This window comes from Microtus pennsylvanicus, chromosome 15 (assembly GCF_037038515.1).
Source record: "Microtus pennsylvanicus isolate mMicPen1 chromosome 15, mMicPen1.hap1, whole genome shotgun sequence".
NCBI classification, from domain to species: Eukaryota; Metazoa; Chordata; class Mammalia; order Rodentia; family Cricetidae; genus Microtus; species Microtus pennsylvanicus.
The window spans coordinates 47,906,188-49,059,620 of NC_134593.1; the positions used below are offsets into that span (position 1 = coordinate 47,906,188).

General features: G+C 35.3%; 1 protein-coding gene across 6 annotated transcripts; it reads right to left on the minus strand.

The window, feature by feature from the left end:
• Positions 1–101,282: 101,282 nt before the first annotated feature.
• Pcdh9 (protocadherin 9) lies at positions 101,283–916,229 on the minus strand. Of its 6 annotated transcripts, none has more exons than XM_075949803.1 (5): positions 915,535–916,229; positions 911,131–914,301; positions 618,086–618,187; positions 395,258–395,333; positions 101,283–103,454 (listed from the first exon to the last, which is right to left on the minus strand). In XM_075949803.1, the coding sequence occupies exons 2-5, from the start codon at positions 914,164–914,166 to the stop codon at positions 103,081–103,083; spliced, it is 3,588 nt and encodes a 1,195-aa protein (XP_075805918.1). In that variant the 5' UTR covers positions 914,167–914,301; positions 915,535–916,229; the 3' UTR covers positions 101,283–103,080. The 6 variants fall into 6 exon arrangements, with proteins under 6 accessions (XP_075805918.1, XP_075805914.1, XP_075805915.1 ...); XM_075949799.1 differs by having other exon boundaries at positions 395,258–395,459; XM_075949800.1 differs by having other exon boundaries at positions 395,258–395,459; positions 915,862–916,099.
• Positions 916,230–1,153,433: the final 237,204 nt, after the last annotated feature.

Consider the following 1,153,433-nt stretch of genomic DNA (forward strand, 5'->3'; position numbering starts at 1 on the left):
CCTTATGATGAACAATGTTTTCAAAGGTATCATTTAACGTAATACTACATTTAATGTTTTTTTTCTCTTGTTCTGTTTGTTATGCCAAATCAGAGTGTAGTAGTTATTTGGCCAGGCAGTGATGATTTACCTCCAGAACTCAGGAGACAGAGACAGGCAGATCTCTGTGTATTTGAGGCCAGCATGATCCACAGAGCTAGTTTCAAGATAGCTAAGGCTGTCATATAGAGAAACTTAGTCTAAAAAATCCAGAACCAAAAGAGCAAAGGAGTTATTTGATCAATTTTCAATTGCTAGTGCCTGTTAAGTATTTACTTTTGTCCTTCACAATTTTTCCCAGTTCCTTAAAGGAGTCCTAACATATTGGAGAACATATAACAGAGACAATTGATGCAAGGTATATAAGGTTGTTGAGGTGGATTCCAATCCAGTGTGATAAATTCTCTCAGTAGACTAGGGAAAGCATCAAGAATCAATATGGTGCACTCACATGAGAGGTTCACAAAATGATGAAGTGGTGAGATTATCTGCCTGCAAATCAAGTAGAAGGACATCAGAAGAGAACAAGCTTGTCTTTACCTTAATCTTAGACTTCCAAGCTCAAGAAATATGGGGAAATGTTTGTCTGTCAACTTCAGGTGGTCTCTGGACATTGTGATGGCCCTCCTGGGGAAATCATCATAAGCACTAACAGGAGCATGACAGATGAGGTGATAAATGGGATCTAGGTGCATGATATGAAAGACAAAAAACAATATATAAAAACAAAGTTAAAAATGATAAAATTAAGTTTCAAGGAAGCACAATTTCTACATATTGAAGAAATAAAAAGATAACGTCTTTTGTTGCAAGTATTTTGAGGAAGCAATTTCATGAATGCTGAACTTAGCTCTAATCTTACTAATATTAGTATTATTAATTCTTTATTATTTCTTTATATTTATTAATTATTAATCATTTTCTTTATCACAACACAAATACAATCTGAACTATATATAGAAGAAAGAAAACAAAAGCTATTTTCAGTGTTATGTTGCAAGCCGAGGGAAGTACATTAGTCACTAAAGATGTTAGCAATTAAATGTCAAACTGTAAAAATGAGATATCATTGAAAAACCTATGGAGAATATTAGAGAACAAACTTTATAGGTGTACATGCTTTAGTATTCCTATGTTAAACAGTTCTTCAAAGATATTTAGATATTTGGTCTTTATAATTAACATTAGAAACACCTGGTTAGGGAAATATAAAGAACCTACTGTTTTATAAATAAGTATGAAATTTAACAGATGAAAATTATCTTTATCTTGACAGCCTGCCCCACACCTAGGGTGATCTACTTAATGCTGAATGCAAAATATGTGATTTTAGGTATTGCTACTGACTAGGTATTTCTAGGTTTATGATTGAACTCATAAAATATATACCATTCAGAATGAATATATTGTTATCTATTAACACACCACGTTCTTCCAAAGCCCTTTGTTAGATTCTTTATTCTCTAAGAATGAAAAAAATCATGATTTTACTTATTGTGGTTATAATATAAAGGAACAGGATTCTGTGATCATTATTATATAAGAAGAAACCTGCTCTATACAGAATTTAATTCTACCAGTCACAGATGATTTTTGAGGTACTTAGGATACTGTGGTAACAGATATTATCTCTTGAAGTCATTGAACACACACCAGCTGACAAGCTAACAGGAAATTGAAAGACAATTTTCAATACTATGCTCCAACTAAATGCCAATTTAGAAACTAAATATAACTCCTGGATTCTGTTTGCACTTTGAAAATTGCATTCTAAAGTTTAATAGTAGAATGAAAATTTCTGTAAGTTCTACATGCTGAAGCCTTGAGGCTTAGGCAAAGTACGCTCCAAAAGTTATACACACAAAAAAAGCATATGAGATTATATACTGCTGAAAAAGTTCTTGGGTAAGAAAAAAACATGGGGAATATTGAACTTCCGATAACTGAGGTGACTGGGAACAGATTGGGTTACAAAATTAATGTTTCTATAATTAAGAAAGAATAATCAGTGTTTGCATAGAACCTGATTCATTCAATGAACACGTACTGCCTGAAAAGTCTAGTTTCCAGATGCAAACCTTATAAACCATTAGGATGCCAGGAACAAAGCTCATAACCAGTGTGGCAAGGAATAAGCAATTGAAAGTCACGGAAAACTAATTACCATAGACAACATATGTGGGTGGGAGTGGATAATTGTCGACGTTTTATTGGAAGTCGCACACGTAATAAAGTTCAGATGGTTAGTAACAAATTGGCTAAAGTTTCTGAGTCACAGATTCTCCAGTGTCCTGACATGTAACCTGGCAAACTAAAGCAAGGGAAAGAAAAGTAGTTAGTGGGATTCATTTTACCAGTAATCCTGGTAAATATCTTTTGGAATTCCACAGGAGGTATGGCATGGTATTCTGGTTCATTTTCTACTCAATCTAACACTAGTCCAAAAACTTCCTTCTGTCTATTAAAGTGTACTGTCTTTGTCTGGGTAACGGGAACATCTAATTCCCAATAGTATTATGGTGAATTAGTTAATATATGAGGGCAAAGAACAAAGAAAGAAGCTGTCACAGAGTTGGTGCTTAAGGCATCAACTCAGTACAAAGAAATAGACAATATAATTTGTTTTGTAAAAAGGAAACCTTAAGAGCCATCACAAAATGATTCAAAAGGAAACAAAATAAGATAGGTGGCAAAATGTTTAGGAATGAATGAGGAACGGAGATATCTTACCCTGGGATGCTATAAAAATACCAGGGTAAAGTTAAGTGCCAACTCTTTCCAAACATAGTCCTGGAGTCTGGAAGTCAGTATGGATATCAGCTTGCCTCCATGGCGATATACTGGCATCATGGAGTTCTGGCTATGCAGTCCAATGGACTTTCCTTGGAGATATAGCAAGAAAACAAAACCAAAAATCTTGTCCTATTTTCAATTTAAAATTTAAGATCTCTCTCTCTCTCTCTCTCTCTCTCTCTCTCTCTCTCTCTCTCTCTCTCTCTCTCTCTGTGTGTGTGTGTGTGTGTGTGTGTGTGTGTGTGTGTGTGTGTGTGTGTATTATGTGTGTAGTTCCTGAGGAGTCTCAGAAAGCACTCCTAACAGTTGAATTATCACTGCAGCCCCTGCTCATAATCTTTATACATATTCTTAAATATATCAATTTTAGTCCATGTGGGTTTTCAGGGTTGACCATTTGGCACTGAACAAGCAACTGGTGTGCTCTTCCTGGGCAAGAACACATCTCCCACTCCCAACGCTTCACAGTTACCTGTATTTCTGTGCATAGGGTTGAGGCTTCTTGGGCTTTTCCCCTCTAACTGGTGTTACCCTTTTTCAACTCAGAACTGGGCAGTCATTCTGGCCAAAACTTATGGATATAGATTTTTATGTTACTAAGAGACACAATCTAATAGCAAACTTTATGATCCTCTGACTTTTATAATATTTCTGCCCCTCCAGAGCAATGTTCCCTGAGCCTTAGGTGGGTGACCAGTTTGGAGATGTAATCATTGGTACTAGGGCTCCACAACTATACATTTGGGTTGGTTGTGTTTTTCTGTAGCATCTGTGTGTTACAATAGAAATTTCCTTAATAAGGGGTAATGACTACATTTATCTCTGTTTATAAGGACAAATGTGCATAGATTCATTTTAGGAATTGTGCTGGTTTAATAAATTAGTGGTTGTAGATTATCCTTCAGTAACTATTACATCACTAGCACTGAGTAGTTAGATAGCTTTCCAGTATTAGTCATGGTTTCCATCTTGTTGAGCAGGTGTCAAGACACGATAGATAGCTGTTTGTTGTTGCCAAATATATGTGCGCCCTTACTGCACCCATTCAGTTGTCTCCCCATGTTGATTGTTAACATTGTCCATAGGCATCATTATAGGCTAAGCTTGGTGCTTGACTCTCCCTTTGAAAGCTTGCATGGTGCCTTCTCATAGCATGATATGCGGTCCTTGTAAGGGCAATCAGACGAGTCCCAACTCAAGGACCCTGGACCATGTTTCTTTTTTCTTTTCTTTTTTTTTTTATTGAGAAAAGGAGAAAAAAAAACAAGTTTCCACCTCCTCCCAGCCTCCCATTTCCCTCCCCCTCCTCCCACCCTTCTCTCCCTCCCCCGACTCCTCTCCCCCTCCCTCTCCAGGCCAAAGAGCAGTCAGGGTTCCCTGCCCTGTGGTAAGTCCTAGGTCCTCCCCCCTCCGTCCATATCTAGGAAGGTGAACATCCAAACTGCCTAGGCTCCCACCAAGCCAGCACATTACGTAGGATCAAAACCCCGTGCCATTGTCCTTGGCTTCTCATCAGCCCTCATTGTTCTCCATGTTCAGAGAGTCCAGTTTTATCCCATGCTTTTTCAGTCACAGTCCAGCTGGCCTTGGTGAGCTCCCAATAGATCAGATCCACTGTCTCAGTGGGTGGGTGAACCCCTCGTGGTCCCGACTTCTTTGCTCATGTTCTCCCTCCTTCTGCTCCTCATTGGGACCTTGGGAGCTCAGCCTGGACCATGTTTCTGAAGTGTATTAAGTCTTCAGAAATAGGTAGTTACAGTTTACTGATGGGAAGTAATCAGCAACAGAAAGTAAAACAGAAACAGGCTGTGCTTTGGGGATCTTAGGATAGTCCTGGTCAACAACTCAAAAGATGGCTTCTGATGTCTGGGGGTCTTTGGCTCTTCCTATATACCATCAGCCCAGATGAGAAAAAAATATATATATATAGATAGATAGAGATAGAGATAGATAGAGATAGATATAGAGATATAGAGATAGAGATATATAGATACATATTAAATTATGTGTTCTTTTTTTTCTTCAATGGGTAAATACCCAATAGTATGATTCCTTGTGGATTTTCAGACATCCTTATTGTTCTTTATCCTACCTCCATCCTTCTCCTGCATTTATCTCCCTCCCTCTTACCTAGATAGCTTCCCTTTTTATCATTTCCTCTTTTCCACTATTAGATTATGTATACCATTGTAGTCCCTTTCCTATCCTCTCCACTCGTGATGGCATTTGTTTTTAACTCTTGAATTTCTGCAGGTCTCATGTGGGGAATCACAGATAATTTGAGTTCATATGTTTCTCAGGGTACATCAGAGAGGATGGAACAGAAAATATGTTGAAAGTTGCAGTTTGATGAAGAGATAGACAAAAGGCTGGTGTCTGAACATTACATGACTGTTACACATAGGAAAGTCCTACAATAGCAACCCAATTAAAAGTAGAATAAAAAGCCTAGATATCGTTTTTGAAATTATTTCATATACTCTCCTAAAATTAATGTCTCCTTCAAAAGTTTGTGATAAAATACAACCTTTATATGAACTTGTTCTGTTTATCTTGGTGGCTGTTTTTTTTTTTCCTATGACAATTGTTCTCTATTAGGCTTTATTTTTTTTTCCATTTTACAAAGCTAAATGAACAAGAGTTCACAGCAGATCAACTCCTATTGACGGTTTGATAAATAAACCAAAACAATTCTGTAAATTGAAGGAAAAATAAGTTAGCAATGTTTCAAAATCAATGTGCAACATTGTTTGAACCACGTATATCTCAGTGGATCTCTTTGCACCAGCATGCCCTGTCTGTGCAGTGCTGACGAAGCCTAGGGCTTCATGAAACTAGACAAGCACTCTAAGAACTGTGCTATATGCACAGCGCTTCAGACACGCTCTTCACAGCTGTTTTCCTTCTTAGATTTCACCTTGTTATTTAATAACTGAATTAATTTTCCATCTTTAAAAATATTTTATATCTTAAAATCTAATTTGCATATCATTAAAACTGAACCTCGATCGTTTTAAAGTATTTTACTCCTGAATCCCTAACACAATTCAGGAAGGGTTTTCCTTTTACGTCATTTCTTGGCACTCTTCTACTCTCTATGACAGCTGTGCCCTTATGACAACATCTAGATCATACTGACTTAGAATTTTCTATGTGGTTTAGGGGTATCATAAAAATTATGACTTCCCTGACTCTGTATTCTCAGTAACTGAGATTACAGGTGTTGGTTTATATGCCCAGAGACTAGCTTGCTATCTCATTATCTTTTATTTATTGGTTTGAGACATTCATAAATTCATAAATGCAACTTTATATGTTTTTGTTTTTATTAAAAATAAGTTTCTCATACCATAAATTCCAATTTGCCCTCTCTCTACTTCTACCAACACACACACACACACACACACACGCACGCATATACACACACACACCCCTCCCATTTCCACCAGATTCATTCCCTTTCTCTTTCACCTCCAGAAAAAAAAGCAGGACTCCAAAAAGCAAAAGCTAAACAAGATAATAAGTCAAGGAAAAAGTCCTCACATTGAGTTTGGACATGGAAGCCTAACAAGAAAAAAATCCCAAAAGCAAGCAAAAAAGTCAGAGAAAAACCTACTCCTATTTCTAGGATTTGGCTCTGCATAGTTGATTTAGTGGACAATTTTCTCCTGTCTTCCATTCCCACTGATTCCTGTAAGCTTTAGTCTCTCTTTCTGGTGGGGCTGCTAGATCTCGGAAACCTTTAATTTACCCCCCCCCCCATGAGGGCTGACTGTGGTTCTCTTCATCAGCTCCCATCTATTGCCATGGGAAGCCTCTCTGATGACAACTGGACAAGGCCCTGGTCTATGAGCACAGCAGAATATCATTAAGAATAATTTCATCGATTTTTTTTGGTTTTTCAGTTATCCAGTCTCCAGATCCTGGCCATCCAGGCAGTGTAGGCTATCATCTTCCTTTCGTGGCATGGGCCTCAAGTTAAAGCAAACATCGGTTGGCCACAATCACAAGTTCTGTGTCACAATTGCTCCAGCACATCTTGCAGGCAGGGGAGATTGCAGGTTACGGGTTTTGTGGCTGGGTTGGTGTCCTTTTCCATAGACTATAGGGTACCATTTCGTATAGCCAAATAGACTAACTAGAACATAGCGATGAAGTCTGTATTCGTGTACAGTTCGGCCTTTCTATTTTGAGTGAGCTGTGTGGATGTTTTTCTTGGCAATGGGGTCCTATTGTCTTTGTCAGACAGTGACCTTCTGTCCTAGCATCAGTTTTTGTTGTTTAAGGGTGTCTGTGGGGAACCCTCTGCCAACAACACTACGGAATATATCCCAGTCCCACCACCGGAAGACTTTTCTAGCTATGGAAGATGGCCTGTTATGACTTTGATTCATCCCTTACTAGGAGTCCTCCCAAGAGCCATCCTTATAGATTCCAGGAAGTTTCCGCTGTGCTAGGTTTCCACAGCATCCCCTTGATGTTTGTCAACTTCAACTGTTTGCCCCACATTCTCGTTATCCATCTCTCTCTCGGTCTTGTCTTTTCGTCTCCCATCTCTACCTGTCCTCAGTTGATCAGAAAACTTTATTCTATTTCTGCTTGCCAGGGAGGTCTGTGACTCCCCACCCCAGAGCCTTCCTATTCACCTAACATTTAGGTATATGCTGAAAAGTGGTATAGCTCCTTCTAAGAAACCACCATATCAATTTCCAATCTAGCTAGTACCCTACTCCCTCTGTTACTCCAGACCTAATTCTCAGGTCACACTTACTTAGTACATCAACTGAACACCAGCTACCAATTCTCGACCTCCCTGTTTGTTGTTGGGGTTTCTGTCCTGGCAGGTTCCTGCAGTCATTAAGTCCCAAAGAAATCACACAGAGGTCTACATTAACTATAAAGTGATTGGCCCATAAGCTCAGGCTTTGTATTAGCTCTTATAATGTATATTAGCCCATTATTCTTGTCTATGTTAACTACATGGACTCAGCACCTTTTTTTAGCAGGGCAGTTCACATCTTGCTTCTTCCGTGGTCAAGCTCATGACTGCCGAGAAGAGCTATCTCCTTCCAAGAATACTCCTGCTCTTATTGACTCTCCTCTACTTCCTGTCTGGTTGTCACACCTATACTTCCTGCCTAGCTACTGGCCAATCAGCATTTATTTAAAACATAATGGACAGAATATAGACAGTTGTCCCTCACTACCTGTTCACACCTCTTGTAGACCCCACACAGGCTTACAACATCAGTCTCCAACATTAGCAAGCATTCCCACCAATGTACCAGCCTCGCAGGTCAATAAACAAGCAACATTAAGTCAACATAATCTTTGAATTCCAGAGAGAAAACAGAAATGAAGGAAGAAAACAACCATCTAATGAAGACAAAACCAGAAAACAGCACCTAGACCTAAAATCACCCAAACTCAGATGCGTCGTACATGTCAGCTTAAAAACATAACTAGTAACTGCTAGGGCAGTATGTCTCCACCACACACCAGCTATTCTCCAACAGTAAGCCCTTAATATTCAAACATTGATGAAGCACAAGGGAAAGACCTTAAAATCAAATGTATGAAGATGATAGTGGTCCTTAAAGAGGAAATGAAAAAAATCTTTTAAAGAAATCCAGGAAAACACAAACATACAACTAGAGTAAATGAATAAATTCCATAAAGAAGGCCAGAAGAAAACAATGAAGAAAACAAATTAATCTGTCTTACACCTGTAAGTAGACGTAGAAGCAATAATAAAAACTCAAACAAATGGACTTAACAGACGTCTATAGATTATTCCACCCGAACAGGAAAGAATATACCTTCTTCTCTGCAGCTCATGGAACCTTCTCGAAAATTGACCACATACTCGGTAGCAAAGCTAACTTACACAGTTACAAAAAAATATTAGTAACCGCCTGCGTCTTATCAGATCACCATGGATTAAAGTTAGAATTCAACAACAATGCTACCCCCAGAAAGCCTACAAACTCATGGAAACTGAACAGTCAACTACTGACCATAACTGGATTAAGGAAGAAATAAAGAAAGAAATTAAAGTCTTCCTTGAATTCAATGAAAATAAAGAAACAACATACTCAAACTTATGGGACACTATGAAAGTAGTGCTAAGAGGAAAGTTCATCGCAGTAAGTGCCCACTTAAAGAAAACAGAGAAAGCACATATTGAAGACTTAACAGCCCACCTGAAAGCTCTAGAAAAAAAAGAAGCAGACTCACCTAGGAGGAGTAGAAGATTGGAAATAATCAAACTGAGGGCTGAAATCAACAAAATAGAAACACAGAAAACAATACAAAGAATCAATGAAACAAAAAGCTGGTTCCTGGAGAAAATCAACAAGATTGATAAACCCCCTATCCAAACTAATCAAACGGCAGAGAGAGAACACGCAAATTAATAAGATCAGGAATGAAAAGGGGGACATAACCACAAACACAGAGGAAATTCAGAGAGTCATTAGATCTTACTACAAAAGCCTGTATGCCACTAAACTGGAAAATGTAAAAGAAATGGACACTTTTTTAGATAAATACCATTTACCAAAATTAAACCAGGACCAGGTGAACAAACTAAACAGACCTGTAAGTTGCGAAGAATTAGAAGCTGTTATCAAAAACCTCCCTACCAAAAAAAGCCCAGGGCCAGATGGGTTCAATGCGGAATTCTACCAGAACTTCCAAGAAGACCTAATTCCTATACTCCTCAATGTATTCCACAATATAGAAACAGAGGGGTCACTACCAAATTCCTTTTATGAAGCTACAGTTACTCTGATACCAAAACCACACAAAGACTCAACCAGGAAAGAGAATTACAGGCCGATCTCACTCATGAATATCGACGCAAAAATCCTCAACAAAATACTGGCAAACCGAATCCAAGAACACATCCGAAAAATTATACATTATGATCAAGTAGGCTTCATTCCTGAGATGCAGGGCTGGTTCAACATACGAAAAACTATCAATGTAATCCAGCATATAAATAAACTGAAAGAAAAAAACCATATGATCATTTCATTAGATGCTGAAAAAGCATTTGACAAAATTCAACATCCATTTATGTTAAAAGTCTTGGAGAGATTAGGGATACAAGGGTCATACCTAAATATAATAAAAGCTATATACAGCAAACCGACAGCTAACATCAAATTAAACGGAGAGAAACTCAAAGCCATCCCGCTTAACTCAGGAACACGACAAGGCTGTCCACTTTCGCCATACCTCTTCAATATAGTGCTGGAAGTTCTAGCAATAGCAATAAGACAACATAATGGGATCAAGGGGATTCGAATTGGAAAGGAAGAAGTTAAACTTTCGTTATTCGCAGATGATATGATAGTGTACATAAGCGACCCCCAAAACTCCACCAAAGAACTTTTACAGCTGATAAACAGCTTTAGTAATGTGGCAGGATACAAGATCAACTCCAAAAAATCAGTCGCCCTCTTATACACAAAGGATATGGAAGCAGAGAGGGAAATCAGAGAAGCTTCTCCATTCACGATAGCCACAAACAGCATAAAATATCTTGGGGTAAATCTAACCAAGGAAGTGAAAGATCTATTTGACAAGAACTTTAAGGCATTGAAGAAAGAAATTGAGGAGGATACCAAAAAATGGATGGACATCCCTTGCTCTTGGATTGGGAGGATCAACATAGTAAAAATGGCAATTCTACCTAAGGCAATTTATAGATTCAATGCAATCCCCATCAAGATCCCATCAAAATTCTTCACAGATCTGGAGAGGACAATAATCAACTTTATATGGAAAAACAAAAAACCCAGGATAGCCAAAACAATCCTATACAATAAAGGATCTTCTGGAGGCATTACCATCCCTGACTTCAAACTCTATTACAGAGCTACAGTAATGAAAACAGGGTGGTACTGGCATAAAAACAGAGAAGTCGACCAATGGAATCGTATAGAAGACCCGGATTTAATCCCACAAACCTATGAACACCTCATTTTCGATAAAGGAGCTAAAAGTATACAATGGAAGAAAGAAAGCATCTTCAACAAATGGTGCTGGCACAACTGGATGTCAACCTGTAGAAGAATGAAAATAGACCCATATCTATCACGGTGCACAAAACTCAAGTCCAAATGGATTAAAGACCTCAATATCAGCCCGAAAACACTGAACCTGATAGAAGAGAAAGTGGGAAATACCCTACAACAGATGGGCACAGGCGATTGCTTCTTAGGTATAACCCCAGAAGCACAGACATTAAGGGCAACATTGAATAAATGGGACCTACTAAAACTGAGAAGCTTCTGTAAAGCAAAGGACACTGTCACTAAGACACAAAGGCAACCTACTGACTGGGAGAAGATCTTCACCAACCCCACAACAGACAAAGGTCTGATCTCCAAAATATATAGAGAACTCAAGAAACTAGACTTTAAAAGGCTAATTAACCCAATTAAAAAATGGGGCACTGAACTGAACAGAGAATTCTCAACAGAAGAAGTTCAAATGGCCAAAAGACACTTAAGGTCGTGCTCAATCTCCTTAGCAATCAGGGAAATGCAAATCAAAACAACTTTGAGATATCATCTTACACCTGTTAGAATGGCTAAAGTCAAAAACACCAAGGATAGCCTTTGCTGGAGAGGCTGTGGAGGAAGGGGTACATTCATCCATTGCTGGTGGGAATGCAATCTTGTGCAACCACTGTGGAAGTCAGTGTTTCGGTTTCTCAGGAAATTCGGGATCAACCTACCCCTCGACCCAGCAATACCACTCTTGGGAATTTACCCAAGAGATGCTCTATCATATGTCAAAAGCATTTGTTCAACTATGTTCATAGCAGTATTATTTGTAATAGCCAGAACCTGGAAACAACCTAGATGCCCTTCAATGGAAGAATGGATGAAGAAAGTATGGAATATATACACATTAGAGTACTACGCTGCGGTAAAAAACAATGACTTCTCGAATTTTGCATGCAAATGGATGGAAATAGAAAACACTATCCTGAGTGAGGTATCCCAGACCCAAAAAGATGAACATGGGATGTACTCACTCATAATTGGTTTCTAGCCATAAATAGGGGTCACGGAGTCTACAATAGGCGAATCTAAAGAAGCTAAGTAAGAAGGTGAACCCAAGGAAAAACATATAGTTATCCTCTTGGATGAGGGAAGTAGACAAAATTTCCGGGGAGAAAAGTGGGATGTTGGGTTTGGGGTGGGATGGGGGTAAGGGGAGATGGGGAGAGAAAAGGTAGAAGGAAAGGAGGGGGGACTTGGGGAAACAGGAGGATCGGGATAAAGGAAGGTTGGATAGGGGAGCACGGAACCCCATTTCTTAGTTAAAGGACCCACTTTAGGATGGGCAGGAGACTTGACCCTAGAGGGGATCCCAGGTGCCCAAGCTGAGGCCCCCAGTTAGTTCCTTGGGCAGCTGAGGATAGGGAACCTGAAATGACCCTATCCTAGAGCAATACTCACGAATATCATGCATATCATCCTAGAACTTTCATCTGGCGATGGATGGAGATAGAGACAGAGACCCACACTGGAACACTGGATAGAGCTCCCAAGGTCCCAAGGAGGAGCAGAAGGAGGGAGAACATGAGCAAAGAAGTCGGGACCACGAGGGGTGCACCCACCCACTGAGACAGTGGAGCTGATCTACTGGGAGCTCACCAAGGCCAGCTGGACTGCTACCAAAAAAAGCATGGGATAAAACTGGACTCTCTGAACATGACGAACAATGAGGGCTGATGAGACGCCAAGGACAATGGCACGCGGTTTTGATCCAACGCAATGTGCTGGCTTGGTGGGAGCCTAGCCAGTTTGGATGTTCACCTTCCTAGATATGGACGGAGGGGGGAGGACCTAGGACTTACCACAGGGCAGGGAACCCTGACTGCTCTTTGGACTGGAGCGGGAGGGGGAGAAAAGTGGGGGGAAGGGGAGAGGGGTGGGAGGAGGGGGAGAAGTTGGGAGGAGGGGGAGGGAAATGGGAGGCTGGGAGGAGGTGGAAATTTGTTTTTTTTTTCTTTCTTTTCTTTATTCTCCTTTTATCAATAAAGAACAACAACAACAAAAAAAAAAAAAACTCAAAGTGAGGGATACCTGAAATGAAAAATTTAGGCATGCCAACAGGAACGACAAAGGCAAGCAACAGAAAACAAGAGATGAAAAAGAGTATCTCAGTCATTGATTGGAGAAATGGATACATTAGTAAAAGAAAATGTTTAATCTAAAATATTCTTAACACAAAATATTAAGAAAGTTCAGGACACCATGAAAAGACCAAACCTATAATTAACAGAAATAGATGAAGGAAAACATCACAAGCTTGAAGGCATAGAACATATTTTCAAAAAAGAAAAAAAAAGTTTCCTAACCTAAAAAAGGAGATCTCTGTAAAGGTATAGGAAGCATAGGGAATACCAAAAAGATTGGACCATAAAAAAATAAATGAACATAATAAATGAAACACTAAATATACATAACAAAGAAAGAATATTAAAAAATGAAAAAAAAAGAGAACAAGTTAGAATTACACCTGAAATCTCCATAGAGACTCTCAAAGCCAGAGGGCTTGGGGAGATGTGCTTTCTATTCTAAGAGACCACACACGTCAGCCCAGATAACTATGCCCAGAAAAACGCTCCATCACCACAGATAGGTAAAATAAGATATCCCATGATAAAGCCAAATTTTAACGTTTACCTATAGATCTAGCCCTACAGAAGGTGCCATAAAGAAAAAATCTAAATAAAGAGGTTAAGTACACATATGAAAACACAGGAAATAAATAATCTCACAGCAGCAAGAATAAAAGAAGTGAAATACACACACGCACACATAGCAGCAGCAACAACAGCAATATCACAACAGCAATGAAGTAACAGGAATTAACAATCATTGGTCATTTATAACTCTCAATATCAATGGCCTCAGTGTCCCGGTAAAATGATACATATTAATAGAATGGACAATTGGGCCCACTTTTCTGCTGCATATAAGAAATACACCTCAATATCACATGTATACTAGGATAAAGGGTTAAAAAAAGATATTCCAAGCTAATGGACCTATGTAGCAAGCTGAAGTCACCATTTTAATAGCAAACAAAATAGACTGTAAAACAAAATTAATCAAAAAAGTTGCAGAAGGATAATATATTCTCCAAAGAAGAAACCTACCAAAATTATAGTTCAATTATTTAAATCTATGAGCCAAACCAATTTCATAAAAGGAACATTACTATAGCTTAAACCACATATTGCACCTCACACACTGATAGTGGGAGATTTGAATACTTCACTCTCATCAATGGACAACTTACCCAGGATAAACACTAAAAAGGGAAATGTTGGAGCTAACTGTCATTACAAACCAAATGAATTTAACAGATATTTACCGAACATTCTACCAGAACACAGAAGACTGTACCTTCCTCTCAAAATATCAAGGAACTTTCTCAAAATATACCACATACTCAGTCACAAAGCAAGTCTCAATAATTACAAAATATAAAAGAAAATAAAATCCCTCCTGGCATTTTGTCAGAAAACCACAGATTAAAGCTCAAGGTCAAACACACTAAAAATAACAGAAAACTTACAAATGCATCAAAACAGAAAAGTGTTATACTGAACTAAATTGGGTGAAAACATAAATAATGAAAAAAATTAGTCTATCTAAAATTCAATGAAAATGAATACAAAGAGTGCACAAACTTAGGAATACAATGAAAGAGGTCCTAAGAGAGAACTTTATAGCACCAAGTACCTACATAAAAACATGGAGTGATCTTATACTGCAACTTAACACCTCACATGAAGGTTTTAGAACAAAATGAAACAAGCACACACAAAAGGATAGAACAAGAAATACTCATACTGAGGGCTGAAATCAATAAAATAGAAACAAAGAAAACTGCAAAGTATCAATAAAATGAATAGTTGGTTATATGATAAATGAACAAGATAAACAAACTCTTATTCAACCTATCTAAAAAAGAGAAATAGAATAACCAATTTAATAATATCAGAAACAAAAAGGGAAACTTTACAACATAAACCCAGGAAATCCAGCATATCAGTAGGGCATACTGTAAAACTCCATTTCTGTATCATATTGGAAAATTTAAAATAAATGGATAATCTTCTAAATATGCAAAACTTACCAAAGTAAAATGGAGGGCAGATAAGCAATTTAAATAGAATTATAATCCTTAGTGTAATAGAAGTAGTCATTAAGAGTCTCTCAAATAAACAAACAAGCAAAAAAAGCCCAGTGCCAGAAAGGTTTAGTACAGAATTTTAGCAACTATTCAAATAAGTCTTAATGCTAAGACTCAAATTATACCACAAATCAGAAACAGAAATAACAGGCCTAAACCCATTTAATGAAGTTATATTTACCCTAATAATCAAATCACAGAAAAAGTCTCAGCAAAGAAAGGGAATTATAGACCCATTTCCCTTATGAATATTGATGCAGAAATATACAATATAATAATTACAAACCAAATGCAGGAAAACATCAACAACATTATTCACCATTATCAAGCAGGTTTCAACCCAGAGATGCAGAGATAATTCAACATACAAATATCAGCAAATGTAATTCACTATACAAACAAACTGAAATAAGAAACAAACAACAACAACAAAAAACATGATCATCCAAATAGATGTCAAAAAACATTTCACAAAATTCAATTTTCCTTCATGATAAAAATCTTAGAGAGAAAAATAAAAGAAACATATACAATAAAGGTGATTTTCAGCAAGCCTAAAGCCAACATAAATGTAAGTTGAGAAAAAAATCAAAGCAATTCCATTAAAATAAGGAACAAGACAAGGCTGTCATTTCTCCGCATAACTATTAAACATAATACTTGAAAATTTAGGTAGAGCAATAATGTAATAGAAATAGATTAAGGGGATAACAATTGGAAAAAAGATAAAGTATTATTTGCAGGTGATATAATAGTATACATGAGTGACCCTAAACCACCACTAGGGAACTCCTACAACTGATAAACAACTTCAGCAAAATGAATGGCTAAAAAAATGAAATTAAAAATTCAGTAGCCCTCTTACATACAAATGGCAAATGGACTGAGGGAGAAATCAGGGAAAGAACATTCTTCACAATAGCCTCTTATAACATAAAGTATGTTGTAGTAATTCTACACAAGCAAATGAAAGACAAATATGACAAAAACTTTAATACCTTGGAGAAAGAAACAGAAAAACATATCTGATGATGGAAAGACCTCCCATGCTCAGAGATGGGTGGGATTAGCATAGGAAAAGATGACCACTTTACTAAAGCCAACCCACAGATTCAATGCGATCCCCATCAAAATTCCCTAAAGGGAAATTTTCAATTTCATATGGAAAAATAGAAAATTAGGATAACTTAAACAACCCTTAATAATAAAAGAACGTGCTGAGGTATTATCATTTCTCATTTGCAGCTGTACTATAGAGTTATAGTCACTTTAATCACAGGATATGATCCTAAAAACATATGTGACGATCTATGGAATCAAATGAAGACACAGACATAAATTCAAACACTCATGAAAAACTGAGTTTTTATAAAAAATCCAGAAAAACCAAAGGAAACAAAAAATGTTCTTCAACAAATGATGCTCATCTAACTGGATGTTTGCATGTAAAAAATGCAAATAGATCCATATTTATCACCGTGAGCAAAACTCAAGAGCAAGTGGATCAAAGACTTCAACATAAAAATAGACCCACCAAAAAGGATAGAAAAAGTAAAGTGTAGAACAGCCTTGAATGCAATGGCACAGGAGACAACATTCTGAACAGAACACATTTAGTGCACCTACTAAGACCAATCATTAATAAATCTGACCTCATGAAAGTTTTTCTGTAACACAAATGATACCATCAATTGGACAAAGAGGGAGCCTACAAGATGGCAAAAATATTTATCAAGTACACATCCAATAGTGGTCTAATATCCAAAATATATAAGAACTCAAGAAATTAGACATTAATAAACCAAAGAATCCAATTAAAATGTGATCCATATCTAAACAAAGATTCTCAATAAAAGAATTGCAAATGGCTGAGAGACACATAAAGAAATGCTGAACATCCTTAACCACCAGAGAAACGCAAAGCAAAACTACTTTGAGATTCTGTCTACACCTGTCAGAATGGCTAAGATTGATAACACAAGTGACAGTTCATGCTGGTGAGTCTTTGGGGCAAGGAGAACACTCCTCTATTGTTGGATGGAGTGAAAACTTGTATAGCCACTTATAGAAATCAATATCAGAAAACTGTTTGTTTTAACCCTTCATATTCACCATTAATTGGAGCATGTGTAGCATGCTAGTTTGAATGAAAAATAGCCCCATATACTCAACGGGACTGGCAGCAATGGGGGCTGTTGGAGTAAGTACATATGACATCGTTGGTTGAAGACTATCGCTGGTGGAGTGCCTTGAGGTATCAGATGCTCAAGCCAGGCTTATGTGTCTCAGTCTCTTCCCTCTGCCTGTGTATCAGGATGTAGAACTCTTGCTACCTTTTTAGTACTATATCTGCCTACACAATATCATGCTTCCTGAAATAAAGATAATGGACTAAAGCTCTAAGCTGTTTGATCACTCCAAATAAATGTTTTCCTTTATAAGAGTTGCTGTGGTCATGGAGTCTCTTCATGGCAATAAATTCCTAAGTAAGATATGTAGCCTCTTACTGACTACATTCTTGAATAAAGCTGACTCTCCTCCTAGCCACAAATTGTTAATAGCACCTCTGCTGAGGATGGAATTTTGTGGCCACCTATCTCATCCATACCAGGCAATTGTCTATCTGGTTCTTGCTCAAGTCTTACACATGCATCTGTGATATAGTTAGCAAATCTCTGAATTTAATGGCAGCTTCTCATTCCATTATAGTAAAGTTTCTATTTCAAATGGGAGGACAAATAAGACTATGTAGAGAAAAAGCAGATTTAAAAATTCTCTCTGACATGTTTAGTGACAGAAGGAATGATTCATTGACCAAATCACTAATCAGCACAGAAATGTCAGCCGTTCATCAACACAGGAAGAATTGTTTCTGACGAAAAATACCCAACTCAAATAATAATGTTTTATTTATGCTATGAACAATGCTAGTCATTAGCATGTGTGGATGTGGCTCTGTATAGTGTAGATAACTGTGAGTTCAGAGGTGAAATAACTATAAATAGAAGTGAAAAAAATAAATTGATGTAGGAATCTTAATATAAACTGATTCTTTTCTCTATATAAATTTGTAACTTTTTGGAGGAATTCTAATGAAGTGTTAAATCACAAGAGGTACATTAAACTTTTCTTAACTTTTGATAAAATCCATGGGTACATGAATGTGTCATGAATGGCTGAGAAGACAATTAAGTTAGGCTTGAACATTGAATGTGCTACTAGCAATAGCTATTGATATGAATCACATAAGGTGGTAGATAAGAAAAAAAATGACAATGCAAGAATTCAGTAGTCTTTATAATTTGCTGTAATTGTGATATTGACGCTCTTTATTAAAGAATCAAGGAAGAATGGATCATATCAACCTGAGTGGCCTGTGGTGCCACTTACGACTATGGAGACATCTGAGCTGGACTACTGCCAAGGACCCCAACTAGTTGTGGTTTTACCACAGCTGGTGTCAGTGTTGATGTCTGTGGCCCATCAACAGAAGCCACATTGGTATTCAATGTCTAGACTGCAACCTGTGGCTATGTTGGTACATAAAGCTGAGCCACCAGTGACGCCATACTGATCTGAATGCCCTGTTCTGTAATCTGGGTCTAAGCTGTCATCTGAGTCAGGGCTGTTGGGGGTCATGTCTGGGTCCATGACTCTACTTCAGCCAGGACCCGTGTTGATGTCTGTGGCTCCTGGTACCATTGAAGGTCATGCTGAGACAATGCTGGTAACCAGGGACCATGCTGCTGCCGGGGCGACATTAATCTGGGTGGTCTATGCTGCCACCAGGGCCATGCTGGCCTCCAGGCACAAGCTCCTGCCAAGAGCAATTTCTGGGTCCATGATTCTGCTGCAATTAGGGCTCGTGGGGATCTTCACTGCCTGTTTACAGCAGGGGTTCACAAGAAAAAAATACTTACTGAAATGACAGGGATGTGCTGAGCCTACTTGCCCTTCACTGGCCTTGGGATTGCTGGTCCTGGCCCTCACTGGACACTGCAGGAGGACAGCTGGTCCTACCACTCTTTGGAGAGCTAGCTAGTCCCTATACTCAGGAGGGATGGCCTCAGCTGCCACTATGGGTGTGGGAGAGCTGGCCCTGAAGGCCTGAACCATACCTTCCCTGGGGCGGAGGTCGTCTCAGCATTTCCCTAATGATCAGATCAGCTACCATGCAAACCCATATTCTGGCCCTTGGATTGGGGCATCTACCTCCTGTTGGAGCATGTGAAGGGACTGTTCTTTTGGAATGAGAGCTACAGGGTCTCTGTGAATCCGGGCAATAGTGGAAAAAAAGGTGTTTTTTTTGACGCACGCAACGCCCCCGTGTCTGAGCTCTGTGCGCTGGCACCCACTTCTCGAGCTTCGGGCAAGGGGGCTGGAGGTTAAAGTACACAGACACACACAGACAGAGAGACAGCGACACGGGTCATTCTTGAATTCTCCAAGAATGCCCCCTTTATTGTCTTCTGGGGCAGAGTATATAGAGATAGCCATGCCCCAGCCAAATCCACCAAAAACCACTCTCCTGACATCAGGAACTCCTGAAGGTCTCCTGCTCAGAGCAGCTGTAGGCACTCAGATCAGGGGATTACAAGAACTTCAGGATCTGGGGTTTCACTGGTCCCAACAGTTTTTGTTGTTGTTGTTGACGATGATGATGATGTTTGTTGTTTGTTTGCTCTGTTTTGTTTTTAATTAATTTGTGTTTTTCTTTTGTGGGAAGGAAGTTATGGTGGTGAGGGGTGGATATAGAAGGGTGGGGACTATTGGACTGCATGATATGAAATTCCCAGAGAACTAATAAAGAATTATGTTATTAAACAATAATAAAAATGCTGTAACAGTTGATCTTTAAAAGAGCACACACTAATAGAGTAAGCCACAAGAAATGAAACTGGTTTTAGATATATAATAAGGTTACAGTAAAAAGGGCATGAATGATCTAGAAGTCCTCAAATTCTTCACTGCCTTCAGTTTCTGTTATGCTTTGCTTCTGATAGAGACAATTACCTTAACTGCCACGGGGAGGAGGCAAATGAAGCAGTAAGTGTTTAAAGATTCACTGATCATGGGAAGAAAGAAATTAGGACAAAGAATTGATTTGCTGGCATGTGCATTATCTCTAAGTGAAATCCTCTTCATCATTCTGAAAAAAGTGTGGATGTTAGTAAAACATTCTAGAACCTGTTAGGGATTCCTGTTGAACACTAGATTCATAAATCCCATACCAAGCAATGTTATAATGAATTTGGGGTATTTCGGTGTTTTCCCCCAAAATTTCTGGGTGATATTCTGGGTACATGAAAGCTGTCTGGGAGATTGCTTAATGGGTGCAGTGCTGGCTATACAATCCTAACAACTTAAGTTGTTAGGTTGCTGTCCAGTGACCAGAATAAATGCTTGGAATACTGTATCTTCCCCAGTCTCTCAGTTCACTAGGGTAGGCACCCCATGCCCAAGCACATCCATGGCTGCCAGAAGACAAAACAAGCTACAAGCTTGCAAACATTTCCCACACTCCCTAGAATCCCTAAGGTAGGCACTCCCTACCCAAACACAGGCCAAGCCATCTAGAAGACCAGTTAGGCCACCCACCCAAGCAACTTTTCCACTTTCTAGTTTGCAACAAACGTTATCCTCAGTGATCCTCCTTCCTTTGTTGCTGTGTCTCAGCCCGTAACTCCATCAGACACCCCTTACCTAAACATAGGCCAAACCTTCCAGAAAGCCTGGTGGGCTGCCTGCAATAAGATTTCCTACAATCTCTTGATGCCACACTCTGACATTATTTCCAATAACAATCTCCCTCCCTTCTATGTCACAATATCCTAGCTCACAAATAAGACGGAGACACTCTGATGAACAAGAAGCCACACTGGCCACCAAAACTCCATCCTACAGCTCAGACAGAGACTCCATACTTGACAAGAGACCACGTAAGGCACCACAAGTCCAGCTTCATCTTAGATAGAGACACCTTGCCCAATCACAGACAACACAGGCCATAAGGCCAGAGAAGAAACAGAAACCAAGGAACAAAGACAAACCCAAAAATCAGTACCTATACCTATAATCAACCTAAACCCAGAAGTTTAGTTGTCAATGTAGGAAAGAATCAGCAACAATAAGGGCATGGTTTTATCAACAGAGCACAGCTATCCTACAACAGCAAGCTTTGAATATTCCAACACAGCTGAAGCACAGAAAAAGACCAAAACAACAAATTTTTGAAGGACATAGACATTCTTAGAGAGAAGATTTGAATAAATCCCTTAAAGAATTTGAATAAAAAACAAACAAAAATTGGAGGATTTGAATAAATCTCTTAAGGGGAGCCAAAGAGACAAGAAAATACAAACAAACAAGCTGTTGAAGGAAATGATTCAAGGCCAGAAGACAGAAATACAAAGAAAAAAGAAAATGCAAACTGAGGGAATTCCAGAAATAAAAAAATCTATGTTGATGAACAGAAATTACAAATATAAACATTACCAACAAAATCCATCAGAAGGAAGAGAGAATCTCAGACTTTGAAGACACAATAGAAGAGATAAATATGTCAGTTACAGAAGAATATTACATTAAAAAAATCCAGAAACAAAAAATTCAGAATATCTGTAACCCTATAAAAAGATCAAACCTAAAGATAGTAGTAATAGAAGATGGAGAAGAATCCAGCTCCAAGGTTCAGAAAATATTTTCAACAAATTATAGAGAAAAATATTCCTAACCTAACAAAGAAAGACTCCATACATATAATAAAGTACTAAACAGACAGAACAAATAAGGAATATTAAAAGCTATTAAAGGAACAGAGAAATATTTACACACACACACAAACACACACACACACACACACACACATATTGCAGAGAGGCCTGAACAGATGCTAATGCAGATTCTAAGATACCACATATTTTGCCCAGACTGCTATACACAACAAAAATTTCAATAACCATACATGAAGACAACAAAATATTCATTGATAAGGTTAAATTAAACTATATCTATCTCCACAGATTACTGGAAAGAAAACTCCAAACCAGCAAAGTTAACTACATCCATGAAAACACAGGAAATAAATAATCTCACAGCAGCAAAAGCCAAATAAGGGAAACATATGCACATGTGCACACACACACACCCCACACCACCACCAACAACAAAATGATAAGCAATTGACAATTATTTGTCATTGATGATTCTCAATATCAATGGATTCATTCCCTAATAAAAAAAAGGGGGGGTTACAAACTCACAGAATGAATGTGAAAATAGAACTCATCTTTCTGATGCATACAAAAACATACCTCATAATCAACAACACATATTACCTCAGATTAATCAGTTGGAAAAAGGTTTTCTAACCAAATTGCCTCAAGAATCAAGCTAGTCTAGCTATCCTAATATCTAACAAAATAGACTTTAATTGAAAATTAAGCATTTTTTTTGGAGGTGGGATAGACACTTCATACTCATCAAAGGAGAAATCTACCAAGGGTTTTTTTTATTATTATTCTTAAAAACCTGGATGCAAGAACATCCATAATTGTAAAAGATACACTACTAATGGGACAGCAAGCCTCACAGGAGCAAAACTGAGCCAGCAATGGAGGGCAGAGCAGGCTTGAGACAGAGAACTCCACAGGAGACCTAGGCCAGAGCAGGTCTAAGAGAGTAAACTCTGGACCAGGTAGAGGGGATCAACAGCTGAGGTGTCAGAGCCAGAGATTCTGTTGGTCCATGCAACTCCCTCTGAGGGAGTAGGCCCTAGCCAAGACTTCTGGAGGTCTGGGAGCACCCAAGTCTAGGACCTAAAAGGGAGTAGATCAGAGCCAGAGACCATTGCAGGACCAACCCCAAGCCAGGGACCTCTGCAAGAGCAGAACCAGACCAGGGACATTTACAAAAAAGGTCTGAGCTGGCACTAGGCCAGAGCAGACCTGAGACATCAAACTCCATAAGAGCAGATTATACCACAAGGAGCAGCCATATGAGCCTTGGATCCACTGGCACCTAGAAGATTGGTCCCCAGAGTCACAGACAGCCCCAAATACACCAGTCTGAGGAAATGATGGATGGACAAGCTAAAAACAGACACAACACCACAAAGAGCAATACAACACCAATAAAATCTAGTGACCCTATAATAGCAAGACTTGATCAACCAAATATAGATGACGCAGAAGAAAATTAGCTAAAAAGTAACTTTAAGAGAATGTTTAAGGCCCTTAGAAAGGAAATGAGAAACTCCCTCAAAGAAATGTCAGACACCAACAAATCCCTTAAAGAAAACCAAGAAGAAGCATTAAACATATGAAATAAACTATTCACTTGAAAACTGAAACGTAAACAATAAAGAAAACACAAACCGAGGGAATTATAGAAAAAGAAGTCATGAGAAAATTATCAGGAACCACAAATGCAAGAACAGCAGAATATAAGAGATGGAAGAGAGAATCTCAAGTGCTGAAGATACAATAGAAGAAGTAGACTCATCATTCAAAGAAAACATTAAATCTAAGAAAAGCTTAACACAAAATATCCAGGAAATATGGGACACCATGAAAAGATCAAGTCTAAGAATAATAGGTAAAGAAGAAGGAGAAGAAGTTCAACTCAAAAGCACAGAAAATATTTAACAAAATAATAGAAGAAATCTTTCCCAACCTAAAGAAATATATCCTTATGAAGATAAAAGAAGATTATGAATCCAAATAGACTGGATCAAAAAAAAAAAAAAAAGAAGTCTCCTCACCACATAACAATCAAAACACTAAACATACAAAAAAAGGAAAGAAGGAATATTAAGAGTTGCAAAGGAAAATGACCAAGTACCATATAAAGGCAGACCTATCAGAATTACACTCAGTGGAGACAATGAAAGACTTCAACATAAACCAGACACATTAAAAGGATAAGAAAAAATATGGAGCCGTCTTGAATGCATTGGCATAGGAGACAACATTCTGAACAGAACACCTTTAGTACAGCCATTAAGACCAACGAATAATAAGTCTGACTCATGAAACCGAAAATCTTTTGTAATACAAAGGATACTGTCAATAGGACAAGGAGAAAGTCTACTGAAAGGAAAAAGATTTTTAAAAACTATACATCACTGTTCCAATATCCAAAATATATACAGGAACTCAATAAATCAGACATTAATAAATAAAACAATCCAATTAAAAATGGAATACAGCTCTAAACAGAATTTCCACAAATCACAAATGGCTGAGGAATACTTAGAGAAATGTTAAATATACTTAACTTCTAGAAAAATGCAAATCAAAACTATTTCTGAGTCCTTTTTACCACTACCAGAATGGTTAGGATGACTAATAAAAACAACGGTTGTGACAACTCATGTTGCCAAGGATATGGAATACACCTTCATTGCTGAAGCTAGTACATCCTTGAACAACCAATACAGAAATCGATATCTATTTTCATTACTCTAAAATTCGGAAATTGATCCACCTCAAAACCCAACTATATCACCTCTTGGTATATATACCCAAAGATAATCCATCCTACTTCAAGGACACTTGCTTAACTATGTTCAAAACATTCTTATTCATAATAGCCATAAACTGAAAACAACCTAGATCTTCACCAACTGAAGACTGAAAAAAAAAAAAACCATGGTACATTTACAGAATGGAATATTACTCACCTGTTAGAGAATAACGACAGTATAAAATATGCAGACAAATGAATGGAACTACAAAAAAAATCACCCTGAGTAAAGCAACCCAGACTCAGAATGACAAATAGGATATGCACTCACTTTTAAGTGAATATTAGCTGTTAAGAAAAATAATCAAACTATAATTCACAGAAGCAGAGAGGCTACGTAGCAATGAGGGCTGTAGGGGCTAATGGATTGTTGTAGGGAGGCCACTAGTTAGTTCTCTGCTGCTCAGTCCTGAAATAATCACACAGAAACTGTATTAATTAAATCACTGCTTGAACCATTAGCTCTAGGTTCTTATTAGCTAACTCTTACATCTTAATTTAGCCTATCTCCATTAATCTGTGTATCGCTATGCGGCTGTGACTTACCTGGTAAAGTTCCAGCATCTGTCTCCAGTGGGGCTAGATGGCTTCGCCCTGACTCTGCCTCCTTTCTTCCAGCATTCAGTTTAGTTTTCCCTGCCTGGCTAAGTTCTGCCCTGTTATAGATCCAAAACAGTTTCTTTATTCATTAATGTTAATCACAGTACACAGAGGGGAATCACCTCCCTTTTTCTGTTTAAATATAAAAAGAAGGTTTTAACTTTAACATAGTGAAATTACATATAACAAAACAGTTATCAAGCAAGAATTACAGTTATAACATTTATATCTACTTTATCTTTTATTATAACTAAGGAAAACTATGATTATAACTATTCTTCAACTCCATCAAAGACTCCAGAAAGATATACTATTACCTAATTTAAAAGGAAGTACATTGTAAGCAACTTCCAAAACATGCCTTATATTGTCTGAGTGGCCAGGAATCTGAAGCTGAATGGCTCAGACATAGGGTCAAACCAAACACAACTGACTAGATAGATAGATAGATAGATAGATAGATAGATAGATAGATAGATAGATAGATGAATTAGTAAATAAACAAATAATGAAATGTTTCCTAATGTTAGTCTGCTGTACTTATATATTGTTTTCTATCTCAGTCACTATTAGAAAGGCTTCCTCTTGGCAGCTGCTGATGGGAGCAGATGCATATACCCATACCCAAACATTAGGTTGAGCTACGAGGAGGAGGAAGGCTTGTAGTAGCCAGGGGATGTGGAAGACACCACAAGAACATGGCTCTCATAGAATCAACTAAGGAGTCCTGATGGGAACTCACAGAGACTGAATCAGCAATCATGGAGCATGCATGGGTCTGTGCTAGGTCTTCTCATAGGTTCTAGGGTGGTTCATCTTGGAATTTTTGATGGGACTCAAAACAGAGGAAGCAGAGATGTCTCTGACTCTTTTGTCTGCTTCTCGGACCCTTTTTCTGCTACAGGTTGATATGAGGTTTTGTGCCTAATCTTATTGGATCTTTTTATGTTGTGTTCAGTTGATATCTTTAGGGGACTTGTTCTTTTCTTTAAGGAAATGGAGGAGCAGTGGATATAGAAGATGGGAGATGTACTTGGAACTGAGATGAGTAGAAAAAAGGGAGGCTTTGGAGAAACTGGGAGGAATTGAGTGAAAGGAGGTTATGGTTGGAATGCATTGTCTAAGAGAAGAAACAGAAGGAACTTGGAATAATGGTGCTACTTCTAGTGCAAATTCTGTCAATTCGGAGGTAGAAATGGGAAAATATATAGGGCACATTGATCAGGTGGACTAGCTTAGGTGACAATCTCCTGAGACACCCTATCTCAAAACAATGTAGATGGCATCTGGGAATGATAGTGGAGATTGACCTCTGACCTCCATATGCCTGAAAACAGAAACATTTATTAATGAACACATGCATACACATGTACACACACACACACACACACACACACGCGCGCGCGCGCACGCGCTATAATTCAGTCATTTAGGACATGCTCGAATAATCCTCAAGTAATACCAAGGAAAATTTGCAAAGGAAACAGTTCAGGCTGCAATAGTGAGTTTGTAACTCAAAAGCTAAATAATATCTTTTGATCCTGATAATAATAATATAAGACCTTGGTTTTCTTTGTCCATTATAGCAGTTAGTCTTCATATAATTCCTAACAACTACACTTTATCATACTGATCCTATACCTGAGAAGACTAAAATACAGACATATTCACGATTATGTTTTAAGTTACATAGCAAGTAACTATTAAAGGTTGGACCAGAGAGATATGGTCCAGGTCTTCTTAAACAATACCAATGTACTCAAATTTAACTTATATTGGTTTTATGAAAGTTTTAGTTCTGTTACTTGTCATGGTCTAATCTCTGATTTTACCAATAAAATGGAAAGTTGCATAGCTGGTATGAAGGATAGGAAGGCTTAAGTTGCTTATTTTCTGTCATTTCTCTGTGTGGCCTATCTATACATGATCCAGGTACTGACTTCAGAATGGTGTATACAACACAATTGCATTACTTGTGTTCTACCTTAAGGTATCAAAGAACAAGAAAGCAAAGGCTATGTAAGAAACATTCTGACTCAGGTAAACTGGGATAGAAAAGCATTTCTTGTTTTTCTTTCCCTTTCTACACTTGACATAAGTCTCTAAAGCCAGTCAGCGATCACATTATTAGAGTGAACTCAATCTTTGGAGTACACGATAAACAATTCAATCCCTCCCTCGGATGTAAGAAATGTATGAAAGTTGCCTTACATGGCTTTTGAATAAATGCTGAAGGATTTTGAGATTGTAAGCTCATCTAGGATGATACTTATGGGCTCATGTAAACCGCAAAGACTTCCAAAGAGAGATCATGAGAGTTTACTTCAGAGAGAAAACAAAGGGAGAACAAAAGTAGACCCCAGAGCACTGAGACAAGATAGCCCTGAGAAACTACAAGAACAAGTCAACTATTTCTCAGTTGCAGGCATGAGTATATTGGACTTCTACATAGAATTTGATCCATTTTGCATTTCTGACGTCTAGACCTGCAAAGCAGTAAATTTGTGTTACTTTAAGCTAATAACTTCAGGATACTATGCTACAACAGCAATAAAACACTAATATGGGAAGGGTCAAAGATTCTGTGGGCAGATTTTAAAACAATCATGGTTTTCATTTCCTGAGAAATGAGACTTAAATAAGTTCATTAAAAACACTATTATGAGAAAAAACCTGTATTATGTTGCTGCCATGTGCTAGCATTGATTACATGCTAATGATATAAACATGAATTAAACATAATTCTTTCCCAAATATACTCACAGATAGTATTCAAGGAGGTACTTTGTGAAACTCTAAAGGGCAATATAAATGTAATATATTATGAATCACTTCTCAAGTTTAATATTCAACTCAAGCATTCCTTAGTTTACTAAATCATAAGTCAGAATCAATATTTCAACAGATTGGAATTATGCATACATCATGAGTAAATTGCAAACAAATACAGAAGATAATTTTAAAATTAAATGTCAATAGGATTTGCAATAGACATTTACCATGTCTCCGAGTAGGAAAGCCTGTTAGAACAAGTATGCTGCGGTCAGTCTCTATGCAAAACATGTGTTAATGAGTCTCTAGTACACAGAAGTACGGTCTCCCCGGGTATTAGTCTAGGATGGTTTATTCTCTCACTGAAATCTTAACTGAGACAGCTAACAAGATATCCAACTGTGATTTGGACACATATCCAGCAGAAACTAGATAGAGATTGCTAATTTATTTTGAATAGGTCGTTGAACTGATACTATCAGGTGACAATCTGTGGTCAATATTGATAGAAGCATGAATTCAAATGAGCCCCCAACTCTCCCAAAATAAAGATAAAGCAATTTGAAATAAGCTACCACAAGGAGCCACTCAAATGTGATATCTATTTTTGTTATGATATTTTGGTCTTGAAACACCTTTGTACTGTGGGAAATCATTAACAAAATTCTGAATTGTAATTAGAATATATAAATGAGAACATTAAAATAAAGTTGAGGTAAAATAAACATTTCTTTTGAGAACCAATCTATTTCAAATTTGACAAAGTTGATGTTCCAAATGATAACTGATTTAAGTTTAAATGTTAAGAAATGGATGTTCTCAAGAAAGCTTAAAGAAATGATATTCAGTAGCCCACTTTGGGTACTGGGGGAGCCCTGTTTCCACAGCACAGCTGTTGGCAGCTAGCCAGCATCTCAGGCAGGCAGCTGGTAAGGGAGGCATGGGCTCTGCCAGCTGGAGCTAAAAAATTAAAATTAAAATTGAGGGGGGAAAAACCCTGAGGCACACACGCATAACAATCAAACCTTCCTGGTTTCTGGTGCTCTCCTTTATTTTTCAACCCTTCTGTAGCTTAACAATAAGGCAGCTCCTTCTCCTCCATCCTGCCATCTGGGAATGCTCCTCTCTAGTTTTGATTTCCATTTTGGAGCTTTTCTGCCTTCATTCACCCAAGATAGAGTTCTTACATAATACTCTGAGCCAATCAACATGCAGAGGACTGAGAGGAGACGTGTGTGTGTATTTAATATATATGCAGTATATCTAATGCATAACATATTAGATATACTCAAAGTATGAAATGTGATGCCTATGCATCTCAAAAGAAGCTCGGCTGACTATTTTGTTTACAATACCTAGAAGAAGACCATGTGTAGATAGAGCAAGGCAAGTATATAGGAAGAGCCGATAATCAATTTCTCCTCTTCTGGACAAGTAGGAATTTCTTCACAGAGAAAGAACATGTAAAAATGAGTGCAGAAAAACATTGAAGTTGAATTCCAAGAGAATTCATTTAACTTTAGAATACTGAGCTTGTTTAACAAAAGAGACCAAGAACTTAATATGTGTATATTTATGATCTATTTAGGCATGGCACTGTTACTTAGGTAGTTCACTAATACTCAGAAGGTAAATTCTTACTTCTCAGTCTGAGGAATTCCTCTAGAACGTGTACTGTTGAGGAATGTCAAAAAGAAAAAGGCAACATTTCCTTTGAAAATTGCAACACCGTGGTTGTATACATTGTTTCCACATATAGTCTTTCACCAAGCCTAGGGAGCATGGTAATTTTGTAAGCAACCTTGTCCAAAATTCTAAGCGAAAAGTTTTATTAAGAACAAAAAGCATTATTAAGAGAAAATTAGTTCTACTTGTGAATAAACACCAAATGCACATAAGCATGTATCTAATGGATAAATTTAGTTCTCTAACTCTCCTTATAAAGTCCTTCATTCCAAGAACTGCATATCCTAAGATACACTGAGAATCATTTAATGAGCCATGTATATTTTAAATAAGTTACTAATCAAACATTTCAGGAAATGTTACAGTGGTATAACATATACTCTTTATATTATACTAAAAATAGAATTTTAAAATAAGATTGTGTTTTGTTAAAAAAGGAGATAATTCAAAAAAACATATAGAAACCAGTAACATAAGTTGCTCAGCAGATGTCTTGACTTCTTAATTATGAATATCTGGCTGGTAAGTTAGGCTTGTGTTTGGCTATCTCTTATAACTTAACATTAATTTATGTGCTGCCCCAAGACTCATTTGCCTCATCTATGTACTGTTCATCCTGCTTTCTCTGCTTCTCGTGGATTCTCCTTGTGACTTTGCCCTTCTTCTTCATAGCATCTGCTATTTCTGGAAATCCGGCATAGCTATTGACAGTTCAGCTTTTAATTAAACCAATCAGAGTGACTTCTTTAGAGTCTACAAAAAGATTATTCCATAAGAGGTCATAAAATATTTAATCTGTCAAATCAAAAAAACCTCAAATAAAAGTATTTTTTCACCCTCCATTTTATTATATCTCTCAATGTAGCTATCCGTTTTTTATCTATGAGAGCCTGACGCTAAGGCATTACTCTTTCCAAAGTCATGGTATATTCCATGTAGGCACATTTCATGCACAACGAGGATGGCAGAGAACTATAAAGATTTTTTTAAATCAACTCAAAAAAGAATATGAAAACAGTCTATGAGCAAACCAAAGAATGGATAAAGAAAATGTCGAACATTTACACATTAAAGTACTACTTAGCAGTATAAAAAAAAAGAAAGAAAGAAAGAAAGAAAAAAACAAAAGAAAACCAATGACATCTTGAAATTTGCATGCAAATGAATGGACCTAGGAAAAAAAAACATCCTCAGTGAGGTAACCAAGACCCAGAAAGATGAATATGGTATGTATTCACTCACCAACGGACACTAGTTGTAAAGCAAAGGATATTGATCCCAGAAAGCCTAAGTAACAAGGTGAACCCTAAGAAAAACATACATAGATCCACCTGGAAAGCGGAAATAGACAAGATTGCCTACAAAACTGGGAGCTTTGAGGTGGGAGAAGTAGGGGGAAGACAGTGGGAGAAGGGAACTTGAGGGAACAGTATAATTGAGAGGGAGGAAGGGCAAAGATGAGAAAAAGGAAAAAAAAATTATTTTGATTGAGGGAGTCATTATGGGGCTAGAAAGAAACCTGGCACTAGAGAAATTCCCAGGAATCCACAAGGACGACCCTAGCTAAGATCTTAAGCAATAGAGGAGAGGGTGCCTGAACTGGCCTTGCCCTGTAGTCAGACTGATCAATAAATATCACCACAGAACCTTCTTCATCTGGCAACGGATAGAAACAGAGGCAGAGACCTGCATTGGAGCACTAGACTGAGTTCCCATAGTCCAGTTGAAGAGTGTGAGGAGTGAGAATATGAACAAAGAGGTCAAGACCATTATGGGTACACTCACTGAAATATTTTACCTGAGCTAATAGGAGCTAACCAATTCCAGCAGGACAGGGAAGGATTCAGCATAGGACCTAACTAGTCCCTCTGAATGTGGGTAACAGTTGTATGTCTGGGGCAGACTGTGGGGTCACTGGCAGTGGCACCAGGATTTATCCCTGCTGCTTTTACTGGCTTTTTGGAATTCTATTCTCTTTGGATGGATACCTTGCTCAGCCTAGATATAGTAGGGAAGGCCTTTGATTTTCGCCAAAGCAATGTGCCTGGTTAGCAGTCATGTGGATTCTAACACTGCATAAACATATGGTCTTTGAAAGACAGGTTATCTTTCCAGTACCTGCTTCCTCATATGGAAAATAGACATGATTAGCATTGTGAACTTAAATGTATGGGAATGATTTATCATGATGCATAACCCATTTACCAGCCCAAGCACACTCTTGACCACTACTCAGTCTTTAGATTCATATTTCTGTTGATCTGTTATTCTGAAGACATAAGTAATAAACGGAGGACAAATATCTAAAATCAACAAATGTAGAAAATTTTGCCAGATATTTTAAATCATTTAAAAATACTCTTGCTCACCTATAATGCATACTATATTTATTAGTGTGCATATACTTCTAAATGAATCCAAGCATGCACGAAGTTCTGTCTTTACTAATATAGTATATAAAATCTTCCTAAGAAGACCCACATGAAAGGAATGACTCAAGCCTCTCACTACTGAGGATGCTTCCGAAAAGGTTATTAAGATTCCACCCTAGCTATGTTTGTGGTTTTACATTTGTCTCCCACCATTCTGTAAGACAATGTTTTTCTTGGTCCATAATTAGTTCTTCAATAGTTTCCTCCAGGAGGTCCAGGAAACCTATCCCCACAAGTCACACCAGTCTGTCTACATGTTCTCAACTACAGCAAGTATAGCTGAATAGAGATCATTTGGACCTATGTGTACTGGGATTCTACTATTTAACTTATTTTTAAGGTGTTTCTATTATAATATATGCTTGATATAATATAAATTATATAAGAGGTAGGACTCATTATTACATATTTATGTAAAGCAGATAATCAGGGTGCTTAAGCAGCTTTCCTGGTACTACATTCCTCTATTTACTTCAGAAACAGGTTATATTCCCTTGATTCCAACCTTAAATACATAAACTTCAAATCAGTGGATTTCCATTCAGTTGTGCCATGTGTAAACCAAATTTTGAACACTGAAATGAGAAGTTTGATTTTAGTGTAAACTGGGACATGTAACTGGCACTCATTGTGCCGAGGTATGAGACAAGGATCTACTATAATGTACAGGATGATCTGTCAAAATGTGTTCCAGACATAATAAGATAGATTTATAGGCAAAAAAAGGACAATACAAGAATTTAACAATATAATGAATATAATCAAGACTGAAACTCAAAAATCAGCTCCTAAAACAAATGGTAGGTGTGTTTTCCAAATTCTGAGATAAACGAGTGGTAAACACTGGAGGTCATGGGAATGTTGTTGTCTGCTATAAGTCAGTCATGAACATGTTAATTGTTTGTTTAATCTTACGGGAGCTTCACAGCATCTATGGAGAAGCCACACTGTCTCTATGTTTCAGAGACATGCATTAGTTACTGGGGCAAACATCCTTAGAGTTTAGAGTTGCCCAGAGTTTGAAAGATTTATATTTCAAATAGGAAAAGCAGGGTCAAATTTTCTTAAATAAGTGCATTAGAAAGGAAGACTTTACAGTCTCAATTTCAAAAACAAAAACTTTAATTTAAAATTGGGAGTATAAGAAGACCCTTAGGTCATCTTAGGTCACAGGCAAGCAAGCCTTACAGAGTTATGGATTTTATGTGAAACTTTCCTCTTTGTAGTGGGTACTTTCAACCATTCTGGTACATGGCCTCAGATATTCTTGTACGAGCTTAATAAAAACACAGTTTTCAGAAATACAGCATATGTTATGTTTTGAAACTTTGAAAAAATACTTAAATGTGTCCGATTGTCTTCATAAAAAGTTATTTTTCTTATATCTACACTGATTTCAAATATCCTCCACTAACAGAAACTCATATTTTTGCCTGCATCTGGTGGTTTTACCATTTGGGACATTCTATATTCAAATATATCCTCATTTGAAACATAGAAAATTTCACTCTATATTAAAAAGTATTGATATGTCAGCAGTTTTTAACTTACCTGTTGCTATATGCACTGCAATTAAAATCCTCTACAGCTTGTAGAATATTATAAAAGGCTATGATGTCCAAATATAAGTCTTATAAACTAATTGCAATAGATTTGATACATTTTTCAAACTTGACAGATTTCTTGAGCTCATTAATATGACTTCTTATCATGTTTAGATTGTTCTGCTAGCCAAAAAAATGTCCTATTCCTTTGTATTATTTTTCTCAAATCACTTAACAAACTCTCAGAGTTGTTTGGTCTCTAGATAGGTAAACCAGAACTCTCAATGGTAGCAGGATAGTACTTTTGGTCTAAACTAAATAGGTCAGGGCAAACCAAGCTATAACAAAGGAGGAAGGAAGTATGAATGTCAACGGTAGTGATTGTTAAACAGACTGTGGAAAATGGAGAAAAGATTAAGGCAAGTTTAGATGACCTCTGTGTGCACTTAAGACATAACGGCCCTTTGCTGCTCATAGCCATGTTCTTCTTCACAGAGCACTAAGCCAGGCAGCAATTTAACAACATGGCTGGTTTCTTTTATCAGGATAGCAGTTCTTGAAGATTGGTTTAGTAAAACAGCCATCATCTAATAGCTACCGTCTTTGAGGTTTTGTAGCTGTTACTGACTGGATATTAAAAGGTAAATTTTAAAAGCTTCTGAAATGTAAAATGATGATAAGAATTTATTTACCAATTCATAACAATTATAAATCTTAATAACAAAGATTTATAATAACAAAAATTACATGATCCTACATGTAATTTTCAAAGCACCCTAACACAATATTTGACAAGTGATCTATTATTTAGGCAACATTCAGGATGGAAATTGCTCATATGTGTCCATTTCTAAATATACTATGTGAAGCTGTTGTCCTAAACTCTTATACCAATTCCATGAATTGCTGCGATAAAACAATGACTGTCAGGAGGGGAAGTGAGAGTATCACACAGTAGAATGGCTGCAGCTCACAACAGGATCATAACTGTATTAAGTATCGGAAAATGAATAAACAAAAACCTCATTCGTTAATTAATAAAATGGTAAAGAATTTCAAGTTAAACAATGTCATTTTCCAAACTTAATTTAAAAACTAATGAACAAAAACCATAGATATTAATTGAGGGTACTATTTTCTGTGCAGAATACATGCTTTTTCATGATAAATGTTTACTTAAATTTGTTTTAATAATTTTGCTATTTCCAAATGTACCACTTGGAATAACTTTTTATTCCAATTTGCTTAGGATTAATTAGTATTAGATTAAATGAACTTCACTTAATCTTTAATTAATTATTTAATTTGTTTTAAGTCAATATCTAAATAATTCTTTTAATATAATTTGACTTCTATATATTATTTAATTTAAAGACAGGAACCAAAAGCTACAGAGAAACCCTGTCTCGAAAAAAAAAAAAAAATAAAATAAAATAAAATAAAAAAATAATTTAAAGTTGATGCATAATTTTTATTGTAGTTTTGAGGGAGGAAATTGAAATGAGGTGGAATTCTAGAAGCTCTCAGTCTCTCTTATACTAGGGGTCAGTAGGGTATGTATGAATACACTATAGTAAAATCCTAGTATTACTTTAACTAAACATTGAGTTGTCAAAACCTTCCTTATCCACAAATAAACAGCTACAACATCTTCCATTCTTGAGGGATCGTCATCATAAACTAGGAGTATAGGTTGGAGAATAATATATTAGCAGTCCAGCCGGGTGGTGGTGGTGCAAGCCTTTAATCCCAGCACTCTGGAGTCAGAGGCAGGAGGATCTCTTGAATTTGAGGCCAGCCTGGTCTACAAGAGCTAGTTCCAGGACAAGAACCAAAGCTACAGAGAAACCCTGTCTTGAAGAAAAAAAAATGTTAGAGGTCCAAAATCAATTCATAGAAGTATTTTGATATAGAATTAATTGTGTTTTGAAAATCAGATAATTTCATATGAAAATTTAAGTTACAACTTGCCCTGCAAATGAAAGGATGATTTTTAGTTTTAACCAGAACTATTTCTGATTAAAAGAGCACTGTAAATGAGGCACATTGGTAGATGTCTAAATCTCTGGCATTCAGGAGGTTGAGGGAAGAGTGTTCTAAGATAAAGACTACACTGGAAAAAAAAGAAGACTGTATCTAATACACTAAATTAACAAACAAACAAACTAGCAAACATTTACCTAACTCAAAACTTCAAAACATAGTAATGAGATAATTTTCATATTAAAAGGTTACTAATTCATCTAACAAATATAATATTATCTTAATAATATTGGCTTCTTGTCACATGAAACCACCGCAGTGTCTTAGAACTCTCCATACATTATTCTTTTTAGACAGCACTTATGTACTAAAAGAAATTAAAATCCTTAGTTCCAAAAATAGGTGAGACTTAAACAACATCAGTTAGAACCATAATCAGTGGTTTTGGCGATGCTTTTCAATAATTATATAAGCAATATTTTTGTCATGGTACATTAAAAGTTTTGAAGAGGTATTTCTGCCACTTTGGGTGTTATCTCAATTGAAGACCCTCTAGAAGAAGAGAAAAAAATGAGGAATAAATCTCCTTGTTTGGGGATGGTAGAATGATAACCCATTCTGATCCTCGGTAAGACCTGAAATTTTGAATGAAATGAATGAATGAAATGTATGCCCTGGCAATGCTGACACATGCGTGGACAGCTCATATATGGCGGCTCTGTTGAACTTGTCCATAATGGCTTTCATGGTCTAAGGTGATGAGGACAACTGACCAGGTCTCTTCCTCAAGAGGGCACATGATTTCATTACAGCCGGTTGTGAGCCATCATGTGGCTGCTGGGAATTGAACTCAGAATCTTTGGAAGAGGAGGCAGTGTTCTTTACCGCTGAGTCATCTCAGCCGATTGCTGGGTCAATCCATAAAAAAGCTGACCTACCCCTTACTATATTAGATTCTTTAACCAACAACTCTCTTTACTTAAAGAACTCTAAACTAAATCTGTCAAATGAAACCACACATCACAACACTTATACATGCTTTACCATCTAAGAATTCTCCTGTTACTAAATGCTTTATGGTATCTTAGGATATCCCAGCAAACTTCCTTGAATGTATCTTACTCTCTATCAAGTTCACTTAGTTGGCCATGTCTATGTTCTATGAGATATTGTTGCATATGGCAGCTGACATCCTGAATGTCCAGAGGCAAATGACATAGTCTGCAACACTGAACTCTTACTCTGTAAAAAAAGTGGCTTTGTTGCTTATGAAGCTGCTGAAATGTAAGAGAGAGTTTGCTAATTCATTTTGTAATCTAAATTTGCCTGGTGGCCACATTATGTATCCAGTACACACAGAACAAAAAATTTAGATTGAATACTAGTAATTTTAACGTTAAGTACCCACTTATTTAAATGGATATTATGTTTAAAGTATCACCATTAAATCCCAGAGGTAGAGGACTGGTTTGTTTATAATGTTCTAAACACATAAAAGCAGAAATATATAAAAGAAGATAAAAATCATAGTAAGTTAATTGATGTTTTAATATTAGCTAAATTCCTCACAAATGCCTTCTTTGAAAACAGTACTCAGAATTACTATGAGGTATTTGGTGAAATTGCTGCTTTTTGAATTGTAAAATTATATGTAACTGATTAAGCCAAAAATAATTTTAAGACAATGACTTCATATGTTAAACCAAAATCTTCCAATTTTTCCCCAATAACTTAAAGATTTACCCTTGTATTATTGAGTCAGCATTTATAAAAACCCACCCAAGAACTAAAATTATTAGTAAATGGTTTGAAATTGAGGTGAGCAGGCATTTAGCAATTGTTCAGTGGTCTGTAAAATGAATTTCTGATCTCAGTCCAGTCATAAAACCTATCATCACAATTGATGCAAGTCAATGCCTTTCCTATCAGTCTCATCAGGGAAGCTTTGAACTACTTGAACACAGGCAAAGAAATGTCTCCTACAGAGTCAAAATCTGTAAGTCAAAGTTAAGAACCACTCATGAAGGAGTTACTGTCTCTGCTTGGATCATTCTGTAGCTAAATGTAAAGCTTTAAAGACGATGATAGTTCCTCCAGGAAGATTTATATTCTCTCTAAAGATAGAATTGAATAGATGTCATGAAAATACTACATTTTACAGCACATAGTTGAAGATAAGGACTTATCTCCTCTCGTGGAACAAAAAGGTGGAATGTTGCCTATGATCCTACTTGGTATCACATACATTAAACCACAGAAGAGATACCAAGAATTCTTCTTACTTCCAAGCAGACAACTGCAATCCAAATATACTAGGAGCCCAGAAGTCCACATAGATTTACATTGAAGGCTGGGGTGACTTTCTGAAATCACTTGGCAAAGTGATATTTGCAAAATTCTAGGTTTCTCAACTTTACCTTAAGCACTAAAATATTTCCTTATTAACTAGTGTCCATGTGCTATTATTTTATACCCCCGTTTGTTTCACAGCATTATATAATAGAGATATAACCTCAGAAACAAGAACTCAAACACATGAGCTTATGAAACATTTCATTTTCAAAACTTCCTAGTCACCAAATACATATAAAATCCCTTTGTATAGAGATGCCTCCAAACATAAAAAATATAGAGTTTATCCTTTGTGTTTTAGTTAAGTAGAATTTGATGAAATACTTTAAAATATTCAAAATGATATCTACGAACACCCGGTCGAAAATTCCATATATCATCCAGAATTAATCTGTGCCCCCTCCCTGAATCTCTAAGAAATTGTGCTTCTTTGCCATCCTGGGTAGTTTTATCTTGTTATCCTCTTGTGGGTTCAGATTTTGATAAGGCTAAAATCTGCCGATGTTTCTAATCTCTGCAATGGTGTGATCATAGATATTGGAAAGTGGCATTTTGGAACCAAGTTTATCTGCCTATTTCCCTAGGCTAGAAATAGGTTCCATATGTAGCCAGTTCAGAAGGACTTGAAATACATTATATGTGTTTACCACTGTCACATGTCTGTGACCAAATGCCCAACAAACGTAACTTATGGTAAACGAGCGTCATTTTGGTTCACTGTAAAGAGTTTGATTGGGACTATCATAAAGAGTGCAATGTAGTGAAGAAGGCATTGCACTTCTCCCTATTCCTGACAGCAGGAACAGTAGAGAACTGGTCACATGACAGAAGTGGACAGAAAAATAAAAGACCACTGAAACCACAAAGAAAGTAAAAGTTGATATCTTCAAATCAGCCCTCTCCCAGTCATAATCTATGAATCTGCATGGGCTCTACATGCACCTAGTTCCACAGTCTTGCATAGCAGAGACATAACCTGTGAAATAAGAGCCCAAACATATAAGCTTATTTTACTTTCAAGTCTTCCTACTCACCAACTACATATAAATATAAAAATCATTTTGTATAGGGATGCCTCTAAATTAAAAAAATATTGTCAAGTTTGGATCTTTTTTTTTTCTTGATGAAACCTTTCTGAATTTCGTGAATTATCGTGAGGATGGGGTCACATGAAAGAAATCTTTCTAACCCATGACATCTAAGGTAGACTACATAAAATGTTACTGAGGATGAGAGCCTTTGATATGGGTAGGGTGTGGTATTTTGCCCAGTGAGAACAGTGACGAATTTCTAAGTTGGGTGACTGAGGCTGGTACCTTTTTCTCTGCTTTCTATCTCTGCCATGTAAACTGGGATCGAGAAAATATTGTGCAGGAGTTTTTCACTCTGAAAACAATCAGTTGATTTTAAAATTCCTAAACTATGCAGGAAACTGAATTGTGTCCTGTTAATTGGAATAAAACAAAGAATTTTTTTTCAGAAATCCACGCTCTAAAAGAGTAAGCTCAAAGAAGAATCACAAAAGAACTTGTAGGTAATGGAGGGAAGAGGCATTCTCTTGGGTGATCATTGCAATCTAAAAAAGAGACTAAAAGGGAGTGCCCACATGGTACCAGTGGCTGAGCTCTTCTTTAGTCTGAGAGTGGCCATCAGTAGCCATGCTTTTCGATAGTCTGAGAATTCCCAAGGAGTGTCATTGACAAGACTCTTCCCTAGTCTTTTCAGAATCTTCTTGGGTAAATCATTCTCAACTTGCACCATGCACCTTACATTAGCTAAACAAAGAAGGAAGATTCTCGAGAGCCATTTGCTGCTGGAAATGCTTGCAGGAAGCTCTCCCTTCACAATCTTGCCTTGTCAGATAGCAGATACATTCGCTTTATCAAACTCCCTCAGTAGCATCATCATTCCATGAACACAAGACTTATTTGTTACTTGTAGTTCTACCTTTCACTAACTTGTGTATTCTTTCTAGGAACTTTGTAGTATAGATAAGGAGGGCCAGTTTCTCTTTTTCAGTATCACCGGATGGCGGCTACTTAATTTTCATATAAGTTATCAACATTTTCTAAATTGGGGGAAACACCAGCAGAGTAGAATTTCTTTCTCATGGTTAAAGTAAAAAAACCCTCACTAAAGAAGGAATGACTGACTGAGAGACAAACTGTGTTGATGGCATTTTTTTAGTATATACTAACCTTGTTGACAGAACTCTTGTGTTCTCAAAGCAGAACCCTTAGAGAAATACCTTTTTACCGACTCTCTTTACTTTCAGTCAGTAACTTCTTTGATTTCCAATGGGTTCCTGCTTTTATTTCAGGATACTCTCGATGGGGCCAAAGCATGCTTTGAGAGACCTTAAGGATCCAACATTCCATTTCCAGAAGCAAACTGCTTGCCTCCTTGAATTGGAAGGTTTGACAACTCATGCCGTTTACAGTTGTTTAATTCTCCATGCAATTTCTATTGACAGAAAAACAAACTTGGAAATGAAAACCCATGAACAGAACCAGAATTTTCTAGGAATCTATAGCCCTGTAGAGGCTTTGTTAGAGAAATGCAATAATCATTTATAACTTGAGGGACGATTTTCATCAACATCTTAAATGGATGGTATTTCTATACCAAATAACCTCAAAAAGGTGTTAGTGAATTCAGCTGGTTACTAATTTCGCCTAAAGTATCCACATGGCTTTACTCATGTTCTTTGGCAGGAATAGTTGAAAGGCTATGCTCAGGGAGAAAGAACACTTTCTCAGCTCAAGTGTTCTCAGCTTCTCTCCATGTAGTCCACACAAAAGCACGTTGATTTTAATACTTCAGCTGAGATATGAGCACAAATGTCGTATTAGTATAAGCTATGATAATAAAGCTTTATGCATATTGTAGTCAATTCAAGTAATAATGGTCCCTGCTTAAGTATAAGAAGCAAGATACATACACAACATTTCACTAGTCTATCACCTTTATTAAAGTCGTTGAGAGTTCTGTACATATTCTGATAGTCAACCTCCCACTCCCCCAAATATACCAATATTCACCCACCCTGCCAACACAAGTTTTATACTTTTATTTAAAAAAAATTCTGAAGCCTAAACTTCCTTGAGTGTGTCTTCATCTAGAGACTCATCAATTTAATTAGGGCTGCAATCTAAGAGAAAGTTGTATCTGCAGTAAGCAGTTAATAATTGCCAACAATACCTCTTCTAGTGCTAAGCCTTCAGGCACAATCTTTGTCTCAATTCTGGGAGCTGTTTTGGCCTAGACTTGCTCAGCTTTTGTGTATGCTGTCACACCACTGTGATTTCACAGGTACAACTTCCCTGATGGCTTCAGAAGACACTGTTAGGTCGTAATTACCTACCACCTTGGTATATTACATTCCTTATGAACTACTGTCTGCAATAATCTCTGAGGCTTAGGATGGAGTGGTGCAGTTTATGTGCTTCATTCTTCAATGCCTTATTCTCCCTACCTTGTCAGAGTTATGTGTTTCTGTATTAATAACCATCTGATGCAAATAGAAGCTTTTCAAATGAGTGTTGAGATATGAATTGATCTATAGGTAAAGGATACATCACTAGGGGTCAGTTTAATTCTATATCCATTCAGCAAAATCATACTTCTTTCCTAGGATTTGGGACATATGTTGCCTCTGGTGCTTGTATAATAACTGTACCAAGTATGTGTTTCCTCGTGTGGAACAAGACTTAAATCCAGTCAGAAACTGGTTGCTTATTCTCATGAGGTTTCTACCACTATTGCACCAGTATACATGTTAGTCCAGACCTTTGGCTGTTGTAGCTTGCAGGGATCACAGCTAATATTATCGATGTTTCCTTTTCTCCTCCAAACACATGAAAGCCGATGAGTGTGAATGAAACGTCCATATTGTTACCAGCTTGATTTCTCCATGTTCTATGACTGAAGTATGTTGTATTTTCAGAAATAGGGTGTTACTGTCGGATACTAGATGGTGAGGAATGGAATGGTACATGTGGTTATTAGGAATTCTGCTATGTTATTGCTGAGAGGGGTTCTAGCGCTGAGAGTTCCTCATGGAAAAATTGTATTTCAGAAAAGCAGAATGGCTCAGCATAACAAATCCCCCTATAAACAAGTGGGTGAGGTGAGTTTTATCCTTAGGACTCACAGAGTGCAATGGGAGAACTGACTTATGCAATTTCTTCTCTATCCTCCACACCTGGGTGGTGGCACATGCATGTGTGGATGAGTACAAACGTGTGTGCATACACACATACACAAACACAGAGGCATGCACAAGCACATGCATGCATGCCTATATGCACACAAACAAACTGATAATTAAATAAGTATCAAAACAGTATATATTAAGTCCCAGTGTCAATAAGAAAATGAATCAAGATAGCCAAACTGTTTAAATTCAGAGCAGAAATTTTAAACTATTTTCTTATAAAATTAATTGCATTTTGAAAAAAAAATGTTAATATTATCATTTTATGATGACATTTTCTGGTGGATTCCAATTACTCACAATACTATATATGTATATATGTGTCCATTAATGAGTGGACTTTGTCAACAAACACACACACACACACAACATAACAACTATGTGTGCATTTGAGCTTAATGTTCACAGCAAAACAATTTGAAGATGAGCTATAAATACTATAACTAGAACACCTGGGTTCACTTTCTGATACCATATATTTAATCTCCATGCTACTCAGTTTCTTCAATGCACTAATAATCAAAACCTCATAAATAGAGAGGATATTTGAAGTAACAAGCATACAGTCCATGGCCAGTAATACAGAGACATCTTGTCTGTTTTGGTTAGGAAAGGAAATAATGTGTGTTTTGTTTTTTTTTCCTGAGGGCGTACATTCTCTCACTTGCTTTAAAAGTAAAATTGTTATCTGAGAGTGTGGTGGATTGAGGGATACGAACATTGGGGTAAACCGAGAAGCTTTTATTTTTTTTTAAGTAAAGAATTATAGAGCCATTCACTGACCCTAGGAGTCCATGATAGAGAATTGTTTAGCTATGATTTTTATGCTGTTAAGAGACACCATAACCACAGCAACTTTTATAAGTGTCATTGAGGCTGGCTTATGGTTTCAGATGTTTCCGTTCTTCACCATCAGTCTGAGAAGCATGGCAACAAGCAGACAGACATGGCGGTGCAGAAGGATCTGAAAGTTCAACTTCATGGTCTGTGCACAGTGGGTATACCATGAGCATTCAATGAGGCCTCAAAGCGTGCTTTCACAGTGACATAGTTTCTCAAACAAGACCACACTTACTCCAACAAAACCTCACCTCCTAATAGTACAACTCACATTCAACACATGAGTCTATGGGAGTCATTCCTATCCAAACTATCACATTCCACTCCCTGGATGTCAAAGGCTTGTAGCTGTAACATAACGGAGAACTACGCTCAGTCCAACTTCACAAATCCTCATAGTCTACAATAGTCTCCAAATTCAGAGTCTCTTCAAAATAAAAAAAGCAGATCACACCTCCAACATGCAGTGGTATAGAATATACATTACCTTTCTAAAAAGTAGGAAAGAAAGAATAGTGAGGAAATACTGAACGAAAACAAGACTGAAAACCAGCTGTGCAAACGCCAAACTCTGCATCTGCATGTCTGATGTCAAAGCATTCTTCATATCCCCAACTCATTTTATTTTTGTTGACTGTAACAAATTTGTTTCTCTTGGGATGGCTTCACTCTCTGCTACTCCCTTTCCTAGGCGGGTGTCCAATGACTGGCATCTCCAAAGTTTTGGGTTCTCTAAGGCAATCTTGGCTTCACCTTCAGAGCTTCACTCAATGACCTCTCTGAACCTCCATGTAGGAACACTCCTGTTACAAACCTGGCTTCAGCTGCTTTCCTTAGTTGCAGAGGGTGATTCCACAATGTCTTTTCTCTATCTCTGATTGCAAAGCCAGAACCATATGTCCAGTGCTGCCAAGTTCTGCTTACTGGGGCTGCAATATAGCCCCCTTGTTCACTTACATCTTCACAAACTTACTGTTCTTAATGGCACCCTTCACTACCTCAACTTGACTGTACTGAAACTCGATTTGAATACCAGCTTGGCTTCAAGCTTAGAGATCTGCCAGCCTCTTTCCTCTGAATACTGAGATTAAAGGCATCCATCACCATGTGTAGACCTAAACTGTTCTTTAATTTCTTTTTAGAAGTTGGAAGTTTAGCTTGGCAACCTCTTGCCCTGAGGTCACCACTTCCTTTACTCCATTTAACATCAGGCTTTCAATTCATTTGTTTCTCTCTTGCAACATAGGGCTTAGATTTTTTTCTACTTCCTAGTGCTCTTTTCTCCTCATTTTTTTTTCTGAAAAACATACTACTTTTTGTTATACATATTCATAAGAGTGACTATTATCAGCCACACAATAGGCTGTTCTGAGACTTCCTCTGCCAATAGAATTAATCTAATTTAGCCTCATGCAGACTCTTCAGACAAGGGCAGTCACATTCTTCACCAAAATATCACAATAATGATCTCTCAGCAATGTATTAAAATTCCTCTCCTCTGAAACCCACTTGAGGCATGCCTACACAGTTCTGATCAACCTCAGCACAGCTGTCTTCCATGATTCTAGTATGGCCTATTAAGCAGTCCTGGTGGGGGACAATTCTGTATTCTGTCAATTACATTTTAAATAAACGCTGATTGACCATTAGCCAGGCAGGATGTATAGGTGGACAACCAGACAAGAAGTAGAGGTGGGGCAAGGAGAATAGGAGAATTCTGGGAGTCAGGAAGCTCCCTCAGCAGTCCGGACCAGACATGGAAGAAGCAGGATGTGACCTGTCCCACCTAAAAAGGTACTGAGCCATGTGGCTAACATAGATAAGAATAATAGGTTAATATAAGTTATAAGAGCTAATATGAAGCCTGAGCTAATGGACCAATCAGTTTATATCTAATGTAGAACTCTGTGATTTTTCTTTGGGGCTATACGGCTGTGGGACCTGGTGGGAGGACAGAAACCTCAACAAGCAGGAGCTCATGTTACACAGTCCTTAAAGCATTTCATTGCTTCCCTAACCCATGTCATCAAAACATGGTCAAGCATGCCACAGCAATACCCTACTTCTAGTACCAACTTCTGTTTTAGTTAGGGTTTTCCTCCCCCCATTTCTATGGAGGGACACCATGCCAATTCGTATAAAGGAAAACATTTAATTGAGACTGGAGTTCAGTTTCAGAAGTTTAATTCATTATCATCACTGTAGAAAATATGACAGCAAACAGGCAGACAAGGTGGCTGAAGATGAGCTGCATCTTGGACCACAGGCATCAGAAAGAGAATGTACTCCACACTGAGAATAACTTGAGCATATGAGATGCCAATGTCTGCCTGCACAGTGACATACTTCCTCTTACAAGTATGTACCTACTCCAACAAGCAAACACCTCCTAATAGTGCCACTCCCTATGGGCTAAGAGTTAACATGTGATTCTATGGGAAATCATACCTATTAAAACCACCACAAAAATATAAATGAGATCAGAAAGTTGAAAGTTTTTCTGTAATGGTACTCAGTTGTTTGGAGATAGTTGCTGCAAAAGAAAATATGAATTGGGTAGACTTTGTATCTTTTTAGGGATATATGAATAAAAATTATTAGAATAGTTAAAAATCAGCTGCAATGAAATGATACTGATTAGGAATCTTGGGAACTGGGCAGAATGGGGGAGATAATTCATTTAATACATTTAAGTGATTTCTTTTTAAAAAGAAACACGCTTTGAAAATGTATAAGAATTGCATAAAACCATGTCCAAATTTTTTTGAGAAAGAGGTTTAAAAGTGTGATTATAAAATCGATGAATCTGAAATCAATCCGTTCTTCTGTGGAGTTATATGTTTGGTCATCAGTGATTGAATTTGAAAGCCTTACAAAATCATGGAATGGTGACAGAAACAGATGATGATGTGGTAACACTGAGGAGAAAGTCTGATTGAAAAGCTTAACCTCATAAGCCTGTGCAGAAGAGGGTCTATTTGATGAGACAGAAAATAGTTTTTCAAAACAAAATTACATCATAAAACAGAAGGTACTTGATCCAGGTTCCAAGATCCTAAAATAAAACATGTAGAGCAGGATTAGCTGTCAGAATAAAATCTTTATTTGAAAGTTTAGAAAGCGTCTCTTAGGTCACAGATGATATACAAAACATTATATTATCTCTATCATCTTCATCATTATGATTATGAAATAATACTAGTCTAATAAGAAAAGAAGAATCTGGGAGTGAGTGAACTGTGATGTGTGATTCTAAGGAGAAAGACCCAACTGTGAAGAGTGAGAACCTACAGAAAATGAGGAATTCCTACAAGCACTTTCTTATACTTGGGTAACAGAAAAATTGAACCCAGCAATGCAATGACCTCTCTGCTCTCTAGAAAAGCACAATTAGCACTGGTAGAGTGGACCAAAGTTATCTAAACCCCAGACATATTGTTTCAGCTATGTGGAGTGCTATAGCCCAGGGTCAAGAGATAAAATGATTATACTGGAAACTGTTAAGTCCATTAGCAAAGCTTTTTTCGTTGGGATAGAGTAAGAATATTCTAATTTAGTTTTTTATTGCAATACATTTATATTATCCTGCAGCTAGTTTCTTAAATTTACTTTTTTACCAACTTTTACCAGTCTGACATATATTTCCCTGGTTTAAAGCCAAAATGTCATTAGGCCTGGGATCTCTTTCGGTGGGCATTAGAAAATCATACCTCCCTTGGCTGTTCCACCTTCTAGAACAGAGGCATTTTCTTTCAAATGACTGTCCTGTGTCTCCATAGTCAGAGAGATTGATGTTATTCTGGTTCTCCTTCTCTGGTCACATCTCCCTCAGACTAAATACAGCTGAGAAAAATGTCTCCATTTTGTGAGGGACTATGTGATTAGATTGGGCCCACTGTGATAATAATAAACTAATTTGTTCATCCCCAATTTCTTAGTCTAATCACATCTACAAAACCTTCACAAATTCTCAGAATCAGGTCCAAATATTTTCGTAAGCTCTTATTATGCTGTCTACCCCACCCATGTCACATTTTCACCTCCGTTTTGAACTTAACAAGAAACACTTCGAGGTTTCCTTGAAATCTCTTCTTAATCAACCCAGAGGCCCTCATTCTTAATGAACGGCTGCCTGCCTCAGCGAAACTGCCAGTTCAATTGTTATGGCGCGGATTCATTACAGCCCTGTGATGAACATCTCACACAGTATTTATCTACCCATCTATAAAGAAGTGTATTAAGCCACGGGCTCCTGTTATCATTTGTCTTCAGCACACATCGCGTTTTATCACACCCCAAAGACGTTTTAGAGCAAAAGGACACAATCAATGTTACATAAAAAGACTTTGAGAGTTAAAAACTAGGGCAATTTAGGCTAACTCATGCAAATCAAGGCCTTTCCAAGTAAGCTGAGTAACATACAATCCCAGGATGAAACCCAAACTTTGGTTGCCATGTGATAGGATAGCTGTTATATATAGGAGAGTTCTGACTGCTCTGGAGAGAATGGACGGAGATGAGAAAAAGGAACACCTCTAAGGTTTTCATACCTTAGAGACTGGATATAGCTTTGAAAATGTTTAATGAAGGCTTAGATGAAAATAGCAGATAGTTATTAGAAGCCTTCAGTGTGGGTGAGGAAAAGAGTATAACACAGCATGATTCCTAGGATGTAGATATAAAGGATAATAAAGATCCATTATCTAATGATTGATATTATAAGTTTTAGTATCCTGCATGACAGAAAGATGCATGGTAGGATTAGTATTTCAGAGATATTATCCTAGGATTAAAAAGTGATGTCAAGTGATTGGTTGTCATGGCTTAAATATTGGGTAGAGAGTAGACAAGTTTGAGTTACAGTGGCATAAAGCAGAAAATGAGCAATTATAGGAGATAAGCAAGTGATTAGTATGGAAAAAAGTGAAGAACACAAATCCATTCAAGAAGGGGAAAGGAGTTAACAGACATATTACTTCTCTCAGTTTAGAAGGAAATTGAAAGAAGGTCACTGTGTTTGACTGCTTGAGAATTTTAGTTTAAAAATGTACTTCTTCAGTAATATGAAAACCAAATCACTGTTGGAGCATGGATGAGCAAGTCGTGATAATAATAATGTTTCACACGCACACAACAAAAGCTATTAAAATATTTTTCTGAAAACACAGTAAACAAAAAACAAAGAAGCAGACTGCTACATTTTTTGTTTCCATTTTTTGTTCAATTTTTTGTTTGTTTGTTTGTTTGTTTTTTCAAGAGAGGGTTTCTCTGTAGCTTTGGACTCTGTCCTGAAACTAGTTCTTGTAGACCAGGTTGACCTCAAATTCACAGAGATCTGCCTGCCTCTGCCTCCTACATGCTGGGAATAAAGGTGTGTGCCACCACTGCCTGGATTTTTTGTTCAAAATTTTTATATAATACATTTAATCATGGTGTTTCCACTTCCCTACCTCTTTCCAGATCCTGACAACCACCTTAACTGTTTATGAGCTCTCTGTTTCTTGCTCTCCTTCTCTCTCTCTCTCTCTCTCTCTCTCTCTCTCTCTCTCTCTCTCTCTCTGTCTTTCTCTGTGTGTATTTCTTTCTTTCCTCTCTTTCTCTCACACACATATATACAAAATTACTGAAAATATTGTATAATAGAGTTCAAAACAAACAATCCCAAAAGACAAAATTGGCAAAATCAGAACAAAACAAAACAGAAAGTTCAAAAAAAAAAAAACAAACAAGAAGTTCATTTTGTGTTGGCTTAATATTCCTGGACAGGGACCTGTTCTGAGATGTGGGTGATATACTCAGTAAAACTCCATTGGAGAAAACCAATTTTTCCCTTTGTCAGAAGGTATCAACATAGTACCTCATTAATTAAGGATGGCACCTCATATACATTTCCCTCTTTCAGTGCTGAGTAACTGTCTGACTGGATCTTCTCTTCTGCATAGATACTTGTGCCTTTGATGGGAGAGGTTTAATGAAGGCATCCTACTTCGAACTGAGTACTTCAAAGTGTCTTATGATCTATACGTTATCCGGTTGTAGGTTTCTATATAATTACCAATTAGTGTAAGAAGAAGCTCTTCTGATGAGAGTTGAGTGCTGTACTGATCTATGGGTATGATAACATGCCACTGGAGGAATTTTATTGCTATATTACTTAAGCAAAATATTACTAGTAGATTTTCCCATAGGTCCATGACTTATCTATCCTCAGGACCATGGATACTTTAGCTTGTCGGGTCTGTGTTCCATCTCTTGTAGTGGGCCTTAAATGCAAGAAAACACTGATTATTTTCATAATACTTTTGTCAGTATGCCTTGCAGGCAGGTACCTATTGTGGGTAGCAAGATTTGTAGATGAATGATATATGATCACCTTTCTCCAGTGTCATAAATCAGAGTGCCTTCCATCAAATAGAATGCTAACCAGTATGATTTGAGATTCTAGTTCTCTGAGACTTAAATTTTTGTTTTGAACCCTTTGAATATGGATTTCCATCAAACTCTGCCTTTCATGCTAAGGTGAGATGATTTCTTTATGATGAGGTAAGAATTATACTTAACCTCTCTGCCTTTAAAGTCTTCATCTTTAACTTTTGTGGGGAGGGGGAACCTGCTAGTATGAAATTGTGAGGAGGACTGATTGGATAAACCTTGTAAGATGCTAGAAGTATTTACTCTAATATCATTAAAATCACCATTACTCAGTCAGAGTATCCAAAACACTTGTTTGCCCTGTCTCTAGGTTAAGGGAGCTTTCATCTGTGAAACAAATGGCAAATGCCATCTTACTTGACCTAAGTTAAAAAAAAATACTCTTCTTAAACAGAAAAAGTTATGTAATGCTGCTTTATTTTTTTAGATTCCAATTACATTTCAGTTGCAAACATTCATGCACCCCTGTAACAAAAGTGGCTACTTAAATTTTAATTTTAACTTTACATTTTATTTATTTGCCTTAACATCTTTTAACTTTTAAAATTAAAATATAATTAACTTACTTTCTCCCTCCGTTTTCCTTCCTTTATCTCCCCTTATTTTCCCTCTCTTCTAATCCTCCCATGTACTCCCACTCTCAAGTCCATAGCCTCTTTTTATATGATTATTATTGCTAAACATGCAACACATATGGACAAATACATAAATACAATCACTGAGTCCATTTATATTAGTTTGTGTTTTAGGGCTGATATCTTTGTAATGAGTAATCAGTTAGGGGACTTATTCCTGGGAGAAGATAATTCTTTCTCTCTTGGCAGGTGTCCATTAGTTGCCAACAGGTCTTTACGGGTAAAATCAAGTGAACATTTTCACCTTCTACAAACAATGCATTGACAAAATTATTTAGGAGTTTCCACTAGTAACTTAATAAGTAGAACAAGTAGCACCTATTAACTGTCTACATTGTGTTAAGAATTGGTTTAGCAGTTTATACACCATTTTTTTATTCAATACATATGTTTCTTGCTCAATATTGATTGTTATATTTATTATTTGTTACTATTGTATATAGTTATATTTGGTTTAGTTCTGTCTTATTTAGACAAAAAGGGGAGATGTAGGGGAAACTCCGCCCAATGAAGGGTGTGTTTGCCTCGGGCTAATGTTTACATATAAATCTGGTGGCATGAGTCCTGCTGCTCTCTCTCTCTTTTTTTTTTTTTTTTTGTATCTCCTGCTCATCGCTGGATCCCTGGTGTTGTAAGCTATTCCTTCATTAAAATTTGCTGTTTCATATTAAGCTAGCCTGGATATTATGCCGCCTACAAATACCCATTGAGCATTTTCTCTGTAAATATGAATGAATACTATTCTAATAAATGAAGAGGGTTGGGTTGGGACAAGTTCTTAGTTTTCCTGAGGCCACTGAATTAATGGACTTCATGTGTGTTTGCTACACAGCAGGCCATTTTAAAGATGGGTCATAATTTCTACAAATTATGACAGAGAGACTGATGAGTACTGGTAATTTTTCTAAGGATTCATTATTAATGAATTTGAAAAAGACAGTTAAACTTGAGTTTTCAGACTCTTGGTTACGTCCCTTCCTGTCTTAACTATGTCTTCTATCATGGGGTTTGCTAAAGTAATGATGCAAAGTGAAGTCAAATAAAATCTTGGAAATTGTTTGAGTTGTTTTTCAATGTCATTGCTATTGTATAAAATATATTATAATCTTACATTTTAAAGAATAAATTTTTGTTGCAACATTCAAATTTGGAGATATTGTTAATTTGGAGGTAATTTTGAGTTAGTCTATAATAAATACTCTTTTTGAGTTTTATTTAAATATAATATTTGGATTGCCTTCCAGTTAAATTCACAATAGGATTATAAGATCAGTGTAAATAATAATATTATTAATAATTCTAATAATGTTACATCCTAAAATCTAGTGCCCTTGGATGTCGTACAAGACAGGTTATTTTATGTGTTATAAATCATACGCAATGCTCTGTGACTGTTAAAAACTTCAGGTGGGAGATAGAACGTAAGAATCAAGGCCAAAAATACATAGATTTACAGAAGAGGGAAGTAAGATAAGGGAATAAAATACAGAGTTTGCATAGAATTGTGAAAGGAAGAATTCAGATGAGGGAGTCATTGGTATGGTTTCACTAAGCTCTGTTTGCAGCAACAGTCTATTTACTTCCTAAGACACAGCAGAAGGGAAACAAAATTTGTTCAATGAAGTGAGACATGAGTATTGTGTCTCCCTTTCCCATTATCCCCTTCCAGATACCTGTGATGCCCATGGCTGCACTGGTCATCAAATATGTGTTTGTTTGTGTGTGTATCTCTGTGTGTGTGTGTACCTAAACACATACATATAACTGACTCAGTATCAAATATCAATGGCCATCCCTGAAAATACACCTAAAAGTAACTTCTAGAGGTTTTGCTAGGGATCTTGAAAATGTAATTATTTTGTTACTTCAGTAAATTTTATACAATTTGCTTATTTTCTTCTAAACACTTTTTATCATTATCTCAAAAGCAATTTAGCATGCCATCATATCCTCCAAAATAGATCTTTGCCTTCATAAAAATTACTCAGTACATACAATAAACCATATTGCCTATTCAGTATTCTTGTCACACATTGGCAATTGAAAACTATTTTTTTCAAAAAATGTGGTTACGATATTGGTTGGCAACTATGTACCAAATGCTCTTCTTTTGTATCTCAATTATGTCATTCGTTTCATAACAGTATTTGGGAGGTGTTACATTACTTTATCTTAATTTTATAGATGAAGAAACTAAGCCATCCAGAAGCTAGGAAATGCTGCAACAGTTCTTAGGCAGATGAGCCGCTGAATAAGAATATCAATCTAATTCAGTGATCAGGAAATTAATATGTGGTTTCTTCATGTGGAAAACGATCAGATCATAAAATACACTGAAATTTCGAAGTTTCTGAAATCTATGGGGAAGGAGGAACTAACTGAAGTTTTGTTATTACTCCTCTCACAAGAGTTTTGTAGTTCAAATAAAATTCACTTGACAGCACATTTTAGTGCTGAACGCATTTTGTTAATATCAGTAGAATTTAAAATAATAGACCCTTTCATCACAGTCATTCTTTATATTGTGAAATGTCATTATCAAGCTCGGTGTTTTTCTTCTTCCTGTTTTTAATCTAAACTGATTGTTCACATTTTGAATGAAAATGCTTGAAGGTATGTACTATAATTTGAAAACAGAATTAGTTATTTCCTTTTTATTTCCCTCTGAATATCTATATGTTTCTGAAAATGTTGAGTATTGAAATAAAGGATTATTAAACTAGATAAAGAAAAATCAAAGCAACATTAAAAGATAGAAAACAGGCCCATGAAAGGAATATAGTTACAATTGTTATACAATAACTTCTGCTGTAAATTCTAAGCATTTTTGACAATCTTACTTCTTTTTCACCTTATGGAGAAGGAGAATATTAGTATTTTTAGGAAACAGAAACTATTTAAAAGAAAAATAATTCTAAAGCAGATTTACCATTTGACACATATTTATTTTATGAATATTAACATGAAAAATAAATATCTTTCATTCAGCATAGAGATTTGATGAGTTATGTATGTATAATATACAGAATATACTAAGTGTATTAAGAGAAAACTAAAGTAAATTATTTTGTGATCTGATTTATCACATGACTAGATTCAAACTATATAATGACATTGGATATACCATGGATATATAATTTACCAAACTCTAATCTCTCTAACACAAAATTAAATTGACTTATGGCAATTCAGAACATATACAGCTATTAACTATCATGTATGTACTAAAGAATTAAGTCTAAACAGGATTATTTCTCAAATAATGATTATCTAAATATTTTCCCAGCAAAAGGGAATAATTGTTGACATTCGGGAGATGTACTTTCGAAATTTCTTTGATATAAGTAGAGTAAAATTGAAAACTAGAATCAGAAAATATTTACAAAACTTCAATACAGACTAGACCATTGATTATTCTGGGACCTACACATTATATTAATGAAATAAGACTTGATTTAGATTCTGGAGCATGAAAATTATTAATGTTCATCATCCTAATAAATCTGTAAATCATAGACATATTGACATGAATGATAAATAAGCACAAGACAGACATATGATAGATTATAATCTTTAGTCTTTAAATATTTTAAATGTTATTTATATTTTTGCTTCTTTTATGTATAAAATATTTTTATAGACTGAAAATTCCATCTTTGAGGGAAGCTCAATGAAAGCATAAAATTCCACCTAAGGGGGGTAAAAACATTCTATCCTTGGAAAATGATTAAACTCATAAAATAAACAACTCAATAGCCTCCAGAATTCCATGAAGGTGACATGACTCACTATGAGCTCCTCTCCCCAGGCACGTATAACCAGTTACGACTTTTAAGGGACACTCAGAAAGCCAAGCTACTGTCTGGAAGAAGCAGAGATAAGCTGAACTGCCTGGAAGAAGATCAGACCAACTGATGCAACAAGAAAATCCAAACAATTGAACTATCTTGAAAAGAAACCCAAACCTTTTGAGATGCTGACATATGGTGCAGTGGTGTGGGAAGCCCTTTCATATACGTGTTGCTTTTATTGATCAATGAATAAATTTCTTTCAGCCAGCAGATTTGCAGAATAGAGCAAGATGGGAATTCTAAGCAAACAGAGGAGGAAAGAAGGCAGAGTCAGGTAGAAGTCATGTAGTTGCCAAGAAGAGACAGACACCTCCGCTGGAGGCTGCCGAAACTTTTCCAGTAGGCCATGATGATGCACACATTAATGGAAACAGGTTAATTTAAGATGTAAGAGCTAGCTAGAAATATGCTTAAGCTATTGGCCAAACAGTATTGCAATTACAATAGTTTCTCTGTGGTTATTTTGAGTCTGAACTGCCAGGAACAAACAGCTTCTGACAACAGAGCGGTGTGTTCTTGATGCCATCCATGATGCTGTGAGCTTTCAGTGATGCACCTGTCTTAAAGAAATTTCTGCTTTTCAAAGTAACCTCTCAATTAAATTTCTACAATTAACTTCCTAAATACCAATGGTACAGGAAGTTAGACTTAGGTGATGGTTTAAGTTCAGTCTATCATTTCCCTATCTAGTCTGCAATAACATTTGTTAAAATTTCTGGTCAAAATACTATCACCTATTGTAATTGGTGCTGGAACAGAGACATGCACAACAAAAAATGAGTTAGAAATGAGTGGTCGTGTGATTATGCTTATGTTTAGCAAGGAAGGCAAGTGAGGTAGAACAGCATTAACTCAGGAAATATGTGGGATGAATCCACTTATTACTATATTTCCCTGTGTGGTAGTGTATAATTTTTATGGTAGTGCTTGCATGCATCTTGCTACAAATACTGAGAATGTAAATAACGATAAACTATGAGAAACTGTATTGTTTCTGAGAATGCTCCCAGAGTGTTAGTCTTCATCTATGTAGCATGGAGTGACAGGACTGTTTCATGAATGGGGTCCACTGCTTAAATATGGAAATGTTATAAAGATAATTGAGGTTCAAAGAAAGTATTACAATATAACACATAAATCTGACTTCGATGAAGTCAATCCCTGACTGTTGGCTTACATGACCCATTCAAGAACATGTTTTATCACTTTCTGAAGCTTTCATAAACACCAGGGACCAAAAACCAACCAAGAACTTACTGGGGGAATTTGGTATTAAAAAAGGATTAGTTGATACACTGTTCAATAAGCCCATGAACATCATATCTGATATTCACAGTAGTGGCAAGGAAGAAGTTAATTCCACAGTGACCACAGGAGTTTGTTGAGTCCAGGATATAATAATCTTCATGAGGCAGGAGAAACTTTGGCAGACTTGAATGACTTAGTGTGACATTGTTTTTACTCAGTAAGATACAAAGAAAAGAAAAATCAGACTATGGATTCCATTTGCCTTACCTGAAAGCAAATGGGGCAATATTTATGCCACGCCAGAATCCCTGGTGTCAGAACTGATAAAAAGCCAAATGCTGTTCTTATTAGGCTTTGTAAGGATTAAAACCTGAACAACAATTGACCAAAGGCATAAAAGAAGTATAATTCAGGGAGGTGAAATTAATTCCCTGTGCACAACTTTCTATAAAGAAAGGAGGTCAACTGGGGCGGTATCTGCACCAGCCAATTCTTCAATGGAATGGGCAAGGCTGTCTTAGAATGAGGGCCAAATGTGGTCCCTGGGAGACCCTCTGTCAAATTACAGATTTTCTTCTTCCTTACTAATGTGGAAAGCAGCTTGATCTTTGATATATTCTGGGACTGAGTGGACCTCAATTCATGGCACACCCCAAAAGCATCAGTGACTCCGAACAACAGTCAATGGGTATTCTGATAAAGTAGTACACTTAATAAGGACTAAACTTTCCTAGAGGTGCTTTGCTGGTACCTTCAAAAGTATAGGTTACAGATTTCTCTTCTACAAGAGAATTTTCTGAGCATAAATGTGTTATTAGAGTCTACACTTCATCCCACCATTAGAGAAGAGGAATTGTGAAGACAGTCCTATGTTGTTGGAAAAAGTGGGAACTTGTTGCCTGCCCATAATAGGGTGATAAGCTTCTAACATTGTGGAATTCCTGGGAATATGATTAAATTACCAAAACCATCAAGGACCTAGGAAAGTTAGTGATTACTCACCTACTCTAGAGATCCCTCAACAGACTAGTATGATCTGTGAAGCTGTCTATGGCTCCTGGAGAATGTCCTAATGCTATGGATTGCCAAGTATGGTAATTCCTCCATTCATTATACTATTCCAATGTTATTCTTTAGACTAACAATTGATCCTAGCAACAGAGCTTTCTGTGCTCTATTAGTAGCATTTTTAAGTATTCCCTGGCATGTTGGCTTGAATAAGAATGGCCAATGTAGGATTGTATTTGTGAAACCTATGTAAATCATCAGGGAGTGGTATTATTTGAGAAGTTTTAGGAGTTTTGGCCTTGTTGAATGAAGTGTGTCACTGGGGTGGGCTTAGATGTTTTAAAAGTCCACAGCCAACTCAGTTTCTCTTCTCTCTCTCTTCCTCTCCCTCTCCTTCTCTCCCTTCCTCTCTCCCTCCCTTCCTCTCTTTCTTTCCCTTTCTCTGCCTGCAGTTCAGGAGGTAGCTCTCAGATACTTCTCTATTACCATATGTGTCACAATGTCCCCCACCATGATGATGATGTATTATTCTACTGAATCTCAAAGCAATTTCCCTGTTACGGTCTCTCTTTTAAACATATTGTTTTGGTCATATCTCTTCATATCAGTAGAACAGTGACTAATACATCTTGACTGCTATATCCAAACACCAATTTTCACTGACAACATTTCACTGGTCAACATTAAACCTTCAGAGTATTCCCTAAGGTTACCTTCAGAGTCCTAATGTTTGTCACATGATGGTGGCCAAGGACCTTGATTTATTATCCCACACGCTTTCTATAAAAAAAAAAAGGTTTCATTACATGGATTACATAATGCTAACGGCTGAGTGTTTTGCAAACTTAGCAAAGCATCTAAATGACATATAGATGCACTTAAGGGAATGTGGATACAAGATAAATACACACACACACACACAAACACACACACACACACACACACACACACAGTACAAAACCCAGGTAAGGTATAAAATTCTTGAATGTACTAAGGCTCAGCAAGACTATTTGATGGCTCAGAATTTAAGAAAAATCTTACAGAAGTCTGTACCTGAAAAATGTAAAAGAGTTTTAGATATTTGGGGGAACCATGAGATTCTGGATGAGTTTCTTTCACTATTTCTCCCAACTTGCCCATCCTCTGTATTACTACAAAAGAAGAGTAATTAGTAGGATTGGGACAGAAAGGATCAGGGGATTTTGAGCCAGCTAAGATCAGTGTCATACAGGGTAAGCAGATTTATACCCTTACCCTAGTGTCTTTGGGTTTAGAAATCACAGAAAGGTCAAAAGATTATAGTATGAGGCTATGGCCAAAATAATTTGAACAAACAGTTCCAATAGAGTTTTAATCCATTGATAGAAAGGGGTAGAAGATCCATATCAGCCACTAGAACAGTAACTGCAGGACACACGTAAAGCTTAGCATCTGGTAGACTCCATGACAAATTTCACCCCAATACCTTTAGAAAAATCTTATCTAGTAAAAGGTGAGTTGCAGGGTCTCTGGGAAAACCTTTTTTTTGGTATGGTACAAAGTTAAACTCTACAAACAAGGAGTGTTATTTACAGTAATGTGCCCCATTTATAACACAATGTAGCGGTCTTAGAACCAGTGTTCTTTAAAACCATTAAATTTCTTCCAGTAATTGAATCAACAGGTAAACCGGACAAGGTGTTGAGAGGGACATTACCCACCCCTGGAGGAGCATGGTACCATGACAGTACGAGTAAAAGCATCAAATAACAATATGTAGCTCTAGCAATACAAATAAACATGGAAACAACGTATCTTTAAAAGGGATTAAAAGATAACCAATGGAATGAGTTAAGAGCAGTATGGTCATAAGATTCCTAATACTGAGACTGTGCTGACCTGTCTTAAATGTTGTGCTACTCAGATACATCACATTATGGGTGCCTCAGTGTAAGACCAGTAGATCTGACAGATCCTGGGTTGTTGACGGAGGTTTCTGTCCCTCCCAGGCCTTCAGCCACTCTGGCCCAAAGAAACACACAGAGGTCTATATTAATTATAAACTGGTTAGTCTATTAGCCCCGGCTTCTTATTAACTCTTTTAACTTACGTTAGCCCATAATTCTTGTCTATGTTAGCCATGTGTGTATCTTGATACCTTTTATCAGTGAGGTATTCTCATCTTGCTTCCTCAGTGTCTGGATGATGACTGCAGACTGACACTTTCCTCTTCCAGAATTCTCCTGCTCTGGTTGCCCCACCTTTCTCTATTCTGTCATGTGGAGGCCCAAGACAGCTTCTTTGTTCATTAACCAATAAAAGTAACATATATACAGAACATATAGACCACTAGATGGTCACGGTGGGGATAACACAAGTGGAAGAAAATATAGAACAGAATTTGACAAGAATGAGAACACCTGGTAGCTTACCATGTAGCAGTCCACAGCCTATGAAGACACACATAAAATCAAGAAGTAGATCTCCTTACAAAAGTAGAGAATAATTTCAACCTAGGCACCCTTGAAAACTCCTCATTGGCCAAAAATTAAGTGTGGGCAGAGGAGATACATCACAGGTTTAAAAAGAGTTAATTCCACTTTCATTTCTTTGTGAAATATCTTGATATTTTATATGTTGTCCAAAAATATGATGACTGTTCCTTATTACAGGCTTGACAACTTGATCCTCTGGACACTGACATAAATTGGCCTAATATGCAAAGCTGTCAGGTGAACTCTTTAAGGCCTGTTCCTATGAGTAATGGATGCAAATATGTCCTCAACCTTGAGGACACTGTCACAGGTCTCTCATAAGCATACTAGTAAGTCACCATCAATGATCTTGCCTAAGTTAGTGTTATATATACAAACAATTGATAGTGACAAAGGTAGCCATTGTACAAACACTGATATACATACAGTACAAGGTGACCAACCAGATATAATGATCTTTCAATCTACCTTACAATCATGTTTGAAATATCTTAATGAAAAATAGTAATTAAAACAACAGATAAAGGATTTACATCATCAAGTCATACTACATGGATGGAAACCTGACATTATCAGAGGCCATAAGCTTGTTGAATGAAAATTCCATTGCCACGGATCAGTTACAAACAGCTCAGAGCTGTTGACCAAGGAATGTCCTGAGGCTCCACAAATCACAAAGCTCTCTGTTGCTGTTGATTGTATGTAAAAATTAGAGGGCAATGCTCAATTGCTGAAGATCCCTTACCACTTCATTTCAATTTGTGAAGAAATCAAGCTGAAATTCCCTGCTGGGTGGTTTTTATACTTCCAGAAGTTGTGTGCAGATAGCTGGACATAAGTGATACTAACTTTCCTGCTAGGCTGCCTGCTAAAATACTACAGAAATGTTGGACAAGATGAGCTTGCTTATACAATAATGGGATGACTATCATTGGTATTAGCAGCAGATTACTGACTGGATTTAAGGCCTATTCTGTTTGAAAGGGTTAATATCTGATACCATAAGCCCATTATATTTTATCTTCATCTTGAGCCAATTGAATTGTGCTAATGATAGTCAAGTCATTCAGAGAATTTCTTGACCCTGAGTTAAGTCTCTCTGAGAATGCCCTCTAAAACACTGTTAAAGTAGTATCCTATGCATCTCATAGGGACTTCTCAATTCAATCATGTTGACAGTCAAGATTATCATCAAAATATCATTTATGCAATAATTCCTTCCTTTCTCTAAGGAGAATTTAATAACATGTACAATTGGATGATAAGTTTGTAGGTGTATACAAATGTTGCCAAAGATATTCAAGATTTTAATGAAAAATGTTACAAGACATAAAATTGTGAAATAAGATATGAATAATATTTATATGTGAAATAATTGTGAAGACACAGAAAAGAGCAATCAGGAAGTGGACAAATACAGAAATGTTGTTTGGTTAACTATGAGTGTGGAGAGAGATAGTGAAGAGGTGATAAGCAAATTGTGAGCATATCATTTAGTAAAGAACATTTTAACCATGAAGTGATGATATCCAGCAACACTGCCTCAAATTCAGTTCCAAGGAATCATCTATTGAGACTAAAATGTAAACATGCCTCTTCTCAAGATGGAAGGAAGGATTTAAAACAATGCACATTTTCAAAAATTGATGGAGGAGGGTCATCTTTCTATCTGTTGCTTTCATTGGTTAAGTAATAAAGAAACTGCTTGGCCTCTGATAGGACAAAAAATTAGGTAGGCGGAGCAGACAGAACAAAATGCTGGGAGAAAGAAGCTGAGTCAAGGAGTCGCCATGGTTCTCCCACTTCAGACAGACACAGGTTAAGATCTTCCCTGGTAATCCACTTCGTGGGCTACACAGATTATTAAAAAATGGGTTAGATCAATATGTAAGAGCTAGCCAATAAGAGGCTGGAACTAATGGGCCAAACAATGTTTAAAAGAATACAGTTTCCATGTAATTTTTTTGGGTAAAGCTTGCCGGATGGTGGGGAGCAACCCCGCCGCTCCCACTACAACAAAAAATGAAGATATTCTTTGTTTTATTGGTGAAGAAAATCTAACTTTCTACATAAGAATGTTGAAGCACAAGAGAAAAAATGTATATCATCTCCCCAAATATACACAGTTTTAAATTATTAGTGATGATATAATTTTATTTTATGAAGAATAAGCTTAAACATGGACTATGAATAGACATGGTCAACCAAAAATAGCAAATATTTCAGGGAGACTAATGGAAGTACCCAGGTATACATTAAACTTTTTATTTCTGTATATGTTATCAATTTTTCGTTTCCTCTGTTTCTTTAAGGAGATTTCATTTTCTCTTTAAAGACCTCTATCATCTTTATAAAGGCATTCTTCTGGTTCATCTGTGTTGGGATGTCCAGCCTTGCTGATCAAGAACCGCTAGTTTCTGATGGTACTGTATTGCTCCTTATGTTGCTGAATGTATTCTTACACAGGTCATCCACCCATCTTTTTCTCCAATGGGTGCAGGTGGTGTCTGTGGTTCAGGTGGTCGCTCTTTTACAGGTGCAGATGAGGCTGTGCCTCTGGTTGTCACTGATGCAGCTTTGAGGGCTCCTCTCCAGGTACATTCAGGATCAAAGCTCTAGGGTTTGTGGGGTTTTTGGTAGGTGGGGATCAGATATGGGAATGTGCCTCGGGGCTAAGACCTAGAGATCAGGGCCCACGAGACAGGAACTCAGACAGTAACTACTGCAGGGACAGTCAATTCTAAGGGCCTGGTGGAAGCCAATGTCCAATCTTTTTTATTGGATAAGCAAGCAAGCAAATGTGCAAAGAGGTGTTACAAGTATGTTTTTTTTTGTTTTTTTTGTTTTTTTTGTTTTTTTTTTTTAGCATTTTACCATGTAGATTTTATGATTTGTGAGTTTGTTTCCTTTCATAGGTCCTTCAATGCTGGAAGATGTTCTACTTACACATGAAATTTTATATGTTAATTTTGGTTCTTTCTGACTTAACTTCACTCACAATTAACATTATAGGTTCAGCGTAAATTTCATAAGACATCGAAACTCTGTTGCCACAGAAGTTGTAGTCTTTGACAAAGCGATCACCAAAAATGTAACAACAATAAATATCTTTAATGAACTGTTTCAGGATCCAAGGAATTACATTTATAAATGTGTTGTTACATACCTTTGAAGACTTTCATGTTTTTTGGAGGAATTTAATGATAGCCAGAATCTGTACTGAATTGAGATACAGATCATAAAGCACTCTTTTTATGATTATGAATATATCTTCTTTCCATTGCATATTTAAACAAAAATTTATTTTAAATAGCTATGAAGTTGGAAGATAGCACACAGTTCTATTTCTTAAGAGTTTGCAATATGGAGTGTTATGATCGGCTGCCAATGAACAGAGTTGACACTGAATTGTGCTAGATTCTAACTGAGGCTGTCATGAGACTGTCTAATATATGGTATAATAAGAAAAGTAAGAATTTGGATAGGGCCTCAGATGACATCATTTAAACTTATGAAAAGAACAGCCAAAATATTTGAATAAAGTGAAAGGCCAGGCATAGTAGCCTAGGAAAACATGTTAATTGAATATCAAATTTCTTTACATATTTTCTTACTGAATGAAAATTAATCAAGATACTTTAGAAAACAAATCAGGAATTCCTCAAATAATTCAAAACAGAATTTTCAAGCCATTGAAAAAATTCACTCTTTGGTATGGAGTCAAAGTAAATTAAATCAATGTGTTAAGGAACACTGCATTGCTATGACACAGCCAAGGTATCCATCAACTGATTAGTCAATACAAATATTGTATAATTTGTATACCTAGCAGAACAGCATTTAACTTGAAAACATGACAGGATCATGTCACTTGATCATGGCAACATGTTGGGTGGTAAGGATTGCTATGTGAAATTAGTTAAAAGAAAAAGATAAATATCACGCTGTCTCACTCATATTTAGAAACTAAAAGTTTAACCTGATAAAAGCTGAAACAAAATGGAGGTAAAAGCAGAGAAATGAGAGAGACAAAAGAAAGATCATTGAAGAAAGATGACTGACAAATTTACTAAAATTATAATTAGGGAAGAGTAAAAAAATATGTTATATTTTAGAGCAATCACAGGTCATGAGTAATATGTGTGTGTGTATGTATGTATGTATGTTATCCATTATATATTATGATGCTAGAAGAAATATTTTGAGTTCTTACAGCAAACTTTCTTGTCAACTATCTTTGGACAACAAACCCACAAATAATGAACCAGAAACTTTTATTATTTCTAAAAGATTGGCCTTAGCTTAACTACCTTTTTTCCAACTAGCACTTATAACAATTAATCCATAATTTTTAATCTAAGTTTTGCCATGTGCTCAGTTACCTCTTCTTAGTAAAACACATCTGACTTGTTTTGAGTCTGTTAGTGAAATCCTGCCTAGATTCCTTTTCTCAGTTTCCCTCTCTCAGCCTGGAAGTACTAGCTAATTTCTCTTGCCTATCTTTAGGTGATTTAGCTCTTTATTACACCAATCAGAAGGCATATTAGGCAGAGACAGAGCTTTACAAGGTGAACAAATGTTCTGCAATTTTTTAAAGAAATTATAAACACTTGAAGATATACTGGTAAGTTCCCTGTATTAAACACAAAACAATAATATGTATCAATGTATCACATGATACACATAAATCATAATTTTATGTTTAATAGACATAAAAGAAACATTTCTCTGTCACAAGTTTATGAATTGTATCATAGTGTACCTTTTTTGTCTCTAGTTCTTGAAACCAATTTTTCCTGTATAAATTTAAAGTCAAATTTTCCCTGAATACAGTGAAATTCTTTAGTTTCATAGCATTTCCTTTCACAGGTTCCTTTCAAAGTTTTGGAAACCCCAAAGCAATTTGTGTACACCTTCTTAAGATTTTAAACATTGTTTAATCATAAATTGTTCATAAATTCTCTTTAGAAACACATTCATATAACATTAGCTCAACTAATAGATGTTTGACTATATCACTAGCTAGTCTATGTTGATGTCTAGTTAAGTATTTGTGGAACTAATACGGGAATAAAATAAGGAGGACTTATAAGAAAACTTTTGAACTCTTCTATGATTTGGAGAATTAGTGAATAGAGAAGATAGTGAAGAGGTTGCTCCATCTTATGTTCTTGCTGAGACCATTTTAGGTTTAACTAAAATTTTCTGTCCTTGGTGGGAAGCCCCATGGAAAATTACCCAATTCTATTCTAAGAACCTAAGTTTGAAATGTCTCAGCAAAATTATCCTAGCATTTGTTCAACTGTCTGTTTGTGAAGAACATCCTCCTCCAACTTACTGCTTTTCTTAGCCTCTGTTAAACATCTTGCTTGCACAAAATCTTCTCCCTACAGCTGCCAGTAAGATACCAGAATGTGGGATTTCCTTTAAAAACCAACTACTATGCATTTGGATTCCTCATACATGACTATAATCCAAGCTGGCTAGAATGAAGGCTTTCCATTTCCTACACACTGTGTCTGAGTGGTCACCTCTGGTGAGCTGCTCAGTACATGCTTCATAAATATTATATTTATATAATTGTAAAAACACAAATAAAATTGTATGTGACTGAGAAAGTTTGATACAGAATAATAAAAAAAGAAACAGCAGTGAATATATATTTTAAATCCTTCCCCAACTGCGCCCAAAGGACTATCTTTTTAAGTAGATGGAAACCAAAAAGTACTGAGTTTTGTTAAAGAATGATAGGCAGTGGGCCATACATATTTTATTTTCTCTAATAGCTATCAAGAACAGCCTTGGGCAACTGGAGTTTAATTCCAAACAGATTTTAGAAGAAAGCGGGTAGCCACTGGAGAAATAAAATACTAAAACATCAGACTTTCAAAATATTTTTATAAAACAAAAGACGTAATGATAATTGAGTGAGCTGGTGAAGTAATTAGAATGCCTTTGTGGAGGTTTTGGAATAAATTTATAAGTTTTCCATAGATGTTTCTTAATAATCAAATAAAAAAATTGAGATACAGCATATTTAAAAGTCCCCACTCAACATTACCCTTTATTTTTAAATAAAAAGAAAGAATGACATAAAGTTTTCTTAGTCCTGTTTGTAAGGGTCATGTTATGAAAAGCTGGAATAAGCATATTAATGTGTTTCTGTCTGCTCTAATTTACAATTCTCTCCCTTCTTTAATGAGATCTGCTCTACAGCCCATAAAATAATTGTTATGGTAAACTGACTTTTCAAAATTAGCTACACACCAGTTGGTCCAGAAACCTATTCCTCCAGACCATTCATGCACAAAATACCTTTGTGTGAAACTCTTTCCAAACGTGTAATGACTGGAGCTCGTCCAGAAGTTTGCCTGCAGTCTCTGCATGGCTGTCAGTGGGAGCAGTCTTACAATTTCCTCTCCTCAGAATGCCTCCATGTTCATGCAGGCATTTTCTGGCCACTAGCAATTCAACACTGAAAACACGTTCAACCTAGATGATGCTTCCAAAAAAACTTGTTTTCTTTAACCTGCGCAAATACTACCTGACCTGATGTCTCCCTGTTTGCCACAATGTTGAAGAGAAGCTGTTCAAAGACCTTTAGGGTGGATGGAAAGAAATTTCCATGGCAGAATGCAGCATGCCCCTGAAGCCATTGGTACACTGTTTTATCCTCTTTTCACAAGTATGATTTAGCTCTTACCCTGTGATTGCTATTTCACCTTGTTTTTCCACCACAGTGATTCCTTTGGCAACAAGGCAGACTGGAACAGGGTTGGAAAGACCCATCCTCCCCTTAAAGGCTAGAAGCACATCAATGATCATCTCACAAAGAACCAATCATCTTTCTAAGAACCAGTTTCAAAATCACACGGGATGAAGGTTGAGAGGGAGATGGCAAACTCATTTTCCTTACTACAATGCCATCAGATAAAAAGGCTAACAGGGATGAACACACTCCAAAACAGTTTCTGATTAGCATAAAATTTTTGAAGTGTTCCAATTTGTGTTCCTGGAAGCAGTATGCCTATTTGAAAGAAAAACGAAGTTTAGCTTAGAACAATTAATATCTCCATTTCTGTAACACTTTAAAACTCTGTGGAAAAATAAACTGAAACAGTCAAGGGGATTTTTACCATCACTTAGCATGTTTCACTATTCTGTTGAATTGCATTCTATATTTCATTACTGTCTTATTTTTGTTCTTTTCTTGAATGCCTTATAGTTGTTGCACAGAAGAGGATTATGTGTTATTCTTCTAACAACATCAAATAAATCATGTCCAAATCTATTTTATGTTCAGCATTTAAATTGAGGAAATGAGTAACAGTTTCTTTAATTTTACAAATATTTTTAAAAACCTATATATAGGCTGTTAAGATTATGTTGCCTTTCTCTGTCACCTGGCAGGCTGAACCCAGACAAGTAGCCTGTCCCTTTGAGAGAAAAGCCCCGCCTACTCCCAAGTGTTCCCTTCCTAGCAAACTGGTCTTGTCCCCCCTCAATCCCACACCTGCCCTGTAGTTCTTCTAAAGAGGTAGCTCTCTGTCTTTCCTTATTTCTCTTCCCCTGCCCCTCTCTTTTCTTCCCTTCCTCCCCTTCCCACTCCCCTTAATAAACTATGCACCCTATCTCCTTCTGCATGGTGTATTGTTTCCTGCCCATGGTCTGCAGTGGGACCTGCCAGGCTGCTCACACCATAAATCTTTCATATGCTTTCTGTCAAGTGTTAGCATTTTACCACTGAGAAATCTTGGATTACACACAAGTTATTCACATGTATGCATCGATCATTTTAAATAAATTCTCTATATAGAAAGAACTACAGAGTTGGCAAGTTAGTCGCTACCTTGTTCCTTTTATATTAATCTGACACTAACATTTAGGAATTAGAAGACTTTTTCAGTGATCAATAAAAATTTGTATCAGAATGTACCAACTCAAGGCAAGATTTAATATTACATAAAACATTGAAAATGCCAATCAAGGAACACAAAATCTGAAGTGCCTCGTAGATCAGGAAATCTGTCTATAAACATGTAGGGAAAATATAAATTCCTCTCAGAAACTGGAAAAAAGTTACATTTTCTTTTAGGTGAGAATTTTCTTTGTCAGAATATACCAATTTACATTAAATATGTTTTAGAAAATTGTAACCTATGTTTTAAAAATCAAGTTTGTAGCCAACTGCTTGAACGTGTGATATCTGGTGGATTGTGTACCTTGGATTTACAATACAATAGAACTGCAGCATGGATAATACATGAAAGAGAATGTGAGATGAAATATCAGGTAATTTCTCAGAGATTTTTTTTAATTGAAAAGAATTCAAACGGGTAATGAATAAATATCAGGAGAAAATAATACCTTTCAATCAGGTATTTTTTGGTGGCTTCCAGCAATAGAGGAAAAAAAGAAATAAGTACTGTCAACCCGTAATGGAACCCCAATGCCTGTATGTTGAATAGACTCAGGTACAAATAGGAAAACTATTAAAGGAATGCAATACTGTTGAGACAGAAATAGACAGATGGAGATGGGTAGAGGCATAGATTATAACCTCAGGTACAAATGAGTTAATACACTATAACTTATATTAACATCCTGAAGTGGAGTGTGTGTGTGTGTGTGTAGTTCAGGTGGGTATCACATCAGTATCACCCTACCTTTGGTTGCAATAAGAAGCACACATATGGAATGAGTTCTGAAAAATATTTCGGCTATCTAAATTCTAGTTACCTTCAGATAATTTAAGATAACAAAATTCAGTTTTGTCTCTTCCACTTACCTAAGTTCTGCCCTATCAAGGCCAAGGCAGTTTCTTTATTCATTAATGAATGTAAGCAACACATAAACAGAAGGACCTTCTACACCACATTCTTATACAGAACTACCTCATATAAGTTTCAAACGATTCTAGGAAAACCACTTATGTTGCATATATGTGTTCTTTCAGTTCAGTTCCCCTAGAGAACCCTGCCTAGTACAATACATTTGGAGTATACTACTAACAGGAACCATTTGACTTTTTCACATCATCAATCTATATTTGAACTGATACTGAAGTTTATTCAGAGACTTGAAGAAAGATTAAAAAGATGTGAATAATATCACATATATTAAAATGAAACTGACTTATTATCTTGATTCTATTGAAGGAGATGCCATAAATACAAGGCAGCATCCCTCCATGATCATTAACCCAATAAAACAGCTCTTCTCTGCCTCCTGAACAGAGGAGATACAAATCTTAATGATGGAATCCTCATAATCCACTTCCTTGGGTTCATAGTTCCTGATGTTCATGGTTCCTTATGTTCATAGTTACCTCAATGGACATAAAATCTTATTCAAGACTGGCTTCAAAAGAGTATTCCCACATTTCAAATAATATAGGCTATAGTTTTTGTTCTTAATTGCCTGCAAGCACTACATAGTAGACCCTATCTCTGTAAAAAAGAACCCCACACTTACATACAGGACACAGAGAATTCTAGCTGTAACTGAGTTAGAACCTTCCTTTTTAGTGGCTTGCTCATAATGTCAAGAGGTTCTATGCAGGCTACTTAAGAAGAAAATTCATGAAGATTCTTACATAGCTATGGACTCATCATGCTATGCTATTACCCTAGCAGGTAAAAGACATCATCTACCAATGAAGTAAATATCTGGTTACTTTGGGGTTAGTCAACACTTTTCTTCTTGGATCTGAGATTTGCTTCACTGGATAGAAGACATGCTTGGTACATGATCAAAAGCTATTTGTATGAAAGTTAGAGAATTTTAAAAGGAATTTAATACTAAAGTTGGGCTAAAGAAACCATATACACAAATTACCATATAAATATGTATATTTTATGCATATATTAATGATCAGAGAAGCTTTTCTTATTATATTTAAAAATTATTCTATAAATTTTCATACAATATACTTTGATCATATTCTTTTGCTTGCCCCGTTTTCCAAGATTCTTTCTATGTCCTTACCTACTTACTTATATTCCTTCTTTTTCTCAAATAAAACCCAAGAAAATAAAAGAAAAGCAACAACAGCAAAAATAACAGAAACACATATACCCCAAGAGTGTTTTTTTTCCCCTTGGCCAACTAGTCAATGTCTCCTGAGCATGAGATCTGATTTGAAATGCGATTGATATTTCCAGTGCCACTTCTTGAGGAAAACTGATATTTCTTCCCTTTGACTTTTTCAGATATTTCCTCTTATATCTGGTATCAACTGTAAATAATTTTCTAGAGCTAGAACTTTGCATGCATATCGCTTCCCTCTACATAAAGATATCAACTGGCTTGAATTTATGGTCTTGCCCATGCTGTCATAGTCTCTGGGTATACATTAATCAGCCCTCTTAAATATGCAAAGAATGTTAGCTTGGAGACATTCAGCCTCTCTGATTTTATTGTCTTTTGCCTCCACTTCTATAGGTGGAGACTGCTCATTCATTTCTCAACTACTCAGACCTGAATAATCACACAGAAACTATATTAATTACAACATTGTTCTACCAGTAGCCTAGGCATCTTTCTAGCTGTTGACTGAGTTTTCTGTTCTGCGTGGTTCTCACAATCGTTAAGTCCCAAAGAAATCACACAGAGTTCTACATTAGTTATAAACTGGCCCATTAGCTTAGGCTTCTTTTTAACTCTTACAACTTATATTAGCCCATTCTTGTCTATGTTAGCCATGTGGCTTGGTACCATATTTGGCGAGGCAGTTACATCTTGCTTCTTCTGTGGCTGGGTCAGGAATGCAGACTAGGACTATCTTCTTCCCAAAATTTTCCTCTTCTCCTTGACCCACCTCTACTTCCTGTCTGGCTACTGGCCAATCAGAGTTCATTTAAAATATAATTGACAGAATATAGATCATTGTCCCACACCATCTAGCTAGCTCTTATATCTTACATTAACCCATTTCTATTAATCTATGTATTACCATGAGGCTGTGGCCTACCAGTAAGGTTCTGGAGGCAGAGTCTTTCTCTTTCTGCAGCTACATGGAATCTCTCTGACTTGTCTACTCTCTGTCTCTATCTCTGTTGTAATTTCCTGCCTGGCTTTACTCAGCTAAGTCATTGGCCCAAGCAGCTTCATTCATCAACCAATAAAACAAACACATATACAGAAGGACATCCCACATCACTCTCCTGCATAAATTCCTGAGCCTTTTGCTTAAAATTCACTGCCTACTGAGCTAGAGAGTTTTTTTTTTTTTCTGGATTTTTTGAGACAGGGTTTCTCTATAGCTTTTGGTTCCTGTCCTGGAACTAGCTCTTGTAGACCAGGCTGGACTCGAACTCACAGAGATCCACCTGCCTCTGCCTCCCGAGTACTGGGATTAAAGGCGTGCGCCACCACTGCCCGGCCTAGGGAGTGGATTAATAAAGGAATCCCATTTAGGAGTTAGTGCTACAAGTCTCTGATGTCTGTATATTTTCCAGTTGTGATTCTCTGTTTTATTTCACATGTACTAAAGAAAGGCTTTTTTGATGAGGGTTGGGAGACACATTGATCAATGTGTCTAGCAATATTCCATTATATGTCATGTTATTGCTATATCCATATGGCATAATAATTGTAGTACATTTTTCCCTGATGCACATTACCTATCTAATCTCAGGTTCTTGTCCTCAATAACTGTGTCAGATGTAGATTCCATCTAATAGAGTGAGCCTTTTATATAACAAAATGTGCTTGGTTACTCCTGTAATATTTGTGCAACTATTGGACTAGTATATCTTATGGATAGTTTCACGGTTGATACAGGGTAAAACTGTATGATTAATTTTCTCCTCCAGTAGTATGTGGAGTACCTTCCAACACTAAGAACCATAGTCAGTAGGAGTGAATTTCTAGTGGACACCAACTTGATTTCTCTATACTCATGACAAAAGAAAGTAGTGATGTCAACAGTAATGCCATGCCATCCATTCAGATTGTGAACAGTAGAACATAGCATTAACAATAGCCTATAATGTTTGAACTACCTTAGCTAATGACACAAAAGGTGTACCCATTCCTACTACTCAGGATTTTACTTGGTTTTATGTGATGTCTAGTTGGAGTACTCTCTCTCCCATTACATGGTAACTCCATTTCAATTCCTTTTATATATTTTAGTAAGCTTCTAGAGTAGTAAGTATCCATACGACTTTTCAGAAAGCTGATAGTGTTTGGTATCCCTTCTTATGTACCCTCTTATACCTCTATGTTTCATTTTTATCTTCCTTGGATGTTACCCTTTCCTTGCTTGACCTCTTAAGCACTCAATAACCTCTGCTGCTATTCTAATTGAAATACACATACTTAAATTTTGGAGTGTCTTAGTAGGTGTTTCTATTGCTTTTCTGAAAAACAATGGCCAAAATGCAAATTGGGGAGTAAAGGGTTTATTTTACTTACACTATGGCGTTGCTGTTCATCACTGAAGGAAGGCAGGACAGAAACTCAAACAGGGTAAAATCCTGGAGGCAGGAGCTGAGGCTGAAGCCATGGAGTGGTGCTGCTTACTGGCTTGCTTCCCTTGGCTTGCTCAGCCTACCTTACAACACCAAAAACCAGCAGCCCAGAGCACTACTCAGCATGGGATGGTTCCTCCTCCATTGATCACTAAATGAGAAGAAGCCTCTCAGTTGGATCTCAATGAGGTATTTCTGCAGGTGATCCTTTGTCTTCTAATAGGTCTACAGCTTGTATCAAATTAACACAAAAAAACCCACCCCCAGTACAAGTGGTTACATTTACATATAAGAAATAAAAAATGCACAATGTTTGTGTTTCTGGGTCTTGATTGCACTAACAAGATGCTTCAGTATAGGTCTATACATTTTCCTGCACAGATTTCATTTTTCCTAAGCTCAAAATAATATTCCATCATGTGAATGTAACACATTTTCATTATCTCCTTCATCAGTTGATAGACATCTAGGCTGTTTCCAATTTCTGAGTATTGTGAATAAATAGAAATGAACATGGAAGAACAAGCATGTGTTTGGTAAGATGGAGAGCCTGTTGAGTACATGCTCATGTGCTCTATAGCTGGATCTGAAGGTAAAGTTATTTCCATACTTTTGTGGAACCTTTATTTCAGTAGTGGCTGTACCAGTTTGCACTCCAGGCAATAACAATTAAAGGATCCCCTTGCCCTACATTCTCACATTCATCTGTTGTCATTTATTTTCTTAATCTTGGCCATTATGACTAAGATGAAACCTCAAATTAGTATCAATTTCTTTTGCTTGATGGCTAATGGTTTTGAATATTATTTTTAACTTTTCTTAGCTATTAATGCTTCATCTTTTGCTAACTGTCTGTTTAGTCTATAACCCATTGTAATATTAGGTTGTTTTTTTTTGGCAACCATGTTTTTATTTGTATATATTAAATAGTAAATATTTGTCAGATATATAATAGGTAAATATTTTGCCAGTCTTTATGTAGTCATTTGGTTAAATGGTGGTGTGTTTTGCTGTACAGAAAATGTACATGACACTATACAGAAAAAGACTCCATTATGAAATCCTCATAGGTTTCAACTTATTGTTTGTCTTAATGCTTCTCAGGTTCGTATTCAAGATGCCCTCAATTTTACTAATTACTTCAAGTGAACTTCCTACTTTCTCTTTGTTTAGATTCAGGGTATCATCTCTTGAAATACTAAGGAGCTGAGCATTTTCAGATGTCAAGTTCCAGTCTTGACGGAATTCATACATCCAGGGTAGAAGCATGAGAATTAGAATTATTAAATGAAAGCAACAGAGATTTGAGAGAAATAAGAGGCAGAAACAAGGAATAGCATTAGGAGGGAAATTCAGTGAATACTGACCCACTTCACTGCTTGGTCATCTACCCAGGGACCTGGGACGTGGAGGTACTGGTCCCTCTTTGTCTGTTGTGCCTGGCCACAGGCCATGCTCTCTCTAGCCATTCCCTACTGACCTGCTTGAGGCAACTAACATGAGAGGCCAAGTCCTCCAAACTTTTCTGTTTTTCTGTCTCCTGCCTTCCTGGCTTCACAGCACAGTGCCAGCCACCCTCAGTTGGCTACAGTGCAGTGCATGGGTAACCACACTCTTGTTGTTAGTGTTCTAGAGCAATTGCTGGGCCTTGTGCCCTATGCCCCTTTCACTTTTCCCAACCATTTCAATGCCTGTTCAAATATGACCCCTTTAATCTCTAATTTTATTACTTTAAATAGATCCTCTCTTTTTTGTCAACTTGGCTAAAGTTTTGTCAATATCTTTGAAGCTTTGGTATGCAAAAGCTAACAGTTGCTGCAGAGATCCATTGTTTTTCAAAGTACCAAGAATTCATGGTTCTGTCATTGAAAGAACATCTATAACTTCTCTACCAGATCCACGGAAAATTTTGAAACAGGTATTGGAAAGAGTGTGATAGGTGAGGATGGGACGAGACCTGTGAATTCCCATCTTCTTGATATAACTTAGCTGTTAAGATTATTTGATATAAATTAACTTTTATAATTATTAGTGGACATGTTTACCCAAAGGTACAACGAGACTCTGACTCAACTGTGATGACATAGAGTTGCATCACTTTAAGTTTCATGAGCACTCAGATCACACGGGAGGGAAAAAGAAGTGACTATCCTTCAACCTAGATATCTTCATTTGTGAAAAACTAGGGTCTATTCTTTAAAAAATTCCATTAAAGTAGAAAGAGAAAGTAAAAAATGAGAAAATGGTACTTTTAGCATGAATTGTAGAACATAAATTTTAGAACATGAACAAGGAAGAAGGATGCTTTCTAGTACCACAATGAATGGAAAAAGACATTCAGTAGTACACAGTAAATAAGCAACCCTGCTTCAGATTGCTTTCATAAGCATAAACATTTACAAATGGAGGTAATAGAAAAGTTTATAAAAAAGTGAAATTTCTCGTAGATATTAATAGTATCTGATACTGCAATAAATGCCTGAAGAACCCATTTATCTATTAAATTCAGTAAAAATGATGATGACTCCACTCTAAATAATATTTGATTCTGGAGAAAAATGCAATACTTAAGAGAAATGTAACAATGGATAGGGAAATCGTTTTTTAACGTATTTTCTTGAGATAAAAATATGTAAATAATATTATGAGAAAATCTGGTAGAGACTAGAGTAGAAAGAGATTTAACTAAACTAGAGGATTTTAAAAATGATCTGCTATTTTTTAAGATTCCTAAATTATTCAAATTAAAATTTTAATCCTTCCAGAAGAAATTGGTTGTCAAATCAAATATCCCAGTGCCAACTGTGAGTTACTCCCTTAAGGTATTGGTCAGTAATATTCCATAGACTTCTAAACAATACAGGCTATTATCATTGCTTATGTTGCCTATCAAATTTAAAGATAAGACACCATTGCTGAAGACTCCACACTTAGGTCACAGGTCATAGAAAAATCAAGTTGTTACGGTCAGGGACATTTTCCCATACTAGCTTTCACCTATCAGGTGCTAAGTGAACTGCGGTAGGCAGGGAGTAATCTTCAGTTTGTACCAGAATAAATACTCTGAACTACAGTCAGAACAGTAGTGCTGAGATGTACTATTGGGTACAATAGTGGAGTGAGTTTTATGAGTTTTACTTCTCATCAGATTTAAGGTCTCTTCTATAGGGAAAAAAAGTCATGTAGTATGGCACTGTAAATCTGGATAGGAGCCTATGGTTGGAGATGCTTTAGGTGCTGCATGACTAATATTATTAACTTATATACTATTAAGCAGCTCTGTACATCCATATCTCTATGCCTGATAGAATAGTGCTCTCTCAGTTATCAGATTTTTGTTTGTTTATTTGTTTTCAGTGGAAGGTGATTTTTTTGAAACCTACATCTGGTAAAAGTACAGAGAAAAAGTGCCTGTGCTATGTCCAGCCATTAGACCCCACAAATAACCAAAAAAAAAAAAACCCACAAAAAACAGGGGGGGAGAAGGGCTGTGGAACAACGATCTTGTACCCTGTAAAGATTCATCAGTTGGATTGCTTTAATAAAACACCGATTGGCCAGTAGCCAGGCAGGAAGTGTAGGCGGGGTTACCAGGAAGTAGAAGTGGTACAACCAGAACAGGAGAATTCTAGAAAGAGGAAAAGGTCAGTCTGCAGTCTTAACCCAACACAGAGGAAGCAAGAAGGGAATGCCTACTGATAAAAAGTACTAAGCCACATGTCTAACACAGACAAGAATTATGGGCCAATTTAAGATGTAAGAGTTAATAAGAATCCTGAACTAATAGAGCAACCAGCTTATAATTAATGTAGACTTCTGTGTATTTCTTTGGGACTGAACAGCTGTGGGATCAGGCAGGACAGAAACCGCCGCCAATAAGGCTCCTTCCTCGTCTATATTTAAGCATTTTCAGAAGTGGACAGATCAATTTCTGTCCTGACATCAGACCCCACTACAGTCTTCACAGCATATGATCATAAAGAATGAACTGTGAAGAAACTTCAGTTTTTCCTTACATTAATAGACATCAGGTAGGAGATAATAAAGTCTTTAGTGTATCTAACAGAAAAAAATATTTATTCACAAATTAAGGACATAAAGTATTTTTTGTTTTGTTTTAACATTTTCTTATTTCAATAACAACAAAGTTGTATGAATGAACAGGGATATGGAGATTAAACTATTTCTATATACCTAAGGTTAACATATAAAGATATAATTTCATACTTTGTACAACTATATTTTGTGCTTTTACTAAACCAATAGGGAGCTTTTAAATATATAAGTACGAGATTATGAAACTAGATTATGATATATTGTTTTCAATGAAATTTGGACAAATGCTGTGTACTTCATGTATAATTCATAAACCATTTCATTAGGTCCTGGTGTTGTTCCAGCCAAAATCATAGTAGGTGGAGTATAAAGTCAGAAGTCATATGCAGTGAGATCAATTTTGCCTTCCATTTTTTTCTTACTGCTTATGAGCCTCCAGAGGAAGGCTACACAGTGGTCATTCAAGGGAGGGTTTATTCTGGATTTTTATGATGGCTAGTGCTTTGGGGATCCAGAAGAGTATTTACAAAAAGGAAAAAGAAACTTTTCTTTCCTGTGTAAACTTGGATATATGTTTTGTATCCCAGTGCTGTCAGTGCTGTTTATAGCACCCAGAGGTCAGGCCAGTGATGATTCTATAAGTGCAAGCAGATAAACCATCCACTCATTCTCATCCAGGTGTCTTCTTTGGAAACTTGTATTTATTCAAATGAGTTATGAGCATTGCCTCTACCTTGCTTTTTTATGTAAAACATTAAGAGAGAAGTATCAAAAGATTTAAAAAAACACTCTAGGAGTAATTTTACATGAATAAACTATCACCCTTGTAAAATTAGTTTCTAAAACTTCAGTTTAAGAATAGTGTGGAAGCAGTTAAAAACCAATGAAAATGTTGCTATTTTAATAATATTCATGCTTTAGTTTTCAGTTAATCATATTACTACACCTTAAAGTTCCTGACATATGAATACTCCATGATTACAAATTTAAAATAGCTTTAAAAGTAGAACTTAAATGAGTCAGATATTTTTTTTTCTTTATCTGCTTCAGGCAATGAAGGAATTTTCTGTGTTTCAATGAGACATTTGAAATTTCCCTTTTTAAAATTGTTCCAACTTCAAAGCACTCAAAATACAAATCCATCTTCTTGGCAGTCTCAATGTCAAAAAGTTATCAAATGAACAAAGCCCGCCTTCAGCTTAATAAAATGATACTTTTTATAAAAGACATTTCCATTATCTTCAGCCTAATTCAACTATAAACAATCACCACAATACTGAATTCAAATTACTATATTTATAAAATTAGTCAAAAATACTATTAAAAACTCCAAAGAAATATGGGATCAGAAAACTCCACTCACAGCTAAACTGCAGCACATAGAACTGCAAGAGAAAAAAAAAAAAGCACGAAAGCTTTGGGATAATAGCAAAGAGATTAACAAATCTGACTTTTTTTTAAAAAAAGGAAGTACCATTCTATCTACTTATTTTGAATATTGAATTCTTGGCTTGAAAATAGCTGAAAATTCTTTGCAAAAGAATGTTTATTTGCAATCAGAATAAAAGGAATCATTTGATTTAAAGTGATGGCTTTTGTTTTATTTAGATTAAATGCATTTGGATAACATTTAGCAGGTGATTGCATTTCCTTAAGCCGAGTTATTCCTTGATTCCATAAACAGATGCTTGCTAGTAAGGCCAGCAAGGGGAATGGTTTAGCACACTAAGACTTTGTTGGTTTAGGTTATGCACATACTCATCCCTGAACAAACTAGAATCCTCATCAACACCAAGCCTGTGAAATACTGGAAATACTTTACTCCATCTTTGCAATCTCTCATGTTAATTAAAATATATCCCAGAACACATCCTGAAATAAAGAGATGGACTAATTTGGCTTTGAACACATGGAAATAAGGCAATGTGTTGTATAACTGAAATACTAGGAAGGATCCTTTACTTATTGTTATACCTATGCAAATTAGATGTGAATATAATTAAACTCAGATGAATTTTGGGAGGAAGCATGCACAAATAAAAAATTGTATAACTTAAAACTGTCAATAAAAATGTGAAATCAGTTAGACTATTTGTTAAAATTTTCCTATTTCTGATTTGAACAAATCAAGCCATAAATAATAATTGAGAGCTTGTGGATCCTCAGTCATGTGACCTTGTCATATTGACAACATTTTTATCCTTAGTTATCTTTTTTAAAATTTATTTTCCATACCAACTACACTCTTCCCTCCCTCCTCTTCTCCTCTTCTTTCCCCCACTTCCATTCTACTCCACCCATACACTCCTCTGTCTTCATTCAGATGGTGTAAGCCCTCCTATGAAAATCAGCAAAGCATGGCCGATCAAGATGAGGCAGGGCCAAGCTCTTCCACAATGCATGAAGGCTGAGCAAGGCATCCCACCCTAGGTAATAGGTTCCAAAGAGTCAGTGCATGCATCACAGACTGGTCCTTGTATCACTGCTAGGGGCCCTACAAAAGACCAAACTACACGTCACACAGATGCAGATGGTGTATGTAGTTCAGCCTCGGGCCAATTCACTAGATATTTGCCCAGAGTATGGGAGTTCTCACAAGCTCAGGTCAGCTGTCTCTGTAGGTTTCCCATGGACATGACCTGCCCTCCCCCATTGCTCATAAAATCCCTCCACCCTCTCTTCATTGGACTCTTGGAACTTTGCATCTACTTCCATTAGGTACTGGATGAAGATTTTTGATGGCAATTAGGGTAGTCACAGATAAGTTTGGTTCAGGCACCTTCTTGGCTATTGCTAGTAGTCTTAGCTGAGGTCATCCTTGTTAGTTCCTGTGAGTTTGTCTGGCACCAAGATTCTTGCCCCTTCTGTCAAGATATCTCTTTCATTGCTCTCCCCTCCATCCCGCCCCCAATTTGATGATTCTAATCCCTCATATTCCCATTCCCTTATCCCTTTCCCTCTACTCCCTCCCCCCACTTCCAGTTTACTCAGGACATCTCATCTATTTCCCTTACCAGGGAGATCCCTCTCAAGGTCCTCCTTGTTATTTAATTTCTATGGGGCTGAGGATCATAGCCTGGTCATTTTTTGTTTTATGTCTAATATCCACCTATGAGTGAGTACATACCATGTTTGCCTTTCTGAGTCTGGGTTATCTCACTCAAGAAAATATTTTCCAGTTCCATTTAACTGCAAATTTCATTATGTCATTGTGGGTTTTTTTTTCTGCTGAGTAATAATCCATTGTGTAGATATAACACATTTTCTTTATCTATTCTTGGGTTGAAGAGCATCTAGGCTATTTTCAGGTTCTGGCTATTACAAATAATGCTACTATGAACATTGTTGAGCCAGTATCCTTGTGGTATGGTTGAGCATCCTATGGGTATATATCCAAGAGTGGTATTACTGGGTCTAGAGTAGCCTTCTCATATATTCAGATGACAAATAGACTGAGAAAGAAATCAGAGAAACACTTTTTACAATAGCCACAAATAATATAAAATATCTTGAGGTAGCTCTAACCAAACAAGTAAAAGACATCTCTGACAAGAATTTTAAGTTTTAGAGGAAAAAAAAATGGGAAATGGAAATATGTCCTATACTCTTGGAGAATTAAGAGCAACACAGTAAAAATGGCAATCTTACGGAAAGTAATTTACAGACTGAATGCAATCCCCATCAAAATTCAACACAATTATTGACAAAACTCAAAAGAAAAACACTAAGTTCCATATAAAAGGAGAGCTAAAACAGTCCTGTACATTAAAGGAACTTATAGAGGTATGACGATTCCTCCCTTTAAGCTCTATTTAGCTTATAGAGCTATAGCAATTAAAACATCTTGGTATCAGGATAAAAACAGACATGTGGATCTATGGAGCCAAACTGAAGACTGGTGCAGAAGGTCCTTCTGTCTATGTGTTGCATTGGTGGTTAATAAATGAAGGACTGCTTTGAGCCTATAGCAGGGAAGAACAGAACTAGGCACAAAAGCTTGACTGTATGCTGGGAGAAAGTAGGGCAGAGTCAGAGAGAGGCCATGTTGGCCTTCCGGAGCCAGATGGAACTTTAGCTGGTAAGCCACAGCCACATAGCAATACACAGATTAAAAGAAATGGGTTAAATTAAGATGTAAAAGTTAGCCAATAAGAAGCTAGAGCTAATGGGCCAAGCAGCGTTTTAAATAATATCATTTCTGAGTGATTATTTTGTTTCTTGGAGTCTGGGATGAACAAGTGACCTCCTTACTACAGAAGACCCTGACATAAACCCACACACCTATGAACACCTGATTTTTGACAATGAAACTAAAAATATACAATGGAAAAAGAAAGCATCTTCAATAAATGGTGCTGTCATAACTGGATGCCAGCATGTAGGAGAATGCAAATAGATTCATATCTAACACCCTTGACAAAATTCAAGTCCAAGTGAATCAAAAATCTCAATATAAATCCAGTTACACTAAATGAGATAGAAAGGAATGTGGGACAGAGCCTTGAGGACACTAGCACAGGAGATCACTTCCTAAACAAAGCTTCCAGTAGAACAGACACCGAGATTGACAATAAATAAATGGGACCTCATGAAACTGAAAAGGTCTGTAAGGCAAAGGAGACTGTCTATAAGACACAGAGGACGCCTACAGAATATAAAAAAGATCTTCATCAGCTTCACACTTGTCAGAGGACTAATATCCAAAATATATAGAGAACTCAAGAAACTAGACATCAAAATTCCTACTAAACCCATTAAAATGGGGTACAGATTTAAACAGAATTCTCAACAGAAGAATCCCAAGTGTCTCAGATACACTTTAAAAAGTGTTCAACATATTTGCTATATTTTAGGGAAATGTACACATCAGATGAATCAATAAGCAAAGAAACAAATAGTATTCAAAATTATGTATGGTTAAGAGGTATGGAAAAATTTAGAAGAGGAAACACATGAAAATATAGCTAATTTCATAGATTAATAATTACATGATGTTGTGTTTAGTGTTTTCATCTCTAATGGAAATAGGTAATGTGGGATTGAATCCCCTCTGTATGCTATGAATATGTTTTATTACCATTGGTTATTAAAGAAACTGCTTTGGTCTATGGCAGGACAGAAAATAAGTAGGCTGGAAAACTAATCTGAATACAGGGAGAAAGAAGGCAGAGTCAGTCACACACCCACATGTAGCTGCCAAGGAGAAAGATGCCAGAACATTTTCAGTAACCCACAACCTAGTGGTGATGCATAGATTAATAGATATGGGTTCATTTAAGATGTAAGAGCTAGCTAGGAATATGCCTGAAACATTGACCAAACAGTGTTGTAATTAATATAGTTTTTGTCTGATTATTCTAATCTGGGAGGCAGAAAAATAAAAGTGCAGTCTTTGTTAACAAGAAGGCTGTTGGTAAATCAGGAAAGACTTCTTAGAAACTCTCAAGTACTGAACATATTAGAGCATTTAAAAGTTGCTTTTTGAACTTCCAATATCCATTGGCTCTAGAGGGGTTCCCAGGTGTCCAAGGAGATGTCCCCAGCTAGGTCCCTGGAAGCCGAGGAGAGGGAGCCTGAACTGGCTTTATCCCATAGCCACACTGACGAATATCTTGCATATCACCATAAAACCTTCATCTGACGATTGATGGAGATAGAGACAGAGACCCACATTCGAGCACTGGACTGAGCTCCCAAGGTCCAGATGAAGAGCAGGAGGGACAACATGAGCAAGGAAGTCAGGACCGTGAGGGGTGCGTCCACCCACGGAGACGGTGGGGCTGATCTATTGGGAGCTCACCAAGGTCAGCTGGACTGGGTCTGAACGAGCATGTGATCAAAACGGACTATCTGAATGTGGCTGACAATGAGGGCTGACTGAGAAGCCAATGATAATAGCACTGGGTTTTGATTCTACTGCATGTACTGGCTTTTTTTGGAGCCTAGTCTGTTTGCATGCACACCTTCCTAGACCTGGATGGAGTGGGGAGGGCCTTGGACTTCCCACAGGACAGGGAACCCTGACTGCTCTTAGAAATGGAGAGGGAGAGGGAGTGGGAGTGGGGGGAGAGGTAGGGAAATGAGAGGAGAGGAGGAGGTGGAAATCAATAAATAAATTTAAAAAATAATAGATAAAACTTTAAAAAGTTGCTTTTTGAGACAATGAGAGAAAAGAATAATGTTTATAATAAGCATCAGAAATGAGACCAAAAGGATTCTTTAGGGCTTAGTTTTATCTACTTTGTTTCAGATATATAATGTTGAGTGTTCATAAGTACAAAAAAAATGGCATTGTGGATCATTGTACTATTGTTTCTTTTAAAATAAATATTCTCGTGTAATTATATTAACTATTTTTCATTCTTATTCTAGGCTTTTAGTTCTACCTTTTCATTTCTCATAGACCAGCAATTAAATCTTTAATTAATGTTCTGAAATTGAAAGCACACAAAGGCTCTCACTCTGAGTTAAGTGATACTATTGTACTATATATGGAATATGTATAATTAATCTGAATCAGCTATTGCTAATGTGAATATAAGCTTGATTTTAATATACTTGTTTTTGCAAAAATAGATTATCTGCTTTGATTTTGTAATGGCACATGAAATCTATCACTCTTGGAAACAAAATAAGAATTAATGACACATTTCTGATTACTCAGTTTTCATTATATGTGTATTCATACTGTGTTGCTTTCCCAACCTCTCAGCTGACTGGCAATAAAGCTGCTGAAGATTTATTGTAATAAAGGGACCTAACAACCATCTTCACCCTTCCTTTCTGGTGCAATTTCTTCTTTGAGGAAGAGAATCACCTATTTTAAGCTAGCCCATCATCTGTGCTTGCCTGTCTTTAAGCCCTAAAAACTCATTGTTGAATTTACATGTATTTGGTCCATTTGCTTCCAATGATTAAAGATGTTTACAGCCTGATGTCCAGCCCATATAGTAGTGATCATTTACTTCTTAACAAAGTTAAGAAATGAACTGAGTTTGCTGACAGCTCAGTTGGTTGGTGCATAAGATGGATGTATTCAGGGCTCTTGTTAAGTAGCACTAAAATCTGTTTGTATCTCATCATGAAAACAAAGCAGGAACACACAATGGAGATAATGTGTCCAGTTTTATGTCAGAGACCAGATGCCATAGTTGTTTTTCTATTGCTGTGATAAAACACCATGAGCACAATAATGTATAGAATAAAGAGTGTATTTGGAATATGGTTCCAGAGGGTTAAGGTCAATAATAGCTGAGACAACATGGAAGCAGGTGGCAGGGCATGTGGCCGGGCATAGTCGCAAGGCATGGTAACAGGAGGAAGAAACTGAGAGCTCAAATCTTGAATGATAAGCCCGAAACAGAGACAGAAAAGTGGAAACACATGAGGTTTCTTAAATTTCAGAGCCAGCCTCTATTAGCGTACTTCTTTCAGCAAGGCTGCAGCACCTAAATCTCCTACCTAATGTGCCATTAACTGGAGCCAAATACTATAAATGCTCAACATTATGCTTTTTTTTCTTTTATTTATTTATTTATTTATTTATTTATTTATTTATTTATTTAAGATTTCCGTCTCTTCCCCGCCACCGCCTTCCATTTCCCTCCCCCTCCCCCAATCAAGTCCCCCTCCATCCTCAGCCCGAAGAGAAATCAGGGTTCCCTGCCCTGTGGGAAATCCAAGGAACCCCCACCTCCATCCAGGTCTAGTAAGGTGAGCATCCAAACTGCTTAGGCTCTTACAAAGCCAGTACGTGCAGTAGGATCAGAAACCCATTGCCATTGTTCTTGAGTTCTCAGTAGTCCTCATTGTCCGCTATGTTCAGAGAGTCCGGTTTTTATCCCAGGCTTTTTCAGACCCAGGCCAGCTGGCCTTGGTGAGTTCCCCATAGAACATCCCCATTGTCTCAGTGTGTGGGTGCATCCCTTGCGGTCCTGAGTTCCTTGCTCGTGCTCTCTCTCCTGCTCCTGATTTGGACCTTGAGAATTATGTCCGGTGCTCCAATGTGGGTCTCTGTCTCTGTCTCCTTTCATCGCCTGATGAAGGTTAATATTCAGGAGGATGCCTATATGTTTTTCTTTGGGTTCTCCTTATTTAGCTTCTCTAGGATCACTAATTATAGGCTCAATGTCCTTTGTTTATGGCTAGAAACCAAATATGAGTGAGTACATCCCATGCTCCTCTTTTTGGGTCTGGCTTACCTCTCTCAGGATAGTGTTTTCTATTTCCATCCATTTGCATGCAAAATTCAAGAAGCCCTGTTTTTTACTGCTGAGTAGTACTCTAATATATATATATATTCCATACTTTCTTCATCCATTCTTCCATTGAAGGGCATCTAGGTTGTTTCCAGGTTCTGGCTATTACAAACAATGCTGCTATGAACATCGTAGAGCATATACTTTTGTTGTATGATAAGGCCTCTCTTGGGTATATTCCCAAGAGTGGTATTGCTGGGTCCAGGGGTAAGTTGATCCCGAATTTCCTGAGAAACCGCCACACTGCTTTCCAAAGTGGTTGCACAAATTTGCATTCACACCAGCAATGGATGAGTGTACCCCTTTCTCCACAACCTCTCCAGCAAAGGCTATCATTGGTGTTTTTTTATTTTAGCCATTCTGACAAGTGTAAGATGATGTCTTAAAGTTGTCTTGATTTGCATTCCCCTGATCGCTAAGGAAGTTGAGCATGACCTTAAGTGTCTTTTGGCCATTTGAACTTCTGTTGAGAATTCTCTGTTCAGCTCAGTGCCCCATTTTATAATTGGGTTGATTAGCCTTTTACGGTCTAGTTTCTTGAGATCTTTATATATTTTGGAGATCAGACCTTTGTCAGTTGCGGGGTTGGTGAAGATCTTCTCCCAGTCAGTAGGTTGCCTTTGTGTCTTAGCGACAGTGTCCTTTGCTTTACAGAAGCTTCTCAGTCTCAGGAGGTCCCATTTATTCAATGAGGTACTTAATGTCTGTGCTGCTGGGGTTATACGTAGGAAGTGGTCTCCTGTGCCCATGTGTTGTAGAGTACTTCCCACTTTCTTTTCTATCAGGTTCAGTGTGTTCGGGCTGATATTGAGGTCTTTAATCCATTTGGACTTGAGTTTCGTGCCTGGTGATAGATATGGATCCAATAGAAGACCCTGACATTAACCCACAAGCCTATGAACACCTGATTTTCGATAAAGGAGCTAAAAGTATACAATGGAAAAAAGAGATCATCTTCAACAAATTGTGCTGGCAAAACTGGATGTCAACCTGTAGAAGAATGAAAATGCTCAACATTATGGAAGAGTTTTCTTTTTCAAATCACTACACCAGTCTTATCTTCACTGAAGCTAGGAAATTCTATCCAATTGTGATAAGAAATACATCTATTAAGGGAATTACTTTTAGATAAAAATTCATGAATCTGAGAAAACATTTTAAAAACACATTGAATGTTTTTAATCATAGTTTTTAATCATATTTATAAAAAATTGAAAATATTTTTTCAATTAAGTTAGGATCAAAGCAATATGAAATTTGAGTAAGATTATTATAAACACCCTATGTTAGGCAAAAAATTAAAACAAATCAATGTTACATGTTATTGAAATATTTTATAAGTATCCCAATTTACCTTAATTAATATTTTACAGAATCATTGCTCAATTCTACTGTGCAGCACAGAGTTCAAAATGTAATTACCCCATTCAAGTCTGCAATGAGAAGTTTTGTCTGTACAGTCAGTTGGGAAAAGTATTGTAAGAACATTGTTTCTGTAATAAAAAATACTGTTTTTATGCGTAGTGTTAACAAAACAATATTGATCTATTTTGAACTTGAGACAATAAGACATAAATATAAAAGTAGGTAGAGAGTTAACCTTTGAATAATTGAGTATATGAGATATATTATTCACAGTAAAAATAGAAAACCTTATGCAAATTAGAATAATTACAATTATGAACTCTTTTTGCATGCATTTTCTACAAAAAAGCAAAATAATTTTAAAAGAAAATGTAATTAAATTTATCTTACTGGTTTTTAGTATACACACTCAAAGGTAAATTAATAAAATTTTAAGTCAAAGAATCTTTTCTTTTTATGTGATATTATTCTAATAATTTAATACATATAGTCTGAAACCTAAGATAACTATTGTTGTAGAGAATTGCTAACAATTGTGTATATTCTCTTTATGATTAAAAACCACAGTAATAATAAAATTAATAATAATAATAATTTTGTATTATTGATCACTTTCTCTTAAATAAAGTAGTCTTTGCATGAATGCCTCTCATTTGCTCTACTTTGCTTTTGGAGATTTTAAAGCCATGAAATGTTTAGTAATTATAGATTTTTTCAATATTTCATATTCAGATACACATGGGATAAGATTATAACTAACTGAGTATATTCTTGTCTTATAGAAACTTTAACATCAATGATTATTTAAATAATCAATATCATAGATATAAGATTAAGCTCTGTGAATTGAAGTCAATGATCATTTTTGTTGCAGTTCTAAAGAAAGTTTTTAATAGAAAATAATTTAAAGTTAACCTTGACAATAATTACAATGAAGCAATTAAAACTGTTAGGAAATATTATTCACTTTAAAATAATGTAAATAAGGAATATTCTAATAATCATTCTTTGTTAAAAATTAAAACTCAAATTTATAGTATAAAATTATAGCTGTATCAAAGCATACTTCAAAGAACACATTTTTAAAATCTTCTAGGTAACATTAGGCAAGTACTTAGAGTTTGATATCCTCTTTCACTTTTAGCAATAATCCTTTGCTCATTCAGCTGTTTATGTGACTGTGACTTCAGAAGCTTCTCAATGACAACCTTTTCCTTATATTTTTATTAATGATAATGGTGTTGGCTGTGAATGCTAGCAAGATACTCTCATCTGCCTAACTTCTCTCTGTACTGTTAAGGAAAGCCAAGGTTTATTTTGAATGCTACTCCCAGTGTTCAAAGTTTCACCAGAGCCAGTTTTGCCATCATTTTATATTTACCTACATGTTGAGGTTATGAAACCTCAACAGGTAGGCACTATGGAGGTAAGGAAAAAAATGCTCTATGACAAGATGAAAGTGAGTCACAGGACAAAACATTTTCCTCTCTGTCAATAAACATTTTAAATACAAAAGAACTACTGATTTGCAATCAAGATCCTGTCTTAGCCCATGCTGAGTCAATAAGCTTTATATGGAAGCAGTAGATTATGGAAACATAAAAGGTAACAATTTGGTACAAATAGAAAGGCTAAAAATGAATCAGTACAGGAAAGCAGCTCTTGAATAATCTAGTGTGAATTATATCTATGCGTATTTCTCTATGAGAAAAATTTCCAATTTTGTAATTTAAATATCCAAGATAACACTTGAAGTATAATTTATTTTAAAATGCATGGACACTTGTAATATAAATTAATTGGACATATAATATGTGTTATATATCCAGGTTCATGCTTTCCACATTTATCAACCTGAGTAGTTTATCTTTTTGCACTTCAGAAGTAATATTGTTAAAGCCTCAAATCCTAATGTTTAAAAGAAAATTTTGTCTAGGTCTCCTTATTTAAAATTTCAACAAATGCATCCATGCCACTGTTTCTGAATCTGTGATTCAGAGGACATCTTGGATGAGGTGCAGAAAGACTGCAAAATCCCAGTAATGGCTGCATAATCAAACCCAGAACAATAGATATGGCCACATTAATGGGGAATGAAGAAAAATTTCATGGGGTTTCATCCCTAGGCAAAATAATAAAGGCAATTATTGATTGATGGCAGATGAATATTTATCCTTTCACTAAGATGAAACCTCAAATTGGTAGTCCAACAGAGTGGTCAGCATACATATAAACAACAAAAATAGACTCAGAAAGTTATATTTGCATAGTTTTCTGTGCCTATGGGCACTCTCATAATAGAAGCAATCAGAGAAAAAGAGGCTATCCACTTGGGAGTAGGAGACATGGGAGGGGTTGGAGTGAGGGTAGCTTTGATGAATTGGAGAAAAGAAAAGGAAAGGATGCAATTCTGTTTCCAAAAATGAAAACAAATCATTTCTGTTTAAAAAGTTTTATGAGGAACAGTGCTGTAGTCCAACAAGTCAATTCTGATTTTCTTTTGTCACAACTTACTGTGGAATTCTTCCAGAATATTCTTTAGTTCTTTACCTTTTTCTGTCTGGCAGACACATCTCCACTATTCCAGGAAAAGAACTATTCTAAAGAGTGATTCTTTATTGATTCCTTAAAGACACAGACAGTGGTGTATTCTAATATTAATAAAACCTTATTAACTTTTGAGTCTAATAGAAGTAAGTACAATGAGAGAAAGGAAATCTTAAACATTGCTACTGTGTGCTCTTAAAAATGTATCAGTCTCTATTTCTAGGACCTTTTTTTATTGAAAGAGGCAACTGTAACTAGGAGGCTTTGGGGGGCAATGTGGAAACCTAATGCAGTGGAAAATTCCTAGAACCTACGAGGCTGACCCTAGCGAGGACTCCTAGTAATAGAGAATACGGAACCGGAAACAGCCAGTACTGTAATCTGGCAAGACATGCAGTGATGGGAGCGGGACACCAACCGAACTGCAACATCTTTGACCCACAACCTGTCCTGCCTGAAAGATGCACTGGGGCAATTGTAACTCAGAGCATATGGGTAAACCAATGACTGGTCTAACTTGTGGCCAAAACCATGAGAGAGAGCCCATGCCCAACACTGCCTGCATGGTCAGGAATCAGAAGGTGGATAACCCAGAGACAGGGTAGATCCAAACACAACTGGAAAAGAAAGGAAAAAAAAAAACAAGATTGCTAATGATATTAATGATATTCTGCTGGACTTACAGGTCGGTATCTAGCCCAGTTGTCATCAGAGAGACTTTTCCTGGTAGCTGATGGGAGTAAACACAGAGACCACATCCAAACAGTAACTGAAACTCAGAGAAACCCAGAGAAGTAGAGAAGGCTTGTAGGAGCCAGGAACCAGGGGTCAAGGACTCCATGAAAACTCAGACCACAGAATCAACTAAGTAGGGCTCATAGCTGCTCAAAGAGACTGGACTGGCAATCTCAGAAGCTGCATGTGTCTCTGTTATGTCGTCTGTATATATGCCATGTTTGGTTAGCTTGGAGTTTTTGTGGGACTCCTCATAGTGGGAGTTGGTGTGACTCTCGCCTTATTACATGCACTTAGGAACGTTTCCTTCAACATAGCTGCCTAGTCCAGTCTTGATTTGAGGGTTTGTGCCTAGTCTTGTATCTCATTTTGCCATGTTTATTTGTTACCACTGTGAGTATCCCTGGGAGAAGGGAAATGGAGGACCAACTGATCTGGGCATGGGGGGCTTGGCTGGGAGGGTTGGAGGGAGGGAAAACTGGGTCAGGATATATTACATGAAGGAAGAATACATAAAAAGGAAAAAAAGATATAAACTACAACAAAAACAACAAACACACACAGAGAGAGCAAAGAATCACTTGGTTTGTGATCAAAGTCTGTATTCCTAAAAGCCCATTCCCACTGTCTACTGAGGAAGTAGAAGGAAACTAACAAACCATAGAAAGCTACTGACCCCTGAGCCTCCTGGCTTTTAATAAGGTTTGTTGTATCGTTTCACATCTACGTAAGTCGATTTCTTTATGATTCAAAAGAAGAAAGTCAGTACATCTCAGCCAGAAATCCACTGTTAACCACAGATATAGAATGTGTTCATAAATTCCACATTTGCCACTTTTCCAACTTCATAAACTCGAGATTCCACTTTAAGCATGAGAAACTCTTGGTAACAGTAAAATAGCAGTTTTTTACCCTTCACAATCATTATGGTTTCTATGTATTGAAGCATTAAGTTAGTTGAAATTACTGTCTCTTACGGAACATGTTTTAGTATTTCAAATAAAACGCACCTTTTAGGAATGACTGATAACTTATAATTCTGTGCTTAATGTGTAAAACTTTAAACAACTGCATTTGAGTACAGTTCTTTTTCAGATTCACATTTCTACCTTTTTATTTTATGGTGGCATTTAGCAATTGCTGCATAATTCTTCTATATTTCACATTCCAATTGTACGTTTGAAATGTTTTTAAATGATTTATGCTATAATATAAAGTTGAAGAAGAAAAATAAGAAACACACAGGACTTAGAGTAGAAAGTTTTAAAAATTAGTTTGAAATAAGCTATCTCAATGTCTGCTTTGGTTTGTTCCAAAAATGTTTTTAATGAAATAACACATAGAAGAAACAACTTTGTATATCATAATCATACTTGGATTGTACACCTTTGATTCCATGTCTAATTATATTCTGCATATCTAGTTCTATACATTCCTACTTGTGTTGCAAAATGTTTTTCAATATTAAGTCGGAAGACAGTACCTAAGGATTATCCAGTCAATCTAGTATCTGATGCCTATACTTTATTGAAAAATCCACTCAAATAATTGAACTACATAAATTGAACTAGTTGTGACTTCTATAAGCAGTTCTGTATGTGTTTCACATCATATATTTATTAAATGATTTCTGTATAATGTCTGTACTTCATCAATTGTATTTATATTTTCAGTTAGTTGTTACTTTTATCTTAAATTTTGGAAAGAAAAAAGAGAAAGAAATGAGAGAGAGAGAGAGAGAGAGAGAGAGAGAGAGAGAGAGAGAATTCATTTTCTTTGTGGGGAGCTCTAGGTATCACACACAGCTCCTTGATAACAAAAAACATATACACCCACAAGGATTTACACTCCCAGCCTAACAGAGGCCATTCCTACCTTAAAGTAACTTTTCAATATTGAAATAAATTGACAACTTCAACTTATTTTTAAAATATTTAATTATCAAATGTGCACAGCAGAGATCCAGGAACATAAGAAGGTCAGTCGAGTCCCTATAGAACCCACATTTGCTTTCAACTTTGTGGGTATTCCCAGATTGAGGAGGCAAGCAAAATCTAAATCAGATCCAAACAAAAGATGTATAAGACAAAAAAACAAAGGATAGAACAAAATATGAAACAGTCAAAAGAGCACATGGTATCTGTGAAGAGAATAGAAAATCTCCTGGTAATCAGTTTAGTAATGCCTTTGATATCTTATATTGTCTCTAAAAAGAAAAGTTGGGTTATTATTTTAATATTTTTCATAGTTCCAATTGTATATTTACTGGAATTTAAATATTTCTTCATGAATAGGACTCTACAATTAAATAGCAATCATGAAATAATTATGCCAACATTTTTTGGTTTCATAAACATTTATTGAGCCTCTACTATGTCAAAGGTTCAATGAATTGAATGGTAAAGTGATATACATAATACTTGTTCGCAAATAGTTTAGATTCTCCTAAGGAATATTGGCTAGCAAAAACACAATTGGGATAAAATGTAAGTGTTAAATAAAGGGTCTTAAAATCTCATTAAGCAGAAAAGTAAAAAAAGTTCTTGGTAATGGAAGCCATGACTTTTCTCTTCCTCCCTTTCTCTCTCTATCTCTCCCTCTCTACCTTATTCCTTCGTTCCCTCCCTCTCTACCTTACCCCTTCGCTCCCTCTCTTTCTCCCTCCCTCTTTCCCTCCTTTTCTCTCCCTCTTTCTTTCTCCTCCAATTTCCCCTTTCTTCTTTTTCTTCATTTATAAACTGTTTATTTCTATATATGTCCATTTAATGTCTTTTATAGAAAACCATTTTTAAATAAAATATATTCTAATCATGGCTTCTTCTCCTCCATCACCACCAAGATTCCCATGACCTCGCCACCTACCTACGTCCACACCGTTTTCTGTTCTTGAAAATCAAACAGGTAAACAAAAAAAGCAATTAAAATAGAACTTTTAAAAAAGTAAAAACAAAGAAAAGACTCAAGAAACACACACACACACACACACACATACCACAGGCAAAAATAAAACGGATAAAAACACAAAATTGGAAACCATAAATATGCAAGCAAGAGAGCAGTGGGACAAAAATGTGCTCAACCAAAACAATATAAGACAAAAAGTCTGCGATAATAACACTGAGTTCATTTTGACTTGGCTGTCTACTATTGGGGAAGGTACCCACATTTTAGTGTGGTTAATATTCCCAGTGAAACTTCATTAGTGAAAACTATTTTTTTTTTTTTTTTTTGCAATTGGATGTGAATTGGAGATAGCTGCTAATTTAAGGTTTGCGTTCATACCCACCACTTGCTCTCTGTGCAGGAACTCCACATAGCTTGGACTTTTTGAGGTACTGTGCCTCCTATTGCAGCATCTGTGAGTTGATTTGTGCACTTGTGAGTTTGTGCACCATTCCTCTGTTTCTGGAAGACATGTTTTCCATGGTGTTTTATACTCCCTCAAGCTCTTACTATCTTTCTGCTTCCTCTTCCTCTTCCCTGTGAAAACAAAAGCAAAACCTCTTCTCTAAAGTAACATATCTTTTGATTTAAGTTTTGAAGACAAGGCATTTTCAAAATATATATGTTTGATTAATTAAGCAGCATTTATAATCAAATGCCTTTTAGCAGCTGTTGTTCCTTCCTTAGCATTCAAACAGTTCAAAGACAACACAATAACATATAGTATCCAGACTCTGTGTTTATTTTTCATCTTTATATGGATTTATTTTAAACTCTATTTCCTTATTTTTATTTTTTTATTTTATGAAACTAAGGTTCTCTGTGAACCTTTGGCTGTCCTGGCACTCACAATGTAGACCAGGTTGTCCATGAACTCACTGCCTCTGCCTGCCTACCAAGTATTGGGATTAATGATGAGTGCCACCACACCCAACTTTTCTCTTTCTTTCTTTTTTATTTTAATGACTTTATCCTTTTACTTTTCTCTCCAAAGCCTACATATATTTTTAACACACTATAAAGCATTTAGAGGTTTTCTTTATCTAAATTTATCTTTACTTTATATTTCTTTTTTTCTGACATGAGTCTTTAATCTGCTGAGTGACATGACTAGGAGTAAAGCCATGGCTTTGTAGGCTAGATCTACCCTATTCCTTAGCTTTCTGAGAGTCTAGTCTCATGGCCGAGGTACTGGCTGGAACTATGTTTCTTTCCACGACTCTATGACATTTCAATGTCCCTGCCACCACCAAAAAGTCTGTTGTTAACTATTCATAAATGCCATTTAAGTATTTGCTAGTAGGTCCTCTTAAAAGAACTGCAAGGTTTTTGCACCTAAAACTGAGTTAGGAAGCCTATCTTAAATGAGACACATTTGCCTCTAGCAAACAGAGCCAACCTGAGAAAATGCTGCTACCAAAAAGGCATGTTTAACTCTGTTGTTTTGTGTGTCTAGAATTAGTTCCCAAGCTCTCTCAGGTTTTATGTGGATGCAGTTGTCCACTTTGGCGCCATTTGTTGACTAAGGTTTTTGTTCTGCCCAATTCCACAGCCATTCAGTCCCCCCAAAACACATAGATGTCTATATTAATTATAAACTGGTTTGCCTATTAGCTCAGGTATCATATTCATTCTTACAGCTTAAATTAGTCCATAATAAGTCCATAAAACTTATTCTAATCAATACGGAAAGGAAACATTTGACTAAGTCAAATAACAGTCTGGCTTCTTTGAGTGTTGATTGATTCATACATATAAGAGATAGCCTGATGTGTCTTTCAAAGAAAGTAAGTATTGTTATCTTTGTTTTTTCAAAGCTAAATTGTATAGACATTTGAATTCAGGCACGTTGAAACACATGCTAATGATAGAGTGCTTTGGTGTGGGGCAATGGCCTGTAGTCTGTCAATTATATTTGAAATAAACGCTTATTGGTCAGTATCCAGGCAGGAAGTATAGGCCAGACAACCAGGCAGGAAGTAGAGGTGGGTCAAGAAGAATAGGACAATTCTAGGAAGAGGAAAGTTTTTCCTGCAGTCTTGACCCAGCCAAAGAAGAAGCAAGGTGTGACTGCCTCCCTGAAAAAGGTACAGAGCCATGTGGCTAGCATAGACAAGAATAATGGGCTAATATAAGTTATAAGAGTTAATAAGAAGCATTATTATTAATAATAAGAGCTAATGAGTCAATCACTTTATAACTAATATAGACCTCTGCGTGATTTCTTTGGGACTTAACGATTATGGGAACTAGCAGGACAGAAAACCCAACAATGGCACTGATATAAAATCCTAGTAAAATTCAAGGATGTGAACTAGGATAGAAGATTTACAAAATAAATGAACAATAAGCAAAACAGGTCAACTAAAGTTTTATACCTGTATGATGAGAAGTTGGAGGACTCATCAGATGGTAGCTCTGGCCACTTCCTTTAGAGAAAGTCCTGATAAATATTCTTAATAAGTAATGTTATGTAAATCAGTATCTTTCAATTATTTTGAAATTGAAAGATTTTTGGGATAAGCTATGAGTGTGTGATAAACAAAATATGTTCATTAGTTTTAAGGTTCAGCTATTAATCACATCACTAGTGAACTTTGGGCGTTACAAGCCATACTAATGAACGTTCTCTAAATTTAATAAAATTATTTTTATTTTATGTCATAAAAAGATGATTGTTTGAATTAGGAACAGTGCCAGAATTATATAGTGAATATATAGACTCTCTCAACTTGGTGAAATTCAAGACCACAATTCCTTTACATTTTCCTAAATGAAATGTAGAAGCTAAATCTCATTTTCTTCATTTCACTATTTATTTTAATAAATCTTGAAGTTGGCTTTTAAGGATTATAATAAAAACTTATTTTTCTTATAAGGATTATAATAAAAATTATATGAAAATCTACTATCATTAAGTATCCACGAAAGCATTAAGTGCAAGCTAAATGGTTAAGCATTTCACTTTCTATTTTAAATTAATTCATGAGCTCCTAGAATAAATCACCAAAGCAATCTTTTTTTGAGATTTTTTTTTTTGTCTGCAATGGGTAGTTTCATTGGAAGCAAATATTAGTGTTACATGATCTTCTTTGCTTAGAATTCCTGAAGTATGTAACATACCTTTCTACAAAAACATAATTACATAAGTGTTTAAGAATGCAAAGCATAAGTCTGTGTGGTGTGGGAAGTTCTTCTGTATATGTGCTGTTTTTATTGGTTAATGAATAAAGAAGCTACTTTGGCCTGTAATAGGGCAGAATAGAGCTAGATGGGGAAAACTAAACTGAATGCTAAGAGGGAAAAGGTAGAGTCAGGAAGAAGCCATGTAGCTCCCACCATTAAAGTACTAAACTGGAAGCCATAACACACACAAAAATGACCCAGTGTAGACTGAAGCAGGACTTATATGCTGTCTCAATCTGTAAGTTCATTTGATCTTTGATCATGTTGATTTAATGGGCATTATTTACTTTGTATCCTACATCCTCTCTGGTGTTTATACTCTATCAGCTGCTAAGAGGAAGGCATATTCTTTTCTGTTTAGTGAAATGTTCTGTAAATATCTTTCAGGTCTATTTGTTTTATAATGTCAATGAACACCAGTATTTCTTTGTTTAGTATTTTTCTGGATGACCTATACATTGCTGAGAATGGGGTATTCATTTCTCCCACTATTAGTGTGTGAAGGTCATTATATGATTTAATCTGTGGTAGCATTTCTTTAATAAACTTGGAGTGCCTTTATGTTTGTTACATAGACGAAAAAATGCATTAGCCTCTAGGTAGATTTTTTCTTTGATAAGTATGTATTGTCCTTCCTTATCTCTTCTGATTAGTTTTGTTGCGAAGTCTATTGGTTGTTTGTTAGTTCCATTTGCATGGAATTTTTATTCTTTTGCAATAAGGGAATCTTTAATTTTGAAGTTATTGTAGTTTTTTGGATACAACAGAAGGGTAGATTTTTGTGTGTGTGTGTGTGTGTGTGTGTGTGTGTGTGCATCCATTCTATTATTTTGTGTCTTTTAAAACTAGAATCAAGACCACTGATGCTGAGAGAAACCAATGAGTACTGTTGGTTGTTCCTTACTGTTATTTTGTTATTCTTGGGGGTGTGAATGTGTGTGTGTGAGCATGTGTGTGTGTATTTGTGTGTATGTGTGCTTTAATCATTTGATTTGCTGGCCAGGGTTGATTTATTCCGTCTGCTTTCTGTTTTCTTTGATGTAGTTAACTCCCTTACGTTGGTGTTTTACTTCTAGAACCTTTTGTAGGGATAAATTAGACAATGCACAGAAACAAAAATCAAATATAGTACTTGAAAAGCAATGTCACTAAAACTAAACACTGTAAATAGTTACATAGATATTGTTTCTTCTATGTTGTGTCTTCCTATTTTGTTTGTATGCTTTAGCTATATTGAGATATAAAGGGCCTGTTGTGTAGCACAGCTGGGCTCTTATGCAGATATATTGTCCTATTGTCTTATCTGCTACTGATCATAGTTTTATACCGTCGTTTAGACATCTTGGCATGTTTAGCATGAGAAGATTAATTTTAGGTGTTGATATCTCATCTTTTCTTTGTCATGCATGTTTTTGTATTCTTTCTTGGATTCCGTTGCCTTATTTTTTTTCCTCAGGAGTGTGTGTTGACTATCTATTGCCTGGTAGGAAAAGTTGGGATCTGGATAAGTATGGCCCCTGGGTTTTCCAGGTACAATGTGCTTCTGGTTATTGGGAGAAGACACTTAAGAATGGAGATGAGCTGAGGGAAAAGCTGTGGATTCATAGGAGGGAGGAAAGCAGAGTCTTCCATCAGGATCTAATTACCTCCATGGGAATTGTGACTGATATTGCAGACAGCATAGCAGGTAGGCTGCTACTGAGCTGGGTTTGTGATAGTAGGATTGGACTAGAAAGAATGGAGGAAGAGATAAAGATCTTTAGTTAGCCTACCTTCTTTTCTAGCAAGAGTATCCTGTGGTTTTCCAGGAAGTAGCTGCTCGCGTTGGGGGCTGGGACAATGCAAAGAGTGGGGGCAGAGAAGTTAGGAAAGAAGATATGTGTGATATACTGGAGATGGAGCAGGTGCAGGAGAGGCCTCAACATGCAAACTGCTGCAGAGCTGAGTATGAAACAGGGGGATTGTACTCAGAGAATTGGAAGAGGGTGGTGAAGAGTTCTACTTAGCCCACCTGTTTCTCTGGGATTGAGTGGCCTGAAGCTTCTCAGCAGGGAACACCTGCTGGGTGTTGAGGCATACACAAAGCAAAGAGTAGTGGAAGAAAATTTGGAGGGAGAGATGTATGTGATCCCCTAACGTGAGGACAGAGAAAGACAGGCAGTCCCCAGCTGGTAGTTGGCTGCAGAGTTAGGGATACAGCTAGGGAGTGTAACTTGGAGGAGAGGAAGAAGTAATGATGGGCATTTAGCCTTTTTGCTTTCTTGTTCGGAGTGACCTTTGGATTGCCATAGAGTGAAGCTACCTTCTTAATGCCAGTAATTTATATTTTTAAGAGTTGCTTATATATTCCTTATGTTATAAATGAGCTGTAGTTTTAAAACTGCAGCTGCTTTCAGTTTAACCTTTTCTCCAAGGGTGATGGCAACAAATCACTACTCTATGGTACAGGCAGAGGAGTGAAATGGTGGTGTATATACTTACAGAGCGTACAGGAATCTAATGTGATATTTCGCTATGAAATTCTAAGGAATAGTCACTGTCTACAAAGTAACAAAGTCCTCACTATTCTACATGTGAAGAGTTCAAGGGTCAGGATGTAGAAAATAAAGAGGATCAATTGCTATGACCAAAATCACATAATAAAAGTGAAAAAAAAGGATACTTTTTATCAGTTCTTAAAGTATCAAGTTTCTAGAAACACAACAAATGAACATGTGAAAACTGGAAAATCTATAATTTTCTAGTAAGGAAAATCACACAATCAGATCATACAAAGTGTCTAACCTTTGGGGATTATGACAAGATACTTTTGAAGTTCATTCTTCAGCAACATTCATCCAGTTCAAAAGAAAAAATCACACACACACACACAGAGAGAGATATAATTTTCAAGCAAGTTTAACTTTTTTTTGTCTCGGGGCACATATTTTACAATAAAAAGGGGTGAAATGCACTTGCAAATGAATGAAAGAGTAAAAATATGAATAGAAGAGCCTTTCAGTTATTCATAAGTGATAAAGTCTGTCTGTCATAGCTTTCCTTTCACCCTAACTTCAAGGGTATTCTATTCATTACTATGATGAGTATGTTAAACCGAGGAAAATGAACTGTTGCCTCAGTAGGGTCATGTTGTTCTTGCTCCGTATACAGGATGCACACATAGAATGACCTGGAAAAGACTGATGTTTATTCCTTCACTTAATCGTTGAGCATAGAGTGTATACTGACTGATGCCTATTATGATAAAGGTCTGAACATTTGTCAGTAAAGGTAACTGATACTTGCTAATATGTGGATGAAAACCACCAGGAAAGCTATGGAAACACTGTTTAATATCTAAGACTAGAAGCTACTAGTATTGAGATAACAAAAAAGTTGCTGTCTTGCAAACATTCACCAATATATACTTCTAGTGAACTTAATGTGAATCATAAAGAATTATGGCAGGCACATTTTAGTAGCATAAAATTATAGTTTAATACTTCAGGACTACTTATGTTTGAAAAGTGACTATATATATATGTTTGTGTAAGTAGAAAGAATATAAAGCATTTCTTATGTGATCCCTGTGTCCTTGAGAATGCTGAGCAAACATTAAAGTAGGCTTTCTGAGTGCCAGTGAAGGAGATTCTTTTGGGGAGGGAAGATGAACTCTACTGAAAACAAAGCAGAACAATGAAGCATTCTTATACTCCCAACTCCATTCTTCCTTTTCATGTTTTACTTTGCCTTCATATAAAATAACACACTCCAACCGCATTAAAATTGAGATCACAAAGCATCCTTTTCATCCCTCACTGCCAAAACTCCTCGCTAATAATAATTAGTCACTCTTGGTCTCTTGCCAGCAACTTAATAAATACTGAAACAGCTTAGGGCCTCAGCTGCATCCACAGCCACAGCAAGGGGAAGATGGGATCCTGAATGAGATTTGCTGAACAGCATGAATGCAGTAAGGCTACCCTGTTGGCTATTAATGAATGGCCACTCGGTATGCATAATTTATGCTGTATCTGTGTAGAAATGATTATTCATTAGGTCACATTTAGTCTTATGAACTTTAATTCTATATCTGACTCAGAAAACTGCTAAGATAGCATAATAACATTTATTAATGAAACTCTCAAATGTTTATTTTTTCCATATTATATAGGTATGCTCCTCTGGTTAATGTAAATGATTTTTATTTCTGGGTGAATGATGATTCCTAATATTCAGTGTCTATATAGTACAGCAATGTAGATGGTCTTGAACGAATATAGTCATTATTAATATAATGTTTTACTGAGTGAGTAAATTCTTCTACTTAGTTTGAAATGTTGTTTACTCAGCTGGAACTGGGGAACATTTGGGAGATATGTGGAAACTTAGTACAGAGACAGCTTCCTGGAATGTATGAAAGTGACCCTTAGTGAGAACTTGTAATGGAGGGTCCAGAGTCTGAACCGGCCATCTTTTATAACCAAGCAATTCTTCCAGTGCTAAAACAGGGTGGCATTCAGTCGCGTTGAGCCTGAGGGGGACCTGTGGAGATCACCAAACAACCCAGACTGGCAGTAGGACAGAAGGTCACTCTCTGAAACCTGGCAGAGTGGTCCTGTTGCTACAGACAATACCCACACAACTCAATGAATATAGAGATGTCGAGCTGGTCCTTTCATGGAGCCTTTATTTCTATATTCTAATCTCTTTAGCACAGGACAGCACTTTGCAGGGTATAGAAAGAGAAACCTGGGTACCAACCCAGCCACAAAACCCTCCACTTATAATTTGTCCTTTTTTCACAAAGTGTTGGGCCAACGGTGGCATAGAGCTTGTGGGAAAGTAAAACCAATGACTTCATTTTTTTTTTTTAAATTGAGGCCCGAGTCAGAAAAGAGAACCTATGCTGAACCCTGCCTGGAAGGCCAAGAACTGTAAACTGCATATTCCAGGGACCTAGCATGGAACTAAACACAACTGGCAAAATACAAAAAAAAAAAAATTTGATTCCTTATGATATCTGCTATCCTCATAGATCAGTGCCTTGTCTAGTCATCATCAGAGACACCTACTCCAGCAGCAGATGCAAGCACATGCAGAGACCTACAGCTAGAGAGAAAGAAACTATGCAGAGAGAAACAGTCTAAATGAAAGTCTCCTTCAGGGAACCCTATGGAAGGTGCGGAGTAAATATTGTAGGTGTCAAAGAGGGACACCAGGAGGTCATAGTCCACTGGATCAACTAAGCAGGGTTCATGTGGACTCTCGTAAACTGAAGCAGCAAACACAGGGCCAATACGGTCTGTACCAGGTCCTTTGCATATATGTTAGGGCCATTATCTTGGTGTTTCTGTGGGACTCTTAACAGTGAGATTAAGTGTATCTCTGACCTTTACGCCTGCTCTTAGAATTCTTTACCTCCTATTACGCTGACTTTGTCCAGCCTCAATATGAGGGCTTTTGTGCTCTCGTATTGTACTTTGTCCTGTTTGGCTGTTGTTTCTTTCCTGGAGTGAAACAGGATTGGAGTGGATCAGGGGGAAAGCTGGGGTGGGCTTAGCTGAGTGGAGTGAATGGTGGGAAAACAGTGATAACGATGTACTGCATAACAGAAGAATCTGTTTTCAATAAAATTAAAAAAATTAAAAAAAGTTCACAGAGCATATAACTGAATGCCTATATAGGTGTTGGTCATATTACATGTTTTTGAAGAAATACTGCATGACCATACAACAGAATTATTTTTCAAAGCTTCCAATTGATTGAGGGAGAGGACATTTCCTTGCCTTGTATGAGAAGGAAAAACCTTCCTTGCTTTCTATTCATATTTCTAAAGGCAGAATAGAATGATTTAATTAATTATCAGAAATAAAGTAAGAAATAAAGAATTAGACTTTGCAGGCTATAGTATTTCTTCACAAAATTCCCATTTACTGGAAAACAAAAGGAGAAGCCGTCGTCATGTGCTTCAAATCAGTGGATTAATCTGATTTATCAGCAGTTGGCTTAGGATAGAGCATTCAGTTGATCATATAGGCCAATTAGAAACTCCTGTTTCTTATCCTCAGTTCCAAGATGAACTCTAAGGAAAGAAACATTTCCTTTCTTCAGCCTCCCACTCCAACTGGAGTCAAATATCATCCGCTGTTATATGGCAAACGTAAACACAGGAACCATGTTTGAATGTGTCTTATTGCATACACCGTGTAGGGTCCTGGGCTTCCTTTCCTAATGCGAAATCAAGCCAGATGAAGCTTTGTTTGCTTTTTTGAGTTTTAAGTGGTTTCTTCAGAATGGCTTCTCTTGGACAGAGGTTGACTTTGTTTCACGCAATTACTACACACACACACACACACACACACACACACACACACACACACCAATAAGTCATGAAGACCTGTCTTTTTAACTAGTGTATCTAGCTTAGTTTCTGAGTCATTTCACAACTATGAATCATGAGTTAGATGAACTAATTCTCTTTATGAATTTTCTTGGCAATCATTTCATAGACTATCTGAGAAACTAAAATTTTAATTCACAACCATATTTCACAACAGTGAACTGTGTACTGACTGGTTTTGCGTGTCAACTTGACTCAAGCTAGAGTCATCAGAGAGGAAGGAGCCTCATTTAAGAAAATGCCTCCATGAGATCCAGCTGTAAGTTATTTTGTCATTTAGGTATCAATGGGAGAGGGCCCCGCCCACGGGTGGTTGGTGCCATCCCGGCACTTATGGTACTGTTTCTTCAAGAAGGTGGACTGGGCAAGCCTTGGGAAGCAAGCTAGCAAGGAGCTCTACTCCATAGCCTCTATTACCTCCAGCCTTCAGATTCTAGCCCCACTTGAGTTCCCGTTCAGAAGTGCTCCAACGATGGACTATGTTCTGGAAATCAATCACTGGACTTTTTCCTCTCCAACTTACTTTTGCTCAGGGTGTTTTGTCATAGTGGCAGAAACCCTAAGACAATAGGTGTAGAAACTCTGTAAGTCTTCCTTGATTGATAGTGAAACTTGAATTTTATTAAAATATTAGCGGTTTGGATGTTGAGCAAAGAATCAACACAACGCAATCTGTAATTCAGAACGTTTATTGCAAGAGCTGAATAATTGTAAATAACGTAGAACTGGCAAAGCAGTAACAAGGATAATTGTTTAGATATTTATTTTGTCAAAGTCATCAAACACCCCTCACAAACCGACAAAAATGTACTTCAGTAAGCAATGCACCCCTACCCATTATTTTCCATTATACTGTGGAAAAACGTGAACTGCTATTTACAAAGTAACTTTATTTTTGGTAAGAACAAATTAACTATCAGATTAGCAATTTTTTTAACTTTTTTCTTTTTTTTAACTTTTAAGTTGATGGTGAACCGTGGCGTTAATATAACTTTCACTTCTTTCAATAAAGACATTTTGTTGCATGCTATTTATTTGTTTAAATCATCTGTCATGCCTTAACAAAAACCTCCTAAGAATGTTCAAATTTGGATTTGTTTTGCACGTGCAACTGAGATCTTATTAACATTAACTGTCACTCCCTTGGTTTGAGCTAAGTGACAAATGCTGGTACCTGCCAGGCATTGACCAACTATGATAACAAACAGTTAAACAGCAATAATTAGAGATTTATCCCTTTATTTTCCCCAACTACCCTACCTGGAGAATGTTCTGTTACATCATGAAGGCACAACACATTAAATATTTTGTGGCTATGGTCTAATAACACTTGTGTTACAACAACAGTATTGTATATGAGGATCAACACAAACTCTGTCATTTCAACAAAGTTGGAGACACACATTTGCCCAATTGAAACTATTTTCGAGTAGTGATTTTTTTCAGTATATGCTAATTTGAATACATTAGTTTTGCAAGAGTAGCAAGTACAGAATATTATATCACATTTGATGGATAACACTTTCTCATCAGTTTCTCACTTAATGGTACTAATTAAGTGATTTTGCTTTTTGCCTACTTTGAAAATAAGGATATCAAATGGAGATTCTGACTTTCAAAGCATTTACAGGAGTATTGAGTGCTGCGATTGTTTAGGGTTTCTATTTTTTCTCTCATCTTTATATTTTTATAGAGTTCTAATATCATAAGTTATTATATAAGAAGCAAAATTTCAGAACCTTTTTAAAACACAAATGTTTACGATCCTTAGAACAATGTGTGCCACGACAGACTACTAACGCAGAAACACCTCACTGAAAGAAACAACAGAAATAAGAGGAGGGAAATTGAAAAAGGAAAGAAGCAACCATCAACACAGAATTATGCTACAACATTTTTAGGTGAATGCTATAAGTACACAAAAAGTTGTTAATAATAGCTTGCTTCTATTTACAGATACTTTAACACTGATTGACTTACAAGTGTCCACTAACGGTGTTAACAGCACAATAGGTTTAATGCTTATTTTTAAGTTCTGTTTGAAATATAATGTCAAGTATAGAGGTCCCAGCATAAATCAATGGCAAAAAAAAAGAGCACAAATTTCTAACTGGATATGTTTTGTCAGTCACTCCAATCCATGGAACCATCTTACTCTCCAAATGCATATTCTATTGTTCATAGCAGCAGTCCAGGGTCAAATAAAATGCAATAATAAAAATAAATTGCACAATGGAGAGAGCTCTGGAGAGTTTAATCAATTCTAGTAAAGAACATCATCACATGGCTAGTAGAACTATTTTCTCTCTTATGTTGCAAAGCATTGTATCCTCCATGGTGCTAACACAAAGTTATGAGTTCCCTACTATAAGGGGCATAGTTGTAGAGATCTATTGAATACATAAAGCTCCAACACACAGTATTAGCATGTCTATTTTGATTAAAGGTACTAGGTCCCATACAACTTCAGCTTAAAGTTGGTGCTCCTTAGGACTCTCAATTGTGCCACCTGCTTGCTTATAGGACTTCAGATTTGCCAGAGGAATGTCTGCCATGTGGCTGCCATTGTTGAAATGGCCTTCATTGGAGCCATACTGCTTACGATCATTGAACTGGTTCCTGTTGGTGTCTTCTTTCCACGCTCGGGTCAGGGTGTGCCCATTCACAAGCTTGTCTTTCTTGACCCATTCTTTCTGGGGTGCAAAGGTCGACAGAGGAGATTTCGGGTGTTGATATGGACCCAAGCCAGGAGGCATCCAGCAATTATCAGAGTGACCCAAAACCAGACACTCTTGAGTGCACATCTCCGTAGCTTCAGCTAATCCTCGGGGACCCAGAGGGCCATCTGTAGAAGACAAGAGGGAGAGGAAGCAAGGAAGAAATCGGTTAAAATTCTCCTTCAAAGTATTTTCATAGTAGAAATAGAGTGATGATCTTATCTTTTCATGAAGCAAACCATTCAGCGATATTAGTCTCCAGGTTTTTTAAATGAACAGAAAGCAAATAAACTCTCTGTTATCAATGAACAAAAGTGTCCTTTTTTTTTCACCCTTTGCCTCTATATCCAAAAACAATGAATAACAAAAAGATACATATGGGTAAACAGATACAACTGATCTTGATTAATGCTAAGGCATAAGAATCATTACAGATTTATATATTAAAATTTATAAGGATATGCTTAAACTTATGAGAAATTTAAAAAGATATTATGAATTAGGGAATGTAAATTATACAATTCACAGAAAGAAAAAATTAAATATAGTACTTGAAAAACAATATCATTAAAACTAAATCCTTAAATAATTACATAAAACTGTTTTTCTATGTTGTGTCTTCCTATTTTGCTGTATGAAATCATATGGAAATAAGTTTTAAATATTTTGTAATGAAACTAAATATTTGTTTTCATGGCCTTCTTGACTAAATGTAAGAAATCTATTTGTAATCATTCTAAAACACAAGTAAACATAAACCCATTTTAACTGATGTCCATATTTGGATTTTATACCCTCATCTGCATTCTAGATTCATAATGCATTTAAGTTAAAAATAACCTGGCTATGGTAATCCTTGAGTATAATTTTAGCTACATTAGAGTCCAAATGTTTCAGTCCGTATTGGCAACATACTGAGACCACACTTGCAAATAAACAGGAGATACAAACAAACATAAAACAAAGGCCAGGTTTCAAACCATCACATTGATGCTACAATGCTAATTGAATTACATGAATCATAATATTCAAAGAAACTTTTCATCATTTGATATCTATTTTTACTTTTTATCTGAAAGCAAAAATAAAGCATATAATTTAACTTGTGTTTTAAAAGTAAATTATTTGTTGAAAATGGATATTTCACCCTTTAATGGTAAGTAGTAAGCCCACAGACCACATGCTGAACAGGTTGGAGGACGTATGTAGACAGCCATGGCTGATTCAAAAACACTCATATTTAGTCACATTTCTGGACTTAAAAATCTGCTTTTGAGAATGACCTTCAAATTTGTTCCCATATGACCTAAAGTCTCATCTCCTCAAAAGCAAACATTTTTTCTGATATTCAAACATACATTCATGTCTTAAAACTACTTCTCTGAAATCTCCAATGATTACTAACTTCTTTGGATATTTAATTTAAATTTTCCTATGAGCCTTTCCCCTCCTCTATAGCCCAGCCACACTTTCAAAGTTCAAACTAATTTCTCACTTTTAGGTTTGCTGTGGTGTACTTAGTGACTCTGCAGCCACAGAGTTAACACATTTTACTTAAACCAAAGCCTGCTTCTTTCAAAAGGATCATGAGCTTGCAGCTGCCTTTTGCCTGGCCTGTTTTCATTTAATTACTGGCTCCTTCAAGGGTCATTTCTGTTCCATATTCCCCAAGCAAATTTCCATGACCTCACTGATCCATCTGTAATAGGCACCTTGTAAGTTCTACGCATCATCTTTCTTTTTGAGAGTAGCAAAATTTCAGAGCACTCTCCTCCAATTTTTTTTTCATTTATGTCACTTTTTTTTCTTTAGGGGAGAGTTGCATTTATACATGAGCTTTATTTTTTTGTTTTGTCCCAAGTTGCTGAAAAATCCACTGACGTAGATGTAAAGGAACATGGCAAATCAGTTTTCAGCTTCCTTAGCAGCGCTAAGCAATTAGCAGCAGTTCACTGTGATGATCTATGAACAATGCTAATTGTTAATTAAAATTTTATGAGGTTGAAAATGTTCGGAGAATTATTAAAGATATCCTCTGCTTAAAGGCAGACCTTAAGTAATTAGGATAGAAGATGCTGATTTCACAAACCTCACAACGAAAGATCCTCAACAGCAAAGTCTTTTGCCCAGCAATGCTGGGTGACAGCTAATAAATGAATTATTTAACTTCTGTTAAATATATTCACTCCATTTAGAGATCAATGGAGATAAACCGGTGAAGCCTAATTTTGATGTGTTACATATCTTGGAGGCAGCACAGCAACCTTTAACCTTTACTTTTACAGTTTCAATTAATTGGATACATTTTTCTTTTCTTGAATGTTACAAGTTACCTCAGAAATGTCAATAGCATTAAGTTTTCATTGAACCCCTAAAAGGAAACCATACAAGTTTATTTTTAAATTTGCCTCACTCAATATCCTGTTTCTATAATAATGTGTGAAACTCAAGTTTGACACATTGATTCACTTTAACAGAGTACTTTTTTTTTCTCCCTCTCACTCTTTTAGGATCAATGTTTATTATTCTGTAAAAGTGGGCTGAGCACTAACCATACAAGGCACTGTGAGAGGCACCTGCAACAGGAGTTAACAAAACAAATACCCACACTACAAGGTAGAGCTCCCATCTTCCTTGGATATAAGGGTCTTTAGAGGGTAGAAAGGGGTGACATTGTGAAGAAAAGGGGGCAAGTTTAATAGATTTAGAGATGCTCGTCTCTCTACAGAGTACCAGGTCAACTTTTATTCTCACTATATAATTTTTCTAAGATCCTGAAAGTTCTTCTTAAAGGAAGTTGGAAGATTAAGACATTTATGAGAGTTAAAATTTTTATATATTACACAGTCCTTAGTTTTCAAAACAAGTGACTCTTTACATTAAGCAATATATTTTTTTTCTTCAAGAATTCTACCAGGCATGATATATTCTTATAAAGGAATGTGAAGAATCAGATAAAGATTATAAAAAAAATTGTAGAACTTTTATATATTAAGTAAGTTTTTAGTGGAACATTGATCATCGGGGCACGCACATAGTGACATGTGGATAGATGATAGGCAGATTTGTTGTTGTTGTTGTTAGATTTCCCATAAAGAGGAACCTAAATGGAAACACACAAAGAGTTGATCTGAAAACAAGCGTACCAAGGAGCTAATGCTCTTGAAGAGATGCCTGTGGATAGTCAGAGGACATTTGCTAAGCATTAGTGGTTCTTTCTGAATAGAATTATTTGAATAATTCTCAGGTATCAGCACATAAATGCCATAACATATAGTTACCCTTATAGTGAGAATTTTAAAGAGAAGTCAAAAAAAATCGATCAAGCTACTCAAGAAAAGGAAACACACAGTGGTTGTAAGTCTAAGTAATCATGAAATAGCAAGGAGAAAAGAAGAAATGGAGGGAGTTAGGAAGGAAGACAGAGATGGAAGGGTAGACATAGAAGGCCGTGGATAGAATAAACTGAAGAAGAGGAAGGCTGGGCAAAAGAGGGAGTAGAAAGAAACATATGAAATCAACTTGTTGTGTGATTGGCTTTGTTGGAAATTAGGAGGTGTTTTATCCTTCACAATGTTTTTTGGGGGAAGGATGACATAAGCAAAATGACTATTTATTTTGGGCATATAAATTCAGAGGAAAAGGGAAACTGGACACAAACTGTACTGAATTATATAGTAAAAATTAAAAATATTTCCATATTCTCTCATATGTAATTGTTGCAAATTGGTTGCAAGAAGAATGGTAATTTGAGGATGAGTGTTTATTGCAAGGAGTATACCATGCATTTATGATTATCGCTGTCTTTGCTTATGCTTGTTATCGAACTCAGGTATCCCAATGCCTCTTTAAATGACAATCCTATGTTACAGTGTTAGAAGGCTGAAAATCCCACTAACTAGGTGATAGGTGGTGTTCTTTTTTAAAAATGTAGATTTAATTATTTTCTTTTATTTTATATGTATGAGTGTTTTGTCTGCATGTCTATTTGTGCACCAAGTAAGTTCATGCCTGGTGCCAACAAAGTTCAGAAGAGGGATCTTAAATTGCCAGACCTGGAGGTACAGAGCTTGTGAATCACCATGTGGCTGCTGACAGTGGAGCCAAGGTTAATCCTTGAGCCATCTCTCCAACAGTAGATTGTAATTCTTTATCTTTGGAAGTATTTTATTCAAGTATTATTTTAAATTGTACAAATGTTTGGTACAGTTTCTTTTACTCATTATTTGGATTTTTCTCAGTGTGTTTATTTCTCAGAGGAAAACTGTAAGAGTCATCCATTAGCCGGGCGGTGGTGGCGCACGCCTTTAATCCCAGCACTAGGGAGGCAGCTGCAGGCAGATCTCTGTGAGTTCGAGACCAGCCTGGTCTACAAGAGCTAGTTCCAGGACCGGAACCAAAAGCTACGAAGAAACCCTTTCTCGAAAATCAAAAAAAAAAAAAAAAAAAAAGAGTCATCCATCGCTTTCCTTTCTACCTATGGGGCAATAGATTAAAAGTCAGCTCCTCATTCTTAGGGCTATGCACCTTTATACAATAAAAAAAATATTATCGCACTCTTAATTTTCTTTTAGACTTTAATTTAAAAATTAGTCCTAATCACAGTTCTAGGTTCCTTGTAAATGTCTTGGGATTTTATGTGCTTTTATGTGTGCATAGATATGAATATTTAGGTGTATGTAAGTGCTATACAACTGTGTAATTTTGTTTTTTAATTTTTTTTATTAAAAGCTGTGATGACTTGTGCAAGGTACCTGAAGGTTTTTATTCAGGTTGTTGGAGAGAAAAGTCAACAGTCCTACCTAACAGTAAACCCTTTAAATCACAGCGATGATGAGAAGGTCAACGTACCATCCATGGATACAGTGATGATATTCTTATAATTGGATTTAATACCCATTCTACAGAAAAAAAAAAAACATGCCTGGTACTGGAAATCTAATCAACAACACATGATTAGATTCTTTGCAAACTTTAAGTGTTGAACCTACTACTTTTATTTTGTAAAAGGAATGCAGTATGAAAGGGCCTTTAAAATATAAATCTTTCCACTGGGAGATCACTGCAGTTTTTCTCAGCAGAGAAGTTTAATTGTGCAATAAGTGGTGGTTAATGCAGCAAATCCCAAGTTAAAATGCAGAGAATAAGTTTTCCTGGAGGGTTCTGCTGTAAGTTCAACAGCTCTCTTATACGTCTTGTCTAAAAGGTTCAGAGAAGGCGACAGAAGAGGATGCGGATTGATTGTCCAAGACAGATGTAAAAGAGGACTCTGTTTAAAGGAGTCATTTCTGGACATGGTAGAATCACTGGACTCATGAACACAGAGCAGCGGTGATTCCTGCCGCAGGATCAAGGTAGTCACCCACCGTTCCATTTTATCCTGAATGATCGTGGTGTTCAGGGGCTCCAACTGATAGAAGAAGTGTTATTGTTAGTTTATGTCTATGGAGGAGGGAAAGCCAGATTTTTAGAAACTATGACCAGAGGTGGGTTGCTCAGGCTTCATTAAATGGTACCACATCCATTAGTATATGGGCAACAGATGATAAACTCTGTATGTTATGTATGGAAGCTGGGGAATAGGTAGCAGGTGGATCTGGGATGAGACAGGTTGGAAACAGGGAGGAATATGATCTAAACAAATTGCATGTAGGTACGAAATTATCAAAGTATTAATAATAATATTATGGAAAATAACATTATCTTTAACTCGTGGTTTCCTCAAGTTGCCTCTGTTCTTTCTACTAACACTGTAAACCAAAGCAACCCAAAATATCTTAAAATGATAGCTACACCCACTGATTTCGATTTGTCCTAGCCATTTACCTAAGATTTTGGCAAAATAATGTTTAATTTATTTATTTTACCTGAATTTTTCTTGTTTTTTCTTTAGGAGATGGAGTTTCATTATAAAGATGTGGCTGGTCTAGAACTCACTTTATAGACAAGCCTGGTCTCAACATCTGAGCGATTCTTGTCTCTCTATCTGGAAGTGCTATTATTAAAGGTGTATACTAACAAACCAATTAAGAACTCCAAGATTATTAAATTCCTAGTCTTATCCCTCAGCTTCTTCAACTTCAGCATTTGCCATAGACCTGTACTGAATAATTTTGCTTTGGGTTTATTCCTATTAACCAACTGTAGAAAACCTTAAATTTTTGTACTTGTTTCTTCTCTTAATCAATCTTCTTATAATAAAACTCCAGGAAGATAAATATTCTCAGCAACTTATTTTAAGTTCATTTTAGGCTCTGTAGAAGACCAATACAATAAAATTTTAGTACATTTACTAGCTTATTCCTACCCTGGGGTTATTTCTTTTTCTTTCCTTTAAATATTTTCTTTCACAATCAGCATAGAAGAGCAAAATGATTTATCTTCTTTTAGATTAGCATGAATAGAATTTTTATAGTTTGTATAAGTCTTGGGAAAGCCGAAAGAAATGTTCAAAGTATATTTCTTTGATAGATTTGCTATATGCAGCATTGTATATTCATTATTCTCTGTATTTTTTTGAGTTACTGTGAAAAATGGCATGGCTAATTTACTAACAGTCTAAACATGGACAAACTAAATAATTTTCAAGGGAGAGCTGCCATCAGAAACCGAAACAACTGTTGACCATTGTGCAAACTTCCATTATATTTCTTCTTACTTTACATTAATTTGTTTATACCAAAGCAGTACTATTAAAGAATGTCCTATCGAAGCTAAATATTATTGAGTTACTACTCTGTTGTGATGCAAAAATTACCACAGAAGCCTGTGCTTGGATGTCACTGCAATGCAGAATTTATGTGTAATGATTAAGCCAGCTGAATAGGTTTAACCTAGAGATGAATTGAGAAAACCTGAGTAATTGTTTCCCACCATACTCAAGAATCCAATGGACAGTAGCAAAGATATTTGATGAAAATCTTTACTTTTTGTTGCTAGAGACAGCTCAGCTCTTTACATTTCGCTTTATGAGTAAGTATGGGCACCGATGTTCAATTTTCAGCATCCATGTAAAATAGCTGACTGCAAGGGTTTACGCTTGTAACCCCAGTTGTGAGCAGATGGAAAGACATGAATATTTGGGGATCTGAACGACCAGCCAGCCTACCCTACAGTTCAAACCATAAGATGCATATGAAGTCTGTGTCAGAAATGGTGGAGAGTGCCTGTGCAACTTCACACACGATTGACCTCTGGTTTCACAGATGCTTGCATGTGCATGTGTGCACTTAACCAAACACAAATATACCTTAATGTACACATACATATATACAAAAATGTGTTTTTTCTAAATACCTTCAGTGTTTTTCTATGTTGTCATTTCAGCAATAATGCCCAACCTGCGATGCATGGGACATGCAGCTTAGAATAGCCACAAACTCAGTCCAACATATTCTTTTATATTTTTCTCTTTAGTTTTTTTCTTTCTTTTTATAGCTTTATTGTATGTTCTCAAGGATAAACTTTGTAGAAGACATTATATGGCATTGTTTAAAGATTATAAAATATAACACATTTAACAGTTGGGGCATGGAATACCTTCCAAAGGTTCACGTGTTTTCCCAGCATGTTAGGTAATGGAGATGGTTTAGTACCAGTTTCACGGAGACAGGCTCTGTGTGGAGCCTGATATTACACCGAGCCACCTCCAAAATGAGATTATCTCTCTTTCAGACCTATTTGCCCCTCCTTCTATGTTCCATGCCTTTCTTAATAATTCTGTACTATAATACTTTTGGAAGTTCTTTGATTTTTGTGAATGTTTTTATGTGTAAAAAATCAATCAAATTGGTATTTCTATAAAGGGTGAACAACAACAACAAAAAAAATAAGGTCTGGTTATCAGTCTACAGTTACCGGAATATGGCATAAGCATGCCCATATGCATAACCATGGGGCAATGTTTTTAGTGAAGAGACATTAGACCATTCTGCATGTAGCTGTGCGGAGGACATAACCTCAGCTGCTCCTCTGACTCAGAGTGATGTGAATGGCCTTCTTCACACAGGCTCTTGTCATTATATACTACATTGCCATGAGTTCAGAACAATGTGGCCAAACAAAAATATAAACTGACAGTTGTGTGAATGAACTGTATTCCTCTTACGTTCTTTTTCCCAGATATTTGTCAGACTGACAGAAAGATAACTCATCAATCTAAGGATGCTCTAAAATATGTGGGAGGATGCACATAGTATAACTGCAAAGCCACTCAATTGATACAGGGATGTGAGTTTGCCCAAATATAGTATAGGATGTAGATTCCAGATACTAACTGAAAATATTATTTCTGAGAAAAATGTTCCTGTTCATTTGGTCTTTCACTAATAACTTTTTTGATTTAACTCATTTTAGGTAAAAATGATTGTTGCAGAAAGCATCTGAAGACAGAGCAAATCCTTGAATTTCAAGCACCACAGTCATCAGAAACTCATCTGAGTTCTAGCAGAACAATGAACGAGAATAGATTTGGAAAAAGCAATTTTAGATTTCATAGATCACAGTCTCTCATTTATAAATTAAGATAAAAACGCTGGGTATTGATGCATGAGCTTTTCATATTTCTTACTCCTCGATGTCATTAAGTTTGTTAGCCATAGAACCTGATAATTAAGCATTTCAGTATTATTCTCATTTTACATATCAAGAGTGTAATATACCCAAAATTATCATGATTCTATTGTTCTGGTAGATGAATTTATCATCTGGGTTACATTTATGTTTTGGAATGTAAAATTATATTTCCAGTGAACACGCTCATTTCTATATGCAATAGAAAAGTTAATAGTTTATACACTCTTCATACAGAAATGGCTTTCTTAGTCACAGATAAGAAGTCAATATTTATAGATGGAAACAATCCAAATACAATAACCCCGTCTCACCCGAAGAATCAGATTCTCTTTCAGAGAAGATACTAATATGCAGTAAACTGTAGAGATTATTTGGAATGGGGTCACTCCCTACACATCTTCTTCCTTTTTCTGCATTGCAGGAATAGCAGTAGGCCCTTTCTTGTCCACTGTAGGTAAGTTTTGAAAGAAAATGGTCTCAGCTAATTTTATGTTTTCTCATTTATGTCCTATTACAATTTTATGTTGAAATCAATTCAAAGAAAACAGTTTAATGAAACGGACATTCGTTGATCGTGTAAGCTACGTTTCAAATTTTGATCAGATTTAATTTGGAACACCTTGCTCACATTACAGCATATCACATTTACTTTATTCTGGAGTTTACTATTTGTTTTAATGGTATTTGATGACTTCCATTAAAAAAATCATTCATATACTGATCCCTGAATTACTCTCCATTTCCTGCGAACTCAATTCGTTCACAGAAACTATAAGTACATCTTATTTAGACTGAAAGATCTTTGAAAGAGAAAATCATAAGTATGAGGCAATGAAGTCACTTAAAAGAGACTGCCCATCCAATAGCACAACTTTACTCTTACGGGAAATGAGTTAGTATAATATGAAGCCAAATAAAAGTAATTTAGCCAAGAAAAGTGGATTCGGATTTCTGCAACACAGTGGCGGTTTCACAAACTTTTATATTCATAAACAGAAGATCTGAATCTGGATATTTATCTCTCCACATTCACTGAATTTAAAAGGTTCACCAGCTCTAGAATATTTAAAGTGACAGTTATTATTGTTGTGTTGATTTGGGTTTTTTGGTTTGTTTTGTTTTCTCCTGGAAACCCTTCCACAAGATTGATTTCCTGGTAAGATGAAATTTAAAAATATAGAAACAATGTTTATGATTTTACTTCCTTAAAATGTTACAACTGCTTGTTTGAATCCTAGCAGTTAGTACACAATGTTGGATAGTTATTTTACTTTATACAGTGTCTCTTATGCCCTGCCTTCCAAAATAACCACTCAGAATAAGAGTCAGGTGAAGTTCATATTCATGTTTATGCTCAGAAATCTATGATGATTTTTTTTTAAACTAAGGTGTGTTTCTGCCATTTTCATTTGAAGCTAATGTCTGAATTTAGGCTTCTAATTCTCACAATAAGTAGTTACATAAGACTGTAACTCTCGGAAATTGTAGGGAACATACATCATTAAATAATCAAAGATCTCTGAAGCTGGGAAGATGACCCAGTGTGTAAAACACTGTTCAGATTGAGGGCATGAATTCAAAACCAAGAACCATGCAAAAGCTGATCACATAGCCATTCCAGCATCTCTATGGCGACATGGGAGAGAGACATGTTTGCCAGCCAGCCATGGCAGTGTGTACAGCAGGATAAATAATAGATCCTGTGTCAAGCAACAAAGGAAGCATAGGCCTATATCTTAATTTGTTCTCCCCCATCCACACGTGTGTTAAATTGTACACAGGCCTTAATTCACATAAGAATAAGGGCATACACACACATAACCAAAGACCTCATGATATGATGCAATTTACTACTGTTAAATGGTATCTGAAGATCATTATTTCAAAGGCCAAATGCAGGAGAAGCAAAAAGAAAATCAAACAAACAAAACAAAACTCTAGTGTGGTTCATTCGATTTATGAGTGTACAAGCACATATGTTTATACTTGAATTATTTTACCACCACTTTTAATTGAAATGTCATTATCTCCCTGCTTCTCAAATGTTAATACACTTATGAATCACTTGAGGAAACCTTTAAAATGCAGATTATGAGACAGGAAGTGTGGAGTGTGTCCTGAATCTTCACATTTATGCAAATTCCTCTGGAAGAAAAAAAGCTATCTGATGTTCAGGAACCTCATGTTGAGATGCAATGACATATTTTTATTTCTCTTCAGTCTATCATTTCTCAACTAAAGTTAAATTTCTCAGACTTCATCTTGTCTCTGAGCTCACCAGAGATCTTTTAAACACACGCATTGCTTGTTTCCACAGAGAAGCCGTGACTCAGTAGCTTGGAAGTGGAGTGTAGGATCTTTCAAATTCCAGAGCTGAGCCACTCTACGTCCTTCCGTTCGCTAACCTTACTGCTTCTACATCCTGTGATACAGCACAAGCTTCTCCAGAACACTGTTGTATAAAATTGGCTCTGGTAAACTCTCAGTATAATGTGACCTTGCGTACTGTTTACTGCACAGTTTATATCATGGTCCTTTGTGTTGTTAGACCATGACACAAGACCTGACTACTATTTGCCTATATTGTTAGATTTCAAAAGTGTCATTTCCGAATTAAAATAAATGTTTTCATTTCCCCCTGCCTAGTTATTATAAATGAAATTTATTTATTATTCATTCCTTCATTTGTTTGTTTCTTCTTTCAAACATTCTCTAGCCCTGGAAATTCTAGAACTCACTATGCAACCCAGTTTGGCAGTACTCAATCTGCCGAGCGAGAGCTGGAATTACAGACACAATCTACCACACTTAGCTTCAATTCATCATTCCGTAATAAGAAATATTAATCATACAATTGATGTTTCAGAAAAATACAGATTTAGAAATGAAAATGCAGTCATCTTCGGCACCTTTTAGGCAGAAATCTAAACTTTGTCTCTGCATAATATTTTCCATTCTGTTTCTGTGATACAATATGCAATCAGTGATTGTGTCAAACACATGGCAAAGAGGTTTCAGAATTGCAATAAATTTACCAATCCATTGCATTTTGACGAATAAAAGCGGTTAAGGGAGGCCCCAACATGGGCTTGATTACAAGATGCCAAATGGCAAGTTTCTGAGTTCAGTTTCTAAGACCTGCCAGAATTGCTCATTCTTAAGGCTGCACATTCATCAGCTCACCTTCATGCCTTTAAGGAACATAAATAACCAACAAACTGAGTAGGCTGGAAGCTCATAGTGGATCAGTGCTTCCAGAACGGAAGCAAACAAACAGAATCTTGACGACAATCCTATCAATTCCATCTGAATATCTGTGATAATGAGGAATTAAGAGTAAGATGCATTCTTATGCTTCTATAACTGCTGAACTGTGGAAAGTTGTTCCGGGCAGTAGAGAAAACATATATGGCACTTATCTTGGACTCAGCTCACACAGTCAGCTGCCTGATAACTCTTAGTTCTCCCCCAGTCCCTCACAAATTCTGCAGCTCCAAACAGCTATTTTTCTTAATTTATTATTTTCTTATTAAAGCTTATGCATGCCTTGTAATTTTTGTACATTTTGTTTCGCACATTCTAACCTGAGGCTATAGATATGTTTGGGTTCCCTTTGGGGGCTAACAAATTACCACAAATTTACTGTCTCAGGGCAACAAACATGTACTCTTCTACAATCATGAATCTGGGATCAATTTCTCCAGAGACAAACCACAAGATCCACAGGCAGGTTTTTTTTTTTCCCCAGGAAATCTCTTGAATGATTCTCTCAGCATCTTCATGCTTTCTATGATTGTGCACTGTGCTTGTTTCCCCCTGTTTTCAGAGAACACCATTCTGTCTCTGCCTCTTTCACCCTATTATATTTTTTTCTCCCGATACTTTCTGTATCCAGCTGTGCAAAGGCTGATTTTATTTTATTGAGTTATCTAGGATATCTTCTTTTAGAAGACATTTATTTAAATCTTCAAATTCCCCCCTTACCAATGAACACTCATTGGTACATTCAAGGAAATGATGACAGGCCTATTGAGAAGATGGACAATTTAGAATCATATTATTCAAATTAGCATGGTATTTGGGCACAATGTTTCCTTTCTTGTCTATGTCAACATGATGAAAGAAACAGGCCTTTTCATGGTTGAGGTAGTCCATATCATTTTGTCACTATCACATCTCTCATTTCATAATCTACTTCCCTACATGTCTACCATGCTCTACCATATTGGATTGGTTGCAGTGTCTTAAATACAGTAATGATAGCATACTCTCTGGGCTTTGGCTTTACCATTGTTTATGTCTAGCGTATTCTCAGTGATTTCAGAGCAACTCACTTTCTCCCTCTATTAAGATAGCTTTGAAAAGCTGATTCCTCATTGAGGCATTTCTAGTGCACAATTAAAAGCAATATTCTCCATGGAGACATTCTCTAGCTCCATGCACATCTTCATGGTATGTTTTATTTTGTTTGTTTTTGGGTAGCAAATGCACCTCTCAGAATGCATTTGCTAATGATCTATCTCTCAAGCTAGAAAATAGATAGCTTGCCTTAAATGAAATATCTTTGATATCTGTCATGATAATTTAGTGTATTATCAGAAAATAGTATATATATATATATATATATATATATATATATATATATGAAGCAATGGAAGTTTACAGTGGGTTTCCAAATCATCAAGTTAACTAAAGGCCTATTTAGAAGGCATTTCATGGCTATTTCAGTGAATAAATCAGTTCATAGTAATATTTCTAACCCTCATATAAGAAAAATTGGTGCCACATCCATAGTATAATGTTTCACAGAGATAACATGGCTTGCTTAAGTAGCATAATTAAGAGAAAATAGCCACATTCAAAAACTGTTGTATTATACCTAACTTTGAACTGAAGAACTTTGACTGCCCCCAAATAAAATGTAATTGCACTACCTCCACTATCCTAGGTTTCTACTTAATCGTGCAGACAGTTCATTATTTCTTTAACAACAGAGCTCTTTAAAGAGATTCAGAATCCAGAGTTACACAAAATGCAACAAAACCATCCTTGAAAGTCTGAAGATACCCAAGTAATTATTAGCAATTACTCTGAAGCCAGGCTGCACAGAAATGTAGGTCAAGGCAGGACTTGGGCTTTTGTATAGGTTTATTCAAGTTAAAGAACTACTTTAAAATATAAGTTGATTAGCAAAACAACTTTATACCCCATAAATACATTATCTTAACAAAAATGTTAGACACAATTACTTTTTTGCAAACATGAAGGAAAACTGGGGTTTTTTAAACAAGTTACTACTTTCTGTAAGAGCAACTATAGAATACCACTTTGACCTTTATTTCCCAAACTCCGCTGTACATAAAAAGGAAAAATAAAATATTGTATTTTAAAAGAGTGTCCTAAGGGAACTGCTGAAAATGCCATTACTATATTATTGAAAATTACCTACATAAATGGTATTATATAGAGAATATCCCTCAGGGAGGTGCAGAAGATTACTTTTATATTCTAAACAGAATGTTTATTTCTTAGAAGACCTTGCAAATACCAAGAATTTGGTTCCTTAACCTACATCTCTGCAAGACAAATTCTATAAAGTGATAAATACGTTAGTTTTGTAAATTCTATAAAACACGGCAGAGACTTCTGCAATGTTTATTGTTCATCTTATGACAAATTATTGATTGGCTATTTTTTGATAAAGGAACAGATCCACCTCTTAGTAGATTGATTATTAGTCTCAAACATTCAGTACAAATAATGTTGCAAGATTTCTCAGAGAAAAGTTCTTAGACTTCTACACTATAATGCATATGAAACAGCATTCTTTTTCTGAGATGAGAAAGTTGTTGCAAATTTAGCCTCTTTTAAATTTAATCAAAACTGCACAAGTAGCAAATATCAATGGGTTGTGGGGAGACCTACTCCGGTGTATAAAGCTACATCTCAGTCTCTGCATCTATAGACCAGGGAACACCGTTGAAGAGAGCATTGAAATATTCGAAGAGCCAGAGATCCAGGAAGTCTGTTGTAAAACTGTCTTGTCTAGAAATAGCTGTGTAAAGAAGACAGGAATAAAAGCAATATCATGTGCCATGTTAACAAGTTCAATGGCTATTCCTGTTTGTCAACTTGACTGCATCTGTAATTAATTAAGTCTTAAATAGATGGGTACGCCTGTGGGGAATTTTTCTTAATTCACCCACTTGAAATGGAAAAATCTACCTTTAATCTGGATCTTTAGAGGTGTGAAAAAATACCATTAACCTGGGTCAGCCCTTCAGGTGGCAGCCTATGGAAGAATATGGAAGATAGAAGCTCTCTCCTTGCTTGCTTGCTTGCCTTCAGTGGGGCTGGCAAGTTTATTCTTCCACTGTCATACTTCTGTGAGCTTATACAGCTAAGACATCTAACCTTATGGACTGATTCTTTTACTTTCTACTGGTAGACAGCGATTATTGGCCCAGCTGAACCACATCTCCTACACACACACACACACACACACACACACACACACTTACATATGTTCTCAGCCTTGGACCATTATACACAGACACAAGAAAAATGAGTTCAGCTGGATGGAGATTACATATATCCAAGTACAAAGAAAGCTCCATTTCCCAAAATTCCAAAAAGTAGTCTGAATTTCCAGAAATGGACTCAACCTGGACAACAGGAGTATTTCGGGCCGTTAAGTGAATGTCTGCTTTCCTCATAAACTTGTGATGCTGCTTCCCTTTTACCAAAAGAAATAATTTCCTTTATCACTGCCAGATGGCACAAATGGCTATGTGGTGTGCTCATTAGCATACCAAGTACATGTTGGCCTTCAGCATAGTTCAGTATCACAAGTACCTGTAAAACATTCGAAAGTCCATGCTCTTATTACCATCCTTCTCACCTCCTCTCATCCTCTAAACTCAATTTAGCACATGGAGTTCCTTTCCCCCAGCTGCTCATTCTCCTTAAACCCTGGTATTTTGGCATGATCTCACTCTCTTGGTCTCTTTTCCCCTTCCTCCACTTTCTCTCTGTTTTTTCTGTTCATTCTTGCTTTTCTGATAGCCATAATCTGTCTGCTTTCTCTTTCTGCCTCGGACTGTTCTCTCATATATCTATAGTAAATCCATCCCCTTAAAAATATAAAGATATGATCATGTCACCAGTCACCCATGCACACACACATGCATGTAACAAAAATAAAGAAAAAGAGACTATCAACTTGGGAATAAGGGGTCGTGGGAGGGGTTGAATGGAGGTTACATAAAAAAGACCGATAGAAGGAAATGGATTAGGAATGCTCCCTAATTCTGTTTCTTTAAAACCATATTAAAATTTTAATAATCTCTTCAAATGACAAAATATACATGGAAATATTTGAGGTTAAGATATCTTCAAAAGTATTAGCAAATTTGAAGGAAACATAATAATTTCTATATCTAGGAATAAATTACTTGGTAAGCATATATTTTTTTTTAATTCTGAGGCAATGCCTAGTTGCTACTTTTTGGTTATTTCAATAACTTCTGAGGAGCTATAAATAATCACATTTACTTCCTACCTAAGTCTGTTCACTCCTTACACTAAATATGTTCTGAGTTTCCAGTCTGTATTATTAAAATGACTCATCTCTTGGGCATAATTGCTGGTTGATTACTATGCTAATTTCACTAATGGCACAATTTTATTGACCAATATGTTATGCATTTCTCTTTGGGAGAGTATCTATACTTCAATGGGAGACTTGTAGAGATGCTTGAACATAAACACACAAATGCTTGAGGCAGATGGCAGATGAATGTGATTCTGAGCCACAGAAAATTTGAAGTAATTGTCAGTTCGCCATGTAAAAATATGGCTCCCCAGTAGTCAGACTTTGTGCATCTTCCAGCAACTCTAACCTCCCCTCCCCAGGAAAGATAGGAAGAGCGAAACACTAACTGATAAGAACTTACTAAAGAAACATGAGGAACTGATAAGGGAAAAAGGTCCATAAACCTCAGGCCTGACAGATTGAGGGAGGTTGAGAAGCTCTTCAAGCCTCCGAAGAACTAAACAACCAATCAGAAAACCAGATCATAAAGCAGCTAGATAAGAAGATAATGTACAGTGTAAAGGGAACCTATAAGCTGACCGGCCTCAAGTCCCTATTGCCTTTCTCGCCCCTCATCGTCACTGTATTGCACTCCAGGGCTCTATAGACAAATTAGCTGTGAAAGGATAGAAATATTAATTACTGTGATTTGATCAGCAAAATTGTCAACATGTATTATCTCACAATTGAGCCTAGTAATGGTGGCCACACAAAGGCAAATAATGAATTAACATCAAGAAAAATACAGGATATTTTTGTTTCTTTAGAAGTTAATTTACACGAAACTTGTCATTTCCATCCCTCTCTGGTTTTCCCTCAATGACCAGAACCAAGACTTTAGCCAGGGGAAGCAGGCTAACGTATGCTCTACAGTTAAGCAGGGCCAGCGAACCCCATTCATTTCCTTTAGCATAATGCTCCACCTGGAATGCAAACTTTGAAACCCTAATACACAAATACACACACACACACACACACACACACACACACACACACAAACACCTTAGACACAAGTGATCCAAAATGATGTGCATAACTTGGAAACTGACAGGTAATACATAGATGAAAGTGATAGGCAAATAAATCATTAGTTTAAGAAGTAAAACAAAATAGATTTATATTTTCAAAGTAGCCTTCTGTCTTTATGTAAAGTACGCTGTTAAAAGATGATCTAGACATGGTGGCACACACCTTTCATCCCAGCACTTCAGAGGCAGAGGCAGGCAGACCTATGAGTTTGAGGCCAGAATGGCCTATATAGTGAGTTCTAAGAGAACCAGGTTTACATAAAATGAGCCTGTCTTAAAATATCACTAAGAAAAAATGAATGAAATGTCCCATTTTCTTTCAGAAATATTTTTAAGTTATAGAATTATGCATTTATATAGTCAGCAATTATTACTCTGTTTTTATAGACTAAGATATTTTTTCCTATATATGTTCGATCACATAAAAATGGTATAAAATCCTGTGATTTTATGTTAAGTTCTTTATTTGTTCTCTATTATTCAGTCTATCATGTGAGTTTCTCCTGGCCAAATATTACCAATATTGTGTAAGATACCACTTTGTTTCTCTTTAATATAAACAAACTGTATCATAAACCTGTTTCTTTAAGCCATGTAGTTGTCAAAGATTCCAAGATCTCCAGGTCACTTGGGTGAACATTTTGTGCCTCTGGTAATGTGGCACTGAAGAGTCAACCATGATTAACAAAATACCAGAACCATTAGAGTGAAAACTTTGCAATTCTGGACTATTATTACTGGCTAGTGGGAGCTGAGAAATAAGCAGCGATTAACAAGACACCAGCATCACTGAGGTACAATCGTCTGGGAGATGTTTCCTGAGAGTCAGCATAGAGAAGCTGTGTTCCAGAGGCAGCCAAGGTTGTACCTCACACTGCCAACTTGATAATGGAAGAGTCACCCAAATGGTTCTGGTTTTGAAGAAATAAAGGGGTTATGGGGAAAAAAAACTGAGGCTTGGCATTGTGTGTCAGGACTGGAGTCCCTCAAGAAAGCCCAGGAGAGGCTACCCATGAAAGTGCAGTCCAGCAACAGCAGAAGACTTCAAGTTTTGGAGATGCCAGTACCATGGGATGACCACCAACAGCAGCAACAAGGAAGTGGAGTCAGTCAGATCTAGAAGAGAAGCTGTGTAGACTCCAGAAGGTGAAGCCCAAGCCCTTTGGAGGAGCCCAGATAAGTGTGCCCAGATGTCAAACATGCTGGTATTTACCCTGTGGGGAGTTTGGTTTTGCTTTGATCTGATTGTGACTGTGCCCTGGTTCTTCCCTCTTGAAATAAGGAAGTATTCATGTATTTTTGATTTTACAAGAGCCCACAGTTGAGCAATTGATTTTTAAAAGAGGTTTTAAAAGAGACTTTGAATTTTTGAAGAGATCCCATTTTACAGTGTTTGAATTTGTAAAGACTGTGGCATTTTCACAGTTTGTAGAATGTTTTAGACTGTGATGTTGATGTTAATGTGTGCTCTTAGGGATGACCAAGAAAAGAGATGTTATGACTGAACAGTGATATGTTTATTGGTCAAAATTTTACAAGGGGTCAATTGTCCTGGTTAGTTTTATTTCACCTTAATACAAACTAGAACCATTTGAAAGCAGGGAACCTCAACTGAGAAAATACCCCTGTAAATTCTAGCTGTAAAGAGTTTTCTTAATTAGTGATTAGGGGAGGGCCATCTCATTGTAGGTGGTAGTATATTGGCGGGGGGGGGGGTTCTGGCTTCTATAAAAGAGCAGACTGAGTAAGCCATGGTGAGCAAACCAGTAAGCTGCATCACTCCATGGCCACTGCACCAGCTCCTGCCTCCAGGTTCCTTTCTTCTTTGAATTCCTGTCCTAACTTTCTTCAAAGGTGGATTGCAGTGTGGAAATATAAAGTAAATAAACCCTTTCCTCCACAAAAAAAGAAAGAAATTTGACAGGATTTATGAAGTTAAACTTTATAGAACAATTGGTTTGATGCTAGTTAAAAATTAATGGCTCAACGTATTTTTAACCTGATTAAAATGTTCTCTCCTTCACCACAGAATATAAACAGACAGCAGCATGTATCACCATGTTGTAAATGACAAGTTAGTTTGTGATATAGCATTGCATCATTTGTGAAAATACATTTTTCTGTGTTTGCAGACCTGTGTGTCAGTGTTTGTGCGTGCATATACCCATCTGTAAAAAAAATTCCTTATCAGTTTACATGTAACATACATATGAATAAGCAGAAGCACACACATATATCATTGGCATACTGCTAACAATATATAAATAGTAACATTGTTTTGATTAAAGTATCGACATGTGTGTATGCCTCAGTTGTATTCTCCAAGTCTCCTTTAACTAAATATGACAGATTGGGTGGAGGATAAAGTGCTAGGGTCAGATCACTGCAGTAGCTTGAGTATATTCCCTTTAAGCACTGCCACTAGACCAAGTTCTTTCCCTTTAAGAATGCTGTTTGCTAAATCTGAAGACTGGCTTCTTAGTGATTACTGCCACTATCCAATAAAATGTATTCTCCTGTATTGAATATGCTATACACACTTCAGCAATGCATAAGACATATACCTGACATTGCTAGACAATCCTGCCTGATTGCAAACGTGAATAGAACTATAAATAAATACTTGGGATTACAACTTGTCAAAGACATGAGTCAGGTAACATACCAAAATTTCCCTCAGATACCCTGCCAGTATATTGCTTTATGTGTTATAAAATATTAATGATTTTTTTAAAAAATCACCATATTAGCAAGGGCAAGACAGTTTTCTTAAATTCTTGCTAAAAATAAAATGGAAACAGCAATAGCAAATGGTGCTTTCATGATACCAAGGGCAGATTTTTAAGGGTGGTATCCAGTGGATAAACTCAGATAAAGATCAGTGTAATATTAAACAATTTTGTGCTTATGTTAAACATATTTGTCAGGTAATCATCAGTGCTCTTTTAGGAATTGCTGTACGAAGCTTCTCTATCAATCTGAGTCTTGCTGAGGTCATGCTGCACTTGGTCGATTCAAGAAACTGAAAATTGTTCCCACGTGTTTGATTCAAGTAGTCACTGTAGCTGAAGAGGTAGTGATTTCCACAAATAGAGAGCACTTGTTTCAAAACAAAAAAGCAAAAATCAGAGTTCTCTATAGCAGCTAATCCCCCCCACCAAATGATTAAGCCCGATTTGTGTTTTCTGAACTCCACAATTTGAAGTTGCTTTTTACTGTTGCCCTTTGTGGGCAACTTAAAGTTTCCTCCCCATAGCTCATGTGGAATAGATGTGTCTTTCTTCCTGCTGATTCTTTGTTTTGTTCACTTGTACAGCGGCCAAGAGCCTGCTGAACTTAGCTTCAAAACCAATGGCCTAGAAATACTCTAGGCCAGCATTGTAAAGGTCTCACTAACTTTATCAAACTTAAATTATGAGTAAAAGTGAAAATATGTGAGCAAGGGAGGCATGACTGTTACTGTCTGAAAGTGAAGGCAACCTAATGACACGTTATTTTGCTATTTCACTAAAAGACCCACTAGATTTACACTCGTGTGTTTCTTTTATTCTTTTATTTCTAGCTATAAAAAAGCATTCTGAGTTTACAGTATCAAAGTCCCTATGGAGCTAAAAGACGTGAATGAAAATAAGCCAAGCCAATCCATTTTTCCTGGTTTATCTCAATGACAGATGTGAAATCACCTATGATCATTTTGGCTGAGCCGATTAGTACCAATTGTGGAAATGACCACAGTTCAGTTTGTCACATATTTACTGCCTAACTATGTAAACACGTTCATCAAAACCCGACATGGTGAAGTTCAACCTGAGTGGCAGCACTTAGGGAAGCAATTGGGACAGGGTGGCAGCCTGGATGTGAGAGAAGCCAGCACTCCATCCTTGTTAAAGACTGACCGCCTTGCCCTGACATTTCTTGTCTCAAGCCATCTGCTCTCTTTGTATCACCAGAGAGCAAGGCACAGATCGCATTTGTTTCCTGTGTTTACTTAGCTGCCTACTCTCGGTGACTGCCTGATAGAATCCTCGTCAATTCAAAAGCCTGTATGTTCAGATATGAAAATTGGCTATTTGGACATGGAAATTATAGTCTAGGGATAGAAACATGGCTTTTTTCTGAAGCAGATTCAATTATTTCACAGTGTAGACACTGTAATTTCATTGGTACATGCCTATCTGTTTACCGCCAAGCCTTCCTAACGAAATCAGAAATATGAGAAAGCCCTATGCCTTTTCTGCCTAGATCGATTACAAACATCTCTGTACTAATATTCTCTCGTTTACTTCTGATGATTCCAATCAAACTTAACTGGAAAAAATATTTTCTCTGAATTGTTTTACATTCTGACTTTCCACTTTTAAAAGAAAAATGCAGTTTTAGCGGGGCTATTAAGTAGGAGAAAAAGAACTCTGTCTCCTAGTGTTAAGATATTCAGTGTTTCCTTTTCTTGACAAGAATAACAGTATAGATGTTAATTATAATACACAGAACTCCTCAAGACATGAAAAGTTCACGGCCTCTGTATCTCTGGCCTCCTCTGGGTTTGATGACTCACTCGTGGGAGAACAAGAAAATGGATCTTACACCAGCATTTCAGATAAGAATATTCCCACCTTCTACACAGTCTCAGAACATTTGGTTTTAATTCAAAAGTGAACTCCAGGAAATGAACTGTTCTGGCATTTCTGTTAAAACCAAATTTGTAGATGCACATAAGTCAGATACTTTCACTTTCGCTGGATGAGCTGAATTGTTAGGAATTAATTCCGGAACAGTGACTCATTGAAAGGCAACCAGGACCTGAAGCATACGTGTGTACCCGAAGCTAACCACAATTTCACAGCAGTGAGATAAATAAGGAACAAAACATCATCACTTAAGATGCCAAGAGTTGCTTGGTTTTCAGCTAAGGAGGTCAAGAGATAAACACTTTTTTTGCTCCGCTTTTGTATTTGGAAATACAATTTCTAAAAATCAAGTTTTATGGGTAGCATGGAGGGTTTTCTTACAATAAACTTGTCTTTAAAAACTTTTTGTTTTTTTATTGGTTTTGTTTTGCTTCGAAGCTTACTATGTTAAACCCCATGGTAACATCACATCTTGAATAGGTTTTGAAGTGAGTGCTTCTGGTAAGTCTCAGTTATAGTCAAATCTCCCCTTCAAATTCACACAACATGTCAAGATGCTTGCAGTTTTAGAAGTGGGAGACAAGATGCAGCATTATGCTCTAGAAGGCACACCCCATTAACCCTATGGAAAGGATCAGCAAAATCGCATGACTCGTTGTGTGCATGTATGTGTGTGAGTGTGGTAAATGTATGTATTTCTGTGTGTCTGTGTGTGAGTGTATATGCATATTGTGCATCGTGTGTATGTATGTGTGTCTGTGTATGTATCTGTGTGTCAGTGTGTCTCTCTGTGTGTATCTGTGTGTCAGTGTGTCTATGTGTGTGTGTGAGTGTGTGCAGTTCAGAGGTCAATCGTTCATCATTTCTTAGGTGCTTTCTACCTTTGCTTTGGAAAACAGGCTGTCTTACTGACAAGCACACTAAACAATGAGGCAAGGCTGGCTGGCAGATAGACCTATGGCTCTTCCCGTCTCCGCCTCTTCTGGGAGAGTAAAGTAAGTGTGTGATTCCATGCCCAGGCTTACACATAGGTGAAGGGATTGAACTCAGCTCCTCCTGTTGAACAGTAAGCACTTTACCCTGTGAACTCTCCTCAGCTCTCCACAACAGCTGTTTTAAAAGTCCCTCTCCTTCTCCACAATCTTGGTACAGTAAACATAGTTGATATATAAGCACCTAAACACACATAGAAACATATGATATAACATGACTCTTTGAAACACCATGTGCTCTATGCATTCTTAATCAGCTTCATGCTGCTGTTATTTTACACCATCTAATGAAGGACTCTGGAGGAGGAAAAACAGAAGACTGAGCAAAGAGCCTTACAAGGGAAGGCCAGCTCTAGACTCTTGAAATCCTATCATGTTTGGTTGTGCTTTGTGATATGAAAGGACAAAATGCTGGCACTCAGAACGCATGGCCCACTCCAGAGGTCTGTCGCGTTTCTTCTCTCTGAATAGGAAAATGGGTCAGCATATTGGTGATTATTGTAGATTAGGGGAGGTGTGTGAGAAGTATATAAGACAACAGCACATCTCATATAACCCCATTCCTGTCACTAGAGATGGTGGGTTCAGATAGATAAAGAGATTTGGCAAAGGCCACACACCTATTTAGATCTAAGCCAGGATTTAGAGAAAACGGCTTCTAGCTGCTACATTTTTATATTTGACATGTGAAATGAATTTTACCTTAATAATAGAAGTCAAAGTAAGCATTCCCAGAGTAAAATATCACCCTAGGTAACAAGTCTAAAGGTCTTGTGGACAGAGGCAGACACTGGTCTTTCTATGTATCAAAAATGCTTGTGAAGATAGATTAACATGAATGTTAAGGAGACAAGAGAAAGATTAATGAAAAGCAAGGTATCACAGAAATTCAATTTTCCCAAGCAAACAGAATAATTAAGCAACTTTATAATAAAGAAATATACTGGAATATAAACTGGAATTACCCAGATAATTTGTTAGTATAAATCGACAGGTGGTTGAAAGGTTCAAATACATCTATGATACATACCTCTGGGGCTTACATTGACATGGTGGAGTCATGCCAAGAAGCCACAATTTTCTTGAGAGGAAAGTTAGTGTTTGTGTCAACTTAAATTCTGTCAGTCTCTCACACTGTTAAGAGCAGACAAGATTGGTTTTTTGATTTTTCTTTGTGTGTGTGTGTGTGTGTGTGTGTGTGTGTGTGTGTGTATGAGTAATATAGCTTTTAAAATCTTTATTTTTGTTATTCAATAACTTATGTAAAATGTAATTGAGAACAATCATCATGCATCTGCATTTATACATAGTATGAATTTTCTGTATAACTACTCCTGTCACTTATTAGGGTATCAAGGGCTCAGTCAACCCTATTTAATAACTAATTCAACCCTTTCACAGTTATTAAACCTAATGTTTCTGGTCAGTACTGACAAATACAGATAGTTAAAAAACATTTAGAGAGAAAATGTCACTGAATTAGCTTAGCTTCATGATTCTGTGTCCATGGATTTTTACTGAATTAGAATGTAACGGCATTAAGCTGATATTCATTACCGTTTCAATGAAGCAAAAACTGGCAGATCTTCTCCCGTCCCCTATTCAGAAAGCTGACAGCTACCAAGGCTTACTTTTTCCTTGTAGCGCATCTCAAGGTCATAGATCTTCTTTACACTCTTTCAAATCTATATCCAGTCTGGTACTTTTACATCCTGAAAACTCTAACAACCCTGTTTAACTGGCTAGCACATCCCATATTTTCAGCCACTATATCCTAAATGCCATGATAAACACAAATAAGCTTTCCTTCTCACTTTAAGTCTTCTTGTAATTGAAGAGGAATAAATGAAAATAAAACGTCTACAATTACTGATTCTTTACTAGCATATGTAACCTCACCCACGTACTCCTCATGTGCATTCCCTCATCGTTCAACTTTCTCAATTACTAACACTTCGAGATTAAGAGTATTACAATCTTCATTATAACAACAGACATACATTTGTATATGACAGATGCAAAGTAAAATTCATGGCAAAAATCTTTAAACTGTGTCCAATTCCAAAACTTTGCAGATTAGAAATCAATATATTAAATTTGTGTAAAAATAAGCTTAAAATAAAAAAGATCAGGTGTCTCTTCTCCACCCAGCCTAAGGACAGGTCCTCACATTCAGATCTGCCATTTCTCTCCCAAACATCCGCAGAAACATCAAATGGATTCCTTTTCTTCATAATCTTACCTTAATATAATTACCTTCCTACGTCTTAGGACTTTTGTTTTTATATAAGTTTTGTATATTGTCAACTCCTATGAGGCCTCCTTTAAATAAAACTTGCAGTAATCACAGCAACATAGAGTTCTGAGGTGAAAGGAAAATGTGCTTGATTTTGATGCTAAGGAGAACAGTTCCTCTGCGTGTGGCCAGACTGGTGTGTATAGATTTGGGGAGTTTAGGGTACTCTGGATATTTTTCCTAATGTAAATACCTTGCACTTCACCTTGAAGGTAAAGTACCACATTTTGCACTTGGGAAAAATGCAGGCAGCAGATTATGATTTCTTAAGCTGCTTCATTTTAGTTGGCTTTGAAGGAGATCTCTTCCCCGAATAGACACATCATGGAACTTTGAAAAGTGAGAGTCCAAAGCTGTATTACTAAGCATCTCTCCCTCTCTTTTCTGCATGTGCCAAACTGTGTCACACTTCTCAATGTAGGCCTGGGTGTAACATAAAATTTTATAATATAAAGATACAAAATATAGCTTTGTAAGAGCGTGGTTTTGACCACCCAGGTCAAATACCATGCAGTAATAAGAAGTAGACACTGGTGGTTTTAGATAATCTGTTCTTAAATTCTTCCACTACATAATTGTGAAATGTGATACCTAAATCATTAGAAGGCTATTGGAAGCATCAAAATAAACTAGATATGACTGTGTGATCACTCTAAATTTAAATTAAAGGCATTAGCCAGTGTATTCAGATTTTAATAGTCCATCTTCCTCAACCATGAATCCTAAACAACTTTAATTTTATTTATCCCTATGTCATTAATCTCACCAGAACTATTTGTATTTCTCTGAAGTTCAAGAAACTGGTTTGTATCATCTAATTAATAAGCCTTTAGTTACTTATTAAAGATCAATGCGAAGAACATAAATAAAATATCATTGACCCTTCAAAGATCCCATTAGGCATTAAAAATAGATGTAGGGTACTTTATAATTAGTTGATGAATAAAGTCTATCAGTCATTCTTTAATCTGCTTAGTTTTGTTCTCATCAAAGACAAATATTTCACCCCTCTAAAACAATTTTTCAGGCACTGAATTAAATGTTTTACCAAATTATTATCATTTATTACTTTATCCTCTGCTTTACAAAATTACAGGAATTGATTAAGACTATTTTTCATATGTACAATCTGTGGTCTATGGTTTAAAGGGGACATGTCACTTAAGCCCATGAATACCTTGTTAATCAGAAGACAAATATTATGAATATGGGAAATCACTTAGAGCTATGGTAATGACACATATGTCAAATGAGTCAATAGTTACAGCAGCAAGATAATATGTCATACATTTTATTTAACTTTTTAAACAGTTTTATTTATTATTTATTTAACTTTTTAATGATTTTATTTAACTTTTCATACAGAAGTTACAGGGATTTGACCTCATTGTCTTTCAGAGCTATTCTGACCAGCCTTTTTTTGTTGTTGTTGTTAAATTTTCAGATGTCCTGTATAAGAATTGATGTGTATACATGCATGGTCTTGAGAGGTAGGCAATAGTATACATTATTTTGAAATGATCCCTGTGTATGCAAAAAGTCCTCTAACTGGATAGAAGACAGCTGCTGAATGTGACAACCATGACTGATAGCAGTAGTTAAAATAAGCACTTTAGGGTTTTTTTTTTTTTAACATTTAAAAATTTTTCACTTTATTTTTTTTTCTTTTGATTAAAACTCTTTTTTTTCTGTTGCTTTTCTTTTTTTTCCTTTTTTTTATTGATAAAAGGAGAATAAAGAAAAGAAAAGAAAAAAAAACAGATTTCCACCTCCTCCCAGCCTCCCATTTCCCTCCGCCTCCTCCCACTCTTCTCCCCCTCCTCCCACCCCTCTCCCCTTCTCCCCACTCCTCTCCCCCTCGCGGAGTCTACAATAGGCGAATCTAAAGAAGCTAAGTAGGGTTTTAATATGATACAAGCAAAAGAAGAATTTCCCCCACCCTTTCAAAGGTGAGTTAAGCTTTAGAGAACACTTCCCTAGAGACTCGCCCTAACATGTGAATACAGATTTTAAAAATAAAGTTAGCCTCCAAAGTACCGTGTATTTTTTTCTGTGAATTACAAAATTAAAGAATAGATATTGTGATCTATGAGATTTCAGACAACCATCTCAATATATCATTTTTCTTCTTTTCAAAATGTTTCTCTGAGTTTATTCATTTTATGTGTTATTGTACACAATGTCGCTTCCTAATGTCTTTCCTTTCATTATTTAGTATCAAAAATAATATTTTTGGAAAGGAATTTATTTGGGGGAAATTTGGAGATATCTCGGTGGGTAAAGTGCTTGCTAGAAACTCTTGACAAAGGAGTTGGTATTCCTAGAATTTATGTAAATGCTAGAGGTTAATAGTGGATGCCCTTCTGTAATCTCAGAACTCAGAAAGTAGAGTCAGGTATATGCTCCCCCCAACACACATACACCCAGTGGGCACCAATCAAGAAAGACACCCAGAATCTTTTTTACTCTGCATGAATACCTGTGCCTCCACACATGGCTTCACCCATCTGCAAGTATACAGACACACACACACACACACATCCATACATAGGCAAAATAGGGAAGAAGTATATATTTCAACTTTATCTTATCGATTGGAATTTAGGAAATTGCTGTTATAAGAGAAAAAATTAGTGAGTCACACAAGACATTGTTAAAAATGATAAGTTCTTCTACAAATGAAAATTGTGTAGTTTCTGTTCATTTGTATTTATAATTTTCAGTCAAAGATTTTAGTTACAGTTGTCTGTGGGAATAAATGACTGACGGGCAACTCTGCTTAACATTATTGATTTCAGGGAAGATGTAGGAAAACTCGATTGAACCGGTTAGAAATAAATTTCTATCTAATAATATAGTGCTGCTCAGTCTTTGAAAACTCTGATTTAGTTTCAACCAGGGCTACCACCTTCCTTCACCATCCCATTTAATAGTGTGTTACCTAAGGGAGTCTATGTTGAGTGTCTCTCAGTTATCTTATTTTGCTAGACAGTGTATCACAACAATGACAATGTTCCCAGTTGATGAAGTAAGTGCTCTGTGACTCACTGACTCATTACACCCTCTAATATTTTCCACTGTGTAAAGAATGTATTCTGTATTTATTATTGTAAGTTATTCTCTCTCTCTCTCTCTCTCTCTCTCTATATATATATATATATATATTTGTTAAATATAGAATGTTATTCTATAATTATATATATATATATATGTTTTTGAGTGTACATGCTTGCGTGTGGTGGTGTATGTGTCTGATGTGTCTGTGTGTGTGTGTGCGTGTGTGTGTGTGTGTGTGTGTGAGAGAGAGAGAGAGAGAGATAGAGAGAGAGAGAGAGAGAGAGAGAGAGAGAGAGAGAGAGAGAGCTGAAAAGACTGTGCTCTCGTCTTCACCACCTAAGAACCTAGGTATCAACAAATCAGGACATAAGCATGGCAGAGATTACCTATACCCAATGAGTTATCTCACTAGCTGTGGGTTTTCAATATAATGTCTAGGAACCATTTTCTTACCCTTGTTATTCAAAATAACTCTTGCTTTTCTTCAGCTCAAAATAGTGACTATTTGTGTGTACAAGTTGTATAGAGATGCAAGTGAAAGGAGGCAGGATGAATCGAAAGTATCACAGGAGAGATCTTACTGAAATCATTAAAGAAAATTTTGAATTTTTTTTTGAGTGAAGTTAACCAAAATTTGTGGAGGCAAAGCAGGTATTTCTTATTATATGAAATTACATTTCTAAGAAGAAAAAAATGTATAACTTTACAAACATATGGTAGTTGTTCTGAACATAAACATCTTATAAAGCACTTAAACTGCATCTTTCAGTGCTAATTAAATGAATTTAACCCAATTAGAGGATTGAAACACGTTGTAAGTGCTCAACAGGGCTGATGAAGAAATAATGCACTCCGCCTCCCAGTTCCCTCACAAGATCCCTGCACAGGGAAGGAACCAGATATAAGTCTGCCGCCGCTGCTTATTTTGATCGCTTCTCTTCGCTATGCTTTGTTCTTGAAAATAGCCTCCAGTTCAATAGCTTGGATCTGGATGTTTATCCAGGATGCTTGCTAATCCACCGAGTAATTGCTCACAGGGCCCCATTTTCCAAAATGAAAACTAGCAAAACTTCAAGGGAGGAGATCTGTTTCCTGCTGATCCAGTGGCATATATAGAAGCACTTGTCCTTACAAATGTCTGTCTCAGCATGTCCCGCAGCAAGCAAGCTTCAGCGCCCACCAGAAACTCTTGCCTGTGCTGCATATTCACCCTGTCTCAGACACTTACTCTTCCTGCCAATGTCTACTCCCACTGTGCTTCAACTAGAGCCCACTGGACAGAATTGGTATAAATTCTTGGGTTAGTTTTCTGTCCCACTCCTCCACTAAGATAAAAGGGGAAAAGCATGATTTTGAAAAATATAATACAACAAATAATTGAGAAAAAAACAAACAACAACAAAAATACAAAAATACACTACTTAAAAGGAAAGAACCAGGGCAAAATAACATCCAGGACAATAAAATAAACTTTTATGATTCTTCTGGGATAGTAAAGAATAAACCCAAAAGACAGTCAGAGGTTATTGTTTCATTAAGGAAGAGAAGCTTGCATGTCACAAAAGAGTTCTATATGAAACAAGTGCCCGCACTGTTTTACGGGTTCAAGTACAGTGGCTAATATCATCACACGCAGGTTTAGGATAAGAGCATTCTGGAAAGGCTGCCATATTTTAAGCAAAGAAGTTACTATTTGGAAGACAAAATGAAGCAAAACATAGCTAACAGCTGGGAAGTTTGTGGAAAAGAACTCACACCAAAGGGATCTTTTAAGTCAGAAATTGTCTCATAAATTGACAACTCCTTAAGATAAAATTGTGGATGGAAGGATTCTGACTAGGTTCAATCACTCTTGGAAAATGAATGTGTTAAACTCTGTACAGAAAAGAAGGTGTGTTCTCTCTCTCTCTCTCTCTCTCTCTCTCTCTCTCTCTCTCTCTCTCTCTCTCTCTCTCTGTGTGTGTGTGTGTGTGTGTGTGTGTGTGTGTGTGTGTGCACGTATTCCCTGAAACATTTTTAGGTATTATCTGTAAAACTTGGTACAATATGAAAAATATAGACTAAGCATAAACTTGTGATTTTCAGACAACCTGAGAGAATTTTCAGATTTGAATCTTATCAGATTGCCAGTGGAAATATACAACATAGGCAAATCGATTAATGAAACAACAGGACACATACTGAAAGACTGCTTGCTGTGTGATCACTTTGGCCCGGACTCCGTAAATGCAAAATGAAAGTAATGCTTACAACAAATCTCTTTATATACTAGAACTTCTCACTAAAGATGGCTAAGAATCTATGCTACTTATGATGAAGGACTCAGTGAAATTTCACTGAAATAAAATTTAAAAGTAAGGTGAGTTGCTTTAAATATTCTGTGGCTTTAATGAAAACCTTGTTAAGAGAGTGTCTGTCCCAAATGATTTGGTGGAAACTTTACTGTTCAGCAAATCCTTATTGATCGCCTAAGTGTTTGAAGAAGTCTGAGAGGTAGAGAGGACACAGTGAGGAACATGGCCGTATCCCCACGTGCAACAGAGTAATCAAGAAGTCATATTCTTCCCATATTATTATTTAGGAATAGCAGATTACTTGATTAAAAAAAAACTGTGTCATTTCTTATAATGTTGCTCAGTTCTATTCCAGATGTTGATTTTTAGTGGTTTAGGGGGAAATGCAGGAGGTGGCAAGGTGGGGGGATTTCTACACTGCCTCCTTAGCACTGCACGAAAATAACCAAACACTTAAAAGTAATTGCAGATTGTGGTAAAAAGCTATAAAGCAAAGTGCGAGGGTGACTATGGGAGAATAGTAGAAAATCAAAGTTGCCAGCAGGTGTTTTCTCAAAAGCAAAGAGAAGACTGCACTCCGTGGTTCTACTAAGAAGATTCAAAGGCTCTCCATGCTCCTTGGATCACCCAGGAAAGAAGTATCTTCCAACTTTCAGATGCATTTAGAAGTGCGAAGGAACTTACCACCGAGAAGTGCTGCTGCTGTGTTCATTCAAGGAAGGCAAGGTCCAGAAATAAAAAGAAGCAAAGTGAATGAAAGGGCGAGAACACCATGGTAAAAGGAGACCTTTAGATAAAACTCCCCCTAAGCGGTCTGTGCAGGAAGGGCTTGATTTTGTTAGGAGAATTTTTCAAGGTTTTTCTATTAATTTTATCAATGGGGTGCTGTCATAATTCTTGAATCTGTACAGATCATACTTCTTTGGTGACTTATTATATTAATTCTCTCAATAAATACATAATGTATTTCTTATTTGTAAGCTTATTTGTAAGCTATATTCTTGTGAAAACATTTCAATAAACTCAAGTCTCAAAAGTGAGACGTATAAGTCGCTTGCCAGTGTGATGACTGTGGCAGAGTTTACTAGTAGGTCATGAAGCAGGATCGGTGTCTGAGGGGTGGTGTGATTGGATGTTTAGCAGAGGACATTGAAGAGAGATAGCTGCTGGAATCACAACCAAGAGAAGAAGACCTTGAACAGGAGGTGAGGGGGCTAGGATACACAGGATAAAAAAAATCACATGCTTTTTAGCACAACCCTAATTCATGCATACATACATACATACACACACACACACACACACACATATATACATATACACACACACACATATGTGTGTGTGTGTGTGTGTGTATTTATTAGCTTTCTCATTTAGATACTAAACAAGTGTCTGTCACCATTTTCGGAGATGACAAGCTCATTTCAATTCAGCTCAAGTTTTACTCTCAGCGTTCATGGCATTATTTTGCTCTCTTACATTTATGGTGGCAGATGCTTGGTTTATATTTAACCTAAAGGTGGCATTTACAACTGCAAAGACTCTTTAATTATGATGGAATTGAGAACATATAGGATTCCATAATAAGGAGGGCTGTCTGACTTACATGTGCTTCTGTATAGAATACAAAATACAAGGTAAAATAAAAAAGAGACATGAATAGGAAACAGTTATGTTTGGTTGGGAAAATGAATGTACATAGATTTTTCAGGAAAAAAAATGTAATTGCTTCAGCATAGTTTTCTGATATTATGGTGATGATTTTATTTTTAATCTATTTCTGAACCATAGGAGATATTAACCATAGGAGACAGGACAAAACTACAGTTACTGCTAATGTAAGAATAGCAACCACTGAGGTGGAAGTGATGAACTAGGAATCCTGTCAAGTTCTGGCAAGCAGGGCTCCTATGTTTTGATCAGCAAAACCAGAAGAATCTTGTCCCTGCACAATGCTCTTTCTCCTCTTTCTTGAAGTCAGCAGTGGTTCTCCTTGAGATCAGCTAGCTCTGATTCCCAGTGGACTTCCCTCCACTGAGACAAAGAACATACCAATTAGAATGAGGGAGTGAAACACTTAACAGCAAAATTGCAAGCCCATCCTAATTCTGACCATTTCCTTGACTCAATGTTATTCCAGCTCATCCCTGGCCCTACCGCCACTTGGACCCCATCCCGAATCTCAGTGGACTTTGGCCACTGAAGCACAGACCACAGCAGCCAGAAGGAGCCCAGAACACACATGTCAAAATGGAACACCAGCGGATCTTTAGCCTCAGACATAGTCCACATCAACTGAAAGAATTGATGCAATAGGCCCACATACTGTCAACACCATCTGAAAGAACAGCCCTAGCAGCTCCATTGGAAGCCAGTATCTCTTAGATTCACTAGAAGAAGACTCAGGCTTTACTAGATGCCACACAAGAACATGACCCAAGGCCCTCAAAACCCCAGCAGAAGCACCCTACAGGACCTCAAGACTCATCTCTTAACAGAACTGTTGGCCACTTAGGCAAGAAGACTGCAGAGAAGACAGAAACGAAAGAAAACACACATCTAACCAGGACAAACAAAGGAAACACCTAGACCTATAACTTTAAATCCAGATGCCTAAATGCCAGTGTTAGAACACAATAACAGAAAGGCATTACCACTCCACCGAACCCAGCTGTCCTACAACAGCAAGAACTGAACATCCCAAGACTCTGAAACACAAGAAAATGACCTTAACTTTATGAAGAGGATAGTGACCTTAACGAAGAATTGAAAAAGTACCTTTTAAAGAGGAAGAAAAAGATAGCCATAAAGTCAGACAAAATCAATGAATCTCTCAAAGAATGTCAAGAAAAAACAAATGGCTGTTGGAAACAAACAAACAAACAAACAAAAAAAAAACCCGACTGAACCTGAAAATGGAAATAGAAGCAAAACAAACAAACAAATGGTTAACCACCTTCATAAAGAGCCTCTCTGATGTCCATCTTTCTCTTGAAGTAATTGGTGCTGCCAGGAGCAGCTGTGTCTCATTGTCATGAAAAGTCCTCTGTCCTCAAAACATTTAAATGCCTTATTCTGAAGTCACTAAAAGATCTGAAGAATACCTAACTGAAATGAATTTCTTTATAACTAGAAAACCTAACTAACATGACTTCAAGCTTGACTATTATAGATAATCACCATGGATTAAAGCTGGAGTTTAACAACACAAACTATACAAAGCACACAATTTAATATTTCTCAACAGATTTGTATTCATAAAGTTTTCATTACTGACTTCCATACTCACGAAGAAGGATTTTATACATGTATCTAATCAGTGATTAAAGAAGATGATTGAATCTTGGCCAAAGTTTAGGGAAAAAAAATGTGTTGATTATGAGGACAAATTCATCTAGATGGACTTCAAACCCTTATTTTGCCTCATTGACTTTTCTGTTTTGTTTTATTTGATCCCACCACAGCAGGTTAAGTCTAATAAACACAGACTGACTGTGAAAATGCTTACTATTTTGTCAAGGCTGCTAGCACATATTATCTCTGCAAAGTATGGTAAAAGAAGCATTGTCTGCTGGGCAATGGTGGTGCACGCCTTTACTCCCAGCACTCAGGAGGCAGAGGCAGGCAGATCTCTATGAGTTCGAGGCCTGGTCTACACGAGCTAGTTCTAGGACAGCCTCCAAAGCTACAGAGAAACCCTGTTTTGAAAAAGCTAAAAATAAAAATTAAAAAACGTTTGTAAAAAAGAAAGCATTGTCACTGTTATGAGCAAACTCATTCTCATTTCTTTTCACATCTTGAATGTTAGGGTTTGGGAAATGACTCATCCCATAAAGTGCCTCTTGTATAAGCATACGGGTGAGCATGCACTCAGATTTCTGAGACCATGTAAAAGTTGTCTTCTTTGCCCCATATTTTACTTGTAAAGCTGCAAATTCTTGCCAGTGTTTATCATGATAGCTCTAAAGTTTTGTTCATGATTGATTCATAGAGTATTTGTATATTATCTAGGTTGTCTGTTTGCTTGGACAATAACATAAATCATAATCATAATAAGGATATAAAACAATGAATAAAATGTTATCATATTTGATTACTCTAGATTAGATACTATTATAATTTTAAAAATTTACTTCCTAATAAAGTTTGATGTGGACTTTGTACTCTTATTTTAGAAAGAAAGAAACAGAAAATCAAATATTTTCATTTTCACAAAAATATCCATGCATATAAGTAGCTAGGTTAGTATTCAAACCCAGAGATATCTGATGACAAAACTTACACTTTAGCTGCTGTTGTAGGTAGAAGAAATACTGTCTAACTGTGAAATGTGGTTTGACCCTATAACCTTTCTTTCTGCGAGCTTTAAAGAAAAAATAACTTTTAACAATAAATAAGAACTATACTCTTCACAAAGCAGTTAAAATAGAATAAATTGCCAAAATTCCTCTTGTATTTGAAAGCATGGTTTGTGAAGGCAAATACTGCAGTTTTTCAGAAAAAAAAAGGTAATGCATAAAAATCTAAATTTCAGCAGAGTACACACTGGAAAATCCTATAAAACTAGACTCCCTAAAACAACTTCTGAATTGTAACCTCTTCTACAGATCAGCACTCATGTCTGGTAATGGATGCATCATAAAACGAATTCTTTCTAACAAATCAAGATGTCTCACACCATGGTAATGACAACTCTTTTTTTTTTTTTGGTGGAGAGATTATTTATTTTCATTTAAGTTTGGTTCACATGAAAAGTCTCTAAGAAAACAAAATTCAAGTCCGGACCTAAGGCATTAGTGAAATGAGAGTTTATATAGGTCAGATGACAAAGAAAATATAACTAGAAATTGAGTTTTGAATAAACAGATGATGGAGGAATTACAAACCTCCAAGAAATGAACTCACTACCTGGGAAAAGCATTATGATTCAAATTATTTCTTTGTTTAGAACTATTTGTTCTGTTGATTCTAAACCTGCTCTCTGATAAATTATATTCATTGTGTTTGGTTTTTTTTTTATTTCCACTTAGTACAAGCCTTTTATTTAGACCCTCTAATATAAACCTGAAGTATATTTGGCTATCCTATCCAAGACACCTTCCATAGTTTCTTTTTTTTTTTTAAGTTTTTCTCTATCCTATTCTATTTATTTATTTATTTATTTATTTAGTATTTCTGCCTCCCCCCCTCATCCGCCTCCCATTTCCCTCCCCCTCCCCCGATCAAGTCACCCTCCCTCAAGTCTTATAAAGGAAAAACATTTAATTGACTGGCTTATATTTTTAGCAGTGTCCATTGTCATCATGGTGTGTCGTGGTGGCAAGCACACAAACATGGGGCTGGAGAAGTAGCTAAGAGTCCTTTCTCTTATCTTGTAGACAACAGATCCTGAGTCAGTGGGTATGGCTGGAGCATGTGTGAGATTTCAAAACCCACCTCTGAATTGACACACTTTCTCCAATAAGGCCATACCTACTCCAACAAAGCCACACCTCTTAACAGCGAAACTCTTTATGTCCTTATGGAAGCAAATTCCATCCAAACTACCACAGAAACTCTACATTTTAGTTGCTTTGTCAAACCAAGACCATTGTTACATATAAGGATTATTTGCTTTATAACTCAAAGTACACAGATCTCTTCACGTATAAATACACAGTTTAAGTTAAAAAATATAAACTATTTTAAAAAATTGAAATGAATAAATAAACTATCTTTTTGATTGGCTGTCGTTCACCATACTCCATTTAGAAAATGTTCCATTATTGAAAGAAGAGCTTGAAGATAGTTTGAATATGTAAAATAGAAAAGAGTAAGTATAGTTACTATAGTGATGAAATCATATTAAAAAGTAAGGGCAGTAAAGCATCATTTGAGTTATTTACAACATCAAATAGAAATATCACTTCACTATAAACACTATAAGTAATATGACTCTAAATTTTAAACATTGAAATATCTTAAATATTTTCTAGTGTTTTTTTTTTTTATTTGTCAGCTCTGTAAACACCCGTAGATGATAAAGGGGTTATTTGGCTTACAAGTCTAAATTACAGTCTGCTTGTATATATGTATATATACATTTCATAACAAATAAAAAGACCTTGTGGTCACGATTTGAGAACATTTATTTCAGAAGTAAATTTAATTAAATAAAACTTTGGCATAACCTTTTGAGAGAAATTCTGCCTTTCCAATCTTAATCTTCTGATAAGAACATGACAAAGGAGTTGAAAACCATAAATAACAAAAGTGTAGGAATGGCTGAAATTAGTGAGGAATTTTATCTCTCATTGGGTTCAAAGGCCTAACACTACAAATCATATGTTTTCCATGGGAACCTTCCATTATCTAGTGCATTAACTAGACAGCCAACACTTGATATTTCTCCCCCCACACCCACTGGCTTATCTCTCTTTCTTATTTTCCTTTGGCAAGGGACAAAATTATAACACTGCGTAAATCACATGCATCTTCAGACTTACACGCCATAATATCACTAGCCATCACTTATCTAAACATTTTTGAGTAATTAAGATGAGTGTTTTAACTAAATTTGTTGTGGTGAAGATTGGATGTAACAACACAAACATTGTAAATTGAAAAAATCTTAATATATTCTGATGGATTTTAATATTTTGTTTTATTACTAGTTAGGTTACTTTGGAAACTCAACGGCACTGTCAAGTAAAAGAGTACTTTTTTCATGCTTTTATAAGTGGCATTGAGTGCTTTGTCTTCTCAGAATAATTTATTGTGAAAGGTATGTGTAGGGGTTTGTCTGTGTTAGAGATTCTATCTGCCCTCCAGCTAAGTCGCTTCAGTGGAAATGAGATCCTGACCACTGGGTTGATGGATGCACACATAACTGACTTGTTCAATTCTAATTTAATTCTGGAAATCTATCTCCTTTATGACTTTAATTTTTCTGACATGAAAACATTCTATCTTTTTAGGCTCCCATTGTTTCTGCAGAACAGCCGTCTTCCTTGGCACAGGGGGGAAAAGACTACAAGATGCAGCAATAAACAATATCACAAAACCAATTTTCATATTGGCAGAAAAATAACTCCAAATAACCGTAACTTGAAACACTGTCAGATTCTTGGCCCTTATGATGTAGGATTATTAACAAGAACTTTCACCACTACAAACATGTGAATTGTCTACTTTCCAGAGACTTGAGCTCTTCACATACACAGTAGTGTTGACGTGTAAAAGAGAGGCACAAAGGAGAAAAAACAAGGTTCATTCCTGATAAAGACAGTCTAACCAATTTTAAGATCTTGGTAGTTGAAACAGACTCGGGGACGTATTCATTACAATTTCTCATAGTAATGGGAAGAAGACGGGCACAAAGGGATACTAAAATGAACATTCTATATCTGCATTCCTTTTTGAACCTTGTCTCCTAGATAACCACAGTCCTCTGATTCATGGATTATGTCTCTTTTTTCTTTTTATAAAAGTTGCATTTTATTTGCTTTTCGCATCACAGACATTCTGCGGTGGTTCATTAGGATAATTTATCTGAAGTGTAATGAGACACTCAGAAGAAATTCGGTAAGCAAACCCACCATATTGCAGTTATAGTATTTTTGCTAAGTTGTAAGCTTTGCTTTATTCTGCATTAAGAAACAAACAAAATAGAACCATTCATTTTGCTGTAATTTTAATCTTATTGAACATACAATTATAGCTGAGTCAAATAGCAGGATGGCAAATAGAGGACTCTATCCACATTTGGAGATTTTTCAAAAAGAATTTTACAGAAACATGGGCTTTTTCAAGTTAATTTCTTTGGTTTCCTTTATTCCCTCCATCATATAAAAGTGCCTTTCTTTATTCATTTTTTTTTGTCAGCCTTTGGGTATAAAATTTTAATTCTCTTTGAAGTGGATTCTCTCAATACCTATTAAAAACCTATTGTTCCCTAAGCTTAGCCATGCATTGACCCAAGGGTCCTCCTTTAGCACCCTATTCAGTGAACCTAAGGCAGGAGGGAAGAAAAGATATGCATTCTTGAAGCAAAGCTGCTACACTGTCTTATCCAAGTAGAGATTTAGGAACACAAGGACAAATAAGGGAATAAACTGTAGAATTACATCATGCTATTTTCAAATGTTTGAATTAATTTGCGCAGACATTAAATTAAATCCATGCTGTGAAGGGTAACTCAACATTTTTCAAGTCCAGAGGATCAACTTCTTTTTCTTATTTTTCACTAGTTTGATCACAGCAAATTTTCTTAGTTCTTAGAAACATAAAATTGACAGACAGGAAAGATTTAGCGGGTTTTTTCTCTGCTTTTTGTTTGTTTGTTTGTTGTTTTCTTGAAGTGTTTGTTTTAATGGTGACATTTTTTTCTGCCTTGAAACTTGCTTTTATTGCCCCAAAATGAATGAACTTAGAATAAGTCTAAAGCATGTGAAACACTGACAGCGCTGGATCTAGAGTTTGATCACAAACTAGACTTAGTTCTTTTTATATTTAGCTATTGCCTGCAATGTGATGAATCAATTATAACAGCTAAGAATGCTCTTAAAGATGGATTTCAATAGCTGCCAAATATATACTATTTCATTGCTGATGGGATTTCTTAGAATGAGTCTATTTCATTTAATGAACGTATTCTTCTAAATATGTAGCATACACTACTCTTCAACAGTGTTTTGGACAAGTTGGTCCCCTATGCATCATAAGATTATGTCACCTGTGTATCTTCTAGACATTATAGGTTTTTTTCCAGAATATTTTATGATTCCCAAGTTATACATATCACAAGTCTATTAATAAACACAGAACTCTCACAGGTATCTTTATATATGTTCATGACAATAGTCCCTTGGAAATTCTTGCATTAAAACTCTAGTCATAGTCGCTACTATATCCCTCATTATACAAAGCACTTAGATAACCTCTTAAGGACCACCTGAACAAGGAGCTAGTAACTATGGCTAAGCGTTGGCAAGCAGATAATGATTATTTTCACAAAAACAGAATTGCTGGATATTGTTTGATTACTACTAAGTTTTCTGCTTGGAGTAATCATAAAGTACATATACCATATCTTTGGTGTGGTGTTTCTTTCCTTTCCAAGAGAGTTTACTTAACACAGCTTTGTCTTGACTGTAGTTTTTTCTTGCATGAAAGCAGATATCAATTCTACATTCCTATTATAATAGTCAAGTGTTTTGAAAAGTCTAAAATCAGAGTTCACATTTCAGCATATTAACAGGTACTTGTAGGTGAGAGCGGCTATTTTAGAGGAAGGTAATGAAATTGAAAGTCATGGTTTTGCTGTTGTGAAGCACAGTGTGGTGCAAACTGCTGAGGCAATGGCTTGCTTCTCCCTGGTGGAATTTTAAAAACTCTAAGCCTAGGTCTTACCTCAGATCCTGTAAACTTGATATTGCATTTAACAAACTAATAAGTGATCCCATTCACACTAGAGTTTAAGGACTACCAACCTAGCCAGGTGGTGGTGGTGCACATTTTTAATCCTGGCACTCAGAAGGCAGAGGCTGGTGGTCTCTGAGATTCAGGCTAGCCTGGGCCACAGAATGAGATCCAGGATAGCCAGGGTTACAGAAAAATCCTGTATCAAAAAAATCAAACCAACCAACCAACCAATCAACCAACCAACCAAACAAACAAACAACAACTCCCAGCCTGGAGAAAGAGATAGGGACTGGAGAGATAGCTCGGGAGTTAAGAGTTTATATTGCTATTTCGAAGAACCTGATTTCAATTCCTATCATCTTTGCCAGGTGGCTCCTTGAAAATCCAGCTCCAAGGAATCCAGAAGCTCTTATGAAGGAGGAAGAGGAGGAGAAGAAGGAGGAGGAGGGGGTAAGGAAAGAAAAAGAGAGAAAGGAAGAAAGAAAAAAGAGAGGAAAAAAAAGAACTACCTGCCTAACTTAAGACCCCTGATTTTTTTTTTATTGTCACTGAATAAGCAACACAAAGAAAAACAAACATCTCACGTATCTGCAGCTGTGGAATACAACATGTATACTTAGCTGGCTTTCCCGAACTGCTCCTGTTCAAAGAGGCACAGGACTATTGTACCACGGTGACCATAAATCTCCGGAATGAGGCTATAGTCAGGGCAGAACAGAGGCACAATGCAGGAGAGCTTGTGACTCCAGTGTGCTCAGGGGAGACATAAATATGCACACTGGAAGTATATGTTTACATACACTTTGCTAGCTGCTGTATTGGCTGCAAGCTATAACAGGGCAAGTGCCTACCTCAGTTAGATCGAAGTTTCAGTAAAACTGCAAAATAGAAGAAAAAAAAAAGACTCTTTCCCCTTTTATCCTAGACTGGGAAAGACTGTGGTTTAATTAATAGTGATTCTACTCATTCAAAGAGAAGCTGGCCACTGTTTTTAAAAAGGAAACACATTTTATTTAAAAAAAAAAAACTGCTAAATTCATAACTAATTGGAATGAAGCTTAATCTAAAAGCAGAGATTCTTAGAAATCCACACTGTGATATGGCCTCTGTTTGTGGGAAACACTCAAGTCTCAGGTCTCTGTGGACCACTTGGATCTTATCATGTACAGCTTTCTGTAGATTCGAGAGCAAAGTGATGACGGAGAAGATTTACTCCTTAGAAAATGTTGGAGTCAAGGAAGAATATAAGGTCTGAGAGACAAGCAGAACCATCTTTTTATCATTTATTACACATCCACATATTTGCTTGCAATAACAATAAATTTAAGAAGAGGCCATGATTTGAAGGAAAGCAGGGAGGGAGTGGTGGCTTGAGAGAAAATGCCCCCCTTAGGGATGGCATTATCAGAGCTGTGGCCTTGTTGGTGTAGGTGTGGCCTTGTGGGAAATGTGTCACTGTTGGGGGCAGGTCTGGAGATCTTCTATACTCAAACTACCCCCAGTTTGACACACAGTTGATTCTGGGGCCTGCTGATCAAGCTGTAGAACTTATAGCTCATTCTCCAGCACCACATCTGCCTGCATACCTCTGTGTACTGCCATGAGGTAATGGACTTAACCTTGGAAACGCTAAACCAGCCCCAATGAAATGTTTTCCTTTATAAGCGTTGCCAAATCATGGTGTATTTTCACAGCAATAGAAACCCTACCTAAGACACAGAGGTGCACTGGAGGTGGTGGAATAAAGAAAGGAAACAACAAAATAATGTAATGAAATTATAATCTCAAATTAATATAGCTTTGCAGGGAGTATCCTGTTTCTCCTTCTACTGTATATGGATAAATACTGCTGATGCTTGGAGGCCTGAGATGACCTTTGCCTGCTGGCCAGTCTCGGCAGGGCATTCCTTCGAAATTAAAGACATCCAAACTCAGAATCTTGCAGGTCCTTTGGAATCTTGAAAGGGTACTCTGAGGCTTTGAAGCCTCAGTTATTTGAATAACACTACTTCAGAGGCAGCTCAACATCCTTTAAGCACATTCTTCAACACTAACAAAAAAGCCAAAACCCACTTTTGATTCTGAAATTGTTGTTTTTTGAGAATGTCATCCATAGACATAGCACACTTTGTTCAAATTCATCTCCCCTTTAATCCTATTCCCCCTCCCCCCGACTTTTTCCTACCAGCTGTATATGCTACAGGATGACTGGCTTCCAGAATGCTGTTCTCAGTTGGAGAGGGGGAGGGTGCGAGAGAGAGAGAGAGAGAGAGAGAGAGAGAGAGAGAGAGAGAGAGAGAGAATGGTAAAAAAAAAAAGAAGAAGAAGAAGTCGTCCCAGGCTAGAAGCTTAAAAATGAGATTGGAAATCATCTCTCAAATATCATCTTTGTTTTAAATAGGAGAAAGTCTAACATTGTCTACTAAAAAATAAATGATAACAATGTTTTGGTAAGCACATCGATTTTGCTCAAATATTATTACTGGATAGAAAAATTCTATGGAATCTATTAATGGCTGAAATGCATTCAAATATTAATACAATCAAGTGAGTGTCAGCCAAATCAATGATACAATAGTATACGCAAAGAAAGACCATGCTTTCTCATGAAACAAACATGCAATTCATGGGAGCTAATCAGAGAGCTTGAGATACAGTTTTCAAACGTGAAAAATACAATGGAAGAAGCAAAAATTCATTTGCGAATGCTGCCCTTTAACTCTGGGATGCCAAAGTATATATGATGTCTTTATTTTCTGACATACTAAATATTTAGCTCTGTATAAGCCGTAAGCCTGCTGCTGCTGTCATTAGAATTTCATGAGGGTCCCATCTGTAAATGCAGCGCAGCTTAAACCCAAACACACATGCACATCTCCAGAGAAGATAGACACAGGCCTGCTGACACATGAATGGGATGCTTTGTCTACCTAACACAGAAAATGTAAATGAATTGCTGAGGACGAAAACTAAGGGATTCAAAGGCTTTCTTGATTGCCTTCTTTAAAATGCCAAGAACTTAAGCTGGCCTTTCTTATCTTCCACTACAAGTGTGTGACACTTTAGGAGGTCTTTCTTATTGTACTATAATTCAGGGATTGTTCCAGCTCTGTGCTCCATGCCTTTTTCCAAAGGGCAGCCTGCGATGTATAATTCGGGTAATGAACAGCTGCATAATTTAAGGGTCGAGCTAGTAGGGCACTGTTCCTTATTTGTGTTGCTTTAGCAGTTGCCAAGATGTTCCAGGCCTCTTTAGGAATACGATTTTTTGACTGCTTTATTTCTTTCAGATGATATATGCTGGGGTTTGGTTGTGTTCCAGAAAAGCGAATTTTATCAGCAGAAGTACCAGAGCAAGCTTTTCTCTCATTTTACTCCAAAGGGCAATAGCACTGAGCTATAATGAGGTAATTTTTTTCCAGCCATGCACACACTGTGTTCTATCAGGCAAGGTTGTTTAAACCAAGTCCTGTGCCTAGCCAAAGCATGATGGACTCAATCACGGAGCTATCAAAGATATTTCCACAGTACATCCCTCTCGTACAAGGCCAATCCCCTGAACATTCAAAAGACCAGGCAAGGAGGCCCTTCAAGATGAAGACTGCATGCTGATTAATCAGTTGCTTTATTTATCCTGTCTTGGCCAAGTATTGCTTGTTTGTAAATAAAAGATTTATCCTGAATTTCCTGCAAACTAAAGAGCATAAGGCTGACTTGGACTGCATTCAGAGAGGAAGAAAGCTGCCTGCTGTCAAAGCAACAGAGATCTCAATGTCCACTGTCATAAATACCCCTTCATGTGTCTTGAAGCATAGACTGAGTCTGAGCTAATCTCAACACAATTGTCATTTCATCAGGATGAAGCAGAATAGGCAAACTTAAGAGGAAAAAAAATACTTCTTCTTTTTATTTTAACACTCTTCTGGGGGAAATTCCCCAAATGCAATAGAGTATACACCCTGCAAGACAAACATGGAGGAGAAAAAAAAAAACCTCCTGATTAGACAGGGCATCATTTTGCAAGAAACAAATGAGTGTGCTCCTCCACTTATCAGAGAGTAAGCAGCTAATGGGAAAGAGATGTGACAGACCACAAAAACTAGGAATTGTCTGCAAACTGGCAGGAACAGTGATTTGCTGATGACCCAAATTATTTTCAGGCAGTTTGGCACATCTCTATTTGTCACACTTACACAGCTAAGCCAAATGCATTTAATTAATACGACACATTTTCTTTCCTTTGAAATAGGAACAAAACAGCAAGCATTTCTTGATTGCTGGAAAATGCCCCAAATGGCAAGAATTATAAACCTCTTGCCATCATTTGTCTTCTGTTATCTTCTATGATTAGCACACTACCGCTGCAAACATTCCTTCTGGATGAGAAATTCTGTGGCTGTAGAAATATCTCTGGTGCAGGTTTTGTGTGTACACAAGGAGACATTAGAAACATGGCTACAGAAATAAGTGGACTCAAGGACAATGACAAGGGGCTTTGATCCTACGTAATGTGCTGGCTTTGTGGGAGCCTACCCAGTTTGGATGTTCACCTTCCTAGATATGGAAGGAGGGGGGAGGACCTAGGACTTACCACAGGGCAGGGAACCCTGACTGCTCTTTGGACTAGAGAGGGAGGGGGAAAGGAGTGGGGGGAGGGGGAGAAGGGTGGGAGGAGGGGGAGAAGGGTGGGAGGAGGGAGAGGGAAATGGGAGGCTGGGAGGAGGTGGAAACTTGTTTTTTTTTCTCATTTTCTCAATAAAAAAATGTAAAAAAAAAAGAAATAAGCGGAAATATACAAGTAATCCACATGTTCAGTTTTTGTCTCAATTCAGAAAGTAAAGTAAAGAAAGTTGTCTTCTTTGAAGGAAAACAGTCTGGCCTTGGGAGATGGCTCACTGGGTAAAGCTTTTTACTTGTGAGATTGAGAAGCTTATTTCAAATGCATGAAATGCATTTGAATAAAGACAGTAGCATATATCTGTAATCCTAGGGCTCCTATCTCAAAACATCAGTGGTGGAGATAGGAGGCTCCCTGATAGCTAACTTAATAGTTAGACTGGCATACTCAACAGTTAACAGACAATATAGGGAGCTTTTTTTTATTTTATGGTCTCCATTTTCACCATGCCATGAAGGCACTTGTACGTACATAATACAACCTACACAAACACATATATGAGTTACACACAGACACCCTTATTAATCAGTGATGGGGCCTCACATTAGTACATAAATCCACAAATCACAGTAGTTCAATGAAATCTTTACCACTTCAGTAACCTGTGGTACTGGCAAAGTGAGGACCCTCAGAAGAGAACCATGGAAATTCAGGCAAGAGAAATCTCATTCTAAAATCCTTCCCTTGAAAGGTAGACAACTGTTTCTGCATTCAGAAAGTGCTGGTTGGGATCCCTTGTCTTTGATTCTATGCTCAGGCCTTTCTCTAACTGGCTAGGTCAGGGAATCCAGTTGGCATTTCACACCTCTATGAAATGAATTCCTATGAATTCCTGTTGTTCCCCTTGGTGGAGAAAGTCACAAATCACAAAAGCTAATGTTTTTTATTAATTTTAAATAAAAGGTGTGCAGTCAAAAAGCATTTGTGGAAAAAGGCAACAACACTGAAAACAAACATGTTAGTCTCACCAAAATAAACTCATTTCAATGTATCAAATTTGGAATTGCAAGCATGTTTTAATTCTCTCAAGCCCTGAGGGACTGTGCAACAAAAGTATACATTTTTATAACTAAACATGCACCTTGTATTACAATTATAAGTTATAGCCTGCTGTATAATTTTTATATACTGGTATAAAATTTACCTCGCAAAGAAAATTTAAGAATGTCTCTGAAGAAAAATATATTAAATCTCACTTTCAATTGCATACCAATTGCATGTAAATGTGTTCGTGTTTCTGAACATATGTATTGCGCAAACAGAATGCAAGAGTGAGCTGCATTTACTTGAATTTTAATCACTTCGTTGAGTGGCTCTGTTGAGGTTGGAAAACATATCCTTAGCAGCACAATTCCCTTATCATTTAGTGTACTTGAGATGGAGAAACGGTTCAGGCCTTCAGCTATTGAACAGACGACAAATTAGAAAGCAAAAACAAGTGTCAGAATAAGAAGGAAAGGAATCAATCACTCAGAAGTGAACTACTCCCCCAAACTTGGTGCTGAAATCACCTGAAAATTAAACTCATTGTTTTCTTCTACCTGAGTTCCCCATACTTACTCTTCAACACAACTGAAACACATAGTATCTCATCACTTCCTGTTTCCTCTTTACTCATCCTTCTGTGGCTCCACTTCCTTCCTGTCCAACCTCTGCCCTCTGGTCAGAGGCTTTTCTGCCAGGACATAGAGTTGAAAGTAGCCTTTCAGCCATGTTCTCCCTGCTCCCCCTGCTAATTCTTTGCTACTCAAAACACTGTCCCAATCCCCTTTCTTTTTCCTCTTTTCTGAGCTGCCAGCTTTTTCTGAACAACTCGGAAACCAATGCTGACAGGTTCTTCTACTAATCTGTGCTGTTCAACCTCCACTTGACCCTGGCTGTTGTTTAACAATCCCTTTAATCATCACTTACTGACACATGGGACTCTTCAACGTGGTAGCTTACCTTGGGCTTCAGTCCAGGTCTAACCACTGTATTGTTGGCTAAGGCCACCTGATATTTAACTGAGAGTCCTGAAACCCTGTCCCCCACCCCCCCTTATAGCAACTTCTTTCTTATTCCTTCAGAAAAAGGCAGTATCTGCTCTTCTCCTTCTAATCGTTACCCTGTTTTCTTTTTCTTTGTTTTTCATGTCCCTGAGGTTTTTCCTCCTCACCGCAATACTGCTGTTTCTTTGTCAGCAGCCAAGCTCCACACAACCCTGAACTTTTCATCACGGTAAATTCTGTCTCCTTCCAGTGTGGAAATGTTCAATAGCTATCCCGTGTCAACACGAAAACCCAAGAAATAAACTTCAACAGAAAAATAGCATTTGCCTTAACCTCTTGTTTTATCTCTCTAATGCTAACACACTGACCAAGTCCCTTGCTTTTTGATAATAAACTCTACAGACTGAATGCCTAATAGATCATACTTGCATGTCACCCTTTAAATCTATGAATTAGGACCTCTTTGTTGGATTGGAATTATTTTCTCAAGGCCATGTTTTTACCCTACAACTAACCGCATTTCCTTCCCTCTCTGTTGTGTCCTGTCATCTGTGCCCCTCACATTTCCTATCATAAGGTCCCCTTCTTCCTCTTCAGCAGGAGTTTCAGGCTGGGAATTAAGCTGTCCACACACAAAGGTCTCAGATATAAATGAAATCCCAAAAGTAGACAACAGATACATCTATACATAAGAACTATATGCAGTATCAGCCCCTGGGCTTACAAGATGCATTGTTTTTCCTCAGAATACTCAAATGGCACAATTCTGGAGAACAAACCATCTAATGAGGTAGGGCGTGGATGCCTATACAATCGAGGTCAAATGAAAGGGAAAAGCTATCCCAAAGCAGCCAACAGGTTATTTGAGCTGGGGGAAGAAGGCTGGCTCTTATACAGATCTCAAAGTAAACTTTTGTTATACAGCCTGGAGGGCATGAGTCCTAGCTCACTTCTGCTTTGAAAACTTACAAAACTCCACCAATCCCTGAGACCCCAAACCCACCAATTTCTCTGTAGAGTAAAAAGTTCAAGGAAAGAACATCTTGACCCTTACTTGACCCCAAGCCTGAGACCAGGGCCAAGAAAAAAAAATCCCATCTATCCCTGATCTTGCTCCCAAGATCAAGTCACAATAATCCCACCAATCCCATACCAAACTGGACCGTTTCATGGACCCCGACCCAGAAAGAAATCCTATATAAGCCTGCCTTCTGGTCAGTTCCCTGCTGCTTCGAGCCCCAGCAAAAGCAGCCCCCCCTCTTGTGTCTCTGCCAATAAATTCCTTGTGTGAGGTTTGTTGTTTCCCCTCATAACTGCAACACTTCCATCAGGGAAACTTCTTCCCTCAGATCTTCAATGGCGTCCATCACGGAAGACTTTTCTCTCAGAGTTGCAACACCTGCGATGGGGAAGCTTTCCCTTCAAAACTGTGACACTTTTATACAAGAAGGCTTTCCCCTCAGAGCTGTAACAGGTACATCAACAAGTTCCGGAAATCATGTCTTTGGTTGCTTTAGGGAAAGAAGGACTTTAATATAATCCTATATTCTTTTGCTTTGCTCTCCTCTGTGCCCTATTTCATCATCTTGACGGCACACTAGCGATGCTGCACGTTTGCAATGCTAAGCCCCCGTGTCTATGTACAATGCATAGGCATGAGAGGAGTTTTCCTCCTACATAGCATCTGACTCTAATGCTGTGCTTTGGGAGAGTCAGAAAATATACCATAGCTTTGGCAAATCGTGTGGCATTTGGAGAGCTCTTTGCACAGCAGGCATTCCTACAGTCCTGGCAGGCCTTTTCATTTTCCATGTGCTGTTGGTACCATGTGCTAGCATCATCAAAATAGCTGATGAGAGTGCAAGGGTGTTTTGGAGCCATTGGGGATAGTGGTACTGATGTTAGTCTCCAATACCTGTGGTGTAACTCAGTGTGTGGTGTAAACTCTGTATGGTGTACGATCCATCTATTAGAGAGACCAAAGATGTTTCCATCTTGGAAAGAAGCAGACAGACTAAGGATAAGCTATGGGAGAGGAATTCTAGGAATTTAATTTGTTAAGTTTGTGGAGTGGATTTTACATAAGAGAGAGGATCTCTGCTTCTGATTTTACTAACTACACTCTATTTTATCTCCTGAAGAGTACATTCAGAAGAAATTCCTAATTAATAAATATTGTATGTCCTGATTCTTTCCATATTCCCATTACCCATCATTTCCTGTTTAAATTAAAGGAAGAACCTCCAAAGCAGTCTACTCCAGTCATGCTTTTTAATCCATGTTTCTAGCTGCATCAAAACGAATCTTTGGGTACTTTTCAGATTACGTCACTCTTCTCTGTATAGCTCTCCTCTCGCTGAGCGTTAATCATGGCGCCTTTAAGAATATTCACACTTTGCAGGAGAGTCAGCAAATTATCAAAGGAAAACAAAATGTTTTTCTTCTTGAAAAGCGGCATTGCTACCCTTGCCTCTTGTGCATTGTTACAAAGATAATGAGGCAGCTGGATATATCCAAGATGGTAGACTGTGTAACCCACAGGGCACCCATTCTGATATTAATAATGATGGAAATTAGCAACAGCGTTGTCAGCACAGATGCTTTGTCAGAGACTTGATCAGAGCTGACCCTCTGCTAATCTCTCCCATCTCTGCTTCCATCACATCTTCTCTACAACCTCATCACTTAGGTGTCAGAGTTATTGTCTTTGACAACTTAAGTCAAAGTTGATGTATATGCCCAGCAGGCTCTGGGTATCTTGAGTAAATTCATTTAAAGAGATTTAGAAGATAATGGGCTAGCAGTGAAAGCTAATGCTGCAAAAGAACTTGGATGGGCTTAGTGAGAGCTTTCATGGAAGGATTCTCGCACTGCAAACAATGCCAAAGTTCACCAGCCTTGAAGCTACTTTTGTATTTATCGTAAACTAGTGATTCATGATCCATTTAATGCAAGTAATCAGTGAAGGCAGATGCAGGAATAGTTCATTTATCTTTACGGAACAGGCTTGTGTTTTCTTTTAATTTGGTGAATTTTTATGAAATACTGAAAATGATAACATAATTTCAGGTTTTCAAACACTTTCGAGTGAAAATTATGTTCTAGCACTGAGTTCAGTTAGTTCGGATGGCCTCATTTAATTCTCACATAAAAAGCCATTATTATTTTCTAGATATTTCACTTGGGAAATTGAATTTTGAAGAAATTGATGTTCATGGATAATGTTAGAAATGTAAAACCAGCTAATGCGTAACACTCTAAGCTGCACCTTCTTAATATGAGTGCTCCACAGGTTACTACTTCTCAAAACCAAAATAGAAGCTGGAGTTGCATCATCCTTCCCACTCTTAAAATGCATTTATCTCTTTCCTCTTAAATCATACTTAGTTCTATACAGTACAACATCTACAGCTTCAATCCCAGATGCATAGCTTATCTTAATCATTGTGTAAGTCTTCCTGATGTTTGAAATGCTTTTGACTTTTTTTATAATAAACCCTATATAGCTGCATTTTCTGAATCTTATATTCCTTACACATGAGCTCAGCCTGTGGGGCTTAAAAAACACATGCTTGCATGTCACATGCCTGAAAGCCAGGGGGTTCCGTGTTGAAGGTGCAGACAGGTAAGTTTTCTGACACGGCTCTGATACCTTACAGACAGCAACTGTCTCACTGCGCTCACAGAAACTTCTTTCTCTTCACAGGCAGAGATGGAGAGCAAGTGATTTCCTACTATCCCTCCTAGTTGGGGCCCCTCCTTTAGAGTACAATTTAGTATTTAATACTAATTTTTTCTTTAAAGAGAGGGAATCTTTCCCATGATAACCACTCTGAGAGTTAGAGCTTCACATATTATTTCTAAGGAGATACAAATATTTAGTTTAGAAAACAAATAATTTAGGCACTGGTCCTTCTTAATATATGGTACAAACAGTTGTAGAAAGTCCTTTGTGGGGCTCACAACTCTAAAATAAGACATTCATTGTCACAAACATCTGGCAACCTACAGATGGATCATAGCTGTGAGGAAAAAAATAAGTGAGTAATTCTTCCATTCTGATCTATCTGCTACATGATAACTATGACCTAATATAGCTATGCTCAATACAAATGTGCATACAGGCTGTAAAACAGCCTCTATAACCAGGAGTGTAGTCCTCCAGATTGCAGATTTGAAGGATCAATCAATTAAATGCAAGATAAGGTCAAATATTATCGATCCAAGATTCAATAAAATCCCTTCCTTTACCTTTCTTACCTTTGATTGTGTGTGTGTGTGTGTGTGTGTGTGTGTGTGTGTGCGTGTGTGTGTGATCTAAGCACATTTTCCTTAAAATACAAATTTTTCCCCTAGAAGTGGCATATACATTCTGGTAAAAAGAGAAAGGTCCTTAAAAAACATAATGATTTGCTGACTCTGTAATCGATAGTGTTATAAAACCTTGGAGGCAGGAAAAGTTGAAAATAAAAATATTAATGCCTGTACTTCAAGAGCATACTTAAAAAGCAGAATTTAAGAGAGGCTCATTGCTGTGAGGATGTAGACAGTACATACATCAACTTTGACAACTCCCTACAGTGTATGGATGAGTGTTGAAGATACAACAACATACAGTGCTATTGATGCTGTGTTTCTCTACCACTTTTAACTCAAATCTAATTTTTAATAAAATCTCAGGTTATTTCATAAGATATGACAGTGTGTCCATAAAATTGATTGTGTATATACATAAATATTTATTCTTTTCCACATTTTATATTAATGGTCATCTTTTTGTTACTGGCACACCCGATGAAAGTTTCAATTTTCACTTGTTAATCCAAATTAATTTAAAATTTTCATGGTTATTTAGTGCAGAGACACATTTTAATTTTTGTACAAACACAATGCAGTGGTTTCTGTGTGTAAACCCAGTATCAGTTTGAGCCTGCCTGAAATTTTGTCTCTGATGTGTACGTGTGCTTTTCTTTATGTGGAAGATAGAAGCATTTGCTGCTGTGCTTTTATCTGACTGTGTCCAGGAACTAGCAAATAGAGAATTGTAAATATTGCATGTTTGGAAAAATTCCACCTGGCGCAATTCAATCTCTGGGTGGCTAAACATTCTGGTTAGACAAAAAATTCTCTTGTTAGCACTCCTTGTTAATCTAGAAATGAACAAGACATGCTTTCAGTATATTCAAGTGGTATTTTTAAGGACACCAAAGCTCACTCCTCTTTTCATTTATTCTAATTTATTTCCTTCATAAACATGTTCTTTACTGGTCTTAAATAATTTTGTTGTCTTTCTTTTTAAACTAATCCCCTTCCTCAAAACTCCTGTAAAGGTTAAGTTTAAATATCAGTTTCTCTTTGATTTTAGAAGATTTTTTTTTGTTTCTGTACTCCAAATGTCTTTTCTCATGTCAGGAAATTGAGCTAATTCTCAATTATTTTTAAAAGACAAAGTAAAATCTAAAGGGATTGACTTGAGGAGATGACTGAAAACGTAAATGGCTTATTGGCAAACTTTATGACCTAAGGTCAAATTTTACCAGCAACATTAGGTGGGTGCAATGGCAAGATCAAAGAAGACAGAGGCTTGCTGGCCATCCAGACTAGCTGCCTTGGCAACATCTAGGTGTACTGAGAGACCACGTCTCAAAAATTAAGGGGCTCTTAAAATGGCTCAGTGCCGTGAGAACTGAGTGTCTTTCCAACAAGTCCCACAGCTCCCTAGGATTTTCTCCACAGGTTATACTACAGAGGCCAGACTGGGGCACAAGGTGAAGGTATATTTCACCATTCAGTCTAGTTTTATTTGCATAAATATGGTCATTTTAAGCTTCTTACAGGAGTGACACTTTAAGTCAAGCAGACATTGTCTTCATGTCCAATCCCCAAGGTTGATTGAAAGACAAGTGCAGTTGATACCCTTGCATACAAACGATACATTTGCAAAGTCATCTGCATGGTAAAAATTTTCACTCAAATAATAATGATTATAATAATCATAGTAGCAACTACTCTTACATTGTATACACTTAGGGACATGATCATTCACAAAAGAGATTATGTGTTGTTTACAGCTGAAGCTACCTGTTTTCTGCATTTGTGAAAAGGCTTTTTTATTCTAAAATGTAAATTTATAAGATTTTAATTGTCTTTTTATTTACTTACTTTTTTAATCCTTATCCATGTATTTATTCGCATACATGTACCTTTTTGTAGGGACTGTTGTTTAAATGGTTCCTCTGGGTTGGGCTGGAATACTATGAAATAGTCACCCTCACAACTTTCCCAAGGATGCTGTGCTACAGAACAAAAGGCAGTGGTGTCAGGGCAGCTTTATTCAGACTTGAGTTATAATGCTGTTGACTTCTGAGGTCAGTGCTAATGAATCAACAATATATACTAAATAAAGAGCCTTTAACCACAAACACATAAAACAAGCTTATATATTGATTGTTTGATGAAAATATTGCAAGCAGATGCTCTAAGGATCCTAACCTTGCATTTCCTAAAAGAGCAATGACTTATCATTCACTAAGGTGATGTTCTTCGTGATTTTATAGAACATAACTACTGAAAGTAATGAGAATTGACTATGCACTATTCCCATGAGAAAATGTCAATAGATAAATAGACTCCAAATCTATGTTGCCTCCAAGTAAAAACAAGCCCTCTGGTGTGTGACCCAACCATACACAAGTTAGACATTTCCAAATATTTTGTGTGGTAAAAAAATATTTAGTAAATGAAAAAGGGGGTAATTCAACATATACTCTAGATAAAGTGAACTTAATAGAAGAAATGTTTTCTATGTATTAAAATAAATATATTGTAAAATCAGAATGAAAATTAAGGTTTTTTTAAAGCTTTCCAGATATTGATTACTTAAAATTTTGATGTTTGACTTCATTTAAAGTTAAAGCCTTAAAACCATAGGAAACATTTAAAACTCAAATACCAATTAAGCCTTACAGTACCCCTGAAGCACCTGTCTAGAATCCCTGTATTTTAAAGGTTAACATAAAAACCATACTTTTAATATTCCACATTTTAGGCTTTTGACATTATCATCAGTTTTTATAGTATACTTCCTTTTCTAAATCCTGCATTTGAGTTCCAGAACTTTCTGTCTTCATCTTTATTTTATATTATTACCTAGACTCAGACATCATTTTCTATATTATATTTTTATAATGCTTTGAGTCATTTATCCCACTAACTTATAATTCCCAGTCTCCTTTACTTTCAAGAAATACATGCACAAACACATACACACTCTATAGCAGAGAAACTAAGACAAAGTGAAAGAGAGAGGGACAGAACCAGACCCAGACAGAAACAGAGACAGAGGCAGACATACAGAAACTACAATTTAGAAATCATTTTAAAGATAAGAATTGGATAGAACACACTCAGACTCAATCGCACCATAATAACAGTGTATGAAGTTCAGTCTCAGGAAATTAAGGACCATTTCTGAAAGGACAATTTCCTAAAATCCACACTGTGGTTATTACTTTTCTGGTGAGTGCTGTTCTCCACTGAGCAAATGTATGCTAAATGTCTGCTATACAATATAAAGGCTTTTGGTCTGTTGTTTGACAAAAGCTATGTATCCTACACAATTGCCCTGCCCCTTCTCTGGTGAAAGTATTATTATGTATCACTTATACTCCTATAAAATGAAAGACACCTGTGGATAATCTCCTAAAATTCTGTGGCTAGAGCCTGTAAGTGCTGGAATCCAAGAATAGTGATGAACTTGAAGGTTCCCCACCCACTCCTCAGTGTACGGGAGGGGGGGAAATATTTAGAAATATGTTAAGAGACAATGTTTGGTATTACAGTTCTTTTTGGCCTTTCAGAAGAGAAAATAAAATAAAATAAATAAAAGATGTGCTCAGGAATCTATAGAATGCATGACCAGAATTTCAGAGGGAATGAAAAACTCACCATTTCATGAAAATAGTGGCTCACAATAGTCTCTGAGAACGACTAAGATTGTGAAAGGAAAACAGAATTGTGGACAGTGTTTCTGGCGGGCAAGTGAGCAGCCATGTGCAGATAGGAAAGTTAAAGGGCTAATTGAGGAAGTGGGTGAAGCAAGAATGTCTGCACCGGAAAATTTCAACAGGATGATATAGAGAAAAAGATTGGCAGACAAACAGAAAAAAATATTTCTCCCCGAGGGACAGACAGCAAGTTCATTTTCCACTGAAACAGATAACAGCAAAATAAATGAAAAGAATCAAACAATTCTTTTTTTATTCAATGATAATACCAATATCTCACATCTCTTGGAGCACCCTTATACCCTTCCCAGAAGAAGGAAGAATTACACATTGATATATATAGACATCTGACTATGTGTTAATTTCATCTCTGCCAAATTGCACATAGATTCAGCCTCCCAAGATTAATTCATCTTGCACAATTGCTTCAACTTATTCCTATGAAGACTAACAACATCCACATGACCATTGTTTATTACGTCACTGTGGGTATGCTTTGATAAAACTTTTTATATATTCTATTAACAATAACTGAAAACAGAAAACAAAAACTTAGATGTCTATAAACAACCTCAGTATGGGACACACACTCTATTTGGATATTAGTGCTTATATTTCAAATATATTCAATATCATATGTGTTGTATATTTTTCAATATTCTTCAATAAGTTTTCTAATACAGAAAGTTTACAAGTTTTGAAATTTTATTGCTCTAGTAAATGGAATAATCATGATGCCTCTGTATCTATCATAAAAATGTTAATCAGTAATACACTCAGAGCAATACAACAAGAATTATAATTCTAATTAAAATTAAAATTTCATACAATGAAAGCAACACAATTAAATTCCTTACTATGATTCAGTTTAGGTTTATGATCATAGAATAATGCATTGATGTAACTTTATCATTTCTCTAATCCAATAAGCAGTAAATTATTCATAATTTTAATTTAAACAAAACTAATTACGAGAAAATATCAGTTATAGTAAATGTTGAAAGCATGATCACTTTTGCTTCAATATAGCACCTGGGAGAGAATGCAATTATTTTCCACATTTTTATGATTCTTTCTCTAGAAATAAACTACTTCAAATGTTAGCCCTAGGTTACTCACTATTATGGGGCTATTGTTACAGAGTAGTAACAACAACAACTAAACACCTAATGATTGAGGAATAGAAGTCAGCTGTTAACAGCTTTTGCGTTGGAAAGGGCCTTTTTCAAATTTAAAAGCTATTTTAAAACAGACACCTTTTTTTCACTATTCAATTATGAAAACTAATTTTAAAAACAGCAATAAACACATAGGGGAAATGGCTTTTCAGAGTAAGGGGAGATGGGGAGAGAAAAGTGAGAAGGGTAGGATGGGGAGAGTTTGCAGAATGTTTGCTGCTTTAGGCTGGCTTGGCTAGTACATACAAGAGCAATGCAGCTCACCAGGAACCCTAACTTTAACATTGACATACTCTGTCCTTGACATGTGACCAGTGCTTCTCTCATCGATTTGGTCGCCGCCCTCATGTTCCACGATGTGTTCTTTGGGTTGTCTACACTACCTTTCATGTGAGGATGAATGACCTTTCACAAATGATTTATAAGTAGAAGTTCTTAAAATGTTAATGAAACCTGCATTCACCTACATATTTCTTTTCTGGGCCTCTCTTTTCTATATGTGCAGATGTAATCATGTCTAAGGGATTGCAAAGGAGTAAAATAAAGTATTGCAAAGAACAGGGCCTCATTAGAGCAGAGCTATATAATTTCATACTGTCCCTGTAAGATCGACTTCATTTTGTTTTCTTAAGATAATAATACAATATCTAAAAGTACAGAAAAATGGTTCCTTATTTTGCCCCCCCCTTTTTTCTTGAAAGACATGTGAGACACACAGAATGTCTTTTAGTTTGAAGGAATGTCAGTATTCCACCAGGGCTGTTGATATTCTTCATTAACTATAACATAGTTAAAATGTAGCACCTGCAATAAATCAAAGAGCTAGAAGATTGCATTAACACTTATGACAGTCACGGAGTTTGGTGGGTATTGGTTATTTTTTCCCTCCCTAGAATTCCAGGGTCATCACTCATAATAGTGAAAAGTATAGCATAAAGGGGAAAAAATTCAGAATGTTCCTAAAAATAAAATAGAAAGCCCTCAGGAGCCCTTTCAGAACAACAATAAAAAGTATTGCTAGCTGTAAAATTTGTAAGCAGGTTCCATCCTGTCGGCACAGAAACAATGAAGATGAATTACATTCCAGCAAAAACATTGAGCCCGTCTGGTAACAGTGGCAAATCTACTACAGGAGGACAAAGGCAAACTATGTCTTCTGTGTCCGGAGTTGAAGGTGTCCGAACAGGATATTATGAATTAGATTAAAAGCAGAGATTATTTTAGAAACTATCTCTAAGCTGATCAATTCAGTTTGTTTATTTGAACATTGTTCTTTTCTACTCAGCTTTATGATTTTTTGGATTAATTCTGAGCTGATAAACCCTAGCATGAAATTATATGTATTAAACATGTAAATGTGTATATATTTAAAATAGATGAAAGCGAGTTCAAACGATGGTAGCTATTTATATATCTTCCTATATGCTTATGTAGGGCGAACGAAACAAGCTTAAACTTCATTTGGCTCTACAGGAAGGTGCTTTTGTTTCAAGGGAAGACATTTGGTCTGTGTGGGAGACACTGGCAGCTGGGACAAAGTGTTGGAGAGGACCACTCACAATCCACCACCCAGCAATGCAAATTCGTTACCTAGAATCTCCTTTGCACAACAAATGAGAGACCTGTTTTGCATATAGCCTTGTTTGATGCCCTAGATATTAGTGTGATCCCCGAAAAGACGTGCTGCTCAGATGAGAAATCTATCCATAGGGATTGTTTTGCATGTGTTGATGTCCACCTGGATAGCAAGTTGCAAGTTTAATAACAAACTCGCATATCCTAAACCAAGGTCACCCTATGCAAAATGAAAATGACTCCAGGAGCAGGAAGAGAAGGGTGTTTATTAAAACTTCAGTGTGAATCTCAGAGGATGATTAGAAGTAAAACATGTCCATCCTTTGCTAAAACAGCTTGGCTTTTAAATTCAAGTTAAAACTCAAAGGTTTTCTTACTTATGTGATTATGAATGTTAATTAAAGAAGACATGAAAAAGTTTCAGCATTATACACAGTCTTGACACCATTTCAAAGTCGCTTTCCTTTTCTGCTGGTGTTCAAATTGTCTCCCTTTACATAATGACTATGGCTTGAATCAATTGTACATTAGAAAATTGAAGGTAATCCTGGGTTATCTGGAAAATCATTTAGAATCGACATAATTCATGCCTGAGTCCCAGTGATTGATTGCATCACAGCAGAGTAGAATTCAAGGTGAATGGAAGCAAATGTTGAATGAAGGTTCCCTTAACCTCATCAATAGCTTCCTCATACATCAAATTTTTGAGTTGGAGGAGCACATAACAGGAACTAAATCACCAGCAATTACCTCGCACTAGATACGCTGTTTGTGTGAGTACCCAGTGATCTCTAAACCCATGCTTTTCCCAGCTGAGCTGATCTTTGATAGAAAGCCATTGAGAACAATGGGTCACTGAGAGTAAATGAGGTGGGACGACCAATGGGTTTCCTCGAGTGCTCTCATACACCCCCGTGTAGGCTTTCTGATGAGATAATCTGCATAATAACGTGGCCCTTGTGTGTTGCGGTTAAGTCAATGGGGCATTGACTATATACAAAAGCCTCACTGGCATTTAATAAGAGGACTGTATCTACAGATTCACAATGACTATACTCATCCGAGGGGAAGAGTGGTGTGCTAATCTCATAATTATACCCCTTTCATCCCTCACTGGGAAATTTTTATCTGTTGGCAGTAAAATAAGCATCATTCGAAGAGGAATTCCAATTGAATGAGCTTAAATGTGATTCTCTAATTATTTGTGTATGTGTGTTATATGAATTAAACATGTATAAATAATTATTAATCTATATTAAGGGATTTAAGATAAATGTGTTCTGAACAATGTGTAGCCTGTTCTCATGGATATGATAATATGCAAAGGTGTTTTAATTAGGTAGCTAAAAAAAGCAGTGACCATTTATATCTTAGTTCCTTTTAAAAGATCTCTCCCCCTCTCTTTTTGTCTCTCTTCTTTAGCATTTCCATTATTAATACTCATAGGAACTTTCAAAACTGGATGGTTAGAACAATTTTAAGTGTACATTTTAGAATGCTTGTTATATTTTTAAAAAATAAAAGTTTCTAATGTACTGTTCAAGTCGTAAACCCATTGGTTGACAAGTTCTGCATTTTTAAAGTAAAAGTTTAATCTTTTAAATGGCTCCAAATATCAAATTAATTTTTAAAGATACATGCTTTTGGGCCAATGTATTGAAACAATATAGATTCATGTGCGATTATAACTACTTTATAGTTTAGAGTCTAAACAACTAAGATTCCTTACTTACTAGCTAAAGAGAGCATTTCTTAAACATTAACAGTTTTTAAATTTGGAAGAAACACGTGAAATTAAAGTCATTGGAAAAAAATGTGTTCTTGTTGAAATCTTTATTCCTTTCGAAAGGTCCGGTGTATTGCATGGATATATCTTTGGGACATTCTGTCTACATGATCAAAAGATCATTTTCTTAGAATCCTCTGAGAATTATATTCAGAGCTGAGAAATGGGCACATGCATAGCTCTCTCCTTTTGGTTTGATCATGTTTCTTTTCTCTTTATGACCCTCTTGTCTGGATTTGGTGCTAGCTTTGCCTTCTCAATTTTTATCTGTGTTTGGGCAGGAGGAAGATGTGTGTGTGTGTGTGTGTGTGTGTGTGTGTGTGTGTGTGTGTGAGAGAGAGAGAGAGAGAGAGAGAGACAGACAGACAGACAGATAGACAGACAGACAGAGATAGAGAGACAGAGATAGAGAGACAGAGAGACAGACAGAGAAAGAAACTTGAAAGATGGACCAATGCTGAAGTCAGGCACTATGAGTAACAAAAGACTCACACATCATGTTCTAATCATCACTTTTATGGACACCCATAAGTCACATTATGCAAGGCATGCATATTTATCTAATTTAGATCACTGCTCATAAAAAAAGGTACTAGTTAAAGAAATTTATTTTTCAAAGTTTCTTTTTGACTAAGAAAATTCTTTTACATTTTTATCATTTTAGCAGTTTTCAAAATAATTTTAGTTTTGGGTAAGTAAAAAATGTAAATTTTATCACTTTAAATCCTATTATTTTGGGAGGCAATCACAGGAAGATCTGAACCTCTCAGAGTTCAAGCCCAGCCTATTCAAGCCAGTCAACCAGGTATACAATGAGATACAGTCTCAAAAACAACAACAACAGAAAGAACAAAAAATCTTATATATTTGTATATCATTAAAAAGTTGTTCTATAGGAAGAGAGGGGAGATTTTGTTGATCAAGATTGTCCACTAGAAAATTTCACTTATCGTTTTCCTAGAACTCTTTTGAGAAATGTAGTTTTAAGTTTAAGGATAATGAAAAGAGTTAGAACTGTAAAATATAATAAGAAAATATATAAACTAAAAGTTAACTATTATAAATAAAAACTTTGGAGTTTTTTATCATAAAAGGTACACATTGAAAACATGAGGAGATTTTATAGAAAATTATTTAAAATCATCTTTTTTGCTCAGTATATAGATTCAGGACAATCTCTACGGAAAATTCTAGAGCCAAATTATGTAAAACCCAGATGGCAGAGATCAACTCGTATTGAATTTCATATGAGAAAATGTACTTAAATATGAATGACTATATTTGTACATGTGAACATATTCCTTTCATGCATAATGCATTTCTTCTCCCATGTCAGTGTACATATCTTCATGAACACACACTGAGATTTGGCATAATGATGTTGGGCCTACTACTTTTGCAGTTTCTAAAGAAACAAAGTTTGCTTTCTCACTTTTTATGTAACTTTTGTGCTTATTTTACTTAAACACATATTCATACAATGGACGGAATTTGATAAATGATCCTTGAATTGGATGTCTACAAATACAAATACATTTAGCTATGGTGTAAGGGAGGATAGGCAGCTTTAACTCTAGAACTATGAATGACCTCATGACCAATCTAAAGTAACAGTAATTTGTTAATCTTTGCAACTTTGAATGACAGCAACTGGTAAAGGTATTTTTTATTATATAAAAAACCAGATAGATCATATAAACAAGTATCTGAAGCAAGTCCTTTTTGGTCATAACATTGTCAGAAAGTTAATTTAAAATATTACAGAATTAACATATAAAATATGTGAAAAATTTTAGGAATATCTCCTTTCTGCATCTTGCAGTAAATTATTAATTTTCTGATACCTGGAAATACATTACCAATGTTTTAGAAAACTAAAGGAGCAAGAGAATCAAACATCATGTCTGATTAGTGAAGGGAAATCTTTCTGTTTAGGAGGAAAGCAACCTTGGAGAAAAATAAATGCTTCCTTCTCTTTCATTCAAAACAGTGAGGTACAAAATGATGTTCTTGCATTTTTCTTCAGAGTAGATCTAAAGATTATACTGAAAGCAAGAATGAACAAATCTGTACAACATCAGTCAGTGTGACTGGAGAATTTGACCAAATATAGACTCTATTATTAATTCTGTCAAAACCAGAGAGACTCAGAAAGTGTTTCATACAAGCCCTTCTATTATCTTATTTCTATGTCTCTGCATTCCGGAGATGGTGGTACATTTTATTGGCCAGTTTTCATTAGGATTACTTTCTGTAGGCATCTCCCCTTCCACTATCATTAAATGGAAGAAAAACAAGCAAACTGAATTCATTTCCTCTGGTATGCACAGAGTAGGGACTGAGATAAAGCTTATATTTTAGTATCTTCCCGCATGTTGTATTCTGGTTTATCATAAGGCAAAAGTGAAGTCCCAATAGCAGGTAGACTGCAGAATGACAAGGTTCTTCTTTGGAGAAATGTCACATAATGGCTCTTGTAGTCCAACTGATGTGCCTCCTCTGGAGAACATGGTTGTCTGACAGCTATGTCTGAGTCATCTTGGTGTATTTGAAACAGTTGGTACTCTCCCGTAGACACTTGTCAACATGTACAGATGATGTTTTAACTGGCACATTGTCACCAACTACCTCACACTGGGAAAAGCTGAATAGCTGTGAAAAATAAGACTTTCAGTTCCAGAGAATTGGAGAGTTAGTGGCAGAATCAAAGCCTTTCAGAGTCATCTCTTGTGTGAATATTGTGTGAATGGACAACAAGTTGTACATATTTATTTTATCCTTGCTCTACCCTGGTCATCTAAAATAAACATTATTTTATTAAAATTCATTAATAAAATAAACATTATTAGGCAGAAAATAAAGACATATTTTTCTCAGTACAAGGATGGCAAGTAGAATTAATTGCTAATAAATTTTATTTAAAATGCCACCCACAATTTTGTTATTTCTACATTTCCTTTTGTTTTTGAAACCTCTGTGCTAGTGTGTTATTGATAAGTGAACAGGTTATAATAAATGCTATTGAATAAATTGTTAATGTTATTAATTATGGGACAAGTCAATATGATTAAGACCTACATGTCACACACACAAAGCACATATGTTGCTATGCTTGTATATAAAACATCCCCCAGAGATTTATTTTCTAAGAATGTGATCTCAATGCAGTCCTATTCAGATGTAAGACTTGGGAAGTTATTGGCTCATGAGGACTCCAATTTCAACAACCCACTGATAGATTCTTTGGATTTTGCGTGGTGATAGAACTTTAAAAGTTGATGTTGACAGGGGTCAGTCTTCTAAAGAATGCTTGGAGGGGTAGAGTGTGCATGTGATCCTTTTCTCTCACTCTTTGTTTTCTTGCTGCCATAAGATTAGCCACTAGTGTTTCTTCACCCTGTGTTTCCAAACATGATGCTCTGCTTCACTTGGATGCAAAAATAATGAAGCAAAGTGATCATGGACTTAACCAGAGACAAAACAGTTCTTTGCTCATTTGCATGGAGTTTCCTGCATTTTATCACATCACCTCAAATAAATGCAGATATAAAGATGGTGGATAATCATAAAAACTACAGCAATCCAAATGTCTCATTTAAAGAAATGAACTATATATCAAAGAGCAATAGTGAAAAACAACAACTGTATTTCACAGGATTCTTATATATAGTGTATAATATATACATACATACATATACATAAATACACTAACTATGGGTGTTTCGTCTGTACATATGTCTGTCTTTTCAACATGTATGTGAAAGTCCACAGAGACAAGCAAAGATTTTGTGCACTGGAACTGAAATTATGTGAACCACTATGTAGGTACTATGAATGAAACCTGGGTCCTCTGTAAGACAACAATTGTATTTTAGCAGCTGAGCCATCTCTCTGTGGTGTGGGAAGTCCTTCTGTATATGGGTTGCTTTTATTGATGGATGAATGAAGAAACTTTTTGGATTTATGACAGGGCAGAATAGAGCAAGGCAGGAATTACAAGTAGAGATAGAGGAAAAAAGGGGACAGAGTCAGGGAGATACCATGTAGCTGCCAAAGGAGTAACATGCCAGCACCGGTAAGCCACAGCCTAATGGCAATACACAGATTAACAGAAACAGGTTACTTTGAAATATAAGAGCTAACTAGAAATGGTCCTGAATCATTGGTCAAACAGTATTGTGAGTAATATGGTTTCTATGTAATTATTTCTGGTCTGGGCAGCCGGGACAAACAAGCAATCTCCCACTACATCTCCGGTCCCAATTTTTTTTTTATTCTACTTAAAGAGCCCAGTTGATTACCTGGGTTTCTTTGAAATATATATATATAAACTTCTGTCTTAGTTAGGTTTCCATTGCTGTGAAGAGACATCTTGATCCCAGCAACTTTTATAGAGAAAATATTTAATTGGGGTCAGCTTTCAGTTTCAGAGGTTTAATCCATTATTATCAATGGCAGGAATCAATGCAGCAATTAGGCAGACATGGTGCTTGAGATCGAACTGAGAGTTTTATGTCTTGATCCACAGTAAAAGGAGACTGTGAATCACAATGGGTGTAACTTGAGCATATGTGACCTCAAAGTCCATGTCCACAGTTACATACTTCCTCCAACAAAGCCACACCCACTCCACCAAGCCACAACCACTCTAACAAGGCCAAATCTACTCCAGCAAGAACAAATCTCCTAATAGTGTCACTCCCTATGGACCAAAAATTTAAACACGTGAGTCTATGGATACCATATCTATTCAAATCACAATAAAGGTTAAACAATTATTAGAGACAATGTGATATTTGTGAGGTAAGGATTTTTAATCCCAGGTTAAAATGTATCTATAAATAAATAAGAGGTGTCCAAAAGCTTGAAATACAGAGTAATAATAACAACTTGTAAATGTGAATCACCTAGAACTCATCAATAAACTTACCTGCCCAGATTGTAATATCATACTTATTAGACAAATTTGTATACATAAAATATATAAGTAAAGTTACAAAATAGTTTTAAAGCAAATAAATTTAGCTGCCCTAATTTTAGACATTGCATAAGCCCAATTAGATATTTCCTTTTAAATTGCCTAAGTCATAGTGTCTTAACACAATAATATAAAAAACAAATGAAACTATTATTCATGTTTTCCTCAATAAGATAAACAATAAACATACTAATCTTTGATTTAAAATGTTTTATTTTATAGATATATGTCTATTCAGATGCTTTTCAAAATAGTTGAAAGACTGAATCATTACATTTGCATTATATGGATATTTAGAACAACATATTAATTTACATTAATAAATGAAAGAAATCTTGTGTCTACAGCAATCTAGAGTTCAGGGAATGCTATATAAAATAAGAAAATAAGGGACAAGCATTTAAAATATATAACAACTCCTTTTTAGCCAAAGAATATCTTCATTTTTAAGTATCTTTTTTTAAAATGGAAGCTAGCATTTTCTCCCCAGGAGAGCCTATACTAAAGCAATTCTTAAAAGATTAGTTTCCATCTTACATCAAGACTAATAATTCGGGATTAAATTTGGCAACTTAAAGATGAGTTTTAGTTTAGTGCTGTGTAATGGAATATAATGCCTGCCAGTAAAAACTGGGGTGTGTGGCAGAGCCCTCATGTATGAAGGAAGGTGGCAGAGAGAAGCTGCAAAACTGACTGGCCATACACCAGAATTTTCTTTGTCATCTTTGCAGTGTGTAATGGGAAAATATCACATAAACATGCTATGAAAAAAAAAATCACAAGATTTCTTGTAAAAGGGGACTTTGTTTGTTGAAAACTTTTCTATATATTCCCTAGAATCTGTTTTAAAATTCAACATTTCTTGAAGTGTAACCAAGAAACCAAGTAAATATATTTATGAAACACAACATTAACATTCAAAGTTGGACACACAGAGGAATTTAAATGGAAAACAAAGGCAATATTACTAGTGAAAACAGTCTTTTCTAAGTGTCTTCAATGTTATCAAATATGTTTTTAAAGAAAATTCATTTTCTTTTTTATATGTATCATATATTTGTATGTATTTATTATAATTCATAAATTACACACACATGTGTGTGCATTCTCTCATGGATATACTTGGAAATATTTTCCAGTGTATACCAGTGAAATTTTATAAAATGTTATGTATTCAAATTATTAAAGACTTGAATTGAAAGTTTTAGGATATTTTTACTCTTTCAAGAAGTGTTTATCATTTTAATTTAGTGTTTAAATACTGGTTCACGATGGTTTTCCAAAGTCAGTACAATTTCTAATGTTTTGTCTCATTACTGTGACACAAATATTCCTGATAGATTTTAATAATATTGCCTGAAAGCAATGGCATATGGTAAATTTAAAGTCAACACAACCTATGGAACAGATTTGACTGACTGACAAAGAATTTACAGGTCAAATAACCACAGATTTGCAAGATTGGAGTGTGTATGTGTGTTAAAGCAAAGCTAAGAAAGTTCAAAGATTTTTCTGTGGTTTGGGTGTGTTTACAAGAGCACTTGGTAGTCTATATAATCGGCTGCATCTGCCGAGCATAAATGTGTCTTAATTACAGGTTTTTTAAGGGTGAACATCTGTACCCTTTCCTGCAACTATGTACATGCTTGGATGATTATTTGAGAAGGCAATGTGGTTAAATTTGTACACTGTACTTGCTAATTCACTTTATTTAGTATAAATCAAAAATATTTAAAGGTTTATCTGGATCACTTTGATATAGCGTTTCATACTGATATAATTTTGTTTTCTGTAATTACTTTACAACATAAAATTAGAATCAGATTATTTTAACAAAAATTTTCCTTAAAAATGCCAGTTCTACTTTTCCTTATTTTTTTATGGGTCCCATATATTTGTGCACACCTGTGCTGTTAAAGTATAAAGCTAGTTATATTTTAAAAAGTTATTTTGGGTTTAGCAAAGGAGTAGTGTGTGGTAACACTGAGCTGCCAGGGTTCCAACAAACAATATCTGTGGTTGAAAGACTAGTGTTGAAATTATTCACCATCAGCCGGGCAGTGGTGGCGCATGCCTTTAATCCCAGCACTTAGGAGGCAAAGGCAGGCGGAACAGCATGACCAGAAAACAAAATGGGAAGAAAAGGGTTTATTCAGCTTACACTTCTGTATTGTTTTTCATTATTGAAAAAAAAAATCATCACAAGAACTCAAACAGGACAGGATCCTGGAAGCAGAAGTTAATGCAGATGCCATGGAGGGGTGCTGCTTACTGTCTTGTGCCCCATGGTTACCTCAGTCTGCTTTCTTATAGAACTCAGGGCAACTAGCCCTGGGATAGTACTATCCAAAATGGGGCTGGGCCAGCCCCAGATGATCATTAGCTGACAAAATGCCTTACTGGATCTTATGGAGGTTTCCTCAATTGAGTTTGCTTCCTCTCTGAAGGCTCTAGTTCATGTCAAGTTGACACACAGAACCATCCAGCCCATTGACAGAATGGTTTAACATTTTAGAATCTATTAGATATGTTTATGTGTCCAAATCTATGAAATGAACATTTTATAGAAAGCAATAGAGGCACATTATTTAATTAGTTCAGTCACATACTAATCAGAATTACTTCTGAAAAAGTTTAAGTACACAATACAACAGGCTCTTGAAAAGATCAAGTAGGGAAGTTTTGCTAAATATCCAGCATCATATACTTCAGTTACTTAGGAGGATGGGATGGCTTTCAGAAGTGAGGCACATGCCTAGCATCCGTGAGTCAGAGCTATCTCCATTACATGAGGAATGACTTCACCAACTTGACCAATCTTTAACAGGTTAATGCCTGACCTTTGGCCTCCCAAATCTCGGTTTAGTCAACTTTGAAAACCTGAACCTGGAAAATCTTTCTCTCACTCTTTTGAGGTTTCTGTCACCAGTTGTGCTTTCTGAAGGACTAAGAAGATATCTTAGTTTGAAATATAAATCTCATGAAAAACTTGGGCTCGTGGCTATGGGAGAGTCTCGGTCTAACCTCTGCTCACAGCAATTAGCCAACACAGGTGGCTAATTACACTGACCAACCTCCTAGTGCAGTTCTCTGGGTTTTTCCTTTAATTCAGTCCCTTAACTCAATGAGAAAGCTCTTGACAATCTCCCATATTACAGTCTTTTTGAATAAACTCTCTCTTTTTTTATTTTTGGCTGGTATATATTATAATCTTAAAAGATGTTACTATTTCTTGCCATTTAAGTATTCAATTCAAACATGCAAGCTTAAATTTAATCTTCTTTAGTAGAAAATCATAAAATAATATTTTGATATACACATTAAAAAGAGTGATGGCTATAGCTTAGTGGTGTAATATTGGCCTGTCCTAGGACAAAAGATTCTGTCTCAATCCCAGTATATTCACAGAATTCAAACTATTTTTATTATTAGACCCTTATTTCTGAGTATGATAATATATTTTATATAGGTATCATTTGGATTAAAATTTTTACAAATGTGAGAAAATTGTTCTTCATATTTGAGATAATCTATCTTTAGTAATATTTTTCAAAATTATTTTCAAATCATTGATTTTAGAGAACTTTATTCTACTAGGAAGTAAAACAATAGAGGAAAGTATAACCCTCCATTCAGTCTCATCCTTCATCTTTTTGTTTGCAACACATTATTAAGATTGTATCAGATGTTTAGCTATTGTTTCTTCCTACTCAAAGCATATAATTCAGCTAAATATTTGGGTAGCACTCCTTACTCTGTATGTATTCAAAATTATGTATTTTGGAGTGTTTTTGTTCAAATCATTAAAGTGTTATTTTCCAATGGGGAATTAATATTCAGACATATTTTGTAAAATTTTAAAGCAAACATTAACTGTAACACCCTCTCTTGAAACTATTGACAATAACAGAACTCAACAAATCTTCACTTTATTTTTATATGCTCTAGAAATAAAATGGAGTCATAACTTGGACAGTGAGCTTAAAACACCTGTCTATCTAAATAAAAACATTGCTGATTACTCTTTTAGGTTTGAAGGTAATGATCGTTGGCTGTGGAATATGTCTCTAGTGCACTGAAAAGATTTGTCACTCTAATCGGTTTAATAAAATGCTGATTGCCCAGTAGCCAGGCAGGAATTATAGGCGAGATGACTAAACTAAGGTTGATGGGAAAGACAAGGGAGAAGTCAGGAGATGCCCACCAAATGTGGAGAAAGCAAGATGGGCACACCATACTGAGAAAAGTTACAGCCATGTGGCAAAGAACAATTAAGGACCGTGGATTGAATTGAAATGTAAGAACTAGTCAATAATAAGCCTGAGCTATTGGTTGAGCATTTATAAATATTAAGTCTATGTGTGGTAGTTTGGAAAATCACTACTAGGTATTTGGGACCTAGAGGTTCTGAGACAGGAAACTTCTTTTTATAATCATTCATATTAACAAATTCTAACCCCCAAATATATCACTAGCTCTGAATAAGATTAGTTCTGTAGTTATTACTAGTAGTTATTCCTCCAAGAACCATTTCAGAAATCACGACCTCTCATTCTATAGCGAAGATCAAGTGTAGAAGCAAATGTCTTGGTTCATTTGTATGACACATTTGGATGTTCAGAAAATTTGCAGGTACTTTCTCTAAAAGAAATGTGGTTTTCAGGCTCAAATTTAAATTCCATATTAACACCTTTCTACTTGATGCCATTCTGGTTCTCAAATATACATATATCACTACCTGTAAGAAATCATAAGGCACTCTCCCATCCATAATGCTCATGTTAGCTTCCTTGATGATTTATTTATTCCCTGCAAGCATATACATTGATTGCTAAGTGTGTGGAGGGTATTCTGCAATATACTAGAGAAGAAGAAATGAGAACACAGGCACATTCTGCCCTCAAGTAATAGTTTGGAAGCTATTTCTTGTATAACATTTAGGTTCCATAAATAACTATTGTGCAAGACAGAAAGTGCTAAATGCCATAGAATAAAAATCTATAAAGTACAGTCAGAATTCTGGGGGAAGGAAGAGGAAAACTATTTCATCATAGATGGCTTCAGGATTTTAACAGGAGTCTGCAGGGGTCACAAAGGATTTGGGCTGAGAGACAAAGATTGTTATAAAAATATAAACATTCCACACAGTAAAACATCACAAAAAAAGAGACAAGCAAATAGGAAAGTGAAGGAAACATGCAACTAATTCAACCTGTGCAGAAACTAGGCCCAGTAAAAGAAAAGTGGTAGGAGATAAAAAAAATGTAAATGACAACTGACATAATAGTAAAAGCAAAGCAGAAAGCAGAAAAGAGTTGTAAGTTTATTTTTAAATTACTCTGAGATCTATGGTGTCCTATAAAATGACAGCTAATACACTGGTGTCTAGACGAAGAGTCACAATGAGAAAGTAGGTAAAATACAGGATTTTCACTAAATCTGGCACAGTGGTTTCAGTCTTCAATCTATATCCAAAAAAGTGCAGCAGAGCAGATTCTTATACAGATCTCATAGTCATGCACAGATATCTATAGTAGCATTCTGTGCAGTAGACAAGGGTGAAGAATGCAAGGCCCAGTAAAGATGAAATGGATAGAAAATGGTGTTTGTATTAGACAAGAATAGTAACCTACCATAATCATAATGAAATTCGGATGAATTTGGTAATATCGTTGTCAGCTTGAGGAAGTCTAGCATCATCGGCTATTAAGGTCTCTGGGCATGTTTGTGAGGATTAGTATAATCTGTGGCTTATGCTTTTCCCTGAAATAATCCTGTACTATGCAACTGGAGAGTGTTGATAGACATGCAGTGTTTATTGTTCTTTGTTTCCTGGTTATAGATGAGATATGACTAGATGCTTCAACATCCTATGACCTTGTCTCCTCCACCCTGGAAAATTCTATCCATGAAAAGTGAATCAAATGTAAACTTTTGCCTTCTGAGGTTTTTTTTTTTTTTTTTAAATCAGTTATCTTATCATAGCAACAGGTAAAAATACTGAGATAAACCAGAATGAATTTTGTGGACACTGTGTCAAACCAAATTAAGCTAACAAGAAGAAAGAGAAGAAAGCCAAATACCCATTGTATTTCTTTATATGAAATATTAAGGACACTCAAAGCTAGATAATAAAAGGAGAATGATGGAGTCTGTAACGGGAGAATTATTAAGGAAAAAACATTGTTATGCAAGAGGTTTAGAGTTTTATAAGGTAAAAGCATTCTGGACATTGGATTTGCAACAATAGTCAATCAACTTTTGGAACTATATGCTTCACAGGATGGAGGTGATGAATTTTATCTTATTTTATCACAAATATTTTAAAACAAAAGAGTGAATCATATGATTACATTACTAGTATTCATCGATATTAATAAAAATGAAGAAAAAATCATTATACAGTAGGTAAGAGTAGGTTGTAGTATTTACAAACTATTAAAATTAATTATTTAATTTTTCAGAGTTAATTCAAATTAACTCTGAAATTCAAAATTCCAAAGGTTTCCAAGTGTTTCTTTGCATGGGTCTGAATCCAATATACCAGGTTTCACTTCCAGTTTTGACTTCTCATGATTTCTATTTATAAGATCTTAGAAAATTCTTCTATGTCTCAATTAAAACAGACAGCTCTGCAATACTATTTGTTTGTCTCATGGGATTGTTTTGAGTCCCGCAGTCATTTATTAATTCTTTGTGTTCATCAAAGCAGGAAGTCAACGTGATCTGCCGACCTCCTTGATGAGTTCTGTGTAAACAATGACACCACGGAAAGCCAACTGGGGTCCATTATAAACAAGCATCACAGGGCCCATTGTGACCCATTCTGAGCAGAATCTTGGCAGACGAGAATCAAAAGTCCCTGCTCCTTTCCCAGCTCTGTATTTTAGATTAACGGGGTGTATTTTAAGCGTTTAGATGTTTGTTTCCTCTTTAATAACTATTTTTTTGCAAGTGCTGATATTTTATTTTAGTCAACTCCTTTGTGTGTCTTATAAAAGAAAATACTTGGAAAGAATGAGTGTTTCTATGAACTTGACGGGATATAAAAGAATATAGGAAAAATGCACATCAAGGATGAGCTAAGATGATGGACTAGTACTACTTCTGAAGAAGTGATTAGGGAATTCTTGTTCATTTTTGGATTAGAGCTGGCAGGAAGCTGGAGACACAGGAAGATGCACTTCCTGTCCCTGAGCTTTGCTCTCTCTACACATGTTATTTGATTCAATTTTCACAACAATTCAAGAAGATAGACTTTTATTCTCGTTTCTCGGTTGAGGACTCTGTAAGTAATTCGTCCCAGACCACAGAAGTAGTAAATGGAGAGTGGTTTCTAAGCAGCACACTTTCGCCCCTGTATCTATGCATTTTCCATAATGCCATTTGATCAAGCTTCCGCCTTTCAAAATGCACCCAGGTGTGTTATCAGAACGATCGTACACCCAGGCGGCATTTCATCTTCCAAATCTAAACTGTCTCTAACTGGAGGGCATATGTCTATAAAACATTCTAGGCTCCTGCTGAGCATCGTGATGTATGTCTTTGATGAGGACAGACTGGTCGGAATAGTTTAAAGGCAAAGGGATGCTCAAAGAGCCTCGCAGGTCATGTTTCCATTGAGGAAAACTAGAATCGGGAAATTGAAGAATTGCATCCAAAGAAACTCGGGTAGTCAATGTTCTCATAAAACAGAACTGCCATTTGATTTGTTGCATACTATTTATTAAGGATTCAAAACAGAGTGCTACCCAGTTATGACTGACTATTGAAAACCAAAGGTTACAGGATTTCATTGCCTGTTGTGTATTTAGTTACTTAACTGAATGTTGTCAGTATTGTCCAAGTAGAATTAGACTAATTATTTTGTTTCTGTCATTTCATAGTATGATGCATGCATACTGAAAGAACATCTTAAACATGTTAGCAAATTTTGGGGAGAATAATCCACAGTATGAATTTATTCAGAAATTTCACATTTGTCTCCTAGTCCTGACCAATTCAGTACCTATGTGTATTACTTACTTTACTCCAAGCAATAAAAAAAAATAAAGTAAAAAAAATAAAAAACTCAGAGAAACAACAATGTGAGGAAGGGATTACTCTGGCTTACAGTTACATGAGAAGACATGCATCATAGCTGAGAATACATGCTGTAAAATCAGGAGATTTATTTTTCATATTGCATATCTAGTCAGGAGGCAGTGAATGAAAAGGAAGGCGATCAAGATTATCCAGTACGACTTCAGCTCCTAATGGCTCCATAAACTTCCTTAAACCCAAAGCCAAATAAGTACTAACTGTTCAAACAGGAGAGCCTAACGGTGACATTCCACAATCAAACCATAGTACCTCCTTGCAATGAATATATTGGTTCTCTGATACTACTGTTTCTAATTAATCTCACGGTTAGTTTAGTGGTCTTTAAGATTGGACCTGACATTTTTTGTTATTAAAACAAAGAGAAAATGTTCAGTTCATTTGCCCTCAATTTTGCAAGAAATATAAATCTGTATTTTAATATGTTTGAATAAGGAACACCAGGGCAAGTATCCAGGATGTGGTTCTCTACGCTTTAATGATTGTAACTGTATTTTTTATGTGTATTTTTGCGATAGTCTCTGGCTATCACATAAAGCCAGTAGAGCCATTCTTGAAGACACACATGAAATATCGTCAAAATTAAGAAAGTACAAAGACCAAACTGACACTTACTTATGACTATAGAATATAATGTTGCTTATGACTCAACAAAAATAATTTAGAATTTAAAATTATTATATTAATGTTATATATATATATATATATATGTATATATATATATATATATATATATATACCTTAAATAGTCAAATAGTTCCTGGAGTAAACTAAGCCTCTATTAGGGTCAAAATGCTGCCCGAGTTACTTAGGAATGGAATCATTATCTAGCTCTCTGTGAATATGCTGCCGCTAATGACTAGCAGATGTTCAACTGACAAACAAAAACAAACACAAATAAATACAGTTCATCCTCATAACTGACTTCTGGTGAACTTAGACAATTCACATTTTCTAAGATTTAGAGTCTGTGGAACAAAAATGTGCAAAAACAGTTCATATTTCAAGGTTGGATAGCACCAAACATTAAAGGAATATGGCACGGTTGCACTGGATACCTTGTGCATGAAACCACACCAGAACATAGAAGAACCATTTTTCCCCTAATCAGTTCTCTGGGGAGAATGCATGTCTCTCTGGTTACCTGAGTTCTCACCTTAGGACATGCACATTCCGATTGATGAAGCCTAGGAAACTACTGTCCACTTCTTTCATGTGGGCTGTCAACTCTGGCCAATAGCTCTTTATTTAAGCCAAGTTATGCTTTCCTCAAACTAAAACTCAAAATCGCAAAATTTCTTCTTCACCGTTTTCCAACATTACTCATTTCTCATTCTAACTATACAATGTCCTAACATTGGTATGCTAAATAGAAAGATTTATTTTTTCCATGAGAATTACATCAGTTTCTTTGGAAAAGCAAATTACTGGAATAAAGTGAAACCCAAAGTTATTTCTTTTAATTATGTGTAAATAGAATGTGTTAAAATTGACTGAAAACACCATAAAACCATAACGAAAAGTAGGTAACTGTAATATTGGTAAATAAGAAAGAAGCAAAATAGTAAGGTGATTGCTATCCAAAAAAATGATCTTAGCATTACAAAAAAAAAGATTGACAAATGACTATATATTTACTTGTTTTAAATTAAAATACTCCTAATTTATGAAGCATTTAAATAACCAACCATCTGTTCGGGGCATTAGCATCCATTCTGAGGCCTTCTGTTATAATCAATTATGTGCAGCAAAATAAAAGAAAATGGCTGTTTTGACAAACCCAATACTGTCTTAAGCCAGTTTAACTAAGATGACCTACAGAAAGGAGACTATGATTTGCTCTCATCATACTGTTTAAAAGGGATTATCATGAGTGGAATGTCTATTTCCTTTGCACATAGATGGAAGTAAGACATTCTGCTTTTTCGCATTTCAAACACCCTCTAAGTATATGATATTGTGTAATAAGCACATTCTAGGCCAGTTGCTCTCCAGTGTCAATGCATCAGCCACAGATGGCTTCATTCCTGAAGTTTTGATTCATGACGTCCAGGGTGCTACTGTATTTGTTGCCTTTTCCAAAATTTCCAGGAGACATTCTTATTGATGGTCCAGTGAGCACAGTAGGAACCGATGTTTCAATTTTAATTTAGTTGAAATATATAAAATATTTCAATAGAAAAACATACCAGTTAAGCTGAAATCGCACGGAAAAGCGAAGCATATACATAATTCAATACAAGTTCGGCAGTTGCTTCTCCAGCCATGCTTCTCAGAGGCTTCTGTAGTCACCCACAGGAAAGGATTTGGAAGGGATTAGCAGGGAAATCTTCTCCTTTCTCAACAATAAAAGAGAGCGATTGAGCATTTATGGGAACAATCACATGCAGCAGCATGTGCTAAGAAATATTTGGAAAGCACACAGATAAAATTCCATCTGCTTCTGCTCTTCAATTTTGACTATGCAATTCAGAATGAATGGGCAAGATGCTTGTTATCAACCTTCTCATACGTGTGAGTTCAACCTTATTTCACATTAACTTTTTTGGCCTGCCTGGCATTCTTTTTTCTCCTGCCAATGTTCTTATTCCATGTGTTTTCATGTGGGTTACTATCACAGATGCAATTGTTCAAAATCAATATTTTTATAACCCAAATCTTGTCACAAACTGAATCTAAATGAAAAAGTCTGTTCATTAGTAGAATTGATGAAATCCTATTTGGAAAACATGTTTCAAAGCTATTTGAATTTTGGAGAGAAAAGATAATTCATTCAAAGAGAAACTCCGGGTTACATTTTCTATTTCTTTTCTTTAAAGGATTGATTACAGAAATAACTTTGCCAAAAAGCCTGAGGATGAAGAGAAGTGCAAACTGTGTGCTCAAATGAAAATAGATCTAATCACAAGAACTGTACCGGAATTGCTTTCATTCAACATTTCAAAGATGTAATAATATTTTATATCATCTTGCCCAAGCCCTGGATTTTGTGAGAAGTAATCCATCCTGAGTTCATTTTACAGCTGTTAGCTTCTTAACGGAAGATGAGTAAGTGCTTGCCTGTATCCAAAGACAAGTTCTGTGTCGAATAGCACTTCTGAGATAGGACAATGGATAATCTTTATGTATCTGTGTCTTTTTAACTATAAATGTTCACACTGACGCCATCAGAAAATGCCATTAAGCTATTGAATGCAATTTGTCAGAGTTAAATAAGAAATCTGGGAACAACATGCAGCTCTGACTTAGAAGCTGCAGAAAAGACCCATGATTGCCCAATGACTTTAATATTTCAGCTACAAGAACTGAAATTTCTTGCAGTCTAAAAGTGCTGTTTTGTAACAATATTGTTTGTTTTGTATATTTATCTCAGTCTATTATAGAGGCAATATATAGGGAAACTACAGTAGATCTTAGCAGTTGCTATAACTCTCTCTATTTTATCCAAATGATAGTTTATACTGATGGCTACTAGACCTGGAAGTATTGCCTCATCTATTACAAATGCTACATGAGGTTATGATTTTTAGAAATCTAGACAACAGTGGAGGTTTCTCAGTTATGTAAACTTATGACTTACTACTTAATTAGGAAGACAAAAGAGATCACCAGGCAAGTCACCTTCAAGCTATCAATATACACTCTTTTTCTCTTATGGGGAACCATGCAGAAACTGAGACTTAGCGTTTTCTATCGCATAGGCAGTCCCTATTTGAATGTTTAGCAGAGACAGTCTCAACAATCTGCATAGCAGATGTGACCACCTCACGTAGCACTAGCAGATGAAGAAGAAAAGGGCAGAAGAGTCATATGCTAATAGAGAAACAGAGAAAGTGCTGCCTGAGCATCAATAACACACCTCTCTCTGGCCATCTGTCCCACCATGTGTGCTATACGTCACAAGAGGATGTGAGAAGGAGCAGACAGCTGAGAGCAACTTATGAGGATTTTACTGCAGAAAATATGATGGCTTCTAACAATAGTGTGACCCCAGAGGATAAAAGTGCTTATTATTATAACAAAAAGGTTATTGATGCAAGCTAGAAGCTAAATACATGAAGTGTTTTGAGCTCTGAAAAATTGCTCATTACTGTTAATGATTCCTTATTATGCGCACCATATTCTGATGTCCAATAGCAGTGGAAAAAAGACATTTAGGTAATCTTAGAGGAAATGACTGTGTAGGACAACTTTTGTGTTACACACATATTGTAGTACACAATATGGAAAATGAATGCAACAATGGTTGAAAAGGCTTTTGATGACATGTTAATCCAAGGAAATGCAAATCAATGAGACACAGAGATTTGGTACCTTCTGTGTTCCATGCCCTTGGATTTCATAAGAAAAAGAGGTAAGCAGCACTGTGGTTGATCATAGTCTGTTTCCATGATAATTATTGATTTTCTCCTAATCAGAATATGCAGAATGAAAATTCTACTTCCAGAAGACATAACTTGCTATTTCAATGCTTAGGAGATGGTTGAATTATATCATCATTTCATTAATTAATAAGGAGGCAGGACAGGGGAGCAGGGTTAGGTAATAGAGGCAGCCAGAACGTGATGGTAGACCATGTTGACGCAGTATTTACAGAAATGAGAGGATCAGGGGCAGATACAACGTGCTTGCTCTGCACAGCAGTAATCCCCCTTTAGAAGGAGAAACTGAATGGGAGGCATGAGTAGCAGTAAGGGGTAGGACTGTGTTTTTGAAGAAATAGAATGTAACAACAGTTTAAACCACAATCTCTAAATTTTATATGTGCAGGTAATTGTGAACAACTCCAAAGTGAAAATCAGCTTTCTAAAGTGAATTTCTTTAAAAGTAGAAATGACATTTTTTGCCTGTTCAATAGGAAATAGTTCTGAATAACTACTTGGCAAATGCAGTCATTGCCTTAAAGCAGACAAACACATAAAACCACAAATTCATGAGGAATCACAGTGCATGCTTCTAAACCTTATACTCGGGAAACAATGGTGAAGTTCTAGTAAAGTTGGGTCTCAACAAGAGAAGAAGACTGGCCATAGCCACAGAGGGAGACCATCTTTAAAGACTTAATGAACAAGCATATTAAAATAATAACAAACTAAAAATAACTTAAAACAAAGCCAGGGAAATGAACCATCAAACACACAGCTGGAATTTGAGATTAATATAAAGCAAATATGAAAATAGTCGTGTAATCTCTTAGAAAGAATTAGACACTTTGATCAGAAACAGTTTGCTAGTAGTCACATAGATTTTTTATTCCTTAAGAATAGATTTTGTTAATTAAATTAATGGATATGTGATAGAATTTCAATACTAGGATACTAAGACAAATTAGATAAAATAACAGCTTTATATTTGTAAATTTCTGACAAAATTATAATTTTTTTCTAGGATCGTGTTATCTAAAATATTATATTATCTTCTTGATTCATAGATTTCAGTAAACTACACAAAACAAAATAACTGTAAACACTCTTTAGGAATCTGAAAGTGACAAGGCAGAGTTTCCACAAGCCTCAGTTGTACAGTAGCATTATTATAAGCTCAGAAGATGACATATTTCAGGAGGGAAAAATAGACAATATAATTTGGTTGTTTATAACCAGAAACATGGATGGGTGAAATCTCATGAAGCCTCAAGTCTGCTTGAAGAACTATGTAGCTAAGGAATGCTGAGAAAAGCACACCAATCAGTTATTCCATAATAAGTGATAAGCCCTGAAAACACCCATACAAGTAACATTTTACACACTGAGCAGGTTGTACATATATGTATTTTAAATTGTAGACAGATACGTATACACAGTGATTACCGAAAAAGAGTTCATAGATTTGAAAAGGGGTAAACCAGAGTTTATGAGACAGATTTGGAAGGAGATGGAGAAGTGGGAAATTACATAATAATACTATAAACTCAGAATTTAAAAAGAGTCATTTAAAACGATGTGAATGAAATAACCCTTTTTATGTGACATAGAAATTTTAATATAATACAATCTTAAAAACACATTCACGTCAAATAGAACAAGAGAACTATCTAGCTATTGTGTTCTAGATTTTTAAAATGCTTGTGAAACTATTTATTCAATTCATCTATACGCTTGCAAAAAGAGGAGGAAAGAGAAAGAGGAGTGGAGAAATGAAAGAATGTCCTATTTATTTAAAGAGAGTTAGAAATTGTATTTTAATAAGCAAAAAATTTAATAAGTATTTCTCCTCTTTAAACACCACATTTGACTAAATCAGATCTTTGAAATTCTGCTGTGTGGAAGATAGATCCACACCTTTTAGTTTACAAAAAACACTTGAAGTCATTATGAAGAAAATAAAGCTTTAGTCTTGAAAAGTAGACTACTTTGAGAGATAAGTTTGGTGACATACACATTTTTATTTCATGTCATTCTTAGCTGAGTTTCATATATGATGGCTCTTAAATAACAAGAAGACCTAAGGCACAAAGTCTATAAAAAGTCCCTGGTATTTCCATATATGGGATAAATTTGCTGAAAATGTTCTACATATAATATTTTGTAAGACTGAGTTTCAGGACTGAAATTCAATACTTGCTTTCATTATCTGAAAGTTTCTTCTGAAAAGTAAAAGACAAAAACAACACAATAAAAATAGGTTCTAAATAAGACGTGGCTGTGAGGTGGCCATCAGAACAGATCAGCACTCTAGTCACTAAGCTATTGGATATACAAAATCACAAAGAAAAGGGACAAACTTTTAACTAGACTTGCTATGTTAACACTATGAAAATTCAGCTTCATTTTGTCATTTCTCCTGGAAGCGAAAAATCTTCCTATAAGCATCTTAGGTATTAGTAGTTTTAAAACTCTCGCCCGGAATCTACTTTAGAATTGCCGTAAATTAGACAGGAGTTTTTAAGTTGTCTCTAAATGGCTATAATTAAAGCCTCACTTAGAACTTTGCCATCTATTCCAAGGGCAAACTCATTGTGACGAGAGAGATCTAAGAGTAGAATTATTAAGAGAAAGGAAAATGTGAGACTTGGCACAGATTCCTGCATAAAGGGGGCAGGCTAGGCATGGTGATAATTTCGGCTGAAAAGAAGTCTTTACACCAAGAACAAAAATAGAAGAAAAATAGTACAACCTTTCTTTTTACAGCTATGATTAAAAGTGAAATCCCCAAAAATCTATTAATTGTTAAACTTTTCATTTTTCAAATTCACAGTGCAAGTGAATGTACTTCTTCAAAATGACCCTAACTTGAATCCAATGTGTGCCAATAGGTCAAATTCGTAGAAGCAAATCCAATTAGCAAGAATAGGCCACACAGCCCATGGGTAAAGGAAGATAACTGGTTGAGATGTAGAAACAGGGATGATATTAGTGTCAAAAGTGGCAGACTTCCTGGATGTGTGGGGAAGGAATTTGTGAAGATGAGTTTGGAGAAGCATGTCATAGCAGACTCACCTGCTACATTTGAAGATGCTAAAAATAAAGTAAAGCTAAATGAGAATAAAAACATATGGCATTCCTGTTTTGAAAACTGTGATGATGATCTAAAATTGAATTATCTTAATTTTTTAGCCGAGAAGTAAATTATTTTTATAGATAACGTTAAAAGTTATCTGATAGTTGGAGTTAAAAACTGAGAAATTCATATTTTTGTACCACTAAAAGAGAAATCTCAAATACGGTCCGAGGATTTTATGTTATTTCCATATTGCCTAATAATTTCTCATGCAAAAATTATGTTTTTTTTTTTTTGACGTGGGAGAAGAGATGGGTGCGACGTTAAGAGCACGGTTCAGAAAACCCTAGTTTGGGTCTCAGAACCAATGCTTGGAGACTCACAACCACCTGTAGCATCAAATCCAGGGCATCTTCTGTCGTCTCCTGTACCAACATGTCTGTCTATTTGTGCACACAGACACATACATGTACACAGAGGCACACATACACGTACACACACACGAGAGATAAAAAGTACAAAACGCTTAAGTAAAAAGCATAAAAATGTTTTTTCTAGCATTTAAATAGCACAGGGAATTTTAAAAAGAGATTTCATACTATTCCTTCTGATCATCAATACTGTTAGTAGGAAAATAATTCTACTTCATCAACATGTGCACTGGAAAATCTGATGCTCCTTTTATTCATGCGTTCATACATTAATAAGGTTTATTTTAAAGATTTGGGTTTCACTATATTTTTCCCCCAAGGAAATTTGAATCTTTGTTGCTAATTTTTTTCCTTTTTTTTTATTGTTTGTTTGTTTGTTTGAAATGTGCACGAAGAAAGCATCCTACCTCCTCAGGGAAAAATGGAATGTCATTTTCAAGGACAGCACACAAAGTTAACTTGCTAATTGGTTTCAGTTGTTTCTCAGCTGCAAAGTTACCTCTGCAGCAGTGACATTTGTAGCAAGTGTGGCAATTGACCTCTGCATACCAGCACTCACAACAAAAGGCAGTGTCAAACTAGTTTTTTGGTTTCTACTGTTCGTTTGTGCTTGTTTGGTTTCCTTCCTCAGTTTTATGACAGTAACATATTCATCTTGTTTGAGACTGTGCTTCATTTACCAGCTAAAAGTAATTCTTTGGGGAATATGTAACAATACTGCTTTTCCAAGTTCTCACATTTCTCCCATACAGCGTACTGTCCCACACCAATTAACATCACAGAAGCAGTATAAAAGAATGCTAAAGAAAAAGCAACAGCACCTTGTAAGCCAATCTTCTAGAAAGGAGGAACAATTATCTTCCACAGGTGTAATATTCTTGTTGAAATTGATCAGTTTTATGTCACTAGGTGATTAAGTGAGTCTACTTGAAATATCAGCTTTGTTTTTTTTTTCCCCCTTAACATATTTGGTTTGGAGAACCAATTTCACTATATGTCATCTAAATAAAATCACTGAATTCAAGTGTAAATACATCTAGGTGAAATATAAATAATAATCGTCAAATTAAATCTGTTTTTTTAAAGAGATGATCATTATAAATCTAAATGTCGGTGGTATTAATGTGACTATTATTTTGTATTTCTTGGTGACAAAAATTTGTTTTTCTGTGCTTATTTATGTTATAAAATATGATTTTCTGATAAGTTTCTGTTGTGAAATATCATTAAGCAAATATAGCTCAGCTTTTCACACATTTACTTTCTGTACATGTCTAGTATGATTATCTAAAACTAACTCATTTAAAAATTTGCTATTTGTGAAATTGTGCTTATACCCTGCCTTAAAGTTTTGACTGAGTCATCTATATACATCTTTCTTTTCCTGCCACATTTTCTTGTTCCCAGTGATCACCTTTTTTTTTCTCAGTGTGGTTCTCGTTTTGTTCTTAAGCTTCACATACAAGATAAACCATACATAATTATTCATTCCATTACTGGAATTATTGCATTTGGTATAACAATGGTAATATTCGCTTATGATGTTTGATCAAAAGGTAGCATTTCCTTTTTGAAGACAAGCTAATATTCTACTTTTGTACTTAATTTAGTACTGTGTTGTATACATGTGTATATTCTGTCATTGTCTCTTATTTCTACTTTCATATTATTCCACCCTCTAAAATTTACTTCAATACGAATAATTTAGCTATTACCTTCATATGAGAGAATTTAAAATAATGCTTGTACCATTCAAATACATATTGACTATTATAAGAAAAATAATTAACCTAAGATATTTTCAACAGCTTCTCAATGATTTTGATTTGTCTCATCTTTCTTATAACTGTCATTTATGGCAGCAGAATTATGAATTTGTGTGTGTGTGTGTGTGTGTGTGTGTGTGTGTGTGTGTGTGTGTGCATATCTAGATGATGGCCATAGAGCTGCGTATACAGTGGCATGCTTGTAGAAAGCAGACGGCAACCTTTCTTGAGTAATATCTCTTTGTATAGACAAAGCTAGCTGTACCCACAATTGCTGAAGATTTCCCTTTCTCTGCTTTTGAGAAGAAGCACTGGGATTATCGATACAAGCTATTTTGCCTAGCAGTATATAAATCCTGGAAATTCAAATTCAGGTCCTAGTCATGCACATGAAAAAAAAAATCTTTCCACTGAGCCATCAATACTCATTCTAAAATTATGGAATTTTAAAGGACTTTTACCATTAAGATTAAATAAAATAGTCAACTTTCATTGTAATGAGAGGGAAATTGATTCACCCACATTTAATGATAAACGTGGTTTTAAACGTTATGTGTTGGATTGTTGGATAAGACTAAGTTTTAGCAAAACTAGTATCAAAAATTTGTATATAACATCAATCCTGAGATGTTTCCTAAAAAATGAAACTCTTTGGTGGACAGACACATAAATGTGTTTAATGTAGCAAGTAAGAACAGTTCCAAATTTATTGTATGTTTTGTTCTGAAAACCGTCAGCTTAATGATCCCTAAGATTCTTTCTTTACACATATAAGAATTAAATATATGGCAATGATCTTACATACCATACACCAGCCTGAAACAACACCCAGATTCCACAGTTTAAGGAATAACAATACACATGTTTTGCTTTTTTTCTTAATATTACAAATCAATAATTTAGGGAACTGACACTGAATAAATCTTAATAAAAATCAATGTAAAATAAGTTTTCTTTGATGCTCATGGTTGGATTTTCTTGTATTTTTTGAAATTTATATTTTTGTTTGAATTTTTTTCTTAATTACTATCTCACCCCAGTACATACACAGTGTGATTGATTTATATGACTGAGTTGTTTCTGATGAACTGATTAATTCAGGTGGATCAACTTTTTAAATAATCCAAAATCAAAATCAATACCTACTGATTATAACTAAAATATAGTGAATCTTACAGTCACACAGCATAGACTAACTAATATAAGCACATTATTATAATTAATTATTAATCACATGAATCCTTCATAGATCGTTTACACTGTCATATATCTTTCTACATGCATTAAAATAGGTTTTCATAAACTACCAGAGCACCAATTGGCAGAAACGAATTATGACTGAAATCTGAATTAAAATAGTTTCTGGTAGTGCTGTACACGTGCGATAGAGTGTCAATAAAATATTGCTAATGGCAGTTTATGAGTAAAAACACCAGAGAGTACACATATATTTCAAAATCTTATTATTGCTTGCAATTAGCTTTGCTACATGATACCATGATTTCTACATTTCCTTAATCCATGTAACCGTGTCAAGGCGGTAATACTTTCTATTATTCTTCAGTAGTTTATTCCACATAAAATCATGGTACAACTTAATGATGTCTGAGATATGGTGAGGCCCACAATTAGAACTCAGTACTATCATGACTTTGTACATATATGTAACATTGTACAGACCGAACATTTTACATACAAATATGCACACAATAGCGATTAGTGAAGAAAAGGAGGTTATGGATTTGGAGGAAAGTGAGGAGGGATATATAGGGGAATGGAGGAGGTGGGAGAAAGGGAAGAAAGAAGTGTTGCAATTATTATAAACTCAAAAATCCTTTTTTAAGTCTTCTAGTACTAATTTGAATTCAGTCAAGCCACCTTCTTCACATATCTCTAGAGAAGTGATTGTTGAAGCATATTTTGACTGAGTGCACTAACAAATGATTACATTAATATGTAGTTGTCTCAAGTATTTCCTCAGCTCTTCAACATAAAAGATATTTCTCTTCAATGAATGTTCTTGTCAGTGACTGATCTATTCTGGACTAGAAGGAAGGATATAGCTATCATAAGGATATAGTTTATATTTGTGGATCTTGAAATGTATGACACCGCTTATACCAGTAAGAACTGAATTCTCTACTCATTAGAAATAAAATTAGGTTTTAGTGAATATTGATTTTTATTGTTGGTGAACTGCTTTATTTTTAAGCAAATCACTGTAGATTTCAGGATGACTCTAACAACGATTTGAAGAATAACAATGGAGGAATTTTGATATAATTTCGTTTTGTCTATTCCTGTTACCCAAACATGTTGTAGAATATTCCCAAGAATGTTTCATTGCAAGTTGTATAGCACACTCCAGGTTTCCTACATTGTGAGCTGTCACCTACGTTTGGGTGAACCTTCTTGATGGTACTGTCTTTGAGTCATTTCTGCTGCTAATAGTAACTTTTGGTTCATATTCCTGTAAGTATTCTCAATAAACTCATTGATTCAACAATTGGACCTTAGTGATAGCTATATTTTGGCATGCTGTTGGTTCCCTATTAGGACTCAGTGAATATCTAGTCATATCTTCTTAAGAAAAGTGTTACAAAAGAAAAAGAGCATTTTGCTTTATTATTTTTGTTTCTTAAAATAAAAGAAAAAACTTTCAGGCTTTTGATTCAACTGATACAATTTATTTTAACAAAAGCTGTAAAGTTTACTGTATTATGTTTACTGATTGTTTATATTGTATGTGACACTGTTATGTTTGCTGATGGGTTTGAGTAATTGTAAACAAGCATTGTATATACTTGTTACAAAACACTGACAACCACTGTACATTTATAAAACTAGATTATTGGGAAAGTAACTCAAAACAATGGTCAAATATGTAAAGATGTGGCCTCTCAGGTATTAGAGCTATGTGTCTATTCAGATTTTATTTCTAAGTTATGAGATGGAGAGTAGCCTAAACACAACATATTGCCTCAACAAGAGTTTGTTCTTCCCTAAATGATATGCACATGTATATGCATATTTTCACAGGTAGGGCTAAAAGTGTGTGCATGTGTATAAAGGTACGGAGTTGATGTTGGGAGTCTTTCTCAGTTACTCTCTACTTTAGTGAGCCAAGGTCTCTCCATTAAGAATCCCATTTCTCCCTTTTTGAGCACTGAGATTACAGGCGAGAATATTGGTGAGATCAAAGTATACACCAAAATAGTGTACTCTGGTGATCCAGATCCAGACTCTCACACTTTCAAGACAAGTACTTTGTCCATTGAGTCATTTTTTTCCAACCCCAAAGTATATTTAATTGAAAAAGTTTGCTTACAAAGAGTTTTATTATTTGATTGTGCGATATTTTAATTTATGTGTTGTTATTTTATGTCTAAGTGTGCTTTCCTTCTTTTATGTATGTGGGCCGTAGCTGCCATGCCTGGCTTAACTGTTAAGCTATCACCAAGTCAATCTATGGCATATTCTTAAATCAAATTAAATAAATATTCTAAACATATGAATTTGGAAATCATCATGGACAAAAATTCATACAGAAAATATCCTTTTATAAATAAATTAATTTACTGAAAGTGATCACCTTATCATGACCTTTCTAATCTTTATGATAGATCTAGCTGCTTTTTTGGTTTTTTAGAAGTTAGAAATCAAATTCAGAGCCTTGAGCATGCTAGCCAAGTATTGTGCCAAAAAACTATAAGCACAAATGCAAAGTCCTGTCAAGGGCATTATATTTTATCGTTCAGTCTCCAAGGCTCAGCTTCCTTCACTTTCCAAACTATTTCAGGATACAAAAGATCCTTAAAGAATTGATGCTTGATTATTGTATTCTACTGGATATAAATGTTAATTAATTAAGAAAAAGGGTCTCTAAGAACTTATGTTCTTAGTCAAGCATCAGTATAAATATTTAAAAGTATAGAAGAATTTTTTAACAACTCAATTTTCTAAGATTGTTATAAGTAGAACTTTTGAGGTATAATTAGTTTAATCCTAAACTCTTATATAAATTCATTAAGTGACAATTACCTTGGGCATTAAAAAAGATTCTCAATAGAAACCAAATGTTGCTGTTTATGTGTATGCTCATGTGGCTTGCTTGATCTTAGCTGGTAAAGACCTCAGTTCCCTTCACTGCTTTGAGGGATCTACGTATAATATAAGATGAACAGCTATACTGATTTTTGCTTCATGAAAGGTAATCTTCTGGCTTTTTTCAGACTCGCAAAAGACATTGATGGCTTTAGTTGAATGTTCTGATATTGTAGGAAGTGATTTTTATGTTCACTAAAAATGTATGTCTTAAAGCCATCATTAGACTTTTATAGAGATAAACTCTTCCATTTAAACTTAAATACTTCCTCATTAATGTCATTTTGGGAAGAAAATTGTGACTCTTCTACATCTACTTTTTCTTATTCTTACATTTTTCACAATAAGAGAGTGAGAAAATCAAGTACAGATGTCGAGATGGAGGTAGGGATAGTTTTCACACATCAAAATGGCAGGCAGGCATTTATATGGCCTGCATATATAAATAAATAACTTTCCAATATTCATTCACAGTTTAAAATTTAAATAACTATTTTTCTAAAATGCTGAGAAAAGCAAAATGTATACACAATTATATGATTTTGTTGCTTCTCAAGTGCTGTAAATGGATTGTAAACATGGTACATAGGCTTGTTGTAGATCTGATTTCAAAGATCAGATTATGCTATTGGTTATTGTCCTATAATCCCACCTCTTTTCACTCATTAAAGTTTACCCCTGACCTCAAAGATTCTAGCACTGAAAAGACTCAGAGATCAAGAATCTATGAGGGGAGCACCTCCACAAAGTTTGAGAACACCTAATGAAATATTAATGTATGAACAACATTATCCCAATATCATGTTTCAGAGGCCATGGCAATGCTGTGCCCAGGTCTGTGTGGTCAGAATGGAAACATCATAAATATATTCACATCCAGATCCATCTTAAGTTTTGGACTGTAGAGTCTTGGAGTTTTTCTATTCATTTTCCCCATATAGTTAAATATAGAAATATTTTTCCCCATTAAATTGTATTGCTATGCACCAAGATAGTGTCTCTCACTTTGTCATCTCTGTCCCAATTCAACACATTACAATACTCAAGGTCAATGAGAAAATCAGGAAGGTTATTTTTTCTTGTTTTTTTTTTCCCCAAACAACAGTGCTATGATTTAGTAACATTCTCACTATAAGAAGCATGTAAAATAACATCACTATCACCTCCTTTTTGATCTTATTTCAGTCTAATGCTATGATGTGAAACAAATCATCACTTCAGAATTGGCACAAAAAGAAAATAACAGCCACTAACAACCAACAATTTTATGAGAGAGTACCATGCTCCAGTAAATGATCAGAACCTATTTAAAATTTTAAGTCCTGCAGATGCATTCTCAGCTGACAAGCTATGCAATTACAAATATATTCTTCATGTCAATGTCTTGAAAGTTCCTAATGAGAGTGGCAAAATGTAACTAACAGGCTCCAAACACTGTTAGCTACAAACACACTGTCTGTTTTATCATTTTCTTCAGTGAACAGGTACATTTTTAAGGCACCCAAGTGTCAACAAGTGTATCTAATAGAGCCTTGAGCTTCAGTGATTTTGTAAAAGAGGAACTTGCCAACGAATTTAGGAAACTCACATTATATATTCAGGTTAGATTCACAAATTCAGTGTTGCATGACAAGAAGTCTATGCTCATTTCTTGGTATCATGAATTGCAATTTTTCCCCCAGTTCAGAGAACCAAGCCTAAACCTTCATAAATGAATGAACAACCTGAAGGTAGCGTATACTGTATAAGGCTTACAGGAAGAACTTATCATGTATTCAGTTTAAAGGTCTTAGTTTACAACTCTTTTGAAAGTGATCCATGCCCAATATGTATCGATATGGAATCAGCTTGCTCAATATAAATTCTATACACTAGTTAAAGTAAAACTATGCTTCTCTACTCCCTCTGCTCCACGTACATGCTTTCACATGTTCATGTGCAAACACACATGCACACACAAAGAGAAAGGGATATGATAGAATATACTCATATATATATATATACATACATACATACTCATGTATGTATATACATACTCATGTATATATATATATATATATATATATATATATATATACAAGCTCTTTAAAATACATATGTGTTCTATTAGTTACCTTCTTTTTGCTGTGCTAAAACACTACACAAAAGAAAGACACAAAGAAACAAAGAAAGAAATGACATATTTTGGTTCATAGTATAGGGGTACAGATCGTCGGAGTGAAGAAGTCATAAAAGTAGAAACTAAAGGAATCTGAGAACTGTGTAGCCACAGTCATGAAGTAGAGAAATGGATGCTAATTTTTGGCCAACTCTCATTCGTTTTTATTCAGTCAGTGGTGCTAGTACATGGAATGTTGCTGCCTACATAGAAGGTGAGTCCTTCCATCTCATTTAAGCTAATTTACTTAGCCTTTCTCGCACATGTCTAGAGTTTAACATTATCTTGATAATCCCTTGGTGTAGGAGGTTCTTCTGTCTATGTGTTACTTTCATTGGATAATGAATAGAGAAACTTCCTTTGCCTAGTTGATAGGGTAAAACTTAGGTAGGCGGGGAAGACAGAACTGAATTCTGGGAGGAAGAAAGGAGGGAGAGAGCTGCCATGGAGCCGTCAGTGTCAGACATGCTGAATCTTCCCCACTAAGCCATTGCCACGTGGCTATATACAGATTAAGAGAAATGGGTTAAATCAAGATGTGAGAGTTAGCCAATAAGAGGCTAGAACTAATGGGCCAAGCAGTGATTTTATTAATACAATTTTTTGTGTGGTTATTTTGGGGATAAGCTAGCCGTGTGGCCAGGAAGAACAAGCAGGCCCTCTCCTTGCAACAATCTCTCAGAGACATGGCCAGAATCTTGACTTCTAGGTCAGTTTCTATCCTGTCAAGTTGACTATCAATATTTGCCTTTAGCAGGATAAATTCAACTAAAGAAACCATTATATTTATAGACACAATTGTTGCCTTTTAAAAAGTTAATGCTGAAAGCACCTGCTCAAAGGAGGAATAGAGATAAACTAGAGAGACAAGCTGTGTGTGTTTGTATGTGTATCTTATTTTGTGTACTAAATGATAAAAATTAGAAATAAAATTTAAATTTTCAAAACTAATTTAAATGCTACATTTAGGGATTTGATGCCATATAAGCTTGATCTCAACAATTACAAATAAGTTCCTGCAAAGAAACACTCTAATTGGCGTTAACAATTTACTAAAGGTATATGTTAAGCCAATAATGACATTTTAGAAGGTATTATTAAATACTCCCAAGACTTTTTTAATAGTGAGTGAAAAACACTGTGCTAAAATTACTAACTATAATATATTTGACTCATACTCTTCGAAATTCTGGAAAATTTTAGATTATATGCGTGTTACATTGGATCCTAAGAACATTTTATTTACTGCACTAAAATGAACTGTACTACTATTTTCTATTTCTCCCCAGCACTTTTTATTACTTTAGATGTCCCTTTCAATCTTTATGTCTTACAACTCATCATCATTCTTTATGTTTTAAGCATTATTTCCATTAGAAAATTTAACACCTGCAGAACAAAGAGTAAGGCAGAGTAGTCACTACATTCAACATATTTTCCTGGTCAAATCATATTTATATCTTTGAATCCCACACTTTAATTTGTTATATAGTTAAAATAACTCAGCATCAATTCATGTTAAACTGCTTTGATATACTGTGAAGATAACTAAGAGCAGAATATATAGCGAGAAGCACAGTTCCAAAGGAAGGTGAACATACAGATACCATTTCTTTCTTAAGTTAAGTGTTTAAATGTCACATGAAGAGAAATAGTTTTTTTTCTTTTGTAAATGCCACAATTATACCTGTACCGCCTATGCTTTGCATTTTGTTGCAGATAAGAATGAAACACTGTCTCATACCTTTCCTATTACTATATTCTGAAAATTTCACTGTAATTATTGTGTGAATTCAAGTAGAACCCAGAACTAACTCTAAATGTGCATTTCCACCAGTTCTTAAATAGTGTCGTTCTTATCTGCTGATGTCAAAATCCTAGGTAGAAAATAAAAAGTACATTCTTTTAAAAATATGTTTGTACACTGACAGTAGAAAAGTCATAAGATGGATGACATTTGGTGTGTGTTAATGGCCACTTGTTCACTCAGAGCAGTAGTGAATAATGTTACCAAAATGGGTGGAAAAATCAAGACCCATAAATATCCATGGGCATAGCACTACTAAATCATAGGATATAAAACTGAGTTAATACTGTTTGTTGAAAGTTCTGGCACCAAAGAAATTCAATACTATTGCAAAACTCCTCATGATTTAAAGAGTGGGGAATTCATGTCAATAAGAAATTCTGGTGGGAATCCAAAGCTGCATTTGGCAATGACCATTCATTAGCACATAATTAATCTGGATGTATACTCATTAGATTATATGAAAATTCTTTAAATAAATAAAATAGAATTGATGTAGGTAAATTTTTACACAGGTAAAATGAACATTACTAAATATTATGTTATTTATAGAAGTGACGTATGAGTTATTATTTAAATGAAACTTATTTTCTTAGTTAATGATGGCAAAAGTGTTGATATATAACTCTGGCTTATTTCTCTTGCTAAGTAAGTACTGATGATGGCAAATAGTCATGAAGTAGATGAGGACAAAGAAGATGAGGCCAGGAATCTATCAAGTCTGGAGAAATTGCTATGAAATAAACTGCAGTGATAAGATGTTTGACCTTGTAGCTGTCTGAAATGGAAACTGAAGTCTATTAAGTTAAAGTAGAAAAATGCTATTTTCTTAATTTTTTGATTGGTGTAAATATGGGAGATGACTCAGTAGGGTAGGTTCTGGCAATAGATTGGATCTACTGAAAAAAAAATAACCACGATTGTCTTGACATATATGATTAAATACATTTAAATGGCATGGTGACATCTTTTCAGATTGACAGATTACTTTCCTGAATGATGAACTGTCAAGTTTCCTTTCAGTAGTATTTGGATAAGATCTTTGACAAGATATAAACAAAGTTATTTTATAATTAATCATAGTAAATTGCATGGAAGAGAACAATGTGTGCATGTATCCATACAATAATTCATCATGCTCATTTGGGGTAGCCCGGATGTATTTACACTCCTTGTTTTTCTAATCTATGAAAGCATAATGGAAAATATTTAAACTTGTATATAAGTTAAAATAAATTGCAGAACCTTATTTCTGTATCTTCTTCAACTTTAAGTATACTACATCTATTTTTTCTTTCAACTTAGCCGAAGGTCAAGCATCATAGCATTGCACTTTAAACACTAAAACATTTACATATTGGTCTGATGTTATAAGTGTAAGGTGTAATTTATGTCCACCTTTGATAAATTGGCCAGAAAAGTATCAGGAAATTAAAAGATGATGTTTCTGGAAGGAATGTAAAATGAATAAAATGTAAAGATATTTACAGAAGAAACATCTCATTGTTAACACGTGCAAATGTTGGACAAGCAAAAAGGGAAGAGAATGTTCTACAACCAATGAAAACAAATGGCTGCTCTCTTGGTCATTAGTAACATGACAGTCACATGTAGGAATTCTGCTGATGTGTTGATAATTTTGCAGCTCCCAAAGTTGAAAGTCTTAAGGGACCATTCACACACAGCAATATTGGTCATGTACAATATTTATTTTTGTTTTATAATTCTGCATTGTGGAGGAGAGGCATGATACTATACTTCAATTGTGATAACAACTTCAATATTTAATACCAAAAATATTTGAATCACTAATTTCAGTTTTGGCTCAGTGTATAAACACATCTTTTGAATCATCAATATGATTTGATTTTAGGCAGGACATGTACTCCAAAGGGCTTCTAGTATTTAATAGGATGTAAGCAACAATTAAAATATATTTAGTTTCATTTATAATATTTCCTTATTGTGTGTGTGCTTGTGTGTGTTGCTGCTTGTGTAGATGCACACAAGTCATATAGAGCACGTGGGGGTGAGAAAACCACTTAAGGTAGTAGGCACTCTTCTTTCACCATGTCAGTTCCAAAGACAGAACTTCAAAACCAGATCCCAGGTAGACACTCTCATCGCCTCAACTATCTTGTTTCCCTCAGCATTTTATTTTTTCACGTCATTACTAAATTTTGTTCCATGTACTCCCTTTTTATCATAAATTATTCAAACCACTTTTAAGTAAGTTATAAGCAGTTTGTCCTTTTCTTTTAAAACACGTTTCTGTCTCCTCAATGGAAAAAGTAAATTCCAGAAAAAAAAGTTTCATTTAAGTGCATTAAAACAATAATTATTTGGGGGCAGAGTGGGCCTTGTAACTTGCAGGGAATGCTAGATGGGTGTGTGTCAGTGGAGAGTTGGAGCAGCCTCCTGCAGGAAGCTTGCCTGATGGTGGGCTAGTGAAGCTGAGGCAGGTGGAGGAGGTTGCTGAGAGCCTAGAGAGTGGATTGTCCAGCTGGCTGACTGATCACTCACCTCTTGTTCTGCTGTGTGCCATTGCAGCTTGTGATTCAGAGTTACACCGACATTGCAGGGGATGGGTGGTTTTGCTTGTGGAGTGGGCCTTGTAGCTACAGGGTCGAATGGATGTGTGTGGGGGTGTTGGAGTAGTCTACCAGCAGAAAGTTTATTCTTTGTTTTACAGCTAGTATTCTTCTATAAGTGGGTACATATCATGTTCATCTTTCTGGGTCTGGTTTACCTCACTCAGAATGATTTCTTCTAGTTCCATCCATTTGCTTGCAAATCTGAAGATGCCATTGTTTTTCCCTGCTGGGTAGCACTCCATTGTGTAAAAGTACTACATTTTCTTTATCCATTCTTCAGCTGAGGGGCATCTAGATTGTTTCCATGTTCTGGCTATTGCAAATAATGCTGCTATATTCATAGTTGAACAAATGTCTTTGTAGTATGGTTGAGCATTTTTTGGGTATATGCCCACAAGTTATATTGCTGGGTCTTGCTATAGGTTGATTCCCAATTTTCTGAGAAGCTGCCATACTGATTTCCAGAGTGGTTGTGCAAGTTTGGATTCCCACCAGCATTGGAGGAGTGTTCTGCTTACTCCACATCCTCTCTACCATAAACTATTATTGGTGTTTCTGATCTTAGCCATTCTGACAGGTGTAAGATGGTATCTCAAGGCATTTTGGTTTGCATTTCCCTGAGGAATAAGGATGCTGAACATTTACTTAAGTGTTTTTCAGTCATTTGAAATTCTTCTGTTGAGAATTCTCTGTTTATGTCTGTACCCCATTTTTAATAGGATTATTTGATGTTTTGATGTCTACTTTCTTGAATTCTTTCTATATTTTGGAGATCAGATCTGATGTGTGCTTGGTAAAGATCTTTTCTCATTCAGTAGGCTGCCTCTTCATCTTATTGACTATGTCTTTTGCTTTACAGTGTTGAGCATGGCCTTAGAATTCAGGAAATAAGAAGTTTGATTTAAAAAGAACCAAATTAAAACTATATCTGCATGATGAATAGATGGTATTTTGATGAAAAATAATATTTTTGGTAAATATCACAAATTATTTTTTGTGAAATGCTTTGAAATATAAATGTTTGCCGAGTGTATTTAATAATTCTGCCTTTGGAATGATTATGACTTAATTTTCTAAATAATGTCTCTTGAGATTAGGTACGAATCAGTGAGAAGAATAAAAGGCCTTTGAGATTTGAAGACATTTTAATTAATTTTGAAGCTGATTATCTATTTAAAAATTCCATATCCCCATTAGATTTTTCTTACTTTCTTGTTTTTCTTCTTTGGGTAATATACTAAATTAAGATTTATCATTAAATGTGGAAAATGAAAACTTGTGTAGGTACAGCTTCAATGATCCAAATTGAGTACTTAAACTAATACATATTATATTAAATACTCAAAAGTAATGTCTTGGGACCTGCTTAGAAATTTCCTACAGTATAAACAGTCCATTCTATTTATGATGTCACACTGTGGCCAATTTTATTGAAATGATGAGGGTAATTTTAATCCCAAATGAAAGTCTGATTTTAATCCTTTAAATACAACAAACTTAGAAGAAAAGGTGAAATAAATGTCAATGTATAGTATATACGTGTGTGCGTGTGTGTGTGTGTGTGTGTGTGTGTGTGTGTGTGTATGTATCTGTATGTATTTGGCCAAAACAATTTAATTGAATGCTTGGATATCTGTTGATTATGCTGCCTAAAATAAGAAATACTAAATCCCTCTGTTCATTAAGCTGTATCTTTCAACTGTGCAGAGGAAAAGCTTTGTACTTGAGATTAGGCAAATCTATAATTGAATTCTGATATCACTATACTTAATAGTGGAAAATGAACACGTTATTATTTTAGGAATAAACTTAAATTTTCCTTTGTAAATGTTGGAATAATGATAGTTGTATTGCAGAGGCATCATGGAGTATAAATTAGAAGGTTTCTGAGGGAGATTCTGGTCTGCTGAGTGTTCTACTGTTACTCTTTCCTGCTTGATCAGCCTTAGTTTTTTCTGGGGTCTTTCAGTGTTCGAAACTGGAGGTATCATCAAGCTCACCAAAGGTGGGGCTGTGACATTTCCTGTGCAAGAAAATATTTTTTCAAATGTGGATACTAAGCCTAGGGTCATCCTGTATCTTTCTTTATCTTCCAGCAGTGTCATTTTGATGCAAAAGTGGTTTCGACAGTAATGAAGAGTCCCCCTTCCCTGTCTCTGATGGAGCTGAAAATAGGCAGCCTAGAACAGATCTGGTATGCTACCGTTACTTGTTTCGAATTCAAATGGGATGTGGGGTGTAAATAGGAAAACACATTTGACTGCTCTCTTAAAGCAAGGTGTGGATGTAGGCCTATAGGATATCTTCTCATTTTCTTATAAAACAGGCTAACTAAATTATTTTAATTTAACACAGCCAAAAAATTGCTATTCTCCTTAACCATTTCCTCTAGAAAATAACTTTTCCTTTTAAAAGTGTAAACTCAAAAAAGGGAAAGACTAACAAATGAAAACAAATTGAATTCCTCTGAGAAATATCAGTGATATTGAGATAAAAATACATAGATATTCACAAGCAAAATTTTTATTTATTTTGATACGCATGGAGGGAGAGTTATTATTAAACTTAGAGATACAATTTAGAATCTCAAAAAAATCTGACTAGTCAATTTAACTTAAGGTCCCAAATATACTATTGATAGAGGAAAGTATCTATCCCCAGGGCAGTTTAAATGTAATGATAAACTCAAGAGATGATACAGTTTCCTTTATTGGTTTTGCACCAATGAGACTTTCATCTCCCAACCTTACAAGTCCTATTCTCATCTATACAAAGGTTATATTTAGAGGAGGTATCTGCATTTATATTTGTCATGAACAGTTTTTGTAGATAAGCTGCTTTCTTATTTATTTATTTATTAAAGATTGCTGCCAATAGAACATCCCCATTGTCTCAGTGTGTGGGTGAACCCCTCGCGGTCCTGAGTTCCAAGAAGGTGAACCCAAAGAAAAACATATAGGCATCCTCCTGGATATTAACCTTCATCAGGCGCTGAAAGGAGACAGAGACAGAGACCCACATTGGAGCACCGGACTGAAATCCCAAGGTCCAAATCAGGAGCAGAAGGAGAGAGCATGATAAGCTGCTTTCTTAAAGTACAGCTCTGTACTCAAGTCAAGAGTGGGAATTCCGCACATGAATTACTAATGTTCCTGGAAAATTAGCTTCTTTGATCTAGAGATTAGAAAGTAGAAGTTATGCCATTAAATATAAATTTAATAGCAGGCAATGCATAAGTATAATAAAATATATCTGAAAAGGCTAAAATATGTGATTATTATTTATGCACACTTCGTTGATGCTCTCTGATACTGGTTATCCCTATGGTAATGAAAAATTATATTCAGACAAACACTATACTATCTGCTGGAACAGCAGCATCTAGTTACAACATAAGTATTTCCAGCCCAAGTAGAGACAAACTCATGAATATTTCTTCTCTAGTACTAGAAGTGGGATTTAGTAGCTAAGGAAAAATAAAGCAAAAAAAAAAATACACAGTCAAAGGAATATCACTAAAAGGAATGTGTTCTTTGACCAGATTATTTTGAAAGAAGAGGATAGTCAAGTCAGGTCGACCACAAGGCTACTTTCCAATCACAGCTTTGAATTCTTGTGCGCAGGGATGTAAAGAGTCTATGTGGGCATAGCAAGATAACAGTGTAGAAGTAGAAAGGACAGAAAACAAGATTTAAAAAAAAAAAGAAAAAGAAAACAAAACTGGTATATCTTCCTAGCATTGCTTTACAAACATAGGAAAATTCAGACTTATGAATGCACTGTGTCAAGTTAGTATCATCAAACTGTGCATAAATATCAGGTAAATAGTAAACACTAAGTGGTTAAAATCAAGATCTGTCCTTCATTATGTTGGCAGACTCATCCTTGGTAGATGTCAGAAATATTGGAAGTACTGAAGCCAAAAGCTTCTCAGGCTCAGATTAAGCTGTGGCCAGAGGTTGGAGATGGCAGAAAGGATCAGATCTGTTTGGGGCATTTGGTTGGTTTATATATCCTCTAGTTCCTTCAAGGTTAAACTATATAATTTGTATAATAAAAAATTTCAATTCTGGTTTCTTCTCTGTGTGCCTATCTTGCTCAAGTTTTACTCTGGCCTTTTGGATACACCCTTTCTTTACAAGTGTATATCTCTTCCCAAATGCTTATGTGGGGATGATGGGCTTCAAGACTTTCTCAATTTCTGGACATCCATTGCCATTAGTTCACCATTCAATAAGACACTTTCCTTAATATTATTAGGATGCTTTTCTGAGTTAGAAATTATTCAATGCAGAAAGAAATCAATGTGAAATAAAACAATTATTCCATTTGTATTTTTTTCCATCTGAAAACAGTTTTGCTCATTGTTTGCGTTAGTCTTGTGATTTTTTGGAACTTTTAGACAGGTAGATATATCCATACATTGGAAAGGTCTAATAATTTTCTGAGAAAGTCATAACTTCTGATTAAAAAGTAGAAATAATTGAATATTCTCTCTTCCTCAAGGGTACTATTTGGTTTTTACAAGAATTAACAAGCAATAATTAACACTGATTACAAGCAAGTGGTATTGATAAATACTAACAAATTGGAGAGTGAATCATGAAATATTTTGGCCTTAACCACATCAATAAATGGTGTTAAAGTGTCTGAATCTAGGTATGGCTAAAGTTACTGCCAAGCCATCAGGAAATCTTCATGATTCAGAGATATCTGATTCATATATTTGAATATATTTATTTAAGAAAGATGCCAACATGAAAACATTGTATATTATATCTTTATAAATACATATAATAACCACAATAACTATCATTATGCATTATAACTCTTTATATGAAGTAAATGTCAACGTCAACATAAGTTAGATGGAAATTATATTCCATTCTTCTAATTTAATATTTCATAACTGTAATGATCACAATATGATGGTTGATTGACCAAGGTCTTTGAGTTATTTGTCTTAATAGATATAGTAGAGGTGTCAGTATTAATTTTATCATAAATTCAAAATTTTATTAATGCTGACATGCCACTTGAATGAGTGTTTAATATTTAATTTACTACAGCTGAAAACTTCTGCTTCTCAGTGTTTTCAAGAGAAAATAATATTAAATGTAAAATATATTATTATACCAGAAAATGAATTAACTGAAACCTAACATTTTCACATGGCTATAATGGTAGCAAAGATATTAACAAAAGTCAATGCATATTGTACCTTAACACATATTAAGTCAAATTCCAAGTACTCTCAGAAGCTTATTATGAAATTTATGGTTTACTTAAGTCTTTTAATCAAATATACATTCACTTCATTTTCTGAAAATAATGTTTTTAAAGTGCAATGAGTCGAATTTAAAGTCTATCCATAAGTTTAGCCAAAATACTAAAAGAAAAAAATGTTTTGAAAATACTGGCAACTTAAAAGAAACTCTGAGTATAACTAGTAAGGTATAGCATGAAAATTTCACGGAGAATCAATGATACATCCATGACATTAAGCAAATTATGTATTTCCTAGTTATAACTGGTATTGGTACTTTGAATATACAAGCATATAAGGCACACATCTCACTGCTGGTCAGAGAAATGAAGCATCCCCTCATAATTACCCTTTGGAAACATTTAGATAGGAGAAGAATCATGACAAGGACAAAGACACAGAGTTTCGCTACAGTGAGCAGAGTATTGATCTTTCAGTCCCTCTGGGTCCCTGCTTGTACTTTGAGAACTGATGGACTATCACAATAAGAAGAGACACTTGTAAAAAAAGATGAATAGTCCAAGGCTGCACAGATGTACTTTTAATTTTCAGACAACTAGATAGGCAGAGCAGATTACAGAATAACGATAGAACCAAACATACTATTGAAGTGCCGGCAACACGGAACAATCCTTTCCTAATTCTATTTGAAGCCAGACATGCTGAGTGTCCTATTGTCATGAAACCTTGACTGATCTGTCATCTACAAGGAGAATACCTGATGCAACCGAAGTCTCTCCTTAGAGTCAACTTTATCTTTTGGAAATTGGACCATAAATGGAGTCTGCACTTTTTCTTACAGAGCAATTCCAATAAATAAGTGAAAAGAAAACAAACAAATAAATAAATACCAAGTCCTTTATGATAGGAATTTCCAGAAGACAACATACTCTCTTTTTAATATTAAAGAAAGGAAATTGCAATAAAAGAGAAAAATTGTATTAATTTAGACCCTTATTTCAAAGACTTTTAATATAATGTTTCTTTCAAAATTTATGTGGTAGAAATGATAATAGATGTAGGAATGCTTCTAAAATTAGAAATATAGTTCGATAGAAAACTAATAGCATAGAGGTGAAGTAAATTCCTGCTAAGGAACTGAGAATAATAAGGAGACTGATCAGAGATCCAGAATTGTATGTACAAACAAATTTTTAAAAAATGAAATTAATAATGAAAAAGAATGCAACCAGACAGAGAGGAGAGGGAAAAAATGAATGAAAAAAAAAGAGTAAATTCGATTATAGGACAAATTAAAAGACTTGGCATAAACAATTAATTTAGAAATGACCAAAAGTCACAATGCAATAACCTCTATAATTTGACTATGCTAATTCTCTGTTGTTATTTTGTTTTGGATGTGTACAAGGAGAAAATAAATCTTATTATTTGCATTTCTAACAATCACAGTCTTTTGTTTTTCTTCTCTTTTTTGAGTTTTATTTTTAAACTTGTCAAAATATTCATAAAATAATAGATCATTCGGTTTTTATAGTATTATCCATTCACTTTTTGTGTTGTATCCACATAATGAAATTGTAACTAAAGATATTAACTATAATTGCAACAAACTCAGACAAATAATTCAATTCCACAAATCCCAATGATAAATAAATCTTCTTAGGGTTTCTATTGCCGTGAAGAGACACTGTATAACTATGGCAACTCTTATAAAGGAAAACATTTAATTGGGGTGTCTTATTTAAAATTCAGAAGTTTAGTTCATTTTCAGCATGTCAGGGAGCATGTCGGCAAGCAGGTGGTCATAGTACTTGCTGCATGTTGTCTTGCAGGCAACAGGAGCTTGACGGAGACACTGGATTCAGCATAGGAAATCTCAAAGCCTGCCCCCGTAGCAACACACTTTATCTAACAAGGTCATACTCCCACAAAGCCACACCTAATAGTGCCCCTCCCTAGGAGATGATAGAGTCCAGTTATATTCAAACTACCACATATCCTAAAATGCAATGTGCTCTGAGGTGAGTCAACACAGCAACTTTTGTCTCGTTCTGCCTCTTTTCCCCCTTCCATCATTTCCCCTAAAGTGTTCAGTCATCTTACTGAATTCTATTCAAATCCTCTTTTCCATTCCCTTTGCTATTTTGGTAGGAAAAGTTTCGTGTAGCAGTCACTCGCCAGGAATGTTGAATACAATAAGAAACTACTACAAAGCCTGGTGTTGGTTATGAAAAGAAAATTTGCATTACAGCTTACAAGTATGTCTTCTTAAGCAGAGGCACTTGGCTATAGATGAACGAACCATTTGAAAGAGTGCATTTCCTGCCAAATACCTAGGTTTCTAATGTGGGCACTGACCAGAGGATTTAAAAGAGAATGTAAAATGTTCTTGGCCACAGATGCCCTTAACACAAAATAGATTACTTAAATGTTAGGAGACGAAGGTTCTAGCCATTCATTTCTCCTTGATCTGAGGGAGCAAGGAGTGGTGTAAAGTGTTTTTATCCAAAAGTGGCTGAGCTTGAACTGAATTAATAAAAAGGTGACTGTTCTTAGGCACTAGCGTGGAAAGTATTTATGTATCCATATATAGGGAAAGGTGTTTCTCTTTTTTTAATGGTCAATACTTCCTAATGTAATATTATCTAAGCCTCTGAGTGCTATAAATACCCTAATTATATTTCTTACATCTTCTGGCATGGAGCTGGTAACAGCTGTGAGCAAAGAGACAGCATTATGACCCAACTTGCTCCTCTGAAAAGCTCAAATTTAGGGACTTCATGGATAAAGGAACAGTTTTAGAGTAGAATGAGTTAATGTGGAGATGGGAGGATTGTTTTAATAGTAAACAATCTAAGTCTGTCCCGGGGATGTGAGGCCAGAGTACTCTTTCTGCAAGGATGTTAGCTTACTGTCTGCTTTCAAAATGGAGACAAAATGAAGAAGGAGGAAAATGGCTTCTTCTAGTGCTCCACGCTTTAAATGGAGTGTGGGATTAACTCAGTGGAAACGCATGAAGCTGAGCAGACAATAAACATGGCTCTTCTCCTTCTGACAAGGAACAGCTGTGAAACTTGTGAGTTTTAATTAGACTGTTGTGAAAATGTGTAAAATGTATTGAGGTGATTGATGTAATAAGAAGCGGAATGGCCAATAGCTAGGCAGGAGGTATACGTTGGAGTTCTGAGCAGAAATACCACTGTCAGTCATGAGAAGCAGCATAAGTGTTCTTGAGTGATTAGGTAACAAGTTCCATGACAGAATATAGATGAAAATAAATGGGTTAATTTAAGTTATAAGAGCTTGTGGGAGAAGCCTAAGCTGCGGCCAAGCTTTCATAATGAATGGTCTCCATGTCTTTATTTGGGAGCTGGCTGATGGGACAGAGAAAGACTCTTTACATTACACATGTTTTTTTCAGATGTGGAAGGATGTCTACATATACCCTTGTGGTCCACTGGGAAATTTGAGGATGTTTTTTGTAGAAACAGTGTATGTATAAAGTCCTTCTTTTACTGTTTGCTGTCAACTCTCGTCACCAAATATTAGTAATTGGTATGCAAATGTGGTTATTAGAATTTACATATTAGCGAAACTGGCTTTTACTTATCATTTATCCAGAAGCAACACAACTCATAGATATTACACATTCATGTACTCTCTCTGGTTAACAGTAGGGCACATTAATATTAGAATTTAGAACTGTATAATTTCCGAGGTATATTTTTAAATCGCCGAACTACTACGACCTTAAATCCCGAAAAGAAAGGACAACATTATTTTATTCACCACTGAATCTTTAAAATGTGAAAAGTTGGAAAGCAAAACAAAGCTAAATAACGAGAGCAACCACTGATGTGAAACTTTAGTGACAGGAAATGCTTAGCTATTATATACACGGCGAGAAGCTGACATTCTCCTATGATGTTTTCCACTAATATATCTATTTTTGTTACAAATTTCTAGAGGAGATTTCAAGCTACAGAAAAGTTCCTATTTTCAGTGATTCAGCAAAACTGTATACAGTGGTTTAGAAAGGCAGACCCAAGAGGCATCTAAAGAAAGCAATGCCTTACCAAAATAGAGTTTATTTGCTCTTTTGGGAAGCAAGGTGCAGATCTCACTTACAGCCCAAAGGACGTACTTAGAAAGCATTAGAGGGTAAACCCTTTCCACTGGAGCAATGTCCTCTTACTAAACGACTTCATCACTTCTCTGTGGACTTTGGAGACTTTTCAAGTACTAGTTATAGAATAATGCAATAAAGAAAGGCAGCAATAAATATTCTCAGACAGAATTATATCTTAAAGAGAAGAATCTGACTCTAAAGGGACTTACACTATCCATTCAATTGGGGATAGTTTTTGTATGTTAAAAACTGTGCTCAATAGGAGAATCAGGTTGGGACTCACTGATAGACCATCCTTATTATTTTAGGTTTATCCTGCAGCACTGTGACGGAGAGGGACAATATTGTAGCATGACCTTGGTCAGCATCAATATCATCCTGTCCATGGGGGCAAGTTTGCTCATAAGGCTGTTGTTGTTGTTGCAATTTCCATGTAAATAAAGCTCATTTCAGAACATCTGAATGAGTGGCATCTAAAACTTGTCAGCACACCAGCGGCATTCAAAGAGAGATGATCTGTTTTCAATTCATCTTGCTACAAGCTATAATAAATTTAACATATAGTTACTAATATTTAACACACTGAAGTTTAACATGATTATTATTTACCCAGACTTTTTCCCCATTCTTTTGTCTGTCTCTTGGATCTGAGGCGTTTATACATGTTATTTTTCTTCCTAACAATGAAACAACAATCAACATCCCTTAGAGCTTTCTTCACATCACATATTTTTTCAAGTGTTCTATTGCATTTCAGTACTTCCATCACTGTTAAAGAGAATATAGTTGGGTCCAATAGACCATAGTAAATTATGGAATTGAGACTAGTTATTCCAATTTCAAACAAAGATCTAGTTTCTATAGTCTAGAATTGAAACAGATTCATTATTAGCAAATAGCAGTTTGGAAGATTAGATGCAGTACATTGTAGATTATGATGAGTTGGGTACCAAATCTATCAAACTGAAGATTTTCCAGCCAGTTCCCATAGAATTAAAACCTCTGGTAAATATTGCATAGAATAACTACCTATTCTATCCATATTCACTAGTAATCATGCCGATAAACAAGCCAGACAGAATACTGGGAAAGCACAAAAAAATTATTTGGGGATATTGTCTCCTAAAGTCTTTTACTATCTTCAAAGAGAACACACACACAAATTTAAATACAACACATCATTTTTCTCTCTCCCCCTCCAAATTTTGGCTTCTTCACTATTTGTCTTTATTCTCATAAAATCTGTTTTAAAACATAATTGTGGAGGTCATGCATATGAAATCATGAACAGATTTCAATTAAATGATATTACATGGTAAACATTTCTTTAGAATCAAAATCAATATTTCTGATCATTTGATAAGATATGAGTGTTTAGGGTTTTCAAGGAATTAGAGAGGGATAACAACTGTCCTGACATCTAAGAATGAAGTTATTTATGCTTCTACATTGATGAAACTGCACATAAATGTCTGTAGGGGGAATGGGATGTATAGAAATGATTTTAACATAAGGAGTACTGCATAAGATGGAAAGAAGGCACAAAAATATAGGTTAGGGTTGGAAGTAGGGAGGGATGAATGAAAAGAGAATGTGTATGATTGGGTTGAGTTGAAGCAGAGACATTTACTCCTGCGATACCAAATCACAATTGATAAGTGAAGGAAAGGGTATAAGAACCCAAGAAATGATCTATATATTCAAGAAAGTGAATACATTTTTTTCTCATTCAGGAAGAAAAATACATCCCAGTTCTTCAGAAAACATTTTTGACATGACATTAATTTCTGTTGGCTCACATGGCCACATACTACAAGAAATCCTAGCAACCACAATCAAATATTAGGCTGAGCTCAATGAATCCTGTTGCAGAGAAGGAGGAAGTTGAAATCTACTGAATTATGAAATCTAGCCAGCACAATATTTGCATCTCTATGCATGTTTTTTGGTAATATCAAAATTGAAAACCATCACCTTTTCTGTTGCTGAATCATGGTTTAGAGGCAGGAAACAGGCATATCTATGGTGCTCAGCAAATCATTATCTAGTATGTCAGTACTCCCTTTGACCTAACTAGATCTCCTCCTGCCCCCAATCTCTAGAAGACACATATGTTTATTCTAGCTTCTGAAAGTTAAACCTGGCAATCCTATTTTAAGGTTCCCGGTTGTCACCTAGCAGCAGTGAATAATGGCAGTGGGCAAGAATAAGCTTTGTTTGTCTTTCTCCTCTCCTGAGCAGATGGTTGGCTAAAACTCACTTCACACAGGAAATCAATTTTAGATTTTTAAGTTGGCTATCCAGTAACGCACTATGACTTCCAAAGGGGGTGAAAGTGGTTTTGGATTTATTTTGACATGTCAATTTTGTAATGAAAGTGTGAAAATAAAAGTGTACTTTTTATATTCATTATTCTTCTTCCTAAAGATTTTTTTTCCCGAACAGTATCTTAAACATTGCATACTGAGGACAGCTACATAGTGTGAGTGCCACATGGCAGACAAACAATGCAGCATGTTCAAACCTTAATAAGGGTTTGCAATGGGACACACAGACATCTTACAGATGATTACATGTAATCCAAATGCCAGTGCTGGACATTGCTTGTATTAAAAAGTGATATTTGCCAATACAACTTATTGGATATTTTCAGTATTATGGCCAGTTTTAGAGTTTATTGCTACAGTTCAAAGTGGATGGGCAATTATGTCCCAAAGATTGAAATATTAAAAAAAATTGTCTAAACACTTTGCCTCCTGTTGGTAATGCAGTGTTCAAAGGTTGTACATTGTTTGAGGCAGGACTTAGGTAGATAGATTGGTTCATAGAAAGGAGGGATAGGATGTGGGTCATGAGGATTTTTCCCAATCTGATTCTCTCAAGAGCTTTCGTTGCTTCCCGAATAAAGGAGACGTCTAAAGCTGTTCCTGCTATTGATATCACTAACAGTTTTCCCACAGCTGTGCCATCCACCCACACCTGCCACCATACATTCTGTGCGACAAATGTGAGTTGGAACAGTGTCTCTTCCTTTAAGTTGTCCTTCCCAGGTATTCTGCCACATGAGGGACAAAGCTGACGAAGAATTTCCTTTCTAAGAAATGTGTTTATCTTCAGAAATGTTTGAAACCTTGATCGTATAAGGTTAACCTTTGCTTACAAATTTTACTTTACTATTGTATAGAAGATAACTGATCTCTGTGGCAAACTCAGTGCTATTTACTAAATTTAAGAGTCCTTCCATATAAAACTGAATAATATAAAAAAATCACCTTAAGAAATATTTTAAGTGATTACTCTTCCTTAAACCAGAGACTAGGTTTTGAGCGCTAGCCTGGTTGGCAAAATGCCCATCACGCAACCGAAAGGAGTTAAGTTTGATTCCTCACACAGAAGTAAAGCAAATAAAATCTGAGGTCTTGTATTTATAATTCCAGTACTTCGCAGGAAGATGCAGTAGGATCTTTGAGGCTCCAAGGACTTCCAGCTTTTCCCATTCGGCAAGATACAGTTCAATGAGAGACCTTGTCTTTAAAACCAAGGTGATTTGCACCTGTGAAAGCTATCTGAGGTTATTTATCCTCTGTCCTTCACATTTTCAAATACACATGTTTAGGGGCACATGCATACGGATGTACAACCATATGAATATGCAAGTTTATATATACATATAGAACATACACACACACAAAATCATGTGCTAAGAGAAATAGTACTATGATCTAATTCCATAATTTACATAGGGAATATAACAGCACTCATAAAATAATTCTGTGGTATATATCATCTTCTCAGTTGTTAATATGCATGTAGAGCTGTCAAGACTAGTTAACAGATATTAATTATAACTCTGTAAAAGATATATTTGAAATCCTACACCATATCATATTAAAGAACATAACACTTTTCCATTCCAATCTACTATCCCAATACATGATTTCATATTTAGTATTTCAGTTAATTTCCCTAGCTATTATCTAATTTTTATTCTTTTCTTAGCAGAGTAAATATAATAGGAATGGTTTATGGTAGATTGGAGGCCAGCTACAGTAAGTTGACCTAGATACCTGAAACATTTTAGAGGAAAGTTCAAGCTGTTCACTGCCTGAGTTAAATATACAAGAAGAGGGTCGTTATTGGTTGTACCTGTGTCCAAAAGGATATTTTCAACAAGATCTGCAGAGATTCCGAGTAATGGCCTTGTTATTATTAACAAACACTGTGTAACAAACACTGTGTTTTATATTGCAAGAACATTATTTTGCCCGTTGACACTTTCACGTCTGATTGAAACTGATATGAAAGATCATACAGGAGAAAATTGCAGTCTTTCTAACCATCTTTTTTCTCCTATATTTTACCACCATATGACTATAGTTGGGATTTCTATAAAAATCTTTATATTTTTCAAGTGGAAATTAAATAAATTAGATAGAAGATTAAATCATTGCAATTAGTAGTTTTATAAATAAATCACATTTTAACCAATATATACACACATGCCATAAATTTAATAATTTAAATGCTGTCATAATTGATGTATAGACAAAGATTATTTTCTGTTCAAATACCTGTCAAAAGAGAAATAACATTATCTTAAACTCCTAAAGATACTTTTAAACTCTACATTTAAAGATTTTTTAGACAATACTATAAAAGAAAAATCAACGACCAGATATGTATTTTATATACTTTTTGTATTTATATCTTTTCTAACAGTTTAAATCTCACTCAACTTGCTTTCATGTGTCAATGTTTTTCAGCTGCAATGAAAATAAACACACAGGCTTGCTTTTCTCCAAAGTTGTGGAGATGCTGACTTCATTACGAAATTATTTACTGTGGTGCCTGCCACCTTGTAGAAGCTCAGTGAACCGAGTCTAGTTATTTAAATCCTGCAGGGAACTCTTGTGTCCATGCATCTCTTAAGCTGTCATCAGGGTCTCATGCATATATACCCCTTTGGTGTGTCAGAGTACTAGCTTTCTGTACAATTTCCTCTCCATTTAAAGTATATTTGCTATGAGAAAAGCTTTACAGTGACTTGTTTTACTTAATGACAGATAGGAAGGTAGATGTTGTTTTAACTTTATAGAAGCATAAACACATTTGCTTTTGGCAATCGAGATGACTATGATCTACAAAAACATTAAATAAATTCCATGAATTAAACAAGTTTTTATTGTGATACAAAATTCTGCTAAGTATTTAGAATAAATATTTATTTATACAGAGCGAAACCTTGTTCATGTGATCAAATTGCTAAGATATTTATACTTCTGTAAGTTGTCAGTTTTGTAAATGCAATGTTTCCACACTTATACTATTATATGGTTATTTTGTCCCCTCAAGTAAACAGACTTAATTTCAATATAATAAAAATTTTATAAATAGATGAATAAAGTCAGATAGAAATCTGTTTTCATTTATAAAGATAGGACTAAGTAGCAAACATCTAACAGAATAAAGATCATCATACATTACAAGAATAGCATGGTGGTCTATTTTTCAACCAGGATACTGTTCTTGGAAATAAAAACTCTGAGATTCTAACAAAATATCTTAGAGAAACATATAAGATTACCTGGAGGCTTTGAAAATTTCTAGCATTAAGTATTAAGTTGGTAAAATGGATAATTTGAAGTAATAAATAAAGTGAAACGACTAGCATTCTGAATAAAGCTGAGTTTAAATCCAAACTCAATTGCCTTCCAATACTTTTTTTGCTTATCTTCTCCCACTTCTTTAATTCCTTTGTTATGTATTTCCATATTCAAATGAAAATGGCTGTGCTATTCTCCAAAGGTCCAGGAGGCTGACTGCAACAGTAACAGTGTCTGCCAACATGTTTTCTCCAAATCCATCTGTTTTAGATAACATTTCAGAGTCATTGACCAACTATTGGGCATTGCTACACTTTCAATTCCATCTATGTTACAATAAATGGCATCTCTTCATGACAATCCTAACCACGTAGCAATTCCCAACATCTACAAATGAACTCTTCTGTAATTGGTGAGGTTGCATCCAGGCAACACCCAGCAGCTGCCACAGTGTTTGCAACAGGATGCTCTGCCTTTGCTGAACTATTATGGTTCATTTCCAATCACTCTTTTCTGTCTACATTGGTAGCCATATCCTTATCGCCTTTCATCTTTATTTAGTGTAGTAGAGGAGAAGCCATATGTCAAAGGAAGGTAACTAACAGTTCTAGTGAAGGAAAACAGAACAATAAAATATAAGAGAAACAAAGTATTCTGCAAAATGGAAGTGAAAGAACTATCACCTCAATGACCTCCAATTAGGTGTCTAAAAGTCAAACTGAAAAGCAAACAAAAAAATACTGCTGTCTTCGTGACCAGAGATGAGATAAATTGATCCTTACCAAATCACAAAATACTTCCCGACTTCTATGAAAATTAGAATTTATAGAATAGATATATCTAGTGAGGTTAGTTTTCTCGATATTTTCTGATAGCTGTCAGGAGTTTCCACAGATTTTCTGCAGGACTTAACCACAAGCCACAGCACCAGCAGATATGACTGATGAGAGATGCATTGCTCTTAAAGCTAAATGCTACTGCATTGGTGAATTTCTAGATGTTTCCAAGAGCATTCTTTCGTAAATGTATATCTTGTGAATTGATTTATTCATTTATCTTGTTTGAATATGGTAATAATAATGACTTGGTTCCTTTGAACCACCCTATCCTTCAAGCTAGGAGTTAATGTATGTAAAGGATTCAATCTATGATTTCTATTCATAATTTCTGGTTTTAGACTGCCAATGATAATCACTGCCAATAGAAGAAAAATGTTAAAAAAGAAAAAAATATTAATTTTAAAAATTGAGGCAAACAAAAGAAACCTGTTCTATACCTACAAATTCAACTTCAGATCTTGTCCAGGAACTCAAAAACATTCTACTTTTTCCAATAATATAAAAAGTATTTATACAATTGCCTAAAAATATGAAAATTATTGCTATTGGGGATAATTTTCAAAAACCAAACTTTTAAGCCCATAGATTTGATTCTTTATTAGCTTGTCCAATTAGATACGAAGGGCCGTTTATCTGAGAATGACAGAGAGAACACAGAGTGTGGACATAGACATAAAAGATGTCTGAATGCACAGACATGAATGGCAAAGAAAGCGTACCTTAGCCGACCTGTGGAAAGCCATATTTGACTTTTTCAGCAGAGAAGCTGGCAGTTTGCTTTGTTTTTTTGCAGTCAGAGATGACTGACATGATTTTGTTCAGCTATAAGAGCTAAAAGGAAAATACCTAGAAACTGTTAAGATACAAATTTAACATGATATCCTGAGTGTTGTAGAAACACAGGCAAGCCTCTGTAATATATTTGTATCACTAATCTGTTTTCCATGTTAGAATGCAGAGTATCAGACCTTTGCTATATGATCATGAACTTGGAAAGAGGAAAACAATGAGTGTTTTTGGTGTTGATGCTATTGTTGGTGGCGATGATATAATGATGATGATGATGTTTAAAATAAGAGAAGATACATTCAATTCTCAATAAACAAAGTATCCCAGCAAGCCTAAGGTTGAGTAAATCTTTTCATAATGAGTAAATCACATTTTTAATAAGACCAAGTCTCTCATGAAAAGTATAGCGAGAACATAAACATCAGAAAATCTGACTGGACAAGATTCTTGAACCTTGAGGTTCTTTATCAGTGAGGATGTGTATAAATAGACTTATCTTTTTTGGTTTTAAAATAGAAATAAAGAGACTAAAAGAAAATAAGCAAGCAACAACAGCAAAGTTTCACCACTATGTCTTTGCCTTACTCTACAAGAATCCTCTTATAGTATCTCAAACAGTACATCTTAGGAACAGAAGAAAGAGCTGAACTGTTAAATGTTCAGACCATAATATTCATAGGGTTTATAGCATATGTCTCAGTATCTCAGGAGTGCTTACTGCCACTAGAAAACAAATTGTTTCAATTCCATAGAATATGGACTTGCTCAACTATAGTCCCTAGTCTTCCAGTTGGAGTTTAATTCCCTCTGTTATGTCGATGTCAGAGGTCAAACACTGAAAAAGTATACTTTACATGGAATCTTTCTCATTGGGATCACTTGTTATTATAATAAATTTAAGGAGTTTTGTTTACTATGAATTGTTTGTTAGAGAAGCAGAACAAAACAAAAAACAGCAAACATGTGCTCTAAATAAGTTTAGCATATGTGATAGCTAGTAAGGATACATGGATGACCCCTGTCTGAACTCTTTAATGATTTTAATCCATCACAGACCACATAAAGACCAAAGAATGTAAACAGGCAACCATAAAAACCTGATTGTTGAAATATTATACAATAATAAATTATAGCTATGTCACCATATCTTATAATATAGTTGAAGAAACTGATTTAGAGTTGAAAACTCCAAAAAGAAAAAGAAAAAAATGTTTTCTAATTTGCAGTTACAAGAGAAAGTAATCAGATGGCTCCAAAAATAGTTTAGTCTATTCAGTGTATAATTAGTGGCACTATTACTCTTCCATTGTACTGAACTTATTTAATAAATGAGGAACTAAATGCATAGCATAAAAAACAGATAACCGTGACTAAGAAAGGGGATGCCAAACACAAGAAAAGTTTACCCTTCATCTATAACCACTGCTTTATAAGAAAGGAAATAGAAACTATATGATTACAAAACACAACTACAGAAGACCTTTTTAAGGTCGTTTTCTTTGATATTATTTTTAAACAAGGGGAAAGGTAAGGTATGAAATGTTATAGACTTATATACAAGATATGCATCATTAGAAAAAATAAAAGGAAATAAATACACCCATACCAAGTAACATAAAAACTCAAATGTCTGTATAATAAAATTTAACAAAATTCAGTTGACCTGACATTTTAAGGTCAAATGCATACTATTAAGTCGCAGATTTTATTGTTATATTCATCAAAGTTTATCATTTTTAAAGAAGTCATATACTTTTTTTTATGAATCATCAATGTCCTGGTTAGTTTTATCCCAACTTGATAAAAGCTACATTCATTTGAAAGGAGGAAACCACTGGTGAAAAATACTTTAATAAGATCCAGACATAAGAGATTTTCATAAGTGAATCATAAGACAGAGTAAAGAGCATCGTGGGTGCTGCTATCCTAGGATGGTGGTCCTAGATTCTATAAGAAAACAGGCTGAACCAGGACGGATAAGCCAGTAATTATCACCACTTCCACTTCTGCCTCCAGTTTCCTGCCCTTTTTTCTGTTCCTGTCCTAACTTCCTTCAGTGACCTACTATGATTTGGTTATGAGCCATATGAAACCTTTTCTCTCCAAGTTGTTTTTGGTCATGGTGTTTTATTACAGCCACAGTAACTCTAATTAAGACAAACAATAACTATGCATTAAAATGGACATATTCTCTCTTCCCTCTGAAAATATGAATGTGGAATTCTCTGTGAACACAGTTTCCCACTACCACAGATCATGCAGTCTAGTTTTCCACTCTTGGAGAAATGGCAGAAGCCAGCATATGTACAATGTAATGGGCAAGCATTGCCTAGGAAAACCACATTCTTGTTCAGGTTATTTCATGTGTCAGGTAAGTTTTTGAAATTAAAAGAACAACTTATTAGTAGAGCGTTTCATCGCACCTACCGAGATACAGACATAGTCTGATTTTACAGGTGGAATCTGAAAGAAGGAATAATATGTGCTGTAATTTTATTGAATAATGACACAAGAAAAACAAATGAGGTACTATTATTAGCTACAGTGTTAACATAAGAAAATTAACACTTGCCTTTAGAAATTAATAAAATGTTTTCAACACAAATAAAACACTAAACTGCACTGAGAGTTTTTCAAGGTACAATTTTTAAACTGTATAAAAATAGAGTGATTTGGTTATAATAATTTAAGTCATGAACTGATGGAAAATAATTGCTTAATATAGCTGATAAACTCTTTTGATTACACAGTTAAATGCTAATTATGCGATTCTCCATTACCTACACGACTTCTCAACTGCATATTCATGATATAAGGAGCAGAAACATCTCTATTTGCTTGTCTTGTTGAAATGATGCATTTCTCCATTCCATTTTATTACTTGCATTTATCCTTTTTTATTTATTTAATTCTGTCTCATTACAAGGAACCGAAAGCTCACTAGTTCACTTAGATGTGTGTTTTTATTCCCCATTGCAGAATTTGCTGGTCATAGTTGTGGATGGCAACCTGGCAATACAGTCTGTGTGGCAATAAGTAAGAAATTATAATACAATTATTTTGGTGCTGTTTACACAGAAAGTTGCATTAATCAAATTTTAGTATGTTTACATCGCATCTTAGTTACAATGATTTTACCCTTTGTAAAATTTCTGTTAATGTCTCTTATTGATAAAAATGAAAGAAAATTGACATTAATAATACTTATTATTATAAATAAGGACATGTTTAAAATTATATTTTTGAGGAAATAAAATGATAATCGTTAAACTTATAAACTAAAGTATTAATATTTTGGCCTATCTTTATTTGTAAAACATCTTATTTAAAGAAATTACTTGTACCAAGTGGTGGTGGCACATACCTTTATTCCCAGCACTCAGGAAACAAAGGCAGGCAGGTCTCAGTGAGTTCAAGGCCAGCCTGGTCTACAGAGCCAGTTATAGGACGGGCTGCAAAGCTACACAGAGAAATTGTCTTGAACAAACCAAAATCCAAAAACCAAATCAAAACAAAATAAAAATACAACAACAATAAATCAAAAACAAACAAACAAAAATACAAAAGAAAACTACATACGGTTGTAAGAGTCTTTACAAACCTTTTATCAAAAGTTCCAACCAAGTTTGTCATATTAGTTTCTACATTAAATAATAAAGCTGATTATAATATATTTCATCTTACAAATGCTTCATTCAGTTCTATGTATTCAATGTATGAAATATAGAAAGCATATTATATTCAATGAATGTAAAATGGTCAAAAGATGTCTTCAGATAGAGAAACTAATAAAATCATAAATAATTTATATGTGTCTGTTGATCCTTGAGAAATATGATTGCTTACGTTTTTATAATCACCTTGACTGCTGACCTGTGGTACTTCAGAAGTATACTATGAAATGCATAATAGTATATAATTACAATATAATATAATGTAATAATGTGTTTCAATTAACATCAGTCTCCTGAACTCTCTCACAACAAAAATTAGAATTATCGTTTTATGGAAATTTTTAATTCATGAAAAATTAGATGTAATAGGATGTTATTCTACCAGTCCAGACAAGGGGCCTTATCTGCAAGGGAATAAGGAGAAAATACCAATATACTATTCAATGTACGATTTCATCTATGATTGAAGACTGTGCTTGTGTATGTACTTTTGTATATACAAGAACAGTAAAACTTAGAAACACTAGTGAGACTAAGAAATTTGTGCACAGAAGAATACACAGGCAAGATAAATCAGTGGCATACACCAATCAATCAACAGCAGTGTAAATACTAGAATGGCAAATTTGGGCAAATGACTACCAAGTAAATAAGAAAATCATCTACCCTCATGTATTTTTTTCCTTTCGTTTGTCATTTACTTTTGTGTGTGAGGATATTCTGTGCAAGCACGTGAGCTTAACAGTTTCCTCAGCCACTGTTCATCTTATTTTTTTTAGATGGTATTCCTTTGTGAACCTTGATCGAGTTAGTTTAGCTAGAATGACTAACCAAAATGGCTGTGGGATTGTTATATATCTACTTCCGCAGTGTAGGTATAACAGCCTGTGCTACTGTGCCCAGCTTTGATGGAGGCATTGGGCTTCAAACTCAAACCCCCCATTCTTGCATAGCAAGCACTCCAAGGAGCTAAGCCATGCTCCCAGGTCCTGTGATTTTTTTTATAAGAAGTTTTTAAATCCACATAGTTTAAAAAATTTTACACAGGTACAATTTTTTGATGTTGACCAATTTTATTTTGCCAAAGTAAATGTTATGAAGTGAGGTTTGAAAACACGAAAAGCGAAGTTTGAAAAGTCTACATTGATGAGCTCCCTCAGAGGGATCAGAACCAGGTCTATAAATATCTTCAAGGTAACCCTGAGATTAAGGGAAGGACATCATTTATAATGTCATAAGAAAGAAGGACACACAAAAAAAAATGGCCTGCAGCTAAAGAAAAGGGGAAAAAATGACTGGTTATTTTAAAAGTTCTTGATACTGAGGTCACGACAAGTTTGAGTCACTAACAGCAGCACAAACTTTTATGGCCAAGTGCAGTTTTTTTCAAGGAAGTTGGGTATGTTTAGAAATTAGGCTATTCTTAGCACTGCAGAGCCCATTAAGGAAAATGCAAATGCTAGTAAGAATGTGCCTCATGCAGTCAGCCTTTTGTTCTAACCTAAGTGAACTTGGGCTAGTGACGCTCCCAGCAAGATTGCCTTAAATATCAGTGTCTTCTTGTGGTTAGATTGCCTGAGTCATATAATACTCCATGACTATTTTAAATATTATTTTAGTAAGTTGTTTTTTCCTGTTCAGGGTTTTATCTTCAATTTGATTAATGCATCATTAATTAAAATAGAATTATATCACTTTTCTTAGTCCCTTTCTTCCCTCAGTACCTCCCACAGACCATCCCTCCAATCATTCCCATACCCCCCCAATTCTTATATTTATATTCTTCTTTCTTTGATTATCATTGCTTCATACATGTCAATTTGGGTAGGAGTAGTGATAAAAACTATAAAAGTCAAAAACTATAAATGATTTCTAGGAAGACGTTGAAAATGGTTAGAATCATTATTTTGTGTGGCTTTAATGATTTTTATACCACAAATGTTTTCCTCTGCTCAGGGTTCTCTTTATATTCAACCGCAAATGGGTTTATTGAAACATGTACTTCCTGATTAATTGTTATAAGAAAATATTGAAATAGATAATATTAATGATCTCAAACTTCTATGTAAATAAACATTAGCCTCACAGAACCCTGGATTTAACTTGATTATGTTGTATTCTTGGAGGAAAGTTGCAAAAGGCTGGTGACAATTTAAAGTGCTCTCAGCCAGGTTGCTTAAAGCCACCTCTAGGAATGAATGACAACATATAAGAAGCTGGAGGTCATTTCCCTGATGCAAATCTAAAATGCTACTTTCAAAATAGTAAGTCTCACCTCATTTTACTATACATATAGTTACTACCTTGGTACCTTTAATCATTGCCATGGAAAATTTAAATTACTTATTTTTTTACTTTTATAATTACTTATATTTTAAATATACACTATTGGTTAACTTTTGAAAAGTTAGCATCTCTACTGGAAATGTTAATTTGTCAGAGACTTACTTTTAAAAGTTATTTCCTTTAATTTATATGCAAATAATCGTATTTCCTTTCCCTTTTCTCACTCTAAATATTCTCAAATGCCTCTCCTCGCTCTTTTTCAAATGCATGGTATTTCTTCATGTCATGAATCATTGTCATGTACATATGTTAATGTATACGAACATACAGAGTTTTATAAATACATAAACACAACTTATTTATCAATATAATGATTGTGATTATGATGCTTTGCTTGTATATATGGTTTTAGCGTCAAATATTTTACAAAAAAAATTGATGGGCTTTTCTCCAGAAAAATTTATTTCTCCCAGTCTTGGCATTTCTTAGTTCTCTGTAATTCTTTGTGTAAGATTTTTTTAGCCTATGGGCTCTTCCCATCCACGTTAGCATACCTATTATTGTTGCCCTTTTCAATCATGTTTAGGTAGTAATGCTCGTGAGATTATGAGATGTATATGCTAGCATTCCTAGGAGACAAATTTTACAGAGAACTCCCTGTTCCTCTGCCGTTACAATCTTTCCACACACACTTCTACAGTAGTAATCTTTGAGCCTTGGGTGTTGGAGGTATATTAAAGATGTATCTTTTGGGACTGAACTTTACAATTCTATATTTAAATTGGCTGTGGTTTTCTGTCATCTGTTGCAAAGAGAGTCTGTCATCTGTTGCAAAGAGAGTTTCCTTGATGAGGGGTTAAATCCTTTTGTTTTTCTGATGAGGACAAATATTTAGAATTTACACTGGTTTAGTAAATTTTTCATTGTAGATTCTCTTCTACATAACCTTTCTAGCCCTAGATAGTTGGCAAGGTTTCTAGTATCGGTCATGATTTCCCTCTTGTTAAATGGGTCTTAAGTCTAATAACAACAGCAGGTTACCACCAAGGTATGTGTGTTATTACTGTATTTTAATGTTATAGTGTCATGCTGGTCATTGACGTACTTCATAGACATTAAGCCTGAGTAGGACTATTGGTTCTTCTCATTCTTTGGAAGTTTATCTATGTATTTCTTGTACAATAAAAACTAATCCTCAGGGAGAACGTTGTAAGAACAGTTCTAGAGATTCAGGAGCTTCTGGGTCTTGTGTCTGAAATATGTAGTGTGTTCAGCAGTATAGGCTTAACTCCCTATCCTGGTGACAAGGGGCTACCAAAGTCAAAGTGATGATCAAAATATAATGTTTTAGAGTTTCTTTTACAACCCTGAGAAGCTGCTCAAAAGTGGGCTATGATGGAGACTCTCCTACATGCTAGGATGTAGTAGTAAAGAAAATTCAGAATTTGGGAAAAATTAATGACAGTGAGAAGTCTTATATTTCTTATGAATCTTTATCAAAACTCAAGAAGAAGGGAAAGAAACCAATTCAAATAAAGTAATTACAGAATTGTTGACGTAAGTGGAAATATGGAAATTGTGAAACTATTTCATTTCTTATCTCAAAATTATCTTGCTGTCAGACTCAATCCTTGATTAACATTTTCCTGGAGATGGAGGAAAAAGTGAGAAAGTCAATTGTGAGTGTTATTCTTTAGGTCCCTGCCCTAGCCACACCCACTCCTTTTTAACCTCTGACCTCGCCCGCCATTGCTCTCTCTCCCTGTTCTCTCTCCTGGTGTACACATGGCTTTGCCTCCTCTCCTTCCCCCCCCTCTCTCTTTCTCTCTCTCCCTTCCTCTTTCCTGTAATAAATATCTTACCTTTATGCCTATCTTTTTTGTCTATGTATCTGTTACCCGCCGCCACCACCAGAGCGCCTTGTGCCCTCCACTGCTCTGTGAGCCCTCCGGGCCGGGGGAACCCCCATATTTTTTAGGAATAAAAATGAGGACAGTGAGAAAATAAGAGGCAAAAGAAAGCAAACAACAATAAAAGTATGTAGAATGAGGAAGAAATGGGGAATGCAATTTAGACTAAATGATTACTTCTAATGGTCATCTCACTATTATGTAGAAGGAAGCATGGTTCCAAGTATGATGTAATTACCTCTAGGACTCAGATTAGCAAGTCAGGGAAATATGGCTGAATGCCCTGAAGAAGGTGGTAAATTTTACAGTAAGAAAGTATACTTCAAATTTCTAAATGCTATGTAATGTAAATCATATAAATGACAATTTTGAGACCAAAAGAATGTAAAAATATCATTTTCTCATTAATTTGTGAAAGAAAAGGGATGTTTAAGCAGGTAGTTGTCATATGGTAGAAGAATATGTTTTAATCAGCATAATTATTAAATGTCAATTAGAATTTTATCAGTTAAATTATGTCAGAGGAACTAGTAATAGCAAGCTTGTTGAATGTTAATTAAAAGAATAAATGTTAATGATTGGTTTAACTTTTTGCCTTTGCAGATTTTTAAAATTTATGTTAATGATTTGTAAATATTTTTTCTTAGACTTTCATCATTTTTATAATCCAAGTAACCTTAATATACGAAAAGTATGTTCAAAATAAAGTATCTGAAAGGAAATTTAATTGACAAGCAATGGCATTTTTATTGTTCAAGCTATCTATCTATTTTATGAACTAATCTGGAGATTTTTGGACCGTGCCTTCATTCTAATTAAGCAAAGTTAAGTGTTAGTGAAATGTACCTTGTTGTAGAATCTCAAACATTCATATTATGCTGTGTTCCTTATTGGATTGTCTTATTTGAAAGTTTGACTATATTCTATCAGGATCAATTTTTTTATGAAGTGATATGATCCATCCCAGTCTATGAACTACAATGGGAAGGCATTCAGGATTGCAGCTTAAGGATCAGTGACATTTGGGTTCGTCCCTATTTTACTCACTTTGATTATACTATGAATATATTCTCACATATAAGATTAAACTCAGTGCTAATCAAATAATATAATATTAAAGCTTGTGCTAATCAAATAAGCATTTTCACTTATAAAAAGTTAATAAAGAGTGCTAATTAGGCTTTCACAAGTGGATCTTAATTTCAATAACCTTAAATTGTCTTTTGTTTGGATATTCTCACATGAAACTAAAAGAACAGTCACGTGTATTATGGTTGGGATGCAGTAATTAATTTTCTAAAATTACGTGTTAAATGCAAAAATTATGATGGAATTTGATCAGAAGTTTCTTTAATTTACACTTACTGTAAAAACATTCCTTACATTAAGAAATAATGGGCTAGGAATTACAAATCTATCAATATATTAAATAATAAATATTGAGAATTCAAATTTTTTATTAAATTTTATTAATATGTTTACAGGTCATATTACAATTTATCATTATCTTCTCTGGGCTTTATTAATACTGCCTTTTTAAACTGTCTAAGGCTTTTGAAAATCCATAACAATCTGTATTTTACACAGAAAGTATGTGTGATGTTTTAATTCAGTTACAACTTTTGTAATAAAATTTTATTTAACAAAACAAAATTAAAGTACAGCATCTCAAAAATATTTATCCTTATTTATCCTTATTTACGTTTCAATCTATCCTTATTTATGTTTCAATATTTAGAAAGCAAATTTGAATGAATTATGTACTTCAGATTTGATTAAAAGGAACATGGATTTTTAGGATTGAAATATTCGTATGCTTTTGATTTGCCTCAAAAATGAGATATATAATTTCCTCTTTTTCATAATGTTTCATTATAAGAATAATGTTTGGCACAGAATGGATGATCAATACTTTCTGAGAAAATTAAAAGAAATAAGCTGTCCAAATAAAGGACTGATTATAATAAAAATTTTCTTCTTTTTACAGGTATGTGTGTGTGTGTGTGTGTGTGTGTGTGTAAGAGAGAGAGAGACAGAGACACAGACAGAGAGATACAGAGAGAAACAGAGAAACAGAGAGAGGAGAGGAGAGGAGAGATAGAAGAGAGAAGTGTGTATGTATATCTGCCCTTGTTAGGAAAACACAGGTACCTCTGGGTATGCGGAGATTAGGAAACCATCTTGGCTGTTGGTCCTTTCATTTCTTGAACCAATGCTTCTTCTTTTAGTCACTGCATATGACAAGTTCTCTAGCTCGTCTGATTAGGGGATTCTCCTGTCTCTGTTTCCCATCAGACAGAGTGCTAAGATTACAGAAACTACTCTGTGGTGATTATGGTTAATTTGAACTTAGATCCCCAACCTTGTACAGCAAATGTTTTTATACACTGAAATGTCTTCAGAAGCCCTGAAATATATATTTTTAGTCTCACAAATGAAGAATATGGACAAATTTTTAAATGATATGCAACTACACTGAAAAGTATTTTCAAGCATTTTTGGCTTTGTGGTTTTTTTAATACTGTACTATAATTATAAATACTAAATTTATTTATTCACATAAAATATTTGAGTTACTCAGATATTCTAACTAGGAGTCAGTGAGTCATGTTTAGAGCCTATGAAATGGAGAATTATGTATAAAATCATGGAGTGTGAAATAATATGCCTTAAAAAAATAGCTAATTGGTAAGAAATCAGTAGGCTAAAGTGGAAATCAGGTTTGACTCAAGGAAAAAGGATAAACCAGTGTTCAGGAATTGCAATCAACAAAGCCCTTTCACGGAGATCACATTGTGGTACAGCAGAAAGTGAGGGAAGGGGGGACAGAAGCTCTGGAAGGGAACTGCTGAAATTACATCACTATGTGATATTAAAGAATTAAACAATACCTAAATGTTACATACTCTGACACCCAACTGTGTCTATATCTTGTTTCTATAAAGTAGAAGTCCCTTTTGAAAAAAAGTAAAATCAAATGTATGATTCTTTGATGCCTTTCCATTATGAAAATTAGTGCTTTATCTGTAGCATGTAAATCAGTTATTAAATTGGAAACTACCAGGGTTTTATCAAAGCTGGTAATTTGGTACTAAAGTCTTATCATAATATTTGCATTGGTGGCAGGCTAATTGTCTTACCATATCAAAGTCACCAGTATGCTAAAGCCATGATGTGCTTTATGAAGTATTAATAACTCAAAAAAGATGAATTCATCTTGTTCCTTCAGAGGCTCACTTAAAAATTATATATAGCAAAGCAACTTTCACATTATATTCATTAAAATTCAATTCATTAAGACAAGAAGAAATAAGAGTTGCTATATATTGCCAGAGAATAACAAAATGTAGGATTTAATGCTGAACTCCAAAAGGGTTTTGCTTCAGTTATCCACAGATACTCACAAATAACTGAGCAGCAAAGAAAAGGAATCTCTGTTCGGATCCCAGAGTCAAAGATGAACCTATGCTGGAGGGCTGCAAAGAGAAGGAAGCAGGCTCCTGGGGAATTAGTGGTTTTCTTCAATGCAGTCATGGAATTCTGTGTGTCTGTGATTCTTCCTTTGGAAGCCTCATGGAGTATCAGCATACGGACAAAATACTTTTTCAAAACAATTTGAGTCACCTTCATCTTTGTGATCCTAGAGTGTTTTATCTTTAGATGTGAAATGGTTCTGCTTTTTCATCTTTGTTTCTGGATTACTCAATATCTTGAATTATATTCCTGAATGAATTTAAGAATACCAAAGCTGACTTTTAATTTTGTTCTATATTGAGTTTGTTTTGGAAACCTAGAGTGTCTGTAAACTTCAAGTAAGCTTTTACAACTGTTTTCGTATAAATAGTATAGGGCTAAAGTCCAACCACTTAAGTTTAGAATAAGATATAATAACAAATTGAAATATTATTTAACTAGAGATATTAATAATGGTGAAGTCTCATGAACATGCTTCTTTTGAAGCTTGCACTTTTCAAATACGTGTGTGTGTGTGTGTGCACGTGTTTGCAGTTGTGCGTGTCTTTGGACTTGTACATTTGAGTACAGTTCCTGCAAAGGTCAGAAGGTGTATAGATCTGGAGGTACATGAGGTTGTGAGATGCTGTAGATGTGTGCTGGGAAAATGATTGAAGTCCCCTACAGGAATAGTATCCATTCTTACCAACTAAGCCATTTCTCCATCTCTATCATTATCATACACACACACACACACACACACACACACACACACAGCCACACACGCGCGCGCGCGCACACACACACACACACACACACACACACACACGCGCGCACGCACACACACACAAAACTTTATTACTGGGTTCTTCCTAATCATAGTAATTCAAAAAGTATCAATTGTGTCACAACTGTCCATTGATATCAAAGTAATGGTTCTATAACTACTTAACTCTTAACTACTATATATACAAAAATCTAAGGTGCACAAGTGTTTTATATAAAATAATATAGTTATTGCATATTACTTATTATCATTTTTCTATATGCTTTAGTTCAGTGTTAAGTCATTTAAGATACACGTGAAATATGAACTAAATAAAAATACCTTTTGTATAAAATATTTACAGATTTGTAACATGAAAACACTTTGTTTATGCCCATTGCTGCTACAACATTTTTCAAATGTTTTGTGGTACAGTTGGTTAAATCAGTGGAGGCAGAACTTTCAAAAGAGAACCTTAAGGTACACAAGACCAACTGTTCTCAATTTTCTTTTTATGCTAAGGCTGCAATCTGGAAAGCAGGTGTCAGAGGTATGGATAACTCACAGCTTCAAGTTGTTGAAAACCAGAAGAGCAAACAAATACAGATCTTGGAATGTTACTATGCACTTTGAAAAACGGAGATTCACATTTAAAAAACAAACAAACAAAACCTCTGCAGTTAAGGTGTTAAACAGTATGATTTAAATTTTGAAGCGCTATGAAACACCATAATATAGTTTTATTCACTACAAATTGTTCAAGAAATCGAATTTTGACTAATTCTACCACATTAAAAACAAACAAAAGAAACAAAATTGAACCAAACTAGCCAAATGTTTTGAGGTGTGCCTTTTATCCCCGTGCTCACTGAAGATGCAGAGGCAGGGGGAGTTCTATGAGTTTGAGTGCAGCCTGATCTTCATTATAATTCCAGACCAGCCAAGGCCATGTAGTAAGATCTTGTCTCAAAAACCAAAAACAACCAACCAACAAACAAAAACTACACCAGATGACAGAAGTGCTAATTTGATTAAAATTATTAATCATTTTCACAGGCATATATACACAACTGCATTGTGTTGTCCTTAACTATAAGTAAGCACACACAAAAAATAAATCAGAGTATTCTTGCAAAACTCACTACTTGGCATACATTGGAACATTTAATAAATTGTGCCTTATAGTTTTCATTATTTTTAATTTTTATTGATAGAAGCTAGTAGATATGAAATTATAGGGTTTGTACAATTGTTTCAAGAATTTGTTGATGATATTAAGCCTGAAGTATTTTGTAAGTTATGCACAATTTAATGTATGCATTCGTTATTTCTCTCTGCATGTCTTAACTTTGCTAGCACTTACATAAGGTTCAGATTGGATTTTGTTTCTGTAAAATAGTGGAAAAGGCTCCATTGTATTAAGCAAAAATAAAATCTATGAGAAGGAACACTACACTTGAATTCATCAATTAGATTCTTGGTTAATGTCAATCCACATGCATTCTTGATTTTCTCAATACACATTTTTTTTAGCATTTCTAAGTTTATTTAGAAATAAACATGCATGACCCAAGTGGGCCAAAAGCTTGTCACTTAGAAAAAGAGAAGCCTTTTAAACATGCGACATAATCAGGGCAGCTTCTGTGCGATAAACATGGAAGAAAAATTCTCTGCCCATGAAAAGTTCTCTTGTCTGCCTAAAACCCAGTCTTTCATGTACCCCAAACATCCACTGTGTGAAGACATTAAGCAGTTTAATAATAAAAATAGCCCTCAGAGACTCCTCCTTACAGTTTTTTTAAATCAGGAAGTATGTAGATTAGTGATGAAGTCACCGCCACTTTTATTTACAGGAAGAAATGTGTAGTCATCATGGGAAAAATTAGGTCACACCTTAATTTATTATTAATATCTTGTGCTTGAGGCTTAGAATTTCTCTATGGCTATTTGATCAACTTTAAGTGAATTTTGGTAACAAATACAATCTTTGGATACATTTTACAAATAATGAGTTTGGGAACTCTATTGAATTCATAATTTATTTGTTTCTGTCACCTCTGCAGTTTGATATACATAAAGCAGTTATCGTTAATGGAATTTATGAATGAGAAAATAAATCTATGAAGGAGGAAGGGAAGTCATCATGAAAGCAACTATGCTAATGAATGAAAAAAAGTGGCGGCTCAGAAATTCAGGGCTCTATAAGCTGGGTGGTAATCCTGGCTGCCTTTACCTGTTAAATGACCAATAAATAGCGAAGACTCATTAAAAATACATCTAATAGGATGTTCAGTTTACCCTCTCCTATATGGAAGGGCCCACACTTTTATTCTTGTTTCCTATGGCTTCATTCTTGGACTTATCCTCTCTGCCTGCCTGTGTTTTCATGCAGACTCCTCACAGATCTTGTTTCTTCACTGCGGAAGTGCGGAAACAAACAGATTTTGTATTAGAGATATCTGCTACACGGGTCCAGGATCAGCCACAAGCATAATTAACTTTAAAATGACTCAACTTCTTTCAACCATGATCATTCTGTCTTTATTGAATTTTAATGTCTTTTATTTTAATCAAACAATATCCCTTCACAGGATATACACGAAGAAATGAGTTTTCCTAAATGAAATTGCTTTTTTATAGCCATTCTACACACACTCCATTTACATCTCGCGAACAGTAAAGCCACTCTTTGAGTGTTGCTTCACTAGCCAGTGAAGTATACTAGCTGGAAAACAGTGTGATCATGGACAGGGAAGAGACATTAACCAGTTTGAATATTGACAGCGTCTTCAAAATTACCTCCCAAAACTCTAGGCAAATTTTGTACTCACAACGAGGAAATTAGAAGCCAGCCTTGAGATTGAATCCATAACTTCTCCTTCTTAAAGGAGAGGAAGAAGATTATTAGGAAACCCAGGTAAATTACAAAAGTTACACTTAAGTGTGTACTCTTAATAGATCAAGGGACCCAATAAGGTGAGCTACAAATACATTACTCAGTTCAGAAGAAAAATTGATTAATCTCACATAAATTGTTTCAGAATATACATGTGTACAGTTTCAATTTTACTGATTTATTTTGAAAATTTGAAATGCAAAACTAATTCTTCAAGAGATGGTAGCATATCTTTATCATTTGCAAGACGCAAGGAATCAATCCATGAGCCTTACTCATGCAGGCGATTACTCTGTGTTGGAGAAACATTCCTCACAATAGCAACTTTGAGGCAAAAGCCATCATTAGGCTGCTATTTTATATTTAAATTTATTACTACATATTTTTATTAAATCCAATATGAATTTTATCTGAATGAATTAAAAATTGGAAAGGTATGATTGGTGGATAATGAAAATCACTTCAGATATCTATAAGGTATAATAAAACATATTTTATGGCTTCTCAGCAACACATTTATCCTCTAATTTATACTTTCGGGGTTTCTCAAATATAAATCTTAAAGCTAGTTGTTTGTCTACTCCAAGATTATGCAGAATTGCCAGGTTATGTATGCAAAGAGGAAAATGGACTGCGATTACTCCAGAAGAGTAATTTCCTTGGGTTCTATGTCTAAACTGAATGAGTTTTCAACAAATGTACAAGCTTGTATCTATATCACAAATTTCCAAGGGATAGTTCTAATACCTTAGAGGGATAAGGAAGGGTTCTAACACCTATGAGAGTGTATAACTGGCTTATGAAAACAGGCAGTAACAAAACTGTCTCCTGCTTTGCACTGCAGCCTTTGAATTCCTCTTAAAGGATGAATGAAAGGAGGAGGAGAAAAGTTTTAGGTTTTTTGTTGTTGTGGTAGTGGTGGTGTTTGTTTTTGTTTTTCTTTTTTTCTCAGATTCTCTAGTAGATTGTCCTACATCCAATCACATTTGGTGTTCCTAATGGGTTTAACACAAGAACATATTTACTTGAGAAGTTATAATAGTGGAATGGGAAATAAAGCATAAATTGAATGTATAAGAAAGAGGAGCGGAGTCGCCGGCAAAAAAAAAAAAAAACAAAAACAAAAACAAAAAAAAATGAAGAAAGAGGAGTGGATTCACTCCAAACAAATTCTCAAACAATAAATAATAAAAAATATATATGCATGAAATAAATAAAATTTAGAGACAACTGCAAGAAAGCCTCTTAAGAACAGTCATTGTGGATACATGCTCTCTTAAGGAAGAAGATTGGTGATAAATTCTATATATAAAATCACAGGAGAAACAGCCAATGTTTACAATTAGTTCAGGCTATTTAGTAGTTGGAAAAATATATTCAAGAGTGATTGTTTCTGTTTGTTTCTTGCTTATGAACCGGCATTCTTTTCATGAGGAAATGTCTTTAATGGGATAGGAGTAACAGTTTGGAATCCCTGCACTAGGTTGGCTTTGGCAGAACTGAATGAAACCCAAATGTGTGTGAATGTAGGTATACACATACACACGCACACGCACACGCACACGCACACACACACACACACACACGGAGAGATAGAGTAGGTAGCTAGATAGATAGAGATAGAGATAGATAGAGTTTTCTCTTCCTGATTATCTTTATTAAGTAAGCAGCCAGTATAAACAGTTCCTTGTCCAGAAACATGTACATGGGATTTCCCTTTTCAATCTGCCCAGCCGGCAAACACAAACGTATTTCATAATGATAAGCTACAAATGCCATTTCCAGACCTAACTCTTTAAAAGTGCCAACACAAAAACAAAGACAGGAGCTCCCTACAGATTAAAAACCAAGGAAATGAGAAATATGTTAAGTAACCTATAAAGTTAGAGGACCAAGAACTAATTCCCCATGGTTTCATAGTTTTTCTTTAAGTAAACAAAATCTTGCATAAATACACTCAAGTAAATTTTTATTCTTTGGACAACCAATTTGAAAATAATTTTATTTTGCAATAAAAATCCTTTTTTAAAAAGGAAAATAGGGGGTGAGGTTATTTTAGAAATTTTCTTTCTTTTTCTTTTTGAAGTAGGGTTTTGCTGTGTAGCTTTGGTGCCTGTCCTGGAACTAGCTTTGGTAGACCAGACCGGCCTTGAGCTCGCAGAGATCCTCCTGCCTCTACCTCTGAAATCCTGGGATTAAAAGCGTGTGCCACCACCACACAACTATAAAATTTTCATATTGCTCAAATTTTAGACAATTAAATGTTGTTCAAATTTTAAATTTTATTGTTCTAAAGAGATTCATTACTCTTTATGTTAGTACCATTTTATTTTCTGTATGCTCTGAATAACAAACAAATCAGGCAAAATAAAGGTATTTTTAAATGTTTATGACTTAGTAAAGTTAAATTATAATTAAATAATATTATTAAATAAAAAATTATGCTTTTACATGTGTTTAAAATCTTGACTTATATATCAAATGTGTGTAAAATAAATCAATAATATATAACTATTCATAATGATTTTCATATAACTATGTCTTCAGATGTTAGGGTGTGGTACAATTTTGTAAGTCCTTCTTTGTACATGCAAGGGCTTGGATTCAATCTCCACCATAAGCAGGCATGTATACACACAAAAGAACACATGCATGCATGTATGTATGGACACACACACAGGACTTTGTGTTCAATAACCCGTAATTTGTAATGCCTTTTTTTACTGCCTTATTAACATGACTTTGTAGTTAAAGTACTAGCATGGGGAAATATAAAAATATCAGAAGAAATCTTATATAATGCTGTTTATCTGTCACGTAACCATCTTTCTGTTCCACTTGTAACAATATTGCATATGTGATGGAGAAAACAGATGGTTTCAAGTAATTGTATGATAACATAGATGCTACCTTAGTTGTAATCTAGCAAGTTTCAAATTCGATACACATTCCATTTTTCCTCCTTCGAATTTCAGTTTGACGAGGCAATGACTTGGTTAAGTCTGCTCTAGGAATTACTTTCCTGCTGAAAAACCCACCTGTTTATCTCTAGTCCCTGGGCAGTGCAAGGCTGATCCCATAATCTGTTAATATCTGATTTACTGAAAGCCAGTTGTGTCCCACAGAGCCTAAGCCAATCTTGCTCTCCAGCACATTAAGAATTAATATTTACCCTTATTGGACCTTTCAGCTTCCACGAGAAACTTTAACAAAGGCTCTGCAAATCCCTACCCAACATATACTAGGAGGATTAATAATAATTCCTTTTGATCGGAATTACTTGGTTGGCCAGCAATGGTTTCCATGGTAATCAGGTGGTAGACAGGGCTGAGGCTGATTCCATCAGTTGTAAGACATCATTAGAATTATCCTACATGTCTAATTATAACCTACCAGGATTGACTTCCATGTAGTGTAGCTCAGAGGCACGGGAAATCAAGTTATGAGTTTAAATGGTTAGACGGCTTCACAAGGAAAGAAATTATTTTCCTTTCCTTAATAAGACTTTTTATTTTCTGGCCAAGAATGCTATATATTAGAAAGAAAATAAGTTCAAAATAGTTTTTATGAAAAATAAGACTGAAAGTTTTACACAACTGTTAAAAATTTCAGACAAAGTTTGTGTTAATAGTACCAAAATAATTGTTCACCTTAGAGATTAACTTCGATCAGTGGTAATATTCAATAATAATGTTTAGATACTTAATATTGGCAAATAAGAGTTACACTTATTTAAGTGAAATAGCAGAATCCTGAAGTAAACATATACTAAACAGGAGGAGAATGAGGAACACTTTAAAATAAAAAAAAAATTATGACTACACATTTGTTCATTAGACCCTGGAAGGTTAATGTCATTCCATAAATTTATTAGAAGAAAGATGTTAAATCATATATATGGCACACTTACACACACCCATACTAACAAAGGCATCACAGATGAACACACACAATAATAATAATAATAATAATAATAATAATAATATAATACATAAAAAGCACCAAATTTAGAGTATGGACAATTCAAAGACTATCCCAAATGAGACACCTCAGGAAGACACTGGTATTATGAAAAGGTTACAATCAGGGTTTATAAGATATTTTTAAAAATTCATGCTATTCATTTGTTAGGCTGCACATTAAGAGAAGATAGAAGAATAAAACTCTATATCAACTCTTTTATGCAGAAAGAGTGCTTCCTGAAGATCACGAAAACATACATTCTTCCTAGATAAATGTTTATTTCCTTTGTATAGTAAATTCGGAATTCTTAAAATTGTTAAGGCCTTCAAACACCAAAAGTTTGGTATGCTTATCTATTTGCTTATTATGAGATCTGTGAGCTGCAAACATATAATTTTAAGATATTTAATCTAAATTTTGAGCAAAATTTAAATGTATAATGATATGTATATATAAACCAATAACATTCTGTAAATAAAGTAGGTGAATTTGCTTCAGAATGGCATAAATATGGAAGTAAATGGTAGACTTTAAAATATAAATGTTAACATTTTCTTGCCTCTGAATTTATGATCATGTAACACATTTTTAAAAATTGCTTTCATACGTGCATATTGTTAATGAAATTTTTACTATATTTTTAAGAGGTATATGAGCACTATACAACTGTTGAAAAGGCTATAATACAATTTTTTGAGGTGTGATTTTCCTCTTATCACTTGGAACTCATTTTTGTTTTACTTTTTAAGACAACTCTGCCAGGACACATGGACTCAGAGTTCACAACTAGTAGCCCGGGAGACTTGAATGTAGCAGATGCTTATAACCACACTGTGTTCATAGTAAAGAGCTAATGCCTTAGGAACTTAAATTGTAATAATTTATCACACATGATGCTATGTCAAAGTGTCAGAGAGGAATCTACATTAATCTAAATTACCCAAACTAATGGCAACTTTTCCAGTTCTGTTTTGTTTGGGTTTTTTTGTTTTGATTTTGGTGTTTGTTTATTTGTTTGTTTTTCTGAGACTGGCTTTCTTGTCCTGGAATAAGCTCTTGGACTGGAACTCACAAAGATCCTCCTGCCTCTGCTTCCCGAGTTCTAAGATTAAGGGTGTGCACCACAACCGTCCAGAAAGAGGTAAACTTTTAACAGTTTTAACAGTTGCCTCCTGCCTCCCAGCTTCCCAGCTAGGCAGGTACTGCAGACAAAGGTTAGCTTCTATCTAACTAGCTTCTGTCTTTGTGTTGCTTTCATTGGTTAATAAAGAAACTGCTTTGGACCTGATAGGGCAGAACTTAGGTAGGCAGAGAAGACAGAACTGAATTCTTGGAAGAAGAAAAAAAGCAGTGTCAGAGAGGTGCCATGGATCTTCCAGTGGGAGTGGGGGTGGGATGAGGGTAAGGGGAGATGGGGAGAAAAAAGTGAGAAGGGGGGATGGGGAGAGCTTGGGGGAATGGGATGGTTGGGATGGAGGAAGGGTGGATATGGGACCAGGGAAGTATATATCTTAAGTAAGGGAGCCATTATAGGGTTGGCAAGATACTTGACTCTAGAAGTGTACCCAGGTGTCCATGGAGATGTCCCCAGCTAGATCCTTGGGCAGCTGAGGAGAGGGAGCCTGAAATGGCCCTATCGTATAGCTATACTGATGAATATCTTGTATATCACCATAGAACCTTCATCTGGCAATGGATGAAGCTAGAGACAGAGACCTACATTGGAGCACTGGACTGAGCTCCCAAAGTCCAAATGAGTAGCAAAAGGAGGGAGGTCATGAGCAAGGAAGTCAGGACCGCGAGGGGTGTGCCCACCCACTGAGACACAGTGAGGCTGATCTAATGGGAGCAAACCAAAGCAAGCTGGACTTGGACTGATGGAACATGTGATCAAACCGGACTCTCTGAATGTGTTGGACAGGAGGGCTGACTGAGAAGCCAAGGACAATGGCACTGGGTTTTGATCCTACTGCAGGTACTGGTTTTGTGGGTGCCTAGTCTGTTTGGTTGCTCACCTTCCTAGACCTAGATGGAGGCAGGGAGGACCTTCGACTTCCCACAGGGCAGGGAACCCTTACTGCTCTTCAGACTGGAGTGGGAGGGGAGGGAGTGGAAAAGGGGGGAGAGGAAGGGAAATGGGAGGAGGGGAGGAAGTGGGAATTTTTAAGTAAAAATAAAAATTAAAAATAAAAAAAAAAAAACAAAAATAAAAAAAATGACCGTTTAGAACACTGGTGGCCACAGAGTAATGTAAGTACTTGGGATGTTGAAGGAGGAGAGTTATAAATAGTTCTAAGTAAACTTAAACTTTAAACCATGATCAAACAAAACATAAGAATTTAAGGCACAAAATTTTTCTAAAAACACAAAAATGGTTATCCATTCACTATTATATAATTTAAAAAGTAATAATTAAAGTGAAGGTTGTTCCATAGTTTGCAAATCTGACTAATTCAACAAGTTGTTGAAAGATGCAGGAACAACAAAAGGCACAATTATATCCTGACACATCTTTTAAACAGAGATAATTAGATTCTTCATAGTTGGAAGTAGTACTGACAAATATCATATAATGATATTTTCTTGATGTTATTAAATATTCTATCAGACTGGGCTCCAATAGCACAGTCTCACTTTTTACCTCATGGAATGAACCTCATCTAGTCATCTATAGTGTTTAGTTATCACACTATAAGTACCTTGTATCTGAGTAACATGCTTGAATAAATTCTTTCCTCTACTCTATGTAGCTAGTCAAAAACAACATGTATATGACTCTGCCCTATACATTCAATGTGATGAATGGAGTGAATTTCACATTAGATCATAGGAGCCAGTTACTATTGGAACTTTGTTTCTTTCATTCAACTGCAAGAAGATATTGCAATGTTTTCTAGAAATGATCTAAAGAAACATAGCAAGGTTAATACTATGATTAAAGAGTCAGAACTATGAGGGCAAGTTAAAAATCATAGCACAAAAAGGAAAATCTTTGAATTGTATTCTCTGAGCTCTCTTGGTATTAGCTATTCTTGATAATGCAACATTAACAACAGAGAGACAAAGATAAAATTCTGAACTAATAATTAATGTGTGTGTAAAGTACCACACTAATAAAACGGAAACAATCAGAAATGCATACTGTTAGAAAATACATTGGCCTATACTATTAAAAATTAAGCTATTTGCTGCCCATTGCTTTTTAAATCACCTGATGAAATTAATTAAATTCTTTTAGGAAATTAGGTGAAAAATTAAATTAAGTATACAGCAAATGTTCTCCTTCCCCCTAAATCATAAAATAATTCTAGCTATAGAACTGTGGGGGTGGATGGGTGGTATGCGAACCTAGACGTATTAGGTATGTTTGGTTTTAACTATACTTCAGTTCTTACTTTTCTTCAGTTAACATTTCAGTTCTCATTTGAGTGAGAAGATCTTGCCAGAGAGAAATTCAATACAGTGAAAGTCCTCCTAGTGAGGTTTCAGTCACTGACTAGAATTGAAAGGAAAAGCAACAGCAAAAGTGTATCTTAAGGTATTTTATATTAAACATGCAAGTGCTCCTATGCCTTAGTGTATTATCATAAGGGATGTAGAATGATTAACAGAAAAATTAAGAGTCAAACTGAACATAATTTCATGATTAAACTTGCCATGCAATTAACTAAAATTATCTCATTGTATCTTCCTTTTAGGTCTCATGATTTTGTATTATTATCTTGCTTCCTTTATCTTCCATTTTATATAGTTAAGAGGGTAGGTTCATTTTGAAGGAAAAGAATGAGGTTGATGCTATCTCTATCTCTCTTTTTATCTTTCTCCTTTGTTTCTGTTTTCAGTACAGTGAAACAAACCGGAATCGAGCCTACACCAGCCAAATTTTCTACAGTGGTTCAAAGAACATAAGTGTATATACAGTCTGTCATCTATAGTACACTGAAGATATTCTAGCATGACTACACATGAATTTCCAGTAAGCCATTTCTTCCAAATGAAATACAATCTTGGATAGAAAATTTATACACAAATATGCACACACACACACACACACATACAAACACATGATCTATTTTATCTGAATGTTTCTAAAGTTAGTATTGTAATCAGAGATTCAAATTGTGATCATATAGTTCATTTTTGTGAAAGCAAAACAATAAACATCAATATGTAATTTGTATGATTCCAAAATTATTCTATTTGTTAATCATAGTACTTGTACAAAAGCGACATTTGTGATTTTACAGCTGCAAATTCTATTGAACTGTCTGCAATGCTATTAAGTAGCATTCTGTATATAATGAAATTACTGCGGCAGCATTTCTGGTAGCTTAAGAATTCAATGGTGAGCAGTGAGATATTTCAAGGGTAAAGGAGCTTGAAACAAAGAAAACTTACCTAAGTTTGTTCCATAGCTCCCACAAGGTGAGTGAGAAGATGTAACTTCATCTAAGTGTCTACTGACCTCCATACAGGTGCTGTGCCCCCCCCCACACACATACAAAACCATACATGCATACAAACCTACATACATACATACATGCATACATACATACAATACACATAAATGTGATTCAAAACTGAAACTTTTATTTAACAGAAGGGATGCAATTGGAATTCACATTCACTAAAGGATGGTATTTTTCATGTAAGGAATTTTCTGTATGAAATGGATAAATGAAATTACTTTTGTAGAACAAAATTAGGAACCATAAATCCTAATTTATACAACTTTCTAATCTTTGATATCTTACAGCCTTTCTCTAAATGTTGGGCTTGATATAATTCATCTAATCTAGCTTTGGCAAAAACAACAAGTAACCTTCATAAGTTCCCTTTGTGCTTTGCATAGCAGCTGCTACAATGATATCCTGAAATGAAATGGAGCACGAGAAGGTTGATTGTTTCAATACAGCTCTCTCTTCTAACTATTGCTTAATATACTCCAATAAAATTGACATTTTGAGTCATGGTACTTATAAAATTATTTTATTAAATACTATTAGCAATTACTAGATTCACACAGCACAATTTTTTGGTTCGGCACACTGGGGCACCCAGAAATATATTTACAAATAAGAGCTCTAAAGTTTAGACAGAGGATGCCTTTCCTCACAGTCACAAGCTAGCAAGTGAGTGGAATCCTTGTTTCACCAATCCTGAAAACAGTATGTATTCCCTTATCACTGTCTAGTTACTACAACAGTAAAAGGGAAATAAATGGTCTACATTATTAGTGTTAATGTTCAGAAAAAAACACAAGAATTATGAAACTGACATTCTATAAGATCTCTTCATTAAACACTAATGTTGCTAAAGCAAAGTATTTTTATTTATTTAAGCTTGAACAGCTGCCTAATCTGTCACAAGATCTCTATAAATAAAAACAAGTCATAGTGGGTTTTTTTTTTTGTATTTTTAACTGTTCTCTGTAAATTGTGACAATGTCATTGTAATAAATAGGAGATAAGCTTGTTAGTTTGTTAGTTAATATCTGAGACAGAATTACTTATATAGATGATAGCAAGACAGATGGTGTTGGGTCTGCTGGGGGAACTGGGGACTATAAATGCTCTCTGGAAAAGGAATACAAAGAAGAGCACATTGAATATGTCTAGCCTTGTAAACTACTTTTGCTAAACTTTCAATTTTGCTAATATCTTAGCATCTTGTCATGAAGCCTAAAGAAAAATTCTAGACAAATATCTAATTGTTCCTTTTCTACTCACCTCAAGTTTTAATGCACACATAATCCCTGAATTTTGTTTTTAAGTGTTTTACACTGCACCTGCATTATGACATTCAGTCTGCCATTATGTTATCTTATACTCTCATTTTTCTCTTCACAATTTACTGAAATCAACTGGCTAATATATTTCCTAATAATTGACTATGAATTCCATAATATAATTTTTTATTCTGAATTCTAAACAAAATTCCCAAAGCTTCCTAAGTCAAGTGCAAGTCTCTGCTCAAAACTATGAGTAGTTCTATCTTTCCTATTTAGCTAATTAGATTGAATGACATAAACATGCACTGATTAAGTCAGAATGTGTTTATCATTATTATTATATCTCATCAGTTTTCTTCCATATATAACTTTGTACAATAATCAAGTTAGGGTGAATCAATGAATCAAAGAAAAACAGTCTACAAGAAGAAAATAGAGGTGCCATATTCTGAGACTTTAGTATAATATATAATTTTCCTGGCATGAGCATAAAAGCACAAGATAAAGAAGATACAATTCACAAATGGCATTACCCATAACTGAAAAATATCAGTAAACCTGAAGAAAAATTTCAGTATTAAGACAATTGAGGATCGATTCTTTGCAGACATTAACCTGGCAAGGTTCAAAACTTAAACCATACAAGTAATTCAAGTAATATAACAAAAACACATAATCCAGTTAAAAATGGAGAAATGATCTGAATACATACTTATAAGAGAATAAATATATTGCAAGAAATTTATTAAAAAATTTCAAGACTCTTGCAATTGTAAAAATGTAAGTCAAAACCATGATGATATTTTATTCAAACCAGCAATATCCTAGCAAGGATTTAAAGAAAAAAAAAACTCTCATCCATTGTTGGTACTGATGAATTACAATACTCATTATCAAAATTGGTATAATTGAGATATCTTGATGATTATCCAACTATTTCACCTCCATGTATATATATGCTAAGTCATGAAGTCCGTGTGCCAAAAAGAAAGCTTTATTTCCGTGTTTTGTGGCATTCCTCATACCCATTCCAACCACAAGCTAAGTTCTCATAAATATGGGAATAGATTAAAAATTGCTTTATATAAGATACAACATAATTTATCCAGAATACTAATAAAGTTTTGTAATTAGAAACAAAATGAATTAAACAGGAAGAAATTGTCTTAAATGAAATAAGCAAGGGCAGAAGATAAGTGCTATATGCTCTTTTTCTCTTATAGGTAAATCAAAAATAAATAAATGAATGAACAAACCTGTGTATCAAATAGTAGTTAGTACAAGTTAAAAATATGGAGGAAGGAGCATAAAAAGAGGCTGAATGTCATCAATACATTATGTACAAATACATTGAATTATTGCTATACATCCATTAACATATATGATTAATAATAATTAAACATTTTTAAACAGGAAGAAAGTAAATCCAATAGCATCGAATACTTTTAAAGACTCTAAAACCTCTGTATTCAGAACTATATGAAGACACACGCATACACATGCTTACACATATATACACACATATAAACATATGCACCCACATAAAACTCTACTAATTGAAAGATAAACTCAAAATTAAACATATAAGTACAGATATCTTTGATTAACCGAATTAAGCAAGGCAGATATCCTTGCTACTATCACTTGAATACACTTTCAACTGCATTTTTAGTCTATGTGGTATTCCTCTCTAATATTTAGTTTTTGTAAGTCCTCTGTACTGTAATTTATCCCTAGGAAATCACCAGCTTCTTCAAAGGCAGAATCTCATTCTTCCTCTCTGCTGCTCCCAGTGCCTACTCTAATGATGAATTACTCTTCGCTCTCCTAACATAAACATTCTCAAAGTTAATTAAGTCAGCCTCCCTTCCTGGTAATTCTCCAATCATTGTGGACACCCATGGGGACATATGTGGAAATGTCATTTTGGGAGCTCCTGGCTGCCCTGTTTCTGCACTGGTGGAAAACCCTGCTGGGATCATCAAAGTCCTTCTGAGAACTTAAAATTAGGACCTCAGTGGAATCTACACTGGGCAAAGCTGGGCTTTAGTTGTTATTGTCTTTTATTAAAATTAAAATCCTTGGATAATTACAAGTGAGATATTTATATCTCTATAATTAAATCTCATTAATAGATATTTAGGAAAATATTTTAAAATAAGAGTAAACATCTTTCTTTAAACTTACCTCATCATCATATTCAGACCAAAAAGTTATAACTAAAAAAGTGTGAAGACTCATTTATCTTTAAAATAATAATTGGACTTTTTATAGCATATTCTGCAAGATTTATGTATTTGCAAAATAAGTATAGATGAGAATAAACAAAATAAAGTAGATTTTGCATTAAAGACTTATTTCTTTGAAGAAGTGTTTCATCACAACCTAAAAAGATATGCAATCACTTTATGAGTAAATATCGAAGAATATTAATTTACGCTTTTTGAATGTTTGCATCCAGGCAAATAAAATGTAAGAAGTTGCCAAAGGAAATAAATAACAGTCAACAACAACAAAACCTAAGAGGTTTATTTTTCTAGCAAGTTTTTAACTAGAGCCTGTAAAGTTGAAGAACTTTCATGAATATATGGCAAATGCAAATCATGGAATTAGTGACCAAGAATTAGTGATAGGCTCTTTTGTATATTTAAACGAAAGACTGAAATTTGATCTCTGGAAGGCTATTAGGTATGACAAGGGAAAAATTGCTTATTAGGGAGCCATCTTCTTTGTGAACAATAGGGGTGTGTTTGCATCACTCATGAGAAGTACTTTATCCCTTCAACACTCATACCTGAGATGGTGGAAGATATTAATACATCAGAAATGAAAATTTCAGAGCATAAATCAGCCTTAAAAGAATATCAATTGATCTTGAACACACAGTGTAGAAGCTATCAAGTTCCTCTGCCAACCAACAACATGGAACCCATATGAAATATTAGGAATAATTTCCTAATAAGGTAAGCATTTTGGAATAATGGTTATTGAAATTGATTTTATTTCATTTAAAATGATTTAGAATATGAATTTATAAAGAATAAACATAATTATTTTGCTGATTTAGTTATACATTAGTATTCCAGTTATGAAATTTTCTATTATATTCTGGTTTATATTTTACTTTCAGTCCACTTAATGTCAGCCTAACACTCTCATTTTTGATTTGACATTTATCAATGCTCATCACATATATATTACTTTTTCGTTTTTATGCTGCTGCTCTCTGCATCAGCAGATACAACAATCAGGTTGTATCTCATTAATGCCAAAAAAGTTGAAAGTATCATAAGCGGAAGATCATTTCTGCAGATTCCATATAAAAGCTTTCTTCATAAATCTATCCAAAACATTACTGAGATTTCCAGCAGGATGAACTGGTCAAGGCTGAAATGATATTCTTTACTTCTGTTTTCCTTTGAGAATGGAATAAGAGACTTAAAAAAAAAAAAACCTTACCAGACAAAGTGTCTACCTTAGAAGCAACAGGATTTCCTTTGATCATCATGATCCATGTGACACAGTCTGGAACCTAATTGCTTGGGAGACAGAGACAGACATAGATCCCCTAGGGCTTGCTGGCTAGGCCGCCTGAATAAATAAGTAAACTCTAGCTGATGGCAGATACTCTCTCAAATACACAGAAACAGAAACAACAAAAATGTGGAAGGCAATTGAGATAAAGTTCCTGAGGTTGTTCTGTAGCATTTCACATTCACACACACACACATACACACACACACACACACACACACACACACACACACAAATGCACACATCTGAGCATAAATGTATACACACACACACACACACATCATAGACTAATGTGGGCCTAATTAATTACTTTTAAAATTAAATACTTCTAATTATAGTTATCCCCAGAATACATTGCTGAACACTCCTTTTGATGTATTCTGTAGGCTTTGACAATATTTTGCTGTGACTCACAGATCACAGTCATTAGGTGAAATCAAAACAATATTCCCAATGTGTTGGAAGTTATGATTACAGCCCCAGTAGCACCAACAGATGCCATATGAGGTTTCAGAAAACTATAACTTACAATCCATTGCCATCTGATTACTGTTCAAAATGTAGGTGAAGCTTCCAGAGACTTTCGATTTCATATGGAAAATATTAAGGCAGTTTTTAAGTTGTTAATTTTGCTTGACCCAGAGGAAAATTCTCCAACCTTCTATTTCTGAGAAGCCTGATTCTTCCTTCGTGGGATTCTGGCTCAACATTGTTTAGAGAGAGAGAGTGGCCTAGCAGTTGTGGACACCCTATGTAAAAAGCAGCAAAAAAAAAAAAAATGAAGATGGATGGTATTTCCAGCATCTGAAATAATAGACCTCTGCATGACAAACAGTAAATAGGTAGTCACTTCTACCTGGTAGGTGGATGGTAACGATTGTGATGACTGAGGTTTTCAAAGCAGTTTGTTATATTTGTGTGCCATGAGTTTGCACTGATATATTGAAGAAACAGACACAGATGGAAATTTCCAGGGTGTTTAAAACTGTAAAGTCATAAAAAAGATGGTGGGTAAAAAGAGTGATAGAAGAAGAAACTCTTGCTTAGAAAGGAGGTAATGAGAACCACTCTGAGGATGCCAGTCCAGCTGCCAATTGCTTCAGGATTGCTTGACAAATATCGACTCTTCACATCAGAGGATAGATTCAGGAGAGTTAGCTCTGGGCTGGCTTTGAATAATTTTGTGCTTATATGTATTATGTAAATCATACATATCCCAGCAAAAATTGGTGAGGAAGTGTAAAAGAAATTTCTTCACATGCAGAATATGATTATCTAAACCAATTGAATTAGTGGTTAGTGTTTGCTTATTTAAATATCATCTATGTTCAAGGTAAAAGGAATGAGATTCAAGAAAAATGACCCCAAAACTTTGTTGTATTATTTTTCAAAAATAAATGGTATCATTTTAATGTCTTCATGACATACAATTTAAATTTTCTAGGCTTTGTGACTAGTAATGACATATAGCTAGAAACATAAAATGTAAGCATCATGGCTTTTTGTTTAAAATATACAATGGAAATTGGGGTGACAGAAACTTAATAACACAATCAAGTAAAAGAAAGCTTTAATAGTAAGATACATATAGAAAGAAAGAGAGAAAGATAAAGCAAAGGAAGCTGTTTTATTATGTATCACAGAAATATTTAAATGTAGATCCAGACATTGTCTGACATTGAAATACATCAGCTAGCTACTTCTGAACTATTTCTCTGTTTCTCTGGCAATACCCAGGAAAGTATGAAAGAATAGAATAGATTCTATTATATATATATATATATATATATATATATATATATATATATATATGTGTGTGTGTGTGTGTGTGTGTGTGTGTGTGTGTGTGTGTGTGTGTGTGTATATATATATATATATATATATATATATATATAAAACTTGGCATAACCAGAAAATAAAATCTCAAGTAAGCCTAGATTTAATGTTCTGCTACTGTTGTACTGACATGATACATAAATATAAATCATTGGTACTGAGTTCCCACACTCAGAATTGCATGTGACCTCTTTCAAGGTCATGTAAATGAAACAAGAGGCAAAACAGGCAGATTTGGTGAGTGACAGAAACAGGACAAGCTGGAGTTTCAGAATCTTCTCTGTCAACAGCTGCAGAACTGCCCAAATAACTCCAGCATGTAGACCCTTCCTAGTGACACTGTCCTAATCATTAGAGGTTCACAGTAGGGTTGACAATAGTCAATAGTGGAAGATTCCACCCATACCCTGGTCATTTCTTCAGTTTTTAAAAACACTGCACTATTATCGATATTTCTGGAAAGAAGACTCAATGCAGCAAGCATTGGCTGGGAACTTTTCAAGCCTGTTTAAATTATCAGAGGTTCAGACCAGGAACGCTAGTGCTGGTCGGCAACTGAGACTGTCCATATACCACCTCCCGCCTTTCCTAAGAATGGCCCCTGGAGACTGGCTCTGAAATGCTGAAATAAATTAACTGGGAGACAGTTCCTGAGCTATCGCTAGCACATTAAACCTTCTTAAAAGATTATGTCTGACTCACATATTCCTTTACTGATTCATTCATGTGGAATTTGAAACTATAAATCACATTTGTTACATTTTAGAAAATTCCCTTTGCAGGATTTCAGTTATATTAAAACTAAATAAATCATCTTTAGCCAAAAATAGTTTTAATCTTCAAGTTCCTCTGAGATGTTGCACATCCCTACTCTCCTCAGTCTGCCCAAATTAAAACTATTGTTTTGGGCTGAATGCAGAAAATTGTTTAGCATTAGTATTGATCTCAGAAAAAAACAGCTTAAATAATTATTTTAGTTTAAATGCATTTTGAATACATATATGTTCTAGTCCATTAAGAAAAGTAATCATATAAACAGCTCTAAAAATATTGCTAAATGCTTCCAAAATTTATACTTTTGCTTTATTTCTAGATAATATTACAATTAATGATATACACAAAAGGTGAAACCCACAACTGTATGCATTTATTATTTTAAATGCATAATCCTTTAGTTTTTCTGAGTAAAACCTTATATAGTGTCTTGCATAATAACAAATGCTACATCAGCAACAAACCCAATTACATGAGCAATGTATGATTGTCACGTACATTATAAACAATCATAATTAAAATACTAAGCTCCCATTTGTCACTAAATAGATGAGAGCATTAGATCAGAAAGTGGACAACTTGCAATGTGAAGAAATAGGTATTCAAGGAAAAGCACACATGCCATGAGAGGCCTTACTTTAGCAGCTCTTCCTTAGTCAACAAAATGTCCCCACTGAGTGCCTGTTGCTGTACTATAGAGAAGCCAGCTTATACAAGTTTGCCAGGGCTGATTGCCAAATAGTCACATATTTGCAACCAATTGTTACTATAAAATCTGTCCCGGTGGGGATATTTACACCATGGAAATTGGCAGTGGTACAAAGCTCACCTCCCCCTGCCCCTTTGTTGTTTATGTGGAAACATCTGCCTGTACCCAGCGCTACAGGGGGTTAATGATAATAGCTAAGACCCAAACCCAGTTTCCCCACGTACTTATTTAAAATGATAGCCTCGGAAAAGAGCTAAAGCCCCCAAACAGAAAGATGACTAAAGCTAATTTTGACAGCTTAAACCTTGGTGGTTTGAAGAATGAAATTTTCATTATCAGAAATAAAGAAATCAGGAAGGAAGATTCATTGGGGATATAGAGATGAAACTTGAGTTGTTTGTCTAGGGATGAAATTAAGAAGGAACATCAGGGGAGATAAAAATTGGAATTTAAATCATCCATGATCACAGTTTTGTCTGTGAGAGCAGATCTTTAAATTGCCTTTCTATTACAGTCAATTGGTGGGACTGAGGATCCACCAGCGGACGAATTTCAGCCTGGGAGACTGGGACTACATAATTGGCGGGGAATGTGGCCTGAGCTTTGGAATTTTGAGGTGCACCCGAGTTGATTCTAACGCACTCTATGAACTGGGAAGTGCTGCTGTACAATTTAAACGTTTTACAATTGCTTAAGAACTCAAATCCTTGAAAGAGAGAAAGAAAGAGTTTCATACTAAATATTTGGAGAACTGAAACTAATCAAGATTTCAGTGTGCTATAGATTTGGTGGTACTCATATCACGTCTAATTGTACTTTCTAAAAGGTTTCAGTAAAGTAAGTGCAGTTGTTTTTACTTCACAAAGTAAATAGCATTGAGGAGGTATGGAACCTGAACTAGTCATCTTTTATGACAAGGCATGGCATGCAGAAGCAGAACTGGATTACCAACCCAGCCACAGAACTTTTGACCGACAATCTGTCCTGTTTGAAAGATGTGCCGAGGTCATGGTGTCTCAGAAATTGTAGAGGTGGCTGGTTTAACTTGAGGTCTATGCCACTCAAGAGGAACTTTTCCTGACCCTGCCTGGATGGACTCCTGGAACTAGAGCTTAGACAGGCCGGAGACCTAAGATAGAACAACAACAACAACAACAACAACAACAACAACAACAAAAGATGGGAATAATAGTCAACGAAATAAATCCTAATGATATTCTGCTACATGTATGGATAAGAGCCTTGTCCAATTGTCATCAGAGAGGCTGCGTCTTGCAATTTATGGGAGCAGATACAGAGATCAATAGCCAAGCACTAGTTCGAGTCAAGGGAACCCTGCAGAAGATGGAGAGGAAGGATTTCAGGACTCAGAGGGGTCAAGGACATTGCTAGAATGTGGTCCACAGGATCAACTAAACAGTGCTCCTGGGGGATCACAGAGACAGAAGTAGCAATTACAAACACCATGTCAGAGCAAGGTCCTTTGTGTATATATTATGGTTATGTGCCTGGGTGCTCTTGTGGGACTCCTAAAGATGAGAGCTGGGATTGTTCTGTGAATCTTTTCCCTGCTCTTGGTGCATGTTTCCTCCTACTGAATAACCTAGTTCTGTCTTGATAGGAGGATTTGTGCTCACTCTTATTGTAACTTCTTATGTCATGTTCATTTGACATCCCTGGAAGACCAGAGTTTTTGTGAAGGCAGGCAGAGGAGTAGCTGATGTAGGGGAGAGGAGAGGTGGTGGAGGGACACAGAAAGTTAAGGCAGGGGAAAGTGGGGGTCATAATATAATGTGTGAAAGAAAACTTTTAAATGGCTGATATTGACAAATACTTTAGATGTGCACATAATAGTTGAAAATAGTTTAATATTAAAGCCTAGACTTAGAAACGTGAGAAAAAGAAAATACCAATTGTATTTGTAATAAACTAAGATGTAATGCCAATATTAAACTGAACTTCCATTCAAAATGACATACACACAAATTGCACATTAGCAATATTTATGACTCAGATCTGTTTTAATTTGGGTGGAAGCAGTAGTTTAATTACCTCTAAGTGATGATTCCCAAGACAGATAGCTACCTCCCTGGGAACACATTCTCCTACCGTGAGAATGCATTAACATTACAATCAATGGACTGGTTCAATCCTTTGCATTTCACATAAAACAAAATAATATCAAGAGTTCCACATTTCTATTTCTTCCCGATACAAATACAATCTCAGAGTTTTCTAGAAGACAAAATAGTTTAGTGCATTTTGCTGGAATTTAAGGCATGCTTTTGCCTTCAAGTTTGCACTGTCACCTCTTATACACTACAGAGAAGATAGAAGAAACAGGAGAGGGAGGATGTAAGGAAAAGGAAGTAGGATAGAGAACAAAATCCCAGAGACTGATTTCTGTGTGTGGTATGTTGCATGGGATTCCACATTTTTTCCGAGCTTTGAAGTGAATCTGATGTTTGTAATCTACCCATTTATGGGCCATATCTGAGTAGATAGACAATCAGTATTTGAGTTTAAAAAGTATGTTGTGTGTAGAATTCATTTGGCTCATCTCCATCATCTTTATGTACTCTGCAGAAATAGGGTTCATGAAATGCAGCAAATCCACCAACCCACAAACTTGACAGCAGGTGAGAAAACCTCCTTCATGCAGAAACCATCACGCTTTCCACATAGAGGTCCTAGTCATTGCCAATGAATGTCTTGTCAGGTACGGGAGAGAACAACTCACAGATCTGCACATGGTTGTGTATTATTGATTAAAAAATGAAAATAACTGTATCTGAGATATGTTTTAAAATATCCCATCAATACTGAGAATTTACATTGAAGGGATGCCCAAAAATATAGAGTATTTCTGTTTTACACAGTGTACATCAGAGTATTCAAACCATCCTTTCTGATAAAATATTTAGTACATACACATAACATCAACATTTTTGAACTTCTTCTTACTGAGAGATCTTACAGGAACCAGGGATGTGTTTCAGGTGGTCAAGTCTGGGAGGCCCATGGCATATAATGCAAATCAACCCATTAAGGACACAAGCCGTGCTGTCTTCTGAAACAAAGCAAATGATAAAAAGTGCCCCTGCTGCAACTTCAAGTTGCATTCAGTGGCATTCACCTTCCTCTCTCAGCATAACTGGAATGTCTCTCCAAACAGGAAAACGGAGGGCTTCGGAACATTATGTAGCTAAAAACGGAGACTATTTTACCCATTAGTAATAAATGTACCTGCTGAGCAGAACTCAGCTGTACCCAAAAATCTTGCACAATTCCCTTTTGCTTAGCTCTGCCTGCTACCGGAGAAGCAGTGTGCTAAAGAGAATTTTGTTAAAAGCAAAGGAGTTTATATAATTGACTTTACTGGAATTAGAAGACAGGGTACCGTGTTCTCAATCTGAAGCAGCCAAGTCTATGATGAAGGAAAATTGCACAATTTAATAGCCAGATATAGACACTGTGCAGTAATAGAAGTAATCAAAGGCTTGGGCATACTTCAAGGAAGAAACTGTTAGTTTCTCCTTTGCTCCAGAGAGCAGCATGCAAGTGAGTGAGTGTTGCAGGAAGTGCTTGTGCATGCTTTTCTCACTCTGGGCACTTTCCTCAGAAAGGCAGAAGCTAGCAAGTTGCAAACATTAGCATGTTAATGGGGAGGCATCCCCTGAAGTTGTAATTTTTGTCTTCAACGTTTTAACTTCTATGACTTTTGAAATAGGAATAAAGGACTGCATATTATATTAGAGCTAATTTTTTAATGTTGTTCTCACCTATAGTACACTTGACTTTCATTAGGCTGTTGCCTTCTATTTTTAGTATACACATTCTAGAGAAAGGGAAGACATAAACCACATTCAGGGGGAAGTCATGTCAGCTTTAATAAACATCTGTAAGAAAGTGAAGTCTCAGTCATAGAGGTTTGCTCATCGGTAGCATCTTTGGGGAAATGTGATATGAGTGATTATAGCAAGAAGGAAAAATCAACAAGACTGCAGTCTTGACAAAACAAGCCTCTAAAAAAATCATAAATATTAGGATTGCAACTTTGGATGAGATAAAGAACAAAGTCTTGATATGATCAGAACTCATCTAATAAAACACATGTTTTTGGAGACCAAAATATTTTCAAAAAATCCTAAGCCTTATGTATAGAAATGTATATAGCTTACAAATATATTAGAAATAATTTCAGTCTTGTCATAAACTGATTTGAGGAGTATTCATAATGATTGAGATTAAGTACTTGGGGTTTAGATTTTTCTAAATTGCCAGTTAAACACACATAAAATTAATTTTAGTAAAATGTAAGTATATGTGACAGCTCAATTAGTATGATTTATATACCTCAAAATAATCATAGTATTAAGGTAGGCAGCATCCTGTTCAGTTTTATTTACATCAGGAATTTTTAATGCTATTGACTAACTAAAGCAACTTTGCACAAGACACAGAATACCAGGATCTCCCAATAATATTTTTCTGTCTATGGTTTGTTTGTGAAACTATATTACTAAAAGTTTTAGTTAAATATCAACTTTCTTTATTTTATGCACATTCCACATGAGTGTTTGTCTTAAAGAGACTTAAGTATTAAAAATATGGTCTCACATTGGTCATTAAAATTGAGTAAAATATATTACCAGTTTCAGTTCACTTGAGTCTAACACTAAAGGAAACAGCAACAATTGACACTTACATAATATCCTTAAAACATGGTGAAAAAAAGGAAGGTTCCCTATAAATTTAATGTTAATGTTCTCCAAATATTCTACCAAGTTAACAAAAGAAAAAGATCATCCACCAAAATTACATAATCTAGCTTCACAAAACCCCTCTTTGCTCACATAGTAGCAGATGATTCTTCTACACACACACACACACACACACACACACACACACACACACACACAGGCACACACCCAGACTCACATGCACTCATGCACATGCACACACACACACACACATTTTTAATTGATTTTTAAAATAAATTTATTTCTACTCTCCTCTTCCCTGAGGGCATACTCTCAATGGCACATCTTATTACTGTTTATTTACTTAAATAGCATCAATTAGACCTTTTCCAAGAAAGATTCATATTTCTTTTTAAAGGGATCATATCAATTAGTGAAAAATAAAAAAAAAATGTTCAGTTATTGACACAAACCAAATCTCTAATTTAACTAACAACTTGGCAACAAATATTAAATTTATCTAACTTCTTTGTAAATTAAATTCCTAGTATCTGCTCATGTATCTTTCTCTACATCAAGTGCTTTTATACCATTATGAACCCTTTTCAGTAGGATTCTATTCAATTCTTCGCTGAAACTTGTAAGTGGGGACTGTTCTTTCATTCCTGGCCACCCTGGCCCAAATAATCATATATAAACTATATTAATTACAACACTGTTTGGCCAGTGGCTTAGACATCTTTGTAGTTAGCTCTTATATCTTAAATAAAGCCATTTCTATTAATATGTGTATCGCCAAGAGGCTGTGACTTACCAATAGGTTCTGGCATCTTTCTCTTTGGAAGCTACATGGTGTCCTAATCTCTCAATATATTTCTATTTATATTTGGATTTTCCCCGGCTTTCTGCTGGCCAAAACGGCTTTATTCATTATCCAATAAAAGTAACACATATACACAAAGACAGCCCACAAAAGAACCTACCATCTACATTCACAAGGATATGCCAGTTGCCCAATCTATCAGTAAAGCAATATCCAATCACATACTTGATTTCTTCTTATCATGGTCCGTGTAATGTCACTTTGCTATCTGGTCCTATCTGTATTTGTTCATTCAATGCTTCCCCTGCCCTGCACTGAATATCCTTGCATTTCTTAAATCTACCATGACTAAAACTGGGCTACTACTTTCTTCCCCAAATTAAAATCTGTCCACTTTTTCATTCTGGCTGGTATTTTTTTTTTTTTTTTTGGTTTTCTTTTGTTTTTAATCACCAACCTGTTTCACAAGAGAAAGTAGAGGACACTTGAGGTATCTTCAGCTCGCCTTGCTGTTCTCACATATTCCCCATAATCAATGAGCACATTAGCTCCTTTAATAAAATCAATGCAGACATATTCATCTTCTCACCACCTCACTTTCAACAGATTTGTTTAATTCTTTACGTTATGTCTCTCTTCAGTGACACAGTCTGTTCCCAACAAAAGTTCAGCATAAGGCTTTTAAAATGTAAGGTATGATTTTCCTGTTTCAAAGACATCTAGTACTGAAACAATTAACGTTGGACATTTAGGTAGTGCATAAAGTCTAAAGCTAGTTCTTGGCAATGGGGTTCATCATGTCTTAGTCAAATTGAGCAAACTCCTCTTGCGCTCTAATGGTAATGTTTACCCTGTTCATTTAATACCTCTCAAATGCTAGACATATTACCAGGCACAAATATGTTTTAATGTTTATTCATGGATAAATCATGGATTATGAATTATTTCTGTGTTAAGCTCGTAAATTTAAATGTAGCAAGTTGAACTGTGAGGATAAGCATATATTGTAGTGTTAACATCTCCCAGAATCTCACCTTGATAATAAAGGATCAAATGCCTGTGCACCACTCTTCTACAGACAGACTGTCTAAGAATTCTTGATGTATCATCTGAGGACATTGGAATTTCTGCAATTACATGAGATGTCTAACAAGATCTAGACAACATTTGGCTTCCAAAATGAGATGAGAAGGTATAATCTAATAAATATATGCATATACATCATTATGAGAACATAATTTAAGAAGAGAAATCTAATAGATTATTTTATGTGCTTGTACTTGAAGGTAGTTTTGTATATGTGTGTTCAGAGTCTAAACATTTCTTGGTTTGAGATATTCCTATTGCCAGGTTAATGTCTTTCTCTTCCCCATAATTTAAAAAAAAAAGACTTCTCTATTTCTATTTATTTAAACCCATTTAAAGTCTTTTTTATACCTCTTTAAAGCTGCTTAGAAATTAAATAATTTATATGTCATTAGAGCTGGCAGTTTAATTTCTTTTAATGAGGATTGTAACATATCTGCTTGTAGAAGAAATTAACATTTCGCTCTGCAAAATCTAAATTATGCCACCTTATTCGACACAATAAATATGTATAGTGTATCAATATTGATTTACAGACAACAATAATTGAATAAAAGAAGGAGGAAAGAGCGGGTGTGCATGTGCTTAAATTATAACAAAATATTTAAAGCTGGATTAGTTTTCTTTTTTCTTTTCAAATATTTGGTTACATGGATATTGATATTGCTACTGCTCGTCTCTGAATACTTTATTAGATTTAAAATTTTAAATTATAAAGTATTCTGTTGATACAATAGATTGCCCTAGTAATCTCAGTCCTTGTCTTGCTTGCTCACAAACTGTATTACAGTTCCTCTGGTTTCTTGTGATCTAATGGGTTCTGTCTCTCCTTTACACCTTGTCTTTCTGTTGTCCTTTCATCCTGGACATTTTATCTGCTTTGTCTGCATCTGATAAAGGTAGCCCCGGCATTTCATGGACAAGGTCACTTTAATTGTCCTTCCCAGGTAATGTCAGTGTGGCGATACTGTTAGTTACACTGTCTCCTGTCTCTCTAGACTTACCTCACATTCTTCAGTGCTCTCTGGCAGATCGCTGCATCACAGTGCCAGCTCCCATCCTCCTTTCCAGAGTATCTTTGCTGGTTTGTGTGTTTGCGTTTCAAAGTGTTTTTGTGTTATTGATAATCAACTAAGCCTTGCCCGATATCTTTCCTAGGGCAGTAAAGTAATAATTGCTTCGGCAATGATAAGAATCTGACATGATTTTCTATGATTGCTTTGAGTGCGGGTGTGAATTTATTGTCAAAAATTAGAAAGAGGACATAACAAGAAAATATTATTCTATTTGTAACAGCATGACTTAGTCCTTGGAACTATTTGGATTTTAGCATGTCTTATTTACATAGTACCGCCTCTTTGAACTGTTCAGGAGATGAATAACAAAAGTCCTTAAGTGTATTAGCCCTGTTCACTACGCTGTTCTGGCAATCTCTAGGGCTTGATGGAATTTTTTCTTGAAAAGAGGGATATTCTTGGATAGTGCTGGAGACAAGAATCTGGGCGAATTTGCCCCTGAAGAAAGCCTGTTTAAATAAGACCCCACTGTGCTATACAGAAACAATGCACAGTACTATAATATGGCACAAAAAATATCTTGAAAATAGAAAGTTTTTAAAAGGCGGAGAAAAACCACAGGGGTATATCTGTGGTGTTGTACAGTCCAGAATTTAAAGAAATATTATTTGCAGCATCATATTGTAATAGGTATTAAAGACGTTCAGTCACATGATTGCATTCCATTTAAATTCTATCGATTTTCACTACTTGCTGAGGGAACTTGTGTAAGTAGTCCACCTCTCTTTTTCTAAATCCTTAAAATTACAAATATATTTGTATATATATATAATATAGTAAATATATAAATAGTAAATATTTGAATACAGATAACTAAAAAAGATTATTTCCTAAAAAGTAAATGATTAGAGTCCCATAAAACATAATGGATGGCAAATAGTAAGAAATGAATAAAAAGACAGCCTTTATTATCGTTGGTTGACTGTTGATATCTAATATGAAGAAGATAATTCTACTGAGAGCCTGGGGAAAATGATTTCTTATCTTGTAAACCAGAGCCAGAGAAATCTTGCCTATAGCTTAAGAAAGATACAACTTGCACATAAAATCTACCTGTGTTTTTTGTTTCACATTTTCAGCTATGGATTTTTAAAGGGCTCATCATTTCATACATGCCTTTTTTTTTTCAGGGAAGGGATAGACAGTTAGAAAAGGTGATTGTTAAATTGTTACCTTGACAACAAAGAGAATCAATTGTGAAATAAGCAAAAAAGACAGTCTTAACACTTTCTCAGCTTCTCCACATTTGGCTGCAAACAGTCAATTCCCTTTAACAAAACTTAGAGCTACTTTGTGGACAATATTACAGTAAAACTTTTATAAAGAATTGATTAAAATTAAAGTTTGGTATATATTTAATTCAGCGGGATGCATTTCATTTTTACCCTCTTATGGGTTTGTGTTTCTGGAATAGGATGGAGATAGTGACATTATATTTTTTATTTAAATGCAATAATTAATATATAGCAAACTCTATTTGCTTAACACTACTCACAACATTTTATTAGTTATTAATGCCTTCAGGCATAGCAACATTTCTAAGAAATTTATATTTTACATTGAAGAATAATCAATAAAATGGAGATTAAATGAATTGTTCAAATTTGAAGAGCAGCAAAGCAAAAGAGCTAGAATTTGAACCATGATATTTGAGCTCCAAAAGGTAGCCTCACAGGTCACTTACACTACTAGGAAAATATGTAACTCTGAAAGAAAGTTTGTTGGGATAAGGTTTGTGTTTGCTTGAAGATCCTCTTAACTATTGTTCTTCATGTAACATTTTTGCTGAGTTAAAATAGAAATATAGTTCATTTGCATCAGAATAATTAGTCTACATCATAACAATTTAATTTTGTGATTACCCTACATAAATCAACTTACCATGAACTTTGAAGGCTTCTATATTAATTTAAACTATTTTGACTGACACATAATATTTGCACATATTTATGAGTCATGCTGCAATATTTTGATTCATGTAGACATTAACAGCAATCAAATCATGACAAATTATCATATATGTGACTTTACATTTTATTGTGATGTATAATGATTTTTATGATGAGTATATTTAAATTTCTCTGTCCTAATTCTTTGAGATGCTAATTTCAAATATTTTCTTTTGTTTGCTTATCTGGAGTAATTTGAGTCAAGAAACCAAAAAGACTCCATTTTGTGGGCAAATACATTAAGGAGGAGACAATAAAATATAGGAGAAATGAAAGTAGTAATGGGCTATTCTGGGGACAGAAAGTTTTAAGCATAGAGTGTGTAGGGAATTCGGGGATGGAGGACAGGAAGGAGATTTAACAAAAATGGTGGGTTCATGCAAAGCTATATGTAAATCTATAATCTCCAAACAAGGAAAAGTATGATAAAATGTGAGAAAAAGTATAATTTAGATGTTTAAATGTGAATGGGGATTAGTAAAAGAAAAGTTTAAAGGAAGCTTTAGCCTTAGCCAAAGGAGGAATACATATAGAAGCCATATGGAAATCCACTAGTTTGCATGCTAAGCCTTTTTCCCTACCCACTGCCTCTTTCTGTTCCTCTCCCAAGATCCCCTCCCTCACATACACACACAGACAAACACACACACTCTCTGTCTGTCTATCTATCTATCTATCTATCTATCTATCTATCTATCTATCTATCTATCTATCTATCTATCTATCTATCTCTGCCTGAACAGAAATAAGACAATACAGAAAACACGAGTTATTCAATGAAAATCTCTGTCAAAGGATTTACCAGTCATGGGGGAAAAACATAAGCTTTATGTTTGGCTATGAGGACTTCATGTAAAAGATCCTCACCTGGGAGATCATATGTTCTAACAGAGAATGTACTTCTGTTGGCTTGCTAAATGGTAGGACTGTCAGATTATTTCTAAACATTTGTTTTTATACCTGCAGGTGTATTCGTTTATGGTAGGTAGTGGTTAATACAAAGACTCATAATTGGTCGAAACGCCAAGTATTAGTGACTGAGTGCTGAGCTTTGAAAGGGACGCTTCTTTCAAACTTCCTTACCTCAAGCAACTTTAAAGAAGAATTGTTGCAAGACCGAGGAAGCTGATGGAGGGAAGAGAGTTATGATACACTAACTGCCAAATGTGATACCGCTGTTGTTCTCATCAGCTCACTATGATCGGGGATACCTGCAGAAGATGAAACCAGTCAGAATTCCAGCGTATGTGGAGCAGGGAGTCCGGAAACCATTGCAACTTCAGGACCATTTGGTCTCCATTTGTAGGTAACTCAGGTAGGTACCCCAGTGAACAACCCCATACACATGAATATGTTGACAATATTAATTGCACTACAACAAATATCAATAAGTTTTAAAAAATAAAGGGAGGAGGTGAGGTTGCCAGTGAGTCAGTGTGCAGGGCAGAAAGAAGCGACAGAGGAAGCGAGTGGTAGATGGGTATGATCAGAACACGCTTTACAAAGGCAAGGGAGTTCTAAAGACTCATGAATAAATAAAATATTAGTAAAAAAGAGAAGGATCTGAATTTGTTTCATACTAGAAATATTACTGCTTGTCTAGTTGTTAAATCTGTGCAAACTTAGGAATCAGCATAGGTGAAAAAAGTGCCACGCAGGACTGCTGTTGATTTGATGCTGTATTTTAACATTCATCTCCAGTGCCATTATTTCAGGAATGTACCGACTCATTACCTAGACAACGAAATATTAGTCTCTTACTTTCCTGTAATTGATCCCTTACTCATGGTTATTATAATCTATCTATGTCTGTGCTAAAATGTGACGAATAACAGCTAAACTTTCATAGTACATTAAATATATTTGAAATATATTTTACTTTTTTTATTTTCCCAAATATAAACCTCACCAGAAAATTATATGTTTAGATATAAATTGAGGACACAAACAATGGTGATGTCTTTAAATTATCTTTATTCTTCACTAAGATGCTCTTTGTGAACAAAGAAAAAAGATTTTTAACTTGTTTTTTTTTCCCTTCCTTTTGACATACTGATTTGAACAGAAGGTGGCTCACAAGCGGCACATTCAAGTTAGCACTGAACTGTATACACTTTTTACTTGTTATTTTGAAGAGTCTCACTAACTTTCTTAGGCTTATATTGAACTCATTTTCTAGTGCAGGATAGCTTTGAAAGTCTTACCTTCCTGTGTTAGTTCTCAAGTAGCTGAGATAATAGGCAGGTACAAACAGACCCTACCAGAAATACTTTTTTAATATTGACATAGCTATTTTGGGGAAGATAATTTTGACCACGATTTTGACACAAAAATCAAGTCAGGTATTCATTAAAATTTGAAAATGGAAAATAAAAATGGGCAATGATCCCTGAATAATTAACAGCTTATTTTTACTATTATAATATGCTTATGATTGTGGCTGATAGTTTAATTATAATGAATTGTGTGCTTATTTCCTATTTATTTATTATATATTCCATTTAGTACATTAGAATTATTATAGTGAATAGTAGTAATAATTTAGTGAAAGTAAACCTGCATATCTCTATCAAAATTCTAACAACAACTGCTGAATAATGCATTTATTAGGATTCATGTTTCAATAAAACTAGTAATTTACTACACACAATGTAATAAATGACAAGGGATGAGCCTTCAAAATCATTCTGGATGTATCATTAGCGATTCAGTTCACATTCTTACCTATACAAAATATCTCAAATCATCTAACAGCTTCCTGAAAAGAGCACCAGCTCAAGTTATTAATATTTTTATTTAAATGCACACCATGACTTTTCCTTCAGGACTAGTAAAGCTCATTTTATAATACTGTGAAAAGAAAAGCAAATTATGATTCTGTCACTATTCACAAAAGAAATATATCTGGCTTTGTTCCTATTATGGGCATGTAGGTCTCATATGATGACACACATCCACCACAATCAAACAATCCATTAACTTGATAAATTCTATAACATCCTTAGTTTGTTAATCATGAAACACACATGTATCAGTCATCAGAAAAATCAATAATCAAGGTAAACTTCTAATTTCTTAAGTGTTTTTAAATATATCTGTTGGAGGAATTGAATGTGACAATAATTTGGTTTAACCATGATCACAGAACTTGACAAGAAAACTATGCCTATTTTTAATAAAAAATGTAATGAGCTCACATATTCTAGTACACCCCAATTTCATTGAGGCTTAGTTGTCTACATGGGAAAACTACGTTGTGGAACTGGAAGCTGATTCCACAAAATATGTGTCTTAGAAATACATATCCATTGAGCAAAAGTGACTCTGATGTCTTTGACCTCATACAGATGATACAAATTTGAGGGCATATGATTATTGAAAGGGAAAGGAGAAAAACACTGAAAATAGCTACTCTTTCCCATTTAATATCCTGATACAAACCAGTACATATTAATCTGAACTGCAATTAATAATGTGTGGCTTGGTAGGTATTCAATAAATATTTGCTTCGTTAAAACATTGAAAGCTCTTTGCAATCCCCATACTAAAACCTGTTACTATTCATAAAAAGAGAAAATTCATCATTTTTAAAATTTATTGTCCATACCAATCATAGCTTCCCCTTTCTCTTTTCCTCTCATTCCCTCCCCCTCTTCCCTTTTGCCTCCCAACTACTCCTTCTCCAACTCTATTCGTATGGGGTAAGGCCTACCCTGGGAATCAACAAAGCATGGCATATCAAGTTGAGGCAGGACCAAGTTCCTGCCCGTTTGCATCAAGGCTGAACAAGGCATCACATCATACGGCACAGATTCCAAAGAATCAGCCTATGTATCAGGGACAGGTCCTGCTCTCACTGCCTTGAGCCCCACAAAAGACAAAGCTACACAACTGTCACCCAGATGCAGAGGGTCCATGTCAGTCTTATGCAGGCTCCCTATCTGTCTGCCCAGAGTCCATGAGCTCTCGCACGCTCAAGTCAGCTGTCCCTGTGTGTTTCCTCTTTAAGATCTTGACTCCTTTGCTTATGTAATCCCTCCACACTCTCTTCAGTTGGAATCCTGGAGCTAGGCTCAGTGCTTGGCTGTAGATCTCTTCCATCTGCTTCCTTTAGGTATTGTATAAAGGCATCATGAAGACGATTATGGTAGTGACTAATCTTATTACAGAAAAAGATCAGGTTAGGCACCCTCTCCACTATTGCTAGGAGTTTTAGCTTGGGCCAAAATTACAAGCCTTTCTCAAAGTCAATGACATCTTAGGCTACTATGTCACAGCAAGGAGAGAAGGATGTACCAATTCAGCTTAGAAGACTTACAAAGCTTTCCGAACTGATAGACGTGGTGAGGGCTCTACAGTAACCTAGAAAAGGAATGTTTGAATATAACATGATGCTTATTTTACTGCACAAGTACTCAGTGCCCACAGCACAGAGAAACACATTTATTGTTAGTTGTACAGACTGTCTGGATACAAGATTAGCAAATATCTGGCAGTTTTGCTAAAAGAGACCATATGTGTGACACACAGTTGCTGGAACATAGTAGAGGCACAAACTATGGTAATTATTTCCTTACACTCCTGCTGTCTCCGTGACTTGAAAATAGCTTCTCAGGGGAAATATATATTCCCTTAAAAGAGGTTTCATCACAATGGTTTACTATATACTATTCAATTCATGAAAAAAGAAACCTTTAAAACATGCATGCTCACTTGGAAGGTGCTGCATTCACATGTTGAAGAATCATCCATTTCTGGATTATTTGCAAGTATAAATGTATATGCAACTTTACAAGATTCATATATGATCATATTCCTTTGGCCAGTTGTCAGTTCCCTCTGTTATAGTTTCCATATTTCCTGTGCTATAGTTTCATATGGATTTACAAAGTAGAGGAAAGAGAATGCAATAAAGACACATTTCTCCTCAGTTCTACTTAGCGATGTGTCCTCAAAACATTCTTATAAGGAGAGAATAAAACTCAGATCGTCAGAGACACTGCAAAGCCATATGCCTAGCCAAAGGGGCATTGGATTTGTTTTTCACTAATGAGCTGTAAGCATTTGTTCAACTTGAGCATTGTGAATTTGCATTAGCAGCCATACTCTCTTTCCTCTGAATGTGAATGCCAGCTCCTGAGTTCACCTCCAATTCTCTTTCCTGAGTGAGCTCATATTTTTTGTCTCCTTATCTATCTTCCACTTTTCCTTGAGCTAACTAAGATCTTCTACCATTTTAGGTTTAATTCTCTTTCTTCTACTACAGATCAATAACATTGTAAATATTGAGAATCTAACATTTATCTATTTATTTATTTAGGGATGTCTGTGTGTGTGTGTCTGTTTGTGTGTAAATTAAAGATAAAAGAGTTCATAAATTTGAACTAGAGCAACACGTAACTCCAGCTCCTTTATTACACCCCATTCTTAGCAAAAAACTTTTTTCCAAGGTTTTAATATATTTTTTGAGATTAGAATATAGTTACATAATTTCTACTTTCATTTTCTTTCTCAAACCCTTCCCATGTACCATTACGTGTTGCTCTATTTCAAATTTATGAACTCTTTTATCTTTAATTTACACACAAACAAACACACACACACACACACACGCACACACAGACATCCCTAAATAAATAAATATTAGATTCTCAATATTTACAATGTTATTGATCTATAGTTATTGAATCTATATGCGTATATGCTTTCAGGGCTTAGTATTTGTGTTTATATTTCTGACTATTTAAATTATTTAAATAACATATTTACCTTTAAAGTATATCTATTTATCTATCGGCTTATCTATCTATCCTCCATCTAGTTATCCATCCATCTACTAACCCTTTGAAGAAAAGTCATTTGGATAAAATTTTCTTTTCTAAAATGGACTTAGAATTTTAACACTGCTTTGTGATCCCAAAGAATGTCTTCAGGAGAATAATCATCAAAACCATTATAAAGAAAGGAAAGCATAATAATTACTTAGTAGATATTGCTTTAACCCCCAGCTTGTCACATTAATAGACTTGCAAACCACAATATCTTTTAGTGTAAAGGACCCAAGGACCGAAGCAGATAAATAAGCAGATATCATGTTATTAAGATAACGTTTTGCCAACTTCTATATGAATATTATTCAATGATAAATATTATACTTTAAGAAAACAATCATTTTATTTTAACAATTACATGAACCTGTTTCATTTATTTTAGCCACCAGGAGGATGGATTCAAAGGGATTTTAACATAAAAGGAGTTGTGAAGTTGTATGTATATGTGTGTAATGTGTTAGGCATATGTGCATGCATCATACACTTATAGGTATGTGTGAATAATTATACAACTAGACTACATATTCTATCAGAGAATTCTTTTTCAAACGCATATATTCTGTCATCAGTACATGTAAAAGTTCAAGTGTTAAGTACCAAGTTAAATGTTAAGTAAGATATATGTCTCAGGCAATTAATACATGAAATCTCATCTGTACAACTGAGTAATTATGACAACTAATTAAAAGGATTACAGTAAACATTGAATAAGATTAGTCATATTTAAACAGTAACTATCAAATATTCATTATTGAGATTTATTTTAAGTGCTCGGGTGTTTGCCTACACATATGTCTGTGTATAACAAGTGTGCAGTTTTCATTGGGGACAAAAAATGTGAAGAATCCGTTCTGTAGTTTAAGATAGTTCTCAGCAGCAATGTGTGTGATGGAAGTTGAACTCTGTTCCTTGAGCCATCTATCCAACCTCACGACAAGAATTCTTTAACATACACCCTGATTATTGCCTAAGATGATGTGCTGACTTGTGCTTACATAAAATCTGTAATATGGAAAGTCTGTGAGCCACATGCAGATATAACAAAAAATGTAATTGATATCATAGATTTCTTTTATTTCAAACGATTAGCACTTGTGAAATGGATTTACTTCTATACTGCTTTTATCTCATTGAAAAAGCAGTGATTAATTAACAATAATCTCTTCAAAAAGGTATTAATGGAAAATACAAGTATTAGTATATAAACATCCATTGCCCAGCATAAAATGTTTTAGATGAATTATTATCTTCAGTAAAAATCATATGCAAGACATACATACATCTATATTCTACAGGTCTGATACTATATATAAATCAAAACATTTCAAAGATATATGGAGATAGAAAATCAACTTGTTCACTTATTTTCTTAAATTGTAATAAAAATTAGCTTACTTTGCATAAATTCATAATTCTGTGATGATCTTGTATGATTATGAACTTTACAGAAGGAGTTAGTATGAGTAACTATATATTATCATTTAAAACATATGGGTTGTTAAATCCATTTCAACTGCACAGTTCAGTGTTCAATTATTCAAAGTTAATTGCAGATCTAATTACAAATGTTCTGTCTCTGAAAAGTATTCGACAATCATGATCTGCCTCCTCCTCAATCTCTTCAATTAAGCAAAATCTAAAATCTCTTCTTCTATAGAAGGTTTGAATGATATCCTAAGCAAAAGTGATTAGCAAAGACACTTCACAAAATATTGCTTCAAAATCACAAGTCATTCTGAGGAATATATACACATGTACAAGTAAAATAAAATAGAAATACAAAACTATTGTATCCAATAACTGATTTGCCAGGCAAGAGTTGTAAATTCTATGACTTGACTATTTTTATCTATTTACATAAAGGGTGAATTATTAGATTGGAAAGTACTGGGTCACAAGCATTGAAGAAAGGTCTAACTATGTCCAAAGCAAAAAAATGCAGTAATACTTTTCTTGGCTGGAGATTTTTTAAAAATGTACAAAGATTTTTCCATAGTGTGCTAGATTATTTTTTTTTTATTTTAAACCTTTTTTATATAATTGACCCTATAATCGAGTAGTCCTTATTCCAGTCCCCTTCTATGGCTCTTCTAGTTCCAGAAATAAAATGTAAAAGCCTTGAGTGTCAACCATGCAGGGAATGTAACAACGCACAAGACTTCAGAGGTAGGCTTCCTCTCACTTTGTAACACACACAAATCTGCCGATCTAGCATACTTAATTTTGGTAATGCTTAAAATAAAGTGAATGATAGCATACACTACAATTTTCATGATGGTCTCAGAATAAAACCATGATTTTATTACAGGGTTATTGACATGTTACAGGCTCTAGTCTAAGAGGTTCTGAGTGCAAGGATTCCAGGACCACTTTCAAAGCCATGGGCTAGAAATACCAGAGATGTACAAAAGGCAGCGCATTGACAGCGTTAGCATGATTGCTATTTCTGTGGCAGGATTTATGTTTATGCTTTTTACTTTTAATCAATCATATATTAAATTATTTCTTATACTTTTCATATATTGTACTAGTTCAGGGATTTTAAACTAAATATCTTTTGACAATTTAGCAAAGTTATTTTCAAAATAAAGCCAGTGCAAATGTCTATACAAATGCATGCAATGACAATTGATGGAGAGAAGAGGTCATGAGATTAAAGGAGTACAGCAAGGCGTTTATAGAAGGAATTGAAGGGTGGACCAGAAGGAAGAAATATTGCAATTAATATACAATCTCAAAAATAAATAACAAAAAATAGCCAATATCATTGAGACCAGTAATGTGGAATGAAGTTAAAAGTTTATTTGCCAAACAAAACTGGATGGTTCAGTGGTCTAAGGGTACTCGCTGTGCTTCTGATTTGCCTGGACTTTGATGCTAGATCTCCCACCTGCTGTGTCCATGGGGCTTAATTCTGGAATTTCTGGATACCCTAGAGGTTTTGCTTGTTTTTTGAGGCAAAGTAATTTATATCACTTGTGGTAGAAAATTATTATTCTTTATAACGTGTGATGAATCTAAGGAATCAACAATTTATTTACACCCATTAATTCATTTGAAATACGTAGAAATCTGGAGCTGTCTACACATCTGCTTTGAAAGCGCCCCTTGGCTTCTCTTTTGGAGAAATTATACAGAACAATATCTTCTGACCTCATTTGAAATTTTGCCTTACAGAAATAAATGGGTACCAGTATAGGATGTGGGTTTGCATATACCTGGGTCAGTGAGGGGACTGCTCCATGTCATCACTTTTAAAACAGGATCAAGTGGAATAGCAAATCCAAAAGCAAAATTTATTGCTTATAAACATACAAACCATGAGTATAGGGGAAGGCCATGTCAGGCACAATTGCTAGGAGTCTTACCTGAGGGTCATCCTTTGAAAAATGCAGAGAGTTTTCCTAGGACCACATTTCTCCCTAACCCTGTAATGGATTCTTCTACCAAGGTATCTCTTTCATTGCTCTCCATCCTTCCCACAACTTGCCCATCCAGTTCCCTCATGTTCCCATCCCCCATCTAGTGTCCTTTCTACCCCCTCCCAGTTTACCCAGGAGATCTTAACTGTTTCCCGTTCCTGGGACCCTCCATGAATGGCCCTCTTAAGATCATCCTTTTTACCTAGCTTCTCTGGGGTTGTGGATTGTAGCCTGGTTATCACTACATTCAGATTAGTGACTACTCTAATTGTTATCATAGAACCTACATCCAGTAACTGATAAAAGCAGTTGCTTTGACCCACAGCCACGCATAGGGCTGAGCTCCTGGAGTTCAGTTGAAGAGAGGGAGGAGGGATCATTTGAACAAGTGATGTGAAGTTAATGATGGGGCAAACCACAGCAAAAACTGGCCAGTGCTAGTGGGAGTTCAAAGACCCTGAGATAACAGCTAGGGAACTCTCATGGGACCGAAATAGGTCCATGAGAATGAACTTTTTTTTTTGAGCCCATTCCCTATTGTGGAATGGCTTGTTCCTCCTTGATGTGGGGTCGGTGTGGAAGGATGGTCTTGGTCCTGCCTCAACTTGCTGTGCCAGATTTTGTGGACTCCCAAGGTCTTACCACTCTGAGGAGTGGATGGTCTATGGGGAGTTGCTGGGTCTGGGGAGAAGAGAAGGGATGGGGAACTGGGGTTGGTTTATAAAATGAAATACATAAATAAATAAATAAAATTTACCCTCACAAACAAAACAATAGTTAGAAATGTGTGTGTGTGTGTGTGTGTGTGTGTGTGTGTGTGTGTGTGTTTGGAGGGATTTTAAAATTTATCTTGAGATGCTTAGAAGGTCCAAATTATAGATGTCAGAACAAAATTTCTTATTACTCGTATGTACTCATGTTCTTTTACAGATTAAAACCAGAAAACAGTCATTGTATTTATCAACACTCCCTCAGGTGAAAGTATTTGGGGTTTGTATATATATATTCTCTGGGAACAATTAGAAGTACCATATAGTATTTTCTCTCCATTATCTTCCATATATTGGAAGTAATAAAATCAATTCATATTTCTCTACAGTTTGGCATATGCACTTTAAGCAGGATTTGTGATGTGATTCCTTTATTTCTTAGCTTTCTTGACAGCATTATTGAGATACTCCAGTGTAGATACCGGTTAATAGTTACCCAGTGGCAAAAAATGTATTTCATTAGTTGAAAATGGGTGTGGACAATGAGAGAATCTAAGCTTATGTGATCAAGGGTGAGGGGTCTGAATTAATATTTGACTTCAGATTCCAATTCTGTTCCATGGGATTGTCACTTGAATCCTCTGATTTTGTTTCCTTTATGCAGAGGTAATTATTCAAATATTTCTCTTACTTGTGGTTGGTAAGAATTTAACAGAAGGACGGAAGCACTCACTATTGCATTGTGGAATTAACTCCACAATATTTGTTACATGTTGACTGAAGGATTCCTAGATATTCACATGTAACCCTTACATATCTACGGTAACACTGCATGTAAAATGTGCCTGCAGTGTGTTATGTATGTGTTCACAAAATAAATTTTGAAACACTGGTACTGTCACTTTAAAATAATTCCATGCTGCAGGAAAAGTGAAACAGAAAGAAAGATGATGGATTTGAAGCTGTTCAGTGCTGACAGTTAAATAGTGTTCTTGAAAAGTTGAAGTATGACTTGGGGAAAATTTGAAGCTACTTTTGTTTCCTGGTTCTCTACCTTTCCCGCCCTCCAATTTTTACTCCTGTTGACTTTTAAACAGAATACCCTGTCATGAAAGTGTGTCTAAAGCTAAATATCAATCCAAGATGTTTTTCTTGCAAAATCATACCATTTACTACTGTCTGTGAAATTTATCTTTAAATGTTGATGAATTATTTCTCAAAATTTTCAACTGTTCTCAGGCAGTAAGGAAAATTCTTCCAAGAATAAACTATAATACTTATAAAATAGTATGTTGTGATGCAAAAAAAAAGATTATTAAACTTCTTCCACAATATTTTTCTGTGTCTCTACCCATGTACACATAACAACCTGTAAAGTCGGAATTCATATTTATCAAAAGTTCTGAAAGGAGTAATTCCATTTAAACAGAGAGGCAAGTGAATGATAATTGAGTTGTCTATTTCTTCAACATTATTTTGTGTGCACAATTTGTTGTATATATTGTGTAGGCCTACAAAATGAAGTGCTGCATTGTTATCAAAGTGATGTGACAATATGATTTCCTGTCATTTGCCACACCTGGATTGTCAGTGGCCATTTCATAAATTGTTTGGCCATACGCAAAAGAAGTGCTATGACCTCTTTTGTGAAAGATAAAAATAAGTCTATTCCTGTGAATGACAAGTTACTGTCTGAACACAATATCCCCAAAAGTTTCAGTGAATTCCAGAAAACACCATTTACCTCTATCACTAACTCCAAATCGTGCTCCTCTGAGTTCAACGGAGCAGTTATTCAGTGTGATTTGTAAGGAAAAAAGGATCAGAGAACATTCTGTGATGAATAAATAGTTCACCAAGATCAGGGAGCCCTGTATGAAAGCAAAGGTTTCCCATCCCAGGAAGATTTTGACTGTGTGTATCTATGCTGTGGGGATTTCTTTATGAAGGCAGAGTCAAACAGGTTGGATTTGTGAAGCAGAATCATAGCTGTGTTGATGTAGAGCCGCAGTATCCAACATGTTTCACAACTGTGAAGCGATGATTTTAAAACCGTTGTCATTTGAGGGATGAGTTATACTTCTCTCAAGTGCTGACACTGAGCATCACTGACATCCATTTCTCAGTTGAAAGGACCCAAATTTAAACAATGGGAATCAAGACAATGAAACTTAATGCATAGACAGATATACAGACAGGGAAATACATAAGAAACCTTGGGACATAAAATTACTTAAAAAGAGATTTAATCTCTCAAGACACATGAAATTCTAAAGAGAATTCTGATGCTAATAAACCAGATTTCCTAATTAAAAATTCAGCCTATTGCTGCCCCTGTTCTCTCCCTGGCAGGCCATAAGGTGGCAAGGGTAAGTCAAATATGCTGCCCCTCATTGCCACCCACAACAGGACCATGGCGGGCGGGATGAGAAGAGAAGGTCATGCCCCTCACCTTGTGCAGTAATCTGGAGAGCGGTTTTGCACCTCACCTGGGCAAAACAACAGAGCTGGCACTGGTGGTGTGAGTGCCAGTGAGGTTTCCTCAGATCTGTGCATGAAGAACTGGCCCCACTCCTTGCTGTCTGCTACATTAAGTGAGATATGCTAGGCAGAGCTGGAGAGCTCCCCTGCGTGGACTATGAGGGAAAGCTGGTAGAAGGAACAACCCAGGTACTCCCCAGGCACAGAACCAGCATTACCAGATAGCCCACCCCAGCTCCCATCTAATCTATGAACTGCAGGAGCAGGTGAAGGGGCCATTTCTGTGGATCCAAATATACAGTATCTAAATGATACAAAGCCCAATAGGATATCCAAGAGGAGTCCCAGGGAGGACCCAGTTTGGAGAGTGTAGCAGAAACCAGAGGCCTCAAAGCAGACCAATGACTCATTGAGATGAACACTTGCAAGTAAAGGTATATGATCTAAAGTGTATACTCTGTGGCTCATTGATCTACACTACTGCTTCCACGCCAAATTTATTTTATTTTTTGTTTTGTTGCAATTTCTCTTTTAGTTGTTTGGTTTCAGTTTTAAATTTTGATATTTGGGGGAGGTTGCAAGGGCAGACGGCAGGGAGATGAGTGGGATCAAGATGCATGATGTAAATTTCACAGAGAATCAATAAAAAGTTTTTTTTTAAAAAATGCAGGCCATTAATTGGTAGAGATCCTATAATCAAGGATAAAATGAATTCTGTAGAAAAGCAAAAGAAAGAGGTACTTCAGAGAATGCATAAAAGATGATTTTGAAACAGTGACAAATAACAAGGAATAATTGTGTGACACAGATATAGATACTTAGATGTCTAAATGGAAAAACAGACTCTCAAAAAAATTCTAGAAATAGTCATAGGAAAGTAATCGCATATCAGATAATCATATAAAAGTATTATAATAAATCTAAGACAGTATTGGTTGAAGAAAACTTATGGTAACACAATAGAATATATACATAGACATACAGCTACAAATGCATGTCTCTGCATATATGGGAGAATTCAGTGTGAGGTTTATGATAGCTTAATCTTTGAACAGGACAATTATTTAGTCAAAGTTACTAATATAAAAGTGTGAGTAATACATCTTGAGGAAAATAAAACTGAGTTCTAGAATTGAATTTACAAAATTATATTGCAGGAATATATTTCTTTCATTTAAAGAAAATAAACTAGTCAAACACAGTCCTATTAATTTCCACATACAATGATACCAGAATATATAAAATATATTAAATATGAGATACATAGACAAAATTATGAGTGTACACAAACACAAATAGGTTCACATTAATTGCAGTCTAAATTCTGATTTTTAAGTGGTAAATTAATTATTTAATAAGTGGTATCATATTTTAACATCCTGATTTTGCCTTTTAATTTTGCAGGTTTTAATCTTTAATACCCTCCTGTTGAAAAATAACCTAGAACTAAATTTGTCTTATAACTTGATGTTATAACTTTTCTTTGAGCTATCTACAGTAGCCTTCACATTAGGATACAACTGATGAAATATCTTTTATACCATACAGCACTGAATCATTTTATTACTGAACTGTTACCTGTCCACTCACAGAGATAGCATTTTTGAAAGATCTATCCAAAGACCTGTAGCATATTTTTATAAGGTTTATTCTATTTTTGATTGAATGTATTTCTACATGTTTGTGTTTTCATATGGACCTGTGACTGCAGAGGTCTGCACCGGCCAGAAATGTTAAATGCTCCTTGAGCTAGAGTTACGGGCAATTGTGGACCACCCAGCATAGGTGCGGGGAACTGATCTGAAGGTTTCTGCGAGTACTTTACATGTTAGCAATTAATTACACATACATATCTCTAGAAGCAGTGTAATTAAATAATATGATGATACACATATTATGTGTATATGTGTATATATGTGTAAATCCATTTCAAATCCTATAAAGCAATTTATGTACATTTCTATGATCAGTTTCTTCTATAATTTTGTTGAATCTAATGACCAAATCACTCTTGGTTCTCAGTTATGCACACTCTTGGTAGGTTAAAATATGGCCAGTGTCTGTTATAAAGGCATAAAAATAAAATCTTCAAACTGTTATACAAATGGCTTCTGATTCCTCTGTCTGAACACGAAGACTCAGCAACTAATAGAGGTTTTCTGCCTTTTGCATATTCCCACTGTACTTTTCAAGAGAGGGTGTGTTTCTAATGGAAAAGGCAAGGTCGCAAGTTAGCATGTCATTCTTTGCAATTAAGGCTTCTGAGGTTTTCAGACTTTGTATTTTATGAATGAACCCAAGAGAGTAGTTTCCTTTTCCTCCTGTGAATGCTTTCTCTGGAGGCCAGGGTGTTGAGTGCTTTCTTACTGGAAGACCTTATTTGGTAAAATTCTCAGTGTAGCTATCTGTCTTCTAATTTGACACCAAGTGAATATCATACATCTTCTTAACCAAGGCTTTGAGAATCTAAAATGATCTTTGAGATGATGTACTGAGATTTAGCCGAATATTTTTAATGTTTATGCATATGTCACATTTACTTCTCTGATGTGTGATTTAGTTATTAGTTTGAATGTTTGGTCAACTTCAGAGTTTTATTGGTTTTTAACAGGTGAGGCAGTCGTAAATACTGTCTTAAATGTATTCATCAATCTATAAATCTCTAAGTTACTCTACTACAGCTTGACAAATAAATCAACATACATAAAATTTAGAAAAGCTTTACCCACACACACTCACTCACAGACACATGTACAGATACACTCCCATTTGCAGAATCACAGAAAGATATCTATAAAGAAAGCAATAAGATCTGACCTCACTAAGCTTTTATCTTGTAGGTAAAAGTGAAATCTGAATAAAATTATTTCTTTGGTCAGAACCTTCTGTGACATTTTTTTGCCCGGCATGTGGGTTCATGCTTCAGGCTGGCCTGGAGAGAACCGCAGCTTGTCTTTAAGTTAGCCTACAAACTCTTTTAGATAATTATCCTTACTTAATAGGAAAGAGAGATTTTCTCACTTTGTGGTATTAATTTCATATGTTTCTTCTTAGCTTCTTTTCAACATCTATTTAAACCTGAAATTAAACCTCATTAAATACTGAGTACTACAAAAAAGATATTTCATTTGCCTTTTTGTCATGTTCTGTTTAAAGAAAACAAAGTTAAATGACACTCAAATATATGGGTTGTGTTTGTTGACTCCAGATGTTTTCTTCTCAGACAGTTTGTAAGAGTAATTTGACTGAAAACACTAAAGGAAATTTAATGAGACCCTAACTTTTATGGAAGGCTTAGATAATTTCTGCTTAGAAATAAATAGACTTGGCAAAAGAAATGAGAAACCTTTGTGTGTTGTGTGTGTGTGTGTGTGTGTGTATCTAAGATAGACAAATAGAAATTAAGATAGATAGATAGATAGATAGATAGATAGATAGATAGATAGATGGATGGATGGATGGATGGATGGATGGATGGATGGATGGATGGATGGACGGACGGACGGACAGACAGACAGACAGACAGATAGATAGATAGCAGAAAACTTAACAGAAAGATAACATCTATGCTTATGTGCTTAGTTGGTGAATTTCACAAGAAACTACATTTTTAGAAAATATACACAGAGATCCAAAACTGGGGGTATTTGCTTATAGTTTTTAATTTTATTGTTTGAAAATAGGTCTGTACCTTCTTTGATTACTGGATCCCAAATAATTGCAGGGAGTTTTGCTTGGCATCGATAATTTGTATTTCTTTTAAATTATTTTCTTCTTTGGAGGGAGAGCAAATATATTCAAACTGACTTAAAATCCCAGAACACACACACACACATGCACACACACACACAAGCTATACAATATTCAATTAAGACATATTTTTATGGCTTTTTTCCAAACATGATATATAATTATTATTTGGAAATTTTCATACAATGCGCCCCATGAAACCTATTCCATATTCCTCCCTGATAACTCTCCCATCCTTATGCCCACCCCTAATAATGACAAAAATATGTCAAGTCAAATTTGTGTTGCTCCAAATATTTGAGATTTTAACTTAAATGGCATATAGTGTGGATACAATTCTTTATGAAACGTTATTAGTTTCTTCTTTACTTTTATTAAAAGTATTATGTGAAATTATTTTATGACTGCACTTTCAGTACAGTTGTTGATCATTACCCGTTCTCCCCCTTAAACACATCCATTTTTTCCTTACACATGTTCTCTGCTTATCAATTTTTGTGAATTAAGCTGATTTTATATACTAACAGTATATACCATCAGATTCCAGCCTTTACTGATGTAGTCTTTACTACACGCTAGTCATGATGAAATGCTAATGTATCCAAGACCTAACGCATATGTGCATGTATTGCAGGCTACAATTTAAAATCTCTAATGTACATATATGATATAATATAGGTTAATAAAATAAGAGAGAATTATCAATAAAGGCTATGCAGAAGAATCTCCTTTCAAAATCACATTGTAGGGCACAATGCTTCATTCTCTGTCATCTAGCTTGACATCACTTTTTCTTTATATTCAATATTAGCTTTCATCATGTGTACCCATATACATTTATGGCCATAGTCTATAAGAATTTAATAAGGACTCCAAAGAATCCGTGGGTCTTCAATAGCAGCATGCATTTGCTGTTGTTTTTCAAATTTGAATGTGGTAGTGTATGTTTACAGAGTTACTGAAGATAAGAAGAAATGTTCATCATTATAGGGTAAGCTTATTAAGTAAATCTTCAATAATTATCTATGTGTTTTTTGTTTAGCAATATACAAAAGAAAATGGTAGTGAATAGAAAGGTAGACGTTTTGCAAGCAGTGTTAGAAGGAAACATGCCACTGGGCGAGCAACACAGCAAGCTGTCAAGAAAGATAGATGGCTTTGCTGGCCATGCTATAAATAACCACCAAGTGCCACTCAGAACTGGTGAAAGCCTCATTGTGAATGACAGTCATTGATCGGTTGCAAGACTAAGATGCAACCTTCTCTGACACCACAGAGGAGAAAAGGTCATGCGTCACATTTAAGCTTTGAATAATAAGGTCATGATCAAATTAAACGAATTTCTCTGGTGAAAACATGAAATATACACAAATTAATACAACAAATTAGATAGATGGTTACAAAGAAAAGGTGAGCATGCCAAGCTAAGGGTGATCCTGGTACTCTGCTCTTCTCAATGTTTTATTAATGAAGTGAAAATTCTGCCTCATTCAAAATAGTATGAGAATTTGTTCTTACTACCTCTGGATGACCCTACTGCTACTGGGTGGGACTAGAATACTAATGCATATATGTGCATGTATACATACATACATACACACATATATATATATATGTATATATATATATATATACACAGACATACATACGTGTGTGCACTTAATAGAGTATATTTACTATAAAACAAGTATTCAAAAGATAATAAGCTACAGGTATTCTTACATCTATTTATAAACCTCAAGAAAAATATTTATTTTTTCATTTATCTTCCCTCATACATATACTCCCAAAAGCAGTTTCTTCTCCCTTCACTACTCCCAATTCCCTTCCCCTCCCCCCACACCCCTTCCTTCTCCTCCACTGAATTTTTATTTTAAAGACTAGCTCAGTTAGATCTTATTTAAATGTGACAAACATATTACTTTAGATTTTATCTACAAGCCCTACTACTCCGAACATACCAGATCTTGTATCAGTTTTATTTTTAAGACAAATGAATTAATACAACTACATGTTAACTAATCAATGATATTTAAGAATAATAACAATAAATGAAAAAAAATTGAATGATTTGTTCTGTCTTCAAGAGGACATTCTTACCTCCCAGGGGATCAAGTTCACTAAGGAACAAGGTCAGCAAAGCAAATTACCCAATGGATTTTCTATGCAAATATCTGCTAAACAAGCACCGGACCTGAAGGGTATGAACTTCTAAATTAACCTGAAAGAGCATATAGGGCATATAGAGAATCCTTAACAGCATGACATGCTAGAAATAGACAATACTTACATTGACAACAAACTACTAAACTTAACAAATAATGAATATGAATGGAATGGAGATGGTTTTATTTTTCCTTGTAAATAAACGATTAGGTGATTGAAATAGTTGTCTGTAATTTACTATCAGTTGCATGAAATTAAAATGTTCATAATTTCACCGGAAGCAAATTCAAATCTTGTCTGTGTGCCGATATACCTCTTGACACCTGTTTGTCTTTCTATGATCATTATATCATCTATCTATCCATCAATCGATTTCCCATCTCCCCATCATCTATGTATCTGTCCATCTAACTATTTACCTACCTAATTATCTTCTGTGTGTCTGTTTCCATTCCTACCCTTCTAAGTCTATCAACAACTGTAACCATTGGTCAGAAATTATAAGGTTTGTAGCCTTTAAGAGAAGCTCACATTAAGAAATGTATAATAAGTAGTATTTTAATTCTTAATGGCTGCCCAGACTGTGGAACACCCCACATTTCTTTTTTTTTCTTTTTTTTTGGGGGGGGGTTCGAGACAGGGTTTCTCTGTGGCTTTGGAGCCTGTCCTGGAACTACCTCTGTAGACCAGGCTGGTCTCGAACTCACAGAGATCTGCCCTCCTCTGCCTCCCTAGCGCTGGGATTAAAGGCGTGCGCCACCATCGCCCGGCTACACCCCACAATTCACAGAAGAACTGACCTGGTTTCTTCCAAATACTCATCATTGGAAAATAATTAATGAACAGACCAGCATAAATTATGATATTTCTAGAGGGAATTGTAGTTAATCAAAAGCGTATGTGCTCATGGTCTATATGCAGAGAGGAATCCATGCCAGGGGACAGATGTGGAGTCCAGAGGACATATTTCTGATAGGGTTTTACTTCTTCCACAATAACATTGGTTTCAGAGATTGAACTCAGAATACCAGGCTTGCACAGGAAGTGCATAACCCAATGAGTTTTCCCATTGGTCCTCAAAAGCACTATATTTCTACATTGAAACCTGCAAGGATTAAGAACCATCATAGAAAAGGGAGCTGAAACGTTGTAAGAGCCAACTGAAGGGGATGAGCTGTGGAATGCTACCTTGTGGAAAAGACACACTTCTTAGATGCTTGAATTCACACTAACTTTGAATAGAAAGTGGTCATTAACATCATTCTAAAGCAGGGAGAAGCAGATGAGGTCACATCCATATCTGGGATTTATATGAAGGCAATGTTTGGTTGTATATAAAGGACTATTATCTACAGAGACATAGCCGTTGGTAAGGTGTCCACAGTCTATGCACCTATAAATATCCCGATTCATTCTCTGTTAGGCAGCTCCTGTGAAAGTCACTGAGACACAAAACAATAAAACTAAACAACATGAAAGTAGAAGGGTGACTGGAAAGAGGAAAGAGACCAGTGATAACATGAGGACAAAGGGGATCAGAGAAGGTGACTATAATAAAAATACATTCTCTTGTGTCATTTTCATAAGAATAGTTAATAAGATTTTAGATAATCATTACATATGTATAATACATGCTGTAGAATATCTTTTTTCTTAAAAAGGTTTATTTCATTTTAAATCGTGCATATATTATCTGTGTGTGTGTAAGGTGTGAGTGCAGATGTCTTCTTAGTCCAGAGGTGTGAGAATCACCTGGATAAGAAAACACTGTCAAAACATTTAAGGACAAGCTCAAGATAACTGTGGGATTTTTCTATAAGACTAAGGGTGAGAGGATAGAAAGAAGGAAGGGCAGAAATAAAGAAAGATTTAAAATTTAATATTGTGTAGATATCAAATTTTGAGCATATTTTGAGTCATTACATCATTCTCATTACACATCTGAATAATAGTAATCATAATTAGGAAGTAAATTAAAGTTACAAACCATGTTGGGAAAAGAAAAATAGTGAGGTTTTTGATGATAGTGTACTGATTTCCAGTTCTAGTTTGTGTCGCGGAAATGACATTTCAAAAATATCCTAGCTACATGACAAAAAGACTTTGAGAGAATGACACTTGGAGAAACATGGTGCCAAAAGTATACTTGACTGTGTGGCGATCAATACTCTATGACAAAACACTGAGGCCTGCTAAATACTTTCCTCTATCCCTGTGTTCAGTGGCGTTCTTTTCTTTCACAATAAATAGGAATTGGGAGGGCAGAGTCTTGATCAGGCGACTTTGGATGGATCTCCTTTGAATACAATAAAAAATTCATCAGTGATATCTAAAAAGACCCTAACTCCTTGATGATCCGTGAGAAATGTAGTTGGATGCTTTATTCTGCCTGACCATTGGCCAAACAGCTTTATTCATCAACCAATAAAATCAACGCATAGCCACAGCATACAGAATAACATCCCATATCACAAAAACTTTCCTCTTGACATACTTCATTCTGAAAAGGTGGAGCAGTATAATGTGTGACTGGGTAGAGAACATTATGGTCACCTTCCCCATCAAGGGCTCTACTCTATTTCTTACCACCAAGCCCTGTTTTATACATGGTACTGTCTTTCTATTGGTGCCACAACAGATTTTTTTTTGCTTGTCAATAGCAGGGGAAGCTGCAAAACAAAATTGATGAAGTTCAAATCTGTTTCTGACACATGTTGAATGTCCCAAGGGGAAGTTACTCACCTGCTGAGTGACTCAACTTACTTCTATAAAACAAGGATGATGCTCAACTTCATGGGTCCATTGAAGAAATTACATGGTTAATTTTTTTAAAAATGGTTTAAAATTGTACATATTCCATAGAATGTTACATGTACTTATTCCTTTTGTTGATAACACTAAAATACCAATTTGAAATGCAGTTTTTGTTTATGCCTCAAACTAAAGTTGTTGTTGAAATAGTTACTTATGATGATTATATATACAAAACATTGGTCTTCAAATGAGATTATGTTTGGAAACATCACAAGTGATACCTAGAACTAAGATTGCTTCGTTCAAACTATTTCAAATTTTGTGCATTCTCTGTAAAATATTCTTATTTTCTCATGTTTGCTCTCTTTTTCTTTTCTATTTCCTCAGAGGCCCAAGAACAATTCTTTTAGATAATTATTATGCGAAATGATTTTCGTGACACTGTATTTATTTTCACTTTCTATTTCATGCACCAAGTCTCCAGTACAAGCAGTTACCTCAAGCATGGTATTTATTTGTAAGCTTCTCAGGGCTATGCACTTAAAAACAGTAATGGAGGACAAATGACTATCCTTTCTATCAGTTACCTAGTGTGAATATCTTTCTTGTGAATGTTCAGGATTATGTACATTAGTTATGAAGCCAGACGCTTGGAGCATAATGTCAATGATTCCTCAGTGAGCTACAATTACATCCTTGTACCAACAATTAACTATTTGTCCTGTATTTAATAGTGAACATGGCCTCATATCGCAAGCAATTAAGTTCTTAATAGTACAATTAGTAGCAAGACCAAATGCAAGCCAAAAGAGATGTTTTCAAATTCCCAAGGCTGTATGAGATTATTCACGGGGAATTTTCTTTGAAGTCGCTTATATCCAGCGAATTGCTGGCTGATAATACTTGTCACTTTCATAGTGTTATATGATTCACACATTATCTTTTAATTTTTCCTCTGCTTGACACATGACAACCACAAATTGACCTATGTTTAAAAAAATTACAAGTTTGCAATAGACTGTTTATTGCTTATTGTCGATTAATGAATTAGAACCAAGGAAAATCTGACAATCGTAGTGTACATAAATCAGCCTTATTCTGTGTACTTTGTTTCAAATCATACAAAATACTACTTCATTCGCCTTATTGGATATGATTTCTATAAAATGACTTACTTGCCCAAAATTCAAGCAGTCAATAGATTAAAATTTTTACTTAGCTATTATGGTGCTCTTCATTCCCAAACTAATGTCAATTTGAACTATGTGTTTGCAATTATATCTTAATATTCACATAGTGGTAGTGAAAAATATGACAACAAAAGAAATGAGGGGAAGTAAGCAGCCTTAGTGGTAAAATGGTAAACAGCCTAGGCCTGCTAACTGGGAAGCAGATGTCCCTTATTAAGCCACAACTTTTTTTCCCATGAGTTTACAAAAACTAAGAAAGGCACAGAGTGGTAATACCTAGTTGAAGCAATACTCTAATAAGTATGACTATGTCCCCCCTCCAAAATGTGTGTGTGTTTGTGTGTGTGTGTGTGTGTGTGTGTGTGTGTGTCTGTGTGTATGCGCGCGCGCGTATGTATATGTTTAAAGTAGAGGTAGATGATTGGCTTCCCTAATGTCTTTATGATTTACTCTTGAAAGAGAGTTAGGTTGCTTGGCTAGCAAGATCCTAGTCTCTTCCCATTTCCTGTCATAATATTATAGATTATGTGCCTAAATTTTTATAAAGACACTGGATTGTGATCACTGCTTAAAAGAACACTAATCTAACAGAATCATATCCCCAGCCCTAATCCCCACAAAATGTGTCAACATTTTACAATATAACTAAAGAATGTGGCTTCCTATGATACTTTTTATTAATTTTCACATAGTTCATACCATAATTCATCCAAAGATGCATCTCCACAGTATTAAATGGGTATTTCAACCATGATACACAGAAAAGAAATAAAACTAAATGTTGGTGCTTCATTTCATTTGAGGTAAACAAGTATAACAGCCCAAACATCAAAGAAAGAGCTGTCAGTTCACTTTGGGAAAAAACTACCTCCTTCAGTTGAGCCCTAGGTTGACTCTTAAGTTCCCAAAAGTTGCTTTCAATCAACAAAATCAAAATATGAGAACAGAGCAATTTTGAGATTTAGGCATCAAGGATACCATTCTCAAATGTCACATGGCAAGAGTTCACTTAAAGAACAACAAATGGAATTATGTGTTGAAGGAACATTTTTCTTTTCATTGTTGTTTGCTTTTTTTCCTGAAGGATATGTCAGACCCAAATACATAAAAGCAAATACAAAGGAGAGAGACAAAATAGGGAATAACAAGAAATTTTAGACCATTCAAATTTTTACTACTTCTTTTACTTAATGTCTTTTAAAATGACATTGCTACAAATATAAGTCCCAAAGGGTAATTTTAGTTAAGACCCAAGAAATAGTATGCTGGAGTGATTTACTTCTACTTATTCTTTCCTTTGTTTACCTACTCCTCAAATCAAATCTTATTCTTAATTGAAAAATAGCCTGCACGTGAAATATTCAATATATATCTTAAATCACACACTTATATATATTACAAATATATAAATTTATAAAGTTGATGTATTTGCATTGTTTTTATCACCATTATTATTCTATAATATATAGCATTATATATTGAACATTATATATATAGATATACTATAATGTTCAACAAATACAATACATATACATTAGCTTTATATAATGTTAAATAATCAGTGTGTCAAGAATGATTTTTAGTTAACTTGTCTTGTGAACTGAGTACCCTTGAGCTACTTAGAAAATCTGCTATTCAAACTGGTGCTGATGTTTCTATTTGAAGCATTGTTGAAGGTATATGCATACAAAACTTCAGAAGAAATTTGTTAATCACATAGCCCGTGGGACTGGGTGGAAAATTGATAATAATTTCTCCTGAGATTTACTGAGTGCTATGCAGCATGGAAAGTGTTTATTAATGTGCATAATAGAGTGAAAAATAAGAGCTGTGGATTTGGACTAAAGGTTTGGCTCTGCAGTAAAGAAAACTGCTCTTTCCTAGGACTCATGTTTAAATTCCAGGATCACATAGCATCTCACAACCACCTGAATATTGTTACCCTTTCCCTACACTATCTGGGCACCCGACAAAATGTGGTATACGAACACACCTACAAGCAAAACACCTATCTGCAAAAAATAAATAGATAACTATTTTAATAAAAGAACTTTGACTCATAAGCACTGCCTTCATTCCAATTCTATTAGTGTGCATAGGATTAATAAATTACTAATTTTTTAACGTAAAAGATTAATGACATTATGAAAACTACTGTCATTTTTAATTTTAGTTTCTGGACATTTCTCAGTGATATATAACATGTGAGTGATATATAACTTGCAATGTCACTAAAAGGTTTCTATACAAAGAAAAAAGAAAAACAAGTCAAAGGGATTTCTACACACTTTTTGTTGCAGTAAAAGTCATAGTAGCAAACATGTGGATTTAACTTGTGTATGTATTCTGGGGTGAATGTACTGAAATAGGCATTTTCTGATTACAATGAAGTATTGTAGAGTCATAAAGAAGAATCCTGGTCATTTCAAAAAAATTGAGGAAATCAAAGGAACTTAAGGAGACTTCTTTTTCTTTTTGGTTTTTTAAAGAAATAAGATGCAAATAATTGTTTTTACAATAGTATTTTAATGGGATATGCTTACAGTATTCTATTTTGCAGGGTAGCTTGCTTCTAGAAAGAGCTTTAAAATGCTGATTTATTGTTTATTAGTTTATTGTGGATATTGAGTCAGCTCATATAGCCCAGGCTGGTATTTTTATCAGCATTGTCAAAATCTAATAAAAAATTGACATTATTAAGCATCCTATTATTAGTTTTTAAAATTTAGTTCACATACAATAAATATTAATGTATTTTGTTATGACAAACACTCTGACTGAAAGCAACTCTGGAGGGAAAGACCTCATTACAGATTAGAGGTTCCAGTCTCTCATGGTGGCAAGATGGGACAGAAATAAGAACAGGATGTTGAAGCATAATTCGTGGAGAAATGTTCTTTGCTGGCACAATTCCCAGCTAACGCTTAGCTACATGTCTTATGTAGCACGGAATTACGTGCCCAGTGGACAGTGTTGCTCATATAAGGATGGGATCTCCTCTATCAATTAACAGTCAACCCAAGCTCCATGGTCCAATCTAATCTAGACAATTTGTCAACTGAGACCCTTCTCAGGTGATTTTAGACTGTGTCAGTTGAAACATAAGATGAGCTAAAATATTTGGAATCTAGATTTTTCTTAAATATTTTCTATTCTTTCACTTTATATGTATAACTACATTTCAATTTTTATTATTATTTTATTATCATCCAACTACATGTGGGCAAAAAGTTTCCTCTGTGTCGGCAGCTTGCCTACGCAGATTTTCTTAAAAATCTGAAGAATTTTCACTAAAGATAACATCTGAAATACAATAATATAGGCTTCTAAAAACTTTCTTAGATATCACTGTTTCTATCAACTGAATTAACTGATACGTGGTATCTTTTCTAAAGGAGAAGGATTGTGATGAACTTCATATTTAAAACAAAGCAACAGAAGAAATCCAATAGTATGAGAGCCAAATTTAAATGGTGAAAGTGAAACAAATTGTATTTTTATTTTTTTAATTGAAGGCACATTTTAATGGCTATCCCACTTAAAATTGATGGGCATTCTGAAAAATTATCTATGTCATTTATTTATCAAATTTTCCTCTGCTTTCCTAGGAGGCATCTCCTCCATAACTGAGAGATTCATGAGTACTAATATTTTACACCATGTCTTCATCAAGGATGAAGCCATCTTAAATTCTGTTTCATCAGTCTGTGAATCATCGTTAGACCTTTTGCTGACTCTCAAATGTCAAATATTCTCTTGTGTCATAAGGAATTCATTAAATACCATTAGGGAAAAGTACAGAGTGATTTTGAGCTATTTTTTTCTCTCTATTATGAGCTTTATATTTTGTCTCCTAGTCCATGTTCTTACAGCAGCAATGAACGATGTCATCCTTTTCTAAATGGCTCCATCATGATTGCAGGTGATAGACTTAAGCAAAATTTACATAGTAGTATATTTTTTTTCTCTCCAGTGATTCAGATATCACTAGAGCAAGTTATCCATCCACTTTAATAAATTAAAATATCTAGCAGACCTAACAGTAAAATTATGTGTCCAAAATAACTAAATAGGCATACTGATCAAATAATAAATACATCGAATCCCCCTTCTGCAGGCAATTCACTTCTGAATAACTATGTAAGCAGGATATTTTCTTTATTTATACTGTGGCATCAAGTCACCTGGAAAGAATGACTGTCTTAGCAAGCAGTGGTACCACTTCTGACAAAACAAAGTAATCTGACAGCAAAAATGGTATAGATTGTCAAAAACTTTAAAAAGAATCAAAGAAGTTTTGGGTTTTCTTGCTTCCTTGGCTTGGTGTGTCAGGTGTCACAGAGTGGTGTGACTGCCAACTTGTGCATCTTTGCAATGTTACCTCGTTGCTCTAGTATTACTCATTCTAGTGGCAGCTACTCAAAATTGGCTCTTAGAGGATTGCCATTATGCAATGTGACTAAATTTCTTTAAACATATATTTTAAAATATGTAACCAAGTAAGGAATTAGGTACATGCAATCTTTATTATTCTAATACCTTTTCATTGCACATTAATTTACACTTTGAATTTGGCATTAACCTTGTATTGATTTTAGGTTTCTGTGATAATTACAAGAAAATTTTAAGTTATCGACCTTGTTCTCATGCCTATATCATATGGGCTGTTGTATAAAATCATATTGACTATAAAGATTAAGACCTATCTTTTATGGTAAAATTATTTTAACTAAAAATATGTATTATATTTCAACAAACATGACTTGAGTATGGTTTATTTTTCTCATAACCCATAGACTATATAAAAAACACTCCAAGAAATTAATATTATGAAATAAATGTTCATAGTTACCAAATCATTGAAACAAGTTTTTCTTGTATTGTAATGGCAGGTGAGTAATACAGAATCACATGCATATTCAGAAAATCTGGATAACTAAATGAGAGTCTGTGAACAACAAAATTTGGTGAAATATTGTACAATAAAAATTCTTTTACAAAGTAATTTTTAATAAGCAGTCATTTTTAACAAATATATAAATTATCTATGTAACATTACACAGAACCTACTAATTTATCCTTATATACATGTTCTCATTATATGTCCTATATAATTTAAAATGTGATATAATGTTCACTATGTTTTCCCAATTTTCTCACCTGAAAATGAAGATATCTTAGAAAGTGAAGCTACACTTGGTCTCTATTAGTGCTGTCTTGCACTATCTTTTACTGAGATTTAAAGTATCTATTCATTGCTCATAATGTAAATACTTCAATAAGCTACTTTTAGATTAGTAAGTCACAGAAATCTCTTAAGTTGTGGTAGGAAGTTCGGATTAGTGATAGATCACCTCACCAACAAATGAGACTCTGAGCATAATCTTTAAAATTATACACAACAGAAGCACCAAGCACACAAAAGAAAATAAACTTCCTAATTCAACTGTAGAGACAGGTAATGAGTTCTCTCAAAATAAAAGTTTAAAGTTTTACTTTCTTTATGTTGGGGTCTTTGATCAATTTGGACTTGAGTTCTGTAGATATGGGTCTATTATCACAGATAACCTAAGAGCTTTGATTCTAACTACACAACCATGCTCATTCCACACCAACTGGCCCCCAGATTACTGTTCTTCAGAAGCTCTGAAGCACTATTTCTTCTGCTGAAATGTAGATACTATCTATTCTAACTATTCAAACAGAATTCATACAATCTATTCTACCTACTCAAACAAATTCATACAATTAATACCTGATTTTGTCTTTTAAGAAAAGATAAATATTTGCATTTCTTAAGTAGCTTTCTTTCTTTTAAATACCTTTCGATATGTTTAATAATCTTATTTTTTATACCTATGATATAATATATTAAAGATTTTCATCTTCTCCCTTCAAAGACTGGGATTTACCTCTCTGAATCTTGAGTTTGTGTTTCTTATTTATGTAAAGTAAAGATAATCAACAACTTTAAGTAAACGCTAAGAGTAAACTTCAGAGATCCTTTAGTGTGTCCAAAATATGAAAATTGCTGTGAACCAAACTTTCTGTGTGCTGTGAATATATATTACTCTCATTGATCAATAAAGAGCTGATTGATCAATAGTTAAGCAGGGAAAAGTTAGGCAAATCTTGAGGACAAAAAGCACAGAAAAAAATAAAGGGTCATGGGGTAATAAGCCAGATGCAAAGAGAAGCAAGTATATTATGCTTTAAAAAAGCACCATCATGTGGTAGAGTGTAGATAAGACATATGGGTTAATTTAAGTTGTAAGAGCTAGCTACTAATAAGCCTAAGCTATGGACTAAGCATTTATAATTAAAAGGTAGTCTCTGTGAGGTTATTTGTGTAATTAATGGCTAGAAGGAGCAGGCTGGTAGTCCAGACAAAACTTTTACCTAAAAAATGACAACAATAATCAGACAACATATAATCATATAAAACTGAAAAAAGCTTAAGAAAATATTTCAAATAAATAAAAATGGAGCCAAACTTGGCTTCCTGATTTCACAGTCTCTGCCATCTGTGGTACTAAGACACTTCTCACAGTTGCCTAAGGGATGGATCCAACCACCAGTCTCCATGCAGTATCACCATGCACTACGATGAGTCACACAGGCAGTTCACATAGCAATTTAAGATTCATTTTATGTGACCAATAAAGACAGATCCATATTGAAGGAATCTCTAAACAGTTATAGTTGTGTGTGTGTGTGTGTGTGTGTGTGTGTGTGTGGTTGGTAAAGGAGAAAACTTATCTATAGTCATAGAACAAAAAAAAATAATTTAAAAATAAAAAAGTCCGGATTTGTCCCATGCTTTTTCAGACCCAGGCCAGCTGGCCTTGGTGAGTTCCCCATAGAACATCCCCATTGTCTCAGTGAGTGGGTGCACCCCTCGCGGTCCTGAGTTCCTTGCTCGTGCTCCGTCTCCTTCTGCTCCTGATTTGGACCTTGAGATTTCTGTCCCGTGCTCCTCTGTCTCTGTCTCCTTTCATCGCCTGATGAAGGCTAATATTCATGAGGATGCCTATGTGTTTGTCTTTGGGTTCACCTTCTTACTTAGCTTCTCTAGGAACATGCATTATAATCCGGACTAGCTGAACATAGAGGACAATGAGGAATACTGAGAACTCAAGAACAATCGCAGTGGGTTTTTGATCCTACTGCACGTACTGGCTTTGGGGGAGCCTAGGCAGTTTTGATGCTCACCTTAGGAGACCTGGATAGAGGTGGGCGGTCCTTGGGCTTCCCACAGGTCAGGGAACCCTTATTGCTCTTAGAGCAGATGAGGGAGGGTGACTTGATTGGGGGAGGGGGAGGGAAATGGGAGGCGGTTGCGGGGAAGAGGCAGAAATCCTTAATAAATAAATAAATAAATAAATAAAAATATTTGTAAACAAAAAAAAAAATAAAAAAATAAAAGATGCAAAAAAAAAAAAATAAATAAAAAAGTCCTTAAAAAGGAGGGAAGTAATATAAAACAAAAAACTATGTAACATGAAAGGTGCAAACACACATTGGATTATAGAGCCTGCAGGATTAAACCAATCTCCACACACACACACACACACAAAAAAAAATGTAAGTCAAAAGCTGTATTGCTTTGGGGAAGAGCTTTTGTTCTCACAGAAAAAAAAAAAGACTATGGATTTATTCAAGGCTGAAGATAATCAGCTTTGATTGAGGAACACCCCCCCTCCACCCGAAAATCCTTGCTACACGTCAAAACTAGACCTGTGTTTCAATTGCTTATAATATACTATCCACACTGGACTAGCAGGATGCAAAAGAAAATGACTGCCAAATTTTGTCAAGACAAAGTAGGACAGTTTTCGAAATTCCCTAGTTCTCTGAAATGTCTGTCAGACAGACTAGGTCTATAAGCCAAAAATGGATGTCCCAAAGTTACAGTAGAAGATTGTGTGACTATCCAGGCAGCAAGATATCCCTGATTTTTGGCAGTATTATACCATTCTGGGACCTTGATGGAGTTAAAACTAAACGATCAGACTTGAAGTTTTCCTTAGTTATGATAAAAGGTAAACTAGACATAAAACTTTAGACCTACAAAGATAAGATAAATAATTTAGTATCTTCTCTAAATTTACCAATGCAAGTGGACTGGAAATTTTAACTCTGATTCTTACTTGATATCTGTTATTGTTGTATATAATTTTACTACATTAAAGCTAAAACCTTTTTAATTAAATAAAATGGGGTAATCATGTGGAACAGTCTTTTTGTACATTGTATTACTTCCATTGGTTAATAAAGAGCTGACTGGCCAATAGTGAAGCAGGGAATTTTTAGATAGGAGTTTTAGACAAAAAGAGAACGAGGTTCATAGCATCATGAACCAGACACAGAGAGAAGCAAGGGAAACATGCCATGCTACAAAAAGATACTGCAATGTGGTAGAGTATAGATAATCAATATGGGTTAATTTGACAAGTAAGAGCTAGTTAGTAATATGCCTAAGTTCTTGAGCAAGCATTTATAATTAATAATAAGTCTTTGTGTGGTTATTTGGGTGATGTCTAGTGAGATGGAGCTGGCCAGTCGTCCCAACAAAAAACTCCAACTACAGAAAATGGTTGTGGTCTTCAGTCTATAAGGTTCTAACTGGTACATTATGTAGCAGTAACTGTATATTAGTGGCACCTTACATACACAGAAGCTTTTTGAGCAGAGAATATCAACATATGTAAACTCACCTGCACTGTCATGAATTATTACATAGCATACTGAATATTCAACAAAAGTGATGGAAATATATATCTGGAAAAATAGAGGGCAAAATTTATCTTCTAAAATTTAAAACAGAAGATATTAACATAGCAGCTAAGTCACGAGAATTCTGAAGCAAAACACTGCATGAATATCTCCACATTTTATACACTCTCAAATATTTTCTTTCCAATGCTGGTTTTCAATAGCTGCCTAAATCGAAACACCTTATTAGAACAAGCATGAAATCTTAAAATTCTTTTCTGGATTTATGATTTGAATTATAAATCCTGCAAGATTACCATATTTTATCATGTGTAATTGCGATGCATTCTATGTTTTGAGATAGATACACAGTTGCTAACACTGTCCTAATGCTCTAGTCCACCCCTTCGACCTTTCTTAGCCTGACAAAATCCCACTCACATTTCAAATCCTATTTCTGTTTTTCTTTATCATGACAGACTTTGCCTAGAGCAGCAGAGTAATCTGTAATTTCATATAGCCCTTGGACATATGTAGAGTCTCTTGCTTTGCAGTGATCTTATAGTAAGCTTTTGTAACTTTTTACTATTTTCTTTTTATATTATGCATTCCTTGAGGGTAGACACCATGCTTCATTGTGTTCCATAACCTTAGCAAGTAGATATCTTCTGTAAACCTTTGTAAAATGAACAAATTATGGCTAGAGGTTATTCTCAAAAAAATCAGGGATTTCAATTTTCACGTTGTCTTTGGTTAATCTGTAAGTTTGTTTGTATTGAACATTAAATTATGATACAAAAAAATCCTAGAAAAATCTTTAATGGTCATACTCCCCTATCTCTGGAAAGCTGCAGATTACTGCTATTTTTCAGTCTTTCCTCCTACCTTGTAAGATGTCCACAAAACAGTTCATTTCAGGTTACCTGCAAACAGCAAAGCCTGCCAGAAACGAGAAACTGCTTATAGAGCATGAGGAAGATCAATTCATAAACATCATTAACAACAAAGATCAGACCTTTACAGTCATTACACTGTAACTCGGTAAGTAAAGACAGTGCAGGGTCCAATTTGTGGTCACTGATCAGGTTATAGTCCAAGCTGTTTTAATGGACAGAGACCGTGTCTGCTTAAATTCTGACTCTAACACGATGGCACCACACAATGAAAAGGCTTAATAAATGCTTAATGATGGTAAGATTCCCTGTGTGGCTTTTGAAGTTATTCGACTTTAAAATAAAAATGCAAAATAGTCATAGAGTCTAACATTAAAACACGTTCAGTAAAACCATCTTTGCTTTAATAAATAAGAGCCGAGAGGAAGAAAATTTTTTTCAATATCTTTAAATGTCTATGCCTTGCTTTCTAATGCCATATTAAATGCACTGAAAACACTTTGTTGTGTGGGAAAACCTGGAAGGCTGCAACAAATGATGGACACGTCCTCATTCTTAGGCATTGCCTATAGCTAGAGACTTGCATAGTTTTATTGTTATGATGGTATTGATTGTTAAGTCAACAGAAAGCTATCACAAGGGATTGCAAATCTCTATACCAATACTCTGTTCTGTAACATTAAAATGTCATTACTGAATCACCAACTTTTCCTCCTGCTGTAATATTATTCTCTGTTGATTGCCTGCCTGAGCTGAAATTTGAAACTGTCACCCTCAGACTTGCAAAAGTGATTCAACTTCACTTATAAGAAAAGTAAAATTAAATATTCATTCACGGGCTGCATTTCAAGTTCAAACTGTCTGAAACTCCTTAAGGCAAAATGTATTTAAGTTGAAACACATTTTTTCCTTCATTTTTATGCAGCAAAAATTCAGAATGAGTATCTTGGCTGCAAAAAAAAAAAATCACAAAATAGTATTTTATTTTGAACTTTACACTGGGTGGGGTATCGGCTTTCCTGCATTCTGTCCCTCTTTAATCATTCCTAGCTGACTCCATTTCTCTCTAATGTCAAGGAACCAGTTTGCATATGTATGCAATTGACATTTATTGTTTTATTGTTCTGTGGATCTGTCATGTTCTAGCATTAATCAACTTGCAAAAGCACACAAGTTTTGAAGAAAATTACAGTTCTGCTTATGTCTGTTTTGCTGGCAGAAGATTCCCTACTGACAATGAGATGGGCTAAATGAGATAAATCTACCCCTAAATTGTAGCGCATATGTTCTTGTGTACAAGTTATTGAAGCTCTCTGCTTTTACCTTTTCCTAAGATCATTCTAAGGAATGAAAATATGTATTGTGTATAAGAATTTATCTGGAATAGTGTTTTTTTACATGTCTGTGCTTCCTATTATTGTATTTAATAAAAATATGTGGACTTTAAAAAATCTGATAAGCTAGAAATTGGAAGCAGACTGGTAGTTCCAAGGGTTATGAAATGGAAAAACGGAGAAAATCTTCTTTGTGTGTGTGTGTTGTTGTTGTTGTTGTTTTTATTTTATTTAATTAACCAACCACAGTTTCCTCTCCCTCCTCTAGTCCCTCCCATGGCACATATACCATTTCTAAATCTACTCCTCCATCTCTAGTAAGAAAGGGGCAGGCCTCCCATGGGCTTGATCAATGTAGGACACATCAAGTTGAGATAGGACCTTGCTTCTCCCCCTGCATCAAGGGGGTACTTCTTATGAACATGAAATTCTTTTTCTAAATGGCAGTATTTGGGAGTCTGAAGGTGGTGTTGACTGAACAACATTGCCAAACCTTTGTATGTCACTAAATTCTTCATTTCCAAAGTATCAATTTTACATTATATGAGGATTACTTCAAGATATATAACTTTGAACAAGGAAAATGGATTAATAGTGAAAGGTATTGGCTGTCAGGTCTGATGTCTAGAGTTCAAGTACCAGGACCCACATGGTGGAAGGAGAGAACTTATCCCACAAGTTGTCTTCTTACATGCACACACACACACACACACACACACACACACACACACACACACACACACAAATGCATGCACACACAGTCACACCCATGTGTAGCTACTTAATAAAAATAAATAATCTAATGTAATTATTAATGTGTGATATTGTGTTCGACAGTCAGGGAACAGGTATCAATCTCTTTCTTTTCTAACACTGAATGAGCCTTAAATGAGATTTAAAATATATACATATTTTATAAAAGGTCAAGCACGTGAAAAGAGTGGAAGAGCAAATCAGACAGATCCTTATTGCTGGCTAATCAGCTTTTCCCAACCACTGTAGCCGTCTTGATTTGGGGCTTTTTGATATCCCTGGGAGCTTAACAAAAATAGTCAAAACAAATAAATGGACTAAGAAGCATCCATCATGTTGGGCTAATGGCTGTCATTGCATTCATTACTTCTCTCTTAAACATGGTGGTAAAATAGGAACAGATGCATCATCATTCAATTTACTTAATAAAAATACATTTCTTTTTGCAATAGAGAATCTGAAAGCTAGCTGTTCCCCTGAGAAGCTGGTGAGGGAGTTAATAGAGTACAACTCCTATCAAAACTGCGACAGTGCCTCATCGCCTTAATTGGCAGCCTTAAAACTTTCTCATCTTTCTGTACAAACTCATGATGATGAGAAGAATGTGTTGGGATGTTTTAAGAATTGACTAGGACAGAGAAGATAATGTGTTTTAAATTATGTTTGTTATATAATAAGCGTTTATAAATGTGCCCAAGAAAATGATAATTATAGCATATTCGGTACAAAATATGTTGTGCACTGTATCAAACAATGTTGTGATTATTAAATATCTGCCAGTGAGCCTCCAGTGTGACTAAACATTATGACGTTTTCTTGCCTCTCTTTACTTTGGAGATTTATTTGGAAAACATGAAATTATGAATTAATGCTGTGTTTTGCAAATGCACACATATACTATGTTTAGCCCTGCAAGAACCTAGAATCCATATATTAAATATAAACATTAAAGTAGGTAGCACACCCGCCTACCATCAACTCTCTTAACAGAGCTCCACGTAGTATAAATCTATGACCCAATTAAAGAAAATTCTTGCAAATATTGGAATAACTGAATAGCAGTGAGTTCTAATCCCCTATTGGTCTACCTCCTGCTATCTAAATCCTGCCATCCCTTTCCTAGCATAAGGCGAGCCATAAACAACCCTTTCACCTGCTGTTTCTTCACTAGATTATCCACATTACTGCAACTGTATTCAACCGTCATCTTTGCTTGTCTAATTTTTCCCAGGACAATATTTTTTTTTTGGATAGTCACACGGAGTATTTTGAAAATCTCTTTAAGATTTCATTTCACAAGAAGATTTAGACAAGAAACTGGAATATACTGGACTTAGGAATCATTTTTATAAATCCAGGACATGGGTAGATTGCAGAATCAAATTCAAATTTAAGATTGTGCATTTAAGTTAGGAAGGAATAATCAAATGCATTTGCAAATATATGGACACTTTTTTTTCTGAATTCAAGCTTCCAAATTTTTTAATGTTCCTTCTGTTCTTCCTGAGAACCATTTACAGTTATTGAAAAGTGTTCTCACGGCATCTAGGCGGTTGATCATGTGTGCGGCCAGAACTCAGTGCTAAATCATGAGCTACAAATAAGTGCTATCATTATTGTATTTGCAAAAATTTATTCAATTGTGCTTAATTTGTTAAAACTCGGCATTTTAGAACATCTCATTTTTAAAAAACTACCTGTTACATAAGGAAGTGGTAATTTTTAATTTGACAACTGAATTTTCCTAAATTGCATATTTTGACCTGATATATTTTGACTGAATTTTTTCTAAGTATAGAGTTAGTATATTTGATTTTGTTAAGAGATAAAGCAGGCAAGGCTAGACCTCCTAGATGACCCTAACTTTTTTGTTTTGTTTTATTTTGTTTTTTTCTTTTTTTTTCATATTTTGCTCTTAAAGTTGAATCACTGTGAAAAGCTAGGTAAAATCTAAAACCATGATATTCTTGTGGCAATGCTTCTTTTGCTTATTATTGAAAAATGCCCAATTCATATATACGCAGGATAATTGCTGTCATGAGGCTTGAAATATGGTGAAGTTTTATTTCTCTTAAACACTTCAGCATTAATTGCCAGAAATAATTTAGTATTTAGCATGCCATGTTAAAACTCTTAGGAACTTATGGAGCACAAAATAATAATATATAATTCCTTTGGACAGAAATGGGAATTTCTTTTTGCATCCAACTTTCATTGTACCCCTTGTTGTTCTTTCCCCACATTTTTATACAATGTTATCTTAATTTTATTAATGATAAATTCTGATACACTTAAGTTGAATTTTCACTCCTGCATTTACCAACCTGAATGGGATAAGGCCAATTAATTAACCTCTTTGAATATTAATTGCTTTAATTTTGAAATGTTGAAAAGATCACACATGTTCTCTAAGGTTGATATGAGAATTCCATTATAAGATAAATAGCATAAAGAATTTACAGAGTTTAACATGTCATAAGTGCTGAGATGATAGTGATGAAGATGATAACGGGGATGATGATGGTGGTGATCATATGCTAATGGTCCTAGTATGTCATCAGGTCATCATAACTACCAGCTTTTAACAAAGAAACCAAATTTGTGTGTTTTTATGAAGATAATAGATTATAATTGCAAATAATTCTCATTTGTGTTATCATTAACTTAATAATTTCTTCTTTAAATAAAGTATGTGTGGCCAATTTTATGGTCTTGTTTTGTGGTTGCAGGTCTTAGAGCATATATAATATTTAGACATTGCTTCTCTTCTACCTTCTTTCATAGTGAACCATTACGGAAACCATCAAAGGAAGTAATTAATCCAGTTATACATATAATTGCATGGATAAGTTAAAGCAGCATAAACAGGATAAGAATTCCTAATTGGATATATATAATTAATTATGCATGTGTATTATTAATTATATATTTATAATCTGTTATGTGATTTTTAATGTATTTTATCTAATTTTTTTCCTAATTGAGGAGTTAGAGGCAATTAAACAATAAAAAAGTAATCATACTCTGATAGTTTCACAGAACTCTTTCAGAGTAAGGCAGTAAAAAACTCATGAAAAGCCAACTATCAAATTTTGTCTCCACAAACTTTGTAAGCTCCTTTAATTGATTTTTAAGAGTCTTAGTGGCTTATACCTACATAGTCAAAATAGTTTGGATACTTTTTACAGTGACAGAAAATACTTTAATATATAAGATATATATCTGCTGACACTAGAATGAAGCATATTTTGTAGATTATGAAGCAATAGAGATTGTTTGTCTATTATAAATAAGAGACGGATGCTCGTATCTGAAACATGTGTATTAATTACTGCTCTACTGTTGAGACACTATGACCAGCACGTTTCTTAAAAAAAAAAAAAGAAAGAACGAAAGAAAAAAAGCATCTAATTTGTGCCTTGCTTTCAGTTTCAGAGGTTTAGTTCATTCTTAGTGGGAGGTGTGTTAGGAGGGAGACATGGTTCTGGAAAGAAGCTGAGATCCGCAAGCAGATATAAAAAGAGGGACTTAGTGATTTGGCTCTTTGAAACTTCATAGCCCATTCCCAGTGACACACTTCCTCCAACAAGGCCACACCCACTTCAACAAGGCCACACCTCCCCTTCCTTCTAATCCACTTTAAATACTGCCACTCTCTGGTGATTAAGAATTCAAATAATATGAGCCTATGGGGAAATTCTTATTGAAAGCACTCAAATGAAAAATATATTCCTTAACCCTGCTATTATATACTTCCAGTAGCAAATGAAAACCCTTACAGAAAGTACATCATATGATACATAATCTTCTCTAAAATTGTAATCTATTTCAAAGCATGTAAACAGCCTATGTTATATGGTGTCAAAGCTATTTTAATGTTTTTCTTCATTTTTCTTTCAAGCAACCTGCTTCTAACTGTTGTCAGGTTTTACATAATTTCCTCTGCCAGCAGTGTTTTATGCCCTTGTTCTCTATGGAAGACAAAAGTAGACGAAAACTACAGGCCCATCAATCAAAAACAACACAGTCAGCACCAAGTCCAATAATGAAAACCATGATTTCATAAATCATCTTCTACAGGTTAGGGTCATCTTTAAAGGGAAAAAATCTTATCAGGTGCAGCTGAATATTCTCATGGTCTTTCATTCTTCGGTCTTTAATGAAAACAATATAACAGCTGTCAGAATATAAATGTGTAACCTTTCTTAGCTTCAGAAAAAAATGCCCAGATTTTGCCCTGACGATGCCCTTGAAATACAATGAAGTCAGGATATTTTTTTTCTTACAAAGGCTCAACCATGCCTCTCTTTTAACAGTTAAGGCAAAGAAATAATACTTTTTCCCTTTTACTCTCTTTCAGATGCATGCTTAATTCACTCTAGCGGAGATTAAATTTAAAACTCAGATTCAAAACACTATTCCCTGGAAGTAACTAACACTAAATGAAAACAGAGGTTTGACATGGCATTTTTGTTTTAGCTGAATCAACAGTTCTTCTGCTCTGTGACCCTGAGTGCCCATACTTATATTAGGAAGTAAAATAAGTATCTTGGAATCACTGTGTGGACTAAGAGCAAATGGAGATTTATCTCTTTAAAAATAAGAGCTTTGTATTTTCCAGGTTGACTACATTAGTCTGGGAAGAATAAAGTTTGATTAAAGTGTGCCCAGTAGTACATATTCAACTTTTCCAAACTGATTTCACTAAGGCTTTGGTTGGGCATATCTAAGGACCTGATATAATCCAATAAAATCTGCTGTTTCAGAATTTGAATTAGATATGCATTTGGAACAGTGTCCTTGTTCCAAATACCAAGACTTAGTTTATATAATATAATATAAAATTGATATAGGTATGGGAATGAGACATTGCATAAGGCTGTGATTAAGCATGGTGGTGTTCCTGAAGAATAAAGGAAATGAACTGAACATGATGAATAGGGAGATGGAGTGGATTTAGTAAGAAGGATGACACACAAAATGGGTTTCTGAGTGTACATTGCTCGTACCTCAGACAACATTTCATTTATTAAAATAATTAAATCATTACTTATAATCTTAAAACCCCAATGCCAAAAGAATCTCTCCTTTGGTTTTGCATCTGTGGAAAACATAAGGATGCCTTTGGTTTAGTCAAACTTCCAATATCTTATTTCATAAGCCTTCTAGATACTTCTATTCAGAAGAGGTTGCTGTTTACAAGCATTTTGAATTCTTAACAATTTTCTGCCTGCTACATAATGTAAAGGCAATGAATGGCTACACAACATCGTTCACACATTCAACTATATGTGATTATCTGGTCCACTGGTCCACTGTAGTGTATTTCTGAAATGAATTGAAGATAAACCCATAATAGTCTATTTCATACAGGCACATTTGTCTCAGTTTAAATTCAAGGCCCAAATATCTACTTATTTCCATTCTCTGTTGTGCATGGTGTTTTCATCATCATAAAACCATATTAGTTCCTTGATTACACCTGGAATTCTGCAAATGCAGTGAGAGCAATACCAATCTCATGCTTGGCTCTTCATTTGAAAATAATAGCACTGTTGCTGAATTCCAAAAGAAACTGTTGAGAGTTCTCTCTAGGACCTATGTTCTATCTATGAGGGTGAATAAAGTCAAATCTGTATGTTACTTAGCAACTCATATGAACCTTCTTTTATATACACTAATGCAAATATAATATTTGAATAAGATGACAAGATTTATTCATTATTTTAGCATATTTCATGTTAATATTTTTCAATCTGTTAGAGATTATATGTTTAATAGATGTACTTCAGTGAAATGAATTTTTAAAAATATTTAATTTTAAAATAAAATTTCTAAATGAATTAAAAAATATAATATATAGTTTAATAAGAATAATATCATATTTTTGAGAATGTGTATGTATGTGAAATGATGTAAAGTATATATATATATGAAATCCTTCTCTGGGAAATACTCTCTGTGTAATATCTTAGTTGCTTTTTCATATAAACTATAAATTTAGAAGCAAAGAATGTAAATGTTAAGATTTTTGAGTCCAGATAAGTAATGCTATGCCTGATGTTGGGCCCAGGTTTAGGGTGTGTATCATATTCTTTATAATGTTGTTGGTATATATAAATTGTTCCAACACACATTGCTTACCTCTCTTCTCAGTGCTTTGGTGTGCTATCATGAATAATAATAGCTTATGTATTTTTCTTGGCCATGTGAAAGGATTAAAGCAGTTAATGAATATATCATCCTACAAGCGTAAAGCCCTAATACTACCTACACTGCAGTGTCTAGGATTACAACCAAGCAATGCTTTGAGCTATCTTTATAAAGGTGTTTTCACCATTAATTGGCTGTTATAAATGGCCTGTGAGAATGGATAAAGGTTTGGTAAAAATCAAGCTGACCATCAAGAGAAAAGAAGTCAGAAAATGTCTCTTAATAATTGCAGCTCATAGCCTAATTAGAAGTGTGTCCTTGGGTGAACCACTTAGAGCTCTCATTCCCAATTTCCATATCTGAAAAATGAATGAGAATCCCTAAGGTCTTGTAGATCCTACAGTTTTTATAAGTTTGAGTCCTCCTAATGTGTGAATATCATATATCCTGACCTTTGCAAGACACCAGAAGTGAGAGACAAAGCACAAACCAGTTCATTTCTCTGTTATAAACCCGAATATGACTAAGGAGCCTTACAATCCAAAGTTCTGTGAGCTAATAATAATGCCAATGATATAATCTTTAAGTATTGTTTTCTGGTTATGCTTGCTAATGCAGTTTTAGGTCATTGAAATTACTATGCTAAGCCATGATATCAGGCTCTATCAGCTCTGAGCTCTTCTCTTTAATTGAACCAGTCCTTGGCAGTTGTATCACAATAATATACACTTCCAAATTTCACTGACACAGTGTTATATTAAAAAAAAACAACTCTTTTTTAACTGTATGTAGTTTTCTTTTATTTGTATGAGCACTTTGCCTGCATATATGTTTATATATTTCAAGATGGAATTAGACCCTCTGACTGGATTTATAGAAGGTCGGTGAGCCACCATGTCTGGGCTGGTAACTGAATGTTGGATCTCTGAAAGAACAGCCAGTCCTCTTAAACACTGAGCCACTTCTCTAACTCCAAATAAAACATTCTGGAGGGATATGAATATCTCTTACTCAATCCTTTGATGCTAAAATAGCCATCAAAGCAGGTTTAGGATGAAAAAGAAAAAAAAAAAGGAAAGAAAAAGCAAGAGAGCTGTGTGTGTAGCCCAAGGGTCATGAGCACACTAAGAGTGCTTGAAGAATCTTACTGTCTGAAATCTTATCCATGTTCTTTTGTACTCTAGATAATATTATTTAATTTTACCACATCTTCCTTTAACTTCATACACCGATACTAACCATATAGTAAAAATGTCATTAACAATAGGCTTACATAAATTTGCTTTCAGTGTTCATGTGGTCACCTTTTCACACTGGCATTCATTGTATACCTTATAACTACCCTGAGTATCAGAAAAATTTTCTGTGTTAATAGATTAAAACACTGATCTAAACTTGAATAAAATGAATGATTTCATAGTATCATTTGGGAAACATTATTGTTTAGGTATTCCAGGCACTGTTGATCACTGTATTTTCTACAGTGATCCACACTTAACCTTGTATTTTTGAAGCCATCTGAAAACCTGTGATGCTAAGTGAATTCACTGGAAATAGATACAAGTATTGCGATGTTATATAATTGATCTTTGGATACATATTTGTTTAGCTGATCTTTTCAAACAGAAGACTCTACAAGTCTCATGTACATGCAGAAGGTATTCAAAACCCTGAACTTTATTTACTGTCTATGTAGGGTTAATAATGTCTACAGCAAAAGCATTGTGAACCATAAGGGAATATTTCCTTCACTGTAATTGAACTATGATGGCTTGTACTTAGGTGCCCTATGTCTTTATTCATAACCAATTTTAACAGGGCATGTTTCCATGACACCAGGAAACCCTGTCTTCCAATGTAGAATAGAATGAAATGTTTCATGATTGATGACACTATCTAAATACTGGTACAAGCTGGCAAGCTCTTGCGAAGGAGGCGTGTTTGACAGCATTCTGCCCAACACAACAGCTCATTAAGCAATATTTCCCCATTAATGTTTAGTATTAAACAGTGAATGAAAGACTAAATATCATACGGAAAAACAAATTGAAAACAGCACAGTAGGGTTTAGGGTAAGCAGCCAGCAGTCTCCCCTTCATTTGGAAGACAGCTTGCATACCTATTCCAAAGATTAATGAGCAATCAGTTCTAAATTAAACCAAGACCTGCATTTAAGTCTTTTTTCCCCTCTGTTGAAAGCACCGCTCTGGTTACGCTAACTGAGATAAAATACACTATTAGCCTTTCCATGTGTTGTGCAATGTGGTTAGGAACATGAAACATTGTTTCTGAAACATTTCCTTCACATTCTTTTTATCATTTATTTTCTTGCACAATTTGAAAGGAAATGGGCCATGCTGAGGTCGGCAGTTTCTGCCACATGATGCAGAATCATGCTCTCTGTCTGTCATTCAACAAACCAGTCGCTTCTTTGAAGATGGGATAAGAAAACTGCTTTTATGAACATCATAGATTCCAGCAGAGTTGGCTAAAGCAGAATTTCAATCTTATAAAAATCTGTCAAAAGACGCACCTTTCTGGGAGGGCGTGGATACTGCGACAGTGAGTGAGAACATGGTTGAGACCGGGAGTGTGCGGAGTCTTCAGGACCCTGACAGCACCACAGGTCTGCACCACATTGAGAAACATCTCACATTCGGGCAGATGTGCCTTTCCACTCCACACGATCCAGTCCTCACAATGTGACATTGTTCCTAGGTGGAGTTAGCTGTCGGTGGGACCTGGCTTAAGAAAAATAAGAGAGAAGTCTTCGACTGTTCCAAGCATGAGATTCTTATTCGGTGGGGCAACGCATGTGTTACTCAGCAGCATTTTCTCATCTTACTATGGACCTCTGGATGACAGAGTGTGGATAAATTTAAACAGCTGGCTGTGTAACAGAGAAAAACTGATAATGTGATTAATAAAGCTAGCACATTGTTGAGGTATCTTTAGTGTGCAATTTTGATGTTACTATGTTTGTGTAAAGTCCTGTATATACAGGTACATTTTCTCATGTTATTTGGCAAGTATAGCTAATTTTTTTCTAGAATTAATTCCATAATTTTCATTAAACATTGAAAGAAAAATATACCATTATAAACTTTTTTATTATACATCATGTTTCTATTTATTAATCATAAGTTAACAATTAATAATGACATTTTAAACAAATCTGAACCAAAATTTGCAAACTGAAAAAAAGCTTGTACCAAAAAATACAAGCAAAGCTTATATTTTTTTTTTCAGAAAACACCTCAAATCTTAAATGATATAGGCTACACAGTTCTATAGCCATGAGAAATGATAGGAACAGAAGATAGGTAAAATTTAAAATTAAATGTTGCCTAATGTTTTTTTATTAGGGAGGTACATTAACTACAAAATTGACCGAGGAAAGCTATTTCAATTGCTTATGAAAAATTTTACATAAGCATAAGATATTTCTAAAAGATTGAATAGTCTCCCAGTAAGAATCCTCCATCCTCCACATGTAAATTTACTGGACACAGGAAATAATCTCATTTGGCTGGGAAGTCGTTGCATATGTAATTGAATTAAGGATCTTGAGATGAAGTCCTTGTGCTTTGCATGAATAAATGCAAATCCAATGACAAATTTAGTTCTAAAGAATGCATACCATAGACACATAGAAGGCAAAATGGCCTTGCATGCAGAGATAAGCACTGGAGAAGCCAGGAAAGTTAAGCACACCACTTACATCCTAAATGGAATGGGGTACATAGCTGATCTTCCTGGAACACTAGGAATGATGTAGTGTTACGACCTAGTGATCCTTTGCTCTCCAATGAGACACGCTGTGCTGTAGCATCCAGAATTTATGTTCTTACTTATCCAAGACCATTTTCCCTAAATCTTGAGCATTGTTTTTAGACCATAAGCCTCAATCTGATGAGTGCTGTTACTTGTGCTTTACAACATCCTATGTGACTTCTGAGTTATTTTAGGGCCAGACCAATCCTGACACTCATAAGCCTTGTGTTTACCTCAGTCAAGCTTCCTAGACCCTAAATACTGGGCATATCTCTGACTCAACAGTACCCATTCTTGTGAAAGACCAGATGTATTTTGTAAGGAATCTCAATGTAAAATATTTCTTAAATAGTTTTGCATGTGGGACTGATTTAGTTGTTTTCTTAATATTTTTTTTTTCAAAAATTGCTCTGTCTTTAAACGTGGCTTAAATGATCTGCGGCACACTTTAGAAGCCTTGATCCAGCACTGTTACAATAAAATTGGGCTGAGCTGAGTTTCTTGTCTCTTCATGGATCACATTTTCTCTGCCTGCTGTAAGTAAAACCTGCTCAGCAGGGACTGAAACACTGCAAGCATCTTGATCCCAATTTCTTGTCCCCAGGAATATGGTAGAAAACCAGAGTACAAACTAGGAATCCTTCAGAAGATGAGGATGAGAGTAAGTACCAGATCAGCCTTGAAATAGTAATTTATTATTGTTGTTGTTGCTGCTGCTTATGTTTTATCTCATGACCAACCTCATGGCTATTCTTATTTGGTTACTGATAAACAGCATAGCATAGAGTGGTTATAGATCCTCGTTTTCCCAGCAGAGTCCTGAAAGAAAGGGCATTGGATCGGAGAGTCTGCCTTCAAATTGTTAATCAAAGTGAGGTATGGTGGACTCTAAGCAATTTCTTTGAAAAAGTATTCTTATAATTTACCTCATTCTTTCATTTGCCTTTTTGGAGGTATCACCTTTTTGTGAAAAGGCTCCATCATTATTCCCCTTCTCCATCTTCGTCATCAGCATTCAAAGAATTTACAATCATATGACACTTATATTCTGTGACCATACTGTATAAACCATACTCATTTTGTAGTCTGTGTAATTCTGCAAAATAGGCACCATTGTCCGATTTGATACAGATGAGCAACAGAGAAACTGGTCGAAAGAGAGGAACATGAGCTGAGAGAAATGAACTGATGACAGGGTTGCAAAAAACTACAGTGACTCATTTAATGCACCAGCATTATGGCATCCTTCAAAGGGCATGATTGTTTCCCTGAACTCATGTGCAGATGATCTTATCATATGCATATGAACTATATAATAAGCAGAGTGATTCAGCAGAAAATTTCACTTAATTGCTGCTGGATATTGATGACGAACAGAGGCCAATTGAATGATGAGAAAAGAATAGGAAGAAGTGTCTCTAAAGTATAATACTTTCTCCCTTATCACTTATAAAACATTTGATTGATATAGTGAGAGATCTGTAGAATGAATCTCAAACTCAATTTCTTTGGAGGAGCATGTCACGAAGAAAAATAATTTTAATTATTTCAATTAAATATTTTATTTATGTATATGTACATGTACTTGTCTTAAAATGAGTAAATCATATGAATAGATGTCTGCTTTCCATAGCAGAACTACAAAGAGAAAGCAAATATGTGAAATTGCTTGATATCATTAGCCCTTGGGAAAATACAAATCAAAACTATAATTAGTTATTATCTTACTCAAGCTGGAATTACAAACATCTAGAGAGTTTAAATAAATAGCAATAACTAGGATGATGTGGAATAAAAGGAATTCACACAGTATAGTTCATAATAGTCTGGATTTTGAGGGTTGGTATGGAGTGACCCTCTAAATTATCTACATATTTTGGAAGAAATAGTCGGGATGAATGCCATCAGCAGAAGAAAGAGATTAAGAATTTTTATATGTATGATCACCTTATGCGTAGTGTTTAAGATTTAAAGTAAACCAATATGTCTGTGAAAGTCATGGATAGATATATTATAATGTGTGTTCCATACAAACTATAGTTAGTTTCCCTTCAAAATAAAATAAAATCCTGTCTTTCAAAGCCAAGATGAACTAAGAGGATATTGTATGTATGATTTCCTCTCTGGAAACTTAAAGCAATTACAGCTGATTTAAAATACTGATTACTAGAGTTTTGGCACAGATTAGAAAATGATTGTCACTAAAGGGACCTCAGATTTGATCGTGTGTCCTGTATATATGTGTAGAAATACCTCACTGAAAGCCATTAATGTGTATTGCTGTTAATACATGTTCAGGACAAGTAAAATGAGCCCCCAAATTTAAAAGTTATTTGAAAAATAAAAAAGAAAATGGGAGAAATGTCAAGACCTATTTCAACCTTAGCTAACAGAGAATTTTAATAGTGATACAATCTGTAAAATGTTATAAGGAAATAGGAAATTGCAGAGCTATTTAAAAAGAACCCAAAGAGAGAAAAAAAAATTAACAGTGGTGAGTACAATACTTCTAGAGTTAACTCTGTCTTTCTGCCATAAATGCAAAATCCCAAAGTGATTAAATAGAGTAATAGTAAATTAAAGGAGATCTAGTATGTTCTATACTGATATATTTTAGGTAATAAAATCTAGAGACTAAAACTTTATTATATACATATCTATATGAATTTTAATTCAATATAGGCAGAAAACTCTAATTTCTTGAATATGCTACATTAGAATAAATTTCTCTCTCAGTTTTCAATGCTCCTTTTTTTTCTGGCCATACCCACCACCATATCCATTTTTTTTATGTTTTTTTTTAAATTTATTTATTTATTAAAGATTTATGTCTCTTCCCCGCCACCGCCTCCCATTTCCCTCCCCCTCCCCCAATTAAGTCTTCCCCCCAGCCCGAAAAGCAATCAGGGTTCCCTGTCCTGTGGGAAGTCCAGGGAACCTCCACCTCCATCCAGGTCTAGTAAGTTGAGCATCCAACCTGCCTAGGCTCCCACAAAGCCAGTGCGTGCAGTAGGATCAGAAACACATTGCCATTGTTCTTGAGTTCTCAGTAGTCCTCATTGTCCGCTATGTTCAGAGAGTCCGGTTTTATCCCAGGCTTTTCCAGACCCAGGCCAGCTGGCCATATCCATTTTTTTAAATCTTGTTACTATTTATTGTTTGATTTTGTGTATGTGTGTGTGTTGTTTTGCTTTGTTTGAAAACAAACAAATAGGGAAAAGCAGACACTTTTTGTTTTCAGCCCAATCACTTATTTCTTACCAAGCCAGATTCCCTTAAAACATCCAATGATTCTGTTTACCTCTCTTTGAAGATTCAAGCTGTTACAAGTTGGCTTCTGCAGACAACACACAATTCTTCAAACTTCAAGACATTTTGTCTTTACTCTCCAAAGACACTTCAAAACCAGCATGCCAAGAATAGAGATTGCTGCCTTTTCTACCGCTCTCCAGTGTTCACCTTGGGGTCTAAGCTAAAACTGAGTTATTCTTGAGTTAACCCTCATCAGTAACCTGCACAGGTATTTTTTAAACACCAGCTCCAAACAGCAACTAAGTCTTTCTGTCCACATACCTCTCAACTGTAGGGTTTTTTCTCCTTACAGTGCTTTCTCTACTGGTTAATTGGGCATTGTTCTGACATTTCCTCTAGAAAAGGTTGAAAACCAGCCCACAAATCACAATCCCAGAGAATTTAGACAACAATGAGGACCCTAAGAGAGACGTACAAAGATCTAATCTACATAGAAGTAGAAAAAGACAAGATCTCCTGAGTAAATTGGGAGCATGGGGATCTTGGGGGAAGGTTGAAGGGGAGGGGAGAGACAGGGAGGAGAGCACAGAAAAAAATGTAGAGCTCAATAAAAAGAAAAAAAAAGAAAAAGAAAGAAAGAAAGAAAGAAAGAAAGAAAGAAAGAAAGAAAGAAAAGCAAAGGTTGTCACCACATCATTCCTTCTTTTGTCGGGGTTGAGGAGTCAGTTTTGGCATGACTGTTGTTACAATTCTTAAGATACATGAAGTCAGTTCTCAACTTCTGTCAAAAAGAAGGAAGAATCTTCAGTAATTGGAGTTTCTCTACTGTAAGCCCCTTAGAGAAAGGGTAATGTTATTTATTTTCATTATGAACTGTGCAAGTACAAAGAACACCTGCTATTTGATTAGAAATGTATAAGGGTCTGTGAATGTGTGTTGCTACTAAAAGACAGCAGTAGAGCAGTGTGCCTGCACACACACACACACACACACACAAAACCAAAAAATATTAATAATTTTACCAGAATGAAGATTCTGCAGGAGTAGAGAGCTTAAGGTTCAGAAATGCTTTAAATTGAAATACCTAAAGCATATTTGAATTATGTGCATTAGTTTACCTGTAAGAGGTTAAAATCTCTCTCCTTTGTTCTTCGTCTCACGTACACACACAGTAAAAATGCTTTCTAATTCACAACAATATATTCTTTCATTCCTTGGATACTTAGCGATCTAACTTAGTATCAAATTTTATTCACAAGAAATATATCTATTTGTGTTCTAGACTTAAAAGAGAGAGAGATCCATTTTAATTCTTAAAAACAACTTTGTCCTTGGCTTGATCCTACTGCGTGTACTGGCTTTGTAGAAGCCTAGCCTGTTTGGATGCTCACCTTCCTAGACCTGGATGGATGGGGGAGGACCTTGGACTGCCCACAGGGCAGGGAACCCTGACTGCTCTTTGGACTGGAGAGGGAGGGGGAGAGTAGTGGGGGGAGGGGGAGAATGGTGGGAGGAGGGGGAGGAGGCGGAAATTTTTAATAAAAAAATGAAGAAAAAACTTTGTATTTTAAATGACTTTTAAAACATAAGTTTTCGTTATTTGTCACAAGCGAGAAGGCCTGGGATATCCATAGGGCATCGATGTATTCGTACAGCTGCCTCTGTGACAGAGAGGGCAGGAAATGTAAGCAGACAGGGCACGAAGAGATTCGAGATTTGAGTACGACTTTCTTTGGCGTATATGAAATTCTAGACATGCTTTCAGATCGAACACGAAAGGTAACTAGTGTTAGCTTTCAGAAGGCCGTTGGTTTACAGGACACCTCTCATAGAACACAGCTAAGTATGTCAAATGTATGCCTTTGCCATCATTTACTTCTCCAATGTATAAGCATACAAAGTTTACTCTATGTAAATATTAGGATAAAATATGCATAGGCGCTATTTTATTTTCAAAGATTAAAGAATAATGAAAAAAATGAAGAAAAGCTCTACTAGCAAATATTTTATTTCTGTATCATTTTTCTTTAAATTAAAAAAGCGACACTCTCATTTTCTCTTTGAATTCAACATTTTGTGGTGTGACGTAAATTTTTCATCCTACTCCGAACTTTAAGCATCTGTCTTCTTCTTCCCTGCATTTATTTACTCCACCCGTCTTGTTTTAAATACATCAGGTATGCTAAGGAAGCCCTATTGGGACATAGTTCTAGTGCCTAGAATAAAAGCTGTGAGTCTGACTGGTCTTTGAATTTTATGATTAAATAACTTGCTTGGTGAGATTCATAATTTCAACAGTTTATGAGGATCATTTTGACTCTTCTATTTTTAATAATATTTAGAAACAGTGACCTAAACTTATGATAATCCAAAGTGAATCAATAAATTCATACAGAAACTAGCAATATGAGAAATAAAATTTTAAGAGAAAAAAAGAGGCAATAGCAGAGACAGGAAAAAATTAGGCAGCCTGGAGAAAAAAAGATTTTTTATGTATTTATGAAATTGGCAAACAGCAACATTTATTAATGCAAAATGAAGGATTTTGAATGTTCTTATCACAATGAGAAAATTCTTTGAATTAAGTGAGTAACCTAAATACCCTGAGTTGATAAACACATAATGTAAAAAAATAAAAGAAACATTCCATTGTCTTTCCCAATGATGTTCATCCTTTATGTGCTAAAGAAAATAAGTTTTTTTTAATGTGAAACATGAGGCTATTTATTAAAGAAAAAAGATTAGGAAGAATACTTTATTTCTGTATGTGCAGACAATGTTTTTCTGAATACATATTAAATAAATAAAATCCAAATGCCCAGTGTTTGATTATTAAATATGCGATGATTCCTAAAGAGGGGAGAAACAATATGTTATTAAAGAGGAAAACTGAGTTTCATGGATAACACTAAAGATAATGTTCTAAGAAATGGCAATGGGGACAGTAATACCTTTTGTTTTCATACGTGTTTTCAACATCTCTCAGACCACCAGCAGTAGAAATGCAAAAACAAAATGGCCGGTGAAGTGAAACTGTAGTTCCTGTGCACTAGAGAATTAATTTCTGAAAGACCTACTTCTGTGTTGTGCTATTGGGCAATGAAAACTCTCAGCAGGCCCCTTCACAGGGGAGTCTTCCATTACTGACTTGCATTCCTTCTCAGCAAGTAAGGTCACTCAATTATCCTCTCCTCAGCTGCCAGATGCACAGAAAGAAAGTACTCTTTGAGGAAGCTCCCAATGGTAATGTGACTGTGCAAACGGAGTCAAAGAGCTGGCATCTTGCTAGCGTGCTTTCTCTCCCAGGCATTTGCAGGCTAATTTTCAACTATGCAATCAATGACAAGACGGCACACAAAATGCAAATACTTGGTGAAAATCAGTTACCTTACATCTGAGCAACCTACCTATGAACAAAGAAAATCCACCGAGGAAACTATTACTTACTTTATCAACACAACGGCTAACCAAATTCTCCTAAAGGGTAAAGTAGGACTATGATGACAGAGGTCTCATTTTGAATATTCCTCTGATACCCAGTTTATAAGAATACAAAATACCTTACTGCCAACTAAAAACTTATTTTTTTCTTGAACTGTTCATTCTACTTTACCCAAGCCTGTAAGGCAAATTTAAGAAAAAAAAATGGCCTCTAATTACTGTTATTTTTCAAAGTCGTGTCAACTTCATTTGGAAATCCTCTGTTCTAGTTTGAGTGGCACCCTTCCTACTCCTCTCTAGTGGTCTTTAGGGGATTGATTGCTTCCACAGTTAAACAGAAGATCGCCTTTAATCTCCTCTAACTGCTGTTGACCTATCTCTGCCATTTCTTCCTAAGCATATAATAAATCAAGTGCATTTTACATGAAAAATGAAGTAATTACTCAGTGAATCTGATGGCTAATTGCATACAAAGTCCTCTGGGAAATATAGGACAAATCAGTGTCAAATTTCAAAAGAGGGGAGAAGGTTGAATTTAATAACACTCCGGCAGTGACAGGTTGCAAAGGACTTGAATGTCCTCTTCCTTCAGTCGCAAACTGATTTCCCAGTGAAGGGAATTGGAAAATTCCAGCCATATACCTTATCGTTCTGTTAATAACTGTGTTGACAGGCAGGAAAATAGAACCCACTGCACTAAAGTTAACTGTTTTGGAGGAAATGTGGTACTGCATTTTTATCACAATACTTAGGAAGAATTGGAAAAAAAAAACCAAGTTGTCTCTGTATCACTCAACTGATATTTGTGTCTAAAGCTATTGATACTGTTTCTTCATATGCAAGCCAGTTATCCGTAGACTGCTGAATAAGTTCAATTGAACTGAATAGCATGCTCCATATACCTCATTATTTGAAGATGTTAATATAAGATTTTTTTCTAGTCATAAAACTGCCTGAGGCCGGGCGGTGGTGGTGCACGCCTTTAATCTCAGCACTCGGGAGGCAGAGGCAGGCGGATCTCTGTGAGTTTGAGGTCAGCCTAGTATACAAGAGTTAGTTCCAGGAAAGGCTACAAAGCTACAGAGAAACCCTGTCTCAAAAAACCAAATAAAATAAAATAAAAATAAACGGCCTGATAGATCAAACAGTTTCAGCCTTTCCTTTCCTTCCTTCTCTATTATAGAGATGGTGGAATGTAAACTTGACAAAGCAAAAGCCCAGACAAATGGCACCCACAATAAACAGCACAGTTGCAGGAGAAGACGTGAAGGTATAAGGTTCCTTACCAGATCAATACAACACAAACACAAGAGAGTACTGAACACTAGAATGAAGTTTTCACACCACTTTCTGAAGAAAAGAATGGATTAATTTGCTACCATTGTTTTTTTTTGTTTCATATTCTGGATTTTAGTGATCCAACACTTTGATGATAAATAGCAGTTATTAATAACTTATTATACAGTACATGAGAAACAGAAAACATTTTGCCTCTTCCTTCATTTTAACTGTTATAGTAATGTAAAATGAGCTACTCTTCGTAGAATCAACAACTCCCTAGTATATATTTTCAGAAGAGCAGAAAATTTTCATTTTTTAAAGTGTCCCTTACTTCATTTTCTTTTATCCTGGGTTTTGACAGTCTATTTGTTTGACATAGAATTATTAATATTGTCAGAACAGAAGAAGACATATGTTTGTGGTGTGGATTTCCATTGGTCAGCTTTTTAAGATTTCTTAGTTGCAGATAGTTTATCTTCCCAACACTTCAAATTTGAGGAAAATTCATAAGCTTTCTGAGTAACGCCATTTTTCCTTAAGGTAATTCTTTGTGTATAAGACATAACTATATGCATATATATGATATATATTATGAAATTATAACTGTGTTTGAATAAATTACTTCCATAGTAGTATCTCTATTTTTTTTAGATTCTATTTTTAAGCTTTGGGAAATACACATGCTTGTGGGTGTGTGTCTGGGATGTGTGTGAGCATCTATCTGTGTGTATTCTTTTTTTCTAATGGAAATACTATATTCAGATAAAATAAGAGGGCTGGAGAGATGACCGAGTTTCTAAGAGCACACACTACCCTTGTGTATGTTCCAAGTTCAGTTCCCAGAATTACATCAGGAAGATAACGCGGATTCTCTGGTCTCCATGGGCATCAACACTCATAAACACATATCCATATATGTTCACACATACACAGACACAGAAATTTGTATTAAATATAAAATAAGTAAGTAGTAGAAAAGCATCTCTGTTGTCTTTTGATCTTGTAAAAAGAATAGCTATTTAGGAAAGCTTTCATGTATATTACGGCTGCCTATTCTATACTTTTGCTGATCCATTAACACAGAAATGTGTGGCTGATGTCAACCACACAGCTTTTGATCTCTTTTCACTTGTGTAAGTAAACTCAGAGAAATAAGGTGTGCTATACACTAAATGTAATGCGATGCATGCATTACAAACACAGGATATTCCTTCGTGGAGAATAATGACACCTAAAATATGTTACTGAGCTCCTCTTAAAGCGTTTTCAGATTTTTATGTGAAATTCACTGATTTTTATACTGACTTTCATGGCAAGTCAATGGTGTTACATATTAGAAAATAGACTAACTTTGTCTTGCTGTTTGTTTGAAATACTCTTCTGTTTTTACTTACATTTGTATTGTCTTCCTATACTACATTGCTTTAAACAAAAGGATTCTTTTAACAAAAGGATTTTAAAATAATAACTCAAGTTTAAAAGTTCTTTAACAAATGTGGCTGGAAATAAGTAAAGCCTGCTTTATTTTCTTTTCTCCTGTCTTTGATCTTTTTTTTGTCCTTTGCTCTTTTGAACAGTAGTTCTGTCTGACTGAGGCTGTGATAAAACCATTGGTTTACAAAGAAAAGACAAATGGGAACCTTCAGATAATAAGTAGCTCGGCTTTTTAATCTCTTGTCATGCCAAGCAGATATATCACTTTATTGCTATCAAGTACAAGAAAACAACAGTTTTTATCCCTACTTAATCTCAGTGGATTGCCACGGTATGCTCATTAAAGGTTATATATGGAAAGCTGATTAGAATCATTGTTCTCAATCTGGCAGTGGAGAAAACTATTACCTACATCAAGGCATAATATGAAGATATGAGGCCATAACATTAGGAAAGCATCAGTAGGCAACCTTCTCCTAGTGGTCCACGTGACAGCCATTCACTTGAGAGTCTTTACTGTTAAAACTGTAGAAGCTATTATAGAAACTAAAGAATGAAAAAGGGCACATGCATCTTGATAAGTCTTCTAAAACACACCAGAGATGCTTTAGATTCTCTTCAAGTTGTATTAGGGCTCCAGTCTCTAAGAACATGAGTGTCAGAAACATCTAAAACTGACTAAAGATTTTAAATCAACTATATATATATATTCAATTGTTGTTTTTATTTATTCATGGTCTCTGTGTGGTTCTTGAAGCAGGGTAAGTGTGTGGTCATCAGGTCACTTGAGAAGAGAGGCGATGTCTATTCATCATATGAATTCTGGGGATTGAATTTAGGTCATCAAGCCTGGTGGCAGGCATTATCTGCTGAGCCATCTTATATGAGCCCAACTTTACTCACTTTAAATGTCATATACTTGTCACTCCGTTTTCTGCCTCTTCTCCCCTAAGATGTATTATGCATAATTATATTGTATGCTGAAAAAATCCTTAACCCAAATCTACTTTCTCAGTCAGGGGGCTGATTAGATGACTCAGTAGTTAGGGATACTAGCTGCCCTTGTAGTGGACCTAGGTTTTATTCCTAGTACCCTCACGCTGAAGCATGATTAATAAAACCTCAGAGAGAGAAATTGGGTTTGACCTGAGATCCAAAAAGCACAGCAACCAGCCACTGGCTCTTACCTCGGGCTCAGTCTGAAAATGGAGATCCTGCCTCCAGGAATCTCAGAATGAGACTATGCTTGAGAGCTGTTTCCTCCCCCTTCATAATGCTCTTTAGGGCAGGGATTTAAGGCCTGCACTGCCGGTTTCTAAGGCAAACTACTGGGGCTACTGGGATTAATGGTTTGTGTTCCAACTACCTGGTCTGTAAGGCTGACCAGTGGGACTGTTTCACTCTCAGATCTTCAGTCAAGATTTATTATTAAAATACAAATGAAATGTCACTACACATGGTGGCTCACAGCTGACTGTAACCAAGGTTTCCGTGCACCTGAAGCCATTTTCTGGTCTCCACCAGTAACAGGTATGCCCTGTGAAAAACATATATGTGAGCAAGACACTCACATACAAAATGAAAATTATTATAACATGAAAATTTTAAGATTATTCGGTCACTATATTACTCGTTCAAGAAACAATTTAAAATATTCTTAAGAGGATCACTGAAGTTTAATAAGTAATTTTCAATGATCAGTACAGTGGGGAAAAGAAGCAGTTATGATTAAAATTTCTTGACATTGATGTAAAATGTTAAGTTTGAAAATACATTAAATATTTGTCTGAGCCTGTGAGACAGGTTGGTGTAATAATGACAGAAATGTTGTAGGTTTTAACAAAGCACTTTAAGATGAAGAAACCCTTTGTGAGATGAAACCCATGCCAGCTGTGGCTAGGGTGGGCCAACCTGCACCTAGATGAGCCGTGGCTTTAGCGCAAAACTAAATACTATTGTTCTACTAGTGAAACATAGAATAGTCACTCAGATGACATTCTGCTGTGCTCATAAATCAGCATCTTGTTCACTTATCATCAGAGTATTGTCTTCTTGCATTACAACGTGGCTAACACAGAGTCCTATAGGTAGGCCATGTGTACAATGAGAGACCTTGAAGCAAACAGTCAGTCACAAATGAAATTCAAGGGCTCGGGTAAAAGAGAAAGTGGAAAGACAGTAAGAGCCGGAAGTGATGGATAACTTGAAAGAAACAATGTCTTTTGAACACATCAGGACTGATGCACATATGAGACAGGAAGGGGTATGACTGGGTGGAGAGAGGACTATAAGGTGTGAGGAGACAAGAGCTCAAATGCAGTCTGAGGACAGGCTCGCCCCTTTGGTCTGAGCGTTGGTAGAGGTAAAAGGTCTCTCTAGTGGTTGGCCACTCTGCTTCTTTGATTCTTCAGTTTTCACTCCAGATAACTGATGTCAGCTTATTTTTATTAAGAACAATTAGAAGCCAGGTGGTAGTGATGCACGCCTTTAATCCCTGCACTTGGGAGGAAGAAGGAGGCAGATCTCTGTGAGTTCGAGGCCAGATTGGTCTACAAGAGCTAGTTACAGGAGAGGGGCTTTCAAGTGGTGGCGCAGGCCTTTAATCACAGCACTCGGGAGGTAGAGGCAGGTGGATTTCTGTGAGTTCGAGACCAGCCTGAGAGGTGGGAGGAGAGGTGGTAGGAGAGGTGGGAGGAGAGGTGGGAGGAGAGGTGTCTCCACCTCCCTAGTGCTGGGATTAAAGCCCCAGGACTCCCAAGTACTAGGATTAAAGGTGTGAGTCACCACCACCTGGACTCAAAAAATACCGTGACAGGGTCTACACAGGCTGAAAACAAATGAGGTCCAGTACTGAGAGAGGGAGATAGAAACAGGCTTCCACTACTTAAAAATTCTCCAATGGAGTATTTGATCCATATTAACCACACTTCAGCAAGGACCCATGCCCAAGGCTAGTTAAGCAATGGTGCTTTTTGTAGAACGTTTGTCTCATTTTACCTTTCTGACAATTTTTTTTTCTAAAGTCTGTGGCTTAAATATATTTATGACTTATTATTTGTTTGTTTTTCCTTTAAAGACAGAGGAAAGGTGTGGGAAGCGTGGGTGGTACGTATGGAGGATTTAGGAAGGAATGGATGAGGGGAAAATTATGATCAGAATATATCACATGAAATTTTTCAGCAAAATTAATAGCTGTGCTTTGCTTCTGCTTTTCTTTTAATACTATCCCTTAACCTTAATAGAGTCTGTTTTTTTTCTTGTTAGAGCATTATACTATTTTAAAATAACTGAAGACATTAGAATCTATCCCAAGTTTAAAAATGGTTTACAGAAAGATTGGATATAGCAGAGATATACATGGCTAAATTCATCCACACAGTTAACAGCTTGCTTTGCCTTTTGGTCTTTGCAACACATTCTTATAAGGCTGAGGGCACTACATGTGTGCATGTATTCAGTAGAATTCTGGCATTTCAGAATGGCTGGAATCCAGGAGTCTGTACCGGAGAGAGTCCTGGCACAGGAGCCTAGAGCTAGGACCTTACCTTGAAGAAATTTATGAAGGGTACCAGCTGTTTCTGGATAATTTAGAGTATGGTCCAGACTGTTAATCTGTTCCTTTGTGGACTCTTTCTGTAATATTTATTTTTGTAATTAAATTACTGTACCCTTTTCCACACAACTTGATTTAAACTTTAAAATGTTGGGCGAGTTGGGTGCAGGAGGCAGGGTGGAGGCATGATGGAGTCGGAGAGTAACAAAAGAGATGTCTTGATGGAGACCATTTGGGGATTAGGGAGAAACCTAGTGCTAGGAAAACCTTCAGAACCCACAAGGATAACCTCAACTAAGACTTCTAGCAAAAGTGCAGAGGGTGCCTGAACTGATCATCTTCTGTAAGCAGATTCATGACTTTCCTAATTGCCATTAGAGCTACTCTACCTAGTAACTGACGAAAGCAAAGGCAGAGATCCACAAACAAGCACTGTGCTGAGCTCCAAGAGTCTTACAGAAGAAAGGGAGCATAGATTTCACTAGCCAGGGGGCTCACAGTGGAGGAACTCACAGAGACAATTGACCTGACGTCAAGCAAGCTCAAGGACGCTGGTCTAAAGGTCAGGATGACTGAATGGGACTGACCTAGACCCTCTAAATATGTGTGGCAATCCTGTGGCTTGGTCCCTCAGTAAGGCTTCTCACAGTGGGAACAGGACATCTCCCTGGAGCTTAGGTGGATTTGAGAACCTCTTCACCATGCTGAATTACCTGCTCCCACCTTAATGGAAGGGGAGAGCTTGGTCTTACCCCAACTTGCTGTGCCATACTTTGTACCAGCCCATGGGAGACATGTCCCTTACTAACTGGAGATGGGGGATAAGTATTTGGGAGGGGGGATACATGGGAAAGGGGAAGGTATGCGAAATAAAATAAAAGGGGAGGACACAGTGGTTGATATGTAAAATAAACAAAAAATGTTATTTAAAATAAAAAATTTAAAATATTGCTAAAATTCTAAATATTAAGATTACATTTAAAAGTAGAAAAACAAAAGCTCTTCATATACTCATTATGCAGTAATAGGGAACCGCTGTCATTTAAATAAGTTAACTATTTTGAAAAATAACCATTTAAAACTAGATATCTAGATATGTTAGATATGATGCCTATAATTCGTCAAGTTTTTAGCCCTCGAGGCTAAAATCAGAAGAGACGAGATGTGGTGATTATTCAAAACCATTTCATTCAACAAAAATAATGATAAAACATTGAGTTTTATTTTATTCTCTTATTAATATCATTTTAATACATACTTGAAAAGATGCTTTTTATATCATACTTTGTAATATTTGACAGTTTTCACTCTGAGTCCCTTCCTCCTAATAATAAATGAAAGAAACACATTAATTTTCCCTTTGGGTGGTCTGAAGGCTCTAAGTCCTGCAGAGTCCTTCAGACATACAAGCAGCTGAAAGCAACGGAAGGTTGCAATTGTATAGAAAAGAAGTGTGTTGGTTGAGCACTCAGAGATGTGCTGCAGGGATAGCAGTGAAGAAGAGGCCTACTTGATCAGAATTCTACAAAGTGTTAAGGGTTCAGTCACACTGTTGTTCTTCCTTCCCTATTATATGAAAACTTGTAATGCCAAGGAGGAGATGGATTTGTTTCTTACATTTATCGGTTATCTTTGTCTTTCAATAGTTCATAAAGTGACCAAAAGGCAACGAATAAAATAAATTTAAAATATCTAAATCATTTAGAAGGTTTAAAGTCATTTTTTTCATTGATTTTAAAATGCAAGGATGAAAGAACCTTAATTTTATTCTTTAATAAAGAGGTCACATGCATTTCTTCCCAAAAAATAAACTATGGAATATTATTTTTAAATATGGATTTAAGAATCAGATTGTTATAAAAACGAATATAAAATGCCTTGTTTAAATTACAACAAACTAAAAGGAACTTTATAAAATTAACTCTAGACTTTACTATGGTGTATGTTTATAAAATTATTACAACTAATAAAAGTATAAAAGAGAAATTAAAAGGCAAGAGTTTATTAAAAGTATTTTTATGCTATGAACATGGAAAAGAAGCAATTGTAATTGAAAGTATCAGGCAAATTTTTCTTACATTTAAGAAAAAGGCCAAAATTATCTTTTTTAGAATAATTTTGATAATTGTTTTTTCTATTAAATTCTTTTTATTTATGAAGTTAATAATTTCTGTTTGCTAAAAAATGAAGCAGTTACATATGCAAGTATAAATATTCCAATATTAGGACTGTTATATTTGTCCTTAATACACATACAATAAAATTAAGGCAAAAAGTATAATGGATTAGGTAAAATTTGAAATTTATTTTTTGCTTTGTTCAAATTTAATAAATACATCTAAGATGTATTTGATTTGAAACTACTAAGAGTCTCCAAATTTACAACTTTATACTCATTGACTATAACAAAATCTACTTTAAGCACTTATCCATGTAATTGAATTTACATGGACGAAATGCCATTATTAATTCATTGCAAGGTTACTTATTTGCCCACAGTATTATGTTAAATTACATATACCTTTATTTTTAAGAACCATAATCTTAGAAAGAAGTATGTTTATCCGATTGCTTTATTAAATATGTAACTAATATCATGTTTAATTAAAAAGCAATAAAAATTAAGTCACAGAAAAATCAAACGCGACAATTAAATTTTTTTTCGCCCCTGAAATCTAATTTTAATGTGATTATCTTACTTTGGTAGTTCTGTGCAGACCAGATAATTATGGAGGATGAGAGTTTTGTTGATGCTTTGTTTGAAAATACAGCAGAGAAGGGCTTTGGAGTGTTCACCACGCTATGGCCTTTGCTTTCCGGCTACTATTTACCTTACTGTGCAATTTTCATCCTAGCATAGTGCCATTTCAATGTCAGGGAGTAAACCAGATAACCTTGACTATATTTTGTCACTTTGATATAATTATCTGACTCAGAAGAAGGTGGATGTTCTAAAGGACTAAAATTCAGTACAATTATTTGTGTAAAAGTCAGGAGAATGGAAAAATCGCTTTCTAAAGATGAATACTTGTGTTTGTTTTGGTGACACTGTCTGAGGCCTGAGCTAGTATAACAATGGACCATGGCTTGACCTGGTCATGAGCAACAGGATTGCTGTGTTCTTTGATCTGAAGACTCGGTGTCTCCTAAAAGGTTTAGCATGGCCCAGATACAATAAGACCCCCATTTTCAGGCAAAGAATTGTGGTTTTTCCTTCACAGTTTTGATGTGGGATGTCCTTCTATACATTACAAATATGTGTTGATTTTATTGATTGATGAATAAAGCTGTTTTTGCCTATGGCATGGCAGAATATAGTTAGGTGGAAAATTCAAATGGAGATATAGATCAAGGGGAGAATTAAGGCAGATGCCAGCAAGCTGCAAGAGCAACGAGCTATACTAGACAGGTAAAGCCACAGAGACGTGTAGAAAAACACAGATTTTTAGAAATGGGTTGATTTATATGTAAGAACTAGTGAGTAATAAGCCTGAGGCATCGGCCAATCAACTATAATTATTATTAAGCTTCTAAATGATTATTTTTTTTTTATGTAGCTGTGGGATCAGCAGGTGGGGGAGAAACCTGTCCAGCAAGATCAGGCAGGACAGAGAAAAGCTTTCCACTACAAAGTCTTACCAGTTAAAAAGAAAGCAACAAGGCCCTCTGTACACCTTCCAACAGGATGTTGATATCATTCATACAGGTTTCAGAATCACAATATAATTGCATTCAAACCTTCCACTTGGTAGAACACCCTGAGAATCAGTGCTTTAGGAGGGAATATTACCAGGATGTCTTCTATTGTATTAGGCTATTTTCCTTCTCTTTCAGATGCAGTCTTATGTGGCCTTAGTGGTATCCATCCTTTTCTACATCAGAGTTACCAGAAATTTAGTTTTGCTCTCTAATGTATAAAACATACATCAAACCTGATATACATTTGGTCCATTATGGATATAGGCAGCACAATCCGTCATCAGAGATTCTGAAATTCATTACAAATTTAAAATAACTGCCAAATACAACAAATATTATGGTTATTATTACCTGTTAGGCATTTTGTTATAAAATCCTGGCTTATTTTCATTTCAATTAATTGTGAAAATTTTATTACATGACCCCTAAAGTATTAAACGTGCAAGCATGCAGAAAATGAATCACTAAGCAATATGATGCAAATGTGCTTGGCTGGCCACGTATAAGCGTCATGAATCACTGAGACACTAAGTTTCTGATGCTCTAATTTACAATAATGATAGCAAGAAATATTTAAATTATAATATTGTTCAGCTAATTCTTGCCTCAAAATGGAAAGTAAATTAAACACTAAATTATATAAAATGTATCTTTCGAGCATTAGTGATATTTTAGGTAGTTGCTGGTAAGCCTGTTTTACCTTTTCATAAATGCAGCATTAGGTACTCTTTATACATTGAATGATATGCCCTCTTTTAAGTAACACAAGCCTTTAAAAACCGAATATCATTGTCACCTTTTAAAATTCAATATACTTGAATATGATCACAGAATTTCTTGTTATTCTAGGTATAACAAGCTCAGAAATTTTCTATACTAACTAAACATTGGCTTGGTTTCCCAGTGACATTCTGACCTGAGGGGAAGAATTATATAAACAGTCTCATATAAACACTTGATAACATTTTTCACTTATGAGGTATAAAGTTAATATTAAATGTTAGAATTTCATATCACATTTAATTGTTTCAGATTGTCACAAATGAAGAGATCCCTTCATTATCAATAAAACATATTATAGTTACCAATAGAACCTAGACTGGACTTTACCAAATACTCTCCTGTCATATTCTTTTAGTGAAAACATTCCGAAGCTGTTGTCACTGACTAGCATGATCTGCAGTAACTTTACAGCCATATGATATCATCCCTGAAAGTCTAGGCTGTGGCCCTAGAGTTGAAATAAGTGTATGCCCTCTAAAACAGGATATCGCTCATCAGAGAACAGACTGTTGCAAAAAGCAAACAGAAAATAGTCACTGCTGGATACTTTTAAAACACATTAATTTAGAACACTATTTAATTTATAATAAATATCATTGGCAGAAGGAAAATGGGTACCAAATGGTATCTTGAGAACTGCTTTTTATGGGCACATAACCAGAAAAATTTACTAAGTTTAGAAATGAATTTTGGAAGTAGAAATTTCTTGATTCTCTTCACCATCTTATGTGGTTTTAGGAAACTGACTAATTATATCTGGTACGTCATAGCTTATTGGGTAACTTTGTTAAGGTCATGCCCCCAAATTAGGAAGATACCTGAAAGTCAAAGAGAGATCTGCTAATGGTTAATCTGACATCCTTTCTTTTGTATAATATAGTTAAATGTGTAATTGAAACATAAAAGATAACTAGTAATCCATTTAAATATTTCGCATAATTTCACTTTGCATAAAAACCAAATTATGTTGGAATGTTTGGATTCTACTTCTGTATTTCTGACATGCTTTATAAAGCTAAGGTGAACTTAAACTCACTAGTACCTGCGGCTTGCCTTGAACTCCTGATTCTCCTACTTGTACTTCCTAAATGCTTTTACAAGTACATACCATCACACTGTTCTGGAAAATTATTTTGTTCACACTAAGACTATCTTTTCATCACTACTTATACATTCTTATATTTAATCCTTGCTTGACTATAAAGTTATAAAAGACTTCTCTTCCTATAGTTAGTTGTGGAGTCTTTTGAAAACTACAACATTTAGATTTTTGTTAATTTTTCAATAACTCAAGAAAAAATAGCTGGGGGAATTATAAAAACTGTTAGTGAACTTAAAGAATGTGTCAAGTGAATAGAAAAAACTCCTGGAAAGAATATGCAGAAAAGGACATCTGCTGAACAGATACTGATTTCTGTTATGTACACGCTTTTTTTCAGCATCATCTAATGTGCCAAAAGACTTGTAAGTTGACATTGGTATAACTGGGCACCTAAAATCTTACATAAATAAAATTGCTAACAGGTAAAAGAAAAGAATGAAACTTGGACAACTGTATTAAAATTCAGACCTTCATGTTACTAAGACAACTTTAAGAGGTCAAAACGCTTAGGGAATACATTATAGAATTATGACAGTTAAAAGTACATTTCAACTTGTATATCTAGTCCTTGACACGATTTTCTGAAACACACATCTTCCCTTTCAAAAGTATGGGATTACTGAATGCAGAACTACATGCATGCATCTTATTCCAGAGCTTGAGTCATGTTCTAGTGCCCCTAAATGTATGAAAGCACAAAATCCATTATCTGTACACCATAATACAATCACCACCAGCTTTTTCACCATCTTTCCTGGCTATCCAGGGATTATTATTCAGTCAACAATGTCTGTTATGCACATTGAAAGAGTATTATGGTACTCTTGCTAAAGGGAAGATCTGAATTGCAGTAAACATTGCATGTATCTGGAGTACTTACAAACATTCAGGTAGTGAGTATTCTATATAATAAGTAGGAAGTTGGTAATTTATTAAAAAATGTGTGTATGTTATGATAAGAAATTAGTAACCAAGATAGGATTGATTCTATTACTACAGAAGAAAATGGAGGAGATGGCTTTTATGCAGAAAAACAAAGAAAATGAGTGAATTTTGTGTGCAAATGCTTGTATGAAGAACCTTCCAGTCAGAATTTTCTTGGTACCTGTGAAGAATTTTTAAAAGCCAATGACACATGAGCAGAGAAAATAGCAGAGTTGTGGGAGGAGATGAGGTCAAAGAGAGATCTAGGGGCCAAATTAAATAAAGTCTTGTGGTCTTCAGAGAAGCCTTTATGTTTATTCTGCAAAGATTAACATAGGAGTCGTTCAAACAGTTGTTTTAATTAAAATAAGTCTTTTATCCTAAGTACATTTGGTCATCGGGTAACTGAGCTACTGAATAGAAAGACTTTTAGCTCTGGTTATCTCAGAGACCAAATTCAAGAAACATCTCTTCTGCAGGTTCATAATAATGAATGAGCACTAAAAGGCCTCCAAGTAACTCACTGTGGATTGCTCTTTTTCATATCTTCAAATGCTGTTTGATAGAGTTGTAAGAAAACAACAAAAAAATACAATACACAAATACATGAAGGTTATTTTTGTCTTTACAGTTTTCATTATACTTACCTAGGTTGTCTACTTCACAGACAAGAACACTCTTGAAAGTCTTTCATGCTAATGATGTTCATACAATGAAAATATTTCACTTACATTTTCACTAATTAGTGCTTTGTGCTGTTGATTTCTGCATATTATTCATAATGACAGATAGAAGGTGATAAATTAACAATTAAAATATGTATATGGGAAGCAATTAGACCTGATGAAACTGCAAAAAGAATTTGTCATCTGTAGGTAATGATTTAATGCTTTCAACGCCTTTTAAAATACAAATATTCAAAAAATGTTACTAACATTGAAATGTTTGAGGAAACTTTTTCTTTTATTTCACCCAAACAGGTTGAATTGTATTTCCCAAGCCTTCAGTAGTCCCATCCCATTGTGTATTTAATAGGGCTCTCCATAGAAACATAACTGATAGGGGTTACACTGTATGGAAACAGGTAGGGCCAAGTCTGCACAATAGGCGATAGGAGGGTTTCCAGGAGAATTACCACAAACTCTACTTCAATGAAAATCTAAGAAAAAGTTTGCTCTACACTGGACACCAAACTACACCACCATAACATACATGCACAGGACCTGTTTGTAGCTTAAGACTCTGTGAGCCCCTATGAGCACTCTTTAGTTGATTCTGTGGTCCTTGTTTTAGTGGCAAACTTGACCATCTGGCTCCTAAAATGTTTTTTCCTTCTCTTCAAGATTTTCTGGCTCTGCCTAGTGTTTGGCTGTGGGTCCCTCCCTGCACCTGCTCCAATTAGTTGCTGGGACCTTTCTAATGACTACTGGATTAAGTACCCATCTCTACGTAGAATAGAATATCCTTAAAAAAATTTTACTGACCTTTTTGTTTGTTTTTTGTTGTTGTTGTTTTGCTTTGTTTTGTTTTCTAGTCTTATTATTTGGTTTTCTCCTGGATTTCTGGTCTATGCTGTTCTGATTCCTGGGCATCCAGGAAGAGTCAGGTGAGATTAATTTCACTTACATTGGAATTCTGCAAGCTCATGAGTTTTCATTAAGACCATTAACTAGGATATCAAAATCTAGAAGAATGAAAATAGAGCCATATCTATCACCATGCACAAAACTCAAGTCCAAATGGATCCAAGACCTCAACATAAAGCCAACGACACTGAGCCTCACAGAAGAGAAAGTGGGAAGTACACTAGAAAGAATTGGCACTGGAGACCACTTCCTAAATATAACCCCAGTAACACAGACACTGAGAGAAGCAATTAATAAATGGGACCTCGTGAAAATGAAAACCTTCTGTAAAACAAAGAGTATAGTAAACAAGACAAAACAGCTGCCTACAGAATGGGAAAAGATCTTCACCACATCAGACAGAGGATTGATCTCCAAAATATACAAAGAACTCAAGAAATTGGTCATCAAAAGAATAAATAATCCAATTAAAAATGGGGTAGAGACCTAAACAGAAAACTCTTAACAGAGGACTCTAAAATGGTTGAAAGATACTTAAGGAAATGTTCAACATCCTTAGCCATCAGAGAAATACAAATCAGAATTACTCTGAGATTCCATCTTACACCTGTAAGAATGGCCAAGATCAAAAACACTGATAACAACTTATGCTGGAGAGGATGGGAGATAAAGGGAACATTCCTGCATTGCTGGTAGGAATGCAAGCTGGTACAGCCTCTTTGCATGCCAGTGTGGCAATTTCTCAGAAAATTAGAAAACAACTCTCCTCAAGACCCAGTAATACCACTTTTGGGTATATACCCAAAGAATTTTTAATCATACCAGAAGAACATGTGCTCAATTATGTTCATAGCAGCATTGTTTGTCATAGCCAGAAACTGGAAACAACCTAATTGCCCCTCGACTGAAGAATTGATAAAGAAAATGTGGCACATTTACACAATGGAGTACTGCACAGTAGTACTCTTAAAATTTGCAGGCAAATTGGTGGATCTAGAAAACACCATATTGAGTGAGGTAACCTAGACCCCAAAAGACAAATATCATGTGTTCTCAATCATAAGTAGCTTTTGTATATAAATAGAAATAACCAACCTACAATTCACAATCCCAGAGAACCTAGACAACAATGAGGACCCTAAGAGAAACATACATTGATCTAATCTGCAAGGGAAGTAGAAAAAGACAAGATCTCCTGAGTAAATTTGGAGCATTGGGACTTTGGAAAGAGGTAGAGGAGGAAGGAAGAGAAAGGAAGGAGAGTAGAGAAAATGCATATCTCAATAAATCAATAAAAATATACAAAAAAACTGAACTAATTGGATGAGACCGTTCTATGCAGTGTGTAATGAGCTGCTGGATTCAAAGTCTGCTTGTTTTCATAGCAATTAAAAAACAAATAAGTGAGGGACTTTGCTTCACAGATATCTGTACATACTTGGTTAGATATCTGTAAAGTGTGGACTAACAAAATTGGCTCAATACCCGAAGAGTTTTGAGTGAAATAACATGTACTTTTAAGGAGTATGAAAGACTCAACAACTACTGGGAAGAATAAACTTATTCTTCATTAACACATGATTTTTAGTATGTCTCATGAATCTAGAACTATTGCATAAAATAAAAATTTTTCAAATAAAGTATCTTTAACATTTATAGCTATCTGACTAGTATATTAATAAAAGTATTATTATTTTAAATATACTTACGGTGTCTAGTGTACTGATTGTAAAGTTTTAAAATTGAAGACCCTTTTTTTTTCATCCAGATTTCTCAGAGTTGATATCATAAGTGAAGTTTTCCTGATACTTTCTCTTACAGGCATACTATAGTCCCCTAGAACTACTTGCCCCATGTAATGAAATCCATATTTACCTTTTACTGTTAATGGACACCTTTTGTTTCTGAAATTTTAAATTCTACCTTCTCTTCTTCTCAGCATTGACTTCTCTCAATTTATGATCTGCAAATCTTGATGAATTCTTTATTTGAAAGATATTACCAGAATAGTCTATATTTATTTTTCCACTAAACATTGGCTACAGCATGTCTTCTACTTGGATATTTGTTGTTATTGCTGTTGTTGTTGCTTTGCTTTATATTTTGAGACAAGGTTGTTCTGAATACCAGCACTGGCTGTCCTGGAACTTGCTTGCTTTGTATCCCAGGTTGGCTGCAAACTCACAGAGATCTGCCTGCCTTTGTGATGGGATCAAAGGCATGCACCATCACATCACACCTGACTCCCCCTTAAATTTTTTCCCTAAGAACTTGTAGAAAAATATTCTATTATTTCATAAAAATTTTCAGCCCTATCTGCGTGATATCCATGGGTTCAGGAGTCACCTTGTGCAGAAATTTGCTTTCTTCTTTCCCCTGCTTGATTACTAATTGTCCACAACATTCTGTCTACGTTGTATATCTCATTACTTGTTCACACATCCTCATCATTGACTTAACATCCTATGTCACTAATAGGGCTAATTTCAAAAGGTACCACTTGAATAAGCTTCCTGGGAGCAATAAAAGCCAAAAGGAAAAAGCAGTTGTGAGACACTTAAGTCAGAAGGCTTTCTTCCTATTTTAAAAAAACATACAGATTTAAATTAACATTGTATATTTAAAAATGTACTCATAATACACACACACACACATATATATTGCCAACACTGCAAACAAGGTCCAATCTGAAAATATATTTCCTGAAATTTTTTATGGATATCATTTTTCTAAATTTGACCCACTGTGATATGAGTAAGGAACTTGACAGCGGTAAAGATAATAATGAATATAAATTACTCAATTAAATGAAATTATTTTTAATATGTAGTTAGTGCAGTACAAAATTATATTGGATAGATTGTGAATGGTTTCTAAGAAGATAAAGATAGATGGCCAGAATCGATTTGGGATTTAGAATTATCAACTCTAATCATCTAAGACTTTAACTCTGACTTTATGAGAACTTAAGTACTTTGAGTGTCACAGGGGGCCAGTCCTCCTCAGTGAACATTTCTCAAATGACATACAGAAAACTCAATCAGAATCTTTATGCAGACTTCAACTCATTCCTTTCAGAGCATCCATTTTTGAAATGACCAAATTCTTTATTCTACTCTGTAAGGCCAATGTTTCTTTGCATTGTGACTTCATACGATGTATAGCTCCAACTCTTTGTGTTTTATATGCTAAGCCACAAAACTGTGCCAATTCCTAGAGAGCTTTCCACATCATCCCTGACTACTAGAAGTACATTGATATGTAAACAAATTTTCACCAGCCAATGGGAGGATGAGAGAACCAGCTAATACAAACTGAATGTGTTTGCAATGCCTAGCCAAGGATGTAAGGGTCTAGCATGAACTCAATCTATGCGTATGAAAGTAAACCATAGCTTTTAAATTTAATTTGGCAATTAGATTTTTGTTTTGATTACAAGGATACTGCATGAGCACCATTAAATAATGTACTTTCCACACCTACTAATTATTACTTCAAAATGCATTCCTCAGAGATGCTTAAAACGGAATAGAAAGTTTCGAAACTTAATACCTGCTTCCAGAATAGCCTTCCACAGAAAACAGTGCAGTTGAAAAAGGCTATTTATATTCATGCACGTATTCATGACAGAACTATTATAAAAACCAATTGTATGTTCGTATAAACACATAACATTGTACTGCTGGTTTTTAAACTTAGTAATTTTAGTAAGAAATTAAATTTGAAGTGAACTACGTATCAAACTGTCAGTTCTATTCAGGCAAATTAAGTGTAATTTGTGCTGCCTGAACAATATAATCAGAAAATTACTTATTAAGCTTTCCTTACATGGCATCTAAAGTTGAAGTTCTCCTAAAAGCTCTCAAGGATAATTTTATATTAGATGCCACCCAGGACACAATTAAAGACTTACATATACATAGGCTGACAAGCATTGGAAAATGTCTTGAGAACTTGTATTCGTTTGTTTCTGTATATGAGCAATTAATGCTGATTGCCACAAGAGTAAGTAATATAGAGAAGTCACTGAAGATTCCCTTTGGGCAGATTCGAGTTGTGTCGTACCTGAGATATACAATAAACAATTAGTGGTAATTAAAATTCATTTTGTATCAGCAATAAGCTAAGTAATCATTGAAGGTCATTGACTCTGTCCTCAATAGCTTGGCTTATTGTTTTTATTTAATTAGGCTCAATGAATCAGCTTTGCTGCAAATTGAACAACACACTTTTAAAGTCTGTCTTTGGCGGTGTGGACTGCTTGCTTATTAGAATTGTCGTGGAAGTAACTTTCTGCATTCCACATGCCAGGTCAGTAAGTTCTCTCTGGGAAACTAATTGGATTTGGATAAGAGTATTCAGTGACATTCAGGAGAATTCAATTTCATTTGATTTCATGCAGAATTTGAAAGATACTCTTCTGAAACAGTTTTCCTTCCCTTTCAGAGAGAATGGCAACGAGTTCACCCCGTTGCGTTTCCTACAACAAAATCCTGAAAGATATCTTGGAATAAAGCATTTCTTTATTCAGAGAATATGAGTTCCAATTGCTTCATGGGTTTAAAACCGGACATTTTAGAGTTTCTGTGGTAACATTATCTCCCTTTTCTAAAGCAAAACACCAGCGCACAAAACACCATGAATATATTCTTTGCTTAGAGCTACTGTGAAATTACTATACCAAGTACCTCAAAAAGACACAAATTGGTGTTTATAGTAGCGGAGGAGAGAAGCACAAAATGGACGTAATAGTATGGACACATTGTCCCTGAAGTCTCCAGCTAATTTCTCTTTGCTTCTTAACTTTACAGGCACTGTTGTGTGGCTCGGACTCTGTTAGTGTAATATTGTGCTAGTGTAATGTTGACATCCGCTCCTGCCTTTGTGTGTCTGGATCCCTCTGTGTTCCTGAATTTTCACATGATGTGCTCTGTCTGTTTGTCTGTCTGTCTTTCTCTCTCTCTCTCTCTCTCTCTCTCTCTCTCTCTCTCTCTCTCTCTCTCTGTGTGTGTGTGTGTGTGTGTGTGTGTGTGTGTGTGTGTGTGTCTCCCTCTTTTCACACAAACCTTACCATGTATTTTTAAATATTAAAGAATAAGTTTCATAAGGAAAGTGAGTTAAGGACAAATCATGAAAAATTTGTAGGAATAATAAATGAAAACTATCAAGAGTGACATGAATATGTTCTGTGGGTTACTATTCAAGAATATTAGAGAAAAATGTAGAGCTCAATAAAAATCAAGTAAAAAAAGAAACTTTATACATAGTGTTTACCTGAAACTATAGAACCAAGACTTTATCACAGATAATTCTGTTCTCATCTCTCACTAAGATTACTGGATCTAGATTTCCTATCACTGGGAAAATAATTTTAATTAACATAATTGGTTTCACCAAATGTATGATGTCCTGCAATTTTGATGATGACTATGGAACTGAACAGTTATTACATATGCCACATTTTAACAGATTTTAATTATCTATCTTCAGTGAATGCAGAATTGCATACACACACCCTCAAACCACATATATAAGAAGTAATTCATTTTCATTGAGGCAAATCCAATAACTCTGCTTAATTTGAATAATAGCCAAAGTATTTAAATGCATATTAGATAATAATGGATTTTAAAGTAAGCTTAAGTAACACACTATCATAATATGATTGATCACATTGAAAAATATGAGAAAACCTAAGTAATATTTAATTTAATGATGCTTTCCATTGTTGTTTTTTTTTTTTTTTTTGGTATTGTCATGCCAATTGAGGACAAATGGAAAACAGTCATTTGCCTAGAAGGAAACTTTAAATATGTTTTAACGTAAGCGTGTCAAATGATTTTTGTTGTATTTATTAGCTTGTTCTTTTTTTTTTCTTTTTCTTTTTTGGTTTTTCGAGACAGGGTTTCTCTGCGGTTTTGGTTCCTGTCCTGGAACTAGCTCTGTAGACCAGGCTGGTCTCGAACTCACCGAGATCCGCCTACCTCTGCCTCCCTAATGCTGGGATTAAAGGCGTGCGCCACCATCGCCCGGCATATTAGCTTGTTCTTAATTTTTTATTCTCTGGGATAAAGATATGTAACAGAAAACACAATAAATTAGCTAGTCTGCTGTGTAGAAACCAGGGAAACTCAAGCTTGTTATAGCCTCAGTCTGATCACATACACAAGAGAGTGAGTCCACTATTGCACACTCAGCCACTTGGGTGCTCTGACCTGGAAAGGTGTGCTTATTTTATTTGTTTTGCATAGGATAACATTTGAGTTTTATACACTGTAAGTTTTACACACTGTAAGTTTATAACCCAATAATGATTTCATATTTATTCTAGCTATTCATATTCTCATGCGTAGCTCATATTAGTTATTAGTTACTGATTTTTATTTTAGTTTCTCACATATCTTTTTATTCTAGTTACTTATCTTCTTAGCAAATGAAGTTTAATTGATAATTTTTAAACAATTCATTTATTGGCTATTCCAGAAGAAACTAGGGAAACATACACACATGCACACACACACACATGTAATTTACCTGTGTTTTACATTCATGTATGTGCGGCACTTTGTAACCTAAGAGTGTTTTATGACTTTTTACTCTCAATTTGAGGATATTAAAAGACAGAATGGAAAACAAGTCAAAACAAAACAGTACTATTATATTTGCCACTTCATACTGCTTTTTGTCTAACTTTCTTCAAATCTGAGTAATTTGAGGGCAATTTAAGGTGATTAAAGTTAATTAAATTTATGTTTTAGTAGCTTTCCTCCAAATACACCACATAGTAGATCTTCTTGTGGGAACAAAGGTGCACAATTTCTCCACAAAATCAGTCTTCGCAAGAATGGGCCTGCATCCCACTTGTGATTCTTTTCGAGTATAATGGGCCCATTAAGGATGTTGAAAGGTAAAAGTTCTTATGCACAAAATTTTTTTTAAAAAAGTGACAACAGAAATAAGACCACAATTCTAGGCATGGGTAGCCACTCTCCCAGTTATAAAAGTGTTTGGCAAGATTATAGGCTTCTAGAGGTACCATTATCACTTATAGTAGTAAATATATCAAATAAAACAACGTTTCCCTTCAGCTTTTTTTGTTTTGTTTTGTTTTGTTTGTTTGTTTGTTTTGTTTTTCGAGACAGGGTTTCTCTGTAGCTTTGGTTCCTGTCCTGGAACTAGCTCTTGTAGACCAGGCTGGCCTCAAACCCCTTCAGCTTTTTCAAACATCATTAATGTTGCTCTTCCCAACTCTCTCGTTCTTCCTCTCTATATACCTCCCCCCAACTTCAGTTAAATTTTTTCTGTGCTTCTCATCTCCTCCTTCTTGACACATTAGTCCTACTGTTCCCTTCTCTGGAGCTCCATCCTCCCTCCCCCATGTTCCTTTTACCTCTTCTGTTTTGGTGGTTACTCTAGGTTATTTACTCATGGTTAAATATCGGGGCTGATGTTTAAACAAGAGATAACCTGGGGTAGTTTTCTTACTGAGTCTAGATGACTTCACTCATTTAGTATAGTTTCTAGTTCCATAAATTTCGTTACCAGTTTCATAATTTCATTTTCTTTAAAGCTGATTAATATTTCATTGTGAATATGTAGCATAATTTTCATTCATCAGTTGAGTCACAGTTAGATTTGTTCAATTTCCCAGCTCTTGTGCATAGAGTAGCAATAAACAGGACTGCAGAAGAATTTGTGGAGAAGGATGTTGAGTCATCTAGCTTTGTGCCAAACAGTCGGAAGGGTAACTTGTCATAAGGTCAGTGTACTTCTAGCTTTATGAAGATACATTACTCTTATTTCCATACTGACTCACCAGTGTGGAAAGAACCAACAGTGAATGAGTTTTGCGTTTCCCCACATTCTCACTAGTATTTGTGCCAGTTGTTTTCCTGGTTTTTTTTAAGTCTAATTGGGGTAAGATTAAAAGTCATAGTAGTTTTAGTTTGCATTTCTGTAATTGATAATTAAGGATGTTGACAAATTTTAAACACATGTCTTACCCTTTTCATTTCTTCTTCCTTGGACTCACTTCAGAGCCATAGCCCAAATTGGGACATTTGTTTTAAGAATCTTTGTTTTTAATTCTGAGTAAAGATGGCAAGAGTGTATTTTATAAGTCAACATACTAGAAAAAATAACATTTTTATTTTTGAAAAAACATTATTCATATTTCTTTGTGTGAATGCCTTCATGAATGTACATATAACACACTCATGCAGTGTCCACTTCAGACAAAAGAACGTATTGTCCTCTGCAAGAGCGTCACATGCTCTAAACCACTCAACCTTCTCTCATGTCCAAAGACTTGTTTTTATGTTTTTATTCGTCTCTTTAGTTCTACAAATATCACTGTCCTTATTTGAATACTCCACAATATATATGGATAGATAAAATATCAAAGTAATCTCACTTTTGAGGGCAATTAGAACAAAAAATAAAGTTAAGAAAATGGAAATAATATGTACACTATTAATATAAGGTATTTATTCATAATACAGCCACACAGAAATTATATTAACTCAGTAAAATCTGAAAATGCTTCTACGAAGGAATTTTCCATTTTGTGTCCCTAATGTTCTTTAAATAACCAACCAGGAAAGTTACCCCTTCTCTTTTCTTGACTTGGTTACTAAGTTGCAAATAAAGGAATTAATAGGAAATGTATGGACAGTAATGTTTGATATCCACGAATACTGTTATATTATTTTTTCTCAAAATATAAAATAAAAGCATTTCTTCAACATGAAGTTTTTTATTATTTGTAGACTTTATACAAAATAAAATCATTCAAAATTTTTGATCCATATTTAGCAATAAAGGAAACATATGCTTAAGCAAACCTAATACATTATATTTATTATTTTAGCTAGCTTTTTGAAGAACACAAAACTTCAGACTTTGGCATATGTCAAGCCAAACACTGAATCATGGCTTTGTTGCTTTCTAAATGCAGATGTTGAACAAACCACTTGAACTTTATAAGCAGATATGTCTTCATTTTTAACCATAGTATATACATCAGAGAAACAAATAACAGAGAATGGATTAAATAAATTAGTAGAAAAATAATAAATAATTGTCATCTTCATCCAGTCTTTTATTAAATGGCAAGGGGACTTGAATGGGGAAGTAATGCCAAAAAGCTAAAGAAAGTATGCATTCAAAATTATTAATTGTAGGGCTCCACAATGTAGTCGGTAGAAGAAATTTAAATTCATTATGATTTATTAATATTTACATTTATATTCTCATTGGTGATGATTTACATGTTTATTTTATAGTAACAGTTGAATATGCGAATCTTTAAGAGTTAAGTTCACATGGAAATATGTTAAACAAAGGTCATTAAATGATTGACAAGCCAAATATATTTAAATATATTTGGTATTTGCATTTCTCAAGTTATGATGTAAAGAGATTCCTGCTCACAAAGCTTCTGCAAAACAAATTCAGTACTGACTTCTGACTTCTTTTGCAGTGTCTTCCTCTATTATTCCCCAGAATTATACACTTTAGCTGAGATAGTGGCCATCAGAATATGTTGGTTCTGCCTTATATTAGATACACAGTCATGTGAGGAAGTATGCTTGAGTTCATTTTCTTTCTATTGTTTTTTGCCTCTGCTTTAGCAGCTCTGCTATTATCTTCTTGGTTTATTGACATCCTATCTTGTGTGCTTAGTGAAAAGCATGGTGAAAGAATGACTCAAACACACATCTGGCTCCTACAGCATGCACCTGTGTCCCAGCACCAAACTCTACACAAGGGAACAAGAAGCTTTCCTCTTCTTTATGTCACATGATATTTTGGATTTTCCCTTACAGTAGAATCTCCTCTGAAGTAATGAAGAATTATTGCCAGGAATCGGGATGATACTTACATGGCATTTTGATCAAAGAAGAGTCATTCTTGACACTGCCTATGTGTTTACAAAGTTACAAAAGATATTTAGTATTTTACTAATATAGCTTCTTTGATGAGCTCTTGACATTACTTTTAACTGAGGAAAATCAAAGAAATTTCATAGTATTTTCAGAAATGTGGATAATCTACTTTGTAAGCATTTGACTAGGTTTTCAAATTCAGGACCACTCTGTTTAGTTTGCTTCCTTAATTTCCCATTTTCTAGGGGAACCATAGATTTTCTACTAGAAAATAGTTCATCAATTTATTATGACTTGATATATAACCTATATAAAATGACCTTGGTCCTTACCTTCCAAAGAATTGTGTCCAGTTTAAACTGTCTCCCACACAGGGAAGCTAAAATGCTTTTTATAAGGAGAGACACGAAGCATACTGTCTCTCACTGGGGCAGATATGATTCACTGCACTGGTTAATGGTAAGGAATGGACACAAGAAATTGCATGTCATCTACAATTCTTGGACTGTTCTCACCTCTTTTAGAAAGGAGTACAAAGAAGACACCAGCATGAGGCACCACATTGAAGAAAGAAGTGAAAATAAATAAAAGACATTAGAAGCCAGGTCAAATTTAAACCATACTCATAGTGACAGTAAATAAATATATTTTTAATAACCTTCTACTGTATCAAACTGAAAGTATAAAATATTGTATTCACAGTAATATGGATGTTCCTTAGTAGACCCTGAAAATAATCTTTATTTCATTTGATCCAAGTCTGTCACGTAAAGTAGAAATTTGTATATTGTAAATATTTATGCATTCAGAACTATTCACACAAAACTGAAATCAGAATGAAACGATTACATACGATATAGCACACGGTAGCAATTAAAGAAGCCAAATCGCTCATATTTGTTCAATTAATATTTTTAAATGAAGAAAATTATGCATGTTCCTGAAAACAGAAGTGTGGATTTTTAGGCTACCCATAATCAAATATAAATTTAAAGTCTTACTTATAAACCTAAAGGTCACAGAGAATGTTAGTGAAAATTGGATTACATATTAGCCTTTATGAGATTTTCCCTCCAACTCTCCATAATAAATCTACTAGTACCTTACTTGCAGTTTGGTCTTATTTACTGGTTTCTTATTCCAATCTGGATTGAAGGAAACGTTCATCTGATTTGTGCCTTCACACAGTCTACGGTTGCACTGTGAGATTTCGTGTTATCAGCTCAAGCTTCTCGGATTGATTGGAAAATGTACTGGTATTGATCACAGGTTCCAAAGTATTGCTCAGTTGTCTAGTTCTATGAAGAGTTTCTCAGTCACCTTTCCTCCGAGTCATTTTCCTGTGGTCGGTTATATTCAATCTTTACCTGCCAAAAGGCTGACCTTTTATGGCCATGCTACAGCACCAAGATTATGTCTTCCTTTGATCATTTGCAGTTTCCCAGTGGATTGTCAGTGTGGCTGTGCCTAACGGGAGATGGAAGTTTTTAAACTGTCATTCTCTGCAATATATCAGTTGGTCATAATTCCAATAACGCTGAGGTATTTGCTGCAACCACTGTTGTGATGTCTGGCCCTGCTTGTGTTGTGTAGTTGAGGGAAGCAGTCATCCCTTCAGTTTGGTCCAGTAAAGGGGCAGAAAATCTGCTATATATTGAGAATGGATATGATGAAATTGCTCAGATATTGATTATGTCCTTTGGAGACAGCTTTAACTATGAAAACTGATATAGTGTATTAGATATTATCATGTTTTATTTAATAATAAAAGAATTCAGAAGCTAACAGAAGAAATGCAGATAACCTCACAGAGCAGGCATGACAAAATACACTACTGGGATGATTTGAAGGAAGCTTGAAAAATGGACCAATGCAACAGAGTATTGGCTATTAATCATTGTATTCACCAATACTGAATTGTAGGCTAGTATACAGTTGAAATTTATTATGTGTGCTGAAAAAAGATTGACTGACTGATAAATTTCACAATTGTTCATTGGGAAAATTAAACAGTTAAATGGGCTAAAAACCTAAGTGTAAAAGTCTTATGTAGAAGTATGGTACAACCACATATTTTGTAAGAAGCAAATTATCACATTCAAAATTGTGAACTGGGTTTCTTAGTTACTCCAAACTGAGATATCTCCAATTAAAATGTTTGTGGAGGCAAAGTACTGGTTGTTACATTACAATGGTTTTCAGAGGGAGAAAAATCTCATGCTGAGAGAGATGTGATTTGAGTGAATGCCTACACAGCTCTGGGCTAAATCTTTCGGGAATGTGAGGAAGTATTAGGAGCCATCACTTAGAAACACCCAATTCCCCTGTACTTATAGTTGATTTATTTTCTCTACATTTTGTTCAATATTCTACATATTTTGAGATATTTGGGTTTTTATAATAAGCATATAAATCCGGAACAATTAAGCCATTTGATAAAGCTCTTGCTTTATCAATGAACACACCCATAGGTGCTGAAATTATTCTACTCTGTTCACTTAGAACCTCTGTGGCTTTTGTCAGGGTTTCTGAACCTTATCCTGTTTAAATGGTGAAATTGTCTTTAGTTCAAAATTGTTCCTTATATTAAAGCTCCTGAGATTCATAAGCTATCTCAAAAGGGCATTTCGAACAAAGAAATGGCGAGGACGGTACAGTTTCAGGAGAATACAATATTGTTTATAACACCCTGTTCTATATTTTAAGACCTTAATAATCCTTCTAGAGAAGCTGAGCCAATTTCTAATCAATAGTAATTATTTTTTTTCTAACAACCTATAAAGTACCCTTTAACCCCTAAAAGTAAGTTTTTAAAAAGCCACACACTTGTTTTCAGGACATGCATATCCAGGTGCAGCTGGAGTGTTGATGCTTAGCTTGTTTTCTCTTTTGAGAATTTAAAGTAACTCTGCTTTAAATAGCAATCACATATGAAGCAAGGTCTCTGCTAAATGTGATTTGAAACAGTCCTATCTATGGTGATTCATTTTTTTAACAAATGTATAGAAGTTATTTCTAAACTACTTGAAAGTTTATTCAAAGCAAATATATAATTATGAAGTGATTATCTGTATTTAATTATAAATTATATCATCTTTATTCAGAATTTAATTGATAATTGTACTGCATGTATTGTGTTTGAAATTTTGAGACAAGTCATTGTGTTAGTCTGCAGAGATCTATTAATAGGAAGATAGTGTTAACCTTTGAACATATACATAGTATTAAGAACATCTAAAACTTAATAGAAGATTTTGCTTTAGAACAGTAGCTCTCAACCTGAGGATCCCAGATGACTCATATTATATCTTCAGCATATCATATAGTTACATTATGATTGATAACAGTAACAAAATTACAGTTATGAAGTAGCAACAAAATAATTCTATGTTTAGGGTTCACTACCACATGAAAAAAAGTTGAGAATCACTGCTATAGCCAATAAATCAGCTTAATGATGGCATTAGAGAAAAACATGAATATATCCTCCCTCATGAGATCATTTTCTGTATCAATTTTAAAATATGAATGGTGTTCCTATGATTTAGTAATTTGATAAGCCATATGTCTAGGGTTGGAGATGAAAGAGACATTCTACATAGTGGCACTCTTATTCCCAAGTGATTATCATTTGCTTTTATTGATTCTCTAATCATTATAGCCACTATATGAATTTAATTAGAAACCAAAGAAGCAATTTGGTGTTACCTACTGCTTTATCAACTGAATATCGTTCATAATCAGAAAAGCTTCACAATCTCCTAACACATTCTTATTACTGATGTCACTTACTATCCCCTGGTTTTTCCTTTTAATTCCCAACTAAATCTTGAAATGTTTATGCATCATACACTTCTCAGCTTGTGACATTATTTTTTTTTTGTATTTCGATGATTAACTAATACTAAAATTTTCCACCATTCATATACATTTAGCTACTACATTAATTGATGGATGATTTAAAGTAGGATTATGTTTAAAAAATAAACCTTATATTCACTTCTCTGCTATAAACATGTGTGTGTGTGTGTATACACAAGAGTTAAATGAAATTTCAACAGATAAATGAAATTTGTTTTAGATAAGTCTCGAGGACAGTCTGCCACTGTAATGTGCGGATGCACTGAGAAAAGCTACTCCACATTTGCACATGACTGTGGCAGGTTAAAAGAAAATTAGGAGATGTGGCCTCAGTGGAGGAAGTGTATAAATGCAGAGGGGAGCTTTGAGGTCTCTTTTGCCCAAGTTTCCCTCAGAGGGACTTTCAGCTGGCATCTGTTGCCGGCAAGATATAACCACTCTCATATCCGGCACCATGTCTGGCTAAGCGCTGTCATGCTCCCCTCCATGATGACAATGAATGAAACTTCTGAAATTAAACCCTACCATCTTTAATTAAATGCTTTCCTTATAGGAGTTGTCATGGTAATAGTGCCTTTTCACAGCAAGAAAAGCCCTACAGAAGACGTACTACAAACCCAGCATAAGTTTCACCAGGTACAGTTCCCAAATACGTCATGACACAATGATAAATTACACAACATTTTTATAAAAGGTATATGTGTCATTTAGTAATACTAAGAAAACTGGCTAAAATAAATAAACTAAGTAGCAAATCAAGTGTATTTCATGTTTTGTTTACTCTCATGGGAGGCCTTCCCCTTTCTGTATGGAGAAAGAGAAGGAGTGAATTGGGGGGACAGTGTAGATGGGAGGTGTGAGTTGGGGGGGTGTAGATGGGAGGTGTGAGTTGGGGGGGTGTAGATGGGAGGTGTGAGTTGGGGGGGTGTAGATGGGAGGTGTGAGTTGGGGGGGTGTAGAAGGGAGGTGTGAGTTGGGGGGGTGTAGATGGGAGGTCGTCGGAATGGAACAAGAAAAGAGGATGGAGGGGAAACTGTGGTTGGTATGTAAAATAAATGAAAACAGTTAATAGAAAAAAGTCCTTCTGTGTAAACATGTGTATCTATCAGGAATATAGACAGTCCTCAAACTGAGATCCATAGTTAAAGGAAGGATGGAGGGAGGGAGGGAGGGAGAAAGAGATTGGTAATTCTGGGTCTGACTAACCTAGAAATGTGTGAACTCCACGTTATGAGGAAAATCAAAACACAAATTGAAAATAAAATTTTGTTTTGCATAATTTCATTTAGACATACCATGACAACTGTTCTAACTATAGTCTGAGGGAAAAACGTAAGGGGGGTTGTAGTGCTCCCTTAAAAGAATGTGCGAGAAAAACGGCCATGGCAGGTATTAAGATATCTCAAGCACACACTTATACCTAAAATTTGCTTATTAGGCTATTGAAGCCATGGAGTCCAGCAAATTGAAGCTTCCTCAGGAATCTCATGCTGGGGAAAGCAAAAGACTGGGAGACAGGTGCTAGCTAGCTAGGAATCTTGTCTACTGGAAAAAAGTTTACATCTTGATAAAGCCCAGTCGGTGATAATGGGGAGGGTCCTATGAGGGTCAAGAATCCTTATCTGTACAAATTTCCCAAACACTTTATGTCAGCAACCTAAATACGGACTAGGGGGTCCTTTAACATCTTATTTCCTTTTGCATATGTGGTCAAATTTAATATATCTCCATGGTAAGTTTTTCATTATTGTTTGTTTTATTGTCCTATTGAGAACAGGTGCCCAGACAGGATATGGTTTAACTGTGCAGAGCCAAGACCTTGAACTAACAACTTTAAAACAAAAGAAGGCATCAATCCATTTATATAACAAAAAGGGCAACCATGATAAAAGTAGATCAAAGCCCAGGGAGCTAAGCATGTGGCAAGTAGACCTAGGTTGGCAGCTATGTTTCTTTATTTAAAATCAATGCTTAAGAGCTTTTTCCTCTTTACAAAGACAAAGGAGTTATCAGAACTAATGGCTGATGTGAGTGCTTAGCACTGTTTTAACAGATTATAGGTCGATTTTAATTTTGCTTTACAAATTACAAAGAACCCGTCAATAAGACTATGGATGGGAGACCCTCAAATACTGCTGAGGAAGTAACCTATCCTTTCAAGTTCAAATGGATTAGTGAAAAATATTCAAGAAGGGAGATGTGTCAGAAGACATAGAAATAAGTATATTTTTGTTTGTTCATAAACATGCAAAAACATGCTGACATTATGTTATTATAGTAGTTACTCACTCAACATATCTAAATGCCTATTTAGAAATTAAGAATTTCTTTTGCTAAACAAAAGAGATCATATTGAAGCTTGAAAAAAGTCAGACTCATTATTGAACTATTAATATATACCTGAAATATTTAAAATAATATTCTGCCTCAGAAAGTTACAATTTAGAACTCTTACGTGTAGGTTACATCTGTCAGAAGATAAAAAAAACTTTAAAGAAATTTATTCTTTTGCCAATATTGAAATCATTATGTATTGAGATAATTTTTACATGCTTAACATTGTGTGTTTCTTTCTCTTAATTTTATAGGATACATCATTGTTCTCTGCTCTAACTATAATTGAGTCTTCCTATTTTAACAAGTATTTTTAATAGGAAAAGCTAAGCAAGAAATAACCAGCCTATTTTAATCTGAGACGTGTTTAGCCCAAAGTGATGACAGAAATTAAGGATAGAACTATTTGAAGCAGAAGATATGCTAAGAAAGCAGTTCCCCTAATAAAGGAAGATGGGGATACACATATGCGTTTTGATAAATTACATCCAAAGGTCAGTTTCAGGAGCATGATCCAATAATGGAGAAGTAACAAGTAAACAGTAAGACAGATACAACATCATTTTCTTGACTACACTTAAAAATTATTTCATGGAAGCAAGTTTAATGAAAAAAAATATAACTTTGTTTTGGCAGACAATTTTATGTGCTGTGACTACATCTGTAGTTTGCAAATCTTTGCGTGACCTGAAATGTTTAGCAAAACCAATGGTTATATCCTGGAGCTGTTTGTAAGTGGTTCAGGGCACAATATGGCACTTGACTACAGTCCAGGCTTTTCTGAAGTCATTTCAGAAGCCTCTGCTGAGATCCCATTCGCTGCTAAGTACACAGAAAGTCATTTCACAAGGGGAGAATTAGAGATCTGCTCAAGAAGAAAGGGCTCCCCAAGCCCTCTTTGCCACACACAGAAACTTGAAAAACAAGTCGCCCCTTTCTCTCCCGCATGAAACTTTCAGAAATTGCCCTAGTCCACAGTCAGATCCTCTGGAGCAGTTGCCGAGTCAGCGCCTCAAGCAGAGAGGGCAGGCATTAACAGCAGAAGAACTCAGTCATGCAAAGGATGGCCTCCCTCTGCAAAACACAGGATTCCCCTCAGACCACTCAGGGTGCAGTCAGCCAGAAGTGAAAATTTGGTTCTCAAGACTCCTCAGGGCAAAGGTTCAAATGATTTCTTTCATAAGTACCTCCTTGGATTGTGTTTGGATGTAATTAACAGAACTGAAATTCACGACACCAAATGGAAGACTTTGTCAATGAAGTGAGACACAATTACCTGGCACTACGGAGAGTTCTTTCCCCCCTCCTCAATGCATAGCTGACAAGCAACGAGCTTGGAAGATTTGATCAGTGAGGTCAGCAAGAACCAGTGAAGGCTGAATGGAAACTTGCCACTGAATCTTTCTTATTCACTGACTTTGAAACCTGTGACTTCTGAGAGAACACTAACTAAAGTGAGCATATCCCAAAATGAAATATGGGGAATTAATAAATATTGTCTTACTCTTCTATTGAATAATTTATACCTTATTAGTACTCTTACAAGGTTCACTTCTTGGTAGCCACGTAATGGTGGTGGGGGAAAAAAAAACCCTTGAAACAAAAATATGGGAAAATTAGCGTTTTCTATCTTGTTGGATGGTACTGCATGCTGGATTCATGATCAGCACTTGATTATAAGTTAATCCTCCATATCTCTTGAGGAAGACTCTCTCTGCTTTACAACTATTAAACTGATCTTCATTAAAGCTAAGAAACTATTTGGAAACAACTGAGAAGCATGGGTAAGGATTCACAAGGAGATTAACATTAAACAAGTACATTCCCTTATCACCTCCTCACAGTTCATGTCTACATTCAGAGCAGAACATCATTATATTTTCACACACTGGGGGGTATCAGATATAAAAAAATCAGTGTATCAAGTTTATTTAGTATAAATAAGACTGGTTTATTCAGCACCTTTTTGGACTTCACTGGATCGTATAAGAATTGGCAGATATTTCCTCTCTGCATGATAATTTATGTGGGGTTTAATCAGCTTGTTTGTTGTGTATTTCTTTATTTTAGACTCTGCACTCTAGATTGTGTTGCTTAATGTCATGTGTCAGAGGAATTATAGTCCCATTGCTTTCTGTACTTTGAAAGAACAACACATTCCCATTGTCACAAAGAGGGATCCAGGTACCTGTGAGTCACTGAAGGAAATATCCTGGCCATAAAGTACCAAGACTTTTGTGAAGAGTGGGGTTTTAGAGATTCCATCCACTTTATTGCTAAAAGCAAGTATTGTATTTCTTAGCCTAGTATATCTGTTTTACCTCATAAATACACAGGTCTTCTTAAGCCCAGATTCACACACCGTGGCCTCCAGGATATAGAGAAACATTCAGATTTATTTGCATATTAAGAACTCACATGAACTCAAATAAATTAACAACTAATAAAACTAGTTTTAGCTTAGTAATTCCAAAGGAAGAAAGATTAACACAAGGTAGGCATTTTTATTCCTGGAACACGACTTAATTATTTTAAGGTATTTATAATATATATTATATATATATATATATATTATATATATATATATTATATATATGTAATTTGCCATGAGTCCATTATCTAACATTTATTTTGTATAAATATTGGTAAGTAAACCACTTCACAATCTGCAGCTCATTCTGCATGAAAATGATTCAGGAGAAGTCAGGAATTATCAAGGTTCATGAGGCACTAGTTAATCCTAACCACGGTTTATCAACATTTGTCCTTATAACCACAGCCAAATGTTGTCTTCATCACCCATCAAGAAAAATTTTCTTTACAACTGACAAAAGCCACCACAGAAAATCATGGCCAATCAAAATGCAGATTTATGGAGTCCAATTCCAAAGGTTAAATCTACAAAATACTCCTATACCTAAGACTCAGTGAATATAGCAGAAGAGGAGGGAGAAATATTGTACGATCTAGTTGATCAGGGAGTTTGAGTTGTATCCTAGTAATATCAGGAATTATTGTCATAAAGTCTCACCAGCATGACCTCCCAAATGTGAGCTGAACAAGAATGACAACAACGAGCATGCCAAGTTGGACAGAGGAAATCTTAAGAGGCCTCAGTCCTACACAAAGAACTACAGGCAACTGAATATAACAGGCAGCAGAAGAGGTGGCCTTCCCCAGGGATGGTTAGAGCACTGGTTGCCCAGTACCAAATGATAAACCCTGGAAACATACGTAGAAGTGGCATTATGTGACACATCATTTTATATTTAGGAAAATATATGTATATGTTGTGGGAGCTGCGGGTTGCATTCCGCCACCCAGCTCTCGCCATCGGCTAGCTTTACCCAAAATAACAACATATAAACTGTATTCATTTAAACACTGTTTGGCCTATTAACTCTAGCCCTTACAGGCAAATTCTCATATCCCGATCAACACATCTCTAATAATCTGTGTAGCATCAGTCTTACCGGGAAAGATTCAGCATGTCTGACCTGGCAGCTTGCTTCATGGCATCTGCCCGGGAGAGGGAAGCATGGCCTCTGAGCTCACTTCCCCTTCCTCCCAGCATTCTGTTCTGTTTACTCCTCCCACCTATGTTTTAACCTATGAGGCCAAGCAGTTTCTTTATTACTTAACCAATGACCTTCCTCCATCATGTATATACCAGTGCAAATACTCATGAAACAACATTTATTGAAAAAAGATACAATGAATTTGAAAGAGAACCAGAAAAGAAGTATAGAAGTATTTGGAGGAGGAAAAGGAGCCAAAAATAATCATCTTGAATCAAGTAACCAGACCCAGAAAGACAAATATTGCATTTAAGCTTACCCTTAGTACTAATATCTAGTACCTAGATTCAAATAATACATCTTAGAAGTCATCTCATAATTTCATTTTCAGAAAGAAAATTAATTGAGAAAATTAATAAGAGATAGCTGCCTAGCTAAGAGTACTTCCTGATCAATAATGAGAACTAGAATTCAGACTGTAGCTCCAAGGACCAAACCATTCTCCTTAAAGAGTCTGTAACTACATCTTGAAGGACTATGTCCTTTTCTAGCCTTTGCCAAGCCTGGAACATGAGTTCCTAAATAAACATACAAAAGAAGTATATTAAGAAGAAAATAAGTAAATCAAGTCATATATGCTTTTAAAATGAATTCTTATGCTGCTTAATCTTGAATCTGGATGTCAATTATAACCTTTGAGCAATGTAACTGCAGAAGGTTAGTAGGCCCAAGTCTCTTGGTTTGTCTCATAGAAAAATTCTGTCTGTCAAAACTTTCAGCCTACATCCCATTCCCAAACCCGTTCCTTTCCTGAAAGTACATTAAAGAATTAATTTTTTAAAAATACTTTTCAGAAGTAAGTTTTTGTTGTTGTTATTATTATTATTATTATTATTATTATTATGGAGTTTTTAATGCTGTTAGGTATACCCTTTCTTCCATAGTCCCTTCCAAGTGTCACTGCCTATTACATTTCCCTGGTTCCAGTAGATAAATGTCACATAGTCAATCCTGCAAGAGAATCTCTAGGTCATGAAAGAAAGGGCTGTGCTGCTGGCCATGAACCATGAGGAAATAATTATAAAGGAACAGCAGTAGTAACAATTTGTTTTTTATTTTTGAGATATTACAATATCTTCTTACTGACAACATTACAAAAGTTTAATCTCTTTTTCATATGGCAGAAAGACTGGCGATAAGAGAAATAGGAGAGTAATGACATATTCAATGTATTTGATGAAAACTAGGAAGTTTTAACCATGGCATATTAACTACACATCCCTTTCTCCAGTTCTTTGAAACTCCTGGTTTAAAATTAGTAAGATGTCATGAAATATTGTTTTGTTGCCCAATTTCTAACACAGTTCACTGTTAGTGTGTGCTTCACCGTCAGGAGGGAGTTATCTCCCACAAGTGTTTTCTGAGCATCTTTCATCTATCTCAGAATCGAAAAGAAAATGAAGTTCTCACAGACACCCCATGCCCATAACGCCAGTCTCCTTGTTATCAAATCTTTAATAACCCCAGGAATTGTTTTAGTTCATAAAGAAATGGAAAGGTTACATTCATGTAGGAAGATGTAAGTTCTTTTTATCTGATAAAGAATGATGTGGAGAATATTCCCCCTGTAGGTATAGATCTGATATAACATTAAAAAATTCGTAGACATTCTTTGAAGCACTTTAGTTAAACAAATGTGTGTTCTGAATAATATGTATGCATCTGTGTGTGACAGGTTGTGAAATCTCAGGATATTGTTGCCGGGGTTAAAACTCAATGTCTTGAGATTGTAGCTTAACCCTCTTCTCAGTTCTCATGTGCAATGTTATTGACCTCATATTGAGAACAAAACCACATGCAAATAAATAAACAGTAACAGTGCCCTGGGTGAAGAAGAAAACACAATTTTGTGGCAAGCAGCATTTCTTTGTTTCCATAGACAGAAATACCCTCAAGATTCACAGGGTGTAATGAAGACAGCTGTGAGGAAAACCCAGACATTCAGAGGATGGAGCCCTGCAATGCACTTTCTCAGTCTGGGTTCACAAAGCCAGAGCGGCTGGCAGCAGAGGAAAAAGAGCTGTGCACATGGGCAGAGAAAACTGGAGAGCCCTCCCCAAACCCTTGTTCACAATCTGCTATTGTTTTATGTACTTATTGATCTTGACTGTAGGCAATGCCATAATTCTGTATATTCATAGTTGATTACAGATTTTGAGGGGGCATGAAAACATTACTTCATAAAAGGCAAACATCTTGTGAAAAGCCTATGGCAAGACTACAGTTGTTTAATAAAGTTTGTAGATACATGCAATCCTTTGTATTTATACAGCTCCTCATAAATACCGGTTTATCAAATATAAATGAAAAGTGTCTATTTATTCACTGTTTTTATAATTTGACTCCATCTTTCCTTGTTAGAAGAAAATCTGCTCCGAGATAAAAAAAATAAGACATAAATAATTATAGTAAAAGCCTTTATGAAAATAAAAAAAGGATTTTTTTCTGATTCGATATGGGGGAACTTTGGCCTGAAAGAAGATCATGGTGGCAGATTTCCTTTAAAAATTTTTAATAATAAGATTTTCTTATAATTTTTCTTATTTTAATGCATGTATAGATGGAGGTATATATTTAAATATGATGGTCTGTGGGTGAGGAAGGGAATACATATGTGAGCATGCACAGGTAAGCTGAAGTTGATGGCTAGAATCTTTCTTCATTACTCTCCACCTTTATTATTTTTGAAACTGGCGTTCTCAATCAAACAATGACTCTTTACACTATGCCAAGTATCTTAACAACTTTGTATATTCCTGTATCTGCCTTCCAAACCTAGAAATCTCAGAAAGCAACCTTCCTGCATGACAATTATCTGAGATTGGGAATCCAAAATAGTTTCCTTGCTTGTTTGATAAACACATTAACGGCTCAACTTTCTCTCCAAAACCAATCACAAGGAATTTTAACATTAAAACGGAAATATTATATGATTTTTTTATCTTCAGATCAGATTATCCACCTCCCTATAGAATATCTTTAAATATCTATTACACTGAAAAACACTGGGGAGGGAAATGTGTGTTTTCTGTGAGTCATTGTGATTTTCTTTCAGTAATGAATGGAACAAATTCATAGAGAAGATCAACCTTAAAATGTATCAGTTCTCAATTACTATAGAACAACTCTAAAATTTCTACAGGCTGATATTGCTGTGGTTTATCTTTATATAAGGAATCAAGATGTCCTAGGATCCTGTGTTTGTTTGTTTAAAAGCGCTTTTATTCTCTGAAGAAAATAGCAGTATGGTCTGAATGTGTGGCTTCAGTGTCCACATGAAAGGAACTCAACGTGATGACATCAAAATTGCTGTATCTTTTACTAATAGTAACACTTCCCTTCAGAGCTCAAATCATTGATATGTCACAGTGATTTGGCAGGTTATTATTTATTCTGTAGTGCAACTGTCTTTTAAATCTTGTAAAAACTAATTACAACTCAGTCTTAATGGTCAATTAGACCATAATTTTAGCATCTGGTTATACATTTTTCAGAGAGCATTATATAAAAATTATGCTCCGTGTTCACACATTCATTTAAGACTACAACTGGGGTAAAACACTGTGTTTTAAGTGTTAACACATAATGCTGTGAGAGGTTAGAGTCAGGCAATTGTGATGCTGATAGGACAGTGTAGATGGGCAAAAGCGAAGGTCAAAATAATAAAAACGTATCTTATTAATGACATGGTCATACCCGAATATGTGCTCTTATATTTGTGCCAGTAAAATTCAGGAAAGGCATTGAATGATTATAAGCAGAAGAATTGACATATTTCAAGTTGACATAATTCTCTATCTTTTCCAAAGAATCCATGCTTGACTCAGAAGTACTTCATGTACATAAAGGAAGTAGATAGAATTGCAAAAACATGTCATAAATATGATTTTTACTTTAAAGAAAAACACTATATTTATCTATTTTTTCATTTAGGTTTACATAAACTCATTTTATTTCATTTTATTTTGATCATGATTCCCATAACTCAGTTCCTTGTAGATCAAACCAAGAGAGTGTGGTGTCTTTACTAAGAGAACACCTTGTAATAACTTGTATTATTTTTCTTCCCTAACTAATTGAGCTGCTGGGCCTTCTAGAGTGTGTTAGTGAGTTTGCCATCCAGTGAATTTGTGTGTTCCTCCTCTGCTAGTTTACATGCAGAGGCCCTCATGAACAATGTAACTATTCCTATGAAGCGATGAGTTTATGTGTTTGTGGTTAAAATTATTATAACTCTTCTTTTACAAACAGAGAAGATATCAGAGTTGTTTTTAGAATATCTCCACCATGTGAGAACATAACAAAATGAAAGGCATTCCTATTTATGAAGAGTATTCAGAGTATATTTAACTGTACTGTATAAGAAAAGAGATGCTGAAAATACCATTAAAGTTGATGGGCATAAGCAAAAAGAAGAACATGCAAAGTTTGTCATATATTATACTTGGAATATGAAATTCATTCTATCTGGAAACTGAAGTCTTGGTATCACAAAATTAAACCTTTATTTATCTTATGGAAACACATTAATGACTCTATACTACATGGAATTTAAAAGTATCTTGATACATAATTTTGTACATAAAAATCCAATATCCTGCTTATTTTTAGTAAGAAAAAGTTAGACATTTTACATGTCCTGCTATGTGTGAATGGATGAATTAAGGAATAAATGAATGACTTGATAACCTTGTAAGCAGAGACTATACCTTGGTTTCCCGGTTACCCAGACACAAATAATCACAGAGAAACTATATTAATTACAACATGGCTTTGCCAAACATAGGCATATTCCTACCGAACTCTTAATTTTTAAATTAATCCACTTTTATTAATCTGTGTATCACCACAAGGCTGTGGCATATCAGTAAGGTTTCAGCATCGTTCTCCTTTGACAGCTACATTGCGTCTGTCTGACTCTGCCTTCTTTTCTCTTCTTTCTCTGTTTGGATTTCCAGCATGCTATATTCTGTCATGCCATTGGTCAAAGCAGCTTCTTTATTAACCAATGCTAATAAAACTTATTCACAGCATACAGAGGGGAATCCCACATCATAATCATATTTCAAGGTCTATCACCCAGCACTAAAAAGAAATGGACTGTTGGTACAGTTAATTGAGAAGTTCTCTAATTTGTTCCATAAAATAAAAAAAAATCCAATATGAAAGACTAGTGTATTATTAGATTAATATAAATATTGAAATGACAAAATTCAACACATGGGGAATAGATTGATAGTAATCTAAGGTTAAAGGTTGAGTGGAGAGAAGAGTTGGCAGTATGTGTGTGTGTGTGTGTGTACACATGGACTGAAAGAGTCCGAGGGAAACTTCCCTGTCTTGACAACTTCATAGATATAAGGATTTGTACAGAAGATATGGTTATGTAAAGTCAAATTCATAACACACAGGAGTTTCCATAACTATGGGAAATCTTGTAAATTACTAAATTGAAGCACTATCAATATCCATTTAAAGAAAATCAAGGGGTTGAACTTCCCAAAGTAAACTTTATTGTACTCTTTCTTAAAAATTCATTTTACGAACTATAGAAATGATCCCTGAAAGGAAATTCGGGATCAACTTACCCCTGGACCCAGCAATACCACTCTTTGGAATATACCCAAGAGAGGCCTTATCATACAACAAAAGTATATGCTCTACAATGTTCATAGCAGCATTGTTTGTGATAGCCAGAACCTGGAAACAACCTAGATGCCCTTCAATGGAAGAATGGATGAAGAAAGTATGGAATTTATACATATTAGAGTACTACTCAGCAATAAAAAACAAGGACTTCATGAATTTTGCATACAAATGGATGGAAATAGAAAACACTATCCTGAGTGAGGTAAGCCAGACCCAAAAAGAGGAACATGGGATGTACTCACTCATATTTGGTTTCTAGCCATAAACCAAGGACATTGAGCTTATAATTAGTGATCCTAGAGAAGCTAAATAAGGAGAACCCAAAGAAAAACATATAGGCATCCTCCTGAATATTAACCTTCAGCAAGCGATGAAAGGAGACAGAGACAGAGACCTAAATTGGAGCACAGGACTGAAATCTCAAGGTCCAAATCAGGAGCAGAAGGAGAGAGAGCACGAGCATGGAACTCAGGACCGCGAGGGGTACACCCACACACTGAAACAATGGGGATGTTCTATCGGGAACTCACCAAGGCCAGCTGGCCTGGGTCTGGAAAAGCCTGGGATAAAACCGGACTCTCTGAACATAGCGGACAATGAGGACTACTGAGAACTCAAGAACAATGGCAATGGGTTTCTGATCCTACTGCACGCGCTGGCTTTGTGGGAGCCTAGGCAGTTTGGATGCTCAACTTACTAGACCTGGATGGAGGTGCAGTTTCCTTGGACTTCCCACAGGACAGGGAACCCTGATTGCTTTTCGGGCTGGGGGGGAGACTTAATTGGGGGAGGGGGAGGGAAATGGGAGGCGGTGGCGGGGAAGAGACAGAAATCTTTAACAAATAAATAAATTTAAAAAAAAGTATACTAAAATTGATTAGGAAATGGTTTTCATAAAAGAAAAAAAAATTCATTTTACTTCTCAATTATGATGATTTAAATTTTACTTAGAACATAGAAGAAATGTAAAGCAAGCAGAAACTAAGGAAAATAAGGATTAGAAGAGAAATACTGATAGCATATTGATATTTCATAATGCAATCTGAATACAATTGCAGATGCTAAAAACAATGGAGTTCAAACATCATAATTATCTCTATTTCACCTGTAATCAAATAACACATTAAGGTAAATGGATCTTTCTAAAATTTGAGGAAATGTAGTGACTTAAGGATATTTGACTTTCTAAATTTTATTTCCCCCTGTTGGTATAGACGAAACCCAGAGCATTAAAGATATTAGGCAACTAATCTTCTATTTAGTTACATTCCACTCTCTAGATCATACAATTTATTATGATTTTAGTGCTTATATAATTGAACACTATATATCTGAAAACAGAAATGAAAGGTAAAATTCACCAGAATGGAAAAAAATACATTTCTTCATTAAATTCAACAATGTAAAATGTCGGGCTGGAGAGATGGCTCAGAGGTTAAGAGCACTGGCTGTTCTTCCCTGAGGTCCTGAGTTCAATTCCCAGCAACCACATGGTGGTTCACAACCATCTATAACGAAATGTGGTGCCCTCTTCTGGCAGAACACTGTATACTTAATAAATAAAATCTTTAAAAAAAAAGAATGTAAAATGTCATTTTGATAATAGAATTAACCTTAAAAGTATGCATAGTGCTATTTTCAAGAATAAAAAAACGAAAAATATATAACAACTGGCTCCAAAGAACAAGAACTTTACTTTGTCTATCTGTATTAAATGATGCCTAAATAAATTGTAATCTTTTAATAATGGATTATTCAGTGTAATTCAGTAGCTTATTCTTAAACAACAAATTCTCAAAGCTGAAACCGATTCTGATGCAGTTCTACTCCTTCTATGCATTTACATAAACTGTTACAAAAAAAAACTGTTATAAGTGTGCATGTTACCTTTAATTCTGCTGTAACTAAACCCCTGACAGAAAATACCTTAAAGGGAAAGGGGGTGCATTTGAGGTCACCGTTTGCAGGAAGATCACACCACATCATGGCAAGGACCATGGGGGAACTGCCTACATTTGTCTTTCGTTAGGAAGATGAGCAAGATAAACTTTCGTGCTCAATATACTTTTTGCTTTTCACACAGTCTGGGACTCCATCTGGTATTACTAACATTCAGGTGAGTCTTCTAATTTCAATTAACTTCTCTGGAAATAACTTTACAGACACACCCTGAGGTGTTGTAAGAAGCGGGGCTTGGGGCATGTTGGTTCCCTGTCTACCAAGACCACGGAAATAATCACATAGAAACTGTGTTAATTAAATTATTGCTTGCCCCATTATCTCTAGCTTCTTATTGGCTAACTTTTACATTTTAATTTAACCCATTTCTATTATTCTATTCTGTCTATCGCCACGTGAATGTGGCTTACCGTGTAAGCTCCATCAGGCTCCAGTGGGGTTCCATGGCTTCTCTCTCACTCCAGCCCCTTTCTCCCAGCATTTCTCTTAGTTTTCCCCGCCTTGCTCTGTTCCCCTATAGGTACAAAGCTATAGGTCCAAAGCAGTTCCTTTATTAACCAATGATATTCACAGCATACAGTGGGGAATCTCACATCACTGAGGTGTGTTTCCTGGGTGATTATAATTCAGGCAGGTTGATAATGAAGGCCAATCAATACTCCCTCACCATTTGGAGGCCTCTTTATGACTAGGAAATAGATAGACCTTAAAATTTTTGACATTTTCAAAGCCCTGGCCAAATGATTCACTCAATGAAACTGTGCATAGAACACTGGAGTCAGCGCAGATTGAGTTACAGCTAAATATAAGAGCAGTATCAAAGACTCTGCTAGCTATATTTAGACTAAAATGAGATCTAAATAGCACTGATGTTCTTTTCATTTTTTTCACCTTATTATCACAAGAATGAATTGTTCTCTGCCCTGCGCACCAGGAGTTCACCAGGTGCCATCTCATTATCACCCGACAGTTCAACTGGTAAAATTTCACTGTTTTCATACAATTATCAATATTAGTCATTTTACATAAAAACCTTTGCAAAAGACTAGTAAGTCTATTGTATATACAATTATAAATGATAAAACCAATAATTAATGGGAAATAAGTCTTCCTAGTTCATAAACTAGTCATAGATATAAATATAATAATATTTGTCTAGTTTCTAAACCCAACACTGTAATTCTGATTATCTTGACTGGATACTAGACAAAAACATGGTATAAGGTGTGCCTGAATTAGTGTAATATCTGATTACATATAAAAATTAATATTTTTCATTGTTATAGAACAGTTTAATAGTAACATTAAAATAAATTGTGTTTGTTAGGGCAGCTCATATATTAAAATTGGAAATAACCAAAGAATAAGGTTGAGAGTCATTTCAACTTCTAAATCTTACTAGATAAGCTTAGATAAAGAATTTGAATTATGGGTTCAAACAGAGAACCAGGGTTATGAGTTGACCCACAGAAGCACCCACCAAATCTATGAACTGTAGGAACATGTGAAGGGGACAAACCTACAGAATCTCCATGTACACAGAACAACAGATATCTAAGAGACGCTTCAGTGGGGACCCATTTTGGTGGTGTAGCAGAAACCTGGGGCCTTGAGCCAGATCAATGACTCTTATCAAGGAACACCTGCATTTAAAGAACAGGCTAAAGGCTTACCTGTGTGACTCAAAGGGTCATTCTACAGCTTCCACAATGAGATTCTTCTGTTTTTTTGTTTGTTTGTTTGCTTTGTTTTTTGTCTGTTTTTTTATTGTTTTATTTTGTTTCCTTGTTTTGTTGGTTTACGGTTTTTCTTTTAAATTTGTTTTGATTTTGGGGGAGGTTGGAAGAGCAAAAGGTAGAAGCCAGGAAACTGGGATATAAGCAGAGTCAGATTGTATCATGTGTAATCCACAAAGAATAAATAAAAAAAAAGAATTTGACTTTGAGTTTTTCTGTTATCAAAAATAATAAAATACAGTTATCATCCCTTGTCTATAATTTTAAGTGATTATCTTTTATTTATCTTCTCATTGCCCTACACATGATTGTTAAAGAAAAGCACTGCACCTTGTGCTCATTAATATACTAATTAAATTAATCCAGGTCAATCTTTATTGTCAACTTTAATGTTGTTTAGAACTTTCAGAGTTGTAATTATTAAGATGTCACCTAATTAAAGTTATTTTGGACTGTTACTGATTTTCCATAGTACAAAATCAATTGCACAAAATACAAGGCAACAGCCAATATTATTTGAACGTGGGTGTATATTTGCTGTGAATTCTACATTCTCCTTCTCATCCTTGTTCCTTCTCCTCTTTATTTACATTGAGTCCTCAGCATATTTCCCCATCTTCCTTTTCCTTTCTTAATAATCTTTCCTATGTTTGTTTCTTTTATCTTCTAATTTTCATTGTTAAATTCTGCTAGATGGCTGTAAAATTTCTTTTAGCAACATTTTTTTTAATGATTTCATTATTATAGATAAAGTCAACCTATTCTCCTATGTTGTAGCTGCTAACTACTGCTGGCGAGCAAGTCAGGCCAAATGACTAGGATGCTTCAACTTTGCATATGTGATACCCAGAGCCAGGTTTATTCTCAATAATTCTTTACCAAAAATAACTAATACACTATTCTCTGGTCACTTGTTTTGTTTGTCCTATAGTCTAGGTTTCCAACAAGTTAGTTTATTTTCAAGACTCAATTTAGCATTTCTGTTTCTGTTATCTATTTATCTTCCTTTTTTATTTTTTTCTTTACGGAATAAAACTTTTCCCTTCATACAAATATTCTAGTCCCCTGATACCTAGAGAAATAGAAGTCTTCAAGTAAAATGCTGACAAAACACAACCTTCCAATACGTTTTATTTTCTTATGCTCCTTTTAAATAGAGTATCTATTCTTAAATTCTTATAGTTTACTTTCCCCAAACTCTTCATACTTTTAGATACCTTCTTGTTAAGTAAATCTCATTTTTATTTTTGCATTCCCAGTCCCTTGCTTATCTTTCAAACAGATTAAATCACAGTTATCTTTAGAAATAAATTCTTAAAGCCAATGTGTAAAGCAGTATTCCTCCCAGGTCTACCTTATTATCTTAAAACTATCTCCAAAGTCAGTGTGACTCTGCCTGCCACCACTTCCTGGAAACTACCCTAGCTACATGCACAATCAATTTGGCAAAGAATAAGATCATTAATAGAGTGAAACAAGAATGTCCCAGAAATAAAAGGCATGCTTTTGTCTGGAAAATACTTAGATTTAGCTGTTTAGCATCACTGTTCTGATGCTGTAGGAAAGAGATGAATGATTTTATATTTCTCACAGTCATTTTTCACACCTTTAATGGTTCCTACATCAGTAAATGATGCTAAAATCCACATCCACACAATTTCTTGAGTCAGAAATCTCAATATTGGTCTGCAAGCATATCTCAGATGTATAGTGCCTATGCTGTTGCTGAATTAAAAACCCATTGTCTATATTGCTACCTCACCATTCACCTTATATCCAGTGTCACTAGAATTAAATTCATTAGAATAGTCTCTTCATTTATGAATAATTTTGAAAAGCCAGAGAGGGTATAAATGGCCCTATTTCTCATGCCTCCTGCGATTTTTTTGAACGTGTATGTTCTAAATATATTGCTTTTATTAGCTGTAAACTTCATCTTACCTTTACTTCTCTTTGGGCTTGCTTTCAAACTTTTATTTTTCTCAGTGCACGATAGCCTTACACTCATTCATCAACCTTTATTCAACATCGGATCTTAGTTAAGATGACCTTTCTTCACAAACAGTGACTGATCTCCACTGTGCTGCTATTTCCATTTGTTCTGCCGTGTTAGCAATCATACGACTGACACTGATTACAGTGAGCAAATGTTGTAAGACTGCTACATAACTAGATCTTGATAGTTATCTGAGGTTTGATCTCATTATTATGACTCAGTCTGGTCTTCAAAATTCTTAAGTTTAGCCAGTCTGGTCTCTAAGTCACTAACTCACAAGCTCTTGCTTCTGCCTCCCTAGTAACGAGGTGGTAAGTACTAGACAACATATTTGGTTCATTTCATTAGTATCTATTCTCAAAATGTTTTATAGTTTTTTTTTAATATATTCAATTTGCTGAGAATAAATCAGCATTCCATAGGGAGGAGCTTTCTGATAGGCTATCTAATCCTGGACAGTCATCTCTAAACACATGAACATACAAGTAATACTAAATGGACTCAATAGTTGTTGTGCATGCGTGTATGTGTGTGTGTGTGTGTGTGTGTGTGTGAGAGAGAGAGAGAGAGAGAGAGAGAGAGAGAGAGAGAGAGAGAGAGAATAATGTTTGAAGAAGAGGTCACAATTTTGAATGTGATTGGGAGGTACATTGGAGAAGTCAGAGAGAAGATTAAGATGGGTCTGAAAATGATATTAGTGTATTAATGAAGTCCTCATGTATTAAATCCAAAAATAAACATTTAAAGTATACATGATAACAATAAATTTACTGACGGTTATGTGAGCTATAGAATATTGTACGTAGGGTCTGGGAACTAGTTTAGTGAGTAGATGGCTTTCTAGTCAACATAAGGAAATGTGTTCAGATTTCTAACAACTATGAAAGAGTTCCACATGGTTGCATCCTACTATAAGCCCCAGCTGATGCCTCCAAAGAGATGCCTGAGAAGGGAAAAGGGCTGATCCCGACAACCCACTCTGTGATCAGTTTAGAGAAAATGGTAAGCTTGAGTCTGTTCCAGAAAATAAGGAGGATAGTCCATTGAAGGGTCCATCTTGCCATCAACTCTGGCCTCTGCATTTCCCATACAGGCAAATACATCCAACCCCCTGCCACAAACGTGCATACATGTGTATAATAGAGAAACATATAGTCACTCAGAATGTGTAACCTTTTAAGGTATGTGAATGCAATTATATCATATAAATACACAAGTCCTAAAAGAGAAAATATATTTCTATTTCCAACACTTACTACAATATTGTAGATATTAGTAATTCAACATATATTTTAAATATTGTAGGCATTAACTATTTAATAAATATGCCAATTATTTTAGATAGTAGATATTCAATAAGCACATTGATTGTATTTTAAGACTAAAAGCAGCATGTACACAAAGTATAGGAAAGTCATCAGATTAAAATTCATGAGTTAAATTAACATTTTGGATTTGGCTTCCCCTACATTGGAAAGAGCAGTTGTCATAAAAGACCGTGGTATGAGCAGGAAAGAAGTGAGGATACAATTCTACATTCCAAAGCAGGTAACTTTTATTATAATCAACATGAGGTTAGAACTCGTTTTGTTAATCCAAATCAAGTATCAAAAATAAACTATAGATTTGAAAATTTTATTAATATATAAACCATAATATGCATTATAAATGATGCTAGTAGCTGCTGAAGGAGCCCACTTGTTGGTTCCTGGCTGCTCAGCCCCAAAATAATTACACAGAAACTGTATTAGCTGTCTTGAATTTTTGTTATTTATTAACATATACGTTTATGCATGTGGACCTAAACATCCATATATTTCTTATGTAATACCCATAAATGGTCTCTGAAAAATTGGTGTCAAACTTCCAAACCATTATAACTACTATAAAACCTCTGAAGGACCCTTGTTAGAAATGGTTAAAGACAACATTCACAGAGTTCTCACCTGGGAACAGCTTTACATAAGAAACTACAGATGAGATGCCTCCTTCAGATAGCAACTGTTTCTTCTCTGTTTGGCATAATGGAGTCCACACTATACTTGGGAACTAAGCAGTTTTGCTTACAGATCATAACTACATATGATAAAGTTTAACTGTGAGTCTTATGTTAAGGGAATTTATGCAGTTTGGGGAACATTCTCTTGAACAAGACTAAAAGGGACATATTTTTTTGGTTCCCGATTCATTCTTTATCAATTTTCTACTCTTCTGTGGAATGAAGTTTTAGAAGCAAAGGTCTAAAGAACTTGAATGACAAACTTTACTACTACATGAATGAGTAACAGTTCTTACTTGTTTTTAAATTCTAAACAAGTATATAACTTATCAGTAAATTGTGTATTCAGGTAAACAGGTTTTCAATCTATGAAGTAGATGTTTTTAATTCTTTTCCAATTTCATTTACACCAAAACATCAGTAGCAAACTAGACAGATGATAGATAAAAAACTAGATATATAAATAGATGATAGATAGATAGATGATAGATATAGATAGATAGATAGATAGATAGATAGATAGATAGATAGATAGACAGTTGATAGATGGTTGACAGAGGTATACGTTAATTTATGTATACATATGTTAAAATCATAAATGTTAAAATTAAGTTAGAACATAACAAAGTAGTTGGGAAATTGTATTACAAAATATAATCTACTCATATATGAATTAAGAATTTCTAAAAATTCTTTACTGTTACTACAACCTATCAAAATCATTGTCATTGATTTTGTCAGGAAATCAATACTTACAAATGTATAGTTAATTAAATGTAAAGACTATTATTATTCACACCATTTATCAATAATGCATCAATTCAAACAAAGCACAAAATATCCATATTGCACAAAAGTAGTCTGACCTGTCACTTTTATAGATATTTGTCATTGTCCCTTGTTTGGATCCCTGAAATACAGTACACAGGATGTATACTTCCTATCTATTTTCCTATTACTTTTGAGTCACCAAATAAATTGAAAGAGAAGCTACCAGTCTCACTGATAGAGGATTGCTTTCATATTTCTTAAGTTTTGCAGTTCCACTTGACTTGAAGAGCATTAGCTGCTGGTTAAAAAAAGGGTTTTCAAAGTTACGGATTTTAGCACTTTGTTGACTGAGGATTCTGATGCTCAGCAAACTTAGCTGAAGCCTAGAAAGTGACAGATGCATGAAAAGCTGAAAAATAGGACACACAACTGTAGGCTCAGCCGATAAACTTCTGTCCGAGATTGCCTACTGCAAAGTGCTGACATCCAGACTAAGGTAGGAGAGCTCACAATTCATTTCTAGTGTCTGCCTCTCACCCCAAATAGTGATTAAACAGATATCAAATTAGTGTTTGTCTCCAAGTTGGATGTTCTATGTATGTATCGAGGGGAAATCCAAAATAATCTACAGTTTGATATAATAAATACTTTTGTATCCTTACTGCACATGATGAAGAAAATTGAGACAATTAATAGAAGAAATAATACTATGTAAACTGGCACACTTACATGTTTGACAGTTGGTTATAGTGCTCGCTGGCATCAAAGAAAAGAGCACGCCATCCTGTATTATCTGTCTCTGTCCAAGTTGGATAGTTGTCTACTACGGGGAGACTTCAACATTCAGAATCTTTTCAGAAGATTTTAATTAGAAGACTCTTTAAGTTAAAAGAGCTACATTTTTTTCTCATCCTTAAAATTAGGAGATAATCTACTTGACCACCAGGGATTTTCCCAGGACAAAGTACCCGTAGAACCTGAGCATTCATGTGTCTGCAAAGGCTGTGCTAGGATATAGCACAAGAACTCAGGGGCCTGCTGGTGCTCACAGCTCCTGAAATTTCTTCAGTGCTTTCGTCTGCACTGAATATAATTTATAAGAGTAAATCCAAATCTCAGTCTCTATAAATTAAGTAGAATAAAAGGGAAATTTGGTCTTTCAATGGCCACTGGAATTCCCCACATTGTCTTTTGTTTGTAAACAACACTAAACCAATAATGACAGTGAAATGCAATCCCGTGATACAGGTCAGTCATTTACACCAGTAACGGTTACAGCTGTTTGCATTCAGTTCCACTCATTCTGTCCTCCACAAAAAGACATTTCTCTCCATTTCTCATTAACTTACCCTGTTCTGTATGAATTCTCTATCTGTTCCAATTTAATTTTTTCCTATCTTTGCAAGCCAGGTACATTTTAACGTTGCCATTAGTTTTCACTTGATATGTTAAATGTTAGCCTTTGTTTCCTTAAGGACATCTAATTAGATGTCAACCAGTAGAGGTTGGGACCTCTAAAACACATTCTCTCCCATTTTAATAACCATTGGAATGACATATTTAATGGAAGCCCCTCCATTCTACAGGTACATGGTTTCTTAATTGCTTTGTCTGTACTTTTGGCATGCATAATAAACAGGAAACCCTTTCTTCTGAAATTGATGCTCCTATTAGCTTCCTTCTGCAGTAGCTATTAACCACAACTAAAATGTAAATATATAAATCAAAATAAGTGTTCCATAATGGAGATCATAAAATCTACTACATAAAATGACTTCATATAAATATGCTGGACTATATCAGCAGCCAAATATTAAATTTTAAACTGAAAAATATTACAAGAGAGACAAGCGATGTAAAATCGCCACCAAACAAAATATTACTACAATTATTTTTTTCAAGGTCAAAGTCATGAATGGGAAAATAATGATTTTGAAAATATGTTCCAGAGGAGGAAATGAGATCTCTTATGTTGAAAATTTTCCGTGAGTAATAATATGGGGCATGATAGTTGATGAGGAAGGAGGTGAAATGAAACTATGAAAATCATTGTCATAATGAAAATGCTAACAGTGGAAATATTTTTACACTTTCACTGTACTAATTCCTTTATGTAACCCCATACATATTGAAGTGATCTGAGTACGTACTGAAACTGGCATCATCTTCACAATTAGTAAACACTCAAATCACTGAGGGGGCATAAAAATAATTTTTAAAAAGCAACAAGAAAAGAAGCTACAGAGGCAGATCACGTTTTATGTCTATCTAACAAACTTGTGTATCTTAGTTTTATGCTAGAACACGAGATGTTCAAGAGTTCTCCCTAGACCACATTAAGTGATTTTATACTGGTGAGAATTTCAAAAGTCAAGGAAATATTTTCATGGTCAAAATTACATGTAAACATGACTTGTAAAGATGTTCAGATAACTTTTTTTAAACATATGTCTTTGATCTTTTAAACTTTCAGATCAGTGGGATTTCTATATCTCCCAAGTCATTGGATTTAAACCTAACACACTTTGTATTGGTCAGTACTGGATTAAATAAGTATTTTATTAAAAAGACAATAAATAATATCTTAGAGTATCTCCATGTAAAAAATCTTTCTTTATATATATATATATATAATTATTTTTTCCAATTTTATATCAATTTAACACATCCATCCTAAATTATTTTTCTCATTTTTTAAAAACTTAATGCAATATATATATATATATATATATATATATATATATATATTCCTAACTGATAATTTTCTTCCTGTTTTGCTTCACTCAAAGGATACAGTCCTTTTCATAGTGTTCTCTTTTGGATCATTGTCTGACACCTGGGAGATATTCAATAAATCCTTGTGAAACAGGTATATATCTGTTATTGCCATGACTCATGTGTGGAAAAGGTCATTAGACCTTCGAGACAGTGCTAAATAGTATCAAATTCTACAGCAAACTTTGTGGTGTTGGAGGTGGAAATTGTTTGAAAATGGGTATGGATTTTTTTCCAGAACAATAAAAGTATGCCAAACTAAAAATTGGTGATGATTATACAGCCTCATGACCATATTACATTCAGAAAGTGTGCAGGGTGAATGAGTTCTTCTAATGTTATACAAATCATATCTCGATCTGTTCAAGTACATTGATTGATAAGCATTACTATTTTGTTGGCTTTGGGAGTTTTTCTCCCAGATATTTAAATGTATATTGACAATAAGTGAGAAAGTTCAGAACAGAAAACGTAAGTGGAAGGGAAGAGGACTACAACGGTGGGAGTTAGTTGTCTTCCCCCTGCTGGGAGTTCTGCCTACCTTTTGATCGATGTCTCTTATCTACCAGCTGGCTATCAACACACTCTGTGGCCACAGATATTTCTATATCTATACAGCTCTATTTCAGTGTGTCAAAATGCAGTCAGAGCTACAAATAAATGTGTCACACTTAAAGTTGGAAATTGTTGTTAAGAAAGTGACAACTAATTTTCAAACCCATACCATAGTTTTACTGCCTTAAGATCACTGGCAGGTCAATATGATACATAAAGGAGAGTGAATAGACATTAAGGGACCATGATGCATAAACCAAAGCATATTTAGTGATGTGAAGTTTTGCGTAATACTGGGTAGAGAATAATAAGGGAATAGGCATTAACCAAACCATCTGTTGGGAGTTGTCTAACTCCAAGAAGATATATCACAAAAGAGGCCCCTCTTAAGTATGATACTATTTAGATCCTTGTTACAACAGTCTTTGGCGCTACTCTACATAGGAACAAGCTTACCCTGGAAGAGGCATGCACACATAAGATAGGCAAAATGAAGTCCGTTACTGCAAATTCAAAAAAAAAGAAAAGTTTTCATCAAGAAGCCAAAGAATCATTTAATTGCTGTCAGATTTCCTACAAAGATTTCAATCTCTCTTCACAGAAATTGAATTATAGTCCATATACACCCGAGAAGCGAAGCATGCCAGGGGCTGCTATGAAACCAACTCAATGTGCATCCCAATTTGTCCTCTGTCTCTTTGAGTTTTAAATGCCTACCATTTGAAGCTGTGCTTCAGAGATCTAGATAATAACATAAATCTTATACTATCCACCTACATAGATCCTGAAAAATGTACCCCGCACGGGCAGCACAATCAATATTCAGATGGATAAGGATCAGAAGACAGGCTGATGTGTTTTATTTCACATGTTCTTTCAGTCAATCTTGAATTTAAATCACCACCCAGAAAGACAGTGTGAATCTTGTGCTCCATGAAGTCATCCTGCGTGATGTTTTTGGAACCAAACGCTATAATTTTTTTTACTTGTCACAGTCAGATATCAAAGTACTCATTGTGTGAAAGCACACAAATCATATTCTTTTCCCTATTTTGCTAATCTTTAAAAAACATTTTTTGTTCAGGTACTCAAAATTTACAATGTGATTTTTGGGGTTAAATTGTGAAATGGTTATCTTATTAGAGCATATTATACAATTACAATATCAGTCAGATAATTTCTGTGTGCCATAAAACGCTGCCTATATACACTTATTTAGTAGGCATTACTGATAATGCACGATTTCAAAATCTGGTTTTTAAGATAATAGTTCATATTAATTTAAGAGCCAACAGACAAAAGGAAATGGTAGAAAATCCAAAATTAGTTTATTTATTTTCAGCCAACTGTTAACTGGTTTTCAATAAAACTCTGACAACATAGCCTGGGGAATATAGTGTCTCACTAGAAAGTGGAGTTGTATAGACCATAAAAATGTGGGGTGAAGAAAAAGCATCCTAATACATTGTATAGAAAAAAAAAGCCTGAAAATGTATTGGTGACCTAAATGTTCATCAGAAAACATGGACTACTAGAGGTCAGCTTGGGGACCACTTGTAGATACATGAGGCATATATTTTTAAATAAGATTCCAACTTTAACATGAATAACAAAAACCCAGAGATAGATATCGGGGTCCAACCTGAAGATCAAAAAAGCAAAGCTGTCAAGCTTACTAGAGAGCTCTCACCTCTCATCCTTAAACTGAAAGAGAATGAGTTCCTGTCTCATCCTGGTTTGTATTCCTCTCTAGTGCTGGGATTAAAGGTGTGAGATGCCACCACCTGGAGCTGTTTCTACATTGATCTTGTTTAACTCAGGGTGGCCTTGAACTCATGGAGATCCATCTGCCTCTGTTTCCCAAACCCTGATTTAAAGGTGTGTGAATCCACTGCCTGGCCTCTACTGGCTTAGTTTACCTTTTGGTCTTCAGGAAAGCTTTATTTATAAAACAAAAACAAATCACTACATCCAACAATAACAAAATTAAACAGAATCATATGAAGAAGCACCTTCACATGCAAACAATTAGCAGAGTCAAGAGATTTGCTAACAAAAGGGGAAATACATTTATAGATTATTCATGTAACGAGGAGCCATTATCCAGACTATATGATAAAATCAAACAATTCAATACTCAATTAAGTAAAATGGAATCACAGTTTAAAATTTGCAAAATGATCTGAATCAATATTTTCTAAAGAAAATATATAAAGAGACCAACAAATATAAGACTTTTGCCATAAAGTAAAACACAATGAGGCCAACAAGTATACTACAAAAGTCTAAGAACATGTAATTACCAGCTAATGAAATAAATACTTGCCAGGATTCAGAGAAATAGGAAAGTATGCTCTGTTAGTGGTAGCATAAGGAGATGGGATTGTGTAATAGAGACAACTCTACATCACTGCTTATTGCAAATCTATTCACAATAGCCAATGCAGTGAATCAACTAAGATGTCTTTGTAGTGATGAAGAATTTTTAAAGTGATGTTTGTGCACCACAAAGAAAATGAAATTCTATTCTTTATTGCAGCAAAGGCAAGACAGGAAGAAGCTGGGCTAAGTAAAAGAAGGCAGACTCAGACAAATACTGGATATGCTCACTGAATGTGGAAAATAAAAATAGAAGATCACAACAACAGCAAGGGAAAAAAGTTAGAAACCATAGAAGGCCATAAATATTGGAGAAGAGAAATAATAAAAAGGTAGGTAGGGGTATCTTGTTTGAAATGCAGAAGAAAAAAGTGTGCAAGGATGTTTTTGTCACAATAGCACATTTTCTTTTCTTTTTAAACTTTTGTTTTCGTTTATTGTTAGACAATTTCACACAGTATATTTTTATCATATTTTTACTACTTCCTCAACCTTTGTCATCTCTCTCTACCATCCAACTTCATGTTTTTTTCTTTTTTAAACACACACACACACACACATACACACACATACGCACAAACACAAACACACACAAAGCCACTAAACCATACTGATCCACTATAGATTGCTCAACAATTACTGAATCTGGAGAAGGAAGTGGTATGAAGTTGATACACTCAGTGTTTCTTCATCAAAGGAAATTGATTTTTGTTGTTGTTGTTATCTACACAGCTATCATTTGTGGACAGCTTCTTGACTAGGGGTAAAACTTAGTACCCATCTAGTCTCCTCTGTGCTGGGGTTTATTTTGGCTCGAGCTTGTGCATATCTTGTGTATGCTGAAACTTTCTCATATATATGATATATTATATATATATTAGATTTTGTATATGATATATAATCTTATATACATGATATATAATTCTCTGATATATATAAATATCTGATATATATCTCTGACATCCATCCATCCATCCTTACATACATATATACACACTTGATGTGTCTGGGAAAATCTGCCAAACAAAACTCCCAAAATCAGAAATGTGTGATATTGTTTTGAGTCATTGGACAAAAAAGTCCCAAAGGCCACCATACACTACAGGCTGTTGTCAATGCTATTGATTTCTATACAAACTTAACAGTAAGCCTTTATTGCTAAGGACATCACATATTTATGGTTTACAAGATGTGGAAAGCAGGCTAGTGCTCAGTTGGATGCTTCTTCTCTACTGGCTACCATTCATTCTGTTTGAAGGCACTATAATATAAATCCACCAGGGTAGAAAGATAAACACCAGTCTTATCCAGTTATAAGCCCTGAGAACTATAACAAAGATCTGTTCGCAAGATATGTCCTCTACAGAAACTGTGGTGTGAATGTTAGAGTAGTAATCTATTACTTTTTGGTTGACTTTAAGGCCCACTCCATGAGATCAAGTCAAACCTAACATGTTATTTACCCCAAGAATGGAGAGTAGATTTGCTGTAGGCTCAAGGACAAACTTATTTTTATATTTCTGATAAATGAACATACTAATAAAATTACTTCTAATGCCATACTGTTATGTACATATTTGGGTGAATTATTCAATCATTATCAGAGAAGCTCCTTCTTGCAGTAGATGGTAGTAAACACAGAAACACAGAACTGAGAAAGTGGGTAATTTTGGAAGGCTCTCCTTCTTTCAAAACTATTTGGAAGAGAATGCGGCAAAAATTTTGAATGAGCAAAGGTAGTGAACAATTTATAAAAACCACACATTGCCCCCCCATCCTCTATGTCTCTGCAACATTTTATTTTTTATATTCTTAAATTAAAATATAATTATATAATTTTTCACCCTTTACTTTGCTCCTAAGTCTGTACTCCTACCCTCTACTTTTTCTCAAATCCATGCCCCTGGCTTTATCTCTTCAGTCCATGTATTTATTTTGAAGACTCACAGTAGATTTGAAAATATTTAAGGAGATAAAACTGTCAATTACCTCATATGGTCATTACACGTTTTAGAAACACATGAAAAATACAAGCAAAAACTCCCTGCTAACTAAAACTAAACCATCTACTTCAAATGATGATCAAAGATAATAGGATTGTTTCATTTTACCCAACTGTGATTGGTTATATAGAGTTCATGTAGACAATGTAAGGTAATGACACAACCTAGAGTTAATTAAGATTTTGACACTTCCTTGTGTTTTTTTTATTTATGTTTCCTTTTATGTAAGAATCCATAACCTTTAGAACAAGCCTTTAAAACAATGTTTCATGATCTGATTGTTTGTTGTGCTATTACATAGCAGAGAACTTCGTCATGTAGCATGTTCTGTTAGACTTCGTTCAGTTGTTTGATAGGAACTTGAGGCCTGTTTTAAAGTTAATTCACATAAATAAGGGTCACGGAGTCTACAATTGGTGATCCTAAAGAAGCTAAGTAAGAAGGTGAACCAAAAGAAAAACATATAGTTATCCTTTTGGCTATGGGAAGTAGACAAAATTGCCGGGGAGAAAAGTGGGATCTTGGGGGTGGGGTGGGATGGGGGTAAGGGGAGACGGGGAGAGAAGAGGGAGAAGGGGAGGATGGGGGGAACTGGGGGAAAAAGGAGGATTGGGATAAAGGAAGGTTGGATAGGGGAGCACGGAAGCACAATTCTTAGTTAAGGGAGCCACCTTAGGGTTGGCAAGAGACTTGAACCTAGAGTGGCTCCAAGGAGCCCAAGGCGATATCCCCAGTTAGTTCCTTGGGCAGCTGAGGATAGGGAACCTGAAATGACCCTATCCTATAGTAATACTGACGAATATCTTGCATATCACCATAGAACCTTCATCTGGTGATGGATGGAGATAGAGACAGAGACCCACACTGGAGCACTGGACTGAGCTCCCAAGGTCCCAATGAGGAGCAGAAGGAGGGAGAACATGAGCAAAGAAGTCGGGACCACGAGGGGTGCACCCACCCACTGAGACAGTGGAGCTGATCTACTGGGAGCTCACCAAGGCCAGCTGGACTGTGACTAAAAAAGCACGGGTTAAAACTGGACTCCCTGAACATGGCGAACAATGAGGGCTGATGAGAAGCCAAGGACAATGGCACGGGGTTTTGATCCTACTTAATGTGCTGGCTTTGTGTGAGCCTAGCCAATTTGAATGTTCACCTTCCTAGATATGGACAGAGGGGGGAGGACCTAGGACTTACCACAGGGCAGGGAACCCTGACTGCTCTTTGGACTGGAGAGAGAGGGGTAGAGGAGTGGGATGAGGGGGAGAAGGGTGGGAGGAGGGGAAGGGAAATGGGAGGCTGGGAGGAGGTGGAAACTTGTTTTTTTTTCTTCCTTTTCTCAATAAAAAAATAAATTAAAATTAAAAAATTAAAAAAAATAAAGTTAATTCATTGGTTATCTTATTACATATTGTGGGTGGTTTACTCTTTTGTCTTTTTAGGGGGTCCACCAGCCAGTTCTCAAATAAATGACACACTGAGGCTTATTCTTAGGTACATAGGCCCAGTCTTAGCTTGAATATTCGAGCCCCAAGTTGGTATGCCAAAATATTGTGTGAGGTTTTACTTTTTTGGCTTTTTTTTTGTGAGGCCCTTTAACCCAGCTCCAAATAAATCACACGGAGGCGTGATCTTATTTATTAACGCCCTGCCTTAGCTTGGCTTTTTTCTAGCCAGCTTTTCCTAACTTGTGTTATCCCAACTACCGTTTGCCTCTGGACTTGTATTTTTCTCTATTTCTGTGTATCTTACTTTCCTTCTTTCTTTGTGGCTTGCTGTGTAGCTGGGTGCCTGGCCCTTGATTCCCTCCTCCCCTTCTTCTCTCACTGTTCCTTGTTCTCTCTCCTCCAAGATTTCTCCTTCTATTTATCCTCTCTGCCTGCTAGTCCTGCTTGTTCTTTCTCCTGCCTTGCTATTGGGCATTCAGCTCCTTATTAGGACCATCTGGTGTTTTAGACAGGCAACAGATTACAGCTTCACAGTCAATCAAATGCTGCTTAAGCTAAATTCACATACCTGAAAACAATGTTTCCCAGCCATCACTCATTTTCTTTTTCTTTTTAGTACTAGTAATTTATGGTCTAGGATAAGGAACTTCACTTAATGAATTATCATAAACTTTTTGCTTTGTAAATATGCATTGGAGCATGTTGTCTCAGAGTATAACACAGTACAATAAATGTCATAAATATATACTCACCATAGCCATTTTGAGTAGGAAACCTATTATATTTACTTGATTCTCATAAGAGCCCACAAATTTAGGATTATGACCAAAGACTACTGATTCAAACAAACAACATGTATCCATTTATCTCCTAGTTACTATAAGTTATCAAAATTCTAACAATACTGTAAAGGCACAAGCTACTCTACAATCTTTTAATGAGAAGCTCATTTTGCATTCAGTTACTAAAGGTTCAAACGGTGCATTATGCTGTTGTAATACACCGTTCAACCCCCATTCTTTCTGCTTATCCAAATCATCTCTAACTTCAGAAAAAAAACACTGATTTTATCAGAGTAATTTTCATATATGCCAAGATATGGTGGATGATAATAGAAGAAACAAAATGTGTTAATTGACCTACAGGAGTTCATAAATAGCGTCATCTTGATAAGTGATAAACTTTTTAGGACTTAATCTAAAAAGGTAAGTGTTTCTGTTCCATTATATATATAAGTATCTGATATTTCAAATAAGGACAAAGTTTACCTATGGAAAAAAAATCTAAGGACTGCTACTTAAATAAAACAATTTCCACGCTGGTATATGATTAAAAAGGCACTTGATTTTGGTAGCAGCAAGATGTAGGTGTAGAATTTAGCAGACTGAGATATGTGATTGCTAATGGCATGTTAATAAACCATTCTAAATCTGTGAAACCGAGAAATCAAAATTTCCATAAATTTTGAAAAATAAAAAAAAAGTGTTGGGCAGGTGACCTCCATATTTTTTTAGCTTATTTAATTGTGTTTGCCATATATTTTAGCACCAAATATTGCTCTTCATTTGGAGATACATGAATGAAAATGTTGTCTTGGTAAAAAATATATTTTATTATTAATAATTAATTAAAGTGACTGATTTGGCCTTTTAACACCCTGGTTCCTTTACTGTCGTGAGTATGAATATCAAGTCAATGAATTAAAATTAATTTAGCTATGTACAGTGAATTTCACATTGTATATAAGCTAGTCATTCTTATTATCATTCTATTTTTTCCCTCACTGAACTTCATGAATCATTGTGATTAATCAAGGATCCTTTTTGCCTGATCAATCTATTTCTTAATGTAAAATAAGTTTCACAAAAGAATATTTTATATGTTCACTTAAGAATGTATGCATGACAGGAATTAGGCCTCATGTCTTAAATAGCAGGACTGGGGAGGCTACAGCAGGAAAGTTTTTCTGAGCTTGAGCAAAACCGGCGATAAATAGTTCCAGAACTGTAATACAGAATAAGAACTGTCTCATAAATAAATAAATGATAGCCTTAGAAAGATATTTCAGAAATCAGATCCCTTTATAAAGTCTCTTCTTCATTACTGCATGTTATAAAATAGTTGTGCTTCCTCAAAAGAGGTGGTAATAGTGACACCAGGAAGAGGTCCTCATGGTGACCTCAAATACACTGTTCCAGAGACTCAGAAGTGGCTGATAATGCCAGCTCCCTTTTTCTTTAAATGACTAACAATCACAGTGAACTGTTTGTGGTCTTAGAGGTGAACAAATGCTCTTGGAACATGAATATGTGACCAACAAATTCAGTTTCAGTGTTGACCTAAGACAAGAGGACTAAAAAGGATCTTCTGATTCTTTTGTGGTCAACCTCTGCATTTCAAGCTGAGCCCATTAAATGAGTGATTTATCTTGGGTCAGCTCTGCTAGGTTAACACACTGTACCTCTGTGGTGGAAGCTTGCTCTGTTCTAAATTACATCAAATACAGACCTCTTATTTAAACCACTATTGATGAGTTAGAAGCAAAAGAAAGCATTTACGATTGTCAGCACACACATTAAGCACATGGAAGTTCATGCCCTGCTGGGTTTATTCAGATATTGCAATGGAGACAGGAGGAAATAAATATCAATGAACTAAAAGTAAAGTAGTACTAGGTCAATGACAGATTAGAAGTTCAGAATATCGATGACAACATATTTTAAACAATTTTAACTATTAGAGAGCCATAGACATATATGTTTTGCATGCTATAAGAATTACCTTGCAAATAGGTGATAAAATTAAAGAGAATGAGGGGAGTAATAGAGGGGTTTGGAAACATAAAAGATAAGGGAAAATATAATTACTTTATAATCTCAAAATTAAAATTGAAAAAACATAAGGATATATTTTCAGATTAAATTATAGAGTATTTTAAATGAGTTAAATTTCTAACCAATAAATCCCATTTGGAAGGAAGTAATCACTGTGGAACCAAACTCATATTGCTATATTTGTATAAATTACATCTAAATGTATATCAGAGAAACTGTGGGATCAGCACCTACAATGGGAAGACGTAGACTGTCTTCCAAATGATAGTTCAGCTTTCTTGTTGTGGAAATGTTGGAATTCTGAGTTACAAACAGAGAAAACTCCTGTTTACAGCTACTTTATAAGCCTCTTTCAGCACAGTTGCATATATGACTATGGCTGTGGAAATGATATGAAATTATTTTATTCTTTATTAGATTAATTATTTGCTAAATATTGTGCCATTAGAAAGGCAGCTACTAGAAATACGCAGAGAGGTAGGAATTTAAGTGTATAAAAGTCACTGGGTGCAATAGGATCAGAAACCCATTGCCATTGTTCTTGAGTTTCTGATCCTACTGCACGCACTGGCTTTGTGGGAGCCTAGGCAGTTTGGATGCTCAACTTACTAGACCTGGATGGAGGTGGGGGTTCCTTGGACTTCCCACAGGACAGGGAACCCTGATTGCTTTTCGGGCTGAGGGGGGGGACTTAATTGGGGGAGGGGGAGGGAAATGGGAGGTGGTGGCGGGGAAGAGACAGAAATCTTTAATAAATAAATAAACTTAAAAAAATAAAAAAATAAAAAAAATAAAATCATCAAGTCTAGATTTAAAAAAAAAGTCACTGGGTAATAGGCTGTGTAACTTACAAAAATAAAAATGGTTTGAAACAAAACCTCACCGACCCTATGATCTACAGTCTGTCCTACCGATAGGATGTGCGAGGATAAGAGTGGCCTAGAGAATGTGGGAGCGAGCAAACAACTGACTGCTCCAGTCTCAGTCCCATGCCATGAGAGTGAGTCAACCCCTGATACGACCTGGAATGCCAGGACACAGAGGCTGCATGCATGGCCCAGAGACTTAGGATAGACTCGAACATGATTGAAGACCAAAAAAAAAAAAAAATAGTGTCAATACAATGATGCCCATATTATGCTATGCTCAAGATTGGTGACTTCCCAAATTGTCATCAGAGAGCCTTTGTCCAGTAACTAATAGAAACAGATGAATAGACCCACACCCAAATATTAAACTAAGCTCAGGAATTAAGTTAAAGACAGGGAGGAAGGATTATATGAGCTTGAAGGGTCAAGAAAACCCACAGAAACAACTAACCTAAGCTCATAGGAGCTCACAGAGACTGAACTGAAAACCAGGGAACCTGCATGGGACTGATCTACATGTATATGACAGTGTATACTGTCTTGGTTTACTTGCGGGACTCCTAACAATAAGATTAGGGGCTGAGGCTAATGCTCTGGCTGGATTTGAGAACATGTTCCTCATATTGAGCTGCCTTGTCTAGCCTTAATACAAAGGGAGGAGCTACTGCAACATGATATACCATACTTTGATGATACCTACAGGAGGTCTGCCCCTCTCTAAAGAGACAAAGAGAAGTGGATAGTGAGGGAGGAGGATAGGTAGAGAAGGTGGTAGGAGAGGAGAGGAGGAGAGGAGGAAAGCCAAACCTGCAATCAGGATAAAAAAATAAATAAGTAAATTAAATTAAGCTTAAAATTAAAAAGGAAATTATGATGTCAATTTTTATATACTGACAAGAAATGGTATCTGTCCTGATAAACTATGAAATGAATATTATAGAACTCATTTGCATATGTATTGTGACCTACTGTTTTGTCTCCAAGCCACTAAAACGCTGACTCAAAATATTTGAATAAATGTACATCTTAATTCACGAAAAAGGTCATGTTTTTGAGCTCTTTTGTAATTACGGGGCTGAAGTTGGAGACATGAAGATCCTAGAGCCTTACAAGCTACTCAGAAGAGTCACAATGCAGAGCTACATGCTCAGTGGGATACTCCATCTCAAAAATTAGTTGAGAAGAGACTTAGGAAGACACCGAAGGTCACTGAAGTCAACCCTATATCTCTATATGTAAATGACTGTGTGAGTACACCTTCACACAGATCTGCATCCTGACCATGGACACAAACAAATTAAAGACTTATGTTATTTTTATTAAACCACCCCCACGGTGTGTGTATATGTGTGTGTGTGTGTGTGTGTGTGTGTGTGTGTGTGTGTGTGTGTTGGAACATATTGTCAAGATCAGCATCCAATAGGTCTCTCATTCCACCATGAATGATCTGAGATCAAACTTAGGTTGTTAGGCTTGTTGGAAATTGATTTTACCCATGGAGACATTAGCTGGCCCCAGCCAATGAATTTCATTTATTGACTTATAAAAGTTATTAATGTGGGATTCCCCTCTGTAGACTGTTGATACGTTTTATTGCCATTGGTTAATAAAGAAGCTGCTTTCGACCAGTGGTTTAACAGAACATAGCCAGACTGGAAAAGATGTGGAGAAAAAGTAGGCAGAGTCAATTGAAGCTATGTATCTGCAGCAGGAGACAGATTCGGGACAAAATATTACCGGTAGGCCACAACCACGTGGGGATACACAGATTAATAAAAATGGGTTCACTTAAGATGTAAGAGCTACCTAGAGATAGGCATAAACATTTGATCAAACAGTATTGTAATTGATTACAGTTTCTGTGTTTTTATTTTGGGTCTGGGGGGGCTAGGAAACAAATGAGCAGCCTGCGTTTGCAAGTTATAAGGTTTGCAAACTAAGTGTTATGACACACAACTATAATAATGGTAGTTAGAAGAAGGATAAAGGAAAATTATGAATCAACCATCCTTGGCCTCAAAATACGTTTGAGGCTAGTGTGTGCTACATAGGACCCAGTGTTTGAAAAAGAATAAATTTAAAAATTAATTTAAAAATTATGTTTCTGGGCAGACTAGTATATTTTAATTATACAAAATGTTGAAAGTAAAATACAGCATAAATAAAGAACAATTAAATTATAATTACGGGCACAAAAACACCATGAAAGAAAAGCATCTTGTTAAATTCAAAATTACTTGTTTTTCATTATATACAGTGGCCAGTATACTTTATGTCTTTTAAGCAACATCTTAGAAAATACTCTGAAGTCAATGCTGTGTGGGTATTGAGAATGGAAGTCCACCTAAGTGCCCAGGAGATTTTGTGTTGCTGCTTTGTCGCTACAAGCTTCCAGCTGGGAGAACATCGATGGCTTCTTTCAGAGCTCAGAATCCCAGGGTATTTCTCAGAACTGGCAGAAGGATGATGGTTTAGTGCTCTGTCAGAAAGGAGTTGCCTGGAAAGATAGTAGTGTGTGTGTGTGTGTGTGTGTGTGTACGTTTCAGTCTTCTAATAAAGCATAAAATTTCCAAGTCAGTCCCTAATTAATCCTTTTCTTGTGGGAGAGAAAGCTGAAGCAAGATAGAGATTTCTTGAAAATGAAGTATTATTGATACTAATATCAACATCTTGACTAAAGCTAACATTGAACCCTCTCCCTCCACATTTATAGCGAAATGGAGAAAGCTAAACAGGCACAGTACAGAATTTCTTGAACCTTGACCCTTCTCATATCCCTTTGGTTCTGCTTTCTCACAGCCTTTCTTGCATCCATCTTTGCATCTGATATTCTGAATACTGAACTAAGAGTGCTAGCTTGACCACACCCTCTTCAATTTTCTTTTACAATAACTTTGTGAAAAGTCATTTCGTGCTTGACAGCATTTCCCCATGGCATTGGACCACCTTCACATTGCCATCTATAATTTTTCTTCTGTTTGAAACAATCTCCCACATGCCACTCTTGCTAATGACGGAGATACCCCCTGATGGTGCTTAACATTTAATAGTGCTGGAGCTTCGCATTTGCCCAAGCAACCTTTTCCATTTACCTTACCTCAAAGGCCTTCTAATTTTTCTTCAGAGACAGAAATCCTTTAAGCCCATTGTATCCTTAGGCTACAAATTTACTGAGATTTAGGTTTCCAATAAGAGCGTTGAGATGAATGCCACCATCTCATTTATGAATCAATTTTTGCCCATCGGCTTTTTACTGTTATTACTTTTATTTTATTTTGCACTCAAAGGAGGAAAAAAATCATACATATATACATATATATCATGTATATACCTCTATCTGTATAGGTGTGTATATTTATATATATTGTCCACAAGCAAAACACATCCACTGCTTATGTATATTAAACCGAAGAATTTGGATGAAAAATTGGTTATGTAACATGCATAAGCTCCTTTCGCAAAGTCTGTCATACTTTTCGCTCATTTCACTGGAAGAAGACATTCAGAACAGGAGTTCTGCATTTATGACTGATTTAAAAAGTTTTTCTTTTTCCTGACCATAGGCCTTAGACCACAATATAGCAGTTGGCATGATACATTTCATGTAACTATGTACTTTGGGATTCTAATGAAGGCAATATGTTGAACTGTAGAAATTACAGAAAAATAATAGTTATGCCAGGGAAATTACAGCTGTATAAAATTACTTTGAAAAGATTTCAAAGAAAAGGATCAAATGGTGACTTGTAATATTTGTGATTATTAATACTTAAGATAGGTTGCCAATGTTTCTTTTTGTTTTCAGGCTTATTAAATATTTGCTGTTGCCTATACCAGGAAATAAAGATTTAATATTAAGGTATAACTTTCCTATTTAAAAATTATATATGCTCTGTGCTCGAAACAATTAGTTGAAGAAATACATGTACACACCTTAGTTAAAATATCTCTGTTCATATATATATATATATAATATAATATATATAATATATATATTATATAAAATCATAAAACCCTCCACACCTTTGGGACAAATAGTGTACGTGATATAAAGCACATATACTTGACAGGTTCTGTCAATTATAACCCAGCTTTAGGGTGGCATCAAAAAGAACTTAAATGTTAAATTTCAGATATCTGTACGCTCTAGGCATCTAGGACCATGTGATTTGACAATAGTTCCCTGGGCTGCGACAGGTCAAAGATGCTTGGGGAACCTTGTAAAGATGAATGGAACAGTGGTATAATCCTCTTCCCAAGGTCCGCAGGCTCCCAATTTAATCAGGAAAACTTGTCTTTTTCTACTTCCCATAGAGATTAGACCTATGTAAGTCTCTCTTAGGGTCCTCATTGTTGTCTAAGTTCTCTGGGATTGTGGTTTGTAGGCTGGTTTACTTTACTTTATGTTTAGAAATCACCTATGAGTGAGTACATGTGATAATTGTCTTTCTGTGTCTGGGTTACCTCTAACTTTAACTACAGAATTCTGGTGTAAGGATATGTATGGCACATTGAATGCAGGTTTGTGAATTAATTCTCAAATAGATTCTGTCTGTCAAACTATCATATAAAAATACACAAAAATCACATAAAATTATACAAGCAATTATTTATTGCTAAAAGTAATAAGTATTTCAGCTGTCCCTTATTATGGAATATTACAAGTTAGATGAAGTTTGATAACCAATTAAAAGCTGTTTATATTCGTTTCTGTTTAAAAATCCTGTCAGACCATTTGATATTTTTACAAATACATTACATAGTTACAAAACTATTACCTATCCATCAATCTATTTTAAAGAGATTCATTTTTATTAGTTTATTGTGTTTTTGTGTATGACAGGAGTCCAAGTGTGACTCCATGTCTAGAAAGAAGGTACTAGAGTTCTCGGAACTAGAGTTACACATATTGTGGGTCACATAACATGAGTTTTATAAACCACACTTGGTCCTCTAGAGAAGAAGCATGCTGGTTAGCTTTATGACAACTTGAAAATACAGAGTCATTTGGGAAAAGATACCCCCTCTTGAGAAACTGCCTCCATGAAATAGGCTTGTTGGAAAGTCTCTCTCTCTCTCTCTGTCTCTCTCTCTGTCTCTCTCTCTCTCTGTCTCTCTCTCTCTCTCTCTCTGTCTCTGTCTCTCTCTCTCTCTCTGTTTTTTTTTTTTTTTTGGTTTTTCGAGACAGGGTTTCTCTGTAGCTTTGGAGCCTGTCCTGGAACTAGCTCTTGTAGATCAGGCTGGCCTCAAACTCACAGAAATCTGCCTGCCTCTACCTCCCAAGTGCTGGGATTAAAGGTATGTGCCACCACCGCCCGGCAAATATTTTTTTATTTATTATGTATACAATATTTTGTCTGCATGTGTGCCTGCAGGCCAGAAGAGGGCACCAGACCTCATTACAGATGGTTGTGAGCCACCATGTGGTTGCTGGGAATTGAACTCAGGAGCTTTGGAAGATCAGGCAATGCTCTTAACCACTGAGCCATCTCTCCAGCCCTGGTTGGCAATTCTTTAGAGCATTTCTTTATTTAGTGATTGATGGAGAGAGAAGTCTCTAGTCCATTGTGATTGGTTGGCACCACCAGAAAAGTAGTCCAGGTGAACAGAGGAATGCAAGAAATCATGAGCAAGGCAGGAAAAACTCTTTCATGGATTCTGCTTCAGTTCCTGGTTCAGATTTCTGCGTTGAGTTTAGGCCCTGATTTCATTTGATGCCGGAGCGTGATGTAAAAGTGTGAGATGAAATAAAACCTTCCCTCCCCAAGTTGCTTTTGGATATTGTTTTTAATCATAACTATAGAAATCATAACTAAGACAAACATAGCTTTTATTAACCCATGAGCCAGGTGTTTTATCTTCTATTCCCTTTATATTGTTGCAAATAATTTCAATCTTAAACTTACAATTTTTCCAACAATAGTAAGTAAACTTAAGTTTCTCTTCTACCTAGAGACCCTGTACACTTCATACGGGTCTTCATCTACGAGCATATTATGAATATTTATAAATATTTAGTCCATATTTTTGGTATTGTATTATCACTTATGATTAGTTATATTAAAATAAATAATAGCACAAAAATTAAGCCAAGAAAAGTCAAAATTTACCAGATATATTCATATATACATATGAACAAAGTGACTTTTGAAATTCTATCAAGTAGTTTGATCTACTGGAATATAGAAAGAAATAAACTTAAACAGAAATACATTGCCATGTAACAAGTAATGATTGGCTATTATTTAAATTTTAAGAGAAAAAGTATTGACTCTGACTGAATAGCAATTGTTCTATATATATTTTAGTTTGTAATTGTCTAACAAGAATGGAGTTTATATAACCCAGGAAAATTCTACAGTATTTATGTAATATAAAATACTGAAATTGTGCAAAATTATGTTATTTTAATACAGTGGAAAACAAGGAGACACTCATTCATAAAAAATTAGACCATGAAATAATTGAGAGTATTGAAGAAGAAGAATATTTGTGCAATGACACATATTAAATGCACACACTGCAAATGAACTTGTATCTCTTGACAATTCTGTTAGAAAATTATCTTCTCAAAATCTGGCAGTAAAAAGAGGAAATTAGAAACATCTGTTGCTTTTGTGAGGTCAACTATTAAATGAACTGTACATCACCCAGAGAGACTTCCAGAGAGAAAAATATCTGATTAAAATCTCCTGGTAGTAATTTCTATGAACATGAAGTGCAAAGGGGAGCAACATGGCTGAAGCTTTATTTATACAGTAGAGGTTATTGGATTGAACTCACAAAGTAAGGAAATGAAAGGTTGAACAAACCATACAATGTTTAATGTTCAATAAGATTTGAAATATTGGAACATAATTCCAGTTAAGTAGAATGTGGGCATAAAACAACATCAATCAAAAGTGCTTATTAGTTACAGGCTGGTATTTACATTTGACACAAAAAGTTACGAGAGGTAGAAAGGATATAAACTCCTGGGTTTACTGTTGTCTTATCTCAATAATTAATAGTTAATTGATGGAACTGAACTTTCCAGAAAGCATTGATGAAAGACTTTGAAATGCCTGTTTTCAAGATACACAAAGCAAAAAAAAATTAGTTGGATTCCCTGTGATTGCTCTTATTTTTGGGCTCTTCTTCCTTCTGAAAATTCAAAGTAGGAAAGAAATTTAGGAACTGAGGATTTCAGATAACTATTTTAGCTGCAATTGCCTGTTGCATTAGAAGCAGATAAGTTTCTGTACCATAAGTTTAACGAAATATAGGGACCACGGAGTCTACAATAGGCGAATCTAAAGAAGCTAAGTAAGAAGGTGAACCCAAGGAAAAACATATAGTTATCCTCTTGGATAAGGGAAGTATACAAAATTGCCGGGGAGAAAAGTGGGATGTTGGGGGTGGGGTGGGATGAGGGTTAGGGGAGATGGGGAGAGAAAAGGTAGAAGGAAAGGAGGGGGGACTTGGGGAAACAGGAGGATCGGGATAAAGGAAGGTTGGATAGGGGAGCACGGAACCCCATTTCTTAGTTAAAGGACCCACTTTAGGATGGGCAGGAGACTTGACCCTAGAGGGGATCCCAGGTGCCCAAGCTGAGGCCCCCAGTTAGTTCCTTGGGCAGCTGAGGATAGGGAACCTGAAATGACCCTATCCTAGAGCAATACTGACGAATATCATGCATATCATCCTAGAACTTTCATCTGGCGACGGATGGAGATAGAGACAGAGACCCACACTGGAACACTGGATAGAGCTCCCAAGGTCCCAAGGAGGAGCAGAAGGAGGGAGAACATGAGCAAAGAAGTCGGGACCACGAGGGGTGCACCCACCCACTGAGACAGTGGAGATGATCTACTGGGAGCTCACCAAGGCCAGCTGGACTGTTACCAAAAAAAGCATGGGATAAAACTGGACTCTCTTAACATGACGAACAATGAGGGCTGATGAGACGCCAAGGACAATGGCACGCGGTTTTGATCCAACGCAATGTGCTGGCTTGGTGGGAGCCTAGCCAGTTTGGATGTTCACCTTCCTAGATATGGACGGAGGGGGGAGGACCTAGGACTTACCACAGGGCAGGGAACCCTGACTGCTCTTTGGACTGGAGAGGGAGGGGGAGAAAAGTGGGGGGAAGGGGAGAGGGGTGGGAGGAGGGGGAGAAGAATGGGAGGAGGGGGAGGGAAATGGGAGGCTGGGAGGAGGTGGAAATTTGTTTTTTTTTTCTTTCTTTTCTTTATTCTCCTTTTATCAATTAAAAAAAAAAGACAAAAAAAAACATACCTGAGAAATAAAACAAGGTGCTGCTACTATTAAGATATTTGATGGCAGAGAAATATTTATTTGTGTGTAGGGGGACCTGCTTCCAGGGACTGTGACCCACGGTCTGCTTGCATTTCTGAGTTCCAACTTAGAAAATGCAGCTTTTCAGTTTCCTTCTTTTTATTTTTTTTTTCTTTTGGATACCAGACAAACCAATGCATGCTCTTCCTCACAATCTGTGGTTTCTCTTTTTCTAATGTCCTGATTCATCTTTGTAACTCTTTACTGACCTCCATTTTTAAAGAGGGAGGCTTTTTGGACACTAATTCAAATTTCTCCCTTCTTCTCCCACTCCACCCACCTGCAGAGGCCCAGTCTTGCAGCTTTCCTGGACTGTGGTTTCCTTCCACCTCTAATGATACTGTTACCAAAAGAAAGAAAAGAAAAAGGAAAAAAGGAAGGAAGGAAGGAAAGAAGGAAGGAAGGAAGGAAGGAAGGAAAGAAGGAAGAAAGGAAGGAAGAAAGGAAGAGAAAGGATAAAGGAGAGATGGAGAGAGAAAGAGGTGGAGAGATATAGTAAGCATTTCAATGTAACTGATTTTCCTTTATACAGCATATAACAGAGGCCTTATAGTGTCATTTACTTTTCAACGGACCTTAGGGTTAAGGATGAGTATAGGAACAAAATCTCTTGGAAAGACAATATTTTCTTAACAAAGTAGACTGTGGACTTTGAAGTTTTATTACTCGTCTAAAAACCTCTAGTTTCAGGAATACATATCAAGAGCTGATGGTATCCCATAGTTCACACTTGGTATTCTTATGGACCCAGTGTTGATGTATACTACATATTTCCATAGAGACTTATGATTGATATCCATCTACCTAAGCTCTTCCATTTTGTCACTATAATGGGTTAGTTTTATCTTATTATATTATAAAAAAAATCTACTTTTTCTCAAACATATGAGAATCAAGGGCCTGGAAACAATGAAGAAAATTATAACACCAATTTATAAAACTAAATTTAGAATGAGAGAATCTATCATATATACTCTCGTTAAACTAGTTTCCTTCTAGATCCTGTAAGGTATGCTTTAATAAAGACATTAGCTGAAGTGCTGTTGTTTTATTATTCTTAGTGTATATAAAATAACTTAATAGCATAGAGAATGTCAGTTTTTCTTGAAATAAATAATTTGGTAAAAACTTACCAAAATATTTTTCTAATGTCTCAAAATCATACAATAGTTAATTATTATGGTCCATGGCTATCATTTTCTGAAGCAGAGAGAATAAAATATTTTATTATCTTTATTTATGAATTTAATATATGAAAATCTAAAAAGGATTGATATTGTAAATAAAAACATAGACTTGCAACCTGTTATATTTGGCAAATAGTTTCTTCCCAAAGATTTCAAATTCTTGCTTGTGATACTATATTCCTCATGAAAAATTGAGGTGTTATTAATATCAGTTAGTATTCATGTGCTAATTTATTTATCTTAATTCACGATAAGTAAATAATGGCATTATTATACGTGAATAATTTATTGAATTTTCAATTATACAATTTTTGTCAGAGGTGGTCACTGTAACAGATAGTAAAGAAGTACAACAGAAGCATTTACTGTTGAAACTGTGGAAGATTTATATAAAAGGACTGAGAGGGTGATTCAGAAGTAATAGCTTTTACCTCAAAACCTAGAAACTTCCACAGAACTGTGGAAGTGCTGTCACGCTGCAGTCCTGGGCTCTCTGCCCAGAGGTGGTGGCACATTTAAGCTTCTCCCTCCTCCTCACACACCATGCATACACTCGGAAGGAGCAATAGTCATAAAACAATTACATAGACTATCACTTAGCAGGAGATGTGCTTTACATATTTGGAATCGAAGGGGAATTCTCAGAAGGCAGGATATATGACCAAGAGCAAGGCTGAGTGAGAGAAAAGACACTACACAAACATTCCCAACGCAAGCATTTGCCATAGCATGACTGATCACACTTAAGGGAAACCTGAGGGCTCCACATCAAAAAGGCCACAGGATCTCCATCCAGTCCTCTGAAGAACTGTTCAGATGGAAATGCTGTGTAAGCATGATACATATATCTTAAGTATAATTAGAAAGTCTTTGGGGAAAATTGATGTGTACATATTATAATGTATTAAGAGGGTATGAATAATCCTACAATCAGGAACCTGACACCCTCCTCTGTCTTCCACATATGAGTACAGTATCATAGACACAAGTGCTTACGAACATACACAACAGACACAAATCAATAAGTAAATAAATAAATCCACCAATTAAAATTTGTTTCGTGTATTCGTGTATGCATTAATGTGAACATATATCAATGAAATGTCCATGTGCATATAGGCTTATCCACCAACAAATGTGAACTTGGAATCTGCACACTATGGCATTTCTTTGACATTGCTAGATATGTATTATTTGCTGTTTTTCTAAATGGATTTTCATTTGTAACATATTACTTTCAAGAAATATTGAAATATTTTAATGATGTGAAAAAAATATTTTCATCACTGGATTGCAGTCTCTAACAGAAAAAAATCAAGAAAATGAATTTACTAGAAATATTTAAATTTTTCTTGGTAAAATACTTAAATTCATTCCCTTGCATTAAGAGGGAATTATTTTCTTCTGTTACTTTTTCTCTAAATATTTTTTGTAAAGCACTGTTATCAAAAGCATATAGTTTTAACATTTGTTTGATTTTTAGGTAATCATGCGTATTCATAAGCTGATAGGTAGATACATGCTAAGTGTAATACTAAATGGAGACAATATGAAGAAACAAAAAGCAAAGCAGAGAGAAAATTGCTCAAATTTGATGGCTTATATTCAAGCTTATGCTCAGTAAATTAATACATATTTATCCTTTTAAAAATAAGTGAAGTGTTGGAGCCAGAAAGGTTAAAAATGGCTCAGGGAGCAACCACATTAACTAATGTTTTAGGGCCTTGATTTATGCAACAAGTTCAGTTTAATCATGAGAAAAACTGCTAATCAGTGCCCACAGATATTAGATAATAAATTCAACCAGGCCAAATGGGTATTTGCAACACAGCAACTCCTGACTTAATGATTTAATTAATCTAAACATGCAAAATTTTGTGCTTGCTTAAATTTGTTTAGCACATGGCACTTTAATGAAGATTAAATAACTAGGGGTCTATTCCTAAATTTAAAATGCGTGCTAGGGAAAAGGGGAAATTACAAGATCTTACATAAATGCTTCATAAGAACCTCATCAAGGCCATAAGAGAATGAACTCAAATATTTGGACTTGTGTTTATTTACCTTGCATTGGTAATAAAAAAGCTTTGATCCATGCATTCAATCTACAGAATAGTTTTAAAGGAGAGGCATTCCCAATCATGCTAGCATAGAAATAGGCAAAAGCTAGCTTCCCTCAAGCTGTCCAAGCTTACTGACTACTTTGCATGAACAACACAAGGCATGTAATTTATCTTTTTCGTTACATGTACCTCAAAACTTAGATTTTTTCAGGAAATTAATTTTCAACATTTACTAGCATTTAATTTACAGGGCATTATAATGCGCTGAAAATATCAATCCGTGCTTTTCAATTAGTACACTTTTTACTAGTTTTCTGCATATACATTATATTAAAACATATAGTACTTGAAAACTTACCATATATAGCATCCTTCTGAAAGACAAGCTATATTATTTTCCTTCATTATGGGAACAATGTATTTGTTTTAAATGGAAATTTGCTAACTTAAGAGAATAAATTGCTTGAAATACATCTGTGAGATTATTTAGCACACTAAATATTGAGAATATCATTTGGTGGCTGATTGTGGAGATTATTTTATATATGATTATTTTAGATTATTTTAAACATTTGGGATATCAATAGTTTATATTTATATCTAGTTTTCCATCCTGAAACTAATTAAGTGTATTACATCAATTTACTGGACTTGCTTCTCTCTTTCACCATGCAGAACTCAGATACCCAATCCAAGTTGGCTAAGTTCATTAGATTTTTGATCCATTCTGAAACTCCAATTAATGCCTTTTCTACTTTGCTTTATCATTTTAATTTTGTGAAACCTCTCAAATTAGGATCTACCAGTGAAGAAAAGTTCTCGAAACAGAATAGCATACTTCAGTTTTGTGTGTTTGCTTTTATCCTCAATATATTTTTCCAAAATGTAGTTAAAGAATAATTTCTGATTGATCCCACCTATAACAATAAGCCTCCTGATTTAATATATTATGTTTATGCTTAAAGTTATGTCAAGTATAATATCCATCCATTGGAGACCATTTATTATTGACATTTCCTTCTCTGTCATACATAAGATTTTGGTAAACTTTAAGGCAATTACAAACAAAGGCATGTCTGGAAAGATGGTTTGCTGTTTAAGAGCTTAGCTGCTGTTCGAGATCATCCAGTTGCGTTTCTTAGCACCCAAAAGGTGGCCAAAAAATCATCAATAATTTGAGGTCCATGGGATCCACTGTCCTCTTCTGGCCTCTGCAAGGAATGCATGCATATGGTACAGAGACATCCAAGCACATAAATTAAAATTAACTTGGGGGGTGGTTAAAAAGAACATGCATTTTCAAAATGTAATTAAACAGTTTTGCCACCCTATATTGGCTGAATTTATTAGTTTGGAAGACCAAGAGCAATCTGTTGAAAAATATTTTGCAAGATTTCCAAAGTTATTTCAATTCCTTAATCTTCAGCATAAGTCTAAACTCATGATCAGAGCTTGGACTTTAGAAATAACGATGAGACAATTAAGTGCACAAAATTTGTGCCTTAGAATCTACTGAATAATTGTTGAGCAGTGGATGTTTTCTGGTATTTAATCATACAGTTTTGAAAGAGGAAAATCATATTTTATCCTAGTGCTATTATTTCTAATGACTATTTTTCTCTTTTCCTGAAAGAAGACAGAAAAATATAAACGAAACTGCTTTTCAAACAAGTCTATAATTATACATATTTTCTTTTAACATTTTGTGTAAGTACTTGTTTTAACTACTATGTGAGAATTTGGCTAGTCAAATTGTTAAATATTCTCAACAAATTGTCATTTTAAGAATCTGGATGAAGTATTTTATAGTGCACAATAAAAGAGACTTTAAATGAGATGATGGACACCTGAAGAATAATGAAAGTGACCGAGTATCTTTAGTGTGAACCAGGCTCATGTTCGGCATTTGTGTCCAGAACCCAGGGGGTTTGACAGTATTTAAACTTCATATAGCCAGATATCTCATTGCAAATAAAAAAGAATTTGAGTTATAGTTCCATATGCTTTATTCACCTTTTATTTTATTAACTCTGGTCAGGAATATTAGTTTATTCAATCACATAATATTTTATATACAACATTCTATGATTTCAAGACAATAATAATCTACATAAAAATTATAAAAGAAAAAAGCAGGTATTTGAGAAATAATTCTCTGATTTATTGTAATCGTGATTTTTTTAAATTGATTTTCACCTTTGTTTTGGTATTGAACTGAAATTTTGACAAATCTAGAGAATGTCACAATATGAAGTCTATTGTTGTCCTGACTTTTCTCTAGTAAAAATCCCCATAAGAGGTCATAGCTATAACGGTTTTTCCATATTATTAACTGATGTTTAGATTCCTGCTTATGGATTTAATCCTTTGTCATTTATATTTTACATGGTCAAAGACACATTCCAATAGCTTGTATCTCAAAGCGAGCCCTCAATCTGGCCTGCTCCTCGCTGCACTTTCTTAGGCTCTGTCCTTTATTCCCAGGCTTCTGGCCCCTTGTCAGCCTCTCTCTTTGCAGCTTAGTCTTTTTTCAGTAAACTTCAGAGAGAGAGAGAGAGAGAGAGAGAGAGAGAGAGAGAGAGAGAGAAAGCTTTTGTTTCAGAATGAAATACATTTTTTAGTCCATCCAGAGTGAGAAAATGATATTCCATACATCTCATAATCTTTATATAGTGGAAATTCTAGAAAAGTGATACATACACACACACACACACACACACACACACACATATATATATATATATACATATGGATAAATTGTTACTAGTGTGAGTATTTATGTCTATTGCCTCTTTATGATAGTGAAACAACTTTATTCAAACTAAATAAATTCTCTATAAACTACATGTAAAAGTTAATATTTATGTTATTTTAAAGTAAGGATTGCAAATTATTTATTTTACATTTATTGTAACATAAATTACAGTATCACTATTATTTATCACAAAGCTTAAAAAGTATTGATGAGCAGATGAGTTACTCTGAAGTTTTTCATGGGTTACCAGAACTGTATAGGCATTCCATTAAAATACCTTTAATGTCATTAAGCGCTGTTTCATTTAATGGAATACTAATTAACTTAAAAATTAAAGAATATTTTATAAGTGTTAAATAGCTTTCAATTGTAAGCTCTCCATTATCAGTCAATTTTTCAAATACTTTTCTACATAGTTTTAATAAAAGTTGTCTGTTGATAGGATCAAAAACTATCACTTTCCATGGTCCTTTTTCTTGTAGATGTACCAGTTCCTTCTCAAGAAGGTTGCAAAAGTTAAGATTACCTAATTTGATGACTGAAGTTTAGCATCTAGATGTGAAAGAGAGTTTAATATTTGAATCACAAAAAATAGGTAAAGTATTTCTATATTCTTCTGTCTTCAAAATTTTTTATTTTAAATTGAAAGTAACTGTGATATGTAATTTGTTTTCTGGGATAAATAATGGGATTGATGAGGAAGAGCCATACTAGCGACAATGAATAAATATTTGTGTACCTCTTGTGGTACCAGAAGGACTATTCTTTTGCATTTCTTAAAATTCCATGTAGCATCATATAATATCCATGGGGAATCTAAGCTCTGAAAGGAAAATCACAGATGACAGGAAAAAAAATAATGGAACAATGTATAAATTTACAAGTTGCTCTTAAAAATATTTAGCTGCTTGCTTGGTAATAAGTCCTCATCTATATTTAAAAGTTAGTGTTTATTTGGCCGCTACTCTTTGTTCTATATTGCTTTTAGCTAAAGAGTAAATGAAGTGTCCACATGACACACTACTCAGCAAAGCTGGCACTCTGAGTATTTATTTAAAGATTTTATTCACCAGTTTTGTCAGACAAGTAAACACGTTTCGCATACATTACCTAAATACAGTTGATGGTGCCAAGACAGTGAATGTCACATGTTGCATGGAAGGTGGCGGATTTATTTCTATAGTTGTTGGTTAGATTGTGAAGTTTGTGTCCTCAAACAGGGGACCTTTCTTTTCTGACTCGAAACATCGTTGTCTGAACTTGTTTTTATAAAGAGAATTCTTTGCGTATAACAAGGGCATTCACTTTCTCAAGCATATGCCGGGACATGGTGGATCTAACACCCAGCTTGAGGCATTGAAGTTGAAATCAAAACGACTTCCTTTGTCTCGTTACCTGCATATAGACCTTTCATTTATCAATGGTCTTTAAGATTCAAGGTTGCAGAGGACCACGTTTCTTCCCTCTGACTTAATTTTCTACAGAATTAGTAAGGTGGACAGTGAGAAGCAGCGAGAGTTCATTACCACACATACAGAGTTACCACAGCAGCCTTAAGTTTTCTATATCTTATTAAAAGAACATGTATACACTGCCTTCCTTGATACATGTAGTCCCCAGAATATAGCACCAGTGGTGTCCGTGTATTCATTATTTCTTCATTAATTAACATTTTCACTAGGTGTGAGATTGTATAGTAAAGAATTTCCATATTCAGATGAATAGTAAAATATAATTGAGAATAAGTATGTCTAAGATCATTCATGGTCCATATAAATACTGAACACTGTTTAGCTGAAGTTATAGTGAACTCAGTAATACGCTTTTTATTCTCTTAAAAGAACCATGATAGGGAGTTGTCATTAGAGTTTAGGTGAAACACTCTCAACCACTAATCTCATTATCTTCAATGGGTCATTAAATAATATATCAGAACCATTTAAAGAAGACAGATGTGGTGGTGTACCCCTGCAACCCTGAACTTGGTAAACTGAAGCAGGAGGATTTTCCACAATGTTCCAAAGTACATATGGCCTTCTGCTTTTCTTTTACTAAATGTGTATTAGAAATGAGAGACCTTAACAGTAAACTATCATAGGGACTTTATAATGTAAACTGCTGGCAGCAAAGAAAAATTTACAATAACCCTCAATGTCCATGTTAATTTCTGTGCTACTTTAATTAATTATATCTCATATAAGCATTGCATGAAATGTGCACCTATATTTCTCTAATCTCACAGAACTAATTAATTAGTCTCTGAATTTTTGTTATTGATTGGCTAATGGAAACTAAGCCCCAGATCTAAACACATGCCCAATAGGGTGTTCTGAAGACTGTTAGCTGTTGTAGAACAGCAACGCTTTCAAAGGTGTAAATATCTAGATGGCAATAGAATCGGCTAGCCAGCTTTTCGTAGTGGAGTTCATCATTGACTGCTTCTTATCTCATTGTTATCATGTCAACACTCATTTAATATACAATCAACATTTCCATAGACAGATCAGAAAAGAAAAGGATTAATGAAATACTGTAAATTATAAAATGCTTTTAAAAACATGCTGAAATTTATGAACTCACATATTCAGTGCATTTTACCTGGATAAATAGTAGACATATTGTCTAGGAATATTCATTTATGTCTGAAAGCTTGTTATTGCCTATATATTGTGGGATAAATTTTTAAACACAATACAGTTATATGTACAGAAGAATTAAATAAAATAAAGATTGATAAAATGAAATATTTCTGTGGACCTAAATATTATTATATATTTGTGATAATTGATTTTTCATAAGTTAGTACAATATTTTGGTATTATGTTAGCGCCTAAATTTATGTATTTTTCCCCTAACCTGGTATTAATTATCTAGAGTAAATATTCTAAAGCTTAAAATATAAAACTTGTATAGTTATTATGATTCATTCAAAAATTGAACATATTTATAATTCTTTGAATGTTTCTCTGATCAGTGGAGAAAGAAATGAAGTTAATATCAAGAAAAAAGCTTTGCTTTCCCAGGACAGAGAAACAGCAAGATGGTTAACATTTTGTTCCAGATGCCATGAATGAGAGGAGGGCAAGTCACATCACTTACTCAATCCTCCAATTCCCCAAACTAATAGTGCTAGGAAAGAGGCAGAAGGAATGTACAGAATTTGAACCTCACCCTAAAGGCTAATAGAAGATAGTTCTGTCAAACTTCTCCAAAGCAGGAGGCACTCCAGGCAGCATTCAGGCCCGGAATCAAACCCAGGGACTCTTAGGCTGCCGTTCACTTGACCTCCACACCACTAGCAGACCCAAAAAGGAAATAATAGCTTCTATAACTGATGGCAAACAGATTTAAAAGGTTTTATACATCAAAATAAGCATCTCGAATTATGGAAGGTAGAAAAATATACCTGTCAGTCCTAAACACAGGCAACAACATGATACTGTCTCAAACTATAACCACACATCTCAGGAGATCTCTGCACTACGAGACATCTCCTAAGATCTCTTCTGTACTACTTGTGCGTTTTCATGCAAAGACAACCCGTTTTGGGGGTGTGTTAAATAACTCAGATTGATGCTGCTTCCTGTGGAGTAGGGGTGTGCCGTGTGATCCCCACAGGAGACACAGGAAGCACTATAGTCTAGACTCACAAGTAATTCAGGAAAATGCCAAAGAACTGCCTGCTAAGCTTTCTATCAAAACCCAGGTAATGAATGCTTTCAGGTAATTTTTGTGTAAGTGAATAAGGAATTCAACAATATTTTGAACAAGGAAACTTGTTCCAAACAAAACATAAAATTTCTCTTTGACATTAATAATATTCGGAATATAGCATAAACTGATTATGGATGCAATATTTCTTCTTTTGCTGACTTAAATTGTTTTTAAAATAGAAGTGAATATTTTATTTTATAGTTATTTGTATGTAATTTTAATTTCCCCCTGGTTATAATTATTATAACTCAAGTATCTAGTACTGTAACATAAGTAAATAATTTATGAATTGTATATGTGAGGACAAACACAAAAGAAATAGGACATCCATTTTGAAAACTAATGAAAATTTGCCCTTCTCTTATACATTTTTATTTTTAATAGTTCCTGAATTGAATTTTTAAATACTTTATTCAATTTTAGCTAAGTTATCTTTTAATCATGGATCTTTTGGAGGTTTCCAACCATTATACTTCTTTTTTAGAAGATGTAAACAAGAATGCATGAACAGATTAAAGTATTCGTAATTTAAAAGTTTAGCAGATTGTTAGTTTCTCATGTGCCACAAGTCTTTATTTAAATTACCTCTGCTTATCAAGTCCTTTCTGATTAGAATAATCACATTAGAAGAGCAGACACTGAGCCGCTAAAGGGAGGCAGCATTTATTTGTTTAATAGCAGTTTTGTTAACACACATGGCTTTCTGTGTCAACCAGACCTTACTCACTTACAGTTTCTCTAGATTATTACTAATACACCTAGCATCATCTCTCTAAGATAAGTACATTCTTATCTTAACAAGCCAGAGATAGAGAAAGGGAGGAGTGGGAGACTTCACAACACAGCTGGAAATTGCAGGGCCTGAGTCAAACTCAATTTTCTTGTTTCTGAAGCACGTGTTTTTAGGGTCTCATTGGGTAAAATACTTTCATACTTCATACCTTTCCTGAACAATAAATGAAGTAAAGTACCAAAAAGCTTTCTGATTGTGCTAGCAACACATAAAATTGATAGAATATAGACCAATTTCTCTTCCCTTTTTATTATGCTACTTACTGCTATGTCAAGATTTTACTGCCTGTGGAGTATTGGTATTTCTGGCTCAAAATACCTGAACTTCTTATTTTAAATCATAATCTTCCAGCACACAATAGTTATGACTTAGGAAAGATTACTGAAGAGTTACTGTTGGATATTCTATAGCTATTGCCTAAGCAGCTTAAATCAGAACTCAACATCCTCTTATGAATAAGGACCTACTTTGACTTAATTTAAAAATATATTTCCCATAAAATGAGGCCTTTGAGAAAGCATTCCAATGAAGTGCCACTCCTGTGATAAAATAGCACCTTTACTAACCTGTGACTTGTTGCTTTGTAGGATCTTAACTTCTATTTTTGGTCCCTGGAATGATTTCACAATTGGTATACTGTGCTTAGGCAAAGATTGTATCTCATAATGCACACAAGATAATGTACTGTCATCCTTGACTGAAGCAATTTCCTTTTCCATCCATGGAAAATTTTAAAAGCTTTTTAGGTTTTCCTGTGGTACTCTTAATGGAAAATGTTTTGTTTTGTTTTGCTTTGCTAGGTTTTCAACACAATGATCAGCCATATTCTTGTTAAAACAGAAAAAAATTAAAATCAAATCAATAAAACCAGTACATGCACTTTAGGAATCTCATGGTTTAATTTGTTACTTATAATGAACAATTAACAAGAAATTGTTATGTCTGTTTTAACCATGCAGTTAATTTGCTGACATCAAATGTCAAATTTACACACTGTACAGTATATTTCATTCGCAGACCTGACTTTTAAAATGATTCATTGTGAATTATCTTTACTAAAAGATAGAAATCTTAGACAACTTATGTTAAATTATACTTTTAAATTGAGTTTGTCTAAGTAAGATAAAAATCAAAAACTCAAATAATTCTATTGCTATGGCCATTTGGCAAGAAGTTGGAGCATAGTAAACAGCACACCACGAAATCCCCCTTTTCTTTCTCTTCTGGACATCTGATAGGTTTACACATGGTTCTTTGCGTGTGGTTAGACCTTGTCAGTTTTAGATTTAATCTTTAAAGGAAAACATAGTATACAGATTCAATGCGTTCATAAAAATTCTAAAAGATGGTGTATAAAAGACTCAAACAAAATGTTTGCAATAAAGAACACTAGAGTCACGTTTCTATGGTAGATCAACCAATATAGTATGTTGAATATATCTACAAACTGAACTTCTAGGGTGGAAGGGTAATTGTTTTCTGTACATAGAAACTACTGTGTGTAATATGTGAATTCCCTATTTAAAGTATAGATAGCCAATTACTTAGGAACTTTGGATAAACATTAGATAATTTCACTTATGTATGTCTCATGTATTATAACCATCATCACAATATTGAAATAACTATAAACAAATACCTCACTGTCAATCTGAAATTTAATTTAACTGACAATCTTGTGTGTGTGTGTTTTTTAATCATAAGATTAATTAGAAATGCAAAGTAATGTAAATTGGTAGGATATTCCACAGCAAGATCAGAACAGGCTTTCCTGTAGGTAGATAGTAGACAATTCTTCAAGTAGCTTCCTGTGATACCGTATTTCTTGTTATGGAACTGTTCTCCTCTTGGGAAGTACCTCCCTTTGTCTCACTCTGCCGAAATTGTTCAAGGACCAGTTTCCCATTGGTTGGTGAGCAAATATGGTCCCCGAGTCCTTGAGTCCTCTCGTACCTTATGATACTATTCTGGCAATGCCTCTATAATCCTATGACAGTATGGACATCTGCATTTACCAGTGACATCAGTTTTTATCTATTTCAGTCTATGAGCAGAAATTCATTTCAGGATAGCAGTAGAACAGTTGAAATGTTTTGGAAAAGTAGTGTAGCTTCTTGCAATATTTAAAGTTGCTTCAGAGCTTTGCATAGTCATATGCACTAATCCTTGTTACAAATGCATGCACATACAAATGAAATCAAATACATTTGTTTTGTTTTACAAAACTTTTTAATAATTCCTTTCTCTTTATTCTTATGAGGTATGACTTTATTAGGGTTAAGAAATATGAAATTTACTCTCCTATTAGCTACTTAGATCCATATGTTTTCACATTTTAGTAGATACTGAACTACACTTTAAGCATACTCAAGTTATTTGAAAGCAAAAAAAAAATAGGAAGATCATTTTCTTTCCCTAGATGATTACATAAAATGATCCTGTATATGCTTACTCTTTAGGCCTTTTAAAGCAATCCCACGACAACAGCTATGGAAAAATGATAGCACACACAACCCAGCAACCTAAGCTGAAATTACCCCAACATTACACTAGGAGGCGTATTCCCTCTACAGATCTCTCTATGAGACTAATATATGATATTTGACCTAAAAATAATCTCAAATGCAAAATATCAATGACTTTTTAAATTAAAATTATAAACACTCAACCAAATTAATTCCATTCTAATAAAATCATTCCAAAAATTAATAAATTTAAAACTCTGTAGAAAAGTTTTCATTCCTGTTAGAGTATCAGTTAACTATATTAGCCCATAGATTATCTTATTGAGCCTCTTTTAAAAAGAAGTATTAATAAAAAATATACACACATACACCTACACAAAGGCACGCTACATATACACAAACCCACTTTCATTCACGAACTAACACCTCAACATACCAACATATACACGTACACTGAAATATATTCACACACAAAAAAAACAATTAGAGAATTATTATTTATACTTTGTTAATTCCATAAAGTATAACTTCATCTGCAGATTCCTTATGCTTTTCCTCACTCAATAATTTTTCTGTAATAAAAATCTAATACTGTATATTTATCATAAGCAATTATTCTAATTAGATACTATTAGTATCCAATATCTCATTAAAAAACAATATTTCTTTTTATGACTTACAGGATCTGCTTTATATTCATTTCACAGTCATACAAGATAAATTTCACAGATTCCTAATATTTACAGATGGGCCTGAAGATGATGAGATTTAGATTATTTAGATTATGAAGTTATGTTCTATACTGTTAACTTGTTTAAGTCTGCAGTCTTTCTTTAACTGTATCACCTCAATCTTATATGCCTTCTGACACAGATTATGTGTGCTATGAGTATTTGAAGAATGAATAAAATCATTTAAACTGGCATAGAATAACCACAATAACACTATCTCACACTCTCTATCAATTATAAATATTTCATTGATTATTTTAGGCGTAATATTATAGTTGTTCTTAATGGCAATAGCAGTTTTGTGAAAGATTACTAAAATTCTAAATGGCATGTACTTTTGCCAAGTATTTTCGAACATATTTTTACAAATGAGAATTGCCTTTTAAGAAAACTATAATCAAAATATCACTTTATCAAATGCACAATGAATCTCAAATTGCAGTCAAAATCAAGTACAGGTTCTGGTAAGCTGGCTCTCTGGATAAAGAACTTACTAGACATGAAGCCAGGTGAAGATGAACCCTCTATTTCTGTGAAAATCAGGGGTCAGTAGCCTGGCATAGGCACATCAAACAACACCTAAGCTTTCCATCACATAAGACAAAAGATGAAAAAGACACCCAAGGTCATATTCTGGCTCCCACAAGCTGGTTACAATGTATGTATGATCATACAGATATGGCTTTCAAATACACAAGCACATGAACACAAACACACACACATACACACACACATACACACACAATCAGCTTAAAAAGTTCACCAACTTTTCATATGACTATAATCGCTTCTTTTACTTTTAACATTACTGAAAAAAAAGAAACCAAATTACTCATCAGTATAAGAGGTTTCTAGGATCACAGCTAATTGTATGAACTGATATTAAGATCAAATATATGTGTTTTGTTTTATTGGAAGAATTGTTTGACAAGAATCAAAAATGTGAATTTTCTTGAGTATTCGCAAATATATTCTAAATAATAAACTCTTATTTTATTATAACTTTTACAATAACACATGAACTAATTTCCAAGCATACCACAAAATTATTTTAGCAATCTCCATAAATACAATTTTATACATGTCTTCTGGCAGTAATGTTTTTTATTCATTTTTATAAACTTTCTCTTTAAAGATCTATTTATCTACTCTACTCTTCCCAAACATCTATACTGGGTTACGTTCATTGCTTAGATGAGAATGAGACAAAATGTGTAAGGGTAAAACAACACTCCATAGCTTTTAAAACCTGGGCATTTTCATAAACTTATGTAAGATTTTTTAAACATAAACCAATGACCTTTCTTTCATTATGCTACTAAGGTGAAAAGATTCAAGGAGAATAAGAAAAAAGGAGAGGGGAGAAAAAGAAAGGAAGAAATTGAGGTTGCATGAGGCAAAGGAAGGAAGGAATGAGAAAGAATTGGAGAGGAAGGGAGGGAGAGAAAATCAACAGGGGGAATCCTTAATTGTCGATATTAGGAGTAGTCAATTGAAATGGTTGAGAAGAAAATCTGCCTGCTGGTACAACTGTGGCACTGGTAGGAATATTATCAGAACATACAACCCCTTCATCAAGGGATTTTCTGCGCAAGGCAAAATTCATGCTTGGTATTGCTATGTAAGCCAAAATCTATGACTAGAAAGGGGAAAGGCCCTAGGGATCAAGTTGATGCTATTGTTTCAGCTAAATAATCACAGTAATAAAAGTTTACTAAGTTATTAACTTCATATGCATGGATGAGTATACTCTACACCCCTATGAGAGAATATTATTATTCAGTAGATGCGGATTGATACAGAGAAGTACAATATGCAGAGAACAAAAGACTGAGAAAGCTAAGCTCAAAATGGAACATTAATGTTTCATCTCTTCTCCACAGGGTTCAAAGATCACTGAGAATGAGTTGAAGGATGGGTAGATATTTACCGTGAAACAGATTGCAGGACACAGAGGGTCATTTCATATAAAATCTCACATCAGCACAGAATGAATGCATAACACCAAATCAAAGGGGCAATGTGGGTAGGGTAAGAGGCCTTGAAGTCCTACTAGGAGATGAGGTACTATTAACAATTGAAATGGAGAATTTTGTTTAGCTAGGAAATGGAGAATTTTGTTTTCTTCGGGAGTTAGACCTCCGGAGAGATCACTCGTACTCTAGGAGAGGGTTCTACACCCATCATTGTGTATCAGTACTAAATGGACTCAATGAAAAAAAATAAATTATAGAGCACATAAAGTTGAGAGGGGGATAGGTGAGGAGTTGGAAAGAACAGAATGTGTATCAAATTTGATAAAAAATGAATTATATATATGTATATATATGTACAGAGAGAGAACGTGTATGGAAATTAGCATATAATAATAAGGCAAAAAAAGAATAGAAGAAAGAAAGAAAGGGAAAATTCTTTATGATGTCAGCTATGCAAGATTCAAAGAAACTGGAAGTTTTTTTCATATTTGATTACTGTGGTGGTTCAAGGAGGCAATACATTCCTGAGTGATATAGCCCTCCCTGGCATCTGGCTATAGAATTCAAAGACAACTTCTACAAAGCACCTTTCCCTTCCATACAATGTACTGACAACTTGCAAAAGCGCTTGTAAGCCCAGGGTCATCAAGAAATAGGAGTATCACTTGAGAAATACCTGAATAAAATAAATCAATAGACCCAAACCCAGACTGATTACATCAGGATAACAATCTTCAATCCCTTTAGGCATGTTTTGAAAACTTGTAACTGGGGAGAAAAAAGTGATGTTTTGCCATACCAATGAAATCAAGATTATCATTTACAAAATGGAATATTACTTATTCAGTGTTTACAAAAAAATGGTGACATCGTGAAATTTGCAGCCAAATGGATAAGCAGATAGGAGTGGGTTCAGAGGCTGACACCCAGACATTATGAAGAAAGATAGGCTAAATTGGGTCGTCCCTTTGGGACTTGGTAAACCCCATGGAAGAGGGGGAGGAAAGATTGTAGGAATCAGAGGGAATGGAGGACACCTGGACAATACAACACACTGAATCCACTAAGGAGGAATCATATGGGCTTACGGGCTCACACAAACTGAAGCAACAAGAATGGGTTCTGAAGAGCCTGCATCAGATCCTCTGTGTATATGCTATGGCTGTTAGCTTGGGGTTTTTGTGGGACCTTTTAACAGTAGGAGTGGAAGAATGTCTCTTTAGCCTGCTCTCAATTACTGGGTTGCCATGCCTAGCCTAGATATGAGACCACTTTTGGCTTGACTTATAAAATCTCGTTTGGTATTGTTTCGTTGATATCTCTTGGAGGTCGGCTTTTTTTTTTCTGAGGAGAAACAGAGGGAGAGTGGATCTAGGGGTACAGAAGGTAGCTGGTTAGGAGGAGAAGATCGAGGGGATATTGGTCAGGATGTATTGCATTACAGAAGAAGCTATTTTCAATTTTAAAACAGATTATAATTTTAAATATTCAATGAAAGCTAACGGGTTTATTTCCAGTACATATAAATTAATGAATTAAGATCCATATTTCATGCAATGAAGACTTTCCTAGATATGTTTTAGAGATTCCTATCAATAATTTGCAAATTTGGGATGTGTTTGGCTATTGTGGAGTAGCCTCTGTAAGTTCTTGCACACTATGTGAGTCTAGGGTCTTCCTTCAGTGTTTCTTGGCCCCTTACACTTTCTCTCCCTGCAACTTATGGATCAGATGTTTGCTGTCACCTTCTGCCTCAAAGTCATGTCTGCTTGCTTTCACCCATGTTACCAGCCATGATGTTCATGAATTAACCTTCTGAATCTGAAAGAAAGCTCCCAATTAAAATCATTTTTACTAACGTTGCCATGACCACAGTGCTTAATCACAAAAATAGAACAGTAGCTAAGATATGCATCTCTGACAAAGAAGCATATCACATTGAAGAACGGGTGATAAATGATCCAAGGCTCTAGGAAAACAGAGTACAAGCAGGTCAGATCCAAGCTCTTAATATTCTGTTCAAGAGTAGGCCTCAGTTAGCTCAAAATTTTCACTGCACCCAGTTTCTAATTGTCTGTGATCTGCTGTGATACTAACAGGCCTTTAACACAATGGCTTTTGATGTATATTTTAGATCATTATTAGAGCACATGTAAGATTCTTCAGTTTTTAATCTTACTAAAACCAAGAATCAAGTAAAATTTTAAGTATAGTTGGTCAAAACCTCAAAAATACATTGAAAAATAAAGAATACTGTTTATATTTGCAGTACTTTAGCTGCAAAAAATCTCTGTGAGTTCGAGGACAGCCTGGTTTACAAGAGCTAGTTCCAGGACAGGCTCCAAAGCTACACAGAGAAACCCAGTTTCAAAAAAAAAAAAAAAAAACACACAAAATGAACAAACAAAAAAAACCAATTTTTTTGGTGCTTGTAAGTTGTCAATATGTATTTAGGAGGAGTAACAGCATATGTTAAAAATCTACTTTCCTCAAATACTCTACTAGATATAATGGTTCATTTCAATTTATTAGAAAATGAAAAATAAAAATTATTACTATGTATATATCATCATAATAAATGTTTTTAAAATAAAGGCCACTATATTTGAAATACAGAGATTTTTCTACGCAAAAAGACTAGTAAGTGTCATGATACTCCGAAGCTCATGTACTCTAATTCGTTGGTTAGAAAATCATGAATCATGTCTTTTCTAAAAGTATAAAAATCCAGAAAGAAGAGTCACAGTGGACAAAGAAAACTACTGAGGTATAAGAGAAGTTGACAGCCTTTGACTAGTATGTCGGGTGTCTTTCCACTACACTTCACTAATCCCTCAAAGTTAATTACAGAGCGGTGACTAGATAATGTAAAGAGATGGAGCATGGTATTTTTCTAGCACAATTAAGATTTTGTTTTGTCCTTTTAACATTTCCAGTGTATTCTAATGAATTCTGCTCTAGGCACTAACAAGGAGTTTGTAGTTTTAGTCTAGTAGCGGGGGTCAAGTGAACCACTGACTCCCAGGACTACTCACGGCTGACCTGAATTGTCTAATTCACCAGCAGTGATGAATCAAGACTGATTCTCCCATGAAGGTCTGTTTCTTTTTGTTTAAAGCAATTTACTGACCACCATTCTCCTGGGTAAAATCCCCATCTCAAATAGAATGCTCAAGCTTTCTAGGGCATTGATTTTTTTTATAGCTATCAAAAGTTTGTTTAAAAATAATAAAAAATGAAAACTTCTGATGACCACTTTGAGTGGGATTGAAATGCGCATTTTCCCCAGCTTTAGAACCTTCTGTCCATTCGCCCTTGGCAGCTGACCCAGTTCATTTGTAGAGTACAAAAACGTCATTGTGTGAGTAGCATGACATATTAAATAAAGACCTGGCCAAGGGCAATTTAGCTATTTCCTACGTTAAAACCTTGATAAAATGCCCCCTCTCTTTTTTCTCTTATTGGAACCCTCAAATGTGACTTACTTTGTGGTCTACTTAGGAGAATGTATAGAAAAAGTAACAAAAATGCCCAGCAGTATAAAAAGACAACTCTCCATTCTTTGGCTAAATCAACTCATCAACAATCAGTAGCACGCAAATGTTTTATATATTATTTTTCCTCGCTGGATTTACATACTTAGTGACACCAGAAGAAATGACAGGTGAATGAGCTAGGATCTGGTCAAATTATTTTAAGTATTGCAGACTCTCCTGACAAATAAAAAAGTGAAATTAAAAAGGAAATAAATATTACTAATAATTATTTTTGGCAAAAATTGCCCTATAAAACATTAATATTTCATAACATCAAACACACTTTGTTTCAAATTCATATTTAAGTGAACATTTAAAATTAAACTTAAATTTCCTACAAATGTATCTGTAGTAATTATCATTGTTTTTAAAATAGAAAAGACAAATTTCATCTGTAGTAGTGATGAAATATATTCTGTAGTTTAGCTATATTTTTCTATAATAGTTGACTTCTCAGTTCACTCTGACTGACCACTGACCACAGACACATAATTCCAGGACAAATAAAATATGAAATAACTATCATCTTGCTTAGTAGTTAATATAGCCTAAAAGCTGTCTTTCCCTTCTAGATGAATATTTTTAAATTTCTAATTCAATTAGCTAAGTAGAAAATTTACCCACATGTTCATCAATTTCTAAAACCCGGTGATTAAGCTCACTGCCCTCTGTCATCCTGTGTGTGATTCTAAAGGACTTCATTATTCTATCCAAAACAAAATTGACGAAAGCTCTTAGGCATGTCTAAGTTCTTCACCTGGAATCTCATTTATTACTGCTGCTTTAAATATATGTGTACAGAGTGCATTGCCTATGCTACAGAGAACTGCTACATCTGTGTGTCTAGGTATATGTAAGCTATGTTTTTCTGTGCTGATTTTGATTCTGACTCAAAGACAAGAATAGCCAAATACTTACATACAAGGAATTCAAAATTACTGCATATAGACGTAGCTTACTGTTAATTGTAGATTACACGAATTGTTTGCAAGGAGTTCTTAGAAGCTCTACCTACCCCATCACCTCTACAAAATTCCTGGGAAATGCGGCTCAATGGAACAAGCTAGAATCATTACATCGCAGAGTGAGCATGCCAAGAAATGCACGGAGAATAAGTGATTCTCTAGCTCTCTCAAACTTAATTTGATGAAAGGTTTTAAGATCATCAGCTCTAGATATTTGAAGTCAAAAATGCCCTTACAAAGCAAACACACATCTTGAAAATGATGAAATACAATTTACTTAGATTCTCCTAGATTTCCTGGAGTAAAGGGTAAGCTCTGCAGATAGATGTGATGTAACTGCACACATTGAACAGCTGCTAATGAAAAAAGAACCTAATGTGAGGCCTGCATAGGCGGTGGCTTGGTTCAGGCAGGACAGAGGGAGAGAGGAAGAATGTACACAGATCTCTCTGCCTAGACAGAGAAGTGACTCAGAATTGTGGAAGGAAGTGAACATGAGAGCTGAATTACCAGAAGGGAACTTGTTAAGAAAGCCTGTCTGAGCTTGTGACCACTTCTAGATAGTGCTACAACAAGGAATGCCAGAGGCACAGTAATGTCTTAGGCAGAAGGGGCTAAATAGCCAGAGATTTATAGGAAAGTCGCTTTAACTCCATTTCCTTCTCTAGCTAGTCAATGTGAAGCCATTTCAAGAGCAGGAGAGATAGTCTGTCTTGAGTCTTGAGTGTGTATAATGTTTGTTCATTTGTTGTTGTTCCCTTTCTGGTTTGGATGTCCTCTTATTATCACTACTCAGTATTTTCCTTCCTTTAAAAAGAATTAGGGAAACATACAAACACTTATCTAATATTCCTGTCTACAGTGAGCATTCTCATTATCATGAAAAAATTAAATAATATAGAAATAATTTTCATTGCCCATGATTTTCTTTATAAGGAAAGGATGAAGTCCCTCTACAGGAATGGCTTAGGATTGAGAACGATTGCCAAGGTCAGCTATAGCTCTTTGGAGGATATTGGGTTTAGACCAGATAAAACTACTTACACACAACCAAATTATCCAAAGCTCAAAGCATAAATAAAATTTAAAAATCATATCCTTTCTTCAGATGGATCTTAGTCACATTCAATCATTATTTATTTGTGTTGTTTCTAAAGAATTCTTTAGAAGATAGCATTCCACAAGAATGAATATATACATACATAATACATACATATATACACATATATATTACTTATCATTAACTATATTCCAATGAAGTCTATGTCATGAACTTTTAAATGCTTGTGCTGTAACTTTTTTGCCACCACAGAATATTCCAACAAATATTGCCTTTCAATTATATGTGCACATTTTAAAACCTTTTGATGGCTCATGAAATAAGCCATCATGTTGGCGCATACCACCTAAAGGTCAAAATATCAAACGCACCATACTTCATCTATTTCAATGCATCTAACAATAAAAAACAGCAAGCACAACCAACTGTCCCTATTTTGCAAGAGCAGGGTGACCCTTTAAACAAGTTCCAGCTCACTACTCAACCAGAACAGCCGCAAGCTATGAAGACAGGAAGAGGACTCACCAGAGTTGGGGTCCGAGTTGCCATCTGCTTCGGTCCTCTTGTCCGGAGAGGCTTGGTCGTAGAATTCGTCCTGTGGCTGAACCAGAGGAAGAGGGTGTGAGATCAGGGTTCCACTACCCACCGGCTCGTGGTCTCCCAGACCACTGTCACTGCAGCTTTCCTGGGAGCCGTCCGGGAGGTGAAAGGTAACACGGCGCTGAGACTACAAAGAAGATCACAGGACATGCAGTTAACACTAGATTCTCCACGGCAGAACGTTCATGCTCTGCAGAACACAAATCCAACAAGTATAGCAAATGACACAGGACAACACCAGAGTATGCAAGGCTAGGAATAAAGGGAAGAGTCAGTGATCATCACTTTCGTTGGCTAGGTAATATACAACTGGCAAATTACCAAAATAAACGTCCATCTTTAATAATTTAAGGGCATATAACTAATGTTAAGTGCCAGGCAATGATGATGCACCTCTTTAATCCCAACACTCGGGAGGCAGAGATAGCAGATCTCTGTGAGTTCAAGGCCAGCCTGGTCTATAAGAGCTACTTCCAGGACAGGCTTCAAAGCTACAGAGAAATCCTATCTCTCACCTCCCCACCCCCCAAAAAACAAACAACAGGAAAAAAACAAACAAGACCTAATGTAAAATCTTGGTTAAATGTAACAAAAGCAAGGGAACATACTTATGAGAAAAAATTTTTAAAAAATTCCCAATAAATACACAGACTCATTTGCTTCATGGAACTAAATAGTTCATTAATTCAACATTTCAAGTTTCTTGATTAGGCACTTTGCTTCTGGATAATTTCAGGGTAGTGATCTAGTCAGCAAAGTTCCTTTACCATTGCTTTTTTATAGGCTGACTTTTGAATTTTCCCTCAAACTTTTGGAATAGCATAATACAAATAAGAATGTAGCATAGAAAGGCAATAGTTTATGTTTTATTAAAGTAAGTCCAGAAATAATTAACTAAAATTGCTAATACAAAATTGATGCGTATTGAAAAAAAATGATGTCCTTCAAAACTTGAGAAAAACAGAGAGGAAGGGACTAATGAATTATTTCGATCACTGTCTCAGGCTTTACTACTATCCTATGTTTAAAGATATCTCTGTAGAAATGTATTTAGAAGAATGCTTTGGCATCTATTGCACTGCATCATGAATCAACACAAGAAATGAGCTATGATGCGCTTAAAGTTACTTCAGTGAAAGTCAGTGTTTCGGTACAATAAAAGTCTGCATTCTAACAAAGACAAGAGTTCAGCATTCATGTCAATGTGCTTTTGTCTGATATAACCTATGAAATATAAAAATATATGCAGTTACATGGGGGTGAAAATGTAAACTGTAGGGAATTACACATGTTAGTAACTGAGTATTATTGTACTAAAAGAAATTTCCATTCCTTCACAGTCAAAATCTATCCAATATCGTACTATACATGAATACTTTTATTGAGATTAAATGGCATTAATAATACATAGAAATAAACAAAATGCAAATAATGTGCATAATATAACCTTCTCGTAGACTCTAATATTTGTTTATTCAAGAGGTAATTTATGGAGTATATTCAAAGAAACGGGAATGCTGCTCAAGAGAAAATGCAGGAGGCAGGTGCCTTGCAGCCCTATAAAATGCTTTTATAGACTGACAATAGAACACAGCTTATTTTCTATGAGTCACTGGTTCAAATCCAGGTAAAAGTCATTCTGGAGAATAGCTGATACCACTTTATTGCTTTTCAATGGCCTATGTGAAATGAGTTGATAGCTCAGTACATTTTTAATGAACTGACACCAACATCCCATAGACTATAATCATAAAAATTACTAATTGTGTCTGATGTAGCACATTTCCCCTTAACACTTTACTGTTGGAAGAGCATCACTCCTCTTCCAAAGGTTCTAGTGTATGTCTAGGTGAGCTATACAAAAGCAAGGCAGACATGGAAAGAAACTCCTGGCGTGAATCCCAATTTCTAAAACAAATCCTATGCTACATTATTTGTTGCTATGTTTCTTCCCAATTGAATTTTAACTGTCAAGTAAAGAACGCTTATTTGTTCATATTTCAACATTCTAAATATACTATAATCTTTTCATGAAAAGTGAATATTAAGGGGATGTAAACCGTCGGCCATTAGACATGATTGTCAGCCATGTTTCTTAACATGATTGTCCAAGAGAAAAGTCCACTGGTATCAACACGAATAGACTCTTAATTATTTACAAACTAATTAATAATGGATAAAAGCACAAGGCAAAGCTAAGAAATAAATCACTCTGTTATCTAATAACCTCCATATGCATCATGCACATAAAGGAGTCTGTATTTCATTTGTGACAATCGGAAGAAGGTCATTATGTTGCTGTAATTATACTATTTTCCCCAGTAAAATATTCCTCAACATTTGCATAATCAGTTATCTCTTACATCAATAAGATATTTTTTATATTATTGTTATATATTATATGTGTGTACATATATTTTAATAGATACATTAATATGTGTATATTTATTTATTGAGCATCTACTATACATTGGAAAATAATTACATAGAATAACAAAACATTTTCTTCTAAGACTATTACGTTGAGCTTATTAGACTCCATCTTTTACACATTGGACTGATATTTTATTTTTTGCATTATACATTTGTTAGTAATGCAAATTAGTAAATACAAATTTATTTTTTATTTTAAACAAAATACTGTAAGTTTGAATAATAAAAAACTAAAATTTCTTAACTAATAAACTCAAAGCTGTTTAAAACTGATTGGCAGAATTGTGTAATTTTTTTTTTAGTTTATGGACGGGTAGGATGTTAATGTACATGTACTAAGAATATGTAAGTGGATACCATGGGTTGAATAAAAATGATCAAGCATACATATTGCTCATTTGTTGCCAGGAATATCATTGACAGAATGAACAATATAGATGCAAAGACTGGATCTGAATACATTTCAATACAAGGAGAAGAACAGTGGTGCGTTATGAAAAGAAGTTGTGTTTGTTGTTAAGGAATCAGCAGTATGTGTTGACCTGCGGAAGTAGAGCAGGTTACCATAGATCTGTTAATTCTGAGTTAGGCCTTATGCTCTGGCTCAGTTAGAGGTATTTTATATAGGATGAAAAAATAATATTGTCTGTCCAATAGGAGCATTGTAAGGTCAGAAATAATCAAACAAGAAGATTTTATGATATATAATGCAAGTTATATAAACATGCTGCATAAAAAAGTTGTAATTGCTCATAGAAACAAATACATTTTATTAAAAAGTATTGTTCTGTCATCATTTAGTTAGTTTTAACAATTATTTCTTTCATTTCCCAAAATTAAGTAATGTAATTTTCATTGAGAAGGAAAACACATGATTCACAGAATTTAGTTTTTGTCACAGATGCTGCTTCAGATCCTCCTGCTAAGTAGAGCTTCTTCTAGAGTGAACGAAACTCCAGGGATAAGGATGAAGCAAAGGACAGTGTAGACCACACACTTCTCTTCAGAGAATGGATTTTGATAGAATTTCATAGACTCAATTCTAATGTAATATGTACTTGATTAATTAACATTAGAAAGATATAAATCAACATGATAAATCTTCAGATAGGATTCTAAATACACTTAATAAGAGAACTTCTACAGCTATGGTTTAATGTGTCCAGTATCAAGTATAAGGAGCTATTTTTAAAAGCCAAGATTCAAAGCAATCCCTCTAGAGATGATAAAGAAGAGGTTTTTAAACACAAATTACTTTATAGTGGTTCATTTAATTATGAACAGCTGCTACGTTGAACTAACTTTCTACTCTCTTTTGGAAGTCCTTATAATAAAACAGTCACACCTATGAAGAATTTAGGCCTATTTTTAATCTGCAAATAATTAGTGATTTAACACAAATTTCTCATCCATCATATTTTTTCTCTTAAAGAAGTAAGATAAAGTGGTTGTCTTAACTGCCGGAAAACTATAGTCAAGTTCACATAATATAAGCTCATTCAAAAATTTTTTCCTAATATTAATTAATTTATTTACTGAAAAATTATTTCAGTCCATAAATAGGAGGCTTTCACTGCATTTTTTTAAAGAATCAGATTGTTCTTTAATCAGAACAATGAAGTATGTTCATAAACAATAACCCAAGCACTTAAACAGAGAGGAGTATTTTCTGAGTATTTGGTTTCAAAATAATCCACACTAGTTATCTGACATAAAAATAAATCTATTGTTAATCAAAAACAACAGTAAGAAACATGGGCTAGAAGAGTAATGTATAGTGTTAGAGTAGGCTAGCATTGTTGCAAGTATGAAAAAAACTATTTACTTTACATGTCATTCAGCTTTTGTAACTAAAAGTTAGAGAATGATAAGAACATCAGGAGCTGTCAACAATATCAGAACTGGGTAGTTTTTTGGGGAATGTAGACACCTGGTACATTATGAACTTACAATGGAAATTTCCTGAGTCCGTGGAAGTAAACGAGGCATTTTTCTGGCACTCTAAATGGGACAGACAGACCATCAGGGGGACTGTTTAGTCCGCCAGCCAAGCACTTTTAAGGTCCTCTTTCTTTCTGCATCATGCAGGCTGCTTGGAGAGACCGTAAAGAAAAGGGTGCAACACCGCCAACAGGCGTCACCATCTCTGTTCCTTCTTCAACATTCACATCTTTCGGTATTTGAGAGAAAGGAAAATATTTATCTTTGGGAAAATTGTTTAAGAACTGCTGTAATCAAAGGTGGATTTTGATTATTCAGCAAATTAAGAACAAATTTTTGATAACTAAATTTATTAAGCCTAAAGATTAAAAAAAAAGAAAGCGTATGATTTCTGGTCACTTAAAGTCATATTGGTAGAGAAAGTGAGCTGCTTGCCTGCGTTGTATTTGCTGTCCTCTTAAGCAATTTGTTATATACAGCTATACACTCTTTCATTTGGAGTGAAAACAGCCACCTTTTATTTCTAACTCACTCCACAATTAGCTGTTTTATTTTCAAATTTTTAAATTGCATGGTAGATACTCTCGCTAACTTAAAGCTAACTCTCTCTTTAATATGTAAACGCGCTACTGTAAAATGAATTACAGAAAGGAAGGACATAGTGATTTTATGGACTTTGTAACATATTGGGCATACCTTTTAAGATTCTTACTGACAGAAACCCTAATGGAAATGGCCTACAGCAGCATTTTTACTATACTTTAAATTTGAATTCTATTTGATTCTGGTCTAATGAGAGATTTAGGTATTATTTCTCCTTAAAAATATTTTATATATTTGAGAAACCTAAGAAATTTCATTCTTTGAATTCCATGGGTGTGTAGACTGGATGCTTGAATTTAAATATTTGAAACAAATACAAAACAAAAGAAATATTTCTTTTACATAGTTTTCCCTAGTAGAATGCCATAGAATAGAAAAAGTTTTAAACTGACTTCATGCCTTGGCTGGGGACATGTTCCCTCAGGGTCAAGGCAAAGAGAAAGGATTAAACATGTCACATTGCGGGGTATGATGTTGCTAATATTCTTTAGTTCTTGCTACCTGAGATGCCCTTAACCCATTTCTCACAGTTAAATCCTGCCGAGTAGGACTATAGTATTTTACCAGAGCATTCAAAATATAAAACGACTGCATTAAGCCAGAGCAGCTGTTCCTGAATCTACAAGCAGAATTTTTGCATCTATAAATTATATGTACAGAAATGTGGAAAAACAACTCAGCAAGAGTCCTTTCCAATTTCATTTTCTAGTATAAACAAACCCATGTGACAAAGTAGGCTACCCTCATCATATTCACAAAATCAGCATACAAGATAATTGCACCAATTTAATTAGAAATTATAGTAAATTAGGACTGTTATTAAAGTAAACTTATATAAGTCACTAGCAGAAGTGTAGAGTTAAGGGCTGGGGGGAGATTCTTTCTTTGATTAAGGATAGATTACTAAAATATATGTCTGACCTATAAATGATAAAAACAAAATTTGGGTCTGATTACTGTCCCATATTTAGAACTCATCTCAGCTACCTTTGTAGAATAAACTAGACATAAGAATTTTTATAAAATTCATCTTGTTAATTATTAGTGTAAAGCAATTTCATAACTCCATTATAGACCATATTTCTAAATACAAATTATTTTTACAACATAGCTCCAAAGGAATTTTAAGTAATATCAAACCATGGGGAGGGGCTTGGTCCTATTCCAACTTAATGTGCCAGATTTTGCTGATTCCCTTTGGAGGGGGGCTCACATGTTGAGAGAAGTAGATGGCGGTTGGGCTGGAGGGGAGGAGAGGGGGAACAGGGGTGTAGGTGAGAGGGAAAACTGTGGTTGGAATGTAAAAATAAAAGAAAAAAGCATGAATCAACATAGAGAAATTAAAGCAAATATATGCAAATATACATATATATGCTCACAGTTTTATTCTTCTTTGTGTGTTCAGAATAGTCTCATGATCATAATTACCTACTAAGAATGCAAACTACAAATTCAAAATATTTGAAGACATACCATATTACAGAAAAAAATAAACAGAGGAATAGAAGTCTTCAAGAAATTTTGTTAGTTCACACTTATGTTGTCCAGAGGGTTTCTTAAATGATTATTTACATATAAAATGTGGAATCTAGTTAAATGTGTTATCCAGTTGAAAATCTTTTCCTCACTATTTCAATTTGATTTAAGTATTTCATATTTGTGTAGTTGAAAAAACTTTAAGACTCTTTGAGAATCACTGAAGACATTGAAGTTTCATTGGAATATCTCTATATGTTATATTATATTATACCTAATATAATATTCATCTGTTACTGTCAGACCTTGCATGACAGTTAACCAAAAGTTACTACTATATTCTCTTTGTGAAAAAAAAAGAAGAGAAACAAAGGAAAATAGCACTGTGAATGTATTGATTGTCACAGCATACCTGAGTAGCCAGCCTAAGGCTCAAGAAAATAACTACTGATGAGCTGAATAATGATTTAGGACTGTATCAAAGTGATGAGCCAATGGATTTAATCCTGCCCACCACACTAATGTGTGGGAAAATATTAATTACCATAGAAATAAAAGAAGTCAGTCATAGTGCAGAAAATATAAGTACGATCCAAATATAAAAATATGCATAGATTGAATCATAAGAGTGACATTATTCAATAAATATTGAGTCACCTTCTTCAGGATCTCCTGAAAGAGTTCTACAAAAAGTTGATAAAATTGAGAAAGCAGAAGAAATGAGGCAGATATGGGAGTGCTTTCTTTGTACATCAATACCATAGAAAAAAACATATTTCATTTGATCTTATAATTATTATAATGACAATAACTTAAAATGTAGGTAATAATGGTAGATGAATGGTGATAGGATAGATAAACAATGTTATGAATATGTACAGTTTGTATAATATTTATAGATTTTAAAGTTAAGTCAAGAATATAACATTTTCCCATAATATTCATGGTCCATACATTTGTGCTTGTAAATATATATATGATATGCTACAAAGTTATTTTCAAACACTAATAATGACAGGCATACTATGTGCTTTGTTGTGTCTGGGAACATAGTTACTCATCCTTAGAGTGTAAGTTTAAAAATGTAGCAGAATTAATTAATAAGATATTTATTTATTTATTTTTGATGAAGTAAAGTCTAAAACCAACTGTTGAGCAGGAGAAACTTTAAATTAATATAGATGAATTTTGATACTACAGGTTGCATTAAAATTGTCTTTGAGTTGAAATAATTGTCTCCACTTGCACACATGTAGAGACCGAAGATAAAAGTCTTTATTCTTAAATCTCTTTCTACTTTTATTTACAATAGAGTCTTCAAAAGGGTGATAAAAACAAGAGAAAAAATAACAGTTAATACTTAGAAAATAGTATTTTGTAGAGTTTAGAATATATCTTTGTCGATGGGTGTGGGTCCCTTGTTCATCCCAGTCACCTGACTAGCTTAACTCCCAAAATAATCACATAAAAACTGTATTCATTTAAACACTGCCTAGCCCATTATCTCTAACTTCTTATAGGCTAACTCTTATGTCTTGATTTAACACACTTCTATTAAATCTATGTATTGCCACATGACTGTGGCTTACCAGCAAGATTTTAACCAACGTCTGTCTCAGGCAGAAGCTCCATGGCGTCTACCTGTCTGTCCTTCTTCCCAGCATTCAGTTCTGTCTTTTCCATGCCTACCTAAGTTCTGCCCTATCAAAAGGCCAAGGCAGTTTCTCTATTCAAACAATGAAAGCAATACATAAACAGAAGGACCTCCTACACCATATCTTATAAAAATCAATATACTAAAATTCAAAAAGTCTTTACTTAAATTCAAAAGAACACTGATTTTTATACCATCCTTCTAACTTCTGTACACTAAATATTGGTTTAATCATAGTATAGAACAAAAGATGCAAATTTTCTGAAATTTGTGGCTTTGTAATGGTTTGAGAGTGTGGGTAATGTTATTTAAGATATCTTCAGGGTTTCACATTTTTTACTTTAACTAATTGATTATATTCTGTTATTTAAGTTTTGATGTGGGTATTGTATTGTGTGTGTTAATTTTACATGTGAGTGTAGCTATGTAAACAGATACATACATATGCATGTGCATATCTGTTTGCATGCACGTAAAGATCTCAAGCAGAACATTTTTTTTTTTTTGGAGTCTTTCACTGAAAGTGAAGGTCATTGTTACTGAAATGTTTCCTGACCTATACTTTCCAGGATGGCCCAAGCACCGACCCCCTTTCTGGAGTAACACACAGTCACCATCATGCATGTCACCGGCTTTTATTTGGTTTTGGGAATTCTAGACTCATATCCTTGTGCTTGCTTAGCAGATACTCTAGGAATGATCCATCTCCACAGACACTGGTTTTATTTTCTGAAGTAGTTAAAATATATGTTTTTGTTTTGTTGTTTTTGTCCTTTGTAATTTATGGAGGGTAGGTAATAATGATAATATTAGGCATTAAAATTGTATTTGAGGATCATTGTAAAAGTGATATCCCAAAGTACTTTAAAGAAAGACAGCATTAAGTTTAGTTATGAAAAAAAGGAGAATTTGAAGGGTAGTCCTCTTCATAATTCATAGCTTTTGATACATTTAAATCAACCTCAATCTTCTCTCAGCTTATTATGTATGAATGTTCTTTTTGGATCATAAATTTAGCAGTAATGCTGAAGGTTGAATAAGATGAGATGAATGGTTCGAGACTTCACAAGAGGTTTAGAATTATAGAAATCTGAGAAAACTCTATAAGAAATTTTCCAACATACATGTTGAACAGAAAATTTCAGCTATAGAAATATTATATAAATATTTCTGAAGGTGTTGTTAAATACTAATAGGTACAATATAAAGTCTAGATGTTTTATAAGCTGTAGGAATTATGTTTTAAGTCTTGTGTGCTTTGTAAAATATGTCATATCACCAACTCTCCTAGTATCAAAGCCTTATAATGATCACAAGAAAACAGAGACACTGAGCTAGCTGAAATAAACATGAGCAAGATTTTATATATCTTTCCTCTTGGGTTCAATAGTCTTTGTTCTAAACAGTCTAAGGAGCTGGACTTTATTTCAAATAATAATAAAAAAGAAAACCACTCTTATTGAAGACAGTCACTGTGGTTTTGAGCCTCATATTTGAAACAAAAATCACTCTTACATCTCAGTGATAATAGCTTCTTGCCCTGTGGCTTTTTAATCTCCTCTTTGACAACATTACTGAGTCACCAATCTCAGTTATTGGTTCATTGGGGATAATTTGTATCCCCGAACATAAATACAGTATTCAATCATGTGTTGAATTCTTCTGCATATAGAACCTTATTTAAATGTTAGTTGAGTCTATAAAATAATAAGAAATACTCAGGAAAATAAATGCAGTTCTTATATATTCTACAACTTGTCCTTATAACCAAGGTAAGTATAGCTCTCAGTCCTCATCAAATAAGCATCATTGCATAGTATATGGACATCATTCCATAAACAACAACTAGGCACATTGCAAGGGTCGATATATATATATATATATATATATATATATATGTGTGTGTGTGTGTGTGTGTGTGTGTGTGTGTGTGTGTATGTATATGTATATATATATATGTATATATGTATATTTACATTACTCAGCTTGGACTTAAGTCTCAGGAAACCTCATGAATGAGGGGAGTTAAAGATTAGGCTGACTACATAAGATCCTAACAGAAGCAATATCAATAAACATACAAATGAGAAATGGGAGAAATATCACAAGTACCACTACTGGGGAAAAAATACAGACAACTAATGACTGCTTAGAGGGAGAATTAACATATCTCAGGGATAACTCTGCTTTTTGGTTGTTAAATACAAAGTGGTAAACCCTGAAACAATATATTGCACGGACAACAAAAACAGATTCAAGGGGTTTTATTTAAATATTTCTGCATATATGTGTGTGTGTATGTTTATGTGTATATATGTATATGATAGTAATTATGAAAAGAGGCCACCAATTTGAAAGCAAGTGAAAGTGGATATGGGAGAGCTTGAGAGAAGAAAAAGAAGAAAGAAGTGATTGATATAATTATATTTTAATTAAAATATTTTTAAAATGTAGAGAGAATGCCCACAAAGGATGTACTCTAAAGTGTACATGGCAATAGAGATGCTAAAGCTACAAATATTTCAGCAATGTTTCAAAGACAATAAAGTATAAATTAATTGAGTCTAAGATGCAACAATTATGTATAGAAATGCCTTCTGTAATTTTTAGGGTTCTTTGTGCACTATATTTCACAACAAATAATGTAAAGAAATAGTTCAACAACAATGTAGAATTTACACTACACTATAATTTAGCCTATGTATAAGAATTTATGAAAAATAATTCAGGCTGTCACTTAAAAAGTACAGTTCCAGAATTTTATATTTTAAGTCTTCAAATATATGTTTTCTAAAATGATATATGAGTTAGAAGCTTAGATTGTCTTTTTCAGTCAAATTATCATAGTCAGCAATTGTAAATACATGTTACTGAAATAGTAGGAGAGACGTTATAAGATGTGTTTACTGGGACAATAAAGGTAAGGATGCTATGTTGGTAATCAAACACTTTTCAAACAGGACTGAGGAGAATATTCATATCTTATACTATAACCCTATAGTTACACTATAAAATAAACAACAAAAAAGGGGACTATTAAAAAAATAAAGCTGCTGAAGTCACATATCCCAGTAGGAAATTTCCAGCTGTTGCTTTGCTAAATGGTCATGTCGTACCCATCAAATTTCCTTTTAAGTTGTTTTACTTACTCCTATACACTGAAACTATTGCCAGCTTTGATCAGAGAGAACTTTATTTTGCAATGGACCTTAGTAACTAAGACTTATAATTACTCAGAGCATTGAGAGCAATTGTCTGTTGAATTCTCTTCCTTAAATGGAACAAACAAAACACTCCACCAGTACTCAGGAAACATCACATAACAAAAGACAAAAAAAAGGTGAAGAAGTATTCTCTCAAACTTGTTTTTCAGTCATGGTGTTTTAGCACAGCAGTGGAAAACCTAAGTACACATACATACACATACAAACATACATATATACACACATACATACATATATATCACAATATAATAAATTATTTTTGTTTAAGCTTTAATATTTATGAAACTGGGCAATAGGGCTGGAGAGATGGCTCAGATGTTAAAAGCACTAATGCTCGTCTAGAAGTTCTGAGTAGTTCAATTTCCAGCAACCACATGGTAGCTCACAATCTTCTATAATGACATTTGGTGCCCACTTCTGGTATACAAGCACATATGCAGGTAGAACATTCTATAAATAATAAATAAATCTCAGAAAAATGACAACAATTTTGAATAATGGTCTTAATGTTAGTAATAGTACAAACTGGTCAGAAAAAGAACATATGAGGGAATTCTGTAGAGTGTATACATATTTTCTATAATCAATCCTTTATATAACAAAGTAAATTGAAAAATTACCAAGGAAGGGAATTACATAGGATTTACTAAAAAGAAAAGATACTTCAATCCAGTTTCAAATAATTTAGAATATGACAGTTCTGCTATAAGTGTGTTCTAGTTAACAATTTGTGTGTCTGTTTATATATTGATAAACTAATTCAGTATTAATTTATGTATAAGTATCTGATTATTCTGTTATAAATTAAGTAAAATTCTATGCATAACTATTTGTATTTCAAAAAACATTTCTGCATTCACACTTCTATTATAATATTCGATCAAGTTTTCCTCTTATTTTCTTATCTCAAACATTATGAACGCTCAAAGATATTCTTAAGGAAACATTTTACCTTCTGTTTAGGCTTAAATCAATTGTGTTTGCTTTTACAGACATATTTCAAAGAGCTGCATGAAGATGCAATGCCATGCTGTACATAACAGAAAACAATTCTGGTCTAGTTCATGTCCTAGCCTGACAGACAGAAGAAGATAGATGATGACACTTTGGGAATTAAAGAAATACCTTTCCTGGAATAGATCATAGAGCTTAATGTGTTTAGAAGGCATCTTATCTCAGCCTTCATACACTGAAAAAGCATACAGAGAATACCGCACAGACGTCTTGCTTTATCACTAACTTTCATAGATATGAAAATCTATACGACTTGCATCAGACCTGCAGTTTGGGTGATAACCAAACAAACTTGTCAGTGAATCAGTAGTAGTGCCTAAGAAACTGTGTTAGAAAAGTAGTATTTTTGGTGCAAGGATATGATCTTATAACCTTATTCCTACCTACATTTATTCATACAATTCCTCTTATAGTTTACAGGGTTACATTCTTAGAAGAAAGAGTAAGTACTCCTGAAGAGGAAAGGATATTCACAACTGAATATTTAAATATAGTTTAGTAATATATATCTTATTTATCAATTTCTCTATAAAATTCTAATTTAAATATGTATTCTAAATGCATTTCTAAGTTTCCAATTATATCCAGGAAATTTAAATATTAGGAAAATTACTAGAAGAAAATGATACTTATTCTTCCCTGAACAGCTATCTCTGAAACTATAGCATCAGAATGTCTGTAAAATCTGAATCAGGATGCTTTATGATATACAGTTATGTATCACATGATAATAGGAGTATATAATGAGGGTTTTTGTTAGGCAATTTCAGCATCATTCAAGCATATAACATATTCTGTATAAATGAAATGGTTGAATCTAAAACCCTCATAAACTACGTGGTACAGATCTCAGGTTATGAACTTGTACAGCATGTTTCTGTGCTTAATACTGTAGGCAGCTATAGCATAATGATTAATTATTAGTGCATTAAAACAAAAAAACTAATATTAAATTTATATGGTAAAAAATACAGTGGTCATAGGACACTTTTATGATTAGAGATTGGAGTTGGTTTTGAATGAGTAGGAACTAAGTATATAAGACAGCCTAGGTATGACTATATGCTGCTATCAAATATTCATACACTGAATGTTTTATCAATATCAAGTCCTTGAATATCACAGGTCTTCAAGGTCAGCAACACCCATAGAGATGTTATCTGTTGGGCTAGCACAGTCTTTTTTCTGAGGTCCCAGCTACAGGACCTCTCTGAGTCTCTCCGTTAACAGGCATAGGTAACAGAACTCAAAGGTTTGCCCAGGACTCTAAACCTCTGCATGTTATAACATCTTATAAAAGATGCTATTTTAAGTGTGCAAGCATATCTACTCAAATTGTTTCTTTCCCTTCTCATTGAAATTCTGAAGAGTCATAATGTCCAATAAAATCACTCTTTGTTAAGATTTAATTATTTATAACACAGTCTCTGTCTGCATGTATGCTTGCATGCCAGAAGCTGGTACTCATTATAGATGGTTGTGAACCACCATGTGGTTGCTGGGAACCGAACTCAGGACCACTGGAAAAGCAGCCAGTGCTCTTAACCTCTGAGCCATCTCTTTAGTCTCCTAAAATCACTCTTAATGAAACATATAACACCTTTGAAAGCTGAGGGTCTTTACCTTCAAAATATATATGGAACTAATAAATGTGTAAAAAGTGTACTTTCATGTCTTCATGTAAATCATCTGTGTTATACAGGTATTTTTCATTGTCTATTGCCTGCCCCAATCAGATTTACATTTTTGTGACAGAAAATTTGGAATTTCATTATACTTATACAGTTAAGTGATGACCGAAGCTTCATCTTGGGCTACATGTATTGCCTTTCTTATATGGCCAAGAAAGAGTCTTGACAATAAGTCAAAAGCTTTCTAGAGCTCTCTACTCGGTTTTCAACAAAAGAATTAGCCTTCTTTCTTTCAGGGACTCTGATACTGGAAACTTTCTTTGTCACACATAACAATCATTTTACTCAAGAGCTTTCCTCAAGTAAGTTAAATGAATAGAACAAGTAATTACACATGTAGTTGGTGCTATGAAGGAGAAACTCAAGGTATAGTAGAAATAAACACTTGATATAGAAATATCCAAGCTGCATAGGAAAATCTTCAAATAAAGAAAATGGACAATAGTGTATGACTATTGTCATGCAATTGGGTTGTTACAATTAATAGTGTCAGTGGCTTAAAGTTCTTTGCAAACATATAAGTAACAAGTTAAGATCAGCATTATAGATGCTTTTGTATGCACTTCTTCATAGACCATAAACACTTAAACTCCATAAAAGGTAGAATTCAAGAATGTATTCATTAAGAAAAATATATGTCCAACCCCTGAGTATCTTTTTATTTTTACTGTATCACCTCAAACAAATGTAAATAAAAAATATGTAGTGGTCTTTACCTTTGATGTTAACAATTCTGGGTGTTTAATAATATTTGGAAACACTCACTTTTGTTTCATCTCAACCTTTCTAATTCTGCAACAATTTAATACATTGCCTCATGTTGTAGCGACCCCAACTATATCATTATCTACTTGCAACTACTTAACTGAAATTTTACTACTTATAGGAATTGTAATGTAAGTATCTGATATCCTGGGTATCTTATATGTGACCTCTGTGAATAGGTTTTTTGACTCCCATGGGGGTCATGACCGACAGATATGCTAATCTTAGAAAAGTTGGTAATTTGACTTCATTGTATCTGCATTATTATCAAATCTTACATGAATAAAAAATGAAATGTGTTTAACTATGAATAAAACATTCCTCAAAGACAGTGATACTTATAACCCCTACTATGTGATGATATTCAAAATGTAGGTTAAATAAAACATGCAACAATTTACATCTGTGACACATCATCATGACAAAATGAGACTATTGATTGTCTTACACATAAAGCAACTATGGTAACTCAAGTAAAAATACTGGAAATGATTTTGATTTGACATAAAAGAAAATAAATCACAAGCAGATACCCCTGAGTTTAAAACTTAAAGTTCACATTGAAGCAAAATTAATCATATTCTGCCTACAAAGAAACCATCTCAAATATTTTAATTATTTCCACTGGAAATATTTTAAATTATTTTAATTATTTAAATTGAATTATTTAAAATGTTTTAATTATTTCCACTGGAATGTTACATTATTTCCTAGAATGTGTCTTTGATGAGGACTATAAGGGATCAGCAACTGATGACAACTGTATAATAAAAGAAAATCTAGAATTATAATCTGAACTCCAACAGTTAAATAGTTACAAAAGATGGGCTTCATTTATGATCATGGATAGAATAGAGTAGGCTAAAATTATGCAGTAGGTGAACTAGAAAAATTTCTTTATTCTCATCCAGAAAAAAATCTTTTATTATTTAAATTTTATTTAATTTTCAGACTTCTAAACAATGTGTTGCAATTTTATCAGTTCCTCCCTTAACTTCTCCCAGATTTATCTTACTTCTGTATTCAATCATATATGTATCATTTTATTTTATTCATTTTTCAACATCCACCAACTCTAGTATGCTGCCTACACATTTTTGAATGTGCGCTCTTCTATTGGAGCATAATTTATCTATGTGTGTGTGTGTGTGTGTGTGTGTGTGTGTGTGTGTGTGTGTGTGTGATCACTGGTCTGGTCAGGTCTGCTCTGGTTGAGACCTGTCTAATCTGGTCTGGTCCAGCCCATTCAAGACTAGTCTGGTCTGGTCACCACTGGTCTGGTTCAGTGTGGTTTGGTCGAGACTGGTCTGGTCTGCTTGAGACCGGTCTATTCCAATCTAGTAAGGTCTTATCCAGTTGGAACCTGTTTGGTCTGGTCTATTCTGATCTGGTCCGGTCTGTTCCAGTCTGGTCTGGTCTGGTCTGGTCGAAACCAATCTGTTCCAGTCAAGATCAATCTGGTCCAGTTGAGACAGGTAGTTTTAGAATATTGTTTGTCATGTGTCTTAAAATATTTTTTTCTTTATAGAATATTAATTCCTTAAAATATTTAGCAAAACAATTACAAAACTTAGTGTATAGAAATTTAAGACACAAACCATACTTTGTGAATATATATTTATGAATTCAGAAATCACACAAAAATTCTAAAATTTATTATTATAATGATTATCTCTTATATAAACCTTTTGTATAGATACACAATTTGTTGTAATAATAATTTATAGCTATATTTTGACAGAGCAGGGATAATGGCTTCTGCTAGCATAAAAAAAACATTCTCAAATGTATTTACTCCTAATTGCATTTAATTTTATATTACAATGATTAATCAATATGAATGTCTTCATTTTCTGCTGTTTTAACTGCAAGAAATGATCTCTTCTGTTTTTATCCTATTATAAGGATCGTTACAAAAATGGGAAACAATTAACACCGGGTTTAATGCCTGAGTGCTATAGAGCTGAAGTAATTGCACTCAAGGTCTGCTAACTTTTTAATCAGGCATTTGGTTGCAAGCTGCTCGCAATTGATTCTGAGAGAACTAACACTGTCTGACGAAGAAGGCAGGTGTGCCAAAAAGCAAGGCTGTTGGCACAACAAATGAAAGATTTTTAAAGGGGAAAGAAAAGAGGAAAACAGTAAAATCAACACAACATGCTCGTCGGCAGGCTAGTTCCTTGGCTGGGCCTGTTATTGAACAAAGGCAGTTGTGCACAGAGGCACAATGGCGGTGGCACCACTGACCTACTCCTTCATAGAGCAATACTAAAGTTTAACAGTGAGAAACCTGTCCATCTCCAGTGTTAGTGAATTGAGTTAATTAACAGAGAAGACTTCAAATTTCCATATTCAGCAGAGTTAAAACACAATCAGAGGAGTCTGAAATTACATTCTAATTAGAAATGTTCCCTGTTCCTTGCATTTGGGATACTCTTTGAAAAACAGATTTGGTTAAGCACTTTGTTCTCTGTGAAAGAAAAAAAATATGAACTCTACAAATTTCCTCTGAAAGCTAATGAATTTACTTTCAATTTAATAACTGTCCTAATGTTATTCTTCTAGAGCAGAATCACTCCTAGCCCTGCTCTGCTTAGTTTTGTTTTTACCCATGTAAAGTTGCATATACTGTTCAGGAACATGGGGGGGAGGAGTTAATATCTCTCTTGTTTTCTCTTTGAATAAATTTTCTAAAAATTAATGCTTTTAGAACATTGTTTCATATTTATAGCATATTAGGGCAAGAAGTGGAGGAATATTTAGAAAATTACAAGTGTCATTTTTGAATGATCATTAGGTACCCTGTTGATTTCTGTTTATCAGAACGAGTTCAGTATGACAGGTTTGACCATTTGCTGAGAGATTTTCAAAATAGTTGCTAGTCCTTTCTCGTGACCCCAACTCAGAGAAACAAGGACATTTCAACATCTATAGAAAAGTATGAAGCAGAATTAACTTTACCAGTTGCAGAGGAAGCCAGAGTAAGAGCAAGGAAGAGTGCAGCAGCTCTGAGCTTCCTCAAGCAAAGTTCTTTGTGCAATTGAATTACTCTTGTTTGCCTGGAGTACCAGGCAATCCATATTAGAATTCATTAAGATGCCTCAGGGCTCAGACTAAGGTAGATAGAGATCAATAAATCTAAAAACGTTACAGACAAGTCACTGAAGCCTCTATTCTACCTAAATTCCAAACAAGTTCTGGAAGTCTGAGTTCCCCTGTGCATATCACTTCAGCTTTCAATGAACTCTCCTTTAGCTTCTCCTTGTGTAAAAGGCTCTCTGGGAGGCACCACGGCATCTGCTGTTTCCTAGTGATGGGCTAATACAAATGAAAGGAAGGCACCTGGCATCTGGCCACCTGCATGCAAAGTCGCTCAGTCTTAAGGGATTTTCTCAATGTTGGGATCTCAGGCATTTCAGGAAGGATGCCAAAATGAAGAAGAACAAAGAGCCTGGCAGGCACATGGGAATCCTTTGTGACCCAAATTACATCACGAGAGGACTGTGCCAGAATAACATCTATGCTCTTTCTGACCCCAGATGTGACCTAAAACAAAAGTCCCACTGCCCTACAGCACTTTAGTAAAATTTGAAATCCAGTACTTCAAAAATATTTTGTAATCCACAAGGTATATGTACAAATGAATGTGTGTTTGTGTGAGTCAAATCCCAAGAACCCTAGAAAAAGTGTGTTGCAATAGCTGGTCATGTTGGTTGAGGAAAGTAAAGCATGTAAAACTTTAAACACTAGGTATCATTTCTTGCATGAAGTATTTGTATATTGTGATGATTATTATGAACCTGATGATCAATCTTCCAACTACTACATGTGTTGGCTAGTTTTATGTTGACTTGACACAAGATGAAGTTGTTTCGGAAGAAAGAATATTCATTGAGAAAAATCTCTTCACCGAATTGACCTGCAGGCAAATCTATGTTGCTTTTCTTAATTAGAGATTGATTTGGAAGGGCCCAGACATTGGTGTGTGGTCCTAAACGATATAAAAAAAAATCAAGCTAAGCAAACCTTGAAGAGTAAGCCAATAAATAGCACTGTTCCATGGCTTCTTCATGAAACCTAGCTCCAGGATTCTGCATTGAATACCTGTACAAGTTTCTCTGAAGATGACTGTGAACTATGAACTGAAATAAACTCTTTTTAAATTATTTCATCATGATGTTTTTGTGCACTGATAAAATCCCTAATAAAGACATTCCACAAAAAAAGAAACCTATCTTTCCTTTTAATAGATTTCACTACTTTTCTTTTAATGGTTTGAGTTTGTTCTTGTAATTTGCTACCATATTTACAGTAGAAAAATAGCACATATTCTGTAAATTGTTTAAATGGTGACATTAGCTCATAATATAATTATAAACAAAAATTCATCACATAACAATAATGAGTAACATAAGAAATAATACTATTACTTTGAGATATAATTATCGATATATTTTTATATTTATTCCAGTTTCTATGGTTAAAATAAAAACACATTTAGAAAGCTTATGAGGTGCATTTAACATTTAAAGATTATTCATTGGTTACAGAGCATAGCTTAAACTACTCAAAATAAGCTATCCTAAGGTGATGTTTAGTCATTAACATTTATTGGTGAATTTAATTTCATTTTCTGGTCCTTCCTTGATGCATACATGAATGTGTATGTCTATAGTATTCATTCTGATCTTTTTATACCTCTAATATGAATTACTTTCCTGCTTAAAATTCCTAAATTATTATTTCTTCAGAAATGAATTTTAATACCTATTTGTTTATTCATAGCATTTTTCTTGAAATTGCATACATGCCTTCTTGACTAGGTGGAGTATCATATAATCAGAATGACCAGAAAGCTTTATGTTGTAATTTGCCACTGTATTTTCTTAATGTTTGTTTAAATAATGTTGCTATATCATTTAAAATCCGTGACTTCATAATTCTGGGAAAATACTAATATGCTGATATCCAAGATGAGAGAAATGTTTGCACTAACACTTTAAAAATTCTTTTTAAATTTTATGTTAACTTCATTAGAGGAATCTTATCTTTAAAGTCATATTTATAAAAATCCATCAGAATGATTTATCTTCTTATAGCAAAGGAAGCTATACATTTAGGTTTCACTTACCAACCAAGAGCAAAATTTCTTCAGTAATTTTCCTTTTCTTTTTTTTTAAAGAAAAATAATGTATACAGTGTTCTGTTTGCACACCAGAAGAGGGCATCAGATTTCATTATAAATAGCTGTGAGCCACCATGTGGTTGCTGGGAAATGAACTCAGGACCTGTGGAAGAGCAGTCAGTGCTCATAACCTCAGAGCCATCTCTCCAGACTATATTAGCAGTTTTCTGGATCAGATTCATTGTTTGTTTTTATAAGCATGTACACTCTGAATTTACAAAACAACAAAATCCAAATTATCATCAATAATTGAGAAAATTGCAAATAATGTGTAAGATACAATAAAGTAGATAATAAAGAATCAGTGGAATGACAAAATGAGTACCTTTCTACTAGTTTCAGCACCATCTTGACAAGCTCATGTTTGTTTTGCTGTTAAATGTATTCCTAGTATTAGAACAATATTCAATAGCTATTGATTAAGTCATAGAATTAAGTCCCAATTGCTTGTGCTGTGTGTGCACTGACCAGCTAAAAAAGGTACAACACCATCAGACCTGTCAGACTCAATGACAAGTTCCTGCATTTTGCATTTTGGAGAGAATCATAGCTCCAAGTTAGATTGAGCTGTAGAATAATAACTTTGAGAATAGTCTTGTAGCAGCATTGACGATCACATGCAGTTGAACTTGGGTTCTCTCTCTATGTCAGAATATACTTTTGTGTTTGTCACAAAAGAGAAACAATGTTTCACAGTTTGACTGTCTGGCAGCAGGCCTTGATTTTCTTCTTTAGTTTTAAAATAAATGCATACTGCTTCATTTTTTCCAAAAGATATTTTGTTTGTCTATTTTTCCTAACAGTTCGTTTGGTTCCTTCCATGTTTTTAACATTTACTTCCGTTGTTGCTTCTGCCCACCCTGCCTGCATTTTTAAGCTCTTCATTGTTTTCTCCTTTCAGTTTAATTCCAGCTATTCAAGGACTTAAGTGCAATGTGTCTTTTGCACAAAGGTGGGTGAGCTGATGTGGAATGTGTATGTGGGTGTCTATACTTTGATATAGAAATAGTACATAGTACATCCCCAAACAGACTGGAGTGTCATGAATAACTACCCAGTTCTTAGGGACGCAACTGAAAATGTCACAATGTTGCTTGTGGGTGGATCCTAAATGTATTGTCTGATAACAGATATTTAAGTATATTTAATACTTTCAGCCAGGGGAATTTTAACCCTCTCCTGTCACTTAGTTATCACTTATGAATAGAAAAATTATAACTCACAACTGTAAGGCACAGCATCGCTATAGAATATTACTTTAACTGGTTAAGTGTGTTGCATTTGTTTTATTATAGAAAGATGTTTTACATTTGTTTCACCTTGCCTGCTTAAGACAACTGATTGCTTTAATAAAAAAAAAAACTGAATGACCAATTGCTAGGCAGGGCTGTCAGGCAAAGAGAATGAGTAGGAAGAGGAATGTAGGCTGGAAAGGCAATGGGTGAGACAGAAAGGGAGGCGCTCAGGCCAGTCAGCTAGACAGCTGCAAGACAGAGACACAGAGTAGCAGGAAAGTAGAACAGAAAGAAAGAAAGAAAGAAAGAAAGAAAGAAAGAAAGAAAGAAAGAAAGAAAGAAAGAAAGAGGAAAGAAAGAAAAGAAAAGAAAGAAAGAGGAAAGAAAGAAAAGAAAGAAAGAAAGAGGAAAGAAAGAAAAGAAAGAAAGAGGAAAGAAAGAAAAGAAAGAAAGAAAGAAAAACAGAAAGAAAGCCCCAAGGCAAATGTAGATGGAAGGAAACATGTTAATATAAGTTATAAGAGCTAGTGGGCCAAGCTTAAACTAAGGACAAGTAGTCGTACTAAGTCTCTGTGTAATGATTAGGGGACTGGTGGTCCAAGAAGCCTGCTACACAGCATACAATTAAGTGAACCACCACTCATTAAAACATAGGCAAATAAGAATACTGAGAAAAGTGAATACTTAGAGATCAGTGAGTTTTCCATGGGAAGGAGAGGGTATTTATTGTATAGAAATGCTCACCATGTATTCTTCTACACATTCAAAACAGGAGCTGTGTTGCCTACTATTGTACATGAGCTTGTGACTCTTATTTTATGACACTTCCTCTCCAGAGGTTCCTTCTGAATCGTCATTTACATAAGGTGACCGAAGAACATGATGGAAGGTGTATATTAAGATAGGGACAACTGACTTACAAAATTGATTATAGTGACTAATCTATTTATATGTCAAACTTCAAATATTCAATGTATTATGTGCAAAAACTCTTTGACAGAAAAAATATATTTTTTCTAATGGCTGAGGTGGCTTGACTGTGAACACACATACACACACACAATGTGTTCAAACTTATCCTTCAACTAAGCTATATTGGGAATTGAGGACTGACAAGGAGTTCGGAACATGTCAGCTCCAGTCTCATGAATGAATTAATGATAATAAGGAATTACTGAAGTTAAATCTCGTATGCTCTGTTGAACTTTACTGCCTTTCTGCCTTCCACCATGCTATGGCACCGCAGGAAATCCCTTGCCATGAGCCTTTTGATCTTGGATTTTACAGCCTCTGGATATGTTAAGACATAAATCTCTCCTCCTTCCTCTCTCTCTCTCTCTCTCTCTCTCTCTCTCTCTCTCTCTCTCTCTCTCTGTTAAAAAGTTATCCAGCCTTAGTTATTCTTTTACACCAGTACAGGATAAACTGCACAATATTTTCCCTTCATTTCCTTGTCAAGGAGGAGTTGCTCTTACAAAGGATTTCACCGCAAATATTTCAATGATGCTCCCTAAATATATCTAGATATTTATTATTTACAAGGTATTATTAATAGCATGGTATAAATAACTAATGAAATGTAGAAAGGAAACTAATTTTTTTAATACTACCGAGGATACAAGTAAAAGCAAATCAAAATTTAGCAAAATGGAATGTATAACAAAAACAAAATTCTGTAAATCATATTCTTTGGGGGAAAACAATGTGACTTTAGATAGAATCATAATTATTTAACAATTTTCTATTCCCTTTAATGACTAACTATTTACTGATGAAAAATCTTATTTCTTAGAAAAATAATCCACTCTGAGCGAACACTTTTCTTTTCCTCTTGGAAACTGTGGAATTGAGATAACTCTGAGGCTTGACACTTTGATTCGAGTGCCTGTGCCAGGAGGATGAGTGTCCTTCACTTTGATCTGGGATCCAGGAACTAACTTTAAGTGACACTTCTCATTACCCCTCACCAGCTCTTCCCTAAAGCTGCCTGCGCCTTCACAAGCTGTGAACACAACCTCTCCTGGCGGCACCAATATTGTTTGCTGAGTAATATTTTGTTTTGAATGTGCAGCTTCAGGATCATTTGCTAATTAAAATTGCTCACCACTGAGCGCTCCCCTGAGGTTTGCCCTTGTTTATTTGGGTTAGACCATGAAAGCATGGTTGAGCCAAGCCATAGACCATAATTTGCTGCCAACTGAAACGGAAACATTAGAAATAGAGTGACAAAACTTGCTCACAGTTTTTGCCACATGCAGATGCAGTTATGTTCAACATAATCCAAATAAACGCACGCCCTGTTGCATGAATGGACACTGAGAGACAAAGCTTGCCGGCAGAGTGAGACTCTGTGACAGACTCCGAAGCATGCTATGGTGAGGAGTGAATATCTTCTTTGAGGAAGATGTATTTTTGATTTTTTTTATACATCAAACCACATAGTTCTGGTGTTCTATCACTTTTAGCCATAAATAACATATGTTGTCTTTGGGATGCAATAATCCATGTCGATCTTAAAATAATTCAGTCAAATTGTCTTTCAGGAAGTAAATATGCTAATATATTCAGGTTTACATTCCCACATTTATTTAATGAGGCACAGTGAAAAAGGCATGTGTATGTGTTTTAGACAATAGGGATAGGGAACTTTGAGTAACTGATTGCTTCAATGTAGCTGGCAATTTAGAAAGAACATTTTAATTACATATGGGATAAGAATGCAAAAACAAACTAGTAAAATATCAGATCCAAAAGCAATACAGGAAACGAGACGGAAGTATCAAACAACTAAACCTTCTCCTGCTTCACCTTCGTTTTCTGATACACTGCATAGTGAGTGCATATCCAGCATGGGAAAGGATTTATACAAGGCAGACAGAGGAGTTATTTGAAAGAAGAATGGCAAGCAAAGAAAAGGCCAATATGTGTTGAGGAAGAGTTCTTATGTGGCCTCATCATCTCTTTGTATTAAAGCTACAATGTGGCAAGTAGGAGAATGCAAGCAAGGAAGACATAGATCATTTAGTTTTAAACCATATTGGCATGTTACACAACAATTAACTGTGAGAAAGAATCTTACTAGTGGATTCAATTTGCAATTGAAATAGTTCCATCTTATCTGCAATTGGATCATAGAGGACAAGTATTTCACTTAGAGCTAAAAGTGAAAAACCATCATGCCGTATATATGCGTGAAAAAAATGAATATCATTTTTCATTGTTTTTATAACAACAAAAGCTAGCTTTCTGATAGAAGACTATTAGCCTACAGGTTTAATAGGTGTGAAACAAACATACAGGAGAAAATGTCCTATCCCTGGGGACCTTACAGTACCAAATCCCATGTTCTTGTTATATTTCATAATTTCTAAAATATTTCAGTTATGTCATTGAAAAGTTAGTATCTCAGTAAATTTAAAAGGTATCTTTGAAATTGTATATATTTATCTAAAACAATAAATAAACATAAGAAAATTCTTCAGCTATTGCTCTGCAGCTCTGAAGACAGCAGGATCCTTCCAAATGTCAGAGGAAAAAAATATCTGACAGCCTTAGAAAAAAATGCCACTGAATTAACACTGCCTTAGAAGGCCTTGGGGAAATAGAGAATATATTATCATTTTGGTAGTGAGTAACACCCAAACACTTTAAGAATAAGCATTGGAATTTCCACAAAAAGAATGGAAGAATCGTTGCTAACATAAGAAAGGGGGCTGTGTTTTTAAATTATGTTGATTTTACTTTTATAGAATCAGTTCATGACTATTTAATTAATTTGTAAATAATTTGACATGAAGGTTTTATAACATGTAGACCATATTCAAAGAGAATTTCAGTATTGAAAAATAACTTACATTTTCCCTAGTAACTGCAGTAACTGCTCTCTTTTATCTATAAAGTTCATTCTGGTTTATGCCCTATTGGCAATTAGAGATGTGTACATGCCTTAAGATTTCAGAGACTCCTGTTTAGATAGGATTTGATCTAAGATAAGACATATGTTAAATCTTCTTCCTGGAGTCAGACTCTCATCTAACTCTGCTCCCCACAGTGCTCACTCGAGTGATGAGTCATCTTTGAAGGCAATTGGAGCTTCTTGGTTGGCTGAGCACCATGGAGCTTGGAGCAAGATAAAAAAAAAAAAGAACCACAGACTTTCAACTATAATTCTGCTAGCGGGACATACTGAAGCCATCCAGGCTGACAACTGTGGGATGGGGTTCACTGGCCCGTTAACCACATAAAAAAATACATAGCATAACTGTATAATCATAGGCCAGTTCTAGTTTCCATTAACAAATCAGAAAAAAGTTACAAATAATGCTCAAGACTTATTTATTTAAAATTGTCTTCTAAGAAATCTGTTTGCATAAATAATCGTGCTGTTTAGAGTTCATCATTATATCTGCGTTGGGATATGAACAAATAAGGCACTAACGTTATTTGCTTTGCAATAGTGTAGAATAAAGATAAAATAGATCAAGACAGTATTCGTAGTAGTTTATTTTAACTTCAGGGAAAGGTTTACTATATGTAGTTATCAAATCCTCACCAACTTTCAGTTCCTTTACCAACAGCTCAACATTCTGCTGGGGGCGGGAAAAACAAACTCCGCATGTGCTTTGACTAAATATGAAGAACAATTGTAAAACTGTTCAAGGTGCTATGATTCGCCCTCAGTTTGGGAACATTGTACTTGATGATATTCTGTGGTCAAAAACCCTTTATGGAATCAAGAAGGAGGTCCTTTTAGCTGTGATCTAGTTTAAGCACGGACAATAATAAGTCCATGGAGGCAGACTAGCTGTACACATTTTACCTTTAGATATGCCCACTCCATGTTTTCTTTTCTAATCCTCGTTTCTCCTTTATTATATCTTATTACTTTTATCAGTCATTTTTATCCTTAATATTTCTAAAGGTCTCTCCTTTACTTTCAGCATACACTCTGAGTCTTTTCCCAATACCATCAAATGCAACAGTGTCTAAGCAAAAGGTAAATCTGTCTTGTTCGTGCCTACATAATGTCGTTCTTTGTGCCTACATAATAAAACCTAGTCACACAATCTTTACATCTCTCAGTAGATAAACAAATCAAAACAATAAAAGCACATATTTAACTTTTATATATAAATCATCTGGTTGATATGGAAAACAAATCATTTTCATGAAGACTTTGAATAATTTGCCAATTCAACACCTTTCTCCTTGGTTTCTCACCTTGTTAGTTATACTAAAAAATCTCAATTTTCTTTCCAAAGTCTGTTAGTTCATCGAGGGCCTTGTCAATGCCAAAGGGCTTCCTAGGACTTCCTGCTGTACATCATTTCTGCCATTCCTGGACTCCTGCCGCTCTGTGTTTGTATCCCTTATAAGTGGAAGATGCAGCTAAAATAGGGTAAGTGATATCATATGTAATATGCCTAGACAGATAAGGCATTGAGAGCCCAACACTGTTCTATATATCTGATTCCCCATTTTATATATATTGGATATGGTTTTTAAATAAAACATATTTAGTTGGACTAACACTTGGGTTATAGGAGAGTAAATAAATGAAAAAATGGAACTCTGATGAATTTACTTATGCCTTTGTGAGATACTGGTTTAGTGTCCCCTTCAAACATGCGTCTGAGCCCTTGGACGTCAAACTTCCGATACCAAAGGGTGAAGCTAAAGAGGTTAAAGGCCTGCAGCCAGTGGCAAATACTGACACGTCAAGCCAAAGCTAGAAACTGGGCACCCGGCTGTGTGTGTTCAGAAACTGCAACCAGAAGCCAAGCTGAGTCGAAACCCAGCCCTGGTAGCCATGGCAACAAGGCCACATCCAGAAGCCAGAGCCAGAAATCAGTGCAGGTCAAATGTGGAGCAGGCTGCTGGTCAGAGAAGAGAGGTGACAGCCAGAGAACCAGACTAAGAAGGAACCAGGGACTGCTTCATGATGCCCAGACTGCAAAGACGTTCCTGTGCCCAGTCCAGATGGAATTCTGCTGGATGTCTGGTCACGACTCCAGCTGGCTCACAGTTCCATTCACTCCTCATGTGCAGATTCCTCCAACTGCCTTCTGATGCTCTATGGTTTCCTATCTTTTGGAAGCTCTCAATGCAGCCTCATAAAGCTATGTTGCCAGAAGCTCTGTAAGGTGACCCCATTTATAGAAAATGTCAGAGACAAGCTAAAAGAGGATTTTCTTCTTAAACTACCTAGGAGGACACACAGAATCTCTCACTGCCTCAATAAAATAATTCGAAAACATTGACCACCCAGCCTTGCTGATTTCAGAATAAGCTGCAAGAAGATTCGTTATGTGTTTATCATGTGTCAGAGTCCATAGAAGATACAGATATCATTACTAGTAAAAATAGTGATCACTGCTTATGTTAGACTGTATTGTGAGATGTATTTGTTATAGGACACTACTTGATTCCTTGTAATGTCTGGCATTCTTTTCATTCTGTATGATTTGTATTATTGAGCAAAACATATTTGAATATGCATAATAGGTTATCAACATTATTTTCACCATTGTATTAGGTAGGTATTTATTCCTATGTGCTCCTTCTTCAATAAAGAATGAAACGAAGACTTTGGTAATTGTGAGCTAAATACAAGAGGAACAAAACCGCTAAGAAAGAAGCCATTGCACCAGCATTAGACACAAACGAATCACACTTTTTAAGCAAAGTCTATAAATTTAGCATGTTTCATGAGAGAATTCAATTCCATATTCACCCCTTTGTACACTTGCCAGAAGAAAACAAACATCAAAGTGTGCCTTCCCAACACTATGCACTGTAGGTAATGGAATAGTTTAAGCTTTTTCTTGGAAGTAGTTTGAAAGGACTCCCCAGAGAAAACATGGGAGGGAACTCAGAACACTTAGGTTTTTCTATCCATGAGAGGTCTCTCTGGTTTCCAAAGTTTACATGGGGTAAAGCTACACCTCACTGAAGTGCCAGTAATCTGAGAAGTTGTCTAGGCACGTTGATCACAACATTTCCCATTACCTTTCCTCATAATAAAAATAAATAGTGCTGTTTTTATTTTGTTTTGCTTTTCTTACTCTGACCTTTGAAGAATCTCCTTATTTCCCCACCTCCCCGCAATGTTTTTAATAGCCTTTCTCTTTGGAAATGACATATCTTGCCTCTTTAGAACTTCCTAACTGCAGTTGCAGTGGCTAGCAAGGAAAGAAGGGGTTCCTCCCACATCAGCTACAAGGTGTTCTTATTTTTGACTACTACTTGGCTCTGGAGCAAAAAGAATGGGCTGAAGATGTGAATGGAGGAGTCTGTATGAGAAAGTATTTTGAACCTTACATCTTGAAGTCATCGTAAGTACAAAAGATATGCTGCTTATGATTACATCTCTCCTGTCAAGTTTGCTTTTTACATCAACCAAACACATAAGAATGTGAAGCTGAGCTGTGATCCCAATAAACACAGAGTCCCAATCATTGAAAGTAAAATACCAGTGAGACCCCACTAGATGTGTTTGTATGTTTGTTTTGCATGGTTACATATACTTCTACCAAAGTAATGCCTTTAAACTATCTGAAGAAAAATGCATACATGTGTGTAGAACATTATATCGATACCTATCATTTATAAAATCTTAAATCAATGTGTATACAAAGTTAATATACATAGTATTAATTTCTGAGTTATACATGCAAATACACACTTAAAGATGTAGTTGTTAAGGACTGTCAAAATCCACTGTTACTGCTGATTTAACTAAAAAGAAGAATTAGCTAAGCAAAGAGAGATAGAAAATAAAATTTAAACAAAAAACAAAAATCAAAAAAAAAATCGACCCAAAACTCCTGTGGTGTAGTAGATCTAACTGTAGACAAAAATGCCTGAGTCTTACTTACTGGATTCTTGGTGACCCTGAAAGGTAGAAGGGAAGACCAAGAAGGAATTGCCCACTAGATATACATATGGGCCTTTATATGGGCCTTGTCCACCTCAGCAAAGCTTTTCCCAAAGCGTACAGTACTTACAAATGTGGTGCTGTAGAATTTGAATGTTCTGTTATTTTTTAGAAACCTTGATGTTCTATGAAATACCTACAAAATGAGATTGTAAATATGCTGGCATACTGTTTTGCAACAAAGTTATAACTTTTGCTTTGTTTTCATCTGGATGCCTTTTGGGAATCTACTGAATCCTTTGTGAGGAACCAGAGTACATACATAGTTAACCTACACAGACATCCTGAGAGACTGAACTGAAGTGCACAGACTTCAGTAGAACTCATGGGTAACAGACCCTCACCTTTTAAGTTACAATATTTTATTGGTTAGTAGATTTTCTATATTTCTTGAATTATAAAAGTAATAGAGTTTGTGAAAACATACATATGATTATGTTTGATATTGTTCTGTCATAGAGAATATTATTTCCCCCAACTATGTAATTTCCTTGTGACAAATAGAATAGGTATCTAGCATTATGCATAGAAATGGATTATATATTATCGGGTCACCTTGACATAACCAAAGAGTATTCAGCTTCCTAAGTAAATGAATTATAATAAGCAGATGCCTATATAATGTTAACTAAGTATTTCGGATAAACTTCAAATGTGGTCATAAAACACTGTTTTAAATAAACGATGTCTAAGCTTGTTCTGAAGATTTATAAACAAGAGCAAAACAAAGAATTACACATTTCTTTGTACATCTAAGTTTACAGTGGAATTAGCACAAGGAATAAACCCTAGCGAATGATTTGAACGAATATGAGGTAGGTGGTGTAGGAATTCCTTCTGTATGTGTTGCTTTTATTGCTTAATGAATAAATCTGTTTTGGCCAGTGGCTTCGCGGAATAGAGCAAGGCAGGATTTCCGAGCAGATAGAGGAGGAAAGAAGGCAGAGTCAGGAGGAAGACAAGCAGCTGCTACAGGAAGAAGACTCCAAAAGCTGGATGTAATTTTACTTGGTAAACCACAGTCATGTGGCAATACACAGATTAATGAAGATGGGTTAGTTTAGATATAAGAGCTAGCTAAAAATATGCTTAAGCTATTGGCCAAACAGTATTGCCAATAATATAGTTTCTGTGTGATTATTTCGAGTCATGGCGGTTGGGAAATAAAGTAACATCTTCCCCCAATTGGGGGAATTAAATAGCACCCTTTTCTGTGTCTCAATAAGATTCTATAGTTTTAATTACTAACAGCCTTACTGACTAAAGTAAATATGGGGAACCTTTCTCTGCTTCTTTTTTTTGTAGGAATACAAATACATAGCCAAAACATTTGCAAGTGTCTTGTAATAAAAGGTTATTATTGATGTGTATGTCTTCTACATGTTTTTGTTCCCTTTCAAATAAATTGGTAGGCAATTAAATTTGTTTGTCTTGTTTTTATTTTGTTTTTCAAGACAAGGTTTACCATGTAGCCTGGCTATCTTAGAACTTATTCTGTAGATCAGGTCAGTCTTGAACTCAGAGTAATCCATCTGACTCTGCCTCTCCAGGGCTGAGATTAAAGGCATGTGCCATTACTACCTAGAGGCAATAACTATTTTGAGACTTTTTCTTGCTTACAAGTCTTACCCTTAAAGAGCTCAAATGTCACAATACCCTACCTCAATCATCAGTCAATGAAATGCTAGCCACTTGATGGCATGAAACGCTGCAATACACTTAGAAATACTAATCTTGCCACTCATAGGTGTTTTTAAGTGAATCACTCAATTTACTAAGTCACCTTAATACACCAATTTGTTCAGTTTTATTATTTAAGCAATTAACTTATACTAAGATAAAATTTCTTGATGAAATGTACCATATTAATAATCAAGAGTGGTGGAAGGAACCAGCAAGGCAATTCTCTGTTTATAAATGAAACTTTGGAGGTAGATATTGTGGATTTAGTGAACATACTTCCTTCTCTAGAAAACCTATTTTTCCCCTGACTTCCTCTCCTCTCCCTTCCCCTCTCCTCTCCCTTCCCCCTTCCTCTCCTGTCCTCTCCTCCCCTCCCCTCCCCTCATGTCCTCTCCTCTCCTGTCCTCCCTTCTCCTCCCCTCCCCTCCCCTCCAGTCCTCTCCTCTCCTGTCCTCTCCTCTCCTCCCCTCCCCTCCTGTCCTCTCTTCTCTTAATATTAGTTGACTAATGGCCTGTTCAGATGGCCTAGCCTAGCTCATTTAGGATAATAAGGTACAGTCATTGACTTTAAAGGTTTGATAACTGCCGATATCACGGTGGAGACCTCCAATTGCCGCGCACCGCGCCCCCGTGTCTGCGCTTGGTGCGCTATTACCCAGTTCTCAAGTGGGCAAGGGGGCTGGAGGTTAAAATACACAAACACACACAGACAGAGAGACAGAGACACGGGTCATCCTTGAATTCCCCAAGAATGCCCCCTTTATTGTGTCCAGGGGCAGATTATATAGAGATAGCCACGCCCCAGCCAAACCCACCAGAAACCATTGCCCTGTCATCAGGAACTCCTGAAGGTCTCCTGCTCAGAGCAGCTGTAGGCACTCAGATCAGGGGATTACAAGAAATTCAGGATCTGGGGTCTCACTGCTCCCAACAGATAACAGTGGTTCTAATTCCATCATATAAATTCAAGTACTTCTTCATCCTTAGACATTAAAGTTACATTATAATCTCTGTTTCTCATGCTTCACCTAAGGAGAAAAATTCAAATTGTAAATAATTTAAAATGAAAAAAAAACAATTGTGTAAATATTCATTTCTTTTTATTGACATCTATTTGTTATTTAAAAAAATATATGTGGCAGTAAGCTTTCAACCACTGAAAACAAGAAAGAAAACTCAAGTCCTTTTCTCTGGAATGAACTAGTATCTCAGCCATTGTATTTTATGTCTGAAATTTCTATCGTAAATTGCATGTCCTTGGGGCAGAGTGTGGCTTTCTATCTTCTTTCTTTCTTTAACACAGGCAACTATCCTGCTGCTGTTCTACCAAACAATAAATAATGAAGAGAACTGAAGATTTTGAATGGTGCAGGTTGACAAAAATAGAGCCAGTGTTCTCAGAATTGTTACAGCCGTGTTTTCCAACGTGCAGCCTGAGCATCCCTCCACCATCTCCCAAAGCCAAGTAGTGATGGAGGATAAAGGATTGAAAACAAAGGCAAGAGCAAGAGCACAGTACAGCAATATGAAATCGCTCAATACTAACGAAGTTTTTTGAATTTACACACTGATATGAGATGGAAGAAAGCAAAGACCAATCTTAACCGTGAATCATCTGCCTATTTTCTTCACCAGCCATGCTTGGAAAACGTCACCTGCTTTAGCTCAATACTGAAGAAAAAGCTAATTTACCTGGTTAAATTTTGTTTGTTTTATCTTCAGACGAGGAAACTAAACATAGGGTGCATTCATGAGCTTTTCGTGGAGCAATAATGTTAGGTTGTCAGCTTATGATGAGCAATGCCTTATTTTGGCTTACATTTTCAGATGTTTTATCCATATTCAGTTGGCTTGTTGCTTTGGTCCCTGAGAAGAGGTACCACTTGGATGGGAATCAGAGAGGGAGCACGGGCTGAGTAGTTCACATTGCATAAGACAATGGAGTGGGTGACTAGAAAGAGTTTGTATCTCAACAACCCATCAACATTGTGTGCTCTCTTACCAAATTTAACCCTGCTAAATATGTCCTAGGGTGGTTCAACCATCTCTTAATAGTCCCACAGGCTGCAAACTAATCTTCAAAATTATGAGTCTTTGGGGAACACATGTCTAGACCAAAGTAAAAAAGAAGATATTTTAAAATTTGTTTGAACCTAGTTGAGTACATGTTATACAACAAGGACATATGCTCAACTATGTTCTTAGCAGAATTATTTGTAATATCCAGAATGTGGAAACAGCCTAGATACCACTCAATTGAAGAATGCATAAAGAAAACGTAGTATGTTTACACAATTGAGGACTAAAAAAAATAAAGACATCTTGAAATTTTCAGGCAAATGGATGAATCTAGAAAAAAAACCAGATTGAGTGAGGTAACCTAGACCCAGAAAGACAAATATAATATGTACTCACTCATAATTTACTCTTAGACATAAAGAAAGAAAAACCAGGCAACAATTCACAACCCCAGAGAACCTAGAGAACAAAGAAAACTCTAAGAGAGACAGACATGTATCTAATCTACATGGGAAGTAGAAAAAGACAAGATCTCCTGAGTAAATTGGGAGTGTGGTGGTCACAGGAGAGGATAGAAAGGGGAGAGGGGAGGAAGGGGTGGGAGTGGAGAAAAACACATGATGCAACAAAAACAACAGGAAAACATTTAAGAAAATGGTGATTTGTTTTAAAATGACATTTGTGGAAGGGCAGCATTGCTAAGAGTAGAGTACAAAGCGATTTGTATATTGTTGTAGTTGAGAACCAAGACCTGCGTTGATCCAGTCAGTGACCTCATTCTGGGCAATAGCAATTTTCTGCCATCTAGCGGATAATTCAGAGAATAAACAGTGACTTTACTGAATTTCCCCCTCCAGCTGGAAGAGAAAGAATCATATGAGTAAAACAATTTCCCCACTAACTGAAATTCAAATGAAATTTTCCAATAAAAATAAAATGTAAAACAATTATTGTTTTAAAAATTGTATTTTATTTTATGTTTGCTGTTTGGTTTCTGTTGTAAATAGTACAGAATGTGAATGGATATCACCATGTTAGTTATTACCTGGGAACAAGAATATTGACCACTGAACTTGAAAATACATGCACTTTGGTTGGGAGCATGGCTTAGTAAGAACACTTGTCCAATGTAATTCCTGAGTTTAGCTCTGCAACATTTACTATAAGAGCTTATGTGTTTTATATGATTGCAGCATCAGTATTGTGCAGCTGAGAAAAGAAAGCATATGCCATTTCAGGATGATTGCTGCAGGCTTCTCTAGCCACTTTAGTTGAAAACAATTAGCTCTAGGTTCAGTGAGAGACTTCCCAAAGGGACAAGCAGACAAATGATAGAGCAGGATAGGTGACGTCATATACCCCCTCTAACCTCCATACACACGCATGCAGGCAGACATGCACTGGTACACATACATGAACATACTACACACATTCACACCTACAGACATAGCCACATATTTGAACATAAATTAAAGTTACCTACATTTACTAAATATTATGGCATAATTTATGTATCTCATAGTAGGATGTGTGAACTAAATTAAGAAGAGTTGAGGACAGAATTTGGAGAAAACTACTTGAAGGTGAAAATATATTTTACCAGATCACAGACAATGAATTCCAAATAAAGTAATAATGTAGGCTCTTCCCTTATAAGATAGTGCGGATAAAATATGGGAAATCTGGATTCACGAAATGACATCCGTGAAGACATACACAGAGAGAAACTTGTTTGAACCCACAGGGATAACATCATCTATAAGCAAACAATGCCCTAGGCTATCAGAAGCTGGGAACGAGAGATGAAACTGACTGTTCTGCATAGCCTAGAGAAAGAAGCAAGCCTGAAGACACTTACATTTCTGATGCCTATCTCAACAAGCATGGAAACATCAAATTCTGCTGTTTAAGCTGACTACAGTTAGTGCTTTGGTAGAGCAGAAATAGGGAGCCAGCACACTATTGATTGCCAACCTGAATCATTAAAATTGATACATGGGCTAAGTATCACAATATTGATATCAATTAATGGCATTCAAGATTTTATATTTAATTATTTAATTATCTAACAATTGCAAAATAGCATTTAACCTCTCTGGATATTATCTCACTCTAAAATTCAAGGAATAATTTTATTTCCATCAATATAATTTAAGACTTATAACAAGGCCTAACATTTTGAGATATGTTCATTTTATTTATTTATTTTATATAAGCACATAAAATAAAGCATAACCATTTTTATTAATATAAAAATTATTTATGATTATCTTATAAATCATCACTAAATAGATTTCCCCATTCACAATTCTAATATATAATATAAGAAATATAATGCTATAATTGTTTTAAAATTTATATAGCAATTTTTATGTGACTTATAAATCTTAAATTATAATACACTAATTTCCTTAATTAATATAGTTCAATAAGTTATCCATTATCACAGCATTTTTATTTAGTTTTAAAAACACATTCTATTGAACTCCTGTGACAACTCAAAACAGGTACTTATTTACACTCACAGTTTCCACTGACAATATAGAAATGCTAAAGTAATTTCCACTTTACATCTTGAGAAAGAAAATTACTACAGCAATAAACCACTAGTAGATTTCTGAGGTATCATAAATAGCCACAGAAACTTTGACATTAACTCTGCTATTTAACAAACTTCAACAGCAAAGAAAAATTCCTAAGATATATATATTTAATGTAAGCACTTGTCACCAAATGTTGGAGATATCAAAGGAATATAATTATCTTCAAGAGTTAGAACAGAGAGATCAGTATTTACCTCATTTACTTCACCACAAATGTTGATATTTGAGTTCAATTTAATTAGTCAGTAGAACAAATATTTGTCTCTAATATAATTCAGTTTTATTTCATTAGTATTCGTTTGATATCTCTAAGACACTCTAAACATTACATTAAAAACTCAAACAAATTTCCTATTATGAAGACATAAAAACTTAGATTGAGTTTAGATATGAAATGTAAATGTATGCTTCCAAAGGAGTAAGCCTAAGTAACATTAAACGTTATTATGCTTTCTAACAACTTCTCCAGGCTTACTTAGTTTTATGTCAGCCTTGATAATCCCAATTTAACTCTTTCCTGATTGATAGACATATCATGAGTACTACATTCTTTTGCAGGCTTTTGTAGCATTATTCAAGGAAAATATATAGTGACCTATGAGAATGTGAAAGTTAAACTGCTTCTTCAGCATCTTTATCTTAAAAATAGAAAAATATTTTAAGAAAGCAAATGGTACTTTTGTTTTTTGTAGGTTGTGTCTTTCCACAAACTAAAGAGTGAAATTCAATAAACACGATGACAAAGAACTGTGTTTTTTGAGGACTCGGAGATGTGTCATGATTTCTGGTGTGATTTTTGTCCATAAAACAGGCTGTTCTGAAATTGTGGAAATCACTATCATGCAATTTCAAATAATATTTTCAATAAAAAATAATGAATGCAAATATATCTCTCAAACTGATAAATTAAGAAGACTGTTGAAGGAATTGCAAGGGTGAATCTTTTGTGACTTATCTTGCATTCCTTTAATTCCATTTTTTTCTGCTTTTCAGGGACTTTTTATTTTAAAACAATCTTTTCTTATTTTACATAGTGATCCCAGTTCCTACTCTCTTTCCTCCTCCTGCTCCCCTAACTAACCCCGCCCCCCCATCCATTCCTCAGTGAGATTAAGGCTTCCCTTGGAGACTAAACAAAGTCTGTCAGAACCAAGTCCTCCCCTCATATCTAGGCTGAACAAGGTATCCCTCCAAAAAGAATGGGATTGGCTTCAAAAAGTCAGTTCATACACTAGGATTAAGTCCTGGTCACATTGCTTGTGGCCTCAGATACTACCTCAGCCACACACACAGATGACACCCACATTCAGAAGAGCTTGTTTGGTCCTAGGCAGGTTCCCTTGCTGATAATCTAGAGCCAGTGAGCTCCCACGAGCTCAGATCAGGTGATTCTCTGGGTATCGCCATCATGGTCTCGACTTCTTTCCTCAAAATATCGCAAATCCCTCTCTTAGACTAAATTCTAGAAGCTTAGCCCAGTGCTTAGCTGTGGATCTCTGCAACTCATTCCGTCAGTTGAGGGATGAAGGTTCTATGATGACATTTAAGGTAATCATCAATCTGATTTCAGGGGGAGGTAAATTCCAGTAACCTCTCGATTATTGTTTAGGGTCTTAGCTGGGGCCATCATTGTGAATTCCTGGGAATTTCCCTATTTTATATGCATGGGTATTTTATCTGAAAGTAGGCCTGAGCTTTACATACATGTATCACAGACAGTGTTCAGTTCCTGGAAAGTACAGTGGCTACATAGGCTCAGTTTTGACTTTGGTCTCCTTTCATGACCAAGATAGTCCCAAAAAAAAGCTTTGCTTCCTCAATTTAGATAAGTAATATCCTGAAGGAATCAGTTACTTAAATGAAATTTGCCTTGAGTTCCTTTTCACTGACATAGAAATCATGTTGAGTGAGTAGGCAGAATTAAATCCCCTAGCACAGAGTTTCAAAGTGACCAAATATTTTAATTTCTAATCTTTCTTCAGAATGGTAAGAACTGGATTTGGACATGCCTATAATTCATTATAGCTTTGGTAACAAAATAGTCTCATTCTTCTGCAGAATACCTTCATTTATATGGAGCTAGATACTTAATTTATTTGAATTATATTTCATAATAAACACCCCACCTAAAATGTTAGCCCATATCTTCATGCTATATTAAGAAATTTAAACATAGTTGAGTCATCCCAATTACTCCTTAGTGCTCTCCACACATTCCCTTCTTAGAAAAACTTAGAAGTACATCTAGACAATTTTAAGCTTTAGTACTCTGTTTTAGGTCCAAATTTTTCAATGGTCAGATATCTCTCTGTGTATACTGTTAACATCATACATTTTGTCTCAATATTTAAATCATGAAAATTCACTGTTACCATCTGTCACCTCATGATGGTGTGGATGGCACCCAAGATGACCTTTGCTCTACCACAGCACTTTTGAAGAATAATGTAAATCAATTTACTTTGTATTTACGCACGATTCATTGAATATTAAATCTGCTGTAGAAGAATTAAAATTACTGCTGTTCAATGGCAATCCACTATAGAATTTCAAAATGAAATTTCTTTAAAACGCCTAAGCCGTATGTAGGAGTGCCTGCATATAGTATATGAGTATGTATATATGTATGTCTGTATTTGCTTTTACTTAAAGACAGTGAGGCAAATTAGAGCATGTATGTGGATATCAGGGAACAGCTTGTAGAACTCAGCTCCCTCCTTCAATAAAGTAGGACTCAAGAATCAAATTCACATAGACAGTAAGGATTTTTAGCAGGCACCTTTAGCCACTCATCCCATAGACAGAAAGCCTGTTCAATACGATGAATCTTATGGTTTGTTTTTAATCAGAAACTATGAGTTGCTTAAAGCACTACACATATTTCAAAAGCAAGTTAACCATGCTTGTTAAACAATCATGCTCATAATTCTTAAGTAACGAAATCTATCCTTAAAATATTGAAGTTTACGAAAAGGTTATACATGTGTCTAGGAATGCATGAAGCATAAGTGGTTAAGGGAGAATCTGCACAGCAGTCTGTTGATCCACATGCCATTTTACTCTTGAATATAAGTAGCTGGCTCTCATTCTGTAACTCATTACCACACTTGTTTTGTTCTTAGAACATTTCTTTCTAAGTGGTAGAGGCCTAAAGCTACCTTCAATTTTCAGAAGTCCTACTCTCTATAAAATTGTCTTTGCAGCTAGTAAACATAAAGATGTCTGTGATTCTTCTTCTTTACCCTATAAGGGCTTTAATATCTACTTATATGTCAATATTCATTCATTTTCAAACTCCTGAATGTCTGTATGTGGATTAAAAGGTTTTGTAGATCAAACTCATGAAGCTATACATAGTGACACAGGAATGTCTTAAAGGTTACAATGGATGATCTATGATTTAAAAAAAATCACTAAAGGGTAGCAGCCATCAGGATACCTCTCATCTTAACTTCTCTACAAAGCAACTTTAAAAAAAGAAGCATAACAGAAGCTTCATGGAAGCTTCTCAGTTTCAGAAGGTCCCATTTATTCATTGTTGCTCTTGGACTGCGAGGGGTGTGTCCACTCACTGAGACAGTGTAACTGATCTGATGGAAGCTCACCAAGGCCATCTGGACTGGGACTGATGGAGCATGTGATCAGATCGGACTTTCTGAATGTGGCTGTCAATGAGGGCTGACTGAGAAGCCATTGATAATGGCATTGGGTTTTGATTCTAATGCATGTACTGGCTTTTTTGGAGCCTAATCTGTTTGGATGCACACCTTCCCAGACCTGGATGGAGGATGGAGGTGGGAGGGGGAAGTTGGGAAGGAAATGGGAGGAAGGGAGGAGGTGGAAAATTTTAATAAATAAATTTTTAAAAAATTAATAAAAGAAGCATAAACACAATGCCCATACTGCAATTCTAAGATAGTAGAATTCTTTTTTTTTTTTTTTTTTGGTTTTTCGAGACAAGGTTTCTCTGTGGTTTTGGAGCCTGTCCTGGAACTAGCTCTTGTAGACCAGGCTGGTCTCGAACTCACAGAGATCCGCCGGCCTCTGCCTCCCAAGTGCTGGGATTAAAGGCGGAGCCACCACTGCCCGGCTTAAGATAGTAGAATTCTTGTAAATGTTATCTAATCAATGGGAAATTCATTTGAAGTATATTGAAATGAGAAAAAATGCATGCCTTTACTAATTTATAAAAATCAACCTGTCAATAAACAGGTTGTTTTTTGCAGTATATAAGGAAGAACTCTACTACCTTCAATATAGGATAATAAGTTACTCTTAAAAGTATATAGACATGTTAAGAACGTCTAAAATAGGTATGCATCTAGTTAAGTGCAGAAATTCAGATTATTTAATATTTCACTTTAATGATAGTTTTACTTCCTATTAGTTATTTGAGTGTACATGTGTGCTTGCAATGAACCTTTGTGTTCATATTACTAAGATAAACTAAATTCATAAAACACAACTCTAGCAACTCAAAATTGATTTAAAAAATGACGTTTCTTCTCAAGAATGAAGACACATCTCTCCAGTTTACAAAAACAGAAAGACCTAGTTTCTAACAGTGAGTAACTGGATGCATATTCAAATTGGAATTTAAATATTTGAGGAGGCTCGATTCCCATTTAGCCCACAAGCCATGAACACTCAGACATAGAACTACACATATGTTAAAAATTCACTGTGTAGCTCATCGTTATCTTCTAGTATTTTCTCAATTGTCGATTCTAAGCTCTATTCATAATCTGAAAAACAACTTTATCCTAACCATTTTTAGATACAATCAATCCATATTTCCAGTAATTGTGCAAATGTATGATATTGTCTGTTATACCATGACACAATTACCTAATTACTATGACAACCAGGTGAAATCGCACACTTGAAAAGTTTGGCCCCAGTTGAATTTAGGCCAATGCGATGATATATGTATTCATAGGCATATACATATGCAAACAGAAGCACAGGATGGAATAACAGGCTTTAGAAAGCTTTTAGGCTGAAGACTACCATATTCTATGAACTCAATATCACCTTCTCATGTGTGTTTAATTCTTTTGTTCAAAGTTATTATTGCATTTCCATGAAAGACGAATAGGAGAAAAGATTTGCAATAGAATTAAAGTATCTGATACTTTCATTTTTGTATGAATACAGCAATGTTAATGTTACAGTAATATAATTTGAAAACCAAATCCCTAGCAGATTATTTAAATATGTTATCTTAGAATATAAAGATGTAATTACTTTCAGTGATATAATACCCATAGATTTCTTTCCAATGCTGAAAAGAACAATTTCTATAATTTTTATATGTAAATGCTTTTGGAAATTAGCTCACCTGATACATGGCAATGTCTTGAATGCATCTAATTAAAGGATCTTTTGAAAATTCTGCTTCACTAAAGGCAGATGATTCATGGAATAAAACATCAAATTAAATTGCCTTTTCTTTTTTACATCTTTATACTACAACAGAATCCTGTTAGCCTAGCTATGGTTTACACTTTTCCCCTTACTATTTCTCTGTGTATGATGCAGTCTATGCATTTCTGAGAGGCAAACATTACTTGGTAAATATTTAGGATGATCAACTCTGTAGAGAGACCTTTTCAGCATTTGCAACATGCTGTCCTCGATGACCACTTCAGTTTCATCGGCATCATCTTGACAGAAAGCAACAAAAGTCCTCCCAGATATATAGATGCTGATTCAGTGTTTTCTTGCTTTGTAATTAATGACCATTCTATTTATTGGTAATTTAGAAAGTTTCTTTTCACTGAGGTGAGACAGAGATTAATGAGATCTTGCCAGTTGAGAATGAAATCAATCCATCAACTAATTTTACTGCCTGTTATATGAACAGCACAGTTAATATCTAGATGACCCTGAATGGTTTTAGGTGGTTAGCATGTACATTTATTTTTAGAGTTTGCTTTTAGAGTTATTTATGTATTTGAATGTTTGTGTGTCTGTAAGAATTTATTTGTACTTCATGGGTTCCATTAGCCTCAGAGGCTAAAAATGTGTGTCGGTTGCCTGGAAATGGAGGTACAGGCAGTTGTGAGCTTCCCCCCATGGGGGTTGAGAACTAATCCTGGGTGGTAGAGAAGAGCAGTATGCACTCTGATCTGATAACTCATCTCTCAGCCTTGCTTTCTTATCAGAATTATTATTAAGTGCATCAATTGTATTTCTTTTTTTAGAAAAATAAAATCAGTTTTTACAAAAGTTATTTATTTCACAAGAGATTTTTGGATAGCCCTGAATATATTCTATATCCTTGCCTTCTTCCATTGGTTACTGTTATAAAATAGTATGAAACTCTTAATTAAAATTCCTTGTTTTGATTAATGGCATTCCATAATTCCTCTAACTTTCTAAATGAACTGAAGGACTATTCTTAGATAGGAATAAAACACAATACATAGGAACAAAATTAACTTCCCAAAGTACAAAAACAAAAGAAAATTAAAAGTCACACAATCCAAAAAAAAATATGTTGAGATTAAGTATATCCGTTTAAATACTCTATCACTCATTATCATTCACTAAGAACGAAAAAAGAGCAGAATTAGCAAACAAAAAATATATTTACAGTAAAATTTCCTTCATGTTACAGTAAAAATTTCATGAGAATTGTTTAGTTTTTATTTACTACATTTGCTTTAATAAAATATTTATAGTTCAGAGGAAACATTTCATCAATTGTGTTCCTTCTTTTTCGTTTAGTAAAATGGTAGAAAATGTTTAATCCTTTTGAAACATTACTTTAGAAATATGTGTTTCAAAGATACTGTGAATAGAGCTCATGATGTGCCCTCAGTTCTCCTTGCAACCAGAAATGAAGGCATTCTTAGGCTGTTGCAAACACAAGTCTACAGTTCTAGACAACAAAGAGGATTATACTCAGTTCTATCCATTCTGCTTCAATTCATCACCAAAGGCTGGATTTGCATCAGAAATGTAAAGCAGATGTCCCAAGCTGCTGAATCCAAAGGTCCCACACACTCTACATAAACATGTTATGAATGTCACCTATCACTGTATTTGATTAAATAATTTAGTGCTTTATTTTGAGCTCTCAAATTTCTAGATAGCACACGTCAAGCACAAAGTCGAAGCTTTGATTTTCATTCTCAACAGGATTATACTTTGGGGAAATTATTTGTTTAGAACAACGTAAATGATTCTTTTAACAATGGGAAATTAACTTGATCTAATTCGGGTTTTTATTCATACAACTGTAACAGGGTGAGTCATTCTGTCTTATAATAATATTGTGTTATTTTCTTTCACAAATTCTTCAAAATGCCACTGATGATGTACTGAATCTTTGTTTACCTACATCTGAGCTGCTTTGGAGTCTCAGGTCAACTTTGTCGTGTGGAACCCTCAGCTCCATTGAATTCCATGTGTTTTGTGATCAGGTTACACTACCATTGAGTAAGAATTTTTGTCTTGCTATTCTCTGCAGAACTCTTTTCTCTCAGTTTTGCCAATTTGTCTTCTGTTTCTTTTCAAGCCTCCTTACATATAACCTTCAATTGATACATCTGCTGTCTTCATAGAATCCTGTTTCTTTTAACATCAACTCTGCTACTGATAGGCAAATATTCCATCTACCTTTATTTCACAAGAAACATAATTTTACTGTATATTAAAAGAACCCTGAAAAGTATGTGATAGGTGCTTTATGAATATCTGTGAAGTTACACTGAAGGTAATTCTAAATACTAATAGTTTTAGTATGTATACCAATATATTTATATAGAAATAGATATGTCCCTATAAACATATGGATGTATATTCATAAAATTCTTTTGTTTTATTTTTTTCATTTTTAGTTGCTATGATCCTTGTGTCAATGGTCATTAATTTCTTGATAATAACAGGATCTGAAGGCAAGCTTTCTATGATTCAAAGCCCCAAAACCCCCTTTTTAGTGTTTCTAGGTTGTTTTTTTTTCTTATTGTTTCACTGATGAATCTTAGTGGGGATTTTTTTTTCTAATCATTCCTACCAAATAAAATTATACCGAAATACAAATATGGCATAGCCACTTATGTACTTATGACTTTGGGGGGGGCATCACTATACAATATTGAAGATTTTTGTGATCTCACAAATAAATATGATGATACAGCCTGTTAAGGATGTTTGATGTCTGTCTGTCTACATCTTTATATACATTTTTTCTGAATTCTCTGTTTAACCATACTTATCATCTACAACCTATAAACAGATAAAAGAGAGGAGACAGAGACAGAAGAAGAGAGAAAGAGACAGGTCGAGAGAGAGAAACATAGAATGCCCAATTGAGCTCTCGCCAATGTATTGTTTCAGCTTTTCTTTGCATATTTCCCTCTTCATACTTTGATCTCAAGAGTTTGAATTTGTCCAAGCAAGGGCTTTGTACAATAAGATCATACTCCATTCTTATTGTTTTGTTGTCTCCTGGCAATTCTGCACATTATAGAGAGTTAACAAAACATTAATTTGTATGGAAATATTAAAGTCAGAATGTATTGTAATTTTAGATTTTCATATTGTATATTTACCATAGTCATAATTTTATTCATGTTGGTTTCCAAATGAAATGTTTTATGCGTTCCCAACTGGAATTAATTTTCTTTATCTAATTACTTCCAAAGCTGATTCGGAGTTGAAGCTTTGAAAGCAATTGGTGGCACTGAGATCTATTTGGTTTCCGGGCAGTTTGAAAAATAACTGAATGGCCACACATCTCAGATGCAGGGGAAATCCTGGTCTTCCATGAACAGCTGCAGAGAGAATGGCATTGCCTCCCTATTTCTTGCTCTTGCTTTTATTAGTCCACAGAGTGGTTAGAATCAAATGGTAAAGGTTTGCCAGGAACATTTTATAGTGCCTCTAGGGAGCACAGCCTTGTTACATCTCCGTGTAGTGGCAGTTGTCATTTCAATACATTGTTCCAGCCGGTTATGACACAGAAGGTGGGTGGCTTCTAAAGCCACAATCAAGGATGCTACAATGGTGATGACTAGCCTAAAAGACATTTCCCTTTTGTATTTCCTCCTCAGTATTTTACTCCCCTTTCACCTGGCGGGCACTTACAAACGCTCTGCCTCACACCAGTTTAGCCTAGATGCGCTGTCAATTTACATGGCATAGCTGACAAGCCATGCTTGTCAACATCCATTAGTTGTTTCCCTCAATGGAGCTATCTAATACCACATTGGCTTTAAAAACAAACAGGCATTAGTTACAGAAAAAAAAAAAATGGAGAGAAATTTCCAAATGTTCCCACGGTCTGTCCTCCACACTAAGCACACACCACAGGGATCACCCTATCTCGTTTTATTCCTGTGTCAGCTGTCTGCTCCAGTCCAGTGCAAGCTCTGAGCCTTATCTGGAGAGTAACAGCTGCCACTCACGATGTTGGCAGACACGGGGTTTCACATTTACTTCATTTATGCTCACCCCAACCATGTCATATAGGTGTCCCCATTTGCCATTTACAGATAGGAAAACAGGTTTAGAAGTGAAAGGTTCCTGAGTAAGAATAAAAAGCAGGAATCTATTTTGAGTAATCTGAGAGTAAATACAGAATCGTTAACATAAACTACATCTCCTTTTTCAGTATAAACCTAATATATTTGTCTCTTGTTGTAATCTATACAAATTTTGGCCATCTACCAAATATAACTCAAATATAGCCTTTTATTTTCAAGCCCTAAATCATTCATAAATGAATATATTTTCTAGTTATATTTTAGGTATAAAACCCATATAATGCATTTATAAATTCATGAGTTAACATAATAAGCATGTGTATGGCTCTTCACTTTTTAATGTTTTTTTGCCTTGTTAATTCTAAATGCATTAAAGAATTATGTAAGGAAACACTGTTTACCAGCTATCATTAATTCTTTTTAGAAAACATAGTATCATGTATTCCTTACAGTTTGAAATAATACAGTAGTATAAAGTCATTTTGTTTAATAACAACCAAAATCTGACTGAAATTATCAAAATCTCTGAAAAAGAGAGATTTTTTTGTATCCCATTCCTAGGCCTTCACAATCAGACATTTATGAGTATAAGATTTAATATAATAATATGTTTAACCTGAACAAATTCACTTTCGAATCATTATGACAGAAAATGTAGGGTTTTTACTAGAGGCAAGCATGACCTTACTAAAAGGCAATTTTTTTTAAAAAAAAAAAGCAGGGGTAAGGATCCCATTCTGTGTCTCAATGTCCATTTTGTGTGGAGACAATCCTTGTAAAACTAACACTATTGATTAAGGCTATATAAAAAAATCACTCTGAATGTCATAGCTAGAGAATATCAGTTTAATTAGTTCTACGTTTAAGAATTTAATGCATATTCTACTTATTAGATGATAATGGTCAGATTTAAATGTGTAATTCACACTTAATTCTGTTAAGCTTCCTGTTGTCTTCTCAGTGAGTAGCTCAAATTAATCAACACGAGATTACTGGTTAATATAATATTTTACTGACATGTTATTGTTAATTCAGTATTATATCTTGGTATACAATGAGGTTAAGCAAGACAGGCAAATGATTCACTCAACAAAATGTGTGCAATAATCACCAATTCATTGGCTACAATGGATAATACCTAACCCCTGGAAATATCCATTGCCTTTTAAAAGAGTAGAAAGGTAGGTAGGTATACCATTTGTTAGTAAGTACTAGTCTTATGCAATGATCCATTGTACAAGAGGTGGCAAAAGGATTGTAAAGGTTGGAGATCAGGGAATATATATATTGAGACTGTTCATCCTGGGAATGTAAAGCACCATTCCTATAGAGTCTCATGCGCATGTCATCCTAAACATAAACAGAAAAATAATAACATCAATAGACATAGTAATGCAGATTGTGCATCAACCCTAGATAAAGAATTACAGGTAATTAAGGAACACCGACAGCAGGGAAAAAGAGTTTTCCTCCGGAAAGAACACATCATTGGTTAGCCAATAAAAAATGACCCACACTGAAAATATATACATACAAGTACCATGAGTCAGAGCAGGTTGCATTAATATGCTTAATAATATATTCATACAGTACATATAATATATAATATTTAGTCATATAAATACAAAGAATATGTATACTATATATATTGAATATATAATTAAGAAAATAAAATCTGAATTGGAAACAGAAAGAGGAATTATATAGGAATATTTGAATGGAGGTAGAGGAAGTTGAAAACCATGTAATTATACTATAAAGCAAGAAGCCACCTAAAATTTTTAAAAGATTTTATTCCTATGAAGACCCCATTCTTTCATTTTAATGCAATACAGGCAGGCAGGACACAGAACCAGCAAAATGAACATCACATGGTTTAGAGAGAACTCTCAGCAATACAGATTGTGGAATCTTTAATTGTGGCTTCCATGCTTAAATGTGAGAAGGAGGCTGAACACAGAGAAATGGAAATTTTATAAAAGACTACTCAGAAGAAAATGACTTGGTCTTTATTTTGCACAGAAAAGGATACGGCAATTTCTCACATACAAAAGCATCATCTACAGTTGGCAAAAACTACAAAGTAAATGACAGATGACCCGTGAAGCATCGGGTGACCGAGTGCAGCGCTGTCATGCTCTTCTGGGAATCAGAAGATCCAGCAAACAATGTGGACAAACATGAAGGATTTACAAGATCTAAGTTCAGCAAAAGATTTGCACAGTCTGGATGTTCACCTTCCTAGATATGGATGGAGGGGGGAGGACCTAGGACTTACCACAGGGCAGGGAACCCTGACAGCTCTTTGGACTGGAAAGGAAGGGGGAGAGGAGTGGGGGGAAGGGGAGAGGGGTGGGAGGAGGGGGAGAAGAGTGGGAGGAGGGGGAGAAGAGTGGGAGGAGGGGGAGGGAAATGGGAGGCTGGTGGGAGGAGGTGGAAATTTGTTTTTTTTTTCTTTTCTTTATCCTCCTTTTATTAATAAAAAAAAAAATTTAAAAAAAAAAGATTTGCACAGTAATGCCCAATAGTCACTCTTAGAGCATTCGAATCATATTTTATTATTCATCCTCTAATACTTAAAAATATTGTACTCAGCATATACCATTTCATTAAATATAATTGATGCTTATAGTTTCAAAAGTATTCTGGTTTATTTTATTGTATAAGTTTTGCTACTGCATTTTTCTATTTTGTATCAAAGTATTTTTTCCAGATTCTGAAAAAAAAACTGTAGTTAAATCCACCAGCAGCTGCTGACATATTGTTCTATTTGTACGTTCTCCATACTCCACAATCCTACCTCTTAGAGAGAGCTCAACCTATGAACATATTTTGCTCTTTTTATCTTTTTCTTTTTTATATATTTTTTAAATTTTCATTTTATATTCAACCACAATTTTCCCACCCACACCTCCTCTTGCTTCCCCCTCACCCCGCCCCCCACCAGCACATCCCCATCTACTTTTCCCAATGGGTAAGAGCTCCTATGGGGAATCAACAAAGCCTTACCCATCAAGTTGAGGAAGGCGCAAGTCACCCTTCCCCCAATCCTGTATTAAGGCTGAACATGACATTGTATCATAGGGAATGGGCTGCAACAAGTTAGCTCATAAACCAAGGATAGATCCTGGTTCTACTGCCCGTGGCCCATCACATATACCAAGCTACCCAACTGTCTCCTACATACAGAGGGCCTAGTTCAGTCTCTTAGAGGCTCCACAGCTGTTGGTCTAGAGTTTGTGAGTACCCATGACCTTAGCTCAGCTGTCTTTCTTTCATTGGACATTCACAACTTCACACATAACATCTGAAGCTTTAGTTTCTGGTGCTTGCAGCATGAGTAGGGAGCATGTGTGTGTGTCTTTGAAACAAAGTCACATTACGTAACATGGGCTTGCCATAAACTCACTATTTATTTCGGAATGACCTCAGATACATGATAATCTTTCTCCCTCAACTTTCTTTGTGCAGAGATTACTGACAGCAGCCACCTTGCCTAGCAATGCATATTATATTTTAGGTGAACATAGTTAAACAATTGAACCAAATAAGATGATCCACATTTTAACCATCCTTAATTTTAATCTTATATTGCATCTGTATGAACTTACTCTGCGTGTTTATATATCTATGCAGCAACTGACACGCAAAGAACAGGAGACTTTATTTTGTATGCTTCCCTTTGTACTGAAATATTCATTTTTTTTTTAAAAAATTCGTGTCCAGTCGTCATCAGAGAGGCTTCCTCTGTCAGCAGATGGGAGCAGGTGCAAAGACCACAACAAGAAACACGTGCATAGAAAATCTAAACTGGACGTCTCCATCAGGTCCCACCTCTTGGGACTCAGGGAAATGCCATGTAAGAGCAGAAGAGGAAAGATTGTAGGAGTCAGAGGGGATGAAGGGCACCAAGAGAACATGGCCCACAGAATCAACTAAAGCAGGGCTCACATTGACTCACGACAATGACAAACAATGGAGCGTTCGTTGGTCTGCACCATGTCCTCTGTGTATATGTTGGGAGCTTGGTGTCTTTGTGGCCGTGGGAACAGGTATCTCTGAGTCTTTCGCCTGCTATTGGAACCCTTTTCCTCCCATTGAATTGCCTTATACAGCCTCTATATGAGGACTTCTGCCTTGTCTTATTATTTCTTTTTTTGTCCTGTTAAGATGTTATGTCTTGGAGGCCTACTTTTTTTCTGAAGGGAGGTGAGTGGGGGAGCAGAGACGAGTGGAAGGAGCAGAAGTGTGGGCTACTTGGAGGGAGGAAGAAACAGAAAATAGTTAAATAAACAATCATAATCATCTTCCCATTTTCCATGTGGATTGTTCTTAGAGTATAAATTAAGTTTCCCTTAATCTTTATTTAGAAACAAACTTTTAATAGGAATTTAGTGTAATTGTTTTCTACCATGTCTTGCATGGTTTTCCCCTAAGAGCCTTTTATTTATTTGAATATCTCAACATATATCAAAACCCGATTTTTATCAACAGCCGCATTGTTATAAAGCCTTTTTAAATACTCCATTGAAGACTTCATTCGTGTTGCTTTTTCTGTTAAAACATTCTCAATCACCAGCCTTCTTTGAAAACTCATTGGATTCTTGCTTTGTACTGTGACTGAACGAACTTAATTCCATCTTCATATTTTTATCAGAAATGTTTAAAGATTTCCTTTTCCCCTTGTACCTTTAGTAACTTCTACCATATACTTCATCATGGTTGGAATCTTAGCTCCATGATAATAATAATAATAATATAAAAAAACCTCTTAGGTCAAATGCATTTTGCTCATGCAGCCTGGTTTTTTACACTCTTGTTGAATAGTTATCTTTTATGGATATGTGCATAATTACTTATATAAAACTGTTTTTCTACTTTTTAAATAATTTGAGAGTAAGTATAAAGTATTAATTTACTATAGCTTACATAAAAGAGCAGAAGGCTCTATTTTGTTTATAAAGAAATGTTCATGTATAGTAGCATGGAAGCAAAAAGAATTGGTAAAGATTATATCTTATTGTATTCTGGTTTAACATCAATGTTTTAGCAAACGTACAGAGTATTGTTAACAAAACAATTCTCTGAAAATCATTACACCACGGAAACATGATTAATAGCAATAATATAGACAACTTACCCTTTTATAGCACTTACATGTTTTCAAAGTATTTTGTCAGATATTGCCTATTTTAGATTTCCAATACCAGCAAATTCACTATAACTTTGGTTTTGTCTCACGCTGGCAATGTGCTAGTCTGTCAATATATTATTTACATGTAAAATATATTACACGTGGGAAATTATGTGACTATTTCAATTTAAAAGGCATTTCCATTGAAAACCATTAGGCTTGCTAAACACAGATTTTTCCATTATAGTAATTATTCTATGGAATAAACTATTTTAAGAGTATATATATAAGTATGTGTGTGCGTGTGTGTGTGTGTGTGTGTGTGTGTGTGCAGGTGTCTAAAGTGGTGTTACCATGATTAAATCTGCTTGTTTTTTTTCCAATTTTCATATTTAATTTACAATCAATTTATATCCTAACTCTATCTTCTCAAGAAACTTAGTACCCTTAAGAATTTTATAAATAAATAAATAGATAAATAAATAAATAAGAAGCCTTATACAGCCCTCTAGTGTTCCAAATGCAGAGACCTCCAAGTACAAACACTTTCCTGTGTGGCTGAGCTGAACTCACCTTCCCACCCATCTCCTTCAGTGTGGCGTCACTGCTGTTAGGATAAAGTATTATCTAAACAACTAAGACTGCAATGTTGGCTGTGGGAACCGAACTGTTCTTACATTACCAGAGAAATAGCACTGAAAACATGAGAGCTTAGATACTGCCTTCATGGGAGCAAATGCAAATCAAACCTTTTCAGGAAAATCAGGGAAAGATTAATTTTCTGTGTTCTTTCATAAACAACTGATGAAAATTTACCCTGCTTCATTTCTGGCCTTTCCTTTCTGCCCCTCTCTCTAAGAATTTCTATTGACAAAGCCTAAAGCTATTTTTCAGAAATCATATAAAACCTGACATTGCTGACAAAAATTAACTTAAAAAAGATGACTTCAGGTGACGCTTTTTGGATTAAATTTTAATAGACAACAGCAGGCTGAGAGCACAGGCCTTCTGACCTCATCACTGAGGAAGATTCATGACCATCCCTCGTCTGCAGATGGAGCTGTTGACAAAACAGTGCCATCTAGTTGAGAAAAAGCAGGACACAGATTGGAATTTCATTGAATTTATCCTCTTTTGTTTATTTACCCCCATCTTTTCTTCTCTTTTTTATCTACAAAAGTAAAGATCATGACTTAAGACATATTCTAAGTATTATATTTTTAACCAAAACAAACCCATCCTTTCAAAATTAAAGATGGCTAAAGAGTTTGATGAGGTTTATTTGATTACAGAATTTGAGCGCATCAAACCCACATAAGCAAAAATGAAGGCACCTGCCAGTGAAAGAATCTTGCACACTGATAGCACATGAACTTACAGAATAGCGTGATTTTGGAAACTAGGAGAAAATTATGTGACAAAGCACACAGGCCTTGCGATTTTTTAGAGCTGAAGAAGGGTTAGTGGTCAGTCATTCTTTCAAGAAACACAATTGTAAATTGTGTAACAGGTTGCTTGTGCTTCTTGAGAAAAAGAGTCTTCACAGTCACCTGTAGGTGTGCAAGCAGCTGACAAGTAAGTTCCAGAAAGAGCATGCCACAGCTTAGAAGCAGAGAAGGACACAGAAACAAGAGGAAAAATGCCAGGTGTAAGGGCTGCTGGCTTCCCAGTAGAGGTGCTTTTAAAAGTCACTTTAGTTGAAGCTTTAAGGTCACCCAAGGGAAATTTCATTTGTTTTTTTTCCAAAAGTGGAAACTGAGTTGTCAAAATATTGCTGCTGATACATGTCAAGATGAGGGTCAGAAATGAGTTTTACTGGTACTATCCTTCAAATTCTTTTTACAAAAACAACAAAAAATGCATTTCTAGGTGAAGTATTCTTGATGCCTCCTGTTTAGAATAAATTTAAAGAGTCTCATGGGAAATTGTAACTTGATCTGAGGATACCAGCCTGACCACAGGCCTCAACTATGATTTGTTTTTGTTTTCTGTTTTTTTTTTTTTTTTTGCTTTTTTGTAAGTCTCAGGGTGTTGGTCTTCTACATAGTATAAGCTTACTTTTTCTATTACTTTCTTAAATTTCAAATAACATATTCTACCTAAATATCAATCATTTTCAAGCAGTGTATACTTTTACTGAGATAGGTAAAACAAGGGAATAGTGGATCTGTGTTACTGAGGATTGCCTGATCTTCACTAATGAAAACACACAGCCAAGTCCATTGTGAAAATATTACTCCTCTCCTAGTTTGTTAGTCTAAGGTTAACACAAAAATTATAAATAAAAAAATACTTTTCTTTCCCTTATTATTTCAGCCTGTTATGTGATAAACAATGACATAAGATTCAGCAGATATTTCTGCATCTGAAAATTAGTATAATATCACTCTAGATGTCTCAGAAGAAAAATAAACTTAATCACTATAATCATGATTGGGAAAATAAACCCACATATTTTATACTCACAGAAATTAGGACTCTTTCAAAGAAAACATGAACAAGGCAAATAAAACATGTAATACATACAAAAGCTGTGCTGAATTTCTTAAAATACTAAATATAAAATAATGGCACAATTTCAAGTTCTGTAATATAATTATATGGTTTGAAATCATGATAAGCACCTTTTCTCTCACTCCCAAATGATACTTGTTTACTTTCACTTCTGTGAAAATATGGAACATTTCAAGAAATAAAAAGGTGGCCTACCACTAAACTGGGAAAGATGTGGTATCGCTCAGTAACTTCTGATAATAGGTCACATGGGAAATAAAGATTAAAATAATCATACCACTTCATATAAAGCGTCAGCTAAGGTACATCTGAACCATGAAGTACTGAAGAAGTCTATTACAATTTCCACCTTTGCTTTAAATTTGTACTAAGTAAAGTGGATAACACTTGGTGTTGAAGATGAGTTTTTTGTTAACTAAGATACTCAAAACATATCCAGAGATGAAGTAATATAATCCTGTCTGCTCTATAGCTACCAAAGAATGTGGAAATAGAAAGGAAAAGGATACTCTGAAGTCGTATTTCTTTTAGGAAATATGTTTGTCAATAATTCCTAAAGGATGAAAGTGGTTGTGAGAAAAAAATAAGAAAAACTCACACTAAGAAATTTCTATTCATTTAGTTGATTCCTGTTTGCCCCCACAATCATATATAAAATATTTTACACAAATACACTCAACTATCTTGTAAGGATACCTAAATATTGCTGATATTTTAATCATATTTAGAATATCTTCTATTTCATAAACTATGACAAACATAATACATAATAAACTAAAAAGTATATTTCTTCTTGTCTAGATGCATGAGACACTGGCCTAGCACAGCTAAGGCACAAGGCGTATTGTGGATACTGACAAGGATATGACTGTTTAAACATAAACTCCCAAACAAGCTTGGGTACTCCGTTTTAACAATGCTGGTACCCAAATGCCTAATATGAAACTTAAAGAAACTTAAATCTCGGAGAGACTTAAGCCTTAGAAGGGATTGGGGCAGTATATTAGCCATGGCCTATTTATCCAAATATTAAGAGAAATAAGTCCTAATTCATGTTTTAATATATATCACGTTGTCTTGATGGGATATTCCTTACTCTTTAATGCATGGATTTCCTCCTCTGGAATCAGAATAGGAACATTTTCTGTTTATATCTTACTGCGATACTATGATGTAAATTCTATAACCTTTGGGTGGTGTGAGACTGTCAATTTCATTCACATATTTACTGATATTAAATCATTTCTTATATTTTCCTATTTTTTGATAAAGTTTTATATTGTTAAACTAAGAAAAAGACATTTTCACTTAAAATTTTTACAGGAATATCAGATGAAACTAGGAAGCCAAAAGGCTTTTGGAAGGGCCTTTATTCATTTTAACTCGAGCATAATAATCAGCAGGGTGAAGAAATTTTTGTTAAATAGTCATAAATAAAAATTACATTAATTTTGAAATAAAAAAGCTATGAAGTTAAATAAAGTTCTCTGTGTTGAGAATGTGCTGGTTTCTTACCTATCCAATTGCCACAAAATTTGGTCTGCCATTTTGCCATCAGTAAATACAATTTTTGAAAGGTTTTGTATTGTCTCCATTGTGTACGCAACTGTGTCATCCTAAACAGAAATGTCATACATCTACCCGATGAAAGACAAATATGTCATAACATGGGTCTTGCTAATTAATCTTCATACCAGCAACATGAAGCGGAAATGGTGTTTAGGAAATTGCACTTCCATCTGTAAGACACATTTGCATGCCAAATGGCTTTGCTCCAATGCACAGCTTTAGAGAGAGTAGAGAACATATCGACACGTCTCCAGTCACACATTACCTCACTACAGAGAGGTAAAAACGCACAGGGATTTGAAAAGACAGTAAAGTTGATTTTGCAGAGGACATATGCTATACCAACTGAGAAACAAAGTCAATCTTCCATTGGTTTTTAAATGCTTTTTATAAATGCATAAAATTCATTGATAGGTGACATTGCTCCTCAAAGCAAAAAGGTTCTCATCTGAATTTATAAAGTGAATGTCTATAGTAAAATTTTATGTATTAGTTTCAAGAAATACAGTATCCAAAGCATAAACATCTGGTTAATAGTAGTTGTGTATAAGAATGGCCTAAGGGCTGATTAGATAATCAATGTAAAGTAAAATACAGAGAGAGAGAGAGAGAGAGAGAGAGAGAGAGAGAGAGAGAGAGGAACAACGTCAGTGGGTCATGGACAAGTTGATTTATATGGTGAATTAAGGTAAAAAACATTATTACACAACTAAAGCTGCATTACTCCTCGAGAGAGTATTATGGTTTACATTGATTTCATCAGGGAGACCCTCAGGTGATATCATGAATTAATTTGTAGCCACATTCGAGCAATCAATACACCACTAGATTAAAATATGGTGGTAACAGAGAGGGAAAACGTAAAATTTTGCAGCAGATACATCCTATGTAATTATTTTTAACAAAAATTTTAAGAGATATGTTAGCGATAGCTAGCTAAATTAGAATAAATACACACACGCACACACACACACACACACACATATATATGATCAGAAGATTCTCTATTTTAAAGGGTGCTAAGTATTTTTAATAGTATTACATTTTTTGCAATATCACAATTGTTATGGGTTCTGAATATTTGAGGAATTACGTATGTGGACATATTTTAAATATTACAGGGCTGACATTTACTTAAACACTTTTGTCACTAATTGAAAATGTTTTAAAGTTAAGAAAGAGAGTTTGTTGTTCTCGGTTTATGTTAATGAATTTTATACTTAAGTCTTGTTTCCATTGCTCTATCAATAAAATCAACAAAATCTGATCATTATACCAGTATCATTACAATATCTTTAAAACAATGACATTGTATTTAAAATAATTTTTGGTGATTGCCATGGCATGTCTAGGTTTTCTGAGCACATCCTGCTTTCTTGTTCAGTGATTATTTTAGGCTTTGCTATATGCACCGGAATTTTCTGTTGGCTAACTGTTCCTCCTTGATTTTATTAATGCGAGTGGGTCTATTAATGATTATGGCTGGTGTAGATTCTTCTGCCTCTTTCTTTAACTAGGATAGCCTGAGACCTGGAAGAGATCCTACAATGACACAACTTATAATTTTGAGGAAAGTGACCTCCTTGCTACAGTGGTTTACCTCCAGAACTTGATAGCAATCCTTGTTTCTGAAGATAGTCCATATTTGAGCCATAGTATGAATAAGTCTATCTCATATTGACATGAAACTGCTGGTAGATAGAGAGCTAAGCTTGTTCAAGGATAAAAACCATGAGTAGCTACTGTGATGCTGTAGAGAGTCTTACATATGTGTGCATACATGAATCACTAAAGGGACTTTGTGGGTTAAAGAACAAAGAGGACATATAAAATCTATAGGGAAATGTGATGGGTGAGGGGGATAAGACAAGAATTGAAGTAGAAGGAATCTGTGGCAGGTTGGATTAAACCACATTATATGTGTGCATAAAATTTTCAACAAATGTTCTCCTCCCCCATTCCCTTCTCAATCCCTTGCTTCTACCCTCTCTTCCCTTCCCTTGCTTCCAATTTTCTCAGGAGTTTTTGTCTGTTTTCCCTTCCCAGGGTAATCCATGTATGTCTTTCTTAGGGTTCTCTGTATAACCTAGTTTCTCTGGGGTCATAAACAACAGGCTGCTTATTCTTTGCTTTACATCTAATATCCACTTCTTCCTTAATTGTCATCATAGAAACTTCATCCAGCAACTGAAGAGATCCACAGCTAGCACTGGGCTGAGCTCCCAGAGTCCAGTCAAAGAGAGGAAGAGCAATAATATGAGAAAAAGAGTTAGGACCGTGATAGAGATACCCAAAGAAACAGCTGACCTGAGTTAGTGGGAGCTCATTGACTCCAGACTGACAACAGGGGAATCTACATAGGCCCAAACTAGGCTCTCTGAATCTGAGTGACAGTTCTGTGGCTTGGGCTATGGAGCCACTAGCAGTGGGGCCAGGATAGTGCTAAAAGTGTTTCTTTGGAGACCATTTTCTTTGAAGGGACAACTTGTTCAGCCTAGATGCAGGGGGAGGGCCTTTGTCCTACCTCACAGTGATATGCCAGACTTTGTTGACTCCATATAGGAAGCCTTTCCCTCTCTGAGGAGTGGATAGGGGGTATGGTGAGTGGAAGATGGGGAAGCAGGGTGAGGGAGAGAGGGGGAACTGAGATAGGTATGTAGGACAGTTAAGAGTATTATACAGAGAAACCCAGCTTCAAATAAATAAATAAATAAATAAATAAATAAATAAAAGGGGGTGTGTTGGTAGCAGATCTAAACAGAGAATTCTTGACAGAGGAATCTTAAATTGCCAAGACCTCAAAAAACCGAGAAACACTTAAATGAATTTTCAGCATCATTAACCATCAGATAAAAGCAAATCAAAAGGACTTTGAAATTTCATCTTACCCTTGTAAGAATGATGGAGGTAAATAATAAAGGTGACATGCCTTGCTGGTAAGGATGTAGGGGAACACTTCTCCATTGTTGGTGTGAGTGCAAACATGTACAGGCACTCTGGAAATCAATATGGCAGCTTCTCAAAAATACTGGGAATAGACTACCTCAAGATCCAGCTATCCCACTCCTTGACATGTACTCGAACAATGTTCTACATTATCACAAGTAAACTTCAGCTATGTTCATAGCAGCTTTTTTTCCTAATAACCAGAGCATGGAAACAACCTAGATGTCCATTAACTGAAGAATGGATAAAGAAAATTTGGTATGTTTACATAATGGAATTATTACTCATTCGTCTATCCTCAGAGATTAGTGCCTTGCTCAGTTATCATCAAAGAAGGCTCCTTGTACAGCAGATGGGAATAAATATAGAGACCCACATGGAGACAGTATGGAGAGAAGAAAAGATCTGGAAACCCAAATCCCTTCCCTCAGGAAGGGCTTGGAGAACCCCAGGGGAAAAGAGCAGAAAGAGCATAAAAGCCAGAAAGATAGAGGACACCCAAAAACACGGCTCTCAAAATCCGCATGATTGATGTACATATGAACTCCCAAAGGCCGAAGCAGGATGCACGGAGTTTACATGGGTCTAAGATAGCTGGGGTCCTAGATCTTGAAGGAGGAATGTACACAGTCCAGATCTCAAATCCAGGAGTTATTTCATATTGATAGCCACTTTCAGCTGAAAATTTAGTCTCCTCCAAGGAAGTCCTACTGTGGAAACAAACTACTTTTAGGGGTAGGCTTATTGCCCAGCAGTAGGTTGCCAACAGAAGCTGACTCAAGGAATCCTTTGGAGGTTCCTTGTCTCATAATGTGTTGCCAGGAATTTTCCATTTTTTTAATGTGCATTGTATTTTTTAAATTTAATTAATTAATTAATTTTCTCATTTTAGCCTACAGAACCTTTTGATGTATTCTATGTCTTCCAGTTTCATATTTTTTCGCACTTTGATTATTTGTTTAATATAGGCTTTTTCCTTTTCATTTATTTATTTTTTATTGAAAAGAAAAATTTCCCTTCCTCCCAGCCTCCCATTTACCTCCCCCTTCTCCCATTCCTCTCCCTCTCCTCCCTCCTCTCCCCCTCCCTCTCCAGACCAAAGTGCAGTCAGGGTTCCCTGCCCTGTGGAAAGTCCAAGGTCCTCCCCCCTCTATCCAGGTCTAGGAAGGTGAGCATCCAAACTGGCTAGGCTCCCACAAAGCCAGAACATGAAGTAGGATCAAAACCCAGTGCCATTGTCCTTGGCTTCTCATCAGCCCTCATTGTCCACCATGTTCAGAGAGTCCGGTTTTATCCCATGCTGGACTGGGACTGAAAAAGCATGGAATAAAACCAGTTTCATATTTTTTATGAGATTCCTGGTTGTGAGGAGCAGTTCTCTGTTTTTGTGACTTTTCTTGGGTTCTTTTCCTTTGTTTGTATATTTTTTCCAGTTCCTCTATGTTACCTTTTGTTTTATCTTATCATGTTTTGTTTTCTTATATATTATATTAATCACAGTGAAAGCAAGATTACAGAAGTACGAAAAGGAAAAGGCCAAGAAGCAAAAAGTAGATGGGAAAATTAATTTAAATTAAGAAAAACAGTTCTAAAAAAACTGGCTATAAAAGAAGGCAAGCTATGGCTGGGAATTTGCAAGTAATAATAAGCCTCTGTGTGTGATTTCTTTGGGAGCTGGTTGTCAGGTCTCCCAAAGCGTCAAAGACAAAAGAGAAAAAAAATGGAAGAAATTGTGAGGAAGGGAAAACAGTAATCAGAACATATTCTTTCAGAAAACAAATGTCTATTTTCAAAAAACCCAAAGCAATGTGGTTTATATTCTGTAGGCAAGTATCTACAAGTAATTAACACAAGAATATATATGTATTATCATATATTATAATAATATTTATATTAAATAAATAATTTAAGCATCACATGAGTCTTAGTTATCTATCTTGTGTATTGAAAGTTACATAAACTACTTTTGGTGTTTCGAAAGCAGTACATTATGTGCTGATTAAAATTCATTGGTAATTTTGGTAATTAAAACCATGATACAGGTCCTATGTGAATCTGGCAGTTTTGTAAAAATCATTTTTCTGAAACTATAGCACTGAGGCAAGGGAAAAATGATTTCCAATTCCCTTAAATTAATGATCACTGAGAGTTCATTAAGTTACATCTCAATCGCTCAATAATAATCAATATTCACCTTCTGATAACTATTTAATCTTTTTTAAAGAAAAAGAAATAAAATGCTAATTTGCACAACTTTGTGGGTAAGCTCCTTTATTGTATAAAGAACATAATGTTGTGATACTAACATAGTTTAAAAAGGGGGAACGTGGGATTATACATCTCCTTGTTTTATTTATTTGAGTGTATGGTATACATGTAGATTTGTGCACCTCATGTATGCCTGGTACCTAAGGAGATCAGATAGATCATCAGATCTTCAAGAACTAGAGTTACAGACCATGGTGGATTGCCATATGGTTGCTGGGAACAGAACTGGAATTCTCCATAACAGGAATCAGTACTCTTAACCAGTGAGCCCTCCAGTCCCTCCCCTAAATTTCTTTTGAGTAAACATCTTTTGCTTTGTTCATTTACTGGGTTTTCTACAACACTCTGAGTCCAAAGAAGCCGAAGCTCTTGTTGGGAAGGTAAGCACAATTGACTGATAGTGTAACTGATTGTTAATTAACAGACTATGGAATTCTGTTTTGCAGTCAAATATCTGTAGTCACATTTCTGAACCTCCACTTAGTAGACACTGTGCCTCCCCCTTTTTCTACCAGACTATTTAAACAATGGGCCACAAGAACTTGTAATTTACTTAGGAACCTTAATATGAGAAGAAGGTAAAGACTGGTGTCAGCCAGAGAAAGCAACAGTGTTGGTGGTTTATCAGACTGCCATGTGGGAGAAGCTAAAGCCGAGGCAATGATACTATGCAGGTTCAGATATCCATGACCAAGACTACTTATTTATGCCAATCTATTGCCCTGTATTTAAACCTAAACCACATATTAGGACCACAAAGATGGAATGGCAGGGGAAGGGAAGGGTCTCTGTTTCTTTACAATGACAACATGAATAAACTTTTTTCCCTTTGATTATACTTTTTAAAATATTTACTTATTTATCGATTTACCTATCTATCTGTTTATCTATTTTGGGTGCTCATTGAGTAGTTGGCAGCATTTGGATTGCGAGGGGATTCCAGGACACAAGAGTCTAGCAAAACTACTCTAGTAGTGTAACAGAAGCTTCCATATTTAGCCTTTTAGAATGTTTTCTATTCCTCTAGATAGGTAGAAACCAATGTCTAAGAACTGTATTAGGCCTGAACTAGTCAGTGGCTGCCACAACTCTAGCAAACCAGACTGAATGAAGAACATGCGATAATAAAAGAGGGCTTTAGTCCTGCAGTCCCTGGCAAGTTCATCCATGTCAACCTTTTGAATTTCAAGTCTTTATTTGCAAAAGGAAAAGTGAATAAGGGATTCTTACGTCATAGGAGAGTAGAATGGACTTTTATAGACATTAGAACAGATTTAACTCTGACATACAATAGCAGAGTACATATGGATAATCTATCTAATTGCTTGAGTATCAGTTTCTTTGTAATGAAGCACATATGGTGGATTTGGTCTCACAATTACAATGTATATGTATGTGTGTATATATATATATATATATATATATATATATATATATATATAGAGAGAGAGAGAGAGAGAGAGAGAGAGAGAGAGAGAGAGAGTAGGCAGAGTCAGGGATGCCATGTAGTCACTAGAGGGAATAGAAGCAAGCTTCCATCTGAAGCCTTGCCAGTAGGCAACAGGCCTCGTGGTAAAATATAAAATATAAAATGATGAAAATGGTTTAACTCTAGATAAAAGAGCTAGCTAGCAATATACTTAAGTGATTGGCCAAGCAATGGTTTAATTAATACATTTTCTGAGTGATTATTTTGGATCTGGGCTACCTGGAATGAACAAGCGACCTCCCCCAACATCCATAATCATACATCAGACATGCATAACCTTATGAATATACATATATATATAATATAAACCATAACAATGTTTAAATTCATATTTAAAAATAAAATTTAGTGTGTGGGTGCACCCCTCGCAGTTCCTGAGACAATGGGGATGTTCTATCGAAAACTCACCAAGGCCAGCTGGACTGGGTCTGAAAAAGCATGGGATAAAACCAGACTCACTGAACATAGCGGGCAATGAGGACTGCTGAGAAGTCAAGAACAATGGCGCTGGGTTTTGATCCTACTGCACGTACTGGCTTTGTGGGAGCCTAGGCTGTTTGGATGCTCACCTTACTAGACCTGGAAGGAGGTGGGAGGTCCTTGGACTTCCCACAGGGCAGGGAACCCTGACTGCTCTTTGGGCTGATGAGGGAGGGGGAGTTGGTTGGGTGAGGGAGAGGGAAATGGGAGGCGGTGGCGGGGAGGAGACAGAAATCTTTAATAAATAAATAAATAAAATTTAGATATTTTATCCTTTGTTCTCAAAAATTATCAATAATCCAATATTTTGTTCTACAAAATAAGACTGGGCTTATTATAATATGGGCTGGGCTGAGCTGGACTGGGATGTATGGTGTAGACGAGGCTGTCTTTGACTTTCTATGAGTTTCCTGTCTCAACCTCCCAAGAGCTTTAATCACTCACAGGTGTATACTACCACACCTTAATTTAATGATAATTTAATGACATTAAAATGAGAGTTCTCAAACATGATTCCCCAAATTCCTTCAGAAATTTAGCCATTCACTAACTAATAAAGTACATTTTCCTTTTTCACAAACTCACTTTTTCACAAATTCACTTTTCAACTAGATTTTTTTCCACTTTTTTTTGATAGGGTTTATCTGTATAACAGTCCTAGCTGTCCTGGAACTACATCTTGTAGACCACCAAGTTGTGCTCAAACTCACAGAGATTTGCCTGCCTCTGCCTCCCGACTACTGGGATTAAAGGCATGTGCCACTACCGCCGGACTGACAATTAGATTTTTGTGACTACAGTGGAAAATAATTTCCAATACATTATGTGGCAAACCATTAACAACTGTTAACCAGTAAGTCATGTTTTAATTGGTTGAACTGTAAGTCCAATGCATGTTATAATTTTATGTTTCTCCAGAACTTTTTTATAAACCATTACAAAATTTTTCTTTGTAGATACAATCAAGTAGCACGAGGCAATCTGGATTATCCAAGTGATCTCTGAACTCAAGGGTAGAACTGGGACAAAGAAATAAGGAGCAGGGAAGGAAAGAGTAAATGGGAGAGGGTGAGTGAGGGAGAGAGAGACAGAGAGACAGAGAAAGAGGGAGAGGACCGACAGAGACACAGGAAATGAGAAACTGAAGATGTCAACGGAGATTACAGTAATGCCATCACAATGCAATGAACTCGGAGGGCTACCACAACCATCAGAATCTGAAAAAGACATAACAAGGATTCTTACACACACACACACACACACACACACACAAAACTTAAGCATGCTGAGGTAGCTACACACGGTTATTTAGATATATATAGCCTTGGAACTGTTAGAGTATGATTTCTGTTATTTTGATATTCATGGATAGTGGAAAAAAAAAAACAGGGTAGCCAAAGAAATCAAAGGCAACAACAAATTGACTATATCAGTGTTTCACTTAACCAAATCCAAAACTGAGATAAAGTATTTGACCATATCTCAAAAGTAATTTTGACAAGAGATTCCATTAAGGACATCATCTTCACTCAAGAAACCTTGCTTTAAAGTGTGCTTTTTAGAACCTTACCATGAAAATATTATAGACTATTTTCTCTAAATATTCTAGAAATGCTCTTAAATGATTCGTGAACGTGTGTCAGGCATGTATATCCGTCTCTGTTGCTGTAAAGCCCACAAGGTTGTGATGCAAAGACCTGGTTATCATGCAGCTACCATAGCGGACCCCAGCACCTGTATTGCAGACACTAATCAAAGTGCTCCTTCATGGCATGGAAGAATTGCTATTTGTAATGCAATAATTAGTTGGGTAGAAAGGCCTGGAAAGTAAATCAATCTCCTCTGCTCTTGAGATTCTGACTCCATTCTCTCATCAGATTGTTAACATAATGAGACAGAAGCCAACAAGGGGTCCCAAGGAAGAGACTTGTGTCATTCTTCCCCCCCCTTTCTTTAATTTTACAAGACTTCATAGGAAATAATTACAATCAAAACTAATATGAGCCATAGACAAAACATGACTTCCAAGCTTTTCAAAGGTTACGGGGAAGCAAGAGGTGGAGCAGAAGAGCAGACAGCAGCCTCTGCACACAGTATTTGTGCTGCTTCACAAAAATCCCTCACAACGGTACAAGAATTCCCGGAAATAATTACTACAGAGGTAAAGCAGGAATCAGCCTGCAAGGCCAGCGCGAACTCACTGGGTAGATTAATCTGAAGTTCAACAAAAGGAAACAAATGAACTGTTCTGTATAAATCAGGATGCAACTCCCCAAAACAAACTTCCTTGTGTCAAATGTTGAATTGGCAAAAAGGCACTCTCTTAGTCCAACAAAAAGGCTGTTTCCTTGAATACAGTGAGATTCTCAGGCAGGAATATATACAAAAGCACACTTAAAATAGAAATACTTTTCATATATTGATAAATTATTTTCTTTCCTTGTGCACGCTTTCATGTCCTCTTTCTATAAAGTTTAGCAATGTTTTATTCAAAACAATTAGCATAGCAAATTAAATTAGAGCTCTTTTCTTCTCTGCACATATATTTAGAATTTTCACAGTGGTTTTGTTTTGCAAGTTATCTTTGTTCTAGGAAAACAAATACTAATAGAGAGTAAAAAATGGTTACAGTTACATTCTATAACCTGCATGAAAATGACATATTTGTTGGAAATTGTTAGTTACTTTGCAAAAAGGACAATTTAAAGACTCAAAATCAATCAGCTCCTTTTTGAATAGATTGTGCTGCATATGCCATTGACATAAAATCTTTGCAACATGTCTCTTGTGAACAACAAAAATGCATTTGTACAGATGGTGGAAAAGTTTATCTATGTGCACATATACACTCATATATAGGTAAACATATTTACATATTTTTTAATATACAGCCTACTCAACCATAAGATATCTACTATGATTGCTTTTATGTTTGACCTAGTTACAAGTTTATTCTCTTTTGAGACTTGTCTCATAAGGCAACAATAACTGAATTGGATTTTGCTTACTATGATTACTGTTGTTCGGCTTTGTGTTATCTTGAAATATACAATTCATCAGAGTTACATAACCTGAGTTGTATGTATTAAACATGCTGTATTATACTAGGAAGCAATATAGTATATAATATTGTAAAAGACTGATAAATGTTAGTACATTGTGTGCTCAGGGTCATGTACATTTTTAATTCAATACTGATAATTCCTTTTCTAAAGTTGATAATGTTGTGCTGTCTGATTTTCGAGTAGAGAATGAAGGCTATCAAAATGACTTGTCTTCTCTAAGACAGCTGTGCCACCTAGGGAAACACCCCATTTCTACTCTCTCAGCAGTTTGATCTATTGCATTTTCAAACAGATACATGGGCTACATGGATTTATGTAAAGTGTTATTATATTTTATTTACAATATTATCTTGAGCAAATATTCTCTTTAAGAAATGAGCTCATTAATAAAACAAAACATTTCATAACAGAAAATGCAGAGATTATGATACACTAACGAGATTTGAAATTAAATTGCAGCACTTAAATTTGTATAACTAAATATATTAAAAATAAACCTTATAAGGTGTTCAGAGTACATACTTTCAAGTTGGGAAATATATTAATACGCATAAAATCTCAACAATGCAATACATAAAAACAGTAATAAAAGGGGCCAGGTAGTGGGGGAGGTTCTTGGATAATGGGGAACAAAAGATCAGTTATGCGAAATGAATTACTCTGCATGGTCATATAAGCAGCTTATTAACTATTGTTAATGGCACTGCAGTCTGCACTTAAAACTAAAAAGTGACAATCCTGCTGTTCTGAGCTCATAAGTACATGAGCACATTAACACTAGTTCCTGTGTGAAGCAAAGGAGTTGGGAATGAGCGTGACTTTTTTGTAATCGTTTGATAATATACAATGCATATGACTTCAATGTTATATGTGAAATATAGCTTAATAAAAACAAAAAAAAATTGCAAATATATTGTGACTCCAGACTGCAGAGGCGTCGATCGAGTTGAAGTTGAGTAGCTCAACTTGATTGTACAATGTGGGTGAATGTTTTGAATGCTTAGATTTCTGTGCAAATTGTGCCACTTGGTGCACTAGGAGGCCAGAAGAAAGTATAGGGACGACTGGAAGTGGAGTTAACAGGCAGTTATGAGCAGGCATTTGTAGACTGCGAACTGAACCCGAGTCCTTGCCAAAAGGAACACTTGCTCTTAATCACAGAGCTGTCTCACCAGACAAAGAATGACAATTCTATCCATGAAGTAACAGTTTAGAAAAAGAAGAAAAAATAAATATTAATCACCAAAAATAAATACATGTGTTTTTAGTTTTTAGTAAATAATGATAATAATCAATGCTTTTACACTTTGAATATATATTAAAATGACAAGTGTTTCTGATTTTAGTTAATCTGACAGATATAAGATATAAGTAACTGAGTCATTTTGATTTGCATTTCCCTGATAGCTAAGGATGCTGAACAATTCTTTAAGTGACATTTGAGATTCTTCTGTTGAGAATTTTCTGTTTAAATCTGTACCCCATTTTTAAAATTGAATTATTTGATATTTCGATGTCTAGTTTCTTTAGTGAGGTAACCCAGACCCAGAAATACAAACATTATGTACTCACTCATAAGTGGATATTGGCTGTAAAGCAAAGGATAATCAGGCACCAGAGAAGTTAGGTAGCAAGGAGAACCCAATGAGGGACATGGGTTTCCCTGAGAAGGGTAAATAGATGAGATCTCCCAGGTAAACTGTGGGAAGGAGGGTGAGGGAATGGGGTTATGGAAACAGGTAGGTCAACTGGGGGAGGGATGGATGGGGAGAGCCATGATATAGATATCTTGATATATGGGCCCATAATGGGGTTAGGGAGAAACCTGGTGCCAGGAAAACTACCAGGAATCCACAAGGATGACCCCATCTAAGACTCTTAGTAATTGTGAAGAGGGTGGCTGAACTTCCCTTCTCCTCTAATCAGGTTGGTGACTACCCTAATTGTCATCAGAAAGCCTTCATCCAGTAACAGATGGAAGCAGATACAGACATTCACAGTCAAGCACTAGATCTAGCTCAGGGAATTCAGTTGAAGAGAGGGAGGAAGAATTGGACTATCCAAGGGGCCCAAGATTATGCCTGGGCCTACAGATGCAGCTGACCTGAGCTCTTAGGAGCTCACCAACATTGGACAGACAGCTAGGGAGTCTACATGAGACTGACCTAGGCCCTTTGTATGTACAGGACATTTGTGTAACTTGGTCTGTTTGAGGGACCCTTATCAGGGGTATCAGGATTTGTTACTGGTGCATAAGTTGACTTTTTGGAACCTATTCCCTAATCTGGAATGTCATGACCAGCCTTGACGCAGGGGAGGAGCTGTCTTAACTTGAGATGGCATTCTTGGTTGATTCCCATGGGAGGCCTGCCCCTTTATGGAAGGAGGGCTAGGCAGTGCTGTGTAGATGGGAGGTGGGAGAAAGAAATTGGAGGAGAAGCAGGAGGGGAAAGTGTGATTAGTGTGCAAAATAAATGAAAAAAATTAAAAATAAAAAGTGTTTTTACTACATAAAAATTTTTGTTATTCTCTTCCCTATAATTCCCCAAACTCTATTGATGTGCAACCTGGCAACAGTCTCCTTTATACTCCTTGTTTCTATGATATGTACTCATGTTTGAACATTTGAGGCTAGGAGCCTCGTATGGGAAAGAACATGTGACAGGGAAAAACGGGTCCTAAATACATTATATAGAATGCTTGGGATTTTAGTTTACTAATTTGACATCATGAATAATCAGTGGTATGTTTTTTATCAATATACATAATCCTGTTCAGCACCTCCATTTAACCAAATATATCTATTCAGTCCCACAAAACAGCTCAGACAGCAATACCACAATTATCTCCCTGGCTTAGTCTCTATGTTATTTTAGCAGATTATGACCTTTCTGTTTTTATGATTAACTGTGTAGCATGACAAGATTTTAAATAATTTGCCCAATGAACAATATGGTCAGATAGACCAAGCTTTATGAAAAAATTTTTACACAATGAAATTTGACTATTGCTATTGTTTACTCTGGGGCACAGATCACAGATGGGATTATGTGATCATTTACTGCCCAGGATGGTCCCTCGAGATTTGATGGACAGAGATGTATTTATCAAAATTAAGAAAAACATTATACCTAATAAAGTCTTGGTAGCCACATTCTCATTTATTCCTATCAATCCTAAGGAATAGGAACAGATTAAATAAACATGTCTCTGCTGTTACTCTTTTCTTCACAAAGTTAGGCTTCATTATATTTAAAGTGTCATGGTGAGTAACCGGCCCAAAAGTTGTCATTCATATTGCATAGTGAGAATGCCTTTATATTTATGAAGAAAGAGTGTTTTGAGAACACACATTGGTTAAAGCAAAATGCTTCCTCAGGAAATAAAATTTAATACATTTCATTATTAACAAATAAATGTATCATATATTTCAGAAAAACCTAAAGCTGAAGTTTTGAGACAGTCTTTCTATGTGACAGGCAGTTTGGTTGCCCAAGGCTAAAGTGATACAAGCCATAAGACAAGATATTTCTTAGGGCTCTAAAATTTTTGCCTTACAAAGATCATTCATATTTTATTAAGAATCTAAATAAAAGCTGATTTAGTTTAATTTATCCATTCCTAAATATACAAGGAAAACAATAACAATAATTTAAGCCTCTAGAACCTGAGGCAATAAATGCATATGCAAAAGACTTAGTAGGGAGAAGAGATGGGGATGATTTTGTTATCGTATAATGGAACAGAATGATAACAATGAAAATGATGCCGAGAAAAAATAGTGGCTACTAAGAGTCACTTTTAGGAAACAAAAATATACTTAGACTTCCATTATCTAGAGACAAGGCAACAGACATGCATTCCAGGGAAACAGCCCTGGATTCTAGTAGGAAAAAATAAATAACATAAAGCATCAAATTTTCTTATCTATATTCTATACAGAGATTATTTAAGTATCCCCTTCTTTTTACTGGATATTTACATTGCTATTGAAATGCTGGTACACTAAAGCATGTTCTGATGATAATTATGTCATAATTTTTATAATTTAGATCAATCTTATTTTAATAAATGCTTAAACATAAAATAATTGTTGATACCCATTATTTTAGTTTGACTCTCCCACAGGACTTAAGACTATAAAATAGTCCTTTTCTTTAATTTGCAAGCAGTTAGAAAAGGACAAGTTTACAATGACAGCACCTTTATGAAAGAGATAACTCAGTTCCTTTACTCCTGAAAATATAAGGTTACTTTGAGCAAGTTTTTATTGCAGGAATACTGTGCATAGCATTTGTGCAGGGCAGGAAATTATTTCCTAAAATAAAATAGCATGGACAAAGTGTGCAGTGCATCAACGGCAGCGCTTGTAATAATACCAATAGGTCGTGTGGGAAACAGTGTTCCCCATGCCATCATTAATCAAAGTGTTTGCTAGCTTGTTTCTCTAAGCCTAACTGTATGTTGATTCAACAGACTTGTAGCTTCTGTTGAATTCCTCCTAAATTATACAGTTAGTTAGGGAAAAATGACAAAGAACTCAGTCCCCTATCACATCTAAATAACATTTACCCCATCCATTTTCGCCAGAAAACTGCTGGAGAATGAATATAATGTATGATATTTTTCCATAAGCAAATTTATAGTTTTTATATGCTATAAAGTGTTACAAGCAAACAAACCTCTTGATATTTGTGGAAATATACCACACATAGACTATCTAGCAGGCGGTTTTAATCCTTTCTGCCCCCCATACACTAACACAGGATTATAAGTAAATAGACTATGATAATGATAAACAACATATAGCAGAAAATGGGATGGCAAATTAAAACCTACCGGGGAATTTAATTCAACAACCCATGCAAGACCAAAACCCAAAAGGACTGTCGGAAACTTGACTTTGAGTGTTATAAATATAGTCAGTTGTTCGTAATTGAAAGGAAAAGTCCCTTTTCTGGCTACTTTTCCTTTGCCCTTTAGGCATGTGATCCCAGACAATTTCCTTTGAAGTTTTTCATCAGCTATTGATCACAACTCAAGTGGCTTTAATGAAATCCTCTGATTGGAGGAGAATATAAAGCACACTCGGGGCCAGCAGACAGCTAGCATTATGTAAATGAAGAGTCATTAATTATAGCCAAGCTAAAAATGTGAAAATTAGCCTATGTATTTGAGTGGGAGAGGTACTCTTTAGAAAAGTAATTTAAATTAGAATTTTAAGAAATCTAAAAGTTAAAGCAAAACTCTGAACCTTTTACTTACCATCATCACTAACTTAAGGAATTCTTAGGTATATAGTAGATTATACTGAAGGAGGCAAACCAAAGACAGCAAGCTAGAACCAAATTCTATCTTCCAATTTCTGATGAATGGGTCTACATAGGTTCAGGTTCAGGTTTCTTCAGTTATTAACAGCAAATATGGATGAGATCTTTAATCTCCCAAAACTCATTTCCCTATGTATAACAATAAACACCCAGACCCTAGTGATTTCTTAGTACAGCATTTCTTGAGGTCTGTATCCTGAGGTACGTGAGAGATTTGTAAAGCATCTGGAGCCTATAATATGCTTAAAATGTCAATGGCTAATCACTACAGTAGTGGTAGTAATATGGACATTTAGTAATTTTTTTACTTGCCTTTTGCTAAGGCAGTTTCATATGCTTACTTTTGGCCTTGAACTCTGTGTGAAAGAGGCTACATTTGATCTCAGGATCCTTCTACTCCACACCCCTCACATTCTGGTACTGTAACTATGGACTACTATACCCAGCTAGCAAATGCCCTTTTTTTGGAGAAGCATATTTATGAATTTATGAGTCAGTGTTCAGAATCAAATAATGTGTTAACAATGATAATTTGTGATCAAAAATCTTAAGAAATCTGTGAACAAAAAAAAGATCTCAATCTTCAAATTTTATTTAGATTTCGACAGCAGAAAAATTGAAAAGCAGAATAAAAAAGTAAGTTTTAAAAATGAAATTTATCTGTCAAAGCAAAGGCTAAGTTTGTCAGTTAGGTAAGATATGCTCATGACTACGTCCCATTAATAACACAATGTAAGCTACAGACACCTAGAACAGTCATGGGCTCCAAAATAAACTAGTGTTATGTGTTTGACTTATCACCCAAAATTAAAAGAGGAGACTTGCCGAAGCAGAAGTTTCTGCCTAAGGGTTTAAGGCAAAGTGAAGGATAACTCACAGGGAGTGATATTGCAAAGCAGTGTGAGATGAGAAACCTTGAAGGATCTGTCTCCCGATAAACATTTTAATTTTTAAAAACCGTTTGGAATAAACACTTGAACCTATAAGAGTAAACTTAGTGTGCTACTGTTGGACCTCAACCCAGCTTAAAGCAACTGTATCAGGGCCAAGGATGTTGAGCAATTGTCATCTTAAGGAGACTCAAACTGATGACTGTAAAACTGAGGATTTAACCTGCTTGCTCTGCTTCACGGCCACATGTGCTCTTGACTTACTTCATTGTGTGGGAAAAGGAAATGAAGCGATGAAGAAATTTCGGGGGAAAAAATGAGCAAAAGCGAAGCTTATCAAGAAGCTATTAAGCCATAACCAGCCTCGAGTGCTGGCAATTTAAAATGAACTTGTCTTAGCTTAGGCAGCACTTAATTCACCCCAGACTTAGAGAGAAATGCTCATCACTTTTATCCGTTCACGCTGATCAACATAGGGATAAATGAGATTACATAGGCTCTTTTACTAAACTCAGATAATAAACATTAATTAATTAACTCATCAGTGGAAATAACCCATAGAGATTATCAAGATAGTAAGGATGACAAATTAGCGACCAAGGAAAAGAAACATGTTCCTCTCTGAGCTCGGGTCACTCATTTATCTTCTGTGTACAAGGGGGTGTTTGGCAGGATTTTATCTAATCACTATTAATTAACATTTATTGAATCCTTCCTGAATATATCACAGAGCACCCTATATCAGATGCCAACCAATGCAATACATATTTATAAATTTTAATATATTCTCTTTGATAAACTTTAGCAGATTTTGTTCGTTTGGGAATTTTTAAACTTATTCAAGAGAACGTTCATTTTAGGAGATAGATAATGTAGACAGGATACAGAAAACCAAATTCTGTTGTACTAATTTGCCCTCCTTGTGTGTCCCGTGTGTCCTGTGTGTGTATGTGTGTGTGTGTGTGTGTGTGTGAGAGAGAGAGAGAGAAAGAGAGAGAGAGAGAGAGAGAGAGAGAGAGAGAGAGAGAGAGAGAGGAAAATAAAAAGGCAGTGGTAATATGATATATGAAGAAGTCATTTTCCACATGAGTAATACAGGACCCCTGAATACCCAAGGCTTCCTCAATGTAAATACGTCATTCAAATACTACATCCTCTTTTAATAACTAGAGAATCAGATTTGTAATTAAATCCCAGGCCCTGCAGCTCAAGAGAAAAATGTATGACAAACAATTCCTTAAAGAAAAAGGAATACTCCAAAGAAAATTCCATACCATTCAACTGATGTATTGATTGAGACTGTCCGTTCTGCCCCAAACAAAGTTTCAAACATTTGGTAAGGGAAGATGATTACACCACCCAGAAACTGCCACAGCAGTTATGCTATTCTTTGATAAATCTTTGGAAAACAGCATTTCTAAGTAAGCCCTTGGTTCAGGGACAAGATCAGAATAGAGATTGAAAGCTTTTGCCATCAGCCAGTCTTCAGGCCTTTTCATTTATAGTATACAGCGAGATGTGCTGGTAGAAAACACGACTTGACAATTGATTTACTGCACAACTTCCTGGAAGGAGATTTTCTTCAATTTACTACAAATAACATAGGCTTTTCTATAGTGCCACTGTTTACATCTCATTTATAGATGTAGGGAACCGTGGCTCAAGAGACAGAAAAAGGCTAGACATTCAGATGGATCATAACCATTTTCCTTTAAGCATGAGTTGTGTCTCTGAACACATTTTATACTATAATTTTGAAATGCATTTCTGAGGCTTAACCATAAGTAAACAATTTTTTTTTTTCCGAGACAAGGTTTCTCTGTGGTTTTGGAGCCTGTCCTGGAACTAGCTCTTGTAGACCAGGCTGGTCTTGAACTCACAGAGATCCGCCTGCCTCTGCCTCCCGAGTGCTGGGATTACAGGCGTGCACCACCACCGCCCGGCCAAGTAAACAAAATTTTATCAAAGAAAATTAACTAAACTGATACATAAATTTGCTTCAGTTCCCTGTTTGGGGTATCATCTTAAGGAAGTGATGTTTTATACAATGGCCATTTGCAATGATTTAGTCATATTATCTAAGACAAATTAAATTTAAAGCTCCATTATCTAGGTGAAAATATAAGTTAACAGATATTACATCAGAAGAATATGACTTGACCATTGATTGCCCTTCACCAGGATGCTTTACCAATAAAACAAAAACAAGAAAATAAACACAAATTTCTTCTTTTGCTGCCTCAGGATTTCAGTGTAAAATGCACTATTTTGAGGTATGACCATGACTGTTGTACATCAATGTTAAAATAAATATGGTTATAATATGGAGATAAAGTGTTAAGAATCATGGTCAGTTGTACATTTAATTTGTTATTCAAGGGACAGCTAAGGTGTCAAGCACAACAAGGAAGTTTTAGTGGAATACTGGTGAATGCCAAAGAATGGAAGAAGTATGGTAGATCTGTTTCAAGAAGATAAATGAGACAAGATATCTGTGCCATTTAAAATATAATAGTAACTAGAATATTCTGCTTTCTTACTGGAAAATAGAATATGAAGTTACATACTATTTCTTTGTACATTTTACTATAATATTTATGTGTTTTGTTATTTATGACAGTGGTGCAATGATAGTCTCTATACATGTTTTAGCTTCTGAAGAAAACATAATGTATTATCTTGATACTATATCCAATAGTACCTAACCTCCAACTTTTTAAAGAGAAAGCATACAAGAAGGCAAGACTGAGATGCACTTTGGTTTATATCATATTAGCCTTTCAAAAAAGCTTTTAGACTGGACCATCTCAAAATTGTTTCTGAAACACATAAAATAGTTTCCTGTTTTGTTTTTTGATTTTTGGTTTATTTTTGGTTTATTTCTATATTTTAAGAACAATACTTTATTAATGAGGACCCACAGCAGTGGGTAACAGTGTAAGCATACCATACCATATTTGTATTGCTTCTATGTGAAAAGTCACTACAAATTTGTTCATAAGCCTTAGGTTTGATATATTCCATGTCTGTATGTCACCAGTTAGACAGAGTTCTAACTGGGCTCTTATTCCTACTGTGACTTGGTTACACATCTCCTCATATCTCATGACAAATCTTGCTAATTATCATCACATATTCTAAGTCTGCCTAATTTCTATATCCCTTTCATGGGACTCTTGGGAGCAGTAACATTACATACATACCATGCAAAAAAAGATTATATAGTTGTTTTATCATAGTAAATTATAAAAACAATAATTGCCTGTCAATTTTGACATATACATAAAATGTTGTGCTAAAATTCTTCTACAAAAAATAATGGCATGCAAATATAGAATATGTTTATAAAATAAATTAAATGCAAAACTAACATGCTTTCAAGTAAATTGTTGAGGTTATGATTTCTATGGATTCAGAAGCATCTTTTCTTCACAAGTCTTTATACTGACTTTGAGAGAAATATCTATGTTCACTGAAGAAGAAAATTGGGTAATGAATTAGCCTAATGAATAGTAACCTGAATGGTGTAGTTTGCTCTTATTAGTCTCATAGACAGTTCTTTGTTTTAAGTGTGCATCTTTCAGCATTACTTAGGGCATTATTCAATGCCAAATGTATATAAGATTTTAAGCAGATTTTGCATGAGTAGAAGTTGATCTTTAATATTTAAACCCATCATATAGAGAATTATAATACTCAGTACTAGTAAATCTTGAATTCTGTAAGTAAATTCAAAAATAGTCAAGTTGGAATAAACAAAAATTGAAAATGTGATCTTTTTTTAAAAAACATAATTACTTATCTTTAACCTTTGACAAAGTTCTCTGGAGTCATCCTGCTCCAAGGCTGGGACTCACTGAAGTCTGCTGTATGCTTTGCAATTCAAGGACCATCTGGTGCAGTAGCTTGACTTGAATTTTTCAACCCTTGTTGGCTGCTGCTTGACACAGCAGAATCCTGCTGAGGTTTGTTTCAGACATACAAATAGCAACTACACCGTAGTCTGCTTCCTAGCTCCAAGGTTTTGACATTGTGTGAGCCCTTTTCCCGCCCAATGGAGTTCCCTTTCTGTGTATCAGTATAGTCCCCTTCAAGGGCTATACATCAAGTACATTGTGAAATCTGTATTTCTGAGTTGAAAAATTTATAAGGTATATAGATAACTGTTAATAAATTAACTAGAGTAATATTTTAATATAATTCCATAATTACCCGTAGATAAATGTACTAAATTTAATATAGCTTAATATTGATATCAAATATGAGTCTCATTGCTGGCCACATCCATGCAGTTAAAATTATGTGATATTAAAGTATTTGCTCACTTACATTAAATTAAAAGTATTCTAATTGCCTAAAACATACTCAAGGAATAGAAAAAAAAGTCTTATTATTTACTTACAATTTAGCTTAAACTCAATAAGGCAATTTTCAGAATGTTTGCTAAAATTACATCTATGTCTCATTCATTAATTTACATAGAATATATATTTTCCAGGCACACGAAAAGGAAATTGTAATTCGTGTGAGGAATGGCTTTACAATAAGACCTTTGAAAAGGAAAACTGATGTTGCCGGACATTAAACACAGGCACGGTTAGGAAACTCTTCTCACTTCTTCTGTATTGGGTGTTTTCTACCCAGGTAACTCTTATTATTGATTTTAATTTTGAATGTGGCGCCATTGTACCATTGATGCTGCACACATGTATCCCATATTTTCTACTGGACTTTTCGTATTGTTTCTCTGCATCAACTGGAATTATAGATTTTACTAAGCATTTGTATAGAGTAAAATGACCAACTTAACCCTCAATTACTTAAAATTATATTCTCTTTAGTTTTTAGGATGCTCTTGAAAAGATAAGAAGGCAATTTAATATCCTATCAGGCTTTAAAGATTGAACTTGAATTTTATTTGGTAGTGCATCTAACATATGAGGTTTCCCTGCCCTTGTTGTTTTATGAGGTTGCTTCCAGTAAAGAAGTTAGCGGCCCAGTAATCATGTTTGTAACTAGTAGATTAATATTCAGGCTATGTGTCTTCACCTTCTGTTAGGAACGGAGTGATCAATATTGAATAGTTTTGACTGTGGAAAGACTTTCTAAGGTTTCCCTTAAAAAGTTACACAAGACAGCCCCAGAGAACTTACAGCAATGTCTTTAATTTAAAACAAAACATCTCTTCCTTATTTTAGTAGATATCATTTATGTCAAATCTTCTGTGTTGTGAAAAATATGTCCCATGGCTTTACCATATTGGTTTTTGATAAAAATTGTCACTTTCTTTGGAGGGAATAGAATTTTTAAAAATATAATGCAAGACAAACTAGCTGTTTTGAAATATTTTCCCTATTTCTTTTCCTTATATAATTTATTGAATCATTTCTCAATAGCAACAATTAACTTCATTATCTGCAATTCATATTCCAAAATAAAATTAAATATTATAAAGTATTTCATTTCTATCTTCTTTATATCATCAGTGGTTCATTCTTTTTAACTATTTCTGATGCACAGCACAAGACCACTTTCTGTAATTAGAAGGGAATAGATGACAACTCCTATTTTCTAAGACCCTCCTTATTCTTCTCAGTCACAGTGAAGGTGTGAGAGGATAGTGTTGGAGGAGGCTGCTTGTTTGTTTCCTGACTTCTCAGCAGCTCAGACTCAACAGAAACCATATTAATTAAATCACTGCTTGGCCCATTAGCTCAAGATTCTTATTGGCTAACTCTTACATATTCATTTAACCCATTTCTATTAATCTGTGTATTGCTGCATGGCTGTAGCTTAACAGCCGAAGTTCCAGTGTCTGTCTCCGGCAGAGCCACATGGCTTCTCCCTACTCCTCCTTCTTTCTCCCAGCATTCAGTTTAGTTTTTACCACCTACTTCTATTCTCTGTGCAGGCCCTAGACAGTTTCTTTATTAACCAATGGTATTTACAGCATACAGAGGGGAATCCCACATCAGGATAGGGACAGAACAGACTTATGTGTCAAGTTCACAGCCTGTGTTCTTCCATGGATTCTTTCACTTTCAACAGTTTTTTTTTTTCTGGATTTTTTTGCACATTACATCAATCTGTATTTCCTATTATCTGGTCATCACCACTTAGCATTTGAATATCAAATTAGTGGATCTTTGCAATGGATTGCAGTGTAGTGTATGCTACATGCATAGCTTACTGCAGTTTAAAATAATATCATTAAATACATTTTATATATTAAATTGAAGCAAAATTCCCAACAATTTTCAAAACAAAAATTTCTTCCATAGTATACTTCATACTTATACAAAACGACTTCTGAAAATAAGCAATGCATCCTATTATTATAGTTATTTGCTGCTGTATTTATAAATGATAAACTTATATGTATATCAAAGAATTGTTTTAAAATCTGTATGATTTATTTAAGGTAAATTTTTACTTGTATATCTATTCATACATCTGTCCACTAGGGTTTAATAACCACCTCTCAGGTAAAAGAGTTCATAAATGTGACAAGAAATTTAAGAATCTTGTTATATGGAGTCTTCTATGTATATTTCCTCCCACTATAAATATTTTTCTTTTAAATCACAACTCTAAAGCTACCTCACGAAGGTAATAAATATCTCCTTGAAATCACATGTTTCGTGGGTTTTTCACTAACATTAATTATGAATTTGCTTGGGTCTCACAGAGACATGACTTAAAATTGAGAAGATTGAAAAGACAGTGTATAATAAGGAGATTTTTATGTTATTGAGAAGGTACTGAATATAGTCATCAACATGTTTTATTTATAGTATTTTGGATCCATACATAATTTGAAATTGGGTTCAATTCTGTATATTAATCTATAATTTATGCTACACTGTTGGATATCTTAGCATAGATGAAGTAAATATATAGTCCATCATTTTGTACAACTCTGAGTATAATCTTCTATAGTCTGTTTCCTCATAATAGAAAGTATAATGTTTATCTGATTCCTCTGTGTACATAGGTGTCAATAAATAACACAGAGATAAATAAATGTAACAATAAGCAGACAATAAAAACCAATAAATCAATATGGATGTGCATTAATGTCTGCATATCAGAGGTGATTTAACCTAAAGAAAAATTCCATTTCAGTGCATGCTCTGTCTCCATTCTTCCAACATCTGCTTTCAAAAATGTATTAGCATGAAAACGCACTTGGAATCTTTAATACATTTAATAAACAAAATGAAGACAGGAGATATTCTTATCTGAGGTATTTATGGAACCTGTTTCAATAATTGAAGCCACTATCAATTGTGTAAAATGGGATTAATAAACAACATCTTTGATGCTATCAGAGAAAATCAAGAAGATGGCTGTAAAATATAAAAAAAAGACACAACTCTGGTTTCTAAGTGCTTTCAATATTTCTACATTTGCTCCAGGATTTCTTAATTGTCAAACATTTTACGTGGAAGATTAGAGTAATAAAACCTCTAATGATATAAAGAGCTCTGGAGGATATGGCTCTCTATTGCCAATGAATTCTGAAGTTCTGAGTTCCCTACTTAATATACATTCTATCTTTCAAACATCTACAGACAGATAATTAAGAAATGCTTAAGATAAAGAGGGTGTAGTTAGGCCTGATCATTATTAATTTGAAACAAGAAGTACAATATGACTAGAGCAATTGCTTTACTCTACCTGTTCACATGCTCCATTGAGCAGAGTGTGGGGAAGAGGCAAATGTGGAAGAAACAGAGATTGGGTGAATAGCACTCCAAAGCCAGCTTTAGAAATAAAGTTCTATAATAACTGGACAGATATATAGATCTGTTTAAACAAAAAAATCATTTTTCAATAAATCTTAACTTTTTCAGTTTTGAATCCTTTCTTTTAGGCAATAAATTTCAATATTTATAGGCCAAGAACACTTCTATTATAAAATTTCTTGGCTGACCTTTTTTTCCTTTTCTCATTGACCTCGTTCTTCTGTATATGGCCACCTATTGAATCTATTATTCTCATTGAAAGAATGGTGCAGGAATTAAGAAATGTAAACTGTCTGCTTGAACAGGTCTCATTCAAGGCGTTGGCGGATGTCTAAATGAATCATCTGCAAGGTAATATTTTCTTACAAACTTTTCATGAGTAGCATACATATTTATGAGACAAGGTCTTCTGAGTTAGGTAAATTTTAGAATACTGATAACATGAATTTTCTCTTCTTAATGGTTAATATGGTACTTCAAACCAAGAAACATGTCATAACATATATTTTCTCTGAATATATTATAAGAGCTCACATTCTTAGTTCAATTTTTGTTTATTTTACATTCCAACTATGAGAGCTCACATTCTTTAAAATTATGTGGCACATACTTTGGTTTATAAAAGAATTTTATTACCCACTGCATTTCTTTTAGTTTCTTTGAGGATATTTGCAAGTTCCTCTAAGACACACCATATCATGAATTTAAAAATTAAAAGCCCAAGAACATATGCATAGCATGTATATAACATAAATGGATACATAAGACATTTGTCAAATATTATGTATATTTCTGTTGAAATTACTCTAATAGTTCAAGTTCACTTTTAATTTTTTATAGAAAAACTTTCTTCTTTTGCTCTGATTAATAAGCCGTTATCCACAATAAGATGCCTTTTAACTATTCTCTTTTTTAAAAAATGCCTGTGTATGTCATGTTCATGCACACAAGGAATTTTATGTAGATTGTATGGATCCAACTCAGTAACTCATGTTCAGAAGGCAAATCTTTTACTTGAACATTCCTATAACATTTAAATATGTAAACTTTCAGTGTCTAATTCACAGAATGAAATGTTTTAAATACACCCTCTATGCATATCAGTATGTCTATCATAATTTATAAGTAAATAGTCACTCACAAAACCTCATACCCATCAAGAAATGCTAAGTAGAAATACTTTTTGGTATTCCCAAAATAAATTAAAGTAATAGGATTTAGTAGGTGAATTGACTCAGTGAGTAAAGATGTTTTCCATGGCATCCTTTTGATCCATGGTCAATGTCTAGAATCCACAAACCTACATAATAAATTAATTTCAAAAGAAAGAAATGATAGTCGAGATCATTTTACTACATATGGTTAACTTTTAGCAAGGCAGCCTTTCAATAACAATTTTTACAAGAGGCACTCTTTAATGCTGAAAAAAGTACAGAACGACACAAATTGATTATGATGGGATAACAGTGATATGATAGCTTGAGAGGAAAATGAATGGTTCTCCCTTCACGATGCTTATTTAACCAATGTTCACTGAGAAAACAAGAGATAAATATTTCAATGTAATCTAAATGATGGAGAAATTTGACAGTCCTACACTGTCTCGTGCAGCTGCCTGTCTCTATATGTGAAGTTTTTGCAGAATAGTGTTCAAAAGAAATGATTTAGCTAGCTCACCGTTCAGAAACTTTACACATGATGGGGCAGATCTTGCCATTTGCCTTACACTGAGATACCAGGTGGCAAAGACTGTTATTCAGCTTGCATCCAAGAACTAGAAAAAAGGTATCAAGTTTTCCTGATGTCCCCCAGAACTAAGGATCCAAGAAAGTTCATGCCAACCTCACTTATCAAACATTCCCTGCCTCACTTCTTAGCAATGCCATCCTGGGTATCAAGCCTTAATAAATGAAGTTCTTATGGACTTTATAAAAACCATGACACAAACTAGCAAATTTGAAAGGTAAGATTCAGGGTTATGGTTTATATTCACCTTATTTATGCCCAGACCCATTGAAACTAAGAAATAAATTATGGTGTACAGCACTTTACCATTTCTAAAGTGTTTTCATATGTGATTTATAATTTATATTGCAAAACATCTTATTCTGTCAATGATTTAGATTTGTATAAATTCAGGAATTTGGGAAAGTTATCATTTAAACACCCTTGTGTTTTACCAGTCTGCTGCAGAGTGATTGACATCTCAATCTCCTGATACAGCTGAATTTGATTCCACAATCCACTCCTCCATGCCGCTGGGAAGATGAGACCATGTGTATGTGTAGTCTTTGAACTACAAAAATATCTTACAATATAACAAAGTATTTTTCCATTATCACCTGTCTCTAAATTGCTAAGTACTTAAGGCAAAAAAGAGCATAAAGTTATGACCAAAAATAATTTCTAGGAATATATTATAAACTTTCCATGTGAATTAGTAGCAGTTATAAGGGTGACCAGCTGCAAATGGTTTTGAGAGACCAAACTTTGCCAGCAGAAAAAAGTATCAGAGGTGAGTTAGTGCCCTAAGTCAATTCTCTATATGTAGTCATGACCTATACTCCCAAAAGAAGAGAACTGAAGCATGACTTCTAATAGGAGATCTTTTATTATGAAGATATTTCCCAGAATATCTATCTTTACATTCCCACATCCTTAACAATATTAAGCCAAGGCAAACTTGGACAGATTCTACAGAGCTATAGAGTCAAGAGTGTTTGAAGTACCAGCATAGACACAAGATCAGACAATCATTGACTTCTGTGTGGGATATAAAAAATGACATCGATCCATTTCTTATTTGTAGCTTTTGCATCTGACTAATATGTAGAATGTATCAACCTTGTTTAGCATTTCTTATCTTCAAACAGAGCCATATTTTATAGTATATTTTAAAACCTAAATCTTGAAGTCAGAATCAAAAGAAAGTTTGATAGATGGCCCTTTAATAAAGAAAATAACAATGCCAGCTCTACTCTGAAACAATAAAGACTTAGACAGGAATCACTGTCATTGTTAATATGCCTTCTCATGTTCTTTAAAAACTAATATAATCTATTCAGTATCATTTTGAAGTATCCACTATTCACCTAAACCGGGTCCCCCTTATGATGATATTAAATTGCAGTGTTTTTGTGGAAGTAAGATGATGAGGTTCTGTCCCCATGCATGAGATTATTACTCCCAGAGTACTACTGAAAAGTTCTTCATGTGAAACAAGAAGGTATCATTTTAGAGCACTCGGCAAGCTTTTACCAGACCTTCATTGAATAATTCACAGCCTTCAGTACATGGAGACATTAATTTATACTTTATTTTCAGATGCCCAGTGTAATGTATTTTGTTATATTCCAAATAGACCAAGACAAATATTGAAAAGGAACACTGAGCATTCTTTGAAAGATGGTGGTAGTCATAAGGTGCATGGATCATTTTTGTTTGAATGAATGGTTGAAAGAGATTGTAGAACCTTTTTCTAAGAAACACAGAGAATTCATTCATTGTCAATATGTATGAACTTGAAAATTACTCAAGATCATTCCATGAGAATCTATAGTAATTCTAGTTGACAGGAATATAATTTACCAGAGAACATAATAGACAGGTTGAAGAAAATATCAATAGAATAAATGTAATCACAGTTGCTGTTTCTACAGAAGAAATAGACACTTGCCAGCTGACAGTTGTGTGGAGGCCCAAAGGTCTGAGGGTTGGGACTTGTTTCTAGTTATTGTGCTCCTACCTCAAAGGACCCACCTAGTTGTAACTCAGTGATTTCTGCTCTCTCAAGGTTATTGTCAACAGGTGTGGCTAATTGCTAGACCAGGAATAGGGAAGTCATTTGTTCCTGCCTCGAACAAAAGTCTAAGGACCCTTTGCTCTTGTTCTCCCTCCTTCTGCTCCTCATTGGGACCTTGGGAGCTCAGTCCAGTGCTCCAGTGTGGGTCTCTGTCTCTATCTCCATCCATCACCAGATGAAGGTTCTATGATGATATGCAAGATATTCGTCAGTATTGCTATAGGATAGGGTCATTTCAAGTTCCCTATCCCCAGTTGCACCCACCCACTAAGACAGCAGAGCTGATGTATTGGGAGCTCACCAAGGCCAGCTGGACTGTGACTGAAAAAGCATGGGATAAAACTGGACTCTATGAACATGGCGAACAATGAGAGCTGATGAGACGCCAAGGACAATGGCAAGGGGTTTTGATCCTACGTAATGTGCTGGCTTTGTGGGAGCCTACCCAGTTTGGATGTTCACCTTCCTAGATATGGACGGAGGGGGGAGGACCTAGGACTTACCACAGGGCAGGGAACCCTGACAGCTCTTTGGACTGGGGGAAAGGAGTGGGGGGAGGGGGAGAAGGGTGGGAGGAGGGGGAGGGAAATGGGAGGCTGGGAGGAGGTGGAAACTTGTTTTTTTTTCTCATTTTCTCAATAAAAAAAAAAGAGGAAAAAAAAGTCTAAGGACCCAACTAAGTTCCAGTACCCTTTATGGAAATAATTTGGGATTCCACCCAAGGAGTGGTTTGCCTATAGAGTGTTTGGTCTAGGGTGTAGGCCTGACTTGTTTTTTCTAGCCCATGACTTTCAATTGGAGTGTTCATTTCTTTGTATCATTTTGATGCAGTTTTTTGTCTTAATCCTATCTTTTGGGGTTAGGGGTATTTTAAGCAATTGGTAATTAAATGCAGGAGAATTTTCAGTATTCATGGAAATTTCCTCCCGGTACTATCCTATATGTTTCTCCATTTTATTATTTTCATTCTTGTCTTCATTTTCTTTACTATATTTCTAAATCCCCATATCCTTACCCTGGCAAGAAGTATTTTTGTTGAGGCTGTTTCCCAACACCGTTGTAACTGAGCACTTTTCTTTCTCATCATCCACTCATTATCTAGGTGGGAGCATGTAGGAGAAGCAAGACAGTATCAGGTAGAAGAAACAGTGCATGTTAAATGCTTTCATTTGGAACCACTTGCTAGATGTCATTTGAAATAAAGTGCATAGACTAAACAATGTAATAAAAACATTAAATTGGAGAGACAACATAGTTTTGATTTAATTTGGGGATGCATTTCCTGTTGAGATGGTTTGGGATTATATTTAAATGTACTATATATCAAGGAAAATTCTATTATCTACTGAGAACTTAAGGTTTTAAGGGGATAAATGATAGGGAAATGGTTCAGTAGGTAAGAATATTTGTTCTGCAATTGGATGATCTAACTTCAAATTCCCAGCATCCATGTAAAAAGCCAGGTAAAGATGAGTATGCCTTTAATCCCAGCACTGGGGAAGAGACAGAAGAATAGATTATAAGAGCACTTTGGCCAAGAAGCTTCACTTAAAATATGAGCTTGCATATAAGTGAAGACCATGCATCAAGTCAGTAAGATACAGAGCAATAGATTGTAATGGTGGACCTGTGGCATTTTAAACTATTACATAGAGGATGACACCAGATGTCCTGTTCTTGACTCTGAATATGTGTGTATGTGTATACTCATAAGCACAAAAGCACACCACAAACATGCACACACATAACAAAAAGAAAACAAGCTTTAGAAAACAGATCTGACAAGATATCAAAAGTTCAAATTTGTTTCCTAAAATGACGACTAAATTTTTGGTATACCCATCCAATGCTAACACCAAGCAGCCCAAAGCACTGAAGCAAATGAGGCTATAAGTGAATTTTTGTATAAAATGCTGTGGAAGAGGTATAATTATGAATAAAGAGCAACTAAAGAAAAACATGGGATCTTAATCATGGCTTGTTCTGGATCTCAAAGCACAAATGGAATTATGTATATTTAGGGTAATTGTTTGCAATAAATAGCAATGTGTTAAGCCAAAATACACAAATATCTATGCAGAGTATGATTTATCACACTGTAACAATCACTATCATGTAGGTAACAATAATCCAATTATACACATGGTCCCTGATGTTATTTGTTTATGACTATTAGCATTAATTTAACATGAAAATGTTGGTCCACTGGAGTTTCAAGGGCTTTTAATGAAGTATGTATGAAACTATCCTGCTGGTACTGGCTGTGCTGATTTTATTTTGCTAATTTGGGACTAGTTAATGTAATATGAAAAAGAAACATGATGAAATTATGCTTCTAGTAGTGAAGTCTGTAATCCAAGTCTCATGAGGCAGACTTTGGAAAGGGCTGAAATATTAAATGCACCTTAGTAATTCAGTATATTAGGTACCTTCAGATGTATTTTATCATCTTCTAAAAAACAATTGCACTTCTTCAAATGTGTATTGTGTGCACACATACATGCATGCTCACAGGAATGGATACATGTCATTCTGTGTATGCACAAGTCAGAGGACAAACTCTGGGAACTGTTTTCTTTCCATCCATACAGGGACTGGGTTCAAAATGCGAGCTTGACACCCAGCATCTTTAGCCACCGAGCAATCTCTCATTGTTCAGGCTCTTAACATTTATGGACTTGCCTATGTGTTGGGAGATCTATCTAATCCAACTAATCTAATCGTAAAGGTATGAGTATATTTATGGTAGGGTTTGGATATTTTTGTGTCTTATTATACATTACGGAATTTATATTTCCTCAGAATCACATCCTGCCTCAGATAGAAACACAGGAAATTAGAGAAGAGTTTATAAATTTGAAGTTTTCTCATTGCATTTGGACAAGCAATGTTCTTCTTCAGGGTTAAAAGGGGTTTCTGCTCTTAAATCAGAAATACTCACACCATGCTGCATGGCTCACAGACCAGATCATACCCGTATCATCAGGAACTAAATCCACTAAGTTTTGTGACTATGCCAAGCTTCTACTTTCCTGTGCACTTTCACAGTCTTTTGTTTTAGCATGATGGATACTCCCAAGTACTAGCAAGACTTCTTATCTCCCTGAACCTCCAAAGTCATGAACTTCTGATTTATCGCATTCCTGTGGTTTCTGATCATTCTCAGCAGGAATAAATTTAGGAATACAGACCCCAAAGGTGCATTGTAATCGGTTTCATCCTATTGGCTGTAATTTATCTTCAGCCATTATACAAATGCACTTGCTCTAAGTAAGACTTAATGCCCTCCCCCAGTTTTTGTGGCACTTAGGGTGACCTAGATAATCGTGGATATTTGCCAATGCTCTCCTCCCCATGTGAATGGCCTGATGATATTAAAGACCAAGAGCAGCTCGCATTCTTTAGTGTATATACTCCTAAACCTCATACTCACGCCAGGCATGTAAGTACACCAAATTCTTACCCCTTTGACAATCATCACAAATTAGAATAATAACGCAGTTTTATTCTGACAATGAAGTTGTACTTGTTGTTCATTTACTATGGTAGGTATGACTATCCTGATTTTTATAGTGGAAAGAACTAAACTTCAAAGATATTTTATTTGTGCAATTAAACAATTAAAAAGTATTGAAGGGCAGCGTCGTAGAAGCTATATTAAACCGTCCACATTTTCCATTCTATTCTTAATTAGTAAAATAAATCTTCCCCTGCCCAATACTTTGCTGTGGAACAGATTCCATTCCTAAAATCCTCTAAACTTTCAAATTTGTCTTAAGTGGTGAGATCCATTTTCCTTTTCATGAGACAGACAAGTGGGAAAGAAAAGAAGTGCATATGATGTTAAATGTTTATATCTATGAGTTCTGACTCTTAAATTACTAGCGGTTCTACGTGGTGTTCTCACATATTCTCACAAGTTCTCCCAACATTTTGAGCGAGTCTTGGTTTAGTTGGAATTGCTTTTTCCCCCTTTAGTTTTATTTGGCAAGGTTCTAAGGATCCCTTGCACTTTCTTTGCCCTACATTACATAGGTGTTTCTACCCCAGGTCAAATTCCTCAGGAACTTATTATTTTTACAAGAGAGATAAATAAATAAAAGAGTAAGGGCCATTCTAGGTCTCTCCGAAGACTTTCCATTACAAAGAAAAAGAAAAAATAAAAAGTAAAGAGAAGAAAAACTTCATCATTAAAGAACTTCACAATCATTTATAATTAAGAATCGACAATACAGTGTCCCAATAAGGGCATAACACCAAGCTTTATAAATTAACAAAAATTGCCTAAGCAATTCACACTAAAGGTTTTGCATGTGTTTAAATTTGCTATAATTGAGAGCTATTTTGGTCTATTTAAATATTCACTTGCAAAGAGAGTCAAATAGTCAATGCACTGGCTCTGGTCTGAGGTAAGGAGTTCACTTGGAAGCAGATGGCATGAAAAAAGGAGGAGAAGGCAAAATCATAAATCATAAGAGAAGAAGACAAAGAGGACACAGAGGCAAGTCAAAGTGGGTAAAAGAAGCAGGGTAACAAAAGATGCAGGCAGAAGCCAAGGAGAAGGAGGTAAAAGGAAGGGCACGGGAATAAAGGAGAGAGAGGTTTGCCAAATGACGCCACGTGCACAGCATCCTAATGAAAAGCTGCAGCAGGGAGAGAGCAGCATGAAAGAGCAGCAGGATAGGCCATAAAAGAGTGGGGCAGCTTTAAAAGTAGCACAGTGTCAGACGACAGGGGATCATCACTCAGAGGAAGGGGCTCTAAAGTGTAAAGTTCATGATTTCCCCCCAATAGCAAGTTATTCTGTAAGAGAAGCCGCACGATTTAGTCTAAACTACACGATACCAGAATGCAGTGAGTGAAGAGAAGACAAATGGTACAAATAATAACCCAGGCAATCCAATTAGAAAGATGACAAAGAGCTTTTCAATGACCTTGAGTATTGGTTAGGCTTTCTGTTGATCCATATTTTTTCGAATACTTGAGTTCTTAAACAGCCCAGCAGTATTTAAAGGATTTCTGTTCATGAAAAGACAAGTTTACATCAGATCAGAAAATCTTGGGAAACCATACAAATCATTCATGGCAAACACGGGAACAACTCATTCCCTTTCTTCCCCAAATGTGGTTATGAGCAGTTCTGTGGTGAATTTTGTATGAACATAGTTTTAAAACACAGTTGTGTCTTAATAGTTTTTAAACACTTCTATTTCTCTCTGTATGTGGGTGCTGTACATGTCTGTGCTCTGGTGTGTGTGGTTGTATGTACCCATACACTAACAGACCAATGGCTGTATCAGTCTTACTCTCTGGGATAACATTTCTTCAGCCCTCTTCCTCCAGATCCCTTCAGCTTTCCATATCCACACCAGACATGTGAAAAATTGGAAACTCATATGTCCCAGAATTATTCACCTCTAACAGTCTTTCAATTTGGAAAATTTTTAAATATTACTCTTTCTTTAATCAGTGAAGCAAGACAACCTCCTATCTGTAGAAGGTGTATGAGATAGAACTACTAAAGATTCTGATCCCTAATTCTCTTTGGTCTTAATATTCACCCATAGGTGAATTTCACTACAGTGTTACCACAGTGGACAATTGATGCTACTCCCTGGTCATGTACACATAGGTGAGTATGAACTTAATTTATCAAAATACCCATTCCTTTGACAACCAAACACATTAGCATAAATGTAAATAACCATCACGCTTTCCTTTTCATCTATTGTACTGCACAATTCACTAGCTCCACTCAAGCAACAAAATGACCAGTGGCATAATTCATTAGATTAATGTACTTTCTGTGTAAATGTGGGGACCTGAGATTAGATCCCTAGATCCCATGTAAAAGCCAGAGAAGTAAGGTAGCCACCTTTAACCCCATCTCTCCACAGTCAGAGCTGGGTGAGCCCCAGGGCATAGGAACTACATACACTTGAAGAAGTTGTTGAGTTCCAGGCTTAGTGACATCCTGTCTCAATAAATAAAGTAAAGAACAATCCAAGGAAGACTCTTGACATCAACTTTGTCCCTGCACACACACACACACACACACACACGCACGCACGCACGCACGCACGCACACACACACATTCATTTATTGCAGTCAGTATCGTATAGTATTATAGTATTGTGGTCACTATACTTGACCCTCATGAGGGCAGAAAGTATGCTTATGCTGTGACTTCACAATATATCCCACAATTCAAACAATGACCCTAAAGGGATGAAAATATTTGTTCTTTTGTTCAAAGAATCTATAAATACAAGTCCATAAGAGAATGGTTCAGTGATATTTTTGAAAAAGTTTTAGGTTTAGATAATATCATTACAAATAATGACATTTTTTTCTCCAAACAATAGAAAAGCCGATGGTCACAATCAGAGGAATAAACTCTAATGAGAAGTTGAATTTATTTTTAAATAGAAAGGTTAAATATTGAAATCCTCTGGTGAAGAGGCCTCTATCATTTCCTCACTACAGATGTCGTGGTTAAATATCTGATATCTATTGCAGCCAGGCAGTTTATCTAGTTTATGTCTGAATAGGGCTCCAGTGAAAATAGATGGGGTTTTTAAGGGATATTTTTAACCTTTAGATTTTGAATTCCTTTTATTTTACTCGTGATTATAGAGTTTTGTATCATAGGCTCAGTTGACTCTGTGCTCTGTCATTAGTCAAATAAAATAAAAACATGTTTCCTATGCAACAGAATTGAGGTTGGTCTACACAATACTGTGTTTGTAAATGTGTCTCCCAAGCCACAGCATGATGGATTATTGTCCTGCTGAACACACATATGAGTCTTTCCTGAATAGAAAGGAAGGAAATTCACTTTGAACTGAATTGAGATAAACATATCTCATAAGTGAATCAAGTTTCAATAATCCACAGCAGTAATTCCCAAAGTCAAAAGAAATATATTTTGGAAGCCATACCTCACATCAAAATAGCATTACCATGATATTAAATTAGATGTCCAATTTATCAACAGATTCTTCCTTCATATGTATGTTTAAAACACAACTTAAAATATTCCATATCAGCATTGAACTCTGTTACATATAACACATCAATTCAAATAGAGACTGGTACATTTTTTAAATATTTGATTCTATTTTAACATTTATGTGGACTGTAAGAATGCTAGTACATGTGAAATATGAATTTTATTATCCTCTTTATGCATTTATATCACAGTTTTTATATTATGGTTATATATAATATTATAGCTATTGTATATCTATTGCAATATTTAAAATTTGATAAACTAATTTCTTCTATGATATAACAAAAATAGAATCTATGTTTACCTATCTTAAGGTTTTCTTCTCATTTCCATTTGGGCCTGTATATTCTTGGCAAATGATTCAAAATTATTAAATTATTGCCCTCTAGTTAGTATGAAACATAATATACTCTTATCTATGATGGAAACAAATTTAATATTTTGAAATTGTGTTCCAAGGCCTTTAATATAGACCATTATACCTTAGTATCTCCAAGTAATAGTTTTATCAACCTGATACTACCTGTAATACCAAAGAAGAGACTGTATATGAGGGATTTCCTATAGGATGTGGCTATGGAAATGCTTGTTGGGAAGTTTACATGGGTTTAATTTATGTAGGAAGACCCAATCTAAATGAGGACAACTGAATTCCATGATTTGGGGCTCTGGCCTGTTTGGCATAAGAGAAAATTAGCTAAGTATGAAGCACAAACACATGTGTTCTCTTGCTGCTGCCCTACTATAGATGTGCTGTTACAAGTTGTTACTACTGTGACTATGACTTTGAACCAGTCATGAACTCTAATGTGGAATTGGGAGTGAAAGGAAATCTCTTCTCCTTCACTTGCTTTTTTTCAGGGTATATTAAAAGAAACACAAATAAAAACAGGACATGCTCAAACACTCAATTGCTACATTTTTCTGTCTTTTCTGAGTTGGAACTTGAGAATTGTCCATGTCTGTCAGTGTTTAGAAACTTGACTGAGGGAATCATTGAGGCAACTATAGCCTTACTTGAATATTGCCATTTTTAATAGATGTGAAACATGAGAATTACACCCTTAGTCTTCTTGATAATTGCTTAACACCTGCAAGTCGCCGACAAATTGTGTCCTCCGAGAGATGCTTGCTCACTGTTAAGTACTGATCGTTGAATACTCTGCTCAAAACTCACAGCTCACTTTACTTAAACTTGCATAGAATACAAAGTTAGACAATTATACATATATACACAAGTGTGATACTCCTTACTGTGATATATAATTTCAACATATAATCTTATATTTTATTAAATTAAATACTTGGGTTGCCACACATGTCTGGGAAATTTATGTCAGTGGCCACAATACAGGTTATGATGGTTCTGTTGGTTGTGATCCGACTCAGTGGCTTTGAATCTAACCTTGAAAATCCTTTGCATACAATTTTATAAACTTAGCCATCAGGGAGTGCTTTCATTTGCATAATTATCCTCTTCAAGATAGTTCCATCTCTCACAATGTCCCTTTAATTATGACATCAATACCATAGAAAATTAGACCTTCTCCTTGTAGTTCTATTAAACATACCCACAAATTATTCCTTTCACATTTTTAAATTTAAAAGAGTTACCCAGTCATCTTTAGTTATTTAGATCACCTCCCTCAACTTTAATCATTTTTGATATGCAGCTTTATTAATCCTATAGTCAAAAATCAAAGAAAATATAAACCTAGTGGCATAAATTAATTTCCTCAATTGGCAGATATATGTAATTGAGTTTATTCTCATGCCATAAACTAAATATCAAGGTAGATGAAATTTTTATGGAAAATGGGTATATGTATATAGTATTCTAACTTTTATAAGTTACTGGCAGTTTTGAGATTAATATGTATTTTATATTGAAAATGATGCTAAAGAGCCTATTTAAAAATAATGACTCAAAATTAAAGGACTCTGAAGTGTGTAGATTAAAATACAATCTGGTCCATGTCTTTAATTCTAACACTGACTATTCAAGCCTGTTATTGTATTTTCAGGGAAAAGTCATATTTAATGTTTATATTCTCACTTTCAATCACTAGATAGTTTTCAAAATTCTTATTATAGTATCATTGCCATAAATGCAAAAACTATGAATTTTTATTAACTAATGCCATTTAGGGTAGATACTGTAGGTTATATGGCAACAGTTAATTATTTATCTAAGATAGCATTTCAGCAACCACTCAGTCATCCCTACCTAATAAAACATTAATACCTTTATTAAAACAGAGCTTCAGTGAGTCTCCTTGCTCGGGAAGAGCTGGCATTTGATTAAATGCTCATGCTCGTGAGGTAATGCATCTTGACAAAAAAGGCTCTCAACTCAGAATCTTCTCAAATTGTGCCTTATCCACTTATTTATTTAGTTGTACTCTGAGTACTTTTTTGAGCTATAATTAACTATAATGTTTATTTACATTGATTTCTCCATGTCCATCTAGTATATTATTGCATCAGGAAGTAGTTTTCTGAACACTTCAAACTTGCAATTGATTTGAAAAACAAAGATAATGTTTGAGACTATGACTCTATATATGAAGTTTGACTAACCCTTGGAAGTACATAGCTATCAATCATCTGGCATGTCACTATTCTGTTCTAGAAATCATATTAACCCAAGATATTTCTGCTTAGATGTATATTTGATTGTCTAATTAAAATGTGTATCTGGTAAGTAGAAATGCAAGAGTTCTATTCATTAAGACTAACCTTATAATAGGTTATTCTATCAGATCACAAAAAGAAAAAACAAACCTATTTTCAGAAGCAAAGGGAAATCAGTAATTATTTTAAGCTTTATTAATTATACTAAATCAAAGTAACATTTCAAAATCAGCACCATTACAAACCAAATGACCAAATATGGCTTCTCCTTGTCAACAGAGCTCTCAATTCTATTTTAAGGCTGATTTGATTAATGCTGAAAGAACCTAAGGCTAGAGCAGTATGTACATTTTGATGAACACGATTATCTAAAATGTGAGTAATATCTTGTTTAGCCTTGTGAATATAGCATTGGGTACTTTTCATGATCCAAACGTTTTAGACAGCTGTACACTGCACAATTTTATCTATGACATATTTACTTTTGACTTCTTGAAGTTTCGTGTGATTATAATCTAATTAGGGTAGCTGAGACATTCTGGGCATAATCCAGTGCTTTATTTTACACAATATGCTATCAAGGTGCCCCAAAGTTTAATATGAATTTGAGCAACCAAACTTTTACATAGTCTTATATAACTTAATCTCAGTGTATTAAAAGAAGAATCTTCAAATTAATTCAAGATGAAAAAGTGTGTTAGCAATAAAATATTTCACAAACTTAAGGTAACTTACACTGTACAAAAATACAAGTATATCCCCTATAATATGTATCTATATATAGTAAATGTATATATTCTTGTTTATGTATATATACGATGAGATTTGGGCCAAGCAAATTCAAGATAATGATAATTTTAAATTACAGGCATATCTTGAAAATATGCCATATATTAAGGAAGTCATGGCAGTAAAAGCAATTAATTTATAGTCAAAACTTTATGAGATTAAATCTAGTGTATTTTACTCTGTAAATTTTGTCTTAGTTTCTCCTGTAATCATTTTAAAGCCAAAATGAGAAAAAAATACATAAAATATTTAGTAAGTATACCATGGCATTAAACTCATTGAATAGCAATTATTTAAATGCACTTACATCTTGGTTAATATATTTTATATCACCCACAATTAAATATACCCTATCATGATGGTATCATATATTTCAAATATGAGTTGTCTCACATGTTACTTGGAGTTATGTTATGAGCTAAAATATATATTTCCAGGGACTGGTTATTGAAGCCTCAACTCAAATTAACTCATAATAAAACTGTACCTGGATATATGACTTTTAAAGAGTCAGTCTTAAAAACAAAAATTCTCTAATTATGAGTTTTGTAGTGGTTTGAATGATTGGTTCTCATACTGTCTCAAGTTTTAACCATTTGCTCCCAACTCAGTGTTGTTTGAAAGGTTTGAGCAATGCAGTCTTCTGGATAGATTTTGTCTCTGGAGTGAGCACCGTGGACTTAATTACTCCATCAACTCCCAGTTCCCTCCCTCTGCTTTGAACTTGCAATCAGCTTCCTGCTCCTGCTCCCATGCTGCTTTCTCTTCCCTGCTAGGATGGACTTGTATTGTTGAAATTATAAGGCCCAATAAGCTCTTTATTCTATAAGTTGCCCTGGTCATGGTGTTTTCCACACCAAGAGAAACTAATACTGGCTGAAATAATGTCATGAATCTTTTTGAGGCGTGTTATTTGAATACACAGAGTAACATTAGAACTGTGCTTAAGCACAGACCATGCAATGACACAGGGAGCGAACCCATTTCAAAACCTCAAGAGAAACCAAACATATTGATTCTTATTTTAATTTGGGTGTCTAGCTGCTGATACTGGAGCAAATAAATTTCTGATATTTTATAATGTTTAGTTTTATAAATCAATTTGTATTAATTGTATTTTGTTATAATATAGTGTTCTAATAAATGTAAACTATAAGCAGATTTCAGAATAATGTTTAATATGTGGTAATAATACTTGTTTATAAATTATGCACACTATTTTTCAATGCTACTAAACACAACACATAATACAAATGAGAAATTATGTTCTTTTATCTACAATATTGTTATGAAAATATGGTTTATCTATAAACCATTGGTAAAGGGTTTGCATGCGCTCATATTTCCCTGAATCCTTACGTGCTGCGTACAATTTGTAATACTTTGTACTCTATTTTATTGACTTTCTTGCCTTGCTGTAGCACAGAGATAAAAGTGATAAATACAGCTTACCCACAGATGTCCATTATTTACCTGCAGTCTTGTGATTTCTGAAACATCTGCCTATTCCAGAAACTTATTAAACAACACAGACATGTCGCCCCAACATAGAGACAGACATACCTCTCAAATCAATTTCAGATTTAACAGATTCTCAGACACATCAATAAACATAATATGCTTGCCCTAGAGTACCAGACTGAAGGTGGCCTGCAGAAACCTGTGTTTGTCAGGGATCAAACTGAAATAAAATCCAAAGATTCACAGTAGTCATACATGCAAATAGAAGTAAAAATCTTGTCTCATTTCTTTCATTACATTCAGTATATTGGTATTTTATTTTTTCTTAAATTAACTTTAAAAGTAAAGAGTTCATCAAAATAACAACTTTCGAGTAATAAATTAGTTGAAGTTCAAGGAATTTATGTTATAGCATGACAGGCATGCTTAGAGATTCAGTGTATACTTGAAAAGTACTGAAGGGAAAAATTTAAACTCAGGTTGCCTAAGAAACAGATATGTAAATTAAAGAAAATATTTTCTTGATTAGCCATTTCACAACTCAAGCATGTTTCAAAGCGTGAAATTGTAAGGCACAACTTAAAAATGTTTGTCAAAAACTGACAAATTTAAAAGTTAATAATTTAAAGTAAATATTTAAGAAATCTTTGAGGAAACAATATAGAAGACCATGAGGCATTACACAAATATGCATAAAATACAATGCCTGCTCCTAAAACTGAATAAAGGCAACTTAGCAAAACATGTTTACACAACCCCCACACACACACACATTATACCACATACACGTAAAGGTACCAAAAAGAAAAGACAAATAATGAAAATCATGCATGCACACATACTCAGCCAGGTGTGAAGCCATTGCTGGCATTTCTCTCTTGCCATTTGAAATCATCTCCTTAACTGTATCTGAAAGTAGAATCCTGAACATTTGGATAGGAAAATACCCATTTTTCCCCTCATTCTCTAAGTTTTAGACCTTCATAAGGATATCTGGTCTTCGCTCAATATCAAATTCTTGATATTTATTAATTTCAGTTCTTTTCTTCAAATTTCACAAGATAAAGATGTTTTGTGCTTGTATAAAAGGGCCTAACATGGCAGACATTTTAATTCTGTTCCTGGAGTAAGTCATACTTTTTTTATGAACCAGCAATGTAAAACAATGCTGATGAATTAGATCCAGACTTTGAAAACATGGTCATTGGGTCTCTCCAAAATTTTTTGGAAGGTTTTCTGAGATTTTTAAACAAGTGGCATAATTTTAAAATGAAATACTTTTATGCTCAGGTACATATTCATGTGTAGACTGGTGTGAGGAAGCCAAAGGGCAACCTTCGTAGTTGTTTCTAGTGATCATACATAATATTTTTCTCTGGCCTATATGTAACTAGTGGGCTAGGGTAGCTGGCAAGCAATCTTCAGGGCTGAGCTGTCTCTACTTCCTCACTACCAGGATTATAATAATCCTCTCCAATATCATGTTTTTTTTTCTGTGTGTGATCTTTTGATTAAACTTGGGTTCTCTGATACACCTTGTAATAGTGATTATTATGTTTATATTACATTTCAAATATACAGCAGAGCAAAACATACACACTGCAAATGTGTTTACTTAAATATAAAGATGAGAGTTAAATATTATTATTATTAAGGAAATCTAATGTGATACAGAGATCATATATTTTCTCCATACCTCTTATTACATCTAACACACAAAGAAATATAGATGCTTAAAAAATTGTACTGTGCTCAATATGTTTTTCTCCGAAGGTAAATGCAGACAGCATTTGACTGAAAGAAAATATGGCTTCTGGTCTCCGCTGGATCCACTGGCAAATTGACTTTCATAAATCTGACACCTCAAATTTATATTACTTCTGGCATTTACTGACTATTTCCTCACCTCCAGGAATAAAATCAGATTGCTGGTAAATATCTCAGAGCAAAAAGTTTTGGATTCTTTTCTATGTTTTTCCCCCCTGTGTACATTTGCACATTCACCTGAATCAAATGATCATATATTCTAGGGTCAGATGACCTGGATCAAACAGTCTACATCACTAATTAGCTGTATGATTTCAGAAAAAAAATCTAAATGATTCAACTTCCTTATCTAAGAAAAGAGACTTAAAGTACCAAACTCATAAGGAATTTGAGATGATTAATTGGGTGAATTTAATTTTTCGCAATTAGAACAACACTAGTATTGGGTAAGAACTAAATGCTAACATTAATGATGATGATAATGCTAATGACGAGTTCTTATTCTTTTAAAACATTTTACTAATTCTAAGTACCATATATGAAGTGATTCATAAACACCAGAAAAATTCTATCTTTAAAACCCTAATGTCACTCATGATGTTGATTCAACGATTATTCTAAAGCAAACAGGGAGACTGTTTTCTCCTGTGTGACCTGAGTACTATGTTTTATTCAACAAATGGTAAATTGCTCTCAAGCAGGAGATTTCCTAATTTTTACTTGAGCAAGCAACCAAGTAGGAGTGTGTTGGGTCCAAAGCCCTCAGTACAATGCTAATGATTTCTTCATGGTGAATTAATAAGATTAAAGTGTTTGTGCTTTCAGTAGCTGTGGGGAACAGTGGGAGAGCTTCCACCAACACATTGCCAGCCTGGTGCCCCTGCGTTCCTGTGTACAGATAGAATAGGAATACTAATGGCCTGTCCAGAGTCTGCTAAACTTAATTTAATAACAATTATTTCAGCCAAAAACAGACCTCAGACACCTTCTCTCCTCAAAGGAAATTGTGTGTATGTGTGTGTGTGTGTAATATGAGTATGAACAAGTAATGTATTGTGCACATAATGTAAAATTTAGGTTTTGTAGTAGGTGAATGACTAGTGTTTAGTTGTTTGATTGTCACGGTAATAAATGATTAGTTTTTGACAACTAATAATTAAATTCTCAATTTACTTGGTAAATTAAAAGTTGTATTGCCAATTTAATATATTCTTTCACAAATATGTTTTAACACATACACCTACTTATAGCATATTGTTTATTGAGCACCGAAATGAATCAGGCAATTGATTTCTGATTGTTTCCCCTAAATATGCTGATTAAACATATTAATTGAAAATCTTTCTTCATTCTCTCTCTGATACTTATCAGTGCCTGTCTGTCGTCACATACTATTTTACTTATCATTTTTCTTTTCATAATTTTATATTGGAAATAATATGACTGAGATTCAGATTTTTGAATGTTATTACATTTACTTGTTGATGTTATAACATAACTCTAGCATTTATATGCCTAGCAACTAAAATAGTGGTGTGCTGATAAAAATAACGAGAATACATTTTAAGTAAGAGAATATGTTTTCACTAAGATAAATTTTAAGAATAATTGTTAAGAAGAACCACCATGAAATTCTATAGAGTTTCTTTGGCAAGAAATTGAAATTTTTCAATGCATGAATTAATAAAAAACAAACATGGAACAAAATATTAGAAATGAATTCTATTTCTGAGGGAATTGCATACCTTTATTTATATTACACCATGAAGACAGATAACATGGTGGAAAATGTATTGAAGGGAGGAGCATTGAAATCAGGGTCCAAAGGGGAGCACGTAATGGAATTTGCAAAAGTTAAACATTAAAAAAGTTTAATTTCTTTCTAAATTTTTCAATAAAGGAATGTCAGTGTGTATTTTATAACCTATTTAAAGATGCCGTCAAATGGTCACCTGGACTATGCAGGATTTCTCTAAAAGTCTTGGTCAGAAAAAGAATCTGAATTAAGTTTTTGTTGTTGTTGTTGCTGGGTTTTTTTTTTTTTTGAGACAGGGTTTCTTTATAGCTTTGGAGACTGTCCTGAAACTAGCTCTTGTAGACCAGGCTGGCCTCGAACTCACAGAGCTCTGCCTGCCTCTGCCTCCCAAGTGCTAAGATTAAAGGCGTGCGCCACCACCACCGGCTAAGGTAAGTTCTTAGAATTCCTTTCTTCTCCAATTTTACCATGTGAAATATGGCCTAACTGATTATTATATTATCACAAGCTAAAAAAAAATATTTATACCATTACAAATTTTAGCCCATATACTATAAGAAGGGGTAGGTGTTAAAATATATCTGTGGAAGAATATGTTAAATTGGAGATACAGCTTCTGATAAATAAATTGAGAACTTTGTTATTATGCAGTGTCTGAATATGTACACGTGAATCCGCATAAAAATGCAACCTACAATAAACATCTTATTGTCCATTTATATATTATTGAAATGTATTTAAATACATATGCATAAAATCACACATATATTTATATAAAACACACACTACTATTGAGACCTTAAGTTTTCTGTTCCATAAAAAGATGAAGAAAATCACTAATTGTAGCATCTAACCTCTAAAACTGCATTGTCAGACCTTGTTCATTATGTAGTAATTAGAAAGAGCCCATTAGCAACAATGTTGTGAACTTTTCTCTGTAGTTCAGGGGACAGCATGGTGTAACCAATTAAAACAAAGGCATTTAAGGAGGTGAAAAAAAAAGTGAAGCCAGTTCATTAGACCTTCATATTTGGGGTTTAATAATACCAAAGTGCACACTCAAGCAAAAAAAAAAAAAACTTGAATTGCAGATATATCCCAAAGCATACTACTAATGTGAGAGATTCGAGCAATATAAAAATTACCCAAATAGCTGTTAAGAAACCCAAACCAAACGTAATACATTGTGTAAAAGTACATGCTTTTAAGATACATGTTTTGATATTACTTGGGCAATTTTAATGAGAATTTTTTTTCATTTAACCATTAGCAGACTTAAGAAATTATGAATACTAGGAAGTAGAGGAGTGCAGAGTATTTTAAACATTAACATTAGAAAAGGGTGATTCAGAATTATTCTGAATTTTTATAACAGAGCTCATGGGAGTGGCCACTAAATTGAGGCCTTCACGAAGAGAAGGAGGCTTTGGTCTAGACTGTGTATATGGTCAGGATCAAGATAGGTCACAAACCTAGGGTAGAACCAAACATTACTGATGAAAAAAAAATAGTCAATGAAATGATTCCTAATGGCGTTACTCTACACTCATAGATCAGCCCAATTGTCATCAGCCAGGCTCCCTCCACTAGCTGATGGGAGCAGATACTGAGACCCACATCCAAACATTAGACCAAGCTCAGAATAACTCCACAAAAGAAGTAGAGGACAGATTAGAGGAATTCAAGAGATTGAGGACATCAAAACATGCCTCTCAGAATCAACTAAGCAAGGCACATAAGGGCTCACAGAGACTGAAGCAGCCCCACTGGGCCAGCACACATGAGTCTACACTAGGCCCTCTGTATACATGCTGTGTTTCTTTAGCTTGAAGTTATTTGGACTCCTGAAAATGGGAGTCTCTGACTCTTTCTTCTCCTCATAGGACCTTTTCCCTCCTACTGGGTTGCCTCGTCCACTCTTGACATGAGGGTCTATGCCTAATTTTATTGCATATTTTTATGCTGTGTTTGCTTGATGTTACTAGGAGGTCTGTCCTTTTCAGACGGGGAAACAGAGGAGGAGTGGATGTGGGGTAGAGGGGAGGTGGAGGGAGGGACTGGGAGGAGGGGAGCAAGAGGAGGTTGCAGTTGTGGAGAGATTTTTATGAGAGAAGAATGAAAATTAATTCATGGAGATCTCTTCTAGAAGTGGTCAAGCGGTATCAAATGCATAAGTGCATTTTAGTTGATCTTATTTACCTTCCTAGTTCTTATTATCTCCATAGCTAACCTTGATATTTATAAATCTGTTTCTATTTGTTCACACAGTCATGGAGTATGTCATTCTACAGCTTACTGAGAGTTGTTCATAGTGCTCAGCAAAAGGAATCAAATGTAAGTGTGTACAATTAGTTGTGAGAGCTGGTCTCTATGTATATTCCTCACTATGAAAACCTGATACTTTGAAAAAATACCGACACATATGGGAAGCATTCGGGTATGGTGCTTACTCTTTGACAGCATGAAGTATTTTTTTTTAACTCTGCATCTAATAGTAAAGCTATGTGTATGCAGAGCCACTATGATATGTTTGGATTGTAGACAGTGACTTCATCAAGTACAAATTACAACGGTGTTCTGGGAAAATCCTATGATAGCTAGAGGACAGTCAAATCAATTTGCTCCCTGCAAGGAGCTGCTGTGGCCACTAAAATAAGCACACTGGCATCATGGCTAATCATAATTTAAAACTGGTGGGAGGGAGAAAGGGAAAGTAGGAGAAGGAAAAAATTAGTATGAACTCAAAAAGATAATTTAATGTGTTTACTATGTGCCGTACAATTTATTTTTATCCTAAGAGTAATTTACAATGAAAATATTGCAATCTGATACAAGACACGAGGAAGCTTGTTAGTGCCTAAAGGACACCATTGTATTAAGAAGGACTGTTCGTTCAGAATTCAATTAAATTCCCAAAATATGCATCTTATTGCTGTAGAATTATTTTTACTCAGACATATTTTAAAGCAAAAATACATTCCCCAATACAGAACCAAATGTCTATACTAAAAGATATGCCATGTCCTGTGCCTGTTACTTCTATATTGTTGTGATAAAACACCTTGACAATGACAACTCCTAAAAGAAAGTGTTCAACTTGGCACTAAGAGTTTAGAAGGTTAGAGTACATACAGGCAGAACTATGGCATGATGGCAGGAACAGCTGAGAGCTTATGTCTTCACCTATAAGCAGGAAGCAGGTAGATGAGTCTTTTGTTACCTTAAAGGCCCCCCAGTTACATACCCCCTCTAATAAGACCAAGCCTACTAATTCCTCCCAAAGAGTTCCACCTGCTGGGAACCAAGAGTTCAAATATAGGAGCCTATGAGATCTTTCTTATTCACACCATCAAAGGTCTTCACCTCTCCTAGCTCCCTCCTGGCTATAGATCTTAGTTTCTCAACAGATCCTGTTTGCTCAGGATCTGTTTCAAGAAAGGAACAAACTAGAATACCAAGTGAACCAAAACCACAAAGACTTCGCACTGGCCCAATTCTTGTGTTCTGCCACCTCATATATGAAGCCTAAGGAATATTTAGAACAATGTAGTTTAAAGAACTATCATTGAAAGAGGTTTCAAGAAGAAACTCTGTATCTGTCCAAGGAAACAACACAGAAGCAATCAAGGCATTATTGGCTGTATCTTTGACACTCACCTAAAAACACAGAAATGAAACCACACAGGCTCTAGACATGCACATTCTAAAGCGTGGTTATCAGCAAACCTCAGACAGAGTGGAATGATATCACTGTTACTGAGAAAGAAAGAATGATGTTCTTCAATAGAATGTTGTCATTTTTAAAATGAGTTAATTAGCAAACAATAAGGCAGCATATTGCATGTGTAAAACAAAGCACACAGGTAAGAAATGTGGAATAGCGATTTTACAGAAGTGGTTTGCCATGAGTAATAACCACTGGCAAACTTGATCCTATCTTTATTTTGAAATGATGACTCTTAGCAGTGAGAAAGCTTAATTATGGAGAAGAACAAAAAGAGGCCCGAGAGCACAGTGGTGTGAATGAGAGACGCTGTGTTCCTGAAGTGGAGAAGGGTGATATAAAAGAGGGAAAGAGGATTTATGAAGTACTTATGAGTCAAAATAGGCAAATCCTGATTCCTGCTGGAATGCACAAATTACTCAGAAGGGGGAAATTAGAGACACCTTGAAGACAAATCTGGTAAATTTCATTCTAGGTGAAATTAATCAGCATGCCATGTGATTTGTGGGGAAAAGTGAAAAGACTGTGTCATTTGATCCAATTACTAAGCATTTTGGGGGGGCAACTGCAGGACATTAACACAAGCACTTAGCTCTACTGCATACAAAACCCCATGGAGTTGTTTGCTCTATAGGTGTGGGGAAACAATTCCACAGCGTAGTTCACTGCTTTACTGGGATAAACAGAGACACAATGAAAACTGATGTTTACGAGTATGAATCAACTACAATTTTAAACAAATTTCCTATTGGATAAAGTGAGCTACCTAAGAGATGAATCTCTTCTGGAATCATCTGTGTTTCTTCAATTCGTGGTTGCTTCACCTTTGATAACAATCTTGGCCTCTACTCAGTAACAACAGCACAACCCCTACTAAGTTCTCCACTCTGCAGAAGATAAGCAAAGCCCTGACAGGTCTTTGAGTCCACCAGATCTGTGCTCAGTGGCTGGGCCAGAGAAAACCTTGGAGGTTGTTGGAGAGAACAATGTAAGGAGGGAAGTAGGTGAGTGCTCCTGTCCTATCTTCAGTGGCTCCAAATTCCCTAAGATCTGCAATCTTCCGGTGGAGATCATATCATGCTCCCCCGGTCACAGCCTAGTGTGGGGATTCCTCACTCCCTAGAGCCAGGGTGGAGGAAGCTCCTCATTCAGTTGATTCTGCATCTTGTCATTGGGAATGATGTGGCTGACAGAGGTTACACAAACTGGGTGGGAAACTTATTTCCACTTTGCAGAGAAGGTTGACATGTGTCCGCTCACCTGAGACATAACCCTGTCTAATTCTATTTCTGAGGCCAAAGGGAAAGTCAAACTACATTTTCTTTGCAATCACATGTGGTCACCCTGCCATCTAGGGCAACTAGAGAGCCTTTGAAATAGGGAATCTAATTGTTCATTTATGTGGAAGCTTAGCCTCCTGCAATCAAATCGGGCCTTTGTTTGTTTGTTTTGCTTTGCTTTTTGAGACATAGTTTTCTCTGTGTAACAACCATAGCTGTCCTGTAGACCAGGCTGGCATTCAACTCACAGAGATCTGTCTGCCTCTGCCTCACAAGTGCTGTGATTAAGGGCCTGTGGCACAACTGCCTGGCTAAAGAGGGGTGTTTTTTTTGGGGGGGGGGTAATGCAGTTGTAACTCCAGTGAACTGAAGTTGGTTAATGAAGTATTACCTTTTCATCTGATGAAGGGAGCAGTGGAAAGTGTTTAAGATATCTCTTCGTTGTCTATAAAAAAGATCCAAAATGAACAATGAAATTTCTGCTTGGCTAAAACTGTGTTCCTTTTATGACAATACAAAGCAAACACTCTAGACTTCCATAGTACTTATTTAAAAAGAATAACAAAAGATAAATTATAAAGGGATGAATTAAGATGTCAAGTGAAAAACAAAATTTAACTGCTACAAAAATGTGCCATTGTGACTACGTAAATTAACCCCTTAAATTAACATATAAATATGCCGCATTTCTCAATCTAAAAATATTTTTCCTAAAATAAACACAAAGGGGTTGAATAACAAATGTTCAGAATACATATGAAAAGAAAAAGGAGTGTCACTATAACCATGAAACACTGGCAAAGCAAACCTGGAGCGGTTCCATTTGCGTTAAACTAGCACTGAAATCACTTGAGGAAAGACGATGCTTCATCTAAACATAGATGTATAATGTGTAGCATTTGTTTAAGATTTAGTGAATCCACACTCTAAGACATGGAGTGTAAAACCCACAGGGGCAATTTAATTCGATAAAATACTGACTTACATCAAACAGCTGACGATGGACTCAGACATCTTCATTCTTTCACTTGATCTCTTTGCTGGCATTTCCCCTCTGCCTTCTGACATTCCGAGCCCCACTTAAGGGACTCTAGCCTTGCTCAGCATCCATATTTTATAATAACATAGATACCTTGCAAGTTCTGAAGCAGAGCAAATAGGCTGCAACTCATCAAATATATTTTGTTCTTTACTTTATAGATACATGAAAAGGAAGAATATTTTGCCCCCTGGCTCAATTCTTCTAACTTTCTTTTCTTTATGGACCTCCCAATGACTTCAAAGAGAAATTTTCCCTGTGAAAATTGAACAAGGTTTTTAATGTATAAATCTATGTTCTTTAATGTCAGGAGATAAAACAACTAGACATCATTGCAAAAATAAAAACCTATAAATAAAAACCAGCAAAACTAATAACAATTTTGGACATTTCCTACGGTTAATATCTGTTTGCCTTTGTCTAAGAAGAAGAAAATCATGATCCTCATGTACTGATAGCACATGATTTATATGAACTTTTCTCATGTTAACTTTCTTGTGTCTCTGTAGAATAACATTGTCATCTTTAAAATGCAGGGCAGTGGCATCTTAATCATTTTGAAGAAGTCCTCTTTTATCACCTTAGTATGGGCACGCTCTATGAATTTTGCAGTGAGGCCCAGAGTTGGCTATTTCTACTTGGCAGGTAAAATATGGCAAATTTGACTAATGGTATTTACTTCTAAATGTATTTAATTAAAATTTAAAGAACATATTCACATTCATGAGTTGGCTCTCCCCAATTAAGCTGCACAGTTCCAGGTGTGTTCGGACATCAGATAGTTTGATAGGGGTACAGTCACAGGTGAAGAGAGAACTGGAGTCAGGGAACTTATGGTTTTGAGCTGATGGTGCTGGACAGGACAAGAGTGAAGAACAAAATTGGAGTACAAAATACCATTTACAAAAAGCAATGGATGGATTCATATGATCAGAAGAAGACAAACAAGAGAAGATAAGCTTTGGAAGGTTTCAAGTAGAAACAGCAGAAGGAAGGATCTCTAGCAATGGAATAGCAGGTGCAAGTCTTAATTGTAGTGGCTTTGCACATGGCTGGGGAAGAAGGACCGAAAAAAAGCTAGTCAAAAGGCAAAAGTTCAGCAGGGACTAAACAGACCAACCAAGAATGGCCGGGCGGTGGTGGCGCACGCCTTTAATCCCAGCACTCAGGAGGCAGAGGCAGGCGGATCTCTGTGAGTTCGAGACCAGCCTGGTCTACAGAGCTAGTTCCAGGACAGGCTCCAAAGCCACAGAGAAACCCTGTCTCGCAAAAAACCAAAAAAAAAAAAAAAAAAAAAAAAAGAAAAAAAAAGAAAGAAAAACCAAGAGTAACACAGGTGTTGAATATTTTTAGTTTTATAATAAAAATGTTCTGATATTATTAAAGAAACTATTATATTTTAATTAAAATCTTTAACTTTTTTTTGCTTTGTATTCGATTTGAATTTGGATCCCTGCATCCATGTAAAGAATCTCCTACTCCACTGCTAGACTTGGAAGACAGCCACAAACTCATGTATACACACATAAATGAACTCATATACTCATAAAGAAAAATAAAGTAAGACTTTAAAACAAGAGGTACAACTTGCTGAAGGATGTGAAACTTTTGACATTTTCTTTTAATTCTACCCATCTATCAAAATAAATGATATTGTGTGACCATTATCACTTTTTAATACAGTTTCTCTTGCATTTTACATTTGCATTCTCCCAAAACTTCAGTACTTAGCTAATATAAATGTACTAAATCTTTCTGTGCTTAAGTCCAATTAAAAATCTCCAGTCAAGGGAAAACACTGATAGGATATATAAGGTGACCAGAACACCCTGTTGGGGGGTCTACATTTTTTTTTACCTATACCTAACCTGTTTCATTTGTCTCCTCATTCTGATTTTCTCTCTGTATTTAAGCAAACACATAAAAATGAAAGTTTTGTGTGTGGTATCTGCAAACTCATCTCTACTGAATTCTCAAATAGATGAGATCATCATTTGTTTAATAATGTGGAAAAGGATGAACATTAATTTTCTTAAGTATAAGCTAGGCCACTGAAACAGTGTTAAAGAAGAATTTTAAAAAGTGAATGTTCTGACCACAAATCTGTCACAATTAACAGTATTGACTTCCATGAGTATTAAGGATTGAAACATCACTTAATCATGTTTTTCCTAATTTTTTTTGTAAGACAGTGTTGTCTTACATGCATCATGTCTTAATACACTTGAGCATTTTAAATTGATCATAACTTCCCCTTCATCTTTCTATTGTAAAAATTGTGTGTACACATAACACTTTAAGAGCAGGGAAGAGGTAAACTCATTTTTGTAACCAATCTTACAGTCTGAAATTCAAACAAATATTTTTATGATGAGATTAAGAAAATGTGAGTTTATAATTAATCTGCAAGTGGTAATTTAATTCTGAGTCCCTAAGGATTCTATAAAATCTGTATCAGTATAGAACACAGATTAACTTTAAACAGTGCAAAAAATAACAAAATAATAGCAATTTGAATTTACATTAAACATCTTATTGTCTAAGACAAAAATCTAATACAAGTGTGAAACAGACATAAATCATATGGAATAAAATGTTAGCCAATCTCTGGAAGCAGAGAAACCTGACTCTTGCAGTCAGAAAGTACCAGAAAGGAATTATTATTACGTGCAGAGGCACATAGCAGAATATGTGTAACTCATTCCATTTTAAAAAGTGAGAGAAGTTGCAAGAGAGGGTGACATCACCAACACTCACAACAGTGGAAGTCATTAAAACAGTCTAGAGATTCAGTCTCTATTTCCAAAAATTCTTAATAGAAGATTGCCTAGGTTATGAGTTCTGTAAGCATATCTTAATAATTTAAAACATTTAAAAGTTGAAATTGGGTAACTGTATATTGGATTTTCAATATCATATACTTCATAAAGTAGGAGATAGAAAAAATTTTTATTCTGAACATATATAGCAATTAATTACATTCAACTGACACACATTTATGACTGTGTCTAAAAAGGAGACCTTTCCTTCATATTCTGATATAATTTCAGGGAAAAAGTTACGTATTAAATAAAGCTGAAGCCAATTTTAAAAAATGTCCCAGACAACAAGGAGGTTGTGACTCAGTAAAATAAATTATGTGACTTTAGTCTATTTAGGTCAGAGTCATTAACATTTACATGTAAAACTTTCTATATAGGTTATGGCAGATGTTCCAGGGTTAGACCTTGAAACAATGATAGATCATTATTTTATACCTCTATCAAGACAAAGGTCACATAGTGACATAGTGTCAAAGTGACAGAAATTCCTTTAATCACGTATAGTTTCTTACGGATTTTTTTTTATTTTATGTGTATGCATGTTTTCCTACATGAATGTGTGTGCACATTTACTTGTCTGGTGCCCCCAGATATGTAATCTTTTTGTTATTGAGCGCTACATTTTTTTCTGTTCCCCTCCTTACCTCTTTCCTCCCCTTCAACCCTCTCCCAAGGTCCCCATGCTCCCAATTTACTCAGGAGATCTTGTCTTTTTCTACTTCCCATTTAGATTAGATCTATGTATGTCTCTCTTAGGGTCTTCATTTGCTGTCTAGGTTCTCTAGGATTATGATTTGTGGCTAGTTTTCTTTGCTTTATGTTTAAAGACCACTTATGAGTGAGTATAAATGATAATTGTCTTTCTGGTCTGGGTTACCTAACTCAAAATGATGTTTTTTAGCTTCATCCATTTGCCTACAAAATTCAAGAAGTCAATTTTTTTTTCTGCTGTGTAGTACTCTATTGTGTAAATGTACCACATTTTCCTTATCCATTCTATGGTCGAAGGGCATTTAGGTTATTTCTAGGTTCTGGCTATGATAAACAATGCTGCTATGAACATAGTTGAGAACATAACAGAAGAATATAAAATGGCTGAAAGACACTTAAGAAAATGTTCAACATCCTTAGTTGTCAGAGCAATACAAAACAAACAAACAAACAAACAAATTTCTGAGATTCCATCTTACAGATTCCACCTGTAAGAATGGCCAAGATCAAAAACACTAATGACAACTTATGCTGGAGAGGTTGTGGGGTAAAGAGAATACTCCTGCTTTGCTGGTGGGGGTGCAAGCTAGTACAGCCCCTCTGGATGTCAGTGTGCCAATTTCTCAGAAAATTAGGAAACAACCTTCCTCGAGACCCAGTAATATCACTTTTGGGTATATATCCAAAGGATGCTCAATTGTGCCACAATTTAGATTTCTTGACACTGGAGTTACAAGTGATTGGAATCCAAAAGGTATGAGCTTAAAGTCAAATCCAGGTCCTCTGTAAGAGCAGTGATAACTGTTAAAATTTCTAAATAGTTTAAAATGTCTAATTTTCAAATATAAAAGAAAAAGGTATCATAGAAACGACAATTAATGTTATTCCATACTCTATGGACATATAGGATGGATTTAAAAATCATACACAGGCGCCTCTATATTCCTAGCATAGAAAAAAACCAATACCATGCCTTGAATATGAAAAAAAACACCCAGACTCATAATCCGAAGATTGTTTTGGGGATTACTGTGTTATATTTAAATAGTAATCAGACCATGGGGTTTGTAACTTCATTTATTTATTGATGGTTGCACAATTTATATGGCATTAACACAAGATGTAGGTAGAAGAAGTAGATTGCAAGGTCAATGAGTCTTGGGGTGTAATTGTGTCCCTAGGATCACTGGTTGACATTCTTTCTGTCTCCTGTCTTCTGTGAAAAGAGCCACTTTGCTCTTTCACATACTGCCTGTTGCTGTGGAATGCCTCAGTACACATAGGAGCCAACTGACCATGGATTTAAACTCCTGAAACCATGAGCCACAATAAAAATTTCCCTCTTAAATTATTATATAGGGGAGAATTGAGGAGAACTTGAGGAATGGGATAGTCGAGATGAAGGAAGAACAGATATGAGAGCAAAAAAAAAAAAGAGATATCTTGATTAAGGGAGCCATTATGGGGTTAGCAAGAAACCTGGCTCTAGATTTATCTCTACTACATGTACTGGCTTTTTGGAATCCTATTCTCTTTGGATGTATACCTTGCTCAGCCTACATATAGTAGGGAGGGCCTTGGACCTTCCACAATGCAAAGTGCCTTACCCTCACTTAGTATTAGAGGGGGTGGAGTGGGAGTAGGTATGTGGAGGGAATGAAAGGAGGGGAGAGAGTGGGAATTTGGATTGGTATATTTTTTTTAAAAAAATCTAATAAAATATTGTTTATATATGAAATTTTATCACATCACCAGAAAGACAACAAAAATATAGCAGTTCTGGAGCACAAAATGAAGTAACCAACAATGTCAATAATATTTTTATAGTTTTGCTGTATTGTGAGTAGATATTCACATTGATTTTTGCACAATTTAAGGGATGAGGCAGTAGGATTGTCACAAGCTTGAGGTCATTCTGGTACATATAACAACTCTATCATAGTTACGTAGCAGCGGCTCTGTTTCCAATACTCAACAGCAACAAAAACAAACAAAAATAGATAAATAACAATAAAAAACAACCTGAAGCCCTGATTAACTGATATATACATATACGTGTGTTTGTGTGTGTATGCTGTGTGTGTATATATATATGTGTATGTGTGTGTCTAAAATTTGTCACAAGTTTTCGGAAACAGCTTTACAAGTTACAAGTTTAGAAAAGAAATATTTCCCAACAGCGGCATAGAGTTTATGTATTCACCAAGAATTTTTGGTAGAAAAATAAAGCATTAAAGTAGAAATAATACATTTTTTTAAAAATTTAAGGAAACACTTATTGTCAATATGTATTTTATGTTTACCACCATTTGCTACATATTTACAAAAATCTGGAGCTCAGAGCAATCCTAATATGCGACATTCTTAAGCATTCTTACTAATTTTAAATATGGCTCTAGCATGCCACAACTTTACGTCTAAACCTCTTGTTCTCACCAGTGTACCCAGAGTTAACAGCAAATGTGATTGATGTACTTATTTCATATAAGGTATTCTTTGTAAATATTCATAGCAATTGTCTCTAACCCTGTATTTCAATTTGTCTGCAATACAAACTAATATAAATAATGTGAAACAATGCATCTTTGATATAGGAAAGCGGTAGTCTAACTTGGTAATAATATTTTTAAAAGTATGTTTCACAGCTGTTTTGCAGACAATTTGCATGTGTTTCACTCCGGAAGATAGTTTCACATTCACTCAGTTACACTTCCTGTAGTAGATGGAATGATAGCTGCTCTGCAGAAGACTGTAGAAGTTAAGTGCAATCGTTTGGATGATCACAGTAGGGAGATTAGACTAAATGGAAGAAGTTACCTGGTAAATAGAGTAACAAAGAAGACACAAGATGGGATAAAAACGAAAAGAATAGAAAGGGGATTGCAGATTAGGCAAGAATAGGCAAGGGAGGAGGGGAGAGGAATGGGAAAATGAGTTAGTAAACACATCAGGTGGTCACAAGTGGCATGAAACTCAGAGTCTGTACTGACACTTGGGACATCTGGAGAGCCAAGCCCTCAGCTCTTGAGAGACTCAGTCATGAAGATTCATTGGTCAGACATGACCTGGCCACGGTAGAAGAGGTCACTGCTCAGCAGAGGAGGGTAGCAAGGAAACCCCTGGGGAGATTGGTTCACAAATGGATGGACCTGCTTAACCATTTCCAAACATAACAGTGTTTCAGAGGAGATTATGAAAATCTGAGATCCAACTATGAACATATCAATTAGTAATTCTCATAGATGTTTCAATTTGGAGCGAGTGTAGACAATTCTGTTGGGATTTAAACTGTGGCAGTTTACAAACCTGAACCTTAGAAGAACCTTTTGATTCAAAGAGAAGAAAAATAAGAGTAGGAAGAAAGTTATGGGAATAGAGGTAGGGATAGAGAGGGAAAGTGGAAAAAAAGAGGGAAGAAGGCAAGAATACTAAACACACACCACTGTATTATATTAATACCATTAAACTTAGCAATAACTGACCCATATGGAATAAATTCAATTGGAGGGCTGAATCAGTCACCTGCAGTTCATAATGAATTGGGGCTTCCTGTATAAACAAGCCCAAATATTAGCTAATAGTGTGGTCTCCTGGTATATATATATAAAACAACTGAAAAGGCAGGGCAGTGGTGGTGTATGCCTTTAATCCTCACACTCGGGAGACAGAAGCAGGCAGATCTCTGTGAGTTCGAGGCCAGCCTGGTAAAGAAGAGCTAGTTCCAGGACAGCCTTCAAAACTACAGAGAAACTCTCTCAAAACAAAACAAACAAACAAACAAACAAAAAACAAAAAAACAACAACAACAACAAAAACCCCAACAACAACTGAAATCAACTAATGTATTATGGTATAGTACCATGTGGTGATTTCATGATTTCATTAACTAACATTTTCTTCTACTAACAACATCTAAAGCAATAACAGGGTTCTACTGTCAAAGAAGAGGAATAGCATTACAATCAAACAAGTAAAGTCATATTGCTGCTGATTAATTCTCTGCATAGAAACATTAAAAATCCCTATGTATGCCCAGTTTCAGGTTTGTTCTAGAGTTTAGAGGTTATCCAAAGTACAAAGAAATATATTTGAAATCTCCGTGTAGCTCAGTTCAAGAGGGATTACCTAGCATGTATGTGGACCTGGGATTGACATCAGGTACATCCATGTGCAAAATAAGGGACAGGGGAAAGAGAAGGAGATGAGAAGGCGAGGAAAGGAAACGAAATATATCTGCGTGAAAGAAGCACTGCTATCCAGCTGCAAAGGGCTGAGCTGGCAGAGCACAGAATGAAAGTCACACCAAAACCAGAAGAGCAGTTAAGGCCAAGACCTTTCAAGGATATATGCTCCCACAAGAGCTGAGGAAAACTCATTGTTCACACAGGAAAGTGCTTTATGTTAAGATTGTTTCCGTCTAATTACTTTAAGCTGTTTCCACTTAGAACTAAGGAAGTAGAATTCCTTACTCACTATGCAACATTCTAATAATTTTCTTTTAATTCAGTTCTTCACGTAAAAACAGAAGGGATGACAATCTGAATAATGCTTGATTTGTTACTTATGCAGGTATCAAGTATAATTTAATATTTTTATTTAGGTTTTAACATTTATACACATTGTGTGAGTTAAGGAAAATCTAAAGACTAAAACTGGATCAAATCAATAACATTCTATCCCTACTTTTTAGACTTCTACCTAACCTGCATAATAAAGATTTTCAGAAATCTATAGAGGACAACTTGACAGTGAAAGGCCAGATTCCCTGCAATTTCTTTCCACTAATCCTCACTAAAGTTTGAGATTGAGGACATATTGAATTATGCTGAACTCTGTTCAATATACCATCTTCTTTATTTTTCCTGAGGTCCTAAAAGCATGTCATAATAGTCAATCATGTCTACAGAGATATGGAGCAATCTCACCAAGTAAATATTAAGAATAATCGTTTTAGTTTATTTTCTCCTCACTTTCCTTCCATAAACATCTGTTGAAAACCTTGTAAATATCCCAAGCAGTTTGCAAACAGCTGAACCCAACAGCTGAAATTCCAGAGCCTGAGTCCAATGTTCTCAAGACTAGTACAGGGAAGAGATTTGGAAAGTCATAATGGTAACGTGTGATTTGCCTTGAGAAAAAAAGAATAAACAACTACCAATCAAATCCCAGTTTATTATTGATGCTAATTTGTAAAGGAAATCTGTATCTGGATGGTTTATATTCATACGCTTTGTAAAGCATAGTTCTGTGACTTATACTATTTATTAGCATTCTGTTAATATATGGCTCCATTAAATATGTAAAGTATCCCCTTATGGAAATAGTTCAATAGTATATACCTTCAATGGTATGAAGCAGTGGGAATAATTGTGTATCTCATGCGGTTGGCCACATTTTCCAGACAGAAAATTAGATGTGTACTCATTTGTATAAAAGTAAGCACACAAAACACTTTTTAAGGTAATTTAACTCCTGTAAGGCTTAAATTCCTAAATACCTACAATACCAATCAATTTAAAGCAGAAATAGTTTAATTCCTTCCTCTTCAGAGAAATGCATTCATTGACCTTGGAACAACAGAGATGCCAAGTGGGAGAAAGGAAATCTTCTGATAAAACTGTATAAATTCTGTAATAAAAAAGAATGTTTTAACAGTTTCCAAGGCTGTGCACAGAGAGTGGGACAAGTTGAGATTTGAACCTATAGTTTCAGAGGTTTTTTTTGAGGAGCTCAAAAACATGATTCATGAGGTAACCACTTATCTAAATGCAAGTATACTGGGAAGCCATTGCTACCAAAGAAACCTTTTATCCTTGGCTTTATCTTTGGCCTATAGAACGTTTAGCAGGCAAAATTTCACTAGGATCGAATGTCTCCCACCTACAATTCAATTTATTACATCTTAATTTAAGACACATATTCATATCCTTAAAGGAAATAAAGCTAACTGATGAACTGCATAAAGAAGAAAAACTAATTCTGTGCAGAACTTCAATTCAGAACAGTGATGGAAAGATCAATTGGTTTTAATGAGAAACATATTTAAAATAAAAATAAAACGCGTGTCTCTTCTCATTTTGTACATATTTGCATTTAGTTTTCATGGAAAAGGGCTAACAATTTTATCTCTACTCAGAAGCATTTGCCAGTTAAAAATATCATCTTTATTAATCCCAACCAGCCATCAAACAGACAAGTACATTTCAAAGTAGTATTCCCACCCTGCAGGGTTCCAGTAAAGGAAATAATAAAGTGAAATATGAAAAAAAAGAAAGATTGTTCTTTCAGAGGCAGAGATCTAATTAAAAGGAGGCCCTAACAACTCTATGGATTAATTGGAAGCCAACAGAGATAATTGGACCTATGGGAGTATGATTACACCCATCATAAACTGCTTTTTTCACAAGTATAGGTTAAGTGCTTGATGCTTTAATTGGGTGTAGCACTACAATGAAAGTAGGAATAATATAGAAAATTAATATTTGGTAAGGCGAGCTCCTGAGGCTCTCTGGCATCATTAATAGCAATATGCTTCTTTTTTTTTTTGCAAATATGCTCTTTCTTAGGGTTTCTTGGAGCCACTTTGATAACAGTGTGGTTGTAATTCTATCAACCAAAATAGAGTTTTGCTATTAAAATTGACCTGCAGAACACATGAGCTGCTTTTCAATTAGAAATTCAACAAGATCGTATCACCCTGTGATTGAAGTGGAAATGCACTGCTGTTTTTTGAAGATAATGTCTTCAAATGTTCCTTGATATAAACATTGGCTTTCAATTAGATGATATTCCAAGAAATAAAACCACAGGATTTCATAACTTCAGGGAACTTCATTGATTGTTCATGTGGTCAAACTCCCTGTCATTACAGTTGAAGGGTGACAAATATATAAAAGGTCTAAAGAAAGCTTGTGGGTTTTTTTCCAAGCTTAGGAAATGTGAGTCCTGATTTGATTTCACAGGTATGTGAAATTTCTCCTTGAAAAATCAGTAAAGGCCATTGTTATGAACATATATCTTCACAATGTTATTAAAGTATTTTAAAAACAAGTATCAATTGAAAGAAATGTCCATGTGATAAATTAAGAATTACTACCCTTACATTTAAAATATGATGCCTTTTATCAGTTTATACAACAAAAAGAGAAACAATATGCAGTTATTACCATACACAGTATGGACATTATTAATTTATTCTCATTTGGAAAAATCAGTTTAAATAATAGGTTTGATGACATCTAAGTTTTTCTCTTAATATGCTCCCAAAGACTTAGAATAAATTGTCTCATCTCTTAAATGGATCAATCTATACATGTGTGCTGAATTTTAATCCTTTTCCTCCTGATTTATGTCAAGTATGTGATTGCTCATGGACACATGCAGATGCAGTCAACTAAGTTGACAGTCTCAAATGGAATCATCTACTGAAATACAGGTATAGATAATGACATTCAGGCTCAAACATCATTAGGCTGAACTTTCCTTATGGAAAAAAAAAATACCTGCTGCTTTCACCAAATAAATTTCCTTATTTTTAAATGTGTGTTTAAGTGTGTATATGTAGTGTAAATACACACACACACATTGTGTAGGAGGTCCTTCTGCTTATGTGTTGCTTTCATTGGTTAATCAATAAAGAAACTGCTTGGCCTGATAGGGCAGAACATAGTTAGGTGGAGAAGACAGAACTGAATTCTGGGAGGAAGAAAGCAGAGTAAGAGAGCTGTCATGGAGACACCAGGTCAGACATGCTAAATCTTTCCAGGTAAGCCATGACCTCGTGGTGAACACAGATTAAGAGAAATGGGTTATCAAGATGTGAGAGTTAGCCAATAGGAGGCCAAGCAGTGTTTTAATTAATACAGTTTCTGTGTGATTATTTCGGGTGTAAGCTAGCCGGGCTAACAAACAAAGGGGCCCCCACTCCTTACAACACACACACACACACACAAAATCATAGGAATGCATGCTTGTGAGACAAGGCTTTGCCCTAACCACGGAGCTTATTGTATTAGATAAGCTGACAGGCTATTTGAGTTACAGAGACCTTCCTTCAGGGACCCTCCTGTCTTTGCTCTCTACCCCTCTGTCCCAGGACTGGGGATACGGACTCTGTGCTCTGTTGTTCTCCAGGCTAGGATCTGAACTCACATCCTCATTGTTAAATGTCAAATGCTCCACTAGTTTGAATCATGTCAGCAATTCCATCTTTGACTTTTATGATAATAACTCATTCTCCTGTTCCAAACTATTCTTTCTTCTTTTGCCCTTCAGTCATAAAGTCAACATATCATTTCCTCAAGATTTCTTAACAGTGAATCAATATATAGTGCCAATATTAGGGCTGGAAATATGGCTCAGCACTTAAGGCAAACACACACACACACACACACACACACACAACACATTGATGCATACTGTCATACTTATATGAACCTGAACCGTATAACGCATTAGTATTGGCTGATTTTCACTGCTAAAGTTTCAGTTTAACTTGCTTCTGTTTGTCATTCACAACTCAGATCAAATGATATGTTCTATTTTTATTCCCAATAATATATCTATATATTCTCAAAGGAAATATTTTGATTTTAATAGCCCACGTGATTATATTTAAACTCTTCTAACTTCCTTTCTTCCACCTTTAGTTTGTACCATTCTGTATTTTTCTTTTCCTCCTATTTTTTCCATTATATTAAACAATGTGTAGCATAGTTTCTGCATTCCCATGTACTACATTGTGAGATGAAATCCAGTTTTAAACTATTAATTTCAATGGTATAATTGAATTACCCTTAATGTTAGTAATAGAAAGATCCCATTTCCTAAACCATCTTCCCTGCATTAACATAAGAACTGAGACTAGAAACCGGAAGGTATTAGGATGGCCTTAAGTGATGAAGGCAGTTTGCACGTTTCAGGATGAATAGAGGCTGTATTGTCAGTACAAATTACATTCAAATTTTAGATTCTGACTTCTGCTACTTGCAGTCATGAAGAAAACTGGTTAATTCCTTGGTTTTCAGTTTCTCATTTTACAACTGGGACTTGCCTGAATTACTGCATGGGTTTACTATAAGTACTACATGAGGAAATATTACATGAATCCCTAAAATAAGTAGGACTTGTAACATGTTGGGGTAACATGATAGTATTCCTAGAAAGGAAGCTTTATAACTATGTATAGGTTTGCAAGAAAGGGAAGAGAAAATGGATCAAATAAAACAATTTTTTTCTATTTTTAAGAAGGCACAATTTAACTAGATGATATTTGAATTTTCACATAGCCATGAGATAACAGAATTCTAAGTGTAAAACAGAAGGTATCTGATATTCCACCATGATGAATTTGAGAAAAAATATACACCAGCTACAAAAATAAAGCTTTATGTGTAAGAAGCCACCTGGAAAAAGCAATAAAACAGCTTTATTAATTCAGAGTGTTTCATGCATAAATCTGATCAGATCTGCTTTAGGCATCACTCTGTATGACTCAAAAAACCTCTAAGAAGAAAAGAAATCAGGCTCCCATATATCCTTAGAGCTCCATTCTGTGTGACTTCCTGTGACATTAATGCACAAAGCCAAGTTAGCTTTGACATCCCAGACAGCCACACAACTTTTTTACAGTCAAGTTTTCCACTTTCTAGCTTATTTTCTCATTTATTAAATAATATTTGTTTGTGTTTTATGTTTGGTAATATATAGTATAATGAAGACTGCATACTCTAATGTTATAAACTTTATTATTCAAGCATTACAGTTGCCCTTCAGAAAATGCCATCATTCAGAATGTTATTTCATTTGGAATGTATATTATTCTCTGTGAATTTAAATAAAAATGATGCATAATATTGTGTTAACCTTCTTTGTATACTGATATTCTAGATGTTCCATAAAATAATCAGCATTGATTTAGGAGAACATTTTAATGAAATAGAACTGAATAAAAACACATCTGCAAGTTCATAATAAATCTTATCCATTTATAAGTGCTATGTTTTGATTGCTCACACTGAAATTCAAATATGCAAACTTTTAACACAAGATGGCAATGAGATGGATGTCATAGAGCTATGTCATACATAGCATAATAGTCAATTTTATCTTTCAATCACACAAATAGATGAATGGATTGATGTATAGCATTTATAGATTATAAATTTTAGATAGACAGATAGATGACAGATAAGCAAGCCAATGAAAGACAGACAAATATATAGGCAGGTATCATCATTGGTAAGCCAGGATGAAGCCTAACAAAAACACCTTCAGCTATTTAAATTTAGCCTGATTACAAAGAATGTGAACAGACCTCTTAAGTTTAGCTTGATTAGACATGGAGATGAACAAAATTATTGAGATGTATAAAACTTCACCTTTTATGGTAATGCCAAATAGCTGTTAGGCCACATGAAAACTTAATGCAGCTGCTGATTTTCCACTTATGAGCCTATCACATATCAGACAACAAAGAAAAGAAAATGGCCTGCTGTATTAGCAGTTTCTAATAGATACCTCTTAGGTAATTGGAATATGCTGTCTGTGACTAAGCCCTCCATTGCAATAATAGTTCTAGCCACATGTGGCCACTAAACACGAAAAGTTTCTACCATCATGCGGAATGGATTTATAAGATTTATTCCACTTCATTCAAGTAAAAAACAACAACATGTAGTTCCTACTTGCTCCGCTGAACAGAATATATGTAAGCCATGGAACCTGCACCCATTTTTGCAGCATCTTTTTCCCCCATAACATTTTCACTGAGGAGCAAGAAAATTGAGTCCAAACATATAACAATCTGCTTCAAGAAGCAGAATAAGACTCTTCCTGAGTCTCTTTAGTTCTATTCATAAGGGACTGAAGGTCACAAGAGACTGCCTTGCTATTATGAGAGCCAGTGTCTGACACACCTGCTTTTTGCCTGCTGGAATAAAAAGCCACCTTGCAAACCTAACGTGCTTGCACTGTCCCTAAGCAGATCACCGTCTGCTTCTGAGGTAAACGGAAGAAAACAGCTCCCAAACAGATGGCTTAGCCCTGTACCGAAGAGAAGGAGGGAAATGATGGCATAACCCTTTTTGCCTACTCTTTTCCCAGTTTTTACTCTAGGGGGAAGTTGGTCAGCAAAATTTACAAGATATTTAACATATTTTCTGAGTGGGTAAAACGGACTCAGTGAGCTAGCTGTACCAAACACAGTGCTCAGAGGTTATATTTTCGTCCTGCTTGTTCTATAAAAGAACCCCCGTGCATTTACTGCCCTACATCAAGGTGTGAACACCTGGGTATTGCTCAGCCCCAGAGTTTTCATACACAACCCTTGAGGTTATTTACAATACCCTGAATGACGTATTGTTATTATCACCTAAGCATTGAGGTGGACTGCATTCAAGTAAAATCAAGACTCAGTGGGCACTAATTCTATTGTGTATAATTACAAACACCATGTCTCTCAAACTTTACCCAGTGTTCATATTTACTCGCCTTCAGTCACATACGCTTGTTTAATCTGCTCAAGTTAAGATACGTGGTACCCTGGGAATTTTGTTTCCATATTACTTAGCACCTACCTACCAGCTTGTTACTTTTTCTTAGTTGATTTAATTTGGGTATTATTTTTCTAAGTGGATGACATTGAAATCCTTTATAATTATCATCTTGTATCTGCATGATGATTAAGGTTCTATTTTTTATGCTGATTACTGTTAATGCTTTATAAAAGCAAGAGCCTTTTACCTAAGTAGCTTTGATTTATGAATCATGATCTAGCACATTGTTTCTTTTAAAAAATGACATAACATTTGTTTGGTATTTTTTAAAAAAGAAATCTGTTTTGAGGAACAAGAAGTGAGATGATCTATTAGCATCTCAGGAAACAAAGCATGCATGTAGAAAAATGAAAACTCATCTTTATGGGGTTTTAATTTCTGATGTTGTTTTCAGACTATGGTAATATGTCCTCTAGCTTACTGTTCACAAGGAAATCTTCATATTCGATTTTCTACCTTTTATTGAAAATGTATTCTTTTCTAATACAATATATCCCGATAAGAGTGTCCCCTTCCTCTACTCCTCCAAGTTTCTCCCTACCTCCCTTTTTCTCTGAGTCCACTCCCGTTCTCTCTTTTTCATTAGAAAAGAACAGGCTTCCAAGAGAACAATAAAACACATCAAAATAAATATAGTAAGATAAAGCAAAATCAACACTTTGAAGTTGGACAACACAACTGGGCAATAGAAAATGATCACAAGAGCACGCACAAGAATCAGAGACCCATTGGTTCATGCAATTGGGAGTCCCATCCACACCAAACTGAAAATTGTAATACAAGAGGACCTAGTAGAGAACTGTGTTGGTGCTCTGCTTGCAGCATCAGTTTCTGTTAGTTCATATGAGCTTTGTTCAGCTGATTTAAAAACCTTGTTCTCCTAGTGTCCTCCATCAACTGACTTTTATACTCTTTCCTCTTAGAAAGGCTTCCTTGAGCTCCGGGGGGAGGGATTTAATGGAAACCTCCAATCTAGAGCTTTGCTTTGTGTTCTGTAGTCTTGCTTTCTGTGTAATGTCTGTCTGAATTGGGTTGGGGGAGTTCTCTGTAATTATACAAGTGAAAGAATCAGGATAAGTCAATGGCAATTAGCCCCCCTAAACCAAGGCATGGTGACGTGCGAATTTGTGATACCTCGCTCTACTGTGGGATACTTCTTTGGACGAGTAAATAATCCTCAGTAATATTGTCACATCTCTTGTCTGTTCTGTACTGAGAACTGGGCAGCCATGTTAGAAGGAAACTTGACATTTCTACTTCTATCTAAATCTTTGTTGTTATTTTTACATAATGTCTCACATGTTGTAGCTCACTGTAGAGCCAAGCCGAGCTTTGAATTCAGTCCACTTCTCTTCCTTCAGCCTCCTAAGTGGTTTAAATACTAGCATGAGGAAACCCAGCCAGTTTATGTAATCTATTGGAATAGTTCCATTGTTCAGAAAGCCATAGCTCTCACACTGCTCTTTTCAGTCTACTTTTTGCAATGTTTTGCCAAACGCTATTTCAGAGTGATCTTCTTGCTTTGTGCTGCTGTTTACATAGAAATGGTCTTCCAAATATAGTCTTCAATACTTCAATAACATTGGTGGTGAATATATTTCCCTGTTTCTGAGTTGTGCTTTATACTTTTTAATTGTCATCTCAGGCATCAGTATCTTTTTGCAGGGAAGGTGATTAGGTCAAGATCAGTATGCTGTGACTGAGGAACATGTTTCTTCCCGTGTTTGAACTCACCGGGATGAGGGGATCTCAACAGAGGTGATACACAGTTGCCAAGAGCTACTTTTACAAGCTGGAAATTTTACAAGATCACCTTGTTAGAAACCTTACTCCAAACACAGCCTTCCCAGAGCCTGTTTGATGAACACCTCCAAAATAATCATCCTCTCATGCATACTAACATGGTGTTGGTAACACTGAGGTATTACACACACACACATGCATGTCCGCAAACCTTACACACGCATTTATAGTATGGTGACACACTTTGATTGCAGGACTTAGAAAGTTAAGGCAGGAAAATCATGAATGGAGTCCATTCTGGGCTATATAATAAAGATTTGAGACATTGATTTAAAGAAACAAATAAACCTAGAAACACCCCAAAACCTAAACTCTGTTTCATCATTTAACAAGTAGTTGTACAAACTAGTGAAGCTGATATTCAAACTTTGATCTAACCAATAATTTATTTTCTTTTATTTTCTCTTAAGAATTATGATTTGGGAATAAGGCTCTCCTATTAGGATTCTTGATTTCTCTCTTTCCTGGTCTTTTCCTCTCATAATTCTGTAATAAAGTGATATTTTTGTATTTTTTATTCTCCTTAAGTAGTGTTTAATATTGAAAGTTTTGTCCAAACATAAAATCTTTCTAACTTTATATCTGAGCTCCTATTATGTAACACAGAGTGTTGCAATTCATGAAGAGTAGTATCCAGTTCCTACTGTGATGAAAATGAACACACAAGGGCCCAAAAAGAACTAGAGTGCAGACCAATGCTGCAAGCCCCGGGAGCAAACCATGAACACATGACTCTATCTGTCATTAGTCAAACCTACTACAGTGTTCCTTTAACCTAAAAGAAGCTTTTGCTTTCATAGAGCCCTGTATTCTGACAACAGTTCCAAGCTCATTCATGTTCTATGATTTTCACCCAATGACAGGACCACTCTGCACAAGTCCCCTGATGTTGAGTTAATATGAGTGTATTACAATTCTCTGTAGCACATATCTATTTTTTCTGATGTTTTATCCCATTTTATTCTCAAAATACGCATCCTAAGAAAGAAAAAATATGTAATATAGTCAGAAGCACAAAAGTGGGTAGAGTTTGGTAACGATATGGCTTTTAGCATAAAGCAGTCATAAAATGTAGCTCCTATTCCTTGAGACTGAAGAAATGGCTGAGCAATTAAGTGTGCTTACTGCTTTTGCAGAAGACTAATGTTCTATACCCAGCACTCACATGGTGACTCACAAGTACCTGTAACATCCAGTGTCGGGGTATCCCGGGTTCTTTTCTGACCTCAGCTGGTTCCTGTATTCTTGCAGTATGCCTACAATCACACGGGCACACATTCATACACATAATAAATTAATAGTTAGATAAAATTTTACCTCCTGTTTCTAATTCAGCTAAATTTAATATATTTTCTGTTTCTAATTCAGCTAATTAATTACATCTAATTACAATTATACGTGATTTTATTTAAAGTCAGTTTGAATTAAAATTTACTACCAAACTTTCAAATAAAAAACAATGTTTCATCTGCTAACTCCCTGAATGTAAGTCAATCCAGAATCTTCCCGGAAATGCAACAACTGTACTAGGATTCACCTCTTACAGGGAAAAGTCAAAACATGGATTGGATCCCATTTTTAATCAGCTGTACAGATGGGCTTAGTTCACGAATGCACCATACTGCACAGATGGAGGTTCCTGAATGCCTGACAAGGTGTTAAAACTGTTACTGATATTACAAAGAAATTAGAAAGCAGCATAGGAAATTATAATTAGTAGGGGCCTGGTCTCCGAAGAGTTTATTAGCGAACCACATGCATTTTGTCCTTGGCACCAAAAGAAAACATTTGGAAGAAGCAAAATTTTAAGCACACATTAGTTTACAGTATCTCAGGTTTTCTGTGAAATATTGTTTTGGCCAAGGCCAGACTTAATAGCTTAAATAATATGGTAAACTGTTGGAATGTGTGAATTCACATGTTTAAAAAAAAAAGATTGGGGTATGGGTGTGTGTGTGTGTGTGTGTGTATTAACGTTTCTGAAAATATTCACTCCTGTGTTCTAGTTTCTTTGGCACATGACAGTACTCTATAGGCTATGGTTTGAAAAACCCTGCACACCAGCCCTGCCAGAAACCTTCGACCTACAATCTGTTGTGCCTGCAAGATGTGCTTGGGCAATGGTGGCAGAGAAGTGTGGGAGGGGTCAACACTGGTTTAGCTTGAGGCTCACGGTGTGAGAGGGAGCCCATACCATCCACTGCCTGGATGGCCTAAAATCAGAGACTGGCTAGGTCAAGAGTCCTAGGGAAGAAACAAACATGACTTGAAAAAACAATTCAATGAAATGACTCCTAAAGATACTCAGATACATTCACATATCAGCTTCTTGTGTAATGGTCAGCTGAGAGGCTCTCTCTGGGAACCGATGGAACCGGGTGTAAATTGCCACACAGCCAGACATGAAGAAGGCCTAAAGTAGAGGACTCCATTGGGTCTCTTCCTTCAGAGATCAGGAAGTCTCTTTGAAGAGAGGAAGGAAAGACTGTAGAAATCAGAGGAGTTTGGCATGCTCAGAGAGTCCAGTTTTATCCCATGCTTTTTCAGTCTCAGTCCAGCTGGCCTTGGTGAGTTCCCAATAGATCAGCCCCACTGTCTCAGTGGGTGGGTGCACCCCTCGTGGTCTTGACTTCCTTGCTCATCTTCTCCCTCCTTCCACTCCTCATTGGGACCTTGGGAGCTCATGGCGAACAATGAGGGCTGCTGAGAAGCCAAGGACAAGGGCTCAGGGTTTTGATCCTACGTAATGTTCTGGCTTTGTGGGAGCCTAGCCAATTTGGATGTTCACCTTCCTAGACATGGATGGAGGGGGGAGGACCTTGGACTTTCCACAGGGCAGGGAAGCCTGACTGCTCTTTGGACTGGAGAGGGAGGGGGAGAGGAGTGGGGGGAGGGGGAGAAGGGTGGGAGGAGGGGAAGGGAAATGGGAGGATGGGAGGAGGCGGAAACTTTTATTCTTTTTTTTTTCCTTTTCTCAATAAAAATAAATAAATAAATAAAATAAAAAAAACAAATCAGAGGAGTTGTAGAACACCAGCAAAACATGACCTGCACAACTCATGTAAGCATGCCCATAGGAGCTCACAGAAACTCAAGTGGCTGGGGGCTGGAGAGATGGCTCAGAGGGTAAGAGCACTGGCTGCTCTTCCGGAGATCCCGAGTTCAATTCCCAGCAACACATGATGGCTCACAACCATCTGTAATGAGACCTGGTGCCTTCCTTGCCAGCACTGTATGCTTAATAAATAAATAAATCTAAAAACAAAAAACAAAACTGGCAAACACAGAGCCTGCATGGGTCTGCACCAGGGCCTTGGCATTGGTGTTTTTGTGGGACTCCTAAGAGTAGGATGGGTGTGTCTCTGATTGTTTTGCCTGCTTTTGAGAGTCTTTTCCACTCATGGGGTTGCCTTGTCCAGCCTTGATACAATGGCTTTTACCTTGTCTTTTTGTATCTTGTTTCACCCTGTTTGGCTACCATCTCTTGGAGTCCTGTTCTTAGCTCAGAGGCGTGGGGAATATAGCTTGAATAATAAAGAACAATAAGATATTTTCTAAAAAAAAATGAATCGACCAACAATAGGTAATTTTTTAAGCTTACAATTATGCAAAAAATAATTTAAAATATTTTGATTATTTTGCTTAACTAAATATCAATATATTAAAGTGCTAGCATTTTCATTTTTCTATTTTAATTGCTTTGCCTCATTTTCTGAGTTGCTTTCCTTAGTACTCAGTCCCCCTTTGCCTATCACCGCTATGGTAATGAGCGGCCTCAACTGTAGTTGGGATTTTACATTCATTGTATTTACCAAATTATTTTTTTAATCTCTTGTAAGTTACTATTCAGGAGAAGTTTAATTACAGAGGCCATACTTAATATGATATACATTTTGTTCAATACATATTCAACATCAATTACTTTCTATTCTAATAAAGGAACTGGAGTTACAAAGGAAAGTTAGAAGAAATGGCTCTCATCTGGTAGCCATATTTACAAATGGGATACAAATTATAGCAATTTGCCAAACTTCCAAATATGGTAAGCTGTGATCACATGTGCTTTTGAGCAAGGGAAATGTGGAAAGGCTAAGTTAAGAGGTATTTCAAACACAAAATATTCCTATATATTCATTTTATCTCAAAGAAATCTAATATATCTCACTGAAAAGCTTCATTGCTATCCCCCAATGAAGTAATATATTAGGCAAATAGTCTTAGGCAATTTCATAAGACATAAATGAATTACAATTTGTTCGGAAAGTGTGTCTCAAAAAGTGGGATGTGTTGTATAAGTTGTAATTACATAGAACTTCACTCAAGTGAACAAGCTCCATTTTTGTCATGTAGTGATGAGTATTATTAACATTTCTTAATTAATGACTCTCTATGCAGTTATGACTCATTTAACATAGATTAAACAATCGCACATGCGTGTGGTTTCACTCTTCCCAGTAAAGAAATTCAGGCATTCACTATAATAACAAGGCTGTTCTGGGACCAGATCAAAGTAATTCCAGGGTCATTTAGCTGGTGAGAGGGAGAACCTGTGATCTTGGTTGCCCCTAGAATTCTACGCTCTTTGTGTTAGCTTTATATTTTTCATCAATACTTAAAAGTCCTCAATTTCCTGTACAGTGGTTTTCCTTGATTTGCTCAGCTTTTGCCAATGTGTGGTCTCAGAAAACTGACTCCAGCATTTTTCCATGTTGGGCTTCAATTAGTTAGCTTTCCTTCCAGCACTCTCAATTGTTTCCTATGCTATGTCCAACCCTCTAAAGTGGGGCTCAGATTTTCTTTGCTCATGCTGGTATGCCTTGCCATAGCTCATCTGTTACGGGCTCATGTTGTAAGATAAATCAGTGTGAGAGAGGCTATCAACAAGGTCAAACAGTGAACAACTAGATTGTAGGTATCTGAGCACAGGCGGTGAAAAGAGTTTCCTTCTATTGCAGCAGCTTTGTGAAGACTGGTAAGTAATGAACAATTTCCATAACAATTAGAAATGCAGGAAAACTGAGATAAACATATTATTGTATAAAAATCGCAATGATTTATATTTACTAACCATGTATATAGATTTGAATTGTTATTATGTTAGTATTTAAGTTTATTTACAAAACAAAAATAATAAATATTATGGTGTGATAGACAAAGTAATAGTTTTATTCTCTCAGCAATTGTAACACTTGGATTTGGCACAGTTTAAACTTTCCTCCAAACACATTTCTCTTTTTCTAATTATGTATTTTCTAATTTGATTTTAGTACAACATAGAAGTGTTGAAATATCTTTAGTATTATCTAACCCTATGCGAGATCACATATCTGTTCCATTAAAATGAATTTTAAGGGCTATTGTGGCACCGAGTATGATTTAATTTTCTCTGAGAGTTGAAATATTAACAGAATAAATCTCAAGCGTCCAAAGAACAAAATTAAATTATATGATTGAAAAGAATTTCAAAAACAGGCTAAATTAAACATAAATATTCTCAAGGAAAGGATAGCTAGATCACAGTTATCTACAGTTGAAACTGAATTGCATGTTCAGTGCCTGCTCATTGCCTAGCCACGGAGGCGTTCTTCTTTTCCTGCCATGGAACCCAACAGATAACGTTCAACTCAGGACTTGCCACGGACATAAATGTTGAGACGTTATCATTTTGTTTTATAGTTAGTTGATACAAAATAGCTAAAATCTGACCAGTGTGCTATCAGAGGAAATGTGAAGCATATCTCACAATTCTGTTTATACAAGGTTTGCTTCCCTTCTTTTCCTTATTTAATGCATCTAACTACCTGGAAGACAGCAATGCAGTTTAGGTTCTGAAAGCATTCAAGTACTTGTAGTAGAATTGCAAACAGTTACTTATATTCCAGCTCTAAGCATACTGGGAAGAAATCCAGAAACCCTTACCACTCATCTTCAAGTAAAACCCATGTTTTGATAAATCAGCATGAAAATTTTCATGTGGCTTTATTTATTTATTTTTGCTGATTTATTTTAATTGTGTTCAGGATTGAATTGAATGTAAGAACTCCTGCATGTTGTACAAGTCCTCTGTTACTAAACCATGTCCCCAGGCTAATGTTGAGGTATTTTAAGTGACTAATACTTTTCATCTATTATATGCAGCTGATTTTAATCCCCATTGATAGACTTTGCTAATACTACAACCTAAGTTATTGCTTTTATTTACATAGGCATTTCCTCCAAAGGACTGTTTATGTAAAATGTTTCTATAGGTTTCTTTGTGAACACAGAAATCTTTTACACTCATTTAAATACATAATTTAAACATACAAAAAATAATCTGCAAATACTATTCTCATATTACTACAATGGTAAAACGTATTGCTGGAGGTAATGCAACTTTCTATTTCTAAGCAGAAACTGTACATTGTTGTATTTTCTACGTTCTCCTAAAAGGACATCTATTTCTAAATATCTGTTAATAGTTTCTCTAAATTTTGAAAGGTTCTTTTGTTTATAATCTCTCTCTCTTTTTTGAAACAGTTTCATTATCATTAAGTTATAAATGTAACACCCAACAAATATTAATTATATTTTATTTTGAAAAGAGAGCTATTATCAACCACATATTTACACTTGTTTTATCTGTTTGACATGACATGAATTCCATTAGCTATTAAATGCTCTCAAAAATACCACAATGTGTAGAATTAAACAAATCTTTGAACTACCATTGAGTGTTATAGGATTTTTCTAATTCTTGAGTATAAGATAGGTTAATCAATGAATATATCCATGCATAAACCACTTATTATGTTTTTATAAAGTTGGTGAGGATATTTTAAGTCAGACATGACTTTTTATAGGTAACACAAAACTTCAAATTGATATCTTCTAAGATTACATCATTTTATCATTGCCTTCCTCTTGATGGAAATATAGAAGCTAGCAATTTGTTTAACTTGCATCTGTGTGATTAAAAATTCTCTCATCTTAATCTGAAAGAAATATATTTATTCTAAAAACATTTACCTGAGTGATAATATAGCTATTAGAAGAAATAGAGTGCCATTAATTTAAATTTCTGCTTCTATAAATTTAGTTCTACTGATAAATCACAGGATATCAAGAACACTAGGAAGAAATTTCTGCATGTCTATCATTCTGATCTACAACCTCTTATTCTGTAATTCAATAGAAAGCTATTGACAAAATGAGAGTCTTAACTCACTGACTGTTTTACCATTTTCCTTAATAGAGGAACATCACTCAATAGGCCATGCGTGGGTCATGCTGCATCTTGATGTTCACTCACTGATCATTGTTGAGGTTTGTGGTTCCTAACCTCCTCCAAAAAGTTCACAACCTGAGATTGTCATTCATCTATCTGTGCAGAGAGCTACTGCTACTTGAAATTTGGGAGACAGTAAGGTGTTATGGTTTTAATAAAATCAGATAACAATGTTGACTGTTTTTATTGCCTAGACATTAAATAGTTGCTTTATGTTCCATCATTTTATTTAAAGTCTTATTAAGAAAAAAATACAACCTGTATCTATTTTTAGAGAAGGGTTTATTCAAGACCCTTTGGCTGTAAGGCTGATTGGCCCCGATGTTAATTTCTGTAAATGTTTAAAATACATTTTCTTCCTCTCTTGGGCACACCAATATTATTTGGTGTGTCTGTGCTGTATAAAGTCATCAACTTCAGTAAGAAGTGATATCATTATAAATTGCTTTGTCTAATAATTACCAATGTTATGAAAATCAGCCTTATGACAAAAGGGGTGCTTTACAGACATCATGTGCATTTGAAGAACAGTACTTACAGGGTCACTTGCAGCCATATAAATATGAGGATAATGTGTGGAATAAAAGAGGTGCTGCATGGAACAATATAGAGAAATAAAGTTTAAACAATTTTCCATGGCATTAGTGAGATTTTCATCTGTTTGTGAACAACTGGATAGGTTTTGAGAACCAAAAGTGGGTCCTCTGCATGAAGAGCAAGTGCTATTAACATCTGAGACATCTTCTCATACACTTAAGGCAAGCTTTATGATTTAATTCACTATCTCCACTAGTATCTGATATGTGGAATGCATAAGTATGTGAACATGTACATGTACAGAACTATATATATGTGTGTGTGTGTGTGTGTGTGTGTGTGTGTGTGTGTGTGTATAATAACAATTGGGTTAGTAAATATTATGTATTTGCAAAACTAAATGCCATATTGCCTATTTTGTCCATCATGTACCTATCATTCACACATGACTTTTTGGAGTTGTTTTTAACTCACAGACTTCTCTAAATTGCTAGTTGTTTTTGTTCTAGAATCTCTCTAGACACAAAGAAAAACAGTTTTGTGTGTGTGTGTGTTTTTTTCCTGGTCCTCTCAAGCAGTATCTTAAAAGCTCAAGGGAAAAATCAAACGAAGCAAGCCAGTCTCAGAGAACTAAAGGTGCATTCTCCCAGCAGGGTTTTTGCATGGAAACTGTGTCCACTGCCTCTTTCCTATTTGGCTTTCTCACTTCCTGTCAATTCAAGAGCCAGACGCAATTTCCCCAACTTATGATTACAGATTGATTGAAATTTCCAGAGTTCATTTCCTTTTCAAAAGCTCCACTTAAAAATAATAATAATAATATCTTTGTCCTTTATTCTCTTCCTGCTTTCTTCACGAAGGCTCCCTATTGATCATCCCCTAAGAAATAATTTCAATGATGAGCCTTCTCCATCTACAGTGCATTGTATATGTCAGTGTCTGGCTTAAGATATTTATGGATGCTGTCCTCTTCAATCTTCAGAAAATTCCTGTGGAGAATGGGTAGTTCAGTCCCCAAGGATCTGGCTCAAGTTCAGCTTGGTAAACTCTGGCAAAGTGAGACCCCTGTAAATGTCTTTTTGCCTTCATAGCCAAGTACTTTTCTACCTCAAGGCAAGTTCCATGGAGGATTATAGTTTGTATCCGTCAGACTATTAATACTGGAAGAATTTCTGTTTTAAATTTCGCTATCCTGGGGCATATTGAAATGTTTCTTCACTTGATAGCCCGGCCAACTTAAAATTATATCTCCTGAGCACCTCTAACCAGTATGAGACTAATCCATTCACTGTGACTTCTTTTCTGCTTTTGTTAACGGTGTTGTTTGTTCAACTTAGAAATATGTTGACTTGGAAATTAGCCCGAACTTAGCCACTGAAACTACTCTTACAATCGCAAATAGGCTCCATATGTTTTCTCCCTCCATGAACGAAATCAAACTTTATAACACAACTTCCTCTCGGCATTTTATGCTAGTCTTGTATGCTCTATTGATCTCACTATCCATTTTATCTGCTATGAAAGTTATAAATAACTCATTTATTTTGCTCTTTCTCTCAGTTCTCTCGCAAAATGCAAGATCTAACGGGGCATAACTTTGTTGGTTATCTGTGATGTTTCATTCTCAACACCTAATTATAAGTAGTGTCTAGAATCTCTATTCTGCATGAAATATTAAGAAACCTGTCCCTTTGGATGATACTAATATAAAGCCAAGGTGTGTAGACACTCATTTTGTAGTGGAAATGGTTAGGGGGGATGGGGTTCTTGGGGTAAGGCTCAATTGGAACTGTTTTAAACTATCCCTTCTATAAGTTATCCACACTGCAATAAATGTACTCACAAACTATTGGCATGGACAAGCCTCTATTTCTTCAATCAATCTGGTGTGTGTGAGATACTATTTCATGGTGGATTTCCTCAGATTTTTCATGATAACAAGATAGGATAATATTTTATAAACATACAAGCTTCTTGCTTACTTTTCTTCTGCAATTGTTTTATTTTTCCACTGTTGGACCCAAGGCTTTGAGCATCTTAGGGAAATGTTCTATTGTCAAACTACATCCTCAGATGTAGCTGTCCCAGAAAATATTTTGCCATTATTTTTTCAAAGGATTACTGTGTTTTACCATATTTTTGCATAGGAGTACTTGAAATATTTTGAATAATAATCCTTCGTAAATCGAACAATGACAAATGTTCTATTTTAATATTTATTCAGTGTTTTGTGCTGTCTCATTATATGGGATTATCTTCATTTCTTGGTAGGGTATTTTTATTCTTATTGTTGAACAAGTGGTTCATTTTGTAGCCCATATTGACCTTGAAGCCCCTTCTTCTATTTTGACTTCCAACATGCCTATATATAGATATGTGCCAACATGTATGGTTCTGTTAGATTTTATAGTCAGATATATTAACTTTGTCTATTTAGTTTGCAATTTTCCCTGCTTTGTGGAACTCTATTACATAGAGATGTATTCCTATATAATATTTTATTTTATTTGTTTTTTTTTTTCGAGACACAGTTTCTCTGTGTAGCAGCCCCAGTTGTCCTGGAACTAGCTCTTGTTGACCAGGCTGGCCTCGAAGTCCCAGAGATCCGCCTGCCTCTGCCTCCAGAGTGCTGGGATTAAAGGCCTGCGCCACCACCGCCCGGCCTATACAAAGGTTCTAAAGACCTCTTCTGTCATGTGGATCTAGCACCCCTATTTTTTTCTCGAGTGCCAAGTCTCATGTATAATATTTGTGTTTGGGTACAGGTATATTTAAACACAATTTAATCTATAAAACCACATATAGGATTAAAAAATGGTCTTCTCACATAGGAAGTTAATCACATGAATTGTTCAAAGTTGTTTTGTATGTTAGCCAGTTGCTATAGTCTCTCTGTGGGAGGTAAATTTCAATAATCAATCAAACAAAATAAACAACTTAATACTCAAAGGCAAGACCATTTCTAAATAGGTTGTGTACCTGCCTATGTAAAGACTACTAGGAATTAGCAAAGTGAAGGCGATTGCGTGAAGCTAGCAATCAACTGACTCCATGTACTGGCATTATTGCAAGATTTAATGGAATAATTTTTATTATTTCACTACTAATTTCTGATAACACAAGTGTGATCTTTTGCAATCAAATACATAATAAAATGAATATAGTTTGCACGACTCCAACAAAATCATGGTTCATGAGTGGTAAAAAAACATAGGAAACTTAATGTTTAACAATTATTCTTTGTTTTGAATTAGAGGTAATTTTGCAGCATTATACATAATATTTAAGTTATGTGAAACACTGAAATCATTATTGTGCTCTCCTGATAAACCATTCAGTAAAATCATTTTTGTTTTGTGGGATTGTTAGAATTACAAAATGTAAGAATGTAAAGGTTCTGGAATTCCTTTGCATACATACAATAATATTCTGTTGTAATAATTTTATAGATATATATTTCACTTTCTAGATTCTGTCCTATCATGTGGACTTTTTAACAGTAAAAATATTATAGGATATCAATTACCACCCAAACATATTAAATTATGCACCAAAAAAATCTTTGTTCCACTGACCCAAAGTCAATAGATACTTATTTCAAGACTTTTAAAGACCTGAGTTATGAATTTTACAATGGAAATCAATAATATCCTATTTAGAATGCTTACTTTGCTCCACCAGCGTGGTTGGCAAATTTTACTTCACAAAACTGAAAGTAAGGTCTTGTTGATCCATATGTCTCCTTTAGGATTTATTCCAGGGGTACATAAAAATTCCACACTAATAGTGAGTACTCAGGATTAATGCACACCTCTAGAAAAAACATTTAAGACAAAGAAGATGAAAACAATGTGGATATAAACACAGAACATAGGGATATATTTTGGATTTAATAATTCACAGATATAAGATAATTATTTATGGCACTAATATTGTTACTGTTAAGAATTTAGATAATTCCAGACATCATGTGAGCACACAAGCACTCTAATCTAAGGGTTTAGAGTTTGGGAGTTGAATGGTAGCATGAAAAAATAAATAAACTTTTAAAACCAAGCAATTTGTGTGGAAAACCAAAATGTGTGGAAAACCACTAAAATAATCCAGAAACCAGTTACTTTTAGTAGTGAAACACAATGATAAAGGATAATACCTCTTTATTTAATTAGATTTTATTTTGTAAGAATCATTTGTAAAATAAAACAAATTAACAAGACTAAAATGGCCTTGTGTTACTGATGTATTTTTTTCAAAATAGTGTTTGCACGTTACCTACATCATAAATAAAATGGTGGCTATGCGCACATGCATGCATATGTGTGTGTACATGTTCATCGTGGTGTGTACATATGTTGTAGTGTTTTGAATGAGAATGCTCCCCCTAACTCTATCATTGAATAGTGGGTCCCCAGTTGGTAGAGCTCTTGGAGGAGGTATGAACTTGCTAGAGAAAGTATGCCATTGGGGGTTGGCTTTGTGGTTTCAAAGTCAGGCATTATTTCAAGTTTAACCTTCATTTTTAGCTCAAGGTTTAAGATGTGAGATTTTAGCTTGATGTTATGACTGCCATGACTGATTGCTGCCATGATTCCCTGAGTTGAGTGATAGACTGTATCTGCAGGAATAATATGATCAATTAACTCCCTTTTCTATTGGCTGCCTTGGTCCTGGTGTCTTATCATAGAAATATAAAAGAAATTATATATATATATATATATATATATATATGTAAATCGAAAATCAGCATTGATGAGTGGTATTAGGTGTCATCCTTGTTCATTTTGAACTTAACTTTCTGATGGGGTCTATTGTTGAGTATGGAACACTTTCTGATTCATCTAGATTGTCTTGCAAACAAGCTCCAGGCAGCTGCTTTTATCTACACCTTGTAGTTACAGACATATACCATGTACCTGGCTTTTGACAAAGGTCCTCATGATTCCCAAGCAGACATTTTGCTGACTGAGCAATCTCCTCAGGCACAGGATAGAATAGTGTAGCACATTGTCATATCACAGTCAGAATACCACCAACATGAACCCACATTTCATCTATGAACACCTTCCAGTCATCACAGATTTGTCTGTGGAGAGCTTGGGTTTCCACTTTTATTTAATCCTGACTGTACACATGCCACAAAGCAGTCTGCAATGATTTGTCAAATAGTAGATTTATTGTAGCTGTGAATAGCCACCCTTTGTCATGTATGAACTTAATGGAGCTAGAATTTAGAACAATAAAAAGAGATAAGAACTTAGAATTAATTTTGGATATGTCACTGATTTTATAGATGCAATGAAACAGGCTCAAGGCTTAATTAGCTCTAAATATCTTCACTGCCTTGTCTATGGCCGTGCCCCCTGCTCATATTAACACTGCAACAAACTATGCCAAGCATCCTTCCTGTTCTATTTCAAGATCTATAAAGGATTTTTTTATTTATTCATGACTAGAACCAGAAGATTTAATTGGGATAATATAAAGTAGTTTATTGTTTCAACACATTCATCCCTCTTTCTAGGAAAATATTTGACTACGTCAATTAAACATGGTTTATAGTGAGTCCGTTGTAAGATCATGTTTACTTGAAAGAATTAGACGTAAACTTGAACAGTTATTCTACTTGGTTATTGAACCTTATTTTCATTAGCTTCAAAGAAATTCTGTTACATTCAAGCAAGTAGATTAAATGTTATTAGCTTTAATACCTTTTAAAAGGAGTAATCTGTTGAAGTGATAATGGAACTTAAAGTAAGTACATTCGTTAAATTGGTTTTTACACTATTGTCTTTTCCCTGTTGGCCAAATGATTCTATATACTTTACATGCTAATTATAATGATAATAAATCACTAACACACACACATATACAAACACAAACTCACACCCTCCACTCATACACACACACACACACACATATATATATATATATATATATTCACATTATTATTATACATTGCCCACTGAGTCATCACATGCATCTACTTATGCACACACACAAACACACACACACACACATATATATGCAAAGACTGGGAGATGACTAAGTTCCCACTATACCAATGCATCCATAAATGTAACTAAAATTTCACTAATATATTTAATTCTATCCAAGAAAAATCATAGAGGATTTTCACAAAAATTCCTGAACCCAGTAACAGGAGAAGCTTGCATTACAGTGATCTTGTGTTAATGTACTATTAGGAGAGACAGAAAATGCAAACATTGGGAGGGAGACTTGAAGACTCATGGAGAATAATAAGGGGAACATTTGGGAGGGATGGATACAATGAAGAAGAGAGGGAAGAGAGAATATAGGGAAAGATCCAAGAATAAATCATCCTTATCGATTCACACCATTTTATATCTTCAGTCACTTAAGTTGAGGAATTTGCTCCACTGTTATATGTGGTTAGAGGCAGAGTTTTGATAATTCTTTGGGTGTCAAGACACCTGTCTTTTTTACTTCGGTGCCAGAAGGGTTTAGCATCTTGTCACTGAAGCAGCACAGCCTGCACATTTATAGGTGTCACTCTCTCTACCATCTGTTCCTTAGGATAACAGCCACCATTATCACCCAACCTCCACCTGAGGCTTTAGCAATCTCTGTGGATTAAAGTTCGGATCTACAAGGAAGAATGTCTGGCAATAATGTTGCAGCTCAACTTTGCTTGACCTTAACACTCGGGCTGTCAATACCGTATTGCAGCTTGCTAACTGGCTTTCGAGCGATGTATCTACCACACTCTACAGGTTCCCACTAAGAAATGGAACCTTTTATGAGCCTATGCACCATTATTAGCAAGATTGGTACCTTTCCCATTCAAGCATAACTCATGAAATCACACCGAGGTTCATATTTTTATTTTTTTATTGAAAAATAATTTCTTCATACAATACATTCTGACCATAATTTCCCCTATCCCATATTTTCCCAAACTTAAATCAACAAAAATCTTAACTAGATTTAATTCATAGGGCAACAATTAGGGCTAAATTGACAAAATCCTAATTATATTTAATTAGTAGCCACACTAGTAAACTGTGCACAATCGCACATGTGCGTGCACACACACACATTTAAATTAGAAGTGACAAGGAAACTAAATTTAGTGATACCTGCCTGTAATCTAAAACTTTAGAGGCTAGAAAGAGACAGAAGGCTTGAGCCAACTCAGTTACAGAGTGAGTCAAGGCTAGCCCGAGTTAGTGAGAAAATGTAGATAAAACCAGTACAAGAACAAAAGAGAAACTTAAAAGTAGAAAAGTGCATAATCAGTTAAATTTTTATCAACATTGGGTACTAGAGCTTCTTCAGAATGTATTTGATATGTACCCTTTAGAGTTTCTTTAGAACATCAAATACTGTTATGTACAAATACATCTTAAGTTGATGAATGAAACTCTTGCTAACAATTTCATACATATCCACTTTGAAAAGCATTAATCAAATATCTACAGTCATCAGATGAGTAGAGAAAACACCAAATGTAATATTCTCACCTTACATTAAGCTATTTTTTAAGCTATGATAGAAGGGCTTGTAATAAGGAATGGTATGGTATAACCATGCCTTCTTTATTTTTATAGTTTCATTATACTTATAAAAACCTTCTGCCCAATAAAGATGAGGAAGTGGGCTCTACTGACTTTTTGCAAATCAAGCAAAAAAGGTGTTTTGCATTTCTGTTTCTGTTTGTGTGTGGAGCTGGTGAAAGATGATAATGCTGTCGAATTAAAGAAGGCAGTTCATTGCAGAAGGTATTCTTGCATTCCTTTGCTCTTACCACTGAACTTTCACTGTGACTATAAAACAGCATCCCTTTGTTGCGACAAATACTGCAATCTGAAATCTGCTGTTTTCCCTTTCTTTCCCCACTGATTTGTTTGTATGGCCGCTTGCTGCTTTTGGAAGGATTTAGCTCCTCTCTCCTCTGGGAAGCAGTAACTGCTGCCCAGTAATATAGTAGCATAGGTATCTCCATACTCACTCCTCCGTCTATTAAACAGTATTAACATGTTAACTGTGATTCATTCAACAAAGCAAGCAGTTCAGGCATTTTCTGTGAAATTGGCATGGCTTGGAGGAGACATATCCTAGCAGTTATCTCTAGCCCTTGGTTTGTGGAGGCACTCCTGGCATTCAGCTGCAGAGGGCTAGCATTTATATGCCATGCCCACTCCTGATTCATTTGAAGATGCATGAAGGATTCTTAGTTCTTCAGCCAGATCCACTTATATATAGTTCTATGGCATTTTTGCAGCGTTTACAGAAGCAGAGGAAGAAAAATACTGTGGCTCCTTCTCTGCTAAATACATGAACCTGCCATGGAACATCATGTCAGCAGAATATGGTCATTAATGTAGTCATTATGCTAATAAGAAAAATATATCCTTTCATCAATTATTAAAAGTCACTCAAGTAGGACAGAATCTCATAGGTAATGAGAGTTTCCCTAAATCTGGTAACTTCTGTGCTTTGAAAAGTTAAGTAAGAATGACCATATTTTAGCCGCATATGACAATGAGGAAAGGTAAACATAATTCAAGGCTTTCCATAAGAAATTACATAGATATTAAAAGTTTCAGAGTTCACAACAAATATTTATTGAACTTCTAGTTCATTGTGAAAAATTACTAACCTAAAAATTTTTGCCTTCAAGGAGCACAAAATCTAAGAGAGACAGACATGGAAACCCTGACTCATACTGGGTTTGTGCTACTAATACAAACAAACCAGGCCCAAGCTTTATTATTTGACAAGAATTGTTAACACGTAGCACAGTAGGAGCAAGGAATATTGGTTTAAGACTTTAAAGTGGAAGCCAGGCGGTGGTGGCACACGCCTTTAATCCCAGCACTCGGGAGGCAGAGGCAGGCAGATCTCTGTGAGTTTGAGGCCAGCCTGGTCTACAAGAGCTAGTTCCAGTACAGGAACCAAAAGCTACAGAGAAACCCTGTCTCGAAAAATAAAAAAAAAAAAAAAAACAAAAAAACAATTTGAAGACTTTAAAGTGGAGAGCAATTTGAACTTTTTTGATAAAGGAAGATTTTAACAAATGGATGGCAGTAGAAGGAAATCCAATTCTGTGGAAAGAATACAATAAGCAAAATAAATATAAGCAATGAAGTAGTACAAGACACTAGGGGAATTTTTAAAATGCTGAAAGAGCTAACACGTAGGCTGGACAAGTTTGAAAGAGTTAAGAGGTAGACATAAAACTAATGAAATTGTCTACCAAGCAAAATAAGCTTACCTCTCTCTGCTTCCTTAATCCCTTGTTTGGAAGTTACGCATTGAGGCAAGGATTACCTAACAAGCCCAAGTGTTCTAGTATGCTGTCTCTGAGTTGTATTGAAAATCTTGACCAATGCAACTACATTTAGATGTAGGATAACGTGTGAAGAGTTATAATCCGAAAAAAAAAAAAACAAAAAAAAAACTGATCAACATTTGTCTCTGAGCTTTCTATATGAACTTTCTGTTTCCTGAATAGTCCCCATGATGTGTTTAGGCACTTACTGTTTCCACTGGTTGTGCTGAGCCCTTTCTTCTGCTGTGCCTTGCTCACCATCATGACCTTTGTAAACTGAGAGCAACCTGCCTCCCCTGATCCCTGAGCAGATTCTGGCATGTACTTTTGACATTGAAAAAGGTAAAATAACCAGGTAACTTTTCCAGTTTCAAGCACATACCCACTGCTGCCTTCCCAAAGAAAATAAAATATTGGTTCAGAAAAATGACAATATTTGAACTGCCTAGTCTTTAATATTTCCCTGTTTTAGAGGTAATTTTATCAAAATTCACAGCCTTGTGTTACTACTTAAAGTCTTATCCAAAAGTTTTATGATTTAGGGTAATGAATTATTTTTTTCCAACATTGACAAAAATTAAAAATTATACTGACTGATGATGATGAAGGTAAATACACTGATGAAATATAAAAAGACAACCACGTTGCCATGAAAATTTCCTCATTTTGATTGTTAATTCTAATGATCAGTGCTGGGTGAATAAGGATGGTGGTGTTTCTAATAAAAGACATGGTATAGCCACTTGAGTAGCTGAGGCAAGAGTTGAGCAAGTTTAAGACCAGCCTGGGCTGCAGAGGAACATCAGCCTAGTTATTTTTTTAAGAACAAAAATGCCATAATATTTTAGAGTAACATCACTAGTAACATGCTACCTCAATACGAATATTTATCTAAATCATAAGCAAAATGTTTGAAGAAAATTTTAATACGGAAAAAGCTTACGCTCTTTTAATACTTAGCAGCATAGTTTATTACCAACTAAGATAGGTAAGGATCACTAATTCTTTCGTCCTTAATTCTAAGGGATCTGGTACTACAAAGCTATGATGAGGAATCCTCAAAGATTTTGCCAAAATGTAAAGGAAACAAACAAATATGTCTTAGGTGTTTATTTTAAATGTGGACCTACAGGAAGATGGTTACTAGTTTACAATTTTATGTAATCAAATCTCTTATTGGTTTGATGTGAGATGTCCTTCTGTATATGTGTTGCTTTTATTGGTTAATGAATAAAAGTGTTTTGGTCTATTATAGGGAAGAATATAGCCAAGCTGGAAAAGATATATAGAGAGAGTAGGCATAATCAAGTAGTTGCCAAAGGAGAAAGATGCCCAGAACCTTTAATGGTAGGCCACAAATTAATAGAAATGGGTTAATTTAAGATGTAAGAGTTAGTTAATAAGAGCCTGAGCTAATAGGCCAAACAGTATTGTAATTAATAGAGTTTCTGTGTGACTATTTGGGTCTAGGCTGCCAGGAACAAAAGAGCAGCCTCTGCTTACATTGGTTACTCAAATATTTATGAGTTGCACCCATTTGTAGATTCCTGTAATATGTGAAGTCCATTCCACCCAGATAGAAGTAAGTTGTTCATTTTTCTTCTGTTTTTCTCCCAGCTTTCTTACTCTGTTTCTTATATTGAAACTCAGGAATATTTTCTCTTGGTTTTATAAAACTTAGAAATCCCTTTTGTTGAATGAAGGCCTTCAAATCCAGCACTCACGAGGCAGAGGTCAGCAGATCTCTTTGAGTTTGAGGTCAGCTTGTCCCTTACCTGGTGTTTTTTATCATTTTCCAAAACCCGGGGTCATCTTGGATTCCAGGAATAACAAGACTGATTGACAAAAAATTCTATGACAAGTGACTATGGCTAAGAACTTTGGAGGCCACGTAAACAAATCATCTTACAAATGTAGCAATTTCTGATGATGGAAAGGCTAAACTCACCACAGTCACTTAGAACAAAATAAATATCACCTCTGGCTATTTATATTAGCAACCATGTTTTGGGGACTAGATTTCTCCTCTCATGTGATGACTATAACATTTTCCTCTGGCCACAATGGACAGCCAGAAGTGAAACAATGAGGAGTGAACCAACATATGTTGTCAAAGACTGCTTTCTTGTACATTTCCTACAGGACCTCCACTGTTCTTTCCATATTAAATTCTTGAAGAACATGATGATGCTTGTATGTTTTGGGATGACGAGACCTGGTTGTCATTCCTGTTTCCAATGTGCCACCATAACTATATCTTCTTTCCTTCTCTACCATTACTTAAGGGTTTATTGAGTAAATTGCCAGCAAGTGGATACCACAGCCTGTTGCAGGTGTTAGGAACTAAGCTAACGCTCTCTAGCAAGTAGAAAGCAACCCTTGAATTAAATCTCAATGCAAGTAAAATTGTGCTTTTCAAAATATTTTATAACTTAGTTATGTCTTACTGAACTTTTTTTTTCTAAAATATGGATCATATGGCTGCCTACCTCTTTGGTTTCTTATGACTGTATGATGCAGTAATTTATGCCAGTCACTTAGAACAAAATAATTGCCATCTCTTGCTATTATTATATTATCAATCTCATCAAAACCTGAGTATATTTGAAATATCTACTTTCTTATTTTAAATTAAATACATTATTCTTAATTCTAAGTGTGTATATTATAAAATTTCTTAAAGGTCTACCACATATCTATATTTCCTAACAAACTCACAAATTATTTCTAACTAACAATTTTTTTTCCCGAGGAAACTCACAAATAAACAACACTTAGCAAATACTTGTTGATAGAATTAATGAGAATAACTGAAAATAAATCTGATATTTAGAAAATGTTAAAGAACAAATTGGCTTTCTTTTGAATAATAAACTATCTTTGGACTCTAATGTATTTGGCTGCACAGCACTGGCTGTAAAATATTAGTTAATAAGAGAAAAAAATGGTGACAATAGTTTTCTATGCCTATGTGTCCTAGGACAAAGGTAGAGACATCTTCAAGGTCACAGAATCAAATGCTCTTTTAGACTGAGTAATAAAATTATACTTACTGATATTTGCACTGTAACAAATTTCCATCTTAAAGCAAAATGAAGTTTACATATTGCTGCAGGCATTGTGCAAATTAGAACTTCATTGAATATTAATGAATTACTCTTTGTGGCCAATTGTTATGCAAATCAGCAGAGTGTCAGAATTTATCATTTTACTTAGTTGAGGATTGGGGGAAATGCTTTTAAAATCAACTGAGCTCTCAACAGACTAACAAGAATACAAGAAAGCCAATGTTACATAATTCCAAAAACTCAGGAGTTAATGTAGGTCTGGGCTACTTATTTCAAATATTAATGTGTATGTTGCTCAAAATATATTGTCTTCAAAAATAAGATCTTAACAATGAGAAAATGTAGATCTCAGAAATACAAACATGTCTGCAAGTAAAGGCTTAAATGCATTATTAAATGAACAAAGAAGAGCTAAAGGTTTTGAAAAAAATTGCGAATATATTTATTTTCTTTCCAAAAGTCGATATCATTCGTATCCCTATACATTATAAAATAACACTAGATTCCCGTTAGAAATGATAGTTTGTTTAAATAGCATGTTTCTAAAGAATTCACCAGATCAAACTCACAATAATAAGAATATACTTGCTAACATGAAATCCCTAATTTTTATAGTATGTAAAGGTCGTAACTTTGAACTACTGCTTTAAAACTGGTATCTTTAAGTCTTAAGGAGAACAGAGTATGACATAAATTCAGCTTCCACACAAACTATACACAGAATTCTCTAGTTTGCATTTTCCTTTGAGAATAAGTTATTTCCTGGTTTAATCTATGAGAAATATATTCCTGATCAAGTTAGTTAAATTTTTAAAAATAAATTTATAATAGGAGATGTAAACGTTAACATTCAGAGTTACCAGATTTTCTCTGGATAGCTATTCAGAAAAATGAGCTAATTTTCACCTTCCTATGACTTAAATATAATAGGTACAGTGAACTGGGATCACATGTGTGAGTTTACTGAATCTTAAAGGATATTCTTTAAATTGTATTTATTTTTATTAACTAAAATTTTTTATTTATTTTATATCCTGATCACAGTTTCCTCTCCCTCCTCTTCCTATCTTCTCTTCCCCTGTCCCCTCTGACCCCATCCACTCCTGCTTAGGAGACTGAATATTGTCATAATCATGTAAACGCTTACTAAGTGCACTTTCATATGGCCCACTTATAAATCAGGGATTACTCTTATTTGCTTTCTGTATTTACATCATGGCCAAAAGCAGTCCAAGGAAGAAAGGGTTTATTTGGCTTTCATGTCCACGTCAGAGCACATCATAAAGGAAAGTGAAGGCAGAAACTTGGGCAGAAGTCTGGAGGCAGGAACTGAAGCAGAGGCCTTGGAGGAGTGCTGGTTCCCTGACTTGGTTTTTCTGGTTGTTGAACTGGCTTTCTCATACAGCCTAAGACCACATGCTCTGGGATACTGTTGTGCACGTTTCACTGGGCACTCCCACATCAATCATTAGCAAGAAAGTTGCCCAGAGATGTGACCATAGGCGTATCTGATGGAGACCATTCTCAGCTGAGGTTTCCTCTTCCCAAGATACTCTAGTTCAAGACAAGTTGGCAAAAACTAACAACCCTTAACATAAATCTATGCTGTCACATACAATTTCCTATTTTGTACTGCTTACTCAATACATACAACGGATACCAATATTCATATTTAAATAATGCTTGTGTTACTTTCATTGGTTACTTAATCTAAAATAAATTATGTACATTTTTTAAAAAGTATAAAGATTAAGGGTATTTATTTTTCCATTTTTTTCTTTGCAGGAATCATAGGAAGGTAAAAATTCCATCTTGAAAACAACTATATACTGTCATATATTTTTTTGGATCTAAAATTCCTTGTCTAACCATTGAACACACAGTCTAGGAATCAGATCATGCGGGCATTTCTTATGATTCCTTTTGTGTTTCATGATTTCACAGTTATTCCAAGGTTTAAGGTGATTAGGGAGAGTAAGAGTGTGGAAACCTTCCCCAGAATAACACTAATGAGTGGCAGAAAGTGATTTGCATTTCCTTTCAAATTCAAACAGATTCTGCTAGAGTCTAACAGAGCCATTTCTCAGTAGTCAAACTCTAAATCACTAATCTAATCCCAACGATTAGATCTGGAGTTACCAGTGTGGCATGTATGGATTTACAAATGGTATTGACTCTGTGCACACAGTTGAGGAAAGATTGAATTTCCTTTCTATGTAACAAATACGAGTAATTAATTATGATGTCAGCCCCTCTAGGGGACAATGTCCTATCCCTTGAGACCCACTACTAATTCATGCGGCTTCTATACTATGCTATAAACAATCATTTATTTTTTTCTCTTCTTAAAAAAACCCCAATAAACAAAAAAACTTCCTGATTTAAAAAAATAAGTAAAAATATCCTGATTAATAAACTGTGAAATATAGTGTTGGTGACTTCATGCTACTGATGTTGTCAAGAAACGTATCCCTAGGTTAATGTAGCACAAATGAGTTAAAGAAAACGAGGCCTTATTTTCAGTCACAATAGAATTTTGGATACACAAGAGAACCAGAACCCCAGGTTCTTCACTGAATAGTTAATGTGTACAGTGAGACTCTTTGGACTAGCCACCCCACCAGGGCTCCTGGAGTCCTTCTATTAAGTGACAAAACCATTGCCCACTGAAGAATTCTCTTTCTTCTGGCTATCTCGACAACCACAGAAGCTTGGGGTTTCTTCTATTTTCCTTACTTCTCCACAATTCCAGGGTGTTTTGAATTAATTACAGTAGTGATTTATTTGTCTCTGTGCATATTGTAAACAGGTTTAAATATTACTGTGCCCAAAAGTGTGTGGATAGAGTTAACGGACAATTTGACCCAAAGACGGAAGTGTTATTTATATTCCTTTGCTTGGTTAAGGATTTTAACCAGTCTAGCGAAACACGTGTGGTCTGACAGTGCTGGCTTACAGTGTAATCCACAAAATACCAAGGTGATCTCCAACTGACTGAGGCAGACATGCTGGTAAGTAATCTGTGTGATTTGCTTGGTGTAATAACCAGTTGTCTCTGGCTCACTGGGTGCCAAGGGCTGTTTCAACAACTCAGCCTTGAGCTTGACAGGACTGCGGAGTAACCACAACATGATTTTGCTATAATAAGCCATTTGCCTGGTGAAAAAAAAAATCAATAAGAGTCTACTGTAATAGTAGCATTTGGATGTGTGAGTCCATTACTATCAATGAGAAGCCTTGCTATCTATTTTCTTGCATGCATTTAATTTGTCCCTTTTCTCCCCCTAGCAGAATGTCATGGTTTGCTACATTGTATTCTAAACAAACAATGAAATAATTCAGCTGTAAAACTGTTCTCCGAGTTAATGGCCTTTTTGGTATTTTATTTTACTCAACATTACCAATAATTAAAAGATTAGAATGCTTTTCCTGTCATGATACACCTAAAGGAGCTGAGGGAAGCACATATTTGATATAAACAAAGAAACACAGAATCAGTAAATATTCATGATTAGTAAATCACTTCCCTTTTAAGAATAAAAAAAAAAAATTATTATTTAAGACAAGGTCCCATGCAAGGGTAGAGGTACAGATTGTAACGGGTGGATGGTTTAACAGGCAATCTATAACAATTCCAAGTGTCTTTTGCCTCTTTCTACCTGACTTGTAAAATTATATCATTAAACAATGTACGTGACATAAATATGAAGTCTCCTATGCCTAATTACTGCTTAAAAGATACAGCATTACCAAATTGCAATTACCCCTCTAAAAGTCAAGTTTTTATCATCACTCAAGAGAAATTTCTTATATGAAAATCATTGCTGGCTTCTCAAGAACATTAGTGATATAATGAACACATCCCAAGATTTACGGATATATGAAGAGTTACAAAGACTCAAAATTCAACAGATTTTCAAGATGTAGTCATTTCTTATACTTGATATTTGTGGGATAAAAAAGAGTATTCCAGATACGATGAGGGTAGAATATTTATCACGATACAAAGCTTCTTGACATATTCCTGGGTGAACTGGTAACTTACCTACTGATTATGGCTTTCAAATTTACAATGACATTGCCTATGCTTAGTAACCCCAAGAACTTCAGAGGAATACTTTGGGGGCAATAGAGGAATGCATCCTGTTGTAGCCTCGTCTAATCATAGCAGATAACCAAGTACTCTTTAATGCTTTGTTTACAAATGTTCCTCAGGATCGTTGAATGATTTATTGGATGGTGCGAGGCAGCACAAACTTCGTACAGCTCTGAATAAATTGTTCTGACTTTGTAAAACTTGATATTGCTGTGTTTCCTAAAGTATACATATTATAGAAATCCTCCAGGATATGCTGCAAATCTCTAGAGAATATTCTTCTGCTCTAATTGCCAAACAAGGGAACTAATTCTGCATTCAGACTTATTCATGGTGCACCGTAGTGAGGTCCAAAGACAACATTCGGAGGTTTAATATATTCTTGGGAATCCAGAGGCAGAAAGCCTGTTGTCTACCAAGACAGAACTCTTAAAGTCGGTAAAACTGTGTGATGGTTTATAAAATCAGAAGTAAGGATTTACTCCTGGGTAGAGGAGAGTGGTCAAGGACTATAATCTCCTTATGTTACACAGGATGGACACCTGGTTTGTTGAAGTTAAATGACAGCAGCAAAGCTATCCAACCAGCTAGTTCCTGCTGGGATTAGAATCTGACTACCCCTATTTTGCGTTCTATGATGAAAAAATAACTCAACAGATTTTTCAATGTAAGTACAAATGTTCTGACTAATCCCTATTTTCTTCACATTGGGATGATACTGTTGCCTTGTTCCTTGCTTGTTTGCAGCAGTATTTTTATCCAATCTGGATACAATGCAATTGCATTTGAGGTTTGGCAGGCTGCCCTTTTGGCTTAGCAGAGTTGATCAAAGGTTGCCAAATACCACAGTAGTTCATATTTATTTTCTGTTTTATGACATTTTCCCCCCAAACCCACTGTTCTTTTCCTCAGCAAACCATCAATCAATTCTAGAAAAAACACGACTTCTTCAATGGGTTGCCAAATTTGTCTCTTGCTGCAGACAGTATATCTTTTGTGAACAGAAATACATTTTAATAGGTCAAATCTAGGAAGGAAATATCAAATTTTAGAATATGTTTACATATATTTGTAAACAATACATGTGTATGTACGTATATATGTCCACATATATAAATATATGGTCACATAAAGACACACACATATTCATCAATGATCAAGCTACAAACAAAACTGCTATGTTTCTATTAAAATTTGTTTTTTATCTAAGATCCAGATTGATTTTTTTTATTTATCATCCTTTCTAAGGTTTGTTGCTGTTGGCAGTTCATTTTTTCCAGCAATTTAGATCTCTAGTTATAAATAAAACATAACTCTGGTGGTGTAATCTAATGTTGACAAACTTGTGGCTTAGAAGGTATTTGAAGTTTATATAACCACTGTTTTCTGAAAACATGTTTCTAAGTCACGCTCCAACACAAATGAGACAATTAGTTACTACTTTAGATCAGGAATATCTGCTGAACACTTTTGCCGAGTGAAATATTGACTGTGTGTGGTTAGCTCTGCCAGAGCTGTTATGGAAGCAAAGAGCTATTCTTCCACTGTCCACACAGTTCCTGTAGCCTGCATGAACTCATTAACATAATTAAATAACTGCTTTAACAATTAGGAGCTCTGTGTCTTGGTTTATACTATGCCCTGCTGTGTACGAGTTCTTGCGATGCAATTAATCTTTATTTATTTTTATCTTTGTCACCTTCTAAACGGCAGTGTTTTTTTTTTAATTCTTCTCTCATGCATACACTTCCCCACCAACCACTCCTCCCAGTCTGCCCTACACACCTATTTTCACCTTCAGATCCACTTCTTCATTTAATCTTATGTAAAGAACTTCTGCTTTGGAAATCCTAAATATAACAATAAGATAATTCCTCCTACTGTGCTACATTTGATGAAACAAGTAACTTCAATGCTTTTGTACAATTTCTAAGTATAGCACATGCTTATCTATTGATTTTTTTTTAATTTTCAAATGTTGGAAGCAAACATGCATGAGTAGGAGAAAGGTTATCTAGTTTACAAGAAGGAAATGAGAGACACTGTCCACTTACGAGTAAAATAATTCATAAATCTAGTTTCTCCTCTCCTCAAATACATACAGAACTAATTAAAAATATATTGGGTTGAAGGGGAGGGGAGATGCAGGGAGGGGAGCAGAGAAAAAATGTAGAGCTCAATAAAAAAAATCAATATGAAAAAACAAAAATCAAAAGCAGAAACAAAAATAAACAAAAAATAATAAGAAACACATTATTTTATCTCACTAACATCATGGTAAACTCTACCTTATTACCTATACATCAAACATAATCAGTTCATCACTGAATCTCAGAATTATAGAGTCTGTTCAGCAGAGTGAAAATAGGCCATCCTCTGGTACAGAGTTATGGCTCCATTGTTAATCCACTTGCTGTGCAAGCATGAGGAACAGAGAGTTTATAACCCCTTCCCAACAATGCCTGTTGGGATTGGTAGCCCAGTTATAATTTCAGCATTTGGATGACAGATATCCAGGATTCCTTGAGCAAGCTTATTAACAATAATAGACTTATTAGTGAACTCTAGGTTCTGTTGAAAGATAAGAAATTGAATCTTGATGTCAAACTCAGACCTTCACACACATACATGGGTGTCCGTGCAGTACACACACACAGTATACAGGTGGAGTATAAACATGTAGATGTTCACATGTCTGAATGTGGGCAACCATGTGCCACAGTGCACATGGGAGGTCAGATGAGATCTTTTGGTGTTGGTGCTCTCGTTGCACCTTGTCTGAGATGGGATCTCTTGTTGTGGCATATATCAAGCATATATAGCTGGCCTGCGAATTCGAGGGGTTCTTCTCCAGTTACCTCCCATCTCATCATAGTAGCTCTGGGATTACAGACCCACACTACAAGAGCAGACTTAATGTTCTAAGAAGTTAAACTCGATTCTTCACAATAGATTAGCAAGTGCTTTATCCCCTGAGCCATCTATTCTTCAAAGTTTGCAACAAAGAAAAGTTTCTTTGCTCCAATAAAGAAGCAAAATTTTACCAAAACAGTGCACATATGGATATTATGAATACTGATTTCAATTATTCTCTCATAGCCACCAGGGTCCTACATTCACTAGAGGAAACTAAACAGAAAGAGGTATTTCTGCTATTTTAGAGAGAAATACTAATTGACACAAGGCCCCAAATCATTGACTTAAGAAAAAAAAATCCTGCTAATGAGGCCCCCATAGCCCTATATTAAACAGCTTTCTAAGTGTCAAGTGTATTATTGTCAAGAATTTGTAACCACAAGGGAAATAAATAATAAAGACACTTTACAGAATGCTGTCATTTAGCTCTCATAATAATGCTATTTTTTCTTAAGCTTAAATATTAAATCAAATTTTAATAGCTACCACCTTGAATGTGCTTTTGCTCACTGGCATTTAATTCCCAGTCCGATTTTCCCTGCCTCCTCCACACTGCTCTCTTTTACATGAAGTTCGCAGCACAAAATATCTTCACAACTTACGGAAGTTGTCGTGACAGGTAATAAAATTTAATACATATGCTCATGGAACAATCCTTTTCTTAGAAGAAAACTATTTATATAAGTAGGACAGTGAAATTTAAAAAAATAATTTATGTCTTTTATTTTGTATGCAAGTGTTTTGTCTCTACATGTACTTATATGAGGGGACAGAAAGCTGTGTTTGATCTACTGGAACTGCAGTTCATCATGCGGGTGCTGGGAACAAAGCATGGGTCCTCTGCAACCTCAAGAAGCACTTTTAACTACTGAGTCATCTACCAAGCTCTTAAACATTTTTAATGATAAGGAAGAATATGTCAAACTATATACAAAGGACAAAATAAAAAAAAACATGGGAAATGACAAATATTTCTAAGAAGCGAGGCAAGGGATTCATCCCCAGCACTGCACCATGTAAATCATAAATGGGGGAAGGGACTGTCACACTTGAAATCCTAGTGCTCGAGAAGTAAACTCAAAAGATAGGAGTTCAAATCCATTGTGATTCCATAGTGATACCACGGCCAACCTGGGTAACAGGGGAGTCTGTATAAATCAAACAAATTCATAATATTATAAATGAAAATAATTATCAGCATAACAGGTAATAGTAAACCAGACTTAGGGAGAAGGGAACCAAACAAAGAACAACCATAAAGATTCCCTCACTCCTACCAAATCCTGTTAGGTCAGAAGAAATCTTGTATTTATGAGATGTTATAGACACTGATAAATCACTATGTCAAACACTGGATTAAAATCCTCTGAAGATACTCAGTAAGAAATAATTTGCATATAAAATATGTCTGACTTGTCCAGGAGCAACTAATTTTCTATTCTGATTGCATAGCCTAAGGCACTGATGGAGCCTGGGGGTATTTAAAATAGTACAGGAAGGAAAAAGAGCAAGCGAGTGTCATAAAAAATGGTGCAGATCACAGCAGAGAAGTATGAAAGACAACCAGGTTAAACACAGAAAAAGACTAAGCTCGTGACTTAAATGATCAGCGTCTATTTAGCTGCAGGGTCAAGAGTAGTATTTAAGAAAAATAATGAAGAGATTCATCAGTTGATTTTTTTTCTTTTCGTTAAACCATTTTTATTCTATAACAGCCACATGGTAGTATAACTACCTCTTATTTAAAATTTTATTGACAATCTTGAGAGATAAATAGCATTTCCTCCTTGGACAGCCAAACTGTTCTTTCTATAGCAAAAATCAATATAGTTCTTCATGCCCTTGAATGGAGTTTTCTCATCAGTAGTTGTTGCTTTTGGCTTTTTCTGACAGGCAATGACGAACGTAGCCGATGATGATCGTGTAGATAGGTCGTCAAAAACACCTGTTGTTTCTACTTTTCCTTGAGTGAAAACTCATTGTCATGGTCTGATGCAAGTAATGGAGGTGGTGGGGATTGCCACTTGAAGATATTCTGATACATAGACTCTTAAAAGCCTCTCCCATTGAAAGGCAAGGTAGCATCAGATTTAGGCATGGGCAGGTATGAATTAAAATCAAGTCTTATCTGTTGTAAATGGAGCGGGCTTACACCCAGCTGGCAGGCTGCTTGTCGTCCCGGCCACCTGGCTAGCTTATGCCCAATATAATCACATGGAGATCTGTATTAATTAAATTGCTGCCTGGCCCATTAGTTCTAGCCTCTTATTGGATAACTCTCACATCTTGATTTAATCCATTTTTAATAATCTGTATGTCACCACGAGCTCGTGGCTTACCAGGAAAGATTCAGCATGTCTGACCTGGCAGCTTCATGACGGGCAGCTCTCTCTGGCTCTGCTTTCTTCCTCCCAGAATTCTGTTCTGTCTTCCCCACCTACCTGAGTTCACCCTATCAACTAGGCCAAGGCATTCTCTTTATTCAACCAATGAAAGCAACACATAGAAAGAAGACCCTCCTACACCACTTATCTTGTCACCATTTAACCAAATGTTAAATCATGTTAAGACCACATAATTTTAAGTCTAAAGGTAAACATCTAATTGTCACACATGGATAAACCCTGAAAAATAGATACTTCTGAATGATTAATGTGGAGGTTCAGTGTTATTCTTTTAGATAATGCTGAGATATTTCCCTTTTCCTCCATTATTTGTAAAGAATAAATGTTTAGTGTTACCTAGGATCTCCTACATGACAAATTATCCTTTAATTGTTCTTAGGAAAATAACAAGGATAAGTACTTCTTACACATTATCATAAAATGGTGTTGTAAAAATAGCCTCTGGTTTAAGAAATGATGTAAATAAAATCAAGCTGACTCGTCCAAGATGTCTATACTCCTGCTCTTGGGTATATCTAATTTTCATTCCAAAAAACTGTGTGTAAAAACATTGCACTTAAAAGCCTACAACTAATTCTCTTTAAATAAGCCAGGCTCTTAAAAAAACATAACAAAACAAAAAACAAACAAACAAACAACCTCTGAAGCGCTGGGCGGTGGTGGCGCACGACTTTAATCCCAGCACTCGGGAGGCAGAGGCAGGTGGATCTCTGGGAGTTTGAGGCCAGCCTGGTCTATAAGAGCTAGTTCCGGGACGGGCACCAAAGCTACAGAGAAACCCTGTCTCGAAAAAACAAAAAACAAACAAACAAAAACCCTCTGAAGCTAAATTCTAAAACAATAAATGTTACTAGAAGAACACAATGCTTGAAATCCCAGAAGATGGGTGGTACATATGGCAAGAAAGCTGCCAACAGCTTTGGAGAAGTCAGCAAGGCAGCCATATTGAGTTATCAAAAGCAACGCACAGATAAAATGATATCAAAAACTGACGTGCCAATGAGGATGAGAGACCTCTCGCGGGGTTACAGTCCTGAGTAAAGAACTATGAGTAATGATGACTGTTGAAGGCAGGAATCCATCTTCTCCAAGAGGAGTCACCTGATAGGTTAGCCAGTCCCAGCCGGCCAGCTATACATGAGGAACACTAAGTGATGTCAGTGTGATTGATTGACTGATTGCATGTGCAGTGTGTATTACATGTATTATATATGTTATAGAATACATATGATATAAGCTATAATTAAAGAATAAGAAGCAATAAATTTGAGAACAAGTATAAAGGACACAGTAGGAATTTGAGGTAGGAGAAGAAAAGGAAGAAAATACAGTACACACATATATAATAATCAAAAATAAACTCAGCAAAAAGGTACAAATGCCACTAATTTGTACTTACCAACTGTCACAAGATATAACAGACAATGTGGGCATCAACTTCTGCTAAATCAACACAACCACTTTTTAATAAAGAACTGTTTTAAAAAATGTAATATTTCCAAAGGACTATTGTGCAACTAGATGAGCTTTCTTTGAGAGTAACTAACTCCTCTGTGAGCAATGTCAAACAGTATCCATGGATATTTAAGGCATTTTGTATTCTTAAGGAGATAATAGTCTTTTAGAAGGGACTATATCTATCAGGTACTTAATATGCAACCTCTCCAGAACACAGCATTCTGACACTAAGATAATGAGGATATCCATAAAAACCAAACGGAAACTAAATCCACTCAACTTCAATAGGATTTGGATCAAGTAAGAGCATAATAACTTCTAACAAACACTCACTACTAATAGCAGTGATATTCTTTCCATTTCAACATTTGCTATTTTCCGACAAAATGTTAAAATTGAGATTTCTTTTCTTTTTTTCTTTTAAACATCATAGGATTTCTGGTTTCAAGCTAGCTCCTAGCATTTAGTTACCACTACAAAACCAGGCCACATTATAACATTTACGAAAAGCACAGACAGACTGGAAGAAGACAGGCCTCTGCATGTGTCTCAGAACTGCTAAAGTACTTTCACAAATATTTTCAGTTCTGAAAAACACTAATTGTTTTCTAGTTTGTTAAGCATTATTCTTGCTCCCTGATAGTAAATATCATTTCCATTGGTTGTTAAAAAAATTAGAACATTTTAGATTTGAAGATGAATGTAAATTGTACCTCCTTATTCCTTCTAAATTGCAGATAGGAAAGAGTAATTTGAAAAAGAATAATCCAGAGAATGTGAAAGGATTGTTTCTCTCTCTTCACCCCCTTCTCTCTTTCTCTCCTCCTCTCTTTCCTTTCTCCCTTCCCTGTCTCTGTTACTGTTTCGTTCCCTTTGGTGCTTTCTAGCAGTATATAAAAGTTGAGACCTTAATTACACACTAAAAGTGAATTAGATAACTTAGAACTAATTTTTAAATTGTCTTTGATTAGAAGAATTATTAATTTAATATTAACTATGTATTATTGTAGCAAAACTGTATTGGCAATTTTATAATCATTCATTAATTTATTAAATTGATTTTATTTGGTATTGGTAAATAACTGATTGCAAAAAATATGTTTAGGGTGTCAGACAACAATTTTACTTGGAAATGAAGTAAGCATATACAAATAAATACTTGATGTTTAATAAATAAATTCATAGAAATTTCCCTAATCCACAGGATAGAGAAACCCCATTTATTGACGCCATATTAAGCTAGCATACATGTTAAAGAACAAACTCTTGAAATCTTACTTCACTGAAACATGCTTCTGGGCAACCAGAGTCTTTACACCATAGGGTGTCACTGTGACTTTCTGAACTGTCTATGATTCATTTTCTTGGTCAAAAGGCAAGATGTGTATAGAAGTAAAAATATCTCAAAAATACATGCAACTTTGCACCACCTTATTTATTTATAATACTGCATTTTATGTTTAGCTTTTGTGTTATAGGAGGTATAGTTTTGTTTGATTTTGTTATTTAATTATTTGGCTTATTTTTAATAGAAAATTTTAGTATACACATTAGGACTCTACTGGCCTGAATTTAATTTTTTTCTGCCACTGTTATCCCAAACTGGGATTATGGTTATACCATATGCAACTCATGTTGCTCATGTTTTAATTTAAATATTTTAATCATGTTTCTAATATAATGACTGCTTATTTTAATTTAATTTTTATTGACTTATTTGGATTTTTTTTGTTTTTATGTGTTTTTCTTTGGGGGATTAGTGATTCATTATTGCAGGGCAGAAAATTGCTATGCCAACAAGGCTGGCCTTAAACTTATAAAAATTACTTGCCTCTGTCTCTAGTGTGCTGCATTTAAACATGCATATATTTCTGATTTAATTTAAGTTTTTAAAAATAAAACTTTTCACTGAAGAGCCATTAAAAACAACCAGCTCAAATCATACTCATTGAGGCACAGTATCAGAGGAAAATCTCTTTAAAGCGTGAGATTGTTTGAGACAGAATACTTAACATCTTACTATTCTTTGCTTGTATGCTGTAAATGCCACCCAAGCTGAACACAGAAGGTGGACGATTTCTTGGTCTCTGTCAGAGCAGTGATGATTTGTTTCTGAAGGAAAGAGTCTGGAACAAAATACTCTCAATATGTATGATTACACAAAAATAAACCATAAAAAAAAAAGAATCTTGGTAGGGTAGCTGAGGGCGACACACTATTCAGCTCAGTTGCTCAAACTGAGCACAGGGAAAATACAAAGAGCTCGAATGACCGCTTCATATTTAAAATACTTTTAAGAGAAACCTGAGTGAACCATAGCTTTGGGAAATTCTTCTGGGTATTCAAATCACAGAGAAGATATCTGACAAACTCTGGCTAGTTTATTTCACTGCCTCAACTAGCTTCTCAAGCCTTTCTGCCCAAAGTAATGGATACGGGAAACAGCAAAAACAACTTTCCATATACATTTTGGTAAATTATTCCTTACTAAATGAGTAATCTTGGAAAGGCCTTCAAAAATATGATAGATTTATGACTGACAACCTCTACCGCTCAGGTAAATTAAACGTATTTATTTAAGTCTTATCATAAGAAAAATAGAAATGTGTTTTAATCGCAAGGTTTTTAATTGATAAAACAATTCTTAGATTTCTCAGTAATCTGACACTTGAGTTAATTAAGGAGAGAAACTATCACTTCCTTTAAAACATGTAGTTGAAGCCAGGCGATGGTGGCACACACCTTTAATCCCAGCACTTTGGAGGCAGAGGCAGGCAGATCTCTGTGAGTTTGAGACCAGCCTGGTCTACAGAGCTAGTTCGAGGACAGGTTCCAAAGCCACAGAGAAACCCTGTCTTGAAAAACCAAAAAAAAAAAAAAGTAGTTGATTTTTTTCCTGACATTTTAACTCATAAGGAAGGGCAAACACACGGCCAATCAGAAAAGTGGCCCTTACTACTTAATAAAAAGGTAATTTGGGTTTTCTTGAGACGGGGTTTCTCTGTGGAGCTTTGTCTGTCCTGAACTTGCTTTGTAGATCAGGCTGGTGTTGAACTCACAGAGGGCTGCCTGTCTTTTGCTGACAAATGCTGACATTAAATTTGTGAGCCACCACAACCCCAGGAAATTTTTTTTTAATATTTGATTTATTGCAGTAAGCTATGTTGTAAATATTTACATTGAAATAGTCTTCTGATCTTTCAAGGATAATGTATTCTGTCATACAAAAAAAAAGCATCCTGTATTCTATATACTCTATTAGATATAATTTCAAGGGAAAGAAGAAGGCCAGTTAATTATCTGCTCTAATCTCTGCAGGTTTATTTTTGTTGTTTTTGTCCCACTCATTGGGTATTACAAGGATTTCCCCTCTGATAATGATATTCTGTTGATCAAGTATGTATACTAAGTTCTAATTATAGTGTGAATTAAAATTAAACTGTGGTTTTAGTTATTTATATTTTGCAAACTTTTTACATCTCTAGTGACCTTGAATTCTCTGCTACTCAGTAGTAAGCTACAGGGGAAAATCTTTATATTTTATACTCCGCAAGCATTTTAGATCTCTTGTGACCATGAAGTTCTCAGTTACACGTAGACATGTTCATTTTCATTTTTGGACAGCCAAAAGCTGTGCTTTTCCACCAGATAAATAAGTACAATCATGCTTTCTTACAGAAATCTTTCTTAGACTTCTGGATTAGGGGGAAAAATGAAGATACTTCAGGGGATCAGAAAGTAATAGGCGACAAGAGGAATATTGAATCATGGAAAAATGGGAGTTAGTCCGTTTGAAACTTACAGAGTAACAGGGTTTGTATAAACATAAGCTAAACGGACCATTTTATATCCCTCTGAGACTTTCTCGGAAGTCAGACTCCTAAGAGTCATACTTCACTAGCAATGGTATAACATAACTTCTACCAACTACTTAGTCAGTTCTCACAGGAAAACGACAGTGTTTCAAACGGCAGCCATAAGAGAATAGGTCAGACCATTTATACTTTGGAAGAAATGAGTCTGGAATAATAAATTGTTGCAGATTATAATAAAATAAGGAGTTCCCACAGCAGTAAATGATGCAGAAAAAAAAACCTATTTTTTTTTTCAATGACTCAGTCTAATTTTATACCAGTTCTCCAAAGTCAATGTTCGGTTTTCCAAAATTACAAAGGGGGAATTTTGCTAGTTGTTCCTATGTGGAAGAGATATAGCTCATGGGAGGACACTTGTGGCTCATCATTTCCCAGTGTACTTGAATATCATTGTTAATAAAGTTAACATTGCAAGTAAAAGATTTAGCTACAAAAACACTTATTTTGCCTAGAGATGTCTTTTCTATTACACATTTATTTTCACAAATTTCTTACCATTTGTCCATGTGATTTTTATGCCAACAGACTATCCTTTGAAAAAAATATCAATGAGATGTTGATAATTTTTCTTTCATTACCGAATTTGTGCCTCAATCTGTATGGCAATTTTCAGCATGCAAGCACAATTCAGCAGGCTTCAGCTCAATGGTTCATTGAACTATCTAAGTGGTTTGCTGGGCAAAACACAGTTTGCATATAAATAATTGTTAGTATTTTCTATCTAGATAGAGGTAGGATATGTTCATTCTTTTCCCCAGATTACAGATTCTAGTTCTCAAGGATACTTTTATTTTCACCTGTGCAAAATGATCAATGGAAATCATATCTCTGCCTTTACCAGTTCTGATTAAGTTAAAGTAAAATTAAATTTGTATGTTTAATGAATTAAAAATATTGAAGGAATTAGCGTATATCAAAGAATATTATTACTTTTCACGCATTTCATAATTCACTATAATAATAGATGTTTTGACTCAATTTAAAATATCCTAGTCATTTAAAATCATTAATTTAGTGTAATCTTCATTATTAATTTTAAAGGTTATCAATTAAATAAAGAAAGGATTCCCTATATTTTGACTGAATATGAACTACCATATAAGTATCCTTAGGCAATTATTGTCTTACTACGTAGAAAACTGTGATGGAGGAAGGTCATTGGCTAATAAAGGAACTGCCTTGGCCCATTTCATTGGTTAGAAGATAGGTGGGAAGAGTAAACAGAACAAAACGCTGGGAGGAAGAGGAAGTGAGGTCAGACTCGACAGCTCTCCTCTCGGGAGCAGACGCCTCAGAGAGACGCCATGCCCCGCTCCTGGGCAGACACATGCGATGAAGCTCTGAAGCTCCGACCCAGGATGGACTTAGGCTAGAATCTTCCAGGTAAGACCAGTGCTACACAGATGATAAGAAATGGGCTAGTCCAGGTGCGAGAGTTAGCCTAGAAGAGGCCAGGTAGAAATGAGCCAAGCAGTGATTAAATGAATACAGTGTCTGTGTAATTATTTCGGGGCATAAGCTAGCCGAGCAGGCGGCTGGGGTGTTGGGGACGCAGCCCCGCCGTGCCCCAATTACTACAAAACTGCACTACAAAATCATAATAGATACATTAGATAGCTTACAAAATTTTGATTACTTAGTATCTATGCATTTGGGACAATGAAAAATTTCAAGTTCACTAAATTTTTACAACACCACCCCATTTATGATCTTTGGTAACATGTAAAGAGGACAGTCCTGGAGACCAGAAGCTGCAGAATCTCCATGACATAGGACACCAACAGGATATCTTAAGAGTCCTCCTGAGGGACCAACATCGCTAGTCAAACAAGACCAACATCTCTTTACAAAGAACACTTCCAAGTAAAGGTATATGGACAAATGGGTTTACTGACTAGATTATAGATGTGAATCATATGCTTGACTAAATGTAATTCAAAACCACTTCTTTTAGTTAAGATCTTTCAACAAACTTTAAATTCATTTTTACTCAATAAATATAGATTTAGAAATAAGTTTTAACTTATTTATTCATTTTACATACCAACCACAATTTTTGTTCCCTCCTCTCCTCCCATTCCCTAACCCCATCTTTCTTCCTCCCCCATCAACTCTTCCTCTGTCTTCATTCAGAAGTGGGAAGGTCTCCCATGAATCAGCAAAGAATGGCATATCACGTTAAGGCAGGACCAAGCTCCTCCCCCTTGCATCAAGGCTGGGCCAGGCATCACATCATACTGAACAGGTTCTAGAGGTCAGCCTGGTCTACTAGAGCTAGTTCCAGGACAGGAACCAAAAGCTATGGAGAAACTCTTGTCTTGAAAATAAAAAAAAAAAGAAAAGAAAACAGAAAAACATATTCATAACATACATAAGGGAATCCCATATCAGAACAAGCTACACAGCTGTCATCCAGATGAAGAGAGCCTAGCTTCATCTCTTGTTGCCCCCCTAGCTGGCTGTCCAGAGTATATGAGTTCCCACAATTCAGATCAACTGTCTCTGGGGTTTCCACATCACAAACTTGACCCCCCCCACACTTGCTCATTTAATGCCTCCTCCCTCTCTTCAACTTGGCTCCCAGTGTTTGGCCCAGTGTTTGCTTCCATGGTCATGTATTGGTAGAGTTAACCTATTAAAACAGCAATCTTCCCCAAAGCAATCTACAGATTCAATACAATCCCCATCAAAATTCCAACACAATGAGAAGCCAAGGACAATGGCACTAGGTTTCGATCCTATTGCATGAACTGGCTTTGTGGGAGCCTAGCCTGTTTGGGTGCTCACCTTCCTGGACCTGGATGGAGGGGGGAGGACCCTGGACTTTCCACAGGGCAGGGAATCTGGACTGCTCTTCAGACTCAAGAGGGAGGGGGAATGGAGTGGGCAGAGGGGGAGAGGAGTGGGGAGGAGGAGAAGGAGGGAAATGGGAGGCGGGGAGGAAGCAGAAATTTTTTCAACAACAAAAAAAATAAATTAAAAAAAAGAAAGAAAAAAAATCCAACACAATTCTTCTCAGACCTTAAAAGAACATTATTCAACTTCATATGAAAAACAAAACAAAACAAACAACCCAGGATAGCTAAAGCAATCCTGTATAATCAATGAATTTCTGGAAGTTTCACCATCCTTGACTTCAAGATCTACTCTAGAGGTATAGTAATAAAAACCCACACGGTATAAAAACAGACACATGGTTCAATGGAATTAAATCAAAGACCCTAACATAAGTCTACACACCTATGAACAACTGATTATGATGAAGAAGACCAAAATATACATTGAAAAAAAAAAAACACCTTTAACAAATGGTGCTTGCATAACTGGATGACAGCATGAAGAAAAATGCAAATAAATCCGTATCTCTCGCCCTGAACAAAACTCAAGTTCAAGTAGATCAAATCCTCAACATATAAATCCGATTGCATTGTACCTGATAGAAAAGAAACTGGGAAGTAGCCTTGAACACACTGGAACAGAAGACCACTTCCTAAAGATAACAACAGTAACACAGACACTGAGAACAGCAACTAATAAAGGGAACCTTCTGAAATTGAAAAGTGTTTGTAAGGCAAAGGACACCATCAATAAGACAGAATGGCAGCCTACAGGATGGGAAAAGATCTTCACCATCTCCATATCAGACAGAGGACTGATCTCTAAAATATATAAATAACTCAAGAAACTAGACATCAAAATACCAAATAATCCCATTAAAAATGGGATATATATTTAAATAGAGAAATCTCAAAGGAAGAATTTTGAATGTTCAAGATAAACTAGAAATCACATTTAAAGAAAGTCTACCTCCACCTTTTAATTTCAATAAATTTTATTTCAAATATTTTTAAAATTTCAAATAATCCTATCAATATAATATAATTTTAGTAATATAAAAGTTAAATTGGTCCAGAATGTTCTTGTTCTCCTATGGCTGCAACTCGATACTGGATGGAACAAACTAAATACCTTTGCTTTCTTCGGAAATGTCTAATATTCTTAACCATCAGGTTAACCTTTAGAAATGGCTGTAAATTTTATTTTATGGATAGTAAGTGGCACCTAAATAAAATGATGCACACATTATGTTTAAAGAATATAATGCATGTTTTTCTTGGGATGTACATTTGGCTTCTTTTCAATGGTAAAGGAAGTACAAAGAGTAGACATGTTTCAAAACAAAATAAACATGAAGAAAGTCTAATCTTTTCACACATCCAAGTTACTACTCCACATGGATGTAGTGATTCAAGAACTTGGCTGACTGACAAACAGTTTGATACAACAATTGGTGCCAAAAGAAATCATAAACTATATGTCACTGTAGAAGAAAATAATTCACAGTAAAAAAAAAAAAAGTCTTAGCTTTTATACATTAGTCACAGGAAAACCTTAGCAAAACATTATTGCTAATAAATTAAAATATAAAAAGAAGGAAATATATTTTAAATATAAAGCAGCATTTTGTACAAAATGGAAATTAGAGATTTGACGATGAATTCAGTAAAACCTAAGCAAAAGACAATGGCAACTAACATTCCATACACATTTTATTATACTATAAATATATTAAGAACCATGTTAAGTTATATTTGAAAAGGACTTAGAACTCTGAGATCAGATTATATATATTTCACAGAATCATTTACAAAATAGGATAATGTCAGCCAAAGATGTAGAGGGAGCTAGTATCTCACATAAGCCTGACTCTATAAAATCCTTGAACACACAAGATGATGTCTGTTTTGGTATTTGTTCTTGTGGCTTGTGTAGATGCATAGCAATAAAGTTTTTGTTAGAAACAGGATATCGTTCATTTTAGGGGGAAAAATTTTAACAAGAAATGTGAGCAGATTCTCAGTCTGTACTTACCTGCCTACAAGCTTCCACAACTTGCTTAATAACAGTTTACTTTCAAAAGTAGCCAAAAATAATATATTAAGTTGATATCAAAACATATTTAGAAGATTAAAACTAAGAAAAACAAAACAGAATTAAAGACTGGCTGGGAATATGGAAAGCTTTTTAAGATGCAAGACCTGCGATTTCTCTGAAGATATCGATTACAAGCATGAAGAATGATGAGAGAAAACATTGTAGAATAAATAAACAGTATTTTAGAAATCCTGAAAAAGATAGATTTATTTAATAAGGCTACTTTTGTTTCAGCATAGCAATTCAAATTTGTTATATTCGAAATTGATGCCCACAGACATACAAATCCTTATGCCGATGATACAGGGATTCTATTTTATATGGACTTTTCAGGTGAGTTTGAGAATTCTGAGAAGAGCATGTTCTTTCTCCTGGATTATCATAGTGGAACACTTGTAATCACGTGATTCTTTGAAACTACAAGCAGAGGCAGATTCATTCCACAGAGGATCTGCACAAAACTAGAAGCATACATGTCATTGCTAAGGATACATGAAGCCAGGAACTGCAAATAAGCAAACTCATACCAAAAATGTGTGAAATATGCCCTGTCGGACCTTGAGCTCAGATTTGTGCAGCTAATTACAACTTCCAGCCTCCTAAGTTTATGGCCACTTCTTATTGATTTAACTCTATATCATCTCTCAAAGAAATTCCAAAAATGAGTTCACAGAGGTCCAGAGACTAAATCTTTTGAGGAACTGTTGAAGAAAAATACTAAAAGAAATACTGTCAGATCATATACCAATATTCCAAGCATTGAATGACAGTGGAGATTTGGATAATGCTGTTGTTGAAGCAAGGGTGAGCTTCAAGTCTGAGCTACAGTTCCAATATACAGTTAACAGGATTGCTGATGGTCAGGACATAGAGTGAAGAAGACAGCTATCTCTAAATCTGACTCAAGTGGGTGACTGCACCATCCATGGCAGGGAGATTACTTAACTTCAGAATACAAAGGCGTTGCAAGTAAAAAGGGAATAATGAGTTCATATGTATTCGTTGTTCATGTGTAAACAGAGATATTGTTTCAACTATGAACTGCTGAATAACAGACATATAAATATTCAGGGGCGATGTCTTATAAAAATCAAAAACTTCACCAAATATGGTGGCAAACTAAAACAAGGTACGAGATTTACTTTGGAATTTCATCGTGATAACTAATTTTATCCTAAAACAAAATAATATACGAATTCACTGATGCCACCACATCAAAAAAGTAACAAAACATAACAATCAAAAGGAAATGCCTAGAAACTACCAATGACTGTGTTTCTCACAGTATAATCCTACCTTAAATTTACTTTAAATTTTCAGAAACAAAATGTTAATTATGCTTACTCAATTGACTTTCATGGCAAAACCATAAGCATATATAAACAATATTGCATATCATAAATCATCCTAGAAAAGCACAGTTTCTTAAAAACCTATCAGCTAGTACACAGTGTTCAGAAGAGTAGAACAAAGCTAAAGTAATTTAAATGCCCATAAATCACTGACATGTCTTAGGAAAAATTAATATGATATATTAAGAAAAAGTGATGAAGAATGTAAGGAGTCAGGTTGAAGATAAAATATAACAGAAGCATTTTAAAAATAAAATTGAATTTCATATTCACCCATGTAGATCTATAGTGATTATGATAGTTCCTTGTATATTCAAGTTTCACCTAATTAATAATAAGAATAATGATTTGAGAATTGAAAATAAAGCCTTGTATGAATATACACACATACATACATATGTATGAATATATAAGTAAATATATTCATACAAGGCTTTATTATAAACATATATACATACAATATATATGCTGTATATTTATGAAAGTGAGCATTCACATCTATATTCATTACAGCTAATCTCAGGTTCCATATGCAGTAATATAAAGCAACTATTATTAATATCTTGAAAAGTAAGATAAAAATCCAAAACTAAAAGTGTGCATGTCATAGCACTATTACTGTGATATGTAAAATAGACACTCTCTTGGAAAAACTGAAATGATTGGTCTTTATTGACTTGCTAAGACGGAGAAACTTTAACTATAAAAGAGAGGGGAAAGTATTACAGATGATAGACAGACACTCTTAATAGCTTTAGTGGTGCTTCTATGACTGTTTCTTTTGAAAAAACAAAAAGTGTATACTGAAAAGAATATATTTCTTAAATAATTATATTAATTATAATTTTGTATGAAATTATAATTAATATAATTATTAAGTAACAGTGAAAATGTTGATTTGTTTTACAATTCTGTGGTTCTGCAATTTATTTTATATGTATATACGCTTACTGTGAAAAGAAGTTGAAGATGCTCAGTAATGAGTTAGGATCCAGTGGGTTCTAAAACTAGCCTGCTTCCCTAATTGTCTATGTCTATTCAGTAAAATGGTTGGGCTGCTTCGGTGAATTTAAATATATACACTTTATATATGACAAACTCCTCAATTCTAAGAAATATATAAATCAATTCAGATGCAACAATAGTCAGTTAAATAATTGGTTATTTGTTACAGTTGGACACATTATTTAAATTTCAGAGTGAAAATTTCTCATGAGAAGATTGTGGATAAAAGGTATTTAGATATATTTGAGCTATAGAGTATTTAATTTTTATTAAGCTTCAGCTTTCAAAATTTTAATTTCCATATATTTTGTCTCCATTGCCCACATTACAACAAAAAAAATGCTTAATAGAAAACAAATGAAATAAGAACAGCTGCAGCTATTTCCTACAGAAGGCTGCTTCTAATAGGTCAATACATAGCTATGCTTTATGCCATGGTTCCTTACAAACAGACTCAAGAAAGTAAAAAAAAAGACATGCATTTTAGAAACTCAGGTCTTCCAACAGATCGAGATGCTGCATAAATAATATTAATTCAGGAGATACAGTGTTTCATTTTTTTTTTTGTTTTTGTTTTGCAGATCGTTAAGATGTGAGATTGATGAAGTAAATGTGTCCTGTAATTGCTATTGTAGTAAATATATCATGTTGCATAAGAATAATCAACTATGATTCCTTTCTTTATCAAGCTCAAAATAAATCTTGCCAAGAAACAAAGTATGAGTTGTGGGCACTGGAAATCAGCCTTTCCTCAATATGTAACTGTTCTGGGCACACATTGTTTTTCTTGTATTTGATATAATGAATTTTTACAAGTAAATTCCAAAATGATAGCAGGTTGTGAAAAGCGTCCTAATTCCCTCTCGCTGATTTGTCTGTTAGCTGGCATGAGGAAATGATCTCTGAGAAAGGAAGATAGAACAGAGAGAAACATCGAATAAAATGGGCTTGTTACAGCGCTGTCATGACAAAGCTGAGGACATTTGAAGAGCTCCACAGCTTAATCTCCAGTCAACCTCTGATTTGCGTGTATACTGTTTCATCTGAGGCACCAAATTGAAGCTAAAACTAGGCAAGAACCCTGTTTACTAAGATATGCCCACATCAATTGTCATGTTGCTGCCTTTCAACCTTGGATTTACAATGTGAGCCACCGGGATTGAAATTATGAAACTTAAGGGTGGATTCTGCAGTATAAAAATACAACCTGCACCATCTGGAACAACAAGACTGAGAGCAAGTATCCTCAACAGGTAGGTGGTATAATAATATCTTCAGTGAGAAAAGAAAAAATAGCAGTGTGATTTCCTATAAGCCACTTTATATCTTAGAGCACATGACGTTGTGGGGAAAAAATTCAAACAACTCCACATCACCTTGCCTGGCTCTGTGTGTGCACCGAGTTCAGACCGAAGCACAGAGATTCACTAGAATTTTCAAAATTAAAGGAATGGCAGTAACTGTTTAATTATTTTAAATTCTCTACTTGGAAGAATAACAGTCCAAAAAGAAAGCAAAAGTATCTGAGGAACAAATGCAACTAAGACATAAAAATATTCTGTAAATATTCTAAGTAATATTTTACCTGTTTTCAAGAAACTAGGACTCTATTAATATTACACTATGGCATAAAATGTATATACAGTAAGTTTTATGTATTCAAAATTAGTTAATAATTGAAAAAATATGTCCCTGGAGCCAATGAAGTATCTAAACCATGTTGAAGAAATTTAAATATTATAAGTATCTAAACTCACATTTTCACTAAATTTTTATTTTAATGTTGATAAATTACAATGGCTAGTGTCTTTCAGACAATGAAAAATCATATTTTTATTCATGCCTATATCTGTGTTCATGTGACATGTGTAAATACGGTGTAATTGACTGTATTTGTATATGAATGTAAATTCCTTTGCAGAGATGAGTAGACAAAGTTCAATGTCCATCTTCAGCTTTCTTCCACATTTTGCTTGAGACAAAGTGGTTTGTTCACCACTGTGTATGAAAGGATCGCTGGCCTGTAAGATTGCAAGAATTCTCCTGCCGCCTCCCTTCTTGCATGGAGGCAGGCTAAGATTACAAAAGTGCACTACCACATCTTGCTGGAGAAGGGCTGCTTGTTGGTTCCTGGCCACCTGGCTAGCTTAGACCCGAAATAATCACACAGAAACACTATTAATTAAATCACTGCTTGGTACATTAGCTCTAGCTTCTTATTGGCTAACTCTTATATTAATTTAACCCATTTTTATTGATCTGTATATCTCCACGTGGGTGTGGCTTGCTGGGTTAAATTTCCAGTGTCTGTGTCCGGTGTGTCTCCATGGCTTCTTTCTGCCTCCATCCTTCTTTCTCTGAGCATACAGCCTAGCTTTCCCTCCACTCCCCAGCCTAGTTCTGTTCTTCCCTGCCATAGGCACAAAGAAGTTCTATATTCATTAATCAATAAAAGCCACACATCGTCAGAAAGACCTCCCACACTAATATCTAGCTTCTTATGGATTTTAGGACCTAAATTCCAGACCTTATACTCATAGGGAAGTGTCTCATACACTGGATCATCTCTCCTGGAAATATACCCTGATATTTGAATTTTAAGTATATCTTGTACATAAATGGATATATTTAGTAACTTATGTCCATTAGTCAAACCCCTTATGCATTACAGTCTTTGCCAAATACACATAACATAAAAGTTTAAATGTCTAATTTCTTATTACTTAATATATTTTAAATCTTGTTTTTATGTACACATATAGGTGTAACTAACGTTCTCCATTCAGGAAATTTCCTTTTAGACCATCACACAAAAACCAAACTGGAAACAATGTGGAGATCAAGAGATCATGGGGAGCCGAGCCTTAATAGATATATAAACACACACACGAAAGAAATGATTGTCCGTGACATCTGCTGATTGAAAAGCTGCCAGAGATGACAGATACCTGGACTTAATCAACTTGTTGACAAAATACATTTGTGTCTTGGATGGAAAAATGAAAAGAAACAAACAGAAGCTTCATACAATAAGTTTGAATTTTATAAATCCATTATTTGCAACTATAATATGATCTACTTTTTCAGAATTTTTATTCTTTACCTTTTATTGAAACTATATTCCTTTCTCATGTAGCATATCTTGATTATAATTTCCCTTCCCTATACTCCTCCCAGTTCCTCCCTACCTCCCATCCTCTCTGAATCCACTTCTTTTCTGTCTCTCATTAGAAAAGAACAGACTTCTAAGAGGTAATGATGAAAGATGACAAAATGAAATATAATAAGATAAAGCAACAACTGCCATATTCGAAGCTGGTCATGGCAGACCAACGGGAGAAAGACCCATGTGTAGACACAAGAGTCGTAGACTGACTTTGTTCTCACACTCAGGAGCCTTATAAAAATACTATAATATACATGCAGAAGATTTGGGGCAGACCTATGTAGACCCTCTAAGTGTGCTGCTTCAGTCTTTGTGAACTCCTAGGAGCCTTTCTTAGCTAAGTCAGAAGGCCTTGTTTTCTCACCGTCATGTATCCACTTCCGCCTTTTCTTTTGCAAAGGGGGGGGGTTGGGGTTCTCTAATATCTAAGAGAAGGGATTTGATTTAAGCTCTCTCTGTAGTCTGTATACTTTGATGTTTCTCCAATATTTGATAAGGTATTGAGTAGAATTTTCATATGATTAATGACAATTATGCCAATACAATATAATGTAGAAACCTACCTAATTTTCACATTTTGCAAAGATATATAATTTTGTTGTTGAATTCCCTAAGAACACCGGGCTCCTCTCAAACCCTTTACTGCAAATAGGAAAGCGTTATATATTGGATTGCTCAAGAGTTTTCATAAGGTGCCAATTCACCGCACATTGGAGAATCTAAGAGTTAACCTTCGGCTAGTCTTCTGCTAAAACACCTTGTGAGAAGAAATACAGCAAAGGGCTAGTCAAAATGTATCAACCTTACTTAAATGCCACTAAAATTTAAATACATCTGTAAGTGAGGCTTCCTACTGTTCCATTTAACACGTTAGCAAAAGGCTAATGAGCTGCAGAGAGCTCTGTGCCTCTCTCCTTAACTCGGGTGCTATATTTAATAGAATACCCTTTTAAATTATGGCCGCAACCTTCTGTAAGTTGGGGGTCAAAACGACATGCTTAGTTACTAACTTTTAAACTTAAAAATCATCACTTAAATAGTGATATTTAATTCTGAAGCATCAGAGAAGAGCCTCAGCAAGTGCAGAGCTAGCTCAGCTTAATTTTGTGGAGACTTAGAAGGCAAGGGCTAGCCACAGTACGTCCTAAGATCTATCTAACTGACAGAGTTACAGAAGACAAGTGCCAGCGATGCTTATTTCCAATGGGAAACAATTTCCTCTGGCAGCTTCTGAAGTCTGTTTTTGTAAGAAATTGCCTCTTGGAGCATATAAAGCTAATTCATGGCTGTTCCCAGAACTCCATATACCCGGCTGGAGCTCCCCTGTGGATGAGGCAGCCTTGTTGACATAATCAGGCTGGGCTCTTGGCAAAGCTCCAGCTGTTTGTGTGGAGCCAGTCAGATTAGGCAGAAAGCCTCTAAATCTTCCAAAGTGTCCCTGGGAAGAGAAAATAAAATGGGGATGGTGATATGGCAAGACCCAGAGAACACAGTAAAGTCACGACATTTGTATTTGCCTCTGTCATTGTGATTCAATAACACAGAATCTGCTAGTCGATTCTGCAGAGGTCACAACACAGAAGTGATGGATGATCTACAGATCTATTTTATTTTTTGCCACTGAATCTGTGTTATGTGCTGACTTAACTTTTCTTTGGAGTTTCTATCAGTGCTACAAAACATGTTCTTTCCCTAACAGTGGAGCCCTCCCCACAACTTTGATTTCGCACTTTAAATTAAAGTTAACACAGTTAAAATCAGTGCAGTTTATTTCTTTTGCACTGAAAATATTAGAAGACAATCATAATAGAAAATTAAAGAGAAGGCTGTTCTTGGTTTGGCAACCCCTGACCTATTTATTACATATTTACTAAAGAAGGTTTTTGAAGGACAATACTTACTCAATCAAAAAAAAATATGGCAGCAAGGAGGGTGAAAAAAGGTTAAATGTAACCTTCGGCATGCAAATTGATAAATGTTCAAAATCAAAAGCATATTAATCTGAAATATAAAAGAACTAGCATTCCTTTGCCAGGTGTGAGAAATGTTGAGATTTGAGCATGAAAGCAATGCTAAATGAATTGAAACATCAGAAAGAAAACATTAGCTGTGCACAGGCTAGATAGGAATAAAGGAGAGGAAACAGTCACACGGGGAAACGAAGTCAAAAGAATTGTGTGTTTGTTTGAATTTAATATTGTCCATGGTAGTATTACCAAAGTTGAAAATAAAAAACTATTTTTCTTATAACCTTACCTTTTCTTACTTGGCTCATAAGAGAACATGAAAATCTGACAGGAGACTATCATTTCCAAACAGCTAAGGATGACTCTGAGTCCCGAAATATTTTAATTTATTTGCCTCTTTGCAATTCTTACACATTCTCCTTCTCTTTACTATGTCCTTTCTTGTTTGAATTACAGGTTCATGCCTACCCACATAAGAGAAACACATTTAAAGTTTTTTTTTTATTTGTAGTGTCTTTTTGATATACAGTCCTATCTGCATGTCAAATTACCTAACCTTTATATAGTCCCATCCTAAGACTTCATTCTTATACAGTGTGGACCACATAGTTAAGCACGCTTATGGTTTATAAATTCTCTGCACATTGTAAAAATATCTGCCCACATTATACATTTTGTTTATTTAACTGCTATACAGAAAAAAAGCAAAAATAACAAAAAATAAGCATAGACCAACAACAACAAAAAGCAAACTGAATTGTTTAAGATTAGAAACACAATCTATTAGATTTTCTTTATTGGTGTCTAGAAGGATTTTTGGTTTATGTAGATTTAGATTACTACAAATGACCCTACCATTAAAATGCCATGTCCTTCATTTTCCATTTGCTAGGCTTGGACTAAAAGGTGACAGGATTCTCCTATTGTCTTTGCTTGAATTCTAGACCCCTAGCAATGGAGAAGAGATGCTTTTCTGAACTTTGATACTTTACTTTTTAAAATCATGTATCTTTTCTCTTTGACTTTTCATCCCCGTATACAATGCACTTGATTACTCTCACAACCACCCTCTCTTTCCTTCCTATCCCTCTTCTCAAATGCCCCTCCATACTATAGATCCCTCTCCAACATTCCTGACTTTTCTTCTGTGACCCATTGTTTAACCTACAGTGTCTATGGGTTTTTAAAAAGACCCCTCACACAGTCAAACAAATTTTAAAGTGTCTTTGTAGGATAACTGCCTACAATTGACTCAGCATAGTGTAAGAACCTGTCACTGCACACCATCAACATCTTCCTCATCCAGTGTTCCCTTCAGATCATAGGATAATATCTGTGGCAACAGTAAGGATTTTCATGGCACATATACTAATGGTTGGTATCATTGATTACGTCATGGACCATGCAGAAAGTATGGAAGTATGGAAGGCAAAACATCTTTTATAGAAGTCATCTTCTATTTTTGAGTGTCTGATATTCCCTTTCTATCTACCTTCTCCCCGTGTGTGTATAAATAATGCACATGTGTATGCTTACATATAATGTCTGTGAGCCTGCTACATGTGTTTACTTGTTTTTTTTCCTTTGGTATTTTTCGAGAGAGGTTTTCTTTGTAGCTTTGGAGCCTCTCCTGGAACAAGTTCTTATAGACCAGGCTGGCCTTGAACTCACAGATAACTCCTGAGTGCTGGGATTAAAGGCCTGCTCCACAACTGCCCAGCTGTTTACATTCTTTTGTGGAAGTGCAGGAGTAAAAATGGAGGTCAGAAAACAATCCCAAGTATCTGCCCTTTCATTTTGCTTTGTGTGAGACAGGATCTCTTTATTATTTTGCTATTGTAATTCTTACCTAATTGTTTTTTGTTGCACATAATTTTATTATATAATTGTTAAAACCTTTCTTTTTAATCAAGATAACTGAACTAAGGATGAAAGGAAGGAGAAGGCCAGAGTGAGGAGTCTCCAGCCAGATGCCGAGGGAACAGAAGAACATGTCATGTTAACAAAAGTGCTGCCATGTCTCAGAACAAATAAAAAATATGTGTTAACTTAAAATGTAAGAGCTAGTTAGTAATAATTCGGAGCTATTGGTCAATCATTTATAATTTATATTTAGTCTTTTACTCAATTATTTGGAGGCATTTGGAGACAGGATCTCAGAACAAGAAATGAATGTTTACAGTAACCAACTACTTTCTGATTTGTTTTAAGGTCTGTTCCACAAAATGAAATGCCTACCTACAGATGATGATTCTCTTAATCATCATTAGAGAAGCTTCTTTTAGCAGTAGATCATGATTAACAGAGAAATCTTAAATTTGCCAAGGTGCAGATAATAACATAATACACAATATTTAGCACTAGTTGCTAACAAGATATCTAGGTAAAGATTTAATGGGTAAAGGCAGTTGTCTCCAAGCTGGGTCCCATTAGATCAATCTCCAGAAAAGTACATGGAAGGATAAAACTTATTTCCATAAGTCACTCTCTGATTTTTCACACAGGTGATAGGGTGCCATGTGCACATACACATAAAATAAAGAAGCAGAAATGTCGAAACAGTGCTACACCATTACTGTAACAAATGTCCCACATTTCCTTCTCCTGAAGCTCAGGAATCACTGTAGAAAAGGTGTCAGAAAAACTGTAATAGCCAGAAAGACTGGATGACATTGTGTCCTAGACATAGCAAGGAATCTGAACATACGAACATACAGTAGTGATGTCAACATACACAAGATTTGTGCAAGCCCAAGTTAGATCAAATCCCAGCATGGGGTGCAAGGGTGGGTATGAAATTGCACATCTCACATCAGAGCTATTGACAGTCTCAGCTAATTGGAGATAGGAGCTCAAGTTTCTGAGAGTGTAGCCGCTGGCCAGTTAACAAATCAAGAAGAAAATAAGGCCACAAAGACAAGAATCCTTAAGAAGCACAAATTGGCCTTGATGGAAGATTTTCAAAAGGACCCAAACATAAGTCAGTAGAGATGAGAAGGCACCATTGACTAAATGTATCAACATCAAGAAGATAAGAGGAGAGAATTTAAAAAAAAAGGTAGATATAAGATGAATATGATCAATACATGCTGTACAAATGCTCAAATATTTAAGAAAAACACACATACACTGGGTGTATATTTTTAAATATTTTTCAAGTACTAATCTAATGAAATCATCAAATTTATCAAAACCTCTTACTTGACATATAGACATTTGGTACATTTAGTGGATTCTTTATACAGAAGATAAACACACACACAGGAGGGGGTAGGAATTAACTGACATGCATATGAGATAAGAATGAGTTATAAGGGAGTGAGAGCAGTCTGGATGGAAGGACCACACTCAGATAACCGAGTTGCTGCACTGTCTCTACATTGTGGTTCCCTAGACATTCCTTTCTTCCAACATGTTCTGCGTCTGCTCCTTCCCTCCCAGCATCAAACTCTCCCCTCTCAAGGTATTTCTCTAGATTTCCTTCACTCTGTCACTCTGTATCTTCTCTCTCTCTCTCTCATTTATGTTTCCTTCTTCAAAAAAAAAAAATAGAAAGAAAGAGAAAGAGCAAAACTGAACTGTGGTGTTTAGTGGAAAGAGCCCATCCTTAGGCATCAGGCTCTGAGAGTTTGGAGAAAATAATGCTTGGTTCAATCCCTTCTGTCTGAATGGTTCCTCCTGGTCATCTTGTGTTTCTGGGAGCTTTGGCAATATTTTTGACAAACAGGCTTCCGGAGATAAACAGTAATCCCCAAGAAACTGATTTAGCTACACAGCATGACTGTCAGGCAGTTCCCTGTGGGAATCAGCACCAAGAGTGTATTCCTCTACCATTTTTATGAAAAAGGTCTGGAAAAAGGCGAACGTATTAGACAGATGTTTACATGAATTTAAATGCCGTATTTATAGCAAAATAACAAAAAAGTATAAGTCTAAGCATGAAACAATTTAAGAGGTATTTAGCCACTTCACTAGTTTTTCAAAGTTGATATAACTCTGTGACCTCTAGGTTTCTAAATATATATTCACATACAAAACCTACTTTATTCCGTATTATCTTTTCCTTATCTCTCAGCTTTTCACAAAGTTGGAGATTCACCAGGCACTAAGTAGAAAGCATTGTCCCTGAAAGGCTTCTGTAGGTGCATGCCTGTCCCTTAAGTCATGCACATTGGTATAATAACACATCAGCCATTCATGTCAAAGTTTACATTACCAGAAAAATAATTATTTTATTTAATTTTAAAAATTATTTTTATTGGAAACTTTAAGTTTTCTGCATATATATCTAAAAATAAGCACCTAACTATTCACAGGAAAAGCATTTTATATATGTCTACAAATTTTCAAATGACATGAAGGGCTGGGTAGGGTCAGCTCAATGATTAAGCACACTTTTTATTTAAGGGTGAGACCTTGGATGGCCAGCACACACATTCAGTGATTAGAATGACTGAGTTCACCTATGTCCTCAGTACTGTGTGAGACTCAAACAATACGAAGGTCTAGCCTTGCTGGAAGCCAAATAGCTCCAGGTTCATTGAAAGAGTCTGTCTCAAGAGCATAAGGTAGAAATCAACAGAGCAAGACACCCAAAACCTTGTAGAGGCTTTTATATAGGCACAGGCACACATACCCTTATATACACCTACATTCACAAACACACAAAACAAATTAAAGAGAAAAACATTAAGTTTTGCCATGGTTTCAGCAATGGGAACTTATTTGATATTAATAGTTAAAATGTGCTTGATGTATATTACAATCTTTTGTTCTCCCTCATTAAAATTAAAGCAATATTAACACAATTATTCATGCTAGCATGAAAAACTACAGTATATAAAAACTCATGCGAATGTTTTTATTTTATTATCACAATTGAAATAAAATGTGTTTTTGTAGACATGCATTATTACAAACATAGCTAAATATAAATGTCATGTTTATGTCCTTTCTTTAACTTAAAGGAAAAATATAATGTAATACAATTATTTAGAGAAATCCATTTTTTCAGTTCGTTTTATAATGCATGATGCACCAATCTCTAGAAACAAACTTTTATTCCAAAGGGAGAAATGATCACTTTAAAAATAATGTCACTTACTTTAATAATTCAGAACACAAAAGCAGTACAAATACATTTAGAACTAGAACAGACAAACTTTCTCAAGTAATTATGCAATAAGCACTTTTGTGAAGTATAAAATACGATGAAATCTGAAATATTTTCAAAATATATTTTGTAAAATATTATTTTGTCAAAGGATAGTGTTTTTAAATCATTGTGTAATATTTTATTATAATATTCTTAAAATTCAAGCTATGACTTATAGAGAACTCTAAAATATAAACAAATTTTGTATAACCTATTAATACACAACAGTCGCTTTTTATTGTTAATGTTCAATTAGAATTCCATTTTTATTGGATTCTAAATTTCTATTTCTAAATAATTACTTCACCTAAATATATGAATCAAGCACTCAGTATTTTATAGATGTTCTTTTGCTATGTTGCACAAATCTGATTTTACTTTTGTTCCTCAATATCATTATTTTACTAATGTTAAAAGTATTTCTAGCTGGGCAGTACTCACCTGCCATCCTAGCCCTTAGGAGGCTGAGACAGAAGAAGCATTCAGAATTTGAAGCAAGTCTGAATTAAAGAATAAGATTCTGTTCCAAAATAATTAAAACAACGACAAAAACAGACAGAAGAGGAGGAGTGGTGTTGCTGGTGGTGGTGGCAATGGGGGTGGTGGCAATGGGGGTGGTGGCAATGGGGGTGGTGGCGGGGGTGGTGGCGGTGGTGGTGGCAGTTGTGGTGATAGTGGTAGTTGGGGTAGTGCTGGTAGTTGTTGTGGTGGTAGTGGTGAAGTTGGTAGTAGTGAAGGTGGAGGTTGTCCTAATGAAAGCTGAAAGGAATTCTGGGAATTAAAAGCTGAAAGGAATTCTGGGAATTATAATTTGCTATGCTGAGGAGGGTTAAGAGTGTCTTTCATCAAGCAGTCTAAGTTAGTTATGAATTCATGTGCACATGTTGGTGCTCAAACTTGTAATTCACAGTTGGTGAATAGGCACGAACCCCTGGAAAAAGTCATGCTCAACCTATAACACAGTTAGTGTCTCAAGTCTCTGTCTTTTTAGTCCAGGAACAGTCCCTTTCACACTTGTTTACCTATTGTGGAGCCAATAAACTACAACACCCAAACAATGCAACAAATACATTCAATATCATGATTTGCATAACATATAAATTTGTCTAATTTCATGGGAGAGCTACTTATAGAGAGCATAATTGTAAATACCTAGCATCTATCTATCTATCTATCTATCTATCTATCTATCTATCTATCTATCTATCTATCTATCTATCTATGTATCTTCCATTATCTATGCATTAGATGAATTAGACATTCAAAGTTCCTTTATATCATGATGCAAATATATATTTTGAAGGAAAGTTTATGGCTTCAAAATACAAGTACAATTATATTGCAATATCTATTTGTATGGATAGTGATAAAATGATATAGATAGATAGATAGATAGATAGATAGATAGATAGATAGATAGATGATAGATAGATATTAGACAGACAGATAATGGTGATATAATTGTTTAATTGCTCTTATAAATAATTGTTTAATTAAAACATTTTACTATCTTTGACAAAATAAGTATACAGGGAATACTTTTATTTCTTGAATAATCTACTTTATGATGCATAGTCCTAACTGCAGAGATCAAATTACATAGGTTTTATGTTTTATATATGTGTGTGTGCATATGTGTGTATACACACACTCATATATATATATATACACACACACATATATATATAAAACACATATGTGTATATATATAATATCATTTATCACATGAATCTAAGAATTTGTTCCTATAAGAAACAAAACTTGAAATGAGGAAAAAAGATAAATTGATAAGTAAATGAGGGTTTGATTGTGGATCAGAAATGGTCTAGTTTCAATCTGGTAAGGCATTTTTCCCCCATAAGCAGCATTTGAGAGTTTCTATTGAACATCTGTTGCATGACAAACATAAAATGGTTGGGTTCACTATCAATTACAGGCTGGAACAAGTAAGATTTCAATTACAACAGGAGAGCAAAACAGCTGGGAAACTCCCAAGGGGCGATGCAAGAACCAAAAGGGTGAAGCAGGCATCATAATGGTACATTGCACACTACTAATTAGGGAGAAATGAAGTCAAGTTAAAAGAAAATATACCTCTAGATGTTCTGTTTCATAGAGACCACTTGGACAATGAAAGCAACACCTGTGTGGCTTGCCTCAGTCTGACTTTTATGTAACTGTTGCCTCATTAGGTCATTAAATGAAATTTCATAGATAAATGTCTTTTTTATAAGATTATTTTCCTACAAAATAAAATGTGAACACAATTAAATATTGATATTTAAATCATATTCAAATATTTTTAAAAAGAAGAATACCTTTAAGACATTACAAAATGAAAAAGAAGAGGAAATTATAATAATGAGTTTTACAATAGCCTGCAGTTTCCTAAACAACAAATGCATAAATATAGGCACATATAAAAGTCTTCACGCAAATGTCTTATAGTTAGGGAAAAAAATCAAGATATCTTATTCTATGTACTTTGCATCACAATTATGTAATTCCCCCCTTTTTGCCTTTTTTCATATGTTTAATTAAATGAACTACAAGTAGTGCAAATTAAAGTGCAAATTAAAACAGCATAATATGCTTTTGAAAATAACAAGGAATCTAGCAATATAGTTAAGAATTAGCCACAGGTTATATAATGTTATAACTGCTTAAATAGAAAATTTTCTCTGAGGATTTTATATTCAGCATCACTCATAATCATAAAAATGAGAATGTTAGAATTGTGCGGTTTGTGTGTTGTCTAATTTATAACCTACTTTATCCACTTTCTTTGATACTAGCTTGTTTGGGCTTAAGAAAATTATAACAAGAGTTATTACTATTTTAACAAATCATTCTGGAGTCAAAACTATGTATCCTCTATCACTTGCATAATATGGAAAGTTAACTATCAATTTGAAATATTAATTAGAGCCTCCTCAAAACATTCATTTAGTGTTTTCTTTTTCTTTTTGGAAAATATTTGAAAGAATATGAAATATTGCATTAATGTTAATAATTAATAATTATTAACATTAATAATGTTATATGTTAATAATGTTTGCCATCTTACACATCCCAAGGTTGTGCATTTCTTTCTTCAAAGTAGTTACAGAAAGAAAAAATTTCATCTCTTTTCTGAACTGCAGATAGATAAAACTACACTGAACATGAATATAGAGGATCAACACTATAAATTTTTCAAGTACATGTGTAAGGTAAGGATATTATTGTATTATTGGTTATTATGTTATAAATAAACTATTACATCTTACTGATTAAGTAGTTGAAAGGAAATCCTACAAGAGTATCCTAGGCAATTGAGGGAAAGCATGCACAAGATGATAAAGGAGCAGCTTTCCTGGTTGTTTCTCACTCATTCAAACATAAAGAGACAAATAGGTCAGCATCTCAAAATTAAATCCAGAGCTACATGCAACCAGTATAGGAACCACAGAAGGACTCTGTATGACAGGCAACAGTGAAATTGCAGCTGCTGAGACTTTGTGTGAAACCAAGTGCCACTTTACTCCTGATCTCTGTTAAGTTGAACAAAGGAAAGAAATCAATTACTATCAAGAGTGAACTTCAGGTAGACCCAGGCTTGAGATACCAGCTACACATAGATGTGTACCCTCAGCACAGATCATTCTGATTAAGCCTTCATTAAGTCAAGTGATGCTGCATTCATTGGTCTGAGGTTTAAGAGATTGATTTCTTTTTTTTCTTTTTTTAATGTTGACAGAGACAGATGGAGAAATCCAAATATTATAAGCCACCTAACAGCTCAGAAAAAATATCTGCTTGAAGCTGTTGAATCTTTTAAGATCAAATCTCTCTCTCTCTCTCTCTCTCTCTCTCTCTCTCTCTCTCTCTCTCTCTCTCACACACACACACACACACACACACACACACAGAGAGAGAGAGAGAGAGAGAGACAGAGACAGAGACAGAGAGAGACAGAGAGAAACAGAGAGACAGAGAGAGACAGAGAGAGAGAGACAGAGAGAGAGAGACAGAGAGAGAGACAGAGAGAGACAGAGAGAGAGTAATATTCACTAAGTGAACACACTCCAGGCTGTAAAAACGTAACTCTCAATAGAACAAAAACTAAAGTAATCTTGGGTTCAACCTGTAATTCACTTCCATTTAACTTCGCAGCAGTGCCACAAATATGCATTGGTTGAGTGTTTGCCCTTTCAATTACAGGATGTGAGGCAGGAGTCAAAACATACTTCACATAGAATCACTATCCTCCCAGACACTAGCAGAGTTGCAGGGAAAGGCATGTGACTCATTTTTACAGAGAAATTGGATGACTGCCAGGTGTTAGGAGCAAACCCTTAGTGAAAAATAGGTGCTGATACCATGTGAGCTCCACCTTTTCCTGGCCACAAAGCACAGCATCCATGCATGGAACAACACAGGGATAAGACTGAGGGCTGGGACTTGAAGCTGCTGTGTGGATCTCAAATTGCCATGCTTCAGAATAGAAAATAAATAAATGTCTTTCTGTAAACTTCCCACTGCACAGGTGCACTTGGGGTTTAAATCACATAATCCCTCACTAATTTCAGTACATGGCAGAAGCCAAAGCCTCTACTCCAAAATTTAACAATCATCTGCTTTCCATGACATGTTTGCAAGGTATTTTGAGAGTCAACTGACAAGTTCTATAATCATCAAAAAGTGTTCGTGTATGGGCATAAGTAACTCACCATAAGATTGATGTAAATATTGATAATTTATAAAAAAAATCAATCCAAAATGCTCAATATTTTTTCAATTTGTATTCATGCTTTTAAAATTACTTATATTCCATGTGATGCACTAGTGGCCAACTTGAGCCCATGAATGATATTCTATACATTTCAGAGATAGCGGAATGTTGTAAGAAGAATAAAAGTTCTTATAAGATTAGCTAATAAATGATATATTAGTTAAAAATGTGACATCTATAAGAAGTTTTTTGTTGAATGGAATATTCTAAAAATTCTCTCTTACATCAGAGATTGTCTTTAGGGATAGGTGTTGACATGTCTGGCCATATAGAGCCATACTTCTAAGGACCAAATTTATTTTAAAATTGAAAATGGCTATCTAGAAAGCATTTCTCATTTTTTTGGAGAGGGGGCAAAGGTTGTATGATCACAGCTTTTTAGATCTGTTAACTGTTATTAAATAAAACATTGACAGAATGTCTAAGCTGTTGTACCCAACTTACAAACAAGAAAGCAGTCATCTGTAAGAAGAGGAATATCGCAAGACCAACCTGGATGCTAGCGTGTATCCCTGTCTCAATCAATCAAAAAATCAATAACCAATCAAAAATCTATTGACATTCTTTTGCCATGAATGTAGAACAATTTTTCCAAAAGTAATCTTGTGTCTTCAAATGTACCTTAGAGTTATATATTTGTTTTATTAATAGTTACAGCTGTAGTAATATGTCACTGTTAGATTCTACTAGAGTTCCTTAATAACAGATAAACCCATAATTCTGAGAAACATGAGCTACAGGTTTCAGTGTGCAAGAAATGTTTTAATATTGAACATTATCCGAGAAAATTAATACAATTCTGACCTCTTAGTTTTTAACAATACAATACTATCAGAGAAAATTCTCTATGCTCAAGAATGAGTTTCTCATTCAATCAACCTCTCACCGTCTCTCTCTCTCTCTCTCTCTCTCTCTCTCTCTCTCTCTCTCTCTCTCTCTCACACACACACACACACACTCACACACACACACACACACACAGAGAGAGAGAGAGAGAGAGAGAGAGATTTACAGATTGAAAGAACTTCAGTGGTTTCCTCATAAATAGATAATTTGTAAAAGTAGTGTCAAAAATCCAAATAAATATTTCTAGCCAATTTATTGAACAGAGACATAAATAAGTATAAATGAAGAAAAAAAGAAAAAAGAAGAAAAGTATTCTAAAATGGTTAATTTTCTAAGCTTGAGACATGATAGCTCAATAAGTGGTTCTCATCTTTTAAAAGTCTTTGAAAAATTATAAAAATTATTATTATCAGGTTCCCAAATATTGATTCAAAGCACTCAAATCTTAATAATAAAACAGATTCTATAATAGGTTAGTTTCCCTTTAAAGTGTGATTATAAGCAAATGAAAATAAGAAAGGTAATATTTTATGCTACAAATTTCATAAGCCATATATCTCTATATATGTTTTCATTATTTTGCATTTGTGTGTGTGTACCTGTGATGCATGAGCTGTTGGAGAAACTACTGCCACATCTGGAAGGGCTTTCCCATAGGTGGTAAGAAACTACAATTTTCTGTCAATAACTAAAGTTAAATACCTAAAAAGGAAGTAGTATTTGACTGGAAAGGTAACTTTCTTTTATTACAGTACATTCTCATGCTATTTTTGTTCTATAAATTGATATTTAAAATACTATATTTAATAAAAAATAAGCCATACAATACTGCAATATCTATAGTTTAAAAACATAGTTAGTGGACTTTTAAAATTCTTTGTATGTGATACTCATCTGTTTCACCAGGGTACATGGAATCAGATAGCCTGTCACATTTTATAGTTTTCTTATGTTACCAAAGGGGGATAATTTGAGTTTTACCTTTTAAAACATCATTAATCAAATGCTTGCCCTTGAAAAGCAATAACAGAAGCTCTTCAGAAGAATAACTTAATTATTTTAGTGTGAAAGTGTTAATAAATATTCATGCTCTGTCACGATCCTCTAAATATAGTGTACTTTCATAACTTAAGTTTTTTCATAAATATGGAACTTAGATAATTCCGTATATTTTGAATCATGATTTTTGGAAGACATACAAAAAATATTAATTTTTTTCATTGATTATTAAAAGTGTTCAATAACTACTTCATTATTGATCATATTTATCCATAGTTTAACATTCTAAAACATTAGAATATTCATACATATACATCCAACTACATGCTAAATCCTCCCAAGTTTGAATATATTATGTGTGTTTATATTACTTAATTTTTCCATAATAATATTATGTTAACATATTTAGATCTGAACAACGTGTCTCTTGCCTTAATACAATACCTATCAACTCACAATACCTTCGTGTGTTTTAGACTTAACAAATACGATTTTAGTTGTTTTATTTATGTGAAAATATTCTAGAAGATCCATGTGATAAGAACTTTTAACGGTATCAAGAATTTATAGACTTGATGTAAACTAGGTGATAGGTATAAAGTCAGATACATAGATTATAGATGATGATATATAGACAGGCAGACAGATAGATGTAGATAAATGACACTGAGATTCTTACTGGACTATGGTTTTCAGGAAAGAGCAGTATGTGACATATTTGTCATTAAATTCAGGGATTCTAAAGGAATTAGTTTGTCTGTAGAATCAGCGATGAGCATTCAGTCAGGATGCGACAGAATCTTTTCTGAGAAAGGAAGAAGCAGACATTGGAGGGTTGTAATAACGGCAAGGCTTCACTGATAATGAGAAATGTCTTTAGAACTTTGGGGTACTATAAGGATCCACTAGATGTTTCTGGTTTTAATAACCCCAGGGCTTCCTGACCCAAAGGAAAAAAAAAACTGCTGAAACCTGCTAACAAAACATGCTGCCTTTAGCATAAAAGGAAGTCAGGCCAGGCTTCTGAATGCCCAGTAGGAACTGAAGAACCCCAGGGTGATTGGCCATTTTCCTCTGCATTCCCTCTGCATTCTGTGATTACCATTGATAAGTAAAGGAACTGCTTTGGGTCTATAGCTATAGGGGGAAAAAACTATGCTGAATGCTGGGAGAAAGGAGGCTGAGTCAAGAGAAGCCATGGAGCCTCTGGTGACAGAGGAGCTGAAACTATGCTGGTAGGCCATAACCTGGTGGTGATGCACAGGTAAACGGACAGGAGTTAAATTACGATGTAGGAGTTAGGCAATAGGAAGCTAGATTTAATTAATACAGTTTTATATGATTATTTTCAGGTCTAAGCTGCCAGGTGGACAGGAAAAACGCAGCTGCCTCTTATACTAGGGAGTACAGGATCAGCTCCTAAAAGTCACACAGTATTACAGAGGAAGTGGACCTTATTGCTGCTTCAATTTACCACCTAGCAAATAAAACACAATAAGTATGTCATTATACTAAGTTTCACAGCTATAGGATTGGGGGAACATTGCAGTGGCTAAAGTGCCTGTTTTGTAAGCAAGAGAACTTGTGTTGGGTTTTTGAACCATGTAAAGAAATGAATGATGTGCTGTTGCTTATAATTCTAGCGTTGAAAACGCAGAGACAATCAAATCTGTGGAGCTGCTGAGTCAATCAGGCTAGGCAGCTTAGAGCATTTCAGGCCAATGAGAAACAGTGACCCACATTAATGCTGAATGGGTCATAAGGAATAATTATGAGGTAGTTCTCTGGTTTCCAAACATATAAACATGCACACAAACATATATGTGAACATGTATACACACGTCTTCACAGACAAAAACCAAAATATATGACAGTAAATCCTTGCATGTGGAAATCCTGGCTTTTTGAGAGTACCAGAATGACTTCTTTGAAAGAGTACCAAGAAAAACCTGAAAAACTTGAATTTTTTTTAAAGAGTATGGTATAGCCATTTGGAAATAATTTTCAGAAATAACCAACTATAAAGAAGACACCAATATGAAGAGATGTTATCAATCCATTATATTGAATATATCTAAATAAATAAAAAAACAAATCAATTTAAAATCTGATAAAGGGTAATTTAAAAAGTGAATACGCATTTGTTGAAATACTAGAAACTTTTAGTGCAAACAGCAGTGTCAAGGTTTACAGGAAATACTGTTTGAAAATATGCCCAGCTGATCTTTCTTATGCCTTATGTGGGGCCCCTTGTTCTTCTCAAGGTACATCAGAGCAGAAAATGCTTTGATACAGTCTGTCTATAGACAAACCAGTCTTCTCTGAACTGAAATTTTGGACCTCCTTGAGGAAATGCTGTCTCTGCCAACTTGCACGCTTTCAAAGAAATGTCAAATTAAACAAGTGAAAATCGAGCTAGGGTTCGTTGAACATCTTTTGAATATGAGGAACTGCACCTACTTTCAAAGAACTTAAAAATACAAAGTGCAACAAAGGACAGGAAAGCATTTGAAAAACTTCTAAAACACTTTCTGCCCTTAGACTGCTTTCCTTTACCTCTGCCGCAAAAGCATCCATATCTGGGAAATTTTCAGCCTGTTAAAAAAAAAAAAAAAACTCTGAATGAGTTGCCAAGTGTCTTCTATAACAAAAATATGCAAGACCTCGGAAACAAAATTAGGGACAAATGTTTTGACAAAGACATGTTGAAAATATAGCCTTCAGTTTGTACAGAGATGCATTGTAAAGTCACTCAACAAATGATGTATGTATGGGGGACCATGATTTTAAAGGAAAGGCAAACCACTTAAGTTACATTTCTCTACCAATTGTTTTTAAGGTCAGGTATGTGGAGAGGTAGGGTTCCTACTGATGTACTTGGCTCATTTGAATACTGCTGCTCACCCCCAACCCAGTTTTACTGTCTTTGGACAGATTATTTTGCTCACAGGTGAGCTTTTAGGTAAGAAGCACATCACACTAATGGGTTTTATTATTCCTAGAATCACAAACAGGACGATAGTCTAGCCATTGTTTTGTGTAGTTTCTAATAGTTGTTATAGTTTGTCTGAGTTGCCATAATAGCACAGGCTTCAACTCCCTAAGGCCTGATTTCTAAAATTCCTGCTCATACCCAAGTCCTTGGATGCTCAATTCTAGCCTAGAAAATGTTCTAAGATAAGATATGTGCATTCAGTATACTATTGTAGGCTTTAGATTATGTCCAGGTTGCTCTAATATATCAATAAATATAAATATTATATAAATAGTTGTTATTTTGAATACAATAGATCAATCCAGATCAACGTAAATGAAATTTAAGAAGTTTTTGACAGGGAAAACAATAGGAAATCCTTTAAATGCTCTTTTTCATTATTTACCTTACCTATACATCAATTATGTACAGATTTTCTATTTCAAGTACTTAAAAAAAGTACATGAAATGAACCTGTAAAGTGATCTTTTTCGGAGTAGTGGGGTGATGGTTAGGGACAAACAATGATTAGTTATTAATGAGTTATCAATGAGTATGTGAAACTGTAACAGTGAACCTACACACAAATCAGATGGGAAGACGTCCTGCCAAGAATGTGTCCCTGTACAAAGTTTCTAAAGCAGCAGAGTATCAGGCAATATTTAATTTATTCCCAACTGATTTCCTTTTCTCTAAACTCCAGTCTCAATCTGCTTCTTTCTTCTCACGATCCAGCCTCAAAGTTAGAGAATCTTCTCACATCATTTATTAGATCTATAGAGTTCCCATATTGCGACCAACAATCACAAAATCCATTCAAAGCTCTAATAAACTGATAAGCTCTATATATGACATATGTCATCCCAAACACTCTCTATTCCCACTTTCCAGAGATGGTCTTGTAAATTATAGCATTGTCTTTTTAGTGTATGTTCACTACAGAACAAACAGGATTGAAGGGGATGCTCAAAACATCCTACACTAGAAGACGCTCGCAGACGATCCATGTGCGATTAACTCTTGCAAACATACCCGACTCACGAGTCATTCATATTCATGGTAATATAAATTGAGAAGTGCAAAACACATTTAGATGTTCAAAAACTAGGAAGAGAGTGTTTTATGGAAGTTTACAAGAAGAAAATTCCATTTTACATTTCAATAGAATTATTTAACAGTTAGTTGCAAAGGTTTGAGGAGGAGAATCAAAGGTCAAAGGACTAGAAACAGGAAACAGTTTTCTTAGCTAGAAAAGTTTTCCTCCTATGAATACCTGCATAGTGTATTACTTAAAATAAAAAGTTCAACATTGTGGATTATTTAGATTCAAACAGCATTTGATATGGATTTTAGGAAATCTACTTCCATCTGTGTACCTCAGCCATATTCGGTTAAGCCTTTATTTCTTCATATATGACGTAGTTATGGTAGTGAAAGGAGTACAATGTGCTTGGTCAAATATATAATATGACAAGCACTTTACTCAATTAATGTTTACTATTTCTGCCATGATGTGATTATTGTTATTATTATAAGTCACCCTTGTACCATTTTTATCCAGATGCAGGAATACAAACAATTAAAATGCAGGTTATTCTATAGAGAAAGTTGATTTTCATTGTTATCCAATTACATATCTTTTTAAAATTACCTTCCTCAACAAATGTATTTTAATCCCAACACCAATGCTCATAACTGCACTGCACCCATTTACGAACATGATCAAAATGCCGAAAGATTTGCCAAGTGTCACGTGCACCAGAACTTCAGTCACACCCACTCTGCAAGTCTCCTTCCGCTACCAGGTTGTAAAGGTGTGTCTTGATGCAGAATATTCAGCAGGCTGTTTCATAATTCTATGTAGCATTGGTGATGATTTTGATGTCTATACTGTGCTCCAGCACGCATGGGGCTAGAGTGCTAGTTAATAATTTCGAGTATAGCATTTCTATAATATGCATTACAGAAAAAATAATTTGTGTCAGATCAGCTTTCTTCAGTTTTTCTTGTTATGACACTCCAATCCACAAGTTAAATTTTAAGCAACACTGTATATAAAAAAGTGACTTTCAGTAGAATCACAGATAAGATAGATAATGTATTAATCAGTGTATAGATAGGCCATGTCTGGGGGCTCACAAGAACCTAACCTTGGATATCTCTCAGTAACAAAGGTTCATTATATATTGAATTCAGTGTTCAAAGGAACTTAGAAGATTCATGTATGTAGCAAAAACAGATTTATTTTTTCAAAATGAAAATCTGGAGCTTGAAAACTCAGTAATTCTAAATCAATCCCAATTCTATTTTCTTCTGTGGTTGTGTGGAATGGGTCCATGAGAATGAAGAAAAAATAAGTCACACTACAAATAATAAGATGACAAAAATGGGAAATCATATCCAAAATATAGACATTTGGCTTGTAATCAGCATTTCTAAAATGAATAATGGATTAGAAGTTGTTGCGTTATCATGATGTCTTTATTGGTTGTTTCCCTCACATGCACAGAGTACTGACAAAGAACAAACCTTACAATCTGCTTTGATAGGACTATTGTTATTAAATGGCACAATTAAGTGATTTTTGCCTCACTCATTGACAGATTATTATATGGACTTTTTTGTCAAAGAAATATAAACAGATTTTTAATTAAAAAGGGATGAAAATAAAGATAGCATTTATTCGTTCTCTCTTGCTAACTCCATTCTCTCTCCCTCTCTCATAGGTATATGTGTGTGTGTGTGTGTGTGTGTGTATGTATATATATATATATATATATATATATATATATGAATTCTAATTTTCAATCCATTTTCTTGAACATATATTACAGTCTTACCTGAAATTACTGTGAAGGGAAAAATAAGAGACAGAAGAAAGAAAGAAAGAAAGAAAGAAAGAAAGAAAGAAAGAAAGAAAGAAAGAAAGAAAGAAAGAGAAAAGAAGAAAGAAAAGAAAAGGGACAGTTATGTAGTTCATATAAAATAAAAGCTTGATAGCACTGGGAATCCAAAACAATGGATATTATATCCATTTATTAATATCTCTTTCATGTTAAAGGGACATCATATTTTATGGATCTTTATTTATGTATCAGCATAAACCACACTTGTACACTTCTCAATGTAAGGTATCAAGCATGTATGAGTTCTATGAAAATAACAGATCATCATGTACGAGTCCTATCAAAATAATGAAAAAGATAATTTATAGATTCCTTTAATATAAAATGGCACAAAACCATTGATCTCAAATTGTAATGATAATCATTTTTTAAAGAATAGGTGAATGTGGGAAAGGTAGACCACTTAAGTACGTGATAAATATGATTTTTTTTTTGAATTTTCGAGACAGGGTTTTTCCGTAGCTTTTGGTTCCTGTCCTGGAACTAGCTCTTGTAGATCAGGCTGGCCTCATACTCACAGAGATCCGCCTGCCTCTGCCTCCCCAGTGCTGGGATTAAAGAAGTGCGCCACCACCGCCCGGCATAAATATGAATTTTTATCTCACTAAACATTGTACTACTTTCAGATTAAATTGTTGAATATTTTATATTTAGATCCTTTCACAATACTAAATAATGTATAAACTTTGAAAGTGAGTCTAAATGAAAACATGAAGAGGGGTATATGATTTTTATAACTCCTAGCACTGGATTCACACTTATCAAATGGCAGATTAAATTAAAGGATTTTTATCACCACTTTAAAAGAAGAAAGTAAAATATGCTATACATCATGGGGAATGTGAGAATGCTGGAGATAATCTCTTCTGTTCACAGAGGATCTTAAATGTGCTTAATCTGACTAGCTTGTCAGAAAAAAAAAATAAAAGAAAGCAGCTCATTTCTCTGATAACCTGAAAATAAGTTAGCAACCACAAAATACAGTGATTCCCAAAATTAAGAATTTTTTGCTTGTGAAAATTTTCTGGAATTCATACCAGCAATGATCAAAAGGCCATTTTTCTCATTTTTAAGAGCAAAGTTGTCTATTTTCTTATTACCTTTTCTATGGAAAACCAGGGAACTTCCTTACAATGGTTGTATTAGATCTATCCAATGTCTATTTTTGATTCAGAGTTGCTTCTGTTGGCCCACACATGACTTAATATTATAAAATGACAATGATTCATGGAAAAAGGTGTTCCTGCTAATATGAATATTTAGACTATACTAAGCACAGACTGCTTGGCATACTGGAGGTCAGTTATTAGTCCACTTTTCTTGTCAATACATGTTATCAAAATTCTAAGTCTGTAATAATTTTTTTCCAGGCTCCCATAAAAGTTTATCTTAATGTAATCAGTATGTGATGCTGAACTTTATTTTCTACAAAAAAAAAAAATCCAAAAGCTCCTTTCTTTTAAAAACTGCATAATTTGGACCGGAGAGATGGTTCAGTTGGCAAAGGGTAATCCAGGGAAGTTGAGGACATGAGTTTATGCTCTAGAATATAGTGGTGGTCCAAGGTTCCAGTCATGGGTTAAGCAAGAAGACTCCAAGAGCTAGTTACTCAACCTGTCTAGCAGAATGATGAGCTCCAGGTTCAGTGATAGGCCCTGATTTACAAAAATGTAGATAACAGCAACTGTGGCAGACATATTATGTAGACCTGTGGCTTCTACGTCCTCACTCCCACACACAGTTGCATACAGAGGCATAAAATACATGAAGAAAGTTATATATATATAAATTAATTAGTTAATTAAGAGTTTAAACTTCATAATTATGTATAAATAAAAAATCAGTTTCATTTTAAGAATTTAAATATTTGAACTATTATTTGTCAACAGTTTACAAACACTGACCTATTTGCAAAATCCATATCTGCTTCATATTTTAGTGTCTCCTAGTATGAACAATGTTTTCCAGCATCATTTGAAGAGGTCAGATGGTACTGAGATATTTGTGGTTTGCTATAAGCTTACTAAATGTGTTTAACTTTCAGTGCTCAAAGATCTATTTTATTACCAGCAAGCAGGATTTTCAATGACAGTATAGATACTTGGCTGAATTTCTGAGACAATAAAAGATCAGTGAAGATTTTCTTTATTTTGCTTATTTGTAATGGGAGTGTGCATGAGGAAGGTGGAGTAAGGGGAAGGAATCTCATGAATCTGCAGTCTCTGAGAAAACAGCTGGTTTCTGTACACTGTAGGAAACAACACAGCCAAAATCAGCAACTTCTATGTATGACTAAAGAACAAATAAACACTTTTTGTTATATTGCTCTATTAATACACTAATACCAAAACCTATATTTCTATAAGAAATTTAAGCCAATTTTCTTTTTTCATGTGGGTCTGTCTGTTCTTATCTCTTTTCTGTCTTTGAATTTTCTTTTTTCTTTGCTTTTCTTTTATTACTTAAAATGATTCAATTCCAACTAGAATAGTGATTTCAGATTAGATAGTATTATTTGATAGGGGAAAGAAATCCATCAAATGGGAAAGGCTGGTAGATTATTGTGTCTTGTAGTTATTTCTTTGGAGGTAGATCTAAGTCACATATTGAAAGTACTGCTGACTTCTTTAAAATAAGGGACTCGATGCTATCTGCCCTGTTTTCAGAGCTGGCCTCAAAGCATGAACGCTGAAACAACCCAACTTCTGCTCTTCAGTCACTGATCTGCCCAACTGACAAGCACACAACACATAAACCCTTGCTGCTTACTGTCATAAACAAGAGTTCTTTAAGATAGTATTTGTCCTAGTGTGGACAGTTTGATTAAATTGTTAAATGAATATCGGTTGTTTTCCAAAACCCAAATATGGCAAATTCACTATTTTAGTTCAATTTAGTTGTTAAGTGAAAATTAAATTTTCACTCAAAGTGTTTTTTTTTTTAAATTTTTATTTCCAGAGAGTACTTTTGGGCACACCTGTTATAAATCAACCAGCTGTATGAATCTAAACACATAATTGGAAAGTACAAACACTTGCTAAGGCATTTTTACTTCTGTCTTTTCATTTTAAATACGGTTCTTACAAACTTGTACTAAAACGTTTTCTTTTCCTCCTATGACACTTAGATGAAACACTCGAATTCTTTAACATGGTGGGTAAGGCTACACTCTGGTTCTTCCAAGTCTATCTGTGCCAAATTGGTGCAGAGTCCTTTTGGGTCCGGTCCACCCCTTGACCTTAAGCTAACAAACACTGGCACCTACTTGTTCTCGTTAGGAAATCAGCTCCTCCTCAAAGTCTCCTCACCCCTTTGAGTCTTCCTCTCTTTCACATTTTATTGCTACTTGTTTATTTTAATTTTTTTTTTGGAATCAAATTTCAACCTAACTTGAATGTTTTATTAGAGAGAGAGGCCATCATGCCACAGCGCTCATATGGAGGGTTTATTGGGGGAGGGAAATGGAAAACAGAGAGGGCATAGAGCCCTACCTGGCTCTTCAGAGTAGCTGCTGCACGAAGAGAAGAAGATGAAGAGGAAATGGGCAAACCTTGTCTCTTAAAGGGAGCTTAGGCCTTGTGTACAGGGATCCAAGACCAAAACGTCAGGACTCTGAACAGGCCAAGGTACTGCCTGAGCACTGACAAGGGCATGCCATGCCCATAATCTGCCAGGGTCCCAAGGGCAGGCTCCTTCAGGCTCCTGAATGCTAACGTGTCATGTCTTTTGGACGTTCTCAGAGCCCTTTATTGTCTTCTGTTTTAATAATTCTGCGTGCTATAATTACTTGTTTACACGTCTGCTTTCCTGATTAGGTAACAGCTCTTCACACCGCTATTGATTTTGTTTCATAGTGCTTAGGAGAATGTCTGGCTGAGAGTATACACTTAATGCTTCATCAAAGCCCCGTCTTCTCCCCTACTTCCTCTGCTATCAAAGTTGTTATGTCTAGATAATCACTGCATAGCTTTATTTAATATTTTATGGTAATTATTGGCAAAACTGGGCTTTGGAGAGTTAGCTACTCAGTGTTCTGTGTATCAGGTAACTTGCAAACATCACTCATTCATAACTCAATCAACGACACTTTTACGAGTCTGTGACTTTATAAAACATAATTTTTATGAAAATTTGAAAAAGGACTGTCCTTCTAGTTTATGAATTTAAATATATGCATTATAAATACAATCTTTTGCTAACCAAATTACTCAATAAATTTCAAAAATTAGCTATCCAAAGTTCACATCCTTATATTTCCTTGGTACTCAAGGACTATTTTCTCCCCAATGCTGACATGTCCCTTTTGATATAGTAGAAGGATCCTTTTAGCTATTGCATCCTTAGCTGGCATTTCTTTATCTTTATTTCTTCAAATGTTTACATTTGAACTTGAGGGTGAGTTGAAAAGCTAATGCGTAAGTGGCGCTTAAAAAAGCTTAAAGATACAATTTAAGTTAGAAAAGACAAAAAGGCTCCTTTAATACTTCATGAGAAAGATTCCTGTTTTCCACCAGGACGCAATTGTTCTGCAGAACAAATGGCCCTTTTGTATTTTTAGGCACAAGGACGAATCACTTAAGGACAAGTTTAATGAAGAAATTTAATTTTTTTCTCTCTCTTAAAAAATTTATTTTTAAAACAATATTCTTTTACATAACAATCCCAGATCCCTCTCTCTCCCATCCTCCCACTTCCTCCCCCCATCTTCTCCCCATTCTATCTCAGTCTACTCTTGAATGAGGCCTCCTATGGTGAGTCAACAAAGTCTGTCTCATCACTTGTGGCAGAACCAAGGCCCTCCTCCCTGTATCTAGGCTGAGTAAGGTATCCCTCCATAGGGAATGGGCTCAAAAGAGCCAGTTCCTGCACTAGGGATAGATACTGGTCCCACTGCTCGTGGCCCCACAAACTGCACAAGACACACAACTGTCACCTTTATTCATAGAACTTAGTTCAATTTATGCAGATTCCCGAGCTGTCAGCCCAGAGGTAGTGAGCTCCCACTAGCTTGGGTCAGCTCTTTCTGTGAGCTACCCCATCATGATCTTGGCCCCTTAATTCTATTCCTTCTCCCTCACTATGAATGGACTCCAAAAGTTTGGCCCAGTGCTTAGCTGCATTTGCTTCCATCAAATACTAGATGAAAGTTATATGATACAATTAAGGTGGTCTAGATAATAATGACATTATGTAATACTGTCTGTCTCTGGCACATATATAGTATAAAACGAAAATGTGAGGAAGAGGCAATATCTTTTGCTAACATTAATGTTAGCAAATTGATATAATATTTTAAAAATTGCAATTTCAAATTATTTCTAGAAAAATAACTATTAGGATAGTCATAAACACTCACTAATCTAGTATTTCCTCGGTGTTCTGGAAGTCCTGGGTTTGATCCCCAGTGCCAAAGGTAGCAGCATAAAATCAATACTGGGATAAATTTGGGGATCTAAAAGCCATAGACACACAAGCACTGATAGCATTGTAATATTTTGTCTTTAGAGAAATGCACTTGTGTAACAATAAAAAAGTTGACTGTTATAATATAGGAGCAAAAACCATTTGGATGCAATAGTTTTTGTATTTCAGTATGTCATAGCTTAAAATGATGCTCTGTGTAGTTAAGAATCTGTCTATTTCACTAATGGATACAGTAGATTATCAAGAAAAATATTGAAATCAAGCAGTATGTCAATCACCTAGTGTTATGCAAATACACGGAGAGAGATTTAAACTTCTGAAAGTAAATAGTATAGATTTTCAACAATGCCAAATGCAAACCAATCTATATCTGTGTTAAATGGCTTGTGATTTGACAAGAGATTGAATGTTTACCCTCTTTCTTTCAGGTAGATAAAAGAGCTCACTTTTTGTAAGAACTCACTATCATAAGATAAAGAGCAGAGTCCGAAGCACTTTTTTGCCTTCTGGGCTAGGAACAGCTGCTGTCTTTGTCCCGGGGTCTGGCTAGCTGGTGAGGAGAGCTGACTCCAGGCTCTAGCCCAAGTTTTACAGAAAACTAACACAAGGCAGTGTGGGAAGCTCCTGTCAATGCCACCGTGCTTGATCTGAAAAGACAAGGAAAAATTCAAATTCCAAAGCTGTCAGCCTGCAAACTTTCCGCAGAAAGAAAAGCCTCACTCTCGGAATGTAAACAAGGACAGTGAAGGTCTTGCTATCTGAAGGTATCAGCATGCACGAAGCACGCGCTGGCAGCTTGAACGCACTATGGAAGTGGCAAACCCCAGTGCCCCTTCTGAGCTTGAGTCTACCTTGGAGACTCCTAGCTCTGTCTTCTTCCTCCTGAGCACTTTACCTGTGATAGCAATGGCAGATTCTTCAAACGCCTCAAACAGAGGCCTGTCTCTTCAGAAGCAATAGGACTCTATCTGAAAGAAGCTGTTTGGCATTTGCAGGGGAAAGGTCATTTTTTTGACACCTCTGAAGAGGATAGATAACAATAATAGGGAAAGTTTCAAGCAAGAAGAGCTACATTTTCCTAGACCCACGAAGGAAACCGTGATACAGCTCTGAGGCTGGTTGTATGAGCCAGTGCGCTAATTTATCCCACTTCAGTGCCCCTCTTTCCTCTTGCCTGAACTGGCCTCCCAGCTGGGAAAAGAAATGTTTACTGAGAACTGCTGAATTTTATTTACTGATACAGTGGGCTCCTTCTATGCTGCAAAGGAAAGATTCTTCTGGTACTGGTGAGATACTGAGTAGCATTAGGTTCAACACATGCTCTTGAAAGATGGAGGTCCTATGACCAGAGGAAGGGTAATATTGTAGGAAGTGTGATGTCTGAGTAAAATAATACTCAGATATCTGAGCATCAGTGCAGGGCAATCACATGCAGGGCCCTCGGGATGCTTGGATGGTAAACCAGAGCTTGAAAAAGACACGTCCAACATTACTGAGATGGCATTGCCCGAAGGACTGATTGAGCCCTCTCTTAGATACTTTCCCCATCAGAAACCAGAACGGCCGTGTCACACATTATCCAAAAGAGCTGCATTGTTACAGACATGCCTACTCAATTATTTATATATCCTCTTTCTGGTAAATCTCATCTGATTCTCTCGAAATGTCACGGGTTTTACTCTAGCACTGGCACTGATGTCAACATTTGAAGGGGGGGGGGGAAAGGTTGTACTTACGTTTAATAGATTTCATATTTAATAATGTAGTCAATAAAGTCTGTCCACTTAATCGGTCAGAGGCTACACTACTGTGGATATTTTAAATATTTTTAAAGGGCCATGTCGTTTTCATTACCTACAATTCACCCATTATTTTCAGTTCTCAGAAAAGCTGTTTAACATAGTGTGTCTTACATATCTGTAAGTAAATAAAATTGCCTTTCCTTTATATGAGTGAATTATTGTTAGTATCAGGCTTTGATGACATCTCATGGATAAAGACCTGGAACAGAGTATCCAGAATCTAACGTGGCTGAACTGATTGCCTTTTGAGTATGCTTTTTTTAACTAATGCAGAAAAAGAAGAGTAACCAATAGATAAGTGATATTTATCTTTTTTAAAAAATATTTTATTTTTGTCAGTGGTTTTCTCTCAGTCTATGAGGATCCATCACAGAGTAACTGCAGATCATCGGTGGTCTTCATTTAAATTAAAAGAAATCTCATTAAATTATTTCCTAGTTGCTGTGAAGGTACACACCTAATGATTATTTAAGTTCTCGCTGGTGATCTTTATGAAGCAGAACCAGGAAACAATTTGTCTCAATAAGATAGACTAAGACTTCAGAATGATATTTGGGTACTGAAATATATGAAACACCTAGTTGTTTATCTCCAAGTAAATTTTCTTAATTTTTAAAGGAGGCCTAAAGGAATCATGCTGAGTTATTGAAAGTACATGGCTTAGCATTTTTATAAGAATTGTAAAATGAAAAGACAAGGCAGAAGTATGTATAGCCTAAATATATAACTACAAAATCGTAGAGTCAAAAGTGTAGTAAATACTTGAAAAGTGAGCAAATTGAAATTTTATCAAACTATGCTTCTAAATAAGAGATACTTCAAGAGTATATAAACACAGGATATGTATGAATCTATTGTCTTTTGATGGGTTGATGTTTGCTATTTTTAAGAAGTAATTCCTGAAACAATGGTCTATAACAGTTATATAGGAGTCAATTATAGACTGCTGTGATTAAAACTTTCTAATTTAGTCAATTATTGAAAACTTTTGGCTTATTAGGTGCTGATGACAAGACCCCGATACTTACGTACTCTTGGAAAACAGTATACTATGAGTCTGAGTCTAGCCATTTAACATTTTAAATAGTATTTTTATTTATTATTTGAAAATTTTATATATGGATAGAATGTATGATGATTATATTCATCCCCATCTCAGTCCATCCAACTCCTACTTCTAATTCCTAACACATCTCTATCTACCCTATGTCCTGTCCTTTTTACAAATAACCACTGTGTCTAAATAGTATTGTCCACATGAACTTGGACCGTTGTCATCTACTGGGGCATGGGAAACCTAGCAGTGGTCCCACACCACAAAAATGACCGCCTCTGTCTCCGCAGTCCTCATCCCTTAGTAGTTCTGTTACAGATGAACGTCAGTCACCCTTCCCTTCTACTTTTCTATTTTATACCCAGTTGACTTCTGCAGTGTCAAGTAAGGAGCTAGAGTTGCTATCAATTCATCTGTGCAACTTTTTGAAATAAATTCAAAAATCAGGTGTCAAGCTGGGTGTCAAGTGAAATTTATTATCTCTTAGGAGACTGAAGAAGGAGGTTTAAGAGAAAAAATCAGTCTGGACATATAGTGAGTCCCACCTGAAAAAAAAATTTGAAGTTCAATATTTTGTCGCTTAAAGTCAAGATAAAATGTCTGATATTTTTATGCTAAACTGATGAATAAATATATATTTGGATTGATTTTATTCTCATGTATAAGGACTTTATAATAGTCACATAAAAGCAATTGATAGATTGGTATTATGCATTTTAAACAATAACTTAACAATCATCCAATCATCTTCTAAATAGATTTTATAGTCTGAGTTACAGTCATACTATAAATGGCAAAACACAAAGGATTCAAATTTCACTGACATAATATGACATATGACAGTACTGGGTTCCTGAAACTGCTTCTAAACCATAATATGCAGAAAAAAATTATCATGGCTAAATTCAGTAGTAGTCTATGAAGATAACAGTCAATTGTGCAGGTCAGGCAGTTTAACCATGACAAAATACTGTAATTATTCTATAGTAATTTTATTTACCTGGTAATTTTGATAAATATGATTGCTTCATTTTCATGTCATCAATTTCTATTAATGATAATATGCAATTAAGTGGAATACCAGATTCTCTTATCATTATTGTCTGTGTTTTGCATGTTCTCCTATAAAGGTATTACATTTAAAAATATGACAAGGTATTTTCTTTTACAGGTTTCAGTAAGTATTTAAATAATTCTAGACATGAATAAGAACAACAAATCAAGAACTATGAGAACAAGTTATGTTGGAGGGTAGTATTTTTCTGACTTTATTTGTAGAAGCAACATTGAAACAAGAGCCCCAAGTAAATTTGGATGAATGATCAGTTAGTTTTAAGATATCTTCTCATGAAATCGAGACATATTGTTAAATACTGTGACTAAGAGGTCTATGGCAGGAAAGGATAAAAGAATTTGAATCAGTTCTTATAGGCAATTTCTGTCACATCAAGGGAAAGTTGTGAAAACTATGTTGTACATCTAATTTAGGGAACACACATTTGCTAGATATCTCACTAGGAGTTGTAGGGATTATATGCTTAAGAAAAATATGGTTCTCTTCAGGAACCTGGGAGCTAGAATAAAAAGAACATATTCAAAAACAACATTAAGAACTTATGCATAGTAAAGTAATATTAAACTACATACTAAGGGAGAATAAAACATGTGATTAAGTTCTTCTGCTTCAACTGACTATGTGCTTGACTGGGAATCAATTGCACTACTTAATGTTTTTATTTATGAGATAATTTAGTAAAAATAACTCTAATTTCTATGCCTTCAAAGTCTAAATGTGGTATGAGATGCCTGTTTATATGCTTTTAATATTTTTTTAACCATTGGTTAATAAAGAAACTGCTTTGACCTATGGCAGAACAGAATATAGCTAGGTGAGAAATCTAAACCATAGAAACTTCATCTGGCGATGAATGGAGATAGAGACAGAGACCCACACTGGATCACCGGACTGAGCTCCCAAGGTCCCAATGAGGAGCAGAAGGAGGGAGAACATGAACAAGGAAGTCAGGACCACGAGGGGTGCACCCACCCACTGAGACAGTGGGGCTGATCTATTGGGAGCTCACCAAGGCCAGCTGGACTGTGACTGAAAAAGCATGGGATAAAACCGGACTCTCTGAATATGGCGGATAATGAGGGCTGATGGGAAGCCAAGGACAATAGCATGGGGTTTTGATCCTACGTAATGTGCTGGTTTTGTGGGAGCCTACCCAGTGTGGATGTTCACTTTCCTAGACCTGGATGGAGGGAGGAGGACCTTGGACTTTCCACAGGGCAGGGAACCCTGACTGCTCTTAGGAATGGAGAAGGAAAAGGAGAGGGAGCGGGGCGAGAGGAAAGGGAGGGAAATGGGAGGCTGGGAGGAGGTGGAAATTTTTTTCAATAAAAAATAAAAAAATTATATAAAAATAAAAAAAGAAACATCTTCCCAAATACAAATATAAGTTATAATTACTTTTTACTTTCACTCTTCTGTGTTTTAAGTCTAAGGTCTTAAGCTTCAAATGGAAGAAATAGTGAATGTCAAATAGAAAAATTTATCTTTAAATGCAAAAAAATGTTTTTCTAGAAAAAGCAACTCATATTTTATCAAGCCACCATGTTTCACTGAGGAACTGTTCTTTGGTATAAAGACTTTCTTATTTATATGTCAGGCTTTCTCCTACTGTTTCACCAATAGTATTGAATGACAGATTTGTTCACTCTACGTCCTCTAGATAATCTTTGTAATATCTGAAGATGCAAAGAAAAGAATTAACTACACCCAAGCCTTCTCTCCAAGTTTCCAAGAACCTCTGATTTTCTACATGCCTATCCTTACTGCAGGAAATACTATTAGCAATGATATGCTCAAATTTCTTTCCATAGTGTGTGGCCACACTACCAATACATCCTTGAAGGCTTTCTTCTAATATTTGAAAAAAAATTGCTTATTTGGAAAGCCCAATATTCATAAAATAGCCATTAAATTAAATTCTTCATAATTGAACCTGAAAGTTCTTCTCATGTTAAGGAAAAGACAAGATCTCCTGAGTAAATTGGGAGCATGGAGACCTTGAGGGAGGGTTGAAGTGGAGGGGAAAAGCAGGGAGAGGAGCAGAGAAAAATGTAGAGATCAATAAAAAGATATTTTTGTGTCAGTCTAAATGTCTCAATTACATTTTACTATATTTAATTCTGTAAATTTTATTATCCTTTATTTCTAAAATACTGAGTCAAATGTATTTTCCAGTATGTTCTCTTTGGCATTAGCATGTATGTTGAATTACACATATAGCCTGGAATTATTCATTTGTTTCTTTTCAGCGGTCCTACTTACTCAGATATATTTTCATGTACATTACCGAACTTGTTTCATGATCCATGCTGATGTCATAAACAAGTTCTGTGGATCTTTTTTTTTTTTTTTTTGGTTTTTCGAGACAGGGTTTCTCTGTGGTTTTGGAGCCTGTCTTGGAACTAGCTCTGTAGACCAGGCTGGTCTCGAACTCACTGAGATCTGCCTGCCTCTGCCTCCCGAGTGCTGGGATTAAAGGCAAGGCATGCGCAATCATTGCCCGGCCTTCTGTGGATCTTTTTTAAAGTAACTAATATTAATAGAAGTAAATTAAAAACCAAGGAGGTCTATCTATGTATCTATGTATCTATGTATCTATGTATCTATGTATCTATGTATCTATCTATCTATCTATCTATCTATCTATCTATCTATCTATCATCTATCATCATCTATGTTTCTTTCTTCCATCTTTCTATTATATTTTTATGTCTCTCTCTATAGGTAAATATATATTATATATATATATATATATATATATATATATATATAATTTAACAAAAAAGCCATCATATCACAATATTATAAGGCTATGAGAAGTAAACAAATGAAACAATCTTTGAAACACTAGGTTTATGATAGATGCTAGAAAATACATACTAGTTTTAGCTGATCTGTAGTAGTAAAAAAGAATGACCATCATATTACATTGCTTTCAGAATCTATTTGCAAATATCTAAATCTTCCTTACATAAAAAGAAGTCATTTTGAATTAAGTAGGTTTGCCAAACTTTTAAAGAATGCGAATGAAAATTGCTTTAGGAATGGCACTTTCCACTGAACTGTATGTAAGAATGATGAACTAAAAGTTCAATGATGGCAGTGAAGTTGGAGTGCTCCAGGTCCAGAGTCTCCTTACAATCTATATTGGGTTACCTGTAGTCTTTAAAAATCAACTTAGTACTCATATTTGTGTGTAACCCAACATCTTTGTGACCTTTGAAAATCCTTTAGAATATACAAACAGGTCATTAGTTTCATTGGGCTAAAAGGACATCAAATATCATCTGAAGCCGAAGGCTGAGCTTTCCTTACTTTTCTGTAGTCTACTTACTTAATGCTTCCACCAATTTATTTTAAAAGTGCCCTGATTTATGACTTTCGTTTTTATGCTATTATACACACTGATCTCTCTTCTTGGTCATTCAGATTCACTTATACTTTTGTAGGTAAAATCTGTATTTTTCTGTTGACACGCTCTTTGAGTTGTTCACCAATCTTTTTTTTTTCTGCTAGGGAGGAGGAGACTGTGTATATAAGAACATCCAATTGTGTTTCTGTGGGTTTTGAGGGTGAGTGGTACACAGTAGGCACAAGAGAGTGATGATTCATCAGAACTGATGGGTCTTTTGATGACTCGAGGCTTCCTAGATACAATAAAAAAACAACAGCGTCAAGTCACTAACATCTATTGTACCACCTACAGGGGTAATATCAACATGTTCCCTAAAGGAAGCAAATTTGATTATAAATTTTTCCCCCAAATACAATGCCAGTGGCATTCAAACAGCAAGATGACTTTGATAATTCAACTACCATAATTCAAACACATGGCTCATGAATGAGGGATGACAATATTGCAACCCACTGGGAAAAAATCTGGTTACAGAACGCTGTATGTGTCACTGTGAAAAATTAGTTTTATATTAGATATAGATCCACATACGTCTTGTAACAAATTCCTTGGAGTATTCAAGCATATGCTATGCATGTGTCCCTGTGCACTCTAGTAGGACACTGGGTCTCCCATCACTTAGTAAACATCAACACGTGTGGGATCCCACAGAGTGCACATCCTGCCAGATATGCAAAGTCTGCAAAGCTTTCAGCATTTGCCTCCTTTCTACAAGACTGAGTTTGGGCATTTTCCATTCCAGTGTCTATTTCCGTGAAGAGAACAGCACTATGTATTTTTAAATGTCAACCAGGGAAAAGTTCCCACTTACCATAAGAATCACGTTTTACCCTGCCTTTTCTATATAACCCCATATGTTTGTTATCTAGATTCTAAAGTGTAATCTGTCCTGAACTTATTTATAGTTTACTGCTTTCAATTTGTAGCTCTTCCTAGATTCTAAGGGGCCCATGATACCTTCAAATGTTTTGTAGTGAATTTATAGGTTTAAGACAGTGGGATAATTTAGGCAGCAGAGAATATATCCTTGCAATCTACCTAATGCTGTACTGTAAACTTGTTCTATGCCAAGCACTGTGCCAGCCCCTAAAGTTCTACTTTTCTTTTGAAAGGCATCCAATTCTAGCACGGATATTTGTTATAGAAGATTGAGCTTGGCTTTTAAATTTAGACGTCCTAACCACCGAAACAATTCAAGACATTAAATTTTTTCATTGTGAACTCTTTTCCTGTTTTGCCATCTTCTGAATGATAAAAAAAATCAATAAATGCTTAGTGAGCGTTATCCCAGTATTTATCAGTTGAGAAAGTTATTCATGAATATGCTACCAAAACTTACAAAAGTCAAGGACCATAACTGATTAGACTTTTTACTGACCATTACAGTAAATGCTATGCATTATGAATCAGAAAAGGAAGATAGAAGAAGGTACTCAATGATCTAAGTGTTGGATACAATTATTCCATTTGCTGTAGATCTGATTTTCTTTGTATAAACACACAAGTAAAACTACAGATTTGTTTTTCAGGTATTAATCATTAGAAATGGAATTATGGCAAAGAAGATGGGAGAAATAAAGCAAAAACATCCAGGTAAAGACAATGAATTTTAATCGTATTTTTTGGCTTGAAACTCTTACAATTTCTCTCTTCTATAGCATGTCAAAAATACAATTTAATTTTAAGGCAGCGAGCTTGGAGAAAATGTCAATTTCATTACTGCTTACTATTATTTGGTTTAATCATTATGGATGTCTTAAGATCACTGTGCTGTCTGTTAGTTTGTTAGGCGTCAAATGTAAAGAGTATTCAATTTGAATATTTAATAAATATATTGGTATATTAGGAAATTACCTTTAAATTATTAGTTAAAAACTTTTAAAGATTAAATTGGCTTAAACACGATCAAAGACAACAAAATCTTTGGGAAATTTTAATTGCTTCATGATTTCTTTATTAGCATCCTGCTATTTTTCACCTTCTTAGGGTATGAATCTTTAGAAAACGCCTTGTAGTTCAGAAACATCTCATCATTTGATGATAGGTCTCTCCCCCACACTGCAATAGATTTGCAATCTTAATACAAAGCCAATAATATCTACCTCACAGATTCAAAGGTATATCTTAGGCAAGACAATGAAAATAAAATTTCTTCACAGTACTTGATGTTCAATTCATCTTAGCCAAATTTAAAACTGAAAGTGCATCAATTGAAAAGCAGTAAAGTCAGATAAATGACCTTTGATCCATTAAAAATTCATGTCTATTTAAAATGACAGAAGGCCACTTTTGCTATTAAGTAGATAATAATAGAGTTGATAGGAAGAGGACAAACACAGTGGTAAACCTGAGTGCCCGGGATGGCTTTCAGACACTTCTGTGGATCACCTAAACTGCTGAGATTACTTGAAGGGATAGTAAGTTCAAAGAAAACCCCAAGTTTAAAATGACCAAAGGACTAGAGAATCCTGAGGTCCCTCTTCTCAAAATCCACTGCTTGCAATTCACAGGCTTTTAGCATTTTCCTCTGGAAAATGTGCCTTCCTGCAATCCTACAGAGTTTCCATAGCTATCAGGTGATTTTCATTCTGCCTTAGCCCTCTAGGCATCTCGGTTAGTTTAAGGTTTAAACACTCAATTTACTCAAGAAACATTTTCAGTGGACTCAATGTTACACATATACAATGTTTGCTGTTCAGAGAGGGAGAGGGGTAATTCTCCAATGCCTTATAATCTGCTTTTTTAAAAAAGTGGGTGGCTGCCATGAATTAAAATACCTTATCTGGCACTATGTTCTTCTGAACTCAGTAAAGAGCAGGGCACCCTCCCATATCTCAGTGACTCCCACCAGCCCTTTAACCTGAACAAGCACTTAAATTAACTTTTAACTTGCTAAACACACATCAAAAATTAGGGAAGATAAAACTTTTGGTAAAACAGTCTCTTTTCTTTGATGAACACTTGACAGTAGTCATCAATCTAAAAAATTCTTCAAAACTGTCAGAAACATTTTCAGAGCTATAGAATAGGAACTGAAGCGTAAGAGAAGTCTTGAGGGAGTGAAAGAGGTTATGATGACCACATTCAGTGACACTAAATAGAAGAACTATGCCACCAATTTTAAAAATAACCTTTCATATTTGGGCTTTGAGAGTCTCATTTTATTTTTATTGAGTGTGATGTTAGGTATAATGCTGGAGACAAAAAAATTAACAGCTGATGAAATTAACATCTGGCTCTCAGTACCTGAGACTTTGGTGACACTAAGATTTGCCAAATTTTAAAGAAAGATTTAAAAGAACAAGCACAGAAAATATTTATTTGTCAACAAAAACAGTTGAGAAGAAAGGGAATGAATGGGAATTTGAGACTAAGGAAGTGTTTTTGTTGGTTTAAGCTATGATAAATCAGAGCTCAGAGGTTAGAAAATAGATATGAACAAACCAAAATAGAAAAAGATAAATTTCAGTATCTTTTTGCTGTTGTTTTTCAGTTGGATAGGACATTGCATGCACAGAGAAACAATTAAGGCAAGGAACGCAGCTAAGATTATGAGATGCTGTCATTGGACTTAACATGGAGGAGGCATTGCTATAGAAACTAGTGAGACGTTGCTTTTTGTAAGCTAAGTCTCTCCCATGAAGAAGAAGACAATTGTTTTGGAAAACAGACACTTTGACGACTTGTTTTGATCTAGTTTTGAAAGTGTAGCTCTGATTCATTTTAAATTGAAAAAAATTCAGATAATGTACAATTATTAATTTTCTTCTATTTTTAACTTTGTCACATTGAATCATGGGTACTTGCACTTTTCAAACCACAGTGAGGCATTCTCTAATGTGTTAGAAAAACAAGTACAAATCCCAAGCTAATATCTCATTTGGCTATCTAATTGCCTTGGCAACAGTTATAGACCAACGTCCACTCTGAAATGTATTGTACCATTGACAATATGCAGTAGAAATAAATGTGTGCAGAAATGAAACTATCTACAGAATAAACAAGTACGATTTCCTTGTCTTCTCCAGTGGTTCACCCAACAGCAGACTATCAGTTATCTTTACCTCTTTATGAGATATCCATATTGCTACAGAGTATATGGTAACTTTGGAGAAAGGTAGATTAGTGCCATTCCAAACACTTAAGTTAAAACTCAAATCATTCAAATATAAGTAGCAGGAATAAGAAAAGAAACACTGACTGACTTCACAATACCTAATACATGCCTCTTAGTTTGCTAGAAAGTTACAAGGGCATTACTGTTACAGTCAATTGAGACACCAATACAGCTGCCCAAATAGCTCTGGGCACCATTTTCCTTTCAAGTTCAAACATCAGACATCATTACTTTTGACAAAATCAGCTCTAAAATGCAGGAGAATTGATGAAAGATGAAACACACTTCTTCCAGATACAATGGCCTCCATTTGGTAATTGAAACTAGCAAACATAAAAGATTTTGAAAATATATTGGACTATGAAAAAATACCAAGAAAGTAAATAATCTTATTACTGAAATTGAACAGTGTGAATGTGTGTGTGTGTGTGTGTGTGTGTGTGTGTGAAGCAAAGTAAAGAAACTTATTTAGGTGACCCTGGTTTATATTTTTATATTGTGCATTATTATTTCATAGCCTGGAGGATATGAAATAATAAATTAAATTTTTTGTCTCATAAATATTCACTATTTTTTGAAGTACATGCATGCAAGAATTCTTATCTGAAGTGTAAAAGGGATTAGCACACAGAGAATTTGGTTGATATGACATACACAACATACACAAACATACACACACAGCATTTGGGGGGCAAGAATTCAGTCAGTAATTTCTGAGCTATGAATATAGTTGGCTTTATTTTGTTTCTTGTCAAAATGGTACAATACAAGTTAATGAATGTTTTGCTGTTTATAAATCCCTGACAATGTCGATTCTAGATTTGTGGAGACAGCTATTGTTTCTGAGGTCATACTTTAAAGGCACACATTCAAGCCTGGTAGTGTGATGCTTGCCTTTATCCAAGCAATCAGGGGGCAGAGGCATTCAGATCTCTGTGAGTTTGAGGCCAGCCTGGTCTAAAAGAGCTAGGTCCAGGACAGGCTCGAAAACTACAGTAAAACCCTGTCTCAAAACAAAACAAAACAAAAAGTGGCACACATCCATTTATTCTCTTGTGTTACTTTGAGCACAGAAATATAATTGCCCAATGTTAATATTTTCCTCATTAAGAAAACAGATATTTATGAACTCTTTGTGTTTTAAATGATACAATGGTATAGGTAACCTACAATAATTGGCTGTGAACTAGTGCCCATTAAATGATTATATAAATGATATTACCTAAATGAAGCAAGATTTAATTCCATAGAACATTGTCAATTATGATTCTGCTTTGAAATACTAAAGTTTTAAACAAATAGTAATAAGCTACATTTGATTTTGATGCATAATAAGATTATTTTATAAAAAACAATGATAATAGCTATAACTGGTTTCTTAGGAAGAGCATAAAAAACACCTATTTTCTGGGATTCAAGTTCTTAACTATTAAGTTTAATTCACAGTATTCTCTGTAATAAATTTTGTATACTCTTGAGATAAAAAATAGATATGCATCTAAAGGAAATAAGTGCTTATGTATAATAAGGTGAAGAAAATAGTTTTTTAAAAGAAGTATAAAGAAAGGTGCTTTGTCGAGCTACTTAAGACAACAGAATGCAGTGATTTAAGATATATGGTCCTGTTCTTAATTTTTTCAACATAGTGTTTAATTTATGAACTAGCAGGTTAGCATTTCAATAGAATCCACTTAAAAAGAAAATGTATGAATATCTAAAATATGACTAATTTTTATAACCTACTTGTGTTAGAAAGCCAGGTCATCAAAATGAAAAACAAGTGGTTTTTCAATAGCGTGGAACATTGATTTCTCGGAAATTCTCTTGGTGGCAATAGAATCATTTCTGAAACGAACATTTACCTCATGTGACACTGAGAAACTCTGGTTAACATTTTCACAAATCTAAAAATATTTTACTCTTTCCTAAATTGAAACTGCTGGTTGTCATATTGTTCCTTGTATTTCCTTAACGTGCTTCTCCTCCAAAAACAGTATTTGAGGATCCTGCCTTTTCCTCCCAAATGCCAAACAAACGAGGCAATAACCCTTCTGCCATCCTCTTGGTGTCTCTCCCAAATTTACTCATTCATCAAGATCTGGCTCTGTTTCCGTTCTATTTTTAACCATGAGCAAATCACATTTTTCTGCCTATACTGTAAACTGATGCATTTTTATTTTAATTGCACACTAAACAGCATACATAATTGCCCTCGAAATGTCATGTTTGCATGCATGACCTCCCCCAATAAGACTAACACTTCATAAATATCTTCTTAATTTTTCATGTCATTGAAACATCATCAAAAGTACATACTCATAGATGATCTGTTCCTTCATTGAACTAGCTGACAGCTAGTCTTTGTTCATGACATAAATTAACTGAAAAGAAGTTCTTTATGTCTTTTTAAAGAAGGACATCACACACACACACACGCACACACACAGAGGCACAGTTACACACATTTGAATCATAAAATTGTTACTAAGAAAATATCTCAGTCACATCTACTCACACTTTCTTAACTGATGATAAATAACATAGACCTCCTGAAGATTTCCAAGTTCTTCCTTCCTGTGATGATTCACAGCAAACGAACTTAACAACTTCACACTATCTAAGGAATGACTTTCAAATGTCTTATCATGACATTCAATGTCCTTCAGTGTCTAGATAAGATTTAACTTCGTCTCATAATTTTTCATCTTTGATTTTCCTTGCATACTACATACATTCAGTGAGACAGATCTTGCTATTTCCTGAAGCCCTCGACAGATTTTGATCCAGTCTGCTCTCGCTTCCTGGAAAGCATTTTATATGCATATTTGTCCCTTCTGAGGCTCTGATAAAATGCTACCTATTCCAGTAGTTGAAATCTCTCTTTAGCACCTTTGCAAAACTTGAGCAAAACAGTAACTGATATAATGAATTAACCCATTTTTGCTCATCTTTTTATTATGTTTACAGTACAGAATACAGCCTGATACAGAATTGAATGTGATATGTGTGCACATGCCTGTGTTGTATGTGTGTGCATGTGCCTCTGTCTTTGTCTGTGTGTGTGTCAGTGTGGGAGAGAGAGAGAGAGAGAGACAGAGAGAGAGAGAGAGAGACAGAGACAGAGACAGAGAGACAGAGAGACAGAAAGAGACAGAGAGAGACAGATTTGTTTGCTGGAAATGCTTTGTTCCAATTGCAAGTTCCCATTGAATTTTGAGTACCCCTATCTTCTTTTTTCTAACAAAAGCTAGTATTATATTTGGTGTCCCAGAATAATCAAACTCAGCATTTCTCCAATTGTGTACATGCAACAGTAGCTACATTAGTTGTCTCTTAGAATAATGCTTCTGTGGACCGTTAATATTTTTCTGATGATTCACCAGATGTGAGAGTACGGAAACACATTAGCTTATAAAAAGAAGAAAGCAACCCTCATGGAAAGGAACCTGGTAGCTGTAATATTTGATTTGTTTAGCTGGAGCCTGGTTTTGTCTGGCTGCTGTTTTCTTCAGAATGTACTGTCAGTGTGCACTGTTCAGAAGCACTTCTTCCAGTCCTTGCAAATACCTAGCACCTCTAACCCACAATTGCATACAACTTAACTTTTATTTTCAACCTCTTTATCCATCATGTATGAGGAATTTAGTTTCCATTGTTCCATATACCAAAATCCCTGTCATCTCTCAAGAGAGCTAAGTGATAATTACTCTGAGTTCTTCAACTTTCCATCTAGCAGAACCTAATCGATTTCTTTAAGCTCCCAGAACATCTTTGATGAACTGGTCATTCTGCCATTCTCCTTGTTTCAGGTTTGTCCATGATTCTCCAGATGCTTGCCTGCAGCATCCTCATTTTATGAAATCTTGAGTGTTTGAAATATTGAAATAATCCTGAAAAGCCTGGTGATTTTTGTAGATTTGTGCCTGGTCAGTGGGTTATTAGTAAGTATGTGTGTGTGTGTATATATGACAGTGAAATCAAAGGAACAGAGCCTAACCAAGGGATTTCAAAGCTAAATTGCTGTTTTATCATAGTTTTCTATTAGAAATGATATCAGCAGCAAAACAAGAGCATCTTTATAATAATGTTGTGTTATATCGAACAATTTCTATTGTTTTTTCTGTTTTCAAATTAAGGGCCAAGGAGATACCTGCATACATAATTTTGCTGCAACAGTATGGAAAAAGAAGCAAAACACATTCAACCTTGATGGTTAACTGCTTCAATTTTTGTTGTTGTTGTTTGTTTTGGTTTTGGTTTTTTAAGACAGGGTTTTTCTGTAGCTTTGGAGCCTGTCCTGGAACTAGCTTTTGTAGACCAGGTTGGTCTCAAACTCAGAGATCTGCCTGCCTCTGCCTCCTCAGTGCTGGGATTGAAGGCATGCTCCACAACATCCCTGTTCTGTTCCAATATTTTTTTTTAAGAAAATGAGAAGTTATTTTGACATAAAGTACAATGAAATCCTGTCTTGGAAAGCAAGATGTGAAAATACAGGATGTTACATTAAGGAATATACACCATTACAGAAGAATTAGTGTTATATACGTGCTTTCATAGCAAGGCTTTAATGAATGAGAAGTTGAGAAGCTCAAAAGCGATGACCAATAGAGATTGGATTGAACATCTGAATTGAGATACCGCATCTAATGTCATCAAAATGTACAACCAATAGCCATTAATAAAAACATGTAGGTAAAATTGAAAATAAAAGAGAAGCCTTTAACAGAGAAACAAAATACATGTTACATTAGCACAACCAATACATAGATATCTTTTCTCTTTCCTCTCCTTCCAGTCTCTAAACACTATTTCTTTAGACGCTAAGAAAGAGGTTCAGTTAAAACATTGTAAATTACACACATAACTGACCTAGAGATGATCCCAATTCACATGCTGTTTCTCTGAAAATAAACATATGCATTCTTTGTTTGGATCATTAAAAATGACTTTATTGTAATATGATTCAAAAGACATGCAATTCACTCATTTAAAATGGATGCCTAAACAGTTCTTATGTCTTCACAGAGCTGTGCAGTTTTTCTCACAATCAAATCGGGAAATTTTCCATCTCTCACATTCTTGTCACCAAAACGGCAATGTATTAGACAATATCCCCAAAATATCAATTTTTCTTTTGCTTTGAGTATCTTTTTAAAAAATACAACTTTCCTGAGCTTATAATTGCATAAACATGAAACTGGTCAGGAAAGAAAAGGTCAATACCATGCCGTCATAAATTACAGATCTAAATTCAAGGAAGCTTCCATATCTGTAAGGAACTTTTACTCTCCTAGTGGGTACAGATAATTTCTTCTTCACATTGATTTTTAAGTATACATGAATAAAAATTGAAACAATTTGGACAAATTATAATAACTCTAGAAGTAAATGGAGTTTTCTGATGGGCTCTGAATACCTTGGACCCAGAAAAAGTTCCTAATTCCCTCTCATAAAAGTCTGCTTTATGTAAAACCATTTCCATTTTAAGATATCTCTGCCGGATTTTTTTTCCAGATTTTCACTTATGTCTTATAGCCTACTCAGTAATCATCCTGGTATAGTTAAAAAAAAAAAAAAACTATATTATGTTCTCCATAGCAAAGTCCCTCAGCAAGAAAAGCTTCCACCATGAACTAATTCTGACATTATGTTTAAATGGCCAGTGTAAATTCAAATACAATTATCAGAACCAGCCTCCTTTCTGCTTCTGTTTCTGTTGATTCATTTTGCTTTGGCTGGACCATTAAACTTATAAAATGAACTTTTGCATTTCATTCAGTGTTTTTTAAAAGGTAAAGATGTTTCTGAGCTCAGTCTGCACTGTGCTATAAAAACTGTAACTGAATATTTCCCCCAAAGGTTTATATTTTACTCTAAAGTAGTCAGAAAAGAGTGGGGGAAAGGGAGGGTGGGAACACCCTTCTCTGCAGACCTCCAAACTTCTGTGCAAACGTCAGCAGAATTAAAATCAGCAAAGGAAGAGCGAGTATGCACGCGGGGCCACATAGGTGTCCTTCAGTATCTGCAGCTGCAGATTCCACTCACAGACTTCTGGAACTTGATTCTAAGTGGCTCTGAAAAGCCACTGAGGAGTTTGTGTTAGCCAGAGGCCACGAAAGCTGGCGGCCCCAGCTGAGAGATTCTCTGTTCAGTCTGGGCATTAGCCCAATGTGAACAGAGAATCTGTTTTTTCCCCTCCACTTCCAAAGAGCACAATTCTGTTTGTTCCTGCATGTGCAAGAGTGAATAGGGAACAATAACACTCATTTATACAAAAAAATAATAATGCCAATTATTATAACAGTGCTACTGAATTTCTAAATATCATGGCAAGCTCTGGGGAATCTGAAGAATCAAGCAGCCTAGCCCCTTAAGAAAATGCAAATTAGTCAGAAGTTACTTAAGATGCCATAACTAAATTCTTTTAAGCTAATTATAACATAGAACTCCTCAGCCATTATCCTAATTTATTCATTTGGAAATATATACATTCCCGGGTCCCTTACTCAATGCTGAGTGTTGAGCTAAGTCCTCTCTACTTCCAATATTTCCTTGATTCCATTTGCATCCTTCTATGCTCTCTACCTGACTCCCTAACTCATCTACCAGTAAACAGAGAAACCCCAACCCGTGATTCTGGATAGCTTCTTACATTATTTCAGACATTCTTGTGCAATGCTTTCTTCTTAGATTTGCGATGTTGGCACCCAGTGCCAAGTTCACATCCTGGCCCATGGTTTCTATTAGTAGCTGTCTGGGCAGCATCCCAACAACCAGCTTCAGTGTCGTTAGTGGGATGAGGGTGTCTCAGTCACCCGCCTTTCCTTCCTCTTCAGTTTACTATCAGTACCACTGAGCCTAGAAAGGCCAAGGACCTGTACTTGTATTGGAATCTGAGAAGAATATTCTGTCTCATAAAATAAATGAAGTAAAACACAAAACTTCTTTTTCCCCTAAAACAGATGCCCCTTTCCTTTGCAATCATGAAACAGAAAAAGAACAATTACTTTTAATTTTGATATTAATGTGCAGATTTGCAAGTATAAAGAACTATAGAAAGAAACATGTGCTCATAATCATAAGAAATCACCGAAATATCTATTTGCTGCTGTTGTTGCTATACAATGATGCTACTTATGGTCTTGCTAATACATCAATTATTAATATTCTGCTTGAAGTGCTTATTAAAAAGATTTGTGTTGTAAAGATTACTTCAGTCTCTTGATTTCATAACACTTTTTGTATTATGAATAAACTAGGTACTGATTCAGAGATAAGAGCATGTTCATGTTTCTAAAACTACTAAAGTAACTTAATTGCAAAATGTGTCATTTTCTATATCAAAATAATATACGAAAATCTATTTTAGCAGATCTAAGCATTGTAATATCATTTTTTAGTTAAGGAACAATCTTCTGTGATTTGTGAATTATACTGATTCATTAAGAAACAAGCAATACTCCAATACATTTTCCCTGTATTTAACAATTTTCGGAGCAGTCAATTTAATATATCAAACTACTGTGGGATGGTTTTACCGTGTTCATCTTGCAGACACCATTGGCTGTAGAGCTGAATCATTTTACTCACTGACATCTCAGTGAAAAACATGTGGGAGAGAGACAGTCAAAACTAACCGGTTCCTCAACCACATATTCACCTAACTTAGCTTAGCTGTGTACTCTGGAAATGGACTTGAAATACAGAAGAGAATTTTGAAGAGGAAGGCAGGCCTGAGAAGAGAGGGTGTTTTGTTTTTATGCAGCCAGAGCCTAAAGAATAGGAATCAAGGTTCAGCGAGGGTAGGAAAGGGGACCTTAAACTGACCGTCTCCTGCTATTTTGCTTCATTATTCTCATAAACAAAGATTTACCTCTCTGCTCCTTTCCATGGAGAAGTGCATTACGTAGTGTTTGTGAATTTTCCCAACGTTTAAAACCTCCTAAAAGCAGTGAAGACTCCTCCTTATGGAAGCTGTGATTTTCCTATAATAATTTTCCACAGTCGAGCCAGAGAACTAAAAATAAAGATGACATGGGAAGTTGCTGCTCCGTGTGAATCACAAGCTCCATTGTAAAACTGAGTCGTCATGTTCAAGTTTCAGCAAGACACATCCAGGTTCAGAAGCTCCCGGCTCTGATTGCATTCCTCCCGCCTGGGCTGCCTGAGATACAGAGTCTGTGGTATGGTTATCAATAACTGCTAGGAACTCTGCCCATAATCGAGCAGATAGCTGTAAGGTAGCCTCGTGTTGAGAAAGTAAATGTGGTAAGAACCATTACAGGCTGAGGTTTATTGAGACAGCCATGATTACTTTGCAGACTGAGTACTTCTGTGCCCAGCTAAGGCTGCAAGAAGCAGCTATAGAAGTTATCAGGTTTATTTAAACTAAGCATATATCTAGCCCCCTTCGTTTTATTGCTCTTCGTCATGGAGTGGAATATAACTTGGGGGCTTATTATCGAAGAGCTTCCTGTTCCAGCATTTAAGGGATCCCTTCCATTTCTCAAGGTCCCCGAGAGTCTCCAAGAGGCAGTAGTTGTGATTAATAGGGTTTGTGGTGTTTATGCCTACAGGTGTTGGTGAGGAAGCATTTGTGTTGTCAATGAAGTGGCTGAAGACGAAGAAGAGACTTGAGTCTGTTAATAAGACATGTACAGCTGGATGTTCCCTGGAAAACTTGGTCCATTGTATCTCGAGCCCCTTGTCCTTTGCTCCATGTTGAAGTCAAGGACTTTGCCCTCTGAGTCGCTATCGTGAGGCGACGGAACATTCTCTGGTTGGGGAATTAAATAGAGCATTCAGCAGTACAGGAGACAGCACAGAGAGCAGCTCCTTTTCTCTTTGTGCAGTTGTATTGGTGCATCCTGAGAAAAAGGCTCACTCTGTAAAGCAAAGATAGCTCCTGCGGTGGCGCCTTTCACCTAAGTATGTATATCACTTGCCACTGAAAAGAAATCTTACAATGGAGCCATCCGCAAGCAACAGGGACAGTGAGTTTGCAAACGTCTGCTTATTGATTCCTTTGGGTCACGGTGTTTTTCTTTTCGGAAGAATTCATTAAGCATAGATATATAAAAAAAACATATTTTATAAATATAAAACTATGATCTATATTTTGTAATTCTGGCACGATCTTGGGATAATTAGGTATGTGAACTACCAAGTCACCAATAAAATAATTTCCATCCATGAAAGAAAAACATTTGTATTTTTAATGGGGTTATAGTCTCCTTATTTTTTTTTCTTTTCTCTATGGCATCCTGTCTTTATTGCTGTCATTCTAACATTAATGAGTCAATGGTGACATTTTTCTTGACTACATTTTTAAAATGTCAGGTTCCTTGAATTGTGATTTGCATACAGTAAGATTCACCCTTTTAGGAATGGAATTTTGAGCACTGACAAACACACAGTCATAGATCCTGACTAAGATGTCAGTATTATTCTAAATTAAGCTTCTTCCTTCCTGATATGTCGTCTTGGCTCTAGACTTAACTCATGGCCACCTCTACCAGTGTTCATATGTTTAAAGGGGAAAAAAGCACTTTAACTAATGTGATTGTGGAACATTGTTTTTCTTATCGAGATGGGTAGTGGAGGTTGGTGTGTTTGTCTGGGTTGGTTTCTGTGCTGTTGATTTTTTTTTTTTTTACAACAGAGGGCTATCTTTCTAAAGAACACAGAAACAAGTTCTTTGAGAAGCACTTGAGTTTCGCCGTGTCTGGGTTGTAGTGACAGGCCAAGGGACTAACTTTAGTGACAATTAACTAATCTACTTGCTTAAATCTCATTGACCAATCTCCTACTTAACTTTATCCAATGTGTTTACAACAGCTCATCTCAGAACTGAACTTTTTGCCATATTTCTAGAGAATTGAGAATCATTCCAAACAAGTGATAGAATATTCCTCATCCCAAAGTCTCCCCATTACCTTTTCCTTAAGGGTTTCTTTGTATTCTAACTCAAAGCAATCATTGATATTATTGTTTTATGCCCTTAATTTTACAGGATTGACAGAGACATGCACCATGCAGTAAGGCTTTTTTCTGTGTGTGTGTGTGTCTGTGACACTGACATAGTATTACCTCTTGTCCTATCCCAAGTTATTTCAATCCATAGATTTTCATCTGGATTTCCATATGCATAAATTCTAGCTTTACAAAAGTCTTCATCATATTTCACATTTTAGATTCATTATGAACCAGGAATAAATACTCATGGATGCACATGCACACACACGCACACATAGTTACACATGCAAGCACACACACTCATATGCGCACATACAAATGATTTTACTTCCTCCTTCCCACTGTGAGCTGAAAATTTCCAATATCTCAACTAGGAAAGTTGTTATACAATGTAATTTTTAAATGAATAAAGAAAATAGCCTCCAACTAAAACCAATGATATAGCTCCTGTAAAATTTGAAAGGGAAAGAATAGACATTTAAAAATGCTCAAAATTAAACAGCAGAATTATATTTTCTGAATTTTTGTTCTAGACACTAATCTTCCAAGGATGCTATATTCTAAATACACAATAGTTCAAAGTTAAGAAATGTAGACAGAAAGAGCATTTAAAACAGCATAGATTTCTGGTAAAACATAAAGAAAAACTATTCACCAAAAGAATATTAAGAATTAAATTTGCAAAACTATAAATTCTTTCTATCAAGTATGTTGAGGTAAATATAAAACTATTTCTGTATGTTAATAGACTATGCTATAAAACATACTTTAGTTGTATTTTGTATACATTATTTTCTCCCTGTTTTAGTTATTTATTGATTGAGTATTGGTGCACTCAGAATTTCACAGTCACTTTCTAGATCATGTGGCAATCATCAGGCATTTTTCTTTTTTTCCATTTGAAAATAGATCTTCAGTTGAAAATATGGAGTGAAAATAATTGGGGCAGGCAAAAATTGGGGAACATTACCAGTGAAAAACTCATTGTTGCAGTGATTACTTATGTAATGCTAAAAACCTTTTTTAATGTTTATTTTGTGGAATTTCCTTTAATTTTGTCCATTGTTAAGATTCCAGTTTTAAGTCTTAAACATGTGGGATAGTGATACTATGTGCTGGGAACTGAACCCAGTGCCAGAGTGAGTTAGATAGTGCTTGCACATTGAGCCACATAGTCATGCATCCAACTCCTGAGAAAAGAAATATTTGACATCATTCAGACTAGACAAATGATCCGTAAAACACAAGTCAGCAAATTCTGACCCAAACTTGGAATTTAGCCTAATAGAATAGAGAAACTGATGAAGTAGAACAATACTGTATCATACTGAAAATCAAGCAGCCAATGTCTTGCCTGGACCCTCTTTCCTCTTTGTCAAAATCCTTAGATTACTGGCTCAGCACACTGCCTTTCTTTGTTTAAACCCTTTCCAACCATTTATCTGATGAGTGATGGTTTCTTCCTTTTCAGCTGTAAACAGGAGCCATAGGAGCTTTTCTCCCAAGGGGCTGTTGGTTCACTTATTATAATCAAAGTGCTTTTGAAGAGTGCCCGGTACATGATAAGTGGTAAGTAAGTGTGACTTATTTGTTTTTACCAGTGGCTCTCAAACCTTAGAAATTGACCCATAATGTCATACTGAGAGACACTGCAAATACATCTGAACACAAAAACAAATACTCCTAAGATAAAAATTAAGTAAAATGGTACTTAGTCACACTGCAAGCAATAAATTCATTATATTTAACTTGAATCTTGAATTCTGTTTTCTTATTTTAATTTCATTCTAATTAATTGTTTTATTCTATTTGTTGCACGTTTATATAAAACAACAACAAAACCCCTTCTTAATCAGTTTCTGATCTTCAGATTGTTATGTGCCCTACTAGTCACCATTAAAATTGAATTTTCAGCCTCTCTACCATGTCACCTATGTTTTTCCATGCAGATCTGAAGTCTTTTCAAACTCATAGATTCAAACATTTGTTAACTATGGTTGTCCTTGTGTTTTAAGTCCAAAATTTGTCTCTTGTGTATATTCTTACATAGATAACAAACTATTTCCTAGGTTCCTTCTAATTCCACAGGGTAAAAATGGAATGACTATAAGAGAAATCTGATTAATTTATTCTAAAATCCATTTTTTTATAAATACGATACAAACATACATTAGGTCATAAGTTCAGTGTCTTTCTGGGCAAAAATAAAAAAGAGTCAATGTTATTTTATTAGAGTGATTCTGTGTAAATTTATCTTCTTGTGAGTTTTGGTATTTTGTTTGTTTGTTTGTTTGTTTAGACTGGGTTTCTCAATACAACAGCTCTGGCTGTTCTGAAACTCTTCTAGTAAATCAGCCTGGCCTTAAATTTGGAGATTCACCTAGATCGACCTGCCTCTGCCTCCCGAGTGCTGGGATTAAAGACATGTGCCACCACCATCCAGTGTAAACTCATTTTCTCAGCTTTTAGGTTAACACACACACAGATTAAAAAAAATTCAAAATTGAATTTGTTACTCATGTGATCTGTATCATATAGATTTTAAAGATTTATTTTATTTTTAATTTGTATGTGTGATTTTCTGTGCATCTATCTAGGGATATGTTTGTCTATGAATGCAGGTGCCCTGAGAGGCAAAAAGAGGGTGTCAAATTCTCTAGAGTTTGAGATACAGGCAGGTGTTACCTGCCTGACATGGAACTGGAACTCAGGTCCACTGAAAGAGGATAAATCCCTTAGTCATTTCTTCAGCATTCAATTATTTAATTTATTAGCATAATGTATATTTAATGTGAAAGTAAATAAAGAAGCCTTCCCCTATAGCTAGACTTTTAAAGCAGTGACTATTAACCATATGAAACTCACTTTCCTACTTTACCCATCCTCTTTCCCCTCCCACTTCTCTCAACCCACTCCCTAAAACCCCCCTTCCAACCCTCCAGTTCCACTCCAGTCCTATGACACACCCACATGTCAGAAAACAATATGCAGTTTCACAATGTGTCCTCAATCCAGACTTGCATGCCTGAATCAACGGTAAGAACTAATTACAATGCTACCCTCATCCAACCTAGATTCTTTGATGCTTAAACTATATAGGCCAGGTCACCTTATCTCTGACTACAATCTTATTCTGTGACTACAGAATAGGATACTTATATTTTATAAGCATAGCAATGGCATTTCAAATAAAATTTAGTTCCTGGTTCAAGTATCTTTCACTATCAGGTTTTCAAGAGTTTACATGAAAATTTACAAATCTTATAATGTTTATGTGATTATATTTGTTTTACAAGGTGTTAGTGATATCATTAAAGCATTTTGGTGGAAATTTCCAAATTATTCAAACCGTAAAGTTGCTAAATACATGATATATATATATGAAAAAACCTTGTTTAATTAGATTAGGAATATGCACTTCTAACTATAATTTCTTTTAGCTTTTAGTCAGATTCTATATCATATAAATAGTGGTCAAGGAGAGAACCTTATGCTTCATATGAGTAGAAAATCATGTCATTCCTTATTCATTCAATGGACATACACTTCTTTAAATCTATGTTACTATTAGCTTTTTCTCATTTCTATAAAGTCCACATATACATGCTGATGGTTTTTATTCTTCTCTGAGGTATTACACAAAACATCATTTATGCCTGGGTACTCTCCAGGTGTTCAAATACAAGCATTGCTGGCAAGCTTTCCAGCCCCTGTAAATGGACGTGCACAGAATAGTTTTGAGACTGCAACACATCTGAGCTCATTCCAGAAGCATATGCTTGGGCTGGATTAGTCACAACAGCATGCAGCTTCATTTGCTGCATATGTATTCGGGAAGCAGCTAGATCTACATTCCGTTCTCAAAGAGTGGTAATATTTATTTTCATTTTATGAGTGGTATGTATGCTCACCCAAAAAAATATAGGTTTACTCCTTTTTTTATTTTCTAGCTTTCACTCTTGGTTGTTTTATCACTTCTTCAGCAGGCTTCATCTAAAAGCACCGCGGTTGTCACCTGCTAGCAAGGCCTTTCCCTGTCTCTTTGTATACGCCACACTCTCCAAGAGCAGCTGCATCACGGCTGTCATTCTGACTGGTAAAGATGTCTTTGGCTGATAAGTTCCTGCCTGTGGCACACAGAGTGACTTCAAACAACTAATTAGCAGGAACTAGGCCACCTCGAGGTTTGGTGCCGTCCATCAAGGCTGCGACCACTGTTGACACCATCAACAGATCTGTCAAATGTGGCTCTTCCTGAGAATGCAACCAAGCCCACTCACTCCGTGGTGAAGCAGGAACTGCCAGCACGTGTTGAATAGGAAGCAGGAAAGGGTGGCCATTCTATACAGACTTAAATAACTGGAAAAATCCTAAATCTGTGGGAAATCTGAATGCTCATTTATTTACATGTGTTTGCAGACTATAAGGAAGTCATCTAAAAAATTCAAGAATCTCTATTGAATAAGTTCATAAGGCTATAAAATACTTCATAAACTCTCATTTATTACTGAAATACCTACTGTTGTGTACTCCTAGAACATACTATTACTGCATATACCATCTATCCACTTAGAGAAATAGACAAATATGCATCTGTATATATAAAGTTATAAATATATAAATATAGTGAATTCAAAGTTATTCAACAGTAATTTTTTCAAAAATTAAAATCTGTTTGCAGAAATGTTTGTTTACATATGAATACTTATATTTCCAATTACATGTTTAAACATTGTTAAGACAAGTTTACTAAATTCACATTGGAAATCAATTGTCATCTCTATAACTAAAAGTGTGTGTTTATATAAATAATGTATATTTAATTATACATGCATTTATATTACATTAACTAAGACTGTGAGATCTGATTGTCTAGTTCTGTATTTTGAACCAGACTGTGGCTTTGTAATAGGAGTTGGGAAACTGAACTAAAGAACCAGTGTATTTTCTAAAACAACAACAAAAGCAAAAATTTCATACAAGCTCTTTACTTAAGTAAACTCATTTTTCTGTTATAGGAAACTGCACTACTTCAAAATATTTACTGGAGTCTTCTGACAATATATTCCCTATCTAGTGTGTTATATTTTTGTGTTGGTTTTATCATGCATCTTAAGCTTCTAAGCATTCAATGCTGCTTGCAAAGTAACACACGCATAGTTGTCTGTTACCTTATGCTGTAACATCTAATATATATAAAGAAGGATCTATGATGACTTAATGCTGTATAATATTAATATATTTTATCCAGTATCATTTCCAAAATAATCATAAGTGAAGATGGAAGAGAGGAACAAAAGAACAAAAAAGAATATTTTATGAATCATCTTTAGTTAAAATCACAATTGCAGGAAAGAAAAGAAAGGAGATAATGGATAATTTGTTCTGCTTCCCCTGAAGAAATAATTCAACATCATCTCTGTGGATAAGAAATATAAGAAGGAAAATCTATACCTGATACACACACACACACACACACACACACACACAAACACATATCAACACCAGGTAAAAGGCTGTTATATTGAGTCCTATATATATAGTATATGTATATTTTCATAAACAATCACTATGTCTAAACAAAGCAAGAAAATACATGTGAGTAATGTTCCGGAGTTTTCCTTTCCTTTTTTAACATTTGAAAGCAGCGGATGACTAGCATTTTCTTTTATTGCAGTTGCTGTCTTCCAGAATTCAGAGCTGTCCTGCAAGCACTGAATTCTGTTCTGTACCTTTGGTTGGTGTCCTTGGCACAAGGTGCACCCATGGATTGCTTTAAATAATGGAAGCTTGTATTTATTTTGTACATTACTTCTAAAAAGCTTTTAATCTAAACTATATGACATATAGTATTAGTAGTAGTTTAATGTATTTTACTTTTTCTTCCCACATGCTCCCCTTACTCACTCGATGACACATTCTTTCTCTATTAAATGTTTCTATCATAATATTTTGTAAAGTTGGTAACTTCTCAAAACTGTTGATAAGTCTTCCTGATTTGTGAATTCACCAAACACTATCCTAAAATTTACATAAAAGGTCAAAAATATTTCTCCTATCAAAATGTTTTCTCCATTTGCTGTGCAGATTGCTGCAGTTGCCCACTCTGGGATATCTTCATCAACCATCTGCACCTATGAATTTCACACTTGCAATAACGGCCACATTTACAAGGTCTGCCAGCTCAATCTCACACTTATTCACAAGCCCTTCCACAAGTCTCCCTAACTTTTAAAGCCAAGATTTCCATCTGACGTTGAAATGTGAATTTTATTCCTACAAGGAAAATCTTATCTGAAAATTTCAGATACTGAATATTAAACCATTTTGTGAAGTTTCTCTAGGTCAAGCATCAAAACAGTGACGGGGAACAGCTATTCATAAGGATATGAATGTATGTATGTACGTGTGTGCTGGGTGGTGTTTTGTGGGTGGATGGATATCTTAACTCTAAGCCCTTTCCCTACCCTACCAATCTCATAGCTCTATTCATCTGTATCTTATGCTGCTGTATCGCTCAAGAGAGTTATGTATGAGAGAAGGGAAATGGCAGCTAAATTTATAGATCAAAGATGTTTAGTCAGGTGATAGGCATAAATGGTATAAAATAATGCATGCCTTTCCATTTCTGTGCTCCTATTTTAACCACTACCATGTTTTGTCTATTCGGTGACAGAAGGTATGGTAGAAAGGGAAAAGAAGCTTTAACATGACAGTTTCAATTTTGTACCTTATTTGAACTCTAATTTAAGAAAGAATTTCAAGTATGAAGTATTTTCTTTGACATTTGCTTGGAAAACCACTTTTGTGCACTTTTAAGGTGGAATCATTACATTACATCAGAAAGCCTAGGACAGAAGCAATTTTTATGCTATCAGTTTCTCATATTCTGACCCGGGTCAGGCTAACCCATCTCTGTTGTCCTGAGGTTATCACTATGTAATCAGTTATCTGTAAGAATTTGTAATATGTTTGCCCCATGACAGTAAAACAGTCTATGGATGTATTGTTTCGATTGCTTCTACTTAAGCATTGCCTTAACAGAGTTAACTTGCTTTGGTTTTGAGCATACATATGGCCTGATTGTGTTTTACTCAATTGGACTAGCCAACATCATTCTCAGTTTCCCCATCTATAAAGGGAAAGTAATTATCACACCTAGAGAATGGAGTTGCAATCAGCATAAAAAAATCAATATTTTAAAAAAATTAAAAAAAATCCTTTTTCTAATGTACACATGAAAGATTTATATTCAAAAATTGCAAATAAGCATTTATCAGAGTTTAATTGACTGCACTTTTAAGCCAGCAGTGCATGCAATTATAACATGCTTTATATTCAGTGATAGATTAGAAGAATTAATGTAATGAATACAAAATACTTAGAGCAGTGTCTGGGACCAAAATATCTCAATAGCAGATATTAGCATTTCTCTATAAGTAAGCAATAATTATACCTAGATAAGAAGCAATAGACTAAGGATGATAATTTTATGATGTTTAAATCCCACTAGTCTTACCAGTCTTGCTTTAACTTCATATCAAATGTGGTGATATAAAGGTAATAACTTAATTCAGATAAATTGACATTAATTACTCAGAATATGACATTAGGAAGGTAGACCTATAGAGTTAAATATCTACCTATAGAAATAGAATATTTTTAGTCTATTAATGCAAATAAAACATGAATTCATAAAAATTAATAATTGAAATGTACATATATTTACTAGATTTCATATAAGATTGCGTTCTAGAAGATTATGTTGTAGGTTATAATCAACTTTATTTGCTCATCTTAATAAGTGATAAACATTTGATAAATTACTTTTCAGAAACTGATTATTAAAACTAACCACTTTATTAATTGATACATGAGTAATGAGTATTTATAATAAACATCTATCCTTCAGCAATCTTACTTGAGCTCTCAGTATAGAATACACTTTTCTCCATGCTTCAGTTTTTAAAAAATATCAGACCTCAAACATTTGTTGGTAACAAAATGTACACTTAAGGAATTAGATGTACTATATTTTTATTTATCTGTATTAATTCTTTGATAATTCTGTACAATGTATTTTGATCACAGGCATGCCTCGCCTTAAACTAAGACCATGTACATACACCCTTTAACATACACAAATCCATGTGTTTTAATTTTTAAGTCCATGGAATCTAATTTGTGTTACCTAAATAAAGGAATCTAAGTTTATGGTGGACACATAGAAATGATGAAAAAATTTATATAGAAATAGATAGAAACAGCATGTGATGCAGCGAATAATCTATGAAAGCATAAGTTGCTTATTTCTTCTAAATTTTGTAACACAGAACCTATTTAACAAACCTAAAACTGACTGTTAAGAATTATTCACATTGTAATAACATAAAAATAATAGTCAAATGAATATATGTGGGACAAAATTTTCTTCAAATTATGTACATCTATGTCTCCTAATATAGCAAAGTAAAATTCCTTTACCAGTGTTATGTTTATTGAACTAATGATATATTTTTTCTTATTTGACTAAAAGACCAATATAGCTCTTGTGCAGTGTGAGTCTCTAAAATATATGAGTGTAAAATTATTTTTATCTTATAAAATCTCTGATGAGATAAGGATATTTTAAGACAACAATTTCTATTAAATACAGTCATCAAAAATATTATGAGATTTATTAGTTTATCATTAAAAACACAGGCATAAAATATTTTAATATGCAATTTTCAAATATTTGAAATACACTTGGATTTTATTTACTTTTAGACTGTTTTGAATATGCCAGTTTTTTACTTATTTAAATCTTTACGAATGAAAAATTTCCTCACCATAATGAATATTATGCTATTATTGTTAGTAAATATGTAGGAATCGTATTTTCCTGGTTCTGAAAAAACATAGTGATTATGGACACCAAAGAGATAATCAGAAGTGATTGCCCTTGAAAGTGTCAAGTAATTAACCTGAGAGAAATTCACATATATATGCAATACTAAAAATATGAACTTTTATTGAAATAGATAAAAATATGTAAAAAGAGAATTGCACAGTAATATAACCTAAAAATTTTCCTTTAGTATTTTGTAACCTCAAGTAATCTTTTCCAAAAACCTTTATTCCTGTTATCAATTTTTGTTGATATCAAGCCTTTCAAAATGATATAATCCTTTACAAGGTAATGACAGAACTGTTGCAAACACAAAACAAAATGAAAGAGAAAAGAGCCTTTAATAACTGTTAATATTCTTTCATAATTTGAGGACTTAGATAAAAAAATCTATTCATGACAAATTGAACAACAAATACAATATTATTCATGAATTCAATGTTTTCAGAAAGTAAGTGATATAAAAACATGTTTCAAATTATATATAACAAATATAACATAATATCTTTCAATATGGATTTTTATCTATTACATAATAATGTGAGAACATATAACAGTATTGAAATTTATATACTGATTTAATTACTTGCGTGATTTAATAATCAAAGAAATAAGACCCTGTACTTGGGAGGGACCTAGGATGGTAAGGGAATAGCTGGGGTAAAGATATGCAGAAGTTATGTAATTATGTTTTAGTTAAATTATTAAAATAGTAAGAAAATGTTTAAAATTGTTAATACTATAAATAATGTGTGTATTTTGATGAACACACTCACACAAACATACACACACACGAAGGCAAACACATTTCTAACTACAGCCAACACAATAGCATAGGCATAGTGAGCTAGATCACTTAACATTGCATAATAAGAAAGTAAACAGAATTTTCATATTTTACTGAGAATAAAATTATCATTTAAAAAGTAACAGCTTTTTAAAGATATTATGTTTAATCATACAGGTTAATTAATCAAATTTGAAGAAATATGGCTTTAAAGGTGAAGAGTTAATACATTTTTCCCAACATAACTCGTGTATATAAACCAAGAATGTCTTTTATATCTTTATGTGAAAATTATAACTTTTGATGCATTATTATTCATATACCTCATCTCAATTAATAAAAATGAATCGACCAAAATCAAGTAACTCCTAAAGAAGGTAACTCATTATTTTTTCCAAAAATAGCTAAAGCAAAGATTTTCTGTTATGAACATGTTAAATTTACCATGACACTATTTTCAGAGAGAATATGATTCATGGACATATTTTTCTAATACTGTTTACTTTCAGTTATATTAAAGCACTAGTATAAAAATCTGGCCATAAAAAGAAAACAGACACACAAAAACATCTGTAATAGTCAACACTGTATATTTAAAACTCAGAGAAAATGGCTATGTCTCAGTACTAAACTTGCTCTGTGGACATATTCATACCTCGGAATGACTTTCTTCATTCTCTCGAATGTGGAAATCAGTAGAGCTTGGACATTGCTGATGTGTGACAGGGATAGTGTCACTTTTGTTGTGTGAGTTACACTGAAAGAGATTACCAAATAATTGTGACAAACTACATGTAAAATGTCCATTGAGAGACAAGGCAGTTGGCTGTGAGGCTAAGGATATAATAAACTTTGAACTAATCAGGGTCTACATTCACAGTTAGCATGCATTGGTACCTACCGTGGCAAAGCAGTAAAATGTGCCAATATATTTTGTACAGAAAATGGAAGACATAATGTTACAAATATTAATTGACTTTTCCTATTCAAAAAAACTATTTTAATCAAATCACCTATACAATACTCTTAGAATTTGAAAAGTTTATAGAATGTTATTGTATAATTATATTAATATGGCTGCTTTACATATTTCTCTCAGGAGCTCTTCATTAAAAACAAAACATTATTTATTTCATGTTCTTTCCTTTGTTCTTCTCTAATCTTGTCTTAGGACAGGGATGTAAATATTTCAGTTGTCGCAGTTTACCAATTTGCTAAGCATAACATTTTAACTACTAAAATTTTTAATTTAATAAATGATAGCATTGTATCACCACAAAAGAGTCATCACACACTCATTTCCCATTGAGCATATTAGTTTCACTCTCAGATAAAAATTTTGTTTTCTTTAAAAATATTTTTGTGATGCGTTTTGCCATTTTAGATAATAATCATCTCATTTGTTTTAGTTTTATGTGACATCTAAGAAAACTTTTTAATATAATTCCTCACAAACCTTTAGTACAGAAAAACATATGTCATGATATATACATACAGACACACACATATACATATACTCATACACACACATATATACATACATATACATACATAAGTGGTTTGATTTCAGCTTTGTTTATACCTCAACTACTATGATAACTCTACATGGGTAATTCACGCAAATAGTGATTGGCATTTTTGAGAACCCAACTAACTTTTATGAGTATAAAATCTCAGCTGGCCAATATCAATTCATTGAAGGCACTTAAAATCATCTAAATATCTTTATCCTTAATTGATCCTCAACTGGAATGTTTTCTTTGATATTTCTTTCCAGTAGCTTCCTGTGTTTTCTAAAACAATAAAAATAAAACATCTCTTTAAACATTAATTTTCAACTGTGATGATCCTACACATTTTAATTATCTTCTGTGCCTAGTTTTTCTGCATGTCTATTCTTGCTGATTAATCTCCTTTAACAGCTCATGTATTATGTAGCCTCCCCCCCATGCAAAAAACATTTCCTAAATCCCTATGCCTCATTAGTTGTTCTTACCTTGGTAATATATTAGATTCATCTGGAGAACTTTTAAAAACCACTAATAACAGAGATCTGCTTCATACCAATTAATTAAAAACTTGTGTAATTATTGATAAATGCTTTGCTGATTTTACATTGAATTCGAAGTTCCTGAGTTAGATGAACTTTATGGCACTATGCTGAACTATGTCTTTCACACATTTTGTTCTGTTTGTCTGTCCACTTTGTGTGGAGGAAGTCAGTTACTATGTGCATATATATGTGCACACTATCTCAAGACTTAGAGGTCATAAAGGTATGACATGTAATAACTGATAAACTAATTCTGGCACTTAAACAGTATAAAGTAGTCATTAACCACTGTGACTTGTAAAGATACCTAACAAAGTATGCATAAATTGCTGTGGAAAAAATGAGAAATTTTCTACTTTGGGTTTCTATTGATACGTTAAAACCCAAAGCAATATGAATGGTAATGGATTTATTTGACTTATAGGTTACACAGTCCATCACTGAGGGAAGCCAGAACAGAAGCTCAGGTCAGGAACTTAATGGCAGTAACTGATATAGAAACCACAGAGGGATGCTGCTTATCTCGTGCTCCTAAAAGCTTTCTCAGCCTGTTTTCTTATATCATCTATTATGGTCTTACCATGGTTGACTCTGCCTACTGTTGGCTGAGTCTTCCCACATCAATCCTTAGTCAAGAAAATGTCCAACAGACTTGTTCAAAGGCCAATCTGGTGGAGGAAATTCCTCAATTGAAGGTCCCACTTACCACATTAGTGTGGGAAGTCCTTCTGCCTATGTGTTGCCTTTATTGGTTATTGAAGAAAGAAGTTGTTCCAGCCAGTGACTTAGTAGAAGAGAGATAGACTGAGAAAACTCAACTAAATGCTGGGAGAAATAATGTGGAACCAGTGAGCGGCCATGGAGTCGCCAGAAGAGAAAGCTGCAAGCTGCCAGTAGGCCACGAACCACGTGGTAAAATACAAAATAATAGAAATGGGTTAATTTAATATGTAAGAGCTTGGTAGGAATATGTTAGAGTCATTGGATAAGCAATGTTTTAAATAATATAGTTTCTGAGTGATTGTTTCTGGTCTGAGCGGTTGGGAACACACAAGCCAAGCAACCTTCTACAACACCACATGACTCTATATCAAGTTGATGAGTACTAAGCAGTACAGGATCATTTGGGTTTGGCTCCAAGGGCAGAGTGCTGAGAGATGAGCTGTTGAAAAGGCCTTGGTTGGTTTGCATTCAAAATGCAAGAACCTACAGTAAACTCTTTAAGGAGATGCATTTTGTCAATTCATGAGAAGTTGTAGAAGTTCAAATAGAAAGATTGTGAGAAGTAATTCAAAGATGGACAGAAGTGTATTGAACTCAACAGTAGACTCAATAGTGACAAGTTACAGAACTGAATTCAGTATAAGAATGATTGCCTAGGATAGGCTGTTTACAAAGAACTGAATGAACCATTGGGAATGAACTTCTTACTTTATACCCTAAAGAAATATAAACCACACACAAATGGAGTTCTGTGGCAACATACCAATTACAATCAGATAAATTCTCCTGTTCCAGTAAGACTTGACCCATAAGCTTCTCTGGTATCCCATTATAGAAGAGTCTTTTTTTTTTTTTTTTTTTGTAAAAGAGTGAAAACAGCAAAGGAAAATTTCAACCCACAGATAATTCTTTAATTTTTTGAAATTTTCATTAACAAGGAAGAAATTTTCTTGGAAGATTATATGTCCAGGAATCAGATCTATGAATAAAAATATTAATACTATAGTGTTTAGATATAAAATACTATAAATAGTCAAATGACAAAAAGACAGACAAAGTCTTTGGGAGGAAATAATTTAATCAATATGTATCTAATTTTACCTTGAAATTTGCAAGATGAAACAATTTTTAAAAACTTTTTGAGGTTTCCCCTACCAAAATATTCTATTTATAAAATTTAGTATGAATTACTCTATTAAAAACTATGGCCATTTTTCATTTGTTAGATCAGATTTTTTCTTATAAGGCACAAGTGGAAATCAAACTTGAGATATTGTAAGCTCAATAACAACAATTTTATTAAATGTAAATTCCTGTAATGTAACTACATTTGTTTTGTACTTTAAATTCTTCAATATTTTTCACTAGCTGTGATTGATAGCCTGTGTTTTAATATGTGACTTAAACTTCCTTTCCCCAAACACCCATTGTGCTTCCTGAGAACATGGCTATTCACTACGTATAGAAAAGCCTACTCAAACTTGCTACACAAACAGCTACTTTAGCTCTTTTAATTTTGATACACGTCCTAAGAAAGCACTTCATAGTCATGATATCAAGAGAAAGAAAATCAATAGCTGAAAAGCAACAAAAGGTTCATGAAAAGTCACATAATCATAAATAAAAACTAGGCACTTTGTTTGCTACAAGGGAGTTCGTTACTTTTCCTACTTCACTCTATGGTAGCAGGTGTGCATTCTGTTATTTTGTCCCTCCTCCAACCTTCTTACAAAATCAAGATTGTTTGATGAAAATCAATGGCATGCTTGCAAATCCCTTATAATCATCATAGAGGCACTAGCTTTGCAATTTTGTGCTATATTTTTCTTTAAATAACAAGTTTATTTGTTAAAACCTCCCACTGAATATTCCATTTGTATCCATTTTAACAAACTGATGATTGCTCTCATAAAAAACGTATTTCGTTCTTGCAAGTTATGATATAAAATTTCTACAAGTTAATAAAAAGTTACATTCATATATATATAATAAATATCAACATTAAATTTTATCTATAGTTGGTGCCACCAGCTCCTCTTCAACCATACATAGCACAATAAACATGTACCAGACTTACTAACTCAATTTCACTAAACTACTCTATCACCATCAGCAGAAATTTTTGCATTAGTAATTCAGGGGTCAACTTTCAATCCTCACTAATGCCTCCCTAATGCCCTCTAAGACAGCACAGCAAATGATATCATCACTCTTCTATTTCCCACTTTCATAAACCATTTGTTTTGGTTTCAAATTTTAACGTGTCAGAAGGGATGGGGCCCTGATACTTCTTCAGAGAGGGTTTTCCTAGTGCACTGTTCAGAGTAGCCGAGTGCTGACATCATCCATAGTGTGTGTCTTCACAAGTAATATCATATGTGCAGTAAAATCATTCTTATTGATCTTGGAGCTACTCTCTCTCTAGCTTTCTCACAACCACACTATTTTTAATATGCTCCTTCATTTTTGTGTTTAAAACAAAAAACACTTTTCTCCCACCAAAAATCGTATTCCATTTCTAATTCATAGCCTTTTATTCACTAATTTTTCCTTTTTTTTTGTTTTTCATTTGTTTTTCAAGACAGTGTTTCTCTGTATAACCTTGTCTGTTCTGGAACTCTCTGTGTAGAAAAAAACATATATATGTGTGTGTGTGTGTGTGTATCCATGTATATAAACATGTATATATGGATACACATATAATCATAAACTCATAAGAACAATTTACTAAGTCTGTAGAATGTTGCTTTTATTTATGTGTGCAGAGCTGACCATACAGTACTGGAATAACTAATTGGTGTATTTTTCCTTTGGTAAAACTATTTCTTCCACTCAGAAATTTTTTGATTGCTTGTAGTATCTCTGTAGGGTTTTGGCCTTGTGGTCTTTTCTCCATCCACTTTGGTATATCTATGGGTATCATCTGTGTTTAGCTCATTTTGGGGGAGTCATGTTGCTGAGACTTTATGGGTGTTGCTTCTGATGTTACTAGGAGATGTATTTTCTCAGAAAACTCCTAAATCCTCTGACACTTAAAATCTTTCTTCCCCATCATCCACAACGGCTTTAGATGTAGGAGTATTTTGTAGCTATGTTCACTAAGATTGGGAACCACAATTCTGCACTGTGATTGGTTGTGTTTTTTGTAATGGTCTTCATCTACTTGAAAGAAAAATTCCATAACTGTCTCTCTTTTGATAAGTATTATTTTGAAGCCAGACAAAGAACATATTGCTGCTTTGCCTTAAAGCTCTTTTTTATTTTTTTAAAATGTAGTTTTCCTTCATTTTAATTAAAAAAAGATAAGTTTTCCTTGCTGATCTCCAGGACAGTTCTTGAGCATCATTATATTTATTGAAATATGAATATATTTATATAAAACTTTTGAAAGAATAAACAAATACCATTGTAAAACTTTTACAATTATTTATAATGCATAATGTGTTTTCCTTCTAACTCTCTAGTCACCTGACTACAGCCCTTTCTCTCTGTCCCTACTAACTGTACTCCCTGGAAAGTTATAATTGCTAAGACTTAGAATCTATAAGACACAAGTTAGAACAAAAGTAAGAAGCAAGGCCTTTGAAAATTGAGATTACTCAAATCAGGAATAATAAGCATAAAGTAGATTCTGGCCTTTCTATTCTCTGGACCACGATCAACTTCCTGCAAGAAGTGGTTTCATTAGTCATCTGTTAACCAAATACACAGATCTGAATTTATTAGGTGAATATATAGACAGATTAAATCTTGTCTGATGTAGGAGCCCACTCTGTGTGCTGTCATTACCATTAATGCATAGAGAAACTGCCTTGGCCTGTTGATATGGGAGAAGTAAAGTAGGCAGGGAAGACAGAACTAAATGCTGGGAGAAAGAAGGTCAGCGTCAGAGGAGACACCATGGAGCTGCCAGAGTCAGAAATGCCAAATCTTTGCCTGTAAGCCACTACCACACGGCGACACACAGATTACTAGAAATGTGATAGATTAAGATGTAGGAGTTAGCTAATAAGATGGTAGAGCTAGTGGGCCAGTGATTTAATGACTAGTTTCTGTGTGGTTATTTTGGTTCTGGGCAGTCTGGACCAACAGTATCTCTCCTCCGACACCTGTCCACATTTTTCCCTATAGTGCTCTTTGCATCATTCATACTCTCTGCTATTTTATTACACCAGACTCCCTTTTCTATTGTGTAAGAAAGGGAAAGTCCTTTAACTCTCTTATCAATAACACTCTTCTGTCTTTGCAAATTACATCTACCATTTCATCCATTCTTCCAATTTTCGTTCTGGATTCTTCTTTTTTAAAGTTTAGGACATTCTTTGCTACCCCATCCTATTTCTTCAAAGGAAACTATTCATTTTGCCCATCTGAAGTATTTTATTTCTTCTTCTTCTTTTTTTTTGTAAGAAATTTTAAACTCAGGTTTGCAAAGACTGCACAGATAGAGGTGGTCATTACTGTCCTATTAACATTTAGAAGCTTACTTTAACATGCTTTGCTTTTCAGAAAACAATAAGAATACAAGGGCTCTCGGTGTTAGGAAATGAATATAGTCTTACTAAATAAAGACTAAACATTTTTCCCTCATACAGTTGTAAATCCCTTCATTAGAAATTATCTCCAGTCTTTATAAGTTAATAGAGATGAAACCAGAAGTACTTTCAGGTCATTACTCATCATAGAAGAGTCCAAACCACCTGCCTGAGTACCACAAATCATAACTGCTTCCGTGAAGTTCATGACATATCTCTCTAAAAGGTTTATAGACCTCATGGTACAGCTTTATACAATTCTTTTGACACAATTGCTATAAATGTAGATTGAAATAGAATTTCCTCAGAAAATATGTTTATGTTCTAACACTAATGTTCTATGCTTTACACTTTATTCATTTGTTCCTCATAAGCCTCGCATTATTACCTTCCCTTGCGGAATACACTGAGTGGTCTCGAATGACAAAAGGGTTACATCTTCTTTTGCTACAATAGAGTTCTGTTAATGCCGTTTGACTGTTATATTGCAACTTCATTATGCATTTTAAGCAAATGGCTGTAAACAATACACACTCCCTAGGCACTTAAAAAAATAATTCTGGCCAAACATATTCCAAAGAAGGATTGCATACATTTTTCATTCCCAAATCAACCCATATCATATTTAAGGTGAATGTTTTCAGATTCCTTAAGCTCATTTTTTGATTTATTATAAAATCCTTGAGATTTGTCTGTATATTCATTGTTAAATTGTTGTTGTACTCTGAATACATATAAAACTGGAATTTCCCAACACAGGAATCATAGATTAAAAGTTTATTAATAGTTTCACCATATTAGAAAAGTCCAACATGAAATGTGATCATTTAGAATTTAAGATTGCAAATTATCTGTTATGCGTCTGAAATAAATAGAAAGATTTCAGGGGGAAAATGTTAATTGATGGTCTGTGTACTTTCCCTAGACTATTTCATTTCCATTGTAGTTAACTAATGTAGAAGAAAGAAGAAGTTATAGAAAAAAATTCCAAACAAATCTGAAATGATATTTAAAAATATGAGACTAAAATTAGCATATTAGAACATAGCACTAATTTGTGAATGTGCTGTGAAGTAGCATCTTAATGCACATATGTGACCAATAAAAATTTCAGGAATGTATTGACAGAGTTTTCTAACAGTAAATATGCTTCTGTAGAGGGGGCATATCTGATATCATAGATGTATGAATGCACACACACACACACACAAAACTTATCATCAAGTTTATGGAAAACTCTTTAATGTAAGTGATCATGTATAATTTTATTAGGGTCATTTTAGTATATAAAATTGTCTTAACTAATATTAGAATAAGTATTTTTAATAAAATATTACATTTATGTATTAAACTGATACATTATGTAAGACATTTATGAAATTTAAATATGTTGGAATAAACCATATGCCCTACCTTTAGTATATATAATATCTATTGAAAATTCTAGTATATGTGCTGCCGAAGCAAGCACTATTGAAAATTCTAGAGTTAACTGTTCCTGAAAAAATATACTCACAGATTTATAACTATGTTTAGAAATGTCTGTGGTAAAGAGAAAACTTTTGAAACCTGAACAGAGTCATCATTATATTCCAAAAATATTCCCAAAATAAACATTTCAAAATAATATTAGTTTTGTCTATCTGCATGCCAGGCATAAAAAAACCACAGTCTGCAAGTAAACCTTGATCCAAAGAAATCAAATAATAATTTCAGAGGCTCCATTCCAGAGTGCTATACAGTGATTTAAAAATTTAAGACTATGCCAGTTATTTGAATATTGTTTTTCAAGGCTAGTGTGTTGTTTCTTCCAAGGCTACTTTTGAGAAATGAAAGATTTTGAAAGTAAACCTGAAACATGAATCTAAGCTTGCAGTTGTATATGCCAGAGGAGGCAAGGAGGGAGTGCTTTATTTTAGCCTTTCATTCTAATATCAACTAAACCCAACGGTTAAATATGTGACTTCAAAAGATCTGTTCTAAGATTCATAGTTCACATTCTAATCTTAAATGCATGTATCTGAGTTGTGCAATATCTAAATTTGAATATAAATACATGTCTTTTTATTTAATACTTTAAATTGATGCTTTCGAAAGCTCTGGCATATGGCATTAGCTACCCGTTAGTACCTGTGCCTCCACACACGGATCCAATTACCTCTTATTCACACACACAAAACACATGCCACAGATTCTGAAATATGTCAACTCTACTTCCTCTTTACGGAAAACAAATTGGAACTTGACCTATCGCTTGAAATGGATAAAACTAAACAGTCTCAAGCTAAATAAGCTACTGTGTTGCTAGATGGGAAATCTCTATGTCTAGCTTGTGTAAGACTGAATGTCTCACAAACTGTAGGACTTTTCAGATCAAGTTTCAATATTAACGTTCATGTACTTTAAGGAACAAATCAAAGACACAGGAGAAACAGGCTCACTTTCAAGGTTTGAAAAGTATTTTTTCTCATAAAATAGCATAAAAAAATCCTTGAAGGAATATAATTCAACAAATAAGAAATGCCTGCTGGTATTTTCACTGCTAATAGACTTCATCTATGGAATTTCTTTTTTTTTTTTGTCTTCCAGCTCCAAACTAATATTATTTCAGTAAAACTATTTTACTGTTTGTCTTTTAATCTAAGGCCATAGATCTGATGACTTAAACATTAATGCTTCTCTGATCTGCTGTCATGAATTATCTCTGGGTGAGAGATTGAAGGACACTATGGCAATCAGTGCAGACATGTATTAAATCAAAGTATGAAATGTGTTTATGTATATACATAGACAAATTTATATATGTACATATATATATATACACAGAGAGAGCATATTAGTAATAAAAGAGACTATAACAGTGTACTGATATTCATCAAAAGCATCACATCATGATTCCCCCCAATTAATGGAAACGTACATAGATCCACCGATTCCTTTATACATAATAATATTTTTAAATAACTAATGAAAAGTAAAGACAAGTAAATAATTCACATTCATTATTAGTGCACACTACATGAGGCCCCTGAAATAAGCTCCCCATACCTCTCAAATGTATTCAGCAGTATGGTCAAATGCCATTTAGGACAGTTTAAAATAAAGTAGAATGTTAAAATCTGTAATCATTCAAGGGAGACACTACTCTTATTGCATTTTATGTTTTGAAAATATGAAATTATTTAGAATAATACCAAAAAAAGATCCTTCTGTTTTCATTTTACAATAAAACTGAATATATTTATTTTAACTAAAAGAGATTAACATTTAATTTCATGATAATTTTTACCACACAAAGGTACGATTTCAAAATTATTATATAATCATTATATCATATACTAAGCGAATATTTTTAAAATACTCCTTTCAAAAATACCGGTAGCAAGCCACTGCCAAATGATAGCAATATGTAATTCAAGAAAAAACACTAGCATACACCTCTAGACATACAGACATGAGCACACACACACATAATTATCTTAATAAACAATGCCTTTGAAGCACTGATCTTCGTGATCAAGGAAGAGCATTTATTACAATCCCAAACTCTTTATAAAAGCTGTTTGTCAACTTCAAATGATTACGACGTGGCCAAATTGAATTGACTTTTGGACTCCTCACCAATGGAAGCTATGATTCTACTAGACCCTTTAGACAATATCTTTCTCTTATCATTTGATTAGCAAGAGAGTTGGTGTGAACAGAGAATGAGATTATCAGCACTAATTTGTGTTGGTTTCTTATCTCTGTGGTTAGCTGTTTAACTCTGATATTACGCCCAGATGCAAAGATCCTAGGGCCTTGTGGAACACATTATCTCAAAACCCTTCGACCCATGTCTTTTGCTTCCTAATCATCACACAGAACATGTAAATGCCCCACAACCTTCCACTTGCCCATTTGTAGAAAGACTTGCTTAGGTATTAAAAGTGATTGTGTGTGATCCTTGATGAGTTTTATTCTTCTTTTATATCCCAAAGTTGTTGACAAGATTTAAGGTTGAACCTGCATTCTCCTTTATGTGGAAACTTCCTACAAATAGTCAGATATGTAGTGAGAAAGAAATATATATGTGTGCATGTCTGTGTGTGTGCATGAGTGTGTTTGTGTGTGTGTATGCATATACATCCATTTTCCACTTACTAGGCAGGAGGCAGTGAGATGTTCTTGTATGTATGCTTCAAGGGACAGAAGGGAAAGAAGTAACTGGGTAATGGCTGGTTTCCTTAGGAACTCAGCATGAAAGAACATAGAGTCATCACAACAAACATACCATGTAACTGGCATCAGTCTCAGTACCTCTGAGTTTCTCTGTGCCTTTTTTTCAGGTGTACATTGTACGAAGATCTATGGGGTGGTGTTTGTCATCCACGGCACTGACACTCATCTAATAATGGAATATGGACTTGAAAACTGTACTTGCTAATAAGAATTTATAGTTTTTTCTTTGAAAAACTTCAACATTTGACAAATTAGTGTATCTCAAGTTATATATTCTCAAGATTTTCATTATCTTGTTATAAATTACATGTTTATAATGTAAAGTGGCCTTTACTTATCAGGTAAGGTGCTAATAGCAAATGATTGTCAACATATTGAACTTTGTCCCTTATCTAATTCATTTAAGATGCCCATTAAACATGAGAAAAGATAACCTTTACTATTAAGAATTTTCATAAAACCTTAATAAAGTTGCTGCTTAACTTGATATTAAAATGTTGGGAATTCAATTCAAAATGTCCTATGCTCAGAATCTATGACATACAAAAGATCAATCACATCCTATACCCTCAGCTTTAAAAGGGCTGTTATCAACATAAAAGTAAATACTATAAAACATATGCATGTTTTTCTATATAACAGACATACACATTAATATAAAATAGCTGTATATATAAATACTTCTTGTAATTTACACTTTTTGCATAAGGAGTTGATCATAAGCAAGACTTGAATAAAGTTTCTAATTAGTATTTTGTACTTTTAAGCATATCAACATTGTACATATCTTCTTAAAATACAGAGAATATTTGCCATTTTTATTCCCTGGTGAGGTCTCTAAAGCATGGCGAAGTATACAAATTTGTTCACTGCCTTATTAAAATAAATAGCTAAACACAACAGGAGAAATTTGCCCAAGGAAGAAACATCCTGGTATGCACAAACACCTAATAAAGAGCACATTCAGCAACTATTTACAAACTTTTAAGCAAGCTGTAAAAAGGACACATGAAAGATAGCAAAAACTTATTTTCTACTGCTCATTAAACTGAAACTACCAGTAAATGAAAACTTGTTTAAAAATAAAGCCAGCACCTACATTCTCTTATGTGGCTTGCCAAATTCACATATTGCATATTGACTAATAAAATATCCTCTTCACTTGTTGAAAGCTTTTCTTCCTCACTTGATAGTTTATGTTGATGTCAAGTCAGAAAAGGCAGCAACTTTCACTCAATTTATGCACCATATATAAATAAGCGTACTCCTTAAATGAACTGCCACAAAACTAAGACTTTGCGAACATGTGCCTATAAATGTGGGGCAGAGTCGTGCTGCATATATTTTTATCAATGCATAATTTTAAGATCCAAACTTGTTCTCTCAATTTTTCTAGTATTGAAGAGCATAAGACAAATGACTCACCATATTCTAGAAACATTTTATATTTTAAATAGTCTCTGAAATGCAATCACTAATGAGTTATTTGATTACCATAATCAGAAACACTAATCACTACAGTCTTGATGAAAATTCAGACATTATCTCAAGAGGGCTTTGGCGAAATAAATGTGTTGGCATGCTATTTGTATTTTTCCAGCGTTACTCATTGTGAATCAGGGTAAAATGAGTTTAAGAACAGATGTTACAAATGGCGTAAAATACAATACAGATAACAGGTATATGTAAGAGAAAATATACCCACTAAAAGTTGAAAAAATATAAATATTCTCATGATAACATAGTCAGAGGAATAAGTCATATAAACAACTTTATTATGATATACATTGCATGCAGGTAAATTCCTTTATAACATCATTGGCATTTTTCTTTCTTGGTTAACACTTGTAGAAACCAGACCCTGATGACTGCAATACTACTGAGTGGTGTTCTTGTCATCAGGATACTGTGCTATGTTTAGAACAGTGAAAAACAAAAAGTAAAGGGGACCAGATCTTCGGATCAAACATTACTAAGACATACTATTTCACTATTTTATGTGTTTTGATAATCAAAATTCTTTTTTTTTTAAAACTAATTTTCTCACTTCAAAGAATACAAGTAAATAGAGATATTTTAGTTAGGGCTCAATGATATTCTCTGTGGAATGCCTACATGTGTGTATCTATATTTTTCCCACCTGTTTCATGAGGAAAAGTCTTTGATAAATGATGGGCAAAGTGCTAATCTGTGAGTATAGCAAGTTATCATTTGAAGTCACTCTGAGGAGTCGGAAAGAGTGTAAGAGCCAGAGAAGATGGAGGACACCAGTAAGTCAAACTTTTCTAAATCAGCCAATACAAAGCTCATGTGAGCGTAACACAGCATGCATATGGCCTGCCAAAGACTGTACCAGATTCTCTGTGTATATATTATGCTTCCAGATTAGAGTTTCGTCTCATTTTCTGAGTGTGCAAATGAGTACTACTCTGATTCTTATGTCTTCTGTTGGTTTGTCTTGTTGAACTTCAACATGATAGGTTTTATTTTATATTAAATTTTGTTTTGTTCTATGTGTTTTAAAATGAACAAATCGATGAAAGAATCAAAACTTAGCCACTAAACAAAATGTTAACAATTAAGCCTTCACTGTTATCTTCTGGGAGAGGGAAAATTGGTTTTCTCAAATAGAGTGACACTGGGTTTATCAACTCTTCCAGAACAGGTTCAGGAGTAGTAGAACTACATCATCATCATCATCATCATCATCATCATCATCATCACCATTTTCCTTTATATTGTTACAATTTGGTGGTGTTTTTTTTCATTTTTGGGTGAGATTGTAATTTAATTTTGCTTTCTTTGGGGGGGTTTAGTTTTGCATTTGTGTTTTGCTTTTATTTTGAAAAATAAAGTTGGGTGGGTTGGAATGGGAGAGGATTTTGAAGGATATGGGAGTTGGAAGGAATGTTATCAAAATATATTTAAATTTAAAATTTGTTTAAATAATAAAAATTTAAAAATAAGCCATTTTGGACAACAAAAGAAAGAATATAAGTAGGAGAGTGAGCTAACACTTAAAGAGTAGAAGCGGCTGTTCCAATGTTCATTTGATAAATTACACTGGGAAAATATTCACCCTATCTCTCTTTTTTTCTCTTGCATAGGATTAATCTTTCCTTATCTGTCTCAAATAACCTTCAACTCCATGTCACAGATACTCCTCATCTTGGTGTTTCTTAGTCTACATGCTTGGTCACTTTATTTTCTGATTGTTTAGTTCTTGCTGGAGAACTTCATATAATTGCGTGCTTTTGGTAGCCTCCTAAATGCCAGTGAATTATAACAGCAATTTCTTCCTTATATACCAGCTTTTCTGCCCTGTTCAGCCTTGCTTCAGCCTCAGGAGGAAATAGTTTTATTTATTTTATTTAATATTTAATATTTTCTTGTTTGCTTGTTTATTCTGGTTTATGCTGTAGTATTCCTTGCAGCATCTAAGACACTTGTCTGGAGCGCTTGTCATCTACCTATACCCTTGTTACTAAATTCTCCTTATCTTTAATACTCACAACACACATAAATACTATAGGAATAATTTATTATTATAAAATAATATATATATAACCAATTTCTCTCCTCATTGTATATTATGAACAGTATCATATGAGTAAAAGATTCCTTTAAAAGCTTACAAATATATTAGTAATTTTAGTTTCAGACTGTTATAGAACCACAAAGTACATAACCTCCCATAAAGCTGGAGAGATTTGCTGGAAAAATGAGCATTTGGAATTAAACAGATAGCTTGTATAGAAGCGCGTTTGTAATAGTATTGTAATGGAGGACTATTATATTCACTGAAAAATAACAGGAACATGCTATAACACATGATTCTGATGTACCTACAGGGACAATGGTCCCTCTCCTGCATGGCAGAGAATATGGCCAAGATGTTCAAAAGTGATTTGATTATTGGACATGAAGGCATTTGAAAGGTACAGTTTATACAAAATAAAGTGGGTATAAAAATAGCATGAAGTCCCCTAGAGGGCTAAAACATTGTAAGAAGATAAACTAATATATATTAGGGAAATACTGTGATTTATAAAAAGGTACCAATATGGATTCTGATTTGATCAGAGATACAAATAAATGAGGGATTATTTTTATGGAAAATAAAAGGAGCTGTTTTCAAAAATAGTTTGTCAATGATACATAATATTTCCTTAAAATACATTACTATATTTCAAACCTTGGCAGTTATTTTAAAATAAAAGTTGTTTCTCTGTGTTTATTTAGGGACACTATACTTCTATCCTATGTAGCGTGGTAGTAGCAGTGGGTTCTTTGTTAGGGCCTATACCCAGCATTGCTGAGATTCAAGAAAGCCATATTAAGAGTGAGTATTAATCTAACCAGAAATTGATTGGTAATTCCTATAACATTTGTGTCTCTTATTGAACTAGTCTGAACATTTCATTTGTTTAGGGCATTTGTTACTATGGCTCCTAAAATTCATAGGTGGGCAAGACGCCTAATGACCTTTCTCGTCCAAGAGCATATACAGTGGTTTCCAGTGTTATGAAAGTGAGCCAGTAGGGACGAAGCATCCAGGTCAGTACCAGCTTAATTTCTCCATGTCTTCTAACTCAGTTAGGTGCTATCGTTGGCAACAACAGGTGCAGATGGAGAAGGAGCAAAGACCCACAGCCAGAAAATTTGCCAAGGGAGACTAAATTAGAGATATTCACTGGGTCCTTGCCTTCAGAGATCAGGGAACACAATGTAAGAGAAGGATGAAAGATTGTAAGAGACAGAAGGGATGGACGGAGGACATAAGGGAAACATAGCCCACGGAATTAGCTAAGCAGAGCTCACAGGGCCTCGCAGAGACTCAAGTGGCAGGTACAGAGCTTGCATTGGTCTGCACCTGGTCTGCTGCTCATGCTTTATAGCTCTTTGCATGGTGTTTTTGTGGGATATGTTATGTCTCTTATGTTTTTGCCTGTTCTTAGGACTCTTACTTATATTGGATTGCCTTGTTCAGCTGTGATATGAGAGCTTTTGCATTGCCTTACTGCATCTTGTTTTGTCCTGTTTGGTCATCATCTCCTGGAGGTCTGCTCTTTTCTGAAAAGGAAATGGAGGATGAGTAGATCTGGGACAAGGGGAGATAAGGGTTTGGGCGTTGGTAGGAGGAAAGGGAACTGAAGCTGTAATAGAGATGTATTATGTGAGAAAGAATTTTTTTTAAAAGGAAGAAAAGCTAAAATTCCAGGGGTTACAGTTTCAAGAGAGTAGCCTAATATATTTTATTTGAGAGTGTGCGTGTTCAAGATCTATCTCCACACTTCCAAACTCCAATATAGGGTAATTATATTTTATATATTTTCTATCTATACAGGAGCATCTGTAGCAGAAGATTTTCAGATGGAATTTTCAAATCTCTTTACCGTTACCTCTCCCCAAACTCCCTTTTACACCTCACATTACCGTTCTCCCACACAGTTAACTATCAAGCTACTTTATTTTATTTTCTTGCATCATACTACCTGATTTCTCTTCTGCCTCCCTGTGGCTAGTGGGATTAAAGTGTGTGTCACCACTTCCTGCTCTGTGAGGCTGATCAGGGTGGTTGTTTTACTCTCTGATCTCCAGGCAAGGTTTATTTACTAAAATACAAATCAAACATTACTACAAATAAGAGACTGGTGTACTCAGTTCTCCATGGTACTTCTGTATCATACTGCCTGCCACCAAGACTCATGGATTATTTTAGAAAGGGGAAGAAAATAATTCTTTAAGTCAGAAACAGCAGCAACCTGTAGTAAAACAGTATTTGCCAGGCAAAGCAGAACTATTATTTACACTGACCCACAGAGCCAGCAAAAATCACAGCATGAATATGTGAGGCTACCATGAACTCACACTCAAAGCTAAGAAATTATTGACAATCTATAAATGCTGGGGATTGGTGAGTAATTTTTCTCCACAGATGTGGACCCTGAAAGGCTACACATACTCGAGTAGATACTCTAGTAGTAGTGCATTACACCAACATACATGGATTCCATGGGTTTTTTTGTTTGTTTTTCAAAGGAAAGTAGATGAACTGGTGGGAGAAAAGTAAAGGAAAACTAGAGGAAAAGTTGAACGGGAAAGCATGGCTGTCGGTTTGCATAACCCACCTGGTGTGTGTGTGTGTGTGTGTGTGTGTGTGTGTGTGTGTGTGTGTGTGTGCCTGTGTGCATGCTTGTGTGTAAAAACCTAAGGAAGAATTTTTTTACTAGCATTCTTATAATCATTAAACATTTGCATACAACTGATGCTGTTTATCTGACCCTAGAATAGCTTATTTCAGTGTCTGTTACTCTTAAAGTCAGCACTAAGAACTAACACATTATCTTCAGGGAGCTGTAGGATTCTCATCTAAACATCAATTGCATTTGTTTAGACAAACTTTGGCTTAATGAGCCAATGAGATGCATTTAGATGGATACTTTTAGCTTTTAGTTATGAATGGCAATAGTACCTAGGACTCCATATGGATTTGTTTTCTAGATAAATTAGGGAGATATTAAGCTTATTGTGACCATTACTAAATCTCAGAACTTTCTGCAAATTCTCAGCTATAGCATTAATTCCCTTGGAAGGGAGATACTCAATTTGCTGTGTGTTTTGTGAGTCTCTAAACAAGTCTTGAATGATGAATTTCACTGTCTAACGGAGGTAGTTTACCTCAGCACATAATTTCTTATATTAATAACTTCCCCCACAGGAGTGAATGACCTTCTATAAACAAAATCCCTGCACTCAATCAAAAAATTAAAGCCTGTAACCACCTCATAATTCATCATCTTTTCTCCAGACAATTGCAGAAGTGAAGCCGTATACAAAACCCCCATCCTCAACCCTTGTAACATAAAATTATGCATTATTTTCCACTTATGTAACATGGATGTATTGAAAATTATGTAGTATTTTGTGTTCAAAATCATTTCCATTGAAAAAATTCATTTTCTCAGTGAACTGTAATTTAAAGAGCCAAAAAAAAAGTAAAACTCCCCGAAAATCTAAGGCATCCTAAAACAATAACCTGCTGAATGTTTGTATATATTCAATCAGTCTTTCAAAAATGCCTCTTCATATGAATGCCTTGGAAATTACGGTGCCACCAGATTATAGGGTTATTCTTGGAATCTGCAACGCTGCTATTTACATAAAACTGTCTTAGAGTGGATCACAGAATTAATAATGGATGCTTCCCTTTTGAGTAAAGATAATAAATGCTTGTAGTGAATTTTGCTGTGCTAAAAGTATCAAAAAATATATACTTCATAAGCTAGCATAAATTCTTACTCCCTTCTGCAAACATATCCATAGACAAATGGATTGCTAGAGCAAAAAATTGTTACATCACAGAATTTTCTGTGCAACCAAAAAAAAAAAAATCAGAAGAAACTTTAAATAGTTGTTTTTCCAAATTTAACAAATTAGGAATATTAAGCAGAATCTTTAAATTAAATATTGTTAACTACCTTTAAGTATAGTCACTACTGAAGCAGAGGGTGTACGGATAAGAAAAAACAGTATATTATTTCAGAGAGAAAAAACAAATTGCATTTAAAATAATCATTGTATAAAGTAGGTCACTATTCAGAAGACTTTATAGAATTATAGAGCATGCAAAAACAATGTCCAGAGCTAAATTCCCTGCACATAGAGCACTTTGAGAAGTAAGTAAGACAATGTAAAACCAAGACCAACAGAAAAGACTTGATGAGTCTGGAATCTGATACATAGATACACAAACTTCAGGAACACATTTTGTAAATCAAAAAAACTTATCCAAAGCTCACAGAGAGACCTGAAATAGCATATAACAGCACTTCTCTCTCAAAGCATAGAAATCAAAGAATATGATACTCTCCCTCTTCATGCTTCCTCTCTTTCCTTTTATGGATATGAGATGTTTATTATTCTCATGGTGGGGGTGGGGAGCAAATAAACAAGACCATCCTAAGCATAACAGTAGAGGGTGGTATCAAATTAACTTTGAAACAGCAATGCCCACAAAACTAATCATTTTGTAGAGCAGCTAAAGTTAAAAGGGTATAAATGAATACCGTGGCATAGCTCATAGCCAATTCCAGATAACAAATTTTTATTGGAGATATTAAGTAGAATAAGAAAAACTTAGCACATCTTTTAGTAGACACATAATTATTGTAGCTCTGTTACAAAATACAGATAATTCTATAAGCTTTGCATTCAAATATGTTTTATTTTGCAAATTTTTTCTTAAGGAAACTCTCTTAACATATTAGCCACATATATTTGTATGTGACAGACTATTTTAACAACCACATTAAAAAAACAGTAATCATAGATAAAATGAGATAGTAAATTCTTGCTTCTTTACAATTAACTTGCACGTATCCTTTACTTTTGTCTCGCCCAGCAGAACAAATGAAACAAATATTCTCATTTTAGTAAATAAAAAAAAAACTAGGCATAGAAAATGAAACAAAGGACATTGAGCAGCCTATAATTAGTGATCCTAGAGAAGCTAAATAAGGAGAACCCAAAGAAAAACATATAGGCATCCTCCTGAATATTAACCTTCATCAGGCGATGAAAGGAGACAGAGACAGAGACCCACATTGAAGCACCGGACCGAAATTTCAAGGTCCAAATCCGGAGCAGAAGGAGAGAGAGCAAGAGCAAGGAACTCGCGACCGCGAGGGGTGCACCCACACACGGAGACAATGGGGATGTTCTATCAGAAACTCACCAAGGCCAGCTGGCCTGTGTCTGAAAAAGCCTGGGATAAAACCGGACTCGCTGAACATAGCGGACAATGAGGACTACTGAGAACTCAAGATCAATGGCAATGGGTTTTTGATCTCACTGCACGTACTGGCTATGTGGGAGCCTAGGCAGTTTGGATGCTCACCTTAATAGACCTGGATGGAGGTGGGTGGTCTTTGGACTTCCCACAGGGCAGGGAACCCTGATTGCTCTTTGGTCTTTGGGCTGATGAGGGAGGGGGACTTGATTGGGGGAGGGGGAGGGAAATGGGAGGCGGTGGTGGGAAAGATTCAGAAATCTTTAATAAATAAATAAAAGAAAAAAAAAGAAAATGAAACAAGTGGCTCAATGTCCACCTCTATGTTGCCTGAGATTTCTAGGTGAGCTTTCTATGGCAAGGACGCAAGGCTTGAAGGTTGGCAGTTGTACTATTAAGTTACTGTTTAATTAATGAAATTCAGAATGACTTCTAGGAATTGACATAAAATATCTTCTTAAAATTCTTCCCATTTCACCGTTTCCACTGAAATTTTCACTGGATGTCAAATATAGTAAGTAACTGATCAAGAAGAATTCCTAATAGAGACACAGTGAGTAGAATAGGATCAAGAATTGGCCCTTTCAAGTTGTGGTCAAATGTCAAAGTAGTCTCCAGATTGTTTTCAGCTGTATTCCCCTAGTAAGCATTGCTTTGTATAAAAAAGAAAACACGAAATACAGTGTCTGAACTTTGTATGTATCCTCCAGTCAATTCCATTCTTTGAGAACTATTTGTCAATACCAGGAATAAGCTTGATATCGTCAGTGTTGCTTCCTAAGATGAGAGTCTCCTTTTATGTAAATATAATGGGGAAGGTATTTGCTTCAGAAATACTTACAGGAAACTCAAAAATTCACTATTACAAGTATCAAATAAAAATATAATTTGGAAATCTGTATTATAGTCTGACAAATTCATTAAAATAAGTTAAAATTATATAACCATAAACATATCATTTATCAGGCACATATAATTAAATAAATATTATAAAATGTTATCACCTTGAATCTTTATATTAAAAATTCTATTACTCAATTATCTCTTTTAGAATTGATCCTTGTCATTTTAGTTAGATCATCATTTCAAAAGTTAGAGAAATTGCTTAAGCTGAGTAGCATCTAGGATAAAAAAATAAAACTCAGAGGTTTTCAAAGCTCACAAAACTGCATGGAGAAATCAATGGATGGAAGAAACGCAAATGTGATTTGATCTGAAATTAACAGGTTGGAAACAGAAAGAATACAAAGCATAAAACTTAAAGGGAAAATTATCCCCAAATTAATTTTAAATCTCAATATTCTATTATTTTTTAATATTTATTTATTCATTATTTATACAGTATTCTATCTGTGTGTATGCCTGCAGGCCAGAAGAGGGCACCAGACCTCATTACAGATGGTTGTGAGCCACCATGTGGTTGCTGGGAATTGAACTCAGGACCTTTGGAAGAGCAGGCAATGCTCTTATCCACTGAGCCATCTCTCCAGCCCCTCAATATTCTATTCTTATACACATTAAATGGACTAGGACATACAGTGCTGGTGCTAGTCAGTATCATTCCAATAGTTAAGATATGAGTTTGGAATATCTTTCAGGAACACATTGGTTTTTAGTGAAAAATAATTTCCCTATATTTAATATCATAAAACCCTGTATTTATACTTGTGTGTCTATTTACTCTATAGTCCATATCATCTAAAATGTGTTTCATGGTGAATATTATATACATTTAGTTAATATCTTATCCTTTTACTTATATCATTTTTAGAGTACTATAAGTGATACCATTATTATTTAAATGGTGTCCAAGTTCTTTTTACTTTTTGCAGAGGTGTTAGCTTCTTTTATGTTATTTAGTGGCATGAAACGAGATGATTCTTTTACTCTTCAATACTATTTTTGACTCTCTAAATTTTCATGTTAATTCTGCACATTTTGTCCTTATTCTTTTTATATGTTCAATGGCTCCTTAGTTAATGATTGATTGCTTTTAATGTTATTTATACACCCTTTATCAAAACATTATTAACATACAAATGTTTTATAATCAAAGATACAATCAATTATAACTTAGAAATACTTTCCTTAGAACTTTCAATGATAATTCCTAAAATTAATATTGCCTCTGGATAAGTTAGTTTAATCATAATTGAAGGGCTTCATTTGTTTGTTATCTATATATAATCATCTGTACAAAACAGTAGTTACTATAACAATAGTTTAATCATTATATTTTAAAGATTATATTTTTAAACATATTTTTTCAGAGATATAATACCAAGTAAATAACTTTGCAAAGGAAAATAATCTGATGTGAGTCACCCTTGTGTTTATTATGTGTGTTTTATTTGTATCATAATGTTCCTCTATTACAATTCCCTGAAGACAATCTCCCATTCTCTTCCTTGTATCCTATGCAGTATCTGTAAAAGCTAAAAAGATAGAAAATGAAATAAGGCTCTTATTATGTAGTACCATTCTTTAGATGAATTAAAAGATCTCAAAAATGGTGGTAAAATTGCCCTCACAGCATCTCGTGGGGAATTTTGGAAGCAGGAAATCTATGGGCAGGCTCTACCTCTACTGATCACTCTCCTACTCACATACAACTATACTGATGCTCAGAGTGTGTCATTGGGCTCTCAATCCAACCTTCCCTTTGTCTTGTAATTAATGTCATATCACTTTAATTGGATTTTCTCCTTGTAAGCTTCCTGGATTAAGATTTGTATTTCTATGTTAATTAGCTTTAGTTACCAAGGATGATCCCTGCAACCAAGAGCCAGAACTGCCATTCTAGAATCTCACTGTAATAACACTGCCATGAGCCAGTCTCTTTTGGAGGCAATCCAAGCAATTTTAATTATCAAAGTGTTTAAAAGATCATGTTAGAAGACTGTTTTAGCAGCAAGGACGACAGTTACACAGCACAGGTATTCAGATAGGCATTGTGAGCTTTTAGTTGATTCCATCACCATTTGTCATGAACTTAAATGTGCCGCAAAGTTCGTTGTACTAAGTACTTGGGGTAGCAGCTACTGGTGCATGAGCTTGAATTCTTTAAGAACTGACACAGAAGGAATCACTGAAGGATAATTTAAGGAGTTCCCAGAGAGACCTCACATAAAGGTTCAAGGATTTAGAGAAACATACCAAGAAAATGTGTTTGAACAACATTATGGCTTGCAAATGACATCTTTCCAGGTGTCAATATTTTAACCCTCAGAGGGCCACTTTTCCGTGAAATACAATAAGGTCTTTATTTTGGGCAATTATCTCTATGTTTCTACTTAAATTGGAGCTATAAAATAGAGATGAAATTTCAAAACATTGTCTAATCCCTGGTGATTTCATCTGCTGGGACTGCTATAGAAAAGCATTGTAGAGAGAATGCCTTAAACAATAAAGAAATTGATTGTCTCCCTTCTTTGGGGACTACAAATGAGATATCAAAGTGTTACCCAGCATGCTTTCTTGGGAGCATCTTCTCATTCCTTATGAATGGCATTTTTTTTTTTTTTGTCTTCTCAGTCTGATCCATGTGATTCCTGCCTTAATTTCCTCTTGCTCTAAGAAAACAGCCAGCATGAATTAAAATCTAACCCTTGACCTCGATTAAAGATTACTTCTTTGCTAAAGAACCCCATGTCCAAAATAAGTCACAGTCTCTGAATTGTAGGTAATTAGGATTTTAAGATGTAAATTTGACTGGGACACCATTCAACCCATAAGACCTGCTCAATTCGTGTTTTTTAAGAACAAGACAAAATTTAGTAGGTAAAGTAGTCATCTTTGATTCAATAAATTATTGCGTAGTCTGCAAGGATGGAATAACGTGAAAAAATATTTACAGTGTGTATTCTCTCAAATTCAAATCATGTGGAAGACAGCAGGCAAGAAGACATGAGCCAGATTTCATTCTAGTTTGCTGTATGCACTAACTACATGGGAAGGTAAACTTAGGAGTTTCTGTTTCACATCTTGAAATTATATCTTGGTACAAAAGGCTCCGAAAATACTTCAAGTTGAGGGAAATCAATTGACGGCCTGTCTTAATATTGATGTAGAACACTGAAATGACGAGAATGGTAATACTTGCTTTCAAATGCTCTCATCTCTTAATAGAGAATTTTGGCTAATACTATTTCCATTTTTCTGACATGGAAAGGTAAGCTTAAATATGGAAGAGATATTCCAAAACTACATTGCATTAGCATGACTTTTTTTTCAAGTGGAGCAATATGAATATTTGTGACTATGAGGTTAGAATAGGTAATAATATTAGATTATTAATAATAAAGGATGAGAACCCTTATTAAAATGGCTTGAGGATATGTTTTTACATCATATCATGTGAGGAGTCAGCAAGAAGCTTCCATCCATAAATCCAAGATATACCCTTGCCTGGTATTTTTTTATATTTAACCATGAATTTCAAAGTACTACTGTGACACATAAATATGTATTGTTTATAATTTTCACGGTCTAAAAGTTTCACACTTGTATTTTGTCATAGCCATGTGAATACAATAAGACACGTAAAACTAGGAATGTCTTAGCATCTGCTCTCCTTCTTTAATACTTTTCCAGATCATGCTAAAATATGACTCTTGTGTAGCAGTTAGAACTGGACAAAATAATAATAACAAGGCAGCTATATGCTGTCTTTCATGTTCAAAGTATGTTAGACCGGAGAATTTCATTCAAAATTCAGATGCTACTGTCAAATAGACTACTTGGTAACTATTTTTTTTTTTTGAGACAGGGTTTCTCTGTGGCTTTGGAGCCTGTCCTGGAACTAGCTCTGTAGACCAGGCTGGTCTCAAACTCACAGAGATCCACCTGCCTCTGCCTCCCGAGTGCTGGGATTAAAGGTGCGCGCCCCCACCGCCCAGCTTGGTAACTATTTTTTGCTTTTTAAAATATGTACACAAAAATCTGAACTAATCATCTCAAATATAGGAGCAAGGAAGAAGGGAGCCATTTTAGGGTTGGCAAGAGACTTGGCTCTAGAGGGGATCTCAGGTTTCCACGGGGATGTCCCCAGCTAGGTCCTTGGACAGCAGAGTAGAGGGTGTCTGAACTGTCCTTGCCCCACTATCACACTGATGATTATCTCGAATATCACCGTAGAATCTTTGTCCGGCGACGGATGGAGATAGAGACAGAGACCCTCATCAGAGCAACGGACTGAGCCCCCAAGGTCTAGTTGAAGAGCAAGAGGGAGAAGATGAGCAAGGAAGTCAGGACCGCGAGGGGTGCGTCCAACAACTGAGGCAGTGTGCCTGTTCTAATGGGAGCTCACAAAATCCAGCTGGACTGGAACTTAACGAGCATGTGATCAAACCGGACTCTCTGAATGTGGCTGACAGGGGGGGGGGGGCTGACTGAGAAGCCATTAATAAAGGCACTGGGACTTGTTTCTGCTGCATGTATTGGCTTTTGGGGACCCTAGTCTATTTGCACAGCTTCCTAGGCCTGGATGTGTGTGTGGGGGGGGGGCTTGGACTTCCCACAGGGCAAGGTTCCCTGCCCTATCTAAAGGAGGGAGAGTGTGGGAGGGAGGGTGAGTGGGAGAGTGGGAGGGGAATGGGAGGAGGGGAGGAAGTGTAAATTTTTGATTGGAAAAATAAATATATAAAAATAAAATAAAATATTTAATCTCTATGTTTTTATATTTAAATTTATTCTCATGATGTGGGGTACAGTATCGTAACTTGTATCACCAACATTCAGAAAGTTGATGCAAGAGGATGAATTGAGTCAGAAAATATAGTCTCTATTGAATTCTCATTTTAAATAAAATAATCGGAACATTGCAGTTATTTGATCTCTTATTTCAGTATTAGAATTGTTTTTCAAATCCAGTTCTCTTATAAAGCATGACCTGTTAAAATGAACTCATATTATTATATTGAATAACTCACATTAATTCAGCATCTTACAGTTATTTTAGGATAACTTAAAATGGGAGATTTTCATAAGTTTTGGATAATGTCATTTATGTTGTATACCACAGCAATCGGCAATACACATACACACATTCATTTATCTAATAAAGTATAACGGTGTCACTTTTAGACTGTATCAGTGTATTGTATATTTGGGGCCATATTTCACACTCATAATAAGGGAAATGAGAGACCGTATGGAGGGTGAATCATAAGGTAAGAAATTTCATGTTCAGTGTACCATGCAATCCATGTTGGAATTTTGGCAGTCAGATCATTAGAAAAGAAGGTTCTCTACTCTCTCAAGGAACTAAGTCAAGTAAATTTCAGTTGTACTGAGAAAGTTACATGCATACTCTCAGACTTCTCACTATTGCTCTCTGGTCAAAATGCAAATTTTAATTATTCCTTCTGATGATCTGTTAATCAGAATTCAGTGTTTATGGGAAGAGTTTCACCATTTTCTCTTCCCAATTGTACTCCTCTGGCATGATCACGTTTTATACAAAATGCTTATATATACAAGTTTCCTAGTTTTTGCCCCTTGTCTGAATCCAGGGTGTAGGTGTTCTTAATTTACTTGGCAGTGATGTGCTGCTCTGATTCCATGGCTTCCATCATTTGTAACTCTAACCCCATTTGCAACTTTAAGCATAGTTTTGAATAGTTTTTATCAAATACTCAAAATTAATCTTCTCCTCTTGTTCTTGTTGTAGAATCTTCTCCAGGAAAAGAATCATGAATTCCCCAAGAGAATTTAATCATCTTTTTCCCCCCTAAGTTCTGTCAGCAAAAAATATTTACAAGCGGAAAATAAGGAGTGAGGAGGACACTGTCAGAATTTGTTATGAATTTCTTATAGCTTTTTTAAGTGTTAAATAACAAGAAATCTAATGGAAAAAATAGCGGTTGAAAAGTATGAAGATTTTACAAAACCTTCTACATGAATACTTCATATGACTATACCTGAGTTAAGCTATTTTGGAACATTCTCCCTATGTATCTATTAGCTGTAATGAGCATTAGTTCCCATGGAAAGCATGTAAGAAAATGGAACCTCATCTAGAAACATGTGCTTTACAAACATAAATAGTAGTTTTTATTTGGAAAAAAAATCAGTATCATATTGCTCTAAGTACTCTGGGTTTTGTTATATTTTTCAGTCCTTCAAATCTCCTACACTTCCTCCCAAAAATGGAAATGAAAAGGCAGACTGAAAAGCAAGCAAGTTTCCTTTTTATGACAATGACCTCCATAGGAGAGGCACACACACACGTGGTAAGAGGAAATGTGATTAAACTGTCTACTAGAAGCCTTTTAAGGTTCTCATAAAAATTGGATGTGCAGGAAAGACTTGAACAATACATTAAGTGCCGTGCACATTCAATGTGCTCAGGGTTTTAAAATTTTCAAAAGGAAAACCTATCTTCTTTCCACATCAACTAATGTTTTTCCACCTCTGTTTTGTTCACTGCAGCTCACTGGACTATCATCCTCATCTCACTTATTAAAAAAAAGAAAGGATAAGTAAAGGAAAGAAAAGGATTTGGCATAGAGCTTCGTAACAACTGCATTATTTATGAGTCAAAGGCTATTTATTTTTATTTATAAGCTCAAATGCATTAATAAATGCCAGTTTGTCTTTTTCTTTCTTGTTAATATTCAGAGATGAGAAATATATAGTTATAAAGTGGAAAAAAATATGTAAAGGCATCCTTAGAATAGAAAGGATTTACAGGATAAAATAAAATGTTACGGGAAAAAATAAAATAAAAACCTCAATCAACTCCCCCTTATTGATCCACTTTATTTATTAGCTTAATAATATATTGCTGTGAAATGTCAAAAAACAAGTGAAATGTTTTATTGTCAATTAAAATAATCATGGCAATAAAACAAAATTTGGTTGATTTAGAATAAAAAAATAGCTACTTAAATTTATTCTGAAGTTAACAGCATGTTGGGCAAGTGGAGCACAACCATATACATATACACAACTCACACAAACACAGACAGACAGAGTGAGACAGACAGACACAGAGACATAAACAGAACATGTCATTCATTCAGTTTTAAATGCAATGAATTCTCAGAGGTCTTAATACCAAGCAGGCTGCCTGTCTTATATGGAGACAATTCTTCTGTCAAGATCTTAATATCTGGTGTCAGCAGCAGGGTATTGATACCATCTAACTAATCTTACTAGGATTTGTTGCGATCAGTCATTTCAATTTTTATAAAGACTTTCCAGAAGTGACCAAATATGCCTCTCAGCATACCCTTTGCAAAGCATCAGTCAAGGGACTGGCTGGGAGAACTTTTATTTGTATTGGCTATAAATAAATAAAACAATCCAGTGTGTGCAGATGCATGGATGTACGTATCTGTTTGCCGTTATTTGAATAAAACTGTTGCATTATTAGACATGAAATGAATCGCAAATTAGGGAAAATCAGTAGTCTAATATACACAAATATTCGTACCTACTATCACAACAGGAAGGAAATTGGAGAATCTGTTTTTCTGCATAGCTTACAGAATAATTCATGATCTATCTTTCTTGAAAGAGTACTAAGGCACTTTTGATTTGTAGGATGCAGGAGCCCTGAGTAAAAATCTTGGCTCTGTTACTTGCTGGGTGCTTAATATTAAAGGAAATTCACTTAGGAGTTCTTTGTCTCAGTTTCTTCCCCTTGATACTAGGAGAGTCAGCTAAAACATACTTGAGACTGTGATTTACCTCCAACAGTATAAGATGAACTTTTGAAGTACTTCATACTCGACTCAAATATTATTCCTAAAATACTTCTACTGTAACTATCAAGCTACATGAATGTTTAGAATTCATACTATCAAACTTAACTTCCACCCCCCACCCAAATAAAATAATCTTTGGTTTTTGAAATAACATATTCTTATTAAACATCCCAGTTACTTAGAAAAAACTCACAATTACCTCAATTATCAAAACAAAAACAACTATCTTTTTAAAGTTCATATGTTAAAATGGGAATATATATTCATATATATATATATGAAACTACATATATTATATTTTATATAATTTTAATTTAATTTAAAGTTTAATTTAAAATTTATTATGCAAAGTAAGAATATCATTCAATCATAAGTTATAACTGGAGGAAAATATACCAAGAACAGCGTTTCATAAATATTTGGTAAAGCGAACAATACTAAGAAAACTGTTAAAAATCCTTAGAAATACTTTACCTTACTAGGGAACTTGATGTATGTTAATATACAGTCAAAATAAATCTCTTGTACTCTATTTTCATTCATCATTACTGAATGCATGTGTGTATATGGACATACATATTCCTAAATATAACCTGCTCATTCTAAAAAATAATAATAACTAAATAAATGACTCATTACAAAAAATCTCATAGTTTGAGTTGTGGAAGAAACTAACTATAACCAAAGGAGTGTTTCCTAAACCTAGTGCACATTTTTTCATGTATTTATTTTTAAGACATTATCCATGTTACTCAACTTACAGTAAAATAAGCAATATTTTGCCTCTTAAGGTCTTATGCCTTGTATTTGAGATATCTTTAGTTTTTTATTTCATGTGTATTTGTCAAAGAGAAAATGTCATCTTTTTCTAGACTCTTTATATTAACAACCTATGATCCCAGGACCTTTTATCTGTAGCTGTTGGGAGCAGTGAGACCCCAGATCCTGAATTTCTTGTAATCCCCTGATCTGAGTGCCTACAGCTGCTCTGAGCATGAGACCTTCAGGAGTTCCTGATGGCAGGAGAGCGGTTTCTGGTGGGTTTGTCTGGGGTGTGGCTATCTCTATATAATCTGCCCCTGAACACAATAAAGGGGGCATTCTTAGGGAATTCAAGGATGACTCGTGTCTGTCTGTGTGTGTCTGTGTATTTTAACCTCTAGCCCCCTTGCCCGAAGCTCACGAACTGGGTGCCAGCGCACAGAGCGCAGACACGGGGGCGCGGTGCACGGCATGTAGCAACACTGTATTCCCAGCATTATCACTGAAGAAAACGTTAAAGAATTATTCAAAGAAAATAATTCTTCAGTTTCTCATGTGAAGAAGATAAGGAACTGTTTTGTGAAATCACCAGGAAAAAATTTACATGCAATATCAGCAGTATATATTATCAGGTTGTAGTTTTTTTTTTTTTTTAATAATCAAAAAAAAAGCCAAATTTGACACCCACTCAGAAAAACCCTTAACGATCTGGTATTGCTATAATAGTAAAGTAGATTTATTAGACCTCCATGTCTAAATTGGGAATGAGAATGCTCAAGTTGATTCATAGATTAGATTTGTAAAAGTATTTAACTGTGCCCAAGACAAAGAGAGTTTTAGTTGTTGTTTTTCTGTCAAGACAAAATGTTTCATTTCTGCCATTTACACAACAAACAATCTAAATATCAGACAAACAGGACTGAAAAGAAGTGTCATCAATCAATTCTTAGAGTCATGTGAAGTGTTTTGAGTTTTGTAAATATTAGTTTAAAAACTTGTATTCATTTTCATGAGCTCTAATTAATTAGCTCAAAACATGGCATTTGTTTTCACATGAAACATTTAGAACCCAATAATTTTATGAAAAGAAGCCTGGGCAAAACAATTAAGATAAAACACATACTGGTTTTCGGATGGAGCTAAGAATACAAAGATTCACTTAAGTGAACATTCTCTTAAAAGCATAGTGCCTAATGTTCAGATGTAAGCGATAATATACAAGTAAACCACACTGAGAAATATAACCAAAGAACACACGTCTTCCTGTCCACACCTACCTTGCTACTTGACCAGGAAACAGCCTCACCTAAATAATGTCCAAGAATTCAGCCTCGTCATTGACTCAGCAGAATGACTCAATACTGTGGTTCTGCGGTGATTTACCAAGAATCTCGCTCTAGAAAGATTTCCCATTCCTTACAGCACAGGTTAAATTCAATAAACTTCAGTAAGTGCCACATATTTCTGTTTCCAACTACCAAAACCTTGACATTAACACTCTAAAAATGATAGAACAGTTCTGCGTCCTCCACTGAAGCATGATAAATTGCTATTTAAAAAGAAGAAGCATCAATAGGACCTCTTCAGTTAAATTTATGATTGTTGCAAAGTTGAAATTAAAACAAAATCATTTTTTGTGTGTTGAAATTAGAGTAAGTCATTGATTTTGAAATTAGATAATTAGAATGAAGTGATGTATGCAAGGTGTAACAATCCCCTTTTGTAGATAGATTTGACATCTGGATTTTAGTGATGATTGCATATGGGCACAACTGCCCCAGCAGCAGCAACCTCTACGTCCACTGCTCCTTTTGGTCTCTGCTTTGCCTTGTTCTGATGGAGGAATGTCATTGGTTAAATAAAAAGAAACTGCTTGGTCCTCATTGGTTAGAAGATAGGTGGGAGGAGTAAACAGAACAGAACACTGGGAGGAAGAGGAAGTGAGCTCAGACTCCACAGCTCTCCTCTCAGGAGCAGACGCCATGCCCGGCTCCCTGGCAGACACACGCGATGAAGCAAGCCGCCAGGTTAGACATGCTGAATCTTTCCCAGTAGGACCGGTGCTCACAGATTATTAGAGATGGGTTGATCGGTATATCAGAATTAGCCTGTAAGGGCTAGAGCTAAAGGGCCAAAATAACAACACACAAAATGTATGTGTGTTGTTATTTTGGGCATAAGCTAGCCAGGCGGCTGGGGTGTTGGGGACGCAGCCCCGCTGCTCTTATTACTACACTCTTCCTCCTCCAATTCATTCTCTTTTTCTTCCATCAGTGCCTAATCTCTCTCCTCTTCATCCCTCTCTTCTTGTTTCTCCTTTAAGTTTTGAAGTGAGGATATTAACCAAAATCATAAAATTAATAATTATATAACTGTATAAGAATTTGCATCAAGAAATCAGGAAGTGTTCTATACTGAATTTTTATTTGGGGAGTCTATATGAAATTGCTGTATTCTCTTCAGTAGTTTCAAGTGTCATGGAGTACCAATGACATATTTTCAAGCAAAATAATGACAAATTGTGTTTTATTACATTTTTACATTTTCTTTTTTCCTCTTTCATCCAAAAGCCCTCATTATAACATAATGAAGAGTAAAGATAAAATTAGGAATTTTCTTGTCCTAAGAGAAACATTTGTAATTTTACTTAGAGTTCAGTAGTGAATATGCATATATCATATAAAATATATACACATACACATATATACTGAGTTTCTACTCTTTTAGATGTTGGGTAAACCATTGTAATTATAACTCATGTGTGTGCTTACCACACATAATTTTAATAAAATATTTAAACTACATTCAATTTTCTGAATTTTACCCAAATTAATTTACAAGTTCCTATGAATGTATTTCTTACTATTGAGCACAACTCAACAAATGTGGATAAAAAAATAGTGATTCAGCCGGGCGGTGGTAGCTCACGCCTTTAATCCCAGCACTTGAGAGGCAGAGGCAGGCGTATCTCTGTGAGTTCGAGACCAGCCTGGTCTACAAGAGCTAGTTCCAGGACAGGCTCCAAAACCACAGAGAAACCCTGTCTCGGAAAACAAAAACAAAACAAAACAAAAAGAAAAAAAGAAAAAAATAGTGATTCATAGAATGTGACTATAAAAGAAGCAGAATGTGATAAATTATTGTAGAATAACAAACACCCCCTACTTACACTTGGAAAAACACATTTTAACTCTCAATCATTAAAGTCTTTCTCACAACTATTCTTTCAAAAGTTAAGGAAACTGTAATAGTTAACTAAAATAGATGGCATAAATATTACAGTTTGTTAACTGAAAGGCAATTTCTTAGCAACTGTAAATGTGTTATAGTCATGTGTTTATATAATGTATATAAACAGCAATTTCTTAGAAAAGTTTTATTCTTAATAACATTCCAAATTAAAATAGTAACATTATATATAAATATATATGTGTATACATATATATAATTTAAATTATATCATAGAAAGTTTTTAACTATATTTATAGATGGATGTTTGGGGGCTGGAAAACAACTCAGCAGTTTAAAGCACTTGCTGCTTTTGAGGAGGACGTGGATTTGGTTTCTAGTAATGACATTAAAGATAATAACTATTGCTAACTAGCTAACTCCAGTTCCTAGGTATCTGATTCATTCTTCAACCTTCATCAGGCACTGGACATCCGTAAGACGGAAATAGGGCATACCAGAAAGAGTGCGACGGTGGCTGCAGGACGAGGTCTTTGAGAAACAACAAAAATCAACCCCACCTTCCAATCTCTGGGGTCAGCGGTGGAGGCTGGATTGAACCATGTGGTAAATGATTCAATGAATCATGCCTACATCGAAGAACCACAATATCTGTTGGGTACTCCAAAGCTTTGGCATTTTTCCTGGCTAGTAAGTGAATTACTGTGCTGGGTGAGTGATGAACAAGGGGAAGAGACAGTCAAACTTTTGATTCAGGACCATCACATACATCACTGCGTGCAGCCCTGCCTGGTTGGTTTTGTCTTTTTCATAAGGCAAATAATGCGATGAGAATTACTTAGAATGTGAAAAGGTCTACCAAAATTGTAAATAAGACTAATGATAAATGACAGCTATCAAGATTCTATAGATGATATCAAAGTTGATGATGTCATATCATAGGAAATAAAGCCTAAAAAAGTCAATAGTGTTATTCTAGTTTAGGGCAATAAAAGACATTAATGCCCTAAAATTATTTTAATATATAGAACAGAGGTAGTTCTTAATTTATGATGTGAGTATAATACCAACATTAGAAAAGGAAATGACAAAAAAGTGAACTCAAAATGAAAATATTCCTCATAACTATTAATCTGAATTTTTTAAATGAAATGAACAAGTAGAATACTGTGTTGCTATTCACAAGCTTCTGGGTCATGAATATCATGAGCAATTTCATATGTCAACTTTCCTGTTAACCTCTTCATGTATTTAATTAAAACTGTTATATTTCTGAGAAACTGTTTTGGATGAAATAGACATTTAAATTCATAGATTGAATGCAGCAGATTTTCCTTCTTAATATGTGTGGTAATTCAAAATCAGGCTTGTAAAGTAGAAAAAACCTCCCTGTTCCCACCTAGGGGTTATTTTATACTCCCCAAGAGTCTTCATGCTAACATTTTTCTGCTGTCAGACTCACTCTAAACATTACCTTCCCATGGTCTCTATTCTGCTAACCTTGAGGATAACCAAGCAGCTATTTTAGTTCTTCAGGATACTAACTCACACTAAAGATTTTAAACTCATTAATTTTGTGAGGGAAATGGTTCCAGGATTTAGGGCACTGGATGCTCATCCAGAGAACTTGGGTTTCATTCCCAGCAAAGACGGTGAACTAAAAACGTTTGAACTCCACTTCCAGGACACCTGACCCTTCATGTGTTCTCTGGAGAATGCATGTGGTGCACAGATATTCATGGAGGCAAAACACTCACACACATTAAATAAAAAAATTATTTTTAAAAAGCATAAGTAAAAAAGTATCTGCAGTGATTATGTAGTTAAAACGAACCTTTTGCCAATGCACCCCACTGTCCTATTAGTTTTCATCCCCTGCTGAACATTACACAATAACCAAATCAGGATTCACCACAAGCATGCAAATTCAAGGTTATTAAAAATAATGTGGTAAATCAATCAATTTAACTTGGCTATTAGTAAAATTAATATCCACCAAAAATAAATATATGTACATATAGCATTTATGGTATACATACAACATATGTATAAGTAAAATTCCAAACAACTGGTGTTTATGGGAAGTAAAAGGAAGGAAGAAAAATATGGATTCATGCTGCTTTGTAAAACATGGGCTAAGGAATATAGAACCTGAACTGATTTTGAAACTCTATTTTCTGATTATAAGCTGTATGAGGTTGTTTTTATCTCTGCAAAATGCAGAAATTAATTTTTCAGAGTGTCAGATTAAAGTAACAATCATTCTATGTTTATATATTTGGGCCATTGTGAGAATTAAGTCGATAGCAACTAATCTATCACTTTGAAAGTTGTCAAGCAATTCATTTCACATAATTTTTCAAAGAATATAGAAATAAATATACTAGCTTCTGTAAAAAACTGAAAAACAGCTCAAATCTTCAATCATTTCCAATAATAAAACAACATATCTCAAACTGAATGCATCTATTTTTTTCGGTTGTTATTCTTTTTTGAATTTGTTGAATTTTTTGAATCTATTCTTGCCATGGATATTTTCTTTCATTAATATAACTATTACCTGATTAAAATTTTGAAATATTTGAATTTAAATTTCAATATATATGTATGTGATCAGCTATTATTTTATTATACATTGATAATAAATATATCACCTATTATAAATATTGTAAAATAACACCCTCCACTTTATTTACATTTGGAAAAATACATTTTAATTCTCTCATGAAAACCCTTCTCACAACAAAATTCTTTCATATATATTTATGATATATTCATATATATATAAGCTATTTAGGTTTACACACACACACACACACACACACACACACACACACACACACACACATATATATATATATATATATATATATATATATAAGCTAGTAAACGTAAAATCAATAAGAATGATGAAGACATAAGTATTATTAAATGGATTACTTGGTGTTTATGTTGGGCTGATCCCAAACCAAAATCTATAGATAAATAAGTTTATTTTATAACATGGTGGAATATTTTTGAAATTATTTACATCTTTCAATCTCTTGATCACATATAATTCCAAATCCAAAAATTTTTTGGTAAATCATTGAACTATATTGCTTATGAATGACTAAGAAATTTATACATGTTCAGTATACACTTAATTCTTTTTAAGCTTTCCAATTACTTATAGATCTATAAAAATAACTTCACTATAAGTAAATTACATTTAAAGCATAGGAAGATTTTTAACATCTAGCTTTTTAATTAATAGATTCAAAAGTATTCTGACTCTTGTAATCTCAGCACTCAGGAGAGCTATGGAAGAGGATTGTTACAAATCCAAGACCATCTTGAATTACTTAAAGAGGAGGCTAGTCTGGGCTACAAAGCTATATATACCCTGTTTCAAGAAAAAAAAAATTAACAACAAAACTCAAATAAGCAAAATAACTACAAACCACAATGACTGACATATAATTTCCATATAATGAGTATATACTATGATACTGAGCATTTAATAGAAATAATGACAGAAAATAAGAGCATAACAAGTTCCAAAAATATTTCTTTCATGCTTTTTAAAACTTTGGAAAACCATAGAAGCTAAGAGTGCTTGAAGTTTTCAAATCCCTAAAGCTTTCATAAATGTCCTTAATTTCATGACTGTATTATTTAAAAACTTTCAAAGAAAATTCCACAGCAAATGTTTTATGGTAACAAATACTGTATATTTGACCTTCCAACCAATTCTCTGTACATTAAAATGAAATATGTACTGGAATTTAGTAGTCTAAGTAGGTAATATGTAACTCTAAGAATGTTACAAAGGTAACTCCAACAATACATTTTTATTCAAAATAAAGGCAACATATTCCTGCATTAACATATGTTCAATAAATACACCTTCTTGCCCCAAACCTTTCATCCATAATGCAGACCATCCTCCTTATTTTTTTTTAAAGAAAAGTGCAATTTGGAGTTAAATTTTAGTGTAAGGACCCATGATGTTGATGAAGATATCTTCAACTAGGTTGACTTTAGTGACTACAATGAAGTGTGTTCATTTCTAAGCTTGTCCTGCCGTGGTGCATCTTCTCAGGGGTCCTGCATCTTCTTGGGGTCAACATGCTAGTACAACTGCAAGATGGAGCACAGTGGCTGCAATTCTTTTTTTTTAAATTGAATTTTATTGAGCTCTACATTTTTCTCGGCTCCCTTCCCTGCTTCTCCCCTCCCCCTTCAACCCTCACACAACATCCCCATGCTTCCAATTTACTCAGGAGATCTTGTCTTTTTCTGCTTCTTATGTAGATAGGTTGTGTCCAGGTTCTGGCTATGACAAACAAGGCTGCTATGAACATAGTTGAGCATGTTCCAGCCCGGCGAGCTCAATGGTTTTGGCTCTGTCCTACAGATTTCTTACACTCTACAGGGTGTGATGGAGGAAGCTCTCTAGGCTACAGCCCTTCCACACACAGGGCGTTTAATCTGAAATCAGCACCAATATCACAATGCTGTTCTCATTTTAGTGATGAGCAAACCAAGAGTCAGATGCAGTACGCTTCTAGGGTTGATTTTCATGTACAATAATATGAATGCTATAAAAATGAGCTGATAGTCATGTTTTCCCTCTTGGTATGAGCACTCTGATACCCAGGTCAATACATACAATCAAAGTATGATCACTATGGGAAAAATAAAGACAGAGCCCCACTAAAATTTTAAAAATGAAATTAACATTGCTACAATATTTTTTTAAGTGGGTAGCAAAGATAGGTGTACAGATAGGAAAATAATTAATAAAGATAGATTTGAAGGAAAATTAGGTGTTAAAGCAGTGAAAGTTTTTTCCCAAAGTCAAAAATTAAGGGAATTTTTTTAAAAGAAATAATAAATTATTTATTTTTGAAGCAATTTGGTTCTGTTTAAAGGAAACATTTGGGACAAAATTAGAAAGGTAGCTTGGGGGAGAAGTTGTGCAAGATCATGCACACCTGAGCTAATGAGCCCTAATCAACCTGTGCTGTATTTGGGGAAAAGTAAAGTTAAAAAGGGTGGATACCATTCGAGGTTCTCCTTAGCAAGGTGAAACTGACTCTCTGTCATGAAGTAGATAGACTGGACAAGAAACAGCAAAGAGGAGAGGGAAATAGAGTAGATATTAGAGCTGTGTAATCTGGAAAGAAATGGCATTATCTAGAAAGCGTAAAACTGTTGGGAATGAGGGGAGAGGCATTACAGAATGGTGAAGGAGAGATGCTGTAACAGATGCGGATTTGAGGGAGTGGAGTCAATCTTCAAGAATGCTTTATAAGTTGAAGTTGTAGAAGTCTGAGAATTTGATGTTGATGTGAATTAGTTCACCATATGCATTTGGAATACTAACAGGCTATCCTGAGAACTCACACTCTACAAATGCTACAGTTTATTAGAACTTCAGACATAGATACAATTCACAGAAGAAAAGTTGCTAGTAAAGTATGAATGTGGTTCCTAGAGATAAATGAGTGGTCACTACCCCAAAGCAATGTTTAATAGCCTTTCCTAAAACTCGTGTGCTATGAGATACTTTATTGTCTTGTGTTTTTGCATCTCAAAATTATTCATGTTTTCCCTCCACTGAAATGCAAAATTTATGTCCATAAAGATTTTGCATTAGGTTAAACATTTGCATGCCTATTTCCTTTTGCTACTTTCTGTATTCCAAGATATGTATAGTGAATGTTGCATGATTTTTAAAAATAAGAACAGAAAAATTGTAAGACTAAAAAGCTTACCTTTTATTGTAATTTTTACTCTATAAAACATTCGTGGTCTTAAAAATGAATAATGTAAACCAGGAAGTAGGAAAATACCTAGAAACCTTATGTGAATATTTAAAAGAGCAGCAATCACTAAACTTTTGTGGAAAAATAGTTGTACTAAGCAATCAGATACTAGGATATTAATTGGTAAAATGAGCACACAGTTTATTAGGAATTTTCTAGAACTATCTTGACAAAATAAATATATTTGAAATCCTCCTGCAATTGTTCTTCATTTTCTAATACATTATCACATTTAATTACTAAGCATTTTAGAAAATTATTCAGCATTTTTAAACTTCTCAGTTGGGTGTCTACTTTTTCAAAGAAAATTACATGTGAGAGCATCCAATTTACTCCAGTGTATATACTAACAGGAAAAAATAGCTTTCTCCCAATCTTTTCATTCTCTTGGTTGATAAAACAAGAAGGCCCTAGCCTTCATGGTTCTGCAGGTGAAAGGGCAAATATTCTCTGGATTCTTTATTGTGCACTCATGTATATGTATGTTTACAGAGACTCAAGCATTCATCAAAACTGGAATTTCCTTCTCTTAGGTGTGCATGCAAAAACAGTGAGTGAGAATTGGTGTATCCAGACAAGTTGTTCTTCCTGTGACAGCTGAATTATGCTCTTCCCAATATGCTAAAACAACAGATTTTCAATTTGTTCAAGGACTTACATCATCGTTTTAAAAGCATTTGAGAATTTGTTCCAGTCATCAGAAACACAGAACTGGGAGCGAAAATAAACACGGAGGTACCAGTGTCACACAGGATTTAAGCCTTTGAAAAAGCATGTGCAATTACAGCGAGCCTTCTCACAATAAACAGCAGAGGCAAGGTCTTACAAATAAAGGGAGTAGGCAGCTTATGGGATGTGATTAGAGGGGCGAGCCAGATGCTCCTCTCTAAAAATATCTCTCCCTCCTGTTACCTTTAGAATTCATTCCTTGGCATCTTGGCGGGTTTTTTGATCGTCAAGAAACCTCCATTAAAATGTAAATACTCCTGGGAGATGCGGAGCCTTAATCTTTCATCAACTCTCATCTCAGCAGACTAGTTGGAATGAAACAAGAAATAGAACAGAGATTTGGAAAAATGAGTAGAGAAGCAAGATAAAGGGATCCTAGCAGTAGGGAGAGATCCTAAAATAGGAATTTCTATATTTGACAAATTTCCCCTTCATCAATTCTGAGTCAATCAGTGGTATACATGGAAGAAATGGAACTTAAAATCACATAAAGTTCTTCAGAGGCAGAATTAAAATGCTATGCTAGTAATTAAAAGACTTTAAATTTCAGAATTTTACATTTCAAAGATGTGTCTGGATATGAAGGTTTAGGTTAGTAGTTACACTATTTGCTTTAAGATGTCTCTAGGAACATTTGTTACCTCAGGAGACAAAAATCACATCATGAAATAGAAATTAAAGCTGTCTACAAAAGATTGGGGAAATATTAATCCAGATGACATAAATATTAACAGAATAATAATATTAAAGCAGAATAATGTAATGGTTACAGCCTCAATGTAGTTGTGTATGCTGCAGATTCGTGGAAATCTGACCTCTGAGACTGGTGACTCTGTTTTCTGTTGTGACTACACACTCTTCTATATTATAGTAGGGCAGAAAGTTTGAATCCAGATTGCCACTTATGAGTATGGAGACTTACTCAACCTTTAGCTAAATTAGTGGCATCTATGAAGTAGTTATTAAGTTATACCATGTAGAAATTTTCAAAGTGAAACAGTTTATTTAAATGTCAAGGATTTTGAAACACCACAAATTATCTATAAAAGTATGTTTTCATATCATATCTGTTTATTATTAATATTATGGCTTAAGTGAAAACAACAGGCTTAGTTCTGGCAGAATACTGCCTTCTCATGAGTCTTAGTGCTTTATATGCATGATTAAATGGAAAAATTCTCTGTAAACATTTAATAATCATGTGACAGGCTCAAAATATCTATACTACCATGAAGGACCTTGATTATGCAAATAGGCATTTAAGAAAGATGACAAGTATACCTTTAAAAATGATTAAAACTATGTGAGCAATTTTCCATTGTCTACTTAACAACAAACAGTTCGGTCTCTGCACGCTCTCTATCCACCCATCTGTCATGTGGCATAGAACAGGTTTTCCTTTTGTGTATTTATTTTTTCTCATTACTAAGGACAGCTGGCTGACTGTGAATGTTCTGTCAGGTACCATTAACCCTTCGCTTAAGGGAAGGAAAATATTGAATGTTATCGAGCAAATTATTTTCCTCAAGGTTTCCTGGGTGAAACATCTTCCATGGTGTCCTTAAAGACTCCACTTACCATGAAAGCACATGCGCACTGAGCACACTCTGTAGACATTCCAGATCAGTCCCAGACAAGCAGATTTTTAAGGAATGTCTCATGCATATGGAAAATTTGTATCCATGTATTATTTTATTTCTTTTTTATTCTGCTGTTCAATATCCTAGCAATATGTGCCAATTCTTTATGATGATACAGACCCATATAAGTGTTCAGAAAGAAACATCCCCAAGAAGATCCGGGATTAAAAGGCATCGCTGAATAATGAAGAGAATGGAATGCATTTCTGCGAGACATGGGGAGTCTTCTTCCACACCAGAAATCTAGCATAATTGTACTCAACTTTGAATAAAATTGTCATCAAAGATCCTATTCAAAATATAAGCAGCTTGAATCATCAATTTAAATTCTGGGGGAATGATATGGAAAGAAGAAAACAAAGAAGAGTATGTTTAAGCAACATGTCCTTTCTCTGCCATCATTTCCTAATGAAATCACTATCTGTACTGACGCAGATGTCACAGCACCATAGGTAGATCTTCCAACAGTAAAAAACACAGTTGATGGTGCTATCTAACTTCTCCTCATTGAAGTTTCTAGAACATTTACTTAAACAGAGGGCAATTTGGAGCTTACAGGGTCCTGGTAACGACCTTAATTTCCTAATTCCTTTTTATATGTAGATACAACATCTACTTCTAAGTGCCTGAGAAGAATCTAGCTGTTTAAAAGAAATTTCAAAGGAGAAGGTGAATTTGTATGTTAATTTCCTCAGTGTAAAATAAACTTGGGGTGGATTGCAATTATTTCTTTCATCTGTTAAGGTACATATTAGCATCTGTTCAATTGTAAACAAGCTGGTTTTACCAAGGACCTTAAAAGTCAATGCTGCATTTGTTTTTCATGTATTTTGCTGTATCTTCGCCTACATGGCTGTAAATGAATGTCTTACATGGTTATGCACGGGCTACTTTCTTCTTCATGAACTAGCAGGGTGCCGACAGTGCACTGTAGGGTATAAATGCTTCTCCAGCAAAAGCACAATACATACTGGGAAGCACCTTGGGCAGTAATTGATACAAAGATAGTCTCCTTTCATTTATTGAGTGATGTCCAACCTCCTGCATCCACAGCAACTCAGTGTGAATATTTAAACTGACACCCCACAACAACATCATTTGAGAGTATTTAATATGCGTGTTTTTAAAACCGAGGTTACTTAACATATTGTTCCACATGCAGAAAAGTACCTAACGTATCATATTGGTGCTTAAGAATGAATGCTTCTTGACTAGTTAGCCTATCTTTTACTGATTCATTTCATAAAAAAAAATGCTTTTTAAAGGAAAATATAATGTGGAGCCCCAAAATGTAAAGTCATTAAAATAAGGTCATCAGCTTAAACAGTGTCATCTAGAGCCTACTCCCCTACTCCAAGTATACAAAGTTAGTGAGCAACATTGAACATTGATAGCTGACCAGTGTGTGTGTGTTATGTGTATGTGTGTATATACACATAATATAAACATATTATATATATAATAGTTTATACACACAGTATATACATATATACCTTCTTAAAAATTTGCACACATGCATATATATGTTGCAGGGGCTAATTGGGACAAAAGTCTAAAGAATTTTCATCCATATATAAGAGAGTATTTTTTTTATTTACCTAAAAGTTCTAACATCAAAACAAGATGGCAATACAGTCAGTATAGTGAATTCATTACATTGCACATCCCGAGATAGTAGTTAGTAGAAGCAGACCCTGTATCCATAGGTCCTAACATACATGCATGACATACACACTCAAACATTACTTGGTGAATGGTTAATAAATAACATGTCACAAAAAATCATATTTTGATGCTCTATGCACATTCTAATGCATGTTTTCCAGTTTGTTTACAGCCTCATTGCCAAAATATCATAAAAGTTACTTCTAGTTGTGTCCATATTTTCCATCTTCTTTTCCTCCTACCTTTTCATCATAGCAAGTTCACCTATTCGCTGTGTCTATTAAGAAAGAAAGATGAAGTCCTAGTGAGTCTTTATTGATCTTTTCTACTTCCCTCAACAACAACCCAATCCATACTCTATGTATGAGATAGCGTTCTTCACAGTAATTGTTTCTAGAATACCTAGTATATATATTTTTTTCTTTGGTCCCAAATTCTACTGAGTGAACTTACATTAAACAGAGGATAAGGGAATTGAGTCATAAAAGGCTAAGAAAATTCACTCTATCTTCTGCAGAGACATTAGAAAATAATAGTCATTTTACTTCACTTTTCTTCTTTGCTTTCTACCTGGAATGTAGTGTTTTGGCATTCACAGTGAACATCTGAGACTCATGAGAACCGTGATGCCTCACAGTAGGGAAGAAAACTTGTCCAGGACACACCATGGAGCACATAAATCTTTAATTAACGGGGTCCATAAACTATAATATATTGGTTATTTGGTTACGTCTAACATGAATTAGAAGCTTTCAAACAAGTATCTTCTTTTTCAATGTTCATCAAATGAAGCTGTCCCATGCCTCATGATGTCATGGAAATTATGCTTCTCTCCATTTCCTTGTATATATACACAGGCACACATATGTGCGTGTGTGTGTGTATGATGTATATGTGTTTGGGTATGGTCACCAGCTTAAAGGACGTTTAAATATATATATATATATATATATATATGTGTGTGTGTGTGTGTGTGTGTGTGTGTGTGTGTGTGTGTTTATGAATATCTGTATGTAGATATCAAACTATATATATATATTTTACATATTCATAATTTATGTGTACCTAATGAACATAGATAAACCCACAAAGTAGAAGTTTTTTTCCCTACATTATCTATAAAAACTGTTCTTAAGTTTGTTGCACATAGTCTTGCCTCTGTGAAATTATAGTAATGATTCAAGTTTACGGCCACTACTCTTCACATTCTCATTGTAGTCTACAAACTTATACACTAAGTATTTTCCAGCCTGAAACTGGCAGATACTTGAGATGTTTCAGAGCAACACAAGACTGGAAAATCAAGGGCCTTGACATATATAAACCAAGGTAACTTTGACTTATCCTAGAATTGCTCTGCTCAAGATGGAAACTTTTGTGGGTCTCAGCTCATAGAGACCACTCAAGCTCTGGAACAAAATGTCATAGCAAAATATACCAGTTACTCTCTCAAAACAACAACCTTTCACAACCTGTAAACTGGTTTTCCTCGGATTAAACACATTAATTCGCAACTCCTTTTACCACCTATCTTTGGTCAGTAGTATGCTCGTGACTATCAGTGATCCTTGTCACCTACCAAACTAAAGTATACAACAAATAGAATTCAATGGCCATCAAAGATTCTCCAGTAGAACTTTTGAATGAACTATTCAATAATTTAATCAAATATTGATCATCAAATCTATGATTTTCAGTGGTGGTGACAAACTTAATATGTTAGTAAGACAGTTCATTTATTAAAACAGTAACATTCTTAAAACATTAATTAATAGTTTTGTTTATGAATAAATTAATTGGTAAATGTCCCTTAAAATATTATTTTGGAGCTAGACAATGCTTCATGCTACTTTTGAAAGATCTACTGTGTACCATGTCACATTAAAAATCACGCAATATTTTTTGACATCGTTTAGGACAGGAAAAGTAATAATGTACAAAGATCTTAATATTTTGTTCATTTTAAAAGCCAGATTTAAAAATATGAAGCAATTTCTATTTTGATGTTTAAAAGGACAAGTAGATCAAAAGGGATGAAGAAAATAACAGTTTAGAAATATGTCTAAAACTATATTGCCCTAGCTTAGAACTTCGGTTATTATTCAACTTACTACAGTAGTTGATCACTAGCTCCTCATTGTATATTTTGTCTTATCTGCAGTAGCGCCTTATATTGAGGACATGGTCAAAATGCCGACTAACAGAAGGTTCTGATATGAGATAATTTGCTGCCTGATATTAAATAGAGGGGCGATAAATTTAAAATTAATACTATTTCTCAAAACAAAGAATAACAAATGATTTTTGATTGAGCCAATGGGACTGTGTTAATAATTGGGGATGAGGTTTAAACTAAGTTTCATAATTATTTTTATTTTATTATTTTTATGTGTGTGAGTATTTTGCATTCCCTGCTAAGACCAGTAGAGGACATTGGATGCTTTAGAACTGGAGTTGCAGATGGTTGTGAACCAATATTTGGGTTCTGAGAATCAAACCTGGTTTCTCTGGAAGATCAGCCGTAGCATCTAACTACTGAGCTATCTCTCAAGCTTCTGGAGTAAGTCTTTACAGAAAGTTGATATAATATAATAAGAAGAATTATTGTGATAATTTTAGAAAATAGTATCTGTGATTTCAATATTACAATTGAAAATTTGATTGTTTTACTTTCTGAATGTATTCTCTATGTGCATGAATAATTACATAGAACATTAGCATGCCAAAATAAACAAAATAGTGGTTGTTTTTAGTGAGAATGTCATTTTATTTAAAATTTATGAAGAATTTGAAACTTTAACTTCCTTACTTGGGCATGTTTAGAATAAATAAATTTCCTGTTTTCACAGAAGCCATGCACACAATTTGGGAAACACACATATACATGCAAGCACACACAGAAAAAAAAACCACATTTGATGTGGGAAATCCTTCTGTATGTATTGCTTTTATTGGATAATGAATAAAGATGTTTTGGCTGTGGCTAGAAAGCCACAGCCTCATACTATATACAGATTAATAGTAATAGATTAATTCAAGATGTAAGAGCTAGCTAGAAATGTGCCTAAGAGTTTTGTAGCTAATACCATTTCTGTGATTATTTGGGTCTTAGAGGCCAGGAAACAAACAAGCAATCTCTTTCTACCCTATCTCTCTCCCTATCTCTCTCCCTATCTCTCTCTCTCTCTCTCTCTCTCTCTCTCTCTCTCTCTCTCTCTCTCTCTCTCACACACACACACACACACACACACACACACGCAGACACACACAGTATATATATAATTTAGTTCACAGGATTTTGTGTATCTGTTTGTGTATCTGTATCTGTTCCTTGTGGATAGACACAGTTTAGAGTGGGTTTTAACTCCTTAATTTTAGAAGTTATGTGCTGGCTAAAGTAGCTTAAAATTCCATTTGTAGCTTGGCAGTCATATCATATTATTGACTAATATTGAAACTTCCCGCAAGAAAAATCCCCACATCTTTCTGACATGTGCTGATAAGCCTCATAATCCTCCAACCATACTTGTGCCGATAGCCCTTGTAAACTCTATTTTTAGCTTACCTTTGTCCAGCTTTTAAGATAACCCTCTAAGAGAATATTATGCATCCAAGTTCAATATCTGCAATTGTGATGCCTATTACTGATTGCCGACCTTACTGGAGGTTTCAATACATATTGTAAATGAAGACATTTAATGGGGTACCAAAAAGAGTGAAAAGTTCCTCTTCTTAGGGTTTCCAGTGCCAAATATCTCAGAAGAATTGCTAGCTACTGAATTACTAGTTTCCCACTCACTACATAACAATTAATTTGATTTTTAGTGATGTCATCTTAGATACTTGGCTTATAAGAGAAAACACAAGATTTCTTCTTCATCTCTATCTCCCATGTGAAGATACAAGGTGGTGATATCTGTCTGCAACTACAAGGAGATATTAACAGAATTCAGTCCCTTGATCTTGTACAATTAGTTTCTCAGACTAGGGTGACATAAATTTATTTATGTAAATCATTTAAATTGTTATTTTGGCATAACATCTGTGATGGTGTGAATTAGCCACATCCGCTAGGAGCTCATGTACATGCTCATTCGGTCCCAAGCTCCTGGATCTTTTTGGGGGTGACTATGGGGCACAGCTTTCCTGGAGGATATACACCACTAAGAATGGTCTTTGGGTGTTAATAGAGTTACTCAACTCCCATTCTTTCTCTGCTTCATGTATGAAGATAAATGTGATCTCTCTGCTTTCTACACTTGCTATTCTGCCATATAATGCCTTCCTAGCCATTATGACCTCTAGCCTCTGGAACTGAAAATCCAAAACAGTCTCTTCTATCATATCATGACATTTTAACAAAATGGAAGAATCTAATATTTCATCCTTCCCTAGTAGCAAAAAGGAAATCTTGTAATCTTGAAAAGTATTAATACATTTTAGTGATAGATTAAGACAATAGTATTCATAAATTAGAAGAAAATTTGATGTACACATATGCTCTACCTGGAAAAGTCAGTCTGCAAAATCATAAAGAAATATGCCTTATAACTTAAAGGCAAATAATTTGACGTGGTATCATATTTTGACTTAAGAGACTTCTTTTTCCTTAAAGATAGAATAAATGAAAAGCACTAAACGTGAAATGGATAGACTACGATGATGCAGTGTTTCCTCTTCTCAGGAAATGATACTGAATGCTTACAATGTTGTCATACATTTTGAAAATCCATCACCAAACTTTATGGTCTCTCGCTTTTAGAAACTCTACAACAATACTAAAATAAAAATCAAAACAACAAACAACAAAAAACAGAACAAACATTTCTCCCAAATCCATGAAGTTCATAGTATGTTGACCAACTAATCCTGGACATCGAACCTGGTCCAGAGTGGGAATGGAATTCCCAGTGATATACCATTAGAGAAAAGTGTTTTTCCTTTAGCCAAAGTGTAACAATTGCAAAAATAGCAAAGACATCCTTAAAAACAGGTATTATAGCTGGGTGGTGGTGGCACACCTTTTTAATCCCAGCACTAGGGAGGCAGAGGCAGGAGGATCTCTTTCAGTTTGAGGCCACTCTGGTCTACAAGAGCTGGTTCCAGGTTGGACTCCAAAGCTACAGAGAAACCCTGTCTCAAAAAAAAAAACAAAAAACAAAAAACAAAAAAAAACCAACCAACCGAACAAACAAACAAAACAATACAGGTATTATATTATTTCCTTGATTTTTTTTCTTCTATGCTGACCTACCCTTGCATAAAAGCTACAACATTGTCATTCCAGAGGGGTTGAATCTATAACCAAGGAAAATATAGTTTCAATTGGAGATCCAGGAGGCATCTAAACACAGTTTGTTAGGTATCCTCCTTATTCTAAATTCAGACAAAGTTTGGTCCAATTTCATTCTATATGGCTTCCCCTGCCTTATTCCACTTGAGCACAAAACCCACATTTTCTTCTCTACCTTAGGACTTTCTGCTGACAGGTTCCAAATCACATACATTTTTATTAAGTAGTTTGTTGTGTTTTTCTCTCTTCTTTCTGTGTGATTTTCTCTTTGTACGCCCTCTTTTGCTACAGTAGTGACTGTAGGGCAGGCAGTGCCGTATTTCTATCCCTATTCTGAAAAAGGAGCAACTCAGTGAAACAAAAGTTAATGATAAAGAAAATAACTCCAAACACTGAATGTTGAACTCAGCATGTAGAATTGTAGAATTACAAAGTGTACTAGATAAAAATAGAAGTCCATATATAATTTCAAAATAATAAGATTAATGAAAGAATTGCTCAAAATGACAAAATGCAGTCAAGAACACTAATGTAAAATTAGCTGTACATTTTTTTTCATGACATGCTTTATACTTTGTGAATCTAGAGACAAAACATGAAGAACCAGCGAATTGATTTCAATTGCTTACATTTTATAAACTAATACTGTACAGCAAGTTGTTAATACCGAAGGACTTATTTGTTTTCTTATATACAACATTATTACAAAATAAATATCATGCATTTCTTTCCCCGTAAAATTACAATCAGGCCATTCATTGATGTATTTTTTTTTTTATTTTTTAAAGGTTTGTTCTTTTTTTTTTTTGTAATGATCCAGATTTTCTGAAAGCATTACTATATTAGGCACGGAGCTTTCCTGCTGTTTTTAAGTGAAGTTAAACACAAATAGGATCTCTCCCCATTTCCATTGAAGTGTCACTCAACTATGTACCCACGCTAGCGAGGAGGCGGCTCTCTTTGCAGAGATTCGTCATGCTGTGTTTTATACTTAGATTTTTTTTCAGAAATGAACCTATTCAAATTTCTTATCCTATTTATCTAGCTATGTATTTTTCTCTGAAAACTGGCCTCATTTAAGCCCATGTACATGTGTCTACACACATGATGAAATCCCTGCAATTACATGCTTGTTATATAATGTATGAGCACAAAACACATATAAAAAGAATAATGCATCCAGGTTAGTATATTTTTAAATAAAATACTTACAACCTAAAATATAGAGAAAACTTACATTAGCCACATGATATGCTTCTATATCATGATTAAATATGTAGATTCAAATACAGAACATGTTATTATCCTTGACGCTCAGTGAGAAACTCCACATCGTAAGATAAGGTGAAGAATCAATAGCACAGACTCTAGGTACCAATCTCTTGTATCCCATACACACGCACACATGTACACACACAAATACTAGGACCTCATATACAGACTACACATAAATAAAGTAAAAAATGGATAGACAAATAAACAAGAGTATATTGTTTTGTTAGTGACCTTGTTTACAGGAATAATCTTGAGAAACTTAAACTGCATTTTTTGGGGTGGTGCAGTTTTGAGACAGGGTTTCTCTGTGGCTTTGGAGCCCGTCCTGGAACTAGCTCTTCTAGACAGGGCTGGCCTCAAACTCACAGAGGTCCACCTACCTCTGCCTCCCGAGTTCTGGGATTAAGGGAGTGCACCACCACCACCCAGATAATTGCATTTTTGTGTAAGCCGCTGTAATGTGTTAGATATTTCATTGGAGAAGATGGCGATAACATTATTTATTCAGATGCACATGCAAATTGCAACAGCGTTCGTGTTAGAACTGCTGGTAAAATGCTAAAATAGTTTACAAATTTAGTTTGCTCAACAATATATTATCTGCTGTGTTAATAATCATGTGTGAGTTTTGAAGCCATACAAAGAGAACCATCACTTCAAATTCAGTTTCTTCATATAGCTGAAACCCAGTGACAACCTGGGCATCTATATATTGACGAATCAAAGCAGTAGCTGACATAGCCACTATTCAATTCTTTTGTGTTTCCTAGGGAGCAGAGCACAATTTGAGGCTTTTCAGGATTATCTTCATACATATTTCAAGTTATGTATATTGATTAATCTAAACACACCAGGCAAGGACAATATGTAAAGAGTCTAATTGTATAATAAACAAATAAACAAAATAACAAACTAAAAAGAAAATGAATTGTGATGATAGCACACTTCAACAATGAAATGTCCCTTAGCAGACTACTCTACTCATTTGTGGCAAATTCTGTATTTTACAAATTTTTCTTATACTATATCTCTAAGGTAATGCGCTCTTATATGTGCTTTTTACAGCTTGATCTACTCTTGTTTTATGTATGAGCATAAATTAACTATGATAACTTTTTGGAAGTGTAAAAAAATACCCTTTGGAAATCTAAAACATGTTTTCCTATTATTACATGGACTGGTTTGAGCGACAAAATTTCTGGCCAGTTTCAGAATGACAGACAAGGTGCCATTGCAAAAAAAAATATATATCCCTTCGATTATGTAGAATGAGCCTCTACACATTAAAACTCCTTTGAAATAAAATGAATGCTCCAAGTTAATTCATGTTATTTTTTGAGAGAGAGAACTTGGACACGTGAAAATTCAATGGCATCGTAAAAGTGCATGCCTGTCTGTTTAAGCCTAATTCAACATTCAAACTTAGCAAACTTTTCTCATTTACTAGACACAATGCATTAAACAGAACAAGTAAATTTCTGTGCATTGGGGGGGAGGTGGCGGCAAAATATGCTTCATGTTTCTTCTATAAAACTGAGAGAAAATTAAGCTCTTGGAATTTTTCAAATTATTATGTAGTGTCCTGACATTCAGAAGGAGAATAATATACAGTATAAATCATTAGGATGCCAGGCAATGGTTAAAATGAAAACCTCTTTATGCCCATTATCGGACATATTTAATTCTAAAATTTACTTCAGTCCATATGCTGAAACTGGAAAACGTTATCATTTAAAACCTTTTTGAACCATCCCAGCCCGTTCAGTCCTGTATTGAACTATTACAGGAGCTTACTCTTTTTTAAAAAAGCGCACTCAAAATAATCTCGTGATATCAAAAGCAAACCCATGATGGCCATCTCGACATCTGCTCTAGCTTTCTTACTTCAAGCGCTTCCCTTCCCCCAGGCTTTTCCCTTGATTTATCCAATTTTCTCTTTTCCTCACTCACATTCCTGTGCCATTTTTTCTGAGCACTCCATATGCTTAGGAAGCCTTCCAGATTACACGTTTCAAGCTACTGAAGCCTCCTCCATATACCCCAAAAAGCAACCTGTTCAAGCATTGCAACCACGACCTTTCAAAACTTTTTTATCCCCTATCTTGATTAATATGTCTTACTTATTTTCCCTCACAAGGGAATGACACCTGAGATAAGAATTTATTATTAATTGATTTCTGAAAGTATCATAATTTATTTATTATACTCCTAGCGAGTGAATATTTTATAGCAACTCATTATGATCTATAAGATAGTAATGACTGCAAAATTATTATCAAAACAAGAGGAAAAAATCGGCTATTTTTAATGATAACAAGGATAGTTATATTAAAGATCCAAATTTTATTTTATATATACCTAGATTGTAATCTGCAAAGCAATGCCATACAATATAAACATTATAAATTCAGTTGGAGTTGGTGAGCTCCCATTAACTCAGGCAAATTGTCTCAGTGGGTGAACCCCTCATGGTCATGACTTCCTTGCTCACGCTCTCACTCCTTTTACTCTTCAACTGGACCTTGGGAGCTCAGTGCAGAGCTCCGATGTGGGTCTCGGCCTGTTTCCATCTGTTGTTTGATGAAGGTTCTATGGTGATATTTAAGATAATTATCAGCCTGACTACAGGGCAAGGCCATTTCAGGCACGCTTTCCTCTATTGCTTAGGGTCTTAGCTGGGTCATCCTTGAGGATTCCTGGGAATTTTTCTAGAGCCAGGTTTCTTACTAACTGAACATGGGTTTTGACTAGTCCCTCTGAATGTGGTTGACAGTTGTATGGCTGGGGCAGACTGAGGGGCCACTCACAGTGACACTGGGGTTTGTCTCTACTGCATGTACTGGCTTTTGGGGATCCTATTCTCTTTGCATGTATGCTCAACCTAGATGTACTAGGGAGGGCCTTGGACTTTCCACAGAGCAGGTGCCTTACCCTCTCTTAGGATTGAAGGGAGTAGGGAGGGAAGGTGTGGGGGGGAGTGGGAGGAGAGGAGGAAATGGGTATTTGGGTTGGTATTTTCTTTAAGTAATAAAATATAAAAAAAATTACAAATTCAAGCCAGAAACTCAAAATAAAGTCACACTTTCCACATTTAATAACTGAATTAAGTCATCCAAACCCCTTCAAAAGTGTCATTACTAAATTATATGACAAATGATTAAAGTTTGGACAGTGTGTAGCAACTGAAGATGTGCCTATCATATATTCTCATAGTAGTTCTTATTTCTTGAGCTCTGTGCTCAAAGCTTTAAAAGCAATGATCTAATTCATAGCTCATATTGTCACCTCAATACACACAAACTTGTGGACAAGTCCTGTGGGTTTCTGAACTTGAGGGTTTTTTTTTATTATTTAGCAAATGGATCATAATGATCACCATGTCTATCCCGCTGGCTTTTTAGTTTGCATCAAGTAGCGAGTGGCTAATATATGTTTCAATTTGTTGGATCATGGGTCATACTCTACAGCCCAGATTATCCATGTATTCATAGCAGTCATCCTGTCTGTCTCCCAGGTGCTATGATTACAAGCACAGCCTACCATATGCAGTTATAAAAATATTTTTGATCACACATGCAAGCATGAATCTATAGAAAATGATTTATGTAGCAGAAAGTATATGTATGAAAACCATTACAAAACTTAAGACTCTGCCAATCCAAGTCAGAGTGCCTATGACTTCGTCCAAATGGCTGCTCTCTATAGAAGCTACCTCAAACATATACATGGGGACTGCTAACTATGAGGATTGTCTTAGAAAAAAACAGAAACTATTCTTAGGTCACATTAAGGCATGTTTCTTTGGAAGACAACAAAGACAGTTTGATTATAAGTGGGTTGAGATTTTAAACATTTCTAAATATTAGGTTTCTTTCTTTTAGATTTTGTTTTACTCATTTTTTTTGTCTATGTTAAATTTTGAAATGAGGTATTGCTCTGTAAATCTGATGAGCCTGGAACTCATGAGAGTAGCCCCAGGCTACTTTCAAACTCATTGTGATCTTGCTGTTTCTGTTCTTGCACGAGTCAGCCCATGTCTGGTGAATGTCCCTGTCTACAGTGCTAAGATAGTGGTTTACCTAAACTTACATCACAAAATGACCTTTTGATAATAACTTCAGTTACTACTTCTGCTACAGACTTGTGAGGACATCACAATGTTTATGCTCATTCTGTAGAAAGTTCATAAAGAGTACCATAGTGAAGGGTTGAGAGAATGAGACAAAGGAATACAAAGAAAGAGGCTAGAACACCTTCAGAGATGGTAATTACCTGAAATTAGGAAACATACACTGATGAAATGAAGAGCATGAAGCCAAATGATAAACTAAAGGTGACTTCTCTTCTGGTACCCAAATATATGATTAAATATGTATACCAAATGCCAACTCTAATGCTTAAATCAGATGCATAAGAAAGAAAAAGGAACTGAAGGACCTTTCCGGAAGGTCCTTGACTTTACAATAGGGAAGAGGTTTACAATCCTGGAGAATGTACAGTTTCTCCAAGAGGAGAGAGTATAAATTATGTAGGATGAAGCATACCACACAAAATTGCAAGATGCATCCAAACCTTTATCATAAATAAAGAAGGAATTTCTCCTCTCATATGCAGATCTGTTTATTGATACATGCATGTACTTGTAGCAGTATCAAATAATCTATTTACACTGCTACTGGCCAATATCACCGCTATCATCACATGTGACTCTACAATCTAAACCAATGAAAGAGTAAATAAAATTCACATGAGATATTTAGTTTTACTGGTTATTTTTAAAGGCTTAAACATACATATGGACATGGTATTCATTCACATGGCTATAGAATGCTTTCATCATTGAAAAAAAATTTTTAGAGGAGTGCTGATTTAATATAATACAGTTTTTCAATATTGAGATATATGCACTTCTTACTTAATTGTAAAATATATTCAAGAACCAAATATATAATGCCAAATGCAATTTAAAACTAATAATACTAACAAAAGAAAATCCAAAGACTTCTGAATACATGCTTTCCAAGTTAAAAAAAGAATCAGATCAATTGAAATTGTTGCTATCAAGGGCTTTATTTCTTCATTTTGTTTTAAGATACTAAAATACTTAAAATAACTTTGCATTTTTAGAGTAATTAGCAAACCTAGAAAGGCTGGAGCCCTTTCATAACATTGGGGACATGTTGCTATTTTTAGAATAAAGCCATTTCATGGTTTCTGCTTATCATTTTGTGGCACTGATACCTAGCATGCACTCAGTAACTATAGATAAAGGAGTTTCCCTTCCAGTTCTAACAGAAGATCACTCAGCATCTGCTTCCACACTTACATTGGCAAGGGATTTGCCACCTCAGAAAGGAATGCGTTCCATTTTTAACAGTTCAGTTTAGAAAGAAGTTACTTCATTACAGAAAAATCCAAATTTACCTGCTTATATAACTCTCATTAATCTTATGGTTTGCTAGATGAAATTGAAGAGAAATGTCTTAATTTTCCCATGCATGAGAAGTCTTTGAAATACTGATATGTGACTTTAAGTCTTAACCTCCCCATTTTTCTTATATAACATCAGTTCCAAAAACTCCTTTGTCCTTCTCCAACTCTATAGTGTCTCCCAAAAATGTACCATCCAAAACATGACATTATCCTGCAGCTGCTCTTTGCAATGCAGAGAGGACTGTGGGAACTACTCTCGATAGTTTTGTAGAGCACACTTCTATTAATGATGCCCAAGATCCCATTAGCTCTTCTTGGCATTCCCATCACTGGATGACTCATAGTCTACTTAGGATCAACTAAGAATACCCAACTTTAAAGATGAGCTCTTGTCAAATCCTGACTCCTTTGTCCTTGGCTTGTTAGAGTTGCTTTTATATATTTCATTGGGAGATTTTACGTTATGTCAATAGCTTTGGTGCATTATTTTCCTCAGTGAAGATTTCTGAAACTTTAACTCTGTCAATCATTTAGTCCATTAGCAATCAAGCAAATTTTGAGCTTCATGTGAAATATGACCCATATATTTACATCTAAACTGCTGCTTTTAAAAAGAGTTAAAGGGTGAATATCAATGTATACTATTAAAACTTCTTTCTAAATCTGATCCTTTCACATCACCAATCTGTCAAGTTATTACATATAGAGGCAATATATGCAAGAATGCTACTGTCTACATCAACACATCTAACATAGAATCTTTGAGGCCTAGGAGTGAAACTGTCTAAAATATGAGTCACTTAATGCTGCATACTCCAAAGCCTATCTTTTACCAAGACACAATGACTCTCTTTAAGCAAAGTTAAAGATTCCTAGTTTAGCACATCAAACAAATTTATCTATCCTATTCCCAGAAATATAAAAATTGCTATCAAAAGCTATACTGACTATGCTAATTTATTCCTGTGGCATTCCAGTAATCTGCCAATCATTTTTTTTTATTAAAAATAAATGTTGTTGCAGCTACTCTCATGGTTGTGAATACGTCTCAATGATTCTACACATCCCTAGATGTTTGCGGCATATTCAGTTTTCAACGCCCACCTTTTTCCTGAAGCACTATCAAGTCCATTAATCAGGGATTTTAAAAGTACCATTTATAATTCTCTTTTAAGGTAGCTTTTTTGGTTTTGTGATTATAATGAACTTATATCATTTTCCTTTCTCCTTTCATCGCCCTAAACCATCACATGTACACCAACTTGCTCATTTCTAGTCAAAGCCATGTGTCCTTAATAGCTGTTACATATATAACCATTTTTATAATTCATCTAACCTCTGAACAGTGAGTGTGATATATTGTTAAATTTGATATCAATATTTTATCATTCATGTGTTACAGTCAACAGCCTGTAGAGTGAAGATTATTTAAACCACTAAAGGCTAGAGTTTACAGAGAACAGCATTAACTGTCCTCTGGGTTTACAGAAGCATGACTGAGAGATGTCAGCATCACTATCATGTCCAGTGCTTTATTTCGTGAATCAATGTTGTTCGTGTGAATGGAATATCTTATCTTTCAAATCATTTTTAGATAGAAAAGGATAGGTTAACTTAACCTACGGTATTATCCCCCAATATTTCAAAAACTACTTGTGCACTGAATTAAAACAACTAAAATATTTTGACTACGATTTTAGTTTCAATGACATGCAAATAATAAACTAAAGACGCTAAAATCAATTTGTCAATTAATAAACTTTGTTCACTGTGAATAAACCTGAAATGTAACATGTGCAAACATACATAATATGCTACATTTGTAAATGAAATCTTTCAGCAAAAAAGTTTCTTTGTCAAAATTATAAATCTTGAATTAGCCACAATAGTGATAGCTGCCTTGTTTCCAAGACACAAACATATGTGTGTCTTATATAGAATATTTTTTATTAATGTCATTCTCCTAATCTCCTTTCTGTAATTATAAGTGCATAAAATAATAGGAAACAAAGCAAGCATTCCTGCTTTGGGTATCCACGTTAAGGAGAGTATTATCTCACTTCTGGGGGAGTTCTTCCACGTTGATGTTTCTCTAAGTTGATTAGAATTTCAAAACTCTAGATGCATAACACTAGGATAGTGTGATGATTATTACTCTCACATAATTTTCACTGCAGAAGAATCTAAAAAAATAATTTATTGAACTGGGTAGTATTGTGTGAGCGTATGTACACTGTGAAAATAGCAAGTCTGAGTCATTTCTCTATCAGTCCCTAAGTCTGTGGGTGGGAGGGGGAATATAAGTTAAGAAGTTAAAGAAAAGACAGCCCAGTTTCTCACACACAACTAGCTTTCTTCTCTTGAGTTCTCACCCTGGGTTGCTTCCAGCTTTTGCAATGCTTCCTCACATTTCCAGAGGGCAATGGGAGTGTTTCTGGCAGCGAGGTTACACTATTCTCCACCTACTGTCGTACATTTTGATTACAGGAATCTGAAGGTGTCTTTCCAGTTTAAAAAAAAAAAAAAGAGGGAGTGGAGGGTGTTGGACAAAAAAGGAAAGGCATTGTATATCAAATTCCTATGTCCAGCCAGTAATGATCAGTGTCAGGATTCCTATCAAATCTGTCTAATTGTATGATCACCTTAAATATGCAGACCGCTGTGCATTCAGGCCATTATAGATATAAATCAAGGAGGTCCAGGCTATCTGGATTCAATGCATCTCTGAACTGGAACATCTACTCACAGAAATACATATTGGAATTATATTTAGACATTTTTTTTGTTTGTGTGTTCAGAGTTTTCTGTCTTTTAAACAAAATACAATAGTGTGCAATTGTCATCAAAGCTCTGTGGCCTGATTCACTGTTACCCACTGCTGAGAATTGTCAGGATAGCTTCATAAATTACAATAACGTATATCACAAAGGATACAGGACTGTGTTATTCATATGTGTAATCACCCATGGACTGACTAGAAATAACAGAGTTCTTATTATGCAAACAGCAGTTCATAGTATGCAAATGAATATAAAAAACCACAAACTCCAGAATAATGTTTACTGATGTGTCCTTAGAATCCCTTTAAAAGAAAACTACATTATTTTGTCTTTTCAAAAGCATTAAAAAAGATCAAGGATGAATGCAAGGGAACATTTATGCTTTTTGCCTTGCAGTTTTGAAAAGGACCTACTACCTAATCCTATTCTGATTATTTGATTTATTTTCTCTCAAGGCCATTAATTCCTCTTGGCTTCATTATAGGCTTGTGTGAGGTTTATACGGTGTCTTTTTTAATTGCTTAAACTAATCTATTCAATGACTGCAAATCTAATGCATACTGGAGCTGGCGGCCCATAAATTCTACCCTTCAGAGGTGTCCTTGAACATGTGTCAGTCCTGATGAAGAGCAGAGGCAAAGCAAGAATGATAAAATGGGATGAAGTATTTTCAAAGAATGCATGTAAGAGATCAATCTCAAAAGACATTTTAGTTAAAAAAAATATAATTTAAAACCCTCTTCTCTTTTATGTTTTTGTAAAGAAGTATTCAACATATGAGAATTAGCACTTGAAGCTATTGTTAAACAACAGTGTGCTATGCAAAAGGTACAATAGGGTCATAAGCTATGATCTGACTTAATGTTTTAAGAAGTTTTATTTTACTATACTACATCTATCTGTCTGTTTGTCATCTATCTGTCTACTTATTATGAGTGTGTGCACATACACCAGAATGTATGAGTAGTGTCTGAAGACACTTTGTAAAAATTCTCTTACTCCTTCCACTTATGATCTTGGTGGGTTAGACTAATCTTATTAAGCCCGGAGGAAAAAACTTTTACCTACGAAGCCATTTCTCCAGTATTCACTATATCCATTGAATGCAAACTCACTTCACACCATAGGGGAAAATAAATGTAGGAACATATGGATAGTTTCACTTGAATGTATGAGTAGTACGAACACACATGTACAAGCACACAATCAAAAATGCACAGCTTCACACCACAGTGAAGGGAATCCAATCATTTTCACAAAGTGCTTGATAGAGAACAGATGACTGTGCTCTGTGTAAAGAGAATGATCATAATTTTCTCCCAAATTTGTAAACATCATTATGGACACACAAAAACAAGAGAAGCGAGATAAGCAGCCACTTTCATAAAACCCAAAGTATAGTAACATTCTTTCAAAAACCTTTTTATCGCCATCATGACTCCTGTTTATAGGGCCCCCTGCTCATCTGAGTCATACCTATTGCTGGAAACTGAAAAAAAAATAAAAACTAAGTCAAGGAAATCATATTTTTCTGCACAAAGCAAATCTTTGATACTTCTGCATTTTTTTATAACCACTGGGTATCATTTATATTAACTCCTGAAATAACTGATCTGTGCCCTCAATGAAATCTATGACAATTTCTAAAAATATCCATCTGAAATCCTGGTTCATCGTTTCATTTTTTCCCCACAGGGATGTTTTGACACTGTTTTAATCTTTATTACGTTGATGGAGAAACTTTGAAACTGGTTTTGGCAACCAGACAGTCTCAAGATCAACTTGAGTCATTGCTAATTCTAATTGAAACTCGCGCTCCGTGACTCATTCCTTTCCTGGTCCTATCCTTCTTCTGAAGCTGTAAAGTAAGACAAAAGAACAAAGCTAAACTGAATGAGTCACTCTCTTCTTGCATATGCAATACATATAAATTCTTCGATGAAGTATCTTCAGAGACTTTCGTTTGTTCTTTTATTCTTCCGTTTTAGATATTCATCCCTTTTACTATAGCATTTGGATACAACCTAATGGAACCATATTTTACAATGGCTGCCTGGTTTCCTTTGAACTCAAGTTCTGATTCCTTTTTAGTATCATTTGTTACTTCGTCCTTGAAGTAACAGAGCTTTTGATTCTTCTTTCTGTAAGGTACTTTTCTTGCATGACTTCCCAGAACTAGTATTTTTCCTAATTATCAACACTCTTAGGGCTACAAGACTTTTTACCATGTTGTTTCAGTCGTTCAGAAATCCAGAGGCTCCCATAATGGCTTCCTCAATCAAGATATCTCTTTCCTAGCTCTACACTTTTGTCCTTCCCCCATTTAAGCCATCCCATTTCCTCATGTTTCTCTCCCCTTCTATTCTTCCCTCCCCTCCCCTTCTGTTCTGTCCTCCCTTTCCCCTCTCTTACTCCAAATTTTCTCAGGAGTTCTTATTTATTCCCCTTTCCCAGGGAGATGCATGTAAGACTCTCTTAGGGTTCTTCTTATTCCTGGCACTAAGGAAATTCCCAGGAATCCACAAGGATAACCCCATCTAAAGTCATAAGCAAGAGCTGAGAGGGTACCTAAACTGTACTTTTCCAATAAACAGATTGACAACTCCCTTAACTGTCATAATAGAAACTTCATCCAGCAACTGATGAAAGCAGATGCAGAGATCCACAACTATCACTGGACCAAGTTTCAAAGAGAGGGAGGAGCGATAATATGAAGAAAGCAGACCAGACCATGGTGGAGATACCCACAGTAACAGCTGACCTGAGCTAGTGGGAGTTGATTCCTGACTGACAGCAGGGGAACCTTCATTGGCCCTAACTAGGTCTTCTGAATGTGGGTGACAATTGTGTGGCTGGCTGGGCCATCTGTGGCACCACTGACAGTGGGATTGGGACTTATCCCTAGTGCTTGAACTGTTTTTTTTTTTTTTTTTTTTTTTTTTTTTTTTTTTTTTTTTTTGGGCTCATTTTCTTTGGAGGGATACTTTGCTCAGACTAGATATAGTGGGATACCTTGGTCCTGCCTCCTCAAAGTGATGTGACAGACTTTGTTGTCTCTTCATAAGAAGCCTTTTCTTTTCTGAGGATTGAAAGGAAGGTGGAGGGGGGAAGATGCAGGGAGGGGTATGCCGCGCACCTCGCACAGCGCCCCTGTGTCTGTGCTCTGTGCGCTGGCACCCAGTTCTCGAGCTTCAGGCAAGGGGGCTGGAGGTTAAAATACACAGACACAATAGCCATGCCCCAGCCAAACCCACCAGAAACCACTCTCCTGCCATCAGGAACTTCTGAAGGTGTCGTGCTCAGCGCAGCTGTAGGCACTCAGATCAGGGGGAAACAAGTTGTTTCAGGATCTGGGGTCTTACTGCTCCCAACAGGGGTAGAAGGGGTGGGCGAGGAAACTCGGAATGATATGTAAAAAATATTGTTTAAAAAAGTAATTATAAAAATCTAAATGCTCACTGCTACTTTTTAACATTGCTCATGATGTATGGCCTCAGTTTAATGTGCAGATATGAAATGAACGTTCTTAATTCTATCTGAGCAAAAATAGATTGTAGGGGCAATTGATAAAACCAGATATAAGTATATGTGTATATGTGTGTGTGTGTGTGTGTGTGTGTGTGTGTGTGTATATATATAACCTCAGAATTTTAAAACTGAAACTTAAAACGGAGGGGTAAAAATCAAGGCTATTCTAGGATAGAGTAAGACAAGATATCAATTCAAAGGAGAAAAGTAAAATTATAGTTGAATTAAGTAAATCTTGTGAGATAAAATAGTTTCATTTGATTTTAAGGTTCTGAAAATAATTAATTCTATACAATATTTCTGATTTGCTAATACTTTCCTTAGGTATTCTTAAAGTAATATGTAGGAAAAACATTTGTGTGTTAGGTTATATTCGAAAGTCTTCTAAAACAATGTGCTTTCATAATAAAATGTTTAGGGTTCTTCCAGCACAGATAATTGGAAGTAGATACAAATTCTTAGCCCTAAGAAGCTCTTCGCAGGCCTAAGAGATAGCTCATAGGTTAAGACTACTTGCTGCTCTTCCAGAGGAACTGTATTCAGTTCCCAGAACCCACATTGCCTCTTACAACTATCTTTAACTCCAGTTCCACAGGACCCATCACACTCACACAGACATACATACAAGGCAAAACACCCAATGCGTAAAAATGAAAGGAAGAAGGGGAGGAGGGTGAGGAAGAAGCAGAAGCAGAGAAGAAGGAGGAGGAGGAGGAAGAGCAGGAGGAGGAGGAGGAGGAGGAGGAGGAGGAGGAGGAGGAGGAGAAGGAGGAGAAGGAGAAGGAGGAGAAGAAGAAGGAGGAGAAGAAGATTGTCTGCAACAGAAATCCACTAGGACTGAGAAAGTTATTGTGTTTATTGTCTACACTCCAGAGGAAATCATGCCCAAGAATAGTCGGCCAACAGAAAACATAATCTTTAAGTTTTGTATGCAGGTGGGTGGGTACTGCCTTTTGTTTTGTTTTATTTAGTTATTTCTCATTCATTTTTGTTGTTGTTTATTTATTTTCTTTGTTGTGGAGAGAAACTAGGAGGGAGAGAGACAGGGACAGACAGAAGGTGAGAAAGAGAGAGAGAATATGAAGCTGGGATGAAAGATGGATCTGAGAAGTTAGGGGGCAGGGAAAAAGACATGATATTGATATATTTTATGAAAAAAACAAAATATTTGGGTTTCAGACAATTAACCTTAACCATATATTTTATAGACAAAAATCTCCTGTAAAATGAAACACCATGCAGGTTTTATGCCAGTTTTGATTCTAAGGCAGCTCCTCAGTAAAATTTTATTTTGCAAAGTTTAATTATGAGCAACTGAACATGCAGTACAAAGTGAACTCTTCACCTTCTCGGCAGCAGTGTTATGACATATCTTTGTTTCAATAAGACAGCTTAAACCACATAGTAGTTAAATGACTTTTGATATGACACTAATAAAAGCCTGTCTGATATTAGAGATGCTTAAGATTTTGCTCCTTTGTTTATTTTGAGGATATTAATCATGGCACTAAGCTAATAAAAGAAAATTGTGGGTTTAAAGTTTCCATTAAAGAGTCCGGATCGTCACCATGAGCTAGCATGATGAGTGCTTACAGAGCATCTCTGTCTGTCTTCATGGAGGCTAGAGTAAACAGAAGAGAAAAAATAGAGCATATTATAAAACGTTCAAGTGTAAATTACCTTGAATTAGCCAATTATAACAATCAGAATCATTTTAACACCCTAAAGTTTTCTCCATTTTGGCGAAATGTCATTAGAATACGAATTAATTCATGAAACTACCAATTGTAATGTTATCTCAAAGAATATTTTTGTTGTGCTAAGAAAAAATAACAATGACAAACATTAATTTAGCATTGCTGTATGTTAGACTGCCTGGCTTAAGTGTGATACATATGTATGGAATGACTTCATCTGAGAATTGCCCGGCAGGCAAAGAGGTATTATTTCCATTTTATATTAGAGAAACAAAAGAACAGATGTGTTTAGTAAATTGCCCAAGCTCACCCAGCTAATAAAATGAGGCACTGTTAACACAGCATGCTCTGAAACAATGTTCTGATATGTGATAAATACTACTTGGGTTGCTGACAATCATTTCTGGAAAACTCAAATTTCATATCAATGCTGAGCACTTTTACTTAGAGCAATGAAAAATAAATGGAGGTGGATGAAGGGACAAAGACATAGAAGACTCGCTCAACTGTCTTTAAAAATCTGTCCTCCTTAACAATCTCATTGAGAAAACATCTATCAAGTGTAAACTACATACCATGAATAGAACAATTGGGAGCCAAGAAGATGAAAGGAATGTACTTGACCTTGCAGGAGTCTTAATATAGCAAACAAAAACAATTACAATAAGACAATGTGAGAGTCAATATATTTATTCAACAATTACTATGATATCATCTTCTAAAGTGTCTAAAGTGAGAGGTCCTTCTGTCTGTGTGTTGCTTTTCTCGGTTAATGAATAAAGAAACTGCCTTGGCCTGTTGATAGGGAAGAACTTAGGTGGGCAGGAAAGAAGAAATTGAATGCTGGGAAGAAGAAGGATCGAATCAGGGAACTGCTGTGGAGCTACCGCCAGAGTCAGACATGCCGAAACTTTGCTGATGGCCACGACCTTGTGGTGATACACATATTAATAGGAATGAGATAAATTAAGATATAAGAATTAGCCAATAAGAAATTAGAGCTAATGGGCCAGGTAGTGATTTAATTAATACACTTTCGGTGTGATTATATGTAAGCTAGCCAGGCGGCTGGGACAAACAAGCAGGCCCTCCTTGTAACAATCTTCCCATAGCAAATTCACAATTCCTGAAAAGTAATACATTCCTAAGCAAAATTGTAGAAGATCAATTCAGTACACAGTGCTATACTGTTTGATACATCAGAAAGAGAATGCTAAAGAGCTGAGGCTTGTAGAAAGAAAGACATGATAGTAATTAAGTAATTGTATTATCAAATCTATAGATTAATGAAATACTTATACTTAAGCCAGATTCCTCTTACATGGGGAACTATGATGAGAGCCGTATAAGACGTCTTTGTACACATTTCCTTCACAGACATTTCTACTATGTAATTGCTTTTTTTTTCTATAATACAATTCTTTGGATTCCAAATGCTTTTCAAGGACATCCTTGTTGTTTATATTTATAAAACATAAATTTGATTCCTATCCACAATACATTTTTTGTTCTTGTTTTTGTTTGTTTGTTTGTTTTTAGAAAAAGCCTTTCATTCAACTTAGCAAAGTTCAGAGTGGATACAAAAAATGCGAATAAGTTAGTCAAAAAAATTTTGAATTTCCTAACATGGAAGTCAAGGAAAGTAAGAAACCAAACAAATGTTATCATTATCATGACCAATACAGAGGATACTCCATCTCTTGATAATCATCAGGCGAAACACAAACTTAAAGACTGAAGGAGTGCAGAGATTTATTGGACATGAACCATCAACATTATCATGTTTCCATTGTATCTTCTTAAGGATAAAGACAAAAATCATGAAGTTGAGTATTTGTTTTGTGCATTTGAACCTGATTTTTCTTTCTGATTTCCATTTAACATTCTCCCAGATCTGAAATGTAGATGTTTCTTTACCTTCAATGACCCAGATATCCAGTCTGCTACGTTTAAAAGATTCGTTGTGCTCACTCACAAGATATGTATAACTTGTACCTTTTTCTCTTTCTAGCAATGCATTTCAGATAAATACGTTTTTATAACAATATGTACAATTTTGGCTTCCTTGGATCATGTACCTTACTATTTTAGAATGCATACTTCCTATATGCTAGACAGGTGAGCTATTTTATAGAATGTTCCTCTTATAAAATCCTCTGCCTTTAAGATTGATTGTAATAAAGTGCTGAAAGCCTTTACACCAACTTCATGAACACTGCAGCCTGAACAGTAGGCTGTACTATAAATGGCAGCATATGGCTGGAGAGTCAGAGCAGCAGGACAATGTGGCTGTGCCCAGATCCCAGCTGTAGGCATCCGAAAAACCCTTTTGATGTTGGTACCTGTATCACTGCCTCACATCAAAAACAAAAAAGGATGCCTATGTAAGATTCTGTTGTCTTAAAGGCTTTATTAAGTTTTTGCCCAAGGAAGGAAAGCAATACAATGTCTACATATGTTTGCCAGAATCATACAGCTCCTTTATTCTGGCTTTCCTGGCAGGTGTCTCTTTAAGTACTTATTTTAAATGGAACACAACTGGGAGACATCATAAAGGGCACTGTTGACAACTGTCATAGCAGGTTCCAGCTTGAATGGTAACTGAGCAGAAGGTCTCTCTCCAGAGTACTTCAGATCATCCTAATTGTAGCATCATTTCCACCAGGAACCCAGCTTCTACCAAAAAGGAATGCTGGGAAGTACTGCTTCTGCTGAAAACTCATCTCCTTCTTGGAAATGGTCCATGGTACCGGATTCCCATACAAAATGCCTGCAATGCTACTAGCAGAATGTTGACTTAATGTCAAAATTGTAGTATTTCAATGAAATACATAACCTACACAGAAGTCAATAACAGTAAGTGAAAGCTTCACAAATTACATTTTTTTTCATAATTGGGCTACCCTTTAAAAATACTTCAAAACCGTCAATTTTCCAGCATATGAAGGTCTACTTTTCTGAGTACATAAATGGAATATCAGATGTATAATCTGTTTGCTGATATTTACCTTCCTTTGTGGAATTTAATACTTGTTACTTTGGAGGCCCTGTCATTGTTTTTGCTGTCTCACAAGTTGGAAGATGAGAATGATCATATGCTAAAACAGAAGAACCCATTTAAGCTACTGTTTTTAGGTTAATTTGCTCTTTTGTCGGGATCACTGCTCTGTAAAATAAAAACCACATGTTGCTGATAGTTACCTATTATATGTACATTTCTGTTTACAAGTAAGATACAAAACACCAAGATACAAACTTAGTTTTCGTATTTTGTATCATCCTTAATTTTTTGCAATCGCCTTTGGTAGATATTTGTGTATCATTGTTTAGATACTCATATTTTGTCTCATTTTAAACAAATAATTATCTTCCATAAAAATACCCATCAAAAGACAAAAACAAACTTATGATTATAAAGAAAAACATATTATTTGTAAAAATCTATAAGTCATCTTTCACAAATTGAAATTTAGTAATTTATTGAGGGGAAACAATATTTTCTTGTATGAAAATGTGTTGACTTAAGAATAAATATTTTTATGAATGAATATTGATAACCTCCTTTGATATCATTGTTCTCATACTAGTGAACCAAAGAAACAGATAGTGCCTTTTTTGGAAATAAATGCATAAATATGAATTTGATATGACATTTCTCAACAAGGCAAAGAGTTAAACTTCTTCAAAAGCAAAGTTGCAAAACCTGAAGTTTCTACTGTGATTGTGTTTTAGATTTGCATTGCATGCAAATTCAGATTCTAAGAAAGCTTTCCTGCAGAAACACACCACAGAACATTTAGTTCAATGGCAACGTGGATGTACGACAGTATTCTTACCATTTTGTAAGATTATACTGTCTAGTAATATCACAACTATCCAAGTTCATGTAAGTACACTCTGATATTTGTATGACAAATTGCCTGCCACATCCCCCAGAACACATCCCTGTCATTAAATGACACACAACCATAATTAGATCCCCCCCCCCTTTAGTTTTGTATCTCAGTGTCATTGAACTCATTTCGGTAAATAGCAAGCCCTTTCAGCACTAAGAAAGCAGGCATCTATCACTCCCTCAGAGTTTATCCAGAGTCTGTAACTGTACTAGGTGGATTTTCTCTTTTTCACCTTGCCTTTCTTAGTAACAGTGATGGAAATAACATACAATTGATAACATCAGCCATCAGTGCTCTGGTGCCTATTCTATTCACAGACACATTTTTCTCCTGGGCTTTCAACATTGTTTTCTAGTGGAACACACTTCAATAACTGCATTTTTCACATAGATACAAGCAACTTCTATTATCTTCATAATGCCAGTCATTGTCTCTGCTGCTAGACACATTCAAAATTCTTGAAAGAACAATCTACTAATCAAATATCTCATGAATAGTTCTACCTCTGTAGTTTTAAGACCACCATCAACGTCTACAGTATGACCTCAGGAAGATATAGGAGAGTATCCATTTTGCACAGCAAAAACGAATACAATTGAATCTTTCACCTGTTTCCATCTCTCCCATGGACTTCCCTGTATGTCTGCTGAACATCAGTCATGCCTCAGTATGCTCATTATTTTTCGTCATTCCTCTACCTCTTCATTCCTGTGACATTCTTCACCATTTAATTACCAAGTGCTGCAACACCTCATGACTTAATTTTGAAAAATTCCTTTTGTATTCTCAGTGTAGTTACTTTGATTTTCATCGATTCTCATAACCATTAGTGTGGTAATCATTTTCCCATTTACTTGTCATGTCTATCTATTGTTATTTCAGCATCATCTTGACTTCAGACCTTTACATCAGTTTGTTCTGCCTCTCACCTCTCTATCTCACTAGATGGAAAATCTGATTGCTCAGTTACTCATATTTTCACACTAGAAATATTTTAATATCATACCCTCTTTCTCAATCCTTTCTAATATACCAAGGAGAATTCTTTGTCTTTGGTTCGCAATTAGATATAAATATAATACAGTCACACACACACACACACACACACACACGTTTCATCTCTCCACCTAAATATCAGTTTTACTTCACAAAGGCAGACAAAGTTTTATGACACCAAAACAGAATTATATAATCATTTCATCCACTTAAAATGTCTTTATTTAAATTAGAATTAATATTTATTATATGGGAGTGATAAATTCCTAAGACCGTAACCAGTTAAGCCCTACTTAAACCATTCTGACGATATTATTTTTTTTTCTTCAAGACAGGACTTCTCTGTGTAGCAATCCTAGCTGTCTTGTAACTAGCTCTTGTAGACCAGGCTGGCCTTGAACTCGGAGACATCCTCCTTCCTCTGCCTCCCTAGTGCTGGGATGAAAGGCATATACCACCATACTATTATATATGTATAAAAGATACTATTTTTGCATTACTTCCTATGAGACATTTCCTGGAAAAAAAAAGGCTCCTTATCCCTTTACATAGCCCAAAATAGAATCCTTGTCTATATTTATAATCATATGCTTTTCTGTGACCACTTACTTAAAAAACTCACCAGACACTGAATTTAGATTATACATTTCTTAGGTCTTCTTTCCTTACTACTTTCTGCCCACCCCTTTACATTAATAATTGGCACTTAGTAGCTATTTACTACATATTTGCCAATTGAATGGTGTTTTCAAAGCATGTAAGCAGTAAAGAGCATTAAGGTGAATTTCAGCTCAAGTCTGCGAGAGAAGCAGCACAAATGCAGGGGGCACACGCAGGCTGCTTCCAAGCTGTTTTAAAAGCTACATTTGTTTTCTCGTAGTTAGTCTCTGTACAATATGCATTGTGCTACCTCACTGTGTTTTGCTCTGAGTGGTCTATTTTAAGTGCATGCTGTATTCTACGTGCTTCACACACTGACATTCAGAGACTATGGTAAAATTAGAAAAAAGATATAAAAAGGCAACGCGTCATATAAGTTATACTGAAATATCTCACGTAAGTTTAATTTTATTCCCACTGTAATTACTTAGTTAAAGCTGGATTCAATTTAATCTCATTGAATTCTTACATTTTTAAGAAATATCTCATTAATTATATAATTTGTATCAAAAGGAAAAGAAATTATCCTTGTTAGATAAATTTATCAATGTAATTATTTCCATTCCATAAACAGGAGCTCTTTAGTTAATAAAATAAAACCATCCTCTTCCTTATTCCTCTTATTGCTAATAGCAAACTTTACGAGATATTTCCTAAGAAGCCTTTACAATTGTTGAAAACAAACATAGCGCTTTGTATGTCTTGAAAAATCACACTATTATTTTAAAATACTTTATAAAAAATATTCTGTTCAAAATATATATTGGTATAAAAATTGAAGAACCAAATATTATTTTCACAATTTCCATTATTTTGCTAGGACAAACACTCATTGTCTTTGAGACAGTAGTGGCTATAGTAGTGATATGTAGAAAAGGTCAGCTCTACTGGAGATGATGCTTTCACAAAATTATTTAGAGATGACAAATATATTGGACCACACTGGCTTTTCAGGTAAAAATAGTCAAAAGCATGCCCAAACACATTTAGAGGTAACACATAGATTTCCAATCCTTTTCAATTGAAATTTTAAAGATTTATGTAAATATTTCCTAAACTAAAAACACATTATTATAATCAATTAGTTAAATTTTTAGAGATAGTAATTCAATATATTTTATCATCATATTATTATAGAGTGATATTATACTATGATATACTATATATGTATAGACAGGCTTCATGGAATCCTATTCTCTTTGGATGTAAACCTTGCTCAACCTAGATGTAGTATAGAGCGCCTTGGAATTTCCATGGGGTGGGGTGCATGACACTCTCTTAGGATTGTTGGGGTGAGGGGAGGTCTGTGGAGGGAGAGGGAGGGGAGTAGGAGGAGGGGAGAAAGTGGGAATTTGGATTGGCATTTTTTTAAGTAATAATAAAAAGAAAAAAAGGAAAAATAACTTAAAAAATAAATAAAAAGGAAAAAAGAATAAAAAAGAATAATGTAAGCAAGTCAATCCAGACAGTTCTCAAAGAGCAAAAGAGTGCCGACAGCCAAGAAAACCTACATGTGAGGGGCACACAACACTTTCTCTACCCAACCCCTACTCTCAATCCAGCTTAGCAGATGGTCTTTCTGAAATAGGACAAGAGGACACCTTTGTGCACAAGTTCTATGAGAGTCCTCCAGTGAACTCTGCATGCCATAAGAACCTCTGCACACCACCCTCTCCTTCCCACTAGAAGCAGCTCCTATTTATCTTATTTGTTCTTTGTAATTACATATCATAATGTGAGCTAAGTCACGTGATCTTGATTCTGGTCAGTGTGCTTATATACACCCTGAAAGCTCAGCTTTCACCAGGGTAGCTAGAGACTTGTGCTTAGAATCATGGGTTTTCTTCTCTATGTCGTCCTGATTTCTACTATCAGTTCACATTTAATTTTATCAGGATGTCTTTTGTGAGCCCCCTATTATCACCCATCATCCAGCTTTGATCCACATCTCTTGCTCTGCTGCTCAAATTATGGTATGGATTTGCAGGGGAAAAAATACAAGATCTGAGGTCAGAACCAGTGGGAACCAGACTGTGAAAGAGTGTACAAGAGTACGCATCTAGAAGCAAAAGATCACTGAAAAACTATGGTAGAACTTCGTCATGATACTCAGAAATAATTGGCATACTTCATGTTTGCTTTTTTATTTGGTTTCTGTTTTTTCCATATCATTATAACGTGAATCATGGAGGGAGGGATTTTTATTATCTGTGTGATCATAATTATTTGGTTTTATAGATTGCAGATACTGAGGTACAATGCTTCTTCCTTGATGAATTGATAAAGCTAGAGACAATAAGCTTTAGATATTCTAGAACTACCAGGCAGTGGTGGCGCACGCCTTTAATCCCAGCACTCAGGAGGCAGAAGCAGGTGGATCTCTGTGTGTTCGAACTGAGCCTGGTCTACAAAAACTAGTTCCAGTATAGACTCCGAAAAAAGAAAAGAAAAGAAAAGAAAAAGAAAAAAGAAAGGAACAAAAATATAGAAAGGAAGGAAGGAAGAAAAAAATTCTAGAGCTGACAATCACACAAATTCAAAAACAGAATTTATGGATTAGTTCAAAAAATATTATGGTTGTCTTGAATTCACCTGCACAACTTCCATGAAAAAGTGGAATAATAATAGTGGAAATTATTATGTAGCATATTTTCTAATAATAATTGCATCAAAATAATACATCACCATTGATATCATATAGAATATGAATATGAAATATTTCTGGAATCTTTGTATAAATTGTGAAGATTTACAATTATTAAAAGTTCATTTGGTACAACAGTGTCAAGAATAAGATATAATCAACATAAATATTTTTGTGTACATATACATAAACACATACATATATATGAGTTTATGTCCTGCAGATACATTTTTATTTTTAGTACATGTGGTTATTTATACCTAGGTCTGGGGTTCAGAGATAGAGGTTGATCTTGTATGTCATTACTCAAGCCATGCTTATCTTGCATTTTGAAACAGACGTTTCCATTTTGCCTAGAGCTCACCACCAATTAGAATAGGAAGCTAGTCACTGGGTCTCAAAATTTTACTTGTCTCTACTTCCCCATCATTGGAACTACAGCCATACACACTATAAATTCTGTCTACTTAATGTGGGTTCTGGGTATGGAATTGAGGTCTTTATGTGTTGGGAGCTGTGAACCCCCCAGATCTTGAATTTCTGGTAAAAAACTTGTAATGCTTACAGCTGCTCTGAGCACAAGACCCTTGGGAGTTCCTGATGGCAGGGGAGTGGTTTCTGGTGGGTTTGACTGAGACATGGCTCTCAGTAAAGATCCCTATATAATCTGCCCCTGGACACAATAAAGGGGGCATTCTTGTCTCAAGGATGACCCGTATCTCTGTCTGTGAGTCTTTGTGTGTTTCAGTCTCCAGCCCCTTGCCCAGTTCACGAACTGTATAGTAGTGCATAGAGCACAAACAGGCATGGTGTGCTGCATTAATACATGTGCAGAAAACACTTTGCTGATTAGATATTTACTGAGACAAAACATTATCAAGTTTCTTTCATGATGAATTAGAATAATATACAAGACTAGCAACTGGTGTTCTTTTTAAAATACAACATGTGTAATCATGAAAATAAATGTTTTTTTTTTATTAAAAGACACAAAACCTTACTTTATGCATTCATTTTCATTTTAAATAAATTTCTGGGTTTTATTTTTCTTTATTTGCCTGCTCATTTAATGATATACAGTGTAAGATTTGGTACTTTTGTAGAGCTCACATTGTCAGAGTTTAGAAAAGGGGATTCCATTTCTTCCTTAAAAGATGAACACTATCAGTTCTACCAATCTATTTCTCCATACTTCTTGTCTGGAGAAAAGGGACTGTGCATCATAACTCAATGTACTATCATCCTCACAAGTTATTCTCTTGATTATATATGCATTTCCAAGAGGAGCTAAGAAGCACATTCGCCAAATAAGACGAATACTCATGCTGGTAGGTTCTCACTATTTGTTCCCAAGAAGTTTTGTGACAAATTGTATTGCTTTGACAGAAGCTAGGACATGATACATCTTACAACAAGTCATAGTTCTGTGCCATAGTCAGCAAAAAAATGAAGCATAATGCCAAAAGGACTGAAGCTTGCCTACCTTAGCTTCCTCAATAGGAGAACCAACATTGTTTGGTTTTTGTTCATTTGTTTCCAATGTTAGCAGAGATACTGTTGTAGGTAGACAAGAATATCTACAATGTCACTTTGAATTCTGATGGATTTGTAATTTGCATGTTAATTTAAGTGATAAAATATGTCTTAAGTGATGGCTCAGTTGTTAAGAGTATGCACAGATCTTAGGGATAATCAAAATTTGTATACTAGTACCCACACATGGAGGTTCACAACTATCTGTAACTCCAGCTGCGGTGATCTGATGTTAGCCTTCACAGGCACCTGTACTAATAAATACATACCCACACCACAGATGTATACTCATATGCATAATTGGATATAAAAATTCATCTTTAAAAGATGCTTCAGATATTCAGACTGACATGATTGGAAGCCTGACAGAATTAATAATACAAACATGCTGCATTTAGTTATGTCAAAGGCAGTATACAGGTTTATTGAATGTGGACTTTAAAGTCATATGTTAAGTTAATAGAACAAAAAAAATTTGCTTTGATGGATTGAGCTTCGATTAGCATGAGATCCTTTTTTCCTGAACACAAGTTTAAAAAAAAGTTGTTACCCTGTTTAAGGAGAAATTAGTCCAATATTAAAATGACACTTCATAAAATTAAATTTGTAGATTAATTAAAATTTAAGATTTTTTTTCTCCATGGTTCAGAATGCAGGAGAAATAAAAATAAAATAAGGTGTATATTCAATTCTCAAGGAAAGCCGTTAGTGATGAGAATATTTTCTGAGAAAATGAATAGATGGACAACAATACAATAGTAAAAGTTAATGTGATTACGTAGATATGAATTGTCCTTGGCTAAATCACTGCCTTGCTTTTCTTTTTTTTTTTTTTTTTTTTTTTGTAAAGAGAAGAGAACACTGAACACACTCCCAGGAATTACTACTAGTGTACCAGGCACCTATTATAATATTCTCAAATTAAAATATGTTGAGTCTTCCTTTACAACAGAAATCAGAAAATTTACTTCATTTACTTGCTTCTGTTTTACTGGTACTCTCCAACGAATATGATACCACATTTAAAAGTTTCCTTTTAGCCAGACAGTAGTGACACACACCTTCATTCTCAACACTCAGGAGGCAGAGACAAGTGGATCTTTGTGAGTTCAAGGCCAACATGGTCTACAGAGTGAGTTCTAGGAGGACAGACTCTGAAGCTACAGAGAAACCCTGCCTTAAAATAAAAATAAAAACGTTCAATACAATATTACTTATCCAACATGAATTTCCAATATTAGAAGAGAGTTGAGGAAACTTTCTTTTTAACGAGGACTCCAATTATAGGTCCCAAACAAGACAATCATTCATTATGTATCATTTAATTTCTTGGAGTAATATTTGCCATGTACTAAGATTATTCCAAGAATTATTTAAATTGAACATTAAATATTCATAGACATTTTCTTATGCTACTAAGATATCTATATTCACAAATTACAAATATCAATTTTTTACCTCCTGAGTGTTTCCATAACAGATGTGTTTGTGCAATAGGAACATCCTGCCTCAGAACTCCAAACTGTTTGATCTAGGGGGAATCATGGAAACCATGGGAACTAGTTTCCACATTTGTGAAAGGGAGTACTTGGAATATTTGCATTTGATGAATGCTAAGATAATCCAACATTAGTTCTGAAGTCGAATCCCATACTGGATGGGTTCAAGAAGGTAAATACTTAAAATGAAATTTAGTTTCATGAATGGGATACAAAGGGGATAGTTTACAATAAAATGCTACCACCAAAGTATGTCCTACTAAATGATTCTCTTTTTAATAATGTTGTAAAATAGAATACCACATATTTCTCTTTCTTTTTAAAAGTGAGATTCTAATGACTTCTTTACACTGCTTTCATATAATGATGTTAGAATGTGGATGCTAAATCACCTTCTTCTTGGCCCATTGTTATTTTTTTTATGATTTGATAACTCTGCAAACTACATTAAGAATTCTTGCCCTAGTACATGTATATGTGTTACTTTTTCCTAAATACTTCTAATCGTTGTCTAGTGGATTTAATTGTAATTCAATGGTAGTGGTCTTATAAAAGTATAAATGTTTATTAATTAGTGTCTGCTATCAACATATTTCTTTCTTTTCTTCCTTATTTTGTTTGTTTGTTTGGTTGGTTTTTCGAGAAAGGGTTTTTGTGTAGCTTTGAGTCCTGTCCAGGAACTAGCTCTTGTAGACCAGGTTGGCCTCAAACTCACAGAGATTCGTCTGCCTCCTGAGTGCTGGAATTAGAGGCATGCATCACCATGACTGGACACTCAACACATTTATTTCTATCATTTATGTGTTTCTGTATGTGTCTCCTAAGCCGGTCTGAACGTTTTGTGTTGAGATCTTATGCAAAGCAATGGGTCTTATCTTTATTAAGAATGTAAAAAGTACACTTTTGAATTTGAAGCATTCCAAATGTTAAGCGATATATAAATACTTCTCTAAAACTAATCTAGTCACAGATAAATAGCATGACTGTGTTATTCTTTTCAGAATTTAACCTATGAGCAAGCAATTGTCTTGTATAATACATTAAACAAAGCATAATTACATGAACTTTTTTCTTTTGAGTAATGCTTGGAATTTCCTGTGTTAAGAAGTCTACCACAACATCTTTCTTCTACCATGGACTGTAGTAAATCTCAGAAGTTTTACTTCTCTTTGGTGGTCAATTAGTCATTAACATAGCTCATTTGCGTGACTGGATCCCTCTTCATCTGGTGCGTAAGTCAAGTTCTGTAGTAAAAACTGTAGCGTGACTGAAAGCAATGGCTTAGCATCTCTCAAGTTCATAGGCAGAGAAATTAGCTAAATGAGTGATTGATAGTGTATCAGAATATGCTCAAATGATGGAGGGGAGTGTATCACACTCCAAAATTTGGGTGCAATGATATATATACTCTTTATATAATCTGTAAATTAAAAAAGTGCAAAAAAAATGGTCTTTACTAGCCATAAGTCTTCAAGTGCACAATAATTACTCTACTCAATGCTTAGTTTTGGCGGTGACTTAACACTTCATAAATCCACACAATGTCTTCTTTTATTCTAAAGCAACTTCCCTGAATGAGACAAAATAGAAACACAAGAATTTTAAGGATACTTAAGAATAATTATCACAATAGATAGGTATTACCGAAAAATATTATCTTTCTTTTGTAGCAAGGGATTCATTATAATCTGGCACTGCTTTGAAAATGTGAGTTTGGAAATGAAATCCATGTAGTAGATAGATTATTCACAGAATCGAAATGGGAAGGGAAGACACTTGCCTTTGCTTTGTTCTGGAATTCTCAATTACTGTGACATTAAACTCCTGATAGACTTTCAGTAGAGATTTTTCTTAAAAAAAATACCATATGTATATAGATGTTTGTTTTATTTCATGTATGTCAATGCCTATGAAAGCTAGGAAAGAGTATCAGATCCCCTGGATCTGGAGTTACAGATGATGGTTGTGAGCTGTTGTGTGGGTGTTGAGAATTGAAACTTATGTCTTCCTGGAGAGAATCCAGTACTTTTAACCACGGATTCATCTCTTCTGACCCTGATTTTCCTAATATTTTTAAAGAGTCTCACTATGTAACCCTGACTGGCCTGAAATTCTATATGTAGACCACACTGGTCCTAAACTAATAGATATCAGCCAGCTTTCTTCTACTTCTTGAGTGCTGGAATTAAAGTCATGTATCTGCATGCTTGGGTTTTCAAATTTATAGCACCACTATTATCATATGTTGGGATTCCTAAAAATGTAGAGCAACATGTTTCCAAGTGCACTGAGTAACATCAAATATTTCCTAAGATGATTTATTCATTCTTGATACAATTTCAGATGCTCAAAATGAAGACAAAAACACAAATTCTAGAAAAGAGAAGAAAGGGTATTTTGTAGGACAAACAAGTAGAATGGTTTCATTATACTACCTATGAAGACATAGTAAGGAGACATACATCTGTAATAAGCTAGTGAAGCCCTGAGTGAATGTGTGCTGTTGACATGAGCAGTCATAGATCTCAATGCTTCAGCCCCACAGGAGTGACAAAGCCTTCCATCCCCGAGGTTTAAAGCTTGGCAAAGTCTTCCTTGGTTTGAATGTGAGTTGATAATTTGTACACAAAATGTCCAGAGTAGCTTCCTATCCCCAGAGATTTACACCTTAAAGACTGCTTCTCTACAGAGACCGACCCTGCCAAGATGTGCTCACCCAGTTTTCTATGACTATAAACCCTGCATCCTTGTTCAGATGTTTGCATGAGTCACGTTTACCTGTCCACTTGTAAATAACAAACATGCCAAGCTTTCCTGGATAAACAGCTTCTCCTTCTGAGAGCCCAGTCTCCCCTCCCAGAATTCCTTTGTTTGATTGTGTGTTCTCATTTCTTTCTTCCTGCTCCACCACAATTAAGTCAATCTCTCAAGTCATGCAAGAAGGTAGCATATATGACTCTAACTAAATAGACAAAGAGGAAGATGCTTGTATCACAATATCACAAATATGGCCCATAGCAGAGAGAGAAAGATCAAGAAGATGGCTCTGAACTATTCACAGGAGACACTTCCACAAATGGTTTTATAGAGGGAAGCAACACTGAACGTAAATACCACTTCAGTATTGTAAAACTGTATTAAAAATGTATTATGCTTCACTAAATGTAATAAAAATTGTTCTAATTTCTATTTTTATATTTTCCCATCATATCAATTATATCAATTTAGCATATGTTTTAAAATATCAGTACTTTGAGCCCCTTTAAAACATTCTCTAATGATTCCAAGGCTAGAGAGTGTTTTTCATTTTCCTTTTTTCAGCAGCTTCCATGTGAAATGTCTACAATGCCCAGTTCCATACTTGTTTATAAACACACAGAGGACTGGTGTGATCACTGCTATCATTATATGGCTACTTAATAGCACATGCTGTAGATACATTAATTGCTTTATTGACTATTTTAAAAGTTTACGACCTCCTCTGTATTCGATTTTGACCTTGTTTTGCACGTTTCCAGTGAATCACCACATTCGACAACCTACATAATGTGTATTATACTAATAAATTCACATAATGAAAAACAGTCAGATGATATGCTCCTCATTATTTTTTTAATCAACTAAATCACAGTTAGGCACGGTTTATATTGCAGAGAATTGCATAATCACAAAACACTGAGGCTATAGCTTCGTGGCTGGAAAAGAGGCTCCACATTTTTTCTTATTTGTGTTTTAAACAATAAGTTCCAATTGACAAAGCTACATAATATACTTAAGGCCTGAAGTAAGGGAAATGATTCTAAAATTTAACCATGATAAATATTTTTTTAAAGAACTACCAAACAGATTAAGAATGTTCTCCATGACCGGGCAGATATGGCACATATCTTGAATTCCAGTACTAGTGAGGCAGTAGCAGGTCGATCACTGTGAGTTTGAGGCCAGCCTGGTTTACAGGGTGAGTTTCATGGCAGGTTCCAAAGCTACAGATTAACCCTGACTCAGAAGAAGAAGAAGAAGGAGAAGGAGAAGAGAAGAAGGAGGAGGAGGAGGAGGAGGAGGAGGAGGAGGAGGAGGAGGAGGAGAAGAAGAAGAAGAAGAAGAAGAAGAAGAAGAAGAAGAAGAAGAAGAAGAAGAAGAAGAAGAAGAAGAAGAAGAAGAAATGTTCTCTGTGATATCTTGATAAATATTTTAAAATTTGGAATATTATTACTAAAATTTGGGTGAGGTCTTGAGCTGTAAGTGAAAACCAACTGTTTTGTGCATTAAAGTTCAGTGGAGATGTTCTGATGATTTACGTATTTTAAAGATGAGAAAATTTCTGAAACTTTAAAATAACCCTTAAAATCACCTGAGGGCATACGCCATCAGATTCTTAAGCAAACATTATTTTCAAGGGCACCACACAAATATTTCTTTACTAGTACCCTTTTGATAATTTGTGAATTTTGTGTTCAAAAGGACATTTGGCATTTCATTACAGAGAGAATGGAAGATATTTAAGACATTTATTAAATTTGTATTGTTGTAGAATGTGAGTCTAGGTGGTGGTCTGTGTGTTTAAAAGTAATTGAGCAACTAGAACGTTTACAGTATTTCCCACCTGAACTGTAAAAGAATTAACAAGAATGCAAATTGAAATAGGAAGAATCATTCGGAATTAGAATCTCAGAACTGGCAGTAATAGGAGGAATCATTCATATGTTTTTATAGATGAAGAAAGGAATGTCCAGATATCTTAAATGATGAGACCATTGTTTGGTATTGGTAAGCAGAGCATCTAAAGATCAACCTAAACTTTTCATAGAGCTTTTTTTACTGCTGACCATGGCAGAATAGACTAAGGGGCTGTTCGTTAAGTACTAAACAATGTTGCTAATATAGTCCAAGATGATCTTGTGCTACAAACTTAAAAACAACATATTAAGAAATAACAGGACTTCTCTAGGATAGAAGGGTCTTCTAGAAACGAGTTTTAAAAGCAGCAATTAAAGATCATCATATTTTTCTCAATTGTGCTGATAAGTAAGTATTAGTGTACATTCTCATTATGTTATGAACCATGCACCAATTCTGATTTCGGCTGAAATACTACAAAGCAACTGCCCAGATACAGAGCATAAGCTATGGAACTGCCTGTGACTATCACTTCTTAAGTTAGTTAGACATCTTTTCTGTATACCTCCCTCTAAAATCACAGATGACTCCAAGGAAGCAGACAGTCCCGTTACTGTTAGGATCAGACAAGTTTCTGAATAAGGAGTTTGCACCCACTAAAGAACTACAACTTAATTTCACGTTTCTCAGTGGTTTGCTGGAATATAGCTGTTTAAAAAACAAAATAAAATTGAATCCTCCGCTAATTTGAACAAGTAATAAATGACACATTCTGATTGCATTTATAGGACTTCATACAATTACTTTATGCCCCTCAGTCTCTTTTTAAAAAAAAAAAAACTCTACCTCTTTACCAGAAAGACTTTCATCCTTGCTTCCACTCTAAATCGGTTTTTTAATGAATAATGAGTTAACAATCCTGTGTGCTTGTGAATTATTTTAGATGTCTAAATTATTGTTAAAGTTTACATTCTCACTTCATGTGACAGAGTGTCTAATTGACTATGCACTGGGTATAGCAGCCACTTCCTCAGACTCTCATGGAATACTAACAACAGGGTGAGCCTGAACACAACGGGGCTGTAGCAAACGAGAGAAAGGAGGGCTGTTTCTCCAGTGTCATCATTTTTTACCTGCATTGCAGAACAACTCCAAATTACTATTTGGCTGAAAACCTAAGCCATTTTCTTAGAAAAAAAATAAATAAATCACTCAAAAACACCTTGTTTCAAAATCTAATGAAGATGAATATTGCAAGCCACAGCATAATAATAAACGTTTCAAAAATGTTTATGCTTAAACATACTGTTTTTTAGATGTAGAAAATACACTTCTAGTTTTCTTTTCTATTTATTCTTCACTCTTACTTTATTTTGTGTAATTGATGAATTTTTTAAGTTTTTATTAAATTCTGACAATGGATCCATTAAGTTGTATGGTAAACTGCTTGCCTAAAGTCTGTGATGAATACTCCCATGACTTTACAGGTAAAATAAGATAAAGTTCTACAATTCAAACTATTTCTAACAATTATAAGAATAAACAACTATGTATTGACTGTATATTAACTGATGAAACTAGAATAACAGTATTTTCATTATCAATAATTATTTTATTGCAGAGGGAATCTGAGAAGGGCCCCTGCTCTGTGGCAGGTCTGATCTTCCTATGATTGCTTAAATATCTTTCTCCTCCTGCTTAAATACATATGTGAATATGTTTTCAATTTTGTGAGTGTTCTTTTTCAGTGTGTCTCCAACTCCAGTTTCCATTTATATATCTCATCTGAACAAAAACTCATAACATATTTTCTTTGAGACAGTTTCTTCTTCTATCAACGGTCCATAACTTATTAGAATCTATTGGAGACAGTGAAGATGGACTTCTCAAGCTTCCTTAAGCAATACCTGATTTTAAAAGACCAGTCTTATCATTATCCAAACACACTATAAGAATAAGTGTGAAGCACATCTTTCCCCTGCTGATAGTAAGTGCAGGATAGTGTTTCATAAGAAATATCTTGTTATGTGTTTAAAAGCCAGTAGTGTGCAGTTGCTAGTATCTTACAGGCCATCCTAAGTCTTAACTAAAGGTCCCACGCTTGAGAGGAAAATAAATTTTCAATTATCATTCAAGTCTTCAAGGTACATCCACTTTCTCTGGTCTCAGTATTTGTAAGCCATTGTTTTTACTTACTTCTCCTTAATAAGCTTAGCATGTCCTTAATTCAGTTTTCTTCAAATAAATTTGTTCATTAAAATTTCAACTGCTTTTTATATTCCATTAACATTTCATATGAACTTGTCTGGGAAGAAATATTAATTGAATAATGAGAATGGGGTAGAGATGAAAACAAATGCAAATTAAATAAAACATAAAGGAATAAAATTTGTCCTTAAAGGAAAATAAGATTGTTTCCATGAAGGACATTCTATGTCTCTGTAGTAAACGTAAAGAGAAAAAGGGAAAGATGACACATTGAACTCTTTGATGAGTATGAGAATCATCATGCACTAATACTTCAGAAGGTAGAAAATAGCCCGATTATCTTAGAGGATTTTTTAATTTATTACAATGAATTTCCAACAGATGAGATATTCAGGCTATATTTTATAGAATAAACATATTTTCTAATAATATAAAATTTGTAATAAACTCTAGATATTTGTAGACATACATTGTGATCAGTATTCTCTATGTGAATGATTTATAACTGGTGACAGATTAGTAATCACATTATAAATTGAGAATTCAGGAGACTTTAAAATAAAGATTCCTCCCCATGCAGACACTCTTGTCATCCCAACTGAGGATTGCTTTAGCATATTCTGAATACTTTGTGTTTTCTTTCCTAATATTTCAGCAGTGGTACAAAGGAGGTGAGCATCTGTCACTATCTTGTGATAGGCAGGAGACCAAACTTGACACTGAGATACGGCTCCCTCAAATACACAGAAAATTTGACTTTAAAACTAAAGCTTTAGATTTACATTTATCCCATTAGAGTGTACCAGTCTGATATCCCATATTCAACGGTCTTAGCTTTGTGCACTTTTTTGTGATATTAATTGATTTATTCTTTGATGTACGTTACCAACTGCCATTGAAGATGAGGTCTCTTAATTGCACAGCACTACTTAATTTCTGCTTCTACTTCACAGAGCCCTGACATTCTCAGATGATTGTAGTGGGTGGTTCACAAACACTGGCTAATTAATGACTAAATCCAGATATAAAGCCCTGAAGGAGTCTGTACTAGTCATACCCACAGACTGAGCTGATAAAAATGCCTGCCTCAGATGAGCAAAAAACAGCACAGCTTAGAAAATAGGCCACTGAATTCTATCACTAAGAATTTCTAGGGCCAGAGTATATCAGTATCATTGCCAATCGATTTTCTTTATCAGCATGTAAATAAGGCCTACAGGATAAAAGTCTAATAATTTAAAGCTTTAATTCCTTATTGTGATCCTAGGTGGACTACAGCTAATATAAACTAAAGTAAAACAGAAACAAGGAACGAATCATGTCTAGACATATTAGAAAAGGAGAGTGTTTTACATACAAGTTGAGACACAGAACTACATTTTGGAGTAGATGTATTCTACAAAAGAAAAGTGAAATAATTTTCCCATGAAATAGAGGTAACAATAGTTTTGGTTAATGAAGGGTGTTTCCACAAATTATTTCTCAATAAAATATCATACTGGTGTGTAGCTGAACCGTGAATCATAATGATCATTTGTGAAACAAAACTGAGAGGTAAATACAGTGAAGAGAAAAAAGATTAAGTAAGAAATTGATTTAGTTTATGTTCCTGAATTTGCATTGGCTACTAAGTATGGGAAAGTAAGACAACAGTCATCCTTGTGTCCTTTGGAAATGTGAATATCTGTTGCTTGTTTCTTATCCTTGATTTCAAGTGGGAAAAGGAAGACTATGTCTTGATGAAACTTGTGTGAACTGCAGTCTGAAGCAGGAGTTAGAGGTAAAGAGATGTCAGTGTAAGGGGAGGGCCTGCTTGTTTGTCCCAGCTGCCTGGCTAGCTTTGCCCTGAAATAACCACACAGAAACTGTATTAATTAAATCACTGCTTGGCCCATTAGTTCTAGATTCTTATTGCTTAACTCTTACATCTTAATTTAACCCATTTCTATTTTTCTGTGTATTGCCATAAGGCTGTGGCTTACTGGGTAAAATTTCTGCAGTCCCTTTGACTCTGCCCCTCTTCCTCCCAATGTTCAATTCAGTCTTCCCTGCCTACCTAAGCTTTGCCCTAACAACACGCCAAGGAAGTTTCTTTATTCATCAATAGTACACAGTGGGGACTACCACATTATTTCAGGAAGATAACTTGTCAGCATAATTACAAAAGAAGTCAACAGCCCGTGAGTAGTGTCTTACCTCTTCTCCTGCATGCTCTTGTTTCTTTGAAGGAACAGGAGAGAGGACTGAATCAACAGACACCCAAACACATACAATATCTGCTAAAGAAACAGGTTCCCACAATTGTAGCTACTATCTTATTCTCTTTTCTTCTCACATTTTGACCTAAAATTCAAGAGAAGCTTAAGAAAGCTAAGAAGTAAAGGGCAGGTGATAATAAGCTGAAAAGCTCAGAAACGATTTGCTAAGAATGTGGTATAGAAAGCAATGTTTTAAATTACATACAGTGAAATCACATGCACTGTTTTCAGTAACCTAAGGAAAGGAGATCAGAACTCTCTAGTTACTTGATTTTATGGCTTCCCTTAAGAGACTGAGGAGAGATTTACCCCCTGGTTGACTGATTAATGGCCTTTTGCTAGAACCACCTGAGGTCCAGTTGACAAAATAGGAATTGTATCATTTGTTAACACAGAGAAAATTTAACACTGGGAATAGTTATTCAGGTGTGAGAGAGAAATAAACGTAACAAAAAACAAGACTGAAAATCCAAATGAGATTAAAAACCCAAACACACTGAGGTACCACATTTGTAAGGGGGGGGGAGTCCCAAGATAAGATGGAACACCCATGATTCCAGGAGTGCAAAAAGAACTCAGTACTGCAGCCAGAGAATGACAGTGCCAGCTACAGTGCCCATGCTTGTGTGATGGTGAGTGAAAAGGCCAGGCAAAGAAGAAGCGACAACTCCCTGTGCCCCCACAGTCAGTTTTCCCCTCGCAGGCTCTATTGGCAGGACTAACAGGAAGCCAGATGGGAAAGGGGAAGTAAAATGTGCAGAGATCCAGTCTGGGAATCAGAAGCTGGTGCATTTGGAGTTGACAAATAATAGCTTACTAAAAAGCACTGACATTTAATTATGGACATTAAGATGTGCTGATTGATGGATTCCTTTTGAACTAAATCATATTATGTGGGGAGGTGGGGATTCAGCGTAGGTTCTGATGGCAGAAATAGCTCTGAGCCTGGTAGAGGCTTAATGTCTGTGACCTCTGAGAACAGGAAAAAGAGTAATACGTTCAAAGCATAACTTCTCATCTGATCTCCCCTTTATAGTTGTTTTTTTAAATAATCACTTTCTCCGTCATTCAGTGACATTGTGTACAGAAGTGTACTGACTTTCTAACCTTCTTCATTCTGTGCATAAGTATAGGCTAACACCACAGAGGACCTGGCTATATTTGGTATGACTCATCCATCATGGAATGGTTAACTTGTACATTCATCTTTTAAAACTAATAATGAATTTCTAAAACCTCTTAAATGGGTTTAAGTTTTGTAATCCGTTTATTGAACATGCCTGCAATGAAAAATTAATTATTAAACAAGAGCCTTGGGAAGATATCAGCAGCCTTGTCACCCAAGCCTGAGATTGATAACACGCCAGTTTCCAGATCAGGGAGGGCTGCGACAGCTCTCAAATTTAAACCTGGAAGGGTAATGTTAAGCATGTCTTGGCATAAGTCAGATTTTTAATTTATTTTTTATTAAATGTTAGATAGAATAAATTCATCTATGCCTCTCAAACGCAGCCTGATTAAATGAGCTGGCACTCTTTCAAAATGTAAAGGCTGGTTATGGCTTCTCAAGGACATCGGAAACACTGAAGCATAAGACAACGGGAAATGCAAAATGCAGAAGAGGTGGACAGTGATATATTCACAAGCACCACAGGCGAAGGGAGGATTTGCAAAATGCTGAGGCTAACAAAACAAGGGCAGCTTCGTGTTCCCCAAATGGTAAATGCACCTGAAGCCAGAGGCTTCGCTTGAGAGCTGGTGCAGAAAACCGTTTGCCCCCAAGAACAAAAGACATTTTAAAAACAACATATCTGAGGGAGTAGAAGGGGATGGAGTCCCACTTGGCCCGCTAGGGACCAGTTTTCAAATCTTAAATTGTGGGTTCAGGTTAAGAACTGCAGAGAATTTTTCAATACTTCTGGTGGTTTTCAGTGATGATAGATGGAAAGAACACTGTGTCCTGGTGTGGTTCTGTGACAAACACCACCACTTCTTGATTGGGCCTCCTAAAGGCACAACTCCATCATGTTTTGTAGGGTGATGAAAAAAATAGTTCATATCACGTACTTTGAATTGGGTCACAGCAAATCAATTGTTCAGAATACTGCAATCAAAACAAGGAAGAAAGAAAGAAAAAAAAAAACCCTCTGTCTCCTAAATTTGACTCTAAAACCTCAATGAAGAAAATGACAACTCACTTAGCCCTAACTGGGCCACAAGAGTTGAAAACTGACAAAGGATTCTTTTGTAGTGTATCCCATCTCTGTGTGCTCTTTTACAGGGCCTCTCCTCTCCGCATACTGCTCTTTTTTTCAGCTCCTTAAAAAAGAAACCATTCCCTACATTGAGCGAATGAGCTAAATATGAACAACAGTCAATTTTTTTTAATGGTAAAATACAGCAAGCAACCATATTCTCTCTTGTCTGAGAGTAAGGAATTGTGAGAGTCAGCAAGCTCACAGGTCCTTGAGGCTTGTGGGTGGAGTGTGAGATGAGGGCATCCCAGTTATAATAGTGTTGGAAAGTCTTTCATTGTTTACACAGTATCCATTGGATCTTTGTGTCAATTCCAATCTACTGCAGAAAGAGGCTACTTTGTTGAGAGTTGACCAATGCACTGATCTACAGAAAAAACAATAAACATTAGGAGTCCAGTTCTTGCTATATTCATTTATCAGAATAATAGTAGTAGAATTCTCCTAAGCCTGGGACTTAGTCTCAGGTTCTGGCTTCATTAACAATGTCGGTATGGGTTTCATCTCACGGATGGGACTTGACTCCCGTGAAGCTGTGGTGCAATGCTCCTATAACATTGGTAACACTATTGTACCAGCGGATATGTCATGCAGGCAGATCACCATTGTAGCTCACAAGGGTCATAGTTGGGTGAGATTGATGGTGACTTCAAATGAACAAGGATGCCATTTCATTGAATACTGCTTTTTTTTTTTCCAGCCAGGGCATGATGGACAAGGGTCACAGTTCCCTTGTGGAGATTATATTTACTAATGATGCAAATAATGTCTATTTCACTGGCAAAATATTAAGTTATTGTAAAACATAGTAATGAAAAATAAAAAAGCAGGTGATCTTATGAAATTTGGACTATTACATACTAGGAAAAGTGATTACTATTTAACTAGAGTCGGTGCAGCCTCAGTGAGAAAATGGCATTTGAGTAGACTTGAGGGAGTTAATAAATGATGTTTGTGAAAGAGTGTGTTGAGAAAGGAAATTATATGGAAATTGTAATCTGAGTTTGCTTATATGTAACCTAGTATAAAAAATGGACACAGAACATGAACATAATATTTAGTGAACGTATGTTCAAACTGATAAAATCATGAGGTAATGTTCGAATGTAAAGAGTGGCTGTTTTTGTTGTTTTGTTTTGTGGGGTTTTTTGTTGTTGTTAGATTTAAAGTGCCCTATTGATCGCACAGTCGTTGTTGATACTGCTGAAACTCTTTGAATAGTGCATTATTCTAGATTCTTAGAGAAAGAACTTTATAAAAAGCCATGTGAGTTTTCATTTCTCATAGGAATAAATAGCAATATCAAGGACTATTTAATGGCAAAGTGTATGTGAGTTAAGAGGAGGCAGAGAGCTGTATGTAAAAATAGTGGTGAAAGTTAAGCAGTATGAAAGAGACTGACTCATTGGGACATGAATTAGAGAAACTTCTTTGTTCCTCTTTAAAGAATACAGGCTGGGCCTTAGCTAACTGACTGAATGTCTTCCTAGGAGGCTTGACTTCCTGAGTTGGGCACCCATCACCATCACTGGGCATAGCAGCAACTGTCTGTGTAACTATCATTTAGGATACAGTAACAGAATAATCATGAATTCAAGGTATCCTTATTATGTAGCTATGAAAGCATTAGTCCTAACATCCTGAACAATGTTGATTTGTTTCCTTATACACCTGTTTGAGTAGGTGTGAACTTCAAACCACATACCTCACTTTTAACTGATTTTTTTTTTTGAGTTCCAGACTGTTCCTCAATTGTCTAGTGCCTATTGTGGTACGAATTTGCAGACCTATACTCCCCCAGAGCTCAATCCTCTCTTTTGAATTAGTAAAAGAAATCCCCATTTTTGAACTAACAATTGAGAAAGTAATTACCTATGCACAGACACATACACCACACACACACACATCCGTTCTGCTTTTTTCAAATATCTAATGCCCAAGAGTCCACTGAGTATACTTCTCAGTTTAGCTTCCTGCCATTTACTCTGAGCAGTGGAAGTCAAGCTTAGTCACCTTTCTTCCCTGACAGGTCACCTTGTTCTTCAATCCATTTTCTTATGGTAGCCAGTGTGGCCTCTATGCAATGAAAGATCCAAAATTAAAGAGCCATATAGTTAAGCAAAGTTTAAGAAGCAAACAAAATATTTAATCACCACATTAATAAGTATATAACTATAATATAAACCAAGATAATGAATAAGAAGCCACATTCCCATCGGACATTCATCAAGGGTGGTCACTTCTAAGTCAACCACTCTCAGCTCACACTGCTCCCTATTCACAAGAAACTCTTTCCCTCTCCTGGTTCAACTAAGGCATTGTTCATTTGTACTCAGCCTGACAAACTCTTACGTATACTTCAAGGCCCAGTTTTACATCATTTGAGCACTACACTTGATCAGTTTAGGCAGAGATTTCAGAAAAGGTTAAAATACAGGCTTCAGTCAGCAACAAATGTAAGAAATGTTGATAACTGACGAGGGAAGAAAAGGGAAATCCTACAGCAAAGTAAATCATACTTTAATAAGTGAGATAAGAGCAAACCCACTTAGACTTCTCGGGCCTATTCTTCAAATTCTTTACATATACTTTTCAATTTGTAAATGAAATCAATTTAATGGCTAAAGAAGCAAGTAAATCATCACTTCCATTCTGCAGTAATAATTCTCAGAAAATAAATTTCACATGGAGTAGAATTAATACTTCTTTGTACAAAATGGGACTGAAACATTCTTACTTTTAAATCCATGTTTTTAGAAGTCGGTTTCAGTTTTACTTCAAGAACAAGTGAAATAATTCACCATATTTTCCAATATTTCTTAGATAAGAAACAAATATCAAAATGTCTCTTAATGTTGAAAATATTAATTTCCTGGTACTTTTAAGGTTGCAAAGTCATTTATGTAAAACCTTTCTTAGTGTTATTGACTTTCACTGAGTACTTAGAATAAGCCTGTCAGCTTTCTCTATACTTAACATCTTTTGCTCATTTACAAAGTGACAAATGTCATTACAAAATGGCAGTTGTGACAGCCATTACAACTGCACACATTTTACCAAAGATTAAACTAAGTCTTACAAAGTCAAGCTATCTTGCTGAAGTCACACAGCTAATAATTTCAACACACAATTATGTCTGTCTGATTCAAGTACTTACTTCCTATCAAGTTGATTGGCTAGTTCTTAAAAATCACCTTAAAGACAGAAAGAGGGAGATTTGACGTCTGAACAAAGATTCAAATACTTCTCACTATAAAGATTTGTACTAAACAAGAAAATAATTGGAAAACTACGTGTTATTTAAATGCAGGTCTACAACATCTTAAGAATTTTGTCCCTGAAAGGCATTCACCCATCATAAGAAAAGAGCTATTCTCTACTTCAAGGAATCGAAGCTTGATTTTATGTCATTCTTATTGACTATAAAACAAAGGTAGGGAGAAGTTCCTGAAAAGGGAAGTGAAGGCTTGTTCCCTGCCTGGCACAGTCTAAAAATGCTCTTGGTACAGCATCCTAAGTACCTAGGAGAGAATGTCAATCCCCTTGGTTTAATTAGGACTAGTGTTGTTTGGCTCTGACTGAAAGTCTGAGAGAGAAAGAGAGAGAGCAACAGTGGATTCAGGAGACAGAACAGGCACAGACAGGCTGTGTACTCTTAGGGGCAAAGCAAGAGAGTCCCCTGTGGTACCAGTGTGTCTTAGGGACACAAATAGAGAATAAACCTTCCTGGGCCTTTTTAACTTTCCAAAAACTTGGATATATTTAGTTTACTAAGGGTTGATTTATTTTTGATTTTTATCTTAATCTAATTTTTATTTCTATCAATGCTGGTAAGTACACTACTATACTAGAAGAGTACTTCTAAAAATTTAATCATTCTACAAAATGTTTAGATATTTTTATATTAAATTAAGATATTTACACAGACATTGAATAAAGTCAATTTTTAAACTTAAGATGGAAATTTAAGTGTAGCCATATATTTTTAAAAAAATTTAACAACATGACTTGTTTCTTATTTACGATGCTTCAATGTTCCTGTAAAAAAATAAAGGATCGCACTGTATTGTATCATCTACAAAATAAGATCTATGTGAAAAATTGCTAAGAAATTATGCCTTTGAGATTGATGAGATACCTTAGTTTGTAATATTGACATCCAAGGATGCTCATGTAGTACAAACCCATGTTTGCACTACAAAATAAATACATGTAGTAGAATAGTGATAAAAAGTATGTGTTTTGTTCTCAGTAATAACTGCAACTAAATGTATTAACAAAATAAGCAAGTAGATTATCCCTGTTAATTGTGTTCACGTTTAGAATTTCTTGAAATTAAAACTTTAAAAGACCTGAAGTGTTTGGTGTTAAGTAAAATCCAATTTGTCAGTTTCTGAAATAGAAGCAATAGCATCATCAGGAATGGTAAAACTGTCAAATTTATAATTTTCGGCGTTAATATACTCACTGTAAAATGCATTTTATAATGACTAAATCTGCTTAAAAAAATTTAAAAAGAGTGCAGTCTGTTCCTAATACATAAAGGATATAGAGTCCCCGTTAGCTAGATGCATGTGCAAAATGACATGTTTGCTGATAGCAAAAATCAAGTATGACCAAGGTCGATATTTAAAAATTTAAGAAAGCACCAAAGATCACTATGTTGCTCCAATATTAGCTGTACTATAGATCATGGATTTAAGAAACCAGCTCTGCACATTTTTTGCAATTTTGAATTAGCAATTTTTATATGGCACTGATTATCACTGCTTTTCTTCTACATAAGAACGAGGGACTTGTCAGTTCCCCTACTAATTAACTCATTTCATAGCAAGTTCCCTTCATGAGGAACCATTTAATCTTCTGTGGACATTTTTGTCCTGTTTACCCTCTGATCCCACTTTCACTTGCTGGGTTTACTAATCTTTCTTTGGCTCCACTTGAATATATTCTGAATTGTGCTGGAAAGTGATAGGCTGATCTAACCATTGAATGTTAGACAATCTATCTGGCCCTTTTCAGCATCTATTTTGGACTGTGGTATCATACCTATGTACACAGGAGGAGTGTCTTATGATTGTCCAATTTTACTATCCAAGACTTGAATCACATTTAGTCAGAAATTATTTCAGTGTGGTCTCTGTCAGCTTATGACACCATCTTCACCGTGTTGGCAAATGCCTAGGGTTCTCCATAGCTCCTAAACAAATTGAATGACCTGTTTTGTTTACAAGGCATGGATTTATCACAACTCTATACATGCATTAATATACATAGGGATAAATGTATATAAATTTATAATCTTTCCTTGATAACAGGTGTATTTTTAAATTTCATAGTGAATTCTAAAAGAATATTTCCAAGTAAATTCCTCATTATAAAGATATTAGATGAAGACTGAAGAGCCTTTGCCATAAGTAAACAAATAAATAAAGGTTACATTATAATCATTACCCTGAGTTGGAAATAATCGTTCTGATTTCAAAATCAAAAAATTAAAATAAAGATCAGTTATCAGCTCAGATGTGAGAAGGCTTACATGAAGGCCATGAATCCATTCCTATGTCACATAAACTGGAAGTGGTGAGTCAATATTTACCATTCTAGAGGTGAGAAGATGAAGGCATGAAAACCAGAAGATCAAGGCATCATCTGCCCTGTGATACACAGAGAATCTGAAGCCATCTTGAGAAAGACACCTTGCCATAAAATAAACAAAACTCACCCTCCTGAAAGCCAGGTCTAGAGATCTGAGGCAAAAAAAAAAAAAAATACAGACTTAACATGAAGGACAACCTGAGATATAATTCTTACAGAAAAAGGAGAAGAGAAACAAATCAATCAATCAATCAATCAATCAAAAGGTGAATAGACAGGAAAAAATAATCAAAGAGGGAAAGTAAAGAAGGGGGAAAAATCTTCATTTACAGTACAATTATTAATGCATCGACTGCTATTGTAATTTGCTTTCTGTTGCTGTGATAAATACCATAACCAAAAGCAACTTGAGGAGGAAAGAGTCTTACAGAGTATTGAGTGTCATCGAGAAAAGCCAGGTGAGGAGTTGAAAGTAGGAACTGAATTAGATAGCCCTAAAGAAATGAGTTACTAGGCCGGGCGGTGGTGGTGCCCGCCTTTAATCCCAGCACTCGGGAGGCACAGGCAGGCGGATCTCTGGGAGTTCGAGGCCAGCCTGGTCTACAAGAGCTAATTCCGGGCACCAAAGCTACAGAGAAACCCTGTCTCGAAAAACCATAAAAAAAAAAAAAGAAAGAAATGAGTTACTGACTTGTTTCCAGTGTTAGGTTGGCCTACCTGCCTATGGACAGTACCGCCCTCAGTGTGCAGGACCCTCTTACTTCAATTTAAGTTGAGTCCATTCATTACTGATATGCTCAAGGGACATGAGCGTGGAAGCTATTCCTCAGTTGATTCTTCTTCCTTGCTTGTCAAGTTGTCAACTGAGGCAAGCCTTGAGAACTTCATCATTTGAAATGATTATAATGACAGAAGAAGTTTATGTTTGCATTTCAACCTTCTATTCTGTCTGACGATATCTACAGGAACAGTGTTTTCCTAATTGTAATCATAGGCTGGTGGATGCACAAATTATTAGATAAACCTAGCATTTCTGTATTTAGTATGTACAGAGAAGCTTCACATCCAATTATTGAAATGAAGATGGAAGGAGAACCAAAATAGTTTGAAGCATATACTTATTGCCAAAAAGCCAGTACCAATTGCAAAATTAGTCATGATGTACTCAAGGTCTTTCACTCTCTAGCCCATCCCTTGTCATGACAAAATTAAATAATACTTTACAGGAACTATTTTCATGGCCACTGCTCATTATTATTATTATTAGAGAATACTACACTGAGAAAGATCCTTCAATACAAAAATAGTGTTTTAGAAAGGTGTAATGTCTGGAATGAGTTCCCACTACTGTCAGTCTCTAGGAAAGGCAGAAGGATGTGCATTTTCTCACATGCAGAGGAGAGCTCAAGACAGACACAGTCTCTTATAAATCTTTTCCATAGTCCCATTAGTTTTGATGAAGTTCTTTGAGAAAGTGAAAAAAGAAAAATGCAATGAAAAATGTTCCCATTTTGTAGTGTGGTGTTATCTGGTCCTGATTTATTCCCTACTGAGCAGTAGGTCAGAGGAAAAAGTAGGGATTCTTTTCTTTTATGCATGTGAGCCCACACACACACACACACACACACACACACACACACACACACACCAAATATATATTGGAAAAGAAAAAGCCATGATATTGTCCAGAAAATGTTAATCCCACCAATCAAAATTAAGGCCACTACCCCATTTTAAGTCCAAGTTTGGAGCAAGCTTTGACTAAATACTGGCCAAGTGGATGGACTCTGTCCAGGTCTATAACCAGGATTCTGAGAAATGGCCCAGAACCACAGTAATCAACAGCTTAAGAAGAAAAATCCATAATTCGTTGCACTTCTCATCTGATCCAATTAGGATCAAGCATACTTACTGATTATGAACCTACTATGTACCTTCTACCCACATGTGATCAGGCTCATTGGGTGCAGATGAGTCAAACAAACTTGTTTAAGGGATTGTGATTTTTCATAAACAATAGCCACCGGCATTGCAGGAATCATCTTTAATGGGCAAGGAGCATGTAATACATATATAAAATATGCAATAATAATATATATTTCCATATGTGTATTAAATTTGTCATACTATATATTTATTCTTTTATTTTAGCATATTCATAATAACCATTCTTTAAAGTTTTAGTAAATAAATTTGTGCTTTTTAAAAGAGAAACCTAATGCCTTAGAAAGCTTAAGTATTAAATGTTCTAGGATTGACTTCCACAGGTTCACTGTATTGGTAACTTATGGCTCTGAAGATGGTTATTTATCATTTGCATGTCAGTTTCCTGAGTGTGAAGTAACAGAGAACGTTATCAAATTCATGGAACCAAGGAGATAGTTGCATTCAATGTTTTATTTAAGATGCTATCAAATAATAGCAAATAAATGAATAATTTAGTGATCATTATTAGGACCTCCCATTTACTTTTCATGTAGATGTCTTCCATTAATATCTATTATTCTTTCTAATCCATGATTTGATGTCCCTTTTGAAAAGATGTCAGCAGAGGAATGAGAAAACATAGAATGTGTAGGAAGTGTTACTTATTTTTAAAAATTACTGGCAATTGCAGAGAATATTAGACTAAAACAAGCAGAGTGACAGAAATTTCTCCATGTTAGAACATCCATGTGCCTTTGGCAGCGCGGATAAGACTTACATCCCTAAAATTTGATATCTTCAAAAAGGTGATAGTATCAGAGAAGGAAAGAGATGTTTGGTAAATAATATTCTTTGAGTCTCAAGTGTCCTTCACAGGCTTGTGTTTGAAACAGTCACTTCTTAAACTATAGTGGAGTTAATCTTGTATCTTGCTATATTACTGAAAGCGTTTATGAGTTGTAGAAGTTCCTTTGCAGAATTTTTGGGATTGCTTATGTAAACAGTGAGAGTTTAACTTCTTCTTTTCCAATTTGTATCCCCTTGAATCACTCATAAGTGGTTTTTAAACATAAAACAAAGAAAACTAGCCTACAAATCACAATCCCAGAGAATTCAGACAACGATGAGGACACTAAGACATATATAGATCTAATCTAAATGGGATGTAGAAAAAGACAAGATCTCCTGAGTAAATTGGGAGCATGGGGACCTTGAAGGAGGGCTGAAGGGGAGGGAAGAGGCAGGGAGGAAAGCAGAGAAAAATGTAGAGCTCAATAAAAATGAATAAAAAGGCTGAAGTGGAGCTGTATGGTTGTTGGGTGATGGAAGTCCCACAGGAGGCAAGGGTAAGACACCCAGTCCAGCTCTTAGAATATTTTGAAGTCTCTGGTTTGGGTGGCATTAAGTAGATACAAGATGTCAGAGCTTTGTCATACCTTCCTAATATCATGCCTTCCACCATGCTTCTCCTCAGTCCCCTGTGATGGACTAGATTCTCTCTGAAACAACTATCTAAAGTGAACCAGTCTTCTCTTAGTGAGACATAGTGTCAATATAAAATGTAAACGTTCATAGGGATATAGATCAGCATTAAAGCACTGAGTTCAACCCCAATTAACAAAGCTAACCAAGGAAGTCACCAAAAGAAATTTTATGGACATTTTTTTTCTATTCTTCAAATACTATATGTGTGTTACATTGCTGCCGTGGTATCCAGTGTATTGTTTTCCTTCATTGCCACCAACCTTCTCTACAGGAATGTCTTACAGGTGGAAAGATACCATGTGGAGAGATACCATGTCCATAACAAGGCCATTCTTATAAATGTAAGTATTTATGTGGAGTTTTGCTTACAGTTTTAAAAGTTTAGTCTATTATCGTCATGGCAGGGAGCATGGCAACGCACATGGCACTTGAACAGTACCTGACAACTACTTCCTGGTTCACAGCCAGAAAGAAAGAGAGGTAGAAAGATAGAGAGATAGAGAGAAGACAGAGCCACGAGAGAGACAGACAGAAAAATAGGGAGTCAGGGAGATATGAAGACAGAAGGCACACTTTCTCCAACAGTGCCATACTTCCTAAACCTGCTAAACATTTAAGCACCTTTACTCCCTAGAGACCAAGTATTCATATTTATCAGTCTATGGGAGCCCTTTGCATTGAAGACTCCCCAAAGACCTCTCTCTTTTTGTAGCATATAACACCCAGGTTAAATTAAACCATGATATTATCATACGGCCTAGTTCTGTGGCACTTTCACAAATAATCTACAGATTTCTATGCATGATTGTATAGGATTGCGTTTAATTAAGGGAGAATCACATTTCTTCTATGAATGCCAAGGATGTCTACAGAATTCAGCATCCCCTCAGCAGCTTGCTTCTCAGGCATTTAGTTCTATTTTATATCCACAATATCTTCAGACAAAGTAAAAAGTGAACATATCTGTAAAAAGCTGCAGGAGTCAGTGTTAAATTGCAGGGTTGAAATTGGATCCCATGAGGCACAATGTAAGAATGGCTTTAGTTCAAACCCTAATGGAATGGGTTTTATTTGGACGTGGAGGATGGAAGATGGACTGACGTAAAACATACAAACCAGCCGAGAACCAGACTAAGTGTCTCAGATAATCCAGGTCATTGATGCTGAACCCTGTTTAAAATGATCACAATTACCTGGGGAACTTATTAAAATTACTGATTCCCAAATTTCAGCCACTAAGATTATATTGATGAGATGTAGAAATAAGTATTTTTAGCTATCCCTTGTGACTTTTTACAGAACTTTCTGCCCCAGTGCTTGGCCCATCATTTTAAAATCAATAAACTAAAATTAAAGGAAAGTTTAATGGAAAGAGATATTTTTTAAAAGTATTTTTAAAAGTTTCAGTTTGTAAGTTGAATTAACATTCAACTTAAAATTCATTCTAAAAATACATCTTATTTGAAGTGCTGTTTTATATATAACTTTAATTATAATATATAATTTTCAGCATCAGAAATATTAACAATACCTACATAATGTTCCAAAAATATATTAATATATTGTAAGCTATATAGTATTTTTAATAAGATCTTGTTGCATTATTAATTTAATAAATGATAACTAATAAATTTTCAAAGGAAATAGAACTCTATGTATTTTTTCAAATATGTAATAGGACAACTATGTAACCTCAAATAGAAATTATATTTAAAGAAATAAATACCTAAGCCAAATTTTTATTAAATTTTAGGACCCAGACACAGAATAAGTACAAGTATGCATGCCTCAACCTTAAGACCAGTGTGTGTATAGAATATGTTGTGATATTTCAGAGAGTGAAAGTTTAATTCTGAAATAAATTTTCTGAATTTTTTTATATGTATTATATCATGAATTGTGGTTAGCAAAAGAGATAATTCCCACATAACTTCTAATAGAAACACCTAAAAATTGAAATAATTTAAGGGTTTACAATGTGAATTCAATATTCTAGCAGTGATGAATATAGAGCCACCAAATTTCAAGTTAGCAAATATTTAATCGTATTTATACATAAATATAAAGACTTTATCAGGAAAGTTAAATATTGTGATGTTGCTGTAAATTTGCAATATTTACTTTTTAAGATTTAAGCCAAAAAAGGAAAGACATTTTAATGAAATTATCTTAAAATACTCTATTCAGAGAAAAATATTTAGTTTAACTCTTCTTTCAAGTCAATCATTTGTGCCCTAATAGCAAATAATCAATGTACAGTTGTTGGCCTTCCGGAACTCTTAGAAGAATTGCCAAGAGAAACAAGTGACTAAGTAATTTGCTTTCACTCACTGAGCAACAAATTGTTCAACAGAAACTGTGATGAGGTTTTATAGCTGAATCAAAACAAGACACCAATGGGCATATAAGTGTTGTTTAGTTGTGTTTCCCTAATTCTTACCTTGACAAGAGTTTGTCAGTAATTTCCATGATCATTTCTGGACTTAAGCATCTATGAGTCATTTCACCTATGGCCTACATAAACATATATCTCTATGCCAATGACTTTTCTAATGTGTTTAGGTAGTTATGAGTATATTAACTAAATCTTTTTAATGATACAATGCACTTACATCATTGCTTTTTTATACCTGGAATATGGAAATGCTTCTAATCCCTATGATTTCACCCAAAGTAATTCTTCTAAATTTATGTCTGCATCCTTCATGAAATTCAAATTTGTTTATTATACCTATGCTTCAAAAAGATAAATAAATGTATTTTATTTCGTTTATCATAGTTTTCAATTAGTATTAAATATACATTTTGAAATAAATATGTGAAACAAACTCGTAGTTGTACAGAACAAAGTAATGAAAAGCTCCCAACAAGTTCTGTTTCTGTTAGTATTATTCCTAACAGTTGAAATTCCTAGAGCTTATTCAAAGTTGCTGGGAAGTAAACATGATCACCAACAGTGGAATTTCTTTTAATACCTCCTACTCACTGGGGAAAGAGCTGGATCACATTTCTTCTCTATGACAATTTCTAAAGGGAGAAATCAGCTTGTACACAATCTATTATATTTCTATTTTGCCAGGAGAGAATGGAGTATAATTACACACTGCTTTCCATTATATCATTATTCCATATATGGATATATACTAACTCTGTGACCAATGCTTTATTAAAATGTCATAATCTTTATCCTTTTAACTCTGTATATTTTAACTTAGATATTTCATTATCAGTCCCTGTGTCCAAAATTAAAATTTCTAGGCCTCTTCCAGATACCAACTGTGTCTTATCAGTCCAGCAATCTATATTTCATTATTATGATTGTTAATGCAACAGTAGACCATGGATCCATTCCTCCTTCTTAAACTCTTTCATTCAATAAGTGTTGATTAACTCAAATAATTTCTCTTGTCTTTTTGCATTTCCATACTTGTATTATAAAATCCATTTTAGTTGATCTTTCTGTTGATAAAATGAAGAACCCTGACAAATACAACTTAAAAGAGTAAAAGGGTTATTATTGCTCATAGTTCATCACCTATATAAGGAAGACAAAGCAGAAACAGCTGATAACACATTACATCTCAAATCAGGGATGTTTGCACTCAGCTCTCTTTCTCTGCTTTATAACTGTTGAGGGTCCCAGCTAGAAAAGAGTACCACCTGAGGGGAGTGGATTTTCCCACATCACTTAACCTAATTAAGATAACCATCAGCAACCTGCATCTGAGGTGGTTCTGGATCCCATAAACTTGATACTGTAGATAGCACAATCAATAAAAAATATTATTTATTTACCCTCTGGTCAGGTAAGAAACATAATTTTTAAAACAATTTATTTATTTTTATTTCATTTTACATTCCAACCACAGTTCTCTCTCCACCCCTCCATCCACCTCCTCTTGCCTCCCCCAACCAACCTTCCATCCACTCCTCCCAATGGGTAAGGGCTCTCTCCTGGGACATCCAAATAGTCTGGCACACTAAATTGGGTCAGGACCTAGCCCCTTTGTCCTGCATTAAGGCTGAGTATGACATCCCACCATCCTTAATCCTCAGTGAAATGCAAATCAAAACACTCTTCGACTGCTGGTGGGAGTACAAACTTGTATAGCCACTTTGGAAATCAGTATGATGGTTTCTCAGAAGACTGGGAATCAGCCTAGACTTAGAAACACCACTCTTGGACATATACCCAAAGGATACTCGAGCATGCCACAATGACACTTCCTCAACAATGTTCATAAAAGCATTATTCGTAATAGTCAAAACCTGGAAACAACCTAGATGTCTCTCAACTGAAGAATGGATAAAGAAAATGTGGTACAATTACACAATGAAATATTACTCAGCTGTAAATAACAATGACATCATGAAATTTGCAGGCAAATGGATGGAACATTTCCTGAGTGAGGTAACCCCACTCAGAAACACAAATATAGTGTGTACTCACTCATAAGTGAATATTAGATATAAAGCAAACGATAACCAGATTACAATCCACAGCTCCAGAGAAGTTAGTTAACTAGAAAAAAACGTAAGAGGGACACATAGATTGTACTGGGAATGGGAATTAGATGAGATCTCTTTGGTTAACTTTGGAAAAGGGGGCGGGGGGAGGGAGATGAGAGAATGAAGGAACAGGATGGTTAGGGGAGGATGGAGTGGGAAAGCAATGAAAGAGATATCTTGATAGAGAGAGCCTCACTGGGGTTAGGGAAAAATCTTGTTGCTAGGGAAATTCCTAAGAATCCCCAAGGATGACCCCAGGTAAGACTCCTAGCAATATTGGAGAGGGCACTGGAACTGGCCTTGCTCTGTAATCAGGTTGATATATACCCCCACCTAGCAACATAGAAACCTAATTATTTTTAATTATGCATGCTCTCAGATAACTAATATTTATTTCAAGCTGCCCTGAACTTACCTTCTATTTCCATTGGGCTCTCCCTTTATCTTGATACAGGGTGTTTCTTAGTTGACTAGGCTAACCTTGAAATGCCCTTTCTAAGCAAGAAAAGTTGTTTAATTTGCAATCTTTCCAGCTTGGCTCACTGAATAGCTGGAAGTACAGGCCTGTCGCTCCAGGCTGAGCTTTATTAGACTTTCAAAGTCCGAGAGGAGGTGTGAAATCAAAGGCTACTGGCATCAGAGCCTCTATGTCAGAAGTTTCAGTTGTGCTCTACGGTTTTTCACTGCTTCCAATATGAGTTTGAAGAATATTGTCCAGACGCAAGGTTCTAAGGTATACTTAGAGGATCTCAGAAGCACTGGTAACTTGTTCCAAGTTGGCTCATGTGATCATGTTGGGTGATGTATATTTCTCTGAATGGGGCACCTAAACTTTCAGGCACCAATTTTTTTTTCAAGCCTTCTAGAACTTTGGGTCAGTTTTGAAAAGTTCTGCTCTTTTGCTTTGCATTTTAAAGATCTCTAAAAACATGTATGCTTTAAGTCACACAGGCCTGGATCTTTGAGATGCTGGTAAGCATGTGGGTTTCCAAGGTGATTTATGAACATGTTTTAAAAATTCTTTTTATCTGTGTGCATTTTTAGACCTGTTCCCTCTATTTAGTATTTTAATCTCACTGCACATTTCTCTTCCAGGCAGTTTCTTCCCATTGTTGAATGTCAAGATCATTTCTTTGACTGCTCAATTAATCTACCTCTTGTTTGTTGATTCTCATATGCCTTGCAAATATACTATTTGCTCTTGTCTTTCTATTTTTGGTACTGGATATGCAACTAATGACTTTGAGTATACTTCCCAAGCAGTCCACTGCTGGGATACATCCCAGCCCAACAATGTGGTTTTATTTTTTAAATGAAAAATATTTTCAAATATTACTTTGCTATGGTACATATCTGCCAAAGAGATAATTGAGGTTATGGAAATGCAAAGACCAAGTTATTCAAGAGAATTAATACAATTTTAACAAAAGCATTTGATGTGCATTGAAGACTCGTTACCTGGTATGTATTGTGCCAAGGGCTTTATATATAATATATTATATTTTAATTTGGCATCTTTCATTTAAAAAACATGACTAGTATTATTGTGATGTCTGTTGTTTTAAGATAAAACAAAAGAAAATTGGACAGCTTAATAAATTCCTCAAAGTTCCATAGTTATTAAAGAATACAGATCCAACCCCCAACAGCAAGACTCCAAACTCTATTCATACTCACAAAATTAGACATTGTAAGCATTATATTCAAAAACAGTGGGTGTAGGAAATTCTGTGGACTCTTCCATCGTTTTTCTTCTCTCTACTGCAAACAGAAACTCATGAGGCAGGAGCTTAACTTCTCTCAGAAGTAATGGAGTTCAAAGAAAATACTAGAACTATGTCAGTTTCTTAAAGATCTGGTATATTTTGAAATCAAGAGATTAATTTTATTTTTTTAAATGGTACAAAAAGAAGCTTGTGAGTTTTCACATTATATCTAAAATTTTAGATGCTATTCTGATGAATATCCAACTAGCCTTGAATCCTCCAATTATAGGTTACTATGAACTCTGTAATTCTTCTCCTGAGATGTGTAACTACTGCCCAATATGTTAGAATTCATGATCCATACAACTATTTTTTCCCTAGTAACACAAACACATTTCAGAGCATATTAACCCATCTGCTGGACTTCGTCATTTTAAAGAAAAGTAATTCAAGTTCAGGTGAATCACTGCTGATAAATGACTAAACTGCTGGAAATAGACAAATATAGGATTATTTGACTTTCATTTTCTTGAATATGAAAAATTAGGTATTTAGCCCTCTTTCAATGCTACTCCTTGTCTATGGTTTGAAATAGTTTCAGAGACTTTGTGCTTTTATTAAAGTATCATACGATGTACAAGTTGAATGGCATAGTTGTGTTTGACAGTGTAAGTCTGAAGAAAAAAAGGAAATGAAGACACAAGAACATAAACATAAAACCTAACACTTCCTGACTGTAATAGAATAATGTCACATTTTCCTTCTCACGTCACCTTCACTGCTTCTCTTAACCATGGATGTGTATGACTTAAACATTATAAAAAATGGTAAGTGCTTATTTGTATAGTCTCATTTGGATGCTTACTGGCACTGTATTCAGTGAACATACTGTGCCAAAGGTAACAAGGTGACAGAAGAAAGCTTTGCACTGATGTTCTACATTGCCATTCTAAATTCTAATAAAGAATATTTTCAGTGCTTAGTTACAAATGTATAATTTTCCAGATGCTTTTTAATAACTTCATTTATTAGAAATATGCTGAAATAATTGCTAGTTTTCTAAATCTAGCGTTTTCTTTTTTACCTTAGAAGACTGAAAGTTTTCTTTAATGCTTTCATTAGATATCTGCTAAATTAGTACCTTACAGGTAACTCCACTAGTGAGCTATATTGTGGAGGTGCCAGGGAAAAAAAAAATATCTTCTTTATATAACAGCAACCCATCAGAGCCATGAAAGTGAGAATTCCCATGCAGAATGTCAGCGGAACGCTGCAATCAGTCCCGAATCATTTAATTTTTAATTAGAATGTCTCTAAAAGACCAATCAAATTACATATAGCATTGTCCACAAATTAAATGACTTATTTAAGACACTATGTAAGGGATAGAGAGCTAAGTGCGTGCCTGTTCTACAATGAGTGGCCCTGCAGAGATGTTTGTGTCCTCATTTAAGTGCTTCTATTTCAGATTCCTGTGTTTGAAATTACCATGTGGCTTCCAACATCAGATTCCCACCCCCAAAATAATTGAGTGTCTTTGTTCTCGCTCATATCATCTTTACTCAGCAAAAACAGAACCCCATTCCATAAAGTTCTTAGTAGTAGAATGTGTTTTAGTTAATTGCCAAACAAAGCTAAAAGTAAATTCTGTTGCTAAGTAGCACTCTATGTGGTGCAATGGTTATGTGTTTCCTCTGTTTTTTCTCTTTTTTGCTTTTTCCAGTCTTTTTTTTTTTTCCATTTTCCTTCCTTTGGAAAAGCTGAAAAACTTTGTTGTGTTTATTGTTTACATTTAAAGGATTACATTCAAAATGAAGTTTTCAAAATAATTTTGAGTAGTGATTGAATATTTTGAATAAACCATAATGCCATGAAAGTTTAAAATGTATTATCATTTAGTAGAAATACTAGCAAAGGTATACTGGAAGACATCAGCCGAATTTACTTCATGTGTATTGTGTCTTGTAGCACCTAACTCATATTTAGGATTCAATAACCTTGCCTCTATTCTAATCAAACTTTTAACCTAGTTACCTTCTTGCCGACTACACAATCAGTTAGCTGCAATTGCCTTGGTAAGGCGATCTAATTGGATGTTCATCTGCATGTGCCTGTATCAGTACCAAAGGGAAAGAATGAAAAGAAGCATGGCCGTCAGGCTTTCTATAATGAGTTACATTACTCTTTCAAGGTACAACAAGCAAGTTATTACCAACAGTATTTAATTACTTTTTCTAATTTATCATTGATGCAAGGAGAAAAGAAAAATAAACAATGGGACTTGAAGATTTTTTCCTGCTGAATGAGCACTGATAAGAAAATTCTGAATCATTGTTTTAACCAGTTAATACTATTCATGGGCTAATGAACAGGAAGACTCCAAATAAATTGAATGGTTAGTGAATGACATTGTTTCCATCTCAAGGACTGCAGAGACAGCTGGTGAATCATCCCACTCCTACCATCATCCCATAGTTCCTGCAGCGCCCCCAACACATTATTCATTAACACTGAAATACCCAAGTAAGCAAGTATTTCTTTTCAACATAAAACAGATGAAAATATTAAAACATCATGCAGTATAAAATATTGTGAAATGCTATTATATATGTGCACACACACACACACACACACACACACACAACGTCAGAAGATACATTGGAAAGGACCTAGGTGCCAACTGGCTGACATTAAATATTGTGTCAATCACCTATACCCAAAAAACCCTACAAACCAACCAACCCACAGGTACTAGACATAGGGTAAGTAATACCCATACCATGCCATATCACTGTTTTCATTTAAGACAAGGTATCAAAAGCGAGGGTGTGCCACTAACGTTGTGACATAACAGAGTTCTAGTTGTGACCACCACCTAAGCACATCCTATTAATAAAATTTCTATTATTACAAAACTGATAGTTTCTAACTATAAATGCTATAGAATAGCTAAGTAAATGTGAATTCATAATTTCCCTTTCCAAAAATTAGTTAATCCCAAGCCCTGATGAATGAGTTGTGAACTTGATTAAATTTCCTTGACTCCACGAGAGAATTTAATAACACTTCTTGTTCTTCATTTACCATCTTTTTCTTTTATCTACATGGGCTACTTTTCTGGCACTCTTTAAATATTACTAATCTGATTCTCAGTCTCTTTATTACCCAGGACAGTCACAATCACATGATCATCATGACTTTGCTGTTATCTATGAGAATGTCACTATTAAATCTGTGTACAAGCTAAAAATGAAGACTAACCTTTACATTAAACCTGGAATGTATAATGCAGATAAACTTAAAAGCCTCGTACTTTGTGTGCTACAGTTTCAGTACATATTCCATGGCTTTTACAATGCTCAGCTGCTTTCTGCTCTTTTTCCCAATGCCTCAATTATCTTTACCAACCAAAAACACAATAAATGTGTCATTTAGGTTCAAGAGGCTTAAAATCTTTGGTTCTGTTAGTAAAGCTTCTTTCTAAGTCTTTAAAGAAACCTTTTGGAGTTTCGCTACAAACTCGCTTCCATCTCTGTTCAATCATGATTAATTTCATTTTACCAAAGTAGATTCAATCTTCTTCTCATCCATAATTCTTAAGTTCTGTCTTCACAGTAGTGGTCAGAATTTTCAAAATGCCCTGTTCTAGAATATTCTTTTCACTTCTATTCCTCTGGTTAGATGATAATTTCCTAAGATCTAGTGACCATACTATTATCTTCAGTAACTCCCACCACAGATAAATTCCTGATAAATGTTCAAAATCCAATAAATATTTCAACAGTTACTTTTAGTGACTGAACTTGCAATGATAAACAAGTATAACCAGCTGCTTATTTGACTCAAAAACAAATCACAATTTCCTGTAGCTTAAGTTTATTAAAATTTAGAAGAAGGCTTTTCCTTTCAATCATTTCAAGAATTGTCTTGAGTGCCTGCATGAATTCTATAATACTCCCCATGATATTAAATAAAAAGTCTGAATATTTCTCCTTGGTTTAGATAAAAAAAACACGACTAGTCGAGGTTAACTTATCATTGTCAAGAACTCGGTGGGTAATACAGTAGGGATTAAAAACACTCACTCTAAATTTACATGCATTAACAACAACTCTCCATGAAGTATTCACTCAATAGTAACTTCCCATCTCTTTATGAGGACAAATGAGATAATGTCTGTAAAACAATTTGAGCTACTCAGGAAAAGCCAGCTATATAATTTAAGAGATGAACTTGATAAATTGGATCCACAAATAAGTGCATTGGCTCGAAGCCTCTACACAGAGGAAGCTGTTGTGCCATTTTCCCGTCCTCTGCCAAGTTACCTCAAGCCTTCTAGTCAAACCAATCTCCTATAGAGTTCAGCAAATGAACTTCTTAAAATTGAGTTTTGGTCTCCATCCAGGAAATTTTGCTTGTGGTTTCTCCATATTCCATCCAATATTTCATTGACCTATAACCTCACTAAATCATAAACTTTCAAAAATCAGAATCTAAGTGTATTTGACTTAGCTTACTGTTAATATTTTAACAATAGTCTCATGTAACAATATTAATGAGATAGAAGAACAGCTGATCCCTCATGGTATCATGACTATGAGTAAGGTATAAATGGATTTAACATGTAAACCTCCAAAAAAGTACTTACTGCACAGCAGTCTTTTTTAATAATAGCACCTACTACATAGGACCCAAGGGCACCCATTTAGTGTTCAATGGTTTTTCTATGAGGCACTTTTTTCCCCCGCAGAGAGCATTTCTAGTACTCTCAGATGGGTGATATAATCAATGTGCAGCCTCTCACAGTTCTCACGTAACACTGTGGCTGCTATTGAAACAGCCTTCCTGTATGCCGAAGCTGCTGATATGTCAGTGAATGTCAATCGAACACTAGGCAGACAAAACTGGCCATAGCAAGGCTTTCTCTGTGTAGGGAAAAAAAATAAAGAATGATTTCATTTGAGCCTAAGCGTGATCTGTTGAGCAGAAATAGAGAAGAATGTAATCTGATTTCAGAAGTAAACTGTGTTCTCCAAAAAAAAAAAAAAAAGCAGCGCTGTAGAAACTCAAAATGCAATTTAAAGACCACAATGCATTTTAGATTTAAGAATGTATAGTTTCACTTTAAACGAAGTTTCACTTCAAGTAAATTACACCATCACTTGGGGGAATCTCAATCTTGCTCTCTAAGCAATCTACAGACATTGATATTCTTGTACCCTTTGACATACCCCTCTACACAAAGGCAGATGGGCACCATGAGGAGAGAAGGAGGGATTTCCACCTGGTACCGTGTGTGTGCCCATGAACCCAGGTTTCCTGACTACATCTATTTTTAATTTTTCACTTCAATTACAATGGAAAAATAGGTTAGATTAAATATTTTTTCTATTGTAGTATTTTTAGAAAGTAAATATAGCCCCAATTTTGTAGAAATTCGTGTAAATGTGAAGGGTTATCAAATCTAAAATTAAAGAAAATAGTGACTATATATATATGCACAATATATATATGCACACAGTATATATATGCACAATATATATATATGCACACAGTATATATATATGCACAATATATATATATATATATATATATATATGCACACAGTAGTCGCATCTCATCTAAAATTTTGCTTTCTTTGGTTTCTGTTACACACAGTCAACTGCAATCTGAAAATAGAGAACACAATGGAATCTTTTCAGAGAGAGAGAGAGAAAATAGAGACCACATTCTGTTACCATATAGTGCTCTGCTTTTTTTATTTTACTGGCAGTTGGTGTTGACTGCTTACTGTCCAGGCTTTTAAATTAATCTTTATCATAGCTATATGAAAAAACACAATATTTAAAAACTTAAGTCCTAACTGAAACTTCAAGGACATACTGTTTCTTAAGTGTTCTACAAGAACTAGAGTTACTATATTAAAGCTGCAGTGTGCATTATTTATCAAGGATATAAATAGGAACATAATATACAAAATTTTTATAATGTAGAAAGAAAACCTATGCCTTCTCATACCTTCAGAAAAAATATATTAATAGAACTGATGATATAGTTAATGAAAGATACACCATTACCCAGGAATATACGACTCAGCTAAATGAAGACAGAATCGGACAGAGGCACAGTTTGGACCCTCCTTTGTTGAGTACTTATGCTATTCTTTGCTGTTGTTCTGTTTCATGACTGTTATTATTTTGATTTTATGTATTTCTATTATATGAAGCAATGGAGTTGTCAATGATATGCATATTTTCTTATACCATCTTGTAATAGCTGATAGTTCATAAATACACTGAGCAAATGTTGACTAATTGCTAATTATATGCAAATTATATTTGAACTGAGAAAACTTATATTGGTAAATAGCAACATCAGGATTAAAAATGAATTTACACCATAGTCAGTTAAGACTCAAAATTACATAAAAATGGTTTAATACACATGATTCAAAGGAAACAAATAAGAAATGACATTGAAAGACAATTACATAATCATTAATAAATTGAATAGATTTCCCAAGAGAATGACAAGAAGGAAAAAAAAGATTTCAATATGTTTTATTTACATTGTAACTATAAATAGGTTACTTCTCTTGGCCTCTCTGACTGCTTCAGAATAGGTTTCCAAAGTATCAGCAATGATAGGCAACTTTAGAACTCTTCAGAAAGGTCAGTATTGGTCATCATAGCCCTAGCCTGTGTTTTAACTCCTTTCTTCTTTCTTACTTTTCCTAAATAACTAGGCAGTATAAACCTTATTCTCTTTCATTTCACTCAGTAATTTCTTGGACTCCTGATTAAAAACAGCTTGTAATCCCAGCACTCTACTTAGTCTTGCAACTCTAACATCAGGGTTACCATTTCCCTCTTTTCCCTTAAACTACTATCATGGTAGTTGTACCTCCTTTGTTTCCATTGTTTTCATATGCTAATGCCCTCTTAAAATGTCATAGAACACAATTGCTCAGAGATTTGTCGTGTCTTTTATAAAATGCCAGTTCAAGCAGAAGCTGGAAAAGTGTACCTTAATTCTATTCAACAGTGTTTGAGTTTGCCGTTGGTTTTAACCATTTCTTATTTACACTGGATTGTTTGAGTAGGTCTCCTGTAAGTCTCCTCATGAAAAGCATTTAATTTTGTTCATGTGTGTCCAAGGGATTCAACTCTGCCTGGCCTTAAGTAAGTACTCAACAAAATGCCTGAGTAGAAAAGAAATAATTTCAAGGAATGATAGAAGGAACAAGCATAGAGATAGGAATTTTCATGTAGACATAAAGATGTGAAATATTAGATCCCAGACAAAAGAAAGGAAAACTACAAGCAGAGAGGAACAGGGTACCAACACTCCAAGGACAATGAGCCAAATATTTTGCCTAGGGTGTTGTTAACAGGGAAACAGCACTGTCTTGATTAATCTGATTAAAATGACTTACAGAGCATTCTGGGAACCATTCAGCATTCAGATACTAAAGTTATTAACCACTAATATTTTTCTTATTCGAGAGACAATGCTTCTTAAAATTTATTGTAATCAATCCTTTAGTGTTTTTCCTTATTATAATTCATAGAAGCTACATACCTACTTATTTTATATATTTTAAACTTGAGTGCTTGTATTTCTATTATAAAACTCAAGAAGTAATTACAAGAAGACATATCTGTGGAAAAATAACATGAAACTAAAAGTAAATTAATTAAATAAAAACCCTTATCCCAGTTTGACTCTATTATGTCATGTATGACTAATAAAATCACATCTAATCACCCACATAATGAAATGAGGAAACCATATTTGCTAAACCCTGAGACGACCTCTGTTTAAAGCAGAGGACAGCCTGACCCTCAGGTATGCGTATTTCTTTATGGGAACCATAACTCACTTGTCATTGTTCTGCTTCTGTAACCACAAGGCATCCTGCTCCCCTCTCTGTTCAAACAGTGATGACATGTTGACACTGTGCCCTATTCTTACTAAAGGTTCATAGCCTTTCATGCTTGCACAGCAGAATTGTGGTTTTTGTCTTTAGAGCTCCCCTGCTCACTCAGTTCTGGGCTGGGTATTTAGGCTGCCTTCCCCCTTCCTTCACCCGCTGTATGGCTCAATAAAATCCTGATAAAGACTTCATCCTGGTCTCCTTCTGTAGTGTGAGAAAAAACCCAAATTCAACAATACTAGTTCCTGCCATTATAAATGAATATTTCAGGAATGATGAAGTACTCTGAGAGTCAATATTATTTTTATACAGTCTCTTCAAGCATGTTTTTTGGTCCTCTATTCATAATATTTACAAATTAGAAACAACTTAGATGTTCTTCAACCTAGGAATGGATAAAGAAGGCATGGTACATACACACAATTGATTACTACACACCTAGTAAAAAAAAATAAGATCATCAAATTCACAGGTAAATGGATGGACCTATATTTAAAAAAATATCATCCAGAGTGAGATAACCCAGACCTCCCAAAACAAATATTGTATGTATTTACTTATGTGTGGGTGTTAGCCAATAAGTCTTCAATAAGTAGGCTACAATCCCATAATCCCAGAGGTTAGATATGGAGTATTGGAGGAAGGGGAGGATCATTCCCAAATAAATGGAAAATATAACAGTTATGACTGTGAGGAACAGTGTAGAATAGAAATGGAGCATCATATATGTTGGATGAGGGAAGATGGAGGATAATGGAGGGAATAGGAGAGGGATAGCTACAGTAAGGGTCACTTGAGGGTCATATAAAAACCTAATACTTTAGACTCTTCTTCAAACTTATACATGTATAAAAGACATATATATATATATATATATATATATATATATATATATATATATATATATATGGGGTCACCAAATAAAGGGGGAGATAAAGATCAACTAGATTTATCTAGTCATCAGTGAAACTTCCAGTTCTGTGAATTTGTTACATTCCCAAAGGGGACCAAGGACACCTGCGATCAATTCAGGCTATTGCTAATACTATTGGTTTCTCCTCTCAAACTGATGGTAAGGCCCTATTAATGACAACACCTACACAAATCGCTGAGCACTGACTGAGAAATTGAGCTTGTGCCTACCTACAGACTCCATTCCTATAGTGTTCACAGTACCAGAAGGTAATGTGCATGCTATTAGAGATGAAAGATAAGCACCTACTCAGTTACAACCCTTTTGAATTGCAATGGTGAGCTGCCTTTGAGATTGCTGGTTCTGCTGCTATAGTAGGCAGAAAGGTTGTGAGAGTAACCACCTAGTATCTGCTTTGACTTAAGGTCATCTCCACGAGCTGCAATCCTTACCCAACCTTGCTTGGGAAAGCAAAACCTGAGACTAGATTGAAGATGGATTAGAGGAAAGCCAAATACCACTGTTGTTACAAGAAGGTAGCACATTTTAGTACTTCAAACAACAGTCTGCTATACTCACAGATCAATGTCTTAACAAGTCATCACCAGAGAAGTGCCCTCCTTCAGTAGAGGGGAACAAATTCAGAAATCCACAACTAGAAAGTTTTCACAGAGGAAGAGATCTTAGAACACTAAGGATGTTTCCATCAAATCGCTATCCTTAGAGTTCAGGGAACTCTACTGAAGCATAGGCTAAAAAAAAACTTGTAAGGGAGGAGGAAATATGAGAAAAACATATTTGGCAATATGGATGACAAGGAGGACTCCAAGGAAACAAGATCTTCCAAACACAAGAGGACTGGTCTACATTTGAACACATGGAGACTGGCAGTACGCACAGTTCTTGTACAGGTAGAAGTCAGATGGCCTCCCTGAACTGAGGTGGGAAGAGAACTTATGTCCCAGCCATAATACAGAGGCTATCTCCAACTGGTAACTGGTTGCAAAGGAAAATTTATTTTTCTGTAATACAGTCACACTGTCTATACAATCCAGTCTTAAGGAGAGACCCCATTCCCATTATTAGACAGTCAAGAGAAAATTAGTTCAGTGGTCTTTGGAGGTTCCTTGTCTCATGATGCTTTGTTTAGGCCTTATTTTTTATTTGTATGTTTCTTTCTCTTCTTTTTACTTTTCTAGGTCTTTTGGGTAATTATTGTGGTTTCTGGTGCTGTGTTTTTATGGATTTTCCGTGTGTGTGTACGTGTGCCTAACATCTGTATGTGCATCTTGTGATTTTTTTGTTCCCTCTTTATCTCCAGATAGTTTATTTGCTTCACCCTATACTAGTTTGTTTTTATTCTATCCTATTATTATTATTATTAGACATCTGTTTTGATTCTAAAGAGAGAAAAAAAGAAAGGGTGTTGATTTTAGTGGGCGGGGAGAATGGGAGGATCTGGAAGGAGTTGAGGGGGAGAAATCATAGGCAGAAAATATTGTATGAAAAACTCCATAAATTAAACTTACAGTTAAAAATAAAAGTAAGAGATAAGTAACAAAATAAAAACAAAAGGAACAACCAAACCAAACTAAGCAAACAACAACACAGATACAGGCACTGTCTATTCCTTCAAAGCTATTTGCAAAGTGGCAATCAAAACTGAACAATATACTATCCACCAGGAAGGAAGCCTGAAAAGCCAAAATAGTGAAATGTGAAGTTTCAGTTATGCTTTTTTATTCTAGACTAATTCCCACAGGGGTAAAATGCTACCCAGGCGTCAGTGAATAACCGAATATCTGACAATGAGTCAAATAATTCAGTGTAGGCTGACGTTAGACATCATACAATGGAGGAACAGAGTTATCTTCACAGTATCAGTGATGAATTGTTTGGTTTTCACTGGAGCGTGTTAACTGTCATCTGATACCTTTACAACTATAAGACTTTGATAGATGCTTTCACAGTGACTCTTAACCTAAACTCCCAGAGTAGGAAATCTCTACCAGCAATTAACAACAGTGAGAAAATGGATGCAAAAAGTGAGCTAAAACCAAGTTGTTCAAAGCAAACGTGTGATCGCCCGCGACAACCTTCATCACCTTTGCATCTTCATATTTCAACTCCATTTTTTCCCTGTGTGTGAAATAAAAGGAAAACACCCCTCTCTTCCAGCTGCCGAGTGTCTCTACGCTTCTTATCATCTGGTGCTATAGTTCACTCTAAGTTGTTCAATACAGACCTAGTCCAGCGTACAATTCAAGAAGCAGAGTGACAGCTGCTCTTGTTATATTGTTAGCCTGAACACTGGAGAGAAGCGAGAGCTGCGCATTTTCTCAATCTGGAAGCCTTCTCTAGACGATTGCGTGGGGTTCTGCATGACCCACTTGTAGCTGCATATCCCTCACCTCTCAACGTGCCTGAGAATCAGGCACTCCAAGAATATTTAATAAATGGATGTAATAGAAAAAAAAATCGTTAAATGCTTGAGTACATACTTTCATCATAAGTGTTATAGCTGTATTTTATTCAAGTACCCATAGAAGTTTTTGATACTCAAAAAGTATCATTGAGATAAATTACATATTTTGCCTGTGTACCTCATGGTTTAAAAGTTTGTGTGGACCTCTGAATGTACTAAGGATTTCAAATAGTACTTTATACACCAAGAACAGTAATTTTTAAATGTACATTATTTTTGTTCTCTCCATTTACACATACGTACTGTGTTAAACAACATTTCATGTTATACTATATAATATATGTTACTTCTATATATGATTTGCATATATAGTATATGTTTTAATGTATATGTTACATTTGGGTTTTAAAAATTTGTAATGTATATGAAAATATTAAAAGCAATCAAGTTTGCTTTGAATTTAATGCTTGTTATTATATAGAAAATATATCATGGAGGCCTACATTGATAATCTCTACTGGATTGGAAGTCACTTGGACTACCTTTACCAATCATTTGAAAGGAAGATTTCTCATGTTCAGTAGCCTGGGGTTCTTGTGGGAGCATTGTCTGGTCAAGTGGCTGAACATACATACACACACATACTTACATGCATACATGTAATTTTAGGTTAATATACAATACAATTGCTTGAGGCTTCATCAAACAAACTTGGTATTTGTTTCTCATCTGCCCTGCTTCTATAAATTGTCCTTCCTTCCTCTTTCCATGTTTGAGTCCCCTTCCTGTTACTGTATTCCTCACTTCTTAGCACGTGTATCTACTCCCATTCCAGGCTTCCCTCTCCAAACTCCCATTAGAAGCTTTTTAAACTTCCCTGGTTTAGATAGTTACTCTATGGTGTATGCTCAAATCTGAGGATCTGGAGATAGGCCCTATAGATGAGAAAGAAGATAAGTCTTTTGACTTACAGGGTCTGAGTTACCTCACTCAATGTAATCCTTTCTAAGTTTATCTATTTACCTGCAAACGCCATCATTTCATGTTTCTTCATAGTTCAGTAAAATTTCAAGGTGTATATGCTCCACATTTTCATTATTCATTCGTAAGTTGAAGGAAATTTAACTTATTGAGTACTGGGAGAAGTAGAATTAGCTTCTTCCAGTGATAAAACCTCTGAACTCAGTGGTCCTATGCAAAGTGGTAAGACTTCATACCATCTCTATATACACACAAATGATAAAATGCATTAGGCAAGTTGGGTGTACCTGTATACATTTGTATATACAAAACGTGTGTGTGTGTGTGTGTGTGTGTGTGTGTGTGTGTTATATAAATGAAAAGGAGGTCATCAACTTGGGAGTTGGGGGAGATGGGAGGGTTTTGCAGGAGGGTATCTATGGATGGAAGGGCAAGAGCAGAAAAGGGAGGCAGGACAGTAACACAGTTATATTTCTATAAAACTATTATTTTTTTAAGAAAGAAATGTACAAAAAATACCATGAAGATTAGAAGAATAAATTCTACTAAATAAAAATACAGTATTTATTTTGAGTCTTGAGTACTGAAAGCAAACTTCAGATTTTTATAAATCTATAATGTCTCTATGTGTACGCTGGTGTGGATGCAGATAGCAGAAGAGGCTGCTGGAACCAGTGTAAACAGAGTTACAAGAAGTCATGAGTCGCCTGCTGTGGATGACATAAGAACCGAGAATGGTGAGCAGGCTTTCTGAAGAGCAGAATCCTGCCTGAGCTGCTGAGCCTCTTAACAGGCCCTGTAACTAAATTTTACGATACTCGTTTGTTGCATCCCAATTCTCACTTATGAAAGTGTAAGTAATTTTGTAATTACTTCACTAATTTTCCCAGATAAGAATTGTGGTGGTTAATTTTCACTTTCATATTAATTGGATTAATAGTCACCTCAGGGATTAATGAGGTACACCACTGGTTTGTGTGTGAAAGTGTTTGTTTTGACATTTAATTGACAAATATGCACCCTGAACGTGGTTAGTACCATGCCATGGTTGAGGTCCCATACATAATAAAAAGAAGAGTAGACAAAAGATGAACACAGACATTCATCTCCTTTTTCTTCTTGAATGCCAACTTGATGAGACTCGGCACCCATGCTCTCAATACCATGCCTTCCCTTTCACACTGTTTCTCAAATAAACCAGTCCCTCGGTTAGGATGCTTCTTCTCAGCTATTTGGTTACAACAATGTGAACAGTAACTAATGTAGCATTACTCGTGCCTTGTAGGGAATAACTCTTTATCTCAGCCTGCTACTCTAGGTTACTAAGTAACCCCCAGCTAATCTTCTTACTTTCTCTCGGAAACATTTCCCTGTACTTCCAGTGATCTGTCACATTTAATAAAGACAAATCTTTCTAGAAATGTTAATCCCTTAGGTATTTTTCAAACCCCAAGGCAGAATTTTCTGATACTCTCTATGTCCGTAAATTGTGGTATTTTGTTCGTTTCAGTTGGACACAGTACATCACTTGATGCTCAGCCATCAACAAAGCTCCTCTCTTATGTTTAAGATTCAGGAATCAGGATGTAATTATTGTGAAAAGGCAAACCTTTTGTTTAAGATTGCCTGCCCAGTTTCTTGGGTACTAAGTGTGACAAGCTCTGCAGGTGTACAGACTTGTGCCTATTGATACAAATTGAATCTGAAAATAGCAATTTATTCAGCAAATCAAACCAATCACTGCAGTGCAGTTTTCTCTCTTAGCTCTTATTTCCCACCATCCATTTTCCACCACTCTGAGGGTTCAGTTTTAGAGTAACATTTCTTTTTCAGCAAGGGGTGTAGAGAGGCTGTCATGACAAGCCGCTTTTAACCTTCTTAGCATTGAGTTTTTCTTCCAGAGGACCATTTGTTTATAGACACTACCTATTCCAGGCCAAAAATAATAAAATAAAATAAAATAAAAGATCAATACATGCTCCGAATAGAGTTTCAGTCCCCGAATCCATTTCCTTTTCTCCACTGACTGTTGTTTGTCTCTCTGCATCCATAAAAAAAGAAGCAATCACATTGCATGCTTTGTAATCCAATTTCATTACTCCAAAGCATACCTGCAATTCTATAGTGAAGCTGTTTCTTATACATCCTAACATAATCTGCTGACAGGAAATGGGAAAAGAAAGAACCAAGAAAGATTCTTGAAGTGAATCTTTTTTCTTTAACACTTATTTGAAGTGACACCTCATAGTCAAGGATCTGAAACAAGTAAATAAAAGATAGCTTGCCGGAAGGAAAGCAAACAGAGCAGAGAATTCTCAATCTGTATCAAAGCCTGGATAAGTAAGTGGTCACTCTCCAGCTTTTGAATCAACACATATTCTTGGCACTTGACCAATTTGATCAAACTTTCCAGTTTCCTCCTTTAAAGGATCACAATGGCTAACCTCTGGTGGTTGCCATAGTAGCAAGCAGCTAACAGAGGCTAAGGAGAGTTGTAGTAATGAGAGTTGGAAAACACTTGAAAGGGAACAGGTTGGACTTCTCATGGTATATATTTAAATGTGATTTAAGCAAAGAGAAATACTATTGGGATTTTTATTTATTGATTTATTTGAGTAATGATTGCATTCTCCGAGCATTCCAATTGTACTTTAACAAATCTGTCTTTAAGGAATATATCTGGAAAAGCGAAAAGAAGAATGGATGAAAACAATCTAGAGGGATATGCATGGGATTAGAGAGAGTAGGTGCCCGGGTTGCTAGAATTGATTTTACGCCTCATCACTTTAGAAGAGTGAAGCCTGAATAAAGTCAGGCCCATGTAGTAGGCAAACTACCTTAGCAAGAAGCCAGCAGAAGGTGGCTTGCCTACTTGACCTTAAGTGGCTGCTTTCCAGTTCAAAGGGAGAGAATGGAAATCACTAATCAGATAAGTTTCTCTGAACTTTACACTCACTTCCATGACACAAAATCCCTTCCACAACCCAACCCTATTCCCAGAAAATAATAAATAATTGTAAAAGTATGTTTTAAAGAAGCTAATAATTATAAGATTTCTTTAATTTCTTTTTCACGAGGTTTAAAAGCTTCACTGTGAACATCTTTTCCTTCCTTGGCAAGATTTCTTTGTAAGTGTTTTGATGTTGGAGCAATTGAGAATTGAAATTTTACTTTAATTTCTTTCTTTGTGTTTTCATGATTACTGTACTCTAAAGGTACAGCTTGTCACATGCTGATTATGTATCCTGCAATAACTATACTTAATGTTAACTCCAAGAATTTTCTGGTTGGCTGTGTAGGTTTCTGTTGTTGTTTTTGTTTTGTTTTGTTTTTGCTTTCTTTTCTTTTCTGAATCTTAGAGATTTTTTTCCTATGATCTGCCTGGTACTTCCTCCCGAGTTCTGGGATTAAAATCATGTGTTGCTATGGCCAGTCTGTAAGATTTTTTAAATGTATTTTTATTAAAATATAATTATGACATTTCCTTCTCCCTCAAATGCCTCCAACTGTCCCACTATTAGCTTAATAGCCTACTTTCTTAATCATATATATATATATATAATATATGTATATATTATATATATATATAAAGTATATATATAGCCTGCTGTATATGAAAATATAGGGATAGTCTGACTTTTCATTTCTGATTTCTATCTTTCTTATCTTTCTGCATTCTTGTGTATGGCCCTAGGTAATGTTGCTGGCACTATATTGAGCACATTGGAATTTCTATCATAGAGAATTTTAGAAGTGCTCTTATTGGTATCTCTGTATTAAGTGTTAGCTGTAGGGTTGTCATATTTAGCCATTGTTGTAGTTAGTTATGCTACATCTGTTCCTAATCACTTTAAGACACTTATCTGGCCGGGCAGTGGTACACACACATTTAATCCCAGCACTCAGGAGGCAGAGGCAGGTAGATCTCTGTGAACTCGATGCCAACCTGGTCTACAAAAGCTAGTTCCAGGACAGGTATCAAAGCTACAGATAAACTCTGTCTCAAAAAACCAAAAACCAAAAGGAAAAAAAGACACTTATCATGAAAGTATGCTGAATTTTATCAAATGTCGTTTCTCTGCCTATTGTGGTCGTAAGATTCCTTATGTGGTATTTTAAAATTATCGCTGTCCTATGTTAAGGTAACCTTGAGTCACTGGCATGACACCCCTCACATGGTTGACTTGTTTCTAGATTGCAGAATTAACATTATTTTAAAATCCCCTATTACCAAAAGCAATATATAGATTCAATGCAATCTTTTAAAAATTCCAATAATATTCCCAGAACTCTAAAAGAATATTCAAAAATACTTATGGAGACATTGAAGTCTTCAAATACTCAAAGCAGTTCTAATCAGAGCACTATTGGACATATGATAATATTAGTACTCAATTTATAGGAGAGAACTCTAACGATTAGGTGGCATAGACTGCCATGAAAACAGGCGTGCAGATGAATTTAAGACTAGAGAACCTACAAACCATCAGTTCTGGCAATCGAGTATTAAGAAAGATGTCAAAATAATACACTGGATGAAAGACATTCAGCTTAGCAAACAGTGCAAGCAAAACTGGATATCCTATCTACAGAAGAATGGAATTGGATTCATTGTTTATTCCATAAACAATAATCAATTGAAATGAATGGGAAGCCTCAATTTTAAACACAATTGATGAAACATCTAGAGGGAACCATAAGAATATACTTAATGTTGTAGCTACAGATAGGCATTTATGAATAGAACTCCAATAACACAGATATAGTCACAAAAATTAACAAATTGGGTTATATAGAATTAAAATGCATCTGATAAAATCATTAAGAGCTGTCCTTCTTTCATTTCTTTTCATTTCAGACGAAACACCTGAACAAAAATTAACACAGGTAAGATCGCCATTTTTACTATATTAATTCTGCCTACCTAAGAGCATGGGAGAGATTTCTACTTTCTGGTGTCATCTTAAATTTCTTTCTTCAAAGACTTAAAGTTAAGTCTTCCACTTGTTTGGTTAGAGTTACTCTGAGATATTTTATGTTATTTGTAGCTATTGTAAAGAGTGAAAGAACCCTTATTCATTATAGCTGAGACTCTAAACTATTACAGCCATTATGGAATCTGTAAGAATGCCTCTCAAAGCTTAAAAAGACAACTTCTATACAACGTAACTATAACACTCCTGGGTCTATACTCAAAGGCCCCTACATTCTACCATAGAGATACTTGCACATCCATATTAATTGCTGCATTATTCATCACAGCACAAAATAGCAACAACCTATATATCTGTCGACATTTGAATGCTTAGTGAGAATTTGTAAAATATGCCCATTGGTATATTTTTGGCTATAAAGAAAAAACAAAATAATAAAAAAAGTTTTCATCTTTCTGAGTCTCAGTAATTTCTCTTAATATATGTATTTCCAGACACATAATTTTCCTGAAAATTTTATTTAATTTTTTTTCTTCTGCATGAATAGCTTAAAGGATTTGGAATGTTTTCAGTGAACTCTCCTATTGAAAGTCATATTGTCTTACACAGATATTGCTAAACATTCACTAAATATAATAAAATATCAAATTAGTCATTTCTAATATAATCTGTGAGGTGTCCAAAAGTATTAATGTGATTTTTTTTCATTTGATTGACAAGTCAATAGTTTCTATTGCTCTTGAAGTAGAACTTTTCATCTTATCTCTCTTTTTCTCTCCAAACTATATAGCATAATTTAAAGTATATAATTATTAACTACTACTGGCATAAAAATTAATTGTCTTAACATTTATGTAAAGTATAGCTTTGGAGCATTATCTTAACGGGAAGCTATTCCACTTTCATTTGTTGACTATATACTGTGTGGGACACACTATGAGGCAGTCATTATAAAGTTTTCTAGTATTTTATACTATAATGCTTATGTTCTTTTAAGAAATAATAAATATATTTTATAAAAACATAAGATAAAATTGTAAAGCAATGATTTTTTGAAGCTATGCACTTTAAAAAAAGACATAGTTTAACTATTGTTATTCTGTGCAAAGTTAATAAATTTGCGATTTGTATATATTCTGTAGTTATACTATCATTCTTAATATTTGTTCCCCATTTTACTAATATATATATATATATATATATATATACATACATACATATGTGTGTGTATATACATATGCTATTTATTGGGAAATAATGGTGCTTAAAATTATTTCAATTTATAATGCTCCCATGACACTTTAAAAAAGCCATGTTTCTGGTTGTGTTTCTACAAGTCCAGCATTTGAAATAAGAGATAGGATGGTTGTCATTCATTCAAAAGAACCTGTATTACAGAGTGAGTTCTAGGTGAATCAGAGCTACATGAAAAAAAAAAAAACACACATACATCTGTTACATACAGGTTGATATGTCTGTTATCTAGAGGTCAACTTTCAGCATCCTCAAAAAGATCCACCCTTTATCAAATTGTCTATATTTAATAGAATTGAATTCTATCAAAAAGATAATTTTAGTAGACATGTAAAGTTCTGAAACAAATGAATATCTTATAATAATAACCATGTAAGCTTATAACTTTAACTTCATTTCTCAATTTGCCTCCTTAAGATTCATTAAGAGTCATAGCCTCTTGCAATATGTACATACACAAACTCACTGTAGTGTGAGAAACTGTTCAAACCAAGACACATACGAAAAAGGAATGCTAAAACAGAATTTGCAAACATTCAGTTTTTTTATAGTTGTTGAGCTTTGTTGTATGACATGTGTAGATGCTAATTCAAGTACTGTCCCAAATCGTGGAGGATTATTTACTTTATATTCTCTTTTCTTTTATTTTCAATGTCTTTAAAAGAGCTTCTAAGTAGTTAACATCCTTTCAAAAGCTAATATACTCATGGTTCCTTAGAAAGCAACTTCCTTTACTGGCAAAATTCCCTGGACATATTTTAGGAGTCTTGACTAAGTTGTTTTGCCTTTTAGCTCACAATGTGCTTTTGATTGATCAATATGCATTAGGGAACTATGCTTACTCACCATTTTATCCAGTAAGGAAAATGTACGGAATATCTGGTGCACATATTTAAACATAAACAGTATTCTTATTACTTAATTACAAACACCCATGGATTACCTTTTTCTACTCCATAACCCAAAGATTTTACATTTCTCTGAGATAAAATTCAGCAAGTAAAGTTGCTTGGGACACAAGTCTAAAGCCCTAAATTTACTCCCCATAAATGGAAGGAGAAAACCAATTCCCACAAGTTGCCCTCTGATTTCTACATGACTGCCATGACACAAGTGTTTCAATACACTTAGACAATAATTATAACAATTAAGTTTGAAGATGAATAAAAATAGTTGTTTCACTTTGATTCCAACTTCTTGATCTCTACAGGATTCCTTTATGTAATAAACAATATATCGAAATAAAATCATTTATCACCCTGCAAAATTAGAAGACACCTTATAAAAATACAAGTGTAATATTTTTTTAACAATAATTTTCTTGCTATGTTTGATCCCATTTTCAGAACAAAGTTTTTTCCTGTAAATTAGTTAAACGTCATAGATATGTAGAATGGAAGACCAGAGTTCTAGAAATTCAGTAGATGTGTGAGTCTCGAAGAGGAAATACTAATTTTTAGAGCAATAAACATCCAGTAAGACAAAGGAATCATTATGAGACCTATGAAAAAGTTTACTCTTTGTGTATCCAACACTTTGCTGTAGTCTGAGCCTTGATTTTTCTCTAAAGACGCATGTATTTATAGCATGGCCTATAAGAGACTGCTACTGGAAGGTGTTAGTGGGAGTCTTTGAATCTATGGATATATAGCTATGTAACAGACAAGAGGATCATTCCTCCAAGATACTGTTTTCTGGATTCCTTTTTAAATTATGGTAACTGTGCTTTGCTAAGCATTCCGAGACGAATGGGTGGTCTTTTTCTTGAACAAATGTGATGGATCCAAGAAATATTTAATCTGAAACTTTCAAAGTCTGGGGCAAAAGTAACCTTTTCTCTTTGTAGACTGTCTTTGATACCGTCGTGGTGATGAATATCTGACTAAGTCATCTCTGTCTTGAATGTTGCAAGATTCTCATCACATGTAAATGAAGCTTACTTTCATTTCTCTGATGTCATTGACTAAAGGTCTGGCTGTAGAACTTAAAAAGCTAAATTTTCTACTGTTCAACTAAAAAATGAAAATCAGTGAACATTTAAGGAAACATAAAACATGTAATTCCTAAATTCTGCTTGTTTATTTAGTATTTTAAGGAAGTCACTCACAGTAATATGTTCACATTCCATATCACACCGATACAGGAAACTTAGAATTTGTAGCTATGTAATTATGTACTATGGCTTAAATGTGACATTTTAAAAGAAAAATAAAGAAAAAAACATCTTTCTGCAGACTAACTGTGTATTCAAAGCATGAATGAGTGAAAATTTTGAACAATTTATAAAAAGCTTTGAGATAGCTGTAACGTTGCCTGCTATTTTTCCAGGCTCCATAAATAACTTTGAAAGCAGGTAACAAAAAAGAAACAACACTGAAGGCGCTGTATATTCTACAGTTTTTGTAATGAGCAAACAGATGAAAGTTGTTTGTGAAAATTAAAATATATGTGCATATGATGAAGTCTAAAATTATCTACATTTTCTCTAACTTACAGTAATAATTTCCACAAGAAATGTTTATTATTTTTCTACTAGCAATCCAAATAGCACTTACATCACTCCAAAATGTCCAATAGTCTATGTTTATATTAGAATTCTGGAAAGTATTGGATTTTTTATTGTTATGGTATTGTGATTTATTTTTCCATTACTTATGTCTGAAATATTTGCCTGGCTAATGCACTTTTTGAGCATTAGAAGTGTTTGTTTTGTGTGTGATTCATTATTACAATGTTAAGTGATCTTTGGAAACTATGCTTTCAAAAAAATATAGCTTGCGGGTCATGTGTTTATATTTACTTTGAGGTACTAGAAAATGTCAATGATAAATAAAGAAAAAAAGTAACTTTCCCCAAAAACTCTACAAAATATTAATAAGTGGTGTTTTTACTTGTGGAAAGATCTGTCAACGAAAGTGCTTCAAAGACAGGGTAAATGTATAGCATAAGAACTTGGGTTCAACCAGGGAGAAGGGCAGCATTTAGATGCATGTCTGAAATCCCAAACCTGGGGAGATAGAGACCTGATAACCTCTTAGGCTTCCTAACTAGTCAGGCTATTTAAACTAACATGCTCCAGGTACAGGGAGATCACCTGTCTCAAAAAATCAGAGGGCAGGTTGGAAAGAGGGCTCAGTAAACTTATAGAGGACGTGAGTTTGTCTCCCAGTACCCTTATTAGGTAGCTCCCAACTACCTGGAGCTTTTTTTTTTTTTTATTGAGAAAAGGAAAAAAAAAAAAACAAGTTTCTGCCTCCTCCCAGCCTCCCATTTCCCTCCCCCTCCTCCCACCCTTCTCCCCCTCCCCCTACTCCTCTCCCCATCACTCTCCAGTCCAAAGAGCAGTCAGGGTTCCCTGCCCTGTGGAAAGTCCAAGGTCCTCCCCCCTCCGTCCATATCTAGGAAGGTGAACATCCAAACTGGCTAGGCTCCCACAAAGCCAGCACATTAAGTAGGATCAAAACCCTGTGCCATTGTCCTTGGCTTCTCATCATCCCTCATTGTTCGCCATGTTCAGAGAGTCCGGTTTTATCCCATGCTTTTTCAGTCACAGTCCAGCTGGCCTTGGTGAGCTCCCAATAGATCACCCCCACTGTCTCAGTGGGTGGGTGTACCCCTCGTGGTCCCGACTTCTTTGCTCATGTTCTTCCTCCTTCTGCTCCTCATTAAGACCTTGGGAGCTCAGTCCAGTGCTCCAGTGTGGGTCTCTGTCTCTATCTCCATCCATCACCAGATGAAGGTTCTATGGTGAATTGGTGAACCTAAAGAAACTAAGTTAGAAGGTGAACCCAAGGAAAAACATATAGTTATCCTCTTGGCTATGGGAAGTAGACAAAACTGCCTGGGAGAAAATTGGGATCTTGGGGGTGGGGTGGGATGGGGATAAGGGGAGATGGGGAGAGAAAAGGGAGAAAGGGAGGATGGGGGAACTTGGGGAAAAAGGATGATTGGGATAAAGGAAGGTTGGATAGGGGAGCACGGAAGCACAATTCTTAGTTAAGGAAGCCACCTTAGGGTTGGCAAGAGACTTGAACCTAGAGTGGCTCCCAGGAGCCCAAGGCGATGTCCCCAGTTAGTTCCTTGGGCAGCTGAAGATAGGGAACCTGAAATGACCCTATCCTATAGCAATACTGGCGAATATCTTGCATATCACCATAGAACCTTCATCTGGTGATGGATAGAGATAGAGACAGAGACCCACACTGGAGCACTGGACTGAGCTACCTGGAGCTTTAACTAAAGAGAAGATGATACAATCTTATGGTTTCTGAAAGTGCCTGCAGTCACATGCAAGCACAGACACACTTAAAAATAAGGTCATTACAAAACAGTAAGGTGAAAAGTAATTTAGGAGCATATAAGCCTATGGCTTTCAAATGCTTGTGGCCACCTATGCAGGTCTCCTTTATGTACCCTTATGCTAACAAGTACAAAAATGAACACACACACACACACACACAGAGAGAGAGAGAGAGAGAGAGAGAGAGAGAGAGAGAGAGAGAGAGAGAGAGAGAGAGTGAGAGAGAGAGAGAGAGAGAGAGAGAGAGAGAGAGAGAGGCGAGGAATTTTACAATTAACAACTGATCTTTCATGGAAGTTGTCTGGAGAGTCAAATGTTATAAATTATAGGTGTGAGTGCAAATGCTTTATTATTTTTGTCATTAAAACTTCAATTTTAATAGAAAATACTGTAGTAATCTAAATAATAGCAAATTGTATTTGTGTAAAAGTAGTGCTGAATGATAGAAAAAAATCTCCTTTTTCATGAAATTTATATTAAAAAATAGGTGTTAATGATCTGATGTTATCAACCCAGTATGAATATTTTTGAACAAATATCTACTTTATTCATTCTGATTTAGAATCTCAAAGCATGTGTGATAGGTACAAGAGGTAAGGTTCTTTTTATTATAGAACGAATGAATGCCTCTAGATACAAGCGACTGAATAACAATGACAACCATTTGATGTGGGATCCCCCTCTGTATGCTGTGAAGATGTTTTGTTACCATTGGTTAATAAAGAAGTTGCTTTGGCCTATGGCAGGGCAGAATATACCAAGGCAGAATATCCAAGCAGAGATAGAGGAGGAGACAAGGTAGAGTCAGGTAGATACTATATAGATGTCCAAGAAGCAAGATGGCAGGTAACAAACCATGAGCCTCATGGTAAAATATAAAATACTAGAAATTAGTTAACTTAAGATGCAAGAGCTTGTTAGGAATATGCCTGAGCCAAACATTGTTGTAATTACTATAGTTTCTGTGCGATTATCTGTGTCTGGGTGGCCAGAAACTGAATTCACAGTCTCAGGTTACAACTATTATGATGTGGAAGAATCAAAATTTTTTACTTGAAAATGCCCCGGATGAATTTCCAGGGTTTGTAAAATCTGAGTCACTGATTATTAATACCAACCTACATATCACTCAAGTGTTCAATTTTCTGTCCTGATGACTGAAAAAAAAAAAAGAAGGTCTGAATAAATTCTTAAAATACAAGCCCAACTCACTTTCTTGTCCACACTGTCTAAAAACCACTGTTGTCTAATAGAGATCTACATTATCATACATGAGAGTACTAACTGTGACGGCAATAGACAATTAATTTTATAAAATATGTCAGGGTGTTCTTTAGATCTATATTTTCTATTTAAACTATTTTTTTCTTTGTAATATTTAATTTATTCAAGACATTATTACCAATTTTAGAAACATTTAATACTCTTATAAAAATATCCCACTATTTAAAATTTTGTCTATTTTTACTACACTAATTAAACCCAGTAAATACTATTTCATTCATTCAAAAAAGAATCATGTGACAACTTCACAAAAGGGCTGGGTCTGAAAGCAGCAGTTTTATACTTATAAATGCCTGTATATTAATATGCATATAGATGTATATTTATATAAGCATGTACGTAGTCCCAGCTTACTTATATAATGCTTAAAGAAAAGGGAATGTGGGTTCAGTTATTTCCAAACAATTACTGATTTCTTCATGGTATTTATGAAATTATAAAATGAATAAACTCCTCAGTTCTATAAGAAACTTTTCCCAACCAGGTATATATTGAAGTATATACTATAAAGAAAGTAAATATTTTCCAAAATTGGCAAGTCAGGCATAGAGAGGGTATATGTTGCTTTATTTTACATATATATATATATGTATATATATATATATTATACATATAATCTATAAATAAACCAATATTATTTTATATATATTATATACATATAATCTATAAATAAACCAATATTATAACCACATTACCTACTATGTTACTGAGCATTCATATGTGACTTATATGAATATTGTTGCTATATGCTCATATGATGTTTATGAAACTAAAATTTAGTTTTCAATTTCTACACTGAGCATGTGGAGATTCCTCACTACCTAATGAATCTCATTGCTTAAGAAAATTTTACAATTAAACTCAGAAAACAGACTTGGCTAAAAAAAAAACTTCTGAAATAAATACATAGATAATAAAATGTGTAATTATATTTAATATATATGCCTTATACCTAGTCTATATTTTTTATATGTTACATTTGGCTACTTGTGAGAGAAATATACTGAGTGTTAGAAATAATGCTTTTCAGGTAAACTTGAACATAGATGTATTAAGTTTTTTTGACATAAATATTTTCCCTATCCAGCTCCACCAAAACCAAAAGGCAGTAGAGGGTAGGCTAAAGCTGAGCAAACACATCATGACATCTAGAATACTAACCACAACTCTCTCAAAGACAATGAGAATTTATCTCTCTGAAGAATAATAGCAATATTTAAAACTTAATGTGAGTTGTCAGTTGTCTTGGGTTGTTCTTATACCTTACAAATCTATCTGACCATACTATTATTATAACCTTGAAAACTTGCTAAATCACCTTTTAAACTGTTCTAAGCCATAAACTATTAAAATATGACGTGAAACACCAATTCGTATCATTTTTCTAAACTCATAGATCTGCTTTGTGAATCATTACCCATGTAATTGACAGGAATTGGAACAGCATATGAGATTCACATAGAGTCACAACTTTATTAAAGAAAAAAAATGAGGAAAAAAGTAAAATACTCAGAATGATATGAAGTACTATGCTGCTACCTTAGTGTTTTTGTAAACTCCTAACAGTGGGAGATGTCTCTCTGACACTTCTGCCTGCTCTTGGAATGCTTTTCCTCCTGTTGGGTTGCCTCATCCAACCTCAATTTGAGGACTTTTACCTTGGCTTAGTGTATCTTGTTTTGTTGTGTTTGGTTGTTGTCTCTGGGAGGCATGCTCTTTTCTGCGAGGGGAAGTGGATCTGAGGAGCAGAGGAGGTTTGGGAAGCTAGGGGGAATGGAGGAGGGGAGGAGGGGAGTGTGGTGGGTGTATTATGTAAGATAATAATCTATTTTCAATTAAAAAAGAAAGAAACGTATGGAGACACAAGCACAGGGAGGCACGTTTTGTTTGGTGAGGGCATGGGCTTTTGAAGAGAACGTTAGATGCTGTGATGTTTTTCTTACCTGACTGTTTTATATTTTATTTGCTTTTATAAGCTATAATATACTTACCAAAATCAGGTTCCAGTCATTCAAATCTTTATTCCTTCCTACATAAAGCTCTGAGAGCTCTAATCTCTCTGGTCTTTGATAAGTCAACACTGCAATCAATAGCATGCTGCCTTTTCCTTCAGGTCTTACTGGCTTCTGCTGATTAATATCAGCTTTCCAGGAGAAACATGAAAATCAGATCATGTGCGACTGTATCAAGCTGCCATATGACTTCGGGAAACTGAGACATTCAAGGGAGCTAGGAAAGTGAACTGCAGTAGATAAATGTCAGTTTCGGGTTTTTTTGACATTTTGTTATATTTAAATTACAGGCAATGTTATTTTGGTTGCTTCCTGCTCTAAACATGTTGGTTTTCCCTTTCAGAAGATTCTGATAAAATGTGTGATTATCCCTTGCCAACATTTTCAATTCCTCTCCTATGCAGACAGCAGGGTTTATATGATAAAATTTTAATGACCATGGACCCGCATAACAATGCGAGACACCAGAATATTTTCAATAAGCCTATGCATTTGTTAAGACAGGCATGAGTGTTATTCTCTAAGCGGAAGGCTTCCTGGTCTGAGAGGCAGGTTTAGCAGGGATAGAAACTGCTCCCAAGAAAGCACCATTATCATGCAGCAATGGTCCAGATGAAATGGAGATTTATGAATCACAGCCAAGGAAGCTATATTACTGGCTGTAAATTAAAATGGGGGGTTGATATGTGCCCAACGTGAGACTTGAGAATCTAGTTTTCAAATTACCCCACAGACTTACTTGAAAGCGGCTTTCAAGTGCCCTTCTCCTGCTGATTGCATCCCTTCAACTTCCCACAAAACCCTCCAGTATTTTCACGTTGCAGTTTCAGAGGATGTGGGTGTATCAAAATCTATTCAGGAGAGACTTTGGTTTAACTCCTTTTCAATTCCAGGTTAAGTCGATGTTGGAGCTGGACTCTGTCAATGTTAAATCAGGGCAGTGATGTGGCCTGTTCAGAGAGCTTTGTCTGAGAGAGTGTGGAACTGGCTTCGTGTCTTAAATATGCATGTGGGGACCTGAGCCTGGGAACTTTTTCTTTAACAAATATCAAAAACCAACATAAAATTTCAATTGAAATTTGTAAAAGTTTTGCTAGCTTTGTTTCTTTATTCGTGTCTGTAGCCATCTTTGTAAATTATTTGAGACAAATTGCAAAGTGTAAATAGAAACTTATGAGAAGTTGCTTCCTGATCATCTTAAGCTGCATAGAAAAATGCCCTGATGTGTTGAACATACTTTGCTATTCTTGATTAGTTATTTAAATTTGGCTGCTACTTGGGAAGTTTTTCCTGCAGGAGCTACACTATGACTATCACAAGAGAAATTACTGAGAAAGTGTTCTCACACCAAGAGTAATGCCTGGAGTAGGGGAACTCAAGGTGGAGACTCTGATGATTCTTGGCCCAGGACATGGTATTTCAAAAATGAAAATCTATTGCTGTTGTTTATCAATGTCTCTCAACATGGCACTGATTGGACCTTCTGGATAAGAAGAGCAATTGAGGGTATGGGGAAGCAGAATGTTCACCCCACAGGAATCTAGATTAATGAGAGAAATGCCTTCCTGAGTAATTAGAGCACCATGATACTGTTCCATAAAATAATGTTTGGTAATAAAAGTAGCAGAAAGATAATAGAAATGGAAAGATGATGAAGGCATGCTGGGAGAAATGTACAAATTTTATGATAAATGTAAGATGATCCATTAAAGAAAATAATTCCCAGAAGTTTAACAAAAAGCTATTTCTTACGGTTCATACATACAGGAAAAAATTGTTTGGTAGACCAGAATCAGAAACCACAAATTCTATAAAATAAAGTGGTTAAAACATATGGTGCCAAGATTATACATATAAACCAAGAAACTAGATTTTGATGTTGGAAATCAATATAAGATTCATTTGAGACTCTAAATTGTAAGATGAATTACAGTTATTATAATTATTTTAATACTGATAAGACAAAAGTCAGTATTTTCAATTTTTAATTTAAAACCTTTTTTTTTGTTTTTTGTTTTGTTTTGTTTTGTTTTTCAAGACAGAGATTCTCTGTGTTGCTTTGGAGCCTGTCCTGGAACTAGCTCTTATAGACCAGGCTGGCCTTGAACTCATAGAGATCTGCCTGCCTCTGCCTCCCAAGTGCTGGGATTAAAGCGATACACCCAAAACCATTCTTTAAAATCACAATAAACTTGAGGGAATAATAATTATAAATATCGTTGCTATGCATTACAAGTCAAATACAGATATAGTGCTAATCCCTACTAGAGTATACATGTTTACTGATCTAGAAATTTTCATTCAGGTAGGATGTTTAAATATCTGCTTCATTGATAATCAATAATGAAATAGATTATTAGGTTTCCTAAGAAAGTATGTAGATATTTCCATTTGACTTATATTTAAAGATATAAAGATATATTCTTAGAACAACTGTAATGTTATAAGACAATTACAAACATAGAACTTGAAAATAGCTAACCAAATAATCCATTCTCTGTGATGTTACTTGTGAAATTGTACTATAGTATGAGGAATGTGTGTCTGATCTCTCTGAGTTCAAAGCCTCATCATTTCCCCAGTGATAGGGCAAAAGAAAAATCTCTTTATAAATATGTAGCATTTGCCCTGGTTTCTGACACAGAGCTTCTACATTCTCTGGGATTTTGTTGAGAGGGTTTTACATTCTAATGAGGTATATATGAGCATTCCTATTCTAGATAGCATCAAGATATAGATTCATTTCCATTAAGAGTGATGGTTGATAATAAGTGTGTGCATGTGCTCTCACCTCACTGGCAACATCCAGTAACAGGAGTAGGAGAGAGAAAGTTAACAACCAATGATACTAAATGATATCCTTCAAAGGATCCATGATCAACACTCAGACAACTTCTGAGATGCTGCAACGGGTTACATTCAAAATTTTCAAGGAACAGAAGTTACTCTGGCCCAGAACCTTTTGCAATTTTCCCTATGTACTTCTTCAGCTTATATTTTGACTTTTGTTCTTCATGATATCATTCATCGTAAGCCACTAATTAAGTAAATTTCCTTGAGTTCTATGAGCTATATAGCAAACTACTTTTATTTAGTAGGAAGTCATGAGAACTATGCATCTTGAGCCATTAGTAACTTTTCTCACTGCTGTGTGACAAAACCCCTAACAAGATGTAGTTCATGGAGGCCCTTATTCTGGTTCACAGATTGAGAAAATGCTTTTGATTGTAGATGGAAAGGCCTAAGGGTAGGAGAAGTGGCCACAGGAAACAGAGCAAGATGAAATCGGGTGCTGCTATAAAACTTCAAAATCTGCCCAGCGACCCACTCCCTTTCAGAGAGGCCCTGACTGATAAATGTTCCACCACCTTCCAAACAATATCATATCACTATAAGAATACATGCAAGAATTCAACACATGCAAACTCCTTCCTAGCTCTGGCTCTGACAAACTAATGGTGAGTCGATAAAATATACAAACCAAGTTAAAAATCATTTACACTCAAAAGAACTCACGTAGTCTCCTATTGCAATGCTGTCCTATTACATGCAGCCTGTCTCTTTCATTCCACTATGTGCATATAGCTTCTCTCAAGAGATTCCTCAAGGTTCTGGCATCTCCAATATCTAGGTGTCTGCACTGTATCATGAAAAGCCTCATCATCTTGATCTAATGCAGTACCTCTTTTATGGGACTCTACCTCTATTTTACACACCTAGGATCAACTATTTTCTGAAGCACCCTAGAACCATTAGAATATGTATTTTTCAGTCCTGCAAAGCCAATATAATGTGAATGATGCTGATAAGTTCCACATCAACCTTGAGAAGGAAATGGCCCATTGAATCATGGTTGTAATAGACTCTGTATGTGTGCCCGGGTCGGTACCAATACCCAAGATTTACCTAGGTTCAGCATTTACCAAAGTCCAGATATTCTTCATTTAGTAGGGAACACATAGGAATGTGTGTCATCCCAAAACAGTTGTAACACCTCAAAGTATTTTACTATCATCCATGATACCTAATGGAGGCTGAACCACAGAGTTCCATACTTGATTCCTCTAAAACTTCCTATATATTCCAACATCTCTAAAATCATTTGCAGCCAGAGAAGGGGAGAATGAAGTAATAGCAGGATTCTCAGTTGCTGATATTTTGATGATCCCTCTTAAGAGCATTTTGGCTAAAAGTGTTACCCTTGCCCAGGATACTGTGACTGATGTTTGATGTGGGGCAGTCTATGTGACTAACTCTCTCTATCTGTGAAGTATTTTAGTATCAGCTAACAAAGTACAAATGATTACTATGAGTAAACAAACTCAACATAAAAATACACTGATAGTTATAAAGTAATTTCATAACAGCAGCAACCTAACTACCGCAACTCTATAAGATGGGATTCTAAGATTTTAAGTGATGTTTGTGTCTTTTGTAACTATATGACCTTCTCTGTTCTGATAGTCATAACACATTTTGTGCCATTAATAATTTACCAAAGAATCACCCCCGATGTTATTCTACCTCTATGGTCTACAGTCTTTCCTTTAAGTACATTTAAGTAATACTCAAACTTATTTTAAAAAACGATTCCAATTACATTTTCTAAACTCTCATTTGTAGCAAATCCCACCTAGTTTGTATTTATGTGTGCATGCCACAGCAAATAAAACATTTGAAAAGCTACAAATCTAGTCTCCAAGTTATATAAGTTTAAAACAGAACGACAGAAGCAAGCATAAAACTGGCCGTGCATTATTACTGGAACAACTGCAAAGAAAACACAATTAAAATACAGGATTTTTTCTTTTGAGCAAGATGGGCTGATGTAACTTACAGATAACTTTCAGTCTTTCCATTACAAATCCTGTTTCTTCTATTCATTTGAAAACAAACATTGTTTGTCTACCATGTGCCAGGCACAATAAGATTGCTGAAATACAATGGTACATGGTGCTTAGCTTCTAGAGCTCAGAGTTTAGCAGAGAAACAAAAGAAAAAAAAACAAACTATTAGAATTCTTCTTGCTAAAATTCTTCAATGTTTGTTCGGAATAATGCCATGGGAATCCTGCACATAAATAATTCAATACTTCTAAGGATTTTTAAATCATGAAGCAAAACAAAGATTGTCATGGGCAGTCTTGGAAAACAAGGGGCTCTATAGGTAAAGGATTAGAAATCAGGGGAAAAATTAACCTAGTTGAATTTGAACAACCATGAAGTGTGGGGAAATATATTTAGAGAACTTAAAACATAGTGAGTAGAATATGATCGTGGGATTTGTATGCCAATAAACTAGGTATCATGAAAAACAGAAAAAGAAAAAAAAAGAAGTGTCTCAAATGTTATGCAAGAGACTTGAAACTTTTTTTCCCTCAAATAAGGGGGAAATGCTTACAAATTTAAGCAGGAAGATGACGTGCCAAATTTTATTTTAGAAAGCTTCTCCTGGAAGCCATTTAAAATTTGGATTGTCAGGGGAAGAGATGGGAGGCTGAGAGAGTGACTGGCATCTATTACAGCAAATCTTTGTGAAGGATGATTGAAAATGAAACAAACCAATTGAAGCCAATGTAGAAAGAGTCAGTAAATCTGAGATGTATGTGGAAGTTTAACTGATGAGCTCCATTAACTGTGGGAAGGGAAAAGGAGGAAATATTTACTACCAATCTATGAAAGTGATGCAAAACATAGTGTTTTAACTGAAATATTTGTAAGACCATTAGGAATAGTGTAATACCACTATAAAACTAATATCTGGAAATTAGTTGGTAGAACACATTTAGAATGTATTAGTATGTACATGCTATGGCCAGAACCATGGGGGTACATCAATCTATCCTATAGGACATGATAGCTAAGGGGTTGAAAAATAGCCATCTACAATCAGATTCCTTATCCTATTGGGCTCTGTATTTTTGTCATCGAAAAAATAAAAAGTGATATAGCTTGATAACTGTGTTCTATATCAATGTATCTAAGAGAAATAGATCAAAATTCACACCACGATTTACTCAGCTATCAAGATGATACCCCAAACATCAATACTACTGGGAATTCTTAGTGCTTCTCAGAAGTATTCATCATATTTCCCAGATGTATGAAAGTGAGTGTTTGCACACAGTGCATTCATGTACAAAGTGGAATAACTAACTCATTTCTTTAGTCCCCAGAGAACTATGCCCTAAGCATGCTCCAGGCCATCCCTTTTTAAAACAAATCTAATTCTTTCTATATTGTATCATAAATTGAATAGCAGATGTTAAAGTCTACCCTGGGATCTTCCAAAGGCTGCTGACTTTACACAACTTTCAGAGAGAGGGAAAGGCTGTGACTTAGTCTTAGTGAACATTAATAATTCAAGAATATGAGCAAATTCATGAAGGTGGTGGGGAGTCCCTCAGGGTATTGATGTCAGCTTACATCAGGACTTCAGAAGAGAGAACACTGAACGAAATGGGAGAGAGACAGTGAAGGAGAGGAAATGTAGGGGCATGGCCTCCCAAATCTTCAGCACAGTTACTAAAAATATAAAATACTGCTAGTGATTTTTTTATTAGAAATGGGTAGAGAAATTCAATATTCCTTCATACAAAGAGAGAAATAAAGACTGTTAACAGAGACGGGACAGAAGTGGAATTGGGGAATGGAAATGTCAGCCTTTGGGAATTCACAAATTATGGGCAAGTCTGAGACATGAATAGAATATAGAGAATTAAGGAATGGGAGTTACCAGATCTCCAGGAGGCAGTGGAGCCTCAGTAGAAATCACAGTAGCACATTAGGAAACTGATGTTTGCCTGGTCTCTTTATTATTGAATTTTCTAATGATGGACTATAACACTTGTGATAAATGTTCTCACATGAACGTTTGAGGAGGTCTAGAGTTTTATTCAAGGTTTCTGTTCTGTTTTTATTCTTTATCACTACTTATATATAGTCTGTGTTCAGACTAAGCAGGAAAGTGTATTGTACAATTTCATCTCAGGTTTTCTCTCTCCCTGCAGAGTTCATACTTTGAATATTGTTTCCCGAGTCAGTGTATCTAGCTAACATCACGGTGCCAACAACGTCCTCTCCCTGTCTCCTCTATCTGCTTTATCAACTTTCCTACTGCACAACACCTTTGAATTGTCCACGATAAAAATGAAAAAATAAGCACATCCCTCTTATCAAAATATAAATAAGAGAAAGGAAAGGGGGGGAAGCAGAAGCAAAACACAGTGTATCGCATTACTTTCAAAGTCATTAAATCTTACACTTTTAAATATACGCCTAGCCTGGAAATTTAAAATCTCATCAAATTTTCAGTTCAGTTATTGCATGTTATAAGTATCCTTATACTATGTACTACTAAAATATAATTGAATATGATGGGTGTTCTGGGTTGCTTATCAAGAGAAATCAATCCTTGTCCTTAGTTTCTCTATGTAGAACAGAACTTTCTTTCAAAGTTCATTGTTTTTTTCTATTTGACTAAATTTTGTGTTTATTTTGTCTTTGTTTTGCTCTTATGTTATCTTTCTCATTTTCCTGGACATTCCTTTCTTTTCTCTTCTTCCTGAATGGTAAGGAGAGGATTCTAATAGAGGAAGAAATGTCAAAGAAGTCCAACACATCTCACTTACCCTAAATACAAACTCAAGATGTATTACAGTTAATACTTGTAGGAGATCTTAATCCTCGTTGATTATAATTTTATCATTGGCTCATGGCCCATCCTGTTATCTATTCTACTATATTATGTTAGAGCAAAATTCTATGAGAATAAGATTACTATAAGATAATGTACCCCTTAGCTATGTAGACTTTATAACAATTATAAAAATCTTGCCAAGATTATATTCTAGCAATTAGCTTTCAGTGCAGACTGCTAATGGATTTTATACTCAACATTAGAAGAGCTCCACTAAAAACACTTTAGAAACTACATCTTAGTAAATGTTCCTAGATTAAGGGATAAGGACAGGCTAACAAATCTTCCTTAATCAAATAGAACTTCTTTTTGATAAACTGATAAAAGTTAGTGAGACCTTAATACTGGTATCACAGAAGTAATGATAAAAATCATCAGATGGACAACTCACATCATGGTTACAAGGATCAATGTAAGGATTACTGTACTAGTAAGCACCATGGCTTTGCTATGGGCTTCAGTTTGCCATGGAATTGAAATTCTGTGATTTTTTTAACCTTTTTTTTTTTTTTTTTACTGGAAGCAATCTATTGAGAACTATATCTAATTCACCATGTCTGGGTATGTTATTTGGGGTACAAGTAGTAAATTGAAATAGCATGAATGATAACACTGGAAATACATGCATAAGCATAACTGCAACAAATAAAACACTACAAGAATTGTCCAAATTTTGATGGGGAGAAACCATGATTGTATTATTTGACAGAACAACCACCCATTAAAGGCATCAATGAAACCTATCTAATAACAGATCATTTCTGCAGTCTAGTAATTACGTAGACAGCATATATCACTTAGTAATACTTAGCTGTTTTATTCTGATATGTTTGGAACTTAAAGGAAGTCATGAGTGATGATGTATTTCTAATAGGAAGGTTGAGGAGAGTCTGGCCTAGGCTATCGACACCCTCTTTGTGACACTAGGGGGGGAAATCATCTTTCCTGCATACCAAACTTTTGATATTCTCATGTGACATTACCATCTACAAAGGTCACATTCAAGGGTAACATCATGTTCCAAAATAATGTCTCTCTCTCTCTCTCTCTCTCTCTCTCTCTCTCTCTCTCTCTCTCTCTCTCTCTCTCTCTCTCACACACACACACACACACACACACACACACACACACAATGTTTTAAATAAGGTTATGATTTTGTTTTGGACCACATTCTAACTACTCTCTGGTGCACATCGTTTATGGACCACAGGTTAGACAAACGTAGCAGTATTCAGATTTGGGGGCACCCATTCTAAGGCCTCCTCAGTGTGCTCCCATTATCCACAGAGATTAAGCCTTGGAATTACGTAGTAAACAACACCTGCTGAAGGGCATGTGCCATTCTTTCCCTCCAGGAACCCCACCCAAGTAAAAAGCAAACAGCTTCCAAATACTCAGGCTGTATATTTCAAATTATAGCTGTAACCAGAATGACATCTGCAATAAAAAAGAGTGGCATTTTCTCTTTGATTTCTCATATATAAATAAATCACACAACACTTTAAAGGTTAAGTTATGCAAAATATATGGTTATGTACAAAGGAGTCTCCCTCCTTCTGTTCACTGGAAATTGACATCCAGAAGATCTCTATGAGTGTTCTATTTCTACCCCAACCCTGCTGCCTATCAATTCCCATTCAAAATTTCACCATGAGACATTCATGATGCATTATCATAGATAAATTCAGGGTGGCGCATGTAATGTCTTTTAATAAAATTATTTATATTAGTGAGAATGTACATTGTCACGCAAAGTAAAACAGGGTCAAACAGCATGGCACCAAGCTCTCTAGTTTTAATATATGCCTACTTACATCAAAAGCCAACTCCTTTTGACTTTAAAACATCTTGCATAGGGAAATGGGAATGCTAATGCCAAACTGGAAGGTTAATTTAAGGACTTACTTGGATTAATATTTTGAGATTACTTCCCCACAAGTCCTGTAAAACCTATTTGCCATTTTTCTTCTACCTAAAGTATGTGCTGGCTTGTGAAACCGATTTTTAATTTTTAAAGTAAATCCATTGAGGGAAATTCATTTCCCCTACAGAAAGAGTTTTGAGGTGCTGTAATAAAGTCATTGTTGTTCTACAGCCTGTGTCATTGTGTGTGCTGGACACCTGGCTCTCAAGTTTCAAAGGAGCAAAGCAAAACAAAATGGTGCTTTCTAATACTAAATAGTGAAACTGAAAGATCCTTAAAGGAGAGCTCCCTAAGTCACTTATTTCAAGGGATCCAAACATTTGTTCATCTTGTGGCGTCTAATGCCAGAACTCCTCATTCAAAACTCAGCAACAGAATGTGGCTTGGAAACCAGTGTTTCATAGCCAGCCTGGGTGTATTTTTCTCTATCCATAAATCCATCGATCTCTCATGTGGTTCACAAATACTGCCTTTTTCCAGGGAGGTACAGTAAATTTTATATATAGGCCGTAAGTGGCTATGAAGAAAGTCCTTGCCCATATGCTCAGAGCCTAAAGTGACACTGTTAGGAGCGAAGGGGAGCGAGGCACTGCTGCTGAGATGGATTAACAGGCAGCCTGGTCCTGCTGTTTGTGTTTCATGGAGTTGCCGCAGTGAATCAGGGCATCAACTCCCACACAGATGTATATTCTCAGCCTTGGAGGAAAGAGGCCAAGAAAAAGAAATCAGACTGCACTGAAAAACAAAAATAACCATAAATGGAATACAAGGAGGGGTTTGGCAACAAGGAGCTGAATGGAGGGTCGCTAGATACGGGGCTTGCTCACGCCTAAGCTATTTGTCTTGAACGGCAAGATCACTAGCGCCTGCCTTTTCTCCGCTCGGTTTGTGGGTACTTTGTGATAGGACGGCTGATAACTCATAGATATTTTGAGTGACTCACATCGTTTCTGCACACTGTAGGTATTCACATTCCCTTTTCCAGAGCTGAATTTTCTGCAGGAACAGTTCTGATACACTGACAGGCAATCGGGGTGGGGGACCCCTCATGGTTAGAGTTGTAAATAAAACTGCTGGGAGACATTGACATTTGGTTACACTTCAATATTTATTGTGCTCACTTGTTCTTGGAGCCATAGGAGACCAAAATTTTAACCACCAGGGAATGGTAAATTACTTGTAAAATGTACATACTTTGCAATCAGATATTTCTGATAGACTGAAATTGAAAATTGTCTAAACTGAACTTCTGCCTTTCTTAATGAGTTTCTTGTTCTACAAGAAACCGCTTTCTATAAATACACTATTCTCAAGACAAGGAAATGAATGAAAAAGAGGGATCATAGAACATATATTTTCATGGCACCAACACATAGCTATAGAAAGAATATTAAACCTATCATTAACAAAATTGCAAACAAACTGTTTTATGGGTATAGATTAAGAAACAATGTGGCTAATAATAGTATAGTAATGCTTAAATTAGACAAAATGAACAAATCAACTTTTATCATGTTTTACTTTGCTTTCTTTTTAAAAAATTATTTATCTTTTAAAAAACAAGTTTTTCTCATTTTGCATATCAATCCCAGTTCTCACTCCCTCTCCTCCTCACACTCCCTCCACCTTATCTCCCACTCCACCCCCACCTACTCCTAAGAGAAGGTAAGTCTTACCATGGTGAATCAGTAAAGTCTAGCACATTGCTTTGAGGCAGGGCCAAGGCCATCTCCACTATATCTAGGCTGAGCAGGTTGCACCTCCAAAGGGAATGGTTTCCAAAAAGCCAGTTCAAGTAGTAGGGATAGATCCTGGTCCCACTGCCAGTGGCCCCACAGACTGCCCCAGCCATGCAACTGTCACCTACATTCAGAGGGCCTAGTTTGGTCCTATGTTGGCTCCCTCATTGTCTGAGGAGAGTCACTGAGCTCCTATTTGCCAAGATAAGCAGTTTCAGTGGGTATGCTCATCATGATCTCAACCCCATTGCTCATATTATCACTCCTTCTCACTTTGACTGGACTTTGGGAGCTCAGCCCAGTGTTACTTTGATTTTTGCATCTGCTCCCATCAGTTCTTGGATGAAGGTTCTATGATGACAATTAAGATCGTCATCAATCTGATTACAAGGGAAGGCCAGTTCTGACACCTTCTCTACTATTGCTTATGGTTTTAGCTTGGGTCCTCTTTGTGGTTTCCTGGGAATTTCTGTAGTGCCAGGTTTCTTGCTAGCCCCCTAATGGCTCCCCCAATCAAGAAATCCCTTTCCTTCTCTCCCTCTCTGTCCTTTTCCCATCTTGACCATCCAGTTCCCTCAAGTTTTCCTCCCCTCTTCTTTTCTCCCCTTCTTCTTCCCTCTTTCCTCCCACTACCTCCCCGCTCCCAGTGTTCAAAAACAACTTCTGTAGAAAACATTTATTTTACAGTTGATAATTCATCATTGAAGGAAGCCAAGGCTGGGATTCAAGTCAGGACTGAAGCAAGGCCACAGAGGAACACTTCTTACTGGCTTGCTTGCCATGGCTTGCAGGCACTGCAAACAGGAGGTTGGACACACGACAACAATCAATCAAGAAAATATCCTAAGACTTGCTTATAGGAAAATCTTATGGGAACACTTTCTCAATTGAGGTTCTTACTTCCCAGAAAGTCCTAGCTTATTTCAAGTTAAAAAGAAAGGAAGGAAGGAAGGAAGGAAGGAAGGAAGGAAGGAAGGAAGGAAGGAAGGAAGAGAAAGAAAGAAAGGAAAAATCCTAACCTGTAATACATTGCTATGCCTCATATGGAAAAGTAATCTGGTTTTTCTGTTTAGAAATGAACAAAGCTGTCTCACAAAGCAGGGTTAATTGTCTCTTTACTGTTGATAGAAAAAAAAAAAAAAGGCCAGAAGCACAGGTTCGCCTACTCATTAACACCATCTTTTTTTTTTCTTTTAAAAACTGGTACCCAGGGATCATTATCAGAAAGATGTACTTTTCCCAAGAGTGAAGGCATCAATCTTCAATCCTTGTACTGAAGAGGTAGAGGCAAGTAGATCTCTGTGAGTTCCAGATCAGCTTAGTCTATATCAAAAATTCCAGGCCAACCAGGGCTACATTGTTAGACCCTGTCTCAAAAAGCAAGCAAACAACAAAACCAAATGCCATGCTTTAAACAAGGAGCCTGGTGTTCACTGATAGCTGCTGGAATGTCCTTGTGTGTTCTTTGTGGTTACCTTTGCAAACTAAGATATTTATTATGCCAATCTAAGCAATCACTAGTAATCTGGGAAATTTTTTACATTGGCAATTTAAGAAACTTAAAGTGAGCCTGTAAATGAATGATACGTGGAGGAAAGTGAGGGAATATATCAGCATCAATATGTTTTCTAATGTCTTCCGAAGAACGGTATGCAGCTAAGAATTCCACAGACAGACAAGAGCAGTTCCCCAACAGTTAGTGTTTGTCATCGTGCCTTCAGAGAACAATGCAGTCAGAATGAACAATAGTGAATTCAGAGGCAGTCACAGAGAAGATAAATGTTATCTAGTTGACCTTAAATGTTTGTTACCAGATTTGCTGTAGTTTCTCCTGAATCCCTGGGTGAAACTATGTGAAGTGCACATTATGGTGTAAAATAATGAAAAACCTTGTAGGTGAAAAAGAAAAGAAATATCATTTTCTTCACTGGAGAATTGCTCTTTGTAGATATATTCCACATCCTAATTTTTGTTACAAGAAAGATCCCATAGTCTGACTGCGTTTAAACCTAAACAATCCTTATATGTACCTAAGCAATGTGTTGCTTTTCTGTTTGTTCTTTCCACATTCTTGACATGACAGGAGAAAAACAAAACAAAAACAGTAATCCCCCAAACAAGCTATTTTAACAGAATAAAAGTTAATGACCCCATCCATACAATTCCTGTCGTATCAGTACTTTAGATATTCTTCTAAGAATGAATTCCTTCGAGGATGGCCTTCTACAAAGCACTGATAATTATTCTCCTGACGAGCTAACGAAAATTAAGGAACAAAAGAGAGAGTGAAAGAAAAATGGTTTATAGTAAAGTTATCACAAACCTAGTCATCTATAAGCAGCAGGAAGTTGCACATCACAACTGTGCGAAGCACTTCTAAAACACTCTTGTCATTTGGCTCAAACCTAAAGGAAGCTTAGGATGGAACGTTAATGATTGGAACAGTGACTCCGTCTAGTATCAGATATGAAGCTAATGAAACTGGCAACTTGTCTCCTTTAAGCCAGCAAATTCTCTGCTCTAAAAATCATGTCTGCCTGACAAGCAGGAGGCTATGTCTCACAGCAGAGCCTAGGGCATTTACATACCTCGGATTTCCATATTTCATATTGCTTCTCTCCCCCCAGGTACAAACCAACAAGTATTGATTCAATATCACTCCACTGTCTCTTTTAATTGAAATCTTCGCCATATACAAACATGTCAAGAGTTAGTAATAAAAAGTACAACTAACAGCTCAGAAACCTTAGCTATTGATCGTTGGGGGATTAGAAAACCTATTCTTTTGCTTGAGGTTTAAATCATATTAATGGTTATAAATTGAGATGCAGTATCAGGACGAGTCAGACTCTGTCAAAGGAATATTGAGAGACTTTTTAAATAAACCCTACTCCCAAAATAAAGGCATAAGAATACCTTCTATTGCAGAGTTTGGATGAAGCCATTTTTCTTCAGGAAATGTTGGTAAAAGATACCTTAAGCTAGTCCTGAGGTTTGGGTGTTTTTGTCTCCTTAAGAGTCATGCACAGAAAGCGGGGGTTTCAGTTTGCCAATGTTAATAGCAGTGACTTAGCCAGGCCGAGCCCTTTGAGAAAGTCAGTAGACACTGGGAATGCTTGGTTTGGAAGAGGTTGATATGTGAGACTTACGGAAAGCCATGTTTCCTGGCTTCTTGTCTCCCTGTGGCCATCATTTTTCCTCCCATGTCTGCTAGCCATCTGATGCCACCTGCAACGGTGTGGAACAGCCACACCCTCCCTTTGACAAAATCAGTGGTTCTCCCTCCAAAACTACTTTTGTTCTTAATGCTAATCATTGGCTATTTTGATTAATCAACAAATAATGGGAAAAAGAAAGTACTACCATGGAGGAGGATATTTATTATTACTATAACAAATATAAATACATAAAAGTAGAAGTGTCTGTAAATGAGTAGTGGCTTGTGGCTAGAGGGTTTGGGAAGAAAAGACTGGAACAGACCAAGAATCTAAAATAGGGTAAAAGAGATGATTCCCTTAAGGGCTAAGAACGTGTGAAGACAAGGAAATTGATCTCTGATAAAAATGAGAGCCCTTCTGTAAATGAATTGAAGGCCATCCCTCATCACACTATTGCAAAGAACTCAGCTTTGTGGAAGCATAAATTTAAGAACGTTGGGCTCGGGGCTGGAGAGAAGGATCAGTGGGTAGGAGCATTTGTTCCACTTGCAGAGGACATTGATTAAGTCCACAGCACCCACATCAGAAAGTTCATCAAATGCCTGTAGCTCTTCAGGCCTCAGCAAGCACCAGCACTCATGAGAGTACATGCATGTACTAAGGCACACACACACACACAAACACACACACAAACACACACAGGAAAATAAAATCTTTTAGAGAAATAATTATTTTCTTGGTGAAATCCCTGGCTTCTGATATTTTGTTATTGCCAGGAAATGTGAAGTGGTGAAGCTCGTTTGAAGTCAGAGTTGATTCCCTTCTCCTGTGTAAAACCTTTTGGGAAGAGTTGAGTCTATGTATTCTATAATAAGGATTTGTGGTTCTTTCTATTAACTTGTTGAGGGGAAAGTAACATAAAAGGTAAAAACAACCTGAAAATCCTTTAGCAAAACATGAAGTGTCTAAAGAAAAAATAGAAAAAGAAGCTCAAGAGAAGCTTCTTAGTTTTTCTAAAGGGATAAACCAATTCTCTGCCTTTTACCTCTAGCTTTTCCATCCTCTCTCTTTCCTTCTCTTATATGTCTGTATGAATGTATGTATGTACCAATGTGTTTATACACAAACTATGAAGAGGTCATTGATTTTTAAATTCATATAACGTAATGATTGGTGAAGACATTTTACAACTGAACTAATGGGAATATTAAAGCTTTATATTGGAAAATATTCAGATTGAAAGAACTTTAAGTTGTGTTTTGTGTATTCCAGAAATTGTTTGATACTTTATTACTTGTTACAACCTAACATCGTCAAGCTACTGTCCACTGAAGTTTTTGTATACTTGGTATCATAATCTGTGTTTTAAAGATGGCAACAATACCTCAAAGAATTTATGTGATGTTCAAAAAGCTATGAAACAAACAGACATACAACTCAGAAACAAACTCTTCTATTTTTTACTCAGATTTCCACTTCTGAAATTGTAAAACATGTCTAATATGCACACTGAAGTTAAATAAAAAGATAAACTATACTATATATAGATGGGTGGCCCAGTCAGAAGGGTCATGGTGACATCAGAGGAAATGACACTGAGGGGAAAGTACAAGGTAACCTTTTAAAGAGGGTTAAAGAAAGGCATGAAAAGCCAACCTCAGGAAGGGAAAACCATGCCCTCAGGCTGAGAGAGAAATGGGAGGTTAATGGGCTGGAAGAACTTAGAGAGGAAGGTCTATGATCTGCTGGGGTCAACTATTAAATCACCTTCTAAGCTCAGTTAAGCTTTGGGGTGGGTTACTTGAAGGATAACTGAAAAGCTATGGAAAATCTTACTTTTTCTTTCCTTGAAGGATCATATTTGCATTAAAGAAGATCTCTGTTGCAGCAACTTAAAAGAAGCAGAGGTTCAAAGGTCAAACAAGGTCAAGTAGAATGTAACTGCTATTGCAATTTAGGTAGGAAACTTAAAGAAAAATGACTTTGTGTGTGTGTCTGTGTCTGTGTGTGTGTAGGAGTAGTGATAGTTAGAAAGGGAAGATATATTTATAGAGTGTATTTTTATTGATACACACTTCTTTTGTGTAGGCAGAGCAAGGAGATCACAAGGAAATTCAAGGGATCTGGTTGCACGAGATGCCTCTGTTTTCTTCTAAGACAAGCTCCACATGCAGGCAGAAGATGGTCCCGTTTTAAACAGGATGGATTGGATGTACTGCACATATCCATATGGTGCCATCCATATGGATACAACAATAAGCAGTTTTATAAGAGTTTGGAAAGGCATAGAAATGTGTCCCACAATCCAAAAAAAAAAAGGGCAAAGAGCCTATGTGCTCTTTACTTCCCTATGTCAGAGAAGCTCCTGGCAGCAGGAATCCACTCAACAAATAAAAAAATAAAGATTATCTCAGACATAGTTTACAAGTGAAAGAAAATGGGAATTTTAATTTCCATCTTGGTTGCCCAATCCATCTTCAAAAAAAAAATGGGAAGAGAATTTGTGACAGAGCTTCTTCCATAAATTTGTACCAAATAAATGCCATGCAAATGTGTAGAACTTCTCTTTGCTCCATCTTCCCAGGAACCCCAGAATGAATAGCAACATAAGGATAAAGACGCCATAAACAATTCAGAGAACCAAGACAAAGAAAGGGTAACAAGGTTTGTTAGAGTAAAAGGGATAAGGTTCAGTTAACAACATAGCATACACACACACATCTGAAGAGAGACAGTGAAATTCAAATGTGTGTGTGAATGTGTAAAAAAATGGTATTTTATGGAATAACAGAGAGGGACTGAGGGAAAGAGGGATGTAGAGATGGGGAGAGGATAAGGAAGGGTAAAGAGAGAGAGAGAGAGAGAGAGAGAGAGAGAGAGAGAGAATATCCAGGATTTCTATCATTACCTATTACCAAAGTATGACTTCTGACTGATTTTAACTCCTTTCATTTGCGTGGACAAAAATGAAAAAACAAAGTAATACAGAACACAATTTTGTATCACTGGCTGAATGAAGTATGTAATTTTGATTTGCCTTTTCAGTGAACTCATCATTTCATTAGATAACTTGATGACATGGATGACATAATTTAAGTTTATTATTTCAATATTTATTAAGATCCATGTTCAAAACAAGTTTCCTGATTACCGGGATAGCAACTACTGCAACACAAAACTCTTAATCAACACTAACTCTGTGCCGTGTATTATTCTACACAATGAGTAATTATTAATTATTCAGTCCTCAAAAAACTGTGAACTAGTTATTGTTAGCACACCTTTTTCAATGGAAAATAATCTCTGTTCTGAAAGGTGTAAAATTATATGGTACTTGGAAACATTCATAAATGGAAGACAACACAAATTCTCATGCACAAAACCCAAGGGTGGAAAAAAACCTAATTTTAGTGGTCATGGTAATAAAAGAAGGAAGAAGAACAAAAAAATAAAAAGTTCTCACTTACAAATAAAGATGTATGTGACTCCGAAAGAAAGAAAGTGAGAGAATTGATGGAGGGAGGGAAAGAGGGGAGGAGGGGGGACCGAGAAAGGTGAAGAAAATAGGACCTTGTTGTTATCTTGGGAATGAAATAATGTGCTGAGTGGGACAAAAAAAAGAAATAAAGCTAAGCATTTTCAATTTGAAAATAATCCCCCCTCTCTCTGTAAGCATAGAGACAAAGTAAAAGCGACAACAGTATTTACTTTTTTTTTTTTCTTGGAACTTGTGAGCTTTTAGATAGAGTACCTCAAAAATAGTTGACGCATTGCACTGAATCTCCTCCATGTTATGCTTTTGTCTGGAAATAATTAATTTAAAAGCCCTGAAAATTATAGCTAGCAGCCACAGAAGATGGGTAAATTAGTGTTGGTGAAGTTTGAGAGCTGTTCTAGCTCTGCTTCTCTAATGCACACACATAATAGATACATATTTTTGACACAATTATTATGCCACCAATCTATATCTAGGAAAAGAAAAGAAATAAAGCCCTGAAATATTTTGTTAAGAGACTGGTTATCATCAAGGACCAAATGCATCTTAAGAGGAGCCATACTTCTTATCAGGATTACTGATGGCTCAACATCTGTCATCTCCTCCAGTGCTCTACCTCATTCATACTCAGTTGGTGCTCAGGTTTGTACAAGGCTGGCAAGATGACTGTGTGGCACATTTGCTTAGGATTCCTTAGACTAGCACACCTCTGCTTCCTGAGACCAAGTGGGGGGGCTACAATATCTAAAAAGAATTTGTAGGACAAAATTCTTACCAAAAGTATACCAAGGTCTACTTAGGAAATGAGGTGCTTTTTTTATTGGATTCTATTATAGAACGTAAAATCTCCACTTAGCAATAAACTGTGCTCCAAAGGGACATCTCAGTGGTATATAGAGGCGGCATAGTTGTAAAGGAAGGACCCAGTAGAATTTTTGAGGTCCTTACCAGTGTGATTTCAAACAGCATATTGGGACACTGGTCTCTTTCAGCGAAGTTGATCTCTTTTCTTGTCTTTCACATCCAGGCATTGTGCAATGTGCTTCATATGAATTTTGAATATTCAAATTCAATATTGCTGTCGTAATCCATGGCCCAACACAGGCCACAAGGCAACCCGACCAATCAGCTGTGGCCAGAAACCTCCCAAATGGAGCCAAATAATGCCTCCTTCGCTTTAAGTTGTTTGTTTAGGTGTTTTGTTATAGTAACAGAAAACCGACATAAGTCACTGAACTATTTGGTCATACTTATTCTTCTACTGGTCAGGGTAAACACCGACTTGCTTTTATTATTTCATTTGGGTTTTCTGATATTGGGGTTGTTTTTGACAATTTAAATTTTATTAAATAACATTTTTTCGTTTATTTTACATGCCAACCATAATTTCCCCTTCCTCCTCTCCTCCGGTTCCCTCTCTTTCTCCTCCCCACACCTGCTTCTACCCCTTTCCCAATCACTCCTCCTCCACCTCCATTCAGAAAGGACCAGGCCTTCCAGGGTCTTGAACACTGCATTACACATCAAGTTGAGGCAGGAACAGACTCTTCAAGGAGAGGCCAGATAACCCAGCAAAGGGAACAGGCTACCAAAAGCCAGGTAAGCACCAGGGGAGAGATCCTGCTCTCATTGTTGAAAGCCTTTTTAAGAGACCAAGCTACATGATTGACACACACTTACAGAGGGACTAGGTTGGTCCCCTGAAGGCTCCCTAACTGTCCAGAGTCCATGAACTCCCAAGTATCCTAGGTCAGCTGTTTATATTGGTTCCCAGGTCATGACTCCCCCGTCTCCTACGATCCCACCTCCCTTTCTTCAGCAAGACCCTTGGACAGTGCTTTACTGTGGATCTCTGCATCTCATTCTGGGTTATCCTGGTGGCTTGAATAAAATGCGCCCCCACTATTATTAGGAGTCTTAGCTGGGGTCATTCTTGAGGATTCCTAAGTATTCCCTCAGGGGAGGGTTTGGCATTTCTGACATTTTTATAACATATTTGTCTTATTTAGGATACTATATTTCCGGCAGGGTAAAATCTCACTACCTAGGCATCCACATCTCCTTACTTCTCAGTAGAGTAATAATTTTGCCTGGCTTAAAAATCAAAGCTGTCTTTGGGTTGGAGTGCAGTTCTTCTCTCTAAATCCAAGCATGTTGTTGAAGGAAAAATTCAAAGTTTCTGTCTCATATCAGTAAGAGTCACCTGACGTGGGACAGAAGGAACATAAAAATCTAGGGGCTAAGGTTATCAAAACTCTGCTTTCAAAAATTCTACTTCTCCCCATACCTATTTTTGTCTATATGGTACCTTTCCTTCTATATATGTCTATCAAAATTCAACCTTTTATTATGATATAATGTTTAAGTTTTCCACAGTGAACAAAAAAATTTCCTACAGTAATCTCTGAAGTCTCCAGAAAGAAGATGGAATCCCACAACAACAATTCTACCTAGTTTATATGATGCCATTGAGCTGGTAAGACCTCTCAAAGATATGTTTTGGGCTACAAACTGCTCAAGATGATTCCAACTTGTCTAGGCTAGATGGAGCACCTTCTTAAAACATTCTGCCCAGAACTTCAAATAGGGTTTCAGAAACACCCTACTGACTACTCATAGACTATCTAAAATTGTACCAAATAGTACTCTTGAGATTTACCCATCATTTTAGGTTTTACAAGATCACATACAAATGCCATCACCCCCAGGACAACTGAGAATAATTCTATAAAATGATGTCTCTTCTCCCTACAGTAGTTTTCTTCTTAGATATTATCAGGGCTTCCTTGTACATCTTAAATCTACTTACTTTTGCCCTGAAGTTAGTATCAAATTTTCTGAATAAGGTGGAATATATATACTATATAATGAAGTCATGGTCCTATTTCCTCCACATCTGTTTAAAGATTACTTTTATAATGTGAAGTCTTAGTCTTTAAGCTATATAGGTATTAAGAATTAGAGGTCAATAGTCACTCATGTTTGCCATACTTTTATATTTAGGATAGTCAGATTCTCCACATGCTCAGAGATTATATTCCACACAGATGGGTAATCTTCAAACACTCAAAGGACTGCAAAATACGGCACTTAAATAACTCAGAATTCTCTTGACGTGAGACACAATTGCACCTGAAAGCACCGATCTATTCCTGAGAGACAAAGACACTTCACCTGGAGCTTTGTATTTTTCTTGGCAAAACTGGCCTTTGGGCATAGAACTGCCCTAGCCTCTTCTACTGATAGTATGCATGCTCTCCAAAGTGGACAAGCAGGATATGAGTAAAAAAAACTGCCGAACTTGCCAGACTGTCTTTCAAACTTTCCTGCCTCTGAAAATACTCTGTCAGATATTTTAGGCCTTAGTCAAAACTAGTTGCCCCAACATTGCAAATGAGACTTTGGGTGATTGCCCAGGTAGTCAGCTGTCTCTGTCATTTCTCGCACCTTTAGAAGTCACTTGCTATTCATTGATAGCATTAAATCATACTCTTACACAAGTATCTCCAGTAGAGTAAGCACTTAGGAAGGTCTCCTTTCAACATTGGTCATCAATACTTAGGAGTCATTGGCACTGTTTCCCCAATGTATGTTCTCTAACGTATTAAATGACAATTATTATTAAGATATGTTGCCTCCTAAATCCTGAATATGTCAAGAGAATTATGGTTGTGCAGAACTCATTCTCTAGTAGAGGCAGATATACAAAACTCCCATAGATGATCCATATGAAAATAGTTTTTGCCCTGAGTGTGTTATTATACAGAAAAGTAAGAAGACAAAATGTGTCATTAGTTTTAAAGAGATTATTTCAAATAAAATATAGAAATTTTGCATGCTTTTTTTTCAAGACATGCTTTTTTCAAGATTTTGTTTTTCTGGGTAGCCCTGTCTATTCTGGACTCACTCTGGATACCAGTTAACTTTGAACTCAGAGATTCACTTGCTGCTGCTCACAAGTGCTAGGCTATTAGGTTTGTGCCACCACTTCCTGGTTTAGAATTTCTATCTACTTTTAGCTATATTATCAGTACATGGAAGAATTTGCCCAGAATTTAGTGGCAGATGTTCAATTTTACATTTGGTAAGCATCTTTTGAGAGATTATAAAGGAATTTCTCTCTATAAAATTTTCATATTAGTTTCTATCTGAAGATCTGTGTTTATAACATTTATAGAAGGCTTTCTGTTCTGGAAGGATTATGGAAAATTCTGGCAGAGTGCCTATCCAAATAGTAAGAACTCAGCATGCATTTACTGAATGAATGAAAAAAAAAATAAACGACAGAAACCCATGGGGAAGCACAGTTGTTTTCTAATTAACCTCTTTTGCTCAGATTTTAAATCTGTGTTTTTACACGCATATTCACTGGCAACTGATCTAGGGACAAGACTGATAAATGAAATTCTCAGCATGACAACCCTTATAACAAAAATGGTCATATTGTTTATATTTCAGGTCATAGATCCATGGCTGGCCACCCAAAGCTGAAATGTACTTAAACTAGACTTGCTAACTAAATGTTTCCTGCATTTGATAAATTTTCACGCATTATCAGAATTAAAATAGGTTTATTTTTGACATTTTTTTTCTTCTTTTTGGAAAGAGCCTGAACAGTCCCAGGGCTAGCTATAATCTACCAATTAGTGAATCTGCCTCAGCCTCCCAGATTCTGTGACTGTAGGCATCTCCTATCCTATCTGAAAAACTTTCTTACTATCATTATTTTAATTAGAAGCTGAGAAAACTATCAGCCAAAAATACCAAGATAACATTACCTTATGTAAAGAAGTGGAGAATGAAATGGGGGAAGTTCAGTTTTATTCATAGCCATTGACTTAAAAAAGATAAAAGCATCAATTCTACATTTTAAAAATGGCTACAAATGTGAATATAAGTAAATATCGAATTCCATTAAAATGTACTTGTATTTCCTCTAAAGATAACACTGTATGACTGTATATGTTGTTTCTTATATTAGCTTTTAGAGTGAAAACTTGCAATGCCCAGAATAAGGCCTGTCAAACACTTGGCATACATGCATTGTCCGCCAATGCGGTGTGGTACCTTCTTATCTTTCTTAACCTGTCTTGCATACCAAAGGGGGGCTAATGTTATCAGACTGCTAATGTTTTTTTTAAAACACTCTTGTCATAAATTTTTAGCAAGCAAAAATTCCAAATATTAAATTTTCTCATATTATTAATGTTTGAGTTTAATTAAAATATAACAAAAAGAGCTTTTAAATTCATGATCAACTATCATATCAAAATATTGTACTTTATATGACTTGGTATGTGTTTTTACTAAAAACACTATAAGAGTGTTGATTGTTGTTAATTTCATTAGTTTTACTTCTCTGTGTAAATCAGGATTGTTTGGCCAGTGCAGGTAACTTGTATCTACTTGCATACACTTGCCTTCCCACATACGGGTTGTACATCATCCAACAATAAGTTCCAGCTATTTAAACACGAGCCACAAAAATAGTATCATAGCTTCTCTGCAGGCCGTGATTGAAGACTCTTTATCTTGCAAACCTGACCTTATGTTCCCTTGTGCCAAGTGTGCAACTCCCAGCTGTGAATTTAAACCCAATCTCATTTTCAGTTTCTATTGTACTCAGGAAGATCCTCATTTTTTACTGTACTGCCCTCATCAGGGCCATGGGCCAGGGTAGGAGAAAGCCACTGATAAACCAGGGGCCATAATTGAGCTTATAACTGCACAGATTTTCCTTCCAGTACAGAAGCAACACTATAGATGAGGGCGCAGAAGCTTCCATGCTTTAGAGAACCTGGGTAGCATAAAACGGCAAAACAGCATGCCTATGACGAATGTCAAATAGAAATATTGTGCAGCAAGCTCACCTCTGACCTTCAAACAGCAACACGTAATTGTATTAATGGTTTTCTATACATTAATGCACCTTTGAAAAGAGCTTCGAGCTGCAAGTGAGGGTATTAGGGGCACCGGGAAGCCCTTATCTGGAAACTTACCAGATATAGTAAACCTGCAACCAGACTTCAGAGTTTTGATGACAGGAAAAATGTGAAATGCTATGGTTTTCTCTCTGGTTTTTAAAAGGATCTCACACCCTTTCTTGAATAAGAAGTGTCAAGGGATTTTTGTTTTGTTTTGTTTTGTTTTTTGTTGGCTCTTCTTGTTGTTTGCTTTTTAAAACTTTCTCACCATGACATTAAGGAGGAGATTAGAGCAGTACCTAACTTCACCATTCTTCGATCTACAGATTGTCTGGGCCCTCAGAGAGTCTCTGAAGCATCCCATACCAAATGCTTCACCAAACCTCTGTTGTTTTCTGTTTGTTCCTCCCTGGCTTTCCCTAAAGGAGTAGGGATGACTGTTCTAGAGTCTACCTATTCTGCGGCTCAGGCCCTCAGACAAGCAATATCAGCCGACTCATATGTCAGCGCTGCGCTAGGTCATTCATTCAAATAAGGTGAGGGAAAATTGGAAACATTGCTGTCAAATCATTCTGTAATAAGGAATAATTCTGTGGGATGTGGAATGTGATGAGTTATGGAGAGTGATTGCTGCTGAGGGATCTGACAACCACATCAAAAGGGAAGACATATATTCATGAGACTATCTTGGGAAAAAGGTCTATAAACATTATGATTTAAATGTCCTATTTAGGCACTCTTGGAGGTACCTAATCAAACCATAAGTGAAAATATTTTGAATGGGGGGGCACATTTGATTCTATTTTTGCATTGATGTTCTAAGAAATTTCTTTTCAATTTATAAGAATTGCCACTAAGATATTTCTGTTTCAGAAATTATTGTCTTCATAGCATTAAAAAAACTAACAACTTGTATTTATGTATGGATATCATTATTTTTTGATATGTTGTACTCCTGTGATGATGACCTACACCTTTTTCTCTATGTTCAACAAGCTTTACAATAAGTGTATACAAGGAAGACAAATGTCATTTATTGTGATCTGAGTAGGAGGAAGTGTGCCGCTGAGGTCAGAAACCTGGTTATGAATTTCAGTTATGTTATTCATTATCTGTCTGACCCTGGACAGTGTGCTTGCTGTCCTTGATCTTCTCCATTATAGGTCACAAAGGGAAACAAACATCTCAGCAGACATTTGGAAGGATTTCAAGAGTTCAGTATGTCTAAGCCCTATGTGGACTGAGAGGAAAAAGGCCACCAGCATCGTTGACTATTTCCCATATTTTACTCCATATGATTTTTACAGAGCCCCGTGCTCATGTGTGTTGCTCTGATTTTACCAAGGAGGAGATAGAAGTCCTGAAAAGTTCTCTCTCTCTCTCTCTCTCTCTCTCTCTCTCTCTCTCTCTCTCTCTCTGTCTCTCTCTTTCCTCTTTCTCTCCCCCCTCTCTCCCTCCCTCTCTCTGTTTCTTTCTCTCTCTGTCTCTCTCTGTCTCTGTCTCTCTGTCTCTCTGTCTCTGTCTCTGTCTCTCTGTCTGTCTCCCTTTCTATGTTTCTGGCATGACATTTTATAGATAAATGTGTCTGGCTGTTTCTAATCACATGCATGCTATATCATCTCACTCTATCTGACCTGTATATTGTTTTTGCTTTTTTTCCACAGTGATTTTTGTCAGTTTTCTCATTTTTATTCTCAGCACTGGTACTGTGATTCTGAAAATGATCCCCATGTAACAGATATGATGGCATTCAAATGAGCCTGTTTGCTTTCCTTTCCTCCTCTCTCTCCAAACTAGTACCCATAAATTTCTTCAAGAACAGTCTTTACAGTTTGGATGCCAGATGTCTTAAAATAATACAGACTCATTTTACCCACTCATAACTGACTGTCCAGGTGATGTCTGTAAGATTTTGTTCCCACATTCTTAATCGATAAGATACTGATGCACTTATGCACCACACAGCTCATCATCCTTGGTGAGAGAGCCACCATTTATATAATTCCAATCCCTAAGATTATAATAGAGTTAAAAAAAATAACCTGCCCTCCTGTCACAATCTAGTGGCATGGAGCAACAAATTAATCTTATGTTTGTTGTAAATCTTTTGAAAACAAATCTACTATGCTATAAGTTGTATAAGTATTTGGTATCTACTCTTGGGGTACAGTATATAAGACTTGATGATAAATGACTGTGTTATTGTTTTTTTTTTAAATATTTGTCAGGATTTGCATTGTTTGGAAGTTTCTCCCTTTTACTTAAAGAAAAATAGAATTCATTGTCAGTGCCTCTGCAAGGCCCCCAAGGGCAGTCTAAGAAGAAGGTATTGCTATCAGCTGAGTGTCCACCCTTGGGATTGCTATTTCCCATGAAGAATTACAGTGGAATAGAATGTAGGGGAAGAAGGCAGCAAAGTGACAGTTCTGACCTATGTAGTTCCAGCATGGTAGAAGTACTTGTATCTTAGTTAATGAAAAAGTTTTAATTTGTAAAGATAGTATTAACAAAAAATAAATTGACACTTATAGAATTGGGATACAAAGAATGAAAGTGTTTTGTACGTGGTACAGTGTGTTCAGGATTTACGATACATTTTATTCCCTTAAAGGCAGGCATATGCCTGAGGCATATGCCCACATGTTCTTTGTCTACAATGTCATAGCTTTTGTTTCTTTTTTGCTTTGTTTTATCTTATTTATATTTTATTTATTTGCATCCTTTTTTAAAATTTTCATTCCACATGTCTTTTAAGTACATATATTGTGGCTTCCAATTTAGTGTCTTTAGTAACACTTTTTTTCACCTGTACTACCTTATATTCATATACCTATAGTTGTTTTTGTGTCACATTTTCTGCAGTACTCAGTGCAATGACATAGTTTACACAATTGTGACCTGTGACTCTTCAGCTACCCCATATAGTTCAGAATACATTACTTACATTACGGTATACACCTTGGTTTCTGAAAATAGCATGATGTTGCCACAAAAGGAGTTCTAACATTGTATTTTCTAAAATGTGTCCTTGTCATTCATGCCTCATTGTAACTATTGTGATACGTACCCCTGAAATTAATAAATCTTTTGTAATGTATACTCTTTAATGGTTCCTCTTAAGAAATAAAAAAGCACAACCCTTACATAGATTCTAATGTTAAGAAGTAGCTTTCTTATTTGGGTAGTCTTTTCTTGTCCTGTTTTTATCAATCCTTATTAATGAAAAAAATAAAGCTATATTTTGCACAGCTGAGAAGTGACTCTCAGATTTTAAAATGGCATGTTATTTATTATCACATGAAAGTATGTTGAGTTCAAAGGACAACTTTCAGGAGTTGGTACTGGCCCTGTACTCTGGGTCCCTGGAATTGAACTCAGGTTAACAGGCTTGGAAAGCAAGTGACTCTATCCACTGAGCCACCCACCAGCTAATCTTAAAAATAATGATTATTGCTTTTGTATCCATGTACAGTTACAATGTGCTCTGTGACAAGTTTTAAAAAGGTATTATGTGTTGTTAAGTAGCAATAAAACAAATAAAAATGGCAACGTTTTCTCTTCAGTGCTTCAAGTGCCTCTTCTACACCAGCCTTTCTGGTGTTTCTCTTAGAAGCAGTGAGAGGTACTTTCCCATCATGCCCTGGGCTGCTTTCAACCACAGCTGTTATCAGCAGGTATTACCTTTGTGCTCCTTTGACTGCTGCAGCAGAAGTACGACGTCTTTGTAAGCAGGAACAATGTTTTAATCGTATCTCTGTATATATCTAGCATTCTTTTGAAATAATGGCTACATTCAACTGTAATGAGGTTGTGCGTTGAAGGCTGGCAAGAGTCTTTTTCGAAATGGCATCATGAAGGAGGAACTGGTTGTAAAAGATGCATGCTATACATATTTACACATGCAAATACAAAGAGATAGATAGTATTTGCTTTTTATTATACAGTGTCAGGACTTCCTATCTTTTCTAATATTTCTGGGGAAATTATGTGAAAGGCAAATCAACTAAATTTACTTTCTCGTTCCTGTCATGTCTTCTCAACAAACTATTAAAAAGAAAGGTTCTCCCCCCATTTCTTTTTTTCAGTGCATCATAGACATTTTTCTGAGTGGGTTTACAGATAAAGAAAAACAACCTTGCTACTGCATTACACCCTCGAACGTTTGCAGGCTATTATCTGAAACAGACCTTGTAAGGGCAGAATTCACTTCCTTGAATTTGTCTTTTGGGCAGAATCCAAAAGCAAAGGGACTAAAATAAGGAAATCAATTCCTGCAAAGGAGTGTCTGCAAAGCCCAGCTAAATGAACTGATGTAATCTCTGTCCGGGACTCGCAGGCAGTAACCGGGAGGGAATTCTCATTACTCTGAATCTGGAGGAGGGAAGAGGTGATGGAGTGAAACACTCCAGCGGTTCCAGCTGGCGGAAGTCAAAGATTACAGATAAGGCTTGGGCTGCAGAACTGCTCCCTTGATTCAGTCTGGGTGATGTGTCTTACACTGCTTCGCCTGGCCTCAAGTGACAGGAAAGCGAGGTAGCACTTTCAATCTTTTCTTGCCCCAAATAGATAGAGAAACTCAGACAAGAAATTGGAGAGATTAGATAGACAGATTAAAATATGGAAAAACACAACACATCTAAGCTTCTGCCCTGAGCCCCGAATCCCTCAACATATTGCAGGAAAAATTTCAGTGTTTATCTGAATGAGCACAAGCATGCTACTGAGTCATCTGACAAAAGAAAAGCCTTCCTTGCAGTTCCTAAGAATGGTACGGCAGAAATTTGCCGAGGATGCGAGATTTCTTTCACAAAGTTAACCATCTTAGATAATATGAAAAGCTAGCACATCTCCTGCCATTTCCCTGTGTGGCTGCCTATTGCGCATTGTATATTGTTAGCGCACATTCGCAGCCGCAGATATATGTTAAAAGGGAAAGCAAAGATAATGATCAGGAAGCAGGAACAATTGTGTGTTCTTACCACATCTGGCGCTCTGGTCTTAAAGAACTGGTCCTTTCTCTTTAGTTTGCAAAACTGTACACAGATATAGTTCATAGAGAAAGCTTCTGAACTGAAATTCTTGAGAAAGCAAAGGCATTGGAAATGAATCTGTATCTTTAGACACATTAGGAAAAGTTAGAAAGGGATGCTTAAGGGTAATTAAATTGATGACATAGATTAGCTTTCCTAAAATGCCCCATACTTATGTCCATTTCTTTTTAAAAAGGAGAAAAGAGGTGAAAATAGGGTACCAAAACTTCCTAAACAAAGGGAACATTAAAAATAGCAAGGTATGGTGGCACATGCTTTTAAATCCAGCGTGTGGGTGACAGAGGCAGGCTTATCTCTGTGAGTTGCAGGCGAACCTAATCTACATCATGAGTTACAGATCAGCTAGAGTTACACAATGAGCTCCTATCATGAAAGCTGAGGACACAGATAACCATGTTATGTGGTTATCCTAATCCATAGGGTATTCGGGTGTTCAGATCAAGATAGACTAAATTATGGTGCAATTAACAACCCCAGTCTCATAATGATTTTGACAAAAAAAAATTGATGCGTTCCTTTTTCAAGCTCCAAGGAAGACCGCTGTAGTTATTTTGTGCTCTATTCACTTTGAGATCTTAGCTTATATAGATCAAATAATGTGTGTATCATTGAGATTGCCATGGCATAGACAAGTATAAGCACAAGATAATCTACGAAAGCAATCCCATGCTCCAACCCAGCGGGAATGAATCTAACTCCTGCAAGCAATGAATGGCAGGCATACCATCCATGAGGTACCACCTATTCACACTAGATCTAAGAAACAGAAAATTGGGAGAAGTGACTGTTATTTGCTAAGGGACATCCATGTCCTAACGTGGAGATGTTGGACCCACTTTTCATAATATTCACTTACACCATATATCTTGCAAAGAGATAAGTTTCAGGTAATGTAAAGGAGACTCTGAATTTAAGACTTCCAAAAGGAAAACAAAAAGGAAAAGAAAAGGTAGTATGTCCTGAATTGTCCTGAACTGGGTTGCCCATCTCATGTAGTTGACACCATATTATAAACTTTTCCCTGAGTTACTGCCATACTGATTTCCAAAGTGGTTGTACCAGTTTGCATTCCCACCACCACCAAAAAAAAAAAAAAAAAAAGGAGTGTTCCCCTTACTCCATTTGAGAGATTCTCTGTTGGGAATTCTCTGTTTAGGTCTGTACTCCATTTTTTAATTGAATTATTTGGAATTTTGTTATCTAATTTCTTGAGTTCTTTATAAATTCTGAAGATCAATCCTCTGTCTGATGTGGGGTTGCTGAAGGTATTTTCCCATTCAGTAGGCTGCCTTTTTGTCTTATTCACTATGTCCTTTGCTTTCCAGAAGCTTCTCAGTTTCAGGAGGTTGTTAAAAGAGGAGAGGAGGAGGGGAGAAGGGGAGGGGGAGGAAAATTTGAGGGAATGGGATAGTCGAGATGAGGGAAGGACAGAGACAGAGAGCAAGGAAAGAGATATTTTGATTGAGAGAGCCATTATGGAACTTGCAAGAAACCTGGTCTAGAGAAATTCCCAAGAATCCCCAAGGATGACCCCAGATAAGACCCTAAGCAATAGTGGAAAGGGTGTCCGAACTGGCCTTGTCCCGTAGTCAGATTGATGATATCTTAAACGTCACCATAGAAGCTTCATCAAGCGAGTGATGGAGACAGGGGCAGAGACATGTAATGGAGCACCAGGCTAAGCTCCAAAAGTCCAGATGAAGAGTCGTAGGAGTGAGAAGTTAAGACCATGATAGGGACACCCACTGAAACAGTTTACCTGAGCTCATAGGAGCTCACAACCTCCAGCCGGACAGGGAAGGAACCAGCTTAGGACCAATCTGAGACCTTCTAAATGTGGATGACAGTTGTGTGGTTGGGGCAGCCTGCAAGCCACTGGCAGTGGCAACAGGATTTATCCCTGATGCTTGTACTGACTTTTTGGATCCATTCTCTTTGGATGGATTCTGTGCTCAGCCTATATATAGTGGGGAGGGCCTTGGTCCTTCCTTGGAACAATGTGCCATGCCTCTCTGAGGAGTGGATGGGGGCTTGGTTGGGGTATATGAGGGAGGGAATGGGAGAAGGGGAGGGAGTGGGAACTAGAATTGGTATGTAAAATGTAAAATGAAAGTATTTTTTTTAAAAAAATAAATGCGAATTAAAAATAAACATTCACTTAACTCTCATGAGATATTAATTCTTCCTTATAAAAGCAATAATTAAATGAACATTTTATATGCTGAGCCATTAGAATTTAGGATTTTAATCCTCTCTTGTTTTTGTTTTTGTTTTTTTGAGACATAATTTCTATGTGTAGCTCTGGCTGTTCTGAAACTCACTCTGTAGTACAGGTTGGCCTTGAACTCACAAAGATCTATCTGTCTCTGCTTCCCAAGTTCTGGAATTAAAAGTATTCACCATCCTGCCCAGCTAGGTTTCTAACTCTCTGCTGAAGAATAAAAAACAAACAAACAAAAAATAAAACGGCACAAGGCTGACAGGTGTATTTATTTAGAGAAAGGAGCTCTGGCTTTATATGCTACACAACTGTTGCTACTCTCAGAGTTAATTGCAACATTAGAAATGTAATAGGTTCCGGAACTACAAATATATGTTAGTAGATGCGATATTTGTATGGTGTGTGTGTGTGTGTGTGTGTGTGTGTGTGTGTGTAAAATACCAGGCTATCAGGAATTATTGCAATGAGGGAAGTTGTCTACATTATTCAATAGAAAGAAGTTTAATTTTATACCCTTTGAATTTTCCCCTTGCTTCTTTCCTTTCCTGGATAGATTTCCTAACGTTGATCTTAGCCTCAGAAAGTAATCCCATCTCGTCTCAACTGTTAAAGTGCTCCAGACCTCTGTTGAGCAGCAACTTCAAAATTGCCAAGTGTCCTATCGTCTAGATATTGGAAAACAGTAGACTGGAAAATTACAGGAGATTGGTTTCCATAGTCCCTTGTTTACAATTGTAGCCTGTGACTAGACAGCTCCAACTCACTCTTAAACAAGTGGTTTCTGAGAAAATCTTAGGATCAGGAAAAGAAAAACCTGCAGAAAAATTTAAGCCATGTATATACTTCACCATTTAGCCTGTTGTACAGAGGGAATCAGCTTCAGGAGCAATAGAAGAGCCTCAAGATTTTCTAGATTTCATGTCAATATTATGAGCATAAGAAATTATTTGAATGGTAACAGGATAACAAGGAATAACTGGCTTTTACAAACCTAATATTCAGTTAGTGTTTTTATCATATCAAATGCATTAAACTTCTCTGAACTGAAGTCTTCTCATCATAATATACTAAATTAAATATCTGTTCCTTGTAGAATATGATTCTGCTCAACTAGATTAAAATCAAATCATGAGCAAAATCAATTTTACTTACAATAATCCTAGCCTATTGAGGCTCCAGTCTGGTAATCACAATAAATGTCTCCTCCTTACACATTTTTCTAGTTTTATACATTCCTAAAAGATATAATTTGTTGCCCTAGCATGCCTTTTTATATTTCATTAAAAGTCTGTGAAGAGAAACAAATTGCAAACACTCCAACAACCCGTTAGGACACCTAAAGGGAACATATGTGTAGATTTGTCTGTATATACTAATAAAGGGGGGTAAATTATAAATGAATAATGCAATAAGAAGGTAGATACATAAATATTTATATGTATATCTGCAGAATAGGAATCAGAATGAACCTAAAGGATTGTTTGATTTAAGAGAGAAGTGTAACTGCTTAAGCTGTCTTGAGGGAAATCTGCTTACATTGGGTCTTGGGATTATCTTCCACATAAGCTCGGAGGATTTGATATTTTTGTCAGTGAAGCATGCATACATGATTTTAGTGGTGCATTGAATGCTTCTGTATTATAAACCCATCGCACGATGAGACATCAAATGAAAAGGAAAACAAGCAAAAGTTCTCTCCATCTCACCTGCCTATGCTGGACAAATGCTAAGATTTTAACTTTATTCACGTGACAAGCAAAGAGGTTTCAGTTTGATTTTTAAAATAACATATGAAAATAAACAGTCCCATTTCAAGTAAAAGTTCAAGGGGTTTTCCACAGTTGCTTCAATTGTTTGAAATTATGTTCTAGTTTTAGGTATGAACTGAATGGTAGCGATGATAAAAATGAATATGATAGAGTGTATTTGGGCTCTTATTAATAATATACACATTCTAGTTTTTAATAACTAACATAAAAATCTTTGATTTAAGGATATAATGATACAACCTGCCGCCAAATTATCATATTTTTCCTTCAAAATGTTATGCATGTGTACAATGTGTCTTGATTATATCTATCCCTCTAATCCACCTCTAATTCCCTCCAGCATCTATTCATATTATCTCCTAATCAATTTTATGTTGTCTTTCAAAAATATTATTTATTTATTTTGCTTACTTTCATTTTATTTTTAGTTCACTGAGTACAATTAGTGATAACCTATTTTCAAATATTATTTTAAGATATGTTTCATTTGCTCATGTTGGGAACATTTGTTTTAATTATGCGAAGATGTGTTGCATTTTTTAATGTTGCATTTGTTTAACTCTGGGAAGTTGTGAAACTTTGCCTGTCTAAAACATCTGATTGGCTTAAACAGAGCAATGACCAACAACTTTGCAAGAAAGGATAGGTGGGGCTGGAAGGCAGAGAGACTAAATGGGAAAAGAAATTTGGGAGGAAAAAAGAGAGAAAAAAAAGGTGATAAGATACCAGGGGTCAGCCACCCAGAAAAACAACCAGCCACAAAAGTGAAAGAAAGGTATACAGAAGTAAGAAAAGAAAGGGGGAAATAAAAACAGAGGCAAAAGGTCGACAGAATAATCTAAGTGAATAAAAGCTGGCTGGAAATAAGCATGCTAGGACAGGCATTCTTTAGTAATAATAAGTCTCTGTGTGTGCTTGGGAGCTGGGTGTCAGGCCCCCAAAAAGTAAAGAGTAAGAAGAGAACAAAAAACTCCCTAAAAGAGACATACATGGATCTAATCTACATGAGAAGTAGAAAAAGACAAGATCTCCTGAGTAAATTGGGAGCATGGGGATCTTGGGAGATTGTTGAAGGGGCAGGCAGGGAGTGGAGCAGAGAAAATAGTAGAACTCAATAAAAATTAGTTTAAAAAAACCCTTTCCCTTCCCTGGTTGCTGTGAACTGCCATAAGGGTGGGCAACTGTGCCCAAAGAAATTTCTTATTATTGTGGATAGTGGTTGACATGGAGACACATTTCTGCAGTGTTGAGCATGATTGGTGACTGCGATTTTGAGTTTTCAACCATAGTCAGGACGTCTCTGCAACCTCCCTCACCACAAAGTTTAAGAACACGTCTGAAGAAGGGGCAGAAAGAACTGAGATCCAAAGTATAGGGCAGAGAGCTGTGAAATGCCATCCTCTAGAAGTGACATGGCTTTTATACATGGGGACTCACAGAAGCTGGGGCTGCCAAATTAACTTTTAATTTCAAGTATTTCACTGGTGCATATTGTCCCCCTGCAACAAGGCTGTCGAGACGAGGTACTCATGCCTCATATAACTGACATGAGAATTCTTTTACTTCACATTAAAACTGGAAAATTTGGTCCTTTGTTTCAGGCTGAACTATGTATTTCAACTTTAGTATAAGGCTAAACATGTAAGATATATATTAACCAGAACACTTAGCCAAGAAGGGGGCATATAGAAATCAGAACATGATAAATGGGAAAAAAATATTGAAGCTAAGATTTAAGAAAAATAATCTATCTTCCACATGTCTGCTGAAAGTAAAAACCTGAAAAACTTCCTAGAGAATTTGCCAACTGTGGGAATTACAGTTCATAGAATGTGTTTCTTACCATGAAGCATCTGTGCCTTAAGAATTTCTTTATATAAAATAATAAACATGCTTAGTGATATGTGTGAAAGATTTTTCTCATGGGTTTTTGAAAAACCAATGGTAAATATGTGCACATTAACCTATATACTCATGAATAAAGGACAGCCAATAAAAATAGGCTAAAACTTTTGGTCAGAGAGTTTTCAAGCCAAAGAAAATGTATATTTCAATTTAAAGTACAATGCAAATATTTATTTATAGTTTTTACTGTCAGATAATTACTTATAAACCTGGATGGAAATTTTCACATTGACCAACTGTTGTTCTTGGTATATTATCATAATATCCCTATCTTTTTTAGCAGTTTTACCTGTTGAATAAAAAATGTGATTAGAGAAAAATAAATAAACACCCTCTTAATTCTTCATATTTGTGCAAATCTATTTTTCTCTATACGACCCACTCATGTATATTCAATTTATTTTCAACTTATTCAGATTTGTATAACAAATACTCCATTAGTTTATAAATACATAAACATATTTCTCTGTAGCCATATATATATATATATATATATATATATATATATATATATATATGTAGAGAGAGAGAGTTAATAAACCTAATCAAATGTGCTACATATAGCACATTTGATTAGATTTATTAACTCTTTATGGATAAACAGCAAATACAATGATATTATATATTATAATATAATGAATATAATAAATTTTAATATGGTTATCTTTATGCAAAATGCTATAGGAAGGACATATCCTAGCAGAATGTTTCTTTTGGTTTTTTCACTTGCCATCGTGCCTAATCTATCAAATTCAAAATTTAAGTCTGCAGGCTAAAAACTTTTAATGCCATTGCATTGCTCTATTCTTTAAACCGATCTGAGTTCCACGCATTCCTCTCTATACTTTCAGGTTATCTGAAATGTTAAAATTTGAGACTTTCACGTCAGTCACATTTCAATTAATAGTCAATACTAACCAAAGCCACTTATTTTAAATGATGGTTGACAGCATAAGCAAAATATGTTTACTTTATGTGTTCTTAGCTTCTTTCTATATTAACACCGGTTGATCACCTCTAATCTGAAGATTGCACCTCTAATCTGAAATATGGGGAAATATGAAACTTTTGAAGTGTGACCTATCTCTTCTGAACTCTAAAACTTTATGATTCACAGGTGCAGATTAGAGCCCCTCAATCTGTTAAGTCTATGCAAATCTATCCCAAACAAATATGACATTCAGTATGTATAATTTCTTGTAATTTACAAATAGATTTTTAGAAAGTGTAGAAATATTAGATACTTTTAAAAGAGGAAAACATAGGCAATATTATTTTTGCCTATTAAAAACTTTTGAAACTTCCAGTCACATATTTCAGACATTACCCAGCTGGACAATACCTTGAAATATTATCATATTATTTTCTATTAATGATCTAGTAACTGCATCAAAAATTCAATGAAATCATAAGGAGATGGGATCATCTTCAGTTTGAAAGGATCAGCTGGTTAACTCAGCAGCTTTCCTGTCTGGGCATGGGAATGGCTGCTCTATTTGGACAGCAGTTAGCACCCTATAATGGACTAACCCTGCATTTGATTTATTGTTTCCACAGATCTCAAAATTCCTTTGTGGTAAAGAAATTACTGCATTTATTTACTGTGAGGAAATTTAATTAAGTGCTTTCCTTTTACCTTTACAGACATTAATAATACACTATGCTAATGGGAACAGATTAAAGGTAACTAATCATAATGATTTTGTGGTTTGATTTCTGAACTTCATAGAAAAATCTTAAGATTGTCAAAAGGGGGGTTTATACACATGTTGGAGTTGTGACTGCCTTCACCCTTGGCACATAGTTAAGAAAATGGCTCAGAACATTATCTCTCGTAGCTCATGCATTTTCCCTCCATTTTGGAAAGATTCCAATCAAAAATTCTTCAGGAATATTTATCAAGTTGAATACTTGTATCAGAATTATCCTTCAGAAATGGCTATTAAAATGATTATACTTCAAAAGAAAATATGTATTTTAAATAAAATAGAATGTTCTTATTTTTAATGGCATTGTAAAGTGCTCATTTCATCACAGATCAAATAAACATTAGCCTTTAGTCATATGTGCCTCCAACCTATGTTGGACACAAGTCATAAGATTTAGGTTTCCTGTGACATGAGATGTTACTGTGAATACGTGCTGGGAAGCACAAGAGAATCTCTTCATCTTCACAGGTTCACAAACATGGGAAAGTCTTTTTAAATCGGTCAACACAATGAAGGATGTAGCCCAAATTGGAAAGACAGAATTCTTAAGTAAGAAAAGCACAACATTTGAATGCTTGCACAAAAAGTACCCTTTATTATTTGGCTCTCTTTGGGCTCACAATTGTTTCAGCAAATCACCTGCTGAGCTTTCTCATCATAGTAACATAGAATAAGAAAAACAACTACTTCATATTGAACTTCCCTATTACTTCTAAGTATCTCAATTGCTGTTTTAGAGATTAAAATATAAAGAGGACATGCAAAATCATTATTTCCCTGCTTAATGTATATTTCTTGTATAAATTATGCATCTCAATAGCTTCTTTTTTAATAAACAGCATTGCAGTCTCTAGTGGGTATTTCTAATTATTTGTTCATTTGAGCTCTAGAATGTAAAATCTAATAATCACATACAAATTGGTTCTTTGTACATTTTCTGCAATTATGCGGACCTCAAATTATAGTTTGGATAAGTGATGTTTAAATGTAGATTTCCTGCTTTCTTTTCACCCACTGAAGATTTTAATTCTATGCTCCTGGCGATGTTGTCTATATTTTTATCAATCTCTTAAACTCCCAGTTATAATTTTTCCTAATTTTCAAATTCAAGAAAAAATCTGAACGTTTGGATCTATACATTCCTTCTTATTAAAGCCTTATACACCTTAACTTTCTTATCTTATATTTTATTATATTTATAGAAAAAAACTCATACTTTCCTGCTTATGCCATTAATTTCTAGTCACAGTTGAAAATGCTAGATCAGACTTCATAGTTTAATGGTTTTGACTTTATACTCAGTCACTGAGTGTGTTATATTTCTATGTTTGAAAATTAAATTATTATGTCATTTCCTCTTTCCTTTCCTCACATCAACACCTCCCATCTATGCCACTATGACAATAAACTAAATTAAAATAAATTTCAGCATTTGTATTGAATTTGAAATATCTATTATTACTGTAGGATCCAAATTACAACCGCATGACTAACCTCGATGTCCAATAATTTGAGTGTATTTTTCATAGAACAAAACAACAACAAATCAGAATTTAGTTTTGTTTCTAGGCAAAGTTATTTTGGAAATATTTAACTGATTTCTTTAAATTCATGAGTTAGAAGTTAAAGTATGATACTAAACAACCATGCAAGAAGACTGTTAAAGTTACCAATGCTGGGTGAAGCTGCCCAAACAAATTGAGGTGAAGCCCCCAAATTAATATATACCAACAATTCCTGAATCACCATTTGAACAATTTTATTCCAAAACAAAATTAATAACCCCTTAATGATATTACAGTCAAATTTTATGGATCAAATAACATAGATTTCAATCCTAGCAGTGACAGTCATTATCGTGGTTTAAATGAAAATGACCCCCATAGGCACATGGAAAGAAAAGAAAAGAAGAAAGTAAGAAAGAAAGAAAGAGAAAGAAATAAGGAAAGAAGGAAGGAAATGTTGAACATGATAGTTGGATAGCATCTTGCATCCCTGGTTGTCCTGACCATTTGTTTGCCTGCTTCTGAAAACCTCATATTAAACAAGAACTTTCCACTAAGGAATCGAAACCTGAAATCTGATGACAGCATATTCCTTCCTTATAGGAACAATACATGGAATACAAAATCTACAGTTAGGAAAGAAAACACAGAGTGTCCAATAGGGAACCAGTGGATTCACCGGTTTTCATTAACAAAGTAAGGACTTGAGTGTTCCTTACTGATAGGAAAGCTGGTAGCCTGCATGAAGCTCTGGCCTCCGTTTTCTACCCTGCAAACAACTTAATTGTCAACCTGTTTTTTAGAAATTTCATTTTGGCTACTTTTAACACCATTTATGGGTTTTTAGTAAGTTAATATTATGACTAAGCAGTGGATTTGCATGATAAATAAATCTTCTTTTAAAATCCATCTTATCTATATACATTTAGACATAGTCTAAGTATCCATGCTTTATAAATAACTTTTCCTCATAAAAGTCTAAAACTTTCCAATCTCTTACTTCATCAGAAAATTCACATTGCCAATTAACCAATTTAAGACCACACACATTGCTGTTCGAGGTCCTTTCTTGTGTTATATTCTATATGCTTTAGCTAAACACAATTATTTGGCATTTTTGTCGATGAACATTGGCCACACAAATCTTCGAACACTGTAGGAGTTATTTGTGGCCACAGACATTGAATATCACTCAAGATCCTGAACTCAAAATTCCCTGGGGTTTCTTAGTGCATGGTGAACATGACTAAAGAGTTCATATTTGTGCATTGCTTCTAAGCTGCACTATGTTTATGCAAAATCTTAAGACTGCTCTGAGTTTTGAGACATTCTCTGCAACACTTGCTTACTCACTTATACTTCCACACATATGATAGACATTATGCTTAGAGCAGTCTCTGTGTTCTATTTTCTTCCCATTTATCTTTTAATGAATGTCTTTCAAAGCCTTCTCTCATCCTACAGCCGGTTTCTTTGGGAGGGTTAAAATTGAAAACGTATGGGGACGTTTTCATGCTCACAGTATCGGGGCTGGCTCTGCATGCCTCTCCCCAATGAGGTTGGCTCTATTGTGCTGCCCAGGGGAAGTGCAGGGCCCTGCTCTCTTGAGTGTTACTCTCCCACTCTTCTGACCTCAGGGCCATCTCTCCCATCTGCCTCAGGCATGAATGGACAGGTGGGTGTGGAGGAGTATGTCTCACCTGCCCATACTGCCACATGACAGGTGAGAAATGGGGACAGCTTTCACAGGCTCACAACTTTGGGACGGACTCACCCACACCTCTGCAAGCAAGATTGGCTTCATTTTGCTGCCCAGGCAAGGTGCATGGCCTGCTCTGCTGAGTATTGCAACTGGTGGCAGGCTGGAGCATGTGAAGGGACCCATCATACAGACCCAAGGCTGCAGGATTTCCACAACACAGGGCAACAACGAAACAAACAAGAGCAGTTCCATTGCGGGCCCACAATTGATAGTGTAGCAGAAACCAGAAACCTTGAACTAGACCAAGGACACTTTCCATGAACACTATATATAGTCTCAGTGTTTTCCTTTTTCATCAGTGAAACACAAAAAAATTGATTCTTTAAATACCAAGCATTTAACTCATAGAACTCAGTAGCAATCCGTCTGTAGGTAGGATGCATTTTCATATATCTGAAACATCTGAATTTGAATAAGCTTGATTTAAGTCAAATAACCGCAGTCTCGCAACAACATGGCTTAGATCTCAGTGGACATGGTGGATTAGCCAAATATAGAGAGTTGCAAAGCACACACTTGTCTACTATCTTCTCAGGTTACCAATCACTACATAATCTCCAATGCTGGGACTTCATTCATTGTTCATAGTAACGTGTATAATTCTGGTGTCTTCTGCCTTCCAGTGAGAAATTCATGTGATACTTTACAAAAATAATTAAAATCAGTGAGTTTGGAAAATAAAAAGAAAAGTTCAGCAAACAAACAAACAAGGCGACACCGGCAGAAATGAAACATGGCTGAAATATAAGTGTGTTAACTGAGAAATGGCTGAGGAAGGCGCAGCTGACACTAGCAGCTTTTCAAGAGACGCCGTCTGCAGCCCAGGAGCTCAGTGAAGGCAAAGTTTTCAGTATAAATGCCCAAAGTGACTGTGATAAAAAAGATGATGATGTCCCAGAGGCAGTGACACCAGCGAAAACCTGCACTATAAAGAAACTCTCACAGGCACTTTGAAACACTGCAACTTCAAATGATGAAATACGGCAAACTGATCCAACGGAGAAGCATGACATATCACCGGAGTGGGGAGGATGGATGCGCCATACTGGAGCTTACAGTAGGCTGCACACAACGCTTGTTTCCACTCCGTTAGTGATTTGTTTCATGAAGAAGAGAACGTTTATTCTGAATGTTTCTAAGCTTCTAAATTACAGTGTAGCTCAAAACCATTAGCTGTTGCACAGTTTGTTCAATTCTTGTACACTTAGCAGCAACAGAAAAAGGTTTGCAATGCATCTGGAGAAGTATTAGAGCCTGCAGCAATTTTTAATGTTCCAATTGGCCATTTTGCCACCATGACAGAGATTAGAATCTTCACAGAAGTAACAAGTGTGTAACATTTGGGAATGGAGTTACCTCAAGAAAGCCTATGTGTGAAAAGCCCTTGCATCTCTGCTGAATTTGGGTCTTAGAAAAGCATATTCTATGCTCCGTGAGAAACAAAGATTAAAGGACACGAGAATAAATCTTCTTACTACACATTTTACAAATATGTCACAAACCCCAATTTATTCTAATCTACAGAGAACAAGGTTTATGCTTGCTAATCTTCCATAAGAAATAAATTTTAATGTGGGAAGCAATTCCCCCATTGCTAAAAAATACAGTAAAAGGAAATCCTGATCTAAACAACAACAAAAATTAGATGCTCATTTCTTAGGCACCATGAGCTCAAGCATGCATTGGCACTGTGAAACATTGTCCCTCTGAGCTTTGGTTTTTTTTTTTTTTTAACTTCTCAGTTGGCAAATACTAGATGTCCATGCTCCTGCCTCCTCTTACATCCACTTTATTTACACAACACAGGCAATGTGCCTTTCTTCTGAATTCCTTTGGATCATCATCCTAAGAACCATAGACATATTCATCCATGATGCCAAGAGTACTGGGAATATGTTGGTTTACTTTTGCTTCCTCTGTTGCCTAGTTGGCTGCTTCTGTAGCAACAGAACAAAAAGAGGATCATGCATGAAATACAGCTATTATTTATGAGAGAATGGCTGGTTTTAAAACAAGATAGATGCTTAGTATTCCGTGGATATTCCCCTACCAGATTGTAACACTTCTGAAGGAGGTTAAATTGTGAGCCAAGACTGTCAAATTTTTCTCTTGATATAGCACCAAAATAGCCTGATCAGCCCAAAAAGCTGCTGAGTTTGACTATTAAGATTTGCTACTGCTTTACAATATGAAAGAGAGGGGATTTGGTCTATTTCATAAGGGCATTTTTTTTAAAGGTTCTCAGAGTTATTGCTTAAAGAATAAGAATTTCTGCCTGAATGACTTGATGTGACATTTATCTCTAGTTTTTTGAATGAGGTCATAGTGTTGTTTAATGCATTACATTAACCTGTGTCTCTGGCACCTCACATCATTTTAAATTGCAGTTTAGCTTTGTCCAGCTTCAATGAACACATATGCAAGCAAGTTCAAATGATATTCTAAATCAAGTCTAGTCTGCAGGTCACTTGTCATTCACAGAGATTTATCAAGCTTCTACTGTATGACAAGAATGTGTTCTTGCATAGAAAATCCACTAATGACAAAGTGTATTTCCCAATCTCTCTCTCTCTCTCTCTCTCTCTCTATATATATATATATATATATGTCAAAGTCATATAAGATTACTAATGGTGAACTAAAGAATCTCTATGAAAGATTAATGTTCTGGTATACAGTTTAATTTGTTTTAATCTGAAAATAATTATAAAAATTCCTTATGAAATCTTAAGAAGACACAAAAATATTATGATTGTTAATCATTTGTTAAAAATGTTAATTAGTTAGAGTATTACAAAAACATCAGAGTTCAAGGAATTAAGCAATAAGTATTCTATTTCTATGTGATCTGTTATATTATCAGACAAACAATTTTTATTAAGTTCTAAATATATAACGATACAGTTCTACTTTAATTTCACTCACTAAAGAAATCATAATTAAAGATGACAGATCTTTCTCCTTTGGAAGACATATATAAACAAACACAATCTCATTTTATATTTGCTACTTTCATTCAAAATCTTTATGTAAATGAAAATTATAAGAATTCTTCAGATGACCTATAAAATTATTATGAATTAGTAATATCTTGATTATTTACCAACATTCAATTTATAGGCACAGATAGAACATTTAACAGACAAATATATTGTGTGGAGATAGTAATTGGAATCAAATATTTCTTTGATTATGTTCATTGGATACTAAGTACAGAAATATAATAATCCTTTTGTATTAAATTATACATTTCTTGAGTCATGTTTGTGGCTTTAGTAGGAGATCCTCCAGATGTCCCTCCCACCTGTGTTTCTTGCTCTCTTGCTGAGGTACTGGTGATTCATCTAATCATATACCTCTTATAAATAAGTTCAAAGGCCTTAAGTTCTATCCATTCATTTCTATTGAATATATTCGATGTTGTATATTTTAAACATCTCCAACACATAGATGTATTTTTAGGTCATTGATCTATAAATAATTAAATATTTGGAAATTTCATACAAGAAAAATACAGGTCTATTAAAATTTGGAAGACACTTTGAACTTTTTTAAAAAAAATATTTATTTATTATGTATAATATGTTTTGTCTGTGTATATGCCTGAAGGTCAGAATAGGGCACCAAACCCCATTACAGATGGTTGTGAGACACCATGTGGTTGATAGGAATTGAACTCAGGACCTTTGGAAGAGCAGGCAATCCTCTAAACCACTGAACCATCTCTCCAGCCCCTTCGAATTTTTTTTTAATGAAAAGTTTAGGTGGAATAAAATAACAGAATCTAAAATGTAATTATCAATGCATGTTTCATATGAAAGTACTATAGGTAGAGCAGAAAAGATATTTGGTTTTTCTAAAAGAACATGTTTCAGCAAGTAATAAACTCTCTGGAACATGAGATCTTCTTTTATAAATGCTTGTATTTCAACAGTAGAGTTCATTTGCTATTCAAATGGTCACTGTGATATTCCTGTGAACAGACACCAAAAGTTTTGCAATTGTTGTTATTTTTTCAAAATGTTATTGTATACTAACCTACCATGAGTGCCAACTGTCATGTATAAAGTAACACCTAAAAACATGGAATATCCTTCCTCTTTTTTTTCTTCTCTTTTTTCTCTTTCCTAACCAAGACCAAGGAATTCATCTATGGAGATATTAACCATCTCATTCAGAACCAATCTCTCCTCTATACTGACCACAACCCCAAACCACTTAGTGGAAGTATTTCTAGAAACAAAAATAGGTATATGATAAATAGCTGTTGAGTAATGGAATGAAATATAGTTAATGAAGAAGTCATTTGGCTGCAAATAGCCCCAGCAATCTTCTCCAGATTAAAAATGGATGTGAACCACGTGATGAAAATGCACACTGAATTATTTCATATGGGAAGGGAGCTGCCGGTCTCTATCGTTAAAGAGCTCCTAGGTGATGCTTGTGTTTTAGCCTCCAGAAATTTCATTGCCTATCAAAGTTTCAGAATACTGGTATAAAAGATTCATTATTGAACACGTGTTTGTTTGCAGACCACAAACACTTGAAATTAAAGGTTATTAGATAGAGTGATCCTGTGCAGCCTTTAAAAATACTCGTGGTATTTGTTTTTTTGTTCAGTGCTTACTATGTGATTGCCGTATTTCAAACATTGTTGTGCTATTCATTTATACATCTCTTAGAGTGTATATTATTTTGCTGCTTTATTTTTGTGAAACACACTGACCAAAACCAACACGGGGAAAGAAAGAATTTTAATTGGTTTACAGGTTATAATTTCTCCCTGAATGATACCAAGGCCGGAATAAAAATAGAGATCATTGAGGAATGTTCCTTCTCACTGCCATGCTTCCTCTGGCTCGCTCATCTACCTGTCTTTTACAGCCAAGGCTGCTTGTCTAAAGATGGACCTGGTATCAGTAGGCTGATCACTTAATAACTAATAAAATCTGTCATAGACATGGCTGCTGGTTAATTTAAGAGAGAGCATTCCTCAGTGGAGATTCTCTCCTTCCAGCTGTATTTATTTGTGTCACTTGTCAAGAAATCAACAAAGAGGGTGAGTAAAGAATGTAACAGAACATTAAAAAGAAAAAAGATTGCAATGGTTGACCATTGCCAAAAACATAAGCAATGGTTGGCCCGAACAGGGATGAAATTCTGAAGTTTCAAAGGTTAACATGTAAATTGTTAAGCTTTCCAGGAAATAAGAAAGAAGTAGTAGACACTTAACAGTAAAATCACAATCCCTGGAGATTTGAATCAACCACATTTAAGATGCCTTTTTACTGCTAATGCCTACCAGGTGATGGTTACCACTGAAAGAGGAAGGGGTGTGGCCACAGGTACTTTGAATGACTTACTCTAGGTCATGTTAATAGAGGCTGGCAGATCTCATTCTTAATTTCTTCCCACAGTTTTTTACCAAAATAATTTTTCTTCTGTGTTAGACAGAGTGGAAATTTACAAATATATCCTTTAGTTTAGAAATTCATTGTAGTTTGCCTCCAACATTTATGTTGTATTTGGCAGTCAGGATGAATTCAGTTTCAATTCCTTTCTCTTTTCTATGGTCTTAAAGTATTTCTCCTTCTTTCTCATCAAATGAATTTTTAAATTTATACCATGTCTGAACTCAAGTATTAATTTAAATGAATGTCATATCCCTTTGGAGCAAAGGAATTTAAGCTCCCATATGTTCTTTATTCAAATGACTTAAATATTATAAATGTACGTAACACTGAAATGCAAAATAATATCTGTGTTTTATCTACACAAAAATCCACATGAAAAATGCAGGAGATAAAGTTAATGCAGTATAGATTTTGCAAACTCAAATCTGCAGTCATAAATTACAGAAGTTTATAAAATTCCAGCTACAAATATTATCATGTTTTGTTGAATATGTGGATTTCTACAACTTGTAGGATTCACTGCCAATGTTGTTCTCTTACTGTTATATGCAAATTTTAGCTTGTATGCTTAAAAATCTGAGGCAGCAGCCATAACTTTTAAATTTGTTTAGAATCTACTCCAAGAATATCTAGTGCTCCTTTTGTGAGAGTTTGGACTTCAAGGCTTTGCATGGCTGACCCTCTTCTATGGCTTAATAATTTCCTTATTTATGTAACAAAAATTCATTGATCCCATAAGCATTAAAATTGAAAACATACATTCATAAGTCAATAGATTAACATTTCACCTTGATTAAGAATTTGCCAGCACTTCACAGTAAATATTCCCTAAAGTACATCATTGGCAGCATGGATTTTATCTGATATTATACACAGTGTGTATTCACAAGTCATTCCTTTGATAAAAATAAATACTGTATTATCATCACTATAAGATTACTTTAAGCTCACATAGTATCTTTTTTACTAAGAGACTTTTTCTTTTCAAATTGAATTTATCATATTTGCAAATGAAGTTTAAGGTGACAGTTTATAAGGTGTTATGGCTTTTTCACAGACACACCCTTCAACATAAAGTCATCCAGAAAAATGAAGTGAGACTTATACATTTATTAGGAAGACTTTTAGAGTTTCTTCAGTGCTTTAGTTAATCTATGCTGAGAGCATTCATTTAAATTAAATTTGTTTCATTCTGCTCTCAATTTTAATTTATTTTCTTTTTGTGGGCATATTCTAAAATTATTTAGTAATTGTAAGTTTTTTTAATATCTATATAAGGCAAAACTATTGCAGTCAAACACAACTCTAAGAGGCGACTTAAAGTTAAATTTAAAAGTTAAAGTTACTTTTAAAAGGACTGTTGAGGATTTAAACAATGCCACCATTTACTCTTACTGATATTCACCCTAAGAGCAGAGGAAAAGATTTACAGTACTGCTCTGGCCTTCCTGGAATGAAACACATCTTCTTATGTAAAAGTTGTTATATTAGCTAAACCCCATGATTTCTCACCTATCATTATTTTATTCAACATTCTCTCCAAAAGAAGAGAAAAATAAGTATGTCATTGAAGCTTGGTTTCTACTCTCTAAATTATTTTTATTGATTTATACTTTCTTCTCTGCTTCCCTCCGTTCTCTGCTCCTCCACTAAACACTCTCCCATAGTCCCCATGCTCCCGATTTACTCAGGGGATCTTGTCTTTTTCTACTTCCCATGGAGATTAGATCCATGTATGTCTCTGTTAAGGTCCTCATTGTTGTCTAGGTTCCCTGGGATTGTGATTTGTAGTCTAGTTTTCTTTGTTTTATGTTTATGAGTGAGTACACATGATAATTGTCTTTCATTGTTTTTTTATGCTGTGCAGTACTCCATTGTGTAAAACACTGATGATAACTTACACTGGAGAGATTGTGGGTAAAAGGAACACTCCTGTATTGCTGGTGGGAGTACAAGCTAGTGTAGCAGCGTAAATAAATGCAGGCAGATAGTAAAGAAATATGTTAGTACAGCCCCTTTGGATATCAGCATGGCAATTTCTCAGAAAATTAGGAAACAAACTTCCTCAAGACCCAGCAAAACCACTTTTTGGGACATATCCAAAGGATGCTCAATAGTACCACAAGGACATGTGCTCATCTATATTCATAGAAGCATTGTTTTTTATAGCCAGAACCTGGAAACAACCTAAATGCTCCTTGACCAAAGAATGCATAAGGAAAAGCTACTCTCTAATTTTAATGTTGAGCTTCATGATAGTATTTTATTTCTCACGTGAAAACAAGTTTGCACATACAAGAATCTGTTTTTTGATTCTGTGTTATCAGCACACATCTGAGTAACTCTTGATCCAAAGTGCAGCCGTTTAGTGATGTGCACTGCTGTTGTAATAGGAGCGGCGGGGCTGAGTCCCCAGCACCCTGGCCGCCTGGCTAGCTTATGCTCCGAAATAACAACACACAAACTGTATTCTTTTAAACACTGCTTGGCCCTTTAGCTCTAGCCCTTACTGGCTAATTCTGATATCCTGATCAACCCATCTCTAATAATCTGTGAGCACCAGTCTTACTGGGAAAGATTTAGCATGTCTAACCTGGCGGCTTGCTTCATCGAGTGCGTCTGCCCGGGAGCTGGGCATGGAGTCTCTCTGAGGCGTCTGCCCCCAAGAGGAGAGCTGTGGAGTCTGAGCTCACTTCCTCTTCCTCCCAGCATTCTGTTCTGTTTACTCCTCCCACCTATGTTTTAACCAATGAGGCCAAGCAGTTTCTTTATCACTTAACCAATGACCTTCCTCCATCACACTGCTAGGCTACTTTATAAATGAGCAAACAGCTTGAGAAAATGATAGGCTAAGTAGTTATAGACATCACACTGATTGGATAGGAGAAAGAAATGCTGAGAACCAAATACCAGTTGCTCTTATTTAAACTCACAAGAATTGGTTTGTTGCATTAATGAACTGAAAAATAGTATTTTGTTGTTTGATTTGCCCTTACGAACAAAATTCAGATTATTAAGAATAATCTGAAAGATTTCACCCAAGAGGAAACTTTAGTAATAATATTCATCTTATTAAAATGTTCTTTTTTTTTTTTTTGATTTTTCGAGACAGGGTTTCTCTGTGGTTTTGGAGCCTGTCCTGGAACTAGCTCTTGTAGACCAGACTGGTCTCGAACTCACAGAGATCCGCCTGCCTCTGCCTCCCAAGTGCTGGGATTAAAGGCGTGCGCCACCACCGCCCGGCTTTATTAAAATGTTCTTATTATTTGTCTGGTAATTAGCATATTCCCCACTTCTGACCCATCAGGAGATGGCTTAGCTATCTAAGTATAGTAGAGTTTAAAGGTCTCCAGCTCTTGCAAACAATGTGTCTGCATGATGGCCCCACTATTTTAAGAGAAATGAACAGGCTATTGGCCATGTGAATTGTTGAGTGTTAACATAACAAAAAATGATATTTCTTAATAATGTACAACCAGAGATATGCAAGTTCATCAAAGAGGACAGCACTGTCTTTCCCCCCGATGTATTCTGTACTTTATCTTGTTGAATTTACTTCTGATTTTATGAGATTTTAAAAATAAGATGCTAGGAAGGTGTCAAATAGGGAATTAGGAGACTCCAGGTGATGAATGGAAGTAAGGCATGAACTTTCCTTTCTTCCTCTCCACAGTCTCCTGTTTACTGCAAACAATTGGGTCATTTGATATGATTAAACATTTATATTCTCCTTTACTTCACATCCAGGAAACGAAGCCATAGAAATATGTTCTCAACTCCAAACAAGTGAATAGAACTTTTTTTGAATACTCAGGGCAGAAATAGTTGGTGTCTCTTAAAAGCTGTAGCAAGGATGGAATGAACTCAATAAGAAAACTTACTGGGAAAAAAGGGGGGGTGTCTTTAGCCATTCTTTTTAACTACTTCTCATTGATTGTTCTTCCATTCCCTAAAGTAGACAGCTTTTCTGCAAAATCTTTCTCAGGACTATGACAACTTCCTCCTAAATTACAGTTTAGCAAGGGAAGAAAACAGACTTTTATGGGATATATTCAAAATATTGGAGGGGACAGGGATTTTTGTAGCTTTCTATCACTATCCTTATGCTTAGACAGTTGTTTGTGGATCTGTCCTTAACACATAATAAATATGCCGTTAAATACCATGTGCTAGGTAACAGATGTCACACAAGAATGTCAAGAAATTCATACATGTCGAGCATTGCTATGGCACCTACCCAGGAAGGAACTAGCACTCAGAACTAACCTTCTGTGTCTCTGTCTTTGTCTCTCTCTCTCTCCCTCTTTTCCTCTATTCCTCTCTCTGTTTCTTTCTCTCTTTCTCTCCATTTATCTAGAAAGTCACTCTGAATAAAGCAGGGACTTTTCCTTATGTTTTATATTTGTTTTTGTTTGTTGAATTGGAGCGATGTCAATCTAATTCTGCAACTCTTTCACCTAATTCACAAAGTTAATTCCTCTTAAGAATTTCTAACTTGGGAATTTCATTCACAAATATCAATCTAACTTTAGAAGTTATGTGCCTTATCTAGTTAGTGGATTTACCAGTATTTATTTAATAGAGCAGGCTCAAATTAAGAAGTCACAGTATTTTAAGAACTGTGTAGCAACCCATAGTTGAAAATCAAGTTGTCTCCCCAGCTGATGGGAACATTGTAAAACATTTGGCTCTCCTTATGACATATATATTTTGATTTAAAATCTTGGAAGGCTTTTTTTTTCCAAATGACAAATATTCTTTCAAATTGTTTTGTTCATTTTTCCCACCTTCACTGAAGCATGAATGGCGCAGAAGTAGGCATTAGTTGTTGGCTTGTGTGTGATTCAGTGGAGTGTTACTGCATTCCAATTACTCAGACACCGAGGAACACAGCTGTGTCCAAGAAGGATTTCAGAGTTTCTTAACAATCTCTGTACACTCCAACTGAATTCAATTCAGCTGTATGTTAGCTGTTAGAGTTGAACCTAAACTCAGGTTTATTAATTTTAAAATCATGGGTCTCTCAACGTGTATTTTCATATTCATAAAATATTTTAAGTTGTTCTTCTTGGTAAGATGTAATATAATTAAGATCCTTAGAATCAATCTATATGTTCATCTGGTAAAAATTAAAGAGCTGAAAAATGATGTCAGAGGAAATTGCCCAAAGTAACCACTTTGGTGTTAATGCAAAAGAGATGACATGTGTTTGGCAGAGATGAATGAATTAAGATAAGGACCAGGGTCTTTCCCTGGTGCATGAGCTATCTTGATGGAGCATTCCTTATGTTGGGATACCTCGCTCAGCCGGAATGCAGGAGGGGCTTGGTCCTGCTCCAACTTAATGTGCCAGACTTGATTGACTCCCTATGGGAGCCCTTACTGTTGGGAGAAGTGGGTGGGGGTGGGCTGGGGAGAGATAAGAGGAGATGGGAGAAGGGGTAGGATGGAGAACTGTGGTTGGAATGTAAAATGAAATTAAAAAATAAATAAAAATTTAAAAATGATAATCATTAGGGTACTAGGACTATAGTAACATTTACCTTTGCCACACATAGCAGTGTGACTCTAGATTTTATCACCTAGACAGTCTGCCTTCACAATTGACTACTCATTCCCTAACTTAGTTAGATGAATCCAAACCAAGTATGCACACCATCCCGTTTTTTCACATACCATTCAGTTTGTTATATAACAGAAGGGCAAATGACTGAAGTTTGAATATTTATAATCTTGGGAAAGCCGCACTTAAGTAGAAAGTAAACACAAATACAGCCCTTTATGCCAAAGCTGAAGTTACAGTTAAATAAGATGACCTAGAGACTGAATACTCCCTTTGATCATTACATACATTATATTGGTAAAGACAAAGAAGCTTTTAATAGTCACATCTTTCTTTTGGAGAAAAAATAGTTAATATATTATAGAGCATAAAATTAAGGAAACAAGATTAGAGACTAACCTAGAAAATACCTGTATCTAATGACATTAACTAGCTATTAATAAACAGTATAAAATACTTCTGTGTATGTGCACAGTATATAAGCAGGCAGGTACTGGGAAGGTTTCTTAGGTTACGCTTTTCATCAGTATAGAACATTGCTGTCATTGTTTTGAACAAATTATCATATAGCAAGTGTGTGACAAACAAAGCTACAATCCATAAAATTACACCATGTCATTTGCAAAACATTCTATTTTCTAGATTCAGAGGAATTATTCCACTTCAATCTTCTGTCACAGAATGCATTCTCATTGCACTAAGAGATGGGAGAACTGAATTTACCACTAGACTGATACACTTCTTAGCGACAGCATCCTCAGCAAGACCAGGAATGGGATTCTGATTTATTTTATCAGGGTGATAGAAGAACAGCTTTAAGGTGTTGTTCACAATTCATTAACTGTTCTTATCGGTGGTTCTTTTCACACCATCAACAGACTCAGGATAACCTTAGTACACAGACGAACAACCCTATTTCACATCCCAGTGCTATAGATTGTGGGTTGCTGAATTAGGTCTCTGTCTGTTTCTTAGGTGAAGTGTATCCAGAACTCCAGTGCGGGATGATGGCAGTAGAGGAGAAAGTGTGTGTCAACTTGGCCTAGGTGAAACTTCACGCTGCCTCCAGTATTGTATGGTGAATGTGTAATTGCTGTAAAAATGCGGTCTCTATACTATGTAAAGCAGAGGTATTGTAATGGCAGTTTCTGTCCTCCACATTCCTTTTCTGTGTACAATTGCTTCATGGTACAAGTAAAGAAATGCTTCATTGGTATGATTTAAAAAAAAACTAGACAAGAAATTTAAAATATACATAATTTCTTATTTAATGGAAAGGTTAGCCAAAAGTGACCTGTCAATTTCTCCTCTCATTTACCTTGATGAATGTTCAGAACAATTTGAGGATTTTGCTTATACTGCAAAATAACTAACTACATACATAGACCGAAATCAATTTGAAAATGACTATTACATAATGGGAAAATTATAGCAATGGAATAAAATGGAAAATATGCTTTGTTTGTTAAGATATTTACCATGAGACAAAGGAGGCTCATGATGGCAGTACAGGATCTAGGCTGCATAAGAGTTGCAGAAAAATTTTTACTTGAACTTTCTGCTCCCATAACTGTTTGATCTATGGTTATGCTTTTCACTAAGGGAGAAAAAGGAAATCTGATTTTAATTTTAACATTCTAGTACCAGCACTAAAGCAATTATGTGGGGGAAAAACATTTTTACACTATTGATATAAAGGAAAAATAAATACACAGAACTGCTAGAAACAAGGAAAAACAGCTCATATCCTAAATGCTTCCTGTTTTGCGGGCATATTATCAGATCAGGCCTCCAGAGTGTTGTATAGCTTGCTAAGCACGCTTTAATTAGCTACCCTCAAAGAGTGTCCTTGTGATTTTTGTAAATGCTATCCACATTGATGAATAAAGGCTTAAAAGTGATATTGCAGAAGCTAGAGTAGTTCTTTCAAAGATATTTTGTACATTTGTTCAAAGACGCAGAGTCCCATGTATCCCAAAATGCTCTCACTAGAGTTGTGTACTCTAAAGTCTGCCATCTACACACCCCAAAATAGTTCCATTACAAGATATGAAATTAACAAATAAGGATTGCTAACAAGGGAATTTAAAGTATCAAATGTTGTTATAGAACAGTACATGATAAAAGAATATTCAATGAAGACCTTAGAACATCTTCTCTGAGTATGACATTCGATGGGCATGTTTTAAGGAGTCTTGCAAGCACTTCCCAATTCTATTGATCTGTATGATGTATAGAATTCAATAGCAATCCTGTTTCTGATCAAAATTGTTTAACTATAATATATATTTTATCCTCATAAACTCCATGGTTACTACTTAGCAAAAAACTACCAGAGTGAAGAAAGTTAATAGAAATAACACAAGTAACAGAGAGAATGATACTTAAAAATCTTGTACTCCTAAGTTTTTACTGATGAACTGAGGAGACACGGAAAAATAGTTAAAGCATCCTTTTCAGAAAATAAAAAGAGGATCAAGTATTCTCTAACAAGAAAATGACACAAATGATATAACAAATAAACTCAATGAAAACAATAAAAGAGTATATTAGAAGGAACATGGTAAGGACAGAGCAATTTTATTATCATTTTTAAAGAGGATGTGGTGGTTTGAATGAGAATGATCCCCAAGACTAATGTGCTTGAAAACTTGATTAATAGAGAGTGTCACTATAGGAGGTTTGGTCTTGTTGGAGCAGTGTGGCTTTGTTGGAGTAAGTGCATGACTGGGTGATAAGCTTTGATGTCTCAGTAGCTTACGTCATTCCTTTTCCTGCTGTTTAGAGAACAAAATGTAGGACTCTTAGTCCCATGTTTGCATGCACCCTGCCATGTTCCACCATAATGGAATAAAACTCTGTTGGGAAACATTAATTTAACTGTGTAAAATGTGTTGTATTTGTATGTGTTGAATGTGTTTAACAATGTAATGATGTGTGTTCAATTATGTAAAGATGTGTTGAATTTGTTTCACCTTGCCTGTCTAAGGAATCTGATAGGTCTAATAAAGAGCTGAATAGCCGAAAGCTACTCAGTAGAAAGGTTACAGTGGACTGGAACAAAGTGAATAAATAGAGGAGAAATCTAGGCATGAGAGAAAAAAAAATACAAGAGGAGAAGAAATAGAGAAGAGAATGAGGAGAGAGAATGCAACTCACCTAGGGCAAGGAACCAGACACTTGCCAGCCAGTTGGATATGAAACACGGTGAGAGTAAGATACAAAAAATTAAAGTAAAGTAAAAATCGCTGAGGCAAAAGGTAGATAAAAAGATACATGTTAATTTAAGTTAAAAGAGAGAGCTAGAAACAAACCTAAGCTAGGCGAAGCATGTATGAGTCTCTATGTTATGATTTGCGAACTAGCTGATGGTTCAAAAGAAAAAATCTGGAACAAAACTTTGAAACTGCAAGCCAGCCCCAGTTAAATATTTTCCTTTATAAGAATTGCTTTGGTCATTCTGTAATTCCACAGCAACAGAACCCCTAACTAAGACAGGGGGATAGATATTTAGTTAAGCAGAGAGAACTTTTACTATGTCTGTTTTGAATGTTGTTGTTTCTTCTTCCCAATCTTTCAAGTCAGGTAAATTAACCAAAATCATCAAAAAGAAGAATCAGAACACTTCAGCCTTCAGGGTTTTTGATGTTGGTTTTGAACTCTCATTAGTCATCTCTGTCTTCATTGCAATCTTCCTGTTTTGCATAGTTATAGTATAAGAGATGATGGAGCCTTGGATAAATAGATCTTGCTATACTATACTCTGTGCTTCATTCTTTTCCCCTTTATGTTGATTTAATATGTGAGCATGATATTTACATCATTTCTCTCTTCCTTTTATTTCTCCAATTCCTTCTATGTCGCTCTGCTAGTCCTTCTCAATTTCCTGGATTCTTCCACTTAATTATAATTATTACATATATCTTTAAATACACAAATGTAATTTGTTGAGATAATTTAGTACTACTCATATGTATTAAATACCTACAAAATGACAATTCCAACTGTTATAACACTATGCATAAGAATATTATCAAAAGGCATGATCCCACAAGGGGAACTACATATAATTGATTGCTGAAGGAGGGAACATGAGTCAGCTCCAAGGATGAAGCCCCTAATATGCTAGCCAATCCCGACAGACTGTACTTTATTCTTTATGTAAATAACTAATCTTTCATAAGTCTGGGAGTACAATCTAAGTCTATGTATGAATTCTTAAAAGTTAATCTGCCATGAAATTTGTAACAAAAAAATGATAATCACCCAAATGAAGTATAATTAAATGTCTTTTAATGTTGTTTACTTTTGTTATCTGGTCTTTGTAATTGAAATTATGGGACAAAACACAATCGGAGCATCTGACAATTGATAGAACAAAAAGGAATATTTAAAAATAATACCAAGCAACAACTCTGTCATTATTTAGGAATATAGATTATGTTGTTTGCGAGCAAAGTTCTTCTTAGTAGACTACGCAGTGGGAACTGCTAGCTCATCTACAATGCATTCCAGAAAGCAGAGTCACTCGGGTGAAAGGCCCTATGGTGAACACAACAGGACAAAGCAGAATGCGATTCCAGGGTCTGACACCACTCACCAGATGACACGCAAGCTGGCGGTTGCAAAGGGACAGCAAGTGAAGCTTCTCTGAGCATAATAACTTCAGAATACCTTTCAACCCTTCATCTAGCTTCTTCTGCCAGCAAAGGTTAAAGTGAGTTTGACACCTTGTTCTATTGCCTGCACTTACCCTCAGGTAATAAAGAGACAATGAAATACAATAATGGGTCCTGGTGCTCCATGGCACTGTATAACATCTATTACACAACTCTAGAAGTTCAAACATCCTCTTCCCAGTGATTTTAAATCATTGAACTATATTTAAAAGAAAATGAAAGAAAACATTAAAGTAGATAAGTCACTAAGTCAATGATTTTTCCCCCCTTGGCCTATGAATTCAGATTCATAGACATCTTCCTTAAGTCCCTCTTTCCAGTTGCTGATGAGCTTGAAATTTCTTCAGATTTTAAGAAACCTTAGGCAAACTGGCCTGTAGTATATTAACTTAGTAGATTACTCTAGTTGTGTTCTTTAAGGCCTCATTATACTGATAATTAAGGAACAAAGTGAACATAGTGTGAATAGAAATAATATTGGCTATGTTTGATAAATATCAACTAGCTACTCAGAGCTGTGTATTGTTATTGCAAGGATTCTGTAGAATTTGCCCTTCTGAAAATACAAAATCATTTGCACAAAATAGGATAAAGATTTTTAAATATTTATGAAAAGTATAACTTATTGACACAGAGGAAATATTTATTTCATGAATGATTATTATTTATATATTATTGCAAAGCCTCCTGAAACATGAAATTATTCTCCCATGGATCATGTATACACAATAACTATGACAAATATAAGAAAAAATGCAAAATTTTAAAATAAGTACAATGAAGTAATCATTGCAATTCTTCCTTCCTTCTACCACATCTCTCTCAAAATATTTTACAGAAAAAACATTTAATTTAGTCTTTTGTACTTTAAGCTACTTTAAAAAAATGTTAAGGAAGTAGCAATCTAAAGCACAGAGACAATGCTAAGAGGGAAAACTGATGGGGAAAGTGTAATCATTTCTAAATAAATACTTGCTCCAGAGGGGACAGTGATGCATGAATAGAATCCCAAGCAATTTCTGAAAGGTTTCACACTTAATAAGCGTGTCCCTTCCATTAACAAATAACTGAAGGCCATCAGAAGCCACACCAAATGTTGGGCACGCTCCTCGAGTAATGGAGTTCTTCCTTTTATTTCCTCCTACACTCACCCATCATTGGAGGTCTCACTAACAAATACCAATTTCTACATTTTCATTCCTGCTTTCTGAGAGGAAGACTTTAGATACATATATTATAAACAAAAGCATGTATACCTAAGGCAATTTGTCTTGTGTGAAGCCACGTATCTATCACCCAGTGAATCAATATTTGTACCTACCACTCTGGAAAATGAGGTAATATAGTTTATAAGAAAATAAAAAATTTGCTAAAATTTTACAATTCAACATTTCTTCTAATGTTCACTGTAACAGAGAGATTAACAGCACTTCTTCTATGAGTCAATGCAATAGAGTGATAATAGAAATTCATCATTTCTTCAAAACTTCAAAAACATGTTGTATAGCTGCGACACTATTTTGAATTAAGTGCAATTTTAAAGTTGTGTGTATTTGCATGTTTTGTATTCATAGAACTGAGATGTAGATGGATGAAGAGTTGTGTAATTCAACAACATCATGAATAATTTCATGTGATTTGCTTCTACTGATATCTCAGTGCTTCTGTTACTCATAAACCTTTACCCTTAGCCTAAGGTAATATTAACTCTGAGCTTAGTTTAAAACATCTTTGTGATTTTATTTTCATGGAAATTTAAATGAATGACAGAGTAGTAAATCTTTACAAACCATGAATATAAGCAATAAGACTATGCCATGAAACCCTATGAGCAGAGTGGAATGAATAAATGCACCAAGGAGACTAGAGCTGTGGAGAATATCACCACTGTTAACTATTAGAAGACCTGTAGTAATTTTCTCCTTAAAAGGTAATGAGGAAAGAGCTCTCTTCTCAAAAATCATCCTGATACTCTTGCAGAAAACTGCAAGTCCTTTGAAGCTTCAGTTCCTGTGCATCAGACATGAAGAAATCAAGAGAGTTTACACATTTCAGTGTTAAACTGCTACATGTGGGTCTTCAAACCTCTTAGTCTTTGAAATTTGGGGATAAAAATATAGGCCTTATATTCTAATAGAACAAGCTCACCTTATTAGAACCTTAGGTGTTCTTGCAATTTTGACTCCTTCTAAATCTAATTGGTCTCATCTTTAAAATGGAAAGCTACACTTACAAGACACCATTTTTTAAAATTTGTAAAGATTCATGCATATAAAACTCTGATGTTGAAAATATTAATTCGTACCTCATAGTCTTTGAACATCCCCATTTTCACATACAAATCATAAATCAACATGGCTGCTAAGCATCATTGTTGAGGAACAAAAGCTGAATACACAAATTTTCTTATCCTTCACATCCACTAAAGCAACACAAAGTACAACCATATTTTTTCCTCATGGTGCCAGGAAACAAAACAAAGAGATTCTATTAGAACCATCAAAAACATAAAATGGTTAAGAGATTTTGCAATACAGAGATAATGACTAGACTACGATTATTGTATATAAAATATTATAAAAATCTACTTCATTAGTGAAATTATATTTGACAAACTATGAAAATCATATTAATGAAATTGTAAGTATTGTGTGTTGAAGAGCCATTTTAATTTGCAAATAAAAATATTATTGGTAAGGTAAGAGTGATATGCTTACTTTTTTCACATAAAAATTCCCCCACCCCCATGCTGGAAATGCCATGAGGCTCTATTGATTAGCCAGGCAGTGATGTAAATAATTTAGTTTCTGTGTGATTATTTGATTATTTCGGGATTTTGGGCAGCAGGAAAACAAACTAACAGCTTCTGCCAAAGTTACCACACAAATATTTTAAACATTAAAACTGTAATATTGAATAACAGAACAGGGGAAAAGATCTCAATGTTCAACAAGGTATTGCAAAAATGATACATTATGTTCTTGATAAAATGCAAAAGCATTACTAGAAAAATAATAATAAAAACAATGGACTAGAAACTCATGGTTTTAAAAATTCTATTCTGATATAAATATGAGGAGAGTGGAGGAGTTGGCACAACACTGGTATCTTTGGGGGAAATGAATCGATGGGACAGCAAATGGGTATGATGACATAAATGGAAAAGCTTTAGAATTTCTCTGCCTTATGATTCAGATAACTCTGCTTTCAAAGAAATTACAAGTAGTTATCACGAAAGCCCGTAAAAAAGTATATATTGTACAAACTACTAAAAGACAACAGTTTCAGAATTATGGGAAGACTGGAAACATCTAAATAAATGTTTTCTCAGACTTGCTAGTATTAGAAATTAAAATAGATTTTCCTTAATTGGCAGAAAAACATGAGCTCTACATTTCTTTTCTTATTGTACACTATTTTCCTAATCTTCAATGATGCACCTATGTTTCTTTTTTTCTTTTTCTTTTTCTTTTTAAGGGAAGTGTTTCAATTTGTTAAGACAATGGTTAGTGATGGACAGGAAACAATGTAATTTAGCTTGTACTCTTAGCATGCATAAGAGGGTGGTGGATTGCATATGGACTTAAATGCCTGACTAAGGGGTTTCTATGCCACTGAGTAGGCAGTGGGGAGCCGTTGAAGTTCTCTGAGTTGGGAATTCACACAGTCAATTTGATAGTTACATGCATGGCTAAGTGAACGACTTCCCATCTAGGTTTAAAGAAACCAATTGAAATCAAATTATGGTCGCTGTGGTGTGGTGAGATTTTAGTGGTCTTAACAAAATACCTTTAGAAATTTCATGTTAATTCAATACGCTTACCTAAGAAATATATTTCATAGTAAATATGCAAAGTAAGACCTTGCTACTAACTGCCATAAGATTCAATAACACTCCAAGCTGTAATTTTCCTTCTGTTGTTTCTTGGAAAGATGGGAAAGTGATGTTCAAATAAATTATAAAAGAATGAACCTTTAGCCCCATATGCCAGATATTTAGTTTTATCCTTAGCTTTATTGTTTTTAGACTGCTTTTAACTATGACAATAAATGAGAAATGTAGTTTTATCTGTCACTTCTAACCAGCAACCCTCAACAGCAAACTGCTGTAACTTGAAATATTTTAGAATGTGACAACAAAATTTGAGCTTACATACATATTTAGAATGTTGTCAGGTTAGCTGCATCTTTGATACAGAGAGCTTCGGTATTTCTCACGTTCTACTTTCCCCACAGCCCCACTTCAGAGTCGTAGATCCTCTCCTTTATGTACAAGTTGACTTTTGTTGTATGGTTGTAAGGCAGTTTCAGATTTGTTTGATACTATAAAGATAATCCAATTTGATGTCAATAATGTTTGGCTATATTAAAAAAGATGGTTATAACTGAATAATCACCTCTTTCTAAAATATGGGATTATATCATCTCAATTTACAAGTTCGACTTTCCTTTCAGCTTCGTAGCTCTTCTTCCCTTGTAATGCTTTTTGCATTATTTTTCCTTTCAAGTTCTCACTTTTGAACAAACCCACTAACTTCCACTGACGACTACCTCCCGACTACAGTTGCATACACTGCAATGGTTCACATACCAAACTGAAATCTCTTTGCTTTTGATTTTCAGCTACATTCATTCATGATTCAAGGTCTGTTTCTGCTAGCTGGATCACAATGCATTTGAAAAGCAGGTGATGTAAAATTGCCTCCACTTTTACCTCAAGTCAAAAGTACATAGAGCTATTATTTTATTATGCTAAAAATAAAATATAAATGGGAAATTTTTCTTAGCCATAACTTGGAAAATTAATTGCATACCCTAGGCAAAGGTTTTTTAAGCTTGCAAATAAAAACACAAGAAACAGAACATTTATTTCGGCCTCATAAAACACCACGATCTTTGGCTACAGGCTTGAGAACCACACTCCAGATTACTGGAAAAGAACAGGTCATTGGCAGGAAAGTGCTTAAATAAATAATTCTGTGTACCAGGAGATGAAGTGAGCACATAAATTAGCTCATAAAACTTGCCTACTTTTGGGAAAAAGTACTTTTAAAAATGAGTTTTAAAAGATGTTATGATGATTTTTACGATGTACATTCAAAATGGTCCAATTCTAAGTATTGACTGTAGCTTCCTTAAAGGAGGGCTAACGTGGAACCACGGAGCTTTGCTAGAGATGAATGACAAACCATCATTTTGAATATTTCTACTTGTGTCTTTATGTTCTATTTTCTGATAAGCAGTTTTCCAGTTATTTTTGAGCATTAAGCTTACATATATCTGAAGAATAGTACTTAAACACTGAAACTTATATTTTGATAATTGTTTAAGTGTATTAATATGAAATGATGAGTATATTTACCATATTGTGAGCTTAATATTTAATGACCTCATCATAAAGTGATAAGAAAATAATGATTATATTATGTATTAGTTTTTATTTATAGAATATATATAAAATTTGCTTATATTTATGATTTTTTTACATCAAAACCTACATCTGCATATTAGTTCTTGGTATAAGGAAAGTAACATTTTATGGAATTTAAGTTAACTACACATTAGGTCACTTCTATCCGTGCCCTGAAAAAGATTCCTATCACCAAGTCTTCCAACTTCTAAGTCGATTAGCAAAATGAAAACAGCTCAATTTGAATTTAGAGAGATTGATTATATGAAGTGCTTGTACTATGAAAGACATCCAGCGACAGGAACGTGGCCATGCTTATTTCAAATTTCTTGGGCTTATTAAAATGAGTAGCTTATAAAAATTCCCTGGACTTCATCTCACATTTTTGGTATTTATCCATCCATTTATTCACCCATTTCATTACTAGATGTGTGCTGGAGCTTTCCATTAAAATTCTAAGTGTTATCTAGAAAAAACAAAGTAAATGTAAGGTATTCAAGATTATTTAAAGGGAGTGACTGCATTTTTTAGAGTTGTTTTGCATTTAAATAACAAAGGATTATCTCATCTTTAAGTGAAAAACAGCAGGTTAATAGTGGAGATTTTATCTTTAAAACGAGAGTTAATTTGGCCATATAAAAATTCTAGCTTTCATACGGTACCAAAAGGTAATGGAGTTCTGAATCAGGATGCAAAATCATTAAAAAGAACTAAAACAGCAAACATGGTACACACTGATAATGAAGCAGTAATCCGATAGCATAGCTATGCCGAATGAATGATTATACATAACAAGCAAGGAATAATGTTTGGATTCATGAGTATTAGTGAGAAGTAGGCAGATGCACACAAAATGCCACCCGTGCCAAAGTGATAACTTGTTTTGTCATTTCTAAGGTTAGAAAATGCCACATAAAGTTAAATTTAAAATCCATGTTTTTATTTAAAAAAAAAAACTAACCTTCACTTGCACTGTTAGTAAAGTATAACATACAGTTTAATCCATGCAGGCATATAAGCACATACAATGAACATTCTCTGATAGACACTGATGAAGTTTACATACGCAAAAACAAAATTTGCCATGCCATATATCAAATAACTAGGGCTGTGGCAAGTTGATGATAATAGCAAATTTGAATAAGCATAAATTAGCTAAACTCTAATGCATATTTATATTTTAGAAAATACATATGAGTTTTACCTAATACTCTTAGCCTAGGTGAGTATGATTTTGTCCTCCAAAATATTTCAGCATAACTTAGACTGACTCAGAATCATTATTGCTATATTATATTCAGCCATTTTTATCTGTAGTACTACAAGTGATCACAGCTCCATACTTAAAGTATCTACGTAAATAAAACCTCTGTGTTAATTTTGGATAGTTTTCTTTCATAGAGATCTGAGGTTTAGGAGATATAGCTCAGCAGTTTAAGAATACTTGCTCTTTTTTAACAGATCCAAGTTTGGTTACCAACACGCATGTCAGGCAGCTCTGAACTATCTGAAACTCCAGTTCCAGGGAACCTGACTCTTTTTTCTGGCTTTTATGGAAAGTCACATACATGTGACCATGTGTTAATGTACTTGCATATGTATAGACATGCATGCAATCATGCACACACACCCATAAATATAAAAAAAAATTGAATCTAGGAAAACAGTCTAATGCTTTGCCAGTTCACACAAACCCAAAGCTGCAAAAGCTGTAATAGAGATTGAGTATGTCTCACAAAGGAAGATGATCCTAACTTAGTGAGTGTGCTTCCTTTACTATCATTTCACCCTAATTCTAGGCTTCTTTCCTGTGCTAAGTTCAAAAGATGACATGATTGAATCCATTACCATCTTGATTTCCTCTGAAGTTCTATTTTGCCAATGAGATTTAGGTGATAATTTTGTGTTATGAAATTGATCAAATTAATTTTCCTAAGTAAGAGAGTAGCATTGCCTAATTCCAATTTTTGTGCATCTGTCTTCTTTTAATATGCTTAAAGGATCAGTCCAAGTTATATCTTTCCTAATCCATAAATTCTCACAAACCTTCTCTACTGTTTTTTAAAAAAAAGGGGGTTTATGTAAAAATTGTTTCTAAATCTTTTATAATCCATAGCCAATGTTTTTGCTAACCATTTAAATGAATGTCTCTTGAAAATTTTAATACTAAGCATTGTGAAGGCCCAAAAATGTGAGCCTATATCCACTTTGTCTTAAAATCAGGGAGTTTCAGCTTGCTCAAAGTTGTTGCCACTTTACCCTGACCAACGTCAGATAGTTGGAACTTCTATTACCTCAAAGTTATTGTCCATTTCTAACTCAAACAAAAGTCCCATCTAAATTTATATCAGAGCGTTCTGCTCTCACAAGGTTATTGTTAACAAGTGTGACTAATAACCAACCCTTGTATTTTAAATATCTGAAGTAGATCTGTCTCTTCCTCAAACAAAAGTCCAAGAATCCAACTAAGTTCTTACTCCTTTAGGAAGGTAATCATGGATTCCAGCAGGGGATGGTTTGCCTACAGAATGTTTTGGTCTGGGGAGTGAGCATTACTTGTCTTGTTCTAGCAATAGAATGTTTAACTAAGAATGTAGCCTGCAATCTTCAACAGGGCTGGTTTTTTTTCCTTGTATAACGTTAGAGCAGTTTGCTGTTATTGTTGTTGTTTTTGTTTTGTATTTTGCTTTTTTTTTTAATCTTACTCCTAACGTTTGGGGTCAGGGTTTTAAATAAATGGCAACTAAAGCCAGGTGATTTCAGTATTCACTGGATTTCCCTCCCAGTACAGTCCTATGTTTCTGCTTTATTATTTTCATTTGTGTCTTCATGCTCTTTACTTATTTCTCTAATCCCCATGCCCCTACCCTGGTAAGTGGTATCTTTGTTGAAGATGGTCTCAGTCTAAACATCCTAATAGCATAACAATTATTTTAAAATGTTTTCTCACTAAATATAAATTGATTAACAAAGCTAATTTTAGAACTATTAAAATATTTGGCGCAAAGGATTGTAGTATGTCTCTATTTGAGTTTTGGACAAACTGTTTTATATTTTGAAATTTTGAAGCTTTAAATTTACAAAGAATAAAGGAATCACAGGATTTGAGATGAATTCCTAGCAAATGAGAAGTTGTATTTTGAAGAGCACTATGCAATGCCATTACATCTGACCATGACAGACGAGCACTTACTATGTAGATAATACTGCATTCTGTAGTATTTTGAAGCAGATGGGCTCTTGTTTTCAAGTGTTTGATAATTTGGTGGAGGATGCTTTACACAAAAGAAAGAAATTAATAAAAAATTGACTGATAAAATGACATCTGAGCTAGTGACTTTCTAAGTAGTATTCAATACAACTTTATATATATAAAACTTGCCTGTTTTGAAAATTAAACAGGAGCACAATACTTTTAAAGTCACATGTCATATTATTGTACAGATGATAAACCTAGTATCCCTTGAAAGGTAAGTCAATAATGATACATTTAATCATTTAAACAGATTAATAATAATATGTTCTTAGAATTCTACTTTTTGTCTTTGCTAATGAGAAAACATGAACAGAGGTTAATCACATCAGCTTAGTTTAGGAAACTAAAGGTCGTGTTTAAGTAACATGACTAAGTTTATAGTTTATACAGACTTTCCAAAAACATTTCTAAGAAAGACTTACAGAGAACAGACTTATTTCCTGAGAGTTCTGCGTTTCATCACTTCGTCTAGGTGGTTTTCAACTGCTGATGTCATTATATGCACACATACCTGTGGGATGGTCACATGTGGCAAGGGGCATGTGATCCAGATTTAAAAGATAGAGAAGCTGGAATTCATTGAGGTTCCATACTCATCCAGTCTTTTCTATTCTACTAAAGGCTGTATTTTTTATAGAAGACTCATTACTTTCCAGAATTATGTAATTTATTTGCTCATACACTTAGAACTGTGTTGTTTACCAGAATGTAAATTGCATGAAGCCAATTCCCTCTCTACCCCTAGTACTGAGAACACGGTGACGATTGACTTGATACATATTGATGTACTGACTCCTCCATTTATGGCATGTAGCTCCTAAAAATGTCTTTTTGGAAAACATATTTTCAGCCAAAGTGACTTAAAATTCTAATTTTCTGTGTGCCTGAACATATGTGTTCACATTCATATCTTATGGTTTCAAGTTATTTTTGTAAAGTAAACATCATAGACAAAATTAAACGCATGAAGACAAAAAGATAGACAAAAACAAGAGCTGTATGTGTATAATAATGTGAGAGTCAAGGTACAGGCCTTATTATTTAGAGATAGTGCTATAAAAGAATTTTATGTCATTCTTTAGATAAGTGCTGCCTACGCTCTACCAATCTCCCAACAAACAAATATCAAACACACTTATTTCCGTGGATACGAAGAAGCCAAAAGCAAATAATTATGGCTATACTTTGCACATATCAGTTTCTGCTAGTTCTAGTTATTCCTTTTAAAACAAATCAAGAAGAAAAGGGGTGGGTGCACTAAATTATCAACATACCACTTATCACTTGCTTTGTTCTAATTATCCACTGTATCGTTAGCATGATATATGTCACTCACTCATTCTTAGAAAGTCAAAGTTTTAACCTATTCAGGGCTAGGAAAGTCAGGCATCTAGGAGGACAATCTACAATCAACACTTTCATAAAACTTACGTTAATCAAAGTGAGGATACTCATGGTATATTTGCATGCTAGTATTAGTTTTGGCTTCCTTCATTAAGGACAGTGAACCAAAGGCCAGACGGAATGTCTTTAAAAATGTGGAATTCTATATCATTTCCAGGTTTCTATGCCAGTTACGCCTTTGATGATTCCACTGCCATCTATTAATAATAAATTTACTAATTTTATATAGCTAATGGAATTATCACCTTATCCTCGGAACATATTTCATGAAATTCAACACACACACACACTCACTATATCTAACACTTAGATAATGTTTGTCACTTCTTCTCATCTTATCTGGAAGGATATGATTTGTTTACATTTTAACAGAGAAATTTAGTCAGAACAATCCAATTATATTTTACCTTAATTATTGTCAGGTCTTAAGTTATAACAGATTTACATGAACTAGGCTCAGTTTACATTGTTCTCCCCACTCATTAATCCCTTACAGCATCTTCTCTATAATTATTACGAAAATCCTGGCCATCATCATAAATTTCTTCATATGTAGTATAACAGTTATACTTTTTACTTGTTTTGTTCTAGCCACAATGTTTCAGGCCTATTTAGCTTCAAAACAGCTGTATAACATAGCTATTATAACTATTAATTAACAGATGAGAAACATCAGCCATTGCTAAAGAGACACTGGGTGGAAGTTCTATACCTCACTTTATGAAGCCACGAGGTAAAGATTTCAGCAGTAGAGATGTTAACCAAAGCAAGTACATTCTATTATAATGCCCTGTCTACTTTGTTTTCTCTGACATTTAGCATTGCGTTTTTTCTCCAGAAAAGGATTCGTTTTTGTCTTGGGTCTTCTGTGCTCAATAGACTATATAACTGCAGTTCAGTATTATCAAATAATTAATAGAATAAGTGAAGACACAGGTCACCAAGTTGGGAAATTAAAGCTGAAATAAAAAAAAACAACAACTGAAAGACACACATTTAGCATTTGTTTAACACGCAAACCTTAGGCAAGGCATTTTCAAGGTCAACTCACATATCTATTTGGGCTTTACTTCCCTGTGACTTGAATGTCAATCTTTCTACAGCTTTTAAGGTTTTAGTTCAAATTAAATAATTTTTAAAATCTACTTAAACAAAACCTGAACAACAATGATACTAATAGACAAGCTAGAGTAGATAGAGTAAATTCTCAGAAGGTTTCAACACTAGACAAAAATGATAGGCAACAAAGGACCCTCAGAGTGGGATCATTAGTTTTCACCAGGGAAGAGCATGGCAAATAGTTATCCAATACTAACTGGTCAGACCTGAACACATATGCATACAAATAGCACGATGTGGATCAAGTACTTTATCAATACTTGGGAATACACATAAGCACATTCACAAATACACACACGTATACATATGACAAACAAGGAAAAGGAAGCCATAAATTTGTTAGACAGCAAGATGGGATGGTACATAGGAGAGTTTGGAGGGAAGAAAAATTGAGGAAATTATGTAATTATCATTTCAAAAAAGTCAAGATTGCATCATTAGTCATGCTGAGATTTTATTTCCTATTCTTGGGATTAAGTCACTTAATAATATTTTGCCTTCAGGTACAATGTTAATAAATTTCTTTTGGATTTACAGCATATACTAAGGCAAAATGTAGATGCTAAATGGATTGTGGCGGACAAAGGCAGCCTGCAATGTTAACTAATTGACCATAACTTTTAAAGCAGAGGACTTCTTCTTTAAAAGGAGCTCAAGTTAAGTTTTATCAAACACTTAAAACAAAAGCAAAGTGCTTATTAGACATGCATAAAGACCTCTGCTTGGATTCCATGTACCCACATAGTAAAACAGGGGATGTTGTTGTCCATCATCCCATTGCTTACATAGTTGTAGTAGAATTGGGACAAGAGGTTCTCTGGGCTTTAATGGTGTGGTGATTTGAAAGGAAATGGCCATAATAGGTCCTGATAGTGGCACTATCAGGAGGTGGGCCTCGATGGAGTAGATGTATCCGTGATAGAGGAAGTGGTCACTGTAAGCAAGCTTTAAAGTCTCAGATGATTAAGCCATGCTCATGTGGCAGATCACTTCCTGCAAATCCAGGTGTAGAAATCTGGTAGAGCTACAAACTCCTTGTTCAAAAATTTTTGTCTTCCTGCTCTCTACTATGCCTCTTACCATGAAGATAAAGGACTAAACCTCTGATACTGTAAACCAGCCCCAATTAAATGTTTTTCTTTATAAGAGTTGCCATGGTCATGGTATCTCTTAGCAGGAATAAAACCCTAAGACAAATGGTCACCAGCTTAGTCTCAAAGAACATGCTTTAGATACAGTGAGAAATTAGTTAAAGGAATGCATCAAAGAATAATGGAACAGGACATTGTCTCCCTTTAGCAGGAGCTTACTCATCTTTCTGTACTTATTCACACTCACGAACATACACTGCCCATTTTAAAATCTTTGCATAAAATACTTGTTTGTCTAGGAGAATGCACAACATTGTTTCATGTATTCCTGAAGCAGCTGATTTTTCATCTTCTCTCGACTATAATCCTGGCAGCCATAACATTTTACAACAAAGCCACACTATATAATTTCTGCCCTTGCTATCATAAATATTTTTCTCCAATATAGTGTCAAAGAAAACACTCTTTTACAATCTCACGCTTTGTCCTACCGTCCTTTGTTTGTATCCAGGTATTTGCTGAAACATCACCCACCGAACATGTACTACACACTGAGAACCACAATCACCAAAGCAGGCACTAAAATGAAATTTGCTTTCCTGGACAGAGTTAATTGGAAGTCAAGATGTTCACTTTGGTATACCACAAAGAATAATTCTGTGCTTTTCTTCATCAAAGTAAAGGGCACAGTACAGCTTCCTTATAACTAAGCACAAATTCCAGTCACTGTAAAAAGAAAAGATAATGTTGGCTGAGTTTATTATCATTCAGCATTTGGAGGTCTATAGGAAAGTTTTGTTTGTCAATCAATGTTCGTTTTCTCCTTAACAGACTTTTGAGACATCCAACGTAATTGTCAGGCCCAAACTTTTAATTTCAACAATGAAATATATATGTGATTTTGCAGAATATGTTTGTATCTGCATCTTGTGCTTATAAAAATATGACTTTTATTTCTTTAAAAACCAATTTAGACTCCCTGAAGACTTTCTCTCCCCTGTTATTATGTGAAATGAACGAAGCTCAAAGATAAATGAAAATAAATAATGTTTAAAAATAACTTCAAAACAGTCTAACAGACCCTTTATTAGTGTTCTGTGTTTGCAATTAAAAGACTGTGAAAGCTAAGGGAAGTAAAGAAAAAGAAAACACAGAATAAATGTAACATGTATTAGAGAATTTTGCTGGCTGGAAGCAATAGGAGAAAAATAATATCTTTCTTAATTTTATATCTTGCAAAACTTGTATTATGTAGAAATGCTCTGACTTTTAAATACAGATTATAATTACAAAACTGTGTAACAATGTGAAACTAATTTGGTGCCCTGACTCTAACCTATTTCTCATTGTCTTTGTTTAGGATCTTGTTTTGGTCTGTGTTATTATTATTATCATCATTGCTATTATTATTTATTATATTTCTGTTCTGGTGGAATTTAATAGCTCGTGCTGCCTTGCATTTAGTACTTCTTATTCTCCATAGCTGTTGAACTAGTTCTACAGGATCTTTTAGCCATATGAAAATAATGTAGCTATAGTTTCTCTATGTTGTATTTGAGTGGGATATATCAAATAGCTAACATTGCCAACTATTAATAATTGGACTTAGGATTTGTGTTTAATTTTGATAAAAACTTGGAGTGAGGTTTCAATGTTAATCTGGTGTTATGATAGTTCCTATAAACAGCACATACCACACCCATCTTTGCCTATATCAAGTCTTCTAAAACATTGTATATCTGCTAAAATCCACCCAGGAGTAAGAAAATGAGAGACCTTATGTTTGATGTTTCTGGATCCATCCCAGGGCATATCTGTACTCTGGTGCTATACTATACTTTTGTCCTTAAAAGGGTGGTGGATAGAGGGAGTCTCATGAGAACTGAGTAATGCAACAGCAAAACACTTACGATTATTAAATCATATTTAGTGCAGTTAGTAATGCTAATGATGCCTCTTTCTTCAAACACAAATTGTGCCCAGTAGAATGAAGTTGGCCATCTCCCTGTGGATATTGATTTCTGAACAATTTGCATCCATGGTAAATTTATTTCTGTGTCCCTTAGCTGATTTGAATGTGTGGCATTCGGGGATGTGCTTTGGATCAGAAGTAGTAACTTAAATGGTTCTCTCATTAATTAATCAATTAAGTCTTTGAGATTTGATATCTAGAGATGAACGAAATTATATTATTTGTCATTCTATGTCAGTTATAAATTCAAACACATATTGACAAAGTAGCTCAGTATTTAGAACCAAAGCCACGGGTTTTGAATCCAAATTTTTCCAGCACTCAGCAATTCTGGCTCAGTTAATTAAATGCTTCAAATATTCATCTCATCAGGTAGAAGGGAGGGGGATGCAAAATGCCTGTTTCAGAATATGATTTTGTTTAAATTTCTACCTATTTGTTCTCAGTAAGAAAACAGGAATACGGTCATCCCTGAATTCCTTTGATTTTTAGAAGGGTGATGATAAAAGGCCTGTAATACAATTAGACGGGTTATGGTTGGAGCTCAGTGTCCAGAAAAGTAGTGGCATGTGATTTGCTATAATTTTCTCACGGAGTCTACAATTGGTGAACCTAAAGAAGCTAAGTAAGAAGGTGAACCCAAGGAAAAACATATAGTTATCTTCTTGGCTATGGGAAATAGACAAAATTGCCGGGGAGAAAATGGGGATCTTGGGGGTGGGGTGGGATGGGGGTAAGGGGAGATGGGGAGAGAAAAGGGAGAAGGGGAGAATGGGGGAACTTGGGTAAACAGGAGGATTGGGATAAAGGAAGGTTGGATAGGAGAGCACGGAAGCACAATTCTTAGTTAAGGAAGCCACCTTAGGGTTGGCAAGAGACTTGAATCTAGAGTGGCTCCCAGGAGCCCAAGGCGATGTCCCCAGTTAGTTCCTTGGGCAGCTGAGGATAGGGAACCTGAAATGACCCTAGCCTATAGCAATACTGACGAATATCTTGCATATCACCATAGAACCTTCATCTGGTGATGGATGGAGATAGAGACAGAGACCCACACTGGAGCACTGGACTGAGCTCCCAAGGTCCCAGAGGAGCAGAAGGAGGGAGAACATGAGCAAAGAAGTCGGGACCACGAGGGGTGCACCCACCCACTGAGACAGTGGAGCTGATCTATTGGGAGCTCACCAAGGCCAGCTGGACTGTGACTGAAAAAGCATGGGATAAAACTGGACTCTCTGAACATGGCGAACAATGAGGGCTGATGAGACGCCAAGGACAATGGCACAGGGTTTTGATCCTACTTAATGTGCTGGCTTGGTGGGAGCCTAGCCAGTTTGGATGTTCACCTTCCTAGACATGGACGGAGGGGGGAGAACCTTGGACTTGCCACAGGGCAGGGAACCCTGACTGCTCTTTGGACTGGAGAGTGAGGGGGAGAGGAGTAGAGGGAGGGGGAGAAGGGTGGGAGCAGGGGGAGAAGGGTGGGAGGAGGGGGAGGGAAATGGGAGGCTGGGAAGAGGCGGAAACTTGGGTTTTTTTTCCTTTTCTCAATAAAAAAAAAGATACACAGAAAAAAATGTTTTCATTTATTTTATGTCACTTTTATTTATTTGCATTAACAATATAATTGTATCATTTTTCCTCCGTTTCTCCTACATCCAAACCGTCCTATATTTCTGTCCTGTTCTCTTTCTAACTCATGTTCCCCTTTTCTACTATTATTGCTATGTATGTATATTCCAAAATACACCCTGCCCAGGCTGTACATGTTTCTGGCTTGTACATTTTCAGAGCTGCCTGTCTGGTATTGGTTACCAATTGGTGTGCTCTTCCTGGGAAAGACTATTTCTTCTACTCACAGCATTCCTTAGTCGCTTGTAGCTCCCTGCCCGCATTGTCACAACCTGCTGCCCACTTTAGTATGTCTATTGTTGTTGGCCTTGTTCAGCTCACATTTAGGCAGTCATGTTCAGAATACTCTATGGATGGAGTTTCTGCCTAAAGGGAGATGCAGTTTCACAGCAAACTCCCTGATCCTCTAGCTTTTACAGTCTTCCCCAACTCTCTTCCAAATGTTCCTCCAGCCTAGGTCCAGGAGTTGTTTTGTAGATGTAGCCTTTTATAAATTTTCTTTCTTATGTTTATTTTTTATTAGCACATTGTGTTTTTCTTCTTTCTGCTTCAATCTAGCATACCAAAGAAACTCTGAATCCTAAATATTATAAAAATGGATAATGTTTAAAGCCGGCAAGGTTCAAAACATAGGCAAACATGATTATAAGAAATAGGATAAATTATTATGCTATCTGGATGACCAGAAAAGTGATTAAAGAGGGAAAAATGAATGATGAATCCAAGCCCACTGCATGTAGTAAAAATAATACTGTGGTTGGATGTATGTCTTGACCTCAGCCTTGTTGGGGTAGAGTAGGGTGAATTATCATCTTCCTGGCCTGAAAATTAGTCCCATATTCAGTAAGAACCCCCATTTCCATGTAATAAGACAAAGAATGATAAGTCAGGATACCCAATGTTCTCCTGTGGCTTCTGATTATATTCAAAGACATGCATTTGTATTGTATACTCATACCATGTACCACATTCTCTCTCTTAGTCTGTCTGTCTATCTCTCTCTCTATCTGTCTGTCACACACAGTATGCCTCAAATTCTTTCTTCAATGCCTTAAAATTTTTATTGTAGAAGTATTCTGTTTTGTTGGGTAAACTTAGTACCAAGTGTTGTTCTTAATTACTGGCTGGCTGCAGGTTAGAGGGTAAAGACGTTACGGGAGGAAAAGACACAGACACGCGGCGGTCCCACGTGGGTGCACTTTAATGGGGGGAGGGGTAACAGGCAGGTAAAGGGCATGCAAACACAGTAGGAAAGGCAAGGGAAGAGAAGAGAGAAGAGAGAGGGGTCGTAGGACCTTTGCTTTTTAACGAGGAATACAAAGGCTTCTGGGAAATGTGTCCCGCGCTTGGTGCGCTCGAGTATTTAAGTACTTTATTTTTTATGGATGTTGTGTTATTGGATTACTCCCCTACATTATATTCAGTGCATCTGTCATATATAAAAGCTACCAGTACAAGTGTGTTAGTTTTGTACATTGTCACTTTGTTAATGTTTTTATAAAATCTATAAATTTGAGGGTAGTCTTTAAAATCTCTTATTCATAGAATCACATCATCTGAAAATGGAAACTTTGTCTTCTTTTTCTATAAAACTTCAAGTACTACATTGATGAGAAATGTATATAGTCAACACTCCTGTCTTGTTCCTGATGTTTACGGGTATACTGCTAGTTTTTCTATTTAGAATGATGCTGCCGATATATTTGTTTTATATATGTGTGTGTGTGTGTGTGTGTGTGTGTGTGTGTGTGTGTACTTATGATGAGGCATGTTCTCTCCAACCCTTGCCTGTCAATGGCTTTTATGATGAAGAGATGTACGGTTTGGCAAAAATTCTTTCCCTCTGCCTTGTGATGATTCTGTAATTTTTCTTTGTTCTTTTCTAGCATTTTGCCTTGTAAACTATAGCACTGACTTTCCAGGCAAACTGTGATTATTGGTACAATAGAGGCGAGACTATTAGGAAGTTAGCCGGCCAGTTTCTCATTGGATCCCAAACCCTTTCCTTAAAAGGAAGTCGTGCTTGGTACTGTGGACTTGGTCAAGGCTCATAGCTAGGAAGTTCATGGTACTGGGGATGAATCTATAACTTTCTTTCTGTAGGAATGCTGTTAAATGGACTCTTATTTGTGTTAATTGTTACATAATTGTTCAGTTCTTTGTCTGAATCAAAGAAGTTTATATATGCAGGGAATAATGATTAATGAGAACGCATGGAGGTTTATGGTGCTGAGGACACGTGATTGCTGAGTGCTATTCCTTAAACAGAACACCCGTATTATCCAATCCAAGAGTCAGAAAAGATAAGGAAAGAATATCTAAAGAATGTTTGAGCATGTCATAGCTATGGCAAGCATGATCTCACAGCAGTTATGGCTGCCTGAATAAGCTCTTCACAATATTGAGGCTATTACACTGACACACAGCATGGGACATGCGCATGGGGGTTCAACAAGGGTAGTCAGTTCCAGAATGCTAGGCAGAAGTCACTGTTTTTAGTGATGTAACCACTGGTGAATTACTCATGCTCCAGTAAACTGCTTCTCATACATGTCCCTTTGAGGGGCCCAGTATGTAACAAAGCGAAATAAGACAAACAAGCAAAACCCCAAAAACGAAAAAACAAAAATGTAAGAGTGTGGTAGAAATTTGGTAGCAGGGCAGGAGTATTAGAAAGGATGGAGAGATGGGAGTGACCAGAATGCATGATGTACGTGCATGGCATCTCCAAACAACAGCTTTATTACTTCTTGTGATGTGAAGGGGTGGGGAAGAATAGAAGTAGGAGGAGTTAAGATTGGATTTCATCAAAACATGCTGCCTTCATGAATACAATTTTCAAACAAGAAATCAAAATAATCATATTAAATGTGTATTATATCCATAATATTTTCTTCATTCATATATATTGCACTCAATGAAAGATAATTTAATTTTAAAAAGTATTTACCTAGAAATTATAACTTTTTTCCATATTTAAGCATATTTTCACAATTTGGGTATAAGTCATGACAGTCTAGTATAACTACTGAAAATCAAGTGGTGAATTATCCCGTGGGTTTTTTTTTATTTCCTTAGATGTTTATTTGGTGGAGAAAAAAAGAGGAAGGATATGATCAGGGGGACCTACTAAAATATCTTTAAAAATAATTCTTAATATTGAAAATGGATAAATTATCACTGAATTCAAAATGTTAATTTTCCCAACAGGGAATGAGGCTTAATAAATATACCTACCACAAACAGGTGAGTATTTGCTGATGCTATCTAACCTCAGTTCAAGTAATTGAAATAAGGCTAACAATATGCATTAAATCAGACTTATCCGACTTTTGTTATAGTCACTATAAATTATAATAATATAGTCACTAACCAAAACATTCTATGCCTCATTGAGCTCAATACACACATATACACTGATACACACAGACACATACAAACAGGTACACACACACACACACACACACACACACACACACACACACACACTTGCCAGAGCAAAAACAAATACATCTCAGGAATGCAAACCAAAGCATTAACCCCATTCTGATGATGAAACTCATTCTTCCTACCCATTATTAAAGCCGCTTCTCAGAAAATTTGATTTTCTCATGACCCAGGCTAAATTTTATTCAGGATACTTGATAGTTTCGAATACTCACGTTGCAAAAGAACCATACCATGGAGATGAGTCTTAAGTATGTTCATGGAATAGAATCAATAAAAACATATGAAATGTGTCATGAAATATTTGCAAAGAGTTTACAATACTGACACTAATTGGTGGCAAATCTGACAGGTTGTGGATAAATGAGTTGCCTATGTGGAGTAGCAAATCTGTATATCCATTTTCTGTATTCATTTCTCCATGCCAATCACTAAAAATGTTGGTGAGCAGGCCCAGCTGAATTGAGCCATTGAAGGCAAGAGTAGGGGATTAATTGTGTTCTCTTGCATCTTTTCCTGCTGCCAAAGAAAAGCACTATTGTCCTGCTTCCCATTCAGTCTTAAGGATATCTGCCAACTCCACTGAGAAAGTCAAACTGAATATCCAAGTGGCAGTAAGAAAGGGGTTCACATCCACTTTTTTGGTGGGGGCTATAATGAGTTCCAAGCATAAGTGTTTCTGGGCATTGCATTTCTAGTTTATGTGGTATGGGATAGTGAGAATTCCTAAACACGGAAGTCAGGGGGAAGAAGGAAAGCATATTTACAGTCTGAGTAAAAGTTACATTTGCTGCTCTTCACAATGTTATCTGTGTAAACAGAGTATGAAATCGCTCAGTTGTTAAATGCATCAGGGGTTCTGAACCACAGTGAGCAATTTTATCTGAGGTAATAAGATAAATGTCCACTTTCACAGTTGAATGGGTACTTTTGATTTTTTTACAGTACTTTTCTTAATGTGAACTAATTAAGGCTGTAAATTAAAAAGAGGTCTGAGTCATGAAAATGTCCGACCTCAAATAGAATGTGTTGGAAGATCTGAAAATAATCCACATAAGATGCAAGAACTACATAGTCATTATTTGAGCCATGTATGTATCCGCATGATTTTCAAGAGGAACGTAGAAAAAGGCAAATGGATGGAGAGTGTTAGAATAAATGAGGTTTTAGAAAAGCGTAATACCAAGTGATAAAGAATTACGTTACATTTTCAACATTGTGAATTCTAATTTAGCAAACACTATTATTTAGCTGTTAGTTGAGACCTCACATAGGCAAGGAAAGCCTACTTTTCCCTTTAAAAATGAAAGATTACATCTGTCACAAAACTATGCTTAGCTATTGGCTATAGGGATGCACCTACGCAAACCAAGAAGACTCTTGTACTTACTGAAGTAAATCTCTTCCTATCTCTGGCAGTTGAAACAACACACACAGAAAAGTAGCCTGTCCTATTTATTTTGTTATTCCAGGTTGACTTAATTTTCTCATGTTTCCTGTATCAAAGGCAACTGGTGGAGTTTCTTTACTTAATTTATTTGTACTCTGTTTTATAAAAGTCTGGGTAAGCAGCCCTCCTGAAAAATCTCTAAAACACAAGGGTATGTATAGTAAAAACTGTGAAATGTATGAGCCAACAGTTTTATCTGCTAATAAATTAAATCATATGGCATAATTGCCATATGGCACAATGTTTGTTTGTCTTCATTTCATTTGAGTGAGCTGCCAGCATTTCTTCATCATTGTGTAGGATTCTTACTAATGTGAGTTTTTTTTTTCTTTGCAAGAGAAACAAGGTGAAACCTACACATAGCCCAGTAAATTGACTTCCTAAATGACCACCGTTTGCTATAAAGCCAGATAATTTTATACTATTCAAATGAAATTGGCCTGAAATAAGTATCAAAATGTAAGTAAGCTTCTAAATATTTATATCTATGATATTGCGGCCCTTTCCCAGTACAACCGATTTATCCTAAATATCTTTTCCTAATAAGTAATTTTCTGGATGTCACCACAATTTACCCGGGTCACCATACAAATGTAAAACAAGTAACTTTTTAAAAATTAGTTTATTTGCCCAGAAAAAAAATTATGTGACCCGACATGTACCAAATCATTATTCATTTAGTTGGGCTTTGGATTTAAAAGATCTTCTTTGCAATAGCAGTTGTTTTTTTTTTTAAAAGTGAATTCAAGCCAAAGCTTTGTAGAATCATGTTTAGAATAAATCAAGTAAAACACAGAATACATTTCAGTGTGACTGTAGTTAATAACAAATAAAAGAACCCCATCCTGATAGCTATTTCATGTCTAAAGTCTATCAGATTTAGAAGATTTTGTTTCTCCTCTTCAGTCTGCTTGACGTTTTCTTATTGCTAGTACTGTTCTTGTTCATTCTGTCATCGTTTAACCAGTACAGTTCGGGTAGTATCCATAAAATATATGATTCATCTATCTTTGTCTCTTTGCAGCAATCAATGAAATTGTACAGTTAGTATCAATGCATTCTGTTCCTCTCTCTTATGAAAAAAAATCACCATTTCAATGTAAGATTAACTCATTTCTGCAGGAATACTTGTTCCCTTTAAAAATTAAATATGACTACAGAATATTTTATATTCTGTAGATCATTAGATTAGTATATATTGCCTCATAAGGCAGTTGACTATGAACGTTTCTATTATGTAGCAAAGTGGCAGAAATATACACAGTGGATATATATATATATATATATATATATATATATATATATATATTCAGTGTATATATATTCATTGCATATATATATGTATATATATATATTCATTGTACTCAAGGTTATATCTTAATATAATACCACTTCAGTAACCTCAAACTACCCCTAAGAAAAGCAAACGTTTTGAAATATCTAAACAATTTAAGAGTTTTGCTTCTCTAACATATAATAAAACTCAAAACTTGTGAATGCTACAGCACTTCTATAACAGCAATGGCAGGTTGACCCAGTGGTACATATGTGTAATCCAAGAATTTGAGAGCCTAAGAAAGCAAGGGGCAGAGCAAAAACCATCCAGATCTACCTTATGATTTGAGGCAAGCCTAGAAAACCATGGTGATAGTTTTACTCTCTTTCTTCTTCCTCCAAATTAACACTATTATTATTGTTACTGGGATCCATGTGCATTTCATAATCATATGTGCAGCAAAGATTTTTCTGTGTACACTCGGTACCCCAAGGAGGCATGCATTTTGCAGTATGTATGTGTATCTACAGTAGGCTTCCACGGTAACTTCTGGTATTATGGAAATACCTGCCCTATTTGTTTTTCATGACAAACAATTCTGCCTTATCAATTCAATCCCTCTCCCTCTGCTGTTTCTTCAAGATCCTCCCTTTAACTTTGGCACCGTTTGGCCTTAAAGATACAGTTTACAGTATTATTTTTGCTCATTTCAACAAACTTAATTGGTTTCTTGTTTGTTGCTAACAAGGTATATTACACATGGTTCAATCATCTGAAATGGGACAAATAACATTTGTCAGTATTTATATCTTAGAGGTCACATGTTAGTTTTTAAAGAATACTTCAAGAACATCTTTTTCCACTTACATAATGCTACAGCTTTCAAATTGCTCTTTAATTTAATAGTAAATCAAAATTTATAGATTTTTCAAAAAAAAACCCAGCTAAAGTAATGCCTTATTTTTGAATGAAACTCTTCATGCTCTATTGCATAAAAAAAGTGGTAGAGATACGTTTCACTGATAGAGATTATTTCATTTGTAATAATATCTATTAATCTGCATATCGTATTCAGTTCCTACCACATATTCAGCGAAATTCTGAATATATAAGTTAATGAAAGTGTTTCAAACATCTCAAAATATAGTAGCAGGATACATACATACAGTTATATATAACTAAAACTTTCAGCCAGGTGGTAGTGGTACAGGCCTTTAATCCCAGAACTCAGGATGCAGGGGCAGGTGGATCTCTTTGAGTTCAAAATCAGCCTGGTCTACAAAGAGAATTCCAAGGCAGCTAGTAACATTACACAGAGAAGCCCTATCTAGAAAATAAAAAAATAAATAAATAAAAACAAAAAGAAATGAAAAAAGAAGAAAGAAATACCTTTAGTAAAGCAATCATCTTCTCTTTTATGACTTTACTTCATATAAAATGAACTTTTAAAATTGGAAGACTGATAAGAAATCTATCAATCATGGCATAAGACACACTCTGAAAATATGATTTATCTGAGCTGTAAATGTATTCTGAGACATACATTCTCCTACACTTGCCTTCCCTCTACGCTCCAAATATTTGTCTTATAAGCAGACAGTGAACATGAACTGTCATTTTTAAATGTGTGGAACCTGAAGGCCCCATGAGTTACTGTATTGAGATTGGGCAAAGCTGTTCCGTGTTCTGTCATAGAATTACAACATATTGCTGCCTGGAGCAATGTTAACTTTTAATGTCTTTGTTGTGGTTTCTTAAACTTTCCCCCACATTATACACAAGCATTTTCTGGCCTCTTTCCATATTACTTTAAATCACACCTCATCCTTTTAGCTAACAGCAATCTCAAGCAACGTTACTTGAAAGTATCATTATTTTAGAATATTTTGGTTACAAAGATACTGCACAAGAGCAAAGAATAAACGTTTGTTGTAAATTCACAGAGTTTTTGCTCAAGAAGTAAGAAAAATTTGCTGCTGAAATGAGGAAAGCTGGTTTCATTTGGTAGTGTAAGCAATTTGATGCTATCCAGGCTGTGCCGCTGAAGAACATTAAGTAACATTATGTAAACTTGATGGACGTCATGCTGCTACCTTCTCTTGTCCATTTCCTTTAGTTTAGATTCTCTTTTGTTATTTTTGTGCTGGGGTGCAGAAGGGAGGGGATGAGTGATTAGAACACAAGGGAACTGGATGGTTGAGCTTTGCGGGAGGGACAAATTGGTACAGCAGTGAAAGGGATATCTTCATAGAGGGAGCCATTATGGGGTTAGGGAGAAACCTCTTTCTAGTGAAATTTCCTGGAATCCACAAGGATGGCCCCTGCTAAGACTCCTAACAACAGTGCCCGAACCAGTCTTCTCCAATAATCAGATTGGTGAACACCCTAATTGTTGTCATAGAACCTTCATCCAGTAACTGATGGACATGGACGCAGAGATCCACAGCCAAGATCCAGGCTGAGCTTGTGGAATCAAATGTCAGAGAGGAAGGAGGGATTATATGAGCAACAGAAGGGTGGAGACCAGATCATGTTGGGGACACCCACAGAGACAACTGATCCCAACTCCTGGGAGTTCATGAACTCTGTACTGAAAGATGGGGGTCCTGCATGAGACTGAAGTAGGTCTTCTGAATGTGAGTGACAGCTGTGTGGCTTGGTTTGTGGGACCCCTGGCAGAGGAACTAGGATCAATCCCAGGTGTATGATCTGACTTTTTGAAGCACATTACATATAGTGGGAGACCTTGTTCAGCAGGGGTAGGGACTTGCTCCTGCCTCAATTTGATATGCCAGGATTTGTTGAATTCCCAGGGGGAAACCTAATCCTTTCTGAGGGATGGATTGGAGTGGTGTAGGGGCAAGATGGGGTGAGAGAATGGGAGAGAGAGAGACCTGGGGTTGGTATGTAAAATGATTAAAAGTAAAGAAAAAACTATGGAAAGAAAAAAAGTGATATGACTTATTAAGATGGACATTATAAAACTGTCTTGTTTTTTTTAATTTTATTTATTTATTTAGTAAAATATGCATCTCCCTTAACAAATAAGTTTAATTCCGACCAGGACAATGCCCAACATCTACTATTTGGTCTGAATTTCTTATTGTGATCATTCTTTCTCTATCCGAACCCCTCTCAGTTTTTTTCTCTCCTCTTTCTTTGTCCCTTCCTTCTTCCTTCCTGGTTCCTAAGAACTTTCTTTATACGGCAGAAGTGTCTATGAAAAGGAAGAAAAGGAATATTTGTGGGATGCTTTAGCTCCTTTGGCTTTTTTTTTTTTTACATATTTTCTGCATACTCTAGAATCAACCTCATGAAAGATATGTTATCTCCAATTTACAAAGGAGAAAGGTAAGGCTCGATGTGAACTAATTAATACGAAGTTAGGAACCTGACTTTATTAGATTGCCAGGGTAAATAATATAATTCTTTAGATGTATAAAGAACCCATGAAATGAAATTTAGGCTTTTGAAAAATGTCAGTAGTGTTTCTTAGTGTCACAAACTTTGAAAAAGTTACCGCATTGAGCTAAAATATATTAGTTTAACATTTTTTTTTGCTTTTTAGCCTCTCATTCATTACTTTGTCCTTTTGCTGCTGTTTAACCACGTTGCTTTTCAGCTTCTTTAATTTCTTTCTGTTTTGGAATACGTGGAAGAACAAAGAATAGTCACCTTCCTGGTCATCCTGCACTAAATGACCTTGTCCTACAAACCTTCCTAGCTTTACCTGATTTATAAAAGAAACATTAGGGGCATAAAGTAAATGAATACCATAGTGGGATTCCTTCTTTTAAGCATATGCCTGGCAACTTTCTGTAAGAAATGCAGGGAAACAGACTCACCCACAGCTATTGGCATTCCTGCATTGCTCTCCTCTTAATCAGGGAAAACAAAAACTCATTTGCATGTCAGTACCAATACTCCATTCATTCATGTGTTTAAAGCAAAGAAATTTGTTTCCTGTCCTTTCCAAACATAAATATGCTGACTAGCAAAACTTCCATCATCTTCAATTTTTTTTTGTTGTGTTTTGAAGTCCTGGCTTAAGTCGTATGAGAATGTTCAAATATGTGTTCACTAAGAAATTTCATGACAGCTAACATTGGTAAGTTATATATTAAAGCATGAAAGCGTGGTAGAAGAACATCGATGTTCATAATAAAACTTAACATATGTAATTTTGTATTTAATTTAAATATAAGGCATAAAAACTAGCTTCTAATATAAAAAAGAATTGACTTTCTAAGGAGTGATTGAAATCAGAAGATACATATTTTTCATAAAAGACTTTGTTATAACATATAATAAAAATGTCTATTATTTGTATACCCGAATCTTTTCAAAGGGTATCTTCATTTTCAAAATACTTACCATATAACAGAGCAATAAAAATTACACAAAATTGCTTGTTGCCATGCTTACTAAAATGGAAAAGAACATTTCATTGTCGTTTATAGAATAATTCTTAATTACCTCTTTATTTTTATATCAATATCAAATGTTATAGAATTCATTGTTTCCAGAGAGGAAAATGTGTGCAGCTTTTGCTGAATACTGTCAACCCCATGTCCTGTTTAATATTCTCACTGCTTTTTCTGAGAAAGTAAAATTCAGAAATTTAAATATACTCAATATTTTGCTACTTGTGACAAAAAAGTGAATAAAACCAGTGAATGTTTATAAACAGTTATAAATCAAAAAATTTGACCATGCCTGGGTAACTATTAGGGGTTTTATCTTTGATGTTTTACATTTTCATGTCATTTGGAGAATTTGATATATTGCTGATAAATACTCAGTATGTGCATTAAGAAAGCTAAGAGTAAAAAATGTATCCTGTTCTCTTTCCTCAAACAGCTAATAATCGTTGGAGTAGAAAATTTATTGAAAATTAATTCCATAACAAGGTAGAATGTCCTGTGGGGCTTCTTCATCGGGTCTTTTCTGTAAAACAACAAGCATATGGTTGTCTTCCCAGTATTAATTTATGGCAACCCAAAGCACTCTTCAAGGCTCATTATTCCTTATTAAACTTAATAAACAGTACCTACCAGCAAGTTGTTACACCTTTTTGTGGCATTATTTGTGGTTGCTAGACATTGACCTAACAGGGCAATAATTCGCTTCTTTCTGAAGTTACTTGATGATGACGAAAATGAGAGAGGACACAGCAAAGGAGGGCCTCACCTGACCACAGAAAGGTTTCTCAAGGATTCACTACTGCACGTGGTGGTGATACAAGCCTTAATCCCAGCCTTCAGATGCAGAGGAAGGCTGATCACTTAGTTAAAAGCCAGCCTGGTCTATGGAATGAATTTAAGGACTGCTAGAAATACCCAGAAATACCATGTCTTAAAAAAATTCAGAAAAAGAAAAGTCATAACGACAAAAAATAGTTACTGTGTATTTTCTTGTGTGACTGACTCTTAATGCTATGATAGAAGGAATGAATTTATTTTCGCTTAGATGTGTTTTTACTGATATGACTATTCTGAGGATTCACATGACTCTTGGGACATTTTATACATTATGAATTTTATTTTATTAGTTTAATAAAACCTTTATATGACTTGACATAGAGCTCAGCTTCTGTGCAAAGTGTATGATGATCCTGAGCATGGATTGGGTACCAATACATGTCCTGGTTCTTCAACTCTTAACAATTCTGACTTTCGTCATGCCTTTGAACCTTGGTTTCCCTACTGAGGCCTACGCATATCTTTGTTTAATATAACAGCTTCAGCTCTGATATTTAAATTATTTTTTAGCAAATAACTATCTCTCTTGCCCGGGAGAGGGGGAAATCAAATTATGGCAAGAGAAGAATCCTCATTTTAAAGTTTGTTGCAGAAATCTTGTACATGACACACAGAAGACCGTGAGGTAAATAAGAACCAAAGACTCCATTGTGAATTTAAATGACCGATTCTTTATTTTTCTATAAATCCAACAACAGAGTCCGAGCTGTTAGCATCTACATTGCATCACTAATCTGAAACTCTACTAAAATTATTCAATTTACATCCTGCTCTCTTAACCCATAGGCTTGCTCTTTAGTAATCTCAAATGTACTCACAAATAGATTGATATTTTACCCATATTTAAGTAAATGTTTATCAGTTTATTCAAAATATCAACCTACAAGCATATTTTATAAGATTTAATTTGTTAATCAGTTGGGTAATATGAAAACAATATGGTACACACGTTTAGGTGCCTCAAATAATTTACAAAGTCTGTTTTAATGAGGTCATCAGTTAAAGAATGAATATTGGTGTATTCTGATAGCAAATAGACAAACTGGATATGAAGAAAATAAATAAGTTTCTTCTTTACTTTTCACAAGAAATAGAGCAAAAATTTTAAACACACTAAGCCTGATATTTACACTCTCAAATACCCCTTGTATTCCCAAGCTATGTTAGCCCACAATATTTCATTTATGTTGCAACAATTCTTAACTTTTGATTGGCGTATGTTAGGTAAAAAGCAATAGAATTAGGTGAAATAATAATATATAAATGACAACTGGTCCATGATACAATGAGAGAAATCTGTGTTATAAGAAGTTACTCCTTAGCTAATTAAATTTAGAGACCAAATTAATTGAATTTGGTCTCTAAATAAAGAGAGAGAAATCCAGATGGCTCTTGGATTTGGATTGGGATTTTCTCCAAGCTTTTGGTAGCTTCCCGAGAGGCTGGCTCTGCTTCTCTGTGAGCTCAGTGGAAAAGCACCAGACAGTGTTCTCTGAAGGCATCCAAGACTAAAGCCAAGTAGGGATCTAACATCTGTGTATAGTTATCCAGGTCTTTTTGTCCTCATGGCAGGGGTTAGGACTCCCACTCAGCAGGTGTGTTTCCTATGTGACTGGTCTAGCTTTGTTTAGATTAAAGGTCATAATTTAAGAGACCTTGCAAATAGTTATTGCCTCAATAACCTAGTACCTGCTCACATTGTCCCACCACCACTGTAGGACATTCAGGGCAGGTATGGTCACTCTAATTATCTTTGGAATCATCTTCTCTATGCTTATCAAGATACACATATTCTAATTGCACCAATCCGGCCTACTAAGAGTTTTTACAAGGGAGTGGTTTCTTGGGAAAGGAGGATCTTTTTGTTCACAAGTATGACTTCTAAAGTAATGATATGTCTGCCATTTCCTAACGAAGGTCATGCTTTTTAATTGTTCCCAAACAAACGAAGTGTTCGGGAATCCTTTTGACATCACCTGTTTTTGCTAACTAGGAAGATATTACATGGATGTTCTCATCAAAGTAATGAGGCTGTAAAATTGGCTCTGAGGAGGCAACTAATGTGCTCCTTTACTTAAATTTTATTCCCAGGAGTCTGTGGGATTCAGAACTGCAAGCAAACCTGAGTTATCCAATCCCATGAGCCACTCCCATTTAAAGATGTACTTGATCTATACTGTGAGGAACTGTTGCAATAGGAGTTCCTCATCACATGATTCAGAATGAGCCAACTCTCCTGGAGAAAACAACTGGTGTAAAAATATTCAGTGTCTGAAGAATTTTTGGATATGCTGAAAACTTTCCACAACCACCAGACATGCCAATCAATGGCAACACAATGCAAAGAGCTCTGAGTGACACTTAAAGCTGCATTCATAAACAACCTGTCTCATTCAAAGTCAGAAGAGACAGGACTTCCAAGTCCAAGCAGAAAAGTTATTGAAATGTGCCTGACATCTGAAAGGAATAGTATCAAGAGTTTTGCCGGACCCAGTGCTGAAGCACAGCAGGGTTAATCAAAGTCCTGGCAGCTGAGTACCATAAGGGCCAGCCTGGGGTTACTTATTTTACTTTATTTGTGTCACTCAGTGGGATCATTAGCATCCTTCCTCTCTTCTCCCTCTCATTTTATCCCTATTGTGCATTGCTTGTTGTAAACTTTGGCTTCCTTTATCGTGTGGAAGGGAGGACATTGAGCCTGGTACTAGGAAGGCTTCTGTGGATAAACCATGGGGTTACATCTGCTCTCACTGCTTGAATTACCTTCTGTTCTCCTAGGACATGTTGAGCTTTCACTGTTATGTTACACTGTTAGATATATCCTGGAAACAAAAAAAAAAAAAAAAAAAAAAAAAAAAAAAAAAAAAAGCACTGAGCAGTGCCTGCCATCCCCTCCAAAGAATTTCCAGTAGAACACAACTTCAATGACTTACTGAAATGCTAAATGCTACCTAGCCAAAGAGGGTCAGACACAGGACAAAGGAAGGAAGTTGCAGCTTGGCTCATCTAATCATTTGCTTTCTTCCCAATAGCAGACATATTTCTTCTCTTTTTACTAACCACCTGACTAATGGAAACCTTTTCTTAATGTTTTAATTGCTGTTACCACTGCAAATACATTAGTACCGTGAGAGAACTTTTGATATAACCTTACTGCTAATCATCGTTAATAATCAATTCAATTTTATTTCTATGCAATGTAATTCTGTGAACATTCTTTCATTTATTTGTAAAGTACAAAAAAAAAAAAGGTAAAAGAAAAAAGAAAAAGAAACCATAATGGTAAACTGTCTGATGATGGACATTTTCCAGCAAATGCTATAATTACTATTCATAATAACTGTGCATATAGTTTTGAAAATGCAATCAAGGATGAGTTATATTTCTATATGTTAAAGAAAGCAAGGCACAATAGAAGGCATATATGTCAAATCAATATCCTGATTTTATTTCACTTATATAATTGGTATTTAATATTTCATGTGGCTTTTTTTTGTAACTTTGGAATTTATTAGACTGTATGTCTGAGTTTTAATACTGTGATCCTGATACTTAACACTATTGGTTTCTAAATGAGAAGCATCAACTTCCCCTAGAATTTTCTATGTGATTCTGTAACTAAAACCTAAAAGTATTTTCCTACATGGCCAGACAGTTTGTCTACAATATAAATGAGTAAATGCTATGTCTGAATGAATCAAACATATTAGTTATTCTGGATTCAATCCACAACTCATATTAAAGTTACAATGATTCCATAAGAAAGCTTAAAAGGGAACATCACTATACCCTTTACTATCAATTATTTTGAAAATTTTAAAAAGAGATGAGAGGCATACTTGGGAAAGATCACCTTGGAATGAAAGCATATCAAACATGATAGCAATGGACTTTTCTTTTATGAAGAATAATGGTTTAATGTTTAATTAATCTTATCCATTTCTGAATTTATGGGAAGGCAGAAAAGAGTCTGCTTTATAATGTAGAAAATTAAATATTAAAACCTCGGTGCCTAGCAGACTTACATTTTCTTATTATGAATGAGCATTTTCACTTTCTGCACACACAAAGGAAGAAACAGAAGATAGATGCACTCTCTTATCTTTTCAGAAAATGAGAATCCAGTGCATCGAAGAAACATCTTGCTTCTAGAAACAAAATGCATTTGAAGACAAAAGCACACCCTAAGCCAATTATCACATGAAATAGACATGCTTAATTCTAAGCATAGAGAAGCAGTTCTTCAATCTTTTAATTTTCATACATAAATACTTAAAATTAATAGATCCATGACTCCAAAATGCCATGTGGCTTTAAAGAGTTACAATAAACTTAATATTCACGGTGCCTTTGCTAGTGAGAAAAAAATGAATTACATGTTAATTAAAGTTAATAAATGGTACTAGCCTAATAAATGGAGTGAATAAAGATCAAGAAAATTAAAGATATTTAGATATTTGATTACGTCCATGATTACTTATAATGTGAGTCAGATATTGTAACTTATTACCCACTAAAAACCTGGCCTTGTATGTTAAGTAATAATTGGAACATTGTTTTCTAATGTGCTATTATTTGTAACAAAGCAGATGGAGGAAACAAAGTCCTCGCCACAGATGATATAAGGCCTTTAACCCCTTCTAGGCTAAATTATCACAGCAGAAAATTAAAAATGAATTAATGAAAACGAGAAAGATTTTACAAAAATCTCCCAAACATAACATACTGTGTTTACAGTATTAAAAATATCTCATTTACTTGGGGTGCTAAAAAGAGGATTTCAAATGAAAGTTCTTCCTAGGATTTGGAGTGAGTTGAAGTAAGGCTGTGAACTCTGTTTTAAGGTACAAATCTAACAGAGCTTCATGGCTGTAGTGCAGTGGTAAAGGGTTAGCTTAGCACACTCCAGCCACTGACTTTGGGCCTCAATTCTGAATATAAGGGCTGCTCTTTATAGTCTTCAGTGTCTTTCTGAGGTATCAGCATTTATAAGTAGACATTTTATATAGATTTATAAGTGTACAGTTTACTTGTTGATGATTTAACATGCTAGAAAATATTCAGATTTACAACACATAAATTCAAAAATTACAATAGAATTCTAGTCAAGAAACTGAGGACATTAGGAAAATGATACATCTCAAAGATACTAAGTGTACTTATATTTTGTCTTTGTTACAAATTTAGGTTCTATATGAACGACTACCCTGACTTATATAGACAACACAATGTGTTCGAGAAATTGGTCAGAGAAAACTGCTTCTGAATTGGGATTTTATGGCCACATACCATGTTCAGTATTCTGTCATAGACAACCATTTAATATGAATTTGAACCCTATCTGGCACCTTATGATCACTTAAACCTATACTTAAATAAACATAAACACACCTATTGCAAGTAAACAGACTGCAACATAGAACGGCTACTCCTCTGAGAAATCAGTTGTTTCTTCACATAGATAACATGACTAAGTACCTTGTCCAGCTCATTTATCAACTTATTTTATTTTAAAATAGTAAGCTTTAAGAAAGTTTGAGGGAATCACAGACTTGGAAAATTTAAATTGATTTTATTCAATAATGGAAAGTGTTGATATCACTAATTTCCCTGAGCAGTTCAAAGACCTTGCGTTCAACAGGTTATCTCAATTACTGAAATTGAGATGCAGGAGTCATGAATGTGCCATTGCGAGTGCCAATGGTTTCTAATAACAAGAGCTATAAAAAATTCAAAATCATTTCCACGGGCAGTAGTAGTAAGTCAAAATCAGTAAGAAGGAATTTAATAGGAATTATTGCCAGTTACGGAACATGACTTTAAAAATATAAGAACTTCAACTGTAAGAAAACATATGTGGCTGACAAAAATACTGAGATCCTTAATGTATTCTAGTGATGTCAATAATATTCAAAACTGAAATGGAAAGCATTATCTCAGACATAATAAAATATCTCAGAACCTTTCCTTGGTTAAGCTCCATTCTCTCCTTGATACTCATATCCAACAGTATCTGAGAAACTATGTTTGCACTTCTACATTTCTTATAATGCAATACTCCTTTTATGTATCAGAGGTAAAATGCCATTCTGTTAGATATTTTACTAATGTACCTTGACAGAAAAATTACAAACCAAGAGTTCAAATCATGATAAATAAGGACTCAAAAATATTCTGCTGCCGTCAGACTTTAGAGGTCTCTTCATGTGCATTTTCCAAAGGAATCATGAAGAATTTTAAAACTAAAATGCCAAATGAATTTAATATGTGGCATCTTAGATATAGCTACAATAAAAAGAGAATAACAAACAATTGCTTAAAATTTTGGTGTTACTATACTGGAAAAATGTTTGATTTATTTTTGTTTAAGAGGATGGAAATAAAGACAAAGGATACAAATAACAGAGAAGTAGAGTTTCCTTTTATTTATATCCGAAGCTGCAATAAAATAGGATTCTTTTAAAAGTTCCTACTTTCATATTTCAGGTTGTTTTTGCATCAACATGAATGAGACTACAAGGCATTGTGAATTGAATTCTTATATTTCTACATTCTTGACCATTGGTCTCCTTCATTACTACAACTGCACAATTTCAAATCAGAATTGTGTGTTCTGACACTATTGAAATGGCAGCCCCTTTTGCCTGCTTTGGTAATCTCTAGAATTCTATTCTGAATAAAGAGAGATAAGAGATTTGGCTAGGAAAACTGGGAGAGACCCAGCTTTGCCAGCAGAGAGTTGTTGATTTATCCAAGTGATTATATTGCTTTTCCTATGTTGCTCATCTATGAATTAAAGGTTAGAAAGCCACCTTTGGAGGGAAATATCTTAACCTTCAAGTTTCCTTTTTTAGCCCAATGTGTTAATCACAAGCAATGCTTGGGAGAGTGTCTGCTTTATGCTCTTACATTTTCTAAGCATATGTTGAAATTACCTCTTCTAATGAACCCACAGTGAGGGAAAAATGACAAACAATTCTACCTCAAATACTGCAGGCAGAAATGCTGCAGAAAAGATGGACCTAAAATTATTACTTATTTACTTGCTATTTATTTGGAATTTTGATAAGTCTTACTTGGTTGCTTTGAACTTTTAATAATCTTCTTTACTCAGCCTGTAGACAGTTAGGATTATGGGTATGAAATACCATTTCAGACTTCAAACAAGCATTAAACACAAACATTAAAAGTCTCTCTTTAATTCTCCATTATTGCTATTTTGGTATGTTTAAATTATTGTGTGTAATCGTGGACTATTTAATCCATCACAAGAGTTGCTATTTTCAAGTGCTATTGATGTAACTATAAAACTAACTAATAAAATTAATCAACCTTAAAATCCCACAAAGTCCAGATCACTATGTCCTAGTCTTTTTCCATTTCCAATATGGCAAAAATCAGAATTCAGAAGTCTTAAAAAATGTAAACACTCCCTGAGCATCTTAGATTGAGAACATTTATTTCAAAGAAATATCAATTGCTAATATTATAGATAACGCTTTATTACAGAAATAGCTGTTTAATAATAGAAAATAAGTGATTCTTTGGGACACTTTAAGGCAGCATGGTTTGTGTGTATTGTCACTTCAAGAGGACAAAGAATTACTTGCCCTGATTTTCACCCACTAATAAGATGACCCTGGAGAACCATCTGCTGGAATTTGTTCTCCCAGACAATTCACTTATTTCATTTTTGTCTAAATATATGCATTACTCTTCATTGACAGTCTTTCTCTTTCTTATAATTCAGTAAAGGCCAATGCTGTGATATCGCTGCCACTGAACATTAGAAAAGCCCCAACAAAGGCCTCCAAAAGCAAACTCTATCTAACACCTGCCTGGGAGGAAAGAGGGCACCCATAAGTTCCTTCCAGGTGATTAGAAACACTGGGAAGGTAGTATCTTCCCTGAGTAACTTGGCAGTTTAAATACCTTGACTATCCACTTACATATAATGTTAGAGCTCTTTAAAATGACTGATTACAGAGAGAGAGAGAGAGAGAGAGGGTTGCTATTCTGACATTTTCATATTTTTTCTGGTCTAGCAACAGGAAGGGAGCTTCATTTAAGAGGCAGCAATAAGAAGTGCAGTGAGAAGTGAGACAAGAACTTTTCCAGCTCCTTACATAATACGCACAGATTCATAACAATTATTTCTGTGGGAGAGATTATCATTTACTCTTATTTTTCACAATAATGCATCTCAATGTTTCTATCCTTGCCACTAAGTTTATACATCTCAACTTTCACGTGGTATTTAATAACCTAACTATCAAATTTATGATGCTGTTGATGGACAACACAATTTAAGAAATATCACAAGTCTATTTTAAGTTTTAAAATATACATTTAATAATATATCTTTTTAAAAAATTCTCTTCCTAAGTAACAATGCTTAAGTTTTAAAGATGGCAGTGCAAACTTGAGGATTCATTGTAATTTAAAATTCTACATTGGTTTCAGGGTTCATCTTGGAGAAAAATTAAATAGAAGCTCCAATTGTGAGAAGAATGGGAAGCCAGTTTGCTTATTCTCTGCCTCCCTCCATTTTTGTCATGTATTTTAGTTTACAGGAAGAAATCCACTTGTATTCATATTAAGATTTCTCACATTTAACACAGTTTTTTTCAAATTTTGAGGTAGGAGTAAATATTAGTAATTTTTTGATGAGTTAATTTCACAGATAGAAAGTAGATGCTTATAAAATATTTTTAAGACATGGGCATCATAATTCTGAAGAAAAGTATGAAAATAAAACAACCAAAAAGAAGTTGGAAATGTAGGATGTTTATCTGTCAGGAACCAGTAACGAACAAAGACACTTTGAGATTAATAGAAGTTAGAAAAACCATTTTGAGTGTTTTACTGTTATACTTGTTTTTTCAGATTCCTACTCTGACAGATGAAAAAAATCATTTGCAGTCATACCAAGAAATCTGGGTTGAGCATAATATCTCCTGCTATTAGCAAGCAAGAAAGGGTCTGGCTGGCTGATATGTTGACCCCAGCACTACCTAGATTGCTGTTATGTTGTCTCAACTGCTCTTTTGTATTCTTAACTGTTTGAAGATAAGCAGTATGGTGGGTGGTTTGTCCTCAAGAGTACCTGTAATTCTTCATGTCTTTGTTCCTGGTCATGTCATAGTCAATCTGCTGAATGTGCCATTGAGTTCATTGTGTCACATAATACCAAAGTAAGAAATTCGGGAAACAGATAAAATGTGTGGCTTAGAAAACATCTTGTTATATTTTATTGTAACTACCATAAATTAAAGCAACTATATATATATATATGCAGTTTTAAATGAGTAGCACTGTCTAAGATCTGGAAAGGGACACTGACACTATTGTCTGAGTTGGATCATAATTTCACATTATACAAATTTTGGTAATAATAATAATAACAATGAGTGTTATTCAATTACTTATCCATCTACATTTTCACTCTCATCACATTTTCCACCTGTTTATAGATGCAGGGTTCTATAAAATGAAGACCAATTATTTTAGTTTTTCTGTATATCAATGTGAAAAGTTAGGCCATTTCATTAAGTCCTATTTGGATGTGTGAGCGCATGTGTCCATAGAGGGGCACACTTGTGTGCATGTTTATGTGTAAGGTGTTTGTGCATGCTAGCAGGTATAGTCACACAAATGCATGGCAATGTAGACACTAAAGGACAACCTCAGCTGTCACATCTCATGTTCTATCCAACACACACACACACACACACACACACAGTCCTGGGACTTGAAAATTAATCTAGGCCACCTCATCATTGAGTCTTAGGAATTCTTTGATTTCTACTTGCCGAGCACCAGAATTGCAAACTTGTACAGACAAATTTATGTTTTAGATTGAGTCTGGAAGCAATGTATGAATGTTCACACACTTCCAAGATGAGTGGTTTGTTGAGTTACCCATATGGCCCCTTATTGCTATTGTTTCAACATCACCTATGAAGGTGCAGTAAGCTAATTCATATTCAGGTACTAATGTAAGAATGACAGGGTGCTAGAAACCCATTTTAATCGTATCTTGTATATACTGAATTCTCAAATCATAAACTCAGTAAAAACATCAGAGTACATAGCAGTGTTTCTTCAGCTAGCTTTATCAAACAAAATTTTGTAGGTCAAAACTTTGGGGGGGGATCCTCTTGATTCCACAGTAAGGGTAAAAAATATGGCATAAATTGTCTTTGGTGATAAAGAGTGGCTACCAAAATAGAGATGACTCAACTCTTGCACAGTGAAGCTGTGCTGAAATGGAAGTTGGCTCTCAGCTGCAGTGACATGTAATTTTATAATACATTTTAGAACATTTAACCTATCTACATTTTCCAGCACTGTGCAAAAGCGAGAGGTCCTACTATTGTTCCCCAGTCTGCTGCAGCTACTTACGTGCTATTTATATACTGAAATGAAAGAGAATTCTTGCTTTTCCGGTGGTCTCTTCTAGCTACTAAAAAGCTACATGGCCTAAAAATGTCATCAACCACCGGGACTATTTGATTTGCTTTGTCCATAATCGATTAGTTGGCTTTTACTAAAAAAGCACAATTCAAAAATGTCTAAAAGGGAAAGGAAATATGTTCGGCTCCATGTCAAAAATTTCTACAATTTTTTTTTGAAGCTGAAAGGAATGCCCACAAACATTCTGACTCCAGTTGTATTTTGAGGAGTCATGCATAAATCATGTGGCAAAGAAAAAGAAATGTTTCGTGACACAGAGAAAGAGACATATTTCTTACCTCAACTAGTATTTATAACGAAGTTCACAGACTGGGGAAAAGTCCATTATAGCAAAGGAAAAAAATGTATGAACAGCTTTTCCCAAGGAAAGAACTTAATACCCCACCTTTACAATTGACTCCAAATTCCTAGCCAAATGCTTGGACTCATGGAATTCAAATCTATTCTCTCATGTAAAGACCAAAATAATGCATGCCTATTTCATTTGTTGTGAGGAACTGAAATATCTGGAGTGTTTATACATTGACAAGCACATTATAAACAATCAGTATGTGTTCATTATACATGAGAATCATGCAAGTTGCTTTACATATTTGGAAAATAGTGATGGTAGTTTTGTGTTCATGGTTCCTTTATTGTCTCTGTAACCTGATGATTTAAATTTACAACTGAATTTATTTCTACTATGTTGATACATAATTCAAAATGCCCCATGCATATCAGAGTAACTAAATATCTTGATCTGTCCATTGACACAGATTTCTCCTAGGAAACAAAGTGTACCAATTATGTTGTGAAGGAAAAATAGAGGCTTACCAACAGTCTACATGTCTTTGTGATTGTGTAAAGAAATCTTCCATAACAGCAATCTACAAAACCAAGAGGGTACACTACCAGGACAATTCTACTTTCTGCCATTCACAAGGGTAGAAATCTAGTTAATGCAATTGCATATGCTTCCATTCCTTCCCTGACATCTGCCATGTCCTGTTTTGCATGTAGCATGGTGGATTGTTTCAGGTCATCAAGAAATAACATAGCCACCTGAAGCATCAGCTTTCTTATAATATCACCAGTCACACACAAGTTTGCTTCATTAAAATAACTTGAGTTTTGTTCTGAGTGCTCCACGCTGCTCCTAGAGTCTTAAAGAAGCCTTATTGACTCTTCAGTGCTATTAGCAAATCTTACTCGCTCAGAAATTCAGCACAGTTGGAAACTGTAATCAGAGCCAATTCCCCATTTTTATCTAGCACAGAAGTTACCACTGAAACTAACAGAGGAATAACACAAACAGAGTAACTCCATCTCATGTCCTCTTGTTCTCTGTGAATAAAAGCCTAGAGTAACCCACTTGGGAGATAAGTATTCCCTGAATTTGCATCATCAACAAAACTATGAAACATACCAAATATATTACTGTTCGTGTAAAATTAGAAGCATCCTGACAATTATCAGTTTTGTGACTCAGAGTGGATGATTGTACATCTGGATATCCAATCCAGTCGAGAGGCAATCCTTGTAATAGGTTCAGGTTGCACCATAGCCTGACATCTGCTCTGCTGTACCAATCTGACTTTGCATATGAACCCTTGAAATGAAGCAATTAGGCTTCCATTAACTCCAAGCAGTTGCCATCAGCTTGTATTTTTGTCACAAATGATAAGCACTCACAAATTAAGTCAGCTCAATTATACATAAGAAGTCTCTTCTTTTGGTGTTTTGGAGTTATTTTTTTTTTTTTTACAAGATTGGATGCTGTTCCTCATCTGAAATCTACCCCCCTAAGGTAATGCCATCATAGCTTTCTCTTAGGTGGCTAGAAATTCAATTGTCTAATCACTCCCCATGGATTCATATTTTAAAACAATAATGCACTTAAGGTTTAAGGAAGGGTTAAATCACAAAAGAGCATGCTTTTTAACATCAATGGCACTGATTTATGACAAGAGCCCTTTTAGTCAATTATTGTCTAAAAGACTAAATGTACCTCCTGGGGTCCAGAATTTAGTCATAGAAAGTGTCTGGCTTGCCTTGCCAGAACTTGTCATTAATTATGATGACCACAGGTAGCAATCCATATGTAAATATATATATGCTTTTTGTGAAACGAGTGCATATGAACACTATTAAAGCTAAGGGGAAAGTCTGACTGCTGGGGAAGAATAAAGTAGAAAACATGAAAATACATGACTAAATTAAGAGCATTTAAATGGCTAATGCCTAGTGATTCATTTAGAAATCAGAAAGTCATGGAGATGTATAATGGCATACACATGCTTCTCTTTCTTATTTGCTAAGGTTTGGAAACAGAAACTTCACTTTCAAGGTTGTAGAACACGGGTTAGATATTTCCAAATGCAGGTCACTCTGTAATGACATCTATTGCTTTATAAAAGCTTTAAACCTTCGTTTCAAGTAGCAAAAATCTTAATTCAATATAGGGGTACAATTGTTTCTAGTAACTCTCAATTAATTCTAATGTATCTTCTCCTTCCATCCTTATTCTAAGAAAGAGAATGCTTCCCCTGTTTGGATAAGAAAGAACTTTTCCCTGTCTTTAGAAAGCGATGCTTTGGCCACAGTGTTCCCTGTGTGACACATGTCTCTCATCATCTCAGGAAAGCATAAAATGCCACTGTGTCTTCCATGAAGACATGCCTTATTTTCAGGTTAGCTTTATCATCCTAATTTTGTTTTTTAAAAAAATCTTCATGAATTTGTCCCATTTATTAGTGTTTTGCTTTATGTATTATGAAAAATATTATTATAGAACAACTTGGAACATCAAAACAGGTAAATATAAAAGAAAGAATTTCCATGATCCATTATATTTGCAGTCTATTCCATGTCAATAATTTTCCACTTACCAAATATCATTACTTTCAAGGGTTTCTGCAGCATTTATAAATAGGCTATTTAAACGTACATGAAAAAGACTTTTAGATGATTGTCCACATACTTTTTGGTTAGAGAGCATTGATGTCATTTGAATTTTTCCTTATAGTTTAGGTGTATGTTAACCAGTGAGCTATATACTTAACTCTGTACTTCTTGGTTAGGTTGAACACAGCTAGAGAACACAGCTGTTCCTACTTCTCTGGAGGAATCAGGCACTGTGCCCACCTGCAGGGAAACAACATCCATCACAGAGGACTTCTTTAGGTTTAAGAAGTTTGAGAGCTACATATGGGAATCTCCAATGTAATAGTGTGCACAAAATAATGCAAATTAAGTTCCTTATAACAATTCCCATGCTTAATGTTGCTTCCTAATTTCCAAAAGTTAGTTTTAATTTGCTTTAGTGACAGTGGTCTTATTTGTCAGAAAACGATCAAGAAGAAGCGAATTCTGAAATGAAAATTTTAAAGAAGCTGCTACAACTTTGTATGATGCATGCATTCCTCTCTCCTAAGAACAATGATTGTGTTTTGTGACGTAATGAGCCTTGCTCAGGTAAGAGTAGAGACCTTGCTCTATGAAATGTGCTATTATGGGGATGTTCCATTCCACTAAACTAATGAAAATACAGTCCAAAATTAAAATTATGTCTGCTAGTCCTGAACCACTTGAGTCAATTAGCAAAAGTTCATATATATTATAAAACATTCATAGTGAGAAATATCTATAGTTCTTGGAATGAGAGCATGTATTAAATATGTAAAAGGTTGGACATTTGCTGTATAGCCAGCTGACATAAAGTCTAATCCGTGTGAATGGTTGTTATTCTTCAATGCTAAGGATGCATCCAGGGTCCAGATGAGTATTGGACCTACTGCCTTTTATGACTCACCTCACAAGGCTGTGGGCAGAAGGCTGTCAAGGACTGCATTAGGAGTAAAGTACACAAAGAGAATGGACCACTGCGCTATCGCTCACTGTGCACTAAGTATAAGAAATAAGACAGGTGTCTCTGCTGTCACACATTTTAACTGAGAACTATTAAAAGAATAATTAACAACAGTTTTAATTTATGCACTTCATTAGAAAACATATTCTAAATGAAGCATAAGGCAATGTAATATAAAAATATATAATGTATAATAAATAATGTGTAAAAATAATATGTGTTGAACTAAAATATTCTTTTGTCTGCCAGTGACTGAAATCTCATCTAGAATTTAGAAGTCCTACAAGTGTGTGTATTACATTTTTTAAATTGTTCAATATTGCAAATAACTTCAGGATTTTTTAGTTTCCCTACCAATCTTTTAGCTTTGAAAAAATAAATGAGAGAGAAAATTAAGTACATTCTATCTGCCATTTATTCTTTTCCTAACTGAATTTACAAGGAAATCAGTTGGTATAAGAGAGGTCCTACATTCAATCAGTTATATCAGCAATACACACAAGGAAGCAACAACAAAAAGAAAAATCCATTCCACACCACAGTGCAAAACAGATAGTAGTTTTGGAATACCTATTTTAACACTTATTGCATAATGTTATAAAAAGCCACCTCTGAATGGCTGTCTAAATATTTGTATCTAGCGTCAGAGGAAAAGAATTCTCCAAGAATACATGACTTATTCTGAATGAAATGCTTGTAAATGAAGCATTTCTTTATTAACATTCTTAGGCTTCTTCCAAGTGTTCAAAATTCATTATTTTTACCTTGTCAACTTTTTGTTCTTCCTTTCTTAAACATGATAAGAATGTTGAAGGATTTTCTAAACCTCATTTAGTACCATGAAGCTCAAGAGTGTTAATTAAGACAAAGTATGATTTCTTAACAATAAGAAGCGACTATTCCTTACTACAAGGAAAGCATTATCTTATCTCGTTAAATTACCATCTTAGATGTTATTTTTTCTACTGTAGTTTCTATGCTATGCAGTGCTAAATTCCACAAAGGACACTTCTTGAAACTACTGCCATTTGGACCTGATATAACTTGTCTAGTATAGAACTATATCTTGGATAAAGAAGAAGTGAGGCATTAATTCATACTAGTCTACCTTAAGGGCAAATTACCTTTGGAAGGTTACTGTACTATTTTTATAGGACATAAAATATACTAGCATAATGAATGAAAAATATTCATAAAGTGTTTAGAAGTCACTTCAATGACATTTCTCAAACTTCAGAAGAGAGAATATATCTATCAATAAAATGACACCAAAATCATATTTTAAAAGAATTTAATATTAACACTTGCTTTTGAAAGATGACATTATAGCGTCTTAATATCTATAATCAGAAAGTCTGCTCTTAACTTGCAAGGCAATAAGTTTAAGAATTAATTTTGTCTGCTATAAAGCTAGCTTGCCTTTAATCTTCATATTTTAATAGGTCTCCTTTTGCTGAATGTTTTAGGCAGGTAATTGAGGAAATAGTTCACGTTTCATTTCAGTCAACATGAAATGACATTGAAATGTCTTCCAATATTTCTAGGAAACTCATGATAAACACTCTGCTGCATCTGAACACCAGAGAAGAGGTGCAAGCTTTCCATGTAGCACAGCTTTTCCCAAGACACTGTTCACTAAAGGTCCATACATCTATTTTACAATTTACATGTTATTAAATGTATAAGAATAAAATAATGTCTGAATATATGACGTTTCCAATAGAAAATATCACAGAAATTCTTCACTAAATCATTTCATATGTATATTGTATCATCCACTCGCAATGTAGTGATGTGGTTTTAGTGCCAAAATAAAACAAATGAATCCAACCAAACAAAAAATAAAAGCCATTCCTAGTTTTAATTGAACCTTTATTCTACTTGTGTTAAGGACAATGTGGAAAATTTGCTGAGTACATTTTATAAAGTTCACGAAAGTATTCAGAAAACGACAGAAACAAGAAAATGACTCTCTCCAAAATAAATCCTTCCAGGAACCTTCGAGGCCCGTTACATTTGCAGCAGCAGTGGTTACATTAAGGACTCAGGAAGGATTTCCAAATCTGAAATGCTTTCCGTGCTGATGGGGAACTGGCAGCGTCTGTATCTTTTATTGAAGTGCTCTCCCAGAAAAGCCTCCTTCAGTCAAAACAAACTTCCACTTTAGGGCAGCTAATGTTTCCTCAACATTTAAATGAAGAAACTAGTACAGCTTTTCCTATCTCTCCTTCTCTCCACTTTGGAAGTGGGTTTTTAGTTGGTACAGAAGTCACTATGATTCCAGCTCTTTTTTTTTTTTTCAGGTAGTTATCCATCCATGGTTCTGAATTGTGCTATGTATGTGCCCAGAGGCAAGTGAAAGCATTTTTATACATACCAAGTAGATGAACAGTGTTGGAAAGATAGACATCTACTGGACCGTTTCTCTACTTCCCTCCTCTAGCCTGCAGCACTTTTTCTATTCTGAATGTATTACAATTCATCGGAAAAGGCTCCCGAAACCATTGTTTTTATACTTAACTACCTTTTTTCCCCCATTCAATTGTGTATTTTAAACAGTTGAAATTAAGTTGCTAGGATATTTTTACATTCTTTTGGAAATTAATTTATGAGAGACGAACACGTTTCACAAAACAAAACATCTTTACCTTTCTAATTATATAGCTCTACTTGGAATGTTATTTACTTTACTTATTTATTTAATTTTTGGAGTCAAGGTCTCTCTGCTGCCCTGGAACCAGGCTGATCTCAAACTCACGGAGCTCCATCTACCTCTGCCACTTGAATGTTAGGTTTAAAGGCAGCTAGCTGCTCCCAGCTGAAGCACTACTTTTAACAAGAGAGGTTAGGTTGTGGCTGGAAGAAAGGAAGAACAGATGTTCACATAGCAAATACACAGCTGTGAATGTACATCTGCTAGGATGACCACAGCATGGTTTTCCATTGCATCTAGCCGCACAGTCAGAGTGGAGCTTTAGGCTCCATATTCAGGCAGCTTGCTCTGTCCCAGAGGAGAAGCCAAGCTCGCCTTACTTTAAAGTGGTCTCTTTGGCTCACGTTCACAGTAGTTCTAATGGGCTTGAAGAGGCTGTCATATCTGTCCTCTAATCAAAAGGAATAATTAGTGAGATTGAGTGATATGGGAAGAAGGACAGAAAATTTGAGACTATCCTCCAACAAACCCCCACCTTTTCCCTAGCTGAAACTGTGGCTTTCTTTCCAGGTTGTGAACACATGTATTTGTGGCGCCTCACTTCCTTCACTCTCCCCTCGTCCGCAAATATTAGAAAAGTGTCTTTGCAAATGAGCTGCTAGGCAGTAGATGTCTGGCCGAGATTGTTCTCTTTTTGTTTGGAGTCTGTGATCTCACTGCCAAAGGGCTCTTTCTCTCCCTCTCTCCTCTTCTCCCACCCCGCTACCCCAGCCCACCCCAGTGGATGCATTAGATGCAGGATGAAACTATCATATCTTTAAACAAATGCCCTTCTCAACAGTATAATATAAAGCAGACCTAGAAAGTCTGCTGCTGTAATGATTTCATGTTTTGCTGATCTTGGTGTTTTCTTTTGAAAGGCTTTTTAGTGGTCCCCAGTGAAACGTTGAGATCAGCATTTAAATGCCGCTCTATCTTTTTAGCATACTTTCAGTCCTCAGAAGTCACAACATCTCGGTAGCTTTGAGAGTTTATAAAAATGTCTCAGTTGTTCAAGACAGCGTCCATGCTCCCTCCCCTGTAATGTTACATTAATTGGACCTTGCATTTTTCTTGTCCTTTGTGATTTGGGGGAACTCACACTACTAAGATTTGTTCACGACCATTTCTGGTGTGAAGCAGGTCTCCCCAGACAGCTAGCGACCAATTATGGGAGTTCTTATATTCTTTGAATTTTTTTTTCTCATAGATGATATATATGGACTGATCCTTCTCCTAGGTAACAGAAGCATGAACATGTGCAGGGAGACATAGGAAAGAAAAGCAGAAGTGAAAAAGCAATTATGTTGTTCCTTGTTGTCTGCAATAACCAGCATTTGGTTAGCACACCCGTGCGGGTTTTAATTTTAAATGAAAAGATTAAGCAAAAGAAGTCAACATTCTCTTTAAAATTACCACTTTTCTGAATCAATCAACATATTCATTTTAGTTGAAAACAGGCTTCTTTTCACTTCAGTTCTTCCCCCCCCCCGTGTCCTTTGATGTCCTCCTCTGTAGTCTTTACACATGCCATAAAGACATTTTTATTTACCACTCAATACCAGAGGAAAAACTTATTAAGACCTGAATATTTTATGCTCTTGAAGGTTCAAGTCCTAAAGTTAAACTGGAAAAAAAAACATAAAACTTTCCTGAGATGAATATGTTAGGGTATTTAAGCGGTAAAGAGTATAATAAGTTTGGCACAGTGGCAACATGCCTTAGGTTTATTTTACTCCAGACTGAGGTCGGAAGATTGCATGAGGCCATCACAAGAGAAGAACCTGCTCCAAGGGAGCCACACACTTAAAATACATAAGCGCATGCTGCTATTTATTCCAGTGATATAAAATCAAGGTTTGACCTCCCAGGTAATAGTTTAAAAACATGCATTGAAACAAACTTTGAACAGGTTCTACGGTAAGGGAATCAGGACACTGACCAAAATAAATCAGAATGTTTTCTCTCTCGAGTTTGTGCTCAGACCTTGACTCAAAAGCAGATGCTCTGACATGCTCTATGGTAACAAGCAAATAGCTGTGTGGAACACAAGATGAAGGACAGAGACAAGTCCTCTTGGAAATTGTGCTGTTTGAAAACTTTGTAGTAAATAGGAAAGAACAAATAAAACGTAGCAACAAAATGGATTCCTGGTGTTGACTGCTGCAGCTAGAATTCTCTTCCAGCATTATGTCATACTGGGCATAGGGTTTCAAGTATATGTACAAGTCACATTATCTTTATTTATAAAACATTTATCATAATAATACCTACATTGGCTATGTGAGGAATGCTTAAAGCATTATATTATGTTTAGCATACTGTGTCAAGCATACTCCTAACAAATATTCATTACTTAATAATCTTTATTTTGTGTTGTAGAAAAGGAAATAAACGAACCACAACACAACATGTAGTTTCGTACAGGAAATAGTATTTTCAACAACAGCAACAACAAAAAGAAACAAGCTATAAATTGTAATGGCTCCTTTTCTTCTGCTTCTTCTAAATACTTGGAAGCCAGAGGAGCAGTAGCTTCTACAGCTGTAAAGAACAATGATATAAAAACTTCCCCTTCTAGTTATTAACTTTGAAATCAGGTGATAGCCGTAGAAACCCTGTACATTTAAAAAAATATATCATTTGAGTTATGAAAGCTATTTTCAGTTGAACAAATTTGGGAATGTTAGCATAGTTATATTTTTAACTGTGTATGGTGTTTTTAATTTCTATCTTGAAGATGAAGAATAAGAATCGATTTTAAAAAAAGTTAGTTGAAGTATCTAATCACTTTTGGAGCCGAATTTCTCCATATAAGACTTTTGAAGGCAGGGATGATTTGACCCACATTTTAAATCTAATTTGAATTTTAATATAAATAAAAAGGTTACTCAAACTATAGATTCTAATAGCAAGTAAGAAAAATTTGCTGTCACAAGTACAAATATAATTATTTAGACATAAGTTTGAATATGTTACTAAGAAATAAGATGAAACACAATGGTGTCTTCAATGGATATTAGTCACTAACGAACCACTGACTTTATGTTTATTTCAGTGATTGGATGGCTTCTCTTACCCTTTCAATGGCTTGCTCATTTCAATGTATAAATTTATATCTGATGCTCTTCTTAAAAACAATACATGTAAGAGACTGATAATAATATCAAGGCATGAGAAACATTATTTAAAAATAGAGAACAATTAAAAACTAATTGATAGCAAGGAGAGGAACCCATGCATGTTCTTTGTTTGCTAAAAAAACACTTGTGAACAGAGAAACTAAACGTTACCCTTTGGAAGTACAGTCACTCAGTGGTCTTCCCTTAAGTAACAGAACACTATACTCCATGATTGCTTGAAATCAGAGTCAGTTATGTAAGCTGTTTCTATCCAAATTTATGCTGCAACAAGATTAATATTAATCAACTTTAATTGTGTATCTACTTTTCCTAGGCAATCTCTTATATTTGTTTGTTTTTTTCTCTACAATCCACTGATAAATAAAATGTTTTCTATGTATTATTCAGGATTTACTGTATTTTTTTTCTTCTGTTAGAATTCAAACTTCTGGGAGAGAGAATCCTACTGGCCCTCCTTGACACTCCTCATTTCCTGTTGGAAACTTTCATATTTAATCTTGTGAGGAGCATGACCTTATGTTCTACCTTCTTTGCCACTGTTCTTTATGAGGTTTTGGTGAAAGTGCCTATGTCTGAAGATTTTTATTGAAAGAAAAACTGAGGTCTAGTAGTTAACTAATAATGACAACCATTTTCCTTATGTGTGTTAAATTGGAATAAATTTAACAGTGGTCCAAAAGGAACTACTGCATTCTAAAATTCTGTATTGTAGGAGATAGGAGATTCCATAAGAACCAGGAATCTCATTTTCCAGAGCAACTAACCATCTGAACCATTTCTGTGAGCTGGAAAAGCTGTGCTCAACAATTAGAGGAAGCAAAGGAAAGGAAAGACATATTTTTTCCACTGATGAACATGGAGAGTGAGAGTAAGCAAAGGAAAAAGGTATCATTATTCTGAGATTGCATGCTTTTAAGGGCACATACAGTCATAGGAAATGACATCCAGAGTGGAGCTTCAGGGACATCCTCACTGAATTCTCGACACATTCACTTTTTAAATATTTTATGATACTTTGAAATTATAATATAACCACCCCCATTTTTCTCTCTCCAAGCCCTTCCATGTATCTCCCTGCTATTTTTAAAGTTCATGGTATCGTTTTCTTTAATTGTTGTTATACATGTGTATGTTTCTAAGTATATGAAGACAACTTACTTAGTCTATATGACATTACTTGTTTGTTAACATTTTCCTGTGCTTATCTTTATGGAACATAGCTTAGATGCTCTCAGGTTTGTATATAATTCTTAGTCTTTTCCAATTGTTTTAATTTTGTAATTAAAATATAATTACATAATCTATACTTTTCCCTACCCTTCCTCCAACCCATTCCATAACTCGCTAATTCTCCGTCTTAAATTCATTGGTGTGGGAGATCCTTCTGTCCATGTGTTGCATTTATTGGTTAATGAATAAAGAACTGCTTTGAGTCTATGGCAAAGGCAGAGAAGAACTAGGGGGAAAAAGCTAAGCTGCATGCTGGGAGAAAGAGGGCCATGTCAGAGAAGCCATGGAGCTGTTGGAGACAGTTGCTGGGAACTTTACCCCGTAAGCCACAGCAACCTGGAGATATACAGATTAATATAAATGGGTTCAATTAATATATGAGTTAGCCAATAAGAAGCTAGAGTTAATGGGCAAAGCAGTGATTTAATTAATACAATTTCTGTGTGATTATTTTGAATCTAAGCTATCCAGGAGGCTGAGAACCAACAAGTGGCTCTCTCCTAATACAATTCATGGCCTGTTATTTTTACACACACACACATATTAATGCACAAGTATGTGAATACAACCTGCTCTGTCTGTTTAGTGTTACTTATGTGTAGATAGGGCTGAACACTATTGCTAAGTAAGGAATTGGTTTGGAGATTTTTCCTTGGGTAATGATACCTCCTGCACCAAGCATTCTTTAGTTGTCTGTAGTTCTTTTTAGGGACAGGACCCTGTGAGATTTCCCTTTCAATCTTAGCATGCCTGTATTGCTGTTGTACTTGTTAATTTATTATTTAGGTAGTCAAGTTGTTGAGGTGTCATTGATGAAGCTTCCCTATCATTTCTCAGAGACATACTCTCACCCAGACTCCTGGTCCTCTGGATCTCAAGATGCTAGTCTGTTGCTTCAGGGCTGGAGCCAAGGGTTCTTAAGGAATGTTTTTCCATCTCTGAAGACACACAACACAACTTATAAGAGTGAAACTAGACAGGTATTTCACAAATCCCCCCAAATTTTATCTTCTTAGAAAGAACTCACAAGACCTTTCGATGTTGTATTTGTTCTAAGAATTGTAAATTTTACATTAAATAAAAGCATGAGCTGCCTTTGGAAGAAAGAACATCCCATGCCCCTAGAATAAACCCGTGTGTTTTACTGTTGATAGGAGTTGGAACCCTGCCAAGAAGGGAACTAATGAATTACAACTTGGCAGCACTCCCCGGCTGACACAATTTCCTTCAAATTTATGAAATCTCCAGCTTCCAGAAACCCACTCATGCCGAAGGCCTCTCTGTACCTTTCGGGGTAACAAGGCAAGACATTGCTAGACTTCAGATTTCATGTCATTAATGAACCTAAACCTATGAACAACCTATTTTTTTCCAGACAGAGTCTGCGAGAATTTCTCAAATTTTGCAACCATAGCCAATCCCTCTTTGATAAATCACAGGATATCTTTAAATCTTTTATTACATTTCTGCTAGTTAAGGCAGAAAATGAGCTCATTGAGAAAATGTCTGCCACCGAAAGATGCCTGGTGATACTCTTGAAGGGCAGAGCCCTCAGCGATTTTCCCAAATTGTAGTTTATATCCTTGCCACAAACAGTCCCTATTTTGGATTATAAGCAATTTCTGAAATATGAATTAACTTCAATAGTTTTAATCTCAAATTGGTGCTGTAATAATCTTAATTTATGTACATATGTCATTGAAAAACAATAAGATTTCATTTTATCCTAGAGTTAAAATTCATAAAATATTTTAGTGTTCTATTTTTCTGTAGCTTTGTAGCTTTTCTTGGAACTATCTATGTAGAGGTGGTTGGCCTTGAACTCACAGAGATATGCCTGTCTCTGTCTCCGGAGTGCTAGGATATGGATTCTTTCTGACTTCAGGGCTTAGAGACACATCTTTCTGTCACTTTCCTCTTGACCTGAACTACATCAGTGACATGTGGCACAGACTACTGTTTTCCATTGTGAATTCTTTACTCCCTCCCTCTCTCTCTCTCTCTCTCTCTCTCTCTCTATATATATATATATATATATATATATATATATATATATATATATATATATATAAATTGGCATTTTTCACAGTATCCTTAGTAATCTATTCGACCATATCATCTTCGTGTTGGATTATAGGACTCTTGCCTACAAAAAAAAATGGTATGATCTTATTTTATATCCTTTAAAGCATTTTACACATTAGGAAATTTCCAGATGGATTGATGGAAATCACAATAAAGCAAGTTTTGTTTTTTAAGGTATGCAATAAAAGTTTTTGCCTACACTACAATTTCTTTGAATGTGTTTTATCTGTAGTTATTGGATATTTATAATTTGGAGAAATAATATATTTACAGTCTAATAGAAACTGATGAAAAATTTAGTTCACCCTGAAATAACTGAATTGCTAAAGGAAGTCATTTTGTATAAACAAAAAACGAAAGAGCTGAAAGAACTGTCTTATCTGGCCTTGTGAACTGAGAATTAAGAACATACACAATGAATTTTCGCACATACTTCTCCACCTTGCTCAAGGCATATATTATTTTATGCAACTAATTTAAGGGGAGTTTGTGCATTGAATTTAAAATAAATGTAAATGTAGAAAAAGTAAAAATAAATGGAGATTTAGGTTTTCCAATTCCTTCTGATATTAGACACAGCAGGGTAAATGTGTAAGACAACTAGTTATTTAGAACAGTCAGTGAAGAGTTTCTATGACATCTAGGTAAATTATTCTGCATTAATCGCTAAAATTATTTATTTTTAGTTGACTTTTCTAACCTCCTTTTTATGTACATCTTTTACTCTGTCCCTTTTTCAAAGGTCTTTCCTCGTCTATGTAGACAACTGCAAATTTTGTATTTTCTCATTGCATTTCCGATCAGATGCCTCTCAATTTTCCCCATGGTCCCATATCACTTCCTTTCAAAAGCACACAGAAGGAAATAGGAAGGCAGGCTGAAATGGTTCCATGTCATTCCTAAATCTTGCAGGCTTTTAGAGATAGGTCAAAGCTTCTGCCTTTTTAAATATGTTTACATGTTGCAAAGCTTTGGTCCAGCAATTACTAGGTAGTATTTAAACAGAAGTTAGAAAACTACATAATCTTGGGAAGATGTCCAAATGAAAATGGAAGGTATTGAAAATAAAATTTGTTCATATTCATCCAGGATCACAACCTTAAGTAGAAATTGTCTAACTCGTGGAAACCAAATATCCTTGTGTTTTTCTACAACAGTGGAAGGCACGCAGAAGCATCGTGTGTTCCTTTAGGAGGGATTGTCTAAGCTATCCTCACTTTAAATCCCAGGCACAGTTCTTTCTCCCTTTGCATTTGCCAAGGAATTACTCACTGTTGACAGAGCCAGTCCTAAAGGAAATATCCAGAATACTAAACACTGTACAAAGAAGAAGAAAACGTTTGCCATACTCTATAATAACCAATAAAAGAAAGATATTTGCGGGAATAATAACTTAAGCAATATTAGTTTAATCTGCCTTTTGCTAAAGTGGCCAAATCTTATTCCTATATTAGAGCCATAATATTAATGTGAGTGGTGAATCTGTGCCTACTTGAACTTTTAGCATGAATTTTTCCTGATTCTATGATTCCCTTCACTGCCTCACATATGGCTCGGCAACTGGTCTCAGCTCAAATATTGTATCATTTGGGTGGTAGCCTGTATAATACACTCATTTGCATATTTCATTTCAACCCTTGGAATATTCCTCAGTATCTTATGTGCACTGAATAAATACACTCTGTAAAATGAACAAAAGCACACCTCTTGTCTTTTTTTCTGCCTCACCCAATATTCTGCACATTTTTTACTTAGATTACTCATAAATTCCAGGACTTCTGACTCCATTGAACTTCAAGTTTCTCAATAGCTTGGTCTTTTATTTCTGTTTTAAAACATTCATGCTTTAAAGATATGCATTTATGTTGAGTAGAGGTGACACATGCCTTTAATTCCAGCACTCAGGAGGCAGAGGTAGGTGGATCTCTATGAGTTTGAGGCCAGCGTGGTCTACAAGAGCAAGTTCCAGGACAGGCTTCAAAGCTACAGAGAAACTCTTTCTGTAAAAACTGAAAAAAATACATTTATTAACAATTCTAAGAAATTGTTTAAATGAAGGTATATAAATAATATTAATGGAAAGATTGGCAATTGGCAATGTCCACTTGCCTTTTTAAAGTAACTTATAAGCATTCCATTTTCTTTTTTCCTATTTACTCATTTTTTTTTATTGAAAATGGATTCTTTTTTCCCATGATACATCCTGACCACAGTTTTCCCTCCATCCACTCCTCCCATGTCTTCCCCACTTTACCTCTCCCTCCATTTCTTCTTCAGAAAAAAAAAAAGCAAGTTTCCAAGAGGCAACAGCAAAACAGGACAAACAAAGATCCAACAAGACAAGGCGAAAGCATTCATACCAACACAGAACAAATCACCACACTATATCCATGCTCTAGGTCTTGTCTAGGATTTGGCAAACTTCCGAATCTTATACGCATAAGAGATAATGTAAACGGAAAGGTATACTGCTCCAAACAAATCCTTTAAGTAATTAGGAAATTAGATACAAAATGTATCATGTAGCTAATTTGTGTGAATGATGCAGTAATACATTTGAGTAAATGAAATAAAATCAGTATTACTAATATTTTTAAATGTCAGCCATAATATTTATGAAGCATTTCCTTGATGATTTAAGAAGGTTTTAGCAGAAGGGATTATAAAATCTAACACATAAGCAGGCACAGATTTCAGGGAAGTTTGAAAGTTAACTTTGAAATCTTATTGGATATCATCATGTCTCCATTGCTAGCATAATTCCCCAGTCTGGGCTCTGGCAGGGAAATAAGACAATTCTCTCTGCAACCTGGGGGTTGACATTAATTAAAACCAGAAAATCAAGACGCATCTGTGGTGGATTTGGATGCCAAATGAGATGGAGCCATTTTAAAAGTAAACTTCTTACAAAGGTAACTGAATGTCAGAACCTAACATTTTCCCTTAAAATAATGATAATTAAAATACCTTTAGCACATCACATGCAAGCTGTTATCATGTGTAAAATAGGGACCAATAGACAGACCCTCTTGTATTTGTGAACGTTAAGGTAATGAGATTATAAATAGTAGTGCTTGTCTTATACCTAACAGGAATAAAGCATTTTTCTTTATACCACAAGAGTTGAGAGAGAGAGAAGAGAGAGAGAGAGAGAGAGAGAGAGAGAGAGAGAGAGAGAGAGAGAGAGAGAGAGAAGATCTACTTAGTTCTGCATATGTTGTGATTGAATATAATTTAGAAGCAAACTGAGGGCTAAGTCTTTAAACGTTTACTTTCAACTTTAGCTTCTTGACCCATTTTTGCTTTCTATTTCTGTAATGTACAGTATGGTCAGAAGCAACCTATGAGGACAGGGGTTTGGTTCATTTTACTATAAGCTTCACTGAGGGAAGACAAGGCAGGAACTTAAGATAGGAATCTGTAGATAGAAGCTGACCTGAAATGCAGGATAGAACATTAGTGACTGTTATTCCTAGTTCATACAACTTGTTTTCTTGTACAACTAAGGACCACCATATAATGCATGGCACAGTCCACAGTGACCTCAGTCTTCCCATATCAACCGTCAATAAAGAGAAAAGCTCCACATACTTGTCTAGTGGCCAACCTGATGGAGACATTTCCTCAATTGAGGTTCTCACTACCCAGATAACTCTAGAGTGTATAAAGTTGACAAATCAGCCAACCAATTAATTCATTACCATGCTTCTTCATACACATAATAAAGACTAAGTAAGTGTTTTACTTCCAGAAACTTCAGTTTAGTCTTCAATATGATGATGCTAGGAGGTTGCACTTTGGAGAAAACTTGGTCATAAGAGTAAAATACTCATGAAGAGAACTAGTGTCTTTAAAAGAATGAGAAGAGTGTGAGTCTTTCCCCAGTCCATCTCCCTCCCTTTCTTAATCCTTCCCTGCTACCTTTCTCATTACTGATGTTCCTATGCCCTTCGCCCCACATTTTCTACCAATGAGTATCTGAGCAGAATGGCGGTGAGTGCTTAAATTCAGAAAGAGCACCATCATTAAACACTTTATATCTTTCAGAGATATAATCTTTTTTGTTCAATTAATTAAACCAGCCTATGAGATTATGATTCAGTGGTCCCAAGTAACAGACAGCTATGCATTGTTTTGTAGTAATTTTGTTCTTTAAGAAATAACTTTATAAATAACTTACCTTCTTTGAATACTTTCTCCCCCTAAAATAGTCTTATCTTGTGATCACTATACCTCCTAGGCGAAAGGTATATCAGCTATTATCTTTAAATTAGACTGACATAGTTTACTATTACCAATGCAAAAGTGAGGACATATATCTTTGTTTACAACCAATGTTACTAATACTGCTCTCATGACCAATTCTGACTATAACATATACTTGGAGAACATTATTAGAAGAAAGAAAGTGATCTCAATATGAAGAATGACAGTCATGCAGGTTATCCTAGACACTCTTACGATTTGACTAGGACAAAGTCTTGAAACACAAGAATATCTGTACCCGAGGGCACTCATGAAAACCTAAAGGCATAGAAGGTAGAACCCATATGGACAATAGTCATAAGGGAAAAAATTGAAACCACCATTGAAAAAAATATAGCAATTAGCATAATGGAAACTAAAAACCCAGTAAAGAATTCCCTAATCAACCAGACCATTTTTTTTTAATGAATAGGCTCTCCTTAAAAAAATTACTTTTCTTTCTATTTTTGTTGCTTTTTGTGTATTTTACTAAGACACTCAGATATTCAGGGATCCGTTTTTGTCACTATAAAATAATTTTAAAAATGGTGAGAACTTATTTCTTTCATCCATAATGTTCTTCAGCTCAGAGCTTCTGCAGATAGGTACCACTGCCCTCTGGTAATATCTGAGTCTTCAGTTCTTATGATTCATTTCTCTCTAGCCTTGAGGATCTCAAACAAGAAACTCATCACCCACAATGAAATGTAACAATAATAAATACTCTAAAAGTTGTTTAGTTTCCTTTCTTGTAGTTGAAAATTGCTTTTCTACTGAAGTTTTGATTAAAAATTCAGTCTTACGTAGTTATCCAAATATCATGATTCAAAATTACATCCAGGCTTTTTTCGGCACCCTTCACGTCCATGTGGACTTTACTCTTTTATTTCTTGTTTATTGTTTGGTTTAGAGATATTACCCTCAGTAAACGTGGAAGTCATTCTGCAACCGAGGTTTGCCTTGACCACATAGCTGTCCCCATTCCTTGTTCCCTTGAGTACTAGGACAACAGGTATCCCCACTGAGACACCATTTGTTAGACAGAGAGATTGACAGAGAGAATGCTATTTTAGGGCTGTGTTAAAAAATCATACTTCCAGATCATCCTAAAATTAATGAAATAATTACAATAGAATAATCTGAATATCTGGAGGAGACTATTTCCAACTCACTGCCTGATCACATAACAAGTCAGAATTGCTGGACAATTTTCTTTAACTTTACTGCAGCCCTAAATATCTGCTCCAATATAAGAAAACACTCTGGGACACAAAGCATGTGCAAGCAGACAATCCTTTTAGTTAATGAAATGCCTCTGCAAGGACAGCAATCCATAACCGTCTAATGTGTGTTTATAAATACGAGCATGGCCTCAGTAGAGTGAAGGCCCGGAGATGAATTATTCAGGAGGTCTGCTGTGAGGCTGGACAGCTCCTTCCGTGCTTACAGCTCCTCAGTGACAGCAACACCTGGCTTAGTGCCCTCCGACTGCAGCCACCTCTAAACAGCCAAATATCATTTTACCCAGGTTCTGGATGTGTCTTATCCAGAGAGCCCATTGTTCTCCCGACAGATCTGAAGTTAAGCTCTGTAGAGAGACCCAGGCTCCAAGAGGAGTAAGCCACTTCTCGGCAGGTCGCAACCTCAACATGCTGAATTGCTCACTGCTGAATGCACCGTTGGCAGTGCAAGTGAGAGCAAGACCTAATAGACACTTTAATTCTTATGGCCTGTCAGGCAGGGTTAATGTGAGTAGGGAGAGGGAAATTAGTAGCTAATAAGGGAGAATAATAGAAATGAAGACTATTTCCCCTTGCTAAATGTCCGTAATTTGTGCCTCTTCCCATTAGTTTCACAACCAGAGTTGTTATAATAATAGCAACAATACAATCCCTTGGAGGATTAGAAAGAGCTTTGGCTTCTCTGGACTCGTGAACGTGGTGACTGGGACATTTGATGTGCAGTCAGTAGTGCTTGGGGATTGGCGAGGGACAACACTGATTAGCTAGTTTAATCCACAGGCTAAGTATTTCCTTTAAGTCAGCTTTCGTGAATGACACTAAGAGCAGTGGTTCGTTTCTTTGCCTTTGCCATGTCTTCTGGGAAGCAATTATAAAGCCAATAATTTTTAGCATTATTAATTTTTTATATTCAGGCTAAATTTTCCTTGGCTTTATTCCTTCCATTTGTTAGGATTTATTGGCCTAGATAATGACCCTAAATAATGTACATGTGTATAAAACCAACATTTGTAGATTGGAAACATTTGCTACGATTGGAAGAGAGGTCGGTCTCTTTTGAGTATTGAACTATAGCTGCAATTTCTTCAAAAATAAAAGTATTTCAAATTGCTTCTTAGCTCTCAAGGAATTGGCTTGACTGAATAATTGTACCTAAAACTTTGGTTTCAATATATTCTGTTTGATTAAAGTGGACTATATGTGTTCTCCTGGGACTTTCAATACAAAATAATTTTTTTTAAGTTTGTCTTTTATGCCACACATTGAAAATCACAAGCATAAGCAGTGTTGACTTCCACGTTTTGGATGCTGGCCCCAGAGAAAAAGCAAGCATCAAAAGCCTTCCCTATCTGATCACCAGAAGAAATTTTTCACAGGTCAGCAGATTTTGACCCAATTGCTAGCCCACAAGAGTCTGCATCAGAAAATAAAGCTAGCTTCCCTACAATGCCCTCCACTAAGCCTCCCAAGTGAGTGGAGATCAGGTGCTTGTGATTCTTAACATATTTCTGCACATTGGAGGCAAAGAGAAGCTGATCTAGAATCTCCAGATATTAATGTTCCCATCATGTTTGGAGGTGCAAACACTGTCAGATATACAATTGTGTGTTGATGACACAACTGTCTTACCCAAGATGGAGAGGGTGGAGTCTTTTATTTGAATCTGCTTAAAACTCTTTTCTAAACCTGCTATTAGAACTACTAAAGTTACAATAGAGTTAAAGAGAAAAATATAAGCAAAATGGTGTATGGACTTTCACAGTCCTCTATTTGTTTTTCAGTTGTCCCAAATTTAGATCATGATACTGAATAGTCAGGGCGACTAATTATCTCCCAAATATAGATATTAACATTGGCGTGTAAACTCTGAGAAGTAACCAACCACTGGCTTTCACATGCTTGGTTACTGTAGCAACTCCTTGTGTGTGAATTAGAATCAAAAGGAGTTGAGCACAAAGCCCGGCAGACTCTGTTCAGCTCTGATAAATACAAACGCGAGAGAAAGGTCTGCAGCTTCCAATTGTAATGTACCAATTGTTCAGGATGTATCAGCGCTCAGTGAAGACGAACCATATTACACTTATGTTTCATAAATGTTAGTGAATATGCACCCTCGTTCACTAAAACAAAATACAAAGAATGGGATTTTTCACAGTGCTTTCAGAAGATGCATCAGGCCTTTTAATACTTTTAGTGAGTTACGCAAATAATCATTTAATGTAATGAAGCTTTTTACTTCTCTTGAATTCCCTTTAATGTTATAAGGTTCTGCGCATTTAAAAATGCGGAATTTGAACAACATGTACCTAAAAATGATCTATATAGCAAAGGAAAGATTTAAAAGAATGCTGATACAACCCACAGAATGGAAGATGATTGGAGAATGTACAGCTAATTATAAGTTCATGCCCAGAAGATTTAATGAACTCAAATCAATAGCAAAAACACACTAATAATCTAATCTTGTAAAAGGACAATAGAACTGGATAGACATTTCTCAAAAGAGCATGTAAAAATGGCCACAGATATATTAAAAAATGTTCAACAACACTAGACTTCAAGGCAATACAAATAAAAAAAAGACAACCTCTCTGCAGTTAGATGGACTATTATCACAAACACAAAAGATTGGTTCTGGCAAAGACGATAATGCACATTATTGGTTGGAATGTAAATTAGTATGTGTAAATCAGTATAGAACTTTCTTCAAAAAATTATATTCAGAATTACATTCTGATCCAATACCTCACTGTTGGATGTATATCCCTAGAAAATGACATGGGCAGGGCCAAAAACCTTTGTTTCCCCCCATTATTGTACTACTATTCATAATAACTAAGAAACAGTAACAATCTAAGTATGTACCCACTGATCAATGAGCGTAGAAAGTATGATATATTGTACTGGTGAATATTATGAAGCAATAAAGAAAATGGAATGTGATTATGTGTTACCTGAATGAAACTTGTATTACTATGCCGAACGGCTAAGCACTGAACAGAAAGATAAACATCACATTGTTTTGCTCAGATGTAGAATGTAAAAAGAACTAATACTATAGATGTATAAAGAAGGAAAGAGATTACCATACTCTATTACAGAATGAATATGGAAAATAAATTTAGGGCATATTTCAAAAAATCTAGGTGGAATGACATTCATTTGCTCAAAATGAAATGAGTGGGTTTTTTTTTTATCACAAATGATACATATTTAAAGAAACAGAGATGTTTACCCTGAATAAAATATTTCAAAATGATCATATGTGTCAAAACATCACGTAATGCTAAAAAAATTGTGCAAATCTTTTATCTCAATTAAGCAAATGAAACTTAATACAATTCTAGAGTAGGTTTTTCCCGACCAATGTCATATCATAAAAAGTAAACTTTTTAACTTCAAGTAATTTTAATAGTTTGTTTACGCATTTCTAGGGCTTTGAGATATTAACTATAATCTCTAGTTTCTGTTATTCACACATCAAAATGTACAACAAGAAAAGTTTATATTTAGTCCTAGAACTTGCTAATTCAAGTAAATGAATCTAAACTCTGCATAATGCTTTGTGAAGACAAATACTTACCAAAAACGTTATAGAAAAGTATAGGAAATATATTCTTTAAGCAATAGTTACTAATATGTCCTTTTTCTTATAGGTTACCAGAACAATTATCAAGAAACACGATTCCTTTTTGGAGTGTGTGTGTGTGTGTGTGTGTGTGTATGTGTGTGTGTTCATATGTGTGCAGGTATGCAGGCACAGGTCGGAACATATTTGTGGGTGCCAGAGAACAAGCCTGGTGTCATTCCTCAGGAGTTGTATATCTTTGTCTTGAAGACAAGATCTCTCTTTGGAATGGGAATTTAAAACTAGGCTGGGCTAGCTGGCCAGAAAGCTTTGAATAACCACATGTCTTTACCTTCTCTGGTCTGGGTTTACAAATTCATGGCACCATATCCTGTTTTTTGCTATGGTTATTGGGAACTGAATTCAGGTCCTTGTAAAACAAGCACTTCATTGAATGAACCATCTTTTCAGTATCCAATAATTCCCACTTTTATAAGTGATAAAAAACTATGCAATCAATGCATAAAGAGGCATAGTTATCAGCCTATAGAAATTTTGGAATAAAATATAAAAGCTATCTTTTCAGGCAATGTGTGTATATATATATATATATATATATATATATATATATATATATATATATATACAGACATACATATATATATACACACACACATATATATGTACATACATACACATTACACACATATATATATATATATGAACTGATCATTTCTTTATTTATCTGTCTTAGTCTCCACATACTGCTCTTTCTGCAAACATCGTATGAATACAATTATTCACAAACCTCTTTGCCTTCCTATGTAATTATTTTGTCATGTGATGTGTTTCTATAACACTAGCCCTATGGTAATGACCCAAGGAATAATTCACTTACTTGTCAAATGTATTGTTCCATAAAATACCATTTGGGAAGTACTCTGACCACTTTCATGCCCATCCCTAAGCCTTAAAAACGATTGTAGCAAAGATAAGGCAATTGACAGTTTGTGTTGGAAATAAAATGTAAAAAAAATAGGAAAGGGTCCAAGAGATGGCTTAACAGTTAAGAGCACTTAGGGATCTTCCAGTTTGAAGTTCTTCTTAGGGAATGTACTGCCTACTATGGGCTGAGTAACAAACATCAATTAACAGCCATAGACATGCCCATAAACTAACCTTATCTAGATAACTGTCAATTAAACCTTTTCATGCTATTGGATTGCCTTGTCTAGCCTCTAAATGAAGGTTTTAGCCTCATCATATTGTACCTTGTGTTGTCCTGCTTGGCTGTTATCTCTTAGAGGTCTACTCTTTTCAGAGGAGCAAATGGAGGGGGGATGGATCTGGGCTAGAGGGAAGGTATGTGAGGGGAGCTAGGAGGAGTGGAGAGAGGGGAAATTGATTGGAAAGTGTTGTAAGAGAGAAGAATCTTTTTTCAATAATAAAAAAATAACTTAAAAGAATGTTTTCCCCAAGTGATTCTACATTGTTTTAATCTAACAGTCATAACTAACCCACACGGCAGACTGGGAAAGCTGTGGGAATCACTTCGCTTATGTGGGTGCAACTACAGGCTTCTTATCCGTGTTGTCTGTGTTGAACTCCATGTAAAACAACTCTCACATCAACCACAGATTTCCTGGCTCTTATCTATTTTTATGCTTCTTTGTTCCCTTCACAAGCATCTTATACACAGCTTGTTTCTTTTTTTTTGATGATTTCCTTTCTAGTACATCTTACTGAGTGCATCTAGTTCTTTTAAGCTTAGAGGTGTATCTCATGCCTCTAACAAGTAACCCGAAATAGATGTCTATAAGACAGCTGTCAGTGGACTGAATTTGTGAAATCAGTATGATTGGAAGAATTATTTCCCTACATGACATAACCTTTAAAATGACATTTAATAGCACTGTAAGCCTAGCTTTAAATTATAAAAACATGCAAATTCAGGTGTGGTATTGTATTTCTGTTGTAACACCATTATTCATCAGGTAGAAACAGAACTGCTGCTGTAAGTTTGAACTGACCCTGGGGTACATATAGGTCCTATTTTAGAGTTAAAAAAATTATGTAGTCTAAACATTTCATTCTTAGATTGAGGTTGGCTTGTGATTTCCAGGAAAACACAAGTTATAGAGAAGAGTTTCTATCTCAACAGGACAAAGCAGACAGCACAGTCAGTGAGTATCTGAGTACATAGTTGAAGGTGACAATTTTATGGGGTGGCAGGCTAGAATTTGCTTAATGCCATGAATTAGTTTGGTAAAATAACATAATTGATTTTTCTATTAAAAAGTGTTTAGTTTTCTTACTGGACTCATATACATATTGTGATCAATAAGAATATTAAGAATTTTAATTGACTTGTAATTTTTTATTCCTTTTTATTCTTTATTTTATCATTATAATAGTAATAAGAAAAATAGAGCTATTTTCTCTACTGAAGGTATAATTATAGAATAATATGGCATACACTGGATAATGTCTATGAATGGGGCCTTTGCATTTACCTTCTGGAAAGAAAACAAATACATCATTATTTAAATTATGTAGAAATTATCTTTCCTTTGATAATCTAATACAGGAACAGAATTTTACCTGGCATTAATTGCTATGTAAGTAGGACTAAACATTGAAAAGCAAAGTTGTTAACACTATACTATCAATAATTTCATAATGCAATAGGCTGTTTTTGTATTACTATGCTACCTACTGATCTGTCCCATATTGTTGTAAGAATATAATAGGCATTATTAAGCTCTGTAGTCAAATATAAGGACAAAATATTTAGGCTACCTTATTTGATTCTAACACATGCCATTTGTGTCATTAATGCAATAGTTAAAAGAACCTCACAGAGACCACACAACTTTAAAACTGACTCCAATTACTGTTACTCAATGTATGTGATATATACACTCAAAAGATCATGAGTTGAAAGGTGGTTTCCCTCTTTCTTAGTTATCTAGAACTTTGGGAGCTGAAGAACAGCTGCAAGAAAGGAGTAGGTCACAGCGAACATAGGTCCCTCTATCACTCTGCTTTCTGTCTGCCACAGCCAGATGATCCCATCAGCACGATACGGTCACTCACCACAGGCTCAAGATCAATAGAACCATGGGAACATGAAGTAAACCTCTGAACTCATATGCCACACATAAATTGTTCCTTCTCTTAAGTGTTTGTTTCAATATTTTGTAGAATAAAACAAAAGCATGTGGCATCATGAGTGTCAGAAAATGACCTGAGTTTCTTGGGGTTCAGTGTTCCCTTCTTTAAAAATAGAAAAAAATTAACATTTAAAATATGATTATGAAGACTCAAGTAGGTAATATTAAAAAAGTATCAGCACCTGCTTTTGATAAGCACCAGTGCGCAAATCAAATTTGATGTGTCAGAAGAAAAATCATTCTTCAGTAAGCTTTCAGTTAACTTAGAAAGGCTTCTGGTGTAGCTTTCTGGCTGGATTGCTTCAAGTCAATATCTTTTCCTTTACAAGTGTTGACATTCCCTTGTGGCAGAAAAGAAATCAACATTTCTAGTCAGTTGTTTTAAATAATGGACCAAGGCCCAGCTTTGACACCTATTCATTTAGAATCTGTTTTCGCTAGCCTTCTGAAAATGCTGAAAGTCCAAGCTCCATTGAATCTAAAATGTCTGGGGTTTTCTCTCTAAGTAACAAGTTAACATAATAGTTATTATTGTGCTGTGATGAAACAGACAGATTAGCTTTCTGAAGTTATATCTATAATTCATGTTGGCAAAAGTATCAGAACTAATATGAAAAGGGATTTTGAGGCACCTTGCACAGTCCCAATCCAGACTCTCCTCATACATCCAAGGAGTAAGGGGAAAAGAAAACACTTGTAATCTGGAGCCTGAGGTCAACCCTCCACAATTTTAAGAAGAAAGAAATTGTTTACTTCACAGCATAGATATCAATAGTACATATTAAAAATGACACAAACCTGGAAGAAAAAATATAGTATTGCAATCAAATATCTTATAAAATTCTCTACAAAATCATGTTATCCAAGAACTGATGGAAGTTCATATTCACATTTATGACAAGTGGTGACAAACCTCTATTCTTGCATCTTTCTCCTAAGGACAGATATCTGATATAAAAATGATCTCAATACATAATCTCTCTACTAAGACTCTGCATCATATTGACATTTTATATTGCTATATTTCAGGAGCACTGATGCCAAATGTTGATATAAATGCTCATAACCATGCGGAAATAAATAAGGAAGAAGAAGAAATACCTGGAGTGGAATAGTTTTTTTAATAATGCTAAAATTGACTTTATTACTGATGAGCATATATGAGAAAAATACTACGAAAGAGAATTTGTCAGATTTCCCACAAATGTTCTCTGGATGACTTTAGTAGTTCTTGCCATGAGTACATATAGACTCCTTTTAGCACTCTTAAGTATGGCAGCTTTTTCTTAAGATGCTTAATAAAAGTTTATAAGACAAGTACTTATAGCAAATGTTTCATATCTTCTTCTCAACATTTATATACTCACAAGATTTTTCAGTTTTTTGCTTTGAAACACATTATCCTCCTCACAAGAGTGCCAGTGACTGTACTCAATACCACTGCAGAAAATCAATATTTATTAATGGAGACCAAACTCATATCCATAACACCCATGACTAGCTGCTTCAGACAGTCAAATAAAAATGCAAATAGGAGACAAGGGCCGTGCAGTTCTTTTAAAGGCACCATAGTTTACCTGCAAAACCACATAAAGCTCCAGCATCATGCCAAGCCTTCTCTACAGGCATCACACACTAAGTTATAAGAAATTAAAGGAAGCTTGGATCCTATGATCTCCTCTGGAAAAATGTTCAGTAAATCAAGGTTGCTTTAGAGAATGGGTAATAAAAGTAGAATAGAGTAAAGATAAGTGGGAAGTAAGTTGAAGAAAGGCTGCAACACAATCTTGCCTTTAAGTGATGGTGATATGAATTAGTGGGAGGGAATCAGCTCAGGGAAGGGACTAGCCATTCAACAGTGCAGGGTGTTGCCAGTTCATCTGAATGTTCCATGGAAACTGGTACCTTTTAAATCTTGGCAGCTAATTCCAAAGGTGAAAACAGCAGGAAATGAGTAAAATGAGGTAGACCCTGAGAACTTTGCAGATAAACACATCAAGTTTAAAAAGCAGAGAACACATGAGTTTCTATGACTTGGCTTTTTACTGCACTGCCAATTCACAGTAACAGCCATCTGCATTCAAGGATAAAATATCACAGGAATGAAAAGTTAAGTAATACAGCCAGGGCACACATCTAAAGACAGGAAGAAATAGAACTGAAAGAGATCTGCACTTAGACTGTATTTTTTCCCTTTAGTGATCTTGACTAAAAAGAACACGGAATTTATTGAATACAAATAAGCTAGAAGTAGGGATCTCTGGTGATGAATTTTATCATCTGTGAAGGATTGGTTTGAATCTACCCTCCAGAGCTAAGCAGAAAATGTAGGGGTAAATAGCCTGCACCCTTGAAAGGTATATCCTTTAAGCTCAGCAAATTATATATATTTTTCCAACTCGAGCTCTGATTCACAATTCACAGACTTGTGGCTCATCTGTCAGTACTTAGCTCCATTTTCTACTCTGTGGTCTCACTGCAGGAGTTTCACAAGATGGAAAATTCACTTAGGTTACCTGCTCTAGATAAAAGTCAGTACTGCTGAACTCAAATCCCCGGAGCCTCTGGTAGATACTTCAGTTAGACAGAGAAAAAAAAAATCTAACTGCACTTGAAAGAAAATGACCCTGGAAAATAGGTTAGCAAGGCAGCAGGAAGTGTAAGCCTGGGTATGTTTTGAATTTTGAATTCTAAGTACTCTGTACAGGCAGGGGGAAAAAAAGATGTTATGCCTCCAGCTAAGAGACCAAAATAAAACAGAACCCTACCACCCTGTTATCAAACCATAAACTTCCTTTAAGCGGCTTGATCCGTAAAGTTTCATGCATGAATTATTTGCAATTAAAAACATAATTTTGTATGAATTTAAAAGCTCACTCATTTTTACAACTCAGATAGCAGGTTTTTCTTCCTGAAATGAAATTGTTCAATAGAAGAGGGCAAATACGTTTATCAAGCCATATATATCACTATTAAATTTCCAAGGCAATAGAAGAATATTATTTGAAACTTGGAAACTGAAAACTATTAAAAAATTATTTACTTTTTCATAGAGCATGTGGTCTACACAATAAAATGTTGATTAAAAACAAGAATACTTGTTTTTGACAGAATATATTTGCATGAAAATAATTTATGATGAGATTGTTATTTCTCACTATTCCAATATACATGCAGCTAGTCCTTGTGTAGACAAAACAAGAGTAGACAAAACACTACTCTTGAAACATTACAAGTAGCAGGTAGCTAGAAAGACAGATACTCAGACAGGCAGGCATATAGAGATATGGAGAGGAAGAGGCAATGAAGGGATTGTTTACTAAAATGGTTAAAATTGAAAACAACACACAGGTCTCTGTGCTATTTGTGGGGTCAAACTTGAGCACCGTTAATAGGAAATTCACATGGTAATTGATATGCTAAGCAAAGAAGCAATCTTGGGGTAAGCATGGGGCATGAGTGAACTGGTGCGAAATCTCACAATAATTAATTGGAAGGCAAATGATTCCATTCTGAATTTTAACCCTTTAGACAGATTTTAATATATTTATTTTTCTTTTATGTTTAGTAGATAATGAGTAAGATTTAATTTTCATCCAAAAGTATTTATTCATTTATCTTTGCCTAAACAAGCTTTAGACTAATTGATATAGAAATGTCTAACTGAGGGGATGCAGAGATGTGCAAATGAAAAACTTTGAAATACAAATATACACACATACACAAATTTACACATACACATATACAGACTCATACTTATATGCACACACATATATGTAGAATATAAGGATATACCTCTTGTTAAAACTATTTCAGTCTGTCTTTCCTTTCTACATTAAAACCCTCATGCTTCAGATGTTTGTAAATTTTTTCAGATGAACTGGAATTTTAATATCTAGAAGTAACATTTTCTATTGTAATAAGCAATTGCCATCTCTGAAATAAGGAGCCCTTAGTTTGGTTCAAGTCCAGGCTTCCAATAGTGGGATGGCGACACAAAAATCCAGACACAAAATGACCCACAACCTGTCCTGCCTATAAGAAGCACAAGGTGGCTGGTGGCTCAGCGCTTGTGGGAGTGGTCAAGCAATGAGTGGTTTCACTGGAGGTTGAAGACACTAGAAGGAGACCATGCATCCACTTCATGAATGGCCAAGAACAGGAAGCTGTATGCACAGAGACCTAGTATAGAATCAATCAGGACTAACCAAAAAAAAAAAGATTGTTGTCTAACCCCAGTCATCCTCAAAGAGGCTTTTCCCAGCAGCTGATGGGAGCAGACACAGAGATACAGAGACTCAAACATTAGGCTTAGCTTGGGGAACCCCATATAGAAGGAGAAGAAAGTAGTACAAGAGTTAGAAGGGATGGGGACACTTGGAGAATGCTACCACACAATCGACTAATATTGGCTATCTCACTTATAAACCACATTCTCTAGCCACAGTAACATCACATGCAGGGCTTTATACAGACAGAGAAATACAAAGATCAATGGGGAAACAAACACCATATCCCACGAAACATCACATCCACACAGATCAATGGGGAAACAAACACCATATCCCACGAAACATCACATCCACACAGATGTTTATATAGCCATTTGTTTAGTTGAAATTTTGCTTCCTACTTGTTTACTTTTTTTCCACCTAGGCCTTCACTTTACACCAGCATAATTAAGTACACTCATTCCAGTGATTTTCCCATTCAGCATTTAAAGGGCATCTTAGTTGAATGGGAAAAGTCATAGGGATACAAATTTCCCTAGGAGAAGAAGAAAATGGAAACTTAAATTTGCTCATGTTGGATATGAATTGAAAACCAAATACACATTTCTCTAAGTCAGAATCCACTTAAAACCTCATTCTTTTGCTTATATGCCTTCAATAATTCTAAGCAAAATTGTGACAATATGTCTATAAAACATTCTAGCACTCCCAAGACTGTAGAAATTTTTACACATTGAATATGAAACAAATCAAATGCTAAGAGGATCCAGACAATTCAGAATGTTTTATCTTTGTAATCCAAGGAAACCTTCTCTCCCTTGCCACCTTATTATTCTCTCTCCCTGCCCCCCCCCCTCTTTCTCTCCGTTTCTTTAAAACTGGTCCGTTCCTTTCAAGCACAAAGTGTTTCCAGCTGATGTGTCTGATTGAGCTAGATGATAAATTTTATTGCTTTCATGTAGACAATGAAACAAATGCCCAGTGGAGGAAACTACATGGAGCTTAACTGGAAGTCAAGTTAGCCTCTGGCTAGTGAACATGCCCAGCTGAGACATCGAGCTTCTATCCGCTATAAAGTCGAAAATGTAAAACAGGAAAGGAAGACAGAGTTGGATATTTCATTAAGATAGATGAACTCAGAAAGAGTGGTGGTGCAGAGAGAGTTAATAAGGGAAGTAGGAATAAGTGGTGGTGCTGTTATTACCAACATAAAGCAAATTGCTGAGCATCCCATAAATCTTTTCAGGTTCAGTCCTTTGTGCTCAACCAGATGGGCAGCCTGGGGTTTTTATATTTTTTTTCATGTGGCGTGCTCTAGTTATTTCAATTGTTTCATCATCAGGTAAAAGGTAATTTTACTTCTAGTAAGGTTTTCAACACAAATTATTCCATTAAAACATTATTATTGTGGTATCCATTTGAATGCTTCAATATTCAGAGGACTTAACATGGATTCATTGTAGGTTCTATGATGCATAACTTCCTTTTGTTCAATCCAGTAAGGATACTTTTATCAGTCCCTTAAAATACAAAAACTTACCTGGTTTACTTTGATCTGCTGGATACAGCAAATGCATCATTATTATGGTCTTATTACCATAGTCAAAAATTGCTTCACGGTTTTTTTTTCTGTAGATAAAAAAGTGTTTTATCACTGACTTCCTTTAGCTTCTGTGTGATCTATTGACCATTAATTTCTCCACTTCCAAAATATTGAAGAGACCATCATATTGTCCTCATAGCTTGTACTACAAATGAAAGTGTCTTTTACAAAGAAAATAAATATGTTAAGCACTAAACAAATTTTGTACATATACTAACACACAGACAAACATGCATATGCATAATTTGAAAAAATAAAAAATATGTAAGTTAAAGGAAAGAATTATAATTTATCATTAAATAATTATCTTTTTGTCTCTTTAAATAAAAATTTTCCCTACACTGTGCCACTCCTTGGAGCTTCTGTATCTTGTCCTTTCTTTCAAATTCTATATTCCTGAAAAAAAATGCCTACATTCACTGTCTATTTCTTCACATACGCTTTCTGGTCAATCATATTGGCCATGCTGGTTCTACTTTGATGATGAAATTGTCTTATAAGTGACCACCTTAAATGTAGTTTCATATTGGCCATACTGGTTCTACTTTGGTGATAAAATTGTCTTATAAGAGACCACCTTAAATGTCGTTTCACCAAATCTGATAATATTTCATCCTCTTCCCTGCTTTGCATCTACTCTGCCATCACTTTGTGCTTCTGTCCTCTTTCCTGTGTTGTCATTTCTATGTTTGCTCCATCTTCTCATTTCAGCCTGCCTCCTAAGTCATCCCATTGCCTTGGCCATGACTGTAATATTGCTTCTGTAGACAATGTGTTTTATATGAGTCTTTATTGCCTTTGTTACTCTAATTTTCTTAATTGTCTTCTTTTCTTCCTAATTTTCTTTTGCAGGCAGAGCTGATATTTCCATTTGTTTTTAGATGGTCACCTTCAGACAGTAACATAAACCTCTCAGCTTGAGCACATCCCAGGTGCTTCTTTCTCAACAGGGCTAAAAGTAAGCCAGATTTACTGCTCCTCCATGAAAACCAATCACCTGTTTATGTTCATCAGCCCATTAAAACAAAGCAATGTGAGTTTGAATGAGGCTTGTTGAACTGTTTGAGGCACACTATCATATTATCTTTCTCCTGTTAATGTAATATAAAATGCTACCAACACTGATGTTTTACCAAGTTCCTCTTTTTATTTGTATATATGTACTATTACCACAGTCTAGGTAACATTAATTCCTGAAAATTTTCAACCTGCATCATATCCTATCTTACCCCACCAACACACAGAGATATCTTGCAAAGAACATTAAAATTGGGGTAAGTGGTACCAAAACTGTTAAGGTAAAACTGTTAACTTGGAATTCCATTGTTACCACACTGTGTTTGTATAATGAGGGGGAAATGACTAAGTTCTGTAATTCCCAATTTATTCAACCTTATAGAATAAAAATTATGGCATAGTCTACATTGGAAGGAGTAAGGAAGGTGTCACTTTTGAAATAGTTTTTACACATTTTGAAAGCACTGAGCTCATTTTGAAATTCATCAACTATACCTTATTTTTAGGTCTGAATGTATCACAATTTTCATATTAAAACACCATTTGCTCACCGGACAACTTAGAATTGTTTTAGTTTAAAGTTGGCTTATTTATAGCTTAGGAATCTATATTCTATTCATTTTAATATATCTATTCAATAGTCATGTCCAGTTTACTTAATTTTTCTTGGGGGTCACTATCATTTACCTCAGATATTTATGCACACTGTTGCATTTCCTGCATTACTTTCTTCCTTATTTTGCAAATTCTACTTCGCTACATTGAGAAGTTTTAGATCTAGTCTTAAACTTGACAGCTAATACTGTATAGCTTTTGTTATATGTTGAGTTTATACTAATCATTGAGAAAGCTTTTGACAATATTTTTGTTTTACAGATGACTTAAAATAATTCCTAAGGAAGCAAGACTTTCCAGCATTCCAGAAGAATGATGTACGTTGACTAAAGAAAATATGTACTTTGACTAAAAAGTCTCTTAGATACTATATGTACTAGAAGTATAATACCATAGCTAACCTAATTTTCTTCTCCGTTTTATACTGATGTTCAAGGACATGACTTTAAATAGTTATTTTAGTGTGTGCGTATGTGTGTGTGTGTGTGTGTGTAAGAGAGAGAGAGAGAGAGAGAGAGGGAGAGAGAGACAGAGACAGAGAGAGAGACAGAGAGAGAGACAGAGAGAGAGACAGAGAGAGAGAGAGAGAGAGAGAGAGAGAGAGAGAGAGAGAGAGAGAGAGAGAGAGAACCACTAATCATGGTCAGAGATACTAAAACCAAAGTTCTATGCAAGCATTTTTTTTTCTTTGTAGATCTGCATTACATTCAAGATTAGGTATGTAGAGGTGCTTTACAAGAACATTCTGGTGTCTGGTCCTTAACAGTCTATTCACAGGCCAGTGGCCAAAGCCTGCTAAGGGAATAACCACCAAATGGCACTGAAGTGAGTTCTAACAGAAGTGGATTATAGGTCAAAGCATGATTACAGAGAGTATATCCTAACAACCAGGTTAAGCAAAAGCAGATTTCTAATGTTAATCACTGTTTATTTAATTTATAATAATTACTGATGTCAAATCTAGTTTTCATGCCTGTCACACTCCATTAGGCTTAAAGTTGAAAATACTGGAAGATTCTGTGAACTAGACAGTTCAATAACTCAACTCTAACTAAAAGTTGCTATCTTGGAGAAAAATGATAGAAATCAAGTAAGGCTGATTCTTTACCCTCAGTTTCTTGAATGTGTCCTCATTACTCCTCCTAGTAATCTATTACAATCTTCTTTAAGCCTATTTCTGATTTAAGGTTAAGCAAAAATGATAAGAAAAATAAAACAGAAAACATAAATATTAATTTTAATATAAAATGAAAACTGTGGCTTTTTCAGAGTTCATACTTGGTTTTTCATGCACCTCCCAACAAACATCCTTCAAACTAAAAGTGTTGTATTATTGCCTTTATCTGTATTCAACTAGTCACACAAGTAGAACTTTTTTAATTACCATAATATTAGTAGATACTATTTCTTAGAATTTTTTCTACAAAAGTTGATAGCCAAGGTTGAGTAGAATGAAAAGAAAATGAATGAATACTGCATTCAATTATGGTATATCAAGATATGGCCAGCACAGCCATTTAACCAGTCCCCACAATATCTAACTAATTATGGTATATCAAGATATGACTATCACAGCCTTTTCACCAGTATCTACAATATCAGCTTCATCTTCTTAATTATAGATACTTTCTGCTTCATTATTTCTGCTGGACAATAAAAGCAATGGATAAACGGCAGTCTTGGATTCTACATAACTAGTCAATATGATATGTGCAGAGTACTATTTGTCAGGACCTTCATTCACAGTCTGTTGTACTAGAAATGTTATGATTCAAAGCTTTTATTAATCCTAAATCTGCTAATGAAGCTGACTGCTAGATTGCGATGTGGCTGACACTGGTACTACCAGAGGATGTCTACAATTCCGAGCGTCACCTGCACTAAGTCAAGGCATAGCGTTACTTGTGTCTTCAAGTGCACTAATTCACTTTTTGCTATTGATTTCCGGTGTTGCTTTTGACCTATGAGTCTCAGCATGACCTATTCCCATTTACAAGAACTCTTTGGAATCCCCTGGCTTGTCTTCATGAGGCAAGCTGACTTTGTGAGCTGCTGTTAAATCTTGTGTCATTGTGATTACCCCTGGGCTTTTCTCTCTATTGCTCCTTCTACCTTCAGAATTAATAGATTGGAGAGATTAGGTCAATTGGCATTTCTGAGGCAAGTCTGAATTAATTTTCTCTGGCTTGTCTTGTTGAATTTCACACTCCCTGAACATTTCTCACTGATAAGCAGATTATGATGCTGGCTCATGTACCGGGATAGCAACTCCAAATGCTGCATTGTTACCTCTTAGCACCATCAACCCCGATGAGCATGATCGTTTATAAAGTTAAAGCTCTTCATTTTAAATCTGTGTCAAGAGGCTAATATAACTGTGATTTTAATTACTAAAAAATCAATCTAAAATTAATGTGAAATTTAACAGTGGGAGATGTGTACGAAACCCAGAGACAATCAGCTTGGCCCTCACCTTGGGTGTTGTCCTCTATAAAAAGGCATTAACACAACGCTGCCTTTCCAGCTCAGTGACTCTCTGAGCTTACGTCAAAAGAAGAGTGCCTGGGGATTTATTATTGAAATTTAAGTCATGGTAAATCAAACTTGCAAACAGTACCAATATTTTTCCCCATTTGATACTTAAGGCAGCTTCTTAGTGAGAGCAATAATAAGGATCCACAGTTCTCAGGGTTTAGGGAATCATCCATGTCATTAAGCCGGGCAATTTTATACAGAATTCATAACGTGGAAATTGTGAGAGGCTGAAAAGAAGACTTGGCAGAATCATCACACTGACAGTCCATTTCTAAATATTTGTAAAAGCAATACAAAAGGAATCAAAACTCACAGAATGATAGATTTTAAATTTGTTATGATATTGTGGTATTTATATCTTTGTAGGAAAGAGAGGATCATAGAGATGAAGTAAATGAAAATTCCATATGAATATTATAAAAACAATGAGAATTACAGTGGTGCCTAGTTCAAATCATGGGTATAAAATCAGAGTAACGTGGCTTAGTTTAAAGAGGGAGGAACATTTTAATTGAATCATCTCCTTTAAAGCCACCAAAGCACACAGTATTGACAGCTGATACAGACAGGCCATGAAAAATCTACCACAAAATAGATTTAGATCCATTCTTCTTGAGATACAGTATCTATCTTCCAGTGGTCGATTCTCTGACACACCCTTATGCACGCAAAGGAGCACTTCAGCTGAGAGTCCTCCTCAGAAACACTCAGTTGCTAGGACACCACTGGCCCCAGGTTGTCCTTTCTATTAAAGAGCATTCCTCTATGACTGGGCCACTCATTTCTTCCCTGGTTATTGACATGTCTTGGACTCTGTCCTTTGGTCTCTTCTGTCACCCACTCTTAACACTGATTATCCACTTTCAGGTCTTTGAACAGCTCAGTGGAATTCCCTAAAATAAATCATGTCCCTATCTCTTAGAGATGCTAAGATAAAGTAATTCCATGAAATTTCATTGGTGTGTGTGTGTGTGTGTGTGTGTGTGTGTGTGTGTGTTTGTGTGTGTGTGTGTGAGAGAGAGAGAGAGAGAGAGACAGAGAGACAGAGAGAGAGAGAGAGACCTTAAAATTCTCTCCCCTAAAACAAACTTTTGGTTTTCCCCTAATCCGACTGCATATCTAGGTTTTTATTTCCCTACTACTTCAGGTAAAAATCTAAATAACTGAACAAACTGAAATGACAACAAAAAACACTACTCAAGCACTCTTTGCTTTCTATCATATTCCTCATTGAATCTCTCAGCACAGAGTAGGAGCACCCATGTATGAGCCCATATGCTAAATCTCACCATGTGCTAATATTCCTTATAATTATTATATTATTAGTAGTATATTTTGTCCAAACTACCATTACATCTACCCTTTTTTTTGTTTTTTCCTCAATAAGGTAACATCTCTATATAGAAATTGAAATGATCTTTTCAAATCATTAGGCAAGCCAAGTTACTCTTTACTGAAAGTTATGAATCATTTCAATCCCACTTAGGATGTATTCCCAAATTATACTGGCTATAATGTCAATAAACTGATTTTTTTTGGTCAACATTTCAGCAGCATAACACCTAAAGTACTCACAAAGAAAAGGTTTACCTACTAACTAAGAAGCCATTGCTTAAAAGAAGTACAGTGAGGTACTTAAACTTCCTGGGAAATTTAGAGGCTAGAAAAATAATTCCAAATCATTTATATTCAGTACCCTGAAAGAGAAAGATGAATAAGAATGTCTACATTTCCTAAGATTCATATCTAAGTATTGAGAGGGAAATCAAATTAAATTAATATATAGCTTGAATGATTGCTAAATTGACTAATTCAACTATTATAGTCAATCGTACTGTCAAATGAACTATTAATACTGATAAGCACTATTATTGTACACCCACCTAGCCCCTTAGTTACATTTCGGTCTCAAAAAAATTACCTTGTGTAATATAAAGATTTTAAAGGGTATTTTTCCCCAGAACTAGGAAGCAAACAAATTACAGAAAAGATTACACTTCCTACCTTTTTCAACTTTGGCTTTCTAACCTTTTAGAAAAAATGCATTTTTTATTGATTAACCATCTCTATATGTATATAATTGAAAGTCATTCTTTGTTGTATTAGTAATATTTCTTGCTAAAGAAAAGCAGTACCAGAAATCATAAGTTTGCTTCTTTATAAAATATTTGATAAGTTATATGTATAACCCATTTTCTGTAGCAACAGAAACAGGAAAGTGGTCATTACTACACAATCATGTGAGCACTGAAAACACCATTGGGTGTTTCATATGTGAATCATCACATCAGATAACACAGAAAACATTTGTACTGTACGTGATATTGCTTCTTTAACAGTGAGACTTTCTGAGATAAGGCAATGCTGTATAGGGGTCTAAATATTTTCTTTGCAAAGCTATTTTCTGTCTTAACATTGTATTGATCCCACTGAGATCTCTGTGTATTTGTGGACTTGTATTTGTATTTTAAGGACTAATTGTGATATGGTTGAAGGGTTTTAGCGAATTGTAAATAATTATGGCTTCAGAAATGCACCTCTATTGTATTATCTGATAAGATAATTTTTTGACTTGGGGACAAAAACTGTGAATTTTTAAAGTCCTAATAAAGTTTTCACTATCTTCTGTTCTGTTAGTGTGACAATTTCTGATCTGTCAGAAGTTCATTTGTCCTGAAATATCTTAATGCATTCCTTTTGACTTTTCAATCATCTGCAGTAACTCTTCCCACTGAATCTGCATCCCCTATGCGAAGACAAATGACATGTGTGTCCTGTGTCCTGCAGCTTCCATAGAGTGGTTCTCATCCGCGTAGCTCAGCTCCTCTCTAGCATGGTCATTGAAAGAATGTAAAACTCCATTCTTTACATTTCTTTTTTTTTTTTTTTTTTTTTTTATCTTTTTTTGTATGCCAAAACATCACATTTAAAACATATGGAGTCTTCTAGAGGCTGACTTTATACAGATTGCAAAATAGTACCTTTGAATACCAAGTGATGCCATCTTTTCCCTTTCTTTATGATACATGATCATTTTTTCCTATTTGACTACTATCATTTTTTTTTTCTTTTTTTTTTTAAGTTCTAGCAATTAAAATAAATATATCATTTTCAATCTGTCTTTTAAAAAAAATTAAAGTGGGGACTGAGGATTTATTTAAGTGATGGGATGCTTTCCTGGAATGTTCTATTCATTCTTCTGTTCCACAGGGGAAAAGAGAACATTCTCCATCATGGCAGATTGCCTTAAATTTTATATTAGCATGGGACACATTCTTTAGTGATGCTTCTACCAAATAGAGTCCATTCTGAGTACTTGTTTTAGGGGGTGTTCCTTAACCTATTTGTTTAGTAGAGAATGATGAAAACTTATCAGTGACCATATGTATTAAACACTCATTTTTCTACCTGTTAAAATTAAAGTTTATTATAATGATCAAATGTATTAAGAGTTACACACATAACTACTTGTAATTAATCTTTGAAAGTGTGAGGCTTTATGTGTGGCTTTAGAGGTATCTTCCAAAAAGCAACTGTACACTAACATATTTCATTTCAGATGTCAATATTTGTCCTAGTCACCTGGAAAACTTGTCACAATGCAGGTTGTGATTCAAGGTCTGGGTTAACATATAGTTATGCATTAACAGGATTCTAATTAAGAATTCATTGACATTCTGAAAACTCACATTTAATTCTATATTTTGAATCTAGTACTCTCTGCTATATGTCTGAAGACTGTATGCCTGGAAGAAGTTAATTTCTTCAGTTAAAGTAAATGATTATTAGATGTGTTAAGCTTTATAATTAATAGCTATTGATGTGAAGGTGATATGCTTCTCCTAATTATTTTTCCAGGATTATAAATATATGAGTCTATGGAAGACATCCAACTAGAATTCGGCAGAAACTACATGAGCAAATGTTTCTTCAGTTAATTATAGTACATAAGAAAATTGTAATTGGTAGAGGAGTAGTTTATATTAAAAGTAGTATTTTTGTGTCTGGAGTAGATAGATGTAAGGCCACAAACAAGGATCATATTTTGCATGTGGAAATGCATTCATACTTATATATGCAACATATAAAGTTGATTATAAAACATGTGTTTATTGTCACATGATAAAATTATGTTTTTGTCTGCTTGTGTGTGTGAGTGTGTATATATTCATGTACATATGTAGGCAGGTATGTGTTATGGTTCAGCAGACATTCTGAATGTCAGTTCTCACCTACTATCTTATAAGAAAAAATATTTCTGTTGATTTGCGAATGCTTAAAGCATTATCTCTGGTTCATGAGCTTCAGGGAATTTTCTTGTCTCTACCTCATATCTTTCTGTAGGTCTCACCACTCGAATTAGAGACTAGGGATACAACACCTACCATTATGTGGATGATGGGGATTTGAACTCAGTTAATTATACTTGTGTGCATACACTTCATCTACTGAGTCATCTCACCCACCCAAGGTCAGTAAATGTTTACATGTAAAACTAACATAATTTTGATTTAGTTAAGACATCAATAATTTGAAAATTAAATTTATTCATGTATTCTATTTATTTTTAAACTTTTTTTATATAAATCAACAGGAATCATGCATAAATTTACCAAAAAAAAATCTTTCTTAGTGATAGAGCGACATCATACAATTGACATTCTTCAAATATTGTAAAGCACCTAAGGCAAATGTTTCCATACACTAAATCTTTCAATAAAACTATTTTTCACATACTAAATCTAAATTGCAATAAAATGATCTTGCAATAAAATAAAATGCATCTGGAAGAATTAGCTCAAAAGAATCTTTTCTTATCTTGAAAAGGTAAGAAAGATACCTTTGAATTAACAATATGAATATTGATGCATGAGAACATGCTAAAAATAATTTATGTTGATTTACCTTTGAATATGTTTTGTAATCATGAAATGTAGAACTCATGATTGTTTTCACAGTACAGGAAAACAATTTTATTATAGGAAGAAAGATTTATGTGGGGTTAGGAAATATTGAATATAATAGGATGTATACCTTAACAAGCTTTCACCTCAAACTCTAATACTCATGCCAATCATTTGGAAACCACTCTGAAATGAAATTTCTGTCTCAGTAAGAATAGATAGTTTGTACACAAACTAGCAGGTCCCTCACCTTTACAGAAACATTGCATTTAAAAATGGAAGGAGTTAATGTCAAATGTTTGCCCCTAGAGGAAAAGATTAGAATAAATGAGAGGTAAAGGAAAAGTTATTTTAGCTTGTGATAGATCAATGAAACTGTAATTCCACGGTGTCAGGTAGTTTTTGTTTTGAAATACTTGGAATGTATGTAAAAATATTATCTTCCTATCAATCTAGAAAAGGAAATTTCAGGGGCTTCTTTGACTGATTTGTTAGAGTCCATAAAAAAAAACACTACTGAAAAACAGAAAAAAGGAAATATAGGATAATTTTAATAGGAATTGTAATGATAGAGACAGAAGCATAAGGCATTTGGTCAATAACTTGAATTTTTGTTTGTCCCTCTCTCCGCCTCAACGTGTGTGTACCCAAACACTTCTAACATTTTTCTCCTAAACTTTCAATGCTGCAAGCATCTGTCTTTCTCTGTATTATGTTTTATATCTAACCTATCTCCCACAGGCTTCAAAGCAGAACATGATGGTCATGCTGTTCCAGTCAGCCCTGAAAGACAAACAAAAGAACAAACACCCCAACGACTTAAAACCAGCAGCCAAGGGAACTCTCCAGGTTACAGGATGCTTCTCTGATCCTCCCAGTAAATATAAAAGACTCTTTCTTCAGTTACTGAAAACAATCATAACCGCCTTTCCTCGAGTCTGGTTGAACCTCTGGGGATAGAGGAAAGACACAGTATAGAATTGTACACCAGAGTGACCAAGACAGGATTTGATTTACACGGGGTTGCAGGCTGTAAGCTGTGAGGATCAGGTAATGGGTTGCCTTAGATACAGTTTCTATTTCTGGCAGAGGACCCTCTAATACATCTCAACAGTTTTTGGTGTAAAATTCAGTTTTCTAAAATACAACAGACCCAATCCTTGTCTTATTGAACTACTTCTTGGACCTGGATATATATCCATGACCACCAGATTGTGGTGTGTGCCTCCAGATTGTATTGAAACCAGAAACTGAATCTAACTATTTGAGATATAGATGGAAAATTTATTGGTATAAATTTACACAGATTTTAAAGCAAATACTCAAGAAATTATTGACTTTAACCAGTAAAATGTAACTTTGGAAGTATGTTAAACTTATTTCCTATATAGATGGAAAGTTTATTGGTATAAATTTACACAGATTTTAAAGCAGATATTCAAGAAGTGATTGACTTTAACCAGTATAATGTAACTTTGAAGTATGTTAAACTTACTTCCTAAGGTATACTGTTAAATTTGAAACTTAAGTGGAATTTTTAAAAGTTTCTTAGGTTTAACATAGTGATTTTTATATATCTATCTGGATTTTCTGATCTTGCTAACTCAATTTCCTGCATTAGCTATATAAATAATATATTTGCTTTAGCATATATAATACTTTCTGCCATTAAGGCCTCCCAGTTCTCAATTAAGAATGAGAACTCTTATTAGGGAGGACCAGGGTTTGATTCCCAGCATCTATGACAGTCTGCTCACAAATGCCTTTGCTTCCAACTCTAGAGCAGCCAAAGCCTTCTTTGTCCTCTGTGGGCAGAAGAAAAAAATAGGTGTGGGGATGAAATACCATGATGGATCACTTAAACCCGATAAATAACAGTTGAGAATGTAAGTCTTAAACAAGTAAAATAAATATTCTTAATCTTGTTAAATGTGATTCATTATTAGAGGTCTGTAGCTATTCTCACAAAAGAACTTCAAATATTGATGCCAATTTAACATTAAAATTGATAAAATCAAATGCTTGGCTTCCATTTGAAATTTTAGACATCTTATAACATTGACATAATTTCTGTAAGTTCTCAAGTAATATTGAAGAATTATTGATTTTTGGAGCCTTTTTGCAATTTTCAAATGTATTAATGAGAGCTCTGAGATTTGGAGCTATAGCTTGGTGTATCCGCTGCCCTATGTCTTCTCATTTTCTGAAACTCGAATGGTAGGATGTAGTAATATTTTGATAAATTATAGGGCATTTGAGTGAATCTGAGAAAATCATCACTATAAACCTTATACTTTAAGTCCCCTTCTGTCCACAAGCTTGAATTTTTTTCCTACCAAGCTACTTCAACATTGTTAAAGGAAAAAAAACATAATTTCACATACACACAGAAAAATTAGGACATGTTGCCACAGTATGGTTTGAAAACAACAAAACACCAGGGAAGTGGCTCTGGGCTCACTGTAATTTAATACCAACTGCTGCTTCAGGTGTCCTTCTAAACCTCTCTCCTACACTGAATGACTTCCAACTGTGAGCACTCTCATTGGCTTGTCTTACATCCCAGCTTCTCTCCATGCCCTAACTCAGGTCACTCTAAAGCCTTCTTTCTCTTCTTTTCCCAGAACCCTGTAAATCCTTCAAGCAATTGCAAGAACAAAGAAATAACCCCAAAATTGGAAGATATTTAACAGAACATAACTAATCAATGCTCCTAAACAATTCCCTTTGCTAATATTATGTCAGGTATATACTTGGGGTGAACCAATTCATTAATAACCTTAGTTTAACTTAGTCATCTCAATAGGAGTTAGAGCTCACACGTGAATAAGTGTGTGTGCATGTGTGTGTGTGTTTCAAAACATACTCTAAAGATTATAAATTAAAATGCTTATTTTAAAAACTAGACCATGTCTATCCATAACAGAAAGACTAAAAGGGAATTTAATGGTTTCTAAGCATGTATTAAAATTAAAAATATATTCTAACCTATTCCAGACTTCAACCTTAATTTTTGCCAATGCAAATATTTGAGTTCCTGTATATCATTAGAATGGGAGTATGCAGATTCATAGTTTTTCATCAGTCAAAAATATTTCGTTAAGTTTCATGAATAAAAGAACAAAACTTGCTACAATAACAGAAATAATGAAAGTGAACAATATACACTATCATTGACTCAAAGTTTTTTTGCTGCTCATCTTCCTGTTTCATCCTCTCTGAAGTCATTCATGAGTATCCCAGTGAGAAAGAACAATTAGATTTCCATAGCAGTGTGTGCATGCATATGTGCGTGCGTGCGTGCGTGTGTGTGTGTGTGTGTGTGTGTGTTCTTATAAGCATCTACAGACAGTGGATTGGGTTTACATTTGATTTTCATTTTTAGTTTGGTTTTGTGAGATAAGGTCACCCTCTGCATTCCAGGAGACCTTAAAACTCATGGTTTATCAAAGACTGACTACACGTTCACAATAATCTCATGGATTCTGGGGTTATAGTTGTAAACCACCCCACATGGCTATAAGTGCTTTTATAGGACAAGAACATACTTACCCCAAAATTAGCAAAACTTCAACTCTGCAGTAGGGCTGTATATTGTAAATGCCACATGTTATGCTAGTAGATGGAATGAGAGCGAGCAGTCAATGGTGGATAAACTCAAAAAATCAGCATCCATAGTACTGAGCTGAACGTTCAACCGATGTTGGTACAAGTATATAGATAATTTACAAGGCTAATCCTTTAATATTTTATGCACCATCTATATCTTTTTTAAAATACCACTCTACTAAAATACTTTGCTCACTGGTTCATTCTCAGAAACACATGCGTGCTTTCTGTTTGTAAGGAGGATGTAATGTCATTCTATAGAATCTTTAACATGTACTAGGGAGAATGTTTGACAACACATGTCTCTCATTGCTTCTCTCTAAATGCTTTAATGCATAATTGCTTTTTAAGAGATAAGAGAGACATATTGAGATGTGTACATAAACCACTACTTCTACTACAGAGAATTGCTTCTCCCCCAATAACCCTGATATTCAGTATATGAATAAAAAGAAATGGCATATCAATTTTTGCCTGTATCATGGATAATTTTCTCTATCCTAGTGTAACAAAAAATACCTAACAAGTCAAGTTAATGCCTTTATGCAAAGGTTGGAATCATACATATTATCTCCTCTCTATGTGGATATTTAATTTTTGATGAAATATGTATTAGGAATTATGGTACATTCTACATGAAGTGAACACACACACACATGAAATAGCAAGTTTGACAATTCCCTCACAACTTCAAGCCTTCCAGACACGATAACATATTGTTACCTTGATAAATATACTTTCATATTCTTTATGTAAACAGAACATCTAGAGTCTTGCCCAATGATGAACATAGTTCAAAAAATCAAGAATCTCACCTAAGTTATCTGTTAGTGAACCTCTATTAGATATTCTCAAAGAAATAAATTGTGAATTTAAATAACTCCATGGACAAAGTCTATGTAACTGTGAAAATGTATTTTAGTCCCTTCTCACTAATGGGAGAAAAGTGGATTTAATTTTAAGTGATAGTTAAAGAGAAACCTATAGCGGTAAGTTTGTGGACATGTCAAAGAAAGGTTCTTTTAATTTCTCAATTGTAAACTCTTCTGAAATCCCCATGGAAACGACCTTTTACTAATTCTGTCCATATTTTTATGGATTTGAAACCATTTTAAAATATTTCTTTTAAATCAGAGTTTGTTATAAAAACGGAGCTAACATTTAACTTAAGTGTCACTAATATTTAAGTTACACATACACTGAACACAAAATAACGTTAACTTCAACATGTTATATGTGTAGATTATTGTAGTTTCTGTCTACACTAAAAGTTAAAATGAAAAAAAAGCTAACTAGAGACTATCAGAGCAGAAATATATTAAATGTCACAGTGGGAAGTCAACTCTTTTGGGGGAGTATTATCAAAGTCACCTATCGACCATAATGAAAGAAGAATGAAGTGCACTTTAAAGGCATAGTTTTGCTGGTAAAAAATGATCAAGTTAATAGTCACTAGTATGCAAGAAAAAGCTTTAAAGAAAGTTCACTTTCCCAAATGTAGCCATTTCTGTGAAAGGAATTTTTAACATTTCCTTGAAATACTGTGATTTCTTTTCAAAGCATATTTCTTAAGTATTGAGACTAAAATGACTTTTTATTTGGCTATTACAAAGGGCCACATGAATCTAGAAGATTTTAATAAACTGATTATAAATAGTTTGTGGAAACGGATTAACTAGTTTTTTTTTAAAAAAAATTGCAAATAAAAAACTATTTTGGGGGGGTTTAGCCCTATAGCATTTCTTGATTACTCAAAAGAATTTGTAGTGCAAACTGGAGATTCTGAGTGTTCACGATAAATATTTAAAACGACTACATTCATATTATATTGGTAACTTACAAATTTAGACTATTAATCTTTAAATTATAATTTAAAAATTAATTGTTCTGGATGCATTTATTATGTCACTGTAATGCATACATTCTATATGACAACGAAATAGCTGCTTTACATTACCAATTTATATTCATGACTTATCCATGGATGGATGAATGAATACAGTTTAATTCTCTTAAACTTCTAGTTAAGACATTAACTAATAATGCAAATGATTCAGTTAAAAATTGAACAAACAAGTGTTTACTGGTATTTTTCAAAATATTTTAAAATAAAATAAATTAGTAAAATAGTATTTTATTTTGTAGAGTAATATGATCTTAAATATATATCTACATTAAATAGGTTAAATATAAAAGCTCTCTGGTGATTTGGGGTATCTATACAGTAGGTACATTTATTTGAATGACACATGTGAAATTTGTATATCAAAGCCAGAATAATTTATACTTTATACTGTCTTGCTAGTAATAAAAAAAGATAAGCATATTAATATTAAAATTGACCATTTTATGTATCTTAAATATATGGACAATGTTAAATAAAATTTTATTTGAAAAGCTGTCAATTGTAATTCCTGTTATATAATTAAAAATAAATGTATCTTGGAGATTTCCCTGTCATTGTTCAAAAGAATTTACTGGAAGTCTATTACATTCTAGAAGTTTTCAGGGTTCACTTAAGTCTGCAGTATGTCCTTACCCAGTCTCATTAAGATATCCAATCAATTCACTATTTCTTCCCAGTAAAGTTCCCTTACAACTGTGCTCTCAATGTTGCAAGTTCAGTGTGTGTAAAACCTTAAATTATATTCAAAGGCCATGTATAATGAACCCATTGTATTTCAGGTGATCAATAAATATTTATCAAATAAGGGAAGTGTGAAATACTCAACACAACATCATATTGTGATCAAAAGTTAAAACATATTTAAAACAATAAGAAATTTGACAAAAATAAATATGTAAATATAAATAACTTATTGAACACCCTCGAAACTGTGTTTGTGTTCAAACAAATGAAATATACTTAAGTAAAAGCAATAAAAATGTTTAAAAGATCTCAACTTTTAATATAATAGTTCACTGAAATATTAAGTAGTAATGACAACTTCAAAAATTTTTAGATAAAAATATTAAAACAGAAAATTTATATTCAAACAAATTATTTTACATTAATACATGTATTAAATATTATTTTATAATAGGCATATAATTGTTCTCATTTAATAAATAACAAATGTTTCTGACTTGTAAACGGAAATTAATTTCAAATATATTCCATTTCTAATAATTTACACATATAAGTTTTTTTTAATGCCTTCATAGATACATGACTGTATCGTGGCTTTTTAAGCTTATGAGCCTATATGCAGAAGCATATACAACTCTCTAAGACTGAGCATATTTATAATGGTAATAATAAATTAATATCATGGTGTAGATTTATTGCCATTACTTGAATAATGAGCTATAGATATGAATCTATATATCCTTCAACCTTTTATCATTTAAAAATAATTTGCATTTTGTAATAGTGACTAATACTTTATGTATTAAATATACCAGAATATACTTAATACATCCTTGAATAATTAGTTGAAGCAATATTTAAGGGTTCTAAAGACTCAGGTCATGAATTGGAGGACGTCTTGAAAAAAATGTACTAATTATGTGTAAAATATTTGTAAAATATTACAACTTATGGAGAAATTGAGCAAAAGAATTATTAAAATAGAAAACAATTTTAATAGTCACATACCTATATTTGAAATTACTGCTTTTGAATAGAGAATCAAATTGCTTTTCCTGCTTTTGGTCATTTTACTAATTAATCAACACACTACTTGCCTGCTTTCCTTTGTTCTCACATGTGACTTTGATATGCTAATTGATTTTATTAATGATTGAACCTTGGATACATATTCCGTTTGGTGTAACATCAGCAACTCAAAGAGGGTTAGCAACATTTGTTCAACTGGACTAACTGACTACACTTGAACATTTTTGCTTATTTATTTGGAACAAAACTCAGCAGAAAAGAAATGGACAAAATGGACACCATAAGATAAATATTTCTGTCTTGAAAAAATATAACTTTAAAACTGGTAGTTCTTTCAAAATACTTAGTTCATGTTTGTGATGTCTAAGTTTGCATATGTATATCTGCTTTTATAATAAAATTGAGTCCTTTCATCAGAAAGTGCTTTAGAAGTACTCTGAGTCTTTTGTGTGTGTTTCTTTTGAAAATTCTAAGGAAAATAGTAACTAGGCAGAGGAGAAGACGCTAATTTTCAAAGGAAAACTTAGTTCAGTATTTTGCTTCCTTTGAAAGGAAGCATAACCTAAAACTGATAGCAAACACAAGGGCACTGTACATAGCTGTATACACGTACATGTATTCCTCTGTGGTAATAGCAGTGTAGGGCTATTCCTTTAGCCGTCATTGTTTGACATTAAATGCTGTGGTGATTCCTTGTGGAATGGGATTCATTTTCACACTAGAATGCTGAATTTTCTTATGAAAGTAAGTGTTTCTACTAGTGAGTTTAACCTTCTTCTAGGTGTGAACTTGTCTTTAGTATAGTGAAGAGTCAGTCTTGTCAGGGTCATTCGTGTGTCAAAATTTTAAATTTTTATTTTTAATATCTTTTCGAGTTCTATACCTTAAGCATATAAAAGGGTTTAACAGAACTGTACATATCCTCATCACTTTACTTCCTCTCTTCATGCTTGTTTCTCTACTTTCTAAAACATTCAAAGTCCATGTAGATGGACTTTCTAAAGATGAAAAGTGGACATATTGAGTAATTAGGCGCTTAGGAGGAAGGAGCCCACTGATGTCACCTCGCCAAGTTCCCACATACTTCAGCAGTGTATCATTCAGGCAAACTTTGTTCCAACAACCAAGGGATAGTTAGTTACCAACCCATATGTTTCTGCTTCACGTTTTATCAATAAGATTAAGTTCTGGAATTTGTTATTAGATGACCAAAGGACAATAAAATATTCACAAAGAAATTCAACACAAAGTCTCAACATTGTACAAAACAATTTCTGAAACTTTATTGTGAATTTTAAGGTACACTTAGTAAAGGATGTTACCTTAATATAATGAATTAAAAATAAACTGGAGAGAAATGCACACACTACTTTTAAAGCAAGAATAAGTACAGACTTTTAAAGTCACAATATATACAATTATATGAATGCAATATGCTTTTAAATCCATTAGGCATATATCTGTTTAAATAAATAGCAGAATAGTTGATTTGACATATGTGAGCATCATACTGATTACATCAACAAACTTTTGACAAAATATAGCCAAAATTGAACGTTATACATTTTGATATACAACTTTTAAAATAATTTATATATTCATTACTTAATTCAAATTATGGTACAAAGAAGTCCATTTCAATAAGGACAATCTTTAACTGTGTATTCAACACTGTTCAGCATATATAGATGTTAGGATTCATCCTCATAAGTTACTAAATTCATATTCAACTGTAATCACTACCACAGGGAGAAAATTTCTACCAGTTATTAACAGTAATAAGTTTTGATGATAAATTTTCTATATAACACATTGCAACTTTAGTTGGCCTACTTTAAATTTTCTAAGATATGTCATTTGATTCTAGAACTCAACTTTTTTTGTATAATAAAGCTTATTTGAAACCAAATGGAAATAATTTTGTAACAGTAAGCTTCTTATCTTCTCTGTTATTTACCTTTTTGATGTAACACCTCTGGTTTACAGTAATTAATTGGAAAAATTGCCTTAAATTTTTTGCTAATAAAGTGTATTGCTCAGTTTTAAGAATTCAGAATTTTGAAAAAAGCTATGCTGTATACTGTATTGTAAATATGTCTATAGGCCATAAATGGTGTTGGAAAATTTGTTGTCATGTATTTTGCATTTCTTCTTTATACACTATAAATCAGCGGGAGAAAATTGTAAGACAAATTTAAGTATATACACATAGCAATTTACTTGGGGTTATGAAAAGGTGACACCTTTTCAGAAGTAAAATTAAACATAAATTACCATTTTTCTGTTTATTGCAAACAGTTGTTTTTCCTATGATTCTTTAAAATAAAAAAAAGGTACATACAAAGGGTTAAAGCCACTAAAAGTGGACAAGGGGCAGATAGCCCACTCCTTGATTATTCTTTCAAATTTGCTTAATCAACAATGATCAAACAGATACACTTTACATTTATTTAATGACAATATAGTCAAATAATTATGTCTATAATTATGCCATGTAATACTAGGCCACAATTATGGAGTGACCAATTACATATTATTGTTTAACTTATTAAGTTTCAGTGTTTACATCTGCAAAACATAAGCAATATAAGAGTATTATTAGGATATTAGGGTATTACTGTGTCTAAAAACAAACAAGACATGTTAAAGTCACCTACGCCTCCCCAGTATCAGCTGACCATTGTAAAAGGAGCATCTCTCAGAGCAGACAGCCAAAGAATACCTGTAGCTCATCAACTTGCCTCTTACTGGCTAAGAGATATCCCATGAAAACATGCATATAGTCAACCAAGACAGGACGAATATGTAAAGGATACACATAGCTGATATTGGCAAAGGCCATAGTTTGCAAAACATAAGCTTCACCTTTCCATGCAAGTTTGCATTTTAGTCAGGAAGAAAGACCATAAAAACCATTGCCATCAGTTTATGAGAAGAAAAAGTACAATACTTCGTGGTTACTGTTTCTATTCATTACTGCATTGTGTGTGTTCCTGAATGAGGTCATCTTGGTGTATGTTGGGAGCAGTGAGATCCCAGATCCTGAATTTTTTGTAATCTCCTGATCTGAGTGCCTACAGCTGCTCTTAGCATGAGACCTTCAGGAGTTCCTGATGTCAGGAGAGTGGTTTCTGGTGGATTTGGCTGGGGCGTGGCTATCTCTATATAATCTGCCCCTGAAAACAATAAAGGGGCATTCTTGGGGAATTCAAGGATGACCTGTGTCGCTGTCTCTCTGTCTGTGTGTGTCTGTGTATTTTAACCTCCAGCCCCCTTGCCGGAAGCTCGGGAACTAGCTGCCAAGCGCACAGAGCGCAGACACGGGGGCGCGGCAATTGGAGGTCTACACGGAGATAGCGGCAGGTGTATGTCAATGGTAATCAAAAAACGAAATGGATTGGTAACATATAATTCCTAGAGTAGGATATTTTATGCACTGTAAAATCAGCTGGGATTAGTTAACAGGTCACTATGTTCTCTCAACACTCAAAAGACCTCAAATGGAGTAAAGTTAGGGATTAACCGTGAAATATGTGCATATTCCTACAAAAGTAAGACATGTCAGTCTCTTAACCAATTTCCTGTGATGTTGAATATTAAATGACAAGAACTTTAAATACATTTGATTTTTCAGTTTATTGATATTAAATAAATATAAACAAGGTTTAAACAAAAGCTTCTAATTTTAAGAAAAAAGTCTTTTTTAAAAGCTTAAAATAGTTTTTTTCAGTGTGTCTGCAACTACAATTCCATAACTGGGGTTGTTTTATGGTATAATTCTGTCTTAGAAACTGTCTGTATAGCAAAAGACTCATTTACAATCACCTCAAATGCAGCTTAAATAAAAACTGATAATTTCTCTCTTTTCCAAAGGATCATCTTCAATTTAGCACAGTCCTTATATGTTTGGCTTAAATTTATTTTCCAAGCAAGTTTTAAAAAGGAATTTACAACTTTTTAGACTGAGGTTGCCTAAATCGTCTGTGTCTTTAAGAGTGTAATAATGTTACCATTGTCATTGCTTAGGCAGTTAATCCTTATTTAATACTCAAATACAGATTGTAGATAAAAATATGATACATGCGTCGAGCATAAGAAATTTACATCTCATACTAAAAATACATCTCAAAAAAAATCACAGCATCCAAATTTTAAGGATCATCACTACTATCAAAAACCTAGGGCTGACTGAGAAGCCACGGACAATGACACTGGGTTTTGATTCTACTGCATGTACTGGCTTTTTGGGAGCCTAGTCTGTTTGGATGCTCACCTTTCTAGACCTGGATGGAGTGGGGAGGACCTTGGACTTCCCACAGGGCAGGAAACCCTGACTGATCTTAGGACTGGTGAGGGAGGGGGAGAGAGAGTGGGGGAAGTGGAAGAAAAATGGGAGGAGGTGGAAATTTTTAATAATAAAAAGAAACCTATATAAAACATGTGCAATGATGACCAAAGTAATGCCCAGAAATAGTGATATATTTAATTCAAAGGCAAGTAAACAATTCATAATTTTAAATAAAATGCATACTTTTGGCCATAGACAATACCATTGTAATATGAATTACAATACTCAAACCTTATGGTAGAGAAAAAGAAATTCAATACTTTCAATCAAGGGAAACTTCAATATAGTGAAGTTAAAATTTCTCTATTAAAATTTTAGAACCTAATGTCAAAATACGTTCTTCTTATGATTTCAATAATCCATGATTGTATATGTGTTGTTTGGCATATATTGTTTTTATACCTAATAAAATTTTCTCTTTGGGCCAATTGATTTCTTTTCTGTAAGTACTTTTTAAGGAAATGGATGCATCCATAATGATGCCGATTAAATGATAACTATACTCAATTGTGCAGCACTTAAAACAATTTTGCCTTGGTAAAAAAGGATTGTGTCATTGAGAAGATGCCCATCATCTCTGTCACCTATTTTTTCCGAGTTGTTCTCCGGCTTTTACGAAATTCAAAGAGTGAAAGGGTAGTGACTCATCGCTTTTATTTTTGTCTCTCAGATGTTTTGAAAGCATCTGCCTCCAGTTCCATGAATCCCTTCATAGCTTTCCCCAACTACCTAGAATTGACATGCACTGGTCTGTAATTCTTAAGAGAGAAACACAAAAGAGCATAAACTGAAGAGGTTCTGCTCTCCTCTGGTCAGAAAGGGCCAAAGCTGGACTAACTGGATTTGGTTCTTGTGTTTATTTGGAGTCTACCTGCCTGTTTGGAGACTACATGCCTGTCACAATCATACGGAGTAGACTCAAGGTCAAGACTAATTATGACCAATGTTCAGGATGCCAATGTAAAAATAATTTTGTTTCATTCAAAACTACTCACGAGTTTAGTTTCTAGATGTAGGAAAAATGTAGCTATATAGTAAGCTCTTGAGTGCTCTATATCAATGCACTATTTTAGGTTGCTGTGTTTACATTAACACAAAACTACTGCTTTTCACACGGCACCTTGGAATTTTATCAGAACTGTTTAACTTACAGTGGAATGAAAACTATAGAGCCCGGGTATTGTTATAGCGGGCTTACTTAAAATGCTGACTTTCCCCCATCTAATTAAAACTTAGCTCCATCCAAAGAATAGTTTAAAAGAAATACTTCTCCAATCATGATTCCTGAAGCAGAGAAATATTCTCAAATTCTTCCTCATACTTCCAACTACTACTACTGTGGGGCCACTGAGCATAAAAGTACACATTGCTGAATGTATTTGAGCTCCTATCTTATAAAAATGAATTTCCAAAGAAAAACCCTGAACTTCACTTTCCTAGCAATGACAATAACATGTTCTTACCAAATCTAATGTCTAATTAACAACATTAAAATTTATCATCATACAAAGCAAAAAAAAAAAAAAAAATGTACCTTTATCAACAGGCTCAATGTTGCTCCCAAGTAAGAGTGATTGAAATTTTATGGTTATTGATATCAATAAAACATTTCTACCTCATGTTACCATGCAACTCAAGTTTTAGAACATAAAAACACAAAATGATGCAGTACTGACAACTAACGTAAGCAACTTAATGTTTAAAAACGACAGAGGTTTTGTAATGACAAATTGGTCTTTTTGAGATGTGTTATGACATGTATTTTTGAATGGTTAGTTATTTTTTTTGTAAGCTATGACAAACAGGACAATAATAGGGATGGTGTTGATCAAGTGATCATCTGATAAATATTTACAGCACATGATAGACAGAAGGTAAGGATGCTATCAAAGGTTTAACTTCCTCCACCAAATGGATTCAAAGAACTTGCTTAAGTGTTTCCTGGGATGCCATTTGGACCTTCGATTTATCATCAATTAAAAGTGCAGCATTCTCACTTACATGTATTATCAGAGTGTGTCTCTTACAAGACAGAACGGCAAACAAACCTAATTTTAGTAGATATTTAAATATCATTTTCTAGATCTCACTGGTATCTTGCAAATTCAATATGTGACTGAGAAGATTTAACCCAATTATTAAAAAGTTAGTTAAAGAGAGGGAGGAGCAAGATCATATGAGCAAGGGTGAGGTCAAATTCATGCTTGAGAAAACCACAGAGACATCTGACCCAAGCTAGTGGGAGTTCACAGAAACTGGACTGACAGCTGGGAAGCCTGCTTGATACCGAACTAAGCCTTCTGAATGTGGGTGACAGTTATGAGGCTGACCTGTGGGAGGGGGGTCTTGCAGTGGGATCAGAACTCATCCTGTGTGCATTAACTGGCTTTTTCGAGGCCATTTCCTATGGTGGGATACCTTGCTCAGCCTTGATACAGCAGGGAAGAATTTGTTCCTGCCTCAATGTGGTGTGCCAGACTTTGTTGACTCCCCAAGGGAGGCCTTACCCACTCTGAGGAGTGAATGGAGGGTAGGACAGAAGGGGAGAGGGGCAAAGGAAGGGGTAACTGGACTTGGTATGTAAAATGAAAAAAATTCTTTAAATAAAAAAAAGAATATTTGTTAGTGAAAAAATAAGTTAGCAAGGAAATAATTAAGCAGCCAGTAACTACATGCAGAGGGATGTATAAAGGAGTAAGTTTTATGGTATTGAGTGATAAAACTGGAAAACCTGCTCTATGGAAAGACTAAAAATATTATAAAAAGTAGTAAAATAACTTATAATGTATTGTGTCTAAATGAACATGAAGTTGATTTTTCTCAGTGTAAGACAAACTGGATGGAAGGAAACCCAGGGTGTTCTGGACTGGAAAATTTGTGTTGAAGTGAGTGGTGGTCGGTATTTCTTAATTACTCAGGAATGAGGCAAAAATAAAAACTCAAGGACGGAAAATAACAAAATCAGGAAAAGCAAAAGAAGAAAGAAAGAAAGAAAGAAAGAAAGAAAGAAAGAAAGAAAGAAAGAAAGAAAGAAAGAAAGAAAGAAAGAAAGAAAGAAAACAATAATTGTGGTCTAGCAGTGAGGAGACCCATTTTTTTATCATTAAAATTTCTTCTCCCATCTCTGTTAGAACACTTCCCCGATATGAAGAGTTGTTTAAAATAAGAACAATTACAAATGCTGTTCTATATTGAGGTGGGCAGATTGCTTTAAATTCGCTGCTAAAATCCTCTGCTTGAACAAGAGGGGGGAGAGATGAAGCACACTAGAATCCTACTGCTTGAAAGATACACGTGCTAATTACTTCTTTTACTGTACACTGCCTGTGAATTTTCAATGTAAACTGAGAGTCTCCCATGCCTAAGGTAGAGTTACATCACTATGTCATTTGTACCAAGTAAGGGTGGAAATGGGTAACTCAGACTTCAGCTATCTTTTGATTTTTTTTAAAGTCTTCTCCAAGAAATTATTATGGGTGGAAGGACTTCTATGAGTATTTCAATTTATCACAATTTTTAAATGAAAATCCTGTTACAAATTGTTGCTTACAAGGTAAAAACAAATCTCTGATTTTGGGCACGTTAGGTTCGCTTCACTTTCAACCCACGTGTCCTGCACAGTATCATTTGTTACACAGGTAGAGATTAAAGTTCAGTGGTATCTGTACGGAAGTAGTTGGCTCTAGCTTACAATTTAATACATGTAAAATGCTAAGAATAAGGGAACAGACACTCAATAAGTATTCACCGTTCCGATGCTCTGGTGCTGAAAAGCAGAAAATCATTGTGCAATGACTTTCTCAAAACCCAAAGATAATGCTGCCAGAGGAAAACTTGTCATGTTTCTGAGAGAACCCCAAACCCCATCTACTTCTCTGTGAAATCAGATCCTCCTTAGCTGAAATTATTGTGCATTATTGTAGCAAATTAGTTTTACAGGTTTAAAAGGACATCCCAGTTTTAACAATGACTAACCATGTCAAAATAGTCAATAATCAGTATTAGGAGCATGATATTGGTAGCATTTTATTTATTGTTTCAAGGCTAGCCTTTCCCATTTAAAAGCTTCTCTAACTCTATTATGGCTATACAACATTGCTTTTGTTACCATTCCTAATGAATTTATTTCTTTTCTAGCCAAAATATTGGAAGGCATAGTCCACACAAGTCCATTCGTCTATAAGCATCCAATTCCAAATGAGATCATATGGTTTCCTCCCTTTGTACTTCTACAATGGAGAATTGATTTGATTAATCACAGAGCTGTGATTTGTTCTATTGTTCCCAGAATGGCTCACTCTGACAAAGGCTCCATGAACTAACAGGATTTTATAACTTGACCCGTCTAGCTTCTTATCTTGTCAGAGTCTATTTAAATTTCATTCAGTCAATTATGGTCCCCAAAAGCTAAGGTATATTTACCCCCTAACTGAGCTTTTCTCTTAATCTAATTTTGTGTTACTCTTGTATTTCTTATAATTTTCATCATATTCATTAGTATCTTTATGTAATTGGGGTTTTATTATTTGTACCACCCAGGTAACCACATACTTGTGGGATGAATATTTTAGAAAGCATAATATGTCCATTCAGGTTGGTGTTATTTTTCTGCCATTGCCTAACGAAACACAGGTGTTTGCTGTTTAGTATTAATTTGGTATTACTAATTGTAAGACCATGTTTTCTTGTTGGTATAAAATATACACAATAAATCAGTAACTTGGCCTTAACAACTTAGATTTGATCAACTGTTTGATAAGGAAACAGTTGAGATGACAGAGGTGCTGATTAAATCTCTCAAGACTATGATGAAGTTTCTCCTATTGTGTTTGATAAGAAGAAATTTACAAGCATATAAAACCTGAAAAAGGTAAATACTAGGTAGGCTAAATGTATGACATCCCCAAAGGAGCAACTTCAAACAAGAGATTTCTGTAGTGACAGAGGGCTTTCTCACAAGAATGATCTGGAGTCCCAGTGGCATGAAGAATTTCACACAGAGAGGCAAAGGCACAAAGATGCAAAACCAATGAATTGTCACACCCACGTGTTGCCACTGGGTGAGTATAATCAGAATAAATCCACTCACATGTCGCGTTTCCTGTTGAGATTAGTCATTGGAGACAGGAGTGTACTCATGGGATTTTTTAGGCCATGTTTATTTAAATAACACTTTAAATGAATGCTTAGATTATATTGGTTTCCTAAGAAACACTGGCATCCACTGTTTTATCCTGAAATCTAATACAAATGCAGTGTATTAAAAGAACTAATTGATTCCCATGTGCTGAAGCTTGCGGCAAAGCTTTATTTAAAGTGCTGTGTGGTAGCATCATGTTTCCTCGACATTCTAGGAGAACTACAGCATTAGAAGATACAACGAGTCCACTGAAAAGTCCCTGAATTCATGTTTTCTGTATGAGTTGCTTGCCACATTTGTGTGGCATTCCTGGTTCAGAATGGAAATTTTAGGAAGTCTTTTTCAGTGCCTGTCTTAAAACGCAAAAGGGAGATTTTCTAATAAGCCATTTTTGTTTAAATTTTCTTTAGTCAACATGTGGCATTTCTGAAACTATAATTCTTTCATCTTAATCAACATCTCACAAAGTAACTACTTTTTTATCTTTTTTGTTTTTTCTTACTTTATAAATAATACCAATCAAAATTTCTACTTCCTCCCCTCCTCCCACTTCCTTCCTGCTCCCCACACACACACCCGCCCTCTAACCCCCCTCCAGTCCTAAGAGAGGGCAAGGCACCCTGCCCTGTGGAAAGTCCAAGACCTCCTAAAGCACCTAACCACCAGAGAACAATCGCTTCACATGATTTCGATGAGTAGTATCTCAACAACCTAAAGGGTGTATCTTCCCTTAAGTTTTCATATGACACAGCACACAATACTGAAGAAGGAAATGCAATCAAGTAAAGATTCCCAAATCATTGTGGTAAAAGAATAATAAAGGATTCTGGGATGATATTTAGACTTCAGCATCAACCCATGAATCCTTTTGGCTGCTACATTCATAGTAGAATGTGCTGGGCTTTCTTATGCAAAACACAAATGCAATTCATGTTCCTGTGACCAGCTTTCATGTTTGACTTGATGTGGTGTACCAGGGAAGCCATTCCAGCTAATTCTTCTTTCTTTTTCTCTTTCTTTCTTTCTTTCTTTCTTTCTTTCTTTCTTTCTTTCTTTCTAATTTTAAACATGATTTTCCATCAGGAATCAATTGATAATTCTAAATACCCTGAATATATTGCAATTTCATTCTTTATTTTTTTGCATGAATATTCTCTCTAAAGTGAAAAAAAATAATTGAGTTCTCTTGAGATCTGTACTAGTAGTTAATTAGTCAAAAATAGCAGCATTTTATATATTTTATACTAATGCATTATAACAAAGCTATTTGTTAAAATATTAAGTTCTTCTTAATGCTTTACTACAAAAAGTGCATCACAATCACAGTAATATTCTAAGAAAAAATTTACAGCATCCTTTCTATTTTGAGTTAGTATTATTTTAGTTATTACTGTATGCTCCAATTGTCTGCTTAAGACTTTACAGAGTTTTTTTTTAATTGTATTTGGCACCATTGGGACACAACACAAGGTCTTATACATGCTAAATAAGTTCCTTACCACTAAACTGTACTTCTACCCCTGAATTTTCATTTTGTTATTTATGATTTGTGTGGAAAAATAATTTTCTCGCATAGAAGGAAAAAGTTTTAGATAAGAACTCCAGGAAGATAAAGCCAATAGTATGTTCCACTGTTGTAGAATATTAGTTGGAAATACATTTGTTTATGCTGTGGAACATTTGTTTGACGAGGCAAAGACATGTTGCATTCTTGTCTGTTGTATTTGTTTAACTCTGGGAAGCTGTCTTACTTTACCAGGCTAAAACACTTGATTGGTCTAATAAAGAGCTGATTGGCCAATAGCAAGGCAGGAGAAAGGATAGATGGGGCTGACAGGCAGAGAGAATAAATAAAAGGAGAGAAAGAGATCAAGGACCAAGAACAAGGAGAGGAGGATGCAAGAGGCCAGTCACCCAGCCCCACAATCAGACATGGAATACGAAGGAAAGAAAAATAAAAGATATACATAAATAGAGAAAGGTAAAAGGCCAGATGCAAAAGTCAGCTGTGATAATTTAAGAAAAGCTGGCAAGAAATAAGTTAAGCTAAAGCCGGGCATTCATGAGCAAGAATAAGTCTCTGTGTGATTTATTTAGGAGCTTGTTGGCAGACCCCCAAAGAACAAAAGAGCAAAGTGTTAAAAAAAAAAAAAAACAAACAAACAGTAACTACACTCTACATAATGAGAGTGGGGTATATGATCCTAACAAGTGTCAATACCACATCTCCTTCTTTTTGTATAGAGATAGAGCCCTGGGATTCATTTGGGATTGAGCTTTTGAGTCCTGATTAACAAAGATTTGAATAATTTGAACATCTATCAGCTGATAATAGGAAAAAGTATGCCAGTTGGATGTTGAGTGTCATCAGGATGTCAAGAAGAGATGTCCCCTTAACTAATTCATAAAAACTATAGTTTGATATTCAATGACAAGAAACGTATGTGTCCAAATATCTAATTTTCAGAAAAGAAATCAAATCCTCATAATGCTCAGAGAATTTTAGTGAGCATACTATTCAATACATACTATTGCAACCCAGATGAGAAAATAATGTATAATAAAATTTTAAAGACATACAAATATAAATATGAATTCAATAACCATTATTGGCTCAGTTTATTTAGCAGCGTGATAGTCACTGACAAGAAGCATAATAAGGAATTGAAAACATACAAAAACACAAAATTGATGGGCAATGTATTCAGTTGTGCAATTGGCATATGCCTAGTTATTTCTAGAAATAAGTTATGATAGGCAGGGCCACACATGTGGTTTGCATGCCAACCTCTGTTTAGATGTACCCTTAGATTAAGCTTATACCACCCTATTTCTTGGTTCTAAATTAGCTTACTAAACTGTCAATATTTTCACATTAATAAAAAGTGAAGTACATGTTTTCATATGACTGCTCATACTAACTCATTTATGATATCCAAAAACTTATTTATATTTCAATTAATGTATTTAATTAACAAGTGTGTTTTACATTTTATTCCTGAGCTCTGCATATTTTAACAGGTTTCAATTTTGTAGTTCATTTAATTATAGTAATTACTTGGTGATAGTTGCTTAAGCAGCCACAGAACAGTTGGAAAGATCCTTTTGAGTTAGGCACCAGCTTGGTGGTTATCAGAGAAGTCTAATTGCAATTAAAAAGGAACATTTGCTGGCAGTGAAGGTTTGTTTTTCAAACACATTTGCACAAGAATGCGCAGGTGGGGACCTGTATGCGCTACTTTTCAGAAACCAAAGATTTTCACTGAAATGATAACTATAATTTTGGAAAGTCTTCCTTACATAAGGACATATATCCTTATGTAAGCCGGTGTCTTAGAAATGAATGAGTTAAAAATAACAGCCAGCCTTGCCCAAATGTGAAACCCAGCTGTGACATTTCCTTCTGTGATGGCAGAGAAACAAATTTTAAGGGTACGAATGTTTTCAACTTTAGAAGAAAACATATATAACGAAGGCCCCCTTCGTTTTAACATTCATGGTATGGAATTGATTCCCTGAAATATTGCAATAAATATTCATCAGAAAATGGATTTGCCCAGATGACAACCATCTGGAAGAAAAAGCCAATTAGACCAAACATATACCATCCAGAGTTTGATGTCTGTATTCAATGTCTATGTTGAATGTATGTTCTTCCAATGGTGAAGGCTGCAACATTCTTCTGTGTGACGTAAAACAGGCTTTTCAAAGACACTGCTACAATGTGAATTGGGTCACTGCTTGAAATCTCCAACACATACCATAGATTTTATGTAACTTTTAGTCCATTGACTAGTCTTAGACAATTGAAAAGCTGCGCTCTTACTTTCAATGATATTGAATGAACATCCTGGCCCATAGAAGAATGTGGGCTTTAGGGATAAAGGAGCATATGTCTTTGCAAATTAACTAAACAATAAATTTAAATCTAACATTCCTATAATTTGAGCAATACATCTTAAAATTGTATTGTCTCCTTCAAAGATCAGATTTCCTAGAGCATTTTTAGTGAGAATTCAAAAATATATTTTAGAAAAATGACATCGTTTTAAAACTGATTTAGTACTCATTTTATGTAAGAAAGTTTTGTGATTAAAACCCACTGAGATCTTTAAGACAATGCCATGAATTAAAAAAAAAATATTGTCTAACACCACTTCTGAAACTCAGTTGAGACTTACAAAATGTCTGTATATTTACAGAATGAATAAGAACTAAAAAGGATGTGTGTGTGTTTGAGCATGTGTGTGCATCATTGGATCAGTTGATCAGTGTATCACACAGCAGGTCTTTGGAAGCAGAAAGCTTCTTTTTCCTATATAAAACATCATAACACTACATGACTAGGAGACATAAATCTGAAATAAGTGTGTGTGTGTGTGTGTGTGTGTGTGTGTGCGTGTGTGTAAAATTGTAAAATAAAATACAGTTGACTAACCTGTTGAAAAGGGTAAATATTGCTTTCAGTTAGATTACCCAATAAGTATTTAGGAGACAAAAATAAAAGCTATTTCCATTGCTTGTTGGGAAAAATCCACTGAGTCTCTTCGTAGACCAAATTTGTGATCATTATGTAACAGAGAACTCAAGTAAGATTTCTGGAACCATCTATGAGTAGTGGAGAAATGACATCATTAATGTGGACAACATGAATCTGACTGACCTATTTGCCATTTAGCTATGTTTGGCAAGCACAGGGTTATATATGGTGCTATATATAGCACATATATAGTGCCCAATAGCTATTTACTGAATGACATCATGCTTTTAATTTCAAATAAAAGAATTGATCAAATGCCTTGAATCCCATTTTACCATTTACAGTGTATCTGATATCATCCTTTGACTAAGTGCTTCTGTGCTCTTCTATGTGGCAGGACTGGGTAGAATTTTTTAGACAACTATTATATGACATAGTTAGACTTGAAACAACTCCATCATGTGTGGGATCTGAAAAAATGACCATAGAACCTGGAACACATGAGTTAGTATGAAACTTCAAGTCCAAACGAAGTGATGCTATTTGTCCATGATTTATGTGTTTTGTTGAACTGGTACAAAAATGGTTAACAATTACTCTTATTGTTTGTCTTGCTTTAAAGTCCTTATGTGGCACTGACTTATAGGAAATTGCAAATAAACTGAAGTCAAATCACAAACTGTGTGAATTTTTCCTTAAGGTCCTGAAAGACATTATGATGTTAAAACAATTGTTTTAACAAATAAAGTCACAGAAAAATCAGTTGAAATTTGGCTATATTAACTTCTTATTTGGTTGGTAGAGCTAATTAGTTACAAATCTCAACTGTACTGTGCTTCAAGTTCAAATCAGCAGTTTCATTATGATGCTTTTAGCTACTCTAGAAAAAGGAAATTACTTTAGCCCAATAAAATTAAGAAATGGTATCTTTGGGTAAAATCCTATTGTGTTATATCTTTGCATATTGTCTTTATTAATATTTATGTCATCCACACACAAACAGAGTGCCAAATTTTATCTACTCGGATGTCAGTAACTTCCTCTTAAGTATACATTATCTCAAAATAAGAAACAAAAGTAAAAATCTGTTCAATATAATACTCCTATCCTCATTTTGGCAAATTCTGGAAATATGACCCATATATTCTCAGTCATTTGAACTAGTTTGATTACACAGTGAATGCTGATACTTCAACAGTGATGCTTTCTAGTCTGTGGAATAATTAGAAGCATGAACCAGCAGGTTTCAAATGATTCCAGCTGTGTTAAGTACTGACTGTGCAACAGATTTGCTTTTATATGTTGTTTTGTAATAGGAGTGATGTGTAAGGTGAAAATCCCCAGATGGGTGCTGCTTCTAGGGGCAAGAGACAAAGAACTACGTTAATAGCAAATACTAAGAGGAACAGAATCATTTTAAATGTGGCAGACAGTTGAAAGAAGTAAAGTAATATAAAATGAAAGGTGAAGTAATTTCACAGACAAAATAATGAGGACTAAGATCAAAGCAAAGCATTTTATGTATTGTATTCTGATAAAGTTATAGGCCAACTTCTTCGAACTTCTAATAATAAAAATGATGGCAAGTTAAAAGTAGATTAATTCAAAGTCTTCCCTCCAGAAAAATTTTAAAAAATAGATTAAAACAAAAAATTATAAGCAAAATTAAAAGAGCAACCATCTATTAAAAGAATTGAGTACTTCTATCAGAACAGGGCTGATATTCTTAGACAAAAGAGGTGGAAGAAAGATTTGGCATGTCTGAAGAATGTACTCCAGACCTTGTTGATATCTGCATACTTAACTTCATAACCATTTCTATATTAAATATGGGTTCGTACGTGCCACAGACAAGGAAATCAAAGGCCTATCTCTACTGTCTTCTAGGTGATGCAATGTGCTATTAATTATCACAATGTTTTCATGTAGTAGTTAACCCAGTCATTTCTGCTGCTTCAAATATCAAATTATTTCTATGGTTTGCAATTTCTTAGCCGGGAAATGAATTAAATAGGTCAAATCATCTCAAAGGCACGTTTGAAGCTTGAGCATGTGAGAATCCTCTGAGTTCTAATAGACACTAAATTTATCTTTCTGAAGTTAATATAGTAACCAGACACTGCATTAATCACTATTCAATTATTATTTTGCTTCTTTTTGCATAACATATCCTAGATTCTAAATGACTTTCTACTTTATTAAAGAGTGCATTAAGAATCTTGCATGATACCTTTGTCTCTCTGCTTTCAAAGTATGTCTCTCAAACATATAACAAAAAATGAATTGATCATGAGATTTTTAAGAAAGCTCTCACAAACTATTCAATTTAAATATTGTTATGGTTAATACCAATTGCCAATCTTTTAGAATCTAGACATGCCAAGGAGAAATGCCTTTGAGTGTGTTTCTAAATTAGGGAAAGTGACTTATTCTAAATTTGGATGAAGCCATCATACAGACTGGAATCCCAGGTTGAATAAAGAGGAGGAAGCATTCTGAACACAAGCATCCATTTCTCTATACACCCTGACGGAAGATGTAATTTGACCAGCATTGTTTCATGCTCCTGCAGTCACGCCTCCCTTGTTATGACAGACAGTGCCCTCAACCTCTGAACCCACACAACCTTTTGCTTTCTGCTTTAATTTGATTTTGTTCATGTTTTGTTACATCAGTGAGAAGAGAAAACTACCTACTACAGATGCCAAGACTCGAAGAGAGGAATAGTGATGCTAATTAACATTTTTCACCCTTCCCATCCTGTATTAGATCCATGACTGAATGGACAGACCAGGTGACAAATAAATAAGAAATCAAAATGGGAAACAAATGCGTATAAAAAGCAGGAAATATAACTTAATAAGAAGTCTTTAAATGATCTCTGTAGACAAAAAAAATAAATGGAAAGAATGGAAGGTGGGGAGGAGGCAGAATTTTTTAATAAAAAAATAAAAAAAGAATGACACCAACATAAAGCTTAATTACAAGATTAGAGAAATCTAGCTCATCATTTACTGAATGGCTACTCAGTTCATCTTCTCACCACTACTCAAAGTTCATGTAGAGGAATGGAAATTCAAGTAAGATGACTTCCCACTTTGAGGAAATCACCTTAACTATTATACTGTACACACGAATGCCCCAGTATGCAAACTCTCTGCACTGACATTTGAGACTGAAAGCAGATCTACGTTTTGGACCATACTAACTATTCACCTGGGTTGGCCCTCTGTCAGCTGGAGAGGATGCACAGCCCCACCAGTAACAGATGGTCTTGAGGATCACTGCTCCTAGTCCTACCCAAATGTCAATAACCCTTACCTAAAGCAGAATTTAATTGTCTAAAATAGAGTCTTTAGGTGTCAGAATTAGTACATTTTGCTGTCACTGCTTTCACAGAAAAAGATTTTACTGTGAAGACGTAGAGTGAAATGAGTGAGTTCATATCATTCCAAAATAACCTGAAGATTGTCATTAATTTTATTGGATTGCAAAGTAATTTTCATACTTATTTTTTTATTTTGGTGCAAAAATATGGGCAATTTTCATATAAATTCTATGATCTTTCATTCAAGAAATTTGAATATGTTGGGACCAAACATTTTTAACCTCGGTATCATAAACAAAATAGTATTTCTTATCATTGGCAAAGGCGAGAATGAGGAAAGGTGAATTTTAACAGTGGTGAATGAAAAGTAAACTCAGAATAGAGGGTGTGTCTGGTATTTCTAAGAAAAAAAGGCAAAATTATGTTTATTTCATACTTCCAAGATATCATCAAGATACTAACCCCGTGTGTGTGTGCACGCCTGTGTGTGTGTGTGTGTGTGTGTGTGTGTGTACTCATACTAACCTGTTTATGGTAAAGAGAGCTATGGAAACAATATGCACCATCTAAAATCGACTGAGAAACTAAAAGGCTGGATGTACACTAAGTGACGCACTTGAATATCTCCCAGCTAGTGAATAACGAGACACAGAGCAAGGAAGAGTTACTGGCACAGGTGCGTTCACAGCTGATGTGGAGGAAAGGCCATTGTGACTCAGGGCTTGCAATGTGAAAATTGGTTCAATGACATGAATATATGACCCAGGAGGGCATCAACTCACATCTCAGAGCTCACTCCATTTTGTCTCCATTTGTCACTTGCACCATCTACAAAGTTTCCTGCAGAATCCTGTGTAGCTGAGTGTTTGAAAGTCCTCAGCATGCAGCTGTTATCACACAGAGGCACAGATTGGCCGTATCCTCGGAATCCAAAAAAGCACCAGTTTCTCTTTTTCTCAGAAAAGATCTACTACAGAACTACTGTCAGCAGAAGACATTTTCTTCCTTTGAAAGCTACAGCTTCATTGCATAATGCCTTCTGTTTCCATTTCCTCCTTATTGATGTTTGTTTAATGAGGAAATGGGGAAAAAAACTAAAAATCTCATTCTCTGAATTGTGATTGCCAGTCTTTTGTTTTCCAAACCAATCATCTATGATGAACGAAAACAGCACTTTGCCCTGTTCCTGTTGTGGGTTACACAATTATGGAGGCAAAAAGATAAAGTAGACACATATTTGTAATTATTTTTTTAAATATGCAAGACTATTTCCATCAATTTACATGTAAGCAAGCTAGTTTGCAACATCAAGCATTAGATAACTTCTGGACACCTGCTCAACACTATCATGAAGGTAAATATAATGAAACCCATATATGTCTGGACTATAAAAACATGCTAAAAAATACACTATTTACAAATGAGCCAGAACAATCCTACACAGAGTTTGAGAAATAATTCAAGATACCTAGGGCTTTCATTTGCTTTCACATTAAAAGGAGATTCTGTTAAAAAACTGAAGGTGCTTGCTTTCTCAGGAGAGGTGAAGCCCCAAGTCATAGACAGCAGAGGTACCTCTGAGAAAACATAGCACCCCAGCATCATCTGTTCTTCAGGATCAGAACTATCAAATTGAAAAAAAAAAGTCCATTCTAAGGCATCTTGCTAATATTTTCATTCTTTTGAATATATCCAATGTGTCTGCATTTGGAAAAAATGAGGCAAATCTAATTCCCTAGGCTGTAAATCACTCCAATGTGGAGAGAAGCGTGTTAGCTGGTTGTATTACAAAGCCTTTACTTCATATTTAATAGGCACCTGCAATTCCAGCATTATACAAAGCTCTCTACTTTGCAAATCTTTAAAACCCCACTTAATTTCCAGCACCGATTTCCTGCAATCTAAGAGCTTATGAAGGGTTCACTGTGTTCATACAGATCTATGCAAAATGTGCCGGAGCTTCCTTGTCTGTGATGGCATTCATCTGGAGGTGAATCCCAAACTTCTATCACTGGCAAGCTTATTTCCGACTAAAATAAATACTCTCAGGATGGAAACTAAAGATGAGGAAGGGAAGAAAGTGAGGCAAAGTAACTAGCAGGGGGAGAGATGCGTGCAAACAACAACTCAGTAACAATTCTTCATACCGTGCAGTAAAGCTTAAAGATCCCTGACAGCCATCACATGCTCAATATTCCACAAGGGATTAGAGAATTTCTTAAGCAACTGCTGAGAGATTGAAAAAGGCTTGGAACTGGATATTAGCAAGGCTTCGCATTACCAAAATGTAAAGATGGTTCGATAGCCAAAACTGTGAAAGTGTGTTAAATGGAAGATATTACGCAAGCAAGAAAAAAATTGACAAAATTACCAGTCTTGTCTCTAGTCTAGCTCACAAAATTAAAAGCTTACACATATCATGTAGCATGTAACGATGTCCAGTTAAGAACAGGTATGTTTCTTTCATCCCATATGCTGGAATAATCTGTATAAAATGAATAAGAAACACTCAGATGTGCTTTCTGATCCTGCCTAAATTTACATCTTCACCGCTCTTATATGTTGCTCCAGGTACATCATTCTCAATGCAATACATGCTTGTGTACTGGTAAAGATGATCAGAAAATGTTTTCACAGGTTTTACTGTATATACATGTAAAAATGGGTCCCTAATGAGTGCTTAGGAGTTCTGACTTTTTGAGAATTCTATACTATAGCTGAGAAAGCTTCACTAATTTTGCCACCATTCTTATCTATAGAGGAAACACTGATTATAAGATAAAATATGTGTGAAAAATTAAAAATTGGATTTTTCTCATCCACTTTATTTCAGTCATAACACTTTACTATTAAAAGAAAGATAGTTGTTTAACTCATATAGGGATTTCAAATTTTAATGAATCTTGGCTTATGGAAAAAGGGAATATAAGTCTAAAGCGAAATGTCAATCATGGTAATCTATCTTTCAATGTTCTATGTTTCTGATGACTGACAGACCGATAGGTTTGTATCAAACAAAGGCAAAAAGGCAAGTGTTCCTTTCCAAATGAAATGTTTAACAGATTGAACAGTTATCGGAACTAACTGATGAAATCTTAAACACTGGAGGGTGTGTACCTCCTTATATACTTGCGAGATCATATTTCTACACTTTACCTACATTGACTGCAACAGTAGTATTTGTTTTTCAGGGATGATCTCACTTAAAAGTTCTCAATTTTGTAGCATTACTACTTAGAACCTCAGACTTCAGTACCTGCGTGAACCTGATCGTCCTTTCTTGGTTTGCAGTTCCAAATCCTCACTGTCAAACTTAAGGGCTATGGTATGCACAAATTGAGAAAATGAATGTTAAGAAATAAAAATCCAACAATTTACGATTATTTTTCCCAAAGAAGCTAATGTGTGAGACACTACCTGAACGACTAATATTATTAAGAATGCAATTTAGGAATATATCACACCACGTGCAAATACCCGATTACATGCATAGAGGCTTACACTTCAAGGATTTTAAGTGGAAGCAGTAAACAGCTCACTAGATTTGGCCTTGTTTTATTCTGTTTTGTTCACAAATACACAAACTCTAAGCCTTTATCTCTAGCTAAGCCGAAATAGAAACATCAAATTGGGAAATGGAGCCCAATGCTGCACAAACACGTACCCTTAGACAGATGGAAAAATACAAGGTTAAGCTTTGGGCGCCTGATAAAAAACGATCAGTGTCCTCTAACCAAAGAACTTAGAAAATGAAGACTGTGGAGAGTAAAAGTAATTGCAGAAATTGCACTTATACAGAAATCTGATCTAAACACATGGCTCTCATACCTTCATCTACAAAACAGTGTATCCGAGCAACAATGCATTAAAATGTCATTTGTACTAGTTAGGGTGTAATTGCAATTTGATATAAGTCACAATGGATTGAGAAGAAATCGCATTCTAAATATGAGTTCTTTCACTCCATCTTGTCTTTCTATTTTATGACTTTTAATTTATGCTATGCTAACAAGTAAATTATAGTTTGCAATTAAACAGAAAGGATATTCACATTTCAAAATAAAATGGAATATTGTCACCATTGAAAAATGCAAGATTATTCCCTTTTTCTTTTTGCAGTGGTACAATATGAGCATTGCACACTTCAGGCCAGGGATCTCTCACTGAACTCTATCCCCAGGCAGGCAACGTAATTTTAATCAGCCAATATCTGTTCTGTCATAATATAGGCATGACTAGTCAGACCATGAGAAAAAGGAAAGCACAGTCCTGGTATTATAATTGAATTAAATTTAGAAAATGGGGAAAAATTAGAAAATGGGACAGTAGATTATTTTATCTAGATAAATTTCCTGCCTTCTCATAAACATTCTGTATGTAATCATACCCTAACAAAACCTGTTTAATACAATGACATTTGGTTTTTTTTTCCAAAAAAAAACTTATTAGAGATGAATGAAACAATATATTCTGACCTTCATAGGAATATCAAGTGGATAAAAAACCAAACCACAAACAAAACATCAAACGTCCCTGTTAAAAATGCAAAAGCAAATGTAGCCACCGTGAATAACTCATCTTTCTCTTAGAAGTCTGAGTCAGTCTCCAAGGGGGTTTTCTTTTGCTTCCTAAATATGAAAACTGACATCACAACCAAAGAAGTAATAAAGGGAGAAGCTACAGCATTAAAAGTCACAGTTTTCAAAATCATTTGATTTGGAGGTAGAGACAATGTTTCATGATGCACTTCCTATCCAGTGACGACTGCTTCTGTGTTCTAAAATACAGTAGCTGGAAACGTGCTGAAGTTAGGGCAGGCCTCACACCAGACTCTCAATCGTATTTGTGTCTTTCTGAATATTCTAAACATCAGCACTGTCACCGTCTTCTGCGTTCCACATGTCATAATAACATTGCAGCGCTGATTGTGGTGGATTACTCAAAAATGAAAAGTAATCACAAAAGTAATACGCTATCTCTAAATGATTGGGAATTGAAGCAATTCCCTTTGCAACTGTAAAAGCACACACAGCCACTTGAGTACAGCGTGTCTACACATTCTCAATGTATAAATTCTTCAATCTATACATAAATGTGCATCTGAGCAAATACTTTAAAGCATAACAGTTAAAGTGGGGATGTTTAAGCTGGAAAATGAACATCTCACTTAGGAAATTAAACCTGCCTGTTTACCCAGAACTAAACTCTGGTGGAGCTCTTACAGACTGTTTGATGACTTGAAGAACTTGTCAAATGTAAATAGAGCACTGTTCTTTATGTTTACATTTTCCTTTATTCCCACACTCCTGCTGGAGAAAACAAAGCACATGGGACCAAGAAAATTAATTCCCCAAATGCTGTCAACCAAGTTAGGAAGCAGCAATAAACAGCTTACTATAAAGCCTCCAGCTACAATAAAACAGCAGTCAATAAATGGGCACAGTTGACATGTTCTGAAACAGGACTGTTGGATACGATGGTATGAGAGGAAAGGGAGGGCATTTCTTGTTCTAATATGTTAAGGCTGAATCTCTAAGAATGGAACTTAGAAAGAGAAGAACGCACTGTCTCATAGGAAACTGTTAGCTGGTTCCCTTTCCAGGTCTGACCCAGTAGCAATGCATCAGAATTGGTCTAGAAGAATCCCAAACCCTGTTTCAAGAGAGAATGCACTATTTCTGAGACATATGTCAATCTGAAAAATCTATATTTCAAACTCTCCTATGTCAATGGAAGCTCCCCTTCTGCTTTTAGACAAAAGCAGGAGGAACTGTATTGTGCAGCCACCAGGTGAAATTTGCTGTGTTGACACTGCAGCAGGGAATTGTGTTTTGATCCTTAAATGAGAAGTGATGAAGACACAATCCTGTGCCTAAAACTGCACATTCTCAGTCTGGGAAACACATGGGATACTTTTAAAATTATTAAGTGGTAGATTTGCTATTCCGAAATTGAAATGATAGGGTTGTTACCCTGAAATTTAAAAAAGGCTTAGTAAGATAGAATCAATAGAGGGATGGAAATTGCGATGACCTCATGCATCACTTGGAAACACCAAGGGAAATAGCAAGATAGAATGTGTCAGACAAACTGGGGTCTTTGCCCAACAGACCAGATCAGGATACAGAAACCAGAATGCACGTTCATATAGACAATACAAAGTAGAGGGACTTAAATTTGTTAACCTTTTATTTATGATTCTTGCATGTTCCACACTTCAGTTAGCACCATAAAGTAAAAAGGAGTCCTGTTAAAGGCAATCGTGCCTACTTTACTAAAAAAAATCTTCACATACTATGTATTAGTCTAAAAATTTACTTGATAGAATTTGTAGTAATAAAATTTATATTTTCAAAGTCATAAACCGTGGAACTCTAGTTTGTATAAAGGTTTCTAGTTGATACAGAGGAGTTAAAAAGAAACAAAAACACCTATTAGTTCTAGATTATCAAAACATCTTAGAGAGCTATTACAGAGTTCAGCGAACACAATTTTGAGAAGCTATTTATAATTTATGTTTTTCATCATAGGAAATAGCCCTTCCCCCTTAACATTGTATCTATGCCTTGGTATGCTGCCATTCCCTACCTCCTTACTTCCAAGATTTAATTCTCAAGTATGATTATTACGTTTTTATTTTTTATTTTGAAAGTAGCTAAAACATATCAGCATTATCACTTTAATTGCTCTTTATCGTGGGAGATTTCGCACCAGTTTTCAACATCAGAATGTGTACAAGAAAGCTCCCAAATACCTCATGGTTAAAAGGTATGTCTGGAATATACTGTCATTTCAGTTAGGGAGTTGCTCAGCATCCTGAGAGCAAGTTCTGGCATGTAAACAAATGTTTTCTTATGATAAATGAAGTTTCATCAGATATTTCCAAAGCTTTGTTGAAACACATCTGACTGGCATTTATGCCTTTGTATAATATTTAAGTTCACTAAGTTTTGGAAAATCAGAAGATGTCAGCCTATACTTAACTAGCAATGCCCATGGCACTGACAAGAAAGAAATGATAATGCTAGGAAATAGATGGGTAATTCTCCATGGGAAACCAGTTTCTCATCTCATGCGAAAAGTTTTAGGTCACACTAGTTTGTTTTTCTTTTTTCAGGTAATGATAAAAAAAATCCTACCGAAAATACACAGTATAGATTTTAATAAAGTAAAAATCAAACTTTTGTTCTTTTCTTCATTGAAATAGCAACTTCTTAAGAGCATTTAGTTTTATTAGTTATTTTTCTTATCATAATAAACTATTTAACAATTTTTAAAAACTTTGATATCTTTAGATGATTTCCAAATTTTAAAGCGCCACTTTTTTTCTCAAATGCTAATAAGATTAGCATAAAACCAAGCTGTGCTTCTGACTTCCACATATTTCTAATAATCTAATAGACTCCTCTGGTACTTCAAAACTGATTTTGTCATTTTAGGTTATTATATCCTGTGCATTTCAGCTTTAAGCATATATGAGTCTACAATGCTTTATGTATTTAATATTTCAAATGAAGATTTTATTTTCATAATCATAGGCATTATACTTAATATTCATGGAGGAAGGACCTGTGTGATTCATTGACAAAATCATTTTCATGATACCTTATTGTCATGAAGTCTCAGCATCATTACAAAGCAGCTACTAAATCTAAAAGGGGAAACAGTTTCCATAAGATACACTACTCTACCACAACTTTAGAAAAAAATAAACAAAGCAACAACAACAACAGTAACAACAACAAAAACCCCTCTTGACTTTCCAAAGACTCACCAATAACTGCCAAGACAATTATGCAAGTGAATATTGTTTCACTTCATTTTCTGAGACCTATGTTCCTAAGAGTTAGCAGTGTGGTGGATGGGCCACCAGCAGAGGTGAACCCCTAACAACAGATAGAGCTTGACTTCCAAAATCCTAGAAAGCTGACATGCTGAGGGGAACTCACTAAAGAGCAAGCAAATGAACTTAAATGCTAGTTGCTACAGAGGAACTATCATTAAATAAAAGGTATCTTTGGCTGTACTACCAGCTTGATCCTTCCCTCCCCCCTTTCTCCTAGCTCCTGCAGGATTGGCACCTGGCCAGCACAAGGGACATGATACCCTAGTGCCATCTACAGGCTATTATCGACATTCAAATTTAGTGGCAACAGACAAGCACCAAAGAAATAAATTAGACAGCACTGCATTTAAATCTTTATTAACAAGGAATTATTAGACCTAAGAAAAACTAATTCTGGATTTGGTTGAAATATGAGTCTCTCAGCCTCTTAATCCCTCTTCATATGGCATATTTCACAGTTTAAAATGAGTTATGACAGATCACTTATGCATTACTAAGATGAAGAAGTATTTACAATGGATTCTTTCTTTTCCTCTATAAATTAGTATTATTAGAGCATTCCTTTTTTTCATCTTCATATTTGGCCTTTATGGACACTGAATATCTTTCTAAAAAAGACCCAATTTTCTATATTACAATAAAATAACTTGAAATCAAAGATTATACTTCCTATATGGCTTAGATGCAATCACTCGACAGTCATGTGCTTCACAGCTGATGTACATTTAATATCCTACTCTTTTTTTCAAGAGTCTAAAAAAACATTAACCCCTTTAGCAACCACAGCTCCAGTGTAATTGGTGTCAGACCTTCAAACGTCACTTAAACTTGATATTTGAAGGTGACTTTTTAGATCAAAAGGTAATGTGGAAATCTTGAAGCAGGCAATTTGGAAACCCCAGGAGCAGAATTGGGCAAATCAGGATGGGTTTTCTTCTTGAGCAAACATTATCTTGGGACACTTTGGAATAATTTTCTCTTTTCATCTTTTGCCATTTGAAGGAAACTGGGAGGTTAAATAATTCTCAGAACTCAGAAATTTCAAAGCTGTTCTAAAAATTCTTGACTGAGCCCCAGAGGAATAGAAAAGGGGTCAAGTTTTTTTTTCCTCCTTATAACTTAGCTAAAGTTAGACCAAAACAAAAGAGACACTGGCACATTAATACTGGTTGACTGGGCACTTGTATGCAGTACTTATAGACCAGTAAAAGTGCTCGTTTACCTGTCTGGTGTGTAAGGGGCCCTTTGTCTTGAAGCCTCCTTGGGAGCTGCACTCTGAGGCACTGAAGTGATCTGAACTAGTGGAGGAGCGTTTGGAAAGGGTGTCACAGCCCCCAACAAAGGTGTTGTCCAAAGGGAGCTCCTGAATGACATGGTGCTTTTTCACGGATACTGGAGTGTCTGGTTTGAGATGAAAAGCAGGCTGTGGGGAGGCAGATTTGTAGTGCTTGGCCAGGTCAGGACTGTTAGGCTTGAAGGTTGTCGGAGGTGCGGGACCCCAGTCAAATCGTCCTATACTTTGTTCCTCCAGCTCAGCAGGCAGGCTGATGGTCCCATTGATAGGTTCATGAACTGCATCATCGGGTTTGGACTCTTCGATAGTAACAAAGTTCAAAAGAGAACTCTTGGGGGACTTTCTTTTCTTCCGTTTCTTTTTCTTGTTTTGCTTATTCTCTTGGTTTGGGGACATCCACTCAGCACCTTGCTTGCTCCTCTGAGCTGCTTTGAACCTCGATGCATGGCGACAGCGCACCAGAACAGTGACAAAGATCACAACGATGACCACCATGGCCCCCGCGACGATGGCAATCATGATGGTGAGATAGTCCTCGTTTTGGTAGGGTTGGCTACTATCTCCTATGTTCCTGTCCAGTGGGGTCTCCATAGTCCTGCGGATCAAGTCATAGATATACGAGGCATTTCCAGCAGTATCGTTTACATAAAGAAATACGAGCACGAGAGTGTGCAAAGCCTTAGGGTACCCCAGGTCACTTATGTTGACCACCAGGCGGTGCAGGCCCACATCAGTAGGTGCTGGCTTCTCTTCTAGAGTGATATTGCCCGTTACGGGATCAATCCGAAACAATCCTTTATTGTTTCCGCTCACTATGGTGTACTTAAGTTCTGCATTCATGCCAGTATCAATATCCACAGCAAAAACTTCGGCAACCACGGAACCAGGAATGGCTGAGAGGGGCACCAACTTAAATGAGGTGTTGGATGGTGGAGAAATGACAACTGGACTGTTGTCATTGACATCCATGACATTGATGGTTACTTTCGCTGTAGAGGACCGAGGTGGCTGTCCTCCATCAGTGGCTTTGACATCAAACGTGTAGGAACTCTGCTGCTCTCGGTCAAAGGAGACATTTGACTTTATGACTCCCGAATAGGGATCCAACACGAAATTTTCATTGTCATTTAGAATGGAAAGAGTCACAGCTTTATTCTCTCCGGCGTCTTCATCTGTCACTGTGATTACTCCCACAGTACTATACTTTGGCAGATTCTCCGACACAAAAAACTGAAAATGATTATGAGTAAACTTGGGGCTATTGTCATTCTCATCCAGAACAGTAACTATCACTGCTGCTTGGCTTTGGAGGGGAGGGGTCCCATTGTCCCTGGCAGTGACTGTAAAAATGAATCGCTCTTGTTCCTCCCTGTTAAATACTCTGGAGGCTGTCAAAACTCCTGTCTTTCTGTCCAGATCAAAGAAGGAGGCATTCGGTCCAAGCTGATAAACAATGTCTGCATTTTTCCCACTGTCTTCGTCTGTAGCACTAATAGTTGTTAAGTATAACCCACGTCGGTTGTTTTCAGAGACTGACAGCTCAATTACAGGCTGGTTGAAAATTGGTGGGTTGTCATTTTCATCCTCCAGCTTAACCCTTACCAGGGCAGTCTGATTCAAACTGGGCTTCCCAGAATCAGAGGCAACGATTTTAAAGCTGAATTCTTTGGTGCCCTCATAGTCCAGCAGAGAAGAAGTCTCTAGCAGATACTGGTTGTCATACACTGCCTTCAGATGAAACGGGACCTCTCTTTCAATGAAACAGATCACTTTGCCATTCACGTCTGTGTCCTTGTCTGAAACTGTAATCAGGGCAATCTTTGTATTGACTGGGTCTTTCTCAGACAGATACACTGTGCCATTGATGGGACTTATAATGTACCTGAGGTCTATGTTCGGAGGGTTATCATTTACATCGGTGACATTGATGGTCACTGTGGCTCTGGCAGGAGTGGAACTGCCGTCACTAGCCAACACCGTCACTTTGTGAATGGCTGTCTCTTCCCTATCTAAAGACCTCTGAACTGTAATCAGCCCAGTTGTGTTATTTAAAGCAAAGAGTCTTTTGGTTGCAGGGGCGACCTGGGCACCAAAAATGTACCGGATTTCAGCATTGCTGCCCACATCTGCATCAGTTGCATGGAGCTGAATCACAGAGGTCCCCACAGGAGCATTCTCGGGAATATGCACCTCTACTTGACCCTCTTTAAACACTGGCCTGTTGTCATTCACATCACTTACAGTGACCTGCAGTATGGCTGTGCTGGATTTCTGTGGAGTACCACCATCCTCCACTTTGATTTTCATCACATAGGTATCTTTTTGTTCTCTGTCCAAGTTCTGCTGAACAATCAATTGCGGCCACTTTTCTCCCTCTGGAGTTTCCACGATATCCAGGCCAAAAACACTCTGCCCATTTAGCAATTCATAATGCTGCACCCCATTGAAGCCTGTGTCAGGGTCTGTGGCTGATGGGATTGGAAAGCGGCTGTTGATCAAAGTGTTTTCTGGAATGGAAATATTGATGACAGGAGACGGAAACATGGGGGCATTATCATTGGTATCCTTGACAATGATCTTGATTTTGATCAGCCTGAAAAAGTCATTGGGGAGGATCACCACCTCAAGTTCAAAGAAACACTCATTCTCCTCCGCATAAGAAGCTCCGGCGCAGAGTTTCTCTCTGTCTATTCTATTGGAGGTTGTGAAAATCTCCCCAGTGCTGCTGGATACTTTCACCAGAGGGGCATCCCCAGCTTTAGAAACCAGTCTGTAGACAAGGCTGGCACTGGTCCCTGTGGCAGCATTGATGTGAGAAATGTTCAAGTCCTTTGGTATATTTCCTATGGGCACATTTTCAGGCAATTCCTCTCTAATAGTGTAAATAAGTTCTTGAGCTATAGCCGAATCCAGCCTTAAACAGGCAATCAGAGCAGCCAACAGATAAAAATCCCTCAGGTCCATGATAATATATTTCTTTCCTTTCCTTGGATTTTAGAGTTTAAAGGTTTCCACTGAGGGATGATGCACGGGTAGCAAGAGGACGTGTGCATGGACTGAAGGAGGCATTACATCTCATCTCTTATTTGGAGACAGTCACTGTCAACACAATTGTACAGACAATATTATTCTTCAGTAAATGAAAACACAGTCACAAAACACTGAAGCACATTCTCGCTGCATATTAGTAAACATGGCAGTTCGCTCTGCCACAGTTTGCAACTTAACTCCGTGCCCAAAAGCACTGACAATCCCTTGCTTGTTGCATTTGCCCAGAGAAAATGAAATTCATCTACTTTTGAAATTAAGGACAGCAGCTATTTTTACCTGGATTTCCCCCGCGCTGTTTTTTTTTTCTTTTTCTTTTTTCAGAACACTGTTTAATTCAAAGCATGAATTCTTGTTCTGCTCCTCCCCTCCCCCAGCTTTACCCATCTCCTGGTCTCTAGCCCACCTCCCCCAGCTGTCTGAGGTGGAAGTGAAAAACCCCAAGTATTTAGCTCTGATTGCTGCCAACTGCTTTGTCACATGTTAGAGATGATGTGTTTTCTTCTCTGTCACACTGAGTCATCTCTCCCTCTCAAAAGACTGCTTTTCCTTCCTCCCAGTTCTTCAACTGTCTTCTAATCCATCCTTCCTGGGAAATGAGCATCCGGACATGCTGCTGCAGCGGCAGAAGCAGGAGTCGCCGACCACTACGTATTCTTATTGCCTCAAAGCACGAAACCAAGACTTCACATTTCTTACTCAGAGCCTGCTCTCCTTTCTCCATGAATCCACATTGCCCCCACCGCGAGAAATAAACACACTAAAACTTTTGAAAAAACGTATGATAATCGACAATTGCTTGCCATAGAGGTGAACCAGTGTGCCGGGATGGAAGTGAAACACAGCCAACATTCCTATGTAACAGCACAATCTTTTTCTACTGAGCATACGAGAGAAGAATAAAATGCAGTTTCTTAATCCCGATGCCTCATTATACTATTAGTAACCTTTGCTACACATAAATACCGCAACCCGGTAACACACGTAAAAGAACTTCCGCTCAGATGCCCCTCTAACTGCAGTTTAAATGGGTGCAAGGCTCTAGACAGCTACCCACTGGAGTAGGACTGGTCAGTTCCCAGGCTCTAATCTTATCTGCATTAGGCTCACAGTAGCTGATGCCCGCGATTAGTTCCAACAGAGTGGTGCAGGTGGGGTTGCAGATACAAGCCCGTAGGTGAGCTCTGCCCCAGCCGACTACCCAATTACAAACACCCCACGTCTACACCGAGGACATAACTAAACACGGCATTTCCAATTGTGCATGCGAAACTTTACACTTACGTTAGTTGTCTCAACCTTTCCCCTTTCCCGGTAGGCTGCAGTTAAGAAGGATTTGTTCCAACACATAGAAAGCCATGCATCTGGTAGCACCAGTTTGGGGAGAATTCAGAAGCAGCAAAACGTTTCCTCCTTGTAAAATGTGTGGCTGCGGGCTGGCAAATTAGCAACTCCCGAGAACAAATTCACAGATTTGTCGTTAGTCATTCTCTCCACATTTCCTCGCTACTGCTATTACCCACTGGGTCTGGGCTCTTCTGGTATTTAACACACACCACATCCACCTGCACTTCTTCAGCTCGGGAGTATATCCCACAACAACCAGCCTACCATTTGCATCCGATGGCAGTACTGCTCAAGTCTCTAACTTCTGGTAGGAAACGCCAGAGTTGGGTGATGGTGATTTTTCTGGCTCTTGTCCCGGGGTGCCAATTGCCCGACAAATTCTTAATCCGTGAGCTCTTTCGCGCTTCGGAGACTGAGGCTCTCCCTCCTACATTGCATACTCTTCTCGTTCCCTTCTCATCTGCCCCCCTCGCCTTCTCCCTCTCCTCTCTCTCCTCTCTCTGAACTGAATTTCTTGATATAACTCTCAATAAGCCCAGAGGGAGGGCGTGACGGCCGAAGCCCCGCCCCGGGGTTCTGATTGGCTAGCATCTTGCAGTGCGGGAGGCTGCAGAGTCTGCGGGAGGGGGTGCGAAACAAGGCGCTGACTGTCTCCAGCCTCCCCCTCCCAGCGTCCCTCGGCAGCCTCGAAAACCTGGAGAACTGATCCTGGCCCCGGGAGAGATGCCTTCCAGGACGCTCACTGAGCATGCCCGGCAGAGGCCGGCACGGGGGTGGGCTGAGGGGGGGAGGCTCGGAGAGCTCTCAGGCTCCTACAGAGCTTGCAGCTGCGGAGCAGGGGGATGCGGTTGCACTCGCGCAGAACCCGGGAACCTAGATTCTCGCCGCGGGGTGACGAGAGTCATCGAGGTCGCTCTTCTTTTTGATGCATTTGGAGGGGCCAAAATGAAGAGATGACTGAGACCGAAGCCACCCCTCAGTGAGGAATTCTGGCCAGCTAATTCTGGAGCGTTTTTAAACCATTAAACCGACTCTGTGCCCGGTGCTGCAAATTGAGGCATTTGCTGGCAGGGACATCTGAAGGAAGGGCGAAGAGGGCGGAGAGCTAAAGATAGGGCAGTAGTTATTTGAGTCTCGGTGGAGAATCGAAAGAAAATTAATCTGGGCATTTACTGCGCGCTGGGTCACTGAAACAGTCTGGGGGAAATGAACGCTGCGTCTGGGGTCCCGGGGCAGAGCCATGGCCAGAGCGTGGTGCCACAAGTCTCCTTTCCCAGGAGCGGGTAGAGCTGCGGCGCCCGATCGTGGCCGCCTCTGCCCTTCTGCTTTTGCCTCAGAGGGAACCCTGAGAACCTAGCTTCGCCAGAATGGAGGCTACAACGGAGCCTGCTCCCAGCCCACCTAACTGCAAACTTTGCTTCCGATGGGCTGGAAGGAATCCCCAACAGCTGTTAGCCAAGCTGCAAAAGCTCCTTGTTCCTCTGCACTTCCTGCTGGATACATTTCCCTGCCAGGCATGTCTCTGACGCCAGCTTTTTTAGCATTTCCTCACAAGTTTCTTTTTCATTTTCTTACCAGGGCTGGACGGGATACTTCAGAAAGGGTCAGCCTAATTTCTGTAATATTACCCCTAAAGCCTTGTCATTGTTTTCCTCGCTCATCTTTAAAAGCCAGTTAGAAAGGTTTGTGTAATTGGTTGCACCTACGGCAGACAGGTGCCAGAGTAGAGTTTGAAATAAAACCCCATCAGTTCAACAACATTTTTTTTTCGCTCTGAATGATCTCTAAATGTTACCTAAGGAAGTCTTAAAGCATTGTTAACTTTTGCTAACTTAAAGAAAGAACAAAGGGCGTTTATTTTAAACCTTGGGTAGAATGTAATAGTATTAAAGTTTCTTTTTTTTTTTAATTCAGGAGTATCTTTGGCTTGTGACAGACAATACTTTCTTTTTAAGCATGACCATTTATTTTGACATAACTAAGTGAAAAGGAAAACACGTCCCTCATCAAGCCTTCCAAACTGAATAGTGTAGAAATAATCTGACTGGCAGCTGCCTTGTTGGACATCACGATTTCCTCATATGAAAATTTAATCCCCGGCTTTTTATTAACACTTTTTCCTCAGGTGTGTAGTCAGAGAGAAAGTGCAATCTCGAGAACTTCACCATGAAACTCTCCAACCCCTTGTGTAGTGAAACATTTTTTTCTTATAGACAATAGGCTGATGGTGTTTGCACACAACCAAAAAGTATTAAATTATTTTTTTGCATGATTAGAGTGAACAAATTTATAGAAAGAAGGACCCCTAAGTATCCAGATGTCAACAGACCACAATCCTCACACAATAATGCTAGCAAATTAAAGGTTGCTTCTTTTAATCGTACCTCAGTGAATGAGCATTTGCCATTCAGAAAATTAAAGCTAATACATCGTTCTCACGCTCACGTATTTTCCGCACTGAACTATTCTGATCCAGTCGCAATAAACAACAGCACCGCCACTTTCCAGTTTATTTCATGAGCAATGCAATTATATTTTAATCATACCACAGTCATTTCAAAGTCAGGTAGTGGCAGCCCGTAGCTTAACAATAATTATTTAACCTCATTGTTAAGCAGGGATATTACTCTCAGTGAAGAGATAGCTTTCCTAGCTGGCAAAGGCCATTATATACCCCATGCTTGGAAATGAAATCTTAATATGAATCAGGATGAAGGCTAAGGAAGAGGAAACAAATCACAGCTTGAGAAGCATGACCACAAGACTTCAATTAATAAAAACCTCAGGTCAAAGCCCCAGAAGAAGGCATGTGGACAGAGAAACAGAGCTCTTGTTCAACACACACTTTGTCTTCCATTTATTGGAGATATCTAAATTTAGGGAATCCTTAAGCAAGCAATTCCTTAGCCTCTTAATATTAGAGGGTACAGGCTTACTTTATACTATTTCTGCTGATAAACTCTACAATGAGGAATGCTATTTTGCTAATAGTCCTAAATGAAAATTATACATTAAATAGTCCTTTGCTATTTAACTTGAGGCTTCTGCCTCAAGCACAACACAATTTGTTGTACAATTTCAAATACAGTAGACTATTTTAAAATATACTTATATAAATACGAATTAGGAGAATATTGCTAATCTTTGTGAGGAAATATCTGTGGTTTTATGCTGTATTTTACTGTATAGTCATGTATTTAATTTGCTCTGTGCAAACAGTCTAGTGTATATATGTATGTGTATTTCCAAGTACATCACTTTAACTCAATATCACTCATTACTGATAATGCATATTTTGACAGCCAGAAAACATGTTGCTCTTATTCTGACTACCTGATTAATACATCAAGAATTATACCATCTGGGCAACAGTAAAGAGCCACACTGTTTTCTCCTGGCTATCTAGGTCATGGGATACTTATAAGTCACCTCTGGCCAGTTAACTGGAGACTGAAATGCCTTCAGATCTGCTCAGAAACAGATGTGGAGTTAATGCAATTGTTTCACATTCCACGAGTCTAGCATCATGCAATTTATATATTAAACAATAATTTCCACGCGATGACATATAATAACCTGAATTATTAAGCAGTTCAGTTTAATTGGATTCCTGTGTATTATTTTCTAGTTATCACGCAGCATTTTTAAAATTACACTTCACACAAAGATTATAAAGGCTTTTCCTGCCGGTTACATTTCAGATAAAAGACCCAGACTGTGATGTTAAGAATTATCAAAGGCCCTCCTCCAGGATTTCAAGACTTTTGTAAGAAGGTTTCTATGTTCCACTCAAAGTTAAAAATAAAATAAAACTGTGACACTGTCTCTAACAGACAGTGCCTCAATCACAGGGCCCTGACGTCAGAGCAGTTCGCCATACCAGTTTCACAGAAGGACTAGGTTGCTGCGCTGCGCTGCTCGGGAGCAATGTGGTAAAGATGCTAAAGGCTACATGTATTAGCACTCCTGAGAAAATGACAATGCAAGATTTTAGCACCACACGAAGAAATTAGCACCTTCCCAAGGCTGTGCAAACTGGGGAAGTGCACTGAACTCCTGCCTGATTCCTCTGCTTCCTTAGTCATCAGCTCATCCTGTTCCTTCTGCTTTTCTTTTCTTTTTTTTTTTTTGCCATTTCTTCTCTCCCTTTCTAAAGGTGACCTAATGTAGGTTATCAAACCATCATGGAGCCATGGTGACATCTTTTTTTCTCTTTGAATGACTGATCTAAATTTAAAACACTTTACTATGTTTTCGTGACTGACAGAGACTTTAGGAATCAGTCTAGTGTCTTGAACATTGTTACAGTGTAAATCAACACTTTCCAGAACCACTATTCTATCAGAAGAACTGCATGAACTAAAAAAAAATATATATTAAACTCTTAAATTTCTTCATGGCTTATAGAGGATTTTAATTATATGTAGACAATTCTTCCATAATCCATGTTTTCATCAGTATGGCTGAAGTAGCTAGTGGCTATGTAAAAAGGTATAGATTTTTTTTAATGATAATAAGGTTATGTAATGTTTCAAATTAAATAATTTTATAAAAGTTGTGAAACTGTAAGCAAAATATAGAGAGCTTTTCTTGATTCTGTATGAGTAAGTGAGGTTAAAATTTGTTAGGTTAAACTATTGAATACTATTTATTAAGTCACATGTTCACAAGTGATGAATGAGCAGTGATGTGAATAAAAATGCATGTTGCTTGGAAGAAACTTTATTGATACATAAAACATAAAAAGAGAGATCAGTACAATTTTAAGAATAGCTGCATTTGCCAAAATCAAATTAGGAAAAATAATCTATAAGGTCTTTCTTAAAAACATAGTACTATGATTTTAACTTTCTTTATGTTTCCATTAATAAGCACATATTGTTGAAAATAAAGCTTCACTTTATCTGGGTCAAATATCTTGGGTGACTTTACTGTCCATCTCCATGATTTCTTTTAACATTTTCAGACTTTATTTTAAAAACTACACTCACATGACTTCCCTTTAGAGGCCCAGTTTGTTACATAAGAGCTCATAAATAGACTTACTCATGTAGAGCAAAGCGGATAAGCCTAGTTTTCCTCTTATAGTTTCTTAGAACCAAATTTCAAACCGGGTTCTCTTCTAATTTCATCCAGGTGATCCAGGAGAGCCTTGTATTTTGTTGACTGTTGCAGTCTTGGTTCATCTCCATATCACAGTGCAGCAGCATCGTGGAGATGAATCGTGCCCTGCCTTCCTGCCTTCAGCAGACACTGCTACATTTTTGTCTGGTATTTGAGTCAGTATCACTCTGCTTATGTAAAACTATACTTCTTCATGTAGTTTTATGCCCTTAAATATTTTAAGGGTTCAGACATTGCAAATCCTGCCTATGATTCCAGCCATAAGCTTAAGGACATCCTGGCTGTATTTGACTCCCAGGTTAGACAGGGTTACAGTTAATAGAATAGCCTGTCAAGACAGACAGAAGGAAGGAACAAAGGAAGGAAAAAGAAGGAAATTTCATTCCATAGACTCTACTGTTAATAGATTTTAACCTGCACAATGTCATGCCACTCATTAACGTATGCAATTCTTGGGCCCAGAACATTGATATTGATGACAGGTGAAATTGTGAAATACTGTAAAGGATTAGGAAGGACATGGTGGAATTTCTTGGCTTTCTGGGAGGGGGGGCTGTATTTAAAGCAGGCAAATTACTGAAGACCTGGCCCACTGATGGAGTGGCTGACTATGACCTTCTCAGACCTTCAGCTAAAAAACCAGTGTGGCCAAAGTTAATAAAAATAGACCAAAACAAAATGTAGCATATAGTATATTCATTTAAAATACTCTAGGAAATACACTCCATAAGAAAATCCAGTTACGAAAAAGTGCTTGGGAATTATTCTTTGTAAATATAAAATAATTATGTACTCCAAGGAATTTTTGATAGAATGTAAATGTTTATGTTTCCAAACCATTCAAACACCATCTTAGCAGCCCTTAACGCCTGTGTTTGATACCTATAACCTAATGGCCACTCTATTTGTTTAATTTACATAACTTGTCATTGCATGAAGAAAGGTAATTTTAATGGTTATGGTAACAGGATAATAGGGTTAATTTCAAATAATATTTGTCCCTTATCATTAAAAATTTGATGTTTCAGAATGTTACAACAACAGCAATTAAAATAATAACAACAAGTAATAATAATAATAAATTATAAAAATGCTCCAATAGATAAATCAATACTTCAGGTAAATACCATAGTTACTAGGAAAAAAACATGAATTGGAGGGTAATGTGATATGATTATAAAATATACTAGAGATGAATTTTGTGTCATACAATGTAGTTATATGACTTAAAATCTATTTTAGGGAGCATACTGGATAAAAAGTACCTAATAAAAAGTTAAACCCTCATGTATTATGTATTATGAGTTTAAGGCAAGCCTGGGCAACATTGTGAGTTTCAGGACAATAAGCTCTATACAGAGAGACTATGTCAAATGTGTGTGTGCGCATGCACACGCGCACGCGCACACACACACAAATCGTAACAAGAATATATACTATTTCAAGCCTAATATAGCTATGTCATCTTATGAGCTGATTTTTTTTCTTTTTATAGTTTAGGCTTCTACCCTGGATCTTTCTGCCTTTCTAACAGCGACAGAAAAATTGGTTTTGCATTTTACAATTTTACCTTTTAGCTTATTTTTATTTATTTATATATTTAATTATTTTGCTGAGGTAGAATCTTTCTCCACAGGCCAGGTTTTCCTGGCCTCTAACTCATGGTCCTCTGGACTTTATCTTTTCCATGCTAGGGTTTAAAAGTGCACTCATTATATCTTTCTTTTTAGAAGCTCAACAGTGATTTTTTTACACATATATGCACATGTGCACACACACACATACACACACATAAAACCAATAACGAGATCTGTATACAACTTTGATACAGCATAAATAATATATGTATATAGTTGTATGAGCAACCTAATAAGTTTTGAAACTCAATGTTAGCAACATTTATCATATTATTTCAAATATACTATTACATTACATTTGGTTTCTTTATGAGATAAAGCATATTTTGAGTTACTTAAGTATTTATTTTCATTATTAATGTAATCAAATATCTGACAAAAAGCCATTTAAGAAAGAAAACGTCTACTATGGGTCACAGGCAGAGGATTCTTTGCTTACTGTAGGGGAGGCGTAGCAGTGGGACTATGGCCTTAGAGTGGCTGTGGAAGTCCCTTGCACCTATGTTTCCTAAGGAAGCAGCAAATGTGGGTTGTTCTCATCTGACTCTCCTCTCCTCTCATTTACTCTCTTTGTGTTCCTCTTTGCTGCTCAGCCAGTTAGAGGTGCATGAGTGGTTTAAATATTCATTTGACAAAGCTTGTATCTTCCTTATTGAGATTAGGCTCTGTAGAGTTAACTTCTAATATTACCTGCGGCAGAGAGTGAGGACCAGATGTATGCAGGGCCAGGAACCCTTGCAAAGAAGGCAGAATCCATAGAACAGAACAGTGAACAGCAGCACCTGCTGTGCACATCAAGGGAGCCGTGTCTTTGGAGTGTATGGAAAATGTCAACTTGCGGTAGCATAATACACAAGTAGAAAGCAATAGGCAATTTCTGAAGACTGTCAGAGTTGCTATATGTTTGAAAATGCCTTGATCCCTATTCTACCTATGTGGTTATGACCACAGATCTACCCATGATACTACATCAAGAAACAATGAAGTCCTCCCATGATTCCATTTGCATTTACACAAAGGCTGAACCTAAGATAAATCAATGATCACATTCTACAAGGCAACTGGGTCTGTAAGAAGTATTCCAGGATCAAACTAATTACACTGTCAACAGTAAGTGTTGTATATGCAGAAAGTTGCAGTTGTGTAAAATTAGATTGTCAATGGAGAGTTGATGGAGAAAGAATAGGAAAAATTAAGATGATTGAAACTAGGAATCACAGTTACCATGGGTAAGTTCCTGATCACCATTCACCACTGTCCATTACCACTCTGTCACAGTTTCTCAAAAACTTGCCCTGTGCCTTTTGGTCATAACCACTGCTTTTTACAGCCCTAATCACCTTAAGACATAGTCACAGGCACTGGAAAAGTTAGCCTGACTCCATCCTGATTTATTGACAAAAGGCTAAGAAAAACAAATTGTACTAACTGGTATTTTTGTAATTTTTAAGATAAGAGCCTAGGCAGTTTGGATGCTCACCTTAGGAGACCTGGATAGAGGTGGGCGGTCCTTGGGCTTCCCACAGGTCAGGGAACCCTGATTGCTCTTTGAGCAGATGAGGGAGGGTGACTTGATCGGGGGAGGGGGAGGGAAATGGGAGGCGGTTGCGGGGAGGAGGCAGAAATCCTTAATAAATAAATAAATTTAAACAAAATAAAACAATATTATACAAAAAAAACTGAAATGTTTTAAATGTTTCTCAGCTAAAAACAGTGTCTCATGAATACTTCGAGGGATAGGAGAACGTTTGGTGGAAAGAAGTGTTTAGTTACTATTGACAGAGATGATTTTAAGCAAAGTATGTTCCAAAAGAAAATCCTTTTTATCCACTGACATCAAAACTAAAACCAAACAATTATCTTACTTCCTTGGAGCCTACCCTGGAATTAGCTCTGGTATATCAGGTTGGCCTCAAACTCACAGAGACCTGCCTGTGTTTGCCTCCTAAGTGGTGGGATTAAAGGCGTGTGTACCACCACCATCTGGCTTAAAACTATCTTACTTGAACCAGGCCTTTGGTCACAGTTAAGGATGATTTATTTGAGTTCACTCATTTTTTATTATATTTTTGAGTGAATTTATATATGAGTTTCTGAATTGTCACACCAAAGGTTATAATATCAGTAAAAGTCTTATCTTTAGGGACTTGTTAGGAATATTACCAGGAAACGTTCTGCACATTTAGTTAATATTGCAAAACCTAAATCTCTTTTCAAACACCAATGGCAAATGTTCTATATTTATACAAGCTCAAGAAAATGTGCAAGTCAGCCACAAGTTCCTGTCTATCAAATGTCAGTCTGTCTTTGCTTTCAATATAAAAATTCAGTCAATATGGTAAATAATTGTTTTTTATAACAGTGAGCAATACACACAATAGAATAGTTAAAATTGATACCGTCGTTGAATAGTTAAAAATTATTGAGCTTGCTCAGAAATGTTCTGACAAAATATTGACTGCTCTACATTCTATAATTAATTTATGATTTTCTAGGTTGTTTCCAGTTCCTAGATATTGTGAATAGCAACAATTTTGGAATGCTGGTAAGAGCAAGAACATTAAAACTATGATTACTCTGACTCTAACTTTTAAAACTGGTCTTGATTCTAAAACTATAAATTCTAACAATTTATATCTAATGCCATTCAAATGTAAAAGCTTGTGAGGCTTTAAAAAACGTATATTAATTATGTGGTTAAGGTCACATTCATATTTATTTGTACAGCAATGTATCTTACTTCAGTTTCTCCTAAGGATACACTTAATGTCTATTTGTTTTAATTGTTTTAGTAAATGTGTAAAACTTTAATTGTATTAACAGCTAAATAAATGAGCAAGCATGTGCTCACAAAGGTCAAGGTTTAATTCACGGCACAGCAGAAATTCTGCAGACACTTAGTTTACAAGGAGTAATTTCACCTTCATCAATTGTGTCAGTTTTAGAGTTAAAATTAGTGCCTAAATAATTTCTAGCTGTGGTAAATGCTGCCATCTAGAGGCCTTTTTCTGTAATACATATAAAAATGAAAAGCAAACGAAATTTATTGTAAGATACAATTTTCTACTTTATAAATTTCAGAAGTTAACAAAATTTCTACAGTTTGAATTCCTTTTTACAAAAGAAACAGTATCTGTGGGATAATTTGTCAAAAAGTTAAGTGATAATAAGTGATAAAATTGTCAAGTTATAATGATGCCTATATATTACGTATAAATTCTATAATGAACATTTCTTACAGAAAGGCGACATATCTGCCAGACTTATGCGTGCATTATTCCCCCATGTTCCCTGATGTGTTAGTTTTAATGTGTTATTCGCAGTGTGCATTTTTGGGGTCTTGTTTCATTGGCTTACACAATGTGTTGATTTCTTCTTGACTTCCCAGAAAGAGAGTCATCATCCAATGAGACCCTGCGTGTCCCCAGGATGTGAGAAGGTACAAGTGGAGAAGTGCCTGGCTAGGTAGCTCATTAATAGGTATGTGAAGGGACAGAAGTGTTGGTGAACAGCAAACATCTTTTTGATGGCAATTTTAGAGGTACCCCATTCAAAATTAGTACAAATGCACACGCTGAGTGGAAAGTCAAAAATAAATGTCTTATTTTGAAGTGTACATATGTTCCACTCATTGCAGATTGATTACTAGTGATTTTATAACAAATAGTCACCCCTTCTTTTATTTCATTTCTTAAGCTGTTTATCTTCTTGAATACAGATCTTAGATCCATTTCCACTTTCTGGTTTTCTTTTTCTCCTCAAATATTTTTCTTGACTCAGCTTGCCCCTTTTCATTATATATCTATTAGAGTTTGTTGGGAGCAGTGAGACCCCAGATCCTGAATTTCTTGTAATCCCTTGATCTGAGTGCCTACAGCTGCTCTGAGCACGAGACCTTCAGGTGTTCCTGATGGCAGGAGAGTGGTTTCTGGTGGATTTGGCTGGGGCGTGGCTATCTCTATATAATCTGCCCCTGAACACAATAAAGGGGGCATTCTTGGGGAATTCAAAGATGACCCATGTCGCTGTTTCTCTGTCTGTGTGTGTCTGTGTATTTTAACCTCCAGTCCCCTTGCGAAGCTCGCGAACTGGGTGCCAGCGCACAGAGCGAAGACACGGGGACACGGTGCGTGGCAAGAGTTAACACCAGTAACCAAACCACAGAGTCTATATTCGGTTGTTTTGAGATTTCTTCTGCCAAGGAAATTAATGCAAAACTCTTCACTTTAACCTCAGTCAAATTTCTCAGACAAGGGAAAAAGCACTCATATTCTTAACCAAAACATCACAAGAATGATTTCTAGGCACCATAATAGAATTCTCCTCCTCTGAAGCATCTTGAGCCCCTCCCCCAAGATTCAAATCACTTTCAGCAACACTGTTTTCCATGATCCTACCAGGAAGGCCCATTAAACACCACTTTAAAGTGTTCAATTGCTCAGGAGATCTTGAATTTTTCTATTTCCTTTTAGATCCATCTATGCCTGTTTTATAAATTTTTGGAGCATATGGGGGGGTCACGGAAGAAGGCAGAAGGGGAGAGGGGAAGAAGGGAGGGAAGCGAACAAAATGTATAGGGCAAAACAGCAATAAAAAAGCCTTATTGAGATGTTCACTCGCAGTATGATTCACCCCTTGAGAGTGTACAATTCAGTGCTTTAGCATTCGTAGTCCAGAAAAATCCACTACCACAATCCACTTCTGCAGTCCCAATTTCCATAATACGGCCAGGTCTGACTCAGCAAAACTCTACTCCCTGGTACCAACTTCTCTTATTCTGTACTACTCTGAAGAGACATCATGATCATGGCAACTTTTGTAAAGGAAAACATTTAATTGTGGTGGCAGCTTACAATTCAGAGGTTCAGACCATTATCATCATGGAAAGGCATGGTGGCATGTAGGCAGACATTGTGCTGGAGAAGAAGCTGAGAGTTCTACATCTTGCAGGCAACAGGAAGTGACCTGTCTCACTGCTGTGGCTTTTGCATATTTGAGTCCTCAAAGTATGCCTCTGCAATGACAAAAGTCCTCCAACAAGACCGCACCTGTTCCAATAAAGTCATACCTCCCCTTAGTGCCATTTTTTTTTGCAGGGAAATTTCTTTCAGACTGCCAAATAACTCATAACTAGACAACTATGACCTATGTGAAACTACAGTATTCCTTTAAAAGCAATGATCATTTTGTATTATCATCTAGTGTGTGTGTATATATATATATGTGTGTATTTATACAGTTCACTACCATTGTAATCCCGCTTCCACAACAAGTCTGGTGTGGTTGTCTTGCTTCTGTTCTTCTGCCTCTTAGTCCCCGAGTTTAACAGCTGCACACTTGTAGGATGTTGACTTTCTGAAGAGGTAAGGACAGTTGTAGGGTGCATCATCCCACAATTTGAAATTGCTTAATTACTTTCTCCTAGGATCATTAATTTAATGCTCTAGCACCTACAGTTTTGTAAAAGGGAAGGCAGAATGAAAGCACTGATGTTCATTAAAGTTGTAATTGGTGTCCTATGCATAACTTAAAATAGCCTTATGGCCATTTTCAAAACTAAGGAAAAAAAATCCAATAGCTTAAAATTTACCTCATCCCAATATAACCCAATACATCATCTCATCATGTAACTGATACAAAAGTATATTAAAACTCTGCCTTCCTAAATTCTGTCATGTATTTTCACGGAACATCTTAATTTGAGCTAGTCATAATTCTGCTTTAATTGTGTAGCAGAGAACTAGCTCTTGGTCAAACACTACTCTGGGCAGTATCAGTTCATAGGTGAGGTTGTATTCCTGACGTTCGGTTTCCCAGGAGATCCGTAATGTCAGGTTATTACACTGTGCATAATGTCAAGCACGTTCATTTTACTGAGGAAATTGCTGCAACACATCTCAGTGTAGAAGTTATTTCTCCTTCCAAATAGCCAATGACCTGTGGGATGATTCAATGTCACTATATGAAGATTCTGTTACTTGACAAATTGGCACTACAAGTATTTGGCATCTGTTAATGACCTTCAAGTGAACCTACAAATCAATAATGACAATATTTGTCATAAATTAAGACATATAACTATACAATTTATTTATTTTTATGATACTTTTTAGTAGAAAGGAAATCCCATACCATCCCTCTCCCCACAAAAGACATAATTAAATTTACATATCAATTCTCTTTTATGGTTAGGAAGAATTTCTTTTTTATGGTAGCCTGTTCTTTTAACTTCAATATACATTGATTTCAAATTATTTTGAATTAACTATATAGTACTTTGTATGAACAGACTTTGAATCTGCTCCATAACTATAGGAAAGGAAAGGGTCAAGGTTTAAGACAAGATATGCATTATCCTTCAGATACAACAGCTCTGAAACATAGATGACTATGAACTCATTAGGACTGTGGGAACATGACCAGAGCTTGCTTAGGTCTAAAGCATTTGAGGTCCTAGCACAGAGAAGTGGATATAAGCACCAGTCTCTAACCAAGAACCTATATTTAGTTGTCAATTGAAGGGAAATTTAGTTTTCTCCAATGGAGCGTTACTTAGTGTATATATAAGTACAAGCCCCATGCCAGCAAAAAATGAACAACAGAAAGCAAATTTGATGGTATTTCTGTACATTTTTATCTCATACAGATTTATTGAGGCTTTCTTTTTTAAAAGTGGTCTTTTGCTTGAATATTATGGTTTCTGATTTTGTGCTTTTAGTGTGTGTGTGTGTGTGTGTGTGTGTGTGAGAGAGAGAGAGAGAGAGAGAGAGAGAGAGAGAGAGAGAGAAAGAGAAAGAGAGAGAGAAAGAGAGAGAGAGAGCTTCTGCTTTTTTCTGTTTTAGACTTTATTTTAATCTACTTTTTCTGTTTGTTGGTTTGTTTGTTTAATTTCTAAAATGAGAAACAAAGAAGACTTGGGTTTGGATAGGTGGGAATGATCTTGGATGAGATAAGGAAGTAGAAATTGTGAGCAGAATGTATTGCAGTAAAAGTAATTATTTTCAGTAAAAACACAACCTCTCTTGAAGGAGAGTCATACTCTGAACTTCTACATTTTCACAACAAGATTTCAAGATCCTCTCCCTTCATCTAGCATAAGGTAGATATAGAGACTTTCTAACGCCTAAACTTGCTGTGGTTTATAGATTGTTCTAGAATTATTTCAAAACTTTCTCTGTAAGTGCATGTCCCTTCCCTCTGGATTTTCATAAGCAACACTACAGATTTGCTCATTACGAGCCAGGCTATGTTTTTCATTCACATACTGCTGTGACCTTTCTCTATTGCTGTTATTTAAAGAGATTTTCGAGAGTTGGAACAAACATGAAATTATTGTCTCCAGAAAAAGCAATCTTATACGGATACACACATGCATACATGTAATCAGCCCTGCAAATGCATGTTTTACCTCCCCAGATTCAAGCAGTTAGAAAAAACTATTAAGAAAAAAAAAAAACAATTGCTTCTCTCCCAACGGTACAGGAACATTTTTCCCTGTCATTATTCTCTAAACAACACAAACAACAATTCACATAGCATTTGTGTTATATTGGGTATTATAAATAATCTCAAAATGACAAAGTATACAGGAGTATGTGTATAGGTTATATGCAAATTCTGTCATTTTATTTAAAGGGCTTGAACATTTGCAGGTTTTACTATCCACAGGGGAGCCCCCAAAACCATTCCCTCTTGCAGACCAAGGGAAGGCTGTATGTACAAATGGAATATATGAGCTTTAGAAATGCTTCTCTAAATTGAGTTCTTAGCTAGCATCATGGTGACTACAGCATTGTCTGTGCTGTTTGCCCTTAGAACAGCCTCCAGTCATCCGGTTATATTTCTCCTTAAGAGAATAAACTTAGCACACAACCTCTCCTTTTTTCTTTTATTTATTTTTCCATGTTTTTGCATTGGAATGGATAGTTCTACAAAACACATTAAGCCTTACCTCTGTCCTGGCTTATTGCTCAGTCTCTTCAACTTCTAGGTATCCTTTTTCCCTCCAGACAAAGAGGGTTATCCTTTTTGGGGGGCTGAGAATGAATAGGAATGATACAATATGAACTATGAAGAGTGTGACAGCATCTAGAAGATGTTCTCAGGTTCAAACCAGGCCAAACCTCAGCCCTAAGGGGAGAGGGGGTGGACACGAAGTCCCACCCTTAATCTATTTGCAATTGATACCTGCTGGCAAGGGCAAAGTCAGCTGTCTCCAATGGAGTGTCAGTGAGCATATCAGCCTCACTAAAGAACAGGCCCCAGAAGTAGCTGGCCAACACAAAACAGATTCCATATTCTGTTATTTATGTGTTGTCTTGGTTTTGGGGGGATAAGGAGGCTTTCTGTGTAGGTTTGTTCTAATTTTGTATTTTGTTTTATTGCTTTTTTTTAGTTTTAGTTTTCAGAAAGAGAAAAAAGAAAAGAAACATAAATTAGTGGATAGGGGTGGTGGGAAGATCTGGGAGGAGTTGGAGAAGAGGAAATCATGATCAAAATATATCATATAAGAAAAGTTTCAAATAAAAAATGTTGTCCGTAGTCACAATGTCTAATTAAGGACAATTTTCTTTGCCTGATTCTGCAATAGAAATTAAATGCTAAAAAGGGTCCTTATGTAATAACTGAGCTGGTGAATTTATTTCTCGATACATTTCTGTATATACAAGAGTGAGGATCTCTGCTTTCCCAGGGTAGTTGATGAACTTTATTTTTAGTGTGTTCTAATACCAAGAGATGAGGACAAAAATGAGAGAGCAACAACAAACCGTAACTAAACATGCAGAATATTCCAGATCTCCATCCACTAAAGAAATTCTTTGTTTCCCAAGAAGCAGTCTTATTTCAGTTCTGAATGACCATGAGTTGCCCACCTCCTCCTAAGTCATTAACAATAATTTTATCTGAAAAAGAAACAGCAATTTATATTTGCTGTGTAAATTAGTAAGTTTCGATGTAAAATTTTCATATATGTACTTAAGGGATTTTGATCGTACTTATATTAATATTATCCATACTTTTGCCCAAGTCCCTCACAAAGTAGGGTACCCTTCCAATACCGTAATGATCCCCTTTCTACTTTTGTGTCTTTAAAAGGTGAAACTGTTTCCATGTCTGTCTTCAGGACTACACCCACTTCAACCTCCTCTTTAACAGATGGCAATTATGTTCTTCCTGTATTAGTTGGGTTGTCAAGGCAGCTACCAGGAGAAGTGACGGAAAACTACCTGCAAGGCCATTAACCGTGCTTTCTGCCAGACTGAGGCCGGTGCCTCAATACCTATGGAACCCCAAGGCCCTGTTTCCAGTTCTTTCTTCCCAGTCCTATAGTGGCCATGATTTCCTCCCCGTTTCACAAATGCTAAAGCCTCTGGAATTCTAGTCAGTGGCACAGGAATCTGCAGCACTTCTTTTGATGAATCAGGGTCTTATTTCTAGCCATCCATGTTTGGAGCTAGCTCTAGTTCTTGGGCCAACAGAGGGTCAAAACTTCTCATTGTCTTGATTCTGAAGAAAAATCATGACAGGAAAGAAGCAAGCCATTATGTACTGCCACATTGTGGCATATGTTCTTATTTTACTTCATTATTTTGCCTTGGGATGTTAGCCTTTAAAACATTCGCCTTCTTCACCTGCAAATGTGACCATTCTGCCCAGCATCACCACAACCAGGTTAAACTTTGGATAGTGAAAAGCTTCAGCCTCGATTTTCAATGTCTGGGCTCCAGTTCCTTGCTGCTTTATACTCCCTTTCCTCTTTGATCCTGCTTCCCTTTTCCCCACTCCATAAATTTTGAAAAATCTCCTTTAGGTACTGCAGTGTACTGAGGTTTATGCCTCGCGCCACTTAGGTGTAGAAATCCAAATGGGCACGCAGTAGTACCTTTTAGGGTGTAGGTCCGTTCAAAGATAAATGCTTAAAGCAGAGACAAAGCCATCAGGAAAGGGATTCCTGAAGTCATCTAAGGCCCTGGAGAATTCCCTTGAATCTTCTGCGGTGAGGTTACAGACAAACAAAACGAAACAAAACGAAGCAAAAAAAGACTCGCAAAACTTGCCAGACACCAAACAGAAAACTGTATAAACTGTGTGAAATAAATGTTTGGCTTTTGTTGGTTTTGTGCTGCTTAACCGGTCTGCGTTCCTTTACTACTGTCCTCTGAACTGTACAGTAGGGCTTGTAGTGGGTTCTAAATCTACAGGAGGCCACTATCAAATGGTTTTAAAATTTGCTGCTCTTGGCAGGACAGCTATAGTACATGCTTTTAATCCCAGCCCTCAGGAGTCAGAGGCAGCTGGATCTTTGAGTCTAAGGACAGCTTCATCTACAGGAGCTAGTTCCAGGTCAAGCACCAAAGCTACAGAGAAACCCTGCCTCAAAAAAATTATAAATAAATAAATAAATAAATAAAATTTGCCGCACTGGTAATATGTTTTATAAACAAACATATATAACATATAATATATAACATATATTGTATTCATATATACACATATAATATATATCAGTGTATATTATATAGCACATATATATACTTGTAATGTTTTCTCTGTAATTGTCTATTGTTCCTTTAAATTCACTCCCTTATAAAGAAAAATGCCTGCATTTTAAGCAAGCCAGCACATTTAAAAGGTCACAACGAATTGCAGACAGCTGACTCACAACTAAAATAATTAGTCGACTGTAATGTCTGTTGGTGACATTTTTCTGAAGTTTTAGGTTTGTTTTCCAAACTAAGGTAAATGTGACGGTGTCTTGCAGTATCGTTGGTTGGTAAGTCACACTACTCCACTTAATATGTTGTTCCATTTACTCTGTCATGAAGCCTAGTTGACCATAACACAATAAACATAGGTAATAATCACACTTCTACCATTGGATTAACCTTTGGGTGAGCTAAAGCTCACCCAGAATGAAAATGGTTTATTTTTAAATGTTTTTTTTTTGATGATTTTTCTTTTAATTGAACTTTTTACACAGCGCATCTGGATTATTGCTTCCTTGTGATTCTGCTTCTTGGTAACAGAGCCCCCTCTAGCAGTTCTTTCCTTATTCGTGATTGTTTTAGTTTTCTCTGTTTTGTTTTAGTTTGTTTCCATATGAAGCTGAGAATTGTCCTTTCAACAACTGTGAAGAATTCAATTTGTAGATCCATATGTATGGGAGAGCTTTCCTCCAACTTCTCATATCTTCTACAATTTTTTCCTTGAACATTAAAATACAAATCTTTGACGTGTTAATTACCCCAAGATATTTTATATTATTTGAGCCTATTATGAAAGGGATTGTTTTCCTGATTTCTTTCTCAGTCCTCCTCTCCACCTCCTCTAAAATTCAATCTTACCTCACTACACACTTCCAGAGTCTGAGGTCTGTACAGATACCTGGGATCTGGTCAGCCACCTGCAACCATGTTGGTGTCTGAGGGCCATGTGGCTGCTGGGGCCATACTGATCTAGGTAACATGTACTTCCACCTGAGTCATGATGATGTCTGGGACTGAGCTGGTGCCTAGGGCCATGTCTACATCCATGGTCACAGTGGATTGAATCTTTGCTGATGTCTGTGGCCTGTGTTACTACAGAGAAGCATGGGTATCATGTATGTTAAAATTTGAGGGTTGTGCTTAACTAGATCCACCTCTCACTAGCCATGGTATAGCTGGCCCTGCTCCTCCCTGAACACTGTATCAGGGAAAATGGCTTCCCCCTCACCATGGGGGTAATTGGAGAGATGTCACTGAAGGTATAGGCCTAGAAGAGATGGCTCTACCTCTCACCTGAGAGGGGCGGTCCTTTTGACCCAGACTGAATAGCTTAGTTACGTCCAGAATTCACATCCTTGACCTTAGGTTGACCTACCATGACATCTACCCCATCTAAGACCTGTTGGAACATGTGAAGGGACCCATCTTGTGGAATGATAGCCACAGGGTCCACATGGCTTGGGGTACCAGCAGGATATCTGGCAGGAGTTTCAGTAAGGGTCCAGTGATGTTGTGTGACAGAGGCCAGCAGTCTTCAGCCAGACCAACGAACGACTCATTGGAATGAACATTTGCAAGTGGGGCTGATTGGACAAAATGGTATGCTGTGTGACATATCAGAGCTCCAAGTGCCACTAGAACAAATGAGGAGGTGTTTGAAAGATGGGAAAGGTGAAGGAGAAAGATAGCTTCGGTGTGCTTTTAATTAATTTTGGGGCAGGGTTACTTTTGGGAAAAGTTGTAAGGGTGAGGGGCAGATATGAAGGCTATGGGAAGTGAGTAGGACTGAGATGCATGATATGAAATTTGCCAAAAACCAATAAAGAATGGTGTTGCATATGATTTTCCTATTTTGTTATTGGCCCATGCATTAATATGGCAATGCTACAGAGCAAATTTTAATTGTACAATGATGCAACAACAAAGAAATCAGTTGTTCACCATTTTACCAGAAAAAAGAATATATATTATCATTAAAATCTGAAAAAATGGTATTGAGTGCTATATATAATTTATATAAATACCATATATTGATATTAGAACATGGCTCATAGTTGTTAGGCACAGGTAGGAAATGGAGGGAGAAGGCTTATTTTAAAAGGTAGTACTCTGTTACATGTGTATATTTCTATAACTATATATGTGTCTATCTATCTATCATCTGCATATCTATGTATATATTCTATAATCTATCATCTATCGATCCTTGCATCTATCTATCTATCTATCTATCTATCTATCTATCTATCTATCTATCTATCTACTATCTATCTTTGTGCTCAGATATTTATGTTAGTATATTAACCTCATTGTTTTCTAACCTCCAGAATATCACAATTTCAGATAATATGAAAAATAATACATTCCTGTCATTCAATATTCATCTCAGGGGCATTGATTTGAGAAAAAAGAAAAATGAGTTGCAGAGTTTTAATTTCAGAGATAAGCCTTAAATATCTGTTGGTCCTCTGATACAAGATTAAGTGTCTTTATTAGTTTCCTATGATCAATCACCAATAAGTACTCAGCAAGGAGCAGCTGCATCAAACTCAGGCTATCAACCACTTTTTCTATCATTTAAATAAGTATCATGTGTAACTATGAGGTCAATGAATCAATTAGTCATATTTCTTTTCTTAAACATGACCCTTCTTTGACAGTAGCCTTCTGCTTAAGGTGTTAATAGAGTTGATAGCTTTGAGTGTGAGGCTTTGCTCTACCTTTTTAAACCAGGCATTGTGGAAATTCATCTCTTTTCATCAACACAGAGGCCTCATGAACTGTCATTCTAGAAGATAGCATTTGTAGAAAGTGTAGACTAGCAGGAACACTTTGCATGTGGCATAGATTTACCCAGTCTCTTCTATCAAGCAAGAATGAATTTTTCCCTTTTATGTTTCACCCAAAGTTAGTCTTTTGACATTTACTCTATTTATCAGTGTGGTGCTATGAACAATGAGGCATACATAGAGCAGAAATTACCAGAAGCTTATAATCATAATCATTTGGTCTTTGTTTTTTTTTTTAATTTAGAAATGCATATTTGGGTCTTTGCTTAATTGCTTCACATTTTCAATCCTATCAGTGTGGTTCCTCTCCCCAAGAGACCATGTATTCACCAATGTTCTGCTCTCCCTTGATTTAGTTGTCTCTCTCATGCAAGAAGTTCTTCATATAACACTTTATTTTATCCAAAAATCTCTGACTTCTCTTAATGCCTTCCTTTTTTTCCCTTTGTACCACAAATCACCACCTGGGTCTTTTGTCATGTCTTCTACAGCTTTTGTTTTCCATTTTATTGAATACCCTTTGCACATATTATATATATATATATATATATATATATATATATATATATATATATATAATATGGATTTTATTTTACCAAACAAACCAATTCTGACAGTCAAGAAGAGTATTCTTCTCCACTTCGTGGTTAGTCAGACTTTTGGTCTGTTGATAAGATCTGAGAGAATATGGAAGACACATTTATTCTTGCAATCACTTCCACAGATTTCAGCTCAAGGTCTGTGAATTCATTTGCTGCTTGCCTGTTGTGAGCTGAAATATCACAGTAAACAGAATCTCAGAGAATTATTTTTCATGTTGTCCCATCCAGAAAGCTGAAAGAGACCTGAATGGGTGTATGAGCAGCAGTATCTTAGCAGGGCATGTTTCCAGACACTCATTTCCTCCAACACAGGTCTGTCTCCTACTTTGCACCACAATACTACATTGCCATTATTTCTGGAATTTACCAAAGGAGTAACCACTGAATAAATCACAGTTCTCACGAGCCAGTCTTTTGGAGCCAGGCTTTTATCAAGGCTTTGGTGGACATTTCTGATTTAAGCCATAAGAACTATTTTCTTTCCTTCATAAATGCTACTGTTCTAGTCTTGATCATGATCATTTCGCTTACAAACTGTACTTACTATTAGATATTTTGTTATTTTGTAAACATTGAAAAACTCTCCTGATTTTCCATGGCGCACACGACCATTGATAGACACAAAGGAATAGAGGATTACGATCTGTCTTCTTAATATTGGGTTGACATCTTCTTGAGTCCTGCTTGTTTTAAATAGTTACATGTAATCCATGAAATTAATTTCTTTTTCCCATATGACTCTGAAGAAAATTAGGCAAATTTTACAAGAATGCAAGATATTCAAATGATACAGGAATCCGTAAGACTGGCAGTCTTCAAAGTGGCAGGACCATAGTCACTTAATTTTATAATAAATCTTGAAACTAAGTAAACTTCTCCATTATCGCCACAAGTAAACTTTTAGCAATTCATTGGAAATCCAAGGCCCTCTGTCAGGAAATTGATAAAAATAATTGAAACTATCTTGATTCCATGCAAAATTATTTATTGAATCATGAATGACTAATTTGAGGATGAAAGATGACAAGTCTTAGGCATGTTCAAATGAGTTAATTTGATGTCACACTGTATTTTGAATAAGCTATTCTTAGTCATCTTATGTTGATCTCTATGATCCAATCTAACTCTTTAAGTACTCCTAATTATAGGCTGTTGCTTTCTTTATACTGTTCTTTTTATTTTAAGAATTCAAAGTGTTAGGACAAATAACTTTTGAACAAACAAATGATGCTCCTATTGAGTAAACCACTTAGAAATGTCATCCTCTAAGGTCGAATTCCAAAACTATCTAGTCATTATAATTTTTTATCATGTTTTCCCCTCTCTCTCTTATGAACAAAAAAATCCACTGAGCTAAGCAGCAACCACTTTTTTAAAGGCAATTTTTGAGTCAGGCAATTTGATAAGTACACTGACATTTCTCAAGGCAGTTTCTTGAAACTTCTAGCATCTTCATTTGGCCATTGATTAGTTGTTCTTAGAGAAACTAAGTGACAAGAGAGATGCATGAAACTTGGTGCTAAACGGGAATATAGATTCAAAACGATTTTGTTTTCACTTCTTTTACCTAGCCTCTAAAATCTATGACAATCAATTCAATTCATGGGACCCAGCTTACATTTTAGTTTTGCATTAAATTTTTAATTTTCCAGAGCTGCTGTATCATTTGAAAAGAGTTTTAACTGCCTAAGTGATGGCTAATTTCTATATTTATTATTTGATTAAATTTATTGAAACAAACAAACGAAAATGCTCTATCAGAAAAGCAATTCTAGCTATCAATATTTTTTGTTTTTCATATATTTTAATTATTTCTTTGTTTCTCCACAGCTTATTTTTATTCAGTGTTAATAATTTGCTAAAATTGTGTTTAAGATGATTATAAGTTATTAATGTCTGTTTTATTTTATCTAAAGACATATATTATCCAATATCCCATCATTTCATAATGATATTCTGTCTCAGTTCTGTATTTCATCCAGTTAAGTTATTTAATTATACTAATATTATTTTTATGGAAGTTGCCTAAGTCTGTGTGTTCTAATTCTTGACTGCCAAATGTCCCTAAGTATCGAAAGATTAAATCTATAACAATAGTCTTCAAATACAGTTTATTATAGCATATGCCTCAGTTAATAAAATAAGTTAGCTTTAAAAACTTAGGAATTTCAAGTGTCTAAACTTTCTTGCCTTTAGGCTTTCTTCAAGGCGAAACATTTCAATTCAAAAACACCTTATGTTTAGAAGAATTCATCATCATCCTAAAAAAATATAGCTGATACTTTGTATATTTAAGGGAAAAAATTTCAAACTATTCTTGCCTTGAATAAAATTTGTAAAAATAAATGATTTTTAGTGTCTTTGGCAAGTGGAGACAGGCAAATCTTGTTGCCTTAAAAAAGTTTCTCCAAGTTTCCTCATTTTAGAATTCCAATTCCAGAGCTGTCCATTACCATAAGGGTTACTGTATGTACATCAGCAAGATCACAATTGCCCTAGTCACGGCAGACATCTCTTCAGTTATGGAGCCTTTAATCTAGTTGTAGACAAGGCATATATCAGATCCATTATAAGATGACAATACTAGAATGTGGAAAATATATGTATTAAACCTGCAGTGAATACAAATGTTTCAAAATGTTAGAACTAGGAGGAATGTGGAGATTCTTCATCAAAAATGATTTACTTTATTTTATATGTATAAATGGGCATTTGGCCTGCATGTATGTATGTGCAACACATACAATCATGGAGATTATGAAAGCTGGAAGAGGACATTGGTCTTCATAGATATGGAGGTATCGATTCTTGTAAGCCATTGTGTGGATGCGGCAAACAAAATCTAGAGGACACTGGGCTTCATAGATACGGAGGTATATATAGTTGTAAGCCATTGTGTGGGTGCAGCGAACCAAACCTTGCCCTCTAGGAGAGCAGCAACTGTTTTAACAATGAACCATCACTTCAGTGCAAACTTTTTCATTTTTTTAAAAGCAACTCAAGGTGAGCTCTGGATGTGTAGCAAGACGTTCAGGTAAATAAAGTCATAGTCAGCTATTGTGTTATAGAACAATCTGGGGCTACTACAATCCAAGAACATTGGCAGCAAATTTCTAGTTTGGCCTGTAAAATACATTGTATAATCATCACTGTTTGGGTTTCCTTCAAGTCACCATATTGCTATTGTTGTAAGATCTTAAATGTCAGTATATTTATCTATTTATTTATTTATTCATTTGTGTTTATAGTTGTCAGTACTGTGGATTGAACCTCAGATCTGGAGAATGCCAGGTAAATCATTCTATCTACTATTTAACTGTATATCTCATGCTTTCAATAAGTTCTCTCACAGAAATATTTGAGGTGACTAATTAGATAAAAAACTAAGAATTAAGAGGAATAATGTGTTGGTAAATTACAAATATGTAATAGCAACAATTAGCAAGTGGCTTTTACAAATGTAACTGGTTTTATTCCTCTGACAGACATATGAGTTGTTCTGGTTGCCTATTTACTTTAGAGCTGTAGAATAGTGTGGAAAGCCACAGAAACATTTTTAGAAGAAAATATTAAGGGAATGTTCCCAAAGTTTCTGCTTTTTTTCTTTTCTATTTCTTAAAATTTCACTTGTTTTCTCCAATTTTTTTCATAAAGGGAAAATAATTATATTAAAAATAGTAAAATGTCTTCAAAGCAAACAGAAAGTTAAATACAAGACACAAAGTTCGAAGGGAAGCAAACCATTTGTTACTAATAAAATTTGAGTTGAAGTCAATGAACATTAAATTTCAGTGTACATGGGTAGAATGATAAGAATAAAATGATTCCTAAAATTGCTTCTGAGACTAGGACTATTTTTATTTAGCTAATGTAAGTTTTTAATAATGGCATTAGAAGTAAACTTTCTAAAACACTAAATAAACTTTCATCTTTGTCCTGTAGCAAAATTATTTATAGACTGAGAAGACTTTTGGGAAAACAAGCTCTAAAGACTACTAGGACAGGAGGTATGCATGAAACAAGGGAAGCCTATGAGTTACACAGCTGAAAATATATATGCACTTGTCCTAGCCACATGAAATTTATCTCATGGCATATTTTACATTTGTTACAATGTAATTGCGCACTTCATCTGCAATGTATCATCATGATATTTCTAAACAGTGAAAGACCTAGAATAATTAAACACACAGCAGAATGAAAAACTTCATCCTTTACTTCTATAAATTAATGATAATTTCGGTCTTAATTGCCTTACATATGTTTAGAAATTACTCTCAAGGTGAGAAATCCAACACTGAGCAAATATTCTAACAGTGCGACAAAATTATAAGAAAAGGTAATAGTCACTGGCTCACAATCAAAAGTCATTTTCCAGATAACCACGGCTGCTGAATTTGGATTATGCATTCGACTTACTGTGACCCCCTTAAAAGTTAGATAGAATTTTAAACCAGTCATTCAGAGAATTGTTTGGTGTGTCCTAAGTGTGCTATTCACTAAAGTCTCCACATGATGGTCACAGCGCGCAAATTGCGCAAACTTTTAATTTGCTGCCAACTCGTCACCACTGGTGACGTCTGAACAAGCAGAGTGAACACCGCGCTATCAGTATGATCACCTGCTTTCTGTCATGTTATAGGAACACGAAACCTACAAGACCAAAGAGGATCAAGAACCTGCGCTGTTGTGCATGCGTGTGTGCTTGCATGTTGTGTGTGTGTGGGGTGCAGGGTAGGAAACTCAGGGCTATGCACATGCTCAACAAGTACTCTCCCTGTGAGGTGCGGTCCTTCGCAATGTGTTTTTTGATTGAATTCCTTTACAAAAACTTGACATCAGCTAATACCATATTTAGGAATTTGCACACTTGTTAGAACTCGTATCATCTAGTAACTGTAACATATGTGATACAATTGCTATGTTAGAATAAAAGCAACGAGAAACCACTTATCAGTTAGAGCAAACATAGCTAATTGGTGCATGCCTATTCAGTGTCTCCCCCATCTCTATTTTCCAACCGAGTTCACGTTTTCAAAAACGGCAAGTTCTCCTCTCATCACAAAAACTTGAGGCCGCATGAATTATGGAAGCAAATGCTTCATATAAGTATAGATTAAAAAATTACAGCTCTTCAACCTGGAGAAATAAAAGTCAAGAAGGGATGTTACAAAATCCATAAATTCAAAAATATTATGAGAGAATGGAGATGAATATTTTCAGCAATGTGAGAACATTTGAAAAGGCTGTCCCTAGAAAGTCACAAAAGGCACTTTTTAGAACTAATAAAAGACACTTCCATTTTACAGAGTGAGTTGTAAAACTCTGGAACTTAAAACTCTGAAAATGATCTGTGTTGAGGATATAAATAAACTGAAAAGATGGGAGAGAAAATTCCATGGCTTATGAATCTGAAACAAATTGAAGAAAAACTAGGGTACATGGCTGATATGGCTCTAAGATAAGAATTTTATTAATATTTTAAACAAAGTCCAGTTTCTTTGAAATTCTCCAAATCCTTGAACTCTGAATTTTTGTCCGCTTAAGTTTTCTGAACAGTGGATTATTGCAGTTTCTGTTAAACAAGAAAAGCTAATCCTATACCTTCACTCCAAATGAATAGGTATAAGTATTTTATTGTCCTTTAAATATCCTTAATAATCAGTTATACTAAATAATCCATCATGAATAATCAGTTATTAATAATAAGTTATTCTTAATAAATTAAACATTTATTTGCCTGGGATTCTTAAAAATCATAAGGCTATGTAAATCTTCACTTTTAGTTTGCCATAAAATTTAAAGTAACAGAATAGAGTTTTAAAGATATCCATGTGTATTGTTCTAGTAAACCTCATTTTTACACAGATGTTATAGGAGCCTGCTTGTTTGTTCCTGGCTGCTCAACCCCAAAATAACCTCACAGAAACTGTATTAACTAAATCACTGCTTGAATAATTAGCTCTAGTTTCTTACTGGCTAACTTTTACATCTTAATTTAATCCATTTCTATTAATCTGTATATTTCCACGTGACTGTGGCTTATCACGTAAAGTTCCAGTGGGTCTGCTCCTGGCAGCAGCTACATGGCGGCTCCTGACTCTGCCCGCTTTCTCCCAGCATTCAGTTTAGTTTTCCCCACCTAGTTCTGTTCTGCCCTACTATAGGCTCAAAGCAATTCCTTTATTCATTAGGCAATAAAAGCAAAACATAGACAGAAGGACTTCCCACACCACTTCCACTTTTCTGTTTAAATAAAAAGGAAGGTTTTAACTTTAACATAGTGAAATTACATATAACAAGACAGGTATCAAGCAAGAATTACACTTACATTTATAAATACTTTATCATTTTATCATAACTAACGAAAACTATAATTATAACTATGTACTCTTCAACTCAATCAAAAACTCCACAAGGATATATTTACTAAGTTGGCAGGAAGCATGTTGTAAGCAACTTCCAAAATTCTAGAATTGACAGAGACATCTTGTTGCCTGCACAGTCACCTAAAATTTTTCTGTAATGTTTCCGGCCTCCATCTTTGCCCTATAGACCCATAGTATCCAGAAAACTTTTACATAAAACAGAAAAGTTTTAGGACAGTTCATCCTATATTGGCAGTTTGTCGGTCACTTTCTTCTGTATCCTGCAGAATGTCTGGCAGACTCTTTCATAAAGCAGGAACACCGAAGAATCATCTCACCTTTAGGCATGTTAAGTAGTCACTTCTCTGTGGTTTTTGTATGTCCAATTCATATAGCATAGCATCAAGCAGTCCAGGCAAGAGCAGCTTCTTACCCAAATGGTTAACCAAGGCCATAAGGAGCCCCAAAGATGCCTACCATTCTCTTGGAGTAGCTTGGTGCTGCCAGGAGTAGATGTGTCTCATTGTCATGAAAGGTCTAAGTTCTTAAAATTAAAACATTCCTTTTCATTTAGATAGAAAAGGATAGGAGATGTGTGATTCCCCTCTGTATGATTTGAATACCATTGGTTAATAAAGAAAGAGGCTTGGACATGTGCAGTGTCGGATAGAGGTAGGCTGGGGAAAATTAAACTGAATGCTGGCAGAAAGAAGGCAGTGAGATGCCATTTAGCCACCATAGGGGAAAGAAGCGAGACACTGTATGGAACCTTGCTGGTAAGCCACAGCCAGGCAGTGATGCACAGATTAATAGAAGTGGGTTAAATTCAGATGTAAGAGCTAGCCAATAAGAACCTAGAGCTAATAGGCCAAACACTGATTTAATTAATACAGTTTTTGTGTGGCTATTTTGAGTCTGGACAGCTGGTAGCAAACAAGCAGTCTACCTACTACAAATAGGCATGTTGTGTAACTTTATGGTTCCACCTTCTGACTTCTCTAACAGTTGCCATCTCAGAGTGAGCTACCTGATGTTCTGAGTTTTACCATCTTCCTGGCCTCTTTTTTCCATCTTCTCTGAATTTAAGGATAGGAGTTGGTTTTGTTGTTTTTGTTGTTTTTATTTTTACTTATATTTGTTGGAACTTGACTCCATGTAAAATAGAAAGTATGAGAGTCATTGATTAGAGAACAATACTAATTTATGCACTACTGGCTGGTGATCAATTACCATAATATTTGATAGAGCCTGGTATAGAGACACTAATTTTTTTGCTATGGAAGTGAAGGTCATTGCTTTCTCTCTGGCAAGAAAATACTCCCATAACATTGATTCAGTTGGCTTCTATTATTTGATCAACTATTAAGAAGGTAGATGACACTCTACTTTCTTGATTTTTTTCAACATAATTTCAACTAGATATTTTTACAGTAAGTGATATCACTCAAATATATTTAACAGAGCCCAAGTAAATTTTGTTGATATTTTGATACAAATAGTTCAACACAGGGACAATAGTGGGATTCACAAAGTACTGTTAGCACCTTACTCCACATTCCCTAGAATACAGATTAGTAGCAAAGTTATTATTTGTTTATATTCTTTCAGCAATAAAGTGAAAATAAGAGTATCTTCTTTTGCATCTGTTACTGGAATTAAATATAGTAAATTACTTTTTTGCTATAGAGAATATTTTCTCTCTTCTAATTCTCTCCCTTTCTCTCTACCTTCCACAATAAAAAACTAATAGAAACATATTCAATCTCACAGTTAAACTGATACCATAATCATACTTTTGCCAGTTGAATTTATTTTTATCACGAATGAATGTAGATTGTCTCTGGTGATAAATGCATTTATCATCATGCTATCATTCTTATGCTAGCTAAAGAACCGATGTACTTACAGGAGACACTTGCTGAATGAAGGCAACAATTATTCTACACTCAATTATCCTTGCTGAGCTGCAAGTGTTCTCATGACACCCAAGTATTTGAGTACAGAAAAGCTGAATTTTATGAATGGCTTTAGACTGAAAATCATTTTCAATAAACATGAGTCCTACATGTATCAACTGCTAATACATATGCATGAATGAAGCCCGATGCAATTGAGTAGAAACTGCAAGCTCAAACACATTAAGCAAACTCATGAAAATGTAAATTAGTATTGGCTGTTTTCAGTAGATTTTTTTCCTGAATTTTACAATTAAATTATTTCAGAATCTTGGAATTAAAATTCTTAGGTCACATCAACCTAGAAGAAAGTAACTTTTTTGGACTTTTATACATTGTTTTTAAATATACAAGAGGCACTTTTATTAGGGAGAAAATAAAGAAAACTAAAAAGTTGCATGCCTGCAACTGTTATTTTCTGTATTTGCATGCCTACAACTGTTATTTTCTGTATTTGCATGCCTGCAACTGTTATTTTCTGTATTTGCATGCCTACAACTGTTATTTTCTGTATTTGCATGGCTTATTGAAGTGGACGGCATGGAAAGCTTAGATTTCCATTTTTAGTTCTGATGAAAAATATAGAATGCAACTATAAAAGCCACCTAGCTCTAATAATCTATTATTAGTTGCCTCATTTGTATCATAAAGGGAAATGTCAAAATATATGGATTATCATAATATAAAGTATAAGCTGTTGTTTTATTATTGTTTTTATGAATTAATTTTCTCGAACAATAGCCATGTATAAAATTATTTGAACATAATAGGATTTTTCTTAAATAGAAATAACTTTTTTTTACATTTTTTATTGATAAAAGGAGAATAAAGAAAAGAAAGAAAAATAAAACAAATTTCCACCTCCTCCCAGCCTCCCATTTCCCTCCCCCTCCTCCCATTCTTCTCCCCCTCCTCCCACCCCTCTCCCTTTCCCCCCACTTTTCTCCCCCTCCCTCTCCAGTCCAAAGAGCAGTCAGGGTTCCCTGCCCTGTGGTAAGTCCTAGGTCCTCCCCCCTCCGTCCATATCTAGGAAGGTGAACATCCAAACTGGCTAGGCTCCCACCAAGCCAGCAGATTGCCTTGGATCAAAACCGCGTGCCATTGTCCTTGGCGTCTCATCAGCCCTCATTGTTCGTCATGTTCAGAGAGTCCAGTTTTATCCCATGCATTTTTTGGTAACAGTCCAGCTGGCCTTGGTGAGCTCCCAGTAGAAAACACTATCCTGAGTGAGGTATCCCAGACCCAAAAAGATGAACATGGGATGTACTCACTCATAATTGGTTTCTAGCCATAAATAGGGGTCACGGAGTCTACAACAGGCGAATCTAAAGAAGCTAAGTAAGAAGGTGAACCCAAGGAAAAACATATAGTCATCCTCTTGGATAAGGGAAGTAGACAAAATTGCCGGGGAGAAAAGTGGGATGTTGGGGGTGGGGTGGGATGGGGGTAAGGGGAGATGGGGAGAGAAAAGGTAGAAGGAAAGGAGGGGGGACTTGGGGAAACAGGAGGATCGGGATAAAGGAAGGTTGGATAGGGGAGCATGGAACCCCATTTCTTAGTTAAAGAACCCACTTTAGGATGGGCAGGAGACTTGACCCTAGAGGGGCTCCCAGGTGCCCAAGCTGAGGCCCCCAGTTAGTTCCTTGGGCAGCTGAGGATAGGGAACCTGAAATGACCCTATCCTAGAGCAATACTGACGAATATCATGCATATCATCCTAGAACTTTCATCTGGCGATGGATGGAGATAGAGACAGAGACCCACACTGGAACACTGGATAGAGCTCCCAAGGTCCCAAGGAGGAGCAGAAGGAGGGAGAACATGAGCAAAGAAGTCGGGACCACGAGGGGTGCACCCACCCACTGAGAAATAACTTTTTATTTTATGAAATTACTTCATTGTGAAAGATAATTAAAACCTACATGTGAGTATAAGTTTATATTTATCCATATACTATCATTAAAATAATATAGATGCATCTATACATATATAATACAATATAATTTATCAATATAATGGATTAATTCCTATTTTGATATTTTGAGATTAATTACACAGATAAAGACAAATATCTCATGGTTTTATTTACATGTGAAATTGAAATGAACTAAACTCTTAGAGACAAAAGATGGGAGAGGTGTTGCCAGAGGCTGGTGAGAGAAATTGAAAAAAGGCAATGCTATATTGATCAATAGCTAAAAGATTCAGTTAGGAGAGATTATTTTTAGTAGGGTAATATAGTTAGAAATATTGTATTATTTTAAAAGTTTCAGAAGTGTAGACCCTGAACATATCCAAAAGAAAGTTGTAAGAACTTGGATTTATGGATATGTTAAATAACTTGATTTCACTATTAAATAATGTATATATGAATAGAAACATCTCATTCTGTGGAAAGTCTTATTTAACCAAATATATTCAGAGACATCTTAGACTAGACCTATGGTTTGAAAACTATTTAAAGCTGAATTATGGATTTCTTATAAATGCCTTGTTCTTTCTAGTCTAGATATCGACCAAATTTCTCCTATATCCTCAATCCATAAAATGCTGTAAATTTAAGATATAATGAGGGTTATTTCAAGATAAATACATCACAAAAGTATGAATAAGAAAGAAAATTCATTGTTTCCCTATAGGCAGGTATTTCTATTAATTTATGGAAGTGTTTGTCTTGCTTGTAAAATTCTATTTTTATGGAATAGAGAGTTATTGCTGCTATAAGATGTAAAAAATGGCTAGACACCAGAGGAAAATATAATAAGGACATTTGGGTTAAGAATACAGTAATATCCAACACTTTCACTAGGAAGCTGGAAAAGTTATTGTAGCTGGTTTTCTTTTCTATAACAAATTGGAGAGTTCTTACTATTAATAAACCTAATGATCTGACTATTATCATAGATACTTGGGATCCTTTTAAATTAAATTAAAGCCATTGCTGAAATTTCTTGATTTTTTTTTCCTGTCTAGAAAATCGTATCCACGTGAATTGAGTTTTAAACATACCAGTGGCTTTGTCCTGGTATAGGAGACTGAACAAAGATCAGACTGTTGAGAAAAGAGAGGCACACTATACAAATCTCACCACCAACTCAGTATTCATTCTACCCATTTTTAGAACAGAACCCCGATTCTGACACCTTAGGAAAGTTCCCAGCCGAACATTTGGTTTCACATTCTGTTTGCCATTGAGGGTGGCCTCAGTGGCACATTTCGGACCAATAAAACGAGGAAGAACAATATCAGCCAATGCCCCCAGGAGAGCGACTCATTCTCAGATAAAGAATACAGGGACAGATTTAGCTGTCTGTACCCTTTTCTCTACCCCCTTCCCTTTATCTTCTGTGGTGTGCTTTTCTGATGCTTAGCAATGCAGGAGCCATGTTGCAACTGCGGATAAAAGTCACAATTCAAAGGCTAGAGGCCCCATAGGTAGATGGTCGCTGAACCACCGGGATATCTTAGGGCCACTGCTCTAGGCCTGAACTCTATATAAAAAAAAAATAATAAATCACGTTTTAAATCTCTCCTGTTTCTTTCATCTTATATAGTGCCAAATAAGGAAAAGAAATAAAAAGGGGAGGAGGAAAAAGTGCAATGAAGACAGTGAATCCATATAGTTTAGAGGAAATGAAAGCTTTTAAAGTAGGCAAATAATTATGAGCCCAATCTTCATGCTCCAAAAACGACTCCAACAGTTTAGGCGGTGACATCTGGAGTCTAGACAGGAAGTTGAAGGGTGACGCTGAATCAGCTCCTTTCTAAGAAGTCACCATGGAATTTAAAGATATATACATTGAAGAAAATAGTAGTGTGCCCTTTACTTACAGCAAGGGGCATGCAGAATGTCTCTTTAACTTGCCATGACACCTTAAAACAAATGTAGGCATCAAATATAGAGAAAGAGAGAAGGGCATCGAGAAGAAAACTGGCACACTTTGGTACTATTTTAATCTCATGATAATGTAAATTCAAAAACATCTTTAGATTATATTCCCTGCATAATTTCGGAAAACTGAGCACTATCACTGGGGTGAACAGTTTTTCAGTATACATTTCAAAGTTTCAACTTTTAATGTCCAGTTAACCAGCTACAAACTCTAAACTTCATTGTGATTGCAAGCAGCAAATTACGAATCCGGAAGAAGGAAAAGATGACCTGATTGTTCTGTCTAGCATTCTGGACAGTGCAGATGCATTCATGTGGCTCAAAACGTTTCCACTCTTTATTTTAGTGGTGCGGTCTTTAGATGGGCTCTATTCTAAGTCTCCATCTTACATACTTTTATTCATTCCTTCTTTTAAAAACACAGGTCCTTGGTTCGCCTAATGCCTTTAAAATATGCTTATAGGTTTCCTGACATTTCTGCCAGGGAGAAAATACTGAAGCCGAATAAGTGCTGCTGTGTTCAGTCACTGACTGTCCAGCAAATTTGTTTGCAGCGGTTGTAACTCGAACAGTCAGGGAGACGGCCGCAGCTTCTATGCCTCTCTCCTTTCTAATTTCCTGTTTCTTCCTCCTTTGTGAAGAGTAGGGATTTTATCTCTTCAAAGCATTTACATTGAAATAAGACTGTATTTGTGGAAAATACATAGTCTTAAATTTTTCTTTCAAGAAATCTTGCTTAAAACATTGAAAGTCAATAATATTATATGAAAGAAAACGAACTCTCTGGGATCAGTGTGTTCTGTGTGTCTAAGGTAAACATTCTCTACAACTGGCTCACTTTAATAATGATTATAGTCAATCCAATTCCTCGTTCACCTCCCCAGTCAATGAGAAATTGGTTAACACTGTGTAAGAAGCACTATCCTGATTTATCTAAGAATTTTACTTGCCAAGTCCCATGAGATTTAAATATTACTTTAAATCTTTTTTCTGTTCATTTTGCTCTTAAATCTTACTTTCTATGTTTACCATAATTAATCTCAATAGTGGAACTTCTCATTCAATTTTTCTAAGTTATTAAATCTGTAAAATTTTATTCTTCACTATTGAACAGATTAAAATCAATTCTTTATGCACTCTGTGTGTGTGTGTGTGTGTATGTGTGTGTATGTGTGCCAGGCATGTATGTTAGTCAGAGTGTATACATGTAAATACCATGTATGTAAAGGTCAGTGATAAACTTGGGTGTTGTTCTTCAAAAATTGTCTATATTTTTCAGTTTTTAAATAGTTTTTGATGTTTATTTTTGTATTTTAATATGATTACACTATTTTTTCCTTTCTTCCTCCAAACTCTCTTATATATACCTACCCACTCTACTTCGAATTCATGGGCTTTTTGTCACTAATTGTTTTTGTGTACATACCTGTATTTGTATATACATATTTATTTTTAAATATAATCTGTATAATTTTACTTGTATGAATGTCAACCTTTCATATTGAGACAGAATGTCTCACTGGAACTTTCTGATAATATTAGACTATTTGGCAAGCGAGTCCCCAAAATCCACTCATCTTGTCTCTAAACTGCTGAGATTACAGACATAATCATAATCACCTGACTTTATCCATGAGTGCTGCTATCAAACTCAGATTATTCATATATGGTATTTTTCCAATTAAATTAATTCTAGCCCTAATGGTGTCTTATTTGTACAACTTAAATAAACTCACTCTGCCACCTATATTCTTCTTAAAGTTTTAGATACATTCCTTGTTTTAATTTTAAAGTATAGAAAATGCTTTAAAATCATCCACTGTATATCAGTAATGGCTTGGAGTGATGAGCGAGGTGTTAGTTCAGTTTAATTTCTGAGTGAATGCAAGTAAGCAAGTAAAATAAATAAATGCACGGTCATAGGGACACATACTGGGAAAGCTGACAGAGGGGGATTCTCATGATTTCAATGTCAGCCTGGGCTACCTAGTCAAATTTTGAACACCCCAAGCAATTAAATGAAACATTCCCTCTAAGACAACAAAAGAGCAAGTAAGCAAAACAAAATACATGAATCAGAAAGGAGGTAAAACACTGAATTCGAAGGACAAATACCTTTAACATTGAAGAATACTAATAGACTGCAGAGTACGCTAAGAATATCTCAAGTCTCTGCCTCAGGACTTCATGGCCAAAGGAGACTTATGGAGGCTGCTGAAAATGCTGAAATTTTCAAGAGAAATCCATGTTTGAGTGTGAGGAATCAAATAAATAGGAATTTATATTAACAGACTATGAAAAACTGTGAACTTGATATTCAGTGCTGTGTGACTATCTAGGGCATAAGACAAACTTTTAAATGAAATGTGGAGCTAGAATAAAGAGTCTTTAGAGATTGTAGTCACAGGAGATATAGATGAAGTCACCCTCTACATGTCTATGAATTTAGTAAAAGGAAAAGGGGTTTCCAGTGACGTGATCCGGGGTTATATTGAATTGGCAGGTAGAATAAGGCCAGTAGGCACTGAACCATTTGAGTCTAAGTGAAACAGAGCAGCAGATGCCTTTTCCTGTTTCATGCATCTATCTATGTTTCTTCTATCATTATTCGAACCCATAGTTCTATCAGTTCTTGAGACAGAATTCAGGAAGATTTTAAAGTGACCATATCAACAAGGTAGACATTGACCAAGGCAGACTTCATGCTTCTCTGTGTGTATCATCCAGAGGGTATAAACTATCCTACTTGTCACATAAAAATGTTCTAAGGTCAAGAATGAACTGAAGTACTAAGAACAAAGGCCAACCCTTATCTGGGTAGAGTGTTTGGTATTCTTTGGTAGGCTTTGGAAAGCAGGCATGAGGCACACCCCTTTCTGAAAAGGCGAAGCTGGAGTAGGAATCTCACAAGGAATTATTCACCAGGGGTATCTCTTCCCCTGATGTTCTTTGCCGTTTGCTATCCTATCTTCGGCAGGCTTTGTGGCCATTACACTGTATTTTCTCAACATTAATATTCCCATTTTCTTCTTTAAATTACCCACCACGAATGATATAAAAGTTATTTCCAGTACATTTTCATTTAAGGATAATGAACACTAATGACCATAAAGCTGAGATTTCCTCAACTCAGAAAGTCTGAATATAGCTAAAGAAGATTTTCAGGGTTGGATATTAATGATAAGTATTGAAGATTAGCTTCAACAGGGTTTAAGATATTTAGGTGTCTAAGTTATAATGAAAATTAGAATAAAACCTATACTTCTTAATAGTTCTAGGCCCAGTAGTGCTTATAAGTATACCATTTTGTATTTATGAATGTGTCTATGCAAAAAATTATCAGCATCTTTTTATTTAAATAACAATTTAAATGCTGGCAACTTTCCTAACATTATAGGCACATCAGTGTCTCCTTTGGTATAGCATATGCCCCAGATTCTAATTTATAATTAGAATATCTCTCCCAGCCTCTAATAACTGCAATGTGTAGTATGAGTTCATTCATTAACTCTAATATTTTAATTATTAATTCTTAGCTTAAAATTTTCATGTTCCATAACATTACTTTGAAATCTCTTTTCAAAAGAGGTGATCTACATGGTGCTCTTTGTCATTTTGGTAAAGTTTGATATGTTCTTCCTTTCCCTTATTTTCACTATCTTCGCTACAAGCCTCCGTAGTTTCTTTTCTTTTCTTTTTTTTTTTTTTTTTTTTGGTTTTTCGAGACAGGGTTTCTCTGTGGTTTTGGAGCCTGTCTTGGAACTAGCTCTTGTAGACCAGGCTGGTCTCGAACTCACAGAGATCCGCCTGCCACTGCCTCCCGAGTGCTGGGATTAAAGGCGTGCGCCACCACTGCCCGGCACCTCTGTAGTTTCTTGCAAAAGTACATACAAAAGAACAATTACTATAATCTCCTACCTTCTAGCTTTTTAGCTCTTCTGGTTATGGGTTAATGCCTTATCTGTACTAGGTCTTGTAGGTAGTATATATTGTATATCCACCACCATCATTCATATATATATATATATATATATATATATATATATATATATATACATATTTGTGGGTGTAGGTGTGTACATACATATGTGTGTTTGTGTGTGTGCACGTGTATGTGTGTGTGTGGAAAAGTATGTTTGACTTATGTTTCTAAGGAGAATTTCCATAGTGGCAAGGGAGGCATGGCAGCACACATTCTTATAAGGAAGCTGAGAGTTGCTTGACATTTTCTGAAAACAGATTAATTTTGAATTATTTGGCCTGTATTTCTAATCTAGCTTGGTATCTTCTTGATACTAACCTTTAATGGTATCACATTTTCTCCAGGTCTTTCAGAAACTAGATAAATTCAATATTTCAATATAAATTCTAGATTTGAAATTCACAGTTTTGTCTGAAATTCTGTTAAAACGTTAAATGGCTATCAGGTACATTCTCTTTGGCTCACAGTCAATGATTGTATCTTTCCAAACATCACACCTCATAACCTCTGTATTTCTATGGATTGTAGCATGCCTATTGAAGGCTTGAAGGCTAAAATACACATTTAAGGGAATACAAACAATATTTGGGATGGAAATCTAGATTGCTCACTTGAGATGATTTTCTCCTAGATCCATCCATTTGCCCATGAATTTCATGATTCTTTTTAAGCATCTAAGTAATATTCCATTGTGTAAATGTAGCATATGTTCTTTATCATTCATCAGGAGACAGACATCTAAGTGTTTTCCAATTTCTGGTTATTCTGCAGAGAGCAGCAATGAACCTCTATAAACAAGTGTCTCTGTAATACAGTGTAGATTATTTTGGGTTTATGCCCAAGAGTGGTATAGGTGGATCTGAGGTAAATCTAGTTTATTTTTGGCATACAGAGGAAGCACTACACTGATTTAAATAGTGGCTATGCAAATTTGTCTTCTATCCGGTAATGGACAAGCATTCCGCTTACCTGGATCTATATAGGTGTAAAGCTTAGTGTATAGTAAGGATAAAGGAGGTATTTCCTGAGGAAGATAAAATAAAATATGTTGGTGCTGGGGAAGAGACTGGAATGGCCGGGCTAATTTGTGACAGGGGAATGGTAGAGAAAAGGAGAGAATATAAGGAAGAACAGCTAAAAAAAAGGGGGATTTTAATTGGTCAAATGGAAAAATTATACAGAAGTAGCGTCTTTAAATATATACACAAAGGAAAAAAATCTAATTGTAGTTACCATCAAATAACAGGGAGGGAAATCCTTAAGTAGACATCTCTTTCCACCAAATTTAACCTCTAGTATCAGGAATGAGTCACAGCTAATTGAATTGTTGGTCAATTGACATGGAACTCCTATCTCAGCAAAAAAAAAAATTAGGATATCACCAAGACTCTTGGCTGTTCTACACAAGGTGAATGTGAAACCCTATTGCTAAAGGCAATGTCAACATAGCTCACTGCACAGGTGTCTAACTAGAGAATTCACCCCTGGTAAATAATGTTCGGGGGAACTGGAATTCTTCCAGAGAAGAAATTTAAATACCCTCCAGTCTACAATAGTGACCTGCCTACATGTTACGCTGGGACAAGAGTGCTACAAAAATTGTTGAAATAACCAAAAATTATTTAACTGGATTTAAGGACCCCCTCCATGAGATAGAACCAAGGTATGACAGTTTCTAGGTTGTCAAGAACCTAGAAGTAGATAGCTCATTGATCAAGAAGAAAACCCAATATTATTGTTCTTAAGAATAAATGTAGTAATACAGTGACTCCCTAAAGATAGTCTCCTGTACTCAAAGACGAGTGTCTTGATGAGATATTAACAAGGAGCTTCCTCCACAATAGATGAGAACTAATAGAGAAACGTACAGCTGTACGTAGTGTAAAGAGTGAGAGAACCTGGAAAACCTAGTCTTAAAGGGGTTTTCTCCATCAAACCTCTCTCCTTGGGTTCAGGGAACATTGCAGAAAAGGAGGCAGAAAGATTTGTACAGTCCAAAAGGAATGAAAGACATCAATGTAACAATGTCTTCTAGACACAACATTTTTTGTTGTTGTTATTTGTCCCTCCCATTCCTTTTGTATTGACCTTCCTTCCACTGCCCTAACTAAAATTCCAGCACCAGGTTTGAAAGAGATCTGTTCTATTTGTTCTTTACGGAAATCAAAATCACTCACAAAACAACGTAATGTATTGTTTTTGTCATATTTTCCACTCAAAGGCGGAATGAGATCCCATAGAGCTAAAGACAGAATGCACTTTGAAAACAGGATTCATGAGATTCAAGCAGGATCTAATAGGAAAACCTAGCTCCTGGCAGCTAGCTTTCATACTACTAGAAGAAAATATACAAAATGGCAAGGTAGGGAAGCTCTCAACATTCCTACCCAGATGTAATGATTATGAACTATAATAATGACCATGATGACAATCATGGAACTCGTATCTGCATGGTAAGTGACAGTTGCTAAATCCAACTTAACACCATGGAAACCATGCCTAGTATGAGAAAACTAGCCAAATTCTTAAGGCTAGTGAGGAAGTGCATCGTATTGAAGAACACATTCAAGCAGCAAAAATGGATGAGCAAAGTAATATTTGTATACTTATGAGTATATATACAGGTATATTAGCATATGTGTTTATATTATATAAGGATATTTAATATATGTATATATGTGTGCTTGTGTGTGCATGTAAGAAAGAAAAATAGGTCATCATTTTGATAGGGTGTGAAGGAGTGCATGGGAGGGCTAGACGGGAGGAAAAGAAAGGAAAAAGTGATGCAGTTATATTTTAATTGAAAATATAGATTTTAAAATATTTTAGTAGTTTAATAAAGCTTATTTTATAGAATATGTATTCCTGTCCATCTCAAAGTCACTAGAGATCAAGGATGGCACCTAAGATAAATACGCCCAGTGGCACTCATCTGTAACTGTTCTCGTTCACAACTGAGGTGCTTTGCATATGCAATGGGGAAGTGAATGCATATGAAGGAAAAATGAAAATTTAGGTAAGAATAAGGAGAAAAATAATTTGAAAATAAATCATTTGACTTATATTACTTTGGAAAAGAATTAATATTCAATTCTCTCTGAACCATTTTACAGAATTAGCCTTCACCTTACTGAATAATTCAGCTAGGTAATATGTCTAGCTTCTGATCTTCTCAAAGATTCTCCTTACATATGTATTACAAAAAAGGAGAATTTATTTCGTACTTCCCTAAGTTTGGTACCTAAAAGTCTTAAGTGAGTCATAACATAGAATCAACTAAGTCTTATGTGTTTGTATTCCTTACTGTGATGTGTTTAATGGGGTGAAAATGCCAGGAACTCTGTTGTCCCATGATGTAGACAGTTTATTGACTCATACTTGTCTTAGCATAGTGTGCCTACCAGGAATATCATTTAGACGTTTCCTTGGATATTCAGATTCAGGACCACATTTTCAAAGCATTAGTTTTTTTTTTTTCATGAAAGCAAGTATTTGAGATTTATTTATGTTATAGCACAAATGGCTAACAAGGGCAATTTTGAAGTATTTATACATCAACTAATTGCTAGCAGTTATAGAAACAATTTAATGAAAATGTTGTTTTCTTGCCTGTTCTAACACCTTACAAATTTAGAATTTTCTGCACAATATTGAATTGATATGTGACACGTGCATCTACTTTAAATGGAGCATTACTTTGCCCATTCGTTATCATGGTGATCTACATGTTTCTATCTGACTTTTAAATATTTACAGATCATAAATAAGAGAAAAGCATTCCATTCAAATTCTCCTATCCTTATTTTCTCCTATATTTAACCTCAAATTTATTCCTTCTCAACCTTGTGTTTACTTTTTTGAACTACAAATAGTGGTTCTTTATATTTATAAAACTATATAGATTTAATTTAAGAATATTATCTGAATCATCATGAAAAAGCACACTTCTATGCACTCAAACCAAAATTAACAAAGAGTTAAGAAAGAGAATCCCCTTTATATTATTTCCAAAAGTATAAACTCTTAGAAATAGACTTTACTAGGGTATAAAAGATGTATGCACTGAAACGAAAAAATTCTGAAGACTAAAATTAGACATATATAAATGTTAGACCATTTTGTTTTCACACACTGAAGAAATTGAATATTGTTAAAGTATCTAGAATTTAAAAAAAATCAGCTTTCCTATTAGAGTTGGTGGGGTCAATCAAAGAGACTGAAAAGATGATAAGTACTGTATTACAATTCTGTAATGTGTCAAAAAGATTATATATATCATATAATATATACAATATAATTATTATACATAATATTTATATACATGTTATGTATACATATGTGTATGTATATATAATAACTACATATGTTTATAACACTTACGCAACTTCTCTTAAATTGATGTGCTAAGAGGAGATTCACATGGCCAAAAGACTTGTAAGAGTTTCCAGTAGGCATGATGGAGCAAGTAAAACTGATCACACAATGAAGCAGGATCAGTGCACTCCTCTCCCACACACAGCCTGAAACAGCAAGCAAAAAAGGAAACCTAATGAAAGACGGAGGTGGCCCAGGTGTTGATCAAACCATGCAAAGGTAAGATGTACTTTTATGATAGTTTGAAAACTATTTTCCATATAAAGAAACACTATTAAATATGTGAGTGCTACACCCCCTCTCTTTGTCTATCTATTTCTCTGTGGGTGTGTGCCTCTAACTACTTCTGTCTGTCTTACGCATTGTGCAATAACAGAAGCGTGAGTTTCAACCTCAAGTCTGTGCTCAGGGTAAAACCGTAAGATATTAATCTTGCAGAGAGCAAATAAATAGTGAAGTATGAGCCAGCGTTCCACAGAATAAATTATGTAATAATGTATGCTATCTTAGGTATTTTTAAGGAAGGATGCACATTTCCTCCTTTTTACTCATTTTTGGTGCCTGGTAAAATTGGTTGCTTATCCTGGTATTTTTTTTCTGGAGGCACAAAATGTAGTTTGAGTACAAAATAAAATAAAAATAAAAGCAGACTCAAGTTAAAAGTAGTACGTGTATTACTTATGATCCTGAAGTCCTAGTAGAACTCTGTATTAATCCATGATTTAGTGATAAACAATTTAAACTTCTCTTACTGTAGACGCACTATTTTGAGACAGGAAGTATGTTGAGATAGTTATATTTTCGATGCAGCAGGGCATCTATTAGTGAAACTCCCCTCTTTTATATGACTTACCATGTCCACTTTTGACTCAACTAAATGCCCAGATCTAACTTAATCTCAAATAGATATTTCCTTTTTCTATTATCCAGGACCAGAAACAGTGGTTTTGTTATGTACACTCAAAGTTATATTCAAAGCATCCTTGACAACACCATATAAAAGCCAAGGAAAACATCTGTGGTGACATATGCCTTTAAACCCAGCACTGGGCGGGGTGGGGGGGAGCAGAGGAAAATGGATCTCTGTCAGTTAGAGGCCATCCTGGTCTACTTAGGGAGTTTCAGGACAACCTGAGAGACACAGTGAAACTTTGTCTTAAAAAAAAAAAAAAGCTCCTGTTAACCCTGATCTGTTCTACTCTCTGTAAATTTCTTTTTTTTATCATTTAAAGAAGTGTAATTTTATTTTTTTTCAGCTCTGAATTCTACAAGATTTTCTTTTTCTTTTTTTTAAAATTTATTTATTTATTAAAGATTTCTGTCTCTTCCCCGCCACCGCCTCCCATTTCCCTCCCCCTCCCCCCATTAAGTCCCCCCCCTCAGCCCGAAAAGCAATCAGGGTTCCCTGTCCTGTGGGAAGTCCAAGGAACCCCCACCTCCATCCAGGTCTAGTAAGTTGAGCATCCAAACTGCCTAGGCTCCCACAAAGCCAGTGCGTGCAGTAGGATCAAAACCCATTGCCATTGTTCTTGAGTTGTCAGTAGTCCTCATTGTCCGCTATGTTCAGAGAGTCCGGTTTTATCCTCTGGAAAAGCCTGGGATAAAACCGGACTCTATAAATTTCTTATTAAGGACAACATACTAAGTTTTAGTACCATAATGTTACATCTCTAAATTTACTTAGATGCTAAGCAGAGGAGGCTAATTTATCACCCGTCTTAATATCCAATAAAAGATTAAATGATGAAAGGAAAAAAATCTACATCAGAATTAATAGGGAAGGGACTTTTCTGTGTAGGTGAAAGTTCGGAAGTTGTCAGATTTACCACTGCGGTTTATGAACTGTCCACACCACTGCAAAATATCAGAATAAATTAGTCAGATTTTTCTATCTGTAATGAAGGCATAAGAGACTTCATAATATATCATAATTTTAATCGTATCAATATGATACTGTTCTGGCCACACGACAAAGCAGAAAGAAGAACACGAAGGAGGAGAAGGAAACGAAATACAGCTAGAAACTCTCACTGGGGGAAATGATGAAATGAAAAACAAAAGGCATTAAGGAGGACTATGGAAAGTCCAGTCTCTGAGTATGAATCTGAACGTGAGCTTTTGCACATATATAATAAATTCTATCCTCAGCTTTACTAGAGGAGTTGGTGGTCAATGAAAAAGATTGAAAAGAAGAAATAAGCACTGTACAATTCTCTACTGTGCCAGGTAGTTTATAATATTTCTGTTAAGTATTTCTCGGTTGATTAGAGGAAAAAAAATAAACTATGTGAAGATTCTTATTTATTTGCATGTCTACAAAAGTTTAATTCTTTCTTTAGTTCTTTGTGTGTGCCATTTCGGGTCTTAAACCTTGAATCAGTGAAATTGGTTAGTATTTTGACTGTCTTGCAATACAAAAGTGACCTTTTAGAGGCAACATAACCTCAAACTGTCAGCATTGCCTTGTTTATATCAGATTGCTTTTTCCGTATCAAAATGTCTAATTACCAAAATCAACTTCTCATTAAAAATGACTTTCTCACTGTAAGGTCTTATTCACTCTGTATCCTATTATCTCTCTCAGATCTTTCATGAACTTATTTATTTTTCCATTAACAGATTACTATCTATATATCTCATCCGTTTTGTCTATTTCCTTTCTGCTGTTTTATTACTTGTACTTAACTGTACTCAGCCACAGTAATCTTTCCAGGTCATTTCAAAGTCTCCTTTTGTTGGCCCAGGATGATGTGATTTCTTTAATTCTAATATCATTGAAAGTTTGTTTGTGCTGGTTTTCACTGATACAAAAAAAGGAATTTGAAGCAAAAATAATCTTGACACACAATGTGGGCTACAGATTTATGAAAGATAGTTGAAGTAAAATTATATAAATCCAACTGAATTTACCCAGAGAAATGATGGTAAACTTGTTCTGACAGAGAAGCATAGCATTGAAATTTTAAAAGAAATATGCATATATTTTGTAATTTATAAACTATGAATACTTTTTTAATTTGAATACTAAATATTTTCAAGTATAATCCAACATTACCAATACATGTAATTTTACTCATTACCAATTTTTAATTCACATTGAATTTTGACAGAGTTATCTCTTATTTTAATAATTCCAGGTGTTTATTTTGAAAAACAATAAAGAAAATATATTTTTACTAGGTCAAAGTATTATGAACTTTTTCCCCTTTTGGTAAGCATTTATATTGGTCATATTAGAAGAGATTGTTTTTCCTAGAACGTCTATAAAGTCCCATGGAGAAGAAAAACAATGTTAAGGCTTTTAAAGCAGGGCAGACCCTTGATAAGTGGCTCCTTTGATAAGCATGTAGACTAAAATATAATTATTCTGTTCTAGAATGTAATTATTTGAGTGGTTCCAAATGCTGATGAATTAATAATCTATATTGAACTGGATCATGTCCAAAAACACAAACTGAAGTCCTAGTCAACTCACCTGCTGTTTCTGATGACAGAATCAGAAAAAAAATTAAGATGATTTTCAGATAGAAATGATAATACTGAACCTCATCTTCTAGTACAAATATCATTTTCTCTTCTCTGAGAATTTGAGGTGTATGCTTTCGATAAAAGTCTTCATGTAAAGATAACGTAAATTAATTTTTGTCACATGGAAGATCCTCAGTTGCTTTCTATTAAATAAATACAGTTAATAATATGTTTTGGATATGAAAGCAACCAATTGAAAGGTGAAATGAATGACTTTACTTTTATAGATCCAGATTAAAATAAAACCAATGTAGTGGCTTGACTACATTCCAATCTTTCATCCTCAAACCAATGGGATCTTTTACTGTGTATGGAACTGTCAGTTATCAAATACCATAAGTGAAGTCCCTTCCCTGCCTGGCAATTTATATCTGTGAAGTTTAATGCAACATCTTCTTCTAAGCTTTCTGTTAAATCTGCCTGCAAGTACCTTGCAGGAATTATCGTAATTTAGAATGTTCTACCTTCATCGTATTTATAGTAATGAGGGCTTTAATTGGCTCCCCTACAGCAGAACTCTCTTCCCTTTGAATTGGAGTAAGAGTAAAATGGAGACATTAAACTCTATTAATAGTTTAACATGTAATAAATGGCTCAACCAGAAATAGCTGACTTAGAGACAGATATATTTTAATTTCTCAAATTCATATGTAAGGCCTGAACCCAAGTACAGACCTGGGAATCTGGGTGAATGAATGAAATACTCCAAGGGCTAAAACTGCTTTTGGGATATGTATTCTTTAACAAAGTTTCTCAGTAGTCTTTGAACACATGAATTTTGTAAACACTGCCTCCAATTGCCTTTTTTCACAAATATTTTTAAAATAATAAGATAATATTAAATATCTTAAGCATATTTTTCTAGAAAGTGATTTTATGTCAATAATGTAGTAGAGTTCTGAATATAACAGAAACAAAAGTCGTAGCAATCAAATTCACAATAAAATGCTTAAATAATTGAGGGGAAGGCAACACAGTTAATAAAATATTTGTATAGAAATCACTAAAAAGGCTTTTATATCACCTAGCGTTACAAATTCAAAAGTTTTTGGTTTTGTTTTTCTTTTTAGTGCACTTCCTACATTCACTCCATTATATTCACACCACTGTAAGGTATCACTCCAACTGTTATCCTGGGAAATATTTGCAAAATCATTGTGTGAAAGGCACTCCTGCCTCTACTTCAGATGAAAGGTCAATGGTTAGAATGGCAAGGAGAATGACCTAGGACCACATCAATCAAACCTTTTCTTTTGGAGAGTTTTCATTTCAAAGTTAAAGAAACAAAAACAACCTTGAGAGAACGGAAAGAAGGGTAGAAACAAGTGTTCTATTTACTATCATGAGAAATCTGTGCCTGCTGGTCCAGGTGATTCCTTTTTTCAGGAAACAAAGTTGATTTTATTTTTCCAGATGTAGATTTGGTATACTTCGGTATACTCCTTCAATTTTTCTTCCTTTCCTTATAATACTGACCAGGGTTTTTTTTTTTGCTTGTTTGTTTGTTTTTTGATTTTACCGCTGTGTGTTCTGATTCAACAGATATTCACGGGGGCCAGTTGAGCATTGTAAGACACTATACATGACCATTAGAAACTCATCAGAGTTGGTCATAAAGCTTCCTGACTTTCGTAAATTTCTTTCGTATTTAAAAAAGTTATTTCAGATCACCCTAACTACACTTTTTTGGTGCACAATTTTTCATCTAATAGTTCTTTTTCTCTCCTTTTATCAATTCTGTGTGTCTTTTACATCGTGTATCTTAAACTTATTCATTTCCTGTTGCTTTGCAAATCTGCCCTCCCTCCTCTGCCCCTGAGATAAAACTCACAATATTTAAGATTAAAAAAAGAGAAACATTAAAAATTTCATCATGGAAGCTATAGTGTGACATGGTGAGTCTTGCTGTAAATATTTTTTGTCCATATATCTTTACTTGCAAGCTTCATTTGCAGAGTTGTTGGTCTGGTTTGAAGTCTCTGATTTTTACCACACTACTGAGCAGCTGCTTGAGCAGGAGAAGGGAACTGCCCCACAGACCCAAAGCTGCAGGTTCTCCACAACCCAGAAGAATTATCCAAGAAGATCATCCAAGAAGAATCCTAGTGAGAACTCATCTAATATTTTGATTTTTATAATTTGTCTATTAATGTGTTTTATAAGCTTGTTTTAATCTCTTAATAATCATTAGAACTTAGCATTTTAAGAATGTCCAACCTAGTTATCAGTCAAATAATATTCAAATATGAATGTATTAAGAGAGATGTCTGAATAATGAGATACATTTCATCAACTTATATTCTACAAGTAAATAGTAAATGAGAGAAATGACAAATGCCTCATTATAAAATGCACATAATCCATGTTCTCATATTGTATTTTAAAGATGAATTTAGTTATATATTTTATGTATATGGGTACTTTGCATGTATGTCTGAACACCACAAGAGAGCATTAGTTGCAGTTGTAAGCCACCACGTGTGTGCTGAATATTGAATTTAGCGCCCCTGGATGAGCAGCCACCGCTTATAACAGCTGAGCCATTTCTCCAGCCTCAGTAGTCTCTTTCGACAATTTGTCTTCTAATTCTGCTCCAAAATACCTATTACTTGAGCTTTGTATTAAACTTATTCTTTTATCAGTTTCTCTGTATAGTTCTTTGTTGTTTGTTTTTGGTTTGGTTTTCTCAATGTAACACAAGCTAGAGTCACCAGTGAGCCCTCCCTAAGGCATGATGAAATGCTGGAAGACCCAGTTGTGCCCAGATCTTGTGTATATAACCACAAGACCAGTGAGCACAGTACTGCAATAGCCGTATCATGGCTAAGAGATAGTCACAGAACAAAACTCTCCAATCTCTGATTATGATAATGTTTTTTTGACACTTTCTTCCATATGACCCAACCAAGGCTTGGAGAAATAATATAGATGTATTATTTCTGGAAAATACATCAAGTTACTTGTTCTCCTTATTTAGGTCAGTAATAAGACTCTGCACAAAACACCACCTACTACAAAAGTTTTTGAAGATGCCTGAGAGCAGTTCTAATTTGAGGTTACAAACACAAATGTTTAAAAGGTAATTTGTCACATGATGTCCACTTAAAAAAGGACAGTTGTTCTCCCTTAGGTTCTATGAGCTCCACTTGACCAGATTTGCTTGTCCATGAATAAGATCCCTCCTATACAATGGGCCTCACATCAAATCAAAATGTAGATTATTTTCCACATGACGCTCATGCCACGAGTCCCACCAGAGGCATGCCCACCAAGAGGTCATTATTGTAGCTCAAGGAGTCCACACTGCTTAAGAAAATGGAGGACTTTCTCTCTTAGTAACTTACATAGCACCTTCCCACAAAATCACTGTTGTCTGGAAGGAAGAAACCCTCAAACTCAGACCCAGTCTGGTTTATCAATGTGAGTCTCATCTAGAAGAGTTGTGGATTCTGACTAGTTCTTATGGGAGGACAAAGGTATTATCAATAACCTCTATGTTTTGGGTTTTTTAATACTTTAACATTTTCATTTATCTAGAGATAATATGCTTGTATTCTGCCCAAATACATTGTGTGTGTGTGTGTGTGTGTGTGTGTGTGTGCGCAGGCGCAGGTGTATGTAGCTTCTCTGCAAATGTGAGTGGTGGCAGGTAATTGGCACAGAACATCCACATGGTTCCTGGTTTTCTGTGTTCAAAGGGTCCTCTAGTTTTCAGGTTTACATTTTATTCTGATCCTCTGTACTAGGTATTAATTTGCAGCTTATGGCTCTCTAGACTTTTCAAACAAAAATTAGCTCTCATTTATGTTGGTGCCTCCTTATAGTGTATTTCAATAGTTTAACTCTGATTTGCAATTTAATCTATTTAATAAGAGATACTATTAAAGTTCTAAATGGTTTAGTTGTTATGTGCTGTTTGGCTTTTGTAGTTAATTTTCACATTTAGTGTAATGTGTTCAGGTATAGCTACGTTTTTGAACTTGGAGTATAACACTATGTCAATGTTTTACATTTGATTTTGGCTAAGGAACAATGGCACAAACAACACATGAACTTTTTGGCTGTCCACTATTGAATTCTCTCCATATTCCAAGAGAATGCTCCACATACATCTGTGGTTGGGGTGGTAACATCTGATGATAGATGCTGGAGGGCAAAACTCACTTCTAAATGCAGAACCCAACTGTTCTAAGGGAAGCCTGCTACGGGGCTTACTTAAGCCTTTGATCTAATCTTTGCCTACTGCTCCAGAGCCTCTGTGTACTTTCATCTCCAGCCTGTAAGGAATTGAGAATGTCTTTCACTCTAAAAGTAGGTATGAGATATTTTCAAAGCTATTCTGATTTATAGATTTTATTGTTCATTAAAGATTTTTCCTTCTGTAACTATTAAGGGAAATCAACAACCCAACACTTAACTGTCAGTCTGAATTGTGAAGGTGTACTACCTGGATTGTTAACTAAATAAGTCACCTGAAAAAAATACTTCACCACATAAAAAGGCTGCTACACACGCACACACACACAGATACACACACAGATGTCAAATACATACACAAACATACAAACACACACTTACACACACAGGAGAAGTCAAATTTTTACATGAAACCTTATGAATCGGAAGATCAAGCTTTTGATTTTATGGGAAAGGGAACAACTTCCCTTGTTTCTGTTTGTCTCTATGTTGATATCTCATTCCAATACTGTATGATGTTAATTTTTTGTCTTATTCCCATTCTCAAAAATTATTATTTCAAAGTAATAGTTGAAATTTTTTTCTACTAATAACATGGAGTTTTTGTCCACTATAAAATTTATCAACTTAATTGATAACTTTATTGAAGTTAAAAGATATATAAAAATAGGATCAGTTCTGTATCTCTTTTAAGTTTGTTATTATTTAATTTTTGTGTCTTTGAAATCACATCTCCCTATCCTATCCATCTCCCCCACCCTTGCAAGAGTAAAGGAAAATAATATTTAAGAGAAAAAAGAAAAAATGCGGGAAGGTGGAGAAAATAATCTTATCATGGAAGCTGCACTGTGACACAGTGAGTCACACAGTAAACCACTTTATCAATTCATTTTTACATGCAGGTGTTCATCACAAAGAATCATTCATCCAGTTCAAGGCCGCTGGTGCCTATTACACCATGAACGCTGGGCACTTACTGGGATGGTCCCTGGACTTCCTCCTGCTGCCCTGTGTAGTATAAATCCTGCACCCCCATCCCTATCCCCCACTCCTGTACTCCAGCATATCACAGATAGAATGGATGCTGGGGGTGGACCAACATTACCCTGGTTTGGGGCCTGGATAGTTGCAGTGTTGGTCAGCCCGCCAGCTCTCCTCTGTCTACTAAGGTGAGCTTTCCAGCATTGCACTGGCTAGTTCAACCCTGTAACAATGAGCAAGAGGCATGGCCAGTTCTCATCCTTCCACTTCTTCAGGATTTGTCCTCCTGCACCTATACCTTCAGGGCCAGCTCTATTGTGTTCTCTAGGCGAGGTGTATGGGCCACTCTCTGGAGTGCTGCAGCTGGTGCAGAGCAGGGACAGCTCTCCTGCTCCGATAACCTAAGAGCCAGCTTTTCTACCTGCTTCAGGCTTTGATGGGCTGGGTGGAGGGATCTCTCCCCTGCCCATGCAGACAGATGAGTAATAGGGACAACTCTTCCATGTTCATAATTTTGGGACTGGCTTCCCCACATATCTGCCCATAGGATCATCTCTGCTGTGCTGCCCAAGTGAATGCTGCAGCTCTTAAAGGGAAGGGTTAGTTTGATAGTCTATTGCAGGCAGTAAGGGGCAAGGGCTAAGGAGGGGCATCTTTCTCGCCCACATACTACCACCTGACAGATGAATAGTGGGGACAGCTCTCCCATGCTCACAACTCCAGGGCTGGCTCACTCACATCGCCACCAACAGGGTTAGTTTTATTGTGCTGCCCAGGTGAGGTGCAGGGCCTAATCTCCCACCTGTTGCAACTAGAAAAGGTCAGCTCTCTCACCAGATGGAGGCAGTATAATGTGGGATTCCCCTCTGTATGCTCTGAGTACCATTGGCGAATAAACAAACTGCCTTGGTCTGTTAATAGGGCAGAGCTTAGGTGAGGAAAGCTAAACTGAATACTGGGAGAAAGAAGGCAGAGTCAGAGAGAAGCAATGGAGAAACCTGAGACAGATACTAGGAACTTTACCCCTGTAAGCCACAAACATGTGGCAATACACAGATTAATGGAGATGTAAGAGTTAGCAAATAAGAGGCTAGAGCTAACGGGCCAAGCAGTGTTTTAAATAATATAGTTTCTGTGTGATTATTTCTGGAGTCTGGGTGGCCAGGAAACAAGTGGTCTTCCTCCAACAGAGGTATCAGAAAGGGTGGAAGGGCATCTTTCCCACATTCCTACGACAGATAAAGGGGGGAGCACCAGCTTTGCCCTTTTCATGCTCTCAGAGCTGGCTTTTCTGCCCCTGTTCACAGGATCAACTCTACTATGCTTCCCAGGTGAGTAGGAGAGTTCATTCTCCTTAGTGCTGCAGCTCACGTAGGGTTGGATCAGGTCCCTCACCTGCTGCAGGGCTTGAGGTTGAGAGGAGGATGGCATCTTTCCCTCACCCACTTAACTACCACATGGCAGACACAAGTGGCACAACATCTTTCCTTTTCATGCTCTCAGGGCCTGCTCACTCTGCCCCTGTAAATACAGTCAGGTCTATTGTAATGCTAAGGTGAAGTGTAGGGCCCTCTCTCCTGGGTGGTCAGCTAGTGACAGGCATGGCCAATTCCATACAGCCTTATCCTCTCAAGACCCTGATTGGGTCATGAACTCATGGCACCTGTATCATCCCATTTCTCAACTCCCTTGCCTCTTCAGATATGCCTCTCTTACATACATATCACTTATTCTGCATCTCTCTTTCTCCTATATTGCTATCCTGAACTCACTCCTTCTTGAGTCCTGCCCCTGCCAGCCACATAGCATGATGTGGTGTTGTTGATGTGTCTTGGCCCTGCTCTAGAGTTGCCAGGCAGCTCATGTTTGGGTCTTGTCCCTGCCAGCTACATGGCATGGGGTAGTGGCAGCTGTTGTTTTTGCTGTGTGGTCGCCTGGAGCTAGAATATCTGGGAGGCTGCCGGTTGGTTCCTGCCCTGCCAACCACATGGCGTGGCAGGGAGCTATTACTGTATTCTGGTCTGGGGTTAGAGTCACTGACGGGTCCTGGTTGAGACCTGCTTACACCAGCCATAGAGCATGGCAGGGAGCTTTTGCTGCTGCTGTTTGATGGCCCAGAGCTAGACACTTCTGCATCTTTTATAATTTTTTTAAATATTTTGTGTTTCTTTTTCTGGGAATTTATTACCTGAGTACTGTATTTGAGTCATTTCTAGTACCTCCCTGCTCACATGTCTCCTCATTCCTTTTCAAATTCATATACTTCATACATTCATATGTATGCATGTATTCATATATGTATGCATGTATGTATGCATACATGCATGTATTATGCTTAGTGCTGATCACTTGGTACTCAATAATCTATCAGGGAACTTTTTCCTAAAGAAGTCATATCCTACCTCTTTCAGTGGCCATTAATTTTCATTTGGGACAGGACCTTGTAAGATATCCCCCATCTACATTGTATGACAAATGATGCTGGCATTCTGAAGGTCTTGTTTATGTGACTAAATTTTGAGATTTTATGAGAGTAGCTTCCGTATCATACAGAAATGATAATCTCACAGCAAACATCATGGTTTTCTGGCTATTACAATCCTTATGCTTCCATTTCCATGATATATGCTGAGCCTCTGGTGTACGGGTTGGTTTGTTGATGTATTAACTGTTGTAGGTCATATCAGAGTCAGTTTTTCCTCTGTATTTTGGCCAGTTTTAGATTTCTATAGAAGTCTCCAACTATTGCAGTTGACAGAGGTTTCTGTCTTCCTGGTCCTGCAGTTGCTTAGTTCCAAAGAAACATACAGAGACTTACACTAATTACAAACTAGTTAGTCTATTAGCACAAACTTTTCTTATTAACTAATTCTTACATCTTAAATTAAATCTAAATTCTTGTCTATGTAAGCCATGTGGCTTGCTACCTTATATCAGTGAGGCGTTCTCATCTTGCTTGTTTTGAATCTGGCTTCCTCTGTGATGACTGCAGACTAAGCTTTGCTCTTCCCAGAATCCTGTTCTGTTGAACTGCCTCTATTTCTTGCCTGTTCCCCCTTCCTCTACTTTCTGCCTGGTTGCTCTGCCTATACTTCCTACCTGACTACTAGCCAATCAATGTTTTATTAAAATACAAGTGACAAATCTTTACAAAGTACAAGACCATCGTTCCACAGCACTGCAGAAAGATACTTATTTGATTAAGGCTAAGAGTTATATGTAGCATAAGGCTATGTATTTACAATACAAACTGACATTACACTGGATTAGGAAAATAACCAAGTTGATTCTCTTCTAGGACTATGACCTAACAGGCCACTGGTAGTTAGCTGTGTTTACAATACTATTCATGAGTTCTTTCTTATTGAACAGGTCTTATGAAGAATCAAATGTCTCTTCATTGCCCTAAAAATATAACTGCCACCAATTCCTGATACTGTCTTATCATGGTATGACTTCCAGCTTTTACAGTTGGGCAGACTATTTTTTGTTTATTTGGTTTTTTGAGACAGAGTTTCTCTGTTGTTTTGGAGTTTGTCCTAGATATTGCTTGTGTAGACCATGCTGGCCTTGAACTCACCGAGCTCCACCTGCCTCTGCCTCCCAAGATCTGGGAATAAAGGTATATGCCACCACCTCCTGGATGGGTAGACTATTGATTGGTTTTCTCCCTTAGCAGTTTAGTGTATCTTTGGATACACTGAGAGCTAGTTGCCAGGGGGGAATCTTCTTGATCAGTTCTAGCTTGATCCCTTTCACTTGTGTCTTCCAAAGCATATGGTATCTTTAGCATTAACATCTTTCCTTCATGGTCAGTGGAGGGTGTGGTGTCAACTAAGAACAACTGCAACAGAATATATTATTTGGGGAGATTTTTTTACTTGAAAGAAGAATTTTTATTGATGTCATTGAAATTTTTTGTTAAATAGTCTACAGCTTGTGAGCAAACTATTAATATGCATATGCAATACATTTAAATGTTATACAAGAAGATAATAAACAATTTTGTTCCTTTTTCAAAAAATAAGGTCTTCTGGATAGGAAGCAGTGAAATTTATGGAGTTCTCTCTCGATGTGCCTAAAGCACTGAATTATATATATATTATAGCCAGGAATGGAATTCTAGCACTGGGTATGTAGAGGCAGGGAAACCAAGAATTGAATGTTATCTCCTGCTATTTTTACAGGTTCAATGTGGTCTTTGTGTCCATAAACCTTGTAGAAAAAAAAATGAAATAGTAAATAAATAAATATTAAACAAATTATAATGCTTTTCCTATCTTAAAACTTTTGGCTTATTTTAAAAATTATCTCATGGAAGCATATATAATATTTTATTAGGTTTATAGTAAAAATTTTTCTTAGGAATTTTTTAAATTATTATTTTATGTCCTGACAACTGTTTCCTCTCACTCCTCTCCTCTCAGCCCATGCCACTTGCCTTTTCTTTATCCAACCTCCAAGACACTCCTCCTCCTTTCTGTTAAGAAAGACACATCTCCCATGGATATCAACAAAACATGGCCTATCAATTTGCCATAAGACTAAGCACCGCTCCATGTAGTAAAGCTGGGCAAGGTGACTCATTATGAGAAGTAGGGTCCCAAAAGTCAGTTAAAGAGTCAGAGACAGCTCCTAATTCCACTGTTAGGAGTTGCACAAGAAAACTAAGCTACACAACTTGTAACCTATATTCAGAGTGCCTAGGTTAGTCCGGTGTAGGCTCCCTGGTTGTCTGCTCAGTCTCTGTGAACTTCAGGTTAGTTGATTCTGTGGGTTTTCTTGTGGTGTCCTTGAACCCTCCGGCTCCTCCAATCTATTCTCCCCATTTCTGCAAGATTCCCCAAGCTCTGCTAAAGGTATGGCAGTGGGACTGCATCTGGTTCCTTTAGTTTCTGGATAACGTCTCTCTTATGACAGTTGGACTAGGCACCAATCTGTGACTATAGCAGAATGTCCTGAGGTACATTGACATTTTTTTTCTCCAGTTATGTTTTGTTGTATCGTAGGTCTCTGGTTCATCCAGTCTTTGGGTCCTGTCTTGGCCTAGAAAGAAGACTCAGCCATTAAAGCATAGGCTCACAACTAAAGTATAGAAAATAATACAACATGAAAAAGGATAAATGTGTTATTCATATTTAGCTTCTTAATAAATTTACATATTGGTTTTATTTATAAATTTCCTAATAACTCACTGCTTAAGAATGTCTGTCTCATCTGACATCATTGGAACATGAGTGTTTATAATAGCCTTCTCAGGAAAAATTAGAGTCATCTGTATTGTCCCCACTTTGCATTTAGCTTTTCCTGAGCTAAAATTTTAGATACAAACAAACAACTCCATAATTTCACTTGGAAACATTTTTATTATGGTGTTTTGTTTATACTAAATCTGCATGGTTAAACTTGGTACAGAAATTCTGCATCACATTTAAAACATGAAATAAAATAAGAATTCATATAATTTCAAAGTTAAAGCATCATCCTCCATTTCTAGGGATATGTATTATTTTTTACTCACTTGCTGTTTGGGAGACACGCATTAAATAATGATTTCTAAGCCCTTAGAACATTAGTGCCATTTTCAAACTTTGGAAAAGCTAGTAAGCATTTCTGGCAAAAGTCATCTATCTGTTCTTTTCTATCTGTGTTGTGTTTTTTATTTCCTGTTATGAAAATTAAAACATAAAAAGTTGAACTCAGGGTAATAAAAGGATGATCCATAGAATGTGCTATTAAAAGAACTAATACAGCCGGGCAGTGGTGGTGCACGCCTTCAACTCCAGCACTCGGGAGGCAGAGGCAGGCGGATCTCTGTGAATTCGAGGCCAGCCTGGTCTACAAAGGGAGCTCCAGGAAAGGCTCCAAAGCTGCAGAGAAACCCTGTCTCGAAAAACCAAAAAAAAAAAAAAAATAATAATAAAATAAATAAATAAAGAAAGAACTAATACTTATTCCTCTTGCCAAATAGAAGAATTTGCCAATAGAAATTTTTTTTCCAGTTACATTATGGATATCAGCCAACTTTGGAGGCAGGTAGACAGAATGTCAGTATAATTTTCACCATAAGCCAAACGGATGAACCTGAGGTCAATAAAGAAAGAATTCCTTACCACCCTAGAGAACTTAAGAAAGGCCCCAGACAGTAAGTAGGGCAGAAGTTGGCAATAAGAAAGACTAACTTGACTACGACAACCTTTGAGGTTGAGAGGTCTCCAGACTAACAGAACATAATGACAGTGGAGCTCTCGGGCTCTATTTTGAAAATTCCACTGCTTATTATTTTGAAGAGAGGTACATTAAACATTCAAGTCCTTAAATTAAAGTCTGAATAACAGACTACTTTTAAATCTCATTGAGAAAACTGAAGAATTGCAGAGTGAATCTGCTTTCCCAACTATAAACACAGCAAATTCATTGCATTCTTTTCAACTTCAGAAACAGAGGTGTTCTGCTAGTAGTCAACATCAGTGCTTCCTTTGTCTTGAGTTCATCTCTACTTCTTTTTAATAGTATCTCACTGGATTTTTTTAAAATTTTATTTATTTATTTATTTATTTAAGATTTCTGCCTCCTCCCCGCCACTGCCTCCCATTTCCCTCCCCCCTCCCAATCAACTCCCCCTCCCTCATCATCCCAAAGAGCAGTCAGGGTTCCCTGCCCTGTGGGAAGTCCAAGGACCTCCCACATCCTTCTCACTGGATTTTTAAAAAATATACAATATATACAATTTTACAATATGCAATAATTAAATAAGATTAGTAAACATTTATTTATCCATTTGTGGTTTTATCCATTAATCCGTTAATGATTTTTGTGCATATGGGGATTTTATACTCTTTTCATAGTTATTTTGAAAAACAAAATGGATTATTTTAACTGATGTTTGCTCTACTACTTCAAGATATTTCAGTGGCCATAATCAATTCTTCTTCCTTCCCTTCATACCTACTTTTCCAAGTCTCTGATGACAACTATTGTATTCTCTTTTTCAACAATACTGATTTATTTGTTTGCACAAATGAGTGAGAACATGTGGTATTTGTCTTTTTGTGTCTGGCTTATTTAACTTGACAAAATGGGCCTCAGTTTTATTCATGGTGCTCCAAATGATAAGATTTATTTATTTCGTATTTCTGAATTGTTTTCTAATGTGGAAGTGTATCACATTTTAAATCCATTTGTTCACTGAAGGACATCTGGTTTGCTTTCACGTTTTAGCTATTATGAAAAATGGTCTAACAAACATAATAAAATGATTTTACTTTTTTATTTATAGAAAGTAGTGGAATTCTTTAATCATATGGGTGTTCTACTTTTAGTGTCTTGTTTATGAGGAACTTTTACAGTTTTTATGACTTCAATATTGTTGTTCACCTATGCTGTCTAACGGTTCCCTTTCTCCTAAATCTTTGCCAGGCTTTAGTTTTATTCCTACGCATGAGATTCTTACTAACTTGGGAAATATGACAATTTTGAGTGAATTGTTCTGAGGTCTGAAGAGGCTGAACATATTTCAGGTAATTATTGGGTATGGGTATACACTTACTTAGAGGAAATGATTAGTTCTTTCACTCCTTTTATATGCCTGTTTTCAGGCATTTTTAGTTCTTTACATATTATGGAATAGACCTCTTTTTCATGAAGAGTTTGAAAATGTTTTCTTCCATTCCATGAGTTATCTTTTGATTTTGTTGACTATTTTCTTAGTGGTGAAAAAACATTTTTTGTGATATATTTTTTTTGTGTGTATTTTACTTTTATCATCTCTCTTAGGGGTCTTATCTAAATATCTTGTTTGCACATGATCATGTCTTGAAATGTTTTCTCTTGTTCATAGTATTGGTTTTAATATTTATGTCTTCGGTCTATTGTGTTAAATTTTTGTATCCTATGAGAGATAAGACCTTGTTTCTTTACCACGCATAGATAGTTCTAGTTTTACCAATGTCATTCATTTAAAAATACCTTGTGTGCAATGCACACATGTTCTTACTCATTGTCTGAAGCCTGATGTCTGTATGTAAGTGTCTACATGAGTTCTAATTATATATTAATGACTCCAGAATCTTTTATTCTTCTCAGGATTCCTTTTACTGTCCAAGGAGTTTAATAGGGTAACATGGATTTCAGAATATTAACATATATAATAGTACAAAATAGATATTGATTAATTTTGGTTACTTTCATGGCCATTACACCAAATTTATGTTATGAGCAATACAGGCACATTATTTTTAAGAATTTTTTCAATACAAGTTTCCATCATTTATTTGTCTTTTCCACTTTCTTATTAACTTTAACCATATTTAGATTTAGTAAATATACCTTGTCTTCAAAATAGTTCTCATTTCTGTATTCTCTTTATCTTTACCCTGTTTTATAGTAAATCTTCATGTCTATGATCCTTCTGTTTTAATTTCTTTGTCTGTTAAACTCAACTCACAATTCTGGTCATTACAGTCTCATCTAATGCCTGATACTATAGAAATACATCATTCTGAGTGAAGTAACCTAGACCTAGAAAGACAAATATGGTATGTACTCTCTCATCAGTGGGTATTAGAAGTAACATATAGAATAACCAACCTAAAATCTATAGCCCCAGAAACGCTAGATAACAAGGGGAGCCAAAGAGATAAGCAAATATTTCCCTGGTAAGGGGAAATGGAAGAGATCTCCTGGGCAACTGGTGGTAAGGGTTGGAGTGAGGGGGATGGGATGATGGTAACTTGAGGGAGCAGTTTTGGCTGGCTGGGTGCAGGAGGCTTACTGGGGGCAGGATGGAGGGGGAGAATAATGAAAGAGATATTTGATGGGGTTGTCATTTCCACATTAGGGAGAAACCTGGTGCCAGGGAAACACCCAGAAATCCAAAAGGATTTTGCGACTCATAGCAATAGCAGAGAGGGTGCCTGAAATGGCTATCTACTGTAATCAGATTGGTGACTGACCCAAACTGTCACCAAAGAGCCTTTATCCAGTACCTGATGGAAGCTGATGCAGACTTCCACAGTCAATCACTTGACTGAGCTCCTAGAGTACAGCTGAAGAAAGGAAGGAGGGATTCTATGAGATGTCGGTTAATGTCATGACGGTGAAACCGACAGAAAGAGCTGAGCTGAGCTCCTGTGAGCTCATGGACTCTGGACCAATAGTTAGGGTCTGTCCTAGGCCCTCTGCATCTGGTTGACAATTGTGTAGCTTGACCTATTTGTAAAGGTCCTAGGAGTGTCTGGACCTGTCCCCAGCTCTTAGCTGGCTTTTTGGAACCTATTCCCCATTCTGTATGAACTCACCTAGCCTTGAAGCAGAGTGAAGAATTCTGATGGTCATGCCTCACCTCGATGCACTAGGTTTTGGTGAAACCCATGGAACCCAGCCCCTTCATGAATGCAGATGAAGGAGGATTGGATGAGGAGGGGATAGATAAGAGTTTGGGCAGTGGGGGGAGGAAGAGGAGGGAGGGAAAAATATGTTAATGAAACAGAATAAAATAAAAATTAATAAATTAATCTTTTAAAGGTCATAAATGAAGCAATACATGTGAAATAAAGCAGTAAGGAATAATATTGGAGAGTCTGGAGGTGGGATAGGGAAGCAGGAATAATGTAATTATAATCTCAAAAACCAAAAAAATAATATTTTTTGTTATTAAATCCCATGAATATTTTCGGTATACATTATCCTAGTTAAGCTGCTTTGTATTGGCTCTTTACTTTCCTAAACACTGAGGTCCATTACTCCACAGACAAAACTTTAACAAACATCTCATCTTCATGAAAGGATGCAAGTTATTCAGTCCAGCCATGAGTGACACAGAAGAGTATGAAGAACTGAGATGTCTGAGACAATGCTGGAAATAGAAAATAAAGCACAGCAAAACAGGACAAGAATTACACAGAATTTTAGGAATGCTTCTTTAACTGTGATATTCTCTTTTTTTATTGACATGTTCAGCCAATTAATTCAATGAACAGCATACTTTTATCTCCTTTGGTCCTTAGGAACCACTTTGAGGGCTTAAAGAAAAGTTGTGTTCTTATATGATCAGTAAATTTATAGGGTTTTGCTCACAGTTGTAGAACGTGTCACCATATGATCAGTTTAAGTGAACACTGATGATTTCTGTTTTATATTTTAGCCTTTAACATTGGTTAAGAAAGGATAAGCAGTGATACCACCAAATATAAATATGTGTATGAATTTGTATATCACCAGTAATAATCAATGATAGAGAATATGTATTTTAACTGTTCTAGGTAAATTTTAAAGAGGATAATATCAAATGATACTGGGATACTATAAGCTATTACTTATGAAAGATTTTATTCAAAGTTGGGAATAAATATTTAGGACCCATATAATTATTAAAATCTTAATATCACTTTGTGGATATTGATTTGTTTTCTTTCTTTATTTTCTTGTTAATCCAGGTATACATAAGATTAAAAGAGTAGTCATAAAAGGATATTCTAAAATGGCACTCATCTCCATCTCTACTTTCTAGTGTTTCCTCCTGTTAAATTTACATAAATATGCCCAAGTTTGAAATTTTGAATGTACGTGTATAATTATATTGACCTTACATGGTGGCAGAAAAGAGGAGGAAAAGAAAATCCTCTGTTACACGATGCAAATCAGAAAAATATTTGCAATTTAATGGCAGATTAGCATTATTTATTTTGATAATTCCTGCATTTTATTATTTTTGATAGGCTTCCATCTGCCAGGGTTTGGTACCAAATTTTAAGTTATTTAACTGATATCATTAGCTGCTAAGCATTAACATTTAATTATCATATTAATAAACAGTTATTACTCTCTTTAAAACTGAGCCTTGCCTCTGATACATTAGAATGCACGCTCTGCTCTTAGGCAACTTAATTGTCCTTAAAGGAAATCATTACAATTTAAATGAAATCGGGAGCTCCTGGTTAGGGAAGGCTGTAGGGCATGCACAATACATACTAAACAAGGAACTGTAATTTCCCCAAATCACTTTTTTTTTTCCCCAGTAATTTCACATCACAGCACTATATCTATTTGGTTTAGGGGAAAACAGTTTATTTTTTGCCTCTCCATTTTACAAGGGCACCATTAAACCAAGGACACGCAAGTCTCTGAAATGCGTTAGCAAACGAACTTGAGTAAATCAAATTATTTCTTCTGTGGGCTGGTAAATTGTTGTCAGCCTTTGCAACACAGTCAATGAAGCAATAAACTATTGCATGGTGGGCAGCCATCAAGCAACCCTTCTGCCTCTAGGATGCAGGACTGCAGGAGGCCAGCGTCTTTATAGAGACAGCTGTTGCCTCTCTCCGTATGTGACTTTGTTTGTTCACTTCCCAGCACCCGCACTTCACAGGCTGCTGCAAAAATGGGGAACGGGGTCATTCTCCTGTGTCCTATTTACCTCTCTCACAGTGAAGAGCTTGGCTTTATGGTGGCCCTCGCCTTAATCATGAAATGACTTGGTGATCTGAGTTAATTCCTCCGCTGCTGAAATGCAAGGAGCTAAAATATCTCTGGACTCTTGTTTTTGAAAGATAATTAGTCAGTGTTTTACACAACCTTAAACAGCTCCTCATTTTTAGGGATGACTCATTAGGAAAACAAGGATTCTATTCATGTGAGTGTTTCGCAATTTCAAATTAATTAGTTAGCAACTGAGTGTTAACCTTATCAGCGCTGAACTTCGTGGGACCCTATGAAGACTGACGAGAAGATGAATGAAATCTCTGACTTTTCAGGACTCTCATAAAGACTATTCCTGAATTTTAAAACAGCGAAAATGCACTGCAGAGCAGCCAGGTGCTGAGCAATCTAGAACTAGATTAATCGTCTCTGTTTCTCAAACTAGTAAACGGCGATCAGAAAAGCACATTAGATTCCCCACGGTCTCATAATTATCAAGTAGCTGCAAAATTTAGATCCCAAGTATGCAAGTTAATGGTATACTTACTTGGGTTTCTCATTGCAACACTTTCAAATAATTTTATGAGTACTACAAACTACTCTGAGACAACTTGCTTTTAGATATGATTTGCTGTTTTGTTTCCCCTGCTCGTGGTTTTAATTAGTATTAATGTTTTCAGAGTAAAGTATGATGAATTATGGCATCTTGTGAGAGAAGATTGTTTTTCCTTTTTTCTTCAGACCCCTGCTCTTTTCTATACTATGACTTGCTTCTTTATATTTAACTTTTTCTTTCTTTTTGGTGAATTTAATTCATTCACATTGTATAGTGTATATTTACTCCTATCACCCCTAAATATTCTCCCTTTCTTTTCTATGTTGATTCAGTCTTCTTTTACCTTAGTCTTCCATTTTCCACATATTTAGAAAAGAGGCAATTATTTTGTTAGCAGTAATTACATGTTGTGGTCACTCACTCCTGGAGAAGGAGGGGATCCTCCTCAGCATCACTTCTATCAATGGTGGGAAGCTGGAAACGCTAGGTTCATGTCGGTGTCCACACCTACTCTGTGTTCATGATGATAATAACAACATCATACCTGCACGGCAGTGTTTCATGACTCTCTTGTACATCCCCTAGCTCTTAAATTCTTTTCACCCTTTCTTTTGTAGTCTTTCTTATGGAAATGGGAGTGTGGGCATGATAAAAATGTCCCCTTTAAGCCTGAGTATTCATCAGTCACTTATTCTCAGAATCCTGACCAGATAAACATCTCTGCAAAATCATTACCCTATGTAGCAAAAGACATGTCTCTGACCAAGGCTGAGAGACACACTAGTGGATGGCGGCAAATTTAAACATTTAATGAGTCAGTTTAAGAAATTCATTTAGGGACACATGGTAGTGTGTTCCCCTCCCTGGCCCCATGCTCTACTCAGCCATAAGCTTTCGAGCATGTTCGTAGTATCAAGGGTGTGTTTCGTCCTGTCTATGAGCCTCAAATCCAATCACGCTGTAATTGGTTATCCCCCAAAGAGTCATACCACTATTGCACCATTAGACACAAGTTGCCTAATGAGTCACTGTTGTAGCAGACATAGTCTTCAGCTGAGTAAGATCGTTGATGAGTTTTCTTCCTCAGCTGCCCACATAGTACCTTCCAGCATTAGAAAGGAACACCAACAAGGAGGGAGTTCGCAGTTCACCTCTAGTATGATTTCTCAATGTCTTGCAACCCAAGAGTATGGTGTCTACAAGAGGGTCTTATCAATTAGTTCTAGTAATCAAGAGCAATGGCACTATCCCGCTTCTCTTTGGGTGATACTGAGAGCTCTGCCCGAAATCTCCTAGGGAGTGTTATCTAAGACATGGCAATAGTGTTCTTGTATGAAATTTTGAGACTTCTAAGAGTAACATTTCCTCATGAATGATACTTCCATTCCAAGCTCATTTTGATTTTTTCAAGATAAAAATTAATTTAATACATAGTAATTTTCTGTCTAAAGGCATTTTTACATTTTCTTAAGTGATCATCTACCTAAGCCTACATTTTACCCATTCTCTCAGTCCAATATCTTTAAGATTTTTTAAGGCTATTATTTACAGCTAATTTCAAGTATCCTGAAAGCTATGGCTTAGACTAGCCTTCAACTGGAAATCCTCTTGTCTCTGCACCTTTATCATATCGTACCAGAGTTTGCCACCATAATTAGTTGCTACATTTTAATAGGAAAGAATTTCAAGTTAGCAAACTGAAATGAAGAATGAGGATAAGTAAAACAGAATACATAATATAAAGTTGACCCATATATTAATGATATCCCCACTTTCTGCAGTTATTATGGTGACTTGAAGATTTAAGACGGGCATTGGAGGGATTTTGTTGTATTCCTGCAATCTAGGACTATGAACAGGGGTTGGCTGGGTAGCTTTTCAGCACTACATATTTCTCACTTGTTAAATAAGATAATTAAATTAGTACATAGGAATAAGTTTACAAATTTTACAATTTTTTTTTGATTTTTTTCGAGACAGGGTTTCTCCATAGCTTTTGGTTCCTGTCCTGGAACTAGCTCTTGTAGACCAGGCTGGCCTCAAACTCACAGAGATCCGCCTGCTTCTGCCTCCCGAGTGCTGGGATTAAAGGCGTGCGCCACCACCTCCCAGCAAATTTTACAAATTTTAAAAGGACAAAGTAGATGTTCATGACTTATAGTACTGAAAAATTATTAAAAATGATTTAAAAATAGTGACTTTTGTCTTACCAAGTAGCTATGATGCAATAGAAAAAGAGGATGCATGGAATTTCCCAGTATGGTCTATATCCAATAAAATGATACTAGCTCCCCTCCTTATAAAGTTATGACTATAGTAATAAAATCAAAATAAACTCACAAAATTAAAATACAACTTGTACAATATTCAGAATTTATATGTATACCTTGATTTAATGCTCTCAGATCTTACGTATGTAGCACACAGAGTCACTGATTCCCACATTCCTACTTTGTCTTCCCATTCAGCAATGGCCTATTCATCTCATAATTAACCTTCTCTATATGGGGGTATTTGTAACAACTTTAATAACACAGTCATTTTCACAATAGGCATTCTGCTTATCCATGGCAAGCATGAATAGGGGTCGTTCCTGCTCCTAATGCCCTTTTTAGTAATTTCCTTAGTGTTTAATATTTTCCTTGTAGAGACGGGTTGTGGCTGGAATGTAAAACATTCCCTATAGGCTCAAGTGTGGGGACAACTGATCCCCACAGGGTGGTGTTATTTTGTAAAGTAGTGGAACTGAAAGAACTGGGTCACTTTGTGGTTATATATGGTGGGAAAGTATAAAGAGGACTGTTTGGAGTGGGGAGGGCCAGTTGGGGTGTGAGAAATCAGGGCAGCTGATGGCAACAGCATATGTATTGACAAAGTACATAATACTTAGGCATACAAATAAAAAATAAATCCATAAAGTCAAATTGAGCTAATACCATCATACAGCTTTTACAAATGAGTCAACAGGCTTGATCTGCTTCTGTGGTTCATGTTACAAAATAACTCCAAGTGAGTGATCAGGAGATCATGAACACTGAGTTTTGAATGATGTTCAGAGTTCTAGTTTAAATTACAGAATTTTTATAATATTATATTTACTTTACGTAGAGATTCAATTATGCTTCAGGAATCTTATGTTTGCTGTGTTGTATCTGTGGATATACAATGTTCATATAGAGTTCTAAAACAAAGCTCTGGCTACCATTGTATGTAGCCACCTTCTATATGAAAGTATAGATTAATCAAGTAATAATTCATTAATTTCACTAATTAAGGATTAAATCCAAAGCTTTTACTATGCTATTCAAACATTCACTGCTTTAGCTATGCCCCTAGCTGTAAAATATTTTTTTTTTATTTTCACTTGCCAAGAATTGGTTTTATATTGGCATCTGAGTTTGTCTGAGCACCAAGAAACACCAAGAAAATATACAGACAGAACTGTCTCCAATGAGCTAGGTTATTTTGAATTTAGTCATAAGGTTAGGCAGGTGGTATAGCAATTGAGTGTTTGATGCAAGTGACACATTAAGGAGCAGGCTGAAGCAGATCCAGAGAGCAGAAATAAATTAAATGAACAGATGGCTCAGGCTCCCTCATCACTTACTTCTGTTTATTCAATGTTTATCTTTCAACTCACAACTATGTCCTTATGGAGGCTAACTTTTGACCAATTGTTAGAAGAAGGAAACACCTGAGGCTCACAGATGGGATGCCACAATATGTTGGCATTGTCAATAAAAGGGGCTGCTACTACAATACACCTTTTACCTAGGTTGCCTTGAAAGACATTAAGAAAATCAAATCTCGTCAGAGGGTAATCATATGATCAACATATTTATCTGTCTATTTTTGATGGAATGAGGCATCATCTAATCTTGGGTGAACCTGAAACACTTTAATAAGTAGTACCAGAAAAGAAAGAATTTAACACTGGGGTAAGGAGAGTTTAAAAAATGTGTATATGGAAAAATTTATGGTTAAAGGCTCTATTTATATTGTGTATTATCTCTCTGTGTATGTGAATGCACGTGTGTGTGTGTGTGTGTGTGTGTGTGTCTGTGTGTGTGTGTGTGTAGGTGGGTGTGTTACACCGTGTATGGGATTCCGAGTATATTACCTATATGGTAATCTTCACCTTCCACCCAGTTTTTTCCTGTATATACCAAGTAGCTGGTCTGCAAGCTTTAATAATCCTGTTGTCTCTTCCTCTCTCCTTGCTATATGAGCACTGGGATTACAGAAGAGAACTAACATAAGAGGGTTAATGTATTTGAACTCAGATATTCCCATTTGAACAACATAGGCTTTATTCACTCAGATATTAATATTTACTAGTAACTTTCTGCAAAACAAGCTCTAACCAAGTGGACAAGATAACCATCACTGTGCAAGCCAGCAATGCTCCTTCCTCAGCCATTCAATTACCAGGGAAATGGGACTTTGAACATTATTGCTATGGTTGAAGGGACATAAGCATTTCTTTAAAATAAATGATGTCTGTTGTTGTGTAACTATTTACTATAAATGGAAGCATTCTCTCTTGGTGAAAGAAGACAGATTCATAATACTTAGGAAACCACTGAAACCTACAAGACTCAGCAAGCCCAGAAAAGATTCAAAACGCTTTTCTGTAAGTTTCTACAATCTAGAAGTACTTGCTATTGAAGGCATTTCCATCCTCCATCCAGGTAAAGTGTGTGGAAGTTGGGCAGGGAGCTCTAGGGTTGCAGGCTTGTCAGCTGTCAGCAATTCTCTTGTGGACTTTGTGGCAAGTTAGCTTCATCTGGGGCAGCTTTGCTCCTCTAGGAGACTCCTTACTATAACACAGCAGGTGCATCATACATTTTCTACCCTGGACTGGACAAATGGTGTTTTCACAAAACTTAATGCACATGCTAGTTATGTGTTTGCCTTGCATATTTCTGCCACATTTGCCATTTGATGGTGAAAACTACAAGGACAAGTCATTGTCCTCTCATAAGCAATATGTGTGAAGACAAAGAGGCTGATCTTTGGTGCCTGGAAGCAATAGGAAAAAATATGCGAGAGCATCTCATCATTCCTCCGAGCAGCCATCCTTTAAATTTTTTGCCTCCTTTCTCCACAACCACTATCTCTGTTGACATAATGAGAATTTATAACAGAGGGAAGTATAGGGATTCGACTGAAGCAAAGTTACAAATATCATGAGATAACATTCCGATCCTCAGTACGGGGATTTAGAATGCAAATAAAGAATTAGCAGACTGCTTGTATAGGAAAACGAGATAATCAAGAGAAGACAAAATTTGGCAGACAGTTCAAATTGGTCACTAATGATATAAATTATAAAGCATGAAATTATTAAATGTGCAAACTCTGAAGAGAGAAAACTTTAATCATATGGGCTGTAATTTAACTTAAAAAACAAAACAATGAATTGGAATAATTAGCTAAAATTTCTGTTATTGGAAAATAAAACTCATATAATTATTCATGCTCATATTTAATTGCTTTCTTCACAGAAAGGATAAAGAGCATAACTCATATGAAAGTCTATATTTTGTATGTGTTAACACCCTAGGATTCAGGTAACACATAGCCCATCTGGAGTCCTAAAGCAGCAACAGAAATTCATTCTCCCACAATTCTGAGCACTAGAAGACTAAGGATGGTGTGTTGGGGATGTTATCCCTTTGAATGCTGGGATTTCTCCTTGCTTCTTGTTATGTCTGTATAGCTTGCCAGCAATCTTATGGACACTCTTTCACTAGTTCTGACAGTAAACTAGCAGGTAGTCACTTAAGTCTCTGCCTCATAAGTTAAGATTCTCCTTGAATCTCTATCTGCATATTGTTGCCTTTTGATAAGGATGTGTCTCATTGGACTGAGGTTTCAACTTTTCCTTTATTATCTCAATGTGCCAACACTAATTATATTATTAATGAACATATTTCCAGAGAAAATCTTATTGTTACATCCTTGTGTCTGGAACTCCAGATTATTTTTTTTTTCTGGGAGAAGTGCAGTCTCAGCTAACCGACTTTATTTCCCAAACCTAATGCTTCCATTGCACAAGATAAAATACACACAATCATTTTTCTGAGCTCTCAAATGGTAATATTTATCACGTGAGCTTAGAAATTCAGAAATCTTTGTAAACAGAGCAACCTGAGAAATATAAGGAATTATAAAAGATTGAGCTACCATCTTTGTTAATGCTGAAGAAAAATGACAGGGAAAAGAGTTTAAGTAATTTGGGCAAAGATATACAGCACCATAAACAAAAAAAATCGGTCACTTCTTTATGGTAATATAATTCTGATTGATGATAAAGTTTATTATTTGTACTTTCCTAAAGGAATATTCTCTGACAAAGATTTTTTTGATTTATTTAGTAGTATTATTTCTAAATAATGTAACTTTTCATTTTATCGAAACTATATTTTTTCTTATACATTATATCCAAAATACATTTCCCTCCCTTTGCTCCTCCCAGTTCATCCTTATATCCCCTTCCTACCAGATACACTCCTTCTCATTAGAAAAAAAACTGGCTTTGGAAAGACAATAGCTAAACATGACAAAATGAAGTATAATAAGATAAAGTAAAAAACACCATATCAAGGTTGGACAAGGCAACCCTTATTATAATTTTTTCATTGTTTCATACTCCTATCCTTGAAACTAAGTAGATAAAATAGTAAGTCTGAATAATATTTAGACAGCAGAGAGACGACACAAAGGGTAAAGATGCTTGTGGCCAAGACAGATGACTTAAGTGCTGTAACCCATTACCTTCACCATGGAAGAGAAATCTGTCCAGCTAGCTGTCCTCTGGCATCCAGATTCACATTGGTGACACACATGGCCCGTACACACAAGCAAAAATAAAATGATATCCTTATTAAAATATTAATTAATTAAAATAATATTTAAAAGTAGCCAAATATTCAAATAAATGTATATAGTGTTTCTTTTAAAATAAATATTACTGTTCTTTAATTATAATTGTTCTAATTAATATCTAAAATAAATTGCATCAGAAAATCACAAAACATTTTAGAGAAAATTGTCCAGAAATGTTGGTTTCCAGAAATGAAAGTTAAATAAACTAATGCTGGAGCAAAAATTGTGAGGAAAATTAAAGAGTTTTTAGTAACTAGAATAACATGCAAATCAATGGTAAAGAGATTCAATGTTGTTAAAATGTAAATTTAATAATCAAATAATTATGAAATCAGAATAGCTGGCAACAAAATTCTAATGTGGGTGTTTTCAGTAATTTATACCGTGGTGCAAAGAGACTAAAAGTCAGTTTGGGAAAAAAGACATTGAAATATTCATGCTACTCTATTTAAATATTTGTTTTAATAATTAATTTTCCAAAACAATTTGGCATTGTTTCTTGATAAAATGAATAAATGGAGGAGAATTATAATTGATGGTTAAACACTTTGATTTCAACAAAAGTACCAGGATACGTCAATGGAGAAAAAGAAAACTTTTTTTAACCATTTTTTCTGGTATAATTTAATTAATATATTAAAATGAATATTGAGTTTTCCTTGTAACATTTCTTACAATTCAAATTTGATGATATGCAAAGACTGTGAAGCTCACAGAAAAAAAGCAAGAGAATATCTTTGCAATGATTTTTAAAATGTATGTGCATTCCAGATCTCAAGTTATATAATAGAGCTGTAAAAATTAAAATAGATCTGTCACACAAAGGGAATGTAGACAAATGGAATACCATCAAAAACCTAAATATAAGCACATGTAATACAACCATCTTATAATCAACAAAATGTCAAAAAAATACACTAGAGGAAGGACAGATGCTGATGGGAAAACTAGATACCCACACAAAATAGACCCACACCAGTCATCTTTTCATAAAAAATTAGCACCAAATGGATCAAAGACCTCGTCTTGAAATCTGAAATACTGAAACTTCTAGAAGAACATATAGGCATTACATGGCAGAGATTTAAGAAGGGATTTTCTGAATATGACTCTGCATGCCCAGGAATTGAGGACAACTGACCAGTGGGAACTCAAAATTAAAAGGCATCTGAACAAGTAAGAAAAAAAATCAATATGAAGAATAATCCCATAGGATGAGAAAGAATTTGCGTCAACCACAAATCTGACACAGGACTAATATGCAAAATACATAAAGAATTTAAAAGATGAAGATTTAAACATAAATAAAACTAAAACACACAAAAAAAGACTCATTAAAAATCACAGGTAGATGTGGGGAGGGTTCTGGATGGCGGTGGGTTGGTATGGGAACATGTGGGATCAGGCTGGGGGAGAATGGAGAGAGACAGTACTAGGAAGGACAACAGAGGCATCTCTAGAATGCCTAGAAACTTAGTTACAATGGGAACTCCCAGGAACCTATGAGGGTGACCCCTAGCTAAGACTGCCAGCAAACAGAGATGTGAAACTGAACTGGCCACTTCCTGTAACCAAACATGGCTTCCACTAGAGAGATTGTGACCCCAACCCAGCCACATAAACTTTGACCTAAAATTTTCCCTGCCTATTATGTTGACATAAAGATGTTACAGAAATTATGGGAGTAGCCGACCAATGACTGGTGCAGGTTGAAATCCATGCCATGAGAGGGAGTTTAACCCTGAGACTGTTTAAAAGACAGGACGCAGAGGCTGGACAATCCAGAGACGAAGAATAGAATGAAATAGACTGACAAAGAAGAAAAAAGCAATGAAATGATTCCTATTGCTATTCTACTATACACATAGATTGTTGCCTAGCCCAATTGTTATCAGAGCGGCTCCACCCAGCAACTGATCAAAAAGGATACAGATACCCACAGCTGAACATTAGGCAGACGGCTGGAGGATATCCTATGGGAAAAGGACAGGGATTGACGGATTATGGGAAGCAGGTGGGCCAAGCACATCACAAGAAAACCCACAGAAACAACGAACTTGGCCTCACAGGGTCTGAACCCGAGAGCTTGTGTGGGAATGGCAAGTACGCTGCAGATGTATAGCTTCGTTTTCATGTGTGGCTCCTAACCATGTCTTTGACTCTTTTGCTTCATTTGAGGCCCCTTTCCCCTTACTGGGCCTCCAGTCTTAATAGGAGAGGCGGTGCCTTGTCTTATGACAACTTGATATGCCATGATTTTCTGTTATCTGTGGGAGGACTGCTCTTTTCTAAAGGGAAAGGAGGAGTGGATTTAAAGGATAGGGGAAGTTATAGAGAGGGACTGGATGTAGAAGGGGGAGGGTAAAGTTTCTTTGGGTTGGAAAAATAATTAAATAATTTATATAACAAAAAAATTAATAAGGAAAAAGTGATATTTGTCTTAAACAGAAAGTTTTACTTTCAACTTCTTTTTAAGGTATTAGTTTATGTTAAACCCTTAAAGGATTAAAAGTAATTCTAAAGTAAAAGACAGGTCTCCTAGTCCTAGGAACATGCCCAAAGGAAGGAGGACTTGACACCCTCGTTCACAGATGCTTTCACAGCCATATTCATTATTGTTTTACCTAAAATGCCAAGGAAATGGAAACAACCTATATATCTCTAAGCTGATAAATGGAAAATGAAAATCTACACAAACAGGTTGGAATAGTATTCAGCTATTAAGGAAAATAAAATAATGAAATTTGCAGCTAAATGGGTGGAAGTTGAAAAATATTATACTGAGTGAGGTAACTCATACCAACAAAGAATAATGATAGATGCTCTCTCTCATCTGTAATCCCTAGTTCCACATTTACAGACAGTATATAACCTGTAGTAACAGAATAAAAAGTTATCCCATCTCAGATAGAGGGTATCAATGTTGATTTTTTCTTCTCTAAAGTTTTTAATTTTCATTTTTTTATAATTATAACTTCACCAGTTGATATGGTATTCCCCTCTGTATGCTGTGAATACCATTGGTTAATAAAGGACTGCTTTGGATCTATAGCAGAGCATTGCAGAACAGAGCTAGGTGGAGAAAACTAAACTGAATGCTGGAATAAAAGAGGCAGAGTTAAAGAGAAGCCATGTAGGCCCGCTGCAGACAGATGCTGGAACTTTAGCCAGTAAGCCACAGCCATGTGACAATACACAGGTTAATAGGAATGGGTTAAATTAAGATATAAGAATTAGCAAATAAGAAGCTAGACCTAATAAGCCAAGCATTGATTTAATTAATACTGTTTCTGTGTAATTATTTCAGGGCTGAGAAGCCAGAACCTATAAGCGGCCTCCTACAACAACCAGTTTTCCCATCCCTTTTCTCATTCCAAGCCCTCCCATATACTCTTCATTGATCTTCTCAGATTCATAGCCTCTATTTCTTTAATTATTGTTATAAACACATGTGCACAAACACACATATACATATATAATATGTTATATACTTTATAATATGTATAATAGGTACATATATACATACATGTACATTTACATATATATGAATATATAATCTTAATGTAAATTTTGTAAATATTTCCTGGTTTGGTCATTTGGTATTAAATAACCTATTGGGGAACTCATTCCTTGAGAAAATTATTTTTCCTGTTCTCAGATTTTTTTTCTTGCTTATAGTTCTTTATCAAGGTTGAGCTTCTCTCTTCCGTGTTTGCAGGTTTCTTGGCGACATCTTTGTTCTGTTCTTGCTTAGGCAGCTTTTTGTTGGTGAGACATCCTGGTTGTAGATTCTCAGACCTCTCAAGGAAACACAATCTTATAAATACTACACACACACTCACAGGCATCCACACCACCCCAACACATACTTCCATCCCTATGATTCTTATAATCTTCTTTAATTTGAAAGCTTTACAGAGATTTCACTTTGTTGCACATAGTTCCTGAAATGAAGAAGCATACATAATTGGAAACGTAAAGCAATCCACAGAGATCTGCCTGCCTCTGCCTCCCGAATGCCACCACTATCTGAATAAAAAAAGTATTTTTTTAGTGATGTTAATTGTAGTTTATGGGGAGAAAGTTACTTGTTCTACAATCATGATAACAAATGTGACAATATTTTTACTGTTTCAGAATTTCGGCAAATTAAAAATCAGTCAAATTGAGAGTGTTTCAATACTTTATGCTCATGGTTTCTTTTAAACTATTCATTTTCCTTTTATATCTTGTGTCTACATAGATTTGCCAAAGAATCATCAATTACCAATTTAAAAAATAATAAATCAAAGGAATCCAAAGCCATTCAGCTGTCTACTGCTAAAAGACTGAGTACACAGAAAACTAATTTGAAACATAACACTAATTTAAATATATTGACATTAATGCATTATTTAAGATGTAATTTAATAGTTTCATATTGTTCTGATTAGGGTCGTTATTTCATAATGATAGTGATTATATTTCCAATGGATTATAACAAATCCCAGCTCAAAATTTCAGTTATCAAATTTGTTAAGATAAATTTATCATGATTTTTGATGGATTGAAGATATTTTTAAACATTATCTTGTTTCAAATCATTTTTTAAAAATTGGGATTCACATATTATGATGTATTTATTTCTCTGCTCCTCTTACCTCCACTCAGAATTAAAATCTGTTAATAATATGAAGCTTCATATGCTCGCCTTTCTTGTATTGCAAGTGTTGATTTTTATGTCCTTTGGCTGCATTAACATTAGTTCTCAACTAAACTCTTCCTCACCCTTTCTACCACTTAGGTATTCATTGTCTTTGTTTCCCATCTTTCTACCCTGCATCCCATCCATCAAGTTCCTACACTTACTGAAAACAATACCATACAATAAAAACCACAGCTTTATTATGTTTTAATCTTTGTGCTACATGGACTAGCAAAGTTCAGCCCTCAATCAACCCTGCTGCCCATCGCTTGTACTTCTTCAAGTCTCCGAGTGCTCTGACAATAAAATCACTCCAGTGTATGGATTTGCGTCAATGCCTATCAGTTGCCTGAAACCTCAACTGGAGATTATAAGCTGTTTGAAGCTTGTATTGTAATTATTTACACTTACCCCCTCACCCAACAAGTGCATCCTCTAGTCAGGAATGCCACCTGATCAATCTTTTTTTTTTATTTTTTGCTAAATCTTATTCCTTCAGTTGATTTTATTGCAACTTTGTCATATTTCACATTTCTCTATTGTGAGTTAAACATTTTTATGATGGCCTCTAATATACTGGATGGAATTTTAATGCAAATGACCTTTAAGTTGTGTCAATAATTGGTTGTAGTTGTCCTCACTCTACTTATTACCTTCACTTCTGCTGCTGCCTCTGTCAATCAAGACATTCACAAGGCGGTTCCAGGCTTTTTGGCATTTTGGTCCCCTGACTTGCAGCACATTATACTTCTAATTAAGTCTCTGTGTTATTTCAGTATTTTGCTTGTTTGGCTCAATATCTCTCTTCCTTTCAGGTTAAATGCTGTAAACAGAAAGCAAGTATAATAGCTGCCCAATCAAATTATAGAAGGAATACTGAAAAGGTCAAAATGGCAAAACACACGATGATAATTCATGTAATGTAGAATGTATTAGAATTTTGCACTTCATTTTACTCCAGGAGAAGGTGACATAGCAAGATAGAAATGGCACAGCCTATTGAGAGAGCAGCCTTATCTGCTAGCCAGCAGGAATTAATCACCTTTGTTTGCTTCCCTATGGTGGGAACATTGCAACTATTGTTTAAAGCAGTAGCCATTCCTATGCCCCGTGTCAACCACCATATAGGTCTCCACTCCTCATTTGCTTTTAAGAAGGAAATGAAGCAGGGCGATACTTTCTGACCTCCTCAGTCCTTCATAGACCTCATTTCCTTGCCTATATCTACGTTTCTTCATAAACTTTGCTTTAAATGCACATCAAAGATTGCCTTATTTAGTCAATAGTGACACAAATGTTTCATCATTTGTCAAAATAAATTGAAAGATCATTTTCTGAAATAGAAGCTGAGACAAGGCAATATTTCTATCAGGGATAAATAAGCAAAAAGTTGTAATAATGTAGTTAAGAACATTCCTTTTCCTTCTATTGGCTTTCAGGCTTCTGGACACATACATGAAAAACCAACATTAAGGAAACATGGAGATACATATCTGAAAAGTTAAAGTCACAACTTTTACTCACATTTACTGTGCAGTTGATACTGTGGTCAACAGTTCAAGAGCAATTTATCATAGTTGGAAATTCTATGCAATGTCACTTGGAATTATGAGAGAAATATGGAGTGGGAAGCTGTTGTTTTCACCTTGCTATGGCTACCTAGAGTACCTGAAATGCATTTGTATATAATAACTAGACACAAAGCTTAACTTCATATATTTTCATATTCCTCAAGAAGCAGGCACTGGGATCAAGAGTGGTGTATAATAAAAGTTTCTTTTTGTCTTTTTTTTTTTTATTTTTGAGGATCAGCTGTGAAATGGCAGGGTATATGTGGCCATAGAGTGTTCTCATTTAATTCCTGTATGGATGAAGCCGTGGTGATTTTGTAAAATGGATAAATTCTCACTGTCACTGCATTGTAGGAGAATGGACACACACAGACACATGCACACACACATGCCGCGCACCGTGCCCCCGTGTCTGCGCTCTGTGCTCTGGCACCCAGTTCGCGAGCTTCAGGCAAGTGGCTGGAGGTTAAAATACACAGACACACACAGACAGAGAGACAGCGACACGGGTCATCCTTGAATTCCCCAAGAATGCCCCCTTTATTGTGTTCAGGGGCAGATTATATAGAGATAGCCACGCCCCAGCCAAACCCACCAGAAACCATTCTCCTGCCATCAGGAACTCCTGAAGGTCTCATGCTCAGAGCAGCTGTAGGCACTCAGATCAGGGGATTACAAGAAATTCAGGATCTGGGGTCTCACTGCTTCCAACACACACACACACACACACACACACACACACACACACACATACTCCACACACCACAGGCCTTCAGCAATCCTAAGGATGTGTCTCCACAGTACATGTTTATATAAGTAACTAAAGAACTAGTCACAAAGTTCCACATCTCTTTAATCCAAATTCATTCCAGTCTGTAGGCTGGTTCATACTAAAACTGTAAAACTTCGTGATTCACTTAGATTCAGTCTAGCCATTTATTAAAACTGGAAAAGGAGGTGCTGTGGAAATCTCTAATTATGTGTAGTGGTATGACTCGAAGAATGTAAACAGAGAGAAAAGGGTTATTTGTCTGGAAAGTGTCATGTTAGGGCACGACAAAACACTAGTTAGTTGTGACTTCTGGTAATTTCAGTAGTAGACCATGTACTTACCAAGTCGGCAGTTTTACTACAATTTGTTAGAAAATTTTGGAGTAATGATGTGTTTTGGCTGCCTTTTGCTGTTTTAGCAAAATGATTTGGAAAAAGCAGAGCTGAGATTAGGCAAGAAATGAGAAGTTTTGCAGTCTTAGGAGGGACAAAATATAGCACTGCTAAGAGAAGCAATCTCTGAGTGCAAGCTGCAATCATATTGACAGAACAACTGATAATCTGGGACCCCAAGCATTAAAATATCAAGATTTTTTCAAGTTAAATATCAGAAGATTAGATTCTCACTTAAGGTCTATCTTTAGGCCATCCAAATTAAACTGTACTCTACAGGCAGATGAAGTGCCTGTAACTCCAACTAAATTAAACTGTACTCTACAGGCAGATGAAGTGCCTGTAACTCCAACTAGGAGTGAAGACTTTCCACCCACCTGTGTTATTTCAGGATATTTTCGATGTAGGTGTTTTGATGCCATGGGAGAGCAAACAAATTGAGCCCAGAATCAGGAAGGACAACTGCAGATATTTCAGGCTTGCAGTGCACATATACAGAAAAACTTTCGTCATACTTATTTTGATGACTCTGCTGCTGCTGATGATGATGATGATAAAGATAATACCTTACCAAATAATTTGAAAATATAAAAGTTACTTATATGGGATAATTTTAATTACCAAGGAAAGTAAGTCAACAGATATGTGTCTAAGCAGATTTTGGGTTTGTCAAAGTAGAAAACAAAACATTTTTTACCTAGATGAAATAGTATATGTTGTAAAATGGCATGAGAGACCTAGGTGGGCCAAAGGACCATGCAGGGATGGGAGGGGGTTGGGAGTGGGGTTGGTGAGAATCTACTGTGGGTGAGGGACAAAATGCCATGCAAGCAGAACTTACATGGGAGTTTTATTGAGATAAAGGGAGCAGGGAAGGAAAGAGAAAAAGAGAAATACAGAGAGAAAGAGGAAGAAGTAAGGGTCAGCCTGCTTCTTCAGAAGAGTAGAAGGGAAGAGACTGGGAGTGGGAGAAGCTTGTTTCTTTTTTTAATTTTTATTTTTCCATTCAAAAATTTATACTTTCTTCCGTCCTCCAAATCCCCTCCCTCTTCCCCACACACCCTCCTCCTTCCCCCTCCCTGCTTGAGAGAGGGCAGGGAACCCTGCCCTATGGGAAGTCCAAGGCCCTCCCCACTACATCCAGGCCTAGGAAGCTGTGCATCCATATAGACTAGGGTCCCAAAAAGCCAGAACATGTCATAAAAACAAGTCCCATTGCTGGTGGGAAGGCACTGAGGAGCTTGCTTCTTAAGGGGACCTTTGAACTTGCCTAGAGACTAAGTAGTGAAGTAGCAGTCATAGGACGCTGGGCTAGACAAGGTACTGCCTGAGTTCATCCTGCCAGGTGACAGGGGCCAGTATAATACCTGAATCCTAACAATATACCTAGAAGATTTCAAAATATCTTGGTAGTAATAGAATAATTTCACTCTTATATAAGAGTTAGTAGGCACCATTCTGTGGTTGGGTTTAAATTCAGAAATACAAGGATTATCAGCTGTATAGAGGATACTACTCATAGTATGTACACTGAAGCATAGTCCAAATAGTACTTGTAGGAATAGATAAATTATTTGTGGAATGGATAAGTAAGAAAATGGGTTGCTAACATGTTCTCAGTCATTCCGTGTCTACATTACAGTCATTTCTCTTTATCCAGCAGCTTATTTATAGTTGATAGAAACAATTTAGGCACAATTTTCCATCATTTTCTGTACCTATTTGTGCTATTTCTTAAGATTTAAATAATGTGTTCTAATCATTCAAAATGTGAATAGATTATTATGCAATGTTGAACAATTATTAATATTGTTCAGATGATAATTGATTTTCTGTATTATCTAGTAGAGATAATGACACTTTCATATTTCCCATTATTAGAACTGTGCATTGAAAAACATAAAAATGAATAACTAAAACGGTTTTATTTTATCCAATTGCACTAAATTCTTAAGAAATACTGAATTTATTTATTTATTTTCTTTTAATTTGTGCACTTATTTTTAATAAACTATTTACTTTCTTACAGATCCAGATTTCTAACTACTTGTTTTGACTTGTTTCTGCCCTTTTCTCCAAAATTAGGATGCTATTGATCAATCTTTATGAAAGACATTTATCATAAACTTTAGTCCTATAATTATTTAGAAGTCAACTATAAAAATAAGAAATTAAAATATAACACATTTAAAGTACAGTGGAATGTGCATGATTTCCTATGGGCCTTTTTTTATCTATTCCTGTCAATAATTAATTAATAAGCAAGTTACAATCAGCATAACCACAGAGGTTAGCTAGAGTATAAGAGACTTCTTAGGAAGTGTAAATAGAACAGATAGTTATGGATGGAGAAAGTTGGGGGTACATTACTAGAATATGAGGATGAACAGGAGGAAAAGGAAAGGGGACATGACACAAGAGAAGAAATACTGAAGAAAGAGCTAAACATGAAAGTCATTTGAGGGGGTCATATAGAAGCCTATTACTATAGAAACTTTTGAAAAATATGTATATATGTGGAGACAATGTAAATGAAATCATCAAGTAATGGGTGAAACAGCCCCAACTGGACAATACTTTTTCACCATCTTCCCATATTGGGGATGGGTTGTATTTAATAGAGTTCTTGGCCAAAGGGGTCCTGTGGAAACACCCAAGTAAGCCTTGCTAATGCAAAGGCAGTTATGGATCTCTATAAACAGATGGCAAGACCCTACAGCTGAAGACAACTCTTAATCAATTCATTGAACATGGAGAAGTCAAGGTGCTGCCTGCCTAAAACCTTCTGGCAAAGGTCTAGTCATGGGACTGGAAGGTACTCTATATGCTACCACAGGATAAAGGTAAAAAGTAACCCTGACAAAAATCCTCTGAATCGTGACCTACCTGCGAAATAAACAAAAGCAATAGTGTCACAAAGCTTGTGGGATATCAAAAAAAAATCTGCTTTGTCTTAAGGCCTACTCTTTAAGATAGAAACCTTATTCAATGCTTCCTGGGTTGCCAAGGACATGAGACTAGACTGACCAGGGACTTAGAGTAAACCAAAACAATACTGATCTAAAAAAGAAACAAACAAAAATGAACAACAACAAAACAAAGCCATAAAATAAATGCCTTCAGATGATATTCTACTATACTCATACAACAGTGCCTTGCTCAGTCATCATCAGATAAGCTTCTTCCTGTAGCAGTCAGGAAAAATGACAGAGACTGACAGACATTATGCAGAGAATGAGAATCAGTGAACACACAGTCATAAATAGGAGTCTCCATCAACACATCCCTTTAGGATTCAGGGAACTCTGAAAAAGGAGGTAGTAAGAGTGTCAGAGCCAGAGAGGAACAAGGATCAAAGAATGACCTACTAGGCGTGGGTACAAAACTGAACTCACAGAGACTATGGCAGAAGGCACAGGGCTTGTAGGGATCTGCACCAGATGGAGCCCTACATGGCGCTGGAGTTGAAAGGAGAAGTAGACACTTGATCCCTTCCCTCACCCAATAACTATCTCTCGTTGATAACCATTTGCAAATGAAAAAGGGTTTTATTTTGTTTTTTGCCCTCCCCTTGAGGGAAGAAACACCATGAAAAAGCATGGGATAAATCCGGACTAGCTGAACATAGCGGACAATGAGGAATACTGAGAACTCAAGAACAATCGCAATGGGTTTTTGAGCCTACTGCATGTACTGGCTTTGGGGGAGCCTAGGCAGTTTGGATGCTCACCTTAGGAGACCTGGATAGAGGTGGGCGGTCCTTGGGCTTCCCCCAGGTCAGGGAACCCTGATTGCTCTTCGAGCAGATGAGGGAGGGGGACTTGATCGGGGGAGGGGGAGGGAAATGGGAGGCGGTTGCGGGGAGGAGGCAGAAATCCTTAATAAATAAATAAATTTAAACAAAAAATATAAGCAGAAATTTAATTGTGATGGCTTGTTTACGGTTTCAGAGGTTCAGTCTGTTCTCATCATGAAGAGGGGATGGCCATGTTGCAAGCAGACATGGTGCTTGAGAGGTAGCTGGGAATCCTTCATTTTGTAGGCAAGAGGAAGTTGACTGACACATTGGGCAATATCCCGAGCATAAGAAAACTCAAAGCCCACCCCCACAGTGATGCACTTCCTCCAACAAGGCCATACCCACTCCAACATGACCACACCTCCTAATAGTATCACTCCCTATGAAATTATGGGGACCAATTACATTCGAACTATATTCCATTCCCCACAGAATCTTGTAAAAATACTATAATGCAAAATGCATTCAATCCATCTTCAAAAGTCTACCATAGTCTCAACAATGTTTAAAAGTCCAAAATGCAACGTCTGTTCTGAGTTTCATGCAATCTCTTAGCTATAATCGCCTGTAAAATCAAATTAAGGAAACAGTTTATATACAAACAACATATAAGGATATTCATTACCAGTCCAAAATATAGGGAAAGGAGCATAATGAGGAAATAACGAACCAAAGCAAAACTGAAAACCAGTTGGGCAAACCCTAAATTCTTCATCTTCATGTCTGTTGTCAAAACACTCTTCAAATCTCCAGTTCCATTCAGCTTTGTTGACTGCAATGCATTTTTCTCATGGGCTGTTTCCACTCCCTGCTAGTAGCTCTCCTCAGCAGGTATCCCATAATTCTGAAAACTTGAACATCTTGGGTTTTCCAAGACAATCCAGGCTTTGAGTTCACAACTTCACACAATGGCCTCCATGTAAGGTCTCCATTCATGGACACCCCTGACATATTCCTGGCCTCAGCAGCTTTCTATAGGGATGGAAGAGATTAACGTTAGAGACAGACCCAGGTGACTGAAGCTGCAAAGCTTCGCTGCTTGCTGGAACTGAAACAAGGTGCCTTTATTCAATTATATCTTCACCATCCCTCTGTTCTTCACTTCCTTGACTTGGTTGTTCTTAAACTGGATCTCCATATTAGCCTGGCCTCAAACTCAGGTATCCACCAGCCTCTGCCTTCTCTGCTATGATTAAAGGTGTTCTCCACCACACCTGACTCTAAGCTTTTCTTTAGTTGTTTTGCACAAGTTGGAAACCTATGTGGGTAGGATCTTGTCCTGAGGTCACCACTCCCTATTGTCTATTTCTTAATCTTTTTATCACTTTGAACAAAGGATTTAGTGGCATTCCACTTCCTGCTGCTCTATTTCTCCTCAAAATTTATCTTTTGTAATTTACCTTGCTCACCTTGCTCCTTTTCATTATAAATCTTCATTAGAGTTACCACTAATATCCATTGACAGGGTCTATATTAGTATATTTTGAAATTTCTTCTGCCAACAGAATTAGTCCAAAACCTTCAATTTAGCCTCAGGCAGATTCTTCAGGCAGAGCCATAAATCGCCACTTTCTTTACCAAAATATCCTAAGACCAGTCTCGAGGCCACATACTAACATGCTTCTCTTCTGAAACCTCTTGTTTCCCAGAGTTCATCAAATTGCATTTGACATCACTCTCTTCCATGGTCTTACTATTATGGTTGATTAAGTGATGCTTAAAGCATTCAACTGCTTTCCTAACACAAACTCCCACATTCCTAAGACTCCAAATAAGAACTTGGTCAGGCCTATCACAACAATACCCCAGTTCCAGTATCAACCTTTTCTTAATTATGATTTTTATTGCTCTAAAAAGACACCCACTGAAACGTTTATAAATGAAAACATTTATTTATTTATTATTTGGGGTGAATTACAGTTTGAAAGGTTCATCCCATTATCATCATGGGGGAAGCATGGAATCATGTAGTCAAACATGGTTTTGGAGAAGTAGCTGGAAATAATATGGCTTACAGGCACCAGGAAAACAACTGACACCCTGGGCAGTAACCTGAGCATAGGAACCTCAAAGCCCAGCCCACAGTGACACACTTTGTCTAACAAGGATATACCCACTGCAACAGAGTCCCACCTTCTAATAGTGCCAGTCTCGATGAGATTATGGGGGTCAATTGCATTCATACTACAACAGAGTGTCACTAATGAAACAAAATACTTTTAAGAATAGGTCCCAAGCTAAACAATACATGGTCAATACAACACAAGCTCAAAGGCATCTTTGGTGGCTCTTTATCTCATAACGTTATGTCAGGGCTCTTTTTATATTCTTTATGGGTCCTCACATATTACTTCTGATTTTGTGTTTCATGGAATTCCTGTGTGTGCAAACACGTAGCTCTGCACCTATATATGTTTCTTGTTCTTTTTCCTTGGTTCTTTCCTTTTGATTTTATTGTTTAGTCCTATTCTGATTTGTTTGTTTTGGTATTATTATTATTATTATTATTATTATTATTATTATCAATTTCCTAGATGTCTCATCTCTTTTTTCTAAGGAGAGACAAAAAGGGTTTGGATCTAGATGGAAGAGGAGGTAAGGATAAAGTGGGAGGAGGAAAGGAGGAAAAGCCTTAATCAGAATATATTGTAGGATAATACTGCATTTTCATTGAAAGAACAGATATAAAAGAAGCAAATAAGCATAAATTAATGTTAACTATCAACATAGATATTGTCCTACCTCCCAGGTTCTTCATTTTAAAACAATGTCATATTTTCCATAATTTTGCAAAATTACTATTTAAAATAATATAAAAGTCAGGTTTCATTAGCAACTGACTTTTGGCAATCAAAATCCATGTAATTCATGTTCAATCCTTATAATTTTATCTCATATACACACTTGCACATTATATCAGGCTTTCAGAATTATTATTAGATTTTATTTTGAAATAGTTGACAGGGTTAGAAAAGTGACCATTTCACAAGTTTGAAGATAATTTTAAAGTTGTAAAAGATTTACACATAATCATATTTTTATTGTGTTACTTTTGAAATACAGCTTGTAGTATATGAACACATATTAGAATAATTAAATGTTGTTTACTATGAAATTTATGTACATTTTCAACTCCCAGTTTTACCAGCTCAACATTGTATGTTCTTTATATCAAGTGGCAGAAACCTTTTCAAAGCTATATTTAATCTACTGCTAAAGTCAGCAGCTAATGTAATAAGGACATATTTATAATCTCTCTATGAATTTTTGACCATGTATTTGCCTCAAAGGATTTTTTAAAGGAGACAGATTTCTGCTTCACCTGGGACTGGATGTGGAAACAGCAAAGCTTTATGTACCACTTATTTCACTCGTCGCATGCCAAACAGACAGTGCTTTGGGAATTTTGAGTTGTGGCATCATTTGGCACATCAAAGTAATAAGCTTGGCTTTCTAATGGCATATATCCTGAAATGTACTTCTGCTACACAAGTCCCTCTACGCACAGTTACCTTAAAGTGGCTCATTATTTAGAGTCTGTGGAAGCAAAGTATTTCCAGTGGACAAGGAAAAAAGTCCCCTTCAGAGCAAAAATTGTTTAATGCCTCCCAGGTGTGTAAGAAAGGTGAAAAACTACATCTCTTCTGGTTCACTGTTCATGACTTAGTGGGCTTATTAGTTCCCTGAACGAAGACTCATCTGCCCTGCATTTCCGTGGCTTAATTTAATGGACAGATTCTCCAATAAAGGTGGATGGAAATGAATGCATTAGACAGCTCAGGCAAGGAACAAAAGAAAATGGATTTAACCAAGAGTGTTTTTATATCTTTGAGACAGTATGTTGTTTCAAATCATCTCAATTTCGCTGGCTTAAGTTTATTATTTTTTTATCTGATTCTTGCTGCCATCTGGTTCGTGTGCAAGTGCAAATTATCAGGAAAAGAGGAGCTAATTTTCTGTGTCCGCTTAACAAACAAAAGCTGTGTGATATGAATAGCCTTCATTAAAGGTACCTTGTGAAATATTGATCTGGAAGAGGCCACTCTTCTCGCACTTATATATGAGATGGTAATTAGGAGCATTTGAAGAAGAGAGAGTGTTAATATGGGGTGTGGGGAACTATATTGATTTTGTAGAATAACTTTGTAAACCAACAAATATTTTCTATATTTTTAAAATAAATATATATTAAATTATTTAGAGTGAAGGCTAATTTGACATGTGGGAAACTGTATTGATTTTGGGGAATGACTTTTTAAAGCAACAGATATTGTCTATACATTTACAATAAATATCTTTTAAACTATTTGATAGTATGGATTTTATTTTATAAAATATTTTAATGAACAAATCCAAGCTTTATTTGCACTTTTATAGCTATATCTTATAGTGTGTAAGTAAGTCAATTATGAGCTCTAGTAAAAACCTTAGACCTTAATAGAGCAAATAATATACAGGAGAGAGAATTCAGAAATCAGTATTCTTGTGGAGGGCTCAGGTTAAATTTTGTACATCTAAGGTAGATGAAAATAAACTATTATTTCATTCTTGTTATTCAAATATAAAGAAAAGGTTTCCTCATATAGTAAATAAGTAATGTTTCTATATACATATTGATATAAATATAATAGCAATATTTGTTTATGTTAGCGATATATGTAAAGTGAATATCTTAAAATTTTAACATTTAGCAATGGCTTATAATATTTTGAATTTTTACTTCAGGTTATTAAGATTACCATATATGTTTTATAAATATAAAAAGTCACTTCATCAATTAGAAATTTAACTAAGCATAAAGATATGCTCCTCTATAATCTTCATATACATAAGTATTTCTATTTGGAGTTAAGATTATGTCCCCAATTATCGGGCTACTTCACTCTTCCCAACATAGAATTACAATCCAGTTCTCTATTAACATTACAGGTAATGTATTCAGTTCATGAAATGATGAAACATTGCCTCAATAGGACTCTGAGATTTTGGGAGTTTCTTCTGTATTACTTCCTTAGCTTTGTGTCAAGAATACCTTGCTTTCTTCTTTGAAAAATTTTATTATCCATATTGAGAGTTTCACATAATACACCTTGGTCTTGGCAGATCCACCCCTACCCTTGTGACCTTCCTTGTCACGAAGAAGAAAAGAAAAATTAAAAAAAGAAAAATCCTTATATTCAGGATGGGAGAGAAGACTCAGGAGTCAAGAGTACTTGCTCTTGCAGAGATTTGAGTTGTTTTCCTGATACCTACATGGAAACTCTAGTTCTGGGTGACCTGGTGCCTGTTCTATCATCCATGCCAGCAGGTGTGCATGTGGTACAGACATAAACATTCAGATATACACAATTACATACTTATCATGAGAATAAATGGTTAACATCTTATTAGTAATCAGAAAAATAATTATTTAAGAAATAATTAGATAAGTCCTCCTCTGTTAGCTATTGCACTCTGATGCACACACATTTTAGCAGTTCACTTCATTCTCCGGGAGGATAAATGGAGCTTGGGAACCATCTGATGTGATGTAGGATATGGCAAAAGTGTTGAGGCATTCTTTGAAGACCACGTTAAGTATCTTGCTCTCTCCTGGATCAGCCAGCTGCAATGTCTGCAGACAGATCTGTGGTGAGGAACCAAAGAAGAACTTTCAACCTCTGTCAGTGCTCTGACAAAGATTGCAATCTCTGGCAAAATTCTATTTCTTTAAATTAGTATAAAAGAGAGAAGACATAATCGGATTGTGATGGGGATTCTGACACACAGAAAATATGACGTGATAAACTACAAGAAATAAATTTTAAATATTCTTTTTCATATTAAATAATGGTGCTAGCTTTTTGTATCCATGACAAAATATGAGAAAGAAAGAAATGAAAAATAAATAAATAGTAGTAGAAAAGCAAATAAGCAAAAAAAAACTATTTTTTTGTAATTTGAGGTCTTACAATCACTGATAAGTTGTCATTTGATTCTGTTCCAATAGGCTTGAAAGAGTGTGGAGTGGAGAGCTGTTTATCCTATAACACTGGGGAAACTGAGAGAGAAGGACCCAGGGACAACATAATTCTTTCAAAGACACATCATTCAGTAACCTACTTCCTCCATCTAGGTCCTTCCTACCTCCTAGTAACAAGGTCAACTATGACATCATCTTGTGATCAGTCCACACTTATGATATAATAACAGCTCCATGACTATTAAGTGGAAGAGAAAATCTTCAACACACAAATATTTATCGAACATTATACTTAAGTCACAGGAATAACTAAAACAAATGTTCTGGTAAATTTTAAATATCCCTTTAATATATCAGCTCTCTTTTGAAGGTGAAATTACAAATTTAAGTTCCAGTGAATACATGAAAACTCAAAGGATTAAGAACAACATGGACATTTCAGAAACAAATCATAGAGAGAAGGGTTTGCTGTGGTGAGACAACTACAGAATCACCTCCTCGTGAAGCAAGTACGAGGAAGGCAAGTCACTGTGCTGGGGCTGAGGTTTTTATTTCAGAATGGCCGGCTTCTGAGTCAGCCTTTCGTATGCCTTTGCTTTCATTCTCTCACTAAATGTTTTCTTTGCATTAGAGATTTTTGTGCTTTTTGTTTGCCTTGTATATAATTCTAATTTTACATATCACTATAAAACCTTTAGTGAATAAAACGACCTACATCATTCTTAAAATGATAACTCAAAAATCAACTCTGAAAGGAATTAACAAATGATAATTTCTGAGGTTTTGCAAGAATAAACAGGAAAAAAATATGCCTTGCTTGACTATGTCTAGAGAATTAAATGTGGCATTTTGGGAAGTCTAATCTCAAGGTCATAAACCCACTTGTATACAGTAAGTGGCAAGTGGCGACTGTTAATTTGTGAAGTTAACACAAAACCTTTCAAAAACAGCTAGTTAGCCGATAGTCTGATGTAGGAATTTCATAGAGTTGAATATTATACTATGACCTATCCGAACATGATGGACAATGCTCTGAACCCTCACATTCAGTTACGGAACATTTGAGTGTGTAAAACCTGGTGTTCATGTCTCATCCGGAAGAGTTGTAGACTGTGTATAGATGCCTCACACCAATTCCTTTGCCGTTTCATCAACAGCTTGCTAGTCGGCATCCAGCTCACCATCTGGAATTGTCACTTGCTACAAAATAAACCTGCTCCTGGGATGACAGCAGGACACCTGAGCATCTGCTGTTTAATAAGCTGCCACGGAACATCCAACCTAAAGCACAGGAAGGGGCAATATTTCAAGGAAATGATGAAATCATTTAATATTAGCTCCTGAATGTTCCTCAGGGAAGCATCTAATCCATCATTTTCAAAGTGGGTTCCGTGGAATCCTAGTACAGCATAATGGCTACAGACAGGTCCTATTAGAAAAATAAAGAGGGCCCCTCACCTTTAGTTTGTAAATTTGGTGTTGACAAAGACAAAATGGAAACGTTAGTAAGTGAGATTTTCCTAATTTCAAATTTATACTCATAAAGAGGATATATGATGGGCAAATATATATTTAAATATACATAAAGAATAAGGTATGACAAAAAAAGAAAGAAAGAAAATTGAAGGGACATATGGAAATAGCCAGAGACAGTGAACAGAGTCTCTGAATTATCTTCATATAGCAATGAAAATATGTCATATGGATTTTGTCCACTTTTAAATGACCCTAACTGAAAGATAATTGTCACTCTTTTCTCATCACATGTAAGAATTATTACTCTTTGAGCTATCTCTGCAATGAAAGGTCAAATATAGACAGATGTTGAATTAAAAATAAAGTGAGATCTCATGATTTCTAACAATCATAATTCGACTGGTACATGTATCTACTATCACACTTTATCAAAGTACAATGTGGGTATGACTTTCAAAGTCAGAACAACTACTCATTTCTTTCATACTGCTCTTTTCTCAATCCCAATACTTCCAACATTTGTAAAGAAGGAAGTTCATGGATTTCATGAAAATATCACGCAGTGTACATACATTAAAATACACATATTCTCATTTTCCACATTTTATTACAGTTGACCTTGAGTAACAAAACATTCACATAGAAACATATTTATGTTTATATTTTCATCCCCATTTTACAGCCAGGAATAAAGATCATGAAATCACCTATGATAATGTTAGTACAAAATACCATTATGTTGAATGCTTCTTTCCTCAATTCTCTTTCTCCTATGACTTACATTTAATGGATTTCTTTTTGATACATACAGGGAAACTTAGACTATATCTTATTTTCTTAACAACCGTGAACTTAAGAAATTCCTTTTCTCCACATAATTTCAGTGATGTAATTTTCTGAAGAGCAATCATTCCTATTTCACGAAGAATTCTTCAGCCATATTTTAAATTAATACTGTTGTGGTTTGACTCTTTCCCTCACCTTCAAAGTTTTCCTCTTAAAATTATATCACTCACAGTGAGTACTTTTGTATTCTTGTAAAACAGCAACAGCGAGGATTTCATTGAGCAAGGGAAAGAATGGAAGACTGATGGGGAAATATCTCCAACAGGGATTTAATAGAAAGTGATTTACATAAGCTGAAGTTCAATAGATAAATGGTCTATGGGTTTTTATGTTTAAATCAGCAACTCTAAGTCATTATAGTCTGAGGAAAGGATATGCTTTTTAGTTGGAGTACATGCAAGAATTTTTTTTGTGTTATTCAGACAAAGCTCCTGTTTTGTTTGTTCAGAAACATTGTTAATCTTAGATTATGCTATAGTTAACAAAGCGATTGCTGTTGAAGACAGGGACATCAAACATAATCTCTGTCTACCTCCCAGGAAATGAAAACTTCAAGACTCTATAATAAGGGAGAAATGAAAAGCATTTCTGTCTAATGAGGACAGCCATTAGGGAAAAGTCATCATTAATGAAGAATTGATTGAAAAAGAAGCAGTCATTTAAACATGTTGTATTAAACACATGCTGCTATCAACACAGTATTCACAAACCTCTGTCGATTGAGGATTTCAAATGTCATGAACACTTAAACACTAAGAGAAGGAGTTAAGAATGCAGTAGTCTATCTCTGTCAACAAAAGATTTGGCATAGAAAATGGATGAAACCCAGATTGCCTGAAAGATTCTCAATCTTTCAGTACGATTGGGAGGACTTCAGTCATGAAAAGTCTCAAGAATGTGAGTGCAATTAGAAAACTGAGTGCTGTTTAGTTGGAATCTAGATGATGAAAAGCTTTTTATAAACATCAAAATTATGTTAATATGTTCACACACACAAACACTAGTGATTCTTCTTTATTCTTTCTTTATTTTAATTTTTTAATTGCTTTACATACCAACCACAGTCTCCCCTCCCTTCTCTCCTTCCCGCCCAACCCTCTAACTCCACCCTAACCCATCCCCCATCCACTCCTCAGAAAGAATAAAACCTCCCATGGGGAGTCAACAAACCCTGAAACATTAAGTTGAAGGAGAACCTAGCCCCTCCCTCCTGTATCAAGGCTGAAAAAGTTATACCACCAAAGGGAATGGGCTCCAGAAAGTCAACTCAGGCACCAGGGATACATCCTAGTCCTTCTGCCAGGGGCAGTTCTGGAAGGCCAAGCTTCACAACTGTTGTACACATGCAGAGGTTCTTCTTTGGTCCCATGCAGGCTCCCCAGCTGTTGGTCTAGTGTCTCTAAGCTCCCCAGGAACCCCAGGTCAGGCCTTCTGTCTCTGTGGATTTCCCCATCATGATCTTGAACTCCTTTGCTTGTATCAGTCTCTGCATCAGCTTCTGTAGCTGTCCTCTCTTCAGAAGTTGAAGATGTACTCATCAAGGTCCCACTGGCTAGATCAGTAGTATAATAACAAGATTGAATAATAGTCTACTTCTACAGGCACTGTTTAGTTTATGATATTTGGCTATAAGCACTCATGAACTCTCATCCAATTTGGGCCACCATTTTGAAATTAGAGCCGTTCTTTAGAAAATAAAATCTAGAATCTCAAGAAGAACAAGGAGATGTATCCTTACATTCATTCTGTGGCTCAATATATGCTACCAATTAATGAACCCATATATTAACTTTTAAATCTAGCTAAAAGTATTGTTTTCATGAATTAAAAATTATTTATGGAAGAAAAACATAAGGGGTAAATTGTCCAAATACCTAAGGAAAGAGAAAAATCCAAAGGAAGGTAATAAAGTCATTATGGGCAAAAACTATAAACTCATACTATAGTAAAGCATTTGATCAGTTTTCCTATAAAAAGTATGTAGTTGCTTGAGCATTTGGTTTTGGATTTTTATATTGTAGTATGTTGAATGATGATGGTTATAGATTCTAATACAATAAGCTAATGAGTTAGGTTTCATCATTATACTCATTTTTTTCATGGGAGGTTAGGTGGTAGTACCTAACAAATGCACAGTTGCAAGTTAAAAAAAAACAGTTTGTCACTAAAAGATAGTATGGATTATACAATAAATAAAAACAAAAAAATCCACATGTATTGTGATTGAGTAAGAAAGGATTAATACTATCCATTTAATACACATTCTACCTCTTAAATGTCCCAATTAGAATTTGAGTCTGTTCCATATCAGAGTGTGAAGATTTTGCAAATTTATTGTTGGGCAATGGGCAATTATTATATGAGTGATATCTACTTTAAACATACTGACATTTTAAATCTCACTATATTAGCAATTTATAGTACATGGTATATAATTTAGAGTCATAACAAAGAGGAGTCCTAATTTTTGCTTTTATCTCAATTTAGTTGAAATTTTGTTCTCATTAAAATTGAATTACATATTATTGAAGGTTGACATTTGCCAATACTCTTCTGGTAGCTATTAGTGTCTATCATTATATCCGCCACATATAGACCCATGCAGCCTAGCTTTACATTTGTAGCTTTAAAATGTCCTATTTGACAATTCCCACCTTCTTTGGTTATATTGTTATCTTTATAATGGCAAGTTTTTATGGGAGAAAGAAATGTTTTGGTGTTGGATATGTAGTATTATCATTTAAAATCCCCTTTAAGAATTGTTTAGGGATTTTGTAGACATCAGACATTTTTGGTGCACTAGCAAATAAACAAGTTGATAATGAAGTTGTACTATTGTGTGGAGGTTTGGCCCTAGTAGTTAGGAAAAGTACTGATACATTTCTCCTTCTGAATTTAAACGTCATCGGACACATTTCCACGGACATTCATTATGAAGCTTATGCAAATGTCAGAAACATTAATTTGGAGTGAGAAACATGATATTCTTATCAAAGCTGGAAGGTAATGAGGAAATGGCCATACTTGCATATACTACAGTACATCGCTTCCTTGTCCATTCAAGAAAAGCTGTTTAGGAATCCTACAATTTCCTGATCTGTCTTTAAGAGGGCCCTGACTTTTCAACTTTATTTGTACAGTAAGGTGCAGTGTTACAGTAAGCTTAATGAACAGTTACTGTTAGGAACACTCTAACGAAAGAGAGCATACTCATTACTTCTTTTTATTTATTTATTTATTTATTAAGGATTTCTGCCTCCCCCCCTCATCCGCCTCCCATTTCCCTCCCCCCTCCCCCGATCAAGTCACCCTCCCTCATCTGCTTGAAGAGCAATCAGGGTTCCCTGACCTGTGGGAAGCCCAATGACCGCCCACCTCTATCCAGGTCTCCTAAGGTGAGCATCCAAACTGCCTAGGCTCCCCCAAAGCCAGTACGTGCAGTAGGATCAAAAACCCACTGCGATTGTTCCTGAGTTCTCAGTATTCCTCATTGCCCTCTATGTTCAGCTAATCCGGATTTATCCCATGCTTTTTCAGACCCAGGCCAGCTGGCCTTAGTGAGTTCCCAATAGAACATCCCCATTGTCTCAGTGTGTGGGTGCACCCCTCGCGGTCCTGAGGTCCTTGCTCGTGCTCCGTCTCCTTCTGCTCCTGATTTGGACCTTGAGATTTCTGTCCCGTGCTCCTCTGTCTCTGTCTCCTTTCATCACCTGATGAAGGTTAATATTCGTGAGGATGACTATGTGTTTGTCTTTGGGTTCACCTTCTTACTTAGCTTCTCTAGGAACATGCATTATAAGCTCATTGTCCTTTATTTATGGCTAGAAACTCATTACTTCTTAGCAGTGGGGGTGGTAAGGCTCTATAAAGCCCAGGTTATCCCCTAGAACTGTCATTAGTGAGCATACAAGTTCATCTTACCTTTCTTTATAGGACTACTCTTCATGAAACGGAGGCTTTCTTTGTATTTACTCTTGAAGTCACCTCCACACTTGTTAAAATCATGAGACTATAGCCCTCTAAGTCTCAACTGGAACATTTCACATTGCAGTGAAGCCAATGCAGTAGAAAGAGTACCAAAAACTTCTGTGTGCTTGCTTGAATCATAAAAAAGAAAGAAACGTCCATTTCAGTCATCTGTTGTTAATGTAGAAACTTTAAGTTAAAAATATATGCCATTATTATTTAAATATTTACCAGTCAACATGTTTATGTTTTTATATTAAAACTATACATATGAATAATCTAGTATTTGGTAGGGTAGGCAGGATATTGACCCTTACAAATATGGAAGGATGTCTCTAGGATCCTGTGAAATACTATCTTCCATGTCTAAAGAAACTTTTTCACTGTGAATTAGCATGTAGGCGTTGAGATGTAATGAAGGACTGTCCCGAAATATAGAGGAGTGGCTAACCTAATGATTATATAAAAGCACAGAGACCTTCCAGGTTGTTCTGGGAGATTGCGAGAGAGAAAGATGGAGGGAAAGAGAGAGAAAAGGAGGGAGAGATGCAGAGACAAAGAGACACAGAAAGAACAAGAACCCACCCCACCCCACAACTCCACTGCTGCTGGTTTTGCAGTTGAAGTTAAGTTCCCCAACCGAAACACTGTGGGGATTCTCCAAAACTTATAAAAAGCCAAGGACTATAGACTCACAAACAGCTTGATTTGATTTCAATGAAGACTGTGTCTTGCTTTAGGATTCTCACAGTAGTGAGGCAATGTTTGTTTTGTTCTAGTCACCAAGTTCATGAAAATTTGTATGTGAATGCAAATTGAATTTTAAATTCTCATCACAAAATATGATAAAACACTGTAATATAGGAGAATTCAAAGAGCAGTAGGAGAACATTAAGTCAAAATGAATTATCAAAAAATCCTGTTCAATGTATAAGATCACATGGGATCATAAACTCCTATAAACCGTAAGCTAAACAGCAATCCAAAAAATACAAGTAGAGAAGTTACTCCCTGACTAATTCACTAAACCTCCCTGAAAATATTTGTGCTTGGGACTGTGGAGGTAGTTGGAAAATCATTTAGAGACATTTTCAAGCTTCTAATTCTAAGTCTTGAGGCAAGTGTACTCTCTGTGGAAGCTGAAAAGAATTACCACAGTCTTCAGCTTACAAAAAGGACAAAACATTGTACACACTTACTATTTATGATCCTATAGATTTGCATGTCAATTATCCAAAACAAGTTTTACCAGAGTTGAAATTTACTAGATAGGATGCACGTGGAACTCTGTTCTTTTTGAATACGGTAGAGAAAGAGTTTTCCTTTCATTCCATTTTCAGAGCTATTCTGTGCTATATCTCTCCATCTTTCAGTTCAGCATCACAGTATCTTCAAGTGTCTGTTTTGTTTCTATATTTCCATCTTTTTATCCTCTTTTCTGTCTCTCTCTTCTATGCAATCAGACTAACAGCTCATTCTCATAAAACAGGCCAATCTCCTACCTCAAAAATCTAACCACACTTTAAAAAGCCTCTTCCAAATAAAGTGATATTACAGTCTCAGCAGATTACAACCTGATAACCATGTCCATTAGTAGCATGTAAAAGAAATTGCAAAATGATGGGCCGAATAAATGACACAGATAGTAAAGCACTTACTACACAAAGATTCAGAAGTGAGTTTGTTCCCCAGAATCTATGTAAAAAGTCAAAGCTGGTGGTGCAAGTTTGTCTCCTCAGCATTGGACAGGGAGGGTACCAGAGATTCTTTGGCCAGCCTGTCTGAGCAAACCAGTGAGCTCCAGCTAAGGAGAGACTCCGTCTCAAGAAACATGGTAGAAGGGACCTGAAGAATGAGACCACAGCATGACCTGAGTCCTGTGCATGCTTGTGTACTTGCATGTACCCACACTCACAACACACACACACACACACACACACTCACACATGCATTTCCTCTCACTTTGATTGCACTTCATTCCTTCCATTGTTGTCATATCTTTTTGTCTTATATACCTGAGCTGATTCTATCAGATGTAAATTCTAAACAATGTGATTACAAAAGGGTATTTTGCTGAAGTTACTTAATTGTGAAAAATCCGACCTCACTATAAGTACTCCGTACTTTTCACTTTTCATTCAAACTCTAAAGATTGAAAATACAGAGGCTATTTTTTCTAAATCTTATATCCCAGGACACATCTGATTTAAAATTGCCATCAATATTTTTAAACAGATTTGAACAATTGGATTTAAGTTAATGAGCTTCTGGTCCCAGAGTTTGATTAAATAAAGTTATTTCATTGCTTAATGGAAGCACTGTAATTCCTTTACCCTAGACCAAGATGCCACAAATATTCTAATGCACTCTTTGTGTTAATGTGTTTCTTCTCCACTGAACGGCTAAGGTTATATTTCGAGAGAACACTTGTACAGGGAAGGGAGACTTAATTGGGTGGTTGTTTGTATAGAAAAAATCTGTAAGAAAAACCACTGTCTGGACTGAGAACTGCACATACTATACATCCCATTAGTTACATTTTTCCTTCTATATAAATGAGGCCTCTATCCTGCCAGATGTTCTGAATGTCCTAACAAATATGAGCACCTGCTTTAAACCAAAAGCCATTTAATCTCCCTGTCTTCAATCAAAGACATTCTAGATCATGGAGGCTACAAAGCACACGGGAATATGTGTATGCTCAGAAAGAGGTGTATGAAAAGACAGGGTAAGTATTTTCTTCACAATAACGGGAGTGAATACAATCATAATCCTCCATACGTGTTACATACTAGGCTCAGTAGGATTAAGTCCTAAATGTGAGCTTCCCTATTTAGAAATGGCGTTTTTTATATGCTGTTTAAGGGTGTCAATCACTGTCATGGATTCTATCCCGGTACTAATTTATGTGATCCACTATTAGTTATCTCAGCAATTATTTGATATCTAATTTTCATGCTAGACACCATGGGGAAAATTGGTATACAAATAGTGGTTTTGCCTTGTGCTCAGCTTCATGTAGATTACATTCAGCTAATTTGTAGAAACACATAGAATTCTAGTGGTTTTTGAAAGTAAGTTAGAATCCATTTCTTATGGTCTATATTTTGCATAATTCACTCTAATCAATATACCATCTTTACACTTTAATTTTTCCATCTCAAGATGTGAAATATAATTGTTGTATGCATTATTTAGCTCCACAATACTGAATGATTATGGAGAAAATTCTCATGTCACTTTTTTCCCAGGTAAAATATTTGCTCTTTGTTTGGTTCAAATAGCATTATGAAGTGGATGCTATTATTTTTATAATAGTGTTAGTAGCATGAGTTTGTCATTAGTGTAGTTGTCTGGCAGTCTTTGAATGTTACAATGGTATTGGCTTTAAACATTTCCTCAGGGCAGGGACTGTGTCTGCTTAAATTGCTTTGTGAAGAACACAGGTGGCTGAGTAATAAACACTTTTTGCTGATGCAGTGTCTGGTATTGAAGACAAAGCCTCTGATTACTTAGTGTTTTGAAATTAGTTTTTAAAGATGCATCAGGAATCCAATTAGTGTATAATGTGTGCATGACACAGTAATGGCTTTGGAGCAGATTAACAAGACCGTGCTACTCTTATCTGAAAAAGTGTATGGTTTAAAACAATATTATAGAATGAAAACAAAATATATATTTATTAAATAATAACTCCTTTCAAATGAAAACATGCGATATTATGTAAAATAACTGTGAAAATACGTGCATGTGTATACATATTCATGATTCTCTCAATTATGACGTTCAGAAGAAGATCGATAGTACTGTTATTGTCATAATTAGAAGCAGGTTGACATTCTCTTTGTTATGAATATCAGTTTGGCATTGATGTGTGGGATGGTGTTCTGAATTTTTGCTTGGTTTCACTCTAAAATCATTCTTTACATAGAGGAATAAACATGGGTTAGCTTTTGGAATACATGTTACGTTAGGCCTTTCTTCTAAAGCAATGCTTCTGAATGTTCCCTTGACGCCAGTAATGCATATGGAGTGTTTTTCAAACTTAGCCTTGGTGTACCTACTTTATATGGCAGTTGTGAACTACAATGGTTTGTTTTATTTTTAGGATGATTGACATTTTAATCATTAATTCCTATCTAAGAATAGTAACAACATTATTCTCATTGTTACTATGATAGTAAGGTTCATTACTACTGCAAATACCTGAGAAAAATAAAATTTTATGCAGAATAGGTTCTTGTCTTATAGTTTTATACATTGCATTTCAGGCATTGCACCTGTAGTAACACGTACAGTGTTAGTTCACTAGGAAGAAAAGAGGTATGTTTTTCCTGGCTTATAAACAGAAATGTGAAAGGCAGACCCTACTCCAACCCTCCATTCCTTCTTAGGCTAGTCCCATAATGACGTTTAGCCTATCACTTATATATGACATCTTAGAATATTTGCCACCTAGCAATTGTACTTCCCTGGTAATCAACCCATTAACACGTACCCCCCTTGCAGGACATTCTAGTTCCAAATTACAGCAGTTAATCTAACAAAATACCTAAAGCTAGTGAGCTGTATAAGGATTACAGAAATCATGTTTTTGTGGTCTTAAAGTTTAAGATAAGTCAATTCTGTTTGCTTTCCCTCTGGAGGAGGCTTACCATCACATGGCCCCACACAGAAGCGTCTGCAGACGTAGGAGGTCACTGTTAAGGTTGGGAACCAGTGATTCAAGAGCCAGGGCTAGTCTTTTGAAACAGTTCACTTTAGAACTAACTCAGGATATCACAAGATGTACCCAACCCCTTGCCAAGTTTATGTTCTTAATGATCTGCTGTTATGTCTGTGTTTAAAGATCACAGTCCCTGCCAACACTAGCACAATGCAGAGACTTTTTACCAACACATGGATGCACAGGCCTGTCTCTACACAAACTCTTGCAGCATCGTGTTTGGAATAATTTAAAATAATATCTTATTGTGATTGTTCTAATTTCTGTGTTTCTCTAATTGCAAAGTTAATTGTTAAATATTTAATAGGTTTTTCTTAAATAGTGTGTATTCCTGATTATTACTAGAACTTAGCAGGCTATTAATTTGGTGTGTTTCTTCATATCTGGCTATTTCACTGAATACTCATTAGTTTTTTATAAGGTTTAAGTGGTTCTGCTGTATATACTAGGAATAGAAATATATTATGTACAACTAATGACAATTTAGGTGTTTTATTATTATTTTTCTCCTTTTGGATTCTCCCTTAAAAGTTGCCGGTTCTAGATATATATTACTCACTTCTTGTTCTAGCTCTAGGCAGTAGTATGTGACGGTAAAACTGGTAAAGTAGCCACAGATTGACTTCTTTCATAATCAAATATCCTACCATCTGTGATATGAACAGATAAGGCATAGTCCACGAGATACGTTTCTGAATGAGCTTTGATATCTTTGTGGTATCTGCACGTCTCTGGATTTATATTCCTAGAAATGTGATAAAAATTGTGGAGAGAGTAAAAGGTTCAGAAATAGCGAGTGAAAAGTGGAGGAAATTGCATTGCCTTCCGACCTTTACCAGATTTCCTATGCGTCCATAAATGGGCTCACTTAAATTTTCTGCCCTTTACATTTTCTTCTGCTTTAATGCCTTAATATCTAATAAAAATAACAGAGACAACACGTAGCAAGGACTCCAAATGAACACCACTTTTGTCAATGAGAACTTTTGTTTCGGAGCTATTCTATTTCTGAAATGAGTGACATTTGTAGGCGAGGGCTATGTACACATGTGTAGAGATCTGTGGTTAACCTTGGATGCTGTCCCTCGTGACCATTCACACAGTTTATTTAAGCCATTTTATTTAAGTATCTAGGGATCATCAATCCATGTATGTCTGCATTAGCTGGCCAGTGAGTCCCATGAATCTACCTGCCTCCACCCACACAACACTGGGATTATGAACGCTCACTACCATATACAACCTTTTAATGTTTGTTCTCGAGACCTAATCCAGGCTCTTATGCTAGTTCAACAAGCACTTTACATATTGAGCTATTTCCGCAGTCCCTAGGTAGGTGCATCTTAAGCTCTGAAACTATTCTCTACAATGTAAAACAATATACAGATTCCAGCGTGAATGTCAAACATTGAAAATCCGGAGAAAGCTGCACATTAAAAATGCAGCAAAATGGAGCAAGCATGACAAGAATGTGAATGCAAATTTACCAGGCAGATACACCGCCTTGTAAAAGAGGAAACATATAATAAACATCACTTGCTGAGTCAAAGCCAGTGGTGGAAAGGCAGGCTATAAAAGCCTCAGAAATATAACAGGTAATAAAGGAGTTCCTAACCCTTTCAAAGACAGGAACATTGTTCAATCTCACCTTGTGGTTCCCAGTACTTGTTACCAGCATGTCCCCATCTCCTGTACGTGCGTGCGCACGTGTGTGTGTGTGTGTGTGTGTGTGTGTGTGTGTGTGTGTGAAAATACTTTACTTTTCTGTTACAACCAGGAAAATGCTGCAAATGTACCAAATGATGCAAAAATCCCTGAGCTTACTATCATAAAAATTAGTTACAAATGTGGATATAGTGCTGACTTAACTAAACCTTCATAAATAATGTATGCATTTTACCCAGTGATTGCTAAATCATTTAAGAACAGATTGCTAGTGTGGAGTTAACACCATTGCTCTCTCTTCATAAATTAACTGTTTTACTATAAAATAATTCATGAAACATTTTTAATGTTAAAACTTTAAAGAATGATTTTGCAGAGAATGATGTACCTGCACTTGCATATTATTTTTCTTTATGTTTGTTTTTTGTTGTTTTTTACTTTTTATTCTTGTTTGAATTAGTTTCTTGGGATAGAGTTTCTCTGTGTAGTCCTGGATGTACTGGAGCACACTCTGTAGGTCAGGTTGGCCTCTGTATCTTAAAATGTGATTTTTCAATCAAATTTTCTTTCCTCTTTTATCTAATAACCACTGTCATGAGTTCAGTTATATTGTTCAATAACAAATCTTTACCAGAATGCTTTTCATTGTGTGATTAAACACTAATCAAATACAACTTGTGGTGGAAAGAGTTTATTTCAGATTACAAATTCTAGTTCATCATGGAATGAATTTAGGGCAGGACTTGAGGACAAGATCCTAGAAATAGAGAGGAAGGAGGGGTTCTGATTATTGACTTGCTTCAAGGTTCAAGTTCAGTCAGCTTTCTTGTGCAGCTCAAGCTGCTTGCCTCAGAATGGTACTGCTTACAGTGGGATGTATTTTACTACATCAATTAAAAATCATAAAATTCCCTCCCAGACATGCCAAACAGACCAGTATGATAGAAAAAGACTCTTGAGTGAAACCCACAGACTAGTACGATTGTGGCAACTCCTACACTGTGATTATCAGGTGTGTCAAGATGACAACCGAGCTTAGCCAACACAGCAGTTTTTAATATCTGTGATTTATATATAATCACATGAATTATCATTATGCACATTTAAACATCTACAAAGATGTTATTTTACACTTAGTTTATTTTGAATTGTCTCTTTTACTCAAGGGTAACTCCAGAAAATTTCCAACTTATTGTTATTAATCTTGTTATATGTTTCAACTTCCTCCTAATTAATTCTATTAAAATTAAATGTTTTTCTTTTTAATTTTGGACATTTAGGCTATTTATACTTTTGCCTGTATGATACAATGTAAACACAGCCACTACAGAGAACGTTCCTCGAGAGTGCTTCTTAATTTATAGTTGCACCTGTGTGGAAAGGCACATGGTGATTCAGTAGCTCTGTAGTATTCCTTTAGATTAAAGACTTTTGTCATTAATGGGCCATGATCACAGAACACATGTCTAACTTAAAGACATTGGGGCATTGTCTGAGGGTTTTATTTTTATTTATTTATTTATTTATTTTGTTTTTTTGAGACAGGGTTTCTCTGTGGTTTTGGAGCCTGTCCTGGAACTAGCTCTTGTAGACCAGGCTGGTCTCGAACTCACATAGATCCTCCTGCCTCTGCCTCCCGAGTGCTGGGATTAAAGGCGTGTGCCACCACCGCCCGGCTATGTCTGAGGGTTTTATTTGCTGTGAAGAGACACCATGATTACTACAGCAACTCTTTTTTTGTTGTTGTTTTTTTGTTTTTTTTTATTGAGAAAAGGAAAAAGAAAACAAGTTTCCGCCTCCTTCCAGCCTCCCATTTCCCTCCCCCTCCTCCCACCCTTCTCCCTGTCCTCCCACCCTTCTCCCCCCACCCACTCCTTTCTCCCTCCCTCTCCAGTCCAAAGAGCAGTCAGGGTTCCCTGCCTGTGGTAAGTCCTAGGTCCGCCCCCCTCCGTCCATATCTAGGAAGGTGAACATCCAAACTGGCTAGGCTCCCACAAAGCCAGCACATTAAGTAGGATCAAAACCCCGTGCCATTGTCCTTGGCTTCTCATCAGCCCTCATTGTTCGCCATGTTCAGAGAGTCCAGTTTTATCCCATGCTTTTTCAGTCACAGTCCAGCTGGCCTTATGAAGAAAATATTGCAATGAGGTTGGTTCACTTACAGTTTCAGGGGGTCAGTTCATTATCATCAGGAAGGGGAGCATGCAGTGTGCAACCAGACATGGTGCTGGAGCTGAGAGCACCACATCTTGCAGGCAGCAGGAAGTTGACTGACTGTCACACTGAGTGACACTTGAGCAAAAGAGACCTCAAAGCCCACACCAGCAGTGACACACTTCCTCCAATGAGGCTACCCCTCCTTAGAGTGCCACTCCCTTTGGAGGACATTTTCTTCCAAGCCACCACAGTCTTGGATAACATGGATGCTTTTACTTTGACCTTTGGACACTATTTGTCATGCTTTCTGGCTGGCTACCTCGTTGTTAGAGTGCAAAAACCGGATCCACATTCTCTCTTACAGCTGGGGTTGACACAATTCTGAGACCGTGACGGCTAATGTAATATAAACATAAAGTTCTGGTGCTGACTGGGCTGAATCATCCCTAATCTTCATCTTGTCTGGAATTTTGATGACCCAGGAAGCACAGATGCCACATATTAAGGGAAGCAGGGTGACAAAACAGGTCTGCTTCCTCGGAGACATTATTACTCACTGCTCCAGACCTGCATCACTTGCCAAGATAATTTTTATTATAATATCTGAGACGAAGCCCTCTCCTGACCATGACACTGCAATATAGTTTACTATATTTAGTTACTATGTTATAGTTACTTCTACTTGAATATTATCAATGATACAGTGACTCCTAAGCTTTTCGAGATATAACCAAATTGACTTCAAAAAGGCTGCTGACAATTTATGCTTCCATTGTATGAGACAAATTTAGATTTATTTTTTCAGGCCTTTATTTTTTTTTGATTTAGATTATAAAATAAATTTAAAGTTCTTGCATATTTAATAGTTTGAACGGTATTTTAATGTTCACCTCTCTGGTTTATTTTCATGCTCAGTGCTATATTTAATATCCTTTCACTCATGTGTCTACATAGGTGAGACCTGTTGCTTCTCTGGGGATGGAGTGACAGGTAGTGGTTAACTAACCAAAATGGATGAATGAAATGAAATGAATTTCATGCCATGACAATGATGAAGCATGCATGGACAGCTCATATATGGTGACTCTGTTGAACATGTCTATATTTTGTTTCATGGTCTAAGTTGATGCGGACAACTGATCAGGTATCTTCCTCAAGAGGATGCCAGATCTTATTACAGATGGTTATAAGCCACCTTGTGATCTCTGGGAATTGAACCCAGGACCTTTAGAAGAGAAGGCAGTTCTCTTAACTTCTGAGCCATCTCTGGAGACCAAATCCAGTTCATTTCCAATGCAGTACATAATCTTCATCACTGAGTCATATTTCAGTTCCTTTGTTTATTCTTAAGTTTGATTCTACTTTCTGATTTTTGAAAATACATATATATCAATGATTATTCTTATGTGAGAACCATCTTTAATTAATATGAGGGTGAGCTAATATAAGGGTGACAGTGACAATATTTTAAAATATCTCCATTAATTATTGTAATACTGTCAGACACTGTCTCAGTTCTATGTGCTAGTAGAGGAAATAATTTTTCCATATAATTTACTTAATCATAAGTATTAGGTATCTTGTACATGTTTTAATACTATTCCTATTTCCTGAATATGAATTTAAAATTAAGGATAAGGTATATTTTATTCATATAATTTTAATTGTCACATTTTAAATTCATTTTAATTGTCAAATGCAACAGTTATTGGAGGAATGGTTGACCTCTTGGTGATATCTTATGCAATAATGTTTGCAAAAAAAGTGACCCCAGGTAAGTAACCATTTCTTCAGTCCTATGAAGATTTGAATTTAGCCTCCATCATATTAACAGTTAACGTTTTCTTGAAATGACATCAAAGATATGACATTGAAAATTTACCATCACAAGGAGCTACCCAATTGATAGTATGTTCTACTAACTGACAGAAAAAATTAAACAACTAGTGATAGTGTAATTAATTCAGGTTTCAAAAAAAGGTAGATATATGTTTTTCCTATAGTTTTACAATTATGTGTGTGCGTGTATTTGCATGAACCTGCACCATTGCAAGTACAAAGGTCACATACAACTTGCATGAGCCAATCGTCTGCTTTTATTATGCATTCAGTACTAGCAACTGAATATTACCTGTCAGACTTGCTAGCCTAACCTGTCAGCTCAAAGATGGTTTGTTTTATATTCTGATTTTATGTTCCTTTTTTATTTTTGCACTCCTCGGGACTTTAGTTTTGAATAAGTCATAATTTTAGGGCCTAATAAATGGTAATGTGTTTTAGATAATAGTTTTGTAATATTGGGAATCCTGTTGACTGTATGGAGTGAACTCATCTCTGAAATTTTATCTCTGTGATACAGACTCATCGTTCCTAAGACTTATCAGTCTCTACAGATACATGAACAAAGTTATAATTTATATCTTGGGTTTTCTCAAAGCTCCATGGGTTACCTATAAAATAGAATGGTACCAAATGGAGAAAGTAGAAACTCTAGCAAGTGTTTGATGAGAGACTGTTAGGTTCTTGGGGGCATATCCTTAAAGGATATGGAGCAACCCCAACCCTAGAAACCCAGGTCTTCCCTGTCTTTCAGACTATAAGATGAATTGTTTTCTTCCAACATATGACTCCACCATAACATGCTACCTTATCACAACTCCACCCTTTAGAATAAAAATAAAAAGGTTAATAAATAGAAAATAGAAACTCGTACAGGTGTGAGTACAAAAACATTTTCCTTATAAAAAAGGTGAATACATTATGTGTTTGATATAGCGATAAAAATCTAACTACACAAGCCAAACAAACGTAGCTTTGGCCTGTAGGTATTGTTTCACACATTTTATATTTATTAATTTGAAATAACTTTATGGACTTTAAAATACCCATCTTTGTGTTTTATCAACAATTGTGTCTTATTTTATGATAAATGATTGTATGTTTTAGAAAAAGTCAGCGTATAAACTTATATCAAGGAGGAATACCAATTTATATATTTTATACTCTCTCAAAATAAGCCATAAATAACTTAAAAAATATCATCTTGACAGAGAAATCACAACCGAAAATACCTAGAGTAAGTTACCAAAATAGAACATTACTAATACCTGGCAATCCAAGAAGATATAATTGCTAGAGACATCTTTCTTCCTCTGAACCCATCAGAGAGGGAAAATTATTTTAGCAAGATAACATCCTGAACAATGGCCATGCATTATCCAAGAATACCATTAATATGTATTAGCTTTGAAAGAAATTGTGTTTCCTCCAATATTACCTTATTATCTACATCACACCAAAATATCTGCACTTTTTCATGATTTTCCATTACCTATGAACCCCTGCCAACAAAAGTATTCAAATTATTTCTTGATCTAGCATCAGACTGTTCCCTCCTTGTTCCAAAAATAAATCATGTTCGTTGTCAACAGGATGGTTTTCTTGTTCTAGCTTGTCTTTCCACAGAATTTTCTCCTACCTTGTTATTAATCTATCCATGTCCCCTACTTCATGAGTCATATCAAAATCATATTCTTTATGAATCATGTCAATTCCTGTCTTCTATAGGCAGATAGACTTTTGAGGGAGTCCAACAGTAATTTAGCTTAATTTAAATTACATTTAATTTCATCTAAAATTTTAAGTTTTCATAGCTTAAATTTCTATGTTGGCTTTACTTTTAATTTTATCTTCTTGGGAAGAAAGAGCATATTCTATATTTATTTGAATATTCTCTATTGCATGGTGAAAACCAAAACAACAGATGTACGGCCTGACTTTGTTAAAAGAGTTAAGATGTAATAATCACATAGACTTTACTTTTAATCACTACAGACTGCAGCTTAATGGTAGACCAACTTGTTTTGGCTCACAGTTTGAAGGTAGAGCCCATGGTAATGGGGGAAGTCGGGTGTGATGGAGAAGCTTAGAGAAAGTTAATCCCACAGTTTGCCCAGTCAGGAAAGCAGTGGTAGCTAAATGCTAGGGCTTAGTTAACTTTCTTCTTATAATTAGCATGAAAACTCCAGCCATTGAATGTTGTTCCCTCAAATTTAGGGTGGATCAACTCACCGCAATGATCTTGTTCTATATATAATCCATCAAAATCTTGTTCAGAGGCATGCTTCTTTGGGAATTCTATGTGTTGTCAAATTGACAATCAAGATTAAAGACAACTGAATCCCTTCCCACCTGAACCTCAATCAGGTAACCTTTAAGTTACATGATTCCCCTGTTATCCTCAGAGTCCCATGGTCATCTTGTAGTGCAAAGAGTATCCCATAAAACTTCAAAAGTTTCCATGTTCTTAGACAATTTCAAAAATTATTTAGAGGCCCAAAGTCTAACTCTCCTTTGAGATTCAAAACAATCCATTAACATGAGCTTTTACAAAACCAAAAACAAATTGCATGGTTCCAAAATCCATAAGTATCCATTCATATTCCCAAACAACAAAATAGGGCATAACATGAAAATATCAATCCAAGGTAACTAAAACCTCAGAGGGCAAAAACTAATCTCGCAATAGCAAATTACCTTGTAATGGAATCATCTAGGTTCCAAAGGGCCTAAATACCTCCACTAGTCCACCGATCCTGTTCTGCTGCCGGTAGCACAAAAACCATCTCTCTTGGATCACTTCTCCTCTGTTCTTGCAGAGTTACTGAGTAGATGGCCCTTTCTTTTCAAGCACCCTAAGGTCTCATTACATCTTAAGGTTCAGTTTCACCATGCTGTGCAATGGTATCTTAGGGCTGCCTTGAGGCAACTCAGACTCATTTTCACATAGGCTAATCTCAGTAGTTTCCTGGAACTGTGGGAGCAGATGTCCACAATTGTTTTCCATCTTCACAATTTGCTAAACTACTCCTACCGTATGTCTAAAACTGCCATGCTCTGATACCACTTGCAGATGGCACCTAGTTCCTTTGGACAACAGTTCCTTCACTTTCTGTGTTCTTTCAGCACTGACTCTTGAAAACACTTCTCCAGGTGACTGTTTTCCGCTTCAGTTATACTCTCATTGTGGTTTTTCCCTTTTGAGTGGCTCCTCATTTTCACATCTTAGAGCCTTTGCCGTGCTTGTCTTTCTCTCAGGGAATCATTTCAATTGTTCAGGGCAAAGCAAGGTGTTTTTTTTTTTTAAATTATGGTCTCATTTTAAGTATTCACCTTAGCCAAAATTATAAGATTATCACCTCTTGTTGTTATAAAAAACTGTAAAAACTCATGTCGTTCTGCTCTAAAATTCACGAAGGAGTAGTCATTCTGAATTCTGAATGCTTTCCTTGTTTTAAACGTCTCCCATTAAACAAATTAATCTGTTATCTTTAAATTCCATCTGGAGCTCTCAGGTCATCGGCAAAATTTAACCAGTTTCCATAACTCATATGAATGGCACCTAGTCATGTTCCTTATTGACTCCTTGTTCCCCCCTGAAACCTCGTAATTCCCCTGTCCATGTTTCTATTGGTATTTCTACTTCCAAGCCTTTACCAAAATTCTCACTCAAGTTCTGCTACAGTACTCAAAGTAATTTCTGGAAAAAAAAATACATTCTAAATTTTCCAAATTCCTACTGCAAACCAGTTTCAAAAACAACAACAAAACTTTTGGGTTTATTTTAAACAAGCCTTAGTGATCAGAATGTATTTTCTGTATTATTTTCTAATTGTTAGGACAGAAATTCAAAGAAGAATTTGATTTGGTTTAACTTTGAGGGTTCAGTCTATGGCTCTACAGACACAATAGTGGGAGGAGCTTGACAAGTTAGCTCTTCCCATCATACCCACACTCAAACAGAATTATATGCTCTCAGCTCATGGCTTCTAATTAATTCCATTTGGATCCCAGCCGGTTGAATAGAGAAAACCAATTTATAGTGATTTTTACTACCTCATATTACCTAAACTTGATATTCTATCACAGACAAGATGAGAGGTTATATTACCATGCTGGTTCTAAATAATGTCATATTAACAAGGCTAGTCTACACACTACAATGACATTGAGTATATCGTATGGGAATATTATGGGAACATTGGTATGAAGTCAAAAGAATAATTCCCCTAATGAAAATATGAATTTTCAAAATCATACTTTTATATTTCTTATTAACACTGAAAAATGCATTCAGAGTATAATTATCAAATGCAAATATATTAGCATGTAATTTGAAAGATTCACAAGTAGATGTAGAATGTAATCTTTAATTTAAAGTTCAATATACCTTATATTCTCTACTGTTCAGTCTCACTATGTCATTTTCTACATCCCCTGTGCTCTTCTCAATTTTTGAGATTTACAAGAACAAAGGCTTTCAATGAATTACAGGCCATTTATATAATGGCCTTATAGATTTTTGCAATGTAAGCAATTGGTGGCAAAATACATTATGTTCGTCATTATGCCAATTTAATGTATTAGTGTGCCATATGGCAACTGAGCTTCATTCATGATAAGAGGATGAGGCCATCCTTTTATTCCATTTAACAATAGGTGCTATTCTCATTCAGCTCCCTCAAGGCATCGCAATTGTTCACACACAGCAGGATGTGCGTCTACCCTCATGGCAATGGCAGAGAAATTGAGTTCATCGTGCACTTTACTCTCAAGCTTTTATTTCACCGTGTATTTCACAGTAGTGACTTGATTTGTATACAATTTAATTCTCTTGCTGTGAGAATCATCTCTGAGAACTTATGATCTTTCAGTTCATTCTTCATTCAATAATGTATTTATGTGTTCTGTATACAGCATTATTTTGATACCAACTATTTTGTCAAAGGTTCCAGAATGAATCAGCTCACATAAACTAGGTCAAATAAATCAGTCTGGGAACGAACCATCAATTTCATTACGTAAAATGAAGGGTATGAAACACTGCATTTGATAAAAAAAAAATGCAATAACTGTAGACAGTAAAGTACACATTAGTAATACATCAACCCTCTTACTTTGATGTGTCATGTCTAACTGACTTTTTCTAGGACAATGATTACCATAATATAATTTAAGTCCTTGCTACTAAAGGAATGATGGAGTGTCTACACGTAAGGCCATTTCAAGTAAGCAATCACCAAATATCTTTCAAATATTCAAAAGATAGAATTAGCATATTAATATATTGAAATAATAGAGAGTCATAAAGGGGACTATTTGAGAAATTAAGAAAAACTCAAAAGAACATGATATAAATGTTTCAATCTTAAAAGAATACTTTCATTACGTTACTGTAGCTATTCTAAGTTTCAGAGCAAACATCCAGCCAGTTAGTTACATGTTACTATCAAATTTTCAGTTTTAAAGAACAAACAAGTCAATGTTGGACTTCTATGCCAGAAAACATACGCATTTTGGTAGAATGTGAGACAGTTTATAAAATCTCTGTGTATATTAGAGAATATATCTCATTTAGTAGGCAGAAGCAAGTGCACTTTGGGAAACAATACCAGATAACATACCCAGAATGGCAGAGCAGTTGGTGATACCTACCTACCATCCCTGCATCTGTCCCACAGCAGGCATGAATCTACCTACCACAGCAACTGGAATCTGAGCCATAAAGCTTACTCCATTCCTCCTCTATTGATTCACGTGATCTCAATATAAAGTCTCAGGATGGAAATTCAGCAGCTTTTAAAATATGATTTACATATTAACTGACAAACTCAAAATATATACATAACATTATTATGACCATTATCGAGCACAAATTTCCTCCTCATTCCTACCTGCCAAATGGCTACTGAGAATAAGAGCTTATTCCTCAAAAACATACAATTTAAAGGTATAACTTATTCAAATAGACTAGAGAAATCTATAAAAATACAAGCCAGTTCACTACTTTTTAAAAATAAATTTTTATATTTCTATATATGTTTATTTTTATTTCATTTTCACCCCCTATTCTTTCATTTCCAACTTCTCACATGCTGACTACTCATCTCAAATTCCTGATTTCTTTTATGATTATTGTTGTCAAAAAGAAAGAGAAAGAGAGTTTATTGAATCTATTTATTGTTATTCTTATTCTTAGGTCTAATTTCTTGACAATTGGGACAAATAATGCATTAGGGGTCACCAAGGAAAATTAATTTTTTCTTTCTCCACAGCAATTTGTACTGTATAATTCTTCATCTAGGAGTAAGGCACTGTGAAATATCTCCTGTTGACATTAACATGTCAAGTGGTGTTGTGATTATTCATTTACATTTTAGGAAACCACATTACTGCATTTCTAGTGTGTAGGATTCCTGCCATGTCCAGAAGGAACTATTTCTTAGCACACCTCCTGAACCACTGGTTCTTAAATTGTTCTTCCCCTCCATGGTGTTCCTTTGAGGCTCAGATTTAAGGGTAGGTAGCATTGTAGATGCACCAGTTGGGATTGAGTAGTCCATGGTCACATTTTCTCTGTAATTTGACTTATTTCAATCTTTATTACAACCCCATCATCTTCACAAGGAGAGAAGGTTATTTAATGAAAAGTAGAAACTACTCTTTTCTGTGGGAAATTATATTTAGAATATAGTAGCAGAAATTGTAATAGCTTAACAAAATGAAAGTGTTTTGTTTTCCTCTAGTTTTATTATCTCTCCTCCATTGGTAATCAACTAAGTTTACAGTACCAGTCATGAATTCCATCCTGTTAAGTGGACCTGAAGTTCAATTAGACCTCTATTGATTACATTCCAAATATAGTGCCACCATTGCACTCTTGGAAGCATATTGCTATGCTGGTCATTGTGACTCTAAGTTTTATATCTGGATGGAACTATTGGTTGGTTTTATCCCACAGCCATTTGAATAGCCATTCCTTATGGGTGAAAACGTCCTAGTCAGTTGCAATAAGACTTCTCTAAGTCCTTTGTTGAAAGTGTATATTTGGGGAGTATCTTGCCCATGTTACTAAGACCCAGAACAAAGGTTTAGCTACCCATGTTTTTTAATGGTATTTTTTTATGCATTCAATGACTCTTTGGGGGAACATTATCACCCTATGTGACATAATTTTATTTAAAGTGGATGTATATATACATACATATGTGTGTGTTTATGTATGTATGTATATATATTTTCCCCCAGAAATTCCTGTTCAATTTTGGCAAATATCGGTATTGCTCTTACCAGTTAGTACTTTCTAAAATTATGAGAACAGTATACATAATTGTAAGAGGACACTTATGAAACTTGTTTACAGGACTGGGTTTTGAATGTTCCTACAATGATTGTAAGCAAAAGGTACAGAGAAACCTGAAACAGCACAGTCTCAAAAATCCAAAACTGTCAAAAGAAGAAGCACTTTTTGAGGCAGTCCCATAAGAAAGAGAAGACCTAGAAGTTTCTGGGAAACTCCTGGAATAAATTCATTGTCAAAGAGAGAGAGTACTTAAATCTGATATGTGTGATCTTTGATAGAAGCAAAGAATGTGTCTGCTTAAGAAGAACTGAGCATGAACATACCTTGAAGCACCCTTTACTATTGTATTGTTTAATTCATGCCTCCAGCGCCTAGCCAAACTCTATACACTCACCACGTGCCTTTGCCTATTAGCTTCAAATTGGTATTTGACCTAAATACTGTTTATCTGCTGGGATAACCTCATGGACATTTAAGACTAATTTGTCAAGTTACAAGCAACTAAAGAAACATGTTTGTGTTTGTAAAGTATTTTTTTTTTAGTAATAAAAAATATTCATGATGCTCCCACAATGAAGAAGGACACTTAAACGAAATCGCATACTAACTCAGAATTGAGAAATAGACAGTTATTAATTTAGGGGTAGACTCACAAATTAGAATCCTCAGCTGAAACGGAGATCAGAAACCCAATCCTGCAACCAGAAAAAGAAGCCAGACACATGCTCTACATTGGCTGTAGGATTTCCTATAGCACTCTAGTTCCTCAACTGCCAGCTAGTCTAGTTGCTAGAAACCTAATGTCCTCCCTGTCCTCTCTGGACGCCTGTACACATGTGACATACTCTCTACCAAACTCCCACGTGCACATAAATGCAATTAAAATAAATCTGAATAAATGAGGTATCAGTCATTGGGTCAGGCATCTACTAAGCCCTATATAATCAAATTTAAGATATGTTCATATTTGACTAATGATATTTTCTATATTTTATTTTGCCAAAATCAATTTATAAGCACCTTGATACATATTTAAAATTTCTTAACCACAAATATGTATGAAGTAAAAATAATTAAAATATGATATAAAAGAAATCAAAGTTTTTATATCTAAAGTTATCAGAAAGAGTAAAATAATTTGTTATTTATTTTGGTTCAAATCTCTTTTCTAAATTTCTCACGGTCATTCTCTTTAGGTCTGTAATTCCCCACTCTTCTGGAAAATATGTTTTTACGATAGCGTATCCATACTGCATTTTCTACTGCTAAAGCAACTAAAGAAATCTTATAAATATAGCAATGAAAAGTTTAAAAAAATTGGGGGTGAATGAGACAGATGTCTTGCTTCCAAATTCAGCATAATCTATAAAATACCTGGGATGAAACAAAATTTTAGACTGCTCACTTGTCAGAAAATGTAAGAGTGAAGAAACATGTCACAAAATTTCTGCATGAAAATATAAAGCAATAGGCAATGATTACCTTAGAATGCAGCACATTTTATATAAAAATTTCTTATTTCATTCTGATATTTCTTGTACAAATTACATTTCCTCTAAAACTCATTTGAATTCTCTATAGCAGCAGCAAAGGTCTTGGCAAATTATCGACATAGTGGTAGATGTTTAACTGAATTCATTTGCTCATTCTCTTCAATAAGTAATATATTGCCAGTGTTTGTTTCTACATAGGTCTCCAGAATTGAATACAAAATTATAGAACCTGGTGTGATGTTTCTCCACTTGGAGGCCCTAATAATAATTTACTGGATGTTTAAATTATTTCAGAGTTAGAGAAACTAACTGTACACCAGCTCACAGTGATAGAATTATCATCATTTGATATTTTGCTGGGTTGTATCCTTTCTATTCTATTTTCACCATAAATTGTATTCATTCTCAAATCATATAGATATCTTATTATTATTGCATTATTGTAGTTTATCATTTCTATATACTTGAACTTAGAAATTAAAATATTTTGATTGAAATTGTCAAATGTGTTTTCATTGAATTTACCAAATTAGAAATGTAACTTAGAAATTTTTGCAATCATTAATATAGTAAAAGCTAGTAATTAAACTAATAAATAGAAACTTATGAAAGTCAATGCTTCAACTTGTTTCTAATATAAATAGCAATCTGAATCTTTTAGTTACACACAAATGACACAAAATCTGTGTCATACCCACAGAAATCTTGATGATGCTCTATTTTGCCTGTATCTAACACACGATATGCTGCCAGCCAACCCTGCAGTAACACATTGTAGTTGGAAGCTATTTCTTTGTTTCCCATTTCCCAGACCCGAAAGAATTACACAGAAGCTGTATTATTTGTAAAATTCTTTGGCCAATGGCTTAAGCGTATTTCTAGCTAGCTCTTATATTTTAAATTAACCCATTGCTATTGCTTTATATTTTACCAGGAGGCTTGAAGTTTACTGTTAAAGTTCCAGGGCAACTATGTCTTCTCCAGCAAATACATGGTGTCTCCCTGACTCCATCTTCTTTCTCCCAGCATTCAGTTTAGGTGTCCTGCTTAGCTCTGCTCTGCACTATCAAAGATCAAAGTATCATCTTTATTTATTAACCAAAAACAGCAACACATATACAGAAGGACTTCCCACATCAACACATACTGGTCATCACTTTTACTCTGTAATAACTGGGGCTTCTTTCTGCCTTTAAAACTTACTTTAGAGTATGTTCATCTGGCTTCTCATCATGGTTATTTGGATCCAGACAGAAAACTCAGTTGCAGTTAAAGAGGTAGAGAGGGAAACAACGATGGCTTCTATAAATTTCCAGATGGTCCTTTATCCTTCTTTTATACAATTTTTCATTAAGACTTCCCTACTCAAGAGAAATTTCAACTGGGAAATATATTTTGTGCTATTTACTTAGGGGTGGATTAAGTGTGTTTAGGTTTTTGTTGAATTGAATTTGAGCAGTATAGTTCAGAATACTAAATGCTCCGACAAGTATGCAGAAAAGAATACAACTCTGCCTTGTTCTTTCCTAAGCGTTTTTCATGTCTCTGGAAATGCTGTGTTGATTTTCATGATTGTTACAGCAAACATCTGGAATGCCAGATGTGAGCAGACACATTACGGGACATTTAATCTATACATTTAAGGATGAGTCAAGTTAATCAGAAACCTCATTTCACTTCTGAAAATGAGATAGATAAGTCCAATCAATAGTTACTGTCTATACAACCTGCATGACAAAACATTTAATAAGAGACCATATGGTGCTGAAAACAAAGAAATTATATATGAGTTTAAGTTTGTATGTGTTTGTTTTTCTGTGTTTCTCTATATAAATGCAGACCCAACCGCAAGTGATAGTATTCCCTGAGAAGTAAGGACTGAATAAATGAAGAAAACCATTCATTTTAATCTCATTAATTGTATATTATTGGTCTGTAGAGCTTAAAGGTGGGACATATTTGTAGAAACTGATGATTAGAAAACTTCTTGTGCAATATTAAGCAGTGGTTACAAAAATTATGATGGCTACATCACTATGCGATGACATCATTTGGAACCACTATCATATAAATGATCGTTTATTCATTTAAAATGCCAAAACAGCGCTCTGTCAACACTAAGCTGCATAGATAATTTTAGTATTCAAACTGCTAAATTAATTTTTTTATAGATTTTTAATTTCATATTTATCATTTGATAATTTTAACTTATACTTGCATGCATATTTTACATATGATATACAGGTATTGTTATATTATATCAACCATTAAATATCTTACAATAATATCTGCTAGCCGAGATAGGATTTAGAAGCATCATAAGTACCACTTTTTCTCGTGATGGAACTGTTATGAAACTCTGACCTATGAAAGAACAACTGAATTTTGTTAAAACTGAAATTCAAAACAAGTCTTGCCTTTTGTGTCAATCATTCACACACTCTTTTCCAAAAGCAGTTTTAAAATAAATAGAAAACAAAAGTCCTAATTTCCTTAAAGTATTTCAAAATGATCAATCCTCATATCACTATATGTACAAGTCACATTGTAGTTACTTAATAATTGCGAAGGAGTAAAACATTCCAAGAACAAAATATCTTGTTTTAGTTTTTGAAATTTATCAGGATCAAGAATTCCCCTTTCTTTTTATCAAGAAATTCAGAAAATCTAATGTTTCTAGTCTTTATCTATGTAAAGGAAAAATGGATGTATGTGTATATATTCATTTTAATGAATAAAATTAAATTTGATTATGCAGCTAATAATTTCTATTAGTCTCATATTGCTTGTTTACTGGTGTAGTTATTTTACATCATTGTAATTTCCAATAGAATACCAGTTGAAAGCTTGCAATATTATAAGCTTGCCAAATTTGGTAAAACAAAGATGAATAGAACTTTGCCGTCCAGGGTCATAGACTCTAAAATGATGAATAAAAAAACATGGTTTAATAGGTTATGATTTTAAAGGTTGCCAAGTGGCCAGCAAACATAGTGCATGGTGAAAGCTTATAAATTTAAGACTGTGAAAAAAATCAAAGGAGAGTGTTTCTAATCCTTCTTGAATTAAATCGTAAGCACTGCTCAGCTGTTAATTGAAATGAGGGCAGAATGCTTCAACATTAGTTCAGAGACAGAACGAAACACCAGGCACTAGTTTGAAGTGCCTTTGCCTGACACAGTGCTGCAATTATTGATATCAGGAACTTCTACTTCTAGATATGTTGCTTATAAATTAAATTTTGTAGCATCTATTGTCTACTTATCATCAATGAATCTTATATATTATCAATGTATCTAAGCATTTTTATTATCTTCTACCAAAATACATATAATTTTTCACATAGGCATGCATTATTATGTGTATGCTCACAAATATAAAGTGTACAATTATTTATATATGTGTAAATGTTGCATAAAATTGCCCAGTGCAAGGGGAAAATATTAAATAAAAATGAAGAAAATTTCAATGATTTATTTTTGGATTCAAATTGCATTGTTGTTTTTCATATCATTGAAAGGAAGACATCGCAGTAAATTGAATTTTACTGTATAATAAATGAATCATGAATAACATATACATATTGTATTTCTATGCTACAATTTATATAAATCTTGCTATCAAATAATGATGATACTTTTATTGTTATTTTTGAAAAAAATATTTTCAGGAATACTGTAGTACTACCATATAAAGACATACAATATGCAAATCCCACTTAAAATTTAGAATACAGACACAAATTTAAATTGTAAAATAATTATAAAGAAATGATTTGTTCTTGTAGAAACCTATCCAGCTTCTCATTCCAAGATATGGAATTAAGAGAGTAAATCACAATGAAGATTCTACATGTTTTTATTATTCATGATGATATTGAAAATATCAGTGTTGCAGGCATCATTTATATCATTGCAGTTATGAGAAATTTTGGTAATGGTTTATTGAAATCCAAAATTTTAAAATGGGCCAAAACACAGATAATTGTGTCTCAAATTTTCTAAATTTACCTCATATAATATTAACATATCATACAACATTATCAAAAGTTTTCATTAAAAACATTAGTAGAGCCCACAGAAATGAGTGCAGGTATTAGACACCACAGAATTCAGCAAATTTTCATAAAATATTAATCAAGTATTGCAAGAGTCTCATTTTAAATTTCAGTGATCAATAATTGATTAGTCTGTAAAACAGATGTACTCTACAAGAGTATCAACATTAAATAAAAGTTACTTGAAAGCTTAATTTGATCAAAGCCAAATTTATTATAAACAAATAAAAAAGTTTAAAAAAATGTTCTTCAATAAACGGCTTATGAAACTAGAGTCTTTATTCATTCTGTTATATCTACATAAACCTAACATAGAACAGAGATATCTTTAAAAGTACCTTCTTGTTTTAAAGAAGAGATCTGATATATTCAAAATGGAAAAGTGGTTCTGCAAACTCTCAGATCAATAATTGCCTCTGTGATAGTTCTGTAATAATGAGAAACAGTATCAAATTTTCAAAAGGTGATTTTTTTCTTTTCTTTAAAGTTCCTTTTAAATTTTTCATAGCAATCCCAGCTCTCTCTCCCTCCCCTATTTCCACTCCCCCATCTTTTCCCCACCTCATCCCTTATCCACTCCTCAGAGGCTTCCCATGGGGAGTCAACAAAGTCGCTCACATTATCCTGAGGCAGGACCAAGACCCCTGTATCTAGGCTGAGCAAGGTATTCCTTCATTGAAAATGGAATCTAAAAGACCAGTTCATGCACTAGGGATAAATCTTGACCCCACTGCCAGTGGTTCCACAAACTGCCCAAGCCATACAACTGTCACCCACATTCAGAAGGCATAGTTCAGTTCTATGCAGGTTCCAAAGCTGTCAGTCCGGAGCCAGTGAACTCCTTCTAGCTCACGTCAGCTGTCTCTGTGGTTATCCACATCATGGTCTTGACCACTTTGCTTTTATTATTCCTTCTCCCTTTCATCCACTCAACTCCAGTAGCTTGGCCCATTGCTTAGCTGTGAATCTCTGCATCTCCTTCCATCAGTTGTTGGATGAAGGTTCTATGATGAAAATTAAGGTATTCATCAATCTGATTACAGGGGAAGGCCAGTTCAGGCATCTTCTACATCATTGCTTATATTCTTAGCTGGGGTCATTCTTGAGAATTCCTGGGAATTTCCCTAGTGCCAGGTTTCTTGTAGTACTTATTCTTACATAAATATCCGTGTCTTCCTTGGATATAATAGACTAGTGATTCCTCTAAAACTGGGTAAAAATATATTGTAGGTAGCTATGAGGACACCTTGTTCATCATATAGAAATTCTCTCAAATATGCTTTAGCAGCAAATCTTTAAAAAATGATTTTCTAATAGGAGCAACCTTGTGACTATTTCTGTTTCAAATTTATTTAGCATCATTACAAAGAGCCAGGAAGAGTGTTGAAATGAATGCCACTGGCTGAGAAACATTACATTTTTCATACCAATATATTGTTTTCTAATTAAGAAAAGGGAAGACTCTAAACCTATGTTCTCCTTGTTTAGATGATAGATGTAGAAATAGGTCTTTGGTAGTAGAAGCCAGTGATTGCAGCATTCCAGAGTCTATGGAAGGAAGATGATAGAGTGTTTAGACTAAGTGTCTCAATGACTCTGTAATTGTTTACTCAGAACCCAGTGAAAAGGCATAGATTAATGGATAACCATAATTCATATAACCTGCTTTAAATTCCTATCCTTTTACATCTTATAGAATAATGTTATGAACAGTTTTGTTTGTGTGTTTGGGTGGTATACTGTTGTAGACTATTTTTTAAGATGTGTTATATTTGTTTATGCTGTGGAACATTTGTTTAATGATATAAAGCTATGTTGCATTCTTTTATGTTGCATTCGTTTAACTCTGGAAAGCTGTGTTACTTTGCCTGTCAAAAATACCTGATTGGTCTAATAAAGAGCAGAACATGCAATAACTAGGAAGAAGAAAGAATTGTCAGAACTGAAAGGAAGAGAGAATAAGTAGAAGAAAAAAATCTGGGGAGAGAAAGATCAAGAAGCAAGAAAAGGAGGAGAGAATTCCAGGGGCCAGAAACCCAGCTACACAGTAAGGCACAGAGTAAAAAGTAAAAAACAAACAAACAAATAAACAAATAGATAAATAAGGTATATAGGATAAATACAAAAGTCCTGATACAAAAGGTAGAAAGGAAAAAAAGGATAATTTAAGAAAAGGTGGTTAGATAGAAATAAGTAAAGCCAAGGCCAGGCATTCATAAGAAATAATAAGCCATGTGTGTTGGACATCCAAAGACCTGAGGGTAAGAATAAAACAACTGACAACATTATACCACGGGTATTTGTGTATGTGAGTGTGTGCACACGTATGCATATGTGCCTGCATGTGTATGAGTGCATACGCATGCATGTGTGTGAGCCTGTGTGTGTGTGTCTGTGTGTCATGGTACACATGAGGCAGTCAGAGACAACTTTTGAAAGTCAGTCATTTTTTTTTTACTCTATGAGTCATGAGGATTGTGATGGCCCTGATAGTAGTTGATTTTTTTTAAAAAAAAATACACTATTATTTCTAATTATAATTTCTGATACAAAATAGTTGCATTTGTTTAAATTGTATATTAGTACGAGCATATCTCAACTGATTTTGTTTCTAATATAATTTTGTATGGCTTCACGTTTCTTATATATTGAAAAATAAAAAATTGGGATATACTAAAGAATTTCAACTATAATAAATATGTGGTTTTATTTAAATTCCCCAAGTTTTGTATACTTGGTGAGCTTAACTTATCTAAATAATGCCTGTAACTAATACATAGATATAGACAGGAGTTACTCATTCCTTTTTCTCTTTTAGCTATAAAAGAAAGCTGACAGAATTTCTCCAAGCAATAGAGAACATTTCATAGGACTATGAATGTATTCATAATAACGTTCCTCAAGGAAGCATCCAGACCTTCCACAGAAAAGATTCTAAATACAATGTGCATAATCACTTGAAAGTCAAAAATCAAAGCTAAGGAACATATAGTGGGTTTCAGGGATGGCATATATTTGTCTGAAAATGTTTTTTTTTCTTGGTAACGAGGTTATACAACTTTTTTTGTGATAGAAATAAACAAGAGAATATTCAAAAGTATGATTTTCGTACCACACAAAAACAAATAGAATATTTGATTGCACTACAATTCTGTTTTGATCACTCACTCACACACACACAGACACACACACTCACACACATACACAGACACACAGACACACATAAACACACGGCAGCAGAGGAAGAAAGGAAGAGACTGTGATAGGAAGAGCCTAATGCAAGTTTAGTGGCAAAAATTTTTAATTGTTTATTTTGTATTAATGTTTGTTTTTTTCATTTAGGTCATTGGAAATGAATATGCTTTATTCTATAGAGAAGGACGGAGAGAGAATAAAAACATCAGTGGCGTTTAGCAACGAAGAAAAACAAGTTCTAGCTGACAAAATGAGATGCCTGTAACTGACAAGCAGGCTGTCTGCTCCATGGAAATGTTCAATTCAGAGTGACCTGTGGCCATAAATTCCCAGTACACAGCTTCAGATTCTAGTCTTGTAATTTCATCGTGATCAACAAGATGCAATCTTGAAAACTGTTTGCATGGTGTGAGGACGAATTGATGTCCTTGTTCTTCCAGACGGCTGAGTTTGACGCACCAGGGTCTGCCTGCTCTCTGTCTCTGTGAGCCATATATGGCCATTGTAAATAATTAAGTAGAAATTTGTTACCCTTTGTCAAATGTATCTCTGATGTTCCTGTTCCTAGCCTCCATTAAGAAATCCCTTGATTAAATTTTAAAGTCTTAAACAATTTGAGAGTCTGAGAGCACTGGATACAAACTACAATTTAAATGTTTTGCAGGGGAAAGGCATATTCTCTTTGGGAGTAGGAAAAATAATGTTAGGTATTTAGTATGCAGCCCCATGATTCCTTTTCAAGACAAGATATTACAGATTTGATTACCAATCCAGTAGCTGGTCACGTAGGTCATTTATTTCCTCAACTACTGTCTCACAGGTTTTTAGATTATGTGGCTTAAAATACAGGAAACATTTTAAATTAAGAAAAATATGTTGGCATATATACATATATAAAATCATGCGACATTATATGTAACCCGATTTAAAACAAACAAACAACAGCAAATAAATGCTTCATTTCTGCTTTGGATCTATAATTCCTATTTAGATTTTTTACATAATAATCAGAAAACAAAGCAACATGAGAAGATGAGCTATAAATGTAATGTTCTGGATTTATAGCTTTGTAAACTATCATCAACCATAATCTTAAATTATTTTTTTCTTAAAATGCATGAATTAAATTAGATGGCACAGATATGTGACTCTTCTTTTGGATGTATATTAAAACTATTGTGTATTTTTTTGCAAAGATTATAATAGCCCTTAATCATTTATAATCTAAAACAAAAATATGGCGTAAAGTGTTATGTTGTAACGGACATACAAGCAGAGCCTATTACGTATTGAGAGGCAGTAATCTAGAACAATTTGAAAGTTTTCTCCAGATTTTCTACTTTATTTTCTGAGGCAGAATGCTAGAATTATTTCCTCCTCTCTACACTATGCTCCCAGAAAACTGATTAAAAAGAATTTTACATTTATAGTATTTAAAACAACTGCTTCAAGGACTTTATTTTTTAATTATATAATTTATTTATTTTACAACAGGGCTGCAGCTTCCTTTCTCTTCTCCCCTCCCAGACCCCCTTCACCTCCCCTCCACCCTCTCATTAAATTCACCCCTTCTTAGTATTAGTATTTGTCCAGAAATGGACAGGCCTCCCACAGGCTCCAGCAAAGCATGACATATCAAGATGCCTTAAGACCAAGCACCTCCCCTTTTATTCAGGATGTGCAAAGCAATTCAGAATGAGAAATAGGGGTCCAAGAGCCAGTTAAGCCACCAGAGACAACCCATGTTCCCATTGCCAGGAGTCCCACAAATAGACCAAGTTACACAACTGTCTCACATATGGAGAGGACCTAGGTTGGTTCCATACATGATCCCTGGTTGTTGTATTGTACTATGAGCTAGGCTAGCCATTTCTGTTGGTTTTTCCGATGTCACTGACAGCCCTGGCCCCTACAATCCCCTCCTCTCTCTCCTCAGCAGGACTCTCCTAACATGCCCAATGTTTAATATTTGGTCTCTGAATCTACCTCCATCAGTCACTGACTGAAGACTCTCTGATGACAACCAGAATTGTCTCTAATCCGATCTCAAGGGATGGCCAGTTTAGACTATGCATCCACAGCTGCCAGGAGTTTTTAGCTCAGGCCATCTTTGTAGACTTGTGGAATATTTCCTTGCATCGGGCTTCTATCTGACTCTGAAAAGCCTCTCCCCTTTCCAGTCACCTCTCCCAGCGCTATTCTCTCCACCCACCCTCCAACCTGACGGCTCAGGTTCCCATGTCCACCCGTCCCCACTCAGGGACTTCACGGTCACACTCATCTTAGTTTATCATCTTCTGTTTAGTTATCTGTAGTTATGATAGTTACGTAGTGTGTGCCCATCTTTTCTTTGAAGGGATTACAATTAATAACTTCATTACTTTTATCCGATTATGAGTTATGGTGTATATATTATAAACTCTAGCTCTAAGTAGAAAGTTCTACAAGAAATTAATTTAAATTGCGCTATTCTCTTTATACTAAGGTTTCCTCTGCTCTCTGGCTGCAACCTGTAGTTGAGTTAATTGTCTCACTCTCAATCAGGATTGAGATTTTGTGCTTCAGCGCAGCACGGAGAGTAAAGATACAGCACAATTCTGATGAGCAAGGCAATCCTTAAATGGTCAACATCTCTTGATGTTCCTTTTAAATTCTAGGAACAGCAAATGTGATGGGAGAGTACTATACACTTTTGTTGGATTGATTGATATTAATTTGAAGAATTTCAGTACAAAAGCAAGCATTTAAATGGATGAAAGACCTCAACATAAAGCCAGGCACACTGAACCTTATAGAAGAGAAACTGGGAAGTACACTTGAACACATTGGCACAGGAGACCTCTTTTTAAATATAAAGCAGCAGCACAGACACTGAAAGAAACAATTAATAAATGGGACCTCCTGAGACTGAAAAGCTTCTGTGCAGCAAAGGACATGGTCAACAAGAAAAAAAGACATCCTGCAGAATGGAAAAAGAACTTCACTAACATCACATCAGACAGAGGTCTGATCTCCAAAATATACAAAGGACTCAAGAAACTGGTCATTAAAAGAACACATAATCCAATAAAAAATAATGGAGTACAGACCTAAACAGAGAACTCTCAACAGAGGAATCTAAAATGGCTTAAAGACACTCAAGAAAATGTTCAACATCCTTATTCATCAGAGAATTGCAAATCAAAACAACTCTGAGATTCCATCTTACACCTGTAAGAATGGCCAAATTCAAAAGCACCGATGACAACTTATGCTGGAGAGGTTGTGGGGAAAAGGGAACACTTCTGCATTGCTTGTGGGAATGCAAGCTGGTACAGCCCGCTTGGATGTCAGTGTGGCGATTTCTCAGAAAATTAAGAAACAACCTTCCTCAAGACCCAGTAATACCACTTTTGGGTATATATGCAAAGGATGCTCAATTGTGCCACAAGGACATGTGCTCATCTATGTTCACAGCAGCTTTGTTTGTCATAGCCAGAACCTAGAAACAACCTAAATGCCCCTTAATAGAAGAATGGATAATAAAAATGTGGTACATTTACACAATGGAGCACTACTAAGCAGAAAAAAATAACAACATCTTAAATTTTTCAGAAAAAATGGATGGAGCTAGAAAACATCATTTTGAGTGAGGTAACCTACACACAGAAAGACAATTATCACATGTACTCATTCATATGTGGTTTTTAAACACAAAGCAAAGAAAACCAGCCTACAAATCACAATTCCAGAGAACTTAGACAACAATGAGTACACTAAGAGAGACTTATATAGATCTAATCTACATGGATAGTAGAAAAAGACAAGATCTCCTGAATAAACTAGGAGCATGGGACCTTTCTGGGAGTGTCGAAGGGGTAAGGGGAGAGGCAGGGAAGGGAGCAGAGAAAAATATAGAGCTCAATAAAAATCAATAAAAAAAGTGAACAAGAACAAAAAAAACATGGCAATTACAAACTTTGAGTAGAGAAACTGTAAAAATTGTTAGTATACGATAGCCACCTCGGCACACGAGAATGACATGACTTAACTGTGTCCTGTCCTAAGTACAGAGAATTTCATAAGGTCCCGGATGACCACACTGTACATTCAAGTTTGGAATTCACTGATGATATGTTTCCCAGGTTCCTGGTAAGTGTAACATGAGCTCTATAACATACACAGTTACAGTGTGTGTATTAAGAACGGCTCACTGACATTTCTGATTGTCACTGATGTAAGTAAAATATTAACATCTGTAGTGAGTCATTGCTCCTTACCTTCAGGCAACAGTGAGGCTTTACCATAAGACATTGATATTCAAAGTTTTTGTTCCTTCCTTGCTTGCTTGTTTGCTCGCTTGTTTCATTCTATATTTCTTGCCTTGTATTTCCTCATTCCTATTAATTGAAAATGAGCTATTATGTGATTTATAAGGAATATAAAATGATACTGTGAATTTGAGTGATGTAATAGGAAGAGTGGTGACATATGGGCAATGTGATTGACACTTAGCTTATGCTGTCTTAGAAACTTTAGCACTAAATTCGTTGATGTCCTCTCTCTGTACTCCTTGCTATTCTCATCCAGAGGTAGTAAAAATCTACTAATGTAATTTATATTTGTCTTCAATTGATTATACAATGTTCAGTCCTGAAGCAGCAGCAATAATTAGTATGTATTGAACACCCATCTGGTGCATGCCTAGCAACACATAGAGGTTCTCTGTGTGACTCTTTAATAATTCTGCTGTGTAGACATCAATGGAAAATTGAGAGTCAAAAGGCTCTTTAATGTTAGGTTAAAAAATTCATCTATTCAGGCACATGTTCAAAATTTAATTTGACTTACAATTTTATTTCTGTGCTTAGATTATAAGGATTTATTTTTACTCTCCCTTTGTGTCTTTCACTCTTCTTTTACTTGCTTCAAAAACATCCTAGCTAAACATGATTTCCAAATGACAGAAACTGCATTCTTTTGGCATAGTTCTCTAACTGTTATGAATTTGCACCAATGTCAGTGCATTACTCACGGCTCCAACAGTGATATTCCTCAATGTTTATATGATCCCCTTTTACACAGAGCCAAAACACAGTGCATGCTTTGAGCGTAGTTTACAGAAAACCTTTGTTTCATACACTGAGAGGTTGAAAATGAAAAGACAGTGAACTATTGTTGCCGTTCGTCACCCCTGTATGTTCTGATATCTATTATTAAATGTTAAAAGGTTGACTTGGAAGGTTTCACAAAGGTATACCGGGTTGTAAATCAGCCAATGTCCTCATTATCAAACATTTGATCTTTAGAGTAATGATACTTCTGTATAAAAAAACGGTAATCTGTTTGTTTTTTTTTTTTAATGGAAATCAGGGAGCTCACCAACTCCAACTGGACTGGGAGTGAATGAGCATGGGAACAACAAAGCCCCTCTGAAGGAGGTTGACAGTTGGGGCAGAGTGAGGGGCCCCTGATAGTGACACTGGGATGCGTCTCTACTACGTATACCAGCTGCATGGGATCCTGTTCTCTTTGGATGTAAACCTTGCTTAACCTAGATGTAGAAGGGAGGGCCTTGGACTTTCCAGAGGGTGGGGTGCATGGCACTCCCTTAGGGTTGGAGGTGTGGGGGGGAGGGTCTGTAGAGGGAGAGGGAGGGGACTGGGAGAAGGGAAGGGAGTGCAAATTTGGATCGGTATTTTTTTAAGTAATAATAAAAAAGAAAGAAAAATAGAAATCAGGATATGGAACATTTAGGCAAGTGTTGCCAACAATTATTTTTAGTTTATTAATTTAATTATTATAAATAAATGGTCATACTTTTGAATGATATACAAATATATATTAACATTATATTAAGAATTAAAATGATTCAATATTTAATTTCTCTTTTGATGTCATCCAGGTGAGTGTCATAATATACTATTGCAAATGCAAGATACATTTTTGAGAACTTTGCTCTTGAAAAGATGGCAATATCCATGTTTAAGAACTAAGTTTTACTTCACTTTGTTTTCAATGGAAGAGCAACAACTTCTCAGCATAAAGATGAGTAAATTAATTTACCAGTGCACTCTTTGTTGATTTTATAGTTATTAATTTAATTGTGAAATTGGCTTCTAAAACAAATAAACAAATAAAGGCTTCTAAAATGAAATGGGATTTACCATGGGAAGATATTGATTAGCCATTTTTTAAAGACAGTGGTCCAGGGCATTATAATCATATTTTAATATTTCTCTTAAAGTCTGGAACATATTGTACATTCTATTGTTTCTATAGTTGTGTAAATACTTAGATATGCACATTGTTCATATGCCAAGCATTCACACTTTTCTGTCACATAGACAACTTACAAATTATCTCTGGTAACACAGTTTCTCCTACCTATAAAAGAATAAACTCCTTAGTAAGTAGTTTGCACCAGCATTGTTAGACTATGAAATCTTTCATATTATATTAGAAAATATTTTGGTTATTGAGTATGGAATGATTAAAAAAGGGAACCTAGTAAGACTGAATGGAAGAAGGGCTGGGGTCATGAATGACCCTAGGTCTAGTGAGAATGGGCTAGTGGGAGATGAGCCACAGAATAGAAAGACACATCTGTGGACATTGTGTTTGTCTGCAGAAAGGGCATTGAAAACAACAATCTAATGATGTCATCCACACAGGAAAATGAAAACATGACGTCACCTCCTAAGTCAAATGGGAGGACTAAACATTTAGAACAGGCTATCTAGAGGTATGTGAAGCACTGATCAAAGAAAGCCTAAAATGAGCCACAAAATAATGAAAATAAATAATGATATATAAAGGTTTCTTATTGCTTAATAGTAAATACTGTGGTGACTTACTTATTAGGACCTGTGTTTAACCCAACAGCAGTTTAGAACCTAGAAATGAGTTATAGCGAATAGAGAATTAGGGCTGGGCACAAATGACAATGTGACACAGAATGAGAATTCAAAGGAAAGATTTCAGGTTGTTATTTTTAAAAACTGAAGAATTACTACATATTTCAGACACAGTGTTGTTCAGAAGTTAGCAGAAACCAAGGGGCATATTTATGGCTAAATCCCACAGTTTATTTTTCTCATGAGGAATGATTTTAGTACAAGTTTAGGTGAAGCAGCTTGTTATTTCTGACAATAGGTTTTAGGTATTTAATTACACTTCCTGAAAAAATAAAAAATATACTTTCTTTTCAAAATGGTTATACATGTTTGCACAATGTTATACAAAATGAATACTTACTATGGAAGAAGATTCAAAACACGTTAAGGTTATTATAAATACATCTGTTTAATGGATCAGAGACTAAAACTAACCAACAGTGAAATGCCTCAGAATCAGAAACATTTTTCTTAAAGAATATGAAAGCTATGGAGAAAAATTAAAATAATAATCTTGTCTCTTAAATCAAATGATTTTAACATGCCTTTATAAATATGTGGCAAATGCATGTTCTTGGTCTTTTCCTTTCTCCTCTTTCCTTGCTCCTTCACCCTCTCTCCTTCCTTTCTCTTTGTGATCTTTTTCCTCTTTCCCTCCTTCATTCCTTCCCTCTCTCTGAACGTCAATTCATTTCCCCTTTCATTTTAAATCAAGAATATCAGCTGTCTGTTACATGTGGTCAACAGAGTCTACAAAGGAAATAATTTAGTAATGACAAAGGTGTTGATTTTTTCATTTTTTGTTTAAAGAAGTCCCTGCCCAGACACTTAGAAGCATTAGTAACAATGATTTACATTCCACGGTGATCTAGGCCTTTCTTGTTATTGAGATATTTTCAAATTGATTGTTTTGCCCTTGTTTTCTTCTCACTCAGACGTGAAGAGGTGCATTGTGTGGGGCAGCCCCAAATGATGCTATGCACATTTCTGGTTGCCAGGGTTACAGATGATGATCATCTTATCCCATTGCCATAGAAACAATGACACCACAAATATAAATTGCCTATAATTTTCTTATTCTCATAAATTGCAATCACCACTGGAAGAGCAACATGTGTTGGGAGCAAGTGGGAGTCATGTAACTCTGGAGATTCGAGCCTTAATTCATTACAATTGCAAACGTAAAGAAACTTGAAAAATGAAAAGATTCTCCAAGTGGTTGTGATTTGTTTGGAGATATTCTAGTATATTAGAGAAAGTTAAAACTAATGTTACCATTAAACAAGTTTCAAACCCTGCATGTTAACAAAATTCTACACATTGTACTGCTTAACACTTGATGTTCCTGTTCTTGAACTCTTTAGATAAACAGACCTATTAAGTAAATTTTTTTTTGTTTTTTTACCTGAAATTAAATCTACAATACTGAAAAACTCCTCTGGTGCAATGCTAACGCCTGGGAATTATTTCCAAAAATGTATTGAGAATATTTCTAAAAAATTGTTAATACACACTATTAACAATAGTGTGTATTAACTTAAATAACTGAAATATTAACTTAAATAATTAAGTTAATAATTAAGTATTAACTTAAATAATTGAATCAGAACTATATGCATATGCTTCTGGAATTAACCAAATACATGAGTCATAAATGATAAAAGAATGAGCAATTGGTATCATATGCATCATATACATGATTTCTACTTTTACTTTAATAGAAAACAGTGGAAATGAATCAGCAGTTAAGAGAGTTAACTGTTCTTTCAGAGAACTTGAACTTGATTGACAACAATCATGTGGTGGCTCACTACTAACTGTAGCTACAGGTCAAGTTTGCTTGGCGCCCATTCTAGCTTCCTTGGCTACTTCATGAATATGGTGCACTGACATACGTTTATACAAGCACTCATGCATGTGGAATAAAAAGTAAATCTCAAAAAAAATATTCAATAAACCATGGACTTGATCACGTCTTCTTTTGTGATCTTAAACATGAGGATTATAATAATTCTACTTTATCCATTTTCTGAAAGCCATATAAAATAAAGATGTTAAATTTTTCCATTTGATCAAAAGTTTTTAAATATTCAGATAATATTTGACCATCTACGAAATTCAAAATATATTATAAAGGATTACATAAATATAGACATTGACATATTTTATTATTATTCATAATTAGAAAGGATTACATAAATATAGAAATGTGCACATTTTATTATTATTCATTACATATTCAATTAATATTTTAATAAATATCAAAGAAATCTTACAGAGAATAGGTGACACTAAGTCTTAGGTGAGCAAAGGTGTATTTATCCAGCACTGTAGCCATTAAATCTTCTACCTAATAGGGGAAGAAGAAAGCTCTATTGCACACATACATACAACATGAAAAAACACACACAACGTCTGGGTGAGTGTGTATTCTTAATTATTATATATGCATGCAGTTAGATACAAATGGAGAAATAGTGTTGAAAGTTTCTTCCTTTTAGGAAGATGGAAAATAATGTCTATTCCTCCCCCTAAGGACTCAAAGCCAACTCCCAGTTCAATCACCCACAGTACATCAGGGTGAAACACTCAGTAAATGAGAATTACAATGTAACCCAGGCTGGCCAGAAACTTTCAGTACTTCTATCTCAATCTTTTGAGTGCCTGGATTACAGGTGTTGTGTGTTCCTATTATTCCAAGCAGAAGGTCATTTTCGATTTTTACAGTTTTAAGAAAAGTAAGTAACAGCAACGGGTAAGGGATTATGGGTAGAAGCATGGGAGTCCTTAAAGTAACATGTGTGATAACTCCCTTATGCCACAAAATTCTCTCTTACTTTCCTAACTGTATACTCTAGCCCTTCCCAATACACCCTTAGGTCAAATGGAGTTAAAGCAAAATTGTAAACAGCTGATTGACAAGGGTAGCTGGATACTCAGGTCAAGTTCCTAAGACCTCCTTTCCCCTACTTCTTCTATAAAATCAGCTGTCAACCAGCAGATCTGTGATGGTCTTTTACAAGCCGATCAAGCCAAACTCCTAAAGATGCCAGCAGTTTGGATTTGAGAGTAGTTCTGTAAAACACAGAGAGGGAGGGGGAAGAGGTTGGAAAGGACAGGAATAAAGGAGAAAGCAGAGAGAGAAAGAGAGGAGGTGGAAAGTGGGGAAAATCAGCCATGTGTGATCAAGGAATTGACGACTCCAAAGATGCACTAGAACAAGAATCAATGGTGTCCTTGGCAAAGTTGTAAATGAATACAGATGAAAAAGCTTGTTGTATAAAAAATGTATGAAACAAATTAAGCTATTTGCAATTCATTTTGATGTTCAGAGGGATCTCTGGGACGGATTTTTAGCAAGGCAGGGAAATAAGATCAGGTTGAAGTTTTTGAAAGATTTGTATATGTCAAGGAGAGGATAGCAGAGTATCTATAATCCAAACTACTCTAGCACTTAATAGAGCTTCAGCTGGCCAGAAACTAACAGTACATATGCCTCAAGATTTTGAGCGTTTGGATTACAAGTGTTGTATGCTCATATAACCAATAAAAATCATTTTCGATTTTGACAGTCTTTAAGGAATAAAAATAAAAAGAAATGAGCTATGGCTAGGGATGAGGTATATAGCAGCTCATCTGTATATGTAATTCACTCTGATTTTCACAGTAGGCATAGAAGGAATTGGCAAGAGTGAGACAAGTTAGAGAAGTAAGAGCAACAGAAGAATTTTTTTCAAATGTGTAGTTTCTGGTTTGATCAACTGAATACAAGGATACACTGAAGCAATTATAAGTAGACCTGTGGTCATAGGAGCTCACCAAGTAGCCAAGGAAGTTGTAGGGAGATGAAGAATGACAAGAACAGAACAAAATCATATAGCACTTTGCAAGCCAACGTGCCTCCCAGTATGGGCAAAGGTCCTTGGAACAATAATTAAAGTTTTAAGTGATTGAGTTTGTGTGTGTGTGTGTGTGTGTGTGTGTGTGAGAGAGAGAGAGAGAGAGAGAGAGAGAGAGAGAGAGAGACAGAGGCAGAGACAGAGACAGAGAGACAGAGACAGAGACAGAGAGAGTTGTATGAATGTGGATGTCTATAAAACACATCTTTGCATCTTTAAACAAACACTCCACAACATAAAAATAACACACCTTTAACTAATATTCTACAGCACAGGCTACTTATTTCCTTTTGCTAGGAATCCTTGTAGATTCCCTTACACCAGGTTTATACCTGACTCTTGGGTGGACTGGGAGTAGGAGGGCATTGGAATATGAGGGGTCATTTGATTTGGGGATGCATATTGAAAGAGCTGACTAGAATGGAAGGAAGTTCTTAACCCAATAAAGTGAATCAGAGTTCAGATTAGTAATGGCAAGTTGGCAAGTATAAATTAATTAATGTTTAACGTATTATAGGTTTTCACAATTCAGTAGTTGATGGGGCTTTTGGGGTTTGAGCCCTATTTTTACTCATAAGAAGATTTGTTGTCAACATTTGGAAGAATGCAGCTTTGTTTTTAATTTGGAAGAATGCAGCTTTGTTTTTAATTTATGTATAAGGATAATAATAAATGTGGGTGAATTCATTATTTCCTGGGTTGCCCTCTTGGTTCTATTCTACTTCTCTGTTTCTTTTCTTTTCTATCTCTGTCCTCCTATCTAAAATTTCAAGTCCACACGCTCCTACCCTGGAACGTGCAAACCCCGTCAAGGCTGGATCCCAAAATCTAATATAGCCTATACTCTTAATAGTCTATGAATATCAAAAAATACAATCAATTACCATCATATTTTGGGATAGATGGTCAGAGTTGTAAACAGTTTCTTAAAATTCCTGATATCTGTATTCTGTACAGCTTACGCATTTCAAATACGGGACTACCTTTAAATATAAAGAAAAAAATTATTGCTCTGGTTCTATAAGACAGAGATGGAAGGATATTGATCTGTATTGATACCACCTAGTCACAAAAGCTTTGCAAGAGAGCCTGATCTGTTTTTCCTGTTCTCCAGTGTTCTCCCACTGGCCACACAGCTCAAAACTCTCTAGTTGCTTGTAAAGGAACACGGTGAGTACTGAGGGTGAACTTCAAAGTTGAAAGTGGTTGTAAACTTTGTCAACTAGAAGAAATAAAGAAAGTTGAGTTAGAAGAGAGCTATAGAGACAAATGTTGGGAATATATCCATTATAGGACAAAGGAATGGGATTATTAGACATGGATTCATTGTTGAGCATCATAGTCCCTGATGTATAAAACTCAAGCGATCAACTACATACAGCAGGGTCTTCTCTGAACTGTTTATATTCTAGGTGGTGGTCAAAGGCCTAAAATAGGTCTCTGAAGGAGTTTGGATGTATGAGGCCTTGAGTTAAATGCTTCAGAGTAAAAGCTGCTAACCCTTTGCTTGTATGTATGTATGTATGTATGTTTTGTCTGTAAAATGGAATGTGTGCGGACACTTCTAACAGGTTAAAATGGACTTCCTAAGTAACATTTGAGGTTAAGATATAAGCTCGGGAATGTAAAGAAAGGGTTTGTATGTGAAAGAGAATAGGAAAGAGATGGGTTCAAAGCAAATGAACCCATCAAATGTGGAACTGGTTGTCACAACACTAAGCAGCAATCACAAACTCTCCATTCAAGGCTAAAGGTTTGGAATGTCTGGACAGACTCATTCTTCATCAGGTACAAAGGAGGCTTCAGATTTTGAAAATACACAAGAAGCGTTCTCCTTAGTAGCTGTAAGAAAGAGGCTGTGACTCCAGTAAAATATATCCATTATAGATGGTATAAGATGCAGTTCGAACAAAGGTGCCTGAACCTGGAAAAGTAATGTAATGGTGAGCATGAATTCAAACAATGGCATGACCCGAAGAGCAGCAGTAAGGAGTTGCATTTTTTGGAAAGTCTTTGAATAAACAAAAATGCTTTAAGGAAAAGCTCTGCAATTCAGCCTTTCTGGGTTTTATCTTATTTTCCTCTTTCTATGATAGCAAATAATGCCAATTATATCTACTGTGTTTCTTAATATGCCAAAGGTCAACTTATTTTTCTGCACAATATACTTATAAAGGAATGGGGTTCCCTGCAAATTGAACTGACACCATTACCACATGATCCAGATGGATATTACAAGTGGGCTCCTGCTATAAGTAAAAATGTATGCTACATTTTTGCAAAATTTTAAAGTACACATTTACAGAATTTTGTCCACATCAGGGAAAGTGAGACCATAAAGGTAATTTCCCTGGTGATATTTAAAAATCTGAGATACATATTTTACACTTTTCTTAAGTGGTTCTGATAAGGAAAATCTGTTACAAAGTGACCTTTTGCATTTCCTAGTCCATTAATGAGCCCCCGCTGTGTTCCAGGCAGTGTGCTAGACCTTAGTAAGATGAAAGATACTCAGAGTCTTTCATGGAGCTAATAGGGCAACAGGGATGGGAAAACTATTAAGTTTTAATAGTAAATTCACTCCTATATTTCGCTGAAGTTTGAATATGAAATGTCACCCAATGGCTTCTGTGTTTGAATGCTTGGGTCATAGCTGGCTATAGTGGTTTTGGCAGCTTGAGGATCTTTTAGGATATGTTGCCTTGTTGGTTGATATGTAGATTACTTCTGGTTCACCTCGGATATAGCCTAGTCCCGTGTTCTGTCTGCACTCTGCTTTGCAACTACAGGTAAGCTTTGACCAGCTGCTTCTCACCCACACTCCCATTGCCATGCCTTCCTGCCGTGGTGGACTTACAAACTAAACTTTACCTTTGAGTAAAGACAATAAAGAAATAAAACAACTTCCATGCAGAAATGTATCATGTAGGTACAAGTATCTTGCAGATTCTGCATTGCCTGCCACTCCCGTAGTTATAGCAGGTTTGAGCAGAGCAAGTGGCCTGATGGACCACGGAACAACCAACACCAAGACAGCGGTAGGTGAGCTACCTCTGCATGTAACTGGTTGCTAGAAACGCACTGTTCATTCGGACTCACTACAATAGACTGTGACAATACAAATCTATCTTCTTTGTTTTTCTTTACGTGTTTGTTGGTCTATTGTTTATACCTTTGTCTTTTTAACTGATATTAGCAACATCAGAAGCTAACATTACATAACTCGTGCTTCCTCCCAGTACTGGTTTCTATTTGAAAAATACTACAAACTTTGATCACACTGCTTCTTAAAGTTTCCCCATCTATTTTGTTTCTATTGTGTGGCACACTACAAAAATATTTTCTTCATGATAACTACTTTTCTCCAGTAAGCCTGCATTTGATTGCACAGTTTAATCAAGCAAGAATCTCATCTCTCTCTCTCTCTCTCTCTCTCTCTCTCTCTCTCTCTCTCTCTCTCTCTCTCTCTGACATGAAAATATGCGCGCGGGGGGGGGGGGGACCTATATGCCTCCACTTGAAATGTAACAAATTCACGGTCCAGAAGCTGGATATATAACTAGTTGCTACATGTTTTCCTTCATGTAATCTCCAGTGAGTTACTTGCCATGTGATCAGCCCCTTTTATTTAGAAACAAGGAAAGGAAATAGATGGCTGGTCACAAAGTCTCTTTTGGTGGTAAGGTTATGCAGGGTTGGCTTACATAGATGAGCGTTTCCTGCAGGAGGATGTCTTTTTGTACAGAGTGATCTGGGCAATGTAAGTCTGATCCTAATCCTCTCATCAGGAGGTGTTTTCCAATTGTGCAAATCTCGATGATGAAGATCAATATTTCCTCGGGCTATTCATTTATCTGACTAATTCTACATACACATTTCCTGACATAGCCACAATGGACAGGCTCAAGGGATAGCTTCCCAGAAGTCCCCGTGCTGGTTGCCAAACTCTGTAATGAAAGGAAACATCTTACCAGATTATAAAGCAAGACAGAACTCACGTGAGGCTAAGTAGAAAATTGAAGACATCTGGTTTCAGTGCTTAGCTTTCAAGGAGAGGTGGCAAACTGATCAAATCTACTGGGAAAACCATTTGTTAGTGAATTCAGTCCATGGCAATTTTATATGACCTAACTTGATCTCACATTTCCAAATTTATATTTGGGCAGTAATTCAATCAATAAAACGACTATGTATAGTTATTTAATTTATTTAGCAAACACAAATATAAATTGGATTACTTTGGCTTACATACACAGTTTCAGTGAATTTCAAAGAGAAAGCCTCTGAAAGTTTGAATGGAAAACACAAAAAGCAATACTGAGATTCAGTAAATATGCACAGCAAAGAAAGACACCCTCGGATTCTTAACAGTAAAATTAGAGAGGACTTGCAATGCACAGGCCATAAAGATAGTGTAATGATAAATATTTTTTCTTCAAGAACAGTATACCTCTATTTAAAAAGAAATATTTCCATTCCCAATCTTGTCCTTGTGCTACAGGATTTTCTTTATTTCTTTTTAAGAATATAGTTTAATTACATTTATTGTTTCTTCCTCCAAATCCTCCCATATACCCCTCCCTGTTCTCTGCAAAATTTATGGCTTCTTTTTCACTTATTTTATATATATATATATATATATATATATATATATATATATTTACATTTGAAAACCTTTAGATATCTTCTTTTAAAGGAGAGCAACATTTTCTCAGGTAAAGGTAAAACATCAATTAAACGCTATTATTAGTAAGTTAAATGGTTGTAGATATAATACAGTCTTAGATATAGATAAGAATTATACTTGCTTAGTTTTATTTAAACTTTTAATTGGCATTAAACACATTGCTATACATATTTATAGAGTATGTGACACTGTGACATGTCTATAGTGTATAAGCAATTCAAAATTATGAAGGTCAGCTTATATGGACTTCTGCTGTCATGATTTTCACATTGCTATAACAAAATACCTAAGAAAGCAACCTAAGTGTGAAGAGGCTAATTTGGGTTGAGCGTTTCCCACTTATCCAAGTGGGAATGCCATGGTAGCTCAAATTACTTGGTTCCTGCCAGTGAGAGTTTGTTGTAATTGCTTATTATGTAGTATTTACCAGGAAGCAAGGATCCTGTGGCAGAACTGGGTCCCTGTTATGACCCTCACTGACCTTCTACCAGCTACCCAATTCCCCCATCTAGGTCCTGTCTCTTAAACTTTTAAACTTTCCATTATAGGACAATGAGCCGGAGACCAAGAATTCAGACACATGAGCCTGTAGGGGGACACTTCACATATAAGCCATAATATGGAGAGTGCAAAGTATACAACATTTAAAAGAACTGTGCCCCACCACCTTAATAGGTAAGTTAACTTGGCTTCATATACTGGTACCGGTGGAGTTTTAATAAATGTTTGAGTATTCAAAAGGTTAAAGAACACTTTGTAAGTGATCCCTCTAGGATTTCCACTATTACTGAAGCATTCTTTCTACTGAGGATCTTGCCTAACACACACTACAAAAATACCTCTGGAAATGAAAAGCTTTTCCCTGGAGAATTTGAAATTAATACAATCAGATGAATAAAGCTGCTATACTCACGTGACAAGAGGTTAGTAAAACAGAGCTGCGATGATCTCATCCCAGAATTCTGACCTTTGAATACTCATCTTAGCATTGCTTTAATTTTATAAGGAAGGTATATGAAAATGATTTATAGTTTTAAGGGGAGTTAAACATAATAGCCTGCATAAGTTCCCTAATGAGAACCTAGAAATGTCTATTTAGCATATGTGGTTTAGAATACAACTATTCTTTTTGTCTTTCTGTTTTATGCCAGGAATTTCACATAGTCAACCTAAAAGAATATGTTTTTAAAATTGATGACTATCTTAAATGTCACCATAATCAGTCAGCTACAGAGGCAGAGACCCTCAGTGGAGCACTGGGCTGAGGTCTCAAAGTCCAGTTGAAGAGTAGCAGGAGTGAGAATATGAACAAAGAGGTCAAGGCCATGATGGGGACACTCACTGAAATAGTTCACTGGAGCTATTGGGAGCTCCCCAACTTTAGTCAGATGGGGAAGGAACCAGCATAGGACCAAACTAGAACTTCTGAATGTTGGTGACATTTGTATAGCTGAGGCAGACTGCAGGGCCACTGCTTGTTCTGGCTTTTTGGGAATCCTTTCTCCTTGGATGGATACCTTGTTCAGCCTGGATATAGCAGGGAGGGACTTGGACCTTCTCCATAGCAATGTGCCTTACCCTCTCTGAGGAGTGGATGGGAGCAATGGGAGGGTTGGTGGAGAGAATGGGAGGAGGGGAGTGAGTGGGACCAGGGATTGGTGTGTAAAATGAAAAAAGATAGTTTGTTTTCTTTCTTTAAAAAAATGAAGTAAAAATATATATAAATAAAATAAAAACAAAAATCATCCAATAAAATATATTTTTCTTATTGATCATATTAGAAGAAAGGTATTCTCATGAAAGCTTTAGTTAGCTAGGTCTTCAGGCCATAATTAATAGCTTATTACCTCAAAAAGAAAAAAAAAGCAAAGTCCCCATTTGCCAACACACTATGAGTGGAATATGTCCTTCTTCTCTTTTATATTTTTCTTTACCTTTGCCGCATGAACAAGGCCAAAGAGGTTCTAGCATGCCCCTGGAGATAAATTGGTCAATAATCTTTATTTATGGAAAAATATTCCTTACATATTTTTTAAATCCTCAAAGATTCTTAAAAATGTCAAGTGGAAAACTAGACTCTGGGCTACTCTGGAGATGTGATGACAGCACCAATTCCTTTCTCTCAGTCTGGGTAGATTGACTTTCTCTCTGTAAGTGCCGCCTCTCACATTCTAGTCTGCACTCATACCAAGAACCTCTTCCCCGCTTCTTCTTAAGGGGGTGAAAAATTAACCTTCTATTCAAACTTCTGCCAGAAAATTTATGCTCCCCAACACTTTGTTGTTATTTTTATTGCTGGGTAGATATTTCATCACAAAACTAAATCTCGTAATAAATCCACATCCATGCAGCAAGCAACTTATCTACTAACAAAGGTTGTAAGGTTTGTTGTGTATTTTTTACCTTTTTGTGGATGCTACAAAATGATATTTCTAGGTATTTTAATGCCATGCTTGTTAAGAAAAGAGCATTTTACTATCTTTTGTTAGAACTGCATTTATGAGCACCACATTTCCATCAGTCCTGTCCCTTTCTTCCTGCTCAAATTTCTCCCATGTCCCCTATTTCCCTCCCATACTCATGATCCCTGTCTTAGTTCTTTTATTGCTGCAGTTAAAATCATAGCCAAGACAATTTATAGCAGAAAGTGTTTGTATGGTGTATGGTTACAAAGGGATAATACTCCATGACAGCAATGCTGAGATAGTGGGCAATAGGTATCTGGTACAACATCTGAAAAAAAATCACATGTAGAATCAGTAACAGAAGCCAGGCGGTGGTGGCGCATGCCTTTAATCCCAGCACTCGGGAGGCAGAGGCAGGCGGATCTCTGTGAGTTCGAGGCCAGCCTGGTCTACAAGAGCTAGTTCCAGGACAGGAACCAGAAGCTACTGAGAAACCCTGTCTCAAAAAATCAAAAAAAAAAAAAAGAATCACTAACAGAAATAGACAGAGGATACTGGAAATGATGCATGGCTTTTGCATGCTGATATCCTGCCCCCAGTGACACACTTCCTCCAGCAAGGCCATGCCTCCTAAAGCTATTAAACCACGTCATTGCCTATTTGCAAGTACTCAGATGCCTTAGTATATCCAAGACATATTCAAACCACAAAATTGTCCACCCTAGTCCTTATAATCTTGTGGCCATATCATAATACATAATGCATTTATTACAAGTTCAAAAGTTCTTATTGTCTTTTGTAAGTTCCCACACTTTCTTAAATGTCTCTTCTGAGACTTAAGGAAATCTCTTAGCTTTAATTTCTTGTAAAAAAATTAAAAAAAAAACATGCTTCCAACAAATAACTATACAGAATATGTATATGCATATATATATATATATATATATATATATATATATATATATATATTATCATTCAAAAGGGAGAAATGACAGCATGATGAAAAAATACTGGGTCAAAATAAAAAGAAAACTGACAGGGCAAATTCCATGTCTCATAACTCCATGTCTGAAGTCAAAGAGCTTAGATGGCTTTGTTTCTCTGGGTTTGCTTCTTGCAAAATATAACTGGTTTAATTTGAGACCCACACCACAAAAGGGAGCTCATTCCTGACACTGCCCGAAATTTCTGACACTGCATGAAACTGTAGTCTAGTTAATCCATAGACCTAGGATTAAAAGGAAATCAATAAAATGATTACTAATGATATTCTGCTATACTTATACATCAATGCCTAGTCAAATCATCATCAGAGGGGCTTCTTCTGGGAGCAGAAGTGGAGACCCACAGTCAAACATTTGTCAGGAAAAAAAAAACAGGCCCAAATTGGAGATTTGTCAGGGATTAACCTCGACCAAAACATCTCTTGCCAGGGTAAGAGTGTGGGGATTTAGAAATATTAGTAAAGAATATGAAGATATGTGAAAAATAATAAAACAGAAACCATCAAATAGTATTGGGAGAGAGTTCTAGTGAATTCTGAAATCGCCCGCATTTAATTTCCAATTGCTTAAAATACCTGGACTCCAAGAGGAAGGAGTAAGATTTAAAAAAGCTAAATTAACATGATACAAGGAAATGAATAGACCAGTTGAAGGTCGAGGGCTACATCTATAGTTAAACATTCTGTTGCTAGGACAATACAAATCATGCTCACACCCTAGACAAAAACATTCTATAGGCAAACAACTCAATAGGTGGAATCCAATGTTATCTCCTTAAGGACACTGGAACCTTAGTTGGAGCCTTAGATTTTTGTTTGAGGTAGAAACATATCTGATCTCTCTTCGTGAAATACAAGGTCTGTATATTAGTCACACATGTTGACAATAAAGTTGAGAGAGGAGAATTCTCTGATCTAAATCTAGGTGGGACCTTTGTTTGAGGTTTAAACACAGTAACCTTGAAGTAATAGAGGTAAGTTCCAAATCTCTGACCTTTGGTCAAGGTGGAAATAGGCTCACATAGATCTTCAGCTGACTCTTTTGCCTGCTCTTGGGACCTTTTTCTCCTATTGGGTTGCCTCACTCAACCCTGATATAAGGGCTTGTTACTAGTTAGTTTGATTTTTCAATTTGTAATGCTGTTTTCAGTTGCTATGCTTGGGAGATCTGTAGGGAAACAGAGGTGGAGTGGATCTTATAGGGGATAAGGTGGTAGAGAGAACTGAGAGAAGCGGAGGGATGAGAAACTGAGGTTGGGATGTATTGTTTGAGGAATAAATATCAATACAATAATATAATTCTTGTTGTCGGACTTTTTTTCAAATTGCCAGCTACCCAATAATGATATGGAAACTTCTCATTAATTACAAAAGCTTGATCATAACTTAGGCTTATTTCCCACTAAGTATTAAAACCTTAATTAATTCATTTATATTAATTCATATTCTGCCCCTTGGCTTGTTACTTCTCCTCCATACACTACACTGAATTTCCTCTCTGTCTTGTTGTGATATCTACTGCATCAGATTATTCTAAGAGTTTTTATATTTGTCTAGATGTTCCACCAACTCTCTCCTGCTTAGCTATTAGTCATTCACCTCTTTATTACACAAATAAGAATGTACCTAAGGCAGGCAAGGAAGGACAGAGACACATCATCACACAGTGTCATCAAATATCCCATAACACTCTGAGTCTTGTTACAGTCCCAGTGTGAAGCTCTCATTGGCAGACATACAATAATAGCTCTGAAATCTCTAGTGTTGGGGTCTCCCACCCACCACAGGCTTCACTTTCACAGCTTCTAGTAGTGGTCTTTCAAATCTTCTATGTAGCTCTCCCACCCTCCTTATAACCGACCTTTGTAGCTAGCTTAAACTGTAGAGGAAGATTATATAACTCCTTTATTTCTGTATCTTTCTGTACTCTAAAGCTAGGGCCACATGAACAATGTTGCCAATTTGCACTGACAACTTGATACAAATTTCTGACTCCACTGAACCACAGTGGGAAACTATTTTCATTTGTTGTTGTTTCTTCTAGGAAGAGCCCCTCTTGGACCTTTCCTTTCACAAGTTGAATGTTTTTCTGGCTTAGCCTTCATGGTACCATTTCTTTACTCCACTTCACATTTGGTTTCCTTTTCATATGCTAATCTCCTAAACAATTATAGTCTCTCTTCTAACAGAAGCTCCAGCTGGAACATCTTTGGGCCAGTGCTACTTTCTTCCCTAAACTACATATGTGTTAAGTATTTCTGCCTCATTTTTTGTTTTTCATTGGACATCATAAGAGTGACATGGGCCAACACTAGAATGCCTTGAAGTCTTCTTCACAAAGAATGTAGTCAATTATTTTATTTAATTTAGCCACAGGTAAGTTCTTAAATCAAAAGCAGAAATCAACTACATTGTTTTTCTTAAACCAAATACCGCAGGGATAGTCTCTGGAATTGTTGTATCCCTCTGATGCCTCATATGCCACAGTCTGCATAGCTCTCATTACTACTGTCTTCCAATCTCCTACTATGGTGGTCCACTAAGTTCTGCTTACAGAGTTCACGTGGTTTTATCACCCAAAGTTTCTAAAAATGCCTCATGATCCTGTACCAATTTCTGTCTTGGTATCTTTTTTTTTCAAGTGATAAAAGTAATTCATAATGGAAATGGTTTATTTGGCGTATGGTTCTAAAGGGACGGGAGTCTGTGGCATTGACAAGACACAGCAGGCAGCGTGGGAATGGCGCAATAGCATGATCTTCTACTCCGGACTACAAACCAGAAGCATTCTCAGCTGGAAATGAGAACCTCCTAGATCTACTAAACTAGTGTCACCAGGTGAGAATCCAGTACTCAGATGCCCAGGAACATTGGGGGTATCTAGTATAAACCACCACATTCTCTTCATTTATTGTCATTGTTTCATTCATAATGTAGATAGACATACACATGTGTATACAATCTACTGAGTCCGTTTAGCAATTTTATATGCAACTGTGCTGAGGATGACAACTTAGGTAGGAATATGGACTTGAGTGTGACTCTTTCTCCCTCTATCAGCAGCTATTGACCACATTCTTCTAGAAGTGAGACCATGTGTGGAATTTCCAGGTCCACACTGGGATATCAACTGGTGCTGTCATTAGACTGGTCTTGTTGAATCAGTGTTTTAGGGAAAATAGAATAATTTTTCATAACTTCAAACAAATTTAGATATTTTTGTTTTAATTTATTATATTTTTTAACATGAGTGTTTGTTTATATTAAATATGTTCTGTTTTATTTTTAAGCAGTCCATAGGTTTTTCCATGCTGTTTATTGCGCTCATAACACAAAAATATTGAAAATTTTGTACATATATCTGAATCATTACCCACATGAGAGAACACACTCAGGCAAGTATAACATATATACATTAATAATATCAGTGTATTTATCCAAACAAACAATGCAATAATCAAAACAAATGGGGAAAGTAAAACTTTATTCAGGTTATTGGAGAGAGGCAGAATAAAAGTTGGGAAAATTTTTTGGAGCTGAATTTGAACAGTTTTAGACTGTGGATTTTTTCCAATTGGCCACAGCTAAAAGAAAAAGCAAACTATCTCTAATCTTTATAATAAGCAGTTTCACATTCCGAATCAGACACTCACTGGGGTCACCCTCTTGTGCTCCCTAGATCCCAAGATATGTTGCCTTTCCTTAACACTCATATCCATCCGATATTGTTTCCTTCTTTTTGTTTATTTGTTTTATTAACTACAACGCAAATTATGGATAATTACAAAGTTTCTAATGGTAATTGCTGTAAGTGAATATCAGAACCCACTTAAGAAGTTTAGCCAGAGGGTCAACCTTCTCCTGTCCAGAAGGTCCTAACCAGCACAGTTCCTTGGGAAGGAGAATAAACAAGGAAATCTACTTGTCTGAGAGCATTTCTGAGGACTGATATTCATGAAGAAGCAAGAAGAAGGATATCTCAGGAGAAAGCATAGTGCTGTCAGTAAACAAACAATGAATTCTGTATGGCTACAGGAAAACCAATACAAAGAGCTACTAAGATGAGACTGTGAGATATTGAAATATTCATAAAAATTTGGAATTTTCTGCAACTGATTACATATAGATCTAAAAAAATGGGAATCTAAAACTTGATAAATATGTTATAGGTTTCTTCTAGGATTCTTCTGAATTTTTTTTTCAGTCAACAAAAAGAAATGCTGAGTTAGCAAATATCCTGAACACCTAATAAACCACAGAAGAAAATGTAAACCCTGGTGTCTTTTTTGATTAAGAAATTATAATTTTTAGTACAAACCTAGGAAGACAATTTTTTCCTGCCCTGTACAGCAACTGAGACCTAATTCTTATTCTTAATCATGGAATCCAGGTGAGTATTTTACCAACTTGTCCCTCATTATAAATCATTCTGTTTTCTGGCAAAATTTAACTGTTTTGAGATCCCTTGGTTATAGATAATTTTTTTCTTAGAATTCCAGCCCCCAGAGCATGATCTCAGCCTTAACTTGGGCTTGTTTCTACTAACTCTCATAACTTAAAGTAATCCATTTTTTTTCATCTTTGTGTTTGACACATGGCATGTGGTGGGTTTTACGTCTCCTCTTTCCTGTCTTGATGCCTCTGCTTCCTGCTGGCAACTCCATTTCTCTTCTTCCCCAAGGCCTCTCGTTCTCCAGAAGTCCTTCCTAGCTATTGGCCATGCAGCTCGTTATTAAACCATTCACAGTGACTGACACATCTTTACACACCATAAAGAAATATTCCTCAATATTTTGCCTTTTTGTCTAAGTAAATAGGAATGGTTTTAGCTCTAACATAATAAAATTACAATAAATACAATAAGAACAGCTGTCAGGTAACAATTACACACACACAATGTCTAGTTTATTTGTATTTGGCAAATTTAGGGAAAATATTCCATTATCTATCCTCTTTTATTGAGTTCAAACTTTTGTACTTAATTTACTTTCTATCCTGACTAAGAGAATTGGTAATTATAACTATTTAGACTTTAACCCCATCAAAGACCCTAGAAGAACAAGCTATTACTTGAGTAAACAGGAATAGAACAGCAAACAACTTACAAAACTAAGAAATGACAGAAATATCTGGCTGCCTGAACAGTCACCCAAGTTTCTTCTGCAATGTTTGGGTATCCATTTTCAGCCTACAGGCCTAAAATATCTGACAGATTTTTCTGTGAAACAAGAATTTTGAAGGAGTCTTCGACCATTTTTTGGACAAGTTTGACAGTTGTCTTCTTTTGTGTTGAGCTTGTCTGATTTGAACAGAATTCTGTCAGTATTTGAGGCAAGGGCAATTTCTTTGCCCAGTGGCTAACCTTGCCACAATTGAAAGCCAAGACCATATAGAGGTGCTTTGATACCTGTCATTTTCTTTTGAAATAAAATGGTGCTGCCAGGAGCAAACATGTCTCACTGTTATGAGTATCTTTTGTCATCAAAATATTTTAAATGCAATATTCTGTAGGTCTTTGAAATATTTAAAGCTCATCTGTCTATTTAAAATCTGACTGTTTGACCTTGAAAACATACCTAACATTATTATAATCACTAATCTGTTTCTGTTTTCTTTATTAGCCCAAATAATTTTTAAGAACTAAATCGTTACATTATGAAATGAGCTGCATATGTATACTAGCTTAAACAAGAGTAGTAACATATATACAGTATAACAAAATAACCTTTAATTTGTATCTACATATAAAAATCCATACAAATGTAAAGTATTTGAGACTAGTGGTTGTTTAAATGTAGACTCAACAATCTACCTTCTTATCTCATCATTTCTACTATGTACCTCCCTTTTCCCCTCAGAAAGAGATCTCTGAATCTAATCTTTGTTTAACATTCTCCCTGATCATAGATAATAGCAACTGTGTCAAATCCACAAAATGATAACAAATCCATAATCCATTGAATGACTAAAACTGCCCATCCTACCTCTTGGGAATATGGAAATCATATTTCCTAGACTTTTTCCTCTTGCCTGGGTGTAATGACATCTTTAGGGAAAACTGAGAAAATTGAGATAATAATTAAATCCTGAGAAAACTAGTTTTAATATTTTTTGTCTAGTTTTTGAGTGTAATGGTAAAACACAAGACTTTTCTGTAGTCCTTGACAGAGTTGCCTGTTAGGCTAGACCATTTTAGTCAGCAGCCTTGAAGCTGTGCTAGATGCCGAACACTGAGGAAACCACATGAGAGGAATTCTAAGAGGCTGGATCACCTGGGCCAGGAGTAGTCATTGGTGTCTGGTAGCTTTGTTCTGAAAACGCACAAACTTTCAAATATAACATACATATCTACATTAACACATATATGGAATGCGCACTGTATGCATGCTATCCAAAGATGATTTTTATTTTTATGATTGAGCAAGTAAAATATACGCCACGTATCTTGCAGTTTTTCTAAGCTTATTTCTTTTTGTTTCTAGCCAGTATTTTCAGGAGATCACCCCAAAACAACCTGATCCAATCAACCTTGAATGAATACAGCTCTTTGTTTTTTGGGGAAACAAAATGTAACTTATTCCTAACGCAATATACATTGTGTTTTTATTCCAAGACTCAAAAGTCAGAGGCTGGTGAATCTCTGAATTTGAGGCTAGTCTTTTCTATAGAACAAGTATCAGGACAGCCAAGCTTAGGCAGTCAGTGAAAGACAGAAGGCTGGTGAAGATGTTATTGAACAACAGGGTCATGTTCAAGCCCCAGAAAAAGAGTAGGACTTGGTAACTACAGCCAAGTGGTTCTGGATTTAGAGTGAGGAGGCAGAAATCTTTAATAAATAAATAAAATAAAATAAAATAAAGAAAGAAAGAAAGAAAGAAAGAAAGAAAGAAAGAAAGAAAGAAAGAAAGAAAGAAAGAAAGAAAAAAGGAGTTATGGACTAAAGCTGCTGAGGCCAGGCATGTGTCAGGGGTATCCCTGAACTGAAGCCTAGTAGAGAGGCCAATGCGTGAAGTCGTGAAATTGAAACCAGCTTTAACTTGGAGAATCTAAGATGTTAGAGATGCTAGAGTTGTCAGTTAACTGCCGAAGAAAGCTGTTAACAGGGAGTGGAAACAGCCCAAGAGAAAATAATGTATTGCAGTCTACATAGTTGAACAGCACTGGAGAAGTGGAGAGCATTTTGACATCAAACATGAACATACTTAGTTTGAAGTTTTCCCAGCTGGTTCTTGCTTTGGTCTAGTATTACCTTGCTATGCTTCCTTCCCTGTGTTTTGCAATGGTAATGTATATCCTGTGTCATTATTTGTTGGAAGTATGTAATCTGATTTTTGATTTTATTTTTATAGGGGAATTAAGAGATTGCATGAATCTCAGAATAGACTTTGAACTTTAAACTTTAAAACATTGTTGAGACTGATAGACTATGGAAACTTTTGAAGTTGGACTAAATGGATTTTGCATTATCATATTTTTACAAGCTTATTGGGGTTAAGGAGTGGAATGTGGTAGTTTGAATATAATTTACCATCATAATCTCATAGGAATTGTCATTATGTGGAGGTGTAGTTTTGTTGGAGTGTGTATGGCCTTGTTGGAGGAAGTGGGGGTGGGCTTGGAGGTTTCCTATGCTCAGGATACCACCCAACATCTCAGGTCACTTCCTGTTCTTTGCAAGAGAAGATGTAGCCAGAGCCACATCAGCCTGCATGGCACTATGTTCCCTGCAAAATGATAATGAACTGAACCTTAGAAAATGTTAGCAAGCCACTCCAATTAAATGCTTTCTTTAAAAGGGAGGAGATAAATCTAGGTGCAGGAGAGACACACATGGACATGCAGAGGAAACAAGAGGTAAAAGAAGAGAGGTAAAAAATAAACATTAATATAAATAAATTAATTTAAGTTATAAGATATAGTTAGAAATAAGCCTAAACTAAGGCTGAGCTTTAATAACTAATAAGTCTCTGTGTTGTTATTTGGAAACTGGCAGTACAGAGAAAGATTTGCTACACTTGATTATTCAGATTCATGACTAAATAAGCTATTTTTTTTGCATTGGGACACTTCTTGTTCTTCATATTTTATGCTATGTGCTACATGGGATAGATCCTTGATTATCAGAATCAAGTAACAAATTAACTACAATAAAGTAGATGTATTTTCCTTTAAGCACTAGCAATAGGTGATGCCTTAAAGAGCTATAAAATAAAATTTGTTTTTTATGACTAAACAGTTTTAGGTTTAACTTGTATCTTCTTTAACTTTATGATCCCTAGCATTAGAGTCATTTTAATTTTTTGGTTCCAGTTGCAAATCTAACGATAAATAAATTCATTCTTAAACAACATGAAGAATAAATTTTGCTTTTTCTTTGTACCAAGACTGAAATCATGCTAGAAGAACATTGAACACACATTTTTCATGGGAATACAATTCTTCCATATGAGTTGAATCCAACACATGGTTCTCATGGCAATGCAATTCTGCCTCATAATAACCAATTTTCTTGCTACATTGAGAACTTATCCCTGGAACACTGAAGGCAGAATGTGGTAAAGGAAAACAAAACTTCTCTGTGTTTTTCTCACTAAAAATTAAGTTTTGATTTTTGGCCAAAAGGGGGCAGGCATTTCCATGATAAATGGGAAAATCTGTTTGGATGTAGGAATACAAATGGTTAAAGACAAGAAACAGCTATTACCTGGTCTAGTATTGCACTTATGCAGAGAAAACTCCTGGGTTATTCTGATATGAAAGCTTTACCTGCTCTTCCTGACCTGAGCATAGCCAGCCTGTGTTTGCCTTGAGCTTCTCTGTTACTCACATGTTAATGGTATCCAGCACTGAGACCTCACTTGCCATATATCACTGTTGCTCAGATCAATGGGGATTTTAGGTGCTAACTGAATTTCTCTCTGAAATGAAGAGGTTTTTTCCAATGCAACAATTTGTCAAGTAAAAATGATCTGTTAATTACTGAAGAATGTGTCACGGTGTCTATATAATTCACATTAGTTTTATATTACTTTCACGTAAAATCTCATCACTTTTTTCCCACAATATCCATGTGTTGCCTTTTTATAAGATTATGTGTATTAAAAGAAAATTGTATTTTTTTTTCTAGTTTCTGTTTTGTCCAAAATTTTCATTTTAGTGACATGGTTATCCCACTTTAAAAGGTACCCGAGATAATATTAAAACTACATTTTAATTATTGCTTCACTTTTTCTGTGAATGTTTCAATAACCACAATCACGTGTGTTAAGGTTGATCTTGACAACATGGAAACTCTGTGCCATCAGGAATGATATACAGACATATCCTCTTTCTCAGGCATGCTCTATACAGGCAGATTTGCTTCCTGGGGGTATCAATGCATTTCAGCTTCTTTTTCTCTCTACCTTGAAATCTTTCATAAAACATGAGACTTCCTGTTTTCCATTTGTTTTTAGGTCCTTCCCTCTGTTTGTGAATAAGATTGATTTTACATTTGTATTCCTTTATATAAAACTTAGGGAGATAAATATCTCATTTTTTAAGTATAGGTGTGGGTCTTAGCTTTGTATATGAAGATTCATTCATCATCAAAAGATTTATGACTTCTCTGTTGGAAAACCATGTAAAAGAGTCTTATGTGAGCTTAATGCTGTTGATAGTAGGTGACTTATTTTTATTACTTTCATGTACTAGATAAGCACTGTTTTATTTAAGATGGTATAAATCATACCAACACAGCAAATAAATGAGGATTTGATTTTTCTGATTCTTTTCAAATATTTTATGTTTCAAATACAACCGCTGAAAAGAGGCATATACAAAGGTTTTCAAAATCGAGATTTCTTTTACAGATCCTCCCATAACATAGTGACATAAAGTAAATAAGTAACCCTCTGCAAACAGTGTTAGCTTAATTTTACTGTTCTGTGAATAGAATATAGCAGTAATCATTTATGAATCAGTTTATCAGCTTATAAATTTTATATAACTTTAAAGAAAATTATTAGATAAATTTAGTATTAGATATTTTAAACTCATGTCTTTGCATCCACAGAAAATGACATCTACCTTTTCAAGGTTTAGTGTGTATATGAGAATCTGTCAATCATGTTGCAAGATGTTTCATATCTCAATGTGTCTGTCAGGAAGTCCTATTCAAGATATATTGGAGTTATTCTGGGTAAATGACTGAAGTGAGTCCCTTTTGAAATCTCAGAAGTAATTACTAAGGCCAACAATGCATCTGCAAATTTGAAATTAAAAAGTAAATCTGGAAATACATTGTCAAGCCCCAAACCTTTCAAAAGTAGAATTACTTTTGAAGAGTAATTTTAATATTTATCTTTATGGAGGAAAAATGATTGTTTCTTCTTTTATTTTTAAAAAGAAACATTTCAGTTGGAACATCTAGGAAAAGATACTTAAATGTCTTTCCAACATTTAACAAAAGCATTCATCCTGTCTTTCATTGCGAAAGTTAAAATCTTTCAAGAAACCATCCTACCAAGTTCTCTTCTGAGGGTTCCACAGGGACTTTGGTCACCTTTGAATTCTAAAGATGAAAGACAAATTAGAACTCTGCTTTTCCTCACCTATCTTAATTGAACCTCAATAGCTATTCTCATTTTAAAATATAGGAATGGAAAAATATTTAGGGCAAGACAAACACTTTTTTAAAAAATAATACAAATCACCGCTTACCAATGAATCCAATCCTTTGTCTGTTTAGTTGGTTGCCCTGTTAAATGAAGCTCTGTCTGTAAAACATAGTCTAGAGGAGCTTGCATCACTGTCTCCAATCCTGAGATTATGGTCTTGTGACACATCACACATGCCCTCATAGTTCCCTTCACATATGTCAAATTTTACTGTCAAAATCACAGTGAGTGTGATAGAAAATTTGGTATATAATTATACATATATTTATATACCATATATATATATGATTTATATATGAAATCACTAAGTAACATGTAAATGTTTATAAACTCTGAATTCTAAAGTTTCTATTATCTTTTAATTTCTTTTGATTCTTTTATTTAATCAACAAGAAACATATTCATGTGAATACTGTTAACGCTATGACTTTGGCACCATCATTTTACACTTTATTTGTATTGAACATTAAATAATTACAAAGAGTAGATGATATACCCCCACAGGTACTTTCTAAGTTTTATTTCTGATAAATTTCCTGAGTTAATTAGAATTATATTTATTTTCAGACAACTTTATCCACTTAAATTCTTAAAACCTTAGCTCAATATATGTAGAGCAATTAACATAGACGATTGTGGTATTTGTTAATGTGAAGACTTCAGTGAAATTTCTGAAATTCTCTGATGCAGGCTGCTCAGATGACTCTTTGTAGAAAGGTGCTTGCCTCCAAGCCCGATGACCTGAGTTCAATACCCGGGAGCACAAGGTAGAAGAGGAAAACTGATTCTTCAAGGCATCCTCTTCTGGTCATAAGACAGGGTGACTGCAATTTGTATACTGCCACACTCACAAATCAGTACACAAATACTTAAAAGATTGTAATTCTCTGGTAACTCTTTTATTCATTCCAAGTATAAATGATAATAATAACCCTCTTAAGTTTTACAATGGATACTTCCCCAGATGATCTGAATCTTTGATGTATTTGTCACAAGTTAGTTCTGTATTCAGTTACATATACCTTTAGTATATATGGTACACTAAACATTAAGCAGACCTTATATCAATTATTATTATTGTCCTGCATCTCAAAAGTCTCAGAATTTTCAAGACAATATTTATCAACTTCAACTCATGCTGTACTGATCTTAGCCTAGAAATTATTTATATTAGTTTGCTACTATAGTGTAGTAAGTCTCTTAACAATGGGAAATTTTAAAACAACTTTTGATTTTAAGTGTTTAAGTAAAATTTTGCATATGACCCCATAAAGCATTCTGCTTAGAATTTAACTTTTTTGAAACTAAGATATCAAACAGACTGCATTGTCAAGATTATCTTGAATAAGAATAGTTCCAGCATTTATTTTCTCAGATAATTTGTTTACTTACTAAGGTCCATGATATCCCACCATTTAACAGTGAATGATCACTTTCTTTTTTTTTTAATTTATTTATTTATTAAGGATTTACTTTCAACTTTGAAGTTCACCGTCAGAACCCACCATGTTCCTCTACAACAAGCAACAAGGCAGCTTTGAGCTGTGTGGCCAGTGGGAGAACACTGGAGAACAGGAGAAACAGATCAGGCTCTCTTGCAAATCTTTTGTGACTAGGTGGTGTCAGCACAGATCAATATCCTTCCTTCTCTGTCTTATAGAACCAGAGCAGTATTTTTTTCTTTTATTTAAAGGTAGTCCCATATTTGAAATGCGTAAGCTGTACAGAATACAAATATCAGGAATTGTAAGAAACTGTTTACAACTCTGACCATCTATCCCAAAATATAATGGTAATTGATTGTATTTATTGATATTCATATACTATTAAGAGTATAGGCTATATTAGGTTTTGGGGTCTAGCCTTGAGGGGGTTCACATGTTCCAGGGTAGGGGCTTGTGGATTTGAAATTTTAGATAGGAGGACAGAGATAGAAAAGAAACAGAGAAGTAGAATAGAACTAAGGGGGCAACCCAGAAAATACTGAATTCGCCCACATTTATTATTATGCTTATACACCCCAATCTGTAAGTGAGGAAAGAAGGCAAAAGACTGCTTTAGTATGATACAAAGAATGAACAGAGCAATTTCCTGCTTTAATACCTGAAAAATGAAGCAACTATATCCTGAGTTAAGCATTCTATTGTTTAGGCAGGGCATGCAGTGAACATACCTTAGAATAAGCACCCTTTAGGCAGCGACTCTCTGGGTCAAACCTCCTGTCATCATACCCTTGAAGGAGCAGGAATACTCTCTAATCTTTGGTCAAGTTTGAATGGATCCACCTCCATGGGCCATCTCAATACCCAAAACACCATGTAACCACATGGTGTTTATAGCCACATGGTAAATCAGACCACTTGTCAATAACCTTGAAAGACCAAGAGTAGACTTAAAATCTCTGTCCTTCATTCAAGATGGAGTGGATCCAATTCTGTCGGCCCCTACAGTTAGGGAGATGCAATGAAGAATTCGTTGGTATGTTAACCATGTATGTATGTTATAACTCTGTAGATATTGAAGTTTACAACTTCGATCTTTTGAAATTATCCAATCTTCTTTACCAAAACATGAGAAAATACTGTGGTATCAAACTATACCACATGGTTTAAAATCTACTGTATTGGTGCCAGTGCCTGATACTACAAGACAAAACAAATTGCAATTGGAGATATGAATAGTGAATGCATCAAAATAGTTATAAAATTTAAAAGGAAACAAAGTCTCAATATTTTGAGATATTAAACCAGAAACACATCTAGATTTAGAAAAAAAGAATATGTCAGCATTTATGTCTCAGTCTTTAAAAGTTCATAATAATAAATGAGAAATATAAGCTGTAAGCTATTTTGTCATTGCATTTTTGAACTTCTGTCCTGATGGTTTCCTCCTTCTTGCTTCTATAGTTGGGAAATGACTGTCTGCAGCAGTAATATGCAAGAAATAGCTCGTTCTCTGATGGATCCTTATTACTTATTAAATGTTTAATAGGCTGCAAGCCTCACTCTAAGCTCTATTTCATTCCCCTTGGTGTGTATAGTATTACTTGTCAGGGGAAGAATATTAGCAGTTCTTGGAGAGTTTTATAAATAGGATTAGGAAAAACTTCAAGAGAGTTATTTTATTCCATTTAGCTTATGCTGAGTTGAGTTTCAAGCATAATAACCTCAATGGGGAATATTACTAAAGTTAAGTGGAAAACAGAAGGAAGAAAAATCCTCACCTGTATTTCCTTAAATAAAGCATTAAGGAAACTTTTCTTTTCAGCGTTCTACAGAATCTTCGGTGCTTAAGAAGAGAGAAAGGTTGCAGGCTCAACAAGCAACCTCCTGCTGTTTTCCTCATCAAGGCTTGCATGTTGTCTCTCCACACACTCCCCTCTCCTCTTTGTCTAATACAGATTGACTTCCTTATTTCACCGTTGCTATGATATTTTGAAGCAGCCTTGGTAACCCTGAAGAATTTTCTTTCCCTGCAAAACAGAGGGTCATTTCTCTGAAGGTCTCTGACATATTTCTTCAAATTGGAAGTGGTTCTGTAGGTTAAGGTGATCTAGTTCTGAATAGAATTTTTTTTTTTTTTAGATCCTAACACAGGGTTTATACAGATTGAGCTACAGGGATGTGTATTAAACTTGAAACATTCAAATTGTGTGTGTGTGTGTGTGTGTGTCTGTCTGTCTGTCTGTCTGTCTGTGTCTATATGTGAATGAACATAGAAATGTGTGTCTACACAAAACTTTAATACTAATTGCAGTGCAAAACTGCTTCGATTGCATGGGAAAGAACTCCATCTATATTAGTTAGACTTCTTTATTGCTGTGACAGAAAAGCTAAACAAAATAATGGCAAGATTTCTAATAACTCATCTTTCAGATGTTTTCCTCCACCATGACAGGGACGGCATGGCTAGGAGACAAGGTCACCTTTGTGCAGCCAGGAACCACAGTAGATGAAGGCAGCAAGTTGCCAGTGTAGGAGATAGGCCCAAAGAGAGGCACAATAATCTACTTCCTGTAGCACTCCTATCATGCTAGGAATCCTTCCTGGAGTCAATTCATTCCCAGGCCAAAACTCTCAGAATTCAAGCGCAATATATTTACAATTGGGTCCCTGAGGAATGAAGATTTGGCATATTTTATATTCAACCCATAACAATTATTTGTAATCTCAGTAAGATGAAACTATTCATCTCTGTCTGAATAGGTTTCTTCAGCACATTCCACATCCCTAGTAAATGTCCTGTGGGTTAATATTTTTGTTTTATTTTTTGCAAAACACAAGTATTATGGCATCTATTTAACGTCACCAAGTTTTAGGTTCCTACTTTCCTCATTACTATTTGACATATAGAGTACTTAAAAAAAAAAGAGAGAGAGGTCTAATAAGAATAGTCTTTTTTTTTTTTTTCAGAATTGCTTCTAATACAAAAACCTATTTTGGGAGAAATATCACTTTCCATTATTAAACCTAAAGTCAGAGCATTAGTGACTTTTTTGAGTTTTACTATCCTTTGTCAAAACAAATCCTTTTCTGACTTAACTTCTCCCAAAGCTCAGGCCCTTCAAAGGGTTTTGAAGTGACCCATCACGGAAATAGATATCCCCACCTAGGATTTCCCCTCTGTCTGGTTTTTGCTCTAAAAATGGTGCTAACTCTAGGTACGTTTGGGAACCTGAGACTATTCTTTTCCTCTTGAGATTCTCTCCCCCAAGAGAATGCATATATATTCATTTAACTTTAGGACTGCCAGATTCAGAGGACCAACGATAAACTTTGCATGTAAATAAATTTGATTTTCAGAAGAAAAAGAGACTAATGTTAAGATAAACATAAGATGATTTTAAGTATAAGGACCTCACGTACAATAGTAGAATTTAACCGTTATTATATTGCTTGCCATGAGGCAATTTAGAATCTTCAGCTTCTAATTGGATCAAACCTCCCCTTGCTTCAGCACAGCCGCTCTGCTATGAGCCGCTGTGCATGAGTGACAGGCCAAAACACAGAAAAACGCAGCACACCCTGAACTCATATTATTTTACCGAATAATCCAATTTCTTTCTAATTTGCCTTATCTCTAAAATAGGATAAGAATATATTTTGTCCTGGCTAGTTTCTGTCAGTATGATATATGATAGAGTCAAAAGGAAAGATGAACCTCAATTGTGAAAATGCTGCCATCCAATTAACTGTAAGCAGTTCTGCGGGTCCTTTTCTTCACCTCTACTTGTTATCAGAGGACCGGGCCCACGGGAGGCAGTGGACCCATGGGCAAGTGGTCCTGAGTGGTATCAGAAGGCAGAAAAGTGCAATAAGCAAGGCATGAAGAACAAGGAAGGTAGCAATCCTTCATGGCCTGTGCTTCAGTTCCTGCATCCAGGTTCCTGTATGCCTCAAATTCCTGCCCTGAAAGCCTCAGTGATAGCCTGCTATCTGAAAGTGCAAGATGAAATACACTGTTTGCTCTTCAGGTTGCTGCTATTCATAGTATTTATCTCAAAAACTGAAGACCCAACTGTATGATGTATCAAATAAAGTACATATACATGTTTCTTCCCCAAGAATCTTCATAGGACATCTGCCCAGTACATTATTTTTATAATGTTCAGGATATTATCTTTTGTGTACCGTAGAGCATTTCAAACTTTTCTATTGAACTGAAGTTTTTCAGTGAAATATATATAATAAAGACATATAAACATACAGTTATATAAAATCTACTTATCATCTATTCATTTACTAATACACAAAGTAATACTATATAAATATCATAAATTATTTTCAAAAGGTATATAATACTAATAATACAATATGTAAATACTTCGTGTAGTTACATAGGTGTGTCACAAAAATTGGTGTATAGTTTAAAATACATTTAGACTACAGCAGACGAAAAAAATAATAGTAGATGCAAATTTACACAGTAAAATCTTACTTCTACATTCTACTGCCCCTTTGTTTTTACTTCTCTCAGAGGCGATTGTTGTTCCAAACTATTTTCAGGGCTGGTGAGATGGCTACATGGTTACAAGTACTCGATGCTCCACAGAGGAGAAGAGTTTGTTTCCCAGCACCTGTATCATACATTTTACAACAGCCTGCAACTCTAGATCCATGGGAACCAGCACTGGCTTCTGGCTTCTGCAGCTTCCTCTTACACATGCTATAGTCTCCCACAGACACAGAAGTATACACATGAATATAAACAGAAAAACCATCTACTTTCAAAATCACTGTCTCTCAATTCACATGTAAAGGAGTATTGACTACTTTAAAGAAACAGAAGAATAACATAGGTCCAAATTAATAGGGTCAGGCTTAGCTTTGCTTGCTACCTACCAGTAATACATCTTCGTGGTGGTTTGGATGAGAATGGACTCCATAGCTACATAGATTTGAAGAGTTATCCACCAAGGAATGGCACTATCTGAAAGGATTTGGAGGTGTGGCGTTGTTGGAAGCAGTATGTCATACTGATACACCTATAACACTGAAGCATATATTTTTCTGTTTTGCATATAAACTTCCTGCGTGAAACAGCTTCTCAAAGAATTCAGGAGAACACATATCCTAAAACTTTTCAAATAGAGTAGGGTCTTGCATAAAGCCTGAAATGTGGTAATAGAATATAATACATATACACATACATTTAAGATTAGCTTTTAATTAGTATTTGCCTCTGTGTCTGGAGCTGGGAACATGAGTGCAGGTGCCTGAGGAGTATGAGGGTGGCATGACATCCCCTGGATCTGGAGTTAGAGGCAATGACAGAGCTCAGGTCCTCTGCAAGAGCGGTGTGACATATGCCTGATTTCAAAGACTGGTCTCCAGGCTGAGCATGTATCTTTTGGAAGTATCAAACTCTTAAGTATTAAATAAAAATAAAAATCTTCATGGGGAAAAGATAATTTTTTTCATCAATAAAGAAAGAAATCAAAGGCAGACTTCCTTATTTCAATTCACACCTCCAAAGGAAACCTTGTTGTCAATAACACTCTCCGCGTTTACTGAATTAGCAGCTTCCTCTCTATGAGATTGTACATATGTATACAAGAATTACAGTGAAAACTCTGTAAGTAATTTGATGAAATAAGCATTGCACTAAAATTTAAAAATACTAAGCCACTGGTTATAAACTTTCAAATTAAGCTGACAAGAAGGAAACCTAAAATTAATAAACAGAATATTTACCCAAAATAGAGAAAAATAATATTTTGAAATTCCAGATTTACTTTCAGATATTATAAACTATATTACAAATATTCAAAATGGTATAACAAAATTTCCAGATAGAAGATAAAGAAAGTGATAGTTAGGTGAAGATATTATTTTAGAAATGCTTGAAGGATTTAATATTTTGATTGAAAGTGACTTTTAGGTGCCCACTAGTTCAAATGAGAAAAGTCCCACAATGTAACAGAATTCAAAGCCTGTGCTCTAGAGAATAGCCTTTAAATCTTTCTTTAAAATAATATATTTGACTGAAGGATAATTGAAAATTAGATTGGCACCAGACATAGCCCGTCCTCGAAAATTCAGAAAGACAATTCAATAATACTTTCAACGTTCTAAGTGATAATTTTATCAAATCTAATATTCTGTCCCCAAGTGAGTCAGCTAGGAAGAGTTGCTTAAAAACAGAAGAAATCCGCTCTGCGCTTTGGAGCAGGCACCATACCTCAGCATTCTTATACAGCAGACGGTGTTGTGAAGAGGCATGATGGTCGCTTCTTGCAGTTTCGCTTGTCCCTAAACAGGGGGCATAGTCATGCCTTACAGTCGGACCTCTGGGGTCCTTCTTGCAGCATGGAAATCAAGACAGTTTTGTAAGGACCTTAGAGACATAATTTACATTCAATTTTCTGTTTAGCTGAAAACGTCAGCGTCTAACTAACTACTAAGCTTTATCTGCAGTCTGGCCTCTCTAGTTCACTCATGTCCTTCAGGGGTGTGGAAGTGGTAGCCAACAGCAAGTAATTTTGTTTCTGCTATCTGTGTATAAAAATAACTGTTGAAACATATTTGAACACATTGTTTACTTTACTGAGGTGGCAAGCCATAGCAGCTATAGAGTGAGCCACCAAGCCGCTCCTCTTAGACTGCTTTCCCACTTAAAGGTTCCAGGACCTTACACTCTCAAGTATATTTAAAGGGGTCTAGATTATTATTGTTTTCTTCTTACTAAATTCTGCATTCAGAGTCATGCGATGACTCTTGCTCTCCCTTAGTGATTTTCCTAAGAATGCCCATGAAAACCCGGCGCTGGTGAGGAAGGATTACTGCTGAGTTCTTCGCTTCATTTCTTCACAAAGCAGAAGTTGTCTTCGATACTTGACCCACTAGCCAAATTTCACTCTTGTTACCAGACACAGCTTTGTTCCTGAGCTGCACATAGCAGTCAGGAAGTTGAGAATTGAGTATCGAAACTGAATTTAGCTCTCCCAGGGCTTTTGATTAGAGACTGGCAAGGGAACCTGGCTCTGAAAAAGGGTGTTAAGCAAGCCAGTGGTACACCTTGCAACACTACCAAATTAAATTTAACGACACATCAAAAGATAATTTCTACCAGATAAACAGATCAGGAAAAGATTTTCGATCCTCAAAAACATCCACTATTCTTCTTGAATGAAGAAAATACTGAAAAATGTGCTCATAGGTAAAAATTCACAAAATCTTAGAAATTATAAAATTAAAGAAATAATGAATCAAAATTCTATGCCAAAAATTAAGTATTTATGATGGTTTGGATGTTAAAAGACCTTCACTCTGCACAGTGGGTCCTGAGCAGCTCAGAGCTTTCTGTCGCTTGTTTTCTTTTCTTTTCTTTCTTTTTTTTTCCTGTTCCAATAGGAGTATTCAAGAAGGACCTGCAGGTCATGCCCACAAAGAGTTGACTGTGCAAATGCCTCTCTAACCCTGATAGGCTGTATTCCCTCAAATTGAACTAAAATAGAAAGAATTTCCTTAAATTGTTTCTTGTTAGGTATTGGTCATAGTAATGAAAAAACTTAAGAATGTAGAAATTGGTGTTAAGAGCAGTAAGAGCTAATGGCTGCTATTAAGACATTGGTGGTGGTGTATTGTATTATAGTTGATAGAAATCGATAAGGTTGAGTTTCATTTTCTTATAAGAAAGATGAAAAAGAACCTAAAAGGTTCACAGCAACAAAAGCAATTTAACTATGTGAAAAACTATAGTATGAATTTAAGTAATCCTGAAACACTTTTATAGATTTTCTTCTCTTTTCTTTTTTTAATCTTTTTTTGATTGGAGTCAATCATATTGTTTCAACTTGATATTAAAGGTGGGTAAGCATGATACTGTGGGACTTTTGTATTCCTACTTAGTTTATTCCACTAGACTTAGTTATTATTTAAGAAACATAAGTACTACAAACTTGAAGAATATAAAAAGTAGTGCACTGTATTGAAATTATAAAACAGTTGGAAGAATCAATGGATTTCAACAAATATTATTAATTATTCAAAAATTAAGAATTTATATTTACCTGTATACATAAATGTATATATCACATGTAAATTTCACACACACACACACACACACACACACACATATATATTTAAAAATGCCAAAATTAAAACTTAAAACTATTGAGTATAAACATAAACTGTCTGGTTAATAGGAAAGGAATTGAATATGAAGGATTCTCTTAGGTGAAATACGTACTGCAGACATGGCTCATGAATTAAGAGTGCTTATTGAGCAATCACGAGGACTAGAATTCAGATCCTAGTACCCATGTCACAAGCTGAGTGTAACGCAAACACCTGTAAGTCCAATAACGAGAGATCCAGTATATTGTCCTCTTTTGGCCTTCACATCCCTATACACGCATGTGCACATGCCTCTTACACAATTACACATAAACTCACACACACATAAACAAATAAAAACAAATATTTTATAAAAGATGCAATATGTTGCTTAATACTTGATATTTATGGACAAATATAATAGAACCTATCAGTCAATGTTAGTATTAGTAAACTAAAAATAAGCTAAAGCTTTTGCAGTAGAAAATTCTTCTTACATACAATTTAGACGGCCTAGATTATTAACTCTAGGAAGATACAAACAAAAATGTAATTACTTTTATAATAAATATGCTGAATATTGAGGCACAACTCATTTCATTAGTGTAAGTTGGAATTTATTTTTATATATTGAGAGAAATGTCAAATATGTGTGTGTGTCAGAGAGAGAGAGAGACAGAGACAGAGTGAGAGGGAGAGATTATTCTAAATCACCATTAAGTCCTTAATATATGTGGCAACTTAATATAAGTTGCTTTCAGTTTTTCTTAAGTTTTTTCTGTATGCAAAATCTGAACAAGTGTGCCTATCAATGACTTTAATGCCCTTATTTTTTTTTCAGAATATGCTGGTTGAACAAACAGTATGTCAATTAATGCTAATTTCTTTAAATAGTCCTTGGTATTACTTCTGTGATACAGTTAATTCTACGGGGTTGATAACCGGTGCTCCATTTATTGAATGTGAGTCTATCTAAGGAAGGTACTTACAGAATGAGTAGAATTTGTATTCATTCCTTCATTCCTCTGGTGGTTCTCAATAGTCTTTTGCCAAAAATAGTAGCATTTCACTGCACCCATTCCACAGATACTAAGGCTCTTATTCATGCACAAGCTGTGCTGGGTTTGTAATACTTATTGCTATCATCTAGACAGAATTGCAGTGTCCCGTCAATCACAGATGCATCTTGACTTCTGAAGGTCTTAAACTGTGAAAAAAAAATGTAGGTTTTACGAATATAATTCCATATTTGACCTACTGTAGAGCTTTTCTAGTTCTGAGAAATATGGCCATCAAGTACTGACTTCTTAGACAGTTAATGTTCAATAGTTCCATCGATTCTGACCCTTCCTGTCAATACACAAACCAGTTACAATGACTTATCAATGAATATTAATTCATTTCTACTGTCTCACAGAATACACATAGAACATATTATAATTTTCCTTGTGCCATTTATAGCCCTAATCATGAATATAGGAGAGCATAAACAATGTTAAATAGATGTAGTATACAAAGTAGTGATTGGTTCGGGAAAATGTATACAGGACCGCCACAGTTGTAGCAGATGGCAGAGCAAGTTGTGCATGGGACCCCACTCCACACTGGTGTAAAGCTTATAAGCACCTACTTGGCAGGGAACACATTTTTAACATTTCAATTTTTCATTATGGAATGCATAGCTTTAGATGATTTCTTTTTAATAGAAACAAAATATAAACTGCATGTCTGCTTTTGTACATTGAAAAGTAAATGGATAGGTTTTGATAATATATATAAAACTCAAAATTAAGATTATTTAAACATATAGTCAGAGTAAAATATTATTTCAAAATTGTACATATTTTGAGACTAAGTCCTCCAAATCAAGTATATGCTAATTGAAATAGCATATTCTAATTTGGACTAGGACTCAATAGCCAAACATGGTTGATAATTGGCAAGCTTTTTTGTTTAAATGCTAGTATACTTATTCATTTAAGTGTCTTTGAGTGGGTTGCAAAACTTTTTTCCCTTTCAGCTTTGAAATACCTGACTATTGAAAGAGTATTGCATATATTTGGTTGCAGGTTCATTTGCTTTACTAGCAGCAAGTTCACCAACAAATCCTGGGATTCTGAAATACTATGTCATCTCAAGGGTGAGAGAATCTCCAAGATTGCACTGGTTTTCAGAATCAAAGAAAAAGTTAAGACCCATTCACAATTATTCTCAAAGTAGACGTATCTAGTAGGAAAGTCTTACTTGAATGGAGCATTGAATTAGCTACTGATCGTCTATGCTCAAATCTGATTGTGAATAATCTCTCCATATATATGAATTCATATATGTATGTATGTATGTATATGTTTGCTTTTCCTTCTCTTCTTTTCTCTACTTTCCCCCTTTCTTTCCCCTCTTCTGTCTCTTTTTTGACTGTTCCTACTTAAACCCACCACTTTTATATCATACTTGGTTAACCTCTTATATTATTCTAAACTTTTCCTTTGATTTCCTTTTTGTTTCCCTAAGTTTGTTCTGTTTCCTTTGTCTTCAGACATACAATCTATCCTTAGTTGATCCTTCATGAGAGGCAGTGATGTTTTTCCCCCAACAGGAATGAGTCTAGTCACTTGCTCATACACTAACTGCACACTGATTTCTGTTGCCTAACCCTGTGTGTATGCAGAGTGCCAGCAACTTGTCATGGTTCTCATGTGTTTAATTCTTGATGGTAATTTATACTCTGCATAATTTCATAAATTTCATTCAACTGTCTTTCACTAGAGTGCCTTTGACATTCTGAGAAATGCTCATCAAGCTTGTTTCTGTAGGGGCATGACACTCACAAATCTTTATTATGACTATACGCTGGGAATGAAAAATGAGAGGATTGTTGTCCAAGGCCATCTGTTTTTGTGGTTAGTAGTATAACAAATGTTTTATATATTTAACATTATTTTGAGGCATATCACATAAGAATAAGTCAATCAATAAATCTATGCTGCTAATTCATAAAACAACTATTCTTTCAAGTAAAGTAGAAAATAATATTTTTGTTAGAAAGTGTTTAGTAAAGACTATGTGGTAATAAAACATCAAAACCCGAAAGGGCATTCTAATTGTTTTTTATGGGGTGAGATTAAAGAATATATTATAAAAGATTTCTAGAAATCTTCCTTCACAAATCGTAAGAGAAAGGAAAATGTCATTATTCCATACAAGGTCAGACATGTAATCCCACACACTACATTTAATCAAATTTAAAAATATTATATATGTGTGCATGTGTGTGTATGGTATGTGGTGTGTATGTGTGTACATGTGGAATGTTTGGTGTATATGTGTTATGTGTGGTATGTTTGGTGTGTATGTGTGGTATGTTTGGTGTGTATGTGTGTGTGTCAGATATGTGTGGTGTGTGTGAGTGTGGTATGTGTAGTCTCCGTGTGTGTATTGTATTTGGTGTGTGTGATATGTGTGGTATGCATAGTTTTTATGTGTTTGCTGTGTGGTGTGAGTGTGTGCAGTATGTGTCATGTGTTTCTGTGTGTGTATGTTTGTGTGCATGTAGTCTGTGTGATGTGTATTTGGTGTGTGTACTGTGTGTGATATGTATGGTATATGTGATATGTGGTGTATATGTCATGTGTTTGTATGTATGGTATGTTTGATGTGTATGGTGTAGTTGTTATGTGTGCTGTGTCTGTGGCATGTGTGTGTTGGTATGTTGGCTGTGTATGGTGTGTGTGTGTGTGTGGTGTATGTGAGGAGTGTGCTGTGTGCATGTGTGGTATGTGTGGGTTTTGTGTGCGTGTGAATGACTTTTCCATATAGGTTTATTCCTATGAATTTGGACAATCATGAAGTCAGAGAAGAGAAGCACATCCAGAACTTGATTTGCAGGTAGTGTTAGTCACCTGAATTGGGTCTTGAGGACCAAACTTCTATGATGGATTAGTATTTGCTTCTAACCATTGAGCACTCTCTTAAGCCACAATTTATTGATTTGTTTAATGCTGAATTTAAGCCTTCATTAGTAAACTAATTCTGTCTATTCCCATTTCACTGATGAGAATACAAGCAAAACATCAAAACAGGGTTCAGTTTCTCAGGTGTATAAGGCTCAGACACAGCAGCAGGAACAAGAGAACAAGGATCCATGACATTAGTAATTTTTTAATCTATTTGTGAAAATCTATTTCTAGGAAAATTGTTTCCAATTCATAGTTTCTTAAACAAGGACAATTTTGTTCACAGTGAAGACTGCATGGACCAACCATAATTCTTGAACCAAGATGAATAAGTGAACTAAGCTTTTAATTTACCATATGTGAGTATTATATTTATCCTGTATAAGTACTCATTATTGGTTTATCAAGAAAAGTAATATCAAGTTGCATATGATCCTTCTCTTTCCTTTGTGGCATACTTACCCTCTTTCACTATGGAGACTGTCCACCTGATAAGTATTTATCTAAACACCGCAGTCTGTAAATCTCTGGAAAAAGAATAGAAAACAAAAGTAAAAGTACTTCCACTGAGGGCCAATTTGCATCAGATTTTCACATTGATCTGGATTCTCATTAGAGATAAATGTATGCTTTTCTTTTAAACCACTAGTATTCTAGAACTTCTAAAGAACTCCACCAACCCTAACCAGTATAAATGGACCAAATTTACTATGTAATTCTGTAAGTTATCAGTTCCAGTACTGCTTTCCATGTCCTATGCCTTATGTTTAATATCCACTGAGGAAAATAGAAAAAAAGCAGGTTTGGATTATATTTTCACAGGAAATCTATCCAAGAGTTTAATATCTTGACGTTGGATAGATGAATTAACTGTTAAAAACTCTATGCCACTTTTGCACAGGACCCAAGTTCAGCTCCAAGCCCTAGTCAGGGAAATCACAGCTGCTTGTTAACCATTCCATTTCCCAGAACTCTTTCACCTTTTAGGATCCTCAGAAGGCATGCACATATCACCTGCACCACACCCATAAAATAAAAATAAAATACCTGTTTAAAAATTGTCACTTCCAATGTCCTTCACCTGCGTATAAACCACACTATGTATACATTTTTGCATACGCACACACACCACAAATCAGAGACAGAGAAAGAAATTCTTCACAAATAATATGTTGCTTGTTTGAGAATTGTTAGATGGCAATGTTTTGAGACCTCTAATTTTACATTAAAAACTCCTCGTAAGGTAATGTGATCTAACATACTTTATCCCAGTGGATTGAGACAGTAACGGAAGGAGGTTGTAGTTTGCAGAAGTGTCTGTGTGAAATAACATAGTAAATTCCATTAAAACATGAAGGCTCCCTATTTTTACACCCCTAAGTGGTATTAGAAACACCAGTTAAATCAGTGTTCCAGCTCACGGATTTTTCTCTAAAGTCCCCGAAATATTGTAGGAGTGGGAAGAGAATTTCATTACACTTTAAACTGTTTCCAGATTTTACCTTAGACAAACTGTGTGCATAGAGTCAAATGGTGCTCGGTTTGAAATAACTCGAGACTGCATATATTAAGCTGAAGGGGAGGTACTGTGAGTCTGCCCAAGCTGATTTAGCATGCAGTATTTATCTTTGGAGAGAGAAACACAATTCAATTCACACTGATTCATCCCCCCAATTTCTGTGCACAGAATCCCACAGGAGGTCATCTGCTATCATTTTATTCCTATTTGGTATGCTTGAATATATCAGGCAGTAATAGCATAAAACCTGTGATCATGGCCGACAGGCGAACCCACTCCTTGCCGTGTAGCTCGCTTGCAGAGTTGAAGGCTTTGCTTTTCCTCACATCCACTTTGTGGCTGTGAAATTACTGTAATTGTTTTTTAAAAAGCGCTTATGTTTTCACTACCTAGGAGGCCGTTCCACACTGCGTCTGTTTCTCATCAGAATGAACATCGTTTCAGAGTTTTGGGTTTAGGTTGGCTGCATTCATCTATCCAGTCTGATGAGTTCCCTTGATGGGGCCAAGTAATAAAACAGGACATTTTTTTAAAGTTGATCTTTCTGTAGACCATGTTATTGACTTTCCAAACATAAATTCTATATCTGTCTTCATACAATTTACTAAATTAAAATTATGTTTATTTGAGAATCTTATACAATATGAGCAGTTGAGATAAATTCTGCTACTGAATATATGTAACTAAAGAATTTCTTGATGTATTTATTCCATCAGAAGCTTGTATGAATCTACTCCTGTGATATACTGCCATTATTTTTGTTCATATACATTAATTATGCATGATGTTTTCAATATGACCTTTTAACATATGTATGTAGCATAATTTGATTATATTCACCCCTCCCACTGACTTCTTTTCTTCTCCAGGAAAATTCTTTTCTTCCTTTTTCTTTCCTCTCTCCTCTCTCTCTCTCTCTCTCTCTCTCTCTCTCTCTCTCTCTTTCCTTATTCCTTCATCCCTTCCTTACTTCTTTGATGGAGGAGTTAATTTCATTGGTTAATAAAGTAACTGCCCTAGCCCGTTTGATAGGCCAGCCCTTATTTAGGCAGAGTGGACAGAACAGAATGCTGGGAGGAAGAAGCTGAGTCAGGGAGTAGCTATGATTCTCCTCTCAGAGACAGACGCAGGTTAAGACATGCTGAATCTTTCCTGGTAAGCTACCACTTCGTGGTGGTACACAGATCATTAGAAACGGGTTAATTAAGATGAGAGAGCTAGCCAGAAGAGGCTAGAGCTAATGAGCCAAGCCATGTTTAAAAGAATACAGTTTCCGTGTAATTATTTCGAGGCATAAGCTAGCTGGTGGCCAGGAGCTAGGGCAGCAGGAGCACAGCCTGCCGCTCCATACAACACTTCTTTTATGTGTGTGTTTCCATCTCAATTAGAAATCCTTATTGTAGTGTAGGTGTGAAGTTGTTTACAGTGGATTGCGCATCTTATCATTGTTTACACTATTCAAGAAATTTGCCATGGTCCCATAGCAACCATTAACTGCTTATAGATCTTAAGCAAAAATTGTGACCCATTACCAGAGCTACCATTTTTAGTAGTGATTTTATATGTATGCTTTCATAATTTTGAGTTTTAGTAGTAATAATTCTAATCTTAGTACGAAACTAAAATTTTTAAAGATGAGATTGTGATAATTTTAGGAAATAGACCTATATACAATAGGCAATTATTTAACATTGTATTCTTGTAAAGTTTACAGATATTCTGGCAACATGATGTTACACAGGTGCAGGGGATTAGAATCCCTCATGGTCACAGAGAAAGTGTTGATCACTCATTGAGCCAACTCTCTTGATATCCAATTCTCTTGATATCCAATTCTCTTGATATCCAGGTTTCCCCATTGTCACAGAAATATGGGCAACATGTCTTATCCCTTTGTCTTCCCATTGGTCTTCAGTCAGCTTTCTGAAAAGCACAGAGTCAGTGAAACCCAAACAGTTTCTGTTGCTTTCATATGAACAGCGTTCACCAGCTGGGTTTAAGCTTTCATAATTACGCGCTGTTCTGTAGCTGCTTTATTTTCCTAAACTCCAGTGTCAGCATCCTTCATGCTGTTAAATCTTTCATGTTGTATCTTGAACGCTGAGGAATATTGTTTAGCATGGTTATTCTGAAAGATGTGTCAAGGTTCGTGAAAACATCAGAGTCAAAAATTCCATTGCTACCGCTAAATTCTTTCTCATAATACAATACTCTTTCCTGTTTCGGTCAAGTATTTTCCAATTCTGCTTCTTCTTGTCGGGTCAACGAGACACTTTATCCGAAGCTGTATTTTCAAGAATCAACATTGTTAAGTAGAATAGCTTTTCCTTTCTTTTCGCCAGTGTCCTATGCCACCTTCAAAACAATAAGAGATAAACTCAAAGTTACAGCGATTCACGAAGCTCATGACCTGCACTTTGTTCTCTAAGACAGTGGATTGGAGTAGCCACAGTTTCTTTTGATCAGAATTCAAGTTTGGTCGAGTTTTCTTAGGAGCTCTTCTCCTCTTGGAATCCATGTGCTAAGTCTTCTTCACATTTCTTGTAATGACTTAATGAAAGTTACTCTGTGGTAATAGCTGATTATGATTCTCCATGAATTAAAGTATTTTGAACATTGTTACAGAGGCCATTATTGATTGTTTTCAATGGCATGTTGTCACTAGAAGGAACAGTTAACAGCATGTGGCTAGGCAGGTGACAGAAAACACAGAAATGTTGCTCTTTACCTTCTTTTTTTATGATTATGTCACTAATGTTCTGTTTTATTCCCTTCATTTCTATTTTTGAGAAGAAAACAAATGAAATTAATCATGACATTGTCCCAATCTGATTATTTTTATTCATTAGCTTTGACTTCTTTATTATTTTGAAAGACATGTATCAGTACCAGGAGTTTTGTTTTTTAACAAGTAATTTTGTTTATTATGGGTGAGTACTTTGCCTGTATGCATGTTTATGTAGCAAGTGAATTCCTAGTACCAAGAAGAAGGTATGGGTAGCATTCCTAAAAACTAGAGTTACAGGGCATTGAATGTCTCCTGCCTTGTGGGTTGTGGGAACCAAACCTGACCACGGAGCTATCTCTATACACTTAGGTGTAATTTTTCAGTGTTTAATATACCAGCATCTGTACTGTATATTTCAGTACAACAATCAACTTCATTGTTTTATTATTACTGCCTTATGTATTTTTCAAAATTTGTTTCTTCAGTCATAAACAATTTTGTTAATTTTTATTATAATCATAGTTACAGCTTTAGAGAATTTCTTTTGATGAAAAAATTTTACATTTTCAAAGGACATTCATGAATTGATTTCCTTTGTAAATAAGGGTAATTGCTGAACACTTCTATAGTTTGAATGTATTGTGCCATAAGTATTATTGATAGATTTGATGCCATATATATATATTGATATTTATGTTATATCTGTGCTAACACTTGGTCATCTTATTGTAAGAGAGTAACAAGACAGCAACAAGATAAAATATAGCACATCCATCCAACAAAAACAGCATGTATAAAAATTATTAACGTTCTTTAGATGTCTGTTTGCTTTCTAAGAAAGCTAAAGGACATAGATCCTGACAAGAGAGCAGGAGGGGAGAATATGAGAGGATTTACAACAATGCAAAACACAGAATAGATAGATCCAGCTTTGGCTGGTGAATCCTGAGGATCCAGACCCTACCAGATGTAATTGTTAACCACAAGAGGCAAAGTAGTCTCTCACATTTCATGACCCTATGACTATACATGTTGCCAACTGGGCACACTGTTCTACCTGGAGTTGTGCCCAGTTAGAAAACTTCCTTTGTAGCTTGCAAAACTACTTATGTTTCTAACAATAGAGATACAAATGAAAGGTAATGGCTGCTCATAGGAGAGTTGGGAGACAGAAGGAGAAAGAGGCAAGTAACAAACTGGTAATTATTGTAACTGCTTTTAGAAACTTGGGAAGGAAGGAATGGTTAAAGAACTCATTGAAACTGTAAAAAGAGAGCTCAAACTATCTGTGGACACGTGTTTTGAACAACAGGAAGTCAATAGTCACAGTCTCTTTTATGCGAGGACCTGACACAACCATACCAGGTCATCTAACCCATCTAGATATAAGATACTGGCTCTAATCCCTGCTTTATATACTGATTTCTAAACAATATGTATGCATAACTTGAGAATTAGCATTTTGTTTCTTTTTTCTATTTGTTTATTTAGTTGTATTAATATTTGTTTATTTTGTTTAGCTTATTTTAGCTTATTAGCATTCTTTAGATGCCTCTTTGACATCTAAGAGAGTTAAAGGGCATGCATCCTGACAAGAGAGCAGGAGGGGGAATATGAGAGGATTTAGAACCTTTGAGGGATTAAACAATCCTTTCACAGGGCTCACCTAATGTGGACAAAGATTGCTTGTTTGTTTCCCAGCTTCCAAGACTCTAATAATAACACAAAGCTCTATTAATTACAATTCTGTTTGGCCAATAGCCTATGCATATTTCTAGTTACCTCTTATAACTTAAATTAACCCATTTCTATTAATCTGTGAATCTATTAATCTGCCAAGCCTTGGACTACCAGTAAAGTTCTGACTGGCAACTGGTGTCTTTCTCCTTTGGTAGCTACATGGCATCTCCTCAACTCTGACTATTTCCACTCTATATCTGTTTGAATTTCCTGACTTTATTTATACTACTAAGCCATTGGCCAAAACAGCTTCTTTAATAATCAGTGGTAATAATGCATATTCGTAGCATACAGAGGGAAATCCCATATCATCCCTCTTTTCTGTCTAAATAAAAGTTTCAGTTTTAACATATTAAAATTACGTATAACAAAACAGGTATCAAGCAAGAATTATAGCTACAATATTTATATCTACTTTATCTTTTATCACAACTAAGGAAACTATAATTATAACTATTTATTCTTCAACTCCATCAAAGACTCAAGAAGGATATATTCCCTAAGTTAACAGGACGTGCATTGTAAACAACTTCCAAAACTCAAGAATGACAGAGATATCTCGCTGCCTGCACAGTCACCCAAAGTTTTTCTGTAATAATGAGGAACCGATCTTCAGTCTACAGTACTGTAGTATCTGGCAGACTTTTCCACAAAGCAGGAAATTTGAGAGACTCTTTTGCCTCTATTGGCAGTTTGTCACTTTCTTCTATTAATCCAAAGAATGTCTGGTAGAATCTTTCATTAAGCAGGAACCCTGAAGGACTATCTCACCTTTAGGCAAATTTGGCAGTCAGTTTTCTGTGGGTCCTGCATGTCTAGTTCATACAGCATACCATCAAGCAGTCCAGGCAAGAGCAGTCTCTTGCCCAAATGACTTACAAACTCCATAAGGAGCCTCCTCAATGCCTGTCATTATCTTGAAATAGATTGCTGCTGCCAGGTACAGATGTGTCTCATTGTCATGAAAAGTCTTAAGTTCTTAAAAAAAAAGTTTAAATGCCATACTCTATAAGTATTTAAAGTGTTGGAAGTATATATAGTCATCTGAAATATATTTCTGTACATTTAGAGAACCTAACAACTACAAGTTTGACTATTATAGATGACTATTATTCTGTTTTTGTCAACTGTATTTAACATTTTTAAATGAGCTGCATAAACATAATACCTTTAATTGAGGAGAAACTCATATACCTAGTGTAACAGCATAAACCTTAAATATATATTGATAGACCAAGATCCATACTAATCCAAAGCATTAATCTCTATATCATATTTTCCTTATTTTAATAGAAATTTACTATGGCAATTAATGACTTAAAATCAACCCACCTTAACTGAAAACCATCATTTATAAATAATATTTGGGAAATTGAGCATACATTTTTAGATTACTTCCTGCTGATTGGGGCTGCTTTTAATCAGGCCTTTCATAGGGTATCTTGTGTTTTTAGTCTATCTCAAATATCAGTTCTGAAACTGCTGCAGATGTTGGACCACACATCAGGCCATCACATCAGGTCTTGCTTGATCAAATCATATTAGCCTGGAATGAACCCAGAGTTTCTCATCTGCTGTGGAAACAAAAGAAGATCCTCTTTTGCAGAGTATCATGTCCTTAGACTCAAAGTTTGAAGTCAAGATACCTTTAATATGTGTGTGTGTGTGTGTGTGTGTGTGTGTGTTGGTTTAGCTTAGCAGCCCTCACAATTACATGTCTCTCTACAGTCAAAAATTCAAATAAAACACAATAATATACATAATCTAGATTCTCTGTATATTTTCCATCTTAACATGGCTTTTTAAAAATACTTTTATTCCTTTAACCTATATCTGTCTGTACTCTTCTACTTTTACTGTTTCTTTAAAGACTTTGTTTTATTTTTAAAATAACTCCCTTTTATAACTTTCTATGCTCTTTCTCTTCTCTCTTCCAAGCCTACATATACTTTGTAAAAACACAACATGACCAATTCAGAGGTTTTTGTTGTTGTTGTGTGTGTATCTGAAATCCTTTTCTGACAAGGAGCATTTTAAAATGGTAAGCAGTGTGGTCACAGCAGCCCTGCATGCTGGCTCCATCTCTCTCAGCCTTTCAAAATGACAGAGGTACCATCACCTCCAACTATGGGACTAGGTGGGAGTCATGTTCACCATCTGAACTCTGGGAAGCAGTTTGCCCATGCCACCACCAAGTAACTTGCAGCACACTAACCACATACCCCATTCAAGTTCTCGGCCTCACGAAAGAACCAGAGCTGTTCTTGTAACTTACAAGTACTAGGAAGCTTTTGTAAAGGAATCACACCATTTTTGCTGTTACTGCTGAGTCAAGAAGACTTCTTAAAAGAATTGGGCCTCTCCTTGCTTCCAGAAAACAGAGCCCACCCAAGAAACTGATGTTACCATGTAGCCACTTAGAGGAAGGGAAACCATAATTGGAGTATATTGTGTGAAAAGAATTCTATTTTCATTTAAAAAAAATAGAAAAAAAGACAGAATTTTGTGCTGTAGGTGATAATTCCTTAGTTATAGAAAAGATAAGGCTTATGATTTAATGAACCTACTGATACATTCCTGTGAACAGTTTCACATGTCCATAAAGAAACATTTATTCCTATAATTTATCCGAATTGTTTATAATATCCCAAATTTGAATAATCAAAATTTATGCTAGCAATGGATAAAGTGATATATACTAATCATTTGTTTATTACATGTGTGCTATTTGTTATGAATTCATATAGAGTAAAATACTAGTGAAAATATAGCCAATACAAATTTCAGAATGCTATTTCATAAAAATATGATATAAAATAATGTACATTATGTATATTTGTTTAAATATCAATCAAAAATTATGAATTTTGACTAAATAACAATGAATTGTAATTACTTATAATAAACAGAGTTAAATTTAGATGTTCAAACAAAGATAATTTTCTGTTATTGTTTTTTGAAACAGGGTTTCTCTGGAGTTTTGGAGCCTGTCCTGGAACAAGCTCTTGTAAAGCAGGCTGGCTTTGAACTCACGGAGATCTCCTTGCCTCTATCTCCTAAGTACTGGGATTAAAGACACGTGCCACTACCACCCAGCTAAGCTAATTTGTTTTTAAAAAAATATATTAAGGAAAAATTAGTATTCGATGTTTTTAAATAAAAAAATGTATCCATCCTTTTACCCTTATGCCATTTATTGTTAGTATCAAGAACCTAGTAGAAATAGTTATTTTTTTCTCCTGAAATATGTGAAAATCTTAAATATTTCCTACATACTTATTTAAGATCACTTTGTCTGAGGTTACATAGTATAAAAAAAATTGGCTTAATAGGCTTTTACAGAGTAGTTACAGGGATTGGAATAAAAATACACCAAATACACACTCTATAACATTTGAAAATTGTCTTTTATTTTGCATCTTTTCCTTAAAGATGAATCCTCCTCCCAGCAGTAATAGTAGTTCCTTAAAGCTATTTCTGTTATTTTGGCCTTTGCCAACCTGACAAGATTTCAGGCATACAAATTGCACTCTGCTTAGTTTAGCCAAATCAACTTGAAAAGTTCTACCCATAAAAACATCTCACTTCTCAAGCTCTCAAACAGATTTAAATGAGGAAAATCTGGTACTTAATGTTCTCCTGGTAAGGTTGCTTAGCGACCACTCCACCCTGCATCTCATATTGTGGTTTAGGTGTGAAATTAACTTTTGCATGATATTCCAGAACACAAGTCAACACTCAAAGAGTTGAAATAAAACACACCTGCAAAAGCCATTTGGCAAGGTTTGACCAGGTTAAATGAAGTTAAGTGCTCCAATGTACTGGCTCTAATCCTTTCTTTATATGCTGGAGTCAAAAACATTATGTATGAATAACTTGAGAACCAGTGACAGATTTATATATTTTTTGGATTTCTTTGTTTGATTCTGAAGATGCATCTTCACTGACAAATCAGTTTAAAATAGCCTAAATAAACTAAGTGACTTTTAAAGATGTAAACATGTTAAGGGAATATTTAAAGCAGATTTGCAGATTTGTGTGTGTGTTTGTGTGTGTGTGTGTGTGTGTGTTTAAAGAGTAGTGGTTTAGTAGTGATTTGGAAACAATGCACAGATGTGCTGTGTCTGAGCATAGGCATTCTGCTATGGCATGCCTTCTTTGTTTTGTTAAGTCTTGGGCTTTACCAATATTACTAACAAAAGTCCTGATCTCAAAAATTATGTCAAAGACAATTTCTCATTCAAAGCCCACATTTACTTCTAATGAATATTATACATTATCGATCTTTCTTTGTGGATTGTCTATAATTTTCAACTTGGGTTTCTCACACATTTTTTTAAAAAGTTTTCAAAAACCAAATCAACCATGTTTTCATCTGTTTTCTACATGTCTGTAAAATAATGGTCCACGTATGGTGTAAACTCATTTTTGCCAGATTTAGATACTGTTTATATACTAATATTTCTTCTTACTGAAGCTTCTCTTTATATTTTTGGGAAATGTATGCAGTCTCGGTATTCTAGTCCTTCTATATATGAATCCAATCAAATCTTGAGGCCGATTATAAATGTAAGACATATGACTTGCCCATTTGTTCAAATTTTCCTCATGCCATAAATAGAGCTTTTATTTCTTTCCCTTAATCACCGATTGAGGAGAGGGGTATAAATAACATTGATCTAGAAGCATTATTGAAATTCATTTAAAGGTGTATATTATTCAGGGATTTTTATTTAGACTTTACAGTTATCTTGAGATTTAATAAGATTGTATTTTTGTTTGTTTGTTTAGCTATTTTCTTAGTAGAATATTACCTTTCCTCAGGGAAAACATTCTGAATATTTTCTCAAGATAATCATAATCTGAGTGTAACAATTGAAGAATATTTAGAGACTAAAGTCTTGATGAGATGCTTTTGTTACCACAAAATAAAACTAAAGTAACCATATCATTAGTGACACATGAAATAATGGAGAACAGTCAGGTTATGCCTAAATAAAGAATAAGATAGAATAAGTTGATCAGCTGGAATGTATAAATGAGTGACGGACATAGAAACTTGAGAGTTCTGATTTGGATACAAAAATAGAACTAATACAAATATCCACTTCAGTGCTTCCAAACATGAAGCATCTCAGGTATGCAGAGTGTGAGGATAAAATTTGTGAAATTACAAATATGTTTTCCATAAATTATTTTTCCGAGATTGGTAAAAAGGGGGTCACAGGATTTCTAAGAGCCAGGAGTTCTCTTTAAATTCTCTTACTGTTGACCTCCTGGATTCCTGTTCTGCTGAGTGTGCCCATGGCAGTTCTTCCTGTCAGTGCCTGAAAAGAAGCATTGATTGTCTCCTAACCATTCAGCACAGCACAGCCTGGCAGATTAACGGGGCTGCTGATGGCAGGATCGGAAGTTGAACAGAACTTTTCAGAGTCACATAAGACTCGGAAATGAAGTTGTTGCCAGCATTAAAGACGCCTATAGAATCAGAGAATAATTTATTGAAGAAAATAAAAGTGGGCATAAAAAGCAGAGCTTCCAATGAGAGGAGATAAAGGACAGAAAGCCAGGGTGTTTCTTGAATAAATAAGTAATGTTTGGGTAAAAATGGAGGTGGGAGGAACAAAAGTGTGATGACAGATGGAGCTGCTTACAAAAGTGCAAAATTACACTCCAGAGCTCCAGCTTAGCATTCAACAAAGGGTTAGAAGGTTCTCTAGCACAAACTGGAATATCGTTCTCATGCTAGAAAATTAAAAATTAAGGGGCATAATTATTGCACTGTATTAGATAATTAGGCAATTAAAACAATTACAATTTGAGAGATATCAGAACTATAAAGCGTGCTTGCCAAGTTTTAACTTTCCAAGCTATGATTTGATGTTTGAAATGTTATCATTGTTTGAGAAATTAGAAGTGCTTTGTTGCTAAATGAATTCTTGACTTTCTATTACTGGAGAGCAGAAATATTGAATGTTGTAAATAATGTGTCATAGATCTATAAAGATAGATATATAAGGATACATATAACAAAAAAAATGAAGAGAACAAGGCAAGTAAAAATCATACAAGTTAAGGACAGCTGCTTTAGCAAACAAAAGTTCTTTCTGATAGGAAAATATAAAAGTCTTTCCTAAGAGAACGTACACAGAAGCATAAGCATTCATATAATGTGGTATATTATTTGTAATTCTAAATGTCTGTGAATGGATTAGCTACAGTAATGTAAGTCTCAAAGATTTTTAGAAGTAAGAACATTAAAACTAAATGTAAGTTTGGAAGTAAAATTTCTAACAAGATTTTTTTTAACATTTTTAGATAGTATGTAATTTATAATCATAAGGAATTTCCAATATTTCAGGATAAAAGAAAAAAGTAAACACAATTTATTTTTTAACTAGAAGAAAGGAAAATGTAACTGTTCTGGGAAAATTAATTCTTTTGTTTTTTCACCTCAAAAACATCATTATCTTTAGCTGAGAATCCGTTATTACTATAGCAACCTACAGTTTGACATGTGCTTTGAAAATACAATTGCATACTTAAACTAGAAGAATCCTGAGAACCTAGTCAATATTTTTATTTCTTTATTAAATTAGTAATAATTCATATTTAATATATGAAAGTTGCCTGAGTTTATATTTTAGGTAAAATTGGGTGATGAATTGAGAGAATATATATATTATTTTAAAATACTAGCAATATATAAAAAAGTGTTGTGGGAGCTGCGGGCCTGCTTTTTGTCCCGCCCAGCTCTCACACAGCTAGCTTTACAACAGAAATAACAACACACAAACTGTATTCTTTTAAACACTGCTTGGCCCATTATATCTAGCCTCTTCTCGGCTAACTCTCGCACCTGTACTAGCCCATTTCTAATAATGGGTGTAGCACCCCAAGGTGCGCTTACGGGGAAGATTCTAGCTTACCTCTATCCTGGGTCAGAGTTCATTGCATCTGCGGAGAGGGGAGCATGGCCTCTGAGCTCACTTTCTCTTCCTCCCAGCATTCTGTTCTGTTTACTCCTCCCACCTATGTTTTAACCTATGAGGGCCAAGCAGTTTCTTTATTATAATTAACCAATGACCTTCCTCCATCAAAAAAGCATCAGAGAAAAGTTTCTAAAGCTAATTACTTTTACATATTCTTAGGATTTTTGTCATTTTTACTGAAACATTGGCAATTTAATTTAACAAGTAAATGTATGACTCTCAAGGATGTAGCAAACAATGTTTATTTTCTAATCTGGTCACACTTGTTTCAAAGAAGTGTATCATTAAGTTTTAAAGAGTCAATATTCAAGACCTTCAGTCAACAGTATTGCTTAATATCATGATGAAATATTCCATAGAGGAATCAAGATGAGAATGCCTCACTGATAAAAGGTACCACGCCGTGTGGCTGACACAGACAAGAATTATGGGTTAATGTAGGATGTAAGAGTTATTAAGAAGCCTGAGCTAATAGGCCAACCAGTTTATGATTAATATAGGACTCTGTGTGTTTCAGACTGGGCAGGACAGAAGCCTTAGTAAACAAATGACACCAACATGGACAACTAAATCCACTTAAAACCTGAGAGAGTGTGGGAAGGAATTCTAGACAAAAAAGAACAGAGTTAAGCATGGCTTCTTGGTAGCATCATTTTCTTGTGTGGGCTCTGTTAGCAAGATGCAAGCACATCTCATTTAAGAGAGGATTCCAGACTCTACTTTAGCTGCAAATACCTTGCAGTCTTTTCAAGAGGCTCTCCCAAAAAGCACATAAATAGTGTTTATGAATAGTTGACAGCATGCTTCTTGGTGGTGGCAGGAACCTTGAAACTCCATAGTGTTGTGGCAATAAACATGGATCCCACCAGTCCTGCATTTTCTTTAGGATTCCATATGATTATCGGTGTCCCCAGTCAGAAGGAAGTAGCCTAGAAAACGACACCATATTCCAAAAATATTTGATTTTGGATATTTATCTTTGTTTAGAGTGTTGGTTACAACTTGTTATAGATAATGGTCTATATAAAAAGCTAAACAAAAGAAATTAGATTCAGAATTCTTGTTTTGGAAAATAATGGGGAAGTGCTGTAGGACAGTGGTCTTGTACCCTGTCACCTGCATTAATTTACTAAAACACTGATTTGACAGTAGCTAGAAAGGAAATATAGGCAGGGTGACCAGGTCAGATGTAAAGGCAGGATGATGAGAACTGGAAAATTCTGGGAAGAGGAAAGACTCAATCTGTAGTCATCACCAAGATGCAGAGGAAGCAAGATGATAATGCCTCACTGAAAAAATATACCAACCCACGTGGCTGACACAAACAAGAATTATAGGTTAATGTAGGATGTAAGAGTTAATAAGAAGCCTGAGATAAAAGGCCAACCATGTTATGATTAGTGTAGACATCTTTGTATTTCTTTGGAACTGAAAGGCTGTGGGATTGGGCAGGACAGAAAGCTCAGTCAACATATTTGTAGTTTCCCTGTCTTCTTCAGTTGTCTTATTGTTCTAGCTAAAATGTCAACAGTTAATATCTATTCACAAATGAAAAAAACAGATTTTCCTGATAAAGTCTCACTTGGTATCCAAACTACCTGTAAGGCCAGGTTCCATGGCCAAATCAAAATATACATAATGAAAATGTATAGAGGTATCTATGTCTTATGCTGCCTCATTGGGTGTCTTAGTTATAGTGTTATATTGTTATGAAGAGACACCATTATCATGGCAACTCTCATAGAAGAAAATATTTAATTGGGACTTGTCTATAGTTTCAGACATTTTGTTCATTCTCCTCATGGAAGAGTGCATGGCAACATGCATCAGACATGATGCTGGAGAAGGAGATAAGAAATCTACCTTTAATATACAGACAGCAAAAAGAGAAAGACATTTGACCTAGCATGGACTTTTGAATCAAATCTGGGTTTTCAAAACCCACCCCACTGACAAACTCTCTCTAATAAGAACACATCTCTTCCACCAAGGCCATACCACCTAATCTTATTAGGATTATATAATTCAACCATTGTCACAATATTGTAATTCTATATAAAAGGTAAGTGAATAACAGTCAATTATTTCCTTTCATGTGAGTAGAAAGAGGAACATTACTGACTGTATAAAGGCACAAGGGAAGGCTTGAAAAATGGAGTGATAATTATACCCAGTTGAAACAGACAATAATAGAGGTTTTTCTAAGACTTCATTGTCATATTAGGAAAAGAGAAAGTGAGGCATGCTATATGAAGCCTACCTCTGTGTCTTAAGAAGGGTCTTGTCTATGATAGAAGGTATGTGTGCATATTAAGTTACTGAAAGACAAAACTAGGAAGTTCTTGGGTACTGTTGACCACATATAACACTAACTTACTATGATTTTTTTTTCAATGTCTGTGACAAAGTATTTGGAATGTTTTATCCATAAGATATCACAAAGATTTCAAGGGGTTTTATCATTATTTAAATAGCAGTGAACACCTGAATTGAAACTCACAAAGTACAAATAGATAATAAAATTGTGTTGTAATTTTTGTGAAAGTAAACATCAGAGTATTGAATTATATTTTATATATAATAGATTTTTTTATGTTTTATTTTTTTTAGAATTTGGAAACATTTTAAACCCAAACTAATAAAAACATACAGTTAATTTATATATTATTAATAAGTATGCAGTTTAGGAATTTTATATTTGTGAAAACATTGAGATATTTTGAGAAAATATCAGAACACTATTCATCAATAACGGTTCTATTTTCTTGTGTACTATGAAATAATTTCCTACTACTCATTAGTTTGTTCAATTAGAAAGATGTACTAATTACCATCATCTACTATATCTATTATGAGAAAACATAAACTCATGGCAAAGTTTTCTGAGTAGCTTGATTCCATTTTCTTCATTACTATAGCCCAGATTTATAATAGCACATTGAAACTGCAGGTAATGTTTGATGGCAAAATATCAGTAATCAGTATATATGCTTTAGAATGCAGATTGTTTCAAATGAATGCAGTATAAGATCACATAGATAACACAAGCATAGAAAAAAGATAACAAGATATATACAAAGCTATCTGGCACCTTTTATTTTTCTGTTGAATATTATTTATGGTTTATATAAGCCTATATATTTTACTTCAATAGAAATGTGTCATTTGAATCATGGAGATATGTTTATTAAATAATGTTACATAAAAAGAACAAAAACTTTCCTTCTCAATTCTCTTGTTCATTTAGAATTGTTTTTTTTTTTTTGCTCATTGCATTACATTAAATGTCTGCACATATCACACAATGTCTTACAAATCACTGCCTGCATATGAAAGCATTTAACTTAAGAGAACTGAAACATTTAATGACTGTCTACTGTTTGTCACCAAGTTTCTGCTGTATATATTCCATTGTATAAATGTAACACATTATCACTATTCATTTATTGATGAATGTCTGACTTTTTCCAATTTGTACTTGATCTTTTGGTCTTTGTTTGCCTCAGTTTATCTTCATAGAGGATCCTTTTGGCATCTGGCTGAGAGTCCCATTTATTTTATTCTCAGTTTACGTCCTTACTGTCCTTTTGAAGAAGTCATCTTAAAATATGTTGCATTTTTTCAGAATCAAAAATCATAATACTCTTCTGTAGTTTAAACCTATTAGTAGCTTACCATTTCACTAAAAAGAAATGACCAGCTATCAATTTAGTATTGTATTTCTGTGTTTAACAGGAGAAATGATGATAAATACATTTAATACTGACATTTCTTTCAAATATATTTTATTTTATATATAATTAAAGACATTTTATTATGACTAAAATATATATCTTTCATTCTTCTATATATTAATATCTATCTACCTACTATCTGTTATCTACCTAACTTCTGGCTTTATTTTTATAGTACAAACTTATATACTTCAGGAATAATATAGTATAGCTTTACTACAGGGATTTGTTAGGAAAGCAATTCTGAACACAATACAGTACAATCTATGGTGTTTTAAATTCAGTTGAAAGGAAAAGAAATAAAAAATAAAGTCTTTCTTAACATTATGAATTTTTCACATATATCTCTATATATCATTTTTGAAATATAATTTTGTGTTATAGTTATTTTGATTCCATGTCATTTCAAAACTCTAAAAAAGATCATGGGAGATATAATAGATTTTAAATCTCCTCCTTAATGTGAGTGCTTTCATAGACAGAAACTTATTCAACCTCTTAACTTTGCAGGGTCACTGGAAACTAATGCAAACCTTCTGACCTTGAGGACTGAATATTGCTCCTTTAGTCAATTTATTCATCCTCTTCACTCAAGATATCAAGGAAATATACTCTAAATTTTTATTATATTAATTTCTCTTTTGCTCAGTTGTTTATCTAAATTTGAGAAATATTTTTGCGCTTATTAAAGTTGTGTACTCATGCATAAGGACTCCTTTATTATATGTACCATATTATATTTTATGATGAAAATTGTTTGTCTAGTAAAAAATGAATGTGATAACAATAGATACTGTTGTAGAAAGATGCTCTTTCTTCTCTCAACTACCCAGCAGCTCAGTCCCAAAATAACCACACAGAAACTGTATTAATTAAATCACTACTCGACCCATTATCTCTAGCTTCTTATTGGCTAACTCTTACATATTAATTTAATCCCTTTCTATTAAGCTGTATATTGCTCCGAGGCTGTCGCTAACCAGGTAAAGTTCTAGAGTCTGTCTACATCGGGGCTACATGGCTTCTCCCTGACTCTGCCCTTCTTTCTCCCAGCATTCAGTTTAGTTTTCCCTGACTTGCTCTGTTCTACCCCATCAGGCCAAGCCAGTTTTTTATTAACCAATGGTATTCACAGCAGACAGAGGAAAATCCCGCATTACTTCTCCATCATCTATGTATCTATCTATCTGCCTGTCTATCTACTATCTATCATACATATACTTTGTATGTGTGTGCTTATGATATGTATATATATGTATGCATGTATGTATGTATATATGTATACTCACATATGTGTCTGTGTTATGTGTGTTTGTGTATGTGAATATGTGTGGCATGTATGTGGACATGAATGTACCAGTGTTCAGAAAGAGTCCAGAGGACAACTTAAGTCAGTACTCTCCTATCTTTATTGTGGTTCAGGGATTGAATTTGACATTTAAAGATTAGTAGGCAAGCATTGACTGAATTGTTTTTCTGATATTTCCCCATTGGAAAGCCAGATAGTTGAGCAGAGCAGAGGTGCTAACTATAAAACTGTAACTAGGTCCTCAATAAGAGTTAAGTGTTCTTAACCACTTCGCCTCCACATAACCCAAAGCCTTTTTAAAATTGTTTCCAGGAGGGGTTGGTCAAGACTCTATACTGTTCCTGCGGAGAATACAGGTCGAGTTCATGGAAGCCTTGCTATGCAGCTCACAAATGTCTAACTATAACATTATGGTGATTTAATGTCTCTGGCCTCATGAATATCTGTATTCATGTGTGTTTATATATTTGAGAACACACACATACATGTAAATGAATATATTACAAATAATTTTTTAATAAAAGTCAAATGTGTTGAGAAAAAAATAAACAAACAAGAATATGGTTAAGTGGGAACTTCCAAACATCTGTCAAGCAATTAACTTGGAATTATTTTTCAGCTACAGATTATTCTACTTATTGATTTCTTCTGCTGATTTTCTGGACCACAATTAAAACTGTAACTTATTACTCTTCCAATATATTCACCAAACTTGAGATTTATGTATTATATATCACTCTTTAACCTTAAATTAAGTTTCTTGCTTGCAACATTTGAAGTGTTTAAGTACTTAATGATCAGTTTGTAGTCTTTTGTTTGGTTATTTTTTTTATTTAATAAGCAAAAGTGGAGAACATTGTGTTGAACTGACAAATAATGTTGGATATTACAATCAAGTACAAATGCCCAATAGGGTAAATCAATACAATATATGTGTTTTTCTCTAATTAAAGCAAAGATTAATAGATATTCTTGTGTAGTGTAGTTATGTTCATTAGTCAAATATGAATTACTAAAACAAAAATGTCACTATAGAAATATTATAATATACATTACCAAGTCCATCAAATTAACACGTCCTTAATATATAGAAAACTGTTTCAGACTGGAAATTATGCAGTGCTGTTCTTCCTCAATGCACAAGGAATAGTACAGCCACCTTATAAGTATGTTCCTGTTCCATATTTATGGGATGTCTTTGAAAGTTCTTCTTACATGATGAGATCTGACATGATTTCAGCACTAGTGTATGAAGTCTTTAATATGAGTATTCATTTGCTGAAATAGTATGACATTTGTAGAACTCAATATATATTCGTACTGATATATGTAAGCAAATGTACTCATCATATTCAAAACCATGACTAAACTAGTATTTCACATTAAAAGATTTGAACAAATGTACACAATCATTGTAATTGTCATTGTTAGTATTCAGATGAAAACAATAGAAAATATGCTTGACTATAATGCTTGATCAAGCCTCAAGGTAAGAAAATAAATTGTCCAGAAAATCTACCATGGTTGTACATAAATCAATGTGTGCAGAGCTGAAAGTTTAACAACATGCTAAGATATACTAAATGAAAAGTCTGAACTACCTTGTGTGCGCATCCTCATATTTAAAGTACATGTAAGGACTCACATATTAGAAATACCTAAATCCAAAACAGCAGCTCTTTCAAACCTGAAAATTTTCTGTAACACTCGTTGCTTTTTCCAGAGTGGTAGGCTCACTGATGGAACACAGATGAAAATATTTGAAGTAGACAGTCCCGTAAGAGGCAGAAAATATAAAGATCAAATATCTTAACGATTATATACTGTGTTCAAAGGTCATGCATCATGTTCAAAGCTTCAAATAAAAATTTACTTTAGCAATTGATTTTTTTGAACCTGTTTACAGCCCATAACATGTTCTCTTGTGATATGTGCTATTTGTACCTATCAGCAAGGGAGTTTGGTCTAAATTATTTCTATAAACAGGACCATGGCTACTTCTTATCAAACAAAAAGGAATGATTAACACTTAATTAAAGAAATATTTACTATTTTAAATTTTTTCTATAAATTACTCTTCAGAAATAATGCATTTTCAGGAATAATTTCAATAAATTGCAATCATTTCATTCTGGTCTTACAAATGGAAGCAGTCATATGAATGAAGCTTAAAGTATATACACAACTATTCAGTGACAGAGTCATGACAAAAAGAAAAGATCTATGGTATGAATTCCTTAGTTGTAAATAGAAGATACAGTTAAGGACAATGTTTTATAAATTCTAAAGTATTTTATCCTTTGGGCATATGTAGTACCATTCAGCTTTATTGACTCCTCCTTCATGTTACTCAAGGCATACTCTTTTGTTATACAGTACATAAATGTTACATAAAGTAATTACAACAATCATATATGCATTTATGGAACACAGGATGATGCTCCCAAAATAGTGGGTCTAATAAAAACTCTGTTAGACATGGGTATCTCCTCATTCTGAGTTGTCATTCATTCTTTATCCAAGAGATGCTCAAAGTGATTTAAGCTATTGTCATTGCCTGTAGGTGCCACTCAGAACTAGAAGGTGTTCTCCCATTGATGAGGACACCACATACTTCAGGTACAGGATTTAAATGGATAGACCTGAAACAAACCTGGAAGCCTCTTCCCTGATGACTAGCTCTCATCTTTTCTGAAGGCATTAGACAAGCTGCCAAGGGAGAAAATCAACAGATATAAAGACTATGAGCCACAACAATTACTAACCAGGAAGATATATCTAAAGATGCAATAGCAGCACTTTTATCATGTGGGTAACTAACAGCTGTCAAATTGGACAAAAGGAAATACATGTTGAAATATATATATATATATACTGTTATGCAAAAATAATGAGAAAAGGGCAGCTCCACCGGCACAAGAAATCCAATTAGGTCAAATCAAACTAAATCAAAATGCCCATCATTTTATTAAGTAAGATGCTCTCGGGTGGCCGAGTGCATGGTGGAAAGACAAGAAAGTTGAGAGCCCGTGCAAACCCAGAACCATGTGTTTCTTTTCTGGGTGCCCACTTAAATACCCTGTGGGAGTGGCATGGGATTTCGAGTCCAGACCAATACAACTCCTAGGCCGGGGGGGGGGGGTCTAGGATGGATGGCAGGGGCTGGGGCTGTGCTCCCAACATAACATTTATGAGGAAATTTATAGCTCATACTGTAAAGCAAGTGGCTACAGGAGAACCTGTTAACTACCACTTTCCTAAACAAGCGTAATTTTGAGATGCATTCCAATCCCTTTTTATTATACCCAAAGATAAGTGTGTACTTTTCGACCATTCATCTTCAAGTGAATTCTTTATGGAGAGTTCAAGACTACTACAGATGTAGGCAGAGACTGCTCTTTTATTTCCCAGCTGCTCAGATCCGAATAATTACACAGAAACTATATTAATTACAACACTCTTTGGCCAATGATTCAGGCATATTTCTAGCTAGCTAATATTGGATTAACCCATTTCTACTAATCTGTATCCATGAGGCTGTGGCCTACCAGGTAACATTCTTGTGTGTCCTCCTTGGCAGCTACATGGCATCTCTTTGACTATGTTTACTTTCTGTCTGCATCTGTTTGTGTTTCTGCTCTGTCTTTACTAAGCCATTGGTTGAAACATCTTCTTTAATAAGCAATCGTAGCATATTCATAGCATACAGAGGGGAATCCTACATCATACAGAGATTTACAAGAGTTCAAAAATGGAGAGAATAGGAGATTATATAGTGCCTAGTGACAAATTCTACAATTACAATGGACCATTTCAAAAGCGGTTTTAGAAGACCTGTAAGAAGCAGAGGACAGACAAGGATGCCTGCTGCTAGATAGTACATTCTAGACATGAAGAGGAAGCTGCATCCACAAAACCATGACCTAATGGCTCCTTGAGTAAGAGCTACATAGAAAAACAGCAGTGTACTTACCAGTGAGGACTGGGAAGTTTTCCCAAAGTCCTACTAGAAAAAAAAAACCTGCAGATAAGCCATGGCTTCTTAGAGAGGGTGAATTCCTCTTTCTAGTGATGAGACCCATGATATGCTTTCATTCCAACTGACCAGTTTAAACCTCATGTATATCTGAACAACACTAAATGGGTTCAGTAATTTGTGTGTGTGTGTGTGTGTGTGTGTGTATGAGAATAATATCTAAAATGAAATAATCTAAAGAAATAAGAACTAAAGTTATGAACTTAAGAGGAACTTCAGGGGCACAGAATTTAGAAGAGAAGTGGTGAAAATTGTGTAAGCATAGTACTAATGTATAGAATTCTCAAAAATCCAAAACATGTAAATACATCTAACATGTTTGTTTATTATTGCATATGTGCATATAAATGTGTGGACACACAAGCAGACATCTTTGTGGAGTCTATTATATTTCTTTAATATTATGTTTGTGCTGGAGATCAAACTCATTGCAAGGCTGATGTATTAATCACCTTTATTTGCTCAGCAAGCTTTCTAACCCATATCTCAATTTTTTATAAACTGTCAATGCTCCTTTTATATCTCCAATAGTAATAATAAGCACAAGGATAATTTCAATAAAATTTTGTTTTTATCCATTTATTATCCATTAATTATTTGTGGTCAGATAATTTTTAACTCCCCCAAATTTGTTAATTCTTTTTAAAATATTTACTGATTGTGTGACCAAGTAATACATACATCTCTTCAATGATTTTTCTTACTATGGGAGAAAACTGATGTGTGAGTATATTTATCTGTTACAACTTTTTAAGCTTTAGACATACTTGATCTTGCATTCATATATTTTTATAAGCTTTAAAGACCTGTGAATTTTATAGCATGGCTATAATTTACTATTAAATGGTAAAATAAAAATTCCTTGTTAGGTTTAGGATTATGTTGGTATGGATCAATAAGAAAAAGCTGACATTTTAAGAATATTGACCTTCTCAGAGCTCGTGATTGTAGTTTATGCCTTTACTTACTTAAGCCTTTTGAGAATCCTTTTACCAATATTTTATAGATTCTAATATAGATGATTTGCCCATCTGCTATCTTTTTTCCTATTATGTTAAACATCAAAGATAAATGCATTCTCAGTTTATTTTTATGTGAAAATGTTTAAAAAGTATGAATGTGCATTTATTTTTCTCATCATTATTAATGTGTGACAAGAAAATAATTATATTCATTTTTCTGTTAGTCAGCTGTTTTGTTTTTAATAAAACTTTTGATCATTCTTTGAAAGTTCTGTAGACATACAAAGCATACTTTGATTATATTCATCCACCATGGCCACCCTCTCATCAGCACACACTGCCCAGTCCATCTCCTCCTCAAATTCATGTTTCCTTTTAAAATTGATATTAATAAATCTAGTATTACATTTAGGGCACCACATATGAGCAAGGGTCTGTGGCCATTCATTGTAGGATGACCAACCTACTAGCAGCCATGTCTCCAAAAGAGACTGTCTATTTCACCAGCCAGAAATTGCCAACAGATCCTTCCTTAAGCTTGAGCCAGGAGCTCCTTTATCAATCCAGCGTGGAATTTCTCTGGCTTGATCTCGCTTGTGCAGTCTTCACAGGTATCCACAGCTGTCATGAGTTCATCTGCAAAACAGCCTTGTCCATCCACCTTGTTTACTTTTGGCAATTATTTATTTTTATATTTCTCTGGCAAACAAATTAAAGATATCCACAGATGCCATGAGTTCATCTGCAAAACAGCTTTGTCCATCCACTTTGTTTACTTTTGACAATTATTTATTTTTATATTTCTCTGGTAAACAAATTAAAAATACTGTACTATATATAATTTTTGTTGAATTTCGTTTGTCAAAATTCTCAAAAATTTTTACCCTTATGAATATGATGATTCTGGTGACCATTTGAGGTTGTGTGAGTGCGTATGTGTAATTTTTTCTCATGTTTGTTCTATATGTTTCCTATGTAAGCAAACAAGTTGAGACATATTTCCAATTGCTCTATGTTCTAACACACTAAAGTTTTTATTTTTATTTCTTTTATATTGTTATATATTCTGTCAAAAATTATCTGTGTTTAGTGTATTACTTGTTGGAAGATTTATATTTGTTTCAAAATGAACACAAAATAAATATTTCCATTATCCAATTTGCTTCATTAACATCTAATTCATTGCAGTTTGTACATGTTATAAGTAAACTGCATTTAGATATAATATAGATCTACATGCACCATAAGTCTTGAAATACTGTATTATTTCTGCCAACTCTTTGTAAATAGCCTTAACCACCTTCTAATTTCTTCTATAGTACATAACTATAATTAACTCTACTATGAATGGATGAGGGAAGTAACTGTAAGTTTGCAATGGGCACAGCCTTGTTATGAGTAAATTTTCTTGGATAAAGCTATTCAGAAGTAAATTTACTACTTCTGGTATATACAAATATAGTTTTGAAAATTAATTGATTAAAATAAATCACGTTTAACTTGACAGCAAATTAATAAATTGCAAGAATGAGCTACTCAAATAAATCTTTAATGAGGGTCCTTACAGGATATTTTAGGGCAATTATCGAACATATATTGGTTTAAATTTTAAAAGTGTAGCATTTTATATCTTCATAATGATATAATTCCTATCTAACCAACATAAAAATCTATAAAAGTAAAACTCAGTACTAAAATTGGTAAACACAATTTATAATTTTGCTTTTCTAACAGTGAAAGAATATGGTACAATTAAAGAATTTTTTTTCAGTTTCAGATGGGTTGTTGATTAAATATGATATGACAGCAAATACACATTCACCTTCAATGTGGATCTAGTTATATGATCACGGATAGTGTCTATAAATTTTCAAATCAGAAATTGTTTATCTGTTTTCAGTGTGCTTTGTTTTAGAATCAGAAATGTTTTTACATTCTTTATTTGTAAACAAAATATTGGCCAAAAAGCAACAATTCAATTTAAGAAAATATAAGATATTCTGTATTTAATTAATATTGTTGAAATCGTATTTTTTCTAGGTTAAATATAAATATTTCTTATGTTTATAATTTGATTCACAGTTAACTAGGAATAACTGTTATTTAGGATAACTGTTATTTAGAAGTTTTAAATTACCAGGATATAAAACTTATTGCTTATTTTGTAATTAACACATTTACTTTAAAGGCATAATAAAAGAGATTAGAAAAGTTTACCTCACGTTTATTTTAAAAATTAAATACTTTCTTGAGTCAAGTTTATCTCATGAGGAATTAGTTGAGAAACCTTATTTTAGAAAACAGTTTCATCCCTTGAACAAAACAAACTATAGGTTTATCTATGATCAACTTGATTTAGTTCAGAAGTTAGATAAAAGCAGGCATTTAAATATATATATATATATATATATATATATATATATATATATATATCCTTTCATAACTTACAATATGTTCTCAAGTTTGCTGCTGTGTAAATTTAGGAACAACATTACTTCTTTTATAGCCTTATAGTTTTCATTTATTAAAATTTCTTTTTAAGTTTTGCTAATCTCTGTTTAGTCAACTGTTTTTTTAACTTCTTTCTTACTGTTTTGCATTGCATTCGAATGTTTGGGTGATATTCTTAGTAGGAAATCATGTATCAAATAATCTTGTTTATTCTTCTTTTCAAGATTGAATAGAAAGGTCACTGTACAGTTTGCAATAGTGAGTTCTTCACTGATTGACATGGACGAAGGTGTATTTTCTTGGTATTTGACAAAGGTGCCAGTATTGCTAGTATTTAATTTCTTCCGTTTATTCAAGTTAATTTTTATGTAAGACACAAAAAAATAAAGAGACAATGAGACAAGTCAAATATAAAACTCATTTGTAAGATTTGTTTATCCATAAGATTTTGTACAAACTTTTCTAAAAAATAAATGCGGTTTGATTTTATTATATTTGACTCATTTCCCTAAATATAACTAAAGAAAAATTATGTTTAGGAACCCATATAAGGTTGAATTATTTTCTGAAATGGTAATAAAAGATTTGTTGTGATAAAATGTGAAACTAGATAACCTGCAATAACATTATTACAAACATGGTTATTACATAAAAATAAATTACAGAAACATTTTGTAACAAAAGTAGTACTCATTTTAAGAGAAATATTGAAAAATCACAGTTTTAGTTTGTTGGGTTTTATACATAGATGTGTGAGGATAACTAACATATTGAACTAGCTTTTTTCACTTTTGGTGAAGTATGAGCATGAAACAGACATGATAATTACTTTTAATAAATTACTGGCATCATTAAAGTGCAGCAAATGCATGGCTTTAGCATGCCTTAGTTTATCTACCTTTTTGCTACAGAAGTAATAGTTTTCACTTTCACTTCAGATACTTTCCTCTGCTGAGGAACTGTAAATCTTTCCCAGCCCATAAATACGTGCACATAAACCCATGATTTATTGCAATTTAGCTTCTGTTTCTGTGGAGGAGGTTTACTGTGCTGAGAAAACTCATTAATCTCATTCACAGCTTGTAGTATAAACATAACCTTTAAAATATATAACAGAACAAGGTATGTGTTTGGGTGATTTACTGTTTCTGTTTTGGGAAAGGAACAAATTATGGTGGGGTTTTTTTATTCTTAACTTAAATATTCATTGATACATTTGTTACATTAGTACAAACATTTATGAAATATAACATTTTCTCTGTGACATCACTTTTATTTATATTTATTATAACAATATAGATTAAAATGTGTTTTGACATAGAAGAAATTTCAAAGCAAAATACTATTTCATTCTTTTGTGGTGTAATTGTTTTTTAAATATTAACCCAATATTACATGTTTTATCTCTCAATCTCCAATTAATATTAATTTAACATAAAGTGCTTTTAAAAGAAACAGACTTAAAATCATTATGTCTTGCAAAATAATTTCTTCATTGTCCTTTCTATATAATTTTGCTCTTCCATTCTATATTTTCTTGTGTTTACCATTTCAGGTTGCAAAGTAAAATTTTCATAATGTGAGGACAAGCCCAAGTGCCTCATGGATTTTGTTTAACTTCATTTTTCATTCAGATCATTTCAAAACTCTTAAAACTAATTTTGTGTAATCCTCAGTTGATATAAAATACTGAATTAAAAATCCAATCCGCAACTTATTATTTGTAACTATGCTTCCTCAAGTACAAAATTCATTCTAACAGCATTTAGTGAATTATATAGTGATGGCAGTAAGTCATTAATAGACAGAAATATTGCTTTTTTTTGAGTATAGAATCCACAGTATGAACCTTACAATTTGTTAACATTGACTTTAACACATCATTAATTTCAGTACTATTTAAAGTGTTAAGCATTTTGAGTAATATTGTAATATATGTCCCATTAAGGTACTTTAAAGTATCTCCTTCACCTAGTGCAGAATGAATAACACTGCTTAAAAGAAATGTAGAATTTCTTTAAAATAAAACTTGTAAACAAGTGATGTGCAAAAAGGAGATCTATAATATTTTTCCTGGACTTACTTCAAATGTAGTCTATGAAAGACCTCCTTCAGGTGTCAACCAACATGTCACCACACTTTCTAGCATGGCAGCAGAGGGCACTATTAGAATGTGCAAGCAAAATATTGGCAGTGTTGGGCACTATGCTAGGACGTTCAGCACAGAAAGAATGGAGTTTAGGTTTCATTCTTAAAGTGACCTTAATTTACTCATCTTTGAATTGAGAATATATGTCATAATCTGATGACACTTACCAAATGATACTGGGTGTTCACTTGGCTCAAATCTCAGTCTCTTGACTACTTGATTGAAACTTCTTCTGTGAACAAAATATGGACATTAGGTCAATGTGTATCAACATATGGCTCGAATTCTACTCTCGGAGGGCTTTACCCATAATGTTCTGACAAACTGTGATTCCTTCCATCTGCACTTTTATTTTTCTTGTCTGTGATTCTAGATTGGATAGAGCATATGGGATATCATAATAATTAATTTACCAGAGCTCTTATTCTTTCTGCCAACAACAAATTACTTTGCAACATGAAATCTTAAAATTCAGCATACCACTAAATTATGCTGTCTCCAAAGTATCTCAAGTTATCTTTACATTTCAATGGCAGTTTCTATGCTGGATCTGAGCAAACAATGGCACCAAGTATGCCTCAAATAACAGCAACAAAGGTTTAGTGCTTAATTTCATAGTCACTTGGTCCACTGTAATTCTAATCCAAGGAAGGGAGAAAGTTTTTCTAGTCGGTTCTCTTAAATACATTACTCAAGCCATTGGTAGGTTATGTGCTTTGAGCAAATTTGTTCAAGATTCGGGTAATTGTTTAGTTACTATCCCATTCTGCATTAAGCTGGTTTCTTGAATGGTGGTTAATTTTCTGTTGGTTTTTTTAAAAATGATGAAAAAAATGAATCAATATTTGATAGTATATCCTTGGAGATTTTCCTTCCCAGTCATTTCTATGCAAGAATAATAAGGAAACAATCATTACAATTTATACTTATCTGAAGATTTGTTTCTATTTATAGCTCTTGGGAAGTAGAGGTAGAAGGCTTCTTACAAATTTAAAGTCATCCTTGGTTACATGGCAAGGTCTAATAATTTTTTAAAAAAATTAAATATGCTAAAATATTTGTATATTAACTTTATTTTCTAAGAATTCCTATTCTCACCATGCCCAAGATGAAAATACTCCAATTTGAGGTCATTGTTTTTAAATGTAAATTTTTCTATAGAATGTATTAAAGTGTTTATATTTTTAAGATAATAAAGAGTTGGATTCTATGGTCAAGCATCTACGGCTAAGAAGGAAGACTTGCTAGTCTTTCTACTGTGTCTAATGACCTCATTTGATTTCCAAGACAAACATGGTAAAAAGGGAGAATTGATTCCTGCAAGGCATTCTCTAAACTCTGTATTCATGCAAAACACGTGCACACGCACTCATGCACACACACACACACACACACACAAATACATACACAAATACACACATACAAACACACACAACAATATAATTAAAATAATTTCTAAGCTGTGAAAAAAGTTTCATAATGTTATGGGCAGATGTGCTTATAAACTACTTAGTTATAAATTGCCAGAACGTTGCTATTTCAGGAGAGCAAATTCGAAAATATAGAGTCAAAATATTCATATTGAATTGAGGGCTGTTAATTTATTACTATTCATAAAGTTTTAAGAGTAGTATGAACTTCTGAAATCTGCAGCAAATTTTCTAGATTATAAAATAGCTCTAGAGAAGATACTGATTAGATTGATAGCAATAACTCTTATTCATTCGGAGCTGAAAAGTGAAACAAGATCACGAGAAGGCTCAAAATGTCTGTTCATATAGAGTATTTTCTTCTCACATTTGAAGTTGAACTCATGATTTGATCTGAAATCACGTGTTGCACAATAAACTGGGTAAAGTGTCATTATGTCATCATTATTTATGCAGCCGTTCCCTGCTAACCGTATACTACCTTCTCCACACTCCTTTGTCAGATTTTCCTGAGTGACGATAAGAGAGTGAGTGTTTTTGTCCTGAGATTTTCTATATAGAATCATTAAAATGATCAGTGTATAGGATGTATTCTATATGTCACTATCTAAAAATATATTCCTACTCCTGGGACCTCCGCAGTAAAATAAATGTCTTACTTCCAACCAATTTTATCAGATCAGCAATTTTACTGGATATTTTTTTTTGCAAGCATTACATTTTTTAAAGCAACATTAAATAAGGTTTAGTTTCTGTTCAAACAAGGAAAATGAATACACATGATGTGTTAGGTTCGTATCATGCATCAGGCGCTGTAATGATGGTTTTCATGCGTCATCTCATTTAATTCCCAGAATGTGTATGTTCAGTGAATCTTAACAGCATTTTATAACCAGGTAACTGAGACTCAGTGAACTCAAACATTGCTGAGTGTAGAGTCTGTACTGAAACCCAAGACCTTGAGAACATAATCTTTATCCAACCTCATCTGTCTGGATCCCATGCGCCACTGCAGATTTCCTTTGTGATGGTCAGGACATTGTGGACATGATTAAGAGACAGCTTTACACTGAGTTATTCCACTGCAGCTCCATGCTTCACCACCATCTGGAGAAAACTATTAGGAATAATGATTCTACCCCAACTTCTTTTCTTGACCTTCTCTCAATATTAGATCATTTCCTTAAATTTATTATGAACTAAGGGCATACTAAAAATGGGAACTAATGCTGCATTAAGATTCGATGACAACTTGAAATAACAGCTGAAAGAAGGCAAAAATTACTTCTCAAAAAGAATTTGCCTCTACCTAAGCAGAATTATTCACAGTATCTACTCATTATTGTGGTGGTCTTTTTTCCAGACATATATTTCATGTGACCACTCTATCAGAATTTCTCATTAAGTAATAATATCAGAAATTATTTTATTTCAACTGAGATATAGATTTAACAATTTAAATTTGCAAGATATTTTATTTAATAAAAGGAAGTGTTTCCTTCATCTGCTACTTTCCATAAATTTAATAAGCAATTATTTGGATATGCTTACTTACAATGTTTACCTTCTGCCTTTTGGCTTGTTGTTTGTTATTCACCTCATATTTATTTTATTATATTTTTATTAAGGCATATATACTAATATAAGACAGGATATAAATTATACAATAAATACATAAATAGGAACAATTTTGAACTACTGATGTCTTATACCTTGTAAAACTTCAGAGCCTCAATTCATTATTTTAGTTCCCAAGGACTCAATTTGAATGCTTAGTCTAAGCCATCATCATCAATCACCTAGGTTTTAATGGTAACTTCCAGTTGGATCTGTTGGATTCTATCATGTCTTGCACACATTATTGTATCTCCATACCACATCTAACATCATATTTATAATCATTTATAATGATTATTAATTTATCATCTTTCAGATACTCAGAATATTTTCATAGCCTTGCAAGGTAGTTTAAACAAATTTCCAAATTGCTTACCCACCATAGAATACTATAGATCAAGTCACCTCTGTCTATATTTGCAACCTTTTTCTGAACCACTCAGTCAACCATGTTGATGCAGAAAGACTGCTCAGTGATTGTTTGTGCAGATTCTTTGTCAGAAATGATCTTCAGTCTTTGCCATCCTGATTAACAGTCTGAGCAGTGTACTCTCATGTATCATACTGACTCCTTTGTGAGAAATACCAACAAATACCCTTCGTTCTCAACTCTATCACTATTACACAAATCCTTCTTTGGGTTATAGTATTTATTACTATTGATAATAACATACATTATTTCCTATGTTTTTCAAAATTCCTAATCAGAGAGAAGATCTGATATTTTTACCACCTTGAACATAGGATTTTTATTCACTTCCTTTGTCTTATTAAAAGTACAACCTTGTGTAATTTCTAGCACATTTTTATAAAACACAGACATCAAATATGTTTATTGTCACTATATTTGATCGCCAACTTAAAGTACAACTATATCTTTCTTGGCCAAAGACTTAAAATTAAATGTGCAGTGAATAGGTAGTTTATTCTGTGGTCAAAAGTGATTATTCGACCCAGAATTATTAGGACCTGAATTTAGAATCTCCAAGACCCATGTAAGACCCTAACAGATTGTTGTGTACACATAATCCAAACCTAGGAGGTAGAGGCAGGAAGATCCTAGGGCCTGTGGCAGAAATTAGAGAGCACCAGGTTCACGGAGTAAAATTTCCTAAAAAAATAACAAGGAGAATATAAAATGATACCCAGTGGGGACCTCCTCTCCTCACATGAGCAAACATTGGAATAAATCCCTGAAAGTAATGTGCCTATATAGGCCTACACAGCATACACACACACACACACCGCACACACACACACACACACACACACACACGCACGCACGCACACACACACACGCACACACACACACACACACACACACACACACACACACACACGCAGCTCTCAGTCCAAGAGGCAATAGCATTATTTTTTGGATTATGTTTAAAACTCCAACTTGCTGTGTGAAGTCCAAATCCCTGACTTGTGAGAATTTTAGGAAGTCAATAAAACAGAAAACACATTTAGAGAAGGGCAATTATTTGCTTATTTGTTACTCAATGACTCATCGTACCATTTGGCACAACATTTTTATGCCCCAGCTGTCCTTGAAAAGGACCAAATGCAATAATGAAAGGTAAATATATTATAATGGAATAAAGATATTTATCATTAGAATGGGTGATATTTGATATCTCTCTCTATTCTAAGGCTTTCAGAAGTTTTTTGGGGGGGAGATAAGTTATTTACATTAACATACAATTATACACATTAATTTAACAGTAACTAAATTTAAATTATTTTCACTGCCTTTTACCTCTAAGAGTTTAGACACTGTCATTGGCTGCCTGACACTTTGCAAAGCTGATTTCTTTTTAATGACATTTAAATAAGGCCCCTAAATATCTTAATTTGCATTTTCGAGCTATTCACTTGTTGCTCATATCGGAACCACTTCTTAATATCACTTGGTGAGGCTACCATTTTCGGAGATTATCGACTGATAAGGTTTCTGCTTCTGGGAAGACCCAAATGTCTTTAAAAAAATGACATATAGGTACAGAGGCTCAATTATTATTAACAGTTAGCACAATTGTAATTATAAGTAAAATGTTTCATTAAATCTGTTCAACATTTAACTGGATCTCTGTACTCTGCAATATTTATAAGCAGCTAGGAACTGCTGACTGGGCAGCTTTCCGCATCATGTTTATGATAACAAAGGAGGTAATGAAAATGAATTCACCACAGGAACCCTACTGAGTTAGTTACTAGGATTCACAAGTTTATTATGGTAATAAAAAAACATGAGACAGTAATGCTAGGCACTCATACGTACAAGGGATGCTCACTATCGTGCTCAGTACATTATGAAGAAAGACTGTGCTGGGAGTTGTATATTACTGAGGATAGTAGTTGTCTAGCTGTTGAAGAAAAACCATGGTTCCTCTTTATTTAACCCACATGTTCTTTTTCCCCAGCTGAGAATATGTTTAGTGTTTCAGTTACACAGGCAAGGTGTTCTCATTGTAGACTCAAGGTTGTGGAATAATCTCTTTTTCTTAGAGACATTAAAGAAATGGCACAGATCTGATCTTCAGATACAGTGGGACTTGTCATGGAAGTGTTCAAGCAAACTGACAGAGCCAAAGGAAAGACTGCCAGGGAAACCGAAGAAAAAAGAAACTTCTAAACTGCATAAAACTGGATCTTGTCCCTGGTATATCCAAATCTGTCAGCATGCACTTGGTGCTAAAACATGAATATATAAAATTCCTGCCAAATGCCCAATGTCTGGATTAAAACTGGTTTATAACTCCAGACTCCTAGTAACCAGGCAGTTGAATACTGTGCTGGAGAAGTAATTTCTCTTTCTTTTTATTGTTTTCATTTCTTCTTTTATAGGTCTGATGATATGTTTTTATCTTGAAAAATAAATCGTTCGTGAAAAGACTGTTTTCTACATAATGAACTTTTATCACACTGTATATTATTTCCAGAAAGTTCTCTGAAGTTGAAAAGGCACATATTCTTTTTGAATGTTTGTCTATGGTAAATATTTTGGTAAATATTTGATTTCCAATATTGATAAAATACACATTTGAAAAATATGCAAAATATAATTAAGGTTGCTTGAAATTATTGCAAAAGTATTATAGTCATTCTATCTACTTATATTTTTGAATGCACAGTGTATGAAAATGCCATAGTTGTTTAGAAAATGAAATCTGAGCAAACTTTTCCTTTAATATTGTTCTCTTTTGTTATTAATACTCCTCTCATTTTCATCCTCAGCTACACCAAGAACTAGCATTTTTTGATGATAAATTTTACTTTCCAACATAGATTAATGAAACTAAGTAAGAAAAATAATTGTTATGGCAGTTGAACATTTATAAATATGGTATCACTTTTGAGAGAAACAATAATCATTAAAATATGTAGATATAGCTTATATAATAAAGTGTTAAAAACTAAAAAAGCTAAAGAATCTGAATAATCTATGTTGAAGAAAAGCAAAAATTAATAAAATACACATTAGCTATGAATAAATGAAAATTTTCAATAGCATCAGCACATTATACATTTTGCAATACATTTAAAATAGTGTGGTGATAACTTTTCAGTGTTTAAAAAACGTCTCATAAAAATGTTACTGAGAGGTACAAAGGGAGAGAAAAAGAATTAATCTCATTCAACAGAAAAACAGTGCAAGTACAATTTTTTTTTCAAATAGAATGCCATGGGCTGAATATGAATAGTCCCCATATGCTTATATATTTGAATACTCAGTCCCCAGTTGATAAAGCTATTTCAGAAAAGTTAGTAGGTATTACTATGTTCGAAGTCATTTGGAGTGACCTATGTTTCTCTAGGGTCACCTCTAAGATTTAAAAAAAAAACAAAAACAACAACAACAAAAACCTTATCCAAACCACCATTATTTCTCTGCCTGCAGCCTTTTGACCTAAATGTGATTTCTCAGTTGCTGCTCACGTCACTAGTTCCACAATTTCACCAATACTGCTTAACATCCCTACTATAGGTACCTTTCTCCTTTCCTAATACAAGTGTATATTCTCCCCTTCCTTGGAAGATACTTTCCTCATCTCTGGTTTCTTATGGCCTACCTATGTGGCCTACAAATACAGAGATTTTTGAAATTAGACATACATCTCTAAAGCTTAAAAGCTAGCAACCACATATAAGAGAAAAAAATATGAATTTTTGTTCTTCTGGCTTTGAGTTAACTTATTTGGATAATTATATCTGGCTCGCTTCATTTATCCATAGATATGAAAGTAAGTTTTCCTTGACACCTAAAAATGTTCCATTGTATAAATGCAACAATTATCACTATCCATTTATTGGCTGATTGACATCTGACTTTTTCCAGTTTGTGGCTATTATGAATAGAGAATGCAAGTATTTCTGTGGAAGATGTAGAGTTATTTGAGTATATGCCAAAGAGTGGTTATAGATGGATCATGTGTTAAATCTACTTTTGATTTTTTTGAGGAAGATATACTGTTCTCCAAATCAGTTTACTAGTTAGGCTAAAATGAAATTTAAGGTAGTTTTAAAATGCATTTCTCTGACAGCTAAGGCTGTTGAACATTGGACTGGGGGTGGACTGTCCCAGGTACAGAAGGGACAGGAAATAAGGGATGGAGAGATGGAATATGGGAGTGTAAACTGGTCATCTTTTCTCTCCGGGCAAAGCTTTTAGTGATGGAACTATGTTGCATGAAGTTGAGTTGTTGGCCAACAGGGTCCCATGGAGATTCCTAAACAACCCTGGCTCATGCTAGTAAGGCTACTCTCTAAAAACAGACAATGATTCCTCATTGCCAAGGACAGCATCCACACATCTCATTGGACAATAGAGTGTTTGAGCTAATGACTACAGGGAACCTTCTATGTTTTGACACAAGAAGGTATGGAAAGAAAAACCTGAACACCAACTCATCTACAAAATCCTAGACCTATACAATCTGTGTTTTCTGCAAGATATTTTTGTCCAAGTGTGGCACAGAACTTATGGAAGTGGCAACCAATATTTGGTTTAACTTGAGGCTCACTCCATAAGATGGAGGCTGTTCTTTCTTGCCACTTGACTGTATATGGAATGATCTACAATTCAGAAATGGAGGGCACACTGATCTGGATGATGCAGTAGGAAGACATAGGACTTTATTCCAGATCATGAAGTAGAAAGGCACACCTTTAATCTTGACCACATCTCCTGTTTCAAGTCTACATAAAGACAATGGAAGAATTAAGGGAGTGTGTTCATTCTTGTTCTATTGTCTTCACCTTGTCCGCATATCCATTTATTATTGACACTGGGGCCTACTTCTTAGTGACTCCAGCATATACAGAAGACCAGCTGAGACTCCCAGACTGGGGATTGAGCAATTGCTAGATTCATGTACTTTCCATTCAGTTAATCATGGTTGGACACTGCCTGTAAGTCATTCCAATAAATCCTGTCTCACACACATATGAATATACATACACATATCTGTGTGTGTATTCATTCTATATGCTCCGAGATACTATAAAACCTTCACCAATACAGCGGTCATGCACTAAACTGCCTGGATGTCCAGGAATTGGAGACTGTATAACTCAGACACTTGAGTAGAACCAAACACAATTTGCCAAAAAAATTTTAAAAATTAATGAAATATTTCCAAATGAGATGCTGATTTACTCATAGGTAGTGGCTTATCCAGCTATGACCTGATGGACTTCCTCTAGCTGCAGATGGGAATCTACAGCGAAACATTCTGTAGAGAGATAGTCAATGTTAGAGGTCTCCATCAGTTCCCTACCTTTAGACACCAGGAAACCCAACAGAAAGGGGGAACGAAAGATTGTAGGAGTCAGAGGGAATGGAACATACCAGTAAAACTTGTTCCATTGAATCAACTAAGCAGGGCTCATATTGTTTCATAGAGACTGAAGCAGCAGCAAGGAGCTTGCATGGGTCTGGACAAGGTCCCCTGCTTTATATGTTGTGACTGTTAGTTTGGTGTTTTATATGGGGATCCTAACATTGGGAGCTAGTGTGTTTCTGACTCTTCACCTGTTCTTGGGATTCTTTTTATTCTATTGGGTATTCTCCGTATAAGGGCTTTTCTCTTCTCTTCTCTTCTCTTCTCTTCTCTTCTCTTCTCTTCTCTTCTCTTCTCTTCTCTTCTCTTCTCTTCTCTTCTCTTCTCTCCTCTCTCTCTCTCTCTCTCTCTCTCTGTGTGTGTGTGTGTGTGTGTGTATTTAGTTGTTGGTTGTTGCCTCTTGGAGACATGCTCTTTTCTGAAGGGAGACAAAGGTGTAGTGGATCCAGGAAAGAGAGGAGGTCAGTAGTGAGAGCTTGCAGAAGTGGGGTGAGAGAAAGCTGAGATCAGGATGGAAAACTTTTCAGGATGAGTTGGATGAGAGAAAACCATATTGTTTTAAAAAAATTAAAAAAAAACATTTCTCAGCTATTTGTATAACTCTGTATGAGAAATCTCTGCTTTATTCCATGCCCCAATTTTCAGCTGAGTGTTTGATTAGTTGATATTAGTTATCTTTTGTATATTCTAGATTCCAATCTTCTCTGAGATTTATAGTTAATAAATATTTCCCTTTATGTTGGGCTCTGCTGCTAACAAATTGTTTTGGTTTCATGGAGTTCCTTTTGTCAGTTTTTGGTCTTAATGCATGTCCTACCATGGTGTTGTTTAGAAACTCCATTCCTGTGCCAATAACCTCAAGCATATTTTTTACTTCATTCCCTATCAGACATGGTATTAGGCCTTATATAGAAGATCTTTATGCACTTTGAATCTTTTGCAGAGTGAGACATAAGGGTCTTAGTTTTTCATGTGTACCTGTTTTATATTAAGAATTATGTTTTTCATTTTATTTTTGATATCATTATATAATTACATCATTTCAACTTTTCATTTTCTGCCCTCCCATGGATACTTCACACTATAACTCCCACACCGAAAGCTACGTGAACACTGCAGAGGAAAGCGTTGAAAAGTGTAAGAGCCAGAGGAACAGGGAGTTTGCTGTAAAACTGGGTAGCTTAACAATTAAAAAAGCTGCAGGTAGTTTTTTTTTTTAAATTGATTTTATTGAGCTATACATTTTTTTTCTCTGCTCCCCTAACTTCCTCTCCCCTCCCCTTAAACCCTCTCCCATGGTCCCCATCCTCCCAATTTACTCAGAAGATCTTGTCCTTTTCTACTTCCCATATATATTAGATCTATATATGTCTCTCTTAGGTTGATCATCGTTGTCTAAGTTCTCTGGGATTGTGATTTGTAGGCTGGTTTTCTTTCCTTTATGTCTGAAAGCCACTTATAAGTGAGTGCATACGATTTTTGTCATATTCTGGGTCTGGGTTACCTGACTCAATATGATGTTTTCTAGATTCATCCATTTGCCTGCAAATTTCAAGATGTCATTATTTTTTTCTGCTGTGTAGTACTTCATTGTGTAAATGAACCACATTCATGCTCTTGGGTCAGTAGAATTAACATAGTAAAAATGGCAATCTTACCAAAAGCAATCTACAAATTCAATGCAATGCCCATCAAAATCCCAGAAAAATTCTTTACAGACTTGAAAGAATGATACTCAACTTCATATGGAAAAGCAAAAAACCCAGGAAAACACAGTAGCATAGACACTGAGAAAAACAATTAATAAATAGGACCTCCTGAACCTGAAAAGCTTCTGTAAAGCAAAGGACATAATCAACAAGACAATATGGCAACCTATAGCATGGGAAAAGATCTTCACCAACCCCATATCAGAGTTTTGATATCCAAAATATACAAAGAACTCAAGAAATTGGTCATCAAAAGAAGAAACAATCCTATAAAAAATGGAGTACAGACCTAAACAAATAATTCTCAACAAAATCTAAAAAGGCTGAAAAACATTTAAGGAAATGCTCAACATGCTTAGTCATCAGAGAAATGCAAATCAAAACAATTTTGAGATTCCATCTTACACCTGTAAGAATGGTCATGATCAAAAACACTGATGACAACTTATGTTGGAGAGGTTGTGGGATAGAGGGAACACTGCATTGCTGGTGGGAGTGCAAGCTGGTATAGTTAGCTTTTATGTTTGACTATCTTCATTTTTTGAAGATGCTGTTCTTTCTACCTATGTTTTTTTCTAAGTGTTTTGCAAAAATAAGGTAGTTGTATGGATATAAATGTATAACTATGTGTTCCATTCTTTTTCAAATGGTCAGTGAGCATGTTTTCCTGTCAGTGCTATGCTGGTTTTCGTACTACAGGTGATTAGTATAACTTGGAGTTAAGGATGATGATCCTAGTGGTAGTGGCTTTATTGCGCGGGATTGTTTTGAATATCCTGGGGTTTTGTGCTTTCTTGTGAATTTTAAAATTTTTTTTCATTTCCATGGAGAATTGATTTGTAATTTTGACAGACATTGTACTGAGTTCATAAACTGATTTTGATAATACTAATCTATAAACATAGGAGGGTGTTTCATCTTCTGTTATCTTCTTCAACTTATATCTTCAGCATCTTAAGGCTTTATTATGTAAGTCTTTCCTTTCCTTGGTTTAAATTCATCTCGAGATACTTTTTGAGATATTTGTGAGCAGAATAGTTTCACTGATATTTTTATTGCTGTGTGTGTTGCTATTATATCAGAAAGCTAATATATTTGAGCACATTTTTTTCATCTTCATTAATGAACATGTTTATGAAATTTATTGGTAGAGTCTTGAGTATGTTTGATACATCAAATCATATAATCTGTAAATAATAATGATTTTACTTCTACTTTACATATTTATGTACCTTTTTATCATCTCTTGTCTTATTCCTTGAGATAAGATGTGAAGTATTGTATTGAACTGGAGAAGAAAGTTTGTCCATCCTCATGTTGTAGTGGAATAGTTTGAGATTTTCTCCATTTGGCAGGATGTTGTTGAATACTGAGTTAAGATACAAGATAAGTCCCATCCACCCTTAGATTAACTACAGTGTTTATCTTGAAGGAATATTGAATTTTGCAAGATCTCTACTGTATCTAATGAGAAGCTCATGTTGTTTCTGCTTTTAAGTCCATATATGCATTTAATTGAATTTTTTGATTTGCTTGTATTGTACCGCCGTTCAGTTTTTGATAAGTTGTCTTTATCATGGTCGATGACCTGGATATGTTATTAAACTCAACTTGCTAGTATTTTAATGAGAATTTCTGTGTTTATGTTCACCGGAAATATAGGCTTATATGGATTTATAATTTGATCTTTTGGTATCTTTCTCTTTCATTTTCTTCTCTCTCTCTGTCTCTGTTTCTATTCTGTCTTTTTGTTGGGTCTATATCTACTTTTTATATCAGCATAATATTGGGTTCTTAAAGTAATTTAGAAGTGTTCCTTCTGTTTCTGTTTTACAGAATAATTTAATGAATATTTATGATAGTTCTTTTTGAAGATCAAATAGAAGTCTTCACTAAAGTGATTAGGACTTGAGCTGGTTTTCAGTTGGCAGATTTTAATCATTTCTTCTATCTCATTGGTGGTTGTGTACCCATTAAAATTATTTGCTTCATATTAGCTTGATTTTGGTAATATATATATATATATATATATATATATATATATATATATATATATATTCATACATTTCTTTCAGATTTTCCAATTTTGTGAAATATATATTTAATTTTTTTTTCATGTAAACATTCATTGAATTGCAGCTGTGTCAAGACTAAATCCCCTGAGCCAAGCTTCCCAGCCAGTGAATTTAAGTGACTCCTAGTGGCTGAGCTCTTCTTCTGTGAAGACAGATTAGGGATTTAAAGGTCTATATTATCTCTGGCAAAAGCAAGCAGGTGACAAGAAAGCAAGCCAGAGCAAGCCTGGGAAAGCTGGACAGAAGTTGATTTTTTATTGATTTGAAGTGAGATCTGCAACGTGGTTCCTTAGGGGTTTAGTGTGTTTTCTGCTTCATTTCTTCTTATAACTGCTGCTCCCTGAGATTCCATCCTGGTTACTAGTGTCCCTTTCTGTTATCTTCCATATTTCTACTGATTAGTTGACTTTGACAAGTCTGTCTTGTCAGATGTTAGGATAGCTATGCCTTGTTTCTTTGTTTTTGTTGTTGTTGTTGTTGTTGGGACTTTTTTTCCCCAGTACCTTTTCCCCCATGATCAAGCCTTATCTGATTTTTAGAAACAAAAGCAAAACAAAACAAACCATATTATCTTGTTTAATGCAACTACTTATCTTTGTGTTTTTATGCAGTCATTGTGTTGTTACTATTTACAAGTTTTAGTGAAAGGTGTGTGCTGACGGTTGTAATTTTGTTAATTTTGTGGTGTGTTCTTACATCTCTTCAATACCTATTTTCACACTGTGGATTACTTTCTGTGAGCTTATGCATGGGATTTATACTTATCTTCAGATTTAAGTATGCCTTTTATTATCCTCTACAAAGATAAGGTGCCCATAAATTCTTTTAATTTGTTTTTGTTAAGAAAAATTTTATTTTCCCTCAATTTTAGTGGATATTTTTGTTGAGCATAGTAGCCCTGGTTAACATTAATGATCTTTTAGAAGTGGAATATGTCTTTTTAGACCCTCTGGTTTTGAAAGTTTCTATGTGAAGTTAGAACTAAATTATTATTACCTGATGTGCTTTTCTTTCTAGCATGGTTAATAACAAAGAATGATGATTAATTCCTTATATGCATTTCTGCTCTCAGCTTCCTGATATTTAAAAAATAAATCCAGTTGATGATTGGGTATATGCCCTAAAAATTTAAAGTAGAGATCACTGATTGTTTTTCACATATAAAAGTTTAGATTTGTGATTCTCGTAAGATTTTTTATTAGATTCCCTTTTGAGATAATTACTAAGATGATTGTTTCTTTTTGTAACTGTGAAATGCTGCCTGCCAGCAAAAGAACTGGCTGAGGAAAAATACCTTGCTTGCTCATACTCTCTTAATCGATAACAAGTTGCTTGGATATGAATGTATGTGGGTTCTTGGAAAAACTTGTTTTTCATCCATAATACATGAAACATTTAATCCTGTAAGAGATAGGGAAAACATGCTGTTTCTTAATTGTATTCAATGTAATAATTCAGTGGAAAAATAGAATATAACCACATTGTAATTTTTATAATCCTTGAAAGAGTTTGCTGCAGTGTATAAGCTTTAAGGAAAAAAATAGTTATAAGGAAGCTAGCAAGAGCAATTGAAGAAATAGATCTAGTTGAAGGTAAGAAAAGAAATACAGAACTGAGACAGATCATAGAAAATAGTGTGTGTGTGTGTGTTTTCCCTCTCTCAACAGCCCAAAGAGATAAGTTAGCCCCCAGCACCTCACTGACATCAGGGGATTAAATTGTACTCCCTTAGAAAGTATATATCTGCTAAATCAGTAGGCTCCCCCTTAAATGTGTGCTGGAGGCTGTTCTCCATGGTAGTGGCAGAAAGCTCTTCAATTTGGTCATGGGCATCAAGGAGATTATTGAAATGATATAGGCTGTTCCTATATCCGCTGTTGTTTTCCCCAGAGTTAATAGTCCTTGTTGTTGAAGAGCCTATGGATTTGGTCACAGGTAAACCTCAATACAGGATTTGGAAGATTAAAAAGATCTGACCTAAAATCGTTCTTCCGAATGGCTAGTTTTCTTAGTACCAGAAGGCACTATGAAACTTTCAAGTTGGGCAGATATTGGTAGTCTTACCCATCCTGTGAAGCATATGAGTCATATCAATGAACAGCATGTGAAGACATCCCTAAAGGTACAATTGTGGTATCAATTTTGTGCCACCAATCTTGGTGGCACCAAGAGCTTTCTGATTGACTTAAGGCCAGTTAAACAGAAAGGAATAATATTTGGTATTGAAAACCTATCCAGCTGCCTGTGTTTAGAAAGTTTATAATCTTGTAGAATAACCTACAACCATCCCTTTGTTAACTCATTATAAATACTGAAGCACATTTCTTTGACAGGAAATTTAATAAATTAAAGAGACATAAAATGTAGGAGGGTATGTTTAGAAATACATGAACACAGCACAATTTAAAAAGCCTATATAATGAAAATGAGCCCTGTAGCTCGTGTTGTGCTAATAATCCCCAAAGCCAGCAATAAATGTCATAAAATCACAAGTAATTCATGTACCTGTACTGTTTGAGCTGTCAAATAGTATTATTTTTATTTGCCTCTGTTAATTCTTTGTAAGTGTGTCATTCTTAATAAATATTCTTTCCTTTGTAAAAACTGTGTTTTTATCTTTAACATTTTTTTTAGAGTACGAGAGCATGGAGAATTTTTGAGGCACCTACTGAGCCCTAGTATTAGGCAATATTAATATTGTTTATGCTATAGATACAACATCGTCAAAACACTTAAGAAAAATTATTAAGTAGCTTTTAATAGCATTAAACATGAGTACAATACCAGATACCAATATCATTAAAGGCATTTGTGCTTAAAAAAAAAAAAACAAATATACTCACAAACCTTGACCATGACAGATTACTTACCTAAAATAATCCAGAAATTGAAAAAAATATAAAATTTTTACTAAATAATGAGTTAAACTAAAATACTCTGAGATATTTTAGGAATGATTGATAGTAGAATTATTGACTCATTAATCAAGCTATTGTAAATCTTCTAAAAACTTTCAGAACATTGAAATATAGATAGAAACTTATTCAAATTACCTGGCATGAGTGAGAAGTAAATGTGGAACATGCAGCAAACCCACTTAGGAGTTAGGGTGGGATGTACAGGCCTGGAGAGGTCAGTGTGCAGAGAGGAGAGAGAGAGAGAGAGAGAGAGAGAGAGAGAGAGAGAGAGAGAGAGGGCTGAGTTCAGCTTTTAAGGGTTGCCTAGCGCATGCACACAGGGGTATGACGTGGTTATGTCCTGCACAGATGATGGAGCTCTCTCAGTTGCATCAGACATAGTTGATGCAACCATGCCACACGTGGGTCACACCTGTAAGCTTGTTTGCATATGCATGGCCCTGGAAGCCGGAAGCATCAGCCATATTGTGGCTGAGTCATAACTTTATTTATTATAAAAAAAAATTTGGTGTTTGGGGTCTTTAATGGGCAAGAATGGGGTGTTATTAGGTCTTTCGTGACTGTTTCCTGCTGATTTTGTGGGCATCGTCAGGTTTCTCGAGACTGCTTTTTTGCTGATTTTGTGGGCATTGCAAAGTTTTGATGCTTGACCATGTCCTGGGATGGCTGATTACTTTTGTGGGTTTTTTTTCAGGCTCTGTGGAACTGGTTGGCTGGCAGCTTAGACCTCGCAAGATGCTGGAAAGGTAGAAAATTATGTCTGGAAAAGATTTTAGATCCTGGTGATTAAGGGTGGAGAGTCCCAAGATGGAAGACAGAGGGTTTTTCGGGGGGGGGGGGTAGAAGAGGGAATTTCCCAGGGGTTCCCGAGACCAGAAATAATAAGGGAAGAATTAAATGATACTTATTCTGGGTGAGTCTGCTCCATTTACATAGGTCCAACTGGCTCCCTGGAGCTTATGAAAAAATGTTTGAAAGTAAATAAATTTTAGACATATTGAAAGCTTATGAATACAGTGGTATAGTGTTGGAATGGAAGATGGTGGGGAGGAGGGAGGAAAAGAAGGGGGAATTATTAGACCCCTCAATGTTTTACCTGAAGCAAATCTTAAGGAACTTGTTTTCTTTAACATCATGAAATTACCTTAACATCCAGGAGACACTGCTGCAGCCCGTGATAAACCTATTATGTTAAAGTCTTTTTGTGAGTTTTTGGAGTCTGGGGCTATGAATGTTCCCAAACTCATGACTGTTTCTTACCACCCAGGCTTTTGGCAATCCTTGTACCTCTGGCTCTATGTTTAATGATGGTGCCTGTAATAACAGCTAAATGGTTAATCTGGAAATTGAAGTATGAAATTGGAGATATAGAGAAGTTGGAAAAGCAGCAAGGAGAAAGAGGAAGAGGGGAGTGCATGGAGTTTTTGGCACAGGAGGGTTGAGTACGTTGATGAAACCTTTATTTTTATGAAACTAGAGAAAAAGTGTTTGACATTGGTGTCCTCTGGAACTTAAGGGAGCAGGGCCCTGTTGGAGTTATCGTATACAAGAGGGTATCTTGAGCTGGAGGAGTAAAAGGTTTAAGGTGAGACAGGTGGATCCAATGAGAGAGTCTCTCAAGCTTGGCAGCTGTGGGGGTTACAAGAATTAGTTTAAAGGGGCCCTGCCATTTAGGAGAAAGGGATAAGGGGCATTAGTCTGGGGGACAGAATAGTACCTGATCTCCTATGGCATGAATTGGAACATGGTTAAAGTAATGAGTAGTTGATAAAATTCCATAACAGGAAGTGAAGATGGGAAAACGGTGGAGTAAACTGACGGTCAGGAATGGGAGAGGTTTTCGATGAGAGGCCGTGCGTTAAAACTGGCAACCCATACATGAGTTCAAAGGGCAAGATAGAAAGGGTGCTATGGGGGAGAGCCCTAAGCCTAATCAGGACCAGAGGCAAAAGTTTTACCCAATGAAAGTGAAGCTCCTGTGACATCTTAACAAGAATAATTTTTAATGAATGGTTAGTTTGTTCTACCTTCAATAAAGACTGAAAATGGTATGGGATATGAAAATACCAGGGAATGTTAAGAGCTTTAAATAAAATTTAAGAGGTCTGGGAGGTAAACTCTGTACCGTTATCTGACTAAAGGGAGGTTGGGATTCCAAGCCAAGGAATAATTTCTCAGAGAAGAATATTGGAAACTATCTGGGCCCTCTTGTTAGTGGTGGAAAATGCTTCGAACCACCTAGACATGGTGTCCACCAAAACAAGGAGATAATTGACTCATCTGATTGTGGGAATATGAGTAAAATAAAGGTGCCAGTCACTCCTGGAAGGGAGCCCCTGGCCTGGTGGGTGGGAAAAGGGAAGCTACAAGTTTTGGTCTTGGGATCTGACTTTTGACAGATTTTTACAAGAGACAGTGATAGCCTTTAAGACCTCTAAGTCCTTAGGAGTAGGTTGAATGTGAGCCTTGACAAAATGAAACAGAGCTTTGCTATTAGGATAAAAGAGCTGATGTAGGTAGGGCAGGATTTTCTGGGGGTCAGAGGATGTCTGTGAGAATGTGGGCTGTACTGTATGAACCCTCTGAGGTGATTGGGGTAGGTTTGGGCTCTGTGATGCTGCTGTTCTAGCTGCTTGGTCAGCCTGATGAAGGCAAACATATTTTGAGATTGAGAGCTGAGAGAAATAGAGAAAAAAGCATCCTTAAGATCTAGAACTGAGAAGGGTAGGTTCCTGGGTGATAGTGGAAAGAAGTATGTAAGGATTAGGCACTGCAGGATGAAGGGCAACCACTGCAGAGTTAATGAGACAGAGGTCTTCAACCAAGCGATAGGTTCTATTAGGTTTTTTAACAACAAGTATAGAGGTGTTAAGGGAGAAGAGGTGGGGAAAAGTAGCTTTTTTCTTAGAAGGTCAGAGATAATAGGCTTAAGTCCTCTAAGACTCTGAAAAGAACGGGGGTACTGAGCTTGGGTAATGTACTTAGTAGGATCTTATAATTGGATAATGATAGGGGAATGGTGTTTAGCAACAGAAGGGTTTTGGGTGTCCCAGAATTCAGGGTTTACCTGAGAGGCTGATAGAGGAAAACACATATTGGAGCTGGGAGGTTGAGAAGCTAGGAGAAGGGGAACTGTTGTTGAGTCTAGGGTAATGTGAATGAAAGGAACAAATAAAATGGAAGCTCTTACTTTTGCTAAAAGTCTCTTCCCATAAGAGGTACTGGGCAGGTTGGCATGACTAATATGAATGGGTGAGATAAATACCCGCCAAACACAGTTAAATCGTGGAGTTTGCTGAGGTAGATAAGGCTGTCCCCACCCCAATAATAAGAAAACTAGAACTAGAGGTAGGCCCCCCAAAATTGCCTCAGTACCAAGTATGTGGCTCCAGTGTCCAAGAGAAAGGAGATGGACCAGGTTTGTGTTTTGAATGTGGTAGAACTAGTCACCCTAACTTGGTTCCATGAGACCTTGTCCAAGATGTCATAGGGAAGGACATTGAGCAGTCAATTGTCCTTGTGCACATTGTGGCCTGGAGACATTAAACCCAGAAAATTCCAAAGTTGACTTCTAGGTATGGTCATGGAGGAGTGAGGCTTCCCGGACTCCTTTGGCTGGACCACAACCATCATCTGTAACAGGGAGTCACGGGTAAACATCACGGTATCAGGATGGCCCATCTCCTTACTCTTGGACACAGGAGCCACGCACTCGGTACTGAGGGAATTCTGTAGACCTCTCCTTCTAGTTTCCCTATTATCTGGGTAGGGGCAGCCTTATCTACAGCAGACCCCACCACTTAAAACATGAGCCTGGCAATTCTTAAGTCCCAGAGGGCAAGGAAGCAGCACGGACAGCACGGATCAGATGGTTTGTCGCCTTGGCCATTTGGAGAGCCATGGCTCTTGCATGACAGTGGTGGTTGTAGGCTTTGTCATTCCTTGCATGGTAGACCGTAACAGCCAACTCTAAGACTTCCACCTGTGGGGGTCAAAGGGCCTTTCTTCAAATATCTAAGTTTAGCCTTAATGTCAGGGTATCACAGAGAAAAAAATTGAGTCATGAGTAACTGTCTGCCTTCCGTAGTTTCTGGATCTAAGTTAGTATATTGTAACAGAGGTTTAGTGAGGCATTCCAAAAATGTAGAAGGATTTTCCTTCGTATCTTGAATGACCTCTGGGAGCTTATTATAGTATACTGGCTTGTGGGCAGTTTTACAGAGACCTGCAAAAAGGAAAGTCCAAAACTTGTCCCTTGTTAAAATTCCACCTGGGGTGTTAAAATCCCAGTGTGGTACCTGCTCGAGGACCGCCTCTGCCCCAGGAGGTGTGTTGCATGTGTTTGGTGAACCACATCTGCATGTAGTCTGACCTGCTCCCAAACTTGCCTGCATTCTTCAGGAAGTAGGTTATTAGACAGGATCATATAGATACCATGACAGGTAAGGTTATAAGAAGGAGCAGGAATAACTGCCAACTGAGATTGAAAAGGCAGGGTTTTATTAGCTGAGTCTAGAATAGAAGTAGAGTATTCTTTCTGTTCCAATGGCATAGCCAGTAATATTTGGGTAGGCAAACAACTTGTAAGGACGTAGAGCTTGGATAGTAAAAGGCTTGAATACGAGGAAACTCCTTCCAGTTGCCTGTGTGCTCACAGTAGTTAGAAAGCTCCTGTAGAATATTGGTGTCAAAGGTGCTGTTAGGTGGCCACTTTAAATTGTTATCTAAATTGTAACAAGGCTATTTTTTGAACAAAGATGGACAAATGAGGGAATCTGTAAGTAGAGCATTAGGGCCCAGGGTTTTAGGGCCTCTAAAAGGCATCCAAGGGGGAGGCTATAGTGATGATCTTAGATAGCTTGCTACCCATAGCTGAAACTGTCAGCACCACAAGGCTTACTAGGGGATGTCTGGCCTCTATAATAGGAGTGTGAAACGGTGATGAACACCACAGAGTTGGTAGATGAGCATCCTCTATATACAGGTGGGACGTTGAAGCCTGGCTGGCTCCAGTCCGGGCAACTGGGAAGCCAGAGAGGCTAGAGACTGAATGATCTCTCATGGTGGGGACCACTGATGAATGGTCCAAAAGAAAAAAAAAATCTGTGGCAGGCAGGCAACCCCGGGTTGTCCAATTATGTTTTTAGCTAAAGGAAGCCATCCAGAGATGAATGTCAGTAAAGGGCTCCACCATAGCAGTGAAGGCTGTGGTTGGGGGCTTTACCCCTGTTTCTAGGAACACCAAAAGATTGTCAGGACGGCAACGGTAAATTTCTTGGGTTTGAAGAAACGGTTAAGCTGACCATAATGGGTAAACTCACCAATTGAAGCCAGTGGTGTGTGTAGAGGTCATGCTTAGACAGATGGAACATGTGGTTGTTGTGGAAAAAATACCCAGTTCCGGATTCTGACCCCAGGAGAGGAGCAGGAGAGCCTCATGAGTCTCACAGCACCATTAAAATTACCTGGCACAAGTGAGAAGGAAGTGCAGAACCCACTACAAATCCATGTAGGAATATATTGAGGGGGTGTACAGGCCTAGTGAGGTTGGTGTGCAGAGAGAGAGAGAGAGGACTGAAGATGGTATGTTCAGTTTTTAAGGGTTACCTAGTACATGTGCACAGGAGGATGACGTGGTTACATCATATTCAGATGATGGAGCTCATGCATGCCTGCAAGTGCTCACGCAGTTGCGTCAGGTGTAGGAAATGTAACCATGCTGCACATGGGTCACACCTGAGGGCTTGTCCACACATGCATGGTCCTGGAACCTGGAAGTATCAGTCATGCAGTGGCTGAATCATAATACTCAGGTTAATAACAAGTCTGGAATTCTCTGATATACAACCATTATAGGATATAAAAATAATCTATAATTCTATTTACATGAATTTTAGCAGAGGTTTGTATTTGGAATTATATAAAAATGATAAGACATAAAGATATTTCCTGATTGTATTTGTAGTTTGTGTATATGCACATGAAAAACTCAAGCTTACCATTAAAAATTATTGTGAAGAAAGTATTTATCCAGACCTAACTTGACAACATACAATTTTGTAGCAGAGATGTTGTGCTGACCTCTAGGATATGCTGTGCAGAAGTCATGGGCAATAAACAACTTGTAAGAATACAGTCATAACTAGAAATTTGAAATTACAAGTTTGGCATTTCTCCTTGAGGGCTGGGGCAGAGGAGGATTGTTATCAGATTCTCACTCGAGATTCCAGGAACAACTGCTGTGATTGTCTCAATGAGAAAGGCCTCTATATGTTCATTTATTTGAATCCTTAATTCAAATACAAAAGCAACTGATTGTAAGTGTGGCTTAATGAACCATCCTAGGGAGAGCATTGTAGAAGTAGTGTTGTGAACAATGTGGACTATGGAGGTAGTTCAAGAGGTTTCAGTGAACTATTTCAGCAGCAATGGGGCTAGGGAACATTCTTATGATATTTCTATAAAATATGGTTTTGATGTTTTTGCCTTGTCTAAAGAATTTTCATGGGACTATTGATAAATTTTAACTAATTTTGTTTACAGAAAAACTTTAAAAGGGCTTAATATTTACCTTGTCATGATTTTTTTCAATTATTCTGTTTCATGTCTAAAAAGAAAAAGTAGCAAGTGGGTCAAAATGAAATACAAAATCTACAATTTGGAGAAAATGTACACCAGATAATTTAAAATTGAGAACTTGGTATGTGCTGAAAGAGAGGATAGAATAAAGAGAATGATGCCCTTAGGGTGAGATTCTGCCCTATTAATTCTACCATTTGTGAAAAGTAAAACCCTGAAGGATTATCTTTTCCTAAAGATCAACAACAAATCAAAACTATTTGCAAATGCAATTAATTCAAGGAGAAGCCATGTTCCTTCCCTAGCAGGTAAGAGATTTTCTAAGTTTCCACTATGTGGTTCTGTTATAGAATCCTTAGGATACACGAGTAAAAGTGTTATTGAATCTTCTTCCACAGTTCATCAGAAGCTGAGACCAGGCTTGGGGTAGGGCAGTTCCTTCATGGATGTCTGCAAAGGCTGTTGAGTGAAGCCATGAAGTTAATGCTGGGTTGTGTTGGTCCCATGGGATATCTGCCATGTAGATTTGTTGGGTTTTATCTAGAAGTGTGTTGCAATTAACAAAGAAGAAAAACTAGAGATGTTTAACCGTTTTGTCATAACACTTGGAGAGTTACAGGATTTCAAATTTTCCCTGCTGGAATTCTGTATTTCTTTGATTAATATTTTTTCACTATACCTGAATTTGTACATCTTGGAATAGCAATATATATTCTGTGGCATTGTATGTTGAAGGCATTTGATTTTTTTTTTAATTCTACAGTGTTGGCCACTTAAAATTAAGAGAGTGCCTTGAATCTCTGAAAAAACTTTGGAGTCTTAAAACTAGTTTAAGACTGTGAAATTCTTGGGAAATTTTCATGATTGGATTAAATATATTTTTAAGTTATGATATGGGCTCAAGCCCACATGGACTAGGGAGATAAATATTGTAGTTTGAGTAGAAATTATCCCCATAGACTAATATATTTTATGCTTGTTTCTCATGTGATAGAACAATTGTGAAGAATTTACAGTTGCGGTCTTCGTTAGGGAAGGTATGGCACTGAGTTGAATTTGAGGTTTCAGTAATCCATCCAATTCCCAGTTACCTCACTGTTTCATGTTTGTGGATCATATGTAAGCCCTACTTACTGCTTCAAAAGCATGATCACCTGCTTGTTATCATGCTGGTCATCATGTACTCTAACCCTTTCCAATAAGCCCCAAAGTTAAATGGATCTTGTTGTTGTTTTGACTTATTTTTATTTGTTTGTTTTTATTTGATAAGTGTTCTTGGTCATGGTGTTTTGTCATGGTGTTTTCAATGCAATAGAAAACTGTGAAGACCACCTGCTCCCATCCTACTGCTCAGCTACACATGGTTAAGGAGGATGTTAGATTACACTTGAACTTGCAAGTTGAGTAAAAATGGGTTTTCAGTGGTGCAGCTTTAAGATGTGGTCACAATGTTAGACAGTGACGGTTTGATTAAAAATCTGCCCTGATGCTGCCACCCATAATCCAATAAACTCATTGTTCACTATAAGTTTACACAAAGTTCGAGTGTACATGGCAAAACTTTGCAGTAGGTAGATTACAGGATTAGTGTTGTAAAGTAAAGCACAGGAACTTTCATTTATACAAATTAAAGCTATTTGTAAAGATGACAGTGTTATCAGCAGTGACTATTACTTACATGTTTTATAATAATAGGAATTAGAACACTGAAGGAAAAGGATCACAAAATTAGAACAACAAAAAGAAGGGACAATCATGAATAGTGGGGGAATTTTGTAATATACCCAATTAATTCTCTTTGACACAAGTTGTAAAACGTCTAAAAATCTCAGATATTAAAGTATAAATATAAAAGTTAAATAAATAAAACTATAATGATCCACCAAAAGCATAATAAAAAAAATACTCTAATATTCATTGTGACTGATTTAAATTTTCTTATGTACATGGAAATAAGTTTCAATACAATTATCCTCATTCCCTCAGATCTTTTTGTATGTTCTGAAGACCCATTTTAGAATTGACAGGTATATGTTTATTCTAATGTGTGTTAGAAAAATGAAATTACATATCAAAGTTGCAACTTCAAATAAACTTTCACTTTATATTAAAAAATTTCAAGATGGAATTAAAAAGAATTGATTATAAAAATCATATGGAAATATATTATCAGTGAGTATATAATGAAAATTCAGCAAAAGTTAAGATATTTTAAGAATATATATATTTCTTTTATTTAATTTCTATATTATTGTCTAATTTAATATTTTTATATTTAGGATCCTTCTCTTAAGATACATATCATTTATAGTTACTGGATCAAGCATACATGATATAAATGCTAATGTGTTTTAAATTTTGGGATTAAATTGTGTCACTTTTGTGTTTTATTAGATTCTTTTTATATTTCCTTCAATTAATTGTTTAGAAAACAATAACTTTAGAAATTAACCTCTGTGTAAAGCAGTGATACTCAACCTTCTGTTCATGACATCCACAGGGGTCAAATATTGTTTTTATAGTCATAACAGTAGCAAGATTAGAGTTATGAAATAACAAAATCATACTTTTGTGGTTGGGATCCCCCACAACATGAGGAAATTTTCTTGAAGAATCATTGAATTAGGAAAATTAAGGATGACTGGTAAGGGTTATTGATTAAAATGTAAAATATATATATTTAGGTTCAAATCATGTTCTTAAGAGAAAACACTAGTTAACTATTACTTCAAAAAAAATTTGGAGCTCTTTCAGAATTGTCCTCTCTGATGAGAAAATTCATTTAATTTAATACTTCAAGGTTGGATATTGATGAATAGAGTTATTTTTGAAATAAAAATCTCTGCTTGTTTTATTGAAATGTGTCCTTATCCATAATATTCTTGTTCAATTTGATTGTGACCTAAGCTTTGAAAATTACAGCCTAAGTTGAGTGATTATGTATAATATTAACAATTATCTATTGCAAGTAATCAATTACTGCCAGGAATAATTAGATGCATTCATACTTCCAAGAGCAGCATTTAAATGTCTTTTCTGATGACTCAATGCTGCTGTATTTCCTGCTGTGTTTAGCCACATTCACAGTCCTCTTCACACTCATTTTAATTTGTTATTTTAATCAATAATATTGAAATCAAAGAAAGAAAAACAGCCAGCTTCATAATGACTCTAGGCTGTTGATTTGAACTAATTGTGCCAATTTCATGCATACACAAATCACCAGGTTAAATGGGAGCTTGGTCCCTTGCACACATACAATAAGTATTTCAACAGTGACATCTCATGGCTGAAACTACTTTTTCTAACTCTGATTTGGGTTTTGCATTTCCTTTCCCTGCCAACATGCTATATTTTGTTTTTTCTTTTGTCTGGTTCCTGTAACTTTTGAATCTAAATCTGGATACCTTCCCAGAAAAAATGACGCTTTCCTGTGCTTGTTCATTTCTTGTCTCTCTGTCAGTTTCAAGGCATGTTCATATCCTAAAGGTGGAGTAACAGGAAAGATCCAGACATCAGAAAATAAAAGAATGTAGAAAAATTGTCAGCTTTTGAAAGGTGAATGTTCTTCCAAAGCATATTTTATGATTTAAATTAGAGACATTGGTTAGCATATAAAATCATAAAATGTGGCAATGAACATCTGCTTTTGTTTTCTGTTTGTTTGTTTTAACTTTGGAACTTAAAAATGAAACGAAGAGACAGGGACTCAAGTATGTCACCTGAAAAGATTTCAGAACTGTGACACCTGCAGAGAGACATGGGAGAGAATAGTTAAGAGGAGCATATTAATATTTTACACTGTGCAGTGATTATTGAAAGAGTAGTCTCTCAGGAGATTAAGGAGAAAGTGTAATTGAGAAATGTTGCTTTATAGAAAGGCAGAACCTTAGTGCTCTAGAGGATGGAAATAAGGACATGTGAGTGATACAGAAATTGAAATATTCTGTATTATAAGGATGCATGCTGAGGTACTCATGGTATTCAAATATGCTATCATTCATATATATTCATATAAATGGAGAGAGGGGATATTTTCATATCTTTTCAGTTTTATGACAAACTTAAAACTGATCTAAAGAGAAACATTTTCTCATTTTTTTAACACTTTGCTACTTCCCTATAGCTAGTAAGAGAAACTCAGGTTCAAGGAAAGCAAATTATGTCAGATGAATTGGAACTAATCAAGATTTTAGAGAATAATTTTAAAAATTAAGACTTAGTTTCAATTCTAAGCTGAAGAAAATGAAATTCTAAAGTGAGTTTTTGTGACACTCCCGCTTTAATACTTTATAACTTGAATGAAATGGCTGAAGAAGGTGTATGTGCTTTGTGGAGAGGAATTGCATTGATTATTGAGTTATTGATTATTAAGAAATAACAGAGATTCAGGAGCTCATAATGACTCTTTATAACTAAACATTTTCCATGAGACATGTACAGTGAGGTTCGGATCAGACAACTCATCACCTACTTGGAAAGAAACAGTCAGGAGTCAGGATAAATATTGTTATATCTATACAATGATTTTACTAATATTAACATTACCATAAGTTATACTAGTATTTCTAACGTATGTTATTTAAATATTGTTTGGCATCTCTTGTTAAATGCTTTCTAAAATATAGTTTGAGGCTCATGCATTAATACACACTAACTACTCTAGAATCTGAAGAAAGAATATGACTTGAGCCATGACTCTAAAGGCAGCATAAAATGGTAAGAAAGTGTAAGTAAGATCAATTAAATTGATCTTAACTGCAATTCAATATAGTTTGGAAGCCCATTTTACAGCTAAGAGAACTGTTACAACGTTATTACATTTTATAGGCATACTAGTACATAATATTACCCTGTAAAGACTATACTCTGAAATGTTTCATTATTGTTCTGAAATTTGAAAGCAAGATTGTCTCTAAATTTTACAGCTGAATAATACTCCATTGTGGAAATGTACCACATTTTCTTCATCCATTCTTCAGTTGAGGGGTATCTAGTTTGTTTCCAAGTTCTGGCTTTTACCGATAATGCTGGTTTGAATATTGTTAAGCAACTGTTCTTGTAGTGTGATTGAGCATCCTTTGTATATATGCCCAAGAGTGGTAATGCTGGGCTTTGAAGGAGATTGAGTCCTGATTTTCTGAGAAACTGCCATACGAATTTTCAAAGTGACTGTATGAGTTTGCTCTCCCACCAGAAGTGGAGGAGTGTTTCTCTTACTCCATATCCTCTCCAACATAAGCTGTTCTCAGTATTTGTGATCTTAGCCATTTCAACAGGTATAAGATGATACTGCAAAGTTATTTTGATTTCCCTTTCTGTAATGATTAAGGATGTTGAGTAATCCCTTGAGATTTTTCTTTAGAGAATTTTTTATTTAGCTCTGTACCCTGCCAGGCCTCCTTAGCCTTATTCCCCAGAGAAAGGTGAGTGTGATATCCACCCATTTTGCAACCCCACAATGCAGGACAATCAGACATAATAGAGTGTCAAGTCAAGGTAGGAACTCATTTTATTACTGTGAGCGTCAGCTTATTATGTCAGTTAAGTGACATCGTATGATGTGGGTGTACCTACAGCCAATGAGAGAAAGCCAAGCCCTCCCTCTGGCTGGAGGGGCATCTACCTAGATTTTGCTGTGGCATCCTCACTCAGTAGCTTTGATACTATCTTTCAAACTAGAGCCATGCTTTTCTCTGTCCTACATGCCTCGAGGTACAGGCCCTGAGATAATTTTGGCCCAACAGTACCTCATTTTTAATTTGATTATTTTGCATTTTGATGTTTAGTTTCTTGAATTTTTTATATATTTTGAAGATTAGCACATCCAGGCTCAGAAAGACAAGCATGGCATAGACTCACTCATAATTTGATATTAGCTGTAAAGCAAAGGCTAATCAGATAACAATGAACAGATCCAGAAAAGCTAGGAAACACGGAGGATCCTAAGAGAGAGGGGTGGATTGCCCTGGAAAGAAGAATTAGATGAGATCTCCACGGTAAAATGAGGATGGGGCTTGTGGTAGAGGGAAGGAGGTGGGGGATAAGAAAATAAAGGAACAGGATGGTTGATTTGAGGTAGTGATGGGGTAGGAGAGCAATGCAAGTGATATCTTGATAAAGGGATGGAGGTGGAGGCTGCTAGGTTGTTTCCCAGATTTCCAGACCCAAAATAATCATACAGACACTATATTATTACAACACTGCTTGGCCTATTTCTTCATTCTTCTTATTGGTTAGCTCTTATATCTTAAATTAACTCATTTCTATTAATCTGTGTATTACCACATGGCTGTGGATTACTGGTAAAGTTCTGGCAGCTGTTTCCATCAGCAGTTGCATGACTTCTCCTTGAATCTGCCTACTCTTTCCTCATCTATCTGCTTAGAATTCCTGCCTTGCCCTATTCTGCACTATATAGGCCCAAAACAGATTCTTTATTAATCAATGGTATTCACAGCATACAGAGGTGAGTCCTACATAAGAGGGAGCCATTATGATATTAAGGACAAATCTGGTGCTAGGAAAATTCCCACAAATCCACAAGGATGACTCTTGTTGAGATTTCTAGCAATAGTAGAGAGGGAGCCCAAACTAGCCTTCCCCTATATTGAGATTGGTGAATATACCCATCGTTATGATAAAGCTTTCATTCATTAACTGATGAACCTAGATTCAGAGACCCATAGCCAAGTACTAGGCCAAGCTCTGGGAATCCAGTCAAAGAGAGGAAGAAGGGAATTTATGAGCAAGGGTGGTAAAGACCATGATAGAGAAGTTCACAGAGAAAATTTAACCAAACTTGTGGGAACTCATGAACTCTGAACTCAGAGCTATGGTGCCTCTATATGGTAGAACTGGGCCTCTGCATGTGGGAGACAGTTGTGTAGCTTGGTCTAGTTGAGGGACCCCTGAGAATGGGACAAGGATCTACCCCTGGTGCATGAGCTAGCTTTTGGAAGTTCATAATCTATGGTGTGGTGCCATGGTAAGCCTTAAAACAGTGGGGAGGTCTTGATCCTGCCTCAACTTAATGTGCCAGACTTTGTTGACTACCCATAGGCTTACACATTATAAATGGAGACAGAGGAGGAGTGGGTGTGGGATGGGCTGGGGGAGCCAGTAGTGACAGAAGGAGGGGTGGGAGGGACAAATGTGGTTGCAATGTAAAATTAAATCTAATAAATAAATATATATATTTCAAAAAAGCAAGTTCCCCTGACTCTAAATTTTTGCCTCAAAGCCAATGCCAACAATAAAGATGGTGAAAAATGCTTTCTTTCCCATAGAAGATCAAAGGTTACAAATTTGAAAATGGATTACAGTTACTGTAAACTGATTTTTTATGTTTGACTAAAATAATATGTTAAATCTATAGATTATTATATGATAAATAATGAATGAAAGACAGTAGTAGTTTTGCCAAAAAAATGACTTTTAATTTATCAATAAGTTCAGGTACAACAAATGGTAATTTAATGACTGACCAAATAGACTTTGAATTTCAGAGGACTCTAATAGCCAGTGGGATAAGGAACCAGAGAGTAATCAAGATTCAAGTGTTGTCTTGCAATTTGACTGTTCATCAAGGTATTTGAGAAATAATATTAACACTTCTATCTTAGCTACTGTTCAATTACTGTGGAGAGACACTATGACCAAGGGACCACTAATAAAAGAAAGCAGTTAATTGGGAGCTTGTGTACAATTTTAGAGGGTTAGCCTAGTATCATATCGGGGGCATGGTAGTTCAATGGCAGAATTTGTAATGTAGACATTGCTGAGAGTTCTACATTCTGTTCTACACACAGCAGGATGAGAGAGAGAGACTGGGCCTTTTATGGAATTTTAAAACTGCTAAGGCCACCCCTAGTTGATGTGGGATTCCCCTCTGTATGTTGTGAATATCATTGGTTAATGAAGGAACTGCTTTGGGCCTATAGCAGACCTATAGGAGAACAGAGCTATGGGGGGGGGTGATAGAAACTAAACTGAATGCTGGGAGAAAGGAAGCAGAGTGAGGGAGAAGCCATGGAGCTGCTACTGGAGACAGACATGCTAAAACTTTACTGGCAGGCCACAACGTCATGGTGATGCACAGATTAATAGAGATGGGTTAAGTTAGTATGTAAGTGTTAGCCAATAAGAAGCTAGAGCTAATGGGACAAGCAGTGATTTAATTAATACAGTTTCTGTGTCATTTTTTTCGGGTCTGGGCAACTGGAATGAACAAGCAGCTGTTTTCAACACTTGTTGATACAACTCTTCCAACAAGACCATACCACACATTCCTTCTAATACTTTCAAAGAATTCTATTACTTGATGACTAAACATTCAAATATATGAGCCTAAGGGGTGTGGCATTCTTTTTCAAACTATTAAATTCCACTTTCTGGCACCCACAGGCTATAGCCACATAATAATGCAAAGAATGCATTCAGTCCAAATCAAAAGTCTCCAGGTCTGTTACAATATCAACAATAAGGAAAAATTCAAATTTTAAAATCTTTTCTGAGACTTGTGGTAACTTTTTAAATGAAATGTAACCCCTGCAAAATCAAATCAAGTACATGTCACATACTTACCACAAACAATGACGCAGGATATACACTACCATTCCAAAGAGAGGAAAGGAAATATAGAAAGGAAACACCAAACTAAAACAAGACTGAAATTGAACAATGCGAATATTAAATTCTTCATTTCCATATCTGGATTCAAAGCACTCTTCAGATCTCCAAAGCCTTTCAATTTTATTGATTGCAATGTTTTTGGAAGATATAACTAATGTGTCAAAAATCTTCAGGAAAATGAAAGTAAAATAAAAGAGAAAGAACCAGAAACAACTATTATTTTCTTAGATAATGTTTCTTTGCTCTTTGTTTATTAATAATGGATAAAAAAAAAAGTGGAATGCCATTTCTCTGATGCAGTCCCCACCCAGCTGGCAAGCAGGTGAGAGAACTGCCACCAGGCTGTGCCCCCATCCCTGCTACCCTTTGGATTATGTACCTCTAAGACCCACTCTGCCACGCAACCCCAAGCACCTGAATATCCTCCCTGTGGAACAAGTCACACCAGTTAGATGAACCTCTAAGACCCACTCTGCCACCCAACCCCAAGCACCTGAATATTCTCCCTGTGGAACAAATCACACCAGTTAGATGAACAGATGAGGAAATACCAGTGTAAGAATACATTCAATAACTGAAAGAGCAGGGCTGGAGAGATGGCTCAGTGGTTAAGAGCATTGCCTGCCCTTCCAAAGGTCCTGAGTTCAATTCCCAGCAACCACATGGTGGCTCACAACCATTTGTAATGAGGTCTGGTGCCCTCTTCTGGCCTGCAGACATACATACAGACAGACTATTGTATACATAATGAATAAATAAATAAATATTTAAAAAAAACAAAACAAAACAAAAAACAACAACTGAAAAAGCAATATGGCACCACCAGAGCTCAGTGATCCTATAACAGCAAGACCTAAACATTCCCATTTAGCTGAAACAGCAACAATTAACATAAAAATAACTTTATGCCAATGATAGAGGCTCTTAACAGGAAATAAAAATTTCCCTTAAAGAAATCAATGAAAAGACAAACAAAAAGTTGGAAGAAATCACTAAAATAAAGAAAACAAAACAATCAAACAGGTGAAGGAAATGATTCAAGATTTGGAAACTGAAATAGAAACAATAAAGAAAACAATAAAGGGAATTCTGGAAATATAAAATCTGGGGAAGTAAACAGGAACTACAAATACAAGCATCACCAACAAAATACACAAGATGGAAGATAATCTCAGGAACTGAAGATATGATAGAGAAAATAGATTCATTGGTCAATGAAAATGTTAAATCTAGTAAATTTCTAACAGAAAACACCCAGGAAATTTGCTATACCATGAAAAGACAAAACCTAAAGATAACAGGAATAGAAAAAAGAGAATTTCAGCTCAAAGGCACAGAAAGTATACTTACTAAAACTATAGAAGAAAACTTTCACACCCTAAAGAAAAACATGGCTATAATGGTAATAGAAGCTTACAGAGCAACAAATAGACTGGACCAAAAGAAAACTCCCATTGTCACTTAATAATAAAAACATAAAACAGAGAATTAAAAAAAGAATTTTAATATCTATAAAGGAAAAATGTCAACTAATGCGCAAAGACAGATATATCAGAAGTGTACCTACTTTGCAATGGGGATTCTAAAAGCCAAAAGGTCCTGGACAGATGTTTTACAGTTATAAGGGATTGATGCCAGCTCAGACATTCATCACAGGTCAGGTCAGAAACTTAGTAGAGAAACAAGAGAACTACTTAATAGACATCTACAGATCATGATGAAAAAACCCACAGAGATAGCTGACCTGAGCTTGTGGGAACTCACTGACATCTAGGGAGCCTGCATGGGTCCAATTTATGCCCTCTGCATGTGAATGACTATTGGTCCATTTGTTGAGCCCCTAGCAGTAGCACCAGGACCTATCCCTGGCACATTAACTAGATTTTTGGAATTTATTCCCTGTGGTGGGATGCCTCGCCCATGCCCATTGTTGTTACAAGGGGGAGTAGCTTTGTGCTGCCTCAATTAGATATGTTATGCTTTGTTTACGCCCGTGGGAGACCTTTCCCCTTCAAAATGGAGACAGAGGAGAAGCAGAAGGAGAGGTAACAGGAGGAGAAGAGGGAGGGAAAAGTCCTGGTTGTAAAATTAAAAAAAGCAGGTAAGATAATTGCTATAAGTCATTATGCATATCATCAATTTTGTGATTAAAATATCTGAATAATTTATGAATATTGCAGAGTAGAAATTAATTTTCTTGCACATTAGTTAAAATATTTCTATATTTGATTAATTAAACTAAGTAATTTGAGATGAAATCTTTTTATTTGGTGTTAATTAGGAATGATTTTTCTAAAAATCTGTGTTTTCTCCAAAAGTAAGACATGCTATTTTAGAAATTAAAGGATAAAAAGATGTATAAGTAAAATAACTAAAATGAAAATGCATATATTATTAAAGGTATCAATATTTCAAGTTGTTTAGTTTAGTTTATGCCTTGTGTAGTCAAACACATAAATATTACATGTAAAAGTTTTTTTTTTCTATAATCTGTTGTCACTAGAATCACCTAACTAGAAGTCACTGGGAAGCAAAGAAGGTAGTTCTTGTGTTTATAATTCCATGATGATGAAGGAAATTAAAGTCCCAAGTAATGTGTGTTAAATGCTTACTATATCAGAATTCCTCAAAATACCAAGAGAATATGAGTTGATTGGTTGGAGATGGGGAGCATCTGGAATTATTTGGGGGAGATGAAATCATGATCAAAATGTATAATATTAAAATGTATTTTCAGTGAGAAATATATTTGCTAAAAGAAAAAAAAAAAGAATCCAGAGAAGGTTATAAAATTTAAAGGAAGCTCTTTGGATGAAGTAAATTCTGTCTATTTTTGTCAGAAAGCAGTCTTTATAAAGTTTAGTCTTCTTTGCTTCTAATCTGTTTCCACATTGTCATTTCACAATACTTCAAGCTGCATGTTTGAAGTTCCCATCCCGTCTTCTGTCTACTTTTCAAATGCACCCCTATGTTTATTGATTGTTCCCAGACTCTCTGGTTTTTATATTATCTTTTAAAATATACACCATGCTACTTCTCCTTCTTTTGTTTAAATGAGGAATGTTGATTTCCTCACTGCTCACTATGAGAGGAAATCAGAATATTCCTTACTTAAAATTGCTCACCATTGCTTCTTCAAAAGATGATTTCCCTTAATCGCTTGTAAGAAAAAATATCCCTTCTTTGTAGTGCATATGTATCTTTATACAATATATATCTTAATAAAGCCCATAGTTTAATATATGTAGGTTATGAGTTATTTTATATGCTAGACATTGTTTAAAATAAAACTGTGATGTGTGGGTGTGACAGAGAGAGAGAGTTGAAGTCAAAATATCCTTGGATTCATGTTCCATCTCTGCCCTCTATTATTGTATTTCAGATGTATTTTTTTATTAATGATCAAATGATAAATAATCATGAAGTTCAGTCCTAGATATTTTCTCTTCTCATTCTTTGCTATCCCTACAGATCTCTGAGATACAGATGAAGCAACAGACCACTTAGAACTTAATCCAAAATCTATTTTTCTATATCACGCCTCGCCTAAAAGCTGTATGTCAGTTTATGAAACATCACTTTATTTCCATATTTATCCAAATACATCTTTACATTCAACAGTTATTTTTTACCTTCTATATACTTTATCATTGTCTATGTATATAGTGTGAGGGTAGGTAGGAACCTTGCTCTACTGCGCAGGATTGCAGTCAAAGAACCATTTTATATAATTATTTCTCACTTTCCCTTCCCCAGGAATTGGATTCCAGCTCTCAAGCTTATGGGACAAAGGTCATTTTCAGATGAGCTATGTAGTCAGCCCTGTTTTCTGAGACAGGGTTTGTAGCTTTGGAGTCTGTCCTGAAACTAGCTCTTGTAGATCAATCTGGTCTGGAACTCACAGAGATCCGTCTGACTCTGCCTCCCAAGTGCTGTGATAAAAGGCATGCATCACCACTGCCTGGCACCATAAAATGAAATTTTAATAATAAAAGAGAAATGGAAGAAGAAAATGTTGAAGTTTTATTTCCATAAATTTTCAAATTATAAAGCAATCATACTTGCATTACAGTAATGAGAGAAATACATAACACACAATCAAAAGGAAACTGATTAGCTTAGCAATAATATAAGCTACAGAAGCTGAGAAGCCATTCCAACATGAAGGACAGGGAGTTTCCTGAGTTTCTCAAAGCATTATTTTAGCAGTGTTTCTCTATTCTGCCTTTACATTTTACATCTGGTGCTCCAATGAAAACGTAACTTAATCATCTTCAAATCCAAAGAACAAGCAAGTCGTGATCAATGTCTTTTCCCAAAATGATCCTTAGTATAATAATATAAACACCAGATACATAATATGAACACAGGATTCAAATGTAGGAGTAGAGTTTTTAAGAAGAAACATAAAGCACACATAATATATGTTACGCCCAAATGCGCAATCCCTGATGATCCGACAAAGAAACCAAGAGTCTCGTATGTAAAAGCAAAGAGCATTTTTTAAAATCAAGTTTGCAAGCCTGGTCTCCCCACATGTCCAACGTATTGGAATAGCCGAAGAGCCCCCGAGCTCAATTAGAATAGGGTTTTATAGTAGTAAAGTTGGGGGTGAGGAGTTATTCGTCTAGGGTTTCCTGGTGACTGTGAGCTGTAGGTGTTTCTATCTACAGTGCTTGAAATGCCCGGAATTTCCTTTGAATGGTCTGCTCTTGGGTGGGGGGTCAGGTGATCTCAGCTTGTGGCTCCTTTGGCAGCCTGCCTTTTTCTCAGGATAAACAACTGAGACTCCAACCTCTATTGAAATTCATCGATGGCCAGAGTCCCAGGTGACAATGGTTGGAGGAAGCAAAGACTTAGATTATCATGGCTGGCCCTCACAATATATAGAACAGGGACTCAAGGTGCACCTGCAGCACGTGAGATGCAAAGATGAGATCACTTGGGGGAAACTTCAGCTTTTGTAGTCTAACTCGAGATAGAGAGACCAGAGACCAACTTCAAAGTGTCCTTTCACCCAGAATTTCTGTTGCGGTATTGGAAATAGTAACACCTTTCTATTTTGAGATTAGAACAGATTAGGACAATGAGTGAAGGCTCATAGTCATTGGGGACAAAACGATTCCCTTCTTCCCAGAGATTATCTCATAAATACATTGTATAGAAATGTGTGCCTTCAGAGGACAGCTCACTATAGGAGAAATGCAGCTCACATTTTAAACAAGTTTTGTCAGCAAGATTTTCCAGTCTCTGGATCTCTCAGATGTTTGTGATAACTCCAACAATGTGACAAGAGTAAATATTTGTATTTATACTAGCCAAATCTCAGTTTGGGGGAAATTCATTAATCACATTTAAGAAAACTGAGTTTTATGTTTTAATGCAATAACCCACTAAATTAATCTTATTGCCTGAGTTGAAATTCTTTTGTTTAAAAGGATAACTATTAAGTAATTATAAAAATCTTCAAGCTCAGGGAAATTTATCGATAAGCTTTTAAGGTGGTCATTTTTATTAAAATATGAGTGAGCCATACTCATGGATATAAAGACAAAAATTTCCTTTGTTAATTGAGAATGCATATGCATATATACCTCATTTTGCACAGAAATCAATACTATGACATAAAGTTTTAGTTGAATGAATACTTCAATAGGGATTTGTCAACAGTGCTAAAATCTCTTAGTATTTGCTCCTAGTCTTTAAAAATATTCTTTTATAAAACTTTTTAAAATACCAGATCTCAAGTAGAATGGGACATTTGAAGAATATTCAATATGTTCCAGTAGCCCCAGATTTTCTTTTATCTAAGAAGATAATTTTCATATTTAGACCCTATTATATTGTAAAGAAATTATGACATAAAAAGCAACATCTCCTTACAAAGTCAGCCAAAAGAAAATGCTAGAAATTATTGCATCAATATGCTGTGCTGCGGATATTAGTAGAAGGACTATTTGCAGTTGGAGTGCTTACTGTCTATTTTTAAAGCTGAGTTATTATTGAATACACATGCTCTGATTTATTCAACAGAATATTTATGGCCAGACTGTCACTACGGTGTCATTTTGTAGGAGTGAGCAAAAATTCAACACAGCAAGTGCTCTTCAATTTTGAGGCATTTTATGAATGTATTTAAATGACAGGAAAAATATGGCTTATTCCATCAGTTACATCAAACAAACAACAAACAAACAGGCAAAAATCAGTCAAAGGAGTTTTTGACATTTTCCATAAAAAAAAAATTCTGTTGATGATCAGAAAACTCCATTCCTAACAAAATGTCTAGGTATTATATAGACATTTCAAAGAACTATTTTTAATGATCTTCTTTACTTATGACTTTTTACCTGATGATTTTCTTCAAAAAACATTTTATTTGTATTATTTAGTAACCCTGATAGCCAAACAAAATTTGTAGATGGAAATTTAATATTTTCTTTGCTTATTTGAGCTTTTTGATTCATATAGTGGTTTGCCTGACAGGCTACTTTTATGCAGGATAAAGCAAGAAGTGGTTAAATAAACTTGTCATGTTTCTTGCCCTCCCTCGCCCCCTCCCTCCCTCCCTCCCTCCCTCCTTCCCTCTGTCCCTTCTTCCCTCTCTCCCTTCAAACATACGCATGCACACACACACACACACACACACACACACACACACACACACACATCATTTCTAATGTATTAGTCTGCTTAGTCTGTATAATATTACTTGTATATGTGTCTCCATGGCTGACCAATTGATTTTGGATAGTCAGTTAGTGTGCTCTTCCCCGAGGAAGATTATTTCTCTTGCTCTCAACAATCCTTATTGTCTGTAGCTCTTTGTGTAGGGTGAAGCCTCTTGATTTTATAGGCACAAACTCACTGATAGAATGGACAACAGGTCAGCTTTTTTTTTTTTTTTCCGAGACAGGGTTTCTCCGTAGCTTTTGGTTCCTGTCCTGGAACTAGCTCTTGTAGACCAGGCTGGCCTCGAACTCACAGAGATCCACCTGCCTCTGCCTGCCGAGTGCTGGGATTAACGGCGTGCACCACCACCGCCCGGCAACAGGTCAGCTTTTAAAGCATGTGAACAGTGTTAAATGATTTAAGGAGACTGTTTTTGTAAATTGAAGCACACACACACACACACACACACACACACACACACACACAGAGAGAGAGAGAGAGAGAGAGAGAGAGAGAGAGAGAGAGAGAGAGAGAGAGAGAGAGAGAGAGATACTCACATTTGTTCTTAATAAAGTTGCATTACTTGGGCTTCAGAGTAGTTACCCAACATCCAGAGAAAACAAAAACACCAGTGTCAGATATATGCAACAATTACAATGAAAGCATTAAAGAAGGAGCCTATTACTTTGAGATGGAATTATGAAAACAAATTATGATGAATTTGAAGGAAGAGTGGAAGGAGGAGAACGATGTGAATAGAGCACCAATATATGGAATTAAAAACAAAACCAACCATGGAAGAGTTACACAATGACTTAGATATCCTTAGTACAAGGTAAATAATGTTCTTCCTTAGCATTAGAACATGTTTTCTCATCTCTTTCTAGCTCAGTCTATGCTATTATAATATATCACATCTATACTTTATAATATCATACTTGTAGTTTAAGTGTTTTTTCCTAAAATCTAATATATTCTTACTTTATTTGAATCATAGCTAAGCAACACATTAAACAGAAAATTTTCATATGATATGAACATTTGAAAAATGTCAAACCCAAACCAACATCAAAATGTTTTCATGTCCCACTTCCATGTAAAGGCACCATGATTTCCTGCTAGATCTTGCTCTATGCTTTATGTTTTAAAGAAACTTTACTTTTTTTTTTGTTTTGTTTTGTTTTTCGAGACAGGGTTTCTCTGTGGTTTTGGAGCCTGTCCTGGAACTAGCTCTTGTAGACCAGGCTGGTCTCGAACTCACAGAGATCTGCCTGCCTCTGCCTCCCGAGTGCTGGGATTAAAGGCGTGCACCACCACCGCCCGGCAAGAAACTTTACTTTTAAAATTTAGAAATATTGTATAAAATTGAATGCATCATCAATTTGATACTCAAGGTTTATCTCATGTCTGTAAAACAATAAGAAAAGATATAAAGTAGATTCCTAATACAAAATGGTCAGCTGAATTTATTAACTTAGATAAATGTATAATATTGGGGCAACATTAATAGGGTTCATATAATGAAGAGTTTTATAAGTCTATTAAATTTCCTTATGGAATTCTGAAATAGGAATGAGTTTGTGGAATTACTATAGCAGAAAGTTGTAAAGATCAATATTTCCGAATTGGATGTGGCAAAATACCTGCTCCAATAATGTCATGATTAGGATATTTAGGAATGGCCTAAAATTTAGGAGATTAGATCATTTGATATTTCAATCTTATTGACTAAAATAATTATACTATTTTTAAAAAGCTGATTACAAAGCCAGAGACATGTCTCAGTAAGTAAAGATGCTTGTCACTGTGCCCATTAATCTCAGTTTGTTACCCAAAACCCACATGGTGGAAGGAGAAAACCAATGCCAAGAGTTTTATCTGACCTCTAAATGCTGCATGCATTTAAACACCACTGGAGATAGACATAGTCGTAAATAAACAAATATAATTTAAAATTAAAAAAATTAAATGTGGGAATTTGATTTCAAAAATTAATTGACCTTTATGTTGCATTTATATCAAATAATATTATCTGAAAGTCTTTGATAACTGCTCCATCTGGTTAGTGAGTATTCATAAATTTTTAAATAATTTATTTTAAGTTTGCTTACCTTTATGCTGTTACCATAGATAGCTTTAATTAGTGTGTAAGGCTTTGGAACAACAATGTTGTGTAAGCATCTTGAAGTCATTAAAAGATAACTGTTAAATCAGAAAAGCAAATGCTGTGAGAGAAGCAAAACTATCTTGCAACTTTTGTCTATTTTCCAAAAAGAGTAACTTAGGCAAAAATTGCCTTCTAAAAATGGGGTTTTTGCTTCTCTTTCCTCTAGCATACTATCTTGAAAAATACACAGAAGTTACAAGATAGGTTTGAATGTACGGTTGTAGAATTTTATATTTCAATATGCACATATAAACATTTTAAATATCTTTTGAACAATTTAGGAAAGCAATACAAGATTGAAGAAAAGTCTTGATTTGTACTATGATTGATGAATGTGCTTTAGAAAAAGTGTAAATATTAAGCTGATACTGGATTTTATAGCCTGGATTTAGAAGTGGTTTAGAGCCTGTGAAATAGTGAAATTGGCAAAGGGACAGTTTGGATAATTTTACATCACATGATTTATGCTGTTTATCTATGAACAAATCTAAGAGAAAAGTATAGCTATTTCTAGTGACCAGGTCCAGTTATTGCTTTTATTTGAAACAAAACAGTTATTGATGTTTGTAAATATAGGCCAATGGCAGAAAGACCTAACATGCATCAGAGAATTCCTATTCATGATATTTATAAAAGGCTAGAGTTTGATATAAATATTATACAATATTTTACAACATAACTGATTTATTTTATATGTCAATGTTTTAGTAAAACAACTGTTTTAAAATTTGATTTTGTAAGTGCTTCAATAGGGTAGGTACTTTATAGAGATATGGTGAATAACTTTAGTATAGGTAATAACTAAATCATAATTTGATATAGAAAGTGTTTAGCCTACAGTCCACCATCCCAAAAAAGGCATGGACCAAGGAGAATCCTAAATGAACCATACATTGATCCCCTTGGGAAGGAGATAGACAAGTTCTCCTTAGTAAATTGGCAATATTGGGGGAAGGAAGAAGAAGGGAGGGACTGGAAAGAGAGACATGAGGGATCTAAATAATCAAGTTGGGTAAAGGACAGAGAGTGAGAGGCAAGAAAGACATATCTTGAAAGAGGGAGCCATTCTAAGGTTAGCAAGAAACCAGGCACTAGGAAAATTCCCAGGAAACCACAAAGATGACCCCAGCTAAGATTCTAAGCAATAGTGGAGAAGACACCTAAACTTTCCTTCCCCTGTAATCAGATTGATAACTACCTTAATTGTCATTGTAGAACCTTCATCCAGTAACTGATGGAAGCAGAGGCAGAGATCCACAGCTAAACACTGGGACTAACTCCTGGAGTCCAGTCATAGATTGGGAGGAGCAAAGGGGTAACGACCTTGATGGGGGTGCCCACAGAAACAGCTGACTGCAGCTACTGTGACCTCACTAAACTCAGACTTGGTAGCCTAGGAAACAGCATAAGACTGAACTAGGCACTCTGAATAAAGGTGACAGATGGTGGGGTCACTAGCAGTGGAACCAGTATTTATCCCTAGTTCATGAACTGGATCTTTGGAACCCATTCCCTAAGAAGGGATACTTTGCTTGGCTTAAATGCAGGAGGAAGGGCCTTGGCTGTGCCTCAAATGATGTGAGAGACATTGTTGAACCCCCATAGGACACTCACTGTCTCTTCTGAGTGTATGGGGAGTGGGGTGAGGAGAAGGTGGGAAGAGATGGAGGACAGGAGGGAGAGAAAACTGGGATTGGTAAGTAAAATAAGATTGTTTTAAAAGTAAAAAATGAAAAAATGTCATTAAAAAGGTCATCAAAAAGAAAGCATCTGTTAACCACAGTTAATTTCAATTTGATTTCATCAACAAGAAAGTGATAGGAGTCTAACCAGTGTGCCACTTTCAATGTATTCTCAGAGCTAAAAAAGCTCATTTTCCCTTCAAACATCTGTCACAGCCCCCTGCTGAAGAGGTTCCCCTCAATTTCCTAGACAATTTCATATGGCCTTTAGCTGTATGTTACCTCTCCTAAAGAACTGTTTTGAATATTTCTTTTTTGAACTGTGTCAGAATAAAGATTTTGCTACAATTAAACAAGTGTTACATGGGGAAAAGGACGTGGGCATGTTAATAAGATTTAAACATAAAAGCTCTGGGATTTATCAATTTAGTAGTTAAATTATTGATGAGTAAGATTTCACAAATCAAAATCAGATTCAAATGTATTTTCAGAGAGCAATTATGTTCAGTCAATTTGTCTTTTAATTAAAAATAAACAAGCCATCTTATGCTTCCATGAAGGTCTTATGGAAAAACTAATTATTGAAAACAATTCACTATGGCTGTTTGAGAATGGAGATTTTGGTATCATTGTTCATTAAAAAAAAAAATTCTAGCAAGCATAAAAAGGCAGATCTCACCTAAAAAGATGACTAGGTAGTTTATTTTAAAACCAAAAGTGAGTAGCCATGCTTACCTTAGTACCCAGAGAACTTAGGAAAAAATGAGGACACTAAGAGAGACTTACATAGATCTAATCTACATGGGAAGTAGAAAAAGACGAGATCTCCCAAGTAAATAAAAAGCACGGGGAAGGACTGAAGGTGAGAGGAGAGATGCGGCTGGAGAGGGGGGGGGCAGAGAAAAATGTAGAGCTCAATAAAAATCAATTTTAAAAAAGAGTTTAACGGTCACAGGGTGATAGGTCAAAAAATGAGTTAAGAACCAAATAGCTATTAAGCAGGTCCAAGGCAGCCCTATTTGTTTCTAGGTTTGTGATATTCCTGAAATACACAATCATAGAAGTTCTCTCTCTCTCTCTCTCTCTCTCTCTCTCTCTCTCTCTCTCTCTCTCTCTCTCTCTCTTTCTCTCTCTCTGTTTCTCTCTGTCTCTCTGTCTCTCTGTCTCTCTCTGTCTCTCTCTGTCTCTCTGTCTCTCTCTGTCTCTCTGTCTCTCTCTCTGTCTCTCTCTCTCTCTCTCTCTCTCTCTCTCTCTCTCTCTCTCTCTCTCTCTGTCTGTCTCTGTCTCAGTGACTGTTGGGGGGATGCCTTATGTAAAAGCGGGTACATTTGTGCTTCAGCCTGATTATGGAGTTAGAGATGCAGTCAGCAAGTCAGTCCTACCCTTCCTCCTTACTCAAGGCAGGGTTTTGCTTTTCTGCTTTTTATGTTATTCAAGTTTGCTCATGAGTTAGGAGCTTCCAGCTCCTGTGGATTTCCCTGTCTCAGCATTCCACCCCTAATCTCCTTGTAGAAGGGCAGAGATTATAGAAGCCCACACTATGGAGTTGGTTTTGCATGAGTTGTGTTTAGAAAAGTGTAAACCCTCACACTTATTGAAAAAGGACTTTTTTACAGCTGAGACATCTCACTAGATCATGGTTAAGGTCTTTAACGCTCTTATAGCTTTGTTCTTGGAATTCAGTTTAAATACCAAAAGCAAATATTACACTTTTATTCTGAAATGATTAGAAATTGTTGATACACTGAATATTTTTAAAAATTTCAAAACATCATTGAGAAAGCTATTATTAATAATAAAATAGTCACAGTTGCTAAATACTCATCTTTATATTTTATAATTTACTGTAATTCTTATCTCATTTAATAAGTTTTATATTAATTTTATATCATTATATCACTAATTTAGCAGTGATTGCTGTCACTTTTTACCCTTTTTTGTAAAGTCTAAGATGTCTGTAATTGACTATAATTAGAAGAAAAGATTTACATATGGACATTATTTTTCTAATAAAGACATTTTATAGAGGCTTTATATAACTAACATTCTCTCTCTCTCTACACACACACACACACACACACACACACACACACACATATATACTTCCTAAAACAGATATACTAACTATAATTAAGGAAGCACTTTGGATTCCTATCGATGCAGGCATAGAAGTACAGCAGTAATATTAGTTTCTGAGAAAATACAATGTCTCAGAATCCAGTTTTGAATGTTTGAGATTTAAAAAATCTCAGGGAGAGGAAGGTAAATATGGAGGTTTTATTTATTTTATTTTTGGCAAAGCTTTTGCAATACAAATCCTGAGCACCCAAAGCTGAGACAATAGAAACATGCCTTCTGTTTCTCCGGACTGATGATGTTTTTCAGACTGGTCCTGCTACACGTGGCTATTTTGGAGCCCAAGATTCATGTAGTCATGAAAGTGGAGAGGATAGAGTTTGCTGTCAATCATCTATCAATGGTTCACATTAATTTCTCCCTAAAATGCAAGTTTTTAAGCTAGAAACATTTTTTTTTCATTTTAATGCTTATCTTCACCTGTTTCTGTAAGCTCCCAACAGATTTCAGAATTAAAATAAATAAATAATAGGTAGTTCAGTTTCTAAGATTTGTTTGCTTACTTCTTCTGTGCCTGTGCCGAGGGGTTCAGTTAGTGCCTGGTGCATTTGGGTCACTGCCAATAACTAAATAGGTAAATGGGGGAAATATTTAAATATATCTATTTTTAAATATTGCTGCACAGAAGAGATTTCTACCCCAGATGTGTTAAGATCTGAAGACTTGTCCACTCTCTTACTTCTCTTAGAAGAACTAATTCAGTTTATAAGCATGTGTGTTTTTCAAGAGCAACTGATTGTTGTGCTATGTAGTCTATCAAATGCTTAGACCAACAAGTTTCTGTGCGTATTTCTTTTGAAAAAGTAACACTATGTAACAGATCATTACTTTTTACGACTCATTTAAAGTTCCCTTGGGATAACTATAGACCTCATTGTTAAAAATGCAAAGCACAACAGGTTTCTTAGATACCATGCTATTGCTTGAAAATATTTTCCTTTAAACTTAGAATGAAATTCAATTTGCATTATGAGATATTAAATGATAGAAATTAATTTGTCTTTGGAGGTAAAGATGCTAAAAACTGATTATGTCTAAAGCCATTAAGGTGTAGCCCCTATGATTGGGTCATGACAAATTTACGAGAGAGGGAGAGGGAGAGAGAGAGAGAGAGAGCACATGTACATACATTCAAATCCGTATGTTCCTGTGCCTCTTGTTGTCTTGTTGGGAGATGCCTTGGGCTGATTCAGGAATTTGAGAGCAAGAATATTGATGACCTTGTACTTTTAGAATCTAAACTTAAAATAAACGTTTTGGGACTAGGAGAAATGGCTCAGTGGCTAAGAATATTTGTTTTTGCAGATGACTTAAATTTTATTCCCAGCACCCACATGATAGCTTATGATTACTGATAAGCCCAGGGGATATGTGAAAGCAAAACACTGATACACATAAAATAAATTAATATAAAAATAATAAACTTCTTTTCTTTATAATATCACCTCAAATTAGATATACAATTAGAACAACAGAAAAAAATATCATACATTGTTTCCTTTTTAGCAAAATACTTTAAAGATTTGCCCAGCGCCATTCACTTAAACAATTAATCAATGACATTTATATATTTCTTATAGTTTTCTGTACAATAAATAACCAAAGAATAAGTATCAAATGGGTTATTTTTACTAACTCTTGAAGGTAAATTCATATCTTTTTTTTTTTTTTTTTGGTTTTTCGAGACAGGGTTTCTCTGTGGTTTTGGAGCCTTTCCTGGAACTAGCTCTTGTAGACCAGGCTGGCCTTGAACTCACAGAGATCCGCCTGCCTCTGCCTCCCAAGTACTGAGGTTAAAGACGTGTGCCACCACTGCCCGGTGTAAATTCATATCTTAAGCATTGTTCTGGGTGACAGTTTTCCAAAGTTTTAATTTCTGATATTTGCAGACAATTAATTTGCAATTGTCACCAGAAAACAAGGTGACTGTCGAGTCACTCATTGTTCATTGTGTCCTTTGCTTTAATATTTAGTAATGACTCAATCTGCATTTAATATGGAATAATATGAGGCTTTAAGTTTTTTAAACACCAATGATAGCTTATGCTGGAGAGAATGCAGAGTAAGAGGAACACTCCTCCATTGCTGGTGGGAATGCAAACTTGTACAACCACTTTGAAAAATCAGTATGGTGGTTTTTCAGAAAATTGGGAATCAACCTACCTCAGACCCAGCAATACCAGTTTGGGCATATACCCAAGAGATGGTCAATCATACTACAAGGACATTTGTTCAACTATGTTCATAGCAGCATTATTTGTAATAGCCAGAACCGGGAAACAACCTAGAAGCCCCTCAAATGAAGAATGGATAAAGAAAATGTGGTACATTTACACAATGGAGTACAACTCAGTGGAAAAAAAAATGACATCTTGAAACTTACATGTAAATGGATGGAACTAGAAAAACACTCCTAAATGAGGTAATCCAGACCCAGAAAGATGAATATGGTATGTTGTAGGAGACTGTTTGTTTCCTGGCAGCCCAGACTCCCAAAATAATCATACGGAAATCTGTATTAATTTCAATATGGTTTGGCCAATTGCTTAAACATATTTCTGGCTAACACTTATATCTTAAATTAACCCATTTCCATTAATTTATATTTTACCACAAGGTTTGTGGCCTACTGACAAGGTTCTGGCACATCTGTCTCCAGCCTCGGCTACATGGCTTCTCTCTGACTCTGCCTACTCTCCCTTTATATCTCTTCCAGCCTGGCTATATTATTTTAAGCCATTGGCTGAAAACAGCTTCTTTATTAACCAATTGTATTCAGAGGCTGCTCACTCATTCCCAGATGCTCAGACCTAAAATAATCACCCAGAAACTATATTATTTGCAATACTGTTTGGCAAATAGCTTAAACATATTGCTAGCTAGCTCATATATCCTAACCTAACAGATTTCTGTTAAATATGTGCATCATCACGAGGTTGTAACCTACCAGCAAAGTTTTGTCAGGCTTCAGCAAATGTGTCTGTCTCTGGCAGCAACTACATGCCTTCTTTCTGACTCCTGCTATACCCTCTCTTTATATCTTTTCCATCCTGGCTATAATCTGTTAAGCCATTGGCCGAAAGAAGCTTCTTTATTAGCCAATGGTATTCACAACATACAGAGGGAAATCCCACATCAGTGGTATGCTCTCAATCATGAATCATAGGTGGATACTAGCTATAAAGCAAAGGATAATACGCCTATAGTCCATGACCCTAGAGAAGCTAAGTAACAAGGTGAACTATAAGGAAAGTATACATAGATCCACCTAAAAAGGGAAAATTGACAAGAATGACTGACAAAATTGGGAGCATGGTGGTGGGGGGAGTAGGGAGGGCAGAAGCAGAAGATGAAGGGAGAAAGGGGGTGGGAAGAGAACTTGAGGGAACAAAATAGTCGAATGGAGGAAGGACAGAGATGACAGCAAGGAAAGAGATATTTTGATTGAAGGAACTATTGTGGGTCTAGCAAAAAACCTGGCACTAAAGAAATTCTAAGAAATCCATAAGAATGACCCCAGCTAAGACCCTAAGCAATATAAGAGAGGGGGCCTGAACTGGCCTTGCCCTGTAGTCAGACTGAAGAATATGTTAAATATCATCATAAAATCTTCATCCAGTAACTGATGGAAACAGAGACAGAGACCTGAGTTGGAGCACTGGACTGAGCTCCCAAAGTCCAGCTGAAGGGCTGAAGGAGTAGGAATATGAGCAAAGTGGTAAAGACCATGATGGGGACACCTACTGAAAGAGTTTACCTGAGCTAATGGGAGCTCACCAACTCCAACAATGTGCCTTACCCTCTCTGAGGAGTGGATGGGGGTGGTGGGGTGGTGTGAGGGAGTTAAGTGGAGGGAATAGGAGGAGGGGAGGAAATGGGAACTGGGATTGGTATATAAAATGAAAAAAGATAGTTTGTTTTCTTTTAAAATAAAATAAATTTATAAGAGTCATTTTAGATAAGGCTAAACAGAATAATTGATAACTTCTTAACTAGTAATATGCAAATTGCAATTATTTACAATTCAATGAACATGAAAGATGACTTCCTATTAGTTGGAAACTTTTAAATATTGATATGCATAAATTGTCATATGGAGAATGTTCTACTGACCTATGGAGTGAAAAAGGAAATCAGTCATAATCAATATGTTGAATAAAGGCAATGCTTAATTTTCTTCTTTCTGCAAAAAATAATTATGAATAACTGTTGTATCATTTTTTCTTCTTCCCACAGAATCATACAAAAATAATCTTCTGTTTATTGTGCTCTCTGTAGAGGCCTCAGATTTTGAAAGAAATATTCAAGAGTCATTTTTGCAAAAATACAATAGCTTTTGCTCATGACCACTCAAGCACTATTTATGATTTTCCTTTACATGAGTAGTTTGAAAGTACTATTGATTATGTATATTTCTTCAAATACTTCACTGTGCAATCATTCACACGGGGAGTGCTGGATAATATAAGTATGTTTTGCTGAACCCAGCTGATATTTGTTACTGATATATGCTGGTTACAGTTACCATAACTGTGAACTTATTCACATACTGTTTGAAAACACGATCTTAACTGACTTTTTTTCATATAGTCCAAGAGAAACAATAATGTAAATCTATGGTAATTTGCATTTAGTGTAATGTGAATGAAAATCCAAACTGCATGTTTAAAAATTTTCTGAGGATCAGTCTTGTCTGTGACTATAGTGCTCTCTTTCTCTTTCTTTCTTTCTTTCTTTCTTTCTTTCTTTCTTTCTTTCTTTCTTTCTTCCTTTCTTTCTTTCTCTCTCTCTCTCTCTCTCTCTCTCTCTCTCTCTCTTTCTTTCTTTTTTTCTCTTTTTTATTAGATTTTTTTCTTAAAAAAATACAAGTCCAAATTCCCACTCCCTCCTCCTCCCATTCCCTCCACATACTCTCTTACCCCACCCCCACTCATCCTAAGAGAGGGGAAGGCACTTTGCTTTGTGGAAGGTCCAAGGCCCTCCCTACTACATCTAGGCTAAGCAAGGTATCCATCCAAAGAGAACAGGATCCC

Bases quoted from the DNA above. Each gene is read 5' to 3' on its own strand.
- Pcdh9 (XM_075949799.1), bottom strand. From the start codon at position 914,166: ATGGACCTGAGGGATTTTTATCTGTTGGCTGCTCTGATTGCCTGTTTA. The intron at 618,188-911,130 runs GTAAACGAGCAC...AATCTCTTTCAG, and splicing joins GCCCCTTACACACCAGACAG to TGTAACTCACACAACAAAAG. The intron at 103,455-395,257 runs GTGAGTCCTCTT...TGTCTTCTACAG, and splicing joins CAACTCGGACCCCAACTCTG to ATGGCCCTCTGGGTCCCCGA.